The 1,147,598-nt window shown below is 35.0% G+C and overlaps 6 protein-coding genes and 1 pseudogene across 21 annotated transcripts; 5 read left to right on the top strand and 2 right to left on the bottom strand.

Moving 5' to 3' along the window:
* Positions 1-19,415: 19,415 nt before the first annotated feature.
* Positions 19,416-47,321, top strand: LOC100921143 (zinc finger protein 420). Its single transcript, XM_023497370.2, has 6 exons — positions 19,416-19,602; positions 23,149-23,629; positions 26,723-26,817; positions 42,011-42,137; positions 42,461-42,556; positions 44,350-47,321. The coding sequence occupies exons 1-6, from the start codon at positions 19,564-19,566 to the stop codon at positions 46,752-46,754; spliced, it is 3,243 nt and encodes a 1,080-aa protein (XP_023353138.1). The 5' UTR covers positions 19,416-19,563; the 3' UTR covers positions 46,755-47,321.
* A 27,056-nt stretch (positions 47,322-74,377) lies between these two features.
* On the bottom strand, positions 74,378-88,442 carry LOC100921409 (zinc finger protein 2 homolog). Its single transcript, XM_031944647.1, has 7 exons — positions 88,375-88,442; positions 88,074-88,333; positions 84,993-85,484; positions 84,036-84,124; positions 78,695-78,821; positions 77,847-77,942; positions 74,378-76,029 (listed from the first exon to the last, which is right to left on the bottom strand). The coding sequence occupies exons 1-7, from the start codon at positions 88,440-88,442 to the stop codon at positions 74,660-74,662; spliced, it is 2,502 nt and encodes an 833-aa protein (XP_031800507.1). The 3' UTR covers positions 74,378-74,659.
* A 235,722-nt stretch (positions 88,443-324,164) lies between these two features.
* PALM2AKAP2 (PALM2 and AKAP2 fusion) lies at positions 324,165-816,274 on the top strand. 9 transcript variants are annotated; one of them, XM_031943074.1, is made up of 13 exons: positions 324,166-324,817; positions 413,720-413,800; positions 434,127-434,257; positions 525,498-525,612; positions 527,900-527,921; positions 544,748-544,849; positions 557,096-557,803; positions 652,464-652,546; positions 777,949-780,349; positions 802,525-802,703; positions 805,009-805,031; positions 810,135-810,176; positions 813,929-816,274. In XM_031943074.1, the coding sequence occupies exons 1-13, from the start codon at positions 324,773-324,775 to the stop codon at positions 813,948-813,950; spliced, it is 3,954 nt and encodes a 1,317-aa protein (XP_031798934.1). In that variant the 5' UTR covers positions 324,166-324,772; the 3' UTR covers positions 813,951-816,274. The 9 variants fall into 9 exon arrangements, with proteins under 9 accessions (XP_031798950.1, XP_031798934.1, XP_031798940.1 ...); XM_031943080.1 differs by lacking the exon at positions 810,135-810,176 and having other exon boundaries at positions 324,167-324,817; XM_031943066.1 differs by lacking the exon at positions 805,009-805,031 and having other exon boundaries at positions 324,168-324,817.
* Positions 816,275-873,387: 57,113 nt separating this feature from the next.
* On the top strand, positions 873,388-886,853 carry SLC46A2 (solute carrier family 46 member 2). Its single transcript, XM_003761411.4, has 4 exons — positions 873,388-874,750; positions 877,164-877,247; positions 878,134-878,290; positions 885,831-886,853. Exons 1-4 carry the CDS (start codon positions 873,631-873,633, stop codon positions 885,868-885,870), a joined length of 1,401 nt encoding a protein of 466 aa, XP_003761459.2. The 5' UTR covers positions 873,388-873,630; the 3' UTR covers positions 885,871-886,853.
* On the bottom strand, positions 875,815-1,060,692 carry SNX30 (sorting nexin family member 30). 3 transcript variants are annotated; one of them, XR_004230322.1, is made up of 10 exons: positions 1,059,859-1,060,691; positions 992,250-992,441; positions 963,590-963,700; positions 941,598-941,756; positions 938,759-938,954; positions 936,416-936,615; positions 918,761-918,847; positions 908,743-908,895; positions 900,969-901,090; positions 898,561-898,615 (listed from the first exon to the last, which is right to left on the bottom strand). XR_004230322.1 is itself a non-coding variant. In XM_031943034.1 (9 exons), exons 1-9 carry the CDS (start codon positions 1,060,021-1,060,023, stop codon positions 875,830-875,832), a joined length of 1,404 nt encoding a protein of 467 aa, XP_031798894.1. In that variant the 5' UTR covers positions 1,060,024-1,060,692; the 3' UTR covers positions 875,815-875,829. The 3 variants fall into 3 exon arrangements, 2 of the variants coding, with proteins under 2 accessions (XP_031798894.1, XP_012398181.1); XM_031943034.1 differs by lacking the exons at positions 898,561-898,615; positions 900,969-901,090 and adding an exon at positions 875,815-875,970 and having other exon boundaries at positions 1,059,859-1,060,692; XM_012542727.3 differs by lacking the exon at positions 900,969-901,090 and having other exon boundaries at positions 891,833-898,615; positions 1,059,859-1,060,690.
* Positions 995,807-996,461, top strand: LOC105749487 (annotated as a pseudogene).
* Positions 1,060,693-1,099,060: 38,368 nt separating the features above from the next.
* Positions 1,099,061-1,140,109, top strand: INIP (INTS3 and NABP interacting protein). Of its 6 annotated transcripts, XM_023497383.2 has the most exons (7): positions 1,102,778-1,102,862; positions 1,104,028-1,104,100; positions 1,105,014-1,105,088; positions 1,133,375-1,133,434; positions 1,134,992-1,135,094; positions 1,136,183-1,136,273; positions 1,139,356-1,140,109. In XM_023497383.2, the coding sequence occupies exons 5-7, from the start codon at positions 1,135,057-1,135,059 to the stop codon at positions 1,139,449-1,139,451; spliced, it is 225 nt and encodes a 74-aa protein (XP_023353151.1). In that variant the 5' UTR covers positions 1,102,778-1,102,862; positions 1,104,028-1,104,100; positions 1,105,014-1,105,088; positions 1,133,375-1,133,434; positions 1,134,992-1,135,056; the 3' UTR covers positions 1,139,452-1,140,109. The 6 variants fall into 6 exon arrangements, with proteins under 6 accessions (XP_003761460.1, XP_023353151.1, XP_023353149.1 ...); XM_023497381.2 differs by lacking the exon at positions 1,133,375-1,133,434; XM_003761412.4 differs by lacking the exons at positions 1,104,028-1,104,100; positions 1,105,014-1,105,088; positions 1,133,375-1,133,434 and adding an exon at positions 1,099,061-1,099,247.
* Positions 1,140,110-1,147,598: the final 7,489 nt, after the last annotated feature.

Below are 1,147,598 nucleotides of genomic sequence, written 5' to 3'. Positions count from 1 at the left end.
TGAATGCAAGTCACAAATTTGTCATCTGCTTTCCATTTGGTAGAGAGTGTAAATAATTGAAGGCCTTTGTCATTATTTTTGTTCCACATTTTATATTTTTTCTCAAACTCATCTATTTTCTCTAGGTGAATTAATCTTTATTCTAATACACAAGTGGTTCTGTAATCTCACTTATATGAGCATTCAACAGTATCTTATCCATACCTTCCAATCTTTTGGGATTCTTGTAACAATGTCTTCCCATAATTTAATTATAGGTATTTTGCTTATGTGCTGGGGCCTAATTTAAATTCTCTGATATTGCTGAGATGCCAGTGAAATGCACAGGCTTGTTCAGTTATATTTCATTCAGTGGTGTGTGACTGGACAAAGGCTTTTTTTTTTTTTTTTTTTTTTTTGGACTACACATGACTTTGATAATGTTTGAATCATAGATTTAGAACTAAAAGGGGCCTCAAAGACCATCTAACATGGTACCTTTCTTTGAAGGGAAGACTGTGTTTAAATGTGTGTGAATAGATTCAGGATGTAAAACTGGAAGGAATCTCAGGGGCTAATTAATTTGATACTCCACTCCTTCATTTTAGAGCTAAGGGTATTGAGGTCCAGCATCAGAGACAGGATTTAAATCTATATCCTCTTAATTTTAAAGCCAGTACTCACCAATGTATTAGACTGCCTCCTATATTTTTTGTATTTATACCAGTTGTTTCTTTCTAAAGCTTTTAATGCAATTGAAGTTTTCGTTTTTATCTTTCATGTCATCTCTAACCCTTCATACTACATTTATTGAAGCTTTTTTATATTAATGTTACTTTCCAATGATTCCTTCTACTTACCAGAGCCTTTCCTTATAACAACAAAGTATAATTAAGCAAACAAATATATTGGCTATGTCTAATAGCAGAAACCTCATTCTTTTGCTATTGTCTTCTGCCTATTTCCCAAGAACCATAGGTACAAAACTCAAAGGGATCTGAGAGACCGTCCAGTCTCTCCCATTTTATAGATGTGAAAACTGAGGCCCAGGCAGATTTAGTAGCTTGTCCAATGATCACTCAGCTAGCAAGTATCAAAGTTGGGATTTAAACCCAGATCCTCTTTCTATTCTTCCATGCTGCTTTCCCAAGTCAAGATTTGACTTCAAATTGGCCAATTCATAGTTACAGCACTAACGAAGATCAGAAGGAAGTTCAGAAGGGAATATAAACAAGCTGAGCAACTTTGTTATTACTGTGTTAAATATATACTTTCAAAAGCTGTATACAATAAAAGTTTATAGTTTCTTATTTTGAAAACATAACATCAGTTTAATAGTGTACCACTGTTCCTAAAGCCCTTTCAATATTGTCTGTCTTGTCATATTTGCCAAGCTAACCCATGAATTTGAGATAAAATTTCAGTTTAAGTATATTTTTGTTATTAATTGAAGCCTTTCATATATAACTGATAATTTGCATTCTTTTAAAACTTTGATCATTTTGGGGAATAATTCTCAAAGTTCTCTTAACAGCTCTTAAAATATTGTATCAATTTACTAAATATCTTAGGTTATCAGACATACGTTGTATATTTTCTATGAAAAGTTTTTTCCAGTTAATAGCTCCTTATTCTAGCTTCATTGATTTTATTATTTGTGCAAAAGTTTTTATATTTTATATAATTATAGTTGGCTATTTTATCTTTTATAATTACCTTTTATTGCTTGTTTGATTGAGAATTTCCTCTCTATTATATGTAGTTATATAAGTTACTTTCTTGAATTCTTTGATAATTTTTATTTTTATGATATGATCTTTTATACTTAGGTCACATCCATTTGAAGATATTATAGATAGTATATGGTATAAGCCTAACTTTTGCCAAACTGCTTTCCAATTTTCCCCAAACAATTCTTGTCAAATAGGGAATTCTTATTCCTGTAATTTTGTATTCCTGGTCTTACTCAACTTGTCTACTAAGTTTACTTGCTTCTGAGTCTTGCTTAACAAATCTGTTTCATTGATCAAGCTTTCTATTCTTTTAACCAGCACCAAATTATTTGATGATTGTTACTGTTCAGTCATAACTCCTTCATGACTCATTTGGGGCTTTCTTGACAAAGTTACTGGAGAAGTTATCATTTCCTTCTCCAATGGATCCATTTTTTCGGGTAGTCAGATGTTAAGTGACTTGCCCAGGGTCACACAGTTAAAAAATGTCCAAGATTGCATTTGAATTCAGATTTTCCTGACTCCAGATCCAGTGCTCTATCCATTGAACCACTGGCTGTCTGGCTGTCTTATATATTGATTATTGCTTTATAATATGATTTGGAATTGGTCATATTAGACCTTCTTTTCTATTTTTTCCATTTCCCTTAAAATTCTTGACCTCCAGATATATTTTGTTACCATTTTGTCTAGTTCCATAAAGTTAACCTTGGTTATTAAATTTGGACTGTTCAGTACAGCCATTAGAATGAGAGCTCCTTAAATCTGAGGAATTTTTAAATGATCAGTTTTTCTTACCCATTTTAGTTTCTTCACTTAGTATTGAATGCCTCTCCAAATAACTAATTATTTGGTAATTTAAGTATTCATACTAGGGAGGGAAAAAGGAAGGAAATTTAAGAGTTACGTGTCCAAAAGCAACTATTATTAGTCAAGTAGATATGGAAGTGGTATATTGCTAGCCTCTAAATCTGCCAGATTGAGCTAATGGTTTGGCTGCTCTCCAGATTTTGTAGCAGGGCAATTCTAAAAAAGATTTTCCAACTTTCTTTTCATATTGGTAAAGTCCCTTATCTGACTTCTGTTCTAAACACTCCTTCTTCTTTAGGGGTTTCCAGGATAGTAATTGGTACAAGATTATCTGTGATAGTGATTCTAGATCTCTGCTCTGGGATCTTTGAGCACAGTAATAGGTTGAAAAAGATTAGAGTAAGAGAGAGGAATGGATGAGATCAAGAGAGGGAACTCTTCCATCATTTACTCATGTTTTACCTATAATGCCAAGCTCTCTGAGCTTAGCTGGACATTTGCAAAATAATTATTGAGCAAAAAGGGGATAACTTTCTTCGTTGGCTATAGGGGTAAAAGCAAAAAACAAGGAACAGTTAACATCGGATACATACCAATTAGCTGGCAAATGCCAGCAGAATAATATTAGGTTATTCTCTCAAGTAAGAATCAAAAGCCACATAGAAGTGATTATTTTTCTTTCTCCTTAGATTCAGTAGGGGAGAGAGAATAAACTTTTGATAAAGATCCTAACATGGGTATTTAGGCCTTACTTATAAATATATCTGTATAAATATGTGCACATGTATATATATCTTATAACAAGCAATATTCATTAATTTACATTCTTCAGAGTAAAAAAGGATAGTATTTAGTGTTTACAGAATTTTCAGAAGCAAAACCATATGCTTAAACATCTAATAAGACAGAAATATAGAACTACTAAAATCAGATGTTAATGAGAAGAATTGCATAAGATAAAGTCTTGGATATACATGGTGATTTGATTGGTATGGCATTACATTTAAAAATTAATTTAGATAGTATAATTTGTATTGGTACAGCATAACCTGGCATAATAAATATCTCTCCAGTTTCTTTGAATTCATTTTATTTTTGTAAAGAGTGTTTAGTAATGGTATTCACATAAGTCTTCTTCATTATGTCTTGGTAGGTTAACTCCCATATATTTTGCACTTTTTACTTATTCTTAATGGAATTCCTTTCTTTCTCTTCTGCTGGTGATTTTTTATAATAACTTTAGTTGAATCTTTGGTGATCTGTAAGTAATCTTTCATATTATCTGCAAATAGCGTTTTATTTCTTGTTGCCCACATTTGTCAATTTCATTTTTCTTATCTCATTGCTGTATAGTAATGTTTGAGGCTAGCAATAATTCTGATATAATTTCATTTTGCAAAAGTATGGTTTCATAAATAGATAGAACTGGAATGAGCTGGTTTCCCTGTCTGTGGTTAATTTTCTTTCACATCCTATGCATGGGTTTTATTGATATTTTGAAATTTCTTTTTCAAATATTGTGGTTTCTAAGAACAAATATTGCCCAGAGGAAGTGTGCAAAAGTTGTGCCTTTTAAAGGGCACACACACCAATGATTATTAGAGATATTGAAGCAGTTTTTTAAGGTGGGAAAAATCAAACATTCGAAAGCTTATTCAAGGCCTCAATAAAAACAATTTATCACACTAAAACCTAAAAGAAAATGAGGTAGGAAATTAAAAGCAATATCAACAAACTGTTACTATGATGCAACTTTTAAAAATAGAGCCCTCCAGAGAAATCTGATAGCTGAAGGGATCAATACTAATTTTCTGGATAATATGGAAAAAGCTTCTTGAAGTTGGGAGAAGATTGATTGAGAAGAACAATACAAAAATAGCTACTACCAGATTGCTAGAAAGAAAATGGCAGTTCTCACAGACAAGAAAATACAAAACTTAGAATACTGAAGATTGGATAAAGGTAATTTTTACTAATGAATGCAGTTTTTCATTCAAAGTTATGTAAAAATCATTGTCTTAAGAAGACCAGTGAACCTATATAATCTGGGTTACTTCATCAGACTGTAAAACATCAACCTATAAAAAAGTTTGGTGATTTTATTATTTCCAATGTATTTGTGGGGAGTCTTATTGTCCCCTTTGAGGGAATGATGAACTTTGATAAATGTGTTGACATAGTGAGAAGTATAATTGTTCCAAAATTACAGAAATTCCCAAAATGGAGATAAAATGCTACAATAGGACTTGGCACAGTAGGTGAAAAACTTTATGGAAATATAAACTTGTATCAGTGGCCTGGGAATTTGCCTACTTCAAGTCCCTCTTTGAAAACTTATGAGATATTAATCAAAGCTAGTCTTGAAAAAGTGAACTATATGTCAAAGTTATACTTAATATTTGATGTGATAAAACTAGTTTCATGTTGAATTAAAGAATATGTTGAAAATCTTGTAAACTGTGTAAAACTAATGCATAGAAAGAGAATATTAAAACTTTTTTTAAAAAGTTGTGAAAAGTTGTAAGGTTTATTAGTTAATAAATTTAATTATTTTATTTTAACTCTGTTACTTTGTATAACATGTCTAGCTAGAATTTTTTTTTAGCATTATATTAAATAATAAATGCCACAATAGACATTCCTATTTTTATTTAAAAGTTTAACTAGATTTTAGATTTGTTCTCCTTGTTCCTGTTTCTTTTCCTAACATCAATTTCTCATGGAAAACATCCATCCAAGTTGAATTGGATGACTTTTTTTCATCCCTTCTAATATTATATTTCTGATATAAGTCCTTTCCATTTTCTAACCTGAATTCAAACTTGCACTGCGGCCTGGTTTTATAGTTACCAGGTTTTTTCTCTAATCATGTTCTTAGCTTTTCTATGGGCTTACCCTCTCATAACCTAGACTAGCAACTTTCATAACTGTATAATCCTAGATACATTCTATCTTAATCAGACCTAACCTGTTTAAACTTAACTCTGAACTTTTTTGCTGCTTGTTGTCACTGTGCAAAACTACTTTCAAGGATTGATTTATAAGAACTGATGGAGATTTAAGTGAGCATATATAGTAACTATAGCAAGATAAATAAAAAGCATGATTTAGTGAGAAAAAATGTTAATGAGAGATTCTGGATTTGAATAATAACTCTGACAAGTAATTTATTTAAATGAATTTTGATTAATTCACTTACTTCTGAGTTAGCCCACCCTTAGACAATCTATTCAAAATATTTATCCCTACATAAACCTGAGTAGGGCATAATGGCTTCCTGATATGGGTGGGGTCTGAACAAGATTATTAAGAAAGTTAATACAATCTCATTATCAACAATGTCCTTAAAGAGACTGAACTTTTGAAATTAGAACTTTAGAAAAAAAGGGGGACCTCTGGATCTTCCCAAATAATTGATTATTAATAATCATTTCTCTCATTTCCCCATTTAATTCTACTGAGAGGCATGATCTTCTCAAGGAATCACTGATATTGGTGAGGTGTGACAATTGAGGATAAAAAGATCTCCTCTGGTCAATGTTGCAGATTCTTTGCGAAAGAATTCACAAAACCGAAGTTTGTGTCAAAAGAGGATTTATTTCCACTAAGAAGGCAGCTTTCTTAGTGGGCAAAGAATCCTGACAGGATAATTTTACAAAGATGGGTTTTCATTGAGAAGAAAATATTTAGCAAGGGGCAAAATCCTGTTAGGACTTCTGCAAAGATATCTGGGCATATAGTGCTAGGTATGTTGGAGCTGCTTTTGGCTCCAAACCAGGGCCAATTTCCAGATGATTGAGGGACTAATCTCCAATAATCAGAGCTTCAGGTGGATTTAGATTTCAAGGGTCATTTAAGTATTGACTGACTATAACCTCACATTGGTAACCGAAAGAAATTCATCCCAGAAAAAAATCATAACTTATTTTGATATAACTAGTACTCATGGCATTTATTTACCATCTCTAAATTCAACATTAAATAAATGATTTTGTTTTAAGATGTTTAATAGCAAACAAAAAAAAAGACTTGGGATAGGATATCTAAATATAATCCCAAACTGTATACAGAAAACAGTTTATTTGAAACATTGTCTATAGTAAAACATGTTTACTTTGGACATAAACTGTTCAAATGGACATAAACATGGACTACTACTCTCAGAATCCCTTTAGTCAATGAGAACATCTTTTAAGATGATTCCCAAGTAGTTTGCATGCATTTCTACACATGTTCTAATCCCTTATTAAATAACAAACATAACTAAAAAACAGATTTCCTGTAAAAGTAATAGAAGATAGCTCATGTGTTATTTTTATTCACTAACAACTGACAATAGTAAAATCATATTCCTTAAAATATAAACAAAAGATCTTGACTTTAATTTCACAACTTAATATTGATTTACATTTTTGTTTCATAAACTTCTTTATCTTTGTCTAATTAATATAATTCTAAAAGAATGAGATATTTGAGGAATTAAATCATATATATATATGTATATACGTACATATATGTACATATATATATATATATATATATATATATATATATACATAATAAATTCAAGCACCAATTTAACCCTTGCTTAGGCCATGGAATGACTTCAAATTCAAATCAAAACAGCAAGATCTTTTACACTTACGGCTTATTATAGTAATTCAGATACAATTTATCTATAATCTATTATTAATCTAATAACTGAGATAGCCCTGGCAATAAAATTCAAGACAGCCCAGGTATTGATAATTTAGGGAGAGTTTTATTTACCAGCTAGGACAGAGCTTTGATAAAGTTCCCTCTCGAACAGAAGAAGAGACACCCTTATAAGTATTCTTGTAGACTGGGCAACTCTCCTTATGGAGTAGATATTCCTCTGAGCATTGTTGATCAGGCACTTTGAAGTGCAAAACACCTCCTTTAATCTGGCTGAGCAAACATTTCTTTGCAAGCCTGAGGCCTTTTGACCTAAAACTGAGGGAGGGGAGGGGAGGCCAATCTTTTGTCCATTTCACTCCCCCCTTTTTACATTCATAGTTGTGACTCATCTGAGGCCAACAGGGAATCTTGAGAGCGAAAAGTTTTAGGGTCTGTATGAGATCCTGAACATAAGAGATGAGGCACTTAATTATGCAGGGAGCTATAAGGAGGAGGAGAAGGAACAATAGAATTGAGCCTGTAACTCCCTTGTTTCATGAACAGCGGATCTAACCCACTGCGGTTCTGTAATACAACTTCTGCCAGGGAGCCCACTGACTTTCCTAGATGAGTAATGAGATCCTCTAGGCTCCTAATGTCTGCATAGACCTGAGAGCTAAGAAGGCAAATGTAATGCCGGAAAAACTGAGGCAAGATAGAGATCAGAGAGCTCCCAACATTGTATCAATGGAAGAGTTTGATTGACTGGACAGGACTCTCATCTCAAAGTATCCAGTGGTGAATGTGAGTTTTCAATGACATGTATTCACACACACATGGCTCAACTACAGGGGTAGACCAAAGCAAGGCGGGTCAGAACATTAAAAGTGGGGACAGACTTAGCAATCTGGTTCTGACAGCATGATGGGAGGCACCGGACATTCTGATAGAAGCCAGGAAGTCTGAACTCCCCCTTATCTTGAGTCTCACATTAACAATTTATAATCTTAGAGAAAATGGCCCTCAGTCTTTAATGAAACACAGGGGGATTTTGCAACTAAGGGGATTGAGGCAGAACAGTTAAGGGACCTTGAGACAGAACAATTCAGGGAAACTGAGGCAGAAGCAATTAGAGAAACTGAGTCAGGACAATTAAAGAGAACTGTGGCCCAACATTAAATAAAACTAGAAAAATGCAAGGACAAGTTTCTTCCTGATAGCCCCAGAGTTAACAGCAGTACAAAAGATCCTTGTTGCAAGCATGTCAGGTCCTCTATAGTTGGGGCACCATCTCAGCCAGAGAATCCAGTTTGAGATGGACAGTTCACTGTGAGTTAGATGATCTGCAGTCATTTGTGCTCTTAATTCAGTCTCTGCTTACAGAACAGCAGGGCTCAAGGGCTCAAGACCCATTCAGAGGGGCAACCCTCTCCAGGGGAGAAGGGTAAGGCTTGGAGTAGCTTCACCTGTCCCTGCCCAGAAGAACAGACAGGGCTTCAGAAAGGATCAGATTGCAGAGCAGATTATTCACAGATCATCAAGGCAGGCAAACCCCGAACTTTTAAATACCTGATATCAAACTTTAAGGTCCTTTAAGATTGCTGAAGTATTAATTAAGGAACTGCGGGTACTTTTGAAATCAGGATCTTTTTTTTTTTTTTTTAAATTATAGCTTTTTATTGACAGAACATATGCATGGGTAATTTTTCAACATTGCCCCTTGCAATTACTTCTATTCCACTTCTATTCCAACTTTTCCCTTCCTTCCCATTACCCCCACCCCTAGATGGCAAGCAGTCTCATACATGTTAAACAAATTAAAGTATATCTTAAATACAATATATGTGTACACATCTGTACAGTTCTCTTGTTGCACAAGAAAAATCTGATTCAGAAAGGTAAAAATAATCTGGGAGAGAAAAACAAAAATGCAAGTAGTCCACATTCATTTCCCAGTGTTCTTTCTCTGGGTGTAGCTGGTTCTGTCCATCATTGGTCCATTGGAACTGAATTAGATCTTCTTTTTGTTGAAGATATTCACTTCCATCAGAATATATCCTCATATAGTATTGTTGTTGAAGTGTATAATGATCTCCTGGTTCTGCTCATTTCACTTAGCATCAGCTCCTGTAAGTCTCTCCAAGCCTCTCTGTATTCATCCTACTGGTCATTTCTTACAGAACAATAATATTCCATAACATTCATATACCACAATTTACCCAACCATTTTCCAATTGATAGGCATCCATTCAATTTCTAGTTTCTAGCCACTACAAAAAGGGCTGCCCTTTTTTGATATATAAGGTCAGTAGTAACACTGCTGGATTAAAGGGTATGCATAGTTTGATAACTTTTTGAGCATAGTTCCAAATTGGTCTCCAGAATGGTTGGATCTGTTCACAACTCCACCAACAATGCATCAGTGTCTCAGTTTTCCCGTATCCCCTCCAACATTCCTCATTATCTTTTCCTGTCATCTTAATCAATCTGACAGCTACGTAGTGGTATCTCTGAATTATCTTAATTTGCATGAAATTAGGATCTTAAAGCAAGAGGGGAACTTTGGGTCTCCCCAAATCACTGGTTATTAATAATCATTTCTTTCAGCTTTATAAATGTCAGCTATATGTAGATATATAGATGTATGTCAGTTCTACAATGCATATAGGATTCTTTTTTTTCCCCTATAATTGCATGAATTTGGTTATTTCCTGCTTGGAATTTGTCATTTTCTACTTTCCTTTCAGGAAGCCTCAAAAAATTACTCTGCAGCTTATTTTCATTCATGATTTGATTACTACAGTTCAAAAGGGTTTCACTAGTTCTCACTTGCATTATTATAAAAGCCTCCCTGCTCTTGGTCTCTCTCTTCTCCCAATCATCCACTATATAGCTGCCAAAATAATCTTCCCAAGACACATATCTGACCTTTTATTTCTGTGAGGGATTTAGAAGACCCTTACCCAAAATGACTACTCAGAGGTCATTCAGTAGAAGGCAGAAAAGTTTATTGAAAACCTCCAGAGGATGAGCCGTCCCATCACGAAATAAGAAAGAGAAAGCTCTCAGTAGGAGGGCTAAAGAAGGAGTAAAGATACATAGCTTTTATACAAGAAATTACATCACAAGTAAGAGAGCATTGAGAAGGGGAGGGGGAGGCATCTAATTGGTTGTTGTTATTTGGAGAAATTGGAATGCAAGGTTTCTGTTTCCCTGAAATCTCCTGATTTCTAGGAAACAAAATCAGGCCTTCAGGTTTAATCAAGCAGACAGTGGTCCAGCTAATAGACTAAATATCGAAAAATGTCAAATACCAATAAATGTCATCAGCTCAGGTTAAGTAAATATGTTTCTAGCTGGCCAAGGCTCAAGTAAATATGAGCCTGCACATATTATATAGGTCATAGGGGAAACACAGAAATAATGAAAATAAAATACAGAAAAAAGAATTCATACATACCTTATCTCTCTCTATTCCATACATTTCTACTCTGAAGCATTCAGTGATGTACTGAAGGCACCAAATAATGTAGTTTGTAGGCACCAGATAATGAAATTTAGGAGAGCATCAAATGTTGGAGTTCAGTTATGTGAAGAATTTTCTTTGGCAAAAGGTTAAGTTTATTTGAAAGAGGTTATAGAAAAAAGGAAGGGATTCAATAGATACCAGGGTGGTAAATATAAAATAAGAGTTGGGAGAGCACATAGCAAAGAAAGGGGTTTTAATAATTAATGATGGAAAAGACAAGTTCCCTAGTGGAACTCTATTAGGTCCCATAAGATTGGGATGTGTCCTTAGCTTGCAGCACCCTCAAAGAGTTAGCTAGCTATAAGAAAGACATTATGAGGCATGGGTGAGCAATTAAGGAAAGACACCAGGAGGCAGACTGACACAAAGGGTTGCAACAAATATGGCCTGGGCCATAGACAGATTTATAGGAGAAATTTAACCTCATGGTCATAATTAGGATTTCTAACAGGATATAGAAAGGTGGGGCCATCCACAGGGTGGAGGGGGTAAGGGGGACACTTGATTCTTATCAGTGTCCTGCCCCAGAGAGCAATTTCATCAATATTTCACTTTTTCTCTGCCAACCTCACCCTGTTATGCGAAAGTTCCCTTTTAATGGGGTGACCCAGTTCCTCCAATTGTCCTATTACAGTATTCTGCCTTAGATTATAACCGTCCCCTCTTAATGTTTGAGATAAAGGTTTTATAGACATTCCTTAATGTTTGACAAGATAAAGGTTTATGCATTTCAAATGTCATTAGAATATCAATAATGTCATTGTTCTTGTTATTCCATAAAAAGCTGGCTGCCCCGATACTTGGGGCTAGATTCTTTGAGATGATAGTCTCTTCTAGCCCTGGGATCAACATGGATCTATTGGTCCCAGTATTTTTCTCCATTTAATAAATTATTGAATTGGTCTCTAATCTCTGTCTTGCTCAGTTTCTTCGGCATTTACAACCCAAGACCTTATCATTTCCCCATTCTTTTAATTTGTTAAAGAAATCTTTTGAAAAGGGGGTTAAGGGTCTCTAAACAGAAGCAAACCAGTGCTCAAATTTTAGAGGCTAAATCTTGAGATATTTGTTAAGTAGTGTCCAGAAGTTAGGAGTGAATACAATGTCCTGTGGGTGAGAGTGGTGCAGAGATGAACTGAAATCAAAGTTTGGTAATACCACAGAGATACAAAGTTGGTTACCAAAGCACAATATCAGAGATCAGCATAGGGTCAGTTTGCACCTTACTGGGGGCCTACTCAGATCTTGGGGAGTATTTTTCTGGGATCCATTTGCTCCAACAATCGATTTCCCTCTGTGTGGGATGGGTGCTAGACCCCCTTTCCCAAATTAACTAATCAGAGACATCTTCAGGTACAAAGAGAAAGCATTTATTCTTGAAGGGAGAGATCCAGCACACTTGGGAAACATCTCAGCTTCAAACATGTGCCTGATCTGACAAGCAAGAAACAGGAAAGCTAGTTAAATAGCAAAAGACCCAAGTCTTTTCATTGGATAGACTAAAGGGAAGTAATCATCATTGACCAATGGTCACCAGTGTTGTCTGTTTCCATATGTCCTAGGAGAGACCTTGCACTCAGTTGATAAAAAATCTGATTCAACCTCAGTGCTTCTCAGGCTCTGCAATCCTCCAAAGTGGAACTCTGTAGGATGCTTGGGCTCTATTCCATACCCAGCAGAAGTAGTTTCAGAAGATTAGGTCATTGATCCATATCCCAAAGGACTCCAGACTCATTTGTTTGGAGGGAAACTGATTGTTGGGGCAAAAGTGTCCCAGCAAATTACTACCCAGAGTCTGAGTAAGCCTTCATTAAGATGCAAACTGATCCTGTGCTAATCTCTGCTTTTGTACCCTAGTTATCTCTGTAATCTTTGTATCTCTGTAAACTTTGGCTTCAGTACATTTTTATACCCTCCCACTCCACAGGCCATTGTATTTCATTCCTAGCTTCTCACACTACCTAACAAGTGTCCAGGAAGTTCTTGGGAGTTTGATTGGCATGCCACTAAATAAGTAGATTTAGGTATCTACCTATTTAGGTTTAGGTATCAGTACCATATTTGTGTCATAAAAATAATTTGGTAGAAGTCCTTCTTTCCCTATTTTTTCAAATAGTTTATATAGTGTTGGAATTAATTGTTATTTAAATATTGGACGAATTCACATGTAAATCTATGTGGCCCTGGAGAATGTTTCTTAGGAACTTGATTAATTTCTTTTTCTATTTCTTTTTCTAAAATGGGACTATTTCAATAATTTCTTTCCTCTTCCGTTAACCTGAGCAATTTATATTTTTGTAGATAATCTTCCATTTCACTTAGATTATCAAATTTATTGATATGTAGTTCAGCAAAATAACTCCTGATTATTGCTCTAATTTCCTCTTCATTGGTGGAAAGTTCTCCCTTTTCATTGTTGAGACTAACAATTTGATTTTCTTCTTTCCTTTTTGTAATCAAATTAACTAAGGGTTTATCTATTTTGTTAATTTTTCATTAGTTTATTAGTTTTATTAGTTTGTTAGTTTTATTTATTAATTCAATAGTTTTCTTAGTTTCAATTTTATTAATCTTGCCTTTTATTTTCAGAATTTCAAATTTGGTTCAAATTTGAGGATTTTTAATTTGTTCTTTTTCTATTTTTTTTTAGTTGTAAGCCTAATTCACTAATATTCTCTTTCTCAATTTCATGCAAGCAAGTATCTAGAGGTATAACATTTCCCCTAATAACTACTTTGGTTGCATCCCACAAATTTTGGTATGATGTCTCATTATTGTCATTCTCTTGAATGAAGTTATTGATTGTGACTATAATTTGTTGTTTTACTCATTCATTCTTTAGAATTAGATTATTTAGTTTTCAATTAATTTTTGGTCTATTTTCCCCTGGCCAAGCAATAGCTTATGATTTTTATTGCATCATGATCTGAAAAAAAGGCATTTATTATTTTTCCCTTTTTGCATTTGATTTTGAGGTTTTATGCCCTAATACATAGTCAATTTTTGTATAGATTCCATGAACCACCAAGAAAAAAGTAAACTGCTTTATATCTCCATTCAATTTTCTCCAAAGATCTATCATACCTAATTTTTCTAACATTTGTTTACCTCCTTAACTTCTTTCTTGATTATTTTGTGGTTCAATTTATCTAGTTCTAAGACAGCAAGGTTGAGACCCCCAACTAGTATAGTTTTGCTATCTATTTCTTCTTGCATCTCTCTCAACTTCTCCTCTAGGAATCTGGGTGCTATACCACTTGGTACATATATGTTTAGTATTGATGTTGCTTCATTATCTATGGTACTCTTTGGCAAGATATAGTTTCCTTCCTTATTTCTTTTAATTAGGTCCTTCTTTGTTTTTACTAGATCTGAGATCAGGATTGCTATCCCTGCTTTTTTTACTTTGTCTGAAGCATAATAAATTCTGCTCCAGTCCTTTACCTTCATTCTGTATGTATCACTCTGCTTAAAATGTTGTTGTTGTTTTTTGTAAACAACAAATTGACTTTTAATCCAGTCTGCTATCTGCTTGTTTTTTGGAAAAGTTTATCCCATTCCAATTCATAGTTAAAATAACTAATTCTGTATTTCCTGCCATCTTATTTACCCCAAGTTATGTTTCTCTTTTTCCTTTCCCCTTTTCCCTCCTTCCTAGTATTTTGCTCCTGACTACCACTTCTCTCACACAGTCCTCTCTCTTTAAAGCCCCTCCTCCTTTCTTACATCTTTCCCCTACTTCTTTTTCCCTTCTATTAGCCTTCCCCTTTCTTTTCCCCTTTGCCCTCTCACTTTCCTATAAGGTGAGACCACTTTCTCTGTGAAATCAGATATGTCTGATATTCTCTCTTTGAGCCAAATCTGATGAGAGTAATATTCATATAATGCTCATCTCCCTCCCTTCATTCCTTCAATTATAATAGGTTTTCTTTGCCTCTTTATGAGATGAAATTTCCCTCATTTTACCTCCTTTTCCCTCTTTTTCTAGCACAATCTGCTTTCCATATCTAGTTTAGTTTTCATATTGTCATATTAAAATTAAATTATTCCCACACTGTTTAAGTATACCCGTAACAAAAATATAGTTCTCAAGAGTTCTTTCCTTTTTACCCTTTTATGCTTCTCTTGAGTTCTGTGTTTGGAGATCAATTTTTTTGTTCAGGTCTGGTCTTTTCATCAGAAATAGATGAAATTCACCTGTATCACTGAATGGCCATCTTTTTCCCTGAAAGATAATGCTCATTTTAGCTGAATAGCTTATTCTTGGCTGTAATCCAATTTCGTTTGCCTTTTGGAATATTAGATTCCAAGCCCTTAGATCTTTTAAGATGGGTAATTCTGATTGTGATTCCTCAGTATTTAAATTGTTTCTTTCTGGATGCTTGCAATATTTTTTCCATGATCCAATAGTTCTGAAATTTAGCCATGATATTCCTTGGCGTTTTCATTTTGGAGTCTCTTTCAGGAGGTGATTGGTGAATTTTTTCAATAGGTATTTTAAGTAAAATAGCTTTTGATTCTAGGACATCAAGGCAGTTTTCCTTTATGATTTCTTTTAAGATAATATCTAGGTTCTTTTTTTCATCATGGCTGTCAAGAAGTCCAATAATCCTTAAATTGTCACTCCTAGATCTGTTTTCCAGGTCAGTAGTTTCTCCTAGGAGACATTTCATATTTTCTCCCATTTTTTCATTTTTTTTTTTTTTTTTGGTTTTGTTTGACTGATTCTTGAAGTCTTATTGATTCATTTACTGCCATTTGTTCAATTCTAATTTTTAATGTATTCTTTTCTTCATTTATCTTTTTTATCTCCTTTTGTATTTGGCCAATTGAACTTTTAAATGAGTTGTTTTGTTCATTGCATTTTTCCCCCTATTTTACAAATTCTGTTTTTCAAAGAGTTGGTATCTTTTTCATATCTATTTTGTAAGGCATTATATGCTTTTTTCCATTTCATCAAATCTATTTTTTAAAAAGTTTTCTTCAGAACATTTCTCTTTTTCCTTTTCCATATCCTCTTGCAAAGATCTCATTTCCTTTCCCTATTTTTCTTCTAACTTTCTTTTAAGATTCTTTTTTGAAATCTTCCAAGAAAGCCTTGTGAATTGGGGATCAATTCATATCTCTCTTTGGGGCTTCATCTGGAGTTGATTTGTCTTTAGGAATCTCAGAATTTGAGGTCTGTTTGTCTGTCTCTCCATAAAAGCTGCCTATTGTGAGAGGTTTTTTTTTTTTTTTTTTTTTTTGCTCAGTATTTTTTTAAGGGGAGAGGTCTGCTTTTAACACAAAGGAGTAACAGCTATTTTAGTATGCCCTGGAGCAGGTCTTCTGATTGACTTCTAGTGCTGGATAATTGTGGCCAGGTCCCTTGTTCTTCTTGGGCTCAGTTGTTTACAATTTGCCTTTTGTAGCAAATCTGCCAAACCACTTGCTTGGAACCAGGACAGAGTAGCCTAAGTGGCTTGCAGAACATTCCCTGGTGCAAGATGCACAATGTTCTGACTCCCTGTCCCAGCTCCCTGCCCTGGGCTCCCTGTGTTGCCATCTGGGCTTGCAGATTGTCTCCCTGCCTGTTTGAAACAAACCTGTTCTGAAGTTCTTCCAAAGTATCTTCTTCTGGGAATGTGTTGCACTCCAGATATTTGTGGGTTCTGTCACTCCAAAAACAGTTTAGAGGCTTAATTTACTGTTAGTTTGAGAGACGATCAGAGGAGGTCACAGAAAGTCATGTCTGCTCTCCACCATCCCGCATTTTTCTTTCAACTCTCTTTTAAGATCCTTTTTGAATTCTTCCAAGAGAGTCTTGTGAGATGGGAACCAACTCACATCATCCTTTGGGGTATTATTTGAAGATGATTTGTCTTTAGGATCCTCAGGATTTAAAATCTGTTCTCCTCTTTTTCCATAAAAGCTATCTATGGTCAGAGTTCTTTTTGCTTTTTTTGTTTATTTTTTTTAAAGATTGAGGTCTGCTCTTAGGGCAAAGGGGAGATTGTCCCATGATTCCTCTACAGACAACAGTGGCTTTAGGCTGCCCTGGGTTAGTACAGCTGACTTCCTTCTAGTTCTGAATAGGCATGGCCAAGACCCTTGTTATTCTGGGGTTTAGAGGCTCACTATTTGCCTTTTGTATTTGTGTTAGATGTCTCACAGCTAATGTGATGATGCACTGACTTATAACCAGGACAGAATAGCCAAAGTTAATGGATTTTGGCTAAGAACCTCTTGGTAGATTCCTTGGTGTGCAGATGCCACACTGCTCTGAGTCCCTGTGCTGCACCTGTGCTCGTTCATCTCTCTCTCTCTCTCTCTCTCCCCCTTTTCTCCCATCTTTCCATGCCTGATTGAAATAGACCTTTTCTGAAGTTCTTCCACAATATCTTCTGCTGGACATCTGTTACACTCCATATATTTGTGGGTTCTGTCACTCCAAAACTAGTTCATAGGCTTGATTTGGTGTTAATCTGAACAGTATTAACCCAAGTCTTTTTCCAGGGAAAGGAAAATGTCATCAGCCATAGCAAATCAATCAGTTCCAAAATCTTCTATAACAAGTAAGATTCTGCTAGGCCTATAATCTACTAGCTATAGTATAGAATAGGGACTGGATAGGTGATTTTTTTTACTGTACTGAACTTCCTGTGAGAAATTTCCTTTACCAATAAAATTGCCATCTTTACTGCAACTTGCTGTCTTAGAGAATTGCCTAGAGCAAAGAGAGATTAAATAACTAATAGGTATTCATGTAGTGAATATTTGTCAGCAGCTGGACTTAAGCACAAACTTTCCTAACATGATGCTGAATGTCCTCCTTCTCTCCCCCTCCCTTCCTCTCTTTGTCCCTCTCCTTGCCCTTTCCCCCTTCTGTCTTCCCTTCCTCTCTGCTCTTCCTCCTCCCCTAGATGCTAGTAGAAACACTGCTGGATCAAAGAGTATTGACAGTTTGATAGCCCTTTGGGCATAGCTTCAAATTGCTCTCCAGAATGGTTGGATCAATTCACAACTTCACCAACAATATATCAATGTCCCAGTTTTCCCATATCCCCTCCAACATTCATCATTATCTTTTCTTGTCATCTTAACCAATCTGAGATGTATAGTGGTATCTCAGAGTTGCCTAATTTGCATTTCTCTGATCAATAATGATTTAGAGTATCTTCTCATATGACTAGAGATGGTTTCAATTTCTTTATCTGAAAATTGTCTGTTTATATCCTTTGACTATTTATCAATTGGAGAATAGCTTGAATTCCTATAAATTTGGGTCAATTTGCTATATATTTTAGAATTGAGACTTATTGGAACCCTTGAGTGTAAAACTGTTTTCCCAGTTTATTGTTTTCCTTCTAATCTTGTCTGCATTAGTTTTGTTTGTACAAAAACTTTTTAACTTAATATAATAAAAATTACCAATTTGTGATCAATAATGATCTCCAGTTCTTCTTTGGTTGCAAATTTCTTCCTTCTCCACAGATCTGAGAGGTAAACTAAACCGGGTCTCAATTTGACTGAAGCATTGGCATAGGATATAAAGTTTGGACTCCTCCTTCTTTCAGTAATAAAACAAGGATTGGAAATTAGCTTGAATCTGAAAAATCACTTCCTCCAGGCTACTAATATTTATGAGAGCAGATATAATTCTATCCCAGTGTCCTCTCCTTTTGATGGGTTTGAAGCCTCCACCTTCTGTTTCCCTTCCTGGCAGGAATTAAAAGTCTGTCTTGGAAAAGGGATGGGTAGGAGGGAAGAATAATCAGTGGGATTCTAGAACGACTGGGTGACACCCAGGTTAAAAGTAGGTGTGCACCCCTGGGTCAATTGTTTAAAAATTGGGTGGGGGATGTATGCCCACTTGCATACAGCCTTCACATTCATAAATGCATAAATATTAATTTTGATTTTGCTGCCTTTAATATGCATTGTTCAATTACCTTTCCATTCCTGTTACATTTTAAAATAGTATAAGTGTAACAACTCTACTTTTAGGCATAGCAAAGCATCATGGGAAATGTAGTTCTACTTTTACTTTTATCCTGAAACATGATACTCTACTACTAGCTATGTTTCTCTTTTTCCCCCTGAGGCAATTGGGGTTAAGTTAAGTGACTTGCCCAAGGTCACACAGCTAGGAAGTGTTATGTGTCTCAGGTCAGATTTGAACTCAGGCCCTCCTGACTTCGGGGCTGGTGCTCTATCCACTGCACCACCTAGCTGCCCCACTAGGTATATTCTTACTGCATTTCCACTATTCCCAAAACAAACATAGGATCATAAAACAATTTAGAACCTTAGAAGGCATTTAGTTCAAAAAGACTTGAGTCTGAATCCCGTGAAATTACAACCTCTCTGTACCTTAGTTTCTTAGTCTAAAAAATCAGTCAGTCCATAACTAGTTACTTATCAGTCATAAGAGGTAAGGAATTTCATTGTGACATAACGTGAGACCTGGAAAGAAATTTAGATATTTTAATCTAACTTCTTCATTTTGGAGATGAGGAAAAAAAAAAAAAAAAAAAAAAAAAAAAAAGCTTCCTGACTCTTTAGGTGGTGCTTTTTGTTCTTGTTTTATGTTTTTTTTTGTCACGTACCAGAAAGGGCTCCTAGAAAGCGTGTGCCCGGAGTCTTCTGGGAATCGTAGTTCCCGGCAAGAGGGGGCTCAGGTCACGCCCCTCTGGATGCGCGCGCACTTAAGTTGCCCTCGACGCGCGCTCATGGAGTGTGGTCCGCCTCGCGGTGAAGTAGGGGGTACTCAACCAACAGGTGACCAGGGCCCGGCGACTCGAAGACCTAGTGGAGTCGGAGAACCGCCGCGAGGCGGGTTCTCAGGCTGGGGGAGGGGCGCAGCGCTGGGGTATCCCGAGGGAGAGCCAGTGAATGCCGGAGGCCGCAGCTCGAGGCAAATTCCGCCTGCTGGTTAGTTTTGCCCCAACTTGCTTTCCGTACACAGAGCTTCCAGGTGTCTTCCTAGGGTTAATCTCAGGCTCCGCCCGAGACCCTTCTCTTCCCGTGCAGACAGAGAGGGTCTGCCCAGGTGTATTGGAGGAAAGCAAGGAAAAAAGGTAGAGAAAGGAAAGGTCCGAGAGAAGAGAGAGGAGGGAGGGCCGATCTTTTATCCTGCCTATATTTGGGAAGGGGCTTCTGGATGGTCTCTGACTTTGTTGGGGGCAGGCTGACTTGTCCGCTCCGAGCTGGGAGTGTGTGATCCCCGAGGCAAACGTGACCCTGGGCTCAGTCTTGCCGTCACCTGCCTTCCCTCTATTTTCCTTCCGTCTCTTTTGAGTTTCAGAAAAATGGTTTTTTCTCTTTTGTTTTTTTTTTTTGTTCTTGAGGACTAGAATTTAGTTATATTAGTATATAAGTTCTTAAAATAACCTTAAATGGCTTCCAAATGTTTCCTCTGTTGTGTCGTGTCAAAAAGTGTTGCCACCCCCTTTCTCAGTAAACTCCAGGGGCTCCCTATTGCCTTATGCCTGGTGTGTAAAGCGCCACTTGACTGTTACTGTGGTAACTGTGTTCTGGCTCCTCCCAGATCCAAATGTGCTGCATCTCCTTCAGGATTAAGCCTCTCCCACCAGAGGAATCTGCAGCAGCTGAGCTCACTCATACCCTCTGTGCATGAGTCTGTCAATTATACCAATCACATTCTCTGATCGTACACTTTTTTGGCGGCAGCCTGGTTGCTCAATATGCTAGGGCTGAAGTAAGGAAAACCCGAGTTCAAATGCTGTTTATTTTTTTTATTTTTTATTTTTTTTATTTAATAGCCTTTTATTTACAGGTTATATGCATGGGTAACTTTACAGCATTAACAATTGCCAAACCTCTTGTTCCAATTTTTCACCTCTTACCCTCCCACCCCCTCCCCTAGATGGCAGGATGACCAGTAGATGTTAAGTACATTAAAATATAAATTAGATACACAATAAGTATACCTGACCAAACCGTTATTTTGCTGTACAAAAAGAATCAGACTCTGAAATATTGTACAATTAGCTTGTGAAGGAAATCAAAAATGCAGGTGTGCATAAATATAGGGATTGGGAATTCAATGTAATGGTTTTTAGTCATCTCCCAGAGTTCTTCTTCTGGGTATAGTTAGTTCAGTTCATTACTGCTCCATTGGAAATGATTTGGTTGATCTCGTTGCTGAGGATGGCCTGGTCCATCAGAATTGATCATCATATAGTATTGTTGTTGAAGTATATAATGATCTCCTGGTCCTGCTCATCAAATGCTATTTAGACAAATAAAGGTGTGATTCAGTGCAAGTCACAATCTCTGCTTGCTTTAATCCATTGGAGAAGAAAATGGCAAACCACTTAAGTATCTTTGCGAACAATGTGGTCTCCACAGGGTCACAAAAACTCAAACGTGATTGAACAACGATATATTCTATTCCTCTTTCACATTACTCTCCAGCCACTCTGGAGTAGTTGCTGTTTCTTTCCCACACTACATTTGATATCTAGTTTTCTACAGCACTTATAGCCAGTCTTTTTACCTTTTCATTTGCCTGATTGTTGTCTTTCTCCCCCAAATTGTTTCCCCTGGTTTCATTAAAGATTCATTTCAAATCCCAACTTCTGAAAAAGGCCTATCTTGATATCCCTCAAGTTACTGTTCTTTTCCTTCTGAGTTTGTTTCATCAATTCTATACATACCTCATTTCTACACTGTTATTTTCCTTTTTGCCTCCTCCTAAGAATAGAGACTGCTTTTTCCTTTCTTTACATTGTCTTTCTTCACATTCCCATTTCTTAATAGGAATTATATGTCTAGCATGTAATCAGCTCAACAAGGTAAGAGAACTTTTCCCAAATACTACCTTTCTTAATTATTATTAACAGCAATATTAGCATATTGGCATGATATTGTAGGTATTGAACAGAACAATTAAATATTTCCAGCACAATATTTTCTCCTACTCCTTCAAAAAACAAAAATGGTTTAATTTGATATTTTGTAAATAAATGCATTTTGTTCTAATTATGGATTCACTGATTAAGAACAGTTTGCCATCTTTTTTGACATGTCTATTTCAAATGATATTTAGCAATGACAGAAAATGACAGTTATGACATACTGTGTGCAAAATATTTTATCAGGTTCTATGGTAGATTAATAGAAGAAAAATATATGATTATTTAACTATTTTTTAATTCTGAGTAGTTTACTTGATATGGGAGAGTTTCTTTCTGTTAGATATGTATTTCTATAGAGAGGTAACAGTTTTAGTGTGAAGAGCACTGATTTTTGCTTAAGATCCTTGTTCAAGAACTGGTTCTGTTATTTTTTGTATGACCTTGGTTAAGTCCATTAATGTAAGTAAATATCAGTTTCTTCAGCTGTACAATGCAAATGATAAGACTTGTATTGACAATATCATAAGGTAAGGAAACTATTCTGTAAATATAAAAACACTCTATAACTAGGAGTTCCTATGTGTATTTGAGCCCAACAGTATTCTACTATTGGCTACTAATTACTTTCTAGGCCATTTATATGTCCATAATCACTTATCACACTTTGTAACAGTCTAAATTTAGTTGACTGGACCAGAATTGGCATCTAACCTATTGCTGCCTGAAGCCACACAAAACAGGCCAGAGACAGTGTGACAGGAAACAAATGGAAGTTTAATTTCAGAGTGAGGAAAACAGCATTTGCAAGTGGAAGTCCCACCTTTTAAAGAGAAATGCTTATCTTCCTGAGGAAGGGTAGAGTTTTTATATATATATATATATATATATATATTAGGTTGGACCATTAAATAATCATTTTTAGGTCTTGAGTTGCTTTTTCCATGGGTCCTGGGGGAACAGTTCTTCTCAAGTCTTGGGGGGTTATTATTCTGTATGATATTGAAGCAGAGTTCTATATTGGGAACCAGGAGTACCAGGAACAGGGATTGTGAGCGTGTCAGAGATAATGGATGTTGACTCTAAGGGAAATGGGGGAGTTAAAAATCTTAAGTCCCCCAGTGAACACTTGATGCCTGTGAAAGCAATACATTTTGCCAGAGGGTGAGATCATCCAGAGTGCAAAGTATTATTGTTACACCAAGTTCAGGGCATAGCTTGCTTTGGAAAAGTGGATATCTCTAAAATATTTTGACTAGTAGTAGTAGTTAACTTATACAGTGCTTACTGTGTGCCAGGCACTGTGCTAAGATCTTTAGAATTATATTCTCATTTGATCCTCATAACAATCCTGGGGGGCACTATTTTCATTTTACATTAATATCCTCATTTGAATTGAGATAAACTAAAGCAGAAATTGTAAGTGATTTGTTTAAGATCACAAAGCTAGTAAGTGTCTGAGCCAGGATTTGAACTGAAATTTTTCTGAATCCAGCACAGATTCTATCTACTGTGCCATCCATGCCTTCTTTGTAGGTAAGATGGTGTGACTGACAAATCTTGGTACCACAAGCTAACTATGATATGTCTCTGCCCACAGCAAACTTTAGGAATGTGTATAGATGATCAGCCTAAATCTGAAGAGAACTTGCTTTCGAGTAAGAAGATGGATTTGAAGTCCATGGTGTCAATCTTAGATGGAGAGATGCCCACCCTGAATAACAAAATCATCATGTCTCTGAGCCCTCAACATGAACAAAATAGAAATGATTCCAGGGAACAGGGAACCTTACAAAGAGAAAAAATTAACTCTGAAGCATTTCGCCAGAATTTCAGAGGTTTTTCATACCCAGAGAAAGCTGGACCCCGTGAGGCTGTGAACCAGCTCCAGGAACTCTGCCTTCAATGGCTAAAGCCAGAAATTCACACAAAGGAGCAGATCCTGGAGCTGCTGGTGCTGGAGCAATTCCTGACTATCTTGCCCAGTGAGATCAGAATTTGGGTGAAGTCCCAGCATCCAGAGAATATTGAGGAGGCAGTCATTTTGGCAGAAGATGTGACTCAAATGCTTGAGGAGGAAGGTGAGAGCTGTAGAAGGATAGAAGAAGAAAACAAGGGCTCTTCAGGGAATGAATAGGGAAAATAGATAGAGGGAGCCTTAGAGAGAAGGAGGTCTCTGGATGGATGGAGTTGAGGAAGCAGATATCACTGAATGGGAGTATTAAAGCCAAAAAAAAAGGAGCAAGAGTCAGGATGGAAACCTGTGGCATTTGCATGTGCGGTAGGTGGAGACTAAGAAGGATTAACTAAAAAAGTAGAATAGTGCAGCAGAAATGATGCAAAAAGCCAGGGAAAAGAGGATATCCTGGAAAAGATGGATGACATTGTTAAATAATGCATAAAAGGATCAAGAGGGATGAAGATTAAGAAAAGCCCATTGGGTTTGGCAATAAGGAGATTTTTAGTGAAAAAGTTTCTTTATTGGCTTTAGCAATAAAAATATTATCAGTGGGGCAGTTAGGTGGCACAGTGAGTAGAGGACCAGCCCTGAAATCAGGAGGAACTGAGTTCAAATCTGGCCTCAGACATTTAACACGTCCTAGTTGTGTGACCCTGGACAAGTCACTTAACCCCAATTGCCTCAGCCAAAAAAAAAAAATTAAAAATATTATCAGTGAAGGATAATTTTTGTCAAATGGTGGGGATGTAAGCTAGACTTCAAAGTAGTAATGGGTATAGACAATTTTTTCTAGGAATTTCACTGTGAGTAGGAAGAGAAATATAGAGTAATAATTTGAGGGGATAAGATTATAAAAAAGTTTTTTTTTTATTTTTTAGAAATTTAAGTTGGCAAGAGGAAGGAGATTATCCTTTGAAACTAGATCAGGGGAAGAGATAATGGGAGATATATGCTTTTGAGGAGGTTTCAAATGTGATATGGGAAGAGGGAGCTAGGGGCAGATGGCCTTTATTTTTTCTGGGAATTATAAGGCAAGGTCCTCTGTTAAGAAGAAGAAATAGTGGAGAGTGGCTTCAGTGTCTTGAAAACAATCTTTGTAGGGAGTGTGATAGTAAATTATTAAGGAAGAATAAAAGATAACATAGCAACAAAGCCTGAGTTGAGATTGCATAATACATTTGTAGTTGACCCAGTCAGGACTGCTGTTTGAATTCTTTGGGCATACAAAAGTACAATGGTAAGAGCTCAGAAATCAAATGGGGAAAGTACTCCAGGGCTAGGTTTGGAAGAAGTTGACTGGCAATAGGACAATGGGATGTGAGATTCAAGGATCAAGAACAGTAAAATGGCTAGCTAAATGGTCAGAATTTTAAGGAAAAGAAAACAAGGTCAGAATAGGGCTAATATAATCCTGTGAAATAAGGGAGAATTAAGAATGGCAGGAAATGGTGAGGTTAGAGAATAGATTTAGAAAGAGTGAGGCATAGGGAGAAATGGAAGAAGTTAGAGGAATTTCAGAGTTATGCTGAATGGTGGGTATCATGATGAAATCAGGGACAAGCTACCTGTATATGGGAGTTGTTGAAGTGGATAAACTGGTAAGCAAAGTTATCTAAGAGAATGTCACGTAAATTGAAGTCTCTGAATATAAGGACATAGGTTGGAAGAGAGAGGAAGATTGTGAAATAGTCAGTGAACCCCTTGAGAAAAAGGGTAGGAACCCTATGCCATTGCAGTAATGGTCACCAGGATAGACAAGGTCATATGCTTGGAAAGAGTAAACCATAGGGCATGTTACAGAGTTAGCATAGTAGAAAGAGTGTCTGGAAGCATCAATGAGAAGTAAGAAACTTAGCTACTCATCTTCTTGGCCCAATGTATTGGAGGAAAGAGAAAATGAGAGAAGATACATTTAGTACAAGTGTGGATGACCAAGGATTCAGGGTCTTCTACAAAGAAGTTTCTGTGATTTCAGAGAGATGGATGGGGCATGAAATTAAGTTTAACATGAGGTTTAATATGTTAAAAACAGAATGAGGCTTCAAGAAGGTATAGCAGGTGGTATAGCTGAATGATATAGGTATTTAGGCAGAATAAGGCTGACATTGGTCTGTTTTGAGGGGGTGGAGAATGATAGACAATGCTCAGCAGTAAAACTATTTATCTTGCTTTTTAATACTTTAATTGCCTGTGAGATGAGTGAAGTAGAAATGAGTAGCCTGCTTTTACTGATGAGAAAAACCTAAAATATAATATGATCAATTGACTTACTCAGGTTATACATTTAGGAAGTGATTTGATCTTAATTTCAGGTCTTCTTATCCTTAGACTGTGCTGTTATCACTAGATGTTGTTTTGCTGTGTAATATCTACTTTTTTTCTGAGAAACTTTTTTTTAGGAAAATAATTGATTCTACAACATGGAATGATGACATAGGTCCATATATATTGATTTTCAAATTAACATTTTTTCCTTAAATCAGCAAGCATTCAGTTTGCTATGGTACCTGCTTTTGGCTAAGTACTAGGAAGACAAAAATAAGAGTTCACTATCTAACTGAAGAGACAACTTACAGACCATTAGGTACAAATAAGTTGTATATAGGATAAAGTGAAGATAATTTTAAAAGAAAGGCAGTAGCATTCAAGGGTATTCTTAGAAAATGTAGGATTTTAGATGAGATTTGAAGGAAGTCAGGGAAGTCTGAAGGTGGAGGTGAGGAAATAGAACATTATGTGAAAATGCCATGATTTGAGAGATGGATAGTCTTGGGTGAGTAATTGCAAGAAGACCAGAATCACTCTATTGAAAAGTATGTGGAGGGAAATAAAGTAGAAGAATACTGGTATACTGGGTTATAAAAGGTTTTAAAAGCAAAACAATTTAAAATTTTATTTTAGGAGTTTGAAGGAACCACTGAAGTTTATCAAGTAGGAGTGGAGGATAACTTGGTCAAACTGTATTATAGGAAGATCAAATTGGTAGCTCAATGAAGGGTGAATTAAGTGGGGGAGAGAATTGAAGCAGGAAAACCAACCAGAAGGTTATTATAATAGTTTAGGCCTTAGAAAGGATATTTCAATAGACCAGTCCTTAAAAATCTGCTATCAAAATAGGGACATAAAGAGTCAAGGCCCCATATGATATTATCATTTGCTTTGAATTTGTTACAGACTAATCACTCATCATTTTTCCACTCTCTTGTCTACCTAGCTCTGATTTCTCAGGATTCTTTTCTCCAAGAGAAAGTAGATGATGGCACAGAGAAAGCAAGATTGTCTTCTATATTTCCTGTAGCCAGATTTCAGGTGAGGTGAAATGTCTTCTGTCTTTCCTGCAATGCAATCTTGGGGTTCAATATAGATATTTTTCCATCCTTTTGCCCTTTAGTTTTTCTACATCAAAGGAACGACCTATCCATAGATGCAAATTTCTATTGTTTTTTTTTCAAATAGATTTTTTATTGATATTATGTTTCCTACATCTTTATAGTTATCCCAAGAGAGTCATCAATATTATAAATTGTATTTTTTTAAAGAGAAAAAAAATCAGTCCAGCTGTTCAATGCATTGCAAAAGTCTGAAAACATAGTATAACAACTATAAACTCCTCCATGAAGGAGTGGTTTGAAAGTGTTCTCATATCTCTTCATTTGAATGATATTTGATCTTGTTACATTCACTTTTCTTTTTTTGGTAAGTGGTTGTTCTTTCTATTTATATTGCTGTAGTTATTACATGTATTGTTTCCTTGGTTCTGCTCATTTCACTCTGCATCAGTTCATGTAGATTTTTCTGTGCTGCTTTGTATTCATCACATACTTTATTTAACAATTTGGCCATTCCTGAATTGATGGGCATCTACTTTGTTTCCATTTATTTATTTATTCATTTATTTATTTATTTTTCCAATTCTTTATTATCACAAAAAGTGCCACTATAAATATTCTGGATTATAAGGGAATTCTCTTCGTATTGATGGTTCTCTTGGGGTATACCCAAAGTAATGGTTTGGAGAGCATGAACATTTTAATCTTTGTATTTGTAGAATTCCACATAGCTTTCCAAAATGGTGGTACTATTTAATAGCACCATCAAAATATATTGGTGTGCCTATCATTCCACAACCCCTTCAACATTGACTATTACCAATTTTTTTCATTGCTAATTTGCAGGTTGGGAAACAATTTGAAGGTTGTATGATTTTCATTTCTCTTATTATTAATAATTTGGAACAATCTTTAATGTGGTTCTGAATCTTTAGCATTTCTTTTGAGAACTGTCTGTTCATATCTTTTAACCACTTATTTATTGAGAAATTAATTTTGTTATATATTTATTGTTTATCAATCAGTAAACATTTAGTAGGCTCCTATTATGTGTCAGCCACTGTGCAAAACACTGGTTATACCCATTGGATACCAAACTCTTACCAGCGAAATTTGATAAAGATTTTTTTTAATCAACCACTTCACTTTTTTTTGTATATTTAAAATATACTTTTATTTAAATTATATATTTAACAATATTTAATAGAGAAAATAAAACATTAGGAAGAGAGCATACTATAACTATTTTGCTTTTTATCCTAGACACATTAAGTTTGTCTTTGCAGAAGCTTTTCAGTTTCATGTAATATTCAAAGTTACATATTTTATCTTTTATAATTGTTTCTAGCTTTTTTTTTTTTTTTTTTTTTTTGTTAAGAATATATCTCTTACCCAGAGCTGTGAGAGATATATGAATACTACTCTTCTATTTTTGAAAGTGTGATCCTTTTATATTAAGGTCACATATTCATTTATAATATATTGTGGAAAGTAATATAAAGTATCCTAAATCTTCTTTCTGCCAGATTGCTTTTTGGTTTTCCCAGTAGCTTTTAGTAAAGGCAGAGTTTTTTCCTAGGTAATTTATGTTTTCTATTTTGTCAAGCATGTTTGTAGGTTCTGATTTTCTCTTTAATATGTGTTCCTTATTTCTCTCTCTCGCTCTCTTTTTCTAACAAATACCAAAGGGTCTTGACTATTGCTGATTTTTATTGTGGTTTTGAGATCTAGAAGCAATTCCTCCTTTATTCTTGTTTCTTTACATCATTTCCTTTGATATTCCAGAAATTTTGTTTTTCCAAATGCATTTCTATAGAGAGTTTGACAATTTGGTTGGTATAGCCTTAAAAGTGTTAATTGACTTTGGTAAAATTGGCATGTTTATTATGAGTACTGAATATTCTTGCTATTTAATAGCAAGTTTCTTTTTCTTTTTCTTTTTTTTTTTTTTTTTTTTTTTTTTTTTTTTTTTTTTTTTTTTTTTTTTTTTGCTGAGGCAACTGGGATTAAGTGACTTGCCCAGGGTCACACAGCTAGGAAGTGTTAAGTGTCCGAGACCACATTTGAACTCAGGTTCTCCTGAATTCAGAGTTGGTGCTCTATCCACTGCACCACCTAGCCCCTGTTTTTTATTTCTTTAAGAAGCACTTTGTAACTGAATCTATACAATTTTTTCTTGTGCTTTTCTAAGTTAATTCTCTTATATTTTATGCATTTTGTAGTTACTTGTAATATTTTCCTTTCTGTTTTTGCTTCTTGGATTCATATTCTTCAAGGAAAGAGAGGCACTTGGAAATAATGAATACAACTGTTTATTGGCCTTGCAAGGGAAGTTATAGGTGTGGGAATGATTGGAGATGGGATAAGCACGAGCATGCACATTCTTTCCCTCTCCTTCTACCCCTCTCTCCCTCCCCTCTCTCTCTCCTCTCTTTTACTTATACAGCAATTGGGTGGGAAGAAGCAGGAGACAGAGAATACTTATCCCCAGTAAGTCTCATGCACAGTTAGCATTTGTGTTGTTGGATCCTGTACATTTTATTTCTTCACAGGGGCAGGTTTTTTTCAAGTGATGCTGTACCTCTTATAACTAGGAGTGAGGGCCCAGATGGTTAGCTTGCACCCTGCTCACTTGGGTTTTGAGGTCTTAGAATATAGCCTGTGGCTTTGCTTAAACTACTAATTGTTTCAAATACTATATTTTTCAAGCATACCATCATATCATTAGGAAATAGAGATATTTTTATCTCTTCCTAACTATCTTTATGCTTTGAGTTTCTTTCTCTTACTGCTGTTGCTAGCATTTTCAGAACTATGTTAAATAATAGTGGAGAGAGTTGTCATCTTTGCTTCACTCCTGTATTTATTGGAAAAGGTTTTTTCATTGTATATGATGCTTCCTTTTGCTTTTAGATGGATGCTTTTTATGATATTAAAAAAAGTTCTTAAGTACCTAAACTGTGTAGAATTTTTAGCATGAAAGAATTCTGTACTTTGTCAGAGATTTTCTTTTGAATCTACTAAAATGATCATGAGGTTTGTTTTTTGATGGTTTAATTTTTAATATGATTAATTATGTTGATTCTTTTCCTTGTGTTGAATCATTCTTGCACCCCTGGCATTAAATCTCTCTGGTCATAATGAATGATTTCTTGGATAAATTGTAATCTGTTTGACAGGGTTTTGTTTAAAAATTTCTGAGTCAAAACTCATTAATATTGACTTATAGTTTTCCTTTTGTGTTTAATCTTTCTCTGGATTAGATATTAGGACTATATTTGTCTCATAAAAAGATTCTGGAAGAGTTGTTTCTCGATTTTTAAGAATAATTTGTGAAATGTGGGGACTAAGTATTCTTTAAGTTTGATGGAATTCTATAGATCCATCAGAAATTTTAATCTTTCTTGATTCCTTTACAGTTAGATCTGAGAGAAATGATTATTAGGTAACAAATTATTATTATCCCTTATCTTCTCCCAAATTTACCCCACCTGGACTATTTTTCTAGTTGGAAATTGTGGCTTTAGCCAGTTAGAAAACCTTGCAATAAATTTAATCTAAGGTTTAATTCCAGCGCATTAAATTCAACTCAGGCAGCTTGGACAGAGGGTAAATCCTTTGTCTAGATTGCCAAGGTTGGTGATGATTTGGAAGTAAATTACTTGATCTAAGTCATGTAACCCATTTTGTTATTTTGAATAGGTTCACTTCATTTTCTTGTTAACTAATTAGAGGTGATTGCCACCCTCAAGAACACCCATTCTTTCAAGGGCATATAAGTGTTGAGTGTGTTCCATGAGAGCTCTTTGGCCTTCGAGAATCTCACTGACCCTTTTTATTAATAAATGCTAGAATGTTTAATAAAATGGTTAACTTATCAGAATCCACTTTTCTCAAACTTTTTGTATGGTACATTTCTATTTCCTCATCTGAGGCTAGATTATTTAAGATCTTTTTCTGATCTTTGTATAATTTGGGTACTTTTTATTGGTCTGCCTCTATTCTTTTATGTTTTCAGTTTCATTAATACATATCTGTACATAAATCTTGATGATTATTTTTATTTTTACTGTTTTTGTTGTGATCCTCTTCTTTCTAATGATATTAGCTGAAGATGAATGAATTTTGTTAGTCTTTTCATAAAACCAGATTTTAGTTTTTATAGTTTACATTTTTTTTGGTTTCTAATTTATCTCTTTATTCACTAATTTTTAATATTTCTCTCTTTTATGCTTATTTTAGGCCTGTATCATGAGCTTTATTGCTCTTTGGAACACATTATTCCATTTTCCTACATTTTCTGGTGGGTGCAGAATAGTTTTTTATTATTTAAATTACCTTTTCTTTGATTTTGGCAATCTTTTTCTCAATGGTTTGCAGAACTTGTTTCTGAATTAAATTGTGAAATTTTCTACTATGTGTCTTGGAATTTGCAGTCTTGGGTTTTTCCTCTTTTTTCTTTTTTTTTTTTTAAACAAAGAATCTTAATTCTTCTACTTGAGTTTTTTGTTTTTTGTTTTTTTTGGTATTCAAAAGGAATGAACAGTTCTCTTGTATTATTTTTTGCATTATGATATTGAGAGTTTTTTCCCTTGTGTTCTGGGAAGGCTAAGATCCTTATATTATCTGTATATATATCTTGTCTTTGAGATCCAAATATGTTTTCCTTGGATAGTGAACATATTATCTTTTTAATGTTATTTTTGCTTATTCTAGATAGATTTCCAATTTATTATTTTTCCTAGGTTTCTTTTCTGAAACTTGCCATCACATCAACCTTTACTGTTCTGCCCATTATTTTTGCTGAACAAGTCATTAATTCTGGTTTTATAATTCTCATTTCCCTTTTAAACCAGTGAGGAATAGTGTGTTGTGGTTTCATGTTCTCCTCAAATTCCACAGGGTTCTCTGTTTCATCAAATGTTACATGCTTTCTTTTTATATTGCAATATTCATTCATAGATACCTGGATTTTCTTTTACGCGGTCTTGTTTACAAGATTTGAATGTTATAGTTCCTTCTTCTGTTACTGTTTTCTCCAATGATTTAAGGTGCTTATGTTTGAGGTCTTTTGAGTTTTCTTCTTCCTAAAATCTTTGGTAATGTCATTGATTTTTTTTTTTTTCTCCTTATTTTCCTCTTTTTCTCAATTTTGATTCCCTCCTCTCTGATGGTGATTTCCTTGGATCTTCAAGTATCTTAGTTTCTTCCCATACTGGACAATTCACAATTTGCTAGCCTAGATCTCTGCCCCAAATGACTTTTGGGTATAGATAGAATTGGCACAATTGGATACTGAGTTCTTTCCCTTAGGCTTGCCAGAGTTCTCCCATACACTTTCCTACCCTCTTTCCAAATGTCTTTTCTCACTGTCCTATCCTGCTCCTCATTTCTCTGATCCATCACCAGCAGAGAGTTGCCATCTAGTGTTATGAGATTGATTGAATCTCTGAAGCTCTAAGAGGAAGGGGCTTGTGAGGTTGATGGTTTTTTTCCCCTAATTTAAACATGGGTCTTTCCTTTCTCCTCTTCTGCAGAGGTTTTTTTTTTTTTTTTTTTTTTTCCCAACACAGAATTATAATGCTACAACAGGAGTTTGTCTGTTGTAGATCTGACTGGTTCTTCACTGTGGAGCAATGACACCACACTGACTCTGAACAAACTGCTCGAGCAAACTTCTGCAGCTTTTTAAAAAAATCTTTTAACCTTAGAGGTTGATGAGGTTTCTTTATCTTTGGCAGATAAATTCTGTTTTGGAAAGGTTCTGGATGTAGGAAATGCAAAAAATATCTAGTCATTCATTTGTCATGTGTTTTAGAAGGTTCAATTTTCTATTGTTTTCTTCCATTAAATTGAACCTATATTAAGGATGATGAATTCTATAGGGAATATTCACTTATTTCTATGCTGAGGATTATGGATTTTATAGGAATATTCCTTTATTTTGCTGTATCTCCCCTTTTCTATACAACTTCCATTTATATTTATTAAATGCTTATTGCAGGTGTAGTCACTCTGATGGATATAAAAGAAATATAAACATGTTCCTTGGAATCAATGAAACTATAGCCTCATTATAATGGCAAGACCAGAGATTGGAAAAAAGAAAAATAAATAAAAGAAAGTATATAACTAAATCCTGTAATACATAGTCCAGAAAGGAAGTGCTGTTAGTTAAGGGAGAGATTGAGTATGTTGCAATATAGGATGAAGATCATGAAGAAAATGGATGTATTTGACTAAGAAGTATAGAGAAATCGATTTTAAGTGAAAAGAACAAAACAAACATATCGGAGAAGATAAAGAATATGCTATATTATTATGTATAGAGTGAATATACTTTTCTGGTTAGAGTAGGAGATATGTTAAATAATGGTGGGAGTTAGGTTTGCAGAGAATATTGAATATTGACTTGAGCACTTTGAATTTTATTCAGGGAGCATTGGATAATGTTTTAAGGTTTTTGAGAAGGCATTGGAAAGGGTAAAAGAAAGAACTATCAAAGTCAACTCTAGGATTTCTATTTTTCAGAATGGTACTATATGTAATCATATATATTACATATATACTATATGTAATCATATATATAGGTAATCATGGTTATGTCAGGCTGACTATATAGTTATGTGAAATTGTTAGGAATAGATTGGTCTGCTTATCCCTATTTCTGGGTCATATCCCTCCCATACTCTGAATTTACTTACTCTTGAACGGAAAGTAAATTGGGACTCCTTACCTCAGGAGGCGTCAGTCTACCATTGATGCCATTCACTTTGTTTATCATATTTAAAGGATTTTCTTAGGCCTCTGTACTCCTTAAATAGGTACTCTCCACAAATCTTACATCTTGCTAATCTTTTTGAAAAGAAGAAATTTTTTTAAACTGAAGTAGGGAACAGGTGGGAGAATCCATTGTATTTAGTATGATAGGCAAGTTCAACTTGTTTGGAGTAAAAATTACTCTCAGCAGTATTCTTGGAAATATAATTTACCTGATAGTATTCAGTTTGATTTCTGAAGAAAGAAAGCGTTGTCTGGTAACTTACCAATAGTTAGAATTTTCAAGAAAATTTTCAACTTGTTTTTGTGAATTAAGCAATGACTCAAAGCAAGAAAAGAGTAGTCTTTACTTTCCTGAAATTCTGGGTTGTATGAGTTAATACTGCAGTTTCTGTATGTAAAATACTATGCAAATCTCTGTAAAGCACCATATATAGGTGATGGGGCCAAGATAGCAGAGATTTGCTTGACCTCTCCTTCAAACCCCTCCAAATGCATTTAAATAATGACTGAACAAATTCTAGAACAACAGAACCCACAAAAAAGTCAGAGTGAAACAATTTTCCAACCCATGACAGGTTTAGAAGGATAGCAGGAAAGGTCTGTTGCATCAGTTCAATGCAAGCCATGCCAACACAATCCTGACCTGAGTAAACATGGGAGTGGGCTTTTGGGAGCCACTGAATTAGCACTGTCAGCTTCCAGAGCTCTCAGCCCACAGATAGTAAGGGGGAGGCAACGAACTGGTCAGAAGAGATAATAGAAGGTCTTCTTGCTAGAACTGAGACAGGACTCTGTTGCTTTGCCTATCTGCAAATCTGGGTTGCAGTCCTAGGGGACAGTCCCAAGGCTAGGAGGAGCACTAACATATCAGAACTTATAATCACAATGGAACAGAGACCCTCCTCACCATTCCAGAAGAGAAAATAGATCCTGGGGCGATAATTTAAAAATTATTAGTCTATCTGAAAGTCATGATAAAAAAAAAGTCTGGAATATCAACTTTTAAGAAATTATCAAGGGGCAGCTAGGTGGTGCAGTGGATTTGAACTATAAGGTAAAATAAAAATTAAAAGAATCCACTGATCACCTCCTGAAAGAGAAACCAAAATGAAAATTTCCAAAAATATTATAACCAAATTCTGTAACTGCCAGGTCAAGGAGAAAATATTGTAAGCATCTAGAAAGAAATGATTCAAATATAATAGAATCACAGTCAGGATAAGACAGGATTTATCAGCTTCTACATTAAACGACCTGAAGGCTTGAAATATGATATTCCTGAGAGCAGTGAAGCTAGAATTATAACCAGGAATTATCTACCTATCAAAACTGAGTATAATCCTTCTGAGAGAAAGCTACATACACTTTCCTACTCCCTTTCCAAATGTCACTGGTCATTCAGTGAAATAGAGGATTTTCAAGCATTCTTGATGAAAAGACCTGAGCTGAATGGGAAAATTTGATTTTCAAATACAGGACTCTGGAGAAGCATAAGGAGGTCATCAGAAAAGTGATATCATGAGGGACTAAATAAAGTTTAACTTTTTATATTCCTACATAAGAGGATGATACTTGTAATTCAGAACTTTTTTATTATGGCAGAAGGAATGTGTGTGTGTGTGTATGTATGTATAAATAGGTGGGCATAGGTGAGTTGAATATGAAGGGATAATATCTTTTTTTTTTTTTAATAATGAAGTTAAGGAGTGAGAGAGGAATGTACTGGGAGAAATAAAAAGGGGGAAATGTAATAGTGCAAATTATTTGACATTTTAAAAAAGAGGCAACACAGTTCCAGTAGACTTGAGATGGAGAAAGCCATCTGTATCCAAGGAGAAAACTGTGAGGACTAAATGTGTATCACAACAAAGCATTTTTACTCTTTTTGTTCTTTGCTTGCATTTTGTTTTCTTTCCTTTTTTAATCCAATTTTTCGTGTGCACCATCATAATTATGGAAATATGTATAGAAGAATTACACATATTTAACACATTGGATTGCTTGCCATTTAGGGGAGGGATGGCGGGAAGAGAGGGAAAAAATTTGGAACACAAGGTTTTGCAAGGGTGAATGTATCTGTGTACATGTTTTGAAAATAAAAAAGCTTTTACAGTGGAAGGGAAGAAGGGGAGGAGAAGAATGAGTGAATCTTACTCTCATCAGAATTGATTCAAAGAGAAAATAACAAACATTCAGTAGGGCTGTAGAAATCTGTCTTTCTCTGCAAGAAAATAGAAGGGGAATAAGTTAGGGAAATGGGGGAAGGGTGATAAAAGAGAGGGCATATTAGGGAGAGGGGGTACCAAAACACTTGTGAGGAGGACAGGGAGAAAGGAGAGAGAATAAATGGGGTTAAATACTGTTAACATTAATAATTGTGAGAAGAATTTCAAAGCAAGTTTCTCTAATGAGGCCTCATTTCTCAAACATAGAGGGAACTGAGTCAAATTTGTAAAAAATAAGAGCCATTCCCCAATTAATAAATGATCAAAACATATAATCTGTGCTCAAAGGGCTATAAATTCATTAATATTTTTTGATCTAACAACACTACTATTAGGCATGAATGCCAAGAGATTAAAAAAAATGTCATATATGTAAAAAAAAAATTCATAATAGCTCTCTTCTTAGGGAAAAAAAAAGAAAAAGAAACAAATGGAAATTGAGGGGATGTCCATCAGTTGGGGACTAGCTCAATAAACTGTGGTATGTGTTTGTGATGGAATATTGTCCTGTGTGAAATGATGAGCAGGATGCTCTCAGAAGAAAAAAAAAAGCCTGGAAAGTACTCTATGAACTCAAGCAAAGTAAAATATACTGTTTACAAAGTAATAGCAATATTGTGGGATAATCAGCTATAAGTGATTTTGCTATTCTCAGTAGTACAATCATCCATGATTATTCTGAAGGATTTCTGATGAAAATTCCTATCCATAATTAGAGAAGGAACTGATTATGTCTGAATACAAATTAAAGCATTCCCTTTCTCTCTCTTTCTCTCTGTCTCTGTCTTTGTCTCTCTCTTTAAATGTAATTTTTCTTGAGGGTTTTATTTTCATTAAGGTGAGAAATCTATGTTTTCTTTTACAACTTGACTTTTATGGAAATATTTTGCATAATTTCACATGTGGTTTCTTAATTGTAGATGGGAATAAGGGAGAGAACCTAGAAGTCAAAAAAAAAATTAAAAACAAATGTAAAAATAATTTTGTTTTGAATGTAACTGAGAAAAAAATTAAATAAGTTATGGGATTCATGAAAACCATGATTAAAAAAAAAAAAAAAAAGCTTTCTCATCATCAACTGTCCTGATATTCTGAAACCAGAAGGTAAAATAGAAACTGAAAGAAACTACTGATCACCTCCTGTAAAAGGTCCTAAAATGAAAACTACCAGGAATATTATAGCCAAGTTCCAGAGCTCCCAGGTGAAGGAGAAAATATTGTAAGCAGCCAGAAAGAAACTTTTCAAGTATAATGGAGCTACAGTCAGGATAACATAAAATTTAGAAACTTCTAACTTAAAGGATTGGCAGGCTTGAAATATGTTATTTCAGAGGGCAAAGGAAATAAGGTTACAACCAAAAATTACCTATTCAGCAAAACTGAGTATACTCCTTTAGGGAAAAAAAATGGATATGTAGTGAAGTAAAGGATTTTCAAACATTCATAATGAAAAGACCAAAACTGAATAGAAAATTTGATTTTCACATACAAGCTCTAGAGAAACACACAAAAAAAGATTAAACTCTTATCATTACAGGATTCCAGCAAAATGCTTTTACTGCCTGCTTTGACTTACATTTTCTTCATATAATTCAGTGCAAGAGAAAGCAGTTGGGAACATTTCCTTCTATCTCCACTAAGTGGCTGTAATTTCATGAGATTATTTTTCATGTGTATATCTATTTGCCCTGAAACTTGGAGAAGAACATTAGGCATAAAGGGAAGCCATGTCTCTTGCTGTTTTGGAGAAGCATATCAAGATAGATATGCTTATCTGTGCTTTGTAAAGGCAAAGAAAATAAAGGATTCTTCCATCAACAGGCTCTAGCAAAAATAATTTCTTTAACAATATCTGTTAATTTATTATGGCTTGTGTTCTTCTTATATTGGTAAAGATACCTTTGTTATGGAACTCAAAAACTGACAAAAACATTGGTCCAAAAGAAATCAGACCTTAAAGTAGATGTCTAAACCTGTTTTCTCCACTTTGTCCTCCTGTTTCTCGTTTCCCCTCCTCCTTTTCTTTCTTTGTTTTCTCTTCACCTCCTCTTTACTTTCTCCTTCTCTTCCTCCATTCCTCATCTTTCATTTTCTGTTTTTCCATTTTCCCTTCTTTTCCTCCTCTGTTGTGTTCTTTTTCCAAAACACAGCCAAGTGATAAAAGAGTTCAGATCTTTTATTGTGTCCTCAATATAGCCCGGTTAGCTCAGAGGCCTATTTCTCTGCTTGGTTCCAAGAGATCTTGCAGCTTTGTTCTTGGCTTCTACCTCTGCTTTCTTCAGCCTCCAGCCAGCACCAAGTTGGAAGATGCAATGAATCTCTTTTGCCTCGAAGATAGGGCTTGGGGGCTTCCTCTCAGAGTGCTCTGTCTCCGACCCCAGTGAATGTTCTCCAGAAAAACTCTCCCAAGCTTTAAGAGCTTCCTGTATATATATGATCTCCCAAAGGTTAAATCCGCCTTCTGGAGGGAGAGGGATTCTGGGTTATTTCCCAGAGTGTTCTCTGGCCTTAAGGGAGGTATGAATTCGGATATCTCTTTCTAAATCCTGAACTCTCCCAAACATGTGAACTCCATTGAGTACTTAGATACTTATGAGCTCTCTAAAGGTGTGAACACAAGCATTGTTTCCATCAGTTGTACTTAGTATCTTGTTTCAAGTTCTGGCCCAAAATATCTCTTTCTAAGATCAAATCAATCATATTGAACCATGCCAAATTGGATAATTATTGTCTCTATCAACTCCAATGGCTTAACAGTTTGTAAAGATTCCAACACTTCTCTTCCTCCATTTTTTCTCTTCCTCCTCCTCTTCCATTTTCTTTTTCTATTCCATTTCTGTTCCTCCTCCTTTACCTCTCCATAAATCTTATATCCTCTCAGAGGGAAAGAAGATGCAACTGACTTTTATGATGTGGTTGACAGCTTCAGAAATTATGATATCCTGTAGGGGTTCAGGTTCATCTCTAGAAGATTTGTCAGCTCTATCTAGAACAAAGGGCAGTCAGAGCAATCTCAGCACAAAAAATGATTCCATCTTGACAGCAATGCCACCCTGATTTTTCAAGCCCTTCGTCTAATCTGTAAATAAGAAAAACATCCTTTTTATAAAAAAAGGCATATGAGATGCTGAAGATATGTGCGATAAGCCAGTGAAGAGATATAAACTACAAATCTCAGGTTGCCAGTATAATGATTATGTTGATTTTATTGTTGTTCAGTCATTTCAGTTGTGTCTGACTCTGATTTCACTTGTGTCTGACTCTTTGTGACCTCTTGTGGAGTTTTCCTGACAAAGATAACTGGAGTGGTTTGCCATTTCTTTCTCCAGCTCATTTTACAGATGAGAAAACTGAAGCAAAACAACGTTATGTGACTTGCCCAGAATCAAACAGCTAGTAAGTGTCTAAGGATTTGAAATCTGGTCCTCTTACTTCAAGGCAAGTGCTGTATCCATTCTGCTAACATCTATATAGTACGTTAAAGTTTGCAAAACACTTAATTATTTTTATTTTTTTCCTGAGACATTTGGGGTTAAGTGACTTGGCCAGGATCACACAGTTGGAAGTATTAAGTGTCTGAGACCGGATTTGAACTCTAGTCCTCCTGACTTCAGGGCTGATGCTCTATCCACTACACCACCTAGTTGCCTCTGCAAGACACTTTAGAAATTTGTCTCACTTTATCTTTACAATCCAGGAAGTTGGTGCTATTATTACCTCCATATTACCAATGAGTTAACAAAGAGGTTAAATTACTTGCTCAGGGTCATACAGTTAGTATCTGAGTCTGAGAGTTTGAACTTTGGTCTTTCTGACTCTTGTCCTGAGTTCTCCCTTATGCCATCTTGCTACCTGAATTATAGCAATGATAAAAATAAAATATCAATACCTCTGTAATATTGGGGAGAGGGGGGAAGCACAATATACAATGAGCTAAACAGTTTGAAATCCCAATAATATTAGTAAAATGTCAGGAGAAAGGAAAGAAAATCTCCTAACACCTTGGATGAACCCTTTGTGATGTGTTTATGTGAGGATATGAACAAGAGTCTTAGGGGATAGCCCAGTGTAGATGGGTTGTGATATGCACTGTTAGAGGGAACATCCAAATAGATGAGATTCTAGAACCATTTGATTACTTTTATAATTACAATTATTATTATAGTGAGATTTTCCCAAAGATTCATTTGGTTGTGGCCAAGAGAGATGGTTGAATATTAGACGAGCAAGATGCTTTCTGTAGAAAATATCTGATTGAAACATTTTCATATAGAAATTTCAAAATATTACAATAGCTTATCCATTCTTATCCTTGAAGAAACTTTGAGTCAGATAATGTTTTGTTGTTAAGAATTATCAGTATCTTCATCCTCATGAGTTATAATACTCAGTTTGCATTTCTGTTATTCATTCTTAGGTTCCAGTACTCCATTTGTGAATCAACAAGATAGGTTCTGAACATCAGTCCTAGTATCTTGTTTCTACTTTCCCACTCCTCTATCGGAGTTCTGAAGCCTAGCTTTTCTATTCCTCTAGCACTGGATACCCATACTGTAGGTACCTTTATTTCTCTACATAATCAGTCTCTGTAGTCACATTTCCTTGAACAACAACTTTTGCTTGTCCTTCTTGATCATACTTCAAACTTCAACCACTTTATCCTTCTTTGGTAGATCAAAAACAGTCCCCTAATACCAAAATCACACCCTCTTAGATTTTATACTACAGTCTTAAATAATATGTTTGGATCCCATTTCTGGAGCACACTTGTTTTTGTGACCTTTGGTCTGGTCTAAATACCAAATTGTGAAGCCCCATCTAATTAGCTAAACTTAACAATCTTCCTGATCAAATGAGATAATATTTGTAAAGCACTTACTATAGTGCCTATCACATAGTAGATGCTATATAAATACAAATTTCCTTTTCTTCCTTTTCCTCCCCTCCCCTCCAGTTCATAGGGAACTATACCTCCCGAATCACCCTCATGTGCCTCTGCCATGAATAGAACACTAACCTCTCACATTCCTACTAGACTATCTTGGTCATACTCCTTCCTAATTTATCTCATGCTTCTTCAGTTTATGTTCTACTGATGACATAAACTAGGCTTTACAATATATAAATAAGAATGGAAACCAAAGCCTAAATAATCAAGGTCCAACATGGAAACTCTACATGTTAGTCAACCTGGCCTTTTGTTATTTTTGTTAAATTCCATCTACTACCTGCACCTTTTTATAGACATATAGACTTCATGACTGAAATGTTCTTGTTCATCACTTAGCGTTTTCATAAATCTCTAGATGCATTCGAATTTTAGCTCAAATGCTACCTTCTATATATATAAGTATAAATATATATCTAGTATCTCTTATTTTAAGTACTCTTCATACTTAGCCACCTCCAGTTACTTCTTATTTTTATTGCACATTTTACATTTATTGTCCCTAATTATTTTTATTCCCAAAAAACTATATTTCTGGATGGTAGGGATAGGTTTTTCCTAAGCTTGTATTCTTTACACCTAGCAGAGTGTTAGCCTTGAGTATGTGTTAATACATACATGATGAAAAAAATTTCTAATTAGAAAATGTGTGAGACTTGTATTTTTATTGAAAAATGAATCTTTCATAGTTGAATATAATTGCTATATCGTATTCAATTAGAAATTAATATTGAAATATGATTGATATATCTCATCATATACTATCATAAAACAATATAATTTATATTAGCCAAGTACATTTTATGAGTTTTCTTAAATCAGTGGCCTTATGGAATTTTGGAAGAAAAGCATCAATCACTTTTTCACTAGATTAATACCATTGTCCCCATACTATGTGCACCTGAGGATCCTTCAGCAAAACAAGCAGTAATGCTGATTATAAAAGATAGTTTCGTATTGGTTAACAGGATTAATTGTTGTTTTTTTTTTTTTTTTAATTCAGTGTTCCTTAAAAGTATAGGCTGTGACACGTTCTTCTTTCATGTTTACAATAAGTAGTTATGTATATTATAGATAGATGATTCAGGATCAGTCTGTAGGCCAAAATCTCTATTACTTATTGTGTACCCTATTAATTTCTCTAGTCCTGCCATCCTCATCACTAGGATTATAAAGGAGCTTGTACCAGGCAAGCAGAAATGTCTTTGCTCTTTCAGGAAACCATCAAATTCCAGGATGTGGCTCCAGACTTCACTTCAGAAGAGTGGGCACAATTGGACTCTAGTCAGCAAGACCTCTATAAGGATGTGCTGATGGAAAACTATAATAACTTGGCCTTTCTTGGTAAATCTTTCCTTTGTGACTCTCAGTTTTTACTCTGGGATGTTTTTGCTTCAACAGTGATTAGAGTTTGTATAATGTGAGATATCTCTGGGATTGGGAGATTTGTACTTTGAATGAGGACTTTAGTATCTTTCTGAAATGAAATCAATTCTATGCCCATTATCCCTTTAACTTTTAAAAATCTATTATTGAGTATCCTTCTGAAATCTTTTGATGAACCCTTTGAGTCTTCTGTATTAAACTATTAAAGGGTTTGGATTATATTCTTATATGATTTCTTCTCTGGTGTGAATGTCAATTTTACTTTTCTTTTTCATGTATAGGACTTTCTGTTTCTAAACCTGATGTGATCTTCCATTTGGAGCATGGAGAAGTGCCATGTGTGTTAAAGAACGAAGCCCCAAGAAACATCTGTCCAAGTGCGTAAATGAAAAACTATCAAATGGGAATTAATAACTAGCATCTGCTCAGATGTTTAGTCAGGGATAAACCATTTATAAAATGTTTTTCCAACAACTCTTCCTCAAAACTTTCTAGGTTTTTGGAGAAGGAGTAAAACCAATTGGTTTGAGCTGTTGCATATATTTTCATTACCAACAAGTAATGTGTGCTCAATACAAATGAAGACATTGATACTCAGAAGTTAAGATATTTTATTTTAGTCATTTTCCTTTAAATTATGAAACATGAGCTTTTAGCCCATATTATATTATGAAAGTTGCATTTAAAGTCATCATTAGTTTTTTCCATTTAAATCCAGAAATCTTTTTATAATCTTCATATCAAATTTCTTTGCCTTGTTAGATGATGAATATCAGAATTCAAAAATACCGTAGAGGCCTTTTAGTTCAACTCATACTTGAATAGGAATCCCCTCTATAACATGGTCATTGCTTGTAATCCACCTTTTTGTTTGAAAATTTTTCATGAAAAGGAACAGGCAACTCCCTGTCAGCTCATTTTATTTTAAGCTTAGGAGTTACGATTTTATTTGTAGATAAACTGTAAAAAGTATTGTATTATGTCTAGGTGAAATTAATGCTATGATTTAATCTGACAGTTGTATGAAAAATATAGTATAATGTTTAACATGTATGGGACTGCCTGCCATCTAGGGGAGGGGGTGGAGGGAAGGAAGAGGGGAAAAGTTGGAACAGAAGTATTTGCAAGGGTGAATGTTGATAAATTACCCATGCATATGTTTTGTCAGTAAAAAGCTATAATAAAAAAAAAAGAAAGAAAAATATAATATAATAAAGTCCAAGTGGGAAGTGTTCTGTGTTTGTAAGTTCTGGGTAATTTTCTTGTTTTATTTTTTTCAGTTATGGTATTCAAGTTGTTTTTTTTTTAATTCATGTTCTTGGATACCTATAATTCTTTAATTGCCTCTACATATCCTGTCTTCCATATCACTGTGTTTTGCTTGTGTGCTAATTATGTTGTGGATTTTTTTGCTTTTCTTCTTTTATATTATTTTTCTTTATATTTACATTTCTAATTAGTTATCATTTTTGTTCCATTAGTGATACTTAATATTATAGATTCAAGATATTTTCTTCTGTTATTAATATCTTCCTTGCTAGTTTATCTGTTGATGTTCAAGATCTTTAATTAGAATTTCTTCTTTCTGGAATTTTGAAAGATTCAGTCTTTCCCCCTCAAAGTCCTTATCAATTACTTTCTGACTTCTGTTCCTTTGATTGTGTTTTTCCTGACTGTTGGACCTGACAGCTGTGTCAGCCTCCTCTTTCACTGGTAATTCACCATTTTATGGCCTCAGTTTCTGCCCCAAGGGACTTCTTGGAGAATAGGACTGGCTTCAGATGAATACGAGGTTTTTTCCCTTAATCTTTGTGAAGTGACATACAGCTTAATTGTCCTGTCCCAGTACTCTGTTTCTCATTTGTCTGTCTGAGTTCTGTTGTCGTTCAGAATGTTGTTATACTTCTGTCCTAGGCTAAGCAAAATTCTTTCTTTTTGTTTTCCTAGGTAGTGAGAAAGTGGAGGGTGGGTAGAATAGATCTAGTTCTTTGTGATGATAAAACTTGTAATATATTATTTATAGTGATTCTATAAGGAAAGTACTTTGTTGCTGTTAGAATGTAGAATATGATTTATTTGAAGAGATATTTTCCATATTTTGTTATTCCATTACCATGATAGCAACGTTCTTCTAGCTAAGGGGACATTTATATTTTAAATTTTCTTTCAGACAAGGACATCGAACCTGAAGCCAGAGAGTCAGATTCAAAGAGGGAATGTTCTTTGGATAAATCATCCCAGAGGACAATAATAGAAAGAACTACAGAGCATAATTCCTTGAATCCTGAAATGGGCAATGAAATTTTCAAAAGTCATGACTCACAAGGAAGGCAGCAGGACCCCCAGGAAACACGTTTGAAACAAGTAACAATTGGACATGAAAAAACTTCAAATAAAGCAAGAGACTCTGAAATTAATCACTTTGGGGGATGCTTTATTCTAAAGTCAACCCTAACTACACAGCAGAGAGTAAATAGTTTTAGTAACTATGATACGCATTGGAAGAACTTCACAGATAATTCAAAACTAAATAAATGTCAAAGAATCTACATAGGGAAGTATAGATTGAAGTATAAGGAATTTGGAAAAGCCTTCAGCCAAATTTCACAGCTTAATGTGTATCATGCCAATGATTCTGGAGAGAAATATCAGTATAATGAATGTGGGAAAAGCAATGATAAACAGGCAAACCTTACTGAACATCAGCAAATTCATTCTGGAGAGAAACCTCATAAAGGTAATGAATGTGGGAAGGCCTTCAGCCAGATTTCACAACTTAATCTTCATCATACTATTCATTCTGGAGAGAAAATCCATAAATGTAATGAATGTGGGAAAATCAATGATAAACAGGCCAACCTTACTGAACATCAGCAAATTCATTCTGGAGAGAAACCTCATAAATGTAATGAATGTGGGAAGGCCTTTAGCCAGATTTCACAGCTTAATCTTCATACTGTTCATTCTGGTGAGAAAATCCATAAGTGTAATGAATGTGGGAAGGCCTATGACAAACAGACAGACCTTATTGAACATCAGCAAATTGATTCTGGAGTGAAACTTTATAAATGTAATGAATGTGGGAAGGCCTTCAGCCATATTTCACAACTTAATCTTCATCATGCTATTCATTCTAAAGAGAAATTCCATAAGTGTAATGAATGTGGGAAAACATTTAACAGACAAACAGACCTTATTGAACATCAACAAATTCATTCTGGAGAGAAACTTTATAAATGTAATAAATGTGGAAAGAACTTTAGCCAGATTTCACAACTTAATCTTCATCATGCTATTCATTCTGGAAAGAAATTCCATAAATGTAATGAATGTGGGAAAACCTATGACAAACAGGCAAACCTTATTGAACATCAGCGAATTCATTCTGGAGAGAAACCTTATAAATGTAATGAATGTGGCAAAGCCTTCACCCAATTGGCACACCTTACTCAGCATCAGTTTACCCATAGTGGAGATAAGTTATTTAAGTGTTATGAGTGTGGAAATGCCTTCATCCAGAGTTCACAACTTAATATTCATCAAATAATTCATTTTGGAAAGAAATTCTATACCTGTAATGATTGTGGAAAAATCTTTACCTTGAGAACAAATCTTTCTCAGCATCTGAAAACTCATTCTGGAGAGAAAGCCCATAAATGTAATGAATGTGGGAAAGCCTTTTCTCTAAAAACAAACCTTGCTAGGCATCAGAAAATTCATTCTGTAGAGAAATTCTATAAGTGCAATGATTGTGGGAAGGTCTTTAATATGAAGACACAACTTTCTCAACATCAAGTAAGTCATCTTGGAGAAAAATTCTTTAAACTTAATGGTTGTAGGAAAATTATCTCTGAGAAGCCAAATCTTCTTCAACATGAGAAAATTCATTCTGGAGAGAAATTCCATAAATGTAATGATTGCGGAAGAGTCTTCACACAACAGGCCTATCTGACTGAACATCAGAGAATTCATTCTGGAGAGAAACCCTATACATGTCATGATTGTGGAAAAGTCTTTACTCATAGGGTGAACCTTACTCAACATCTGAAAGTTCATTCTGGAGAGAAACCTTATATATGTAATGTCTGTGGTAAAGCTTTTAATTTAAAGACAAACCTTTCTCGGCATCAGAAAATTCATTCTGTAGAGAAGTCTTATAAATGTAGTGAGTGTGAGCAAGTCTTTACTAAAAGGACAAGCCTTACTAAACATCAGAGAATGCATTCCAGAGAAAAATCCTATAAATGTGTTGAATGCGGAAAAGTTTTTAGTGGAAGGACACACTTAACTCAGCATCAGTGTAGTGGAACAAAACCATTTAAGTGTAAGGAATGTGGAAAATCCTTTGCCCAGCAAAAGAGACTTATTGGGCATGAGAGAATTCATTCTGAAAAGAAATCTTGTAAATATAATGAATATGACAAAGTCTTCCTCCCAGGAACAGGCCTTATTCAACATCAAAGAATTCATTCTGGAGAGAAATCCTATAAATGTGTTGATTGTGGGAAAGCTTTCAGCCGGAAGACACAACTTATTCAACATCAACTTAGTTATAATGGAGTGAAATCACTTTAAGTGTAATGTAAATGGAAAGACCTTTACCCAAAGCACTTATTATTCCATATCAGAGGAATGCCTTATACATCATAGGCATTTATTTAATATTTGTGAATTCAAGTAAATTACCTATGAAGTAAGTTAAAAAACTTTGCTGAAAACTTAACTTGTCTCATGTCTATAGTATTTCTTTGTTCTACTGGTCTTGGTACCCTTTCAAAAAAGCAAATGAGCTAATTTGTTTATTTTAAAGCCACACCAACTTTAAACAGCATATTTTTTTTTTTTTCCCTTTCTGGCTTATAAATTGTCCTTTAATAATGTGTTCTAGGATTTTTCCAGAAATAGAAATTGGATTATTTTACATTTTTGACTTTCTGAAACTTGAAATGCTTATCCTTTTCCAATCCTAAGTCTTGCATTCCCATAAATATTAATTCAAATTATTGATGTTGGCTGAGGTAAAGAGAGAAAGGAAAGGAATAAGTATTCCTATAGTAGTTACTTAAAGATGGATGCTACTATTCCCATTTTATATTTCAGGAAACTGAGGCAAAGAGTTAAATGACTTGCTCAGAATCATATAGCTAGTATTTGAGGTTGAATTTGAACCTGGGTTTTCCTGACTCTAGGCTTACAGGCTTAGTGGTATATTCATTGCACTGCTTAGCTGCCTCAGCATTCATTTGTTTATTTAGCATCCTAGCTTACGATTTAACTGCCCTGGTAACTTAAACTATTTGAGATGCTGCCTGATTGTATTCTGTATTTTCTTGGATTTATCTTCTCTGCTTTTCATTTTTGTTTAAGTACATAGATTTTCCTCTTTGGCTTTCATCTTCTCCATCTTCTTTAATAACTTTTGAAAATAATGTGGATAGGAGAGTCATAGGTCCTTGGACCCAAAATCAGGAAACTTGACTCACTTCAATCTCAGACCTTTATTAGCTATGTGATACCGAGCAAATCACTTAACTTCCACTGGCTCTTTTCTCATTTGTAAATTGGGAATAATAATAGTAGTGAGATAATACTTATAAAATATTTTGCAAATCTTAAAGCACTTAAAAATGACAGCTTTATTATTAACTTTAGAAGAATTTCAGTGATACAATTCCCATGCATCTCTACCAATCTGTGCAGACAGTTCCTCATTAGACTTTTTGTATCTTAATTTTGTATTTGTGTTTTATCACTCATGGGCTAACTTCCCTTCCTATGCATTTAGGCTGTGTTTTTTTTTTTTTTTTTTTTTTTTTTTTTTTGCACCCTTTGAAAGCTTCATTAAGAGCACACACTAATGGCTTTACTTTCTAGCATCACAGACTTTGAGGTTCAATAGCTTCTAGCCTCCAGTGCTCTTGTCATTTCTATTTCAGAGATCAATTCTTTCTTGTTGATCAAAACTATTTCAGAATACTAGTCCATTTCTTGCTCTCCTCCCAGAATACTAGCCAAGATGTTCGAAATATTGTTTCTTCTACCTTTTGAACATTGAAATAATTTTTGAGGTAAACCACAAGTTTATCAGACATACCACTTTTGGCAAAGTATGAATAGTTGAGAACTTTCTTCACTGTTATGCTTCTGCTCCAGGTTTCTTATGTTTTCCAAATGCTCCTTCTAATTTCTCTCTGTGAACAAGTGAAATACTAGTTAGAATATACTTAATTGGGATGTAGTTTCATTTTAGTTCTTCAGTATTACAAAAAAGTGCTGATAAATATGTTTGTGTGTGCACATACACATATAATTTAGTACTGTTAATTTGTGGTATGTATATGTATCCATTTTCCCCATGATACCATACCTAGGCATATATCCTAAGGAGGTCAAAGATGATTCATATAATATAACCAGGTTTTCTTAACCAATCTAAATGCATTCCCTCTGCATCATTTCAGTTCATTTAGTGGCTTTCAAGGACAGCTAAATTGTTGAATTTTTTTTTTCAGTAAAGGATTTGACTGATTGAATAAAGAAGTGTTTTTGCCTGGTTGAAGTATCAAAGTATAGCACCATAGCCCTTGAAATGGGAGGGGTGACTTAATTTAACTAACCTTCATTTATTATTGAAAGTACATCTTTTTTCATTTGTGGTTAAGTTTATTTTTACAGGATAGGTCATGTTAGGTTGGATCTTGAGCTCCATTGTCTTTCAGAACACATTCCATTCTCTCTTGCATTTTCAAGTAGAGACAGAATTGAAATTCTTTTGTACTTGAAGGTCTTTCTCCTAGTTTCCAGAGAATTTGTTGTATCTTAATGGAATCATTAAATTTGATGATTATATGCCTTGGAGTTGCAGCCTTGGATTTTTTTCTGTAGACTATCTATGGATTCTTTGGATTGTACTTTATTTTCTGTATTCAGAAATCCTGGGTTGTTTTTCTTATATCATTTCTTCTACTGTGGTATTCAGGATTTTTGAGTTGTGTCCTAGGAGACCTATAATCCTTAAATTAACTCTATACATCTTGTCTTTACCATCAGTATATTTTGATCAAGTGAACATGTTTTCTTTTAATATTAATTGCTTTTAGATTCTCTTCTTCCAGATTACTCTTTGTATTTGCATTCCCAATAAGTTGTCTTCTCTTTTGTATTTTTGTGGATATTTACTACTATATATTTAAGTTTTTCTACTCTGCCAAGTAATTCTGCTATGCAGTACATAAATTCTGTTCCCACATTTTCATTCTCTTTCACTCTTTCAGGAAGAGCATGCTGTGATTCCATACACTCCTCAAACTCTACAGGGTCACCTGTCTCTCATCAAATTAATTTCCTTTTGTTAAACTTTATTTATTCATAGATGCCTAAACTCATTTACTGTGTTGGAAGACCATATTTCCTTCTGCTGCTATCTTTTCTGTTTGTCTGTTTATGCTCAAGGTCTGTGGGTTTTCTTTTCTCCTGATATGTTTGGGAATTTCAACCATTTTTTTCCCTGTTGCTCACTTTCTGACTCCCTCCCCTATGGGTTCTCAGCCTCCTCCAATGCTGAACAGTTCATGATTCATCAAGGAAAAGGGAGGGAGGGAAAGAATAAGCATTTATTCAGCACCTGTTATGTTCCAGGCACTGTGCTAAGCACTTTACAAATGTTATCTCATTTGAGTCTCACAATAACCCTGTGATATAGGTACTGTTATTATCCTCATTTTATACTTAAGGAGACTGTTGAAGTGTCAAAGCAAAAAGAGGCTAAGTGACTTAGGCAGTGTTACATAGTAAATATCTGATCCTAGATTTGAATTCATGTTTTCCTGACTCTAGATCTAGTTTTCTGTCCACTGAACCATTTACCTTGTCAGTTAATGTTTCTGCCTTAAATTCTGCAAAGACAGTTGATCCCAATTGGATGTTGTTGTTTTTTTTTGTCAGATATCATACGGTGCTACCCTATATGTAGTACTTTGCCCATTGTCTCTGTGCCTCAGTTTTTTGGCCTAGTAGTGCATTATTGCCATACTGATGATGATGTAACCTAGACAGATCCCTGCTTTTTTAAGTTTGAGTGTTCATAGCACTGGGAAGAGGGTGGCCAACATAGAGTTGAGCTCTATTACAAGCCCAGACACTGTTCCTGCCCTGTTCTTTCTGTTCTTCTTCTCTCCTCTCTGTTGCAATATAATATATTGCTGGTTATTATGGCGTCAGCAAATATCTGCAATTTGGATCTCTTACTGGAAAGACATTGGGGGAAGAAGGCTCATAGTGTGGGTTTGCAAGCCCCTGGGTCAGTTTATCTTATGCATCCTTGCTGCTAGTAGCATGATGGGTAATGGGGAAAAGGATTCTGATTAAGCATGAATTAGACATTAAGTTCATGGAGTTTTTACCTTTGAGTTCCTTATATTTTAGACCAAGTGGAAAAGAACCTGTGAGCTATATGTTGTCTTAGTAAACCCCAACTAACATTACTTATGTTGTATTTTGTTATTATTGTTAAACTTTTCCAATTTTATTTTGATCTAGTTTAGGGTGCACTGGTAACCTTTTTTCTACTGTAGCACAATGGCTCTGTGAACTAGACAAATGGAGACAGCTGAAATTGCTTTATTTCTAAGCATAATTTCTCTTGGAGAGATTTGAGAGATGGTAAAGATCAGGGAAAATATCTGGTCTTCCGTTTGTATTAGTCATGACTTAGTAATCTACAAGTTCCTTTTGAAGTTCACTTTTGTTACCTATTTTTCTTTTAGAAATGAAGTTATCAGTTTTATCTTTGTGTTGAGTATTTTTTTTTAATTTAAAATTTTCTTTTTGTGTGTATGTGTGAATTGACTTTTACTGTCTTGATTCTACTTTAGTTCTATGTGCGTCTACATATTAATGCTTATTTGATAGTGCCAAAGTGAATATTGTTATAAAATTACTTATTGATGTGCAAGTGAAATGTCATTGCTCTTGTAGCATCTTTATTTGCTTGTCCAATTTGCTGGTACCAATTGACAAATTGTTAACACATTCGGTTGTTATTACTGCTAATTTGTATAATTTTTTTTATTATAACTTTTTATTGACAGTTGTATAATTCTTTTTGCTAATATTTTATAAATACCCTTTGTCTTGGAGTTTAACTAAATTATTCTTTTGATTGATGAATTACCTTTTGGTGAAGCATTAAAGGTTGGTATTATAAATCAGTATTGTGAAAATTTAAGTGTGGTACTTGATAGAATTTTAACATTTACAAAGAATTACTGATATTTACATGAAACTGAGGATGGAATTGAAGTCTTGAAGAACCATTGTGGTGTAGTGGATGCAGCACTAGACTTGGAGTTAATAAGAAGGGTTCAAAAGTGACTTTAGAAATTATTTGTATGCCTGTGGGCAAGTCATTTAATTGATTTATGCTTTAGTTTCCTCATATGTACAATGAAAGATTTTGGACTTCGTGATCTCTGAAATCCTATCCATCTCAAAATCTATGATCTTCTTTATGATCATCTGATAAAGTAAAAGAATTGAAGGACATTCAATATCTGTATTGAAATGAATAGTACCAGGGAATTGATTAATAATCTTTTTTCAAAAGTATTTCTAGAAGCTCTATAGAAATATAGCAGTATTAATGAAGCTGATATAACACAGAAATTGAGGTTCAGTCTTTGAAGACACAGGCTTTCACAGAATACTAAGCAGATTATTATCATCAGATTTATACTCTTCATTTATGAATAATCATAATTCCATGTTTTCTGTGTCAGGCTTTACCTGTGTTTATTTGGAAAGCTAACTTTCTTGTGCCAGGTAGCAATGTGACAATTGTGTGAGTGCTCTAAACTAGGTCTGCTCAAGTAGAGAATTCACTAGTACATCATGTTAAAGCCAGATCTAATGGTTGCATACAGAAGTATCATTTATGAGCATGATACAGAAAATAAAAGAGGTTTAGTTGAGGAACTTTTTTTTAACCATGGTCCCTTGTCCTTCCTGGGGACAGGTATAAATGTGGGCAATAAAATTACTAAAGGACTGGCAAGCATTAAGATAAGGACAAGATGGATTGTTTGATGGAAAATCCCAAAGGCCCTGCATTTGATTACTTGTGGGATCTAAGGTACAGAAGCCCTTCATCTAGCTAGAATGTTTGAAAGATTATGAAATGTTCTATGTCTCTTTGAAGAAAAATATAAAAATATGGTGCTTTCAGAATTTGTCAGTATCATTCAGCACAAAGGGAATAACTTCCCTCCCAATTTTTGGCACGGCTAGAGATCTTGTCACACTAGTACAGAAAGGATTAGTCTTCCTAAAGAAAGATGTGAATGGGATTAAACCAAGTAGTCAACTGTCATCCCTAAATGATTCTGTAACAACATGACACAGTTAATATAATAAAACAACACATGAAAGTAAATGCACTAATGGAAAAGCTCAATAAAAAGCCATTCCATATATTCACCTCTCACATTAGTAACATGTACTCATCCATTGTTCAAGAAAACTAAGCAAGAGTATAACCTTGCAGATACATTGTTAGATGAAGAAACTCAGAAAATCTGGTGAGACAATAACTCAGTGCTCCCTGAATATCACCATCAGAAGAAAGACTAGTTAGTTTTATTCCATTAAAACTGGCCATAAAGGGGGAACTACTGAAGGATAGAAGAAGCTTTTATTTGTAGACTTCTGGGCTTGGGATAAAAACACCAAAATGGACCAGTAAAACATATCAAGAGTTTGAAATGGACCAGTAAACCATGTTCTCATCATTTTCTTTTTTTTAGGCAACTATTTGTTCTTAGTATTTTATGTGTTCAATAACTAATACTAGATTCCTATAGCAAATAAGACAGCGTTCATCTGTTCAGCTGGATTTTTACCAGTTTGACCACATACCTGTAGTTATAAGATACCCGCCTTGCCTCTTTCCAAAGATTAATGGAGAACACTGTTGGAGCAGAATTACTTGCAAATGCTGGTATACCTTGACGATATCATTATCTTTAGGAAGATCATGGGAAAAACATGAGGAAACATTGGCTTAGCTAGAAGGAAATGTCTTAAAAGTTTTGAATTGAAAAGTGCCAGTTTTGTCAAGTATATTGATTACATAGTATTACAGCAAAGTGTGAGTGCTGACCCAGAGAAGATAGAAACACTTCTGCCATGGTCAGAAATTTAAAGATCTAATGACTTTTCTAGGATTTGGCAGATATTAATCACAAAATTTGTTAGAAAGTACGTTGCCATTTCTAAGCCACTGAATGACCTCATTTGAGGTTATGCCTGAATAGATATGCAGAAGAACAAGGAATACAAAGTTATTTTAAAATCAAAAAAACCTTTTTGAGCCCAGTGGATAGACAAATGTGAACAGGATTTCAGAAATTTGGTCATTTGCCTCACCTATGAATGTTATAATGTTACAGGCCTTGTTAGACCAAGCCTTTTGTACTACACTTCAGTATCAGAGAGTTTAGGAACAGTTCTGTACCAAGAGGGTGGTGGTCGCCAAAAACCAAGTTGCATTTGCCAACAGAGGCTTAAAACACAGACTCCTTACCCCATATACAACTTAGAGTTCTTTAAAAGGAGTTGTTATTGATAAATTCAAAGACTACGTATATAAAGGGAAGTTACTAGTATGGACCAACAATAATCTATTGATCAATGCCAAGTTATATGTTGGTTTCCAATGATAGGTGGAAATTATTGTGAATTCATAGCATAAATTACTAGTCAAGGAAGATTAATGTAGATGCAGATAAAGGCCATATGCTGAAAAATCTTTGTGCTCATGGGACATAAAAATAGGCAAATCAATGGAAAAGTATTCCAATATTCATTTGTACAGCAATTTTACCCTAATCAAAATAAGCTAAGAGATGAGCAGAGCCCCCACCAAAAAAAATCCATAACAATTTATTGCCCATAGGTAAATTACTTGGATTACCTGATGAGAATGTAAAATTAATAGATATTAACTCTGGAGTTCTATGAAAAGAGACTTCCCAAATCATACAAACATTGTCTGACCCAGATAGTGATTCAGAATCAAACATTTCAGGGGGACAGCTAGGTGGCGCAGTAGATAGAGCGCTACCCCTAAAGTCAGGAGGATCTGAGTTCAAATCTGGTCTCAGTCACTTAACACTTCCTAGCTGTGTGACCCTGAGCAAGTCACTTAACCCCAGTTGCCTCAGCAAAAAAAGAAAAAGAAAAAAAAGAAACATTTCAAGTGAAGAAGCTTCACTGTACTCCAACAATTAGTTCAAATAATGAGAAAGAATTAAACCAAGTAAGCATTTTTTTCTGCTTCATACTTCATTTCTAAAGACTCCTAGGCTCCACAAAGAATAATAACTCTGCTGTGAACTCTTTATAATTATGAAAATTATGATCAGCCTGGGTCAACTATCTCAGGTGTGAGAAAAGGTAGGTGTGGGAGAGGTAGAATTGCCAAGACATTAATTTTTGATATTCCAGGAGGAAATGGTGAAATAGTTAAAAATATATCCAAAGGATAGTGCTATATTTACCCATGCAATATATACATCATGTAATTGCAAATATTTATTTATGTGCATGTTAATTATTACATGTATTGATTTTTAAAATTTGCTTTTGTGCTAGTATCTTGCCTATATTGTAGCTACATTTACTTGGCATCTATACATATTTTGCTGTTAATTACTTATGAGTATTCTCTTTTGCATATTGCATAGAATTGCAAATAATTTATAGGTTTATTAATGTTATTGTTTGAATTTTCATGCTTTTATGTGTTTTTACTTGTTATATGAATATGTATTTATTATGACATGTACATGTATTAAGTGCTACATGTAATTTAAATCTGTAGTCTTTGAAGCAGTCTGTCAAGTCATGTTTTGCATTATTTTAGGTCTATTTATATGTATTGCTGATAAATATTTCTGTGAATGGCAATTACCTAGGACACTTGTTTAATCTTTTTTGTTGTTGTTGTTGAAAGTTAATATGTGCACTTTCAGATGCCAACTACATACTGCAGTTGATTTTGAAAGGTACCACAAAATTCCGGACTTGGGAAAGAAAATTACTGGATATGTAGATTTATTTCCTTTTAAATAAGGAAGAAAAAAATCTGAAATCTATTAGCTTGGTATTTGTATTTTCTGACAAATAGAACAGGTAAGTGTTGTGGTAAATAGAAAGATGATCCACAGAATAATGTAAAGATAAAAAGTCAGAAATGTTTCCTAATTGACTAGAGGTGGTTGGTTAGTTATAGAGAGAAGTAGACTGAAGTATTCTGGAAATGTTTAACATCTGGCTCTTGAAGGGGGAAAATGTATGTATGATGCCCTTTTATATTTAATTTTTATTTTTAATATTTTCTCCATCACTTAAGTTTAGATAATCCATAAAACAATCAAGACCTGATTTGTAGTGTTTGCCAGTTTCTTAGGTATAAAACAAGTCATTAAAAAGTTAACAGTAAACTCACTTGATTAAGTATAAGCTGGCTCCAGTATACTGCTAGAAGTAGATAGGCCTGGATCCTAATGACAGGAAGATATGAAACTCTTCTTATGAACAGGAACTAAAATATATTTGATAGTTTGATTCCCTCATAAATTTAAAGATAAAGAAAAGAAAATCTTTTCAATATATATCAAGTAACCAACCTACTGCTGGGCCTTGAATTTGAAATCAAGGTTAGATAGTCTCTATGCAGTGGGAAACAGCAAGGAAAGAGTTTTTATTTTCTCCAGAGGCAATAGGAAGCCATTTGAGTTTTGAGTGGGGAGTGACATAGCCAGATTCGCCTTTAAGGAATATTACTTTGGCAGGTGTAGAGAAGACAGACTGAAGTTGGGAGAAATGAAATAGATAACAAACAAAACACTGCATTATACCAGGTGAGAGGTAATGAGAAGTTGAACTAGAGTTCAGATTACTGTGAGTAATAAATAGGAAACAGATGCAGGATGGTGTGGATGTAGGAAAGTCATGGTATGGTGATGGAATATGTGGGGTGAGGATGAGGAATCAAAATGTAATATTCAAATTGTGAACCTGTGTGACTAAGAGACTACCTGAGTAGTACCATGGATAATAAGAAAAATAGGAAGTGAGTAGATTTGGGTGACAATATAATTATGTTTGGGACATGTTGAGTTTGAGATGACTTTAGGATGCTCAGTTTTGAAAGTTCAATTGTTGGTGATGCAGGAGTAAATATATAAATATGCACATCATCTATACAGAGATGATACTTGAACATTTGGAAGTTAATGAAATCAGAAAAGCATAAAATGAATAGGATTTAGAGGCGGAGTCCTGGGGAAGCAGATAGAATATGTACAGTGATGTAGCAAAGGAGAATGAGAAAGTATAGTTGGACAGACAACTTTTTTACTCCTTTTCACATTTTAGTTGTGAAAGAGAACTCTGTAGGATATTGATACAGCTTTAGAACTGGCTAAATGACAGGCCTAAAAACATTATCTACTGATGAAGTATCCCAATGATTTGTTCTTGACTCTATATATATATATTGTTCAAAATTTTCAGTCAGTGTAATGTTCTGGTTGGTTTTCTCGAGTAATCACCACAAGAATAGTCAGGGATAAAGTCCAAAGTCTTTATTGTCTCCTTCACAGTCTGTCTCCTTGCCTGGGTCCCGGACTAGCTTTCTGGAGGCCCTTCAGATGAGCCTTGGTCTCAGTGGAGAAATGAAGGACAGGCCAGCCATCACCATGGTGGAAGATGGAGTGAATATCTCTCTTCCAGTCTTTGTTGGCTCTCATATACTCTACTATAATTACATCATCATAGGTGTCAATCTTGTAGAATTATATTAAGTACTAAGTACATGTACTGAACTAGAGAGCTATTAATCACCATGCTAAACTAGATAATCATTGTCTTATCAATTCCTCTGAGTTAACACCTTGTATCAAGTATGCTTCTCCAGAGGTCTGGCTCTCTACAAGTTAGTGACATGCAAGGAGGCATGTGGTATGCTTAATAAACTGGTAGTAGAAATGATTTAATTCTAAATTGATCTCAATAAGATAGAACAGTGTGTCAAATTATAAATCAAAGGTGAAGTGTACTAAATGTAAGTCTATAATTGGTTTCCAAAACAACTTTAAAAAAACATGGTGGGGGACATATGACTAAAGAAGTAGAAGGGCTGTTTAAAGATGGAGGGGCATTAATGGACTGCAAACTCAATATGAGTCAACAGTAATAGCAGAAAAAAAAACCACCACAAAAAGCTAATGACAGCACAGACTGCATTCACTGAGAGATACACTGTCCTGAGTGAAAGAATTATTAAGAACTATTAAGTTCAGCTATGCATTTTCCTTGATTGTGTCACATCTCAAGTTCATTTTGGGAAAGAAAAGCTTAAACATACCCATTAGAGGATGATCAGTGATGAAAAGATTGGAGAATAAGATCAGTACAAGGAAGCAGGCATGTTTAAAGTGGACTTGATTTGGGGGGACATAACTTTTTAATAGGCTACTAAAATAGACTGGTTCTGCATGGCTTTAGAAAACAAAACTACAATGGATGGAATTTGCAGAGATAGACTTAGGCTTGATACCTTGATGTAAGGAAGATTTTCTCAATAATAAGAGCCCAGAAATATGCAATGGGCTTTGGAAACAATGTTTTCTACTTCATTAAAAATTTTCAGTCAGAGGCTAGGTGATCATTTAAGTGTTTTGTAAAAGGGATGCTTGCTTTAGTTTTGGATTGGACTGTATGGCCTTTGGGGTCTTTTCCAGTTCTTAGGTTTTATTTTGTTATAAAACTTGTTTTGTCTTCTTAAGAGAAGTATTTAGAGCAATGAATTCAAATTTCAGAGAGAGCTTGACATTCTGTGCAAGGTATAAGCTGATCAGAGCACAGAATAACACATTCATTACATTCCAGAGTTTCTTTTCAGTATGCTTACTTTCATGGTAAGGTGTGCCTTCAATTTGAAGACTTATAATTACTTTTATTTCTTTTATTTCATTGATTTTTTTTGTCAACTTCATTTTTAAGATATTCTTTTATCTAGAGTGCCATCCTTTATATTTAAGAACAAAAAAGAAAAAAATAAAAGAAAAATTTACCAATACATAAACAATTCTGACAGTATACGATGTATTCTCCATCTATAGTTTTCTGCCTCTGGAAAGAAGGCAGAAAGATACATTCTTATATTCTTTCCCAACTGGTCTTGGTCATTATAATTTTATAACCTTTAGTTTTGTTTTTTTTCTTCTAATTTCCATTGTTGAAGTATCGTGGTTCTGCTTACTTCACTTTGAATCCATTGATATGAATCTGTCCCTACTTATCTATACTTTTCGTATTCATCATTTCTTCTGGTATTATATATCTATTATATGCACACACACATTTTACATGTATGTGTATGTGTGTATGTATACATATCATACATTATTTCATTGGGGAAATATTAAACAAATTGTGATATATAAATGTAATGGTATATTCCAATTCTCTGCTACTACCAAAAAAAGTGTTAGAAATATTTTGGTATACATGAGAACTTTCTTTGACCTTAGAATATTTAGCAGTGATATCTCTTGGTCATAGAAAGTAGTCATTTTAATTAGTTTAACATTTTAATTCCAAATGCTTTCAGAACAGTTGGACCAATTTACAGCTGCACTAATTCTGTATCAGTGTACCCATCTTTTCATAATTGTTCAACATTTACTATTCCCACTTTTCTCACTTATGACAATTTTATAAGTCTGTAGTAAGACTTTAGTGTTGTTTTGGTTTACGTTTCTATTTTTTATTAGTGAATGAATAAATGGTAAAATATTAAGTGCTGGGGAGACAAATAAAAGGAAGCAAGACAGTTCCTTCCCTTAAGGAGTATATTACATTCTAATAAGTGAAAACAACATATAAAGAGCAGCTAGAAAGTGGAGTTTGAGCAGAGATACATGCATATTGACTGGGTCAGAAAATGTTCTGGAGGCCCAGTTCCTGGCAAAATAAGATGAAAATTCAGTTATAAAAACTGCCTAGTAAATTGGGGAATAAGTTTAAGTGTATTGGTATGGAAATGACTTGAAGTTGGAGCAATTATTTATTCACTGGGGAACAAATCTTGGTTTTTATATTTGTGTCAGCTCTCTACATATTTTAGCTATCAAGTTTTTACCAGATAGTTAATATAAAATTCTTTTCCCTCAATCCTTCTTGTTCCAGTTGTACTAGTTTTATTAATGAAAAAGCTTTTCAATTTCATATAATTGAAATAATTTATCTCTTTTCTTGCTATCACCTGTGCTTATTGTTTACTTAAAAATTCTTACCCTTATCATGGGTATGAAAGGCACCTTATTTAGTTTTTAAAAATACTTTTAATATTCATATTATTCATACATATCCATTTATATATCCATTCTGAATTATTTTATGGACTACTGTTTATATATATGTTTAAACGAGGTGTCAAACACATGACCCATAACATTTTTGAAAGAAGCCCAAAGAGATTCAAATATAATTTGGAAAAATTTAACAAAATAAACAAAGATACAATAAAACACTGATAATACAATATTTTAAAACTAAGTCACTATGCAACCTACAGAGATCCTTATGCACAGTTAGTTTAATGGCTCCCATTACTATTTTAGTTTGACACCATTGGTTTAAAACTAGTTTTCTTCCACTTTATTCTTTCCTTCATTTCTTATCAAATAAGCAGTTCTTCCCTGACTAATTTATTTTCTTGGGACCATAATTACTTTTAATAATAAATAAAAAATAAAAATACTTTTAATAACAATAATGTTCTTCTGTGTGAATTTTCAAATGTTCAGGAAATTGTAAATTGCTGCAAATTTACAGCAGCAAAGAAGGCTTTAATTGTATTGCTAGAATTTTTCTCCAGCATGAATTTGCTGATGTTGAGTAATGTTTGAACATTTGGTAAAGGCTTTCTCACAATCATTACATTTGTAGAGTTTTTCTTCAGCATAAATTTCCTGGTGCTGATTAAGGTTTGATTGCTTAGTGAAGACTTTCCCACATGCATTATACTTATAGGGTTTCTCTTCAGAATCAATTAAATTGTGAAAAGTAGTTTTAGCTTTTACCACATTCATTACATTTAAATGGGTTTTTTCCAATATTCATGTTGAGTAAGATTTGACTACTTTGTAAAGGTTTTTCCACACTCATTACATTTATAAGATTTCTTTCCAACATGAATCATTTGATGTTTGTTAAGTGTGACCTGAAGGTAAAGGCTTTCCCACATTTACTATATTTACAGGGATTCTCTTCAGAATGAATTCTTTGATGAAGTTGTGAAATTAGGCTGAAGGCTTTTTCACATTCACTACATTTAAATGGTTTCTTTCCATTGTAAGTGTGCTGATGTTGAGTGAAATGTGTCCTCTGAGTGAAGGTTTTCCCACATTCAATACATTTATAGGGCTTCTCTCCAGAGTGAATTCTCTGATGGTGAATGAGATGTGACTTAAAGAAGAAAGTCTTCCCACATCCATTACATGTATAGGATTTCTCTCCAGAATTAATTATCTGATGCTGAGTAAGATGTATATGCTTGTACAAAAGTTGTCTCACATTCATTACGTTTGTAGGTTTAATTTTCTGAATGAATTTTTTGAACATTAAGTTGTAAAATCAGGTTCAAGTCTTCCTCAAATTCATTATAGTTAACAGATTTATTTCTTATGAATATTTTTGGACATTCAATTAGATGCAAATCATCTTTGATGCTATTTCTATAAGTATCATTTTTTTTTTAATAGAAACTTCTCATTATAAGAACTCTCTTTTGTGTAATTAGGATTGATCTCAGACTAAAGCTTCTCTCAAATTCATTACTTTCAGAATTTCTTTAGGTACCGGATGTTTCCTCATATGTGAGTGTTTCTCACTTCACATGTTTCTCCTGGTGACCATGTGCCCGTAACATTTAAAGGATTCTTTTGATTTGAAGCTCCAGGAAGTATATATTTTTTTTTTCTCATTTGAAAAACTTTATTCATAATCTTTAACAAATTTTCTCAGGAAAGAGTTTTAATTTTAGAGATAATCTATAATCATGTAAATTTCTACACACAGTCTCTCCAAATTTTCTACTAGCCCAAAAGAACACAAAATTTAATAATAAAATCATTCCTCTCTATCAAATTTAAAATATTTATCTTTTAGAAAATTAATAGTCTACTAAATGAAATAACATTTGTATAATGTCTTTCTTTCTTTCTTTCTTTTTTAAATAAATTTTTATTGACAGAACCCATGCCAGGATAATTTTTTACAACATTATCCCTTGCACTCACTTCTGTTCCAATTTTTCCCCTCTCTCCCTCCACCCCCTCCCCCAGATGGCAAGCAGTCCTATACATGTTAAATAGGTTACATTAGATCTTGGATACAATATATGTGTGCAGAACCGAACAGTTCTCTTGTTGATCAGGGAGAATTGGATTTAGAAGGTATAAATAACCTGAGAAGAAGAACAAAAATGCAAGCAGTTTACGTTCATTTCCTAGTGTTCTTTCTTTGGGTGTAGCTGCTTCTGTCCATCCTTGATCAATTGAAACTAAGTTAGATCTTGTCTTTGTTGAAGAAATCCACTTCCATCAGAATACATCCTCATACAGTATTGTTGTTGAGGTATATAATGATCTCCTGGTTCTGCTCATTTCACTCAGCATCAGTTCATGTAAGTCTCACCAATCCTCTCTGTATTCATCCTGCTGGTCATTTCTTACAGAACAATAATATTCCATAACATTCATATACCATAATTTACCCAACCATTCTCCAATTGATGGGCATCCATTCATTTTCCAACTTCTAGCCACTACAAACAGGGCTGCCACAAACATTTTGGCACATACAGGTCCTTTTCCCTTCTTTAGTATCTCTTTGGGGTATAAGCCCAGTAGTAACACTGCTGGATCAAAGGGTATGCACAGTTTGATAACTTTTTGAGCATAGTTCCAAATTGCTCTCCAGAATGGCTGGATGTGTTCACAATTCCACCAATAATGTATCAGTTGTCCCTGTTTTCCCACATCCCCTCCAACATTCCGCGTTATCTTTCCCTGGTCATTCTAACCAACCTGACAGGTGTGTAGTGGTATCTCAGAGTTGTCTTAATTTGCATTTCTCTGATCCATAGTGATTTGGAACACTCATATGAGTGGTTATAGTTTCAATTTCATCATCTGAAAATTGTCTATTCATATCCTTTGACCATTTATCAATTGGAGAATGGCTTGATTTCTTATAAATTATTTTCAATTCTCTATATATTTTGGAAATGAGGCCTTTATCAGAATCTTTGGCTGTAAAAATGTTTTCCCAGTTTATTGCTTCTCTTCTAATCTTATCTGCATTCGTTTTGTTTGTACAAAAACTTTTCAATTTGATATAATCAAATTTTTCTATTTTGTGATCAATAATGATCTCTAGTTCTTCTTTGGCCATAAATTCCTTCCTCTTCCACAGGTTTGAGAGGTAAACTATCCTATGCTCTTCCAATTTATTTATAATCTCATTCTTTTTGCCTATGTCATGAACCCATTTTGACTTTGATTTTGAACCCTTATCTTGGTGTACAGTATTAAGTGTGGGTCAATGCCTAGTTTCTGCGCTACTAATTTCCAATTTTCCCAGCAATTTTTGTTAAACAGTGAGATCTTATTCCAAAAGCTGGGGTCTTTGGATTTGTCAAACACTAGATTATTAAAGTTATTGGCTGTTTTGTCCTTTGAACCTAACCTATTGCACTAATCATCTAGTCTATTTCTTACAATACCAAATGGTTTTGGTAACCGCTGCTTCATAATATAATTTTAGATCTGGGTACAGCTAGGCCACCTTTATTTGATTTTTTTTTTTCATTAATTCCCTTAGAATTCTTGACCTTTTGTTTTTCCATATGAACTTTGTTGTTATTTCTTCTAGGTCATTAAAATAGTGTTTTGGGAGTCTGATTGGTATAGCACTAAATAAATAGATCCTGATCTTATTGGGAATAGTTCCAGCTTATCACCATTACATATGATGCTTACTGATGTTTTTAAATAGATGCTACTGATTATTTTAAGGAAAAGACCATTTATTCCTATACTCTCAAAGTGTTTTTAATAGGAATGGATGTTGGATTTTATCAAATGCTTTTTCTGCATCTATTGAGATGATCATATGGTTTTTGTTAATCTGGTTATTAATATGGTCAATTATACTAATAGTTTTCCTAATATTGAACCAGCCCTGCATTCCTGGTATAAATCCTACTTAGTCATGGTGTATTATCCTGGGGGTGATTTTCTGTAGTCTTTTTGCTAATATCTTATTTAAGATTTTAGCATCAATATTCATTAGGGAGATTGGTCTATAATTTTCTTTCTCTGTTTTCAACCTACCTGGTTTAGGTATCAGTACCATGTCTGTGTCATAAAAGGAATTTGGTAGGACTCCTTCATTCCTTATTTTTTCCAAATACTTTATATAGCATTGGAGTTGATTATTCTTTAAATGTTTGATAGAATTCACATGTAAATCCATCTGGTCCTGGGGATTTTTTCTTAGGGAGTTGATTAATAGCTTGTTCTATTTCTTTTTCTGAGATGGGACTATTTAAACAATTTACTTCCTCTTCTGTTAATCTGGCAAGCCTATATTTTTGGAGGTAGTCATCCATTTCACTTAGGTTATCAAATTTATTGGCATAAAGTTGGGCAAAGTAACTCCTTATTATTTTAGAATTTTAATTTTAGAATTTCAAGTTTATTATTTGATTCGGGGTTTTTAATTGGTCTTTTTCTAGCTTTTTAAGTTGCAAGCCCAATTCACTGATCTTCTCTTTCTCTATTTTATTCAAGTAAACCTCTAAAGATATAAAATTTACCCTTATTACCGCTTTGGCTGCATCCCACAAATTTTGGTATGATGTCTCATCGTTGTCATTATTTTGAGTGAAATTATTAATTGTGTCTACAATCTGCTGTTTCACCCAATCATTCTGTAAAATGAGATTATTTAGTTTCCAATTACTTTCTGGTCTATTTACCCCTAACTTTTTGTTGAATGTAGTTTTTATTGCATTGTGATCTGAAAAGAAAGCATTTACTATTTCTGCCTTCCTGCATTTAATTTTTAGGTCTTTATGTCCTAATATATGGTCAATTTTTGTATGGGTTCCATGAACTACTGAGAAGAAAGTATACTCCTTTATGTCACCATTCTGTTTTCTCCAAAGATCTATCATATCTAATTTTTCTAATATTCTATTTACCTCTTTAATTTCTTTCTTATTTATTTTGTGGTTTGATTTATCTAATTCTGAGAGTGCAAGATTGAGAACTTCCACTGTTATAATTTTGCTATCTATTTCTTTTTGTAAATCTCTTAACTTCTCCTTTAGGAAGTTAGATGCTTATACCACTTGGTGCATATATGTTTAGTATTGATATTGCTTCATTGTCTATAGTACCCTTTAGCAAAATATAGTTTCCTTCCTTATCTCTTTTAATTAGACAATTTTTGCTTTTGCTTTATCTGAAATAAAGATGGCCACCCCTGCTTTTTTGACTTCACCTGAAGCATAATAGATTCTTCTCCAGCCTTTTACCTTTATTCTGTATGTATCTCCCTGCTTTAAATGCATTTCCTGTAAACAACATATTGTAGGGTTCTGACTTCTGATCCAGTCTGCTATCCGCTTCTGCTTTATGGGAGAGTTCATCCCATTCACATTTACAGTTAAAATGACTAATTCTGTATTTCCTGCCATCATAATATCCCCAGATTATGCTTTTCTTTTTCTTACCCCTCCTTACTCCTTTCCCTAGTATTGAACTTATGGGCCCCACTTGCATCATGCAGCTCTTCCTCTTTAGGATCCCTCCTTCCTCCCTATGAATCCCTTCTCCTTTCTTGTATCCTTCCCTTATTACTCTTTTTCCTTTTTCCCTTTTCCTCTCCCACTTTTTAATGAGGTGAGAGAATTTCTCTGTAAAACAAATATGTCAATTATTTTCTCTTTGAGCCAACTCTTATGAGAGTAAGATTCATACAATGTTCCTCCTCCTCTCTAAGTTCCCTCAGATATGATAGGTTTCCTTTGCCTCATCGTGGGATGTAGTTTTCCTCTTTTTATCTTCCCCTTTCCCTTTTTCTGACACTATCCCCTTTCCATTTCTACTTCACTTTTTTTTTATGTTATATCAAATCAAATTATACATGTAGTCTTTTTGTATATCTGCAACAGAAATACAGTTCTCAAGAGATCCTTTTACCTTTTTCTGCTTCTCTTGAGTCCTATGGTTGGAGATCAATTTTTTTGTTTAGATCTGATTTTTTCCTTAGAAACAAATGGAATTCCTCTGTTTCATTAAATGTCCATCTTCTTCCATGGAAGAAGATACTCAGCTTAGCTGGGTAGTTTATTCTTGGTTGCATTCCAAGTTCTTTTGCCTTTTGGAATATCAGATTCCAGGCCCTTCGATCCTTTAATGTTGAGGCAGCCAGATCTTGAGTGATCCTTATTGTGGCACCTTGGTATTTGAATTGTTTTTTTCCTGGCTGCTTGTAATATTTTTTCCTTAGTATGATAGTTCTGAAATTTGGCCACAGTATTCCTTGGAGTTTTTATTTTAGGGTCTTTTTCACAAGGTGTTTGATGAATTCTTTAAATGCCTATTTTACCTTCTGGTTCTATTACATCTAGGCAGTTCTATTTGATGACTTCCTGTAAAATAGTATCTAGACTCTTTTTTTCATCATAATTTTTGGGAAGTCCAATGATCCTCAGGTTATCTCTCCTAGATCTATTTTCCAGGTCTGTTGTTTTTCCAAAAACATATTTAACATTTTTTCTAATTTTTCATTTTTTTTGGTTTTGCTTGACTGATTCTTGTTATCTCAATGAACCAGTCATTTCTATTTGTTCAGTTCTGATTTTTAGTGAGTTATTTTCTTTATTAGCTTTTTTTAAACTTCTTTTTGTATATGTCCAATTGAGTTTTTAAATGAGTTGTTTTGCTCTATGGGATTTTTTTCCATTTCACTAATTTTTTAGTGAGTTATTTTCTTTTTCCAATTCACAAATCCTACTTTCTTGGGAATTCTTTACCTTTTCCAATTCACAAATTCTATTTCCCTGCATTTCTTGGGAGCTTTTTACCTTTTCCAATTCACATTTCAGGAAGTTGTTGCTCTCTTGCATAGTTTCTCTTTCCTTTCCCCATTTTTCTTCTAGTTCTCTTTTAAGGTTTTTAATAGTCTCTTCTAGGAGAGCCTTTTGTATCGGGGACCAACAATTGTCTGGAGACTGCTATTAGTCTCCTTGGGGTTGAAAACTTGCTTCCTTTCTGTATAGAATCTATCCATCATCCTTTTGATTTTTTTACTCATTTTACTCATTTACCCTGTAGGGTCTGCCTTCAGGGCCAGGAGGTTACCAGCTTCCTCTGCAGAACATGGATAGGTATATGGACGGGTAGCTGTCCTGCCAACCGGCTGCAAAGAACAGCGAGGTACGGGAGTGCTCTGGGAAAGCGTTCCCCACCAGAAGTAACTCAGCCCTGCACAGCTGAGTTGCGGAAGTGCCCTGCAAAAAACCCTGCTGTGGGGATTAATGACTTCCCTGGGGCTAGAATCTGAGCAGTGAAAGTGTCACTATTCCAGGCCAAAGCCTGCTGTGGGGCTGTGGGTATTAGTAGCTGACCAGTGAATAGCCCTGCAGGGAGAGGGAAGTGTCCTTGCCCAGGTCACACTGCAAAAGTTCTATTGCCCCAGGCTGAGCTCCCCATTGTGTAGATTAGAGGTTGCCCTGGTCTGTGCCCCACTGCTTTGCAGATTTGTAACTGCCTGCAGGATGCAGCTGCACAGTTGTGCTATGGTCTGTACTGAGTCACTTCTGGTTTTGGATGGTCATAGCCAGATCTTGTTAGGTTCTGGCGTTTTTTAGAGTACTCTCTGTCTTTGGCTTTAATCTCGGCCAGTTTACTGTTTTGTAATCAAGGCAGAGCAGTCAGCCTATGGCAAAGTCGTCTCTATAACTTTTCTAGCCACAGAGGTCACCCCTCCTGCCCCCCAGGTCTGCTCCAGATGCTAGTCTCTCCTATCTCCCTGCCTGCGCTGGTCTATTCCCATCCCTCAGAACAAACCTGCTCTGGTGATCTTGCAGATTATCTTTGGCTGGTAAATTGTTGTGCTTCTAATTTTCATGAATTTTAGCAGTCAAGTGCTATTTTTGAGGCTGAATTTCATAGTTGGTCGTGAGGGCATGGTTGTGAGGCCATGAGAAGAGCTTAGAAAGTCTCGTGTGCCTTCTCCACCAACTTGGCTCTGCCCAGCAAGATAAATCAAACCACAAAACAAATAAGAAAGAAATTAAAGAGGTAAATAGAATATTAGAAAAGTTAGGTATGAGAGATCTTTGGAGAAAAGGATTTTTGGATTTTGGATTCAGTTTTGGAGAAAACTGAATGGAAACAGGAGTACACTTTCTTCTCAGCAGTTCATGGAACTTAAACAAAAATTGACCATATATTAGGACATAAAGATCTCAAAGTTAAATGCAGAAAGGCAGAAATAGTAAGTGCTTTCTTTTCTTTTCTTTTCAGATCATGATGCAATAAAAACTACATTCAAACAAAAATCACTTCTCATTTCTGAGAAGTCAGGGACAACATGACCACCTATGTTCTGAAACAAAAGAAAGTGGGAGATGTAATGCATTAGAACTCTGGAAAACAGTGTTAACTCAATGGAATTGACAAGACAATGGTTATCTAGTTAACTTGGTGATTAGTAGTTCTCTAGTTCAGTATGATTAATTTAATCTTACAACAAATAATGGTTCCCTAGTGCTATAATGATTGGTTTATACTCAGTATGATGAATTGATTTAATTGTAATAGAGTATATAAACTGGGGACAAACTCAGCCACAGAGAAGAGAAGACTAGGCCAGCCTCTGGTGGTCCTCCTGCCTCCTGCATTCCTCCACCAAGAAGACCAAGGCCCATCTGAAGGTCCCCTAGAAACCTACCCTGGTGCCAGACTAAAGAGACAGACTGTGAAAGACATAATAAAGACTTTGGACTTTATTTCTGACTATTCTCGTGGTGATTATTCTGCTGAGACCAAGGCTGGTCCTGAGACCTCCAGAAAGCTAGTCTGAACATTACACAAAATAAATATGAAAAGCAATCTGTATTTCTGTACAGAATCTTCTGTTTGTTATTTAAATTCTTTTATGATCTGACCCCCACTATCTTTCCAGACTGTCTAGATAGTACTCCTCCTCATGTACTCTCTGCTCTACTGAAGTTGGCTTATTTAGTGTCCCATTCCCAATACAGTACACAGCACTGCATCTTCCACTTGGGTCTTTTGTAACACACTGTTCCTCAAGCCTGGATTGCTCTGCCTCCTCAGTTCTAACTTCTGGAACCTCTACCTCTCTTTAAAACTCAGCTCAAGTGCCACTTACTTCAAGGAGCTTTTCTTGATTTCTGAATTGTTAATGCCTCTTCCCCTCTCATAGTGTATTCATTTTGTATATATTCTGTTGGAATCTTTACAAAGTGTTAAGACATTGGAGTTGATAGAGACAATAATTATCTAATTTGGCATGGTTCAATATGATTGATTTGATCTTAGAAGGAGTTATTTTGGGCCAGAACTTGAAACAAGGTACTAAGTGGAACTGATAGAAACAGTGCTTGTGTTCACACCTTTAGAGAGCTCATAAGTATCTAAGTATTCAATGCAGTTCACACGTTTGGGAGAGTCAAGGTTTAGAAAGAGGTATCTGAATTCACACCTCCCTTAGAGCTAGAGAGCACTCTGGGAGGTAACCCAGAATCCCTCTCCCTCCAGAAGGCGGAGTTAACCTTTGGGAGATCACATATATAGGGAGCTCTTGGAGCTTGAGTTAGTTTTTTCTTGTGGGAGTTACTTGAGTTAGTTACTTGAGGAGTTACTAGAAACTCTGGGAGCTCGAGAGAGTTTTACTTTGAGTCGTAGAGAGTTCTTGGAACCCACAAGCCCTATCTTCGAGGCAAGAGATTCATTGCATCTTCCAACTTGGTGCTGGCTGGAGGCTGAAATAAGCAGAGGCAGAAGCCAAGGACAAAGCTGCAAGATTCCTCTCAATTGAGGTTAAGTGACTTGCCCAGGGTCACACAGCTAGGAAGTGTTAAATGTCTGAGGCTACATTTGAACTCGGGTTCTCCTGACTTCAGGCTGGTGCTCTATCCATTGCACCACCTAGCTGCCCCCTAAGGTAACTTTTTTAAAGTTCTGTCTCAATCATGTCAAACCCCATCTAACTATCCACTAATCAGTAAACTCTAGTTGTTACCTATTGCCTCCAGAATCAAATATATGTTATGTTAGGCATTCAAAGCCCTTTATAATTTAGCCTTCTCCTACCTTTCCAGTCTTTTTATACCTTACTCCCCAACCATGTATTCTTTGATCGTGCAACACTGGGTTCTTGGCTTTTGTAAATGCAAGATGCTCAGTCTTTTAGGTCCAGGCATTTTCTATGACTATCCCCCATGCCTGGAACATTCTCCCTCCTCTGATCAAGCTTCTTCCCTGGCTTCCTTTTAGCCCTCACAAAAATCTGTCTCTTACTGGAAGCCTTTCCCAATCATTTGAATTCTAGTGTTTTTTCTCTGTTAATTATTTCCTATTTATTCTGTATATAGCTTGCTTTGTATATTTTTGCATCTTGTCTTCCCTGTTATATTTTAAACTCCCTGATAACAGGGATTTTTTTTTTTTTTGCCTCTTTTTGTATTCTCAAAACTCAGCACAGAACCTGGCACTTCATAGTATTTCATAAATATTCATCACTTATTTACTTGTTATAGTGCCAGGTAAGTGGGACATGGGCTAAAGTACTAAGCCTGGAGTTAGGAAGACCTAAATTCAAATCTGGCCTCAGACACTTAGCTATGTGACCCTGGACAAATCGTGTTACTCCTGCTTTAACTTTCCTCAGTTGTAAAAAATGCCAGGTTCTGTGCTGTGTGGTCTATCTGATTAGTATCTATTTTGTGAAGTTTCAGAGGACTTGAAAAAGAATGGGGAAAAGAAAGGTCATACATTTGAATAGAAACTCTAAACATGATATCTGGGAAAAAAAAGACTACATGGATTTTGTAAATTTATATCAGGACAAGAGCTTTTCTATATGAATCTTTTCCCTTTCTAGTAGGAGTTCTTATCTTAGGGTCTGCAAACTTAATTTTCTGGGGTATTCATTTCAATATGTTTCCTTTGTAGTCCTATATATTTTATTCTATACATTTGATAAAACTTTACTCTGAAAAGCAGTCCATAGATTTTGCTAGACTTCCAAAAACAAAGCATGATACAAAAATATAACTTTTCCCCTATACCTAAGAACATTTTGAGTCCTTTCTCTCATGTGAGTGCATGTTTATTTTTTAATAGTTTATTAGAGTTGATTTGATTCTAAATATATTCAGATCTTCTAAACCTTTATTTGCAAGTGAGTATGCACTTAGGTGCACTAAGGTCCTTGAGGACCTTAAGACATGAAAAGAAAACATGAGTTCCGCTTGAAAACAATGAAAATCACATGAACTTCCAATATCTGGAATGCAATCAAGATGTCAAAATGGAATAACTGTGAAAGTTACTGGCATGCAAATATTGAAGTAGTAATCAATAGTGCAAACTGAGGTCATTATTCCAGTTTGGGAAGCCATTATTCCAGAAGCCTTTACTGTAGTATCTTCACTGTTATCAACCCCTGGAATACAAAGAAACAAGAATTGTGTAAAGGGACTTATCTAATGGATATCAGAATTATAGCAGGATAATGTACATACCTAGATCCACACAGTGACACAAGTCACTTTTTACACAAAACAAATCACTTTTTACATGTTTGGGGCATATTCTTGGTGAGAATTGCTTTCTTTTCTGCTATAGCCAGACATAACCAATCTTATTTTGAACATTTCTTCATTTGTACACGCTGTTTCACAGGAACATAGCTTTTGCTGCCTGCTTTCCTTATCCACTCTCCAATAGGCTTCTTTCTCTTTAAGTAAGTATAAGCCTTCCTGGAAACTGCCTAAAGCAGAGATTGAAACTGGAATTATTATTAGTTTTGTGACTTGTTCCCTAGACATTTGATAGCAGGCTTAAGGGGTTGAGTAGTTGAGAATCCAAAGTTGTGGATAAACATCATCTTTGGTTTTTGTTATTTTTAGACTTAGCTGAATGTCATCCATTACACAGTTTAAAAATATATCACAAATGCCAGCTTAGGCCATAACAACAAATCTGTCTGTGTAATGAATATTAAATTTGCAAGGCAAATCATAGAATAAGCCATTCTTCCTATTTTCTTTTTCTTCTTTGTCTCAACAAAGTTTAATTTTCAACGATCACAATAAGACACAATAGACAATACCTTGTATCCTCATCAGTCATTACCACAGAATACATGGGAATCAAGAATATTAGTGAAGCTGCAACAACACACATCACAGATGAAACATTGTATATCTGTGTGGAAATTGCAAAGCTATTTTTATGCTACTGTGTCTCATAAAGTGATCTAGGAAGCTATATACTTGCATGGCACAGATGGCTAGCATAAGAATCTCTCTACCTATAGAGCTAGAGAAACATATATTCTTTCTAAACTAAGGGTTTTTTAAACTGGAGTCCAAGAACATATTAACACATATATGCATATACACATAAATATATAATTGTTTTTAAAATAATTGTTTTCCTTTGTAACATTATGTAGATTTGTTTTATGCAATTAAAAACATTTTTCTGAGAAGGGGTCCATAGATTTCACCAAACTACCAAAGGGGGCCACAACACAAAATAAAGTATTCCCATTCTAGAGGTACTTAAAAGAAAAATACTGTGTCTACATATTCATGCTTCAGTTATACAGGATCCTGGCTAATTATCAAAAATATCTCTCAATAAACTTTGCTAGGATATATTGTTAGTATGTAAGCAGTTTTTCATTTCTCTGAAGTGCTACAGCTACTAAATGGCTGGACAAATATGAGTAGTTACTCATACTAATCACCTTTCCAGTAGTTGAAAAGCTCTCCTCAATTACAGTATCCAGATGAAAGAGTTTATATTACATCCTAAAGGAAACAGACCCACTGAGGATTTTTAAGCAAGAGAAACATGGTTTGACCTGTGTTTTAGGAATATGAAGGGTAATGAGAGTTTGAACTAACTTTAATGGCTATGTGAATGAAAAAGATGGGATTAATGCAAGACAAAATATGATCTCTATAAAATCAACAAGATTTGGTAAATGATTAGATTTGGCAAGGAGGGAAAATGGGGTAAAGAGAGAAGAATCAAGGATAACAGTGAGGTTAAGAAACTGAGTAACCAATGGTAATATGTTGGACAAAAGGCAAATTTGTGGGATATCCCAGGTTAAGAACAAAATACTAAGTTAACATTTTTGGTTTACAAAGGCTAATATGACATCTGTGATAGGTTACTATGTGAAACCATTTAATAAGCAATTGACTTTGAAAAATTCAGAAGAGAAATAATGTATTTGGGGGTCCTCAGTACAGAGATAAAAAAAATCTTGAATCCATAGTAAATGAGATGTCAAAGACCTGTGAGAAAGCAGAAGGCCCAGGACCAGTTTAGTGATTATCCATGCTAATCAAAGTGCTAAACAAGCACTTATTGTTGTCTATATGCTATACCCTTTGTTAGATGATCTCTTCGCTCAAGAAACTTACATTCTAATAAATGGAATGCTAAGAGAGAAAAGTGGTGAATTTGAAAATGAGACTGAAAAAGTGCAGTGTGGGGGTAATTGTGGCCACCATTCATATTGTCTTTGTGAATAAGATTCATCTATATATAAAGAACAATAAATGGATATGGACACAAATTTTCAGTTAAAAGTATACTCAATAATTGATATTAACTTGAAAGAAGTGTCTCAAAGATCTGCTTTTTGGCCTTATGCTACCCAACATTTTTATCAGAAAATAGCACTGGGTGGTATTCTTGTTAAGTATGATATAACACCAAAGGGATAATTAACACATCAGTTGAGAATCCGGTTTCAGAAAACTCTCAACAGACTAAAACAAAAAAAATAAATCAAATAAGATGAATCTTAATAAGAATGAATGTCAACTTTGACAGATAAGTTTGAAAAACCAACTTTATAAATAGCTAAGAAATGTGTGTGTTGTGTGGAGATATCAGTTCCTGTGAATAAGATCTGGAGGGATATGTAGACTGAAAACTCAATGAAACAACAGTTGCCATGGCAAAAAAAAGCTTCATTAAGAGGGCAATAATGTCTTAAATGAGGAAGTTAATAGTTCCACTATATTCTATTCTGGATAGGCCATATCTCAAATATCAGATTTTAGAAAAGACATAAGCAAGTTTAAATTATCTCCAGAAAAATGTGATCAGAACATTGGAAGGGCAGAATAACATGTCAAATAAGAAGTAAATGGGAAGGTTTGAGCTAAAGGCAAAAAAGACAAAAGCAGAGATGAGAACTGTCTTTAAATATCTGAAGGCCTATAATGTAGCTTAATGATTGACTCCATAGTAGTTAATGAGATATTTGAGAAAGAATGGGGAGAAAGTAGAAGGGCCAGGACAAAGCTCTTCCTAATCAATTATTATGCTTTTTCATTTGGCCTGAGAAAGAACTAGGAGCGATGACTAGAAGTTGCAAAATGTAATGCAAAACTAGGAGGGCCAGCTAGGTGACACAGTGGATAGAGCACCAGCCCTTAAGAGAGGAGGACCTGAGTTCAAATGTGGCCTCAGACACAATACTTCCTAGTTATGTGACCCTGGCCAAGTGACTTAATCCCAATTACCTCAGCAAAAAAACAAACAAAACACACACACACACACACAAAACAACAACAAAAAAAAACACCTAGAAGGAAAAATGTAATGAGATCTATTCCAAATGGGGAATGGGCTGCTTTGAGAGGCAATGGGTTTTCCCTCATTATCAATCTTCACTTAGTCTGGATTATTACTTATTAGGAATGTTATTGAAAGTATGTTTGTTCAGCTATTGCTTAAACTGAATGATCTTGGTAGTTTTTCTAGCTCTTAGTTTTTTGTTTTTTTTTTTTAATTAAATATGTTTAGCTTGGCCCCAGAAAGCACAACTAAGAACAGTTCATTCAAAACACAGATTTTGATATTCTGTGCTTTCAGACAGAAATGAACTCTGGCTAAAAATTAGAATAACAGTCATTAAATTTACAAAGTTCCTATTTGATAGATCTGCTTTTATCTTAAAGAGTATGTCCTAAAGTTATACTACTGCCACACGCATAGGTCGTTCTGATCATTTTTTTAATAATGTTACTGTACAATATGAATTCTTTGATGTTAAGTAAGATGTGACCTGGTGGGGAAGACTTTCCCTAGTTCATAAAGTTTCTCTTCAGCATGAATTTTCTGATGCTGAGTAAGTCGAGACCTGATAGTGAAGGCTTTCCCACATTCACTACATTTAAAAGGTTTCTCTCCAGAGTGAATTTTTTGATGTTGATTAAGATTTGCCCGCTTGGTGAAGGCTTTCCCACATTCATTACATTTATATGGCTTCTCTCCAGAATGAATTCTTTGATGAAGATTAAATTGTGAAATATAGCTAAAAGCTTTTGAACATTCATTACACTTAAATGGTTTCTCTCCAACATGAGTATGCTGATGCTGAGTAAGGTTTGCCCGCTTGGTAAAGGCTTTCCCACACTCATTACATTTATAAGGTTTTTCACCAGCATGAATTCTTTGATGTTCAACAAGCCGTGATCTTACAGTGAAGGCTTTCCCACATTCATTACACTTATATGGATTCTCTTCAGAATGAATTCTTTGATGAAGATTAAGTTGTGAAATTAGGCTGAAGGCTTTTCCACATTCAGTACACTTAAACGGCTTTTCTCCAATATGAGTATGCTTATGTTTATTAAGATGTGTCTTCTGAGTAAAAGCTTTCCCACATTCATTACATGTATAGGGTTTCTCTCCAGAATGAATTCTTTGATGTTGAGTAAGATGTGATCTGATGGAAAAGGCTTTCCCACATTCATTACATTTATATGGTTTCTCTCCAGAATGAATTTTCTGATGTTGAGTAAGGTTTGCCCGTTTATTAAAAGGTTTTCCACATTCATTACATTTATAGGGTTTTTCTCCAGAATGAATTTTTTGATGTTGAGTAAGATTTGTCCGCTTGGTGAAGGCTTTTCCACATTCATTACACTTATAGGGTTTCTCGTCCAAGTGAATTTTCTGATGAACATTAAATGGTGAAATCTGGTTGAAAGTTTTCCCACATTCAGTATACTTAAAAGGTTTCTTTCCTGCATAGATTCTTGGGGATTTAATTAGATAAGAATCAGTTTTGAAGCTTTTTCCATACATATCACACTTACAGAAACTCTTTATTATAGGAACTTTGTCCTGTGCAACTAGGATTGAACTTAAACTGAAGTTTTTCCCAAACTCAATTCTTTCAAAATTTCTTTCCTTACTTGATGTTTGTTCAGGTGTGACAACTGATTGTTTTACCAGGTTCTCTTGGTGGATCTGTTGCTTTACTAATGTATCATAACATTTAAAGGATTCTCCCAATTCAGAGTACCAAGAGCAATGCCTTGTGGATCTTTCCATTATAACCTCCTGAGATGATTCTTTCACAAAAGTATCCCATTTTGTAATTGACTCTTTTGCTTCAGGCACAGTATCCCAATCTGAAAAGAAAAAAAAAAAAAAAAAATATATATATATATATATATAAATTTCCCTGATGCCAGGAGGGGGGAAAAAGCCTATTGCTATTGGAATGGAATAACAAAGTGGGAAAATATAGAGATTCTTAACTTGGGAGTCTGTGAACTTGCTCAACTATATTTCAGTAAAATTAGTTTCATTTTATTTTAGGTATTTTAAAAACATTCTGAGAGAGGGCTTATAGGCTTCACTAAAGTGCCAAAGGAACTCCTGGTCTAAAGTGAACTACTTTAAATTTATTTAAATACCTTGCAGGGGTCCTCAAACTACGGCCCGAGGGCCACATGCAGCAGCTGAAGACGATTATCCCCCTCACCCAGGGCTATGAAGTTTCTTTATTTAAAGACCCACAAAACAAAGTTTTTGTTTTTACTATAGTCCGGCCCTCCAACAGTCTGAGGGACAGTGAACTGATCCCCTATTTAAAAAGTTTCAGGACCCCTGACTTAAAGTTAACAAACTATTCTGAAGAAAAGGAATCTCTGATTACCTCTTATGTTAGCATAACTATTGTCACAATTGCCATTTTCTTATGAGAAAAGTAAGACTTAGATTATGTTACTTGCCCATATAGTACAGCAAAGCACAGAGCAGAAATTTTATATATCTGGCCTCTTTCCATAATTATCTTGTCTCTTTCCATATCTGGTCTCTAATTCTATACCTTTTAAATAAAGTATATAAGGATATATTTGCTATTTAGAATTTTTTCAACTTGAAGTAACAATTTTCTATTAACATAAAGGAATTCATACTGCTTGATAGAGAATGTATACATACATCATGGCTATATTACTAACTTTTGAGGCCCTTTTCTTTTACATAATGGAATCCGTGTGAAACTTTCCTCCTGTCTTTCTTTAGATTAGTATTAATAATGCATAATCCACATGCAAAGTCCCTTAATTATACACATGATGTGCAGATTTTTTAAAACTAACAATTTCAAGTTAAAAGAGACTGTTAGTAAAAAGCTTTATAAAGTAAAACATGCCATATAATTGTGAGTTATTGTCATTATTGATTGTTCTCTCATATATATATATATATATATATATATAGTTTATGAAGAGACTGAGAAAGGGGAAAATTAAATAAAGGCAGAGGTTATATACAATACATATATTAAATGAGAACGGGATCAGAATGTAGAACTTCACATGTATACTCTACTCTTCCAATGTATCTGTCAGATTAAATTTCTACAACATTCCATTTATTATTTCATGATCCACCAATGCCATTCTACTTAACCTAAAAGGTATAATTAAAACATCTCTGCTTAAAGGGTTATAAAATGCCCCAGGTAGTACTGAATTTCTTTTCATTAACAGTTCCTCAAATGGAGACAGGTGACTATTCCTCAGAGAAAGGGAAATTCTTTTTCAGGTATAGATTGGACTAGGTAGCCTCTGAAGTCCCTTTTAACTCATCTGTAATAATGCTCAGTAATTTCAAAGGAGGCAGGGAGGCTAAATCTGAAAAGAAAATATAGAAGAAATCAATGAACTTTAAAAGTAGTTCCTATAAAATAAAAGGTAGAAGCCAGGTTTCAGGAATTACCTTTCAGAAGGTAATTTGAAAGTAGTAGAAGAAGAATAAACTATATGCTGATAATGCAAAAACATATGGGTATTCAAAGCAGCCTCTGCTCTTCTTACTCCTGAAACACTCTGAGAACTTTCTGGGTCAACATTTCAAAGGTGTATTCTACTTTAATAACTACTCAATCTATTGTTTGTAATAAATTGCCATCTACTAGTTTTCATTCACTCACATGAACAGATGCTTTTGCGGGCTTCATTGTCCAGCATCCTTGGTACTTCTCCTTCCTCTAACTTCAAGATAACATCTGGTTTGGAGGTTGAAAGACCTGCACATAGAAAAGAAAAGAAAAATAGACATTTTTTTCCCCCCTAAAACAAAAAGAGATCCTATAATATGATTCAGGTTCCTTCATATTTAAAAAGAGTGGATAAACTAAGAAGATACAAAGTATAAATCCAAGTGGATGATCCATGGAGTTGTTTTAAGTTGAGAAGGGTACTTAAGTTACTAATTTTTCCTCCTATGAGAATATAAATCCCACCCCTTTATCCCCCTTGAGGTTATCTGTACTCAGTATCAGTATAAAATCCTTAACATGTAGATAAACAGAGCTTGGGGGAAAGTGCAGCATCCAAGATACCAATGAGTTAATTAAATCATCTCATTTTCATTTCTTGCAGGGGTCCTCAAACTTTTTAAATAAGGGACCAGTTCACTGTCTCTCAGCCTGTTGGAGGGCTGGACTATAGTAAAAACAAAAACTTTGTTTTGTGGGCCTTTAAATAAAGAAACTTCATAGCCCTGGATGAGGAGGATAAATGTCCTCAGTTGCTGCATCTGGCCCATGGAGTAGTTTGAGGACCCCTACGTCTAAGGCAAAGAGATTTTTTTTTTAATTTGGAAATATACAATAAGTATCTTGATTAGTCCAAAAGCATGTTATAAACCTTTTTTTTTTTTTAAAACAAATTAAGACCAAACTCAGCTAAATACTTTCAAGATCCCATTGTTTTAAAAAATTTGTAAAGTAAAAATATCATCAAAGTGAAGATTTGGAGCAATAATGGAAATATTTACCAAGAAAAAGTAGGTTCCTGTAAGTCTCCAGCAGCACTTCCCTGCAGAGAGCCTGTTCAATAGGATTCAATTGTGTCCACTCTTCCCAGGTAAAATCTGGAACCACATCCTTGAATGTCACTGATGCCTGAAACATCAAACACATTTATGTTTGATCAAGAGACTCCCAAAAATACTTACAACTTTTCCATCATTTCCCTCTAACTAAGAGAATTACCATTTTCAATTTCCCTATTTCTGTCAGTTGTAACATATAATCAGTGAAGAAAGAGTGATCATCCTAAACTCACAAATAAAATCTTAATGCAATGCTCTGAGTTGAAAGTTAACAAGGATTTCTTTCTATATTTGTCACTGCCCACTCCTCAGATTCTTAAATGCAACACAGCCCTCTGTCCTCAACCCATTAAATTCTGGAATTCAATTCCAACTCATGTGTCCATAAACACAGGACATAATTATTTAGGTTCTCATAACATTCTGGGGTTCTATGTAATTAGCAGGATGTTACCTGAAATAGGACTATTTGGAGAATGTTCCTCAATAGAAGATATGCACTTTGTTGCTCAACACTGACCCTGGCACAGAGCATGTACCTACTTAATATTTGCTGAATGATCTTTAGGGTATTTTTCTTCAATTTGAATTTTGTGCTCTATTCATTTTATATTGCTCCTGATAATGCATCTGCCAAAGAATCTTGTTTGATTAATATATGCATGAAAACTATCTTAATTCACTTTTTATTAGGCTATATTACACTTTATCACATCAAATGCTTTTTAAAAGAAAAAAATAAAAAAAAAATCTGAGTCAGAAGGGATCTTCAGTGGTCATCCAGTCAACCTTTACAAACAGGATGAAGGAAAATTGTCTTTTAGCCTCTGCTTGAAGATTGAAGAAATAAGGGGGCATCCACGTTCAGTATATTTTGAAATACCTAATCAATAATTTTTTTCTTGTGAGACTAAACATGTTTTTCTCTCAAGTTTACTTGCTGAGATATAGCAAACTAAGAAATTAGCCTATTTCTGCATAACCTGATATCAGAATCATGAATTGAGACTAATTTATAGAAAATAAGATTTGTAGAAATAATAAACCTGAAATTTTAAAGCTTGAAAATACCTCAGAGAACAAGAAGTTCAAATTCTTCCTTTTACAAATGTACCAGGTGGGAGGATGGGAGTATAGGAGCCATTCTGTGAAGCAAATGGAATTGATCCCTTTGCCCTAACCTCTTTTAGTGACATATGGATATGTGTTCTAATATGGTATTTTCCTTGCCAATGAACATTTTTCAACCCTTCTACTAAGTGGGCTTCTTCCTATAGGATAGTCACAACCAGAGACTTTTGGGTGGTCTCCATGTATTGAAGAAGACTGGTCGCTAAACACTGTACCATTTACAAGTCTATCAATCTTTTAGGAGAATATGACATGATGGGTTACTATGTAATGTTTACATTTACATTCTCTGTCAATGTGAATTTGTAAGTCATTTGTGTTAAACATTGCTCTAGTACAAAAGGAAATAGCTTTCCTATACTTATACAAAGCACCCACTTTCTTTTAGAGACACTTAATCTTAATAAACGCTTAATAAATTGGCATTAGATTGGCACTATAGAAAAGCTATTCCAAGGCTTTAAAAGATTCTCCCTGGGACTTCACGAAGGGGGAAAGGGATGGTAAAGTGCTATACCATGTGATAAGTACCTGATCTCTTTACTCTGGAGTCAGGATACTCTAGGCCATGAACAAGGTGCATGTAACCTTAGAATTGAGATGTTTTAGAAGACATAAAAGTTACAGATCATCATCAAATTATGAGAGGTCTCTTGTGGTAATGAAAAACAAATGAACAAAACTAATAATTCAGTGAACTCATTTGAAAAAGCATGAAACATTCCACAACTTTAATACCCCATTTTTAAACTTGAAAAAAATTAACAAAAATCTATCCCTCCCTTTCTCCCAACTCTCCCCACAATGAAAAAAAATTTTTTTTTTTTTTTTTTTTTGCTAAGGCAATTAGGATTAAGTGACTTGCCCAGGGTCACACAGCCAGAAAGTATTGTCTGGGACCAGATTTGACCTCAAGTCTTCCAGAATTCAGGGCTGGTGCTCTATCCACTACACCAACTAGCTGCCCCAACAAATTTCTTCTAACAAAAATGCAGTCAAACAAAATAAATTCCCTCATTAAATACAAAAATTTGTTTTATTCTGTATCTAAAAGCTATCATTTCTCTGTAAGGAGGTACCTAGTATCTTTTATTATTAATTCTCTGGAATCACGGTTGGTCACTGTATTGATTCTAATACCACTTTTACTGTCTTGTTATTGTGTATATTGTTCTGGTTCTATTCATTTGCTTTTGCATCAATTTATAATACTCCAAAACTTTTCATTTTTAGAATATTTTATAGTAGAAATTGTTTTTGTTCTGATAAATTCTGCATTAGTTCATGTAAGGCTTTCCTTGTCTAATTGAAATCATTTCTTTTCTCATTTCTTACAGCACAAGAACATTTATCACATCTGATCCTGTAGCTCCATTAACATCTGTCATTTTCCTTTCAGAATTGCTTTAATTATTTCTAATTAATAATGATTTGGAGTATTTAAAAAATGGTTGTTAGCGTCTTTTAAAAATTGATAGCTTTAAAAGTTGATAGTCTTCTTTTCAAAAACTTCCTCTTCATATCTTTAGACCATCTATTAACTGGGGAATAGTACTTATTTTTATAACTCTGAGTTGCTTCCTTATATATCTTAGGAATAACACCATTCATTCTTTGATCTGAAAGCACTTACTTCTGTATCACACCTTCTGGTACTTTATTATACACTTTGCATATCTTTCATTTTTAAAAAAAACCAAGGTTTTACTACATACCTCTTAGATTGGCTAAGATGACAGGAAAAGATAATGACGAATGTTGGAGGGGATGTGAGAAAACTAGGACACTAATATATTGTTGTTGGTATTCTGGAGAGCAATTTGGAACTATGTCCAAAGGGCTATGACTCTACTAGGCCTGTATCCCAAAGAGATCATAAAAAATGGAAAAGGACCCATATGTGAAAAAATGTTTATAGGAGTACTTTTTGTAATGGCAAGGAACTAGAAATTGAGTGGATGCCCATCAGTTAGAGAATGGCATATGGTACATGAATATTATGGAATATTATTGTTCTATAAGAAATAATCAGCAGGATGACTTCAGAAAGGCCTGGAGAGACTTGGATGAACTGGCGTTAAATGAAGCAAGTAGAACCAAGAGAACATTTTAAACAGCAACAGCAAGATTATGCAGTAATTAGATGGATATGGCTTTTTTCAGGAATGAGATGATTCAGGTCAATTCCAACAGATCTGTGATGGACGGAGCCATTTGTATTCAGAAAAAGAACTGACTGTGAAGACTGAATGTGGATCACACAACATAGTATTTTTACCTTTTTTGTTGTTTCCTTGCTTTTTTGTTTTTTTTCTCATTTTTTCTCTTTTTGATTCGATGTTTCTTGTGCAGCATGATAATTGTGGAAATATGTGTTGGTGTTTTTGTTTTCTTTAAAATAATAATAGTTCTCTCTGGGAGAAAGCAGGTTTCTCGGGGAGGTTTTCTGGAGGCAGCCTTAGTTTCAGTTACAATCAATAATTACTCTAAAATCGCAGGCAGCTGATAAAAGTTCAGATCTTTTATTGTGTCCTTCAATATAGCCTGATTAGCTCAGAGGCCTACCTCTCTGCTTGGTTCTAAGAGCTCTTGCAGCTTTGTCCTTGGTTTCTGCCTCTGCTTTCTTCAGCCTCCAGCTGGCACCAAGGTGGAAGATGCAATGAATCTCTCTTGCCTTGAAGAGAGGGCTTTTGGATTTCCTCCCAGAGTACTACTCTCTGACCCCAGTCAATGTTCCAGAAAAATTCTTTCAAGTGGCTCACTGGCGCTGTATTTATGCTGCTTCTCTGAGAGTGGGATTGTGGATATCTCCCAGCATGCTCTCTGGCCCTAAGAGCTTCAAGGGAGGTGTGAATTCAGATATCTCTTTCTAAACCCTGAAATCTCCCAAACATGTGAACTCCAATGAGTACTTAAATATTTCTTGCTTCTATGAGCTCTCTAAAGGTGTGAACACAAGCATCATTTCTATCAGTTGTACTTAGTACCTTGTTTCAAGTTCTGGCCCAAAATATCTCCTTCTAAAATCAAATCAATCATATTGAACCATGCTAAATTAGATAATTATTGTCTCTATCAACTCTAATGGCTTAACACTTTGTAAAGATTCCAACAAATATGTATAGAAGAATTGGGGAGGGAGGAAAGGGAGGAAAACTTGTAATACAGTGTTTTGCAGGGATGGATGTTGAGAACTACTTTTGCATGTATTTTGAAAATAAAAAGCTATTATTAAATAAAATAGGGTGTTCTAAAAATCTCAGTGTAAGTATAAACTTTAATAACTTAAAATAGGACTGAGACTTTTGGAATTTCCTGTATGTAATATCCTTTCTTCTTCAAAGAATCTATCATGTCTTAGAATCCAAGTAATATATATATATATATATATATTTTTTTTTTTTTTTTGTAACCTTGAAGATAATTACCATAGCACTGAGCACAAAGCAGAAGTGAATTCTGCATAGAGAAGAGAAAGTTAAGTAAATCAGTATTGTTCGATAGTTTTCATCATCTACCAAGATAGGCCTAGTCTCCTGTAACCCAATAAGAGGGGTTCAGGTCTCTTTTTACTTTTTTTTTTTTTAATATTTTTATTTATTTTATTTAATAGCCTTTTATTTACAGGTTATATGTATGGGTAACTTTACAGCATTAACAATTGTCAAACCTCTTGTTCCAATTTTTCACCTCTTACCCTCCACCCCCTCCCCCAGATGGCAGGATGACCAATAGATGTTAAATATATTAAAATATAAATTAGATACACAATAAGTATACATGACCAAACCGTTATTTTGCTGTACAAAAAGAATCAAACTCTGAAATATTGTACAATTAGCTTGTGAAGGAAATCAAAAATGCAGATGGGCATAAATATAGGGATTGGGAATTCAATGTAATGGTTTTTAGTCATCTCCCAGAGTTCTTTCTCTGGGCGTAGCTGGTTCAGTTCATTACTGCTCCATTGGAAATGATTTGGTTGATCTCATTGCTGAGGATGGCCAGGTCCATCAGAACTGCTCATCGGATCTCTTTTTAAAAGGCTTTTTTTTTGGGGGGAGGGGGGACAGAAAAAACACTGGGAAAGGAAGAAAAAATGTCTAACTTCAAATCAAGATAACTTCAGGAAAGGGAGAGAAAATTAACTAACCTGAGATCTGGTTACTGGCATCCCAATCAGCATTCCTTCTCTCTCTCTGTTCCCCTCTTGGGGAAGGACAGAATCCTGAGAATATAGAGCTGGGAAGGAAGAAGTATAGAAATAAGATTAGACTACACTCTCAGAAAAATTCAAAGAAGATAATGGGGTCCTGAGTCTGCCTGTGCAGTCAGAACAGGTTTCCAAGGACAGAAGTCTAGTTTGGGATTTAAGATGCATGGTTTAATTTCATAATTCTGTCTCTAATATAATATATCCTCATTAATGTGTAATAAAACACTATGCAACTGAAACATTTCCATTTGATTAGGAAATATGGATTTTCCTATATTTGTTAGATTCCTTATGGAAATTCAGAGAAATTTAATGACTTCTATTTATCATAAAAATAAAAAACAGAGTTGAAATAAAGATACCTGGGACCAACCTAAACTATTGTTTTACTTCTGTAAACTTGAGCAAGTCAATTTATTATATTTATTTTAGTTTTTCCAATTTGTAAAATTAGGACTGTTGTAATTATTTAGTCCATAGGGATCTTCAAAGGATAAAAATATAATTTCGAGGTATTATTATGGAACTCAATATTCAGAGTCATTGATGGATGTATGGCAATTTCAATAAACCTTTGGAAGTAACCTATGAGAGTTCATTTTACTTTTACTATTGCCTGGTTTTCCACCTAAAATTAGTCAGTGAAAAACTGTAAAGCTTTGGGGAAGGGATTGAACTTAAATAAAACAGAGAACTAATGTTGAGGCTAAAAAGATTCTTAGAACCCCCAAAATAGATGATATTTGCTTCCTCACCTCTATCAATCCAGGGATCTCCCTTTTCCCTTATTGTTTCCTCCCTTCATTACTCCAAGGACACCTCAGGTTATGTATTATTATTTTTCTCATATCCTGAAGAGATTTCACTCTCTCTCTATCCTTTTGTAACTCTCACCTTCTTCCTCAAGCATTTGGGTCAAATCTTCTACCAGGGTAATCACCTCCTCAATATTCTCTGGATGCTGGGACTTCACCCAAATTCTGGTCTCACTAGGCAAGATGGTCAGGAATTGCTCCAGCACCAGCAGCTCCAGGATCTGCTCTTTTGTGTGAATATCTGGCCTCAGCCACTTAAGACAGAGTTCCCAGAGCTGGTTCACAGCCTCACGGGGTCCAGCTTTTTCTGGGTATGGAAAACATCTGAAGTTCTGGCGAGAAGCCTCAGGGTTAAATTTCTCTTTATTTAGAATAGTTACCCTTTCCTTTAGGACATCTTGCGGTAATTTATCTTGTTCATATAGATCCAGGATTTGGGGACGTAGAGTCATCATCTTATTCAAGGTCATCATCTTTCCATCAGAGACCATCATTAGGGACTTCAAATCTATGTTCTTAGCAAGGAGCCATTTCCTTTCAGGCTGAATACCTGCAACATTCCTGATGTATGCTGTAGAAAGAAATTCATCATGGTTGGCTGGAGGAACCCAGAAATACCAATTATATCAATTGATCTTGTAAAGACTGTTAAGACACTGTAGACATACAAACTACAAAGAAAGTGATTAATGGAGAGCAGTGAGATTTTAAGTTATTTAGCTTTCAGCACTAGCTCGATTAAACATGAGATATTTAGTGCTTTACAGCTTATATTAGTTTCCTCACAACTATTCTATCAACTATATAATAGAAGTGTATTCATCTGTATCATGCAGATGAAGAAACTAAGATTTAGCCAGCATAATTCACTCAAGTTCATCCAAGTAAACAAATAAACAAAAAAAACAGGACTTGAAATTATATCTCAAGATCCTTGTTCTAATCAAATACAAAGATCTAGTTAAATATATTCCAGTCTCTTGATCTATTAAAAAAAGATACAGATAGAGACAAATAAAAACACATGCATTTCTCTGTATTATAAACAAATTTTACAAGGGCAAAGACTATCTTATTCTTCCATTAATCTGATATAGCACCCAGTATTATGATTTGCACACACTGAGTACTGAAAAAAATGTTTGTTGAATGAATGTATGAATGTCAGCGGACACCAAAAGGACAGGCAAAAAATAGAGATATGGAACAAAGAATTAAAAATTGGGAAAAGATTGTACTTAACCTACAAAGAGATGAACAAATCCATTTAAAAATTATTAATTGCACACGTAATAGGTACCCTATTTGGAAATTACCCTCTCAAGAAATCTATCTATTATTTGGGGGATTACCAAATTCTTTTACTAGAAATACCTAGGTAGTTCAGAAAGAGGGGATTCCTAAGTAAACACTTCTGTGTAAAAATGGGAAATGATTTGTCATTTTAAGGTAAGAATTTAGCAACTTTAATTTGTGCACTGAAAGGAAACTTTTTAAAATAACCATTTGATTATGACATAATCAGAGGCAATAATTAGGAGTGACCCAATTTATTATGTGTACTCACAAGTGATTTGTGTTCTAAGAGGTCACCTGCTTCTGTAGTTAGAAAGTCAGTCTCCCAATCAGGAAGATATAGGTTCAAGTCCTACTTCTGTCACTTACTGGTTATGATCTGAAGTAGAACATTTAACCTCAGAATTCACCTTCTTTTGTGTCATGTACCCTTTGAAAGTTTGGTGACACTTCTTAGAATGTTTTAAATGCATAAAAAAGATTTAAAAAAGAAACCAATTATATAATCACATTTATATATGTATGTAATTATAAAATACAATGATCAAAATGTTTGTTAGTTTTTTATTTTTTAAACAATAGGAGTGCATAGATCTTAAGAACCCCTGCTTATTTGGAACTATGCCCAAAGGGCTATCAAACTGTGCATACCATTTGATCTAGCAGTGTTTCAACTGGGCTTATATCCTAAAGAGATTTTAAAGGAGGGAAAGGGATCCACATGTGCAAAAATGTTTGTGACAACCGTTTTTGTAGTGGCAAGAAACTGGAAATTGAATGGATGCCCATCAATTGGAGAATGGCTGAATAAGTTATGGTATATGAATGTTATGGAATATTATTGTTCTGTAAGAAATGACCAGAGAGGCTTGGAAAGACTTACATGAACTAATGCTAAGTGAAATGAGCAGAACCAGGAGATCATTATACATGGCAACAAGAAGATTATACAATGATCAATTCTGATGGACGTGGCTCTTTTCAACAATGAGATGATTCAGACCAGTTGCAATGATTTTATGATGAAGAGAGCCATCTACACCCAAAGAGAGGATTGTGGATCACAACACAGCATTTTTAGTCTTTTTTGTTGTTGGCTTGCATTTTATTTTCTTTCTCAATTTTTTTCCTTTTTTATTTGATTCTTGTTGTGCAGCAAGATAATTGTATAAATATGTATGCATATATTGGATTTAACGTATTTTTACCATGTTTAATATATATATTGGATTACTTGCTGTTTAGGAGAGAGAGTGGGAGGAAGGGGAGGAAAAATTGGAACATAAGGTTTTGCAAGAGTTAATTATGAAAAATTATCCATGCATATCTTTTGAAAAGTAAAAAGCTTTAATAAAAAAGTAAAAAACAAACAAACAAACAAACCCTTCTCTAAGGCTAAATTGAGGAGCAGGTACCTACCCATCCTAGATGAGGGAGTTTCAGCATTAATGAAGTTCCAGGTTGGATGTCAAATTAAAATACTCTTAACCAAAATTAATATTTTAGGTTAAATAATGTTTCAAGTGTTAAGGAAACAGGCCCTACTTTCTTTTGTGTCATGCACCCCTCTGGAAGTTGGGTGAGGCTTGAGGCCCTCTTCTCTGAATAATGTTTTTACATGAATGACATAAAATAAAATTTAAAAGAAACTAATTATATTGAAATACAATTATAAATTTAAAAAATACAAATCCACGGCCTTTGGGTTAAAAAACCGAAGAGTCCCAATCCACTTAATTCAATTGTCACCAAGAAGCCTAATCCCGAATCTGGGAACAGTACAGATTCACTTCCCTTTCCTTCCATCCTGCTCCTTCCCCCCGGGATGTGCGGGGTCCTGGCAGATTCTGAACGGGAAACGTACGGAAGGTCGGCGAGTGCAAAACTGTGCGGAAGGCGGAGGATGCTTGGGCTCTCCCAGCACTCGCCTCCCAGGGCCGTCTCCGGAGCTTTCTTCGGAACTCCCAGACACCGAACGGGCCCGAGATTTCCCTCCCATAACCTATCGCGAGACCCCCGAGGCACTCACAGGCGCACACGCACACATCACTCCTCACGGCCGCTCCGGCTAGATCACGTCGGAGCCAACCACGCCGCCGGGAACCAGACGCAGGCGTTGGACACCTGGATGGGTGGGGCCCCTCGGACTTCTCCCAGACACCAACAGCTCCCCGGAACCGCTGCGGAGAAGGCGGTTACGGTCATGAGTGGGAGGGTGCGCACGCATCAGCATCGTTACCGCTCCCGCTTCTGTATCCCGGGAACTACAATTCCCAGAGTCCTCCGCAAAAGCACCTTTCCCGTCCTCTGATAGGCTCTCAGCTGTGGCGCTGTCTTTTCTGTCCTGTCCCACGTTGCTTCCCGAGCATTTGGAGTTTCCTCCACGAGGATGCTACCGCGGCTTTCCGTGTCCTTCTCCGCTCATTCTACAGACGAGGAAACCGAAGCAAACACTTTTTTTTTTTTGAGGTTTAATCAAGTTGTTTATTATTTTATTTTTAATTTTTATTCATTTTATTTTATTTTTATTTAATAGCCTTTTATTTACAGGATATATGCATGGGTAACTTTACAGCATTAACAATTGCCAAACCTCTTGTTCCAATTTTCCCCTCCCCCACCCCCTCCCCTAGATGGCAGGATGACCAGTAGATGTTAAATATATTAAAATATAAATTAGATACACAATAAGTATACATGACCAAACCGTTATTTTGCTGTACAAAAAGAATCAGACTCTGAAATATTGTACAATTAGCTTGTGAAGGAAAACAAAAATGCAGGTGGGCAAAAATAGAGGGATTGGGAATTCAATGTAATGGTTCTTAGACTTCTCCCAGAGTTCTTTTGCTGGGTGTAGCTGGTTCGGTTCATTACTGCTCCATTGATCTCATTGAAGCAAACACTTTCTAAAAGCACAGGGTAGTTCCTAAACTTTCTTGGGCCTCGTATCCCTTAGATTTTAATACAACTTTTCTCTGTTCTCAATTCATTATAAAAGAAAATATATCATTTGCGCATAAGGAAAAAAAAAAGACTATTTCCCCCATGCAGAAGGAAAGGAAACAAGTTCTATACTATATTTTGCACATAAGAGATAAAGACATTAATTTCAAAGCCCTGTGAGTCTTGTGAGTGTTTCTACTTCCCCTCCTCTCACTTACCTCTTTGGGGCTTCTAACCTTATAGTTGAGTTAACACTAGGATTCCAACATTTCTTCAAAGAAAATCTCTCAGCACCAACAAAATTCCTGTTTGGAGGCCAAGAAAAAGGACTCAAATGAAAATATTTTAGATTTTAAAAGTATGCCTCAAATGCCAAGAAAACTGGGAATAAGTTCTACAGTTTGTTATGTACATAATTGAGTGATGATCCCCTAAATTATCAAATCTTGATGGCCTGTCTTCAATTTTCACCCTCCACTGAATGCAAACTTCGTTGTTGCGGATTAAACTCTTTCCTAGGTTTTAATGACTTTGCTTTCTATTGGTTCACCTCTTAACCTGATGCCTCAGTTGCCTTTTTCTATCTTCAACCATATCCATCCAACAAGGAAATCCTTCCCTTGTCTTAAGATTTCCTCTATATTCTTTTTGGTAGATGATCTCATGAACTTCTATGAAGATAATTATCCATTCTTAGACTTTTTTCTGAGCTACAATTCACATCACCAAATGCTTATTGGACTTTTCCACTGGGTTGTCACATAAGCATCTCAACTCAATATAATGCAAAATATTCTTCCAGTCACTCAGCCTCACAACCTGAGCATCATCATTGGCTCCTTATTCTCACTCTCATTGCCCTCCTTTCTGTACTGTTGCAACAGCCTTCTAATTGATCATCCTGCTGCTTCTCCCACCATGCCAGTCCTTCCCCCATCAACACCACGCACATACACTCAATGGATTCTAGTCACTCTCTATTACTTCCAGAATCAAATATAAAATCTTATGTGTGTATTTAAAGCCTTTCACAGCCTGGCTTCTTCCATTTTTCCAGTCTTCTACACTTGTTCATATATTCTTCAATTCACCCATAGTAGCCTATGTGTTATTTCTTACACATGACCCTCCATTTACTTGTGTTTGCACTAGTTCTCCCAGATGCCTGGAATACTTTCCTTCCTCACTTATAACTCCTACCTTGAATGACTTCCTTTAAGATTCAGCTCAAAGACTATCTCCTGCAGGAAGGTGCCAATCCATCCCATGTGATTATCTTGTATTTGCTCTGTATATACATTTTATATACCTCATTATTTGCATCCCTCTCCTTACATTTCACATAGTATGTGAAATAGTATTCACAACATACAAATATATGTTGTCTCCCTCATTTGAACATTAGCTCTTTGAGAACAAGGATGTGTTTTTGCCCCTTTCCTCTGCATCCTGGATACTTGACAGAGCAGAAAGCAGGTAGTAAGCACTTAGTAAATGTCTGTTGACTTCACTTGACTTGATTTGCTTAATTTATCAAATCTCCAGCTTTAGAGCCTAGGGTATTGTGGAAGAGCTTTGGACAAGAACTAAGAACCTTTCCTGCAGAGCTCAAAGACACCATGAAGCATGGAGAAAGCCACACAATTATTCTATCCCCTTAAATTCATTCGATTATCATTTATTTACTAAATATCTACCATATGCCAGGCACTATATTAAGTGCTGAGGAGATTGAGAGCAAAAGCATAACAGTCCTTGCCCTTATCACTTACCTTCCATTGTAAAGAAAAGTATAAAAAATATAAATAAATAAATTTAAAAATGTATACAAAATAAATTTAGAGTAATTTTGCTATGGAGAGGACATTGACAATTCCCTCACTGAGGGAACGAGGAAGGTGTAGTAGGTAGCACTTGAACACTGAAGGATCCAAGGATTCTATTTTTAAAATAAGATTTTATTGATTTTTTAATATCATCTACATTTCCCAACATACTCAGGAGTATGATGTAATCTGCTGGAATCAGTCCTCCATTAATGATGCAAGTTAAACTTAAAAGTCAATTGTGCCTTCATTTTACCCACAGTGAGCCCATTGTTAAATACTTAGCACAATGTTGAGTATATCTCTACTTGCCCTTTCCTCTAGATGTAGTCTTATAACAAAGAATAGGAAATTAAAAAAAAAAAAACAATTCAACAAAACTAAGCACATTGAAGAAGAGTATCACTTTGCATCAGTTCTTATATGTGATATTTCATACATTGTCACCCATCTCTGCTCAGCTGAGGAAAGGCACTAGAATTAAGAGTGGGGAAAAACTTCCCGTAAAAGATGGGGTATTACTAGGGACTTGAAGTAAGACAAGGAAGCCAGGAGGTGAAGATAAAGAGAGAAAATATTCTAGGCATTGTTAGATATCAGAAAAAATTCCTCGAAGAAAAGAGATGGCACAAGTATATTCATGGAACAACAAGGAGGCAGGTGTTACTGGATGGAAGAATATGTGGTAAGAAATGAGGTATGAGAAGTGGGGTGGGTTCTAGGTTATGCTGTTGCTTGTACAGTGTTCTCCTGGCACTTCACTCAGCATCAGTTCATGTAAGTCTTTCTAGGTTTTTCTGAATGAGCTTGTTGATCATTTTTCTGATTTAATAGGATGGTGACCACCTGGTCAGATCTATGTGCTAGAAAAATCACTTTGGTATTATACATCAGAGTGGGGAAGACGTGAAACAGGCAGACCAACAGCAGGCTATTGCAGTAATCTAGGTTTGAGATAGTGAGGGCCTGCTCCAAAAAAGTTAGAGAAAACTTTCTCTTTCTCAGAGAAAACGTCTCTCTTTATCAGAGAAAAGAAGGAGGCATATTGGAAAGATGGTACAAAGTTGAAATCCACAAGCTTTGGTAACAGAATGGATATAAAGGAGAGAGAAGGTGAGGAGTCAAGGATGTCAGCTAGTTTGCAAGCCTAGGGTGGGGGGCAGTACTAGAGGAATTTGGAGTAAGGAGGATAGGGAGAAAGATTTTGAGTTGTTTTGGACATGTCACATTTAAAACATCTACCAGACATCCATTTTGGGATGTCAGTAAGGCAGTTAGAGATGTGAGATTAAAGGTCAATAAAAAGGTTAGGGCAGGAGAGGTAGATTTGAGAGTTAGAGAATTAAATCCACATGAGGTGGTGTGCTCTCCAAGTGAAGTATAGAGGGAGAAGGGAAGAAAGACTTAGACAAGTCCTGTGGGACACTTACAGTTAGAGAAAATGACTTAGATGCTGATATAAAGGAGACTGAAGAGGGGTCAGATAGACAATAAAACTAGGAGAGAGTGGTGTCCTAAAAAGCTAGAGAGAGGAGAATATTAAGAAGAGGGTGATCAGTAATATCAAAGGCTGCACAGGTAAAAAGAATTAGAACTGAGAAAAGGATATTGAATTTAGCAAGTAAGGTATCATTGGTAACTAAGGAGAGGAGGACAGTTTTGGTGGAATGATAAATTGAGAAGGTAGATTGTTAGGGATTTAGAGAGATGAGGAGAAATGGGGCACCTATTATATACAGTCTTCTCAAGGAATTTGGCCATAAAGGGCAGAAGAAATTTTAGAATGACCATTAGATGGAATGATCAAGTAAAAAAAATTTTTTTAAGAATGAAGGAGACATGAACATATTTGTAAGCAGTGGAGACAAAGTTATTGAACAAGGGGAGACTAAATATAAGTGATCAAATGGAGATTACAGAGAAAGTAATTTATTGGAGTTGGGATAAGTCAGGCCATCTCTTTATGTGAGACATGGTGGAGGAGATAGAAGGGAAAAGCATATGAGACCCCTTCAGATTTTGTGCATTTTGTAATTATTTTGAATGGGATTTACTTTTTTATTATTGCTTCTTGGATTTTCATTTTTTGCTATTATGTAGAAATATAATTAATTTTTTGTGGGTTTATTTTGTAGCCTGCAACATTACTAGCACTATTGTCTCAATTAGTATATTTGTTGATTGAGATTCCTGAGGATTTTTCCAAATATATCATCATATTATCAGCAAATAGGGATAGTTTTTTAAAATTCTTCTTTAGTCAAAATTCTTCTCTTATTCTTTTTTTTTCATTTTCAACATTTATAAGATTTTAATTTCTATTTTTTCCTTCCTTCCTTCCTCCTCACTTCCCAAGATAGTAAGCAATTCGATATGGATTATACATGTACAATCACATTTAACATATTTCCATATCAGTCATACTGTGAAAGAATAATCAAAACAAAATGGAAAAACTGCAAGAAAGAAAAAACAAAAGAAATGAAAATAGTAAAAGTAATGTGCTTCAATCTGCATTCAGATGTCATACTTCTTACTCTAGATGTGGATAGCATTTTCCTTATTTTAAAATAGTATTTTATTTTTCCAAGTATATGTAAAGATAGTTTTCAACATTCATTTTTATGAAACTTTGTGTTCTAAATATTTCTTTCTTCCTCCCTTACCTTCCCTCTTTCCATGGTAGCAAGCAATTCAATAAAGATTGATTATGTGCAGATCTTTTAACGATATTTCCATGTTTGTCATATAAAACAAGTATAAATATTGATCTTGTTTGAAAATGTATATATTTCTCACTCATCATTTCTCTGTCAGCATGTGGGAGGCATGTTTAATCCTCAGACCTTAAGACCTCAGCCTTGTTGAATTGATGAAAATTCTTGTCTTTCAAAATTGTTTTTCTTTATAATGCCATAGTCATTGTATAAATTGTTCTAGTTCTGCTCACTTTCTTCTGCATCAGTTCATTTAAGTCTTCCCATGTTCTTCTGAATCCTTCCCTTTCATCATTTCTCATATCCCAATAATGTGCTATTATGTTAATGTAGTATAATTTAGCCATTATCCAAATGATACTCTCTTATAGTATCCTCCTTTATTAGAACAAAAAATGTTGCTATGAGCATTTTTTTTTTTTTTGTACACATGCAGCCTTTTTCCTTGTCTCTTTTGGGATAATAGCCTAGTAATAATCTCACTGAATTAAAAGATGTTCTGTTGGAAATGACAGTGACTTAGCTAGGGTCACACAGGTGATACATGTTTGAGGCCAGATTTGAACTCATGAAGATGATTCCAAGTTCAATACTCTATCCACTATGTCACCTAGTAATGCACAGCTCATTTACAATTTGGGCACAGTTCGAATTGTTTTCCAGAAAAGCAGGACTAATTTACAACTCCACTAATAATGCCTGTCTTTCTGTAGGACCCTCTACTCCACCAAAGCTGTCAAACCTCCTCCTTTTGGGATTTTTTTTTTGCCAATCTAATAAAATATGAGATAGCACTTTTTGAGTTATTTTAAACCTGCATTTCTATTACTAGTGATTTGGAATGTTTTTCCTAATATTGTTGATATTTCTTTTTCTTTTTTTGAGAACTGCTTGGTCCTTTAAGCATTTATTTATTGGAAAATGGTTTTGTATATGTATGTATGTATGTATGTGTGTGTGTGTGTGTATATATATATATAAAACATTTCCCAATAAATAATACTATATAACAATATAACTAGGATACAAGACCTTTACAAAAAAATTTGCCACAAAGATTTTTTTTCCCGTTAATGGTTTTCTTTCTGATTCTAGTTTCATGTATCTTGTTTGTGCAAAGGCTTTTCAGTTTCATGCAATTGGAATTATCTATTTTTCTCCTATGATTCTCTCCTTTCCTTGTTTGCTTAAGCATTCTTCCCTCATATGTAATTTTCAATGGTATCTCATTCCCTACTCCTCTATTTACCATGTGACTTTTTATATCTAAGTCAAGTATCTCTTTGGAGCTTATATGGAATGGTATATAATGTGAGATGATAGCCTAAGTCTAAATCTTTCATTACTACAATCCAATTTGTCTAGTAGTTTTTTGGTTGAATAATGAATCCTTACTTTGGTCCTTGTTTTTCTTAAACACTTAAGCTAAAAAAAAAAAAAGTTTCTTAAAAACTAAAAAAGATTCACTTGTTTTTGCATCTTATGGTCCTAATATGTACCATTGATCCATTTAAAAATTGTTTAATCAGTAAAAAGTATGATTTTTTTTTCACTTTTAAATATTTTAATGGGAGATAATGAAAACCTTGAAACTGTTTTAATATTTTTGATTTTTTATAATCCTGAACTTGACAATTTCCAAGAAATACGTACATTTATTTACTTATATAAAGAAGTACAGAAAAAGATAATATTTACATGAAAATGTGAGGCTCCATTACATATAGACTGATATTTAACTTTCTATAGTTTTCCCTCTATGCCTTGCATTTAGTAAAATGATTTGGATGATTCTATACCCATCCTAACTTGTAAAATGAGATATGTGAAATAGGTGACCTCATAGATCCCTTCCAGTTCTAGAATTCCATAAATTTTTTGAGTCAGGAACAATCTCAGACTAATTCGAGGAGATATCTGAATGCAATTTTAGGGAGTCAACACTAGATGGGAGGCTTGCTCATTTTGGTAGATGACTATATAGTCCACTCCATCAGTTGTAAGGTTTTTTTTTTTGTTGTTTTGTTTTTTTAATATGAAAACACTCAAAATTCAATCCAGAAACTCTATATTTTTTCTTTTAAAGTATTCTTTTTTATTATAGCTTTTTATTTACAAAACATATGCATGGGTAATTTTTCAACATTGACCCTTGCAAAACCTTCTGACCCAACTTTTCCCCTTCTTTCCCCCACCCCCTCCTCTAGATGGCAGGTAGTTCAACACATGTTAAATATGTTAAAATATATATTAAATCCAATATATGTATACATATTTATACATTTATCTTTTTGCACAAGAAAAATCAGCTCTAGAAAGAAAGAAAAAATCCAAGAAGGAAAACAAAAATGCAAGCAAATAATAACAAAAAGAGTAGAAATGCTATGACATAGTCCACATTCATTCCCCATAATTCTCTCTGGGTGCAGCTGACTCTCTTCATCTCTAAACAACTGGGACTAGTTTGAATCATCTCCTTGTTGAAAAAAGCCACTGTAATGTCCATCAGAATTGATCATCATATAATTTTGTTGTTGCGGTACTGTATAATGGTCTTCTGGTTCTGCTCATTTCACTTAGCATGTAATTCTCTCCAGGCCTCTCTGAAATCATCCTGTTGGTCATTTCTTACAGAAAAATAATATTCCATAACATTCATATATCACTATTTATTCAGCCATTCTCCAATTGATGGGCATCCAACTCAATTTCCAGCAGAAAGACTTTTTACTTAAATTTGTACCTTTTATAAAGTGCACATCTTGACACTATATGTGTTAATTTGTGAAGCACATTTCTTAAATGTAAAAATTTTAAAAGTCAGTAGGTATGGTATAACCTTCATATTACATTTGTTTTTCTACACCAACATTTTAACACATGATTTTCTATAAATGGTACTATCTGATTCTCTAAATTTAATGCTATGTTTCCTATATGAAATCACACTGAGTATAATGACTACTATATGTATTTTGCTGTTGGTGTTTTGATCAGGGGTTCATTGCTATATGCAGCTCCCAATGTAGAAAGCCCTCATTTATGCAGATAACAAACATGGATTCACTGACATTCTTAATTTCTGGGGGGGCACCAGTTAAATTAAGACTTCCTCATGGGAATCACAAATGGGCTTACTAAATGTAAGGCTGGCCATCTTTCCACTGTACTACATTGCCTTCATTAGGTAAAGAAACTTAATACATGGTGATGATGATAATGATAACAAGAATATAAATATTAACAAACATTAATAAAATTAAGCATTAACAGGTAACAATATCAAGAAATCAAGTAGCTTATTCATCTTCCCACGGTATAAAAGATCAGATAGCTTTATATATGACTGTACTAAGTTGAGAACTAATATATGACTGACTAGCAATCTAATGTCAACCATGATCTTTTCATTCTGATCACTTGATGGACAATGAGGATTCTTTAGCTATTCTCTGTAATTCCTGGGAATATCAGAGTTGATAAAACATCTAGTTATTTGAATAGGCCTACCAATATAGGAACACTCCTCAAAGAGGGCACAGGATTTAAGGAATAACATTATTTTACTTTATTAGATTACATATGTACATTCAATTTCTTTACATATTTCCATGAATTATATTGGGACAGAAAATCAGAACAAAAGGAAAAAACCAGGGGAAAAAAAAGGTGAAAATAATGTGTTGATCCACATTTACACTTCATGATTCTCTCTTTGGATGCAGATGGCTTTTCCATCCAAAATTTATTGGAATTGCCCTGGGTCACTGAATTTCTGAGAAGAACCAAGTCTATCATAGTTGATCTTTCCACAATCTTGCTGTTTCTGAGTATAGTTTTCTTAATCCTGCTTGTTTCACTCAGCATCAGTTCATGTAAATCTTTCCAGAATTTTCTAAAATCAGCCTGTTCATCTTTTTTTTTGTATAACAATAATATTCTATTATTTTCATGTGTCATAACTTATTTAGCCATTGCTCAATTGATGGGCATCCACTCAGTTTCCAATTTCTTTGTCACAAAAAGAGCTGCTACAAACATTTTTTGCACATGTGGGTCCTTTCCCCTATTTTATGATTTCTTTGGAATACAGACTCAGTGGAGGGTCAAAAGATATGTACAGTTTTATAACTTTGGATCAAAAGATATATACAGTTTTATAGCCCTTTTGGGCATAATTCCAAATTGCTCTCCAGAATGGTTGGATCAGTTTACAACTCCACCAACAATGCATTAATGTCCCAGTTTTCCCATACCAAAGGCATAGTTTTTTATGGTGAATAGAGTAGGACAACTTTAGTTCAAACATAGGATTCCTGAGGAATCAAGTGGGGTGCATTTAAGAAGGCAGTTTTCTGTTCTTTGAATAGGTAATACTCTCCTCATCCTAAATTATTTCCTTTTACTGACAGTTAAGTCAACAAGAATTTATTATATATCGATTATATATTATGTTCTAAGCACTGGATATATAAGAAAAGACAAAAACAATCAGCCCCTATCCTCAGGAACTTTGTATGATGATGGGAGAAATTATATACAAACAACTAAATACATACAAGATAAATTATAAATAGTTGTAGAAAAAAAGTACCAACATTAAGGGGATTGGGAATGGTATCTTACAGAAGATAGACTTTTATCCGAGACAATAATCAGATTTTGGGAAGCTAGGTTTAAGGGAAATCAGGTTTTGAAGCCAGGGTAGAAGATGAGAAAGGAGAGAATTCTATGCATGGGATAGCTGTTGGAATCTTTACAAAGTGTTAAGCCATTGGAGTTGATAGAGACAATAATTATCTAATTTGGCATGGTTCAATATGATTGATTTGATCTTAGAAGGAGATATTTTGGGCCAGAACTTGAAACAAGGTACTAAGTACAACTGATAGAAACAATGCTTGTGTTCACACCTTTAGAGAGCTCATAAATATCTAAGTACTCAATGGAGTTCACACGTTTGGGAGATTTCAGGGATTAGTATGAGATATCCGAATTCACACCTCCCTTAGGGCCAGAGAGCACTGGGAGATAACCCAGAATCCCTCTCCCTCCAGAAGGCGGCGTTAACCTTTGGGAGATTATATATATATATATATATATATATATATATATATATATATATATATATATACATACAGGAAGCTCTTAGAGCTAGGGAGAGTTTCTTGGGAACACTGACTAGGGTCGGAGAGGAGTACTCTGGGGGAAGCCCACAAGCTCTATTATCGAGGCAAGAGATTCATGGTATCTTCTATCTTGGTGTTGGCTGGAGTCGGAAGGACAAACCTTTGGATTTGGAGACATTCGGGCGGAGCTCTTAGAACCAAGGGGAGAGATAGGCCTCTGAGCTAACCGGACTATATTGAAGGACACAATAAAAGATCTGAACTTTTATCACCTCTGGCTGTGTTTTGGAAAAAAAACACCAACAGATAGCTAGTGAAAATGCCTAGAGTCAAAAGATGGAGTGTTTGAGGAAGAGCAAAGCCAGTGTCAGTGGATCACCGAGTATGACAGGAGGTGAGTAAGATATAAGAAAACTAGAAAGGTAAGAAGGAGCCAGGTTATGAAAGGCTTTAAAATTCAGAGGATTTCATAATTCATGTTTTGTTCTGGAGGTTTATTGAATGAGAGGATGGTGGTGGTGTGATACCTGGTCAGACCTTAGAAGGGTCACTTTGATAGTTAAAGGGAGAATAGACTGAAGAGGAGAGGCTTGAGACAGGGGCACTAACTAGAAGGCTATTGCACTAATACAAGCTCAAAGTGATGAACTAAATCTGGATCATGGCAGTGTTAGAGGAAAGAAAGAGACATGTATGAGAAAAGATGGTAGATCAACAGGACTTGGCCACAGATTGGATTTATGGGGTGGGAAAGCAGAACTTTAGGATGATACTTAAATTTGTGATTCCATATGACTGGGAGAATAGCAATGCCTTTAACAGTTGCAGGAAAATTGGGAAGAGAGAAAGGTTTAGGAGGGAAAGAAAATTATTTGAGTTTAAGATGTTTACAGAATATGCTGTTCAAGATACATTTGGAAATTCAACATTGAAGGATAGGAGAAAGGTTAGAACTGGATAAATAGATCAAGGAATCATTTGTATAAATATGTTTGAATCAAAGGGAGATAATGGGATTATCAAAGGAAATAATAGAGACGAAGGTTTAGAATATAGCTTTGGTGGACACTCACTGTTAGTGGGCATGACCTGGAAGAAGTTCCAGCAAAGAAGACTGAAAAATTTGGTAGGAAAGCCAAGAGAACAGAGTCACAAAAACCCAGAGAGAAGACCTTCTTAAAGAAAAGAAGGTGAAAGGTGGCCTAGATGCCACCTTTGGATAGAGCACCAGCCCTGAAGTCAGGAGGACCTGAGTTCAAATTTGGTCTCAGACACTTAACACTTACTACCTCTGTGACCCTGGCCATTTAACCCCAATTGCCTCAGCAGAAAAAAGAAAAGAAAAGAAAAGAAGGTGATGGATGATACAAAAGGATGCAGAGAGGTCAAGAAGAATGAGGATTTGAAAAAAGACCATTAGACTTGGCAACTAAGAGATCACTGGTAACTATGAAGAGAACATTTTTGGTGGAATAATGAGCTGAGAAGATTGTAGAGTTAAGAATGAGAGGAAAGGAAGTAGAAGTATTAGTTGTAGATAGTCTATAAGGAATTTAGCCATGACCAAATTATCACTCTTTGCCGACGACATGATGGTATACTTAGAGAACCCCAGAGATTCTACTAAAAAGTTATTAGAAATAATCCACAACTTTAGCAAAGTTGCTGGTTATAAAATAAACCCACATAAGTCATCAGCATTCTTATATATCACTAACAAAATCCAACAGTCAGAGTTACAAAGAGAAATTCCATTTAAAGTAACTACTGATAATATAAAATATTTAGGAATCTATCTGCCAAGGGAAAACCAGAAACTTTATGAGCAAAATTACAGACCACTTTTCACACAAATTAAGTCTGATCTAACCAATTGGAAAAATATTAAATGCTCTTGGATAGGGCGAGCAAATATAATAAAGATGACAATATTACCTAAACTAATCTATTTATTTAGCTTATACCAATCAGAGTCCCAAAAACTATTTTAATGACCTAGAAAATAACAACAAAGTTCATATGGAAAACAAAAGGTCAAGAATTTCAAGGGAATTAATGAAAAAAAATCAAATGAAGGTGGCTTAGCTGTACCTAGATCTAAAATTATATTATAGAGCAGCAGTTACCAAAACTATTTGGTATTGGCTAAGGAATAGATTAGTTGATCAGTGGAATAGATTAGGTTCAAGGGATAAAACAGTCAACAAATATAGCAACCTAGTCTTTGATAAACCCAAAGATCCCAGCTTTTGGGATAAGAACTTACTGTTTGATAAAATTGCTGGGAAAATTGAAACTAATATGGCAGAAACTAGGCATTGATCCACACTTAACACCGACAACCAAGATAAGGTCAAAATGGGTTCATGACCTAGGCATAAAGAATGAAATTATTAATAAATGAGAGGAACACAGGAGGGTTTATCTCTCAGACCTGTGGAAGGGAAGGTCTTTATGACCGAAACAGACCTAAAGATCATTACTGATCACAAAATAGAAAATTTCGATTATACCACATTGAAAAGTTTTTGTACAAACAAAACTAATGCAGACAAGATTAGAAGGGAAATAAACTGGGAAAATATTTTTACAGTCAAAGGTTCTGATAAAGACCTCTATTTCCAAAATATATAGAGAATTAACTCTAATTTATAAAAAATCAAGCCATTCTCCAATTGAAAATGGTCAAAGGATATGAACAGACAATTCCTCAGATGAAGAAATTGAAACTATTTCTAGTCATATGAAAAGATGCTCCAAGTCATTATTAATCAGAGAAATGCAAATTAAGACAACTCTAAGATACTACTACACACCTGTCAGATTGGCTAAGATGACAGGAAAAATAATGATGATTGTTGAGGGGATGCGGAAAACTGGGACATTGATGCATTGTTGGTGGAGTTGTGAACGAATCCAACCATTTTGGAGAGTAGTTTGAACTATGCTCAAAAAGTTATCAAACTGTGCATACCCTTTGATCCAGCAGTGTTACTACTGGGATTATATCCCAAAGAGATTATAAAGAAGGGAAAGGGACCTGTATGTGCACGAATGTTTGTGGCAGCCCTTTTTGTGGTTGGCTAAAAACTGGAAACTGAATGGATGTCCATCAGTTGGAGAATGGCTGAATAAATTGTGGTATATGAATATTATGGAATATTACTGTTCTGTAAGAAATGACCAACAGGATGATTTCAGAAAGGCCTGGAGAGACTTAACTGAACTGATGCTGAGTGAAATGAGCAGGACCAGGAGATCATTATATACTTCAACAACAATACTATATGATGACCAGTTCTGATGGACCAGGCCATCCTCAGCAACGAGATCAACTAAATCATTTCCAATGGAGCAGAAATGAACTGAACCAGCTATGCCCAGAAAAAGAATTCTGGGAGATGACTAAAAACCATTACATTGAATTCCCAATCCCTATATTTATGCCCACCTGCATTTTTGATTTCCTTCACAAGCTAATTGTACAATATTTCAGAGTCTGATTCTTTTTGTACAGCAAAATAACGTTTTGGTCATGTATACTTATTGTGTATCTAATTTATATTTTAATATATTTAACATCTACTGGTCATCCTGCCATCTAGGGGAGGGGGTGGGGGAGTAAGAGGTGAAAAATTGGAACAAGAGGTTTGGCAATTGTTAATGCTGTAAAGTTACCCATGCATATATCCTGTAAATAAAAGGCTATTAAATTAAAAAAAAAAAAAAAAGGAATTTAGCCATGAAAAGGGAGGTGAGATATAATTGGTGCAGATAGATCAAAAGAATGTTTTCTGAGGATGGGGAAGAAATGAATATGCTTATAGGTAACAGGGAATCAACCAATAGATGGAAATTAAAGATTTGTCAGAGTAGAAATGATAGAAAAAAACGGGATCATCAGTACCTGTTACATTGACAAAAAGAAGAGCCACCTCTTCCTCTGAGACAGGAGTAAAGGAGGAGATAGTGGGAGAAGGAAGATGAGTGATGTAGGATAAAGAGGTGATGAGCTTTCAGGGAGTGGTTCAATATTTTCAGTGAAATATAAGGCAAACTTCTCACATGAGAAAGTGGGAAGAGGTAGATATTTATGAGAGCTTTGAGGAGGGATGAAAAGATTAAGGAAAAATCCCATTATGATGGATGGGATAGTGAATCAATTAGAGAGGTATTAAAGGATTGCTTTGTTGCAGTTATGGCCCAGTAGAGCTTACATAAAATAAATTTGTAATGTACCTAGTCAGCATGGTCCCATTTCTGTTTTGAGGGTAATATGTCTCTTCTTTCCTCTCCCCTCTTCCTACCTGGTAGGACTGCTTTTGAAGTTAAACATTTCCATTTCCTTCAATCATCTGGTTGTTTATCTGATAATTTTTATGTGGGTTCCAAAGTTTCAAATCTGCCTATTTGTTTGTCATTTTCTCCAGCACAAAAATTGCAATCTAAATGTAAAAAGGCATTGCCTTAACCTTAGGGAGTAGGCACTGAAGGCATTTGGTCCTAGTGAGAAGGCACATGAATGGAAATATAATCTGATTTGATTGATAGTAGGCATGAATTTTGGACTTATCTTCTTGAGCTCCTCTGTTTTTCCTTGTCTTTCATTCTGTTAGCATTGCTCCTCTGTTGGCTTTTCCCTTCCAGTGGCTAAGGAAAAAGAATCCTCAAGACTGTCTTCTACCCTTGCTTTTTCCCATGGAGTAACAAAAAAGCTTGATCTCTCAATTTATTTTTTTTCCGTGGACTGAAGCATTGGAGAGGCTATTCTGGATCACTTGCTTCTGATGGACAGACTGGTTAAGGAACACAAAAAACACATTAATTTTGGGATGGCAGAAATAATGACCAGAAGTCAATTTCTCTTTCTGCTAAGAGTTGTAGAAATCAAGTAGCTTCTAGTTTATGTAGGTCCCATTAGGTCTAGAATAGATATTGATCTTAATGCATGAATATATTTTCAAGATTATTGCTAAAGATAATATTTTCATTAGAAGACATTTTCATTCAGAAACCATTTTAGATTTAATAATTTTGGTTAATTGTCCACTTGTTTGGTATTTCAAATTTTATGTTTTGTCTTAATACTCCATATACTTGGTAGTTTTCTTTAAATATTTCTTTATCAAAGATATACTTACTTTATAGGATTCATCATTGCTGTAGTTCTATGTCCAAAGCCTAATGATCTATGGAATCATGGCATCAAACAGATTTATTCCAGGATTCCTTCCCTGTCTCCCCAGAGAAGTTTAGGGACACATCTCAGCAGTATCTTCTTTATGAATTCATGATGTCCTTGGGCATCTCTGAGAAGTTATTGTTTGTCTTCCATGGTAGGTAAGATTTGCCAGTGGTATAACACATGTCCTTTCTACATCGGTATACTTATAATAACTAGTTATTCTGGGATACATACATCATTATTTTGGCAGTAAGATGGAATTCTTTAAAACAAACCAACTTTTTCACCATTTGAATTAAAAAAGAATACTAAACATATCTCAATAAGCAAGACTATCAAAGTTGGACAAAGAAGAGGCACATTTTAAAGTGATGATATAAACAATTGCTAATATCTCTACCAATAAAATGCTTGTGGAAATCCATACAAAGACTATGAAAGAGAGAAAAGATTAGAGAGTAGTGGAATTATAGTACCTAGATTTCATGCATATAAAAATATAAAGTTATTCACATCTGCCAAAACAATTTGTCAAATATTCTGTCAATTTTTTTGCTTCCTAAAGTTGGAGTCAAAAAGACTTGGGTTCAAATCTTGCTTTTGATACTTACTGGTTGTATGATATTTACTGGGCAAGTCACTTAGTCCCTTATACTTAGACATAGGAATTATCTAAGATTTATCTATTGAGTCAAGTGATTTATGTTCTACATTTATGTAGGGAGTTCCATATTCTAACAAAAATCAGAACTTTAAGAATTAAATTCATGCAGTAGACCAAGCCCTTGGAATAGTGAATTTTCAGGTAGAACTGCCTGGGAAAAGAAGACTGGAAAGGTAAATGACTAACTTAGAGATGTTAATACTTTCATTCTCTAAGGTGGCTTTAGACAGATCTGAAACTTTGGAACCCACATAAAAATTCTCAGGTAAACAACCAGATGATTGATTAAAGGAAATGGAAATGTTTAACTTCAAAAGCAATTCAACAAACAGGCAGGATGAGGGGAGAGGAGAGAGAAACATGCTATTTTCAATATTGCCCTGAAAACAGAATTGGAGCCAATGAGTAAAAGAGAGAAATAGCAAACAGGAACATGAAGTTAAAGAATCATACCATTAGTATCATTGAACCATGAAAAAAAAAAATAAAAAGGAATTAAAACGGAAACTTCCTGCCCAACTGAAATCAGAATTATTTTTGATTATTTTTTGCATTATAATATTGTTTATTGTAATGTATTGTATTATAATATTGATTTTGACATATTTATTTGATTATTGTCTTGTGTGTCTTTCAGTAAAAATTTTTTTAAAATTGACTACTTGTCTAACTACATTGATCAAATTATCTGTATAATTATTAATTATTATTATTTATAATTATATTCCCCAGGAATAGAGTTAAAAAATAAACATTTAACACATGGTTTATACTAAAATATTATTAATAATATCTTTAGCAAGAGTAAAAAGGTTTTATGCATTGCAAATAGCAATTTTTTAAAGGTGAAAATACTATGTTTTAATCTGCATTCAGGTTTTATAATTCTCTCTTTGGATGCGAATGGCATTTTCCATCATAAATCTGTTGGAATTGTCCTAGATCACTAAGAGTTAAGCCTTGCTGTTACTGGACATAATGTTCTTCTGGTTCTGCTTACTTCACTCAACATCAGTTCATATAAATCTTTCCAGGCTTTTCAATATAAAACTCTTTTATTTTTCCAAATACATGCAAAGATAGTTTTTGACAATCACCTTTGAAAAACTTTCTCATCCAAATTTTTTTCTCTTCCTCCCTTCCACAGACAGCAAGCAATCCAGTATAGGTTAAACATGTGCAGTTCTTCTAAACATATTTCCATATTCATTATGCTGCCCAAGAAAAATCACTTATATAATCACTTATATTATCAGATTTATTGGCATATAATTGGACAAAATAGCTCCTAATTCTTGCTTTAATTTCCTCTTCATTGGTGGTAAGTTCCTCCTTTTCATTTTTGATACTGGTTATTTGGTTTTCTTCTTTCTTTTTTCTAATCAAATTAACCAAAGGTTTATCTACTTTGTTGGTTTTTTCATAAAATCAACTCTTAGTTTTATTAGTTCAATAGTTTTCTTACTTTCTATTTTATTAATCTCTCCTTTGATTTTCAGAATTTTGAATTTGATATTTATTGGGGAGTTTTGGTCTTTTTCTAGCTTTTTTAGTTGCATGCCCAGTTCCTTGATCTTCTCTTCTTTATTTTATTCATGTAAGCATCTAGTGATAAAAAATTCGCCCTAAGAACTGCTTTGGCTGCATCTAATAAGTTTCGGTGTGTTGTCTTATTATGGTCATTCTCTTGAATGAATTTAATGATTGTGTCTATGGTTTGTGGTTTGACCCACTCATTCTTTAGGATTAGATTAGTTTCCAATTACTTTTTGATCTATTTTCCTATGGCCCTTTATTACACAATGTTCTGAAAAGGATGCATTTACTATTTCTGCCTTTCAGCATTTGATTGCAAGGTTTTTATTCCCTAATCATGCTCAATTTTTATGTGTTAGGTACCACTGAGAAAAATTCCTTTCTAAACCCATTCGATTTTCTCCAAAGGTCTATCATACCTAACTTTTAAAAAAATCTATTCACTTCCTAAACTTCTTGTTTATTTTGTGATTAGATTTATCTAGTTCTGAAAGGAAGGTTGGGTGCTGTGACTAGTATGGTTTTGGCTGTCTATTTCTTCTTGCAACTTAACATCTCTAAGAATTTGGATGCTTTAATATATATTTAATTTTGATATTTTTTCATTATCCAGGGTACCTGTGGTGTTTTTCTTCTTTAAAATAATAATATAAGATGGTTCTCTCGGAGCAGGTTTCTTGGGGAGGTTTTCTGGAGGCAGCCTTAGTTTCAGTTAAAAGTAATAATCACCCAAATGCAGCCAGTTGCTTTTATTGTGTCCTTCAATATAGCCTGGTTAGTTTTCTTAGAGGCCTATCTTTCTGCTTGGTTCCAAGAGCTCTTGCAGCTAGTCCTTTGCCTCTGCTCCCTTCAGCCTCCATCCAGCACAAAGATGGAATGATTCTGTCTTTGCCTCCAAGAGTGGGCTTGTGGGTTTCTGTATCTTTCAGAGTACTCCTGGCTCTCAATCTCCCAGAGTGCTCCTCTCTGACTCTTGTTGATGTTTCGAAGTAACTAACCCAAAGCTAAGAGCCTCTTTAGATATGATCACCCAAAGGTTGACTCCTCCTTGTGGAGGGAGGGAATAAGGGAGGTGTGAATTCAGATATCTCATACTAAACCCTGAAATCTCCCAAACGTGTGAACTCCAATGAGTACTTAAATACATTAGTGAGCTAGAGGATATGCTAAGTATCATGCTAAATTAGCACTTTGTAAGGATTCCAACAGGTACCCTTTAGCAAGATGTAGTTTCTTTTTCTCTTTTAATTAGATCTATTTTTGCTTTTGCTTGATCTGAAATCAGGATTGCTACCCTTGCCTTTTTTTTTTTAAACTTTAGCTGAAGCATTCTGCTTCATGTATTCTGCTCCAGTCTTTCACCTTTACCTTGTATATATCTTGTATGTACCTTGTATGTATCTCTTTGCTTCAAATGTGTTTCTTGTAAACCACATATCACAGAATTCTGGCTTTTAATCCAATCTCCTATGTGCTTCTGTTTTATGGGAGAATTCATCCCCTTTACATTCACAGTTAAGATTACTAATTCTATATTTCCCACCATCCTATTATTCTCAAGTTATACTTTTCTCTCACCTTTCACCCTTTCTCTCCTTACCAGTGTATTGTTTATGACCAACATCTTCCTCAATTCATTTTCCCTTTTTTCAGTCCCATACCTTTCTTATCCCTTTCTCCTTTGACTTCTGCCCTCTCTTATATTATTAGCTTTCCACTTTCTTTTTCCCTTTCCCCTCCTTTTACCTTATGGGGTAAGACACATTTCTATGTCAAATTAAGTACATATGTTATTCCCTTTTGGGGCCAAATCTGATGAGATTAAGGCTCAAACGATGATCATCCCCCTCTTTTTCCTCAACTATAATAAGTATTTTGGACCTCTTCAAATGGTGTAATTTGTCCCATTTTACTTCCCCTTTCCTCTTTTCTTAGTACAATCCCTTTTCCCACTCCTAACTTCTTTTTTATATCATCACTTTGATGCCAACTTAAAACTACATCCTCTAAATAAACCTTGCCTTCCAGAATATTATATTCTAAGGCCCTTTGATCCTTTAATGTGGAAGCTGGTCTTGGTAATCCTGATTGTGATTTCTCAATATTTGAATTGTTTCTTTCTGACTACAAGCAGTATTTTCTCCTTGATCTTATCCTCTGTGATTCAATATTCTTTGGAATTTTCATTTTGGAATCTCTTTCAGGAGGTGATTGGTATATTCTTTTAATGATTATTTTAGCCTCTGATTCTAGGATATCAGGGCAGTTTTCTTTGATAATTTCTTTTTTTTTATTTAATAGGCTTTTATTTACAGGTTATATGTATGGGTAACTTTACAGCACTAACAATTGCCAAACCTCTTGTTCCAATTTTTCACTTCTTACCCTCCACCCCCTCCCCTAGATGGCAGGATGACCAGTAGATGTTAAATATATTAAAATATAAATTAGATACACAATAAGTATACATGCCCAAACCATTATTTTATTGTACAAAAAGCATCAGACTCTGAAATATTGTACAATTAGCTTGTGAAGGAAATAAAAAATGCAGGTGGGCATTATATTTATGCCAGGGATTGGGAATTCAATGTAATGGTTTTTAGTCATCTCCCAGAGTTCTTTCTCTGGGCGTAGCTGGTTCAGTTCATTACTGCTCCATTGGAAATGATTTGGTTGATCTCATTGCTGAGGATAGCCAGAGCCATCAGAACTGGTCATCATATAGTATTGTTGAAGTATATAATGATCTCCTGGTCCTGCTCATTTCACTCAGCATCAGTTCGTGTAAGTCTCTCCGGGCCTTTCTGAAATCATCCTGTTGGTCATTTCTTACAGAACAATAATATTCCATAATATTCATATACCACAATTTATTCAGCCATTCTCCAACTGATGGGCATCCACTCAGTTTCCAGTTTCTAGCCACTACAAAGAGGGCTGCCACGAACATTTGTGCACATACAGGTCCCTTTCCCTTCTTTATGATCTCTTTGGGATATAAGCCCAGTAGTAACACTGCTGGATCAAAGGGTATGCACAGTTTGATAACTTTTTGAGCATAGTTCCAAACTACTGTCCAGAATGGTTGTATTCGTTCACAACTCCACTAACAATGCATCAATGTCCCAGTTTTCCCACATCCCCTCCAACAATCATCATTATTTTTTCCTATCATCTTAGCCAATCTGACAGGTGTGTAGTGGCATCTTAGAGTTTTCTTTGATAATTTCTTGAAAGATGTTGTCTAGGCTCTTTTTTTTCATCATGGATTTTAGGATCCATCCATCCATCCATCATCATAGATTCTCCTGCATCTATTTTCAGGTCATTTGTTTTTCCAATGCAATATTTTATATTTTCTTTTATTTTTTCATTATTAAAATTTTGTTTGACTGATTTCTCATTGAGTCATTCACTATCATTTGTCCAATTCTAATTTTAAGTGATTTATTTTCTTCAGTTAGCTTTTTTACCTTCTTTTGCATTTAGCTATTATACTTGTAAAGGACTTGTTTTGTTCAGTGAATTTTTTTTTCCTGTTTCATCAGTTTTATTTTTTAAGGAATTGTTTTCTTCAATTTTGGTTATTACTTTTCCAAGGTGCTGGCTTCCTCTTCCTCCTCCCCCCCCCCAACCTTTCATAACTCTCTTGATATGTTCTTATTTCTTTTCCCCATTTTTCTTTTCTCTTTTTAGATCCTTTTTGAATTCTTTCAAGAACCTTTTGAAATGGAAACCAGTCTTCAGTTTTTTTGCAATTGCTGTCTTCTGGGTTTGTGTTCTGGTCCCTATCTCCATAGTAGCTCTCTATAGTCTTTTTTGCTTTTTTGCTCATTTTAAAGGTTGAGGTTTGCTCTTAGAGCACAGGGGAGATTATCCCAAGCTTCCTGTACAGGGCAACAAGGGCTTCTCACTGACTGCACTGAGGTTGGTGATTCAGGTTTCCCTACTGTGCTGAGTGGCCTGGCCAATCCTGTCCATTATTCTGGGGTTTACAGGCTCACAATTTGCCTTCTGTGGTTGCATTGGAAGTCTCACAGCTGCTCTACTGATCTGGTCTTCTGAACCAGGACCAAGTAACTAACACTGCTGTATTTTGGCTAAGAGCATCCCACCAGATTCTCTGGGCCATGCATCCCTGCATCAGCTTTCCCCAAGCCTATTCTGAGCCCTGTTCTCCCCTGCCCAATTGAGACAGACTTTTTCTAAAGACCAAAATATCTTAAGCTGGGAAATGACACACTGAATGTTTGTGGGTTCTGTTACTCAGCCATCTTGGCTCTGTCATCTACTAAAATATATTTTTAAAATTATTTACTTGGTCTTTAAGTCATCCTTTTTAACTTTTATTTTGTATGATGCATGCATATTAATATGATAAATATATGTCATTTATAAATACATGTTGTTCATGGGAACTAAGCAACTTGGTAGTTAACAGGAAACAAGGCCAAGAAGCAGCAGAAACGTCAGATATTTGAAGAGATATGTAGAAAAAAAGATATGCTTTAAGTTGCTAGGCCCCAAAAGGGTAAAATTAGGACAAATGTTCCAGAGCAAAGTACAGGATGGCAGATTTGGGCTAACAATTATCTAAGAATCAGCACTAAATTGTAATGGGCAGCTTATATATCTCCAAATTCTTTCACTTCTCAGGAATTTGGTTCATATGAACTAAGCAACTTTAAATGAATGCAACTATGTGCTCGCTCATGTTTTTACTTGTCTTGGATCTCACTATTTTGTTATCCATTGTTGTCCCATATTGCCTAATCATTCTCTTTTGTCTTGTTATTAAGAGGACTTGATTCAATCTGTCCTTTCTTCACTAGGTGTTTTTGTCTTATCCAAGTAAAATAGATGTCTTAAGCTTAAATAACTGCTTTTTTTAAAAGTCAATTCTTTAATATCTTTTTCTAACTTCAGCTAATTCTGGTTTTTACCCTTTCTGAAACTTTTCTTATGGGAATTAGAGACTCTTTTCTTTATTCTCAGTTATCTGCCTTCTCTTTGATCTTTTAAAATTGAGTTCATCAGTGAATTTGCTGTGCAGTTATATTCATCTTTTAGATGATTCTATTTTTTTCCTTATTAAACTCATATGCTAGAATCTTGTTCTTCAGATCTCTTATTTTACTTTCATTTTAGGGCTCCAGATCATGAGACCCTAGCCTTCCTATTTTTGCTGTACTTAAAAACTTCTTAATGTCTAGTGTATATGTAGCAAGAATTAACAAGATTTGGGGGCTGTCAGTCTCAATATTGGGTTCCCTCTCAGCCTGTGATTTAACTTATTTCCATATTTAATCTTATCTTGAGCTTCAGGGTAATCCAGGGATATATTTGGATATTTTCTTAGTATTAATACAATTTCAACCTCTTTCTCAGTAATTAATTAGTTAGCTCAAGTTCCAGCTTCATTTATTAAATATGATTTACATAGTAAACCAGAAAAAATATACTTTTCCCTTAGTAATTACTCATATTTCTTTGTCTACTAAATTCTTTAATTTCCTAGGATCAAACAAATATTAAAATTACTGAACACATAATTTATTAACAATGAATTTAATACTAAAACAGATATAGAAATATAATGTTAGTTGTATAAAAGATTATAGCCAAGATTACCTTAAACTCTACTTCTGCAAATATAATTTCATCAGTTAGTTCACTTAAGGTAATATCTAAAACTTTTTAAGGATCCTCTTTGTATGTCTCTTTAATCAAAGAATTAAATTCGGTCTTTCAAGAAACAAGTTATTTTAGTCTTTTTTCTTTGTTCTCTTATTATTAATAACAAGTATACTAAAATATAATGTAAGCAGCCCATTATTCACAGATGTTTCATAAATTTCTCTTTATGGCATATCTTATTAACATAATGGTTAAAACAGTTATAACAGAAAAGAAGGTTTTCTTCACCTTCTTCATTTCTCTCTTCTATATATTTTATCTTAGAGATCCTTTAGAGTTTGAACTCACATATCCTCTTCCTGACTCCAAAGGGGAAACCACCTCATAGACTAAGAGTTGTAACTACAATAAAATGCCAGTCAAAACTATCCTCAACATTCCACCTGGCTCTTGAAGACACAGTGAGAGTGTCTGTGGGCTCAGTGAGAGTCTAGTAAAACAGTTGAGTGTGTACATATATATGTATATATACATAAACATATATATATATATATACATAAATATTTCTTGTTTATACATAGTTGTTTGCATCTTCTCTTCCCCATTAGATTGTTTTTTATGTATTTAAAAAAAATTTTTAAATTTAAATTTAAATTTTTTTTAAAAAATAGCCTTTTATTTATAGGTTATATGTATGGGTAACTTTACAGCATTGACACTTGCCAAATCTCTTGTTCCAATTTTTCCCCTCCTTCCCCCCATCCCCTCCCCCAGATGGCAGGATGACCAGTAGATGTTAAATATATTAAAATATAAATTAGATACACAATAAGTATACATGACCAAACCGTTATTTTGCTGTACAAAAAGAATCAGACTCTGAAATATTGTACAATTAGCCTGTGAAGGAAATCAAATATTCAGGTGTTCCCCATTAGATTGTGAATTCCTTGAAAGCAGGGATTGTTTTCTTCCTTTATATCTCCAGGGCTGAGAGGAGGGTATTTCCAGTTGTCCTGATCTGGGCCCAGATGGTTCTGGAGGAGAAAGTGAGGCAGGTGACTTTGCACAACCCACCTTCACTTAAATTTAATTCATTGGCAAGCCATGGTATCACTTCCGTGATGTCATGGTCCTCTTCAAGAATAAAGGATAAACAATAACCATAACAAGAAGTAATTAGCATAATGCTTTCTTTCTCCAGCATTTAGCTCAGTGACTGACAGTACTTAATAAATGCTTCTAGATTAAATAGAGGTAACATAATTATAGGAAATATTAGTTCAGTGCTTTAAGGTTTGCAAAGCATTTTATAATTGTTATCACATTTTATCTTCACAATCCTGAGATGTATCTTTTATTATTATTCCCATTTTACAGATAAGAATAAGTGAAGTAGCAAAGGTTGTGATATAGATCACACAGCTCGGTATCTAAAGTTAGGATCTTCCTGATTCAATGTCCAAAACTTGTCACATGACTGCATTGCAAAGTGACATAATAGATACAGAGCTGAATTTGCAGTTAGGAAGACCTGGGTTTGAATTGTAGCTATGTGATTAATTGCTTAATTTCTTTGAGTCTCAGTTTCATCATCTGAAAATGGAATTGTTGTCAAACTTATAAAGGAAATTATATAAAATTCTTAGCAAACCTTAAAATACTATTTTGTAATGAGTGAGTTTAAATATGTGTGCAAGAGGGTATGAGTTTACATCAGATATTATCATTCATGCCTTCTGTATTGGGATCTTAGACATCAAATACCATAAATGTTCTTCCTTGTCACCATCTCCAGCAAATTACTGAGCATATTTACCACTTTTCTCCCTATGTTATAATTGCTGATCTCTGTAGCATCTAATTAAATAAATTATGTACTTTAATGACTCTTCCTTCATTTTCAATTTTGTCATCTTTATAAAATCATTTATCCTCCTGGAAAATAGATACTTCTTTGCCCTTCTGAGGATTACTTTCTACATGATCAGAAGACCATGAAGTGATCCATTGTTAAAGTTTAAAAGGGTCTTTGGTAGGGAAAAAGTCTCTCACCTAAAGCATATTTTATTGTACTAAGAAGTTATACCATTTACATAGATTTTTAAAATAATATATTATTTCCTTAATGATTTCAGATTTTTCAACAAGAAGCTATTCCTTTAAAAAACCAGATGTCCCCACATGCAAAATTTATTTTATAATGAAGTAGAAATAATACTTTGGGTTTCTATACAATTTCCTTCCTAGTTATCCAAATTCTTTTATTGATATGTTTTATTAAACCAATACGAAACAAAATTTCCATAGCATTTCTTTGAGAGCAAAGGGGAGTAACTATTCTTCTTTCTCATTTTAATAGAAAAAAAAATGAAGTTGGGGGAGTGTGATATAGCTTTGGACTAAGATCAGAATATCTAAGTTCTAACTTAGCTCCCTCTTGTACCAACTGTGTGACTTTGGGCAAGTCACTTAATTCCTCGAAGTTTTGATTTTCTTACCCATAAAATGAAAAGGTTGGTTGAAATTGTATTTTTAATCTCTTTTCCTGGTGATTCCCTTTTAGCTCAGCTGATGCATTGCCACCAAAATTTACAATAACACTTGATGATCTTTCAAAGGAAGATGGAAAAGGATGCAATACATCTAGATTATCTTTTATTAGACACAAAACTTTACTCATCTACTATTTTTTTTGCAGCAAGTAAATATTTGAAGGGTCACCAAAGTGGAAAAGGCACTGGGCACTTTGGGAAGTGAATAACACTTAATCATCTTTCAAAGGAAGATGGAAAAGGATACAGTACATCTAGATTATCTTTTATTAGACACACAACTTTACTCATCTACTATTTTTTTGCAGCAAGTACAATATTTGAAGGGTCACCAAAGTGGAAAAGGCACTGGGCTTTAAATTATTTATTTATTTTTTTGATGAGGCAATTGGGGTTAAGTGACTTGCCCAGGGTCACACAACTAGGAAGTGTTAAGTACCTGAGGTCAGATTTGAACTGACTTCAGGGCTGGTGCTCTATCCATTTCACCACCTAGCTGCCCTTGTTTAAGTTGTTAATATTTTGCAACAGTTCACGGCAGCCCAATGCTTTCCTCAAGTAGAGCTCTCATAAAAATCCATATTGCATAGTCACAAAGTATTGTTCTGCTGTCTTTGTATCCATTCATAGAGCAGATAAAATTTCAAATCTTATAATTCAGAAGCAGCCAAATCCAAAATACTAAAAATAAGCCAATTACACATTTCTTTTGTGGATATTGGTGCCCATTTCTACCCTTAGATTGTTGAGTCTATAAATAGTGTACTGATACAATCTTTCTCTACTAGTTATCCTGGCCCTCTTCTTTTTGAGAAGCAACTAGGTGGCACAGTGGATAGAGTGGCTGGCTTACAGTCAAGAAGAATCATCTTTCTGAGTTAAATCAGATAATTATATAATTAAATCAGATAATTATTAGCTATATTTATTGCCTCAATTTCCTCATCTGTAAAATGAACTGGAGAAAGAAATGGCAAACTACTCCAAATGTGATTACTGAAAAAAACTGAATCAAAACAAAATATTCTGTATGTACTTATTTATGTACATGTAGCTTCCACAGGAGAATGTAAGCTCTTTGGGGGCAAGAAATGCTAATAAATTTTTTTTTTTTATCAATAGTGCCTATTAGAACCTTGCAAATAAAAAGAAAAATTTGGGATTTCTAGATCTTTGATTTCATTTGTATAGAGAATCTGTGCAGAAACTCCCTTTAAAAAAAGGAAGAGACTTTTTGTCTCTTGGAGAGTTTCATGGGGCAATGAAAGGTCAATAACGTGATTTATTCAGAGTCTGATATAGGCAGGATGCATCAGAGATGAGATGTGAACTTAGGTCTTCCCAAATCCAATGCTAGATTTCTAATTCCTACACCATGCTACTTGGCACATGATAGGAACTTAATAAAAGTTTCTTCAGTAGTAATATTTTATGGCAAGCTTGCTCTATGTCATTTTTATTGCCAAAACCATCATGCAATATGAGACTGCCAACCTCAAAGATTGCTTTAGGTCTTAATGCCAACAGAAAGCAAGTTCCTCTAAAGAAAAGTTCCTCATTCTTTACATTCCCAGTACCTTGTACATAGTTGGAACTTAATAAATGGTTATTGATTGATGTGCCCCAAAAGGCTTAAGTAGATCTGTTGCTATCATTTCTAATGAGGATTATTGGCCAATTGCTTCCCTTTTTCTTTTTAAAAATTTTTTTAATATAATTTTTTTGCTTCTCTTTTTACTTACAAAGTTATGTGGTGAGAGATACTGAATTTTTATTCAACACACTGTGTAGAAAAAAGTGTGTGTGGGGGTTGCAAAGAGAGGAGGAAGAAAAAGATCAGAGCTCCACCTTGAGTACAACAAAAAGGACTCAGAGGAAAAGTACCACGTGCTGGTCAGCACTGCAGCGTTCAAACACAGCAGAGGAGACACCCTCCCCCCCAAAATGGAGTGAGTATTGATGTTCTTAGTTTGCTTGTTCTCCCCTTTTCCTTCAGTATGTTGCTATGGTGACATTCGTCAGGGTTAATTTAGTGGCGCTGGTAACCATCTAATTCATTTTTGTTTTATTCAGGTTTATGTATATATTCGGGTTTCTATAGCAGCAGAAGAAGGGGGTGGAAGAGAAAGAAGTAAGATGGTTTCATTTTATGTCATTATCCCACTAGTAACCTATATCTCTTGGGGAAGATTTTTTTTCCCCATAGAAGCAAGTTTGGTGTTCATTCCCATCTCTGCATTATACTGCCAACCTTGCATTTTTCCTGTTAAGTGGCTGCAAGAGCCATTATTTCCTATTCATAACCATGTCAGCATTATTGGTCTGCAGCTGAAAAAAAATTAAAGCAAGTATGGCTCAGCAAAAAGCTTAGACTAGAAGAAACAATTTGTGGTTAATGTTGTAATTACTTATCCATTCCAAACATTACTAGATCACTCTAGGAATTTTATTTGATCTGGAACCTGAAAAAAAGGGAAATATGTTTGGTAATAGGGAATAAATAATATAGAAATAAAGGCTGATTTACCAACATTCAGCATTATAGCTATTGAATAGAAGGGTCTAGTATGAGAGAATGGGAGAGTAAAGGATAAGTTAAGACGACAAGTCACAAAAATGAAAATGCTACCAAATGATGAGTCATGATTTCTCCTTCCTCTTTCCTTTCTGTATTTCTTTTCTTCATCTCATAGATATTGCCCGGCAGCATCACTCACTCTAAGGTATTGGTATTGAGGAACCCTAAGAAAAGAGTCATTTTTTTTTTCAGCCTGTTAGGTCTTTCACTTTATCATCCTTTCATTCTTTTATTCCCTAGTGACACTCTCCAGTCTTGTGACTGTATTACATGCTGCTTTAGCCAGGAGAGTATAACATGATTTTCTGGGAGCAAAACCTTTATCAGACCAATCAAACTTGTTTTAGCCTTTTGCCTTTTCTCCCCTCCAGGTCAGTAGATATAATTTGATCCTCAGAGAAAATACAGAAGGGCCCCAGCATTGTTCATTGCCAAAGCAGGATTTCTTTGGTTGACACAAAACAATTTTTTCATGTACTGTGCAAAAGAAACATGATCCTCTAGTGACATGTTTCTGATAGGAGTACAGGTGGAAAAATTCTCCTGCCTGGTTAACCAATCAAAAGAAACCTGCAGGTAACCTGACTTCTGATATAGCTTGTTATTTTCATTTGGTTTGAGACCATAATTGCCCTTTGCAACAGATAAAATTTCAGTAACTTAGGATACAAGATTGTTCCTTGGTCACACACACATTGAGGGAGAGCTGTGGACTTTTTGCCTTTGAATTGGGATTCCAGTGTTTTAGAGGCAGGTAGGTAGTGCCTTCGATATCGGAGTTTTGGGCTTGGAGTTAGGAAATTTAGCTTAAGGAAGTTACTGTATGATTCTGGGCAAATCACTTAACTTCTGTTTGCCTCGGTTTTTTCAATTATAAAATGAAAATAATAATAGAAACAACCACTCAGGGTTGTGTTAAGGATTAAATGAGACAATATTTTTAAAGTGCTTACAGTAATGCCTGGTCATAGGAAGCACTTAATAAATGCTTATTGACCACATGACTTTGGCTATATTGCATTACTTTCTACATATAGTTTTTTTTAAAGTCTAATTTCATTCTCAAGACCTTGCCTGTCAAAACTATGAAGCCATGTTCCATTTCTCCCATAACACTCCCATAACAAAATACCCAGTTAATGTACTCATAATGACCCTCATTTCTTCTCAACTCCTTATGCCCTCCTTACATTTTTTCTGGTTCCAGTGTTATCTGGCTCAGCTCTAGACTACTTTATTGCCTACTTTATATGGGCTTCCTGTCCATCTAGCAATATATTCCAGCAGTCCAAACAAAGCTTTCTTTGCCATATACTTTGACATTATCACAATCAAACCTACCCAAAAGCTTTCTCTAGACTTTTCATCAGATCTTAAAATAATATTTGTAAAACATTTAGGAAAATAGTAAGTGTTTAACAGATGCTCATTCTTCCCTCTTTCTTTACCCTTTAATTACAGCAATTATCCTTGTCAAGAAAACCTGCTAATGCCCTCTTGGGCTCAGTTCAGAATCCATACCTTTTTTCTATCTCTAATGCTAGGAATAACTTTCAAATCCTCTTCTTAATGAAACTCTTTAAATCTCTACAATTTCTTTTAATACTAAATCTAATGATTCTATGATTTCATTTTATGCAGAAAAGTTTCCTCAGGTTAAGAATTTTGGTACTCTTTCTGTCAAAGTTAAAAATAAAAATTATATTGATAATCTAGTATGATAGGCTAATTAACCAAGGAAAGATTTGGAACACCTAGGATGAGCCTCCAAATGTGATGAGATGTTCAGCATATTTTTGATACATTAATTAAAGAAGGACTAGCCCTTTTTGTAGTGGCCATAAACTGGAAACTGAGTGGATGCCAATCATTTGGAAAATGGCTGAATAAGTTATGGTATATGAATGTTATGGAATATTAATGGTCTATAAGAAACAATCAGCAGGATGATCTCAGAAAGGCCTGGAAAGACTTACATGAACTGATGCTAACGAAATGAGCAGAACCAGGAGATCTTTGTACACGGCAACAACAATATTATACAATGATCAATTCTGATAGACATGCCTTTTTCCAACAATGAGATGATTGAGACCAGTTCCAATGACCTTGTGATGAAGAGAGCCATCTGCACCTAGAGAGAAGGCAGTGGGAACTGAGTGTGGATCACAACATAGCATTTTCACTCTTTTTGTTGTTGTTCGTTTGCATTTTGTTTTCTTATTCATTTTCTTTCCTTTTTGATTTTTCTTGTGCAGCAAAATAATTATATAAATCTGTTTACATATGTTGGATTTAATATATATTTTAACATGTTTAACATAGAGTGGATTGCTTGCCATTTAGGAGAGGAGATGGGGAAAGGAGGAGAAAATTTGGAACACAAGACTATGCAAGAATCAATGCTGAAAAAGTATTCGTGCATAAGTTTTGAAAATAAAAAGCTTTAATAAAAAATAGGGAAAAAAAGAAAAAAAAAGAGATAGAGTTACTTTGGCCTTCCCCTGAGGAAATATCATGAAAGGAGAGATGTGGGTAGGATGCAGGGGGGAGTTTGACATTGTAAGTGGGGGAAGAGGAAGGTACCAGAGTTTGAGCAGGCACTGTGCTGTTGATGCCCATCTTAGCCAAGAGAGCAACCAGGTAAAAGGCTTGTCTGGATGTGTTGGATTGGTCACTGAATTTTCCATTCAGGAGAAGTGATAGAAGATGGTGATTTTCCTTTCTTCTTCCTACCTCCTCACTTCTTTCTTGTCGGGAGCATCTAAGAAATACAAAGTCTACCTATCCTTAAATATTTATTCACATTTCTGTTCAATTAGTGTTGAAAGCACTAGCATAAAATGAAAGTACAGTTGACCATAGCACTTCTGATTGGAATGTGCTTCACAAATGGATATGGCACATGAGAGAGAAGAGAATGTAATCTGCATGTTAACATTCACTGAGAGAATAAGACAAGTAAAAAAAATGGAAAATTGCTAGGCATTTTATAGTTGGGGGCGCTAAATGAGAGAGAATCTTATTGATTTGTATTTCATAACTTCCTAAAATGTGGTTAAAATGTGAATTTGTTTTTCTGATAGGCAAAAGACAAATTCAACAGCTGTAGTTGTCTGGTAAGGGAGATGGGCAAGCGGTAAGCATAGACTATTTGTGTTTCTTCATTTTATTACTTTGAGTATATTCAAGGAGATCCTTCATATAGAGTTGATCCAAGGTTAGTGAATAGAAAGAAAGGCATGGTTTGGTGGGAGAAGAAAAGGAGTGTCTAGAAAAGACTGGAAACAGACTAGAAACATCCAAATTCTAAAGGTGTGGAAAGAGTAAAAGGTATAAGAATACTAACACTTCGTTTTCCTCAACAAACTAGCAGGATCTATTTGCCTCATGTAACACATACAGTGATGACTTTCCTTGAATACAGAATATAGGGAAAAGTGTAGGAACAAATTTAGCAGCTAATCAACAGTGTACTATAATTGCACATAAGCCTTACTTCATACTACTCTTCTCCACAAACACTCTGTTCAACTAGTCAACCCTACTTCCCATTTCCCCTATACTTCCTGTTGTGATTTCCTACCTCTTTCTTTGAATAATTTGAACATTTTTTTTTTTAAATTTGGCTCTTCCTTAATACCTTTGTGTGAGGGGTACAGATTTAAAAAAAAAGAAAGTAGCTAGCTAACACTCTTATAGGATATATACATATACACACATATATATTTGATATCTTCCATTATAACAATTTGATCATTTATTACAGTAATGAATAGTTAGCTTTAGAAAACTAGAGGGCATATTATATATGGATATATATATATATCTATATATAGATATATATATAGATATATATATATAATATTTCTTATACAGTAAATTCATGGACAATCAACAACCTCCCAGATTATCAGTGTCTTGACATATAGTAGATCTTTAATAAATGTTTCTTAAATTAAAATGCTGCAAGTGTTAAAATCACTAGTATCCTAGAAAAGCATTATTCTACACACCACAGTAGAACCTTAGAGTTGGAAGGGATCTTAGAACCCATACAGTTTAATCTTCTATCATTCCCTACTATTTTACAAATAAAAATACTGAGATTCAGAAAGATTAAACAATTTCCCAAATATTGCAGAGCCATTTAAAGACAAAGTAGATAAAGAATTGAGTCACAGGTGATAGCAAGGTGCCTCTTCTCCCACAGGATTTTTAGGTCTATACATATGTAGGGGTAATCTATTTTTGGATAAGTTTTGCTCCTATTCTCTTTGGATGATAGCAATTTCCTCAAACCCAAATGCTACAATTAATAGATTGCTCTAGTAACTGGGTACAGCTGGGAAGAGACATCTTGCTGCAGATGGGAGTCATTTATCCTACATGGTAGCATCATCTGAATGAGGATGAGTCAGTGATCAGGTTGGAATACAAGTGCCAACTAAGTATGAGGAGGCTGAGAAGAATTTAGAGACCAGCAAGATTGGTCCTGAAGATTTGACCTGAAGATTCAAATCAGAAGGAATATGCCTGGACAAGTTTCATTAAGGATTCTTTGGGAAACTACCATCCTAAATAGCCATCATTTTTATAAAGCCAGAAAAGACTAAGCCTAAACTGTCTAATCTAGTGCTGTTTCAACTTTAGCAGATTACTTCACATTTCTTATTGGTTTCTTTTTGTATTCAAATTTTTAGGCATGGATCTATGTTTGTATTTGTTTTTTGTTTGTTTTGTTTTTTAGTACCTTCTTTTATCCTTCAAACTCCGATAGCCAAGAAAAAATGTTTTTTTTTTTCCACGAATTACTCTCTCATTCTTTTACTTCTGAGGCAGCACAATCTTTTTAGTCTTCTCTTATTTCTCTAACTATAGCTTCTCTGTCTCTCATGTTCTTGATTCTGTTCCCAATTCTACTTACAAAGAATATTCACCAAAGATGTCTTAAGTGTTTTTTTTAAATCATCTCTCTCTTTCCTTCATTCCCACATTAATACAATGAATATTTTCACATAAAAGGTGCTTAATGTTTTTTAAATGAAATTTTATTCATTTTTATGTTTTGATTACCATTTTGAGGTAAGGGATCCCCACATTTATACCCTAAGTTCTTAACTCTCTTAGGAGCTTCAGATCCACATTTTAAAGTGCCTATAAGACACATCTACATAAAAGTCTCACAGGCATCAAAAACTTAACAAATCTCAAAGAATCTACTCCTCCTCTTGACTTTACAATATATTTTTGTGATACCAGCATTCATGCATTCATTTATTCAATAAATATTTATAAAATGCCTTCTGAATTCTAGGTATTGTGCTAAGCACAGTGATAAAAAAGCAGTAAAAGATAGTTCCTACCCTCAAGGAGCTTACAATCAGAATTTACTTTACTTCTCATTTTCATAACCTCAGGATTATCTGGGTTCTCCCCTTTCAGTTATCAAATATTTTCAGATTTATCTCTGCCATCTCTCATGTTTGAATAAATAAATGCAAGAAAATGTATTAAATGCTTACTTTGCCAGGTTACTGGATATACATAAAGAGAGAAAGTAGTCACTACTCTGAGAGAGCTTATATTTTAATAGAGTAATGTTGTCAGGGAAGGGAACTTTGATTCAGAAAAGTTATAGGGATAGTGAGAGGGATCATAGGGGAGTTGATCAGCATAGGTCATTGAGGAACAATATTAGAGTTGATTTGACCATGACCAAATACTGGGAAGCAAGAACGATGGAAAGGGGCAAAAAGAAATAACTACTTCATTGGGTGGTGAGAAGGCTGTAAAGGAGGTAGTTTAATTCAGGTCCTTGTTACTACCTATTTAAATTGTTGCAATAGGTTCCTCATGGGGCTTTCTGTTTCTAATCTATTCCTCTGCCAATACATCTGTGATATTGCTGCCATAATGTTTTTTTATGTGTAGATTTAGTCATATCCCTCCTGTGCTCAAAACTCCTCTGCTTGGCACCTGAGGACTTACTATCTGATATCATTCTGCTTTTTCATTCTTATCTCATATTATTTTCTTTTTTACTTACATAGTTTCTATTCTAATTAGTTGGTCAACAGCAATGTATTTAATACTTATAATGTGTCAGATACTGTGCAAAGTGCTGGGAATATCAAAGAAGCTAGAAGACAATTTCTGCTCTTTAGAAGCTTATATCTAATGGGCAAGAAGATATACAAACAATTTTGTACTAATAAGATATTTTTGCTGTTCAGTTATTTTCAGTCATGTTCAATTTTTTTGTGACCCCATTTGGAGGTTTTCTCAGCAAAGATACTGGATTGGTTTGCCATTTCATTCTCCAACTCATTTTACAGATGAGGAAACTGAGATAAATAGGATTGAGAGACTTGTCCAGAGTCACATAGTAAGTTTCTGAGGCCAAATTTGTTCGCTTGATGTTGTTGTTTTTAATATTTTAAAATTTTTACCCAGTGATTTATAAAACAATTTTTTGCATATGTTTTTGAAACTTTGAGTTCCACATTCTCTTTCTTCTTCTCTACTCCTACCCCGACAGAGAAGACTCATGTGAAGTTATGTAAAAGATTTCCATAAAAATCATCTTGTAAAAGAAAACATAGATTTCTCCCTCTGCTCCCCCCAAAAAACTCTGAAGAAAAATTAAGTTAAAAAAAAGTATGATTCTATCTGTATTCAGACACCACTAGTTATTTTTATGGTATGGATAGCATTTTTCATAATAAGTCCTCCAGAGTTGTCTTGGATCATGGTATTGCTGAGAATAGCTAAATCATTCACAGCTGATCATTCCACAATACTGCTAGTTCATTTCACTTTGCTTGAGTTCATGGAGGACTTTTCAGGTTTTTCTGAGAGCATCCTACCCATCATTTCTTAGAGAACAATAATATTCCATCATAATCACATATCATAATTTATTCAGCCCTTCCCAATCAATGGGTATCCCCTCAATCTCCCATTCTTTGCCCTGAGATAAGAGCTCCTAAAATTTTTTTTGTACATAAAAGACTCCTTTTTCTTTTCTTCTTTTTAAAAATCTTTTTTGCCTATTAGTAATATTGTTATGCCTATTAGCAGTATTGTTAGATAAAGATTTTACAGACCTTTGGGTATAATTCATATCTTTTGATCATTTATCAATTGGGGAATGGTTTTTTTAAAAATAAATTTGACTCAGTTACCTGTATATTTGAAGAATGAGATCTTGCTTTTTTTGTTTGTTTGTTTGTTTTTGTTTTTTATTTTTGCTTAGCCAGTTAGGGGCAAGTGATTTGTCTAGAGCCACACAGCTAGGAAGTGTTAAGTGTCTGAGACCAGATTTGAACTCAGGTCCTCCTGACTTCAGGGCTGGTACTCTGAGGAATGAGATCTTATCAGAGAAACTTGTCTCAAAATTCTTTTCATAATTTCATTAGTAATATTGTTAGCTGTATTTGCTCTGTGAATTCTATTCTCTCTCTCCTATCATTCTGTTCCTCTTAGGGCAAATTTGAACTCATCTGAGTCTTCCTGATTCCAGGTCTGGCACCCTATGCAGTGTGAGACTGAGCTGCCCACTAACAAGATATATGCCAAATAAATAGGAAATAATCAATTGAGGGAAGGCACTAGCATAAAAGGGGAAGAGGAGAGACTTCTTTTAGAGTGGATTTTATCTGGCATAGGGAAGCCAGGAGGTAAAAACAAGGAAGAAAAAAATTCCAGACATGGAGGAAAAACTGGTAAAAACAGCTGGAATCAGGAGATGGCATATCTTGTTTGAAGAGTAGCAAGGAAGTCAGTGTCATGAGTATGTGGAAACGAATAAGATATAAGAAGACTGGAAAGATGTGGGTGGATGACTAGTTTATGAAGGACTTTGAATATTGAATAGAGGATTTCATATTCACTTTTAGAGGAGTGAACTACTGGAGTATATTAGGGAAGAGGAAAGAGGAGAACACATGTCCTTTAAGAAGATTATTTTGACAGCTGAGTGGAGTTAAATTTGATTTATTTTTTGGCTCCAGATCCTACCCTTCCACATAATAATATCTCCGTGCTTTTCGCTCATGCATTTTTTTGTGCCTGGGATGTTCGTTCTTCACCTACTGAATTTGTACTAATATTTTAAAGACCAACTTAAAAACCACATCTTATAGGAAACCCTTCCCATTACTTTCAGTTGGTAATGGCTTTCCTTTTCATATCCCACTTTTGTTTTATTATTCTGAAATGCACTTGTTACTTGTCATTATATTAGGATCTTCTGCCTATGCTTCCTTTCCTCCTCCCAATATAAATTTGCATGGGGGCAAGGATCCAGTCTTATCTAAACTTTGTATTTTCCTCTGGACCCAGCATAGTGCTTGACATAGATTAGGTACTTAATAAATATTGTGGTTTTGGGGAATGATTTGAAACTTAACATGGATTCCAATTCAAGTACAGCCTAGTCTGTCAGGTTCTAGTGGAAAAGCCCAGTAGTCTAACCTAGGGCTTAAGACTTAGGACTTAAGGACTTAAGACTAATTTTGGGTGAAGAATAAAAAGGCTGAAAAACAGCCTTTGGACCACAGAAATATCTGTGACAAGTCATATATTGCCTACATGCTTTAATTCTACTGGCAAGAATAGCACAGGCAGTCCAATTAGCTGTCCTGGTGCTTCAAGGATCTATGTTAGAGAATCCCCTGGCTTATTTTCATGGATGGAGAAAATAAATATAAAAAAGGCGCTTTTTGTCTTTGTTTATCTCCTGTATCCTAACTAGGGCATTCAGGTGATGCAGTGGCTGCAATGCTGCACTTGGAATTAGCAAGACTGCCTCGTACAATTCATTTACAATCTTTCAGCTACAATTTCCTTATCTGAAAAAAATCTGTAAAACATTACCTACCTCCCATAGTTAATGTGAGGATCAAAAGAAATATCATATAAAAATGCTTTGTAAATCTTATAAGTGATACTATATACAAACTACCCATTATTACTAATGTCTTGGCTTTTGCTATGAAATTTGACAGATTTCTTTATAATAGTATCTTGAATGTTATACTTTTTAAAACTTGAATTAAGATATATCCTTTCATTTCAAAACAATTCAGTGTAGAAAAATTCTGATAGGTAGATTAGATGACCTCTAATACAATCTAACATGTGTCTTGTAAAGAAGTTCTGTTCTCCTAGGGTTTTGGTTTTGAAGCATTATCTGGAAGTGTTACTCCATCCCTGACACCCATACAACAGTGCAAACTTTGTATGTTATCTTTTTATCATTCAGTTGCACCAAGTTACAGAGCAAAGAAGCTTAGCACCAGAGGCAAAAGTAGTATGGATCAGCTGGTGTTTTTCTACAAGGCATCAACTTTAGAATGCAAAGATAGTGTTTAAATACTAGCTGGTGGGAAGAGTTAAAATAGCAAGTTACCAGATGGCAGGCTAGCGTCTGTTTTCCTCCTTTCTCCTCAACCTAGCCCTGCAGTCTCTCCAATAAACAGCCTGAAACGGGTGTCTCTTTATCTCTGTCTCTTTCCTACTTCCCATCTGGTAGTGTCCCACTCCTTCCATAATGAGTATGCTGCATGCCATTTACCCCAGACATGGTTTGTAGTATTTGAGTTGGGTACAAACACTCCTAATTAGTACTCTTGTGACTATCTTTTCTGACTGTATGGGAGTCTAGAAAGGAGGTTTCCTGATGTTAAATCATTTCCTTAGCTTGCTGCTTTCAGAAGTTCAGTCACACAATAGGAAAAATATAGCCCAAATTCTGGAGTGGCACATGAAGCTTCAACACGGGAAGAGAGAATATGAAAAGAGGCAGGTATTTTATCAACTTCAGCTTTACTGATCTTCACTGCCATGACAAATTTATCTGGGACCCCAGATCTCTTCTGATTATAAACACTGAATGAAATGTGAACTAGAATGCTCCTATATATTAGGAAGTCCTTAAAATGCTGTTCCCACTCACACTTGTTTTTATGTAGGCTATAAGCAACTTAGGAATACATCAATTCTTATTTTCTCCTTTGGGCTTGCCTTTGAAAGCATCAAAGCAGCCAAGTCTAAACAATTGCTTAAACTACTTAGTGAAACAAGACATACTTATTTATGCTTGCAATTGCAAAAAAATGAAGCCTTTTGTAAAAAGCAAATTCGATTCAATTTTCAATGACAATAGTAACATTATTTACTGAGGAAGAGTACTGGATATACTGAAATTAATTAGACTATGTATGGATGTACAGCAAAAAGGGAACATTAGAAGTTAGGATGTTATAGAATGTGGCACTTTGGTGCAAAAGTTTACTCCATTTGAAATTATTTCAGGATTCAGAATTTAGGCTTCCCATATTCAACAGTTGAGAAAGAATAATAATGACCCTTTGGTTGTGACTCTTGTCTTGTTTGGGCCAGAAACCCTGAGGAATCTTTCCCTCCCAGATTTATTTATTTAGTTATTTTTTTTGGACTAGGTGGAAAAGGTCTTTTTTTTTTTTTTGCCTCAATTTCTACCTAGCCTTAATCACTAAATGGGTAGCCTTAGTCAAACTGAGACCTGTTGAAGACTTTAGCTTACAAAGGCCAAGGTCTCCCATTGCATCCAGTCCTGATCAATAATTGGCCATTGGAACCAGATGGCTCTGGAGGAGAAAGTGAGGCAGGTGACCTACCCAGCCCTCCCTCACTTAAATCCAATTCACTTGCACTTCATGGCATCACCTCCCTGATATCATGGTCCTCTTCAGCAATGAAGGACAAACAACAACCTATGCTAGAAACTGAGAATGCAAAAATAAAAAGTCAAGGCCAAAACTTGGGACATAGTCCTAGTTGAGCTGGGGTAGATAGTCTAAAACACTATTCAAACATTGATTTAAACAGTCCTTTTTGAAGGAGGAGAAGACAGAAAAGAAAGTGGCTTAGGATGGAACCTTGGAGGACTACTTCCTTAAGGATCAAAAAATAGAAGAATTAGGAGAGAATAGTGTTATGAAAGCCAACAGTTAGTAGACTTCTAGCTGGAATGGAGCAGGAATGATCAACAATTTTTGAAAGCTGCAGATTATCAGGCTATAGATGTAGAGCTAGAATAGACCTTAGATATCAAGTCAAGGGGAAAAAGGATTAAAAATAAGTTTTGGATGGAATAGTTAAAAAAAACTTTGATAAACTGAGTTTACCAATATTGGAAAATGAATGGGCAAAAGATAAAGAAATGGAAGCATCAGGTATGGTTATAGTTATATATGGCTATAGAGCAACAGAGGACACTAGCCTGATGGGATAACAAGGTCACATAAGATTTTCTAAAGGGTGGGAAAGACACCTTATTTATGAGACTTATTTATGAGAAAGGGGAGGAGTCAGTAGCTTTTTCTGTTTCCATAAGCCACAAGCATTTCTAAAATATTTACTATATTCCATGCATTGTGGATGAAGAGAAATAAAAGATGAGAGAGATGGAATGATGGATGGGACAGAGAGGAATAGGATCAAATATATAAGTAAAGAAATTGGTCTAAGAAAAGAGGACCACCCCTTTCCTCAGATACTGGAGTAAAGATGAACAAAGATAAAAATTAAAACAGATTTAGAAGAGCAAAGTGGGAAAGACAAAAGAGCTCATAATAAGTGACCTCAGTTTTTTTCAGTCAATAGGAAATGAGGTCATTGCTGAGAGAATTTGGAGGTTAGGGAAATATGTAGGAGGCTTGGGAAGAGAGGAAATGATTTGGAACAGTTTCTGTGGGAAGCATGATAGTTTATTAAATAAGAATAAAAGGAATGATGGTTCAGTTGAGATTAAATAACAAATCTGTAATAATCAAAAACAATTCCTACAGTGCAATAAAAAGAGTGCTGTTTTAGAATGAAGTGGCCAGGATTCAAAACTTGTTTATAACACTTACTAATTATATAATTAAGTACCAACTTCTCTGATTGAACTTGGTTTCCTCATTTGATTAAATGGAAATAATAACGTGCATTATTTGACTATTCTATTGCCTGGAAATGTATTCATAAATCTTAAAATGCTATACAAGTTAAAAAAGTTAAAATTACTGTTTTTCTTTTGATTATATAACCATGTGCTAGGAATCCAGGATAAAAAGGCAAAAATGATGACTTGACAAAAGCAACTAGGAGGGAATGATAGAGGATGTCAAGGATGAGTCCCATTTTGGGAACCTGGCTGATTGCAAGAACAGTAGTACTTTTGATCAAAACAGAATTAGAAAGAGAAGAAGGTTTTGAATGGGAGTTTCAGAAAGATAAGTTTTGTGAAGTTTGAGTTGCTTACTGAATGTTCAGTGGGAGGTGTCCAAGAGGCTCTGGAGGCAGGGTTTAGGAGATGATTAGATCTGCATATGTAAATCTGGGATTCGTCTACATAGAGATGATGATTGAATCATTAGGGACTGATAAGATAACCAAGAAGGTATAGAAAGACTGGAAAAGAGAAATCCAGAAAGACCTTTGATTGAGGATATAACTATTATTAGTGGACAAGTTCTAGATGATGATTGGGGGAACAAAGGGTAAGGAATTGCCACCTAAATAATAAGAGAATCATCTTAATTCATGGTAGCTAATATTAGTCAGTAGTCTATACTTAAGGCCTAACCTAAGCAAAATTGTGAAGTAGGCATATTTTATTTTCCTCATTTATCTCCTTTTTTTGTGTGACTCTGAACAAGTCATTTACCCTTGTTTGTCTCAGTTTCCTATCTGTGAAATGGTCAGAAGAAGGAAATGACACTTTAGTATTTCTACCAAGAAAACCCCAAATGGGGTCATGAAGAGTCAGACTTGACTGAACAACATTAAATTTCATATGAAAGTAGTGTTGTCATGCTTTCTCTAAGGGGTATGGAAAGCATGTGATAGAGGGCTTTAATGCCAGGCTAAGAGTTTACATTTTTTTCTTTATAGGTGAGGTTCACTGAAGATTTCTGAGCAGAGGTGTTATATGATCATATCTGTATTTCAAAATATCATCTTGGTAGTTTTATGGAGGATGGATTAGAGATGAAAGAGATGAGAAGCAGACATTTCAATCAGGAGGCTTATTACATTAGACCAGATGAGAATTAATGCGACCATGAACTAGACCAGACTGTATAAGTGAAGAAAAGGAGACAGATGTGAAGATGTTGGGGAAGTAGGACTGATAGAATGAGCAATGCATATGAAGTTGAAGAAAAGGGAAGAGTTGTTGATGATTCCAAGGTTACAAACCTGAAAGACTAGAAAGGAAAAGCATCTTTAGAAGATATGGGAGAATTTGGAAGAGTGATAGATTTTGGGAGGGATCTAGAATAAATATGTGGATTTAGAAATGCCTATAGAATATCCAGAGAAAAATATCCATCAAACAGCAAATAATACATACAGGGTGTCCCAAAAGTTTTATATGCAGTTTTATACTTTTGCACCAAGATTTTTGAGATCTATCTTATGGGGTCTTAGAGTTCAGGCAGCAATGTATTGATAAATGTTTAATAACCAGTTTTAAAATGATGGGATCAAAGAATGTATATATGACACATAGTTACTTTTAATTTTTATTAAATACTTTTTAAAAATCACTTTATTGAGACTAGACCAAAGATATCAAACCCCTGCCTAAAGGCCCATGAAGCTCACAATACTCCCAAACCAGACAATTGAAAAGTATTTAACAAAATAAATAAAATATAACAAAATATATAACATTATATGTGGTTTTCCCAATAAAAAAGCAGCTTGAAGGGATCCTTATATATATTTCCCCATTTCTATTTGAGTTTGATGCCAATGGTCTAGACTTAATAAATTTTTTCCACTTGTGACCTCTTTTCATCTGAGAAATTTTAATGCTAGCCCAGGTATATTGGTATATAAAATGGATATACAAATCAAACATTTATTGATAATAAATCATAATTTTGCCACCCCCACATTCAGTTATGAGATCTTATATGAGATTGTTTAAACCTTGATCTGGACAATTAACAAAATGACAAGCCTCATTTTGTAGAATTTACTGATTTCCAAGATGTAAATGCTCACAGTGAAATTTTAACAATCAGCTCGATTTGAGCTAGTTTCAGTACACTCTTGAATTCAGGAGAGGTTAAAATTTGGATATATATATTTTAAAGTAAGCTTCATAGGGAAGATAATTGAACCCACAGGAGCATATGAAACCATTAAGGGAGAGAATTTAGGGAGAAGAGAAAAGATCTAAAGATGGAAACTTACTGGATAAGAAAAAAATGATGTTTTAGAAAAAGATTCTAAAAACAGTGGTCAGATAAGTGGAGAAGAAAGACACACACACAGAGACAGAGACAGGGTGGGGGGAGGAAGAAAGAGGGAAGTGAGGAGAAAGAGGGGGGAAGGAGAAAGTGGAAGAAGAAGGAGAGAGAAAAGGAGAGGGGGAAAGAGAGGGAGAGAGGGAGGAAGAAAAATGGAAGGAAAGGAAGGGAGGAATGGGGGGGGGAGAGAGGAAGAAGGAGACAGAGAAGGGGAAGGAGAGAGGGAGGGAAGGATAGAGAGAGAGAGAGAGGGAGAAGGAGGAAGAGAGGGAGGAAAGGAGTGAAAGGGAGGGGAGGGGAAAAGAGAGGGGAGAAAAAGACAGAGGGGAGAGAGAGGAAGAGAGAGAGAGAAAGAGAGAGAGAGAGAGACAAAAAGAGAGAGAGAGAAGAAGAAGAAGAAGGAGAAGGAGAAGGAGAAGGAGAAGAGAAGAAGGAAAGGAGAACAAGAAGGGAGAGAGGGAGAAAGAGAGGGAGAGAAGGAAGGGGAGAAGGAGGAGAGGGAGGAGGGGAAGGAGAGGGAGTGAACCTTACTGGCATCAGAGTTGGCTCAAAGAGGAAATACCATACACACTCAATTGAGTATGAAAATCTTTCTTATCCTGTAGGAAAGTAGGAGGAGAAGAGGATATGAGAAGGGAGGGCATATTGGGGGAGGGAGTGATCAGAAGATCTTTTGAGGAGGCAGACAGAGGAAAAGAGTGATGAAATGGCAGGAGGAGAACTGGGGAGAGACAGACAGACAGATAGACAGAGATTGAGACAGAGACAGAGAGACAGAAACAGATAGTAAGAAAGTAGTGTCATTGTAGCCAGGGAAGATTTAGTGTTTAATATGAAAAGGCAGTTGACAATCTAATGCTATATTGAAGTCAAATAAAATGAGTAGATAATAGCCACTGGATTTATTAGTTAAATGATCATAACTTTTGGAGAAAGTCATTTATTTTGAAAAGTGGAAATTAAAGTCAGATTGGAAAGAATTGAGGATTAGAACTTTAGAGAACAGGGATGATGAGTGTTCACAATGCTTTCTAGGAGTTGGGTTCAAAAAGGAGAAGAGACAAAGGATAATAAACAAAAATAGTTAAGACTGAATGAAGATTTTTTTTTAAAGAATAGAGACGATCATATGATTAATAAGATGGAAAAGTTATTAATTTCCTCAGACTTCGCTAATCTCAGAACATTAGAATAAGAAATGATTCTCCAACTATAGAATTACTAAAGCTGAATTCACAAGATAAGGAGAAACACCAAGCTATGTCTGAAAGAAAGTTGATTGCAAACTTTCTACTTGAATTTTACTCTGGAAAAGGATTTAGGCTGGAGTCCTGAACACTTAAATTTGTGGGAGGAAGACGGGGATAGCAATGGAAGGGGAAGGAACAAAAGTAATCAATCAATCAACAAGCATTTATATATATGCTTCCTATGTGCCAGATACTGTGGTGTTTTATGGTGATACAAAGAAAATTAAAAATAGTTCCTCTCAAGTTAAGGAGTTCACAATCTAATATGGAAGACAATATGTAAATAACTATTTTGGTCTAAGAGCAGTTGGGAGATTATTTCAAAGGGTGAAGACACAGACTCCATAGGACTGAGAGAGGATACAGAGCCTTAGATTTGAATTGACTCTTGAAGAAAGTCAGATAAATGAAAAAGTGGAGATGAGGAAGAAATCATCTTGGGCATTAGGGACAACCAATATAAAGTCATGGGAATGGGAGATGGAGTTCAAGGTACATCATTAGGCAACTATAGTTGGATCATAGTGTATGTAAGGGAGGAAAGCAGAAAATGTTGAAAAATGTAGAATGTAAAAATGTAGAATGTAGAGGATTTTATATTTGATCCTGTAGGAATGGAGAACTGTTGGCGCTTATTGAATAGGGGAAATGACATGATCAGATCTGTAATTTGAACGGTAGCTGAATGGAGGGCTGATTGGATAGGGAAGAGATATGAGTTTATAAGAAAATCAATTAGAAGACCATTAAATGAATGAATCTAGGCCAGAGGTGAGGAGAATATGTGGAAGGGGAGAGATTTTATGAAAGTTTTAGAAATGGCAAGATTTATCCATAATGGATTGGAAATGCAGAGTTGAGTGAGAGTGAGTAGTAGAGAATAACAGTCAAAGCTGTGAGTTTAGGTAACTAGAAAGATGGGAAAGTTTGGAAGAGGAGAAGGTTTGAGGGGGGAAGACAATAAGTTCTGAATGAAAATAATAAGTTTGAGATGCCTATGAATAAATAGTTCTGAATGTTCAAAAGGCATTTGCTGAAGTGGTATTGGAATTCAGAAGAGAGACTAGAAGAAAGGGAGAAGGAAAATGTCCCTCAGACCAGAACTCAGCTACCTTGCCACCAGAATCTATCAAATACGCTTCACATAAAATAGAAATGCAATAAAATCTGTTGAATGAATGAAAGCAATAGTGAAAATGATATTTCAGGTGTTATAATGGTCATTGGAGTTTATTTTAACCAAATAATATAAAATAAATTTTCCTGTTTAAGTGATATTATAATTATACGGATTTTTAAAAACTTTTATATTGATGTCTTTTTTCCCCCACATCACTATACAAAACCATCTTTCAGTGCTTAAATATACTTACTCATTTGGCAACAGTAAAAGGTATCAAATATTCCACCAAGATTTAATTCTTTATATAAAAATAAACAATCACATCCATCTCATTAATATGCAAGTTTACTTTCATCTTTAGTAAAAGGCAAAATTATACATATATCAAAGAATTGTTTTTAAAATAAATTTCTTTATGATTTATTATTAGTAAGTGTTTAATTTGTATATCTATTTTATATATCAGTACCTGGGGCTGCATAACAATTTCTTGGGTAAAAAAAGATTGTGGGTAGAAAACATTTAAAAAGCCCTGTCCTACACAGATAAAATCACAGCTTTTGATCCTTCCTCCCTTCTATCCTTCCCCCTCAAAAAAAAAATTAGGAAAAGAAAAGAAACTGTTTCTAGTGTTGTGAGAAGGCAACCCTATATTTTATAGAGGTGATGAGCTTTCCACCTTTTTTTTTTTTTTTTGAAGTCACAAGGATTTGATAGTAGTGAGTGAATGAACAAGCTAATTCCATATGGTTCTTGCCTGGAAAGATTTTCAGATCTTTGAGGCTTGTTACTAAATCAATGACTATGAGGTCTACAAATTCTTCTACTTATTGAATAGCATGTAGCTGTCTTCTTACTTGAGGCCATAAATTAAGCAATAATCATGTTATCCATGTATTAATCATTAAGTCATTATTAGTGGCAAAATATGAAACTACAAGCATGTGCTGTTCTCTGTGGGCAGGTTTCTTGGGGAGGTTTTCTGGAGGCAGCTTTAGTTTCAGTTCAGAGTAATAATTACTCGAAATGCAGCCAGGTGTTAAAAGTTCAAATCTTTTGTTGTCTCTTTCAATATAGCCCGATTAGTTTTCTTAGAGATCTATCTCTCTGCTTGGTTCCAAGAGCTCTTGCGGTTTGTCTTTTAGCTCTTCCAGCTTCTGCCTCTAGCTCAACTCTTGACTCGTGGCTTCTCAATCTCCAACTGACACTCCCCTCTCAATCTTTTCAACTGAACTCTCCTGACTCTTGGTTTCAGTGGAGAAGTGAAGGAGGAGAGCCTGCCACCACAATGGTGTGAGATGGGATGAATGACTGTCTCCGCCTCAGAGAGTGGGCTTCTGTCCCTGGCCCTGAGAGCTTCTTTCTTATATGCTGTACACTGAGTACACACCAATCATTATATCACTGGGAAACCATTATTTGTTGTAGGATTAATTCAATTCTAAACTAGATTTAAACATTGTCTCCTCAATTCCACTTAGTACCTTGTTTCAAGTTCTGGCCCATAACATCTCCTTGTAGGACCAGATCAATCATACTGAACCATGCTAAATTAGATAATTATTGACTCTATCAACTCTAATAACACTCTGTAAGGATCCCAACACAAGCAGATTTCATTTTCATATATATGCAAAAATATAATAGATAGTAACATATAAAAATATTAACATATATAAATACAATTGAACTTCTCTGGCAAAATCACAAGTGTGAATTTCAGTGAGCATCAGAGTAACATATATATGAAAGGAATGTTCACTCTAACATACCTAGTAAGTGGTGATCCACTTACTATCTGCTGAAAGATACTCCAAAGAGGGGGACCTCATCCTTTTCTTTTTGTTGTCTTTAACATTCTAAGCTAAAGTACTCCTGACACTATTTTTATCTGATTCTTCCATGCTTTTATATTCATCCTGTGTTACCTGGCCTGTCTTCCATCTTTTGTGCTTTTCTTTTTTAAAATCTAAATTGGTTGGTGACTCCTTTGTGAATCTATATCAGCCTCTTCAGAAAGATCCCATTTCTTTTCCCCTTTAAAATATTTTTGTAGATGTCTTCAGATTTTCATACTATGTCTCTCAGTCTAATTTCCCCCATGGAATTTTTGTCCTTGAAATCCTAACTTTATTTCCTCTGATCCTTTTCATCACACTATGTTGGTGTTTTTGTTCTTTAAAATAAGAGTTCTCTCTGAGAGAAAGCAGGTTTCTCGGGGAGGTTTTCTGGAGGCAGCTTTAGTTTCAGTTGAAATAGATAATTACTCCAAAATCGCAACCAGTTGGTAAAAGTTCATTTCTTTTATTGTGTCCTTCAATATCGCCTGGTTAGCTCAGAGGCTTATCTCTTTGCTTGGTTCCAAGAGCTCTTGCAGCTTTGTCCTTTGCTCCTGCCTCTACTATCTTCAGCCTCCAGCCAGCACCAAGGTGAAAGTTGTAATGAATCTTTCTTGCCTCAGACAGAGGGCTTGTAGGCTTCCTCCCAGAGTGCTCCTCTCCAACCCCTGGGAATGTTCCCAAGTAACTCTTTCTAGCTCTAAGAGCTTCCTTTATATATATGATCTCCCAAAGGTTAACTCCTCCTTCTGGAGAGAATGGGATTCTGGGTTATCTCCCAGAGTGCTCTCTGGCCCTAAGAACTTCAAGGGAGGTGTGAACACAAGCATTATTGTCTATCAGTTGTACTTAGACCTTGTTTCAAGTTCCGGCCCAAAACATCTCCTTCCAAGATCAAATCAATCATTGAACCATGCCAAATTAGATAATTATTGTCTCTATCAACTCTAATGGCTTAACAGTTTGTAAAGATTCCAACAACACTAAATTTAGCTTCTATATGCAGAATATAATAAATAAATTTTAGGAGGGTAGCTAGATTGATATCTTTACACTCATCTTATTTCCTTAGTGGGCAGCTAGCTAAGTGGCACGATAAATAGAGTACCATGTCTAGAGTCAGAAAGACTCATTTTCCTAAATTCAAATCTGACTTCAGACACTAGCTGTGTAACCCCAAGTAAATCACTTAACCCCACTTGCCTCAGTTTTCTCATTTGTTAACTGAATTAAAGAAGGAAATGTCAAACCACTCCAGGATCTTTGCCAAGAAAATTCCAAATGAGGAGATGTGGGAAAACTGGGACTCTAATACATTGTTGTTGGAGTTGTGAACTGATCCAACCACTCTGGAGAGCAATTTGGAACTATGCCTAAAGGGCTATCAAACTGTGCAGCTTAAGAGATCTGAAAAAAAGGGGGAAAAGGATCCACATGTACACAAATGTTTGTGTAGTGGCAAGAAACTGAAAACTGATTGGATGCTCATCAGTTGGGAAATGGCTGAATAAATTATAGTATATGATTGTTATTGAACATTATTGTTCTGTAAGAAATTATCAGTAGGATGATTTCAGAGAGTCCTGGAGAGACTTACATGAACTGATGCTAATTGAAATGAGCAGAACCAGAATCATTGAACACAGCAACAAGATTATGTGATGATCAACTCTGATGGACATGGCTCTTGATAATGATTCAGGACAATTCCAATAGACTGTGATGGAGAGAGCCATCTGTACCCAGAGAGAGAACTATGAGGACTGAATGTGAATCACAATATAATATTTTCGCCTTTCTTTTTCATTTTTCCTTTTTGATTTGATTTTTCTTGTGCAGCATGATAAATACAGAAATATGTATTGAAGAACTGCATATGTTTAACATATATTGGATTACTTGCTATTTAGGAGAAGGGTTGGAGAAAAAAGGAAGGAGAGAAATTTGGAACACAAGATTTTGCAGGGGTGAATGTTGAAAATTATCTTTGCATATATTTTGAAAATAAAAGCCATTATTATTATTTTTAAAAAAGAAAACTCCAAATGGGGTCACAAAGAATCAGACATGACTGAAAAAATAACTGAACAACAAAAATTTCCATATTATGTTCTTTCTCCCCCCTCCCACCAAAATTATTTCTTTCCCAAAATGATTTGGTAGATCCATGAAATTTAGTAGAAGAGATTTTAAAGCCTTAACCCTTACAGTACCCCAATATGGGGAGTGTTCTCTCAGGTTAGAAGAGATTTTAAAGCCTTACCCCTCACAGTACCCCAGTATGGGGAGTGTTCTCTCAGGTTCCTTTTATTTCTTCAAATTGTCCACAATTATAATAGAGTTCATGGAAGCTTTAAGTATAAAGACTGATGGATTCACAGCATTTTCTCTATAGCAAAAGAACGATCATCTGCATGTTACATCTTTCACAGGTCCCCTGACTTCCAGATCATAGACTGAAAGCTAGAATGGATTTTAAAAGTTATCTAATATAGCCATCGCATTTTATAGAAGAAGAAATTAAGATTTAGAGAGGTCAAATAACTTTCCTGAGCTCACACAGCTTGTAAGATTCACAGCAGTGACTCAGGTCAACTGACTCCAAAACCAATCCTCTGTCCTTTCTGACTCGTGACATTCATTAATATTTTGTAGACGCCTCCTATGGTTTCTTCCTACCATATTTCCTTTCCTGTCAAACAGTAACTCCTGATTAAATTGATGGAGGGATTCAGGATAACTTTATGATGACTTGTTAAAATTACAGAGTGTTTATGTAATATAAATAATACTCTACCATAATTTAAATTTATATTCTCCCTTATCCTTAAACCAGTGAAGCAAGAACTAGTTTTGCATCCCAGGTTTTTTTTTTTTTTTTAATGTATTTATTTATTTATTTAAAACTTAAATAGAAAATAGAAAAAAATTGTCATGTGCATAGCAGAACATTCATAAGCGAGGATTCAGAAGATGTAACAATTCTGCATACTTTTTATTCTTTTTTCCCTTCCCAATCCTAAGAATACAATTAAATATGGATATACATATGTATCCATATACATATTATATATACACAATGCACTTATACATACAAACATATATGTACATAATATATACATATATGTATACAATATCAAATTACAAATACATAAACTATTAATATGGTTGACATATAACATATATTTTTGATTGAATCTTTTAAAATTCTCCCCCAAAAGATTCCTCCCTTATTCTTTCTTCTCAGCCTTTCCCTCCATCTGTATCCCATTCCCATTAATTTACACTCTTCTATGCCCGACTTTATCTTCTTCTCTCTCATCTTTCTTTATAAATTCTGGAGAGTTTTATATCTATATCTATATCTATCTATATATCTATGTTTGATCAATCTCCTTTTTTCCCTAATAAATTCTACTCTTGATCATTATTACTATGTTTGTATATATTTCTTCTTTCCTATCCCTGCTAACTCTTCTATTTACTTCTACTTGCTAACTTGTCTTGCTATTACTTAACCTCCTTCATCTAACTTCACCTCTCCCCCAAAGATTCCTCCCTTATTCTTTCTTCTCAGCCTTTCCTTCCATCTGTATCCCATTCCCATTAATTTACACTCTTCTATGCCCGACTTTATCCTCTTCTCTCTCATCTTTCTTTATAAATTCTGAAGAGTTTTATACCTATATCTATCTATATATCTATGTATCTAGTTCCCTTTTTAACCCATTCTTGATGTGAATAGGATTTGAGCACTATCAACTCTTTCCCCATTTAATTCCTCCGTGTCAGTTCTTAGTCTTGCACCTCATTCATGTAATATGATTACCATCTTTACCTTTTCCTACATAGTTTTAGAATCACATCATATTCAGCTCTACTCCAATTTTTCTTTCCAACTACCCACTTATTAATAACAATCTTAGATAAATGATTTACATTTCCATATATAAAACACAGTTTATTCTTATCAAATCTCTTGAAATAAGTCTTTGATGTTGATTCATCAAATTTTCTATAAAATTCCGGTTTTTTTGGAACCAAATTCTGAAAACTTGGCAATTTGTTTAATATCCATTTTTTTCATTTAGTATTATACTTAATTTTGTTGAATATAATATTTTCCATCTCAATCCTAGTTTTTTTGATTTTCCATATATTTATGTCAAGACATGAAATCTCTTGTCATAGCTGCTAATAATTGTGATTGTGACTCCAGTACATTTTCATTGTGTTTTTGCTGTTGTTTTTCATTGTTTTCTCTTTAATCTAGGGGTTTTGAAATTTAGCAATAATGTTCCTGTAGGTTTTCTTTATAGGATCTCTTTGAAGTGGTTATCTGTGTATTGTTTCTATTTCTACTTTCTCCTCTTGTTACTATAAGACTTCAGGACAATTTTCTTTAATTATTTCTTGTATTATTGTATCCAGATTCTTTTTAGGGGCATAGCTTTCAGGTAGTCCAATTATTTTTATGTTTTTTCTTCTTCGGTTCTCCATTTTTTTTAATGAAATGTCTCACTTTTTCTTCTATTTTTTTCATTTTTTATATTTTGTTTTATTATTTCTTAGTTTCTTATAACTTCATCCTTGTCCAATTTTAGTTCTCAAGTTGTCATTTTCTTTGTTGAGACTGGATTTCCTTTTCTCATTGGTTGACTTTCTTTTCATAATCTTGTTTTCCTTAAATTTTTTTTTAAGTTTTTCCTCAACCTTTCTCATTTGATTGTTTTTTTTTTTTAAGTTCTATGATTTTGGGGGGATAGAAGAGACTTTTGTTTTTTAACTTCAGTATACTTTGAGGACGAACTCTGGTCTTCCCTATTCCCAAAGTAAGTTTCTATGGTTGGGTTCTTTGTCCTTTGCGTGGTCGTCTTCATTGTCTTTGTTGTCTTCGTCTTCATCATCTTTGTCTTCTTCCTCTTCTTCTTCTTCTTCTCTTCTTCTCTTCTTTCTCTTTCTTTCTTCTTTTCTTCTCTTTCTCCTTCTCCTTCTCCTCCTTCTCTTCCTTCTCCTTCTTGTAAGAGTTTGTTATTATCACCTCTTGTCTTGTGGTGGAAGCAGGGTACCTCTAGCTTCAGATCCTCCTTCAGTTCTCCTCTTTGGCAAGAGGACTCCAAAGAACTCCAGCAGGCAGGTCCCTGTCTCACTGCTTTGGCACTCATCATAGGTCTGCAGAGATTCCTACAATCTTCCCAGAGCCTAATACCCCCCAGTCTGGAAAGTGAAAGTTCTTACCTCCCAACTCAGTTAACCCCAGGACTTGCTGCTTGTTGTTTCAGTGGAAACCATCCTGGCCTCTTCCCATGGGCCAAATCTCTACTGGTATCTTTCTTTGGATCTCTTCAGATCGTCCCAGGAGGACTACTGTTCTGCCCCAACTTCTATTTGTTTTTAACTTGTTCTTTATTTGTCCTGAGGTGCAGTTTTGTCTCATTTGGGAAAAATCTGGAGAGCTTGTAATATTTTGACCTTCCCAGAATCTCTCCTAGGTTTTGTTTTGTTTAGGTTTTTGGAAAGGATTTGTGCTAGGAATGTCCTCTCCCAATGTAGATTGGTACTTTATTTATAACCTACAGTTAAGTTAAGTGACCTCCTCAGAGTCATATAGCCAGTATATATCATAGATTAGACTTGAATCCAGGTCTTCTTGATTGAGCATAACTCTTTCTATATTACATGACATTGCCTCTCATATCACAGATAATAAAATTAAATTTTCGATGCTTCAGATACTTTCTCAAATATGCAAATTAGTCATATCATAGAATATAAAGTTGAAAGGGGCCTTAAAAATCTGATACAACCTCTTGATTCTGCAGAGATTTGAAGTAAGTTTTAGTAAGAAAAAGCAACTTACCGAAAGTCATACAGTTGGAAATATCAGAGTGAGAATTTGAACCCAGAACACTGACTCACAGTTCTCAAACTACTAACCACAGTGCCTTAAAGTGAGATGAGGAGGGCAGTTTTGAGAAAAGAAACCGAGACAGAAACATTTTGATTTATGCTCTTTTTCAGAATACACTGATATCCTGGGGACCTTTTTCAAATTTTCAGAATAGAAGAGGAAATAGTCATGGTGCAATGGAAGGAAATTAAATCCTATGAAGAGGAAACCATACCTGACCAAAATTTTATTTGGGGGAAAGGAACTATATCCTTTCTGCTGGAAGTTGCTTAAAATTTTACTAAATTCCTGATAGTAGTTGTATGGTAAATTCTAACAAAAAATAAATCATATCAAAAAGGAAATTGAAGGACTTTTGCAGAAATAATTACATTTTCCTTTTAAATAATGAAAGAAAATTTTGGATTAGAAAACTTTTTGTCCATCTCTCTCTGAAGTCTATATTATGATTGTGCTGATTAAAAAAGTAAATAACAATGTTATGAATTTTAAAATTTAATCTGTTTACATTCCATTCAACAGGTATTTCTTATTAAGTATCTACTATGTTCTAGGCACTAGTACTAGTCTAGTACAATATAAGCGTATAAATGTATGCAGAAGAGAAGACATTTAGAAACTAGCTTCCAACAGACAAATGCTTGCTGTTCTTCTGATTCTCAGCCATATGCATTTCTCCTCAATGGACCAGCTTCTCCAGGCACTTCATCTGCAGCTTCATCACCATTAAAAAAAGAACAGCCCCTATTTATTCTAAGACAGGTTGGGATAATCTGTGAACATTTGCTGAAAGAATGTGAAGAAAAGGTTTGTGAAGGGTATGAAGAAATATTGACCACAAAACTTGCAGAACAATATGATGCATTTGTGAAATTTATGCATGAGCAGATAATGTGATGATATGGAGAACAGCCTGTTAGAAACACACAAAAAAGGAAAAGTCCCTGCCCTCAAGTAGCTTATATTCTATTGGCTGTGGAAGGAAAGGGAAAAACAGAATTATATCATTTGCATTTGAAAGGAGTTTCAGTGGCTATCTAATCCAAATAACAAAGAAATTTATCTAATAAGTGGAAGCCTGATCTCTGTTCCTAGACTTCCAAGGAGAGGAGAACCTACCATCTTTTAAGACAGATCATTCTTCTCTTGGCATCTCTCTCTCTCTCTCTCTCTCTCTCTCTCTCTCTCTCTCTTTAAATTAAGGGTTTTCCTGGTAATAGGCTTTAATCTGACTTTTTTTTTTTTTAACAGCAAAATTTTATTGGTAATAGTTTTCAAATTTGTTTAAACAAATACACTGTGTTATGCCACAGTTCTCTTTAATTGTCCTGACTCAGTTTCCCTTCAATAGTTTCCCTTGTCTCAGTTTCCTTAACTGTTCTGTCTCAATCCCCTAAGCTGTACAACTTCCCTTCTGGCCCATTAAGACTGAGGACCATTTGCTCGAAGGTTATAAATTGTTAATACAAGCAAGATAAACAAGAGAGTAGACCTCTTAACTCTTTTCTGTCCTCAAGAATTTACACTATCCTTCTAAAATATTCTAAGATACCTCACTGACATCTTTATTTCTATGTATTCAGACATCCTGTCTCTAGTTTTTAGGATTTAGGGCCTCCCCTATCCTGACAGAAGTTTTTGCGCCCTTTTCCCTCTTCTTTGTTTCTAAAAGGTATTTAAGAGTTTGAGATTCTCCCATTCATCGCTGGATGCTGGATACTGGATTCTTTGAGATGACAGTCTCCTCCAGCCCTGGGACCAACATGGCTCCCTTGGTCCCAATATATCTTTATCTCTGTCTGACTGGATAATTTCAGGCGAGAGTCCTGTCCAGTCAATTATGCTCTTCAATTAATAAAATATTAAAAACTCTCTAATCTCTCTCCTGCCTCAGTTTCTCCGGCATTACAACTGTTACTGGCCAAAAGCAAATTGAAGGATATAGCCCACCCTGATAAGGTAATAGGGTGTGTGTGGGGGGAACTGGGACAAAGGAAATAGGAAATCACACAGTTTCAAGGTAGAGAGCTTTCTTTTGCTTTGGGAATGCCAATTTTTATTCACCTGATAGCTTCACCACTATTCTCCATTCCTAGAAGCACCTCCTATCTAACTTGTGGGACAGCTACCCATCACTCTTCCTAGTGACCCTTTGTTAGAGGGGTCTGAATTACCACAATTTTCAAATACATACCTTACCCCTCAACGAAGAAGTAGCTCTGGTGGAGAACAGCTCATTTTTCTCCACCCTTTTTCTTTTTTTGTCCCTCTCTCAATTTCCCTCCATCTTCAATGGAGTTCATAGACCTGGGGTAGAGGTGACTGGTGGGGGTGGAAAGGTATTTGGAAGTTCAAATTTTGATGATTTGAAGAAATTTGTTTCATGGGAATGGCTTCCTCTTTAAACTGACCTTTTTGCAATTTCCATCTATTCCTCCTGGTTTTGCTTTGTAAGGTTAATTCCTTTGTCCATATAAATACTTCAAGACAGATTATTAGCTTCCCTTCAAGTCTTCTCTTCTCTAGGATAAACATGCCTACTTCCTTTTCAGTGCTTAGCACAGTGCCTGGGTTCATAAATATTTATTGTATATGCTTAATAAAAACTTATCAAAAATTGTTACAAATCATGATTCTCCAGTTCATCGATATCCTTCATAAACCATGGTGCTCAGGAATGCACACAATGCTGAAAAGACCAATGAGGGTAGAGCACAATGAATGAGCTTCTTACTTCCCTATTCTGGCTACTCTTAAAACTGCCCAAGATTTTTGTTTTGTTTTGTTTTCAGAATATATACTGGAAACACATATTGAACTTGAAGTCCACCATAGTTCATGGGTGTTAGGTGGTCTGAAGTAAGGAAGACATCTTGAGTTGGAATCTTGTTTCAGTCACTTACTAGATGTGTGACTCTGAGTAAGTCATTTAATCTGCTGACTTCAGTTTCCTCATCTGTAAAATGAGCTGGAGAAGGAAACAGCAAGCCACTCTAAGTGCCAAGAAAACCCCCCAAAATGGGGTCTAGCCAGTCAGATACAACTGAACGAGATGAGTTAGGGAATGTGAAGTTATGTTACAAAAATTTGAAGACATCTCAGTGTACAAATAAGAGGGGGACTGAATGAGATGAGGTGAGATCTTTCAAGACAGTTGTGAAAATCGAGTAAGGCTTTATCATCTACTTCAGAGTAGGCCTGAAGGTCTTTGAGCATTGATTCAAGGACATACCTAAATGCCCATCCTGCTAACCTCCCATGACATCATTTTCTCCCTATTTCAGTCAAATATAGGCCACTATGTACTTATTGATCAAGTTCAATATCTTGGGTAGTTCCCAGGTTTAGAATGTAAGATCCTCAACCAAGGAGGATGAGGGTCAGTGGTGGGAGGGATATTTGCATTAAGGATTAAGTGTTAACCCTGCCACCCTTCCATTGTCTGCTGGACGGTGGGGACGCCCTTCTTGAGAGAATGTATAATAAATTTTGCTTTGCTTCTAGAGATCTCTCCAGCTTTTTTATTAAATGGTGACCCCTCACCATTTCTGAACCACACACAACTGAATAACAATTTTTTTTAGAAGTTGCTGTTGAGGCATGTAATCCCCATTTTAAACTTGTAGAGTTGATGTTTTATACTAGGATATAAAATTTTTACTGATTTTCATCTTATTAAATTCATTCACCTACTCTGTACCAGCACTTTGCTAAGTTCTGGGAGTTCTGGTATATCTGACTCTTTGTGGCCCCAGTTAGGGTTTTCTTAATAAAGATACTAGAATGATTTGCCCTTTTCTTCTCCAGCTCATTTTACAGATGAAGAAATTGACTCTGACAAGATTAATTGACTTGCCCAGAGTCACATAAAAGGATCTGAGGCTGTATTTGAACTCAGGTCTTCCTGACTTCAGGCCTGGAACTCCGTCCACTTTGCTACCTAAGTGCCCAAGTGCCAGGAATACAAATTCAATTAGAAAAAAAAAGGCAATCAGTGATTGTGATGGAATACAACTGTGTTGTAAGAAATGATGAACAGGTTGATTTTAGGAAAAACATGGAAAAACTTACATGAAAGAATGAAGAATGAAATGAACAGGATCAAGAGAATATTGTATACAGTAACAGCATTTTTGTTTGAAGAATAATTGTGAAAGACTATTATGAATATTCAAATTAATTCCAAAGGATCTATGAAGGAAGATGCTATCTACCTCCAGAAAAAAAATTGATAAACAATAGTATGCATAATGTGGTTTTACACCATACACACACACATACAGTTATAACTATACAGTTATAGTAATCTATCTATGTCAAATAGTGACTTTCTGTAGTGCAGGAAGACAGGAGAAAGTTTGGAACCTCACATGGAACAAATTTAATTTTAAAAAAAGAAAGACAGTCTTTGCCCTCAAGGAACTTATATTCCAATGGAAGTAAAGACAGCATCTAACTAACTGAAAGTTAAAGTTGGGGAGAAGCATGTTCCTGAACATATTCTACCTGGGGACAAGGTAAAATGTCCAGAATGAGACTTAGATGAGTGAGTTCCTCCTTAATGGGAGGTTCTAAGAGGAGTCCTTTAATCATAGAGAGAGGCAGCAGGTGAAGAGAATATTTGTAATATGTGAATTCCAAGGCTGGAGTGAGTTCCATCCTGCCAAGATCTTTTTGGTCTTATCCACTATGTTAACTACCTCTGCTTTCCAGCTCTGTGTCATCTGCATATTTGATGACATGCACCCAGATGAGTAAATCCTAAATATATATTACCATAATGGAGGGGTATGTGAACCAATCACTTGGTAGAATCACAGATGATAGGAAGTGGTACAAGACGGGAGCTAGGTTCTAAAAGACCTAAGTGAGAAGGAAAAAAAAATTCTTTGAATGGAAGTCAACACTGCTGAAGTTTGTGTTTTGGACTTTAGTGGATATTTGTATTGTATTGGATTCCTAAGAACCTATTGTAAAATTTTCAGAGCAAACATTTATACCTTGGAAATTCACAAGCACAAGCAGATCAGGGCCAGATTTATTGTTTTGTTAGTTGTTTAGACTTAAGGAGATGTTGGAGAAAATGTTAATGAAGATTAATTTAAAAGTGTGTCACTTAAATTCCCTCCCTCCAACCTAGTAGTTAAACATTTATCAGCATACCTCTGACTGTGTTCTATACTGAACTTTGAGGCTAGAAAAATCTGGGTCCTGTATTGTAATTAGGTAGTGTTAATGAGAGAGTCACACCTGTTCTCTTTGTGTCTGCCACTTGGTTGACTGGGTGAATTTTAATTTTCAAAACCATGAATTATGTAACAAGGAATGGGCAAGATTTCTCATACAGAGTAATAGATGCTAAAATTTTTAATTTTAAAAAATTTTTCATTTGATATGAAGTTAAATATTTATAAATGCTGGGTGTTGCTAATATGAAGAAATCTAAGACATCAGAAAGGAAGATGAAGATTTATGTATCTCAAGGAGTTTTCCAGGTATTTGTACCATAATGTGGCTTAAACAGGGTATAAAGTGATGTCCTGTTTCTGTTAAGTTTACTTTGCATTGTTCCGAAGAAGGAGAAATATCTTCTAACTAGGTGAGAAGATCTGAATGTGTATAAAGATTAATAATAGTTCTTTTTAAAATAGCAAAAAAAAAAAAAAAACCCAACCCCCAAGCCCCAGGAACTAAGGGGGTGCCCATCCATTAGGGAATGGCTTAATTTATGATTGTGATGAAAAGTGATATATGAACTGACAAAATGGATACTGTTGGAATAAACTGGAAAGATTCATATGGATCAATCAATACATTAACAGGAACAGAACCAACAGAACCATTTATTTTACATTAGAGAGAAAGAGAACTTTAAAATCTGATCAATGCCATCACAAATCACAATTCCAAAGGACTAAAAATGAAACAAATTATCTATTTTCTGACAGATAACTCATGGACTCATAGGGCAGAGGGAGACGTGGCCATTGAGAAATTTGCTAAGATGTACATTTTGTTATGAAGATTTTTTTTTATTGCTGTTACTTAGTAAAAGTATGAAGGCAAATGAAAGGAAAATTAAAGTAGTTAATTAAGAAATTTAATTTAATTGAAAAAAAGGATTCCCAGGTTCTTTTCTGATTATAATTGTCTAGTTGGTCTTTTGGCCATGAAAAGAATCTGGTTTTTGCTCAAGTATAGTTTTGAGGCAGCGTGATATGGTGCAGTAGATCTAAAACTTTTTGGTTTCAGGACTTCTTTACACATTTAAAAATTATTGAAAACCTCAAAGAACTTTGTTTATGTGGGTTATATCTATAATTATTTACCATATTAGAAATTAAAACTGATACTTTAAAAAGATTTATTCTTTAATAACAAACCTATTATATGTTCATATAAAATATTTTTAATAAAAAAATAACTTTCAAAACAAAAATAACAAGAGTGGCATTATTTTGCATATTTTTGCAAATCTTTTTAATGTCTGGCTTAATAGACAACAGATGTATTTTCATATCTGCTTCTGTACTCAGTCTACTGAGATGTATTGTTTTGGTTGAAGTCTCTGAAGAAAATCTGGTCTCACACAGATATAGTTGGAAAAGGGAAATATATTTTGATGGGCAAATCATGTCTTAGTATTATTATGAAAACAGTTTTGACTTTGAGGATCACCCTAAGAGGGTCTTGGGGATCCCATGAGAACTGCTGTTGTAGTGGATTGAAAACTTGCTTTGGGACCAGGAACTTCTGAAGTCAAGTCCTGTATCTGATGAACATTGCTAGGTGACCCTGGGCTAGTCATTTAATTTTTTTATTCTCTAAGACCAATGGTGTCAAATTAAAATAGAAATGGAGATCACTAAACTGTGAAGGATCTTTGTGAGCTACTTTTGACTCAAAAACCAATACATGTTTATCTATTTCTTTAAAAAAATTAATATATATCAGTTCATTAAAATCAGAAATGAATGATTTTTTTAATCTGGTTCAGGCCACATTCAAGAATGTTGGGAGCTGCATATGCAGTCCATGGAGTGTATGTTGACATATTTGCTATAAATTAGTCCCTAAGACTACAAATTTGCAAAGGAAGTTGCCCATGTGAGTTTTTGAGGGAGTTTCTTCATATGGTAATTACTAATATAAGTGAAATCATAGATTTCAGCTCCTATAAAATCTTGCATTCTTAATTTCATTCTTTCTACTTTAATGAGATGTAGAAACATACCCGGCTCTGTATAGATATATCTATTATTATATGGGTTCATGGTCATTAATACTTGTGCAGATACAAAGCTCTGCTTGTGGTGTTATAGATGATGTTCAGTGGAAGGCCGATGATAATCTGCCAAGACAGGACCTTGGTCTCATCCTCCTGTTGATGTCATCTCCTCTGATATGTGCTTTTACAAGCTAGAGGAAACATGTCTCACTAGGCAATCAGCTCTGATGGGGGAACCTAGAGCTCTCAAACTTTTGAGGTAGACATTCCCCCAAAATCCATTTTTCATGATTTCTTGTCCATAGCCTGTGCTCAGGAAAAGAAAGTGCAGGAGAAGCAACTGGGGACCTTAGGCTCCTAATCAGGTTTACCTAAACAGAAGATGGGTTCACTGATTTATATAAGCAGTTGCCTTATCTGCTAAAGGAAGAAGGGTCGAGGAGAAGCCTTTTCCCCAATGGGAAGTGCAAGGGAAAGCCAGAAAAGAGTAAACAAAATGTTTTTCTTAAAGACTGAATGGGCAGCAATAAGTACTTATTGGCCACTCCTGTTTGATGTAGCTATTCTATTAATTTTACCTTCCTAATATTTCTTCTATACAGCTCTTTCTCTCTTCTTACGCAGACCTTACTCACCTCACGGATGGGCTATGCAATAACTTGCTAATTGGTTTCCTTTCCTCAAGCCTTTTCCAATTCCAGGCCACTCTTTATTCAGCAAAGTGATTTCCCTAAATTGGAAGTCTGATTATGATATTCTTTTCCCTCTCCATCCCTAGTCAAACTTGAGTGGCTTTATATTACCCCTAGAATGAAATATAAAATCCTCTGATTTTCAAATTCCTTTCATAATGTGGCTCCTTCCTACTTTTTCGGTCTTATATTTTATTCCCCTCTATGTATTCTACCACCTAGTGCTACTAGCCTCCTTGCTATGGCCTTGCATAGGACACTCCATGCATTTTCACTGGAATACTTTCTCTCCTCTTCTCCATCTAGGATTCCTTCAAGTATCAACTAAATCTCACTTCTTATGAGAGACCTTTCTTAATGCTAGTAGTGCCTTCCCTCTGACATTACTTCTGATTTATCCTCTATATAATTTGTTTGAATATATCTTGCATGTTGTCTTCCCCATTAGACACTAAACTCCTTGAAAGCAGGGACTATTTTTGCCTTTCTTTGTTTTCCTAGCACTTAGCACAATGCCTGACAAATAGTAAGCATTTAACAAATGGTTATTGACTTATTTCTGGAAGATTAGTCAATTTAAAAACAAATTTTTGCTCTTCTCAATCCTTATAAAATAAAGGGATTGGATTGGATTGGATCTAGTTGAGGTTTTTTATAAATCTAAATCTTTTATATTTTTTCTGTCTCCTTTTCCCCTTCCTCCCTCTCTCCCTCTCCCTTATTCCTTCTTTTCTATCTCTTTCCCCTCCCCACCTCTTTGGATTGTCTTTCTTGCTCCTATCATTCTATGCTCCATCTGAAAGCAGTATACAATGATTTAGTATGTCACTTAGAGGAGAGCTATTCATTTGATTAATCTGAACAAGCATCACGTTAAAAATCCTTTGTGAATGTTGCTAAATATGGCACTCTTATATGGCACTCTTTATTTCCAGCCTATTAACAGAAGATTTGAAATCTGTACCTTTAAGGTATATAAACCTAATGATATCAAACCAAAGCATTCCATTCAATACATACAGAATAGTAATTAAACACTTGTATTTTTTGTGTAGTGATTTTCTTAAATGGAAATTTTAAGAGGATTAATAACATTTAGCAATTTTGTGCTATTCTAAGGCACACTTCATTTTCCTGAACTAGTTAAAGCAATTATAGGGAAATTGTCAGAGTAATATCTCTGTTTGTCCTAATGAGGTGCATATTGATTTATAATGAAGGATTCTGAAGACTAAATGTATCTCAAAAATATAATTTATAAAGTCTTATGACTAGCATGTGAGCTATCAAAAAATCAGAAATAGATCATGTTCTCATTGCGTGCTACTGTAACATTCTCTAGATCATTTTTCTTTGAACACTAGACAAAATCTTGAGTATGAATTATATAACGTAATTAGAACATCCTGCTAACTAAAATGTATTTCTTCCTTTGTCATTTTAAAAAACTGTATATATAGTTATCTGAAGGCAAATAGCTCTTTGCCCAAGGGTGTTGACTTTTGGAGGAGCTTAGATAACTAAAAATCATTTATTATGCACTTATAGTGTACTACTGTTACATTAGATGCTGGGAATACAAAGACAGGACTGAAATATTCCCAGGCCCATTAGAGCTTGCATACTGTAGGGGAGGATTCTTAACTTTTTTCTTTTTAAAAAATTTCATGGGCCCTTTAACAATCTGATGGAGCCTGTCAACCTCTTCTCAGAATAATGTTTTAAATACATAAAACACATTGATTGCAAGGAATGTATTTATGATTGTATGATTGCAAAGGAAGCCAATTTTGTTGAAACAGAGTTATCAAAATAAAAAAAAAAATCATGGTTCCCAGATTAAAAATCTCTGTTACAGGAAGAGAAAACCTGTATGTGCATAATCATATGCAAAACATGTGAAAAGAAATATAAGTATGAAGTAGTTTTGGAGGGGGAAGGCATTAAAACCTTGGGAGATCTGAAAATACCTCATGTAGAAGTTATTTGATTTGGGCTCAAGGTGAGCTTGGTTAAAGGTGGTCAAAGTTTACTGGGGAGAAGGTCCATTAAGAGAGAGAATGAACTGAACTGGAAATCCCTGGTAGTATTCAGCAGAGACTGTATGGCCATTTGTCAAGGATGTTGTCAAGAGCTCTCTGACCCAAGGTAAAAGGTTGAACTAGCTGGTTTCTAAGATGTACTATTAAAGTTTCATGTTTCTCTGTTGTGGGTAAATAGAATTCCATTCCCTAAAAAGGAAAGATAAATCAAAGAGAGAATGAGAAGGGAGTTAGCCTTTTATTGCTTATCCTCATTTGAATCTATTCCTGCTTTTGCATTCTCTGGTGTGTGTGTGTGTGTGTGTGTGTGTGTGTGTGTGTGTGTGTGTTTGTTGTTGTTCTCATATAAATGACTGTAGAATTAAAAGTGAATGCAGAACATAGGAATTAGTGAGCAAGCATATGCATGCATGTGTGGAGAAGGAGGGAAGGCATTCACACAAGCATTTCAGAATATTTGTATATTCTAGAGTCGGATTTTATTGTAACTGCCTGTAACTTCATGCTCATAGTAAATTCCTTCACTGTTCTATCAGGCTTCCCTACTTTGTGATTTTTTTCCCCTAGATTTTCCAGCAGCTTTCCTGAAGACACTTTCAATATATTTCTCTATTTCTCTCTCTCTCTCTCTCTCTCTCTCTCTCTTTATTATAGCTTTTTATTGACAGAATATATGCACAGGTAATTTTTCAACATTGACCCTTGCAAACACTTCTGATCCAACTTTTCCCTTCCTTCCCTTCATCCTCTCCCCTAGATGGCAAGCAGTCTCATACATATTAAACATGTTAAAGTATATCTTAAATATATGTGTTCATATTTATACAGTTCTCTTGTTGCACAAGAAAAATCTGATTTAGAAAGGTAAAAATAACCTTGGAAGAAAAACAAAAATGTAAACAAACAACATCAGAAAGAGTGTAAACACTATGTTGTGGTCCACACTCATTTCCCAGTGTTCTTTCCCTGGGTGTAGCTGGTTCTGTTCATCACTGATCAATTGGAATTGAAGTGGATCCTCTCATTGCCAAAGATAGCCACTTCCTTCAGAATTGATCCTCATACAGTATTGTTGTAGAAGTGTATAATGATATCCTGGTTCGGCTCATTTCACTTAGCATCAGTTCATGTAAGTCTTTCCAGACCTCTTTAAAATTATCCTGCTGATCATTTCTTATAGAACAATAATATTCCATAACATTCATATACCATAATTTATTCAGCCATTCTCCAACTGATGGGCATCCTTTCAGTTTCCAATTTCTTGCCAAAAAGGTTGCTACAAACATTTTTGCACATGTGGGTCCCTTTCCTTCCTTTAAGATCTCCAGCAAATCTAATTTCATTTGTATTTTTTTTTATTCTGGGAACTTTTTCTTGGGCTTGAATATACTTAGAATGGTTAAGTCTGTTAACTTAGTTGTGTCTGATTGTGATCTGATTTGGGGTTTTTTGGGGGTAATGACTGGAATGATTTGCCATTTCCTCCTTCAACTTGTTTTACAGATAAGGAAACTGAGTTAAGCAGGATTAAGTGATATAGGTAGTAAAAGTCTGAGGCTGAATTTGAACTACTGACTAAAAACTCAGCACTCTATCCATTATACTTTCAAACCTGTGTCCTCTTATCTTGGAAAGAGAAAAAAAAGATACTAATTTTACAAATGAATTCCCTTTTAAAAGGTGAAATCTTTCATACACCAAAGAAAAATCGATATACAATGCAATAACTAAAGCAGATTAGAATTGAGATGGTCAATGATAACCTTGAAGTACAGAAGATGGCAGCAGGAGGCCCAGCAACCACCCTAAGATAATTACTGAGTGGGCACTCAGATAAACTGAGACCTGAGAAAGACCTTCACCTAAAAAAGTCAAGATCTCCTACTACATCCAAGACAACTTCAGTCATCCTGACCTATATATTGCCACTGGATTTTGATGATTCTGGAAGAGAAAATGAGGCTAATAACTTTGCACAGATCCACCTCACAAATCCTATTCACTTGCAAGTCACTTGTTCACTTCAAGAAGGAAGATGAACAATAAATAAAACAATCCCGCAAGTAACAACATTCCCAAAATCACTGCAAATGTAGCAAGAACCAAGTGAAGGTGCATATTCAGCAAGAACATCAAATACCATGGGGAGAAAGCAGGAACAGTGAGAATGGCCCAGTAACATCCCCAGAAGATACTGATGACTCTGTAATGTCTTTGTGGACAACTTGTGGCCCATAGCATACTCAAAGTGCCATCCAAATGAGATTAAAATATAATTAGAAAATAATTAACAAAATAAAAATACAATAAAACATAGAGAATATATTTTAAAACTAAATCAATTTGTATCTCACAGATATACTTTTGTGTGGATTAATGATTCCTTTCTCTCTTTTTTCTTTTTTGCATTTGATTTATTTAATATTTTTCCAATTACATTTAAAACAACTTTTTTTTTAGATTTGTTTTTTATTTTAAAACTTTTGAGTTCTAGGTTCTCTCTCTTTTCCCCTTCCACAATTAAGAAACCACATGTGAAATTATAAAAAAAAATTTCTATAAAAGTCATATTGTGAAAGAAAACATGTATTTCCCACCCTAATGAAAATAAAAACCCTCAAGAAAAATAAAGTTAAAAAAAGATATAGAGAGACAAAGAATGTTTCAATCTGTATTCAGACACAGTTTGTATATGAATAAAATTTTTCATCATTAATCCTTTAAAGTAGTTATAGATCATTGCACTACTGAGAATAGCAAAGTCATTTACAACTGGCCATCCTGGAACTATTACTTTGTAGGCAGTACATTTCACTTTGCTTGAGTTCACAGAGGATTTTCCAGTTGTTTTTCTTTCTGAGAGCATCCTGCTCATCATTTCCCATAGAACAATAATATTCCATCACAAACACATGGCACACTTTATTGAGCCATTTCCCAGTTGATGGGCATCCCCTTAATTTCCAGATTTTTGTCCTGAGAAGAGAGCTGCTAACTACCTTTTTAATCCAATTTCTTTATTTAACAGATGGAGAAATTGAAATTTCCAAAGGGTGACTTGTCTATGATCTCCTAGCTAGCAAATGACTTGCAGCATGTCCTTTTTCACTTCATTCTCTTGTTTACTGTATAATAGCCTATTTAATTCAAATCTTTTAAATCTTCTTTGAACCATTATTATATGTGGAATATATGGAAAGTTGGATTCCATGATATCATTCATTAGCAATTCTTTCAAATAGCTAAGAGAGTCATCTGAGATTGCTCTTGAAAAGAGTGGGAATCAATGAGCTTCATTCTGTGCTTTACTTTTCAGGTGTAACCCACATTTTATTTATGTAGAGGGAACACATGAGTCCTTGCATTCAATTTCTTCCTCAAATGATCCTTGTATTCCTCAAACCCTAAAGAAATAATCAACTTAAAATTTTCTGGATATAGAGATATAGAGCTATAGGTAAATCTAGACTACTATATTTCAACACATAGATAATTGTATTTAGATATGTAGAAATATACTGTATTTATAGATAATATAGATCTCATTTATAATTACATATAATGTACAGTTAACTTTTAATACATAGACATATTTTTAGATCATCTATATCTATATATTATGCATAATATATAAATAATTGTATTTCAATACAAAAATAACTACATTTAGATATTTAGGTATATAGATACATTGTATTTACAGATAATATTGTAAGAAATTACTATTAATGACAAATAATTTGGGAGTAAGATTCAGAACTCTCCCCTTCTTCCAAAGTCCTTTAAAAGTTTAGTCTTTTTCTTGAAAGACATTACTAATAATAAGATTGCATTAATTTTTCTCAATCTTGATCAAACCCCACAGACTTGCAAAAACTTTAATCTAGAGTGAAGAAGCCCATTGTGATAATTTCTCTATCCAGGGGTTACTCTCAGCTAACATTGGAAAGGATATATAAACTGTGGGTCCCATTATCATGATTGTCTTTGATTGAAGAGAGATGGCCAAATGACTATTCTTTTATTAATAACCTTCTAATCTTGTTAATAAAATGATTAAATCATCCAGAAACTATCTCTCTCCAACATTTTGAAATTTCTCAATATAAATCTATAATATAATGTAATGTAATAAAATATAGCAATCTATATACATAATAGATAATTAACTGTATTTCAATATAATTGGCTTCTTTTCTAATTCATGTAATTTAGTCAGTTAATAAGCACTTATTAAGCATTTACTATATGCCAGGCACTGTGCTCAAGTACTAAGGATCCAAAAAAAGATAAAAGAATTTCTTATTATCAAGGAACTCAGTCTAATAAAAGAGAAAATATGGAAACAATTATGTGCAAATAAGATATAGGCCCAGATAAATTAGAGATGATCAACCCAAAAAACATTACCTGAATTAAGGGAGTTTAGAAAAGACTTCCTACAGAAGGAAGGACTATAGCTCTTACCTGAAGGAAGTCATGAGGCAGAGATGAGGAGAAAGAATTTGAGGCATGGGGACGAACAATGAAAATGCCTGCAGTCAGAAGACGTGTCTTGTTTGAGGAACAGCAAACAGGCCAGAGTCACTCTACTCCAACGAATATGAGAGGGATATATGTAGGTAAGTGTAAAAAGACTGGCAGGGAGGTGGCAGGTCATAGAGAGCTTTGGATATCAAACAAAAGACTTTGTATTTGATTCTGGGAGTGAAAGGAGCCCCTGGAGTTTGTTGAGTGTGTGTGTGTTCATGTGAGAGAGAGAGACACACACAGAGAGACAGAAAGACAGAAAAAATGGACACATCAAACCTTCACTTTAAGATCACTTTGATCCTGAATGAAGATGGACTAGTGTGAAAGTAGACTTATGTCAGGGAGAACAATTAGTGGCCTGTGGAATTGTCCAGGTGATGAATGCCTGCCTCAAATTTTTCTGAGAAACATAGGCTTTGAAAGAATGCCCAAGGAGTCCGTGTCACACGAAAGAGTTATGAATCTCTGTTCTAAAGTAAAGAGTTTATGGAAATAATTTGTCCTCAAGTTTCTTCAGCATCCTGACTGATTTCCTATTTATATTATTGATTTTCCTTGGTAAATTCTTTCTTTATGGAGCATAACAGTATTTGTCACTGGATTATCCATAATATTTCATACTTCAGTAATTCATGATTTCAGTGGTGTGAGTACTGATTTCACCAATGCAGATCACAATTCCTTCATGCCTTAGGAGATAGTTTTAAGAGTTTCTAAGGTCACAACTATTCCCCTTTTGGTGGCTATGCTAATCCTAAGGGGCTTCTCCTTTCCAAATTTAGCAAGGCTTTATTCTTGTTTGGACCTGTATTTGAAGCTTTTCCAGCAGGAGTAGATGGTGTGATGGATAGAGTACTGGGGCTCAAATAAATCAAATTTGACCTCTGACACTTATTAACTGTGTGACCCTGGTCAAATCATTTAATTAGTCCTGTTTGCCTTAGTTCCTCATTTGTAAAATGAACTGAAGGAGATGGCAAACCATTCCAGTATCTTTGCCAAGAAAACTTCAAATGGTTCAGGAAGAATTGGACACAATTGCAAAATGAATCATCAACAAGAAGAATAACAACAATAGCTTGGCAAAACCTGTCAGAACATATATACCTCTGGTATAGTCTTCTAGACCTCCAGATTACCTCCCTACTACGATGACCACTGGAACAGACTTTTTATAAGTATATATACATACATATATATATGCTAAATAAAGGCAAATTCCAAATTAATGGAGTCTAAATTAATGCTGTCTTATTCTAACTTGTTTATTGTCCCTTTTATTTTCTTTATATTCTTTATCACTAATTTTCTGGCTTATTGATTCCTTCTGTTCATCATTGACATTGCTAGTTTTAATATGGTATATGTCCCTTGTCTTCTTGAAATATATCTTCTCTTTTCCTATCAACACTAGTAGAGAAAACTTGGCCTTTAATTATAAATTACATAATTAGCTTAGGATGAATTGGTTTCTATTAAGAAAAATTACTTGACCAATAAATATTTATTAAATACCTATTATATGGCAAGCACTTGTGGAGAAAAAAATTCATGTGATATAAATACAAATATAGAAAGTTCCTATCTTCAAGGAGTTTACATTTTAAGAGAAAAACAATTTGTATACTTATAAATAGCTATACTTGTATCTCTAGATAAGGTGACTTGGAGAAATCAGGAAAGACCTCATTTAGGACATAGCCTTTGAGTTGAGTTTTGCAGAAGATGGTGAAATCAGAAGAGGAGGTTAGGAAAGAATGCATTCTAGACAGGTGGATAACCTGAACAAAGGCCTGTGCCTGAGATGAGAAATGCATTATACAGAAGAGAGAGTATAAGATTTCATTGTCAGTGCAATTCATCCTCTGCTATATTCAAGTAATCTCAAAGTCAAATATTTTATGCATACTTAAAAATCTTATATCCTTTCTCAGAATTCTTTTGTCTTTCTAAATGTATTTAAACTATATCAGGTTGTACAAATCATCTCTTTTTTTTTTTTTTTAGTTTTAATTCCTTACATTACATAACACTTCTATAATGAAAATAGTTGTCATTACAGATTTTGTCACTGATGGACAGTATGAGAACTGAAATGTTCCTTTTGATCTGAAATTTGAGAGCCCTTTATAAAAGTGTACTCTTAAATTCCTCCTGGTTATCTTTGTTACGATGAGAAAATGGAAAGTATTTAGAGGCTTGAAATGATTTTTTTAAAACAGTGAAATGAAATAAATCCTGTCTCCAAGTATTCTCCCTACCCCCATTCTATAACTCCAATCTGTTTTCTTTAGCACCCAATAAAGTTGCTCTCCATTTGACAATCAAAACATGAGTGGATCTGAAGAAAATGGTGTTAAGTACATTACATGGCCAGAAATTGAATGAAGGTAAAGTATTGGATATTTTGGTAGTCATAGAAACTAGATGTGATGTGATAATTTATAATAGAGAATAAAAAGAACATTAAAATATATATTCTATCTTGGGCACTGTTCTATCTAATGGTCAAAGAAATAATAAATGGTTAAGTGTTCCTATTTGATAAAAAGAGAGCAAATGAAGAGAACAAGTAGGATGGTGGAATCAGCAGGCAGCCAAAAAAACCCAACGTCATTTTCTAACTATAAAGTTAACCCTTTGTTATTTTCTTAGGGAAATTTTTTAACTTTTAGTTTTTCATACACTTTTTATTAGGATAAAATTAGAAACATGCTTTCACCCATTCCAAAATCTTGGCATCTTCCCCTCATTTAATGCCCATTTGGAGTGTTATAGGTAAGTATTTCAATCTTTCCAGTCAAACTTTTTTTTTCAGTTTTATAACTAAGTCATAAAAAAACTTTTCCAGACTCAAAATTGACAGGCGCACTTTTTAGGTTAGAATATTCATGTGTATGTGTGCTTATGTCTGAAGAGAAGCATGCTTATTATATGGATTTTAGATCTGTAAACTCAAAACTCAGGAAAAATTTTATCTTACATTTAAAAATTTCTAAAATCCCCTTTTAAAAAATAATCAAACCTGTTTTAGACAACTCATGAAATGATAATATTTTCCATAAACACTTTTTCCCCAAAGATAATTTTTTCTATATCCAGAAAAAAGGCAGAGAATGGGAAAAATATCTTCAAAGAAGATGCAACATCTTTAAAGTATTTATAATAAAACAGATTGCATTGTATATTAGCTTTTTTTCTTAACTTAAATAACAACTTAAGGCAAAGAGGCATGATGTGAAAGATCAAGCTATAAACATGTTTTTGGGTCAGGCATCAACTATTAACTTCATACCCTTTAGGATTTCAGGCCAATTCATAGTTAACATTTTTATTACTGTTATTAACACAAAAAACTAACTAATATAACAATGGTAATATTTTGATGACTCAGATATAAGAATTAGTTTCACATTTCTTATGGTATGTGGAAACGTGGTATGAAATATGAACTATGATAGCTTTGATACAAAAACTAACAAGACATTGCAGAAATAATCATATGAATTTTCGCAAAATCATTAAGGATAATTATCCTATTTAAAATAGGAGAAAGAACTTGTTTCACAGGTTTGTCCCATACATATTTAACATGTTTATGCCCATAAAAATTTATTAAAATCTTTTAGCTGAGGCTAGGAAACAAGTTAAAACCAAGAATTATTGTGGTTCCCTTATCAACGGAGATAATTGGCTTCTGAAATAGTGGGAGATTTTAAGCTCTTCTGGGCGACTGATACTTCAGTCATGAAACACTGATAAAGAGTTATTTTGTCTTCAACTCAGCTTTCTACTGTCCAAATAGTCCACACCTTCTAGAAGCTAGGACATTGCTTTGGGCTTCATCCTCATAGCTGTAGTCATCATTTTTTAGAAGTTATTTAAGAGATTGACTTCTGCTAGATAATCAGTTTCTAGACCCTGAAATTTCTAACCTAGTGAACTCACTAGGTTTTCTCCAACTCTAGAAACCATCTATTTCAGAATCAATGTCCAGTCTCAGATTTGTCTAGAAAGATCATTCTCTTGTTGCCATATTTGAACAGTTTTCATATCTAGGGTAAAAGAAAGAGAGTTATTTTTGCTTCCCATTTTCTACTCCTTTGTCAATGAGAGTCTGAGGAATAAGCTGTTAGAGTCCTAAGTCACATAGTCAGGAAAAAGCAGATGTTGTCTCCCTCTTTCAAGTTCATTGAGTGGTGGGGTCTTTCTATTCTGAAGGAGTCTGTGGGTTTCATCAGAATGCCAACAGGATCTATGACACAAGAAAAGTTTCAGAACTTTTCCATAGTTTGAGTCACAACTCTGGGGAGAGGATTAGGGAAGTCTCAAGCCCACTTACCAAGGAGCCCATTAGAACAGCCCCATTCATGCTCCATTTCATAGTTAGTTAAACTTTTTAGGCACCATCATAAGCTTTCTAATAAATCACACAAAGGCATATCTCCCTGCTTTATTTTGGATTAATTTCTGAGATATAGCAGTGATCATCAATTTATATGGCCATTCTTTATATACCCCTATGACAGAATTGAGAATATGGGATTCATTTTGTGATTGTAGTTTGTATGAAAGTGAAGAACAAATTTTTAGTAAGTTTAGAATATAACTAGAGTCAAGATTTTACTACTTATAGAAGAATAAAGCAATCTTTTATTTTATATGAGAAATGAGTTGCTAATCAGTTTCTGGGGTTGTCTTAACTAAGGATTCCCCTAGGACAGAGAGTGTTCTAAACATAGATTTCAAAGATGTAATTTCTTCCCATATCCAGGTCCACAGAGTCTCTGAAATCCATCTATAGACCTCCTCATCAACAATCTTTGTTTTCATGAATCCCTAACCAAAATCTAGCATGTTCTTCAGTTATTTTAAAACATTAATCTGAGGAGCCCAATGGCTTCACCTAATTGCCAGAGGGGTCCATGTCACATAAAAAGTTTTTAGAACCACCATAGTAGAGTGACAAAAAAGAATTAAAATTGTTTTGGGAATCAATATAGTCAACAATTGTTGGAATTTACATAAGCCCTTTGGAAGAGATTTTTGGCTCCATCTTCTCCTCCAGAATCCCTGCCTTGCATCATATTTTATTGCTTAACACACTGCCTTAAACATAGTCTACTCAAATATCTGTCAGTCATTATGTTTGATGATAAACTTAGAAAAGAGCCTTTGTGACAAATCTATCAACTCCTCACTACTCCCATCTGTGTTCTTCATATCTAACACAAATCTTCTCAAATCACTGCTGTGGCTTCCCTTCTGCTTCTTTTCTCACTTTGAAATCACCAATCATTTATATAGTTTCTTTTCCAACTCATCTACATTGATACTAATTGACCTGCTCAAGATTCATTTATACCTTTCTGGATGAAATCAGTACCTCATTTATTCTTTCTCCACTACTGGAGAAGGAAATAGCAAACTAGTATCTTTGCCAACAAAACCCCAAATGGGATCACAAAGACTTGGACTTAGCTGAAACAACTAAACAGCAATGGTTGGTTACTTCAATATCCAGGTTGCTGACCTACCAGACTTATTTGTTTTCAAAAAAGATATTTAATCAAATGACAAATTAAATAAAGTAATAGGATTCCCCCTCTGATGCATATTTTAGTATACCTTTTCTATAATTTATCACATCACTTATACAGAAGGTATACAAACAAAAGAGCAATCCTAACTCCAATGATAGAGTGCTACCAATAAGCCATTTTACTTTCCAACTATACTCCTCCCTGAAGAGAGTCTCCTGAATTCTTTGGCTCATAATGTCTACTGGTTTCCTCATAACTACTACAAGGATTATTTTCACAATCATCATCTCTGTATAATGGTGGCTATTGTTTGCTAGAGTACAGTAACTAGAAAGTTTTTTCCTGATTAGGACAAGTTAACAAATCTTTAGTATAGTCAAGAGACCATGAACAATCTTATCTAGCTAAGGAAACACAAGAGTGGCCTTGGGGTAAGCTTAAGTCTTTTCATTTAACCCCCTATATCTAGAGCTGACTTATTTTATTATCTCAATTATTTGAAATAAGACAAAAAATTCTTTGTAACTCTTATTTAATCTTTATGGGGATTCTCTGCTGCCCCAAAATCCATTCAGGTGGGGAAAAGAGAGCTATCAAATAAAAAGTATGTGGTAGACTTATTTTAATTATACCATTCCATGGAAAGTATTGATGCTCATTATTGATGTTCATCTTTTTCCCCCCCTCATTTGACATGCTCCATCTATTAGAGAAGCAGGGGATGAATTATAGGGAAGAGAATTATGTGGCATAGTGAGTCTAGTAAAGAAGATCTGAGTTCAAATCATGTTTCAGATATTTATTATTTTTGTGACTGGGCAAGTTACTTCATCAGCCTCAGTTTCCTCAGCTATAAAACGGTAGTGCACTTTTATAATAGCATCTACCTTATAATATTGTTGAAGTTCAACCAACTTAACCTCTGATATACTTTGCAAAAACCTTAAAACTTCTTTTTTTCTCCCAAGGAAACATATAATAAATACTACATATTGTTTTCAAAGCTGCCCAGCTTTTCTTTGTTTCTTTGTTGGTTTTCTTTTGCACTGTGCTGTGCACTTTTCACTTTCTCCCCCTCTTTCTCCCCACAACCCTAAAGAAGGTTACAATTAAGTGTGGATATATACATACAGACATACATGTACACAGATATCTATAAACATATACATATATAGATAAACGCTCGTACACATATATGTAAGACTGTAGTATGGTAATTTCTACCTGTCCTCTGTTTTTCTGAAGGTGGATAGTATCTTCCTTCCCAGATCCAATTCTTCACCATGTTTTTTGAAATCAACCAACTCACCATTTCCTACCCCATAGCAGTATTCCAACCCAATCACATCCTATTTGAGAGATTATCTTTGAAAGAAAAGCCTTAAATATTTCTTTCATTTGGTTATTCCCCTCTATATGACTTAACTACTTGACTCCATTGCCAACTGGATTAGCTCCTCAGCTTGACTTTGGTATCCCTAATGCAAAGCACAAGGCCTAGCACTGAATCAATCCTTATTGATTGACTCATTGACTGATTGAAGGCCATAATCTGACCCTACTTTTCTTATTTCAGCTTCAGCTTCCTCTTCCATAACTTAATTAACGAGACAATATACAATTTTTCAAGGACAGTACATGTGTTCTACTTCTATGACATCTGAGTGGCACATTTAGCACAGTATCCGGCACATAGTAAACACTTAAATGCTTGCTCCCTTTCCCTCCTTCTATGCCATCCTTTATTTTCTTTTCTTTTCTTTTTTGACATCTTTTCTTAACATTTAGTGAATTGCTGAATATATAGTAAGTAATTTAAAAATATCTATTCAAGAAATGTTCAAAAAAAGGCCTTCATAATTCATTAGGCACGATATAGAGATGAATTGGGCAGATAAGTGGCACAGATCCCTGAGCCAAGATTCAGGAAGACCTAAATTCAAATCCACCTCAAACACTTATCAGCTATATAACTCTGGGCAAGTCACCTAACTTTTTTTTGTCTCAGTTTCCTCATCTGTAAAATGGGGATTAAAAATAGCAACTACCTAGGATTGTTGTGAAAATCAAATGAAGAAATATTTGTCAATGACAGTATAATACCTATCATATAATAGGTGCTTTATTAATGCTTGCTTTCTTTCTCTCCTGTGATAGTGCTGAGTTATTCATTAGTAAATAGGAATTTATTAAATCAAGTATTCATTAGTAAAGAATATACTAATTAATATTCATTATATGTTCTATCAATCAATATGTTCATATTCACAATATGTCCTGTCTTCTTCAAGAAATAGACTAAAGATATAGCTTTTAATTTGCTTGTTCTCCAGCTGTAAGCCAAAAAATTTATTCAATTATTTTGTGACACTAAAAAAGACGATACAAAATAGTGTGTAAAAAATCTAAAGGGATGTGCTGTTCTTGGATTGAAATCAATGGGGAGTGGAAAATATGTTTACTAAAAATAAACACTGCAAAAAATGTGGCTTCCCAGAAATATTTATTTAGAAGTTGGAGAATTTGAAATACTATACAAACCATGGAATGAAGTTGAATTTTATTCTCTAAAAAAAATGTGGGCAAGACTCTTTTATACTTTAGTATTCTTAGAAAGTGCCTGGATTTCTATTTTTATCTAGTAATCTGGCATGTGGTGGTATTAAACCCATAAATAAAGCTGCAAAAAAATTTGACTGGTTTTTAGCTTAATTTGAAGAGACTTATCATGGATTGATTTTTAAATTTCTCTTTTATTATTATGAACTTAAAAAAACATAAAAAAAAGAACATTTTCCTATGCAAAGAGGACCAGAAAAAGAGTGTTCTATATAAAACTGTTGATCTCCATTATGTACAGCTTTGGGTTTTTTCGAGGGAGAATATTTCAAATTTAAAATGGTAATTTTACTACTTCCATGCTTATCTGTATTTTATCTGTATCTGTACCTGAAGGAATTCTGAACTTTATTATTCTTTAGGAATATTTTCTTTCATTTCTTCTATTTTTGAATCACTACCACTATGCTGTCTGTTCTCTGAACAAAAAATGGTCTCCCTTTCTTTGTAATAAATAAATATAGACAAGAAAAATAAATCTACATGTTTCCTATGTCTGAAAACATATGTCTCTTTCTCCATCTCTAGCCTGCCACCTCTCTACCAAGAGATAAATATGATTTATCATTGGTCTTTTAGAGTCATGATTGGTCATTATATTCATCATAGTTCTTAACTTCTATATAGTTGTTTTCTCTGACAAAGTTGTATTCTTTATATAAATTGTTTTCTTCATTTCTCACTGGGCTGAATTCCTTTGGACTTTATTTGTCATGCTCCAAGCAATTTTATCATCAGAAACTATCATCCCACAAGATCTTTAGTATTCACAAATTGTTAGTACCCATTGGCTCTCTGGCAGGTAGAGGAAGGAACCCTGCCCAATTTAAGAAGGACTCCCAGCCTAGTCATCTATTCATTTCTTAATTGGACTACACTCCTCTAGACTTTTCCATCATGCACCTTCACTAGATATTGTTTTTTTTTTTCTCCCTCTCAATTCCAACTTCTTCAATCCTATCAGATTGTAAACTCCTTAAAGGCAGATACTGTCTTTCTTTTTCATAGTTATATCTCCCAGATTGGTACAGTGTCTGGCATCTAGTAGATACTCAATAAATACTTACTGACTGACTCTTGGCTCTGCTTATTTTATTCTGCTTCAGTTCATACAAGCTCTTCCAGGTTTCCTTGAATCCATCTCTCTCATAATTTCTTATGGTACAGTAATATTCTATTACATTAATAGATCATAGTTTGTTTAGCCATCTCCCAATTGTTAGGCACCCATTTTATTTCTAGGTCTTAGTTATGACAAAAAGTGCTGCTAGAAATATTTTTGTATATATTTAGTTCCCCCTCTTTCTTTGGTTTCTTTGGGGCATCTAGCTGCCTCCTATAATTTATAATAAATAATTCTATTACAATAATAAAACTGTTTTATACATATTATCTCATTTGATCTTCTCTGTAAATGCTGTAAGTAACTGATCTTTTCTTTATCAACTCTGTAAGAGCTATTATTATCTTAGTTTTAAAGCTGAAAAAGGTGAGTAGCTAGAAGATAACTGACTTGTCCAGGATTACACAGGTGCTAGGTGTCTGAAGTCAGATTTAAACTTGTCTTCCTCACTTCCAATTTAATACTTCATTCACTACATCATCTAGATATCTCAACCACAGTAAACTCCTGTGTTCTTATTCCAGATGCTACATGGTACTGCAGGAAATCAAAAAATCATGTTAATTAGATCCACTACAAATTTACACAATCTAACCTCAAATGATCTCTAACTATTTTACAATAATATTTCTATCTGTCTCTTATGATCATATTTCCAGTGATTTTTTCAAATCTTCAAATCTCCAACTCCATTTCCTCCCCACTCCTTCTAAGCAGATGACTTCACTTCTTTCTGAGAAGATGGATGTCATTTCATGGGAATGCCTTCAAATTGTAAATGTCTCTTAATTTCTCAATGTTCTCCTTGATTTTCTCATTTTTCTTTCATGATATATTCGTTTGTTAATTTTTTCTTTAACCAAAATGTTTGAAAAATTTTGAATTTTTCCCTCCAAACTCTCAAAAAAACTTAAAGTCTTCTTTCTTATTAATTCTTATTCTACTAACTTAGAAATTGTCAAAGTTTAAGCATAGTAACATGCTTCTTAATGAGCAAAAGTTTCAAAAGAAGAGTGTAATTTAGGACTTTTAAAAAAATACATTATAAAATAATATAGTTCTACTGTGAATTATAATTTTCAATCATTTGCTCTATTTTAATAAATTTATGCATTAGTTTATAAAATGTACTATGTATAAAATAGTAAAAATGACTTTCTTTAAATGCATTCTATAATTAGAGTTTTCTACTGCATTCTAAAGAAATAATGATGTCATGATTTTATGAACAAGCCTAATTAATTTTGTATATTTGTATACATATTTTTATGTGTCTGTGCTTGTGTTTGTGCATACTCTGGATTCCAAAATGTTAAAGGTCCACATTATGAATCAGAAAATATAGGTATAACTTGAAAAGTGTACATATCCTCTTCACAGATACTTCAGTAGACTTGTGATCTCATGGATGTTAGTACTCTTTGTGCAAATCACATCTCTTCCATGCCTTCTTATTCTGAGAGAATGCTGTCCATGACTTTCTATAAATTCTCCATAGAAAAGTCCATCCATCCTGTTAGAGGCATTCTTCTAAAGCTCTTCTATTGTCTTTATATCAGTTGAACACATGGACTCTTCATTAGTTATCCTCTCTAATGGAATGCTTTATACTACTTCTCTTGAACAATTAATTGGGATTTTTTTTGGCTTTGTATGCTCAGAATGCAGAATAGCATTTTAAAATTTTTTATTGAGATTGGTTAAAATGCTGTAATCTACTCGTGCTGTGTTTCTCTATTACTCTTTGGGTGACAACTTTTTTCAGAGACCTTTATTCATTGGATACATCTGTACAGTATTATTAAAAACATATTTCTGATAAAAAGATAGGCCTCTATTTCAGGGAAAAGTTTTGGGATCATTAAAACCACCAAAAATAGCACTAACCCTGAAGTCAGGAGGATCTGAGTTCAAATCTAGTTTCAGACACTTAACACTTCCTAGCTGTGTGACTCTGGGAAAGTCACTTAACCATAGTTGCCTTAGCAAAAAAAAAAAAACAAAGATGTAGTCCATTCTCTTCCTCCCATGCTTGCACAGCCTTTCCAGAACTTATACCAAGGAACCAGGTCTATGGATTCTCTATTCAACTATATCTTCTAATCTGAATTTTCATCCTCTTAAATTTTTTATGTGCCAGTAATTAGATGTAACTGTTTTGTGTGACCATATATCTCACTTAGGAGTCTCCACAATGGATCAGAGCATTAATGAATCAGTCCAGTATTATTTACAAATCAGGGCATCCAAGAGATAACAACTATTCATAGGAAATCTCTCTTTCATTTGGAGAATGACAATGGCAAACATCTTTGGTGAACATATATCTCTGTTTTATGCTTTGCTTGATATTAATAATTAGAGAAACATCAAACAGAATTATCTAAATTGCCACATTTTGCATAATAAGCACCTTATTATAGGAAAATTTTTAAGAGGACTTTTAGTTCTCCCAAAACAAATGCTTTTTTTTCATAGCCAACAAACAATAATTAGCACAATGGATTTTTTTCCATCAATCATGTGACTGTAATTGTTTTTAGCTATAAGCTAGAAATTGTGAAAGCATGTCCCTTTAGTGCACATTCATAAAGGATACACTATATATACAATGTATTTTCATACAGATTATTTTCATAAAAATTTTACAGATAAAAATTACAAATTAATAATATTATGCCATTTACATCAGAGTAACTTCTCAAAATATCACTTTCCTCTCCATTATACCAAATTTAACCACTATATCGATTTCATTTGGTAGTATTTCTAATACTTTGCACTTATTATCCTTTACTCCTCTAATGATAGGAGAAGGATAAAATTATGAGATTAATAATTGCAGCAAATCTAGGGGAGATGAGAAAATAGTTAAGTAGAGTGATAGCTATTGGTCTTCTCTTGATCATATTTTTTTTAGTAATAATAAAGTCCATGATTTTTTCCAAATATTTATCTCTTCTTTTTTCAGACATCTTAAGAATCAATGATGATCTCAAAATTGTGTTACTTCTAATATATACTTCCTATTTTCACATCTTTTTTCTCCCATTTCTATTTAACCATGTAGTATATTGAGGATTATGATGCTTGAGTACTATAGTATAATTCAAGTGTTACTGATGGAAAAGAAAATTTGTTATAGAAGTCTCATCTTACCAGGGCGAAGGTAGAGAGAACTTTTTGGCAAGGTTAGGTAATGGCAGCATTACTTAGATACTTGTGTCCATGGGCCAACTACACATGCTCAATTGAAACTCACCAAACCAGCTACTGCATTTGCAGAGCTCCCTTCTCCCTCTTCTCTTCAAAATACTTCCAAGTAGTGTGCTGGCTTTTTCTCCCAGAATAACTTTTCTATAGTGATGGTTGGTGATTTTCTAGGAGTGTATTATAAATCCCAAATAAATTCTAGTAAAATTCAGAAGCAGCGGTGTCTCTGTTTACTTTTTTGAATTTATCTGACTCCATTCCCAGCTTAGCTCTTGCTGAGCTCCAAATCTTTGCTGCAAAAAGCATTTCTTCATAACCCTTCCCAAGTTCAAATAATCATCATCAAAAAAGGTCAGAATTACTAATAAATCATTTTTAATGGTAGGTATCAACATGGTAGACACAAACTATCAGAGTTTGTTCTCCATTCTCATAAATTTCAAGAAATTAAGTTTACCTTTTTCTATGATGAAACAAAAAAATGGAACCCAATGGACTCTGGACTTGAGTACAAGACTTGGGTTTAAATTCTGCTTCAGACAATTACGAGTTTCATGACCCTATGCAAATCTTTAATTTCTGTCTGAATCAGTTTCTTCATGTGCAAAATGAGGAGGGGATAAAGGAAGGTAAAATTGGACTTAATGATCTCTAAGGACCATTCCAGCTCTAAATCTTGAATCCTATAAATAAAATACCTGTAGTTTTCTAATTCGTCACATTCCATTCCTGGGGATGATTGGAAAATTTTAAGCAATTATTTTTAAGTGTGGGAAAGAACATGTTCTAAAATACTATCTAAGCAAATTTCCCAAAGTGAATTATGTGGAGCTCTCATGCAACTGATAAAAATATAATTATATTTTATTATTACTGATAAAACAAATAATATTAAATAATAAAATAAATAGCAATAATAAAAGATAATAGTAAGATTATTAGAAAATTTTGATACTAGTAATGAATTCTTACTCTAAAATACCAAGCCTGAACAATATATTTATCAACTGTACCTATGTACAGCAATGCTGATATAGAAAGATACTTAATTTTCTCTATTTTTGCTCCATAATTTTTCTGACACTCTCCCCTACCTTTAATTCCTGGCATATATTGTATGCTTTCAGGTCTTTGGGATCAACATAAGCAAACATATAGTTTGCTTAATATAGTTAAAGCCTAAAGGGATTCTGTGATCAAATTAGTCTGTGAAATGTGAAGCTAAGGTACTCCTTTGTGTGACTCAACAGATTTAGGCTAGGAGTATTGACCCAAATAGAAGTTCAGTCATAGATCATTTGATAAAAACAAAACAAAAGAAAAAAACAGTGATGGACAAGTAACATCTTTCTTATCATATTTCTTTAAGGGGAGGCCCTTTTATTGCTGTCTAAGATGCCATCTTGAGAGCTTATATAATAAGCAGTAAGTCAGCCTTCCCAATGAGTTCTTTTTTTCCATACAACTTAAATAGTCTGAGCCATATGGAAACATTTGTTTTGATATCCTCCAGTATTTCATGTGGCCTCTAATAAGGGCAGCAGACAGAATATGATCTGCAAAATGGTTGAGGCCTATTGAAGTATTATTTAATGTCCTGTTGACATTTAAACAAGTCAGCTGTTTCTCATTTTGGGAACCTAAGTGTTAGCACAAGGAATCCTAGAATATCCAAGTTATCCAAAGATTGGAAGAGAGTTTCTAGGTAATCCATCTCATTCTACAAGAAATCCCCTCTACTGGACCACTGGCAAGAGGACATTCAGATTCTGTTAAATAATTTCCAGTGAAAAGAAGTTCTCTGCTTCCTGAGGACACAATCTATTAGCTCAATATATTAGAAAGCTTTTGTTCGTTTTAACATTAGAATTTGCTTCTTTATCTTCTATTCATTGGTTTGGCCTTCTAGGGCAATACAGAATAAATATGTTAATTCTTCATGAAAACTCTACAAATAGTTGAAGATAGTTATATCATCACTTAGTTATCTCTTCTTATATATTTTTCCTTTCTCTCTCTCTCTTCCTCCTTCCTTCTCCCTTCTTCCTTCCCTCTCACCTCTCTCTCTTTCTCGTTCTCTCTCTCTCTCTCTCTCTCTCTTTCTCTCTCTCTCTCTCTCCCCTTTTATTCTTTCTTCTTTAGCTAGATTTAGCCAGAACTGAAACAGTCCTCAACCCTCCCCCCCAAGCAACCTTTATGACTTTATGACTTTAACAAAAGCAGTCCAAGTCAAACAATGACATTTTTCTTTTAAAAAAAAAATCAATTACTGGATAGGTGAGGGAAATGCTATTAATATTGTTTATGTGATTTTATCAAAGCATTTATTAATATGGATAGAGCTATTTAAAAAAGAGTTAAATAAGAAGCTAAAATTGGCTAGTAGGTTACACCATTTTACATAATTTAGTGAGTGCAATGGTATGTCAGTACATTGAATGACCACAAAGGAGATAATAAAGTATTTTGGAAAGGAAACCCAAGGATAAAAAAAACCCATCCCTGTGGGTCATACAGCTAGGCCTTCTAGACATTTCAGTCTCTTAAGGTCAGCTGAATTGTAAGGAACAAGGAAAGAAGCAATTAAGCCTTGCTTTGTACCTAGCACTGCACTGATCACTTTATAAACAGTTCATTTGATGCTACCATTCTGGGAGATAGGTGCTATTACTATCTCTATTTTATAGGAAACTGAGGCAGATAGCAATTAAATGACTTGTCATTCACCTGTCACATAACCTGAGAGTTGGGTTTGAATTCAGATCTTCTTGAATCCGGGTCCTATGGTTGATCACTGTGCCTCAAGCAGGCAGCAGCATATATTGATAGTCCAGAGGAGATCTCTAAATTCCTTGCCTGAACTGCTTGAAGCTATGAAGTTTGTCATAGTATGCTTTTGTGAGGCAATCCTGACCATTAGATTCATGGTTAGAGCAATAGATGGGAAGAAAAATTTAACATTCAGCAAACAAGTTTCATTATCCCGTATCTTGCTGTTTCAATATTGTTGTTGTTGTTGTTTTTTTTTTAATGTAATGGTTCTAGTCACCACTGTGGAGTATAAACAACAGCATCCCTGCTTCAAATAAAGATTAAATAAGTATCAATTCCCCAAATCAGCTTAATAGGAAAGAGTTTTCAATCATCTGTTGTTTTCTTAGGACTTCATTGTAATAGCTAAAGGCCAACTTGAAAATGACTCAGAAAAAGGGCCTACAGAGGGTCAAGATATACATGGAGAAATAATCATGCTATTATCTTTTGTACTTTAAGGATAATTACCTAGGGCATCTTGTTAGCAGAGATTAGAAATTCTAATCTATAAAAAGTTCTAAATTCAAGTTTCTATTCTTGGTTGAATGTCCCACTCAGACCAAGTATCCATTGAGATGGGGATGATAAATATTCTTGATCTGAATCTTGAACCAGTCTTTAGGGAGGGCAGGAAATATGGATGAAAAAGTACTCAGAAAGGGAAAGTTTGGAGCATTAATCAAAATGAAATTATGGTCTTTTAGGAGGAAATCCATCTCTAACAAGGCAATGAAGGAAATAATGTGTTCAGCAAAAGATAGCCAAGAATAACTGAGTAGCTAGATATGCAGTTGATAGAGTGCTGGCTCTGGAGTCTGGAAAAACTGAGTTCGCATTCAGTGTCAAACACTTACTAGATGTGTGACTTAGGCCAAATCACTTCACCTCTATTTGGTTCATTTTCCTCATCTGTAAAAGGGGGCAAATAGTTGTTAGAATACATGGGAGAGCCGTTGGAATACACGGGAGCCACTTGACAGTGGCTGCTGGAGATCTAACCCTGACCTGCAGAATGGATCTCCTCTTGTGAGAGGATGATACAAGGAGACTGAGAGGCAGTTGCTGTTCTCTGACTTCTCTGACTGAGAGGTCGTTGCATTTGTCTGACCTCTCTCCTTCCCTCTGCCTCCAATTTATCTCATTCCCAGTCCGCAACGCCTGTGTCAGCAAAGGCTGCCCTTCAACTCCTTCAGATGTTATGATCCACAATTGTGGAAGCTCTTGGAGAATTGACCTGTCCCTTAACAAATAATAGTGACTTTCTCATAGGGTTGTTATGATGATCATTGAGATATAATTGTAAAGAACTTAGCACTTTAACTGGTATATATTAAGTACAATATAAATATTAGCTATTATTATTAATTACTGAAAATCTAGAAAGTACAGGAAGGAATTTTTAAAAAGATCTTGGATGGGTGCTATCATTGGTCAGTAGGCAAAGCAGTACTTTAAACATTATAAATGCTGGTCTTTGAAACTTCTTCCGTTGTGTGGCACTAGTCTGATAATGAATGTAATAATACTCACTTTGGGAGGCTACAAGAAAAATTGAAGGGGCATTAGACAATTAGTTCATCCTAGCAGTATGAATTAGAGAAAGTAATTACTAGAATAGTTGCCAGTAAAGCCACCCTTTGGGAGAAAAATAGGAAGGAAAACCTTCAAGAATGAAAAGTACATGTTAGATAAAATAATCCCGAAATGTACCATACAATTCTCTAATTGCTTTGAACAGTTGATCAATTGTTAGGAAGGTTGATGATTAGTAGCAGTTTTTCCTAAGGAGTAGTAGTTGGTCTTCTCCTTTCAAATATAAGTTCATTATGAGTGGTAATTATTTTACTCTTTATGCTTATTTTCTCAGAACTCAGTGCAATGCCTGACACATAGTAGGTTGTCAATAAATAGATGTAGAACTTGGGATTTGAATCATATTGTTAGATGTTCGGCTCCTTAACAGAAAGCAGACACTTCAAGGTATGGCTATTTTTTCCCCAAGGGTCTTCAAAAAGCTAGAGTCATTGATTCCAGAGAAAGAAGAGAGTTTTAAAATTTGTCTTGTTTCAATATCCTACTTCCTGTAGGACTGAATGTTGCCTTGGTCTCATGAGTCCTTTCCTGGAATGTAGTCCTGGTCTGTAACTAATCTTCCATAGTGCATTTGCTTCTACCTACCTTGCTTCTGTAACTGAAAACTTGCTGGGACGATTATTGCCATACCACTTGGACAGCCTCATGTCTGCTTGTTAGCCTGTATCCATGTTGGCAGAATTTCCTGACCATCCATCTACTTATCTGTACTTCTTTGTTTTAAGGTTTATTGCTTGGCTCTCCCTTTGCTGCATGCCAAGGAATTTGGTCTAGCCTTTAGTTCCCACTTGGCAATCTGATAGGATCATCTCATTGCTGTCCAAGCTTCAGTCCTGACAAAAAGCTTTATCCACTCTGATCAATGTCTCTATTCCTTATGGCAATGACTTTATTTCTAATTGCTCCTTTCCAAAGATCCTCCACACCATCCTAGTCAATCTACTTGACATGGTTCCCAGGAGATTGATTTGCCCATGTCCCAGATTCTTGCTTTTATACATTTTGTCCAAAATGAGTCTCTTCCATGTGATAGTCATTATATCCTTCATAGATTAATCTAAAAATTACAACATCTGGGAAGTCTTCGCTGATTGAGAGCTTAATCTTACAACTTGACCCTCCAACTTCTTATAACAATACATGTAAAAGCAACAATTGCCACCACAGTTTCTAAGCAGATATACTAATGCATATGCATCCACTATCTATTATCAATATGCATTTTTTTGGCAGTTTTTATCTTGTGCTGCTTATGCATAGGCTTTTTTTTCTGGAGTTTAGCTAGAGAGTGGATGCAAATTTCTAGAATAACTAAGGCCCTTTATTAGCATCTGCAGTTGTGCAATCACAAGAGGTCTGTCTGATAACGTGAGAACTTTTGTCCATGTCAGCTATATCCAAAACAAAATTCAAAATGAGCCCCAACTGTTTCATCATGTTATTCTGGGACTATGGAATGTATGGGAAAATGAGGGTAACATTGTAATGAGCAGCAGCCTGACATGGCTGTAAAAAATTTGGACCTGAAGAATAGAATTTAAGTCCAGCCTTTAGCACATTCTAATTGTGTTCGGTGTCCAAATCACTTTTCAAGACTTTAAGTTACAACATGAAGGTTCCCCAGACTGATTAAATCACAATCCCTCCACCAAAAGAAAAAGAAGATTCCTATGGTAATTCATCTGACTTTTTTTTCTTTATGAGAGTTTTTTTCTTTAGGCCATATAAACTGCAAGAAAATGTCTTTTTTTTCCTAAACTTGCTTATTATTTTCCAATTAATCAAGAGCTAACAAAACATTATGTAAATCCTAGATGAGACATGTTTCTGTCACATAGGCAAATTTATTTTACAATGGACATAGATGAAGGATATATTCAGGGAACAAACATCTCTTAAAATAATTCTGTTGGAGAAAGATGACTGATTTTGGTGAGGGAAGAGGACAAAAAAAAAAAAAAAAAAAAAACACTTGAGCAGAAACAACATATAGGCCTATAAGACAAGTTCAAAGCTGTAAATAGCACAGAGAATTAGCAAGTTTCATTACACTAATTTATCAAATGACTTAAGTTTCTTTATATTTAGCATATTTCCTTTCATGGATTAGACTAAAATCTCTCCATATTCCTATATGTCTTCTATTTCTTTTGGATTTTTTCTCCTGTCAGCCCCCTCCTCCTCCCCTTTCTCTTCCAATACCCGACTCTGAAAGGCCATCACAATCCTACTTCTCCAACCCACTCTGTGTTCTTTGCAACTAGGAGTATTCAGTAATCCTTACTGAAGGAAAATGAAAGAGAAAAATTATATTGAAATAGAATGTAAACTCACTGAGGGCAGGGACTGCCTTTCTTTTTGCTTATATTTGTATTCTAAGCCCTTAGCAGAGTACCTGGAACATAGTGAGCACTTTAAAAATGCTTATTGCTTTGTTTCAGATTCCAGATGGAAAAAGCAAATTTGGGAGGTTTATTTTTGAGGGAGACAGTCAAAATACAAGCACATTAGATGGTGAAAATTGATTCATAATATAAAAAAATAATGTGTAAAGTTATCAGACACTTCTATAGCTTTCACTTTAAATAATACTTTATAATCTACGATGAATAACCTTATTATTTTGATAATGAAAATCTTGCTACAGGCTAGACCTGGAGTCAGGAAGACCTGAGTTCAAATCCTGCCTTAAAAATATTTCATAGCTTTGACCTTGGCCAAGTCGCATATCTGTTATCTGCTTCAGTTACCTCTGTAAGATGGATAATAATAGTACTTAACTGCCAGAGTGGTTGTGAGAAAATGAAATATTTATAAAGTTCTTTGAAAACTTTAAGGCAAACTTTAAAATTCTATGCAAATACTAGCTAGCTAGCTAGTAATAGTAGTAATACAAGTAGTAATGGTAGTAGTAGTAGTTAGTAGTGGTGATGGTGTAGTAATGGTGGTAGTAATAGTAGTGTTGTGGTTCAGTTATTTGTCCAGCTCTTAGTGACCCTATTTAGGATTTTCTTGGCAAAGATACTGGAGTGATTTATCATTTCCTTCTCCAATTCACTTTACATTTGAGGACACTGAGACAAACAGGGTTAAATGATTTGTCCAGGATCACATAGCTAATAAATGCCTGAGTCTGAATTTTAGAATCTTCCTGACTTCAGACCTGGCATTTATCCAATGTATCACCTAGTTGCCATTAGTGGTAGAAAAATTCACTTTTTATGCTGAGGAAACGGGACCGAAAGATTAAACACTTTTTCAACAGTCACACAATTGGTGGCAGAAGTAACTTTAGAATATTTATATCTCTTGTCTCTAAATCTAGCACTTTCCCCACTACTCCCCCAATGTAGCAAACTTAGTGTGAAATGAAGAGGGATCCTGTAATGCTGGGAGATATGAGAGAGAAATTAGAAAAACATGAAGCTTCTTTGATTTACCTGTATTGTGGTTTTCAAGTGAGTTCATATTTGCAAAAAGCACTTAGCACTGTGCCTGGCACATAAGTAGGTTTTATATAATTGCTTATTCATTTTCCCTTTTCTCTCCATTGCTTTATGAAAGAATGTGAACAATCTAAAGATTTTTAGTGTTTTCCAGGTTTCCAGTTTCATTATCCCTCTACAATTAAATTAGATTTTGAAGGAAAACATTATTTGAATGGCAATTACTGCCTTCTGCAAGGCAATAATGTAGATAGATTCCTTGTCAGCATGTCTTTTCTCTCAGAAGTGGTACTATAACATTGAATCCATAACTCTGGGGTGGGGATCTCAGCAGTTGGCTCTAAAGTACTCTCCTAAATGTATACAAAGCTCTGAACTGACCTTCTTGAACTTCTCAGGTTTGCAAGAAGTTGAAAAGTCATCTCCACATGCAAACTTATTTTAAATAGCCCTTGAGCCCGATCTTCCATGTTAAGACTTTTGGTGCTGTCTGTTCCCAGTTAAAATAATTTTTCAGCTTCTGTTTATTTGACTTTTTTGTTTACAAAAATCTCCATTTACATTTCTAGTTGTAAAATAAAACTATTTCAAAATGACTTGTGCCCTTAGGGGGGAAAAACTGAACCGGTCAAAAATACATTATTATTTTAAGGAGTAATATACCAAGGGAATTGGGGGTAAAGGGAGCCTTAGTTATCTCAATCTTCCAACAAAGGTTCAGAACAAAATTTTGAATTTCCCCAACCTATTGCATTCACAAAAGTCTTTTAAATAATTCTTTAATTTACTGAAAGTCATCAAGGAACATATATGATAAACTCTCCATTTCCTGGCATATCTGCTAAATGAGGCATCCAGACTGAGAGGGCATTTAGTTTATCAGAAAAAGAACTGAACTTGAAATTTGAAGACATGAATTCAGGTCTCAGCACCATTGCTTTCTAACAACAGCCATATCTCAGAGATATTGTAGGTTTGCTTCCAGACTACTGTAATAAAGCAAATATTTCAATAAAGCGAGTCACATGAATTTTTTAGGTTTCCCAATTCATATAAAAGTTTAATGTTTACATGATATTGTAGGCTATTGTAACAATACTATTGTAGTTCAATAGTATATTTTTAAAAAATCCCAATATGCATACTTTAATTGAAAAATACTTTATGCTAAAAAATGTTAACCATCATTTGAGCCTTCATGGCTCAGGGTAGTAGTTTCTAGAAGGTTGGGATGGCTGTAGTAACTTTTCTTAAAATGAGACAACAATGAAGTTTGTCACATGGATTAACTTCATTTCACTTGAACACTGAGAGATCACTGAAGAGCTGTTAATCTAATTTCAATGTGGTTGTGTCTCAGGGAATAGAGAGACCCAAGGAGACGGAAAGGGACTGGACCATCCAGATCAGTGGAGCAGTCAGAACAAAGAAAACATGGATTGCTTAAGTTTGTCATCTTCTACAGATGCTATTTGTGGTGGCCCAAAACAATTCCAGTGATCACAGATCACCATAAGAGATACAATAATAATGAAATAATTTGAAATATTGTGAGAGTAGCTAAAATGTGACATAGAAACATGATGGGAACACATGTTAATGGAAAAAATGTTACAGATAGACTTTCTTGACACATGGTTACCACAAATATTCAATTTGTAAAAAAAAAAACAAAAAACCCACAGTATCTGCAAAATGCAATAAAGCAAAGCATAATAAAATGAGGTGTGTCTGCATCAATAAATTCATGCCTTTCTTTATATCCTTAGAGCTTATCACAATGCCTGACACAAAACAACTGCTTGATAAATGCTTAATAAATAAATTGACTGAGGGCAAATTCCTTGACTTATCCAATCCTCAGTTTTCTTCAGTAAAATACAGTGCTCCCACCATGTCACTTCCTTCCTCAAGAATGTCCAGAGACTTGTCCTTAGGATACAATGCAAATTTCTGCATTTTGCTTTAAAGTGCTTCATAATCTAACTATAGTCTATCTCTTCAGATTCACTGCACATCACCAAATGGGCTTATTTCCTCTTCTTCAAATAACATCCCCACTCCTATTTCTGACCTTTTTGTCCCTCTCCTATGCTCTCCCTCTTCACCTTCCTCGTTCTCATTAGATTTCCAACTTCTTTTAAAGATCAGTTTAAATGCTACTCCTGCTTATTGAATGACAATTGAATAAATGAAAGAGTGTGTTGGGGAGGGGAGGAGAATAATTTTGTACTTTATCTTAAAGATAATTTTGTGGAAATCACATTATAAATTGCAATATCTTTTAAAATCAGAGCATTTTTATTGAATGTTGTTGTTTGTCCTTCATTTTCAAAGAGGACCAAGGATATCATGGAATGGTATCTTAACTCATTTGAATTGGATTTATCAGGCAGAGTTGAAGAGAGTTGTCAGCCTTAATATCTCTTCTAGAGTCATCAATGGCAAGACAAAAGTCAGGACAACTGATAACAGTCTGGATGCAGTGGATGATTTTGGCATCTTTGATGGCTGACCAAACTTTAAATGGTCTACAACTCCTTCAGCTATCTTTATGGCCAGTGGAACAACTTCTCATTTACTTCATTCACCCCAGGGAAGTCTTTACGTGCTTAGGGTAGACACTAATTCACCAGTGTTTTTGTGATCTATCAGTTGCCCTCAAACAGGTTTAACTTTTCTGTGAAGACTGTTTACTAGAGTATGGTTACTGTACTTGTTACAGCTTGTTGGAGCTACAGGTGAGAGCTGGATGGCAAGTAGATACCAAAGTTGAATAAGCATCTGTGAAAAGAGCTTGTTAAGCCCTTACTCCAGAGGTGCTAGTCTTTCTTGATCATCCATACACCCCAAATGTTGAATGAATGAATAAATGAGTAAAGCATTTATTAAGTACATATTATGTGCATAGCACCGTGCTGAGAGCAGTTTCTGCTCTCAGGTAGCTTACATTTTAATTGGAGGAAACAAAAAATATTGAAGGCTTGAGATACAAGTCAGATGGAAAGATGCCATGGTCCTAAAACCATGTGTTGATCTATATCTTGCCACTGGACCCTGATAACTCTGAAGGGGAAAGTGAGGCAGGTGACCTTGCACAGCCCTCCCTCATCTAAATCCAATTCACTTGCATGTCAGGGTATAAACCTCTCTGATGTCATGGTCCTCTTCAAGAATGAGGGACAAACAATAACAACAATAACAGTTGCAGTGTAGATGTTAGTATTGTATATATATAAAGATATATTATCACTATATATAAACAGACATATTAATAAATAATATAAGTAATATATAATATGTATATGAAAAGGTATTTGGTATAGTGGTTTCAGAGTATCTGGATTTAAATCCACACTCTCATTTATGAACTGTGTGACATTGGATAAGTTAATTAGTCTCTCTGGACTTCTTTTTTTTTTTTAATCTATAAAATGAAGAAGTTAAATTGGATTACCTCCAGTTCTATATCTATGATCTTTCAGATTTTTTTTTGTGATTTATGCTTATTATTATTACATTCAATATACTGATGCTACCCAAATATTTAGCCTTGAATATGTGGACCCATTTACATTTTTGTTGATATTTCCAAAAATATCCAAAATATACATTGCTCAAAATGTTGATTTGAGATATATATATATTCACATATACATATACATGTGTTATGTTATATATGTTAATATATATACACACACACAGATACACATACATACATATACTTTTCAGAAAAGGTTTCATTAAATGTAGTAATTAGGACATATATCAAATAGTTTCTTGCAGATATCTAATTTAGTCCCTGGGATAAGGGATGTAATTTATCAGCAAGGCAAGAGGAGAATACAGTAATTATTTTCCCACAAATGCCTGTTACCATTGAAATTTCAATTTAATAGAATAACCTGGGCTAAGTAATACTCATAGAATGTGATGCCTTTTTTTCCCACTGAACTGATTTAAAATTCAAATTAATTGGATTGTTCTGTACCATTATTTATTTAATGAAATAATTTGCTTTCTTGGGAATCCAGACTATGCCAGGGAGTGTATGTAATTGATGTAAATGTTGGAATGTCCCATAGAAAAGGTGCACATCAACCAGACTGATCTCCAGCAAAAACAAGGAAGCTTCTGTGCTTTTTGGAGCCTAAGAATTGACCTGGTGTTTACCTGTGTATAGTCTACTCTTCATGGCAGTTACACAAGGAGACTGGTTGGCTAACAGGAGTCCCCTGGTATGCAGTTATCTAAGAGTATTTAGAAGAATTTGATTGTTGTCTATAAAAGGAATAGTTGAAAAGGGGATTTAGAAAAGTAATCTCTCACAAAGAAAAGTCTGGTGTTCCACCCTTGTACTCCACCCAAAACCAGCTGAGGTTACCAAGAATAGAGAAAGAACTTGCCTGAAATGCTTATTAATTTTGGTTGGAAGAACTATGCTTTAAGCCAATTGTGGGGGATGGAGAGAGTCCCAATAGTCTTACATGGGATTTGTGATTACTACAATAGAAGTTATTCTTCCCCACTCCCACTCCACCTACAATATGTTCTTAGAAACTGTAACATAAAGTGGGTCATTTTGAACCATTATGGTACAGAGGAAAAATGATTAGATTTGGAGTCAGGGACCTGGGTTCAAATTCTGCCTCTGCCACTTTCTATCTGTGTGACCCTGAGGATATATCATTTAATATTTTAGGCTTGGGTTGCCTTATAAAAATTGAGGAGGGGAATGATTGCACTAGAGAACTTGTTAGGTCTTTTCCAGTTGCTGCTTTGAGTTCCTGATCAGGAATTATGCACCAAATAAATCATAACCATGGTCATATGTTATTAAAGTAAAGATGGAGCAAATAATAGTTTTATAACCATTTATTAAAATAAATTAAAATTCCAAGTCCTCTTGTGACTACATACACACACTTAGTTATATAGATATATTAATATATATGTCCATATATACATAAACTTTATATGACTGTTGTCCTTCATTGTGAAAAAGGACCAAGATGACATCACAATGTTGGAGTTAAGGTTCAGTGTGTATACTTTATCTGACTATGGTTTTTTAGGCCAATATTAGCTTAGAAAGTTCTATCACAGATTGGGCACAAATAGTGCATATGAATATGTAGGGTAGAGATTTCTCTAAATTTGCACATCTCATATCTTTTGAGTTATTGCAATTCTGCTAAAGCTCATAGAGCATAGCACCTTCTTTGATGTGGGCATGAGGCTGGGCAGTTCTATGTCAGTGTCTCCTATGTCATGAAGTTGATTTCAAAATTTTCTAGAAAGACCTTGAGACTGCCCTTTTATCACTTCTTACCACCATATGAGCATCTGCCTTACATGAATTCTCTATACATACATAAGTATGTTTCATATTGACAAAACAAGGACTTGAATAGTGTTTTTTAGCAATAAAAGTACTATGACAATACAATAGCTAATTATTTGTTAGTCTTTAATGTTTAATGTTAATCTTTCTTTTTCCTCAAAATATAGAAGTGTGTGTGTGTGTGGGGGGGTGTTTTAATTATAGTTGCTAATTTTTTTTGGATGGGTCAATGGCTCAGATTTCCCTAAGGAAGTTTGAATCTGATATTTCCTGTAGCAAACAGAATAATTTACCTGATCTTGGGTTTGAAATCAAAATTGTAACTATTCTTTTTCCAAAATAACCATTAAAATACTGAAATATTTATTTTATTTTTTAAAGTCAACTTTAGTTCTGAATTCTCTCCCTCCTACCTTCCCCATATCCATTGAGAAAACAAGAAAAATAAAACTTGTTACAAAGAAGTATACTCAAGCAAAACAAATATTTAAATTATCTATTAGTCTCCAATCTGCTTCTGTGTTCATTACCGCTCCATCCAGAGGTGACAGTTTCTTTCATCATGAGTCATTTGAAACTGTTGGTTCCCTGAAAGACTGAACTAATTAAAGGTCCCATGCAGAACTTGAATTGTGATGTCTTATAGAACAGGAATGTATCAAATTTGGTCCATTTAATAATTTCTATTGCTCTGTTCTCTGCCCTGTACTTTTAAAAACCTAGTGAAGAAGCCTATTCTTTCCTCCCAATATATGTTGTGCTGAATCAAATGTAAATGAGCGTTGGGATTAATAAACAGACCACAAATTATAGTATGAACCTATAGATTTCAACTCTAAGTTGGCTAATAGAATGATCAAGATAGGGTTGAATGGCAATCTAACTCACAAAAGTTAATCTGAATGCTGTTGTGCATCAACCTGATCATGAGTGATTCATTGTCTATCAGCAATTCAATTCCACAAACATTAAATGCCTACTGTGTTCCAGAAATTACTAGCAGCTGAGGATTTTAAAAAAATTAGTCCCTAACACTATCAATTTAGATTCTACTGGGAAAATATTCCCAAAGGCAACTTATAGTTTATTCTATCAAAAAAAAAAGTCTTTTCTTTCATGTAATATATGAAATTGTATCATACTAATATTTCTGTAAATTCTTGATCTTTGGAGTTCATGAATCTATGTACCACTTATTGCTTCAGATATTTTGCTTATTTACTTCAAAGATCTCATTAATGAATTGAAATGAATTTCATTCAATTTTTTTCTCAATTATCTCTTCTATAATGTCAAGGTCCCGTAATCTCTGACTGTCAAGAGTTCTATTACTCTGACATGGTTTAAAGGAGAGGGAATGACTCACAGGATGTTGTTAAAGATCCAGCCTTGACTGAACTTATAATAGTTCAACACTTTTGATATTCTCTAGTTTTCAGCTCTTAGGCAACTCAGCAGCCTGGCCTAACCCAAAATTCTTCTTTGGGGAAACATGTATAGCACAGAATGAATATCGTAAGGCACATAGGCAAAGATACTTGGAAATTCCTGAGCCTTGCAGATATGGGATTATCTCTTCTTTCTCTCTTCCATATGTGGTTTCATGAGGACTAGTCTCAAACTAGTGCTTTTTCTCAAAAGAGAAAATCCAGCTTCTCTTTGCTTAAATGGAAAGACTGAAAGCCCAGGCATGAGAGGGCTGGTACAGGTCTCAGAATAATCAATTGATCATTATTGCTACTTTTTTGCTCCATCAGCTGGATTGTACTTTCCTTGCTGAATATGTTGTTGTCCAGTCATTTTCAATTGTGTTCAACTCTTTGTGACTCCATCTGGGATTTTTTGGCAAAGATACTAGAGTGGTTTGCCATTTAGTGGTTGTAGTTTACTATATTCTTTGAGTTAGTTAGGTAACTCAGCAGATAGCGTTCTGGGGAGCAGATAGAGATCATGTTCCTGAATTCAAATTTAGCCTCAGACATTTACTAGCTGTGTGACCCTGGAAAAGTCACTTAACCCTGTTTACCACACTTTCCCCATCTGTAAACTGAACTGGAGAAGGAAAGGAAATGGTAAACCACTCTGATGGTTTCAGTGGTTGATTTTATAAACCACCAACTGATAATCAAAGGATGCTAAAAGTCTCTTTGCCACAAAAGATCTTTAGTAGCCCTGCTATGGTATATAAAACCATGGAGTTTTATATACCATAGCAGGGCTACTAAAGATCTTTTATTATTATTATTATTAGATTATTAACTCCTTTGGATAAATAAATTAATTTGGATAAATAAATTAATAAAGGATTATTAACTCCTTTGGATAACAGAATTGAAGGTTCTATTTAAAATGCAAATGTTAGCTGTAAGGGATAGTACTCTAAATCATGGCTTCTTAAACTTTTTCTATTTGTGACTCCTTGCCAGAGAAATTTTTAAGCACCCCAGGCCTATAAGTACATAAAATAGGTATACAAATCAAACACTTAATGATAATAACTCATAAGGTAATTATTTTAAAACAGTACTTTGGTATACATATAATTTTACCATTTATTAAGGTTGAAAGCAAAAATGAGATGAATGTGCTTATTTATTTTTACATAAAGAATTAAATCTTGGTAAAATATTTGATACTTGAGTGGAGCCAAGATGGTGGAGAGAACACACACACACACACATCTTCCTAAACTCTCCTTTTCCCTCAATCTATTTTAACGATATTCATCCTTGGAATTAGTGCTTGACTGTCAGAACTCATGAATATTGGGAGAAGATATTCTCAAAATTCTCCAGAAAAGGTCCATTTTGCTTGTGCATGGGGATGGAATGGGGCTAGGCCAGGCGCAGACTCAGGCAGACAGTGAGAGTATGGGAAACAGCTCATGCTGAGCAGACAGGGGTGGGGGGCTAGAGAGGGAGGTTTCTGCTTGCAGAAAATATGTGGGGAGAACTTCACCATAGTGTGAGCTACTTTGCCCTGGCAGCAAGCCAGTAGATCAGCAGAGAAACTATAAACACGGGGTGGGGGTGGGGGGTTAAAGATTACAATCCCAAAAGCTAGAGTCTCTCAGGACCAGGCCACAGCCACCCAGCACCCAGAGTGACTCAGTGTGATCCAGGCACAGTCGCAGTTGTTGGTCTCAGCATAGCTCTAGTAGCTGGCTTTCTGCTGCTGCTGATTTCAGGTTCCAGCACAGCCAGTGAGGGCTGTACCACTGCCCTTCACTGCCATTTTCTGTTGTCTGTAGAGGCAGTTTGGAAATATCCCACTGCCCCTGATAAGCAGACTTTAGGTTTTTTTGTTTTGTTTTGTTTTGTTTTATTTCAAAATGAGCAAAAAAGCAAAGCAGGCTCTAACTATTGATAACTTCTCTGCGGAAAGAGAGCAGACTTCAAAACCTGAGGAGACTAAAAACAGTTTGTCTCTAGATCCAAAGGTGGATATGATCTGATCCCCATCACACAAAGCTCTCATAGAAAAAAATTAAAGAGGATCTTAAAAGAGAGCTAGATGAAAAATGGGGAAAGGAAAGGAAAGCTTTGCAAGAGAGTCAGGATAAGTCATTAAAAGATAGAGTGGAAATAAAAAAATCAACTCCCTGAAAAACAGAATTTGCAAGTTGGAAAAGGTAAACAATTCCAAGGAAAATAGAATTTGTGAATTGGAAAAAGAAAATAATTCTTTTAAAAAATAGTGAAATGGAAAAAAAATTCCATAGAACAAAATAACTCATTTAAAAATTCAATTGGACTAGTGTTTGACAAACCCAAAGACCCCAGACTTTGGGATAAGAATTCATTATTTGGCAAAAATTTATGGGAAAATAAGAAATTAGTATGGCAGAAATTAAGCATTGACCACACTTAACACCATACACCAAGATAAGCTCAAAATGAGTTCATGATCTAAGCATAAAGAGTGAGATTATAAATAAATTAAAAGAACATAGGATCATTTACCTCTCAGACCTGTGGAAGAGGAAGGAATTTGTGACCAAAGAGGAACTAGAGGTCATTAGTGATCACAAAATAGAAAATTTTGATTATATTAAATTAAAAAGCTTTTATATAAATAAAACTAATGTGGATAGGATTAGAAGGGAAGCAATAAACTGGGAAAACATTTTTACAGCTAAAGGATTTGCTAAAAGCCTCATCTCAAAAATATATAGAGAATTGACTCTTAATTTATAAGAAATCAAGGCATCCTCCAATTGATAAATGGTCAAAGGATATGAACAGACAAGTTTCAGATGAAGAAATTGAAACTATTTCTAGTCATATGAAAAGGTGCTCCAACTCATTGTTGATCAGAGAAATGCAAATTAAGACAACTCTGAGATACCACTACACACCTCTCATATTGGCTAAGATGCCAGGAAAAGATAATGCAGAATGTTGGAGGAGATGTGGGAAAATGGAGACACTGATGCATTGTTGGTGGAGTTTTGAATGGATCCAACCATTCTGGAGAGCAATTTGGAACTATACTCAAAAAGTTATCTAACTGTACGTATCCTTTAATCCAGCAGTGTTACTACTGAGCTTATATCCCAAAGAGATATTAAAGAAGGGAAAGGGACCTGTATATGCAAAAATGTTTGTGGCAGCCCTTTTTGTAGTGTCTAGAAACTGGACATTGAATGGATGCCCATCAATTGGAGAATGGCTGAGTAAATTATGGCATATGAATGTTATGGAATATTATTGTTCTATAAGAAATGACCAGCGGGATGAATACAACAGGCTTGGAGGGACATACATGAACTGATGCTAAGTGAAATGAGCAGAACCAGGAGATCGTTATACACTTCAACAACAATACTACATGATGATCAATTTTGATGAACATGACTCTCTTCAACAATGAGAGAATCCACATTAGTTCCAATTGATTTGTAATGAACAGAACCAGGTACACTCAGAAAAAGAACACCAGGAAATGAGTATGGGCCACAAAATAAAATTTCCACTCTTTCTGTTACTGTTTGCTTACATTTTTGTTTTTTTCTTTTCAAGTTATTTTTACCTTCTTTCTAAATCTGATCTTTCCTGTGCAACAAGGTAACTGCACAAATATGTATACATATATTGTATTTAACATATACTTTAACATATTTAACATGTATTGGACTACCTGCCATCTAGGGGAGGGGGGAGGGGGAAGGAGGGGAAAAGTTGGAACAGAAGTTTTTGCAAGGGTCAATGTTGAAAAATTACCCATGCATATGTATGTTTTGTATATAAAAAGTTATAATAAAAAATAAAATTAAAAAAAATTTGATACCTTTTGTTGTTGCCAAATTTTTCATGATTCCCCACATGACTACATTTAGTTGCGGTACATGGTTTAAGAAGCTTTGCTCTCAAAGTCAGACTAAAATGTATTTAGGAAATATTTAACAAAATAAAGAAAAATACAAAAAATATTCCATAGATAGTTAATAATGTGATTTGCTAATTCCGTTTGTCTCCTGCAGAGATCCTTATATTTGGTGGAGTGACTCCTATTTCTGTGTTGAATTTGACACTACTATTCAAGACAATTGTCAATTTAGTTCCAAGTTTTCCAAACTCTGGGGAAATATGAGACTTTAGGGGTACATGAGGCTTTGTGGAGGAGATGAGAAATAATTCGATACGTTTGAAGACACCTTCTATATAAATGCATTTTTAAAAAAATGGAAGCAAAGTTCAAATCCAATTCAACAAAAGCAAGAAAAATGCCAAATGCATCAACTGTGAGAGACTGTGATTCAGCAGTTATTTAATACATTATTCTTAAATGAAGCCAAATCTGACTCAGCATGTACTGAATCTTGAGATGGGTGCGATACTCTATTGTCACCATCAGTCACATAAACATGACATAGGCTTGCTATAATGTCATACTTTTTGCTTCTTTTGTAGAAAGACTTTAAATGCTTCCCTTTAATTGAATACCCATCTTTTAAAAAATGAATATTAGACTCAAGTTTGAGGGATATATAACTTTGGATTACACCTTGAGTTCTTTTATTCTTTAAGGCATATTATTCCAGTTCTTTCTGTAGCTTCTGATAGGAGCAGAATTGTCTGTGTTACTCAGATTTCCTTCCTTTATTGTTTGAAGGTCTTTATGTCCTGGTTGATAGAAAAATTTGTTGGTTGTCTTTGGAATGATTAAATTAAACCACTATGTGTCTCAGTGGTTGCAATATAGGGTCTTTTTATTCTGGAGCTGATTTGTAGATTATTATATTTGTAATTTTGTTTTCTGTGTTCAGAAGTTCTAGGCAGTAACCTTGGATGACTTTCCTCATGTTGTTCAGGGTTTTTTGACTTGTGTTTTTCTGGGAGACTATAATACTTAACAAATCACTATACATTTTGTCTTTGAGATCAATATGTTCTCTTATATTGAGTTTTTTCTTTTAATATTTTCATTTTTTGCCTTTCTTCTTAAAGATTGTCCTTCATGTCTATGCATTTATATTACCAATCTATTTATTTCTTTTTCATTCTTTTAGTGAGAGTTATAACTTGAGTGAGATAGAGCTAGAGAAATATATTTGAAACCAGGGAATGAGGTGAAGAGGAGCCCTTGTGTGTTAACTATGGAGTTAAAATTTTTGAGTCATCATAGGAAACCATTAAAAATTGTTGAGCAGCAGGACTAACATTCTCAAAACTATGCTATAGAAAAATTAATTAATTTCTAGAAAAATTATATTAGGATAGATTAAAAGGAATAAACACTAGATATGGAAAGACCAATTAATAATTTATTTTGTGAATTTATTTCCTCATATAGAACTTGTCTATTTTTAACTGGGTCTCATTTGGTAACTTTATCAAAGAGCACTACTAATTAATTAGTTCTTTCAATCATAACTGACTCTTTATTTTTCCATTTTGGAATTTTCTTGGCAAAGATACTGGAATAGTTTGCCACGTCCTTTTCCATCTCATTTTGCCAATAAGAAAATGGAGGCAAATGAGATTTGCTCAGGGTCCCACAGTTAGCTAGTGTCTAATGCTGGATTTGAACTCAAGAAGATGAGTCTTTTTGATTTTTAGCTCAGTCCTCTATCCACTGTACCTCTAACTGCCCTACTAGTGTTTGATGAAGAGGCAGTAGATCCATTCAAATTAGACTCTATTTGGAAATTGTGGTTTTTAAAAAATCACACACACACACAATGCATCATCATTATCACCATAGCATTTAAATAGCTTTTTAAAGTTTGCAAATTACTTTATCAATATTATCTCATTTTCTCCTCACAAGGACTCTGGAAAGAAGATGCTATTAATATCATCATTTTACAGATGAGAAAACTGAGGCAAAGAGAAGTTAAGAACTTTGCCCAGCATAATACAGTTAGTAAGTGAAGTTGGATTTGAATTCAGGTCTTCCTGACTCCAGGTTTAGTGTTCTATTCATTATGCAACCTAGCTGCTCATTGATCACACAGCATAGTTGGCATATATATGTGGTTATATATTTTATATTTGCCATATATGTAATGTGTACATAAAACAGATGTTTATAAGCCAATTCCTGTGATATATAGCAGAACTTGGAAGTGTCTGTATTTTTACTGGACTGAATTCTTCATTTCCTGTAAGGGGAGGACCTCAAAAACATTGTCTGTCATCACTACCAACACATCAGTTTGCCCTTGTTATTTTATTTATCTTTGTTTCACTTGAAAACTTAACCCAGTGGTTGAATTTCAATATATTTGCCAAAGTATGCTTTCTTTAAAGGGAGCTCAAGGCTAATCAGGAAGCCAAGCTGGTTTAGCATCTGGCTTCTATTACAGAATGGTTTTACATGAGAATGGTGAGCTCATACCTTAGAAGCAAAGGAAATACCTTGATCTCCCCTCACACACTCTTTAGGGGTTGGCAGAGAAGCAGCAGAGGTCATCACTTATATCTTAGAGGGAGAGTTTGGAGGATACTGATTGTGGTAATGACTTTCCATTGGAAATGCTTTCATTTCATTTCATTTTATTGGTAAATAGTATTTTATTTTTCCAATTACATGTAAAACTTTTTTAAAAAGATAGTTTTGAGCATTCATTTTTTTATAAGATTTAGTTTCAAATTCTTTTTCTTATTCCCTCTTATCTTCCCTCTTCAAGATAGCAAACAATTATATAAACATATTTTCACACTACTTGTGTTGTGAAAGAAGAAATAGAACAAAAACGAAAAGTCACAAAAAACAACAACAAAATGAAAATGTATGCTTCAATTTGCATTTAGACTTTATAGTTCTTTCTCTGGATATAGATAGCATTTTCCAAAATGACTCTTTTGAAATTATCTTGCATCATTGTATTGCTGGGAAGAACTAAGTCTATCATAGTTTTCATCAATGTTTTCATTTTAATAAATCATTATGATACTTTTATACCAGACCTTCTAATTTTAAACAGAACAAGGATATATCTCTCCAAAGAAAAGGATGGGAAATTTTTCTTTCCTTTACACTGTCTCTTCAATTCTTAATTCCATCAAATTCACAACATCACCATTTCCCCATACTTATTTTTCCAAATTATTTGCTGTTGTATTGTAGGTAGTAGAGTTCCTACCTTTGACTCATACAAAGAATATATGAGCTCCATGAAGGCAAGGATCTTGCCTATGTAATTTTCAAATTTCTTCTATTGTGTAGTTCTCTGTATAAACTAACCACTGGTTAAATTGAATTAGAGAGGGGGGTATATACAGAGAAGATTAGTAAGGGAATATAAGTGGGTATTTATGGATGGATGGAATTTGAAGAGCATGAAATAGAAGAAGCAAATAAAGTGTGTGGGAGTGAGTGCAAAGATAAAATATAGATAAGAGTTCCTTACTCTGCCCCTTTAACCCACTAATTTGTTCACTTTTCATTATGAAGAAAAAATTAATTACTTTTGATTTAATAAGGTAAATTGAGAATTGGGATGATTATATTTCACATATTCTACTGTTCATGCCATTTTGAGAGGAAAAAGGGATCTTCAACCAATTCTCAGCTATATGTAATAACAAAGAAATGAAATGACACCCCAAATACTGCAAGTCAATTTCCTTTACATTATAATGAAATATCTAAGTAGTAGAAAATGTCATGTTTGAAAATAATTGTTAGAATATAAGAAGTTTTATTAGAAACAATTAGGAACAGCTGAAGCCAAGATGATGTTGTATATGGGGACCCAACTGAATTCTCCCAACAATTTGAAAATAATGCCTCAAATTAAATTTTGAAGTAGCAGAATCATGGGAGGGTCACAAAGAGTGATACATGACTGAACAAACAAAACAAGAAATAATGAATATGAAAAATTCAGAAAGCTACAGGATGACTGGCGCAGACTGAAGTAAACATAACTAAGAAAATAATATGCACAATGACAATAAGTGTAAAAGGGGACAATACAAACTGTGTAATTATTGTGACTAAGTTTGGCCTCAAAGAAAAAACAAGAAAATACAATCCTTTGTAGAGGCGAAAGACACTATAGATGTGGAATGAAGCATTAATGTCGGATTTGGGTAACCTGTGAGTTAGTTTTACTTAATTTTTTCCTTTTCTTTTTTCCTTCTTTGTTTCAAAGGATGGTTCTCTTAAGAAGGAATTGGGGAGAAAGAAATTTAGAAATGAAGATCATGTAAAAATATCAATATAGAATTTTAACTGAATAGATTTAATTTAAAAAATTCCAAGGAGCCAAAGAGTAATATGTAAATCACAAAAAAAAAAAAAAAAATGGATCAAAAGCAAAGCTCAAGCCCTGGTCATTCTTCCTCCTTCTCCACTTATTATGTTGTAGGTCATTCACTATTGAAGAAGACCATGATATCAAGGAGGTGATGCAAGGTTGGATTGAAGTGAGGTAGGGCTGTGTAAAGTCACCAGTATTACTTTCTCCTCCAGAGCCATATGAATCCAGTGACCAGATATAGATTAGCATGAATGGAGATGGTCCTGGATGCAGTGGGAAACTTTGACCTTTCTAAGTTAAGGTTGTTCTCAAATCGACAGTTTGACTGAGGCAATGCTCAGGGATTATGGGTAGATAAGAAGTGAGACAGAAGATGGTCTCTTTTACTTGGTCAAAAAAAAAAAATAACCAATTTGGTAGGCGAAGAGCCTTCCAGTGTCTGGGAAAAACAGAAACAATTGCTATTTACATTCACTCTGAGTCAATCTGAGTCCAAACATGACCCCTGGGCTGTGACCTATTCTTGGCCATTCATTGAGAGACAGTGATTTGGGATTAAAGCATGTCCTTAAGAAAGAAATGTAGCCTTTAAACCCCAAAATATCTTGTGAAATGTCTGCATCAAAGTTTGCATTCCTTTAGGCAGAGAACTCTCTTTCTTTCTTTCTTCTTTCTTTCTTCCTTCCTTCCTTCCTTCTTTCCTTCTTTCTTTCTTTCTTTCTTTCTTTCTTTCTTTCTTTCTTTCTTTCTTTCTTTCTTTCTTTCTTTCTTTCTTTCTTTCTTCTCCTCCCTTCCTCCCTCCCTCCTTCCCTTCCTCCCTCCCTCCCTCCCTCCCTCCCTTCCTCCCTCCCTCCCTTCCTTCCTCCCTCCCTCCCTTCCTTCCTCCCTCCCTCCCTCCCTCCCTTCCTTCCTCCCTCCCTTCCTTCCTTCCTCCCTCCCTCCCTCCTTCCCTTTCTCCCTCCCTCTCTTTCTTTCTTTCTTTCTTTCTTTCTTCCTTCCTTCCTTCCTTCTTTCCTTCTTTCTTTCTTTCTTTCTTTCTTTCTTTCTTTCTTTCTTTCTTTCTTTCTTTCTTTCTTTCTTTCTTTCTTTCTTTTCTTCCTTCCTTCCATTCTTCCTCCCGCCTTTTTTTTCCTTCCTTTATTCTCCCTTCTCTTCTTCTCCCCTTACATCTGTGGTGAACCACTAAGTAGTTCTTCCCAAAAGTTAGTGGTACCTTTCAAAACACGTAGTGGTACAAATCACCTACCCCAAACCCCAAATTTCCAATAACTCTCTACAGCCCACAAAATAAACTCCAAATTCCTTAGGCTAGAATGCAAGATCTTGCATAACTTAAAAGGCCTTGAATGCTAAGTAGTATGGACAGATTCATTACTTTTTATAGTCCTACATGCATCTTTTTCACCTTTTAAACAGATTTATTCATTGTGTCTGAAATGCACACGTGTATTTTTGCTTTAGCATATGTGATGGTGTGGCTGCATATATCCATCCATACCACCACAAAAGAGTGGAATCTAAGTGACTAATAAAATGCAGAGCTTTTATCTGCTCAGATGCTATTACTATTTTTATTGTACAATTAAGGAAACTGAAGCAGACAGAGATTAGTTAAAGACATGAGTCCAAATCTGTCCTCAGGCACTCATTAGCTGTGGTTATTTGTCCTTCATTCTTAAAGAGGACCATGACATCAAGGAGGGGATACCATGACATAGAAGTGAATTGGATTTGAGTGAAGGAGAGCTGGGCTAGGTCTGTAGTCACCTGCCTCACTTTCCCCTCCAGAGCCATATGGCAAGCTATAGGTCAAGACAATGGAGATGACCCTAGATGCAATGGAGACCTTGGCTTTTTAAAATTATGGTCTTCAACAGGTGGCGGTTTGACTGGGGCTGCACTCATTCAGTGATTAAAGGTAGGTAGCAATTGAGGTAAAGAATCTTCTCTTTCATTTAGTCCAAAAATTCTAAATAAATAAGTAAATGAATGATTCTGGGATGGAAAGACCCTCAGGGTTTCCAAAAATTCTAAATAAATAAGTAAATGAATGATTCTGGGATGGAAAGACCCTCAGGGTTTCTGGTCAAAGCAGAACATAACCATGGGCAAATCATTTAACCTTTGTCTGCTTCAGTTTCCTTAATTGTACAATAGAAATAGTAATAGCACTTACCTCCCAGAATTGTGATGATGAATAAATGAGATGATAGTCACAAAATATATAGCACAGTACCTGGCACATAGGAGATAACTAGGACATCTTTCCTCTATCCCATCTGCATTTTCCTGGTTAGAGCACTGCTCTAGGTTTCTAATCCAAGTGTGATCCCCTTGATATGACCCTTTCTGTGGGCTTCCATACCTCACAGGGTTTCCTTGATCAGAAAATTTCTGTGAGTCTATTAACCTAAGCTTATCATGCTGGATTTTCTTGTGGAACCCTTTCCCAGACTGGTAGTATCTGGTTGCTTTATTGTATTACTCTGGACAAGATGAAGCCTTTACTTTGAATCTCTTGATCAGTATTTAATCTGATTCTTTTTTTGAATCATTCCTGTAGCATATGTGAAAGAGCTGGCCTCCTTTGAAGCCATTTAGGTTGCCATCTTGACCAGAATTCTCTTTTACTTTTTAAAAGCTCTCCAAATTTAGCAACATCTGTCCCACCTCCACCCATCTCTCAGAAAGAAAAATAATAATAAAATTAAAGAGACAAAGAGAGTAGTGCTAGACCTCTAATAAATGCATATTGGATTTGGATTGTTATGCCATTAAGCTAAGTGACATGACTATCCTCTGCTGAATTTACATGAGAGCAGGAGAAAAAGTAATTCCCTTTGGGAATTGGGAAATGAATTAGATATCTAAATTTTAAAGACAATATAATAATAATGAAAACTAATGTTACTGAGGATAGTGAAGAATGGCACTGGGTTGAGGAAGGGAAGAGGATTTTTTCATTGGAAATCAAGTATGGATTTCATTGAAAAATCTATATGGTCTGTAGCATAGCATTTTGAAATCATTCTCAGAGCTATATAAAATTTACTAAAAATATTCTTTGGTGTCTGAAAAAAACGTAAAACTGCTGATTTTTGTTTATTTTTAAGGAAAACATGTCCTCTTCAAAGAAGCAGATTGGATTTGTATTTTAATCTTCATAAAATAATAGCTAACCTCATAAAATATTTATATTGTTTGTTGGTTGTTGTCCTTTATTCTTGAAGAGAACCAAATGATGTGACTTTCAGGGTCAAGATACAGTATGTCCAACTATTGCTAATCACACCAATATGAGGTTGGAAGGCTCTACCAAAGATCTGGCAGAACTCTAAATTTGCACATCTCATGTTTCTTTTGAGTTCCCACAATTCTGCTTTGCTCACAGAGCACAGCACATTCTTTGATGTAGGCACACTATGCTGGGTGGTTCTGTGCCAGCCAGTATTACCCATGGTTCACAATTAATTCCAAAGTTTTTCAGAAGGACTTTGACAATGTCCTTGTATTACTTCTTCTGGTCTCTATATAAGCTCTTTCCTTGTGTGAGTTCTCTGTAAAAATCTTTTAGGTAAACGTACATATGGTATTCAGACAATGTATACAGCCCAGAAGAGTTGTGCTCTTTTCAGTAGAATTTGAATGTCTGGCAGTTCAGCTCAAGAAAGGGCCTCAGCATCCAACAGCTTATGCTCTGCCAGGTGATCTTCATAATCTTCCTAAGACAATTCAAATGTAAGCAATTCAGTTTCCTAGCAAGGTGCTGGTATACTACACAGGTTTCACAAACATACAGTGAATCAGCACAACAGCACCATAGATGTTCATTTGATAGTCAGTCTGATACCTCTTCTTTCCCATACTTTCTTTCTTTTGGAGCCTCCCAAAGCCTGAGCTAGCTCTGTCAATGTATGTCTCAACCTCATTATCAATGTGGCCATCCCTATAAAGTATACTGTCAAGTTAAATAAATTCATCCACAGCATTCAAAATTTCTCCATTTGCTTTGACGGTTCCATGTATGAATGGTACAGTGCTGGCTGGTGGAGAATCACTATTTTCTTGAAGTTAGAAATTAGATCAACATTAGCAGAAGTAGCAGAGAAGTGATCCATCCTCTGTTGCATCTCAGCCTAAAGCTTCACTGAGTGCACAATCATCTGTGAATAAAAAGTTGGGTACCACTCTCTTATCACTTAAGTCTTGGCTGATGTCATAAAATGTCTAATGTAAGGAAATGGAGAATGAGGCTGGTTAGGGAAACATTTGGGCATTTAGCTATACTACATGAGACATTTATTTTCATTTGAAGTAGAAGCATCTTCCTGCAGGGAGATTTTATTTCTAACAATTGGAGCTGTCTGAAAATGGAAACAGGTTGTCTTGATAGGTGGCAACTTATCTGTCATTGAAGGTATTCAAAAAGATACTCATGATATCATAAGAGGGATTTTTTCATAAACACGAAGTTTGTCTCGATGACTTAGAATTCCAGGATTCCATAGCCATGATAACTCATTTCCATCCAGCAGCAGTACATTATGTATGTAATACATTAATAGCTCTAAAAATGGATAGTAGTTGGGTTAATTTGACAGCAGTCAACCTGATCCAGAATTTGTCGGCATATTTGCTTACTTAATATTTCCTTTTTATTTCAAAATGGTAATGCTTAATATATTAATATCTTTCTCCTTTACTGGTTGTTTAGTTTTATGTGTACCTAAACATGTTACCTGTTTGACCATAGGTCAATCACTTTGACTCTAAAAGTCTCAATTTCCCCAAATTTAAAATAGGTATAATGCTTGTATTACCTAGGCACAGAGTTATTGTGAAGAAAAATGCTTTTTAGACTACAAAGTTCTATATAAATGTGAATTATTATTATTTTTATTTATATCATTAAAGTCTTTCAAAATATATATGTATATATATGCATCTATATTATATACATGTGTATATAATTTTTTAACTATAATATGAATACAAAGGGTGGAAAAATGAATGAATATACACACACACACACATTTACATGTACATATACACAAACACACATATATCTTCATGTCCCTGCAGCTGTAATGGTCTGCCTGACATTTTCTCTATTAGTCAAGTGCTATCTTCCAAATGACCTTTACCTTGCGATATGATAGAATATTATAAAGAAGATAGGCTATGATGGTCCTTCTTTATAAGTCTATCCTTGAATCTTAAAGCTGTTGTGGGTTAAATTCTGTCAGAAAACAAGAAGTTACCCTAGAAACATATGGTTTTGTTTTAATCAAAGGACTCTGTAATAAAACCTTGAGAAGTCTGCCAACAGCTCAATGTTGTCTTGGGACTTTAGGTTTGAGATTGCTAGCCTAGATGAAACTTACAGCCAGGCACATAAAGTTTCAAGATAAATATGTACCAGGGCAAATAAAGCAGCCCAAGAAACAACAACTTGGTTTATGTGCCTTTGCTCCTAAGTTTTGCCAAGAAGATGTGTTGAAGACCAGACTTAGCCCTATAACATGATGGAAAGAAAACGGGCAAGATTTAGGAGATACGACTTCTAGTGCTCTTTGCAATTGTCCCAAACCCCAGTCCCATCATTTACAGCTTAGTTATATGATAAATAATCATACAAACTCCTAAGCTCTCTTTAACTCTATAAGATAGAGATAATAAGACTTTAACCATCTGAACACAGAGTTCCCCATGTCTTCTTAAGAACTCAGCTCTAAGCTTTGTGATTCTAGAAAACATTTTTTATTATAGCTTTTTATTTAGAAGTTATATGCATGAATAATTTTATAGTATTGAAAATTGCCAAACCTTTTGTTCCAATTTTTCCCCTCCTTCTCCCCATCTCCTCCCCCAGATGGCAGGTTGATCAATACATGTTAAATATGTTAAGGTATAAATTAAATACAAAATAAGTATACATGTCCAAACAGTTATTTTGCTGAACAAAAAGAATCAGACTTTGAAGTAGTGTACAATTAGCCTGTGAAGGAAATAAAAAATGCAGGTGGACAAAAATAGAGGGATTGGGAATTTTATGTAATGCTTAGTCATCTCCCAGAGTTCTTTCACTGAGTGTAGCTGGTTCAATTCATTCCTGCTCCATTGGAACTGATTTGGTTCATCTCATTGCTGAAGATGGCCATATAATGATCTCCTGGTCCTGCTCATTTCACTCAGCATCAGTTCATATAAATCTCTCCAGGCCTTTCTGAAATCATCTTGTGGGTCATTTCTTACCAAACAATAATATTCCATAATATTCATATACCACAATTTATTCAGCCATTCTCCAATTGATGGGCATCCACTCAGTTTCCAGTTTCTGGCCACTACAAAGAGGGCTGCCAGAAACATTCTTGCACATACAGGACCCTTTCCCTTCTTTAAAATCTCTTTGGGATATAAGCCCAGTAGTAGAACTGCTGGGTCAAAGGGTATGCACAGTTTGTTAACTTTTTGAGCATAGTTCCAAATTGCTCTCCAGAATGGTTGGATGTGTTCACAATTCCACCAACAATGTATTAATGTCCCTGTTTTCCCACATTCCCTCCAACATTCTGCATTATCTTTCCCTATTATTCTAGCCAATCTGATAGGTATATAGTGTTATCTCAGAGTTGTCTTAATTTGCATTTCTCTGATTAATAATGACTTGGAGCATCTTTTCATATGGCTAGAAATAGTTTCAATTTCTTAGCTGAGAATTGTATGTTCATATCCTTTGACCATTTATCAATTGGAGAATGGCTTGATTTCTTATAAATTAGAGTCAATTCTCTATATATTTTGGAAATGAGGCCTTTATCAGAACCTTTGTAAAAATGATTTCCCAATTTATTGGTTCCCTTCTAATCTTGTCTGCATTAGTTTTGTTTGTACAAAAACTTTTCAATTTGATATAATCAAAATTTCCTTTTGTGATAAGTAATGATCTCTAGTTCTTCTTTGGTCATAAATTCCTTCTTCTTCCACAGGTCTGAGAGGTAAACTATCCTATGTTCCTCTATAATCTCATTCTTTATGCCTAGGTCATGAATCCATTTTGACTTTATCTTAGTGTACGGTGTTAAGTGTGGGTCAATGCCTAGTTTCTGCCATACCAGTTTCCAATTTTCCCAGAAATTTTTGTCAAATGGTGAGTTCTTATCCCAAAAGCTGGGGTCTTTGGGTTTGTCAAATAGAGTATTAAAGTTATTGACTGTTTTGTCCTTTGAACCTAATCTATTCCACTGATCAACTAATCTATTTCTTAGTCAATGTCAAATGGTTTTGGTAACTGCTGCTTTATAATATAATTTTAGATCAGGTGCAGCTAGGCCACCTTCATTTGATTTTTTCTCCCTTGAAATTCTTGACCTTTGATTTTTTCATATGAACTTTGTTGTTATTTTTTCTAGGTCATTAAAATAGTTTTTTGGGAGTCTGATTGGTATAGTGCTAAATAAATAGGTTAGTTTAGGTAGTATTGTCATCTTTATTATATTTACTCGCCCAATCCAAGAGCATTTAATATTTTTCCAATTGATCAGATCAGACTTAATTTGTGTGGAAAGTGTTTTGTAGTTTTGCTCATTAAGTTTCTGATTTTCCCTTGGCAAATAGATTCCTAAGTATTTTATACTATCAGTAGTTACTTTAAATGGAATTAGAAAACATTTTTTTAAATTTGCTATTTTTATTTTCTTGTTATTTTCTTTTTTTATATCACTTTCATTTCCAAATGTCCTCTTCCCTTTATAATCTAGAAAGCTGTCTCTTATTATAGAGACTTTTTTAAATAAAAAAAAAAACATTTCAGTATCATTAACCATATATTAACTAAGCCTGGCAAAGTTCCATACCCATAGTCCTCCTGCCTCTACAAACAAGGAAGGATAGTACATTTTCACAATCATTCTCCAGGGTCAAACTTCTTGGTCATTATATTTACATAGTATTCCATTTCAGGCTTTTGGTGTGTTTTTTTTTTTTTTTTGCTTTGTTTTTGGTTATCAACTTTTACATTGTTGCAATCATTATATAAATTTGTTAGTCTGCTTCTATTCTTATATTTCACTTCTATTCTTCTATTTCACTCTGTATCAGTTAATCTATCTATATATCTATATATATCTGAATTTCATTTTAACCCTGGTATTCAGAATAACTTGATATTTAAGTTTATGATTCCTTAGGAATATACAAATTGAGTGATTTATAGCTAATATGAAGAATGAAAAAAATAACAATTGCTTTTACTAATAGGTTCTGAAGGTTATGGGTATTGTTTTATCCCTTATAAATTTTAACTCTGGTAACTGAGTCCAGAAGAAGTTCATAACTAATTTATTAGCTTGAAGTAAATTAGAACCAGTTACCTCATTTTCTTAAGCATCTGGTCTTTTAATGAGATATTTTACATTTTCTTGTTTTTTTTTATTTTGTTGGTTTTGTTTGACTGATTCTTGATGTTTCATTAAGTTATTCTAATGTCCAATTCATGTCCAATTCTAATTTTAGTGAATTATTTTCTTTCTCTTTTCTTTTTCTCTCTTTTTTTCTTTCTCTTTTCTCTCACAGCGAGTCTGCTGATTCACTGACCTTCTGAACTAGGACAGAGTAGCCAGTGCTGCTATATTTTGGCTAAGAGCCTCCCACTACATTCCTTCATTGGGCTTCTCCACCCTGGGTCACCCTGAGCTGTGCCACATTGTCCCCTGTCCAACTGAGATGATCTTTCCTGAAATCCTTCTAACATATCTTCTGCTAGAAATTTGTTACACTCCAAACATTTGAGGATTCTGTCACTCCAAAATCCATTTAGAGGCTTGATATAGTGTTGATTCTGAAGGAAGCCAGGAAGAGCTCAGGCAAAATCCTGTCTACTCTCTGACATCTAGGCTCTGTCCCTGCATCTAATATTTTATTATACTTTTATTACCTATTTTATAAAATTGCTATAAAACAAATATTTTATTTTTATTTTGTTTATTTTTCTCAATAATAATAATAATAATTATTATTATTTTGATCTATTTTTACCGATTCAACTCAATAAGCATTTATAGAATGCTTATTCTTTGTCAGGAATTGCCCCAGTCATTGGGGGTTCAAAGAAGAAACAGAACTCTTCCTGCTCTCAACATAATTTACATGGTATAGGAGAAATTAATATATAGACACATTAATATAAAATATGCAAAAAATAACTATAGAGAAATTCCAGGGCAAGGATTCACTCACAACTGGGGAAATCAGGAAATGCCTTCTCTAGAAATGATAGTTTTTAGCTTTTTTAAAGTAAAGATTCTGTTGTTATATATATATATATATATATATATATATATATATATACACACACACACACATACACATCTATATTATCTATTTCATCAAATATTTCCTGATTACATTAAGAGACTATTTAAGTTATCCAAGTTAGAAGTCATGAAGTCATTAGGGATGGATGTGAGAAATGTGAAAAAAAGATTTGACAAGGCTTGGCAATTGATTAAATATGAGGATGAGAAAGGAATGGTTAGATGGATGATGGTATCCTTGATTGGAATAGCCAATTGAGAAGATGGAATATTTGGGAGGAAAGATTATGAGTTAAATTCTCAACATGTTGAATTTGAGATGCCTATAGAACATTTAGTTTGAAACATCCAAGTTGACTTGCAAGGGACCTTAGAGGTCACCTAATCCAGCCCCTACTTGAGTTCTAAACTCACTTCAAGTGATAGAATACTCACTATCATTTAGAGTCCATTCTGCTTTGGAAAACTCAAAAAATTAAGTTGTTTTTCCTTATTCTAATCAGATATCTGCTTCTCTGTAATTTCTTCCCAGTAGTCCTTCTTCTGTCCTTTGTAGCCAAGCCAAAAATATATATTTTTTCTTCTTTATGACAGCTATTCATATATAAGAAGATCATTTTATATGTCCTAAGTCTTTGTCTCTCCAGGATAAATATCCTTATTTCCTTTTATGGGAAGGTGCCCAATCTCCTACCATCTTTCTTCTGGGATAATAATAGTACCTATCTTCCAAATTGTTAGAAGGATCAAGTGAGATATTAATTGCAAAGTACTTAGTACAGTGCCTGGTGCTTAGTAAGTGTTATATTAATATTATTTATGCTATATTATTGTAGCTAAATAATATGCTATGTTATTATTATTAATCTTGGTTGTCATCCTCTTGGTGAATTCCTACTTGTCAATGTACTTTTTAGGAATAGTCTCTAACATTTATACAATGCTTTAAAGTTAGCAAAGCATTTGCTTTCCATATATTTTCTGCTTTGATTCTTACAACATCCTTGCAAGAAAGGGATTATAATTATCTCCATTTTAGAGATGAGGAAACTGAGGCTGAGAGACATTGAATGACTTGGTCAGAATCACACATGTAGTAAGTGCCAAAATCAGGATTAAAACTCAAGTTTTTTTGTGATGGAGATAGCCATCTGCATCCAGAAAGAAGACTATAGGAACTGAATGTGGATCGCAATATAGTATTTTCACCTTTTTTTTGTTGTTGTTGTCTTTTGCTTGCTTTTTTTTTTCTTTCTCACCTTTTTCCCTTTTTGATCTGATTTTTCTTGTGCAGCATTATAAATGTGGAAATATGTTTAGAAGAATTGTACATGTTTAATCTATATTGAATTACTTGCTGTCTAAATAGGGGGGAATGGGAAAGAGAGAGAAAAATATGGAACACAAGGTTTTGCAAGGGTGAATGTTGAAAACTACTTTTGCATGTATTTTGAAAAAAAAGCTATTATTAAATAAAACACTTAGGTCCTTTTGACTCCAAGTCCAGTGCCTTATTCATTTTGCCACCTTGCTACCTCAAATATGTCATTCAGAAGTGAATATAATACCCCAGATATAGTCTGACCAAGGCAAAATACACCATACCCCTGATTTTAGACACAATATTTCTTTTAATGAAACCTAAGAATGTATAGGGGCAGCTACAGTGTCGAATGCTAGTTCTGAAGTCAGGAAAACTCAAGTCTGTGAGTTCAAATCTAGCCTCAGAGACTCACTAGCTGTGTGCCTCTAAGCAAAACCTCAGTTTTCTTACATATAAAATGGGTTGGAGGAGGAAATGATAAATCAGTACAGTATCCAAGAAAATGAGATCAAGAGGAGTCAGACACAATAGAAACCTTAACAAGATCATGTTAGCTTTGTTGGATGCCATGTTGTACTGTTGACTTATACCGAATTTGCTGTTCACTAAGTCTTTCTTAGATTAACTTTTATTCATGCATTTGAATTTTTAAAAAATACTTGTTATTCACTAAAGCCCCAGGCCTTTTTTACATTAATTTTGATCCATTTTTAATCCAATTAAAAAAACACCTTTGCATTTATCCTTACAAAATTCATCTTATTAGCTTGAACCCATCATTTTACTCTACTGGGATCTTTTCAAATTCTTATAAATATGGCTATTTACTCATGAAAGTAACTGGATACTCAGATATTTTAATAACAAAAGATCATATTTTCATTTACATTAATTTATGTTTACTATTATATGTAGTTTTGGAACAAATGTTTTTGCTGTTTAGCTATTATTGAGAGACTTATAATTTCATCATGTATGGGGAATTTTGTCATTTAAAAACTGTCTATTTTGACCATTTATCAATTGAGAAATGATTTTTTGTCATACATTTGACACAATTCTTTATATATTTTAGAAATGAGACCTTTATCAGAAACACTGGCTGTAAAGATTTTTTCCCCAGCTTTGTACTTCCTTTTTAATCTTGTTTCTGTTGGTTTTATTTGTGCATAATCTTTTTAATTTAATGTAATCAAAATTGTCCATTTTGCCTTTCATAATAACATAATTCTTTTCAATAGTTATTCATGGGTAGGGCTAGCTTAAATCTTATTTCCTCTCCTTACATAGAAACCATCACTCTTTCTTTTTAACTCCTAAAGTTGTGTCACTCATTTGGCATTTATCAAACACTGCTTTGTGATATCATTTCTTTTCCCAAGCAGATTGACAATGATGACAACTTATAGTTTTGTAGTTGTCTGAAGACATTGCCTAGGTCACATGGCTGATGTGTAGTCAAGACTTTACCTGATTAAATACATGCCTTATTGCAAGTGAATTAATGGGTTCTGACACCTCAGTATTTGCATCTCCACTTTCTTGTGAGCTTATATTTTCAATCTTATTTTCTATTCCCAATGGGTTTTGAATGTAATTTCTTCTTTTTCTTCAAAGAAAAAAAAAACCAGAGATTCTATTTAAGGGATTTAATCACTTGCTTGTATTTTCATAGTAATGTAGGTAATTCTAATAGAAAGTTAATGGGATTTATTTCATTTGTCTAAAGCAATGTTTAATGTGTTTAACTTAGTAGACACTTTGATTCAACAGAAACTAGAATTTATTTTCTGAAGGTCAAGTGAGTTTGGGGTGAAAGGTGTAATACAGAAGCAGAAAGGATTTAAGAGTATTTTCTCTGAAACCCTTAATCCCAGCCCTACTTCTCACTCCCATTCCATTTAGAAAACATGTTCACTAAAAGGCAAAAGACAATGGTTTGAAAAATTTGAATAAGCATGGAAATACTTATTTTTAAAAATCATTTTTTTCTTAAACTGTCATCCCAATTTCATAACTAACTAGTTGTGTGTCTTTGGCACCTCATGAGTTGGTTTGGGTGAAAATATGCACCATCAAATTGACAGCTTTCTAGTGATAAATCATTTAATAACATGCAGGCAGCTAAATGGCACAGAGGAAAATGTATTGGGTCTGCAGTCAAGAAGACCTGTGTTCAAATGCAGGCTCAGATACCTACTATCTATGTGATCCTTGACAAGTCACTTAACCCCCTATTTGCTTTAGTTTCTTCATCTGTAAAATATGGTTAACAATGCACCTAGTTTCCAGATTTGTTATGAGGATAATTATAAAGCAATTAGTACAATGCCTGGCATATAGCAAATTATAGACAAATATTGATTACAATTGTTATTAGTAATAATTTAATAATATATTATTTATAAGATTGAGGAATATATCTTAGCCCATTTTACTAATGACAAAGATGAGGTGTAAAAAGATGAATCCATTAGGTTTTGTGGGCCTATCATTCTGCCATGTTTTGACTGTTTCTGGACCCATTTTCTGGGTCAGCAGCTTCCATATATGGCTTATCTGAAAAATGTCTTGTCTAAAAATATTCAGGGACAACTCAGCAGTAAGTGTGGTTTCAAACCTGTCATTTTTCTTTGGGAGTCTAAGCTTTGTATCTGGTGTCTGAAGCTAAATCCTGACTGTGGGAACATATTTGACTCAATAAGATTCCATTATTGTTACAAATAATTAACTAGATGCTCTTTAAAAAAAATTCAAACACATTTCTCAAAGTTGTCTCTCTAGGCCAATCCCCTCGAGCCTCCTGGTGAAAGTCTGAGAATCCCTGCAGTGTTCATCCTTTTTTATACCCTTTGAAATACAGCACAGAAATGCTAAAAGTCAGATGGTCTGTGTCGACACTCCTATTACAACTCTGGTTACCAGATTCAGAATGTGTAAATGAGGCTTTTTGAAAAGGAAAAAAAGAGGCCTGAGAGTCTAAATCTTGGTAGATTTCTCAGGTTAGGATTTTTTAAAATGCTTTTTTATTTTTAGGGGAGGTTCCTTTTAATATCTGGAGAGCTGCAATTCCCAAGTATTTGTCTAATTGATTATTGAAACAGCTTTGGTATGATTGATGAGGTAGATCCTGGACTTAGATTCAAGGAAATGTTCTTCAAATCCTTTTCTCGCCAGTCCAGGTAAGTTGATTAATCTCTCTGAGTCTCCGTTTCCTAAATTGGAAAATCAAGAAAACCAGACTCATAGTCTTGAAGATCTTTAAATCTATGCCTCTCAAGGAACCTTCTAGCTCTAAATCTATGGTGTTACGTAGATTATTCAATGGGGCAGCTATGTGGCTCAGTGGATAGACTGCTAGCCCTAGAATTAGGAGGACCTGAGCTCAAAATCAGCCTCAAACACTTACCGCTGTGTGATCCTTGGTAAGTCACTTCACTCTATTTTCCTCAGTTTCGGAACCAGCAAACCACTCCAATATTTTTGCCAAGAAAACCAAATGGGGTCATGAGAAGTCAGGTACAACTGAAAATGCCTTTGGAAACAGCAAAAACTTCTATTAGAGGAATTTGTTAGGATAATCTGTATCAAGTTCCAGTTATTCTCTTCTACCTCTGTTTATTAAATTAAATAAAACTCTCTGTTTGATTTTTAAAGCCTCTTACAACACAGCCCCTTTCTACTTTTCTAGTTTTCTTATGCCTTCATGCATTCTATGATCCAGTCACTGGTCTTGAAATTCCTTGTGTACTACACATCATATCTTGACTCTTCATTTTCACTGCTGTTTCCCATCTCTGGATGACTCTCCTGACTCCTGCTTCCTGGCTTCTCCATCTTCTTCCAAGACTCACTCAACTCCCATCTTCTCTAGGAAGCCCTTCCTGATCTCCTTCTCTTACTGGCTAGTCCCTTCCCTTCTGAGACCACTTTCCTTTTACACAATATGCCCATTAGCAGCTTTGTGGCAAGTCATTGCATATCCTCAGTCCTCAGTTTCCTTCTTTGCTAAAAGGAGTGCTGGATGAATTTGTATCAGGTTTAGAATTTCAAAGAAAAAAAGACAAAATCTTTGTAAATTGCTCTAAAAGGCATAGGGAATGATATTCAAAATGACTAAAACTTACATATACAAAAAATACATAAATGCAAAACTGGCACCTGCTGGGTTCTCAAATTTGCATGGTCCAAGAGCACAGAAGATACATATGGAACCAATTCTAAAAGGACAGCATTATCCAGACCAGGCTGATCCAAATCAAACTGGCCCAAACAAGTTGGAAGCTTTATGGTTTTATACTTAGTAATCACCAAAAGTTGGAGCCTTTTGAAAATGTACTAATCTTAGGGTAGACAGATTTACATGTGCCTTTAAATGCCTTTTAAAGACAATTAAATTAAAGCATGAACAGATCAAATAAGGCTAAATGCATGGGGTTGGCAGACTTCCTTTGGTGTCAAAAGTTACACGTACAAAGATTCATTAATCATTCTGTCTTGTTTCATTTGCTCCTGACCCCTTCCTCTAGGGCAGAGGTCCTGATCAGCCTAAATCTAAAATATTTCTCAATAATATTTTCAAAAGCAAAGTGATTTCTTCCCCCTCAAGTTTCTCAGTACTTTGTCTGGATCTTCTAGTTGACTTTATCTTGCCTTTTCTTCTATGTATGTGTGTGTGTGTGTGTGTGTGTGTGTATTTCTCTTCCTTTTCTTTATATACTGTAAGCTTTTAAAGAACAAAACCTGTATCATATCTATTCCTATATATGTTGTACTTAGTATGGAGTTTTTTACATAGTAAGAGTTTAATAGATACTCATTATTTGTTTGTTTAATTTCACAATCCCTTTTGGGATAGTTGGATACAGAGTACATATTGAAGTGTTACAAAAACCAGGGTCCAAAATCACTAGTCTCAAAACCAATAAAACCAAAATTAGAAACAGAAGGTTGAGGGTAGGACAGGAGGTTCTTATAAAGTTTCCCTTATAAAGGCCTCATTTCTAAGACTAAAGGAAACCGAGTCAAATTTGCAATAATAAGAGTCATTATCAAATTGATAAATGATTAAAGAATATGATTATGCAGTTTTCAGAGGAAGAAATCCAAGCTATAAATAGCCATACTCTGCTCAAATGTTCTAAATCATTAATTAATAAGAAACGTGCATTAAAATAACTAAAAGGTATCAACTCATATTCATCACGTTGACTGAGATGACAAAAAAGCAAAATGACAAATGTTGAAGGGATATGGGAAAACAGGAACCCTGTTGGTAGAGCTGTGAAGTCTAACCATTCTGGAAAGTGATGTGAAATTATACCCCCAGAGTTATGGAACTATTTACATTTTTTTGTCCCAGAAACGCTGCTACCAGTTCTATACTATAAAGTGATCAAAGAAAGAGGGAAAAGGAATTATGTGCACAAAAAAAATTTATAGCAGTTATGTGTGTGTGTGTGTGTGTGTGTGAGCGAGCAAAGAATTGCAAACCCAAGGTATATTCATTAATGTGGCTGAACAAGTTATGTATATGAATGCAATAGAATACAATTGTACTAGAAGAAATAATGAAAGGAATGGTTTTAGAAAAACCTGGGAAATCTTGTATAAATTGATACAAAGTAAAGTGGGCAGAAGCAGGAGAACAATTTATATACTAACAACCATGTTATAAAGATAATTATTTTTGAAAGACTTAGTAACTCTGATCAACACGATGACCAAAAGATGAAACATATTCTCCACTTTCAGATAGAAAGTCATTGGACTCAGAATGCAAAGTGAAGCAAATTTTCTTCTCTATTTTTTTTTCTTCCTGGTTTTGGATATGACTAATACTGGAATTTGTTTTGCATGACTATACCTATTTGTGAGGGATTTTTGTTTTTCTTGTCTTTTCAGTGGGTTGGGGTACAGTAAAGGAAGGAAGAGAATTAAAAATTAAAACTAAAATAAAATTGAGTTTTTAAAAAAGAAACATTTAAAATAAGAGAATCACTGTTCTCTACTTTCTGGTTTATAGTTTAATTTTCAAATGAATTTTCTTCTGTTTCCTTTCAAAGTTTTAGATGCATTAAATCATTATTAATCATTGGGAGTAGAAGTAGAATTTAAAAGTCCTGTATCTTAGAGTTCAAAAGAAAATGACTTAGGATACCAATCTTTATTGATCTGTGTCCTTCTTGAATCTCTCTTACTGAACTGTAATTACCCTTGTCATTTTTATTTTTGAATCTCCAACTATACTTAACAGTACTTTGAATGTTTTATTTATTTATTTATTTTTAAACCAGACCTTTGATTTTATTGGTGGGAGGGAAACTTCCTGGAGATCAGTAAATATGTGTCACTTTTCAGTGATGTGACTTATTAGGGAGATATTTGACTTATAGTCTTAAAGAGTTGCCTAAGGAATGGAATATTTTAAAGACTTGCCCAGTCAAAGGAAAGACTTAAATCCAGATATTCCTTGGTTCTGGATTGTTCAGTCATTTCAGTCATGTCCAACTCTTTGTGATCCCATTTGGGATTTTCTTGGCAAAGATTCTGGAGTGATCCGCTGTTTCCTTCTCATTCTATAGATAAGGAAACTGAGGCAAGCAAGACTAAGTGACTTGCCAGACTTACATTGGTAGTAGGTGTTTGAGGCCAAATTTGGATTTATGTGTTCCTGATTCCACCATGCCACATAGCTGCTCTATCTCTTCCTACCTTGGCCCAAGTTCATGCTGATTAAAAATGAAAGGGAGATGGGGAGGAAAGAATTTGATTAAAACTGAGGAATTATTTCAGTGGTTTTTATGGTTCCTAAATTTTTATATTACTGGCATTGTGTTGCTGCAATGACAAAATGATGCGACAGCTCAGGCCAGCTGACATTCCTGCAGCCATGTAGAGTCTAAAAGAGACCTATATATGTGCAAAGTGTGGGAAGAGCACAGGACCTGTTTTTTTAGCTGCAATACCTTATATAAATAGGTCTCTGGGTATGGTTTCCATGTCTATATAATGAGAATATGCTACTTAAATCATGAAAGGTATCATGGCATAATGGAGGAAGAGCCGGCCTTAGATCTAATTTGGCTTTGGGTCCCACTTATGATAGGCACTGGCTTTATGAACCAAGGGGAATCATTTAATCTCTCTGTATTCTGGCAACTTTCTAAAACTATAAATTGCAGAGGAAGTGCTAACCTGCTTTGGTAAAGGGGATTTCCTCACCCAGCATTTCCTTATACCAATCAATCACAGTCCAAGTTATTGTTAAGCATAATTGAAAACCAAAAAAAACCAAATGGGATTATAGAGTTGGACATGACTGAAAGGACTGAACAACAACAGAGAAACTGTGTAGTGTAGTATACTGAGAGCCAGATTCAGACTCAAGGTATAACTGGATTTAAGTTTTGGCTTTGACTGGATGAATCTTTTAAGGTATGAAAACATTCATTTTTGGCCCCAACCCCTTTCAAAAAATCTTATGATTCCAAAAGGGATTATGGTGTCTTTTTAATCTTTAGGTCATATCATTGTTTTAAGGAAAGTACTTTGGCTCAACTAGTTGACTACAACACAAAGGATTGGCAGGTAGTTGAGGCTTAGTTGTGACCTTTCTTCACTTCCCTCCTTCAGTGGACTTCAAGATTTTTTAGTGGCCTTCCAGCAAAAATCTTATGGATATTTGGAATATTTGCACTAGCAAATTTTGACCTTTGAAGCTCTAAGATAAGATCTTGAGAATATTTAACATAATACTATACCCATATGTACTTGAAAAGATAAATTGTGGTTTCTGTTGACTCCTACTTTCCCTAATTCTTTGATATATAGAATTTCTAAAAGCTTTTTCTTGCATACTTAAGTATAATGACCCACAAATATTTTTTAAATAATTTAGTATAAAAACTGAACCATTTCCCCACAAAAGACTACCTTACCATGAATGGAAAATGAACATGAATTCTTAAAAGGTAGGCCAATGAAATAGAAGCTTTACAAGTTTCTCCCTTGCTAAACTACATCTGCTTTTTAATTTGATGCAAAAATAATCATCACCAGTAGGCTGGCCACTTAATAGCAAATTATTTGGTTGTGGTAATCCATGAAAGAGAGAAAAATTCCAAATGTACCTTGGTCCTGTAGGGCAATCCCTTTATATTTCCGCAGTAATGATACAGAATATTAATGATCATACAGATTTTGTACTATCTATAACCATTTGTAGTTACTCTAAATTCATACTCTAAATGTGAAATTCTTGTCCAATGACCAACAAATGGACATACTATTAGATAAACTGAATTATATGTCTCAATCTTGACATTCTTTCTATAAATGAAGACTAAAGGTATTAGGGAATTATAGCTAAATGGAAGAATGGTCATAGATTTTCCTCAGAGAGATAATAGAACTGATGAAATTTGTTTGATTGTGAGTCAAAAAACAATATGGAACACAATTTTATGGAATATTTAATCATCTTGTATTACATTTGATTAGAATTTGCAAAAAGACCACCATAAAATTGCAAACTATGTGGCCGTATCTATAATAGACGAGGGAGAATAAAGAGAAATTCTGTAAAGAATATAAGATCCTCTAAATTAAATCAATATACTCCTAAGAACTCAGCAATTTCAATACAAAATGGATATAAGGGAATATAGTGAAAAATATTGGAAAACATGCTTCAGGAATAAGAAATCAAAGGGGAGCAATATTGTTTGAAGTATAATTGTAAACAACTGAACTATTCTGAGTATTATAAGTATTCAAATCAATCACTAAGATCCATGAAAGAAGATGCTAGCTCACTTCCAGAGCAAGATTACTGATAAATAGAAGTATACAAAGTATGGTTTTACATATATATATATATATATATATATATATATATATATATGTATATATACACACACATGTGTATACCTATTTATATGTGTGTATATACATGCATATGTATCAAATAGTGAACTTCTCTAGTGTACCATGGGAAGATAAGGAGGGAGACAGTTCAGAATTTAAAGTGTAACCATCAATAAATTTAATTTAATTAAAAAATCATAAAGCAGAGGGGCCAAAAGTTTATATTTATACAAAAGATTCCTTTTATCAAAAATGCTTTCTTCAAGGAAAAAAGTCTGAAAGTTCTAGACAAGACTATCACTGAATAAAATAAAAAAAATTAAATTGGTTGTATTTTCAGCACATAAAAGGTGAAAAGTTACTATGCAGGGGTCATTTCGAAATCAGCTACTATATAGTCGGATCACAACCTTTTTAGAGCAAAGATTATAAATCAGTAATAAGTTAGGAGAAAGAATAACAATTAAGATGTGGTAAGCAATTGAAATAACTGCAACCTGATCCATTTAAATAAAGCATTGTTTTTGATTTCTAGAAATGGCTAAAAGAACAGACATTGGCACAGACTACAGTCATATTATAATTAATTTTAACTAATGTAAATCAGTACCACAATGAGGGGACCTAATAAGAAACAATTTCAGTAAGCAAACACTTAATCTTGACAGAGAAAGATTGATTTAATTTATTATTAAATTATACTTTTATATAACGTATAATATAATAAATTAAATATTAAAATATTGATTTAAATTATAAGGCATTTGTAAAATCTTATTCATAATGTGGAAGTTCACAAAAATCTATATAAAAATCTATCAATCTATATTTTATTAAGGAAAATCATCCTAAGGATATTTAAAGATGAAATATAGAGGAAGACATGAAAAATGGAAAAGACTGTTCAAGAGTCTATGTTGTTATTTAGTTGTTTCGTGGTTGTGTCCAAGTCTTTGTGTTCTCATTTAGAGTTTTCTTGGTAAAGATACTGTAGTGGTTTGCCATTTTCTTCTCCAGTTCATTTTACAAATGAGGAAACTGAGGCAAACAGCTTTAAATGACTTGCCCAGAATTACCAAGTTAGTAAGTGTCTGAGGCTATATTTGAATTGAGGTACATTTGCATTCCTGATTCCAGGCCTGGCACTCTATTCACTGTACCATCTAGCTGCCCAAAATTTTATTGGAAACTTATTTTTTTATCCATATCAGTGAAGCCACTACTTTTAGAGTTATTATCCTGTATGGCCCCCTATGAGGCAATTAAAATGGCACTAAAGAAAATAAAAATGGAAAGAGTATCTGAAATAAATCAAATATAAACTGAAGAGATGACACAATTTTGAGGGAGTTGAGAGATTCATTATCAAGACATCATAAAGAGGGAATACTACCAAATGTTTAAAAATAGTCACATATATTACTAATAAAAAGATATTATCAAGAGAATATAACAATTATTGACTTATATAACTACTTTCCTTTTCTTAAAAAAAAATTTTTTTAACAAATTTACCTATACAGGAATCAAGATGATCCTTGGTGGAGGTATAAGAAAGAAATAGGTAGGCTTTCAAGAATAATATTTTATCACAAATTCTACCTTAATAGTCACACAATTGAAAGATATGGAGAATATGAGGTGCCATTGCATTAATTATTTGTTGACTATAAAAAAAAGCATTTGATTTGATAAAGAAAATGCCACCTTAAAAATATCCTTTAGCAAAGTATCTCATGTGCATATGTCAAAAATAAAAGATACTTTGAAAATGTAACAGATATAATGTCATTATGAATATTTAGTGGGCCCTAAAGAGGAATAAGAAAGTAGTACCAATGCTGAAAAGATGGAGAATACTAAATTAGATTGATTCGGAGAAATTGCTCAGTGCTGTTAATGATCCCCAAGCTTATCCTTAAAATAAAACCCTAACTTCTTTTTATGAAAGCTTTTTATTTTTCAAAACATATGCATGGACAATTCAACATTAGTCCTTGCAAAAACCTATGTTTCAATTTCTCCCCTTTCCCATGCCCTTCCTTAAATGGCAAATAGTCCAATATATGTTAAATCCAATATATGTATACATATTTATACAATTATCATGCCACACAAGAGAAAAAAAGAAACAAAATAAAATACAAGCAAGCAACAACAAAAAGAGTGAAAATGTTATGTTGTAGTCCACACTCAGTTCCCACAGACCTCTTTCTGGGTGTAGATGGCTCTCTCCATCATTAAATAATTGGAACTGGTTTGAATCATCTCATTGTTGAAGAGAGCCATGTCTATCAGAATGATCACTGGATTGTCTTGCTGTTGTGTATAATGATGATCTTCTGGTTCTGCTCATTTCACTCAGCATCAGTTCATGTAAGTCTCTCCAGGCTTCTCTGTATTCATCCTGCTGGTTGTTTCTTACAGAACAATAATATTCCATAACATTCGTATACCATAATTTATTCAGCCATTCTCAAATTGATGGGCATCCATTCAGTTTCCTGTTTCTTGCCACTATAAAGAGGGCTGCCACAAACATTTTTGCACATGTGGTTCTCTTTCCCTCCTTTAAAATCTCTTTGGAGTAAGCCCAGTAGCAGCACTGCTGATCAAAGGGTATGCACAGTTTGATAACTTTTTGGGCATAATTCCAGATTGCTCTCCAGAATGGTTGGATTCGTTTACAACTCCACCAGCAATGCATCAGCGTCCTACTTTTCCCACATCCCCTCCAACATTCTTCATTATCTTTTCTTGTCATCTTAGCCAATCTGAGAGGTGTGTAGTGGTATCTCAGAGCTGTCTTAATTTGCATTTCTCTGATCAATAGTGATTTAGAGTACTTTTCATATGACTGGAAAGTTTCAATTCTTCATCTGAAAATTGTCTGTTTATATCCTAAAAGCCTAACTTTTAAAATATACTACCAGAGAGACTGTATGTCTGGGAGTTATAGAGTACTATAAATGAAGAATTTCATTTATAGGTTACCTATTAGGCATAGAGAGGTGTTCTGTACTTTAATGGAGAATACTATATTTTACTAACAATGAATGGCAGAGGAGAAGCTAGTTGGTTAGTTGGTGTCTCTGATTTCAACATTGACCCTTGCAAAAACTTCTGTTCCAACTTTTCTCCTCTTTCCCTCCACCCCCTCCCCTAGATGACAGGCAGAGGGAAGAGTAATCTTTTCTGGGTTCTAGAGATCTTTTAATTATAGATGGAAAATTGGGATGTATCCAAGAATCTATTTGGTTCAACTCTCCCTCATTCATTTTATATATGAAAAAACTGAGGTTCATAGACTTTAGATAATAAATAGACATAGGTAGTAAACGAAAGAGCTAGAATTCAAATAAAAATATGATGTTTCCACTTCAGTGGGGAAGTACAATGTCCCTTCTACTAAATCCCAATATCTAAGGGTAGAAACAGCCTAGAGAAGATGGAGGAGAGTAGAAATATTGTAAAGTTTCGGCTGAGTCATTAGAAGAGGGACCATGGGGTTTTGTGTTCCAAACAAAAAGAAGGATGGTTGTCAGAGTTCAAAACTTTTAAGAATCTGCCAAAATTGAGGGGACCACAAATCAAAGTATGCAGAAAAGGAAACACTCAAACTGTTTCCTAGAAACTTAGATTTCCAGGACACTTGGAGTATCTTGATGGATACTTATGTCCTGCATGGTTCTGAAGGGGAATCGCTGCCTCCTGGAATGCATTGATGTGGAAAGATGCATTGCAACAACGTACTAAAAAGGACACTTCTAGGATGCTGATATGATAATTTATGGGCATAGATAAGGATCACACAAGATGAGAAAATATGAAGGAACAGTGAACCCACTTTTATGAGATCACAGATCATTGAAATATATTCAACAATAGTGACCATAGAGCAGAGCCAGTCTTTCACATAAGCAGAGTAGGCAGTTTTGCACTCGATTAGAGAAACATGGAGAGCACTACTAACCAATACAAAAAATTGAACTTATGCCAAGTTGTGATATTAAATCAATAACATGTTATTACATGTTACAGAGGTAAGGTACCCACTTTGCTTAGAATCCAAATAGAGTCGCCAGAATGAGGACTTATTCTCTCTATAGATTTACAACTATAAATTCATAAATTTTCTGTACGTTATTTGTCAAACAGATAATAATGATAATCATTATAGCCCGCATTTTTCATATCAACATCATTTTCAAAGCATTTCACAAATATTATTTTATACTCAGAAGAACTGTGTTACTATTATTAACTCCATTTTGTAGATGAAGAAACTAAGGCAGATTAAGTGACCTACCCAGGTTCACGTGGCAAGTAAATTTTTGACTCAAGGTTTGACACTGGCCCTGACGACAAGGTTTTATTGTTGTTGTTGTTGTTGTTATACATAATTATTTGATAAATACCTAAATCAAGATTTGGTCAAACATTTATTTCTATAATTATATTTAAGAGCGTCTATTTTAAAGTAAAAAATATTTTGCATATGATTCTTTATCTTTCTCATTAACCCATAGCTTATTTTCATCAGATCTGACTTTTAGCTTAGTGTCAAAAGTTCTTTTCTGCTGTTTTTCTCCATATTCTTCTGATTTATTCACCATTAAAACTTTTTAAACTGTAAAACATAATAGTTTTATTGGATATTTTGTTATAGATTGCTTGACATAGTTGAAGGGTATACCTTAATTTACTTTTCTGGCATTCGGTGTCTTTGCTTTCTGTATCAACTCAAGAAGCTTTTAGGATGTGTCTTTTATGCACCTGGTACAATGCTGGATGTTGAGATGATAAAGATAAAAAAATGAGATAGTTGCTGCTTTCAAGGTTCTTATGGTCAGAGAAGTCAGTATAAGACAAACAAAATAAATGATGAAAGTGGTAACAATTGGATTGATGAGAAAGACATCTTGTAGGAGGAAGCAAGGGATCCCAAGTGGTAGGAATAAGGAGGAAGAGCATTACAGGCTAGGAAAACAGATTGCAAAGCAACTTCGTACACAGGAAGCATCGAGTTTGTGTGTGTGTGTGTGTGTGTGTGTAAAGCAGACAGATGATGGTAGATGGGAGAATATTAAAAAAACATTTTTTTGTGACTCATATGTGTGTGACACATATGTCAGGAACTATGTTAAACATTTGATATTTTATTTGATATTAACTCATTTGATATTTATAACAACCTTGGGAGGTATAACAATCTTGGGGAGATATGATTATCCCCATTTTATAGATGAAGAAACAGAGGTAGACAGCAAGTAAGTGAAAAATACGATGTCAAATAGCTGATAAATGATAAGGGCCACAGGCCACATTTGATCTCAGGGCTTTCTGACTTCAGGGACAGTGCTCTCTCTACTAGCTGACAAAGAAAAATCTGATTTTAAACTTAAAAAGGTAAACTAGAGCCAAACTGAGGTCTCTAAATGTCAAGCTAAGGAGTTTGAGCAGGGATTTCTTTATTTTAATATCGATTTTTACATTATATTACATCTTAATATACATTTACATGTATTATATTTTCTCAAATATATGTAAAGTTAGTTTTCAACATTAACTTTTGTAACTTTGTGTTTCAAATTTTTCTCCCTTCCTCTCTTTTCTCTTTCCTCCCCAAGATAGCAAGCAATCTGATATAGTTTAACATGTGCAAGCCTTTTAAACATTAATACTCATTTTGAAGACTGTATTCAATATAACTGACATTCTTTGATATTTTATGTATTTTATTTTATACATTTAAAAACACTATTCTATATGTGTTATCATTATGTGAAAGGAACTATGGGAGGTGCAAAACTGAGTAAGATATAGTCCCTTTCCCTCAATAAACATAGTCTTGTAAGTTGTACATTAGAGTTGTCACCTCAGTGGAAAAAATAAAAAGCAATCCGCATTCAAAGGAATGTGACATCAGTGAAAACTTTATGGAGTAGCTCTCATTTGAATAGGGCCTTGAAAGGTGGCCTAGGGTTTTAACAAACAGAAATGGGAAAGGCCTTTTTCCTGTCCTTGAACAAAAGTGCAGAGAAATGAAATATAAGATACATAGGCAAGAGTGAGTCCAGTTAGGCTCGAGAGAAAGATTCACATATTCACACCATTCCCTTCTAGTCACTGTACAATACAGACAAGCTGTACTACTTGCTTTTCCCTCTCTACAGCTTTCTGTCTCACACCTCCCACAAGCTGTCCCCTATGCTTGGAATGCTTTCTCTCTGCCTCCATGTTTTGAAATCTCTAAATTCATTAAATGCTCAACTCACATGGTACCTCCTATAAAAGGCCTTTCCTGATCTTAGCTGGTAGAGCTCTTCCTGAATAGACTATACATACTGTATATACATGTCTATAAGGTTCTTTGCTCCCAGTAAAATATAAACTCCTCAAAAGCAAACACTTTCCCCATTTTTTCTTTATATTCCCATTCCTTTGTCTAGTGCCTGTAGGCTCTCACTAAATGCTGGTTGACTTGGACTGAATTACATAGGAGAATAATAGAGGATAAAGAACAGAGGTAGGTTTAGGCCAAATTTTGGAGACACTTAAATTCAGGACAAGTGACTTTGGTCTTCATTCAGTAGGCAATGAGAAGCACTAAAAATACTTGAGGAATGAAATGATTTTATTAGAATTAAAATTCAATAAAATTAATATGGTAGTATTGGTGGAGAAGACTAAAACTGAAGGTAGTGAGACTGGTTAAGAGGCTATTGTAAAAGTCCAAGCATGAGGTAATCAAGGACTGAACTTGGGTTATGGGAATGGAAAGAAAGGGACACAGATGGGAGAGATACTTGGGAAGTAAGAAACAGCAGGAATTGGCAACATTCATGTTTGGGGGCAAAGGAGAAAGAGGCACCAAAGATAACTCCAGGATTTCAAGACTAGGTTTCTCAAAGAATTGTGGGGCCCATTTACAAGGATAAAGTAAGCAGATGATTTTTTCCTTATCTTCTGGACTGAGAGGCTACATAGAAAGTGGAGAAGCTAATTGATAATACATCCTGATTTGGAAAACAAGAATGCTCTTTCTTACCTTACACAGTGAAGGTGAGAAAAATCTTTCTCTGGGCTTAATAAATGGACATTAAATGACTGCCCACATTTATGTATGCTTCAAGTGACTTGTAGGACAAATCTCAACCAGTCCATTCTATGCATTGGCTAGTATGAACTTTAATTATACCTGTTTTACTTCTTATGCATTTTCATATTGAACTCTATAATCCACTCATCTGTGTAATATTTCCTAAATCTCCTATTAGATTGTAAACTTTCTGAGAGCAAGGACTACATAATGCTCATTTCTACTATGTCACAGTACTTTGGTTTTAGTAAGTCTTTAGCAAAGGTTTGTTGATCTAAGTTTCATATTATGTTATGCAGTTCTGAGTGAAGTGGATATAAGTCCTAACAGGTCCAAGGATATGACTGCTATGATCTTATGGTCTTGAGGTCATGAGAGGGACAATTTGATATTCTTATTTTAGAGAATGGGAAACTGAGAAATGACTAGTTAAATTACTTATACAATATCACACAGGGTAACAGATATCATTTTAAGCAAAATATCACAGTGCCTTTTCAGCATCATTTTTCTAAATCGCTGTGATGAAAAATGAATGGCACTTTTCTTATTTGCCACTCCAAATTCTTCTGTGGTGCACTGTTAGGGTAGAAATGATCCATCCTAATTGAGGGCATGTGTGTTGTGTGTGTGTGTGCCCACCTGTGAATTTGCCTATGTGGGTATTGAAGAGTTTTGTATTCTTCAAGGGTAATGCTTCTTTCTTGTGTCATAGAAAGTTTTACACAGATGCTTCTCACTTTGATGAATTTCCACCTCAGGCAAAATATTTTTTAATTATTTTAATCACACTGTTTACCTGACATTTTGTGGCATCTTTACATATATCAGGCAGTAAATAAATATTTAAGCCCTTACTATGTGCTGTGCTGTGCTGTGCTGTGCTGAACTCAAAAGTTAATATCAATTTTTGGTTCCCCAATATTCTATATTAAATTGAGATCTTGCCTTTTCAATATACTTCATAAAAGAGAAGAATAGTAAAAATGATAATCATCATCATAGTAAAAAGAAACCACGTTATATGGCTTTATGTGTACATAATACCTTTTAAAAACCACACTTGAGATTTCATTATTATAGGGAACTAACAGTGAAGACCTCCCCATCCCAATGCAGATTGGTATCTACTCTGCAAATTAGAAATTCAGTACTGCTTCACTAGCTACATATTAGATATAGAAATCCTATAGGCATCTGAAATTTAACATGTCCAAAACAGAACTCAATATTTTCCTATTCATCCCCAACCACTCTTCTAGACTTTCCCATATTGCTATATTTCCAGTGACCCAGGTCAACAACTTCAGTGGCATTCTCTATTTCTCATTTTGCCCTCATAGCCAATAAAGTGCCACATTTTATCCTTTTTCTTTTCTCTACATTATGTCTCACATATATGTTCCTTCTCTCTATTCATATAAACACAACCATTGTTTAGGTCTTTAACACTTCTTTTTCTGAACTAGTACAATAATATTTTAATTAGAGTTCCTGCCTCATATCTTTCCCCACTCAAATCCAGGCTCCATATAACTTCCCTAAGGATTTTCCTGAAGTTTAACAATGTCACTCTGCTGTTCAATGCATTGCAATAACTTCTTGCTCCCTCTAGGATTAAATATTACTGCCTTTGTTTGACATTTAAAGCTCTTACTAATTTGACCCTTTCTTATCATTCCATCTTTCCAGAATCCTAACACATTGCTCCCCTTCAACCCTTTTACAATCCAGTCAAATTGATATACTTGCTGTTCCTCATACACAAATCCCCATTTTCCTGTCTTCATACCTTTGCACTGGCTATTATCTATTCTTGAAATTCTCTTCCTCCTTACTGCTGCCTTATTAAATCCCTGGATTTTTTTCATGATTTATGTTACTTTTTGGCAAAAGACCTTTCGTGTACCCCCACTCCACTCCATTTCTTATCTACTATAGACTGCCTTTCATTCATGCTATATTTATCTTCTCATTTATTTATTTATTTATTTTTTGCTGAGATAATTGGGATTGAGTGACTTGCCCAGGGTCACACAGCGAGGAAGTGTTATGTGTCTGAGGTCAGAATTTGAACTCAGGTCTTCCTGACTTCAGGGCTGGTGCTCTATCCACTGCATCACCTAGCTGCCCCTCTTTTAAAAATTTTAATTTATTTTATTTTTAATTTGTGGAACAAAAGAGATATTTTCATGGCATAATATAATAAAAAGGATGATTGCACATGAAATGCAAATCTATTATGTACATACAACTTGCTATTCCTTTTAAATGCACAATAAAGTTATCATTTAAATTTCTTTTTTTTTCTTTTTTTCTTTCTTTCCTCCACCTCAGAGATACCTACCATTAGACACAATATATTATATACACTGAATAATTAGTCAGAAAGACATTTTGGGTGTTCCTGGGCTAGCACTGAGCACAGAACTAGTTTCCATTTGTTGTCTCTTACACAGTTCCAAGTCATAGAGAAGAGAAGTCAGTTCAAGGGACCAGAAACTTGAGTAAAAACCAAGTCAGTGAATGTACTTCTCTCACAATCATACCATCATGAAAGCACAGAAAATGTAGAGGGCCCTAGACCTCAGGCCAATTATTCCCCCTTAGAGGTAAACAGAGACCAAGTCTAACATAAAGTTCAAAGTCAAGAAGTATGCTGGAAAATGAGCAAATAACAAAAAGGAATCTGACCACAAAAACTTCTACAGTCATAGGGAAGTTCAAGACAAACTTACAAGACATTGAGTTGAAAATATCTATAAGTAAAGCTTGAAAGAAAAATGCAGATTGGACACAAGCCCAACAGAAATTCCTAGAACAGTTAAAAATTTTTCTTATGGAAAGAAATAATAAATTTTAATAAACATATTAGTAACTTTATATACAATTTGCAACAAGCTTAAATTACTTGATTTTCAAACTACAAAGAGAATGGAAACGATTTTAATGACTGGGAAGTGATGAAGCAAATAGAAACTAAAAAATAAACAGAATCAATATTACTGAAAAATACATGAATAAAATTTCACAATGATGTCCATAACACCTTTTTCGGTGGATCTACAGGGTGATTGTGTGAAAAGATATGGATAAGAGATATAAATGATAGACAGAAGTAGCTTTCAATTTGTACCATAAGAGAAAATATCCACAGTAATCAGATATATTAGAATATAGATGGTAAAACATCAAGAAATAGCTTTAAAAATACAGGAAGTATAAATTTAACACTGAAACTGAGAGTTTTCTTTTAAAATTCCCATATATATGTATATATATTATAATATTATATATTATATTATATAAGTGATATATATATATATATATATATATCACTTTATTTGCTGATGAGGCGGAAGGAAGATTTTTTTTAAAGAGCAAAAAAGATTTTAAAAATAAAATAAAATCAGCAGAGGAAAACTTTGGAAAAGAAATGAGGTATGCAAGAAAAAATATGAAACATAATAAAGAGCTTAGTAAAAAAATTACAACATGAAATTCCTTAAAAACCAGATTTGACCAAAGATGTACAAAGTAAAAGGTAAAAAATGTACAAAACTTCACTAAAGAAAAGAACTTAATAAATAGAATTGGATAAAACATCAAGAAATTATATTTCAAAAGATACAAAAGTTGTGCATATCATTTGACTCAAAAATGCTATTAGTTAAGTACTCCAAAGAAATCAACAAAAAATATATATGAAGAATAATATTTATAATGGCACTTTTTGTTGTAACAAATAATTAGAAAGAAAATAAATGCTCACCAACTGGGGAACTGAACAAATTGGTGTACAAAAATGAAAGGATGGAAACTCGATCTGTGATTTCAGAGTTATAGGAAATTCTTTCTAAAATGCAGGTCAGGATCTTCTTTGTAGCTTAGTTTTAAATTGATTTTTAGAGCATTAAGAAACTAAAATGACTTGTAAAGGGACACATGGACACATAGCCAATATGAATTAGAAGCTAGATTTAAACACATTTTTCCATGGCTTCAAGGACTGCTTGCTGTTCACATTATGAAATGTTCTAATATGAAAAGAGAAGTATTTTATTACATCATGAGAAACATAATAAATTCAGAAAAGTATGAAGAGATTTACAAGATTTGTTACACTAAAGTTAGCAGAGTCAAGAAAACAATTTACATAATGACTATAGCAATATGAGGGGAAACAACTAAAAGAAATGAGAACCCTGAGCAAAATCTGGTGGCAAAATGATGATGATGAACTAGTGGTTATAAAATTAGCTTATATATATATATATATATATATATATATATATATTATTAGTTTATATAGCATTGGAGTTTATATAGCATTAGTTTATATATATATATATTAGTTTATATAGCATTGGAGTTAATTGTTCTTTAAATGTTTGATAGAATTCACATGTAAATCCATCTGGTCCTGGGGATTTTTTCTTAGGGAGTTGATTAATAGCTTGTTCTATTTCTTTTTCTTAAAATGGGACTATTTAAATTATTATTTCCTCTTCTGTTAATCTGGACAATCTATATTTTTGAAGGTATTCATCCATTTCATTTATCAAATTTATTGGCATAAAGTTGGGCAAAGTAGTGCCTAATTATTGCTCTAATTTCCTCTTCTTTAGTGGCAAATTCTCCCTTTTCATTTTTAAGACTAACAATTTGATTTTCCTTTTTCCTTTTTCTAATCAAATTTACCAAAAGTTTATCTATTTTGTTGCTTTTTTCACATAACCAACTCTTAATTTTATTCATTAATTCAATAATTTTTTTACTTTCAATTTCATTAATCTCTCCTTTTATTTTTAGAATTTCAAATTTAGTTTTTGATTGGGGGTTTTAATTTTCTCTTTTTCTAGCTTTTTTAGTTGCAAACCTAATTCATTGATTTTCTCTTTCTCTATTTTATGCAAGGAGGTCTCAAGGAGATGTAAAATTTCCCCTTATTACCTCTTTGGCCACATCTCACACATTTTTGGTATGTTGTCTCATTATTGTCATTCTCTTGGGTCAAATTATTAATTTTGTCTATGATTTGCTATTTCACCCAGTCATTCTTTAGGATGAGATTATTTAGTTTCCAATTGCTTTTTGATCTATTTTCCCCTGGCTTTTTATTGAATGTAGTTTTTATTGCATCGTGATCTGAAAATGATGCATTTACTATTTCTGCCTTTCTGCATTTGAATATGAAATTATATTATTATTATATATGATTTTATGTTCTAATATATGGTCAATTTTTGTATAGGTTCCATGAACTACCAAGAAGAAAGTGACCTCTTTTCTGGCTCCATTTAGTTTTCTCCAAAGATCTATCATATCTAACTTTTCTAGTGTTCTATTTACCTCTTCAACTTCTTTCTTATTTATTTTGTGGTTTTGATTTATCTAGTTCTCAGAGTGCAAAGTTGAACTCTCCCACTATTATAGTTTTAATGTCTATTTCTTCTTGCAACTTCTCCTTTAGGAATTTAGATGCTACACCACTTGGTGCATATATGTTTAATATTGATATTGCTTCATTATCTGGGCTACCCTTTAGCAATATATAGTACCCTTCCTTATCTCTTTTAATTAGATCAGTTTTTGCTTTTGCTTGATCTGAGATCAAGATGGCTACCCCTGCTTTTTTGACTTCACTTGAAGCATAGTAGATTCTGCTCCAGCCTTTTACCTTTATTCTGTATGTATCACCCTGCTTCAAGTGTATTTCCTATAAAAAACATATTGTCGGATTCTGGCTTTTAATCCAGTCTGCTATCCACCTCTGCTTTATGGGGGAGTTTGCCCCAATCATATTTATGTTTAAAATGACTAACTCTGTATTTCCTGTCATCTTGTTAACCCGATTATGCTTTTCTCTTTCCTTTCCCCCTTATCCCCTTCCCCGGCATTAAACTTGTGAACACCACCAGCCTCACGCAGCCCTCCCTCTTTAGGATCCTTCCCCCACTTAGAGTCCCTTCCCTTTTCTTAAACCTTTCCCTTACATTTCTGTATTCCTTCTATTTAGCCTACTCTTTCACTTTTCACTTTTCCCCTCCCACTTTTCAATGAGGTGGGAGAAGTTTCTCTGTAAATCGAATGTCTAATATTTTCTCTTTGAGCCAATTCTGAAGAGAGTAAGATTCACACTATGTTCATCTCCCTCCCTTCTTTTTCTCATATATAATAGTTTTTCTTTGCCTCTTTGTGAGATGAAGTACCTCCACTTTTTGTACAATTTCCTTTCCACCTCTAGATTTTGTTTTATATTATAACAGTAAAACCAAATTTTACATGTACTCTTTATATATACTCATAACAGAAATATAGTTATTAAGATTTCTTTTTTATATTTTTCTTGAGTTCTGTATTTGGAGATCAAACTTTTAGTTTAGCTCTGGGTTTTTTTTTTAATAGATGGAATTCACCTATTTCATTGAATGTCTATCTTCTTCCCTGAAAGAAAATGTGCAGTTTGACTGAGTAAGTTATTCTTGGCTGCATACCAAGTTCCTTTGCCTTTTGGAATATCAGAGTCCAGGCCCTTCAATCCTTTAAAGTGGATGCTGCTAGATCTTGAATAATCCTTATTGTGACTCCTCTGTATTTGAATTGTTTTTTTTTCCTAGCTACTTTTTTTCTTGGTCTGATAGTTCTGGAATTTAGCCACAATATTTCTTGGAGTTATGATTTTGGGATTTCTTTCAGTAGGTGATTGATGAATTCTTTCAATGTCTATTTTACCTTCTGTTTCTATAATATCTGGGCTGTTCTCTTTGATGATTTCTTTAAAAATAGTGTCTAGACTCTTTTTTTCATCATGCTTTTCAGGAAGTCCAATAATACTTAGATTATCTCTCCTAGATCTATTTTCCAGGTCTGTTGTTTTCCCAAGTAGGTATTTTATATTTTTTCTATTTTTTCATTTTTTTGGTTTAGCTTGACTGATTCTTGGTGTCCCCTCAAGTCATTCATTTCCATTTGTTCAATTCTGATTTTTAAAATTATTTTCTTCATTTACTTTTTAAATTTCTTTTTGTAATTGTCCAATTGAGTTTTTAAATGAGTTGTTTTGTTCTGTGGAATTTTTTTCCATTTTACCAATTTTAGTTTTTAGGGAATTATTTTTCTTTTTCCAGTTCACTAATTCTGTTTTTCAGGGAGTTGATTCCTTTATCCACTCTATCTTTTAATGAGTAGGATGACTTATCCAGACCCTTTTGCCAAGCTTCCCTTTCCTTTCCCCATTTTTCTTCTATCTCTTTTTAAAGAGCCTTTAATTTCTTCTATGAGAGCCTTGTGTTATACGAATCAGGTTTTATCACCATTTGGGGATTCATCAGGAGAAAATCTTCTTTTAGTCTCCTCAGGGTTTGAAGTCTGCTCTCTTTCAGTATAGAAGCTATCTATAGTTAGAGCCCGCTTTACCTTTTCACTCATTTTGAAAAAACAAACAAACAAACAAAAAACTGCAGTCTGCTTTTGGGGCTGTGTAGTCTTACCAAGCTTCCTCCACAGGCAACAGGAAGCAGCAGTGAAGCAGCAGTGGGACAGCAATGGCTGTGCTGGGGTCAGTGGCTGTGCTCTGAGATTGTGCTGAGTCCCTTGAGGTGCTGGGTGTGTGTGGCCAGGACCCAAGAGACCCTAGCTTTTCGGAGTTATAGTCTTTACCCCCTGTATTTATAGCTTCTCTGCTGATCTACTGCTGCCAGGGCAAAGTAGCCAACACTGTGGTAAAGTTCTCCCCACAAATTTTCTGTCAGCTGAGACCACGCCCCACCCCTCTTTGGTCTGCTCAGCATGAGCTGTTTTCTGTGCTTTCACTACCTACCTGCCTGATTCCGCACCTGGCCTACCCCCATTCTATCCCCTCCCACAAGCAAAACAGACTTTTTCTGGCAAATTTCGAGATTATCTTCTGTTGGTAATGTGTTGTACTCCTAATAATCATGGGTTTTGACAGTCAAGCACTAATTCTGAGGCTGTTTCACAAAAAGTAGTCTGAGGGTAAAGGAGAGCTTAGATAGACTTGTGTGTCCTCTCCATCATCTTGGCTCCACCCCCAGCTCATTCTTATATAATGTAGTATATACTATATCTCATTTGAATCCCATAGCAACTTTGTACTATTATGATTCCTATTACAATGACAGTAAAAGCAACAAAGTTAATAACTGAAGTGATATTTCAACCTAAAAACATTTCCAATCTACTCTCTGCTACTACACATTACTCCTAATTTCCTCACAGGGCTTTCCTGAGTGGATCCAGAAATATGAAGAAATCAGGGCTTCTAAGGGTCATTCTCCTTTGTCATTCTTTGGGGAACTGAGGCTGTTCTGAAAAATAACTACCAGTGAATGTACCAGGGAAAACACAAGAAGTAAAGTTCTAGTTACACTTATACAGAATTATTTTATTAAAGTATATAACATTTTTAATAAATGGAAATGCAATTTACATTTAATAAATGTAACATCTTTTTTTTTAAAAGAACATGTTCTATCTTCTTTTGAGGTATCTGTGGCCATCACTAAATGAAAGTATTTGAATTTCTACCCTTAGTCTTATACATCTAACATAGCTGAAATCCAAGCTCAGGCACTACCACTTTTGTACCTAAGAAACAAGATAATGGAGAGACTACTAGATTTAATGATCTGGGATAAATTCTGATTCTGCTGTGTGACCTTGAGAAAGTTAATTAACTTCTCTACATCTAATTTTCTCATCTGTCAAATGGGTATAGTTTGTATCTCAGAGTTTTTGGTAAGAATTGAAAGATATCAGAAAGAGTACTTTGTAGTCAACAAGATATAATATAGATGTCAGTTCCTTTTATTAATTAATGAGGTCTTATTTAAATGAATAAATATTTTATAATAAAAGTGCAGTGGAAATAATGTGTTTATGGCATACATCACTGGGTTTTTGTGAAGACAAAGAGATATCTAGTCTAAAGAACTTTGGAAATTACAAAGCACTGTGTAAATGCAAGTTATTAATTCACAGAAAAGGTCTTACTTATGTTAACAAATCTTTTATAATAAAAGTATAAACAGAATCCTAGTTCCTTTATTTTCTAATTGTTCTTCCTTGTTGAGGACATTGGCCATTGGACTTGGGTCTATAATGTATTCTTAATAGACAAGTCATATCTAACAAGGAGGAGTCTTAATGCACAATTTAAGGAAACTGACCACATTAACCCCTGGTGGTTTTACAAGAATAGTTCACAAATTCTAATAAATTCTAGAACTTTGAATTTGATTTGGTCCTTAGGGGTATCAGGGAATTGTAAGTCTATGTGGCTAATAAAATAGCCTCTGTGTTTGGTAAGCATCTAGAGTTGATTTCAGCTGACTGCCTTGTTTTTGGAAACAGCGCATTTCTGTGCACAGTGAGAGATTTGTGACACTTTCTGATTTCTATTTCTGAAACACTTTTATCTCCTTATTAAGGAGCTTGTGTCTGAAGATCAAGAAGCCCTTAAGAAACAAAAGATATCACTCTTATCACACAAATGGGAATCACCATGAAAAGTACTGCCTCAAGAAAGAAATGGCCAAGACTAAAAATTGTTATGAAGCTGTAGCTTTTGACTGCTGTGTTAGAATTGTACTTTTGAGGAAGAAAGAGTCCAAGGTATAATTGAAGATCCAAAGGGAACAGTATCTTAACAATGATTGCATGATATGTTTTCCTGAATCTTTTCTAAGAATCATTAAAAACAATAAACATTTATAGTAGTGATCTTCTACACAGAAGACAACCAATCAATATTGAGTTGCATTGTTCAATGCATTGCATTGAATTGACTTACCACCATGATGGGTACTGGGAATACAATAATGAAAACTGATCTCTAAGAAGCAGGATAGGGCATACATACTAATAACTAAAATGTAATTTAGGGTATGAAACACATACATAAGGTCCAAGAGAGTACCTGAGAGATTTAAGGAAGGAAGCATTGCTTAATTTTTTTAAAGACCATTATTGATGGTTTGTTCTAAACTTGGAGAGGCAAGGTGGGAGTTTGGTCTAATGTACAGAAACAAGAGAAGGCAGCATGATAATAGGAATGATCTAAAATGATTGGAGGCCATGGTACTTGAGAGTAATATAAAATATAATTGGAAAGTAAATTAGAGCCAGAACATGGAATACCCTGTATAATAATATTGAAAGTTAATCCTTACAAGAGGTTTGGCAATTGTTAATGCTGTAAAGTTACCCATGCATATATCCTGTAAATAAAAGGCTATTAAATAAAAAAAAAAAAGAAAAAGAAAAAAAAAGTTAATCCTTTACCTTATATATAAGGGGGAAGAGGGAAAAGAAGAATAATGGTTCTAGATCAGGGGATTGATATGTGTAACAGTGTGAAGGCTGAACTGAAAGGCAAGGAAAATATAGTACAGAAAGTTAAGTTAGTAGATATAACATTAGTTATGGTAGTCCAGGTTAGAGATGAATGCACTAACTGGTCATGTGAATTTAAAGTAGTTGTTTCAAATATAGAATAGAGAGATGTTAGTGACCATATGGATGTGGTCTGGAAAGAAAGTTAAGGAATTTTCAAGTGCTATCAAGAAGACAGGGAAGATATGGAAAGAGAAATGTTCAGAGGGGAAAATGAAGACATGGGACTAGAAGGCCCTAAAACTCCTTGTAGTTCTGAATCTTCAATTCTATGTGTACGATAATTATCCTAAGTAATTCTAGCTAGCATTTTTTCTCATAAAGATAATTTTAATTTAAATATTAATGTTCAAAAATATCATTATAGTATAGGGATTTGAATATCTAATTTTACAGAATCCAAGATAATACAGTAATGGCAAGCAACTGTTGAGAAAAGTTTCATAAGGTGGTCACAGTAGACACTTGTACTATGTTAGAAGCACAATTCTTTGGGAAGAGAGTGGTATCAACAATAAAAATATGGAAGATATGGAAAGAGGAATGTTCAGAGGGGAAAATGATGAGTTAAATTGTACATAGGTTGAATTTGAAGTATTGATAGAAAATCCAAATGTAGAAATCTAATAGGTATCTAGATATGTGGGACAGGAGTTCAAGGAAGAAATCAGAGCTGAGATTTAAAGAGTCTTTCATGTTGAGGTGATAATTAAAGCCATGGGAGTGATGAGATCATCAAGGGAAAGATGTGGTTCTGAAGATCACTATCATATACCATCCTTCTCAATACAAATAAGATAAAATAACCATCTCTACATATTTCTCCCCTTATGGTTGTTTCCTCTTAGTTTAGTGTCTAAAGGAGTCATTCCTAGTCTTTCTGGAATTGTAATTTCATATTGATTCATTCTAGAACAGAGCAAAAATTTCCCTTATCTCTATATTATGTCCCTGCCACATCCAAAGAGAAGCCAATATTACTCAGTGGAGGAAAATGTGTGGTGTCTGGAGTGAATAAACCTGGGCTACACTATCCACTTGTCCCTGAGCTATTCACATAACTTCTCTGAGGTTCTTTATTTGTAAAATGAAGACATGGGACTAGATGTCCTTAAAGCTCCTTGTAGTTCTGAATCTTCAATTCTATGTATATGATAATTATTCTAGGCAATTCTAACTAGCGTTATATTCTCATAAAGTTAATTTTAATTTAATTGTTAAAGTTCAAAGATAGCATTATAGTATAAGTATATGAATATCTAATTTTACAGAATCTGAGATAATACGCTAATGGCAAGCAACTGTTGAGAAAAGTTTCATAAGGTGGTCACAGCAGGCCCTTGTATTATTTTACATATAATCCTTTGCACCAAAGTCAACTTTTAAAAATTTATACTAGCTTTTTATTTTTCAAAATACATGCAAAGATAGTATTTAACATTCATCCTTGGAAAATCTTATGTTCCATATTTTCCTCCTTCTCTCCCCATTTCCCTAGACAATAAATAATCCAATGTAGCTAACTAGCATTTTAAAAATTAAAGTGAATTTTAAAAGTAAGGTACATTTTTCTTCAAACATTTGGATTATCTTTGCTATTACCTTTTCACAAAGCTTCACTATCATAGAGTTATAAATAGATGGGAATTCATAGTATTTCACAAATCTTGAACTTTTTACCATGCAGAATGGTAAAATGAGAGAAATGAGCATGGATTCAGGGATTCTAGATTTTAGTCCTGCCCCTTTTACTTGCTAGATTTGTGGTTTGGGAAGTCACCAAAATTCCTTCAATCTATTTCCTCAACAGTAAAATGGGGACAATAAAACTGAGGCAACTAGGTGGTTTAGTGAAAAGAGTGATGAACTTGGAGTTTGGAAGATATTTTTCTGAGTTCAAATTTGGCCTCTGACACTTATTATCTTCATGTCCCTAAATAAGTCACTTCACTCTGTTTACCTCAATGTCTTCATTTGGAAAATAAGCTAGAGAAGGAAATAGCAAACAACTTTAGTATCTTTGCCAAGAAAATTCTAAAAGAGGTCACAAAGGCTCAAACGCAATTGAAATGACTGAATAACAACAAAATGGATCCAGTGGAAAGAACACCATATTTGGAGTTTTAAGTTCCAATGCACACATCTATGTGACTTCAGACACTCTATGTCATCAATTTCTTCACCTGCAATATTAAGATTTTGCATTGGCTGGATCATCTTTTATCTCCCATTTTACTAACTCCACTAACTCCAATTCCATTATCTTAAAATCTGTGATTCTATGAATACTTGTACTACAAACTCACAAAGAATTGTTTGAAGGATTCAATGAAATAATGTATTCAAAGTTCTCTGTAACCATAAATTGCCCTAAAAATGTAAACCTAAAACAAATGTTGGCAGCTCATTCACAAGAGTCAAATATAGCACATAAGCAGCATTGCAAGCTGACTGACACCATCACATCCTTCCTCTATAATTTAGGAAAATTATTACTATGACAGCATTTTCTGCATGTTTCCCACTCTGCTGGAGATAGTCATATAGTCAGTGGTTACTCATTTCTGGTTACCCACTTTATTATTATTATTGTTTTTGTTTTCACTAGTTACTTATAAAGACTTTTTTTTGTTTTACATGTACATTCGTTTTTTAGATACATCCATTTTTCATATATTTTCATATGTATCATGTTGAGAAAGAAAAAGCAGAACAAAAGGGAAATGCTACTAAAAAGGGGAGGGAATAGCATGAGTTGATTTAATTCAGTCTCTCTAGATGTGGATGGCATTTTCCATCCAATATTTATTGGGATTGCTTTGAGGGGAGCCAAGTCTGTTATCATTGATCATTGCACAATCCTGCTATTGTTGTGTGCAATGTTTTCCTGGTTCTGCTTGCTTCACTTGGCATCAGTTTATGTAGGGCCTTTCTAAAATCAGCCTGTTCATCATTTTTTATAAAACAATAATTTTAAGTCAGCAATCAGTATCACAACCCCAGTACAGCAGAAACAAGCCAGTCTGGAACATTGACATATCCCTTATGAAAGTTTTGGATATCAGATCCAAGATAGGACTCCTTGCTTGGCAATGGGGAGCAGAGGTGCTAAAAGTCAATGATTCTACAACTTTCATTCATCTGTTGGAGATGAGGAAAAACAAGCATTTTAGATACCTTGTCACTTGTTGCTTTTGAAATTTTAGATAAGCCACTTAACCTTTCTGAATATCAGCTCCCTCGTCTATAAAATTGAGGTGGTTGGTCTAAATGACCAGAATTGGGAGATGAAATAGAAAGAGCAAAGACCTGGAAGAGGAGGACTGAATATAAATTCTGCCTCTGTCTCTTGCTGATTATATGACTTTGGGTAAGTCCCAACTTCCGTGGAACTCAGTTTCATCATTTAAGATGAGGAGCTTAGCTTAGATGAGATGATCTTCATGATCTCCTCCATCTCAAAATTTACGAATTTTGACTGACTAAAATTCTAATTGAGGCAGTCACTGTAGTAGTCCCTCCCACAAGCTTTCAAGGAATAATGAGAGAGCTTCCAGGGATGCTTACAACTCATCGGTGGCTAGTGCCTTCTCTGCCTGAAGTGCAGGTTGGTCTCACTAGAACAGTCTTTATTCTTGTTACACTCATCTCTTGGTGCCCCCAAGCTTTGTACAACCATTAGATCTTATCCCCTTTCAACCCAAATCATAAGCAGCCATGATAGATAATCCACTCCTCCAGGGAGCTCTCTCATTATTCCTTGGAAACTTTTGGAGCACTGGGCTGATTTGGAAGTCAAACTGGAAATCATTTGGGGTCCTTTTGTTGCTTTCATTTCTACTCCTAATAGTGATTATGAAAATGAGCTCGGGAAGAGCCTCTTTTGATGTTGTGGTAGGAAATGGAAAGTTAGTTGCCTCTGCCAGTCACTTATTCCAAGTAATAATTTATTTTGCACCACAAAAAAGGATTGTAGAAAACTAAAAGAAACTTTGATCTGGCACTAATAGTATATTCAGTAGTATGTTTATATTGCACGATGATCTCAGCTATAATCTAAGGATCTGACCATAGCAAATCCTGAGAGTTTTCTTTCACCCTTTACGCAGGATGTTAGATCATTTATAATTGCCTCACATCAACTTAATTCAAGGAGAAAGAGCCAATTTTCACTCCTCAGTTCTCTTTAGCCTAGCAATGGATTTATTTTAACATATACTTTGTCTTCATTATAAGTTTTGTCCTACTTATTTATCTTTTTCCAATATAAAGAATATTGACTTGTTAAATATTTTATGGATTTTTCTGTCTTTCCCCACACCACTAAAGTCTTTGGCACTATTAAATGGATCAATGTCAGAAATATAGATGGTTTTATAAATGGAAATTATACTAAAGAAAAAGTATTACTATCTACTTTGTTATTGTGCCCCAAGGACCACTGAGCCTTTCCAGCTGCCCTGGAGCTAAAAACCCATATAGTATGTGCTATCTCCCTTTAATCAAACACAAGCTTGAAAGCAAGAACTGTTTTTATTTATATCCCTAGCATTTATTTTTATTGTTTTTTAAAATATGTGTTTTTATTACGTTTTAAATACTGATCCGTCTACAATTTGTACTTACATATACCAATTTTTTTTCTGAAGGTGGATAGCATTTGTCATTCATAAGTCCTTTCTAGATAATTTGAATATTCATATTCTCAAAATGCTATTCACAGTTACTCTCAATGTCGCTGTTACTGTATTATAATGTTCTCTTGCTTCTCTTTATTTATCTTCATTATTTCATGCAAGTCTTTCCTTGTTTTTCTAAATTAACCTGCTCATCATTCCTTACAGCATGGTGATATTCTATCACAATCATATGCCACAACTCATTCAGCCATTCTCCAATTTATAGGCATCTCCTCAATTTCTAGTTCTTTGCCACCACAAAGAGAGCCACTACAAATATTTTAGAATATGTAAATTCTTTTTCTTTTCCCTGATTACCTTGAGAAACAGACCTAATAGTGGTATTGCTGGGTCAAAGGATATACGTGGTTTTATAACTCTTTGGGCAAAATTCCATATTTTTCTCCAAGATGGTTGGATCAGTTCACAATTCTATTAACAATGTACTGGTGTCCCAAGTTTTCCACATCCTTTCCAACATTTTCCTTTCTATCATTTTAGACAATCTAATAGTGTGAATGGTATCTCAAAGCTGTTTTAATTTGTATTTTTAATCAATAACAAATTTCAATGATTATTGATTAGAGCATTTTATATAACTACATATAGCTTAGATTTCCTCATCAAAAAACTGCTTATTGTATCCTTTGACCATTAACTCATAGTCTTATACATTTGACTCATTTCTCTATATACTTTCAACTGTCTATAAACATTTTCCCTAATTTTTCACTTTCCTTCTAATTATAGCTACATTAGTCTTATTTGTACAAAACCCTTTTAATTTAGTGTCATCAAAAGTATTCATTTTACATCTCACAATTCTCTCTGTCTCTTGTTTATTCAAAAATTCTTCAATTCATAAATATGATAACTAATATATTCTATATTCTTCTAATTATTACATGTCTCTTTGTATCTAGGTCATTTATCCATTTGAACTTATCTTGGTAAATGGTATAAAATAGTGATTTATGCCTAGTTTCTGCCAGACTGCTTTTCATTTTTCCCAACAATTTTATTATCAAATAGTGAGTTCTTATCCCAAAAGCTTAAATGTTTATGTTTACCAAAAGACAAAGTAACTATAATAATTTATTATTGTGTATTGTATACCTACTCTACACTGATCCATCACTATATTGGTAGCAATGTTTTGTATACAATAAGTGCTGATAAATCTTTATTTATTCATCTATTTATTTTTGCATTTATTAATTCATCTCTTCTCTTAAATATATATGCCTGGAAAATTCACTCAGAACTTTCTTGAAGGAAATAACAAAAGTTGTACCAATGATACTTCAAAGTTAATACAAAGCAAGCATTAAACTTGCTAAGAGAATAAGAGCAGGAGCCACTTGATAGTATTTGAACAGTTGAGATCAAGAGAAGGGTATTTTGAATTGCTTAGTACAGTGTCCAGCACATAGTTGGTGCTTAATAAATGTTTATTGATTTGACAAGGAGTTTGAAATGCTTGAAGAGGCTACAAACTAGTGTCATATTTTTATTTTATGCTTATGTCACTATTTGACACTATCATTTTAAATTTTGGCAAGACTATGTTCACAAAATAAGATAGCCAAAGAGAGAAGAAATGAAGCTAGTCTATCTGCAGTTTCTGTTATTCATTTCTTTACTGATATCTCACTGCTTGCAAACCTGTTTTTTTTAATACTCTCATTTTGATTTCATTAACTTGATTCCAACTGTGTTCTAAGTTCATAAAAATATAGGAATTAGAGTTGGAGGAACTCTAAGAAATTATCAGTCCTCTCATTTTTTTAGCTGAGGAGACTAAAGTTCATCCTTTTATTTCTCATATTCTAGAATCTCTCTAAATTCTCATCCCAATCTTTCCTCCATTGATTTAGTTTCATACTGAATCAATCAGTCATCAAGCATTTATTGAGCACATATTAGATACTTAACACTGTGTTAGATGCTATGGATCCAAAGACAAGAGTCCTCACCCTTGAGAAAGTTAATGTCTATCCAAAAGTTACAACATGAATGTACAAAAGAGTTCCAAGGGAATGGAGGAAGGTTTTACCAAGTTGGATGAATTAAACATGGCTTTGTGTTAATGAAAGTGTTTAGAAGTACAAACATTTCCCTTAAGATTGCTTTAATTGTGTCCTAAAAGTTTTGATACATTTCTCTATGGCATTCTTTTTCTTTAAAACAATTTTTTTCTATGATTTGTTCTTTGACCCTGAGAATTCTTTAGGATTAAATTATTTAATATTAATATTGAATATATTTTGTATTAAGTTATGATTAGTAGGGAATATGTTTAATATTTCTACTTTTCTGAATTTGCATATAAGGTTCTTATGTTGAAATATATGTTTAATTTTTTTTTTTGTAAACCAAGAAATCATGATGTTTCTTTCTGTTCCCATTGAAGTATCACCAGAAATCCATAATATCTAACTTTTCTAAAATTTTATTTTATCCTTTGTTTTTTCTTTATCTTCTGGTTGATTTGTCTGGGTCTGGGATGGTACATTGAAATCCCCTATACTTAAAAGTTTTACTGATTTTTTTCTTTCTTTTATTTGATTAACTTTTCCTCTAAGCATTTAGGTACAAGATTCTTTCTGTGTGATTATGTATAGTATTGATATTAATTTAATTAATTCATTATCTATGGTGCCTTTAAACATAATGTAATTTCTTTATTTATCTTTTTAATCTAGTCTACTTTTATTATTACCTTGTCTGGAATCATGACTTCCCACTCTGCTTTTACCTAACGCATAATAGATTTTATTGCTCATTCTGTGAATCTTTATTATTTTATGAGTGTTAAAAACAACTACTGTTAGGTTCTGCTTTCTAATCTATTTTATTACCCTTCTCAGTTTTATGAGTGATTTCATCTTATTCATGCTAACAGTTATGATTGCTAATTGTGTTTTCCTCCATCCCTTCCTACTTTTTCCTCTCTGCTCAACTCCTTTCTTTAGAAAAGAAAAGGATATTGAGAGAGAAATATACCAAATACTAGTGACCTCTATTTAGTTCAAGCTACTTCTTCTTTTCCACTACTCTTCTCTTTCTTTTAACCTGGTTTCTAAACACATTTATTTATCTTCCCCCCATTTCTTTTATTTCCCCATTCAGACACCATTCTCTGAAGATGGCCAGTATTTGTTTTGCTTCCCCACTAAATATACTCCCTCTTAATACCCGCTCCCTTTTTCCCTCTTCTTACTGAATTCAACACATTTCTAACACTTTAAGTGTATATTTTCAATGGAAAGCTTTCAATAGAAGGTGATGCTTGAGCTGAATCTTGAAAAGTAGAAACTCTAAAAAGCAGAGATGAAGAAAGAGTGTGTTCCAATTAGTAAAGGAAGGCAGAGCCAGGCTGGAAGGGCACAAAGCAGGACAAGTCAGGGCAAAAACATAGTGCTCATCTCTTGAAATATTTCCTCAAGGCCCAGATCAGTTGTACTGGCATAAAGACATCCCTGGTTTCCATCCTGAATTTCTCTGTCCTCAAAGTTTCCTAATGCCTTCTTAAGGGACAGCTAGATAGCACAGTGGATGAAATACTAAACCTGGAGTCAAGAAGATTCAAATCTGGCCCCAGGCACTTACCTGCTGTGTGACCCTGGGCAAATCATTTAACCCTGTTTGCCTCAATTTCTTATCTGTAAAACAAGTTGGAGAAGATGGCAAACCACTATTGTATTTTTGCCAAGAAAATTCCAATGGAATTACAAAGAGTCAGATGTGGTTGAGAACAACTTAGCAGGAAAAATCTCTTGCACCAAACAAGACTCTTTTTACATAGTAGGAACTTAATAAATATTTTTTGAATTAGTTTGAGTTGAATTTCAAATACTTCCATTACTCCTCAGTTGTTAATTGGATTTTAAAAGTTATTGAAAATATTTGTGGCATTGTAGCTATTATTTACTAAAAAAATTTTTTTTGCTGTTCTGATCAGGGACTTTTCTATTCCCAAAGAAGCAGTTTGATGACTTTTGGATGACCTTGGTTAAAACATACTTTTCTGCATCTTTATTTAGTGAATGGGTCAAGAAATATATTTTTGGGGCCTGAGAATCTTGGGGCATATTTATTTTTTAAGATCAGAGTTGTAATAAATAGTATATTCCACTTTTTTGAAACATCTTACAATTTTGTTTATGGCACCAACACATGATAAGAATAGCTCATAGTTATATAGGACTTTACCAAATACTTTTCTCACGGATTTGGAACACTCTTTCATATGAGTAGAAATAGTTTCACTTTCTTCATCTGAAAATCGTCTGTTCATATCCTTTGAACATTTATCAATGGGATAATGGCTTGATTTCTTATAAATTTGAGTCAATTCTATATATATTTTGGAAATAAGGCCTTTATCAGAACCTTTGAATGTAAAAATGTTTTCCCAGTTTATTGCTTCCCTTCTAATCTTGTCTGCATTAGTTTTGTTTGTACAAAAACTTTTAAACTTAATATAATCAAAATTATCTATTTTGTGATCAATAATGTTCTTCTTTGGTCACAACTTCCTTCCTCCTCCATAGATCTGAGAGGTAAACAATGGGTCAGAACTCTGGAGAAATGTACTTGAAACAAGGATTCTTACAACAAGGTGTTAACTCAGTGGAATTGATAAAAGAATGGTTATCTGGTTTAGCATGTGAATTCTCTAATTCAGTATGATTGATTTAATCCTACAACAAGGTATTAACTCAGTGAACTGATAAGACAATGATTATCTAGTTTACATATACTTAGTACTTAGCATGGTGATGTAATAGTTCTACAATTAATGTAATTGTAATAGGTTATTTAAATCCGGGACAAACTCAGCCACAGAGATTCTCTTTGATCAGCCTCCTGGTGGCTCTCCTACCTCCTGCACTTTGGGAGAGATTCATTCTGTTTGGGAGACTGAAGGAGACAATACTTTGGACTCTATTCCTGACCCTTCTCTTGGTTATTGTTCTGCTGAGACCAATGCTGGTCTGGAAACCTTTGTAAATAATATCATTCTTTGAGTCTAGATCATGAACCCATTTTGACCTTATCTTGGTACACGGTGTTAAGTGTGGGTCAATGCTTAGTTTCTGCCATACTAGATTCCAATCTTCCCAACAGTTTTTGTCAAATAGTGAATTCTTATCCCAAAAGCCCCAGCTTTTTTTTTTCTATTTTGTTCTGTGAACCTAAACTATTCCACTGATCAACTGCTCTATTTCTAAGCCAGTTCCAAATGGTTTTGATGACTGCTGCTTTATAATATAGTTTTAGATCTGTTACATCTAAGCCACCTTCATTTGCTTTTTTTTCCATTAATTCCCTTGAAATTCTTAACTTTTTGTTGCTCCAGATGAATTTTGTTGTTATTATTTCTAGGTCAGTAAAATAATTTATTGGGAGTTTGATTGATATAACACTAAATAAGTACATTAGTTTAGATAGTATTATATTCGCTTGATCTATTCAAGAGCACTTGATATTTTTCCAGTTGTTTAGATCTGACTTTATTTGTGTGGAAAATGTTTTGTAGTTTTACTCATATAGTTCCTGACTTTCTCTTGGCAGATAGATTCCCAAATATTTTATACTATCAACAGTTATTTTAAGTGGAATTTCTCTTTGTATCTCTTGCTGTTGGATTTTGTTAGTGATGTATAAGAATGCTGATGATTTATGTGGATTTATTTTGTATCCTGCAGCTTTACTAAAGTTGTGGATTATTTCTAATAGTTTCTTAGTTGATTCTCTAGGTTTCTCTAAAGATACCATCATATCATCTGCAAAGAGTAGTAATTTGGTTTCCTCATTACCTACTCTAATTCCTTTAATCTCTTTTTCTTCTCTTATTGACAAAGCTAGCATTTCTAATACAATATTGAATAGTAATGATGATAGTGGGCAACCCTTTTTCACCCCTGATCTTATTGGGAATGGTTCTAATTTATCCCCATTACATATGATGCTTGCTGCTATTTTAAGGAAAAGTCCATTTATTCCTATACTTTCTAGTGTTTTTAATAGGAATGGGTGTTGGATTTTATCAAATGCTTTTTCTACATCGATTGAGACATTCATATGGTTTTTGTTACTTTGGTTATTGAAAAAGTCAATTATGCTAATAGTTTTCCTAATATTGAACCAGCCCTGCATTCCTGGTATAAATCCTAGCTGGTCATAGTGTATTATCCTGGGGATGGTTTTCTGTAATCTCTTTGCTAATATTTTTATTTAAGATTTTTGCATCAATATTCATTAGGAGATTGGTCTATAATTTTCTTTTTTTATTATATAGCTTTTAATTTACAAGATATATGCATGGGTAATTTTCAGCATTGACAATTGCAGAACTTTTTGTTCCATCTTTCCCCTCCTTTCCCCAACCCACTTCCCCAGATGGCAAGTTGACCAATACATGTTAAATATGTTAAAGTATAAATCAATACAATATATGTGTACATGTCCATACAGTTATTTTACTGTACAAAAAGAATTGGATTTTGAAATAGTGTACAATTAGTCTATGAAGGAAATAAAAAATGTAGGTAGACAAAAAATAGAGGGATTGGGAATTCTATGTAGTGGTTCATAGTTATCTCCCAGAGTTCTTTTGCTGGGTGTAGCTGGTTCAATTCATTACTGCTCTATTGGAACTGACTTGTTCATCTCATTGTTGAAGAGGGCTACATCCATCAGAATTGATCATCATATAGTATTGTTGTTGAAGTATATAATGATCTCCTGGTTCTGCTCATTTCACGCAGCATCAGTTCATGTAAGTCACTCCAGGCCTTTCTGAAATCATTCTGCTGGTCATTTCTTACAGAGCAATAATATTATTATACCATAATTTATTCAGCCATTCTCCAATTGATGGGCATACACTGAGGTTCCAGTTTCTAGCCACTATAAAGAGGGCTGCCACAAACATTCTTGCACAGACAGGTCCCTTTAAAATTTATTTGGGATATAAGCCCAGTAGCAACACTGCTGGATCAAAGGGTATGCACAGTTTGATAACTATATTTTTCTTTCTCTGTTTTTGTCCTACCTGGTTTAGGTGTCTGTATCATGTCTGTGTCATAAAAGGAATTAGGTAGGAGTCCTTCATTCCCTATTTTTTCAAATAATTTATATAGTATTGAAGTTAATTGTTCTTTAAATGTTTGATAGAATTCACATGTAAATCCATCTGATCCTGGGGAGCTTTTCTTAGAGAGTTGAATCTCCTTTTCACCTCTAGTTTCTTTTTTATATTATAACAGTAAAATCATATTATACATGCACTCTCCATGTATACCTAACAGAAATACAGTCCTCAAGAGTTCTTTTCTTTTTACCTTTTTATGCTTCTCTTGAGTTCTATATTTGGAAGTCAAATTTTTTTGTTTAGCTCTGGTCTTTTTATCAGAAATAAATGGAATTCACCTGTTTCATTGAATGTTCCTCTTCCCTGGAAGAAAATGCTCAGTTTTGCTGGGTAATTTATTCTTGGCTGCATTCCATGGTCCTTCGCCTTTCAGAATATCAGATTCCAGGCTCTTTGAGCCTTGAAAGTGGAAGCTGCTAGGTCCTGGGTCATCTTTATTGTGGCTTTTCGGTATTTGAATTGTTTTTTTCTGGCTGCTTGTAATATTTTTTCTTGGTTCAATAGTTCTGAAATTTAGCCATGATATTCCTTGGCATTTGAATTTTTGGGTATCTTTCAAGAGGTATTTGGTGGATTCTTTTAATGTTTATCTTCTGATTCTATGACATCTGGGCAGTTGTCTTTGATGATTTTCTGAAAAACACTATCTAGGCTCTTTTGTTCATCATGGTTTTCCGGGAGTCCAATAATTCTTAGATTATCTCTCTTAGAAATCATTATATACTTCAACAACAATACTATATGATGACCAGTTCTGATGGACCTGGCCATCCTCAGCAACGAGATCAACCAAATCATTTCCAATGGAGCAGTAATGAACTGAACCAACTATGCCCAGAGAAAGAACTTTGGGAGATAACTAAAAACCATTACATTGAATTCCCAATCCCTATATTTATGCACACCTGCATTTTTGATTTCCTTCACAAGCTAATTGTACAATATTTCAGAGTCTGATTCTTTTTATACAGCAAAATAATGTTTTGGTCATGTATACTTATTGTGTATCTAATTTATATTTTAATGTATTTAACATCTACTGGTCATCCTGCCATCTAGGGGAGGGGGTGGGGGGTAAGAGGTGAAAAATTGGAACAAGAGGTTTGGCAATTGTTAACGCTGTAAAGTTATCCATGCATATAACCTGTAAATAAAAGGCTATTAAATTAAAAAAAAAAAAAAAAGAATACTAAAAGGAAAAAAAAAAAAGATTATCTCTCTTAGATCTATTTTCCAGGTCAGTTGTTTTCCCAATTAGGTATTTTACATTTTTTCCTATTTTTTTTTTTGGTTTTGCTTGGATGATTCTTGTTGTCTCATTGAGTCATTCATTTCCATTTGTTCAGTTCTGAATTTTAGTCAATTATTTTCTTCATTTGCTTTTTTTTTTTTTTTTTTTTTTTTTACTTCTTTTTGTATTTGTCCAATTAAAATTTTAAGTGAGTTGTTTTGTTCTATGGAATTTTTTTTTCCATTTCACAAATTCTGTTTTTCTGGGAGTTGTTTTCTTTTTTCATTTTATCAAATCTAACTTTTAATGAGTTATATGCCTTTTCCAAATCCTCTTGGAAAGTTTTCCTTTCCTTTCCCCATTTTTCGTCTAGCTCTCTTTTTAGATCCTTTTTAATTTCTTCTAGGAGAGCCTTGTGTGATGGGGACCAGGTTTTATCGCCTTTTGAGGCATCATCTGGAGACGATCTGTTTTAGTTTCCTCAGGATTTGAAATCTGTTCTCTTTCACTATAAAAATTGTCTATGGTCAGTGTTCTTTTTGCTTTTTTACTCATTTTTTAAAAATGTTAAGGTCTGCTTTTAGGACAGGGAAGGTTTCCTAAGCTTCTTCTACAAGCGGCAGTGGCTTTCTCTACAAGCAGTGGCTTCCTCTAAAAGCGGCCATGGCTGCCACTGGATCCATGTTGACTCAGTCCCGATGCTGGTTGGGTGTGGCCGGGTCATATGAGATTCTGGTGTTTCAGGGTTCATTATTGATCTTTTGTATTTGTATTGGATGTTTTATAACTTCTCTGCTGATCTACTGGCTTGCAACTAGAGCAGAGTAGCCAACACTGCAATAGATTCCTCCCCATAGATTCTCCACTGTGCAGAGCCACACTGCTCCAGCTATACGCTGTCTGCTCTGGCATCTGTGCTTGGCCTGCCCCTCTGCATTTCCAATTGAAACAGACCTTTTCTGGTGATCTTTGAAATTATCCTCTGCTGGTAATTTGTTGCACTCCCAATATCTGTGGGTTCTGTTAGTCCAGAACTAATTCAGTGGCTGGATTTGCTAATTAGTCTGAAGGTTGTAGGACAAGGTCAGAAAGAAATGTGTGCCCTCTACACCATCTTGGCTCCACCCTCAGAAGTCCAATTTTTTAATATATACTATATATTTTTTGAAATGCAAATAGCAGTTTGTGGTTTCATACAAGATAATTTTTAAATTAAATATTTGGATTTTTTACTTTTGTGATTGATTATTACAAAGTTAAAAAAATTTAAAGTACTTTCACATACCTTATCATTTGAGCTATACAAAATATAAATTCCTCTATTTGGCATCAAAATCTCTTTACAACTTGGCATCTTTGTTTATTTCTCATTTTCTTATATAATATTCTTCCCCACACACTCTATGCTCCAGGCCCATTGTTCCTTCTTGTGTTCCTGATATGCAATATTTCATTTTCTCCCTCCAGGCTTTTGAATTGACTGTCCCCCATACCTAGACTTGTTTTTCATCTTCACTTCTCTGTCTCAGAATCCTTATTTCCATTAAAACTCCTCTTCTGTTATTTTCTTCCAGAAACCTTTCTTAGTCCTCCCCCAACTTCCAATGCTTTCCCCTCTAAAGTTCCTTTATCTACTTTGCATGTTTTATGTATATGAATTTTCCTCCATTAGAATGTAAGTTTCTTGAGGGTAGAGAGTAGTTTTGTTTTTTCCTTGTATCTCCATCACTCAGCACAATGCTTAAATGATTAATCAGCAAGCATCCCTCTGAAGTAAAAATGTATAGGACAAGTATCATTACTTTTATTTTATTGATGAAGAAACTGAGCCTCAGTTTCCTGAAGTGAAATAACTCCCGTAAAAACATTTAGTTCTATCTGGGAAGGGCTTGAGCAAATAAGATTTCTGATAGTCCAGCACTTCATCCCCATATCTCAAAAAAATTATATATGAAACACAGTCTTTAACTCAATTATTAGTTCTCACTCCCAATGTCAGTAATACAAAGAGCTTCTATGACACCTCATGATTTCTCTTTTACAGATGGGTAGATATGGCAGATTAGTCATAGGGTCAGAAATAAAACCTGCCTTTTGCCTCAAATTCTCCCATTCTTAAACCAAATTAGTCTCTCTCACTCTTTTGTCCTCTTCTTTCTGCACTAATCTCTCTATCTTTTTCCTTTGACAGGAGATAATTTGGATTACGTCTTTATTATTATTGGAGGGGAATGAAATATTTGTATATATTTGCTTTCACTAAAATGGATTTTTCCTAGAACCATAGTACTATAGAATGTTAAGCTGGAAATTGCATGTTATGGATGTAGCAGCTGGTTAAATTATAATGTTTCTCATGAGCTGGGCATGTATTCCACAAAGAAGAACTCTGTAACTCTTGGCTAAAAAGATATGTGACTAGAACTTCCTGAAGGATCCCATAGTCCCCACAACAAGGGGAAGGAAGAACTGTGCCATAGAGGTTTGGTAACTGAGGCAGGAAACATTGTCTATATCATGGACCATAGGGCGTAAGGGAAAAGCCCTCCATTCTTTTAAGGGAGTCTTTTTTTGTCAGCATACACTCAAAGTGAGTTCTCCTTTGGATTTATAGCAAGTCTTTTCTTTCTTTTGGAATTTATACTAAAAAAAGTTCTTGGGAGGCTGATGGAGCTGTAGAACAGATTGTTCTTTTACCATTTTACACTGTCCCAGCAGCACTTTAAGATCCAGATCTATAGCCAGTCAGCACATACATTATTTTTTCTGAAGGAAGTCATCTTCTTGGAGCAGGATGTAATTTCAGTTGCCTTCTAGAAGGCAACAGTCTATTCAAAAGACTCCAGGCTTTTTGAACTTCCCCCTTACTTTTTCTTTAATCCCTCTCTGGTTTCAGTTATCCAGAACCTTTATGTTTGATCACTCACACTGCTTGAATGGGAAAGGAGCCACAACTTTTTTCATTCAGGTAAGATGGAGGACCATGGAGTCAATGGAGTCCTAAGATCCTCTAAGGCTTTCTATCCACCTTGTCTTTATATCCTCCAGACTTGTAGCACTGTTATCTGACTCACTGTCAGATACAAAAGGAACTGTCTATTTGCTGTCTGTCTGAAGTAGAACTTTAGAGTGAGAGCTCCTTGAGAACAGAGCCTGTCTGAATTTTTCTCTTTTTCTTTCCAACGTTAAACACAATGCTTGACACAGAGTAAGCACAGAGTAATAAATATTTTAAAATCCATTCATTTATTCATTAATTAATTGTCAAAGCTGGAAATGTAAATCACTCTTTGGTGAACTGGGCTCAAGAAAGGAGATAGACATCCAGGTCCAGTATCAGCAAAACACAGTCTTTTCATCTTAGCAACCACATAATCTCATTTTATATAGAAACTGTGATTGGGGACATGAGGAAAATCTCTGAATTCTGTTTTTAAAAATCCAATAAATAATTGGCATTGGCAGGGTCCCAACAAAGACCTTGAAAGACATAGAAGGTGTTTCCCATAGTACCCTACAGCATACAAAGTAGGTGACTTTTCATGCTTATGCTGCCAGTACTCTTTGTCATAGTACCCCACTTTCTTGGGACAAAGTTATCTTTGTTATGAGACTCTGGTTGCACTCTTATTTATTTATTTTTTAGAAAGGAACCAGTGCACTTCTATTGTTCCCAGAGGTGTGCGTGAACCAATTCTAACAATCCTTCACAGCAAGATTATTATATTTTCTGTGAGAGTATAACTCAAAAATGACAATTGCTACAAATTCAGACTTGATTTGCTGGGATTTTTTATTATTTAGATTTTTAAAAGTGTGAATAATGTGAATTAAATTTAGAAATGTGGGTGTACATGTATTTTTCCCCTGGGAGAGCAGTTAAACGTTTACTAGTAAACCCTTGTAAAACTCTATAAGCATTTCTTGAGCTTAGTAGGAGTGCTGTAGAAAGCTCAGAAATGAAGTCATCACTAAATTGGAGACCTGGTGACTGTTGGCTAATAATAATGATAATGATAGTAATAATAAGAAGCATTTATATAGTACTTAAAGTTAGTAAACTGTTTTATATCCATTATGATTTTTGAGCTTCATAACACCCCAACTCCCTCTCCATGGAGCCTAAAGGGCATATGTTTGACTTCAAAAAAATATATGCCAATCCAAACTCATTGTTCAATATGCAAATAAGGAAACTGAGGCTCACAGAGCAGCATTTTTTAAACTTTTTTTTTTCTTTTTCAAAGTATTGGTAGCCAACTCTATAAAAAGTATAATGGAAAGAGCCTAAAATGCCTTGGGAATCTAGAGCTCCAAACTCTGATTTTGATTCTGCCAGTAACTTACTATGACATAGAGGCATCCCTTCAAATTTCTGGGACTCAGTTTCCTTTATGTAAAATTAACTTGTAAAGTATCTTTCAACTCCCCTCATCTCTGATTCTTTGATTCATTTTGTCATTAAACTGATAAGTGGGAAAGTCAACTCTTGTTGGTGGTGGTGTTTTGTTTTGTTTTCCTGAGCTCTATCTTGGTCTACTTTCTTTTCATTTATAAATGATTGCACTTGGGAGTTAACTTTAAGGAATTTGGTCTTTCTCAGATGGAAAGGAACTTGGCAAAGCATAAAATGATGAAAGCTAAGTAGAAATTTCTCCCACAGTGGTTATCTTTAGTCCATGTTGAGGTCATTTCCCATAAAAAAAAAAAATCTACTGCATGCTTTCAGGCAAAAGGCCAAAGTCCCAGTGGAAATTTGTTCTTAATCTCAGCACCCAGGAACATGCTTATTCTTAAGCATGAGGAGTGATAATAAACCTTTGCATTTTAGTTCAGCTCTTATGAATTGTTTTCCTGTGGAAGTAGCAATCAGATCATTGATCATTGATTTAGAATTGGTGAGACTTGCAATGTCAGCTACTCTAATCCCCTCATTTTACAGGTGAGGAAATCTAGTTTTAGAAATCTAAAGTGATTTGTGCAAAGTCACATAAAAAGAGAAAGACAGAGCTGGATTTCTCTAAATTCAGCATTCTTTTCACTGTACTAAGAGATATCAATGAAATAACTCATAATGACCTTTTTAAAAAATTATAATACATTTGACAGCTACTGTCACTGAAGCAATGTATTTTATCCATATTTTAGATTACAGTATTGGCTAAAATAGTTTACATGTATTAACCCATTTGATCTCCAAAACAGCCCTATTCAGAAAGATAATGCAAATGTCATTATCAGCATTTAATAAATGAAATATGTAAAGCTCCAGAAGATTAAGTGATTAGAGAGAGCAACTTTTGACTCAAAAATTTTCTGTAACTCCCTATTTCTTATTAAATATATTCAAACCCACCACAATCGGCCTCCAACTCTGCTGCTATTCCCCAGTATTAGCTACATGTTCCACTTTAATAGAATTATTCTCTATCCCTTGTTCTCATGCTTCTCACTTCCATTTCTGTGGTTTGCTCAAGTTTCCTATCATGTTTGAAAAGATCTTCAACATTCTTAATCCAATCCAATTCCATCTGTTTTAGCCTCTCTTTTCCTTTAAGGCTAGCCTCAGGAGCCTTTAGGAGCTTTCCATGATTCCTGATTAACCTTCTTAGATATCTCAAAGCCTTTTTTTTTACCTAGACTTACCCTTGCACTTATTTGAGTCCCCCAGGCATCCTAATTACTTATGTACATTTCTTTTCACCTTATTAGACTAAAGGCTTCCTTGAATAGAGGGTCTTTGAGGCATGCCTTTGTATCCCCAGGTCTAGCACAATAACATACAATTAATAGATGCTTAGGAATACATAGAGTGTTCAGAGAGGACTAACACCTCTGATGTGAGGGCTCGCTGAGCCCCTGACAGGGCTGCTCATCCACCTTTGGTTTTTCCCTATCATTTAACTCTCCTATGTGGCTCCAAAAAGATGTATCAAATACAGCAGCCATATTCTGGTAAAACTAGATGGGCTAAACCAGATTGAGGGTATCTGAGGGATCTCAAACCCATCAGTGAGTTAGGGAGGTGTCTACTCCGAGCACATGAAGAAGCATAGGAAGATGAGAGTAATCTATTTTAGTGACCATGAACCAGGAACTGTGTATCACTTAGAGCTTGGTCCCATATCAAAGATGCAAAGGTCTGGGCCATCACCAATAATCTCATTTTTTTCTTGTCACTGGACTTCAATGACTGGAAAACAGAATGAGGCTGGTGGCTTTGTGCAATAGAGCCACATTCAGAAATCACATGCAAGTTAAGATATCAGCCACTGCTCCTCTTTGAAAATGAAGGATGAACAAAAACAGGTACTTCATGTTGATTTAATCTAATGAATTAAGACACTATCCCCAAATCACACAGCTAGAATCACTGAGACTTAAATCCAGATCTTTTGATTACAAATTCAGTTTTCTTTCCACTCTACTGCAGCAACCACATAGGAATGTCAGATTCATCCTGTGGGACTATTTGGTCAGTGCTCTCCATAAAAACTACTGGACATTAATTGACATAAGATTGATATCTAACAGTAGGGCCCTGGATCACTGCCAATCTTACCAGTATTAAATGAATGCTCACCACAGATAAAGGCTGAAGTGTGTAGAGAACAGCTGTCAACAGGACTCACCAGCAACTGCTTTGGAGTAGCCAGAAGTGGGGCAATTATGAGTTGGACAGGAGGAAAGCTTTTGAAACACAACTGAATACTATGTAAAGCTATGCTGCAGAATTGTGGACAGCTGGGACACAACAGCTGAAGAGATTCAACTCACATGTTGTAGCCAAGAATGATTATGGAGGAAAAGTCTTGAAGCTTTAAGGGTCATGGGATTTTAGAGTTGTAAGAAAGCTCAGATCACCTAGCCCAAACTCCACATTTCCCAGATGAGAAATTGTCATTCTTCAAAGGTGAAGTGACTTGGCCCAACATCATTTAAATAATCAATGACAGGCCATCACATAATGTGGTCCTATTGGGTCTTCATTCACAAATAATACACCAAACAACAAAATAAGATGTCAATAATTCAGCTACTAGAGTATGTTTCAGGTTGGAGATATGGAGGAAGGGAGAAATAAGTTCATTCAAGTGATTGAAAAGTCTGAAGGATTAACTATAACTACACAAATGTCAAATGGGTTGGGGGACAGTAAACTCCCCTTCTCTAAAGATCTTCAAGTAGAGTTAAATGACCGCTTGTTGACTATTCTAAGCTTTTGAGCTTTTAAAGGAATGCAGTTGTGAGATGGTAGGGTATGGTAATTTGCAAGCTGTAGACCTGAATTCAAGTCCAGATTTTGTTATTTGCTAGTATAAATTTGGGCAAGTCATTTAACCCCTTATTTTCAGTTTCCTCTTCTATAAAATGGAAATAATATCTGTGACCACAAGATCATACCAAATATTTATCCTATACCTTATACCAATAGATTTGGTATAAGGAAATTCCTTTATAAACCTGTTGATCTCTATGAATGGATGTTATTATTATTATTCATTTTTAGATGCTTTTACACAGAAATATTTATTTCAGAAAGTATAATTTTACTCCCCAGACACATGGGAGTGTAATCTTTCTCTCTTAACTTCCCTATTCTTTGTATCACCTCAGTCTCTGAGGAGGGGAAGGAGATTAAATATATAATGAAAAATTCAGGAACAAGGCAATTTGTCAATTTCTAATAGATTATCATGGATGTCGAGTACTCATGGGATATAGCCTTCAACAAAATTCTTTTCCATAAAAGCCACTTTAATTTCTAAATAAATTGAACCAGTTTCCAACCATTCTTTTTTTGGGGGAGATTATTTTTACTCTCACAGCAGACTTAAAATGTCACTAAAGATTCCCCAAGATTATTTCACTTTCATAGAGTACATTAAAGTTTTCAAAAGACTTTAAGTAAGTAGTATTATCTCCATTTTACATATGAGGATATTGAAGCTTGGGGAGGCTAAGAAAATTGCCTACAGTTACACAGCTAGTATAAGTCATAGCCAAGGCTCAAATCCAAGGCTTCTGACTCTCAGATGACTGCTCTTTTTAAATTGGAAAATAAAGGGAAGACTCAAATGAACTTCAGATTTCTTTTAGTAAGGGTTTCTGCTAGACATTTTGTTTGATGTCTGGGTCTTAAGTTGAAAGCCAGCATTTTGGATGTGAGACAGTGAATTCCTATGGCCTACTTTCTTCAGTGGCAGAGCTAAAGACTGGTAGGACAGCCAGTTTGTAATTTGAGCAGGATAGTTCTGTCTGCTAGTGTGCAGAGGAGATTGTGGAGAGTAATAAATTTGAAAGTAGTATTGATTCCATTATTGAATGACCAGCTAAAACTTTTTTTGATCATTATAACAAACATTTATTAAATGAAATAATGTAGTTGAAAATTATGTGACTAAAGTACTATTAAATAATTTAATCACAGGAATTGAATAGTGGGGCAAAGGAAGGATCTTTAGAAGAGCAAGGGATAGTCTACCTTTCAGATGTATGGAGAAGGGAAAAATTCATGACCAATAATGACATTACAAAATGAAAAATAAATCATTTTGATTGTATTAAAATAAAAAGATTTTTTTAACAAACAAAATCAATGCAACTGAGATTGGAAAGAAAGCAGAAATAGGGGAAATAATCTTTACAGCAATGTCTTGATAAAAGCCTCATTTCTCAAATGCATAAAGAACTGAGCCAAATTTATAAGAATACAAACCATAAATTTTCAGATGTAGAAATCAAAACTATCTATGGGAACATGGGAAGTGCTCTAAATCACTTTTGATTAGAGAAATGCCAATTGGAACAATTCTGAAGTACCATCTCACACCCATCAGATTGGCTAATATGATTAAAAAAAAAAGAAAGAAAATGACAAATGTTGCAGGATATGTAGGAAAACAGGGACACTAATGTACAGTTGGTGAAATTGTGAACTCATTTAACCATTCTGGTGAGTAATTTGGAATTTTGTCCTCAAGGCAACCAAATTGTGATCCAAAAAAACAAATCTTTAATCCAGCAATACCACCACTCGGTCTGTATTACAAAGAAATCTTAAAAAGGGGGGAAAGAACCGATATGTATAAAAATATTTATAGCTGCCCTTTTCATGGTAGCAAATCCTGGAAATTGAGGACATGCTCATCAGTTGAGAAATGACTGGACAAGCTGTGATTTAAAAAAAAAATCTCATTGAATACTATTGTGCAGTAAGAAATGATGAATAGGCAAATTTCAAAAAACTTGGAAAGACTTGTACAAACTGATACAAAGTGAAATGAGCAGGACCAGGAACATGGACACAGTATCAGCAACATTGTGTGATGGTCAACTGTGACTTACTCAGCTTATCTCAGCAACAAAATGATTCAAAGGATCAGTACAAAGGATTCATAAAGGCAAATATTACCCACATTCAGATAAAGAACTGATGGACTCTAAATGCATACTGCAGCATACTTTTTTCACTTTATTCTTTCTCTTTTTTTTCTCTTGATGTTTCTTCTTTCACAATTGTGACTAATGCAGAAATACGTTTTATATGATAGCACATGTATAACATATCAAATTGTCTATAATTGCCTATCATTTTCAGAAGAAGGGAGGAGAGAGAAGGAGGAAGACAAATTTGGAGCTCAAAATCTTGTTAAAAAAATAAATGCTAAAAATTGTTTGAATATGTAATTGGGAAAAAATGAAATACTATGAAATTTTTTTAAAAGGAGCTTATGGGGGGAATTATACAAGCTAAACTAAATTATATACACCAAGTTATACAAAAAGGAATTATACAAGTTAAACTAAAACAATTTTAAGTGCCAGGAATCCTGTTCATAAGACAAGTAAGCACAAGTCTTTGTCTACCTCTTACTTCCAGTTCTGCTACATGTGAAGTAGGGGGATGTTAATGAGGTGAAGGAAGAGTAAAGAACCAAGAACATCTTTGCTGGCTCAAATCCAACTCTCATAAGATTACAAAGGAAAAATAACCCTATGAATAAAGGGGAGAAATATTTTCTGAATCAAATAAGAGTCAAGTTCTCTAAAAGAGATAGAGAAAAACATTTAGAACCCAGGGTAAATGATACATTGAAGAGAGCCATCTACACCCAGAGAGAGGACTGCGGGAACTGAGTATGGATCTTAACATGGTATTTTTCACTCTTTTTGTTGTTGTTTGCTTGCATTTTTTTCTTTCCCATTTTTTCCCTTTTTTGATCTGATTTTTCTTGTGTAGCATAATATTTGTGAAAATATGTATTGCACATGTTTAACACATATTGGATTATTTCTTGTCTAGGGAGAGGAAAAAATTAGAACACAAGACTTTGTGAGGATGAATGTTGAAAATTATCCATGCATGTATTTTGAAAATAAAATGTTTTCATTAAAAAATAAATATTCTCAGTCCCTTCAAATAAGTCTCATAGAGCATCACCTTTAGTTGCTTTATCAAGCTTGTTGCTTTTGCTTTTAATATTTTATTAATGCAGAGGTTCTTAACCAGAGATCCATGAACTTTTTCAAAAGAAAATATTTTGATAATTCTTTCATTATAATTGATGTCCTTTGAAATCCTATGCATTTTATTTTATGCATATAAAAACATTCTTCTGAAAAAGGATTCATAGATTTCACCTGACTGCCAAAGCACTCCATAACACACACACAAAAAAGGTTAAGAATTCCTGCATTAAGATAAATAAACTCTAATAGTGCTGGGGATTTCCTCTGGTAGATGGAATTTCTTCTCTCTTAACTTAATATGCTCCCTAGAATCAACTCCCTAGAATGGATCCAAGAATTTTTATAAGAATTCCAGTCACTCCTATTTCAAGGTGCCAGGTTTTGTGCTAAGAGCCTAATAAATTTTATCTCATTTTATCCTGGAAGATAAATTCTCCTTACTCCTTCCATTAGCTAAATTTTAGTGCAAGCATTCTCAACAACATGGGCTCCCAATTTTTCCAGCTGAATCTGCCCCAATAACATACATGTCTAGTGACAAAATGCCTGCTCCAAGATTCCAGCTGCATAAGAAGCAAGCTCCCACTTTCTGACTCTTCTACTCCAGAGTTTGGTTTGTTAAAGATTCTCCTTCATTCTACTCTACTTCTCAACACTGGTTTCCAAAAACATTTTCAGCAGGTAAAATTTAAGATTTTCTGATTCCAAAACAAACAAAATTCAATAGGTTTATTATCTGAAGTTGGTCTAAAAGCAGAGGCTCTATTAATAGTAAACAAGTTTAAAGGAGAAAAAAGGCCACCAGATTGTTAAAACAACTGGGAAATATTTCAAACAAACTCTCTCTCCAGACAAGTATAAAACAATACAACTGCCAGAGGAAAGTTCTCTTTGGCTTATCCCCATGATTAAGAAATAATAGTAGTTTTACTCTGACTGGTCTTCCAATTTGGCTGTTGGTTACATAAACACCCCCTGACTTATAGCTTATGTTATGACTCCATTCAGCATGTTGTAGCCCAACCAGTCCCCTTCATTCCATTAAAAAGGTATACAGGAACTGGGAGTCCCACTATTTTTTAAGTGGCCTGTAGAGTTTGAAATCCAGAATTAACAATATGTGCTCTGTTACTCCACAAGTTTGCCATAAAATATGCTGTAAGCTTTGCCAGGGATATGCTGTACATTCCCAGGAGGTTTGCTGCACTGAGAAACACTTCAGGCTGTTTAATGGGCTGCTCAGCCTTTCCCTTATAAGGCATTTTCACTTCACCACAAGGGAATGACAGCCCCTCCAAGTACAAGCCTGTTGGGACCAGATGACAAGCAACAATTTACCCCACTTTTAGGGCCAGGTTTGTGCTATCTGTGCCCCTTCAATCTTCACCATGATAAAGATTTCAGGAATGTGAAGGGTTGGGGATCTGGGAAGTTTAAGTAGGCAAAAACTAGATAGGCATTTGTATATTAGAAGTCACAGCTTCTTTTTCTTTCCTGTAGGATAACAAAAATAGTGAATAGGAATATGAAAATGACAAGAAGAATAAAAGGAAACTAGAATAATTTTGTACCTAGATAAGGGATCTTAGGGATCTCCTAGTGCAGGGCTTCTTTATCTGAGATCCTTTAAGTTGTGTTTTAAAATATTTTTATAATTATTTAATTTTTAAATAAAGTTTTTTGATGCTTTTTTTTATATCATCCTAAATTTCCACAGTATTTTCCTCCTTCCCCCTTCCAGAGAATCACTATATAATAAAAAAAGTATTTTTTAAAGACAGAAAACAAGACAAAGAAGAGAAATCAATTGGTACAACCAATCAATACATTAAAGAAGTCTAACAACATATTCATTGTACACTTATGAAACTACTATCTCCAGAAAGGATGCCTTGGAGGCATCTCTCATATCTCTACATTTGAATCATTCTTGATCTTTATAATATTCTACATTCACTTCTGTGTTTTGTATGTGATTGTTCTTTTCATTTATAGATAACTATTTTTATATAATAGCTTTGTCTTGTAATTCCATGTATTTTATTGATTTATTTAAAATCATTATTTCTAGAAGGGTCCACAGACTTCACCAGACTTCCAAAGTAGTTCATGATGCAAAAAAAGTTAAGAATCTATAATCAGTTGTAATCTTCTCATTTTACACATAAAGAAAAGTTATATCCAGGAAAGTTAAGTGATTTGTTAAAAATCACACAGATAGAGGAACACTAGTATTGGGACTCAAATGATTTGAACTTCCTTACTAGGTATATAATAACAAAGAAATGAATAAATGAATGGATAACGGACCAATTAAAGAACTGGTGAATTTTGACCAACTAATGTTGATCAAAACTAATGTTTTGTGAATGCAAGCAAGAAAATTCAGGTAAATGCTAAAACGAAGCTGCCAGTACATGCTTCAATTTCACTCCAATACAAAAAGAATAAAATTTAACTCCTCCAAATGGGAAGTGTATAAAAGTAAACCCATTATTTTCAAATCTTAGAGATGTTAATTTAATCCAAAACTGTCACCAAAAAGAAGAGGTAGAAAGAATCCAGAAACTAATAGACAGCAGGCATTGGATTTTCTTGCCAGATGGAAAGAAAACATGGTGGTCAAAGACATCATAGGTTTAGAATATAAATTGATTTGCAAGAGTGAAGAGAAGACTGGTAAATAGAGACATGAAAGGATAATTATATGGTGAATGAGGTTTCAAATAATTTAGAATAATAGGATTTTAAATTGAGAGAGACTTAGAAGTCATTTAATCAAATCTACTTCAGTTACAGATGAGGAAACTTGGACCCAGAGAAGTTCAAATTCAAATTCTTTGACTTCAAATTCAATTTTTTTTCTGGATGTGCCTTTCATGTAAGACCTAGCTAAATCACAACACCTTAAGAAAAATCTGTTTGGAGCTTTCTTGGCAAAGATATTGGAGTGATTTGCAATTTCCTTCTCCAGAATAGTACTTTAATGGAGGTTTATTAGTTATATACATTACCATTTTTACTGAATTGGGTTAGTGTAGAAGGACCAGTGTCAGTTACTCAAAGGACTATTTTTTTTTTTAAAAGAAATTCAACGTTACTACAATAAATAAAAAAGTGACTCAATTTTTTTTTTTACTACAGGAACCAGTAATAATAATAATAATAACTATTTTTGTATAAAGCACTTTATATTTTTCGAAACATACATATGATCTCACTTTGTCCTTGTAGAGTTGTATATCTATTTTATAAACAAAGAAACTGAGACACAGAGATTATGTGTCTTCTGCAAAGTCATACTGAGTCAGACAGAAATTGGATTGGAGTGAGATTTTTTGACTGTTATTACAGTGATTTTGATGCCTATTCCCAACCATTTTTCAATGAATTCTAGAAAATATAGATTTGGGAGTCATCTGCATAGAGATGGTATATTATGTGGTAGGAATAAATTAGATTACCAAGGGATATAAAAAGAAAAGAAGGTTATAGATAGAAACTGGGCATTCCAGCCTTTCTTTCCCCTTCCCGCAAAAGGATTAGGAAAAGGTCAAAGATACTTTAAAGAATAGAGAGAAAGAATGTTTAGTGAAGTAGGAGGAGAATCAGGGGATTACAAAGAAAGGAAAGGGAATAAGTATTTATATAGTGCCTACTACATGCAAGACACTATGCTAAGCACTATTACAAATATCCCATTTGATCTTCGCAATGATTTTGCACAGTAGGTGCTATTATTATCCCCATTTTCCAGTTTAGAAAATTGTATGAAGTTACTGAGCCAGAGGAAAGGAGAAATAATTTAGAGAGAATGCATGATCAGCATTCTCTAATACAATGGGGATATAAAGAAGGATGGCTTTAAATAGACCAAAGGATTGGGCTATTAAGAGGTCTCTGGTGACCTTTGAAAAATGTAGTTTCAAGGGAATAATAGTGCTAAAAATCAAATGGCGTGGGATTGAGGAGACAGGGAACAGTCCAAAACCAGGGGTGTTGAGTGGAGATAACTTTTTGAAGAAGATTATCAGCAAAAGAGAGAAAAAGAATGATACCTGGATATGGTAAACTTGCAGGGGTCCTCAAACTACGTCCTACGGGCCAGATGCAGCAGCTGAGGACGTTTATCCCCCTCACCCAGTGCTATGAAGTTTCTTTATTTAAAGGCCCACAAAACAAAGTTTTTGTTTTTACTATAGTCTGGCCCTCCAACAGTCTGAGGGACAGCGAACTGGCCTCCTATTTAAAAAGTTCAAGGACTCCTGTAAAGGATCAAATGAAGACCATTTTAGGATTAAGCTGATTTGATCATGTTTGTAGGCAATCAAGTGATAGATGACATGAACAAAGGGAATGACTGCTGGAACAGGAGGAATTGGTAGGGACACTAGCACAAACAGAAGTATCAACCTAATAAGGTGTAGAAATATCTCTTTTTTCACAAAAACTCACAAAAATGAGTTGGAAAAAAAATGGGTAAATATGCATATTGAAGGTGTAGTTGGAAGTTTGAGGAGAGAAGAAAAGATTTGGAATAGTCATTGTGGGGAATAATGTAAGGTGTCAATAAAACTAAAGTAGGATTACAGAGCAGCAGCAAAAATACAAACCAAGTTATACACCACAACTCAGTTTTCATAGGAATTTTTTTTATTTATAATAATATAATAGCTTTTTATTTTTCAAAATACATGAAAAGATAGTTTTCTAAGAAGAACCAGGAATACAATGTACACAATAATAGCAAGAATCTGCAATAATCAGCTATAAACGACTTGGTTCTTCTCAGTGGTTCAGTAATCCAAAAGAATCTCAACACACTTTGGATAGAGCCATCTGCATTGTGAAAAAGGACCAAGGAGATTGAATGTAAATCCATAGGCTTCACTTCTTTTTTCTGTATGATCTCATGGTTTTTCCCTTCTCTGATTTTTCTCTCCCTATATGATTCATGAAGCAATGTGTATTAAAGATAACTTGAAAAATGAGTGCAAAATAAAAAAGATAGTTTTCCACATTGACCTTTGCAAAATCTTGTGTTCCAAATTTTTCTCTTTCCTCCTCCCAATACAGTAAGCAATCCAATATAGATTGAATATTTATACTTCTTCTAAACATATTTCCATATTCATCATTCTGTGCAAGAAAAATCAGATCAAAGGGGAAAAAACACTAGAGGGAAAAAACATACAAGAAAACAACAGCAATGATCAAAAAAAGGTGAACATACTAACCTTTGATACATATTCAGACTCCATAGTTCTCTCTCTGGATGTTGATGGCTCTTTCTAGCACAAGTCTATTGGAACTGCCTTGAATCAGCTCATTGTTGAAAAGAACCAAGTCCATCACAGGTAATCATCACATAATCTTCTTGTTGCTGTGTACAATGTACTCTTGGTTCTACTCACTTGACTTAGCATCAGTTTATGAAGTCTTTCCAGGTTTTTCTGAAATCAATTTGCTCATAATTTCTTATATCGCAATATTATTCCAAATATTAATGCATTGTTGGTGAAGCTGTGAATTGATCCAATTATTCTGAATAGCAATTTGAAACTATGCCCAGAGGGCTATCAAACTATGCATACCTTATTATTATTATTATAGCTTTTTATTTACAAAACATGTGCATGGGTAATTTTACAACATTGACTCCTCTGTTCCAAAATTTCCCTTCCTTTCCCCCACCCCCTTCCCTAGATAGCAGGTAGCTCAATACATGTTAAAAATGTTAAAGTACATGTTAAACCCAATATGTGTATACATATTTATACCGTTATCTTGATGCACAAGAAAAATCGGATCTAGAAAGAAAAAAAAAACCTGAGAAGAAAAACAAAAATGCAAGCAAACAATAATAGAAAGAGTGGAAATGCTATGTTGTGATCTACACTTATTTCATCTTCATCACTTGTGAAGACCGTGTATTTTTAAATCAGCAGGAGTCAGGAATTCAGGTTAGGGGAAAATCGTCAGTCTTTATTCTCAGTGAAGAAGCATCGGAGGTGGAAGATAATCAGCGATAGCAATGTGTGCAGCTGAGTCAAGAAGCTAGCTAGATCACCAGACACACAACCAGCAGCTAGGAGAATGGAACCAAGGTCAATCTCTCCCAGCTTCTCTTCCTGTCTCTGTCTCCACCCACCAAAATCGTCATTTCCTATACAACACATCAGGACTTGCACAGAGAGTGGGCAGGGACCATTCTTTATCCAATCATGTATATTAATAGAGTATAGTCCAATTACTATTTAGCCTCATGTACTTGGGACCTCAGTGCATCAACTCAAACCTCAGCCCATTACAATCACTGAACAATTGGAACTAGTTTGAATCATCTCATTGTTGAAGAGGGCCACGTCCATCAGAATTGATCTTTGTGTAGTTGTCTTGTTGCCATTTATAATGATCTCCTGATTCTGCGCATTTCACTCAGCATCAGTTCATGTCTCTCCAAGCCTTTCTGAAATCATCCTGCTGGTCATTTCTTATAGAACAATAATATTCCTTAATATTCATATACCACAATTTACTCAACCATTCTCCAATTGATGGGCATCCACTCAGTTTCCATTTTCTTGCCACTACAAACAGGGCTGCCACAAACATTCTTGCACATATAGGGCCCTTTCCCTTCTTTAAAATCTCTTTGGAATATAAACCCTAGTAACACAGCTGGATCAAAGGACTATGCATACCTTTTGATCCAATAGTGTCTCTACAGTGTCCCCACATTCAGTTATGAGACCTGTAATTTAAGAAGCTTTGGCCAAGAGAAGGAAGTCACAGAATCATAGAATCTCAAAGTTTAAAGGAACTTTAAAGCCATCTAGTTTAACCCATACATAGCTGAAAAAAAATATCCTTCAATAGACCCAATAAGTAGTCATTTAGGTTGTTGTTTTTTAAAGATCTCTAATGAAGTCTCACTTCCTCTTGAGGCAGTCTGTTCTAACTTTGAATAGTTTTAATAATCAGAAGTGTTTTCATACATCAAACCTAAATTTATTACTATATGATTTCCATCCATTGCTCTTAGTTCTGCTCTCCAGGTCCAAGTATAACAAGCCTGAGTCAATACATATTATTGCAGGGGATTATGTGCCTAGCAGCCTGAATACCAATCCTAATTTTGCCACTATTGAGCTGTATGGTAAATCTCTTGCTTCTCTGGGCCTCAGTTTCCTCTTCTGTAAAATGAAGAAAATGGGTTAGAATTGAGATATCTGAGACTAAATGTAAGCTGTGCTTCCAACAATTTTTGTCCCCAAACCCTAATTCAACTCTTTGTCCTTTTGTGCAACTTAAGTATATAAGCAAATTATTAAGGCTTTGTAAAGGGAAATGAAATTTTTATAAAATTAGAGGAAACAGATAAGCACCCTTTGCAATTTTTGCTTTGGGGACTTTGGACCAAAAGCTACCAAAGACTAATAGAGTAGTAATTGTAGTAATAATAGAGTAGCAATTCAGACATAGGTAGTAATTGAGAGTTAGGAACCCAGGACATTTGTTTTCACATTCAGTATTAGTTTGAGGATATTTAGAAACTGAAGTGGTGATTACCAACATCTTAATCATAGTAGAACCTGGGTTTCCAACCAAATCTAGGGCATTTTGCATGTCTGTTATGAGGAAGCCAGCATGACTCCTAATTGGTGGCCAAAATGCTATATGTGACATGATAGAGTATCTGAGGAGAGCACAGATTTGATGCCAGAACTTCTTGGAGGAATTGTTTTTTTCTTTGTTTCTTAAAAATTTTTCTCTTTAATCAGAAGGTTTCAAAATTTGGCAATAATATTCTTCTTTCTGCGTTTTCCACAAAGGATCTCTTTGAGGTGGCAATAATTTTTTTAATGTTATTTTTTATTATAACTTTTTATATACAAAACGTATGCATGGGTAATTTTTCAACATTGACCCTTGCAAAACCTCTGTTCCAACTTTTCCCCTCCTTCCCCCTACCCCCTCCCTTAGATGGCAGGCAGTCCCATACATATTAAACACGTTAAAGTATATGTTAAGTACAATATATGTGTACATATTTATATAGTAATCTTGTTGCACAGGAAAGATCGGATTTAGAAAGAAGGTAAAAATAACCTGAGAAGAAAAAAACAAAAATGCAAGCAAACAGTAACAAAAAGAGTGGAAATTTTATATTGTGGTCCATACTCATTTCCCAGTGTTCTTTCTCTGGGTGTAGCTGGTTCTGTTCATTACTGATCAATTGTTACTGATTTGGAGCCTTTCATTGCCAAAGACATCCACTTCCATCAGAATTGATCCTCATGTAGTATTGTTGTTGAAGTATATAATGATCTCCTGGTTCTGCTCATTTCAGTTAGCATCAGTTCATGTAACAATAGGATAATTTTCTTGGCTTATTTCTTGCATTATTGTGTCAAAGTTCTTTTTTTTCCCTTGGTCATAGCTTTTAAGTAGTATCAGTTCAGGCAGTATTTTCTCTTCTTGATCTGTTCTCTAGATCTGTTGTTTTTCTTATGTTTCATACTTTGTTCTATTTTTTCATTCTTTATATTCTGTTTTGTTATTTCTTGATCTCTGATAACTTCACTAGCTTCCCCTGGTCCAATTCTATTTTTCAAAGAGTTGTAAGTTTTTCCTCAATGTCTCTCTTTTGACTTTTAAATTCTTTTTGAGTTTTATAAATTCTCTCTGGGTAGGGAGCCATTTAATGTTACTCTTTGTGGTAAAAGAAGGTCTTTTTTACTTCAATGTCCTTTGAAGATGAACCCCAATCTTCCCTATTCTCACAGTAAATTTCTATGGTTGGGTTCTTTCTTCTTTGAAGATTCATTTTTTTTCCCCTTTAATGAGAGGTATTAGTCTAAGTATCTCTAATCCTGAGGTAGAGGATGTTGTCTTTAGTTTTTCTCTAGCTCTCCCCTCTGATCTGGAACCCCAAACCAAAAGCTCCACCCTCCTGTAAATACCCGAAGCCAGCAGTATCCCTACCCCATTGTTTCTGCACTCACTGGGTTTGCTGGTACCTCCTTGTCCAGGACAGCATCTCTGCAGCACAGCTGGACCTGAGATTCCTGATCAGCAGAAGTTCCCTCATCTTCCCTGGGCTCAGACTCATACTCCACACATAGTCCAGGAGGTAAAAGTTTCTGTGGTTCCTGCTGAGGCTCCAGCCAAATTTAGCTAGCCCCTAGATTCCCTACTTGGTGTTTCTGTGGAGCTAAGGTGTTTGAACTTCACAGTGGTTAATCCTGGCCTGGGGTCTTTTGTCAAATAATCTGTGGTTGTGACAGGAAGACCTCTGTTCTGCTCCAAGTCTTCTTGATTTTTCACCACTCTGTATTCCCTCCAAGGGGATATTTTGTTACATTTTTGGGGAAAATCTGGAGAGCCTGAAATTTACTGACTTACTCTGCTATCTTCCTCCTACACTTCCATTTTGGCAAGATCACTTGATTGACAGATTAAAGGAACAATTAATTGTCCTTCTTGCTCAAAGAGGACCAAAATGACATCCCTCTATTGTGGTCAAGGTACAATGTGTCTGACTATGGCTAGTCGGACTGATATGAGACTCTACCACAGATTGGACACAAATAATCCATTTGAACATTTAGAATAGAGATAGCTTCAAATTTGTGCATCTCACATTTGTAGACAAACTATATCTGAATCTTAGCGAGGCATTTGACAAGTTCTCTTGCAATATTCCATATAAAATATCAAGACAGAATAACAATAACCAGGAATCTTCCCTAACACTAAAACACAGAACAAAGTTCTTCTTTTGGGACTAAATGAAGAGATGGGGTGGCCTATTTATATGGATTAAGAACCAAATTAAATGAGTAGTTATATGTTATTTTCAATTGGAGAGAAGGCTCTAATGAAATGCCCTAAAAATTTGTCCTTGATACCATATTAGATAACATTTTTTAGCATTAACTTGAGTGGCACGCTTATTAAATTTGTAGATGATACAAACTGGGTAGTACAAAAAGATCTCAACTGACTAAAAAAAGATCTAAATTTACTAAGATTAAATTTGTTAAGATACACTTAAGTCACTTATTTTATTTAAAAAATCAACTCTACAAGTAAAGAATGAGTGAGATACAGCTAATTAATAATTCAAATGGAAATTGTAGATCGGTGAACCAGAAACTTAGCATTGTGTCATAATAATATAAAACAAATAATCAAAAGTGATCTCAAGTTGTATTAAGATTGTGTTGAAAACAAGAAAAGTGTAATAGGAGCAATATCATAACTTCTCCCCTTCCCCCCATGCATTTCTGACTTATTTTTTCTTAAAAAATATTAAAACCAACCTTGAGACTTGATTAGCTCAAGAGCCTAAAAGCTCAAGTATTTAGCATCACTCCTTGGATTCCTGAGTACAAAATATCTTTGAGGATCTCCAAGAGAGCCCTGTCAATTGGCTGGTGAACCACAATGGAGAACTTAGACAAGGGAGCCTTGCTCAGCTAAAGCAGCTGAGACAATCCTCAATACATATCTTTATTAAATAACCATTTCATGCAACAATTGAGTAAATTTCCTTTAGTTAATTGCTGATTAATAATATTGGTATGTACATAAGCAGTGCTTTTATGATTTGCAAAGTGCTTCACTATCTCACTGGGTCCTCACACCATTCTGGAAGCTAGGTAATACCTATTGCTATTTTATTCCCATTTTATAGCTGAGGAAATTGAGACGAGAAGGATTAAATGACTTACCCAGGATCACTCAGCTAGGAAGTACCTGAATTCAAGTAGCTTAAACTTAGGTATACCTGATTGCAAATCCAATATAGGCAAAGGTGCTTTTAGTTGGCTAAATGACCTTCCAGTGTCTCATTTCATTCCAATATAAAAAATAATTCATACACTTAAGATATCATTAAGAACAAATAAATGTACTGACTTCAAATTCATGGATTTCACAAAAAGGACTATGTGTATATATGTATACATCTGTATACATATGTTTATATGTATGTCAAAAATAAAATCTGCCCAAAATAAGAAAATTGACATTTATGGGGACCTGTCTAAAAATAACCTTCAGTATCCATCCCCCCACAGCAGTACATACACATGTACATAATACTTTCGTACTTCTTCACATACATACATATATAAATATTTTGAAGTGATGAATGACTCAAATGTATATCCATCCTTTTCCCCAAGCATTTTTAAGATGTTTACATTGAAACCAGATGCCCTAGAGGCAGACAGCCCTGCTTTCCGTGGTTACTTTGCATTAAATATGCCCACTTTAGATTTTTCTGTAGGTTCTTTGTTTCACTCACAAGTGAAAAGAATGCTGTTTCTGTTTGATTTTCTTTGCCATCGATGTGGCAGAACCCCTCTGAGGGGATTCCAGCCACGTTTTATTTCTGCACTCATCTTTTTTTTTTCAGCTGACTTGGCAAGGGTAACATGTAATGACTTCAAGGATCATTCTTATTACCAGAGGTAACACAGGCTTCCCCTCTCCCATCTGTAGTCTGTTTTTTTTTTTAAATGTGCATTTTTGAAAAGTGCTTGCTTAGAAAGTTTGTAACAAGTGTGAAAGAGTTTGGATATTATCCTTGAATTGAGAGCTGATTTCTCTATTTTTTCCAGAAACACATTTTATACACACATTGTTGATCTAGATTTGGAATGGAGATGATGACATTACTTTCCCCTTCTTTCAAAATGTGACTTGTATGTAGGGAATTTCTGTCTAGCAGCATAGTTCACAGGAGGTTTAATTTGTAGAAATGTATGTGGATAGTGGCTCAGAGAGTTGTGCGTAAAAATGTGTACACCCAAGGGTGCTTTTGTCCTTTCTTAGGTAATCATCTTGTAACTGGCCATCGAATGAACCAGAAAGAAAATTTCAGTCCGGGAAAATCAGCAAACTTGCAAAAGACCTACTAAATAAACACACCTGCTTTATTTTCTAGTTGAATTTCTTCTTTGCCTAATAAATCAGTCAAGTCCATACATTTAGGGTGAGTACAGCACAAAATGCATTGCAAATGGAATAGAAAAAAATGCCTAAGAATAGTTCAGGTGTTTCAATCCCTTTCTAATTCTCAGGACCAGCTGTGGTTCCTTGCAGACAGTAGGGCATTCCTTAAATGCTGGCCAGATGAATGAGTGCATAGATAGAGAGAAGGATGGATGAATGGCTGACTGGCAATGGCGGCAATCATTTACTAAGCACTTTGCAATGACTGAGAGCTGGATGTTGAGTCAGAGAGACCTAAATTCAAGCAGAGCTTCTGTATGGGCAAATAATTTAACTTCCTGATGTTCCGGTCATAGTTGAGATGGTAATTTGCATCTAAATCAGTGGAGGAAGTTTCCACACTAGATTTTCCCCACACTGATGATATCACACACAGGTGCAAAAACCTTTCCCCCAATTGAGTGGCTAGTGTCCAAAGTACTGGGCTTGTCATCATGAAAACCTAAGATTAAATCCTGCCTCAGAAACTTGCTAGATATGTAATCCAGGGGCAAATGGCTCACCCTCTTTCAGCCTCAGCTTTTTCATCTATAAAATGGGCTTGACGGTCTTGGAAGAACCTTCTAGCGCTAAATCTATGATGTTATGATTCCCTCTCTTCAAAATTTTGTTCAAAACCTCCACAAAAATCTCATTTTAATACTTTATATATTAGAATATGGAATATTCTAATATACACCACAAACTCTCACAGATTAACTTGGAGAGACTTCAGATATGAGCCTAATAATGTACTTATAGATGTAGTCTTGATAGATGTTATTGTGTGTGTGTGTGTGTGTGAACATATAATACAAATATAGATAGATTTCTACATATAACAATTATTTGTTTTGCTAATTAGTCATATCCAACTCTTTGTGACCCCAGTTGGGGTTTTTGGGGGAGTGGCTTACCATTTCCTTTTCCCAGTTTATTTTATAGATGAGAGAGTTGAGGAAAACTGGGTTAAGTGACTTGCCTAGGATCACACAATTAGTAAATTGTTTGAGTCTGGGTTTGAACTAAGATTCTAATTCTAGGTCTGCATCTTTATCTACTGCACCACTGAGCTGCCCCAACAATTAAAAGAATTAGCATTTATATAGTACCTTAAGATTTGTCAAGCTGTGAGACAGGTGCTATTATTATTATTCTTATTTTACAGGTGAGGAAACTGAAGCTAAGAGATTAAGTGGCTTTCCCAAAGTTAATCAGGTAATAAATTTTAGAATCAGGATTTGATCTCAGGTTTCCCTAACTTCAGGTCCTGCACCTTTCAGGAAAATATGGTAGTAGTGGTGGATGTATATGTGTGTATGTGTGTGTGTGTGTGTTGATACATGCGGGTATAAACAGATAGATAGATATATGGATTAATATAGACAAGTATAGAGGGTTTGCAGTCATTGGTGGATATAGAAACATTTAGAGTTTGTACTTTTTAATTTTAGCCTTCAAAAACTAAGAATATGATTGAAGATTTACAATTCAAAGATTATTCTCTCAATCTATTTTCTATGACTCTAGAATCATTAAGTTTATTCATGTAAAGCTTTTTTTTTAATTGTGATAACACAATTTAGTAAACAACAATAATTGAGATAAAGAGGATTCCTCATTTTGGATTTCATACAAAGTAATATTACTGAAGTAGCAAAAGAACCTTAGTTATACAATGTCTAAGTCCATGTCACCTACAGATGAGATCATAGTATCACAGATTTGGAGATGGATCCTATGAATGGTATAAGACTTTAGTATAATTTGAATAATTAGATGCAATCTTTATAGTTATGGGAACGTGGAAAATCCATGATTTTTTGCATGAGAAAATAATTGAAATCTAGACTTGGAAATTACTTTAGAAGTCACTTATTCCAGCCTTTTCATCTTATCATCAAGAAAATAGACCAAAAGAGGTTTTGTCAAAAATTACACATCAGGAATCCAGTCAGTATTTGAACTTGGGCCCTGTAATTCCAAATTCAGAGGTCTTTCCAGGTGCAACGACACCTGAAGGCCTTACCTTAGACCTGATTACAACTTTCTTAACTACTATTTAGAGGACAGCACCAAGGTCAGGGTGTTAGCATTTTTATTAAAGCAAACATATTTGAGTCTTCTGTAATAGAAAACAATAGTAATTTTTTTTAGAAATCTAACATTTTCCATACTATAATGGGGAGGTGAAGGAGAAAAGGAAGGAGAGGCAAAATAGGGATTATAAACCAGAGTGATATACAGCAAAGACTGCATATGGTTTAAGTCTGTCACAGTAGCTCTACGACCTGGCAAGAATCCTGAAATGTCCACCTGGGCTCAGTGACATCACTGATTGAGTTAGAACTCTTCCTGAGAGTGAGAGAAATAAATGGAGCACCATGGGATTGAGGTCTGATCCTACTCAAAACTGTGAGGAGCTTGACATCAGAGCAAGTGGTATTCTTTCAAGTTCTGACACAACAAATGGGCAAGATGGATCAGAACAACTGATCATCCTGAGCACTAAAGGCAAAGCACAAGTGACCATGAAATGAATATATGAATTCTCTTGCTTCTCCTCCCCTATAGGGTGCCTCAGACAGCGACCCAGGCAGTGCTGGTCCCAAGTAAGACCATCCTTCTTTTCTATCCCCAGAGTATCCCAAAGCCCACAACCACTTTTCTTCCAATGCTCTCTTCCTTTCTTCCCACCTTGGCCAAACACCAACCCCTATCTCCATCTTTGCAAGAGAGAGTCCATAATCCCATAATCCCCATAAATCCTATTCCCCTCAGTCCTAATAGTGATAGGCCAGTTCACTCCATGCCACGTGCCAGGGAAATAGACACCAAAGGAACTTCCTGATCCTTTCCATCTGCCCTGCTGGTGCACCATTAGAATCTCTGGTGTTTTCTACCTAAACTGCAACTCTACTTTCATATGTTAAAGTCTTCCTCACTTATAGTATTAACTATAGAGACAGCCTTATTTTCTATTTGTATCCTCAATATTTGGCATATAGTAAGAGCTTAATAAATAACTTTTCATTTATTAATTCATTCATTTTATACCAGTGTTATTTCAGAGCAAAATTGGAAACATCTCACTAGTAATAGACAAGAACCTCATACTTCTTTTTGTTGTTGTTCTAAATAGTACACTTAACTTTAAGTCATAGGACAATATATTGATGAACAGTGAGGGCCATAATAAAAAAAAGTTATATCTATAAACCCAGATTAAGTGACATATCTAAACTTCACATCACTGGAAATGTTTACTTAATAAAAAAACTCCAGAAATTATACTTAATAATGGGAACCAATGCAGGAGTTTGTTGAAGCCAGTTTATAACAGCTTAAAAGACTTGATTTCTAAATTTTCAGCTTGAACATTTACAAATTTGTAACAAAGGTCAACAAATCGGGGTTTAATTAATTGCTTTGTTGATTGTCTAGATTTAAGAGAGTAAGGGAGAAAATATTTATAATCTAGATTAAATTTTAAAAGGATCTTGCACATTTTTTCCCCAGAGAGCTACTTAAACATTTACCAGCATATCCCTGAGCAGATAACAAAAACATCACTAAAGATACAAAAAATTTTGAAAAGGAGAGGGACATACTTTGACTGGAATTCCAAAAAGCCTTTTTTTTTTTGAGTTTATTAACATTAATCCAATTAGCAAACCTATACAAAATAATAATTCCAAGAGTTGATATCTGCTATGAATTAATTCTCTTACAGTATTTGACAGAAAGTATAAAAACCACTTAAGAACCTACACAGAAGAGTATATGTGGCAGCAACTGGCCAAAAAAGACTCTTAGAAAAACGTATAACTATCAAAGAATATCCCTGAGGGTAGGCATCAAGCACCATCACTTGAGAGAACTATTTAAGGTTTATAAAAAGTTATTAGAAGATTACCTTAATACCTAGCTGGTGTACACAGATAGTCAAAAAAAAAAAAAACTTGAATGTACATTGTCCAATAAGGAAGACAAAAGAGAAACACATGAAATTGAAATTATAATACAAAAAAAAATTTGAAATTTTAGATTTGCTTAATTAGCAACTGCAAGCAAAGAGCAAAAGATTAAGGGAGAATAAAATAAGTCAGTCAAAAACTTTACTATGATGACTTGAGAAATAAAAAGATCAGAGGGATAAAAGAATTCTTGAGAAAGGAGGATGCAGAAATGTTCTAATCATCTACATGGTAGACGTCCAACAGAATGAAAATGCAAATTGGGATCTCTAAAATGGAAGGGTGAGATAAAAATCTTAATTACAAGTCCAAATGCTTCACAAGGCCCATGAATTACTAGCAAAGTATTTCATCATCTTCATCTCAAATAGACCATTTCCTCTAAGCCTGATTCCTCCTTTGTTAATAGAAGGATTCACAAATTGACTATATGTGACCTTGACCAGATATAGGCCTATTACATGTGTAAGTATTTTTTATATAAGACATTTACAGCTTCTATCATGAAAAAAAAATCTAAAAACATTTATTTTTTAAAGCCTGATATATTGACAGAGGAACAAAAGAGGGGCTTAAAGGGATTTAAAGCCTAGGGATTTAAAGAGCAATTTGTTATAGTTTGGTAATTGTTAAACAAGCAGCCTCCAGACTAAATTGCAAACTCAGAATTTATTCACACACACACACACACACACACACACACACACACACTTTTTTTTAAAGAGTCAAGTTTTGTAAGAACACTAGAGTATGTGATATCCACATGGAAAATTTTTTTCTACTTAAAATATGCCATTGATGGCATGTCAAAAAATTAATATAAAACATGGCATTTTAGAGAAAATTATTAGCTTCTAAATATCTTATTAATTAGTATGATACATCAAGCCTTATGGCTCCACTGAAAAATACTTTAAATAGCTCCTCCATCTTGTGGAATTTTTTTCCAATGAGATACAAATGGCATTTGGATCTTAACATGTAAAATCTACAACATATTACCAAGAAAAGTTTGAGAGTAAAGGCTTCCAGCTCAAATCTAGAAATTAAATGGAACCAATGGACAAAAGTAATATCTAGAAAAAGTACGTTTTACCAAAAAGTAATTCCTTGATATCTTCATGGTCAATGCATTTTGAAGGATATTCAGATAAAGTACATTGACCATAAAGATATCAAGGGAGCAAGGACTGGATTGGATATTTTATGACATCTTTAAATCAAAGCTTGGTATAAAGAACACATTTAAAGCAATTAAGATCTGTATGATACAGATCTTAATACATATTTTTGGAATTATAAAATGAATGATAATCAATTTAGAAAGTATCCTAACAAAGCCTTTTACATCAACTGAGCCCATTACCCTAAGACAACTACTGAAAGAGGAATATTTCTTCACCAAAAAAGAGGAAGACAATTAATAAGCATTCTCAGTATCATAATAAAAAATAAATAACTTAACTGAAAAACCCTTTTTTGAAAGAAGCACATACCAAATAGTAAAGGTTAACAACAGGTACATGCTATTGGATTTATGGAATATAACCCAAAGTGGCTATATAATGGATGGAACCAATGGGTGAGGTCCAAAAATAGAATTAAAAGGCCTTCCATGAGTGAGATCTACATGAACTCAACTAGGATTGTGCTAAAGACAGCTCTAAACCAGCCTGTTAAATTTTCAGTGTCAGTTTACACCTCAAAATTCATCAGTGACTATAAATAAAGATTTAATTTATTGCTTTGTTGATTGTCTAGACAACTTATAGTCTAGACAGCAAAACAGTTTGAAGCTAAAAGTATATACTTTTTTGGGGGGCAGGGGTGGGAAGCTGCTTTTTAAACTACTCCTGAATTCAACCTATAACACTTCTACAAGTGTTGAATGGTTGTTATATGGCTATGTTTATAGGAACAAAAGAACTTATGAGGACGATTCAGAAATAGGTTTTTACCATCAGAAAAGTTATTTTTAAAAAGCCTGTAATTATTGATAAATGCAGTTTGTGCAAGGAAATAATAAAAGCAGCATTCCAGGTTTCTGAATACTAAGCAAGAAATGAGTAGGTGTTCAAAGTTAAACATCAGATGTTCATTATCTTTCATGGACTAACAGATGACAAATTCCTAAAGTAAAAAAAAATCTTCAGGAATTCTACAAATAAACTATACTGGAACTGGAGCATTCTCATAGACCAGACTATTGCCCACAATCACTTAGACACATTATAACCCTGATGCACAAAACTTAAGAAGGACATTTTAATAGATCTTCCTATGACAAATAAATCACTTCTAAATATGAAGACCTAGTTGAAGAAACAAAAATCATATAACATTTTAGAAGTATATATCCTTATCTTTCTGTGCACTACTAAAATTGAACTCAGGATGCTTTCAATGAGCTTATGGAGAATGAATTTACGTCTTAATTAATTTGTTCAATTATAACATATATTTATTTTATACATCTATGCAATATTCTTCAGAACATTTAAATAGAAGATAATAATAGTAGTATTGGTCCATTTCTCTCTGTACTTCATCAAATGACTTGTTTTATTGTGAAAAATTCTGTCGCTCCTTTTATCATCTTATTATTTGAACCTTTTACTTACAATTGTAATTTAGCCAAGTCTGAAATTTCTAATATGTTTTTGTATTACAAATTCAATTTCATGTATTTTTGTCATCCTTATTGATAATACTGATAATAGTACTAATTTATAATAGTGATGAAAATAATAATAATAATAATAGAAGAAGAAATTAAAAACAAATGGAAACAGAATGAAGTACACAATATCCCTGTCATCCTATCTACAATTGGAGTTGTGGCAGAATGTTTTTGGTGAGTCTTTAGAAAATGAGTTTACTTCTTAATACTTTTATTCAATTATGAAAAGTCATTATTTTATCCACCTGCAAGGTAGTCTGCAGAATTTTATATGTCAAAAAATATCAAGATAGTGGATCATATCTATCTAAATAAACCCCATCAAAAAAAGATGAAAAAAATGAAGTACATGATCAAAAATAGGAGTTGGCATTTACATAGCACCTTGGTATTTACATTAATTAAATCCTTTGATCTTTCCCATGCTCTTGTAAGGGGTTTCTTTCAGAGATATGCTGGAGGTGTTCATAGGAGCCCACCTTTCTGAAAAACCTATTTAAAACTGTTTCCACCTCACCATAGACACGGATATTGCAATGGGGAGGATGGGAGGGAGGGAGGGAGGACTGAAATTTAGTTTCTTCATAAGACAAAAATAGGGCATTTTGATGGCCAAGTTTTTGCTCACACTTCAGGGACTCAAGTAATAGTCCCTGCTCCTGTTAACACAGGGTGTTACAGAATGAGAGTAGTGAGTTTGACAATGAAGAGATATCATTACACTTGTATGGGTAGACACCTGTGGGAATTCCTTCCATCATCGGAGAGTATAATCTACTTGTGATTTATTGGGTACATCCTATGGAGACACCTGAGTCCCATAGGTGAGTGATTTGATATAGATCAGATGCTAGTGTTAGGATTTGAATCCATGCTTTTCCCAACTTAACCCAGAACTCAGTATTACCTCTCTTTTTAGTTTTTCTCATTTTCATTGCTTAAATAACTTAGGTATTTTATAACACAATGGGTAGAAGAAGCAAGAGGCATGTTTTATCACATTCCTGAATTCAGCTTCCATGTTGTTTTTTTTCTTTCTCTATAGTGCTTAGCACAATGGTAGGGATATAGTAGGCATTTAATAAATGTTTTTTGATTCACTGACGTGCTTTTATGCTATATTTTAAGAAAGCAGTTAAGAACATAGCAAATTATGTAAATCTATATTTGATAACACATGTATTCCAGGCTCCTTTTGGCCTTCTGAGACTTTAGAGAACTATTCTGTTACTTTTCATGAGTGAAGCAAATCTTTCCATATTTAGAATGTCTGTCATACCAGTTATTTAACAACTTTTTTTTTTTAATCCATAATGGTATCTTCTGTAGAGGGCTGGAACTCTGAAAAGGTGAATCTAAGACAGCAGAGTACTTAAGGCTAAGTACCTACTCAATGTGATATAATGGTTCTATAAATATATACTTACATGATATGGTGATGTGATGGCTCTCCTCAAGATTGGCACCTGCTGAATATGTTGTGGTGAGGTATTGTAGGGAACGATTGGAGGGCTGAGAGAGAGAGAGTTAGAGTCTCTCTGCTGCAGCAGCAGGCTTAGCTGCGAAGACTTCAGGCTCCAGACTCCAGAGTTCAGGATCCATCTTTGACAAGCCTTCACTTCTCCTCCTAAAGACCAAGGACTTTGACTGATCTTGATTTGGACTGATCCTGAGATCCTCCAGAGAGCTAGCCTAGACATTACAATTTGGTACCCAACATGGACTAAGGACCTGCATACACTGATGCAATCATTTCAGTGCAGAATTCCCTGTGACCCGGAAATAGGGTGAGTATAAAAATAGACAAGCAGGAAACTTTGTTAAGGGCTAAACTAGTAACTTCAGTTTCTTAGCTGAAATGGGGCAAATACCAAGAAAAGAGTCTCCTCCACCCCAAGGGAAATGTGAAGAAAGCATAGTTAGGTTAATGAAGAGCCAAGATTTGTTGGTAACTTGAGATCAGATCCTTGGACTTTTAGAAACATTAGAGTGTATGTCCCTTTGGTTCTAAAGGAAGAACGATTAGAACCAGACAAATGGAAACTAGTAGGAGAGCAACTATTTGAATATTACAAAAATAATGGTCCTGATTCAATTCCTGAAGAAACATTCTATATATACATAAAATAAAATTAACTTTAAGGAATTACATAGGTTTTAGAACAAGGAAAAAGAAGAAAGAGAAGGAAGAGGAGGTTACTGAAAAAGCAGCTGAAAGGTATGGAGAAATAGATAGTACCTTAAGCATAGCCAGACAAGGAAGTTTGAGGAGAAAGAGGAAGAGGGGGATGGGCCTGACAACACAGCTGGAGGGATGGCCCGTCAGACCAATTTGAGTACCATGTCCCACCCCCGACTCTCTTTTCACCTTCACCTCCACTTGAGCAGGTGCCCTTAGTGCATTTCCCATCTTCTGACCCTCCATCAATTTTGCCTTTGTGGGTAGAGGGAGAAGGAGGAGTGGGAAGTACAGTGATGCCATCACCACCACTCATACAGAAGCCCTGCCCACTCCTATAATTCTATTACAAAAGGTGCTAATTAAATTAGATCTACATCGTCTTATGTTAAGATGTTATTAGAGAATTTGACTTTTGAAGTTTTAACCCCTAATGATTGGAAATCTATAGCAAGGACATGTTTAGAACCTGGACAAAATTTGTTGTGGCTTTCTGAGTATAGTGAACTCTGAAGTATACAAGCCCATTGAAATAGACAAAATATATACCAGTCACCTCTGATCAACTAAAAGGTGTAGGTCCTTAGGCAGACACTTTAGCACAGATTAATTATCCTATAGCAGCATATGAGCAAATTGCTGCTGCTGCTATCAAAGCATGGGGCTTCCTCCCAGGAGAATAAAATAGAGGGAAAACCTTCACAAAAATAGCACCAGGTCCAAATGATTTTGTGGGATGTTTGCAGACAGCTGTCAAATGAACTATAGGCAAAAGTATAGCAACAGAAATTATGATAAGGCAACTTGCTAAAGAAAATACTAATGAGGACTATGCAAGGATGTTCCTTTAGAGGAGATCATAAGATGCTGTGCCTCAGTGGGCACAAATACTTTTTATACCCAGGTTATGATGCAGATTTTTCAAGATCTGAACATGGGAAGACAGAGTCTTTTTGGCAAGGGACTTCCAGAGAGACTCATCAATGTTTTCAATGTGGTAAAATAGGACATCTGAAAGCTCAATGTTAATATAAAGATAGAGTGAGAAAACAGGGTGGGAGAACAAGACCCAAAACCCCATGTCTAAAATGAAACAGAGGCTTCCATTAGGTATCAGAATGTAGATTGATTCAGGGAAGTGGGCTGCGGGACCCAGCCTTAGGGACCCAGGGGAAAAAAACACCTGGGGCATGATGGCAGCCTATCCCACACCCAGAAAGTCTTTAGAAGTTCAGTACTCAGACATGACTAATGAGCCAAGAAGCAATCTGATGAGAGAAAAGGATTACAATTAGGGAGAAGAGAGTTGTATACAGCTGGGATTACTGAGATATGCTCTGGAGAGGTGAAATCTGTCCCTTTTTGGCTTATAGACCCCTTGCCTCCAGGCACAGTAGGCTTGACTATTTCACCTTCTAAGAGTACTTACAAAACAGTGTCCATCCATATACTAATGTGGGAAACCAAGGAATGTGTAGATAATGTCCCAGTCACTAACACAGATAGATAACATGTGACTTATCAACCAGGAGAAGTAGTACCATCAGGTTTACTGATACAGACTTCTAAAAGGCAATCTGGTGATAGTTGCCCAGATTTTGATTCCCAGCAACAGAATCCAGAAATATTCTAGACTGCAGCTCTTACAGCTGACCATCCTATGGTCACTATCTATGTAAATGGCATACCATTAGAAGGGTTGGTAAACACTGGTGCAGATCATACAGTCATTAGAGGTGCCAATTGGGCCAGTCATTGGCCAAAGATTAAGGCAGACACCTACATGTCTAGCGTAGGAGGATCAATAGCAGCTGAAGTTAGTGCTACCCTTTTGACATGGACATTTAAAGGCAAAATAGGAGTTTTTACTCCTTTTGTAGTTAAAAAAAATCCCCATCAATCTATGGGGAAGACATTTTACAACAATTAGGATTATAAACAAGTACTTTGGTTTTTTAGGCAGGGCTGCTGTTGCAGGTCTGCCAATACTCTCACCTGTTCCTATTCAATGGAAAACTGATACACCAGTGTGGATAGAACAGTGGCCCTTAGCTAGTGATAAAATTTAGGAGCAACTTGACAAGGACACTTACAACCTTCTCTAAGTCCTTGGAATTCCCCTGTATTTGTTGTAAGAAAGAAATCTGGAAAATGGAGGATGTTGACTGATTTAAGAAAAGTAAATGAACAGATGGAAACTATGGGAACTCTTCAGCCTGGACTTCCATCTCCTATTCAATTGCCTAGAGAATGTTCTCTGGGTTATAGACATTAAGGATTGTTTCTATTCTATTCCTTTGGATAAAGAGGATATGAAAAGATTTGCCTTTTTTGTGCCCAGGGTTAATTTAGTTGAGCTTTACAAAAGATATGAATGGACAGTTTTGCCACAGGGAATGAAAAATAGCCCTACTATGTGTCAAATGTATGTTGCTGCTGCTCTTACTCCAGTAAGAAAAGCATTTCCAAAAGTTATGTTATTACATTACATGAATGATATATTGGGATGTGCACCTGAGGAACAAATGTTAGAAGCATGTCTACAAAAGACCATGGAAACACTAAAAAACTACAAATTGCATACAGCTCCAGAAAAAATTCAAAGACATACTCCTTTTCAATATTTAGGATATGAGGTATACCCTAAGGTGCTTACAGTACAAAAACTTTCCTTAAGAAAAAGAGAAGTTGAACACCTTAAATGACTTTCAGAAATTGATAGGAGATATCCAATGGATGTGTCCAGTATTAGACTTGACTACCTATCAATTACAACCATTATATGACATTTTAAGGGGAGACAGTGCTTTAAACTCACCATGCCAGCTTACAAAAGAAGCTCAAGAGACTTTGAGAGAAGTTGAACTGACTTTATCCAATGTGGTTGAAAGAGTCACTCAGAAACCCTTGGAAATATCAGTTTTTGCTACAAAAGAGGCATCCACAGCAGTCCTTCATCAAGGAGACAATGTGATAGAGTGGGTGAACCTCCCAGCACAACCAGAACAAAGCCTTACTCCTTACCGGGTGCTTGTGGCTAGAATTTTATTAAAGGCCATTAAACGAGCAGTACAATTATCTGGGATAAGACCTGACAAGATATATACCTTTTATACCAATGCACAAATTAATATATGCTATGAAACCATCCCAGAGTAGTAAATTTCATTGGCCACAGCTCCATATCTTACATATGAATCTCCCACTGCATGCAAACATGACATTTGTGCTGTATACTTTCGTGATTTAACTATAAAAAGAGTAGTCAGAACTCCTTTTCAGTCCACTCAGCAGAATAAATTGTATGCAATCATTCTAGCTCTTACTTATTATCCAGGAGATATAAATATAATATCTGATTCGGTCTTTTCAGTAGGTGTGGTACAAAGAATTGCCACAGCCCAAATAAAATTTGTAGCTTCCATATCAGCTCTTTAAGAAACTTCAAGAGCAAGTGAGAAAGCATCCAGGTAAGATTTGTATCTTGCATATCCACTCTCATAGTGGACTTCCAGGCCCTATTTTTGATGGAATTCAAAGGCAGATCGCCTTCTAACCATGTTGGCCAATACTCCTTTATTTTAGGCAGCCCAAAGATCTCATTCTAAACATCATCAGGCTCCTCGAGCTTTTCGTTTGCAATTTGAGATAACAAAAGAAGAAGCTAGGAGCATAGTAAAAGCCTGTACAGCTTACCTTCCTTTCCACAGTCCTATGCTTCCTCCAGGAAAGAACACTCATTGTTTGAGACCCAGTGAAATTTGGCAAATGAATGTTGCCCATTATAAATCTTTTGGTCGTCTATCTTTTACCCATGTTTTCAGGATTTACTTTTGCAATACCAGGAGCAAAAGAGACAGCCCAAGTGTCACTGAATTCCTTCTACAAGCATTTGCAATTATGTGTATTCCACAAGCAAGAAAAAAGATAATGGACCTGCATATATTTCTAAACATTTTGCACACTTTTGTGCACAGTATAAGGTTTTACACACCACTGGCATACCCTTTAATCCTCAAGGACAGGCAATAGTAGAGAGGAGAAACAGAGACATTAAGACATTCCTCCAAAAACAAAAGAAAGGAGAAGCCACAGGTAACCCTAGAGAACTTCTAAATTTAGCTCTTTATACAATTAACTTCTTGATTTTTGATAAAGATGCACTGGCTCCAGCAGATAGGTTTTATAACATATCGGAAGAGGAGTGTCCAGTGCGAGCAGCTCCACTTTCTTTAGATAATCGCCAGATGTGGAGAGACCCAGAAAGTGGTGAATGGAAAGGACCAGATAGATTAACTGCTTGGGGGAGAGGGTTTGCTTGTATCTCCACAAATGGAGAAGGAATCAGATGGGTGCCAATGAGCCATATTTGCTTTGTCCATTGGAGAGAGATGGAGAGGACCCTTGAAAATAAGGAGAAGACCCAAGAAACATCAGGTGGTTCCATTGCTGACTGTGCCCACCACTGAAAGAGGATTGCAATTATAGCAACTGACTCATGGACATCAAAAATTGCTAAGACTGATGCAGGACTTCAAAACCTTCAGGAATCATTGGAATCCCTGAGACATGATAAGACTGTTGCAGAATTCAAAAACTTGCAGGGATCATTGGATTCCCTGACACATGAAGTAATGGACAATAGAATGGTTTTGGACTATCTCTTGGCTGCTGAAGGAGGTGTATGTATGGTTGTTATTTACATATCCTCCTTCTAGAACTTCTGGAAATCTTTTACAATACTTTTTTGATTCATATTGTTTGTTATATCATTACTTCCATGTGTAATTCATATTTGTTACACCACATTGAGCCTACACAGGCTGGGCAGGGGGAAGGCGGTCATCACTACTAGCCTGTGTTATATTACTTATGTGCTTGTGTGATACCTCTCATGCTGATGGATTTTTGTATACCTGTTTCTAGTAAGACCCTTCATCCCAAAAACCTGGGGACAGTATCTAGTTTGACTCCCCACTTCCCTTTGGTGTTTTTCATCTCTCTTTCTGAGAAGTTAGGGAGGTTGTGATCATCTCCTTTTTAGTGTTTTCACCTCCCTTCCTGAGAAGTCAGGGAGGGCATGATCACCTGCTTTTTGGTGTTTTCACCCCCTTTCCTGAGAAGTCAGGGAAGGCGTGATCACCTCCTTTTTGGGGTTCTCACCTCCCTGAGAAGTCAGGGAGGGAGTGACCACTGTATTCTAAAACAAAAGAAAGTAGTAGATGTAGAGGGCTGAAACTCTGAAAAGGTATATTTGAATCTAAGACAGCAGAGCACTTAAGGCTAATTACCTATTCAATGTGAGATAATGGTTTTATAAACATATATTTAGATGATATGGTGATGTACTATCTCTCCTCAAGATTGGCACCTGTTTAATGTATTGTAGGTGAGGTAATTGTAGGAAAGAATTGGAGGGATAAGGGAGAGAGTTAGAGTCTCTCTGCTGCAGCAGCAGATTCAGCTGGTAAGACTTCAGGCTCCAGACTCCAGACTCCAGGATCCATTTTTGACAAACCATGTGGCAGCTTCCCTGTCTCCTTCACTTCTCCTCCTAAAGACCAAGAACTTTGATTGTTCCTGACTCGGACTGATCCTGAGGTTCTCCAGAGAGCTAGCTCAGACATTACAATATTCCATTTTTACATCATCTTTATTTCTATTCATATAGAGAGATACTAATATAAATATAGAACTAGGTGATATAGATATATTCCTTTCTACTTCCTATCCAGAAAAACATTGCTTCTGATAATAATTTTAAAAAGAGGGAAAGGAAACAAGCTTTCTGAAACTAATCACCAGAGCAACTGAGTTGGAGAGTATATATGATATCTATATCTATAATTTCCTAGTTTTGCAAAGAAAGGAAGGAGGTAAATTTTCCCAAATTTTCATTAGTATATTTTAGAATGCTTTTATTGTATGTTTCAAATTTAAGAGACAAATAAAAACAGAATTGTTATTTTGCAATGGGATGCTCAGTTTTTCTTTAATTTCATATTGTGCTGCTATTAGGTCTGGCATCAACAATTTCTACTTTTTATCAGTGAGTTTTTCTCAATAAAAAGACCCTTGGTTAAAGTATAATGAAAAAAGGAAGATGGGATCTGTATTTAATGCCAAATTCCATCTCAAGTAACCTAACACACTCACTTACTAAGCAATAGGCCATATTATCTCCATGGTATTTCTCCAGAAAGTTTGGATTTCTTATTCCTCTTAGTGAACATTTAAGTATAGTATTGCCCAATCTAAAAGCACTTGGGTGGATGTTCTTCACAACAGCACCAGCCCTGCAATTATCCTCAATAATACAGTGAATATTTTAAGTCCTTCTGGGAAGAATGTCTCTTGAGCAAGTGAATTGAAACAGTTTCCAAGAATAGTGCAAATCTGATTTCCTGATCTTGGATCCATTCCAAGGGAAATCTCAAAAGTACAAGGACATAATATACTGCATTTAGAAAAAAGAAGGTCCAGTTCTCATTTGTTTTGTTTTTTGTGCTAAATAATATTGCTTAAGAAAGTTTACCAAGAATAGGGGCTAGACACTATTGAAGTACATGTAGAAAGTGGTAGAAGCAGTTACTCATGATCTGTAAGAGGATTGTCCAATCAATATAAAGCAATTAGGTGAGTTCAAATCCTTCAGTCCCTTTCTTAGCTGTGTGATTTTGGGCAAATCACTTACGCTTTCTCATTCTCAGTTTCCTCACCAGTAAAAATGGGGATAATAGTAACACGGGGTTGCTAGGAGACCAAATGAGATAACACGTAAAGTGCTTTTAAACCTTCAAGTGACATAAATGCTAGCTATTAGGATTGTGGTGGCGGTGATGGTTACTAACATTGTACTATGGCAATCACTGAGAGAAGGAAATTGTTCTATTTAACTCTGGAACTAACCTGAATGTGAATTTGCTTACCAACTTGGTGGATATCTGTTATTTTTGGTCTTCAAAGTATCTTCTTTCATTTTTTTTGAGTTCTTTCCCTGCACAGGAAATATCTCTGTTTCTAATATAGAAAATACTATAAAGAAAGTGAGAGGTTTTCATAGCTATTAGGGGATGCTGAGGAAGAAACATTTTCTACAAACATTAGGGCTCAATAGGATAGGAGTGTGATTTTTTTTGGCCCTGAATGAGTCTTATGTGAAATGATATTATGCATCAGCTCAAATCCAATACTTTTGCCCTTGAAATGATGGCAGCCAGTGATCACTCTTGGCCTGATTTCCTCCCTGGGATCCTTTTAATTCCACTTTGTTGTCTAAACAGTGATTGTCTGTTTCAAAAGCTGACATATTTTGAAACCATAAATATGCCCCTTGCCATTGGTCCTAGACTTTGGATCTTTGATCTCATATAAATTTTTGCTTGCTTCTTATATGAGCATATAATCTTAGAAGATTAGCTAAAAAGGAAGCAATCATGGAGAGCCTTATTTGACCATAACAACACATAAATGACAAGAGGTAGAAGGAACCAGTAATTGAATTCCAGTAACTCTATGGAGTTCTTGGAACTCTAGGAATTCCAGTAGCTCCATGAAATGAAAAAAGCATAGAAAGAAGGAAGAAAGGAAAGAAGAAAACAAACATTTATTAAGCATCCACTATGTTACTTGCTCTATGCAAATATTTTGTCATCTCCTTCAAATCTGACTCATGATCTAGTAATATTGAATCTCTTCCCATGAGAGATAATATAATGGAAAGAACTCTGAATTTGGAAATTAAATTTTGAAGCGTTAATACTATTCTATGTAGCAGGGCAGGCTACTTGCTGGATTATCACAATGATAATAGTTTCCATTGGATAACATAGGATGAATTTAATGTTTAAAGGGGATGGTCTATGGCATTAAGGTCATGCTTGCTAGCCTGCAACAGAGATGGCTCCAGCATCAAAAACAATAACAAAACATCCTGGCTCCTCTTAGACTTTAAGTTGACTTGCTTAAGTTATGACTTTTTGACTCTAATGGATTGATTTTTAAAGATTGTAGTTGAATCTATGCAAACTGGCCTGGCTGCACATAGCTACCAATTTGCCAATACTTACAATGTGTGTTCATCTAGTTCTACCTTTGATCATGGCTAAATTTTTGGCTGACCCTCCTGTATCACCTCAAGCTACCTGGGATCCAGGAGGTAGAGGGGGCAGGAAAATTCTGTATCTCAACTGATATCAATTAAGACACAGTTCTGACACTCTAGTACACAAACCACCCAGGCAGAGTAACTAACAAAGCCCTGGATTATCTGCCACTATGAAAGAGAGGGTTGTAGACAAGTTTCCCTCATATAATAATCTTGGTTCTGAGAGACTTACTGCTTCTTATGTGGTTTGATCCAGACCCTCTACTTGTTTATTAAAGTTCTCCAAAAACTGTTTCTTCCTACTCCAATTGACATTTCTCTAGATTGGCATAGATGTGTACTAGCATGTGTTCTGAAGGATGGCTTAAACCAATTAGGTGTATAGAAAAGAATGTAGGATGAAGGTATCCAATAAATCGCACTTTTCTCAGTCCAGCAAGCCTAGAAACTCCAAATTTGTGAACTTTAAAAATTTGTAGGTACATTTTTCTATCAAACAACATAACCTACTTTAGTAGGTTGAGAAATTTGGTCCTCTCCTCCCTCAATTTACTAGATCTGGTCACAAGTTATAATCATAAATGATGATCAGTTCAGGTGTTAAGTAGGTGTTAATGCCCACCTCACTTTATGAAGGCAAGCAACAAGCATTTAGTAATCCTTTACTAAGTGCCCTGTTCAGCACTGTTTCATCCTTGTGATGGTCATACTAATGAAATATGAAGACCTAAAACAAAGGATTAATAACCTTCCCCTGTTCCTCCCTTTAATAAAAATGGTCTAGTCAATTTGAATTCTCATAGGAGTTATCAGCTGAAGAACCTATTTACTGAGAGAATCTTAAAAATAATTTATTTTTATTCCAAAGTTAAGAAACTCTAAAATAGACATTTACATATGCATTTTGTTGGTTCAGTTGTGTCTGACTCTTGGTGACCCCATTTGGGATTTTCTTAGCAAAGATACTGGAGAGGTACTATGCTAAGTTCTGGGGATATAAATACAAATAAAAGCAAAAATAGTCCTTTACAATTAACTGGAGGAAGACAATACTCAATAGAAAGCCAAAAAGCATGGGGGAGTTTGGATTTGAGGAAGAGAAAGTTGCATGTAATGATTTTCAAGAAAAAACTTCTATGCAATCTCTTCTCCATATTGGCCCATAGTCCTTCCCCTTCAAATTGCCTTTTCCCCTTAAGACAGTTCTCTTAGCGCTGCGAAGTACTAACCTTCACTCTAGGGACCATTAGCTCTGGAAGTAGTTCCATAGAGACAAGTCCTTCTTGCTGGCAAGGAAGGCTGACTTGTTCCCAGATATGGATAATTGACAATAGCACTACTTCAGAGAAGGAAGCATAAGACAGGATAAAGAATGCTGGATTTGAAACTAGGTGATCTAGAACTGAATCCTACTCTTGACACACTGGACCACAATTTCCTCACCTGTAAAATTAGAGATAAATTGTAAGCATAATCTTAAATGGGATTTTTTGGGGCTAAGGAGGAATAAGATGTTCGAGGAGGAGGGAGGCATTCACCTGGAGTGTGGATGTCTCTTGACACAATAAGATTTCTGCATTAAAAGGATAGAGAGTTGATGAGAAAAGATACCCTGGCTGTAAGGGAAAAGAATTATTTCACAGCCTGGCTTGGTGAGACAGGGGAGTAGGGAAAGAAAGGATAAATCATTTTTCTACTTCTATCTCATTCAAATTCAGATTCTTAACTGAGAGGTAATGGCCCTTGTGATGAAAATACTTATCTTTTGCTTTTCAAATAGCTTACCAAAGAGAAATATTTTCTCCTTTTAATTTTTTTTATTATTTGCATTCAAACTAAAATGAAAATCCTTACTTATATTATGTCATAGTGAGTTATTAGAACACAAGAATTTGAAAGATTTCCATTTAGAATTCACAGAAGTTTATGACTTTGAAGTGAAATATATAGTTAGTTCTTTAAATAGCTCTCTGGTGGCAGATATTATTAGTCAGTTATTTGAAAGTGCAAGTTCAAGACAAATGAAAATCAAAGTTGAGTAAAAATTTATTCACTGTAAATTCCCAGCACATGATATCTAAGAATGGGATTTCAGCTTTTGGATTATAGCTTAAAATACAGAGATAATGAGAACATATTAAAAGGTTCAAATCTTGGCTCAAATATTAGGTGCGTGAGCTTAGGGAAAGCATTTAGTCTTTCTTGATCTCAGTTTCATAGTCTGTAAAATGGGGATAACAAAATCTATAGTACCTGTGAATCTCAAATGAGATAAACTATTTCAAAGCACTTTGCAAATATTAGTGCACCATAGAAATGTCGATCCTTATTATTAATAATAATAATTAGCATTTATATAGCACTTAAGGTTTTTTTTCAAAGTGCTTCACAAATATCATATCATCTTCATAGCAATCCTGGGAGGTAGGAGCTAATATTTTCCTTATTTTTTAAATGAAGAAACTGAGATAGATTAAAGTCAAGATACACAGTTAGTATCTGAGGCATGATTTGCGCTGAGGTCTTCCTTGCTTCCAAGTGTAGCATTCTATCCACTGTGGAAGGAATAGCTGCCTATTACTATTATTTAAATTATTATGACTTCATTATTTATAGCATAAAATAATTTAAGGAACTTTATATGCCAAGTAACCTTACAAACTGAATCATTTCTGAAAGCAAAATATATATAATATATATTTTTTAAAAAAGGAAGCACCATCTATCTGATCTATTAACTTACTGCAAAACCAACGATGTGCTTAATAATAATATTGCTATTTTACACTTGTATAGTGTTTTATACTTTACAAAGTTATTTCATAGCCATTCATTCATCTGACCTTTACAACCTGGTGAGACAGGTTTTATTATCTCTATTTTACAGATTAGGAAACCAAAGCTACACATCTGGTGAGCAGCACAGTTGTAACTTGAGTTGAAGTCTTCTAACTACCCGTCCAGTGCCTGGAAAATTTCTTCCAAAATATCATAAGATGTTCTGAACATGCAGATGTTTTAGGACAAATGATAAGATTTTTCATTTTTGAAAAATAATGCAAAGGATGGTCCATTAAGATTCTATTTTAAAATATAATGTGGTATAGGGATAACTTTGAATTCCCAAAGTCCTGCCAATGGAGAGCACACTCTAGAAGATCATAGCAACATGGAAAGAGATTATTGTTGTTGTTGACTGTCCTTTGTGCTTGATGAGTACCATGACATCTAAGTGAGTTGAATTTTAGTGAGGGTGGACCATGCAAAGTATCAGCTTCATATTTTCCTCCAGAGCCATCTGGTCCAGTGGCAAAACATAGGTCAGGATCACTGGAGATGGCTCTGGATGCAATGGGAAACCTTGGCCATTTTAAGCTAAGGTCTTTAGCAGTTCTCAGTTTGACTGGAATCAAACCCATTGGAAAGGCAACAGGGAGAGCCCTGAACCTGGAGTTGAGAACCTAAGTTCAAAACTGGCCTCAGACACATACTAGCTGTGTGTCCTGGGAAAATCACAATTAACCTCTGAAAGTCTCAGTTTCCTCATTTGCAAAATGGGAATAATAATAGCAACTGCCTTTCTGGGCTGTCATGAAGATAAAATGTGATGATAATTCTAAGAGCCTTTTTTCATTCTTAAGGTATTGAATAAATGTTAGCTCTCTCTTTTTTTAATATCAGGGGCATTTTTTTAAAAATAACTTTTTATTGACAGAACTCAAGCCAGGGTAATTTTTTACAACATTATCCCTTGCACTCACTTTTGTTCCAATTTTTCCCCTCCCTCTCTCCACCCCCCCCCCCCCAAGATGGCAAGCAGTGCTATACATGTTAAATAGGTTACAGTAGATCTTGGATACAACATATGTGTATAGAACTGAACAGTTCTTTTGTTGCTCAGGGAGAATTGGATTTAGAAGGTATAAATAACCCAGGAAGAAGAACAAAAATGCAAGCAGTTTACATTCATTCCTAGTGGTCTTTCTTTGGGTGTAGCTGCTTCTGTCCATCCTTGATCAATTGAAACTGAGTTAGATCTTCTCTTTGTTGAAGAAATCCACTTCCATCAGAATACATCCTCAGACAGTATCGTTGTTGAGGTATATAATGATTTCCTGGTTCTGCTCATTTCACTCAGCATCAGTTCATGTAAGTCTCGCCAATCCTCTCTGTATTCATCCTGCTGGTCATTTCTTACAGAGCAATAATATTCCATAACATTCATATACCACAATTTACTCATCCATTCTCCAGTTGATGGGCATCCATTTATTTTCTAGCTTCTGGCCACTACAAACAGGGCTGCCACAAACATTTTGGCACATACAGGTCCCTTTCCCTTTTTTAGTATCTCTTTGGGGTATAAGCCCAGTAGTAACACTGCTGGATCAAAGGGTATGCACAGTTTGATAACTTTTTGGGCATAATTCCAAATTGCTCTCCAGAATGGCTGGATGTATCCACAATTCCACCAATAATGTATCAGTGTCCCTGTTTTCCCACATCCCTTCCAACATTCCGCGTTATCTTTCCCTGTCATTCTAGCCAATCTGACAGGTGTGTAGTGGTATCTCAGAGTTGTCTTAATTTGCATTTCTCTGATCAATAGTGATTTGAAACATTCTTTCATATGAGTGGAAATAGTTTCAATTTCATCATCTGAAAATTGTCTGTTCATATCCTTTGACCATTTATCAACTGGAGAATGAGTTAGCTCTTATTATTGTTGCATCTTATTATATATGAACGAGTCTAGCTAACTTTGGGCAGATTTATCACCCTGTTAGCGATAAGGTGGTGACTTTTTCAGCCATCACTGTTTTTACTCAGTTGTTTCAGTTCTGCCCAACTTCTTGTGACCCTCTTTCACGTCCTCTCTTACTAGAATGGTTGGCCATTTCCTTCTCCAGCTCATTTTACAGATGAGGAACTGAGGCAAACAGAGTTAAGTGACTTGCCCAGGATCAGTCAGGAAGTGTCTGAGATAGGATTTGAACTCGGGAAGATGAGTCTTCCTGACTCCAAGCCCAGTGCTCTGTGCACAGTAGCGCCATCTAGCTGCCCTCTTCAGCTACAACTCTCAAAAACTACCAAGTCACAGAATCACAAGCCTAGAAATAGAAGCATTTTAGAAATCATCTACTCCAACCTCTTCATTTTACGAATTAAAAAAACTGAGATCCACAAAGGAGAGGGATGGTAATTTGAACCCAGGCCCCACACAAAACTGAATAAACTTTTCTACTACTACAGGGGCTGCAATTATTGTCAGTGATAGCACTACTTGTGCTAATGAAATCACAGAAGCTTTAAATATTGAGGAATGAAATGAAAACTGAGGAGCAAGGAAATTGATCAAAATATAAATATGTTATCATTAAAATAACATTTAAAAAAATAACATTTACACAAACTGACAAAGAGTTTTCAGAATTAATTCAATTCTCTGAAAAATATATTAGTTTGTCATATAATGAAATCTCAACAATGATGCATTTCTTAGTGGTGACCATAAAAAATTATATGGAGGGGCAAATCATCATAAATTTTTAAAAATTATAGTACTTGTAGTTTCCCCCAAATTAACAATTAGTCAAGTGGGGAATAGCTCTAGTTTTTATTGGTATCCATTCCATATATTTCTTGGATAGCAGATCTTTATTTTTTTCCAGTTAATCATTTCCCTTCTAATTCCAATCGCATTTATTTTCCTTGGGCAAAAAGTTTTTAAATTCGTGTAATTAAAATTATCTACTTTTATTACATTACATATATATATAACATTATCTCTTGTGTTCCACTATCTCATTTTTTTCATGAAGAACTTTTCTACTGCCTATAATTGTGAAAGGAATTTCCTTCCATAATTTATTTATTGTATGACTTTTATATATGTCATAACTATTTGGAGACTATTATAGTATGTGGTATGAAATGATTGTCTTATCCTAATATCTGATAGGCTACTTCCTAGCTTTCTTAGAAGTTTTTGTTCAATAGTGAGTCCTTATTCCAGTATTTGGAATCCTTAGGTTTACGAAATGCTAAGGCTATTACATTTGGCATAGACTTAGGGTTCTCATATGCCTAATCTATTCAGCTAACAAACTTTCTTATATTTGTACTCAATATGATGGTTATTACTTTGTAGTATAGTTTGACAATTACTACTTTGTAGTATATTTTGAGTTCTAGTACTACTGAGCCCACTTTCTTCATGCTTTTAAAAACTATTTCCCTTAAGACTGTATGTTGTTTCCCCTCCAAATAAATTTGTTATTTTTTTCCTAGTTCTGTAAAGAAATTTTTAGAATTCTGATTGTTATGGAACTGAAACTGTAAAATAATTTGGGTTAGCATAGTCATTTTTTATTAATTGCCACTATCCAAATATTAGTATTTTGTTCTCTATTTAAGGTTTTCCTTAATTTTATAAAAAGAGTTACATAGTTGTTTCCATATAATGCCTTTGTATCTTGGTAGCTGGAGTGCTGGGGCTGCTAGGTACAGGACCTGAGTCAGAAAGATCTGAGTTCAAATTTGACCTATGAGTTTTAATATATGTGTGACTCTGAACAAGTCATTTAATTCTTAATCTTTAGTTCTTTATCTGTGAAAGAAGCTAGAGAAGGAAATGGCAAACCACTCCATTATCTTTGCCAAGAAAACCCCAAATACTATCACAGAGTCAGACATAACTGAGCAAAAAACCAAAAGTTGGAATGCTAATACATAATAGATATGTTTTTGTAGTTTAGAATTGTTTCATTCTCTTTCTTTTCTTGTTGATTTTGGGGTGGGGTGTTGTTGTTGTTGTTGTTGTTTTGATATGGTGAAGAAAAACTGATAATTTTAGGAGTTTATATTATTTTCTTCTACCTTATGAGGTTTTCATTGTTTCAACTAATTTTGTGTTAACTCTTGTGTTCTTTAAGTAAAGTATCATGAATATTCAAAAAATGTTATGAGCCAGAACTTGAAACAAGGTGATAACTCAATGGAATTGATAAAAACAATACTTAAGTTAACACCTTTGAGAGTCCATACATTACCTCACACATTAGTTCACACGTTTGGGAGATTTCAGGATTCAGTATAAGATATACAAATTCACACCTCCCATAATTCCACTCTCAGAGGAGGAGTCAACCTTTGAGTTTATACCTCTAAAAGAGCATAAAAACAGCTGAGTTCAGTAAGGAGAGTTGAATTTAAAAGATGGAGCCGGAGCGTCAGTTGGAGATTGAGAAGTCACGAGTCAGAGTTGAGCTAGAGGCAGAAGCTGGGAAAGCTAAAAGGCAAGCCACAAGAGCTCTTGGAACCAAGGAGGGAGATAGGCCTCTAAGAAAGCTACTTGGGCCTAAGGAAAGAGACAAGACTTGGAAGGAGAAAATTAACATTTGGATTTTAACAGCTGGCTGCATTTGAAGTGATTATTACACTGAACTGAACCTAAGGCTGCCTCCAGAAAACCTCCCCAAGAAACCTGCTCACAGAGAACCATCATATATTTTTAAAAAGAAGAGAATACCACAAAAATAATACTTTTATTTTTTCTTTGATTTTATTTATTCCAGTAATTTCTTTTTCTTGTATTGTTCAGGCTAGCTTTCTGTCATAGTCTCAGTATGATCCAGTCTCCTCCAGCAGTCTGCCATTCTACCAGTCTCAGCCAGTCTCCCTCTGAGTACGACTTTGTACCCAGTTTAAATACCCTGACATAATTACATCATTACAGTATACTAAATATGTGTGAACTAGAGAACCATTACATCACCATACTAAGTACTATGTATGTGAACTAGAGAACCATTATCTCATCAATTCCACTGAGTTAACACCTTGTTTCAAGTATACTTCTCCAGAGTTCCAGCTCTCTACAGTATATAGCTAGCATTTCTAGATCATATCAAATAATAGTTGAGAAAATGGATATTCTTGCTTTACCTTTAATTGTATTGAAAACACTTATAGTCTCCATTGAAAAAATACAGTTTTATCATAGTACTCTGTACTTTACTTCAACCAATAAAACCTGCATAATAAGTATGCTATACTCTGAGAGGAAAGTTGTTTAAAACTTCAATTGAAAATTCTTTTTTTCTTTTAAACATTACAGAATCATAGAATATCGGGTTTGCAAGGGAGTACAGATGCCAACTCATATACCAAAAAACATTTTCTTTGTTTTCCTTATTTTTTCTGTTTTTATTATTTTTATTTTCCCCAGGTACATGTAAAATATTTTTTTACATTTATTTTTTAAAAAATTTGAGCTCCCCTTTCTCATCACAAAACTCATTGAGAAGGCCAATGTGGAATTATGCAAAATATTTCCATGAAAGTCACATTGCAGTAAAAAACATAGATCTTCCCCCCCCCCAAAAAAAACCTCTTAAGAAAAAAAGAGAAACTTCATCAGAAAAACTTGCTTCAAATTTCTTTCTATAATTTCTATTTCTAACTGTATATCACCCCTGTTTATTCTGTTCTCTCTTTCCTTTCAACCTGTTTCTCCTCAAAAATATTTTGCTTTTGACCTCCTCCAATGTGCTCTCTCTTCTATCACCCCCCTACCTCTTCTTGTATGCTCTTTCTCTCCTACCTTCCTACATGGTAAGATGGATTTTTAGGACCATATTGAGTGTTTATGTAATTTCCTCTTTGAGCCAATTCTGATCAATTCTGTGAATAAAGTTCACAATGTCCCTCACTTTCTTCCCTCTCTTTCCCTCCACTGTAAAAACTTTTTCTTGCCTCTTTTATGGCAGATAATTTACACCATACTCCCTTTCTTTTTCTCCCAATACATTTCTTTTACATCTCTTGATTTTATTTTATTTTGCTGAGGCAATTGGGGTTATGTGCCCAGGGTCACACAGCTAGGAAGTATTAAGTGTCTGATGTCGTATTTGAACTCAGGTACTCCTCCAGACTTCAGGGCCAGCACTCTATTCACTGCACCATCTGGCTATATATCTATCTATTTTTATATAGATAGATATATGTCCATCTATATAGATAGATATATATCTATATACACTCCTAACTGCCATAATAATGAAGTTCTTGTGAATTTCAAGTACTGTCTTCCCATGTAGGAATGTAAACAAATATACCATCTTAAGTCCTTTATGATTTCCCTTTTCTAATTACCTCCTTATGCTTCTCCTGAATCTTGTATTTGAAAATCAAATTTTCTCTTTTTTTTTCATCTTAAATGCTTGAAAGTTCTCTATTTCATTGAATAACCTCCTTCCATCTTGTAGGATTATACTCCCTTTTGGTAGGTAGGTTTGTAATTCTAGCTAGATTATGCTCTAGAATATCATATTCCAAGCCCTCTGATCCTCTAATGTAGAATCTGCTAAATCTTGTGTTATTCTGATTATGGGTCCACTATATTAAAACTGTCCCTTTCTGGATACTTGCAATATTTCCTCCTTGAGTTAAGAGTTCCAGAATTTGGCTATAATGTTCCTAAGAGTTTTCATCTTGGGATCTATTTCAGTAGGAGAGCAGCGGATTTTTTTTTTCAATTTCTATTTTACCCTTTGGTTCTAGAGTATCAGGACAGTTTTCCTTGATAATTTTTGAAATATGCTGTCTAGCCTCTTTTTTTTGACCATGGCCTTCAGATAGACCAAAAATTTTAAAATTATCTTTCAAGAATTTATTTTCCAGGTAAGTTGTTTTTCCAATGAGATATTTCAAATTTTTTCTATTTTTTTCATTCTTTTTGTTTCGTTTTATTGTATCTTGATTTATCACAGTTATGAGCTTCCATTTGTTCAATTCTAACTTTTAAGGAATTATTTTCCTCAATGAGCTTTTGTACCTTCTTTCCCATTTGATCAAATTTGTTTTTCCTTTTGCATCATTCTCATTTCTCTTGTCCTCGTTCTCTGTGGGCTGAGGGGTTTGGAGATCACTTTCAACACAGAATAAACAGAACAGAATAAACAGGGGTGATATACAGTTAGAAATAGAAATTATAGAAAGAAATTTGAAGCAAGTTTTTCTGATGAAGTTTCTCTTTTTTTTTTTTTTGGAGAGGTTTCCTGGAACTCAGACTGTGCTAGAAATTGTTGCAATTGTGCTCCAAAGCCACCCCAATGCAAGAGATCTCTCCTGCTGACCTTCCAAGCTGCCTTCAACTGTAAAATTGTTCCACTCCATTTTTTGTGGGTTCTGATGCTCTAAAATTTGTTTAAAGTCATTATTTAAAGGTATTTGGAGGATTTTGGGAGGAGAACTTGGGCAAGTCCCTACCTTCATTCTGCTATCTTCCAGCCTTGAAGCCATTTACTTTTAAGACATATCCAATACAGACTTTTCCTGAAGGCCTCTAAGGAGAGGGAATAAATATACCACTTTCCAAAGTAGACTATTCTCCTTGTGCATGACATTGTTCTACACATTACATAAAGCCTAATTTTTCATCTTTGCAATTTCCATTCATTACACTGAGTTCTCTGGGGGAAAAGGTAACAACTAAAATCCCTCTTCCATGTGAGATAGTTCATTAGAAACGTGAAGACAGATACCATATCTAACAATAATTCAACCAAACTTGCTAATACAATTAACTTGATAGGGAAGGGATATGCTATAGCATTATAATACATGGCAGTTTACTATGATAAGAACTTTCTTTTTATAAGTAGGAATCCCTGAAAAATCTTCTGTATTTATGTTGTCACGAGGAATCACTGAATAAATGTGGGAAAATGAGTTTATAAATAAGCATTATTTGCTTTACTTGAATGTTTAAACTCTTTCATTGATGAGTGTACATGAACCACTCCATCACTCAGCAAGATAGTACAGTAGACAATGATCTGGACCTATAGTCAGAAAGATCTAGTTCAACTCTGGTCTCAGATACTTACTGGCAGTGTGGTCATGAGCAAGTCACTTAACCTCTACCTCAGTTCCCTCTTTTGTAAAAATGGGAATAATGATGGCACCTAACTCCTAGGGTTGTTATGAAGATCAAATGCAATAATATTTATAAAGTACTTTGCAAAACTTATATGACATAGAATGGTTGTTACTATCACCTCTTGAGCAATAAATCATGGATGACACTGCAAAGGACCTATTGAATACCAATTCATCATTCATCTAAAATAAGGTAAAATTAGAATTAATGAACAAGAATGAAATGAAAAAATAACATAATAAGGATATAACTTTTTAAAAATCTTGTGAGGAAGGTAGCAAGGAATCCCAAGAACTAGAGATCATAAGCATGAAGATATTCCATACCTCAGTTAGTCCGCATGAGAAATGGGAAATGTCAAATTTGTATAGCACCTTTGATGCTAACAGGGCTGTATTTGTGAGAAATTCAAGTAGATATTAGCCTAGAGTTTACCAGTTGGTAATGTTTATTGGAACTTTACTTTCTGAGACTATGGTTGGAGGATTCTAGGAGAGAAAAGTCTTAGGCAGAACAAATTGCTATTTTTATCCCTCACGATAAGGGAGAAAAGTAGACAAGACTTATAGGGCAACCCCGATCTCTGGGTGCAGGTTCCCTTTTACTCTGCCTCCTTGATCTGGTGAGTTCTTTTCATAGACAGTGGGAATCTAATTTGAGAACATTGACATTAAAAAGGATAGTCTTCCTCTTCTGTGGAGAAGAACTAATAACATGCATGATGAAACTGTAAAGCAGAAGGAAGAAACTACCTTTCCCCCCACTGATCTGGTAAAAAGAGATTTGCTCAATGCTTGTCCCTGTTTTAAGCTAATAGATGATTTCTCCTTTTAAGAAATGGCTGTTTAACATATATTGGATTACTTGTCATCTAAGGGAGGGAGTGGAGAGAAGGGAAGGAGAAAAAAATTTGGAACACAAGGTTTTCCAAGTGTGAATGTTGAAAACTACCTATGCATATTTTTTTAAATAAAAAACTTTTTTTTAAAAAAAGGGCTGAGCTCAGGAGGAAAAGCTGCTTCAGGCTTGGCATCCAGCAGTGTGAGCCAATGGCTTCATCTTATCTAACTGAAATCTTCCCAGGTCTCACACATATTTTATTATTAGCATGTTATATAAAAGAAGATTTATAAACTGAAGAAACATAAAAGAAAATTTGGGTTCTACCAAATCCTTGACGGCTATGATTAAAACTAGTATGAGTAAAAATTTAGGGGAAAGCCTCAATATTTTAGAGATGTGGAGAAAGCATTCTCATTTAAACCAGCCTGAGGCACAAATTGAGAAAAAATAGATATTTAGAAATCATAAATTCGTTGGAGGAACACTGAAATCATATCCTCAAGCAAGCATATTCCCTTTAAAAAACTATGTGTAGGAAGCTCCCCAGTCATTTGCTATATGTAGGAGCTTCCCTGTTCAATAAACATATGGGTACTCATCTTTGGGTTTGTTGTATTTGCTACACACAGGCAAAATAAGGATGAATATAGTAAGTGCTTAAGATGTGTTTATTGAATGAAATTAAATATAATCATGGCTATAAGTCCATGGCCATTAATAGCTATAACAATAATCACACAGTGTATTGCAATTAGCAGCATTATCAATGGAGATGGCTTTTTTTGTTGATATACTGCTAATTAACTCTTCCCTACCCCCTCCCTTCCTCCTTCTTTCCTTCCTTCTTTCCTTCCTTCCTTCCTTCTTTGTTTCCTTTGAGGGGCACTTTCAGAGCCCCTTGCCTTTCACTACCACTTTAAGGAAAGATGAAAAGCAACACTATCCCTTTAAAACACATTCCTCTTTAGTCTTTGGATCATAACAAGCTGATGAATTTCCATCCCAACCAGCAGAACTTTTGTTCCCAACTGTATATGTCCTTGTCACAGAGGATAACAGGGGTTACAAGGCCAAGGACTGAGGAAAATGAGCCCAATTAGTAGGCATGAGAAGGAAGAAAGGTCATTTAAGACAGAGAAAGAATAGTCAGAAGTGCTGGAAGAGAACCAGGAGTGTAATGTCATAGAAACCAAGGGAAGAGAGAATTTCGGGAAATATTGTTAAATCATAGAGAAAGAAATAGAGATTATATTACTTATAGTAATGAATATGAATAAACCATAGATGAGTATAAGTATGCATTGTTTATCTGTATTTGTGTCTTTGTATATATACAACATAAATATAGTGTTTTTAGAGCCCGTATCTACTGGTACTAACGTTGACAAATGATTGATGTATGCTAACAAACTTGTCAAAAGCCTGCATCTGTTTTTACATGAGACATGGAAAAAATGCATGTTTTAGAAAACTGAGATGTACATTGTCCTTCATTTCACCTTGTTATAAAACATCTGCCTCTTGTCCTCCCTCTTCCTAGATCTTTTCAGTAAAAAATCAGTAATTAGTCTGAACTCAACAATGTGACAAGTTGTATGTTGCATTTTTGAAGTTTAGAAAGTTTTTTTAGTATTGCCTCCTCTATTTGAGCCATGTTTACACCTTTCCCTCATCTTCCTCCTTCCTAATATTTTTTTTCCAAAATGATTTGCTGATTTAAATTTTTTTCTTTCATCAAAGTACTGGGAAAACACTATAATAAATGTGTGTGAGTTTATGTATGCATAATTTAATAAAATTTTCTTGAAACCTTCCTTAATCTTCCAGGATATTATACTGCTATTCTGATTGTTCCTTTTCTTTTCTTAAATGGTTTTTATTTTTTTTATTGTGTCCATTCCTCAAGACTCAGGGCAAAATTTATAGTATCTGCTTGCTGTCTCTCTACTTTTACTTCTTGATGCATATCTATAGGCAGAACCATATGTATGGACATAATACACATATGTATATGTATGTATACATACAACATCACAGCATAATAAAAACTTAGATTTTTATGAACTTTAAACAGTCACTTTTTGAGAATCAGGAGGACCTGATAGGTAGAAAGCCAGCTCCAGACAGGAAGCTTTGGGTTCCTTATAGGCTGAATTACCCTCAACAAATCCTTTAAACTCTCAAGGCCTCAGACAACTTTCTATGCCTAAAAATTGCACAACATGATGTGTAGTAATAGAGAAGATTTTCTCATTAGGGATTCCCTATACCAGTGAAATCTCAGATACAGACTTTCCTTCCCTTGCTCCTTACTCCACCCCCTTCCAAGTAGTTCAGAACGAGCCAGAGAAATTCCCATATTAGGAGAACCAGCCAGAGAAGTCCCAGTTACATATTGACAGACTGTATGGTCTATTGAGTAGAATCTAGAGTCAGAAATACTTAAGCTCAAAGCCTATATTCTTCCTATGCTCTGGGGAGCAACAGATAAAATGGGAACTGAGGCATCTGGGCTGGAGTTCCAGGAAGACTGTTGGAACGAAAAAACCTGAAAAAAATTTCTAGTTAATCAAGAGCTAGAAACCAAGAGCGATTTGCTTTATAGATGGAAAGGAAGAGATTAGCCATAGTGAAAGGCAATGAGGTATTATGATAATGATGATGATAATAACTAGCATTTATATATCACTTTAATATTTGCAAAACCTTTACACATATTCACTAATTTTTTCCCAAAACAACCTGGTAGGCATTATCATTTTACAAATGAGAAGAGGAAGACAGATGTTAATTGACTTGCCCAGAACCAGACAGCTATTAAGTGTCAGGCTGGATTTGAACTCAGATCTTCCAGAACTTTGTAAACTGTGAAGCACAATGTAACGTTATTAAACTTCAAATCATAAGTAGGAAAGTAAAGACTTCCAGAAAAATTTGGCATAATTCTGCATTGAGAACAAGCTACTTGTTGTTGCTGTTGTTCATAATTCCTTCTTGAAGAGCATCAATAACATCATGGAGGTAATGTCTTGACTACAGACTCCTCCAGAGTCACTGAAATCCAGTGACAAGACAAAAGTCAAAAGGACTGGTGAAGGGCCCAAATGCAGTGGCTAAACTTGGTCCTTCTAAATTAGGGTCTTTCCCAAGTTTCAGCTTGACCAAGGCCACAGTCATGCAATGGCTAAGGGCTAGGTAAGAAATGAGACCAAAGATGGCCTAGTTTTATAGTCAAGTGAATAGACAGAGAAGTTTATCACCAGAAAATCTCAGTAAAGACTTGTTTCCAAAGAGCGACAGAGTTGAATCACATATAAAGTCGGAGGCAGGAAAACCTGGGTCCAAATCCTTTCTCAGATACATATTAGCTGTATGATTTTGGAAAAATCATTTCATTTCTCTGTGACTCAATTCCATTTTCTATAAAATGAGGGGGTTGATTCTGGAGAGCAATTGGAATTATACCCAAAGGACAATAAAATTGTGCATACTTTTTCACCCAGCAGTATATCTCGACTGGGTCTGTATATCCAAAGATATCATAAAAGAGAGAAAAAAATAGACATGTACAAAAAATGTTTGTAGCAGCCTTTTTTGTAGCAAGGAATTGGAAATTAAGTGGATACCCCTCAGTTGAGGAATGGCTGAATAAGTTATAGTATATGAATATAATGAATTATTATTGTTCTATAAGAAATGATGAGCAGGCTGATTTAAAAAAAAATCTCACTATTGTCTGCCCATTCTACCAGGCAGTGTTCATATGCTAACTTATTGGCAGGTTTGAAGCCCTCAAACTAGGTTAGCCCATCTGCTAAGACAGTTTACTAGGTTGTGGCCAATGTACATGCTACACCTTCTTGGAGCCACAGATGAGAGTTGGGTGAAGATGGACACCAAAGTTACAGGAGCAGCCCTGAAAAGGTCTGAGCAAGCCCTCATGTCAGAGGTGCTAGTTCTCCCTGAACACCCGATACACCCTATATACTTGGGATAGAGATGGCGAAGGAACTTCTTTATAGAAAGGTAGAAAGATCCTAGGGTATCTTTCTGGAGATATGGGAAAGCTGCTCTTGTCTTTAAATACTTAAAAGGCTGTCATATTGCAGAGGGATTAAACTTATTCAGTGTGATGGAACTAGCATGAAAAGATAGAGGAGAAAAGGAGAAAGATTATAGCTGAATATCAGGAAGTTCTTAGTGATTAGAGTTGTCTGGGTGTGAAATGGGTTGCCTTGTGAGGCAGTGAGCTGCCTATTGCTGGAACTAGTCCAGCAGAGTCACAAGCATTTGCCAAGGAGATTGTAAAAGAGAGTCATGCTTTATGTGGAGGCTAAATTGAATGATTTGCCCAAGATCACGTGACTAGTGACACATCCAGTACTCAGATTAAAATTTTCTGAATATAAATCTTGTTTTGTATGTATATTTCTAATGCACCGTGCTGATTTTATCCTATAAAAAACTTGCTTTTTCCATTTGTATCTTCAGGGCTTAATATGGTGTTTTACACAGTCAGCAGTAATGTTCTTAATACAGTTATTAGAAGTCCAAATGTCCAGCCAATTCCAAATCCACCTAATCGGGCTTGTCTCTTCATTTTATCCCCAAAGATATCATTGGAGATTTCAGGAAATGCTTCACTAAAATATAGTAACAGTGATAGAAAAAGGATAAAGTTATAATACCTCTAATTCCTTTATGTGGATTTGGTTGGCTTATGATCTGGCAGAACCCATCTTTGAAAGTGTAATTTAGGAAGCTGTAGCAATGTCCTGGATGTCCCAAAATATCTCTCTTGTGTTCATTCTGCTTGCCAGAGAAATGAGGTTTTGCCAATACCATATTGCCACTTTCTAATACAGTTGAAACTTTCCCATCCTGCATCTTATCCCCTTAGGTCTAGGAAATCTGTGCCTTGCCTGGGTACAATCAACTCTTATGATAATACATATTCATGAAGTATTCCATATTTTTTAATTGCGCTCTCTCTGTATCCAGTTTTCCTCCCTCTTTAATCCATATTCCACACAACTGTCAAACTGATATTCCTGAAACACAGGGCTGAGGACAGTGTGAAATCATCTCCACCCCTGTTCCATACAAAAATCTCTAGTGCTTAGCACAGTGCTAGGCACACTGGCTGACTGACTTTTATACCATTTTCTCCCAAACTGGAATGTATACTCTTTTCTAGTTTGCCTTTTATAATCCTTGCTTTCCTCAGACACAGTTCAGAAGCTCCCTCTTAAAAAAAATTTTCTCTGATTTCTCCAGTTGTTAATTATTCATTGTTGTTGTTGTTCAGTCATTTCAGTTGTGTCCAATTCTTTGTGATCCCATTTGGAGTTTTCTTAGCAATGATATTGGAGTGGTTGGCCATTTCCTTTTACAGATCATTTTCCAGATAAGGAAACTGAAGCAAACTGGGTAAAATGACTTGACCAGGATCACAGAGTGTCTGAAGTCAGATTTAAATTCATGGGTGCTGTGTATTCTGACACTTACCCAGGGTGGTGACATAAATTTCACTGGTGTTTTTTGTCCTTTGTTGTCAAAGAGGACTAATGACTTCACCAGTGATGTTTTCCCCTGCAAGTGAATTGGATTTAAGTGAGGCTCACAGAGCTGAGCAAAGTCATCCCTTACTCTCTCCTAGGGAGTATTGAAGTTCAGTGGCAAAACAGAAGTTAAGATTTTCCAGATCTCAGTTTGTCGAGGTAATTAATACCCATTCAATGATTATATAAATGTTGAATTGCTATTGGGGATTTTTGAAAAACCACAGCAAATGCTCAATGTGTTGAGTTGGCTATACACAAAAATCCTGATTTTCAAAAATAAATAAAGAAGTAAGCAGATACAGTAAACTAAAAAATCACTGATCACATTCTGTGAAAGAGATGGTAAGTGAACCTTTAGAGTAAAGAGCAGGCGATTTATTCCTAATTTACTAGCGAAGCCAATCCTTTTTGAACTTCTTTATTTAATGTCACTGGATTGTAGTATAGCATTTAGCAAGGTCTTTTATACCATTGTAGACAAGTTAGAGAGATTAGCACAATTAAGTGGATTTGAAACTGCTTGAATGATGAGGTACCATAAGTAATGGGCATTATTTTATTTATCTCAAACTAGAAAAAAGTTAGCCATGTTCTATTTGATATTTTTATCACTTTTTATCAGTTATCAGTTTTTCAGTTTTATATAAGTAGCATAATTATCAAACTTACAAATTACACAAAGCTAAAAGGGACCTGGATCTAAATAATCCCAATTTAATTTTGCCTGTCCTGGCTAAATAACTGCTTAATTGAGTTAACTTTAAGAAAATAAAATTTAATTTGGAGAAAATGAAAAATGGAGAAAACTATAATTGGGTTTAAAAATTCAACTGCTCAAGTACAGGAGAAAGACTTGGGTAAAAAAGGCTTGTGTCTATATTTTAGTGGATTGCAAGCTCTATTTGCAGAGAGATACAGTAGCCAAAAATATGGATAAGTCTTTAGGCTAGATCCCAGGTTCTTATATTGTGGGTCATAACCCCATATGCAGTCTTGTAATTGCATGTGGGAGTCACAAAATTATGATTTATTATCAGCAAATGTTTGATTTGTATATCTATTTTATATATTTTTATACCTGGGTCACATAAAAATATCTTGGATTTAAAGAAGTCACAAGGGAAAAAGTTTGAGAAATCTTGACTACATCATACAATCCAAAGGAGACAATACTCCTTCTGTTTTCTGCCATCATCACATCTCTGGTGGAATTTTGTATTATCTGGGGTGTCATATTTGAGGAGGGAGCCCAATAAGTTAAAGTGGATCCAAAGGAGGGCATCCAAGATGCTCAAGGGACCAGTAAAAGCATGTATCAACTATTTAGATGTTTTCCACAAAAAAAAAAGAGAAATAGGTGGTGCAATGGATAAAGCACTGGGCTTGGAATCAGGAAGATTCATCTTCATGAGTTCAAATCTGACCTCAGACACTTAATAGTTGTGTAACCTCGGCAATTCACTTAACCTGATTTGCCTCAGTTTTCTCATCTGGAAAAGATCTGGAGAAGGAAATGAAATCCACTTCTGTATCTTTGCCAAGAAAACCCCAAAATGGGGTTATGAATTCAGGCATGACTGAAATCAACAATCTTTGTTTAAAGATCAGCTGGAAGTAGGTAGATGGCTCAGTGTATAAAAGGAAATGGCAAATCATTGCAAGTATCTTTATCAAGGAAACCCATGGACAGTGTGGTCCACAGGGTCACAAAGAGTTGGTCATGACTGAACCACAACAAAAACAACAACGATCTTTATCTATAAACATTGAAAGGTTGTCATACAGAGGAGGAATGACTCTTATCTTGTTTGCTCCAATGGACAGAACTTGGCAGAAGTAGCAAGATGGATTTCAGCTCAATATTAGGGGGGAAAAGGAAGTTGAAAGACCTTGGGGAAGCTGTGGGATTTCCTTTGACAAGAAAGTCTTTAAGCACATTGTGAATGACTCATCAAATTATTAAGTTATCAAACACATGGGAATGCTGTATTAGAGACTCATTCTAGAGGTATGGGCTGGGTTAAATGATTCTAAACTTAACCCTATGACATCCTGAATTGAAGACAGACTATGAAAGGCCTTGAATGCCAGTCTATGGAGTTAGGATTGGTCAGTGGTAGGGAACCAATAATAATATTTAAGGTATGATTGAGTAATTAGAGCTTAATAATAATAAGATTACAAAGGCTGTAGGTTTCTGGAGCTCCTGTAATCAAAAACAATCTCCAATTCTGTCCCTTAATGTGTATGTGACACTGGAGAAGTCATTCCCCATTCACATCTCTGGATCTTAGTTTCATGATTAATTAAAGGTGAGACTGACTGGAAGATTTCTTGAAGCTCTGAATCTTATGATTCTATGTTTCTGTGCTAGCTTAGATACCTACCAGATGTATGGCAGCTAAAAAGCAAGGACTTTCTGCCTGCAACTAAAAGGCCTATGGAACACAGTCTATTCTTAAAAGAACTTAGTAACCATTATAAAACAGAACATGAAATGTCATCAATTTTTTAGCCTTAGTTTTGCTTTAAAGCAACATCCAACCAATTATTTTGATAAGTCCATAAAGGAAACCATAAAGGGAGAGAGTTTTGTAAACCTTCCCCATGTTTCATTTTATATTTATTCATTTCTTTTTCATTAAAAGTTGTGGCAGGACAAAGAAGAATTGTGTACTCACAACAAAGTGAAAAATGGAATGCTTCTTCTCACTGTTTAACCTCCTATTGCCCCCATTCCATCCATTTTACTAATATTTGCATTTCCGTGAAAATAAATGCACTCAAAGAAAGGAAAACCAAGATAACTATATACACAGTAATGTAAATGATAACAATAAAAAGCATTTGTATTATGATGAATTGTAATGAACCATCTTGTTCCCAGGGGTCAAATAGTGAAACCCATTTCCTTCCTCTCACTATAGAGATGGGAGCCTGTAGATGTGGGATGTGTCATTCAGGCATAGAAGCATATATCAGTTGGTTTTACATAAATATTTTCCTTTATTGCAAGAAAGTATTCAATGGGGAAGAGATGTGAGGGAAGTTAAGGGCCCCAAAGAAATATAATTTCTCTAGCCAATAAATAGCCCTGGGAATTGAAACATAAAACCTACTTACCTTTTCCTCTGCATTATGTCATTAGATTGGAAAGGCAATTTTCTCCCTTATTAATGAGCCTGCTACCCAGTTTGTGTTGGCCTTCATTAGCCTAAAACATCCCTTGAATTCAATGACAGATTGCTTTCTTTGGAAGCTGGAAGAGCCTTGGTCTAAGATCAAACCATAGTTCTGGCTACAAGATATTGATTGGAAACAAAATGACTTTGTCTCCCCTTTTTAGATTTGGAAAACATTTAGTTCGAGATCATAAGACCTTCAATAACCTCATATTACAGATGATGAAAAGGACTCAGAAAAATTAATGATTTACCTGAGGACAGCAGAAGAGATAGGATTGGAGGAAAGTTTATTCAAATTCAAATCTAGTACTCTCTCCACTACCCCCACATTGCTAGAAAAGGTGGCAAATCTTTGGAAAGCAGACTTTGTATATATGTCTGCTCCTGAATCTAATCTAGTAGTTGATAAGGATTGAAGACATTTGGAGAAGCAAGACTGAAAGCTTTCCCAGGATGGTGTGAAGATGTAAACCTCTCTATTTTTAACCCTTGCTCAAATATGTTTAAATAGTCATATTGTAGTAAACTAAGGCTTAGTCAGTCTATAAGCATTTATTAAACTCCTACTAAATGCCAAGAATTCTAAAAAAAAACACAAATGGAGTTCACTGTTTAATGGAGGAGCCAACATTTAAACTGTATGCAAACAAATTAAGTTAGAACTACTAATAAGGAAGATACTTATATAGAGTTTTAAGAAAAAGAAAAGACACAAGCTGTATGACTTTAGGAGAGTCAATTAATCTCTGTTAGCCTTGAGGAAACAGGAAACAATATCTTTGCCAAGTAAATCCCATGGACAGTATTGATATGCTATGGTCCACAGAATCATGGATAGTCATATACAACTGAATAATCAAGCAACAACATTAGAAAAATATCATGTGGGAAGGAATGTGAAAATCCCTTAAAAAAAAAAAAAGCAAAAGAAAATTTCACTAAGAAGGCTAGATGGAGAAACCTCTTAAAGAAAAGTCATGTAAGTTCTCTCCATTTTTTGCAGAGGTGTGAGACAATGGGTGTAGAATATTGCATGTGCTCTCAAAAACTCTGTGTTTAGTACGTTTTGCTATACCATTATTTTTGTTTGGTTTACAAGAGATGACCTGCTGAGTAGAGGAAGGGAGAGAAAAAGAAAAAGAAAAAATTCATTCAGAATCATCCTATAAAGGACTGAGCCTACTTCCTAACGAAGATGATTTTTCCACTGTAACAACAGTTGTACAGAAATCTCTCAAAGAAAAAAAAGCTGAAATTTCCAAGAAATCGGCTAAATATGTAGCCAAACATTTATTAAGCACTTACTGTTTGTCTGGCACTGAGCAAAGTGCTGATGATACAAATGGAAGCAAAATGATAGTCCCTGCATTATATGAAGATTTTGAGAAAGGTTTATAAGAATGATTCTTGAGATGAATGGATTTCATATTAAGGAAAGACATTTTCCCTCTCTCTCACTCTTCTAAATGAAAAAGAAAACGGCTAAGACAACAGATGGAAGTGCAGTTATCTCTTCTACATTGCAACTTTCTCCATCACAGTTTAAATATATTTTGGGTCAGCATAAGAAATTAAATGGGAATTTGGGGGGTGTTTTCAGGAAGTCACAAATGACACCTTAAAGTTAGCAGATGACACAGAAAATGTTTAGAAACTGAGAAATTCATAAAATATATGTATAGTAATATCAATATAATTTATCTCTTAATACCATAACAATTCATATTTCTTCTCAGGTAAAGAGGACTGAAAAATTTTATGCAGATTTTCCAGATCAGATCCAATTAGGCACTGCACCCCTAAACCCCCTGATGTGGAAGGAATAACTGTGTTGGTTCATTAAAACCACAGGGTTGTAGACAAGTATATGAAAGTTTCAATACCATATTAGGTGAGATAAGGAGTTAAAAAGGAACAGAAGGTAAAAAAGGAAAAGGATAATAAATCATAGCTGCTAAGAAACAGTGAGAAAGTTATCAAATTTTAATGGGCAGCTAGGAGATTCAGTGAATAGTCTTGGAGACAAGAAGACCTCAATTGAAATCTTATCTCAGATACTTATTGGCTGTATAGCTCTAGACAAGTGACAACCTTTCAACTGTAGTTTCCTCACCTGCAAAAAATGAAACCTTATCAGGTTTTTGTGAGGATTCAATGAGATAATGTTATTAAACTACTTTTTAAATTTAACATACTATTATTTTAACTATATACTTATTTCTTTAACTCTTGCTCTATGAATATTAAGTAAAACAACATCATCAATAAATGAAAATTTGAGAATAAGAGAATTTCCCAGATAAATGAAGGATGTAGTACAAAGCTATTTTATTTTAATGTATTTTAAGTAGAATTTTAAAAAAATGTATAGTATACTTTCCTGCCTTTTTCCTCAAAGGATATTCCTACTGTTCAAAAATAAAGGAATTTACACACTTATGACTTATCCTATTAAGATAACTCTTTTAAATAATCTATCCTTGATGATTCCAGATAATTAATATGATCCTTACTAAAGGCATCTTGTTAAATAGTGGACAAAGTACTAGGTCTGGAGTCAGGATGATCTGAATTCAAATCCAGTTCAAACATTTAATAGAGTGCGTCTGGGCAAGTCACTTAATCTCAGTTAAAATTCTTTATCTGCAGAGAGATTCCTACAAAAGGCTGGTGTTTGATAGACATTGATACTGCATCTTCTGGGTGTTGTCCTATTTAAAGAAATAACTAGTTAAAATAATAGCATGTTAAGGTTTGCAAAGTGATTTACAAATGTTATCTCACAAAATCCTCCCAATAACCTGATTGTTGCTGTTGTTGATTTTGTTTTGTTTTGTTTTTGCTGAAGCAATTGGGGTTAAGTGACTTGTACAGGGTCATACAGCTAGGCAGTGTTAAATGTCTGAGGTTAAATTTGAACTCAGGTCCTCCTGACTTCGGGGCTGGTGCTCTTGAAGTAGTTATTATTTTTATTATTTTAAGGAAACTATGGATGAAGAGATTAAGTTACTTGCCCAGGGCTATATAAACCAATAAGTATATGAGACTAGATTTCAACTTAAGTCTTCATGTCTCCAAGCCCAGTTTGTTTACCTCAATTTCCTTACCTTTACAACGGGGATAATAATAACACCTAATTCCCAGAAATGTTTGAAGAATGAATAAGATAATATTTATAAAGCACCTAGCACATAGTAGGAGGTATATAAATATCCCTCCCCTCCTATTCCCTTTCCTCTAGGTAACAGTTATACATGATAGTGTGGCTAATAAAAGACCTGGGGGTTCATGAAGACTAGCTCCTTTAATATTCAGTAAATGCAGCTGCTATACATTGTGTGGGTGGATGTGCTTTCAAACAGTCCTCTTTATTGCTTTTAGTGGCAATACACAAAGCAAAACATGTGCTAAGCTTGTGTCTTCAAGGCCTCGCTAGGTAGAGACAATTCTTTCAGCTTTTAAATTTTATCTTGTCTTTTCACTTGTAACTCTCTTTTTCACTATCATACCTTTCTGATCAGTTCCTTAGGCACTATGTCAAACTTCTGCCATGGCTACCATGGTTAGTAGGGCTACTGCTCCTCAGATTTCCCACTCTTGTCTCTCCCCTCTGTTTGCTTTTCTTTTTATCTTATCCATTCTGTCTCCCATCACTTCTCTGTTTTTAAAAGTAGGAAGCTAGGTAGCATGGATATAGTGCTAGACCTAGGGTCAGGAAGTTATATCTTCCATAATTCAAATCTGGCCCCAGATACAGGTTTTTTCCCCCAGTTCATAATGTTTTTCAAAATTCTTCTCCCCTCCCAACTTATTAGTGTTTTTCCCCAATTACATGCAAAGATAATTTTCAACATTCATTTTTATAAGATTTTGAGCTCTAAATTTTTCTCCATTCCTCCTTCTCCAAAACAGCAAGAGATCCGATAAATTACACATGTATAATCCTATTAAACATATTTCCACATTAGTCATGTTGTGAAATAATCAGAACAAAAGGGAAAAGCCACGAGAAAAAGGGAACAAATGAAAATAGCATTCTTTGACGTGTATTCAGATTTCACAGTTCTTTCTCTAAATGAGTATGGCATTTTCCATCATTAATCTTTTGGAATTGTCTTGGATATTGCAAAGAAGAACTAAATCTATCATAGCTGATCATGGCACAGTGTTGCTGTTACTGTATACAATGTTCTCCTGTTTCTGCTCATTTTACTCAGCATCCCTTCACTTTCCTGCTTTTCTGCATGCTCATCATTTCTTAGAACACAGTAGTACTCCATTACATTAATGTAACAAAAAGCGTTTAACCATTCCCCAGCTGATGGCATTCCTTCGATTTCCATTTCTTTCCCACCACAAAAATTTTAGGCACAGTTCCAAATTACTCTCCAGGTGGTTGGATCAGTCACAATTCTACCAAAAACATTTTAGTGTTCCTATTTCCTCACATCTTCTCCAACATTTATCATTTTCCTTTTCTGTCATATTAGTTAACCTAATAGATATAAAGAAATATCTCAGAGTTGTTTTAATTTGCATTTTTCTAATCAATAGTGATGTAGAGCATTTTTATATAAGTATAGAAAGCTTTAATTTTTTTCAACTGAAAATGTCTTGTTCATATCCTTGGACAATCAGTTGGGGAATGACTTGTATTCTTAGCCTCAAATACTACCTGGGTGACTCTGGGCAAGTCATTTGATTTGTTTACCTCAGTTTCTTCATCTATAAAATGAGCTGGAGAAAAAATGCCAAATCACTCCAGTATCTCTGCCAAGAAAACCCCAAATGGGATCATAAAGAGTCACATGAAATGAAACAACTGAACAGCAAGATTCCTACAAAAGGCCGATATTTTATAGACATTGATATTGTATCTTCTGGGTGTTATCTTTTCTAAATGATCAATATCAAGATGATGAATGAAATGCTAAATAAATTTTCAAACCAATACAAAGCTCAGAAAAAAGATGTGGAAATCCTTCCTGCTTTGCAGTAGAAAGGTGAAGGATGATAGATGTGGAATGTTGTACTCATTGTCAGTGGGTTTTGCTTTATTATAAAGAAAGGCTCATAGCATTATATTTGGAAATAATTATGATGTAAAATAAAATACATTAATAAAACAAAAATTATGGATTACAAGTCTTTAGCAGAAAAGAAGCAACCATGTATACTCATCAAACAGCTGACAGTAACTAAAGACTCAAAGATTATTATATCTGTCATACCACAATTGATCAGTTCAGTTACCAAAAGCTAAGGAACTCTCTATTTATACTTCCTGATTGTAAATCTGTCAATCCAGGTAATTAATATTCGAAATTAGTTTTAGCATCAAAGTCAGAGGCAAAGTTGGGTGGGATAGTCACAATATGTCACAAAGGGTAGTACCCATTTAGTTTTACGTCTTTGACTTTCAACATTTGCATTTATAACACTAGTCAAGAAATGATATTCACAATGAAAGCCAGAGCCATGTAGAAAAAGTTAAAATATGTTCATGTGTTTTTTGAAAGAAAATAGGAATACACATAATAAATCATATAAATGTTATTATTAACATTTTTAAAAATTGCACAGTAAATGGATACCTTTTCATGTATTTGAAGGAACTCTTATTCAGAAAGTCTCATTTGCTAAGCGTTCTAGAGGAGTGAGGTTTGTTGTTTTTTTATTGTATTTGGAATTATGGTACTATAATTTCTAGTCCTTTAAAATATGTCTTGTGATGCTGTCTCTGAGTCAAGATCCTGATGTGAGGTATAATACCTCTCTGGCAGGCTGTGATGCTGACTAAAGCTATGAAAACAAAATATAAGCGGTTAACATTTCACAAATGATCTACACACACAGATGACCACTACAACCCTTCTGTTTCTCTTCCTCACCCTCATTGTATTCCACTGGAAACCTATGTGAAATTTTTTAAAAGGCTGATAGGAAGGAAGGTTGTAGAGAGCCAAAAAATTCAGAAATAGAAAGTTAAAAAGTCACTGAAAAAGCAAGCCCTATTTCGAGGACCTGACACTTGGGGTAGACTCCTAGGAAAAACATTTAAGGCTGACACCCCCCAACTTCTTTTATTTATATATATCTTGGCTGGTGTTGCCTGTATTTTTTTTTTATTTCGCTGTCTCAAATTTGACCAATTAGGGATTCTGTTGAGTTAATATTTACTTTGAAAAAAAAAAGGGTTAAATTAATCAATCAATTAACAAGTATTTAAATAATTTGCTGTTGTCCAGTCCTGTCTATTTGTGAACCTATTTGAGGTTTTCTTGGGAAATATACTAGGGTGATTTGCCATTTCCTTCTTCAGCTATTTTTAAAGTGAAAAAACAGAGATAAATAGGGTGAAGTGACTTGCCCAATGTCACATAGCTAATAAGTGTCTGCAGTCAGAAAAATGAGGCTTCCTAACTCTTAATGTGGTACTCTTATCTACTATGCCACCTAGTTACTTACATTGTATGTAATTATAATGTGCCAGTTAATCACAAAGACAAAAGCAAATCACTCATTGCATTTAAGTAGTTTACATTTTACCAGGGATGACAGCATATGGACGCATAAATATGTTAAATATATTTTTATATATTTATGTGTGTACATATATGCATGTACACACATATATCTATAAAGAAGTCCAAAGTAATTGGAAGCAGGAAATTTGAAGTTGGCAGATGAGGAAAAACCTCATATTGGAGATAATATTCAAGCTAAATTTTGTAGTGAACTACAGATTCTAAGAGATGAAGGTAAGGAGTTAATTCTAAGCATGGAGTGGGGACAGATTGTGCATAGTCATACAGAGCCTGGAGGGGAAATAGGTGAAAGGATCTGCAATCTAATACATGCACTGTGGTACCAGGTGGGTACATGATCATTTGAGGGAAAGTAGCCCTGAGATTCCCCACCATCACCATCCTTATCCCCACCCTTCCACAACACAGGTAGAGGAAAGGTTGCTTCCCTCACGAGGCTTATCCTCCTTAGGCTTCATGTTCCTCAAGGAAAAGCTAAAGTTAGGTCAAGGAGACATATAAATCATCAGATGAGCTTATACATTCCCCACTTATGAAAAACTTGCATTTGCTTAAGAGGTATGCTTTAACATTTTTCTCCTGTGTTTGAGAACTCTAAACAGGATTTGTATCCACCTCTCCTCAACATTTTAGGTCACTTTGGCATGAGGGTTAATGTTTCCTATTCTGTTAAAAGCAAAAATAGCTTCTTAATTCATTATTTGGGTTGACATGAACCACACTCACAAGGAGATAGGTGACCACCTGGTTGTTTTTTGCATTTATCAGATACAAAGACATACATGGAATGCAAAGGAGATATAGAGGAGAAGTAAATGAGATCAGTAGATTCTGACTACTTTTGGGTAGCAGCCAAGAGAAATGTGTCTTGTTCTCTCCTTCTGTATTTTCTTCCCTTAATCAGGCAAGAAACAAGTTAGGGTGGATAGGGAGCATCCCACTAATTCTGATGACTGCCATCTTACAAATCACAGTCCACTAGAGTCCCTTAGGAAGGGGGTGAGGGGAGCAGGCTCCCAGAGATTGGATGGACATGCTAAATTCTGCCTTAGCCCTTGTTCCTGCATGACATAAGATGGAAGATCTTCCCAATCTTATTTCCCACAATTCCCAAAGCCAAGTTAAAAAAAATCACCAGACAGACAAACTCTTCAACATAGTCTATTCATCCAGTTCTGCAGTCTGGTGTCTCTATGGCAACGCTCTCAGGGCAGCAACAAGGGAATCAAAGGGTTATAATAGACATCATAAACATGGTCAAACATAAAAGGGACATTTAAAGCTCCATAAGAAGAAGCATTGATGAACAAATAGAACAGATTTAAGTATATACATTACTAGAAAAATAAATATATACATTACATAGCAACAAGAATTAGACTGATATAAGTAGACCAAATTTATTAGATATCTCTGAGATTATTTCCTCATACGTAAGACATAGCTAATCATCTGTCCTAATGACCTTCATAGTATTTTGTGAATGTCAAATGACATGTAAACATGAAAATTATTTGTAACATTATTAGACTGCAAGTTCCTTAAGGACAAGGTCTCAGTTTTATCTTTGTCTTATACGTAGATACAAATTATAGTTCAATTCTTATGTATCATGATGGCCTGGAGGTGGCCCTGGATTCTCTAAGGCCATGACAGAGAAGTACAAGTTCCTCCTATTTGGGGATAGTGTCGGTGATGGAAACTATGTCTGCTATGCAAAGGCCAACCTAACTAAGGTCAGAGGTGCTTGGTCACCAAATTGGCTGCAAGCCGGGCCCCCAACCTTATATGAAAATAAGGTAACATTTTATACCTCTTTTACCCCCCCACCCCATAATCTTTATCTTTCTATCTCAAATCCCTACCATATACTTGTTGTTTTTTTCATATTTAAACTTTATACTGTTATTATTTATTTGTTAAACAAATATATAAATATAAATTGTTATTTGTATATTTCTTTAAGTTTTCCATATTTAAATGTTTTCCTTGGTCCCAAGGGTTCCTTTATTCACCATAGCAGAATCACTGGCTCTAGGCATACATATATATGTGCATACATCCTCTCTCTCATTTTCTCTTTCTCTCTCTCTCTCTCTCTCTCTCTCTCTCTCTCTCTCTTTCTATTTACATAAACACACACATATGTATACATATATTTATATATGTAGATTATAGAGCATATGAATAATTATATGTGTGTATATGAATATATAATTATCATATAATATAATTGAGATATATAAATAGATTATAATATGTGTATATGTATATATGTGTGGGCCTGTATGGAGAAAGAGAGACACAAAAAGGGAGAGAGGAGGGAGTTGTCTTTTTCAGAGATAGATTATGAAATTTATTGCAGTTCAAATTCTAGCTCTGCTACTCACTCTCTGAGTAACTTGAAGCAAATCATTTTCTATTTTTGAAATTCATTTTTCTTATCTGGAAAACAAATGGTTTTAACTAGATTGTGTATCCTTAATGTGTGTCCTAAACCCCTTTCAGACTGGTGAAATTTATGGATCCCTTTTCAGAATGATATTTTTAAATATACTAAAATAATACAAAAATTAGAACAGAAAATAAAGATTAATGAAAATACAAATGTAATTTTCTTCCCATCCAAGATCAAAAGTCCCTTGAAATCTATTCCTGTATCTCTGTTTGAATCCTCAGACTAATTGTCTCTAAGTTCCTTCCAAATCTGAATTTCTGCTCCTATGACAATATCAGGTCTTAGAGTGGTTGCTCTCTGTATTGGTAAAGGAAACAATCACAGTGATGAAATCAGGAATGCTTAAAGTATTGATATATATATGTAGGGCACTGTGCCTTCATTTCTTTCAGCAATTCTCAAACTTTTCATCTCAGGACCCCTTAATACTCTTAAAAATTGTTGAAGGCCCCTCAAAGAACTTTTGCTTATGAAGGCTATATCAACTGATAGTTTTCATATTATAAATTAAAACAGCTTAATAATAAATAATATGAAAATTGTTTTGACTTCACAGACCTCCTGCCAAGATGTCTAGGACCCTTAGAGTTTCCTGGATCACACTTTGAGAAACACTGATCTAATGAATGAATGATATGTGAAGCAGTACAAATGGTATGAGGATTTATTGTTCAGTCATTTTCAGTCATGTTCCACTCCTCATGACCTAATTTGGGGTTTTCCTGGCAAAGATACTTTTCTTTTTGTCTTTCATTTCCTTAGTATATTTGCCTAGTATTAAGATCATTGGGTCAAAGGATATGACCAGCTATTTTTCTGGCACAATTCTAATTTGTTTTCCAGCAATTGATTACTCTACCAACAATATATTAGTAGACCTGACTTTCCATGTTCTCCTACATGATAAACATTGACTGTTTCTATTTTTGACCACCTTTGCAAACATGCCAAAACAGCTATAATTCTAATTTTTTTTGCCATAACATGTGAATATTACAAATTTCTTAGCCTACTGCTGTATATATAGTTCAGTAATTTATCCATTCCCCAATATATTAAAAAAAACTAATGGAGAGAATACTGATGTTAATGCAATAAAGGCTATTACTATCTTCTTTCTCTTCTTTCTTTCCTGATATAAATAACCATTAATTGTTATAGTTTGAAGATAACTTAGAATTCACATCCAAAGGAGTGTACTACTGTGCAGAAAAGTCACATGGCTAACAGAAAGCTATATAATTAGTGGCTGCTATATAATTGGTCTTTCTGACCAATGTTTTCAATCGGGTGCAGAACTCTAGGTGAGAGAGGAAAACTCCATCAAAGCAGAGGGGTCCCTAAATGGCAATTTGTAGTTTTAAAGAGTTCCCTGGAAATTATTGAAATATTGCAACAATATAAACAGCTAATATGTGTCAGAAGCAAGACTTGACCTCAAACCACTATGTGATTCCATAATGTGACTTAAAAATATCATATCATACCATACCATACCAGAGATCCCACCCTAGAATCCACAGACCAAGGAATCCATTTCTGGATTTCAGGGCATTTATGAACTTTGATGGAGAAAAATTATATCTTTATTTTCATGAATCTTTGCTGTAATCCTATGTATTTTATTTCATACATTGTTTTAAGAAAGAGTTCATAAGCTTCACCAAACTGCCAAAGAGATTTTTGATATACAAAATATTAAGAACCTCTATTCTGCACCTAAATAACCTCTGCATTGCAGAGAAGCAAGATGACTTGCTTATTTTTACAATAAACAAAGATCAGAATGGGAAGAAAAAATTCTTCTTAAATTTTTGCCTTGGGGATCAGAATCAGAAACTAGAATGGGTCTAATTTATCTTTACTAATATTAAAGATTTCTAAATAATTAATAGCTTGTTTTTTTCACATACCAAGTATTTTTATTTGTTTTAATCAATCAAGATTCACCTTCTAATCCTACCATCTCAAAATCTCATTACAAATATGTATAGTCAATGAAAACAAATTTCCACATTGGTCATGTCCAAAAGAAAAAAAAAAGTTTCCTTTTGCTTTCTCTTCCTTTCTCTTTCCTTCTCTTCTCTATCAGGAGGTGGGCCGCATGTTTCCTCATTAGTCTGCTGGAATCCTAGTTAATCATTGTGTTGATAAGAATTCAGTACAATAGAATTCCATCATATTTATATACTATAAGTGTTTATCCATTCTCCAGTTTATGGAAACTCCCTCAAGTTTCTCATTCTTTGCCATCCAAAACAAAAAAGGTATAAATATTTTTGCTTAAGACTAATCCTCCCTTAATCTGCCCTCTCTCTCCAATTTCCCTTTAGCCTGTCCTCTCTTCCTTCTATTTCCTCATTGAATGAAATGTATTTTTGTACCTCTGTGTGTATATTTTCATTCTTCCTTCTTTTGACCAGTTTATATGAGAATCAAGTGTAAATGCCAGCTGTTCTTTTCCAACAACTCCCTCCTCGTGGTTTGTTTGTACAGATGTTTATTTGTGAACCCTGATTATGTGAGATAATTTTCCCTTACCTTCCTTTCTTTCTTCCTGCTCTACTCTTTCTCACCACACCCACTACCCAGAGTCTTATCCGTCTTTTTCTCTCTCTTTCCATTCATTTCTTAAAAGATCAAGACATGGAAGAACTATTTCTAAGCCTTGTCTAATTGGACTCCCTCTATGATCTCTGATGATGATAGGGTCCAGAGGAGACATGTGTATCATGTCCCTATATTTGAATGCAGGCTGTATATTCTTGTTTGTACCTTTGTCATTGTTCATTCAGGTTTAGCATTTTTTGTTTGTTTGTTTCTATTCACTCTTGGATTTGAACATCAAAGTTTCTCCACAGCTCAGGTTTTTCCATCAGGAATACTTGGAAATCTTTGCCAGTACTTCATTAAGGATCTTTTTTGTTTTGTTTTGTTTTTATCCTGTAATGTTATATCCAGTTTTGCTGTGTAAGTTATTCTTATAGGCCCCAATCCTTTGTTTTCTAGAATATTATATTCCAAGTTCTTTTTTCCTTTAAACTGCTGATTGTTAAATCAGGTGAGATCCTAACTGTATTTAAATTCTTTCTTTCTGACTGTTGTATTTTTTTTCTTTGACCTAGAAGCTCTAGCTTTTGGTTCTGACATTTCTGGGAGTTTTCATTTTGGGGTGTATTTTAGAGGTTACTTGTATACTCTTCCTATTTCTACTTTACCTTCTGGATCTAAACTATGTGGACTGTTTTCTTTTAAGATTTCTTGAAACACGATGTCATGGCATTCAGATAGTCCAATGAATCTTAATTTTTTTCTTCTTGATCTATTTTCTAGTTTAGTTGCTAAGCAATATTTTCATTTTTTCTTTTTTTCAGACTTTGACTTTGTTATAATATTTCTTGTTGCCTCTTGAAATCATTGGATTCTATTTTGTCCACTATAATTTTCAGGGTATTTCAGGACTAAGGAAAGGTATTATACCGCTTGTGCCAAATAATTCCTTTTCCAATTTTTTCTTTTTTAACTCATTTCTTTTCCACTTTTTTCCAAGTGCTCTCATTCCATTTATAAAACATTCTAAAATTATTTTTAAAACTCTTGTTTCAGCTCTTCAAGGAATTCTAGTTGAGTTCATACCCAAACTGTTTTTCTTTGAGACTATACTTGATGTCTTGAAGTCATTTGCTTCTATGTTTAAGTGTCTTGAGTATCTCTGAACCATAATTACTCATTATTTTTGAGTTCTTTTTCTGTTTGCCCATTGTTCCAACCTACTTCCTAACTTTGGACTTGATATTAGGTCTGAGTTCTGATACACTTGTGTAGGGAAGACCTGGGCTGGAACTACTGCTGCTTTCTTGAGGCATTCAGAATTGTGTTATTCCAGGATCTCAAGGACAAGCTGGGCTTCTGCAAACTTTCAGGGCTCCCAAAGCATCTGATGTGAGGCAAATTCTGATTTTGGCCTTCCTGTTTTGAACTTCTGCATGTTCCTAACTTGGGTTTAGGTCTATGCAAAAGCAGATTGCTGCTGCACTATACCCTTATAACCAGTTGGAAGGCTTTATTGGTTCAGAGAGGCAGAATTTTTGGTTCCCTTTTAGGACAGCTTTCCTGGGATTTCTGCTTTGACTATTCTTCTGCACCAGCTGATGGAAGAGAGACCTACTCTATGCCATGGGTGTGAGTCACACCACTGTTGCTGCTGGTTTCTAAAATTCTTTCTTTCTAAGTACATTGCCCAGGGCTGGCCTCCTTATCCAGAAAAGGGAACACTACCACATATAGCTCCCCTTCTTATTGCACCCTGGATCAGTGACCCATGATAAGGTAATGGGCAACAAAGCAGCTACCAGATAGTACCCTTCCTATAGCAATGGCCTGGAAAATGGTTATTCCTTTACAGGTTCTGTAGTACCCTGCCAACATGTTCCTGTGACCTGTCCTCATTGTGAGCATATCTCTCTGTCTTCTGCTTACTGGAACCAAAGGAGTTGCTCTGACTTTTTTTTTCCATCAAGATTTGGTCTGTTGCATTTTCTAGGTCTGTATGCAAGAACTATGGATGGGACCTTCTTTTTCTACCATCTTGGTTCCACCTACCCGAGTATTTTTAAAAATAATCTTTCCCTCCCATTATCCCCCTTCCTTATTGAGGAAAAAAAAATACAAAACAATAACAAAAAAAAATCACCTGAAAAATAAAGCTCTCAATTCACAATTGTATAGTTGACAAAACAAATTCTTACAATACCCCTGCCTCTTCTGCACCTTATGTTCATCCCTTCTTGGTCAGTAGGTGAGTAGCATGTTTCATTTTCATTCTTTTGAACTTGGTTTATCATTGTGTTGGGCAGAGTTCTCAAATCTTTCAAAGCTATTTTTCCCTCTAATGTAATGCCATCACATATAAATTGTCCCCCTACTTCAATCAGTTTGGCTCTCCATCAGTTTATAGAAATCTTCCAAGTTTCCTCTGACATCACATATTTTATAATTACAAATAAGATTTATGAATGTGCATTCCATTTTCATGAGAATGCATCCTCATTATATAAGTTCTACAGTCTTCAGCTTACAGGGAAAGCAAAAAAAAAAAAAAAAAAAAAAAAAAAAAAGGCCACTTCATATCCTTAAGCTTAGTCTTGCTTTTTAAGGGAGAAACAGGGGCAGCTAGATGGTACAGTGGATAGAGTACTAGCCCTAAGTCAGGAGGACCCCAGTTTAAATCTGGCCTCAGACACTTAACATTTAGTAGCTATGTGACCTTGGACAAGTCACTTAATCACAATTGCCTCAAAAAAACCCAAACAACAACAAAGAGAGAAGCCAATGTAAACTCAGTTCAAATCAGATCTGGACTTGTTGCTAGGAAGGAAAATCTCACTGAGTGGCTCCTTATGAGGCTCTTGTTAGTAAAGTCTGTCAGTGGAATTCCAGATTCTGAAGATATTCCTATTGGTAAGCCTGTTTCTTTCTCTCTTTCCCACCAAATCTTCCTCTCGTACTACTGGCCTGAATTTGTCTCAGAAACAAAAGATTGTGGCTGAAAGTACCTTGTTGGGAAGTCTTCCCCAGCTTCTCTTAATACTAGTCATTTCCCACTGTTAATTATTTCCTGTTAAACCTGTTTATAACTTGTTGTACATATTTATTTGTATGTTTTCTTCCCCAATGCCATGAGAATTCCTTGAGGCAGGTTTTGACTTTTCTTTGTTTGCTTGGACTTTTTTGGGGTATTTCCAAGGCATAATACATTGTCTGGCACATAGTAGGCACTTAATAAATATTGACTGATTGATTAACTGGTCAGCAGAGTATGGCACTCTTTATATTATGTGAATTGATGTATGTATGTATAGTAGATACGATTCTGGACTTGGAGTATGAAAGATGAGGCTCAAATCCTATCAGTCAAATATTTCCTGCCTATATGATGTTGGGCAAGTCACATAACTGTTTCTTCATCTATAAAATAAAAGGGGTAGAATAAATGGCCTTAGGGGGCCTTTTAGGCCCCCTTGGCACATAATAAGTACTATAGAAATGTTAGCTATTAAAAAAACAACAAAAAAGAAATGTTAGCTATTATTATGAATATTATAAAGCTGGTAGAGAAAGGTTTTAGGGAATAAAATGTCTGAGTTAGTCTTGGAAACTCACTGGGAAAATGTCTGCGTTGATCTCTATTTCCTTTTAACATGATGGGATCTCTAGTCATTATGTGCAGCAGAGATTTAAAGGGCCTTAAGTTGTGTGTGGTCAAACAACTAGAAGACCCTTTCTGTTTGACTTATCACCTACTCCTGTCACCCGTTGTCCTGTCTACAGTTGCCTGAAATTCTGATGATGTAGTAGAAATATATTGAAGAAGAAATTCAGATTTAAGTCTTGGTAAAGCCACTCCAGCTAGGTGACCATAAGGAAGTCCGTTTCCTTCTTTGGGACATTTCCTTATATATAAACTAAGAGTAATATTTGCATTACCAATATTAGTCAATAAGCATTTATTAAGCATGTTATGTGAGATTATGTTAGACACTGGGGATACAGACACAAAATTGAAGATAGTCCCTGATCTCAAAGAGCTTATATTCAAAAGGGAGAGGGGCTGGATATAGTACAAGTGAATCAAATGTATGCAAAATGAATACAAAGTGATTTGGGGGATAGAACAGGATGATGCTGTTAACTGGAGACATTAGGAAAGGTTTCTTGAAAGAAATGATATTTGTGCTAAACTTTGAAGGGAGCTAGGAATTCCAAGAGATAGAGGTAAGGAAGGAAGGAATATTAGACATGGGAAGGAGACTATGCAAAGGTTTGGAGGTAGGAGATAAGAATGTCATATATGAAAAATAGTAGATACATTAGTTTGCCTGAAACATAGACTTAAGTGATAAGAAAGTAATGTGTAACCAACCTGAAAGGGTAGTATGGAGGCAGATTATGAAAGATTTTAAATGCCAAATATTCTAGAAGCATTAAGGAGTTTCTTGAGCAGGGGCATGATATAAAATTTAAAAATATCAATTTGGCAGTTGATTAGGAGATGAATCAGAGACTGGACACAAGATGACCAATAAGTAGCCTATTGCAAAAGCTTTGTGAGAAAGGATGAGGACTTGACCTATGGTAGTGGTGGCCATCTTGACAAAGCAAGTGGAGAGAGGAAAGAAAGGAAGAGAGAAGAAGAGAGAAAAAAAAACCCAGAGATATTAAGAATTTGGCAACTGATTAGATACAGTGTGAGAGGGGTGAGTGAAAGTAAAAAGTTAAAGCTGACTCCTGGATTGAAAAACATGGTAACTAAAAGATGGTGGTACCCTTGACAAACATAGAAAATTAGGGGAAGGAAGGATTTGTGAGGGAAAATCTTTTTTAATAGTGTCTTTTTTTTCTAATTTTACACAAAGATATTTTTTAATATTCATTTTTACAAATTTTTGAGTTCCAATTCTTTCCCCTCTCTTCCTAAAACAGCAAGCAATCTGATGTTATATATGTTCAATCATATAAAATAACTTCCATGTTACAGTTATGAAAAAAACAGACCAAAAAAAAATTAAGTAAAAATAGTATGTTTCGATCTGCATTCAGAGTCCATTAATTCTTTCCCTAGATGTGGATAGGATGAATCCTTTGGAATTGTCTTGGATCAGTGTATTGCTGAGATAGCTAAGTCTTTCATAGTTGATTATTATACAATGCTGCTGTGTTCAATGTTCTGCTGGTTCTGCTCATTTCACTTCACATCAGTAATTTTTCAGGATTCCATCCATTCATCATTTCTTATTGCACAAGAGTATTCAGTTATCTTCATATAACACAACTTGTTTAGTCATTCTCAGCTGATGGACATTAAAGGAAAAATCTTGAGTTTAGTTTTATACATGTTGAATTTGATGTGCCTGTGGAACATTTACAGTGAAGCTGTCCGGAAGGCAACTGGACATAGAGAAATAGAGCTCAGGGGAGATATGAAAATTGAATATATGTTTATTTTAGAGTTATCAATAGAAACATATGAATGTATGCAAGTTAATAAGATTTCCAAAAGCTGTTTTGAAGAGAAAAGATGGTCTAGGACAAAAAAAATGGTCCAAGACAGAACCCTGAGGTATAGCAAAACAAAAAATGAGCCCAAGAAGGAAGCTGAGAAGGATTTATCAGGAAGATAGGAGAACCAGGAGATCAATATAATAAAAACCTGGGAGAAAAGAATACACAGAATGAGTTATGTTCAGAGCTTCAGAGAAATCAAGAAAGATGAGGACTAGAAAAAAGATCACTGAATATAGCATAAAAAGGCCACTGGGGACTTTAGAGAGAACATAAATTAGCAAGGAAGAAAACCATAATGGGAAAAGTTTAGACAGGAGGGGGATACAAAAATAAAACAAAAACAAAAATGGAAGCATGAAATGAGGACAGCTTCTTTTCTAGGAGTTTGGCTATGAAAGAGAGAAAAAATAGAGAAAATAGCTTAAGGGGATGGTAGGACCAAAGCAAGGGTTGTTTTTTGTTTTTGTTTTGTCAGGATGGAAGAAAGATATGGGCATCTGTAGGCATTAGGGAATGAAACCACTGGCTAAAGGGAGGTTGAAAATTAGGGAAGAAAAGTGGATAATGTCCCATTGATATCCTAGTAGTCCTCCTCTGACACTCTCTAGCTTATTAATGCCCTTCTTAAATCTCTGCTACCCTGAAGAGAACAAAGTTTAATGTAAAGCATACATTACACCATTATTAAATATAATGGGACTGTCTCTTCCCCATTTCTGAAAGCTATGATTTTCTCAATGTAACCCAAAATTCCATTGGCTGTTACCTCACACTGCTGACTTATTTTCAGCTTGTAGTCCACTAAACCTCCAGATCTTTTTCAGAACAACTACTCTTTATTCATGTTTCACTCACATCTGATTTACTGTACCCAAGTACAAGATTTTGCATTTATCCCTATTGAATTTCATCTCACACAGAATTTCATCTGGCCATCCAACCAGATATGAATCCATCTGATCTGTTATTGCCACATCCATATCTTTCCATGTTCTCTACAAGAGGAGAATGAATTTTTTTTTTTGCTTTGCTATAATCTAGATAAATAATAGCCACAGAATTCCTCTTTTTATCTACTAACTTAGTAATCCTCTCATAGAAAGAACTGAGGTTAGTCTGGCATGACCTGTTCTTAATGAAGTGATGCTAGACCTTTGTAATCACTGCTTCTTTTTCTAGATGTTTGTTAGCCATCCCTTTAATGATAATCCTAGAATTTTCTTGCGAATCAAAGTCAAACCCAATAGCCTATAATTTAGAATAGAGGAAGGTCATAGTGAGTATAATCAAGATTTAGGAGAAAGAATAGTAACTATACAGAGTTTCTTAATTGGGGGTCCATAAACTTAAAAAAATGATAACTGCCTTTCAATGTTATTGTTTTCCCTTATAATTCTATGTATTTTGTTTCTTACACTTAAAATATTATTCTAAGAAAGCATCCATAGGCTTCACCAGATTGCCAAAAGGGATCTCTTACCCAAAAAGGTGTTAGGAAACCTTGTATCTGGAGTTGATTGAGAAGGGAAGAAAGATAAACCTGAGCTAACAGAGCTTGGAGGATCACAATGTAAAGTCATGGGTGGGCAGAGAACTTCTAGAGATAGATAGAATGAGTAAGACATGAAAGAGTAAAAGACAAAAATAGGGTAGGAAACTGATTTTTTAAAACAATTTTTGTTTTCTCATTTCAATTCTGTAATTTTTATTGATATTTTTCTATTGATAATACTTTCTATAATATTTTTTCTCTTGATAATACTTTCTATCTTTATATATATATATATATATATATATATATATATATATATATATATACACACACACACACACACACACATACATATACATATTATGTTTATGTATTTTTCTTTCCCCTCCTCCAGGGTAAGGACCCAGCATAATAATAAAAATATATAGGTATTCTAATCTATACCATAATTCTCCACATTTGCAAAGAAGGAAGAGAGAGAAAGAATTTCTCACTTTTTCTTGGTTTTGATAGTCACAGAGGAGCCATTTTTTTGGTGTTTTTTTTCCCCTTGATGTTGTTGAAGGCACTATATATGTTGATCCCTTGGTTTTGCTTTTTTCTTTCTGCTCTGCTTCAGATAAGTTTTCCCATGATACTCTAAATCCATCATAATCATAATTTCTTATGACTTAGTAATATGTGCCACAATATGTTTAGTCATTCCACAATGAATAAGCATCTCCCCTGTTCCCAAATTTTGCTTCCACAAAAAATGCTACTATGAATACATTAATATATATGGGCCCAAAGACAAATTTCTTAAGGTTTCATAATTTTACTTAGGTGATAGATTCAGGGGACAAAATAAAACATTTTTTGAATGAAGTCAATGAGGGAATTTGTTTTGCTTGACTTTGCATATTTGTTACAATAAAATTATTTTTTTCTAGTGGGGTGGAGGTGGATTGGAAGAGAAAATCAATTTTTACTAATTTAAAAAACCCTTTGATATAAATATAAATTCAATACCCTATAGCACTGGCATACCAATATCCAAGTTAGTCCTCTGATGCAAGGTAATCCAAGTTACTGTGAGGAAAGTGCTTTGCAAATCTTAAAGTGTTACATAAATATGAACAATTTAATAAATATTATATTGTACATATGTACAAACAAAAATGCATACATGGGCTTTGAAAAAAATAGTAATTTTGCCCACAGTAAATGCTGATAGATTTAAGACCATTGGTTTGCAATTAAATTGGTCAGAAGTGTGTTTTTGTTTTTTTATTTGAATTATATAATTTTTATTATTATTATAGATTTTTATTTACAAAACATATGCATGGGTAATTTTTCAACACTGACCTTTGCAAAGCCTTCTAATCCAAATTTTCCCCAACTTCTCCCCACACCCTCCCCTAGATGGCAGGTAGTCCAAAACATGTTAAATATGTTAAAATATATGTTAAATCCAATATATGTATATGTATTTATACAATTGTCTTGCTGCACAAGAAAAATCAGATTTAGAAAGAAAGAAAAAAACCTGAGAAGGAAAACAAAAACTGCAAGCAAACATCAACAGAAAGATCATTTCCCATAGTTCTGTCTCTGGGTGTAGATGACTCTCTTCATTACTGAACAATTGGAAATGGTTTGAATCATCTCATTGTTGAAGAGAGCCACTTCCATCAGAACTGATCTTCATATAGTCTTGTTGTTCTGCTCATTTCACTCAGCATCAGTTCGTGTAAGTCTCTCCAGGCCTTTCTGAAATCATCCTGTTGGTCATTTCTTACAGAACAATAATATTATAGTATTGTTGTTGAAGTATATAATGATCTCCTGGTCCTGCTCATTTCACTCAGCATCAGTTCGTGTAAGTCTCTCCAGGCCTTTCTGAAATCATCCTGTTGGTCATTTCTTACAGAACAATAATATTCCATAATGTTCACATACCACAACTTATTCAGCCATTCTCCAATTGATGGGCATCCACTCAGTTTCTAGTTTCTAGCCACCACAAAGAGGGCTGCCACAAACATTTTGACACATACAGGTCCCTTTCCCTTCTTTAAATTCTCTTTGGGATACAAGCCCAGTAGTAACACTACCGGAGCAAAGGGTATGCACAGTTTGATAACTTTTTGATCATAGTTCCAAATTGTTCTCCAGAATGGTTGGATTCATTCACAATTCCACCAACAATGTATCAGTGTCCCAGTTTTCCCCGCATCCCCTTCAACATTCATCATTATCTTTTCCTGTCATCTTAGCCAATCTGACAGGTGTGTAATGGTATCTCAGAGTTGTCTTAATTTGCCTTTCCCTGATCAACAGTGATTTGGAACACCTTTTCATACGACTAGAAATGATTTCAGTTTCTTCATCTGAAAATTCTCTGTTCATATCCTTTAACCATTTATCAGTTGGAGAATGGCTTGATTTCTTTTAAATTTGAGTCAATTCACTATATATTTTGGAAATGAGGCCTTTATTAGAACCTTTGAATGTAAAAATGTTTTCTAGTTTATTGCTTCCCCAGAAGTGGTTTTTTTTTTTTTTTGGTAAGGCTTATCCCACACCCTCAAATGTAAAAGGTATTAACAAACCATGCTAACCATGACTAACAAATTGATTACAGAATGAAAGCGTTGATTTGCAAGCTGGAATGAGAAACTCAACAGGCAGGAAATGCTGTCACTGGGATAATTTTCAGGAACTCCAAGACTAAGATAACAGTCCTGTTATGGAAGTATTCTGAGAGTACCAGATAATCTATCTATTTATCAAGAATAACCTTGTCTGTATTGGAGATTAAAAAGACTACAACTCTTCATAATTGGAGCTGTTAATTTCATCAATTAAATCCTAGACTTGATCTCATTTTGTTCATAAAAAAATCACATTCAACAAAGTTTAGAAACCATAAATTCCAAAACTATCCTCTCAAAGGCTCTTCCTGTCTCCATTTTCCTTGTACACATCTTGTCCATTACTACAGTTGATTAGTATCTACTAATAATATCTTTCCCCACTCCTTATTAATAATCAATTAACAAGCATTTATTAGTGGACTAAGTCTGTTTTTAGTCTAAGGACTAAGGACTAAGCACTAAGTCTGTTATCAGTGGACTAAGACTGTGGACTAGTCTATTGTGCAAGTCATTAGGGGCATAAAGATTTAAAAAAATGAAAGTTTTTGCTTTGCCTTTTAGGCAAAACATACAAGTTGTCCCAAAAGTTCAGTGCAGTTTTAAGCTGTGTTAATGTAAATGCAAAGTACTGGGGAAGGGCCTAGTGCAGAAGATGGTGCTGGAGCTAAACTTTGAAGAAAACCAGAGATTGCAAGTGGACAAGAGGAGGTAGTGCATTGCAGGCTGGGAAGCAGACTATCGGGGACCGATCTGTGCAAAATAAAACATTTCAAATAGTGGAAAGAAGAGCCTTAAAGCAAATTCTGATAAATATTTGTCTGAATAATAAATGGCACGGATACACACAAAAACGTCCCTGAAAAAACAAATCAATCAAATCAATCCAGAGTTTTCTCTCCCGGGTACTTTCCCAGAGAAAGTGTATCTAAGTGTATCTAAGTAGGTGGGCCTGGTAAACTCCGCACTTTGCACCCTATGCTCCTTCCAAGCCTTAAGTAAATACTAGATCAACAATTTTTGTGGTATTTATTCTTTTGGAAACCGCAGAGAGGTAGTTTTCAGTGCGGACTACTAGGGTTTAAGCAACCCAAATTTTCCAGAACCGTTAACGCTAAAATTTCCTTGAGAGAGTTGAAAAAAGGAGGGCTGATGAGCACAGCCTTAGCTGGTCTAAGGAAGAGCATCCTTCAGAAACTCTCTTGACTTTAATGCCAGGGCTACTACAGAGTAGGGAGAAGAAAGATAAAAAACACCGCGGACCTCCCAAGAGCAGATTTATGCAGAGCCAAAGGCGGTAGATCGAAGCCATTGCTATCTGCTGCAAAGTCCACAGGGCAGGGCAGGGCAGGCCATACCCATGTAACCAAATCAGTAAGGATGCTGACTCTCCCGCCACCCCCATCCTCCGCATGAAGGCTTGTCCCCCCTCCCATTCCCCCCCCCAGCTGTGTAGCCCTCCTCACCCCTTCTATGCCCAGAATAGACCAGACCACATTCCTCCTCTGAAGTTAAGCCCAGTGTCACATTTTCATGCGCCAACTGCTGCGTCCCAATGTCCCTTGCACAGCCATCACCGCCCGTTATGTCCCGCGTTATTTGTCCCCGACTGCAGTTTGATCCCCAAACAAGCCATTTTTTCTGTTAAAGAGCAGAACCCTTTGCAAGGAATTTGTCTGGCGCGTTCTATTCTGCACACTATCCCCCCCGCCCTCCCCAGCCTCCGCACTTCATCAGAACTCGCACTCCTCCAGCTGTCTCATCCCCCTGCATTCAGGCAGGTTCTGATTACTATGCGTTCTCTAGATGTTCAACTCCTGCGGTGACCCAACACCCCAGAGGCGGAGCGAACGAGCTGAGACGTCAGGGCAAAAAAACCCATCCCAGCCATGCAAGCTCTCCCTGGGCTCAGCTGCTCCCAGCCCACCTCCATGGCTTGTGTGACAGCATCGGGGCACAGGAGCCGCGCTGAAATGCAGTTAGCAGCACAGCTGGGAGACAGGCAAGGAGGCGATGGGCCAGTGACGAAAATGAGCTTCCCCTGAGCTCGCTGGTCAACTGCGCTGCCTCCGGGGGGCCGGGGGCTTCCCCTTGCACAGTGCCGGGCTCGGGGCGAGAATACCCTGCGGTGCGACTCCGTTTCTCTTGGTGACTGCGGTGTTTTTCCCCCCTTTTTTTCTCCCACTCCCCGTGTCCTCTTCTCTAGGATGGCGGAGGCAGAATTGCACAAGGAAAGGCTGCAAGCCATAGCTGTAAGTCTAGTTTCATTTTATTTGCTCTATTGTCTGGCAAGGAGGGGGACCTTGAGTTTGGGGGTTGGGGAGGGGGGAGCCCTCCAGCACAGGAGCTGCATAGGCATGCGCTTGAAAAAAAGAAGTTGGTAAGATCTGGCTTTGCTTTTTTTTCTTTAGACGTGTGCATAAAGGTCAGCACATGCATGCTTGTATTTGTATGTACCCATGTAAAAATGAGGTGTGCTTGGGACTGGGATTTGGATGGGGTGAATTAAGAGCGATACACAGGGCTTAGAAATAAGATGCTTTATTTCAGGACTGAGGGGAGGGGAGGGGGTACGCGAATGGAATGGTTCTCAAATGTTCTCCTGCAAAGGAATATCTTTGCTTTATGGACTCGGAAGGTGGGGAAACTGAATTAAATGGTAATTTTATTACCTTGCCGTTCTCTTAGGTAAAGGAAAAAAGTACGTGACTCCCCAAACTGCTAGTGTAGAATACCATCTCCCTGTGCTGAATGTCTGGATGCTGGTGGAAGTCCTGAGCCTCCCCTTTGCTGGTGTCATATGAAAAAGGACACACTGAAGGGGAAAAAATACTGCTTATAAAATGGCCCAGGCACGGTCATGGCTTAGAACTCCTAGCATTTGGGGAGGTCCTAGGGCTTGGATATTCTGTGCACCTCATCTAGCTGGGTTCAAGGCAATCCCTTTTGGCAAAGTTCAGATGCCAGTTCAAAAAAGTTGTGCAATGTAGGGTCTCTGCATGTGCTACTTGAGTTTTAAAATGTCTAAATCTGTCGAGATTTTAATCGTCCTTGGACCAGTGTTACCAATGATCAACAGATGTTGTGTTTTTACTATAAAGGCCACAGCTGGATTATATATTTCCCTTGTAGATGAAGGAATGATTACTGTTGTTATAGGGAAGAAAAAAAGAAAAAAATAGGACTAATAATATACTAGTACAGAAGAATTGCCAGACTTACAGTGGATTAATGTTTTCTGTTCCAAAGTTACCTGGGGGAGGGGAAGAAGTATTAATTTGTTGGAGGAAAGTACTACTTTATCAGCAAGATATTTTTTTCCCTCCAGAAGGTTTTAAGCCATGTCTCTAATGGAAAGGAGCATCAAGGCCATGCTGTTTTTTTTCCCCTTAAGATCTCTAGTCTGAAGGGAGTTTTTATGGAATTCTTCTTTCCTAACTCTTCAAAGGCAGATTCTGTTTTGAGATACCACAGTTGAATCGAGAGGATCACCTCCAACAATATCTAATCTGAAAATTTCTGAAAACTCAAGTCTCCAGAACTCAATAAGCTACATCATCATCTATGTATGCTATGTATGTTGATGGAGCATGAAGTCATTCATGGCTTGAAAACTTGAGAGCAAAGCCTGTGATGCCCGTATGTCATGCCCTTGATAAGAAAAGAGATATTCAAATCGTGGTGCCATGTAGATAGGTGATGTTTTGTTACCAATGGCATAATAGGAGGCTGTGAGTGGAGTTGGCATTAAGGCACAGACAACTGGGTGACTTAGCGGGATCTTAGATGGAATCCCTTCTGCTGAAAGCTCCAGGCTTCTGTCGAGGGCCTCCTTCACAGAGCTGTCACATTTCCTGATTTGGCATCCTGGTTTCCTTCAAGTAAATGGCTAAGCAAAAGCTGGCGCCCATGAAAAGACTGGCTTTCTGCACATGGAGAAAGGCAAGTCAGCTAATGCAGGTCCTCTGGTGCCAACTGTCTCAAAATGTGGCAGACTGATCTAAGCGGTGATTTACTTTAGGAAGGAGGCTGGCACTCTCTTTGAGGATTTTCCTCTTCGTGTGTGTGTCCATAAACACACACACATTTATATTCCTATATATTTTATATGTATGTATATCTTACATAAACATATATATATATACACATATATTTTAAAAACATGTATATCTCTTGTACAGCCTTTATAATTTTGTAAGTAGATTTAGAGAATTATTTGTACCGATTGCAAATAAACATACTGAACATGGATTTTGACATGTGCATGTCCTATACTTTCTAGGATTATTGTCAATCTGGCACTGTGCAAGGTTACATCATTTTGGGGTGCATACTCTGGAACTTAATTATTTAGTTCATAGATTTTTAATCTGGAGTCTATGAACTTTAAAAAAAATAAATTTTGATAACTGTATTTTGGAATTATAATCCCACGAATTTTGTTGAATGCTTTTGAAAACTTTCTGAGAAGAGATTAATAGGTTTCATCAGAGGTGTCAGTAACACCAAAAGGGTTCAGAACTTCTTACTTCATTGTTTTCTGCCACCTTTATTCTCACCTTCATACTTTTTAAATGCAAATTCAGTCTGAGGGACAGTGCTTACTTTATTAAGCCCAGACTTGTGGAGAAATAGTGGTATTCATCCACTTCCCCCCTCTAGCCTTATCTCTTAGTCTGGGATGCTAGAAGGCTCTCCTGGGACATATAGATAGCCAGGTGGTATAGTTAATAGAATTTCTAAATTGGGAATCAGAAAGACCTGAGTTTGAATGCTACCTGAAACACTTGTTAGTTCTGTGTCCTTAGGCAAGGCAGTTAGCCTTGTCTGTTTCCTCATCTGTGAAATTGTACCTGTCTTACAGGTTTGTGGTGAGGACCAAATGAGATAGATCACACATGTCAAGTCTTTTGCAAAAACTTAGTGTTTTTATAATTGTTCATGATTAAGATGAAAGCTTGGGAAGAAATCTCTACCACTTGGAGTGAAGTTAATAAATTTCCCCAGGTTCTTGAGGCAGGAGGAATTTCCTTTACCATGTCAGGCAGTCTATCAGCGCTCTGTGTTATGGACTCAGAACTCAGTTTGAAGTGGTAAGAGATAAGCAGGTGGCACTGGGGGAGACTCGTAGGTAAGTGGATAAGGACTATGACAAATTTACACAACAAATATTTTATTTCTTTAGCGCCTATTATGTATAAAGACATTAGTAAAGCAAGAGAGATTATCTCTAAATACCAAGTGGCATAAGGGAAATTTAACACTGTGATAACTAATGCTGTGAAATAACAGATAGTCGTGTCGCTTTAAATGGTCAGGTCACATGGTGACTTAGAACAATTCATTTTACTAATTCAATCTCCTTTTCTTCATCTGTAAAATGATGGGATTACACAAAATAATTTTTAAGCTCCCATATATCCCTAAACATATGATTTTATGTTAATCAATCTCATGATCTCAGACAATTTTAATTTTTAGGCAAACCAGTCCGTCCCCATCTTCTATCCTGTTCCAACTGCCTCCAAAAAAAAGTATCCTTTTCTAGTACTCTATTTGAATCTTTCAGTTTGATTTTCTTGTCCAGAGGCCAGAAATGGTTTATTATCTTTATTTCTTGCCAAAACCAAGAGGAAATCACAATAAGCAAGATCATTTAAAAATCCATTTTGTCCAGTTAGTCAATCAAGCAATAAATATTTATTAAGTACCTTGCTATGTGATAGGCATTGGATTTAGCACTGAGAATACAAAGAAAAATAAAATGATAGTTTTTGCTCTCAAAATACTTACAATCTAATGGGAGAGACAATATGGGAGGAACCATGTGCAAACAAGCTATAGACAGACTATGGTGAAGATAATCAATGGAGGGTGTCCACATTTTTTCTTGCTATGATTCTTCAGCTGGAGAGTATTCATAATTACCTTTCCTTATTTTAGACATGAAAAGTTAGATAGCATTAAGTATGGAATGAGTCCCAAAGACAGTTTCAGGCCAAGAAAGTGTCTATGGACACCATGTCTATATCTTCTTTTACCCATGAGCAATGTGGGCAATTCAGAATTCCTGAGGGATGAAGTTAGAATATGACTAAGCATCCTGACATGTACCCTTGGCATAAGGAAACCATGAAGCCCACTGGTATTAGTGGTAAGCTGGGGGCCCACATCCTGTTACAAATATTCCAAGAATTGGTTCAGTGGATGTAAACCATCCAGTGTCAGTTGTATCTTAATGAATAACGTTTGCATTTTGAAGAGGCCACTGAGACCAAATGGAAACCAAATGTAGGGAAGGAAGTGTGGTGTCTGAGCTTCAAGAAAGGATGACAAAGGCATCCCATTCCATCCCATGCAAAACAGATTCCCCTCCCTCCACTGAGTTATAGTACAGCCCTGGCATCAATTTGGGAAAATGCATTTTGGGGGAAAATCATGAATTTTCAAGCTGGAATACCCTTTGGTTATAACAGATGAATAAATTCTGAGAATGTAGGTGTGCTTAAAGTTTAAATTTGTAGCCAATTTATACTAACTTTTGTTTTATTTTATCACTTACTTAAAGTACACTAGAGGCATAGTATTCCCCTAGGAAATATAAATACAGAACAATCCTATTCTCAAGTAGCTTGCAATCTACTTGAGTATATAGATATACAGATCTCGATTGAATATTCAAGAAAATTTACAAACCTAACATGTGACTGGGTCACTAAAGAAAGGTCCATATTTTTCATACTGGTATTCTTCTAGTATTGCTCACAAAATCCTTAAGATCACATAGGTTCACAGATTTAGAGATGGAAATGAGTTTAAAGGTCATTTAGTCTAATCTCTTACTTTACAGATGTGGAAACTTAGGCCAGGAGATCTAAGTGATTTTGTACAAAATCACACTGGATAATCAGTCAGTAACATTTATTAACATCTGCTAGGTGCCAGACACTGTGTTAAGCAGTGGAGATACAAATACAAAAAAGAAAAATACTTCCTGCCCTCAAGGAGCTTACAATCTAATGGAGGAAGGCAACACTCAAAAAGAAGCTGAAAGGCAGGGATGAAGGAAAAGGAAGAATGATGGAGTTAGCTAGATAGGAAAGGTAGGGAGTGTGGCTAGATAGGAAATGAAGAGATAGAAATAGACTCCTTCTTTAAAAAGAGGTTTTGGAATTCATTGTCCAAATGGTATTTAGTAGCAAAGCTCAGATCTTAAACCAGATACCTCAACTCCAATCCAGTGCTCTTAGTGTATGATTGCCTGACATAGAAGGCTCCAAATAATTGAACTTGAGCATCTCCCAATGCAAGTGGATATAGTATATGATGGGCATGATCACATTCCAGGGAAGGAATTACAAGGAGAAGTGGAAGACTACATCCATAATGTTGTGTGTAATCTCTGTGGCAGACAAGGGAGGGGATGGACAAGAAGCTTGTGGATAGAGAGGAATGAACAAGTTGAGGTTGGAGAGAATATCCACATCATGGAGATCTTAGATCTATTTGAGTAAATATTGGGGAAAGTTGAGAAAAGATATTGCAGTTGAAAGGGAAGAAGAAATCTGGAGATGTGAAAAAAAATCATTGTATATGTAGAGTTGTTGATGAGTAACAATAAATGGAAAAAATGGAATAGAGATAAAGGCAGTTAGTAAAAATCTATGCAGAAGAATTTGAATTCACTAAGTAATAGGAGATATGCAAAGTTGTTGAGCAAGGAAGTGAATGGATAAAAATTTTAAACAATTTTTTGAGAAAAAGTTTGTCTCATTTTAATTTTTTTCTGTATTAGGACTATTGTTCTTATTCTAGTTCCTGTTGAAGTCAAAAAGTTTGATTAATCATAGGAAAAAAGATTATTGGAAAAAAAAAACTTCCTTAGACCAAAGAATTCTTTTTTGTCTTGAATAAGCATCTTATTAGTTTAGGGAACTTTTTTTTAGTGAAGCCACTGACTTTTGACCATTATGAAGAACATGAAGACAGATATATGACTTCAGATAACTTGTATAGTAGTTTAGTATTCAGAATTCATATTGATTTTTAACTTAATAGTGTGATTGTCCTCATAGAAGATAAGCAATGAGAACAATGCATAAGCTAAAAATAGGTTTGCAGTGTTAACCTCACTGGATGTTTGTAGTCTTCATACATGAGAAACATGCAGCTCAACATTCCAGGCCTGAGCCTCCTGGGAGCAGGAAGGCTCTCAGCCATGGTGAACTCTGTGATGCACTGAGATTCCTAGCTGCATCTGGAAATCAACCAAAGCGAAGTATGTATTGATTAGGTTTTGGCAACATATAGAGGAAAGCCAATTCTCAGGAGATGTGAATGTTCTAGTTTCTAAGTTACCTGACACTACTTTTCCCTGGAGCTAACAGCTTTTTTATCCTTGCCTTTGCTTGTGGGATTTGTAGTATGATTGAGTGTGAAGAGTTCTTGGGGGAAATTAAGGTCTAAAAATGTTAAATGGCTTTACTTATGGTAATACAGTTCAGAAATGGCAAATTTAGAACCCAAACTCCAGTCTTCTGATTCCAAGGTCACTGTTTTTTTCATCATCCCTTTCTGCCTCTCACAATGCTAGGTTGGTACTTTCTAGTACTTAGTGGAAAGGAAAAAGAAAAGAATACGGAAAAATATGTGAATTTGATAGCTGTCTTCAAATATTGTAGAAGAGAACTTCTTTGCATCCAGGTCTTATCTTCCTATTATATTGTAAGTTTTTTGAACACTGAGACTGAATTTTTCTTATTTTCTTTTCTTATTCTTTGTATTCCCAGTGACTTGTGTATAGCAGTTACTTGATGAAATTTTGCCATTGTTGATTTAAATTTCTGTAGGTTCAGAGTGTAGAACTAGGCCCAGTGAGAAGAATTATAAGAAATCTATCAATCACAGTGCATTTATTAAGCACTTTATAAGTGCATATGAAGCATCAGGGGTACAAAAACAAAAAAGGAAACAGTCACTGGTAGAAGGAACTTATGTTCTTTAGAGAAAGGAATGTATACACATAGAAGTGAATACAAACATTTATGCAAAAAAGTATGAGTTTTTTGAGTTGACGGAAGGAAGCTAGGAATTCAAACAGGCAGAGTTCATTTCAGGCATGGGAAGGGGGACAGATCTACAAAGGTAGATCAGGCAAAAATGGAATGATATATGGGGAAGGACAGAGGGAAAGGGAGGAAGGAGAAGAGAGAGAGAAAGAGGAAAACAGAGAGACAGAGACATCCAGAGACAGAGATAGATGGCCTAGCAGGCTAGTTTGGTTGAACCATAGAGTGTATCATAGAATAGGATTTAATAATACTAGAAAGGTAGGTGGTAGTCAAATTGTTGGTGGCTTTAACAAACACAGGAATTTGTATTTTATCTTAGATCAGGGCTTAAACTTTTTACATTCATGACCCATTTTCACCTGAGAATTTTTATATGACCTCAAGTATACAGATATATAAAATTGTTATAGAAATAAAATATTTACTGATAATAAATCTTAAAGAAATTGATTTTAAAATAATTGTTTGATATATAATTTTTTACATAAAAATTACATATTTGATGCTTTTTACTGATACTTGTTCAATTTTTTTGTGATCCCCACATTGTTACATGATCCTATATGGAGCCAATGATCCACAATTTAAGAAGCTTTGTGTTAGTCGTTAGTGAAGCACTAGAGATTTTTGAGCAAGGGAAACATTCAAATCTTTGCTTTAACAATATCACTTTCTCAGGTCTGTGAGGAATGCATTAGAAAAGGGAGAAACTTGTTCATTTGAGGGTAGAATAAAGGAAGAGAAAATAGGGATGAGGTCAAGGAGTTTTGAGATGTAGCCTAGGAGAGAATAGAGAAGAAGCAGATTAATTGAAAGGGGTTCATGGTCAGTCAGGAAATTTAGGATTCTTAATGATGAAAGTGGAGCTATTTGAAAATGATAATGAAATCAGGTGCACCATTTTCCCTATTTAAGGCAGCAGCACAGATAACAAAATAGCTTGATGGGTGGAGTAGGTAAAAAATTCAAGAATTTTCTCAGGAATCAAAGTCAAGCTTACTGTCCCACAGTGTACAGACTGTATTGTCTTCCCTATTTTGGCAGTGAGTTCATTTACCCTTTCCTAAATCTGCATTCTGCTTGGTTTGGACTTCAGGAACAATTTATCCCACATGGAATAACCCGAAATCTCAGCATCATACTGATAGATTCAGTTTGGATATATCTTCTCAGTTTTCTTGGCCGCATCTCCTTTTGATTGGAGGACTAGAGGACTGAATTCCTCTCAAATTCTCCTATTAGATTATAAGCTCTTTGAGGGCAAGGTCTATTTTTTTTCTTTGTTGTATTGGCTTATCACAGAGTCTGTCACATAATTTAATAAGCAATTAATCTGCCTCTTTTCTATTCTCTTCTCTGCTGTATCTCAAAACTCCTTGACCTCATCCCTATTCTCTCTTCTTTTATTCTAGTCTCTAATGAACAAGTCTCTCCCTTTTCTAATGCACTCCTCATAGACCTGAGAAAGTGATATTGTTAAAGCAAAGATTTGAACATGTTTCCCTTGAATTGAATTGAATTGAAAATGAGAGTTAAGAAAAGCAAAAGTTGGTTCAATAGAAGGGATGAAAATTAACAATGGAATGGACATCCTTGGAAGCAATGAGTTTTTCATCTTTGGAGTGTTGTTCTTCCTTTTAGAAGAGGACCGATAAATTGACTGGGTGATGTCTTGACTCACTTGTGAATTTGATTTAAATGAGGCAGAGTTGCACAGTCATCAAAGAACTGCAGTTCCTACCAATTTGGGGATATCCATATTTTTAGCTGAGATAGGAGATTTAAGCTAATATATAAAGTACGACAAGGAACCCTATATGAAACTTTATGCATCTGGTTTGAATTAATAAAAGATCCCACATGTTAGCTTGGTGACATGCTTATAATATGGACAAAATCAAATTGCAAAATCACAACAAAAATTATGAGTAATTTGGTGGTGGGTCAGTGGAGAGGCAGGCAATGTGCTCAGTGGCATTACTGTAGGTTACTCAACCAGTTTCCATTCTGGGGATTGAAGGGTGGGAAGTAAGTAGATTTGAACCTATGATTCACCAGTGTGAGCAATTCTTGGTTTAGAAGTGTAGAAATTCCCTTCACCAGTCCAGCTCTGCAACTTACCTATAACTTACAGTCTTAACAAGATGCCAATGGCACAGAGATACATGTCAGAAGCATGACTCGAACCCAAGTTTTCTGACTCCAAAGCCTGCCCTTTATCCCTTCTGCTAACTGTAAATTCAAACAGGCAGTTATGGAAAAATGATTAATGTCTCAATGTTCAAACAGAAAACATAATTTAGTTTAACATAAATGTATTAAATTAATTTAATTTAAATAATTTAGTGATTTAAAATACTATTTCAATTCTTCAGACACTTATTAAGTGCTTATTGTGTACAAACCACTGGGGACACAAACATTTTAAAAAGCATAACCCATATTTTCAAGGGACTTCCATTCTGTTGTATTGGTCTTTTGATTTAGGGAATAATTTTTAGAGGATCCTAGAGCTGTGTAGAACTATAGTTTTTAAAAGTTGTTAAAATTATCTACTTCTAGGACAGAGACACCTAAAATTTCAGAGGAAGGGAGGGAGTCTATGAACTTGTATAAAAATGCATTTTTATTTCAATATAATTGGTTATCTTTAAAATCATTTGTATTTCATTGTTGGTGGAATTGTGAATACATCCAGCCATTCTGGAGAGCAATTTGGAACTGTGCTCAAAAAGTTATCAAACTGTGATCCTTTGATCCAGCAGTCTTACTACTGGGCTTATATCCCAAAGAGATCTTAAAGAAGGGAAAGGGACCCGTATGTGCAAGAATGTTTGTGGCAGCCTTGTTTGTAGTGGCCAGAAACTGGAAAGTGAATGGATGTCCATCAATTGGAGAATGGCTGAATAAATTGTGGTATATGAATATTATGGAATATTATTGTTCGGTAAGAAATGACCAACAGGATGATTTCAGAAAGGCTTGGAGAGACTTACATGAACTGATGCTGAGTGAAATGAGCAAGGCCAGGAGATCATTATATACTTCAACAACAATACTATATGATGATCAATTGTGATGGATGTGGGGCCATCTCCAGCAATGAGATGAACCAAATCAGTTCCAATAGACCAGTAATGAATTGAACCAGCTACAACCCAGCGAAAGAACTCTGGGAGATGATTATGAATCATTACATAGAATTCCCAATCCCTCTAGTTTTGTCTGCTTGCATTTTTGATTTCCTTTACAGGCTAATAGTACACTATTTCAGTTCAATTCTTTTTGTACAGCAAAATAAATGTTAGGACATGTATACTTATATTGTATTTAATTTATACTTTAACATTTTTAACATATATTGATCAACCTGCCATCAGGGGGAGGGGATGGGGGGGAGGGATGAGGGGACGGAGGGGGAAAATTGGAACAAAAAGTTTGGCAATTGTCAATGCTGTAAAATTACCTATGCATATAACTTGTAAATAAAAAAGCTATAATAAAAAAATCATTTGTATTTAAACCATTTTCCTGAGAAGGTACTCATAGACTCACCAGACTATTAGAAGTATCCATGCAACAAAAAAGGATAAGAACCTTTGACCTAAGATGCATTGATTCTGATTTTGAGCCACTTTACTGTATTCATTTATAAGACTCCTCAGGGAACGATCAAGATGGCAAACTGAGAATAGGCTCAAGGTATTCTTTCTAATAGTTGCAGCTGCCAGTTGGCATAGCCTTAGAGCCAGGAATAGTGTGGCGTTTTAGCAACAAGCCAATAAGAACTTGAGTTTGGAAAAAAATCATTGAAAGCCTTAAAGTTTCATGTATCAAATGCTTCAGCATCCTGGGAATGCTACATGAGTAAGAAGTATTGACCTCACATGGTCAATAATTCATTTCAATTCCAGTGAATTTTTATTAAATACTTCTTGTATGCAGAGCATTGTGTTGAGTGCTCTGGGAGATAGTAAGCTTAAATAAGACATAGTATATATCCTTTTAGAGTTGATAGTCAAGGCAGAGAGATTAATCACTTATAACTAAAATGTGCAATGGCAATAACTTCTTTTGGGAGGAACGATGGTTCTGAACTGTCCTTTTAATGACATAGAATATGCCTGGGGGAAAGAAAGTGGAAATTCTTGCCACTGATGTAAATTGGCAATTATTTGGCAATTTATAATCTTAGGGAATTGCCTTTGTACCAAGAAATAACTTGTTCAGGATAACTAGTATGTATCAGATTAGTATTTGAACCCAGAAAAATCATCCTTAGTCTATCTGTTACATCATGCAGCCTTTCAATGATAACAATAAATTACATCTAGATAGTGCTTTATGGTTTACTAAGGGCTTTGTTCACAAATGCCCCATGAAGTAAGAAGTATAAATGTTATTATCTCTATTTTGTTGTTATTTAGTCTCTTTATGACCCCATTTGGGATTTTTTTGACAAAGATACTTGAATGGCTTGTCATTTCCTTCTCCAGCTTATTTTTACAGATGAGGAAACTGAGGCAAACAGGGTAAAGTAACTTTCCCGTGGTCACTCAGCTAGTAAGTGTCTGAGACAAGATTTAAACTCATATTCTCTTAACTTAAAGACTGCTGCTCTATCCATTGTGCCAACTAGCTTTCTAATAGAATCTATTGAATCCCCACTCTAAAGATGAAGTTGAGAATCAAGCCACATTTGATGGCATGACCATAGAATATTACAATAAGTTTCATAATCTGGTTATAGAATTCTTAAATCCAAATCCTCCAGGCTTTCCACTTTTATTCCATGTTGCCTTTTCTACAGTAACAAATCATTGATGCATTCATTAAAGAGGAGCAAACGCAAATTTAAAAAACAGACAAAATGCAAAACAAAAGATGGAAGAATGAAAGTCATTAATTACTCTTGAGGTGTGGGGTAGGTCAGGAATAACTTCATGCAAGAAGTGATATTTGTAATAGACTTCAAAAGGGAGGGTTAGGTATTTATCAGGTTGGGGAGGATGTCTTTAGAAACATGGGGAATAATTGTGATCAAAAGTATAGATGTGGAAAAGCTTAAGTTATTTCAGAGAATCCAGAGTAGTTAAGTTTGGTTTGAGTATTCAGTTCTGCTGCAATGCTTGCTCAGAAAATTAGAATGTGTTTCAACCAAATTGATATATTTGGGAACATTTGTAGCATAACAAGATCGATTTGCTTCTGTTCAGTTTTTTCTGTCACCATATTTTCAATAAATCACAAGCTGTACTCTTCTATGGCCTACTAAAACCAACTTGGTCATATAGCTTGGAGTATAGGCCAAACAACAACTTCATGGCAGCCGTTTATTGTAGTAATGTATTTTTTTAAATAATTTACCATGTATAAAACTATGCTACTGTTTTTATTAGGTTCCTATCTTTTAAAAATGTCACTGACAAAGTTTGGAGAGTTCTACTCCAAATTCCATTTCCCCCATAAGCCATGTGATTTTTATTTGTACAATTTTGCATAGTACTTTTGGGGAACACATCTGTCATCTTTTAGCAGAACTGACTGTCCCTATATACCCTCTTCTATAATGAGAAGTAATAGAAGAAATGTCTGGCATGGAATTGATACAGTGACCATCATATTGGTTATTTAAATTTTTAATAGCTTTTTATTTACAAGTTATATGCATGGGTAATTTTACAGCATTGACAATTGCCAACCTTTTGTTCCAATTTTTCCCCTCCTCCCCACCCTCTCCCCTAAATGGCAGGATGACTAATACATGTTAAATATAAGTGACCATCATATTGTAAAGAGACTTGAATGTCCAGCAGAAGGAGTTTAAACTTTACTTGAGGGAAAAGAGATTTCTGAGGAATGATGTCAAAGCTCTATGAATAAGAAAAATTATTCTGGCAGTGATTCGAAAAATTGATTGGAGGGGTAGAAAATTTAAGCAAGAAGACCTGTTTAGAAAACTATCCCAATATTTTTGCAGGTGTAAATTAGGTCCTACATTTGGGTAATTCCAATATATATAGAGATGATTCAAAAGATGTTGCAGGGGTGGGATTGACTGGATTTAGTAACTGATTGGAGAGAAGTATGAGAAAAGAAAGAGTCAAAAATAATAATATTTCAGTTATTTGAGATTATGTGGGAGTTATGGCTAGAAATATTGAAATTTTTAAAAATAAACCAGTTTGAGGGAAAATAGAAAAAGCTTGATTCAAGCATTGCTAGAGTTTTAGCTTCTGATACTTTTGAAGCTAAGAGAGAGAATACAGAAAACAGGAAAAATTTGTCAACATGGTTTCTAATGTTGCAGAGAGACCAGGGAGGATGAGGACTGAAAAAAAGCCATGAATTTGGTGATTAAGAGGTCATGAGTAAGTTTTGGGAAAGTGGGTGGCTAATCCCATCTTTGTCCCAGATGGAGATGTTCCCTCCCAGCTGTTTACCCACCTTTTCATTGCCCTCTCTGTCATGCTAACAACCAACCTCCTTCCTACTTTTTAAATCTATTTCCTGGGGTTCTAGATGTGGGTCTGCCAAAAATCTATCAAAAAATTAAAAAAAAATTTATTCTCTTATAAGCATTTATATAATGCCTACTACATTCAAAGCATTGTACTCATATTTACACACACACACACACACACATATATATAAAATTTGATAAAACCCCTGTGAGGTAGGTGCTGTTATCATCCCCATTTTGTAGTTAGGAAAAAAGGTTAAGTGACTTGCCCAGCATTCCACAGCTAGTAAGTATCTGAGGCTGGATATGATTTCAGATCTTGTCTCCAGGCTCAGTGCTCAATCACCATCAGCTGCCTCAGATTAGCATATCTTACTGTGGGTGTTCAGTAAATCAACTTTTAAGTTCTTTGCCAACTTTAGCCTTCCCTTAACATTTTACGGAATTATATTGGTTTACTTACTATGCAAGGTGGGTGGGATTTTTGTTATTTTTTGCCTTCTAAATTATAACCAAACAGTCATTTGAGTGTTCACTTTATTTTTAAATTCAAGTCTGAAATTTGAAACTTTGAGAGTTAAAAAAATTTTTCCAAAAAGAAAAACATATGTTTGAAAACCTTAACCCCTTTAATGGTAGATAGAGAGTTTTCTTGGGTGTTAAGGGAGGCAACTTTGAGATAAAATTTTCAAAGAGTTTTTTGATAAGTGACAATTTTAAGAGTCTGATGTCCCAAGGTGAGGAATAGTATATAGTACAAAATTATGGGACCTAAGTTAAGGGATGGGAGGAGTGAAGGAAAAGGGTTTGTTTTGGGAGTTAAGGAAGATTGACCTAGTTCACCTGTAGAACATTTGCCAAATTGATTTATTGATGTGAAAGGCAGAGAAACAGTGAAGATGAAGATGTACTTCAGCAAATGGAAGCACTCAACTGTATAAGCATCTCTATCCTTGAATAAGTTTTCTTCATAAGTCCAATAAGTGGTTGACCTATCCTGCCTGAACCTATTAACTCTCCAAGAATGTGGCCCACTGCCTGTCAGGAATACGTTTCTTGATACTCAAGAGTAACAAAAGTTACAAAGGTATGCTTTACAAATGGACCAATCCATGACCAGAAAACCCTATGTATGTATGATTTTACCCATCAGCAGTAAGTAGGGACATCTGTGTTTATACAGTTTCTTTCTTGTTTAATGGCCTTACCTAAAGATTCATTGGTTACTTGGGATTTTCCTGTTTACCAGTCCTTCACTGAGTGAAGTCGCCAAGTCTTGCCAGACTGACTAAGAAGAATATGTCTAGCCTAGTTGTACTGATTGGAACAAGCCGGATCTGTCTTTAAATTGTCAAATTGTGTTTTTCATACTTGGAAGTTTCTAAATCAGCTTTGAAACATAGGAAGGACGGGATCAGCAGGCCAGAAGGAAAACGTGAATCTATAACAGTTGATTTTTAGCCCTTCAGCCCTTATGTTTCCATTTTTCCAAAAATGGAATAGTATAAAATCAGAATAAAATACTGTTTTTAAGAAGATTTGCAGTTTTTGCCTAATTAGTCTAATTGCTTAGAAAGCACAGTGCTCTCTTACATAAGAGAACTTCAGTCAATATGGATAGAGTGGATAGAGTGCAAGGCCTGGAGTTGGGAAGACTCATCTTCTTGAGTTCAGATTATTAAAAAAAAAAAACTTTTTATAATAGATGATTCTACTTTCTCACCTCCCATTTTCTTCTTTTGTTATTATTGAATCATTTCAGTACTGTCACCTCCCTGTGATCTCATTTGAGACTTTCTGAGCAAAGACATTGGAATGATTTGTCATTTCCTTCTTCAGCCTATTTTATTGTGAAGAAAACTGAGGCAAACAAGATTAAATGACTTGACCAGGGTCATACAGCTAGTGTCTGAGGCCAGATTTGAACTCAGATACTCTTTAACTCCAAGTCCAGTGCTCTATCCACTGCACTACCTAGCTGCCCTCATTTTTTTTTTTGAATTCACAAAAGAATATTTATTTAAAGATATAGCAAAAACAGAAATAAAAACACACCTGAGGGCATCCTCTCCCATATTGTATCTGGGAGCTTGTGAAAAATGTATTTTCTACAAAGCTCTTGCCCAATAAGTTTGAACCTCTGTTATTCCTGGATTGGCACAAATAGATCACTCAGGACCTCACCTTGTGGGATCTCTGGTGGTTCACCATTCTGACCTATCAAAGCCATGAAACCTGGTGAGGACAACAGACAGAAAAATAGATGAGGGCCTGGGCCAGAGCTTTAAGTGGTCCTGTCATTATTTGGATGATGGTCCAATAAAGGGTGACTACTAATAAGCCATAGCCACGCAGGTAGAAAGAGATTCAGAAAAGGGCAGTGTCACGAAAACCAAAAAAAGAGGGAGCACACAGTAAGAAGAAGGGGGTTGTTTATCCTTGTTAGGTGCTTTATAGAGAGCAAGAAGTGTAAGAACTGAGAAGCAGCCATTCCATTTGACATTTAGGAAAGACTTAACTTTGGAGAGAGCATCTTCAACTGAATAATGAGGTTGGAAAGCTAGACTGAAGAGGAGTTTCTGTGTGACCTTACATATTTCTCTGTTCCCTTATATATAAAATAAAGTGATTGAACTAAATTATTTCTAAAGCTTCTTCCAGCTCAAAAATTCTGTAATTTCTTTTCAAGACAAAAGTATTTTTTAATTAGTATATTTCCAAGGAAATAGGAAACATATTTGAGCATTGTTAGTATTTTATCAAGTAGATTAAAGTGAAGGTAGTTAAAGAATGCTGTATATAGAGTTTTAGTTCCAGTTCTCAACATTGCTACTAGGGAAATGACTGAAGCTAATTAATTTAACTTCCCTAAACCCCAATTTTCTTTCGTGCAAATTGGAGACAAGAGTACCTATAATAATCTACTTTATAGAGTTGTATGCTACATATAATATATAATTATGTTCTCTATGTAATATCAATTATATGCTATATTATGTAGATTTAGTATATATCAATTACATAGCTATATAAGCATATATAATATCAGTTATATTTCTTAGAATAATTAATACTATATTATATAATATATGATGTGGTATATTATATAGTATATAATTAAACATATACCTGATAATATATACTTCATATATAATATAATTATATAAAGCATATAATTGATATTACATATAAAATCTAAACATATAGGATAATTGCTATTACATAGAGTACATAATTATAATATATAGCATATAACTGATATATATTATATAGTTTTTATGTATAACTAACATTATATGCTATATTATTGTTAATTATTAATATTATTATTAATATATTAAATATTATATCTAATACTCGATATATACTGTATAGTATATATATAATTGATATTATGTATACCATATATAATTGATATAGGATATAGTATACATAATAAGTATATACAGTATATTTTATTTATAACATTTGTAATAAATATATATATAGTATACATGTGCCATATAAAATTAATGTAGAATATAATATACTATATACTAAATATACCGTATAATATATATTATAATGTAATATATAATTAGGTATGGTATATTTTATATATAACTTGTAATAAATATATACTATACATATACTACATATAATTACTGTGGAATTTAGTATACATAGTTATATATAAGCATATTTTATATTTAATCTATGTAATAAGTATATTTAGTATATATAATAGATATAATATACTATCTAATCATATAGCAATCCTATGTAGTAATATTTATATATACCCACACACACATATACACAAAGTATATAAATATAAGCTGTTAATACAAGAACAGTTTGCATAGTTAACTGAAAAGGTCTTAGAGAACTAAATAATAATTTAGAGCAGTGTTAAATTCCAGACATTTAGCACAGAAATGGTTTTCCTGTTGTTGAGCTTAAGAATACAACTGGAATACTATCCTTTAATAGGTTTGAAGTCAGACCTGTTGCACAGGATTGAGCAGGATGGTAACATGTGACATTCAATGAATGGTTCTATTTCAGTTTCAACTAGATCATTTCCAACTCACTTACCTTGCTAAGACTTTTAGTCATTGCGTTGTTATTGAGTTTTGTCTTGTTTTGTTTCTTTTTTGTTTGGGTTTTTTGTTTGCTTGGTTTTTTTTTTTAATATTTCAAAGAAATCCACTGTAATCATTCTAGTCCCTTTGGAAATTGGGGAAGTGAAGGAGAAGAAGGAAAAACAGCAATTTTGGTCACAAATCATCCTTGACCCTGGAATGAGTTGTTGCTTTTGGTTCTTCAGAAAACATTTCTCCTGTGATTTAATTTGTGATTAAGAAATATAAAGAGATTCTTTGACCTCAACAAAGCGAAATGACTATTTCCTTACTGAAAAGAGCACAATAAAACTTCTTTAACAGATTCTTCAGTTTTCTGGGCTACAATGTCAAGTACTTTACATTTATTTAATACTTTGATGTGGTTTTTATTACTGCAGTTTTTTCTCATTATGTTTTGGCTGCCTGAGCCAAATGCATGTTTATATTTTAAAATCTGAATATCTGATATTGTGCTAGTTTGGCTAGACTCAAAATGGCATTGCATTTTAAAACAATCCTGTTTTCCGTGGAGAGAGTCTGGCAGGAAGGAAGGTCTAAGAATTAAACATACTTCTCTTAGCTCTGGCTGGAATAACCAGGCATAAAAATGGCAGATTTCAATGCAGTAAAAGGAAGAGCTTTCTAAAAATTTAGAAATATATGAAAATGTAATAGATGTTTATGCAAGTTAATGAGGTCCTCAGCACTGGAAGTTTTCAAGGACCAGTTTAATTTCTTCTTGTGAAAGAAGTTTTGGGACCCCTAAACTCCCTTTGGACTTTGATTCTATAATTTATCTTAAGATTCTTTAGATGTGTCTTTTCTTTCCTATTTTTTTCCTCCAAATCTCTATTCTCATAAGAGTGTGATGTGACTGCCAGAAAAGGTCAGGAAATCTTTGGCTGCTATGAGAGAGGCATAGCTTCCAGGAATAAGGAGGGGATTGGCCTGATTGATCAGACTGCATCTGGAATATTATTTGAGGCCACTATATTTCAGGAAGGATGCTTATAACTTAGGCAATCAGGATGGTGAAAGGCATGGATTTATATGTTATCTAAAGGTCAGTTGAAGGAGCTGAGGACACATAACAGAAAGAACAGAAGACTTGGGAAACATGATTAATTTATGTCTACTTCAGTTTCTTCACTTCTAAAATGAGTGGGTCGCACTAAATAACAAAAGCTAGCATTTATATAAAGTTTTAAGCTTTTACAAAGAGAGATACACATACACATATTAATTTGCTCCTTGCAAATTAATAAATGGGGAAATTAAGGCTAAAAGAAGTGAAGTGATTTGCCTAAGGTTACACAAGTAGTAGTTTTCCTGGCTTCCTAGCTACCTGTGAACTACCTACTTGGCTAAGTTTTAATGAGGATTTCTGTTATATATGAAAATATATAACGGAATGTGCACACAGATGCATATAAAAGCAATATATATGTACATATATATCAATATATACATGTCTGTATCTACATGTATCTATGTTAGACTAATTGATCACTGACATTCTTTCCAACTCTTAAATTCTGGGACTTAATAAGATTTTAAGTCTGGCAGGAATATTATAATTTTATGGTTGATGAAATTAAGATTTGGGAGAGATTAAATGATTTTTCCAAGGCCACACAACTAATTAGTCATAAAGGTTTTCCCGAAATCATCCTTCTTGATATTTCTTATAATTATAGAAATTATATAATTTCTTATATATCTATATGTATATAATGTTTTCTATATAATATTCCATTATAATAACATATTTGTTTAGCTTGTCCCCATCTAATGGACATCCCTTTAATTTCCAATTCTTAGCTACCAGTAAAACAGCTAGTATTAAAGGTCTCTTTCCCTTTTTTTGGCTTTGAAATATAGACCTAGTAGTATTATTGCTGGATCAAAAGATATGCACAGTTTTATATCCTTTTGGCATAATTTCAAATTGCTCTCCAGAATTAATATTCATTTTTTAGTATTTTGAGCTCCAAATTCTCTCCCTCCCTTCTTCTCTTCCTCCCTTCCTGAATTGGTAAGCAATTTGATATAGATTATTCATGTACAATCATGCAAAACACATTTTCTTTTTAGTCACGTTGTGAAGGAAAAAAAGATCATAAAAAACCCCAATAAAAATAGAATGAAAAATAGTATGTTTTTTTCTGCATTAAAACTCATATGAATTCCTTTTTCTAAAGGTTGACAGCCCTTTTCATCATGAGTTCTTTGGAATTATCTTGTATAATTGTATTCCTGAAAATAACTAAGTCATACACAATTCATCATTGTATAATATTGCCATTACTATGTACAATGTTCTTATTCTGCTCACTTCACATTCATGTAACTCTTTTCAGGTTTTTCTGAAATCATTCTTCTTGTCATGTCTTACAGTATTCCATTACAATCATTTACCATAACTTGTTCAGCCTTTCCCCAATTGTGGCGCATTCTTTGCCACCACAAAAAAAAAGTGCTATAAATATTTTTGTGCAAAAGATCTTTCCCCCTTTTCTTTGATCTTTTTAAGATATACAATTAGTGGTATTGCTAGATCAAAGGATATGTACAGTCTTTTAGACCTTTGAGCATAGTTCCACATTTCTCTCCAGAATAGTTGTATCAGTTCATAATTCCACCAACCATGTTTTATTGTCTGAATTTTCCCCCATTTATCATTTTCTTTTTCTCTCATATCAGCTACTCTGATAGGTATAAGGTAGTATCTCAGAGTTGTTTTAATTTACATTTCTCTAATTAATTATTATTTAGCGCATTTTTACATGACTATACTTTCATTTCTTCTTTGAAAACTGCCCATTCCCATTTAAAACTTTCAGGAAAAATATTCTAATTCTCTCTACTTGAGAATAATTTTTTTAGCAATTATAGTTTGATGGCTTTCATTAATTCTACATACCTCTACTAAAGTCCTGTCCTGATGTCTCAACATGTAGTCATGGGATTATAGTAGAATCATAGATTTAGAGCTGGAAAAGATCTAAGAGGCCATTTATTTCAATCCTCTTATTTTATGATGATGATACTAAGATTCAGAGTGGTTGCATTATTCACACAGGTTCACACAATAGGAGAACTTGAATCCAGTTATTGTGAGTCCCAGTTTAGCCCTCTGATATGTAAGTAACCCCAGGTTCTTTGGAAGCTTTGCCAGTTGAGTGAAAGCTCTGTTAGGTTCCTCCCTATCTGGGAAAGTTTTTAAATGTGGGCTTGGTAACAGGCTGTATATGTTTACTATTTAAGGCTAAGCCTACCTAAATTCAGAAGGACTCATAACTAAGTTGGACACAGTGTGGGACTGGTGTTAAGACCCCTTTCCCTAAATTAATTAATCAGAGACATCTTCAGGTACAAAGAGAAAGCATTTATTTAGTCCCTGCAGAGAGAGGCCCAAGCACGCCTGGGAGACATCTCAGCTCCCAATATGTGCTTGTCAATTTGACAAGCCAGAAGCAGAACATCCCATTAAATAACAAAAGACCTAAGCCTTTAATTGGATAGACTAAAAGAAAGTAACCATCATTGTCCAATGTTCACCAATGTTATCTGTTTCCTGTGGGTCAGATCACTTCCTGTAACTTCCTGTCACTGATTTAGGGTCTGACTTTTAGAGACTTCTTCTTGCAACCTGGGACTAAGACCTGATCTTCCGGCTCTGCAGACCTCTGGAAATAGGGGTCACATGACTTAGGTCTAGTCTCATAGAGTTCTTGAGAAAGCTCCACATCTCTCTCACTCAGGGTGATAAATTTTTTTTAGACAAAACAACTCTTGAAGATTTTCTGCTGAGGAGTATGGGATGTGCAGTTGTAGGGGAGAAATACCCATACTGATGAAATCCAATGTTGCTAAAGATTTGAAATGAGTGGCAGGTAATTCAAGGTTTTTGAAGGCTTTGAAATCTGCTAATGTTTTATGACATATTCTTTGAAAAACTGATATCAGAATAAGGTCATATTTTTGTCTGGAAAACCTTCAATTTCTAATCCCTAAGATTTTTAGGCAGTTTTAGGGTAGGGATAGGGAGTGACATTTACTGTTATCTGAACCAAGGAAGAGTCTTTCTTTAAAGAACTCTTTTATATGCTCTCACCTAATTAAAATGTGGGTTCCTCAAGAATAAAAAATATTTCATTATTCTATTTGTATCTCCAGTGCCTTCTTAGCACAATCCATGACGCACAGCAAAAAAAAATATTATTATTATAGATTTTTATTTACAAAACATATGCATGGGTAATTTTTCAACATTGACCCTTGCAAAGCTTTCTGTTCCAAATTATCCCCTCTTTCCCTCCATTTCCCCCCCCAGATGGCAGGTAGTCCAGTACATGTTAAATATATTAAAGAATATGTCAAATCCAACATATGTATACATATCTATACAATTATCTTGCTGCCCAAGAAAAACTGGATCTAGAAAGAAAGAAAAAAAACCTGAGAAGGAAAATAAAAATGCAAGGAAACAACAAAAGAAAAAGTGGAAATGTGATGTTATGGTCCACACCCACTTCCCACAGTTCTCTCTCTAGGTGTAGATGACTCTCTTAATTACTGAACAATTGGAACTGGTTCGAAACATCTCATTGTTAAAGAGAGCCTCGTCTATCAGAATTGATCTTCTTATAATCTGTTGTTGCTTATCATTATTTCATATGGTTCTGCTCATTTCACTTGGCATTAATTCATGTAAGTCTCTCCAGGCCTTTCTAAAATCATCCTGTTGGTTATAATTCTTACAGAACAATAATATTCCATAACATTCACATACCACAATTTATTTAGCCATTCCCCAATTGATGGGCATCCATTCAGTTTCCAGTTTCTACCCACTACAAAAAGGGCTGCCACAGAGATTTTTGCACATATGGGTCCCTTTCTGTTTTTTAAGATCTTTTTTGGGATATAAGCCCAGTAAAAACATTGCTGGATCAAAGGGTATGCACAGTTTGATAATTTTTTGAACATAGTTCCAAATTGCTCTCCAAAATAGTTGGATTTGTTCATAATTCCACCAACAATATATCAGTGTCTCAGTTTTCCCACTTCCCCTCCAACATTCATCATTATCTTTTCCTGTCATCTTAGCCAATTGGAGAGATTTGTAGTGGTATCTCAAAGTTCTCTTAATTTGCATTTCTCTGATCAATAATGATTTGGAACACCTTTTTATATGACTAGAAATAGTTTCAATTTCTTCTTCTGAAAATTGTCTGTTCATATCCTTTGACTATTTGTCAATTGGAGAATGGCTTGATTTCTTATAAATTTGAGTCAATTTTCTATATATTTTGGAAATGAGGCTTTTATCAAAACCTTTGAATGTAAAAATGTTTTCCCAGTTTATTGCTTTCCTTCTAATCTTGCCTGCAGTAGTTTTGTTTGTACAAAAAGTTTTTCACTTAATATAATCAAAATTATTTATTTGTAAACAATAATAATCTCTAGTTCTTCTTTGGTCATAAATTCCTTCCTCCTCCACAGGTCTGAGAGGTAAACTATTCTATGTTCTTCTAATTTATTTACAATCTCATTCTTTATGTCTAGATCATGAAGCCATTTTGACCTTATCTTGGTATATGGTGTTGTGTGAGTCAATTCTTATCCCAAAAGCTGGGGTCTTTGGGTTTGTCGAACACTACATTGCTATAGTTATTGACTATTTTGTCCTGTGAACCTAACCTATTCTGCCGATTAACTAGTCTATTTCTTAGCCAGTACCAAATGGTTTTGATGAGTGCTGCTTTATAATATAGTGTTAAATCTGGTACAGCTAGGCCACTTTCATTTGATTTTTTTTTTCATTAGTTCCCTTGAAATTCTTGACCTTTTGTTCTTCCACATGAATTTTGTTGTTATTTTTTCTAGGTCAGTAAAATAGTTTCTTGAGAGTTGATTGATATAGCACTAATATAATAGATTAGTTTAGGTAGTATTGTCATCTTTTTTATATTTGCTCGACCTATGCAAGAGCACTTGATATTTTAACAATTGTTTGGATCTATTTATGTGGAAAGTGTTTTGTAGTTTTGCTCATATAGTTCTTGACTTTCCCTTGGCAGGCAGATTCCCAAATATTTTATACTTTCAATAGTTATTTTAAATGGAATTTCTCTTTGTATCTTTTGCTGTTGGATTTTGTTAGTGATGCATAAAAATGCTGATGATTTATGTGGATTTATTTTGCATACTGCAACTTTACTAAAGTTGTGAATTATTCCTAATAGCTTTTTAATTGATTCTCTGGGGTTCTGTAAGTATACCATCATATCATTTGCAAAAAGTAATAATTTGGTTTCCTCATTATCTACTCTAATCCCTTTAATCTCTTTTTCATCTCTTATTGCCAAAGCTAGCATTTTTAATACAATATTATAACATTGTAGTAATGGTGATAGTGGGAAACCTTGTTTCATTCCTGACCTTATTTAATGGTTCCAGTTTATCCCCATGATATATGATGCTCACTGATGGTTTTAAATAGATGCTACTGACTATTTAAGGAAGAGTCCATTTATTCCTATATTCTCTAGTATTTGTAATAGGAATGGCTGTTGGATTTTATCAAATGCTTTTTTCTGCATCTATTGAGATGCTCATGTGGTTTTTGTTAATTTGGTTAATTTGGTTAATTCAGTTATACTAATAGTTTTCCTAATATTAAACCAGCTCTGCATTCCTGGTATAAATTATGGTCATGGTGTATTATGCGGGGGATAATTTTTCTGTAATCTCTTTGCTAATATTTTATTTAAGATTTTTGCATCAATATTCATTAGGGAGATTGATTTAGAGTTTTCTTTCTCTATTTTCGTCCTACCTGGTTTAGGTATCAGTATCATGTCTGTGTCATAAAAGGAATTTGGTAGGAGTCCTTCATTCTCTATGTTTTCAGATAATTTATATAGTATTGGAGTTAATTGTTCTTTAAATGTTTGGTAGAATTCATATGTAAATCCATCTGGTCCTGGGGATTTTTTCTTAGGGAGTTCATTAATATTCTTCTATTTCTTTTTCTAAAATGGAACTATTTAAACAATTTACTTCCGCCTCTGTTAATCTGAGCAACCTATATTTTTGTAGGTATTTCTCCATTTCACTTAGGCTATCAAATTTATTGGCATAAAGTTGGGCAAAGTAACTCCTAATTATTGCTCTAATTTCCTCTTTGTTAGTGGAAAGTTCTCCCTTTTCATTTTTAAGACTAACAATTTGATTTTCCTCTTTCCTTTTTCTAATTAAATTATCAAAGGTTTATCTATTTTGCTGGGTTTTTCATAAAACTAACTCTTAGTTTTATTTCTTAATTCAATAGCTTTTTTTTTACTTTCAATTTTATTAATCTCTCCTTTTATTTTTAAATTTTCAAGTTTAGTATTTGATTGGGAGGGCTTAATTTGCTCTTTTTCTAACTTTTTAAATTGTAAGTCCAATTGATTGATCTTTTTCTATTTTATGCAAGTAAACATCTAGAGATATCAATTTTCTCCTTATTACCACTCTGGCTGCATCCCACAAATTTTGGTATGTTGTCACATTATTGTCATTCTCTTGGATGAAATTATTGATTATGTCTATGATTTGCTGTTTCACCCATTCATTCTTTAGGATGAGATTATTTAGTTTCCAATTATTTTTGGTTTATTTCCCCTGGCTTTTTATTGAATAATTTTTATTGCATCGTGATCTGAAAAAATGCATTTACTATTTCTGCCTTTCTACATTTGATTTTGAGGTGTTTATGTCCTAATATATGGTCAATTTTTGTATTGGTTCTATGAACTGCCAAAAAAAAAGTGTACTCCTTTTCTGTCTCCATTCAGTTTTCTCCAAAGATTTATCATACCTAACTTCTAGTATTCTATTTACCTCTTTAACTTCTTTCTTATTTATTTTGTGGTTTGATTTATCTAGTTCTGAGAGTGCAAGGTTGAGATCTCCCATTATTATAGTTTTGCTGTCTATTTCTTTTTGTAGCTCTCTTAACTTCTCTTTAAGAATTTCCATGCAATACCACTTGGTGCATATATATTTAGTATTGATATTGCTTCATCATCTATGGTATCCTTTAGCAAGATATAGTTTCTTCCCTTATCTCTTAATTAGATCAATTTTTGCTTTTGATTGATATGAGATCAGATTGGCTACCCCCTGCTTTTTTTTACTTCACCTGAAGCATAATAGATTCTGCTCCATCTTTTTACCTTTACTCTGTATGTATCACTTTACTTTAAATGTGTTTCTGTAAACAACATATTGTAAGATTCTGGCTTTTAATTTAGTCAGCTATCTGTTTCCCCTTTATGGGAGAGTACACTCTATTCACATTTACGGTTAAAATTACTAATTCTGTATTTCCTGCCATCTCATTATCCCCAGATTATATTTTTCTCTTTCCTTTTCCCCTTACTTCCCTCCTTAGTATTTAATTTATGGACACTACTTGCCTTAAGCAGCCCTCCCCCATTAGAATCCCTCCCCCTTTAGAGTCCCTCCCCTTTTCTTATACCTTTTCCCTACTATTTCTGTATTCCTTTCTATGTAGCCTACCCCTTCCCTTTTCACCTTTTCTCTTTCACTTTTCAACAAAGTAAGAGAAGTTTCTCTGTAAACCAAATATGTCTAATATTTTCTCTTTGAGCTAAATCTGATGAGAGTAAGATTCACATGATGTTTATCCTCCTTTTTCTCCTTCTTTCCGTCAAATATAATAGATTTCCTTTGCCTCTTCATGAGATGTAATTTCCCTCTTTTTACCTCCACTTTTCCCTTTTTCTGGTACAATCCCCTTTCCACCTCTAGTTCCCTTTTTATAACAGTAAAATCAAATTATACAAATTATTTTTGTACTCTCTATGTACTTTTGCACTCTCTGTGTATACCCATAACAGAAATACAATTCTAAAGAGTTCTTTTCACCTTTTTATGTTTCTCTTGGGTCCTATATTTGGAGATCAATTTTTTGTTTAGCTCTGGTCTTTTCATCAGAAATAAAAGGAATTCACCTGTTTCATTAAATGTTCATCTTCTTCTCTAGAAGAAAATGCTTAGTTTAGCAGAGTCGTTTATTCTTGACTGTATTCCAAGTTCCTTTGCCTTTCAGAATATCAGATTCCAGACCCTTCCTTCCTTCCTTTAATGTGGAAGCTGCTAGATCCTGAATAATCCTAATTGTGGCTCCTTGGTATTTGAATTGTTTTTTTCTGGCTGCTTGTAATATTTTTTCCTTGGACCAGTAGTCCTGAAATTTAGCCACAACATTCTTTGGAGTTTTAATTTTGGAGTCTCAGGAGGAGTTCCATGAATTCTTTCAGTGTCTATTTTACCTTCTGATTCTATAATATCTAGGCAGTTCTCTTTGATGATTTCCTGAAAAATAGTGTCTAGGCTATTTTTTTATGATAGTTTTCAGGGAGGACAATAATCCTTAGATTGTCTCTCCTAGGTCTATTTTCCAGGCAGTTGTTTTCCCAAGTAGATATTTTACATTTTTTTTATTTTTCCTTTTTTTTTTTTTTTTGGTTTTGTTCATTTCCATTTGTTCAGTTCTGATTTTTAGTGAATTATTTTCTTCATTTACTTTTTTTTACTTCTTTTTGTATTTGTCCAATTGAGTTTTTAAATGAGTTGTTTTGTCCTATGGAATTTTTTTCCATTTCACAAATTTTTTTTAAGAAGTTATTTTCTTTTTCCAATTCACAAATTCTATTTTCCTGGGAGTTCTTCACATAATAAAAATTTAATAGATGCTTTTCTGCTCCATTTGGTGAGCTAGAAATTAAGTAAATTATTTCCGGTTCTACGGGTTATGAATTTAAGTCCTCATGGAACCCAGATCTTTTCTTTATGAAAAAATAGCAGATTTTTTAAATGTCTCTCAACAGGTAAGGGACAATGGGAATTTTGTTTCATTCTTTCCATCTATATTGTCTCATCCATTAACATAAACTGTCAATCCCCTTCTGTAGTTTACAAATAAAAAAATTACTCACAGTTAGTTAAGAGAAGGAAATGAAAGTCTAATTTGTACCTGTGGCCTAAGGCTATGATTTAGATTCATCCCAACCCTTTTAACTAAGTCCCAATAACAACTAAGAACCTCCTCTTCAAAAGTCTTATCCCCTCTATTTGTAGAAGCTGGAAAGTTACACTAATAGATATTCTTCCATATTCAGTACCTTTTAAAGACAGAGACCTGAGGGGGCTGAGTTGCTTTAAAAGGTCAGATTACATTTTTAGTAACACTTATTTTTTTTAATGAAGCTACTATTTTTTAATCCTATTACTGTTAGGAAACTTGGAATGTACAGATCAATAACAATCACAGTCCATCCTACTTAGCTAGCACCCCTCTATCAAAGAGCAGAAAAACTCATTCTTGAGGTTTGATGACACATTACTCAGAAGGATAGCTAATCCTTTGGATAACAGAGCCAGAGTCCAAAAAGATAATAAGAAGCCAGGATATTGGGTTGATAGTAAATTTAATAAAGATAAATGAATGGATCAATGAGAATTTATTAAACTAGCTTTGTTCTAAATCCTGTGATCAATCCTAGAAATACAAATAGAAGAAGTGAGCTAGTCCCTGACCCCAAGAAGCTCATGTACTACTTGGGGGAGACAATCCCAAAGAAGGTTCAACTGTGATATAAATGGAAAGGTCCAAAAGTCCTAAGAATTCTTTAACAGAGTGCAAGTTAAATCATTAGGTCAGATGAAATTGTTGGGGGTGGGGGGGTCTAGAGGGCAAAGAAGCAGAGCAGATTGTAAGTCTTAAAGGATCTTAGGAGGCAGGGAATAAAACCTGGTAGTCCTTCATCTCAGTAGAGGAAATCAATTTAATGACCCCTATCTATCTCACCTAAATCATTTGAGCAGTTAAAGCATTTCTGATAGGTTCTGGTGACCTCTCGATTTTCCTTGAAAAAGAGAAGAAACAAAGTGGGAAGAATAAAGTACCCACCTTCCAGACATCTTAGATTCATATAACTTACACTTGGGTTTAAGAAAATAATTCATAAGAGCAAGATGAGGGAGAGAGAACAGTTCATTTGAAAAATACATGGGCACTTTATTAGATTGGAAACTCCATATGAGTCAATAATATATCATATCATATCCACAAAAGATAATAAGATTTGAGACTACATTAAGAAAAGTATTACCCCTAGGAAAAAGATGTGATAGTCCTACTGTACTCTGCCCTGGTTAAGCCACATCTTCAGTATTATGTTTAGTTCTACATATAGAAAGGACATTGTTAATCTGGAAAGTGTCCAGAGGAGAGTTACCAGGATGATGAAGGGCTATGAGCCTATGTCATATTAATCAATAAGCATTTATTAAAAAGAGTGGTTGATTAATCATTCAGTAAGCATTTATTAATGAATAGTTGAACAAACAGGGCATACACATTTAGTAACGAAGACTAAAAGGATCATGATAGTTATATTTAAGCTTTTGATGGCTACCATGTGAAAGAGGGATTATACTAGTCCTGCTTTGCCCCAGAAGGCGAAAATGGCAGGGAAGATAGTCATTGTCAGAGCAATGAGCAGAAGTTAAACAGTGCCCTATTTAAATTTGATATCAGAAAAAACTTCTTAGGAATTAGCATTGGAATGGGATCCAAGAAGTAACAGGTTTCTCCTCACTTGAAGCAGAGGCTCAGTGACCATTTGTCTCGTGTTCTGTGTTTGACCTTCCTTTTGGGACAGAGGGTTGGACTAGATATCTACTGAAATCGTTTCAACTCTAGAACTCAGCAATTCTGTGATTCTTCCCTCCCAGAGATGTCTAAGATGGAGACTAGCAAGTTTTTGGATGTGTAGACTCATTGATAGTCATGTACTTAAATGGAAACACTTCCATATAAAGCTAAAATCCCTTAGACTTTCCATTCCTATCCCAATCTCATTCCTAAGGACTCAGGAATGTTTTTACATATCTGAAAGCATGATGGTGTTAATGAAGAGGTTTATTTAAAGAAACATGTAATGACACTACACAGTAGACAGTACACATGCCAACAAGAAGGAGTGGTAAGGGGAAGCTAAACTGCCAATGGCTCCATCTGCTAAATGAGAAATTATGCCAGAGGCCAGGTTTCCTAGAGTTTTCCACCTCTGCCCCAGATAAATGGTGTGGGGATAATGTAGTTTTTGGTGCATCTCCTAACTCTATTCAATTACACATTGTATTTCTTCCATTTTCAGTCTGTTTTATAGCTGTTTTTTTCCCTTTTGCATTCCATTAGTAATGTTTTTCCAGACACTAAAAATAATTATTGCTATTGATGGGAAATGATTCCCTAAAGATTGTCCAGCCATAAAAGTAATGTAATGCTTTAAATAGAGGGGGGGAAACCTATATTTAGTAGGGTATATTCTTTGAGTGATTTCTCCTCGAGAAGCAATAGGTATATATACTGATTCATCCAAATGTAGGAACAAAAAGCTTCTTCCAAAGTCTCCATTTAAGAGGAGGTGCTCAGGCTATGTATTTCTTCATTTTCTACCTGGCTATACTTCTTGGGACTTCTCCATAACACCCTTTTTCATTGCTTCAGACTGGGTATCTATACTTCATCCAGTATTTACACCTCATCATACTTTCTGATCTTCTGAGCATCTGGGGGATGGGGACCTAAGAGCTATTCCCTAATATCTGGAGTCAGGAAGATCTGAATTCAAATAAGACAACAGATTCTTTCTAGCTGTATGACTCTGGGTCAGTTTCCTCATTTGTAAAATGGGTATAATAGCAGCTACCTCCACAGTTGAGGAGATGGTGAGTGAGGACCAACTGAGATATTTGTAAAGAGTAAAAACAGTGCCTGGCACATAGTAATCACTGTATAAAAATTAACTACTATTATTGTGGTTATCATTATTATTATTAATTCAGTCCTACATCCCATTCCTATCTTTATTCCTCTCAATCTATGATTTTAAGAATCTGCTTTCTTCCTCTTTGGAAACCAGGAAATTAATTTATACATTTTTTGTTCTCGGACATTTTGATATGGTCACAACAGTGACATCATATATGTCCTGAAATGGTAGAAGTGAATTTCTTCACCTGATTGTTCCAAGTACTAAAGAAATTACAGGTCTAGTCCCATGGACAAATTCAGGACTAGTATGGGGAGAAGTTGTAGAGCGGCAAATTAGAATTTGTATTAGGAAATTCTTCCTAACAATTAGAGTTGCCCAGAGTGGAATGAGCTGTTTTAGTAGGTAGTAGGTTCTGGCATTAGTGGAATGGATAGAAATCTTCTATCCACGTATTATTTCACTCCTTAAAATTGCAAGCTTGTCCATTTGTCAGAGACATTCTGAAAGAGACGCCTGCTCAGGTGTAACTTAAATTAGATGACCTCTGCCTTCCCTTCTATTTCTGAGATATTTATACCATATAATCAAGCAAACAAACAAGCCTTTTAAAGCACTTACTTTGTTCTAGGCTTTTTGCTAGGTACTGTAGTTACCAATACCAATGCCAACTGAAGACAGTTCCAGACTTTAGGAATATAAAGCTATAGAAGGATATGGCAGGTATCAGGAAATAGATGCCCAGGAAACAGAGTTTTGGTCTAGATAGTCACAAGAATTGTTAATGGAACAAAATAATAGTAAATTATATTATCCTTTGCAATAATTGTGGCAGTATTAATTTGTTTCTGGAACAAAAGCTAGAAAATGGGGGGGAGATGTAGGGGGGAATTATATGTGTTGTAGCAGGCCAGATGGTAAGAGGTCTATACTGGCTAGGTGAAGCATGGCTTAGAGGTGTTGGACTGGCTAGACATAGGGTACTAACGTGAAGATTGATATGCCTTCCAATCTGTGTGGTTTTGCCTCAAGGAAAAATCTCCATGGATTTAACTCCCTTTGGGTAGAAAGGGAGGAGAAAACTCCGATTGTAGGATTAGTGATCTGAGCCTATTAATATATAAATACTACCTAATTAATCTATGAAATAATTCCTTGATTAGATTAGGAATTTTTTTTGATAAATGTCTTCAAATTTGGGATGGAATGGGGAAAATTAAAAAAAAAATCACTCTGTTGTAGTCCCTTAATCTTCTATGGCTATCATCCTAGCAACTGTAAATGTAATTGTAATAAAATAACGTCCTTGGGGCTTGCCAGAAAGTACCACCAAACTGATGGAACCTCTGACTACAACTCCAAACCCCAACGGGTTTCATGTGCCAATAAAATCACAAACTGATCCAACCAAAAAACTCTTTGGTACCAGTGAGGGTGTCACTTTATAGGAATCTGCCATAAAGATGGAATGTTCACAACCTGGCTTATGGCAGAACCCTTAAATACCTGTGTTTTTATTTGCCAGAATCATCTTGAATTTTTGCCTGAAGAATATAACTAGGACCAGGTTTTCTTTTTTACTCCAAGTCATGCACAACTCTCCACTTGAATGAATACTATTACGCTATCTGGGTACCACCTGAACATTAAGGATGTCATCATTCAGTTCCCTAAAGTATTTCTTTTAAGAAATGTACTGACATAATATTGAAATAAGAGAATCAATGGGGCCACACAATAAGATATTTTTATTCCAATTATATATCAGTGGAATAATTAAGTTCCATACTATAAAATGAAATGTATTAAATGTGCTTTTTCTTAAATCCCTCCCTCCCCAAAAAATATTTAATATGTTTTTGTAGTAAGATCAAATTCAGATAGAAATGAGGGACACAAAACCACAAATAAGGATACCTGTAGGGTACATAGTAAGTTTTAAAATATATTGTTATCTTATGTTTTATTATATTTTTTTTGTTAATGTTTCTCAGTTGAATTTTAATCTGATTCAGCTATAGTTGGAAATGGTGTAGGCCACAGTAGCCCACTGGTCACATATTTGGTATCTCTGAGAGCAGAATTTAGAATTAGGAAGAACTAAGATTGTGGAAAATTCATTTAACTCTGGAAGCCTTAGTTTTATCCTATGAAAAATGGGGATAATAAAATTTGTGAAGGTAAAAGGCACTACTATATGTAAAGCACTAAATAACTTTTTACCTATCACTAATTTAAAATATTTTTTCAATTATGAAGCATTCATTTTCTCTATTCCACCTCCTCTTTGTCCCCTAATTGAATAAGCACAAAGAAAACCCTATGCAAAAAGAAAAAAAAAAAGCTGTCTCTTTTTGCACTTTATAAATATCACCTCTCTGGCAGGAGATGGGTGGAGGTAGCATACTTCATCTTGCAGTACTCTGGAATTGTGGTTGTTCATTGCAGTGGATAGCATCCTAAAGTTGTTCAAAGTTGTTTTTCTTTATAGTGTTGTGGCCCCTGCATAAATTGTTTGTTTTCTCTCTTATGGTTTTTTCCCTTTTGGTCTGATTTTTCTTGCACAACAAGTAAACATGGAAATATGGGCGTATTCAACTTATATCAGATTGCTTGCTGTCTTGAGGAGGAAGAAGGGTAGGAAGGAGGGGAAAAAATTGGAACATAAAGTCTTACAAAAATGAATGTTGAAAACTATTTTTACATATATTTAGAAAAATGAAATACTACTGAAAATTTTTAAAAAAGAACCAATTGTTAAAAGTTTTCAGTGTGAAAATTTACATCTTGGAAATCACCAAATGCTGTTTACAATTCAGGCCCAATTGATTGTTTGGCTGATTGTGTAGACCAGGGCTTCTCAAACTTTCCATTCATGACCCCTTTTTACTTGAGAAAGTTTTATGCTACCCCGTCTTGAATCTCTGGCAGTGTTTATGTATGCATAATGCAAAATGTGCATGTTATATGCTCAGAACCAAGACTGCAGTAAAGTCATGCACTGCAATGCAGGCAAGCACTGCCAGAAACATCTCAGATTCATTACATGTTTGATTTTGAATTAATTTTTGGTCGTTGAGTTCAGAAAGCATTTATTGTTGCCAAATTTTTCACCATCCCCACAGTCAGTTATCTGACTCCTTATAGTTTAAGAAGCTTTGGTCTAGACTTAAAAGTGATAGCAAAAGTTAATTATACAGATGAAACTTAAAATTATTAAGACTATTTTTTCCCTCCTAAGAGAACTGATAATCTCTGGGTATCACTATATTTGATACATTCAGAAAGTCCCAATAATTCATACCATTTCTACCTTTTTCCTCTTTTGTCATAAAGAATAAGTCTTTTATATTCAGGACCTAAAATAGATCAGGATGAGAGTAATGGAAATTAGGCAAAGGGCCATTAAAAAAATGTAATATACTTTCTGGTTCACTTTTCATTTCCATTTTATTTGTTTTTCAAAGGAATTGAAGGCACTAGAGGATTTTCTGGAGAAAGGAGCGCAATTTAGAGTGCATTTGTTCAGGGCAGATGTTTATGAATAGTTAGGTTAGTGAACAATAGGTAAAGCTCTAGTAGTTTTAGCAGAAATAATAATGAGCCAGGAAATCTACTTTTCCCTTTGGCTCCTTAGACAAGACACAGGATTTAGAACTGGAAAGAAGGGTCCTTAGAGACTATTTTAGGTTAACTCTTCATTTTACAGATGAAAAAACTCCCCAAGAGAGATGAAGTGATTTAACTTCAGTCACATGGGTGACAGTCAGGATTTGAACTCGTGTCTTCTGTTGAAAATTCAATGTTCGTTCTACCATTAAATTGGCTTTATCAGTTGAAACAAGGCTTTTACCCAGATGGCCTTGGAAGGAAAAAAAAAACATTTCCCTAATAAACCTGGGATATACATAAGAGTATTAATGGGAAGTATGATATATATGTATGTGTTTTCACATACATAAATTAACACATATCCATATCTACATATGTGTGTGTGTGTGTGTGTGTGTGTGTATATATATATATATATATATATATATATATATATATATATGTAATGTATGTATATATCCTATACACACACATACACTTATGATACTCTGGAAAAAAGGCATACATATGTGATCAAGGCAATTCATACTCTAGTCCTAAATAACCCTCATTCCTTTTTCATCTTTTTCATCAAAAAATGGGTATTATATTTCCTTTAAACAGGGCATTTGATCATCTTGCTTCCCTAACTTTCAGAGCTAATTCTTTCTTTAATCCATACCTGGCTCTGTTTTCTGCAGCCAAGTGTCATCACACTCTTGAGAGCTGCCCTGTCTCTTTTTCTTTCCTGATTCCCAATTAGTGCAGTGCCTCCTAAGCTCTGCTGTAAGACATAATGCCTTGGAGGGCCTGAGGAGAGAGAGATCTCCCTTCTCCTCTTCTGCTGTTCTTTGTTTTGGGTGCAAGGGGAGGAGCAAAGATGGATCCCCTCTCAAGAACTGGGTTCTTCTTTCTACTACCAGGGAGTCACATTCTTTGGAGTTGCTTCAACTGATTCCATAGATGTCAAGTTTGCTTTTTTACAGGACACTATGAATGTGAACTATTTTCCAGCCAGACAACAATGGCAAGCTAACTTCTAATGCCATCTACTCTGAATGTCTTTTTTATTCCTTATAAAGAGAATAAGAGGAATGTAAACCTCTCTTTCCCCTTCTTTTAAAACCTTACTTAATACCATGTGGTGTCTGTCACCTGCCTATTACTTTCTGATTACATAAACTGGCTTGAGACATTCTAATCAATTTCCCCCACCTTTGAATATGGTAGGGGGCTAATTAATGTAAAAATTCCTGAGTCACATGAAATCTTTGATGACTGAAGGTTTTTTGAAAACTATTTCAAGTTGTCATGGCATAACTGGGAAGTTTCCTAACTGTTAAGAAAACTTTCTTAGGGAGTTCACCTGGAGCTAAAATCAAAATTGACTAATCACTCACTGTAAATAAAGTAACAGACTATAAATGACCCAAATTTTCCCAAAAAGAGTTTTATGAGAGGAAATGATAGAAAACCACCCTCTGAATTTAAAGTTAACTACGCTCCATTTGTCAAGAGCCAAGAGGAGATTTACCTTAAAAAACACTAAAATGTAGCCCTCTTGGAGTGCTATAATGAATTAGAACTCATTTGATTCAGGAGCCCTTGGGATCAGTAAATCAGTTCTATAGACTAAATGCTAAGAGATTAGCTTCAGCTGCCAACAATCTATAGCAGTCTCTGGCACTCTCCCTGGCTTATGACAGGGAGACAAAAAGTCCTGGCTCTTGTTGTCATATACTTCTGAGTTTTCAAAACATAACATTATGTGGTCAGTGGCACCATTTTCATTACATAGGTAAGGAAAACTTGCCATTTTAACTTTTCTATTGAACTCTTAACAGCTGGGGCTCTCAGGTCTGCATATAGTGATTTGGTTATAAGGTTTCAGCATTGTTATCAGTCATCTCTGGATCTGGCCAATTGCAAGAATATTCTAATTATACTCCTTTCCTCTAATCTCTTCTTCCTTCTGATTCAACCTCCATAGAGCTGCTAAATTAATATTCCTCAAGCATCGTTCCAATTTATTTCCAACCTATTTTTCCATGATCCAGCCAAATTGTCCTAAATGAATAAAAATATAAGCAGTGTGTATATGTGTGTTTGTGTGCATCTTAGTGGATAGCAAATCAATCTGGGAGTTAGAAAGACTTGGATTCAGAACCTGCCTCCAGTACATACTGGGCAAGTTACCTATCCTCTAAGTAATTCTCTAAGGCATAAGTTTTAGAGAAGGTGCTAACCTGCATTAGTAAAGGGGTTCCTCATCTGGGAATTCTTTATATGGCAGAAATAAAAGTTGTCATTATTGGCAACTGTCTAACTATGACAGGTAGAATGGTAATCAAAGTTCAGCACAATAATTAATCTCATGTCAGAGTCATATAAGTTAAATTATATAGCTAGTGAGGTCAAATAATATCTGTTACTCTCTTGAAAGTAAGAACATGAAGTCAGACTCTGAAGCTAAAATAAATTGTCAAGATTATCTGATCCAATCCCCTGATTTTAAACCCATGGGCAAAAATATTCAATTTGATGTAGTTGTGCCATTGTGGAATGCTAGTCAGTAATGAAAAGCAAAGAAAGAGAAGTCATCAGTTACTCAAAAAAAAAAAAAAAAAAAAAAGGAATACAAAAGGTGAATGACATTCTTGTATGATCTCACAACCATAAAAAGCCCATATAAGGTCAAGGGTGGTGAATGTACTGTAGGTGATTTGTTGTGAAAAGGAATGCTGAGCTGGTCATATGGTAAAGACAGGCAACAGATGGACCTCTAGTTTATATACTGGATTCCAGGGACTGTGAACCTTAAGCAGCAAATGGAGGGTCAGAGAGTTAAGCAAGTTATTATACTCTAATTAAGCTTATAGTTATGAAAATGCAGCCTTTTGTAATAATATCTTTAAAAGCCAAAGGACAGTATTATATAAAAGTCTGCCTTTGTTGCTTTCTTATAGGGAATTTAAAATAAAATTTCAGTGAAAAGTCCAGGCACTACTAGTAGTATGGTGCAATATAGTGCAAAAATGGTAGATTTGGATTCAGAGGTCTTGGGTTCACATCATGGTTATTTCTTTTACTTCCTGTGTAAATAAACATTTTTGCCTAACTTTTCTGGGCCTCCATTGGATAGCATACCCCTGAGGTCTTTTCCAGTTCTAGATCTATGATTATAGACATGACAAAAAAGATTACCAGAAGCTTGAAATATCAGCATAGTATGATCATTTGGACAAAATAATGTTTAAAAAATTGAATGATGACAGAATCAAATGAAAGACTAAATGAATAGTTATCCCAGGGGAAAATCAATCACAAATTGAAAAACCTCCAGAAAAGAAAATTCCATGGCCTTTTTTTATTACTATTATTAAAGCTTTTTATTCTCAAAACATATGCATAAGTAATTTTTCAACATTGATCCTTGCAAAACATTGTGTTCCAAATGTCCCCCTTCTTCCCCCCCACCTCCTCACCTAGATGGCAAGTAAATCCAAGATATGTTAAACATGTTAAAAGTATATGTTAAATCCAATATATATATATATATATATATATATATATATATATATATATATATATATATATATATATAAATATCTTGCTGCACAAGAAAAATTAGATCAAAAAGGAAAAAAATGAAAAAGAAAACAAATGCAAGCAAACAACAACAAAAAAAGTAAAAATGCTATGTTGTGAACCACACTCAGTTCCCATAGTCCTTTTTGGGGGTTAGATATCTCTCTTCATCACAAGACCATTAGAAATGGTTTAAATCATCTCATTGTTGAAGAGAGCCATGTCCATCAGAATTGATCATCATATAATCTTCTTGTTGCTGTGTACAATGATCTCCTGGTTTTGCTCATTTTATTTAGCATCAGTTCATGTAAGTCTCCAGGCCTCTCTGAAATCATCCTCCTGATTGTTTCTTATAGAACAATAATATTCTATAACATTCATATATCATAACTTATTCAGCCATTCTCCAATTGATGGGCATCCACTCAGTTTCCAGTTTCTAGCCACTACAAAGAGGCCTGCCAGAAACATTTTTATACCTGTGAATCCTTTTCCCTCCTTTAAGATCTCTTTGGGATATAGGCGCAGTAGAAACACTGCTGGATCAAAGGGTATGCACAGTTTGATTGCCCTTTGGGCCTAGTTCCATACTGCTCTCCAGAATGTCTGGATCCATTCACAATTTCACCAACAATGCATCAGTGTCCCAGCTTTCCTGCATCCCCTCCAATGTTCATCATTATCTTTTCCTGTCATCTTAGCCAATCTGACAAGTATGTAGTAGGATCTCAGAGTTGTCTTAGTTTGCATTTCTCTGATCAATAGTGATTTGGAGCACCTTTTCATATGAGTAGAAATTGTTTCAATTTCTTCATCTGAGAATTGTCTGTTCGATCCTTTGACCATTTATCAATTGGGGAATGGTTTGAATTCTTATAAATTTGAGTCAATTCTCTATATATTTTAGAAATGAGGCCTTTATCAGAACCCTTGAATGTAATTTTTCCCCTAGTTTATTGCTTTCCTTCTCATTTTGTCTGTATTGGTTTTGTTTGTACAAAAACCTTTTAACTTTATATAATCAAAATTATATATTTTGTGTTCAATAATGAGCTCCAGTTCTTTTTTGGTCACAAATTCCTTCCTTTTCCACAGATCTGAAAGGTGAACTATCATTTGTTCTTCTAATTTGCTCATAATATCACTCTTCATGTCTAAATCATAAGCCCATTTTGATCTTATCTTGATATACGGCATTAGGTGTGGGTCAATGTCTAGTTTCTGCCCATGGCCTCTTTTTTAATGCCATAGCATTGCAATGTTGAATAGTCAAGGAATTCTTCCTAATGTCTAATCCAAATATTTCTTGCCACAACTTAAGAGAATTTCTTCTAGTTTAGTCCTTTCTGGAGAAAAACAGAGTAAAATAAGCATAACATAGAATACTTTTCTTTGTTGGGCTTATTCTTCCCCCTTTCCCCTTGTCTTTGTGCTCATCTTATGAAGTACTGCTAATTCCCCAAGTTCTTTAATTGAATCATACAGAATTGTAAACTTAGAATAATAGCTCACAGTAATAATGAAATAAGTTATTGTGATTTAAGGTTTACAAAAGTTTTGCTCATAACAATCCATGAAGTATAGGTAGGGCAAGTATCATTATCTCTGTTTAGTAGAAAAGGAAACTCAGTCTCAGACTGAGTGGTTTGACCATAGTTATAAAGCTATTAAATATCAAAGCTAGAATTCTAAACAGTCTTCATTACCCTACTACCATGGTATCACCAAAATACAATGCGGAAGAAACTTGAGCTCTGAGTTTTGGTAGGTTGTATTTTTACTATTGCTTCACAACTTTGTTTGGACTACAACAGCTGTACTGTGTTGTTAATCCACTCCAGAATGGTTATCTTTTTTTTTTTTTTTGACATCTTTTCTGTTATCTTCCAAAATAATAAATCCCCTCGTATGTATGCATTTCCCTCTCCCACCTTCCACCTCAAAACTCTTTAAGATTTAAATTTCTTTGGAATATCCTTTTGTTTCTGTCTCCCACACCATCCCAAGAATGTTCAGTTTTCTAACAAAATGTAGTTAAAAATAAACCAAAACAAAATTTCTGTCCTATTATAAAGGAGCAACTACTGTGGTCTAGCTGTGAGTCCACATACCTTTGAATAGATACTTCCAGAGGAAAAATCAACAATTTTCAATAATGTTCCATCTCAGTCTATTATTTTTTTCACTCCCAATCTGTTTATTTCTATGTGTTTATTTATTGAAATGAGTTTTTTGGTTTGTTTATTGCCTGTTAATACATGAGTTGAATTCTTTCTGCTACCTTGTTAGCTTGACAAGGGCAGGGATGACTGAGTTTATCTTTGTGTCTCCCTAGTCTACCCCAATACTTTCTTCTTTTCTTATAGTCCTTCCCCCAAACTCTGGGCATTAATAGACTTCTAATAAATGATAAATTCTTCAAGAAGGGAATGAAGCACAAAATGATAGGTATCATAAATCCAAGCTTGTATCATAAAACTTGCTTCAGAAATGAAAATTAATATTATAAATTGATAGCTCAGAAATCTAAATATATCAAGAAAATGTCCGGTTTTGCATTGTAAGTTGCTTTTGTTTTTGTTTCTTTAAGACATTGGTTTTAGGTCATACATCCAACAAGGCTAAATATCTTATCTCTATAAATTTATGTACACCTTATCCAGGAAGTCTTTGTGTATCTTATAGGAAAGCCTAGCCATCGTGAGCATTATTAGACCAAAGAGACATAAATCTTCTTGAAGCAGATGGAGAGACCAAATTTAATCTGAAACCAGGCAAACATCTTCATCTTTGAAGTTTTAGGGTGGTACGAGAAATGTATTAATCACAGTTCTCTTTAATCTGGAAAACAGCAGGGATAGAGAAGACGAGTGTTTATAAGTTTATAGTAAAATTCAATCTCTGCTAAGCCACAGAGTAATGAGAATCTAAAAATAGAATTCAGGAGGTATCAGGAACAAATAGCTTGTCCCCTGGATGTGGGAACCCTCAGGGACACACCAGATTCCTTAACATCAGAGTTGTAGTGGTGAAAGCATTATTGGGTTTCATTCTGTGTTGAGCTTTCGTTTATTGAGCAAAGGTAGCACAGCTGTAAACCAGCTGTATTTCATTTATGCTTAAAAACAGGGCCCCTTTGTCTTTTTCAATGTGATTGACCATCCCCCTCATTTTTTTTTAAAAAAACTTGGCTGTTTAGAGGAGAAGTAGTTGTTGAAAGACAGTTTCACACTTTGAACACTGCCATTTACTAAAACTTAGGTCCATCCTTATATTGAATTTAAGTTAGTGGAACCCTGTTTGTTATGTATAGCAGTGTTTAAAAAAAAAAAAAGTAGCCATGCAAACTCTAGACAAGTTCCCTGGTTTTTTACTTCCCTTGGAATTATGAGGTTTTCTTAAGGCGCTACCACTTGTTGGGGTAATACCAGATTTTGGCAGGACAGAGAACTCCATTTTGACCAAATTGAAAAATTGGAAAAAAATCTTCTTAGGAGAGCCACCACAGTTCACAAAAAGGAAATGCCTGCCAACTCCTATCGTGGGAAACCCATCAATTTGGTGGGCTTCCAAAAACAAAACAAAAAAACCAACCTGACCCACAAAACTTTGAGTTTTGTAGAAGAGATGATATTTTAAATAAAGTCAATTATAGAATGTCTCCATGCTTTTGAGAACAGCGTTGACAAGAGCAATGGCAATCTTAAGATCTAATCAGAGCTTGCCTAAACAGGGACTTCATTATTTTCAGTAAATTGCATATTTTGCTGGTATTTTCTTTTGGAATCTGAACTTTATTATCCTAGTATGATACCAGTTTTTCTTTCTTTGATTCAATTTAGCAAATATTTATTAACCAACTACCATGCAAAAAGGTGAGAGGCTCCTTTTTCCTTTTTCACATCTCAAAACTCCATTGACATAATCCTTCATTCTTTTCTCCTTTACTCCTAATAAGGAAATTGATGAAGGGTCTGTTGGTCCCACCTCCTTCCATTATGTTCAGCATATTACCCCTACCCCTACAGTCATATACTTTCTCACTCTCTAATCTTTCAGTTTGATAAAACCAATCTCTCTGATCCTTAAAAAAAAAACCTTCATAGACCCTATCATCTACCTTCTGCAATAATGAAGGATACTCTGTTAAGTTTTTAGAGCCATTTGCAATTTGGGTCAATCCTTCCTTTCCAAACTTGTCATTGTTTCCACATTCTGTAGTCTGGATTTCTTGCTGTTTCTCATATATGATGTTCCATAGTCCATTTCCTTGCTTTTGCAATGAACATCTTTCATCCCTAAGATACCTTTTTTCCTCACCTTTAATTTTTAGAATTTCTTGTTTCCTTCAAAACCTAACTAAAATACCCCCTTTTTCATAATGCCTTTCCTGATCCCTTAACTGCTGATGCCTTCCCATGCCAAAATTTATATTATGTTTATTGTCTGTGTAGATTTACATACAAAATATTATATGTGTTATGGTTCTGTTTTGACTTTCTTTACCACTATGTTCCAGTTACAGTATTACCCTGGAACTTCCCTCAGCACCTGGGGTCTTATTGCCCTGGAACATCCATTACCTCACCCCTTTCTCACTATGGAACATTTCTCCATCATGCCCCATCTCTTCCATTAATAAATTTCTCCTGGGTCTCCATTTTTGGGGAGGGTTCCAGTTTGGCCAACTTTTATTCTCTTCCTGATTTCTGACTTTGGATACCACGCTACTGTGTGTGTACTTTCTTTTTATTCCCTCAGTTCAGTTTTTTTTTGTGTGTGTTATAGTGTTCCATTACAATGTAAACTTAATTAGGGCAGACATCATCTTTCTTTTTGTTTGTACTTGTATCCCTAATCCTTAGCACAGTGCTTGATATACAGTAAGCACTTAATAAATACTTATTTAAATATTTTATGTACTGATAACATGCAGGCTTCTTAAGAGCAGTGTCTCTTTTTTATCTCCAGTGTCCAGTATAGTACCTAGCAGATACCAAGGACTTAATAAATATTTGGTTGATTAGTGCTCAGTTTTTCCACCTAATTGAAGGCAGACGGTGAGAAGAAATATGTGGTTTGAAGCTTTTTTCAATAAGAATAAATCTGTTTGAAGAATCCCATATTCAGAAATAATTCCATTTTGCCTTGGAAAGAAAAGGTGGATGGATAGAAGCCTAACAGTGTTAATACATTTCACAACTCCTTCTACTATGTGAAATCTATCATTGAGTGTTCAAGAAGGGATTATTTACCAGTATGAAGATGGCAGATCAACATGATAAATGTAAAATTAACTTTGCCACATTCTGAGTTCTAAATTATTCAAGGGTATTCAGGTTCTTCCAAGACTTATAATGTATTAGAAAACATTTAATTTAGGGGAAATGTAGAATGACTCACTCATAATAGGGTAATTGAGATGAAGAAAGAGGGAAAGCTGATGTATTCAAATAAACTGAAATTGATTCCTAATGCACTTGCCACTTTCTCAGCCTTTCACATTAGCAATCTGAGGGAAAGAGATTTGAAGAGGACCAAAGGATTTTTAGAATTTCAAATATAGGCTTAGCTATCATCATAGAGTCCTCTCCTCTGCTTTCCCTAAGGAAAAAACATTGTTTGTACCCTCTATTCCTAAGTGACTAGATATTCATTGCTGGGGAAATTCACAAAACTGTCCTATTTACCAGGTCAGGTGGCAAAGGGAATCTACATACTAGGTCTTCCATAAGTATATAAAATTGTTAGTCTTCCTCCAAAAACCAAAGAAACAAATGGAAACCTCAACTAGTTCATCAGTAATCCTTTTATTCTTTTTTCCTTGGACTCTTTATAAAGATCCCCAAAAGCTAATGTTACCAAAATTTGCCCTTTCCTATGTTCTTACCCTAATTTTTTCCCCCTTTATCCTATGGCAAATGAAAATTCTCAGAGACTGAATTTCTAGGTAATTAATAATGAATGTATTAATTAGGTTAGCCAACAATCAATAAATTTATGATTAGTGGTTTCTTTTGGTAACTTAAGATACCAAGGATGACCAAAACATCTTAAATCAGGTGTGTGCTGTCAGGGAATTAACAAGTGAAATTTAACACTGATTGATGGACATTGGTGAAACTTGACTTGATCAGCAGACTCCACTGCTTCAAGGCTTCTGGGCAGGGAAATCCATTTCTATCCAGATCTCACTAGCTAGTTATCTCCCTCCTGAGCTTAAGAGGATCCAGGATAAGGAGATCTAACTGAAGCTGGCTTTTGTTTAAGGGACCTTCCCCAGGTAGATGCTTTGGGGATGGAGAAGATTACTTGATTCAAATACAGCCTTCAGAGACAGACTGACCTTTTCAGGAGTGAGTTCTTGAAAATAGAAGGAAAAGGATGGATCAGAAATTAATAATTATTAATATGATGATATAATATTACTTTCTCCGGCCCTCTGGCCCTTACTCTTAGCAGATGACTTCACTTTTGCTTCCATGGTAACTATGAGCTCCATTTACTTCCCTACTGGTCATCTTAACTTCTTGGTATTTTTACTCATCTTGTTTTACTTCTGTCTCTAAAGAAGTTTACTTTCCTTCCAATGCTAATCAATTACTTTGGTTTTTGTTTTTGTTTTTCTAATCTCATCCTTTATTATGCTTTCAGTAGCATTGCTTTATTATCCTCTCTTTTCATCACTCCTCTGCCTACAAAGGTCCTTAACATCTCTACTATCCTAAAGAAAAACAAAATTCTCCCAATCTTTACAGTGTCACTAGTCTACTCTTTTGTATCTCTCTTCTATTCCTCTCATTTCTTTTTGAAAGAATAGCCGTCTCTTTGAGGTGGCAAAGAACTGGGATGCCCATCAATTGGGCAATGGTTGAACAAATTGTGGTATATATTTGTGACAGAAGACTACTGTGCTTTAAGAAATGATGAGCTCATTGATTTAAAAAAACAACAACATGGAAACACTTGCATGAAATCATGAAGAGTGAAATGAGCAGAACCAAGAGAACATCGTACAATTATTCCTTCTACATCTTGACTTTCCTTTTTGGGGTTTCAATATATTGTGGGTTGGCATATGGAATTAAATAGGGAGTTGTGTGGAAGCTGCATATGACACATGAAGACACAGAAGAAGTTGAAAAAACTTTCATACAGTATTTTAACTTAAAAACATTGACTTATACATAGTTTATGACTAAATATTTAACCCAGATTTTACAGTAAAGTGCTATAAACACCCTATAAAAGAAAAAGAAAAACTTCAGACTTCTTTAGTATGAAGGAAGGGCCACAGATTTTCCAGATTAAAGGGGGGGCACTACATCCTTAATCCCTTCCCCTTTTCCTCTCCCCCCCCCACTCCAGCAATATGTAAGGGATATAGTAATGGCAATAATGTTTTAAGAATGACTTTGAGTGAATAAATAATTCTGACTATTATAAATAGCCATATTAATTATAAAAGACATATGAAGAAAGAAGCTCTCTGCATCCAGAAAAAGAACTGATAAATAGAAGTATGTATAGAATAATTTTACATATATACACACCTATTTGTATCTGATGGTAGCCATTATAGGCTAAGGGGAAGGAAGGAAAAAAAGAAAAAAATTATCATATATTTTAAAAGATTAGCAAGTTTTATACAATAGATTTGGAATTTCATGTGCAATCAATTTTTTTATTTTCCAAGTTATGGAAATGCTTGTTTTATTCCATAAAATAACAATGAAAGAGAGAATAGCTAATATTAGCATTCATTTTGTCTCCATTCATTTAAGAGATTTATAATCTATCTTCTGAGCCTATCACTAAGCATTACCATTCTCCCAGCCTCCTAATTGTTGAATTTAATGGTCTTTCTCAGTGCCTGTCCTTTTCAATGAGTTACACCTGAAATTGCTGACCTCATCCTTCTTGAAGAACTCTTCTTCCTTGGTTTATAGGACACTGAAGTTCTTCTTTAGTTTCTTTGATTTTTCATGTATCATCTTCTTTGTCTTCTGCCAGGCAAATTAATGGTGGTAACATGGATAATGTGATAATATCTCCAAGATAAGTTTTAATTCCTCATTTATAAAATGAAATGGTCAGAGTAGGGGATCTCTGAAGTATCTTTCAGTTCATGCACTTATTCCTTGATGAAATTAACTCCTGTATTTGCATCCCTAGGAGAACTCTTGCACTGTACAGACTAAAGAAATGAATTACTCTGCACTCCTTAATAATTTTAATCTTACTCAAATGGCCTCATGAAAACATTATGCAAAAGAGATGGCGAGAAAAACTCTTGCAGAGCTTTACACAATCGCCAAGCACTCCCATTTTGTGTATCAACATTAAGATTGTCTTGTTATATATCAAATGAGATTGTGCATGCAAAGGATTCTGTCAATTTTAGTATTGTATGTGTCAGTTATTATAAATTTGTTATTATTATTATTATTATTACTTATTTAGCCATCATCGCCATTCTCTCTTGTCTCCTTGGCATCTACTCTATGGCTTTATCTATGAAAATGACCAATAAGTCTCAGTCTAATAAAAATAATATTTCTTTTCATACTGGTAGCAGCTTTCTTTGTGATGGCAAAGAACTGGAAATAAAGGAGATGCTCATCAATTGGGAATGGCTGAACAAATAGTGGTATATGAATGTAATGGGATATTATTGTACTATAAGAAATGATGAGAGGCAGATTTCAGAAAAACCTGGAAAGACTTACATGAACTGATACTGAGTGAGGTGAGCAGAACCAGCAGAACACTGTATATAACAGCATCATTATATAATGGTCAACTTTGATAGACTTAGTTCTTCTCAGCAGTATGATGTCCTAGGATGATTCCAAAACTCATGATAGAAAATGCTATCCATATTCAGAGAAAGAGCTATGAAGTCTGAATGCAGATTAAAATATGCTATTTCCACTTTTTTCCCTTCCTCGTAGTTTTTCCATTTTGTTCTGATTCTTCTTTCATGATATGTTAACATGGGAAAATGTTTAATATAATAGTATATATATAAAATCTATATCAGATTGTTTGCTTCATGGGGGTAGGGAAGAAAGGGAGAAAAAAAGGAAATCACAATGTTATAAAAATAAATGTTAAAAACATTAACATATAACATAAAAATGTTAAAAAAAATACAATTAAGTGAAAAAATGTTTTAAAATAATTGAAAGAAGTGTAATTAGTGGAAATAAAGATGTGATTTTTTTTTTCTTATCCAAATTCTCTGGAATTTCTTCATGGACCCCCTTGGACTCCAGGTTAATACCCTTGTGTAGATGGTTTTGATAGCTGGAAATTACTCTGGCTTGCTGACACCCTAAAATCTTGTTTTGTGATCTTTATCCTCTTCTTGGAGTTGACTCCATAGGGTGGTAACTTGATTACATATTTACATTTATGAAAGGATCTTTTTGCAAAGCAATAAAATGCTTCTGGCTTCTGAAGTATAAACATATTAGTTATGATATACATACTTTTCTCTGAATCCAAATAATAATACCAATAACTTATGTTTCTATTGAATTTAAAAGTCTAGGAAACATTCCCTTCAAAATAGCTCTGTTGTATAAGTATCCTCCCCATTTCATAGATGAAGGTTTAAGAGCTATTAAAGTATGAAGGAAGATTTAAAAATATTAAATAACTTGCTTTATGGCTTGTAAATATAGCTCAAACTCTATGATAAGGATCAAATGAAATGTTTCTTAAAGTTTTTGACATTATACATGTATGCACATGTGTATATGTATATATACGTAAGATACAATTAAAGTGTTAAAATTCTTTCCAAGTAAGAATTGATACTTTTTCTTTGGCTTTTAAGTACATCTTAACCCAGTGCCTGGCACACATGGACATTTAATAAATGCTTATTTATTTATTTCTATTCTTTCAATGAATGAATTGGTACAAAATTAGGGTAGTCTCTGCTTTCATAGAGTTCATATTCTACTACAGGGAGACAACATATATAGGAAGTTTTAGCTATGAGTTGCACATAATGTTTCAATAGTCCCCAGGGTGTAGTTGAAAGACAAATGGTAATGTTATCTTTGGTGTCATTTTTATTGATGAAATAATATTTGTTAATTCCGAAATATTTTCAAAATGTTGTAAATTCATTGTTTTGTTAGCTTTGCTACCTTACCCACCACCCAGAGTTCTGGTTTGAACCAGTTTGAGCATTTATATCACTATAATCTATTTTTTCTGATCATTTTGAGGTTTTAGGTCTTTTTGTTTCTTTTTAAATTTATTTTAAACTTAAAATTATACAACAAAAAATATTTTCAAGTACACAGTACAATATAAAAAGAGGATTCACTATAGATTTTTGTAAATGGTGCTAAAAGGAACTCTGTTTCCACAGACCTCTTAGTAGCTTCCTCCCCAAGTCACAGAACACCTAAATACTTTTCAGATCTAAAGGGAGCAAAAGTTTAGTTTGTTTTATGGCTGTCTTTTGCATCTAAAAAGCAAAGTCAATCACATCTGGGGGGTTAGATATATTTTTTTTTTTGAGAGGCAGATTTTTAAATGACTTACAGAGGTTTTCATCTTAGAAATGAATTGGGTTCCCAAAGTTTATTTATAGATTACTTGTTTGTGAAAACATTCTACCATGGTTTCCCACAGAAACCATGTTATAGATGGTGGTTAGATTACCAGACTGAGCCACAAAAGCCTGTTTAACTCATAATGTGGCTAAATTCTTTTACCTAGTGGTGGGAAAATGGTAGGAAATCATGTTGTTTGTCATTTAGGGTCAGAATTGTAAATGTGTTGATAAAAGAAATTCTGGATGAGGAAATTCCCTATGCCAAAGCAGAATAAGCATTTTCTCTTCTCAAGAACTGGTGGGGACATTCAGTGACTTCAGTCACAGTCATTATGTGTCAGAGATAGGATTCAAAATCATTTCTTCTTGAATGACCAGCTAGCTCTTCCACAAGTACTGTAGTGCTATTGAAATGAACCTTCCAAATAAAACTGAATAAATCTTTGAAAATGTAACATTACTGCTATAACTTGAGAACAAGTAGGATTAAGGGAATATGAATGGGTGGCTGGGGAAAAGATCTAAGTTCAAATTTGATTTCAGACGCAGTAGTTATATGACCCTGAGCAAGTCATTTAACTGTTTGCCCAGTTTCCTCATCTGTAAAATGAGCTGGAAAAGAAAATGATAAACCACTATAGTATCTTGTTAAAAAAAAATCCTCAAAAGGAATCATGAAGAGTAGATGTGACCAAACAATAACAAAGAGGTAGATGGAAATTTGCAGAAACTCTAAACTAGCATCAAAGCTTTATGGCTAATTTTAAAATGTGTTTAATTTAATTTTACTTTAAAATTATCTCAGGTGCTCTACCTGTACTTTGTCAGTCACATGTCTTAGACAGTTTGAGCCTCGTAGATAAAATGAAGAGAAATAGAGAGATCTTCCTGGGGTAAAATGGACAGAGTTGTAAGAGTGCTGCCTGAAATGTTTCTGACATAATTATAAAGTGGAGAAAAGGAAATGGGGAATCCAATGAGTATGGCCAAGAAGTGGTTGAGTCAGATGATTCCCATATCATACATCAGCATGTGCTGCTCAGGGCTGAAGGTGGGGGCTGCAGCAAGCCACGTGCAAACCCTATATGTATGGTCAACATATTTGCAAAACAAGCATTCTTGAGGGAGTGGAAGAGAGGAAGCAACCACAAGTAGGTCACAAATGCTTGCAGCCTATGAACCCATAGCCTCAGTTATTCTAGTACAGAGAAAACCTTTGGAAAGTTCCCTATTTGTCTTCATTATTCAGCGTACTTTCAGTATCAAGGGCAGTAGAAATCAGGAATATTCATTTTCCTGACTTCATATCCAGCCTCAGAAACTTAGTAGCTGTGGGACCCTGGGCAAATCATTTAATCCTGTTTACCTCAGTTTCCTCATTTATAAAAAGAACTGGAGAAGGAAATAGCAAACCACTCTAAGTATCTTTGCTAAGGAAACTTAAAATGGGGTCATGAAGTTTAATCTTAAACTTCATGACTAAACAGTTCTAAATGTGTTCTAAAGTGACTGAACAGCAACTAATCAGTATGTTTAATGATCTTCATGAAGGTAGAAAGATACTATGCTCTTAAAAGACTTTAATAAACAATGGCATGATTCTGTAACTACCTTTTGGCTTGAGAAAAATTTCTTCATCAGTTCCCCCCTCTAGATTAGATTCAAACCTAGCCTGTGGCAATAGGGAAGATTCTGTTGTGGTTAAATCACCAGAATTCAGGCATCAAAGCTTCAAGCCCAGAAAATGGCTTCCAGATGGATATTTTTCTGATTACAATGGTAACCTTATTTTATGGGTTTCCTGAAGTGACCTAAGGAATCCAGGGTGGTAGAGTTTAAAAAGGATTCCAATTGCCCTAAACAAAAAACAAACAAAAACTGAATGATCAATCCTATGACTCTGGAGAAAAGAGTAGGATATGTGCCCAAATGGGAAGATTAAATATGTATGATTCCTACTATTATCCCATAAGTGAATGTAATAGTCTTTTGTTGTATTGCAAAATTATACTTAATTTTAAATTTAATTTAATATCTATTTTTGAGCACTGACAATATATCAATTCAATTTAAATTATTTTATATTTAATGCTATATTTTATATTATGCACTAATATAGAATATATTTCTATATTATATTGTAGTTCTATATTATATTTTATATTATCAATTCATTTATTAGCCGCTTATGTGCTTATGGTAATCACTGGCAATACAAAAGAGAAAAACACATTTTGCCTTACAGTCTAATAGAGGAAATACCTCAAAAGGAAACTGGAAACAGTTGTAAGGGATGAAGGACCAAGGACTATGATTTTCCCTGAAACCAAGCATAACTGCTGATGGAAACTGAAATTTCTTTCAAAGTTCTGGTCTGAGTTCTCTATAGAAGAAACTTTGGAAAGTTTGGTTTTACCAATATTGTTTAGACGATATAAGGTTAGGGAGAGGGACTGGACTTTTGATTTCACTGGGAACTCCCAGGAAAAGGGGCCTTTCATCAGTTCAGGTTGGCCCCTTCTCTTCAAGTTACAGTCTTAGAGTTATGTGAATCACTGAACTGCTAAGGGCTTGGCCAGGCTTATATAGTCAGTGTCAAAGGTAGTTCTTTAAACCATGTCTTCCTTACTGTGAAGAGAGCTTTTTATCCACTACCCCAAGATCCCTCTCTCCCACACATTGTATTATATAAAAGATATATTTCTTTCCATACTCATGGTTACAAATAGCCTCTCTTCCTGCTATATCTGCTGTTTCATATTATATCATGTTAGAAAAGAATCTTTTATTCTTATTTCTTGCAGTGTTATAACAATTTAAAATCATGACAAACCTTTCTATGCTTATTGACATGGTTTTTTAAAAATACTTCTAATTAATAGGATGTAGTATAGTAATTGTTTTTCTAATATTGAACCAGCCTTCCATCTCTGACATAAATCTTACTTGGTCATGATTAACTATATTAATTAGAGAAATTGATCTGTAAGTTTTCTTTTTTTGGTCTTTTGGAAGGTTTTAAAATCAAGACCATATTTGCCGCATAAAAAGTATTGAGTAGTGTTCCAGCTGTCTATTTTTAGAAACAATTAATGTAATAGAGGGATTATTTGTTCTTTCAAGGTTTGGAAAAATTTCTCCATCAAGCCATCTGCCTAGAACTTTTCTTTATTTGAATAGTTTATTGATTACTCTTTCCTCTGAAATGATCATTTAATGCTCCATTTTCTTTGGGGTTGATTTTTAAAAATATATTATAATTTGGTAAATACTCTGGCCTAGGCAGTGGCTGTATAGGAAACCCTATTTTCAGCTTCCAATGCAGGATGGTAGGGAGTCTTGCTGTTGGTCCTGGGGACGTTACTCTTGGCAACTTGAGGCACTCCCATATTGGAGGGGCTTCTGTGTTGTCTGTCTCAGGAGCAGCTTTTGCTGGCCCTGCAAGCTCTGCTCGTGTTGGCTGTTAAATCATCAGCAGCAGCTGCTGCTGCTCTGGGGTTAAGCCTCTTGAAGAAACAGCTGCTTCTGGTCTGGCCAATCTAAGGCAAAGCAGGGTAGTGGGAGAGAAGCTGCTGATCAAAACTTTATGTTGACTGTAGGAGGGAGGTTGATGTTACTGCTGCCATAGGGGCCCCCAAGGGAGTCTCTGCTGCTACTGGCCTGGAATTCTGTGCTGGGAGATGTTGCTTGCTTAGGATATTTATGAGAGCTACTTCTAGAGCAGATTTCTTCCTCAGGATTTCCCTTGAGTTTCAGGGTCCTAGTTCTGTGGTTAGATGACTGGATTAGTTCCAGTGGACCTGAGTTCAAGTCCTAGTTACATGATTTAGTTTTTGTGGGACACTGGGTGAGCCATTTAATTTCTCTGGATCTTAGTTTTTTCATCAGTAAGGTGAGAAGGTTGTAATAGATGAACTCTAGAACCTGTGACTTCTTTTACTTCAAAATTTGTGATTCCTCTCTGGCTAGAGAAGGTATGGTCATTGTTTTATGGGGATTTTCAAGCCAACTGTCTAGATACAGAATTAGATGAGGCCATTAAGGTCAGCGGCCTCCTTATATAGACATAGAAAACACAAACAGAGAGTTTAAGTGACTTGCCCATTTTTTAAAAGTTGATTTCGGTATTTGGGATTAACTTTAGAATAGTGATTTGTGGCATAGCATGCTGTGTGTGTATGTGTATAAGGAGGATTGTGATCTGCTTATCTTTAACAACTTTTTTTTTTGCCGACCTTGAATTCATATCTTGTAGAAAAAAAAGCTTAAAGAGAAATTGTCAACTTTTAATTTGCTTAGAAAGCGTAATCTTAACACTGAAATGAAGAGATTGATTTATATTTTCTAGACAGGTAGCTAGTTCATTGTAAAAGGGGTAAACTCAAAATAAGAGAGAAAATAAGTTTTTGGAAATTGCCTAAATTTACCTCAATTTAATTTATTATTGTAAAATCCATTAAAAGTACATTTTAAACAATAGTAGAATAATGTGATCATCAGATTAATCTGGGTGCAGACTTTTTTCTATGATTAGACCATTTAATGCCAGGATTTAGAGTAAGTAGGGAAAATATTCATTCTTTGTGGAATGAATTGAGAGAATGAAGAATGAAATTAAATTCATATTGTTAGGTTTATTAGAGAATCTGTTGGATAGAGAAAGTAGTTTTTAAAAGAATAAGAATCTCCAATAGTGGGAGTCCATGAGAATAGATATGTAAAAAACAAAGACATTTGATAAAGAGTGTATATATTGATTATCTCCCTGCTTATATATGAGGCTTAAATTTTACTATCATGTACATGGATGAGACTCATTAGTTGTCTGGAAATCTCTTCAGCAAAATTTATACCTTAAAGTCACAGTGTGGGGAACTAGTTCTGATTAGATACTGAGACAAAGACTTACATATTATAATACTTAATTACATATGCAAACAAGAGTTGGGGTTATAAAATGATACTCAATGGCCCCTCCTTCCACATTGGTCATAGATGATAGCTAGTGGCACAATGGAGAGAGCTTTGGGTCCAAAGTTGAGAAGACTGGAGTTTAAATATGGCTTCCTTCCTTCTTTTCATCTTTTCTCCTTTCTTCCTTCCCTCCCTTCCTTTTTCCTCTCTTTTTTGCTTCCTTCTCTCCCTTCTTCCTTCTTTTTTACCTTTTTTCCCTCCCTTCTTCTGTCCTTCTTTCTTTTCCTTCTCTTCCTCCTCCTTTTCTTCATTTCTCCTTTCTTCATTTCTTTCCCTCTGTCGTTCCTTCTTTTCTTCTTCTTTCCTTCCTTTTTTTATTTCCCTTTCTCTCCATTCCCTTTTCTTCCCTTCCCTTCATCCTTCCCTTTCTCTCTTCCCTCTCTCCCTTCTTTTCTTCTCTCCCTCCTTCCCTATACTTGTACTTAGTGTTCAGTGTTTCATCGTATTATATACAGCAAAGATAAACAAAACTGAGCTGGCCTTCTCTACATGGATGGTAAATATATCAAATGCTTACTTTGACAAAGTTTTCATGTAATTCTATGCCTGTAGAAGCATAGCTAAGGGTAGGATGAGTGGGGGAAAAGCTAATAAATATAAGATTTTGGCTGTTTTATAGTTGCTTTTTTTTCTTTTGCTTTTCTAGGGAGTCATTCACTCACATCCTGTTATCCATTCATTGAATCTTCCAGGGAAAATTTATATTATTGCACTTAGATGTTTTCCTTTTTTCCTTTTTTTAAAATTAATCTTACAGGATGTGGTTAAAGGAATAAAAAAAAACAAGCTATATTTTTAAAGCTAATACTTGCTTACCATTGATATGTATTGCTTCTCTGTTTTGTTTTTTGACAATAGTTAGGCTAGAGAATATAGTGCTTTGAAAAATCAATTAAAAACTCAGATCAGTGCTTAGAAGTGCTGGCTATTGAAATCACTGAATAATTGGTTCTTCTTGATCACTAAACTAGTTTTCTCTTCCTCTGAATGAAAAAACATATTTCTGAAAGACTTATGATCTTTCTCCTGTTTGATCTGAATGACCTTCAAACTGTCAATCAAGAAAAGTCTAATATATTAAAGTAATGTGGCAGAATCAAATCCATACAATGTAAAAATGTTATGGTTTAGGGCACTATTCCATTTAAATCATGCAAGCCCCTATTCTATTGAAAGAAGTGTAGCAATAATTTTAAAAATTTTGTTTATTTGTACTTTTCAAAAAATATTTTATAATTCTATTTAAAAATTTTCAGGATTTTTATTTTATTTTTCTCAATTACATGAAACAAAATTTTAAAATCCTTTTTTTAAATTTTGATTTTCAAATTCTTTCCCTTCTCTCTTCCTCTGATCTATTTATGCTGTTTTATAACAACATTTATTATGTACCATCGTGTGCATTGCACTGTTAGAAGCTTAAGAGAGACCCAAAGTTTAGATGAGACAAACCTTTCCTTTGTGCTTTTAGCTGAAGGGAGAGGGGATTTAAAACATATAATCAAAAAATGAACAATATTTTATAAATGCCATTTAACCTAACCAATTCATACTTACTGTGTGCTAGTAAGAGAAACTGGAATTATTGTGAATAGAGAAAAAGTAAGAGATATAAGAAGTACAAGATAATTTGAAGAAAAAGGGAGAAGGAAAAGAGAAAGAAGGAGGAAGGGAGAAAAACTAGCAATTAGGGAAAGGCAATCTAGAGCTATGGATTATAAAAGGCAGGGGTGATGAAGGAGTAACTCTAGTAGATTCTAAGACTATGCAAAGGCATGGTGATGGAAGATTAAACAACTTTGGAGAACAGGATTAGAAAAATTCCCAAAGCAAAATGCTGAGGGGGGAACACTGTTACTGACCAGGAGCAGATCATCATAGAGGAAATTTGAATGGACTTGAAAAGGATGATGAAGTGGTTATTGTCCGAATAAACAGTCAGAATGTACACTCTTTGAGATTGCCTCTCTTGGTATCTTCTGTGCCTGGTACAAAGCAGGTACTTAGAGACTGCAGGTCACATTTTGAGAAAAAGAGCAATCTAATTTTTTTGGTAATTTTTCTGGAAGTACTCGGAGCTATAACTATGGGCTATCACTGGATGATGGAGAGGAGCCTTGAATGTCTGACAAAGGGAGAATAATAATCTTCAATCAGGAAATCTTAGAGAACCATTGAAGATTTTTGAGCACAAGAATGACTTGTGCTGGATCTGTGGATTCTGGCAGTGGAATAATGGATGCACTGAAAGAATGAGACATGGAGTTAGAAAGAACTTATGGGAGGCTATTGCTTTCATTCAGGCATGTCACAATGAAAATTTATACAATTATCCTATATTACAGGGGTTAGGGGTCTGGTGCCCCTGTGATTTAGAAAATCTGCATTTTGGTCTTCCCTTTGAACCAGAAATCTAGAACTTCTTTTCTTTTAGGGGAAATTTGCTGTACCTTATTGTAAACTTTGGGGTTGATATTATATGTCTATTTTATACATTTTTTGAGTATCTAAACTTTTTATGTATCATCATCTGGTCTTTGTATGTCATCTGTGGCTTCCACAAATCCTTCCGGATTCTCACTTAATTTCTTATGCTGATCTGCTGATATCAAAACTGCAAGGGGGAAAGTTGTCATGAGAAGGTCTAACTGTACTATTATAGTCGGAGTGTTCTAGAGTGAAAGAGATATGAGAGATATTATAGAAAGGGAATTGACAGTGCTTGGAAATTGTTTGGATATGAAAGGTGTAAAGGGAAGAGGAAAGAGAGGAAGAGTCAGATTAAAAATTCTAAAGTCAGACAGTAGTAAAGTATGGAATTTTGGTGAGATTTAAAATTTTTTTAAACATTTTTATTTAAGGTTTTGACTCCAAATTCTAACCCTCCCTATTTTTTCTCCCTTCTCTGAAACTGTAAGCAATCTAAGTCATAATTTTAGCATTTTAAGAGGTTGATAAATTGTGGTGATGTATTATAAGCAAAATTATCACGAATATTAAATTCCCCAAGGATTAAATTACCCCAAGGGTAAAGTGAAAAGGAAGACCTTGAAAGGCAGTGTGAATTATAAATTGCCCACACATAAGGAAGAGGGCCCTCAAGTCATTGACAAAGTTGGGAGCCTAATTTGCTTGATAATAAGGATAGAGAAAGAGTGTGAATTTAAAGATTTAGCAGGAAGCAAGATATGCCATCAGCTGGACAAATGTGGCAGCAGAATGGACTCTGTGCCTAGCTCTCTATGTTTCTGCAAGCATTACCTGAAATTCCAAAAGGCAGATTCTCAGTAGCAGGATGCTCTATTAGACACAGTAGGAAATCCTCCTTGCCACTTGGACTTTGGGCACATTGAAGAATGGATGGGGGCAGGGAAGTGGAGGTAGTAGGATAATCCCAAGCAATGAGCAAGTCAGGCAATGAGGCACTGGGGATCAATATAGATCTGGGACCTTATAAGAGGATAATAAATGATAGTAATAATAGCATTTATGGTGTACTTAATGTATACAAAACACTTTAGAGATGTATTCTCACTCCATCCTTAAAGTAACCCTATGAAGGAGTTGCTGTTAATCTCTCCATTTGGGGGTTTAGTGACTTATGTAGGGTCACACAGCTAGTAAACATATAAGGCCAACTCAGGTTTTCCTAACTATTAAGTCCTGTGTTCCATGAAGTATGCCAAATAACGGTCTTATTATTGAAAGTGGAGTGCAGGTTTCAAGCAGGACCAAGGAACAAGCTGTACTTAACTGCCAAGCTAAGAACACAGTCTTTATATTTGCCTTGATTTTAGGGACCAGATGAGGAGGTGGGAGGGAGGAGCTAGTAAACTAAGGGAAATGAAATCAAGAAGGTCCACAAAGGCCATTCCAGCCCTAGCTAGGTTGAGAGGATTGAGATGAATTCTGGAGGGAATCCTAGTTTCATAATGCAAAAATTGCCACTGGCTTGGATTTTTAGTTGAGCAGTTTCAGAATAAAAACAAGTTTTGACCTCTTCCTTTTCTACTACTGTCTTTTCTTTTTGTTCATTGGATGCTGCTTGTGACAGTGAGAGGGATAGAGAAAATTTGCCAAGGCAGTGGTGTCATTTCCCAGAATCCTCTCCTTCAGATGTACTGGCAAGTCTTTCCAGAGGACAGCAGTGTCTTCTCTGACTCTAATTGTTTCCTGTATCATGATACTACATTGTGGTTAATGACAGTCCCATCAAAATTTAATTGGTGTGTACAAAGAGGCTAAATAATTTAGTGCAATAAGTGGCGTGCAGATTTGAATAGAGAGAAAAAACACTCAAGAAGTAATAGGCTATAAACGATAAAATTATAATTTTAAAACAAAAAAAATTCATGCTACCAGGAAAGAAGCAGGTTACAAAATAAATACTTTTGCATAGATGATTTATTTAAATTCTGTTACTCTACAGGCCCATAAAATCCATAATGACAGCTGATGTTTATATAGTGTTCCAGGTTCAGATATCTGATCTAGGAAGGAAGACATACCTGAAAATCAGGTTTACTTCAAAGATATACACAGATCAATACATAAAAACTCAATTTTAATACAATTTATTATTACATGGTTTGGTTATATTATATATTACATTCCTCCAAATAAATATATATAATAAAAACCCAACAAAATTGTGTTAGCCATGAACACAGATATTCTGTTTCCTAATGTAGAATGATATAAAAGGGATGTTATGAGGAATAATAGTGGAGTTGCAGGGTTTTCTAAGAGTTCACTGGGATGTTTTAAGTTTGGTTTAGTAGTGACTGTCTTGGAATTTAGCTATATCTTTCTTCATTGTCATTGTCCAGTCATGTCTAATTCTTCTTGATCCTAATTGGAGTTTTCTTGGCAGAGACACTGGAGTGGCTTGCCAATTCCTTCTCCAGCTCATTTTACACATGAGAAAACTGAGGCAAATTAAGGTGAAATTACTTGTCTAGGGTCACGCAGCTAGTGGCTAGGCCAGATTTGAAGTCAGCAAGATGACTTCAGGCCTAATTCTATTCCACTGTGCTACCTAGCTCTGCCTGCCACTGCTCTAGGCAATTCTTTAAGGCTATAAAGTGTAAACTTCTTTTGGTATAGGGACTTTCCTTACCTGGAAGTTCTCTATAATAATGAAACCATAGGTATAATAGAATAATATTTATGGAAGCATTTATATAGATATGATTATGTATGTATATTGCATACATATACATACATTAATACATATATCCTCATATCTGTTTATATATGTATATAATTTGGGTTTTTGCTGTGTAGTATCTACATAAAGATAAATAGAGAGACAAATGATATTCCTCACTAATAGCAAGGAAGGCAAGATCTGGGATCTAGCCTATATTTGCAGAGGGTAGGAAGAATGCTATTTCAGCATCACCAAAAGGCTAACTGGGGAGATGGTCAGCAATCCAGGACTTCTGAGGTTAAGAGATCACTCCTCTAGTCCAATGAGTGAGGAGGGGGAAGAGCATTGTGTGCAGGAGGAAATGATGTTGAAATTCTATCTATCTGAAATCTTTCATATATCTCTATTTAGAATAGAATAGGTATGATAGGTTCAAAGTAAAAAGCACTCTGTGTGATTGTTGTCAAGGGGAAACATAGTTCTTATCTTACCTTAGACAGTTGAGTACTTCCCTACCTAATGCTGATTATACAAAATATAAATAAAATAAAATGCCATAAAATATCACAAAATTAAAATCATAGTGAGTAGCTAGTTAACCTCTGCATTGTAGAAATCAGGAAAAAAAAAGAAATGACAAGTTATACAAATTTTCATATACCAAAGAGCATACAAGAAACTGGAAGCAAGATAAAACCTAAGACCAAAACAAGAGAGACAACATTTTCATCAAATTGTTCTCTGCCATGTCTAGAACTATAGATTTATAAAATCAAGGGCTATAATGGGACCTATTGTTCCCTACAGTTTTGAACCTTCAGAGAGATTCCAATCTACTAAAAAGTTTGTACCTTATGTCTCTCTTAATCCATTTTCTCTTAACCCTTCTCTACTCACAAAACAATAGAAGTTCAGAATGCTCTCAGCCAATCAGGAGGCATCTTATGAAGATATTTCCTTCAGAAAAACTGCTTAAGGCTCGGGAGAAAGCAGGGTTACATAGAAAGTGGACATAAATCATTTGCAAAGGAAAATTCCTTGTTCTGTATAATTACACTAATTTAGCACCTTTATTTGAGTATGATGTCCCATTGCTTTACCATCAGGTTTGTCCACAGGCTTTCAGAGAAAAGTTCTAGATTTTCTTACATGAAATTTTCACTTTTGTTAAAGTTAAGGTCCCTGTGATCAAAAAGATGTATCTACTTACCTGCTTTCCAGGAACAAGCCTAAGTGCAGAGAAATTAAATCACCAGTAGGCTGTGCACCAACTAGGTAATGAGTTCTTAGGACACAGAAATTTATAAAACAAAGAAAATTATGAGAAAGTTTTCAGTCCTGTGTACTTTTCTCTCTTCAGAAAAGGGGGCATGGTGTGAACAAGAGTTTCATAGGAAGAAGTATGGATTAGTTGCAGTTTGTGACAGTGAAGGGAGTAGCACATCAACTGGCATCACAGTTCCAAAAGAATGACTGATAAACACTGAAATACAATTGTGAGAGTTTTAACAGAAGGCTGTCTCCTGGGCAAGCAGCCTAAAATGCAAATTTAGGGTTATGGTAGGATAAAGGCGGAATAAGTTTGTGCCTGGCCTGGGCACCTCTCTCTGAGAAGTGCGTGTCCATTCAGATTCAGATAACTTGTGCATTGTAGTGATTTAATAAATTGTTTGTTGAATTTAGTTGACTTCCTCATAAAATAAAAACTGAAGTACAGGTATTATTCATTGAAAAAAAAAGTACCATGTCTTTTATATGTGGTTGTGTACAAATCTGTTAAGACTCTTTCAAATTAAGTTTTTCAAAGGGTTAAGACTCTAGTCTGTCCTAAATCTAGTAAAGTCTAGGGTTTGGGGTAGGATGTAATAATGTAGAACATTTCCTTTCTTGAAATTAAAAAAAAAGTATTGATGTCCTTCTTGAGTTTATTTACAATGCTGTCACATACCAATTACCTTCTCAAGACAGAAAAGTATAATTCATCAAACCTAACACATTAATCATGTCTGACAATGGATGCCTTATTCTGAATTCATGGTTCCCTCCCTCTTTACTGAATGGCAAGAAATCTGTTTCATCAGTCTTTCTTCTGGAAACATGTCTTTTTGTGATTTCCTTCACATTATTATAAATCATAGTTCTTGTAGTTCTGCTTATTTCGGTATGTTATCAGTTAATACAACTCTTCCCAAGTTTTTCTGAATCCCTTATACTCATTTACTTCTTACAATCCAGAAATATTTCATTCCATTACAGTACCAAAGTTTGTTAAGCCATCTTCCAACTGATTCTTTTTGTTTTTAAGCATCATCAGTTTCATTCTAGAATGAAAAGAAGTGAAAAGCTACCTTAAAATACCCTTCACATTTTTATCTATCCTCTTCCATCTGTCCTTTATCACTTCTTTTTTCTTCCTCTCTTTTCCTTCACCTCCCTCAGTTCTCCTTTGCCCCTACCCCTCTCTTATTCTTTCCCTAGGTACCTTCTCTTCCTTTTCCTTTCTTCCAAGTATTTTTTTGTCTTTCTCTACCCTTCCCTCCCTCATACAGATATCTCTTTCTTCCTCCATCAGTACAGTGGAAAGAGGGCCGGAGTCTAGGTAAACCAGATCTAAAATTAAACCTCAGACATTTACTAGTTGTGTGATTCTGCACCAGTCTTTTAAATTGTCAGTTTCAATTTCCTCATCTGTAAAATGGGGATAATAATAGCACATATCTCCAAGAATTGTTCTTGAGTTCCAAATGAAAGACCTTATGAAAGCACTTTGCAAACTTTAAAAGCTTCATCTCCTTTTCCTTTTCCTCATTATCCTACTGCTTCTTTTCCTTTTCTCCCTCTTCTTTTTTGATCATCCCCTTCTTTTTCTCTCTCTCCAGAATAAAAGATAAATAATTTACTAGTTCACTCTTCCCTAGAGTGAGCCAAGCACCAAAATACTACCTATTTCACTTATCTTTGGGATCAGTAGAATGAACTTGGCTTAAAACAAGGAACAAGAAACCTGGTTTTTGATGACTTCTCCCTCCAGTGAATATCAGCATTTGTTGGGGTTGGGGAGAAGAGAAGAAAAACCATCTAAATTCCTTAATCTACAAATTTGGTGGTGATTCCAGGAACCACCATTTGCTAGAATTCGAACTAGGTTTCTCAGTGGATAAAGTCACTGAAATCAGAAAGATCCAAGTTCAAATGTGGTCTCAGATTCTTTTATTAACTGGATGATCCTGAGGAAAATGATAATGACACTTAAATTGCATGGCTGATGTAAGGATAAAATGAGATATTTGTAAACTTGGTATAGTGCTCCAGAGTTGTGGGTGTCTAATAAATGCTACTTCTCTTCCTCTCCCTCTTCAGGATGAGACCAGAGTAGCCATTATGCTCTTAGAGAATTTAAAACCAGTGTTTGGAGATTATAAATTCAACCACATGGCGATCTTAAAATCAGCTTCCCAAGCCAGAGTAGACCAGAGATAGCCTTGAGAGAATATTACATGCAGGAGGAAAACAAACATATCAATCTCTACATAATTAGGTATCTTGTTTCTCCCTGGTATTTCAGTTCCCGATAGCGCCTATTTCCTTATTTCTCCCTCTCCCTCCTGAATGAAGCATGTGTTGTTAGAGCTGGGAAATTGTAATATCAAATTTAGCAGGTGATTTAAGTCAAGTAATATGCAGCAGAGATAACTGAGCTTACCTATCTATCCCTAGACCCATTAAAACTTATGACCATAGCCTGACTCATAGGCTAACCAAGTGCCATATTTATTCTCAGGTGTGGGAGAACTAATATTATCTTTGTCTAAGCATACAGTAGATATATGCATATCCCCATTAATTTAATTTTGAAGGATATGCCAAAGCTGAGCTGATCATAATCTGTATGACTTCTCAGTATTTTAAGTCATCATCAATAAGCATTGTGTCATTAACAGATAGTGTGGAAGAATGGAAAAACACCAGATTTAGTTAGTAGAATTGGAATCTTAATTTAGACTTTCATCTTATTTCTGTATCTTGGACAAGTTATATAACATTTTCAACCTCAGTTTCCTCATCTGTAACTTGTACTAGATGATTCCTCAAGGTTCTTTCTAGCTCTAAATCTTTGCTATTGTGATACATCCTTCCTCTCGTTACAGATCAGAAATGCAAAACTTTAAAATAAATATTACTACTTCTTGTTCAATTGTTCTTCAATTGGATCCAACTCTTCATGGCCCCATTTTAGTTTTTTTAATTTAAACCTTTTTTATTTTTAAAACATATGCCTAGACAGTTTTCAACATCCACTCTTGCAAAACTTTGTGTTCTAAATTTTTTTCTCCCTCCCTTCCACTACCTACTCTTCTAGATGGCAAGTAATCCAATAAATGTTAAACATGTGCAATTATTCTATATATATTTCCACAATTTTCATGTTGTACAAGAAAATCAGATCAAAAAGAAAGAAAGAAGAAAGAAAACAAAATGCAAGCAAATAACAACAAAAAGTGAAAATACTATGTTGTGATCCACAGTCAGTCCTCACATCCTCTCCATTTGAGATTTTCTTGACAAAGACACTGGAGTACTTTGCCATTTCCTTTTCCAGCTCATTTGACAGATGAGGAAATTGAGGCAAACAGGGTGAAATGATTCATCCAGAGTCACTTGGTTAATGTCTGAGGCTGGATTTGAACTTGGGAGGATGACTCCAGGTCTAGCCCTCTCTACCCAATGTGCCAAATGTAATATGACATGAATTTAAAAACCTTCATCATCCTCTATACTCTCCTCTGGATGTCCTTCACCTTATTGTGCATAATAAAATGTGGAATCCAAAACTGAACACAATATCCTAAATATGGCCTGATTATATAGAAAGTACAATTAAGCTCTCATGTCTTTAGTACTAGATACTATACCTTTCTTTTTTTTATTATAGCTTTTTATTTACAAGTTATATGCATGGGTAATTTTTCAGCATTGACAGTTGCAAAACCTTTTGTTCCAATTTTTCCCCTTCTTTTCCCTCCTCCCCTCCCCCAGATGGCAGGTAGACCAATACATGTTAAATATGTTAAAGTATATGTTAAATACAATATATGTATACATGTCCATATAGTTACTATACCTTTCTCAATGCTGAGTTTGCAATAGCTTTTTTGACCTCCATGTTATACTGTTGATTCACTTTGACTTTGAGGGACACTAATTCAACCCAAAGAAGTGATTTATATAAATTGTCAACTAGTAAATATGCATATATTAGGAATACAAGGAAATGCAAAAGCTAATTCAGGAATTCACAGTCTAATGGGACAGGTTGTTGTCTATTAAATAGAAGAGATGAGATTTGAATTTAGGTCACTGAGAAGAGGTGAAATAAAATTTAGGAAAAAGGATAAAGAGGAAGGAAAAAAGTGTGACTTTAAGGATAAGGAGAAGAAGAAAGGAAAGGAAAGAGAAAATTCAATCTTTATTCATTTCATAAATTCTTAGCTTGGACTCTCCATCCAGCTTAGGAAGCAATGCGTTTACTTGTTCACTCCTCTAGGTTTTCATTCATTCAAAAAACATTTATTAGGACTTCACTAAAACATAATACGTAAGCTGTTTCCTAAAGAGCAAAGTCCTTCCCTTCCTCACTGCTAGAATGCATTTTTTCCCTCCTTCAGCATTCTTCCTAACTGCATCTATCTTTGGTCACTCCATTCATTACAATGAGCCCTACACATTTTCTGCACTGTTTTAAAGTTATAATTAGCACTGCCCTATTTTTTATGTTTTTTGGAATCTGTCATTCTTGAGAGCTCTGTCTCTTCTGTTATATTTTCAGCTCCTAACAACAGGAATGAGGACTATCGTTCCAGGTGTTTTACCCCCACAGTTATTAGATAAATAGTATTTCATCATGTTCCAAGGAGAATATGATCTGTGTGGAATTGGAGTGGGGAGAAGCTGAAATTGTAGTCTCTGTAGTTGGCAGAATGATTCTATACAAGCTTCATTAGGAAAAGGAACTCGGGGTTGGTGATTTTAATTTTTCATGCTTAGTGTTGTTAAGGGCATACTAAAACACTTGATTGTAAATGAGTGTTATTGGCCACTATGTCTTAAAGCTAGAAAGACACCTCTGATCCCAGCCCCTCAATACTGCAGAGGAACCATGTCTAGAGAGCTTGCTCCAATTTGTGCAGTAAATCAGTAATAATAATAATAATAGTAGTAGTAGTAATAACAGCTAGCATTTATATAGAGCAGAACTTCTTAAACTTTTTTCACTCATAATCTCTTTTTGTCCAAGAAATTTTTATGTAACCCATGGTATATAGGCATATAAAATAAATATACAAGTAAAATATTTACTGATAATATATCATAATTTTGTGACTCCTCCCCTACATTCCAAAGGGACATGAAGAGTTGGATGTGACTGAAAAAAAAACCCTACTACTAATCACTGACATTTTTATAGTGCTTTAAATTTTCAGAGCCCATATTCATAAATATGATATCATGATATCATGCAAGCTTTACATGGCTTAGAAGTACTATTATTATCTCCATTTTATAGATAAAGAAACTGAGGCAGGTAGGAGTAAATTGTTTAAGAGATACCTATTAATTTTCTTAGACTGTATTTGAACTCAGGTGTTCCTGACTATATATGCTATCTCCTTCATCAGCAGAGTGAAGCCTTGAATGCAGATCTGGTTTATTGTGCTTTCTACCCTACACTATATTACATTATAGCCATAATCAAGGGACATTCTTATTCAGAAGTATGTCTGTGGGATGGGAAAGTATTTATTCAGTTCTTTTTATGTACCAAGAATGGGGATAAAGATAGAAAATTGATATAACTCCTGCTCTAAAGAAGTTTACATTCTATTTGGAGGAAGCAACACATACAAGAAAGTTCTTGTTTATGTTCAATTCATGGAAGTTAGAAGAATCAGACAGAACTTAAGTTGTGAAGGGAAAAGAATAGCCCTCTGGAAGGGTAGTAAAAAAAAGGAAGCCATGGGGAATGGAAATGATGAAAATCAAAAGACATCAGTAACAGTTACATTTTAAAATAACAGTAATACAGTGAGACTTTTGGCTATGTGTCCATAGTTAGTGTCCATGAAAAGAAGGGTACCTGGTAAATATTTTTGGGTATGGTGAATTACAGGACAAATCTCTTAGGAAATTTGATTTTGAGCCTTAGAATTTAAATGTAATTTTCCTTGATTCATATTTAAATTATTTATTGCTCACTTTAATAATACATCAGAAATAATGGTTCTTTTCAATTATGAAGGATGAACAACAACAAAAACCATATTAACACTTTTAGGACACCCTAAAAATCCGAGTAATTAACCGAGTATTAGTCCCATTATTCTATTCTTTTCTGTTCTATTACTAAGATGTCTTAGCTCTTTCCCATTTGCAGTTTTGTCTCATTCCCATATCCCAGGAGGCTACAGATTGGCATTGGGAGTGTAAGAGCAGGGAATGAAGTAGAAGAAAAACGATAGAATAGTGAAAAAAGAGGAAAAAAATACAAACATGCAGACATATATAAACATATACACATTATGTGCATGTATATATATATAGCTGTATGTATGTGTGTGCATGTGTATTTATTGCCTATTATACAGGAAAGGATGCTGAAGAATTAAGGCTGATGTTTCCCAATAGGTCTCTTATTCTTAGTAGATTTTAAGAAGCAAGGTGTTTTGGAGAAAAGTTCTTTCCTCAAAGTTGGAAAATAGACATTCAACATTTATTGTGTATGGGACTTGGGGTAAAACATTTACTCTCTCTAGACAGTTTTCTCATCAGCAAAATGAGGACAAATAATCCTTTATTTGCCCCTTTTACAAGGTTTTTATGCTTAAAGGAACTTTATAGGTCATCTGGTCACAGTTTAAATAAGGAAACTAAGGCTTATGGATTTTAAGTGACTTGTCTACAGTAATACAGATTATAAGCATCAAACAAATTTGAATGTAGGCCTCCTCATTTTATTGATAAGACTCCTGAAACTTAGAAACATTAAGTGAATTGGGAATTAATGGTAGAACTAGAATTAGATTTTCTGATTCAAAGTCTAGCACTTTTCTGCCTTATAAAGTTGCAGTATCCATCAGCATGTAATAGGATATAACCCTTCTGTTTGAATTTGTCTGATGCTATTTACAAATAGATAAACATTAGAAACCATTGTTGTTCATTCTTTGTTTTCAAAGAGAACTAATGACATGTTTTGACTCATTTATATTTAAGTGAAGCAGAGTTGCACAAATTTGTCACTCTCTCCTTCAGTCATAGAAAACAAGTGATGAGACAAAAGTCAGGATGATTGGTGATGTCCCAAGATGTGGTGGATGACCCTGGATTTTTTCCAATAAGATCATTTCCCAGGCCTCAGTTTATCTGATGTAACACTCATTCAGTGACTAAAAGCTAGGCAAGAATTGAGAAAAATGATGGAAAACTAATACCCATGGGAATTCCTCTTTTTTTGGAAAAAAAAAACTATTAGATTAAGATTTGTCCTATATTACATATCTTTATTGGAAGATTGTTATAGAGATCCACTGTCTATATGTTCATACCCTATAGCAGTTCTTAACCATTTTTACGTAATGGACCCCTTTGCCTTGTGAAGCCTGTTAGTCCCTTTCTCAGAATGTTTATAAAGGCATAAAATATTTATTTTTTCTATTTTTTATTATTTTTGTATTTAGTTTTAAATAAAATAGGCACAATATAAAATGCATAGAATTACAAAGGAAATCCATTATATTGAAATACAGTTATAAAAATATTTTTTAAAATAATACACATACCCAGACCAAGTTCACCCACTCATATTCAAGTACTCATGCACTAAGATAACATTTCCCATTGAAATATCCCTGGTAGATTATTTTATTCAAAGCATTAATGGGAAATTTCAGTTGTTGAACTGTAATAAATTTGACATTGACAGAAAAAAAAAAGCCTGATTGATGTTAGAATGACATTGTCACTGCTACAGAAGAAACCGTTGGGAGCAATATTTTATTTCTGTGCTGTCCTTTAATAGAAAGCCACCTTATTGAAGCAATAAAGTACATTGTTTGCATTTCACAAGTATTTTTGAATTTCATAAGGCTTATATTTCAAAGCAGGGAGCCTGGCCCAGCAAATACAGGGTCAGTAAATTTCAGGGCCGGAAGAAACCTTGGCCACCTATTCTAATCCATACTTCCCCAAAGAATCCCAGGACAACATAACCAGTGAGTGAGTGGTCGCCCAACCTTTGACTGAACAACTCAAGTGAATCCCCAACCCCCAAGACAGTAGATTCTATTTTTCATAGCTTCAATTGTTAGGGAGTTTTTCCTTACCTCAAGCTTAAATCTGCCTTCCACATAGTTCAGTACTTTAAAACAAAATGTAATAAATGTCCTCAAAGTGACTTATATCATACCTTGTGCTCTGTGTCTCCTTTCCTTCAGGCTAAATATCCTCAATTTCTTTTCCTACTTATTGTGGTTTGCCTCCCTTTAAGATCTTCTCTAGCTTATCACTGTTTCCTCAGAAAATGTAGCCCAGTAAATTCCAGATGTGGCCATAGCAAGACAGAAATCTGAGGGACTTATCCCTGTCTTGCTATTGGAAGCTATATCTCCCTTTATGCAATAAAATTACACTGCTTTTGGTTTTTGTTTGTTTTATTTTGTTTTGTTTTCCTGCCATATCTCACTCTTGATTCTCCAATCCTATTCAAACAAATTTCTATGTTTTCTTCGTACTGTAATTATGAAATCAGTTTTTTGGATCCAAGGAAAAGACTTTATTTTTATCCTCATTCCAGTCATCTTATTATATCTGTTCTAATTTTCAGGTTTAGAAAGCTCTTTCTGGCCTCCAACTTTAGGATTTAGTGTGTTAACCATCCAGTGTGACATCAGCTAATTTGATAAGCATCCTAGCTATGCTTTATCCAAACCATTAATTAAAAAAAAAACATTAAACAGCTCAGGAACAACCACAGCTCCTCAGAGCATGTCACCAGAAATGTGGTGTCAACTTGACATTGAGACATTAATATTTACTCTTTGAGTCTGGCCATTGGACTTGTTTTGAATTCATGTGATTTCACCTACGTCTTTCCATCTTGTCTGTGGAATCACATGACATACTTTATCAAAGTGATGGAAATTGGGATGAAACCTGTGATTTTATGAATATTGGAAATTCCAACTAAGACATTCCCTTACCATTACAGGGAATGTAGGCTAGTTTCAACATTAGGACAACTAAAAACATAAAAAATAAAACAGACCAAACAGGTTAAAAACAATAAAAACAATGTTATTATACCAACAGATATAGATAAAATATTTTGACAAAATATAACATCCCATTTCTATTTTTAAAAAAAGCATTGAAATTATGACAATAACTAGATGGCCTTCTTAATATGGTGAATGGTAATTCATTTGTAATGGAAAAGTGCTAGGAGAGCTTTCCAGTAAGATTTGGCGTAAAATTCAGATGTCCCTTATTACCACTATCATTATATAATTCTAGAAAAGCTAACCATAGCAATGAGATGAATAAAAGAAATTGAGCAACTAATTATGGGCAAAAAAGAAACAAAATTATCACATGGAATATATAACATGATATAATTAGAGAACCTTAGGGAATCAGTTAAAATTAATTTTAAAAATAACTGTATTAAAGTAGATATTATAAAATAATCCCCATAATCATAACAATAAAACATAATAGGAAGAGGAAGATTAATTCTATTCAAATTAATATATAATAGCTAATAAATTCTATTAGAAATAACTATAAAATAAATAAGATCCCTGGGAGTAGTTACCAAGAAATACACAGGAATTATACAAATAAAACTACAAAACACTCTTTACAAGAGTAAAGACACAAATAACTGGATATTAACTACTGTTCATTGTTAGTCTGTGTCAATATGATAAAAATGAAAATACTAAATTAACATTGAATGCCATAACAAACTTACTAAAATGTTATTTTATAGAACTAAAAAAAGACAACAAAATTCATCTAGAACAAGAGGTTAAGAATCAAAAGGGCAAGACTTTGAATATTCTTAGAAATGGGAATAAAGATTAAATCTTTTTTATTTCAGTGGTATAAGAAATTCCCAGGTGAGGAAACTTTTTCTCCTAATGCAAATCAGTATCTTCACTAAAACTTATCATTGTGTAGAGCAATAAAAAATAGTATATACATCTTAAGAAATATTTGATTTTTAAAAATCCCAGTTGATCACTTTCTTTCTTATCCTAAATATCTTAGGGGTGGGGGAGGAATAAGGTTGGAGAACAATAAGGGAGGCCTAAGAAAATCTTTTCAATTTATTGTAATCAAAATTTTGTCTTTTTCAATTTCAATTCAATCCTTTTGTTTGGCTAAGAATTCATTCCATACCAATAGCTGTGAAAAGTATATGAACCAATTTTCTTCTAATTTTTATAGTATAATTTTAAATATTTTAGTCATGTGTATTTTGAAATCATTGTAAAATATGATGTAAAATATGTTGACCTAAGCCTAATTTTTTGGCCAAACTGTTTCCAGTTTTCTCAGTTTTTATTAAATAGAGAGTTCTCTGCTGGGTAATTTATTTTTTTCAGATTTATCCAACACTGGGTTATTGAGTTCAGTTCTTTCTGTGACTGAATGAATATTTAAACTGTCTTAAGAACACTGTTTTTAGTGCTTTAGGAGCATTCAATTATACATTATTAATTACAATGCTAACATACAGGTGAAATTGTAATAACTCATGCTTATCTTTGATTAAAACAGATGAAGCATTCCCTTTAGCAGCATGTCTTGGCATTTCTTCCTATAATTCTATTTTTTTTTCTTGGAGAATATTTCACTTGCAGGGAAACAGGTTATCACATGACAAAAGAACTGGAGAATCTCATTGTTAAACCATGTAGGGCTCATCACTAAGCTATGGAACTACAATGTATTATAATGAAGGGAAAGAAATTACACCTGCTAGCTAGGAGCTGTTTTTTTTTTTCTTTTTGCATTAAAACATTCCACATTAAGTTAGATATTAATCAAGAAATGATCCAGGGCCTTAGGCATTCCCCCTCCCCTCCAAAAATATCTCTAGCTGACTTGCCAATTCTGAATTCTGGCTTCCTAGAGCTGCTCAAGAACTGCATAGCAGAAGGTCACTTTTAATTTCCTATTTCCAATTATCCTCAAGCCCCTCGGGAGGATTAGCCAGTCAAATGGAAGATGCTTATCTCAAGCACAATCCAAATATATGGAAAGAAGGAAAAGTCCTAGCCACATACCAGGACTACATTTGTTGATGAAGCCTTGTGGTTATTACAAAATGAAAATTTGTATTTTAAAGGCCTGATATGGTAGAACGATAACACGTTGGTATGAAATCTCATGATTCAAAGGATATTATGGAGTGTGTGTTAATGGAATGTATCAGTTTTTTGCAGAATACTCAGACTAGTACTTCAGAACGAACACTGGGATTGGGGTCAAAAGATTGGGGTTCACACTAATACTGGCACTTATTGTCACTACTGTGACCCCAAGATAGTAATTTAACTTAATCTGGGTCCACAGATGATCCTATGCCATGAAATTTCCCACAAAGCTTGTTTGTTTTGCCAGAATTATCTGGATAATTGTCATAATTCTAAATTTTACTTAAATGAGTAAATACACAATTAAAAAAAACACATAGCAACCATTAATGACTCCCCCCCCCCCTCTAATTTCTTGGTTGGATAGATAGTATGGCCTCTTTAAAGAAAAAAGAGCTAAAAGGCAAAACAAAACACAGAAAACAGTCTCATATGATTATGAAGTTAAATTAAGGACAGGTGAACCTTAGGCAACTTTTCTTTGATCCAAAATGCTGGTGTAAATGAAAAGAACATGAATAACGTCACATTGATTGAAGAGCTCTCTCTGGGCACAACACAAAGCAATCTGGCACAGGCAGAGTAGAATTAGATGATGAAAACACAATGAACTGGACCTGGAAATAGGAGACCTTTGGGTCCCAGTCTCAACTCTTCCAATGACTACTAGCTTTGTGACTTTAGACAATTCATATGTTGACTTAGAGGTCTCCTGAGGTCTCTTTGAATACAGGAATTCTTATGATTCCACCAGAGTCTTAATTTTCTCATGTATAAAATCAGGCTATTACTCTTTAAGGTTGCTTAAAATTCCAAAATTCCGATTCATTTTGAACATGGGCAGTGCCTCTGGCTTATAAAACAAAACAACCAAAAAATTTCCCAAATGATGAAACTATTTAAGGAAGATTTCATGGATTGTTAGAATGTATTCTCAGCATGGAAAATGCTGTAGTTTGGACATCTGGGCTTTGCAGTATTTGTATACAAGGATAGGGACATTATCTCCAAATACAAAGGACAATGAGTGAGAAAGAGAGTGCTTTCTGAGTATGAGGATTGTGATATTATGAATTGAAGTGTATTCAGGGAGTCCCATTGTATCCCTGATTTCTCAAATGGCTCATTGAGTATTTGTGTGTTCGCCGAGGAATTCCCCTGCAAATTACTATTCTGATGGTGAGATGGGAGATCCTGCAGAAGCAGCTCCCTAGTCTCTTCTTCCTAAAGATTGGTTAAGGAAAGTTTTACTTAATAGTTTTAAGTCCCAAATGGCAAGATGGGGGTAGAGGGAAGAGAATGGAAGTGGGAAGAACTATGCATGCCCTAGCTCTGACATTCATACTATACAAGGTTTTGCAAGAGTGAATGCTAAAAAACTATCTTTGCATATATTTTAAAAATAAAAAGCTATTGTTTAATTTAAAAAAAAGAAAAACATCAACAACCCTGACATTTAATTGGGAATGATCACCATCTAAAACATAAGACTTACAACAACTTAAAACAACAGTAATCATTGCAAGGCAGGTGTCCTTTCTAAGGTCATGGAGGGTCTGAGGACCAGTTTAGAACCTGGTCCTTTAATTGGTACACGGTTATCCTTTTAGTAAGATCATATTCAATCTACTAATGGACAAGCATTTATTAAGCACATATCTATATCTATCTATCTATCTGTTTATTTATCTATATATCACTTACTATATTCTATTTACTATGCTAAATGCTAGGGCAAAAGTAAAACCAGTGCTTCAGGAAATATACATTCTTAAGTGTGTTAAGTTTGAATACATGCACAATGTGTTTATATACATATAAAAATATAGACATATGCATGCATGTATATAAATGTATGATATATAAATTATCATATAAACATGGTGTGTAATGTGTACATGCATGCATATGTTTATATATATATAATATATGTTTATATATGTTTGAAAGCTCCCTCTGGTGACCCTGTGCAAATTATAGATAATAGAGATCCAAGGTCTGGTTTCCAAATTAAAAAAAAAAATAGTTCCCTCTTCCAACAACAAGAAAAAAAATCATGATATCTTATTTAAACTTTCATGGTCTTTTATGGTCACCAAGCTATCAAGAAGCTATAAGCATATTGTCTCATTTTCTTTAATATTTTGTCGATTATTACATGCGGATAATAGTTACTTTGGCAACCTCATATGACTGATTAACTCTGTGCATAAATGATCCTTGAGTCTCATGTCTCACCCTTTTTTTTTTTGCTAGCTCCATAATTTCATTTATGAGGGAACTTCCTGATAAAGAAACTCCCTCTACCAATGTAGATTGGCACAGAGAGTTGTGCAATTAATATTACATATTAGGGGCAAAACTTGAATGCTGCTGGACTTCCAGACTCCAAAGTCTGGCTTTCCATAGTCATCCACAGCCATTTCTCACTAATAAAACCCCAAAATAGCATCTCAGCTAGATGCTATCTTAAGCAAATCACATGTGCAAGTATAGCATGGTAGAGGCAGTTATTCTATACCAGGTGTATGGTGTATGATCTAAGTTGTATTTTTCTGGAGTTGAAGAGTCAACGAATATGACCCTGTACAATGGGATAAAATTTCCATTTGTGGTCAATTCCCCCCACTCTGCTGCTAGCCCTTTTGTACCATTCTATAGTAGATGGAAATCGGGGGGTGGGGCATGCAGGGGGAAGCGGGGGAGAGACAGACAGAGACAGAGAGAAACAAAGAGACAGGGAAACAGACAGAGAGAGACAGAGAGAGAGACAAAAAGGGGGAAGAGAGAGTGAGGGAGAGAGGAGAGGGGGAAGAAAGAAAGAAAGAGAGACAGAGAGAGAGAGAGAGAGAGAGAGAGAAAGAGAGAGAGAGAGAGAGAGAGAGAGAGAGAGAGAGAGAGAGAGAGAGAGAGAGAGAGAGAGAGAGAGAGAAAGAGAGAGAGAGAGAGAGAGAGAGCGCGCCAGCCTGCCACTTGCAGGCTTTATTGAGAAAAAAGTAGTCTAGCGCTAAAGAAAGGGATTCATTAACTCCTAACCTCCAGGGAAATGTCTGATGAACTCATTCATTCTTACATTTTTGATGCGCTTCTTTTTACATAGTAGTTTGCTCCCAGATAGTTAAATATCAGTCAACATTTTGTAAATGTACTCATGACATGAGAACAACTCTGTAGTTAATTCAACAGTAAAATAAATAATCCTCTGTGTGTGTGTATGTGTATGTGTGTGTGTATGTGTTTGACACTGATTCAAGTTTATCTCTGCTATAGGTGTCACTCTATAGATGGATTTTTTAAAAGCAAAGAACCCCTTGAATAATAGTAATTAGAAACATTAATTCTCTCAATGTATATAGAACTTGGCCATTGATGGCTCACTATTTCCCAGCAGAGCAAAGCTCCTGCTTCTCTATGTAGATCAGTTCTAAAGTCAAATTAAGTTAATGCCTACTCTATGCCGGGGACCATGCTAAGTGCTGGGGTTGCAAACAAAGTCAAGACATGACGGCTGTCCTCTCAGAAAACTCATAATTTAATGGGGGAGGGAACATGCAAACAAGCTTAAATAAACAAGATATTCAGGTCTTTTTTTTCAGTTGCCTCTGATTCTCTGTGACCCCATTTTGGGATTTTCTTGGCAAAGATACTAGAATAATTTAGCCATTTAATTTTATAAAATGAAAAAACAGCTCATTTTATGAAAAAGGAACCTGTGGGAAACAGGGTCACACAGCTAGGAAATATCTAAGGCCAGATTTAACTTAAGAAGATGAGTCTCCTTGGCACTCCATCCACCATGCCACCTGCGGCCCTTAAACAAGATAAGTGAGATTATACAGCCTTATTCCAAATTTTCCCTTATTATTGCATCTGTATTCCCTCAAAATCAATATATTTTTGTTCCTGAACTCAGCCTTACATATTTTCCTCATCCATGTGTACAGGCTGGCACAGTGCATTTCTCCCACCTTCCAACTCAGAATCTTCATCTTCCTTTCAGAGTTCAACTTCGTTGCCTCTTCCTATTAGAAGCCTTTCATCATTCCCCTGATTGCTAGCTCTATCTCCCTTCTCAAATTACCTTATATTTACTAATCTGGTTACAAGTTGTAACCCCAGTAGACTCTAAGCTCCATTAGAGACAGGGGCTGGACTGTTAATTTTTTTTTATTTGCAACTTTAGCACCTGAACTTATAAGCAGCACTTAGTAAAGATTTATTCGATTGAACTGAATTGAATAAAATAAAGTACTAGTCTGGTTCTAGTTTCAGTCTTCTCTGCACCTTTAATGACTAAAGAGAGGCTCATCATTTGGTAGAGTAGTGATAGAGCCTTCCGTGTTTTTTTTTAATGCTGCATCAATTATAAGAAAGGACCTCCCAGATCATCTGGTCAACCCTTCTCATTTTTACAGATGTGGTGGTTGAAACCCCAGAGAGGACAAATGATTTTGTCAAAAGCACCTATTATTCCTTCTCTAGCATAGCTGCTGACTTTTTATTAAAAAAATTTTAAAGAAATTGATCAAAATAAATTATAAACATTAGACTGATGCACAGTTTTGTGATCTTTTTCACGGGTGTTTGTTTTCCTTCTCCACAAGGCAGGTAGCTGGGGGAAATAGCACTGGGTTTGTACTGTTGTGACACATTTCAGGAGATCCCTCGAGGACATTCATCCCCTAGAGATTGGAAGCAGAACCCAGCCTGCCAAGCTCACTAACACCTGACTTAGAAGCCACTTTCACTACCCCACTTGGGGCTCTGAACTGGCTTGCTTCAATTAGTGCCTTTGGAGTAAAGACCTTAAAGAAAAGGATGATGGGAATATTGTAGAAGAAAGAAGGGACACAGGGACAGGAGACAGCAGGAGGTAATTTTGGGTTTTAAAAAATCTTTTTTGTTTAAGTCGTAAGGTGGGATTTCTTGGAGTTCAGGTAGCCTTTCTGTCCCATAGTCTGGTGCTCTCTCTCTTCCCCTGCACTAAGGTTTCCCATGTGTTCTGATCACAGTCTCAGAAGATGCTGGGGGCCATCATGTACAAGCAGTATTTGGTGCTAGGCAGCAATCTTATAAACGATGGTTGGTGCAATTAAATTTTCCACTTTTGAAGCACAGGAGGAGGAAGAGGAAAGCAGGTTCTTAGTCACATGAGAGCCTGCTATTCAGTAAGAGAAGAGAAAAATGGGGAGGTGGACTTGTGGGACTGGAGCAGCCTGTCTCCCTGCAGGAGTAGTGCCGGGTGTGTGTAATTGCAGTGTTGCACATTAGGAAAAGAAAACTGCCTTTTACTTCTCAGCAGAAGCTGATAGAGGTGATCACTATCTGTGTGTGCATATGTAGACATACATATATACTTAGGGGCAAGAAGAAGAAACGGACCTATGATATTGTTGATACACAGAGCTCATGATGAGAAAACTCTTATCTTCTTTGCGATTTATCTTCAAAAAACCGTTATTTTTTACTCCATAGGTTCAGATGACTTGCCTGGGATTACCTAGCAAAGATGTGTAAAAGACAGGCATAAGCCATATAATCTTGTTTTTTTTCTTTTTCTTCCCTAACAGGGGACAGTTTGTCCTAGATTGTTGGAAATGCTCTTTGTTATTATTAGCAGCCCCTCAGATTGCTTTTTCATAGAAAAGTGACTTCAGAGAGTTGACGAAATATTTTCTTCTCCTCTTTGCATAGGTAGTATACTATGGGTGTGTCAGACTATTAGATGTGGTCAATATGCTGATTTTGCTGAATTGATTTTTTAAAAAATTCTTTATTACCTTTGTTTACAAGGGATGACTTTATGACATAGAAAAAGGGAATGATAAATTTAGAATCAGGATGATATAATAACAAAGAATAACAATAAAATGTGGTTCTTTTAAAAAGTGCCTTCAGTTCTTGAGCTACCTGTTAAGTTCATTGGGAAGAGGATTAAGAGGAGGAAGAAAGAGAATTGTCAAGATTCCCAATTTTGTGGAGAATTGATTTTTTTAAGTTTACTACCAAATGGTGTCATTTAAAAATACCAACATGGGGGTGCAATGTTATCTAGAAATAACATCTCATGAAATAAAGGAAGCTTAATAACAAATTCCCCAAAGAACTGACACTTATTTGGAAGGATGCTATTTTTCTCAGTAATTTTATATATATATATATATATATATATAATTATCAGCATGGTATAATGCTTCATACTAGATATTCATTTTCTTCTGTTCATTTTCTTTTGTTTTAAGTTTCCCATGTCTACAGCCACGCCTGTTTTTCTCTGGCCCCTCCTAGTTTCTCTGTGAGAGACCAATGGGAAAGAGACTGGTATTGTTCATTTAGTATTAGGTGTGGTTAGTCCAACAAATAATTGATTCAAAACTAGAGGTGAATAAGAGGTGAATCAGAAAGTGGAAGAGGGAAGGGAATGATGAAGAAGTTTTAAAAGTTAGTTTTTATAGAGGCACATAATTTTAATACTGAAAAAAAATCTGCATTCATTTGTAATGTGAGTGATGCTGGTATGGATCCTACCAACCTAAAACCATTTTCACTACTAATCTGGTGGTAGACTTTCTCTGCTATCTGTGTACTAGCTTAGTTAAGTTCAGAGATGTTTATATGTGAGCCACTGAGGGATGAATTTGTTTCAGTCATAGCAACTCATGAGCACCATTTACTAAGGTATAGACAAATTCTGCTGTCTAGTTGCTGTTTAGTGCAGGGGTTGTCTGTATACTGCAATCATGGCTCTTTAAACAATTAATTTATCCAATTAATCATATCAGAGAGGGATATTATGAGAGTTACAATTATGAAACCTTGCAATTATGAAAGCACATACATATCTTAGTCCAGCTCTTGTTGACATTCAATTCAGTTATCTCATGACTTCTCTAATTTACTTTAGAGAGTGGACTTTCACTAGTTCTTAGTACTCAACATTATTCTGCTCAACTCAGAGCTAATATATGCAAATTATTGCCCAAAGCAATACTTGGGAGAAGAGCAATTACCAGCAAGGACATAGGCCACAGTCTGAGTGGTGAATAATTTCTAACATTTATACGGTACTTCAAGGTTTGCAAAGCATTTGTGGTGGATGCTGTTATCACTCCCATTTTACAGATGAGAAAACTGAAACTAGCAGAATTTAAGTGATTTGCCAAAGTCCAAACAGCTAGTAAGTGTCTGAGGCTAGTTTCTACCCCCATTGTCACCTGGCTGCCTTTTTATGAAGATAAACCAGAAACCAAGCAGTATGGAAATATGCAAGGAGCCTTGATATCCAAGGACATAAGATGAGTGGTACAATAGACTATAAGGGAATCAGAGAGATTAAATGACTTGTCTAGACCTAATTAATCTCTGAAGCAGGATTAAAATCCAAGGCTTCCTGACTGAGGTCACTCCATTCACTATTCTATGCTGCTTTTCTCAAAGAAAAGGACATCAGAGAAGGACACACAGATATTAAGTGAAACAAGGATTTATATTCTGGACCTAAAAGCTTCAAAGTCATCATTTTCCTACTAGTGCCTCTGGGCCAGTTAGGTAATACAGTGGATACTGGGCTTTGGATCAGGAGGACTCATCTTTAGAAGTTCAAATCCAGCTTCAGACTCTGTGACCCTGAATGAGTCACTTAACCCTGTCTACCTCAGTTTCCTCATCTGTAAAATGAGCTTGAGAAGGAAATAGCAAGCCACCCAAATATCTTTGCCAAGAACACCCCCATAGGGTCACAGAGAGTTGGATATGACTTAAACAACAACAAAAAAACACCATCTGAATGTGTTTCCTACATATCTCTTCAATTACAGAATTCAGGACATGAGTAGGAGTCATGAAATTGAATTTAATGCAAAAAATAGATCTGGTATTGATTAAATTGTGGGGCAAGCTGGATGTATTCTACATTCATATGGTCAGTATGGACAATGGTGATGTAATGTACTCCTTTTAAATGGTACTTTTGAGCCTTAGTTGTGTTTATATAAAGATAATTTTCTATATATGTGTGTGTGAGTATATCAATATATATATGTGTGTATATATATATATGAGTTTAAATATGTCAGAATAGAGGCTGGGGTAAACAAGTGAAGCAACAGATTGATGAGATGTCCCACCAAGAACAATTTGGAGAGACAGTGATTCTAATAATAGTAATGTATCTTTATTTAACACTTTTAGATTTGTAAAAACACCTTATATATATATATCATCTCCTTTGAAACTCACAACAACCCTAAGTAGTTCTCAAAGACTGTTATGTAACAGTTTAGTTGACTATCTACAAGAAGGGTAGGAGTTTCCATATCAGGAAATCAAGCAGTATCAAGATGTGTGAAGAGCAATTAAAATAATTTATAAAAAAAACTGATGAAATACAAAGATTTGGATAAAGAAAACAAATTGGCATTGTTGATGTTACTATATAAGACATAAGACCTGCATCTTGGTCTGCCTAGGATCTGCCATTTATTAGCTGTATGGGCAATCCTCAGTCAATACATGTTTATTAAGCATTTATTATGTTCCAGACATTGTGCTAAATGCTTCTGAGGATGCAAAGAAAAGTCCCTGATAGTTCTTGCACTCAAGGACCTCAGTTTACTGGGGCAGAAAACTATGTGCAAACGAACAGGTTTTTTATAAAACTAGTAGAAAATAGTCAGCAGAAGGAAGGCTCTAGAATTAAGAGGAATTGGGAAAGTCTTCCTGTGGAAAGTGGGGCGTGAAGGAAACCAGAGAAGTCAAGACGAAGAGGAAGGGCATTCTAGACAGGGAGGATATGCCAGTAAAAATTCCTAAAGTCTCAATTCCTTCACTTCTAAACAAAAGGGTAATTTCTGTGTATTGTCAAAGGACTGTTATAGAAATCAAACAGTGAGAGGACTTTGAAATTTTAAAACATTATATAAATGCAATAATTATTATAGGAAGCATAAGCTCCTGTTTAAGCTTCTTTGGAGAGGATACTGTCTGTGAACGTGTCTCTGTGGTTTGAATCTCACCGATAGTAACATTTATATACATAGCTGTATATGGTGAATTAACTCTAATTGTAGGGGGAACAGATAACTGACCAGATAATAATATAAAACTGCAGTTAAGTTGACCAAGTAGGATATTCAGCAACCTTGCATAAATTGTGACATAATCTTCCATGCTGTCTTGCTCACCATAGTCTTAATCAGTCTTTGTCCCTACAGGCGACTTCCAAAGAAGAGAAGTGGTGGTTATTTTATAGATTAATTAGTTTTCAGCCTGTTGGCAAGAAAAATTGATATCTTCTTTTAGCATAGCCCCAGTTAGGAAACTCACTCAACAAAAAATGACATGGAAAACTTATTATAAGCCTGCAGTGGTACAAAGAAGACCTAGAAATAAATGATGATTAAAGGAACAGGCTCATTTAAGGAAAAAGGAAAAGCACTAATGTCAGTCCATGAAAATATAATGGATTCTATTTTTGACCCTACAACTGAAAGTTACTTGTCATGGTACTGTCCTGGGCAGAGGAAATTGCCTCTTTCTCTGTCTTCTTCTCATATTCCATGCAGGTAAGCATAAATTCCCTGAAATGGGGAATAACCTAGCCAACTATTTTAATTGTCCTTTCAATTGCATTGCAGCTGAGAGAGGGATCCAGTAATACTGTAAACATAATCATGGAGAGGTTTATGTCCAACCCTTATTCTACTCTCCTGTTTCTTACATCATCACATAATCCATTTCCATTCTCACTTCTGGAGAATAAGGTGTTAACCAAGATTTGTCTTAATGTTCTGTTTACACTCTTTTTTTTTTAAAGTCCCCAATTATTCATTTATTTTGATTTGTATTCATTAAGATTATTAGTAGTCAAATTAATGATTTTGTGCTTGAATTTTTTTTACTTTCTTTTTTATTATGAGCTTAACAAACATGAGAATTTCAATTATTAAGAACAGGGAAAGAATCTTTTTATATATATATTTTTAAAACACATATTAAATTGAGAATAATAGCAGTGAATCTGTCATTATCCCCTTTTGAACTCCTCTCTACATTCTTTCATGTATTTAAAAAAAGTTTCCTTAATCCTTTCCTCTTTTCTTTTTTTCTTCCCAGCATTACCCACTAACTTTCCCACACCTTTAGAAGTCCTTTTTATTAAGTCATTTTTCAGTCATGTCCAATTTTTTGTGACCCCTTCTTAATTTTATTTATTTAGTATTTTCCTTAGTTACATTCAAAACAAATTTTTTTTTACATTTATGTTTAAAATGTTTGAGTTCTATGTTGTTTCCCTGTTCCCCACTTATAATTAAGAAATCATATATAAAGTTATGCATAAAAGTCCGTAAAAGCCAAGTTGTAAAAGAAAACATAGATCTCCTACTTTGATGAAAATTAAAACCCTCAAGAAAATGAATTGAGAGAGAGAGAGAAGAGAACGAGAGAGACTACTTCAATCTGTATTCAAACAAAATCAGTTCCTTTTCTGAGTATGGATAGGATTTTTCATCATATCTTTCACTTCCTTCTTCAGCTCATTTTACAGATGAGGAAATCCAGGTAAGGTTTAAATGATTTGCCCCGGGTCACACAGCTAGTCTGAGGCCAAATTTGATCTCAGAAAGAGAAGTCATTCTCCAAGCTCAGCACCGGCAGCATTCTGGAACGCTGCCCCTTATGTTAGTTGAATTGTTCGTGTTTATTCATTGCATTCCATTTATGAGAGTCATGGACAATCAGGTAATTAACTCTAAAGTGTTTGCCTGTGGTAAAGTACTAGTTCTCTGTAAGATTTGTAGTACACACTTAATAAATACATATTACTTCATTTGTTGAGTGTTCCGTTTGTCAAAAGAAGAGAAAAAAATTATATTCTACTTTGATCAGGCTTTTCTGTCACACTCTTGTAAGTCAAAATAGTTGGCTTCTGAGAGGTGCAACCTTAGCTTTTTCTTTGAAGCAAGTAAAAATGGGTCAAACTATCCTAAGTAAGTGGCTAAGAAGGATGGAAGACAGCTCTGTAGTCACAAACTGAATCAAGAGAAGTAAACTGTTGCGGTCATAAAAGAATGCAGACAACTATTATCAGAAGAGATTAATCTCCCACCTCTTCTTAAACTGAAAAGTAGAATGATCAGGCACTGGCCTGGGTCTTCTTGTGTCTGTAGACTTAGTTGTAACTAAGGACCAGGACTGAAACATACAAGAAAAGAAAGAACAGAGGGAATCTTGCTCTACTTAAGTGTTTTTTTTGTTCCCTGAATACCTTTTGATTACAATAAAAAAATGTCATTAAACCCAGGGTCATTTAATATATATATATATTTTTTACATATATATATTACATATATATATTACATATATATTACATATATATATATATTACATATAATATTTTACAGGCACCATTATGTAATTTTTAGTGTGAACCTCTTGGAACATTATCACAAACCCAGGTGTCCTGCAAACTGCTAAATGGGAATCACCATTTCGTGTTTGCATTGTGAATTATGCTCCAACATTCAGGAATCTAAAAGACTAGATCATCCTTGAAAAAGACTTTTTAAAAATAACTACCAATTAATTGAATAACTAGATAATCACTTATAAAGCCTTTTTGTATCTCAGAGTCTTTGTTTACACAATAAGAGAATTGGATTAGGTAGGTTTCTAAATTCTGTTTCACCTCTAAAATATGATGTATGGGTATATATATAGCAGTATTTTTTTGTGAGGCAGATGGGATTAAATAACTTGCCCAGGTTCATACAACTAGGAAGTGTTAAGTGTCTGAGGTTAGATTTAAACTTAATTCCTCCTGATGCCAGAGCTGGTGCTCTATTTATCCACTGTGCCATCTGGGTTCCCCTAGAGAATAGTTTTTATGTATACCTATATATCATATAGAAACTTTATATGTATCTATATATGTATCTAATCTACATGTTTCTATATTTCTATTCCAATTCTGAGTCTAGCTTTGTAAACAGGTCATGTTCTACAAATGAAATAATAGATCATAGATTTAGTTTAGAGTTGAGGAAGGAATGCTCTCTAAGAATGAAAAATAGTCATTGCAAAGGCACAGAGATGGGAATGGGAGTATTGTGTTGATCAAGCTTGAGGAAGATTAAGGAGACACATTTAGATTTTAAAAGTGCGTAGGGGACAGAGTTGATATATAAAGAAGATTGGAAATATAAGTGAGAGCCAGGATGTGAAGGGCTTTAAGTGCCACACTTAAAGATTATGTTGTAGTGGAAATAGGGTGTCATTGCTTACATAATATAGTCAGACTCATGCATTGCTAGATATGAATATTGAATTTTCCAGTATAACATCAATTTACTTATCTAAAGGCTCTTATTATATATACTTTTAGCATTTAAATGGCACTATCTTTTTCTCTTTAAGCTACATTATTGAATATATGTTAAATAAACATTTTATTTATTTTATTGTGATTTGGTAGTCACTAAAGAGGTGGTTGATCCCCAATTTGCCAGGCATATGACATTGGTTTCTATGTATGCAGAAAACTCATATTTTTAATAGCAACTGACTTTTGTGGATTATTTGGGAACTTTTCTTTTTCTTCTCCTTCTTCTTCTCCTTTTCCTCATTCTCCTTCTTCGGTTCAAGGTTGAATTATTTCCACAAAACCAGCTAAGAATAAAACTCTCATAGTGAGCTATTCCTCAACAGAGTTTCTACAAGTCAAATATTGCATTGTGCTCCAAGATAGTAAGAAGATACTTCATCTGTGGGCCTTCAGATCTTTTCATTGCTTGTTACCTCTATTTCAACATGAGGAAAAGGAGGCAAAATCTTTGTTAGCAATTCTGTTTTTCAAAAAGAGCAAAGGAGAAAGATATTAGCTCAAATAAAGTTTAGCAGTAATTTGTAAATTGCATTTATTTGTTACTGCATGTATTTTCCTTGTAAGAAAGAGTTAGCTATTCGAAGGTAACTCCATTCATATCTTAAGAAGTCTGTGTCAATCTGGAGTGTGTCCAAGGGAGATGGACAAAGGTTTAGAATGATACGAGATAGTTTGACTAACATTAAAGGAGGTATTGGTTAGGAAAGCACAGAAGGAACAAAATCTCTTTAAAAGTTTCCCCAAAATGAAAAAAAAATTAATTAATTTTTTGAAAGACTTAGGAAACTCTGATTAATACAGTGAACAGCCACACCTAAAAAATTCATAATGAAACATGGTACCAAACTCCTATTTATTTTACATAACTATACATACTACAAGGGATTTGTATTTCCTTATTTTTCAATTAAGGTAGGAAGTGGGAAGGAGAGAAAGCAAATTTTGGTTAATAGAAAAAAATTAATACAAAAGTATGCCCCAGATAGGTCTTTATCTTAGGAAATTTTAAATACTGCCAAAGAAACCATAGCACTTTTGATATAGAAGGGATCATATTCTCCATTTTCCTCATTTTATAGATCAGAATATGATAAATTTAGAGTTGTAAAGGACCTTAGAAGCCAGATATATAACATTTATGTAGCCTTTAAAATTTTTTAAAGTATTTTATATATATATTACCTCATTTGATCCTCTCAACAACTCTGTGAGATATTCTTATTTTCATTTTACAAATGAAGAAGCTGAGGGCTTAAATAATAAGTATCTGAAGTAGGATCCATATTCAGATTTTCCAGATCCTACAACCCATTCTTTAGCCACTATACTACCTACCTGCCCAGGCTAACCTCCCCTTATTTGATAGGGAGGTTAGGTTTACATTTAGAACTGAAAGAGGAAATTGAGATATATGGAGTTTAAGTGATTTGCATGAAGTCACACAGGTAGATGAAGAAAATTAAATTTAGAAAAGGGAAGTCACTTTTTGGCTTAATACAAGTGGCTGGGACTAGAATTGAAGCTTTCCCAGCTTCTTATCCCAGCCATCATTTCTGCTAAAATACATCACATTTCATAAGTTTCCATTTTCTTACTAAGCTTTTCCTGAAAGACATTATGATATAGTAGCTAGAGAGTTAGCCTCAGAGTCAGGAGGACCTGGTTTCAAAAAAAGAAGTCTTTCCTATTAATACTTTTTGGGCCCTGTACCAGTATTAGATTAACCCCTGGAGAACAACTGAACATTTGCCTGGTGGCCTGTTGAGTAACTTGAGCTTTTTCAAGCCAGTGAGGGTAATGGAGCAAGAAATTTTGCCTAGCAACTTGGCAACATGAGATTATGGCCTGCCTCCTTTTTGGAAGTGGTCTGATCTACCTGAGTTTCAAGAGAACATGACTTCTCACTGATTGGAAAGATACAGTGGGCTGAGACACAGAGCCAGTACATCCTATCTCAATGAACCTTATTTCTTCTCTAACTACAATCCAGGTTAGAACCATACTGAATTCCTTTAATAGGTGAATCTGGGCCATTATAAATGAAACTCTTGTTAACTTTTTTTTTTTACTATCACTTGAAATTGACATTGAAGTTCTTATAGAATTTCTACTTTATGTAAAACAGAAGAGTAATAATTAAAGGACTTGTGGTATACATAGGATTAAATTGTATTAATCCTGTGTACTAAAACAGATACAGTATTGGTATCATGGCAACCTAGATTTAGAGCTGGAAGACACCAAAAGGGTTTTTTTTTACCCTCATTTTTTAAATGAAACCAGATTCTGAAAAGTTTAAATACTTCTCCAAGATCATATAAGTATAAGGGACAGCAAAGATAAGAGCCCAGTATCCCAGCTCCAAATCTATTCCTGTTTCCACTCTGCCATGTAATAATTACCAGGTAAAGAATTAGCATCAGCTATGAACATCACTCATGAGCTATTTGAGAAAGAACCATTAAAATGCTTTCTCCAAAAGCATTCTCTTTAGACCCTTCATGCTCTACAAGCTCAATTCTAAAATCTGGCAAGGTATGTATTTTCTCTTTCTCTTTCCCCTTACATAAAATCAACTTTAACTATCAGCTTTAGGGATAGAATTGACAAATCTTTATCAATAAAACCTGATCTATCTCTCTTAAACTAGATCTAGTGCCTTAGGCCTACTGGCCTTTACTTTTGGAGTGTTCCTTTATGATCTCAAGATTGGTGTAGCTAGGTGGTGCAATGGATAGAGAACTATCCCTGAAGTCAGGACCTGAGTTCAAATTAACCCAAGAAACTTACTAGCTATATTACCCAGGGCAAGTCACCTAACTCAATTGCCTCCAAAAGCAAACAAAAAATACTGAGGTATCTAAAATGAAATTTATTCCCCTTAATTGGTTTCTGCGCTTGACTCCCAGCTGCTATCAATGGTATATATGTTAGTAGGGACTTAAATAAGATCTTGACAATCAGGAAGTTTTGAGTTCAGGTTCTGACTCTGATCAAATGAGATAATATCTGCAAAGAAGTTTACATAGTACCTGAACAGAGTAACTAAACATTTAAAAGACATTTATTCTCTCTTCCTCCTCTGACATAAAAGCTGGACACTAATGCAATAAATATTAAAGTTGTCCATTTGACACCCCACACTCTTAACATGACTTGCCCACCTCTTTTTTGAAAATAAATGTCCTTGATTATTTTTATATCATTCTTTGCACATTATAGTTGGAAACAAGCTGAAAATTACCTTTGCCTACTATACCTCTCATCATAACCCTTTAAATTATTGACATCTTCAGTTTTTGGGTTTTTTTTTTTGAGAGATTGTAGAATTCTAATATTCTCAGCAGTATAACATCATTGATGAAAGTCTGTCTTTGGGAATAATTCTTGAGTATCTGGGCTTTCACTTTATTAGCCAGAAAATCCAATATGGCAATAAACTGCCTTAATCTGAAGTTCTAGTGTATCACTTTGCATGTGTGAATAAAGGAAGATATTACAGTGCAGTGAGCTATTCTAAGCAGTATTGGAAACTACACTGATTCTGGAGGCAGTAGGGTCTAAGTTCAAATTTGGCCTCAGACACTTGACACTAACTTGTGTAACCTTTGGCAAGTTGCTTAATCCCAATTTCCTTGCCAAAAAAAAAAAAAAGAAAGAAAGAAATTAAACCCAAACTACGGCAAAATAAAGCCCATTTTGAATTGGTTCAGTTCAAATTCTTGTTTTTAATCATTTCAATTGAGAATTAGAAGAGAAGCTATATTCACATGGATGGGAAAATGATTTTTCTATGAATACATTTTAAAATATCTAAGGTAAGGAAAATAAAATATCTTTTCAAATATTACATGATTGCAATATTTCACCACTGTGGTTATTTCTTTAGACTATTTCTGGTCATAATCACTTATTTAGTACTTCTTAATAAGTAACTATCATAAAGCAAACAAACTACATATATGTATATACACACAGATATATGCATGTATAAACACACATACATAAAACTCTTCAATAATATATAATAATAATTATTAGTGTTTTCAAACTTAACTAGATTTTTTAAGATCATACTCATTAATCCCATACTCTAAGCCTTTCAAACTTCAAAGGACCTCACATATATTAGATTGGCAAAGTTGACCAAAAAAAAAAGGAAAAATGACAAACATTGGAGGAGCTGTGGGGAAAAGAGAACTATTGTTTCAATGTTGATGGATCTATGAGTCAGTTTAACCATTCTGGAAGACTATTTAGAAGTTTGCCCCTCCAATTACTAAGCTGTGCAGACCCTTTCATCTGGCAATATCACTTATTAAGTCTATACTCTAAAGAGATCAAAGAAGCAAAGGATCTGTATGTACAGAAATATTTTTGGCAGCTCTTTTTGTAGTGGAAAAGAACCAGAAACTCAGGGGGTGCCTACAAGTTGGGGGATGGTCAAAGAACATGTAGCATATGAATATAGTGGAATATTATTGTGCTGTAAGAAATGATGAAATTGATGGTTTCAGAGAAACCTGGGAACACTCAAAAGAATTTATGTAGAACAAATTTGGACAATAACATCACTGTAAAATGACATTGAAAGACATAAGAATTCTGATGACTACTGATAAAATATATCACTCACCTCCTAACAAAGAGGTGAATCAAGGGGCAGAATGAAACATAAATTTTTGAATTTAATCTCCCTAGAAATTTGTTTTGTTTGATTATGTGTATTTGTTTATTGTTCTATTTTCCCAAGGAGGAGGCAGAAGAGAAAATAAATGTTAATTTTAAAAAATGAAAGATTTGTTACATTTCTTAGAACTTGTATTCCTCTAAGTATGCCCTTTACAAACCTAGGTTTGCCTTCATACCATCTATTAGTATAGGATTTGAGAGAGGTGTTTTGGGTTTGATTTGGGGGGGGGGAATAGGTAGAAGGCACCAGGTAATTGGAGTTAAATAACTTGCCCAGGGTAACACAGCTAGTAAGTGTTAAGTGTCTGAATTTGAATTTGAACTCAGATCCTTCTGACTTAAACCATTACTCTAGCCATTGCACCATCTAGCTGCCTTAGGAAGAGGTATTTTGTTGTTAGATTGTTTCAGCCATGACTGATTTCTTTGTAATCCCATTTTGGACTTTTCTGGCAAAGATACTGGAGTGGTTTGCCATTTCCTTCCCTATCTCATTTTACAGATGAAAAACTGAGGCAAACAAGGTTAAGTGACATGCCTAGGATCACACAGTTAGTATCTCCAGTTGGATTTGAACTTTTAAAAAAAATTTGGACCTTAGAGTAAATGGTTGGAATCTGGAGTTCCTTTATTTAGTATAATCCTCAAAGGCTAAAGTTATCAAACACCTATTCTGTCATCTCTTTGGTAGTTCATTGTTGTTCCTTAGTGAGTAAATATTTTTAGTAGCTTTGCCTAGTACAATTAATTTTACTTTATTGGGAGAGGGAGGGAGTCTTTAAATCTTGCTTGAACAGAGCCATCACCATAAAATTTTCCATTTTTTTATCTATCACACTTGAAATCTATTTGAATAAAAGACCCCTGTCTTTTATTATTTTTCTTTGAGTAAATCACACACTGTTCAATAACAAATATTAACAGAAGACTCAGAACATGACTGTGGAATGATGAGGGTGGGTTAAAGTTCTCTGCTTTTGCTCTGGATTAAACTGAAGCTTCTTGATGTGAGGCTGAGTGGGGAGGATTCCTCCTACTTGCTGAACAAGTAGCTAACCCACAGCAGACACGTTCCGAGAACGCTGCTATTCGCAACATGCTTGCAGACAGAAGCAGGTGACACTGCGTGTGTGCCCAGCATCCCTGGAAGCATGTGTACAGATGTTCTCTGCCTCTGTTTCTTTTTGCTATTTTGAAATCATTGGAACCAACACCTACCTGGTCTTACAGGCATTCTCACTTTATTTTTAAAGGAAAAAAGAAAAAGACAGACTGAAATAGAAGGCAAGAGGCAGCAGCTTGAGGAACAGATCCTTCAGCTGCAGCATTCCAAGGTAAGAGGCTGTGCCAGGAAGCAAAAGCTGGCGAAATCTCTTCATTATTAGACATGCAGATCACACGTTCAGAAAGCTAGGAAGAGCCTGCACTGACATGAAGGAGGTTTCAGGGACAGAGCCGGGTCGAGTTAATTATAAAATCACCACTTCGCTTTTTCTTGGGTGTTTCTCAAATGCAGTGAGTGCATTGTTAGAGAAACATTTGGATTTCGGCAAGGAGGAAGAGATGACACTGTGCATGTGGATAGGGTGGGGGAGGATTTCTGTGCATGCATATGAAATACAATTGTTAAATATCTGAGAAAGGAATATCACATATTGAAAGCATATAGTTCCAATGAGACACTGTCCATGTGTTTATGCTTTCAGTGTATACACTGTGTGTGGGTGTGTCAAAATATGCCTACAAATGCATTGAACAAAATAATGCTTTATTTTAAAGAGGCACTTTAAAGTAAATAACTTATTGATGTCATAAATGGAAGGTTAACAATGATTGATACAGAGGATCATTTCTGGTCATTTCATGTTAATGCTTTTATATGTTTCTGATTTGTGTGATCATTTTTTAGGATAAAATGTAGCTCATCAGAGGCTGGATTGGTATGTTAGATTTCACTTGTACCCAAAATACATTTTTCTCACTTGCATCATTCAGCCAAAAAAAAAAAAGGCGGGGTGAGGGTAGGGAAAAGCAAAATGCATTTTTCTAACATTTTCTAACATTTTAACATCTAAGCATGGTAGTTGATTACAGCCTAGGCTAAAGCTCTACCACTGTCCCCTAGAACCTACTAGTGACAGAATGTTGCCTCCTGCATTATCAAAGAATAAAGCAACTGCATTCCTGTGGAACAGCATGAGTTCCCATTTTACTGAGACTGCATTTGGTTCTTTAGTAAAATGTTTCTGCTGTTCACCCTAAGTTATTGTGACATCAGATGTGCAAAATGGCATCATCTGTAATAGAGAATGTAGTATTTATCTATTTCCCACAGCACCCCTAGAATACTGCACTGTAAATAGGAGACAATAAAAAAATGTTATGTTAAATTTTGTTGTAAGTGTTGTTGGTTGTGATAGTAATAGAGGAATTAATATTGATTTTCAGGATTTGTGTGTGTGTGTGTGTGTGTGTGTGTGTGTACATTTAATGGGATTGTGTCTCTATTCCTCCCTTTTTCACCTGCCCCCTAAAAACAAGGTTGTGTTTCATTTTCTGTACTGGGATTTTTGACAAGTTAATTACTGATTTGAGAAATTAAATGTAAATATTTCTGTCTAGCAGGGTTATTCCTTTCTATTCATTGTTAAAATCAAAAAAAAAAAAAACAAAAAAACTGTACCAGTGATTTTTTTTAAACTGCAAAAAGAATATGTGATAAAGGAAGAATAACAAATGACAGTCCACTGGATAGACTATGAGTCCTAGAGTCCTAGAACTTGAGCTAGAGGTCTAGTTGTATGATCCTGGGCAACTCACTACACCTTGTTTGCCTTAGTTTTCCTCACCTGTAAAATGAGCTAGAGAAGAAAATGCCAAACCACTCTAGTATTTTTGCTAAAAATAATAATAATAATAATAATAAAACCCAAAAGTGGTAACATAGAGTCAGCCAAGACTGAAAACAATTCAACTACAATAACAACAACGACTTTTAGCAAATTCATCCTTTTTTTCTTTTGAGGAAGTTATTGTGCTTAAGAATTACAAAGTCACAGAATCTCAGGACTAGTAGGAACTCAAGAGGTCCAATTTCCACTCTATAACATCAGAAAAGTGCCCATCCAACTAACTTTCAGTGAACGGGAACCTACAGCCTCCCAAGTCAGCCCTATTTACTTTTTGGACAGCTAAAATTGGTAGGAAGTTTTCCTTATTTTCAGCCAAAATTTGTCTCTTGTCATCTTTTAGTCACAGCTTCCATTTTTCAATACAGAAATTGTGTCTGTCCCTGTCCATTGAGTATTCTCTAGGACAAATATCCAAAGTCTTTCCTCATTTAGTTTTATATCCTCTTCTTTGAACTCATTGAATGTCCTCAATATCTCTTCTAAATATTCCAAAGGCAATCAGAACAGAAAGACAGTATCATTTTCCTTACTTTGGATATTATATACCCTAAAATTTCAGGAATCTCTTTGTTTTTTAAGTCCTACTGATATTCATATTGAGCTTGCAATTCACTAAACTTTCTGGTATTTTTTACATGCACTATTGGTTAGTTATGCCTCCCCATCTTCTGCTTATGCAATTTGTTTCTTAAAAAATAAGTTTTTACTGATGTCTTTTGTTTTTACATAATCATAGTTATCCCCTGTATTCCTCTTCATTCTCCAACACAAACAGCATTTTGTACAATTGATTTTTAACCTAAATGTAGACGTTATATTTATTTCTATAAAATGTGGTCTTTCTAGATCTGACCCATTGTACAATATTCTACTTTGTTATTATCAAAATTGGATGAATTGTCCATCTAGGCTCCCATCCAAGACATTCATTAACATGCTGACCCAGAACAAGATCAAAGACAGATCCCTTGGAGTAGAGACTCCACAATAACTGCACCTCTAGGATGATATCAATCTATTAATTACTCTGGTTAAGATTCAGCCATACAACTCATATTTGCTTAGTCTATTAACATGAAGCTCTTGCCACTTTATCGTGTCCACAAGGATATAATGAAAGACCTTGTCAAATGCTTGATGAAAACTAGATGTGTTATTTTCCACACCATTCCTTCAATTTACAAGGTTTGTACCCTGTCCCAAAAATATGAGATTAATGGATTATGCCCTGCTCTTGAAGAGCTGATCATAAAACTACCCTTTACTAATAAAATTTCAATTTTTGTTAGGAATTTTATTCAGGCTTACAAATGTTGTAAGCATCATAAAGATATAGACAGAGAGCTGGTTTTAGACTCAGGAAGACTTTGATTTAGGTCCTGCTTCAGACATATCTTGTCTGAGTGACCATGGCTAAATTATTAATCCCTTAGTGCTTCAGTAATTCTTCTAGATTATAGGTGCACATCTGCATTTAGTAGAAAGAATTTTCATCCACAAAAATCCCTTTCACTAAAGAAATAAGGCAGCAAATGGTATAGTGGATACATTATCAGACTTGGAGTCAGGAAAATTCATCTTTGTGAGTTCAAATATAGCCTCAGACACTTACTAGTTGTGTAACTCTGAGCATATCACTGAAATTTGTTTATCTCAGTTTTCTCATCTCTGAAGTAAACTGGAGCAAGAAATGGTAGATCATTCCAGTATCCTTGCCAAGAAAACTCCAAAAGAGTTGGACACAACTGAAAAACAATTCCATAACAACAATGAAATCACAACTCCACTCTCTCACTTTGCATTTTTCCAAAATTCCAAGTGACTAAGAACATCATTCTGTTCTTAAAGACCACCTAAACACACTTAGCAAGGGAAAGTGAGCTGTCCAAGGTCACAGCTACTAGTCAGATTCAGGTCTTAAACCTTGGCCCACAGCTTTCAGATTTGCTTTCCTGTAAAAGAGTAAAAACACAAGGAACTCAAAGAAATTCAAGAACTTTGCTCGAAAAAAAATGCAAATGTCTTTTTTCTTCTTCCTGTGCTGAGAGAGAATAAGAGGAATAGGATTAATTTCTAGATACAGAGATGCCATGTTTTTATACAATGGTAGCACTGTTATTTCTAGTTTGTTTGGAGAATTGCATTGCACACAGGAAAAACAAGATTCCAAAACACTTTGTCAACTTCCTTGTCATTTGAATTATTTCTAAAACTTTTTCTGACAACATACAGAATTTTGTTAGCCCTTTTCCTAACAGTGGCATATTTTGCCATTGTTTTCATAAAATGGTCTGGACATGGTTGCTCTTTTCCTATCTTAAATTGTAAGAATAATTTGAACTATTTTCTACTAAAAATTACACTTACTCTACCCTTATTGAAATTCAACTGGACTTTTCTGCTATTTTAACAGTTTTTCCTGTCCTTTTCCCCCAAAGGTTTGACATCTTACTACTTGGAAGAGCTTAACGTCATCTATCTATTTGGAGTGTATGCTTTGCATTCCTTATTACTTTATCAAAATGTTTTAAATAAGACTGGCCTCAGCATCGCCTGGGAATAGGAAATTCCATTGTTATTAGTGAACTCCAAAGAGATGGGCATAGAGAGAAGGGCTATTTATTTTCTCCTATTAATCTATCAAGAAATACTTATTAAGTATCTGCTATGTGCCAGGCAAGTGTAATAAGCATGAGGGATACAAAAAGAGGCAAAAGACAGAGCAGCTGTCTTTTTCCTCAAGGTAGAGCAACTAGTTATTTAGTTGGTAGAGTGCCAGTTCTAGAGTCAAGGAGACTCATCTTTCTGAGTTCAAATTTGACCTCAGACATGCTATATGATGTTGGGCAAGTCACTTTACCCTGCTTGCCTCAGTTTCCTCATCTTTAAAAATGACCAAGAAAAGGAAATTATAGACAGTTCCAACATCTCAGCCAAGAAAACCCCAAAGGGGATCATGAAAAGTCAGATTGAAATCCTAAATAACAAGAAAAAACCCTCAAAGAGTTTATGTCTAATGGGGGAGACAACATGCAAATAAATACATACAAAGCAAGCAGGATAAATAGGAAATATTTAAATTAATAAATAATTTTTAGAAAGGAAAGCACTGGAATTAAGAGGATTTAGGGAAGATTCTCTGTAGAAAATGGGATTTTTGTTGGGACTTAAAGGAAGCCAAGGAGATCAATAGTCAGAGCAGAGGAGGGAGATCATTCCTGCTTCTAATTCAGTTTTCCAAATATGAAAAAATGGGACAGTTTGATGACAGAATAGATAAAGCACCAGCCCTGGAATCAGGAGGATCAAACATGAAAAAAAAATTCGTTGTAATCCTGTCAGCTATGATTTTATTTTCAAGACTTTTTTCAAATGAGACCTGTCTTAGGACAGTACTTGACCAATAGTAGGTGATTACTAAATACTTATTCCCTTCTTCCTTCCCCCTTCTCACATGATTCTTTTGAATTGCCTAATTTATTCTTTTCCCAGGATCTTTTTTGTGTGTGTTTCTCTAGTCTCACCTTTAAAATCATATAATTTTCTTAAAAAGAAAATAGGAACAGCTAAATAGGGGTAGTGGATAGAGAATAGCCCTGAAGTCAGGCCTTGGGTTCAGATTCAGACAGACTCTTACTTAGCTGTATGGCCCTGGGCAAGTTACTTAACTCCAAATGCCTCTTATGAATGAATAAATAAATAAGGGGAAAGAAAGATACATTTTCCCTCTTTGTTATTTGACCAGCTAACTATGCTCGATTTTTGTCTGAGATTTTGATATTTGTATATAGGCTTGAATGTTGCATACATTGTATATAGTTTCATGGAAAAAGCTTAAATCAGCTTTGCTATTTTCTTTGTGACTTTGGGCAAACCTTTGCCTCTTGAGTTTCCATGTCTCAATCTAAAACTTCTATAATCACTGGCTGCAAAAGTCAAGAAGTGTGTAGGCAGCAAAGCTCACCAAGAATCGAGATAGCAAAGTGGCCAGCTGTACCTGCGCGGTGTAAAGTGATCATGCATACAAATCAGTTCTTGCAGTGATTGCTTACCACTGTTGCAGCCTTCATTTAGACTGCAGTTCCATCTGCATAATAATAGGCTAGAAATACACCTTGAAAGCTCACTGATTTTTCATCCCCCATGTTAACTAGGACATGTTAAATATCAGAACACCTTACTGTAATGTAGTAATATTTTCAGTCATGCTCTAGACTACATTAAGATTCTAAAGATATAAAGGAAACTTTAAGAGTCTCATTTGAAAAAAAAAAAGTATCAAAGAAAGTACTTTTTACAATTCCTTTCCTGAAAAGGGGTCCTTTGGATTTGGAACATTGCTTATATTCTCAGATTTCTTCAATTTATTGATCAGGTTTTGTTGCCCCCTCCTTTTCTTTCTTTAAAAAAATACTTTGTTACATAGAATGGCTCTCTTATTGCAGGAGGAGAACACATGGGGAAATTTAATCAGTACTAAAAACAAAAGACATTGATTTTGGAGGAAAAGAGCATCTATGATTCAGCTTGGGTAGCAGACAGAATAATGGGGGTCATTTTGGAAATCTATATACTTTGTCCTTTTTGCACGATTTGGATCCTCTGTGATAGATTGTTACCTTTAATTTAAATCCCAGAAATATTTTATTTTTCTAATTACATGTAGTTTTTATCATTCATTTTTGTAAGATTTTGAGTTCCAAATTTTTTTCTCCTTTCCTTATCTGCTCCTCCCCAAGACAGAAATCAATCTGTTATAGGTTATACATGTACAATAATTTTAAACATATATCCATATTTTGAAAGCTTTTTTGTACAACGCTGATTACAGATTATGATTTTGGCATAGAGACATCTAATAAAATTATTGTTCTTTAAAAAAAATACATCATGACCCTTTTATATGGGCTGCTTTCTCCTAATTATAACAGAATTTGAGGAAGATGATTGTCAATCACCCAGCATTCTGCTTTATACCTAATTACATCCCAGGTTCTTTGTCTGAGTCCAGGAGGACCAGGATCGAGTCTTGCCACTCATCCCTTCAGCCCTCACCCTAAGACGTTACCACTCATAGCATGTACAGGTAGTTTCAGTCATTCAGATCTGAATGTCATGGTTAAACAAATATTTTAATTAGATTTGCTAAAAGCCTGTTAAAACCCCCAAGAATTAACCACTTGTATCAAAAGATGTGACATTCTAAACTCTTATCAGTTTCATCTACTAAGGCAAACCTTGCTTCTTAGGTTAAAGTCTTTTTCTGTTCTCCTTAGTCTATAAATACAAGAAAGAGATAACCAGGAAGTTCATTTGTTCAATAAAATCTTCCATCTCCTCACCCTGTTAGTAGTGAATGATTAAAATAGTTAATCAACTTATTTAACTCCCAAATAGATGCTATAATGCAGAGGCTTTAAACACGCAACCCTCTCCAGTGAGTTTGAACCAAATTAAAACGTAATTTGGATATAGTTAACAAAATAAATAAAAATAGGGTAAGACATAGATAATGTTAAAATGTGGTTTTCTAAGTTATATGCAGCCTGTGGATGGTTTTTATTAGGAAAGATGTTATTGTTTGTCCTTCCTTCTTGAAGAGGATCACTAATATCAGGAAAGTAAAGTCTTGAAATGAATTGAATTTTAGTGAGGCAGGGCTGCGCAAAATCATCAGCTTCCTTCTCTCAGACTCACGCGTTCAGCAGTAAAACATAGGTCAGGACTGGGAAGGGTAGCTTGTACTAGATACCATTAACTGCCCACTTTAAGCTGCTTTCTTCTCTGTTAGCCAGTGCTCCCCAGTGCTACCTCCTTACCTGTCGGGCTCCTATTTGTGGGTCTCTGTAAGTTACTGACATGGGGAGCGTCCCTACCCAGCTCTGAAGGTCAGGAAATGGGAAGAAATACTTCTCTATTATGCTATTTCTCTGAATATTAGCCCTCCAGAGCTCCCTCCACATAGTGATATGTGTGACTGCTTCATGCATAGAACCCAAGGAATCCATGCAGTCTTTGTTCCAAATCCTTTTGGGAGATGTGATCTAGACAGAAAGCACTTAACTATCCAGACCTCAGGTGCCTTCTGCAGCAAAACAGTCTCAATAAAAGACTACACAGTATTTTCTGTGGGTTAGACATTTCTTCCCCATATATAAAAAGAAAAAATGAAATCCAATTCTTCCTGTGAAACTTTTTATTTTAAACTTTTTGTCAGGAAAATTTTTGTGTTTATCATCAGTTGCAACCTCTTTCCTAAGGCTGTGGTCATTGGTTTTCAAAAATTTAGACCAGGGGTGTCAAAAACAAAAAGAAACATCCTTGTGGTTTTGTCGTGACTTTTAAAAAATCACAGTTTATGTTATACTATACTTCTATTTATTTTGTTAAACATTTCCCAGATACATTTTAATCTGGTTTGAGCCCCACACAGTTTTACGGGTTGATTATGGCCCACTGACCTCAAATTTAACATCTCTGGATAGATAATGAGATGACTCAGAAGAATTTGTGGGAGTAGTTCCTTTGCACAGAAGAACCAATAGTCTATTAACAGCTCATAATTTCTCAATAGCTTAGGTTTATAAATTGCTTTCTTTAAGATTGCTAGTACAAATGCCATTGAGTAACTGTATGACTCAGTGGACAGAGTGCCAGTCTTGGAGTTAGGAAAATTTATCTCCTCTGGTCTCAGACACTTGGTAGCTTTGTGACACTGGGCTTGTTTGCCTCAGTTTGCTCATCTGTAAAATGGCAAATTACTTCAGTATCTTTGCCAAGAAAATTTGCCATTTGTGACAAATCGAGTCACAAAGAGTTAGACACAATTGAACAGCAACAATAAATGCTGTTCTTACCCATTTTAGAACTGAGGACCCTAAGGCTTAGAAGTGACCTCTTTAAGATTATATAGCAAATAAATGGAAGGTCTGGAATTTGTAATCAAATCTTTTTGCTCCAACTCTTGTATTTTTCCCCTAATACCATGCTACATTATAGTGAGCTCAACTACTTTGTACCACAACTCAAATATGGAAATTCTACTTTTTAACTTTAGTAAGTGTCAAAGATAACAGCTTTTCACCAAAATAAATAAACTTTCTTAATAGAAACAAAGAAAATAGCAGAGCACTGAAGTTAGATTTTACTATTATGAGACCAACATTCTCTTTTTAAAATGTTTTGTAGGACTCTTATTAGTTTTCACTAGGAGGTTATCATGAATAATTTATATTAAACAACTGTTCAGTAATGAAAATAGGCGGCATACAACTTTTGGTGTCTTGATAATTTTGTCCTGCTTTGATTCACTTAATTTGCCAAATGTTGGTTTATACAATGAATGAACTGACAGATTAGACTAGTCTCACTTTGTATTTGGCCAATCATAAATTCCTTTAGCACCAAACAGAGAACAACTATTAAGAATAAGAGTTCTAAACATGAAATATTAATCTATTAGTTCCTGCAGCTTAGGCAATCTGAGAGCTGCAAGGAACCTAACCCAATTAATTCCTTAATTTCCTTTTTCTAGAACTTCATCTATAATTAGTGTCCTAGTAATAGTTCAAAATGAGGATGCTGGAAAAATATGTGTGTTGGAATGATAACTACTTTTAAGTAGACTATCTATCAATTATAGCTAAGCTAAGTGGAGATTTGTGACAATTCTTCCAGAGACTAAAGTTTATGGGGAGGGGGGGCGCAAGTGTTTTTAAGAAATGTTATGGACAAGATTAGAGGAGAAATGTGTGAATTCTTTAAGAGATTACATTGTTTAAGAGATTACAAGTCAAAAGCTTAATTATAAGAAACTTGGTATAGTTGATAGAGGGAGCAGGTTTGGACCTAGGCAGGCCTTGGTGCAAATTCTATCCATGACATACTAGTTTCACTTGTGATCATGGAATCATAAATCTCCAGAAGGTCCCACAACTCTCAGTAACAAGTGAATTGGCATTGTGTGTTGGAAGTGGGGATTTCCACTATTAGAATTAATTCTACTCATTGAAGAAATCACAGATTGTATAAAAATTGTGATAAATTATTTTAAAGTAGGTTTCCCCAAAGAACTCTGATTTTCTGAAAGGAAGAAGGAAAGAAAGAAAAAAAAAAGAAAGAGAAAGGAAGGAAGGAAGGAAGGAAGGAAGGAAGGAAGGAAGGAAGGAAGGAAGGAAGGAAGGAAGGAAGGAAGGAAAGAGGGAGGGAGGGAGAGAAGAAGGAAGGAAAGAGGGAGGGAGAGAAGAAGGAAGGAAGGAAGGGAGGGAGGAAGGGAGGAAGGGAGAGAAGAAGGAAGGAAGGAAGGAAGAAAGGGAGGAAAGGAGGAAGGGAGGGAGGGAGGGAGGGAAGGAGGGAGGAATGGAGAAAGGGAGGAAGAGGGGAAGGAAGGAACTCACCAACTTTGTTAGCCTATTCAACTAAATTCCTACCATAATGTCTCACTGAGGAGTACAGATGACTCTTAATTCTCAAAGGCAGTTCTCAAAGGCTTCAGGAAGAATTGATGATAGAAAATATCAGTGTTTTTGTCATCCTGGGGCTAGCTTGACTTAATTCAAAGAAGATCATAGAGAGGTTGGCTACAGAATCATGAATTTTTCAGCCAAAACAATTCTTGAAAACACCTATAAAATCAGACTTGTTGAATGTTTAGAATGTATTAGCTTATTAGGAGAAAGGAATTTGAATATAGGTTTCTGATTATAGAAAACAGTGCTCTTGTACAATGAATTTAAAGCCCATTTCAACAACATGGTTCTAGCCTACCTTTTTAGTCCTGTTATTCCCTTTTACATTTGTTCCCTGAAATCATTCCTCATCTTCTCCATTCCATTGTATAAATTGCCCCCTACTCTTAGAATGTAGTTCCACACTTAATGTAGTGTATGTAGTTCCTACTCATCTCCCCTCCCCTGTCTTAGAAATATATATATATATATATATATACACATATACATATATATATATATCTCCCCCTCCTATAGTCCTTGCTGTTAGTGCCTCAAAATTACCATATGTAAATAACATATTTACACATATGTTATGTAAGTTCCTCGAAGTTGATGACTAATTTTTGCCTTTCATAAACAGCATTTATCACAGTGCTGGGGCAGCAAGATGGCCTAGTGATAGCACCTGGAGTCAGGAAGACTCATCTTCCTGAGTTCATATATGGCTTCAGACACTTATTACCTGTGTGACCCTGGGCAACTCATTTAATTCTGTTTGTTTCGGTTTCCTTATCTGTAAAATGCGCTGGAGAAGGAAATGGCAAATTACTCCAGTATTTCTGCCAAGAAAATCTCAAATGGGATCACAAAAATTGGACACAACTCAAAATGATTGAAAAATAACAATACTGCAATACCTAGCATAGAGTAGGCCCATGATAAATGGCTGATTGATCTGCCAGTGGTTCTGTGTAGCCAATTAATGAACTTTATTGTCAGAACTTTCTGCTACCTCCATCATTTCTTAGGTGAGTATAAGCATTTACGACAGAGATTTTAAACATTTTTTTGTATGTGATAAACCCCTTTGAAAGCTTGGCAAAGCCTGTAGACTCCTTTTCAAATGATTGTAAATGCACAAGATAAAAAATACAAAGGATTACAAATTATATTGAAATAAATTCTATATCAGAATATTGAAATAAAACTATCAAAATATTTTCTAAAGCTACAAATTCATGAACCTCAGGTTAAAAATCTCTGCTTTTGAGGTTTGTGTAAAAGTCCCTGACCCATGATATAGGGACAAAAAAGACTAAGTAGCAATTGTTATCAAATGCTTTTAATGTGACTAATGCCATACTAGGTCATGTAAAGTATACAAAAGAAATAGAAAATATAGTGAGTATCCTTTGGGAATATTATAGAAAACAGCGTTTGAAAGAGTGGAAGAAATAGTAATGCCTCACAAAAAATCCATAATTAGATGAAACGATGTTTGCCATTAATGAAACAGTTTGGAGTTGAGTGAATATTCAAAACTCCAATGTCCTCATAAATGTAAATTCAAACAAACAAACAAAAAACTCAAGCAGTCCCTTTGATTAAAGGACTTAATCAGAGAATGTATTGGGAAACAAAAACAAAAAAGTAACATTTTTATCCCTGAGCCAAAGTTACCTCCTCTTTCTATTTTAGCAACTTGGACTATAATCCTTTCACAATAAGGTTGAAAAACTAGTTCTGGTGCAGTTATATGGCATAATAGAGTTTGCCCTAGAGTCAGGAGGACCTGATTTCAAATTTAGACTCAGATACTTAACAGACCTGGGTAAGTCATTTAACCCTAATTGTCTTGAAAGAAAAAAAAAAAACCAAACAAACCAATAACAAAACCTATTAAGGGCAGCAGTAGATGAAGTATTAGTCTTGGAATCAGGAAGACTTGAATTCAGATCTAACCTCAGATACTAGTTGTATGATCCTATGCAAATCATTTAACCTCTTTGAGCATCAGTTTCCTCTCCTGTAAAAGGGAGATAATAATGGCACCTTCTTCCCAGGGTTGTTTGAAGACAAAACGAGCTAATTCTTTTTTAAAATTTATTTTTGTTTGGTTAAATATGTACATTCTTTTTTTTAAAAAAAACTTATTTCCTTATGAATCATATTGGGAGAGAAAAATCAGAACAAAAAGGAAAAATCACGAGCGAAAAAGAAAATGGAAGAAAAAGAAAAAAGAAAATGAACATAGCATGTTCTGATTTACATTCAGTCTCCATAGTTATCTTATCATTCAGTCTCCATCCGCCTGGATGCGGATAGTGTTTTCCATTCAAAGTTTATTAAGATTGTTTTGGATCACTGAACCACTGAGAAGAATCACATATATTATAGTTGATCAATTCACAGTCTTGCTGTTATTGTGTATAATCTATTTCTGGTTTTGCTTATTTCACTCAGCATCAGTTTTTATAAATCTTTCCAGGCCTTTCTAAAATCAGCTTGTTCATTATTTTTTAAAGAACAATAACATTCCACTATTTTCATATACCATAACTTATTTAGCCATTCCCCAATTTATGGACATTTAGAAAATGAGATAATTCTTGTAAAGTGTTTTGCAAAGTATGTAAATTTTAGTTGTTGTTATTATGACTGTTCAAAGCACTGTACTAGGTCTGGGGAATAAATAAAAATGCCAGTCCCAGGCTTCAAGAAAGGTACATTCTTTGAAGTGAGATAAAGTAGGTTGTTGTTCAGTCATTTGTTGCGTTTGATTCTATAATCCCATTTTGGGGTTTTCATGGTAAAGATACTGGAGTCGCTTGCCATATCCTTCTCCAATAAAACATGTAGATACATATACAGATAAATATAACAGCTAGTCATGATGGCATATGCCTATTACTTTTGCTACCGAAGAGACTGCTGCATCTAGGTTAGAGATTTCTGAGCTGTAGTAAGGTTGACATTATTTTAGGGTCCACACTTAAGTCTAAAACTAAACATGGTGAACCCCAAGGAAGAGTGAAATGACCCATGTCAAGTTCTGTGCTAATTCGGATTGCAGTCAGACCTGTGAATGAACCTTGGAACAAAATAAAATGTCTCTGCCTTTCAAGAGGTTTCCATTTGGAATACATTTGGAAGAATTGCACATTTATAACCTATATTGGATTACTAGCTATCTAAGGGAGGGGGAGGGAGAAAGGGAGAGAAAAATATTTGGAACACAAGGTTTTGCAAGAGCAAATGTTGAAATCTTTGGTGTATTTTGAAAATAAGCTATTATAATAAAAAAATTTAAAAAGAGGTTTCCATTCTACAGAAGTTTGGGCTATAGAATGAATGTGTGTATGTGAGGGTGTCAGAGCATAATGTGAAATAAAGCTAAAAACATAAATAGAAATCTAATTCTGAAGGGGTCTGAAATGATAGTTGTAGGGGTTTTTATTTTAATATATAAAGAACTGGGAGGGAGTCATTGAAAGTTCAAATCAACAGTTTTTATATACAGGCATGTTGTAGTTTCAGTTCTAGACTACTACAATAAAGCAAGTCACACCAATTTTTTGGTTTCCTAGTGCATATAAAAGTTATGTTTACATTATGCTGTAGCATATTAACTGTGTAAATAGTACTATGTCTAAAAAATACATACCTTCATTAAAAATACTTTATTGTTAATAAATGCTAGCCATCATCTGAGTCCTCAGTGAGTCATACATAGTCTTTTTGCTAGTGGAGGGTCTTACTTACCTCAATGTCAGTGGATATTGACTGACCAGGGTTGTGATTGCCAAAGGTTGGGGTAGTTGTGGCAATTTCTTAAAATAAGACAAGGATGAAGTTTGTCATATTATTTGACTCTTTCTTTCATTTGAAGCCATTGCAAGATCATTAATTGATCTAATTTAATATTATTATGTTTCAGGATAGGTAGGTCAGAGGAGAGGGAAACAGGAAAACAAGTAGGCGCAACAGTCAGAACAGATAAATATTTATTAAGTTAGTCATCTTATATGGGTAAAGTTCATGGTGTCCCAAAACAAATACCATAGGAACATCAAAGAGCCCTGATCACAGATCACCATAACAAATATAATAATAATAAAAATGTCTGAAATATTCCAAGAATTACCAAAATATGACACAGAGACATAATGTGAAGTCATGCTTTGGGGAAAATAGTGTTGATAGACTTTCTTGATGTATGTTTTCAGTCCACCCTTTGACACATATCACCTACGTGAGTCAAATGACCTAACTTCTTGATATAATCTCTTCCACATTGCAACTTTATCCGTTATTTCTATATATCTCGGGTTGTTATGTAAAATTAAATAGGAATATTTGGGGAGTTTTGTAGAAGCTGCAGGCAACATGTAAAGGCCAGTAGATAACACAGAAACTCAGAAATGCATAAAACATATGTATAGTTTTATATAATATCAATCTAAATTTTATAATAAAAATAAGAAAAAGGAATAATTCAGACTTTTTCTAAGTATGAAGGCAGGACCAAAAATGCTTACGTAAATTCTCCAGATTATAAGGGCCCTAATCTCTGCAAGGTAGAAGGGATAACCGTACATCCTGAAAAATCTATAAGACTAGAAGTTGCAAGTATAATTTATAATATATAAATTAGTGTATGTGCATACACATATATATTATGGTATAATACAGTTGTATAGATAATAATAAAAAATTCTATCTGGAACTTTTCTTCTACATTCATACTTCATAACTTGTTCAGCCATTCCCTACTGCCCAATTCTTTGCCACCACACAAAAATGTTTTTATATATTTGGTCCTTTCTTCTTTTTATGATTTCTTTGGCATACAGACCTAGTAGTGCTATTGCTAGATCAAAGGGTATACAGAGTTTGATTGCCCTTTGGACATAATTCCAAATCGCTCTCTAGAATGGTTTGAATCAGTTTACAACTCTACCAATAAGGCATTAGAAGGATTTAGTCCTACTACTTTGTCCATTTTACTTTGTGTTAGTTCTTAATCTGAAGAATTTTTTCTTACATGAATGCTATTTTTTTTCAAGTATTACCCATTGCCTCTAGCCCTTCTTTCTGTGACCAAGCCTAATCCCCTAGCCTTTCACATACCTATAGATGGTGATAGTGTCTACCCTGTACTTTTCCTTTTTCAAGTTAAACATCCTCAGTTCCTATAAATGATACTCATTTCAGTGAACATAATGCCACCGCAATGACATATCTGTAATGTAGTCTTATGAGAGAGAGGAAAAGAAAGAGGGAGTGATTGAAGGCAGTAAAACAGAGAAGGGCAGAGGTATAGAACCTCAAAATACATGCTTATTTGATTTTAGTCTTTTCTCTTTAATCAAGATAGAGCTTAAATGCCACCAGATCAATTCCAGATTTAAGAACTAATTTGTTTTATTTGGGGTAAGAGATCTGGCTTGGGGCTACTGTAGTTCTGAATCCATTAGAATAATATATAAATTTAAACATACTTAATGGTACAATCTATGGTTGACCTAAGTGGCTTTTGTAACACGAAATCTTTGGCAGGGAGATTATATTCCTGCAGTCAAATATCTCTGAAGTATAGAAAATCACTTAAGGGCATTCAGAGCTAACTGAAGTGTAAATATGTTTGAAAATGGGATCATCAAATCATTTCTGATTTAAGCTTTAAGAATAAGCAATGTTAATGTTTTTGAATGGTGTTTTATATTTTTATTGGAGATGTCTCCAAATATATTATTTGTTGAGCCTTGCAATAACTCTCCATTTTACATATGAAATTAATATAAAGTGTTCTCTCCATTTTATATATGAAAAAAACAGCAAATCATTCCACTTCTCTCACTTCATCTTGTCCATTAGTCTACTCTGCCTATATAGGAATCCCTTTAGCCTAGATTCCATGGTATTCCAGTTTCATTGTGTCTATTTCACTACTCATATCACACATGACCATGCATATTGTACTAGTTCTTCACCTTCACCATCATAATTATTTTTATCATTATAATTCTGTTCCTGGAACAAGGAACATTGCCAAACAAAGAAAACTAGCCCAGTACAAAATTGTACTTTCTTCAACTATGTCTCTTCAGTGGCCTGCAATCTTTTATACATCTTTGTATGCACTTTTCATTGAAAGTTGAGCAAACTCCTCATTATACCCTGTTCCAGAATATCTTCTTTCTTTTTGAAGTATTAGTGTTTTCACTCTTAGCCAAAGACTTTGCCTCTTCCACCAAGAAAATCAGAGATATCCAAAATTAACGCTTATTTCTACCTTCACCCCCAGTTCTACACATCTCTTTCTCTATACATACACTTTTCTTTTCCCCTCAATCTGAGAAAAAGAGCTGTCATTCCATTTAATAAAATTAAGCCCTTAGACTTACATGTATTCCTAATACCTAAGCCACTTTTTTTTTTATACTAGTCTTCTCTTTTTCTGGCCTCTTCAATTTACCCCCTATCCTGACTTCTTTTTTCCTCTAGCCTTTCACAATCTTTATCCTAGAAAAACTTTTACCCACTTCTATATACTTTTCAAACTGTCATTTTTTTATTGCTAGATTTCTTCAAGGACTAGCTCAAATGTCACCTCTTCTATGAAGTATTCCTCAATCCCGCAAGTAAAAACTGATTTTATTTTGTTAATTTCTCAGCATTTTTAGTTTCATGTTCAAATCCTTGATCTTCCTTTTCTTTCTTTTGCTAATACAAGTGTTTAAAGATATAAAGAGCTCCCTTAGGACTGCTTTAGCTCCACTCCACAAATATGAGTATGTGAACTTATTGTTAATAACTTTCCTTAATATAATTATTCATTATTTCTAATTATCTTCTTTGATATTTTTATTAAAGACAATAAGTCTGTGTCCTTCATTCATATTCTCTCTTGTAATTATACATTGTATTGTTATGGGTTGTAAAACATTTAACATGTCTCTCTGCATTTATTGATTTTTTTCCACTTAATATTTTATTTTTTCCAATGACATATAAAGATAACTATCACCATTCATTTTTCTAAGATTTTGAGTAGCAAATTTTTTTCCTGCAGTCCCTCTCCTCTACCCTCCCTAAGACAGCAGTCTGATATAGGATAACCGTATACAATCATGTTATACATATTTACACATTAGGCATATTATGAAAGAAGAATCAGGACAAAAGGGAAAAGGCATGAGAAATAAAAAAACAAAGTGAAAATAGTATGCTTTGATTTTCATTCAGACTCCATAGTTCTTTCTCTGAATGTCTTTTGGAATTATCTTGGATTTTTGTTTGGCTCAGAGTCAATCATAATTGATCACTGCATAATGTTATTGTTTGTAATGTTCTTCTAGCTCTGCTCACTTTATTCAGCATCCATTAGTCCATTCTTCCATGTAAGTCTTTCCAGGTTTTTCTGAAATCTGTCTGCTTATCATTTCTTAAAGAGTAATAGTATTCCATTACATTCATATACCACAACTTATTAAGCCATTCCCTAATGGATGGGCATCCTCTCAATTTCCAAATCTTTTGTCACCACAAAAAGAGCTTTTGCATTTATTTGTAAATTCTTTATATCCCAGAAAGTTATCAGCTTCTACAAAATAATTAGATATGCTGAAAAAAGAATACTACTTAAGATTTCAAATCAGTAAGTGCCAAAAATCTATCATCTCCAGTTTTTCTAATGTTACATCCTTAATTTATTGTTTAAATTTCTACTGAATTCTGAATGACTGCCACACCAATAAGTTCTTTGATTTCTATCTATCAAGATGTAATCGTTTTCATATTTTGTCATTATCTTCAATAGTCCAGTACATTCTAACTCTCTTTTTGAAGCTTCTAAATCTAATGCTCAGGATCTAAGGTGGTTTAAGGTTTTCTTTAATTAATTTTATGTTTTTAATGAACAGAAATCTATTTTATCTCCCTCTCATGTCCACCCCCATTGGAAAAAGAAAAAATATCAAGTTCCATGCAAAGTCAAGTAAAAGAAAACTCCCTCATTAGTTATATTTGAAGAAATATATCTCATTCTATATATACTCTAAGAACAGTATTTATTAAAATGTGGTTTCTGGATTATCAGACTGGATAGTGTTGGTTCAGACTTAACTGAGGTAGGGAAAGCAACCTGTGATGAGTCATCAAAGTACTTCTGGAATCTTCTCTCTCCTTTCCTCTAGCCCTCCATTTCTCCTTTCCTCCCGCTTTCTTTCCTTCCATGTCTGTCTCTGTGTGTCTCTCTCTATTTCTGTCTCTGTCTGTCTTTCTGTCTTTTTCTTTTTCTCTCTGTATGTCTCTCTCTGTCTCTGTCTGTCTCTGTCTCTGTCTCTCTCTCTCTCTCTCTCTCTCTCTCTCTCCCTCCTTCCCTCCCTCCCTCCCTCTCTCCTTCCCTCTCTCTTTCACTTTCTCTCTCTCTGTTTCTTTCTCTATTTCTCACTGTCTCTCCCTCCACATACACTTCCCATCCCTTCTCTCTTATACACACATAAAGAAAGGTACACGCAGGTACACATGCTATACAAACGTGGATTGATACAAGGAGTAAAGAATGAGCTATCCCCTCACTGGCTCTCTGCAATGATTTCCTGACTTTTCTAAGTTTTTTTCCTAGTGGATTTATGGACTTGCTTTCCTCTGAAAGGACCTAGCAGGACTATACAAACACAGATTGCTTGATATAAAGCTCTAATCTTTTGTAGCTCCAATCTTACCTATTATCTAGAGAACTCTTTGGAAAAGACTTAATTTATAAAAATTTTCAAATCTGTAAAAATTAAAAGATGATCTTAACATGACCCTTTGTTTTACCATTTTCATCATGTTTAAATCCATTGAAACCTGGGTAACTGAGGCAGCTGGTGTACACACACACACACACACACACACACAGAAAATTGCTCACTTTTTTGCTCTCCAAAAGCTATTTCTATGGTTGCCCTTGTTCAGCATGCCTGAGTACGGTTATATTTCAGATGCCTAAATCAGTCTCCTGCCAAAATTTAAAAATAAATAAATAAAGCTGCAGTAGGTTAAGGAAGCCTTTGAAGTTAAATGTGTCTGAATTGTTAATTTCCCTTGACAGTCCCCCCAAAAGAAGAAAACAACTGTGCTTTTTTTTTTCATGCTGTCAAAACACATTCCCAACAGCCTTCATAGAGACAGACATACATTTCTTTTTTTAGATCATCATTTCCTATCTCCCAAACCAAGAAGTTTATTGGTGCCTCTTCAAAATGAAATCATTGCCACAAGAAGATGGAGTGGTAAAAGATTGTGCACACATGCATTTAAAACTGTACATATGCCCACTAGTCTGCATTCTCAAAGGGTACCATGTCTATAGTACTTTGATCTAAATCAGCTGAAGCTGTATGAGGCACTTAACTGTGTGCTCAAAGAAAATAACCCAAAATGAGGTTTTGAACTTTTGCGATTGTGCTGGTTGCTTTGTATTTATAGAGATGGAAGTGTGTTGCATCAAAGGCAGATAGAGTCAGAATGTAGAAAATGGAAAGAGACTTTAAGGGAAGAAAATGAGGGAGCAGAATTTCATGAAAGACATCTAGTGGCAACTAATAGTCTTTTCTCAATATCTTGACAGATATTCTTCTAACCAAATTGCTTAATTTCTCCCCAACCTCATCACCACATATGTTCACTTTTCATAAGCATGATACTAGAGAACAAGTGCTGGATGACTAGTGGATCCAGTTTTTAATCCCAGCCCTGCTATTTACTATCTTTGTGATCTTGGATCTTTAGAAAAACCTTCGGAAACCAAGGTACACAGAATCCAAACAAACAACCAGCTTGAAGAATCAGATTTCTGTTTTTGTTAAAAAAAAAAAAAAAAAAAAAAAAAAAAAAAAAACAAGGCATAGGAAATGCTTTCACTGATGTGTACCAGACTGGAGATGTGATACAATCACAAGACAGAATGGTTAGAATAGCCCTGTCGCCAGTGCAAAAGCTCTGAGGATTAGCACAACATGAACATCTGTGAATTTTGAGCCTTGGGCACAGCTGTCTCCAAGGTGCTATTAAAGATTTTTTTTTCTTCCTTAATGCTTGCCTGGAGGTTTGGGGGACACAGCTGCTATAAATTTCTATATATTTCGCCACTCCAAAGAAGCCTGAAAATGTGATTCTCCCTTTCTCTCTCCCAAATAAAATATAAATTTCTGATTCTGATATATAAGGACTTCCATAATGTGGATAAAAAGAAAATGGTGAGTTTCAGAAAATCATCTCAATACCTTTCTCTTCCCTCATTTCCACAGTCCAAAGCACTCCGAGAAAAATGGCTGCTACAAGGAATGCCAGCTGGCACTGCCGAAGAAGAAGAAGCTAGAAAGCGACAATCTGAGGAAGATGAGTTCAGAGTTAAAAAACTTGAAGATAATATTCACAGGTACGTGGTTTCATGTGTGGAATGGACACTATTTAACCAAAGAATTTGTGGTCTTCTCTTTTCCCCTTTCTTTCTTTACTCTTAAATCTAATTTTGGCTTCAATTTATATTGGACTATTTTATGGGAAATTGTCAAGGAATATATGTAATTTCCATGAAACTGAAGCATATGTCCTTCAAGAACAAATGATTTTTATTTTAAACGTAAACTCTTTTGAATAGAAAACTTTATTGAATATATTGTCTTCTTCTCTGCCTTGTTAATCAGGATATATTGAAGAGCATTTAACATTTTTTTTGATGACAATGAATCATCATTATATTATACTGTGCTATAATTCAGTGCATTCAGGATTTATTGAGATAGGTAAGGCTAACTGACCTCAGGTTACCATGGCTTTTGAAGTTCCCAAGTCTGTTTTTTATGGATTTTTAGTCAGTTTCTGCTGTCCTCTCAAGTGTCTACTTGTTTAATTGTTGTCATTGTCCCCAACTTTTAACTAAGGAGTTCTGTAAAAAAATTTTTAATATATCAATCACTGTATTTCAGTAGTATTGGTTTACTTTGTATTTAATCTTATGCATTCAGAAACATTATTGAGAAGAAATAAATTTCAGCAGATTGCCAGAGGGATCCCTAACAACAAAAAAAGTTAAGAAGAATTCTACTCTCATTATTAATCAGGGAAATGAAATTTAAGACAACTCTGAGATACCACTACACACCTCTCAGATTGGCTAGGATGACAGAAAAAGATAATGGTGAATGTTGGAGGGGATGTGGGAAAACTGGGACACTGATACATTGTTGGTGGAATTGTGAATGCATCCAGCCATTCTGGAGAGCAATTTGGAACTATGCTCAAAAAGTTACCAAGCTGTGCATACCCTTTGATCCAGCAATCTTACTACTGGGCTTATATCCCAAGGAAATCTTAAAGAAGGGAAAGGGATCTGTATGTGCCAAAATGTTTGTGGCAGCCCTCTTTGTAGTGGCTAGAAACTGGAACCTGAGTGGATGCCCATCAATTGGAGAATGGCTGAATAAATTGTGGTGTATGAATAATATGGAATATTATTGTTCGGTAAGAAATGACCAGCAGGATGATTTCAGAAAGGCCTGAAGAGACTTGCATTAACTGATGCTGTGAAAAGAGCAGAACCAAGAGATCATTATATACTTCAACAACAATATTATATGATGATCAATTCTGATGGATGTGGCCATCCTCAGCAATGAGATGAACCGAATCAGTTCCAATAGAGAAGTAATGAACTGAACCAGCTACACCCAGCAAAAGAACTCTGGGAGACGACTATGAACCATTACATACAATTCTCAATCCCTCTGTTTTTATCCACTTGCATTTTTTATTTCCTTCACAGGTTAATTGTACATTATTTCAAAGTCCAATTCTTCTTGTGCAGCAAAATAACTATGGATATGATACATATATTGTATTAAATAGATACTTTAACATATTTTTTAAAAAATATAGTAGGGATCATTAAAAAAAAAAAGAATTCTGCTCCAGAATATACCATCCACAAATTTCTTTTCAGTTTTTGTTTACCATCTCCAGAAGGATGGGAAACAAGATAACCATAAAAAATATAGATTATTGTTGAATTCTTTCTAACTCTTCAAAATTCCATTTGTGTTTTCTTAGCAAAGATACTAGAGTGGTTGGCCATTTTCTTCTCCAACTTATTTCACAGATGAAGAAACTGAGGCAAATAGGATTAAGTGACTTGCCCAGTCACGCCAGACCTGCACTGTACCTACTGTCCCACCTAGATGTTAGAATCATGTCTTAAATCAAAATAAATGGGTTCTCACTGATGTGGTGAATGATTTTTCTGTGAAAGATATATATATATATAAACCATCTTTGTTCCACAGCTTTGGGGATGTCTGTTTTGATTTTTGAAATTCTCAGCAATGTTCTAAATGTTTGAAGTTACTGACTGGGTAAATGACCTCAGGGCAAATCTGGATTAAGAAGGGTAAACAATTGACTAAAGTGTATTATACCAAAAAAGGCAAGGGGATTACAACAAGGAACACATTTTAATAAGGCTTACAACAGAGTGCACGAAGGCAAGTAGTCTTTGGTGAGGTTGGACAAGTAGAATTGATCCAGATTGAGAATGCTCTTATATATCAGAATCAGAAGTTTATTTTTTATTTGGTGGATAATGAAGAGCTAATAAAGAGGCTATAAGAAGGAGGGAAATATTATCAAAACAGTGTAGAAGGAAAATGACTAGCCAAGCTGTGTGCAGGAAGGATAAAATAAAGGATAGGAGGGCATGAAAACTCATTGGTAGATTATTCCGGTAATCAAACCAAGAAGAGATCAGGATCTGGATTGATATGGATATAGTAGGAATTGTAAAGAAGGGATACAGACAAGAAATGTCTCAGAGGCATAATCAATGTATTTTGTCAGCTGATTGGATGTGTGGGTGGGAAGGAGGATGTATAGAAAAGAAGTGTTCTGAAGGATACAAGCCTTGGTGATGGGAAGGATAGTAATATAACTTAAAGAAAGAAAAGTTAGAAAGAGAGGCTCGTTCGGAATGAATGGAAAACCAGGAATTGAGTTTTTAACATGTAGGTAAGAGCAACCAGGTGGCCTCAGAAAATACAGGTCAGGAAAAATTGAGATAAAATTGGAAATAGAGATGGAGATTGGAAAGTTTCCAAAGAGGTCAAGCCTTGGGAGTAGATAAAATAACTAAGAAGAATTTAAAAAGAAGAGGGGGAAAAAAAAACCACTGGACGGAACCTTAGCAGGCATTCTTATTTCAAAAGCAGAAGGAATATTCAAGAAGATAAAGGAATAATTTGACATCTAGAGAGTAGGAATATATTACAGAAGACAGAAGGAAAGTAGGATTGAAAAACAGGGAATAAATAGGCCACTGAATTACTTGCTTCAAAGTGATCAAGGATGATAAAGACCCCAAAGGTAATTGGATTGAGTGAGGAGGAGGCTGTCAGTTTCAGACAATAGAGTTTCAGAACAACCACTGTACCAGAAGCTTCCTTTCCATAATATTTTCCTGAATTCAAAAACCAACCCCCTACCACCTGAAAGGTATCAAAAAGCATAGAAGAGACCTGCTACGTTTTGCTAATCTTAAAAGACAACTAGTAAGACAGAAGAATATACTAGGGGAAGAAAAGGGAGAGGAAAGATGGGAGAAATTATCTCACTTGATCCATGCAGAGGAGAAATCTGTCAAATAAGGAGGAAAGGGGTGGGACCAGAGCTCACACTTAAACCCTACTTTCATTATCATTGGTCAAAGGAGAGAAGAATGTGCATAGATATTCAGTTGTATACAGAAATGCATTTCACTCAATAGGGAAAGAAGAGGAAAAAGGGAGAAAAAAGAAAGAAAAATAAGGAGAATAGCTTGAGGGAAAATTAAGTCCTAAGCAAAATAAACTCTAAGAATGTCCAAAAATATCATGGCAGCTCTTTTTCCAGGGCAAAGAATATTAAACTATGGGTAGTGCTCATCAGTTGGGGGATGGTTGAACAAGCTATATGATTGTGATGATCATTTAGTAATACTGTTGTGCTATAAGAAATAATGATGGGAATGATTTCAAACAAACCTGAGAAGACTTGTATGAATGAAGTGAACGAATCCAGGAGGACCATTTTTATGATAGCAGTGGGGTAAAGCAAACAACTGTGAAAGACTTAGAAACTTTCATTATTGCAATGAAGGACTCAGGATGAAACATATCTCCTGACATAGAGATGAAAGAGATTTAAGATTGAGACATATTTTGGGGGGAAATGATCAGTGTAGGAATTTGTTTTGTTTATCTATACATGTTTGTAATCATTTTTTTTCTTCTCAGTTGGAGGGTAAAGAGATGAAAGAGAGAAGACAGAATTTTGTTTGTTAAAAAAAAGTGTAATAGTTTAGTTTATAAATATTTTATATTCAAAATGAAAATTTATAATTAATAAATTTTTAAATAAATATCATAAAGAAAAAACATTGGTCTCGGAATGATGGGGCCTGAGCTCTTCCACTGTCAGTTCTGCCCCCTGTGACAGCTTGGACAAATCACTGATTGTCTCAGTCTCGGTTTCCTCCTCTATAAAATGAATAGGTTAAACTAGATGGTCTTGAAGCTCCTTTTCCGATTCTAACATTTCTTAGCTTAAGGTTTTGATCTCTATCAAGATGTAAATCTTCTTAGGATAACTATAATACTGTGCTTTTGACTATATTTTATCATTCCCACTTAGTGTGAAGGAAAGATTCACATTTTGAAAGCAGGACGAAGAAATGCAGTATGATATTTTAAAGGGTAGCACTGAAGCAGAGAAAAGACCTGAAATAGTGAGGTCATGGCCTCCAATAACAAATTTTGGCCCACTTCATGATTTTTTCCCCTAGAAATCAAAGAGCAACCTTGTCAAGCAAACCTTGTTTTAGGAAACGCAAAGAAAAGAAAAGCATAATTTTCTAAGACAGAAAGTCAGCCCCTTCACCAGTATAGAATAGCAAATCAACGTTATGAAAATGGAAACGTAGGATTTTAGAAGAAAAATTTAGAAGTCCAGAAAAGCCTAGAAAACTGAAGCAACTAGCCAAGATGAGGGAAGGTTGAATCTTCAAAGATCTGATTTGTTGAACTTTGTGTGTTTCATTTTCCTCAATGGCAACTCAGCTCACCACTTAAACTGCTTGCCAAAATCTTAGAGAGAGTGATTCAAGCCAAGGATTACTGGAAACATTTACAAGAAAGGAGAGGGGGGGGGGGAGAGAAGTCAGCTCTGTGAAATGACTTAAAAGGAAGTTTGCTTTCAGGTCTGTTAAAGTGGCCCCATACACTTTATTCTTGTCGTTGTGGTGACAGCTGGGTTTCAGACATTGGCCACCGTTTTCCTTTTCTTTATAGACTCTTTCCAAAAATGTAGACTGAATTCTTCCCACTAATGATAAGCAACAGAAAATAATTTATGGTATAAATGAATCCCTCTGTATTTCACATTGTGTTAGGCTCATTATGGAAAAGATATGGGGTCTCTAGTTCTCCTTGGCAAAATACTGTGCTATAAAAGTCTATTTTGTTTCCCATGCAATTATAATACCATATTGGCCTGAATATAAACATGCCTCCTCAAAAAAATAATATTGCTTGCTCCTGTAAATTCAAATCTCTCTGAAAAAAAAACCTATCAAATACACACAGAGGCTTACAGTGAAAATAATTATTCAGAATTAAAGACCTATTTATATCAATGAGAGTCCATATAATATAGAGAATAGATAGCTAGTACGGAATATCAGGATTTAAGACCCACCTCTGACATATACTCATATGTGTCCATAGACTAGTAACTTAATTTTTGAGTGTCCCCAGACAACTTTCTAAGGCTATAATAATAATTATAATAATAGCATTTATATAGCACTTTAAGATTTGCAGAATACCTTAATATATTATTTCATTTGATCATCATCACTAACATTTATGAAGTGGTTATTATGGGTCAGGTACTGTGTTAAATGTTTTACAGTTACTATCTCATTTTATTCTTGGTACTAGTATTAACTTCATCCTACAGATGAAGAAACTGAAGTAAACAGCAGTTAAGAGAATACAATTGAATTGATAGGATTTCCTCACCTGAGAATTTCAAGTTTAGTTTGTATATACATATTTTCTCCCTAATTAATTATTATGTAAGTTCTTTCAGGGTAGACAAGAGTTTACCTTTCTTTGTATCCTCTATACTTGGTACATAACAAGAACTTAACATTGTCTTCTTATATGACTGATTATTTCTATTTGGGTAATATTTGTCCTTTTAATAATAAACTTCTGCCACATACAGCATGCAAAGCATCCTAGTGAGTTCATTGAAATCCAAAAAAGTGAAGAAATTTAGGAAGGCAGACAAATGGGGAAGTTGGAGAAAATATTAAGGAAAAAAAATTTTAATTGAAAAATTTAACTTTCTATTACATTTAATTTTATAACTTACCAAATTAATATGAATAATTTTTAAATTCATTCATTGTATTCAATACAGCTTTATGGCATATACAATGGCTGTTGACTTCCATTGAGTTTCAGATTGGACTCCTGGCCATCATTGAAGAAATAGGAGTTCACTTCCCCAGTCCTGCCACCATTTACATTGACTTTGATCTAACTTGTGTACAATTATTCCTTCCCATATCATGACTTTCCTCATTGTGGTTTCAACATATCTATAGGTTGACATAAGAAATCAAATGGGAATTTTGTGAAGTTTTTGAGAAGCTGTAGATGATACACATGTTAGCAGATGACACGGAAAAAGTTTAGAAACTCAGAAATGCATAAAATATATGTATAGTACTATATAATATCAACTCAAATTTAAAAAGAAAAAATTCAGACTCCTCTGGTATGAAGAGAGGGATAAAAAGTTTTACTTGGATTTTCCAGATCATCACGATGCTGTGCCCTTAAACCCCCTATATACACACAAACAATGTGGAAGGTTTAACTGTATGTTTTTATTGATGTAATATTTTATTCCGATATCACAATAATTCAGGCAGTTGTGCACATAGCTTTTCTTCTGTCTTGAAGTTTAGTCTGAGGATGGTATGTCATAGCTACATAGCTCCCCTGTTGTGCTTTCCTGGCATGTTTCTTTTGGTCCCCAATATCTCTTGAGTGGTGACATTCTTAGTTCTGCTCTAGTACACTTGCCTTTGCCATTGTACTGAATAGTGGTTCCTGAATGTTCTCCTTTGTGAGGCTTAAACCACCTACTCTGTGAGTCACATTGGCTCCCTTTTGCCTGTCTTCAGATTAGAACAATTTCCCAGCATATCAAATTGAAGAATATCAGAGATTTTTACTGACTAGTGAGCAATATCTTCAGAATCTCGCTTCTCTCCAAATTTCTGCATATTCATAATTTATTCAGGCACAATGGTATGATATGCTCATATGATATTTTCTTGGAAAAAATTTTCTTAGGATTTAAAAATGATGAAAAAAATATTTTTTAAAATTTTAAAATAAAATAATATATACTCAGAATTTTTTCTGCCATTTCCTAATCAATGAACCAATGGGCATTACTGTGTTTTGACTTTTTTTTTTTGGCTATCACAAAAAAGTTCTGTTATTAGTATTTTGTTATACATGTGACCTTTCTGTCTTTGACAACCTTGAGTGGTATCATAGGTCAGGCCTGATTTGGATTAGTACAAAATGAGATAGTCATTAACTCACCCAACAATTTAAAAAGTTTATCTTAAAATAACATGCAAAGATAAAGGTTTAGGTTGATACAATTCTGTTCATCTCCATAAAGAAAATGTACAATATAAAGGATGTGCTGTATCAAAAGGTCATTTTGGCTTTGGAAGTCAAACATCTATCAAGTTTTAGAATCAGTAACTCTTTTGGATCCGACTTTTTATGAAAAGTCTCATTAAAAACCAAGTCTCAGTTCTTTGGACACCTGTACTTCTATTTGGGAGGGGAAAATAGCCCAGCTTATAAGGTAGGATCTTAGGCAAAAATAGTCCAGCCTAGGCGGGGAGGGCCTTAGCTATTTATCATTTAACAAGTGTGTATTAGGTTCCAGGCTTTGTGTTAAGCGCTGGGACTACATAGAGCATCCTTCTTTCAAGAAACTCAACAGTTTAATGGGGAAATAGCATACAGCTACTTATTTACAAGATATATACAGAATGAATTGGAGATATTAACAGAGGTAAGACAAGAGCATTAATAGGGATAAATAAAGACTTCTTATAAAAGGTTAGCTCTGAACTGGGACCTATAGCTTCCTTGAAACCTGGGAGCAGAGATGGGAAGGAAGCAAATTCCGTATAGGGGGAACATCTAATGAAAGTTGAGTTGAGTGTCTTAGATCAGATGTAACCATTTCTTGCCCTCTGGAATAGCAAGGCCTGAGAAAATGGGCAAGAGCTCAGAAAATACTATCAGTCACCCTGCCATCAATGACCTTGGGGCCCAGTGCCGTCAATACTGCTGAAGTTTTTATGTATAAGTAAGGGACTTTGGGCTTTAGCAAAGCAGGTCACAAACGGAAAGCCCTTTAGGTAAGCACCTATCCAAAACTGTCCTGCTCTTCCCTCGAGTCTCTTGGCAACTCTGTTTAGTTTCTAGTACATGAATCAATTTAGGAACCCCAAACCAAAAGCTAGGCTGCCTGTTTTTATGATAGCAAAAAGCATCAGAGAAGAGAAATATTTTCATCCTCATCACAGCATTGGTAATAACTTCTATCTTCTTGGCCCAGAAATACATTTTCCTGCCTCCCCAGTTTGGTAACAACAGAATGAATATTAGCCTTATAAACAAAAGATCTGGGTTTGAGTTCTCCATTTGTCATTTACTGCAGCAAATGTGAATCAGAAAAAGTCACTTCTTTTTTTTCTGAGGCTTAATTGCATCCTTATAAAACCAAACTAATAATATTTCTATCACCCAGAGTTGTTGTGAAGATCAAGATAATATAAAATGCTATATAAATATTGCTGTTTTGCTTCACCTTCTATTTGTTCCACTACTGAAATGGCTATTTAAAGTTTTAACTCCAATAAACAGAATCTTTCTGCCATTACTCAAGAGGACGAAAAATCATTTCATTCCAATTTGCTGTAATATTGAACCAACCGTGGCTTTTTCCCCCCATTCAAGCAACTGTATTAAAATGATACTTCAAAGTCTCATTTTAAACTTTAGCATGTTGCAATGAAAATAACTTGCAATTGAATCTTAGAAGCAAAGCAAACTATGCATAGGATTCCCTGAGGAATGCATTTTCAAATTTAATAACTTTTACCAATATAGGGACTAACCACAATGCCACAGAACCAAAGATAAAGCATGCTGTTCACCTTACTGAGAGGTGATAGATTCAAGCTACAGAATGGCAGTTTGGGTCACAGCCAACGTGGGAGTTTGCTTTGCTTGACTATTCATGTTTATTACGCTGATTTTTTTTTTCCTTTTTAGAAACAATTTAGGAGAGGTGGGAAAGAATAGAACTGGAGATAGAATTCCTCTTCCTTCATGTAAAAGAAAAAAGAAAAATTGAAACATTTTACCAAAAATGCATAGAAGAGAATATAAGGAAAGCCAGAAGAAAAAAGAAACAATTGAGCTAGTTTTGAAAATTTCATCTTGAATTTATCACATTACAGGGTATCCCCAGTTTTACCATAGTTTTAAGCCATTGAGGCCTAGAGCATGCTTTTTTGAGTCCATGTCTCATAACATTCCCTTCTGCTTCAAATGCTTACTCTGCCCCTCACTTCCATTTCTTCTTTACTTTTGGAAACTATCCTTCAAAGCTATGCTAAACTTATCCTTCAAAGCTTAGGTCAACTGTCACCTCTTCCATGAAGCCTTCATTGATTTACCCTGCAACTCAGCTTCATTTTGACTTTTCCTTACTCTGATCTATAAGACTTTTTATCTCTTATGTGCTCCTATTATATTCTAGGATACTGGATAATTATTGCATAGGATTGGATAATGTTAGATATTTTGGTATACTTCATTCCACTTCTGTCAATCAACTTGAGTCAGCCTGATAATAGTGGAAAAAATACTGCACATATAGACAGAAAAGCCCTGAATCAAAGTGCCATTATTTAGCTATTAAGTCACCTAACCTTTCCCAGCCTGTTTTCTTATCTGCAAAATGTGTATTATAATAGATTGTTGTGAGGATAAAATGAGATAGTGTTAACACAATGCTTTGTAAATTTCTGACACTAATTAAACGTAGGATTTCCTGACTCCAGGCCCAGCATTCTATCTAGTGTAGCCCTTTTCTGTTCATCATGCTATTTTTCCATTGATAATTTTTACTCCACTTTTGGAATTCAAATTATTATTGGTAACATGCTTAATCCTAATTCCATTCTACATCTTTTCATTGCTCTTTGGGCTATTTGAAATTTTAACCTTTCTGAATTTATGATGTTCCATGATTTACAACCATTATAATAGTGCCAGGTGAATATTATTATCGAAAAGATTAGCTTCTAGCAGCAGAGAGATCAGTGAAAGCACTATTATTTTTCCCAAATGAGATCACCCACAATTACCTTTCTTGTTCAATTCTAGGCCTGCCTCATTATCACAATAGCATATATCTAACATACACATAAAAATATAATAAGGTTGTCCATAAAGTAGCTTGTTGTAATCTAGATGAAATGTTTTTTCATCCACTTTATTTGCTTTGTCTAGATAGTCAAGGGAAACTCTTTTGTATTATTGTAGATTTAGGTTTTTCATAGGATCATATATCTAGAGCCAAAAAACCCTAAAAGGTAGCACTTAATCTAATCACAGTGTTTTGTAGATAAGAAAACTGAGACCTAAAAAGCTTAAGTAATTTGCTCAGGTTCTGGATCTTGATATATTAGTGTATCTGCAAATAGGCAGATTTAGAGACACTATAATTTTAGAGTCACTATAATAATAATAATCAGTTATTTCATTTGATCTTTAAACAGCTCATCCTCCATTGGTTCACCTTTGGTGAACATGCTTCTTCCTATTTAATACCCTGCTTGATATCAGTCAACAGAACATTAAACAAAGTAATCATTGTAACCATTCAATCAAAATCACTTATTAAGAGCCGCCTATATGTCAGGCACTGGAGTTGCAGAGACAAAAAATGTCTCAGTGTGCTTATATTATTTAACTTTGCTATAGAATTCTATAGAATTCTGATATATGATTGCTATGAGGTAAGTATTCAAGTGTTCATTTTGCTCTGCTAAATAAATATTTTCAACCAGTCAACATTTATTTATTAAGTACTTGCTATGTGCCAAATATCATGGTAAGCACTAAAGAGAAAAACCCAAAACTTTAGTTACTGTGGTGAGTTGGATTAATAATTTTTATAATAAAGCCATCTTTTGTCTTAATTCTTACTTAGCCCTTAGTCATTGAATGGGTGCGACCTCAAACAAAGACCAAAGCCAAGTTCACAAGCTGCATCAGGCAATTGTCTTGAATTTTGTCTTGCCTCCCAACTTTAATAATTCTAGAGGAGAGGGATGACTTTGTACAGTTTTGCTTTCCATAGATCCAATCCACTCACAAATCAAGACATCTCCCTTGTGATGTCATTGGTATTTTTGAGGTTGAAAGACAAACAACATTAACAAGTGTGATGGGTGAAAGAAAATGACACATTGAAAAGGGAAAAGGACCCACTTGTGCAAAAATGTTTGTGGCAGCCCTTTTTGTAGTGGTGAGAAACTAGAAATTGTATTGGATGTCCTTCAGTTGGAGAATGACTGAATAAGTTATGGTATATGAATGTTATGGAATATTATTGTTCTGTAAGAAATGATCAACAGGAAGATTTCACAGGGACCTGAAGAGACTTACATGAACTGATGCTAAGTGAAGTGAGCAGAACCAGGAAATCATTGTACATGACAACAAGATTATATAATGATAAATTCTGATGGAAATGGCTCTTTTCAACAATGAGATAATTGAGGCCAGTTCCAATGATCTTGGGATGGAGAGAGCCATCTGCACCCAGACAGAGGACTGTGGGGACTGATAATAGATCACAACATAGTATTTTCACTTTTTTGTTTTTGTTTGCTTGCATTTTGTTTTCTTTCTCATTTTTTCCTTTTTGATCCAATTTTTCTTGTGCAGCACAATGATTGTGAAAATATGTATAGAAAAATTGTACATGTTTAACATATATTGGATTACCTGTTCTCTAAGAAAAAGGGGTGAGGGGAAGGGAGGAAGAAAAAAATTTGAAGCACAAGATTTTGCAAAGATGAATGTTGAAAGCTATGTATACCAATGTTTTGAAAATAAAAAGCTTTAAAAAATTTAAAAAGTAAAAGATAAAATAACAGAGGAAACAAAGGTTCAAGCTTCTCAGTATATCGATTTATTAAATAATGAGTGCCAGTTGCCTACCTCCACCCCAAGATTTGGCACTGTACCTTCAATACAGGGTAAAATAAACTTTTATGTATGAAAAACAATCAAATATCAGTTAATTAAAAGAAAACAATTAAATGGGATACAAAATTAGGTAATCTGATTTCTTTTTGGAGAAAAAATTAAGGATTTTCTGAGTTGGGAGGGAGAGCATACAAGTGAAATAAGAAAAGTGAAAGAAGAAGAAGAGGACGAAGAAGAGGAAGCGGAAGAAGAAGAGGAAGAATAAGAGGAGGAAGAAAAGGAAGAAGAAGAAGAAAAGGAAGAACAAGAAGAAGAAGAAAAGGAAGAAGAAAAAGGAAAAAGAAAAAAAGATTCCTGCTGTCCCCAAGTGTCTCCATTCAATCAAAGGAAATATATAACTGGCATGGAAATAATAACTAGTACGGGCCCAGTTTTCAGAGAAGACATGTGATTTGCTTGAGATGTACAATTATGAGAAAATTCCTTGTATCAATCTTTGGATCTGACTGGGTTTCTGGTCAATATAACCTAAGTCCTTAATTGAGAGTCTCTAAGTAACAGGTAAAGGTGTTTCATCTTCTCAGAAAAGCAGGACTAGTTTCAATTAATTCAATAATGTTTTCTCTCAGTTTCCACAATTGAATAAAAAGTTCTTACAAGACAGAATTTTGACTAGACCTGTAATTGAATATAAAGCAAACTTAGCTTCTAAATTGTTACAAAATGGAGTCTGTGTGGTTCACTCAATTCCTACAATTAACTACTTGTTTTAATCCCTTCAGTGATCTCGCAAGATTACATCAATAAACAATAAACACAGTAGGAATTTAAATTTTTCACACCTCTCAGCAATGTTTGTAATCATAAAGATATATTCATTTGTGTCTATAAAAATCAATTAGTGTGCTATCCCAACTCAGATACAAGAGCCTTTTCATGGCATGGGGAACAAAACAAGAAGGCTGGGAAAATCTATAATGAGCAAAGCTTCATTTCTAGTTAGATCAAAAGCAAGAGCTGCATTGTTGAGAGTAGAAAAGAAATCTACTAGTAGGAAATAGAAAAGAAATAGGAAAACAAGACAGGAAGTTTAATTTTGGATTGTATCAGTAGATTATCAATGCAGACAAAGTAAGAGAGATAATCAGGCAAAAAGAGTAATTATGTGATTTTCAATGAGAAGAGATCACTGAAATGTTACTTTCTCTTTTTGTTTTGTGCCAGTGTATTTTTCTTCTGTTTTGACTGTAGGTCCTCTCTGGATAAACTGGATCATTTTGGGTTTCATGACGATCTCTCAAGACTTTAGCTTACTTTTTTCTTCAAATTCCTACCTATCACAATTCAGTGAGGTGCTTATGGTTGTAAATTTTCAGTGGTCCTCCATTGTGGTGTTTAGCACATTTTTACAATATTCTAGATGTTTTTGTTCCTGAATATATGTTTTTCTACTTTCTCAGGAAAGTGGATCTTTAATGGCTAAGGAGACTTCTGCACTCTGCACTTCCTTATTGTAGTACCTGTTTGATGTCATTTCTTCAGGAAATGATGATCAAGTCAATATCTTTATTTTTATATGTTTTCTCTTAAGGAGTTGATAGTTTGTCAAAGTTAGATTGGAGTTACCAAAATCACATATGTAATATGATAAACATTTAAGTGCTGATTGTCTCACAGCCACTAAGCTAAGCTCTGGACAGACAAATAAGAAGAATAAAAAATAACCTTGTCTTCAAGGAGCTTACAGTCTCTAATGGCGGATGACAGTACACAAAAGGAAGCTGAAAAGGGGAAAAGAACACTTCAGAGTATCCAGAGAGGCATGGTGGATGACAGTGGAGTTAAAACCAGTACCAGAGTACTGACAAATGAAGAGATGGCAAACATTTTGAGCCTTCTGGAAAGGGAGGCTATAGAGGAGCTTCTTCATCTTTATCTTTTCTTCTAATTTGATGAGGTGTTTTGTTTTTTGTTTTAGCATTTGCCCTGATCAGTCAATAAACTAATTGCACAGAAATAGCTGATCCAAAATGACAGCTGTGTTTACAATCACAGAATCTGAAATTTGGAAAGGTCTTCAGTGACCATCTCATCCAACCTATACAACCCATCAGCCCCTTCCTCTTTGATAAGATAATCAATTTCATTTTATTATATTTTCAGTTCCCTGATAATTTGACATACTCATGTCAAAGATTGTCAACACTTCAGATGAGTGTGTTTCAGGAACCTGCCAGATATTGGGCAGCTATGTGGCACAGTGAATAAAGCATTAGACTGTCTTCATAGTTCAAATCTGGCCAAGACACTTATCTGTGTGACGCTGGGCAAGTCACTTAACCCTGTTTGCCTCAGTTTCCTTAACTGTAAACTAATATACTTTCCAAGAGAGATGATCATAAAGATTAAGACATGAATGAAAATAACTGAACTTCAATGGCTAGATATCACAGACTGATTTGTTACCTGATAAGCATGGGTCATAGCCTCAGCTTGCTCCATAACCCAAAAGACAGATAAAGCAGTATTTGTTTTACCTAACAGAGACATGCATGATCAACCTCCTGAGTTTCGAGTTGTGTGGAAGGAAATTCCAGGAAGCAGCTCTAATTCACAAATAGGAGAATGGAAGAGGATGGCAGCCCAAGGATGTATTAACTTCCCTGAATTCATGGTCTAATTCTAACTCACCAAGTTCTGCCTTTGGTGTGCTGTAGACACACTCTGACTTCTCCAGAGCTACTTGGGCCTATGTCAACATTAATGGTAGAAGTCAGTACGCTGATATTGCCTTATATAGCCCTCCTGTTGATTAGTGGTGTTGCTGAGAAGGGATTGGAAGCAGCTGCTCCAAGTGGCTGGCTGACTCACTGATACATCTGGGCTTCCTTGGTGGGAAGACATCATCATATGCTGCTAAGTAATTCTACGATCTCAATCAGGACCTCAATGGCTCAGTGTCCTATAGCTTCCTTTCCCCCTCATTCACTTACCTATGAAATGAGAATTCAACTAGAAAATCTCCAACATTCCTTTTAGCTATAATTTTTTATTATTTTTGTAAAATCCTGATATAACACACCCATATGACCTGTTCCTAGTCCCTGTGCTTTAAAGGCAGGGAAAAGAGTGCTGAATTTGGAATCAGGAACAGCTGAGTTCAGATGTGGCCTCCAAAGCTCACTTAAGCCTCAGTTTTCTTGTTTCCAAAATGTGAGAAGTAATAGCTCCTATCTTTCAGGGTTGTTGTGAGGATCAAATGAGTGAATATTTATAATGTGCTTATCTAGGTGCCTAGCACATAGTATAAGTGTTTTAAAAAAACCTCAACTGTTCCTTATCGCCATAATCCTCAAAAGATTCATCATTATCTGTGCCAAAGGGAATTGGTACTCTTGTGGTGAAAGGATATATAGACATCACTTAATATATTGCCTTTTAAGTCATTTTTGTTTATTTCTCTTAGATCTTATTACCAAAGCATGAAAGGCAGTTGGATTTAATAAATCATTATTGCACATTATTCCAACAGAGCGGTCAAGTAGTCAGCACATATTCAAAGTGAGTTTCAGATCAAAACACTTAGTTTACAGTGGGATTTGTGGTGAAAGCTGTGGTGGAAGTTTGTAAGAGGGAATCTGGTCCCTTCCAGCTCTAATCTATGTTGTGTCTGTGTTCAGTTGTTTCACGTTGGGGTTTTCTTTGCAAGGATACAGGAGTGGTTTGCCATTTCCTTCTATAACTCATTTTACAGATGAGGAAACTGGAGTAAACGGGGAATAAGTGACTTGCCCAGGGTCACACAGCACATATGGCCAGTATCTAAGGCCAGATTTGAACTCAGGAAGATGAGATGAATCTTTCTGATTCCAAATGAGCTATTAGCTATTCACCATGATACCCAGTTACCCCCAACTTTGATACTGTCTTGATTCATTTTCATCCATTCTCATATTTTGTGATCTATGCACATATTTTTATTTTTAACTGTCCACAATCCTTCTCTGTAAGATTTTATAGACTAATTTATATTCTAATTTAGCCTTTTCTTTGGCTGCTATCTCTCTATATTTGGCAAATAAGTCAAATGTTTGCTGATCAAAGTTCCTTCTGACCTTTTTATTGTGGCAGTAAATTTACATAGGTTTGGCTTTTGGATGAAATGATTATAATCAATGTCAAGATCATTTCTGTTGTCCATTTTCCATTCAGTAACTGGTTTAAATAATTCATTGACTAATTTCATTGTCTTTTACATAACTCACTAACTATATTACATCACTAATCTCAGATAGCTATCTGAAAAATGCATGATTTTGGTCTTAGCCACAAAAGGAAATGAACAAAAGAATGTTGATGGGGCATAAACACAAATCTGTCAACAACCAATATTAGTTAAAGGGAAAAACTCAAATTATCATGCATGAGGAATGGCAGTTAATTAAGAGCCCATTCTAGAACTTACACAGCCTTAGAGAGAAACTATTTATAACAAAGAAATAACAATAACATTGAGAAAATATATGATATCCAAGAAAATCAGAAAAAATATCTTTTTCTTTGCTTCTAACTTACTCTAAATCATGTGAGACAGCATTAAAGACGATAAAAACACTTTGGAAAATGCCTCTCTTAAAGCCAAGAAGACTCACAGACAAGCAGAACAGATTCGAAAGTTGATTTTGAATTTACATTACTAGCATTTATATAACACTTTAAAGGATGGCAAACCATCCTTGTATGTGTTACCTTATGTGTTTGTGTTACCTTAAGTGATCTTCACAACAACCCTAAGAGCAGGTGCTATTATTATTATCTCCATTTTATAAACAAAGGAAACTGAGGCTGAGAGGGTAAATAAATGATCCTTGCTTGGGGGTCACAGATCTAATCAGTGTCTGTGGCAGGAATTGATCTCAAATTTTCAGTCTAACACTCTATCCACTCTGCCACTTAGTGGCGCACTTCATTTTAAAAGAAAAGCAAGTTGTATATAATAGATTCAGAATTTCACAGACAATCCTCTCTTTCTGTTAATTATATATATATATATATATATAACCACTTTAAGTAGAATACACATTAATGACTCTCAGCCCTGATGTTCTTTGGGGGGGGGGGGGAAGGAAGGAAATTCTCACAGGATTATTAGAAGGGGAACTGCATACACATGTATAACAAAACAATTGCTGTTATTATCATCACTTGTCATCAGCAAAAGTTGTAATATAAATAATGGCTTTTTAAAAACAAATGGATCAATTAGACTTAGAATCAGGAAGGCCTTGGATTCTAAATATACCTCTGGTGTATTAACGTGTGATTGTCGACATGTCTAGATTTGAAATGTAGTCTTCTGACTCCAGGCCTAGCATGTGTCAGCTGTGTCACCTAGCCACCTCTTCAGTTATTCTTCAGTCATGTCTGACTCTTCATAACCCCACTTAGGTTTTTCTTGGCAAAGTTAACTGGCAAAGAAACTGTAGTGGTTTGCCATTTCTTTCTCCAGCTCATTTTACAGATGAATAAACTAAGGCAGTGACTTGCTCAGGTCCACACAGCAGTAAGCATCTCTCCATAGTATTTCTGACTCCAGGTCCAGCATTGTCTCCCAGCTGCCCACCTGTCATATGGTTGGTTGGCTGTTATCCTTTGTGGTTGAAAAAGATCAAAATGGCATCACTGTGTTGGCCTAGATAGTGTCTGACTTTGGTTGATCAGAACAATATGTGCTCAGAAAGTTCTATTAAATGTCAGGAACAAATAGTTCATATGAACATTTGAAGTGGAGAGCTGTACATCTCACCTGTCACATAGTGGGTCCTTAATAAATACTTTTTTGACTGATTATGATAGTTCCCCTTTATACTAAGATCCAATACCACTCACAAACACTTGTGGAAACCCTACTTAACTTCACAGGATTGTTGTTTTAAGGATCAAATATAACACATATAAAACACTTTATTAGCTGTTATTTCCTTAGTCAGCAGATATCAATCATACAGTCCCTTCCAAGTTAAGAACTATTTATCTAAATGAAAGTTTCTCTGTTATAGTTATTCTCTCTGAAAGAGACCAGCCCTCAAGCTAATTTTTTTACCTTAATTAAAAACAGACTAACAACCCATGTAAATAAGGAAGAAGCGAAGGAAAGTTTGATGTTTAAGGAAATATTCTCTCCTCTTCAAGGATTTGAAGCCAGAATGAAAAGATTTGTGGCCTGAAAATAAATTAGAAAGGTTGAAGAGGGAGAATGAAATTCATTTAATGCCATGTACAATTAGATTCTTATTCATTCTGACATATTTTCCATGTATAATACGTGCACATACCAAAAAACTAGGTAATTTTCCTGGCTCTCTCTAGTGGCCAGAAGGAAAATTGGCCTTGCTGAACACATAAGTTCCAAATTGACGAAATCAAAATTTGCACACGTTTTTGGTCAGTTTTAACATTTTTTCCCCCTTCACTTTGGAAAAACCAAGAGGGGCTCCTCACCTGCTTGAGTTGATTTTTTTAAGATGCTATCTCTACTACATCATTTATCTGCCACATGTTTGAGTAATGGGAACTTTCCTGGTGAATTTCAAGTTCAACTCATGAGTGTCTGTGTTCACTTGACTTCTTGTCCTGAGGTTTGCTTTCTGGTTTTCTCATATTGAGTCCCCCAGAGATTTCTATCAGTTTTCATTCAGGCTTCTGATGTTAGGTCAGTCAGTCAAGAAACATTTATTAAATACCTACTATGTGCCAGGTAATATGCTAAGTCCTGGGGATACAAAGAAAGGAGAAGACACTGGTTCCCAAACAACTCACAGTTTAAGGGGAGAAATGATAAAAGAAACAACTACTGTCATGTACAAACGAGCCATTAATAGGATAAATTTGAAATAATCAACAGAGGGAAGGCACTAAAATTTACATGGATGAGGAAAGATGGCAGGCAACCAAGATATGGAATAGCCTGCAAAAATGCTAGAAGTCAGGAAATGGAGTGTCTCCTTTAAGGAACAGTAAAAAGGCCAGGATTATTGGATCAAAGGCTGCATAGAGTTGTGGGTGGTATATAAGTATCTATACGGCATTTATTTGTAAAACCTTGATAGAAAATACTGGAATTTTTTCACAAAGATAAGGAGGAAATCATAGAAACTCAATGTGTTAACTAAGTCAGACCCTGAGTTAATGATATATTCTGAATAGAACTCAGTACTGAAATGAGGTAAATGTGCATTGTCACAAGTACTAATTAAACTAGCATTTTACAAAGAATTCCCAAGATGAAGGCATAACTATCAATTGCTGTGCCTGACTGAAGATACCCAATTGATCTAATATTGGGAAAATGGAATTGAATAAAGCTGGGTTGTTAGCCACAGCTGTGTTATAGAATTTTAACTTCAGGGTTCACTTCACTTTCAGTGTTGAAAGGATACTTGAATTTGAAAATTAGAGACTACTATTAACTCTTAATACTCTTCCATCCTGGTGAACCTTGGGGTACAGGGTAACTTGAATGGATTAGGTCAGAAGTAGTTTTATTTATTATTGGGTATGCAGTTTATAGAAGGAATCAGGAGCTATGTGTGATAATCCCGATATAATGGATGGATTTAGTATGAGGAAGGTTTGAGTCCAAAACCTACCTCTGCCACATCATATTTTGGTGACAATGCAGCAAGTCACTTAAACTCTCTCATTCTCCATTTATAAAACAAGAGAGCTTTACTAGATGGCTCCTGAGATTCCTTGTAGCTCAAAAAAATAATCATTCCTATAATTCTAAATTTGCCAGTTCTTTCAGTTGTTGTTATAGTCATTTTTTAATCATGTCTGACTCTTTGTGACTCTTTGTGTGTTCTTGTTTGATGTCTTTGTCACCAAAAATCCCCAAGAAAAAGAAGGGTAAATGACTAGTCCAGGGTCACATGACTAGTAAGTGTCTGAGGCCACATTTGAATTCACGAAGATGAGTCTTCCTGACTCCAGGTTCAACACTCTACCCATTGTGCCACTTAGCTTCCAATTTTTTCAGTGACCTGTATTAAATCAAACAATACTCACAAGCACTTGTAGGAAGCCTTCATATTTTTCCATCTGTCTCCCTCCCTCAAGTCCCACTCTATCCTGCCAGCAGACCCAGGTTTACTTATAGAAAACCCCATAGTCAGATTCCTTTGCAAAAGTCATTTCTCCAACCAATTATTGCATCCTATTTATTTATATAATATGGTTAAGTTCTTTCTTGGATATCCTTAAGTTCAAATTTACCAGCAAACAGGCTGTTCCCCATAAGTTCCCAGCCACAGAAGAGTTTGGTGAATTTGTAACTTCTTGGATCTCTGCTGAAGGGGAAATAGACTTTGTAATTCTTTGTATGATTTATGGTGATGAGTTTTCACTGCATCACACTTTATTTGTGATCTCTCTTTTGGACTCTCAGCTTCTTGAGAAACAGGGACTGTGTTTTTACTTTTCCTTTGTATTCTCAGCATTAAGCACAGGGCCTGACTCATAGTGGCTTAATACATAACATTTAATAAATGCTTGTTGACTGTTAATACATTATTTATCTATTGTTCTTGTTTGATATCTTTATAATCAAAAAATCCCAAGGAAAGTTTGTATTCCCAAATGTATCCTAATAACATTAAGCATGCACATGCATTTAAAAAAATGTTGCAGAAATTTCACAACAAAAATAAACTAAAATCAATTTCAAATGTTTGTCCTAGAAAAGGCAGCCACAAAAGGATTTGGTAAATTCATACAGATACTTTTTTGAATCTCCGTTGTAAGGGAAACAGACTTTGGAATTCATTGTATGATTCATGGTGGTTATTTTTAACTGCATGACACTCTGTTATTTTATAGCTCTGAATGGAAAATTGGTATATTCCACATCTGTGCATTAATAGCCAGTTTTCCCAACATTAGTCAGCCCACACACAGCAGTATAGCTCTTTTTAAGGTTTTTTCCCCCAAAAAATTTACAAGATAAATTTTATGATATTAGCAGTTGTCACAGTGGATATTAACAGCCTACAGAAGGGCAGATTCAAGGACAGAAAACTAGAGTTCCAATCACATGCTGACTAATTCACTAATCTTAGACAACTCATTTAAATTTCTTTCTGAACAACAGTTTTTCCATCTCTAAAATGAGGATAATAAAATCCAGACTGTTCACTTCACAATGTCATAAGTTTCAAATGAGATATTATATATGTAAAGCAATTTGAAATGTTCAAAAGCACTCTCCAAATGCCTGCTATGCTTATTATATTCATCAATATTTGATCAGTGGATGAAATCTGCAGCCTTTGAGGGCATATTTTACAAAACTGAACTAAAGATGTTGTCTTCATTCAGTGCCAACAATGCCAGCTAGAGGACTGAGTATATATAATAGAGTAACGAGAGTTTAATGATCTGCAGAGATATTTTGGATCGGGGACTCAAGGTACCTAACTCATTTTTTGAGAAGTTGTAGCAAGCCCTGCAGGCTTTTGATGAAAAAGCATAAGGAATTGTGTAAAGATTCAATCTAAAAAAATAGACCATAAGGAAAAAAGTCCTTCAATCAATGAAACTGTGGACAGCTAAACTTGAAGGTCACCAAAACAGATGATTGTAATTTATGGCACGTTAGATTGACTAGTTAATGTTGAGAGAAATATGCAAAGTAAAGTTTGCACATCTTATTTTATGATATTAGCAGTTGTTACAATGATTAGCTGCCTACAAAAAGGCAGGGTTTTTTTTAGAGGTAGCTGAACTTGGGGAGTCAAGAAGAAATCACTTAGCCTTTCTGTGCTTTGGTATCTTCATCTGTAAATTGGGGATAATAAATAGCACATATCTCCCAAGGTTGTAAGAATCAAATGAAATATTTATAAAGCATTTTACAAGACTCAAAGCATTATATAAATGTTAGTTATTATTGCTATTATTATTTGTTATGTTTAGTTTTAATGTGATTTCATCAGTATAGGAAACTCACAATGTGAAAAATGCCTTCCATCAATATATATCTGCCACTTGTTTGTAATTTACAGTTTCAGAGATTTGCCTGGGATAAGCATATATATGACAGAGAGAGATTTGAATCTGACTTGTTTTGATGAAAAGGCTGAAGGACCTCACCATTTGTAAAGAAACCTTTTTAATCTTTCCACAATAATATTGACAATCTAGCTATAAATTAAGAAAATAAAAAGAAGCTTTAGCTATAAAAAATAAAGATAGAAAATACAAAGAAGTTTTCAGTTTCATAGTTTATTCTACTAAAGTGAATAAAGGAATTGAAAGAGGTGGTGTAATTGTTCACCTAGAGGCAATAAAAAACACCATATATAGGACACTTGGGCATCGTGCTTCATTAGGTGGTTGTTGTTTTTCATTCTCAAAGGGGGCCCAAAATGACATCGCTATATTAGAGTCAAGGTATAGTGTTTCTGTGTCTGATCAGATTAATACAAGCTCAAAATGCTCTGCCATTGGTCAGATACTTTGTGCCTTTGTGCCTTGCCCACAGAGCCCATTTCTCTGATGAGGATATGTCATGTTGGGCAGTCTTGTGTCAGTGTCTTCCTTGTAACACAATCAATTTTAAAGTTCTTAAGAAGACCTTGAGAGTTCCTTTGTCACCTTTTCTGACCACCTTGTGAGCGCTTGCCCTGTATGTATTCTCCATAAAAGTCTTTTTTGGCAAATGTACATTTAGCATTTAAACAATGTGGCTTCTATAGTAGAGTTGGGGTCTCTGTAGTAGAGTTGAGGGTAATTAAAGGGTTTCAAAATCTACAGTGAATTAGGGGAGTGTCTACTCCAAGCATGTGAAGACTTTGACCAGCTGAATGGGCAGATGAGAATAATCTGTTCCGATGGCAGTGAAGGTAGGGGAAACAGGTGCTGTGGAGTGTCTAGAGCTTGGTTAGACATGGAAGACATCAGTTTCATCCACTGCACCTCGAATCATTACCAGTTTTCTTGACTCTATCCTGCCACTGGATAATTACAACTCTGGAACAGAGAGTGAGGCTGACAACTTCATGCAACTCTGCTTCACTTGAATCCAATTTATGCATGAGTCAAAAGACATGACCATTTTGCCATTTCTACCTATCTGAAAGCCCTGTGGCAACCAGTGAGTGACAAAACAGCAGGTGCAAATACACTGAGAGCTGTAGTCCCTACATACAGGCGGCCTAGGCCATACAGTCGGCTGCTCACTGGAAATAGCAGTAGGATTTGGTAGCCTCTTGGGTGTCTGAGCAACCTTTTAAGGATCACACTGCTCATGTACTGCTTACAATGATCATAAATAAAAGAATAGCTTTATGTGTCAGCAGCTATTGCAGAGGATACAGAAATATTTTCTAAAAAAATTTGACAAGATGCTTCAAATCAAGTCACCACATAATTTGACATTGAGCCCCTTGAGAACAAAGAAGACTTTTTTAATGTTGAAAAATGCTAATAGATTTTGAAAAGAAAAAAGGTCAAGAACATTTAGAGTACTTAGAAGCTTCATAACTGTCATCCCTATTTGTGTTGTTGAATATGAAGATCTTTGAGTGACATCACAAGAATTGAAACTGACTAAACATTAAATGGACAGGAAATGACTGGTTACCAGCGTGGCAAATATTTCAGAATTGGCTATCTGTGTCCAGTCAAATAATCAACTAGTTAAAACAGAGGTCAAAATCAATGCCAAATTAGAATGATCAAGATGAGAAGAAAACCTTTCATGTAATTATGGAAGCTCTAATCTTGTCTATTTAATTAACTATTACCATTTCTTGGAGAAGTTTAACTGAGATAAAATAGTCACCAGTGAGGTCAGAAGAGCCCTGAAACTACCCCATCCAGCAAGCCTTTAATCTTCTTGCCAAATGGAGAAACATGTCAGCCAAGTGGAACATAGGTTCATAAAAGATTAATTCAGAAATCATTGTCCAGAAAGATGATGGAAGATTTTCAGAGCAATATTACTCCCCTTTGTTTGGGGGTTGTTTATCAAATGTATTTGAATCATCATGACCCTATTTGGGGTTTTCTTAGCAAAGATACTAGAGTGTCCAACTCATTTTTCAGATGAGGAACTGAGGCAAACAAGGTTAAGTGACTTGTCCAGGAACATATAGCTAGTAAGAGGGATTTGAACTCTAGAAGATGAGTCCTTCTTTACTTCAGGCCTGGCACTATATCCACCACCATCTAATTGGCCCTTTACTGTTCGTTCCTCACAAGATAGTAAAAAGCCATGTAGGGGGAAATGAGTTTGCAGAAAATAACTTTACCTTTTAAATACTCCCCCAAATTGTGAATCAGATAAAATCATTATTATTCTTTGTCAACTTTAGGTAATACAACAAAGCCAGACCTTTTCAGTACATTCTATGCAGAATGAGAACATCATATAGTGGCCAAGGATTTACTACATTCAGAACAATCATCATTATCCTTATCATTTTTTGCCTTAAAGGACTTTTATGACCTTGATCTTCAAATTTTCAGTTTGAATGATATCACATTGGCAGCTTTTAAGGCTTTTTAAAAATTTTGAAAATTCTTTCTTTTCAAAGTAATTTCGAGGGAAGGTAGGAGTAAAAGTAGAGTGGATTTTTCTTGATCAGGTCATTGGAATAAAATTACTTGCCTGGTTTAATTCTTAGCTAAAATAGTTCCTGAGAATCAGAAAAATATAATTGATAGTGAAAGTCCCGAGTCCACGAAATCAGGAAGACAAGTTCATATCTTGTTCTGAGATACAAGCTGTGGAACTTTGGAAGACTCCCAAAACTCCTCAGTGATGAACATCTCTCCAATATTAGAAGTAATCCAAGACTTACTCATCTTTATCATTGGAGTGATTTACTCCACTGAGAGTTGCATACGTGAGGAAATGACAAGTCAGAGAGCACCACTCACCTCCCTAGAGTACTCCCAGTGTAATGATTCATTTCCAATATTGCTGTGGAGGGCCAGGGTAAACATTTGATTTTAAAGTTAACTGTATTGTGTGAGAATTTTTTTCATTGTACATGCATACAATTTCAACTTTAGGTCTCCAAGCATTTCAAATCCTACTCTTGTGAGAAGCGGTCAAAAACAAATATCTAGCTAGGATGAACCAGTAAACTAAAGATTATGCTCAGTGAGTGAGTACTCTGTAATTTTGTGATTCATCCCAAAGAAGGAAAAGAACACTTGGGTTTACTGAAATGATTTCTAAAAGGGCAGTCTTTTCACAAAAAGCCAAGAAATGTGGGGAAAATTTCAGGAGGCCTAAGGCAAAAAGAAGAGGGGGAAAAATCATGAGGTCAGAAATTGTTGGAAATTGTTAGTAGCTATAATAAAAGTGGAAAAGGGGGCAATAAATATTCTGCTAGCAGAAAAAAAGAGCAGAAAGTAAAGAAGACAGAACTTTCTTGTAGTCAGTGAGGCTAGAAGCCAGTTCGTGAAAATGAGAAAAATAGGTCTCTTATAAATGTAGATAGTACCTTGGATAGAGTACTGGACCCACACATTAAATGGATAGGAAACTGTGTGGCTCTGTGTCACACAAATTACTTCACCTTTCTGTTTGCTTTAGTTTTCTCAACTGAAAATGGAAATACTACTACTACTACTACTACTACTACTACCACTTTTTAAAGACCTACTTCTTAAGATTGTTATCTTAAAAAAATGTGATATTATTAATGTGATATTTGTAAGACACAGTAGGTGCTTAATAAATATTTTAAATATTAATAAATATTTTTCCTTCTTTCCTTTCCATGTAAACGAATATACGTTAATGTGTTCGTGGAACACAGAAATCTTTATCCCAGTACTCTCTCTGGGTGACAGAATGCTATGCTGGAGGTAAATTGTTCAGTTATGTCCAACTCTTCATGACCCTATTTAGGGTTTTCTTTGCAAAGATACTACAGTGGTTTACCATTTCCTTCACCCACTCATTATCTCAAATGAGGCAAACAGAATTAAGTGCCCTGCCCAGAGTCACATAAAATAATAAATATTGGAGGCCGGATTTGAATTCACGTCTTCCTGACTCCAAGTCTGTTGCTGTATCCCCTGTACTATCTAGCTGCCTCCATGTTGGAGACATAACAAGGTGGTATTGGCACTTCAAATTGACACTCAACGTTGAAAGGTAATTTTAGCAAATTAAATAAGAAATATAGAGCAAATTGAATGTGATAGAATAGAGTCAGAAAGAGTCATCATCTTGAGTTCAAATTCTACTAGCTGTGTGACTCTGGTCAAGTCATTTAACCCCAGTTTGCCTCAGTTTTCTCTTCTGTAAAATAAGCTGGAAAAGGAAAGTACAAACCACTCCAAGTTGGGCTATGAAGAGTAAGACATGACTGAAAATCACTGAATAACAACAGTTTGCACTTCAGATTGACACTCAACACTGAAAGGGAATTTTAACAAATTAAATAGGGCATACAAAACAAATTAAAAATACTTAGGGAACTATGACTACAAAATCATTTCAGAGCTTTTTCAAAAAACTTTTTTCTGCATGTAGTATATACTCTAAACAGTTTATAATGCTGATGAAAGTGATCAGTTTGGTGATAATGCCCCCTGTTATGCTTTTGGGGCCAGTGATTCAATGTGCACAGAGTTAAGAATGACCATTTTTTGTGCTGATGCTATAGGCTCTTATAAATTATTTCATTGCTTATAGCAAACTCTCAGATTATCACAGAAATTTATGGTTGAAAGGGAAGTTCAGTTTCTTCTAGTCTAATCCACAAGTAAATTGAAGCTGTAGCATTAGAGGGACTTGCCTGGAGTTTCACAAGCAATAGAAGATAGAGTTGATAATCATTCCAGACCCTCTGATGTCATAGGCAGTGATCTTTCTAAAAACTCCATGCTGCCTGTCTATGCATTTCTTTCTTGTTTTTTTAAGTAGCATTTTATTTTTCCAAATACATGTAAAAATAGTTTTCAACATTTATTTTTGTAAAACTTTGTTCTAAAAATTTCCCCCTTTCTCTCTTGCCTTCTCCTTCCCCAAGACAACAGGCAATCTGATATAGCTTAAATATGTGCAATCCTTTTAAACATTTTTCTTTATTTGTCATGTTATGCAAGAAAAATCAGACTAAAGGGAGGAAAAAAGCCATGAGAAAAAAAACAACAGACAAAATGGTGAAAATACCATGCTTCAATCCACATTCGCCTGTCTATGCATTTCACAGCAGACGTTTACACATTCACATTTACATATTTCACTAGTAAAATGACTTTTACTAGCTGTGTGACTCCAGGCAAGTCACCTAAGCTCTCTTTGCCTCAGTATCCTCATCTATAAAATGGGTATAATAATAACACCTATCTCACAAAGTTGTTGTGAAGATCAAATGATATCAAAATTGTAAAATAATTAATTCAGAGTCAGACACATACTAAGCACTGCATAAATGCTGGGGATAGACTAAGTGAAATAGTGGATAGAGTACTAGCCTGGAGTTGTAAAGGTCTGAGTTTAATATGACCTCAGACCCTTACTAACTGTGTAACCAGGGGCAAGTTATTTGCCCCTGTTTGCCTCAGTTTCCTCATTTGTAAAAATGAGTTTGAGAAGGAAAGGACAAACTACTTCAGTATATTTGCCAAGAAAACCCCAAATGGGGGTGCAACGAGTTGGACAAAACTGCAGCGATTAAACATATAAATGTTAACATTATTACTTTTTCCAGCATGCCTCTTTCTGCATGGAAGAAAAAAGAAATGAGATTATCTAAAATTCAGTTTTATCATCTCTCTATCTGCTATGTCAGGTCATCCCAGAGTCACAGCATACCTGAAGAGAACAAAGCTTATTCTAGGAATAGAAAATTATAGCTTCCATCCTAAGGAAATTGGGTTAGTGGCCTATAATAGTTTTATTGGCTTCTTGGCTTTCAGCATTATTTCAGTCTCAACCTAATCACCAAAATGTCATTCTCTTATGTTATTTATAAATGGGATTTTATTAGAAATTCAATTTTATAATTCAAACGATATACAAAACTGTCAGTCTCATATCAACATAGATTCTTATGCCTTGAATTCTAATAAAGGTTAAATAAATATTGAGGAAAGCTTGGAGAAATTGTGACCTGGTATTATATTTATATATGTATGGTCTTATTCTTCACAATAATAATAACAATAACAAGCACTTATATAGCATCTACCTTTAAGTCTACTGGCACTTACATGGCATATACTTGTACATAACTGGAAGGAGCTTTTTCCCAAGTGATTTCTAACTCTGGAAAAATGATCATTTTCTTCAACTTTGCTAGAAGTATTCACTGACATGTTCATCATTAAAAATGATGTCAACATTTCATGTGTTAAATTGTGCTAAATGCTTTGTAAATATTACTTTAATATCCTCACAATAACCCTAGGTGCCATTATTGTTCTCGTTTTACAGCTGAAGAAGCTGACTTGCCAAGAGTTACATTGCTAGTAAGTTTCTGAGGTATGATTTGAACTTGTCTACCTGATTCTAGTTCCAACACTGTAGCTGCTATGTATCATCTAGTTTCCTGCAAAATTGAAGATGCTAAAGATTTTGCAGGCTTTGGAAAAAGTTATAAAATGTGCAAACACAAATTCTTGAAATCACGAGGGAAGCCTTTCTTCAAATCCCAAGAAAAAATTCATATACAAGTGAGCAAAAGCTTATGAGGGGTGCAACTAGGTGGCGGATAGAGTGCCAGCCCTGAAGTCAGGAGCACCTGAGTTCAAATCCGACCTCAGACACGTAACACTTCCTAGCTGTGTGATCCTGGGCAACTTACTTAATCCCAACTGCCTCAGCCAAAAAAAAAAAATTATATATAGCTTATGAGGCATCTGTGGTATATTTTATTAATAACAATAATAGCATTTATGTAGTGCTTTAAGGTTTTACAAAGTGCTTTGCAATATATTATCTTTACATAAATTACCTCATTTGATCTGATTAGTAACACATAAGATGTATACATCATTTCTCAATAATGAAAATGTCAGTGAATACTTTGTTATGTTTAAGATGATAATTTTCCAGAGATTAAGAAATCACTTGGGAAAAGGCTCCTTCCAGCTTTATTCAATAATTACATTTATAAAAAGCATAATGCTTCTCAGGAGGATGTGCAACTGGATATGCTTCACTTCACCTTTGTAATAGAGTCAATTGATTGGAAGTCAAATTGATATCAAGCACTTCTTTAATAAAGAGAGTTTTAGCCACATTGGAGAGATCAATCTCTATTCTGCCCTCTGACCCCACACCATTGACACATTGCTTATTCTTTAAGCATTCTGGTTTGCTGAAATTTTGCTCTAACTTGAGGAGGTTTCACAAACCTTTATAATGCCTTAAACTGTATTTATTATGTAATTGAGAAAATATTTGAAATGACAAAATTAAAGGAACAATTGTACTGTTCACATAACTATTTTATTTGATTTCAAGAATCATTAAGCTAATAACTACTCCAGATTTTTTACTATGAACATAGTTGATACTCCAGGCTTAGTTTTTTATCAACCTTACCACTTTTACCTCTCCACAAAAAGGAGTTATGCTTGTTAGTATGATGTTTTTTTAAAAAAAAAAAAAAGATAATTAAGACATAGTTCCTGCCATCATGTATTTTATAATATAGCATGAAATATACATCATTCATACACAAATATGCAATATTATGAAATATACAAAAATACAATGATTGTAGTACAGAACAGAGAACAGGCACAAAATATGTGATAATAGAGGAAAGAAAAATCATTTGTGTTGTTAATAAGGAAGGAATCCCTCTCTGCCCTTAATGAATATTATTTTGCCTTTTAATCGGATCAGATAATCATCTTATTCGGCAAGTTGTTGATTCAGAATAGAAGGTAAGCAATCTATGACCATAAGGCAACATCAAACTGTAAAAGCTATTCCTAGTGATCAGGCTATTTAAAAACAGGCAGTGGGGCTGACTTGGGGCACAGACTGGTCTAGAACATGGCAACAAGGTTGTGAGGGGAAGGAAGTATGTCACATTGATGGTAAATCGCACAGCAGAGAAGAATCAGTGCATCAGGAAAGCTTAGTCCTGTTCACTTCATATCCCATCCTCTCTCTGTTTTGGTGGGTAGAGGAAGGTGTAGCAGACTAAGCAGAACTTTTTGACACTAATTGGAATAGGTTTTTCTAGTAATGAAATTGGCAATGCTTAGGTTTGGAGCAAAATAGGGAAGGAAGATGGGATGTAGGAAAAAGAGCTCTTTAAAATGTAAAACTCGGTTGAATTATCTATAGATGCTCAAAGCGGTGAATAGTCCAATACCACAATTTTTTTTCTCCCATTTGTCCTACATTTTGATTCTGGAAAGAAAGATGGATTGGCCCACTTTCTTTTATATAAAATAAGGCTTAAGTGTGCATAGATAGCGGTGTCCACATTCCCCACCTACATTCTTCATAATTACTTACTGAACTTGATCAGGACTTGTCATTTTATTGGTGTATGAAATTCCCAGTCTGGAAACTCTATGCACTGATGTAGATTATAGTAACTTAAGTACAACTTCTCATATCAAAGAGTTATTTGTAGCATTGAGATGCTGATTGACTAGCTAACAATCCCACAGTTAGTATATGCCAGAGATAAGACTTGAACCTCTGTCTTCCTAACTCCAAGACCAAACCCTTATCCATCATTTGTAATACAAGGTTTATGATAGCTAGTGAGCTTACCTCACATGATTATTATTGTGAGTATCAAATCAGATAATGGATGTCAAAGAATTCTTAAAACTTAAGTACAATCCATATTGTAAATGATAATTTGGGGGTTCTAGGACATGCAGTTCTAGAAATAGAAATTTTTGAAACATGTTCCTAGTGGCAGGTACAGCTAGCTGCTTTAAAGTGTGGGATGTTCATAATTCCTATTTATATCAAGTTTCCAAGACAAGGGGATTAAGAAATCACTAGAAACACATGGGCTATTACAGACCAATTTTGGAAGGCAAAAGGAGCAGTCATAACACTGAAGTGACAGAACAACTTGATCCCCTACTCAGACTCTCAGCTATCTCCTGTACATGTATTACATGTTGGCTCTAGGATAAGGTTCTATTCAGGGCTTTGTGCTCCATTTTAGTTACACTCAGGGATTTCAGCAGGAATGCCAGGCTTAGGGTACTTGCCATGAGAATCATAGCCTCACTTGAGCAAAAAGAGGGAAGATAGCTATATAAACTCTCTGGCAAACACAGGAAAAAGAAATTGGATACTTCTGGACTTTAATTTGGGAATAATGAAAAGATAGATGTATTCTTTGAAGAGCATTCATTAAGTTCATCAATGTTGCCAAAGTGATGCATAAAGGAGATGGAAGAATAATATAGCTCAAATATATATATATATAGACTTTAAGATTTATAGAGCATTTTGTAAGATAATTAACTGTAAAAAAAAGTTAGCAACTCTAATCAATACAATGATCCATGACAATTCCAGTGGATTTATGAAGAAACATCCTTTTCAAACCTCAGATGGAGTCCAGATTGGACTTACTCAGACTGGAGATTGAGCCTATTTTTCTTCTTAATTTGTTTTTCTTGCTTTGGGAGTGGGGAGGTGGGAGAAGGATGTGGTTAATGTAGAAATATGTTTCATATGTGTAGTGAATATGCATTTCTTGTCTTCTCAATGGGTAGAAGAAGGTCTGGAAAGAGGAAGAGAATTTAGAACTGAAAAAAAAATTTTTTTTAAAGTGCATCAAGTAAAATACCAAAAAAGTGCTTTGCATATGTGATCTTATCTGATCCTAAAGGAATTTGCCTTACAAAATTTAAAAGAATACTTAATAGCTAGCATACAGAGTATTTTGTAATAAATGGGCACTTAAATACAATTTGTTTTGACACTAGGTTAATCGTATCATGTGCAAACAGGAGCAAATAGATATCTAGCCTGAATTCCTTATGATGACTGACTCCACTGAGAACAAAACATGAGAAGCAGAATTGCTCAGTGGAGTCAGACAAAATTTGCATAAAAGTTCTTTATAAACTTAAGATTGTTATTAAATTTTCTCATCAGACTTTTCTTTAAACTTTCTTTAAACTAAATAATCTCAGTCTGCCTAATTTTCTCTCTCCCCTTCTTTCAATCCTAGTTCTTCTAACCGCTGAATATTTCTCCTGAGAATCCTCTCCCTGTTCTTTTCATTTCTCTCTCTCTTTTTTTTAAGAATCCAAAATTAGACACAGTAGTTTAATGCTTCACCCATGTAGAAGGAAAATTGGGATCTTTGTGAAAAATTTTGGTCACTTAGCTTGGAATCATATTGCTTTAGGGTCAGTTTGTTATCTATTATGTTTCTTAGATTTATTATACCTATCCTTTTTCGGTCTTTCATGCCTTGACTAAATATTGGTACTTCAAGCAAACTCTCAGTATTGCTACATCCCAGATTAGCCTCAGTTATCTGAAAGTATAGAATGAGATTCTCAAGTTAATTTTGGTGAATTTAGCAAAAAAAAAAAAAGATATATTTATGTGTGTGAATATATATACACATATATATGCATATATATATATATATATATATATACATACAAATACACATAAACTGAGAGAAAGTGTTGAACAGTGGGAAAAAAATCTGTGCTTGGTATCAGGAAGACTTGGGTACCTTTCTCTCATACCTAGTGGTTATGAGACTATGGACAAATTATTTAGTCACTTAAGCCCTCAATAATTCTCTAAAACTTTAAATTGCAGTTTAGTTGGCAGAAGGAATTTCCTCCCCCAGAAATCCTCTACGACAATGAAATCACAGGTCCAATTAAACAAAATCTATCCTATCTAATAGTGTGGACACACACACACACCAACGCCATGTCCATATATACTGCATGTGGCAGGTAGGTGTTTGTATTTGTATGTGTGAATATGCATGTGTATGCATATGTGTGTCCTTTATCCTTTTTAAAAAACTAGACTTTTGGATCAATCTATAATTAAACTCTCCTACAGCTGAATGCACAGCGCCATCAGAGATTACCTCCTGAACAATGTTAGCAGTATTCCATCTCTAGAGCAGCAGTGTCTCAGCCTGGTCCACAAAAAGGGGTTTCCTTATATTATATTTGTTTTCCTGGCTATTTCACTATCATAAACAGGGGAAAGCAGATAATCTTAGAGACCCAAGACACTTGTAGGGACATGGACATTGATCAGCTTCAACTCAATCCTTGTCTTTTTTTTCCCCCTCCTACTCACTTTGCTTGGGATGATTATTCTCAGAAAATGGTAGAGGCAAATCATTAAATGAAAATAATGTGAGCTCTGCTTCTTTATATGTATTGACTGAGGCAATTCCAACATGGAAAAAGGCAGGGGTACTTCTTGGAGTCATTGTCTGCTAATGTAACCTTCCTGTTCCCGGTAACCCAGCTGCACTGCCTTATCCACTGTGCTAAAAAGAGAATAATCTGTCCCAGTTTTTTCTGTCTTCATTTATAATCCTTTTTCTTAAATGAGAGGAGGAAAAGGAATAAGATTATGTGTAGCTCCCTTATTGTTCCAGGAACTGTGCCATGTGCTTTATAGATATTATCTCATTTGAGCTTCACAATAATCCTGAGATGTAGGTGCCATTATTATTCTCATTTTACAGTTGAGGAAATCAAGGCAAGGCAAATAGAGGTTAAGTGACTTACCCAGGATCACACAACTAGTAAATATCTGACTCCAGACCCAGCAAGTCACCTACCTGCCTCCAGATAATGAGTTCATTAATCATGGTAGCCTGGAGAATTTAGGACCGGTTTATTCAAAAATATTTCTTAAGTACATTTGTATTTAAAAACATATTATGGGTAATCATGTTAACCAAACAAAAAATTAGAAATTGGTAGGGAAAAAATTAGTTGCTTAAGTGTAATGTGAAATCTCATTTTGTGGCTTTCTCTATTCTCAAAGGAAAATTAATACAGATTTAATGTTTTAAAGATCATTGAACAACTTCTTATAAAGAGATCATACAGTTTAGCAATGCCTTATTTCCCTTTCAGTCTTCATGTACTCCACACCATAAGTGTCAGACACATGGCCCACAGTGGTCCCAAGTGCAGCGAGAACTAAATTCAAATGTAATTGGGAAATACTTAATAAAATAACAACAAAACAGATATGATATCAATATGTGGTTTTCTAAGTCAGTATGTAGCCTTCAGGGATCCCAATATTAGGTTTAGTGGCCCCCATTTCTCTTTGAATTTGACAGCCTTGTGTTATGCACTTTTACTACTCTGTAGGGGCAAGAAATCTGCCACCAATTGGTGGAGAGTTTTATCCATCTGCACACATATTGTTCAGGTGTTTGCTAAGATTTTCTGCCATCTCTCTTTCTTTTCCCTTCTGTAGTATCTGCTTTGAATCCAAATCCTTTAGGCCACTGTTTCTTTTTTTCTTTATTATTGCTTTCTCTTGATGATAATATTTATTTTCTGGTTTTGTATGTATGTATGTATTAAAATATGTTTGGTGTAAGTTGCTAATTTTCAAAGTGACAAAATTGACAGGTATTTCCTTCAGCAGGAAATATTTATTCTGTGTTGTCATTTTATTGCAAGGTGTTCAGTCAGCCTCAAAACACCAGATTAAGAGAGCTGACAATATGGTCCATTTCTGTGAACTTCCTAGAAAGGCACAGCTAACTTTGCAACAACCTGAAATCATCTAGGGCCTCTAGCACCAAAACCCACATGATTCCTGTCTGTTCACAGACATTTCTGCCTGGAAATGAAAGCCTTTGTTTTCATTACTGAGGGGTTGTGAATTTTTAAAAGGATAATATATTCTTGAGAGGTGGTGATGTGTAATACTGGGTCAGTTTCAAATAGAAACAGTAAATTGAACATAAGGATCCCTGAAGGCACATATTCACTTAGAAAACCTCATATTAGCATTATCTCTGTGTTACTGGTTTTTTTATTTATTTTGTTAAATATTGCTCAATTATATTTTCATCTGATTTGACCTGTCTGAGTAGTGTTGTAGATCACATTTGACACCTCTAGACTGTGGAGAATATTGTCTTGGAAGATCTGATTTTAAGTTCCACTTTGGTAGTGACTCTGGCCACGAGCCAACCCCTCTTTGGGCCTCAGGCACCTTTCTTAGACTATAAATTATGCATGTATTCTGTGTGATCTCTGTAACTGTTTATAGGAGAGAGTTCTCAAAATATGATGCAATTTCCTTGGTGTGAATTGTTGTGGGATTTGTAGGTTTGATCAAATAATAAACCAAACCATTAAAAGACACTATATTTCTGCCATACTATTAACAAGTTAATTAATATAGATTTCATTTCAAATATCAATAGAAATAATAATAACTCCAATTAAATAGTGCTTTAAATTTTACAAATCTCTTTTCATATATTATCCCATTTGATCCTCAGAGTAACCCAGTAAGGTCAGTGATGTTATTATCCTCATCTTATGATGAGATAGCTGAACATCTATCAACAGTATTTCTTAACAGGGTTTATTATACCTCATAATGTGTTAAGTACTTATGCAACAAATTGTACAAAGCTCAATAGTTTAATAAGCTCTATACTTTTGTTCTTGCTAAACCTACTATTTATTGCTGTTCAATCATTTTTCTGTCACGTCCAACTCTTTGTGACCCCATTTGGGTTACATCTTGCCAGAAACCACTCCAAAGTGGTTTGCCATTTCCTTCTCCAGCTCATTTTATAGATGAATAAACTGAGGTTAAATGGGGTGAGATTTGAACTCAGGAACTGACTTTAGGCTTGGCACTCTATCCACTGGGCCACCTAGCCATCCCTCAAACCTAGTAATAAAGGTGCTATTATTATCATCATCTGTAAAATGAGAAAACTGAGGCTAAGGCTAAATCTAGATGAAAACTAGATGATTTTCACAAATTACATCACAAATAAATCGCTGAGGCAGGATTTGAATGAAGGTCTTCCCGACTGAATCTAGTACTTTATTCACTATATCACCCAGCTACCTCTGAATCTAGTCATTTAGTCAAAGGTGTGCTAGATTCAACTCACATCAGGTTTGTGAGAATCCATTGTTTAATTTTCAGAGTGAGCATTTGCTCTTCAGAAGACTTCAATCCCTACAAATCAGGGCTTGATTTCTTATTTTATTGGTTGCCTAGAGTTAAGGAAATGTTAGTAATACAGATTACAATTAAAAGTCTGCATGCATACATTTTTCCCGGAGTCCCCAGGTGCTAAATCTTACCAGCCCCCCTCTCCAGTCATATTCTACTATAAACAGTGCTTGAGCTCAGCAGAAGTCCTATAAGAAGCACAGGAATGAAGTCTAGTGAACATAGCTAAAAACTAGTTATTATGATGATAATAACTGCCATTTATGTAGATCTTTAAAATTTGCAAAATGCTGTACATTCATAACATCATTTGAGCCTCATAATACCCCAGTAATTAATTAATTTAGATTACAATCAATTGTTCAATTGTAGCATTAATTAAATGACAGGATTTCAGAGAAGGAAAAGATCAAGGCTGTGTAAAAGAGTAGAATTTGTAAATGTAATTTTACTGAACCTGAGAAAAGGGGATTCCCAAACACCTAAAGAAGCAAGGGAACACAACAGGTAGAGTGCCAAGCCTAGAGTCAGAAAGATTCATCTTTCTGAATTCAAATCTGGCTTCAAACACTAAATATCTGTGTGATCCTGGACAGTCATTTAATCTCTTTTAGCTCGGTTTCCTCATTGTAAAATTACCTGGAGGAGGAAAGAGCAAACCGCTCCTGTACTTTTGTCAAGAAAACTCCAAGGGGATTCCCAAAACTTGGACATAATTGAAATTTCTGAATAAGCAAACACAAAACAGTCTTCTTTTGGTTCTTTCTCCTGGGAAAACTAGAGGACATCTCTTCCTGATTTAAAGTCTAATTCCATAAACATTAATAAGTATGCTTCCTAAACCCAAAACTAAGCAGAGACCAGGCAATAAATAATTTCTTTAATTTCCTTTACTCTTATTTTCATAATGAGCAATTTGCATGGCTTTGTTAAAAAAAAAAAGTCCTCTTTCTAGAATCTTTGTCATGTCAGAGAAGGATAGACAATTTTTTATTTGTTTGAATTTCATTAGTCCTTTTGCTTTTTTAGATTTTAATGGTCTTTTTGATTTTACATCATAGTCATTTCCCAATATCAACTGCTCCCCCTCTTTCATAGCATTAAAAACAAACAAACAAAAGGCCAAAACAACCCATCTAAAAGCATATGTAGAATTTCACTTCTCTATCCAGCATATGAAAGTATATTTTCTTAGGTTGTTTTGCAGGAACTAAGATTGTTGTTACAGTTTATTGGAATTCAGCTGCCTTTTGGTGTTACTTTCACTCCTATTATTGTAGTCACTATATGTATTGTTCAACTGGATCTGCTTGCTTTGTTCTATAACAGTTCCTACAAGTTTTCCTGCACCTCTCTGAATTCCCCATATTCACCTTTTCTTACCACACAGTAATGTTTCATCACATTTATAAACCACAATATGTTCAGCCATTCCCTCAGTCAGTTTTGTTTCCAGTTTTTTAACCTGTGAATTTTTATAATGCTTCAAGTCTGAACTGCTTAGTCTTCCTAAATATAGATCTTTGATGCTCTCCCCTGTAAAATAATTTCTTAAAAGAAATGGAGGAGATCTAGTATGAAAAACAGTATTTCATTCATGCTCCAAAATGAAATTCCAGCCTTAGAAGCCAAGAAATATAAAAGGCTAATGTTATGAAATGATTTGGATGACTAACATTTAGTTGAAGAACATGTCATCCATGTTTGCACAGGAAAAAAACAATCAAAATGTGCAGTTTCACAAATAATACCTATTTATTCTATCTACTTTGCTGAGGCTAATAGCTCAGTTCCTCCTTTAGACCACTTTGCCCTGGAAACTAGATCATAGTTTTGGAGCAGGACATTGAGTCACTGACTGATAAAGTCATCAGTAAAGTATGGCCAGATGGGAGCCGAGAGTCTGGAGCATGAATGCTTGGCAGATTATACATTAAGTGCTAGCTAGCAGTGTGTCATGAGAGTTCTATGCAGACAGATAGCTTTTTTGGCACAGCCTGGTTTTCAGGCATATCCACCTGTTATAAACAAATCAGACTGAATTTTTGTGTTTGGGGGGTGACACCATCTCTGGTACATGAGAGAAGAGAACAGGATGGTGGTAGAGCACCTTAATCTTTATATTACTACTTTCACTGTGAAGCACCTGCAGCTCTTCCTGGCAGAATGTTCCATATCTTGCTTTCCTGTTACTCTGTGTGTATAAAAGAAGCCGGTCTTGCCAAGAGTTTTGGCATCCATCCTCTCTGATTGTGGAGGCAAGATGAATTTTTGAAGTGGAATCATCAGTTTGACCATAATACAGTATTCAAAGGGAAGGGCAGCCAGTTGGGAAAGCAGATTGTGAAGGACCTCGAGGACTAAGCTAAGGATTCTGAACTTTTAGGCAATTGGAAGCCATCATAAATTTTTGAGCAAGGAAGTTTTTAGAAATGAAACTGCCAGTTTTTAGAAGAAATCAAAGCTATCTATAGTTATATAAAAATGCTTTAAATCACTCTTTATTAAAGAAATGCAAATTGAAATAACTCTGGGGAATTACTTCAGATTGTCTAAAATGATAGGAAAGGAAAATGACAAATGTTGGAGGGAATGTGGAAATATTGGGATACCAGTGCATTGTTAGTGGAGTTATTCCAATCATTCTGGAGAACAATTTGGAAGTATGCCCAAAGGGCTATAAAATTGTATATATTTTTGACCTAGAAATATCAATACTAGGTCTGTATCCCAAAAAGATAAAAAAAGAAATAAGGAGCTATGTGTATAAAAATATTTATAGAAGTTCTTTTTGTGGTAATAAAGAATTGGAATTGAGGGAATGTCCGTCCATTGGGGAATGACTGAAAAAGTTTTGGCATGCAATTGTAATGAAACATTGTACTATTAAAAAAAATTATGAGCAGAATGGTTTCAGAAAAGCCTGGCAAGTGTCATCTGCAAAATGAGCAGAACCAAAAGAATATTGTATACAATAACAGGAATATTGTAACAATAATCAAATGAAAAGATCCACAGCAGTTCCAAAGGACTCAGTAGGAAAAATGCCATCAGCCAGTTAGGTAGCGCAGTGGATAGAGCACCAGCCCTGAAGTCAGAAGGACCTGAGTTCAGATATGACCTCAGACACTTAACACTTCCTAGCTGTGTGACCCTGGACAAGTCACTTTACCCCAATTGCCCCAGCCAAAAAAAAAAAGAGAGAGAGAGAAAGGAAAAATACCATCCACCTCCACAGAGAAAACTGATAAACTCTAAGTACAATATTGCAGTATAATTGTTTCTCTTTATTTTTTCTTGGTTTAAAAAAAAATGATTAATATGGAAACCATTTTTTCATGACTTCACATGTATAATTGATTTGTTTGCATTCTCAGTGGGTATGAGAGGGAGGGAGAGAGAATTCAGAATTCAAATGAATTTTTAAAATAAATAACGAATTTGTTTTAAGAGAAAGGAAGAAATGAGGCTACCAGTGGCCATAGTTTGTGGCTTACACAGAAGTAGTTGAAGTCATATAATATGTAGATCAGGCCAAGTAGAGGATTCAGGGGAAGGATAAGTGAAAGTCAAATCATACATTTTTAGGGATTGCAAGCTGACTTGGAAAGTGATGATAAAAATGGATGGGACCAGGGAAATGGCTTTGAGAGTGGTAGAAGAGGACCTTTAAAGAATTTGAGATTTTTTAAAAATGTTGGATCCTTGAATTAGCTTGCAGGCAGAAAGTCAGTACCCTAACTTAGTGTTTTATGTCTGTGTCTCTTTATGTGCGTATGTGTGATAGACCCCTTTGGCAGCCTTGTTATCCTCTTAATGATGTCTTTAAATATACAAAATAAAATACATAAGATTGTAAGAGAATCCAATTATATTGAAGTACAATTATTTTTTTTTAATTAAAGCGAATTTATGGACTCCAGTTTAAGAACCTCTGCTTTAAAACGATGTCTTCCTTTTTATTGTGGATAGTAGTCCAATGCCACAGGTTAACACAGTTGACCCAAATTTTGATTGTTTATCTTGCTCATATGCAGTGAGACCAAGACAAGGATTTAGGTTTCCCAGCATTATATTATGAACAGAACACTGAACTTGGAATGGGAAATTTTTAACTCAAATCCTAACTCTATTACTTAAAAACCATATGATCATAGACACATAGCCTAATTTCTCAGATCCTCAGTTTCTTCTTCTATAAAACATATATTACCTACTGTTACAGGATTGTTATGAGAAGATTAAGATGAGGTCCAGTTCAATCCTTTTTCAGTCATATCAAATTCTTTGTGACCCCATTTGGAATTGTCTTGGCAAAGATACTGGAATGGCTTACTATTTCCTTCTGTACTTCGTTTACAGAAGCAAACAGGGTTGAGTGACTTGCCCAGCATCTCACAGTGAGTTAGCATTGGAGGTCAGATTTGAACTCAGGAAGATGAGTCTCCCTGACTCCAGGACACTTTGTCATCTACCTCCCTGATGATGGTAGTGGTGATGGTGATGGTGATACAATCTAATTCCTAAGCCAGAAATTTGGCCAGACGTTTCTAATGACCTCACTGCACCTCCTGTTGTGATGTAAAATTCTTAGATCCTAATTTTCTTCATCTTTCTGCCCATTTATAATGACTATTCCACAGTAGCCACTTAAAAATTTCTCCCTTTTTTTGTTCATGAAGCATTTCATAATTTCTTCTAGCAAAGGCTGACTGGAAGAGAGCCAAAACAAATGTATCATCAGGTGGTTCCAGGGTGACATTTGAGGCTCTTGGAATCCCCAAGCTCTGTGGTCATCCTGTATCTAAAGTCATCCAGTCCTCCCAAATAGAATGGTGCAGATGCATTCCACCAGCTTAGTTCCTCTTAGGAATTCTTCCAACATCAGCATAACTTTGACTGAGAATGTAGTTACCTTTAACTTTTGATAAGTGTTAGTTGGACCAGTGGTTAAAATTGCTTACCCTCATATAGACCTGAGTTCAAGCCCTCCCTCAGATATTTTAATCCATGTGACTGGTCAAAGTCATTTAACTGTTGTCTTACTCAGTTTCCTCAACCACAAAATGGGTTCTTGTAAGAATCAGATTAGACTATAGTTGGAATTAGCAAAGGGGCAGTTAACTCCTTTATTTCCTAGCTTTTAGACCTCTCAGAAGTGACATAACCAAACACTGAAGTCAGCAAATTCAGCATAACTTGCTTTAGACATTGTGTTCAAATGTCATGCCTAAATATTCATCCGCACTGAGAAGCTGGCTACTTAAAAGAATCCACTCTCTATAAATGATTACCTACTAATATATTTGTTTTATAAGCTCATATTTTTGACTCCGATTTTTCTTAAGGGATGTTAAGGTATTTTCTTAAGACATCTATAATCTTGTACAAGTTGAGACAGCTTGGAATTGGGACAGAAATGATAAAATAGAAACCCAGAAAGATTAAGTGACAGAATTATTTAACAAGCTTTATGAAATGCTTGCTTTTAGCTATTTCAGTTAAGCCAGAGAATACAAAGACATAAACAAATCAATACCTACCATCAAGCTTTCAATGATTTAGAGGAAAATAACATGTGCACAGATAAGTATATATAAGATTCATCCAGAGACTTTGGAAGGACAGCTAACAATTAGGGAAATCAGGGATGAGTTTTATGAAGCACAAGGGAGAATGAAATCTCTCCAGGCATGAGAAACTGTTTATTCAAAGGCATACGGACAGGAGTTGTACTGTAATATGTGGAGAACAAGTAGACTTATTTAGCTGAAGTGTTGAGAACCTAGGGTGGAAAGAATTAATGGATAATCAGCCTGAAAAAAATAGGTTGAAGTTAGATTGTAAAAGGTTTTAAATTACAATGAGAAAAATGTGTACTTAATCTTGGAAGCAGGAAGAAGTTACTACAAGTTCTTGAGCAAAACTTGTTTTTAGCAACACCAGTTGGCAACTGGGGTAGATAAGATTGGAAAGGAGAGCAATTAGAGGCAGGAAGGCCAATTGGGAGACTTCTGTAGCAGTTCAGATAAGAAATGATGAGGATCTGAATTTGAATCATAGTCCAAGTAGATAGAGACATATATGAGAGATATTTTGGAAATAGATTTGATAAGATTTATAATTGATTGGTTATGGGAAGTGAATGAGGGTGAGTCAAGAATAATTTCCATATTAAGAATCTATGTGACTGGAAGAATGATGTGACTTTGGGCAGGAAAAGGTAGGTTAAAAGGAGTGGGTTTAGTGGATGAGTCATTTTGAATATTAAAAACATCCATATTAACTACAAAAGGCACTAAAAGGAAAACATTATCTGCATCCAGAGAAAGAACTGATAAATAGCAGGATATTATAGAATAATATTATATAATATTATTATATACTATTACTATATTATATACTATTACTATAATAATAAATAGAATAATATTACATATATGTGTGCATACATGTATATGTATATACATATGCACAGACATTTGTATCTAATGGTAATCATCTCTAAGTGGTTTGAAAGGAAGAAAAGAAATAAATGTACATGGTAATTTTATGATATATTTAAAAGGAATAGCAAGTTATATGTAATGACTAGCAGTTGATGTGCAATCATTTTATTATACTATGCTATGAAAACACTTGTTTAGTTAATAAATTAAAAATAAAATTTAAAAAGTGAGTTCAAACTCAGTATATCAAATGTACATGAGTTGAATTTGATATGCCTATGATACTTCCTACTAGAGCTCTATTACATCTCTAAATCTAGAAATATAAATAAGAGTTAAGAACTCTATATGTAGACTTGGATGTCATCGTCATGAAGTTGATGGTTGAACCCATGGCAGTTAATGAAATCACCCACCAAGTATAGACAGAAAAAATACATCCATGCTCAGGCAATGGGATGGATGATGCTGATTCTTTAAAAAAAAAAAAAAAAATAACCCTCAGAAGGAGCATGCAGAAAAGGAAGAGAACCATTAACTATCAGCTTTCAAGTCTCATGGCTCTCCTTGTGCCTATGAGAATTTAAAACTGCTATTGTATATTTGGGAGGACTATAAGGAAGGGGGATAGTGTTTAAGAGCATAGGATTAAATTACCATTCAATGTCATTTAGAAACTAGCATACTAAAAAAAAAAAAGTTGCCTGGGGGAAAAATGGATGCAACATAAAATGCCCAACAACAGAGCTATTGCTTAAAAAATTATTCATTAATGTGATGGAATTTTTTATACTTATTGAAAATGTTAAATACTTGAATTATAGCAACACATGGAGATATTTCTGTGAAATATCATCAAACAGAAAAAAAAAACACGACAACCAGTAGGTGAGTACATAGTAATTGAACTCATAAAAACATGGTGGATATTAACAGGCTACAACACATTTTGGATGAGCAATTTATGCAGGGAAAGTAGCAAAAATTTTTTTTATCAAAAAAAGTATAAGATTTAAAAAACAGGCCAGTCATATAGTAGTGTATAATAAGAATATCTGGTGGAAATCCCTGTTTCTACATTCATATAAATTTGATGTCAAGAGATTGAAAGGAAGCCCCCTATCTTGTTAGATGGACATCCCTTGATAAATTTGCTGTAGAACATGAATGGAAATAGGCATGCATCATTTGGATTCTGTTTAGTAGAAGAGTACCCACATTAATGAGATCACAATGCCATCGAAGTATTAAAATGTGAATATTAACAAAAGTTGGAAGTGAATTTGGATATATGGAAAGAGAGTACCAGTATACAGTCTTCTAGAAGAAGTTCAGTATGGAGAGATATATTTTAACCACTGCTTTTAATATATAACATAAATAAATACAGTTATATTCTCCAAAGGAATGGCAATCATTTACAATCATTTTAATTTATAAAATGTAACAGGAATCTACCCTTCTACTGGAGACCTATTTTCCTGGATAACACCATAGGTAAGGTTTATAACTTTTTTTCTGTCTAAAAGACTCACCAGTTGGAGTATGAGAAATGGCTGCTTCAACAGAAATCAAAAGGACTTCATGCCTACCAACAACTGCAGGGAACATAGTTTCTTAACATAATTTATCTTGGATAAAACCAAACATAAAAAGAAAATTTGTTGGAGTAGTCTAAGGGCAGATAGATGGTGCAATAAGTCCCTGGCCTGAAGTCAGGAAAACCTGAGTTCAAATCTGGCCTCATACACTTACTAGTTGTATGATCCGAGACAAATCATTTAACCCTGTTTACCTCAGTTTCCTCTTCTGGAGAATGAAATGGCAAGCCACAATATCAAATGCAGTCACAAAAAGTTGGACAAACTGAAGGACATCTAGTCCCATCTAGAGTACTGGTAAGTACTGGTAAGAACTCAGTCTGTACTAGACACTGTCATAAATATCCAGACAAGAGCTGATCTTTTAGCATCTTTTTTTTTAATTTAACATGAAAATCAATAATATGTGCCCTGAAGAGAATCAGACTAGGGTATCATTTATAAAATAGATAAATTAATTTCATGGTGTACACAGATGATTTGACCATTATACCTGACACCCCTGCCTTCTTGACCAAAATGCTGAGCAATATAGGACTACATTTTAAAGGAACTAAATTTGTGTCCTTATTTATTGGTGTCTGGAAAAAGATATTCCCTATAAAGTTCCAAATACAAAATCAGGGAAATCTCAGTAATGTCTGAAGAAAACACCTATTCTTACCTGAATCCCCACTGTAAATTCTGCCAAGGATATGATAACTAATATGACTATATTCCTTGTGAACAAGTCTAAATTAGTTTCTTGGCAGAAAATAGATCCAGTAAATATTTTCATTCTACCCTATATCTCATTCTACCTTTAAAATGTTGTGGTCCCCAAGAGTGCTCACAAACTCTTGGACAGAAAATCATAAAGAGATGCCAAGACATGGTTATATCTCTCCAAAAAGCTGAAATTGAGCCCCTATAACTCCCCTATAAAATGAGGAAGATGAATCCGCTCCCATTATTTGTAGCAACAGATGTTAGGTTGATCATGAAATAAGGCTTCTGGCATCAACCAATCTGGGCCAACTTTCCCACTGTTCTCTTAATGATGTAGGGAGAAGCAGAATCAAATGTGACTCTCAACTGGAAGGCCTAACCACTTATTTAAATGGCCTTTGGAAAGACAATTTGGATACAAGGACACTGTAGCATCTTTCTTCTTATTCCAGCCATGAGTAGTTTTCCAACAACAATTGTGAACTAAAATCTCAATTCAGTAGAAAATAAAAAATGGCATCTTGACCCTATGGCTGAATGATAGATAGTCTGTTAGTTGTAGGAGTGGAGAACTTGAAATATACACCAAGATATTATTTTAAATGGTAGCTAGTTGGCAAATTCAGTCAGGGTAAAGTACAATTTGTTAACTCAATGGCAGCAGCCTATTTTTATGAGGAAAGGATCTTTTACTTAATTTGTGCACTGGAAGTTTATTCATTGATCCAAATTAGACTGTACACCATTGAATAGAGTCAGATTTGGCTCTGGAAAAAAGCCCTTTCATCAGTATAAGGCATCAAATAAAATGCTCCTACAAATTCTCTGTCATTGTGCTTGGTCATCAGCTTATTAAGACTATCACGAGATAGTGTGATGATATTTTACATAGATTTGTTAAAATTATCAGAGTGCCAGGAAAAATTGAGATTCTGGTAAATTTGATGATTCCAGAAATGAGGAAGTCCTTATGATCTGAGTTAGTCATCTTGGACAATAAGAACTGTAGTGCCACTATGATTAACATTATCATATCCTTTGAAAATAAATACTGTGCTTTCCAGTCAGTCATGGCTTAAGACTGAGAAACAGATAATCTATTAGTATATGGCTTAGGAAGGCTATAGTGCAACTCGCTGATTGATAGTGGAAACCTTAAGAAGATGGGATCCAGCTAATGACATTGTATTGTCTAAATTAAGGATTAGTCTAAAGTATGCTAGCCATATGAAGAAGTTGATGGTATAGGATATGGACAAACCACATCTAAATTTCATCCATTATCAAAGGAATTGCACAATGGTCAGAATGAGCTCTTGAGAAAAATATAGTAAGAAGCAACTTTATTAATTTATGTACAATGTTCCATAATGTCTCCTTGTAATTTTTTATGGTTGAAATGTACATATGTTATGCTTATTTCTTCAGGTTTTATATTGCATTTTAACTCTTATGGAGTAATTATTTATCTCTGTAGAAGGTAATATGTAATCACAACTGCCTATTAAGTCTCTTCACTTCAGCATTAGTTGAATAAAGTAAAGTTTTTTGTTTTTCCCCTTGTGGAGTTGTTTTAATTCATTTAAAAAAAAAAAATCAGTGACTGACAAAACCTAAAACTTACTCTAAAAAGTATTACATTTAAAAAAGAGAAATCAAATTGGAACAAATCAACAGTTATTAAGTACCTAAAGCATTTTTTTTTTTTTGGTTAAAAGTATGTATTTCATTCATTTTACTTAAAACAAGCTCATGTTTCTCTTTCTGATATTTTATGAAAATGAGACTTTTAAAAGTAAGATTAATTTTCAAGACTAAATATGGGAATGTATAAATTGTAATTCAGAAAACAAAGGACAGTTGCCATTTTGGTTAGAATATATTGGCTTTCATTTAAAATGTGAAACTAGTATTTGGGGAAGCAGAAAAGAAAGCTACTAACATTGTTTATCATTTGCTCTCTCTGTGTATCCCTACTCATATCAAGAAGTAACAGCAACAACACATACTACACACACACACACACACGCACACACACAAAATTCCAACACCCCACATATCCATATATAATCAAAAGTTTATTTCTTTCCACAGACTTATAAGTTCCCAAGCATACTCACTGAAGAGGAAATAATTTTACTGGCCACCAGAGGGCAGATGAAAAAAGTTTTCTTTGTTATCAAAATTCATCTTGACTTTCTAGGTGCTATTTTAAAAACATATGTGTGTATATATATATATATATATATATATATATTAAAACAAAACAAAAGTCAACCTAAAAATCCTCAAACTTTTCACCATTGTTATGTTTTTCAATTAGTACAATAAACATATATCTCTTCCCCTCCCCATCTCCCAGGATTTATTCTTGTTCCTGGAATTGAAGTTTAAAATAAGTCCAGTAATAGCTTTCCAACACTGCAAAGTTGTCCAAACCTCGGGCCCCAGCATCTTCTAATAGAATCTATCTATTATTTCACTGGCATGGCTGCCTCTCACCCTGAAGAGGCAAATACTTCCTTGCAAAGTTTCTTGTTTGATTTTTGAGCAAACTGTTCTACTTAATTAGTTTACATATACTTTAAGAAGTTTCATATGTTTTATAATTTATTAAATAATTGATGAAATATACTGCAGTTATCTCATTAAAATGCTGGGTAACAGTTCTGGAATGTAAATTTCCTAATATATATATATATATAATTTTTTTCCCTCTGTGGGGAAATCAGATTCTGTTTACATTGCTTTGATTTGTAGCATATTTTCTGGGACTATGACCCCATCAGCAACTGAAAGATTGCCTATATTTGATTTTGAACTTTACCCTCAAAAGCCAAACTTGACCTTTCCTGCTAGGACTAGATTTTCTAATCCTAATTACTTAGTAAGTGGTTATTTTATAAATGGTTGTTAAATATATAAAAGCAATGTGCACAAATGGCCAGCAAGGTTTCATCAAGAACAGATCATCCCAGACTATCTTTGTTTCCTTTTTTTTTGGACAAGAACATCAAATTATTAGATGAGGAGAATACTGTGGCTATACTTTACTTAGATTTTAGTATGGTTTTTGATAAATTGCATTATATATTATTCTTATAAACAAGATGGAAAGATACGGTGTAGACAGTATGATCAAATGGGTTCAGAAGTGGTTGGGTAGCCAAAGTCAAAGAAAGAGCTAGACATCTTTACCTTGAAGGAAAAAAGAAGACCCAGGAATGAATTCAAGTATTTGAAGGGCTGTCACATGGAGAATATGGGCAGAAGGCTTCTCCTCTAAATTCCAACTGCATCCTTTATCATCAATAATTTCTTTTAAATATAGTTTAGGTATAAGGTGGCCAAAAAAAAAGACAATTAAATTCAATCTTGCTAGATTACATCTCAAAACTGTTTTTGTGGGAAGCATGGAGGGATTCAGGGTTTAGTTGGATTGTAGACTAAGTTGAGGTTTGAGAGGGAGTGCCTTAACTTTTTAAAAAAACTTTCACAATACCTGTACAATATAGGAAGCAAGCCATGAGGTCTGCAGGGCTCCTGACTAGTCAGGTTTTATGGCAACGGGTGACTGTAAAATACATTAAGAACACATGGGGTGTCCAAATTAATAGAACATGTGTACAGTCTGCTTGTAGTATTATCAAAGCCAGCCCATGCTGTCAGTGGCGTCAGGGAACTGTAAGTGAGGCCAGAAGCACTCAACCACAAGTGTGTCAAATTTCAAATCCTTCCCTTGGAGCTGTCACAAAGGACCTGGTATGTGTATGTGCTGTTCTCTCCCTCTGAATGCCCAGTTCCCCAAGGGTGCCCCCTGTATGCCAGCCTTTCCCACCTCTTCATAATGGAGTTTAGTTGGTACCTACAGATTGTTTAGTCTGGCTTGTCACATGCTGTTATTACAGTGTAGGCCACCTTGAGCAGGCCCATTCTGAGGTTAAATGGGGATATGCTTTGAAATGGCCGATCCCTTTCTTAATTTAGTTAGAAATCTTGTGATTTATTTATTTTTAATTACTCAAAATACATTAACCATATAAAATGGGGAGTGTTGTCCTCAACAAATAGATGAACTCACTCTTTTCCTTTTTTCTACCCCTTTTTTCTTTGTTCCCTCCCCTTTCTTTCTCCTTTTCCTTTGTTTTTTCCTCTTTGAATTTTTGTCTCTGACCTTTTTTCTCCTTCCTACCCTCCTGCCCTTCCTTTCTTCACTCTTTCTCCCTTCACTTCACTGTCTCTCCTCCCACACATTCTCTTTTTCTCTCTCCCTCCTCTCCTCCTTCCTCTTCTTTCTCCCCCTCTCTCCCCTTTTTCACTCCCTCTTCTCTCTCTTCTTTTTCACTCCCTCTCTACCCCCTGCACCCCATCTCTCTACACACAACACATATACCACACACACACACACATCATAGTTTGGACAGCCCTTCATTGCCTTCTTAAGAATTTAACCATCTCTTGTGTGCAGAATCACTTTGCTTTGTTCTGGTGATAGAAAAATGAAAACCAATACAGAATCAGTCCCTTTTAAGGGTATAACCTTCTATTAGGGAGCATGATGTGCACATAAATAAATAGGTAATTTAAAGTAGAAGTGTTAAGGGGGAAAGTAGAAATCCATAAAAATTTTAAGGTGGAAATGGGTGTGACACTTTCTTTGATAGTTTCAATGAAAAAGTAGCACTGGAGCTCATCCTTTTGTTATCAATAATTTTCAGTTATATTCAGTTGTTTGTGATCCCATTTAGGGTTTTCTTGTCAAAGATATCAGAATGCTTTGCTATTTTCTTACCTAGCTCATTTTACAGATGAGGAAACTAAGAAAAATAGAGCTAAATGATTTCCCCTGGATAATATAGCTAATAAGTTTCTAAGACCAGATTTGAAGTCAAGAAGATGAATAGTTCCGACTTCAGACCCACCATTCTATCACATATGCTACCTAGCTACCCTATTTATCCTTAAGAAAATGATGGTATCAGGCATATATTTAAAAGATCAGATCAGGGATATTTGTGAAAGCATAGACATAGAATATAACAAAATGAGCTTAGAGAACAGCCAGGGAAATGCATAGAGCATGAGCTAGGTGTGCCCAGGTGTCCTGCTGTACCTGGTCTGTGCTTTGTGAATGCCATGAGGAACAATTGAAATCCCATTCAACAGGATTATAAAGTAATTGAATTATTTTAAATTATGGATGGAATCAATTGGAGCCCAATTTGTAGGGTTTTATATGCCAGGCTAGGAAGTTTGTATTTATCTAATAGGTAATAAGAAATCACTAAGGATTGTTGAACTGGGTGGAAAATACCAAGGTCTGCCATATGCATTAGAAAGATTATTTTGGTAACTGATGGACGAGAGAAGGATGAGATTGGAGACAGAAACACTAGTAAAGAAGCTATTAATAATAGATTCCCAAGGGATGATAAGAGCCTAATTGATGGTAAGAGTAGGATGAGTAAAACAGAGGTGACAGATACTTGGTGGATTTGATGATCTATAAGATTCAGAAGAACAGAAAAGCATGAAAAGGTTTTAAACCATCATCACAACCCATTGTTGAGAAAACCCACAGACTCACCGGTTAACTATAAGCATAAGTGCTCCACTCCAGAAAATTCACAACTTTTGCTTCACCAAACTTGGGCTTCCATGCCTAGGTGGTGTAATAAAACATAGATTAAGTAGCCCTGAAAATTGGGGGACATATTTTTGCTAATCAGCCACTAGAGGGCCTTATAATCAAAGGATAATTCCTCATTCCCATGGATCAGGTTTTTCCAGGAGAGGGCAGGCCTGCACTGACATTATAAAACCTATGTATCCTTTCTGTCCAGTGTTTGCTGGGAGGATATGATTGTACAATAATCGGGAGCTTGTATCTAGAGTTTCTCATTTTAAATATATAGAGGTAATCACAGAGTATAAGAATATTCATATTTGTAGACTGAGGAAAGGAGGGAATAATTAGTGATAAATTTTAAGTTCTAGAATATTTTAGAATTTGATACATTGATTACTTAGTGTAAAGCAAACTAATGAATAAGTAAGCTGCTACGTTTAAAGAAATACCTGAAAACATTTTTGAAGTGATTTCTTTTGAATAGAAGGCATATTCTTGTTTGCACCATTAATTTACATAGGGAACAGCTTAATAAAAAGATAAACATTGAGGGGACTTGAGTTGAATTAATTTCAAACATCATAATTAGCCAAGTCTAAGTCTTGATTTTTTTTCAGAATACAGAACAAAACTTTTATAATCTTGTCTGTGTAAAATATTGCACCCGTATACCTATGTGCTTCCTTCTTGGTGGAAAGAATAACCAGAGGAATTTCTAGTAGGCCAAACTACTCTGGCAGCTGAGTGGAAGATGGATTGGAGTAGGGAATGTCTTGAGACAAGGAGACAAATTAGGAGGCTATTGTGATAGTCCAAACTGTGCAGTGATAAGGGCCAGAAATAGGGGGGGTGGCCCTGTGAGCAGAGAAGAGGTTACATAATAATAAGATTTTGTCAGGAAGTGGCTTTGTGAGATGAGATTGAAAAGTCCAGTATTCTAATGAGTTTTCAAATTTGGGTGACTGGAAAGATGCATAGTACTTTCAACTATTATCTGATGAGTTTGGATTAGGGGGAAGATTAGGGATTCCACTGGACTTGGAGGTACATGCCTATAATTCTTTTTTTCTTTTATTTAATAGCCTTTTATTTACAGGTTATATGCATGGGTAACTTTACAGCATTAACCAAGAGCCAAACCTCTTGTTCCAATTTTTCACCTCTTACCCCCATCCCCTCCCCCAGATCATGCCTATAATTCTAAGGAAATTAAGGCTATTGGAACTCTCAAGCTCAAGAATTCTTAGCTACAGGGAATAGATCAGGTATCTACAGAAAGTTCAATATGGTGAATCCCTGGGAGCTGGTGTGGGATAGAATGGTGCACCAGGTTGCCTGAGGAGAAGTAAAATAGTCCTAGTTATTAAAAATAAATAAATAAATAAAAATTTAAAAAAAGGACTCCAAAGTTGTGATGATCAGTAGAAGGAATAGTCCTTATACTTTCAGATTAAGTGGAATAGGGAGAGCAAAAGGAAAGGGAGAGAGGAGAGAAGAAGAGACAGGAGGGGAAGGAAGAGGGAAAGGAGAAGAAAGAGGAGAAAGATAAGGGAAGAAGAGGAAAAGAAAGAAAAAAAGAAGTAGGGAAGGAGGGAGAAAGGATGGGAAATGTGGAATATGTTGAGTTTGGGCTAACTATTGGACATCCAAAAGGCAATGGATTGGTGTCGTTGGTCTAGAACTTGGTAGGGAGGAGGGGGGAGAGAAGAAGGAAAGGGGGAAGGAAGGAGAAAGAGAGAGTAGGAGATAGGGAGAGGGAGGGAGAGAGAGAAAAGGGAAGAGGAACTGGCAGCAAATTGCTTTAATACCTCAATTCAGCTTGTGGGATTCTTTGGAAGACAGGAAAATAAAAGTAAATATGGGGAATAAGTTCTGTGGGGAATAGAATGGATAATAAATTAAGAAGGAATAAAGGGATTGCTTTGCTTCAGTGAAAGCCCAGTTGAAATTAGATTATATAAATTTGTAGCAGACTATAACGATGGTTTTGTGACTAATAGCTCTGTTTGTCAGGATGTGGGTAAGCAGAGAAAGGGGGTTTTTAGAAGTAATCCAGGATTGCAATTAGGCAAGGCCTCAATAACAAGAAAACAAGGGAGCAAAGCATTCGAAAATAAAAGTTTGTAGAGTTGAAGTGGTTCACTAAGAAGCTGAAATTAAAGGAAAAGATTCAAACTTGAAGCAGGATAATGCTAAGGAGTGGAGGAATTGGTGGTTCAATTAAGAATGAAGGTCTGGGAAGAGTAAGATTTAAGAAAAGGTGGAATAGGAAATTATCTAAAAGAGGAATTTCAGAGTTCATGATCATAGAATAATCATTGAAAATTTTATAAAGTAGAATATGAGCATGTAAGTAATATCAATTTAATAATGCATCTTTTGGGGGGTTTTGTACCTTAGGTACGATACTGGATCTACAGTCAGGGAGATTCATATTCCTGGGTCCAAATCTGGCCTCAGATACTTCCTACCTGTGTGAACCTGTTTGCCTTAGTTTCCTTATCTGTAAAATGAGCTGGAGAAGGAAATGGTAAACTACTTAAGTATCTTTTCCAAGAACACCCAAAATAGGGTCCCAAAAGTCAGACATGACTGAAAAACAACTGAACAACAATAAGGCATCTGTTTTATGTTTCTAGTGCCACATATTTATATAGACACATTTTTATTAAAACTTTTTATTTTCAAAACATATGCATAGATAATTTTCAACATTCACCCTTGCAAAACCTTGTGTTCCAATTTTTTTCCCTTTTCCCCCTACCCCCTTCCTTAGATGGCAAGTAATCCAATATATGTTAAACATGTGCAATTCCTCTATCTATACATATTTCCACAATTATCATTTTGCACAAGAAAATCATATCAAAAAGGAAAAATATGAGAAATAAAACAAAATGCAAGCAGACAACAACAAAAAGACAAATTATGTCATGATCCACATTCGATCCCCACAGTCTTCTGTCTGGGTGTAGATGGCTCTCTTCATTACAAGACCATTGGAATTGGCCTGAATCATCTCATCGTTGAAAACAGCCACGTCCATCAGAATTGATCATTGTATAATCTTGTTGCCATGTACAATGATCTCCCAGTTCTGCTCATTTTACTTAGTATCAGTTCATGTAAGTCTCTCCAAGCCTTTCTGAAATCATCCTGCTGGTCATTTCTTGTAGAACAATAATATTCCATAATATTCATATACCATAATTTATTCAGCCATTCTCCAATTGAGGGGCATCCACTCAGTTTCCAGTTTCTTGCCACTACAAAAAGGGCTGCCACAAACATTCTTGCATATACAGGTCCCTTTCCCTTCTTTATAATCTCTTTGGGATATAAGTCCAGTAGTAGCACTGCTAGATCAAAGGGCATGCACAGTTTGATAGCTCTTTGGGCATAGTTCCAAACTACTCTCCAAAATGGTTGAATCAGGTCACAACTCCACTAACAATGCATCAGTGTCCCAGTTTTCCCACATCCCCTCCAACATTTATCACTATCTTTTTCAGTTGTCTTAGCCAATCTGACAGGTATACACATATATTTTAAAATATTTATGTCTTGCCTTTCTTTGTGTACGCTGTGGTAATATAGTTCTTGGCATATATTAAGCCATTAATAAATATTTGTTGACTGACTTGCCCTGGATTATTCTAGAAGTATCTGAAGCAGAATTAGAACCCAGGACTTCCGACTCAAGATTTTTTTTTTTTAATTATACCATTTATATCAGAGGATGTTGTCTCTGTCCATAAGCATTTGAAGGGCTGGCATGTGGAAATGAGATTTGAATTATTTTGCTCAGTCCTCCAAATGGGTGGAAGCTAGTTATGGAAAGGCAGATTTTTGACTTAATATATTGAAGAAAAAAAAAACTTCCTAACAATGAGAGTTGTCTAAAAGTAGAATTTGCTGGCCTAGGGAATAGTGAATTCCATATCACTGTTGAGGTTGTAGAAGAGAATGTTGTACAAGTGTAGGGCTTGGGACAAATAAGGTGACACCCGAGACTATTCTGTCTCTGAGGTTTCATCATTTTGTCATGGGCAAGTTATTGAACCTCTCAGAATCTCCTTGTCCTCATCTGTCAAAGATTTATTCTGCTTACTTCACATGATTGTTACTTTGCAAACTATAGCTACAATATTGATATGTTATTAATGTTATCTGTAACATACAAAGAATAGGTAACTTAGAAAAGGAGTTACAAAAAGATGTATATAATACATCTTGTTCACTAACTCCAGCAAAAGGATATCTTAGTTGTACATGTATAAATGATATCTGATTTCTTGCCACGCTGGGAAAGGTCTCATATCAAACACTCCCCGCTCAGTTTTCTCCTCTGGATACATTAGACAAGAAGATCTCTCATGTCCCTTCTAGTTTTGCATCTGTTCGCTTCTTGGATCCACAGGAGCCAGGTGGGTTTTGGGTGAATTTGAGCTCCCAGCAGATTCCCCAGTCCTTTTATTCTTTGACTCATTCTGGACCAGTAGGATTGAAATCTTTGGCGAGTTTTCTAGGCTGAGAGTGAAATTCCTGACCCTTTGGACTAAGCCACACACAAGCAGGAAATGGGCCGACTAGGTTTCATCCCCACAGCTTGCTTCTCTGCAAGAAATAAATGTGAAATTCACCTTCCCACAGTTCAGGATTACCGCCTTCCAACTTTCCATGCCGGGAAAGGAATTTCTTATGTTATCTCTTAAGAAGAAAAAAAAAGAAAAGATATTATTAAGCAAGGTTTCAGGGAAAATACAAGGAGAAAGTAAATAATGCATAATCACAGATTCTGAAACACCCAGATTTCACAAGGTACAGGAAATAAATGACTAAGAACAGTAAATTCCAGTCCTACTCTCCCCTCCCCAAAAAGGTTATAATGATAAATTCCTGTATTCTTCCAAAAGACAAGCATGTTGTAGCAACCAGATTCTTGTTTGATTGTCCCTTAAAACACTAAACACAGTGTCTGGCATGTAGTAGGGGCTATATAAGTGCCTCTCTCCCTTTCTGTCCAAACTATGAATTTAAAAATAAAAATTACTGACATATGGAAGGTTTGCAAAGTACTTCATAAATGATATCTCAATTATACAATTATCCTTGTGATGTAAGCAGTATAGCACTTATTATCCACAATTTATATATAAGAAACCTAGAAAGTTTAGGAATAATAATAACTAGTAATAGCTAATATTCATATAGCACTAACTGTATGCTAGGCACTATACTAAAAACTTTACAATTATCAACTCATTTGATCCTTACAACAACCCTGGGTGGTAGGTGCTATTATTATTAACCCACCTTTACAGTTGAAATTCAGGCAAGCTAATAGCAACAACTAACAATTTATACAGCTTTCACTATATTTTAGGCACTATACTCGTACTTTACAATTATTTTCTTATTTGATCCTCATAACATTCAAGGCAGGGTAGATAAATTATCCCCATTTTTCAATTAAAGAAACTGAGGTAGACATAAGTTAATAACTTACTCAAAGCCACACAGCTAGTTAAACCCTTAAGCTCTGAATCCTTTCTGACTCCAGGTCTTTGGTCTGTCTATTGTGCTACCAGTTACAAGCTGCCTCCAAATTAGGAAGTATTGATTTGTATTTGTTTTTTATACTTGGAAGTTCTGTCATTCCAAGAGATAAAACAACATTATTGGTGTGGTTGTTAGTAGTTGTTCTATTTCAATCATTTTGACTCTCTCTGGGACCATTTTAGATTTTCTTGGCAAAGATACTAGAGTAGTTTGCCATTTCCTCTTCCAGTTCATTTTACAGATGAGGAACTGAGGCAAACAGGGTGAAGTGACTTACCCAGGATTATACAGTTAATGAGTGCCTGAAGCTGGATTTGAATTCATTTCCTTCTGATTCCACAGTGTACTCTTTATTCACTGTGCTCTATATTTGCCCTTAAAACATTTTACTGTGCAGTAATTATAACACCAAAGTAAGAAGTCTTCTACCATAATTTTAAAAAGTGATAAACTAAAGCACAGCAGTGAAAGCTAGTTTCTCTATTTAAGCCAAATAAATAGGGATAACTAGGGAAGAAAATTGATTTCCAAATGTTTTTAATTTTTTTAGACCTTAAGTAAGGGAGACAAAAGAGTGTGGTGGAAGGAATCTTGGAACAGGAATTAGTAAGTCTAGAAAGATTTGAATTCCCTACCTTCCACTTACTACCTGTGTAGCTGCAGACAAAAAACATATTCTCTCCTGCCCCCATCATTTTTCTGAGTCCCTTAAATCTCTGTAACCTTGTTGGGAAAGGACCATAAAATTTCTTCCTTCTCCTTTCCTTTATCCCTTATTCCTGGAAAGCAGAAAACTATCTAATTAGTAAGAATAGACATGTGATTTCACTGGAAATAGGATTCACGAAGAGATTAGGAAACTTTCTTTACCAATGTAGGTTAGCAGTGAGCTAATGGAGAAAGACTGATACATTTGTTAGCCAGTCTGCATCTCAGGTTTCTTTGTTTATGCATGATAGTAGTTATATTGTGTATCTCAGAGTTCTTATTAGGATCAGCTAAGAAATTCTGTATAAAATACTTTGCAAATCTGAAGTGCTAAGGAAATGTTACCAACTATTATTGTATTTATAGCCTGTGCAGATAGCCTAGTGAATGTAGATTTAGAGATAAAAAGAACCTTTGTGCTCCAAGACCTTCATTTCACATATAAGGAAACTGAGGAACAGAGAAATTTAGGGATTTGCCCCGAATAATACACTTATATATTGTAAACAGGGAGTTTCCCACATTTCCCACAAAGATGGGAGAGACAACCCTCAACAAAGGTAGTCTGGACATGTACCTAAACCCTCTTTCCATCAAGAAAAAAGAAAAGCTAAAATGTTTACAAAAGATTTTGTGATATAGTAGAGAAATGTCTTTGAAACCAGATCTTACTTCAAATCTTGTCTCTTGACATATCCTGGCTTTGTGACTGGATAAATCAGTTGCTGATCTCTTTACCTGGGTTCTCAATACCAATGAGATCACAGGTGTGTTGTCTGTCTGTCTTTCTCTCTCTCTCTTTCTCTCTCTCTCTCTCTCTCTCTCTCTCTCTCTCTCTCTCTCTCTCTCTCTCCCCTTTCTTTTCTCTCCGTGTGTTTCTCTAGGTTTCTGTCTCTAGGTTTGTCTCTGTGTGTGTGTATTATATCAATTTAAAATTAGCTAAATGGCTTACATACATGAGGTGTTCTAAAAGCCGTAGTGCAGTTTTAAGGGTGTTGTTGTTGTTTTAATAGCTTATACTCTCAGAGCTATTATCAAGATCAAGTGAGAAAATACAGGTTATCCCAAAAATACAGTATCAATTACATTAGTACAATTACTTTTGGAGTACCCTATCTTACTTGAACTAGAATTATTACTATCTTCATTCTGAGGAAATAAAGATTGAAAAAAGTTAAATGATTTACCAATCTAATGAACATCAGTATCAGAATTTAAATTCGGTTTTTCTTCACTTCAGATTAACTCTCTGTCTACTATATCTATTATACCATGAAGCTCCTAGTAGCAGAACTTTAATTCAGATCACAGACTTCTGACTTAAAAACTGATGATCTTTCTACTATGAGTTACTACCATTTCAACAATATTTCTTGACCTGAATTGCATTAAATCCAATCCTTTCAAAATTAGACTTTTGCAATTCAGTGGTTCCAAGTCAAATGAAGTTAAAGGATTAAAGAGATTTTTCAAGCATTCTCCCCAGAGGGCAGAAGGATAATCCTGAACCCAGTCCCAAAACTCCTTCTATGTACATTTCTAATGTCATCCAGGATTCCTGGAGCCAGGATTCTAGACTAAATTATGAGAGGAAGACAGAGCTTAGATTTAGGGTTTTTTTTTTTTTCTTCCATTCAAGAGTGGGAAATGTAGGTAGGGAAGGAATGAGCAAATGGTATCATTTCCATGAATCTTCATCCCCGAGTGACTTCTCACAATTAACCATTGACCTTTCAGTTTGATAGCCTTCCCTCTATGTTTCCACCAGAATCTTTACAGGACTTCCTCTGGGCATGAAGCCATATTCTTCTAACATTTTGTGATATGGCTTCACCTCCTGTTACTCTGCTATAATGTTCATGAGGGAGATGTGGGGTGGTCTCCTTTAAACTTCCATCCCATTTATCACTTTGGGTGCGTCATCCCAGAGTTTGGATATATTTGGGGAAATCACAGAGCCAAGTCATCTCAAGGCAAAAGCAAACAAGTGTGGTGTCTCAAATGCAAATGCATTTGGGCATGCCTAGAAACGCTGAGAGAACTAGGAGGGTCCACGGTAGCCATAACACTAAGAAAAATGATTGAGAACAATCGCAGGAAACTTCTAAGGGTGGAAACAATAAACTGAACACAACCCAGAGTTGGAGGAGCTTCCTGATTGGCTTGATCAGCATCAAGCAGGAACACTTAGAATAACCTTGAGATTATCCCCATGGGATGACATATCTCTATGTTCAGGAGGAATTCATCATGTGATCATGTACAACATGGGAAGCTTTTGAAAAACAACATCCTTTAAAAGGGTCACTGGGAGGATGAATCTGGAGGTTACCATGCCTGTACTCTATAACAATGGTCTCCAATTTTTTTTTCTATCTTTCTTAAGTAAAAAGGCTTTCAGGACACTACATAAAACATGCATATCTATTTACTAACTTATCTTGAAAAAAAGAAATTGAAGAAGGATGAGATAATGCTGAAATAAGATTTGATTCTAGAGTCAATAAGGAGCTATTTTTGTTTATCAAAGAAAGGAAAGGAAGGAAAGGGGGAAAAAAAGCAAGGGAATAAGTATTTACATAGTTCTTAGTAAGTGCAAAACACTGTACTAAGTGCTTTTTTTTTTTTTTTTTTTTTTTTTTTACAAATATTGTCTTATTTGAACCTCACAGCCACGCTGGGAAAAAGATGCTATTATTATCCCCATTTTATGTTTGAGAAAACTGAGGCAAACAGATTAAGTGACTTGACTGGGATTAGGCCTGATTTGAGCTCATTCTAAGCCATTGTTCCAATAGCTACTTCTAGAGGAATAACATGGATAGTATAAATATTCCTTGTGGAAGAGGATATAATTTGTTGTTCAATTGTTTCAGTTGTGTAGTAATCTTGTTGATCCCTTGTTGAGGTTTTCTTGGCAAAGATATGAGAATGGTTTGCCTTTGCCTTTTCCAGCTCATTTTACAGATAAGGAAACTGAGGCAAACAGGGTTAAGTGACTTGGCCAGGGTCATACAGCTAGTGTCTGAGGCCAGATTTGAACTTGGGTCAGCCATACAAGCAAGATGAGTCTTCCTGACTTCAGGCCTGGAGCTCTAACCACCCAAGTGACACAATGGCATAGTCTGGAGTCAGAAAAGACCAGCCTCAGACACATCTTAAGTGTATGATCTTGAGCAAATCACTTTATTCTGCCTCAGTTCCTTGATTTATAAAATGAACAGGAGAAGAAAATGGCAAATCACTCCAGTGTGTCTGCCAAAGAAATTCCCCAAATGGGGGGGATAATTTAAGTCTTCTTCAATAGTTAGGCAAGAGATAATAAGGTGCTAAATGAGAATGGTAGCTGTATAAGTAAGAGAGGAGGGGACAGTTAGAAGTGATGTTGTGGAGATAAATATAAAATTTGGCAACTGATGAGTTAATGTGGGATGAAGGATAATGAAGATGATACTTGGGTTGTATGTGAATGGAAAGATGCTAAAGGGAAATGTAAAAGAGAGAGCTAAGATTAAAGATCCCAGTACATCCATACCAGCTCATCTTGGATAACTTACTCCACCTAAAATGAAAAGGGAGGAAATGGATTCCTACTTATAAGTCAGTGTTCTGGAACATCATCTGGAACACCAAACTTGCTCTCCAAGAGCTGCGTTTCTCAAAGCACCTATAGCTAGGAAGTAATTCAGCACAGGGAAATTTAGGGAGTGAAATTTTATGACCAGTTTCATAATTAGGTACCCATATGGCAGCTAGAACTGGGTGAGGAAGAGTGAGGTAGGTAGCTTGCAACACTGCAAGTAGAAAATGGGAGTGGAAGTATTGATTACTTGGGGAGGTGAAATATAATTCATCTTTTTCCATCCTGCAACTAATATCGAGACCATGATTCGAGATTGAGTTTACCACCTATAACTCAGTTTCTTTCTGTCAACCTCCTTTGTTACTGTTCTAACTTTCATTTTAAAACTTACTTTTGGATCTGTCAGTTTTTTATTCATTTTCTCCATTATAATTTGACCTTTAGTGCTAAAAGAATAAAACAAGATATTAGAGAGTTTATATTTTGGTGGTTTCTTTGATGAGTTTTTTCAGAACCAGGACTGTAGCCAATTTTGTAAACATTCAAAAGTAAATACTATTTTTCAGAGCTAATTAGAAGACTGATCCTAGAAAATAACTATTATAATTTCTAAGCAGATGACTTTCAGATCTTGTTTATCTAATCTAAACCTCTCTCCTGACCTCCATTCTCACATTTCCAACTTTGCCTATTAGATATGTGGAGTTGGATGTTCCATAATCTTCTAAAACTCAAAATGTTAAACCGAACTCACCAACTTTTCCTTTAAACTCTTCCCCTTCTTAACTTCCCTATTACTATCACGAGCACTGCCATCCTTATAGTCACCCACGTTTATAATTTAGGTGTCATCCTTGATGAATCATCCTTTCTTGTCCCATGGATCCAGGTCTATTCCAAAGTTGTTGATTCTACCTTCATAGCATCTATTGTATATCCCATAGTTTATGTGTTTTTTTTAATAGCTTTTTATTTACAAGTTATATGCATGGGTAGGTAATTTTACAGCATTGACAGTTGCCAAACCTTTTGTTCCAATTTTTCCCCTCCTTCCCCCCACTCTCTCCCCCAGATGGCAGGTTGACCAATACATGTTAAATATGTTAAATTATAAATTAAATACAAAGTATACATGTCCAAACAATTACTTTGCTGTATAAAAAGAATCAGACTCTGAAATTAGTCTGTGAAGGAAATAAAAAATGCAGGCAGACAAAAATAGAGGGATTTAGGAATTCTATGTAATGGTTCTTAGTCATCTCCCAGAGTTCTTTCTCTGGGTGTAGCTGGTTCAATTCATTACTGCTCTATTGGAGCTAATTTGGTTCATCTCATTGTTAAAGAGGGTCAGGTCCATCAGAATTGATCATCATATAGTATTGTTGTTGAAGTATATAATGATCTCCTGGTCCTGCTCATTTCACTCAGCATTAGTTCATGGTAGTCTCTCCAGGCCTTTCTGAAATCATCCTATTGGTCATTTCTTACTCAACAATAATATTCCATAATATTTTATGTGGTTTTTATGAAGAATTTTCTCAAGTGGCAGGGAGAGGGAAGGAATGCAGAAACACACACTTTAAAACTTAATTTGTCATCATTAACATTTTCTTAAGTCTAACCAATTAGCAAAATAATAAATCATCTCCTCTGACTGTCCCTAGTGCAGGGAAATAGGGGACTAATATTTAGACTACTGTAACAGTTTTCCAGTTGGATTCCCCCCCACCTCAAGTCTCTCTTCATTTGAGTATATTTTCCATTCATTTTTCAAAGTGATCTTCTTAAAATGCTGGTCTGGTAATGTCTCTCACAGTCTCTGTCTCTGTCTCTTTCTGTCTCCATCTCTCTCTCTCTCTGTGTCACTATCTGTCTGTCTCTGTCTCTCTTCTTTCTCATTCTTGTTCTCTCTCATTCACTCTTACTCTGTGTTTCTGTCTTTTTGTCTATGTGTCTGTCTCTCTCTTATTCTTACACACATGTATAACTATCGCTCCAGTACCTCCCTTTTGCCCCCATCAAATTTTTTAAATTCTCTCTTTGACCTTTAAAACCCTTATAACTTTCCCCCTTTCTCTTTCCTACTTTTACACTCCCCCTCCAAACACATCTACCTCAAGTATTCTGCAATCTAGGGACACTAGTCTAGTTTATGCCTCTCCATGACCCTCCATCTCCTGGACATTTTCATTGGTTTCCTCTAAACTTGGAGAAAGCTTGTTCATATGAAGTTGTGTGAATGTAGTCTTTCCCAGAGGGCAGGGGATGAGTACTTGCTTGGCATATTGTAGGCCCTTAATAAATGCTAGTTGATTTGTTGAAATATAGTTCTTACTCTACCAGGAGTATAAAGTAGAACCTACCATGTATAAATAGATTTCTCTAAGAAAATGACTTTTAAGTTTCAACTTGGATTGCCAGAAGCCTACCTTCTTCTAATGCAAAAACAGTATCTAATATGCTATCCTTGGTAGATAATAGGAAAATAAGAATTTTCCAGTTTTCACTGACTAGCATCCTGTCGGTCCCAAATTTCTCTTATTTATTTCAAGGGTCTTTTGTTATCACCCTCAATCATAATTTCTCTTCCTCCAGATGAGACCTAAAACAGCCCTTTGTAATAAATGGTAAGCCTGTCCTCCTTAGGTCACTTAATATGAACAGTAGATAGTTATGCCGACTTTATACATGTAGCACTGGAATTGGGATTCAGGAAGAAATATGTTCAAATCCTGCCCCAGAAATTTGCTAGCTATAAGCCCCTGGACAATCCACATAGCCCCTGGTCTTCTCCAAAATGGGATTGGGAGTGATCTTGATGGCCACTTTTAGCTCTCCTAATGTGACCCAATAACCCCATAACCATGGGACAAATAATCATCCATGTGAGCACAAATGATGCCATTCAAAGTAACATAAAAAAGGTTACCAAGGATTATGAAGTATCCACCTTTACTGAAAATTTTCATCACTACTACCCATGATGTTAAAGGACATTAGAATAGAACAGCAGCTGGTTAAAATGGCTTGAGAATATGATTTTGATTTCTTGGTTATAACTTAAAATATAAGGGTCATGTGTGGATTATACCAAACAAAGAATAATAAAAATATATATTTGCCTGGATATTTGTCTATTTGATTTGATAGAGTAATCTCCTAGAAAGAGAAAGAAAAAGATGTTTGACAATTTAGTTATTATCATAGAGGATAAAAAGTATAATAGAGAAAGTTCATGGAGAAGATGTAAATGAAAGGGGGCTTTTAAAGTTAAATTAGATGTGAAGAGATTAAAGATCCCTCTTAGTTATGACTTCCAGATTCATTCTCCCAATGACCCTTAATAAAGAAATGATTGAGATTTTTGTTATTGTCAGTTTTTTTTTTTTTTTGGTTTGTTTGTTTTATTTTGTTTTGTTTTTTAAAATAGTCAGAATGAAAGGTTTTCTCTAGATAGAATCATTATGCCAAGAATCTGGGAAATTGAGACAAATACTGTACTGGGATGAAGGAAAGTAAGACAGCAACATCAGGAATGCTTAAGACCATATGTAGAGTAAAACCAGCATAATTACAGCACCTATTGCAAGAAATGAAAAGAATAAGAAATGTCACAAAGAACTTTAGAAAATCCTCAAACCATTATCACAATTAATTTGATAGTTTTTGACTTCAGAAAGAAGGAAAAGATGGTGATGAGCATGTTGGGACATAGGCAAGGATGTTGGAAATCTGAGAATAACATTACACAAAGTATTTTACAAATTCTGTATAAATGAGCTGTATAATTGCAGTTCTAGTTCCAAGGCCTCTAGTCTCATGCTAACTTCATTCCTGAACTTTTTTCTGAACTTTTACTGAATTCCACCAACATTTACAGAGCAACAGAGGAGTATGTTGGTAAATGTTTAATGATGAGGCAATCTGGAGGGGAAAAAATACATGAATATCTAAGTTAAAGCTTAATTAGCATTATTAACACTTTTGGAAGTCTAAACAAGTAACAGAATAATAAATCAAGTTCTGATTTGTGGCAATTGCTCTGGCAATTCTAAGAAGCAAAAGCTCAGAGTGAAAATTTAATAGTTGGCTCTCTCAAGCTAGTTACACCTGGCTCCAGCACACCCCTGAAATTATGGCTTCATTTTGAGAAACTCTAGGGTGTCATTTAGGATTAAATTGAGCTTAGATTACATAAATTTATGTCTTCTAACTCCTGATCTAGGTTTCTTTCTACTATATCCTACTATCTTCCCATAAACCCACTGTTTAAAAAGTTATCAGACCATTAATATTTATATGTTACAAAGAGATTATACACTGACTTGATTGCTCTGTCAATAAATAATGTCACAAATTAACATAGTCCTCTATATCTAGCTGGCTTCAAAACAAGCCATCATACTATGATTTTTTTTTATTGAATTCAGCTTTCTTCCCTATCCATCTTGTTACCACCTAAGTGTTTAATCTACCCCTGCCACCTATTTTTTATCTGTTGCTCTGAAAACTTTAATTAAACCAGTATTATCATTACTTCTAGAGAGAATATATCAGTTATAAAAGTATTGCTTCTGGTTATACTCATCATCCTTGTGTCTTCCAAGATCAAACTCCCCTTCTCTTGGTAGTCTTGGAGGCTACCAAGATGTTTGCCTCCCTCTTTTGGAATGTAAGCTTCTTTGAAGCAAAATGTTTTGCTTTTATATATTGTATCCCTAGTACTTAGCACAGTGTTTGATACATACATAACAAGTGCTTTGTAAACCATTTCTTAATTCACTCATATATAATAACATATACATGTGTCTGCATATTCACATACAAATGTGAATTCATTCTACTACTACGTTCCTTTTTTTTTTCATTATATACATTATTATATACGTTAGTCTTTGGGAACATGACAAAATTATTTTATCTGTACTTAATGTAGATTTTTCTATATCTGCTTCTATGAATTATAAGTGATATCTAGATCTTTTCTAAAGGGAGGAATTTCTTCCATGCCATTTCTCATACTAAATGATCTTTCATTTTCTATTCCTATCTTTTGATAATGTAAGGTCTTGTCCTTTATAAGTAAAGCTATAATCCAAAGTTAATATAAGGTCCACTTAAATACCTTTCAGAACAGAAAACCAAAGAAAGTGGCATGACTTAAAAGTGATTGAAGAGTGTGTGTGTGTGTTTAAATGAATTGAGTCACAAATGAGAAATATTTATATGACTACTATGGAAACCATTGTATTATCTTTGGGGAAATGGAAATAGTTCTCACTGCCTAAATCATTACAGATCTTCATAATGTTCTAATTGAGATAGATTTTTCCCTAAAACCCATAAACAAAACAAAACAAAAGAGTTTTATGGACTTCATTACATGTAGTTTTACTTAAATGCACTGTAAAACACCAACTTTCCGTGAAAGGTCAACTTTATTCATTCATTTATAGTTATATTTGACAATTTGCAACCTCATTTGGGGTTTTCTTAGCAAAGATACTGGAATGGTTTGTCATTTCCTTTTCTAGCACATTTTACAAATGATTAACTGGGGAAAACAAGTGATATGCCCAGGATCACATAACTAATAAACCAGATTTGAATTCAGAAAGATGAGTCTTCCTGACTTCAGGTCTGGCACTCTATCCATTAAGTTACCCATTGCCCACGCATGAAACATAGTAAGTGTCTAATAATGCTTGTTGACTAGTTCAACAAGTTGACTGACTTGATTTATGTAAATAATTGGGATTAGAGAGATTAGAATTAACAAATCAATTTGTTTGAATTTTTAATTTGCCTCCTTTCCATCTGGCACACAGACTGGTATTCTTGATGTTCTCTGGGACATACACAAACATACCACATGATGCATAGTTGTGGATGTCTTTGTTTTTTAGATGTTTCCTGTAGGTAATAGGTTGGAGGTGTTTTGTTTTTTGTTTTGTTTTTTACTTGTCCAATCTGTCAGTTGCTTTTATTGTTGCTGTTTGTTTTATTGAATTGTTTATTTTATTTACATTTGATGTTAAGAAAATTAGGTTTATATCTTCCTTCATCTGTCTCTATTTTTTATAAAATTATGATTTTTAGTCAGGAACTATATGAGCAAAGCTACAAAACACTTTCCACACAAATAAAGTGAGATCTAAACAACTGCAAAAATATTAAATGCTGTTGGATAGGTCGAGCGAATATAAATAAAGATGGCAATACTATCTAAATTAATCTATTTATTTAGTGCTATATCAATCAAACTCCCAAGAAACTATTTTAATGACTTAGGGGAAAAAACAACAAAATTCATTTCGAAGAACAAAAGGTCAAGAATTACAAGGGAACTAATGAAAAAAAAATCAAATGAAGGTGGTCTGGCTGTACCAGATCTAAAACTATATTATAAAGCAGCGGTCACCAAAACCATTTGGTATTGGCTAAGAAATAGACTAGTTGATCAGTGGAATAGATTAGGTTCACAGGACAAAATAGTCAATAACTGTTATAATCTAGTGTTTGAGAAATCCAAAGATTCCCAACTTTTGGGATAAGATTTCACTATTTGACAAAAACTGCTGGGAAAATTGGAAATTAATATGGCAGAAACTAGGCATTGACCCACACTTAACACCATATACCAAGATAAGATCAAAATGGGTTCATGATCTAGGCATAAAGAATGAGATTATAAATAAATCCTCCTGTGGAGGAGGAAGGAATTTGTGACCAAAGAAGAACTAGAGATTGTTATTGATCACAAAATAGAAAATTTTGATTATATCAAGTTAAAAAGTTTTTGTACAAACAAAACTAATGCAAGACAAGATTAAAAGGGAAGCAATAAACTGGGAAAACATTTTACAGTCAAAGGTTCTGATAAAGGCCTCATTTCTAAAATATAGAGAGAATTGACTCAAATTTATAAGAAATCAAGCCATTCTCCAACTTATAAATGGTCAAAGAATATGAACAATTTTCAGATGATGAAATTGAAACTATTTCTACCTATATGAAAAGGTGCTCCAAATCATTATTGATCAGAGAAATGCAAATTAAGACAACTCTGAGATACCACTACACATCTGTCAGATTGGCTGAGATGTCAGGAAAAGATCAGGGGGATGTGGGAAAACTGGGACGCTGATGCATTGTTGGTGGAGTTGTGAATGGATCCGACCATTCTGGAGAGCAATTTGGAACTATACTCAAAAAATTATCAAACTGTGCATACCCTTTGATCCAGCAGTGGACTTATACCCCAAAGAGATATTAAAGAAGGGAATGGGACCTGTATGTGCAAAAATGTTTGTGGCAGCCCTCTTTGTAGTGGCAAGAAGCTGGAAAATGAATGGATGCCCATCAATTGGAGAATGTCTGAGAAAACTGTGGTATATGAATGTTATGGAATATTATTGTTCTTTAAGAAATGACCAGCAGGATGAATACAGAGAGGCTTGGAGAGACTTACATGAACTGATGATAAGTGAAATGAGCAGAACCAGGAGAAGAGTATACATTTCAACAACAATACTATATGAGGATCAATTCTGATGGACATGGCTCTCTTCAACAATGAGAGGATCCAAATCAGTTCTAATTGATCAGTAATGCACAGAACCAGCTACACCCAGCAAAAGAATACTGGGAAATGAGTGTGGACCACAGTGTAGCATTTCCATTCTTTCTGTTATTGTTTGCTTGCATTTTTGTTTTTCTTCCCAGGTTATTTTTGGCTTCTTTCTAAATCCGATTTTTCTTGTGTAGCAAGACAACTATATAAATATGTATAGATATATTGTATTTAACACATACTTTACATATTTAACATATATGGGATTACCTGCCATCTAGAGAAGAGGGAGTGGAAGGAAGGAGGGGAAAAGTTGGAATAGAAGTTTTTGCAAAGGTCAGTGTTGAAAAATTACCCATGCATATGTTTTGTGAATCAAAAGCTATAATAAAAAATAAAATAAAATTATGATTTTTATTCCCCTTCTCCTATATACATAGTAAGTACTCTATTCTTTCAGTTACTCTATCTTAATCTTTTAAAAAGGTCGGCCTGTTCCAGTGGCTCTCATCCCTGATTCCTTCCTCCCATTTGTTACCTCTTTGGGATTTTGCTTATTAATTCCTTTGGGTCTTCTGTTTTTATCTTTTTATATAATTCTTTCCTCCTTTTTTCTTCTCGATTAATGAAGATTTCCCCCCTCCTCTACTCCACTTCAACTAGCCCTACTCGTTTTTTAAATTTTCATTTTAATTCCTCTTTCCAAAAAGTATTTCTGACATTTTTCATTATATATCCTCTCTTTCTGTCTACACTAGATCCTCATTCTTTTATTGCTGACCCTTATAATTATTTAGTCTCTTTGTTCCCCTGATAATCAAAGCTTTCAGAGTATCCATTCTAGACTCTCTCCTCCCTTGGAAGTTTCTGCCATTGTTTGTAGAGTTTGCCTCTCTAGCTTCCCCCTTTCCCTTATACCTCACTCTCAGAACAATACTACTTATTGTAGGGATCAGGAAGAACACTAACTCACCATGTCTCTCTATATGCAATATATCACTCTTCTGTGTGCCCTTCCCTGGCTACCTTCTCTCCTTTGTCATTTGCCTTGAAATCTCCTCTCTGGGTTTATGCTCTCCTTCTTTCCCAGGTGCCTCCAAGGGTTCCATATTCCTCCCAAGGTAAGATAAGTAGACTTTTCAAGTACCAAATCCTTCAGGTCACACTCAGTCCAAGTCCTTATCTCCCTTCATTGACTCTTACTCATAGAAATATTCATCAGTGGTGTTCTCTCCCACCACTAAAGCAAGACCCCCAGTTGACTCTGTTTAAGACCACAGAGGTAATTTCTCCCCTAGGAATCCTAATCCTTGTTTTGATCCCAGCACATCACATATTCCTCTCTATTTTCTTGTTCCCCTCTTAAACATACTCTACCTGAGAGTAAGGTAGTTTGAAAACCAAATGAAAACAAAACAAAAAACATCTATTCATAGGCAAGGGTATTGGTTCTTTCCATAATGCCCCAATTTAGAAAAGAAAGACACCAGCCTCTCTGCTATCACTCTGTTGTTGCTGCTCTCTTTTATTACTGCATTTCTTCAGTCCTCCTGTATTTCTGTTGTATGAGTATTTAAGAAGCCCATAGTTTTATATCTGATTTTCTTTCTAAAAATATTTCAAAATATTTTGAATATCTACATTACTGAATATCCTTCCTTTTTTCTCCCATGTATTGCTAAGTTCAGATTTATAGGGTAAGTTACCTTGGGATGCATCCAGCTTTTCATTGCTCTTCCATTTCCTCCTGTTTATTTTTGGTGGATACAGAATAGTCATGCATTTGAATTTCCTTTCCTTTGTATAAGAAGGTCTTCTCCTGATCATTTGCAAAACTTATTTCTGAATTGAATTGTTAAATTTCTATGTCTTAGAGTTTACAGCTTTAGTTGCTATTGGTGTTTTTCCAGAAATGATCCTGTGAATTTTATCAATTGATATTTCATTTTCTGTGTAAAGTTCTAGATAGTTATATTCTATTATTTCCCACATTATGGTATCAAGGTGTTTTTTTTATCCTGCCATAATCTTCTGGGACACCTATGATCTTTAGGTTATCCCTACACATCCTAAGAGAAATGTGTTTTGCTTACATAATGAGCATATTTTCTTTTAATGGGTTTTGGGGTTTTTTTTTTTTCTTCTTCTAGATTGTCCTTCACTTCTGTGTATTTGTGCCCCAGGCTGTTGCTCTCTTTTTGTTCCTTTGGTGAAACTTGCCATCAAAGATTCCAGTTTTTCTTTTCATTATTTTTACTGCACTCTCTTGATAATGATAATTATAATCATAATTGAATAATTCAAGAACAGAGGGTTATGATTCTATATCCTCAAATTCCACATGATCCTCTGTCTCATCAAATGGTGGCTTAATTTCCTTTTTTGTAGTATTTATTTGTAGGATTGTAGTATTTTTGTAGTACTAGATATTTGAACTCTCTTATTAAATCTAGAGGCCATATTTCTTTCTATTGTTGATGATTTCCTTGTTGATGTATCTGTTAATGTTGACTTTTCTTCCCAAGATCTTTGGTAATTTCCATCTTTTTTTTTCCTTCTGATTTTCTACTACTTCCTGATGCTGTCCCTTCTGATGTTGCTTTACTTGGAAGCTAGATATCAAATTATCTCAGCTTCCTCCCACACTGGACACTTCACAATTCACCAGACTAATTCTGTACCCCAAGTCACTTTTAAGTTATCAGAATTGGTCCAAGCTGGATGCTGTGTTCCTTCTCTCAAACTTAATAGAGCTCTGTACTCCCCCTTTCCAACACCCTATCTCCCAGCCACATGCACACATAGACAAATAGTAACCTGTCTCCCTCTGTACTTGGTTCTCTCTAGCCTGGCACTGTCAGTTTAGGGAACCACCACACTGGTGCTACAGCTTTCCTAATATCAATAGTTCAGCTTGGAATAAACAAAACTTTTTAGTGATATAACGATATGAGACATGAGTTGATGCAATTTTTAAAATAAAGCTTCTTATTTTCAAAACATATGGATGGATAATTTGACAACATTGACGCTTAAATAGCCTTGTGTTTCAGATTTTCTCCTCCTTCCCCTCCACCTCCTTCTCTAAATGGCAAGCAATGCAATATATATTAAACATGTTAACATATATGTTAAATGCAATATTTATATAATTCTCTTGCTTCACAAGAGAAATCAGATCAAAAAAAGAAAGTAAATAAGAAAACAAAATGCAAGCGAACAACAACAAAAAGAGTGAGAATGTTATATTGTGATCCATATTCAGTTCCTACAGTCCTCTCTCTGAGTGTAGATGACTCTCTTCATCACAAGATCATTGGAATTGGCATCAGTCATCTCATTGTTGGAAAGAGTCACGTGCATCAGAATTGATCATCATACAATATTGTTGTTGAAGTATATAATGATCTCCTAGTTCCGCTCATTTCACTCAGCATCAGTTCATGTAAGTCTCTCCAGGCCTTTCTAAAATCATCTTCCTGATCATTTCTTATAGAACAATAATATTCCACAACATTCATATACCATAACTTATTTAGCCATTCTCCAACTGATGTTTATCCACTCAGTTTCCAGCTTCTTGCCACTATGAAAAGGGCTGTCACAAATATTTTTGCATATGTCCCTTTCCTTTCTTTAAGATCTCTTTGGGATATAGGACCAATAGAAACATTGCGGGGTCAAAGGGTATGCACAGTTTGATAACTTTTTGAACAAAGTTCCAAATGATGCAATTTTAAAAAAAAATTACTATAATTTCTTACTTTACTCTGAAATTTTAAAAAAAGTTTGTTGAATTTTTTTTTCTTTTCCTCATGGATAATAAAAATGCATTGTACTAATTAACTATAGCTTGGTCCTTTCCCAGCCCAAAATGCTGTGCAAGGTCTTCTTCTACTATAGTTCTATACTTCTACCATGAAGTGACACCAGACATATATTTCCTTGTTGCTTTCAGAAGGGATCACCAGAAGTCTTTCTGTACTCGTTTCCTTTTGTATATCTTTGCGATAAGATCCTGGGTTGTGACTTTTCCAGCTGTTGTTCCATGTATTTATAGGCAAAGAAAGTTAAAGAACTTTATGAAAGCCGAGCTTTCTTTGACATGGATTGCAGTGTTTGCTACACCATAGGGAAAGGCTTCCAAGATTTCCTTGTTCCCTAGAGAATAGTGCTCTCTGAGTCCCAACTCTAAGAAATATAGCACCAAACTAAGGACTTCCTGAAGCTACCCAAATTCACAACTGTGTATTTTAAGAAAGATATTGATAAAATGGATTTCATACCCCTAAAGCCAACCAGAATGGTGACTTTGAATTTATGTCATTTGAAGGAGCTAGGGAAGTTAAATCTTATAAAAGAAAAAAACTGGGGGAAGATATGGAGAGTTGATAGCTGACTTCAAGTATTTGAGGAGCTGAATACCAAGGGGAAAAAGAGGAATTAGACTTATTTTGCTTGGCTCAAAGAATAGAACTTGTAATATAAATTGCAATGAAAGAAGGATTTAGACTTGATATAAAGAAAAGGTTCTTAGTAATTAGAACAATCTACAAGGGAAAGGGCGAATGCGTTGCCTCTGGAGGTTATGCATTCTCCCTCCTCTGAGTTCTTCAAGCAAATTCTAGGTGACAGATTGTCAAGTTTGTTGTAGAGAAAATCTTTTTTCAGTTATAAATGTAAGAATATTTTAAAGAAGTCCTTAGTGACCCACACATATAAATGAGACTCAAAACACTGAGCCAGTTAAAATGTTAGCAGTTTAAAATTTTAGAACCAACAAATAAGATAGCTTCTGGTTTTCTCTATATCTAGGTCGATTTAGTGAAAGAATTTAGTACATGAACAGAGCAGTGTCCTAGATAGAAAGTTAGTAGATTTTAAGGGTATCAAGAAATGTCATGAAGGAACAGCATTGTAAAAGATTCTAATTCAGTTATCTTATAGAGTTTTATTTTTTAAATTCTTCCCCCAAAAGAAAAAAATAACTTCTGCATAACTCCAAACCTACAGCATTGCAAAAACAAAATAAACAAAACTTTTAGCTGTTTGATTGTCATCACATATTGCAGAACTCTATGATTTTTGTTACCTTTTTTTCTTGGACCCTCATGCCCCCATTTACTTCTCCTCCCATCCCCCATCACCACCATCACTACTACCTTGTGCTCTGCTTTTTTGGATTAACAAGAGGTGGTGACTGCAAAATTTTATTCTGAAAGGTTGAAAAGCCAAGATTCTCATCAATTCCAATCCCCTGCCGGCTCTCAAGAATAGGTTTTACAGAAAGAGCAGAGTACATCTTCCTTTGAAAACTCTTGTCAAAAAAGGAGATCAAGGAGGAGAGGTAGATGCAGAATGTTTGTTTCCTTCCTCCTTCTATCTCCCTACCACCCCCTACCCTGATGCAGTAGCAGTCGGAAGCAAGAACACCACCCATAGAGACTCAAACTATAGTCTGGGTAGGGAATATGAGGAAGAGGAGACTCCCATCATTCACTTCACCCAGCCTACTCTTGTCCAGTCACATCAAAGCAAAGAAATAGAAAATTTGAGTAGGGGATAACCTAATGAGGGGCTCTCCTCCAAAGAGTCGGTGAGCATAGCAATTTTTTAAATGCTAAAAAAAGCATTTAAGATTGGATGAAAGAGAGGATGTGTATTGTTTTGAATGTGCTATACATTAAAAAGAGGCTTTTAGGTGGAAAGATTTGTATGTACTAATAGCACCTACCTCCCAAGGTTGTCCTGATGATTCTAGGAGATAATAATTGTTAAAAAGCTTGATACAGTATCTCGTACATTATCAGTACTTTATCAGTATTAGTTATGATGAAAATGATAGTGATAATGATTCCAACCTGTTAATTTTACACATGAAGAAACTGACAACAAGAAAAGTAAAACAAATTATCCACAATGACATAGTATATGGCCAACCTTAGAGTGCTCCTTTCTCTGTACCAAAATTTTTAATATATTTATAATATGTTGGCCAATTAACATCTTCCTCCTTTCCCTACTGAATATGAGATATTTTCCCTTGAATTGAATTTCCTTGCCCCAAAATTATGGAGCAAAAGTAAGAACAAAGAGTAGAATCAGTTTCCATGTTGTGAGACACTAATATCAACAACCATACATGCTGGTTTATACACTGTCCAATGTGTATTTGTTTCCAGGGAGTCTAGATGATGTAGGAGAAATGCTCCTAAACTGCTTTAGGATTCAGAAGCATTAGGTTCTAATATCAACTCTGCCACCTCTTAATATGTGAGATTAAGTTCCCTGAAGTCTGTGGTCTCAGACTTCTCATCTGTAAAATTAGAAGATTGAGGGAAATGTTCTCTAAAGTGCCTTCCAATCTTAATAGTCCATTATTCTAAACTCAGCCTTAATGAAGCATTTTTTAAGGCAATGATGAGCCATTGACTTGAGGGAGAATGGAACCCTTAATATGACCTCTGTGAATAAAGTGGCTCAGAAAATCATAAACAGTTGACCTAGATGGAAATTTAGAGATTATTTAGCCCAAAACTTTTGTTTCATTCATGAAGAAAAGCAGTCCAAAGAGGGGAACTGATTTCCATACATTCAACCAGCTATTAAGTGCTGAACTAGAACCCAGAACCTGGAACTAGTAAATGGAGAAAGAGAATTAGGTCTTATGACTCCCAGTTTACCTTCTTTGACTAAAGCACTTATATAATCCAGTCACAATTAATGATGATTGACTCTTGATAGCTAAGGGTGATGCTTTTTTTTTTTATTGTTGCTCATATGGAGAGTAATATTATTTAGATATGTAATTAAGATTTGACATCCAAGTCTTTGTTTAGGGCCAACATTTATAAGGGCCCATTTTTCCTCACAGGATTCTGTGCTATATGACCAGCCAGGATTCCAGTCCAATTCCCATTGCAATCTCTTACTTCTCTTCAATATCTCACCTTTTCCTTGCTTCCATATTGTGCTTCTAGGGAGTGAGGGAACAAAGGTTGAGGGTCATCAGCCATGTGATGGGGGGGTGCTGGACTCTTTGTCCATAAATTACCCCCTTTTCTTGGTAGGATTGCTTGCTACTGGGACCTGTCCCACAGCTGTCACAGATTTCCAGTTTCAAAACAATACAGATGCATGCTGACCAAGTTGAGATCTCTTAAGCCTTCCTGATACATGGTGAATTCTCTATCTCAGTTGCCATTCAACTGAATCTGCTCAAAGTTCCTGTTTGAGCCCCTATCCTCATACATTTTTTGGTACTTTTTCTGTTAAACTCAAGCCAGCTATAAAAATAAACTAGAACCAGTGCTCTTACCCTTTTTGTGTGTGTCACATACTTCTTGAACAATATTCCCTTCTCAAAAGAAGACATTTCTAATGCATCAAAAACATGGTTTACAAACTTATAACTGATAATATGATCAGTAGGATAACTGATCAGTGTATATATTTGTGTGCATGTGTGTGTGTATTTAAAATTTTCAGACTTTACAGTTAAGAATACCTGACCTAGAAGGTAGAAAAAACTAAGAATAATGATGACAATTATAATAAATTACATATCAGTAATTTGACACAGTTTTAAAAGTACTTTCACATATATTAGGTCTATCACTTCTAACATGTTGCAATTTCCTCGTTTAATAGATTGAATACAAGGTGAGCCTTGAATTAGGAAAACCTAGATTTAGTCACAAACCATTGTTTAATTTTTCAGTGTCCTAGGGGTGGCAATTCTTTGCCATAGAGCAGAATGGAAGTAGTTCTTTTAATCTAGAATTCTCTTCACCTATGAAATATGACAGATTTGGTCCAAAAAGATAAACAAATAGATGAGGGAACTGAAGTCCATAGCGATTAAGTACTATATCTAAGAGGTGACCAAATGGGAACTCAATTCTAATACCACTATTCTGTGTGTGGCTTGGTTGCCCCAGCTCTTAAGAATATCAGAACCACTTCATAGCACCCTAAATTTGAATATTGCGATTTTCTTTTGGAGCACTGAGTAGCTTTGTAGAGGGGGGGGGGAGTAAACAATGGGGCATTACACACCCCTTACCCCTCATTGTTCCCAGCTACCCAAGAGCACTCATACATACAACAGTCTAGAAGTTTGATTACAACCCTCTTTCAACCTCTTGTTTCTCCAGATTTCTGTCGGGATACAAATGGCAGAATCTAACTTGATTAAATCATTGGCATCTGCCAAGGGAGCCACAACCCTTTTGACAAAAGTACCATAATTTATTATTGGACTGATTCACTCATTGAAAAGCAAAGCAACCAGGTTGATGCTGTTTAATTTTCATACATAGGTCATTAGAAGCAGCTTACTCTACAGAATAGGACCCTGTGAAGATAGTCTCTGCCCAGTGGGATGCAAACTGGTATGCACATGTGTACATATGTATATGCATAGAGTAGACTTATAAAGCTACAACAAACATTCAAACATGTATAAGGCTACAACAGGCATTTATAAAAGGGAAAAAAAGAAGAAGGAGGAGGAAGAGGAAGAAAGGAAGGAAATAAAAAAAGAAAGGAAGAAAGAAAGAAAAGAAAAGTTTATTAAGCAGCTTTTATGGAGTGGTATTATGCTAGGTACTGGGGAATAGAAAGAACAACAACAAATAACTTAAGTCTCATATCAAGGAGCTTACATTCTATTGGTAGGTCCTAAAATGTTGGTTTTTTGTTTGTTTTGAGGTTGTTGGGCAGGGAGATTTCCTTCTTAAAACTATCACTTATTTTGGCATTTCAGTGTATGGACAAAATTAATTAATAAATGTTGTTGATCATTAATGTATTCAGATTCCTCAGGCTACAAAGTATTTTTTTCTTCCTACTATTAAGCTATTAATGAGGCTGGTGATTAACAGTTGCCCTGAATAATCAGAATTCTCCACAGAAACATGCAAGATATCCTTATCTTATCTTCCCTTCAAGTAGCACAGGCTATTCTGAAGGATCTTATTTTGGCAGAGTCATTGAGAAGTTAGGCATCCTACTTGACTATCTAATTATGAAATTCCAATTCAAGATCAGAGTACAGACTGGAATTAAGAACTTTTCACTAGCTCTATCAACATCTTACAGTTTAGTGGTATGCACAAAGACTTTAATTTTCCCCCCACATCACCTTCTAGTATGTGTGTGTGTATGTGGGTGTGTGTGTGTGTATTGTATATACACGTACATGCTCACACATCAAGGTGATGCAATAGATAGAGGACAAGAGTTAGAATTAGGAAGACTCATCTTCCTGAATTCAAATCCAGCCTCTGATACTTACTGGGCAAGTCACTTAACTCTATTTGCCTCAGTTTCCTCATCTGTAGAGTGAGCTGAAGAAGCCCAGAGAGGTTAATCTGGATAGTGCAATTTTCTTTTGGAGTACTAAAGCAGTTTTACATGCTGGTAATTAGAATAGGAAAAAGAAAACCACCCCACAATGTGACAAGAAAATCCCAAATTGGGTCATACATATGACTAAAACAACTGAACAATGAACTGAACTGAAGATTTGAGAGGAAAACATGGAAAGGCTACAGAAGGAAAAAAAAAGGCAAATACATTTAAAGTAAAAACTAAAATAAATGTTAAGACTACAAAAAGCTGGATTGCTGTACTAACAAATATCATTTGTAATAGAATCAAGAAAGTGAAGCTCATTTCAAAGAGATTGACATTCTCCTCATGGAAATTCTTGCTGACAATTCAAATGTTGTCTTCTTCAGAAATTTTTTACTACTATTTATGGTCATTTCCAGTGATAACACACCAGTGTATAGGAAGAAACTACATGTCTAAGTCAGACTCCCATTATAATATTAGTACATTGAATTCTATTAAACAAAAATCATGGAGGACTCAGATAATGAAGAAGCTAACAGCCTCAGGATAAAGAAGGAATGAAAGATTTATATATGTAATGGCAAGCAAGATTATATTGTCTGATGACAGCTGTATATACTCACAGTGACTGAATTTATGAACTGGAAAAGCTGGGGTTATTATGCCCAAGGCCTTTGGTATAATAGAGGAGAGTTTGCTATCAGGCAGTGTGGTGGGTACAGGCATGCTGGAAGGATAATTCCCTCAGTGACATAACTCAGAATATCAGCCACTGTTAAAATAAATAACACGGAGAAACTCAATAAAAATAGTAATTCTCCTAAAAGTCAATCATGAATTATCTAGGGAAGGGATATAACATTCATTTTATATTTATAAAGTTGCTGTAACCTCCAGCTATTATTCCTGGTTAAAAAACCATTCCAGAGCAAATTCTGGGAACTTCCATGCTGAGTTATTAGCCTGCACTTGTAGGGATGGCAGGCAATGCTGATTCATCTAAAAAGAAAAAAATATTGGGGGAGGGGGAGCAGATTGTCCAGCTGATCAGTGCTCAAGTTCAAATTACAAGGTGAATGTGATTCTGGAATGTGGTTCTGGTTTTGTCTTATATAAAGACAAAAATGAAATTGTCCCTGATCTCAAGGTGTATATATGCAATTAGGGCAGAGACTCTTAAACAGGGATCTGTGGATAGATTTCAGGGATCCCATGAACTTAGATGGAGGAAAAAAAATAGTTATTTTCATTAACCTCTAACTGAAATTTTACATTTTCTTCAATTACTTAAAAATATTCTTCTTAAAAAGGACTGCAATAAGAGTCTAAGATATCATGAAGAATCCCTTTACTAAGGAAAGGGCTACAATACATAATCTAACACATAAATATACTCTGCACTAATGGGGTCAAAACTCAAATAGCAATAGATCACTGGCCTGAAAAATGACTTGGGAAACCACACATTAACTTGATCTATGTTGTATTACATTTTTATTTATTTTGTTAAACATTTCCTAATTATGTTTTAATTTGGTTATGGAAATGTTACAGGAACTTGCTGCTGGTAGGTCTCAAATTTGACACTTCTGTTCTATCCACAAGTATTTTTGTTATGAACAAGAAGTTGCATCCAACTCTTCATGACCCTATATTGTTCATGGGGTTTTCTTGCCAAAGATTCTGGAGTGATTTGCTATTTCCTTCTCTACAGGAGATCACCTTTTGTCAGAATTCTCCACTATGAACTTGTCCCTCTTGAGTAAACCTGCACAGTATAGCTCGTAGTTTAATTGAGCTACACAAGTTTCTTTGCTACAACAAGACAGTGATCCAAAAGGGAACCCACAAATATAGAGAGCACTAATTATGTGGGGAATCAGGAAGGGCTTGGAATATGAGGCCACACCTGAGCCACACCTCAAAAGAATCTCAGGAGTTTGAGAAGTAATGGTGAGGAATGAGAACATTCCAAAGCTAGGACATTCCCCATACAAACTTGTGTAAAAAATATACAGATATGCAAGAAATGGAATGTCACATACCGAGAACACATTAAAAGAAGTCATAGAAAGTCAAATTAGAATAGGCAAAATGGAAGCCATATTGTGGAATGTTTTATATGACAGAATGATAATTTAATATTTTTTTCCCTGAGCCCACAAGGAGCAATGGAAAGAGAGAGTTACAAGGTTAGATATGTTTATTAAAAGACATGTGGCTGTCTCATGGAAATTAGCAGTCCAATGATCCATTCCCTCTAGTCCTAAAGTGGCAGCCCCATTTAATATAACTGGCCTGGAATCCCAACTTCCTGATATTTACAATGGGATATAGGTCCTACAAATCAAAGGTTCATAACCAAAAAAAAAAAGCAGGGCATTGTTTCAACACTGAGTCAGTTGACCCTCTTCCATAGCCAAAGGAACTTTATTTCCCAAAAGAAACCTAGATGGAAAAGTCCAGAAAATACTCTCATAATTTTTGTCATGTTTCTTGAAAGAAGTTACCCCAGGGGAAAACAGAGGACTGAAAGAAACTTCTGGTAACTATTCTTAAGCCTGGAAAGGGAGCCACATGAGCTGGGACACTATAATTCCTGGTAAATAAAAAATTGAGCAGAAAAAAATAAAACTAAAAGCCTATATATTTGACTGTCATACCGCAACCAAGACAAACTGTAACTCCTTAGAACACTTTCTGACTTCACAAATTTCTCTAGATGAAAAATGAATCAGCCTATGATCAATCTGTTTATGAGAAAGCTCTCCAAACTTAGTGAGGATGGTTCTTGCATAAGAAATAGTCAGTTAGCATTTAGTCTTTCACCAGGCTTATGCTCAAAGCCTTTTTAGCTGGGTGGGACTTAGCATCTGGGACCTGAGCTACTCTTAAGAATCCAGGCTCACTCCAACACAGTTATGAGCCCTCAGAGAAGGATTTTATTACCAATCTACTGAACCAGAATACCCCATAAACACTCCAGTATATTGGAACTGGAATGCTAGAAGAGGGCATACATTGTGAGACCTGTCTATATGATAACATGTCAAGTGCAAACAACCTACCCAAGATGATTTTTATTTTTTGTGCTTGGTAAAAAGGCATCAAGACACATCCTGAGAACCATCTCTTTCTACTGAATCCATGATATTTACTGTTTTGTTGCTCATATTTGGTGGCAAGCCAAGACAGCAGGATTGTCACATGAGATGCTTTCTTTTTTCAAAATTTTCTGCTTCTTTTAAGAACTTTCCAGTCATGTGATATGCAAGAAAGAAGAGTATTAGGTGTTTTGAAATTGAAAAACACAATGAGGAGAAGGGAGACCATAATGATTTTATACATGAAATGAGAAAGGATTAAAATTGGTTTGGAATGGTAATTGAATTCTTTGTTTCTATAGTTATAGCAAAGGATCTAAGAAATCAAATCAATCCCCTCATTTTACAGATGAAGAGATTAAGTGATTTGTCCCAGATCACATATCCAAGACACTTCAGTCTAAGAATCCACATTTAGTTCTTCCTGACTCCACTAGGGCCACCTGACTGCAAAACCACTAAAACAATTAGAATGCCTATCAATAGAACTTTGACTTCCTCATGGCTAATATTTGGCCCTAGGATAAAACAAAAAGTAGGGTTGGATTCCCCCCCCCCCCAACCCATAACAGACAAATTCAACAAACTTGTGGCATAGGACAGAAACTTTGGGTCAAAAGACATGACTTTGAATATGATCTCAAACACTTATGAGCTATTTAGCCATGGGCAAATCTCTTAAAATTTGGCTTTTATATTTATAAAATAAGGATAATGATACTTGCATTTTATTAATTAATATTAATAAAACTTGCTCTAACTGATAGGATTGTTGTGAGAAAAAACACTGTATACTTTCTCCCCATTATAATATAAGCTCCTTGAGAATAGTGACAGACTTACAGACTTACTTTTCCCTTGATAACTCCAGAATTTAGCATAGTTATCCATAGCAAGCACATAGTAAGCATACTCATTCATTCTTCTATAAATGAAAGGGTTAGGTTAATTTTTAGATTAGGATATTGAGGTTTGGTAGGAATTTCAAAGACTATTTGACCTTGCAGATGAACTGCTAATTCATTAGCCAATGAATTAAACTCATATCCTTGCAGTATTTCACCATTCCCCCCATAGTCTTTTCTATTTTTCTTTCAGTTCTAGAGAAATTAAACAAGCTAGTGTTAGGCTGTTATGCATACTTGTTACCTCATCCTAAAGACTAAATTAAAATGATAAATTGTTTATCTTTCTGATCCTTTATTTTTAGCACTGAAATGTCTATTTTACATCTCAAGGCTTATTGCAATTATCTTTGGTTCTTAAGCTTTGAAATCTGGGATTTGGAACAGGGAAATCAAAAGCTATAACATTTCCTGTCCTGTTGGGAGAATCTGTCAGCCCCAGAACCACTTGCTTTTGGGACAACTATTCAGCCCTGGAGCCCAAGCCTTTCCTAAGGATAGATTTTAGGGGATCTTGACCTTTAATGGAAAAAAAAAGTATATCTTCATTTTCACTAATCTCTAGTTGAAATGTATTATTTTGTTCAATTTAAAAAAAAACACATTCTTTCTGTAAAAAGATTGGATAATCCTCTACACCAAATTGGTCTGAGACATACAAAAGATTAATTCCTGATCTAATCTAATGTATTCTTTTAAGATTTGGCCCACGAAATTGTGAATACATCCAGCCATTCTGGAGAGCAATTTGGAACTATGCTCAAAAAGCTATCAAATTGTGCATACCCTTTGACCCAGCAGTGTTACTACTGGACTTATATCCCAAAGAGATTTTAAAGAAAGGAAAGGGACCTGGATGTGAAAGAATGTTTGTGGCAGCCCTCTTTGTACTGGCCAGAAATTGGAAATTGAGTGGATGCCCATCAATTGGAGAATGGCTGAATAAATTGTGGTATATGAATATTATGGAATATTATTGTTCTGTAAGAAATTACTAGCAAGATGATTTCAGAAAGACCTGGAGAGACTTACATGAACTGATGCTGAGTGAAATGAGCAGGACCAGGAGATCATTATATACTTCAGCAATACTATATGATGATCAATTCTGATGGACGTGGCCCTCTTCAACAATGAGATGAACCAAATCAGTTCCAATAGAGCAGTAATGAACTGAACCAACTACACCCAGGGAAAGAACTCTGGGAGATGATTATGAACCACTATATAAAATTCCCAGTCCCTCTATTTTTGTCTGCCTGCATCTTTGATTTCCTTCACAGGCTAATTGTACACTATTTCAAAGTCAACTCTTTTTGTACAGCAAAATAACTGTTTGGACATATATATATATATATATATATATATTGTATTTAACATATACTTTAACATATTTAACACATATTGGTCAACCTGCCGGGGGAAGGGGTAGGGGTAAGGAGGGAAAAAGTTGGAACAAAAGGATTTGCAACTGTCAATGCTGAAAAATTACCTATGCATATATCTTGGAAATAAAAAGCTATAATTAAAAAAAAACAAAAAAACAAAAAAAAAGATTTGGCCCAAGATTCAGGTATATGAGTTCTACAGATTTCTTCACGTAATGATATCATTTAAACTATAGTATTTGCCTTTACATAAACTGTGCACTTTATCCCCACTCCATTTTTTGGAAGAAGTTTTTGTTACAGTTATCTTGAAGGTTTTTGTTTCTTTGCTTTTCTCTTCTCTTCTTCCTTCTCAGTTTCCCTCTATCACTGACCCAAATCTCCAAAACCTTAACTTATGCTTTAGAGATGAGATAGACATGTTAAACTAGGAAAAAGCCGAGGAGGAATAGTGAGGGTTTCCAAAACACTTTACAGGACCATCAAGCTGAGATCTAATTCTGAGCTTCTAAAGTTTTATTCAAAAACAAAAACAACAAAAGGAAAGAAGGAAACAAGCATTGATTAAACACCTACTGTATGCTGAGCAATGTGTTACACTCATTAAAAATATTTCATTTTATTTTCACAATCCTGCTGTTATCCCACCACTTAGCAATTGAGGTAACCAAGGTAATCAGAAGTTAAATGACTTGTTCAGTATCCCACAGTTAATAAATATCTGAGGCCAGATTTGAACTCAGGTTTTTCTGACTTCAGGTTCATCTCTCTACTGAACCACCTATTACTGTACCTAGAGAGTATGGCTATTATTTAATTGGATCTGACTCTTCAAGACCCCAACTGGGGTTTTCTTGGCAAAGACTTCGCCATTTCCTTCTTCTATGGATTAAGGCAAACAGGGTTAAATGACTTGCTGAGCATCATACAACAGTAAGTGTCTGAGGCCAGATTTGAAATAGGCCTTCCTGACTTCAAGCCCAGCACTCTATCCACTGAGCCACTTAGCTGCCTCTTAGATGCAACTACTAGCACATATTCAGACTTCTACCATACATACTACTCTATGTTAGAGAGAGGCACAATGGTGCAGGGGACAGATATCTGCCATCATAGTAAAGATGACCTGAATTTAAAAGTCATTTAAATGCTAAGTAAAGTGAACAGAATCAAGAGAACATTGTACACAGCAATAGCATGAGTATGTTATTATCAATTGTGATAGATTTGGCTCTTCTCAACAATGAGGTTATTCAAGGCAATTCCAATAGACTTGTGATAGAAACTGCTATCTGCATCCAAAGAGAGAACTATGAAGATTGAATGTGGATCAAAGCTTACTATTTTCACCTTTTTGTTGTTTGGTTTGTTTGCTTGCTTTTTTTTCCCTCTTTCTTGTTTTTTTCCCTTTTGATCTTGATTTTTCTTTGTACAGCATGATAAATATGGAAATACATTTAGAAGAATTGCACATATTTAAACCTATATTGGATTGCTTACTGTCTAGAGGAGGGGAAAGGAGAAGAGGGAGGGAGAATAATTTGGAAAACAAGGTTTTGCAAAGGTAAATATCAAAAGTTATCTTTGCATGTATTTGGAAAATTTAATTTTTTTTAGCTATTTTTTTAAAAAGTCAAACTCTCTGCATCCTATGCAATTTTCTGAAATTATAAGTTGTAAACAAAATGCCTATGTGTATTGGTAGAGGAGATTTTGTCATAAGATTTGGAGTTCTTTTTATCAATGGAATCACAGGTTTAGTCCCTAGAGAACTGGACCTGAAATCAAGGAGATAAGTTTATATCTAACTTCAAATACTGAGCAAATCACTTCATTTCTGTCTGACTCAATTTTCTTATCTATAAAGTGTAGATAACAGTAACACCTATTTCCCAGGATTATCATGAAGCTAAAACAAAATATCTGTTAAGCTTTGTAAACATTAAAGCAACATATGAATGAGAGCTTATTAATCTGCAAAGGTTTAGTCTGAAAAGGCTTCTATAGAGAATCTATTCAGTTGAAGAAACAGGCAGATGGGGGCTTTTTTCTTTCCTGCCAAACTTTCAGACCTCCATGCATTCAGTGTGTAATTGAAATGCTAAAGATCAAGAATTAATACTTCTACTTCTAGTGACATGATTTTCTAAAGGTATTGAGTAGAAATTACCTGACTTTTATGTGACTTATTTTCCATATTCCCCAAAGAATAAGCCCAGATCTCTCAAGTACAGAGACAAGATTTTTCCCTTAGTATTCATTCCAAGAAATACTCACTCACTAGCTTGTAGACAAAAGAGAATTTTTTCTTATCTTGCAGGTTCCTAAGAGATTCTCATAAAAGTATCACAACATGAATTTAGGGATGTACTGGAAGTACACACATATGTCTCCATTTATCCATGAGAAGTAACCACAAAATGAACAAGGCAGTAAGAAAGTCTGTCAATGTGTTAGGATTAATACCACAACCTGAAGAACCCTCCTTCCAGTTCCATTTTGGAAAATGCTTCAATTTTGATAGTCTTTGGGAATTATAAACCTATATCAAGAAGATGCTAGAGAGGAACACACTGGAGAGTAGGCCTTTAGGTAAAGAAACTCTAACCCCAAGAAACAAAAGAGTTAAAGATGTTATAGGAGCAACCAGAGAGTCCTCCAGGGTTGGGCTGCAAATTAAAATATCTATATACTTGTATTATGTTTTATATCTTCCATTGACCACTTGTTCTAAATACAGAAATTTGCTATAAGAGGAAAAATCAGGGCTATGATTTCCTTCAGGTATTGACCTGAGAGCACATATTGGATAAAGCATCCTTAAAGCAGTTTTACTTCAGGTAACTGGCTAATTTTAACAATTTCACCTTAAGCCAGACTCGAGAATAATCAGGTAGATTCTCATTCAAAAGACCACTAGGAAATTGAGTCAAAAGGATCCTACCTTTGGCAGAGGTCAAGATCATCCTTTTAATTCATTCCCAGACACTAACTTCCACTTGTAACAACTTCTTTTGAGTAGCTTATGGCATATTCCTTTCAGATGGTGGGTCATTAGCTTGATGATCTATCAGACAATCATACCTGAATTTAAAACTCCAGATAAATATCAGCTTCAGTCCCAAGAGATTTTATCTCCTATAACAATTCTCATCAATCAAAGCTTCAGATGAATCTAGCTCAAGTATCATAGTAAGTAAGAGGTTTATCCTAGAAAGTTCACAGCTTGTCTTTCATAAATAAGTAGATGGTTCTGAGTTCAACATTACACAGATCATTTTGCTTTCAAAATACCCAATACATAAAAAAATTCTAAATTGCATATTATAACAGAAACATTTTCAAAGGGACAAAGACAAAAACTATTATTCTCAGAGTCCCTTTAAATAATAGATATAACTTTAAGATGATTCAGTATGATCAATTAAAACTCGTACAAAATGTCCTATTTCTACATAAAATAACCTTTCAGATTTAACATTAATAATTTCTTCCTTCTTTAAAAAATGTTAAATCAGCTTCCTCCAACTGAGGAGTCCTTATTAAACTTTTTTGAAAATAGCCTTATAAACTTATCAGATCATATTAAAATTCTGCTCTAGGTTTGATAAACATTAAATAATTTGCTGGAGACAGATGGGATACCTTAGTAGAAATAAGTCACTTTCAGAAAACTTACAGTTCCCAACAAACCTCTTAGAGCAGATATTGGCTTGAAAAACAACCATTATTAACACCATGTAAATGTAGGCTGTTCTTTAAACAATATAAGCTATTAATGTTTCATTCAGCAAGAAGCTGTAGTGCGTTAAAAAAAAAAGGGGGGGGGGGGCGGGAGGGGGCTACACCACACTTAATGGGAGGAGGAGGAACAAGATTGTCACTTGACAATCTAACCTGACAAGGTCCTTTCCACATGGCTGCCCTTTCCCCCTACACATGGCATTTCTCCCAACTCCACCATGCTTCCCAACTGCTACTTCTCACAGTTAATGTTTTTAGGATGCCAAGTCCCCCAGGATCCAATCTGCCAGCCAAAGACAGGACCCAACCTCATGGGGTATCTCCTTTCCCCAGGGAAATGGCAGGTTCACTAGGAGCTTACACCTTTTTAATCCCCTATTTCCAACAAGCCATTTTCCTCACTTCCTCCTCTCACACCATGTCTTCTCCTGTCCCATCTCTTTCTATTTCCTCCTGATGCCTACATATTCATTCATTCTCCGACATACTCTTCTCCCAAACCAATAACCTTTCTAATTAGATGCTTCATTTAAACTATTAATTGCTTTTGCAAATCAATCTTTCTTGTCCTTTAAATCATTTTTTAACTTTAAACTTTAAGATTCACAATTAAATAACTTTGTACCAAATTTCATAAAACTTATACATATATCCAGCAGAGCTAACAAAATTTTAAGGCATACCTCATAATTTTACAAATTACCCAATACTTCTAGAAAGCAACACATCATCTAATTAGGGGAATACAAATGTGACCTCCCCTAAGGTAAGCTACAGGAATATAATAACCTATATTTTAACTTTAAATCCAAACAAACACAGCTTTAAATTCCCAATAATACAAAACTGCTTTTGCTATCATATCTCAAATAATGAATTTCACTAAACTGAAGAAAAAGACTCTCTTTTACTCTATGCACTATCCTCCTCCAGGAGGCCCCAATTTAATTGAATTGCTTTGGAATTTTGAAATGACCAATTGCCAAATCCCCCAATTATTATTCTCAATGTACTTTTCCTAAAGTTCCAACTTCGTCCAGAGCTGGAGCCACAGGAAGGTCAGGCCTTTCTCTCTTTTTTTTTTCCTCTAACAAATTCTAGCTCACAGAACAAAGACATTCTGCACAAAGACACAAATACAGACAAAAATTACATGAAAGAGAACCATCCCTTCCCCACATACAACAAAAATACTCGTGTACTTTTTTTTTCCTTTTTGCTCCAAAGATTGGTGATTTGGCAGATCAGGTTCAGAAGGAGTTTCCTACCTTCCCGGCCAACCACAGAGCACCCCTGTCCTGTGCCATTTAAAGAATTTCCTTTGCTGGCCCTTACCCCTTAATGCGGATCATCCAAGGCTTGATGATCCCAGGGCCTGCCCCTAAGGACAATTCAAGGACACATTAACAAAGAGTGCCCCTGTGGATTACACATGTATACGTTACCTGGCTCTCTCTTATGAGGGCTTCATCTTCGAAGACTTGTTTGCTTTCTGTATCTGAGTGTCTCTCCTAGGCCCATTCTTCACAGAGAGAGGGAGGCTAAGAGTCTGATCTCAAGATCAATCAGAGAAAACCCAATCTGGTGCTAGAATCAGGATCCCAGCTATCTCCTAGATCCCAGGCCAATTTCCCATAAACTGTCTGGGACCCCCTTTCCCAAATTAATCAAAGATTATCTTCAGGTCCAAAGAGAAAGCATTTATTTAATCCCTGCAGCAAGAGGCCCAGACACACCTGGGAGCCATCCCAACTCCTGCCATACTCAGGAACCTAACTAGCTCCTGGCTTCTCAGGTTTAAATAACAAAAGACTCAAGCCTTTTCATTGGATAGACTAAAGGGAAGTAATCCTCCTTGACCAATGGTCACTAATGTTGTCTTCTTCCTTTGGGTCACTGTCACTTTCTGTAACTTCACTATCTTCCTGCATGGGAATAGGGATCATGTGACTTAGGCCTAATCTCATAAACTTGAGAAAACTTCATCCCATAAGTCCCATTCAGTTTGTTCCTATAGTTAATGGAAATGTCTTTGTATCTTCATTTATAGTTTGGACATTAGGAAGAAGGGCATGGGAATAGAAACAAAAGCAGCAAGATCACAATCAAAAATAGCTACAGGCACATCCTGTTTAGCCAGAAATGAAAAAAAAAGATTAGATTTGGAAACAGAAGACACCGTAACTCAGTAGAAGGATGATCTAGGGCAATCTTAGCTATAGTCTTTGTAAAATGGAGACACTACCATTTTAATCTAGATTGTTACAGTGTGGTCAATTGGTATTATTATTTCAAAGGAATTGTAGATTATAAATTTCCTGTATATATTTCCAAAAGTTTTAGTCATTTAGCTGTTAAAGGTAAATCTAAAGATTTTTAGGAAATGTTGAGGATATTTCAATATACATTTTATGTGTTTTTTTGTTTTTGTTTTTATGTCACAATAATCTCTATTGTTTTTCATTCATTCTCAAAAAGAACCATGATATGAGAGAGGTGATACCATAAGTCACCTGCCTCACTTTCCCCTCTAGAGCCATCTGGATCCAGATATAGATCAGAATGACTGGAGATGGCCCTAGATGCAAGGAGAGACCTTAATGTTTTTTGGTTTCTTGGTTTCTTTTTTTTAAGCTATGCTTTTTAACAAGTCTCAATTTGAGGCAACACCCATTTAGTGATTAAGACCAGATAGTAATTGAGGCAAAGAATGATCTCTTTCACCTAGTCCAAAAAGAAAAAAATATAAATAGATAGATAAATCTGGGTAGGGAAAATCCTCAGGGTTTCTGGCCAAAATAGAAATTATATCCAGTTATATTTCCAACCCCCCCACCCCAACCCCAGGAGTCAAACACTCCCTTGCAACAAAGAAACTGATAAGCAAGAAAGAACTAATAGTGACCATATTGGATCAGTTCAACATTTTGCCCGTATTGTCCTCTTCTTTTTTAATTGCATAGATTTTAAGAATCCTCTTACCACTTTTCCATGATGTAGTATCAAAGATTTAATTGGGTTAAATTAATACATAGTTCTTCAAGAACCTGTGATTTCCCGTCTTTCTACAATTTAAGAGATTTATCCTGTGCTATTTTGAGCTTATGTCATGTTCTCAGAACAAAACTTAGAATGGGTAGTAAGCAAAAGGACAGCAAAAAGAGTGGTGAATACACTAAAAACTCATGTATTTCATTTATGTATTTATGTATTTCATTCCTTATGTTTTTCTGGCCAACCATAAATTAGAAATAACAAATTAGGAAGTGGTATGAGAGAGTTAGGAAGATTAGAGAGACAACCTGCCAGCAGGAAAAATTAACAGCTGATAACCTGAAAAAGAACAAAGAAATAAAAATAGTCATTAAAGTTAGGTAAGACTTGAACCCAGCTCTTCCTTGTTCTAAGACTGGCTCTTTTTCCACTCTTCCAAGGTGCTTCTGGTGTATAGTAAACACCTCATAAGTACTTGCCGATTGAGAGATTAATTGCTACAACATATATGTTAAAAACTTAGAATGTGAATCTGAAAGTGAAAAAGTATTAGATTCTTTCTGAATTTAGGTGTGTTCAGAAAATTATTTCTAGTTAAGAAAATCAGGGAAGACTTCATGAAGATGATGGCATGTAACCTGGGTTCTAATTAGAATAAGAACTCAGCTTCATAGTTTACTAAGCTTTTTCTAAAGAGTTCCTTCTACTCTTATGAAGTAGAGAGCACAGAAATAATTAGCCTTATCTTGTAAAAAACATCATATGACTTGCCCAAGTCACTATCACTAATAAATAGCAGAGATGTGAAACCAGGTCTTTTAACCCCAAATACTACTTGGCTTTATTACTCTATATCACTTGAAGGAGGGTACAAATTAGATAAGCATAATTTGAGAAAGGAACACCAGGATGACGGAAGAGCATCAGGTATTACATTATATTACATTGAGATGTATTATCCAAATACAAAGACATCTGATTTCCGCCCCCCCCAACTAACAAAACTCCATTCTTTATTATTTTAATTTGTAATTCAAGCATTCATAATCTAGAATCAATGAACCCTTTTTTGGTCAGTGCAAATCACTATACCATCGAACACTGATGTTCCTAAGTTGTTAAGACCAAAAAATGTTTCCCCCTGCAAATAGGGGTGAGTTTCTTCAGATTATTAGATTGGTACTTGGGTATAACCACACAATCCTTCACTGAGTTTATGCTTGCAATTCCAATTTGATAGGATCTATCTAAGTTTATGTTTTGTTGACATAGTCTTTTAGAACCAATACCTCACACCCCCCAGTGAGATACATGAATAGGACTTTATTGAAGGATAATATGCATATAAAAGAGGATGAAGCAGTTAGATGGCATAGAAGGATAGAACTCTAGACAGAGCCTAGAAAATTTGAGTTAAAATTCTGCCTTAGACAATTAATTATTAGCCATGTGACATATTAGCTGGGCAAGTTACTTAACCGTTTCCTTTTGGCCTCAATGTGCTCATTTGCAAAATGGGGAAAATAATAGTACCTACTAACTAGGGTTGTTCTGAAGATCAGATATGATCTATGTAAAGTATTTTTCAAGTTTGAAATGTTATTTAAATGCTAGTAATAATGGTTAGCCTCATAATTCACTGAAATGTAAGATTGATAAATCAAGAAGACTACTATTGTTCACCCAGTAAATAGAAGTTGCTGTCTTTTATATATAATAGGATAACAAAGTAACTTGTCTTTTGTGTGTTTTCCAGGTTGGAGAAGGAAATACAGACCCTAGAAAGTGAAGAGTCCCAGATATCTGCCAAAGAGCAAATCATCCTAGAGAAACTAAAGGAAACAGAGAAATCTTTCAAGGATTTTCAAAAGGTGAAGAAAATATGATTTATAAGAATGTATCCATCCAGAAAGAATTATGGAGTCATGGAATTTCAAAGTCAAAATGAACCTTAGAGGCTGTTAATCCTGCCATGCATCCCCTCCAAAAATACCCAAGTCATAGATGTGTTTCAGGGTAATTTATTATCAAAATAAAAGAACATAGTAAAACTTCACCCTTTATGAATGTTTGAAGAGAAGGCCAGTCTACATTAGTGAATAGTCTGAATTACATAAGCTATTGTTAAACACACACACACACACACAGTTGTATTATATGCTATTAATAAAATATTTTAAAATCACAATATAGCCTGGCCAGACTTGATAAATATCAGAGTTGTAGGTAATCAGCAAAATTTATTCAAACAATTTGTGTTCATAGAGGATCTTATGAATTAGAACTATAAAGACTTTAGTGATCAATAATCATAACCTCCAAAAAAAAAACCATCTTTCTTTAAATAAATTACATATGCCCCACCTTCCCATTCTAGATGGAAGGAGGCAAGAGAATGATTCCAGGGAGTTAAATCAAAGCTTCATTTGGCTTTCGGAAAGGGGGCATGGGAGTAAGTTTACTGGAAAATTTGTAAGTTAGACCAAGTTTATCTTTGGCCTTTTTATCTACCCTAGCTCCATAAATCTGGCACCCCTGTGCATCCCTCTGGCTTTCCAAAGCCTTCTACTCTGTTGACCCAACTTGGCCTGATCCTTTTTGGATATGTTGAAAAAAGGACACTCTTTGCTCAATTGCTACCTAGCTTTAATCACTGAATGAGTGCTGCCTCAATCAAACTTAGTTTAAAAAGTCCAAGGTTTCCTATTTCATTCAGGGACATCTCCAGTAGTCTAAATCTATATATTGTCACTGGACCTAGATAGCTCTGGAGGAAAAATTGAGGCAGGTGACCTTGTATAGCCCAATCAATTTATTTGCATGTCTTGTCATCTCCTCCCTGATAGTTCCCTTTGAGAATAAAAGACAAACAACAGTAACTACAACAACAGTACTGCCCGCTAAATGGTCAAAAAAAAAAATTGCTCTGAATTACCCCTTGATATTTTCCCTTCACAAATCCAATAAAATCTCTATGTCTCTCTTCTATTAAATCAAACTCATTAAATAAACCCATAGCAAGTTGCAAATGAATATTCTTTTTAAGCTACAAATTAGATTTTTATTTTTACCTGTCTTCCATTCTACCCTGACATTCCCTTTCCAGGTTAATTTCTTTATCAATCCAAATTTATCTCTAATCAGTGGATTTTGGACAATGGGAAGAAGATATCTGAATACAGCAGATCTTTTCCTTAAATAACATTATTCATTCCACTGTTAATGAAGGCTCTGGATGAAGGAAAGGGAAAGGAAAGGTTTTGGCTTTCAAAACATCCAGGTCATGGGTATCCCCTGCTACCACTTTATCAATCCTAGGGTAGGGTTTCCAGTGATTCTCAAAACTCTTGATTTGACTGTGAAAAAGTAATACAAACATTTATATAAAATACTTACTATTTATACTTCATCTGAATGAAAAACAGTGACTATTTTGTATGTAAATCCATGCCAATATATGTCAGACTTTTTGTGAGTGTTATTTACTTCTAATGCTAAACTGTTCCTGTATATTGTGTCTTCATATACTATTGTTCACAGTATATGAGTATAATTGTTACTCACAACTAAAAATTAAATGGGAGAAAGTATACCTATGCTCATTTGAAACCATGATAGGCATTCAATTTCACACTTGCAGCATCTTTTTTATTAGGCTTTTTTTTCTTTCAGAGAGAATCTTACCTCAACACTATAAGACATTGTCCTCTCTTGATGAGTGTAGAAGTACATGATTATAATCCCTATTCCCTGGCAAGCTGAAGTGCTGGATTTCTTGAATTAGCAAATTCTAATCTGTAGTTCTGCTAATGAATACTAAAGGTCAACTCCAAGTCTGGCATCAACTGGTGAGCCCCAAGAAGCAGGGGGATGCCAGTCTAGAAAGGGGTGAATGGTACAGACTAGAAATATGGAGCAGGACAAAGGTGGCCACTATCCTCAACCCAGGCAAAAGAAGGAAAGCAGTCTCAATCACAAATAAACAAAACAACATAGCCAACTCATTGGAGTTACTTCCTAGAGGATATCTGCCAAGTGCTTGTTCCCACTAAAATTCTGTATCTGGGGCATATAGTGAATCTAGAGAAGTCAGGATTAAATAAAAATCCCTGAAGTTCTTCAGAAATGTAATGGTTTGTCCTACTTTTGTTTCCACAGAGCTTTTCCAATACGGATGGAGGTAAGTGTTTTGTTTCTTCTGCTTGCTTTAAAAAAAGAAAATAAATTTTAAGATTACTATCATTTGAACTATAAATTTGTTGAATGAAAGGAAAGAATATTGCTTTAGGATTCATGAACAAGTGGCCATTATGGGAAGATGTGATTTACTGTTTTGGACGTATCTTAGGATGAAAGAAAACAGCTGTACCTGGAATGCAGCAAAATGTCAGAAAGCACATGGGGGGACTGCTTTGAAGTTCTCAGTATATCTATTTAGAGGGAATTTTAATCTTGGCTTATATTATTATGGACTTCTCTGGGCCACAATTTCTGATTTGCCAAATGAAATTAATATTCTCTTCTATTATCCTAATCCCCTCCACCCCACTGGGTATAGTGAGCAAATGGAACAATTCCACAAATTGTTTGAGCTTCTCCTGAAAAGTACTCACCAAATAAAGATGATGGTCTTAATAGCATCATCCCTTATTATCATGTTTGTATGATGGCATATCTGGTTGTATTTTTTAGAATTTTATAGCCTCTCAGCCTCAAAAAATATTTACTAAAATCTCTCTGATGTTAAGTATGGTTTGAGCCTTTTCTGAAGTTTCCAACCTTTCTTTGTATCAAAAAGTCATATTTTTGAACATTAAAAGCCATTTGAAGATGGAAAGATTTAAGTTCAAAGGATTGAGGTAGTATTGAGAACAGACACCAGGTTCTGCCTTTTCATGTTGTGCTCCCCAAATATTGAAAAGGGAAGAGCGAACCATGTCAAGGAACCCCTTCCATTTCTTTTAGGGCAAAGCATTAAATATCCTTAATTTGCCATGTGGATGTTATAAATGTTAAGCTTTGAAGATGGACAGTCCTTTGAGAACATCTAGCCCCCCTCATCTTACAGAAAAGGAAACTGAGGCTATGTAGAGAAAGTTCTGATAAAGCTAGAGAGGATTACCAAGGCTTACAAAGGGAGTCAAGGTCATATTAAAAATACTTGCAAGAGCTAGGAATTGAATCCATATCCTTTTACTCCAAATCCACTCAGATCTCATTCTTCTACAACAAACTGCTTATGTCTGTGCTCATCTCTTTTCTTTTTTAATTCTCCTCTGTCACCTTTCCTGGGGAGCTCTAAGTCTTCTCAACCTTTTTATTTCTCTCCCATTAGAGTTTTGGGAAGGAAGAGTGTGTGTAGACTAGAGAACACTAAATCGGTGTTCCCAATTCTTCTCTTTACTTCATCTAAATAAGTTGTAAAGCTCTAAGAAGTGAGTAGTTTTTAATTTTCACAAAATTCCTTTTTCCAAGTTTTTGGAGATAACTATAAATTTTCTTTGAAATGTACACACATGTAAACCTGCTCCACATATTTCCAGATAGCATGATATTTGCAAGTGAGTCTATTCAATTACTTTTTTAAAGCATTTATTAAGAACCAGTTTCTTTATGATAGGCAGTGTGCTAGACTCTGGGAATGTAGACAGAATCATTTGGGGAGAGAAAACATATCTACATATATTTACACATGTATATATATTTATGGAAGGTCACACAGAAGCTATCATCAGGCTATACTTTTTTATACTCATTTCTATACTTTGTTTATACTCTTTGGAAACTTTCAGATGAAAAATTCACAAATCAACTGTGGAAATAAGATTTAGGGTGTATCTACTTTTGTCAAAACATACTGAACTATTAGTGTTTCGGCAAGTGAAAGTGTGGAGACCAAGATGTTGTTGTTGATTCTGTTGCCTACTTTCTTTAATGACCTCTAGCAAAGTACTAAATGTCCTTAATTTGGTATGTGGACATTATGAAAGTGAGTTCATGGCCACAAAATGCTAGAGACACCAAGATGTGAAATTCAAAATAGATTTTATTTCTCTGAGTACTCCCAGCTTCATGGTGTTCATTGAGTTCTCTTTATTATATTTAGTTCAAATTAACAAATATTTATAAAAGCCTACTGTATATAAAACCCACATAAAGAGAAGATACTAGGCTTTCACAATGAAGTCTAATGGGAGGAAAGGAATATATACAGATCATTAGGATGTGAGGGAGAACAAGTTAAGTGCAAATGAGAGGTCTGGGCAAGGTACTTTGAGAAATGTAAGGACAAGAAAAGTAGAAAGAAAGAAGCTTTCTTTAGGATGGTATCCTTAAAAAAGAGGGGGGAAAATAGATGTAATCACAGAAGAGTGTTAAAAGAATTATTAGAATGAAGGATTCAGAGAATTCTTTGAAAACTGGTGTGAACAGATATAGAATAAAATAAGCAGAATCAAGAAAAGAACTCATGTAATGACCACAGTGATGTCAAAGAAGAGAGCATTGAGCGAGGCAATAATTAGTTGTGGCTTCAGATAATGGGTAAAGCATTCCACTTCCCTCTCAGCAGACAAATAGTGAACTATAAATGCAGAATGAAGCATGCATTTGCAGATATGGCAATGTGTTGATTTGTTTTGTTCATCTATATTTATATGTTGCAAGTTCTTTTGTGGGGAGGGAGTCATTAAGAGGTAATAGTATATTTTTATATATATAAGAGCATCAATGAAGCATTTAAAAAGAAGAAAAAAAGAAAAAAAATATTAGCACAACAACTAGGAAATAGGTTGGAAATAGGAAGACCATTTAGGAGTCTATAGCAAAAGTAATCTAGATGAAAGGAGATGAGAGTTTGAATGATGGTGATTACAGTGAGAATGAAGAATACGGGGTAGATGAGAGCATAGGGAGGTATAATCAATGGAATTTGGCAACTAATTGAAACAGTGATGTCAATGGTAATTACTAGGTTATAATCCTGGACAACTGTGAGAACATTGTTGCTTTCAGCAAAAATAGAGCCATTGGAGGAGGACCAAGTTTGGGGAAAATATAATTAAGTTTTTGGCCTGTTGAACTTAAGATGCTACTAAACACTAAAATGCTACATTGCCTTTAATCTGCTTTTAAATGGCCAATCTGTGTTAAGAATATTTTCTTTTTTGTAGTTAAATCAATAATAACATTTCTCTCTCTCTTTTTCTGCATATGTAGTTAGATTTACTTGGAAGATTTTATAGGAAAGTAAGAGCCCTTCAAAGAATGCAATAAGAGTTTAGGTCGTAATATGGCCTTGGGCAAGAGACAGTAGATTTGTTCTCTGAGGAAGAATGGAATTCTAAAATAGTGAGGCATTAGACATTTTATTATTTTCTCATGGCTTAATACTTTTCATCCCTCGATGATTCAGTAGTTCCTAGGGAGCAGAGGTAATTTTGGATCCAACCATTTCTTATAATTAACAACATTTCTCTGACTTTAAACTTTTTATGAAATAATCATAGTTTAGGAACTTTAGGAGAAAGTTCCAACTTCTGAGACAGCATTCTGAAGGCTGCCTTTTGCCATGACAAAACAAATACATTCATCCAAATTTAATTTGACCAAGTTTATGCTTACGTGTGTACATTCACACATGCACACAAATAGATATATGTACACATTCCTATATTCTATCAGGTAAAGATCATATATTCACATGAAAGATAGGTTTGCATAAAGATTAGTAACTGGAATCAACTCTCATTTTAGAGCAACTTCCAGGATATATGACATGGATCTCAAAAAACCACAAATCAGTGGACCATACCTCTGTTGTTCATAATAGTCCAAGGTTTTAGTGTGTCAAAAACTAAAGTCAACATGAGTGTCTCAAGAAGCTAGCATAGCATATCGCCTAAAGGTGATGTGCATTTTTATACATGTACATTTATATTATATTCAGATTTACATAGTACATATATATTATACACATACGTTTTATATATGTATACACACACATATAATACTTAAAAAATTAACAGCCTGGAGTATAATACTTCACATTATCCCTATATTAAATGTCATCGTATAAGATTCTGCCTATAGTTCTATAGTATATACATTTTTTGGTATCATGATTCTGCTGTCTATCCCTACCAACAAGATCCCCCTCAATTTTGTATCATCTAGTGTTCTAATAAGCATATGTGCACCTCCAAGTTACTGACAAAACGTATTGACTGTAACAGAGGTCAGGATTGTTTTGTGGAACTATTCAGTAATAGTAATAACTATTCGGCAATTCAGTAATTTATTGGCACAGTGCCTGGCACATAATAAGTGCTTAGTAACTGCTTTATCTTTGCACTTCTTTCTCTCTATATCTCTTGTCTGTCTCTGTTTCCATCTCTCTCTTCCCTCCTTTCTTTCCCTCTTCTGACTTTCTTTTTCCTTCTTTTCTCTCTCTCCCTCTTTATGTTTTCCTCCTTTCCCCTTTCCTTTTTCTTTTCTTCTCCTCTCCATGTTGACATTTTCCCATTAATCACTATTCTCTTAGTTATGATTATTAACCAGTTCCCAATTTACTTGACAGTATTATTAGCCAGCACAAAACTGACCATTTTGTTTACAAGAATATTATGAAAGATTTGTCAAATGACTTCACCTATCTTCTACAGGTCAATAAAAAGAGCACTATCTCTAGCGTCAAAGGGACTTAAAATCAAATCCTGCCTCTCATGATAACAGCTGGGAGTTTTTGAACAAGACTTGAAACTTCCTCAAACCTCAGTGTCCTCTTCTATAAAATGAGGGAGTTGTACTGACCTCTGATATCTCTTCTATCTCTAGAGAAATGTCTACATCATTCCCCTCTTCTAAAAATCTAATATTCATATCAAAATAGGAAATTAGATTAGTCTGTCATGACCTATTCTTTTTTCCAAGTAAAGGCATTTATTATTAAAATGAAATAGTTAGAATAGTAGTTATAAAATACACCTCCCCTTAAAAAAGCACCTTAGGGCACCCTTTCACAAACAAACTAATTTGTGGGTAGAGTAGGCAAATATTTGAAATACAAAGATAGTGAGGCACTGTACAGCTGGCCCTTGAAGTCATTTTTTCCATTATATATATAGTCAATCCTTTCTGAAGCACAACTCTGAACTGTCAAACTTAGTTTTAGGCCTCCATCTATACTAGAGGTTGGCAGGCTAAGGGCTGGGAACCAAATCTGATCTGCTACCTCCCAAATTAAAGTCATGGAACACAGTTAAAAGAGGTGGTAGGCTGCCTGCAGACTATAGTTTGCTGACCCACTAATCTATATATTATATATGCTGCTCCCTAATCTATATATCATGTATATGTAAGAAATATACATCTTACTTTTCTCCTTTTTTTCCTCCCTTCTTGATTTTTTAAAGTTTTAATATCTTAATTTTTCCAATTACATATAAAAACAATTGTAACCTTTTTCTTTTCACCATTTTGAATTCCAAATACTACCCACCACATTGAGAAGGCAAACAATTTGATGAGGTACATGTGTTACTATAAAGACAGTTTTAACATTCTTTTTTTTTTTATTTTGAGTTCCATATTTTCTCTTTCTTCCTCCCTCCCTGAGATAGTAAGCAATTTGATATAGATTATACTTGGTCAGTCATACAAAACATATTACCATATTAGTCATGTTGTGAAAAAAGACATAGATCTAAAGGGAAAAAACATGAAAAATACAGAAAATAAAAAATAGTAATCTTTGATCTGCATTCAGATTTCATCAGTTCGTTTTCTAGAGGTAGATAGCATTTTTCATCACGAGTTTTTCAATTGCTTTGGATTATGGTCTTGCTAAGAATAGCTAAGACTTATTGCTGATAAACCATGCTGAATTTTAGTGTGTTCTGCTTCCCTTTCTATGTACTAAAAACCATCTCTTTAAATAATCTATATCATAGAATTTTCCCAAGAATCAGAGTCAAACTCACGAACATATAACTGAATGAACACACCACACTTCTGAAATTAGAACATTTGCCTTTCTCCAGTCTTGTAATCTTTTCTAGTCCTTGTGATTTTTCAGAAATCAATAGCAGCTTGGAGATCACAGTTATTTCATTACTCCAGAATATAGATTTCATCCAGTGGCTTGACCTCAATGAAACCATTTAAGTATTTTTTTTAAAAACTGATCTTTTAAGTTCAGATGTCAGAGATACATAAACTTCATCTTACAGATGAACTTCACACATTCAGGCTGACCCACCTCTACAGACCAACAGATTTCCATTCTGTTTTTGCCACTATATTCTGCAATGCTTTTTAGGTGGGCCAAGAGTTAGGAGAGTTTTAGCCCACAGAGATTCAAGAGACAGAATCTGGAATCCATCCACAGGTCAGACACTTTTGCATCTGTCATAGCAGCAGATTTGAAAACTCTATCCATAGCTAATTCAGCATATACACACATATACACATATATACACACCTGCAATAAATAAAAGAACAAAATAAAAAATGATTGCTGTAGCTCCTGTTCATATTCAGGGGCTCCACCTCTATTTGTAAATCAGGCTCAGAGAGACTGGGCTAGGGGAAAATTGATGGTAATTTCTTTTTTTTTGTCAGTTTTAGTGTAATCTTTATGCATATTGACTAGTTATGAATGTCAGATGATGTATTAACATTCCTCAATTACAAAAGCATTCCTAATTCATTTGTACCAGAGAACCTTAGAGGCCTCAGTAAACCTTGCTCAGTGACTTGACTTATAAAATCTATCTCTTTCACAAAGCTTGGAGTCCCAAGAAAACTATTTCCAGAGATGGTCTGGGAAATGTTAGTACTGTATTCTGAGACACTGGCAGTTTCCATTGTTATTATGTTCATGTTGTTACTTTTAATAAGAAACACAGAAACTCAAGGAGTATTTCTGCCATAAAAATGACTACCATTGGATGACAATCTTCCCCAGTAATGGAAGATTTCATTAGGTCATGAAAAAATAAATATGGACCTTTGAGGCCAAACCTTCAAGATTCCTTTTAAATATGATTTATCTCTTGGCTTCAAAGCAGTCTATAGGTTCCAAATATGGCTAAAGAAATTGACTGCTTTCTCCAGGGAAAGAGAGGAATGTTTTCTCAGATATGCAGCACGCCTATTATACTTCAATCAAAGCTTCTGAATCCTAGCTATAAGCTTCTTGGAATCTTACCTACCATTCATTTGTTCTGCTCTCATAATCTCATAAATGAAATAAGTATTGGGCCAGTCTGAGCAAATATTGAAAACAGTAGCATGATATAACACCGGATCTGTGTATATAACCCTCATCTCTTTATCTTGTCCACAAAGATAACATGAGAAACTGTCAAATGTGTTTCCAAGCATTGGATCCTAAAACTACATTCTAATTCCTACCCTGCTGCTTACTACCTAGATGACCAAAGGCAAGGTGCTTAGCTTTTCTGGGCCTTAGTTTCCTTATATATAAAATAAAAGGGCTGTATGATATAACTTCTTCTAGCTGTAAATCTATAAGCCGATGAACTTCAGTAACTATAGTATCCCCCTGATCTACCAATATAAAAACTTTCTCAAAAGAAAAAACTGAGATCATTATGGTATTACTTGTTCTTGATTTACACACACGGTTCTTAGTGATCAATATTTCCCTTTTCTAAACATTCATTAACCATCTCTTTGATAATTTATTATACAAAGATTCCATTCTTCCTCTTTTTGAAAATAAAGACACAAGTTCAAATCTAGTATGTCTGCTTCAAGTTCCTCATCTATAAAATGGGTATAATAAAAAGCACTTACCTCCTAGGTTTGGTGTAAAGTGCTTTTCAAAGTTTAAATTCCTATATGAATTTTAAGTAATTTTTCTAATCAATTGAAAAATCATAGACTTACCCCCAACCTTTTAATATGTCAGTAAAAATCCCTGGTACAGAAATCATTTCTGACTTCATTTTATTTCCATAAATTCTTCCCATACCACAAATCAGTACATAGGAGCATAGATTTTTAAAAATTTTTTTTAAAATAATAGCTTTTTTATTTTCAAAATATAGGCAGATAACTTTTTACATTCACCCTTACAAAACCTTGTGTTCCAAATTTTTCTCCCTCCCTTCTCCCCACCTCCTCCCCTAGACAGCAAGTAATACAATATATGTTAAACATGTACAATTCTTCTATACATATTTCCACGTTTATTATACTGCACAAAAAAAATCAGATCAAAAAGGAAAAAATGAGAAAGAAAACTAAAATCAAGCAAACAGCAACAAAAAAGGTGAAAATACTATATTGCGATCCACATTCAGTTCCCACAGTCCTTTCTCTGGCTGCAGATCGCTTTCTCCATCACAAGTCTTTTGGAATTCGCCTGAATCATCTCATTATTGAAAAGAGCCACATCCATCAAAATTGATCATCGCATAATCTTGTTGCTATGTACAATGTTCTTCTGGTTCTACTCACTTCACTTAACTATCACTTCATGTAAGTCTCTTACAGAAAGACTCCAGGCCTTTCTGAAATCATACTGTTGATTGTTTCTTATAGAATAATAATAGTCCAAAACATTCATATACCATAACTTATTCAACTATTCCCCAACTGATGGGCATCCATTCAATTTTTAGATCCTTGCCACTACAAAAAGGGCTGCCACAAACATTTTTGCACATGTGAGTCCCTTTCCTTCCTTTAAGATCTCTTGGGTTATAAGCCCAGTAGAGACACTGCTGGATCAAAGTATACAGTTTTATAACCTTTTGAGCATAGTTCCAAATTGCTCCCCAGAATGATTGGATTCGTTCATAGTTCTACCTACAATATATTAGTGTCCCAATTTTCCCACATCCCCTCTAACATTTATCATTATCTTTTCTAGGAGCATAGATTTAAAACCAAATAGAATCTTAGAGACCATTGAGTCCAACCCTCATGTTTTACACATATGGAGACTGAGGATCCAAAAGATTAGATTACTTGAAGTGTCTGAGGCAGAATTCAACTCCAAGACTAGAATTCTGTCTCCTGAACCTCTCTTGCCTCTTCAATTGTTGTTCAGTTGTATGCAAATCCTCATGACCCTATGGACTATACTATTCGTGGGGTTTTCTTGGCAAAGATACTAGAATGATCCACCATTTCTTTCTGTCTGAATAAAGGCAAATAGGGTTAAGTGTGATTTACCCAGTGTCATGCAGCTAGTAAGTATCCAAGGCTAAGTATGAAATCAGGCCTTCTCAACTCTAGGCTCATTAAGCTACTTAGCTACCACTGGGCTTATATCCCAAAGAGATCATAAAGAAAGGAAAGGGACCTGTATGTGCACGAATGTTTGTGGCAGCCCTCTTTGTAGTGGCTAGAAACTGGAAACTGAGTGGATGCCCATCAGTTGGAGAATGGCTGAATAAATTGTGGTATATGAATATTATGGAATATTATTGTTCTATAAGAAATGACCAACAGGATTATTTCAGAAAGGCCTGGAGAGACTTACACGAACTGATGCCAAGTGAAATGAACAGGACCAGGAGATCATTATATACTTCAACAACAATACTATGTGATGACCAGTTCTGATGGACCAGGCCATCCTCAGCAAGGAGATCAACCAAATCATTTCCAATGGAGCAGTAATGAACTGAACCAGCTACGCCCAGAGAAAGAACTCTGGGAGATGACTAAAAACCATTACATTGAATTCCTAATCCCCATATTTATGCCCACCTGCATTTTTGATTTACTTCACAAGCTAATTGTACAATATTTCAGAGTCTGATTCTTTTTGTACAGCAAAATAACGGTTTGGTCATGTATACTTATTATGTATCTAAGTTATATTTTAATATATTTAACATCTACTGGTCATCCTGCCATCTGGGGGAGGGGGTGAGAGTGGGGGGTAAGAGGTGAAAAATTGGAACAAGAGGTTTGGCAATTATTAATGCTGTAAAGTTACCCATACATATAACCTGTAAATAAAAGGCTATTAAATAAAATAATAATAATAATAATAAACACAGTTTTTTATTTCCTTTAAAAAAAAAAAGCTACTTAGCTACCTCTTCAATTAGCTAATACTTATACATAGAGCATTTTTCTTTAAGATTCTTCTTGATTGTTAGTACATAAATTACCTAAAATAAAAAAAAAAAGAGAGACCATCATACATGGCAGTCAGACAGGCTATGTGCTTCCTTCGAATATTTCTAACTTTTATGATCTCTAAAAACTGTCTTCAGGTATCAAGCTTTCTCATATCCTTAACAGACCATACAAATCGGTAATAGCTTCATGGCCATTACATTATCATTTCCTTTGTGGGGAATACCCCACATAAATAGCTACATGATTCCCTTATCTAAGAAAAAACTGATATTTTGCCTTACATTCTTGTTAGCTGGGCAACCTGGTCATCCCACCAACTTCCCAGTTGACATAGTAATAGATTTCCAGTTTCTGCCCAATTTTGTGATTTCTTGGTGATATTTTCAACTTTTCCTCTGTCTTTCTAATGAGTCAGTGAAGTGCTTGGTCAAATATATATTAAACCTGCCAAATTATTCTATGGACCCATTACCTTGAATTCATTGTTCAACTCTATCCAAAAAAAAAAAAAAAAAAAAAGCCTTAAACATGATTCTTTCTAAACTAAACTATCATTTACCTTCTGAAAAGCATTATGTTTTTAATTAACAGCTTCTACCCATATCTTAATTCCTCCATGAAGATCATACTGTCCCTTTTCTTCTGCATATTCAGAGATTAGCACTAACTCCCCTTGAAATCATGGACAATTTCCAAACAATGAACTTCAATCCTTCTAAAGTGGTACCACTCAGGTCAGTGGTTAGTCTCCCAATGATACATGCTATCCCTGCCTGATTAGTTGCAAAGATGCAGGGCTGTCTCTCAGCGACTAGCCAAGTAAAGATAATATTTTTCCCTACTGTTCCTTGATAATAGACAGGGATTCCATAGTGGCATATGACAGAGGGGAAACCCTCTTGTGTGAGGGATAATTAACTTCAAAGTTATTTTTGCTGGAGGCCTTATAAATAATTCTCCAACCTGTTTGCTAGCTAATTCTTTCAGATTATTGGGAGGAAGAAAGGTGCCTCTATCCTTACTAGTAAATTTATCACTATCTATCAAAGGGATGCCCAACTCTGGACAGTCTTCCCTAATGAGTGGAAATTGAACTCAAGTCTGTGAATCTGATGACATACCATTCCTGCTCAGAACCCCTCTTGAATTTGTTTCATTTCCAAGTTCCAAATTAGCATAGGATCCTATCATGAAGCACATAACACTACCGAGAAAACAAGACATCACAAAACTCCTGTTAAAACAACAGCCACATGTCACATGAGAGAAGACAATAAAAACTCTGTTCTTCTACAGCTAAGCCACTAGAACTTTACCTTCCATCTACTTCTTCATCATAATGTAATCTAGTCAGACTATATCAAGGTCAGACCAATTTGACCAATATTCACCAGCATCAAAAGTAACATAAAACTGGGTTAAATACCCACCAAATCTGGGTGAAAACCTGATAATTATCTCTGGTGCAAAACCTGAGCTGAGTTCACCAGTAACAGAAAATAAAACCCTGAAAGATAGAATTTCTGGATAATTAATACTCAATTTATTAATTAGGTTAGCTATCAATCAATAAATTGATGGTCAGTGGTTTCTCTTGGTAATCAAAACTCCAAAGTTCTTTAAATACCTTCTGAAAGGGAATTCCCTTGGCAAGTGAAACATCAATCCTTATCGCTTGGTATTTAAAGAGTAGGTGAGCTAAAACTCTTTAGCTGAGAGCATGGCTTGACCATGAGATTTAGCAGCCTCCAGCAATCTGGACAGAGGAAAAAGATCTCCATCTGGACCTTTCTGGCTAGTTTTCTCCTTCATGAACTGATTCATCCTAAATTCCAGTGAAGGGGACCAAGGAGAGGAGTACCTTCCTTCAGGGCAAGTCTTCACCTGGATTTTCCTTATATTCTCAACAGAAATTAGGTCTCCTTGTCGGGTAGGGTTCCACTTCTTCCTTGAAAGCTAAGAACAATCTCATCAATCAGGTATGCCCTTCAGAGATGGGTTGACCTTAACAGGAGTTGGGCCTTTCCATAAAAGGAAAAAGAGTGGATCATAATAATTAGTTATTAATATAATAGTATGATTCTAATTCTTTCACTTGTCCCTATATTCATTGCTAACACTGTTCCTTATCTCATGAACAACTCCATCTAAGCTCCTCTCTTCTATGTTCATTGTTCATGTTCCACTTTAGTGAGGGGTCCCAGCTGAGCTCCCTCATGCCATACTTGATATTAACACAGATGGTTGATTTGATCATTTCAAGTGGCCATAAGAAATATAACTGTCTTGCCCTTCCAATCTCACCATATGGTCCTCTCAATTCACTCTATCCAGGTAGTTAAAGGCTATTTCCCAATACTGTACACTGGGCCCATCATCTACTAGCTGGGGATTATTCATAGTAATGAGCAATTCAATATTGTTTAAAACTTCATCTCCCTCACTCTTTAATTTTCTTCCTCTTGGTTCGTTATGGATTTTGTTTTCACTTTGCATAAATTCATATAAGTCTTCCCAGGTTTTTTTTGAAACATTCTGCTTGTTAGTTCTTATAGCATAATAATCATATACCATGAGTTGTTCAGTTTTTCCTCAATTATGGGCTTCCCCCACAATTTTCAATTCTCTGCCAACACAAAAAGAGATGCTGTGAATATTTTTGTGTTCTTGTCTGTCTGTCTGTCTCTCTCTCTCTCGGATATAGACCTGGTAATAGTTTTGCTGGGTCAAAAGGTACATACTTTTAGAGCCCTTTGGGCATAGTTCCAAACTGTTCTTCAGAATGATTAGACTAGTTTGCAACTCTACCAATGATATATTAATGTACCTATTTTTTCATATCCCCTCCAGCATTAATCATTTATCTTTTCTGCCATGTTAGCCAATCAGAAAAATGAGATATTAGCTGAGAGTTATTTTAGTTTTCATTTCTCTAATTAATAGTAGATATAACTGGAGGCCCAATGATGTGGTGCTGGACCTAGATTTAGGAAGACCTAAGTTCAAATTTGAGCTCAAACACTTACTAGCCATGTATCATTTAGCCTCCATTTGCCTTATCACACTAGAGAAGGAAATGACAAACTAATCCTAAATCTTTTCCAAGAAAATCCCATGGACAGTATAGTATAGTTCAAGGGGTCATAAAGACATGACTGAAAGACTGAATAACAACAATCAGTAGTGATTTAAAGCATTTTTTAATGTGTCTATTGATAGCTTTAATTTCTTCTTCTGAAAACTGCCAGTTCATATCTTTTGTTCATTTTTCCATTGGGGAATGGTTCTTATTTTTTATAAATTTGATTCAGTTGCTATATATTTGAGAAATAAAGCCTTTATCAAAGAAACTTATAAAAGAAATTTTCCTGCTTTTCTTCTAATTTTGGCAGCATTAGTTTTGTTTGTGCAATTTTTTTTTAATTTCATGTAATCAAAATTATCCATTTTACTTCCTGTAATATTTTCTATCTCTTATTTTGTCATAAATTTTCCCCTTGTTCATAGATCTGAGAAGTAAATTTTTCCATGATCCTTAATTTATTGATGGTATCACCCTTTATTTCTAAATAATTTACCCCTTTTAACCTTATTTGGTATATGGTATGAGATTATGCCAATAAAATCACAAGTTTAATTAAAAACAAAGCACACAATAATAACAAAAAAGACCTCTTTGATTTGATTCAATAAATGTTTACTAAGCCCTGAGAATAGAAAGACATACAAAAAGTCCTTGACCTTAATAAACTTACAGTCTACAAAAGTACAGAGAAAAAAAGTTAAAACTCCTTCCCAAATCATTGAGATCCCACAGACTCTAACGTTATAATGGAACCAGGTCAGAGCTGTCCCCATAACCAGAAAACTTAAACAAGGCTGCTAAAGAGGTTCAGTTTCATTTCACCCACTTCACACATGCATGTTTGATGACACAAAAGGAAACCTGAGAATTTTTGGACCCCATCTTCACTCCTCTAACAAAGTCACTCAGGAATTGCTAGCTCTGCCTGCTATAAAAGACTGTGCACACATGTTCCCTGACAGAAACGTACACAAATTAGCTGATAACTACAACCCAGGTCTTTGATTTCAAGTCTTTTGCTATTGGGTCTTGTTTTTCCAAGAACTTCATAGTTACCAGATTTACTCTAAAATGACCTAAACCTTATTAGTAGGTGAATGTAGGGGTATTTGTTCTTCGTTTTGGAGGAGGACCATGACATGAGAGAGATGATGCCATGACATGCAGGTGAATTAGATTTAAGTGAAGGAGGGCTGTGCAAGGTCACCTGCCTCACTTTTTCCTCTAGAACTATCAGGGTCCAGTGGCAAGATATAGATCAGGATGACTGGAGTGGTGGGGTGAAGAAGGTATTAATTAAATAAAAAATGAAATAAAATAATCAAATTTAAATATTAGTTTAAAATATATTTATGTGTGTATACTTATAATATTTCATTTAATATATTATGATATTATATAATAATCACATATAATATAATATTTAATTTCTTCCAAACTGTTTCCATGAGTTAAGGAGTTTGATTCATAGGATTAGTGTGGGAGAACTGGAGGAAGTAAGACTCATGGTCCTACTGGGGATCCTTCAAAGAGCCTTGCTCAAGGGGACATGCCTCCATCACTCATGCAGGAGATGTTCATGTAGAGGCTTTTTGAGAAATCTCCCTAGTATTTCCTTTAATTATTATTTTCTTAAAAATCATTTTCATGGGAAAGGAGTCCATAAGTTTCCTAAGTTTGACAATAGGGTCCATGACAAAACAGAGTTTAGAAACCCTGTTCTAAAGAAAAGATCCTGGTACCTCTCTCTTATAGAGAACTTTACAACTTATACTGTATTTTCTTTACAACAGACTGGTGGGGTATTTTCTCCATAATATAGGGGAGAAAATTGACACTTTTTTGACTAATGGCTTCCCCAAAGCCATACACACAGCTGTTATCGGAGCCTGGAATATCAGTCCACATCTGATTCCAAGTCACCCATTTTCTACTACTTTAGCTCAAAAGAAGGGAGAAAGTAAACTAGATCTCAGAGAAATAGGAAGATTAAAGAAAGTCTTGGGTTGGGAAGAAAGGGGGTTGGGAGAGAAAAACAAGAATGTATTGAATTTCTTCTAACCTCAGAAATAGGGAGACAGTATCTTATATTAGATTTCTAGAACAGTACACTTAGAGCCCTAATGAGCTGAATTCAAATCCCACCTCTAATGCTAGGGATAATAACGTCTACCTCAAATGTGAAGATTAAATATTTCTACAAAGTGCTAAGCACAGTTCCTGGCACATAGTAAGTACTTTAAAAATACTTTTTCCTTTCTCCTTTCCTATCTTATTACCTCTGGGATCTCTGGTAAATCACTTAATCTTCTTCATCTTCAGTTCACCCATATGTAAAATGGAGTTGATAATACTGGTAGGACTTATTCACAGGATTCTTGAGAGGCTAAAATGTGCAAAATTGAAAAGTTCTTTGAAGACCTTAAAATCATTCTATCAAATATCATCGATTTTGAAACAGAGATAATTTCCTGTTTATTTTCTTCTCACAAACTGGTTTCTTCTTATAGAAGCCACATTATAACTCAGAGAAGATTTAATAGCAAATATGGATTTAGGGCTCAAAAACCCAGTTTTGTGATACTTAAAGAAAAAAGAAACATCGCTTGCAATCTTATCATTGCATTGCAAAGAACAGTCATATCTTGTTTTCTTAAGCCTTAGTTCAGACCCTTGTTTCTTTTAACCTGAACTACTCCAACTGCCTTCTAACTGGTATCTCCAGGTCATTCTGCAGAATACTTCCATATTTATCTTCATAAAAATGACTTTGGGAAACCAGCATCTCAGAATCACAATACCTTGATGGTTGGGAGGCGTGTCAGAGGGCACCTAATCCAACCCACACTTGAACAGGAATCCCTGTGAGGTGTTTATCCAGCTTCTACATGCTGTTCTTTAGTCATTTTTAAATCATGCCCAACTCTTCGTGACCCTATTTGAGGTTTTCTTGGCAAAGATATTAAAATGGTTTGTCATTTCCTTCTCTAGCTCATTTTGCAGATGAAGCAAATAGTGTTAAGTGACTTACCAGGGTCACACATCGAGTAAGTGACAGATTAGATTTGAACCAGAAAGATGGTCTTTCTGCACTCTATTGCCCCACCTTTCTGCTTCTATATACAGTTGGCCAAGGAAGAGAGGCTATTTCCTTCCAAGTTACACTATGCCACTTCAAGATAATTCCTTTCCACAGATTGAATTTTGAGGTAGAAATCCATGTGAGCTCATTTGAATCTCAATACTCATCTTCACTAGTTAAACCAGATTGTCTTCAGTATTGATTTCAGAGAACAAATTCTACAAATGCTTGAACATATATCCAGAAAATCAGTATTAATGAGTCAACTATTAGTCTTTCAATTATAGAAGATAAATTCAAAATGTACTTTAAAATAATATGTTCCATAGGTTTATTTAGACATTACTAATTCATCAAAGCCACTAGGACATGTAAGGCTAATAACTCTCATTTGCTGTCCTTTATTTCTTTATATCCTTTTTGAGGTCACTGCTTTGCTACATCCAAAACCTCCTAACAAATATTTGAGCAAATGCAATGGTCCCAGGGCTATAAACATCTGGACCAGTTCCCTCCTACCTCAGCTAGTCTTTTGAATCTCAATCCCTGGGCAAATGGCTCTACATTTTGTCTACCTTATCCCATTATTCATTGGGAAGCTCTGATGTCTATTGTGTGTGGCTGATAAGTGAGCATGCTGCTGCCTAAGCAGTGAAGCCATCAGAGTCTCTAAACACTGTCCCTAATTGTATTCCCTGTTCTCTGATACCAGATGCAGTAAATTACATTTACACCCAGCCCCCTGACTTGCCAATTCTCTATTCACGAACAACAGAATCATCTCCTGAGCAAGACGGGACGAGCAGGGTAGCTGGTAAGTCTGGAGGAACTCCGTATTTATAAATGCCAAACCAGGGTCTGGGTCCGTTATACTGATAACTTTAATGCTGGGCCTCTTACCCAGATACTTTTCTATCAGGCTAGGTCTTGTTAGTCATCCTTTCTCAAGCAAATCCCCTCCCAAGAAATGTATGGGAAGAAGAAATGAGATATATTTAGTATTGTGGGACTTTATGGAAGGCCACATAGGGGAACCAATAATATTAGGGGTTGGGGTGGAGAATGCCCATTGGAATATGCATATTTGTCTGCCATTTTCATTACTCTGCTTTATATTTGTCACTCTGTGTCAAAGTAAGTCTGTATATTAAATATCATTATCCTCCTTCAATAACTTCCATTTACTCCAGTTGGGACTCAACTTTTTTTTTTTAGGAAAAAAGTATTTTAAGATACTAATTCTAAGTGTTTTAAATGGCCTATTTTTGCACATTATCTAACACTTTGGGAATTCTTTATCCATCTACACACACACACACACACACACACACACACACACACACATAGTGTTTCTCTCCTCTCTCTCTCTCTCTCAATTAAAGGCAAGTGAGTATGGTCATTCTCAGTCTTATTGGCTTCTGAAAAATGTCTTTTAAAGAATATGGTGTGATTTTTCCTTTTGCTGTTGTTTCTTGTATTTATGGATGTCTCCAGAGTAATGTACTAGGAAGATTATGTAGATTATGTACTTTTGTGTCTCACTTTAGATGTGTAGATATGTTCAGTAAAATTGAGTATAAGTGATTGAAAACAAACATATCAAATCATGCTTTCAGTGTACTAGGAGAACTTGCTATTTAAAGGAACTCTTTGATAAAACCTTTTGTAAAACAATAGGAACTGGATCTATAATTTCATTGGGATGAGCCCCTGGATAAGGACCATCCTCCTGCTAATGCAGGTTGGCATCTTCTCTGCATCTCATTGGCTTACAAAGTTGTCTAGAACAGTTAGAGATTGCCTAAGGTCACACAGGCAATAAATAAATAGAGTAGTAGAAATGAACCTAGATTTCCCTGCCTTCCATATCAACTCTCCATTCCACTGCTCTGCTCTTTCTCATAAAAAGAAAAAAAAATAAAATCATGGAGTCAGAGGAGATCATAGAGGTGATCTAGTAGTACATATCAATCACTTTAATATAAATATAAACTAAAAATATATAAATATAAATTCATTTGGTACAGATGCCATAGTCCAAGAAAATTTATTGCTTGTATCTAAAGGTTAATGCATATAGGAGCTCATGTAAAACTTTTGTTTAGTTGTGTCTAACTCTTCATGACATCATTTTGGGATTTTCTTAGTAAAGATACTAGAGTGGTTTGCCATTTTCTTCTCCAGCTCATTTTATAGATGAGAAAACTGAGACAAATAAAATGAAGTGACCTACCTAGGATAACACAACTAGGAAGTGTCTGAGGCTGATTTTGAATTCAGGAAGATGAGCTTCTGACTTCAAACGTGGTAATCTTTCCACCTGACTGTCCATGTAAAACTAATAGACTGTCAAATTTTCTTTGTAGACTGGGGTAGAAGGGAGGGAAAGATAGAGACAAATGATTCAAAGATTTTTCATTGCACATATACAATTCAAATGTAACTTACAATCTTAGGAAACTGTTCACAATTAATATATGTCAAAGCCAGTACTTGAATCCAGGTTTCCTTAACTCCAAAACCAGCACTCTATCTACTACCCGACTTTCCTTTCCACATTTCTATTTTGTTGTTCTTGTTTAGTCATTTTAGTTATGTTCCCCTCTTTGTGACCCCATTTAGGATTTTATTGGCAGAGATACTGGTTTGCCAGTATTTCTTTCTATAGCTCATTTTACAGATAAGGAAATTGAGGTAAATGGAAATAAGTGACTTGTCCAGAGTCACACAGATGATAAGTGTCTAAGATACTCCTACTCAGGAAGGTGAGTGTTCCTGACTTCAGGCCCTCTAGTCTATTCACTGTGTCACCTAACTGCCCTCTATATTTCCATAATCCCTCACATACTAGCCTACTAAACATAACTAAAAGTCACTCTATGTCACAAAAGCATAGATTTCCACAGTTAAGCATTTATTTATTACTTACAAAATCAAAGTTTGAAACCTGCAAGCAGGACACTGGATTTGCCTCTTATTTAAATTTATAGTCATTAGTAAATCTGGATGTGATTAGCACTGGACTTCTCACCCTGAGGTTAAATGGCTAAAAAATTTACAGGCAAATGAGAAGTGTGGCTTCCTGAAACATCAAGAGTTTGTGTAATAGTGCCAAAGGAAGAGAGAAAGTTCTTATGAGGTCAACACAATTTATTAACTGTTCAAAAATCACAGGTCATTCCTTTTGTTATTGGGTATCTCAATGGTCATAGACCCCATTTTTCATTTCTTTCTTTGTTTTGAAAAACATTTGTGGATAGATCCCTTTCTTAGTCATTTCCTGTCATTTAAATTGTCCTCTCCTCCCTCCAAACAAATCACAGTTGAGACAGAGTAAGAGTTGAAGAAAAAAAGGAGATAGGCAAAAAAGTTGATATATAAGAGGATATAGTTTTCAGTGGTTGTACCATTTATGTGCAAAGAAATATAATTTTTAAAAACTTAAATGCATATGTGCCTGCATTCTTTTCATTCATTCAATACTTAAATATTTTAGATGCCTTTTGTATGTAGAACAATGTGATAACAAACTTAAGTAAGTCTGAATCCCTGCTCTTATGGGACTTTATGAAATAAGAGGTTGAAGTACATTAGAAAAGTATAAAACAGAGTACTGTTTGGTTACAAAAGGTTTCGATCCAGAGCCAAAGAAGGTTTTGTGATGGAAGTTAAAGCAGCTAGAGACAAGAAGATCTGAGTTTAAATCTAATAGCTGTGTAATTCTAGACAACTCATTTGATCTTTACCTGTTTCCTCATCTGTTAAATGGGGATAATAATAATAGCATCTATCCTTCAGGATTGTTGTGAGGACCAAAAGAGATATACAGGAAGTGCTCCATAAATGTTAGTTGTCATTATTACCATTATTATTCATTGAATTCCTCTGGAGTTCAAATCCAGCCTTAGATACTATCTTTATGACCCTGACAAGTCATCTGTAAAATAGGGATAATAATAGCATCTACTCTCCAGGATGATTGATCAAATGAAATAAATTTGTAAAGCACTTTGGAAACTTTAAAGCTATAAATAAATATAAATATAATAAATATAATAATTTATATTATTAATTTATTAATAATAAAATATAAATATTGATATTGCTATTTATTAATTTATATTATTATATTATTTTATTTATATTATTATAATTTATAAATATAAATGCTAGTTACAAAATTAAGAAGACTTGGAGATTCAACAGATGAAAATTTAAGAGTCACAGATATAAAAGTAGAAGTCTCTTCATTTTATAACAGCAAAGTAAGGCTCAGCAAACTTGTGATTTGTGTGAAGTTATGCAGCTAATAATAAAAAATAATATTGTTATAATATTATAAATAAATAATGTATAACATAACATATAACAAGTATCAAATGGAGAATTTAACTTGAAAGCCTGTGTTCTTTCTTTCCACTATAACATGTTGCCTAATCAGTGATTAATCAGATTGATTTTTTTTAACTTCCTTGCCTCCCCTAAAGCCAGAATGGAATGTTGTGGGGGTCTGCCTGTAGTCTACCTCTGTTCTAGATCAGTATCTGAATCGAAAGAGAGACACCACTCTGAATTATTATTAGTAATAATAGAAGAGTAATGAATGAGATAATAATAGCCTTATGTTTATATCACCAGCATCAAGAGAAGCAATGGGGAAATGGTGCCTTCAGTAAAGAATAATAAAGAAAAGTGGGCTATACATTGCAGTCTGGATTAAATCCAGAGCTATTGTTGCTATTTCTGAGATATTTGACAGGCCACTTTATGAGCCTGTCCCTCAAATATCTCAGCTATAAAATGAAGGAGTTGAATTACTTAGGAGAATCCTTCTTTCTTTCCTTCCTTCCTTCTTTCCTTCTTTCTGAGTTAAAATCAGGTTTTTTATACTTCCTAGCAAGTTCTTAACCTTGTTGACCCTCAGTTTTTTCATCTGTAAAATAAGGATTTAAAAGAAAAAAGAATGCATTATCTAACTCAGGAGCTATTTTGACCATAAAATATGAGATTATCATAATTATTTATTCTCCCATTAGAACTACAGTTATTCCATAATTCACATGAAAATATTAGATACCTATGATGTGCTAGATTTTATAATGAATACATTTATATGATGCTAATGCACTGGAGCAGCTAGATAGCACTGCAGTGGATAGAGTGCTGGATCTAGGATCAGGAAGACTCATCTTCCTGAGTTCAAATCCAACCTCAGACACTGACAAACTCTGTGATCCTAGGCAAGTCATTTAACTCCTATTTGCCTCAGTTTCTTTATCTGATAAATGAATTGGAGAAGGAAATGGAAAATCATTCTGGTATCTTTGCCAAGAAAAGCCCAATGATGTCACGAACAGCTGGGCACAACTGAAAACAAGTATATAACAGCAATGTATTCATCATTGATACTAATTAGTTGATTCTAATTTGTGTATGCCCTTAAAGTTCAGTGAATTGCCTCCATATTAGAAACTCTTGGTTTTCCCATCTCTGTATATTCCCAATAGAACTAAATTGAATTTCCTTTCTTTTTCAAATCCATTAGAAAAGAAATGTTTATCAAGCACCTGTTGTCCCAGGCACCAAGTTACACACTTTACAAATATAGCATTTGATCCTCATAGTAACCTGTGAAGTAGATGCTAGTATTGTCCCCATTTTACAGTGAAGAAAACTTGAGGCAGACAGAGGTTCAATGACTTGTCTGGGATCATATAACTAGTAAGTAGCTAAAGCCAGATTTAAATTCTCTTTCTGACTCCAGGCCCAGGGCTCTATCTAGTTACTTTTGTATCCAGAAATAACATAGAATGATTGAGGAATAGGAGTGAGGTGTAAGATCCACAAAAGTATTCCTAAAGCCACAGAGCATAGTTTTATCTTCATGCTCCTAACCTACATCTGCCTCACTTCCTCCTACTCTCCCAAATCCCAATATCTAATTTTTACCTTGATCTTCCTACTTAGCAGGGGACTTAGATCACTAAAGAGCTTACTTGGATGTTACCCTTATTATATACCTAATCTCTGTAAGGGTGCTGTGGTCATGATAAAAGATATTGGGGAGGGGATATTTTATAGCCACCTGCATTATTCATTAGTCAAGCTAAACCCAGAGGCCACAGAATGTAATGCTACCTCTGTCTCCATTCACTTGCTATGGGCCTCTTGGCCAGTAGCTAATTTAACTATTTTGTGTCTTATTGTCCTCATCTTTACAATGAAAATAAAATTACCTCAGCCACTTCACAGATTGTAAAAAGTAAAAGAAAATTATTTGAAAGTAATTCATATATACATATAGAAATATATTTCTAGATATCTGCATACACATTAATATATATTGAGGAGGAGGGAATGGCTCTGTGATCTACTTAGCATGAAGAACTCCCAATAAGGAAAACATTTTTATCAGAGTTAATGAATTGTAACTTAGGAAGGAAGGAAGGAAGGAAGGAAGAAAGGAAGGAAGGAAGGAAGGAAGGGAAGGAAGGAAAGAAGGGAGGGAGAGAAGGAAGGCAGGAAGGAAGGAAGGCAGGAAGGAAGGAAGGAAGGAAGGAAGGAAGGAAGAAGGAAGGAAGGAAGAAGAAAGGAAGAAGGAAGGAAGGAAGGAAGGAAGGAAGGAAGGAAGGAAGGAAGGAAGGAAGGAAGGAAGGAAGGAAGGAAGAAAAGAAAGAAAGAAAGAAAGAAAGAAAGAAAGAAAGAAAGAAAGAAAGAAAGAAAGAAAGAAAGAAAGAAAGAAAGAAAGAAAGAAAGAAAGAAAGAAAGAAAGAAGGGAGGGAAGGAAAGTAGGAGACATCATTTATTAAGTACTTACTATGTTCTAGGCACGTGAAAAGCTCTTGGAATATAAATACAAGTAAATAGGATGATCTCTGTCCTCAATAAGCTTACATTTTAATGAAAAAAGATAACACATAAAAGGGTGCTAGAAAGAGTAGGGTACCCATGCAAAGGATGGTGAACAGCTACCAAGGGACCGTTAGATAGCACAGTGGGTAGACTGAAATCAGTCAGTTCTAAGTTCAAATCAGGCTTTACTAGCTATGTGAGCCTGGGCAAGTCACTTAACCTCTTTCTCTTTCAGTTTCCTCATGTGTAAATAGGGATAATAAAAGACTTTATCAGGATTGGTGTGAAGATAAAATGAGATAATATTTGAAAATGCTTTGGCAAATCTTAAAGCACTATATAATATTGCTAGGTATGTATAAGAAACCCCAAAACGTACATGTAGTAAGAAGTGTGCTGATAAATGTTTAAAAAAACAAAACAGGCTTTACAGAAAAAATTCATTGTACATACACATTTTTAAGTTTAATCCAAATTATCAACATTTTCTTAAGTCTAGACAATCAAGAAAACAATGAAGCAAGCCCTGATTTGTTAATAATTACAGATTTCTGAATTGTCAAGGCTCAATGTCCCTTAAAAAAGCTCACCTATTAGAGCTGGAAGACTGAGAAGTGGAGTCCAAGTTTCCAGTGAATTGGTGATGGTCTGAGAGTAAAGCTATAAGTCTTTCACAAAATTCTTCTTCCTTCATTGCCTCATAGCTTCAGAGAATTGGCCCCAGCTCAGTCATGGTTCCTTGAAATACTGGCTTTACCAGGCACTTCTTATTATGAATTTCCAATGTGAAAAGTACCATGTTGGCTACTGGAGAAGTTACAGACATTTCATATCATTATAACTCTCAACCTAGAAAGAATCCTAAAGACTATTTAATCTAATATGCTCATTTTGCAAATGAGGAAACTGAGACCCAAACAGATTAATTCACACAATAGGTAAATAGTAAAATTGGGATTTGAACTCTCATGTTCAGCTCTCTTTACATATTGCATGATGAAAGAACCATTCTTTCATGTAACTTACCCCAAGTAGTTTTCCCATGTAAGGAAATAAAAGCACATTCACAAATAACTATAATACACAGCAACTATATTAGAGGTTCAAAATTAAATGTGAGATCCAGGGATAGGAAGTGTGAGAAGATAAAGCGATAAAGAAGAGAAGATTCTCTAAAGGAGTTAACATTTGCTTTGGGCTTTCAGTGATGAGTAGAAAATAATTGGAGCAGCTAGATGACACAGTGAATCAAGTGCTGGACCAGAGTCAGGAAGAGTTATCTCTGTGAGTTGAAATCTGGCCTTAGAAACTTACTAGCTATGTGACTCTGGCCAAGTCACTTATCTTGTTTACTGCAGTTTCTTCATTTGTAAAATGAACTGGAGGAGGAAATGACAAACCATTTCAGTATCTTTGCTAAGAAAACTCCAAATGGGATCACAAAGAATCAGAGATGGCTGAAAAAACAATAACTGAACAACAAGAAAATAATTGAGTGAAGAGAGATTGAAGAAACTCTAAGCACAGGAAATAATATATGCATAGATGGGAAAATTCAGTCTATGTCCTGAGGGAAAAGAATAATTCAGCTTTAGTAAGAGGGTATAAGGTGTATAGTGGAGTACTATATGGTACTGTCTTATTCTACAAGAATATAAGCCTTGGAAGGTAAGAGAGCATAACTCTTGTGGAAGGGTTTGAATGCTAAGTGAAGTAGATTGAACTTTACTTGGTAGGACACAGAAAGCCATTTAAGATTTTCAAGCAAAAGCATAACATGATTAGATCTATTAATTAGGAACTTTAATTTGGCATTACTTAGAAGCAGGAGAAACAAAAAAGGCCCTTACGAGAATTGCATTGCCAAAATCCAATAAACCATTAAATTTTAAAATGTGTTACTTCATCTTAGGCCAAATTTGTAGTTTATTATGGCAAATGATGTGGACCTGGCAGTGTAGAATTAAAGTAAATTCATATTAGACCAACTTTATGCCTAAAAACTTATTTGGACTTGGACAAGTCTCTGAAGAGAGAGGTAGGGGAAGGAGGAGGGGGAGGAGAAGGGAAGAGGGAAAGGGAAAGGGAGAGGGAGAGGAAGAGGGAGAGGCAGAGAAGGAAGGGGAAAGAGAGAGAGAGAGAGACAGAGGGGGGGGGGAGGAAAGAGGGAGGGAAGCAAGAAAGGAAAGAAGAAAGGAAAAAAGGGAGGGAACAAAGAAGGGAGAGAGAGTGGAAGGAAGGGGTAAGTAAGGAGGGAACAAACGAACGAACAAACAAATGAACAGACTTTAAAGAATGCAGTAATCTCAACTGCCTTTCTTAGTAAAGCATAAGACAATGGATAAAAGGTTCATTACCTGAATTGATGTATAGATTTTAGGGAGTTTCTAAACTTGAATAGGGGAAAAATTCATTTTTATTTTCACTAATTTTTGAGTTCCTTTGTTATCCTATAAATTTTATTTTATGCAATTAAAAACATAAATTATTCTGAGAAGGGTCCATAAGCTTCATCAGTCTGCCAAACAGATCAATGATATTAGAAAGATAAAGAATTCTTACATTAAAATGGAGGTCTTAAATCTGTTTCTCTTTCAGGCTCCTTGAAATGTATGCTTCTTGTACTGAGTGTTATTATAAAATCTTCTCTTCATCATATCCATAGACACTTTTATCACCTTACTTAAAAGCTAGTAAGAATTCATAAGAAGGACAGCCTGAGTTAGCCATCAGTGTCTGTATGTTTTTTTCATTATGAAACAAGAAGAAAGTCATGTGTAGCTATAACCCTCAAATGTCCTTTCAGGGGCTTCCTCCATTCTACTTTAATCATTAGTTTTCCTGACAACTAAGTTTTCACCTGTTTTTACTTTCTTCTATTTCATTAGAAGTCCTTGTTCCCACCTTTCTTCTAATCGTTAGATAAAGTTGTAAGTTCTCAAGTATATTTCATGGACCCCTGGCTATTCCTGATACCTTTCATGGGATCCATGGGATCTATGGAATCAAAACTATTTTTGTAATAAGACTAAGACTTTATTTGCTTATCCCTTTCTCTTTACCTGTGAGAGACCACATATTTTTCATATGCTTCAGCCAAAATAATTTATCACCACAGATTCAATACAGAAAGATGTGAGAAGGTACTTATATTTTATTAAGTTAGATATTAAAGAGATTTGCAAAACTAAGTAAAAAACAATGCTACTTTTCTCACCAAATTTTTTTTGTTTTGGAAAATACACCTATTTTTCTTTAAAATGTTACTTATGTTAAGATGTAATGAGTTTATTATCATTTTAAATTAATTAACTTTTTTTTATCTTAGCTTTAATTTCTGATATGGTAAATATCAGTAGATACAACCTCACATCAACAAAAGTTCTTGGAATCCTGACACCAAAAAGTTTAAGAATTTTTCACTTAAGGATTCATGAAAAATAAAATTAAAATTCATCTGTTTTCCCAGCTCTAACTGCTTTGTGATACAGATTGTGTCTCTTTTATAGAGATACTATATTCCAGCAATAATTATTTAATGGTACTGTTCTATACTTTATGGATGATTATTGAGATTCTCTGAGTTAATTTTGTTTATTTAGGAAGGCTTACTTTGGAACCTAACCTTCCACTTACCCAGAGTGCACTTGCTTTCCTGTACTCTTAAACAATTGAAAATTTATAGGATTTTTAAGATCATAGATTAAAAACAGGAAGGGATCTCTCAGAAGCATTTTAATCCAAACCTCTTACTTTTTATAAATGAAGAAAATAAGGTCCAAACAAGTTGTCCAATGTCACACAAGCAGTTAAGTGATAGCTGATAATTGAATCTAGCTCCTTCAACTCCAAATCAAGTGCTCTTCCATCATTTAACTTTGTGTTGGGTTAGATTTGTGATTTTTTTTTAATGTTTTCCTCAGCTCCCAGAGATTGGACAAAACTATTATGCTTCATTTTGACCAAATCTCAGACTGATTCATGCTAAAAAGATCCAGATTTTAAGGAAAGTATCTTGTAAATTATCTTTATTTTTCCCAATTTAGCTGGTATCTTTGTGAGCAGTAGAAAACAGAAATGTTATCATGCAAAAAAAATATAAAAGTGTATGATTAAAAGCAGAAACATTTTGTTTCATATTGCCTTGATTGTAGATCAAAGTGTTGTCCTATTTTTGTTTTATTAAATGAGGAATAATTGGTATTATACTATCTCACAATTTTTCTAATCTTTATTAAATAAACATTCACCAAATTTTCCTATAATTAGGTAAAAATTAACTAGAGGAACTCAGGAGTTTAATATAAATTAGGATAGGGATAGAGATTTCACTGTGATTTCACTGACATGAGAACTCTCACATGAGGAAATATTCCCCTATCAGTTCATGTTGGCACTTTCTCTACAACTTGCTGCCCTGGGTCACATAGCTAGTATACATTAGAAGCAGGAATTGAACATGGATTTTCCTGCTTCTCAAGCTAACTCTTTATCCACTATAACTCTGGTTATTAAACTAAATTAACACTTTAAAACACATATATAACTTTTAAGATAGCATCTTTATAAGGAATCTACTAAATCTAAAAAGCCATTCTACTTAATTACTGCTAAAGTAGAAATCATTAAAAGTGTGTTTGGTAAAACTGACAAATCTAAGTTATACATCTACTTTTTTTTAAGGCAAACGGGGTTAAATGATTTGTTCAGGGTTACACAAGCTAGTAAGTGGCAAATTTGAACTCAGGTCTTATTGACTTCAGGGCCAGTGCTCTATCCACTGTGCCATCTAGCTGCCACTCCATCTGCTTCTTTAACCACTGCTCTATTGTGTGTGTGTGTGTGTGTGTGTGTGTGTGTGTGTGTGTGTGTGTCTTTCGCCTGCTTGTAAGAGACAAAGGTTGGGTGTCTTCTTGAGGAAAAAAAAAACAAAACTAAGACTTCCCTTGGATTAAGTAAAACTTTAATGATCGAATGTCTTGAAAAGATGAAACTGAATTTTTTATTGTAATCTCAAAAAAAAAAAAAAAAATGACCAGCATGCAGCTTCCCTTATCTTCCTCCAGAAATGATACACTTATCATTTTTCTTCATCACATGTGTTCAAGTGACTGGTTCAGCTATGATTCCCTTCACCTTTTGACCAGTGGGCAGAAGTATTTGTGATCTTCAGAACTGGAGCTTGCAACTAGATCTCCAATGACTGTTATTTCCATACTCCAGTCTGTATGGATAGTCTAAACTCAGTCTTACCCTGCTTATAGTCACCTTTTTTTTTTCCTCAATAGTATTTTATTTTATTTTTTTAAGACTTTGTGTTTGAAATTTTTTCTCCCTCCCTTCCCCAAAACAGCAAGCAATCTGATCTAGGTTAAATATGTGCAGAACTTTTAAACATATTTCCATATTTGTCATGTTGCAAGAAAAATCAGACCAAAAAGAAAAAAATCTCGAGAAAGGAAAAAACAAACAAACAAAGGTGAAAATACTTTTCTTTGATCCACATTCAGTCTCCATAGTTCTCTCCCTGGATGCAGATGGCATTTTATACCCCAAGTTCTAGTCACTTATTTAGAAAGGAAGCTAAGTGTCTCAAGCGCTCTCGTCATCTGAAGATACCTTAAAAAATGTTTTTTACTTTATTTTGGAGTAGAATTTGAAAGAGCTCCAAGAGAGCCCCTAACTTCAGAATCCTGAGCTTGGCAACAAAGAAGAAAAAGTGGAAGTTAGAAATGGGCAAAGGTCTCTCAGGGAAAATAGCCAGAGGAGTATGATACTTTAAAATTAGACCACTTGAATGTTCAGTGCTTTTAAGATTCTCTCTTCTGTGAGTCAGAGGTTAAGTCCCATAATAAAGATCAGCTTGCATGTTATCAACCTGAATGCATCACTTGACACTGAATGCCTCTCTCTTAACTGAACTTCCTTTGCACAGGACTGATAGACTGATCACTATTGATGTGTGGTGCCTCCTTACTGTACTTGTCTCTGTAATGCACATACTACTGTATTCTCTGTAACCATCTCTATTCACCATATGTACCTCACTCTAACATGCAGGATGCTTGGCACTTAGAACTAGCTTGATAGATAAAAGGGCACTATAACTTTTTTTTTTTTTTTTTTTTTTTTTTGGTCTGTTTGGCAATTAACCGTTCACTGGCTTTTTTTGTTGTAACATGCACTTCCTCTCTTGTTTTCATTCAAGCTGTGTACGCCATGGAAATTAATGTGGAGAAAGACAAACAAACAGGAGAGACCAAGATTCTCTCTACATCAACCCTTGGCCCAGAGGGGGTCCATCAGAGAGGAGCCAAAATCTATGATGACGGTACCAAAGTAGTCTATGAGGTGCACTCAGGAGGTACCGTGGTAGAGAATGGAGTGCATAAACTAAATTCAAAGGATGTAGATGAACTTATTCAGAAAGCTGAACAATCAAGCATAAGAGGAGGACATGAGGCAAAGGCTATGTTGGAGAGGACTGTGATAGCTGATGGGAGACTCAGCCACGCAAAGGAACAGATGCTCTGCAAGGAGGCCAAGTTAGAAATGGTCCACAAATCTAGGAAAGACTATCCTGCAGAGAACCTAGAACAACAGGCAAAAGCCATTAGAGCTGAAGTCCCCGACGTGAGTGTGGACCAGCCAGTGACCATGATTTTCATGGGCTACCAAAATATAGAGGGCGAAGAGGAGGCCAAAAAGGTGCTAGGCTACGATGAGACCATCAAAGCCGAGTTGGTGCTCATTGATGAAGATGATGAGAAGTCACTCCGGGAGAAGACGGTGACCGATGTGTCCACTATTGATGGAAATGCAGCTGAGCTTGTCTCTGGAAAGCCCATCTCAGACACCACAGAGCCCTCTTCCCCTGAGGTGAAGGAGGAGAGCCTGGCCACAGAACCAGTCCCAGGTACCCAAAAGAAAAAACGCTGTCAGTGCTGTGTTGTCATGTGACCACTTCTCTCTCCTCTCTCCTTCTGAGGAGCCTCTGCTCCCTCTGTCACTTACATAGACCTCTCTGTACAACTAACTGCAATACTGTGAACTGGAAGTAAGCGCCTTCATTGCCTCGCAGATGGATGGCTTTTGATTTCTCTTTCCTCAATAAACTGAACCACAATGTTCTTATTTTGTTTTCCCCTCCATCAAATGTATTCCTTCTCTTTAACTTTTCTTTTTTCTTACCAGTTTTCCCAATCAAGGGGCGAAATGCGTGTAATTCTATTTATCTTATGGTTTGGTTTGGTTTTGTTTTTCCATATGGAGTTACTTCGCACATAACATACACACATACTCACTTTGATGTGGGTATGAAAAACTGACTCAAATGTTTTGTTGAAGTCTGCTATTCACAGTTAGCCACTTTATATATCCTAGCCTTAAATCCTTTCCCTGAAACATAATTTTTTGGGGGGTTTTGTTTTTGTTTTTTATTCTGTGGCACATTTCTAAAATGTAGTCCTAACCATCCCCCAAGATTTTCTTTCCTATGCATCTTTTTAACATGGGCCTCTTTAGGTCATGAGTGAAAAAATACTGTTGGTTATACCAGGTGTTAGAAAATGAGGGTGTTACTTCATCCTCTTTTAACCTGATTTAAGCTTCCAGATTACAGTATTGTGCAGCTATTTATTTCCTTCAATGAAAACTGAAATGAACTGGGCATGAAAACTATCCATCGTTCAACCAAAATGAAATTCCAGATACTCATTGCATAACCTGACTGTCAGGAACTGTCTATCACAACTGATGATCTCTCGGTATAAAAGCTGCCATTTTTTTTTTAATTTTCTAAGAACATGAAACAAATATTGTTTTAAGTATTGACTTATCTCCAGACTTGAAGGAGGCAGACAGAAACATGAATCTAGTTTCTATTATCTCAAAAAAATGTAAATTTTTCTATTAAGACATTTGTGTGGTTTTTTCATGGATATTTTCTGACATTTTAACAAAGGGATTATTTTAAAGAATCTCTCTTAAGTGACCATATATCTGAAGTAATCTTTCCAACCTAAGCTTGTTTTCTATGATAGTTCTCTTCCATCATGGATGGTGCTTTAAATGCATTAACTGCTGAATCTACATATACATCAAATTCAACTGAGCCTTTCCTCTGTGTTCTTTTCTTTCTGTCTAAGTTAGAGTGTTTTATAAATAACTTTAGCATGAAAACTTGCCCACTCCACCACAAAATAAAAGATCAACAAAGCTCTATAAATATTAAACTAGAGCTGAGCTCAAATGATCAAATCCAATTTCTGAGGAGGACCAATACAAGTTTTTAAAAGGCAGTCTTTCAAATATAGACTCATTATTGGCTAAATTGGCCCCAGTTTAACAATTTGTTTAATATTAGTTTACAAAACCATTTTTTATTTCCATTTTTAATTTTTAAGCTTGACATTAGGTTTATTCTTTTTTAGAAGAATAAATGTTATCTGCATGGCATCTTTCATGTTTTTAGAAGCAACTTATAGCCCCTGTCTAATAAACAATTTTCCAGAATAAGAGGTCAGTCATTTTATCTTTAGTTTTACAGATGAACGAAATTGAAAGGAGTATTTTTTTTTTAATTTCATGGGGCAGTTATAGCCATTTGTGAATAACACTGAGAATTTCCAAAAGATATGATTTGCCAAAATAACTGCCTTTGAAAATGCTAACTCAAACTTTGTTTAAGATAAACTTGGCTAACCTCAATTATATTCCTTTCAACAAATTAACATTTTACAATTCAATGAAATAATTAGCTAGGGCAATTTATAGGCAGATATCTACCTATATGAAAAGAGAAAACATCAGTTTAAAAGAAATAAACTAGCTTAAAACAGGGCTTCTTGGTTTTAACAATATATTATTATTATTATTATTATTTTTAGGAACATCATGAAAATATGTTACAACTCAATTTCTTTCAAATTTATTTAAGACTTTGAACTATCCAATAGGGGGTGGTTTGTTGGCTTGTTTTTTTTTTTTTTTAAGCCATGAACAGGTGAAATCTAAATTTAATTTTTTTGTTGTTTTATTTTTTCTAAAAATGCCGAGTCTGATTCTCCCAGGTAAAAAACTGTGACCTGGAAGAAACTCCAACTTCCACAAGTGCCTGAGTTATTCCCACATAACACCTTGTGTGTTTGGAGAATGTTTTCTACTTCTAAAGTCTCCCAAAGTCAACTAATATCCAGAGGAGAAAAATAACAATTAGTAAATTAAATAAATTAGGTTTCTATTTATAATTATGGTTACAAGTCTGATTAGTCAATAGCTTTAAAATTAAAATGTTCTCCTTTTTCAAGTCCAGGAAGAATCATTCATGTCTTTGAACTTCATACATCTTGTACTTCCCAGTAGGGACAGCCAACACTTGTAATCAAGACATAATCTCACTCAGCTTTCAGATTCTAAATAATAAACATATAAAGAGACCCGAAAGTGATGAAGTTCCTAATTGTTCTTCCCAGTTGCTCTTGTTAGATTTTTCTGTGTTTAGCTACAACATTATATGTGGTATCATTCTATTCAAAGCCACATGGTATTCCTTTAATCAGGAGTTCTTAACCTTTTGTGTGTATGTATAGCATAGACTCCTTGGCAGTCTGAAATCCATGGATCCCTTCTTCAGAATAATGCTTCTAAATGTATAATATAAAATATGTAGATTTACAAAGGAAATCACTTGTATTAGAAATATTTTTAAAATATGTTTACAGACCCCGTGACAGTAACATTTTACTAAACAGTTGAACCAAGGGTTTTTGATTCCTTTAATTCTTAAATTCTTTTTTTCTTTTTATCCTAGGTAAATTTGTAATTTTCATTCTCAAGAAACAAACTATAGAAGGAAAATTGGGAGGTAGTAGAATTGTGCTTCCATTGCCAGAAATGGTGTACTTTACATTTGTAGACTTAACATACAAAAGTTGCCTCAGGTCATGATAGGACAGTTTTCTAAAACTATATTTAAAATTGAAATCAAAATTTTCTTATTTGGAGGCTTGAAGCCCCAGGGTAATTACATATCACTCAGTGGCTTTCAGGCAAGCCAAACACTTTTAGAAACCATTTCGACACATTTTGAAATGCTAGTTTTGAAATAAAAAGCAATTCATGATTATTGCCTTGGTATTTGCATTCATTCTTTTGTCCAGGTGATGAAAAAAAAACAGTTCTAAGGACAAACTAGAACAGATTTTTTCATCACCTGGAATGTGATCATCCCCCCTCTCTCTCTCTCTCTCTCTCTCTCTCTCTCTCTCTCTCTCTCTCTCTCTCTCTCTCTCTCTCTCTCATTAATTTTGGAGAAATTTATGATAAACTAACCACTTACATAAAACATGAGTATCCCCAGAATTCAGACAAAGTTAAAAAAAAAAAACCCAATAAACACAACATAACAATTAGTCTTTCAGCACAACAAAACAGTTAGTCTTCCATCTAGTATCCTTGTTATAATTTACATTTCAGAGATTGTAAACAGTCTACTGAAAAATACCTCATTGGGGGTGCAAATTGACTGCTTAAGGGAAAGAAGGAAATTGGGGTAGTGTGCTGATAATTGCCAAAGGCATAATGATATTAATAAAAAATGCCAACCTTGTGTAATAGAAACATGAATAATTGTTGTCACAATTGTTACTGTTTTTTTAATTACCCAAAATATAGAAATATGGGTATTTTTTTTAAGAGAGGGGACACTGGGGCAGTTAGGTGGCTTAGTGGATAGAGCACCAGCCCTGAAGTCAGGAGAACCTGAGTTCAAATTTGGTCTCACACGCTTAACACTTAATAGCTGTGAGACCCTGGGCAAATCAATTAACCCCAATTGCCTCAGAAAAAAAAAAAAAAAGAAAAAAAAGAGAGAGAGAAGGGGTATTTCTCTCTATATCAATTTCTGTTTTGTAAAGTAAGAATTGTGATATGTGGTTTTACCAACCAGACACTTATTAATAATATCCCTACTTATGGGATCTCTAGTATGTTGATGAAAAAGTTTTTAAAGATAGTGTTGGGTTTTCACAACAACCAACATACGAATAAATCAGATTCCCTGTGTATTTAAAATAGAATGTGATTACTCAAAATCCTGCTTGTTGACAATTTTTCAGAAACAACCCAGTGCTTAAGCAAGTCATATTTGCACGTTAGCAGATAAATAAGTTATAAACTCAGTTGAATAGTACAAGACTTGATCAGAAGATTTGGTTGTTATTTTTGCCATTCAGTTAACCCATTTCAGAGTACCTGGGTACTCTGGTGATGTAGACAACTAGAAAAAATTAACCTGGATTAGATTTTTTTTCCCATTTCTTTGATCAATTCACTGATACTATGTAGACTAGTCTTTTCTGAAAATTAAGGATTTTTTGTTATAATATCACATTGAATTGAACGTATATTGAGTTGAATGCCTATAGCACTGTCTTGTTAGCAAGATTTCTTATTATGGATCATAATTTGGTAATCAGTATGAATTTTCATAGTTCTACCGAACTCACTGAATAGTACTTCTTTTTATTTAAAAAAAACAAAAAAGCATTCTAAAAATTGAACATGAATACCTGCACAATCAAGATTCAGACAAAAGCTCCATTCTTTCATTCATTTGACAAACATTTATGAAGCACCTAATGTATGCCAAACACTGAGCTAGGTACCGAATCTATGGAGACAAAAAAATAAATAGGCCCTGAACTGAAGGAGCTAATTTATACTTCACATCATTAAAGATAAGTTTTCGAGTGTAATCTTTAGAAAAGTGTTTTGAGTTTTTGGTTTGTTTTTTACTTAAGAGAATCTAAAAAAAAAAAAAAAAAAAAAAAAAAAAAAGAGAGAAAGAGAATCTCAACTCCTGAAGTCCACTTAAAAGTTAAATATATGTAGATCAAAACTACAACATGAAAAACTCTTCATAGGGTGAGAGAAAATCAGAAATAAACTGAAATGCATGCTTCCTGCATCAATGAACTGGTTAGCCTTAACTTTTATTAAAAAAACACATTTTTCAATGTTCACTTTTACTAAATAGGAAGAAAATGATTGCCTGTGAAACTTTTTTTTTTAATATTTTGTGAATTTTTTCTGAGTTTCTATACTTTAGAGTATCATGATATTTATTTTCCTTGCCCTATTGTCCCTTATTTATCTGAGACTGTTTTTTGTTTGGTTGGGTTTTGTTTTGTTTTGTTTTGTTTTTGCAAAGCATTGAATTTTTTTCAGAAAGTTTCAAATAAAAAAAAAAGACACTTGGACAAAAGAATAGAAGTGCAGAAAGAAAAGAATTACAGGGTGGCTTTCTATACATTTACCTATGGCTAATGTACTGTATGGTTTATGTTTACAGAACTTATCTGATTTGCCTTTGTGAAGTTATCTAAATGAATGATAAAATAGGTCTGATGGGCCATTTGACTGTTTGCCTTAGTACTCTTATTTATTTTTCTTCTTTTCTGTCCTTTTCAATAATTCAGGCTGTATTCCAAAGCTGTATAAACACAACATTCTCTTTTGTAACCTCTTAGTGTATCAGGGCCCAAGCCTCCTCTGAATTATGATTAAAATCCAGGATTCTCAAGAAAGACAGACCAACACACACACACACACACACAAAATCCCATGAGCACAAGTGATCTATAGAGGGTTTAAGCAATATCTTTGCATCTTTACCGCCCAATTGGATACCTTTTTCTATTCCCAGCTGAGTGCATGTCAGGGTTCAAAGGAATGTCAGAGGTCATCTTCTCAATTCCCTTATTTTACAGAAGAGGAAATTGGGATGCAGATAGAAGAAATGACTCATCAAGGATAACACAGTTAGTGGAAGAGCTGAGAATAGAAACCCAGACCAGGAGGCTTGTCATATATCATGCTACCATTTCCTATAATTTAGGAATCAATAACTAAGGTAAAGTTTCATTTTTCAGAGAGTCATAGAAAATTCCCACCAGGACTTTCTGCTGTATGAAAATCATTATCTATGGTAGAATATAGTAGAAAACACTTCTACATGCCCTTATTCCTATATCTAAATATGTGGTCATAGTAGTTTCTGCAATGTAATTTTAGAAGAATGTTTATTTATGTTTCTGGAGGATATTTTGAAGGTGTGCTGAAATTCACTTTAGTTAGTGACACCCCATAATATGGTAATGCCAGTGAAAACCATTTAGTAGCCAACTTGCAGTTGTTTTTGCTGTCCTTGCCCAGAATTGGTAGTGACACTATAGATCTAAGTTCAAGAGAGCTTTTTTCTTTTTTTAATTAAGCACAATAATAATGGCATGAAGACATATTAAAGAAAATCCAATGTTGATGTCTAGTATAAAAGAAGGGTATTATTCATTAACTAATATTATTCATAATGTGCTATGGAAATAAGTGAAGAAAGGTAATGAAATGTAGTATTTTACATTTATGTATTTTTTTAAAGGAATGATATTTTTCTAATGAGATAACATATTCTGTAAACTTAATTTTAAAACACTGCACTCTTGACAAATGGAATCATTTCTATCCCACTATTAGGATTACCATTTTGCAGTGGGGTTTACAGAGCTCACCTAGGCCTTGGATCGGGAAACAGGTTCACAAATACCTTTGTTAGAGAAATTATTGACCCTGCCTTACCACTAAATAAAAACAGGTGGTGGGATTGTCTATAGAATGATAGAGCTAGAAGAGACCTCAGAGATCATGTAATTCTATCTTCTCACTTTACAGATGAGAAAATTAAAACATATTGAGGTTATGTGACTTGCCTAAGTGGTAGTAAACTGGGTGGTAAACATCAAAGCTGGTGTCCAAATTCATGCACTGATCCCACCATATAACTGTTTTTAGCAAACACTGACCAAAACATAAAATCTTTTATTCCTGCCATTAGATCAGATAACACTTTTTAAAAAAATAATTTAATTGTACCAACAGTGATATCTGATCCTTAGAAAGAATTAATTACAGTATGGCATCTATGAATATCAAATATGTTAATAAAATCTAGGTCATATTCTTCCAGCTATTTCAGGAGTTATAGCATAGTTAAGATTGAATTTTTTAAAATCACCATGCTGTATTTTGTTATGACATGATATTTCAGAAACATCTGTGTGCCTAAGATTTGTCCATAAATGCCTAAACCACAATGTAAAAGCTGCAAATTACAGTATCCTAATACTGTACTATACCTAAATATCAGTGGAGAAAGAGGACATTTTAAAACAGTCAGGTAGAATAATTCTTATTCTCCCTATGTGAATGATCTCCATCCTGTTGTGAAATGCACTTCAGATCTCTCAAATTTCTTCTCTTTTTTAGCAAATATTATCATTTCCAACTGCATATGTTCTCAATTCCCCAGATCTTGCCCAGATGCAACATCATAGCTCATTCAACACTACCTATTTTTTTAAAATCCAAACATTTGAAAGAAGTTGCCTATGAATTGCATCTTCATACAGTTTTCCAAGCACAGATAGTGTCCTCAAACCAGAGAAAAACAGAACTTAAAGGATGCATTTAGTGTTTAGATTTCTCATTAGTCATTGCATAAATAGAAAAAAAAGGGGGGGGGGGGGGGGGATTTAGTAGCAGTTAGTATTTTATCTGATCATGCAAATAGATTCCTCCAGTGGCTTCAGAAGTTTTTTAAAAAAAATTTTTTAACCAGTTAAAAATTGCCAGGACTTTTCCTAAAGGAAGGAAACACTTAGAAAGGTTTTTTTTTTTTTTTTTTTTTTAATTTAAAAAGAAAAAGCCTATGCTCTCAAGGAACTCAGTTTAATAAAAGAAAGAAGTCCTTCCATGCCCTGTCATGTTTTCTCTTGTATGTCATTTGAGCTCCTTTCAAATAAGTCCTACTCAAGCTCAGCTGTTATTTTGAATGAGCACCCCTATATCAGAGGCATTTGTGCAAACCAAGTCTAGTGAAAGGAAAGTTATGCAATTATTCATTAGAGCTAATTGTGAACTCTAAAAGCCTGCTTTGTGGTAGAGCTGAAAAATAAGGAAACATCTCTCAGCTTAGAGAGAAAATTTCTCTTCACAGTTTTGTAGCAGCTAGCAACAGCTTATGCAGTAGCGGTCAAAGCATAATTCCTGATTAGAAGAAAAAGAATCCAGTAGAGTGAAATAATGTTTCAGAAAATGGAAAGTAATTCCTGTTTTGTTTTGTTTTTTTCATGGTTGGTTATTAGGAATTTGGGGGGTAGGGGACAGAGGGACTGCATATTTCCTTCTTCTCAAATTTCAAACCTAAATATATTTGATTCTTACAGGGGTTTAAGAAAATGTTGTGTAAAATGCAGCTTTACACTGAATGTAAGTTGTTGATGGAAATTTTCAGCTTTAGCTAACTCATTTTGGGTGAGCCTTATACATGTAAATAGATCCATTTTTGTTGGGGGTGGGGGGAAAGGGGACCTGTTGTGCTCACACTGAATTAGAATTTCTGGGCTAGCTGCTGAACTTTGTAACCTGAAGCATACATTGACTGTTCTGTCTCCTACAGATTAATAACAAACAAAAAAGACATCAGAAATAACACTGCCAGAGACAGTCAAGCTGTAACCGTGGCTTCTCTCTTTTCCTCTGTACAGTATTAACAGAAAATAAACTGCCTTTTCACGCACCTACTTCTGTGTTTCTGGACTTGGATTCTTTTCAGTTCTCACTTTGCCAAGATCTTCTGTATTGGGGTGACATTCTATAATGGAAGAGGCTGTTCAGTAAACAAATAAACACTAACAAATATGTCTGGATTCACATTCTGTACTGACTACTAATCCATGGCTGTTAGCTTTCACTCAGGATTACTAATTCACCTTATTGCTACTTTTCATGCCATTCCACACCAATATCTTATTCTATATGTCTGGATAAAGCCATCCCTTTTCTTCTCACTTAAAGACTGTCTCACTTTAGGCACTTGCCATATTCTTCGGGTTCTGGAAGTTTCAGCAATCAGTACTAAACCTTGATGCAAGACAGTTTCCTCGTTCTTGTAGTGAAGTCTCTATGGTAAATGGATTGAGAGTTATTGCATTAACCATATTGGGAAGTTTTAGGAAGGATTAAGATGACCATAAACTGACATGATCACAAAAGATCTATTGTCTTCTGCTTACAGATTCTCAGTATGTCTCTGCCCTCTCCTCTTCCTCACTTTTGGAGTCAGTAGCCACTTAGTTCTTAGTGCCTAAGGCAGTAGGTAGTATAGTAAGTTAGAGTTCTGGGCTTGACTCTTAACAGTAATTGTGAGACCAAGTCACTTAACTTCTTTCATCCTCAGTTTCTTCATTTGTGAAAGGAAGAGGTGGAATTCAGTGGCCTTTTAAGGTCCTTTTTAACTCTAGATCTGTGATCCTCTAAAGTTTTGTCCAAAGAAAGACAAATTTAAACTTTGACAGTTTCTTTGTAAATCACCTAGACAAGGACAGGAAAAAATTGAGTCCTGTGGAAAAGTCATTGTTGCTTTGGGGGACCATTTTAGTAAAGCAAAACCATCTTATAAATTAAGGTCTTTTACATAGTTCAAGCCCTGACTAAAGGGGTTTCTAACCTATTTTTGTTATGAAATCCTTTGGAAGACTGGTGAAACCTATAGTACTCTGAGAATAATGTTCATAAATACATAAAATAAAACATACAGAATTATAAAAGTAACCAATTACACCGAAGTACAATTAGATAGTTCAGCAGATAGAGTTCTGCACTTGGAGTCAGAAGACCTGAGTTCAAATGTGGCTTCAGATTCTATCTGGGTAACCCTGAACAAATGCTAATAATAGTTGTAACTATTTCCCAGAATAGTTGTGAAATAATATGCATAAAATGTTATGTAAACCTTAAAGCACTATATAAGTACTAGTTATTATTAGAATCATAATCATCACCAACTAAAATATTTTTAAAACATTGATGGTCCCTATGTTATGAACTCTTGGAGACAGATCCAGCACATTTTAAGTCAAATTTCATGCTATGAGTGCATACTTATGGTGAAGTTGCACAGTTTCGCAGAAAGAAATTCAGTTAGACACTAGTTCTTCCAGCTAGATAGTAAAATGATTTCTAATTTTTAGTCACTGCATAAAGTGAGAAAAGGATGATTTAGGTGCAATTAGTATTTTAACTGATCACACAAATAGATTCCTCTCTTGGCTTCAGAAAATGACCAGTTGGCTGAAAGGCTTGTCTCTGGGTTCATTACCCATATATCTTATATGATGTTTTAAAATTCCCTTTGCTCATCACTCATGATTCCAATTCCCTTCAAATCAACTAGAAAAATAAGTTTCCTTCTCCAAGAAGTAGGTAGTAACACTTTCTAGAAACAGACCATGCCAAATAATTTGCTAATTAAAAGAAAGGTAGTGGTGGGCGAATCGGATATGTGCAAAAGTATGCTATTTTTGTTATTGCTTAATTCTTTCAGTCCTAGTAAATGTCTGAGGACATATTTGAACTCAAATCTTCCTGACTCCAGGCCTGGGTCAGCTACCTAGCTATCCCAAGGTGTACTAAACTGTGGAAAAAGATGAAGTTCTTGTGGTTTCATGATTTTCCAACTCAATTTAAACAAAGTAAGAACAACATTTTAGATTTTTTTTAAATACGTAATCAAGGGGTCAAGAATAAAAACATCCTTGGGTAACTTAATTGAGTTGGACAAGGTAGATAATAGACTATTTTAAATTTTCCAGAAGAAGGACATTTTGTTTACACTGCTCATTTTCACTCAGATTAAATGTAAAACCTATTTCTCTCAAGACTTCATACCAAAAGGACATAGGGGAAAGAGCAATGGATTTGGATTCAGAAAGACCTGAAGTTGAATCTTACCTGGGACAATTACTAATTTGTGACCATATTCCACTTTGTACAACTTTTTCTCAACCTCAGTTTCCTCATCTGTGAAATGGGAATAATCCTAACACCTACCCTTAGATTTGTTGTTAGGATCCAATGAAAGAGTCTATGTAAAATGCTTCACGTTTTAGAGAGTTAAGCATGTAATCAAAACCATTCATTTTAGACATGAAGAAGCTAAGCCTCAGAAAAGTAAACTGATCTCAAAGCAAAATCAAAGAAATAGTGGCAAAACTGGGCTCTCAAATAACAGCTTTCTGGCCCCCAAGTCAGTATTGTTTCTACAACACCAAGCTGTCACTAGTCCCCCATCACCACTTCCAGCCATGCCAATGATTGAGAAAGATCCTTGGAACATGGAATGCAACATGGAATTATAACTATTTTTATAAATCAGATATTCTCAAGCCACAAAAATCAAAAGTTAGCTTCTCCTATTCCAGATCTAGGCTCATAATGTCATAGATTTAGATTTGAGGGGGACTTCATAATTCATCTAGTCCCAAATCCTCTTTTTTACAGATGAGGAAATTGAGACCCAGGGAGGTTAAGTCACTTGCCCAAGTTAACAAAAATGATAAGGATCTCCTGACTCAAAATCCATTGTTCAGGCCACTACACTAAATATAGTGCAATCAAGGGAATTTTTAAAATTGGATCTTTCATAATCTTTTTTTGTTCCAGACTCCTTTGGCAATATGATGAAGTATATGAATTCTTTCTCAGCATAATGTTTTTATATCATTAGGAGAAATGCTCAATTTCAATTAGAGGTTAAGGAAAATAAAAATGTAATTTTTTTTTCTCCATCTTAGTTCATGGAATGTCCTGCCCCCTACATAAATGTATTCAAGGGCTTAGATTCTAGGTTAAAAATCCTTGGTAAAGGGAAATTTTTTTTTAATCAGAAAATTCCCTTTAAACAGTGTACATTAGCATCTGTCTGGTAACTTATAGCCTTGGAAGAATTGTCTGGGGCACTGAATTATTTTTACAGGGTCATAAAGCTAGTATGAGTCAGATTTGGGTCTTGAAGATAGGTCTATAAGACTCCAAAATCAACACTCCTTCTACCCTATCTATTAAGTTTCAACTAGGGGCATAAAATAAAAGCTGAGAAAGATAAAGTTCAGGTTTTTATAACAAGGCTCATCTAAAAGGTTGTTTCCCATTTGGGGTTATCTTGGCAAAGATAATGGAGTAGTTTGTCATTTCTTTCCTCCATGCATTTTACAGATGAGGAAACTGAGGTAAACAGAGTGATGTGATTTGCCTAGGATCACAGAGCTAGTAAGTGTTTGAGACCAGATTTGACCTCAGGAAGATGAATGTTTCTTGAGACCCAGCCCTCTATCCACTGTTATTGCGCTCATCTAGAAAATACTAAGTGTTTAAAAAAAAAAAAAAAGTTTTCTTAAGCTTTTTCCACCTTGGACAGTCTCCTAAGAGACTATTGCTTAGCGAGTTCAACTTTCTGAATGGCAAAAGGTCGAGCTAAGGGTCTTTATTTATTCCCAAGTTGTTGACTTACCCCATACTGTTTCTGGCCAGTTATTTAGATTAGGAATTCTTATACATGCATTTAGTAGCTTTCAAAATGTTTCCTTTATTAATTAAGGTCTTTCTCCCATTCACCAGCCTACATGCAACTGACTTCTGCTTTCCTCTAACGGTTGCCATGTCTTGTATACAAGCAGTGACTGGCACCATTTAATATCTTAGATTCATGGAATATCAGGCCTGCAAAGTATCTAGGTCAACCTCTTCATTTTACAAATGAGCAAACCGAGATCTAATTTTTCCCTCAGTTTCTCAGTAGTAGAGCTGGGCCTGGAATCACCTGACTCTCAAACTGATTTACTTCTCATCTATCACACCAACAAAGCCAGATGTTATCCAAAAATCCTGTCCATTGAATATTAATCTTTTTTTTTTTTTTTTTTTTTTTTTTTTTTTTTTTGCTGATATCCCCATATCACGAGGATAGCTACTTTTCCATAGCTACTTTTGTCCCTCCATTTACCAAATGCTTTCTAGGTTAGAAAGTATCATCAAATGTCTTTTTGAATTTTCACAAATAGTATTTGTTTTTCAGTAGAAAAAATGTAGACACACTATACTAAGAATTTCTTCCAATAACAATCTCCAGTGGTTACAGAGCCGGTATGTGTAAGAGTCAGATCCATGTTTTCCAACTATAGCTACCTCTCTATTTACTACATTAGTGGTTTTTCAAAATGTGGCCCAGGATCCCCCTGAGAGTCATTAAGGACTTTTGGAAGGGCACTTGAGAGTAAAGCTATGTTCATATTAATAGAAAAATGTAGGCAGTTGCACAATGGATAGATTATTGGACTTGAACTTAGGATGTCTTAAGTTCCTATTTGGCCTCAGACACTAATTAGATGATAATGGAGAGTAAGTCACATAACTTCTGCCTGCCTCAGTTTCCACATTTGTACAGCAATTATCATTATTAATTTTTAATATGATAAATATAAAAAGATAGAACTTATATAACTCTTTGGACTGCTCAGTTATTTTCCAAAGTGTAAAAGGAAGAAACTATAAAAGTTTAAGTATTAAGTGTAAGAAATTTGGGAAATGCTGTGCTAAACTTTTCTGTTTCTTTTTATCATATCTTCTCAATTTTAAAGTTGTTAAATTTGGTTACTATGTTCTTCTGGACCAAAATTATGGAGTTTTTTGTTTGTTAGTTTGTTTTTGACTAGGCAGTTGGGGTTAAGTGACTTGCCCAGCTAGTGTTATGTGACTGAGGCCATATTTGAACTCAGGTTCTCTTGACTTCAGGGCTACAGCTCTATCCACTGAACCATGTAACTGCCCCATGGACCAAAATTATTACTAAAATGTGCGCAGTGGACCAGAACCCTTTAGTCTGGAGATACAGAAGTTTTAATAATTAGTATGTGTAAGCAGATCCCTAGAGTTAAGAGAGATGGAGAAAGGTGGTAGGAGACAGACAGAAAGAGAAATAAAGAAAGACAGAGACAGAAAGGGAAGAGAGAGTTAATTCAATAGTTAAATGGCAATTTTCTGTCCTTTAGAAAATAGTCTCAGGTAGTCCTTAACTAATAGCACACCTCACAATGGAATACATGGATAAATTTAAGGGCAGCTCCTAGAATGGAAAGTCATATTGATGCTTGCTTTCAGCTTATGGATTGAAAGTGAAAATCACAGCTTTCCTCATCTCTGGAATGAATTTTAAAACCTGTCTTGTCTTAGAAGAAGTGAACTGAAAATTATCAACCATGAAGTTCAGGTCCTTACATAAAGACCTCCAATTCAGACAAAACAATAGTAACAAGTTTTCCAGCTGAACACTGATGAAAAGCAGATCTCATTGGCTTCTGCCGAGCTATAAGAGCAATTTTATGGGACCAGATGTGAATTTCCAGACAGATGGGAGAAACCGAAGCAGCAGACAAATACCCAAGCCTGCTCATTGTGCCAAGAAGTTAGCAGGGCTGTGTTCAGTGCACCTGGAAATGTGCAGCTACTGTTTTTTCATCATATAACTTGAACGTAGGAGTATACTTGATTGCTATTTGAATACTCTGGGGATTAGTAAACAAGAACAGTCCATACAACAGACTGGAGAAATAAGGAGCCCATTGGGGTAGGGATACTGGAGGAGGGGCATTGCTCACAAGACCTCACAAATGCAACAGTGTTCACTTTCTATCAACTTCTATTTTCTTTTCTATTTAATGAGCTTTAGACTCCCCAGAGACTCATTCCTGGATAGACATTTAGGTAAGCACATTTACTCTTTAAGGGAGCAGCATGATATATTGAAATAAGCACTGGCCTGAGTCAACACTCAAGTTTCTTCATCTGCAAAATGGGAACATAATTACCTCAAACAGTTGCTATGAGGATCTAACAATATAGTTTGAGAAAGTGTTTTGAAAATTTCAAAACCAATGTAACTATTTTTGTATTAGAATTGAAAAATTAAGTGATCCTTACTCAAGGTTTAAAAGAATTAATATTTCTCTCTTACTGTGGGAAATGAAGGCATATGACTTAGTGAATAAAGAGTTCACTTTAAAGCCAGGAAGACCTGGATTCAAGTCCTCCTTCTAACACATAGTGGCTTTATGACCCTTACGCATTTAATATCTCAGTACTCTTGGTCACAACCTAAGACTCTAAGTTACAGAGAAGTTGCCAACCTGTATTAATAGGAGTACCTCACTAGGAGCATACAGGTCCAATCCTTGACCTTATTTCCTCTTAGTATAAGCAAATAAATCAGGCATGTATGGAAAAGCCATGTAATAAAGACTGCAAATTGACAAAGTCTACCTGTGTAATGTGTGGAGGTGGTATTGTTATCCCTTTCAAAAGAGAATAGAGGAGGGGAGGATTCTAATCATTGACTATTCTATACACACACAAGAGTAAGTTGTATCCCTGAAGATGTAACTCTCCCAGAATAATTCAAAAGCATTTTTAAAGACTTAATTGGGAAAACCCATCCATGAATTTCTTAAATTATGCACTATTTTTATTCTTTGACTGGCATTCACCAGATGAAATTTTTTTTAACATCTGTAATGAAACCCCAAGAGCCAATATTAAGTTTTCTGTATGTTCCCTTTATCATCTTTGTTCTGGAAGAAGGAGAATAGGAAAGCCAATGAACCCAGAATCCCGTTGGAACTCTTGATAATTGTCCCAGTATCAAATGACTGGTCTGGATAATGTAGAATCTTTCCTTTCACATGGAATTTTGATGTTGTTTAAGACTAGCATTCCTATTGCCATGTTTGTGTAGTGCAGATACCAGAATATCCTGAGGCAGGATCAAGTTCTGAGATGACGAATCATCTACAGATTTAGAAAAATGTGTGAACCTATATAATTATGTTCAACTGTGGGTCTGGCACATAGGACAAACAAAGCATCAGTTAGTATATTGGACTATCAAGGAAAGAGATAACTGCATTCAAGTCATGAAAGCTGGATTTGGAGTAAGTACTGAATGGGACTGATTGGATGAATTTTTCTCAGTATAGAATCACATGATCCCTGTTCCCAGAACTGGGACCCTGGGGAGGTTATATGATCTCTAGAAGGATAAACTTTGAACCCTGGGAGACAGAAAGTTGCAAGTAGTGACATGACTTGTGAGAGGCAGCCAACATTGGTAACCATTGGTCAAGGATGGTTATATCTTTTTAGTCTATCCAGTGAGAAGACTCTGGTCTTCTGCTTTTAATCCCTGGACAAGCTGGAAGCTGGATAAGTTCCAGGACCACATGGCAGAGCTGGGATGGCTCCCAGGTGTGTCTGGGCCTCTGCCTGCAGGGATTAAATAAATGCTTTCTCTTTGTACCTGATGATGTCTCTGATTAGTTAATTGGGAAGGGGGTCTTGCCCCTGACCTGTCCCAGACAGTACTTATAAACGATTTCACTCTTAGCAAATCACAACCTCATTAGGCCTCGTTTTTCCTTGTTTGTAAAATGAGGAATGGCTTGTGCTCCTGTGTCAAGAATACTAGAAAGGTCGGGGAAGGCCGGAGGAGTTAAGAATACAATATGCAACAATTTAAGCAATTTAAGAAATTTCCCCTTCAGAAAAGGAAGAAAGCAAAACATTCTTTTTGTTTATGGAGGGGAAGGAGTTTGTCATGTACCTCAAAGTACCATATCCTTAATAAATGTTTGTTAAATTTAAATGTGATTGGCCTCCCCAGGGAGACTGCAAAAATTCCCTTATGGGAAATCATTTTAAATGAGGTGAAAACAATTAGAAAAACAAAAACAAAAAAAGATCATTTCCCAACAAAAACTTAATAATCTTCACCACCTTTTTTTGTTGTTCACTCGTGTCTAGCTCTTTGTGATTCCATTTGGGGTTTTCTTGGCAAAGACACCAGAGTGCTTTGTCATTTCCTTCTGCAGCTCATTTTACAGATAAGGAAACTGAGGCAAACAGGGTGAAATGACTCTCCTGGGATCATATAACTAGTGTTTGAGGTCAGATTGGAATTTTGGAAGATGAGTCTTCCTGACTCTAGGTAAACATCAACTTTCAGTAAACCATTAAAAACTAAGACAGTATTTGTTTGTTGACCCAAGCCCTGATTTCCTTCACTTTCATACAGACCCAAACTTTGTACTAGATTGTATCTCTGCTTCTTGGAAAGCTTTGATACCAATATAAATGATGAGCCTCCCCACACACTTCCATCCCACTCCCATGACTAGATCATGTCATTATATCAGAGGATGAGAGAGAATGCAAGTCCACACAGGTACATATGCAATCATTATCAGCAGAAGGGGCTCACCCTTCAGAGACCTACATTTGCACAATTGTTTTCTGTTCCAGATAATGACACTTAGAGGGTTATCGCGTTAAGGCTTGCCTAATGAGAGTATTAATTCGTTGTCTACTATCAAAAATTGAGTGGGAGACAAAAAGAGCTTTCATAGAGAAATAAGGCATTATTATGCTGCTAAGATCTAATGGAATGATAGTAATACAGCTATTCTAAGGAGCAATCTTGATTTCTGACAGGCCAGGACAGTTACAATAATCTGACAGAGAAGTGGAAAAGCTTAACTTTTTTCTGAATTATCCTCACCTTTCCCTGGGGGGAAGGAGAGGGAAGAGCAGGGAAGGACAGAAGTGGTGATTTTATAGAAGGAACTCCTTAATAAGAAAACTTCATCTCCCAAAGCAGATAGCATCTGAAAACTGAGTGACTTTCCCAGGAACACGGGTCAACACATGTCTCCTAAGGTCTAGAACTTCCTGAATCGAAAGCCAATTTTCTTTCTAGCCACTAGGCCATGCTGCCTCTACAGAATTCGTCCCCACTTTATAAATAAAAAAGCATCCATCCTAAGTGATATCTCTATGGGTGATTGAGCTGGTAAATGGTAGAGCCTGGTCTCCACTTTAGGTCTTGTAATCACAAAGCTGGTGGTCTTCTATTTAATAAAGCATATTCCTCATCTGAATCTGGGAAGTGTTAACAGATTCAGAGCCTCCTAGAAGTCATCATCTAAGAGTGATAGTCAAACAAAGAGCATCCCAGCAGACAAGTTACCATATACATGTTTGAATTAATATTTGCACCTAAGCAGCTTGCTACATCACAGAATAGAGTTCATGTTCAAAGTCAAAAGGGAAACAGAGACAGAGTCAAACACAGCATAGTTCAAGGATCTCCAACAACTAGAAGGAAGGGAATAAGCATTTATTAAATGCCTACTATGTGCTAGTCACTGTGTTAAGTGCTTTACAATTTTTAATTATCTAATTTAACCTCATAATAGCCCTGTGAAGCAGTTGCTATTATTATCTCTATTTTTCAGTTGAGAAAACTGGGTCACACAGCTAGTAAGTATCTGAGGCAGATTTGTACTGAGGTCTTTTTCATTCTAGACTCAGGCACTGTACTACCATTATCTTAGATCTCATTAGCCTATATTGTCTTTTGCATTCCAAAGTGCTCTCTATTTTAAACCCCCCACCCCATAGTAAACCATCTTAAATACTAATGGCATCTAATAACATCAATAATTATAATAGTAATAATAATAATAAATGATAACACTAATAATAAAAATCCTTTGTAAACCATTAAATGCTTCATAAAGCACTTTCCACACATTATTAATCCATCAACAAACAAATTTAAGTGATTACTATGAGCTAGGCACTATATTAAATGCTGAGGATGCAGAAAAAGACAGAAATATAGTCCCAGCCCTCAAAGACCTTAACAATCTAATGGAGAAGCTACATGTAAACAACAAGGTACATGTAAGATCTATGAAAGATAATCTGGGAAGGAGAGATACTAACTATGGGAGGAACAGAAAAGTTCGCTAGTAGAAGGTAAAATTTAAGCTGAGCTTTAAAGAGAGTTAGAAAAGTTTGAGTTGGTGGTGAATAGTAGAATTCGTGCAGGGACTAAAATGTAAGAAGAAGACTAGAAAGGAGCAAGGTTATGAAAAATTTTAATGCCTAACAGAGGATTTAATCATGGAATCATAGGGAGCCACCAAAGTTTCTTGAGTAGCTGGGGACAGAGGACAGAGGAGATGGGGAAGAAAGGAGGTGATATCTACACTTTAGAAAAATTGCTTTGACTGCTGAGTAGAGAATGGAGGGAGACCAATTAGAGCACCATTGTATTAGTCTAAGTAAGAGGTAATAACGAGGGCCTGAATTAGGGTAGCTGCTATATGAATATAAAGAAAGGGACCTAAATGAAAAATGTCAGTGAAGGTAGGAACAACAAGATTGGCAATAGATTAAATATGTGGGATTAGTGACAGTAACAAGTCAAGGATAATTTCAAGGTAAATAAGCATGTATTAAGTAATTTGTGCTAGACACTGCCAGGTTATGGTCCTGGGTGACTTGAAGAATTGCACTATTTTCAATAGCAATCAGGAAATTAGGAAGAAAGGAAGGAGGGTTTAGTTGGAAACATAATAAATTCTGATTGGGGTTTTTGAGTCCAAGTCAACTTCTTGAATTAAGTTTGAAATGCTTACAGGACATCCAATTTGAGATGCCCAAGAGGCAGTCGGTAATATGGTACTAAACTCAGGAGAAAGACTGTGAATGGGTATAAAGGTCTAAGAGCCATTTCCATAAGGATGATGCTCTAGTAGATTGCCATGTAAGATAGTATAAAGTGAAAAGAGAAAAGACCCCAGAACAAAGTCCCAGTAGTGGGCATAACAGGGCATAACAGAGCAGCACAGGAGAATGAGAAGTAACAAATTGATAAAAGGAGTACCAGGAGAGAGCCTTAACCTGAAAACCAAGAGAAAAAAGAATATCTGGTAGGAAAGGGCTATTAACAGCATCAAAATCAGGATAGTTCAAAGAGAATGAGGGTTGAAAAGAGACCATTTAGCACAATTGATCCTTATAAAAAAATTCCTGCACTAAATAACATAAGTATTGTTTGCCTCATTTTAGAGACTATTCAAAAAGTTTTCAGTGATGAAGTGCTGGTTTCTTTCTAGTGCTAATGATCTCTAAATTTAAGTTGAAAGAGGTGAGGTGATTTTGCCTCATACAAATAGTAAATGGCAGAGCCAAAATCTAGGGTGCTCTGAGATCTCACCCAAACATCTCACAATTTCCCTTGCTACTTCTCAGCAAAATTCACATATTTTCTAATGTTCACCATTAGTTCCTGTTCATTTAATACATTTGTAGTAGAACACTACTGTGTGCCAGCTACAAGATCAATTACGTTAATTGATGTTGGCTTTTTTTAAAAATTGCTCAAATTGTACAGAGGAGGAGTAGTAATCTTAAAAGGATTATATGGTGCATAGTAGGAAGCAAGTTTCTCTAAGGCAAAAATCAATGAAACCTGAAATTTATGTTTTCTAAGTTAATAATAATAAGAAAAGCTTTTTAAAAAAAATATATAGTCCAGTTATAGTTATATTCCATAATCACACAACACTATGGAAGCTTTGCCACTACATGAATTTGGCCTGGAAGCAATGACACAATTAGAAGAGCACCTTTGTTGTGAAAATCACTATAAGACTTAAATATTTCACTTAGAATTCCCTTGGGAATTGCATCTTCTTTCCAAAAAAGATCAAAACAATTGCCATAGCTCCTGCCTGGTCTAAGAAGATGCATGAATGAATGAATGAATGAATAAAACACTTATTAAATTATTACCATGTGCAAAACCCTGTGATAGTCATTAAATTGATTATTTGATCACACACTGGAACTTTATAGGTTTTCATAATATAGAATTATAGACTTATTGTCAGAATAGGGGTACACAAGGGGTAGCAGATTTGGGCTTTAAAAGAGAAAAATTCTGAGAAGGACCCTGTTTATGGTGCCTGAAAAAGAACCAGAATAATAGATCTAAAGGAAGAATCCCAAGTTCTGTAATGTGAGAGAATCAGTAAAGCAGGTTGAGAGCCAAGGGAGCATACCCGAGGATAAATTGAGAAAAATGTTTTCAGAAAAGCTAGGTCAAGGCAAAAGTTTAGACCTAATGAGGTAAAAGGAATTAGGAATAGGGTATAGGAGCTACTGGTTAGACACTGAAGATTTACTGTATATCATTTCCTCTCTACATTTATAGCATTCTCAGTATGAGAAAAGCCTGACATTCAAAAGGTTGGAAGGAATGATGCAATCTATCACCTCTTTCAAGCACAATCATAAAACCAAATTTTTGTATAGCGATTTAAAGACAGCAAAGTGATTTTTATGCATTCTCTCTTTAAATTCATACCAAAAACAAAACAATCCTTTGAGGCAAATACTAAGGTGTCCTTATCTCCATGGTACAGCTAGGTCTCAGGTTAAGTAACTTTTTTTCTGGTCATGCTTTATCAAATCTAAAGGCTGGATTTTAATCCATTCTGATTCCAAATCCAAAACTATGTACAACTTGAGATGTTCTAGGCCAGTTGAAATAATATTATTTTTAAAACTTTCAAGAAAGGAGACTTTATGAGTTCCCACAGAAGTACCTTTTTGGAGGGCTGTGGTGCTGTGGAAAGGTCACTGAATTTGGAGGAAGAGAAGTTGGTTTTAATCTCTCCCCCTTAACTACTAAAGAATTTTTGGCTTGAGCTAATTCTCTGGGCCTCTGTTTCCTTATTTATAAAATGAGGAAGTTGAATTAGGTGAAGTCCAAAGCAATGAACTTAAGACAGATGTCCACTTTAAGAACAGATGTTTGACCAATGTGACTGTTCATAATTTCTTTGTTTGGCGAGCCTTTTGTTATTTTTGAAACAATGTCTACATTTTTATCCCATTTTGCTATATGAAGTTCTGGAATAATCTGATGAATGCAAAATATAAAAGAAAGACAATAGCCTTTGCCTTAAATCTCTTCTTCTATAAACTCAATCTTTTGGAATATAAAGATGTGTTAGTTTGTCTGTGAAGACATTGATCATTGATAGATGGGTTTTGTTTCTATCCTTAGCCCAGAAAAACGGGATTTAAATGTTCTTGTCCTGAAAATCCTCTTAAAGACTTTAACAATTCCCTTTCCATATTTGAAGTTGGAGCTATATCTGAAAATATTAAGTGGTAACATCTAGTATATCCACTTGTGGCCTTGATAAAAGCTACTCTAATTACTGATGGCCAGAATTTGTCTCTATTTTCTTGTGTCTCTAAATTATACTTTGGGCCACTCTATTTTTTGCTAGGGAAAATAGGTGACATAATGGATGAAGTGCTGAGCCTGCAATCAAAAAGACGGCTTAAATCTGGCTTCAAAAACTTATTAGCCATGTGATCTTGGGCAAGTCACTTTACCCTCTTTGCTGCCATTTCTGCATCTATAAAGTGAAGTGGAGAAGGAAATGCAAATCACTTCAGTATCTTTGCCAAGAAACTCCCAAATGGGGTCATAAAGAGTCAGACATGACTGAACAATAGCCACAACTTTTTTGCTCATATATGAAAATTTCTTGTATAGAACTGTGGTGTTATTCTTTTCTCAAATATGATTGTTTCTCTGGGAAGAGGTTTCTCAGGGGGCTTCTGGAGGCAGCCTCAGTTTCACTTCAAAGTAATAATCACCTCAAATGCAGCCAGTTGTAAAAGTTCAAATCTTTTATTGTTTCTTTCAAAATAGCCCGGTTAGTTTTCTTAGAGGCCTATCTCTCTGCTTGGTTCCAAGAGCTCTTGCAGCTTGTCCTCTGCCTCTGCCAGCTCCAGCTCTCTCTGAATCTTGGTTCTAAATCTTCTCAACTGAATTCTGGCTCTTTCAATGTCCCAAAGTGACTCCTCCACTGACTCCTCGCTGAGACTCCAAGAACTTCTTTATATATGATCTCTTAAAGGTGTGAACCCAAAGGTTGACTCCTCCTCGGAGAGAGTGGGATTGTGGGAGCTATGACTTGTGAATCTCCTGAACTTGGGAACTCTAATGTATGAGCTAATGTGTGAACTCTCAAAGGTGTAAACTTAAGTACATAAGCATTGTTTCTATCAATTCCAGTGAGTTAACTGTAAGGATTCTAACATAGAACTGGCAATTTGTCTTCTGAAGATCAGCCTACTTAAATTAAAAAGCTAGCCAATCATTAATGATTTTTTTTTCATCTTGACAACTCCTGAAAACAGTTCATTAAGATATAGTGATATTGTAATATATACATTATTGGATGATACACTTACACTAACAACTTCACAAATTTTTGAAGTACTCTGTTGTATGAATATTAATTTCAGTCCAAGTCTTATTATATTACTACAATGGACAAAACTCATTACCCAGTTACAGATTTACTGGGGAGAGATTTTAGATTTTTACTAAGCAGTAGCAAATAGCAAGTGGCAAAATATTTGCCACAATGATGATCTCTGAGATATATCTATATAGGAAAAGATGATGGAAAATTATTAAGATCACATTGGCTTATGAATATAATATTGTTGTTAACATCATTGTAAATGATAAGATTAATTCCCAGAGCATATTTTATGAAAAAAAATTAAAATGTTCATTTCTCAGATAGTACACATAGATCATGTTAGATGGTATGCTAGTGATATTCAGATCCTTTGCCAAGTATGTCAGTGGAAGATCAGTTTGACAGTCAGTGGCTGAATGAGTTTTGGAACCATAGTTTCCTTAGAGGAAAATCCTTAAAATCTGCTAATTTATTCATCCTTATTGAATAGATTAAGAATGCTATCAATAGAATAGATCAAGTTTCCCTAAGGATAATTATACACAACATTTTCCCAACTATAATTATAGTGAAGATCACATTGAACTGCTCCATTCAGAAATTACTTAACAATTTGAGAAAAGTATAATCATAATCAGAAATATCAAGATAATAAAAGAAGTTCAGTTGTACTGTATTATTTACTTATTGTAACTACAGAGTTGGAAAGAACTCCAGAGGTTATTTTGTCCAAACCTCATCTCAAATGATAAATCTCATCCACAACAGTGGTATGAAATTCAAATGGGGGCCACTACACTGCACATGAGGATACCTACAAGGCCACACAAATTATCTATTTTATTGGATTTTTATTTATTTTTCAAAATGTTTTCCAGTTACATTTTATTCTGATTCAGGCCTTTCTCAGGAGTTTGGTGTGTCACATGTGACTCTGCAATACATGTTTGACATCACTGATAGCATTTCTGAAAAGAGGAAATCCAGCCTTTTTTATTACTTCCAAAAACGTGGAAATCCATTCTACTTTGGGACAATTTTAACTTTTAAGAAGTTTTTTTATCCATATGTTAGCAGAAAACTGTCTCTATAACTTCTGCACATTATTACCAAGGAAAATCATATTAACCTTTCTTTCATACAACTTTTCATATACTTTTAGAAATCCCTTGTCTCTTCTCAATGAACTTGTCATGTGTTCTTGTTTTATAATTATCTATCTTTATGTCTAATCCTGCACATAATAGGTTTTAGAAAATTTTGTTATATTGATTTGAATGATGAGTTTGGTTTGGGACATGATGAGTATAAATTAGCAGGAAGTATAAATGTCCATCAGGGAGTTGTAAATGTGATATTAAATCTCAGGAGAGAGGAAGAAAGGTCTTTTTTGTTGTTGTTTAGTAATTTAAGTTGTATCTGAGTCTTCATGATCCCATTTAGCAAAGATACTGGGCTGTTTTGCCATTTTCTTCTCCAGATAATTTTACAGATGAGGAAACTGAGGCTGATAGATTGAAGTAACTTTCACTAAGTCAGTCAATGACTGAGACTGGATTTGAACTCAAGAGAAGTCTTTCAAACTCCAAACCCAGTGCTCTATCTACTCTACCTAGCTGCCAGATTTTGAGAGATCTTAGCTGGTGTTTTAGATCAAACAAACAGATCCAACTAGTTTGGAAAAAAAAAAAAGGATCAAACGTTTCTAAAAGTATCAGAAGTTAAAGGAAAACACATTTATTGCTTCACAGTTGTGAGTACCATTTGGTATTTGGCTGAATTGAATTGAATTAATTCATTTGAACTTAATGCAATTTAATTTGTCTATCAAAAAGTACATTCTGCACATTTCTGTTGCTAATGTCCTTTGTCCTCAAGGAACCTTCCTAAGATTTTCAATTTGGATCCAATCTACTTTTTCAGACTGATTATACTTCCCCATATAGTCTTTGTTATGGGCAATTGTCCTTTTTGCAGCTCTCCTTATAAAACAGCTCATTTCCCACCTTTATGCCCATATTTGGAACATTCTTCTTCCTCATCTCCTCCTGTTAAAAGTCCTAAATCCCTTGAGATCTTAACTCAAGAACCCACTTCCTTCAAAAGGTCATTCCTGATTCCCCCAGATGTTAGTGTTCCCCATTACCTTATAGTATTTTTGTATATATCTTGTATTTATTTGCCTATTTATGTATCTTCTTTCAGGAGAATATGAGCTCCTTGAAAGGAGGGGCCCCGTTTCATTTGGTCTTTCATTCCCTAGCAATTTGCATAGTGCCTAGTGATAACTTAATAAATATGCTTTTATTTTTTATTATTAAGGCTTTGAAAGAGTTATTCCCTCCATATCCTCTCCCCATAGTTCTGTCATTGTTGTGCAATCATGTCCAACTCTTCATGACCCTGTGGATCATATCACATCAGTGCTATCTATGAAATTTTCTTGACAAACATATGAAGTGGTTTGCCATTTTCTTCTCCAGTAGATTAAGGTAAACAGAGCTTAAATGATTTGCCCAAGATCACACAGATATTAAGTGTAAGAATGTATTTGAACTGAGGTCTTACTGACTCCAGAATGAGTGCTCTATCTACTGAGCCACATGGCTACCTCTACTCATCGCTCATAGCCACATGCTAATTGAAATTTTGAATTTTAGAAGGAAAAAAAAGTTAATTTACTATCAGCTATTTTAGTCATCATTTTATATTTCTGCCTGGCTCTTTTCACTTCCTGTTTTCAGATAGAACTGAGAGACAGAAGTGACAAGATTGCTCATGAGGGTGTTTTTCTCTGGGGATTTCTAGGGAGACTGGAAACAGGAAATCATCCAAAGGACTCTCTTAAGGAGATGTATCCTCTGCCTAATTTTGGCAGATCTATACCATTCAGCATATCTGGAATGAAAATGTGGATTTCTGAAGGGAGGCTCTCATTTCACACTGCAACAATTTGAGTTCTATTTCCTTCCTGTGAAAGCAATGAAAAGAAGTCATGAGACACAAACAAGAATTGAGATCTGGGCCCCTACTGATTACATGATTACTATCTGGATCTGCATTTCACTTTCAGCAAGTGTCTTATGGATGTTTCTGTTTACAGTGTATCCTTTAATGATTTGAAGAACTAACTGGTTTTTGAATTTATGATAGACCCAGTAACATATCTAAGAAAGTATGCTTTGATGGTCCTAGGATTGGCAAAGCCCATGAATAATTTCTGCCCTAAAGATAAGACAGTGTAAGCTAATGCAAGCAAAGGCAGAGTGGCAAGGGGTGGGGTGGGGGGGGGGGAATCAAATTATTCTTGTAACAACTGCAAAAGCATAAAGGCATCATTTTTATTTGATTAGAACCATGCTTTATGCAAAACAATGGATTTGAAGCAATGATGCCCCACTTTTTTACATGAATGCCAGTACAAAATAACTCTATGTGTTCCTTCCTTCCTCCCCTGCAAGCACATCTTGGCTTCCTCTATGAGATAGCAAGATGAGGACAAGTGTAGTACAAGTGATGAGGGTGAAACCAGACAGCCTGTCCTGATAAAGTGATGTAAACAAACTTAAATGGATTTACATTCTCTGGAAGAAATTCTATCAATTGGAATGTTAGTTTTCAAAAGGTTACAGGGAAGCTTGAAGGAAGGAGTCTTTATGCAGAGGGATACAGAAAAAGGCATCTTTAAAGTCCAGGGTGGAAAACCATTGCGTATTCCCTGGAATTTGTGTGAGACTCATATATGGGTTGGCTATTATGGAATAAATTGGAACAACCACTTCATTATTCACCCTAAAGTGTAGTATAAGTGAAGCCCTGTCTGGATGGGCTGTTACAAGGTTCTGTTGAAACAATATAGGGGTGGGGGAGAGATACAGAAAGTTCCTTTATCAAACTGATAAGATTAAAGAATAGAGGCTTCTTAGTAATCATTTCCCAAATAAAAGAAGTTCCTAAATTAAAATGATGAAATTACAAGTCCTAAGGCATAATTTAAAAGCAACTGATGGGACACCATTATTCATGGCCTATCAAAGTATGCAAGTCCTTATCAGTCTTGGAGATGCTCACCTTTTTCCCCATGTGCTTTCTTCCAAAGTATAGTTACGTGGTGAGAAGTGAAGGGAAGAAGGGACTTTCCTTCCTCCACCATTATGAAAAGCATTGGCAATTTATGGCAAAATCATGTAGCTATGATCAAACAATCAACAAGCATTTATTATTTATGTTCTAGAGACTGGAGAAAGCTTTGGAGATGCAAAGACAAAACAGATTGCTCCTGCTGCCAAGGAGCTTACATTCTCATAGGAGAGACAATATGAATATATAGAAGTAGATACAGAATATGTACAAAATGAATATGTGTAAATGGATATATGGCATGCCCAGTATAAACTCCTCACACAGGGTATGGGCCAGCCATTCACTCATGGATTCCCTTACCCCAACCTGCCTTCACATTGTCATGTCTGGTTTCTCATAGAAACTCTACTATATACTCAAACCTACAAGTAACTTTGTTGAGAGATAATAACTTCCTACTCACCACTATTGTTCTCAAGTGTCCACTAGTGTGTTTCCATTTATACAAAATCAGCTGTTTACAAATATGACACCATTAGATATGAATCAGAAATGACAATGATAACAATATATTATAGTTATTCAATATAAAACAGATGTAGAAATTATCACTACCTCACAATTCCATACATAAACCTAATTTAGGGGCACACGAATGAGGAGAACCAGTATGCTTGGGATAAAATTCTGGAGTCCATCATCAGTTTGTTCAAGAATGTTGGCACCTTCTTTTAATTGTTCTTCTCTTCTACTCTTGAAATAATAAAAAGCATTGATAGGTTCTTTTAACTAATCCTTAAAAGGACAATGAAAAAATATTGAATTATTGTATTGTCTAGTAGTCTGCCTCAGATCAGAATTCATTAGCATGGCTCTCTGTAGGCATTGTAGACAGGCCCAGCCAAGCTTTTCACTTGCAAGGATTTTGTATTATCCACTCAGTTGTCAGCCAGATGATCCAACAGTAAAACAGCTAGCTGTTAAGCCTGTTTTTCTCCTTTCTACTTTTCCCGCTTTTATCAGAGAATAACAACAGCACCTCTGAGAAATTTCATATCTCTCACACTGAAGATGGTAAAAGATAATAGCTATCTTCCAATTAGCATTCAGTGTTTATTCAGCCAACAGCAACTGAAATCTTCAAGTTACTTCATACTAATCTGTCAGAGCTGGGTTTTGCAGCCTTGGCCCATTCTCAGTCCTCAAACTGGTCCTCAACATTCTCTGTCTCAAAAAACTGTTTTACACTTACATTTTATGTTTTTTTTTTTTAAACACAGAGAAGTATTACTTCACCTTATATTCTCTACATTTTCTAACCCATTAGGCAACCAAATTGCTCATATTCCATCTAAAAATTCATTCCAATTTGTGAAATGTGGAAACCTTTAGTCAAAGGTTTGGTCAGCTGAAAGACTCCTTCCTTCTTTTCTGCTTCCCTTCCTCCCCCTTCATCTTTCCCTTTTTTCCTTTCCCTCCCTCCCTCCTTTCCTTTTCCCCTCTCTCCTTCCTTCCTTCTTTCCCTCCTTTTCAATTCCCTAAGGTATCTTTCCCTTAACTATAGATGCTCTTAAAGGCATCTTTTTCTTTTCTTTAGCTCCCCTGAATCATCCTAGATATTTTAAGGTTTAGTAGTTAGATTTCTTTGCTTAGGACTGTGCCTTTAACCAAAATCAATCTGACTGGCCAGCAGATGGTCCTAGGTTAAGTCCAATTTGTTCATTATTTGGTTCTTGATTGACTCAGTTTGAATGTAAATAGCAATCTTTTCAGTTTTAATCAGAAACGCTGAGGGTCTTCTCCTCCCCAGACAGTTATTTATTTACTTCAATTTTTTCTTTTTTTTGAACTGACTAATCTTAATCACTAAATGGGTAGGGCCTCAGTCAAACTGAGACTTGTTGAAGACCTTAGCTTAAAAAAAGCTTTATTTATGACAACTGAAAGATACTAGACAGTAACATGAATTGTATAATGCCTGTTAAAACAAAAAACATTTTTATATAATCATTTTTTCATATAAACAAACTATTTTTGAGCAAGATATTATGATAGGTAGAAAAATAAAAGTAAATATGATCAGTTCCTATCCTCAGGAATTTATAACATAGCCAAAAAATAAAATTATATTTTAGTATTTCAAAAGGAAGACTGTTTGGTGTTTCCCATATACTGCATTCCATCTCTATCTCCATACTCCAGGCTGTCCTCAGGCCCAGAATTCTCTCCCCACTTCGGCCTTTTAAAACACTTAGCTTCTTCCTTAAAGATTCAGCTCTAATGCTACTTTCTTCAAGAAGCCATTTTTCTTCTTTTTTAAAAATAGTATTTTATTTTGCCAAATACATGCAAAGATAGTTTCCAACTTTCACCTTTGCAAAATCTTGTGTTCCAAATTTTTCTCTCTCTTCTCTTCCTACTCTCTTCCCAAGACAGCAAACAATCTGATATAGGTTAAACATGTGCAGTTCTTCTAAACATATTTCCATATTTGTCATGCTGCACAAGAAAAATTAGATCAAAAGGGGAAAAAAACCTACCAAACAAACAATAACAAAAAGGTAAAAATACTATGCTTTAATCTACATTCAGTTTCCATAGTTCTCTCTTTGGATGTAGATTCATGTTCCATCATGAGTCTATTGGAATTGCCTTGAATCACCTCCTTTTTAAAAAGAGCCAAGTCCATCTCAGTTGATCATCACATAATCTTTTATTGTGGTGTACAATATTCTCTTGGTTTTGTATCAGTTGATATAAGCCTTTCCAGGCTTTTCTAAAATCAGTCTGCTCATCATTTCTTATAGAACAATAATATTCCATTACATTCACATACTGTTATTTATTCAGCCATTCCCTAAGGGACATCTGCTCAATTTCCAGTTCCTTGCCACTACAAAAAAAAAAAAAAAAAAAAAAAAAAAGCTGTTCCAAACATTTTTGTGCATTTCCCTTTTTTCCTTTTTATTATCTCTTTGGGAAACAGATCCAATAGAGACACTGCTGGATCAAAGAATATGGACAGTTTTATTGCCCTCTGGGCATAGTTCAAAATTGTTTTCCAGAATTGTTGAATCAATTCACCGCTCCATCAACAATGCATTAATATATCAGTTTTCCTACATTCCCTCCAACATTTATTGTGGTGTTCTTCTTCTTTATAATATGATATAAGATGGTTCTCTGTAGGAGCAAGTTTCTTGGGGAGGTTTTCTGGAGGCAGCCTTAGTTTCAATTCAGAGTAATAATCACCTCAAATACAGCCAACTGATAAAATCCAAACGTTTATTTTCTCCTTCCTTGATTCCAAGAGCTCTTGCAGCTTGTCCTTTGCTTCTGTCTCTGCTTCAACTCCGACTTGTGGCTTTCAATCTTCCGAAGTGACTTCTGGCTCTAACTCAACTCCCACTCATGGCTTCTTCTGAACTGACCCTGACTGGCTCACTGAAGTATTTTTATGCTTGGTGTAAAAGGTTGACTCCTCCTCCGAGAGAGTGAGATTGTGGGCTTCTGACTTGTGAAGCTCATACTGAATACTGACTTGTGAATCTTCCAAAAGTGTGAACTCCAATGAGTACTTAAATACATTAGTGAGTTAGAGAATTTGCTAAGTACCATGCTAAATTAAGCAATTGACATCACTTTGTAAGGATTCTAACAATTTATTATTATATTTTTGTCAGTTATCTTAATTTGCAATTCTCTAATCAATAGTGATTTAGAGCATTTTTTCACGTGAGTAGAAATGGCTTTAATTTCTTCATCTAAAAACTGTTTATATCCTCTGGTCATTTATCAGTTGGAGAATGACATATTCTTTTAAGTTTGATAAAGTTCTCTAAATATTTTAGAAATTACCCTTGATCAGAAACACTGGCTGGAAAAATTTTTTCCCAGCTTTCTGAAGAAGCCATTCTTGATTCCCGTAATTGTTATTGTCCCTCTCATCCATCACTATTTGTTTTTGGAATACATATCCTAAGTTACATGTTAGTCCCTAATACATGCTTGTTGTTATATTGATTTCGCAATTTTAAGTAATTCAAATCTCAAACATTCCATATCTTAGTAACTCTTTCTTGAATTGCTGTGCCCACCCTTCTCCCCTAAAATAATAGGTAGCCAATTTGATAATAATGAACTTTTCCAAAAGCTAGGTTGGTCCTTGGACAGCAGTCATAGATATCTCTAGTAGGAGCTACCAGAATTCACACTTAACTAAAATTGCCTTTTACCCAAGGGGCACCTCTACATAATTTGAGATGTTGGAGTAGGACTACATTTCCTCCAATAACGAGATTGCACTATATATAGCTGCAAAGCAATATGGTTATGAAAATGAAGAAATCAGTATGCCTTAAGGATTTGGTATTAGGAATGGAGCCGAAGGCTCTAGAGAAGCATTTATAGGGGAGTAGGGAAGAATCAGTATAAATCAATATGTTGCATGGATTCAAGAAAAGAAAACTAGACCAGAATCAGACTCAACTCCACTACTTTCTACTTGTATAAAACTTGTAGTTCAAGAGACATATGCATATTACACATCATACATTGCATGTTTACATATGCATGTGTATATAAGCATGTATATGTATGTTTATATACCCATATGTACATATATATGTGTGTTTGTTATATAAATATATATTTATTTAGGTGGCAGAGTGGGTAGAATCCTTGACCTGTAGTCAGGAAGATCTGAGTTCAAATTCAACCTCAGATACTTCCTGCTATATGACCCTGGGCAAGTTACTTAATCCAATTTGCCTCAGTTTCCTCATCTGTGTAATGAGTTGGAGAAAGAAAGCAACTACTCCAGTATCTTTGCCAAGAAAATCCCAAATGGGATCATGAAGGACTGAGCATGGCTGAAACAGCTGAATAACCACAACAAAAGCTGGTAAAAGGCTGAGACCATATTTGAACTCAGGAAAATGAGTCTTCCTGACTCTAGACCCAGCATTCTGTTCACTACGGCACCATCTAGCTGCTTCTGGGAATTTACCCATGGTCAGTTAAATGAAATTCAACAACTATTCATCAAGCACCAACTCTGTGTGAGTAACTATGGTAGGGTCTAAAAGTACAAAAGCAATTTGTTGGTGCCTCCTTTAAGGAAATTGCCTTCTGTTGGAATATCTGATATTTAACCACTACTTTTTATATACAATTAGTAAATATCAGAGCTGGGTTATGGATCCCCATGTTCTAATGCCAGGTTCCAGACTCTTTCTACCATGTTGCTTCTATTTATAATAACACAATTTGTTTTACAAAAGAAGCCAGTTCTCATTTTAAAGACCAAAAAATAGCTCTAATTAAAGGCAGTGAACCTCCCTAGCATGATATTCCCTCACAGCTGGCAATTGTCATGTTTAACTACATGAAAAGGGGTTCCAGCTCCAGCTGATTCAGGAATCAGGAGATTCAAAACAAAATTAAACTGTATCCTAGTGTACATGAGACAGACAGTAGACTAGGGGATCTTAACAATTTTTGTGTTGTGGACTCTTTGGTAATTTGGTGAATTCTCTGGACAACTCAGAAGAATGTTTTTAAATGCATAGGATTACCAAAAAAGACCAATTATCTTGAAATACCATTATCAAAGTATCTTTAAAAAACAAGTTCTTGGATGTCCAGTTAAGAGCCTCTGCATACAGAGAATCCAGCTTCAGAAGGATGGACACATTTGCAGTGAGAACAGAATAGTATCATTTTGAGTAAAACAGTGACTATCCACCTCAGGCATGTCATGGGTTTGTCTGGCAGCAACGTTCTACCTGCAGAATCATTCTAAACGAGTACCCCACATTCAGAATCCCAATGAATTGTAGACTGTTAGCGCCTCTGACCTTGAGAAAACCACTTAATTTGTTAGCATCTCGGTTCCTGAATCCTTAACAATGAAAAAAACCAGCATCTGTTCCTTCATATTAAATCATTTAGAAATTATTTTAGGGGAAAAAAAAGATACTTCAGAATTCATGTTAAAAAAAAAAAAAAGACATAAAAAGTACTTTGAGCTTCTCATAGAAAATTCAAGGGCATAGTATTCTGTTTGTTTCCAAATGAGATTAGGCAACAGTTGTCCCTTGAATCAACACACATGTACTGAAATTTAAGTGATGTTAACCTAGAGAATCACTCGACTAACTGAATGTCACTTAAAGCTTTTGAGACTTATTTTTGTGCTTTTGGCAAGGTTAACAAAGTTTGCCTCCTGTCATTCTATGGGAGCCATGCTCATCACAAGGGATGTGACTGAGTTTCCTAAATCATAGATTATTAGAGTTGTAAAGGACCTTAGAGATCTTGTAGTCTAAAAATAGCATTTTACAGATGAGGAAACTGAGGTACCCAGAGAGGTGAAAGTAGTATGATCAATTTCATATTGTAGAAGAGCGAAAGACCTGGGTTCTGACTCTTACTTTCAGACTCCAAGTCAGGTATTTTCCCTAAACTGTTTCTAACTCTTTGTGGGTTGACCCCTCTGGAAGCAGCAGCCAGGTGGCACAGTGGATCAAATGTCTATTGTCAGGAAGACTCATCTTCCCAAATTCAAATCCAGTCTCAGACACTTATTAGCTGTGTGACCATAGGCAAGTCACTTAATTCTACTTCAGTTTCCTCATCTGTAAAATGATCTGGAGAAGGAAATGGTAAATCACTCTAGTATCTTTGCCAAGAAAACCCCAAATAGGGTCAGAAAGTGTCGGACATAATTGAAATGACAACAATAACATCTTACAGAAGCGTTTAGCCTTTATTGAAACAAATACATTTCAACATATTATAGAATACCTACACACCAATTATCTGTCATTAAAAAACAATTTTAAAAATTATATCAAAATATATCTTTTTTGACTACTTTGATATTTCATCTCAAGCATTTATTTAAGTCCCTAGTTCATACCAGACAACCATGCTAGGTAACAGGAATATAAAAGCAACAATGAAATAGGTTCCTTCTCTTAGGATCTGACATTCTATTGGGAAGGGAAGAGGAAGAGAATGTGTTTATTAAGTACCTACTATCTATCAATCTGTGCTAAGTCTCTCAAGACAGCCCTGGAAGGTGGGTGCTATTATTATCCTCATTTTACACACAGGTATTGACTAAGTGACTTATCCAGGATCACACAGCTAGTGTCTGAGGTCATTTTTAAATTCATGTCTTCCTGCCTCTAAGCTCAGCTCTCTATGACATGCACATAGGAAGTATATTGACAATAAATATAAGATAGCTTAGAGAGGGACGTCAGAAAAGACATCAAGCAGTAGGTGATGCTTGAGCTGAGAACTGAAGGACACAAGGGATTTCCTGAGATGGAGCTGAGGAAGCAGTGTGTTCCAGGCATGGGGGAATGGCCAGTGCAGAGGCATGGAGATGGGAAATGGAACTTAGCTGATTGACCTTCATGCAAAATCTTACATTTGCTATAATTAACAAGAATTTCTCAAGTACCCATTTTGGTTTATAGTGTCTTCTGCTAAAGCAGAGTTTAAAAAGACCTTAGAGGGCAGCATCTAAGCCAAACCACACCTGAACAGGAATTCCCTCTTCAGTATAAGATTCTGAATCAAAAAATTATAGGTTTATAGTCAGAACAGTTGCAAAATAATTTTGAGGTCATCTAATCAAAGGCATGGAGACAAGAGACACAATACTTTAGGTAAAAAACAGTAGGAAGGCCAAAACCTGACCGTAGAGTACATGGAAGAGAATGATGTGTTATAAGATTGGAAAGTTAGGTTGGAGCAAGACTTTGAAGGGTTTATAAATGGCAGCTAGTATGCCAAGGAATCATAAAGGAGGAAAAAAGACCCATGTAAAAATATTTGTAGCAGCTCTTTTTGTGTTAGCTAAGAATTAGAAATGAGTAGATGCCCATCATTTGGGGAATGACCGAATAAGTTTTGGTATATAAAGGTAATGTAATGTTACTGTTCTATAAAAAATGATGAACAAGTTGATTTTAGAAATGTCTAAAAAGATTTACATGAACTGATGCTGAGTGAAACAAGTAGAACCAAGAATACACTGTACACAGTAACAGCAAAATTGTGCAATGATCAACTATGAAAAACTTGGTTCTTCTCAGTAGTGCAGTGATTCCATGCAATCCCAGTAAATTTTGGATAGAAAATGTCATCTGCATGTAGAAAGAAAATTATGAAGATTGAATGTAAATCAGCACATGCTATGTTCAATTCATTTTCTGTTTTTTTCCTCTCCTGTGATTTTTCCCTTTTCTTCTGATTTTTCTCTCACAACATGATTCACAAAGAAATGTATATTACCAGGAAAAAATAAAATAATAAAGAATTTTTTAAAAATTTTAAATGGCAGCTTAGAGTACTAGACCAAGTTAGGAAGATCTGAATTTAAATCCAGTCTGTAATACTAGCTGTAGGACACTGTACATGTCAACCTCTGCCTCAGTTTATTCTGAATGTAAGATGAAGATAATGATAATAATCAACCTCCTAAAGTTGTTGTGAGAATTAATTTACTTATATTGTAAAGTATTTAGTGTGGTACTTGTCACATAACAGCCACTTAAATGCTTGTTCCCTTTTCTCAGTGTCCAAGAACATTTTAAATTTTATCTTAGAAGTAACAGGGAACCATTGGAGTTTATTAGTAGGAGAGGCAAAAAAGGGACCAAATGGTGAGATCTGAGTTTTTGGAAATTTGCTTTGGGGCAATATGGATGGGGGGCAATAGGGAGGGCCTTGAGGCATGGAATACAGTTAGGGGACTATCCCAATAGACTTGATGAGAAGGTGAGAAGGTGGTTTGATCCTAAGCTATTTTTGGTAGCAATGTGAGTGGGGAAAAGAAAGTATATGTGAGAAACATTGTTGAGATTGAGAAAAATTATTATTCAGCTATTATAATTAATAACCATTTGTTAAACTGGAATCCAGGTTTTTCTCTTCAGTTTCCTCATTAAGGCCCAGCTCTTGTTAAAAAGTCAGCCTCTGAAGGACCTGATTGATGGATGAGATTACTCCTAACCTCAAAGAACATGTTCTTTAATCCTATGCAAAACTCCACAAACTAGAAGACCTAATTTCTGTTTTGAATAGAAAGGAGAATACTGATAAGAGTAGTCTGGTTGGAGATGGATTACGAGAGACAGTTAAGTCTCATTCATTAAGCCATGATCTCAGCTGGAAAAACTGAAAACTACTGGTCTAACTCCTCATTGAATGTTCACTAACAAATAGATAGAGGGAGAATCAATAAAAAGGGAAGTGATACTTCCTTCCCTCCCTCCATCCCCCCAAACACCCCAGAAATGAGAGAAGATCCAGGAAGAAGGATAGTCAGTAATGTTAAATATAGAGAGGTCAGAAAAATGAGGATTGAAGAAAAAACTATCATGTTTAGCAATTAAGAAACCATTGGTAACTGGGAAGAACAAATTCTATATTAGGTTAAAAACCAAAATATAGAGATTTAGGAGAAGCTGGGTGATAAAGTGGCTAAAGTACAAGGCCTGAAGTCAGGAAGATTCATCTTTATGTGTTTAGATCTGGCCTCCAACTTCTTAGCAGTGTGACTCTGAGGAAGTCACTTAACTCAGTTTCCTCATCTGTAACATAAGCTGGAGAAGGAAATGGGAAACTGCTCGAATAACTTTGCCAAGAAATATATTGTTATGTAAATTATACTGTTACTGATCATAGCTCATGTCCTGCTTTGATTACCATGATTGCTTATGAAAAGTATCTTTAATAAAGCTAAATACAGTTTGGCTTGTACAAAAAAAAAAAACAAAACCCATAGGATAACAAAGAATTGGATAAGACTGAATGAAAACAGATAAACAACACAAAAGAGATTTTAGAAGAATGAGAAGAAAGTTGGTGTTTGACTAAGAAAAGTAAGAAAGATAGGGGATGATAGCAAAATGGTAAAGTCTGGGGAGTTGGGATTTTTTTGTTTTTTTTTGTTTGTTTGTTTTTTAATGGAAAATATTTGTGAATGTAAATAAGCAACAGGGAAAACCAATAGAAAGGCAGAAAATGTGATTAGAGGCAATAGCTGTTACAGGCAGGGTAGATAGCGTAGATAGCATGAGCTATCTACTGAAGAAAATTGAAGGGGGAGAGGATCAAGGTTACATGTGGTAAAGACCCAATTAGCATGTGACTTACCCCAGCTCTTTTCTGCAAGCACATGAGAAGGGGAAAAAAAGTAGCTAGCTGATGAGAATAATCAAGGTCTTGATTTGGCAAAATGGGACCTGTGACAGAGCAAGTAAGCATGAGATTGTAGAGGAGAGGACACATAGAATTGGATTAGCTATTTAAAGACTCAATTGGGAAGTTCCCTTACTAAGTCCTCTCTACTCCACACTAAAACATCCTGAACTGACTGACCCTCATGTGGATTTCCAGTCCACTCACCATCTGACAGTTTTCCCATCTAACAGTTAGTTCCCTATATCTAAGAAATCAGTTCCCTACATCAATGAAACAGCAAGGGCAATGTTAAAAAAAATTATTTTTATTTATTTTCATGTCCTATTTTCTACTCATATTTTAACTTGTTGAAAGAAGGTAGTGAAACATAAGTAGGAGATTGATTGAAAGTGAGTTCCCCAGTGGGATCTCCCTATGGTAATGAAATCACAGGTCTGGTCCACCAAAAAAAAAAAAAAAAAAAAAAAAGTTGGGTGGGTTTTTTTGGTTTTGGTTTGGTTTTTTGTTTGTTTGTTTTTGGTTTTTTGCCAAGTTGTAAGCTACTAAAATCTCCATGCTATTTTTATACAGGAACTTTTGTCTGATCTTTATTTTCCCTATCCTTCTATCGTATATATATTTGCATAGTTGATTTTCTGTTACATTTATCTGCGGTATAAGAACCTGAGATTTGGAGTCCAAGGACCAGGGGTTGAAATATATCTTGTAACTTAATACCTTTGAGATGTTAGGGAAAGACATTTAATCCTTTGGCATGACTTCATATTATAAAATGTTGGGCATCTTACTATATAATTATAAGCATTATAATTATATAATATCCCTCAATATTTTGTAATGTATACTTATAAATATATTATAATGTTTATATATGTGTGTATACATATAATTTTAATGAGTTCCTTGACAACAAAGACTGCCTTAATTTTCTACTTGTATCCCCAATATTTAGCATCAGTGCTTTATACTTAATAAACACACAATCAATGCTTTATTCATTCTTTTGGTTATCTATAAAATAAAAGTGAGGGTTGAATTAAATTATCTTTGTCACCTCCAGTCCTAAATGCAGTGATTCTAAAATTTATTGGATTTGATTTGACCTAGTGATCTGATCTGTAGATATCTGTTTTAATTCCTATTACCCTGCATATGAGCTACTCTCTCCCAGTTTCATATAAACTACTGATTTGCCAAGTGTGTTTTCTATGCTTTCTCCTTTATAACAAAGAAGGGGCAAGGACAGATCTTGGGACATTTCTCAAGATTGACAACACTCCATCAATGACTGTTCTTCGGGGTTTGAACATGAAACCAGTTTTGAACATATCTGCCTGCTGTATCTAGCCCTCATGACTCCAATCTTGAACTTAAGGCTAGTATGAAGGATGTGGTTACATACATTGAGGATTTTATCCAATGCTTAATCCAACCCCTTTGCTAAGATTTTATCATAGATATGTTGTATCCCTGAGTCCCCTGTAATCAAAAACACAAAGAGACTTCAAATTTAGCCTGAGAAATGGAAAGAGAAACAAGATTTGAATTGGATTTCAGTCATCTGTGACAAAGTACATGTTGGCCTGTCAAAACAGGTCATTTTCACTTCCTTTAGCTGTTACTGGCTTCAGATTTTAAAGGGACAGACTAAAGAATTGAGGAAGAAAATAGTTGCTCTTCTTTATGCAATATTCAAAATTGTACTATCTATCTCAGTATGAAAGTTTTTTTTAAGTGAATGTATTTATCATTCTGGATGCTCCTGAACTACCTTCTCCCCACAAACAAAGCCAATTAAGAAGTAAGCAGTGAACCATCAAGTGCTGCAAAATAGACTAATTTTTAATGAGGCAGTGCTACACAGCATAAAAGTGCATACGCAGCATAAGATACATTTAGAAAAAGAAATGTATTCTGAGATGAAGGAGACACCCTTGCCATTTTTCTTTACTGTGTTTTGGATTCTGTTTATGAATTCCCCGGGGAAACTTATTCTGAGGCTGGGCTTATCTCATTTAATATGCTAACACTTAATAAGAAGATGGGTTCCATTTCCTCTGTGACTGGCATTTGGTTCAAGGAGGACAGACAATACTGTGAATTAGAAATAACAACTTGATATACCTCCACATCAGAGAATTTCTGAAATCATCATAAAGGCTATAACCACATGAGGGAAATCAGGTAACCGTGGTAACACTGATGATTTCTTCAGAGACCCGAGTGCAAATGTTATTTTGGTTTCATATTCTATTCTTTTCAGGGCCTTCAGCCTTTAGCAATATTTTCCTTTTAAAGCAATTTCCTCCATAAAAAATTCTGTTCATATTCTATGTAACAGGAATCTTTAAATAGTTTTTATGTCATGGATTTCTTTGACAATCTGGGGAATTCTATAGACCCCTTCTCAGAATTCTCTTTTTAAATACATAAAATAAAGTTAATAAGACTATAAAGACTAGTTATTGTGAAGTACAGTTATCAAAAAATATCTTTTAGTGAGCTCATAGATATAGTCATATGTTATAATAATAATAATAGCTAACATATGATTCTTTGTGATTCCAAAGAGTAAAACTTCTTAAACCCCATATGGAGCCACATAACTGAATGTGGGGATCTTGAAATTAAAATTTATTATCAGTAAATGTTTGATTCGTACAATTATTTTATATATCTCTATATTTGGGGTCACATAAAAAAGGAATCATAAATGGAAAAAATTTTAAAATCCCTTCTATAGATCATAATGTCTGAGATTTTCTTGGCAAAGGTACTGGAGTTGTTTGCCATTTTTTTTTTTTTTTTAGTGGATTAAGGCAAACAGAAGATAGGTGACTTACAGGGTCATGCAACTAGTACAGATTTGGGTCTTCCTGACCCCATGTTCTCTCCACTGAGCAATCTAGCTGTTTCCTATGCATATTATATGCTAAGCACTGTGTTAAGTGCTTTAAAATTATCTCAAAAAAAAAAAAAATAAAATAAAATTATCATCTCACTATCTGACAACAATTCTATTATTATTCCTTTTTTTTTTTTTTTGGCTAAGGCAATTAGGGTTAAGTGACTTGCCCAGGGTCACACAGCTAGGAAATTAAGTGTCTGAGGTCACATTTGAACTCAGGTCCTTCTGACTTCAGGGCTGGTGTTCTATCCACTGCACCACCTAGCTGACCATTGTTCCCATTTTAAAAACAAATTTAGAATATTTATTTGCATGGCATTAAATTGATTAGTGTGTGAAAAATGCTCCATTTCATCACCTGGATGACCTTTCCCACACACACTCCAAAAGGCAGTGTAACAAAATAAAAAATTGGCCTTAAGAGAATATTCAAAAATAGCTCTGTAAGATGAATCAAATCAGTTCGAATAGAGCAGTAATGAATTGAACCAGCTACACCCAGCGAAAGGACTCTGGGAAATGAGTGTGAACCACCACATAGAATTCCCAATCCCTCTATTTTTATCCACTTGCATTTTTTATTTCCTTCACAGGTTAATTATACACTATTTCAAAGTCCAATTCTTTTTGTGCAGCAAAATAACTGTATGGACATGTATACATATATTGTATTTAACATATACTTTAACATATTTAACATGTATTGGTCAACCTGCCATCTGGGGAAGGGACTAGGGGGAAGGAGGGGAAAAATTGGAACAAAAGGTTTTGCAATTGTCAATGCTGAAAAATTATCCATGCATATATCTTGTAAATAAAAAGCTATAATAAAAAAAATAGCTCTCTAATAACTGTCTTTACCATAGTTCTGCTAGGGAGGAAAAAAATAACAAAACTAACAGATATCTTGTGTTCAAGGAGATGCTTTCTTCAGGTTTCCCACTCTCCCTACCCCTTACCAGCTGAGTATAGTGAAAAGACCCATGACAGTCAAAACTTCATTTTTCCCCAGGTTGTAGAATTTCTTTACCAAGCCCATCTTTATCTTTCACTCCACCATCACAATTTTTCAGCATCTTTTTTTGTATTATTTTCCCCATTTAGGAAATAAGCTACTTGATTCCTGGAACTGCCTTTCTTTCTGCTTGTATTTGCATTTCCCATGCCTAGGATGGTACCTAGTGTGGGATAAATGCTTAATAATAAACTACCTAACATGGCCTTCCCTCATCAAAGAAATCACTGAGCTCTAAGAGCAAAGAAGAATTGAAATAGCTCAAAAGAAACTCAAGATGTGCAAATTCAAAAATGTCCATAGGGACTATTTATGCCCAATCTATGGTAGAACATTCTGAGCTCCTACTGGTCTGATCAGCTAGTCAGACCTTAACTCTAAAATAGTGATGTCATTTTGATCTTCTTCAAGAATAAAGAACAACCAACTAATAAATGTTTTACAAATGCTTCTTTTTTTTTTTTTTTATTTAATAGCCTTTTATTTACAAGTTATATGTATGGGTAACTTTACAGCATTAACAATTGCCAAATCTCTTGTTCCAATTTTTCACCTCTTACCTCCCCACCCCCTCCCCCAGATGGCAGGATGACCAATAGATATTAAATATATTAAAATATAAATTAGATACACAATAAGTATACATGACCAAACTGTTATTTTGCTGTACAAAAAGAATCAGACTCTGAAATATTGTACAATTAGCTTGTGAAGGAAATCAAAAATGCAGGTGGGCATAGATATAGGGATTGGGAATTCGATGTAATGGTTTTTAGTCATCTCCCAGAGTTCTTTCTCTGGGCGCAGCTGGTTCAGCTCATTACTGCTCCATTGGAAATGATTTGGTTGATCTCATTGCTGAGGATGGCCAGGTCCATCAGAACTGGTCATCATATAGTATTGTTGTTGAAGTATATAATGATCATGTAAGTCTCTCCAGGCCTTTCTGAAATCATCCTGTTGGTCATTTCTTACAGAACAATAATATTCCATAATATTCATATACCACAATTTATTCAGCCATTCTCCAATTGATGGGCATCCACTCAGTTTCCAGTTTCTAGCCACTACAAACAAATGTTTATTCTGCCACAAACATTCTTGCACATACAGGTCCCTTTCCCTTCTTTATGATCTCTTTAGGATATAAGCCCAGTAGTAACACTGCTGGATCAAAGGGTATGCACAGTTTGATAACTTTTTGAACATAGTTCCAAACTACTCTCCAGAATGGTTGGATTCATTCACAACTCCACCAACAATCCATCAATGTCCCAGTTTTCCCACATCCCCTCCAATATTCATCATTATTTTTTTCTGTCATCTTAGCCAATCTGACAGGTATGTAGTGGTATCTTAGAGTTGTCTTAATTTGCATTTCTCTGATTAATAATGACTTGGAGCATCTTTTCATATGACTAGAAATAGTTTCAATTTCTTCATCTGAGAACTGTCTGTTCATATTCTTTGACCATTTTTCAATTGGAGAATGGCTTGATTTTTCATAAATTAGAGTCAACTCTCTATATTTTGGAAATGAGGCCTTTATCAGAACCTTTGACTGTAAAAATATTTTCCCAGTTTATTGCTTCCCTTCTAATCTTGTCTGCATTAGTTTACAAATGCTTCTTAACTTGACTTTAAATAGATTGACTGATACTCAGTGATCATAATATTCCTTTCACTCTGAATAACATAAGGAAAAATATAATTAATGTGTTATACATATAAGCAATACCGAGTAACCTTCAGATGAGTGCTTTTCAAGAGATGTAGGGATTTCACATTGAGTATGATGTTTACTAGAGTTATCAGGAAAAGTTTCATAAAAAAAAAAGAACTTGAATTCAGCCTTGAAGGTGAGATATAGACGGGAAAAAGTCGTCACTTAACTCCAATTGCCTCATTAAAAATAAATACATAAATAAAATAAAAATATATTTGATAAGCATAGAAGGAAGAAAGAAAATAAAGATAAAAGTGGAACCTCTCAAATCAATTCACTAAATGTGAGTGACTCAGTGGATAGAGCGCCAGGACTGCCAGACTTGGAGTCAGGAAGACTAAGTTCAAATGTGGCCAGAGACCCTTAACCAGCTGTATGGTCTTAGGCAAGTCACTTAACCCTGTTTGCCTCTGTTTCCTCATATGTAAAATGATCTGGATAAGGAAATGGCAAACTGCTCCAGTTGGTATCTCTACCAAGAAAACTCCAAATGAGGTCACAAAGATTTGGACATGACTGAAAAATGAACAACAAAGAGGCTGTTAGAGGCAGTTATGGACAAGATACTACTATTCAAGTCACTGAGGTTATAGTGGCAGAAACAAAAGTATCTATCCTTGCATTCTATTTTTAACAAATCTCATACAAATGATTTATTTGAGAATATTTGATATGATACACACAGATTATTATCTAAAGATGATGAGATTGGAGAAACTGCAGATGGACTTCCTCTTACTCCAATTCTATAGACTTCTTGATAGGGTATGTTAAGATAAAAAAAACCTGTCATTTTAAAAGTAAAATTTAGAATTTCCTGACAGACTGTAGAAATCAATCAGTAAAAGACTCAATAAGATGTAATTGAAATTTGGAGTTATTCATCTTCAAGGCAAGAAAAAAAACACTACATGAATAAAAATGTTTCAGTCACCATCATGCATTCAACAGACATCTATTAGGGCTCTACTATGTGTGCTGTGGGTAAATCACCCATCTTTCAAATCAAACATCTTTCCTGTTCTCTTGCAGTTTAAATTCCCTCTAGGCAAATCAAACCTAAACACAAATAACTATAATTCATATTATGTGTCAGTACTATGCATGCCACTTAGTGAGCCCTTAATAAATGCCAATTGACTGATATGTACAATGGACAGATACAAAACACTTCAGTATGATTGAAGTCCATGGAGGAGTATTACTACCTACCAGTACATCAGAACAAGTTTTTTTTTGGAGGAGGAGGCATTTGAGCTAGATTTTACAGGATGGGTAAGAATTCAGTAGACGAAAGTAGGGATGGAGAGAGTACTGGACATGTGAAAAAACACAAAGGAAATGAAGTGAAAGAATGAAAAATACATCCAGATCATTGAGAATAGTATATATCAACTAGAGCAGAGAGTATTTGAATAGAAAAAATAATAGATATGACCTGTAAATTAGGATGGGAGCAAATTGCAAAAGATTTCAAATGCTAGGCAATGGATTATGAGTTTCATTTGGGGATAATAGAGAGCCACTGGAGTTTTTTGTTTATTTGTTTGTTTTTTATACAGGCTTATAAATTAAATTCAAGCCTGTCTGTATTAGAGGCAGTATAGGAATTCAAGGTCATTTTGTTCCTCATGCTGACTTTCTATATGACAAACTGCCTCTTAGTTCTTATCTTCCTGCAAGAATCCTTCCACTAATGCCAGGTACTACAGTATCTTTATGTTGATACTTTGAAGATTGACACTGTGCAAAGGGAATCCTAGGAAGGGAGTGTATCTCCACCTCTACTCCTCACTAGAGGAAAACTCACTAGAGTTTTCAAGCAAAGACTGTATAATCACTTGTCAAGTATCTTATGGAAGGAGGCAGCTAAATGTCTCAGACTGCTAGGCCAGAAAGACTTGAGTTCAAATGTGGTCTTGGACACTTACAAGCTATGTGACTTTTGTCATCACTTAATTTCTATTTGCCTTAATCCACTGAAGAAGAAAATGGCAAACCACTCTAGTATCTTTGACAAGAAAACTCCATGGAATTTATGGTCCATGGACTCACTATGAATAGGACATGACTAAACAACAAAAAATGTTGTAAGAAAGGATTCTTGATTAGGTATAGGTTGACCCAATTAATCTTGATTAATTGGGTCAACCTATACCTGACCAAGAATATTCTATGAATATTCTTGAATATGGGAATATGAATAATGATAACTTTAGTGTGATTACTTTTTTCCATAGACATAAATCTATACCTTCTCAGTCTATTCAATTCCTATCCCTGTTTTCCAAAAAATCTCCCCAAAACAATTCATCTGATACGGTAGAATTCTTTCCTATGGTTCTTTTCATTACTCAGGAATGGGCCACCAAAGTCTTATTCTTGCTGCATGATTAGCCTACCTCATTTTTTCAACTTATACATGCTCAAAGTATTGTCTTTTTATATATAAGTCCAATCGAAATACATGCCCCATTCAGTCAAAGTGGAAACATTAGTTCTCATTTTATGTGATGGATGAGCCTATAATTTATCCAGCCTTTGTCTACCTCTTTCAGGTCTTTCCTCATTCTAGTTCATCCTCCATTCTATTATCAATAATCTTCCTAAGGGACAGGCCTGATCATGTCATACACTTCTCATCATAGTCAGTAAATTCCTATGGCTCTTTATCTCCTCCAGAAACAAATATAAATTCCTTTGTTTGGCTTTAAAATTTTTTCACAGGAGTGACCTTCTTACCTTTCTAGTCTTCTCATACTTTAAGCACCTTTACATACTGTACAATCCAGTAGTGCTGGCCTACTAGAATACAATTTATATTATAATTATATTAATAACTTATCTCTAACTTATATTTTATATTATATTTATATTTGAATATTTTTATCTCCCAATTCTACACATTTTTACTGGTTAGGAGAGATTACTCCTCTTCTAATCTCTTTGCTTTCTCCTAGATTTAGGAGAAATACATATTCTAACTTCTGCAAGAAGTCTTTTCTGATCTCCCCAACTCTCTTCTTCTACTGCCAATGCCATCCCTCTAAGATTGTCTACAATTTGCCTTGTAACATGTATATATGACATGTATATTTTTTTTTGCATGTTGTCTCTCCCTCTTTATCCCAGGGTCCCTCACCTTGGGGATAGTTAGCAATGTCTCTCGTCAAAAGTAAACGCTTTATAATAATATTTAAAGACAGTACCTTTTAAATGGCTGACTGGTTTGAAAATGATATTTTATATTTGAGGCAATATAATTATCTTCTTAAAATCTATATGCACTTCCTTATTTGTAACTTATTTGTTAATAAGTTAATAATAATAAAGGCAGATTAAAGTGGTTATCACAACATCAACAGGATGACCCAAGACACCATATTAGGAAACACTGACAAGAAAAAGAAAATTTCCTTCATAGTTAAGATTTTAAAATAGTATAAATTCAGCAAAAATTCAGCTAAGGTGTAAATATTCAAATGACTTTTTATGTCTAATCTAATATATATCACATTTTAAATTTATGTACTTTATAGTAGACCCATAAAACCATTTCTGTATTTTTCTTTTGCAAGTAGAATTCACTTTTTTAATAAACCAAATTATTAATGGTTTCATTAGTATTTCTAACACTGTGATCCCTTAGATTCTATGAACACTTTTCTTTGACAGAACTAAAAGGAGCAATCTCATTAGGCAAGCCAAAAGTGTGCCCTCCCTTTCAAGGCTTTAAATAACTATGCCCTAGATGAATTTGACAGTTCTGGGTGAGTGCAAACCAGGAGGTGCTTCTAAAGAGGGAATTTCTCTTTGTTTCCTTCCCCCCAGTAACCATTGTATCTAGTCATAGAATTCTTTCAGAAGGTGACATGTCACCATCCAACAGTTGGAAAGAATTGGGGTAAGAATGATCAAATCAGAGGTGAAGAAGTAGGCTTTTGGTGCCCTGCTGAGCAACCTGACTTGCAGAGATATTGAAAAAGGGTCTGTGGGATTTTACTAGGGAGAGAAAAGACTTCCTAGACCTACATAATGCCATAGTAATGAGTAGCCTTGTTCACATATGTTCCCTAGATGTGTGTCTCACTACCACTGTGATCCAAATTTGTGCCTACTATTTCTACAGATACTATGTGTATTAGTGAGAAATTATACCTTGGATTTATGGGAGGAATGTTTTGTAGGTGGTCATTTTACTATGCCATCTTAGTAAATTGCTGGTCTAAGAGCTACCCTCATTTTGTCTACTGAGTGATTATTAATGGGAAGCAGACCATTAGTGGAGCTCATGAATGCTAAGAGAGTACAGATCTGCAAGGTACTCCAGAACTTTATTTAATAGATTTTTCTGTAATTAGAATCCTATAGTATAAGAGAAGTTTCGAAAATGACCTAAAAAGTCCTACCCAAGTATGTCTTATTCCTAAGTTTGATAGCTATAATTATCTCTAACTTAAAATGTTCACTGTGAACCTCATCCTTAGAAACTCACCAGTCAGGTGGCGCTAAATTTGACACACAGGATCTGCGTTAGAACCCTGGTCCTGTCTCTTACTGGGTGAATTTTTGCAAGTCACAGCCTCTAGGTCTCAAATTCCTTATCTACAAAATGAAGAGGTCAAATCAGACCTTTAGGTCCCTTCCAGCTCTAACCCTCTGATCCCCTAATCTCAAACTTGGGGTATTTAGAGAACATATGAATTTAAAAATAGAGGAAAGAAACTATAAAATGGAGGAGGAGCTTTGAGGGAATTGATTCCACAGTGTGCATGTCAAGATGGGGTCAAACACTCTATAAGTCATTGACCCTTGCCCATATATTCCCCACCCCCACTGCCTGAATTTTATTCATAAAAACATAACAATCATCACTAACAAACTTGACATTCATAAAACATACTAGAAGTCATTTAATCCAACCCATAATTTAAAATTTTAGCTAGAATTAATCCTGTTCTCAAGGAGTAAATTCTTGTCTTCTTTCTATCAGCTCATATCGATCTTCTTCCTCCCACTTCTCCTTTACTCTTCTCTTTTTGATTCTTCTTAACTTTATAATTTCCTTATTTCTTTTCCTTTCCCTTCATTTTTTTCTTTCTTCTTCCTCCTAGGCAGCATGCCCTATGTATCCAAGACACAGAACTTAGACTAATGTGATAATTTAGTTATATTATAAGTTAAACAAACCTTTGAAGACTAGTCTGGGAACATAGCCATCATGGATAAACTTTTTTTCCCCTCTTTACAACAAACTCTGCCACAGTTAACTTTACAGACTGATAATAGTCATCATTAAATAAATTATCTCTTGCACCTCATGTTAAAAAGTATTTCATGCCCACTCATCATAATGGTTCAATATTAAGTTCCATTTTTTAAAATAGTATTTTATTTTTCCAAATAGATGCAAAGATAATTTTCAACATTCACTCTTACAAAACTTCAAATTTTTCTCCCTCTCCTTCTCCTTCCCCTTCCCCAAAACAATAAGCAATTCAATATAGGTTAAACATGTGCAATTCTTTTAAATATATTTCCATATTCATCATCCTACACAAGAAAAACCAGATCAAAAGGGGAAAAAACACGAGAAAGAAAAAAAAAAGAACAGTCAAACAAACAACAACAAAACGTGTAAATACTTTGATCCACATTCAATTTTTATAGTCCTCTCTCTGGATGAGGATGGCACTTTCCATCCCCCATCTATTGGAACTGGCCTGAATCATCTCATTGTTGAAAAAGTGCATCACAGTTGATCATTACATAATCTTCTTGTTGCTGTGTGCAATGTACTCCTGGTTCTGCTCATTTCACTAAGCATCAATTTATGTCTTACAGGCTTTTTTGAATCATTTCTTATAGAAGAATAACATTCCACCACATCCATATACCATAACTTATTCAGCCATTCCCCAACTGATGGGCATCTACTCAATTTTCAGTTTCTTGTTACCACAAAAAGGGCTGTTAAAATCCATTTTAAGAACCTCAATGGGAAGTATGGCCCCAATCAGGAAAACCTGGATTCAAATTCTGCCTCTGATCCTAAATAATTTTGTAGCCAAAAGCAAGTCATTCCATCCTTTCCTTCCACTAACTCTGGTCTTCCCAAGACTCCATTAGGGAATCTGGTAGGAAAGAGCAATAAGTACCTACTATGTGAAAGAACTATGATAGATGCTTAGAATACAAAGTTAAAAATGAAATACTCTCTACTCTAAAAGAGAGATAGACATATAGATATATACACTGATATTTGAATATTATTGACAGTTTATTTATACATATACATATATGAATTATTATACATATATATTTGTACATAGCTATATATACACAAAATAAAGAAAGCAATTGTAATGGATGTCATGTAGAAAGAAGATAGCACTGGAGCAGCCTTAAGTTATATTACCTTATTTACATTGGTTTGAACTGACTCCAGAATACCACTGCCTGTAAAGTTCCCCCTATACTGAGGCTGCCTAGGGGGAGGGGGAGTGCTGTTCTAGCCCTGTTTCTTATGTTGATTATCACAAAAGCACAGATTTCTGACCTCTTAGAGTGTGTCCGTGGGTGCTAGAACTTGATAGAGAAATGCCAACCAATGGAAATTCAAATATTTTGGGGGGGCATTTACAATATCATGAGATAAATACACTAAAATACCTATATAATAATCTTCCTAATTTTAGCCCAGATTTCTATTCAGCAATACAATTAAGTTCAATAAACATTTGTTAACTAACTACTATGTGCAAAACATGGTTTATGTCTTAAGAACTACAAAAAGATTAGAAGTCCCACTTCTCATAGAGCCTATGGTTTAGTTAAGACACGTAGAAAGATAAATCTAATACACAAATATGTATGATGAGGGAATGTGTTGGCCCCATCTCTTGCTGTGGCTCCAGTGGGAGCCTCCTGAGTACTGGCTTCCAGCCTTCTGGAAAGCCCCAGACATATAAACACTGCCAGGTCCTGCCTCCCTGTGCAGTGATCTATGAGAATCTACCCTTCCCCCCTTTGCTCTCATATGTAAGTCAGTCTCACTGGCTTTCATTCTCATATCAGGATTCTGTCTTCCTCCCCCCATTGGTTTTCCTCCACTTTAAATGCTAGCAAGGCTTCTGTCAATCTTCTTGTATAGTTGGATAGTTGGATGATGGAACTTACTGGGTTTTCTCTTTGATTTTCTCTCTGGTGTATTTTTTAGAACATTGTTGGCAAGTTTATGAGAGAGCTAGTGTCCCTTAGGACCTTTCACCTCAGCATCTTCAACTAAAAGCTATCTGATAATTCTTCTTTAATATAAATTCCTCTTTCCCCCAATTTTCTCCAGAGGCATTCAAAAAAGATATTCTACTCAGTAACAATACTGCTTATTCTCATACAGTTAATTTTTTCCAGTTTTTTCCAGTTAATTAATACAAACCTTAGACTTAGAAACACATTTTCACAAACTATGCAAGAAATGATCATACATTCCTATGTTGTTGTTTTTTTCCCTTTTCACAAATAAACAACTTTCTTTTCTCAGATCTTTGTAATCTTCCTTGCCTTCCTGTTTTTTGACATTATTTTATTCCTTCATATAAATCGAAATCTGAGGTGTCAAGACTACTTATTAATTATATAATATTATTTTATTATATAAAGAGGACAAAAAAAATCATTAAACATTTATTAAACGCCTGTGAGGTACAAGGGGCTTTATTAAATGCTGGGAATACAAAAGTAAAAGCAAAATCATTCCTATCCTCAAGAAGCTGACATTCTGCTGAGGGAAAAGGAAGTATTCCTCTCTAGGTATTTATCAGACATAGACAAATCAAAATGCAAGGCAACTTTGGAAGGGAAGGCAATAATAACTGTGGGGACTAAGAAGAGCCTCCTGCAGAAGATAATACTTGTTGTTGAGTTGGATATGTTCAGTCATATCCAATTTTTGTGATGCCAATTTTTGGGTTTTTTTTTTTAATAAGAATACTCAGTATCTTTAGCCAAGTCTTAAAAAGAAACACATATCCCATGAGTCAGAAGTGAAGAGGAATAGTTGTCCAGACACAGGGAACAGTGAGTGCAAAGACACAGAGGTGGGTGATAGAGCATTGTGTGTAAGGAATACTAAATTGATTTATGTCTATATTCTAGTTAATATGGGAATGAATGATGCTTTTGTTGACTGGAAAGGTAACTAGGGCCCATGCTGCAGAAAACTTTAATTCCAAACAGAGGAGTATACATTTGATCCTAGAGGTAATAGGGAACCATTATAGTTTATTGAGTAGTAGGTAACATGATGAGACCTACAGGTACTTGGGTGATTACATAGAAGAAGTAATGCAATAGGGAAAGACTTGGGGAAAGGACGCCAAAGATGAGGGCCTGAACTAAAGTGAAAAAGAGAAGGGGACAAATTCAACATATGTGGAGAGAGAAAAAAGATTTGACAACTGATTATATAGGTGAGAGTGCATGAGAGTGAAGAACTGAAAGTGGCAAAAAGGTTCCAACCATAGAAAGGTTTTAGTGCATAGTAGGAGCTAAATAAATGTTGATTAATTGATTGAAAGCTGAATACAAAGGAGAATGATAGGGGTAGCTAGGTTACAAAGTAGATAGAGCAGTAGCCCTGCAGTCAAGAGCACTTGAGTTCAAATCCAGCCTCAGACACTTGACACTAGCTACGTGATCCTGGGCAAGTCACTTAACCCCAATTGTCTCTTGCAGAGAGAGAAAAAAAAAGATGAGAGGGAGAGAGAAAGAGAAAGACAAGAATGATGTTTTACTTAATGATAATAGAAATATTTGGAAGAAAAATAAGTTTAGGAAGAAAAATCATGAGTTCTATTTTGGATTTATTGAATTTAAGATGCTAATGGGCCAAATTTCCAATATAAAACAATGTGGGAGAAGGGAGAGGTTTCTAATATTCAGACTACTTTTCAAGTAGCTATTTCTGTCAGTGACTTTATGCAAAAAGTTGTGTCACAGGCATATACTGACCTTTCTTTTGATCTTCAAATATCATTATTTTATTGTACTCCTTTTAATTTATTCTTAGTGGAGAACTTGTGGAATTGAATATCTTTTTTAAAATAAAGAACATTTGCTGTAAAATGGCATGGAATGAAAGTTTTAAAACACCTTTACAAATATCTTCCAAGTTTTATTCCAGTTTTCTATTCAGCAATTCAGTAAGTTCCACAAACATTTATCTGGTACTTAACTATGTACAAAACATTGTTCCAGGTCCGAAAGAATACATAAATATTAGTAAATCCTCTTTTCATAGAATTTACAGTCTAATAGAATATTAAGATATATACTCAGATAACTATAATACGTACTAATACATAGTAAGTACATCAGAAAGATGCAGTACACAAGGAGGAAAGAGTACTGGACTTGTAATTGAGAGCCCTTACTTATTTTTTATTGATGTGTTTTGTTTTAATATTATAAACATTTACTGATTACTCCCACTTCCTGACAATCTCTTGTAACAAAGTAAAAGTGTATGCAACATTTCACAACTATAGCATTCCCAGCTTCTCTGTTTTAAAAAGCAAAGTCCAGGAGTGAAAGCTGTTACAAAAAGACGCTGTTGCAAAAGAAGAGACATCTTGAAGGAATTGTTTGAATTGAACTTTGAAACATAGATTAAATCCAAAAAGAAGGAAAACAGTTACAGATTACTAATTACACTTATAAACAGTTGTCTGGGAACATTTTTGAAAGATAGTTTGGAAGGACAGTTTGACTAATGAATCCTATATTTGAAAGGGAGATTAGAAAGCCAGAGTGTTGCAGAATTGCGGAGGGCAATAAATTCTAGTCAAAGGAGTATGTAGTAGGTAAATAGAGAGGCATTAAAGATTACTAAGGAGAGTGAAATGATCAGGATTTCACAAATGGAATTTTAATTTGAGCATGATGTAAAGAAAATCTGGGTAGGAAGATCTAACAGGAAACTATTTCAGTAGTTCAAGGCACTGGAAATGAAAACTTGTGTTAGACGAGTGGGTTGAGAGGGGGAAATGATAAAAGATACCTGAGATGGTATCAACAGGAATGACTAGATAGGAGACCTAGTAGGAAGAGAAACATATCCTATAGTTGTGAACATGAAAATTCTCAGTGAATGGGCAGGTCACTGATTAAAATAGTCAAGTCAGAAGGAGGAAATAGGTTTAGCCAGAACATATCTAAAATCAACTTTTTAAATAATAAAAATTCTGTTCCAATACCTTATTTGTTGTTGTTCAGTCATATTTAACCGTTTGTGACTCGATTTGGGGTTTTCTTAGCAAAGACATTGTAGTGCTTTGCTGTTTCCTTCTCTAGCTCATTTTACAGATGAGAAAATAGGCAAACAGGGTTAAGTGACTTGCCCAGCCAGGGTCACACAGCTTGTAAATACCTGAGGCTGAATTTGAACTCAGGTCTTCCTGACTCCAGGATTCTTTCTGCTGAGTCACTTAGATACTCCAATACTCTTTTCCCTATTCTTTCTTTCTTTTTTCTAGTGAGGCAATTGGGGTTAAGCAACTTGCTCAGTCACACAGTTAGGAAGTGTTAAGTATCTGAAATTGGATTTGAACTCAGGTGCTCTTGACTCCAGGGCCTATGTTCTATCCATTGTACCATCTAGCTGCCCCTCAATACTTTTTTTAGAGTTCCTTCTGGGCCACAGTAACTCAAACCCCAGGGGATTCTCCTTTCCTATAATCAGTTTTTTCAAATTGCAAACTTTTTCTTCCAAATGAGTTCTCCAGCATCCATGGGCTCAGCTGGTTTCAGCTTAAAAGCAGCCAAGATTGTATATTCTTTCTTCTCTGCTCTGCTTGTCTGCTTCTTGTGCTTCTCAGTCAGTTTCTGTATTCTGCCTCTTTGATGTTTTGACTTCTAACTCTGAAGCTTCTATTCTGGCTTCTCCTTCACTTTCCTGCCTGTAATCAAGGCCTCTTCACATATTATGACCCAGCTCTATCTTGGGTTGAAAAAATGCCAGTTTCACATTTCAGACAAATAGTACATATAATCAATATATAGTCGCTCCATAGCCCCCGAAAGATCTTTGATTCAGAATTTCACAGCTATAAACTTCCAAGTCCTAAAAAAACAACAATAAAAAAACCCAGTCATATGTAAACATGAATGTTGTGTAACTCAAATGAAATGATGAATGTAATGCTCATTGCAAACCTTACAGAATATACCACTTATTATAATTATTATTCACTTAGCATTATCAGGCTTCCAGCAGAGCAATGACTTCAATACTGAGTCTTCCACAGTGATCCTGCTGAGCTCCAACAATATTTATAGAGTAATACAGGAATGTGCTGGTTAAAGTTTAATCAACCAGCAATCATTTATTAAGCATCTTCTAAGAGTCAGGCACTGTATTAAGCTCTGTGGTTACAAGGAGAGAGAGTCCCTGCCCGCAAGGAGTTTCCCAGAGGGGGCAACATGTAAAAAAATACTATATATACAAAGCAATCTATAAACTTGGTAAATAGGAAGTAATTAGTGGAGAGAAGGCACTAGAATTATTGAGGTTAGAAAAGGCTTCTAGTAAAATAAGGGATTTTTGTTGGGTCTTAAAGAAGGCTAAAAAGTTTAACAACCAGGCTCTTGTGGGTAAAAGATTTTAATCTTTTACATCTTTACATAATTTTAAGTTTAATCAGTTTTAATAATACTTCAAATAAAAATAATTTCTAGGATTTGCCAGTTTCTAAAGTGTAAATGCTCACACTGAAAATTTAGCAGTTGTTCTAATAGTCACTTAGATTTAGCTCTAGAATATACCTACATGTAAATTAGTAATGGGAAATAATGTTACAGTCATCTTTACCATAAGTGACCTTGCACAGCCCTCCCTCACTTAAATCCAATTCCCTTGCATGTCATGGCATCACCTTGATGATGTCATGGTCCTCTTTAAGAACGAAGGACAAACAATGACAACATTTACCTCAGAGAGGCTGCTTTCTTCTCAGAACAGTTGCTTTTCCCTGTTTCTCACATAAATGCCCTTTCCCCTCACCTTTTCAGTAAACAAAATATCCACATTAAAAGGGGACAGTATTTTATATCCATTATGGAGAATCAAAAACTGAATGGGATCTGACAGGCCATCTAATTTTTATCACCTTACTTTAATTGGAATTTATATAATGCTTTATGATTTTCAAAGCACTTTAAATGTTATCTTTGGGTCCTCACAATCACAATGCACCATTTTACAGACAAAGAAACTGAGGCAGGGTCACATAGCTAGTAAATGTCAGAGGCAAGATTTAAGTCCAGATCCTCCTGATTCCAAGTTTAGAATTCTATCCACTTTGCCACCTAGCTGCCTTTTATCCCCTTATTTTAGGGGTGGGGAAACTGAGTTTAGAGAAATCCAAAATATTGATAAAGCCAATATTTAGAATGAAGTTTCCTGACTTCCAAGTTCTTTTTTTTTTTTAACAATCTAACACTATTCACCCATTTAGATATGTATTTATTCATTCAGATGAATTTTTTAGATGATTATTTATTTAATATTTAGATATTTGTTATTTCATATATTAATTTAAGTTGCTTTTTAATATTAATTATTGAATTTAATTAAATATATACATTAAACAATTAAATATTTAATATTAAACAATAAATTTAATTAAATATAAATATTAAATAACAATTTAAGAATTTAATATTAAATATGTTTAACATTTATATATTTATTTAGATTGATTTTTATATGGAATTGTAGTATGTAGTAAAAATAACATTGGACTGGGTCCCAGTACCTGTTATTCCACTAACAAGTAGTTGTCTAAGGTCCCTTTCAAACTTGGATATTATATGAACCAATATTTGGATCAAACCCCATACAAACAATACTGCCAAAGTCTGCTTTTTAACATTACAAAAAGAGTAGTCTGAGTGATAACTTGAGAAATGGCAAGGATATTTGCTCCAGTTCTACCACAGGAACTTCTGAATTGAAAAGCCAGTTTACATCAGAAGCTAAGAGGATGCCATTTGGACATATTTCTGGAATGCCTTTCTCCTATTTGCTTCTCCTCTCCCTTCTTGCACCCTAAGCTTAGTCCATAGGTTTGAATTGTATCAGAGATTTTCAGGGAAACTACAACATAGCTTACACAAGTATTGTTATCCAAGAGCTATCAAATGATCAATAAGATTTTATTAAGTACCTACTATGTGAAAGAACTATGATAGATGCTTAGAATACAAAGTTTAAAATGAAATACTCTCTACTCTAAAAGAGAGATAGACATATAGATATATACACTGATATTTGAATATTATTGACATAGTTTATTTATACATATACATATATGAATTATTATACATATATATTTGTACATAGCTATATATACACAAAATAAAGAAAGCAGTTGTAATGGATGTCATATAGAAGATGGCACTGGAGCAGCCTTAAGTTATATTACCTTATTTACATTCTTCCTAACATCCAGGAGTCATTAAAATGTTAAGCCAGAAGTGAACCCTGGTGTATACTTAACAGGGTAAGTAGAATTTAGACTTAAAACGTTAGCACTGCTGTCTCATTATGCCTCAGAGGATCAGAATTACTGTTTTATAAGCTGTGTTAAAAATGCTGTACATCATTTTTTGCCAATTTTTTCTGACCATTTTTAGAAAGAAACAAACTGTTATTTTCCAAAAAACTACTTGAACCAATTCCAAACTTTTGTCCTTCTTTAGCATGTTCTTTCTTGAGGAGATGGTGGAAACAAGGAGTGTAGATTTAGATCTGGGTGGGACCTTAGTGGCTACCTAGGCGAATTGTTTCATTTTGTACTTGAACAAACCATGGACCAAATAGGGAAGAGAACTTGCTCAAAGGAAGGAGAGAGGGAGGGAGGGAAGGAAGGAAGGAAGGAAGGAAGGAAGGAAGGAAGGAAGGAAGGAAGGAAGGAAGGAAGGAAGGAAGGAAGGAAGGAAGGAAGGAAGGAAGGAAGGAAGGATTTATTAAAGATCTATTATTTTCTGGGCACTACTCTAAGTACTTTTTAAAATATGATCTCATTTGATCCTCACAACTAGAATATAAGATAGATGCTTTTATTATACCCATTATATAGTTGAGAAAATTGAGGCAGATACAGGTCAAATAATTTGTCCAGTGTCATGTAGCTTTTAAGTTTCTAAGGCGACATTTGAACTCTGATCTTTCTGACTCCAGGTCCAACTCTGTATCCACTGTCCCACCTAGCTGCCTTAGTATACAGGTAATAAGTAATAGAAGTAGGATTTGAACCTAGATACCCTGGTGCCAAATCCTTTCTACATTCTTATGTAAGTAAAGAGGAGCAATCTTCAACCTTTCACTGAATGTAAACTGAATCCTAAATTAAAGCAAATAAGAAACACTGCTTGTGAAAGCAGAAACAAATTCAGTTTTTAGGCAGCCTCAGTTTACCTTGGTGTACTGCTCACCCAAATATCAAGGTATTCTTGTATGGAAAGTGTACATAAAAACCCAAGACTATCAAAAATTCTGGATCCCTCAGTCAGTTTCTATATCTTAAAAAAGAGAAATTCCTTGCATCTGAGTACAAGGCTTGTTGACAATATTTAATCCACCTTTGACATACATTAAAAAAAAAAAAATACAAAGATATATTTGCTATTTGGCTTCGCATTTTCAAGGCTTATCTTGTTCTTGTCTGAGGGACAAAGTAGCACTTGTGGTCCTTCCAAGAAAGCCCAAAATAGGCAGCAGGATCTGAGCAGCTACAGAGAAGTCAAGACTGACACTTTTTTATGCTGAAGAGAGCAGAGAGGATAAGACCACTTTTCAAATATATTTATCTAGCATGTTCATATCCCAATATGCCATTTTGAATATGTCAATGCTGACTCTGGGCAAGTCACTTAAGCCTATTTGCCTCAATTTCCTCATCTGTAAAATGAGCTGGAGAAGGAAATAAATCACTCTAGTATCTTTGCCAAAAAATTAAAAACAACAACAACAACAACAAAAATGGAATCACAACAATACAGTACAACACAAAACAGTACAAAGGATGGAATCTACCACAAATCTATGATGGATTCTTTAATCAAAAGTCTGAGGAAAGAAAATCAGAAAAAAAATAAAAATAAAGTCTTTGAAACCTCATTTGCTTCCAAAGAAGACTATCAGCATACCTATTACAATAGCTACTTACTGACAACATTTTTTTTCCCATAAAGCATTCATCCTGTCTCCTTGAGCTACTTCAGATTTAGTTTGGAAACAAGAAAGGCTGTTGAAGCTCAGATTTTTTGAATAGTTGAGTAGGCAAATTTGCAGATGGTGATGGAGAGAAAATGGAAAATAAATATCCCTGCATTAACACATAAATACATTTCCAGTTTGTCAAAACGATATCTCATATTGAAATAGGAGACATAAAATGAATCAGGTTTTTCCCATCTCCACCCCCCCCCAAAAAAAGAATACTAAAACACCACATGAAGGAGAGTTGAACAGAGAGTCTTATATCCAGAAACCTTCCTGGTCCCCCTTAATGCTAATGCCTTCTTCTGTTGATTATCTCCAACCTAAGGTTTCATTGTCCATGGTGGTCAGTTTGTTATCTCCCCATTAAATTGTGAGCAGAAAAGGAAAAAGGCTTGCTTTGTATTTTTAATATTACAATTGGTACTATTTCTCTTCCTCCAAATTACTGTAGCGGAGGACAAGTATTCACACTAGAGCTGTGGCAATCACTGCTATTGTGAAATTTAGAACTCATGTCAAGGTGACAAGAGTTTTCTTCCATCCTTTGGCTGGGCCTTAACTCAGGAAGCCTTATCTTCCTGAGTTCAAATCTGGCTCTAGACACTTACTAGTAGTATAATTCTGACTCTCAGTTCCTCATCTGTAAAATGAGCTGGGGAAGGGAATAGCAAACTACTCCAGCATCTTTGCCAGGAAAACCTCAAATAGAGTCATAAAGAATCAGACATGCATATGAAAAGATGCTCCAAGTCATTATTAATCAGAGAAATGCAAATTAAGACAACTCTAAGATACCACTACACACCTGTCAGATTGGCTAAGATGACAGGAAAAAATAATGATGATTGTTGGGGGGGATGTGGGAAAACTGGGACATTGATTCATTGTTGGTGGAGTTGTGAACGAATCCAACCATTTTGGAGAGTAGTTTGGAACTATGCTCAAAAAGTTATCAAACTGTGCATACCCTTTGATCCAGCAGTGTTACTACTGGGATTATATCCCAAAGAGATTATAAAGAAGGGAAAGGGACCTGTATGTGCACGAATGTTTGTGGCAGCCCTTTTTGTAGTGGCTAAGAAACTGGAAACTGAATGGATGTCCATCAGTTGGAGAATGGCTGAATAAATTGTGGTATATGAAAATTATGGAATATTACTGTTCTGTAAGAAATGACCAACAGGATGATTTCAGAAAGGCCTGGAGAGACTTACACGAACAGATGCTAAGTGAAATGAGCAGGACCAGGAGATCATTATATACTTCAACAACAATACTAGATGATGACCAGTCCTGATGGATCAGGCCATCCTCAGCAACGAGATCAACCAAATCATTTCTAATGGAGCAGTAATGAACTGAACTAGCTATACCCAGAAAAAGAACTCTGGGAGATGACTAAAAACCATTACATTGAATTCCCAGTCCCTATATTTATGCACACCTGCATCTTTGATTTCCTTCACAAGCTAATTGTACAATAATTCAGAGTCTGATTCTTTTTGTACAGCAAAATAATGTTTTGGTCATGTATACTTATTGTGTATCTAAGTTATATTTTAATATATTTAACATCTACTGGTCATCCTGCCATTTAGGGGAGGGGGTGGGGGGGGGTAAGAGGTGAAAAATTGGAAAAAGGTTTGGCAATTGTTAATGCTGTAAAGTTACCCATGTATATATCCTGTAAATTAAAGGCTATTAAAAAAAAAAAAAAAAAAAAAAAAAAGAATCAGACATGACTGAAATCTGAACAACAGGGGACAGGTGCCTACATTAGAGCTGTAGTAGTGACTGCTATTACAAAACTTTTAACTCATCTCAAAGCAAGAGCCTTCTTCCTTTCTTGCATCTAAAATCTAAAATCCTCCAAAGTCTCAGTGTTTCATCCTGAAGAGGAAAAGAGAATCCAGTTTGATGAAAATCAAGGGAAAAAAGGGTTCATAGTTCATTATTTAAAATGAGGTTTCTAAGGGCCCTGAGGCTCAAACCAATTTTATTTTTAAATGGTTTGTTGTGCTCTAGTAAGCTGGCCTTTGGAGATCAATGTTTTTCTAGTCAACTACACAATTGTTTCTATGTCTTTTAAAGGAATTGTTTGGGGTTTTGTTTTTGTTTTTTTGGAAAGGTTACATATTCAGAAGAATGTCCCACAGATTGGAAAATACTGAACCTGCCTTATTTTCTAATTCCTTTTTCTTAATCTTCTAGTTCATTGTATTTTCTCTTTCCTGGGTTTCTGTAGACCTGTGATAGATATGCATAGTGTTTAGGTTATCAGTAGCCTTTTAAAAAAATTAACTGGAAGGGTGGTTCTTATCTAATAAAATGATATAAAATTCAACTAAAATCCAAACTCAATTGTGAATTCCGTTTCCAGATTCGGAAAATGGAGGGGACTGAGGTCTCATTAACAATTAAAAAAGCAGCTGGTACCCCGGGCATATTAGTGGCTTCCAGGGATAACTTGCTGGATCAGAAACTCTCCTGGCTTTAAGAATCTTAAATATATCTGGGGGCACAAGAGACATTTCTGGATAGAAGGCAGTAGGAAAAAGAATAAATCTGGGGAAAATGTAGCAACAAGTCACTTCTGTGACTTTCTTCTGTCATCATTTTCTCTTCTTTCCAAATTCTAAAGATTCTTCCTTTCCTCATACTTAGTATTTATATTCTATTATTATTCAATAATAATTCTCATATGCAGGTAAGGACCAAAGTTGAAGAAGGGTTAGCATAGTGAAAAAAGGCAGTGCTGAGTGCTCAATCGTTAGGTGAAGTGAAATGGAATGGTAGAAGGAATAAGCTTTTTATTAAGCACTTATTAGATGCCAGCAACTACACTTCATAAATATTATATCATTTGATCTTAACAACTCTAGAAGGAAGGTGCTATTTTTGTCCTCATTTTACATATGAAGAAATGAAAAAAAAAATTAAGTGATATATCCAGGATCAAACAGTTAGTATATGTCTGAAGCCAGATTTTATTATCCTGTAGAATCATAGAATCATAGAAATAACAACATCAAATCTTCAATACAATCTGATACAGAGAAGAATTAAGAACACAAAATGTGTTAAGCTGATGTGTCTGGATGTTTACCTCATTTATTCATATAAAGTAACCAAAGGAAAATCAGAATTGTTGGATGAGTTCACAGTGATCTGCACTAGAAAAGGAGCTGATCAGAATTCATTGCTTATGCATGTATCTAGTAGGCAATGAGGAAAAAACAACAACAGTGACATGAAAGCCATGGTGTGATTTCCCCTGAGTGGGCAATCATACTTCTCCTTTCTTGCACTTCTTTTTCCTCTTCTGCAAAGTGAGCTGGTTGGATCTCATTGATAATGAGATAATTTCCAAGGTGTTTTTCAATTTTTAATTCTGTGATCTATTAATGTTAAGCAGCAATTAAAGACTAACTGGGATTTTCCAAAAAAATGTTTTGTTTGAGTGATAATCATATTTATAGTATATAGCCAAGAACCATACATTTAATGGTAGTTTAATATCTCCAGGGGGTGGCACAATGGCTAGAACACTGGGCCTGGAGTCAGTAAGACCTGAGTTCAAATTTGACCTCAGACTGGTACTAGCTGTTTAACCCTGAGTAATTGACTTGATTTCTGTCTGTCTTAGTTTCCCTATATGTAAAATGGGGATGATAATAGCACCAATCTTCCAGGGTTATTATGAAGATCAAATGAAGTAATGTTTATAAAGTGCTTAAGTATAGTTTCTGGTAAACAATAGATGCTTAATAAATGTTTGCTTATTCTTTCCTTCTACCATTCCATTTCACTTCACCTAAACATTGAGCCCTCACATTTCCTTGTTCAGCATCCTAACCCTTCTCCAACTCTACCCTACCTTCCTAACCCTTTGTTAGGGGAAAAGGAAGTTCAGAAATAAGTTAGTATGGTTAAAGCCAATTTTAGAAATTTGGATTTAGAGGAGAAAATTAGGGAAGAGGAGAGGCAGAATACTTTCCTGTCAGTTCCCAAGACTAAAGGCATTTAGAGCTTGAAACCAACCACATTGCCCAGAATTTTCTGGAATAGAACTCTTCTATGAGCTATTGAGCTTGACACCTTTGTTTAGTCAGTACTCCTGACTTGCCAGCTGGCTCATGGGGTCCACTCTCATTGTGGCCATAATCAGAGTGGCAGTAGGGTTTAATTAGGAGAATAGAAAGGTAGCAGCTGTTGCCAATAGCCCAAATGAAAGCATCAGCATCTCTCCAACTCTGAAGCTAAGCATATAAAAGCAGAGATAGTCGAGTCAGACCTCTGGGAAGTTGTCCTTATTTTGTCACTATAGAACTGAATACGTTAATGAAAGGGAATAAAACTAGCTTACATTTATATAGAATTTTAGGATGTATATAAAATTTTATATTATATATGTATATTATTACCACCTTTCAATGTTATAATACTATTAGATAATATATTAATATAGGTATAATATAAGTATGTGTTAGATATATTTCTACTATACCTGTTGCAGACATGAAAAAACAGCTTTAGAGAAAGTGTTTTGCCCAAAGTTTTTTAACTATCAAGTTAGTGTCAAAGTGTCAAAGGTGGGATTTGAATCATTGTCTCCTTTAATCCATAACACTGTAACAGTGGTTCTCAAAGTGTGGTCCAGAGAATTCTGGAGGGGGTTCTCTGAAACACTTTCAGAGGGCCTACAAATTCAAAATTAGTTTTTATTTCTTATATGATAAATATTTATAAATATAATCCACATCAACAAAAACTCTTTGGGAAGATCCTCTATAATTTTTAATAATATAAAGGGATGTTTGAGAACCACTGTTATATATATAACATTGACTCTTAGAATTATCATGAAGGAGCTCATACTGGGAATCTGTTTTCTTTGCTTGGTTTTTCCATCATGTCTATATTTCTGTTCTTTATTATATGTACTCTCAGAAAAGGTCTTGTACTCTGGATTGGGCTGTAAGCAGTCGGAGGTGTTAGGGCATATCAAATATGAAAGACTTAAACAGTGCAGTTCTATGGTTGGTGATAACTATAGCTATAATTCATTTTGAGCCCTACTTTATTTTCCTAAGCCTGCATCTAAGAGAGAGATCACAGGACTTTGAAATTCCCCCTTTGTTCTTTTTTCCCTTCCCTACCTCTATGTACTTAAAAATTTTTGTTGCATGTAATATAGAAAGAATTTAAGGCATAAAAGCTAGTCTACCAACACATAAGAAACAGACTGCATCAAAAAAATAGAGAGAGCCTGAGAAAGGATAAAATGACTGCTGGTAGACACTACCAAAAAAAAAAAAAAAAAAAACCAACCCAAAGACTAAAAAAGACCATAGGATCATGTATTTAAAGCTAGAAGGTATCTTAGAGATCATCTAGTATAAGACATTTTTTTGCATGAGGAAACTGAGCACAGTAATTTGCACAAAAGCAAGGGAGTCCCCCCAAAAACTCTACTTCTACTTTACTGAAGTACCCTAAAGTCTTTGATTGTGTAGATCACAACAAAATGTGACAAGTCCTCAAAAAGATGGGAATACCACATCATCTTACTTGTTTCCTGGGGAACCTTGTCAAAAAGCAACAGTTAGATCCAGCATGAAACAACTTATTGGCTTAAGATTGGGAAAAATGTATAACAAAAACCATATGTTGTCATCTTATTTATTTAGCATATACTGAGTACACCATACAAAATGCCAGTCTGAATAGATTAAAATACTGGAATTAAGGCTGCTGAGAGAAATATCAACAATATGAGATCTTCAAATGATACTACTCTGATGACAAAAGGTGAAAAAAGAATTAAGAAGTCTTCTGATGAGGGTGAAAAGAGGAGAGTGTAAAAACTGTATTGAAGCTTAATATAAAATGAAATATTGATAAATGGTTCCATCATTTCTTGACAAATAGAGAAAGAAGAAATAGAAGCCGTGTCAGATTTTATATTCTTGGACTCAAATATCATTGCAAATAGTGACTGCAGCCATAAAATTAAGAGATGCTTGCTCCTTGGAGGAAAGCTATGGCAAATCCAGAACACATACTAAAAAGCAGAGACATCACCTTGAAGACAAAGATCCATATAGTAAAAGCTATGTTTTTTCCAATATCAAGATACAGATGGCTGGGACAGTTGAACTATAACAAAAATTCAGCCCACAGAATTGATGTTGTTGAATTGTAGTTCTGAAGAAGACTTCTGAGAAATCAAATCAGTCAACGCTTAAAGGAATTAAGTTAGGCTATTTACTGAAAGGCCAAATACTAAAGCTGAAGCTTAAATTCTTTAACTACATAAGGAGAAGACAGGACTCTTTGGAAAATTGAAGATGGGAAGAATTGAAAGCAAAAGGAGAAGGAGATGGGAGAGGATGAGATGGATAGATAGCATCATGGAAACAATAAACATGAATTTGAACAGACTTCAGGAGATAGTGGAGGATAGAAGGACGTAGTGATCCACAGAGTCATAAAATGACGCTATAAAAGAGTCCATAACTGAACAACAACAACAAATAAAAAGTAAATGCTAGGCAGGGACTTGAAATCAAGAATTGAGGGAATTAAAATCCAGCAGATTCCAAATCCATTGCTTCTTCTACTGAACAATTGAAATCATGAAAAAGAGACCCTACCTAGTTCCTTCAATTTCATTATATGTAAGATGAAAACATCAAATTAGTTAACCTTTTACATTTTATAAATGTTTTCTTCTAGCTATAGAATCCAATAATTTTATTTTAGGATTCTAGTAGAAGGAGGTTAGGGTTAGCAATTCAAATATGACTTGATATTTATTTCTAGTGGTCCCTTTAATATTTTCTTTCTTAGCTCCTTATCCTTATAACAGCATACAATGTGATTGCCATTTTAAATTCTATTATTATTTAACCAGATGGATTTCAGGTTGACCTAGGGTGATAGGGTGGCAACCCTCTCACACCTTCTATAAATGCTGCCTTTCTCTTGAGCCAAGTTAATAAGGTTGCTTTTTATTTTAAGTGAAAGTTCAGAAATTGAAAAAAGTATGATTGGCTCTATACTAAACCCTATTAGCCTCTCTTTGGAAGAATGGATAAGAGAAAATGGCCTTAGTAATAGGCTTCTTAAAGTGGAAGAATAAAAAGAAGCACATACAAACCAGATTTAGAATTGGGTCAAATAAATATTGTGACACGTACACATGGAACTGAAGTAGTGACATTTTGCTTTTCTTCATTTTAATTCTCTTATTTCTCATTAAACTTTTGTATACTAAAAAACTGTTTTTGATTCTGTTATGTCTCCAGTAATTAATCATTCAGAAATAAATCAATCTGCATCTCCCACTCATTGCACAGACCTATTGGCAAGCTAGTGCAAAATTTATTTGGGAGCTTGCTGAAACCTAATAAGAATGTTTCAAGGTGTCACTAGGTGAAAAGGCTTTAAGGTCATGTGAAGATTTTTTTAATGACAGACCAAGATGGTCTTGATGTAAAAGGCTATATTAAGAAAAACAATTAGAGAAGAAAGGAAAGAAATTTCTCTCATCACAGTTATGAATAGGGAAAGAGTTCATAACCAAATGAGGGAGAAAGATAATCGCAGAAAATAAAATGGACAATTCTGATTACATAAATATGAAATTTTTTTCTCACAAATAAAATAATGTCATTATAATTAGAAGGAAAAGAGTTGGGAAAAATATTTAAAGCAAATTTGTTATGACAAAGCATTAATATCCAAGATACATAAATTAATGAAAACATATAAGAACTAAAACCATTCTAATAGATAAATGGCCAAAGAATATGAACAGGCAGTTCTCAAAGGCAAAAATCCAGGCACTCAACAGTCATATTTAAAAAATGCTCCAAACAATTAATAATAAGAAATGCAAATTGAAACAACGATGAGGTTCCACCTTGCACCCATCAGGTTGGCAAAAATGACAAAAATAGAAAATGATCATTGTGGGAAGGGCTGTATGAAAACAGGTGTATTAATATTCTATTGGCGAAAAAAATACTTTTGTTAGAATTAAAAATAAATTTAGTCATTCTTAAAAGCAATTTGGACGTACCTATACTCCCCAAATTATTAAATCAAGTATATCCTTTGATCCAGCAGTACCACTACTAGACCTATACCCCAAACATCTCAAAGAAAGAAGAAAAATGTATGTTTAGATAATATGTATATATAAATACAGAAAATTATTTATAGTACCTAATTTTTTGTGACAAAACTGGAAGCTAAGGAGGTATTCATTAATTGATGCCTAGCTGATCAAATTATGGTATATAAACATAATAGAACTTTATTTAATTGTAAGATATGGCAAAAGGGAAAGTTTTAAGACAAATCTAGAAAGAATTATATAAAAGAATGCAAAGTAAAGTAAGTAGAATCCATAGAATAGTTTATACAAAAATAATATTTAAAAGAATAATAACTGTGGCATACTTAAAAATTCTCATCAATACAGTGACCAACCATAATTCCAAAAGACCAGTGATGAAGCAGACTATTCATCTTGACAGAGAAGGATAAACTCAAGGTGTAGAATCAAATATACAGCTTTAAATGTGGCTATTCTGGGGATTTGTTTTACGGGACCTGTTATTCAGTTATTCAGTTGTGTATAGACTGTAGCTTGCCAGTTACTTGTCCATGGAGCTGTCTTGTGAAAGACACTAGAGTGGTTTGACATTTCTTTCTCCATTAGATTAAGAGAAACAGAGGTTAAATGATTTGATCAGATAGTAAATATCTGAGACTGATTTGAATTCAGGACTTCCTACTTCAGGCCCAATGTTCTACCCACTGAGTCATCTAGCTACCCCTTTATATTTGCCTGAGGAAACTAAATTGATAACAGGATCGTCTAATACAACCTAAACCTGAAGAATTCCCCTCCACTCCTACTCCCTCATCCCACACACACATATACCATCTCCAGCAAGTGATCATGCAGGTTTTTCTTGAGGATTCTTAGTAAGAGAGACGCCATTTCTTCCCAGGACATCTCACTCTACTTTTTAAACTCTGCTTTTAAAGGGGTTTTCCCTTACCTCAAACCCAAATTTGTCTCTTTAGTTTAGCCTAATGAGAGAGGTAATATAATGTGGCAGCGAGACAAATTTGAAGTGAGGAAGACCTGGATTCAACACATATTAGCAATGTGACCTTAGCAAGCTATTTAATCTCTTAAGACTATAAATTGCAGAAAAGGTGCCAACTTACTTTGGTAGAAGGAGTTCCCTTACTTGGGAGTTCTCTATAGCAAAGAAATCACAGACCTAGCCTTTATCTCTATCCTGATTTGTGCCTAATTTCATTTGGATAAAGATATTGGGAGTGGAGGAGAGCAGAATGAATAAATTGGGATAGTTTTCTTTTTGAAAAAACTTTTTTCAGGTTTGTTTTCAAACAGGTTATATAAAAAAGACCATTTAATAAGATGCAATTAAGGCAATGTTGTATACAGTAATAGCAATACTGTTTTAAGAACAACTTTGAATGACTTGGTCATTTTTGACTACTATAAATACCCAAATTAACTACAAAGGACATATGAAGGAAGATACTATCTACATCCAGAGAAAGAACTGATAAACAGATGGATGTATAGAATTTTATACACATATACACACATATATAAATACAAACACACACACATACACACACACACACACACGCATATATATATATATATATATATATATATATATATATATATATATATATATATATATATTTGTGCCTAATGGTGGCCATCTCCAGGCGGCAGGGTGTGGGAGGAGGAAGAAAAAAAAAGAAATTACAACCTTTATTATTTATTTAAAAGGAATAGCAAGTTGTACATAATAGAATTCAGTTTCATTTACAATCATCTTTTTTAAAATTATTATTCTACCATGTTATGGAAATTCTTATTTTATTTCTTAAGTTCAGAATAAAATTTTTAAAAATTAAAAACAAATAAGATATGAGAATCCTGCACAGAGATCTGTACCCATACTTAGCCCCTTATAGGATAAGGTGACTTACCATGAATAAAGCACTGACTACATACAAACCATTCTGTTGAATATTAGGGATACAAAGAGAAAGGACGGTCATATTGCGATAAGGGAGATAACCCATATGGATGGTTTCACTGCAAATCTGACAGAAAGGTCCCATGGTCATTAGGATACCACAGCAAAACAGATGGCTAGGCCTTTTCATAATGGGGTAAAGCTGGGCCTGCTTCTGTGGGATGGGGGATGGATAGCAAACTACTTAATCAGCATAAACCTCAGGGCAAGCTGCCTTCATAAGTGGTCCCCAGGGAATTATTCAGTTCCTACCCATGGCTCCTGACCATGCAAGCTGTGTGGGCCAGCTGGCAACCTGGCTCATTTAGCAACTGGACTCCTCCCACCAAACACATAGGAGGAGGGAGGTATTTCCGCAGGAAGTGAGGAGAAACAGAGAAAAGAGGAAATTACTGCTTAGGGAGTTATGATAGAAAAAAAAAAATAAAGGAAAAATATAGCCAAGAGAGTAACCAAGTAATCAGGAAAAGCCTAGAGATGAGGGTAGAATCAACAGGAAAATCTATCTTAGGCAGCCTATATAATTGAGAATTAAAACAGACATGGTCCCATGCTCAGCCATGGTCATTATTTTTCCTCCTCCCAATGCATGCTATAACATGAGTGAAGTAGTATAGCAGTCTTTCCCATTTATTCAGATTTCATCATGGTCTGAGAGATAGAAGAAGAATGAGGGAGTTAGCCTTCCTGCTTAAGAAAGCTCTCTGGGGTCAGTCTTCCTTATCAGCCCCCTAGTGAAGAATATGGCTCAGAGGGACCATCTATCAACTCTAGAATGGTTTAGAAGGAGATAAGGTGATAAGAAGATAAGCCTTCCCTGCTTTCAGTATCCCATCTCTGAGGGCTATAGAAAAACTTGAAAATCCATATGGAGGTTTCCCTTTTCTAAGAGCCATGACTTGGAGCTTCAGCCCCATCATTTTCTTCTTTAGTAATCTCAAGCAAATCACTTAACTTTTCTGTGCCTTATTTATTTCCTTTGTGAAAAATGGAGATATATCCTTGATATGGTACTGAAGGAGAAAAAGGAAATATGATAAAAATTAGATGATGGCCCTTGAAACCACTGGAAAAAAGAATAAAAGCTGTCCCACATACACACGCACATATATATATATATATATATGTATATATATATTTATGAAATATATACATACATGTGCACAAACTGATAAGATTTATTTGTAAATACTTTAAACAACCTTCAAGATAGGTTACAGATTTTATTACAGAGATTATTCTTCCCATTTGATGGATGAGGACACTGAAGCTCCTAGTAAAGTGATTTGCTCATGGTCACATAGTAAAAATCTAATGTGATACTCAAACCAAAGTTTTCTTGAATCTAACTAAGTCCAGTACTTTATCCAGGTCATCTTAACTCTCCGGATCTCATTTTCCTCACTGTAAAATGAGGGGGGAAGGGAGAACTTGACTAGGTGACCTCTAATGTCCTTTCTAGTTTTAAACACAGTATTCTGTTGTCTATTGCCATACTCCCTCTCATGTGAGATTGTTGTAGAAACATTGTCTGTACCACACTAGCTAGCCTTGTTTTGCCTTAAAAGGTATTAAAAAGTATTAAAGTCATCCTCAAGACTTAAGCTAATAGTTCTCTATTCTCTACATTCATCGCGAAATCAAAATTTCTGAGGTATTCATTCTGGGCTCTTCTCCCTAAGTAGTTTTGGCCACTGCCTTGTGGAGCTTGCCCTATGGATTCCCCTTTTCCACTATTCCTCACTCCGGGAAAAATACCAATACCTATAAGTGACAGAGAAGGCAATGCTGTAAGGAAAGACCACCTTCCCCAAATCTCTGATCACACAGCCAGCCATTGAGCTATAGCCTCCCTCTAGTCATCTTTCCTCCTCATTTGCCTCAAAATCTCCTCCATGGGTTGATGCCCTAACATTCATCAGGGACCAGTTGCACTTCGGAGTTCTGATTCCTCTCACTCCCAAGGCAAAATGAGTGGTCTCATTAAGCACTAAGTTTCCTTAACTATAAAATGAGATTGGATTTGATAACCCCTAAGACGTCTTCTGAGGGTAAGTAAGTGGCACAGGACAGAATACTGGGCTGAAGTCAATAAGACTCATCTTCCTGAGTTCAAATCTAGCCTCAGATCGTTACTTACTATGTGACTCTAGGCAAGTTAGTTAACCCTATTTATCTCAGTTTCCTCAACTTTAAATAAACTGCAGAAGGAATAATAAACCATTCCAGTATCTTTGTCAACAAAAGCACAAATGTGGTCACAAAGAATCATACACAATTGACACGATTAAACAACAATTACAAGATCTTATCTAGTTCTAAATATATGATCCCATAGCTAAAGTTTGTACCACTGACATAACTAACTTTCTGATTGTCTAATTACATAATTCAGAGTAGGATGAAGATAGACTGATTCTTCTATAACTACATCCACATACCAGTTCACCAGCAGGGCCAACACTGAGGAAGGAAAGTGAATCAATTCTGTATCCTTGCTAAATGTCCTTTTTATACCCAAGTTAAGTGAATTCTCTGTAAGCTCTTAGAAGTTCTATTGATGTAATATGATTTTGTGGTCCCCTGATCTTGGGGGGCTTCTGTTCTAACAATAAGTCAGTAGTCCTAAATCTTCTAACTGTCTCAGGAAACTCTCACACCCAATGTCTGACCCCTCCTTAGATAGTTTTTGGCGTCAGGAAACTCCCATAGATCAAACTCCTAAGACAATAGTGAATAAGACCACTCCTCAATTCATTGCTAACTAGTACTTTTGTCAGTAATAATTTGGTCAATGGAAAACCACTCCTTCCTACCTGTGAGCCCTAGAGCATATCTATGATTGGAAGCTGGATAAATGCATCTCCTTGCTTCTGTTTCTCTACTGAATTCCCTTAGAATTCAAGCCCACTTTGTAATGGCATTACTTAGAATAGAGCTTTGTCCTTGACCAGGAGAGAAGTTCAAGCCTGCAAATTCTTTTGAATCACCTTGTGACACCAGTCTGGGACCCTAAACTTTTGGGGTCCCCTCTTTCCAACCTCAACACTATGAGTACCTCATTTTGTTCCAATCCTGATCTTCAACCACTACAACAGTTTGAATTATGCCTGATTCAAAATAGAGGTCATTGAGTTGTGATCTATCTATGGATCTTGGTGAAAATCTAGCATTTCTCCCCTTCAGAAGATTCAAAGGGCAATGCTGCATAAAGTAATGCTGTTTAGAATTTCTTGTGTGCATGAATTAAAGAGAGAAAAAACTCGGAGGCATTATGACACTATTCTATTTACCTCCTTCACCTTTGATAGTGAGAGGGGAGAATAAAGGAGGAAGTGTTCCCTAATTCTAGAGTAACTCAGGCCAACTTTGTAGATATAAATTCTACTACCTCAAATTAATCAAGTTACAAAAGTGTTTGTTAGGACATAAGCAGTGCAGTCATGACTATAAGCCAGCCAGGCCTACTGTCTGTCTCAAGAAGTTAAGTTCATTAGAATTCAAAAATACAGTGATGAGCCACCACTTGGGAATGGAATTAGGGGCTGGGTTGCTTCCCTCCTTATTCCCTTAACCCCCTGTTCTCATGAGTAGGGCTTCCCACCCAAAGGAAATCTGATCAGCTCATCTTTGGGTGGGGTTTCCCATAGCCAAGCATTTAAAGGGAAATCATTGTTTAGAAATTCCTCTGAGTTTTAATGACCAATCTACTGAGAAATCCTCCAAGACCAAAGTGAAATTTAAAAAACATACACATGCACACTACCACTACCACTACCACTACTACCATCCATGGGGACATGAGCCAAAAACAATTAAAAAGAAAATAACTTTGAATTCCTAAGCTCTGCTTAATCAGAACTGTCAGATGAATAATTTAAAAATATATAGTAAGAGAATATGGGTCATGACAATTAGAGACCTGAGCCTTATCCATCAATTAGTCATTTCCATGAAAACAACTAAATAAACCTTCATCTGCATAGGTCAATTTTTCTTTGCTTCAAATTTGAATCCTAATCCTTCATCTGTTGGGTGGGGGGTGGAAGGATATTAGGTGAATGATGAATATTAAGTGTCTTGAGCTCTCAAATCAAGCTCTTTCATAAAAACCTCAGGAATCTGCCATCAGTTAAATAGCATTTGTTAAACTCTACTATATGTCAGTTGTGTGCAATTCTTTGTGACCCCATTTAGTGTTTTCTTGGCAAAGATGCTAGAATAGAATGGTTTGCTATTTCTTTCTCTGACTTATTTTACAGATGAGAAAACTGAGGCAAATAGGACCCACCATCTGGGGCCAGATTTGAACTTGCAGAGATGAGTATTGCTGACTCCAGGCCCAGTGCTCTATCCACTGAGTCACCTAGTTGCATATTATGTATCAAAGAGAGTGCTTAGTGCTAGGGATATAAAGACAAAAGCACTTCCCTGTTCTCAAGGTGCTCACAATCTAGTGAAGGAAATAACTGATAATGCAATAAAATTAGAAGATAGTCCTAGAGAAATAGGAAAAGTCTCTAATAAAAGGTGGAATTTTATCTAGTGAAACTAGGAGTCTGAAGTAAAGAGTGGGATTTAGCAATATTTAGTACAGATGTCTGGTTAGGAGATGAATATCATATATGAATTACAACAAGCATTCCAGTATCATGGAATTACAGAGAGTATCAAGGAGAACAAAATATAAGAAAACCAGTATGAAGGGACTAGGTTATAAAAGATTTAAAATGTCCTTCAAGGGTAATAGGGAATTACTGAAGTTTGTTGAATTGAGGTTCTAAGGAATGAGAGTATTGACATGGCTAAACTTATAGTTTAGTAAAATTATTTTGACAGATGAGTTACAAAACTGTTAAGATATATTCAGGGCAGTGGCAATATAGGATTATCTTCTATTTATCATGCTTATATTTTATATGATAGAATGGACTGGGGAGAAACTTGATGCTGATAGACTATTAAAAGACTATTGAAGCAGTTAACAGCCCCCATTGCAAATGTACACACACACACACACACACACACACACACACAGACACACTTTTTTTTTTTTTAAGTCAAACACAAGTTAATAATTTCTGGTTTCTCTGGCCAACATCTTCTCCAGAAAATGACTTAAATACTTTTTATGTTGTCAGAACAGGGTATTGTTCATCACCTAAAACTAAATCTTACATAAGAAAAATATTCTCTCTACCTTACTGCTAATCTCCATAAACTAAGGAAAATGTAACTATTAAAACTGGTATTTTTGTATGAATCCTTTCCAGTCTCTTGTTATTATTATTTGTTGTTTGGTCATGTGCAACTCTTCATGATGCCATTTGGGGTTTCTTGGCAGAGATACTGGAGTGGTTTGCCATTTCCTTCTCTAGCCCATTTTACAGATGAGAAAACTGAGGCAAGCAGATGAAATCATTTGCCCAGGGCAGCTAGTAAGTGTCTGAGACTGAATTTGAACTCAAATGTTCTTGACTCCAAGCTTAGCACTTATTCACTGTACCTCCTAACTGCCCTTTCCCTTTACATCAGAGATACGATATTCATTTTTTTTTATTAAAGCTTTTTATTTGTAAAACATATGCATGGGTAATTTTTCAACATTGACCCTTACAAAACCTTCCGTTCCAAATTTTCTCCTCCTTCCCCCCACTCCCTTCTCTAGATGGCAGGTAGTCCAATACAAGCTAAATATGTTAAAATATATGTTAAATCCAATATATGTATACATATTTATACAATTATCTTGCTGTACAAGAAAAATGGGATCAAGAAGGGGAAAAAAAAAAAGCCTGAGAAAGAAAATAAAATGCAAGCAAACAACAACAGAAAGAGTGAAAATGCTATGTTGTGGTCCACACTCAGTTCCCACAGTTTTGGTGCAGATAGCTCTCTTCATCACTGAACAATTGGAACTGGTTTGAATCATCTCATTAGATGAAGAGAGCCATGTCCATCAAAACTGATCATCATATAGTCTTGTTGTTGCCATGTATAATGATCTCCTGCTCATTTCACTTAGCATCAGTTCGTGTAAGTTAGAGATATGATATCCATAAATCCATGAATATATTTTCTTTTTTTTTTTTATTATAGCTTTTTATTTACAAATTATATGCATGGGTAATTTTACAGCATTGACAATTGCCAAACCTTTTGCCATGAATATATTTTCTAGATAGACCCTCACCTATACATCCATTCAAGGGAAATGTTTTCATCTTCTTTACTCAAGGTGGAAATGGCAAGCTGAAAGGAAATGATTAGTCTAATTAGATTGTTACTGATTATATATTTGAGAGACAACTTTTGAGACAGCGAAATAGAGGAAGAATCAAGCTTTGCCTTTTTTTTAATACATTCTGTCTGACATTGGGCAAACCACTTACCTTGCTGTGTCCCCAGGCAACTCTCTAAAATGCTAAATCAAGCTTCCCACACTGAGGACATCACTAAAAGAAAAGTCCAGACCAAAATTACCAGGCTTTATAGTTATTTTTAATAGGTTTTTATTTTTCCAAATACATGCAGAGATAGTTTTCAAAATTCACCTATGCAAAACCTTGTGTTCCAAATTTTTCTCACTTCCTCCCAACAATGAACCATCTGATAGAGGTTAAACATGTGCAATTCTTCTAAACATATTTCCATATTTGTCATGCTACTCAAGAAAAATCAGATCAAAGGGAGAAAAAATGAGAAAAACAAACAACAATAACAACAAAGATGAAAATATTATGCTTTGATCAACATTCAAAAATGTCCTTTCCATAGTTCTCTTTTTGGATGCAGATGACTCTTTTCATCATGAGTCTATTAGAATTGCCTTCATTGTTGAAAAGAGCCAAGTCCATCACAATTGATTATTGCATTATCTTATTATTGTGTACAGTGTTCTCTTGGTTCTCCTCACTTCATTTAGCATCAGTTCATGCAAGTCTTTCCAGGCTTTTCTAAAATCAGAACTTTTTGGTTATTGAGCCAGGAAGCAACATAGCAGAGTGAATAGATGATCATACTTAAAGTCAAGAAAATCTGAGTTTAAGTTCTATCTCAGACCCTTGCTGATTGTGTAATAACAGACAAATCCCTTAACTTATCAATATCCCAAGCAACTCTCCAAAAACTACCAATTATAGAGTAATAATTGTTCTAAATGAGTAGAGAATGAGAACTTTTATGCTGGCAAATTCTCACACATGGAGAAATGAATTATGTAAATATACAGAGTAACCCGAAAGTCTTAGTACAGTTTTGAGCTTTAATAGCTTAAAATGGTAATAAAAGTTTTGGAAGAGCCTGTACATAGCCAATCTGCATTCTTATTTGTGAAGATCAGAACCTGGTGGAAATGATACTAGCATCTCCTTCTTTTTCTACTGTATTGATCCTCCTATTAATCCTTACATTTTTCTCCTATTCTTCAGCATCTAAGTCCACCATATATAAGCTATTAGTGGCAAGATAACCCATAATTAATTAGCAAATGAATGCTACATACAGTAACTGCCAAGGATATAGAGGACAGAAAAGCGGAAAAGCTTCATGGAGCATCTGTGATTTGAAGTAGATGTTATAAAGTAAGATGGGCGGGGCATAAAAATGGAAGAAGGCAAAACAGACATTAGCCACCCTGAGGGAGACACAAAAAGGAGTATAAAATATAGTACCTATCCTCAAGGGATTTATAATGTAATGAAGAGAAAGAAAACTTAATAGGTAAGTTACTGTTCCATTTGGAGAATAATATTGCATAGTGTTTGTAGAGCAACAGACTCCAAAGTGGGGGGAAGGGGTATGAGATTCAGAGAATTCAGAGAAGAGCAAATCTGAATCCTACCTCCCCTATGCTAGGCAAATGTAGTGTTTACACACCCCAACTATATCTATCTTTAGCTTCTAGCTCCTCCATTCTTCCATCCTTCCACTGGCCCAGCTCACAACCTCTCTTCTGAAGCAGGTGTGGAGTTGTCAGAGCAATTATAATCTGCTAATTTCCATGACACCTACCACAGAAATTGCTTGATTTCCACTGGGAAAAAACTCACCTCCTTCATACCTTTTCTCCTATCCCTCAGATCTCCTCATGATTACTGTAGGCCCTCCTTGGGAGATAGGCCCTTGTCTCTGGGGCAGTTACACATTATGGATAAAAGAAAGTAAGCCATAATGATGAGCAGGCATGGGTGGCTTGTGATCTTCATCTCAGATCTTATTACATTATTTTTTTCTCAAAAACTTTCCCTTCTGTCACTTGAGAACATCAACTAAACATGTAGTTCACCTAGTATGCAATCTCTATTTCTTCTCCTTTGATCATTTCTATCTCACCAAAATTCTTCCAATTCACCTTCCACCTAGCTGACAAAATGTTTTCCTAAATCAAAGTTCAAATACTATTAAGTGCTTACTCTGTGCACTGGCACTATGCTAAATGTAATTTAGCATAATTTTACCTTTACAAAGGTAAAAATAGTCCAAGCCCTCAAGGAGTTTATATTGTAATGATCTAACCTCATTCTATAAACTACCCCTATGCTATAAACTCCAGTGCTTCCCTATTAACTCTGACATCAAATATCATTTTATCTTTATCGCATCCTTTTAAAATTTCTATTTTGTGAAAGCTTTGCAATATATGTATATGACTAAACAACAATAACTACAGTAATAATTATACATATATATTATATGTGTATAATTATTTACTGTAGTTATTGAGTCATTTCAGTCATGTCCAATTCTTGTCCAGTAAAACCCCATTTGGGGTTTTATTGACAAAGATACTAAAGTGCCATTTCTTTCTCCAGCTCATTTTACAATTGAGTAAACTGAGACCAACAAGGTAACTTACCCAGGGTCACCCAGTAAGTAAGTGTCTGAGGCTGGATTTGAATTTGAGATATGACTTTCTGACTCCAACTCAGACACTATCCCCTGAGCCACCTAAATAACTTATGCTACAGTAGGATTCTAATTTATTATAAAGATAACAGTTGATTTCTATTTGTTTTTTAATTTTATTAAAGCTTTTTATTTACAAAACATATGCATGGGTAATTTTTCAGCACTGAGCCTTGCAAAACTTTCTGTTGCAAATTTTTCCCTCCTTTCCACTACCCCCTCCTCTAAATGGCAGGTAGTCTAATACATATTAAATATGTTAAGGTATATGTTAAATCCAATATCTATATATACATATTTATAGTTATCTTGCTGCACAAGAAAAATTGGATAAAGAATGAAAACAAACAGAGAAAGAAAACAAAATGTAAGCAAATATCAACAGAAAAAGTAAAGATGCTATGTTGTAGTCCACACTCAGATCCCACAGTCCTCTCTGAGTATAGATGGCTCTCTTCATCACTGAACAAGTGGCATTGGTTTGAATCATCTCATTGTTGAAGAGAGCCACGTGCATCAGAATTGATCTTCGTATAGTCTTCTTGTTGCCGTGTATAATGATCTCCTGGTCCTGCTCATTTCACTCAGCATCAGTTCATGTAAGTCTCTCCAGGCCTCTCTGTATTCATCCTGCTGGTCATTTCTTACAGAGTAATAATATTCCTTAACATTCATATACCACAATTTATTCAGCCATTCTCCAATTGATGGGCATCCACCCAGTTTCCAGTTTCTGGTCACTACAAACAGGGCTGCCACAAACATTTTTGCACCTATAGGTCCCTTTCCTTTCTTTAGTATCTCTTTGGGGTATAAGCCCAGTAATAACACTGCTGGGTCAAAGGGTATGCACAGTTTGATAACTTTGTGAGCGAAGTACCAAATTGTTCTCCAGAATGCTTAGATCTGTTCACAACTCCACCAACAATGTATCAGTGTCCCAGTTTTCCCACATCCCCTCCAACATTCCACATTATCTTTCCCTGTCATTTTAGCCAATCTGACAGGTGTGTAGTGGTATCTTGGAGTTGTCGTAATTTGCATTCCTCTGATTAATAATGATTTGGAGCACCTTTTCATATGGCTAGAAATGGTTTCAATTTCTTCATCTGAAAATAATAGTTGATTTCAAACCCTGTTATTTGCTATCCTTATCTCTTTTTTAGAAATGGCATACCTGGGGCAGCTAGGTAGCACAGTGGCTAGAGCACTAGCTCTGAAGTCAGGAGGACCCGAGTTCAAATTTGGCCTCAGACACTTAATACTTCCATCTGTTGTGATCCTGGGCAAGTCATTTAACCCCCAATTGCCTCAGCAAAAAAAAGTGAAAAAATGGCATACCTGGTTTTTAAGATTGACTTCAAGGAGGTGAAATGTTATAATCTGAAACTTTCTACAATAGAGCTTCTTCCTTTTAACAGGTTTCTAACTATAAATAGGGATAGAACTAAGGAAATGGGCCAGTGTTCTGATATGGAATGTTGACATCAGCTGCTGTCCCACACAAGCTACCCCTGAGCTGTCATGCCTTCCATTGTTAAATGTTACATCCTGTCTCCTTTGTTTAAACAATGTAGCTTTTATTTGGTTTCCAGGATAAATGCACTTAAGCCCTGCTACCTGCTAAACCAACAGTACAAATCCCTCTCCATCTTCAATTACCATTATTTCCTTTTCCCCCTTGTGAGCCTGCATCTGTGAAAGAGAGAATCTCTTAGAGTCACTTTATTTTTATTATGTTGTTCTGTCATTTTGTTACAGAAGTCGTGTCAGCCATCAAAAAACACCATTCATAGCTGAAATCAACAGCAAATGAAAGGAAACAAATCAGTAAAGATTTTCTGGAAAGCAGATCAAAGCTAGTGAGTTGCTGATAGAGTTTTTCTCTACTTGTTAGGGCTGGTTTATTTAATGTGGGTTGTGTATGTAAATAATAAGATAAATGAAAAACAGTAGGAGAGTAATTGTTAGTTGATTTTATTCACTTTTAAAAGGCCTTAATAAAAAGGCAACAACTGAGTTTCATATCACAGGTATTTTAGAAACATCTCAATTTCTCACACTACAAGGAAATATAAATCTAATACATTCCTCTCCTATACTTCTTTTGAGGTCTGAAGAAAAAAGTGTTTGTGTGATTATTATCTTTCAAGAAAAAGTATTATTCTAGTGATTTCAAAGTCTCTGAAAAAATGCAAAAAAGTGCTAAAATAGATTTAATCAAAAGAAAAAAATAGGGAAACTATATTGTTAGCCATAAATATATGTCTGTTTTAAATAAATAAATGAATTTAAATTTTTTACTAAAAATATAAAAAATAATCAATTATTAAATGTTTATTCAATATGTACTGTGTTAAACTTTTTTTGAAAGCAAGTAGGGGAAAGGAAGGAGATTAAGGAAGGGCTGAAGACCAGTTTGGAGTTGATGAGACAATGATAATAAACAGTAGGAGAAAGGAAATTTCTTAGTTCTTTTTATAGTCTCTATCAAGGAGAATGATCTTTGAAATTGAAACTATTTCTAGCCATATGAAAAGATGCTTCAAGTCATTATTAATTAGAGAAATGCAAATTATGACAACTCTGAGATACCACTACACACCTGTCAGATTGGCTAGAATGACAGGGAAAGATAATGTGGAATGTTGGAGGAGATATAGGAAAACTGGGACACTGATACATTGTTGGTGGAATTGTGAACACATCCAGCCATTCTGGAGAGTGATTTGGAACTATGCTCAAAATGTTATAAAATTGTGCATACCCTTTGATCCAACAGTGTTACTACTGGGCTTATATCCCAAAGAAATACTAAAGAAGGGAAAGGAACCCACATGTGCAAAAATGTTTGTGGCAGCCCTGTTTGTAGTGGCTAGAAACTGGAAACTAAGTGGATGCCCATCAATTGGAGAATGGCTGAATAAATTGTGGTATATGAATATTATGAAATATTATTGTTCTGTAAGAAATGACCAACAGGATGATTTCAGAAAAGCCTGGAGAGACTTACATGAACTGATGCTGAGTGAAATAAGCAGGACCAGGAAATCATTATATACTTATTTCAACAACAGTACTATATGATGATCAATTCTGATGGATGTGGCCATCTTCAACAATGAGATGAACCAAATCAGTTCCAATAAAGCAGTAATGAATTGAACCAGCTACACCCAAAGAAAGAACTCTGGACAATGAGTGTGAACCACTACATAGCATTTCCAATCCCTCTGTTTTTGTCCCCCTTCATTTTTTATTTCCTTCATAGATTAATTGTATACTATTTCAAAGTCCGATTCTTCTTGTGCAGCAAAATAACTGTATGGATATGTATACATATATTGTATTTAACATATTTAACATGTATTGGTCAACCTTCTATCTGGGGGAGGGGGTGGAGGGAAGGAGGGGAAAATTGGAACAAAAGGTTTTGCAGTTATCAGTGCTGAAAAATTACCCATGCATATATCTTGTAAATAAAAAGCTATTATTTAAAAAAAAAAAAAAAAAAAGGAGAATGATTTTTGGAATGAAAAGAATAGGACAAAAACTACTAGGAAGTGAAACCCAAGAAAAAATAAGAAGATAATAGTAGAAATGTTCTTGATGAGTTGCTAACTGCATCCCAGGGGACTGACAGAAGTTCAAGAGGATGTGATTGTAGAAAGACTAGTGATCTTGTAGAAAGAAAATGATCTTTGAAAGACTAGAGAAAGGCACCAGAAAGACAAGTGCCCCATCAAAAAGAGAAGAGTATAGAGTCTACCAATCATAAAGGGATGAGCCAGACTTTGATTTCAGGAAAGATTATGGAATATGGCTAATGAACTTCAAGAAAAGGAAACAGTCATTGCAAAGATCTGTTATACATTGATCAATAACAGGTCATACCAAACCAGCTTTATTTCCTTTTTTGACAGGATAATTAGATTGGTAGATAAGAGGATGCTGCATATATAATTTATTTAAATTTGATCAAAGCATTTGACATTGTTTCCTGGGTTATGACCAGGATATACATGTGGCCAAAATGAAGCAAAATAGCTAGATTTGAGCTTCTTAAACTTTTTCCATTTATGACCCCTTTTCATCCAAGAAATTTTTAGATGGGTATATAGATATCTATAATAAGTATACAAATAAGTATACAAATTGAACATTTACTGATAATAATCATGAAGAAATTTATTTTAAAACAATTCTTTGATATATATAACTATATATAATTTTACCACTTATTAAAGACAAAAGCAAATTTGTATATTGAGGTAGATATACTTATTTATTTTTACAAAGAATTAAATTTTGGCAGAATATTTGCTACCTTTTACTGTTGCCATTTTTTTTTTTTTTTTGCAATCCCCCATACAATCCCATATGGAGTTGTGACTTACAGTTTAAGAAGGTTTGAGCAAGATAAACAGTGAGATGGGTTCCTTACAGGTCAAATGACCAGACCCAAGCCAAACAGCACTCAGTAATGGAACAGTGTTAAATTGGAGAGAGGCACCTGTAGATATTTATCTTTTGAACTCCATTTGACACATATTTTTGATTGGATGAAGTTATAGCTGTCCTGCTTAACAGATTTGTAGATGAGTCAAAGTTGAAATGTACAGTAACAGATCAAGTTAATAGAATTAGGATTCAGAAAGAACATTGTAGGCTAGAACATTGATCATAGATCCAGAACTTAAAGACTTAACAGGTTATCTAAAACAGTGATGCAAAAATCAAATAGAAACAGAAACCACTAAAGGGTACTTAAGAATCCCTGCTGATAGCATATTGACTTAGAAAATCACACATTAACATTTTCTATGTTCTACTGTACTTTTATTTGTTCAATATTTCCCAGTTATATTTTAACCTATTTCTAGCCATACTTGGGGAGTGACAGAGGCCATGTTTGACCATTCTGTTCCAATAGAACCCCACAACTTTAAAAAAAATAATTTTTATTTATTATATCTTTTTATTTACAAAACATATGCATGGGTAATTAATTCAGTTTTCCCACATCCCCTCCAACATTCGTCATTATCTTTTCCTTTCATCTTAGCCAATCTGAGAGGTATATAGTGGTAGTTCAGAGTTGTCTTAATCTGTCTGTCTATTGATCAGAGAAATAGTGAGTTGGAGCATCTTTTCATATGACTAGAAATAGTTTCAATTTCTTCATCTGAAAATTGTCTGTTCATATCCTTTGACCATTTATCAATTGGAGAATGGCTTGAATTCTTATAAATTAGAGCCAATTCTCTATATATTTTGGAAATGAGACCTTTATCAGAACCTTTGAATGTAAAAATGTTTTCCCAGTTTATTGCTTCCCTTCTAATCTTGTCTGTATTAGTTTTGTTTGTACAAAAGCTTTTTAACTTAATATAATCAAAATTATCTATTTTGTGATCAATAATGATCTCCAGTTTTGCTTTGGTCACAAATTCCTTCTTCCTCCACAGGTCTCAGAGGTAAACTGTCCTATGTTCTTCTAATTTGTTTATAATCTCATTCTTTATGCCTAGATCATGAACCCATTTTGACCTTATTTTGGTATATGGTGTTAGATGTGGGTCAATGCCCAGTTTCTGCCATACTAGTTTCCAATTTTTCCAAATATTTTTGTCAAATACTGAATTTTTATCCCAAAAGCTGGGGTCTTTGGGTTTGTCAAACACTAGATTGCTATAGTTATTAACTATTTTGTCCTGTGAACCCAATATATTCCACTGATCAACTAGTCTATTTCTTAGCCAGTACCAAATGGTTTTGATGACTGCTGCTTTATAATATAGTTTTAGATCTGGTACAGCTAGGCCACCTTCATTTGCTTTTCTCTTTATTAATTCCCTTGAAATTCTTGAGTTTTTGTTCTTCCAGATGAATTTTGTTGTCATTTTTTTCTAGGTCAGTAAAATAGTTTATTGGGAGTTTGATTGGTGTAGCACTAAATAAATAGATTAGGTAGTATTGTCATCTTTATTATATTTGCTTGACCTATCCAAGAGCACTTAATATTTTTCCAATTGTTTAGATCTGACTTTATTTGTATGGAAAGCATTTTGTAATTTTGCTCATGTAGTTCCTGACTTTCCCTTGGCAAATAGATTCCCAAATATTTTATACTATCAACAGTTATTTTAAATGGAATTTCTATTTGTATCTCTTGCTGTTGGATTTTGTTAGCCTATAACAAATATAAAATATTGCTAATGATATATGAAATGCTGATGATTTATCTCGATTTATTTTGTAACCTGCAACTTTGGTAAAGTTGTGAATTATTTCTAATAGCTTTTTAGTTGATTCTCTGGGGTTCTCTAAATATACCATCATATCATCTGCAAAAAGTGATAACTTGGTTTCCTCATTACCTGTTCTAATTCCTTTAATCTCTTTCTCATCTCTTATTGAGGAAACTAGCATTTCTAATATAATATTGAATAGTAATGGTGATAGTGGGCAATCTTGTTTCACTTCTGATCTTATTGGGAATGGTTCCAGTTTATCCCCATTACATATGATGCTACTGATTATTTTAAGGAAAAATCCATTTATTCCTATACCCTCTAGTGTTTTTTTAATAAGAATGGGGTTTGGATTTTATCAAATGCTTTGGTTTTTGTTAATTTGGTTACTGATATAGTCAATTATGCTAATAGTTTTCCTAATATTGAACCAGCACTACATTTCTGGTATAAATCCTATTTGGTCATGGTGTGTTATCCTGGGGATGATTTTCTGTAATATTTTTGTTAGTATTTTATTTAAGATTTTTGCGTCAATATTAATTGGGGAGATTGGTCTATAATTTTCTTTTTCTGTTTTCAAACTACCTGGTTTAGGTATCAGTACCATATCTGTGTCATAAAAGGAATTTGAACCCCACAACTTTTAAAAAGTATTTATTACTATATTGTTTTTACATCTTCAAACTTCCACTCTCAGTTCCCCTTCTAAAAAGTTATCCCTTGTAATGAAGAATTTAAAAAGTGGGGATAATAGTACACTAAAACACATTGAAAATGTTTGATATTATATGGCTACAGTAATAATAATGATAATAATATATCCCCACCTCTACAAAAAAGCAGGGAGAAATACCTTTTTATATCTTTTCTTTGAAGCAAAATTTGGTCATCATAATTTCTCAGAATTCATTGTGATTATTTTATTACTTTCTTTCCATTTATGTTGTAATATCAATCAACATGTGTTTTTTAAGGTACCTTCTATGTGTGAAGTCATCGTGCTAGGTTTTAAGGTTAAAAGTACCAAAAAAACCCAGTCTCTACAAGTAGCTTACATTCTAATAGAGGAGAAAAGTATATTTTACAATTTGTACATAAATATACTTTTAAGTATGAATATATGATTATGTTTGTATATTTATATATTGCTATTTACATATACATGAATATATATACTGTATAAATGTGAAGGTAACAAATATTTTTGTAGATAGCATATATTTTTTTTCTGATTCTACTTATTTCACTTTTTATCAGTTCATATAATCTTTTCATGCTTTTTTGTATTCATTATTTCTTATAGTAAAATAATATTACATTACACTCATATATAACAATTTGTTTGACCATTTCCTAATTGATGGTCATCTTGTTTATTTCCAATTTTTCACTACCACACAAAAAAATACTTTTGTACTATTTTGTTATCTAGCAGAGCCTTTCTTTTTGTTTATGACCTCTATGAAGTATGAAAAAATGGATTTCTATTTCAAAAAGTCTGCATATTTCAATTATTTTATCTTAATAATTTCAAATTATTTTTAGAAAGGATGGATCAGTTCAAAGCCCCACCAACAATGCTTCTATTACCACTCTACAATGCCATATCTTGTCATCTTTGCAAACTTACTTATTTCATGAAGAATACTCAAAGTTGTTCTGATTTAAAGTTCCCTTATTATTAAAGATTTATAGCATTTTCTCATCAATGCCTTAATTTTTATAGATGAGCAAACTGGGGACTGTTGAGTTTAAGTGGTTTGCCAAGAAAATAAAAGACAAAGCTGGAATTCAAACTCAGATCTAAAAATATCAGAACCAGGATGCTTTCCACTGCAGCTCTCTGATTCCTCAAAATTTTCCTTATTTAAGCATTAGTATGAGCAGGAAGGGGAAGCTACTTGTCAGAATAGATAGAATGCTAGGCCTGGAGTCAGAGAGATTCATTTTATTGAATTCATAGCTGGTCTCAGATATGTACTACCTGTGTGATTCTGAGCATATCACAACCCCATTTGCTTCAGTTTCCTTATCTGTAAAATGAGCTGGAGAAAAAAAACGGCAAATTACTCCAGTATCTTTGTCACGAAAACCCCAAAATGGGATCATGAAGAGTCCCACATGACTGAACAGCAACAACAACATGAATAGGGGAAAGCTATCATGTCCCACCCTAAGCTCTGCCCTCAGTCATCTATGTTTAGATTGCTTTCCTCCCCAAACTACCAACAAGATTAAATAAATGTATTTGGTTTCCTACTGTTGCTTAAATATGAACCTGAGATTTATTGTCATTTCTTCAGATCCAGTAAAAGTAAACATCCATGCAAATCATACACACGACAGATATATAATCATGTTTATTAAGTAAGTGAAAAAGATTCAACCAAAACCTTTACATGGAGATAAAAGTATGTCGCCTGCTAAACATTAGCTCTTACTGGTAAACTTGTGATTTGATATATTCCTTAATTATCATACTTAATATAAGTAGTAGTATCCATAAGGAATCCCATTATTGCTCATATAGGTCCCAAGGAGGAAGGCAATATATAAAGAAATTAGAATATAGACTCTACACACCACCCAGGATATAGCATGTTCCAGACTGTTTTTCTCCTATGCCTGGTATTTGATGTTCTAAAAGTAGGACGGTACAAGAAGTTTGGTTTGTCAATAGGATTTTTAGTGGAGGATTAACAATATTGACAGATTATGCGGACATAGATAAATGAAACCATATTTACTATAAATTTATATAATATATGTGTGTGTGCATACATACACACCACAAATATCTTACTTATATGTCTACATGTTGTTTTTCTCAGTTAAGTTCCTTGGAAGCAAGGATTTATTGTTTTTATCTTTGCATTCTTCCTGCCCAGCACACTTGATTGCTTATCAAGTGATTGACTGTTATCCATTAAGAAATCTCTTAAAATGAGTTAAGTTGGTTTGCCCGAGTAGTCCTTCACCTTTCTGCCTTGATAAGGGAGATGTCGTTCATTATTTATTCTCAGGTACTACTATTGGTTTTTTTAGTGACTGAATTTTATCTTCCTTTTAAAATGATATTTTCATTCATATTGCTATAATTGTGTTTATTTTCCTTTTGACTTTGCTTGTTCACTGTGTGAGGTCATACAAAGATAACCATATTTCTCTGTATTCCTAATATTCATCTTTTAAAAAAATTATGTAATAAACTACTTATATTAATATACCACAGGCTTTCCTCCCAGCCATTCCCTACTTTGTGTCTAATTCCTTGGTACTTCAAAGAATACTAATATTCAAATTTTAGTAAATGTATGTAATCTTTCAGTTTTGTGATACATATTCAATAGTACAATCACCAAGCATAGAATTTAAACTATTTAGACACATGTTGCATAATTACAAATTGATATTTAAAAGCATTTGAAGCAGTTCATTGCTTAACCAACAATGCATTATAATGTGTCTTCTTCCCTATCTTTTTCAACATTAATTATTCCTGTAATTGTTTGTGATATGTAGTAAGCATTCAATAAATGCTTGTTTGATTGCTACATCTTTTACAATTCACAAGACATGAGGTCAAACTTTAGAGTTCTTCAAATGTGAATTTCCTTTATTATTAGTAGCATGGGGCAAGTTTTCATATGACCAAATATAGTCTGAAAGTTTTCTTGTAAAAATTTTATGTCCTTTAATTACTTTACTAATGGAAAATGGCTCTTGGTTTGGCTTAGTTGAATAAGTTTCTTATATATCTTGGATATTGAACTTTTATAAGAGATATTTATAGGGAGAATTTTTTAAAAACCAATTAACTTGTCCTTTTTGAAAATTCTAGCTGCATTAATTTTGTTTATGTAAAGCTTTTGATTTATGTAGTATAAATTATCTATTTTACCTTTTCTAATCATCTCTTCATTGATCAAAATCCTTCTCTCTAATCATAGAGTACATTAAAACAAAAAAAAAAACTATTTGCTGCTTTTTAAAAATGATATGATATTTTATGTCAGCTTGAAGTATATTCCGATATATGATATAATTATTTAAGTACTATTTGTTGAGTCAAATCTGGTAAAAGTGAAATTGAATTGGAATGAATATTAAGTTCTATACTTGGGTTGCAGAAAAAAATCAGTATCACAAATAGAAATTGGAGAAACTCATGGCAAGAAAGGCAATTTGTTTGGAAAAATATCTAGCAGATTTAGATGATTACAGATTCAATAGTTAATACTGAATATGAGACCAGAACAATTAAATATGATGTTAGACTTTATTAAGATCTATTAAATTCAATTCAAAAAGCATTAAGGAAAGTATAGCATTGTATCTCTATTATGACCACAGCTGAAATAGTTTAGTTCTTTGTACTACATGTTAGAAAGAGTATGGACAAGGTAGAAATGGAAGAGTCTATGACAGCTCTCTTTAGGTATGAAGAGGGTTCTCTAATCTTACTCTAGTAGATCTGTGATCCCATCAATTTGGAGGTTTTTATCAATGATTTCCTTTCCATGCCTTCCCATCCTTTATAGGGTATCCATATCTTCCCATAAATTCATTATAGAGGTCCACCCAAGGAGTTGTTTTTGTTTTGTTTTGTTTTGTTTTTGTTTTTTTACTTCTTATAACCAGAGAATTCCAGCAAAGCTTGTTTTGATTTTTAAATCATTTATTAAGTTCCTACTGTATTCAGGGCACAGTACAAGCCTGGTGGGAATACAGACACAAAAAGCAGACTCACCTCCAGAAACTTTTATTATACTGGAGATGCAGCTTGCTTGGCCTAGCCCCAGAGAGCAAAACTAGTGAGAGTAACAGGTGGGAGGTTCAGAGAGGCCAGTTTAGCTCTTCCTAAAGAAGAACTTCCTTATAATTAGATGGACTTGCTCAGAATATAGTCTTTAATATTGAAAGTCTAAAAAAAAAAGAAAGTGTAGTTAGCCTTCAAGGATGACTGACCTCTTGTTGGTGACATGATAATTCAATCAAATGTAGATTGAATTAAATAATACCAGCTACCACTGAGATTCAGTAATTAATTCTAAGATCATGATTCTTCATAAAGTTCTAAATGATATGGCTGGGCTGCTTGAGGCACATTCTTACCTAACAGCAGAGATAAACCATCTCCACAGGTTAAAAAATCCACTGGAAGCATCTATTTAAAATCATGCATGCATAATGGAGTTAATCTAGATCCATTCCCAAGAAGAGCAAGGATGAGACAAGATTGCCCACTATCACCATTATTATCAATATTGCATTAGAAATGTTAGTTTTAGCGATAAGAGAAGAAAAAAGAAATTAAAGGAATTAGAGTGTATAACGAGAAAAACAAATGATTACTCTTTGCAGAGGATATGATATCCTTAGAAAATCAACTAAAAAAATTACTAGAAACAATTCACAACTTTAGCAAAATTTCAGGATACAAAATAAATCCACACAATTCATCAGATTTCTATATGTTATCAGGAAATCCAGAAGCAAGAGATACAAAGAGAAATTCCATTTAAAATAACTGTAGATAATTTAAAATATTTGGGATTCTATCTGCCAAGACAAAGTTAGGAACTATATGAACAAAATTACAAAACACTTTCCACACCAATAAAGTCAGCTCTAATCAATTGGAAGAATATCAAGTGCTCATGAGTAGGCTGGGCTAATATAACAAAAATGACAATTCTGCATAAATTAATCTACTTATTCGATGCCATATTAATCAAACTTCCAAGAAATTATTTTACAGAGTTAGAAAAAATAATAATAAAATTCATCTAGAAGAATAAAAGGTCAAGAATTTCAAGGGAATTAATGAAAAAATACAAATGAGGGTGGCCTCGCTGTACCAATCCTAAAATTAAGTTATGAAACAAGTCATCAAAACCATTTGGTACTGTCTAAGAAATAGAGTAATTGATCAGTGGAATAGGTTAGGTTCACAAGACATAATAGTGAACAACTATTTTGATAAACCAAAAGACCATAGCTTCTGGGATAAGAACTCACTATTTAACAAAAATTGCTCAGAAAGTTGAAAATTAGTATGGCAGAAACTAGGCATTGGCCCACACCTAACACCCTATATTAAGATAAAGTTGAAATGAGTTCATAATTTAATCATAAAGAGTGATGCTATAAGCAAATTAGAAAAACAAAGGATAGCCTACCTCTTAGATGTGTGGAGAAGGAAGGAATGTGGCCAAAGAAGAATTATAGTACATTATAGAATACTAAATGAATAATTTTGATTATATTGTTAAAAAGTTTTTATACAAACAAAATCAATGCAGGCAAGATTAAAAGGAAAGCAATAAACTGAGAAAAAAATTTTACATCCAAATGTTCTGCTTTTATCTAATACTTTTTCTGCATCTATTGAGATAATCATATGATTTTTGATTACTTTGGTTATTGATCTAAATTATGCTAATAGTTTTCCTAAAATTGAACTAGCCCAGCATTCCTGGTATAAATCCTACATGGTCATAGTATACTATCCTGGGGATGATTTCTGTAATCTCTTGGCTAATATTTTATTTAAGATTTTTGCATCAATATTCATTAGGGAAGTGGGTCTATAATTTTCTTTCTCTGTTTTCACCCTATCTGGTTTACGTATCAGTGTCATAAAAGGAATTTGGTAGAGTCCTTCTTTCTCTATTTTTTCAAATAGTTTATATGGTATTGGAATTAATTGTTCTTTAAATGTTTGGGAGAATTCACATGTAAATCCATCTGGCCTTGCAGATTTTTTTCTTAGGGAGTTGATTAATAGCTTATTCTATTTCTTTTTCTAAAATGGGACATTTAAATAATTTATTTCCTCTTCTGGGCAATCTATATTTTTGTAGATATTCCTCTATTTCATTTAGATTATCAAATTTATTGAGATATAGTTGGGCAAAATAACTCCTAATTTATTGCTCTAATTTCCTCTTCATTGGTGAAAAGTTCTCCCTTTTCATTTTTGAGACTAACAATTTGATTTTTTTTACTTTTTATAATCAAATTAACTAAAAGTTTATCTATTTTGTTGGTTTTTTCATAAAACCAACTCTTAGTTTTATTTATTAATGCAATAGTTTTCTTACTTTCAATTTTATTAATCTCCCCTTTTATTTTCAGAATTTCAAATTTGGTATTTAATTGAGGGGTTTTAATTTGTTCTTTTTCTAGCTTTTTTTAGTTGTAAGCCCAATTACTTTATCTTCTCTTTCTCTATTTTATACAAGTAAGCGATACAAAATTTCCCCTAATAACTATTGTGATTGCATCCTACAATTTTGGTATGTTGTCTCATTATTGTCATTCTCTTGGTTGAAGTTATTGATTGTGTCTATGATTTGTTGTTTTATCCATTCATTCTTTAGGATCAGATTATTTAGTTTCCAATTAATTTTTGATCTCACTGGATTTTTTAATGTAAATTCTTGTTGCTAAAGTAATAATTTTGACATCTTTTTTCTCCTCTTCTAGAATCCATCTTTTTTTCTTCCAATAAGATATAAACTCTTTGAGGACTGACTCTCTCTCTCTTTCTCTTCTGTCTGTCTCTCTCTCTCTCTGTGTCTCTGTCTCTCTATCTCTGTCTCTCTGTGTCTTTCTGCCTCTGTCTCTGTCTCTCTTTCTGTCTCTGTGTCTGTCTGTCTCTCTGTCTTTACATCACCTAATACCTATTACAATCTCTTGCATATATTAGACACAGAATGAATGCTTATTTAGTTAGATCATTCCCAACAGCATTTGTTGACATCAGCAAATATTATCTCACTATGGGTACTGCTCCCTAAGCTTGAGATCTTTTTAGTGCCATTAAAGAAATATGGTTCAATTGAGCAGTTCACAGCAAACACTCTTCTCCAGGTGACTCCTTCCATCTGTCTTTTCTAGCTCAAGATTTTCTCTCTTTACTCAGTCTGAGAGTCGATTGTGTGACAAATTATTAAACCTCCCTGATTAGTTTCCATGGCTGTCACTCTCAATAATTATTGGTACCAGATGATGACTTAAAGCTGAGGTTCTTGGAAGAAAGGTTCCTTTGCAAACACAAGTACAACTAGATGCTATCAGAATTCAATTAAATTGGATAAATTGAAGACAGTCTTGAAAAGAGCCTTTTTAATTTTCTGGTTTGAATGAGGATTAGAGAAACCATTGGCTATAAGAATCTAGGTAAACAGTAAACTCTTATCAGAAAATAACAGTTATTCATGTTTTCATAGCATTTTAAGGTCTACAAAATCATTTTTCTCACGACAATTTTATGAAGTGGGCAATTTTTAATCCCATTTTACAGATGTGTGGAAACTAAACATCCAGTTCCCACAGAAGATAAGTGCCTTGCTCAGGGTCAGACAGTTAATAAGACTAGGACACAATTCCAGTCTTTGTGTTGCAGAGTTTTTTCTATTGTATCATATGATCTCAAGGATGTTCTGCATTACTGAATTTACATGGGATTCCCTCCATATCTGGTCTCTTGAAATTAGATTAAAAGTTAAGATCATTGTAATAAAAAAAAAAAGTTTTATTTTACTTTATGCAAGATGTAAGAAAGTAAACAGAATTATTATTGGTTATTTGATATTATTTGATATTCAGATCTATTTCATTAACTTTAATTTCAACTAATATTTATTAAGTAACTACTATTTAAAAAGCACTCTGTTAGGTTTAGGGATTTAGCAAAATTAAATCAGCAAAAAAAAAAAAAGAGAGAGAGATACTACCTTTTCTCAAGAGAAGTTAAAGGATGAAAAAGAAGGAAAAAGAGGAAGAGGAAGAGAAGAAAAAGGAAGAGGAGGAAGAGAAAGAGGAGGAGGAGGAGGAGGAGGATGAAGAGAAAGAGAAGGAAGAGAAAGAGGAGGAGGAGGAGGATGAAGAGAAAGAGAAGAAAGAGAAAAAGAAGGAGAAGAAGAAGAGAGAAGAGGAGGAGGAAAGAGGGAGGAAGAAGGGAGGAAGAGGAGGAAAAGAAGGGAGAAGGAGGAGAAAGGACAAGGAGGAGGAGGAGAAGGAGAAGGGAGGAAAAGGAAGAGGAGGAAGAGGAAGAAGATGCTAGAAATGGAATCAAGGATATGAGCAGAGGAGTAAAGGGGAGGATTACATCTTTAACAGATACTTGAAGAAACGAGGAAATGGTTGGGAGAGTGACATAAAGTCAAGGGACTGTGACATGAGGAAGAGAGAAGAGAGTAAAGTACAGTTAAACTTTAGATTTACAGTTAAACTTTAGATTCTGCTTCTATCAAAATTTATGATAATCAGACAGGAAGTAGGTTAAAATTTGCACTTGCATGGTCTAAAAGGGAAGAAATATTTTCTTTTTCTTTCTTTCTTTTTTTTCCCCTGAGGCAGTTGGGATTAAGTGATTTGCCCAGAGTCACACAACTAGGAAGTGTTAAATGTCTGAGAACAGATATGAACACAGGTTTCCTGACTTCAGGACTGGTGCTCTATCTACTGCACTACCTTGCTATCCTGGAAGAAATATTTTCTATCTAAACACATACAAAATGTAATGTTTAACTTTCTAAAGCTTTTCTATATTTTTAAATACCCCATTTACAAATACTTGGCATACTAATTATAAAGTATTCTTATCTTCGTGTTTCAGCAGTTTCTTTGAGGAATGCTACTAAACAATATTTTATTTACCTAAATAGAGTCATTGGACTTGGAATAATAAAATTAATAATAAAATGCCATTTCTTCTTTTTTTTTTAAGATGTTAATTTTGGCTTTTTAGCCGTATCAAACTGACCTTATCCAAATTAATCTAAAATAGTGAAGTTTTTTTGTGTTATCTTCTGAAATAGTTGATGAGATCAGGTTCATATTTTCCACTTTGAGGATGGAAGCAACAATATTTTGTGAATTTGGATATAATGTAACTGCATAAGAAAGAAGCAATGCTGTTTCATTTAAATTCAGGTGTAGAAGGGACCTTATACATCATTTCATTCAACCTCCTAATTATGTAGAAATCTCTATTACTATTCCCAACAAATGTTCTTTCTCCCTTTGTTCAAATATTTCCATTGATGGGAATTCACCTTCTCCCAAAGCAGCTTATTTGCTTTTTCAAATCTACCCAAGTATATGGAGGGAAAGGGAGAAAGGGCAGTGTATATGGGTACCTAGGGAGAAGCAAGGAGTATGTTCAGAGTCAATGTTCAAGTATTTATTCTATTGCAAGATAAGGGTAATCAAAGGCGTCAAGGTAATCCCCAAACCTTTGCTCCTTGATTTTGGATTTTTTTTTAACTTAAATTTAAATATGTGTATTTCAGTGATCTTGAGATTACTTCAGATTCAATAATAAAACCATACTGTGAAAACTGGAATTGTAAAGCATTCTAGTTTCCCCTTTACTACCTCTTGATTCTTATTCCTGTAAGCCATTCAAGGCTAAAAATCTTTCTTATACATTGATCCTGATCTGCACCCTTTCTCAAATCTGACTTGACAGCTAATGATTGAGTAGTTTGGGTTTAAAGGGGCATCTCTGCATCAAAAAGGGAGGGAGAAGCCAGGAAAATAAGTGTTTAAGTAGTATAGAACTAATTGACCTTGAACTTGAAAACTTGAAAACAAGATTATTAGAAGCTATTAGAGGTAATCCTCCTGTGGTTATAATTGATATTAACTTTATAAAAGTAACAACTGAACTATAACCTAGAGAATAATAATTTATAATACTATTTTACAGTTTATACAGACTTTCCTATAACATCCCTGAAAGATTGTTACTGCAACTATTATTTCTATTAAATGGGGAAACTGAGGAATAGATTTTTTTTTTTCCTTAATAAATTGCCCAAAGTCTCACAGCTAATTAAGGGGAGAGTCGTACTTGACTAGTAATTTTTCTTCTCTCCCCACCTCCCCCCATAGCATACAATGAGATATTATTAATCCAAAGCAGAGAACTTTATTATTTATAAATATATGCTTTGCCTTGCAGGATCTCATTGGGACAGTGTACTGCCATGTGGTGATCAGAAAACCTTCAATCCATTAGAAACTTATGTAGAAATGACTGTACAGGTAAGTCTGCCTATACTTAGTTTGTTATGAAAAGCCTATCAACTTTGTTAAGGTAAACTGCTACTCATTTATAGACAAAACCTATCATCTGGCAAGCAAAGGGTTATGTGGCAGATTCATTGACCAGATTTTTAGATGACTGACTTCTCGATAGAAGCTTTCCTTTCTAGATAATTACAGAATTTGATGAAGGGACCAAATGTGGAATTTCTTTCAATTCAGTTCTGGGTTAGGAATATACTTTTGAACCAGATTCTAAAACATGTATATCAGGGGTAACCTAACATAAGGTATCATGATGTACTTGAAAGTATCTTGGACTGGGAATTAAGATCTGAGTTTCAGTTATGGCTCTTACATGTGACTAGACAGATTATCTGACTTCTTGATCTGTTTCCTCACTAATGAAAATACTTGAACTGTTTATTGCATAGGACTGGAGTGAGGTTGGTACATTATAAACCAGTAATACCTCCTTCATTTAACTGTGAGCATTGTGAGGGTAGGGGCAAGCATTTATTCTTGAGTACTTAAGTATTAACACAGTAACAACAAGATTATGTGATGATCACTGGTGATGAACTTGGCGCTTTTCAAAAATGTGTAACATTACAAGGCAATGGGAGTTGGGAAGGAAAGTGCCATCCTCATCCAGAGAGAAAACTCTGGAGACTGACTGGATCAAAGCATAGTATTCTTACCTTTTTTTGGTTATTGTTTGTGTTTTTTTTTTCTTTCTCTTGGTTTATTCCCTTTTGATCTGACTTTTTTCGCATAACATGACAAATATGGAAATGTGTTTAGAAGAATTGTACATATTTAACCTATATCAGATTGCTTGCTGTCTTGGGGAGGGGGGAGATAATGGAAGGAGGGAGAAAAATTTGGAACACAGAGTTCTACAAAAATGAATGTTGGAAACTATCTTTACATATATTTTAGAAAATAAAATACTATTAAAAACAAAATATTTTTAAAATACTAAAAAAAGCAAGTTCGATAAATACTTGTTTACTGACTATACAAATATGAGTCATTATTAATTTGCCTACATCTTTACACATAATATATATTTCAGCAGTTTTAAGCCACCACTCTATGGTATAGACACCCATATGGAAGTCCAATGAAAGAACCACATAAAACAGCTTTTATTCAGACACATAACTTCTACTGCGGTCTGGACAAGCAGCCCACTCGGTTAGCACTGCAGTGTCCAAAGGTTAATAAAATAGGTTGTTCTGGAATCCAAGTCTAATTAGCACATGAACAAGCTTGTATGAGATCATCATTGCTGAATCTATAATAAAAGTTGTCAGATGCATAAAAAGATCTTTTTAAGCACTAACTCCTGCAGATATATGATCTAGAAAACTACTGTCCAGGTAGTTCCTGTATCACAGGCAAAGAGCGATAGGGTACCTAAGGAGAAATAACTGGATAGCATTTGATTTTATTTATTTAAAGAAATCATGTGTTTTTCTTTAAACAAAAAATATTGATTCTATTTACATTCGAAAATAATTATAAAAACATGAACTTCAACATACCTGTAATAGCTGGAATTTATACAGAGATTAAAAGTTTACAAGAAACTTCACAAACATCTCCATTTCATCCTTTTAACAACTCTGGAAGAGAGGTACTATCATTATTATATTATTATTGTAGGTGATTATGTTATCTTCCCACTCAATAAACTCAAATGTCTCTAGGATTAAATACAAAATTTAATGGTGCTTGGTGTTCAAAAGCCTTCAGGGTCTAACCTACTATACTTTCAGTCTTTTTATATCTTATTCCTAGCTGCTTACTCTTCAGTCTAGTGGCTCTGGATTCCTGGCCATTCCATTTCTAAACTCTAGGGATTTTTTTTTCCAAGCCTGCAATGTTCTCTTTCCTCAGTTTCATCTACTGATTTCTCTGATTTTCTTTAAGTCCCATTTAAAATCCTATCCTCTACAGGAAGCTTTTCCTATTCATTCTTAATTCTAATGCCTTCTTTCTATAACCATTTCCTGTTAATTCTATATATAGCTTTTATGTACACATTTGTTTATTTGTTGAATCTCCCACTAGATTATGAGTTCCTTGAGGGCAGGGACATCTTCTGGGCCCCCTAAACTAGTAACTCATAATCTGAACTCAGATTTTCTTGACTCCAAGTTGACATTTTACCTACTGTATCATTAATTACCACATCACCTAGCTGCGTCTTTCATTTTCTCCCTTTGTAACCTTTTGATCCTTTTTGCTCTCTACATATATCTTTAATCATGTATACATTGTCTTCTAAAAATACAATCAACACCTGCATTTTACATACAGCTTTGTTTTATGTCTTTACTATCATTGTATTCTTCATATCTATCCTTTAATAGAGATGACACATTTTGTTCACCTATCCCTGCTGGATATTTAGGTTGTTTCCAGACTTTCACTATTACAAATTATACTGCTGTAAATACCTTTATAAAAAAGAAAGTTCTTTTTTTTTTTTTATAACTTTTTATAGAGTAAATTCCCCGTAGTGATATTATTGAGGGAAAGGATGTGACATAACTCCTGTAAGTATTTTGTCAGATTGCCCTCTGAAAAAGTTCTCAATTTCCAATGTATAAACTTAACTATTTCTCCCAAAAAATTACCAGAATTTAATTTTGTCATTCTTACCAATTTTGTAACAAAATAATGGCTTAGAATTATTTTTATTTTATTTTTTATATAAATTTTTCTTTTAAAATTATTGGCAAATTACATATTCTCTTATAACTTTTCTATCCATATCTTTTAAACTATTGGAGATATGAAGTTGCTATTGAAAAGTTACATGGATTCTTTGTAATTTTTAATTATCAGGCTTTATCTGGCATCATTGTTGCAAATATTTTTGTTTTTTTTTAATCTCAAGTTTGTTGTTTTTGTCAAATTTTTTTTATTTCTACATAATCACTTCTCTCTAATTTTTCTCCAAACATTTTTGTCTGATAGAAAAAAAATTGTCTTCCTTTTCCAAGTGGTTTAAATATTTATTGTTATAATACTTTCTTCTAGCATTTTTATGCTTATCTTTTGACCTAGCTCAAATTTGTTATGGGATATAATATGATATTAAGATCTGAATGTGTTTTATCATATAGCTATTCAATTTCCTCATTTATTAAACAATTAATCCTTGCCCCAAATTTTATTTTTCCTTAGATTTATTTTAAAATATATTTGAATCTATAAGAGATCTCTTTTCAGTTCTGTTGGTCTTTTTTTTTTAACTCAAAAACAAATTATTTCAACAGTAATTGCTATAGTAAAACCTAGATATCTATTTTCATTCCATTTTTGTCTCCTTGATATTCTTGTCCATTTGTTTGGGTTGGTTTTTTTTTTTTTTCACATCAGTGTTTTTAGTGTTCTATCTTATCCTATAAAACTATTTGTTTTTTATTGGATTTTCTATAAATTAATTTGGGAAGCACTGATATTTTTATTATGTTGATCTGACCCATTTTTGAACACTGGCTGTTCTTCTTCATAAAAGTTATGAAGTTAATGCAAAGTATGTAATATTTTTATTTTTGCAAATAGAATTTTAATCTAATTTTTTTTTATCTTTATTGGTGGTATGTAAGAATATAAATACAAATATATATGAGTTTAACTTGCATCCTGTAGCCTTGGTGAACTTATTTATTACTTCAAGTTTTTGCTGATTCTACCTAAACTCAATTAAGCTAGTTTTGGGATGACAAGTATACAATCTAACACTAACTGTAAAGCTTTTTCTCTCTAGTAGAATGTACCAGACTTTTTTTTTCTTTTGCCAGATCTCTGAATAGCCAAAGGCTACCTCCATTCAGTGGTTCCCAAGGTCCCAGACAATTATGAGACAATCTCCAGAGGACATTAGTGGAGATAAAGTATTTTGGAAGAAACATAAATAAATGGTTGAGCAGTTACAGCAATTCATAAGAATACCTACCTATATGAATAAAGACACATACATTGAAATATGTTATAATTTGTTGGATCCCCTGGATTTTTTGATATACAGTTATGTCAAGTTCAATCCAATTTCTTTTTTAAAGAATTTTTATTAAGTGCCAATTATGTGGAGGGCACTGTGCTAGACAGGCACTGGAATCTAAGTACAAATAATTTTATTCCCTTTCTTTTTTCCCCCCACCTTGGGGACCTAGCATTAAAACTTAATCTATGTGATTCAGATTTTTTTCTTATTTAAATAATACATTTTTGTCTTTAGCCTTTACTAGCCATGACTATTTATGATTTTAAAAGAATTTTTGTGTATAAAATGTCTGAGAATCAGCTTTGACAGGCAAAAAATAATAATGACACCTCATTCTCTGAAAGAACAGCAGTTGTAATATTAGGATTTGTCCTCAGTAACGGTTGTGCAGAAGGATCTGTGAGTAGAATTGACTTTGCTGGCTTTCCTTTGTGATTAGAAGGCTGAATTGACAGTATCAGTATAATAGGCATTTTTTTCTTAACGCCAACAAAATGCTGTCACAGGGGAAAACTAATAAAGGATAGATAAGCTAGTATAGTGATTGGTCTGAAATAATCTCAACTAAGTCAAATGATTGTTACTGTGGTTAGCAGAGCTTTAAAAGAAGTTGTAATGATGTGTTGGCATTTTATTGATTTGTTACAAAGCCTAGAAACTCAGAGGCTGTGAATGAACAGGATAAACTAAAAGGTACATCAGACAAACAGCTGAAGTTGATTCAGACTTGCTCATTTGGAATTTCTGACAAATCAAACAGGAAGGGTAGGACTGAAAGTTATTCTCATATTGTTTTTGAAGAAGAGGTTTACCAAACAAATGAATAATGCCAACAAAATTTCATGAACATAACTTTTATGAACATAAATTTTATGCTTCTTAGAAGGCCATGTATATGATACAAGGGATATCAGATAATAGGATCCCAGACCCAGTACTGAAAGGGATCTCAGACACCATTTAGTTCAACTACCTTCCATTTTATAGAGGAAAAAGCTGAAGCTTAAGAAGTTTCTGTGATTTTTCCAATGCCCTTTAAGTAGTAAGTGCCAAAGGAGGGAATTGAACTCAGTTTCTCTTACTATATACTATATACAATATTTTCCTTTCCCTTTCAACCACATCCAAATTCATGTAACCACATTCTCATCTTGGTCATTTTTCTTTATTTTTTCCATGAGGACATCATAAGAGACTTTTTTCAAATATTTTGATGAAATCTAGCTATCTCACCTTTATAGCATCCCCCTGACCTACCTGTCTAGTAATTGTCAAATGTAATTGAACTGTCATGATTTATTCTTCTGGAATCCATGCTGACAGTGAGGATCAACCTTTAGAACTTTTCCCCCAATAATCAAAATCAATATTATGTCTTGATAGTTTTTAGAATCTCTTATTTTCTTCTTCTTTGAAAAACTGGAGTGCATTTTCATATCTCCAGTCCTATGGCATTACTCCCATTGTCCATGATTTTAAAGGAATCATTAACAACAGATCAACAATAGCATATATCACTTATTTCAGAAACAAGGAAAGTATTTTAAATAGACTTGATGATTTGAACTTGAGTGCAAATTAGTAATCCCTTATCATTTCACTTATATTAAGTTTTACCTCCCTTCTATTTTTGTTTGGACAACTGACAGATTAAGAACTCCCTCTACCCATACTCCATTTAACCCCTGCTTTACAATTTCTAGACAGAGAGTTACTTATAGCACTAAGAAGTTAAATAATTTGCTCATAGCTAGCAGTATGTATTGGAGGTGGAATCTGAATCCAGGTCTTCTTAGTCCCAACACTGGCTCTCCATATACCATATTGTCTCTTTAGGTATATGTATCTTTTTAAAAATTAAAGTTGACTGATGAGATTCCTGTATTGTTATTCAGTTATTTTTTTTTCAGTCATGATTGACTCTTTATACCTCTATTTGGGGTATTCCTGACAAAGATACTAGAATGGTTTCTCATTTCCTTCCCCATGTCATTACAGATAAGGAAACTGATGCAAACAGGATTAAGTGACTTGCCCAGGGTCACATAGTGTCTGAGGCCAGACTTGAACTCAGGAAGACAAGTCTTCCTGACTTCAGAGTTGGTACTTTATTCATAGTTCTACCTAGTTGCCCTGAGATTCCTATGTACCCATGTTATTCTCTTTAGACGGTTCTTTCTCATTAGAATTATTTGAGGTTATGTTGTAAAAATTTCCTATTTGAGAGTTTTCCATCCCACCAGGAACTTATTTGACCTATAGAATGTAACCCCATAGGATACTTCTAGCCTTTCACTGAACTCTTGAAACCCATTTTCTGTCAAATCTAGGATATGAGTCAGACTGTCAAGCTATATCATCTCTTCATCAAAAACTCCAAAATGGAGCTTTACTCTGAAGGCTCACATTCTATGTGCAACCAATTTCTCCTCAGGAGTCAGAACCAGGGTCAGAGTAGCAGTTTCAGTCAACTTCTTTAGCCACTGGAAAAATTAAAATATTATTAATATAAACCAAGAAATTATTAGTTCCTCTGTTTTTAAAAGAGAGAGCACCAGCAAATGTTCAAATTGTTGAGATCTCCCTTGTCTCCACACCAAAGCCATCTGTTTCCTGGATTCATTTGACATTTCTTCCTTTTGGCTCAGTAATCTGTAATATACTCTCACCACATGGTCCTTAGTGTTTGTCTTTTAAGAGAATTTTAGGCACGACAATGTTAACAATTTAATCATTAAGATTCAAGCTGGTATTTAAGTGCTTGGCCGATGGGCCAATTTTTCTTATGAAACATCTTCTTTCATAATGTCATGTGGTGAATTACAGTCCTAGAGATGGACTAGATTTTTGTTGTCTGAGAATCAGCTTAGTTGCATTTGGAAAGGCTCGTTGCCAGCTTGGCCTCAGGCTGATAAATGTTTTGGCCAAAGCAACATTCAGATTGTCCACTAAGTTGTTGAGATGTCACAATCAAAGGTGGTAGACCAAGCAGCCACGCTGGCAAAATCACAAACCTTTTAAGGTACTCTGAATTCTTCTCAGATATAGAAGTGAAATTTGTGAGGCTGAATATGTTAAGAGTTCAAAAGAAAGATGTTTCAATCTATTCCTGGATGGATTGATTCCTTAGTATAAGTTATACAATTATCGATCAGCAGAATAACCTTACTGTCCTCAGGCAAGCTCACGCTTCCGAAATAGTCTTTTTACTAAAAACATAAAAGGATTATAGAACCAGTTGGAAACTTGTTTTCTTTGTCCAACCATCCATCAAGAAGCTTGCAGTGAGTAAGCAACAGATAAATACTGGATCTTGAAAGCCAAGAAATAATAAATATTTCCAATCACCATGGTCTTTATTTTATGGGAATTTGTAGCATTAGTACATGTAAGAACTTTCTACTTTTATGGGAATTTGTAGCATTAGCACTTCAAGGACATTGTAAAAACTGTTTAAAAAATAGACTATATTCTTAGAAATCGGTTTTTGAGAAAACCCACAAATACACACACACACACACACACACACACACACAGACACACTTTGCTCACTCTTTTTCCCCCTATTTTATTCAGTCCTCTAGTGTTTCATTGTAAAAATACCTAAACCACCCTTTTGAAAATGTGTATGATACAATCAATTGCATTCACTTGCAAAATTTTTTCTTTTTTTAAAAGAGCTTTGGGTCAGTAATATTGGTATCCTCAAATCTTTTTACTGAAAAATACTCATATATAAAATGGCCTCGTTATTGGGACATTTATATTGTAATGAGGTGGAGGGGTCAATAGTAATTAAAGAAGTCAAATAAATAGGAAATTATCCTTTCTCCTTATGCTGAGGAGAGACTAAATAAAAAGTTTCTTTACAAAATTAATCCAAACAAACTCAGTTCTCTTTTACTGACAAAATATCACTGGCTTTGTTATATTTCAAATACCAAAACCAATCCTTCTGCAGTCTCTATTCACAGTTTCACAGAAGCAGCAAGATAGATCCCACTCTGACAAGCTAAAAGAATCTGGTTGTAAGAAGCATTTTGGAAGAAGGTCCCATTCACAATGCAGGAAATAGAAATGCAGAATACGCAAGATTCTTTACTTCTTTGGACATCAAAAATTATTTATAAGAGAAAAGTAGCAAACTATAATGGAAGGGCAGATGTTCTTTGCTACAAAGAAGCAAGACAGCTTCTTCCTGGAGTGAATAGATGTCACATGCTATATCTTTTTTGCTTTTTTTTACCCTTTGCTTTTAATGGATTTGTCCTGCTGAGCTTCTTTAATGGTCAGACCTACATATAGAATTGCCTTTTGCATGTGAAGACTTCATTACTGACTGTGATTGTTATATGAATGGAGCAGGAGGAGGAGGGGAGGGTAAGATAGCAAACAGGATCTCCATGAAAAAGCTGAAAATATGTAATCAGCATTCCTTTCTGCATCGTGCACTTAGATTGTTCTCAATGTTTCCTTGGCCAAAAGGGTATTTTTTTACCTCATTATTTCACCTTTGATTTTATTTGGATGCCTCCCCTAATATAAATAGCATTCTCTGTTTTGTTGCCAAAGAAGAATCAATGAATAAAGTAGCCTGAATAATTTCTCAGTCCTTCTCCAACTCTAACATTCTAGGTGTCAGAAACAAGGAGATTGCTAAGAGCAATGCAGCAAAGTATTAAGTCTATAAACGAGAATTCCCATAAGTCCCTAAAACAGAAGATGCAAAAATTAAGGGTGGCATCTACAAACATAGTCAATTCAATGTTGGAAGTAACCTTTGAGATCATAGAATTCAGGGGTTCTTAAATTTTTTTGTGTGTTCTGGACCCCTTTGGCAATCTAGTGAAACCTATAAACTCTTTCCTTAGAATAATGCTTTATACTTTTAAAAGCTTAAAGTAAAATAAAATGAATCACAAAGGAAACCAATTTTATTGAAATACAATTGTAAAAATGTTTAAGAAACAAGTTCATGGATCTGGAGTGAACACCCTGATCTCCTACAAACCATTCATTTTATAAATGAAGAAAATATATAAATCTAAATGCCCTTTCTCAAGGTCATGCAGGTAAAACAGTAGCTAAATCAGAATTTGAACCCGGAATCTGAATCTTCAAATCTAATATTCGATCAACTGTCTCACAAAATCCCTTGAAAGAGCTCATTCTACTGTACTATAAATTGCTCCTTTATGGAGGATCCTCTCAGATTTTGAGCCATCTGTAAAATGAGGATAATAGCACCTATCTCCTGGGGTTGATATGAAGATCATATGTTAACTGTTAAAGTGCTTAGCCTGATATCTGGCACATGATAAACATTATATAAATATTAGTTAGTATCATCACCATCATCATCTCTTTGAGCCTCAGTGCTGTTGTTATTCAGTTGTTTCAGTTCTGTGTGACTCTTTGTGACTTCATTTGGGGTTTTCTTGGCAAAAATAGTAGAGTGGTTCATCCTTGCATAGTTCATTTTACAGATGAGAAAACTAAGGTACACAGGGCCAAGTAACTTGCCCAGAGTCGCAAATTAGTGGATATATGAGTCTAAATTTGAACTCACAAAGGGAAATCTTTCTGAATCTAGCCTCCTGCTATCTCTGACATTGCTCAGCTACTGAGCCAGTTCTCTATGAATCAATGACAGACTGCTATTAACTCCAATATCCAAGTTTGCATTATCTGCTTTTGAATTATCCTCAGTGACACAAACCCATTTCAATATTAGCCTAGGCAAACTAGAATAATAAAATAAAAATCATGGGAGCAGTGGGGATGATGGAAAGAAAGTCACATAATAAATGCCACTGCTCACTTCAATGAAAATGAATTTAGGTTTTACTTTTAAATCTGTGCTATTCTGAAATCTTATTGGGAATAGATCGCCAGATTTATAGTAATGGAAGATTAGATTTGAGCACTAAATTAATTTGAGCATCAAAATTAGATTTTGAGAACTAAATGCAGACCAAAGCATATTATTTTCACCTTTTTTTTCTTTCTTGTGGGTTTTTTCCTTTTGTTCTGATTTTTCTTTCCCAACATGACTAATATATGTTAAATATATTAAATTATATGTTAAAATATGTCAAATATTTAATCATGTTATTTATTAATTAATAATTTATATTATATCTTATTTCTCTGCCACCATCTCAGCATTTCCTTGAGGATTAACTGTGTACATTCATTTAAATGTCTAGACATGTTTTACTAAACCTAGGTTCTGAATGAAAACTGCTTCCCATTGATAGCCCTAGGAAGTATTTAGAGAACTCTGGTTCATATAGTTTTTAAAAACCTTTGAGGTAAAGATCTGTGGCCCAAGTTGACCTTTCTACAAACTTGTGTTTTTGTTCTATATATTTCTGTCTGAGTTTGATGAATAACTTAAGGAAATGATATTTTTTTAAATCAATCTCTTCATCAGCTTAATCTACTCTATTTTTAAATGTTCTATCGCTTCCATCCATTTTGACTTCATATGTGTTGTGAAACCCAGGGCAAGTCATTTAATCTTGTTTTCCTCAGTTTCCTCATTTGTAAAATGAGCTCAAGAAGGAAATGGAAAGAGCCACTCCATTATCTCTGCCAAGAAGAACCCAAATAAGGTCATGAATAGTCAGACACGACTGAAATTCAGCTGTACAACCTTCACCCCTTTGAGTTTACTAACTTATTTAGAGATTTCATTGATACACACAATATGTACTTATACATTTGCACATCACATGTATAAATATGAGAGGCAATGTGAAATAGTGGGGAAGAGAGCTAATCTCTACATAAGGAAGATCCAGGTTCAAGTTTCATTTCTAACAAATCACTTTAACCTCTAAATAATTGAGAGTTGCCTATGCAACTCTCTGATGCTATAAGCTGACGAGAATGTAGCTGACCTACACTAGTAGGAGGAATTTCCATTAATGGGAGTTTGCTTCATTGGATTAGGGGATTCCCTATTCCATTGGAATATAGGTCTTCTCTATTGTCATTTATAAGTGTAAAAGCAGTAGGGATACTCTATGATCTTTACTTTTTCTGTCCTCTGGCAACATTCTGCCTTTCAACATCTTCATGATTCCCTAATAGAGCTGACTAATATTGCTTTGATCACGTATTCTGTGTATCCTCTGCGTGTGTGTTACCACTTTCAAATAAGCCTTCTTACCTTTTTTTGGTCAGATGTCCCCTACTTAAATGTAGAGAATCGTTTAGAGCTATTTGAAGCAATCAACAAGTCAATATACAAAGAAAGAGGGCTTAAATTAAATTCAATCGATGCCCTTGACATGAGCTAAATAAAATATTTTTCAGTCAGCTATGAGAACCTTACTTGGATGATTTCAGAAGGCAACTTATCTAGTTTCCTTTTTGAAAAGGCTATATTCATTAAACTCTATGTGCCAGGCTCTAGGTAGGTGTCTACAAATACAAACAAAATAGAGTATAGTTCTTGCCCTGAAGGAGTTTTACATTCTAATGGGGAGAAAAGACTATATATATATAAAATATAAAAGTGAGCTGAAAATGGAGAAAATGGCCTCCTTCTAAAAGGATGCCCAGACCTCATGAAATTCAAATGATTTCTACAATATGAATTTCCTTATATAGAGTAAAGCATGAGGTTTTTTTTTGCTGAAGAGTAGTGAGGTGACTGATCTGGAGTCAGGAAGACCTGAGTTCAATAAGATATTTATTAGCTGCTTTTTGTGGCAGCAAAGAATTGGAAAATGAGTGAATGCCCATCAAATGGGGAATGTCTGAATAAGTAATGAATGTAATTTTTTTGCATATGAATGTAATATAATACCATTGTATTATGAGAAATGATGACCAGATTGATTTCAGAAAAGCCTGGAAAGATTTACATGAATTGATAATGAGTGAAGTGAGCAGAATCAGGGAAAAAATTGAACACGGTAATAAGATTATGTGATGATCAGCTATGAAAGCTCTTCAGTGATCCAAAATAAGTCCAATAAACTTTGGATGGTAAATACTATCCACATCCAGAGAGATTGGATGGAGACTAAATGCAAACTGCAGCATATTATTTTCACCTTTTTTTTCTTTAGTTTTTTTCTTTCTCTCTTTTTTTTTCCTTTTGCTCTGATTTTTTTCCCAACATGACTAATATATGTTAAATATATTAAATTATATGTTAAAATATGTCAAATATTTAATTGTTATCTTATTTATTAATTAATAATTTATATTGTTGCTATATTGTTTACATATTAATGATAAATGCATTAAATTAGTTAATAATTCTTTATTATAATTTAATTATGTTAAATATATTAAAGGCAAATGCAAACCTTTATCAGATTGCTTGCTAGTATGAAGAGGGAGTTAAGGGATGGGGAAAAAAATGGAACTCAAAATCTTATAAAAATAAATATTGAAAACCATCTATACATATAATTGGAAAAATAACATACAATTAAAATAAATTTTTAAAAGGATATTCATTAGTTGTATGACTTTGTGCAAGTCATTTACCTTCAGTTTGTCTCAATTTCTATATAACCAGGGTGACAATAGAGTACCTACCTCCAAGAGGTTTTGTGAGAATCAAATGAGACAATAACTGTTAAAAAAAAAAAAAAAAAAGCTTATCTCAAGGTCTGGAATATAATAAACACTTTAAATATTAGTTACTATCATCATCATTATCTCTCTGGGCCTCAGCATCATTATTGTTTAATTGTTTTCAGTCATATCTGATTCTTCATGTCCCCATTGGAGTTTTCTTGGCAAAGAAAAACCACTAGAGTGGTTTGTTATTTCCTTCTCTAGTTCATTTTACAGATTAGAAAACTGAGGCAAACAGGGTTGAGTGACTTGCCTAAGAACACATAACTAGTGAGTGTATGAGGCTAAATTGAACTCAGGGTTTCCTGACTCCAGGCCCAGAACTCAATCCATTGTGACGCTGGGACTCAATATCCTTTCATCAATAAAATGAAATGAATTCCTATGAAATGATTCCTATGGTCTCATCCTAATCTAATGATTCTATAATTCTAATGTCAATGGAATACAGAGGAAATATGGCACCTCCCTCTTATACAGATTCACAGAGATAGCATAATCATCAGTCTGAGAAAATAAACATGAAAGACTGGAAACTACTACTAACTGGTTTTTTTTTTTTTTTTTAATTTTTGCTTTCATTTGCATCTTTAAATTAATGGCAAAAGTAAAAAATAATAAATAGGACTCTAGAGATGAATGGCACCTTAGAGTTCTTTTAATCCAACAACTGTGGTATGGATACATAATTTGAAGTCTGATCAGATTAGATGATTTGTCCAAGCTCCCACAGATAATAAGAGATAGAAAAGCCCATATTCTAACCTTGGTCCTATGACTCCAAATCACTCTTCTTTCCACTCTGCCATATTTTTTTGTGTGTTCATTAAAGTTTTCCCTCTTGGTCACTGCATTCAAATGCTTTCTCTTCAATATGAATTTCCTTACGTAGAATAAAGCATGATTTTTTTTTTTTTTTTTTGCAAAAGATCACCCCACAGAATGATACAATCATTGGATGAATGAAAGCAGTTTGGCTAGTATTACTATATGAGAGTCCACCAAATTCAAGGAGAAGATATTGTGGCATAATAGCTGAACTTGTCTCAGATCCCATCTCTAATGTCTCTTTGCTATGCAGTCAGTCACAATCAGATCTCTAAACAATGAAACTCAGTCTTCTCATCTATAAAATGGAGCTAATAGTGCCTGTCTCAAAGGATTGTTGTAAGGCTTAAATGGAATAGTATGTGTAAAATGATTTGAAGACTTAAAATTCAAGAAAGGAAAATTAGCTACAAAGACTGAGTTAAAATCTTACCCCTGATGTGTATAATCACAAGCAAATCTCTTAAATTCTTGCTGTTGATGTGTTTCAGTCACATCAAACCCTTTGTGACCACATTTGGGATTTTCTTGCCAGAGATACTGGAGTGGTTTGCTAATTCCTTCTCCAGCTCACTTTACAGGTGAGGAAACTGAGGCAAACAGGGTGAAGTAACTTGCCCAGGATCATCCAACTAGTAAGTGTCTGAGGCTGGATTTGAATTCAGATCCTCCTGATTCTAGGACTAATGCTCTATTGTACCACCTCTTGACTTTATTTACAAGGTCTCAGTTTTGTCATCTATAAAAGTGAAGGTATTAATGAAAATAAAAGTCCATTCATGCTCCAGATCTGTGTTCTCCAACCTCATTTAAAAATGTCATGTATTATTGAAATCAAAAAAGTTTTGTTCTATCATTCATTCTTGTGTATTCAGTAAAGTTGTCGATTTAACTCAAGGTTTTCCACATTCATTGCTTTCAAAAGGTCTCTCTGTATACTATGAATCCCTAATGTTTAAGATGGCATCCTGCTTCCCTTTCTATCTCTGTCTCTCCCACCTTCCGACAGAAACTCCTAGGGTTTTCTGTATTAATTATACTTAAAGGGATTCTCCAAAAAGAATTCTCCAGAAACATTGTTGATTTTGGAAAACTTTGGTTCACATCCTGCCTCTGACACATGGATTATGTGCCTTTTGTGCAAGTAACCCAAAAATCTCATGTTCCAGGAAACCCTTTAAAAATCTAAATTGCACAATAATTGTTAATCTGCTTTAATAATTAGTTTCCACACCAGGAGTGAAGTCATAGTTCTGACTACTGCCCTTCTCTCCTCCCCCCCAAAAAATTTCATTTTGTGATGATTTGTAAGAAATGGGCTATTCCTGAGAATTTTCCTATGTATCAGAGGGAAAGAGTTAAGCTGGGACAGTTATATAGATTTTTTTTTTTTTAGTGAAAGGGTACATCTAAGCCATCATAAAATTATTCTATTAATTCATTAAAAAATAACTAGTATATCCATTGCATGTTAACATAAATAACATATTTTGTGAGGAAAAAAAAAACCTTTTTTTTTTTTTCAAAACAAAAGTGAGAAGAATGATATTTTATGTATTTTTGCAAATCTTTAATGGCTGGTTTAATAGAAGACAGCTAGCTGACTTCTCATATCTGTTTCTGCATTTGATCTGTTACAGTGTGTTGTTTTGATCAAAACATATGAAGAACATCTTGGCTGCATACAGATAAATAGTTTTTAAAAGGGAGGAATATTTTAATAGATGAAAAAATAATATTATGAAAATAGTTTTGACCTCGAAGACTTCCTGAAAGGGAATCCCCTTTACAACTACAGTTAATTTAATAACAGTTATAAACCACACACACACACACACACACACACACACATACACACACACACTTTCAACTAACTATAGTTAATTCAATAGAAAACTTTCTTTCGAAAAGCTGTGTAACTACAGGAAAGTTCTCAGGAATAGCCCAAAATGAGTATCCCCACAGAATAGATTATGAGGATCTATGCACTAGACATTTATTTGAATCTGTAAAGCCTACCTTTAAAATTAGTGGTAAGGTATGCTGACCACAAACTTTAGGAACTGCAATTATTCACCTTACATCTCATTTTATTTTGATTGAAGTGTGCATTATGGTAGAAAAAATGAAAATGACATAATAGTTGATTTTTCCCCTCTACTTATTCTCTAACACTATGAATTTATTAATGAATTTTATCTTGGAAACTTTAAGAAATAATTAATAAAAAGATGATTCTATCAAGCTGGCACATAATAGGAAACTACCTTGCTTCATAACTCTAAATAAATAAAATAGCCTTGTAGACTCACTTTGTATTAACTCTTCAAATGCAAAATTACATATTCAAATGCACATATCTATTTGATGATTTCAAATTAAATTTTTATCTCTAAGGAATTATTTTTAAAGTTTGCCCTTCCATTATCATTCTCAGTAGTATGATTACATATTTTCATTATCATTCTACTCTTATGATTCATAAATTCGATACAACAGAGATGGAGGAAATCTAGAGAGGGGTTGATGATGAGAAACTGTGATTTCAGTGCAAAAAGAAACCATCCTCTCTGAATCACTGGAAATCATGTATATTTTAACAAAATTGATTGGAAAAGATTTCCATTATGAGGAATTGTGTGAATGTCTGTTTCAGATGGTTTCACTGTCCACAAATAAAATAGTGTTTGTTGCTTTTTTGAATGGAATTTTTACAACTGTGAGGGAAATATATCACATATTTTTACACATAGAATTCTCGAAAATTCTGTCCTATTCAGGTCTTTTCCAGCTTTTATTTTTCCACTTTTTTTTTTTTGCTTAGGCAATTGGGGTTAAGTGACTTGCCCAGGATCACACAGCTAGGAAGTGTTAAGTGTCTGAGATCACATTTGAACTCAGGTCCTCCTGACTTCAGGGCTGGTGCTCTAGCCCCTGCACCATCTACTGCCCCTCTACTAACATTTCTTAAAATTTTGGTATTGTTGTAGACAAAAGGTTTATTCAGATTTTAAATGAATTAATATTCAAATGTAAAAAATTTATTTAAAATATTTATTGAAATTGTATTTGCATTTTTATTTTAAAATATGTTATCTAGAAATGGTAGCCCTGAGAAAAAACAAATCTTTAAATATGAGAAATATTTGAAATCGCATCATAAAATTTATCACATGAGTGATACAGGAAAATCCCTCTTAAAAGATGTCATTTTAATGCATCCCCCAAATTTCTTTTTTTCTTTATCTAAATCAAATCTTTGTATTGTTGTAAGCAGTTTTCAAGTGTCTAAACGGTTCTTTAAACTTGTTTCCTCCCTTTAAATATTATAGTTATTTTTTGTTCTTTGGACATAAACCATTGACTTCTTATTGGGAATACATATGCATATGCATTTATTTTACAAGCACATTTGATATATATGAAATGTAACCCAACACTCCCATTCTCAAGACTGTCATCTAAAATAGACAGAGGTCTAATCTTGAGAGCTAACCCCCAAAGGCCTATTTTATATCTCTTTGGCTCATTGCTCCCATCTGGAATATCTCCAAATTAAAATTTAACTACAACTCATATGTAGAATTTCCTCAGATGTGGGTAAGAGGCTCTGCTCCTCTCAGGACACATTTGATAAGGCAGCATTTAGTTTGTTCTATAGAAAATGCTCAAGGATCAGAAAGCTCACAGGAACCCATCAATATACATAAAAACACTGGAATAACTCATCAATGCCACTCATTTGAGATTACAATCTAGGCAATTGTGTGTCACTATGCTGATACTTATATTGTCACCCAGTGGTCTGAATTTCTTAAAACACACTTTGAAGTTTCTGAATAAGAAATCCCCTATCTATCAGATCTGAACTATCCAATTTTATGGTACCTGAAAGAAAACTCCCAACATAGTCACTAGCCAACAATTTCTTTAATTTGAAATACAAGAAATGCACACAAAAAGAACAAAACTCAACCAGATTTTTCTAAAGAATTCTTTTTTTATAGAGAAAAGAAAAACAACCACAATAACAAATCAAAGAAGATGCTTATTCTATTAAATTTATCAAAATTTTTGATAAATTTTGAAATTTCTAATAAATTGTTTGTGTAGCTTAACACAAAGTAAAGCACTGAAAATGCTTAGATGGACTTTAATCAGTTCCACAAGCACAAAGGTTTGGTCCTGGCCCTACTGTTAATTATTATTATTATTAGACCCACACATGCAAGTTTCCGCAACCCAGTGAGTATGCCCTTTTAACTTCCCTAGAGTATAAAGGAGCTGGTATCAGGCACACTTACACAAGCAGCCCATGACACCTTGTTTAACCACACCCCCACGGGTTACAGCAGTGACTAACATTGAGCTATAAACGAAAATTTGACTAAATCATAATAAATAAGGGTTGGTAAATCTCGTGCCAGCCACCGCAGTCATACGATTAACCCGAATTAACAGAAAAACGGCGTAAAGGGTGTTTAAGCATAAAACCTAACAAATAAAGTTAAAACTCAACTACGCTGTAATACGCTCTAGTTGATATTAAAATATACAACTTATGTGACTTTACCAATGCTGAAGACACTAAAGCTAAGGTACAAACTGGGATTAGAGACCCCACTATGCTTAGCCGTAAACCTAGGTAATTAAATAACAAAATTACTCGCCAGAGAACTACTAGCCACTGCTTAAAACTCAAAGGACTTGGCGGTGCCCTAGACCCTCCTAGAGAGGATGCCTGTTCTATAATCGATAAACCCCGATACACCTCACCCCTTCTTGCTTAGCAGTCTATATATCGCCATCGTCAGCTCACCCCAATAGGGTCCCAAAGTGAGCAAAATCATCAAACCATAAAAACATTAGGTCAAGGTGTAGCATATGAAGGGGGAAGCAATGGGCTACATTTTCTATATTAGAACATAACGGATTGTCTACTGAAATAAAGACATGAAGGAGGATTTAGTAGTAAATTAAGAATAGAGAGCTTAATTGAAATAGGCAATAGGGTGGGTACACACAGCCCGTCACCCTCCTCGATAAAGTAACCTTCAGTACCTAATTAGAATACGTCAAAAAGAGGAGAAAAGTCTTAACATGGTAAGTGTACTGGAAAGTGCACTTGGACAATCAAAATGTAGCTTAATTAAAGCATTTAGCTTACACCTAAAAGATTTCAGCTAATCCTGACCATTTTGAGCTAGATCTAGTCCTAGAAACACCCGATTAAACTATTTATTACAGCTACAAAACATTTATTAAGCCCTAGTTTAGGTGATAGAACAGACAAACCCTGAGGCATAGTTTAACAAGTAATATTGGTAATATATGGTACAGACAGTTAAAGCAGGATATCGGTTCAGAAAATTAGAGCAGAATTTCCATTATATACATATATATACACATACACACACACACACACACACACACACACACACACCATGTGTGTGTGTATGTGTGTATAGGCAATTAATTATAGAAAGAAACATCTGTTCAAACAGAATATGGGGTTTCAGGAGTTTGGGGAAGATAAACATTGTTAAACTTTTTGCTTTGCTAGCAAATTCTAAGAATCCTATGATTGCTTAAAAGCAAGATGGTATTACTTAAGGTCAAAATTAAGTTAATCTGGTTTTGTTTTCCAAGTAAGAAACTAATGAGCAATTATGTGAGTAAGATACCTAACTTCTCTAGACCTGAGCAAAACCAGGGCATTGAATACTACAGCCTAGGTCTCTTCTAGCTCTAATTCTATGGTCCTATCATCTTTCAGACTGAGAAGTCCACCATTAGGATCTCCTCCACTCAGGATGCTTTCAAACTCAAGTAGCATTCATATGGCCCATTTCCATCCCTCAGGGAAGGATATTGGGCATCAATAAGTAATCTAGGGAGCTAGGTGACACAATGAATAGAGTGCTTGACCTAGAATCAGGAAGACCTGAGTTCAAATATAACCTCAGATACTTACTACCTTTGTGACACTATTTGCTTCAGTTTCTTCATCCATAAAATGAGCTAGAGAAGGGAACTGCAAACCATTCTTGTACCTTTTCCAAGAAAACCCAGATGGAATTACAAAAAGTTGGATATGACTCAACAATAACAATAAATTTAAACTAGACAGTGTTTGTAAAAAGAAGATGATTTTCTCTTCAGATAGTTTTAGACTATTTATTAAATATGAACTCAGCATAACCATTGATTAATACAGACACTACCTGATAAATGACTAAAATTTGAAACATCAATATTTTCTTTATATTCATTATTAAGTGTCAGAGATGGGATTTAAGTCCTCTAGACTTCAAGGTCTTAAAATTAATGGCTTTGCTAAGGCAGTCTCTTTTTCTTCATTTAAAATATATTTTAAAAGTATGTTTCCTTCTATCTTTAATTAGCTTATTTTTGAGCTTGAGGAGAAACATTTGGAATAGTTGAGAAAACAAAATGATCTGGTATATAAACTATAACAACTTTTTGAGGTTTTAAGGGAAAACAACAACAAAACAATCTTTGAGTAGAAGCCTAAATCTTTCTACCTTCTTGTTTACAGGTGAAATATCTCATGAAAATAAAAAAGAATGGCACTTTTTAAAAAACTCACAATTTTACTTTGAAAGCGTTTTGTTGACCCTGTAAAAAGGGTCAAAAATTCTTTAGGTTTGGATTTTTTTAAGCCATTATAAATTCCAAGTACAGTCTGCTTGTTTGTTGTTGTTATTTAATTTTAAGCTTTTAAACAGTTTTACAATGCCATATTTAAAGAGCAACTTGTTTGAAGCTGTCTCTGTTAGGGCATGAACTCTGAAGTGTTCTTTGGATTTTTAAGAATGTTTCATTTGTAAACAGAAGTTAACTTCACAGCCATGGACAATGTAGCACATGAGTCTTTAAGGGCCACTGGCACTTAGAAACTGGGATACAAAATAAGTATTCTTTCCACACATATCTTCTCTCTATCCCCCCCACTTTGGTTTCTTATGTCAGTGTCCCCTCCTCCTACTCTTTAACTCCCTGTATTGGCCCCTACTTGTACCATCTTCACATACATACCCAGGTCCCTTTATGTCTTTTAACTATTTTGTTAGGGATTGAGACATTGCAGTATTTTTTAATGAAACTATTTATATAGGCATTAGAAATTTTAAATTCCTGGGGACCTGGTATTCTGAGGAACATAGCAAGCAGGTTACAGGTGGAACAAAGAATAGCAACATGGGAAAGAAATAGACAAAAAATAACTATTGGAATTTGTAATGCTTCACTGAACCAGAATGATTTTTAAAGACTCAAAAAAAAATTTTTTTTAAAGCAGCTTGAGTGAATGTAATCAGGTCATCATTTCCTCTAGTGAATTTTGGCAGCAAAGATTTAATGTACAGAATGCATAATCTATATCAAAATGCTTGCCTTTTCAAGGAAAGGGGAGGGGATACAAGGAAGGAAATACGAAATTCGGAACTCAAAAATTATTTTTTAAATATTAAAATTATTTTTACATGTAATTGAGAAAAACATTCATAGAAAATATTTATATGCAGATATAGGAAAGGAAAACAAATATGATTCATCTAGGAAAGCAATTTACTCTCCTCTAAAGCAGAAAGTGTGGAGAAGAGATGAAGTTAGGTCAATTATATGAGTAACTAGAATTACTGGTGGCTAAACATTCTCAAATATCTTCTTCTCTTTTATTTGAATATCTAGCTCTGACCCTTCTTCTTCCAAAGTTAGTCTTTCTTTTAAATTTTTTTAAAGAAAGAATTTTAAATGGACATTATTCAGAGGGTCATGGAGAGCTGCATTTTGACGTGAATAAGCTGCTACTTATTAATCAGTGGACCAAAGAAAATCTGAAGCAAAAAATGTCATCAAGGAATTATGTGATAGGAAAAGAACTGTTAGAAAAGAAGGTAATTGGGGGCAGCTAGGTGATGCAGTGGATAGTGCACCAGCCTTGAAGTCAGGAGGACTGAGTTCAAATCTAACCTCAGACACTTAACACTTTCTGGCTCTGTGACCCTGGACAAGTCACTTAACCCCAATTGCTTCAGCAAAAAGAAGAAAAAAAGGTAATTGTTAGATCCTAAGAAGAAGGGATAATATTAGTAGTGCCTCATAGTTACATTTATGATGTCAGAAAAAAGAGGAAGATCTCCACCTCCATATAGGATGGACTCTGTGGTAAATTTATGGGAGGTCAAGAATGAGTTACACAGGCTTGACAGGTATTTATGGCTCAAGATCATTATCATTAGAAAGAACTTTTGAATTCATGAGATCACAGATGTATCATCATTATCGTTGTTCTGGGTAAATCTTTTTCAATCATGTCTGATTCTTGGGGTTTTCTTGGCAAATATACTGAAAAGGTTTGCCCTTTCCTTCTCCAGCCCATTTTGCAGATAAGGAAGCTGAGGCATAAAGGGTTAAGCGACTTGCCCAGGGCCACATAGCTAGTAAATTATGAGGCTGGATTTGAACTCAGGCAGATAAGTCTCCCTGACTCCAGACCTGGCGTTCTATCTACACACTACATTCCACCTCCTATCTCCAAGCACAGGCTCTCCCACATGTAATTACTTTGTGATTATTTTGTACATATCATATACCTACCTATATTTATAATGCCCTTCATCTCCAACAGAATATAAACTCCTTGAGAGCAGACACTTTCATTTTTGTCTTTGTATTCTCAGCAGAAAGTAGACTGTCTGGGATACAATAGCCATTTTTATAATACTTATTGAATGAAGGAAGGAATGAATCATATCCTAATTTCCACTGAATTGATTTGTGTATATCTCTTCTTATTCCTGCTAGATCATAAGCTTTTTGAGAGTAGCAGCCTGGTCTTATATAATACATTGAAGCTTCCATGAATAATAATTTTATTTTTTAAAAGCATATAAAAGCATAAATTGTGTTTAAATTTTAGGAAATGCTAAAAAGTTGATTTTCTCAATCAACTAACATAGTGTTATACCCAGTAAGTGCTTAGTAAATGATACATGAGTAAATGGATTAATCTAAAAAACATACAGACTAGTGGTGTCATCAAAAGAAACTAAATCATAATAAGCCTTAGTTTCCTTATCTCAGAAATTAGGAAGTTGGACTAATTGAGCTCTAAAGTCCCTTCCACATGTAGATTTAAGATTACTTTCATCCTGCAATGTTCCTTTATTCTGTTTTTCCCTTCTAAACTTGGGTGTAGGTATTGTGATGAATAAAAATTCCAAAAGACATAATTTCTGGATAATTAACATAATTTTATTATTACTGATATAAGAGAAAATCATTTCCCTCATATTTGTATGTATGGTGTCCTAAAAGTCTTATTGCCATATTAAGCTCTTAAAACTTAAAATTGAAGTGAGACTTTTGGGACACCCTGTGTATATAAATAAATACACATACATATATGTTCATATATATATGTATGCATATATATACATATATGTATATGTATGTATGCATATGTGTAATAGACCAGAACTCTGGAGAAATATTCTTGAGGCAAGGATTCTTACACAAGGTATTTGCTCAGTGAAATTGATAAGACAATGGTGTTGAAATCTTTACAAATTGTTAAGCCATTAGAGTTGATAGAGACAATAATTATCTAATTTGGCATGGTCCAATGATTGATTTGATCTTGGAAGGAGATGTTTTGGGCCGGAACTTGAAACAAAGTACTAAGTACAACTGATAGACAATAATGCTTGTGTTCACACCTCCCTTGAAGTTCTTAGGGCCAGAGAGCACTCTGGGAGATAACCCAGAATCCCATTCTCTCCAGAAGGAGGAGTTAACCTTTGGGAGATCATATATATAGAGGAAGCTCTTAGAGCTTAAAAGAGTTACTTGGGAACATTTCCAGGGGTTGGAGAGGAGCACTCTGGGAGGAAGCCTACAAGCCCTCTGTCCGAGGCAAGTGAGATTCATTACAACTTTCACCTTGGTGCTGGCTGGAGGCTGAAGAAAGTAGAGGCAGGAGCAAAGGACAAAGCTGCAAGAGTTCTTAGAACCAAGTAGAGAGATAGGCCTCTGAGCTAACCGGGCTATATTGAAGGACACAATAAAAGATCTGAACTTTTACCAGCTGGCTGCGATTTTGGAATAATTATTTATTTCAACTGAAACTAAAGCTGCCTCCAGAAAACCTCTCCGAGAAACCTGCTTTCTCTCAGAGAGAACTCTTATTTTAAAGAACAAAAACACCAACACACTGGTTATCTAATTTAGTATGGTGATTAATAGTTGTCTAGTTCTGATGAGGTATAGATTTGGGGTACTTAAATGAAATTAGAGTTGAGTTCTAGTGGCAGGTTCTGGGTACAGGGAGTCAAATAGAGTTCTCCTGAAACCCCTTTGGATTCGGTGCAAGGATATGGAGGGCAGGAGTTCCCAATAAAAGCATTTATTGCCCGAAAAGCTAGATTGATAAGAGGTTTATTATGGGGTTTGGAAGTAAGGAAATGGGTGAAGGTAGAGATAAGAAGGGCACCGGACAGAGGGTCCAGTGGACAGAGGGTACTGACATGGTTAGCATGTTTGGGACCTCTGAAAAGAGAGGGTCCCAGCGTGGCCCTTTTATAATGGGAGATTTAGCTAGAAGGACCTGTGGGTGTAGCCCCAGTTGGCTTAGATCCGGTTAGGGGCTGGACAGGTCCGGATCTTCTATTGGAATTCCAAGGGACCAGGATTTGTGAATCAAAAGGTTAACTTTAACTAGGAGGGGTTGGGAATCAGAAAGAAAGGAATCTTAAAGGGACCACACTCCCCTCAGTTCCGCATGATTGATTTACTCTTAACAATAAATAATGGTTCTCTAGTGACATAATGATTGGTTTAAATTCAGTATGATGAATTGATTTAATTGTAATAGAGTATATAAACTGAGGACAGAGTCAGCCACAGACATTCCATCTCCCACCATCCTGGTGGCTCTCCTGCCTTCTGCATTCCTTTACTAAGAAGACCAAGGCCCATCTGAAGGTCCCACAGAAAGCTAACCCAGCCCCAGGTGAAGGAGACAGACTGTGAAGGACATAATAAAGACTTTGGATTTTATTTCTGACTATTCTTGTGATTATTCTGCTGAGACCAAGGCTGATCCCGAAACCTCCAGAAAGCTAACCAGAACATTACACATATGCATCACACAATATCCTGTCTTTTCCTTCTTTTTCAGTCTAGCTCTTTCCTCAGACACTTACGGCTCCAGGAATCTTCTTTTTTTGTGAACCTGCTCATTCTTTTCTGTTTCCCAGATCTGACAGCACTGCTCTGTTCTCTTTTATTTTCCTTTAAAGCAACTCTGTTTTCCACATTGCTTGAAGATCATGCCTATCTAAAGGAACATTTAAAGTGGGTCAGATGATGTGATAGAAATAATTTCAGTTGAAATGCTCACCAAGGCCACTTTGAAAGGAAGATCATTCTGCCCCTAACAACATTTCTCTAAAAAGCCTTATTTTTCTTTTCTTTTCTTTTTTTAATTATAGCTTTTTATTGACAGAACATATGCATGGGTAATTTTTCAACACTGACCCTTGTAATGACTTCTGTTCCATCTTTTCCCTTCCCTCACTCCACCCCCTCCCCTAGATGGCAGGCAGTCTCATACATGTTAAACATGTTAAAGTATATCTTAAATACAATATATGTATACAGATCCATACAATTTTCTTGTTGCACAAGAAAAATCGGATTCAGAAAGGTGAAAATAATCTGGGAAGAAAAACAAAAATGCAAACAGTCCACATTCTTTTCCCAGTGTTCTTTCTCTGGGTATAGCTAGTTCTGTTCATCATTGATCAATTGGAACTGAATTGGATCTTCTCATTGCTGAAGATAGTCACTTCCATCAGAATTGATCCTCATATAGTATTGTAGTTGAAGTGTAAAATGATCTCCTGGTTCTGCTCATTTCACTCAGCATCAGTTCATGTAACTCTTTCCAATCCTCTCTGTATTCATTCTACTGCTCATTTCTTACAGAACAACAGCATCCCATAACATTCACATACAATTTTCCCAGCCATTCTCCAATTGGTGGCCATCCATTCAATTTCCAGTTTCTAGCCACTTACAAAAAGGGCTGCCACAAACATTCTTGCACATACAGGTCCCTTTACCTTTTTTATCTCTTTGGTATATAAGCCTAGTAGTAACACTGCTGGATCAAAGAGTATGCACAGTTTGATAACTTTTTGAGCAGTTCCAAACAGCTCTCCAGAATGGTTGGATCCGTTCACAATTCTACTAACAATACATCAGTGTCCCCTCCAACATTCGTCATTATCTTTTCCTATTATCTTAGCCAATCTGACAGGTGTGTTGTGGTACCTCAGAATTGTCTTAATTTGCATTTCTCTGATCAATAGTGATTTGGAACACTCTTTCATATGAGTCAAAATAGTTTCAATTTCATCATCTGAAAATTGTCTGTTCATATCCTTTGACTATCAATTGGAGAATGGCTTGATTTCTTATAAATTGGAATCAATTCTCTATATATTTTGGAAATGAGGCAAAAGGTCTTATTTCTCAAGGCAGAGAATGGAGGTAGCATAGATGGCTTACTTAGTACCTTTGGGATCGGTGGATATCCTAATTGTTTGGTTTCTCCTGGAAGTCATAGTCATTTCTTTGCTTCAAGAATATTTGAAAAATACATCTGGGAGAATTAAATGAACTCCTTCTGAAAAACTTCTTTCATATACAAAAACCTTTATTACATTAAAAAGAAAATCCCTGAGCAAGCAGTAATTGAGACTGCTTTTCCTCTATTTTGTAGGCTAACACAAATGATTCAAAACATACATTAAAACTAAATGTTTTACTTTTATGGAGATAAAGAATAGCTATAGACTGATAACTTCTGGGTTTTTTTTTAAAAGCTTTTTTACACTTCCTAAAAATGAGAATAACTGATGCTTCAAATGCTTTTGTAAGTTTTTTTTAAGTAAAATTATCATTCATGCCTATTTCTGTCTACTCAGTGTGTATTTCCTTCTACTTAACTACATTTCCCTTGAATCAAATTAACAAAATATGTCCTTAACTAAAATGTTTTTTTCAGATTGGCAGCCTATACTGTGTCTGTATCCCAAAGAGATCATAAAAGAGGGGAAAGGGCCCATATGTGCAAAAATGTTTGTAGCAGCTCTTTTTGTAGTGGCAAGGAATTGGAAATTGAATGGATGCCCATCAACTGGGGAATGGCTGAATGAAGTTATGGTATATGAATATAATGGAATATTATTGTTTTATAAGAAATGATGAGCAAGCTGATTTCAGAAAAGCCTGGAAAGATTTACATGAACTGATACCAAGTAAAATGAGCAGAATTAGGATAACATTGTATACAGTGACAGCAAAGATTATGTGATGAGTAACTGTGATGGATTTAGCTCTTCTCAGCAGTGTGGTAATCCAAGACAATTCCAATAGACCTTGGAAAAGAGCCATCCTCATCTAGAGAGAAAACTACGGAGACTGAATGTGTATCAAAGCATAGTATTTTTACCTTTTTATGTTTGTTTATTTGCTTTTTCTTTCCTGTGGTTTTTTCCCTTTTTGTTCAGATTTTTCTTACACAACATGACAAATATGGAAATATGTTTAAAAGTATTGTACATGTTTAATCTGTATCATATTGCTTGCTGTCTTGGGAAGGAGGGTATAAGGGAAGGAGGGAGAAAAAATTTGGAACACAAACTCTTATAAAAAAATGAATGTTGAAAACTATCTTTACAAGTATTTGGGAAAATAAAATGCCATTAAGACATTAAAAAAAAAATTTGGCAGTGTAGCATAAAAGCAAGCCAGCCTCTGAGTCAGGACCATACTTAGTCTCTGAATAATCCAGGAAACTCTAACAATACAAATTGTTGTCCATCTGTAGTGATAGGAGAAGATTAGAAATGAGATAGGAATTTAGAAGGAAAATAGAAAGCAAATAGTTTAAAATGGAAGGTGAAAAGTTGTAGATTTTCTGAAAAATAAGTTGGACTAAATAGAACTCAATGATTTACATTGAGACAAGAAATAATAGTACACGAACCTCCTACATTGATGGAAATCAAAGATCTGGACTACTCTGTCCCCTCCAAAACAGCAGTAATAATGAAGACATTCTTTTGAGCTTTGATTATCATCCTAGAACATGATTTCCATCCATCCCGCACTCAAAAGTTCTTTAGAGGTAGTTTAGAAGAGGCCTTAAAACTATTTAGTCCAACCTCTTGTTTTATTGATGAAGAGACTAAGACATGTAATAGTTAAATAATATAACCAAAATCATACAATTACTAAGCCAGAGGCAATATTTGAATTCAGAATCTCTTGCTTCAAAACATTACTTTTTCTATAATACCAAAATGCCTCTCTTTCAGTTCTTAAAAAATAAAAATAATCCCTATTGCCCCAATATAGTATCCCAATACAATGATCAGCTACCAGGTACTGCCTTTTCCAGAAAAGATATTTCAGGCATTGTATAATTAATACCAATTGCATGTCCCTTTTGTAAGGCAAAAGGGAAAATCAGAACAGAATCTAGGTTATGTGCTACATGCCTTCTAATAATAAAATGAAATTTTAATTTATAGAGTGTTTTTTCTTTTTAAGGAAAAAGGACTATTTGGAGAGTAGTAATAAAGCTCTAGCTTTGGAGGTGAATAGAACATACATATCACTTCACTACTGCTATGTTTTTAGAGGTTTCTTTAAAAGTCCTTATTTTTTTCTACAAAAATATATATTACAGAAGCAATTTCCATCTATTAAATATCATATTTCATTGTCATTGTTAATAACTATGCATCAGCTTAGGTGTGCATGAATTTCCCATGCAATAGTATAGAACATTTTCCATGACAAAGTACTGCCTTCAGAGTCTACGGTGCAAAAGTTGGCCAACAGAAGGAACATGGGAGCCTTTTAGATTCCCTTCCCATTTCTGGAGTTCCAGGGAAATTTTTTATTTTCAAATGCTCAGTGTTGGCTATGGCTTGTTGTAGTTGAGGTTGTTTGTTGTTTGTTTGTTTTTCCAGTAGATGATTCATATTTTCCAGATCTGTTGTTTTAATTGGCAATATCTAACTAATTTTTCTATATCTTCAATCTTTTGACTTTGTACTATTATTTCTTGTCTCAATGTAAATCATTGAGTTCTATTTAGTCCAACTTATTTTTCAGAAAATCTACAACTTTTCACCTTCCATTTTAAACTATTTGCTTTCTATTTTCCTTCTAAATTCCTATCTCATTTCTAATTTCATTGAAAACAAATTTTTTCTTCATTCTTTTTGGTCACTTTTTTAATCCTTGAAGCCAAGAGATTTTTTTCTCTGGGATTCTGCTTGTAGTTATAAGGTTACTCTCCTTTGCTATATAGATCTCTAGGACTTCTCTTAACCACAAATATTTCTCCATTGTGATCAATGTTGTCTTGTTTATTTATATTTTCAGACTCAGTTCTGGGATTGGGATTTTGTGCTTGGGCCTCTCCTCTTGGGCCCTCCACAATGAGTTAAATTTTGTTTAATCCTGTCCAATCTGTGGTTTGTTTCTGATTGTGGTATTAGGTCCTACTCTTTGTCTTAGTCTGGCTTTTCTCTTGTTCTAATAATCCATTGTGGGCTCTGATCTCTGTTTTCTTGTACAATCCCCAAATGGGAGTTGGTTCCTTCCTTTTATGGGTCCCTGATGTTGTTGTCTCTTTTTTCTTGGAGAGGACCATGACATCAGGGAAATGATATCATGACATACAAGTGAATTGGATTGAAGTGAGAACAAACTGTGCAAGGTCACATGCCTCACTTTATCCTTTATAGCCACCTGGAGCCAGTGGAAAGATATAGATCAGCATGACTAGAGATAGCTCTGGAAGCAGTGGAAGTGTTGACCTTTTTAAGTTAAGGTCTTTAATAGATCTTAATTTGACTGTGGCAATGCCCAAATCTGTGACTAAGGATAGGTAAGAAATGAGGGAGAGAATTTTAACTAATCAAGAAAAATATATCTTATCAATCTGGGAGGTGAAGACCCTCAGGGTTTCTGGCCAAAACAGAATTAATTGCTATTTACATTCACTCTGAGCTAATCTGGGCTCAAACCATGACCAAGTGAGTCTTGGCCTAGGATTCATTGTTGCTCAATCTAGGAGAGCCAGAGTGATTTAGGTTTAAGGTTTGGTCACTCATAAACCACAAGATATCCCTAGTGATCATGATGCTCCCAAACTTCCTGCCCAGGCTTCCTGGCAGTGGAGCCTGAATGCTGAAGGTGCCCATTTTTTCTGCTGTGGATTCCAATACTCTAAGGAATACTGCATGATTGGGTACTACTTCTCTGAACAGTGACCTATGGGGACTGGTCCTATTCTCAGAAACTAAGAACAGGATGTAGTTTCAGATATCTGAATACTGCACCATGGGTGAGTTTGTAAACTACTCTGTTGAGAATATGGCTGTTTTCCAGTTTGATTTTGGAACTCACTTTGTCTTCATTGGCTAGGGTTTATTTTCCTGGCTCCTTTAATCTTCCTTTTACATAGACTCTATCCACTCCCAATTCTAGATTGGATGTAGGAATTTCTTTTTAGTTTTCTTTATCATTGTCTTTTCTGGGTCTTTTCCACATATTTTCTGGGGTTTATGTAGCTGAATGAGGTTTCTCTGGGACCTTTTAATATGCCATCATATAAATGGTCAAAAGATATGAACAGACAATGTTCAGATGAAGAAATTAAAACCATTTCTAGTCATATGAAAAGGTGCTCCAAATCATTATTGATCAGAGAAATGCAAATTAAAATAACTAGAGGTACCACTATATACTTCTCAGATTGAATAAAAGACAGCAAAAGATAATGAGGGAATGTGGGAAATATTGGAGGGGTTGTGGGAAAACTGGGACACTAATACATTGTTGGTGGAATTGTGAACAGATCCTAACCATTCTGGAGAGCAAGTTAGAACTATGCTCAAAAAGTTATCAAACTGTGCATACCCTTTGATCTTTGTTGGAAAGAGTCATGTCCATCAGAATTGATAGTCACATAATATTGCAATATGTGTAATAATAATATGTGGAAAAATGTTTGTGGCAGCCCTTTTTGTAGTGACAAGAAACTGGAAATTGAGGGAATGCCCATCAGTTGGAGAATGGCTGAATAAGTTATGGTATATGAATGTTATGGAATATTATTATTCTGTAAGAAATTATCAGCAGGATGACTTTAGAGAGGCCTGGAGAGACTTACATGAACTGATGCTAAGTGAAATGAGCAGAACCAGGAGATCATTGTACATGACAGCAGCAATATTATATGATGATCAATTCTGATGGACATGACTCTTTCCAACAATGACATTATTGAGGCCATTTCCAGTGATTTTGTGATGAAGAGAGCCATCTATACCCAGAGAGAGGACTGTGGGAATTGTGTATGGATCACAACATAGCATTGCCACTTTTTCTGTTATTGTTTACTTGCATTTTGTTTTCTTACTCATTTTCTTTCCTTTTTGGATTTTATTTTTCTTATGCAGCAAGATAATTGTATTAATATGTTTATATATATTGAATTTAACATATATTTTAACATGTATAACATATTGGATTGCTTGCCATCTAGAAGAGGTGGTGAGGTGAAGGAGGGGAAAATTTGGAACACAAGGCTATGCCTTAAGGGTCAGTGTTGAAACATTATCCATGCATATGTTTTGAAAATAAAAAACTTTTTAAAAAATTTGCCATCATAACCAGAAGCCTTCCATGAAAATCTAATAGTTAAAAATAACAGAAATGATATAACAACAAAAAAGAAGAAATAAGAAGAAAATTCCTTTATATGAGGAAAAAGAAATCCTAAAGAAAATACTATGATGTATGTATCAGAGATGAATTAGGCCCCTAAAGGTAAATTATATGGGGAAAAAAAATTCATCATATGGATTTCACTGCACATATTGGATTAAAAACATCTTGAGGGTAAGAAACAAATTTTTTATTTCATTGTTTAATCTTCAGCTTTTAGCACAAAGTCTTGTATATAATAAGTGCTTGTTAAATTAAAAGATCAGTTTCTTGAAATGGATCCCATTTTAAGTGTCCTATTTCATGGCTATTATTATTATTATTATTATTATTTGCAGAGGCAATTTGGGTTAAGTGACTTGCCCAGGGTCATACAGCTAGGTAGGTGTTAAGTGTCTGAGGCCACATTTGAACTCAGGTCTTACTGACTTCAGGACTGGTTTTCTATCCATTGCACCACATAGCTGTTCCTCATGGCCATTATTTGTAGTTGCTGCTGTACTTATTTGATCTGTGGCAACTCAGCAAAATGACAGAATCTATAAAAGGATGTTCAGGACCTATGGTCAAATATTTTTTATTAGTTGCTGGGTCAGTTAGACAGATCTTTAAAAATCTCAATGTTCTCTAGATGACTATGATCATAGGTAAACTCCAAAATTTTGCCTGGGCATTCTGGGGAATGGGTTTTTAAATGGTTTCAGCAAGTTCCTTGAAGATAGGAACAGTTTTTGTATTTATCAGTATCTTGCTCATATTAAACACTTAATAAATATTTGTTCAATTGAATTGAAAGAGTAAGAAGTTTAACTGAATGTAGCTGTTAAGCTTGCTTGCTTGCTTGCTTGCTTGCTTGCTTTCTCCTGGCTGAAAATAGTAAGCTGCATATGAACAACGTATTATGAGATTCTTCATCATCTATAATTTATCCCATCTTTATTCTGGGTAATTGGGGTTAAGTGATTTGTCCAGGGTCACACAGCTAGTAAATATTAAGTGTCTAGGTTGGATTTGAATTTAAGTTCTCCTGACTCCAGGGCTGGTGCTCTCTTCCCTATTTATCTAGCTGCCACTGCTGAGGCATCTCCAATTATCTTGATCTACATCTTGCCATCATACCCAGTTGGCTCTGGAAGGGAAAGTGAGGCAGGTGACCTTGCACAGCCCTTCCTCACTCAAATCCAATTCATTTTCATGTCATGGCATCACCTCTCTGATGTCACAACAACCTCTGCGAGTAAAACTGGTTCATAGAATAGAATTGGTCAGTTGGAAGATTCCCTCCTTCCCTCTCTTCTTCCCTCCCTCCCTCCCTTCCTGTTTACCGGCTAGATTTCTTAAGGATCATACCTTAAACCAAAATCATTCTGATTCTCATTGGTTATCTATAGGTCCTAGGTTACGTATTTGATCTTTGGGTCCAGATTGACTCAGCCTTAATGTAAATAGGACAGAAACCTTGAGGGTCTTCCCCTCCCATTTGTGTATTTACATTCTTTTGGACTAGGTGAAAGATATTCTCTGCCTCAATTGCTCCCTAGTCTTATTCATTGAATGGGTGAGACCTCAATCAAACTGAGACCTGTTGAAAACCTTAGTTTAAAAAGGCCAAGGTTTCCCATTTTATCCAGTGTCATCTCAGTCGTTTTGATCTATATCTTGGCACTGGACCCAGATGGCTCAGGAGGAGAAAATAAGGCAGGCAACCTTGCACAGCCCTTCTTCATTCAAATCCAATTCCACTTGCATATCAAGTGATCTCCCAGATGTCACGGTCCTCTTTCAGAAGAACAACAATGGCTGTTAAGCAGAAAGGAGACTGCTGAAGGCTTGAGGTGTTTTGTTTTGGTTTGGTTTTTTTGGCCGTCTCAAGTTTGCCTTGATTGATAAGATTCATTTTAAGCCCCAAACAACCAATTTTCAGAGAAAGCCAGAAGATATATTAGCGTGATTTAAATATTCTTGATGGAGGTATGGGGAGGGGAGGGGGAAGAAGATATTTTCATGTGAGACCATTGGCCATCTTTCAATCTTAAGACACATACATTGCTATGACTTATTTCCAGAAATCTGTACTATTTCTCCGTGTTGTTTTTTTTTTTTTTGGGGGGGGGGTGCGGAAGGGAGGGTATCTTGACAGACTGTTCCCAAGTTATTGAAGGCATAAAGATTCAGAGAGAGGAGACTTGGAATCGGAAGACCTGGGATCAAATCCTTATCCACATCTGTGTCTGTGATCTTGAACAAGTCTCTTACAGAACGTCAGTAGGTAAAAGGAGGATGGCCTTTGAGGTCTTTTCCAGCGATAGGTGCCTACGGATAACACCAACACCAACAACAAAAAACAACCAAAAAAAAAAAAAAAAACCATGCAAGCAAAGAATGCTGGAGAATGAGGATTTTTTGGTAGCTCCATTGCTAGGTCCATGGTAGGTGCTTAAACAGCGCTCATTGTTTGCCCAGCATAAACCACCTGGAATCAATAACTGCCAAAGCAATTCCCGGGTCTCCCCGGGCCAGAAGCACAGAGAGACGCACGTGTCACAGGACAATGAAAAGCCGGCAGAGTCCCTGAAACACAAAGCACGGCGGGGCGGGCCGGGTCCGAGCCGAGCAGACAGCGACTTCTCCCGGCGGCCGCTCCAGCCTCGGGCTTCCAGCCTCGGGTCTCCCGCCAGGCGGTGGGAGGACGCGCGCTAACCCCACCCCGAGCCCAGCCTCCCGGACTGGCTGCCAGCCCCCCCCTGCGGGCTTCGCCATTCATTCCTTTATTTATTTATTCCTCAGTAGCGGCCGAGAGGCCGAGGCGGGGAGCTCGGAGGGAGGCGGAGTAGCGGGCTAAGAAGGGAGGGGGGAGGCCGGCTAAGGAGAGGAGGACAGCGCAGCGGAGCCGGCGGCGGCCGCGAACGCCCCCGGCAGAGGGGCTGCCGCAATTTCCCCCAAGCTGCTTCCCCGAGTTGTTAGCCGGGGAAGTGAGAGAGGAGACCTCGGTGCCGGCGGAGAGGAGCTGGAGGCGGCGGCACCAGGACCCGAAATCTCAGCCGGAGGCATCCCGTTGAGTATGGCCATCCCCCGACCCCAGCTAAGAGGTGGGTGTCTTGCGTTGGGCACCTGGAGCGCGCGCTGCGATGGCGGGTCTTTCGCCGGGGACATCCCACCCCTTTCTCCTTTCTCTATCGGGGAGGAAGGGGAGGCTACAATTAGTAACTCCCCCCGAGTTGGGGGGTGGAAGCACAGCGCTTTCCTACTCCGCTTGTTTCTTTGGGAAAGGGAAAGGAGGGAGTCTATAGACTCCCCTATAGACTTCCCTTGAGAGGGAACCTCTTTTGTAATGAATAGAAGTAGTTAGGGACAGATGCGCTTGGCCAGAGGTTTTGAGGTCAGATGGAAGGGAAACATCTCATCGATGAGGGTTGCCTGGTGCAAGTTTTGGAAGAGTTTTTTGAGTAGCAGCAGTGTGTTGGGATACAAGGAAGTCTTTCAGGACGTGTGGATTTGTGGCCTGGATCACCGGGAAAGAAGTGACCCTTAAAATTTCGGATTGTGTTTGTAGCTGAGCTAGTTAGTTCTGAATACTCCAATATTCAGTGGATCTGGAATCTCATCGGTATGGATATCCCCCTATAGTGGTACAGATCAAAACTCCTCCTGGCCAGCCCTTATTGTGTGTGAGTGGTGCTTGCCCTCCCAGGAATTCTCCACTGGGGGTTCACCTAACTGTGCCTTAGGCCTCCTTCCTAGTTCTGTCTTTATTTAAAAACAAAGTTAGCTCTTCTCTCATCTTACCCCACAGAATCAGTGATAAGTAGTCTTTCTGGAGGTGCAAGTTGTCATTTGTGATTATTCGCTTCACCCAAGACAAATCGAAGCCCATTTGTGTATTTTCATCCTGGTGAAATGTACTTCCCTAAGACTTCCTTGAGTCTATCGTTAATGAGACTGGATGCTTCCCTTCAAAGCTGTCTAAATGTCTCGGGGATTCCAGGCGGCATTCTGCCCATCCATCTCCTTTTCCAGTCATGCATGTTCTTGGTGATCTACTTTACATTATTTTTTGGCCTTTTCTCTGGCCACCACCCACTTGATTGTTAATAAAAACATATTAGTAATATATTGCAGCTTCTTTACAAGTATCAGCCACCACACTATTTCCTTTGCTAGAATATTTAAAAATAAAATAACCAAGTAAAAGAAATATGAGAAAAGAAATGTTAACTAACATCTTTTGGAAGTCACCATGATGACTCAGTCCTAGGTATGAAATTGTTATTTAAAAGTCAGTGGAAGTTAGAGCTAAAGGAGCAGCAGTTTGGGATGGCTATTATATAAGTGGACTGGATTAAGGGACTTTTTGTTTTCTGTTTGTTTCTGCTTCCTTTGAGGGAGGAAGGTAATTTCCTAAGCTTTCTTGGGATGTCCATGGGCAAATTTCTCCTGAGATTGAGAATTATAAGTCTTCTTGTGTTGTTTGGGGGGAATCAAAAAATGGAACTCTCCTTTTCTTTTGTCTCCAGTAGTTACCAGCTGATACATTGATAGAATAAATGAATGTGCCCACCTGTGCCTGAGAAGTGATGGTAAAAATGAGGTAGCAAGGCATTTGGATTTCAGGTGCCAGTTTTGAAAAGAATAGAAATAAGGGTACACTGTATTAATAGTGGAGCAAGGGAAATGGGCAAGGTTGCAGAATTTGTTACAGTTATAGGATTGAATGAAGCTAGAAGAAAAAAATAGGATCTTTTGCTTTTGGTACCAGTAGATAGTGTTTGATATGCTGAGGAGAGAAAAAGAAAGACGGAAAGAATGAAATGTCAAATTAGGTTATTGAAACCTCAAAGTCTGGAATTCAAACTGGCTAACATTCTGTGGTGTATTTTACTGTTGATATGCCTGCTATATAGCAGTAAACTCCCTCTACTCAAAATAAGCTGGGAGGGATATGAGGCTAGGGATATGAGTTAGTATGAATGGTGCAGAGTGAGGTAATGAAGCCTTAATTGATAAGGTCTATAATGCATTGTAGCCTGTCAGTTTTAAAATATTGTGCAACATCCCCTATCTTGACCTTGTGAAGAATCCCATATAACATTAAGAGCTTGGTATTGATGTTTTTTTTTTTTTTTTTTTAATATATGCAGTACTGGCCATGTTTTGAAAGATTCTATAGATCATTTTTTCCCCCTCATGCTGTTTGAAACAATGAGTGAGCTAGGAATTTGGAGGTAGCTCATTGTTTTTGCTTGCATGTTTGTTTTTTAATTTGAAAGGAGACTTCTTATTCATTGTGTTTCGAATGTATTTCTTATCTGAGAGCTAACTCTTTGTCTACATCTAGGATTCCAAATAGCTGCATTTCATTTGATGAATGAACTGGCTGAAATAGCATTTTAAATGCACGGATATTAACAGTCTTGGAAGGAATATGTAGATCTGCCTCCGGAATTTGAAAGCTACATTTACTTGCTTTGATTAAACTTCCTTCAACCAGTTAAATGTTTAAATTTTAATTACTCCACCTCCACCCCACCCCCACTCTTCTTAGACTTCATAAAGAGGATTTGAAATGTAAAATATGCCTGGAAAAAATCTGCACCTGCTAATGAGTTTGCTTTGCTATTTTTTTTTTTTTTCCCTTTTTCCCTGTGTGGGAGTTTAAGGGCCAGAAATGGTGTCAAAACAGTGGTCACTCATGAGCTCATTGTCTCCAGCCATGACCATTTGCCATTTCCTTAAAGGACAGTTTCACTTATAAGTGGGTATTACACACATCCTGTAACTATTTGGGTTGCAGCACAATTAGTCATAAACAGTAGTGAAGGAAAGATTCAAAGTTTGGGGTCTTTACACACAAACATATAACTGACTAGCTTATCCATTACTTGTGTGTATTGTGATGGAGATGTTAATAGTTTGCATTTGGAATGAGAAGAGTTCATATCAGCTTACTAATTATAATAATGTTGAGGGCAAGATGAGGATTGCTTTATTTTGAGATGAAATGGACATTTTGAAATAGCTATTATTTCATAATTTAATCATGTCAGCTGGCACAGGGCTCACCTTAACTGAATTTTGTTGTGTTCTCCTAAGTCATCCAAATCTATTTCACTTTCACAAATTTTGTCCTATTGACTCTACAGACTCAGGAATTGCAAATAAGACATACCATTTACTGTATTATTTAATTTTATTATCTAATGTGGGAGAATTATACCCACAAGAACACCTGGCTATGTTTTTGGTTTTGGTAGTGGTGGTTATCTATAATTTAACTGATTGTTGCCATCATCATCATCATCATCATCTATCTGCAGGTGAGCAGGTCTAAAATAGATGAACATAATGTACATTCTTTAAAAGGTTAAAGTCCATCAGGCTGTTGAGTTTTCTTTTGGGGGTACATCTTATATCTCTAGAATACTATAAACCCCACTGAGGATATTTGGTTTAAAATCTTAAAAAAGAAAAAAGCATCACTACTTTACTGATGCAGAGAAATTTTTTAAATGACAAATATAATCCGGTTGATTTATTATGTATAAATGAGGAAGACACTAAATTATCATAACTAAAGTCAGGGCATTTTGATAGAGTAGAAAAAGTACATGGTGGTAGGAGACGTGGGTCCAAATCTCAGATTTGAGGAATAGTATTCTTTTTTTGCTTAGAAGGAGAAAACTGATGAGTTTTCTCTTGAATGAAATCTTTACCATTTCTAGTATACATTTTGGTAAGAAAATACATGTCCAGTCAACAACTTAAAGTCTAGGATGTGAATGAGACAAAAACACCTAACTACTAATAGATAATAATGCATGTATAAGTGCATTAGAGAGGTACAAATCAAATTATTATGTGAAGGTAAAAAGGAACAGGCCATATCAACTATTAGCATCAGGGAAGGCTTCATGGGGGAAATATCATTTGAATTGAATTAAGGTGGCATCAAATTGGTGGAAGACTTTGAATGTCAAACAATGGAGGAGGTACTGAATGTCTTTTAGGTGGGTGCCTTAGTGGATAGAGTCCTGGGACTGGAGTTTGGAAGACCTGAGTTTAAGTCAAGTTTCAGAAATTTAATTATAATAATAGCTAACATGAAAAGGTCTTATTCACTGCCAGGAAATGTGCACAATTATTATCTCAGACATATACCATGTTTACCTCAGTTTCTACTTGTACCATATACTATGATGACAGACATCATCTTGGGCAGAGATCATAATCTATTTGTTTCCATCTCCTCAACTGAATAATAAATAATAATATCTTCCCAAAGTAGTTTTGAGGATGAAATATTTATAAAATGCCTGGCATATACTGGATGCTATACAAATAGTGGCTATTATTACCAGCATTACCATATTTCTTATTTAGTAAGCTCTAAGGTTGAGAAAGTAACTAGAGAACTATTATAAGATTCTTGATAATCTCAGAGAAATGCAAATTAAGACAACTCTTGAGGTACTACTATCTACCCTTCACATTAGCTAAGATGACAAAAAAAGATAATGATGAATGTTGGAGGGGATGTGGGAAAATTGAGACACCAATACATTGTTGGTGGAGTGGTGAACTGATTCAACCATTCTGGACAACAATTTGGAACTATGCCCAAAGGGCTATCAAATTGTGCATCTTTGATCCAGCAGTGTCTCTACTGGGCCTGTATTCCAAAGAGATCATAAAGGAGGGAAAAGGGACCCACGTGTGCAAAAAATGTTTTTGGCAGCCCTTTTTGTAGTGGCAAGAAACTGGATGCCCATCAGTTGGAGAATGGCAGAATAAGTTATGGTATATGAATATTATGGAATATTATTGTTCTATAAGAAATGATCAGCAGGATGATTTCAGAGAGGCCTGGAGAGACTTACATGAACTGATGCTAAGTGAAGTGAGCAGAACCAGGAAATCATTGTACATGGCAACTGCAAGATTATATAATGATTAATTCTGATGAATGTGGTTTTCAACAATAAGATGATTCAGGGTAGTTCCAATGATCTTGTAGTGAAGAGAGCCATCTGCACCCAGAGAGAGAACTGTGGGGATTGTTTCACTCTTTTTATTGTTGTTTGCTTGCATTTTGTTTTCTTTCTCATTTTTTCCCTTTTTGATCTGATTTTTCTTGTACAGCATGATAATTGTGGAAATATATATAGAAGAATTGCATCTAGGGGAGGAGGGGAAGGGGAAAGGAGGGAAAGAATTAGAACATAAGGTTTTGCAAGGGTGAATGTTGAAAATTATCTATCCATATGTTTTGAAAATAAAAAAAGTTTTAATAAATTAAAAAAAAAAGATTCTTGGTCATCAACTATTTAGTGAGTCCTCTATACTTTCCTTGCTAAGGTAGTTGCAATTGAAACAAGGGGTTTTGAGTTAATCAGAATCTCGATTTAACCAAAACCCTACCCCTTTCTTGAGTACAGATAAAACAAACTTTGCAGCTTCATTTTTTTGGTAGGTTCCTGCTTCTTCACAAATATGCACAATACCTTGCTGAATAATTTTTCTCCTTGAGGCAATTGGGGTTAAGTGACTTGCTCAGGGTCACACAGCTAGGAAGTGTTAAGTGTCTGAGGTCAAATTTGAACAAGGCTTCTCCTGACTTCAGGACTGGTGCTCTATCCACTTTGCCACCTACCTTACTGAATTATTTTAAAGAAGTTAGCCACGCACAGCCACATCAGAGGAAGTGCAATGACTTGGGTTGGTCCACAAAGACATCTGCTATATTCATGTGGTTGTAAATGCAAGTGATATTTGTAAGATGTACATTTCAATTTCACTTTATCTTCCAACTTGCTGACAAAGAAAAAAAGAAGCATTAGCACTGAATGGTAAGTCACCAAATTTGCCAAATTGTACCCATTTGAATTTTTAAAAAAATATTTTTATTAAGCAGAGGCATTTGAAAGAAAAATATTTTTTAAATGTGGATAAAGTGGAAATGAATAAACAACAAAAATCTAAAAGAAGTTAACCTAGTACATATGAGAAACCATGAATGCAAACATGGAAGTTTTTAGTTTTTTCTTTTTTCTTTTTTACTGAGGCAATTAGGGTTAAGTGACTTGCCCAGGATGACATGCCACCTAGCTGCCCCAAGTTTTAGTTTTTTATTTGGTCATTTTGAGAAACCTTAAACTGAAAGCGGTAAAAAGGGATTGGACTAGTTGACCTAAGGTCGTTTCCAGTCCAAAATCATGATCTAGTGGGTCTTAAGTCTCTTCTGCCCTAGCTGCTAGAAATGTCCAAGAGATTACAGGAGCAGTGAACCATTCATAGATTTTTATCATTTTATTCAATATTTCATATTCCATTTTAATGCCTTTGAATATTTATATCTGGGATGCACTCAATCCCCTTAGAATTCTTAAAGTACAGTTCTCACTAGTTGTTAGTATTTCTCTCCTTGCCTCCCCAGCCAAAAAGAAAATTACTTTGTATTTCTTTTATATATAACTGTAGACATCAACATGTCCCAAAAGGCTTAATATAGTTTTAAGCTATTTTAAGCTGATCAAAGCTTAAAATTGCACTGTGTTTATGTCTGTGTGTTTTATTTCCTAATAGTATAGAAACTCATTGATAGAAAGGGACTTCCATTTTTGTCTTTGTATCCTGAAGACCTAGTATAGTGCCTAGAAGTCAATCAATAAATATTTATTAACTGATTATTACCTACTAGGAATACAAGAAAAGGCAAGATAGTCTGCTCTCAAGAAGTTCCCATTCTAATGAAGGGGAGACAGCATGCAAACAAGCTGTAGATAAGATAAATTGAGAATAATCAACAGAGAAAATGTATTAGAAATAAGAGGACCTGAGTTCAAATCCAGCCTATGACACTTGACACTTGACATTTGAGCTGCATGACCCTAGGCAAGTCACTTAATCTCAGTTGCCTCATCAATCAATCAAAATAAAAATAAATGTGAAGAACTGAAGGGCATTGAACCTTGCTGCAGAAGGTAGGATTTTAAATGAAAAAAAGGCTGGAAAAAATTAAAAATGAGAACATTCCAAGGCATGAAGTTCAGCCAGTGACAGTGCCCAGAATTAGGAAATGGAGTATCTTGTGTGTGCAATAGCATGGAAGCCAGTGTTTCTGGTTCTAAAAGGGTAATGATATAAGATGTTAGAAGACTAGGAAAGTGAAGGAGGACTTTGAATGTCAAACAGAGATTTTATATTTGATCCTAAACCTGATAGGGAGCCGTTGGAATTTATGAATGAATAGGGGGGTATCACATGGTTAGACCTGGGCTTTAAGAAGATCATTTTGACAGCTAAGTGGAGAATGGACTAAAATAGAGATTTAAGACAGGGAGTCCATAGGAGCTATTGAAGTGAAGTGATAACATTGTCAGAGGAGAGAAGGGGACATGTATGACAGATGTTTAAAAAGATAAAATTAATAGGCTTTGGCAAGAGATTGTATATCAGGGAAGGTAAGGGGGGGAAGAGTTGAGGATCAAAACTAGGTTGTGAGCCTGGGTAATTGGGAGGATGGTGGTACTCTCCACAAGAATAGGAACTGCATCCTTGATTTCATTGGAATTGGGAAGTATTTGGCCAAGAAACTCCTTCTGCTACTTATTGTCTTTAAGAGGTTTCTAGAGCATTGAAATGTTATGATTTGCCTGAGGTTACACAGCCAGAACATACCAGCTAGGACTCACTCCTGGTTTCAAGGTCTATTCTCTATCCAGTAAGCCAGGCTTGCCTGCCTGATATATAGTTAGTAATTAATTTTTACTTATTTTTTATGGCCTTTCTTAGCTATAACCCTTTCCTGAAGTATATATCTAGAGAGGAGGGCCAAATGAGTATTTTAGCCTTCCAGGTGCTTGGCCCAAGTTCGATTTTCTAATTCCTTGGCTGACTTCATCAGTTTTCATTTAAAGTGATGTCATCCAGAGGAATAAAGCAACAACTTGCTTCATTTTCTGTCATAAAAGCTTGTGAGAGCCATGCAGCATAGACTGGAAGCTTGAGAAATACACCACTGTCCATCTCCCTCTATTTTATGTGACAGGATTTTTGAGAAAAAAATCCATCAGTCAAGATACGGGCTTAACTCAAATAGTTATCAGTTCCAAAATTGAAGTGCCCTCTTTCTAAAGAAATTAAAATACATGCTTAAGTCTCTGCTGTGTGATCCCCAAACTATAATAATATACTAGGCGGGCAAAAATGAGTGTGTTCTGCATTTGTTCATTTCAACTTTCCAAAGAATGGCAAAAAAGCCAGAGCAGCATAGTTAAGTTCGTGTGCTTCTGAAAAGGAAGAATAAATGGTATTGAGAACATAAGACCATACACTTGAGAATGTATTCCCCAGCTCTGGATTCTTTCCCTTTTTTGAGGAAAGTTCACATTAGTGTTCAATGCAGCAGAGAGGCGTAACAGGGGGAGAGTGGGTGGACATTGCTTTTGTATGAAATCACAATGTGTACATTGTTTTGAAATATTCTTTTCATCATACATTTAATTATGAAAACAATTCTCAGCATCCAAAAGGATGACAGATGTTCCACTGTGACAAGCATAAAGGATGTAAGATAGGGAAAGCTGGCTGTAACTCCTTGGGGGAAGGAACAGTCATAGTTGAGTGTTTGCTGAATGCACATGTGACCATGTCCCTGATTGGGAAGTAGGGGAAGGAAGGCGACACCCAGAGCTACCATCTGTGGTTCAGAGTAGAATTAGGTGGAGCCCCAGGGTATTCCCTTAACCAAACAAGGGAAACCTGAATAAAATGTAAAGGGCTTTGCCAGCCATTCAAAGCCCAATACAAATTCATACAATTCCTTGCTCTGTACTCCATGCACTAGTCAAACTGGACTGTTCCCCATCCCCAATCAGCCTTACATTTTTCTGCTTTCCTGCATCTGGAGTGTACTTCTCCTCCTCTTTATCTTTTTGCTGTTGTGTCCTACTATTAGAGGATTTCATGGACCACAGCACTCCAAGCCCTTATATCCTCCACTATGTCTCAAGTCTGTCCAAGTTTATGTTTATTGTTTCCATGACACTGTCCATTTTATCCTCTGGCCTGTTCCCTTTGCCTACTGAATTTTATTTTTTCATTCATCCTGTCATTCAGGTCAAACTGTATGGTGACTAGATTAGGTAAGATCCTGCCCTCAGGAAACTTAGACTTTAGTAGAAGGATTAGACGAACAAAACTAAACAAAAATTTGATGGTAATTATTCTAAGAATAAAGATGCAAAGAGAAAAAACATATATATATATGTGTGTGTGTGTATTATATACATATATATTATACACACATATGTATATATATATGTGTGTATGTGTATATATATATATATATATATATATATATATATATATATGAATTGTGCTAGGGTAGGTCTTTACAGTGGAAGGGGGGGCATAAGGGAAGAATTCTTACCCTTTCTATAGATCCCTCCAATTCATATGTCACCTTTTCTTGTCCTTTTTATTTTTAATTCTGAACTTAGATATCTCAAAGCACTTTTTTTTTGTCATAGGAATGGGACCATAGTCTCATAAACTTAGATCTAGAGATATACTTTAAACATGTAGCCCAATCCCTACATTTTACAGATGAGGAAATAGGAAATAGATGCTCAGAGATTAAATGACTTGTTCAAGTTCATCCAAATAATAAATAACATTGAATGGACACTTAATATTGTTTATTGAATTGCATTCCCAATACAGGATTTTTAGAGAAAAGGGAGAGAATAATGAATCTAGGGAAGGTGGAGGAAGTAAGGAGCAAGTATCAAAGGAGCATAGATTTAGACTTGTGTATAGCAGTAGTATATTCAGCTCTGATTGGAGAGCCCATTGTTAAGTTTACATAGTGAGTGTTTTGGAAATCCACAAACCCTATAAATCAAGACACCAATAAAGCAGAATATACCTAAAAAGTGTCATAAATCCATATTTTCTCTAGTCCTCCCACCCCCAATCTGGTTGTTAAGCATTTACCAAGGATACTCCAGTTGCAAGACATTTTTACAGGATCCATCCTGGTCTTCTAATTCCAAATACAATACTCTTTTCACTGTTCCTTGTCATAGGAATTCCTACCATTTATGGAGAATTTCTGAGGGTTTTTTTCCCTGAGAGTCCCCCAGAACAGATAATTATCCAGACTACATGAATGAAAGAGGGGTAGTAGGACCACCAGTCCCATGGCCAAGAAAGCCTATATAATCTTCTTATCATATATATCCTAGAGATCTTACCTTTCAGACAGATCTTTATGTTCCAGATAATCAGGATAACTCCAGTGAAGTTAGGTTCAGAAATAATAATCAAATAATATTACTGTGCCCAAAGTGCCAAGAAAATGGGCATAAATTTTAAAAATAAAAACTTAAGACTTAGTCCTTCCCAGAATACCACGGAAGCTATGTAATCAAGTTAAATAGATGAAAGACATTCCTCTGAGTGCCTAGTGCTTATGGGACATAAACTGAACGAAGCAAGTAAAAGCTTTTTAAGATAAGAGCATACAAACTGGCTGTTGCCTCCCCAATTACCCTAAAGCAAGATGATTGTCTTGGGTCAACTGTGCCATCTAGTGGCTGGGGAGGTGTAGAGGGGGAAATGGGGAAACCTTTTTCGTATTCTCCCAGAGCTTAAAAGAAAGATTAACATTTGGGGAAGAATGCAGAAACAGTTTGTTAATATTTTCCCTTTAACCAATGTGTTTCCATGCCCTGCATTCTGTTTCATAAATGCATCTTCTTAAATCTATGTCCACATTTCTTTTTCCTACTTGTCTTCCTCTCTCCCTTTTTCTTTGCCCCTTAGTAAGTATAATACTAGGAGTTGATCAATATTAAATGAAATTAGATATAATGAAAAAATAAACATAAGTCTCTAAGGCTCTTGAAAAAAACTGAAATCCCCATCAGCATCTTTTAAAAAGTGACAATCTATAATTAAATGGCTTTTCATAAAGTACCAACATTCACAGGGTTTTGATGTTTAGTTTCATATTACTTTTAACTACACAATGGAACTGGATTCATAAAGGGCCAACTAAAAGATCTAAGAATGACTAAGTGATTTGGATAGTTAATATGTGTTAACTATATATATGACTTGAACCTTCCTAGCTTAGAGGCCAACTATCTACTACTCCAGGTGGAATTTTCTACTATGTTTCATATACTATTTTAAATATTATTCATTTTTGGCTTCTGTGGAAAAGTCTGAAAATCTTGCCACCATTTAAAATGCTGTTTAATTGGGGAAAGACACAATTTCAATCAACAAAGATTAGAGATAAAACTTTGGATTTACCCCAGTTATCAGTTTCTACTCATAAGAGTTTGAAACCAAAATTTAATTAGAATTGACATCTCTTTTATATCTTTAGTATTCTTAAATGATTGATTAACATAGTTTAGATACGTAGGTATTCTTGGTCCCTACCAACTCAGTAATTAACAAAATTGTATTATACTCCCTTTTTCTTATATTATCTATACAAAAAGACAGCGTAATGTTGCATTTCTGTTATAGTTGGCAGTTGAAATTGACAAACTACTTAAGTTACAAAGTCCAAGACAAATCTTTTTTTAAAATTGATTTGAAAAAAAAAATTTAAGGTTAAAGGGACTTTTAATACATGAAATGAATGTGGATTAGAATGAAATGTTATTATATTTCGCGAACAAAATCTATATGTTCATGTAGAATCAAATAACTTTTGTCCTCCCCCCGCTTTTTTTTCCTTACAATGTACTCAGCTTATCCTTAAAATATCCAGGTAAGGGAAAGTATTCTTTTCAGACAAAACTGACTCTCAGGTTCGACCTGTGAGTTTTTTTTTTTCACTTAATAGTATTTTATTTTTTATAATTACATTTAAAGATAGTTTTTAATATTCATTTTTGTAAGAGTTTGAGTCCCAATTTTTCTCCCTTCTTTCCTTTCCTCTCCCCTCCCCAAGACAGCAAGCAATGTGATATAGCTTATACATGTATAATAATTTAAAACATTTCTATATTATCATGTTGTCAAAGGAAAATCAGAACAAAAGGGGAAAAAGGTGAAAATAATCCACATTCAGTCTCTATAGTTCTTTCTCTGGATGTGGATGGCATTTTCCATCTCACATTTATTGGAATTGTTTTGCTGAGATTGCTGAGAAGAGTTAAGTCTAGCATAGTTGGTAATCATTCAATCTTGCTATTACATTGTACAGTGTTCTCCTAGATCTGCTTATTTCACTCAGGATCAGTTCATGTAAATCTTTCCAGGTTTTTTTTTTTTTTTTTTTTTTTTTTTTTTAATTAGCCTGATTATCATTTCTTATAAAAGAATGGTATTCCAGGGGGCATCTAGGTGATACCAGCCCTGAAGTCAGGAGGACCTGAGTTCAAATGTGGCCTCTGACACTTAACACTTCCTAGCTGTGTGACCCTGGGCAAGTCACTTAACCCCAATTGCCTCAGCCAAAAAAAAAAAAATGGTATTCCATTGCATTAAAATACCACAATTTATTCATTCATTCCTCAAGTGACAGGCATTTGCTCAATTTTCAATTCCTTGCCATCGCAGATCTTTTTGTGATGGCAAGGAATTGAAAATTGAGCAAACCTCAATTGATCTACCTCAAACATTTTTGTTCTTTTTCAGTCATAACTGTGAACAAATCAATCAGAAAACACCTATAATGTAGGACTGAGGAGGCTGCTATTTCCACAGTAAGCTGCCTATTGTCTTCTTGCTAAACAAAGCATAGGACTTAATAGCAATGTGAAAATTTTTAAAATAAGAGGTAGTGTAATCTGGCCAGGAAAGGGCTAGAATAGAGTTAGAGACTTGGTTTCCTATGAGACGAGTAAATTGTCTTAACTCTGCACCTTAGGATATATTTTTGAACTGTGAAATAGGGATGTTAATGATCATCTCCCTACCCTATAGGAATGTTTTAGATATTTCTGTAGAAGAAAATGAATCATTTATAAGGTTCTCTTTGGAACAAATACCCTCATTGGATGATACTTCCATTGAAGTATGGAATTGAATTGCCAAATACTCCCAATGGATATGAGCTCAGATACATCAAAGTAAGTTTTCCTGGTAGTTGTCACAGCAAAAGTAGGTCTTTGATACCTTGGCTTCTTTATTACCCTGTTTCCATCATACATCTCTGGTGCCTTTCTATGTCTCATGCCATCTTCAGTACCTCTGGGACTCTTTCATAAAGCCCCCTTGTTAGTCCTGACCTTATTTCATGGCTGAAGGTGAAAAACATTACAAGCAATGCTATCATAAGCTGTGGTGAAAACACTTGTAGAAATTATTCAGCAAATGATTGTTAAAATACTTAAGCATGTAAGAATAGTCACTGTGGATTGCAGGATACATTATAACAGATTTAATCTAATTTCTTTTTAAAGACATTGTATTAGATGAAAAATAACAACATAGCATATTTGCAATCCCTCCCAAATTGCACCCTGTAGCATTCCCACCACTAAATGGTTATTGTTTCATCGGAAGAATAAATAATTCTACTTTTTGAAAATGATTCTCTGTGTTTCCAACATCTTGAAGTACTCCATACTCAAGAATGAAACTAAGATTGAATGTATCATAGTTTTTAAAAATGATTTTTAGAAATCCTATTAGCTTAGGTTTATCACTTATTATTTGTAGAGAAAAAAAAAACAAACTGAAGTTCATTTCTTTCTGTTGTCATTTTTGTTAATCAGGTGTATATCTGAGCATGAACGGGTAACTTTAGGAGGATGTATTTATGAATGATAGTGTACGTGCTTTGTTGTCATTTAGTCATTTCAATCTAATCCAACTCTTTGTAACCTCATTTGGGGTTTTTGTGGCAAAGATACTGGATTGGTTTGCCATTTCATCTCCAGCTCATTTCAGAGATGAGGAAACTGAGACAAACAGGATGAAATGACTTGCTCAGGATCACACAATTGGTAAATATCTGAGGTCACATTTGAAGTCTAAAAAATGAGTCATCCTAACTGCAGGCTGGGTGCTTTGTCTATCAAGCCACCTAGTGGCTAGAGAAACAAAATGGATATAGAAACATAGAGGCCATTTGTTTAAAATGTTTAAAAAAACAGATTTTAAAAATAAACATTCATTTTATATAGTCTTGTATTAATGTTGTATTTTAAGAGTTAGACTTGACTTCAAAGGTCTGTGATCGCAACAGTGTGGTTATACATGTTCCTCTAATGTACAATGTAGAATGTTGCAGTACAAAGAGTGGTAGCTTTTGAAATCGGAGGACCTGGCTGTTCAAATTCTGGCTCTGTTAGTCTTCATATGAACTTGAGCAAGTCACATCTTTGGTCTCAATTTCTCAAGTAAAAGCAAACTAAATGTCCTCTAAATCTTTTCTAGCTCTAGCTTAGATGAGCTTGTCTTGCACTAAAAATCAGATAGTATTTATGAGTTGTTATGGCCAAAACAAATAATAACTTTAATACTCAGAAAATAAATTTTTTAAAAAAGCTTTATTTTTTTTAAGTCACCAAAAAATGTTGATAAAGATTATTTTTTAGTAGCATGAACCTTACCATGTTTTAGAAATCAATTTGGAGGGGAAAAAATGAGTGCTAATTTTCATAGTTTCTGACTTTTGTGATATATTACTGAAATTTCCTCATATGTATTTTATTTAAAATGTGTGAAACTATTTATTATAAAAATTAGCTTAAGGGCTTTTTTTTTTCCTATTTTTAAGCTCCCTAGTTTTAATATAAAGCCCATATTTGTATTTAAAAAATTGTTTGGACTCCTTTAAACAAAATGACTGCTAAAAGTAAAGTACAAAAAGGAGGGGGGCGGGTTTCAACATGGGGGCATTTGTACTCATTTGAATGCTTTTTAATGGGACTTCTCAGTTCTAAAATTTTGCTATCTTATATTCCACCAAGTACTGTTCTTCCAATCTTAGACATTCAGTGTATACACTCCATCATACACACGGAAAATAACCCAGCATTTTTAACTATACTAAACTATTCTAAGTCTCACCAAGCTGATAGGCAATCATTTTGTTCCTAAGAAGTGCTAAAGAACAGCTCAGGTGGGTTTATAAGTGGGTGGAAAAATGGTAAGCTTTTGCCTGGGAGGTGATGGGAATACCATTAAAGGTTCATTGTTGCTTTCATCAATACAAAATCTAAATTACTTTTAAATTACTATATTTCATTGCATTGTATAGAGTTATAAATCAAGTGAAAAATCTGTCAAGTAAATCTATTAACTTTTCATGCCACCTGTTCTTTTTTTTTTTTAAGAGACTACCTACAAATCAATTATAAAGCACATAATTAAAAAAAAAATAAGAATTTAAAGTGATTTCACCACATTGTTTTGACTTAGAATTGGCATCTGTGACATTTGTGGATGAATATAAATATAACAACCACAAAAGATAGGCCCAAAATGATGTTGATACCCCAAGTACGATATTGCTAGCCTAACTTGCTAAGATTTAGATAATTGGTGATGTTGGAAAATGAAGCCAGAGCTTGGATTAGCTACTTTTATATATAAAATGTGTCGAATGCCAAGGCTATATGATAGTTGACATTTAAATTTATATAATCTTTTAATGGTTACAAATGCCCAAAAAAAAGTTTTCTTATTTAATTTTTTTGCCGACTCTGGGGTTTATATAGAACCCAGCCCATCAATGCCTTCTCACCTTGTGTCCTCTTGTTCATAACTTCCATAAAATCCTCCATGAGGAGTATATCACAAGCAGGAAATCATTCTGTGGATTTCTTGATGTATGGACATCAATAGAAAATGAAGGCTGTACATCAGTCACTTCTCACTTTGATTACATGTCTAGTCCTGTGAGGTAAGTAGCATAAACTGTATTATCCCATTTTACAGAGAAGGAAATAATTGTAGAGAAATTAAGCCACTTTACTCGAGTTGCAAAGGGTTACAAATTGGTAAATGCCAATCCCTGTCTTCCCTTCTTCCCTTGCCAATCCCTTCTTCCTATTTCCTGCCTAATAGAGTACCAGACTTGGAATCAGGAAGATTTGTCCTCAGACTCATATAGACTCTTGGGCGAGTCACTTAACCCTGTTTGCCTTAGTTTCCTTATCTGTAAAATGAGCTAGAGAAGGAAAGGGCAAATCACTCCAGTATCTTTACTGAGAAAACCCCAAATGGGGTTACAGAAAGTTGGACAGAACTGAAAAACTGAATAACAAAAAAGAACTTTTTGCCAGTGAGCCATTTCATATGAAAAAAAAAAAAGATAAAAGGCAAAAAAATTTTAAATAAAACTAACCAACACATCATCCAAATATGGAATTTTAGGCCTTCTTCCATACCCATAATCTAGTCCTCTACATCTTCAATGACCTGAAAGAGTGTGCACTCACTTATCATTATCATTTCATGATATTAAATTCCTAATATTTTATTGTTATTTCTACTTATGAAGTTATATTTATTGGGTATTTGTTTTCCTGATTTTGTTTACTTTTTGCATGAGTTCATGTGCTTTCTCATCCAAGATGACACAATGGATAGAGTACTGATCTTGAAAAAGGAAGAAGACCTAAGTTCAAATTCAATCCTCAACACTTAATAGCTGTAGGATTTTAGGCAGTCATTTAAATTGTGCCATAGTTTTCCCAACTGTAAAATGGAGATTTTAATAATAGCACACTTGCCTTCCTGGATTGTTGTGAGGATCAAATGAAATAATATTTATAAAGCTCTCAACACAGTGCGTGGCATGTGCTAGATACTAAGCAAATGGTTATTTCCTTTTGTTCTTGCCATATTCGTTGTTTTTTATAGTACAGTACTTTTCTGCTGCATTTTAGTACTGTTTTAATTATTCCTCTTATGATGGGTATCAAATTTGTTTCCACTTTTTGCTATTAAAAAAAAGTACTTCTTTAAATAGTTTTGTGTATATTGGATAGAAGTTGCATTCTTTTAGTTGGGATGCATCAAGAGTTCTTAATCTAAGGTCCATAACCTTTTTTGTTTTGTTTTGTTTTGTTTTGTTTTTTAGAAAAACTATATAATTGTATTTCAGTGTATCAGAGGAGAAAAAAAGTTGGGAAACTGATATATGTAGACAATTTTGCGTGTATGTATGTAATACCAAGCATCCTTTCCCCCTCCCTTGCTCCCTACAGTTTGTCTCAATATATCCTAATCAAGAACAAAAACTTTAAGATCAAAGTTTGTCAAAGTCAGGACTTCTTAAGTTTTTGTTTTATTATGGATCCATTAATTGGCCTGGTGAAGCTTATGGACTTCTCAGCATAAAATGGATAAATTAAAATGGGATTGTAAAGAATGGGATTATTAAAAAATAGGTTTATGAAGAAAACTAATTCTATTGCAGTATACTCATCAGAATCAAAAAATAGACAAAAAATTCACTACCCTCGGAGTAAGAACTCTTGGTCTAGTATCATTTGTTGGAATGGTAGCTTAAGCTCAGGTTACTTCCTTCACTGGCATGTAGTAGCATGATGAAAAAAAAAACTGGAATTTAATCACAAGATGTGAATGCAAATCCTAGCTTCATCATGAAAGGTAAAAAATTTGCATTCCGTCTCTATTATTCTTTCTCTAAATGTGGAGGGCATTTTCTTTCTTTTTTTATTATAGCTTTTAATTTATAAGTCATATGCATGGGTAATTTTACAGCATTGACTGACAATTGCCAAACCTTTTGTTCCAATTTATCCCCTCTCCACCCCCATGGCAGGTTGACCAATACGTGTTAAGTATGTTAAAGCATATATGTCCTAGAAGTTATTTTGCTGTACAAAAAGAATTGGACTCTGAAATATTGTACTATTAACCTGTGAAGGAAATCAAAAATGCAGGCGGACAAAAATAGAGGGATTGGGAATTTTATGTAATATTTCATAGTCATCTCCCAGAGTTCTTTTGCTGGGTATAGCTGGTTCAGTTCATTACTGCTCTATTGGAATTGATTTGGTTCATCTCATCGTTGAAGAGAGCCATGTCCATCAGAATTGATCATCATGTAGTATTGTTGTTGAAGTATATAATGATCTCCTGGTCCTGCTCATTTCACTCAGCATCAGTTCGTGTAAGTCTCTCCAGGACTTTCTGACATCATCCTGCTGGTCATTTCTTACCGAACAATAATATTCCATAATATTCATAAACCACAATTTATTCATCCATTCTCCAGTTGATGGACATCCACTCAGTTTCCAGTTTCTGGCCACTACAAAGAGACCTGCCACAAACATTCGTGCACAGAGAGGTCCCTTTCCCTTCTTTAAGATTTCTTTGGGATATAAGCCTAGTAGTAACATTGCTGGGTCAAAGGGTATGCACAGTTTGATAACTTTTTGAGCATAGTTCCAAATTGCTCTCCAGAATGGCTGGATGTGTTCACAATTCCACCAACAATGTATTAGTGTCCCTGTTTTCTCACATCCCCTCCAACATTCCGCATTATCTTTCGTAGAGGGCATTTTCTATCCAAAGTTTATTGGAATTGTCCTGGATAAACTGATTTGCTGAGAAGAGCCAAATCTGTCATAGCTGATCATCATGCAATCTTGCTATTGACTATATATGGTGTCTTCCTGATTCTGCTTGCTTATCGCCAGTTTATTTTAGTTTGAAGTGATGGTGTAAAGGCTCATTTGACCCTTTTAAAAAATCTTTGTCATAATTAACCATTAGTAATTAATATTCATTTATCTGACAAACTTCTGGAGTCAGCTTTAAAACAAGATAGTATATAATAAAACTTGGATCCATTTGGTGTTAGGAGTAGTAATGTTAATTATGAAACATTTTTATATTGCTACATCAAATGCTTTTAGAAGGGTGTGTGTGTGTGTGTGTGTGTGTGTGTGTGTGTGTGTGGTGTGTATAAGCTTATATGGTGGGTTTAATTTAAGAGCTTTCACCTGTCTTGGTTACTAACAATTGCCCATAAGCGCGAATATATTATATTTACTTTTTAAAATTCAGTTTGAAAATGTGTTATTGTTTTTTAAAATTAGAATTCACTACCTTTAAAGTGTCTCTTACAGTCCTGGTATACTGTTCTCAAGCAGTTTACATTTTCTTATGCAGAAGGATTAAAGTGGTATATGTATTTTGGTAATTTTAATGAAGTTTTGTATTCTTGTTCATGTAAAATGCATTTGAGGGTATTAGAAAATAATTGGGGTATTAAAAATACCTTTTTACTTTGAAGTGCTGATAGGAAGACTCAAATAAATGATTAAAATTAATTTAACTTTTTTTTTTACAAATAAATTTCTATGTAATCAATTATCTGCTAAGTTAACCATAGTCATATCTAACTTTATGAAATTTCTGCTGAGATTAGAGGGCCTGAGACCTGTCACCACTGTATTTCTTCTATGGGAACCCTTTGCTCTGGACTCACACATATGGTCCAGATAAGGTACAATCCTGGTTAGAGCCTGGCCTCTAATAACAGGGGTTAGACTCTCTTTTCTCACTTCTTGTTCCATTTTGTTCCCCCATCCTTAGTTCTGGGACCTAGACACTCATATGACAGACAAATTAAACAATAGCAGTACTAACTACTGTCATATACTGTCTGGAAATTACTCCCAAAACAACTAAACAAAGTGTGATTCAGGACTCTTGAGTATGGTAAGTGTCACCTCAGTATTATATTCTCTCTTTCAAAATAAATGTCTTCCCTTTTGACTCATGGTATCTTTCTGATGCAGGGACTCACTTCTTCTGTAGCCAGTCAGCTTCTCTTCAGTGAACCCGGAATCTCAGAACAACTCATATTTGCAACTTGGCCTTCAAACTTGCACATGTCCCTCTTGGGAACAATGTTCATTCAGTTAAGGTTACGAAAAAAACAAACACAAAGGAGCCAGCCCAGAATTTGGGCTTAGGCTCAGTTTTATCTTGGCAGGACATAGGCTATAGCTACTATATACTGAGTAGTGTAACATTTCTGCCTGGACAGAGGAAGGCCAGCCCTTCCTCCATTCTTCATCAGAAGATAGAGAGACAGGAGGGAGTCACTGCACTTTTAAAGGTCCTGAAGCCATTAGCTTTTCAGGTTAAGCTGCCAATAGGAGATTGCTCAAAACTTATTCATTCAGCGCCTTCTGTCTTTCTTTGTCTCTGATTTTATCTCTTGGTTTCTGAATATGTTTCTGTCTCTAAATATGGCTGTATGTCACTATCTCTTTGAGTGTGTGTGTGTGTTTCCCCTCATGCTACCAATGGCTCCTCATCTGAATATGCTGAGGATTTCCCAGTGCTTACATACTCGTGTTAGGGTGAAAGCAACGCCCTTTGCATGCTCTGTGCAAACCTATTACAAGTAGGGATAAGAGAATTTCCTTTTCTATTAGCTTTCATATTGACTTACTAGTGAAATATATCCACTTGAAACTGGTGTTAATATATTACTGAGCTGAGTTTAGACTTAGTGTGGAATAATTTTTTAGGACACTGGAGTTTTTTTTTTTAATAATATTTTCCCCCAAATGCATGCAAAGATAATTTTTATCATTTCCCTTGTGCAAAATCTTGTGATCCAGATTTTCTCTCTCCCTTCCCTTCTCCCCCTTCCCCAAGACAACAAGCAATCCAATTCACTTCTAATCAGATGTCTGTACTCAAACTCCTTCCTGTCTTTCCCTTCCTTGCCCTGTTCTAACTATGTGACTTTGGGCAAGTCATTTCTATATTTCTGTGTATGTGTGTGTGTGTGTATATACAACTCACATATACAAATATACAGGTACATAATTTATACACATATGTATGTGTATATGCATATACATATAAGTGTGTATTTTTTTAAATTAAAAAGAAGGGGTTGTAATTAAAAGAGCGACTCATAAGGTCTCCTAGTTCTAACTCTAAGCTCCTATCTCTCTGACTTGCTATCACAAGCTAATTCTTGTTTATTTTAGACTTCTTCCCTTTCAAACCTCAGTAGTAACATGTTTAGTACATTCAAACTTATTAGTTAGTAGAAAAGATATTTCTACACCCCTTCCAAACAATTTGTCATTACATTTTATACAACTTTAATTAAAAAAAAAAAATTAACAACAGTTGGGAGCTGAGAACAGAGAAATTTCCTTTCTCCCTGGAAATTACTGGAGATTTTTAGTATGTAACTCCTTGGTATCAGATCTTTCTACTAAATTTGTCCATTGAGAATAAACTGATCGGGGAGAAAGTAATGTGCATTTCTGCCTCTGGGGGTATTGTCATTTACATAAGAAAGAAAAGAAGCATTCAATTCTTTGTTTGCTAGTGGGCTTCCTTTTGACTTTTGATCTAGAGGTTGTTGTTATTTTCTTTTTTTGGTTGGGCTTCAAAGGACTGGAAAGCTGAGCCCTGGATTTATTTTATTTTAATGGTGATGGTTTCTTTTGTTCTCAAGTTTTTGCCCACTTCACATAAACCTGACAAAAAATTACAGACTCTTTAAAAATCCAACACCTTGCAACTCCTTGAATGGTAAAAATTAAATACATATTAAAATAAATTTAATTGCTATATTTTAATTATTTGAAAAATATCTATAAGAAAGCAAAGATGGAAAGTTTTGAATATATTATGTTCTATTACATATGCTTTCTTGAAATGAAAATTTATTGTTATAAATTTTGAATCTTCCCTGATATGCTGGGCACATGACAATTTTAAAGTCCTTGAATCCCTACTTTCCCCCTTAAAGTTAGCCCTTCTCCTGCCCCCAATCTGGTTAGTACTCAATTTTTTCTGGGACAGTAGCATTGCCTAAATTACTGTCTCTTTCTTACTGCCTCCTTTGTGAACCCCTTTGTTCTTTCCTTTCTCCTCATCTCTACCTCCACTCCCCAGTATTTCCTGTTTTTTAATCTTTTTCTTTCTACTCACCTCACTATTACCTCTCAGGGAATCTCTTATGTACTTCCCCTCTTTAACTTCTTTCCTCTTTTGGGCAACTCTTGACCAATTAACCCCAGGAAAATCTGTTCCCCTTCCTAATCATTTTCATTCTTCCTCTTGTACCTTATTGTTCTACCATCCTCACTCATTCTCCCCCACCCCCGAATTTCTGTATTCCATTACAAGCCAGAAAAACCCAATTGTGATTCATAACTGTAAGCATAGCGATGACACAATTCTATTAAAGAAAAAACCCTGTTTTTAAGAGGAATTTCTCAGAATAAAGGACCACTATTATTAATCACTAAAGGCCTTAGAGAAATCTCCGTTTTTCTCTCCATCTCTACCCCCCCCAAATCCCCTATCTTTCACCCTAAGAGGTGAATACAGACAGTATTTGATTCAGTCGAAAAGATCTGAGTTCAAATCCTGTCTCATTCATTAGCTGTGTGACAATTGCTTTAAACCCCAGTTTCTTCATTTATAAATGAGGTCACTGTATTACACAATACCAGAGTCATTGTAAAGATCAAATGATAGAATATATATATAAGTACCTTGTCATCCTTAGAGCATTAAATAAATGCTAATTATTATTATCCTTGTCATTTGTGTCCTCAAAAACCAGCATTAAAAGGCAATAAAGATATAAATGAATATACAAAATAAATTAATAAAATAAAAATGTTTTAAATAACTTTATTTTATTATTATTTCTACTCTGTACATTTGACATTCATAAGGGTTTTTAGCCCTGCTATAGATTGAATAGCCTTTTGGCTTTGGAAGTTTGTTCTGAGGTTCTAAAAAACAAATTGACAAGAAGTCTTTTGATAAGCAACTAGTTTGTAATTTAGCAATTTTTCTGAATCTACAATATGTCCTCAATGTAACAATTGCAAGTTTGGTCAACTTTCTAATCACACAATACTTTACTGGCACCTTCTTCAACAGGATCTCGAAAAAAAAAAGTAGCTAATTACATGAATTATTGGTAAAGTAAATTTTTACTTTGATCTCCATGGATGTGACATAGTGAAAAGAGCACTATGCTAGCAGTGGGAAAATCTTGTTTCAATTCTCTAGTCTGCTAATGACTAATTTGAGCCAAAGATTTATTTTTCTAAGCTGGTAGTTTACAAGGTCTTTTTAAAGTCATCTTTGCCTTGATCTATTTTATTTGATTTTATGTATTGTGGTTGATTTTTTTCAGGGGGCGGGGATAGTAAATAGCTTTTGCAAAGAAAAATTCAAATGCTTTTAGAACATTTTAGAGTTTTATAAATTAAAGTGAAAAAGTTTAGTTCACTTTTTTGTTGTTATTTGCTTGTGGTTTTTTTCCCCCTTGTTTTTTTTCTTTTTCCCCTTTTGATCTGATTTTTTTTTTTTTTAACACAGCATGATAAATATAGAAATATGGTTAGAAGAATTGTGCATGTTTAACCTGTACTGGATTGCTTGTTATCTAAGGGAGGAAGGAGATGGAGGGCAAGGAGAAAAATTTGGAACCCAAGGTTTTGCGAAGGTGAATGTTGAAAACCATCTTTGCATATATTTGGAAAAATTTAAAAAGCATAATTTTAAAAAGCCAAAAAAACTTCAAAACAACCAAAAACAACTATGTATATATCCCTCATCCAGATTTAGGAACTTATTCAAAAACAAAATCCAAATTTCAAAATGTGTCTTAGGATGAATTTCTGTCATTTTGCTTTTTGGATATAATAACATTTTCTTGCATTTGTAATACACTTAAACTCAAATATAATGAGTATATAATTCCTAAATATGGACTCCATACCAATAATCTGGTCACAAATTCCAAAGCACAAAATCTACAGAATCAGTATATTTGCCCTTTTATTCAGAATACTGAAATTTCAATCTCTGTCAATCTTAATATCTCTGTCAGTCAATGAGTTTGTCATTACCAGTCATGTTTTTTCAGCCAGACATAAAACTTCTTGAAAGACAAACACTTTATAGTGTTAGAGATGTTAGTGAGATCTCCCATGAGAGTTTGTATGAATTGTTCTGTGAGCATAGTTTAGGTAAGACCCAAGAATAGAATGGATAAGAATTTTGTCCCAGATCAGAATTTTTTTTACAGAATCTCATTTAGGTAGATATTTTATTCCAAATTATTTTATTAACCTTGCCAGTCTTGACAGAGATGGAACACTTGAATTTCACTGCCCAAGAGTGAATCTGCCCACAGATTCAAGCCAGATTTGTCATTATCTTAAACTAGAAGAAGGCACATTAAGCAAAGCTAAAAGGCTCAAAGACTTTAAAGGTTATCTAGTCCAACCTTCTCATCATGATCCAGTGAGAATAAATTATTTGTTTCATGGTGTATAAATAATAATTGTCAAATCAAGGATCTGAACCAAAGACTCCAAATTGAACTAACTTTCTGATGACATAATGTTCATAAATACATGACATACTTATGTTTAAAAAAAGGTACAAAACTGGGGGAAACAACTATATATTGGATGGCAGAATCAGAATAGAAAAATACCTTGATGTGCTAGTGAATTAAGATGAATAATAGCAATTATACATATATCACTAAGAAAGACAGAGACAAAGAAAACTAAATAGCTTAAGGGTTATCTTCCAAGTTCAGAGTTTCTCTATGAAGAAATTAAACTCTACTTGTCCTTTAAACATTATACAAATCCAAGAACTAAGTGGATCAAATAGATGGACCTTAAAATAGCTATTAAATGAATTGGGGCCAGAGACTGGTCACTGTTTTTCTTAGAAGAAGGGGTACCAGGTTAGAATTATATCTATATTCTCTTAAATATTAATATTCCAGGAGAGTTAATTTTGATTACTTCTGAAAACCTCTGATCTTTATTCTTTAGCAAAAATTAAGGGGCCTAAGCTATAAATACAAGGCTGGACTCCTTTCCCACCAGATTCCAGTTCTATAATGAATGAATGAATACGCATAGTAAATACACACAGACCCATTTATTCTAGCCAAAACCAAAACACAGAAATAAGAGAAAGTATACATAAATATATATATACCATACATACTAGATATCCAGGTTGAATGGATTCTTCCATTGAAAGTGAAATAACTCTAGTGAACCCACGATATCTTCAAAGGAGAAAAAGCCCAGAATTTCTAGTATAGCAAACGGGATAGAGATTGCCAGCTTCTTTCCAAAGTCTTTCTCCCTTATTTGACCTAATGGAATTATACATCTTTACTCTTACTTCCACTAATTCTGACAGGTGCAAGGCATTGAAGATTTATTTTCCACCAATAAGGAGAATGTCATACCAGTGGCCCTTTGATTCAGCTTGCATATATAATGAATTGAAATTTAATAGGGATATAGATACACACACATACATGTATATGTTTAAATAGTCTTATTCTTTGGTTCAGAAAATCAATTTATAAGTAAAATACAGGAAAGTATAATTAGATCACATTTTGTTTGAAAAGGATCATGTCATATGATGATACTTAAAAAATCAAAAGCATTTTTGGATGTTTTTGGAGAGTCATGGTGTCTCAGAATAAGGAGGTAATAGCCCTCTGGACACTTTGACTTAGTTAAATCATCATGGGAATATTAGGGGAATCACACTTTAGGAAGGAAGTTGATAATTTGAGTATCTAGAAGAGGGTAGTTGAGGTGACCAAGGGTCTTGAATCCATGCCAAATAAAGATCTCATGTAGGAAATAGCAATGTTTAGCTGAAGAAGATAATTTGGAGGAGACCCTGATAACTCTAAAATTATTTCAAGAATTAAAATGTCAAAGGGATTAGATAGACTTGTTCCAGTAGATCACTGGGAATAGAACTAGGAATAAAGGGTAGAAGTTGCAAAACAAAAAACAAATTTAGGCTTGTTGTCAAGAATAGCTTCTTAACAATTTTTATACAGTTTCCAGTTATGTCTGACTCTGATGCTATTTGGGGTTTTCTTGGTGAAGATACTGGAGTGATTTGCCATTTCAGCTCATTTTATAGATGAGGAAACTGAGGTAAACAGAGTTAAGTGACTTGCCTAAGGTCACACACAGCTAGTAAGAGTCTGAGTTGGAATTTGAACTCGGATCTTCCTGATTACAGACCTTTTCCTATATTTACTGCATCATCCAGCTGCTCTCCTAACAATGAATGCAATGCAAAAATATAGACTGCCTTCATAAGTATATTGTGGATTTCCCCTTCATTGGAAGACGTTAAGGAAAGATTAAATGACTTATCAAATATGTTAGAGTGGAGAATATTTTTCATGTGCTTGTTTGCCTAGATGAATATTGAGGCCCTTTCCAGTTCCAAAATTCTGTGATTCTTTAATTGGATAGGGAACTCCAGCTTAGGTGTTTAACAATGATATATGTAACCACCTAAAAGTGTAGACATCTCATATAATAATTGCCAGTCCACTGTTATTTTCACAACACTGTGCTGCAGCAAATTATTCAAAACATTTAAAAAAGTGTTTTTTGGAAAGTTAATATTTTAAGGAATTCTGGAATCTTCTGTGAAACGGGCCTCCTCAGCTGGCCTAAGTTCAGACATTTAAATATATTAGCTTCCCATTTGGTTATGTTTTGCTTCTTTTTGCTATTTTTAAACATTTACTTTAAAAAGAAAAGCAGCATCAGAAATATATAATGGAATTTTAAAAAAATATAGATTAAGCTTAGCCTCCTATAGATTTTTCACAGTATTTGTTTACAAGAATAGCTCTGAAGTGATATAGGATGCTAAACCAATTATGGAATCAGTCTGATTGAATTCTGTTTTAAGTGGCTTTAATAGGTTCTGTCTAAGTCTTTAAATATTTGCCATCCATGTGTGATGTATATGGCAACACTCAGTTCAATGGAATACATTGCTCTTCAGTGTTCCAGATGTTAACTTTATTCCACTTTATGTATATAGTTACTGCAAGATACAGAAGAAAAGCAAAGATGAAAGCTGCTGTATGTAGCACTCACAGTTGTTTAGATATATCTATCGTATCCAGAAACCAAACCCTACTAGTCTAGGAGATGGCATGGGAGGTATAATGGAAAGATCATTGGCTTTGGAGTCAGTAGAACTGGTTTCAAATCCCACATTGATGCTTACCTCTGATATGACCATGGTGAGATATATTTAACCTCCTGGGGCCTCAGTTTTTTCATCTATAAAATAATCAGAGTTGAACTAAATGGCCTCTGAAGTCCCTTTCATCACTAAATTCGTGATCTATATATAATCTGAGGCTTGTAAGGGGAAAGTGACTTTAGATGCTCTGGAGAATGTATCTAAGTCAGATTACTGATATAAATAGAATATAATCAGTTTAGGATTTAAAATCCTTATCTTGAGATTCTGTTAACATGTATTATTTCATTGTGTGTATCAGTGTTATCTAACCTTTTAAAATATTACACTTTTGAAGAGAGGTTGACTGTAGTAACCGATGTTTATCCAATTGATTGTCAGTCTAAATGTAAACATTCAAGATGATAAACCTCAATAGATATTACATTTCTTCCTGAGATTTAAAAAAAAGTTTAAAAGTTGTTTTTATTAGCTGTATTATTAAAGTATAAGCATGCAAAATTGTAGCATCTGTAGAAAATATTTCATTGAATTATTATTTTATGTATTTCTTCAGATGTGGGCAGATCTCCAAACATACATTCAAATCTATTATTATGTGTTACTCCTTTTCTTGGGAATTGCTCATACCTCTCCAGTTATTGAATTTCTATTATATCTGCTTAGTTTTCTCTTTTACCTGAAGCAAATGAAGTTCATATCTTACCTGTTTCTAGTGATTAAACATTTAACATGAACTCAGTCACTATGTCAGAAAACTCTCTGTCATCAGTAATTCTTTTCTCTCTCCCAACTCTCAAATCTAAGTCCTATCAATTCAGCCTTTCCAATGTCTCGCTTAGATCCTCATAACACTCCTGTGTTAAGAAATGTGATGGTGCTATTTAGTTAAGTGACTCACTCAAGGTCAAATAACTATTAAGTATCTGAGGCAGGAAAGGGCCTAAGGAATAAAGACCTTAGTCTGGCTTTCAAGTCCCTCCACAGCTACCAAACTTTCTGTCCCATGAATACATCATGCACAAACTCACCTTCCTACTTATACTTACATTTTCTCCTGTACTCTTACCTGTTCTTGAAAGCTCAAATCAAATTTTCATTAACTAGCACTTTGTTAGGTTACTTTCCAGTGCCTTTACATGAAATGGTTGCGTATTTATCTATACTTCTCCCTCTATACTATTTAATCTGGTGATCTTTAGCAGTCATGATTTAATTACCATCTCTATATTGATGCCCCAATCACCCTGCTGACTTCCAGTCTCACCTCCAACCTCCTTTCAGACATTTCAAACTGGATGTCTAGTAGACATCTTAAATTCAACATGTTCAATGAGATGAATATGCTTGTTTATTTTCTTTCATGGACAGATCTGTACTTTCAGAAGATCAATTTTACAGCTGGGTAGAGGGTGAAATGGAGTATTCAATAAATGTTAATTTAATGAATCATAAATTGGAATTCTTTGTAACCCTGCTTTTTACCTCCTAAGGACCAAGCCTTTCTTGTAAGCTTACCAAGTTGGGTTTTTTTAATGCAGCTTTTTATTTTTCCAAAGATAGTTTTCAACATTCACCTTTGCAAAACCTTATGTTCTAAATTTTTCTTCTCCCCCATTCCCAGAAAGCAAGCATTCTAATATAAGTTAAACACATATAATTCTTACATTTTTCCATATTCATCATGCTGTGTAAGAAAAATCAGATCAAAAGGGGGAAAAAAAAAAAAACATGAAAGAAAGAAAAACAAACAGCAACCAAAAAAAGGTAAAAATACTATACTTTGATCACATTCAGTCTCCATAGTTCTCTTTTTTGGGTGCAGATGGCTCTTTCAATCCCAAGTCTATTTATTCCAAGCTTTTATTATGTCCATTTCTGTTAGGAGAATATCTTTTGAGTCCTGCAGTATTTCAATCCATGTGTAATATGTGCATCTATGCTATGTTAAAGTGATTCTTTTGTCCTAGTGTGCCATAGCTACCTCCTTTTTTTGGGGGGGGAGGTGCTGAGGCAATTGGAGTTTAGTGACTTGCCTAGGATCACAATCTAGGAAATGTTAAGTATTTGAGGTCAAATTTGAACTCAGGTCCTCCTGACTTCAGTTCTGGTACTCTATCCACTCTGCCATCTAGCTGCCCACTCCTTAATTTTTTAAAATCCCCTTGTGTTATGACTGAACAAATAAATAAATCAGTATTTGGTATTTTAAATTGTGTATTATCTAGGAATACCTTGCTTTATATAATAGGCCATTTGTAAATTTATTAAAGTTTTTGTTGTATACCAAGAAGCTCACTAATTTTAAAGAAATCTATTGAATCTTGTAAAAGAAGAAATAATTTCTGATATCTGTTTTAATGATGGAACCATTATAAGCTCTTGTGGTCCTTATCCAAATTCTTACTCTCATTGTCTAGGTTTTGTTCGGGGACAAGGCTAAATTTCCTCTTTAAGTTCTAGAGGTACTTCTGAAGGGTTGAAGTTATTATTTTTTAAAATTTGAACTTATACACACACACACACACACACACACACACACACAAAACATTTCAATAAACACAGAATGCAAAAAGATGATTCGGTCAGAAACTATTTCCATTTCACATCACTTGGCTGGCATACCAGATGTTAGACTTGGTGTCAGGAAGACTTCGTTTTAATCCAGTCTCAGATGCTGACTAAACTGTGTGACTGCACAAATTACTTAACCTCCTTAGTTTACTTATCTGAAAAGTGGGGATGATGGCAATACCTGCCTACCTCACGGGATTGTTCCACACAAAACTTGAGTTTTAAAGACAAACTAAGTTGTTGATTAAGCAGTAAGTGTTTTCTTAAAGCTTGGAGTCTAGTAAGTAGATGAGACACAATCAATCAACATTTATTTAAGTGCCTATTATGGACCAGGTATTATACTAAGACTGATGATACCAAAAGAGGTAAAAGAAAGTCTCTGTCCTCAAAGAACTTATAATTGAATGTGGGAGAAAACAGGAAAATATGACATGAATGCACAATGAGTTCATTACAATAGGAGGGTAAACAAGACCAGTGAAGTGCCATGTAAGATACCAGCTGCTTCACAAACTTGCATGAATTGGCTTCTCTTTTTTTTCTTCTACTGAACATAGCTATGAATGTGCAAAGTTGCCCACACACAACAAAAGTTGGATGTTAAGGATTGACTATATTCACGTCATCATTTTTAATCAACTTCAGATGTCCAGAGTTTTAATCAACTCTGCCTTTTCAAAAATAGACATATGAAGTGCATATTTACAGAGAAATTATTTTATTGCCAAACATAGTATTTTAGAAATAACCTTATTAAATGTCCGTGTACCATCCAAAAGCTATCATGGTTTGTGTCTTCCTTTTCTAAATAGGGCAATTTTCAATGCAAGCTTTTTTCTTTAGACTATTGCTGCTTTAATTAGAAATAAATCTTGTTGAAATTGTCATAGGTCTTAAATAATTAAAAATAAAAACAAGGTATGCATTTATTTTACCCCAGAAAAAAACAATATTTTGTTGTTGAATGTGGGGGGAGAGGTCTGCTCATGCACTCATAATTGGATATTTGACCTTAGAGAATTTCTCATAATGGTATGTTTCATGACTGTGCTTCTGCTTTATTAAGCGACTGGTTCACACTGGGATGAAATTTAGTTTCATTTGGTCCAGGAAGAGTGAACTTGGATCTTCAATCCCAACCATCTTTCCTTATCTTAGTAATTATTGCCAATTTATGAATTTATGGCTTATAATTAAGTCATCAACATTACCTTGAAACAAACTATTCCAGGCAGTTCTGTCCTGCTCAGTCAAGTAGACAGTGATTTTCTGTTTGTTTTTTTAAACTCGGTTTTATCAGTATTTATCTCCGTTTTATAGATAAGGAACCTCAGAATATTCTATGATTCACCTTAGTTAAGTTTGTGAGAGATCTAGGACTAGGACTTGGATTCCCAGATCTTTTGTTTAAAAATATATTACTCTTTGTGCCGTATTGTCCTGCCTTTGTTATTATATATGAACTTACTAGTTCCAGTTTATAGAATTTTTGGGAAAGAACTATAAAATCTATTTGCTTTTTAAGACTAGTTGCTTTTTCTAAGAGATGTTCATTTTTATATAGTGATGTTTCCATAATTATTTTTATTTTAACTTAGGAGCTTTCACAAGGTGAATTTTTAGTTTTTCTGGAAACAATTTGAAAAAACTTTTCTAGTAGCACAACTGTTAAAGGACACAAGCACAGTTCATTCACATTTGACCTATTAATGTAGGAAAATTCTAAAACTAATGATTTCCTTGAATTCTCAGCAGTGTATTATTATTTCTACTGACATCATTGAGAATTGATAAAACTAAATTGGTGATTTATGAAACATCTGCTGTCATAGAATAGAAGGCAAGCCAATTGATCTATTAATCCAGGTAATAATTATTTGCATTAAATTAGATGAAGTAGACCCTTTACTCTTTGGGGGTAAGGAATGTCTTTTGCCTCTTTTTGTGTCCCTAATTAGCAAAGTACCTGACAAATAGTAGGTGCTTAATAAGGAGAGTTTAGGTTTTTAAGCTAGTGACAGACCAAACCCATAAATTTTGATGGTTGAGTTTTGTGTTTTGGAAAGGAAGGAAAGCATTTCTTAATCTTGATGGATAAATAATGTTTTAGAGCAAAAGCTTCTTAATCTGTGGGCTATGCCCCTAGGGAATTTTGTAACTGAATGTGGGGGTCGTGACATTATGATTTACTATCAGTATAATAAATTCGATTTGTATGCTTTGTATGTCTAAATTACATGGGGTAGTGTAAAATTTCCTCTGGCAAAAAGTATTGCAAGTGAAAAAAATTAAGAAACCTTGATTTTAGAGAGTTTGGGCTCCCGCATAACTTGTGTCAGCATAAGAATTATGTCCTGTGCAGTCAGTTGCCTGAAGACTACATCAGAGCAATGAATATTGAGGATACTATCAACACTCCCACTGAAGTTTTTAATTGGTATCTGAATTTAGGTCTTGGCTTAAGTTGAGTGTGATTTCATTGCTTACCAACAATGTCACCTGGAATCAGTTTGGGTTATGAGTTTATATACAAAAAATTGATTACTCTAGTTATTAAGAAAAGACTTGAATACAGGTTTTCAGATGTCTCTGTCTGCTGTCTCTCGTAGATTACAGGTTATACTGACTCTAAATGATCAAGAAAGCCTATTTTACATTTACTCAGCCATCTGGTTACTTTTTTAACCAGTAGTATCATTTCTTATATCAATTCCTATAAAACAACTTTCTTGCAAAAAAAAAAAAAATCTCTCTTTCTAAACATACTCTATTAACAAGGATGTTTATGTTTAACTTTTATTTCAGGTCAACTTTCACAGAATGCTTTTCTTCCTTTGAATATGCCAGTCTTTTCTGTCTAAACAGGTTTTTCTTTTCGCCTCTTTCTCTTCTTAAAGAGCTTTTGTTTTAGCTGAAGGGGTGAACTATACAGTACATACAATTCCCTGTGATTTTTCTTCCTTATGTAAAACAAAATAAGAAAGTGTATTATTATCATTGGCTTTTGTACAGGTCTGTAAACTACTTCTGGAAATTTGTATAGGACTATATGAAGGTGACTTGTTATCGATTGAATCAAAAGATAACATTTTTTTCAGATTGTGATTCAAAAAGCTATTTGAGAATTAGTAGCAGTTAAGAATAAACACCTTCTCCTTTCTTTTCATTTGCCCTTGAAGGCACTTTAATATGGTTCTACACTGTACCTTTGAACTGGAGAGGTCTGGTCAGCTTACATTGCTTTCTTTCTGGCTTATTGCAGCAAGTTCCCGAGGTATTTTCACACACCAAACTAAGCAGTTCACTTCCCACTTTCTTTTTGGTGACCTGGGACTCAGCAGCTGCATGCTTATTGTATGCCTACCCTATTGTTTATGAAGACCAATACAGAAGAAAGGAGGAAAGAAAGAGATTTATGTGTATTGTTAGTAATAAAACTTTCTCTTGAACGGGTTGTAACCAAGTATTAAGGTCATGATTGCTACTTGGATGCTGTTTTCTCTCTTTTCGGTAGGTCTTTCTCTTTTTTTTTTTTTTTTTTTTTACTGTAGAAGTTTGTAGTTTGTGAACTAGGAAAATGATTTACATCTTCTGAAATTCAAACCCAGCTATGTCATTAAGATGCATTTTTTGATGTTTAGACGGATCATATTTGTCAAACTAAAATATTATGCCTTCAAGACAAAATATCCTTGCTTTTCTATTAATACAAATTAAAGTATGGATAAAATCAGATGTCTTAAATTATATTAAAATGCTATACAGCATTAACTTGCAATTTTATGTTGAAAATTATTTGTTTTCTAAGTAATGATGGTTGTTCTGATGTCTTAGTACCTTTCGATTATCTTAACACCTTTCTTCTAGGAAAAACCAAATCTTAAATATAAAGATTACTTAGGACTTTTGTAATGTAAAGAGTTTTGACAAATCAGATAAACGAATCATTTATTTTAATCATTTATTGTCCAAAGAGTTAATAGTATTTGTAGATTTAATTCTAAGAATTGATCATAGTTTATATAGATACATATATGTATATATGTTGTGTAGTCCTACATTTGGATTCAGAGTAGTTTCATTTAAATCCTTTCTCTACTTCTTACCTTTGTGACCTTGGGGAAATCATTTAATTCCTCTGGACCTGTTTTTTCTCTTTTATGTAAAATGAGAGATTTCGATGAGATAACCTCTGAGGTCTCTTCCTGGTCTAAATATGTGATCCAATATGTGTATGTTATTGAATATATTCTGGAGTACATGATAAAATGTAATCAAGCTACTTAGCTAGATTAAGTGTGTAGAGATTAAGAATGGCCTCAGGTTTGAAAGTGAGTAGATTGATTCTCTTTCAGAAACATTATGTAGCCAAACATTAACTGTGGAAGGTTGAAAAAAATCTATATGTAGCTCTTTAGTCATACCCAGAAATCTGGAAGTAGTATAAGGGTAAAGTACTTGTCCAAGGTCACATGGATAATAAGCAGCAGAGCTGGGATTCAAATCTGGATCCCCTAGCTCCAAATATAGCACTCTCCTTGTACCCTTCTGTTTTATTCTTACCTATTCTCTTTAAATATCCCTATGGACATTTTATGAACATGGGTGGTGTTTACATTGCTGTTTTTGCTAAGCAGTGTAGCATTATGTGTTGAGTCTGGTTTGAGTGGCAACATTTCAGATGCTTTGGGAGTTCTGTTATTGTTCACTCATTTCAGTTGTATCCAATTCTTTGTGATCCCATTTGGGATTTTGTTGGCACAGATATTGAAGTGGTTTGCCATATCCTTCTCCAACTCATTTTGCAGATGAGGAAACTGAGGTAAATAGGGTTAAGTCACTTGCCCAGGGTCACATAGCTAGTAAACGAAAACAATTTGATCTCAGCTCTTCTTGACTCCAGATTTAGCACTCTTTCCATTTAACTACCCTTAAGGTAGGTCTATACAGTATCAAATGAAGTATGTCTGGTCACCTGGCAGAATTCCTGCAAAAAGTAGAAGTTGAAACTATTTGACCAGAGCATGTTAAGTGCTTACTAAGTGTTCATTGATTTAACTTTAAGGTTCTTCCAACTCTAAGATTCCATGTTTGCCTCTACTACCCAAATTGACCATATCAGATTATTTATCCCAAAGCAGATTATTTTGTTTAAATAATTTTAATAAATCATCTGTATACAGCCTGTGATTATGAGTGCCACTTAATAATTAGAAGTGTCAAACAATGAAGATTTACAATTGATTAAAAAAAAGTTTATCTAGATTGTTAAAACTTTTTTTTTAAATAAACAATGTACTATACATACTAAATGCCTGATAAAAATAGGGGGTGATAGCTATACAAAGATGAGTTGCTTACAAGTAAGCTATATCCTGCTTGGGTTTTCTGAATCCCAAGTGTGATATCCTTTAGAAATTTCTAAGGAATCAGAAGATTCTTAAGTTTTTATTTCAAATATATCTTAAAATTGTGAATCTCCTATACCAAAGCATTTATTACATTTGTTTAATTCATCCTCAAATCCAGTTATTAGTCTTCTTCATCAACATAATGAGAACTCTCAAACTGAACTTAACTAAATTCCCTTACTGCAATTCAGGATCAGCACCTTAGCCACAAGAATGAATTGAAACTGGACCTGTTGATCTCATTGGTATGGGGAAATTCCAGGTGAGAAACTCCCTTTACAAGTTCAAGACTGAATCTCCTTTGCAGTACTATAGTTTTAGAGAGACTTGGTTAGCAGTAAGATTAAGTTACTTACCCATCTCTTGTATCAGAGGTGGTAATTAAACCCAGTTCTTCCTGGCTTTGATGCTGGCTTTGTCCACTGCCTGGAGGCAAGAAGTCTCATCTTCCTGAGTTCAAATATAGCTGTCATTTTACCTCGTTTGCCTCAGTTCTCTCATCTGCCTCAGTTCCCTCATCTGTAAAACAAACTGAAGAAGGAAATGGCAAACTTCTCCAAAATCTTTGCCAAGAAAACTCCTCAGCTAGGATCATGAAGATGTTGGGCACAACTGGAAAATAACTGAACAGTAACTGTCCTCTACTGCCTTAATAGTCTTAAAAATCCGTCAGTAGGAAATACAAAATGTTGACCATGTGTACCCTGTGGGCATTTTTAGCCGTACTCTGCTACATATTTCTTTAGGCTTTTGCCAAATCTGGATTTAAGCCAGTTGTTTTCTAATTTTCCTGGGGAAAAAATGGAATCAACATACTTAGATTTTGTTCCACTTTTTAGGCTCAAGTTTTTTTTCTGAAGAAGGTGGAGTGTTTGAACCGAGGGAAGGCTACTTTGGTCATCTGGACTGGACTAGTTTAGTACTCTTCTGTTCTCTGAATGCCATTATCTGTATCCCTCAGGGTAGCTAAATAGTATCTAAATTCTTATCTTTCACTTATCTCCCCACCCTCACTTCTCAATACTTCCTTAAATTTGCTAGAATTTAATCTAGGTTGTAAATGTTCTTTCTCTCAGAAAGATTATTTCAAATAAGAATTCTTCAGTTGATTATCATCCTAATTTGATTGTTTTCTTATAATTTCTTTAAAATTAATGAGAAAATCAGAAGTGTTTTTGTTTTGTTTTATTAAGATTGATAGTAGAGAAATTAAACTGACTAGGAAAAATTAATATTTTAGTCTTAGATAAGGTCTCATAAAGGATGAAATTATATATCTCTTGCTTCCCTTTCTTCCCCAACCCTGCAAACTATATTTCCTATATCTAGCACAAAGAGACATCCTGTGTGAGGATCTTTTAAGAAGATAAAATGTGATGGAAGACAGAGTTGAGTCAAAGTGAATAATTATAAATTATATATATTATATTAATATATATAAATTATATATTTAGAAAATAATTATAAATCTGCTTTTTTTCTTCTTCCTAAATGGGATACACAGAGGAGAATTTAGTGGCTTTTGCTTCTTTTGAATATGCCTAATTATTTAGGACCCTTTCCAAAGAGTCCAGATCCTATCATGTCTTAGACTGCTCTTCCTGCCACTATGCAGGAAAAGCTACTGCTAGCCTAGTCAGGTAGGAAATGTAATCTAGCAGTGAAGGGAAGACAATATCTATTCAATCCTCCTCTTCTAAAAAGGTGAAAATACTTCAAGAAAAAAAGGCATCTGCTTGCACTGTTCTATAGATTACTGCCCTGATGGGAAGATTACAAAATTCAGCTGAGAGTTTTCAACTGATGTTTTCTCCCTTCAAAATTATATAATCTCCTTGAGGGCAAAGAGAGTTTCATTTTTATCTTTAGAGTTCCAATACCTGAAACTTAATAGGATCTTAAATGCTTTTCAATTGATTATGAGATCAGTGAAATAAAGTCATATGATGATACTGTGTGGGATAGGTCGGATGCAAGACCCCCTTCCCAATCCAATTAACTAATCGCAGACATCATTAGGTACCGAGAGAAAACATTTATTTAATCCCTGCAGGGAGAGGCCCAGACACTTACACCTGCGAGCCATCCCAACCCCCATTATGTGCCTGTAACCTGACTTGCTTCCAGCTTGTCTAGGGTTTAAAAGGCAAAGGACTCGAGCCTTCTCATTGGACAGACTAAAAGGACATAACCATTCTTGACCAGTGATCACCAATGCTGGCTGTCTTCCACAGGTCTGGTCACTTAATGCAACTTCCTGTATCTCAGGTTTAAAGTTCATTCCTCCAGAGAGTAAATGACCTCCCCGGGGTCTCTGTTCTGGAAACAGGGAACATGTGACTCAATACTGAAAAATACTTCATCCAATCAGTCCCATTCAGTACTTTACATGATTTAAAGTAAATATAAGTAACTAACATAATGGACTTTGGCAAAAAAGAAGTCTAGTTCATGCTGTATACTCTAAACATAGGCTTTTAATAAGTAGAAACATGGCACATGCCCTTGTTAACCTTATTATTTTCAGATTGTGCTTGAAGGCTGCTACCTCTTCTTATTCATAGCAGTCTTGAATAATAAGATAATGTAGCTGTTTCTAGACTAGGGGAAATGACAATTGTGAACATGTACAAAGTTGGAGTGTTAACATGCTTGCATTATTTTGTGTGCACCATTTCAGAAAAAACAATGGTAATTTTTGAGTTTGTCCCAGATTAAGAATCTTTGTTCTAAAGACTTCTTAGAATTTTTTGAAGGGATAGAGGGAGGGATCCGAATTTTTGAGTTTGTTGTTATTTAGTTGTTTTTCAGTTGGCTTCTGTGCTTTGTTACCTGTGATCCCATGTGGAGTTTTCTGAGCAAAGTGTGCTTTTCCATTTCCTTCTCCAGCTTATTTTACAGATGAGAAACCTGAGGCAAACCAGAGTCACACAGCTAGTAAGTGTCTGAGGCTGGATTTGAACACAGGAAGATGAGGAGTCTTTCTGACTGTCCAGCATAGCTGTTTTTAAATTTTGAGTTACAGAACACTGATTTGAAGTCTACCTTGTTTCAAGTGACCATATATAATGGTAAAGATCATTCAATTTGTAGCTTACTTCAGGCCATAGCTATATGGAAGTTATACTTGAACAGTTGCCTGCTTTTAAGGACATTGACAGATAAGACATAATGGAAATATCTAGGGCAGTTCTAATGTTTTCATTAGACAGCTTCATTATACTTGCTAGTTTGAACTCTAATGGCAAGGAGAAATCAGATTCATGACCTGATAGAGGTCTTATTGAATAATGACCTAAAGGGAACAAAAAATTGGCTTTTCCATTAGGGCATTCATAAGTTAGTGTGTTTGCTTAAATATTTCTACTGTAATATTCTAGCATGGAACAAGAAAGCATGGCTTTGATGTCAGAGAATTTGAATTTCATTATTACACACTTCTTATGAAGTCATTTTATGAACTAGTTTCCTCATCCTCATCTGTAAATTAAGCGGGGGAGGGTAGACTAGACATTCTCAGATCTGTTCTAATTCTATTTCTGTAATACTATAATTTGGTTAGTTTCCAAGACGATGGAATCAAGATACAAAAGGTCTTAATAGACTATAGCCATTGTGCCAAGTCTAATAAGATAATAAAAACTATTTATTTAAATATGCGATATTTGAAAATTTAAAATTTATTATTTATTATTTAAAAATATGGGGTAGTTTTTAAAATAGTAATCTGAGTTTTCCTGGGCCTGAATACTCTATCTAGTAATGCAGTTTGTAGTCACTCTGGCTTAGCTGGTGGGGGGGTCTTTTCTGAACTTAGCTAGGCTGGTATTTAAATATTATACTAAATAGTTCAGTCCATCATTAGGCCCATATTTGAAGTTTATCCAACATGGTAACATCTCATAAGATCATAGATTTCTAGCTGGATATATTTACTGATAGCATGATTTTCAAGAAATCACTGAAGATAAATCTACCCAGTTCAGAATTTAGCAGAAAGTTTCCTTAAACAAAAATTCAATTCCACTGACATTCTTGGATATCTGTTATGTGCCTCAGGTCTTGGGTTTTTTTTAGGACAATAAAAGAAAGAATCCTTACTCTTAAATGTTTTAGGAGGGGAGGGGAGGGAGGAAGGGAAATTAACAAAAATAAATAGAGATAATATCTGGGAGGGAAAGTGCAATAAGGAGATAATCTAAAGAAGAGAGCTAGCACTGCAGCTAAGACAATGCAGTATAGTTGTGATTGGGAATTTAATGAGTAGCATGATGGGAAATGCCAAGAGAAGGATGTTTATGTTGCACACTAATTTGTGGCATCTGAATGTGTATGGGCTTGCACATTCAGAGTTTTTTTATAAAGTTAAAAGTACAGAAAAATAACTAAATTTAACTTTTTAAATAGAAATTTTATACATTGTGGCCTGAAAAATTTCCTGTGATTTTCACCTTTGTCTTGATTGTCTCTCTCTCTGTAGTAGGAAGCAGCTTAGTTATTCAGTGGATAGAGCTCTAAGCCTGGAATCAAAGAAACATGAGTTCAAATGTTGCTTCAGTCACTTACTGGTTTGTAGGGTCTTGGGCAAGTCATTTGACTTCTGTTTGCCTCAGTTTCCCTTTCTGTAAAATGGAGGTCTTCTGGAGAGAAAAATAGACTTGTAATGAGGAGATGAGATCCAGAGAGAGGCCTGTGGGGACTGAATGTGGATCACAACATAGTATTTTCACTTTCTTTGTTGTTGTTTGCTTGTTTTTTTGTTTTTTTTCTCAGTTTTTTCCTTTTTGATCTGATTTTTCTTGTGTAGCATGATATTTGTGGAAATATGTAGAGAATTATACATGTTTAACACATTGGATTACTTGTTATCTAGGGGCATGGGTGGGGAGAAGGGAGGGAGAAAAAATTTGGAAAACAAGGTTTTACAAGGGTGAATGTTGAAAACTATCTTTGCATATATTTTGAAAATAAAAAGTTATTATTTTTAAAAAATGAAGGACAAACAACAAAATGGGGGTAAGAATAGCACCTGTCAGGATTATTCTGAGGATGAAATGAAATAGTTGTAAAGCACTTAATATAGTGCCTAGCATATAAGTTAGCTATTATTTCTGTTTGGCTCAGTTTCCTCGACAGTAAAATAAGAATGATAATAGCTCTCAGGGGGTTGTTATGAGATTCAAATGATTTATATAAAAGCATTTAGCATAATATCTGGAACACAATAAATAATAAATGACTGTTTCCTTCCTTTCTTTTTATCATGGGTAATCTGGATTAATGATACTGGGTGAGCAATAGGAGGGAGAACACAAATTGGGAACTGATCATTAAGGCTGTATTATTATTTTCAATGTTTGTTTTGTTGTTGTTATTGTTTTTGTATACCTGGGTTTCAGGTGTTGTGTTTCTTTCATTCTTAGTAGAGCTTCTTAAATCTTTTCTACTCATAAACTCTTTTTGCCAAGAAATTTTTATGTGACCCTGGGAATATCTGTATATAAAATAGGTATGCAAATCAGACACTGATAATAAATCATAATTTCATGATCACAAACCAGGAAGCATAGTTACTTTTCCCATCCCCCAAATTAATGATTTCTTAGAAATCTTAGGAGAATCATGAGTACTATAAACCATTTAAATGAGTTACCCATTTTAGGTGGGCTACTCTGAATATGTTCAGGCTGTTAGAGCTACAGAAGACTTTAGGTATATTTAGTCTACTCTTTCTCTTCTCTCCCTTCCATTTTATAAAGCAAATAATTGAGGCCCCAGGAGCTCCCTGACTTGTCCACAGTCACAAAACTGGTTAGTGACCAACCTGGAGCTCAGACCCAGTATTCTGAGTTCTAACTCAAGTATACTAATTCCCAGCCCAGACCTCCTTCTGGAGGTTGCACGTTGTTACATCACTAAAACATAATTATTAAATACTTGATTCAAGAAACTTTCCAAGATAATGGAAGATTTATTTTTTCAAACTTTGCTGGTTGCTAAGGAGCTGGTTCACAACTCTGGTTTTTAATCTTGTTCTGATAATGTTTTGGTTGGTGATATGCCATAGAAACCTCTTGGCTGAGCTTGGCATCCAGCTAGGTTTCTGTATAACTCATACAATCACTTCCATCAGATGATTTTTACAAACTGTTGTATAATAAATGCTATCAAGTACGTACCACTTCAGGGTTTGCAAAGAACTTTAGATATGGGATCTCGCCAAATCCACAAAGCAGCCCCCCAAAAGTGAGTGCCATTATTCTCCCCATTTTACAGATGGGAAAATTGATTAGGTATGAGTTGAAATCAGATTTTCTGACCCCAAGGTAAGTGTTTTATCCACTATGCCACTTGCCTGCTTCTAGATGGGTCACATTTTCATTTCAAGGTCCTTTCTATATTCAAAATTAGGTCATTTGCCATCAGAAGTCAAGAAATTAATAGATCTGCAATGCAGCTTTAAGAATGAAGAAAATCATTAGTAATTGATTGTTTTTTGCTTTTTTTATAAAGAGAGAAGTTAGCAGCTAACAATCACAAAAAGAAATCACATGGATCATCAAGATTTTCTTGGTCCCTGGAAGACAGAATGGGATTAGATTCATTTCAATAACCATTTATTTATTACTCACTATATGTTAGGACAGTTGGTGGTGCAATAGATAGAATGCCAGGGCTGGAGTTAGGAGGACCTGAGTTCAAATTTGGCCTGTGTGTCACCCCTATTAGCCTCAGTTTCTTATCTATAAGATGAGCTGGAGAAGGAAATGGCAAACTACTCTAGTTATCTTTGCTACAAAAACCCCAAATGGGATCACAGGTAATGTGGGGCCTCCCATATTATCATAACTGAAATGATTCAACAACATTGTGTACTAGCCACTGTGCCACGTGCTGGAGATTCAACAGAGACAGTGCCTGCCCTCATGAAGCTTATTATCCAAGGAGACAAGATGCAAACAGATTTACACAAAGCAAGCTATAAAAAGCTTAGGAATAGGAAATAATTAACAAAGGAGGCACCTACAGGCCACAGAATGAACTTGTCTTCCTTGGCTAGTAGCAGATAGTTCTGTTTGTGTGGTCGCAATTCTCCATCTTTAATCATTCTCACACCAAAACAAAAGTATGGCCCAAATTGCCTGAATCAATTCTATGTACCATTTTGAATTAATTAATAATAGGTTATTAGATTTTGTTAGTTTTAGTCTGTCACTTCAGATCAGCATTTGTTAAGTAACTGATCAGTCAATCAGTCTCAACAAGCATTTGTTAAGCACCTACTCTGTGCCAAGCCAAGTGCTGACTCCAAGCTGGGTACTCTCTCCTCTTCTGCCATCTAGCTGCTTTTTGTTGAATTTTAGGATCTAATTTACTTTTCTGTAAAAGCTTAACATATTTTTAAACAGAGAGTACTCTCATAGGGGCAGCTAGATAGCACAGTGAATAGAGCACCAACTCTGAAGTCAGGAGAACCTGAGTTCAAATCCAGCCTCAGATCCTTAATTTACCTGCGGTGTAATCGTGGGCAAGTCATTTAACTGCAATTGCTTTACCAAAACACACACACACACTAACATTCTTAATATACTTATAAAAAATGAGTAGCATACATTTATGTTGGTACTTTTTTTCTACTTCTAATTTAAATTTATTTAAATGTGTATTTTTAGACATGGTAATGTTTTAAAAATATTAAATCCCTAATATTTTAAAAAATGAAAAAACATAAATTCCTCACTTAGAGTCATCATGAATGGAACTGACTGGATGGAGCTTTCTCAGTATTGAGACTAAGTCATATGATCTCTATTCCTAGACCTTGAACCTTGGGATGGCTCCTAGATGTGTGTCCAGGCCTCTTTCTGCAGGGACAAAATAAATGTTTTCTCTTTGTATCTGAAAATGTCTCTAGTTAGTTTGGGAAAGGGGTCTAGCACTTGTCCCACATAATCAGAAGAATTACTTTAAAATATATTTCATTTTCCTCTGGGATATATTCCATGAAAAATAGCAAATATAGTGTCTTATACTTCACAGTAAAGGAAATCTAATCTGCCTCTCACATCTTCAGTTTTCTTCATGCATAGAAACCGAGTTGGAAAGGAACCTTAGTCTACCAACCTGATTGATACGTTTCCACCTCTCCAAATTTCCATTCTTGGAAATAAAAAAAAAAAAAGTACTTCAGGGAGATTATCTTTATAGGATTATTTGATGGGCATAGCAAACTTTGGGCTTCCAGTGATAAAATTTGCCAGTTCTCATCTCTTTCCACAGTAGCTTACACAGAATTGTGCCTCTTGATCTGGGTCCCATTGTTCTGTGTCTCTGACTGTCATGTTTTCCAGAAAGATAATATTGATTTTTATTGGGCTTCCCCCTTAATTAAATTACTATGGGAGCAGGGAGGGAATGGAGGAAGAAGGGGATGATGAGGAGGTCTTTTAATCAGCACTGAACAAATTAGGTGTAATTCCTGAGTGTTTTCATGACTAGGATCAGAACGGAAAATGAAGATGAACGAGATGAGGTGAGATCTCTCAAGACAGTTGTGAAAGTTGAATAAGGCTTCATCTATTTCAGAGTTGGAGTAGGCCTGAAGGTCCTTGAGCATTGACCTAAGAGCATACCTATGTTCTCAAGAGCAGTTAAGTGATTTGCTCATGATTACACCGCTGGTAAATTAAGTATCCAAGGAAGGTTCCCTTCCTGCTATCCTCCCATGACATCATTTTCTCCCTACTTCAATCAAATATGAGCAACCATGTACTTATTGGCCAAGTTCAATTTCTTGTGTAGTTCCTGTGTTTAGAATGTAAGACCCTCAGCTAATGAGGATGATGGTCAGTGGTGGGAGGGATAATTGCATTAGGGACCATTTAAAGTGTAAAACCTGCCCCAAAAGGTGTCTCCTCCTTTCCATTGCCCGCTTCTCACCAGAACTTAGAATAAACTTTTGCTTTGTTCCTAGAGATCTCTCCAGCTTTTTTACTAAATAGTGACCACTGACCATTCTGAGCCACACAAAGATTTTAACTGTCTTCACATCCCCTTGCTACCTTTATAGGTTTCCTCAAAATGAGGAAGACATTTGAAATCCCTTCTCCAGTCATCCAGAAAGCCCAGGTACATAGATTGTATTGTAACCGATTAGGAATTCAGATTGGGGACCATAAGAAAGCAAAGCTGAAAAATGAGAAATTGCAAAAAGAAAAAAGGATAAACTTGTGAATTACCTTTTATCGAATGGATCATATCACAAAAATAAATCTGATTTGGCTTCATAACTACCCTGACCTGGAAAGTAACATTCTCCCTGTTTTACACATGAATTCCTTATTTGAGTGAGGAAGAACATTCATTACATTTCTTAGAGGCAGATGAATGTCTGTTAAACACCTTCTGCCCTACCTTCTGTCCTCTTGACCTCTCCCTTTTTGCATCTTATATACAGATCATGAATGCCTAAGGATCTGCCTTGACCCTAGAGCATGACATTCTTAAGAGAAAGGGTGAAATAGGGAGATGTAAGGTATTTGGGGAAGGGGGAGAAGAAAGTTGGGGAGGAGAGTAAGAAAATTATTCCCATTATTCCTTATCCTTTTTTATTCCTATTTCAAGTACTACATCAAATTCTCTCTTTATTAGCATTATTAGTTGTCGTTTTAAAAATTAACAATTTCCACCTCCCCATATTAATTTTTTAAAAATGTTTTGGCTTCATACCAGGAGAAGTTATTTTCCAGAGGGCCTTGGAAAGGTTATTAGTAATGGTTTGATAACCATTTTTATACCCTGTCTAAAAACTTTTTAAGTTTTCTATGCCAGAAGAGGCCAAAAAGAGACAAACCCTCAGACAACATAGTGAGGGGAAAGCTAGATGTGGTGAAAAGAACACTGTGGGGTTTGTAGTTACATTCCTAGGTTCAAATCCCAGCTCTTCTACTAATGAGCTGAATGACTTTGAGCATGTCACCTTACCTCTCAAGCCTGTTTTTTTTTTTTTTTTTTTTTTTAATCTCTAGAATGAAAGAGATTGGACTAGAAATTCCCTCCCAGTTCTAAATCTGGGATTTTGTGATCCACACAGGTAGTTGTAGAAAAGTGGGACTTGAAATGAGGGACCAAGGGAGAGAATTACTTGGTCATCTCCCAAATCCCACTCTTGGACTCTGAAGATTTAGCTAGACACTTTGAAGTGCCATCATTTTCAGGTTTTACATGAAACGTGAGTTCTCAAGAACGTTTTGATTCTTGATAGTAAAGTGTTCCCTGGCTGAACACATGGGGCTGTACTAAGTCCTTCTTAGCCTAGAGAAAGGCAGGGAGGGGGGAGAAAAATGAAGTGGGGTAGATATAGGAAAGTGCCTCTGTACTAATGTGACCTGGAGAGGAACCAGGATCTCTTACCAGGCAATAATTATCTATTGTGTGATTTTTAAGGATTGTTCATGAGGAGTTGGGGAATGCTTAAGCAGGCAAAAATGTTGTATGTCCAAAAATCAGCAGTGGATTTGTGCCAAACCCCAAGAGAAAAAAAAAATACACTCCTACTAGATGTTCCCTCTCCTGTTCTTGGTTCACACCCCTCTCTTCTCCATCTACCTCATCTATCCCTTCTTCCCTATGGAATCCAGGAAGAGAAAAACAAATATAAGGAATGTAAAGAATTTTTTAAAGGACATGAAAGATAGCTAGGCCCCATTGTACGACACAAACAAGATACAAGAAAAATAGCCCAGAGCATGTTACTACAGAGGGGGATGAGGTGGGAGCGCTAATATTTAAGTAGATATAATTATTTTCCAAAGAGAAATTTTTATTATTTAGTCCTTCAGTCATATCTGACTCTTTGTTAAGCCCACCATAGCATGCCAGTATCATCTATGTTTGTTTCGCCCCCAGTTTAAAAAAAAATTTTTTTTAAATACACATTGCTTTATGAATAACATTGGGAAAGAAAAATCAGAGCAAAAGGGAAAACCATGTGTGTTTAATTCAGTCTCCTTAAGTTCTTTTTCTGGATGTAGATGGCATTTTCTGTCTAACATCTATTTGGATTGCTCTGAACATATTGTTTTCTTTTTAAGATACTAGAGCATGTCATTTCCTTCTCTAATGGATCTGAACTTTGAGCAAGAGGAAACATTTCGTATTTCACTGCTATGTTGTCAAGGGTGGGAGGAATTCGTTTAAGATTTAGTGATATCCCTCCTCATCTTCACTCTTTGCTCTCCTCAGTACTGTAAATTATTATCTGCAAGTAGGCCAGGAACTCCCTTATGTTTCCAGAGCAATAGTTGAAGGGCAGCTAGGAAGCACAGTGGATAGAGTGCCAAAGAAATCTGGAAGCATTATCTTGCTCAATTCAAAAACAGCTTCAGATACTTCCTAGCAGTATGACCCTGGGCAAGTCTCTTCATTCTATTTGCCTCAGTTTTCTCATCTGTAAAATGAACTGGAAATGGCAAACCACTTCATTATCTTCATCAAGAAAACCCCAAATAGGGATTGAAGAACTGTACGTGACTGAAATGACTCATAATAATAATGAAAGGCTTATAGTTGGTCATTTCTGCACAGTTAGTTTCCGACTTTTCAGAAAGTTGATAAAGAAAAGCAACACATGTCAGAGTATTTCAGAGAGATAAGTCGGGATAAGTCAGATAAGGGCAATATGCTTTTCTTTCATGCATTGTGTATGTCATCATTGACTCAAATGCAGATGCAGCTGTTCCTGTCAACTAGACTTCTCAGTGCTTTCCTGAAACCCTCTAGCTGTTCTTATATTTTTAGAATTAGCCTAGCATTGTCCTAAACATGGAGTTGAACTCTGAAGTCTACTGTACTGTAGAGTTGCCAGAAACTGGTAACAACATCCTCTATTTGGATATATATATATATATATATATATATATATATATATATATATATATATATATATATATATATATATATAAAATAACATAACAGAAAAGCTATTATGATTTTCACACAGAAGAATTATAGCCCTTGGTGGCAATTTCTAATTGAGAATTTCCATATTTATTGTAAATACAACAGGAGAGTGGATTGTGTATGAATCTGTCCTGCTAGGTTGCCATTTCAGTGCCAGAACTGACAGTAGGCAACTGCCTAGTGTTCCAAGATCAGGAAGGCATAATGAGGTAGGTACAATTTTCTATATTAAATTTTAGAAAAATTTATAATTTAAAATAATTTTAATAAGCATCTTTTTACATCAGAAAATTCCATACACAGGTTGGCAATATTTATATTTATATTAAATGTAATGCCGGAGAAACCGAGGCAAGATAGAGATTAGAGAGTATTTAATATTTTATTTGAAAGGGAAAGATTTACGGGATCAAATAGATCCATGGTTTGGTCACAGGCTGAATTGAGACTATTGTCTCCAAAAATCCAGCACCAATGTGAATTCTTAATGACATATATACACATGGCTCAGATAGGCAGACCGAGGCAGGGGCAGAGTCAGGGTGCTGAGAGTGGGAACAGGACTCTGCCAGGGTGAGGGGAAAGCACTGGAGATGGCATAATGGGGGGAGGCACCGGAGATGGGGAGAGGCATCTTGATAAGACGGTATCTGATATGCTGATAGATTGGGATGGGGAGAGGCATTCTGATATTCTAAAATATAAAATCTTTTGTCCTTATCAAATATTCTTATGATGAAGAGTGAGGGTGTATTTGCAGGATTAAGCAGAATAATTGAGTTAAACAATTCAGGGACAATTTAGGGAAACTGAGTCAGGACAATTGGGGAAACTGAGTCAGGATAATTAGAGAAACTGAATCAGGATAATAAAAGAGAACTGTGGCACAACATAACCTTAGCACTAGATTTAATTCTAAAAAGTTTAAGCAAAATAGTGTAAGCTTCTAGGCAGGGATGCAGCCCTGTTTCTCTATTTTTAGTTTTGATCTTGGAAATATTAGGGAGCCTGCCTTTTTTTACTGGATAGGTCAAAACTATAAAGAAATCACTGCAGTAGAGGAGTTAAAGATGAACTGGGATAGGGAGAGATAAGATCGTTTCACTTGTGTTGTATTCTGTCTATTTAATGGTTTTTTGTTTGTTATTGGGGTTTTTTTTTGGGGGGGGGAGTGGGTTACTGAAGTGGTTTTTCATTCCTTTCCCATTTCACTACAGATAAGGAAACTAAGGCAAACAAAGTTAAGTGAGTTGCCTAGGATCACACAGCTAAGTAAGTTTCTGAGGCTGGATTTCAACTCATGTAGATGAGTCTTCCTGATGTCAAGGCCTGTGCTCTGGCCACTGTATCACCTAGCTGCCCTTAGAAATTAAACAAGAAGATCAATCAGAAGACTATGGGAATAGTCCAGAGAAAAATGATAAGAAACAACCGGAATTGACAAGGTTGAATACGTGGGGTAAGGGAAAGTGAAGTCATTGAAAAAACTGGAAAGGATAATTCTCTTAAATCCTCTAGTTTAACCTGTCCTTAAACAGGAATGCCCAAACCTACTTATGCTGTTCTTTTTCCAAAACACAGCCAGATGATAAAAGTTCAGATCTTTTATTGTGTCCTTCAATACAGTTCGTTTAGCTCAGAAGCTTATCTCTCTGCTTGGTTCCAAGAGATCTTGCAGCTTTGTCCTTGGCTTCTGCCTCTGCTTTCTTCAGCCTCCAGCACCAAGGTAGAAGATACGATGAATCTCTCTTGCCTCGAAGATAGGGCTTGTAAGCTTTCTTCTAGAGTGCTCTGTCTCCGACCCCAGTTGATGTTCCCCAGAAAACTCTCTCAAGTAGACTCTCTCAAGAAACTAACTAAAGTAACTAACCCCAAGCTCCAAGAGCTCCCTGTATATATGTGATCTCCCAAAGGTTAACTTCCAACACCTACTGATTGCTTAAAAATCTCTCAAACAATGATGAATCAGCCTATTCAATTTTTTGATATCTCTAGGAATTCAGGAAATTTTTCTTTCTGTCAAACTGATTATTTCAGTGGGGCATCTGGAAGGCCAGTTGTCCGATGCAAAAATGAAGGTTGAGTTCTCCATATCTTAGATAAGATACCTTGTTATTGTTGTTCAGTCATGTCCAACTCTTGTGACTTCATGGACTTGTCCATGGGGTTTTCTTGGCAAAGATACTGGAATGTATTTCCTTCTCCAGTGTTTCCCCACTTTATAAATGAGAAACTGAGAAAAAGAGGTTATGTGACTTACCTAGAGTCATCCAGCTAGTAAGTGAAGCTGAAATTCAGGTTCTTCTAATTTCAGGCTCCCAACTGGTTTTAAAAATAAACAAATGAACAAATCACTACCAGTAAAGTTCTGGTCAAAGGGGAATGTAGAGAAGGGCTTGAATTATTCCATCAACTCAAAGTCTACTTTACTTTGCCACTAGGAATATTGCCTTTGTATATAACTCCTCCAGAATGCTCTTCCTATCCCCAGGAAGCTCCTTTAAATTCAATTACAAAGAATAGATTATAAAGTGCAAGCTAGTGAGTCCTAGCTTTTTATTGTGGCACTAAAGTATTGATTTGTATATAATTCCCTTGAGATTCAAATTTTGCCTTAAATTCTTGTTCTTTTGGGGGTAAAGCCCCATCCAGATTCCCTTTTCATTTGCAAAGAACTTTTCCTTTCAGGCCTGAAGTGAAATAGTTTCACTGCTATCCTGAATAGGGATCTTTGAGAATGGAATCTTCTCCTTTCCTAGCAACCCCCATCTTTTCCCCCATCTATCTCTACTTCACCTTCAAAATAACTTTAACACTTTGAAGTGGCATTAGAGCTGACACTAGATAATTTGCAACTTTGGGCAAAGCTACCTTTGTATAACTAATATTGGAGTGTGTGTGAAGGCATAGGATAGAGATTGATAATTTAATTGGGGGTGGAGGGTGGGGGGTGGGGGAAGAGATGATATTCCACTTCCTTTCTTCCTTATCCTGACCTAATCAGATCTTCCCTGGGGTAGAGCACTATCATGCATACTGGGAATTTAATCCCTGGCCAAGTTGGAAGCACCTGAGCAGGAATAGCCACTGTAGCTACAGAGGTTGAGATGATTTACTTTGAGGCCAGATCTTCTCCATTGTATCCATTTTGGTAAGGCAATATATAGATTTTGAAATTAAATAAGGTCTTTCAAGTTACTGTAGATATACAAAGATCAATAGAACAGTATATGCAAGAACAGAAAGGTATTGCCTTGTAGGAAAGAGTTGGCTATGATGCTAGAAAGAACAGGGTTCAAGTTTTACCACTGCCTCAGGGACCCTGTATGAATCACTTAATTCAATTCAGTAATCATTTATGTGCAAGATGAGATGAGATCTCGCTAGACAGCTGTGAAAATTGAGTAAGGCTTCATATACTTCATAGTTGGAGTAGGCCTGAAGATCCTTGAGCATTAACTCATGGGCATACCTAAGTCCCCTTCCTGCTATCCTCCCACTTCTTGCTTTGATCAAATATGTACTTATTGGCCAAGATCAATTTCTTGGGTAGTTCCCCAGTTTAGAATGTAAGACTCTCAGCCAGTGAGGATGATGGTCAGTGGTGGGAGGGGTATTTGTGTTAGGGACTATTAAAAACCTGTCCCAAAAGGTGCCTCTCATCCTTTCCACTGCCTGCCTTTTGCTTTGCTCCTAGAGATCTCTCCAACTTTTTTATTAAATGGTGACCACTGACCATTCTGAGCCACACATACTGTGTTCCAGGCATCACTGGGGATGCAAAAAAGACACTCCTTGCCCTAACAATTTAAGCTCACAACCTAACAGGGGAGACAACATGCAAACAGATCACACAATGCGAACCACATATGGTATCAATAGGAAATAATTGACAGAGGAAAGGCACTGGAATTAAGGGAGATTAGGGAAGGCTTTCTGTTGGAGGTGGGATTTTAGTGAGAATTTAAAGGAAGCCAGGGAGGTCAGTAGTTAGAAAGGGAGAACATTCATTCCAGGTATGGAGGACAGCCAGAGAAAATGCCCAGAGCTAGGACATAGTCTTGGCCAATGTTACTGGATCAAAGAATACAGGTCAACTGTAGCTGGGAGAGTTTGTTGTCAAGCGCTTTGATTGTCAAAACACAGCAGTTTGTATTTGCTCCTGAGAGGCAATAGGGAGCCCCTAGTGTTAAACCAGAGGGGTGCCATGATCAGACTTGTGTTTTAGGAGCATTGCTTTAGTGACTTAATGGAGAGTGAATTGGAATGGGGAGAGATTTGAGACCGGAAGACTTAACTGGCTGCATATTGCAATAATCCAGGCATGAGGATGTGAAGGCTCACAGCTGGAGGGACAGCAGTATCAGGAGAGAAGGGGACATATTCAGATGTTGCTGAGATAAAACTTAACCTATTTGTATTCCGAGCAACTGAAGTGACTAAAATTGGTAATGTAGAATTTACTAATTAGGATTTGCCTTAAAAATGAATTCCAAAGTCCCACCTCTATCCTTGGCCTTATTTGGCATGACCCAAAATAGAAGAGGGGCTGGTGGGTTTGGAGAAGGGTGTATGGTAGGCCATTCTGGCCTGGGACTTAAGTAAGAAAATGATAAGATAAGGCAGAAGAGGTTGCTTGGAGCCAGACTGTGAAGTCCAAAGAATTTGTATGTTCTTTTGCCTAGCTGTAAGAAACTAAAACATTTTTTGTGAAGTCAGGTGATATTTTTGGACCAATGAATTAGGGAGATTTGCGTAACTGACCCTGTGTATGATACTGGTAGCCAGTGGCTGATGATTATCTCACATTTTTGGAACCCAGGAAAAAGAAAAAAAGACTCAGCCCCTGATAAAGACTTCGTGTTGATGATCTCATATTTTCTGTCTGGGAAAAGCAGCTGAGAGCATTTCTGAGACCATTTCGTTCTCACAACATCTCTTGGGAAATTGATCTAGCAATGAGTTATTCAGAGTGATATTTCCCTACTTTTTAAAGTTGTATTTTCAGTTTTGAAAAAAAAAAGAGAAATCATGCCCCAGTGAATCCAGTTAGGATGTGAAAGTTACTGTAATAGTATTTCTTGTCTAGCTTTTACATTTTTTTTCTAACAGTTTGCTGAAATCTCATGAAATCTCTTCAGTTTTATAGCTACGGCATATGCATTTACACCCAGAGCACTTCTGAATAGGGAGTAACTCATTTCCTTACTGGCAAGGGATCACAAGCAAGGATTTTTTTTTTACCCACTCCCTTCCTGCCCAGACATATTTTTATCCATAAAACCAATGCCCTCCTCTTTCCCTCCTGACACTGGTGGGATCCCTCCAGTAAACAACAGAAGCCTTATGTTCTATAGCTATGGCATGAAAATCTAAGGGTTGTAGAAATTTTCATGTCATACCTCTCTGAGACAATTGCTCTACTCTCTTCCTGAATTCTCCTCTAGAATTTAATCCTCCTTCCTTTGCTTTAGTAATTTGCAGTGTGGTGGAAATAGAACAAGGAATTTATATGATTGAAACCTTGAAAATTGTGCCATCACTATCATCTTCCTCTTACTGTCTACCAGAAGTTCTGAACCTAAACTGTCTTTTGAGAACTAACTATGTATGGGATTTTATGACATAAAAAGATACTTATTAAATTATTTTAAATTTTTTTTCTAAAATTTAATATTAAAAAGTGTACATCATTGTCCCTCCTGATCTTGGAGCACTAGTCAGTTGACCACCTTGCCTACTGTTCATTCTAGTACTGAATTTCAATCTAGCATGACAGATTCATATGCAATCCCCTCTTCTCTTGTACTTATAATAAATATGGAAATACTAATTTTATTTGCTGTTTGGAAAGTTCAGAATTAGGGTGGGAGGGAGGAGGTTATACTTAGGAACTGTGAAAGTTCTCCAACTATTTTTGGGGGGAGAGGATTTGGAATGAAGTGACTTGTCCAGGGACACATAACTAGGACCTGTTAAATGTCTGAGGTTGCATTTGAACTCTGGACCTCCTGACTCCTGTCTATATTGCACCATCTAGCTGTCCTCTTCTTCATGTAATTTTTAAAAATGAAGTGAGTAAAGACAATTCTTTGTCCGAATATAGTCTTAGATTCATCCTAGTAACTTATCTTAAATTTAACAGATTAGTTCTATTAATCTTAAATAATCTTAAAATAATTGTTTTCCAAAGGAGTCTGAGTCCAGTTCATTTTTTGTCACGTTTAAGATTATTCCCAGAGCATGATATGTTCTATGCCAAGAACTTCTTCATTTAGGATCTTAAGCCTCTTGGAGTTGTTTGTAAACTTTGGTGGTAAAAACTGTTAACCATTAAGCTAACTGGGGGCCCCTTGTTAATTGAACATACCCCAACTTTACCTTGAGGTGCTCATCTTATCATTGTTTGGACTTTGTTTTTCTAGCCTGTGTTTACACAAATGTAAATCCTAGATTTTCAGCTTCACTGATTTAGAGCCTCAGGGTCTTTCTTAAATCCAAACTTTGGGGAACATATTCTGGTTTAGGAATTCAAAGAAGGTAGAATACAGATAGAAGGTTGCCAAAGCTTGCAGATGTGGAATGAAACTTCTTTGAGTGGCTGACTCTTGTGATGAAGTTGGAATGTTAGGAGAATTCTGCTTCTCTTGAGATTTCTTAATACCTCCTTAGAATTTTTACCTGTCTTTAATTGTCTTTTATCTATAAAATATGGGGGTAATAATGTTAACTAATATAATTAAGAAGAATGATAAAAATATTTACCAAATATAAAAGCATTGGATGAATGCTGATTGCAGTAGCCTTAGGAAATGTTTTGACTACCTGCACAGTCCTTACTTGCAATATACACCATTTTATGTTTGAAAAGAGGAAATAAAAGAATTAGGCTGTTTTTCTTCTTGCCCATTGAGAGGACTCACAGTAACCACAACTCTTGCTCAAAGTCACTTGCATTTAGCATAGATATATGCTTTCCCATACTATGTATTAACTGTCCTTTTGAGCACTTTTTTGGCTTAAGCTATGCCTTTATGATTCCTGGGATCTATTATTCTTAAAGTGTTTTGCTATAAGATCTTTTATTCTGCCTAGTTCTTTTTTTCTCCAGAAAACTCAGTTTTTTTTCATTCCTACTGTGCAGGACAGTGATCTTTCCCCAAATTAAGATCAGAGATTCTCAAGGTAAAGAAGCAAAAAGAGATTTATTATGATCTCCTGAGAAAGGGCAACTCCCAACAGACAAGGAAGGCATCAGTGGTGGAGTGCAAAGCCCAATTGGCAAACATAGGATCATATGGATCCTAATGCAGAAGATCCCACCCCTCCTTCTGACCTTTTCTCCCATTGGCTGGGAGAGTTTTGATTTATCCAGAGACTGAATAAGGACCTCAGAACACACTTTAACTATTAGGTACTTAAATGCTAATGAAAAAGTTGGGGGGGAGGAGAGGGAGTGAAAAGAGACAAGGAGGGACTTGTAAGTTTATCTAAGATAATGGAACACCTGAAGCTCAAACTGTTATTGCAAAGACTCAGGTCACAATTAGGGCACAGGTCAAGACCACATTCTTTTGAGAGGTCTTCACTCAGTTTATACCATTCACCCCTATTTTAATGAAATGGCCAATCTATTTTGTCCAATTCACTTTCATTTTTAAGTATTTAATTCAGCCTGTTACTTTCCAAGCTGACTGTCTTCTGATTCCTTGTGGTTTTCTTTCTCTTCTCTTCTGTCTTTCAAAAATAGGTTTCAGTAACCCTCTTTTCTTTTCTATCCTGTCTCTAGTTCTTTTCATGCACCTTTCCTGCCCTTTTAAAGTGAGAAAAAAAAGAAAACAAAATCTTTATAGAAATATTATTTAGTTAATCAATTAATCTATGCAAATGGTTTTCAGATCTACTTATCCAGCCTTAACTTCTAACCACCAGTCTCATATCTCTAGAAGACTATTGGATATCTGAAATCAGATTGTCCCATTAATATCTTAAGGACTCTGTTTTAAAACTAAACTTTCCCTTATAACTCTCTCCTCTTACTGTCATTATCTCCATTCCTTCCTTTTTTCTCACTTTCCAACTCCAATTAGCTCAATTCTACTTCTCTCCTATGTACCTTTTCTCCTGCCAATGGCATCTCCTACCCAGACTATTTCACTAGTCCTCTGGTCTTGCCAAAGGACAGATCTGACCTTGTCAGCTTTCTATTCAGTAATCATCAAGTGCTGCCTAATACTCTAGGATCAAATACAAAATCCTTAATTTGACCTTTGATGACCTTTCTAATCCAAGCCCCTTACTACCTTTTCAATCCATTTCTAGTCATCTTGATCCATATCTGATCACTGAACCCAGATGAATATGGAGGGGAAAGTGAAGCAGGTGACCCTCATTTAAATCCAGTTCACTTGCATATTAGGGCATCACTTCCCTGATGTCATGTCCTCTAGGAGGAACAATAGCTTCTATACCTAGCTCCCCTTCAGTTACTCTACTGTGATTATGGGGACATTGGCATCTTTATTATTTTTCACACAAGACATTTCCCCTCCTAATTCTTGGCATTTTCATTTCCTCTCCTATATAGTATGCCTGGAATTTTTTTTTCTTCCTCACTTCTACGTATTCTCTTGTTTTTCTCCAAATCTTAGCTAAAATCCTAATCTGCAAGAAGTCTTTCCCTGACTTCCTTGATGCTAATGATTTCCATTTAAGAAATTTTCATCCTGTATATTATCTTATTTGTATTTAGTTATTTGCATTTTGTCTTCCCCCATTAAATTGTGAGCTCCTTGAGCTTTAGGACCACATTTTTGCCTTCCTGTGTATCTCTAGTGGTTGGCATTGAACAGAGTTTATTGATTTGACTTGGAATATACCTAGTCAAGCAAGCATCCAAAAAGATATATAATATTCCATGTTTTGAGTTTATCATTTGTCTGCCAGAAGATAGGTAGCAAATTTATCATTAATCCTTGATCAGGAATTCACTAAAGCTGCTGTATATCATTCATAGATGATGCGATATGGCATAACTAGAATAGCACCATAATATAGTGACTTAATGAATTCTTTAAAAAAACATTTTAGTATTTTATTTTCCTTTAATTACAGGTGAAAACACTTTTAACATTAATTTTTAAAATTTTGAGTTCCAAATTTTCTCCCTCTATCCCATCCCCTTATTGAGAAGGCAAGGAATTTGATATAGTTCATACATGTGTATAGTCATACAAAATATATTTCCATACGAGTCATGTTGTTATTTTAAGAAAAAAAGAAAACAGGGGAAAACCCCAAGAAAAATAAAGCTAAAAAAATATGTATCATCATAGGTCCTTCAGAGTTGTCTTGGATTGTTGTATTGTTGAGAAGAGCTAAGCCATTTACAGTTGATCAACTTACAATATTTCTATTAATGTGTGCGATGTTCTTCTGGTTCTACTCATTGCAGTTTCCATCATTTCATTTGTCTTTCCAAGTTCAAAAAGTATCTATTAAACATTATGTACAAAGTACTATGCTAAGTCTAGAAGTTACAATACAAAAGCAAAGACAATTCATGATCTCAAGGAGCTTACATTCTAATAGGAAGTGCATATAATAGAAATATGCATAAAGTCCTCACTAGAGAGGGATACTTTGATTGGGAAAATTAGAGAAATGGTGATTAGAGGCATATGTGACAAAATATAATTGAATAAGTTTCCAGAATAAGAAAAGCATAAGTTGTGTTACATCAAATATATGGGAAGCTTGCAAGGTTCACTAATAAGTGAAAGAAAGTATGGCTGGAATTGGGATTTAGATGTTATGGGCAACTGAGGTCACATCAGGCAGCAAAGCAAGGCCTCAAGGTGAAAAGTGTTGACATAATAATGGGTTGTAACCCATTAAGCATCAGTCTTTGAGCCTTGAAGAAATACATTAAAAATCTGCCATTAATATTTAAGTATTTTTACACTGTTAAGTTAAAGTCTATTATCTATATGTTATCTCTCAATTATGTGCATCTTTTAAGATTTAGCAGAAATGGGAAAAATTTAATCCATATGATAAATTAAATCATTTTTTCACTTGAGAATGTAGTCAGAAAGGATGCATCTTTTAAAATCTCTGGTATCCTACTAGATTAGTGATAATTTTTAACCTCCATTTAAAGTGTGTGTGTGTGTGTGTAACTTGTTGAATGAATAAACCAACCACAAATCAAGGCAGTAAACACAAAATCCTGTGCTGAATGAATGAAATTGCCAGTCATAGTATTGAAAACCCACATTCAGTGATTCGATTGGTTATTGAATTATTCATTTAACAAACATTCTTTAAGATATTATTATGTGCCAGGTACTATATACTAGGTACCAGTGAGACAAGGACAAAATACATAAGTATTCAAATCCTTGCTGATTAGCTGATGTTCATGGATAAATATAAAGTATATAATAGGCAGGTCATTCAAGAAAGGCCTTATTTAAGAAGTGGCACTTGAAATGATCCCAGAAATAATTCTGAGAAGAATTCTAAGGGGCAGAAATTAGGAGAGTGAATTTCTGCTCAAAGATACTTACTCAAGAAGGAATTTATGACCAAAGAAGAACTAGAGATCACTATTGACTACAAAATTGAAAATTTTGATTATATCAAATTGAAAAGTTTTTGTACAAATAAAACTAATGCAGGCAAGATTAGAAGGGAAACAATAAATTGGGAAAACATTTTTACAGTCAAAGGTTCTGATAAAGGACTCATTTCCAAAACATACAGAGAATTGACTCTAATTTATATGAAATCAAGCCATTCTCCAATTGATAAATGGCCAAAGGATATGAACAGACAATTTTCAGATGATGAAATTAAAACTATTACTACCCATATGAAAGTGTTCCAAATCACTATTGATCAGAGAAATGCAAATTAAGACAACTCTGGGATACCACTACACACCTGTCAGATTGGCCAGAATGACAGGGAAAGATAATGCAGAATGTTGGAGGGGATGTGGGAAAACAGGGACACTGATACATTGTTGGTGGAATTGTGAATACATCCAGCCATTCTGGAGAACAATTTGGAACTATGCCCAAAAAGTTACCAAACTGTCTATACCCTTTGATCCAGCAGTGTCTCTACTGGGCTTATACCCCAAAGAGATACTAAAAAAGGGAAAGGGACCTGTATGTGCTAAAATGTTTGTGGCAGCCCTGTTTGTAGTGGCCAGAAGCTGGAAAATGAATGGATGCCCATCAATTGGAGAATGGTTGAGTAAATTGTGGTATATGAATGTTATGGAATATTATTGTTCTGTAAGAAATGACCAGCAGGACGAATACAGAGAGGATTGGCGAGACTTACATGAACTGTTGCTGAGCAAAATGAGCAGAACCAGGAAATCATTATATACCTCAACAACGATACTCTATGAGGATGTATTCTGAAGGAAGTGGATTTCTTCAACAAAGACAAGATCTAACTTAAGTTTCAATTGATCAAGGATAGACAGAAGCAGCTACACCCAAGAAAGAACACTAGGAAATGAATGTAAACTGCTTGCATTTTTGTTCTTCTTCCCAGGTTATTTATACCTTCTAAATCCGATTCTCCCTGAGCAACAAGAAAACTGTTCGGTTCTGCACACATATATTGTATCCAAGATCTACTGTAATCTATTTAATATGTATAGGACTGCTTGCTATCTTGGGGAGAGGGTGGAGGGAGGGAGGGGAAAAATCGGAACAGAAATGAGTGCAAGGGATAATGTGGTAAAAAAATTACCCTGGCATGGGTTCTGTCAATAAAAAGTTATTTTAAAAAATAAAATAAAATAAAAAATAAAAATAATAATTAAAAAAAAGATACTTACTCAAGGACTGAGAAGAGTTCGAGGAAGTCAGCTCTTTTTCTGAACTTTCCATTCCTCTTCCACTACCTCTCTATGCAGCCATAATATGATATAATCTTCTCTTTCATTTTCCAGATATCTCTAGTAGCCTAAATTGTGCTTCAAATCACAAATTGGATAGGCAACCTCAAGTGTTTAAAAGAGAGGCATTTTGTTTAAATAGAGATAGATAGAAATGTAAACAAATGCAGAGATCCCAACTTCAGCCTAATTGTTAAGAATTTTTCTAATTGGGGGCTCAGAATTGTTTGAATTCATAACTTTTCATCTAAAATAAACTTTCTAAATACTCAAAGGAAAAAAAAACAATAATCTCAGGAGACTTTTGTGTTTGTTTTTGCCTTTAGCTTTAAAAAGAGCTAATTACCATAAGTTTATTACATGTTTTTTATTCAAAGCTCTTTGTACCATTTTGTAAGATTTCTTTGTATAATAAGGCATGCTATTTCCTATTGTTATTTATCCATTTTATCCTTCCCTCGATATAGTGCTTTTACTGTGCATAGTATTGGCACTTGTATTCTGTGCAATCCATAAAAATCGGACCAGTTTTCTTCTCAATCATTTTAGAAATTGAGGAAACCTTTTCTTTTATATTTTTGTAGTACAGCCTTCCTTGTTAAGTTAAATGAAATTTAAAGTAATAGAAGAAACATATCAAGCAGTGCAGGTGCTTTCTTCTGAAGTAAAGTAATAGAATCATTCTTCCACTACTGGAAAGGTGAACTTATTGGTGTGGAAAGAACACTGGTTCTATAGTCCAAGATTCTCAAGAGAACATTGTACAGAGTAACAAGATTATGTGATGATCAAACTTAGTTCATCCCAACATTGTGGTGATTCAAGGCAATTCTTATAGATGTATCCGAGAGAGAACTATGGAGACTGAGTATGGATCAATTGTAGTATTTTCATTTTTTGTTTATTTCTTTCTCATGGTTTTTTTTTTTTTTTTTTTTGCCTGATTTTTCTTGCACAATATGACAAATATGTAAATATGTTTAAAGAATTGCATATATTTAACCTATATCAGATTGCTTGCTGTCTTGGGGAAAGGGGAAGTAAGGGAAGGAGGGAGAAAAATTTGAACACAAAAGTCTCATGAAAATGAATGTTGAAAACTAATTTTACACATATTTGGAAAATAAAATACCTGTTAATTTTCTGAGGGAAAATAAAAATTAAATAAACAAATAGAGTCCAAGGTTTTGGAGTCCACGCATCTGGCTTCATTTGCCAGTTTTGCTACTTAGTACCTATATACCTTAGATGAGTTACTTTTTCTATCTCAAGTTGTTACCTCATCTCTAAGATGGAGTTGGAACTAGATGCTCAAGGTACAATATCTTTGCTGGCCTAAAACAAGTAGAAGACCTTTTGGTGGATATCTAAAACTAACACTTTTATGGGACTTTAGGTAGTTAAAAGAACAGCACCTTGTTTTAATTTCTGGGACTCAAGAAAAGGAAAGCTCATGTGTTCATTCATATTACCATGGGATTGAAAGAGGATAGTATTACATCTTCAGTGTAAAGAGAACAATTTTCCCAGTCTCTGTGTCAGCCAAGAAGACTTTATGACAATTTTTTGTTGTCATAGAAACTAGGTAGCATGTTGCTAAACTTGGAGTCAGAAAAGATCTGTGTTCAAATGTGGCCTCAAACACTTTGATAGCTCTATGATTCTGGGTGAGCTTCAGTTTCCTCGTGTGTAAAAGGAGCTGGAGAAGGAAATGGCAAACCATTCTGTATCCCTGCCAAGAAAACCCTAAAAGGGGGTCAGGGAGAGTTGGACACGACTGAAATTTCTAAAATGACCAACAAAGAAACCTCAGACATGGAAACTGCAAGGAACATAGCCAGACATAGGAAACAGGGATGGTAGTGATGGGTGTTTTGTGTGTTTCCATACAGCCTAATTATATTGAGACTGATTAGCCAAAAGGTTAGGTTTTTGTCTTTCCATTACCAATCAAAAAATTGTGTTGAAGCTATTGTTCTCTAGTTAGTAGCTTATTTACTCAATTGAGAGGGGGCCCTCTTTAGGAGATCTTAACATCAAAGTAAAGGTTTTTGGTTTTTTTTAAGTTGTCCTTGAGAAAGAAAAAAATAAGTAAATACAAGCACCACCTACCATTTTGTTAGAACATCAAAACATTTGTGAACATAAATGGTTCAATAAACAGAATTATCAGCACAAGACCCATCTGCTTCCCAATCTGTCCTTTGCTAATGGACATTAGCCAACCTAGATATAATAACCTTAATTCTCTAGGCTTCAACTAAGGTTTCTATACTCAGAAATGCAATACCGTTATAATCATTAGCCTGTTCTTAAAATTACTCTTAATGGAGAATGTTTAACCTCTTGAGGCTGACCATTGTGAGTGAGAGGGACTTTTGCTTTTTTAAGTGGACATTAAAACTTAGGAATTACTGGCTTAAAATTCTATCTGTTAAATTTCCTAAATAGAGCCACCTAATTTTGATAATTAAGGCTTATGTAATATAGTATTTGCATATATACTGATGGTCATTATACAAGGTGTGAGTACAGATCCACCAAACATTGATGCAAAGAAAAATAATAATGTTATATAAACATCTTGTGATAAATTTTCCAGTGTGTCCTTTTCACTGGAAAAAGAATTTTCATTTTAAAATCCTATTTCAACCTATGAGTACCACTTTCTTGGCATCTAAAAACATTCTCTAGTGATTAAAAAACAATTGTAATCCCAGCTAACAGGAGACTTAGGCTGGCAGATCCTTTGAGCTCAAGAACTCTGAGTTAGAATGGACTAAGCTAGTTGGATGTCCACATTTAATCTAGCATCAGTTATGGTAAACCCTGGGGGTGGGGCATAAAATTGCCTGTGGAGGACAAATTGACCCAGGTTGGAAATGGAGTGGCTCAAACCTCCCATTGTGAAAAACAGCAGGACTAGACTCATAAATTTCTCTGCACTGTTTTGGTGGAAGTGGTAGATACTTTGGGGATATATGAAATCATTGGATTATATAGGATTTAGAAGTGGGAAGAACCTCAGAGACTTTCTATTCCAATTTACTTGTATAACATTTTCAACAAATAGTTATCAAGTCTTCATTTGAAGGCCTCTGAGAAAAGAAATCTGCCGGTACCCCCCAAAATCACCCATTTCCTTTTTGGACAGATATAATTATGGAAGTGTCTTGACATCAAACCCAAATCTGCTTACAGACTGCTTCTACTTCTGCCCCCTTGAAGCTAAGCAGAACAGGGTTTATTCCCTCCCACATGGCAGCTCTTCATGTAATTCACAGAATCTAAAAGTTGAAAGCAATGTGAAGAGGGCTATATTTACCTTTCTATCCTTTTCTCTTCAGTTCAAATATTCTTGGTTTCTTCAATAGCTCTCAATTGGCCTTCCATGATCAATTCTTTTGTTTGTTTGTTTTAACTTGTTTAGTGACTCCTTTTCAATCTTTGACCAGTCATGCCCTTTACCCTAAGTTTGGGTGTCCCACTCTTCCCCTCTCAGTACTTATTCCATTGATTACTTCATTTGTTCCTGAGTCAGTTATGTTCATGAGAACCTTCATCAGCCTAGTCACTCTCTGTATAATCTCTAGGTTGTCGGTGGCCTTCCCAAATATATGATTTCCAGATTGAATATGGATTTCCACATGTGGACTGAAAAGGACAACTTGCAGATTTTTGATGAGAAAATCAAGTTCCCACTTAGGAGCTTGGGAGACCTCTTGTCCACACTGCTAGGATTTGAAACTAAGTTCTTTAATTTCAAACTGCTTCTTTCTGCCTTTGAAATTTTACTCTAAATTTAGCTCTAATTTTGAATTTTTTCTAAGGCTTTTTACTCTGAAGTTTGATGGAAAGTAAGAGGGGAGGGGTTTAATCCTTAATATGTACATATAAATTTGCCCAGAGATGCAATTAATTCAACATTATTGACATTACATAAATTTTTATTTTGTTCTTTTGTTTTTTAAATCTCTGTGTTCTCTGGGGATGGACCAAATTATTTCCTCAGGTACCTTATACTGTAAATCATTAGGGGCCATATACAGTACCTGGAGGAATGTGATTAAAATATTTAATTTTCTAAAGTTTTATAATAAATATCTTCTTAACCTAAGAGCATAATGATGTCAACTTAAGAACATACATTCTGTTCAGGAAAAATAGTTCATTCACTCTATCCAATGTTGTATAACTTGTTAGAGCTAAAAAGGATTTTAGAAATTAGGTTTTGATCCCCTTTGCTTCTTTTTTTAAACAGCTAAAGAAACTGAAGCTCTAAGAGGTGAATTCATTTATGTAAGGTCACACAGTTAGTTAATGGCATAGCTGGAATTCATGATTCTGGGCAAGTCACTTCACTGCTCTCTACTTCAGTTGCCTCAACTGGAAAATGGGCACAGTGATAGGCACCTACTTCTCCAGATTGTTGTTAGTTTGAAATGAGATGTCATTTGTAAAGCACTACAAGGTGCCCAATAATTGCTTCCTTTCTTATTTGTTTCTTTTTTTCTTTGTCTCTCAATTACCAGTTACAGGATCATAGATTTAGAGCTAGAAAGAACATTAATTAGTCTTCTAGTCTAAGCCCCTTCATTTACTGATCACAGAAACTGTGATCCAGTTAAGTGATTTGGCTGAGGTTGTATAAGTAAAGTGTCAGAACCAGGATGTGAACCACGCTCTTTACAACTGAACAACAGTAACCTCTGACTCTAAAGACAATGCTCTTTCCATTACACCATATTATCTCTCCTAAAGCTTTTTCCACTGTTCCACATTGGCTTCTTCTTCTTGATTAAATTCCTTCCTCCTCTTTGCTAAATAGTTCTTTCCCTTTAAGGCAGTCAGTCACTGGAAAGGTAGAGTATTTATGGTTATTTGAGGTTATTTAGTAATAGTGATCAAGGTAAGTTTTCACGGCAAAATTTATTTTCCTAAGGCTTCTTTAATTAAAAAAAAAAAAAAAAAAAAAGGAAATGTCTTCCCCTTTCTACGTACAAAATTTTTAAAAATAATCCACCATTTGCATCGCATAGACAAAAATAAGGACATAAACAAGCAAAAGCAAGCAAACAAAAAAAAAACAAAAAAAAAAAAACTTGAGAAAAGAAATGTATGAGCGATGGAGAGATACAGTGGTATTAAAACCACAGCCTCAAAGACTTGAGTTCAGAGGTTATCACCCTGTCCATGTTAATTGAGCTCTAGCTAAGCTCTTCCCAGGAAAAAAAGCTTCTTAGTGAATTACTTATTTAGCATGGCCCTAGGAACAGATAGCACAGGGATATCTCACTGAAAAGTATCCCTCTGGTCCTACTGAAAAGAGGTCACTTTAAAAACACAACCAAAGGCATTGACTACTCAAGGCTTAAAGAATACTATCTAGACAGGTTCCTGCCTTTTATTCTCCACTGACTTTGCCAAATATGTTTAAGTACACAGCACCATGGCAAGTTCTCTGTATGTCCACAGAATCCATTCTGAAGGTAAGAAAAATAATTTCATCATACTTTGTTGGGAGTGGGTCTTTTGTTATCATCTTTAGGAACCGTGTTGTTTTAGTACTATATATTCTGTTTGCCTCAATTTCCCTATTGTGGGGGAGAAGGAAATGGCAAAGCACTCCAGTATCTTTGCCAAGGAAACCCCAAATGGGGTTACAAAGAGTTGGACATGACTGAAATGACTGAATAAGAAATTCTCTCTTCTGCATCAGAGAGAATAATTTGAGGATTAAATTTTTTTTCATATTTAAGTAAAAATTCTAAGGTCTGTCATAGGAAATAATTATGGCTTGTCCGTAAACAATACTGTGCTTTTAGAAGACCCTCTCACTCTTTGACATTTCAGAAGATTTCAAAACATTTTTAGTTTGTACACTCTTAGTTTGCTTTGTTACGGTTTAAATTATTATGTGTTAATAGATGAGAAAAAGTGAATTACAGATTAATTACAGCCTTAAGTGAGGGTGTTGTTTTGCCTTTGAGAAGAGGCTTTGTGCAGTAGAAAAGCCCTGGATTTTTAAGAAAGAGTATCTGACTTTACTTAAACCTTCAGAGCCTGAGTTTCCTTGCTTGCAAAAGGATGGGATTAAATTAGATAATTTTTAATATTTTTTCCAGATCTCAGTCTTTTGATGGCTTCTTTTGTAGGGAGGACCAAGGTCTCTTGGTTTCTACTTTACTCTTCTTTGCATTCAAATTTCCCAGGATGAATTGTTTTTCATCAGAAAAAATGTCACATGAAAAATCTAGGTTATGAATTTATTGCTTTCCAAGAAATAGATCATTGATCTTTTTAGTAATAGAGAATTGATACAGATTCCATTATCTGTTGGAAAGAATGCTTGCTCTGAGATCAGAGGACCTGAATTCGTATCTTCTGATATTTATTATTTACCTTTGTCATTATGGGCAAATAACTCAACATCCCTGGGTTTAAGTGTATTCATCTGTAAAGATAGGGGATTGATCTGAAGGACACTGAGGGTCACTTCCAATTCTGAATCTATGATTTCTGACCATAAGGACTTAGTAGGGCTCCTTCTCTCCCTTAAAAATAAACAAACAAAAAACAAACCTCCATGTAAGATGTTTTTTCTGTCCTTTCCACATAACTCAATAATCTTCTTCAAGACAGTTTTAAGCAACAGTAGCAAAATAGCAATAATAAATCACAGTCTTATTCCTTTGAACATCTATTATCACTAAGAATTTTAATAAATCCCCATCAACTAGAAAAGCAGCTTCTGTTGTTTAATGTAGAAAAAGTTTAGTAAGTAGACAAAATGTTGTTTGGTATTGAATATTTTGAATTGTTAATTTAGTTACCTTATAGTATACCTGATAGTATGAACACTATCAACTGATTAATTTTACTGGTGGTGGGTCAAGGGTTGCCATATACACTGCCAAATTTCAAATAATAATTATATAGTAAAATAGCATTAATACTTAGCTATCCAGTGCTTCTGGAGGAAGCCATGTTAACTTGGTCTACTAAATATGCATTCTGTCTAATTTTAACTAGCTTCTTACTACTACATTGCTCTCACTCCTACATAGCACTGTATATATTCACATGCTACATGCTGCAGCCCTTTTTATTTAATCTTTGCTTTACTTCCTAGCTCATTTCCCACAACAACTGTTGTAAACCTTTTTTACAAGCTCCAAATCCATGGCAACATACAATCTCACCTTCTGTATTGAGATTGAAATTATCCAATGCGAATTTCCTCATTCCACTTAAATGTCTTAAAACTATTTTGTGTTTGCCTGCTTTCTCCTCTGTAGCTCAGAGGTAAGAATGAAGTGACTATCCTCTTTACAAAAACCATCCATTTGATCCAGTGAGCCCATTCCTTTCATCTCATCTAGGAGTGTGTTGTGTTGATTCCTCTCTTTATTTATCTTTAGCTACTGTTTCTTTACTTGCTTCCTTCAAATATGCCTAATCTTAAAAAGATCTTCCCTTGATTTTATCAGTCTCTTAAATTTTTGTTGTTTCTTTTTCCTCCTCTTAATTGTTATGTTTCTAGGGGCAGCTAGCCTTGGAGTCTGGAGGACCCGAGTTCAAATTTGAATTCAGATACTTAATACTTACCAGCTGTGTGACTCTGGGCAAATTATTAACCCCAATTGCCTCGGGGGGGGGGGGGGAGAGGACAGCCCCAAAACAAAAAAATTAAGCTTCTAGAAAGAAGCTTACATTCACTATTTTCTCACCACCCATTCATTCCTCTACCTCCTTATAATTCAGTAGTCTCTGATTAATCTGTCTCTAAACCTGTCATATCCAATTAATTGCTAATTCAAGTTGATTCTATCTCCAGGGCTTCTCTCATACCTGCGTCTTTTCTTTCCTCTCTGATTAATACAACTCTTATTCAGGTTCTCTTCACTTCTTTCCTGCATTATTGTAATAGCTTCATAACTGATCTTCCTGCCTCTAGTTCTCTCCCTTTACATCGACCTTCAAAAGGTGCCCTAATATACTCCACAGTATATGATCATGACACTCCATTATTCACCTGCCTTCAGTGGTTCCCTGTTACCTATAGGATTAAATTTAAAAAAAAAAAAATACTGAAGCTGACATTTCAAAGTCCTCTGTGAACTTTGACCCTAGTATTATTTCCCATCATTTATCCTTTGTTGAAGTCAAACTGGACTATTCACTAAGATTTTTCAGCTCATCTTGCCATCTCTCACCTTGGGGTATTCACCTTAGGCTAAAAATCTTCCCTTTTAAAACTTCAGTCAATCGCCTCTTCCTTCATGGAATCTTGTGGATTTTCCTTTTGAACATCATCTTACCTTCTTAAACCTTCTCATCACATTTGTTGTCCAGATCTCTTCTTTGCATTTATGTTATTCCTATAGGTAGACAGGGATTCTCCCTGACCCAAATAGATTGTAGTCAAGTTGAAGGCATGGACGATGATTTGTTTTCTTTTTTTTTTATTTTAGATTTTTGTGCTTCTAGCAACTAGCATAGAACCTGACACATTGCTAATATTCAAATAATATTTGACAACCAGAGGCAGAAATTTGAAGTAAAAATATTGTGTTGATTTTTCTTTAGGTACAATTCAGTTAAAACTAACTCAGTTACATGTTGAAAAATGAACATAAGAAGGCCTTTTGTAAGAAATCTCGAGTGCTGCAGCTGTTGACTAATTCATATTAGTTACATAAATTCACGCTATAACCCTTTGGGGATAATTTTAGATATCCCACAATTAATTTTCTTACCATATACACATATTAGGACATAGAATGGATATATTCTTTGAAATCTGCTTCAAAAGAATTTGATTTGTTTTTTTATACATGCCTCTGAATTAATTTGAATAAGGGGGAAAAGCATTACTGATATAAAGAATTACTATATAAATTCAGAGAGATGAGGAATTGCATGTCATGTAACAGAAAATAACTAGCAGACCATTTGGATTGGAACTGAGAGTGAATGAAGGGAAGTAACATAAAGAGAAACTAGAAAAATATTTGAGAACTGTATTGTGGAAAGTTTTAAAAGGCACTGACCAAGGAACATTTGCTTAGGAGGGTGAAATCTTTTATTTTGAGGCAGATTTATTCCTCAGCTTTTTTTTTTTTTTTTTTTGGATTAAAAGTATAAATTAACAACACCTTGGCATAAGAATATCAACATTTCAAATGAGAATACTTCTGATCCATAGTGTTTTTTTGTTATTGTTGTTTTTTGTTTTTTTTATTTTTTTGTGTGGTCTTTTACATTGAAGAGAACACGCCTGCCTGTGTTATTTCCTGTCCAACGATTCCCATCTTCAGTAGAACTTGTCTGGAGGAATGATCAAAGTCAGGAATGTTCTTAAAGTGCTCGAACAGTGCTCAGAAACTCAGAGAGACAACAGACTGTGTGCGCATTACTGACATTCTCTGGAGGCGTCACCAGTTATCTGCAGAATTTACTGCCTAACCAAAGTATTTACTCACCTCCAGAAAAACAGGGAAAACATCTGAAATTTCTAGGAGAGTCAGTTTCTAGTGGAGTTGGAGATTATTCTGGGCATACTGAGACCCAAACAAATATCCTCCACATTAGCTAATCAGTGACATATTCTTTGCAACTTAAAAGAACAGATGACAAAATTTGCTTCTTCAAGGCATCATTTCTTTTTTTTTTTCTTTTTCCTTCTCCCTTCCCCTTCTCCTTCCCCTTCCCCTTTTATAAATGATGAAATTAAGTTAAAGAAAAAAGATCTCTATAGATAGTTAAGTACCAGTCCAATTTTACGTAAAATATTTCAAGATCCTTTGACAATCCTTAAGGATTGACAAATCCTTAAGATTACTTTGTCACAGCCATCTCTGTGCCTCCCTACTCCATTTTTTTATTCTTACTTTAAGGGAAATTTCTTGTTTAAGAGCAAATAATCATATTTCAGTTTTGTGACATAATTTAAGGAATGGTAAACCTTGTACATTGCCTTTTATTCATTCAGCAGACCAGTGATTGAACATCTGTATTCTCTATACTATGTTTTATGTAATGTACTATACTAGGTTCTTAGGTAAAAAAATTTTTTAAAATTTAAAATTTTTAAAAATTTAAATTTAAATTCTTCTAGAGAAGTAGTAGGCTTGTGGGTTTTTGTTTTTGTTTTTTCCCAACCAACAAGCATTTCTTTCCTTTCTACTTCACCTCAACTTCTCTTCCCATTGGAATTGTGGGGGGGGGGGGGGGGGGGGGGGGGGGGTGGTGCGGTGGGGGGGGGGGGGGAAGGGGAGGATACCTTTGGATAAAGTTTGCATCCAAGTTCCCATATTTGTGATCCTGGAAAAGTCACTTCACTTTGCTTCAACTTCCTCATTTGTAAAGTGATCTGGAGAAGGAAATGACAAATCAAATCACTCCAATATCTCAGGCAAAAAAATCATGAATGGGGTCAGGAAGAGCTGGTCATAATGAAGAAACAATTAAACAACAACAAAATGTAACCTTCATGTGGTCATGTAACCTGAGCTTGAAAAACTTCCATTGGGGAAAAAAAGAAATCTGTAACCTATAACAGTTGATTTCACTTAAGGATTGCTATATTAAGAAGCTTTTCCTGATATCATGCTTTTATTTGCCATTCATTGTTACTAATTTTTCCCTCTAAAGCCAACAGAACATATCTAATCCTTATTCCAAGTGACAAACCTTCAAATACTTGTGCATATGTTCATATATATCCCCAAGATGTTTTTTTCTTTTTAGGCTAAATATCCTTGGTTCTTTCATCTGATCCTCATGTGACATGGAGTCAAAGCCCTTTGTAATCTTGGCTGGTCTCCAAATAATCAATGTCTTTTCTAAATTATAGCAAGCAGAACTGAAAACTATTATTTCATCTGTGATCTGAATGGAGCAGGGCGCAGAAGCACTACTATCTTTCATCTTCTAAACTATGCCTCTCAATTCAGCCCCAAATCACATTAGCTTTTTTGGCTTCACTGTTATACTGATGCTTCAGATTGAGTTTGAATTTCTTTAAAATCCCAAGGCTTTTTTTATATAAGTTGAAGTGATACCTCTCCTATCTTAAGTCTTTCTGAAATTGATCTTTTGACCTAAGCATAGCCGTGAATTTAATCTTACTAAAGACAGTTTAATGTCCTTGACTGTCAACAATTTTTTGGATCCCGATTCTGTCATCTGCTCTGTTAATAATCCCTCCCAGTTTTGTCTCATCTGCAATTTGCAAAATTGCTACCTATGCCTTTATATCACTGTTAAAAAATGGAAGTAGTACATTGCTAAGCAAAGAATGCCTTAGGGGACTTCACTAGAAATTTCCTGTTGAGGTTTTGGGCAATATAAAGAAAAAAATTCTTATTTGCTATTACAGCTTTATTTTTTTCTTGCTTTATAGAAATACCTCAATAACAGGTATAGTACAAGTTGAGGAATGCTGCTTTAAACTTGTGGCCAGTCTGGGAGAATTGAACCCTTGGAGGGGTGGAGAGATAGAGCTGGCACTATCTACTGCACTGCCTCATTGCCACAAATTAGTATGTGGAAGTGGAGTTCATTTTTTTTTCAGGCCATCAAGGTCTTTCCAGTTCTAAAATTCTGTGACTCCAGTTGAGCACAAGGTTGTATCAGCACTAAGCTGGTTTAATCAAAAATTGATCTAGCTTAATCACACAGTGAGCAGGAAGGCAACACATTGTTGGAATAATGAGTGTTCAGTTTCATTAATAATTACATAGATGCAAATGAAAAACAAGTTGGTGAAAAACTGAAAAACCCAATGCTTATAGAGTTGAAGAAAAATGGGTATACTTCTCTTGCCAGATACCAACTTGGAGAGCAATATGGCAACATATTAAGTCAAAGTTAAAAAATAACTATAGCCTTTGAACTAATAATTTCACTATAAAGAATATACCCTGAAAATACAATATGTAAAACATTATTTGAATAAAGAATCTTGCAATGTTTTATGTAATAAAAAAAAAAAATGGAAAACAACCTAATTAGCTAATAATGGGAGGGAATTTGAGCTCTGAAGAGACACTTGCTTCTTATTTCTCTACTAAAATGTTAGCACTACATCATCATGTAACACCCTCCAATTACTCCAGTGAATTTTCTTTCCTGGATTTCTTTGGACTCCTTGTTGTATTTCAGAGCTCCGACTCAGTTTTGGTGTTTCATCAGAAACACCTGAAAGCCAAAACCTGAAAATTCAGAAAACTTCATTTCATGTTAGTCTTCTTGGAAATAATCAATATTTTTATATGTTGTAGTTGTCAAATATTTTTTTCTTCCCTGTAAATATTTTTGTTCCAACATCCATTACAGTTGAAGAAAACTGGAACATTTGGAGAGCCAAGAAAGCAAAAATGCTAATAATAACCAAGAGCAATAATGAAACATATGCAGGAATCTAGTTAAAGTATCATATCTGGAAAGTAGAGGAAACAAAAACATATCTCTTTCCCAAGAAAATTAATTTCTAATGCTCAAAATTTGCAATATAATAAAATGTTCCTTACTAAACATTTTTAAAAACAGTCTTACATATATACACTTATATAAGTATACATACTTATATAATTTTACAGAATTATATAAATATAAACAAAGCATCTTCATTTAGTAATTTTTCAGTTGGAGATGACTATCCGTGATCACCTTTGAGATTTTCTTGACAAAGATATTGCAGTGATTTGCCATTTCCTTCTCCAGCTCATTTTATAGATGAAGAAACTGAGGCAAACAAGGTTAAATGACTTGCCCAGGGTCATATGGCTTTTAAGTGTCTGAGGCCAGATTTGAACTTAGAAGTCTTCCTGATTCCATGCTTAGCACTCTATCCATGATGACACTTAGCTGCCCTATAAACAGAATATAGCAAGTTAAAAAGCAAAACTCTAGTTTTTCTCTTTTTCCCCTCAGACCCCCTCTCCTCCCTTTCCTCCCTGCTCTACAATGGCTACCCTGAGAAACAAATATATGTATGTGTGCTCATGTAAAATCTTTCTGTACATCTATTTATCTGTTCTTTCCCCGGATGAAGATATCATCTTCATATCTTCTTTGTAGTTTATTTGGGTATTTATAATAGTGAAAATAACTTAGTCATTCAAAGTTGTTCTTAAAACAATATTGCTGTTAGTATATACAATGTTCTCTTGGTTTTGCTAATTTCGTTTCTCATTATTTCTTGCAAGCCTGTCCATGTTTTTCCAAGATCATCAAACTCATTGCTTTTTTTTAGAAAAACACAGTAGTATTCCATTGTAATATGTACTAGAAAACTTTAGCTTTTCAATGAAAATCTGAACTGAAAAAGTCTACCTATCTATACTTACCCCCCAAAAAATTACTAGTTTATTATAAGTAGTTATTGTTACCCCTTCTGTGGTGAGTGAAAATTTCTGATATTGTTCCTAGTTATTGAACACATACTGATTGCAAATAGTTGGCTCCTCACTAAATTATCTGCATTTGAAATTTATTGCTGCAAAAATTGGCCTTGTGTTTACTGTTATTATTACTAATTATTTAAAAGCCACTTAATACTTGGTTGCTGAAGAAGTTTCATTAATATTTTGTTTCAAATATAAGATTCTGAAGCAATCACAAGTTTTTGAGAAGCATTAGTTTGTAGTACTTAGTGAACTTCCATATCTCCCCCCACCAAAAACCCCAAAACAAATGAAGCAAATATTTTATTGTTACAGAGTTATAATTGTTGTGCAGCATAACAGATCTAAAGTAAGAAGCTAAAGACCAGTAAACAATACCTCCTAAGGACTTAAGAATAAAATAGAGGATATATGGAAGGGAAGGAGAACTAAAGGATTTAGATTTCAGAATTAGCCTCTGCAAAATGTCAGGATTAATTCTCTTTTTGAGCATAACAGAGAAGCCTCCTGAGATTTGTGCATATGTGTAACTAAGAGGGATTGTGAGGATATTTAATGCAAAAATAACAAGAAGTCTACAGGCTTCAAGCATGCCCATTACTTAAAATTACTGTGTGGCAGAGGTATGATTTGCCATTCTCTGGATAAGAAAATAAAAAAGTGGGGTAAAAGGGAGAGGATGAATCCAGTCCTGCTTCATTTCAATTTCTGGTCTTCTTGTTCCCGTGAGATGAAATCGTTAGAAAATTTCGATTTTTTCTTTTCCTCAAAAGCATTTTCATTAAAATATAAAGACAGCATGATAAATCATTTTTATAATAAAGGAGGCTATTGTATTGAAGGTTTCATTTTGTTACATGCTGTGATTTTGATGGAGGCTACTTCTAACATAAGCAGAGGGTGATTTTTAAAAATATCCTTTCTTTGGTAATATAGTGCTTAAAACAAGCATGTTAGTTCACTCAGGTATTTTTATTGATGTCTTTTGTTGTTGCATCACATTTGTTTCTAAATATTTCTAAATATAGCCACTTCTACTCATGGATCCATCCTCCTATAACAAAGACTTTTAATTTAAAATTCTAATTTTAAAAGATGAGGGTGGAGAAGAAGCAGTTCTGCAAAACCTTTGAACCACCAACCACCAAAGTGATGTCATACTAACAGATCTTAATAAATAATCTTGATGCTACCAGTGGCCTAGGAGTCTCCTTCCCATACCTATATTAGACTTACTCTGAGCTTATATGGATTTGTCCACCTGGAGGGAACCTAAGAAGGATCAGGCATCTCTTAACTCATATTGTCTCCCTCTTCCTTAACAGGGTAAAACTATGAGAAAATCTTTAAAACAAAGCATAGATATTACTCAGGTCTAGGAGTGACAGGGTTTCGTCTAGAAAAAATACTTGGTATATTATAAGATAGCAATTTATTTTTTTCTACCCAGGAAATGTTTAACATCTAAACCTCAAAATTGCACAGCAAAAAGTACAGAAATGCAAAATAATTTCAAAAGGCCATGTAGTCTGATGCTCCCATTGAAAGGTGAAGTCCTTTGTTGGACTGCTAGACAAATATGTAGAATATTTTGCCTTCTCAGACTTGTATTGTTCAGGTTTTTTTGGTTTGTTTATTTTGCTTTTTATTTGTTTGTTTTTGGTGAGCTGGGTATAACCTGGGCTTTCTTATTTCAGCTGTGACATCATCCTGGTTGCTGGTCATTTTCTCCTCTGACAAATGGTGCTATTGTAAAAATCTCTTGCTGGGCAGTCAGAGCTCAGTTCAGGACATCCTTATTAACCTCTGAGTTAAATGAAAAGACTGAATATGTTCATTTTTCCGCGTGCCCCCCCCCCCCCATCCCCCTAAGATCATTGGATTTGTAATGATAGCTCTTTAGGTCCAATGCCTTTTACTTCAATTGCCATATTTTATAGTGGTAACTCAGTAGTGCCAGTGATTTCAAATGGGGTCAAAAGAATCTCAATTTAAATCCTACCTCAGGTATTTGCTATCTAAGTGACTCTAAGCAAACTACTTAACTTCTTAGAGCCTTAGTTTCTTCATCTGTAAAATGAATATAATAGCACCTAAAGTACTAGATAAATGCTATCAAATTGATTCAGCATTTATTAAGCACCTACTGGGTGCTATATGCTGGGAATACAAGTAAGAAAAGAGAAAAATAGGCTTTCTCTTCAAGGAGCTTATGACCTTATGGGGGATAATTACACACGAAATGAAAGGGGAAAGTGGCAAAAATGGGAATATGGAGTACCTAGCACAATGGAATCACATTCTGTGGAGTTGTAACCAAGCAGAGATAATGAAGGAAAGTAGGGGAATAAACTGGAAAGCTTAGATTCCTGCCTTGTATAAAAGAAAGTTTCATCATCATCATCATTGTTAAGGAAAATGGAACCTAAGAAGACTAGAAAGCAGCCAAGGTTACAGGGATCATAAGCAACAGAACTGAGATTCACACTTGGTCATCCAACTTCAGAGCTAGCCATCTCTTCTGCGTATAACATTGCCTCTCTTAATCAACTGGCATTTATTTAGCACTTAGAAAATGCCAGGTGAAATGTTAGGACAGGAGTGAGAGGAGCTTACATTCTATCAAAGAGACGAAATGTATACTAATAAGTAAATACTAAATATAAATGAAGTAATTGGTGGTGAAGGAGGACAGCGGTATTAGCTGGGGGAAGGGAGGAAGAATCAGAAAATGTCAAGAAGTGGTATTTGAGTTGGACTTAGAAAGAAAATAGAAAGAAGAAGAAAATCCAAGGTAGAGTTGTGTGAGAGCTAAGCAAAATGTGGGGGGGGAGGGGTAGAAAAAGGGTTCTCCAATGTCTGTGGCAGTGGTCCTAGATGTGAGACCTTAAATGAAATATGTGAGGTCTTAGTTTTGCTCTGGTTTCAATCTGCCAACAGGGCCCTTAGCCTGGTGTTGACAAAGCTGTAGCCTTTATTTAATAAGTCTTGGCCTGGTGGCCGGCATTCCCGGCAGTGCTCTTGATGCTGACTAATTTAAGTTGGACACTCAATGACAGCTGCCTAAAATAACTTCAAATTCAATCTAGTTCTTAGTGTTACTATTTGTGTTTCAGACCTATGGAAGAGTTTGCATCTCTGCATATTTTAAGGAAGTAAAACTACTTTAATTTATGTAAACAAAGATAATGGAAGTGTCTCCCAAATTCCCAGATAATTATTAATGATTTGCCCTGCTTGAGAAACTGTTTGCTGAGATTTTCCTGTGATTTGGTCTATTCATGAGAAAGTTATGAAATTATGTAGTAATTTCATGTGACATTTATGACTCCCAGATTGAAATTTTGTTTATTTACATGTTTCTTTAGAAGAGCTTTTCTGGGAATGGGCAGGCAATAAAAGGCAAATTGCTACAAATAGCAGCAGTCCAAATCATTCTCATAAAAAGGGAAATTGTTAAGTACATAGAATTGCATAAAATGATCATCTGCTTCCACAAATAGTAATGACAACACTTTGCATTTGGAAAATATTCTTCCTTAGAAGATATCAGAGTGTTTAACTCTATGCTTGTAACACATTTTAAAAGAAATCCTTGATAACGTCTGTTTTTACATTAGCTTTTTCCAAATATATCTCTTTCTACTCCCCAGACCATCTCATTATACTTTCATTGTTTATTAAAGTTTAAGAGCTAAAAATGAGACCCTTTTTTTTATGGAGACCTAGAGAATCAAAAGTCCTGAAACTTTAGAGTTCTGCTAGACCACTGATGAGACCAAAAGGGATGAATTGCTAGGGAGAGTTTTCTGAAGGCACACAGCTTCAGATGAGGTAGCTTGGGGCCACTGTCTGTTGTACAGACTTTTCGGTTACATATTTAATCCTCAGAGACAAGGATTTCTTTTGGACAAGTGTTTTATGTCATCCTAGAGGCAAAAGAGAGAGAAAACCCTAAGGTGCTTTATTAAACTTATGGGAAGATATCTTGTGGGATAAGGTTTTTTGTTTTTTTGTTTTTTTTTTTTAATGTTCAGGTTTCACTTTACCATATCTTCCAGTATTATTGTTATTGTTTTAAATAACTTCAAGAGTGAAAAACATTGTGGGTATTATCATAGATTGAGTATTTTACTTTTTGAGAGAATAGGTAAGGGTTTTGAAGGAGTACAGAGGGAGCAAACAAGAAGCTTTCAGTTCTCCCCTTGTCTCAAAAATATCTCCTGCAATTCTCCCAATCAGTAATAGTTAGTTAACAAGTTCCATTCTTTAAAATCTAAATCAGAAGTTCTTAGCCTTTTTTTGGGTCATGGATCCCTTTGGGAATCTGGTAAAATCTCTAGTCTTCTTCAGAATACTGTTTTAAAGTGTTTAAAATGAAATATGTAGAATTACAAAGATAAAATACAATAATACTGAAAAGCAGTTCTCAGAATATATTCTTAAAAGTTTACAGTCCCCAGGTTAAGAATCACTGATCTAAATGCCCCTTCATGGCTACATTTCATACTCAGTTTAGTGAGATTTTCTTTTAAACAGGTTATTAGGTCAAGAGAAGTCCAAGATTAGTTTTCATTGGGACAGGGCAGAGAGGTGAAATTCTGAAACAGGAGAGCAGGCTTTCCTTGGAGAGATAGAGGACTTTGGACAGCCAGAAGGCAGGATGAGTCTTAAGTATTTGGGTTGTTTGCAATTGTTTGGCATTAGATACCTACTATACTCCTTAATTGCAAAAATAGCTTATTTTTCTATATTCATCCTAAATAGCACTAAATGAAGTTGAAGATCAGGTTACAGCACCAGGCAAAATTAAGCTGACTGTACAAATTTGTTTTCACAGAAACCACCTTCAGCCTCAGGGTCTGTATTTCAGGTGATGGGAGAAGGGCAAGCGATTCAGTCTTCCTGTTAAATTACATTTTGAACAATTACAGATTATAGTATTGTTACACATCAGGGAAGAGGCTAAAGGAATTTAAGTTATCAGTTTAATTTTTCTCAGTTTTGTCATCAGAACTGGGCCTCATCTCCTTCCCTTTTAAAATAAACAGTTTTAATACAAATGTTACTGAGAGGAAATAGTGCCGAGATCTAAGCTTGTTTTATTCTAGGTCTTTAAAAATAGTATTGTATGAACTTCAAAGGACAATCAGTCAAGGTCATTAATATTATAGCTGCTAGATTTTAAGATCCTTGAGGTCAGGAACTACTGTCTTTTGTCTTCTTTGTATCCCTAGCACTTAACAAGATGTCTGGCACATAGTAGGCTCATAAGCAACAGTGAACTATTGTAGAAGGAACACATGGTTTAATATCAGGGCTCAGTCTTCACTGTACCATTTATTGCTTATGTAGCCATGGATAAATCACCAAATTCTGGGCTCTACTTTCTCTATATGTGAAAAGGAGGGGTTGGACTAAATATCCTTCTGTCCTAGCCAACTCTAAATCCTATGAACTTTCACTTACATAATCAAGCTGTTTCCTCCTCCTCCCCCCCCTTTTTTTAATTAAAAAAAAAGCTATAAGGATGTTGCTTTTCCTTTCAGAAAAAAAGAGAGGTTTAGGCATTCTTCCTGGTTCTTTCCCTTCTTCTGTGATTGGATGTGTCCCACAGATTTGGGGGTCTCTATTTGGGGGTCTCTCCAATATTAAGTCCTCTGTATTTAATCATCAGTGAGGATCCCTTCTAGACTTACATTCATCATGTCTGTATTTTTAAATATCTTTACTTGCTTTGCAATAGGCATCATGGAGGAGTTGTTAGAGAACCAAATTCAAATTGAGGAAGACCTGGGTTCAAGTCCCACTTCAGACACATAGTGATTGTTTTAACACTTGGCAAGTCACTTAATTTGTAAGGGTTCTAGTCAGACCTCTTAACATTATACATTTCAGATAAGTTTCGATTGCGTTGGCAAAAAGAGTTTCCCCATACCAATGAAACTGGAGGTCCATCCCCTGTCTCTGTTTAATTGCTTCAATAATAATGTCACTAATTATATTAAGGTTAAGAAAAGACTTGGCCTGCAAACAACCCTAAGGGTTATTCTCTACTTTTTAGATGTGGGAAAAATCAAGACTGTCAAGAGATATGTCTTAAACCCAGAACATTTAACTCCAGAGCCAGATTTAGTCACCATGACTGGTTGCTTTATAATATTTTTTTCAATGGTTTCCCTCTCAATTAATTTGAATATTTTCACCAATATCCAAATAATCTGAAGTACCAGTGTCAGTTTATTGTTGATGGACATGTTTTACCGATTGTGTGATCCTGGGGTTATATAGAAATATTAACATCACTTCCCTTATGGAGTTGTGGATCAAGTAACTTACTATGTGAATTACTTTGGAAACCTTAATGCTATCTAAATGCTAGCTATGATTATTATGCTTACTGTTATTTCACTGAAGATTTGGTGTCATTAAAAAAATGAAAATGATATATGTGATTCTTTTAAAATGTTCTTTTTGTGAAATTTGGTGTCAATTTTTAAATAAACACAACTGTTTCAAATCTAATTTGATTACATATTTGAGAACTATGCTTTATTAAAATTATGAAAATAGTTTCATCCACACAAGCAAATCAGTTTTTGGATTAGTTCTAAAATAGCAACAAATATGGGAGATTTTTTGGGGGGAAAAACAAAACACTAAACTATTAGCCACATTTAGGTGGCAGATTTTATACCCCAGATCCTAAACTGATAATAGGATACCTCACTCCCAGTCTGTCCCCGTTCAAATCATTTCCAAAGGATCTCAGAGGCAGGTAGAAAAGTTAATATGATCCTTTCTTTGTCTTCCCCCAAGCTGTAGGTTTGAGTAGAGCGTCCAAAGGAACTTATTTGGTTCAGAATTTGAAGGTTCAGAGTACAGGTGTGATATTACTGGTCATTCAGCATTGTTAGGTATTAGATATGATGATAAATCATGATGTGATAAATCAAACATCATCATCAAGATCATTCTGGTACCCATTAGGTGGCAGGATAGAGTGGAGTACTTTGTTGCATGTATAGTAATACTGCACAGTAAGGTGTTCTCTTTCTCCTGATTGCCTATGATAATCTGGCAAATCTGATTGAACCTTTTCTCAAAAAATATGCAGTGAGTGTTGGGCCTGGAGTCAGAAAGGCCTGATTTCAAATTCCATCAGATACTTATAAGTGTGTGACATTAAGAAAATCACTTAACCTTTGGCTCATTTTCTTTATCCATAAAATGAAGATAATAAGACCTACTTCACAGGGTTGTTGTGAGGATTAGACCAAATTATTATTTTAAAAAGTGCTTAACAGTGCCTGACACATAGAAAGCATTATATAATGCCTCATTTTCCTCGTAAAATGAGTTGGAGAAAGGAGGAGATGGCAAACCAGCAGAGTGAGACATAACTGAACAAACATAGATATTTGTTTTTTAAATGCATGAAACAAAATGCCTAGGATTACAAAGGAAATCAGTTATATTAAAAGTTATTTATAACTATCCATAGCCATATATTTTATGAATCCAATATCTAAAACCCTTACTCTAAAAGTTTAATTAGGTTTTAATTTGATTGTAATTTTATGCCTTTTTTTGTGTCTCCCGTGCTTAGCATAGCACATTATATATAGTAAGTAAGGGTTGAATAAATACTTATTGATTGATTATTCCTGTAGCACTCAAAAATCTAAGAAATTGACAGAGCTGCAAGTGAAAGTAAACTTAACCAATTGTTTCCATAAGTGCATTAATACCATTTAAGAAATTGATCCTGTGTCCTAACTGGTATCCATTAGTTACTAAGAAGATGCTAGTATCACTGGAACTTGATATGTTACTTTCAGCTTTTGATTCTTTCAGATTCATCCAGAAATTCTCAATTTAGGGTTTGTTCAATACTGGTCACTGTGCTGAGCAATATGGACATGGACAGACACACACACACACACACACTCACACACACACACAGATTCTGCCTTTAGTTTCTATTCTCCTTGGGTAGTGGGGGTGGGAAACATGTACATAGATAAGAAATTGAAAATAAGTTCAAAGTTGTGAGAAGAAGGGGGAAGTAGGAAGGACCTTAGCCACTCTAGTGGACTGCAGCTAAAAGGTTAAAGATGCTTTTTTTTTTCCCCAAGGGCAATCTTTCTTTCTTTTTCTCCTAAACTTGAGAGGGATTGCAAAGGAAATGCCACTGTGTGAATGGGCTTCTCGGGAATGAAAGGGGGGGAGGCTATGACATCACACTGAGGAGGCATAAGGAGTTAGGGGAGGAATTTAGCTTGATGAGCCAGTCAGTGTGAAGGAATCTGAGAAGAGGAAAAAAAAAAAAACCAAACCAAGGCAGTTTGTGACTGAGGACACTTGGGATGCACTCGCTAGGACAGGGGTAAGTAAATTTGCTGACTGACCAGTGGTTTTGTCCTTCTCTTTCTAGTCTAAAAAGCCTTGCCTTTCAATCCTAAGTAGTGCTAGGAATTCCTTGGTCTGGGCTTGCATGCTCCGGATAATTAGTACCATCAGGTTAGGGGCTGGGGTGCAGCTCAGCTTAGACTGGTGACTTTCTTTTAATTTCTCACATATCCTTAAAATCATAGATAGTTCCAGGAGATGAAGAAGAAAAGAGAAAATGGGCACACAGGCTTTCCAGATATGGGAAGCAACCATAATCGATCTTGTCGTTTGCCAGGCTTTTCGGGATAGGATATTAAGGGACTTATATTTTTAAGTCTTTTTTTTTTTCCCACCATTTTAATTTTTAATTCTAATTAGGAATTTACATTTTTGGTTGTTCCATTTTTGCAAATGAAATCAATTGCTTTGCAAACATTAAAGTGTTAGGTTATCCTTCAGTTTTCCTTGTTATGACATTTCTCGACAAAGTGACTGGCACTTGTGGCATTGTGCATTGTCTTGTTTCCTTCTGGCTATTTCTTAGACTCAAGTATATCCCCCTGTTTTGGAGACATTAAAAATAGGTTGTAATCACAGTGTTAACCAAGAGAATATGTTAGTGTGCTGTCTTTTCTTTCTCCGAGCTTAGCTGTGTTGTGCTTCCTATAGCAGGTTCATGGTAATGCCAATTTTTCATAGCTCCTGTATTTAGGAGATTTGTAAACTTGAAATCTTATACTGAGGCTTCTCTTTCCAGTCCATGAACTTTTTTCCCTAATATTTTCATAACTTTCAATGTAATTGGCTTCCTTTGTAAGCTGAAGCATTTTGTTTCATGCAATTGAAAACATTCCAGTGACATTGCCTAAGGGATCTATGACCCACAAAAAAGGTTAAGAACCCCTGCTTGAGATTGGGGATTTGCTGGAATCCCTGACTGGGTGGGAAGGGAAGGTGAAACTAAATTTGTTTTATCTTTATAAACAAAATCAACTAACTAAAAACACCACATACATGCGCATGTGCTCTCTTTTAAAATCTCTCTCTCCCTCTCTCCCTCTCTTCCCTCTCTTCCCTCTCTTCCCTCTCTTCCCTCTCTCTCCCTCTCTCTCCCTCTCTCTCTCCTACTCTTTCTCCCAGAAGTTTCAAAAACCCACAGTTGTCACTGTGATAACATCTCTTTATTTTGGTGTGGCCTTTAGAAACTGCATACAAAGGTTCCTTCTCAGGTTCAAATAGGAATTTTTAAGGAGAATGCTTGTAATATATAGAGAGAGCACCAAGCCAGAAATTATATTACTAGCAATTCTAGATCTTAAATTGAAATGGCTCCATTCATTCAGAAAGGGAACTCAGTAACTTACCAGTTCCAGCCACCTCAAATAGTGAGTAAGTATCTGGGCAATTACAAAACCTAGATCCTTTCATAGTTTTGATACAGAGGAAGCAGGAATTCTCTTTCCTATTCCCTCCTTTCCATCTCCTCTAAAAGATAAACACATACATACACACAATTACATTTTGTCTTCTAAAAGTCCAAGTAGTAAATGTGTTAATCAAATAATACCATGATGTTTTCCAGATGTGCTTCCTGACATTTAAGTTGGCTACTTGTCAGCATCGATAAAGAGGCACTCAAATCAGGGCAAGGAATGAGGCTGATAAGTAGTTGTTGTTGCTTTAACTATGGCAACTCATGAAATGTGGAGGGGTTGTAGTCTGTGTTGATGGAGAAAAAAGAATCATACTGATGAAAATTCTTTGAAATTTCCATGTAATTTGGCCATTTTGCTTTCATCATGTATATTCAAAATGTTCTTAGAGTTTCTTCAGGCCAGCAAATAATTTCCAACCTGCACCATCTTATTCAAATATTCTTTTATTTTGAGCAAAAAAAGAGAAATTAAAAAAAAAAAAGTTTTGACGCTTTTTCTCCTTCCCACTCAAACCCCACCCCTATGGTAGTCTCTTGGAATGAAGTTGAGAGGCTCTATTGGTTTTACCAGCTTCTGATAACACATTAACAACATGTTTCTGTATGTTTCTGCTTTGATGCAGCAGCTGTGGAATAACTGTTGTCTTAAAGTTGAGATGTCCAGGATTATCATGTAAGTCCAACTGTAATTATCTATGAGGGTCTATATATATCCCTGAGAGCTTGGACTCAGAGGCATAGATCAGATTTCAGCTTGCCAACTCAAACCAGTAGTTTCTTCGGCAGGAAGGAAGAAGTTTCACTTGGGGGGGATGAAGGGGAGGGGGAACCAAAAGGAAAGGCTCCCTGGGACTAAATAGATTTTTTGTTCAGGTTACTACCCACTGGCTCTCCCCTTCACTTCCTGGCTCTGCAGCCCTTCTTCCTGTCAACAGTAGCCTTTCTCCTGTGACTCGTCTTAATATTACCAGACTAGGGAGTTAGTGATACATTGTCTCATTAACCTCATAAATTACCCAGAAAGATCAATAACCCAATCTAAAAGTCAGCATGTGCTACATTGGAAAGGATACTAGATTTTGAATTGGACTTTTGGTTCAAATCTTCATCCTGCTACTTTGCTTACTTGTGTGGAAAAATACCTGGGGGCAAATCATTTAACAACTTTGTTGAGCCTCAGTTTCCTCAGGGGAACTATAAAATGAGGTAAGTTTGGGAATGCATGATCTGTCTGGAAATTGCCTTCTAGCTTTTGAATCATGATCCTATGAATTGGAATCAGATACTGGCTATTTAATGAGTTCTAAAAGCACAAGGGCAGCTAAGTGGTACAGTGAATAGAGTGCCAGGTCTGGAGTCGGGAAAACTCATCTTCCCAAGTTCAAATCTGGCCTCAGTCATTTCTTAGCGATGTGATGCTGGGTAAGTCATTTAACTCTGTTTGCCTCAGTTTCCTCATCTGTAAAATGAGCTAGAGAAAGAAATGTCAAATCATTTCAGTATCTCTGCCAAGAAAGCCCCCAATAGGGTCATGATTGAAAATGATTGAACAATTAGAAAATAATTGAGCTTTTCAGTCCCTCATGAATACTTGGACATGATTTAGCTAAAACTTACATAAATCTTGTATTTTGTAGAGTCTTAGCAGATGTGAAAACTTTTTTTGATATCAGGAGGGGGTACCCAAAACTTTTGGATACCATTAGAGGGGTACCCAAACTGGGTCCCAAGAAATCAATCGTTAGACATTACACCACTATATCCTGTGCATTCAGAACTACGATTTCAAAAGAAAAGTAGAAAAAAGGAAAAAAGGCCCATTCTGCCTGCTTAGGAGCAGCCAAAAAATCTTGTTTTATATTCTGTTCATTGGCAGAAAGTAAGTTTATATTTCTAGTGGAATTGTAAAAAAACAGATTAAAGGGGAACTTCTTCTAATGTACCTTGGCCTTGGTAACCTGGATTAATTTAGAGAATAGAAGCTTGATTTTATAGCAGTGGCCTCTTATATTTGAATAATTCAGGTCACTGTATGTATATCTAGGGCAGGATGCTGGAAGAAAGCAAAAGAGAGATCATAATGGTGAGTGGGATAGAGTGGAAGAACAGTAAATGTTTAAAAAAAAAAGAAACCAAACATTCCAGTTTTTTGTTTTTATTTTTGTTTTAACACATGCTAGGAAATGAAATCACCTACTGTCTTCTAATTGGACTAAATCTTAGTCACATTAAGACCTAGAAGGATCTTGAATCAAGTTACCCTCATTTTATATTTGAGGGAAGTCAAGATTTTATTTGCTCTTCATAATGACCTAGGCAGAAGGAGAGAAACAAGAATTTATTATTCACCTACTGTGTTCTAGGTGTTGTGCTATAATGTTATTCTTTCCCTGTTTTACAGATAAGGAGATTGAGTTAGAGGGAGGTAAAGCAGCTTGTGCAGTAAATGTCTGAGGTTAGATTTTACTTCATCTTCCTTGTTCAAGACCCAGTACTCTTTATCACTGTGCTACTTAGCTGCCTTATATACCTATCCTAGATAGATATGGTATGGCAAGTGTTAATAAACCTAGTGGGACTCTGAAAAACAGAATTGTAATTCACTATGGGCTTCTGTTCCTGGGGGACACTCTGAAGACAGAAACATAGACTTTAAAAATGGAAATATTTATTTTAAAAATGGAAATGTTCAGAACATGTAGCCCAGCTTTGGTGTACTAAATTCTTTGGCAGAGGACACATGTTTTGTAGTTCTGTGACTAAGAATGATGCTCCTAAATGCTTGATTTTTTTTCTGATTTGTTAAAAATTAGAAGAGCAAATATTGTAGCAGTCATTGCAAGATGCATCAGTCATCAACCTGCAAATGGAATAGTGTTTTGACTCCAGGATGGGGATCAAACCCACCAATTGTTCCATCTGGGTGTGAGCCTTAACCAAAGTTAATCTCAGCTGGATGCCATTTGGTTTTTCAAGCCCAAATAGAATGAGCTTCTAGTGCAGAGCACAAAGAAAGTTATTTTGGTGAATGACATGAAGATAAAATTCACAGCCTGTGAAATTAATACAGTGCACATTTGTTTATAACTAGAAGGGCTGATACATAGGACGAAGGTGACTTATGGAGTATGAGACAGGACCACTGATGAGGTAGAGGTAATACTGCCTTCTCTGGCTCTTGTATTCTTTTCTATTATGATATAATTACAGAGTTCTCTAAAATAGATTTATTTGTTGTTATTGTTGTTTCAGTAAAACCCAATTGTCCACCATTCTGTTTGGGATTTTTCTTAGCAAAAGATACAGGAGTGGGATGATGCCCTTTTCATCAGTTTATTATATAGACGAAGAAACTGAGAAGTGACTTGGCCAGAGTCATACTACTCATTGTTAGAGGCAGTATTTGGCCAGATTATTCTGACTCCCAAGTTCTGTTCCCTGTCCACTACATCATGTTCTCTCTTTTTATTTTGTTGAAGTTGTTTGTTGTTTGCAGTGACCAGCAACTGGTCTGCTGTCTGAGTGTTTGAAGTCAGATTTGAAGGCGGGTCTTCCTGTTTCAAGGGCCAGCTCTCTCCTGTGCCACCTAGCAGCCCCAAGATAGACTTAAGTAAAAGGAAAAAAGGCAGTTTTGAAGACAAGCATTCCAGCCTTACATCTTATATCCTTTACATACCATCTGCAGTGATCATAAGAAATAACTATGAGAACACTACATAGCTCTGGAAATTTGCCTTCTTCCTTTTCACCATGTTGTGTCACAAATGTTGTTAGTTAGTGGGTGCTGATTGCTGATGGCATACCAGCCTACACAGAACAACGCTTAGGGCAATCTCTGCTTCTTAGAACTTTATCATCTCAAGTCAACTATTTATTTCATTTCTGTATAGTCAACCTCTTTCTTAGCCTTGATAATACTTCATAATGAGGATAATATGAACATTTATACATGGTTTTAGAGAATGCAGCAACTTATTGATTACTGAGTAATCAGTAAATTACTGATTACAAGTTACTAAGTTGATTTGGGATGGGGGTCAAGGTCAGTCAGGTGGCTCAGTGGGTAGATAAAGGGAGAGCTCTGATTTACTATAAGGATTCCACAAATCCATATGCACCCCAAGCACGATTTTTTGGTAGGCTGGTTGAGATATACTGAACAAAAATTACTGTCAATTCAGTGATTCTTTGAAAGGTGAAGATTTTTTCCCCCCAAACAGCATCGATATATTTAAAAAAACAGTAATCACTTGGGGGGGTGGGTAGGAGAGAACAAGTATTATTTATGTATCAAAGATAATGTGACTAAACATTTTAGTTTTAAAGAGTCACTTAATTCTCAATAGATACCGGTAGAGAAAGGTAGTACAGAAACAAGAGAGCTGGACCTAGAATTGGGAAGACCGAGTTCAAATCCCACTTCCTGACCCAGGGCAAATTATGTAACCTCTGTCTCAGTTTCTTCAACTGTAAATGGGTATAATCATAGCACCTACTTTCTAAAGTTGCTGTTAGGATTTGATGAGATAATATTTGTAAACTGCGTAGCAATTTTGCATAGCACACAGTAGATGCTTAATAAATGCTTATTCTCTAATCCTTCCTTGCCTATAATACATTTATTAACATATGAGTGTCTGAAAGTTTTGGTTCCTTAAAAAAGGTCTTCAGACTTGAAAAGGTTAAGAACTATACTTTATGATTCTTCTTGTAATAGTAGATGTATTCTCCTAATTGTATTTAACTCAGAATATGATTAAAATTACTTGTTTGTTTCAGGGTAGGGTTTTTTGTTGTTATTGTTTGTTTTGTTTTCTTTTCTTTTAAAAATATTTTGTAGAGAGTTGCAAGAGACTTTGAGTCATGCTGTTTGCGAGAGTTGTAAGTCTTAAGGATATTTGGAAAGTAGAAGAAAACTTCCAAATGCTCCATGTAATAGGCCATTATGCTTCGCATGTTTTAACTCAAAAGAAGGACCTTATGGCCCCACCTTTTTGCTGGCTCATTCATTTATTTCCTTGATCTCAACACAATCCACTATTCATCATCTCTTCATAGTCCTTTAGGTTACCTGACATTTTGATTCTTTGACTTTGATGATATATTATGATTCACAACCCTAAATGTGATTCACTGGAAAAATATTGCCATTAAAAAAGATGAGTTTCTGTTTCTTGGGATCATTAAAAGCATTATATAATTTCCCAGATGCCATCCAACTTGTTCTTTTAATTCTGGACCCAGCTTGATGTCTGCTCAAGCCAATGAACTAGCTAAAAGGTCTGGTAAGAGACATATCCCAAGTAAGCTGTCAGTCAATGTTAGACCTCTTTTCTGCCCTTTATTTCACTTTCCATCTCTCTACTCATTAGATACTATGTAGTTTTGAAAAGAATTAACTGATTTTGATCATTCTTTGTGTATTACTCAAGAGAATCTAGATAAACTTTATGTTCATTTTGTTTTCTGGCCATATTTTCTGTCAGAAATCTGACAGATTTCTTTTTTTTTTAAGTGAACAGATTATCTCTAATTTATTCAACAACAATTATTATATGGATTACAGAAGTGATTGATTCAGGCCACTAAATTACAATGTGGTGGGCCTGCTTTGGAACTGATAAAAATGTCAGACCTTGGAGGAAACCTTAGAGTGGCTCAGTCTCTTTTATGTGCCTTTATTCTCCACAGTTAGTTGCACCTTGTGGGCTAGAATTGAAGTAATGAGACTTGAACTTTAGGGTGCTTTTTCTACTATATTAAACATTTTCTATCATGTAAAAACTGTCATCTAATTCGCTTTGACTGATCTTCAGATCCATCACTTTATGCAGCTTGCTAAAGTACAGGTCAGTCAGATGGCTCAGTGGGTAGAGTGCTAGATTTAGAGTGAGGGAGACTCATCTTCCTGGTGTTTTTTTTTTTGGGGGGGGGGGCGAGACAATTGGGCTTAAGTGACTTGCTCAGGGTCTTACAGCTAGGAAGTGTTAAGTGTCTGAGGCCACATTTGAACTCAGGTTCTCCTAACTTCAGGGCTGGTGCTCTCTATTGACTGTACCACCTAGCTGCCTCGATAGAACAATCTTCAATATAAGGAAAATCTTCCCAATAATTGGAGCAGTCCTATATATCACAATAATTTCAAAATATGAAAGCTTTTGCCTTTAAAAAATAATTTGAAAGAGCCAAGATTTCATTATATCCTGGGGGAGGAATTTTTAACTAAATGAGATAATACAAGTCATAAAAGACAGACTAGATCATTTGACCACTCAAAATTAAAAATGCTTTTGCATAAATTAACAAAGGTAAAATTAGATGATAAGCAAAAGATTAAACAGATGTCTGCATAGAATTGCACTGATAAAAGTCTGCTATGTAGAATGTAGAGGGGAAAATAAATGTCACTCTCTCACATAAACACACACACACACATACACACGTTTCAACAAACTTTATTCTACAATTCCTACAGAAGAGTGGCAAACAATAGTTAAAACAGAATATTGTTTAAATGATTATCTATGGTCACACTGTGGATCAGATGTTTTAGCTCAGGTTTTTTGTTTCTTTGTTTTTTTGCTTGTTTGGTTTTTGTTTGCTTTTTTCATAAAATTTGCATATGCTCATGGGTTATAAGTACATGTGACATCAAAGACACTATAAAAGAGAAAATGAAGTTGGATCAGATAGGAGATACATTTTAGGGTTGGGAGGAGGACCCGCCTTAAAGAACAGAGTTTATTTCTGTAATTAACACACAAATATTTTGGTGTCCCTTAATAAAAACAATTAAGCTTGGAATTTAAAATGTATTTTTAGGCTAAATCTTAAAATCACATGAGTCAAAAACTGATCTTAAAAATTATTCATTCTCCTGTGAGAAATCAATAACACCACACAAAAAGTAAATTATAATAAAAATGAGAATGCTGGAAAACTGATAGGATACTTAGTAGCAGTATTATCTATATGAATTTGCTTACATAATGAAACATTTAAATTAATTTAACTTGGAAGAGTTGAGAAACTACTGTCAGACCCTAATCCCTGTAATCTAATTAAGCTACTAAAAATAATCACCATAAAAGTTAGAAATGAGGGGAAAACAGAACGGTTTTGTCTAGTGACTTAAGGTTTGGTATTAATAGTACATGTGTAAAATAGAGCCATGTCAAAAGGTCTCTCTAGATGTAAAGGAACCATTCATTTTAAACTTTTGCTATTTTCAGATGGTTTCCTTGGGTGGTATTTTAAAATTTCTTGCCTCCTGCAGTAAATCTAGCTCATAAAAAGGGATTGATTCCACAAACGAAAATAGACCAAAGTTTCTTGAGAAGTTATGATTTTTCAACTCAGTGGCATTTTTTCTCATACTGAGAGGGGGGAAAAACTATCTCTGTATCAGCAGGACTATGTCATCTGAGGTTGGTCTTGAATTGTGTCACTTCTTTTGACTTCAGCAAGTAGTATGGATGAAATCTGGTCTAAATGTTTTTAATTGGTTTTCATGAATATGTTTCATGTGATCCCACCCATATAATTATAATTACATATATATATATATATATAATCATATGTATAGTATAATAAATATATTGCTTGCTTTCTCAGTGGGCAGATAGGAAGGAATCAAAATTTAAAGAAAAAGAATGTTATATATGAGTAATATATTTTTTTAAATTCTCATTTAATAATCTTTCTTGAATGGCAGAGATATATTTAGTGTTACTCCAATTTGGGGTGGCAATTTTCCTTTACCTTCTTAAAAATTAGAAATATCTATGTATCTCCAAAGAGATCAAAGAAAAAGGAAAAGGAACCATGTGTAAAGATATTTATAGCAGTACATTTTGTTATAGCAAAGAAATGAAACCAAAAAGGCCTTAGTGCCTGTCAGTTAAGAAATGGTTAAACAAATGACAGTATGTGATTGTAATGGAATATTACTGTGTCTTAAGAAATAATGAAAAGTTTGGCTTCAGGAAAACCTGGGAAGACTTGCATGATCTGATGTAGATTGAAGTAAGCCAAAGTAGGAGGATTATTTATATAATGACATCTTTGAAAAAGAAGTAACTTTGAAATTAAACTTAAGGATCAATGCAATAATCTGATGAAGCAAACTTTCTGTCCCTTGGTGGAGAGATGAAGGACTTTAGGTACATAGTGGAATGTACCTTTCCAAATACAAACATTTCAACATAAATTTGTTTTGCTTGATTATATTTTTTACTATAAGTGAGGCCATTTTTTGTGGGGGGAGGAGGGAAATGTCATACACACACACACACACACACACACATATTGAGAGAGAATATGAATATGTTTGTGGGTTTGTGAACATGTTCTAGCTTTCTAGGTGCACCAAAATGCTTGTGTTTATTCAGAATAAGAAAAGATTTAAAGAATTATCTATTCTAGAATCATATATTTAGAATTGGAAAGAAACTCCTCACTTCAGAGATGAGCAAATTGAGGACTAGAGAGATTAAATGACTCCCCCAGAGCCCAGGGACAGTAAATACCAGAGAAGTGTTTGAATACAGGCCTTCTAACTAAAAATCCAACAATCTTTCTATTGCTTTGCAGTATACTTCCTTTAGCTAAAACATTAGTTCCTTAACCATTAAACTATTAAATCAGTTAATTAATTAACAAATATTAACCAAATTAGTTAATAACAAACTTCTATTAATAGTATTTAAACCATGAAACTATTCAAAAAACTATACAAGTCATAGATCTAATATGCAATGCATGTACATGAAATGCTGGATATTATTTATGTCTCAAATATATCTGTTTTCCCACAGAGTGCAAAAAATAGGGGTGACTGAAGGAGCAGAGGGAGAAAAATGTTCTGACCATTTTAGTAGCTCTTCCATAAAATTAGATAAATAAATATACAACAGAAGCATCTAATTCATACTTTTCTTTCTCTTTTCTGTTTTAGAAACCGCACAAGCTTCTTGAGGATAACATCAGATTGACAAAAGGTGGAGATCACTATAGTGCCAATCTGCTGGGACCTCCCACCAGCATTCTTTCCCCTAGCAACAAGAACATGGAAATAGAAATCCCCATTGCAGAATGTAAAAGTGTCTCTGGGGTTTCTTCAACATCACATTCCATGGACAGTTCCTCTCCTTTTTATTCCCCTCATAATGGCCTCATCTCAGACCACCATGAATCTCTGGATAATGAGGTGGCTAGAGAGATCCAGTATCTAGATGAAGTGTTAGAGGCCAATTGTTGTGACTCTGCTGCTGATGTGACTTACAATGGGATATCTTCACCAGAGCCAGGTGTAACCATCACTGTGGGTAGCCCAGGTTCATCTGTCCACACAACAAACCCCATAGAACTCCCTGAAAGGGAAGCAGTTCTTCTTGTTGGCAGGCAAGCCCCTCCTCGCATAGAGCTGAGCCAAGGTGAAATCATGGCAGACACCTTCAGGGCAAATGGTCACTCTCCAGATGGGCAGAGGGATAGCCTTCAAGCCCCAGTGAGCCCCAGTTCTTCAACCAGTTCAAAGGGGTCTTTCCGAGATGGGGAGACCACTCTCACCACTTTGAAGAAAGAAGCAAAATTTGAATTGCGTGCCTTCCATGAGGATAAGAAGCCATCCAAACTTTTTGAGGATGACAACAATGAGAAGGAAGCATATAGGGTCCGAAAAGTAAGGCCATCAGAGGAGATGCTGGAGCTAGAAAAAGAGAGGCGAGAACTAATCCGCAATCAGGCAGTGAAAAAAAATCCTGCCATCGCAGCCAAATGGTGGAACCCACCCCAGGAACCCACCTTAGAGGAACAACTGGATGATGAGCCTCTAGAGTCACATAAAAAGTATAAGGAACGCAAGGAGAGGAGGCAGCAACAAGAACAGCAGCTGCAGCAGCAACAGCCGCAGCTGCCACCACAGCCTTCCACAATTCCAGCCTCCCCTAAACAGACAGTCTGCTCTTTTGAACTTGGAGACCCATCCAGTGGTCTGAAGGAGGATGTTGTCACAGAGCAAATAGACTTCTCTGCTGCAAGGAAGCAGTTTCAGTTGATGGAGAATTCCAGACAAACAGGAGGCAGGGGCCAAGGAGCACCCAGACTATTTTCCATTAAACCCTTTTATAGACCTTTGGGTTCCAGCTACTCAGATAAGCCGTCCACCATCACAAGACCAGTTTCAGTTGTGGGGCGGATGGAGGATGATGGGATATCTGCAGCCAAGGGACAGAAGGCCTCCTGTGTTCCAGAGAACCAGCTTTTAGGAAGCCAAAACAATACAGTTAGTCCTGAGAAGGAATCTCCCTGTACTGACCCTTCAAAACATGTGCCGTCAGCCAAGCTGTGGGCAGAGGAGGGAGAGTTTACCAGTGCTCGAGCTGTCTTCACAGTGGTGAAGGACGAGGACCCTGGCATCTTAGATCCATTTACAAGGTCAGTCTATGTCTCTTCACCCCCAGAGGAGCTGGACTCTGGTTTGGAGGAGCTGTCAGTGAGATCTCAGGGCACCACGGTGCTGGAAACCCTGTCCAATGACTTCAGCATGGACAACCTCAGTGACAGTGGTGCATCCAATGAGACAATGAATGCCCTCCAAGAAAACTCCTTGACAGATTTTTCTCTGCCCCAAACTCCACAGACTGACATCCCCTCCGAGGGACGAGCCGAAGGTTCAGTGTCCAAGTCATTCAGTGACCATGGTTTTTATTCCCCTTCCTCCATGCTTGGAGATTCCCTGCTTGCAGATGACCCACTGGAATATCATGCCGGTCTTTTGGTGCAGAATGCCATCCAACAAGCCATAGCTGAGCAGGCTGACAAAGCCAGCAAAGACCCAGCTGAACAAAAAGGGAGCCCAGGAGAAGCCCAGCACAAAGTTGGGGCAGTGGTTCCCTGCTCAGAGAAACCTCAGAGCACATTTAAGCCACCTCAAGTGTCTTCTCCTGTTCAAGAAAAAAGAGATGTATTACCAAAGATGGCAACAGCTGAAGACAGAGACCTCAGGGAAGAGACGGCTTCCCAACAATTCCCCGCTGTTCATTCTGTTCATCCAGTCCACATCGAGGAGAGCAGGCCAGAAGGAAGCTACTTTAGCAAGTATTCAGAGGCAGCTGAGTTGAGGAGTACAGCCTCCCTCTTGGCCACTCAGGAGTCAGAGGTGACGGTGGGACCCTTTAAGCTAAGGTCAAGGAAGCAGAGGACTTTGTCCATGATAGAAGAAGAGATCCGAGCAGCCCAGGAGAGAGAGGAGGAACTGAAGAGACAAAGGCAAGTCTTACAGACAACCCAGAACCTCAGAGTGAAGAACGCCTCCACCCTGCCCTCCAGAACAGTGTGCTACAAAACAGCACCCGGTAAGTGTCTAAAGTACAATATGGAAAGGAATTTTTAAAAAACCCTTAATTGAGCATATACCATGAAGTAAATACTGTTCTGAGTGCTGGGATAAATAAAATAAATAAAAACTAAACACTATAGATTTCAGCTTATACTTTAAGGAGAAAGAAAAGACAGTTCAGATGCAGGGTAGGTGCAAAGGTTCTTAAGGAGGCAGCATCAGGATGGTTGGCAATGGGTCTGAGCATCCATGTCTGTTCTATAGCCAAAGCCCACACTCGTTAGGAAAGGAAGATCCTTGGGATCTGAGCAAGAGGTGAGTTAGGGAAATCTGACAGGAGTATTGTAATGGTCACCATATGGTACCCCTAGAGACTGAGATTATTGATGGGAAGCAATTCCACACTGGTCAAGGGATCCCTATTACAATGAAGGAATCTCAAATCCATTTCAAGCTTTCTTTTAAAATAGCCTCCATTGCTTTTTGATGGAAAATAAAATGCTAGCATATACATATACACATACTACATCCTTTAATACTAATGTACTCCAAGATTGGTTCTTATCAATAATTGTATGCTCAGGAGTTTCATTGCATCTATAGTGGATGAAAGGATACTTTCTGCCCAAGAAAATAGATTCTTAAGTGTGTAAAAAACAAACTTGAAGAGTTCTATGTGGTAAAATAGTATTCATCCCAATCTGTTGTTTGTGTCTCATGTGACTTGCTTTGGTTCATTGTCCTTTTTATCCTAAGATGTTGTATGTGTGCATTAGTGTTAGTAATGGAAGAGACAGTCCAGACCACTGATTGTATATGTGAGGATACTGTGGTTAATGTGTTTTCCCCAGGTGATTGTTGCTTCATTTCCTGGATACTAGTTAAAGTTTAACCCAACCTATTTTAGATTTCACACTGTCACTTTCTAACCATAATTATGTATTTCAATATATCATATTGATTTTGGCACACCATGGGGCATTTTTTCTGTCTACTTTGTGAGGATAAATATATCTCTACATTACCATAAATTGCTTTCATATATGGATCATCTAATTATTTTTATGAAAGTTTAAAAAAAATGTTTCAAGATGAATAAGATGGAAATACCTATAGATAACTAGAGCCCCTCAATCTTTCTAAAACATTTTTGGCCATTGATGTTGATTGTAATTGTTTTTTATTGGTGACTTCTCCCTAAAATCTGAATATAAAAACTATTTCAGATTCATACATTGTACTTGTATAAAACAAGTATGATTGCACTTTAAAGTTCTTTTGTTCACAGATGAACAAAAGACTTGATTGAGGACTTTTCTTGATGTAATTTTCTAGTATCTTATCTAAAAATACAGTGCCCTAATAAGTAGTTTAATTTTGGGGAGGATCAGTGGCTGGGTATATTTTATATGTATGACAGGAAAACATATCTTTGTGAATTCACATCTGGTCTTAGACACTAACTAGCTGTGTGATACAGAGCAAGTCACTTCACTCTGTTTGCCTCAGTTTCCACATCTGTAAAATGTGCTGGAAATAGTAAATCCTTCCAATAGATTTGCCAAGAAAGTCCTAAAAAAAGGGTTATGAGTCAGACAAGACTGAATCAACTGAACTACAAAGTGGAGATGGGATGATAGAATGTCGAGTTGAAATCTGGGATCCCTAGTGTACCTTATGAATGAGATGTTTTTGTTATAGACTCTTAGTTTTCAATGCCAAGTTGATGGCCATTCATCCTGGTGCATTCACATTGCAAGATGATGACTAGTTGGGCATGCCTATCAGATTATAAGCTTCACATTATTAGTGAGGCTTATTTTTTGTTTTTCATTTTTCTTGTTTTTCTTGTTATTTTTATTTTTGTATCATCTACCTCTCCCTTTATACCTTACTCCCTATAAAATTGCCATCCCTTATAACAAAGAATTGGAAAAAAGTCAGAAAAATATTCAATACATATTGAAAAAAAATCTGTTATACATATTTTGGGAAGTGGAAGAAAAGAAAGATTTCCTTCACATCACTAAGGCTAAAAGTGAAGCAGCCACTCAAAAATTAACTTCATTGATGATCCTTAGACAACATGGTATCCATTCTGCCCCAGCTAGATTCCTCCTCCCATTTCCCCAGTTTGGTCCCTAAGTGTAGAAATCCAATTAGCATTAAGTCTATTATAGCTGGAACTTCTGAATCCAAGTGCTTCCCTAGCCTCAGCTTCCCCATAAAATAGGGTTTAATTACAGGTATATACTACCATGCCCTGTAACGGGACTTCTTAAATTTTTTCCACTCATAACTCCTTTTCACCCCAGATGTTTTTACACAACCTCAGGTATATAGGTATATAAGATAGGTATATAAATCAAAAACTTACTGATAATAATTCATAATTTTGCAGCCCCCACATTCAGTTACATGACTCTCTGGGGTTACAACCCACAATTTAAGAAGTTTTGCCCTGTAACACACTGTATAATGTTTGTTTATAGCACCTACAACATGGAAAATCTTTCCAGAATATCACAGGCTCTATCATTCACCTCCCTCCCTCCTTTTGAACCATGATTCAGTGGCATGAAATGTGTCAAATAAAACTAAATGTACCTATAGTTCTCTTGAAATCAGTGATGGCAAACAAATGAAAGAAAATTTGCTGGCAAGAACTTCAGCCACGTACTTGGTAGGGACCTCAGAGTTAATCCTAGTACAACCTCAGCTAAACAGGAATATCTTCTACCCTATCTTCTACAAATATCAGATAGCCCATTCCATTGTGGCATTGTTGTTCAGTCGTGTATAATTCTTCATAACCCTAATTAGAATTTTTTTGGCAGGGATACAGGAGTGGTTTGCCATTTTCTTTTCCAGCTCACTTTACAGGTCAGGAAACTGGGGCAAACAGATGAAGAAACTTGACCAGGGTCACACAGCTAATAAAAATCTGAGGCCAGATTTGAGTTCAGGTGTTCTTATTGACTCTAGGCCTGGCATTTTATCCACTGCACCACTTAGCTGCCCTTACAACTGTTTCTCTGCCAAGAGGTTGGAATCGCCCTTCACTGTTGTTTCTCCAGTCATTTTTTTCTGGTTCTGCCCTCTCAGACCAAGCAGAATAAAGTCTTCCACATGATCTCTCTTCAACTGTGAGATAGCTGCCATGTCCCTGCTAAATCAGTCTCTTCTTTAGGAAAAAGTTCATTCAGCTCATCCTTGTATAGCACTTTCCCAAGGACTCTTATCAACCCCCCCCCCCCCCCCCCTTTTTTTTTTTTTTTTTTTTTTTTTTTTTTTTTTGACTTGTCCAATTTATCAGCAAATATCCTAAAATTTAGTGCCCAGAACTGAATCTAACATTGGTCCAACTAGGGCTGAATGGAGTGGCCATTTTGGCCATTTTTCTCTCATTGATCATAGTCGCCTTTCTGGCTGTCATATCACATAGCTCATATTTTTTTGTACAACTTCTCTACATATAGCATTTATACAGTGGGTTCTTCTCTCTGGTTTTCAGGTTAGCTTCATGGTCTTCATCACTGTCCCCTCTATTAACAGCTTTCAGCATACATGCTGATGTTCCCTCAGGCAGTTTGGCCTCCCAGCTACTTCTTCAGCTCCCACTGACCCTTCTCTTTCAGGCTATATTTGGGTAGTCAGATGCCTGATTCCATCTAGAAATGTCCTCTATCTTTGATTAAGAACTTTGAATATCTTGTATCTGAGCATAACCTCCCATCATTTCATTTCTCCTCTGCCTCATTTCCCTCTCCACCTGTCATTGTTCTAGTAGACCATCACCCTTATTCTGCTTCCTTTTTCTTCCTTTAATACAACAGTTTAAGCATTTATCCTCTACCCTTGAATCCTTTGCCCTTTGCCCTTTTTCACTCCCGACTTGCTAAAATCTAACCTTTGTTTCCCCCACCATTGACCTATCCTTCTTTCTTACTTATATTTTCCTGAATTATGCAGGAAGAAAACACAAAGCTGTATTGAGGCTTCTATAGTTTGCAATGCAGAAAGGTGATCCTTTTATTCTTATATATATTGAAACATTAAACATAGACTATTTCAAACTTTCTCTTCTACCCTTCAAGCTTCCCATACCACTATCCTCTGAAGAGGATTTCACCTTATACTGCATCAAAAAATTGATGATATTCTTCCCATGAGCTCCCTTCCTGTTCTATGCCTCAAGGCATTATCTCCCAATCTGTCTTCCTTTACTCCAGACTGTGAAAAAAGGAAGTAGCTTTTCTCACAAATGCTGACCCCCAGTTGGTTCTGTCCTCTGGCATATTGTTATTGGCTCTTTTCCCTTTTCTCTTTAAGCTTTGGTCTTTCCCAACAAGTTGGCTCATTCCCTGCTGTATACAAAGAAGCTAAGGTTTCCCTCTTCCTTGCTGGGGTCTTCATTTGATCCTGACATCCCCCTCAACCCGCCATTCACAGCCAAACTGATAAAACACACTTTCCTCATTGTCTCCACTTCCTCAACTCTTGCTTATCAGCCCATTGCATTTTGACTTTTGACCTCATCAGTCAACTGAAACTGGTCTTCCCTAAGATATTGGTAATCTCTTAATTGTCAAATGCAGTAACCTTTACTCGGTCCTTATTCTTATCCTTTTTGCAGTACTCTACTACACCATGTTAGAATGGGAAAAAATGGCAGAGACCATTTATTTCAATTTCATTTTACAAGGGAGGAAACCAAAGCTTAGTTAAGCAATTTGTCCAAAGCCAGAAAGCCCAAAGCCAAAGACTGACCACTTTGTGCTTTCATGTATTCTCTCCTTTCTGCATTTTCTGACATTGCTTCCTGTTAGTCCTCATCTTTTTTTTTTTTTTTTTTTGGGGGGGGGGGATCATTATTGATAACTTTAGCTGTGCTCCAGGGCTGTATCTCAAGTTCTTCTAGTTCCCTAATTTTACCAACTCAGAGTGATACTTGACTCTTCATTTTACTTTCTTCTGACCACCCCAACATTCCATGTTCACTCAGTTGCCAAGACATGTCACTTTTACCTATACAAGATGTCTTGCCTTCTTCCCTTTCTCTTCAATAAGGCTGTCATCCCCCTAGCTTTAGAATACCTCTCACCTGGATTGTTGTAGTAGTCTCCCTACCTCCAGCATCAATCCAATTTTTAAAAAATAATAATAGGTTTTATATTTTTCAAAATACATGCAAAGATAATTTTCAACATTCACCCATTCAAAATCTTGTGTCCCAAATTTTTCTCCCTCCTTCCCCCCTCCCCTAGACAGCAAGTAATCCAATAGAAGTTGAACATATGCAATTCTTCTAAACATATTTTCACATTTATAATGCTGCACAAGGAAAAAATCATATCAAAAAAGAAAAAATTAAGAAAGAAAAAACAAGCAAACAAACATCAAAAAGATGAAAATATTATGCTGTGATCCACATTTAGTATCCATAGTGTTCTCTCTGGATATGGATGGCTCTTTCCATTCCAAGTCTATTGGAATTGCATTAATCCATTCTGTAGGTAGCTGTCAAAGTGATAGTCCTAAAATTGCAGGTCTGATCATGTCACATACTCTTTTATCCTTCTAATCTCTTCTTTTTCTTGGGTAAAGTATGAAGGTTTTTATTTGGTATTTTAAGCCTTTCATAATGTGCCTCTAGTGTATCTTTTCATTCTTACTATACATTATACCCCTTCTTCTTTCTCTCCCCCCCCCAACACCCTTTTTCAATTAAACTGGTCTATTTGATGCTTCTCATACAGGACCTCTAATATTCCATCTTCAAAACCCTGGTGAAGAGCCATATTCTACATTTCCCCATCAGTTCTGAAAATGTCTGTGTTTTGTATATATTTCACATTTGTTTTTATATATGTACAGTGTTTCCCTAAGAAGAATATAAGTTCGCTGAGAAGAAAGAAATGTTTCATTTTTGTCTTTCTCCAATACATAGCACAATTCCTGATGCATAGCACGTGCTTAATAAATGCTAGTTATCTAAGCATTAAATCACTAAAAAATATTGAATGACGCAGCGTCCAGAAGAAATCCATGGTGCAATCAATCCCTTAGCAGCCTCCCTCTAATTTGACCCATTAATGATTCCATTTCATTGGTTGGTTTCATCTTTCAACCAGTACTGAATATGTCTAGTTTACTGCTCTCCATCTTGTCCTTGAGTATAGCATGTTTGACAGAATGTGAGGGAGATTTCTATAGCATTTCCATGTTCTACAACTCTAATAAAAAAAGGAAATGAGAATGATTTGGCTTCAACTCTTTTTTTTACTGAGGCAATTGGGGTTAAGTGAGTTGCCCAGGATCACACAGCTAGGAATCATTAAGAGTCTGAGGTCAGATTTGAACTCAGTTCCTCCTGACTTCAGGGCTGATGCTCTATCTACTGTGCCACCTATTAGTCCCTGGAACTCTTCTTAATGAAACCATGCTGGCTTCTACTGATCACCATTTCCCTTTCTAAGGGATTCACATACCAACTCTCTTATGCTATATTTCTGGAATTGAAGTGTTTCTGGCCTCTAGATAGCATTTTCTACATCCTTCTCTTTTTTTTTTTTTTTGAAAATTAGGGCATTTGTCTGACTCCAAACCAGGAGCTCTTCTCCTGGTGTCTGTGATTTTTTTGGAGATTAGTGCTCTCTCAGTATTCATATTTGCTAGTTCTTTCAAGATCCCTGGAGATTTCATTTCTCTGGGTTTTGTGACTGAAACCAGTTGAGAGCCGCTTGCACTCTTATCACCTACTTATTTATCTTAATTTCATCCATTCTTTTCTCTTGATAGTCTGAAGAGCATTCTTCTTGTCAGTTAAAATGAAAGCAACAGTGAATTGAATAATTATGCCTTCTGTCCATTATCCTGAACCTATTTGTCTTGAACAATAAGGTCCTATATCTTCGATTGTGTCTCTGTCTCTCTCTTTTCATTTTTCATATTCTTTACCTTTCTCACCTGTTTTTAACTTGTTCAGAGTATTATTGCTAGGTTGTTATTTTTTTTTCCAATAAGATAATGTCACATTTTGAAATTCATCTTTGGTCACAAACCCTTATTTTCATTCTCTGCATATATCTCTTAAAAACCCAAATTGTTTGATGAGTTTCTTGTATACCTACATCAGACTTTTTGGACAGCTACATTTTTTCTTCCTTATTTGTGATAGTTTGTTGCTATCATTGGAAACACTTTCCTTAAAGCTTCGAATATGTATATATGTATGTGTGTTTCAACAATATATTTATATGTACATGTACATACATATACCTATGTATAATATTTCTCTTAGCCTAGGGAATATGCCATCTTAAACATACTTTTCCTTTCTTCACCTACTAACTGTAAGATAGAATGGTTGGTCCTTTCCTCCTAAGATTCCCATCATTTCTGCTTAAGTAACAAGTCTCACCTTTGTTTAGAATCAACTCCAAAATAAAAAAAAGCTCCCCTTTTTGCTTCCTTAGCCTTTTGAAAAATTAACATAATTAAGGCAACTCAATAATTTATCAATTTCCCTCCTGTTGGTAAAGACAGAACTTTAACAAAAGTTCATGTAGTTGAAATACCTATTTACTACTAGACCATTATACCATATCAGACTGTTTTCTTTACTCATTATCTATTTCTTCCTCTTGTTCAGGATAAGTATATTCTGATGACAGTATTATTGATTTTTCTTACTAATATTCACCAAAATTCTCTCCACCATGCTTCCTCTTTAAAAAAAAATTTCTTTTGGGGGGCAGCATTTCTTCACATGAGTATTTCATAATGCCTGGGGTATTCTACAACCCTTTTTATCTAACAAGAATAGTGGGGATAGAAAAACAAAATAAAAATCAACCCTGTTCCTCAGCTTTATACTTTAACCAAATAGCTGCCTTGCATTGGGATTTTTTTATTCACCTTATTTACCCGTGGGCATTTTTTTGTTTATTTGTTTGTTTGTTTTATTTTTTATTTTATTTTATTTTTTTGCCAAGGCAATTGGGGTTAAATGACTTGCCCAGGGTCACATAGCTAAGAAGTATTAAGTGTCTGAGACCAGATTTGAACTCAGGTCCTCCTGACATTCAGGGCTGGTGCTCTATCCCCTGTGCTACCTAGCTACCCCTATTTACCCATGTTTTGGACAATTTTGCAAATCTATGTCTGAGGACATAGGCTGCAATAAGTATTTGTTAAAGTTAATGTATTAACATCTTATTGTCCAAAAGTGCTGTGAAGATATTGTGTATAAGTCTTTAAATATCATTATTTTGTTTCATCATTGAGAAGAACTTTTCAGGAAACCGGGAAGTTAAAGATTAGCTTTTGGCAACTTAAAAATACTTTTTGTAGGGATTCTTTACAAAACAAAACAAATTTTTGAAAAATATATAATGGAGAGAGTTGAGAAATAAAGGTTTCATTAAAGTTAAGAGCTTGAGGCTTTCTAAATGGCTTTGTGTTTGAGAAAGGACTAGTTTCAGTCCCATTGACTGGGAGAGTATCTAAAATGTGATTAGTTGTCCTAGTTATAATTTCCATTTATAGTCTTGCTTTTAAAAAATCCACTAGCAGGTGTTTTATCTGTCCTTTGTATAACAGTGTATTATAATTGTTGAACTCACCGAAGTTTTATCATTTATCCAATGAGAATATTTCTTTTGAGGATGGTAGCATAGTGGATAGAGCATGGACTTCAGATCAAACTCTTCCTCATGAAGACTCATCTTCGTGAGTTCAAATCTGACCTCAGACGCTTGCTAGCTATATAACCCTGAATAGTCACTTACTTAACTGTCTCCATTTCTCATCTGAAAAATGAATTGGAGAAAGAAATGGCAAACCATTCCCATATCTATGCCAAGAAAACACCAAAATGAGATTATAGAGAATTGTACATGACTCCACAAAGGGGATGTAGCTATAGAATTTAATAACCAAGAAATTTTTGTATTGTCTTTTTTTAAGATGTGACTTCTAAGCATCATCATAATAACAGCATTTAAATAGTGCTTTATATGTTAATCTCATTTAATCCTCACAACAACTCTATGAAGGAGGCATTTTTATTATCCTTGTTATACATTTGAGGAAACTAAGGCAGAAGTTAAATGATTTGTCCACTAATACAATGTTTGAGTCAGAATTTGAACACAGGTCCCCTTGTTTCTAGGTATATATTTTGCCACCTAGTTGCCTATATAAAATTTCTAAAACCTTTTATAAAATTAAATCTTGCCGTAGTAGTTTCATCATCTATAGATAGTTGGGCTTAAGATTTTGGATAAGATAATTGTTACAATCTAATATGTTTTCAAAATACTCAGATATATAAAAAAAGGTCTGTGTCCTTATTTGATGGAGGTATTCCCTCTAAAGAGGATGAAAAATCACTAACATATGATACAGTAAAGCTTTCTAACTTAGACTTCTCCATTTTTATATGAAAATATCTCAGTGATATTTTTTCCCCAGAAAGATATTTGTTAAGACACATCTTTTCATTTATTTCATGATAAATTCACATCTCTAATGAGGTTGGCTATTAATGTGAAAACTATTGCTCTTCTCATGAGTCTCATTTCAGAGTAGAAAGGATTCCCAAACAATGTTTACAATTACATGTAGAGGTTCTTGATTAAAATGGGGAAATACCCCAGCTGAGAATTGAGCAAAAAGATTTTATTGATGTGAGATAGTCAATTTGTATGTTTGCTAAACATCTTCTGAAATCAGGGTGCTTGATGTGGATATAAAAGATAACAGCTCTTTACCTAATTTGGTTCCCTATGTTTTTTTTTTTTTTTGTTAGTTTGTTTTTTTGCCATGATGAGCTAGTATGGACACTGATTTCCCACTGCTCTTTTGCCTTGAAGTATTGTAGTGAATTACAAAGAATTGACTGGGCTGGTGGGTTTGGTTTCAGTGGTCTTGGATGGCCTTATGTTATTTTCTGAGTTGAGCTTGGTGCCTACAAATAGTTACTAACAAAACTGATAGATATGTTTAGGGGATCAAAGCCCATCGCAAAGCAACTGACTTTTCAGATAGAAAAGGAAGGGGGTGGGCACATGGTAAAAGAGATAATTTGCCAGTTAGGATTTAACTGTCTAGCCAGGATATTCCTACAAATCTTTTTTTTTTTTCCAAAACTTCATTCTTCATGAATAAGCTAATGCTTTCATTGCAAGAAGAATACCAGTCTATGAAGTCATTGAAAGAATAGGGCTCTTGTGTAAGATGAATCTATTTCCTAATCTTGAGGCAGAATGCAGAAAACTTCCTTTTAAGTTAACCGATGTGTTTTCTAAGGGTGGTGATACACAAGTTCCATTGAACTTGTTCAGCTGTGGCTAAATTGCTCTGCCTTCTCACCTTGGCCTCTCAGAAACTGGCCTTCTACTCTGCATGTAAGTAATATAGAAGCCTCCCCTGACCTGCCAAAGAAGCCCCTCAAAAGTCACCTTATAAGAGTAAAACCATCAGTGATGAACCAACGCCTCTTTCTTACTTATGGGGTGTTTGATATAAGATAGCTGAAAATTCCCCAGGAATCTTCCCTTCCTCCAGTAATATAAATTATTACTTTGGGAAAGAATATCCCATTCCCTGTGTGAACCAGACTCCATCCAAGATGACAGTGGACTACCTATATGCACTCTCCCTCACCCACCCCTTTATTTTGTGATTATCTTCCCTCAGTAAAGCTTGCTTGATAGTCTTGTTGCATCCTCTGGATTTTCTTGTATGATATTTTGGTGTTTTGATCTGTCTAAATTTTCCTTAATACATTGTATCATGCACATATATACCTGTGTAAATCCATAAATACATGTTTCTTTACTCTTTGCAAGATCATTTTAGGCAAGGTTTTTCCCCTACATCTCCAACATTTAGCTTAGTAATTGATACATTCTAAGCCTTTAATAAATACTTTCTGATTGGTTGATTGACTTTGCAGAAACAGAGTAGGTCAGATAGGGAAGGGAATTCATAGCAAAATTAATGAGTTCTTTTTTCAACAATGCAGTGATTCAGGGCAATTCCAATAGACTTGGGAATGAAAACGCTATCCTCATCCAGAGAGAAGGTTATAGAGACTGAATGTGGATCAAAGCATAGCATTTTCACCTTTTTTGTTGTCTCTTTCTCATGTTATTTTTTCCCTTTTGATCTAATTTTTCTTGTACAACATGACAAATACAGAAATATGTTTAAAAGAATTGCACATATTTAGCCTATATCAGATTGTTTGCTATCTTGGGGAGAGGGGAGGCAAGGGAGAAAGAGAAAAATTTGGAACACAAAGTTTTACAAAAATGAATGTTGAAATCTTTAAAAAAAAAAAAAAAGAGTTCTGTTTTGTACATATTGAGTTTGAGAAGGCATCTCTGTTCTATCCAGTCAGAAATATTCATTAGGGAATCAGGGCTGAACGTATTATAAATCTCGGTATCATACGTCTAGACATGATGGTATCAGATGAAGTAGATCAAGAGAGGAAAAAAAATGCTCAGGACAAAGCCCTGTAATACACATGGTTAGTGAGTATGACATGGATAGCAGTTCATCAAAGGAGTCTCCAAAGGAACCACTTGGGAACCCAAAGAGACCAAGGTCTCAAAGGATGCTTAACAGAATTGAATGCCGCAGAAGAATCAAGGATGAAGTAGAATTGGATGCCAAAAGTGGATAACTACTTTGCAAGCATGTTCTAGAGAAGATTCTATGCTCTAAGTAAGATTGGAAATAATAATCTCTAAAATTCCTCCTAAGTCTGATTTTCTATCCCATTCATCTCCAGAAACAGGTTCTTAACATTCTCTGTTTCCTGGATCCCCTTGGCAGTGTGGTAAAGTCTATGGACCCCTACTCAGGATTGTGTTTTTAAATATATAAAGTAAAATGAATAGAATTACAAAGGAAACTCTTTCAGTACAATCAAATTATATTGAAATACAGTTAGCAAAATCTTTTTTTTTTTTTTTAAAACAAGTTCATGGACTGAGAGAGTTAAGAACCTCTCCTAGAAAGTACATTATGAAATCATGGTTTTAGTTTCATAATAATAGGACCAGAATTTTGCCATGGAATTTTGTTCAATGACATGTAATTTGCTTCTGACATCGAATTTTATAAGATAATAAAAAGTTTAGAACAAAAGAGAACCATACAGTTACTCCCTTCATTTGATGAACCAGAAAACATTCCCAGAAGGAAATGTTTTCCCAAAGTCACTCATTAAAGTTATTCAAGGAATTAGTATCATCCAAAATAAAACATTAATTACTTAAAAAGAATAAACAATGCAGGCCAAATGTCCATACCAGAAAAGGAAGATTCTCTAATGTCACTCTGAAGACAGCTTGAGAATTAAGACACTATGTAGTAGTCTTTGAAGAGTGGTGCAAAATCATCAACTTCATAAGAGACATAGAAGTAACTACTGTGCAGTATTGTTACATAGATACTTTTGAATGAAAAAAAGCTTTTCTTAATAGCTCACTAACTTTACAGGAACTGTGCTAAAGATTGCAAATACAAGCAAATGAGAGGGGTAGACACAGTACCTAGAAGGGTCTGGCTCATTGTCACTTGGCATTACCAGTACCAAAACCCTCTCATTTTTTTTAACCATGAAAATGCTTAAATTAATAAATTCAGCTACATGCCTAGAAAGATACATATTCTCCAGCCAACATAAGGAAAGTCAGAGTTCCTCTTTATTGGGATTTTTGCCCTGCTTCTGGTGAGGAAAATGGTTAAATTGAAATAAAGCATGGATGCCAGATGTCCAATTGGTGAATATGAGAAATCCTAGACAGGATATGACTGATCCCTAGTGGCGATAATTGCTGCCTCTTTCTTTCCCTGTGCCTCTTGCCTTCTTTGATCTATTTTATTTATTCATTATTTCTTTGAATAAGCTATTACTTCACAGGGAGAGAAAAAGAGGGTTTCAGCTCCTTATCAAACACATATGTATTTCATAAAGCGATCATTTCGTTGTGGTTGTAAAAATTAATTGCAAAGATTTTTTTTTTCTTAATAAAATCTACTGTTGGAGGTTAATGGGACTGGGAAATTGGGCAGTATCTACCATTAGTGGATCTTGCTTGTAAAGTAACCTCAAGGTTCTAGGTTTACATATATATTAATTTAAGAGAGGTTTCCCTTTCCCCATCCCACGGATGTATATTTACTGTGTCCTCAACACCCCATTTTTTTTTAAAAAGGCCTTTTCAGAGTAAGATGGGAAATAATACCTGTGCAAAAAAAAAAAGGTCATTTAAAAAATATTTCATTATAAATCTAATGCTACATTTTGGGAGGCAAAATTGAGATAAATGATTTCTAGACCCTTATCTTTTTGTCTCATTGAGATGTAGTAGTAATCCTAGCTTCTCAAAGATGATGTCAAAGCTAACTCTCAGAGATGATACTTGAGCAAACAGCTATCATTTTTTTTAAACCAGATAGTAAAAGGCATTCTTCTTGTGAAACAAGGGTTTTTAACCTGGGGCTCCATGAACTTAGATGGGACAAACATTACACATATATTTTCACTAATCTCCAACTGAGACTTAGCATTTCCTTCAATTATTTAAATACATTATTCTGGAAAAGAGCATGGGCTTCATCAGACTGCAAAGATGGATCCATAGCACAAAAAGGTTTGGGTAACTGTAGAATAGTAGATTTATATTCTACTTTTCTATATGATTTGAGGCAATTCACTATAATGATTAACAAAATTAATTTATTTCTTTTTCAAATTGTGACACAGTTAAATTTCCACTTAGTATAAATATTTCTAAAAATTTGTAGGAATTATTACACATAATAATAAATTAATTATATACATATACATAATTATAAAATATGAAAAAAAGACTCCTTTTTTGCCACTATATCACATTGAATTCTTTTTATTTTTTTGGAATTATAACCTTATGACCCAGGATTACATTTCTGTAGAGAAATATTATTTTTTGTCACTTTCCTTACCCTCTAAGTCAGTATATGAGAATGAACTGGACATTTTTAAATTTAAAATCAAGAAATCTTGATTCAGATATGAATTCAAGTTTTTCTAAATGTTTGCTATTCAACCTTAAGCAGCTCATCTCCTCTAGGCTTTAAATTTGCTCATAAGATGTAATTATGAACACTTTTACAATCATTTCATAAGGTATCAAGTAATAATGTATGCAGAGTGCTTTGTCATTATCTCAAACTACAGGTAGAAGCCTCATGGTTCCACAATAATGTCATTAGTATATCACAATTGAACTCTGCCTCTGTCTAACATCTTGACTCCCTGTTATATTGGGCTAGTTACCTGAGTGAGATACAAGTTGTTACTCTGATATTAACTCCCACACTAGAAAATTACCTGCTTAATATTATATTTTTGTGGAACTAAATAATGGCATTAGGTAGCATGTAACTGCTCCTTAAAACATTTTTATAGTTAAAAAAAATTCATATAGCAGTCAAACCTACTGGTAATGAATTTCTGTTGCCTAGACCATCCTTGTCCAAATCATTTGGTGACATCATTTTGAGAGAGCAAAAACTCTCAAAAAAAGAATCCTTCCTGTTGGCTCTTTCTTGTTTGTATGGCTTAGGGGGCCAGTTCACTGACCCTCAGACTGTTGGAGGACCGGGCTATAATAAAAACAAAAACTTTGTTTTGTGGGCCTTTAAATAAAGAAACTTCACAGCCCTGGGTGAGGGGGATAAACGTCCTCAGCTACTGCATCTGGCCCGCAGGCAGTAGTTTGAGAGATCCCTGGTAGACATTTAACAGTAAATTTACATCATTTAGGCCAAACACAAGGTCACTTCCATGCCTACAATGTTACAGATTTTTATAAAAATTAAAGTAAGAGTGTTATGGGGGGGGGGGGGGGGGGGGGGGGGGGGAGAGGAGGAAGGTAGTGGGAGGAGGTAAAAAACATAGAAAGAATTCGGTTAAGTATTTATTTAGCAACTACAATCCAATACACAGTTTCTAGCACATTTACTTTAATGGACTTTTTGGTTTGATTTGCTGTTTTGTTGTTGTTGTTTGTTGTGTTTTGGGTTTTTTTTTGGGGGGGGGGCGTTCTTATCATGATAGGTAATTGAGTTCTACTTTCATGTGAAAAAATATTCAGGAAAAATGTTCCCTTTCAACGTAATCTTCAAACACCATTTCCCTAACTTGTAGAAGCATCAGATTTTCAGTACCCTGTTCACAATTATCAAATTGATTTTTAGAATTAAGATTTACTTAGTGAAACTTATTGCAAACTACACAGCTTATACTTTTATAAAGGAAGAGATTTTTATTATGGAAGTCATGTTTCTAATGTGTTTCTTCAAGTATAGTGAGAGCCACAACTATTCACAACCCACATTTTGATCTTTTCCACACTTGTGTGTGGGTAGTAGCAGTACAATGGTACTTTATAATGAATTGGATCATCTTTGGCATGAGGAAGGTACTGATGGTTATTCTCCTCACACAGTCAAGACTTGTCACTCCTAGGAAATGCAGTCACCTTGTAAAATGCAAGAAGGGTGGCAGAGGGAGGGCTTTACTTCAGCAGCAAAAATGAACCAGTAGGGGAAAAGTATTTTATCCCTAATCTTGCCACATCTGCCCAGTCTCAGAACTGCAGCAAAGCCATTCTTGGTAAGCTAGTAACCCAAACTTAATTACCTTCAGTCTCCACCCATTTTTTTTCCCCCTTTGTGAAAGCAAAGATAAAAGTGATATAAAGTGAGATTCTTGCAATTTGCCTAGTGGGGAAAAAAAAAAAAAAAAACCTTGCTGGGTTTGGAATCAGGAGAAACTTAGGTTTGAGTCCTTACTCCAAACTGTTACTACCTTGGTGATAAAGAAAGAAGGCATTTCTGTTTCCTCATCTTTAAAGTATGGATAATATTATCTATGGCTATCTAACTCTGCATTTATTGTGAGGATCAAAAGATCTTCTACATAAGCACTTTTTAAGCCTTAAAACATTATTAAATGTCAGCTATCATTATAAGCTGACCAGCACATAAGCAAAGTCTTTTCTATTACCTCTTGTATAGCAAAGATAATTTCCATTTATTTTCCTGGTTGATAGAAGATCAAGTCATATATAGTAAAGGCAGGTAGGAAATGATCTCATTCTGAAAATTATATATATATGGGGTTTTTTTGTTTTGTTTTATTGTTTGTTTTTGTGTTTTGTTTTGTTTTGTTTTGTTTTGTTTTTGCTGAGCAATTGGGATTAAATGATTTGTCCAGGGTCACACAGCTAGGAAGTGTTAAGTGTCTAAGATCAGATTTGAACTCGGGTCCTCCTGACTTCAGGACTAGTGCTCTATCTATCCACTGCACTACTTAGCTGCCCTGAAAACTATATTTCATACTATAGAGCAGGGCTTCTTAAACTTTTCCCACTTGAGACTCCTTTTCCCCAAGAAATTATTACAAATCTCTGGGTATATGAGTATATAAAACAGGTATACAAATCAAACACTTGATAATAAATCAAAACTGTGTGACCCCCCTCTCCCCCCTCCATATTCAGTTACAAGACCTCATATGGGGTCACAACCCACAGTTTAAGAAGCTGGGCCATAGAGTATTATACAATAGTAAGTTATAAAGGTGAAAGTATCTTTTTTTTAAAGCTAATTTTTATGTTTTCCTAGTCCCTTCCTTTTCTCTCTCTCATAGCATCTTAGACTTTAGAGAAGCCATGGGTCCAAATCTCTCTTTTTACAGATAAGGAACTGAGGTCCAGTGAGTTAGGATTTGTCCAGAGTCACTAGGTAATTTTTGAGGTGAGCTTTCAGTCCAGGCAGGCCTTCCTGGATTGTCAGCATGGTATGCTGACTTTCTTGATATTTTATTTGAATTCCTCTGACATTATAATTTTACTTCTTATCTTTTTTGATGATGATGATAATGATGATTATCTTTATTTTGTCTCTTTATCTTTTTTGATTTATCACTATCTCTTCCTCTGTGTAGGGAAGATTTGGGTGTGTGGGGAAATTTGAGTGCCCTAGATTCAAGCTTTAGATCTAGAAGGGACCTTAAATTCCATCTAATTCAATCCTCTTATTTTACAATTGAGTTAACTGAGACCATTGAGCTTAACTTGCTCAATGTTACTTAGCTAGAACATAGAGACAAGATTTGAACCTAGGTTTTCTGACTAAATTCATCACTCTTTTCATCGTGCCACAGAAAAAGAAAGAGAGCATTGCATTAGAAAATAAATGGTAAACAAATTTTACTCCTCAATTATCACTTGTTAACAGTGTGCCATATAATTTACTGACTATCAAACCAAACGCTAAAGATATTTCTTCCCTAAGGAATAAGTTACCATTTCTTACCTACAGAAACAACAAGAGACCGACCTGTTAGTATAAATAAATTATCATTGAGACTGTATCAGAACAGTGGTGTGCTTTGAGAGTTGAAATGAAACCCAGTGGCCTGAAGGTTGAGAAGGTTTGTTTGTTTTGTTTTGTTTTGTTTTTTAAACAGAAGAAGCTATAATTGTGAATTTTACTATCCCAATAGTATGGAGGGAGAAAAAGAGGAGAAGGGGAAAGGAGAGAGGGAGGGAGAGGGAGAGAGGGAGAAAAGGAAATCGAGAAAGGGGAGAGGGGAGAGTAAGGGAGGAATTAGGGGAAGATGGGGGGAGAGAGAGAAAGAGGGAGAGTGGGGAAGAGAGAGAAAAAGAAAGAGAAAGGGAGAGGAATGAATTTCTGAATTCCAGTTGGACATCAGCAAAGGATGTTTTTGGTTTGAGGTAAATAATTTTTCTGGTTTTCCTGTGCTACGGGAAAGTTTGAGGACCCAATTAGCAAATTGAGTTTTTAAGATACCACTTTTAGTTGCAATGAGTTTATTTTCACAGTGTGGAGGCTGTGCAAAAAAACCCATCTCCTGCTAAAACTTTAATAAACTGTTATGAAATCCTCCAATGTGCTAATAATTTAAACGGCAGACTCCTTTTTCTGGAGATGTCTTGGTCTTGCTAAGTACTCTGGCCTTCCAAACTATTTTCTCAATATCCTCTCACTTTTAAATCAATTGCCTCTCAGGCCGTTTAAAGTTTTTCTTTATGGTTTGTGCGACCTCTAGTGGACACTAATTCTTACAAATGGCTTAATAGTTGGACTAAATTTTTGCTTTCCTGTATTGAAGCAGAATGATAGAATCTTAGACCCCCCTAGCATTTGGAGTTAAGAATTATCCAGTTGAACCTTCTAATTATATATATATATATAAAACTGCTGCAAAGCAAAGTGATTTGTTTCAGGTTACATAGTCAGGAGCTAAGACTAGAATCCTAGGTCTCTCAGTTCTTTACCTTTTTTGATTGTAATGCAAAATGGATTCGAAGGAGGAGTCTTCATTCCTCCTCAGCAGGCAAATGAAAATTATTGTTGAAAGTCATATGGTATATATATTTTTTAATTTATTAATTTTCCTCAAAATTTTGTGTTTGAACCTATCACAATTCTTTGGATGGTACTTTTGGTCAAATCTCTGGAATTTGGGTTTGGGTGAATGTAAAAGATTACTGGAATTCTTTGTGCCTTGCTTTTTCCTGTGAAAGAAAATGAAGATAATTCATTCGTAATCATACAGTGAAGTCATTCATATATATATATATATGAAATAGAAAATCACAGAAAAGCAAAATATTGAGGATAATTCAACTACTTTTCATAGGATTGAGGAATCGAAGATTTAAAGCTAGAAGGGACCATTAAGCCTAACAATATCTTTTTATAGATAAGGAAACTGAGGCCCAGAGGTGTGACATAGAGGGTCACTTAAGCCAATAAGTATCTGAAATGGTATTTGAAGCTAGGCCTTCCTAACTCTAACTGCCTTTATCAGTTTTTAGAATGAGTCAGGATAGAGCACTAAGTTTTATTAAATTATCTAAGTACATATACTTTTGTAGTTTGCTTAGGACGTTTTCTTCAGTGCTTTAAAAAATACATGCTATCTGATCTTCATATTCAATATTCTGACCTTTGGTGAAGGCATTACCCTTGTTTTCTGAATTTCTTTCCGTTTATATTAGCAATTTTGCATCGAAGATACAGAGATGAAAAATGACACTTGTCCCCACCACCTTCAAGGAGTTTACAATCTAATTGAGGACTTTTGATAAGATCTAGGCAAATTACACTTAAAACAACAACTTGAAGAGGGAGTCCCTTTTAACTGAGAAAATCAAAGGTTTTATGGGAAAAGTGCCATCTGAGCCATCCGTAGGGTCTTAAAGAGAAGGCTTTTAACAGAATGATAAGAAAAGAGTACATCTCAGATATTGGGGCTGCAGTGGGGGAGGGGAGCAAGTGGAGACAGCTTACATGAGCACATGAAGATGGGAAAGTGAAAGACAATACTGTATTAGGGACTAGATAATAATTTCAAATGGAAGATTCCATAGAGTGTTTAGAGGGTATGAAATCAATCTGGAACTGAATTAAAGCAATCCTATTTTATCCTCTAAATAATAGAAAGCTACTATAAATTTTTTTGGGGGGAAAAAAAAGGAATGTCAAATCTGTGGTAAAGGACAGAGAGAGTAGGGAGTATTATAGTGTATATACTGGGGAGGATGAGACAATGATAGGATGAAGATGAGCACCTGAGAGATAGGAAGTTTGGACTGACTAAATTTATCACTGGAGAGATTGAATGTGAGAAGAATGGAAAAGAGGAGTCAAAGATGATCAAGCTTTCATCATGGGTGACAGGGAGGTATTCAGATGGCACCATCCTCAGAAATAAGGAATTAGAAGTTAGTTTTAGGAAAGAGAATTTCAGAGCTAAAAAGTCACCTTTATCATTAAATTTAAATGCTTCAAATATTGAAAACAGAAGGTACCTAAGAGACAGTTTAGTTCAGTTCCTTCATTCTATCTGTTAGCTCTTATAAGCCTTAATTTCCCAAGTGATTTGTTGAATATCATTTAATCAGTGTCTTAAATCCAAGCTTCTCAATCCAATGTACATGGAATCATAGACTTAAAGCTTAAAGGGATCTCTCTTCCCTATAACTCTTAAACTATAAACTCTTAATATATGCAAAATTCTTTTAATATTTTAATAATTCTTTTTATATAATTGTTTCCCTTTGTAATCCCATGTGCTTTATTCATTTAAAAAATTATTCTGACATGGTTTTATGACTCAAAAAAAGTTAGGGACTTCTGATGTAGTCCATGCCCCCATTTCAGATTTAAGAACCTTTTTTTTTTTAAATTACTTTCTTGGTCTCACAAGTAAATGACAGAGCTGCTGGGTATAATAGAGCTGGGTTTTGGACTCTGGTCTTCTGAACCAAAATCTAGTTGAATTTTCTACTGGATGATTTTGTTGTTTTCAAGAATATATCATGCTACCTCTATAACCTTTGCTCCCAGAGAAATATTCAGAGTTCAGACTTGCCCTTTTCTGAGTTCTTAGCAAGCTTATTAATGATTTGAGTTACAAAATCAAAATTCTTTTTCTTACAAACTCAGATAGACACAGGGTCATTTTACCAACAGAAGGATCTCTGCCTGCCATATTTAATATTTTTTTAAAAAACACATATTGACATTATGATTTATTTTGTTAAATATTTCCCACTTACATCTTATCTACTTTTGCCGGCAATAGGGAGTGTTGCCTTCATATGTTTGACATCTCTGGTCTACACAGCCCAAATTTATCAATTTGTAACAGTCTTTTTCATGCATCCTTTTTTCCTTAATCAAAACCACACACATTTCACTTATAATGTGTCAGTTTTACTGGATCGACAGTATGGGCTGGCCATACAAAACACCAGGATGTTAACATTGACCTTCCAATCTTGAAGTGTGATTCACAGATTGTTGTCAGCACTGAAGTGAGAGGCTGATTTACAAACCAGGCAGATAAAATATTTAGAAGTTTGGGAGATCAAAGGCAACAGAGAGGTAAAGCGCCTTTTAATGAAAAAAAAAAAAAATAGCTGGGAACAGGGGATTCATTTCTATCAAACCTTGTTCTCTGCCCAGTTTTGCTTGTATAGCAACTGGAAGCATGTTTCTCTCACAACTACTTTATCCCAATGCTTTCTTGAAAGCCAAGTATTTTTTTGCCTGAAAGTCTCTCCTATCAAAAAAAAAGTTGCTTTTTTTGTTTGTTTTTTGCACTCCTTTCCAATTGTGCAGTCTCCAAAGGGTGGTGGTGTTCAGTAGTTTTAAGACTCTTCGTGACTACATTTGGCTTTTGTTTGTTTGGCAAAGATACTGGAGTGGTTTGCCATTTCCTTCTTTAGCTCATTTCACAGGTGAGGAAACTGAGGCAAACAGGGTTAATTAAATGACTTGCCCAGGGTCAGTCACACAACTAGTAAATGCCTGAGGCTGGATTTGAAAATCCAGTCTTCCTGACCTCGAAGCCCATTGCTTTATCCACCATTTACTCCTCCCTAAGAGGCAATCTTCTACAACAGTTGTGTCATTTGGGGGCAGCAACCATTCACAGGCTGCTTAGCAAAGATGGGGGATGGGGGTGGGGGAGGTGGGGAGGTGGGAAGGGTGATTGATTTTAAGCAAAGCAGTAAAATGCTTCTTGCCACAATGGAACTAGGCTTTAAGTATGTGGGTGGCCAAGTGAATGTTCAGTTATAGCCTTGATTAGCAGGAAAGAATTTCCAGCATCTCCGAGGTCCCCATCTAGGAATCACTGTTACAGTCATTCACCATCTTTTCTTCATGAGACATTTTAGTAATCAAACTATAAATTCAGCCCTATATTTCTACCACAGTGAATCCACACTCTATTTAGATATCCATGCCTTAAGATCTATGTTGATTCATATGCTGAGTAAAGAAGCACCTTGTGGCTCTCCCAGAGACCTGTGTATCTTTGTGTAGAAGTGTAAAATATTTGCCAGACCTACTCATCTGACCATTAAAAACCAGTTGACTTGAAGTTTTTAGTAGTCTAATCTTTAAGGTGCTCTTTAGTCTCTACCAGAATTAGTTGCTTGTTTCTCTTTCTGTATTGAGGCTTTGGGGGTACCATTCTTTATGCGAAGGGTTTCTTTTGCCAATTGTTTCTCCTCAATCCGACGGCAATCATGAGCTGACCAGCTTAGAAAGGGTCTTCTCTTCCTGTTGTTGCAGGGAAAATAGAGAAAGTCAAACCTCCTCCATCCCCCACAACAGAAGGCCCCAGCTCGCAGTCTGATTTACTTTCCGAAGAGGCTGCCGGATCCCAGCGGCCCAAGAATCTGATGCAGACCCTCATGGAAGATTACGAAACACACAAATCTAAAAGGCGCGAGAAAATGGATGAGAGCAGTGTAAGTTTTTCCTTTCCTTTCACTTATTCTAAGGCCGTTGCTAAAGGCTTTGACCTCATAAGGAAGGATATGGCTAAGCTTGTCTGGTCTCCCCCTTCCTCCCTCCCAGTTTTAGACTATTTGGAAGGTTTCTTAACTAGTTTGGCAACATGTGACTCTGGGGAGGTTTTTCTTTTTTATTTCACTGCCTGCAGAGTGCCAAGGACCAAAGGATGGGCATTGGAAGTGCCAGGCCTTTGGCAGAATTTGTGTGCCCACCACACCTTTGAGCTCAGTTTTAGCTGTTCGGTACATTCAGAAGCAGAGAGAGAAGAATGTAGGGGGAGAGTTGGGTTATCCACCAGAGCATTAAGGATAATTATGATTATGAGTGCTCCTCGACTCCTTCAGTAAACCATTGGCTTTCCAAATAGTGTGATGACAGGAGTCCATCATGGAACTGTCCATTTTACTCCTGATAGAATACTTGGAAAAATAAACGTGATTAGTAGTGGTTTCAAATATTTGTGCTTATTGTGGTAAGAAAGGATGATTTTAAATGATAGTTTAACATATGCTTTTCTACAGAAGTCTAAACTAACACCTTGGAACCTCTGCATTGGCAATGTCACCAGGTCATCCAGTCAACTACTTCATATTTGGCTTTTGGGTTGTGAGCTCTGAATTCACACAGTTGATACATTTAGCATTCCTTTACAAATTAGCCTTCCAAGGATGATCAGACTTCTTGAAGAATTGGTCCCCAAGGTAATACCCTTCTTCTGTGACCCGCCACACCTATCCATCTCCCTCAAACCTCACACACACACACACACACACACACACACACACACACACACACACTCTGTATAAGTTCTCAACATATCCCTTTCTAAGCTTAGTGCTGACCCTTTTGGACAGTTTTAACCTATTACCAAGGTATTGGAAACTGCTACAGGTATCACTGGGTATCACTGGGGAAATCCTCCTGCATATATTCTCCCAATATACCTACTACCTCTTGTCCCCCAAAATCACTTGGTAGCTGTGGCAGGTTGGTTCAAGAGAGAGTTCTCTCACCGTTTCATTTTGAATAGTGACCTGCATCTCAGATCTCACAACACTACCTTTCCCTCCAAATACTTTTTAATTTCCCTATTTATGTCAAGAGCACGGGCATTCTTTCAGTCACTCAGATTCACAATATGATTAGCTCATCTTTGCCTCCTCACTCTGTCCCCTTAGGGACCTAATCAGTTACCACATCTTGTCATTTCTTAGTCCTCAATATTATTCACACTGTTCCCTTCTTTCTCAAATACTTATATCCTTTCCCCTGGACAATATTTCCATAGTCTACTCTCTCTCTCCTAACTAATTCTACACAGCACTGCCAAAATGGTGTCCAGTAGGATTAAATAATTTAAAAATCTTTATCTCATCATTTTTAATGTCTATTTTTGTGGAAGTTTTATAATGTTCAGAATTATTCATATACTAGCACAATTTATAAGTACATATATACATATTGGAGTTTATATTCATTTTTTTTTTTTTTTGCTGATGGGGAGTTATTATCAAAAACTTTGGAGACCACTACCTTAGAGGATTATGAGCATGAGTGCCGTAAAAGTAACTTTAAAATATCTCTGTGAAATATTTCTGAAGTGTCTGGCTTCCATACTGTATAGGGCTTACTCTTGTCAATGTTACCTTTACCTATTGTATTCTTGTTGAAGTAAATCAGAACATAAAAAGGGATTTTTTAATACCTGTTTTGAGCCAGATACTGAGAGGTGTTTCAGAGACACAGTCAGTGTGAGGTATTGAAATTGATTATTTCAGCTGTCACCAAAGACCCTGAAGTTTTCCTAGGTGGCTGTATTGAAAAGGGCCTTGAGCCATAATCGATAAAATTGGAACTTAGATTCTATGTGGAGCATATCATGAAAGCAAGGAATGACTCTAATGTCACGAGCAGTTTGTACATTGCACAAAAGCAGAAGAAGGTAGGACTAGAACTCTACTTAATTTGCTGAAAGGAATGGAGTAGGATTATTTTGGCAATCCAAAAATTCAAACTCAAATTTAAATACATCTCAGTGTTTTCCACTTGGTTTAATTTGTATATAGGTGACCCATTCAGATCACTTTCCCAGAGATTATCCCAGGGGCCTTATCCTTTAACATTAGACTGTCTGTTCTTATAGTCTTTTTAGAATTCTCTGAAGCATCATTTTCAATCAGACCCTCCTGGAGGCTGTAACAATTTTGAAATTATTTTCACTCAGCTTCCTATTTATTTTCTTTTTTTAATCTTGCACAGTACCTAAGCAGCTCTGTGGAAAGGTAAGCCTGGCAACATACCCCATGCTCTCCCCTGTGGTATGGATGTGCTTGGGCAAATGTAATCTGCTTCTGCACACACTCCCAACTATAATGGTCTCTTCTTGCTGTTCTGGTCTGTGTTGTGATCCGCATCATTAGCAAGTGTTTCTGTTTTAAGTTTTGCCCCCACTTGAAGAGAAGGTTTGTTTCTCCCACTTGAACTTATGCACTGCTAAGTCTTACCTGAGAGCAGGAGTTAGGTAATGGGACACCACCACAACTAACTAATAAGTACGTGACATTCCTGCAGTCCTTTCACATTCTCATAAAACATTCTGCTTTAGTTAATTTGTTATTGTCAAACTGACAAATAATTAGCACCAAGTGTGTTGGGCTGTCACCTTTGGTTTAATGAATTCATTTGGAATTTGTTTTGTTTCATTGGTCCTATGATTTTTCACAGTTTCTATTTAAGTAAATCCTAGTGCAGAAGTTTTACCAGGGCAGCTGATACACCCCCTCCCCACACACACACACACACACACACACATACATACATACACACACTTTTCTTTCCAGACCTTCTTTTCTTCCCTTCTGTAAGCACATCTGTTTGAAGAGGAAAGAGAACAGCCAGCTAATCCTTTCTTGGAGCTTAAATATACTTAAATACAATGCCCAAAGTAGACTAGACTAACCGTGGAAGCTCATTTTGCTTCATCAGAACAGAATTCCAACAGAAAACATCTGGATAACTGCATCTCTCACTAAGGACCAAAGCACCTTCATCACACCTGAGATAATGTATAAAATGTCAGGTATAGGTAGATTACCAGGTTTATATTATCTTGTTCATAGAATTGTGGGCATTTATGTTGTCATCAAAAGATATACTTAGCCCCATTGTGTTCCTATCATATGAAGAGTCTCTCTTTGAAAGTATTCATTGGATCTGAAAGCTTATTATGATAAAGATGTGTTTGTTTTCTCTTGTGGACTTGTGGCCCCACCCTTTAAGAAAGAAAAAGAAAATAGGTAGATTAGCAGTGTTATTAACCGCTTGGTGATTGCACTGTGCACCTTCTGTTGCCTATAACGATTGGCTGTGGCTGTCCTGTATTGATTCTGTGCACATGATCTATTTCGAAAGCTAAAAATGTGATTTCCCAGTTCCTGCACCTGCTCTGGGACCATTGCAACTAATGCTATAGCCATCAATGCCCTATTCCTCTCTTCCTTCAGATATTCCTTTAAGCAACTATCAGTGACTGAGCACAAATTTATATGCATCCAGTGATCTGAATAACTTCCTTTACCAACTTGCTGAAGATGTTGCAAGCCCAAACAAACCAATCAGACTAGCTTTGCAAGTAACTTCTTATCAATTTGTTCATAGAAAGTCATAATTGGCTCTTGAATTATATTCAAAAGAATGTTTATCTTGTGTGCTTCTTGAGAGGAAAGCTCAATTTTCAAATGGAGGTTGGTGGGCTTATTGGATATGTGTGCAGGTTAGATGCATGTACTTAGGGGAAAATTAAAAAGTTGTGGTTTCTTTTCCCCTAATCAAATTCAACAATTTACTACTTAACAAAGTATTCTTTGTGATAAAACATCCTAGACCTTGCTAAGTTGAGGTGCTAGTTCACTCCAGTTTTAGTAGTTTTAGTGGTCACTGTGGTCACTCTAGCCACTAGCCCAGAGCCCTTGGGATTTCCTTGGCCTTTTTTTCACAATCTTCAAATGCCAAAAAAATCAAGGCCACGAGTAAAAATATGATAGTCCTGCTCCATATGAAAAAAAAAGCTAAAGAAAAAAAACAACTACTAAGGAGTAGTGCTAAGTAGCTTTTCCTAAACCTGGATGATTATATTGTTAGACCACCCTAATATCCAAGCAGACTGCAGCCAAGCTGAGAGATTTGGGTTGTTTTAAGTAAAGTGGCCACTGGAGGCCACTATCCTAAAACCACTACTAACAACTCAACACTTCAGCTCTCTTCTAGTAGGTGAGAAAAGACTAATAAGAATAGAGAAGATAAAGTGCTTCTCATTAGAAAAGGGATTGTGAGTGACCACCAATTGGTGATTGGCTGAACAAGTTATGGTATATGAAATGTGATGGAATGTGTTGTGCTGTAAGAAATGATGAAACGGTTATGTGGAAAGACTTATATAAACTCATACAGAGTAAAAGCAAGAGCATAATTTCTACAACAGTATTATAAAGAGCAACAACTTTGAATGGCTTAAGAACTCTGAACAAATGCAATGATCAACCACAATTTCATAGGACATGCTACTCACCTCCTGATAGAGAAGAGATGGGATCAGAGTATAGATTGAGAAATTTTTTTTTTAACATGGCCAATATGAGAATTTTTTTAGCTAACTAAACATTTGTAATGAGGCACCTCTCTCTCTCTCTCTTTCTCTCTCATCTCTCTAAGAGAGTGGAAGGAGGGAATCAAAAAAAATTTTTTTTAAACCTCAAAACAAACTTTAAAGCTCATCAGTAAGCTAGAAACTTCAAATATGCCATTTGGGGGCCACAAGGATTTTCTTTCTTCTTGAACCTACTTTTTTTTTTTTCCTTTATAGCTACATACTTAGATAGCAATTTAAAATACTTTAGACCCATTTATGCACATTCAGTTACAATTTATGTCACTGATTTCACCTAAACCTCGAGCACCAGTTCTATTTTCATCCTCATCCCTAGGTATTCTTTTTATAAAGAGACTATGAGAGCTTTAGAATGAATTTTTAGAAGAATTGAATGAAAGAATAGAATGAAATTTTAGAAAAATTCAGATATATTGAATGTGATCTAGTGCTTAGTACAGTTTGTGGCTCATAGTAAGTGCTTAATAAGTATTTATTGACTGATCACATTCTCTCATCATCAATCTCAGAATTGTATTAATGTATATGTAAATAGGAGTTAGAGATTATAGCTCCACAAATCTAGCACATAGCTAGGGAGTTTTAGACTTCAATCTTGTTAACATATGAATCTTTTCCTCCAATTCATTCAACTCACCACTCAGATTGTCAAGTCCCCAACACTCCTTTATAAATGAGAGGCTGATTTGTCATTCATATTTTAGAGTTCTAACACTACTCTGCTCCTTTCCCTCTCATTTACATTATCACTCTGAAAATTTCCTCAGTGCTTTGAATTCTCAGTTCTTTCCAAATACCCCTCATCAGTTGATCACCACTTTCTAGAGATGCCCTTGATATTGTAGGCAGCTATTCCTAGCATAGCTTTATTTCTTTTATGTCCCCAAGGCCGATTATCCTGAAGTATGAGGTCATTCCTCTCCATGTCCTATATTATTTCCCTTTCTGTTCCAGTCATTGCTGTTGTAATGATTCCCAGAGAATTTAATCCTTTTCTTTCTTTTTGCTTTAATCTTTCTTTTTTGGAAGTTATGGGTGGTCCTAATTGTGCTGGGGTTTTAATAAAGAATAGTGACTAAAGATATACATTGTTTTTATTTTTAATTTTTTCTTCAAGTAATTTCTCCCACATGTTTCCTAGCAGCTTGGTACATAGAAAGATGATTTGGGGGAGGTGATTTTTTTTTTTCTTGTGGTGTTTCAGGCATATCATAAATTCCAGCCTTCTGGTAGAACATTTATAGAGAACCTCAATTCATTGAATAAAGTTTATTTTTTTTCCCTTAAAATTGCCCTTTCTTAATCTTTTATTTATGTAAAATAGTATAACACTGCCTGGCATTTCTCCACCTCCTATAGACTAATAAATAAATGAAAGCCTTATAATACATGCTTACTCCAACAAAACACATTTCTTCAGTGGTCATGTTCAAAAATGTATGTCTTATTCTATACTTTTAGGTGCAAAACCTCTCTAGCAAGAAGGCATCTTCAGCATTAGTCTAAAAGAATCATACATTGATAAGAGTTCTTGAGTCTTTCAGAGTTGACTTTTCTGTATAATGTTGTCTTGTTATAAATTGTTTTCTCATATCATTCTGTGCTTCTGTTCATAGAGGCCTTGCTAGTTACCTCTAAAATATCTCTATTTTTATCACTTCTCATGGCACAAAAGGATTTTCTATATACTTCAATTTGTATAGCCATTCCCCTAGAGCTGGGCTCCCCCTTAGTTTCCAGTTTGGAGCTACTATGAAAAAAACAACTGTAAAACTTTTTGGTTTATTATAGGTTTATTGCTTTTTTCTTTTATCTCTGGTGTATAGACCTAATAGGGTTATAGCTGGATAAAGGTTACTATGTCACTATGAAATGTTATCAACCAGTTATTGTTTTCTCCTAAGCCTACTGTTAGCATTGATGCCTTCCCTGAGAGTGGCTTAGCAGTATAAAATCCCCATTTTTAATGGCCCTTTGATAAATGATCCTTGCAGGAAGAGTACAGCGGTAACACAAGCCATCTGTGACGAATGAAGTACAAGTCCTAACAACTCTGATAATATTGAAACTCTCTTTGATGCTTTTTCATATTTAGTGTCCCGCATCATCTGGTCAATGTTCCAACAACTATGTCCTCATCTAACAATTTGGAAGGGAGATATTGTTCATGTACCTACTTAAGTCATGGTCATATAACCCCAAATGGCAGCTTTGGAAATGTCCATTTTCAACCCCACTACTGACATTCAGCATAGACACAGCTTACATTGGAATCAAAGATGCAAGTTTTAGCACTGTGTTTGGGGTAGAGGATTCAAGGAGAAATGAAGTTCTTTGGCAGGAAAAACAAGGAAATACCCTGAGGTTCATCTAACCCAAGTCTTTTCTATTAAAAGTAAACAAAAGAGCTGTTAATGGACTGGTGACACACAGTAAAACCTTGTTAATTCAAAAAGCAAAAGGCTGGAAAACATTTTGAGTTAACTAGGTATGGCTTAGCTGATATTTTTATTAAAGAAAAAAATAAGACATCTCACTGTCTCAAAGCACACAAAACTTTAAATAAATATCAGGTAAAGCCTTTGGAAATGTCTTCTAAAACCACTTCCAAACAGCATCAGTCCATAACATAGAGGTAGACTTGCTCTCAGCTATGGATGGTTTTAATATTGGCATGTCTATTCAGTGTACTAATATTGGTCTTTTCCCTCTCTACCAGTACACCTGTAAATTACTGTCTAACAGCAAGGTTACTTCTGAGGTACTTTTCAACTTGCCTTTCTTGGTTTCTCCTTGCATGGTGTTTTATAAATGCATGCTGTTTTGGCTTGATGCTTCATGTTGATTGTGCTTCTCAGTAAAAAAATTTTATAGTTTGAAAGTTTTATAGCTGAAACATTATAATTTATAGAAAGAAAGTTTGTATATTGGTATGGGTATTCCTTTGATAAAAATTGAGATTATTTCATACCTTTAACCATTCATGAACTGCCCTGGGGCAATAGGAATCAGTGGGGGTAAGTGGGGGGAATGCAAGTGAGGGCCAAACTTCTGTTGATGAGTCTCTCTCTAAACTTACATAGGCTGGATTTTGATAAAAGCTATATATTCCATTAATAGGAACAACCTTGGGTTAACTTCCCTTAACATCTTGTGGATATGTGTCCCCAAGATTGTAAATCCTTTCCCTACATGTTGAAATCTATCATAATTTGCTTTCCCTGATAAATCTTTGGAGCAGGGTTTTTTTTAACCTTTTTTCTGTTATAAACCCCTTCTCAGAATAATGTTTTTAAATGAATAAAATAAAATATAATCTTACAAAAGAAATCAATTTTGTTAAAATAGTTACCAAAATATATATATTTTTAAAAATCAGTTCATAGATCCAGGTTTAAGAATCCCTGTCTTTTAATAGTCCAGTGAGACATAAGAGTGGAACTATAGTGGAGATCTTAATAAATTCCAAAGGAGAAACAGTATCTCCCACTTTTTTTGCTTTTTCTAATTTCTAGTGATATCTGAAAAGGGTGAGAGAATTACTATGGTGTATTAGACAAAATGGTGTTGTGTTGTATAGCGTGAAGGGGGTGGGAGAATACCTTTTAATTGATAACTAGTAGGCAGAAATGCTTTTGACTGATGGAAATTAATTAACGAGCTTTTTCAGTCTAGATATTTATTCATTGTTGCTCTGCCTTGCCAACTAACAAACTATTTTTCCCTTTTTGCACCTTCAGCTTTGAGTTCACTTGAAAATGTTTAAAGAAAACTCCCCAGACAATCTCTTCTACAATCTTAGGTTTACAATAATTACTTTCCCTGTAGTGGATTAATCTAGTCCCACATGTCTATAAATTCCTTATTCTTGTAAGGAGTAAATCTAAATGAAAATTACATACACCCTCAAAGAAATCTTTAGGTTGAACTTGTACTCTTGTAAACTGGAAGTTTCCATAAGCCATGCATTAGGCAGAAATACTTTGTGAAAAGTCTCTCTTGTTTTTTTCTCTTGAGACTTTCTTCCATTCATCTCCTCCTCTCCCCCAGTTTCAGTTGGCAATTTTTGCATTAATAAAATTGCTTTTGCAAGTAATCAATAAGCAGGTGTGCTAATTTTGTAGTGTGTGCTATATTCTTCAGATATTTGGTGGTTATTTTTAAAAATAGTAAATAGTAATTTTAAAAAATAATAATAATTCTTCATTGTTCCAGCATAGAAACAGTTGTACTCTGTATCTGATTCAGGAATTTTTAAACATTTGGTTTTATTTTATTTTTTTTAATCTTTAGTTGTCACATTATAAATATGGGTAGGGCATAACACATCCTTGTTTTCCAGAGATATTTGATGAATATTGGAAATCTTAAATTCTGTAATACCTTCCTTAACATCTACTAGTGAGATTGCTAAACTTTATAAATGAGTTTGAAAGTTAATTGAAAGTATATTGGCTTTAAGTTGCCCAGTTACCTAAGTGGAACCCTCAAAACTCAGTCATACTTAAATTAGCAGAGAAATAAATTGTTAACATTATACAGCATTAAAATTTTCATGTCATGTACTTGGATCTGTGATCTCACCAATGTGCATATTGCTCTTTCATTTGGTGCAAAACATGACCCATTCTCCTGTCTTATGAAATTCCAGCCTAATAGATAAAATATTCTAGAAATTTTTCTTTAGTGGTTTTTTTAAAAAATAGTTTATGTTTTCCAGTACAGTGGTCAAAGTATTCATCCATTTCACATAATTATAGGACAGTTAAAAAGTTGGCTACTAATCAAAGATTAAACAGTCATCTCATTTGAATCCATTTGGTTCGACATCCTTTCCAAATGGCCATCTAGGGTTCTAATAGAAAAATCCTGCACTATGGTTCCAAGGTAAAGCCATAATTGTCCCCTGCATCCATTTTGAAAAGTGTGTCTATGTCACATTACAAACAGTAATTTGAAATGGTTTCATTTATCTTCATTCTGAAATTTAATCCGGTATCATGCATTAATTTCTGCTTGAAAAAGCGTGTTCTTTTCCACTTTCATAATCAGAAAACAAAACCAGGAGTATAAGCTTAACAGCTCATTCTGTTCTGTTAAAGAGATGCTTAGAATCAGAATGCTGCTCCTATGACCCAGGATAGCCACTTGACTAATGACCCCAGCATCTCTCATCTCAATTTATTCATCTATAAAAGAGGTCTAACTATAGTGCCTATCTCAGAAGGTTGTTGTAAGGATCAAAAGAGGTATTACATATAAAGTGCCTGACAACTTTTAAAGAGTCATATAAATGTCAGCTATTATCATTTCAAATGTGGAAGTGGCTATGACACCAAATGCAAATTTGTGTGTGTGATTACTAATTAAAATGCTCTAGTTGCTTTACTGACTTGAGATCACATTTGGCTGCTTATATTTTCTTTTAATATCTTGCCTTGAATGCTCCTCTTTGCTTGTCTTGTCTTTTTCTTTATTTTATTTTATTTACTACAATTAACCTCGTTTCTTTTCTTGGACTTTTGGTAAAAGATGTTGGGACTGGACTAACACTTAGTGTCTTTCCTCTTCGTAACTAATAATTTTCCCAGAAGCAATTAGTTCTTTCTCCCTTCTTTTTTTTCCTCCCAAGTTAGAAAATAAAATAGTGGGTCATCAGCTTGACTTCTTATTCATTGAACTTCTTTAAGGTACCTGGCTTTTATTCAGGTATGTACACATTTTACTCTCTAGTGTTATCAGAGAAAACTTCTGGGGTTCACAAATGTTGATAAATTTTGCCGGTAGTACTCTCCCTGTTGGTTTAATTGAGACTTCTCCTCTTGTTTAGGAAGAGGCCCAAAGCCTCTTCATTAGAAGAATGGTGTCATATTTATGACATTCAAAGTTGTGTTTTATCATCATTTAGGTAATTATATAGAGTAAGACTCCAGCCTATGATTTCAATGGTATTGGGATCTCCCAGGTGAGGAAATTCCCCCTGCCTATGCAAATCAGCACCTTCTCTACCATGGCTAGCCTTTAAGAGTTGTCTGTTGAATGGAGAAAATAAGTGACTTGCCCTGGATCACGTTGCTGGCATGGGTTAGAGTAGTTGACTAGCTTCAAGGCCACCTCTCAGTGCTCTATGCTACATGGCCCATTCCTAAATTGATAAAAGGTAAAAACTGAGTTCAGAATATTTTGCCAGAATGGTTATAGATGTTCTGTGATTTATCAAAGGGATAAATATTTCCCCATAACTTTGTTTTTAGAATGTGTGCAATCTTATTACATGGAACATATTGACTCCTCAGAGTATCCCAAGTAATATTCAATCCTTCTCACCTACTGGTATTCCCTGGGTAAAAGTCCCATGTTATCATAAAACCTGTTTATTTGGCCTCTTTGGTGCTATTGTTGACAGAAAAGATTTCAGGTCAAACTTAAGGGAAGGAAAAAGAGAAATGGATAGGATAATGTTTATTTAGAAGCCCTTGGTCATGAAAATCTGATTTTTCTCCCTTTCTTTAGGTCCTTGAGGCAACCCGGGTGAATCGTCGGAAGAGTGCATTAGCCTTGCGTTGGGAAGCAGGAATTTATGCCAACCGGGAGGAAGAGGAGGATGAATAAATATTTCTCAATCAAGTTCATTTGGTGCATGGAACAAGAAGAAACCCCCCCCCCCAAAAAAAAGAGAGAGAGAAAGAAAGAAAAGAAAGTAACCCTTTTTAATGAAATATTTATTAAGGAGTAAACAAGCTCAGTGATTTAAACCAGAAATACTGCAATAGACATCTTTGGGAGGAAACTTAAAATAAATTAGAAACTCATCTATTGAACTCTAAGCATACCCCAAGGGAAAAAGAGAGCAAGAGAAGATTCCTATGACTTATTGGATTTATCCAAAAGGAGGATATCACCACCATCAATAAGAACTGCCACAGCTGTGATGCCTGCAGCAAGTAACTATTGAAGGTCAAAGTAATTACAAATGGTGGAAACCTGAACAAATCAATGTGCTTCCCTCTAACAGGACTCCCTGCCTAACTTTGTGCTAAGGAAGAGCAAGCAGTCTATGGTAGGCTCTATCAAAAGAGCACATCTTGTGCAGGAGCAATTTAACAAGGCACATGGTATTCCTTTGGATCCTCCTACAGTTTCATTGTCCCCATTCCCCATGCTGTGCTAGGAACATCATGTTCACCCCAGTTACAGCCATAAATAGGATGGTGTTTTTTTTTTGTTTGTTTTTTTTTAAAGAATTTTCAAGAGGTAAAGTTACTCTCTCTTAATTTAACTTTTTAAAATCAGGACTATCACTGCAAAATGTACAATCCATATTTTACAACCAGTATACTTAATAAAGTATTTCTTCCTATTACAGTCTCTTTTAGATTAGGAGATTGAAGAATGGCAGGGAGGGGAGCCAACACAAATGAATTATTTTAGCTTTAGGATCCTGTCTGCTTGTAATATTGACTGGTCTCCAGTTCTTGAGGACATATTTACACAATTATGTTTCTTAATATAAAAATCCGTATTTAGTGGGCAACAAGTATTTTTATGATGGGAAGAGGGCCATGCTTGTATACAGTCTTTACACATTGAACAAATGATTCAGAAAGTTTAGGGGTGGGAGAATAAATATAGTTTTTAGAGAGGCAATAATTGAAAACAAAGAAGGGCACATTTTGACTTAAGGTGTATTAAACAAGAAGAAAATAGCTGTGTTTATAACTATATTTTGTAATGATAAAGCAGGCCTTGAAGAGAGAGTGTGAGAAATGGAAATCTTTGTATTTCCAGAAAGTGAAAATTTTGAGAGGTCTTGAAAGTAGATAAAAAAAGGTGAAAAAGAGATGAGAGGGAAAGAGGTTATTTTTGCTGTTCAGCCAGTGTTTTCCAGAATGATACATGGGAAACACATAAAAATAGGACTTTGAAGGATTGGAGTCAACTACAAATACTAAAATTGTGTGTGTGTGAGCGCCCATATACTTGCATACACAATGCAGTATGTGTACTTGTGAGTAGGGGTGTGTGTGTGTGTGTGTGTGTGTGTGTGTGTGTGTGTGTAAATTCCAAAATGACCTTGGGTTAGAATTGTAAAATTATTTTTTTCAGAGCTGTTTGCTAGCTATGAGAGTGATTGAGAATTTCTTTTTATGAAAAGGGATATAAAGGCACTGAGTTGAGGCAGTATTTGTAATATTAAATTGACCCAACATGGTATTTGCATGAGGCCCAAATGCAGTGTTTTGAGGCAGTTTTGTAAAATGACTTTTAGAAAAAAGGATTGTGGTATTTATTCTTGTGCATTGTATTCATAGGTAGACTAGAGGATGCTGGTTTTACTCTTTCATTTAAAGCAATATAATGGTGATGTTCTACAATTGAGTGCCATAATATCTAAATAAGAAATTTTTAAAAATCTGACAATGAGGAAACAATAACCTGCTTCCTTTTCTTCATAACTAGTATTTTTATTTTTTTAAGGCAATAATTAAAATTTAGTCTCATTAATATTCACTTCTACTTTGTTTCTGGTATGTCACATGATATGATATGTGTTGCTCCAACAAGGAGCAATTTCCATTTAAAGTATATGGCAAGTCCACAATGCATCATTCTTGGTTTGTCTGTTTTCTTAAGTAGATAACATAAGTGTTAACTTGGGGTAGTGGGATAGGGAATGTAAGCAAAAATAATATTAACAAAGTGGACTGCCAAAGAACTGTCTTGTTTGAAGCCAATTTTTAGAAATGTGAACCAAAAATTGCACCTGCTGTCCTGCTGTTAACCTGATGTATCTGGACCTGTGGATTTTGTTTTGTTTTGTTTTCTATAAGTAATAAAGTAAAATCTCTTTGAGTCCTACATTGTCCATAGAAATCGGCAAATAATTCCAAAGTGTAGCAATTAAACACCAATAGGACATTTTTAAGACTGGCTTAAACTTAACTTGAATATTGGGGGGGGGGGGGGGGGAGGTTGTTTTTGTTTTTTTAACAAAGAACTTCTGCACTACTTTTGAGAAAATATACAGGTAGAAGGATAGCTTCTCAATAGATTTAATGTGCTTAGGTTTGCATTAACAGGCTTAAACCCTTCAGCAGAAGACACTTGTTCCAAGGGCCACAACGAATTTTATAGCTAAAAGGAAAATTGAAGGTCATGTAGGCTAATGCTTTCCTTTGGTAGATTAGAAAACTGAAGCTAAAATTAAAATGGCTTGCCCAGAGTCATACCAAATGGTTCATGATTTGAATTTCAAGTTCCTGATTCTTCATCTTGCATTTATTCTGCTCTAAAATGCTTTCCTTTCTGGATATTTTTCCTCATTCTTCACCCAAAAATATCCTCTTTGGGAGGACTGCAAATTAGAATTCCTTTAGATTATCTGGATTTTCCAGAATATTTATTCATTTTGCAAGCAAGCATTCTTGAGCACCAGTTGTGTGCATAGCTCCGGACTAGCTAGGTTCCATCAGTAAGAAACCCAGAGAGGATTTGGTCAATCGGAAAGATTTTTTTTTAAGTGAAAAGAATAAGTCCTACTTACTCTCCCTTTCCCATCCCACCATTCCCATCCCAATTGTGTCCTCTCCTTCATATCCACAGAAAAATATTCAAATAGATAGAATATTTGTATTCAAGTATATAGTGGAAATAACACTAGCTAGAATCTGAGTTTGTTAGCCTTTGGTGTGACTCTAAATAAGTCACCCAATCTTCCAAAGGCCCAATAGTTCAGTTTCCACAGGTTGACTCATGCTTCTTTCTCCCTTTTGTTTTATCATGCAGAAATTTTGGAAACAGGGTTCTGTTGATAACAGGAAGCATGAGCCATGTGTTCCTTGGATCAAGCTATATAGTTTATTCTCCTTGTTGGTATCACTTGCATGTTATCACATAGGTATACATATATATGTGTGTGTGTGTGTGTGTCTCTGTGTGTGTAATATATATATATATATAGTATGTATGTATATACATACATACATGTATGTATCCATATGCACACACATGCATATATAAGAAATTAAAAGAAGGAATACTATTACAATGTTAATGCTATCTCCATGAAAAAAATAAAACCTTTCTCCAGCTAAAGAACAGATGTAATGAAATTTCATTGCAAGGAAGAATAGCTTCAGCATTAAGAATCGATGAATATATCCAGTTTTGGTTTATAGCACTAATTTCCTCAACTGTTATTCATTGAGCTGCCAAACTTTGATTTTTGTCTTGCTTTTGATTCATATTACATTAAAAAGAAAAAGAAAAAAAAAAGGAACAAGACTTTTGTTTATCAAAACAATCATGAGTAGTTGGTTATGATCTGTCAATCATACTGTGTACTTGGCTTTCTGTATATGTTAACTTCTTAAATGTAATTATTCTGCTTCTGTTTTATAGTGACTGTGAGACATACAATGCAAGTATATAATTATTTTCTCATTAAAACCAAAGCCTGTGTTGTATTTCTATAAATGACTACTGTTTAAATCTTAGTCACCAACCTTAAGTCTGGAAAAGATGGATCCAGTGGCAGAAATGAAACAAATGAAGGCAATTTGGGAATTCCAGGCTTTGAAGATAAAAATTTTTTTTTCTCACATGTCATCCATAAAATGTCCAACTCAAGAGCTTAACACATACTGAGTATGAGCTTTTCAGAAATAAAACATGGTTCCTACAGTAAATAATGTTCCATGTCCTATACTGGTTTGGAGAAAACTTAGGAATCCCATCTCAGTACAGTCACCTACCTCTGAGCTTGTCAGAAATAGAACATGGTTCCCAGAGTAAATAATTGTCCACGTCCTCTACTTAGGAATCCCATCCAAGTACAACACCTACCTGGGTGCTGCCTTTTGTTTTTATCCCTTAATAATCACCTGATTCATTTCATCCTTACCTCTCACCCTTCCTCTTCCCCAGCACTGAAATCTCCCTTGAAACAAAGGAAAATAGTCAAGACAAAAACAACCAATGCAGAGAAAATGCCAGAGAGACTATGTGACATTTTGTAAGAGTGGAGAGGGAAGAGATTCATCACTTGTTTTCCGCAGGCATGCTCCTTATTCTAAATGTGGGATGCCCACCTTGCTTGATTGAATTAAAATCAAATAGCATTTATTAAGGGACTACTAGCACCTAAGGAAGATAAAAATTAAATCAATTCAAAAATGGCAGTTTGTACAAAGCATAAAATAGTTTAAATAGTTCATTGGAGTTGTTTAATATTTGGTAGATCTATGAGAACCATGAGTTTCCTGAATTAAATCAATCACTCAGCATTTATTTGGGCCTACTACTCTGAAGATTATAGTAAAGTTCATTGTCCTTACAGAGGATCTGTGAAGTCATACTTCTTTTATTTCTAAATACCTTGAGTACCTATTAATAAAATTGTCAACTGAAATTGACCATCAAGGATGTGATTTACTTTATGCTACTTTTCTTGTTTGATAATATCATAAAATTTGGTATTTTTGTTGGAACTCTTTGCTAAAAGATCAGTTTGAATTCTTATGAGATAGTCCTTCAAAATTGTACTGGTATCCCCATTGCCCACACAGTAGGAGACACTTGAATTCTTATTGCTTAATAAGCTCAAAAGAATTTGAACAAGTATAATATTTAACACTGCTTCTTTGCTTTCCTGGGCCTCCTGTGTCTGATGTGAGCCTTCCAAGTTTCATTTCCAGTGGTAATTCTGACCAATGAAGTGGAAGTTTATTTTTTTGTTTTTTGCATGGGAAGGGTTAATTGAGAAAAGAAACTAATTAAGAATTAGTTAACTTATTAACTGAGTTTTATTATTTGTTTTATAACCAGAGGAGGCCAAAGCTAAAGTTTTATTTTTAAAAATAAAACTACTTGAAATAACTTACATTTTGTATGGTTTTTATATAACATTAGTTTCTATATGTGATCATAGTTCTTTCTCAGAACACTGAAGCAATCAGTGTAATTATTATCCTCATTTTACAGATGTAGGGGATGAAGCTTGGAAACAGAATTTTTCTAGGTCTCCCACACCAAATAAGTGTAAGCACCAAAAGGGGAACATTGGTCCTTTAACTGCAAATCCTAGCACATTTTTCCATAAGGAAGAATCTCAGCTCTTAGAATTTAAATTAACTTCAGTTACTAATTTTGAGGAAACAGATTCAAGAATCATCATTTGTAATAAAGTATGAATTTGTTATTTACACTAATTTGCATGTAAAATTTGAATAAGAATGGATTTAGTGTTCTAATTTTTAAAGTCAATATGGTACTAAAATAATATGACATACTTTGGGATTCTATGGTGTAACAAATAGAAAGCCAGCCACAGAGCCAGGAAAATTTCGGTTCCAGGCTCACTTCTGACACATTGGCTGTGTGACTGGGCAAATCACAAATTCTCAGTGCTTTAGGCAACTAAGAAGGTATGTATGAGTCTGCTTTGATAACATGGATTTTTTTTTAACCAATGACTTACTTAACCTTTAAAAAAACAAAACCAAAACCAGATCCTACACCTATCACACTTCAGATTCATAGACAGATATATACATAACATAATCCAAACATGTGACTTTATTGTATATCTTCTAATACCTGGGTTGGGTTATCACTATTCATTATTTCATGGTTGTTGGTTGGATTTTTAGGAAAATAAAAGTTTATCTTGGAAAAATGAATTAAGTGCTTTCCTATAAATTCTAACTCTGCTAGAATTAATGATTTTGTATTGTAAATGGATCCATCCCAGCATAGGGCTTTTGTTCATTTGTTTTAAGCACTCTTTGTGACCCTATTTAGGGTTTTCTTGACAATGCTACTGATGTGTTTTGCCATTTCCTCCTTCAGCTCTTTTTTTTTTTCCTGAGGCAATTAGAGTGAAGTGACTTGCCCAGAGTTATCCAGCTAGGAAGTATTACGTGTCTGAGGTCATATTTGAAGTTGGGTCCTCCTGACTTTAGAGCTGGTGGTCTATAAACTGCATCACCTAGATGCCCTTCTTCAGCCCATTTTGCAGATGAAACAAATAAGGTTAAGTCACTCACCCAGGGTCACACAGTTAAGTGTCTTAAGGTCAGCTTTAAACTCCAGGCCTGGCACTCTACTATGCCATCTAACTGCAGCTCAGGCACAGTATATTTAATATTTTAAGTGTTTTGATGTTGTTAGCTATATCCTAAAGCCTCAGAACATGATGAAGTGATGCAAAGTCAGGAGATTGACTCTCTGAAATGATAATAAATCAATGGGAAGTTTGTTCATTTTAATAGTCCTTTGATAAAAATGTGATCTTTACATTTCCTAATGTGAAGTACACCTATCTATAATATAGGAGCTATGAAATAATCTGTATTGGTCAGGGCTGACCAGAATTCTGTCCAACAATTCCACACTTTCCCTTCACAAAAAAAAGAAGATTCAAAGATTGTGTAATTTAAAAACTGCTTAAGCTAATAAGCGGTGACATCCTTAGGGTTTTTAATAAGAAACAGAAAAAACAGGTTCTTAACTTGAGGCCAAGAACTTGTTTTTATAAAATGTATAACTGGATAACCAATTCAAGATAGATTCTTTTTATAAACTATTATTTTGTATTTATTTTAAAATATCCTGAGAAAGGGGTATGCTAGGTTTTGCTAGATTGTCAAAGGATTCCAGGAAATAAAAAAGATTAAATACTTCTGACCTAGAATTTGTTTCATTGTGAGCCTTGCAGTCAGGCAATTGAGGGCCTGAACAAAATGGCGTGCCTGTCTCAGCAATTCCAAGGCTCTGAGAACCCAAGGGGCAAAAAAGTATGCTGCCTGCTTTGTTGGGGAGGGGGTTAAACTGGAAGTAAGTGTGAATCTGTCTGTCAGGACCTAATCATCAAATGTTTATTGACAGAAGCTTAGAACACCTGCCATCTCTTCCTACCAGCTACATCCCCAGATTCCCACTATTTGGAGAAAGAAACTATGAAAACTGATGATCAGCTCCTTTACATTAGTGATGTCCCTATTCTGTCACAGTAGTAAGGGTCTTTCTCCATGTGATAGAGCCCATTCTCCATAATTGTTATCCAACAAATTAAGCTTTACCATCCTCATCCACCTTGACTCTGCCTTTCCTTTAGTATATTTTCTCTGCCCTTTCTATATTGTGTCCTTTGAATCCATAGTTTTGTTGTTGACAAATTTCCTTTTATCTTAGGACTTCTCATATCGGACTCTTTCCATGGGGGAGCACTTCCCTTTCTAGTGAATGGCTCAGCATTTTCCCTCTCCTTACCTCATCCTTGGAGATTTCAATACCACAGTGAGGTCTCCTTAACAACCTAGCTCCCAATTCATCAACAAATACCATGTCTAGTCTATTCTGTTTTAACCATCCATCTACAAGGATCACTGTACTTGTGCTATTTACCACATAGCATTTAAAACTTTTAAAAATAATTTCCTATCCTTTGTCATTTCCTCGGTTCTTCTTACTGCCTCCTAATACTATTTTTCAACTTTTCTGTGATTCCTCAGGCCCTCCATACTCCCATTTCATCCTAACATGCACTATTCATAGTCTTGACCCTATGACTAACTAGTATAAACAAGATAGCATGGTATAGGGGACAAAATGTTGGACTTCAACTCTGAAAGACCCAAATTTGAATCTTACACAAGACATTAATTTAGATATATGTCACCAGATAAGTAAATTAATCAGCACCTCAATTTCTTCATAAATTAGGTAGAGTGACACCTGTTTTATAGGATTATCTTTAGGAATAAATAAGTTAACACAGATAAAGCTCTTTGCAAAACTTAGATATATATTATATATATATAATATGCATATATATACACACACATAATTAAATGACATTTTTGTCTTTTATCCTTGAGTTTCCTGACCCTTTGTACTACTGTCATTCATACCCAATGATCCTTCAACCCTGGACCACTCCTTCCCACCATCTACCTCATCTCACTCTTCCTACTCTAGTTCCCCTGAATACCAATGGAGATGGTGTCACTGTGCCAAACAACTCCAAGGTGAATCTGTGTTACTTGACCTGATCTCCATAGCAAAACTTTAATTCTTTCTTGACTGACTGTGTCACACTCTCTAAAGCGCTTCTATGATTGATCATCACAGGACTTCACACCTTTCACTTTCAGCAGATGATCTCATCTCAATTCAATTCAGTCATTAAGAAGTATCAGAGCCGAGGCTGTCCAGAGTGCTGAAACCATCCTTGAGTAAGGAAGATCTAAGTTGAGTTCCAGTTTGAAAATATCCTGGCCACCCTATCCAAGGTATGGACCTTAACCACTCAGTACCAGAGATCATTTTCTAAGACTAACCTGCACAGCAGAACCAATTAGCAACAGTGGAAGAAGTTTCCTCATTGAGAATTCTCTGTGCCAATGAAATCTGGTATACAATCAATACTTGAACAAAAATAGGCCAAGAACTGTAATAAACACTGGGGATACAAAGACAGAAACCAAACAGAACCTGCCTTCAAGGAATTTCCATTAAACCAGGGGGATAAAACATACATTTTAATGAGAAAACTGAGGCCAGACAAAAGTCTTCACTCTGCCTCCACTTCCCTACCACCCTCCCCAGTTTCAACACCTAAAAACAATTTTCCAAACTCACAACTCTACTGAAATTGTTCTCTCTAGGGTTACTTGTGATCTCTTAACTGCTAATTCCATTGACTCTGAGACTTCATGCTTCAGCTGTTGACATTATTGACTGCCTTTTATATAGTCTTCTGACTATTTTTTCTTGATTCTCCCATTTATTTAAACCTTTCATTTTTAGTCCCCATTACTAGTTTATTATTCATCTCCTGGATGGATGTTTCCTTGCAAAATGAATGTTCCCAAAGCCTCTTTAGTAATTCTATACTCTTCCTTAATAATCAATTCTATCTGTTCCCATGCTTGTGTTCAATTATATTTATGTAAGTGATTCTTATATCTATATGGCAAGTCTCAAACTTTCTCTTCCATAGTTCCTGTTCAGTTGTATTTCAGTCATGTGTGACTCTTCATAACCCCTTTTGGGGTTTTCTTGGCAAAGATCCTAGAGTGGCTTGCCATTTCCTTCTCCAGTTCACTTTAGAGATGAAGAACTGAGGCAAATAAGATTAAGTAACTTGCCCCAGGTGACTTAGCTATGCCAGATTTGAACTCAGGAAGATGAATCTTCCTTGTTCCCATCCCAGTACATCATCCATTTTACCATCTGGCTGCCCCTTTCTCTTATACTCCAATCCTGCATCACCACCTACCTGCTAAACATCTCCAACTCTACATAGCCCAAATAGAACATGATTTTATCTTTGTTACATTTTATTTTATTTGGATAAATGTACTCTTCTTCCAAACTTACTCTTTATTGCTGTTGATGGCATTACAATCCTCCCAGTCTGCTAGGTTTGTATCCTTGGAGCCATCCTTCCAGCCCTCTACATCTCCCACTTTCTTTTGTATTAGAATACAGGTGGTCATGTCCTCCCTGACTTCTCCGGAAGGGAGGTGAAAACACTAAAAAGGAGGTGATCATGCCCTCCCTGACTTCTCAAGAAGAGAGATGAAAATCACCAAAGGGAAGTGGGGAGTCAAACCAGATATTGTTAGCAGGTTTCCTCTGGGCTGAAGGGTCTTATTTGAAACAGGTATGCCTAAATCAATCAGCATGGGAGGTATTGCACAAGCACATAGCAAATAACACAGGCTATTAGTGATGAACTCTCCCCACAGCCAGTGCAGGCTCAATGTAGTGTAACAAACATGAATTACACGTGGAAGTAGTGATATAACAATATGAATCAACATGTTATTGTAAAAGATTTCCATAAGTCCTAGAAGGAGAGTGTAACTACACATACACCTCCTCCTTATCTAGAGAGATAGAATAGAAACAATCCTTAATGAATATAACTCAAAGAGGCCATTCTCTAGGCAATTGAGTAGGAGACGGAAGCCCAATCTGAAGAGTTCCCATGGTTTCCATCTGTTCGTTTACTTTTAAAAACTTAAATCAGTCAATATCCTCCACTTTCCAGATTTCTTTCTTACACCAAATACAGGGGAATTCCAAGGACTTAGAGAAGGTTGTAAGTGTCCTTGGTCAAATTGCTCCTGTACAATATCTAATAAGGCCTGAATTTTATCTTTGGCTAAGGGCCACTGTTCTGTCCACACTGGTGTATCAGTTTTCCATTGAATAGGAACAGGAGAGAGTCCTTCAACAGCAGCCCTGCCTAAAAAGCCAAAGTGTTCATTTGTAATCCTAACTGTTGTAAAATGTCTCTTTCCCACAGATTGATGGGGATTTTTTCAACTATAAAAGGGGTAAAAACCCCGTTTCACCTTCAAATATCCCTCTAAAAGGGGTAGCACTAACTTCAGCTGCTATTGATCCCCCTACACCAGACATGTAGGTGTCTGCCTTAATCTTTGGCCAGTGACTGGGCCAGTTGGCATCTCTAATTACTGCATAATCTGCACCTGTGTCTACCAACCCTTCCAATGGTATGCCATTTTCATAGATAATGAGCATAGATTCTGTTGTTAGAAGTCAAAATCTGGGCAACTATCACCAGATTGCTTATTAGGAGTCTGTATCATTAAATCTGATGCTACTACTCCTGGTTGATAAGTCACACATTATCTACCTGTATTAGTGACTGGGATATTATCTACATATTCCCATTTCCCACATCAATGTATGGATGAACACTGTTTTGTAAGCACTCTCAGAAGGTGAAATGGTCAAGTCTACTGTGCCTGGAGGCAAAAGATCCATAGGCCAGACAGGGACAGATTTCACCTCTTCAGGTGATGTATCTATACTCCCAGCTGCATACAACTCTATTCTTCCCAATTATAATCCCTTTCTCTCATCAGATTGCTTCTTGGCTGAATAATCATGTTGGGGTATTGAATTTATAAAGACTCTCTAGGTGTAGCATGGGTTGCCATCATGCCCCAAGTGTTGTTTTTTTGTTTGTTTGTTTTTCTTTACCTGGGGCCCTGGAGCTGAGCCCCACTTCCCATTTCTCTGAAAAAATCTACATTCTGAGGCCCAATGGAAGCCTCTGATGCATTTTGGACATGGGGTTTGGGGTCTTGTTCTCCAACCCTGTTTTCTCACTTTGTCTTGATGCCAACATTGAGCTTTCAAATGCCCTACTTTACCACATTGAAAGCATTGACAAGTCTCTCTGGAATTCCCTTGTATTTGTTGTAAAAAAAAAAAAAAAAAAAAAAAGAAAAGAAAAGAAAAGAAAGAAAGAAAGAAAAGAAAAGAAATCTGGAAAATGGAGGATGTTAACTGATTTAAGAAAAGTAAATGAACAGATGGAAACTATGGATCTCTTCAGCCTGGACTTCCACCTCCTATTCAATTGCCTAGAGAATGGCCTCTTTGGGTTATAGACAGTAAGAATTGTTTCTATTCTATCCCTTTAGATAAAGAGGATATGAAAAGATTTGCCTTTTCAAAGTTCCAGCCCTCTGCATCTTTCCAGCCTTCTACAACTCTTAGCTCCCTTCAAGATTCAGTTTCCTAGTCCCTCTCCATTCCCCATATTATTTGTACCATCTCTAATTACTTTGTACTTATTTAGACTTATATCTTTCCAAAAGAAAGGAAATTTCTTCAACTACTTTTGGCTTTATATCTCTAGCACTAGCACAATGCCTTGCACATAGTTCAATTGTTTTTTAAATTGAATTATAGATGACTAAATAATGTGAAAAATTGATTTTCACAATCTGATTTCTCTGGAAGAATTAAATAAACTAAGTTCATCTTTTCAGAAGGAGAAAGTATCAGCATTGGAATGTGAGGATTTGTATTATAATCCTGGTTCTGCTGCTAATTAACAATATAACATTGACTAGGTCATTTTCCTTCTCAGAACCTCACTTAGTTTTTCTATCTGGAAAATGAAGAAAATAAAACTTGTACAATTCAACTCACTGAATTGTCACTGAAATCCCTTTATAAGCCTTAAGGAGGCACCACACAAATATGATTATAAACAATGAAGAAAGTTGGCTAAGGAGTATTTTAATGAATCTGATACCTATGATGGCATTGAACCAACTGGAAGAATTATTCTCATTATCTACCAAAGAATGAAATGAAAGTTGGTTTGAGCATGAAGATTTTAGATGCACTGTAAGGAAGAATCTATAACATTTGCTCCATCTGGTGTTGTGCTTCCCTTCACCTCAAAGCATTAAACAACTGACTGGAATTGCAGGCAAATAATACCATAAATAATATATAGGAACAAATTGTCTGTGGGAGCCCTTGTATGGCACAGACAATTTGTTCCTATATATTATTTGGTAGAATTGTGTTGAAGGTACTTTCAAAGACCTGGCTGACCAGACGTGTTGATGGAATAGACATAGAGCTGAAAAAAATCTCAGAAGCCATCTAATCTAATCCCTTTATTTTATAGTTGAGGAAACTGAGGTTCAGGGAGTGTAAAATGACTTGTCACAGATATTAAGTAGGTAAAGGCAATGGAAACTCAGTATATAAGAAAGTGAGTCCCTGACAATTTGTAAACAACACATAATAGCAAAGACTCTTGAACTATGGGCAATCTACCTTCCTTTCTCCTTTTAATGAAAATTTACTTGAAACAGCCCTCAACCCAATCCAAGATTCCTTATAATTATTTTTGTCAGACTTTCCACGTTAGACTAGTGACATCTAGAGGACACTAACAAATCAACCAGTTTTCCTCATTTCTGGGCACCATGTTCTACTGAAAGGTGATGGAACCACTTAAAAGCCAAACTGTGCAACCTGATATGAGGCTGAATTACAAAGAAATATTGGATTTTTTATATCAATGCTTCCCAATTCAAGCTATATTGGAGATTAGTAAAATATTTCAGATCTCAACCAATGAATCAAATTAGATTCTTCTGCAGACCTGCTCAGCCTTTCATATCCCTGGTACTAAGTCAGAAAGCAGAGGACAGGAAATTTGCAAAATAGGGAACCAGAGGTGGAAGATACAAAGGATGAATCAGGATAGTTGGGGATTTTATTTTTATTTTTGAGGGAGGGAAAGCCTAGAACGTAAGCCCAAAGCTATAATCTCTGCTTACAGGAAGGTTGAGGCTGGCTGATTATTTGAACTTAAAGAGTTCTGAGCTACAGCGGGCTACACTGATAATATCTGCACTAGGTTCAGCATTATTATAATGAATCCCTAGAGGAATGCAGAAAGAATGAGAGAGGGACTAGGTACCAAGGAGAGAGAAACTGACCATATGGAAAACAAGAGCCAGTCAGAGCTCTTTAGGAAGTACAGGATAATTTCCTATAATTCCATCTTGGGCAAGATAGGAAGACCTAGTCTTTGAAAACAAACAAAAAAGTAAGGAAGATGGCAGTAGATCCATAGTTAAAGGACAAATAGTTCTCAAAAGATTTGCAAACTATTAACACCCATGTGAAGGAATGCTCTAGGTCAGAGTTTCTTAAAGTTTTCCCATTTGCAAGCCCTTTTTGTCCAAGAAATTTTTATGTGATCTCAGGTATATAAGTTTATAAAATTGGTATATAAATCAAACATTTATTAATAATAAATCATAATTTTGTGACTCCCATATTAAGTTATGACACCCTAGATGAGGTTGTGAACCATAGTTTTAAAAGCTGAGCTCTAAATCACTAAGAATAAGAGAGTTGAAAATCAAGACAACCCTCTTATCTCAATTCACAGCCATCAACTGATTATGAAATTGTCAAGAGATAGGAATAGTTGATATTAGAGGGGCTGTAGAAAGACAGGCACACCAACATGCTGTTAGAGCTGTGAACTGGTCCGACCATCCTGGAAAACAATTTGGAATTATGCTTTAAAATAACCAAAATGTCCAATCTTCTTGACCCAGAGATCCCATTATCAACACCTTTACTTTAGGAAGTCAAAGACAGATAGAAATCTTTCATATAAATTAGTACATTCATTGTACTGCTTTTTTGTGGTAGCAAAGAACTGGGAACTAAGTAAATTAATTAGAGAATGACCAAATAAGTTGTGGTGACTATATATAATGGAATGTGTCCATGATGTAAGAATGATGCATATGAAAAACTCAAGGGAGCATGGGAAAGATGTATGAAGAAATAAGAAGTGAAGTAAGCCAAACAGAAAATAATGCACATATAATTATTATAATGTAAATAGAAAAAAGTGAAAACACTGGATAAAAGTGGAAGAAACCATCTTCCTTTGCTGTAGAAGTAAAAAGAACTATGTTTATGAAACATTACAGATAGAGTTAGACTCAATTAATATATTAATTTTTTAAAACTGCTTTCTCCTCCCCCACCCTATCTCTGTCTCTCTCTTTCTCTTTCTCCTTTCATAGGAGAACTTGCTAGGTAGGCTTTGGAGGAACAAAAAACCAAAAGGTATCAATAACTTTTTTTTTTTTTTTTTTTTTTTTTTTTTGGTGAGGCAATAAGGATTAAGTTACTTGACAGGATCACAGAGATAGGAAATGTTAAGTGTCTGAGGTCAAATTTGAACTCAGGTCCTCCTGACTCCAGAGCTGGTGTTCTATCCATTACACCATCTAGCTGCTCCTATCAATAACTTTTAAATTAAGATCCTTTAGTAGAAAATATTTTTATAGACTGGCAAATATGTGCCATCATGGCACATTTCCTTGATGTTAGGAAACATTGATTTAGGCAAGAAGTCAACTCAAACATGTTTTAGCTTTATTGTAGTTGGTAAAGATCTGATTGAAAGAAGGTAAATGTTAGACAAAATTCCTTCTCAAGATCCCTTTCAAGTCCAGGATGCCAGGACTGGGAGGGACAGATACCAGAGCATAAGTTGCCACATGTTTAACATATGAAGGAACCAGTAGAATGAGAGCTAATAGTATTTGTTACCTGTGTCTTCAGATGCTCAGCCAGGTACATTAGCATAAAATAGAAAAGAATGACTAGGTATGCATCAATAGTGTGATATGACAATTGAAAAAAGTAATGCAATGTAAGGATTGCATTGAGGTATAATACCCTGAATGTGGAACATTGGTTCTCTCCACCCTAAACAATTCAATTCTGAGTAACATATTTTAGGCAGATATGTTGGAGGAGAAAGGTAACAAGAATGGTGGAGAACCTTGAGATAATTCTAAAATGATATCGCTAAGGATAATTAAAGAATTGAGCCATATTGCCCTTCAAAGATTTGCAATGTATTTTACGTGCATTATCTTGGTGGACGCTCATAAGAACACTGTGAAGCAGGTAAATCTTATTTGTCCTTTGTTCTTGAAGAGGACCATGACATCAGGGAGGTGATGTTATGACATGCAAGTGAATTGGATTTAAGTGAGGAAAGGTTGTGTGAAGTTACCTGCCTCACTTTCCCCTCCAGAACTATCTGGGTCCAGTGGTCAGATACAGATCAGGATGATTGGAGATGGCACTGGATGAAGTAGGGGATCTTGGCCTTTTTAAACTAAGATCTCTAACAAGTCTCAGGTTCACTGAAGCAATGCCTTATCAGTCATTAAAGTTAGGTAGGAAATGAGGCACACGATGACCTTTTTTACCTAGTCAAAAATACATACACACATATGTGAAAATAAATTTGGGAGAGGAAACCTTCAGTATTTCAGATACTACAAATATTAACTATATTTTATGAATTAAGGTACTGAGATTGAAAGTGTCTTGCCCATGGTTACACAGCTAGTAAATATTACAGGCAGAATTTGAACATAAGTCCTTTACTTTGTACAAATTGATTAGTCTGGAGATATAACCTGGAGGAAAGAAGACTTGGGGGCAATAAGATAATTGACTGAATATCTGAAAGGTTATTGTGGAGAAGAGGAATTGGATTTTCTGGGGTTGGCCCCAGAGAGCAGAACAAGAAACAAAGGTTTTAAGTTAGGAGGCAGATTTTGACTTGAAATAAGAAAAAACTTGCCAGCAATTAGATATTCAAAAGTAGAATGTGCTCTTTTTGGAGGTCATAGGTCTTTCCAATAAAAGGAGAATAGCCACTCTTTGATTTGTTGGACAGGGGATTCTTAGCCAGGTACAGGCTGCTCTAGATGGTCTCTAATGTCCTTTTCACCCCTGTGATTCTGTGACTTGGACCCTTTCGCTACAGGATCCAGAAGAGATCAAAGTGTAACAAGAAGAGAGCAGCCATGCTTAGGTAAGAACAGGTTGCTCTATTAAGAGATGATAGAATGCTCAAGTGAAAAATGAAACTTGGCAATATCTTTTTGGGCATTTTGATGTGAAAGAGATTCTGAAACTTCTGAAGCTTCAAGCCATATCTACTTTATCTACCATCTAATCAAAATTCTCATAGCTGTTACCTACTGACCTTCTGGATACTTTCTGGAGTGTTTGTCTCGAATTTCTCTTTTACCCAAATCTTACTCTTAAATTAGTGGACTTAAATATAATTGCTGATATTCATTTAAACACCTCAACCTCACAGTTAGTTCCTCAATTTATTGCCACATGACCTACTCCTCTGCCCCACCTTAGCCACATACAATGATAATTATATCTTTGATCTTGCCATCACCCACAAATGCTCTACTTCCACGCTCATGAACTTGGTTGTTCCCTTATTTGATCACAGTATATTATCCTTCCACCTTTCTCTCTGCCTTACGACCCCAACCCTGTTTTTCCTTCACAGCCCCTCTAATCTCTCAATTCTCTCCCAGATTATCATCCCTAAACTAGCTACATTCTCTTCCTTTCCCTTTCTTGATTCCTAGACCAGTGGTTCTCAAACTTTTGTTCTCAGTATCTTTATACTATTAAAAATTACTGAGTTTTTGTTTATTTGGGTTATATTTATAGATATTTATCATTAGAAATAAAAGTTAATTTTGAATTTGTAGCCCCTCTGAAAGGGTTTGAGAGATCCTCAGGATTCTCTGGACTACACTTTAAGAACTACTGTTCTACACTGTCCTCTGCTCAAGTTCCTTGTCCCCTTATTTTTTTAGTGATCTTGCTCTGCCATGCCTCAGCTTTGAGTCATTTTTACAATCTATTGCCTTCACTCCTATATGTGCTACTGAAAGAAGTTGGAGAAAATCCTGAAACCATGTTGACTGGTTCCACTATAAATTTGTTATAGAATCTCAAATCTTACAAACCCCCTCCTCTGACACACTCTCAGCTGAGAGCTGTGCCTTATATTTTTACAGGGAAAATTAAGCCATTTGCAAAAAAGTCCTTTTTCTACCCTCCTCCTTATTTTGCCTTTTGCCACTGACTCATATGAAGAAGTTGACCTTCTCTCACTAAAGCAAAACCTTACACATACACAAGTGATCTATCTTCCTATCCTAGTGTCTATCTCAGTATCTTCTCTATCATCCTTACTCATCTTCTTTTTTAAAAAAATAATTAATTAATTTTGTTGAGGCAATTGGGATTAAGTGACTTGTCCAGGATCACATAGCTAAGGAGTGTTAAGTATCTGAGGTCAGATTTGAGTAGTGCTCCTGACTTCAGGGCTGGTACTCTATCCACTGTGCCACCTAGCTGCCACCTAGCTGCCCCTCTCTTACTTATCTTCAATTTCGTCCTGCTTATTAGCTGTTTCTTTATTGCCTACAAATATGCTCCTGTCTCTTCCATCCTAAGGAAAAAAGCCATCATGACAATAATCAAAAAACCCTCTTCACTTATTCTGTTCATCTCTGCTACTGTCAAATAGCTCTCCTCCCTTTTGTGGCTAAACATCTTGAGAAAGTTGTCTGTAATTGGTACTTTCAGTTGCATTCCTCTTAAAGTTTTCTTAACTCACTAGAGTTCGGCTTCAATCTCATTTTTCTGTCAAAACTACTTTATACAAAGTTATTATTGCTGAGTGTCCCATAGGGTTATATTATTTCATTTGGTGATCTCATCAGCTCCCATGGAATCGATTATCATTTCTATGCTGAGGAGTCTCAAATAAATAACTTCTCTAAAAGCTCCATTCTTACATTCTCAAAAGTCTATTGAATATTTAGGTTTGGATGGCTTGCAGAAAGTTAAAACTTAATATGCCTAAAACTGAACCTATTATTTTCTCCCACAAAAATCCTCCCCTCCTTCCAAATTTTCCTATTACTGCAGTAGCAAAGCTACCTCCAACATACCACCTGGAATTTTCATTGTGTGTTTTGAAGGGATAGATAGACATTATTAATCTCTTCTTCTCCCTACCTTCTTCCATGAAAGACTAATTTCAACCAAGAGAAGAAGTAAGAGGATGCAGTAGAGTTGGATCACTCTGCTCTCTTTAGAGAAAAGGGCTACTAAGCTAGAATTATTCCTGTTTCTTTAACTATTGTTAGTCTAGGGAGTATGGTTTTCAGGGTCATGCTAAAGTTCTGATCACTGGTCATTCAGAAAAGAAGGACCCAAAATTTATAATTAGGGTTTAACTCCCCAACAAATTCTAGGTCTACAATGAACACACATAGTAGTGTTGGATAAATATTTATTTAGCAAAACAAAAATCAGAAATGGTATACATAAGAGAATATATCAGACAATTACATAGTAGAGGAGCTCTCTCACTCCAGGTGAAATAACAGCTCAACCAAGAAGTCTTAGATCTCACCCAAATCAAATTTCCTGAAGTCTGTCATATAGCAAACTGGGGATAGGGATACAATGGATTTTGAGACTTAGATTACAGTGTTAAGAGCACTAACAACTCTCCAGTTGCCCAGGTGTCATCCTCAAGTCCTTATTCCTTCTCATCCCATCCTCTTACACCTGCCACATTCAATCTGTTACTAAGGCCTGCCAATTTTACCTTTGTAACATTTCTCACATATATTCCTTTCTCTCCTCTGATATTGCCATCACCTTAGTGCAGGTCCTTATTACTTCACACTTGGACTATCACAATAATTTGCTAGTTGATTTCCCATTCACAAGTCTCTCCCTACTACAGCTCATCTTCCACTCACCTATCAATGTCATTTTCCTAAAGCACAGGTCTAAGCCAATCCCTCCCCTGCTTAATAACTTCCAGTCACTCCCTATCACTTTAGGATAAATTATAAAATTCATTATTTAGCATTCAAAGCCCTTAATAATCTGGGCTATCTTTCCAATTTTTTTAAACCTTACACCCCTCAACATACTCTAAAATTCAGTGATACTGGGATAGTTCTGTTTTTCACCTTTAATCTCATTCTGACTGAAGGTCCTGTTAAAAAAAATTAGGATTGCCACAGTTTCATCATGTATAGAATAAGAACGTTTCAGTAGATGACTTCTTCTAGCTCCAAATCTATAATGCTATATGATTAGAGTCCTGGGGAAACCAAGGAAAGCACAACTTCCAAAGAGAACCATAGACCTACTCCAACATACTTCAAAGCAAAGTAGTTTATGGGCAAGACAACTGGTACTCCTTTTTTTAAAGTTTAAATCATTTTTTTAAAAAATCATTTCACCTCCATCATGAAAATGTAGCAAAGGAGTTTCTGGGACACCAGTTAGGTGACATTTAAGTAAGTCTATCTTTTCCAACTTCTACTTTAAAAGAAAACATACTTTTCTCAGCAATAAAAACTAATAAAAAAAAAAGACAGCATGAATAAGAATTCTTCAAAAGAAACTTTAAAATCAGGGAGAACATAATCACTGCATACACATACATGCACGTGTATTATCAAATTATAACAAACCCAAAAATGCTATAAGAAAAATGTACTGTAATAATGATTCCAGCAGAAGTATCAAACAAAGCTAGAATTAAATCAAAACAATAAACCATAATTAATATAGAAATTAACTAAAATTATGACAAAGTAAAATTTAAAAAAAACAACTAACGGCTTCTAAAGAATCTTGAAGATAAGATGATAAGGTTGAGAAATGCCTATGAAGAATATGTAGAAGAAGATGGATTTAATGAAATATACTATTATCTAAGAGACTCACAAAATAGTAGAAGGGATAGTAGAAGCAGAAAATTACTTAATTTGGGGAAAAAAAACTTCGGGGAACCTAGACACTCTAATATTTCAACATATCTTTATTAAGTACCTACTTTGTGATGACAATACTACCTAAACTAATCTATTTATTTGGTGCTATACCAATCAGACTCCCAAAAAATTATTTAATGACCTAGAAAAAATAACAACAAAGTTCATATGGAAAAACAAAAGTTCAAGAATTTCAAGGGAACTAATGAAAAAAAAGTCAAATGAAGGTGGCCTAGCTGTACCAGATCTAAAATTATATTATAAAGCAGCAGTCATCAAAACCATTTGGTATTGCCTAAGAAATAGACTAGTTCATCAGTGGAATAGGTTAGGTTCAAAGGACAAAACAGTCAATAACTTTAATACTCCAGTGTTTGACAAACCCAAAGACCCCAGCTTTTGGGATAAGAACTCACTGTTTGACAAAAATTGCTGGGAAAATTGGAAACTAGTATGGCAGAAAATAGGCATTGACCCACACTTAACACCGTATACCAAGATAAGGTCAAAATGGGTTCATGACCTAGGCATAAAGAATAAGATTATAAATAAATTAGAGGAACATAGGATAGTTTGCCTCTCAAACCTGTGGAAGAGGAAGTAATTTATGACCAAAGAAGAACTAGAGATCATTATTGATCACAAAATAGAAAATTTTGATTATATCAAATCGAAAAGGTTTTGTACAAACAAAACTAATGCAGACAAGATTAGAAGGGTGAAAACAAACTGAGAAAACATTTTTACAGTCAAAGGTTCTGATAAAGGCCTCATTTCCAAAATATATAGAGAATTGACTCTAATTTATAAGAAATCAAGCCATTCTCCAATTGATAAATGGTCAAAGGATATGAACAGACAATTCTCAGACGAAAAAATTGAGACTATTTCTAGCCATATGAAAAGATGCTCCAAGTCATTATTATCAGAAAAATGCAAATTAAGACAACTCTGGGATACCACTACACACCTGTCAGACTGGCTAGAATGACAGGGAAAGATAATGTTGGAAGGGATGTGAGAAAACAGGAACACTGATACATTGTTGGTGGAATTGTGAATACATCCAGCCATTCTGGAGAGCAATTTGGAACTACGCTTAAAAAGTTATCAAACTGTGCATACCCTTTGATCCAGCAGTGTTACTACTACTGGGCTTATATCCCAAAGAGATTTTAAAGAAGGGAAAAAGACCTGTATGTGCAAGAATGTGGCAGCCCTATTTGTAGTGACCAGAAACTGGAAACTGAGTGGATGCCCATCTATTGGAGAATGACTGAATAAATTGTGGTATATGAATATTATGGAATATTATTGTTCTGTAAGAAATGATCAACAGGATGATTCAGAAAGGCCTGGAGAGACTTACATGAACTGATGCTGAGTGAAATGAGTAGGACCAGGAGATCATTATATATTTCAACAACAGTACTACATGATGATCAATTCTGATGGACCTGGCCATCCTCAGCAATGAGATGAACCAAATCAGTTCCAATGGAGCAGTAATGAATTGAACCAGCTATACCCAGCAAAAGAACTCTGGGAGATGACTAAGAACCATTACATAGAATTCCCAATCCCTATATTCATGCCCACCTGCATTTTTGATTTCCTTCACAGGCTAATTATACACTATTTCAGAGTCCAATTCTTTTTGTACAGCAAAATAACTGTTTGGACATATATACTTATTTTGTATCTAATTTATACTTTAACATATTTAACATGTACTGGTCAGCCTGCTATCTGGGCAAGGCAGGGAAGGAGGGGAAAAATTGGAACAAAAGGTTTGGCAACTGTTAATGCTGTAAAATTACCCATGCATATAACTTATAAATAAAAAACTATAATAAAAATTTTAAAAGTACCTACTTTCTGCTTAGCAATAAGAATACAAAAAAAAAACAAACAAACTATTCCTATCATTGAGGATCTTACATTGTGCTGGGGCTACATAGTATGCATTATTATTTACATAAAATATATATACAAAAAACGTGGAGTAATTCTGGGAGGAAGCTAGTGTTACAATGAGGGCAATAATAAAAAGTTTCTTGTAGAAGGTGCCATTGGACCAGAACTTTAAGGGATCTAACATTACCAAGAGGTACAGATGAAGGGAAAGAGTATAGGGGACAAGGGCAGGGGCAACTAGGTGATGCAGTGGATAGAGCACCAGCTCTGAAGTCAGGAGGACTTGAGTTCAAATCTGGCCTCAGACACTTAACACTTCCTAGGCAAGTCACTTAACCCCAATTGCTTCAGTAAAATAAATAGATAAATAAATAAAAACAAACAAACAAACAAAAAAGCCAAACAGGTATAGAGGACAGTCTTTGCAACAATACAGGCATAGGAGATAGAATGTCAAATACAAGCTGGATGTATTGACAAATGTTTAACAATCAACTCTCTGGGTGAGGAGGAATCTATACATATACTTTTAAATTTAATCTGATTTATTTAATATTTTCTCTATCATAGTATTTGCTACTTTCTGAGGTATAAATGCTCTCACTAAAACTTTAACAATACAGTCTCTGGAGCTAGTAGAAGCTGGTTTCAGCAGGGAGAATAGTAGTTAGTAGAAGTTGGTTTCAGTAGGGAGAATAATAGCAGTAAACTTGAGTTAGATTGAAATTAGACTTTTAAGGGTTTTAACTGCCAAACAAAAAAAGAAGAGTTTGTGTTTTATACCAAAGATAATAGACAACCTCTAACTTTTTTTTTTTTTTTTTTTGCTGAAGCAATTGGGGTTAAGTGACTTGCCCAGGGTCATACAGCTAGGACGTGTTAAGTGCCTGAGATCAGATTTGAACTCAGGTCCTCCTGACTTCAGGGCTGGAGCTCTATCCAATGCACCACCTAGCTACCCCATTCTCTAATACTTTTTGATTAATGTTGAGTAAAATTCAGGATTTAATATTATTAGAAATGTCAGTGTCACTGCTGTGTTAAAAATGTATCAGAGAAGAGACAAACTAGATGCAGGAAAATCAATTAAAAGACTGTTGCAACAGTTTAGACAAGGAGTGATGAAGACCTGAATGGAAGTGATTATAGTGAATAGATGAGGACAGATGTGGAAGAGAATAAAAACTTGTAAATTTATTAGATATGTGGGTGATTTTGAGTGAAGAGTCCAAAGCTGACTCCAAAGCTGTGAAATGAAGGACATTTCACAAAGAAACATTAAAAATCAATTTCCTCTTGAAGTATGAAGAAAATAATTTGCCCATTATATTTCCATGCCTTTGCCTTGGCTAGTTTCTACCTCTGCAATGCTCTTCTTCCTCATTTCCTCCTCTTAGAATTTCCAATTTTCTTCAAGATTCAGCTCAAATGCCCCTTTTCTGGAGGAGGCTTTATTCAGTCCCACTGGAGCCTTCTTCTAGTTCCTTCCTTTCTAAATATGACCTTTCATCTTCTCTGTATCTTATATATAATTACTTATTCACATTAGAATGTAAGCTCCTTTCAGTGAAGGCAGAGACTTTTTTTTTTGCCTTTCTTCACATTCTCAGCACTTAGAGCACTAATTGGTGCATACTAAATGCTTAATAAATGTTAATTAATTAATGGATTGTTTATAGAAGAAAGTTTCCCAGAAATATTGAAAATGTGGAACAAATTACAAATAAAATTCACAGATTACCAGCAGGGATGGAATTCTATATTCTAATCAATCATACATATTTATTGTCATGCTTCAAGACTTTAATAATAAAGGAATTATTCTATAAGCAATTGAGTAGAAAAGCATCACATATTTATAAAAACACATAAAATATACCATATCTAATTACCAGAAGTATTTCTACAAATATAAGAAATGATAGAACCTGAATTGTAGCATGCCTCAAATTACTGAATATATGATTGGAATCCAAAATTTACTATCCAATTTAACTAAATATTCTTTTGAAAAAGAAAATATGGACATTTAAAAATCAACATGATAGTGAGAACTCATGGAGAATAGTAGACAAGAACAGAGACACTTAAATATTTCAACAAGTCATAAGATCAGCATTTTAGTCAATTGATTTAATGATAATTCCCAAAATTAAGAGTTAATAGTATGAAATAAGGAAGATTTTATTTATGTAAGGTAGATATGTGTGTATGTTAATATTAGTGAAATAAGGAAAAATATATTCCCCTTTTCACAAAATCAATCAACAAGCATTTATGAACCATCTACTATGTTTCAGTTACTATGCTAATCATGAGCAATACAAACCAAAAATGATTCAGTCCCTGACCTCAAAGAGCTTGTATTCTATCAAGGGAAACAATCTATCTTGTGAAAATAACTTTACAGAGAATAATAGAAGTCAAAATAGTGTCTATGAAAAGATTTCTTTAAAAAGAAACATTCAAATTATAAATAACATTGTTTATACCCTCTAATCAGACAAATGCAAATAAAAACCTATTCATTTGACAAAGATAATTTAAAATGATAATTCAATCTTGGCAGAACTATGGGAAAACCAGCATACTATTATATTATAAATGGAACTACAAATTAATATAATCTTTTTAGAAAGCAATGTGACAATGTAAAACAGTTACAAAATTGTTAATATCTTTTGAAGGAAATTTATCTTCTTGGCACCAACAACTAATCCTCCAAACTTTCTAGATTATGATAAGGTCTCTTTCCCCCATCTTTCCAGTAACTCTGGTTTATAGTCACAGAATCTCTAATCAATCCTCCATGACAGCTGCCAACATTATCTCCTAAAGAAAAATTTGGATTGTGGCAATCCTCTTAATTGATCGTCATTTTTTCAAATCTCTTCTTTTCCCCAATTTATCCTCTACGCAATTGCCAACATTACTTAATTTTTTTCTTTTTTTTTTCTTTTTTTATTAAATCTTTTTATTTACAAAACATATGCATGGGTAATTTTTTAACATTGGCCCTTGCAAAACTTTTTGTTCCAAATTTCCCCCTCCTTCACCCTATCCCCTCCCCTAGATGGCAGGTAGTCCAATATATTAAATACAACATTACTTTCTAAAGACAATGTGGACTGTGATAATAGTCTCTTAATTAAACTAATTTTTTTCCAGCCTCGCCTCTCTCCAATCTATTCAGACAGCTGTTAACATTATCTTCTAAAGACAGACATCACATTCCTTGTTCAAAAAATGTCTTTGTTACCTCTAGGATAAAATACAAACTATTTTAGGTTTTTTAACCATCTGTCTTCAATGTCCTTCCCAATTTTATTTCACATTACTCCTTTTTCATATAATCTACATTCTAACCAATCTGTTCTCAGAGTGTGACTTTCCCATATCTGTTGACTCATTTGAGTATATACAATTCCTGGAATATACCTCTCCTTCCTTCTTTGAATACTTATCTTTCTTCAAAACTCATTTATTTTAATATTATCACTCCTCGTTGGATGAATGGTTTCTTTTTTCTCTTTTTTTCTTTTTTCTTTCTTTTTTCTTTTTTTTGCTGAGGCAATTGGGATTAAGTGACTTGCCCAGGATCACGCTGCTAGAAAGTATGCAGATTTGAACTCAGGTCCTCCTGACTTCAGTGCTGGTACTCTATCCACTATGCCACCTAGCTGTCTCAAGTGGTTTCTTTTAAGATTTTTTTTTTTTTTTTTTTTTTTTTTTTTTTTTTTTTTTAGAAAAACAGTTCTCTCAGACATGGATCAACCAAAACCTTCCTTAGGGATAAAGAGATAGAAGGATGGGGGCGGGGGGGAAACCTCAGCGTTTGCCCTTATACAGTGCCTTATCTTACTGATTATTCCATAATTTTGGCTGAGTTCTCTTATCTTCAGCAGAAAATTTTCAGTCCTAGGTGTCAAGCTCTTTGGAACAAAAAAATAGAAATACCATTAGTTGAATAACTAATACTCTTAAACCCAAATCTAACTTTAAAAAAAAATCTATACTTTCAAAAATCTGTACTTCTTATTCAGTAGATTTTTATCTAACTCTAGCTTAAGGTAGCTAAGTGTAACAGTGAATAGAATGCCAGATCTGAAGAAATGAAGACTCATCTTGTTGAGTTCAAATTCAACCTCAGATACTCCTGGACAAGTCATTTCACCATGTTTGCCTCAGTTTGCTCTTCTATAAAATCCTCCTTGGAGAAGGAAATGGCAAACCACTTCAGTATCTTGCCAAGAAAATCCCAAATGAGATTACAAAGAGTTGGGCAAGACTGAAATAACTAAATGACAACAATTCACTTGCACTATCATTCATTTAAGTACATTTAAACAACAAAAAAACCTGACTTACGATAACCATTATATTTACTGATTTTAATCTCTGAAGATTCATCCATATGATGACCACTCACTTAAAAATCCCCAAAACTCTCTGGAATACTAAGGTTCTATGATTTCCCAATTCTAACTCCCTTCTGTTTTCTCTCATAGATGAAGATGGAAAAAGAGACAGAGGCAAACCAGTGGAACAAAGTCTCCATTGAGGCCAAAAGAGATTAAAAGGCTTGTCAAATGGCACATAAGCATGAAGTGATGTTGAACAGTTGTTAAATATATTGAGTAACATAAAACATGTTGAGTTCAAATCCCACCTTTGTTTCCAACCTATGTGATTCTTAAACTACTTGTGTCTTAGTTTCCTCTATAAAAATAGGGATTGCACTGGATTGTGAGATCTTTTCCTACTTCATACCTAGGATGCTATGATCTATGATACCTGCCATTATCCCCACTGTCCAGATTCTTACTTTTTTTTTCCCCTGAGGCATTTAGGGTTAAATGACTTACCCAGGGTCACACAGGTAGGAAGTGTTAAATGTCTGAGATCAGATTTGAACTCAAGTTCTCCTGACTTCAGGGATAGTGCTTTATCTACTGTGCCATCTAGCTGCCCCCTAGACTCTTACTTCTTAATATCAGATTCTAAAATGTTAAGATGTTTTAAGGGATTCTTGACAATAGCTCTTTTGTAAATAATATTGGCCTTCTTTTAGCCCAGATATTACCAAAATAGAATTCAGGAAATAATGAGTTTCACATTTAGGTCAGCAGATTCTAATGCTTTTGGACAAAAGCCATTGCAAAACTGACACAGTAATAAGCAGGCACAGTATGATCTTCAGTAAGTTACAAAAAACTAGCTGAGTTTCCACACATAAAAATATGTAACATTTCAGAGAATACATTGTTGTACTGCTCTTACTCTAATAAGAATAATCTAACTCTGGTTTTCCAAGCAGTCATTGCCAAAAAAAAAAAAAAAGTATTGAGGAAGGGTAAACGAAGAGGACCCTGGTTTTTAATTAATTTTTTCCTTAACAAACACTCATACAAAAAAAAATAATAATACCCTTGTAACAAATAAACATAGTTAAGCAAAATAAAATTCCACACTTGGCCTTGTCAAAAAAAAAAAAAGTATGCCATCCTATCTAATGAAGGACTCCAATATTGATGATCAAAATTCAAAAGTAAAAATTCATCAATTTTCATTCCATATACCCACTAAAGATACAGGTAAGGAGCTAGGGAGAAATAGGGAAGAAGGAGGGGAGGTAAAAAAGCAAAGTAAAACTATCTCTTCACTTAAATAGAAAATAAACACACAAAAGTACAGGGAGTCCCCAAAGGCTTTGTGTGGTTTTTAAGCTCTGATATCTTTCCTTATTAATGAACCTTTAGTTTAATTCTAATCAGATCTCATCATTAATAATTTGTTTTAGTCTTTTTTTATTTTACAAATGAAGAAAGTGAGGCCCAAGATTATAAAGCTAATAATGGCAGTATGCCTTTAGGCACATAACAGTTTAATATAGAGAGAGGCATGAGCTGGTGGCCAACATACATCAAAGATCAGTCTTTAACATCAGAGTCTTGAATCCTCAATATCATTCATACATAAATGTTGCCTCACTGATAGCTTTACCTGCTATTACCATTTGTTTGTGTCTGTCTCTCTTTCTTTCTGTCTCTGCCACATACACACAGAGACACACACACTTTGAGTTGTGCAGGAGATCAGAATTAGCCATACTAATTTTATAGATCAGAACACTGAAGTCCAGGAAAGTTAGGAGGCTTACCCAAGATAACACAGGCATTAATTAGCTGAGGCAGGATTTCAGCCCAGATACTCTCATTTTCAGCCATTGTTCTATGCCAAACTGCTCTGATTTGATGTGGTCAAGTGAAAATGAAAAGAGAAGAATTGCCTGGTATACAGGTGTTGCCTGGATGATTCTAAGGATCCAGCCTCATACTGAGAGGAGGCCCTTGAGAGGGCACAGCTGTATAGAAACTTGAGGCTTCATCTAGCATACGGCTTCAGGGAAAGGAAAAAGTCAAGACAATTGCTCATCCAAGCTCTGATTTTACTCTACAGTCTAGTGAGCCAGTGAATTGAAAGATTATGGCACTTGAACTATGAGGGGAAAAAAACATGACCTTCCCCCTACCCTATTTCTTTTTGTCAAGATCATTTTAGGAAAGAAACAAAATATTAAATTTTTGAGAAACACTGCAGTGTGGTACATACAGCACTGGACTTGAAAGACCAGAGTTTGAATTCTAGCTAGAACATTTACTTTCTTATTATGTCACCCTGGGCAATTTAATTTCTCTGGGCCTTGGTTTCCTAATCTATAAAATGAAGGGATTAGACTCAGTGACCCCTGAAGTCCCTTACAACTCTAAATCTATAAATGATACTATCAACTATTATCTTATCCAATTTGACAATTTGATTCTTGGCTTAGGAGGGGGAAACCAAGATAAAGAGTTGAGAAAGAAGATGGGGAAAAAGCTAGGAGAAAGAAAGGACATAGTGCTTCTTCACTCCTGCAAGAATCAAATCAAAACTATCAAGACTCAAAAATTCACCAAATGAGGCCTTGAGAGGGTGTGCTTCCAAGTAGGATCTGTCTGTAAAGGATAAGAGAGAAAGGGACGGAAAAGAAATGTGCATATCTATATAAATCAGGAAGTGAGAGTATGTAAGACCAATTGTAGTAATACTGAATCTGAAACTGTATTGTTTCCAGAAACATGCTGTGCGGTTATGATTTGTTCTGAGATCTGATTTGAATTGTGCTGGTGAGAAAATAAGAACTTATCCCCACCCCTCTCACTCTTTCACCATATGTGTTTAATCAGTTGCCAAGTTGTTCAAGTTCACTTCCCCAATATTTGATACATCTGTCCCCTTTTTCTCTATCTTCCTAAGGCCAATATCCTAATTCAGGTAGTCATTGTCTGTCACCTAAACCTCATTGGTCTCCCTACCAAATCTGATTCCACTACAATCTGACTTTCACATAGCTGTTAAAGACATTTTTTTCTCAAGTGTACATCTGACCATGACATTCTCCTACTGAATGCCAATGGTGCTAGAAACAAATATAAATGCCTGTCTTCAGCATATAAAGCTCTTTACAGCTGGGTTCCAACTACCTTATGGTTGTTGGATTATTTAAATTATGTTTGACTCTTCATGACCCCATTTGGGTTTTTCTTGACAAAGATACTGGAGTGATTTCCCATTTCTTTCCCCAGTTCATTTTAGAGATGAGGAAACTGAGGCAATCAGGGTGAAATGACTTGCTCAAGTCCACACAACTTGTATACTCATCTTTCTGGTTCCAGCCTTGGTGCTCTATCCATGGCACTACTTAACTGCTATCCTTTACCTCTTCTATTGGTTACTCTTCATACATTCTACAAGCTACTTTCTATTCTTCCCATTTCCAAGTCTTTTTTATTGGCTATAGCTCTACTGCTTAGAATCCCTTATTTCCTTCAAGCCTTAGCTCAAATGTTCCCTTGTACACGAAATCTTTTCTGTTCCCTCAGTTACTCCCAAAATTATCTTTATTTTTTACATATTTACATATATATATATATATATATATATATATATATATATATATATATGCTGTCTCCTCCCAAATAATGGAAGCTCCTTGAAAGCAGGAACTGTTTTATTTATGTCTTCATATCCTTAGCACCTAGTGCAATGCCTGATACATGATAGGTATATAAATACATAAACTGACTGATGAATTGATTGATTTATTTGGTCCCAGAGGGCAGGATTTGGAGCAAAAAATTGTTGTAAAGAGACAAGTTTAGGGGTTGAAACAATCAGAGATATTCAGAAGTGGAATGGTCTACTTCTGGAAGTAATAGTAATATCCCTGTACTCTTCAAGCAAAGGTAGGGTCATTAGTTGAATGAGATAGAGTAGTAGGAGTCTTTGTCACATATAGGATGTGATAGTCATTGAGGTCACTTCCTACTGAGAATCCTGGTGGTGTCTTTTTAGAAGACTTGGGGTTCAGGCTCTGATGCCACCACCTATTGGAGCTGTTTGACCTTGAACTACTTACATTGGAGGATCAAATAAGATACTGCAAAGGCTTTGTAACCTACAAAGGATCACATAAATATGGGATATTATTATCATTATTATGCAAACTAAAATTATTGATAATAACTTGAATATATAATCTTGAGCCATCTAAATAGTTTAATGAATAGAGTTTTGAACTTTGAGTCAGGAAATCCTGAATTTGAATTCTGCCCCAGACATAGTTCTTTATTTTTGAGGAGGATGAATAACATCATGGGGTGATCCCTTGACTTGTGCATGAATTGGATTTAAGTGAATAATTGCACAAAATCATCAGCCTCACTCCCTCTTCAAGAATCATCAAAGTTCAGTGGTAATACAAAACTCAAATGGTTGGAAATGGCCCAGGATGCACTACATGACCTTGGCAGATGTCTAACCAAGTTTTAAGCACTTCACAGTGCCCACTTCAGCCATCTTCATAGACTTTTTTTATTATAACTTTTTATTGACTAAACATATGCATGGGTAATTTTTCAACACTGACCCTTGCAAAAACTTCTGTTCCAACTTTTCCCCTCCTTCCCTCCACCCCATTAACATGGTAGGTAGTCCCATACATGTTAAATATCTTAAAGTACAATATGTGCATACATCTTTATATAGTAATCTTGCTGCACAAGAAAGATGTGATTTAGAAAAAAGGTAAAAAATAACCTGAGAAGAAAAAACAAAAATGCAAGCAAACAATAATAGAAAGAATGGAAATGCTGTGTTGTAGTCCATACTCATTTTCCAGTGTTCTTTTGCTGGGTATAGCTGGTTCTGTTTATTACTGATCAATTAGAACTGATTTGGATCCTCTCGTTGAAGATAGCCACTTCCATCAGAACTGATCCTCATATAGTATTGTTGAAGTATATAAAGATCTCTGGGTTCTGCTCATTTCACTTAGCATCAGTTCATGTAAGTCTCTCCAAGCCTCCCTGCATTCATCCTACTGGTCATTTCTTACAGAACAATAATATTCCATAACATTCATATACCACAATTTTCCCAGACATTCTCCAATTGATGGGCTTTCAATTTCCAGTTTCTAGCCACTACAAAAAAGGGCTGCCACAAACATTTTGGCACATACAGGTCCCTTTCCCTTCTTTAAGATCTCTTTGGGATATAAACCCAGTAGTAACACTGCTGGATCAAAGGGTATGCACAGTTTGATAACTTTTTGAGCATAGTTCCAAATTGTTCCCCAGAATGGTTGGATCCGTTCACAACTCCACCAACAATGCATCAGTATCCCAGTTTTCCCACATCCCCTCCAACATTTGTCATTATCTTTTCCTGTCATTTTAGCCAATCTGACAGGTATGTAGTTGTCTTAATTTGCATTTTTCTCATCAATAGTGCTTTGGAACACCTTTTCATATGGCTTGAAATGGTTTCAATTTCATCATCTGAAAACTGTTCATATCCTTTGACCATTTATCAATTGGAGAATGGCTTGATTTCTTAGAGATTTGAGTCAGTTCTCTATTTATTTTGGAAATGAGGCCTTTATCAGAACCTTTAATTGTAAAAATGTTTTCCCAGTTGATTGCTTCCCTTCTAATCTTGTCTGCATTAGTTTTGTTTGTATAAAAGCTTTTTAATTTGATATAATCATTTTTTTCTATTTTGTGATCAATAATGATCTCTAGTTCTTCTTTGGTCACAAATTCCTTCCTCTTCCATAGGTCTGAGAGGTAAACTTTCCTATGTTCTTCTAATATATTTATAATCTCATTCTTTATGTCTAGATCATGAACCCATTTTGACTTTATCTTGGTATACAGTGTTAAGTGTGGGTCAATGCCTAGTTTCTGCCATACTAGTTTCCAATTTTCCCAGCAGTTTTTGTCAAATAGTGATTTCTTATCCCAAAAATTAGGGTCTTTGGGTTTGTCAAACACTAGATTGCTATAGTTATTGACTATTTTGTCCTGTAAACCTAACTACTCCACTGATCAACTAGTCTATTTCTTAGGCAATACCAAATGATTTTGTGGACTGCTACTTTATAATATAGTTTTAAATCAGGTACAGCAAGGCTACCTTCATTTGATTTTTTTTCATTAGTTCCCTTGAAATTCTTGACCTTTGGTTCTTCCAGATGAATTTTGTTGTTATTTTTTCTAGGTCATTAAAATAGTGTCTTGGAGTCCGATTGATATAGCACTAAATAAATAGATTAGTTTAGATAGTATTGTCATCTTTATTATATTCACTCGACCTATCCAAGAGCACTTAATATTTTTGCAATTGTTTAGATCTGACATTATTTGTGTGGAAAGTGTTTTGTAGTTTTGCTCATATAGTTCCTGACTTTCCCTCAGGAAACTGAGGCATCACATGTAAACCCATGTGGTCCAGGGGATTTTTTTCTTAAGGAGTTGATTAATAGCTTGTTCTATTTTTTTTTTCTAGAATGGAACTATTTAACCAATTTACAAAGTTCTTCCTCTGTTAATCTGGACAACCTATATTTTTGAAGGTATTCATTTTTCATTTAAGTTTATTGGCATTAATTTATTGGCATAAAGTTGGGCAAAGTAACTCTTAATTATTGCTCTAATTTCCTCTTCATTAGTGGAAAGTTCTCCCTTTTCATTTTTTAGACTAACAATTTGATTTTCTTCTTTCCTTTTTCTAATCAAATTTACCAAGGGTTTATCTATTTTATTGGTTTTTTCATAGTACCAACTCTTAATTTTATTTATTAATTCAATAGTTTTTTTTTACTTTAAATTTTTATTAATCTCTCTTTTTATTTTGAGAATTTCAAGTTTAGTGTTTGATTAAGGGTTTTTAATTTGCTCTTTTTCTAGCTTTTTTAGTTGCAAGCCTAATTCATTGATTTTTTTTCTTTATTTTATGCAAGTAGGCCTCTAGAGATATAAAATTTCCCCTTATTACTGCTGTGCCTGCATCCCACATATTTTGGTACATCGTCTCATTATTGTCATTCTCTTGGGTGAAATTATTAATTGTGTCTATGATTTGCTGTTTCATCCATTCATTCTTTAGGATGAAATTATTTAGTTTCAAATTACTTTTTGGTCTATTTTTCCTCTGGCTTTTTATTGCATCGTGATCTGAAAAGAATACATTTACAATTTCTGCCTTTCTGCATTTGAATTTGAGATCTTTATGTCCTAATATATGGTCAATTTTTGCATAGGTTCCATGAACTGCTGAAAAGAAAGTGTACTCCTTTCTGTCTCCATTTAGTTTTTTCCAGAGAGCTATCATACCTAACTTTTCTAGTGTTACATTTACTTCTTTAACTTCTTTCTTATTTAATTTGTGGTTTGATTTATCTAGTTCTGAGAGTGCAAGATTGACATCTCCCATTATTATAGTTTTGCTGTCTATTTCTTCTTGCAACTCTCTTAACTTCTCCTTTAGGAATTTAGATGCTATACCACTTGGTGCATATATGTTTAGTACTGATATTGATTCATTATCTATGCTACCCTTTAGCAAATAGTGCCCTTCCTTATCTCTTTTAATTAGATCAGTTTTTACTTTTGCTTGATCTGAGATTAGGATGGCTACCCCTGCTTTTTTTACTTTACCTGAAGCATAATAGATTCTGCTCCAGCCTTTACTCTGTATGTATTGCTCTGCTTCAAGTATGTTTCCTGTAAACACCATATTGTAGGATTCTGGCTTTTAATCTAGTCTGCTATCTGCCTCCACTTTACAAGGGAGTTTACCCCATTCACATTTATCGTTAAAACTACTAATTCTGTATTTCCTGCCATCTTGTTAACCCCAGATTATGCTTTTCTCTTTCCTTTCCCCTTTATCCCTCTCCCCAATATTAAATTTATGAGCACCACTTGCCTCATGCAGTCCTACCTCCATCTTTAGAATCCCTCCCTCCCCCTTAGAGTCCCTCCCCTTTTCTTAAACCTTTCCCTTACTATTTCTGTATTCCCTTCTATTTAGCTTACTCCTTCCCTTTTGCTTTTCCCCCCTTACTTTTCAATGAGGTGGGAGAAGTTTCTCATAAACTGAATATGTCTACTATTTTCTCTTTGAGCCAGTTCTAATGAGAGTAAGATTCACACTATGTTCATCCCCCTCCCTTCTTTCCCTCAGATATAATAGGTTTCCTTTGCTTCTTTGTGAGATGTAGTACCTCCGCTTTTCCCTTTTTCTGGTACAATTTCCTTTCCACCTCTAGATCCTTTTTTATATTATAACAGTAAAACAGTAAAACAAAATTATACATGTTCTCTTTATGTATACACATAACAGAAATACAGTTCTCAAGAGTTCTATTTACCTTTTTATGCTTCTCTTGAGTCCTATATTTGGAGGGCAAACTTTTTGTTTAGCTCTGGTTTTTTCATCAGAAATAAGTGGAATTCACTTACTTCATTTAATGTCCATCTTCTTCCCTGGAAAAAAATGCTCAGTTTGGTTGGGTAAGTTATTCTTGGCTGCATACCAAGTTCCTTTGCCTTTCAGAATATCAGATTCTAGGCCCTTTGATCCTTTAATGTCTACTCTGCTAGATCTTGAGTAATCCTTATTGTGGCTCCTCAGTATTTGAATTGTTTTTTTCTGGCTGCTTGTACTATTTTTTCCTTGGTCTGATAGTTCTAGAATTTAGCCACAATATTTCTTGGAGTTTTAATTTTGGAATCTCTTTCAGTAGGTCTTCGATGAATTCTTTCAATGTCTATTTTACCTTATGATTCTATGACATCTAAGCAGTTCTCTTTGATGATTTCCTGAAAAATAGTGTCTAGGTTCTTTTTTTCATCATGTTTTTCAGGGAGTCCAATAATCCTTAGATTATCTCTCCTACATCTATTTTCCATATCTGTTGTTTTCCCAAGTAAGCATTTAATTTTTTTTTCTATTTTTTAATTTTTTTTTTTTTTTTGGTTTTGCTTGACTGATTCTTGGTGTCTCCTTGAGTCATCAATTTCCATTTGTTCAATTCTGATTTTTAATGAATTATTTTCTTCATTTACTTTTTAATTTCTTTTTGTAATTGTCCAATTGAGTTTTTAATTGAGTTGTTTTTTTCTATCGAATATTTTTCCATTTCACCAATTTTATTTTTTAAGGAGTTATTTTCTTTTTACAATTCACAAATTCTGTTTTTCATGGAGTTGTTTTCTTTTTCCACTCTATCTTTTAATGAGTTATATGCCTTATCCAGACCCTCTTGCAAAGCTTCCCTTTCCTTTCCCCATTTTTCTTCTAGCCCTCTTTTAAGATCTTTTAAAATTTCTTCTATGAGAATCTAATGTGGTGGGGACCAGATCATATCCACCTCTAAATATGATCTAGAGACAAACTGTTTTTAGTCTCCTCAGGGTATGAAATCTGCTCTCTTTCAATTCTATCTATAGTTAGAACCCACTTTGTCTTTTTACACATTTAAAAAACAGACAAACAATGCAATTTGCTTATGGGGTAGTGAGGTAATTCTAAGCTGCCTTTATAGATAACAAGAAGTGGCAATGCAGAAGGGGTGGGACAGCAGTGGCTGCACAGGGATTATCCCGGTTGTGTGCTGAGATCCTTCTGACCCTTCCCAGTGCTGGATGGGTGTGGCCAGGTCCCGAGAGACTCTAGCATTTTGGGGTTATATTCTTTACCCTCTGTGTTTATAGCTTCTCTGCTGATGTAGTGGCTTGCTGCCAGAGCAGAGTAGCCAACACTGTGATAGAGTTCTCCCTGCAGGTTTTCCACTGTTGAAGACCAAACCCTGCCCCCCCTTTGGTCTACTCAATGTGAGCTGTTCTCCGTGCTCTCACTGCCTATCTGCCTGAGTCTGCACCTGGCCTAGCCCCATTCTGTCCCATTATGAACAAAAACAGACCTTTCTGGTGAATTTCAAGATTATTTTCTATTGGTAATGTGTTGTACTCTCAATATTTGTGGGATTCTGATAGTCAAGCACTAATTCAGAGGCCAAGTTTCATAAACTAGTTTGAGGGTAGAGGAGACCTCAAAAAGATGTGTGTGTCCTTTCCACCATCTTGGCTCCACCCCCCCCTCCCATCTTCATAGACTTTTGAAGAAATTATTCTTATCTACCCATTCCATTAAGAATGCTTTGGGGTAGACACCTCTCTAATCCACAAACCACTGCTTACTCTCAAGCTGATTTATCCCTTCTTTTGGGAAGGTTTTGTTAGATGTGGCTACAACTTCCTGGAGCCACAGGTGAGAGCTGGGTGAAAAGTGGACACCAAAAATGAATGAGCAGCCCTAAAAAGAATCTGGCAAGCTTTCATTCTAGAGTGTTAGTCCTCCCTTAATACTCCATACACTCCATACACTCCTGCTCAGACACTTACTAGCTGCATGACCTTGGAGCACAGCCTCAGTTGTCTCACCTGTAAAATGGTGAATATATAACCATCTACCTCACTGTGTTGTTGACAGGATCAAATGAAATGATATATGTAATTAACTTTATAAATTTGAAAATACTATATAAATGTCAGCTATTATTATTATTATTATCTACTGATGCAAATGTTCCCTCCTATTATTGAGATTGCAACCAATCCATGTCTACCCATTCTCTGAGACTCTTTTCCAATATAGAGTTGTTGGATGATGTCCAACAGAAATTCAATATAAGGCTTATCTAATCTGGGAGCAGTCATCCTCCCTCTCTCCAGACATCATTTGAATAGTGTTAAAACACTTAGGCTGCCTACTTGCCATTCTTTACTCTCATAAATTGACCAATCCATCTATTCTTTCTCATGATATAATTTTCATATTCCCCATTTTATTTATGTTGCCGCCTTCTCACTTCTAGAAGTATTCTTTATGGATGATAAAATCCTCCTATTTGTGAATGATTTTGAACTATTTTATTAAGTGCTAGAACACTATAGAGTAGGAGTTCTTAACTTTTCTTATGCTTTTGGACCCCTCTGATAGTCTGGTGAAATCTATGGACATCTCAGAATTTTTTTTTTTTTTTTTTGCTGAAGCAATTGGGGTTAAGTGACTTGCCCACAGTGACTTGTCACACAGCTAGGAAGTGTTAAGTGTCTGAGACCAGATTTGACTCAGGTCCTCCTGACTAAAGGGCTGGTGCTCTATCCACTGCACCATTTAGTTGCCCCTGACATCTCAGAATTTTTTAAATGCACAAAATACACAAGATTACATAGGAAATTATATTAAAATAGAATATATATTTTACATATAATATGCAAATATATATAACTATATATTTCATGTGTAATGTATAAATATTATATATAAATATATATTTGAATTTGTGTATGTATATACATATATATCTGCACACATATGCATACATACATTAATTATTTAAGAGGGGGAAATTGAATGAAGGATGCCTTTTATTCAGATTATAAATTGATGCCAGACAACCTATAGGGCTTGTCCATCATTATTTTTTATTTTAAATAAATTTAAAATTACAATTGACAAGCATTTATTCTTTTCTTTCTTTCTTTCTTTATTATATTATAGCTTTTTATTTAAAAGATATATGCATGAGTATTTTTTCAGCATTGACAATTGCAAATCCTTTTGTTCCAACTTTTCCCCTCCTTTCCCCCACCCCTTCCCCCAGATGGCAGGTTGACCAATACATGTTAAATATGTTGAAGTATAAGTTAAATACAATATATGTATACATGTCCAAACAGTTAATTTGCTGTACAAAAAGAGTCAGACTTTGAAATAGTGTACAATTAGCCTGTGAAGGAAATCAAAAATGCAGGCAGACAAAAATAGAGAGATTGGGAATTCTATGTAATGGTTCATAGTCATCTCCCAGAGTTCTTTCACTGGGTGTAGCTGGTTCAGTTCATTACTGCTCTATTGGAACTGATTTGGTTCATCTCATTGTTGAAGAAGGCCATGTCCATCAGAATTGATCATCATATAGTACTGTTGTTGAAGTATATAATGATCTCCTGGTTCTGCTCATTTCACTCAGCATCAGTTCATGTAAGTCTCTCCAGACCTTTCTGAAATCATCCTGCTGGTCATTTCTTACAGAACAATAATATTCCATAATATTCATAAACCACAATTTATTCAGCCATTCTCCAATTGATGGGCATCCATTCAGTTTCCAGTTTCTGGCCACTACAAAGAGGGCTGCCACAAACATTTATTCTTTCTCACCCACCCCTAACAAATTCCTATAATAGCCATGTCCAAAAATATATGTTTCATTCTGCACCTCTCTGTCAAGGGAAAGGTAGCATAATGCATCAATACATTGATCAGAGTTAAATCTTGAAAGTTAAATTGTTCTAACTTGTTCTAGTTTAATCATTTCACTCTTCATCTGTTCATATAAATATTCTCAGGTTTCTCTGAAACCTTCCTTGTGTTATTTCTTATGGCACCATAAGCATTCCATAACATTCATGTACCAAAATTTGTTCAGCCATTCCCCAATTGATATTGCCTTCAGTTATTGCAAATTGACAGTGAGTTGTTTCTAGAATTACTCAGGCTGGAAGAATGGGTTGGATGGCCTTCAGGCAATTGCAAAGTTCTTCTTTTTCCAAATGTTTCCCAGAAATACAGGATTCTCTTTTTGACCAAAATATTCTACTAGCCATGATGTATGGCTGAAAAGATATGAAATGCAATTAAGTTGAAGGCTTAAAAATGAATATCATAGAGTGAGCAATGGAAAGGCATGTAACAAATTATTAGGGGATTATTCTGTTAATGTAAGCTATTTTTATGTGAGTTCATTGTAATCAGTATTATTTTGATTTTGATCTGGAGCTGACTTTTTACCTGTTCTTAATGTAAAGAAAAAAATTACTTTGGATATTGTTCTGCAGGTCCCAATCAACAACCCTGGAATGAATCAGGAGGAATAATTCCCCCAAAACTAGACAGTGAAATGAAACAATAGGAAAATCTCACAAGTGAATATATCACTATTTATGAGAACACTATCTTAGCTTTCTTCATCATTCTCTTCCAATTTTAGCAGAGGCTTAGTCATTTCATGGGCCATTTAGCTGTAATGACGAGGCCAAAATCTCAGGTTTCCATCTTTCAGGTGCAGTTTGCTCTAAACAGAAAAAGCCACATGCTGAGAAAAAAAGATAAAAAATACTTGGATTGTCTCCTGCATAGAGGCAGTGGGGTGTAGCATATAGAGATTTTGTTCTGAAATCAGTAAGATCTGCCTCTGTTATGCTAGTTGCAAATCACTTAATATCTCAGTGATAAAGCAACTCTTTTTTACCTCTCCTCTTTCTTTTGGCCCCCAATAGTATTTCATTTCCCCCAATACATGTAAAGATAGTTTTCGACATTCATTTTTGTAAGACTTAGTATTCCAAATGTTTCTCCTTCCCTCCTTTTTCTCCCTCCTCTCCATGACAATAAGCAGTCTCATATAGGATAATCGGGGGAAAAAATACAGAAAAAAACACAAATAAAAAAGGTGAAAACACTATGTTTTTCCATCCCAAGTCTATTGGAATTGCTTTGAATCACTGCATTGTTGAGAAGAGCCAAATATCCCCATTATTACCACTATTACTCAATATTGTACTAGAAATGTTAGTGTTAGCAATAAGAAAAGAAAAAGAAATCAAAGGAATTAGGATAGGTTGCGAGGAAACAAAACTATCATTCTTTGTAGATGATATGATGGTATATTTAGAGAATCAACCAAAAAACTTCTAAATGAATAACTTTAGCAAATACGCAGTATATAAAATAAACTCACATAAATCATCAGCATTTCTATATGTTACCAACAAACTCCAGGAACAAGAGATAAAAAGAGAAATCCCATTTAAAATAATTGTAGCTAATATAAAATATTTGGGAGTCTACATGCCAAGACAAAGCCATAAACTATATGAACACAATTCATATTTTCACACAATAAAGTTAGATCTAAACAATTGGAAGAATAAAGTATTAATGAGTAGGCAAGTTAATATAATAAAAAATTACAATTCTACCTAAATTAATCTGCTCATTCAGTAATATAACAATCAAACTGCCAAGAAATTACTTTATAGAGCTAGAAAAAATCATAACAAAATTCATCTGGAACAACAAAAGATCAAGAATTTCCAGGAAATTAATGAAAAAAAGATGAAAATAAAAGTGGCTTAGCAGTACCAGATCTAAAATTATATTATAAAGCAGCAGTCATCAAAACCATTTGGTACTAGCTAAGAAATAAAGTAGTGGATCAGTGGAATAGATTAAGTTCACAAGATGTAATAGTCAATAATTATGGCAATCTGGTGTTTGATAAACCCAAAGACTCCATTTTCTGAGATAAGAAGCCACTATTTGACAAAAGTTACTGGCAAAACTGGAAAATTGTATGGCAGAAACTAGGCATTGACCTACATCTCACATACTATACCAGAATAAGGTAAAAATGGGTTCATGATTTAGACATAAAAAGTGATACCATTAAGCAAATTAAGAGAATAAGGGATAGTCTATCTCTCAGATTTGTGGAAAAGGGAACTAGAGAATATTATGAAATGCAAAATGGATAACTTTGATTACGGCAAATTAAAAAAGATTTTGCACAAACAAACCAGTGCAGCCAAGATTAGAAAGGAAACAGAAAGATGAGGAAAAAATTTACATCCAGTGTTTCTGATAAAGGCCTCATTTCTAAAATATCTAGAGAATTAGCTCAAATTTATAAGAGTACAAGCCATTTTCCAATTGATAAATGGTTAAAGAGCTCATGAAGAAATTAAAGCCATTTTTAGTCATATGAAAAAAATGCTCTAAATCACTATTGATTGGAGAAATGCAAACTAAGACAACTTTTAAATACCATTTCACACTTCTCAGACTGTCTAAGGTAACAGGAAAAGATAAAGATAGAGGGAATGTGAGAAAACTAGAAAACTAATGCGTTAGTGAAATGATTAACCATTCTAGAGAGCAATTTGGAGCTATGCCCAAAGGGCTATCAAACTGTGCATACCCTTTGATCCAACAGTGTCTCTAATGGGTCTGTATCCCAAAGAGATCATAAAAGAGGGGAAAGGACCCACATATGCAAAAATATAGCAGCCCTTTTCGTAGTGACAAGTAACTGGAAATTGAGTGGATGTTCATCAGTTGGGGAATGGCTGAGTAAGTTATGGTATATGAAGGTAATGGAATATCATTGTTCTATAAGAAATGATGAGCAGGATGATTTCAGAAAAGCCTGGAAAGACTAATGCTAAGTTAAGTGAGAAAACCAAGAGAACACTGTACATAGCAGCATCAAGTTTATGTGATGATCAGCTGTGGTAGACTTGGCTCTTTTCAACAACAAGGTGATTCAAGGCATTTCCAATATTCTTGTGGTAGAAAGAGCCATCCAAATCCAGAGAGAGATCTATGGAGACTGAATGTGGAATAAAGCATAGTAATTTCATCTTTTTTTTCTTTTTTGTGTTTTTTAATCCCTTTTGGTCTGATTTTTCGGGCACAACATAACAAATATAGAAATACCTTTATCCTCTCATTCCTAGACAATTGCAATAGCCCAATTGATTTTTCTTCCTGCCATGTTTCTTCCCTATACAATCTATCCTCCATTCAACTATCTAATTAATCTTCCTTAATTTCAGATCTAATGATGTCATTTCTTCCCTTTCTCCCAATTCAGTAAACTTCAACAGCTCCCTATCATTTTCAGGATTAAATATAAAATATTCTTTTTTATTTTTAAAGTTCCTCATAATTTGCACCCCCATTCCCTTTCTAATCTTTTTACACCCTTGTCTTTCCTCTCCCTTACAGTACACTGTGATCCAGCAACATGCCATTCTTTGAACAAGACATTCCATCTCCTCAAATCATAAATTTTCACAGGCTGTCCCCCATGCCTGAAATGCTTTCCCTCCTCATCTGTACTTCCTGGTTTCCCCAGCTAAAATCTGACCTTCTGCAAAAAGTCTTTCTTTCATGATCACTCCCCTAATCTTAGTGCTTTCCTTCTGAGATTTTCTCCAGGTTATCCTGTTTTTATTTCATTTGTACATTAGGCTGTCTCTCTCCTCCCTCATCCCCAGATCATAAACTCCTTGAGGACAGGGACTGTTTTTGTTTTTCTTTGTATCCTTAGAATTTAGCATGGTGTCACATAGTACAGCAATTAATAGTTATTGATAACTTTATTTGAATGGGGATTGCCTACTTGAATTTAATTTGTAGAGGGCAGGGGTCAAATGCAAGCTCTATTCTCTCATATTTTCCTCCTAGAGTTTCCCCTTATGGAATACCCTTATCCCTTGGCCCTCACATAGTACTTTGTCAAGTAATTTTGAGTATGATAGTGATTTTGACTATGATTTGAATATGATATGTTGGTATCATCCTTTACTTGTCTGTTATAGTAATTGTTATTTAAATAAGGCATTTAAAGTTTACAATGTACTATATTTACATTATCTCAATGAATGTAGGGACTATATCTTAATCTAAATTTTGTATTTCCTCCAGTGCTTGACATGGTGTTCATGATTTAGGTGTTTAATGAAACTTTACTAAATGAACAGCTGTAAAGATAAGGACTAGATCCTATTCATTAGTCATTATATGATTCCATCATCATATGAATCACTTCATGATTTCATTAGTATAAGGAACTCCCAGATATAGAAACTCCTTTTGTTAAAAACTTTTTTTTGTAATGTTTAGTCTAGAGCAATGGTCCTCAAACTTTTCTATAGTAACAGAACTCTTCAGTTTAAACAAAAATTTGGCAGCAGCCTTCTTGTAAAATCCTCTTAAGTTATCACTTTAAAAAAATCATTCAATTAAATAGTTAATGCTTACTTACAAACAATATAAGAATTCATTAAAACACAAACAAAAAAATAACTCAGGGAATTTTAGAATTTCTTTCCATATAGTTTGAGAAACACTGATCTGGAGTACTGAGAGATTAACTGATTTGCCTAAGACCACACAACCAGGATGTATCACAGGTGGATACATTTTAACATAAGCCCATTTTAACATTGTTAATTAATAACTTGAAAAATGAATACTTAGGACTATAAAGAAATTTCAGGTCCCTTTTTAAAAAAGATAATTCAATGAATTCTGATATCTTAGCTCTAATCTTAAAAATGAAAAATGGGAAGAAGAGTCTGCCAAGTTTGGTCTATTGGTAGTTTGGGAAATTGAGTAAGATTAACGTGGTTAATTTAATGGTTTCAATTCTCTGCTGACTCACATGTTTTTCACCCTTTTCTACAATAAATTTTAACTACTACACTCCTTTGAATCCAAAATTTGGTCAACTGCTGTATTTCCATATGTTGATAATTACAGAATTCCAAAATGTTGAATAAGAAGAGATCTTGGAGATCATCTGGCTAAACCCATTGTATAGTTGAGAAACCTGAGATCTAAACAAGGGAAAGTAATTTGCACCAGTTTTATTAATGGCAAATTCAAAAATAAAACTCAGGTCTCTTGACTTTGACCACTAAGACTCTTTCCATCCTATCTCAGGGTTTTAGTTTTTTCCACTGGATATCTTAATATTCATTTTCCCCTTTAGACTGTGTAACTACATTGAGTTAATGGCATGGTAAACAATTCATTTAAGCCAATATATCAGTGACTTGCCAATTAATGAAAAGAATATTTAAACTGCTTACTATGTGCCAGGTTCTAAGAATATAAAGACAAAAAAAGGAAATAGTCCTTGCTCTCACAGAGCCTTCTATAGGAGAAGACAACCTGACTACATATAAAAATAGATAAAATATTTACAAGGTAATTTGAAAGAAGTTAATTTTGGGGAGGATCACCACAAGTTTTAAGAGAAAAGAGAGTTATTAAATGTCTACATGTGTACATGGTTCAGATTTATTAGACATTCTTCAAAGGTGGTAGTATGGCATAGGAGACCCATCACTATGGCTTGCTTCAGAGCCAGAAAAACCTAGATTTGAATCCTTCCATTGACTCAATTTGGTTGTGTGACTCTGGGCAAGTAACTTTGCTTTTCAATTTGTTAGACCAGGAGTCAGCAAAGTCTACTCTAAGTTCAGCAAACCTCCTGCTTTTCTGTATGCTGCCATTAAGAATAGTTTCTGCATTTTAAAATAAAGTTTTAAATTGATATTTAAAATTTAAAATTGTTAATTATTATTTATTCTTCATTATTTAAATAAGCTTTATTATATTAAAAATGCTAAAAAAAATTTTTTTGCTGACAACATAATTTATCAGGGAGAATACAAAATCTTGATATAACAAGAAAAGAAGATTTTGCCAGTCTAAGACACATAGGCCCCAAAAAAGGTTCCACAGCAGAAATGATTCAGTCATCAAGGGGAAGCTTATAAATAGCTGGTGCAAAAACAAATTTTGTAAAACCATTCTTGGCATATGGACAGTACAAAAACAGGCAGCTGACTGGATTTGCCCTTTGGGCCATAGTTTGCTAATCCCTTCTCTAGCAATTCTGAGACAAAGGAGAAGGTGACAATCTATATCTGGGAATTTCTTATAAAAATGAAATTGTAGATCCAGTCCCTAGCCCTCTTTTTTAATGGTGAGGGTGTCACCTTTGATTTTTCTTTACTTCTTCCCCAAATCACACAATAGAATTTCCTCATGTTTTGTGTCAAGGATTCCTTAAGCTCTCAAGGTCAAAAACTTCATTCTCATATGACTTGGGTTTTTATGCTTCTTGAATTTCAATGGAGTTAGTTTCATTTGATGGTCCATGAGGTGGAGCAAAATGTAATTTATAGCAGTTTTTTTCCTAAAATAGAGGATGATGAAGCTTTTATTGGCTAGATGGGGGGATTCTCAGGACCTGAAACCGGTCAAAAAGCATTTACTGATCACTTACTAAGTTTGTACTGTGCTAAGCTCTATAGTTACAAAACCAAAAATTAAAGCAAATTCTTGACCTCAAAGAGTTTACATTCAATTGAAGGAAACAACAGGCACACCTATAAGAAGATAGAAAATATGCCAAGGTTATGGAAGTAGGAAGGCACTAGCACCTGGGCAGGGGATAGGGGCAGAGTTCAGGAAAGGCATCAAATAGGAAGTAGGGCTAGAGCTGAGCTTCAAAGGATATTGGGGATTCTAAGAGACAGTGCTGAAGAGAAAGTGAGGGATGGTGTGTAAGGATCAAAAAGGAAATAATGAATAGAAGGAAGGCCCTAGAATTAAGAGGGACTGAGAAAGGCTTCCTGTAGTAGGACTTTAAAGATAGACAGTAGGTGAAGATGAGGAGAAAGTTCCAAGGAGAGATCAGCCAGAGAAAATTACAGCCAAGATGGAGTGTTTTGTTCCTGGAACAGCCAAAAGACCACTATCACTGGATAGCAGAGTATTTGTTAGGGAGTTGGGTATAAAAAGACTGGATAGGTAAGAGGGGGTTAAATTATAAAGGGCTTTGAATGTCTGACACTGCATTTTGTATTTCATCCTGCAGATAACAGGGAGCCACTGGAGTTTGTTGAATTGGGAATGGAGGGAGGGAGATAGTCAAACTTTTGTTTTAGGAAAATCATTTTAAAGATTAAATGGAAAGTAGATTGATCTGGGGAGACCTACTCAAGGCAGGCAGGTAGGTAGGTCTACTAGCAAGGTATTACAATAGACCAGGCATGAAATAGTGAGGTAGGCAGGTCTACCAACAAGCTATTGCAATAGACCAGGCATGAATGTGCCAGTGTCAAAGGAAAAAAGTTTCTTCATAATCTGTTGCTACTATACCTTTCTATTAGATTCTTCTACACATTCTACATTCAAAAATAAAATTGGTCCAGTCTCTGTCTCTGGAACATAATATGTGCTCTTATCCCTTATGTATTCAAATCGTTTGGCATGCATATCTAGAATTCCCTCCCCCCCCTTTTTTTTTTGTTTTATCTGTTAAATTCGCCTCCTCCTCATTTATTGACTGGACTTAGGCAGTTAAGTACAAACTGGACTTGGAGTCAAGGAGATCTGAATTCAAGTCCCACTTCAGACATTCCCTGGCTGGTATTTTTGGTACCTGGACAAATCACTAAATTGCCCTCAGTCTCAGTTTCCTCATCTGTAAAATGAAAATAATAACAAAACCTAGCTCACAGGATTGTTGTTGTGGGAATCAAATAAAATAACATATGTAAAGCACTATGCTAACCTTAAAGCAATATATAAACTACAGCTATTATTATTGTTATGATTATCATTGTTGTTAGACCACATTTTCCTCTGGACCTTACATAATTCTTTGTTTTGCAATTCTCTAACATATGTAAAGCCAGGGAATGATCTAAAGAGGGTATACAGAAGGAAGAAGGAAGAGATGGCAGGGGTTTTTTATTTTTGTTTCTGTTTGTCTTTGCTTTTATTTCTTTTTGGGGCTATTTTATTTGCCAGTGGACAAAGGGACACTGATGAGGAAGAGAAAGAGAGAACTGAATTGTGCCAAGAGTGAAACCATATCATTTGAAATTAATTTCAAATGGTCATCTCTCAGCTACTTACAAGTCTGGCTAATGAGTAGAGCAGTAGAATTGAAATGAACAAGACCTGAGTCTACATCCTGCCTCAGATACTTATTAGCTGTGTGATGGGAGGCACTTAAGCTCTTGGGGCCTCCATTTCTTCATTAATTAAAACAGGAATAATCCCTCTTGAAGTTGTTATGAAGATCAGATGAAACAATAAGGGCTCTGCAAATCTTTAAGTCTTGTTTTCACATTGTGATTTTGCAATTTATTATATTAAAACTACATTTCTGTGCTTCTGACTTGACATTTAACATTCATAAAAGTTACCTAACATTTCCAAACAGATTTAGTTCACAGATCTACAATTATTTTTTAACAACATATTCTATCAACATTTTTTACAATATTATTTTGTTGGTTATATCTATATATCTAGTACGTAATTTAGGCAAGTAATTTAAAAATTGCCATCAAGATATTTCAGAGTTCAAGATATGAGAACAAGATAAAAAATTTATCTTTTAAAATGTAATCATTAGTTTCTATTTAACTAAAATGAAAAGTACTGAGTCTTAAGTTCCTAAAAAGAACCAAACTGATTTTTACCTTCTAATGATTCCAAACTAGAATCAGAAAAAAAAAAAAGAATCAGTAAAAATCAATGGAGAGGTTCCATCCTATCTCAATTCTAATTCACAACAATTCACAACAATCTGCATTCAGCTATGTCAATATTGACTTCTAGGTCCTTGTTATGAATATAACTATTTACCCTCCCCCCCCCCAAAAAAAAACTTATGTGAGTGTTAGTTACTAAAAAGAGCAGTAGCCCATCTCTAGCTGTAAGCATCCCAGTTATAACTAATGGAAATAAGGATGAAAGATGATTTCCAGCCTAGACCTTGCTTCCTTTCTCTTTCCCCTTCTTCCACCCGTCTGTTGTTTTCAGGTCTATCTTTGAGTCACCTCAAAATATTCCCAGGGAACTGAATAATTTCTGAGAATTCAAATCTAGCAATTTTAAGGCTAGGATACATTGATGATGATGATGGCTTAGAGTGATAGGATTTATATAGTCCTTAAAGATTTGCTAAATGCTTTACACATTGCTGTATAGAATAGCGAGAGATAAGGTGAAGAACTTACAGGAATGTACGAATTCTTTTTCTGTATTTTATTTTCATTATTTCTGTGTTTCCCCTATGACCTGTTTAATATATGCAGGCTCATATTTACTTGAGCCTTGGCCAGTTAGAAACATATTTACTTAACCTGAGCTGATGACATTTATTGGTATTTGACATTTATTGATATTTAGTCTATTAGCTGGACCACTGTCTGCTTGATTAAGTCTGAAGGCCTGACTTTCTGTTTTTTAGAAATCAGGGGATTTGGGGGAAACAGAAACCAATCTATCCAAATAGCAACAATCAATTAGATGCCTCCCCCCCTTCTCAATGCTCTCTTACTTGTGATGTAATTTCTTGTATAAAAGCTGTGTATCTTTACTACTTCTTTAGCCCTCCTACCTCTTCCTTATCTCGCGATGGATTGGCTCATCCTCTGGAGATTTTCAATAAACAACTTTTCTGCCTTCTACTGAATGATCTCTGAGTAGTCATTTTGGGTAAGGGTTTTCCACATCCCTCACAGTGCTATTATTAAAACTCATTTATAGATAAGGAAATTGGGACACACAGAGGTTAAGCGAAGCTGAAAATAACAATAAGATTGATTTTTTAAAAATGTAATTGGAAACTATTTAACAAAATTAAAGTATAATAAAACAGATAATGTTAATATGTGGCTCTTAAAGTCAATATGGAACCTGCAGGAATCCTTATGTATGGTGTAGGGGGGCCCAAGACCATACAGCTGGTAAGTATCTGAAGCAGAATTTGAACTCAGGGCTTCCCGACTCCAAAGTTCAAAACTCTAATCAACTCATTCCAGCATTAGACTAGTGCAGAAATCTCTCAAAATCCTAAAGCAGTCTCCAAATTGCCCTGGATTTCTAAGCAATCTATAGTCTGGAGAAGATTTAATAACATCTGGACCTGTTAAATCCAGATCCAGTGTTTTAGATTTGAGGCACATAGTACTTATTATGAAGTCCTCACCCTCAAGTGTCCTCAGCAACTGGAATAAGGTTCCATGGCTAAGTAATAACTTGGTCCACTGGGATGGGTCTGGCTTGTATCTCTTTGCTCTCCATTCCACCTCCTCCTGCCATGTGGTTCAGCAGGTTTAGGTTGTTGTCTTCAATGCAAGCATCTAATTAGGGCCGTTCTTTCTATATATTCTACCCCTCCTCATTCTAAAGGAACCCCACTGGTTTGGCAACCTTGCTAAAGGTTTCTTCTGACTCCAGCAGTGCAAGGTTAGGAATGGAGTGGGAGGACTCCCAGTTGGCCAGGGCAGAAACCAGCACCTCCCTGGGAAGATTTCAGTGGTGTCTTTTGGGGGTGGTACCCAAGCTTTCAGGGGCACACCTAAATAATCTCTGAGGAAACCAGAGGAGAACTGGCTGGCCCTCAACTGAGATGTCCATCTTGGCCTAGAGTGTTCTCTTTACTAGTACAAACATGGAGCAGGGGTTTTCTTTTCTCAAAGGAAAGGGCAGAGTTTTTCCTTTGGGTCCCAGATCTGGAAGACAGGTTGTATAAGCTAGTGTGGTCAAACTGAAGTAGAAGGGGGCCTTCTTATACCATAATAAAGATCCCTGTAAGCTCCATATTGATGTAGAGAACAATATTCTGTTTTGTTGTGTTGCGGTTTTATTTTCCAATTGTATTTTTTAATAATAGCTTTTTATTTTCAAAATAAATGCAAAGATAGTTTTCAACATTCACTTGTGCAAAATCTTGTATTGCAAATTTTTCTCCCTCTCTTCCCCCACCCCTTCCCTAGATAGCAAATAATCCAATATAGGTTTAAATATGTACAATTATTCTAAATATATTTTCACCTTTATCATGCTGCATAAGAAAAATCAGATCAAAAAGGAAAATATATATCCCAAAGAGATCTTAAGGGAGGGAAGGGGACTCACATGTGCAAAAATATTTGTGGCAGCCCATTTTGTAGTGGCAAGAAACTGGAAACTGAGTAGATGCCCATCAGTTGGAGAATGGCTAAATAAGTTATGATATATGAATATTGTAGAATATTATTGTTCTATAAGAAATGATCAGCAGGATTACATGGCCTGATGCTAAATGAAATGAGCAATACCAGGAGATCATTGTACATGGAAACAACAAGATTATACGATGATCAATTCTGATGGATATTGCTCTTTTCAACAATGAGATGGTCCAGGCTATTTCCAATGATCTTGTGATGAAGAGAGTCATTCTACTCAGAGAGAGAACTGGGGAACTGAGTATGGATCATAACATAGCATTTTTACTCTTTTTTTTTGTGACTTGCTTGCATTTTGTTTTCTTTCTCATTTTTTTCATTTTTGATTTGATTTTTATTGTGCAGCAAGATAATTATATAAATATGTATTTATATATTGGATTTAACATATATTTTTACTATGTTTAACATATATTAGATTGCTTGCCATCTAGGGGAAGGGGTGGAGGGAAGGGAGGGAGAATTGGAACACAATTTTGCAAGGGTTAATGTTGAAAAATCCATGCATATGTTTTGAAAATAAAAAGCTTTAATAAAAAAGGAAAACAAATAAGAAAGAAAAAAAGCAAGCAAACAACAACAAAAGATGAAAATACTATGTTGTGATTCACATTTAGTTCCCATAGTTCTTTATCTGGATTCAGATGGCTCTCTCCATCACAAGTCTATTGGAATTGGTCTGAATCACTTCATTGTTGAAAAGAGTCAACTCCATCAGTTCAATTATATTTTAAAAAAATCAATTTTATTTTTATTTTCATGTTCAAATTTTCCACTCCCCCTCTTTCCTTCACCCACTGAAGAGGCAAGAATTATGTAAGTTTGAATAACACTTAAGAATCGTGGGTCTCATGTGGCCTGCAGGATGTGTGTCTGACATATCTGATATCTGGACTTAAAGGAAAGAAGGCCCAAGTTCAAATTCTGCTTCAGACACTTCTTAGCTGCAAATCATGCAACATCAGTTTCTTTATGCTAGCTATTGGGGATAAAAATACAAATAAGAAAACAATCATTCCTTCCTAGGAATTTATATTTCTAATGGGGGAGAAAATAGTTGAGAATATGAAGAAAGGTTCCATGGAGAAGATGATGCTTGATTTGCATCTCAAAGGAAGAGAGGGCCACTGTGAATGAGACACACTGAGGGAGAACATTCCTCACATAAGACCCACTGCAAAGATGCAGAAATGGGAGATGTTATACCATGTGTAACAAATGAGTCCACATATCAAAAATATAAACAAGAAATTTTGACAGGATTAAAGATTGCTGCATAGGGAGTAAAATCTGGAAGCTGGAACCAGATCATGAAGAGCTTTTGAAAATAAACATAGGGTTTCTATCTATAAAGTGAAGGAGCTGGACCCAAAAGCCTCTAAGGTGCTTTCTAGCAACAAATACCTTAAAATTAAAATTATATTGAAATACAGGTGTCATCTTTTTCTATGTAAACAATCATGGACTCCTTATAGTATATCCATGGAATTTGTGGAAACCTGGTTAAAAGCTTCTGATGTAGTCCAGCTCCTTAATTTCACAGATTAAAAAACAAAATAAAAAACTGAAGCCTAGAGAGATTACTTTCAACCAGCAGCAGCTGATGAAGTAGAGATGATATGTAGTACCTTAGGGGAAAAAATCCTATGGAGATGGTAGAGCTCTCAATTTAAGCTCAGAAGATGCATTCAGGAGATGATGGTTATAGGTATGGGGTGAAGCAAGTCACCCATGTAACTCTGGTCTTTCCTATATTCTCAACCAAGCCTCAAGCTGTCCTCCTCCTCCAGTTCCCCATGGGAGAGAACTCTACAATCTTTTTTTTTTTGCCTTTCTCAGTATTATTTTATTTTCCCAAATAGATAGTTTTCAACATTAATTTTTGTAGAACTTTGTGTTCTTATGCCCAAAGGGCTGTCAAACTGTGCATACTTTTTACTCCAGCAGTGTCTCTATTGGGTCTGTATCCCAAAGAAATCATAAAAGAAGGAAAAGGACCCACATGCACAAATGTTTCTAGCAGCTCTTTTTGTAGTGGCAAGGAACTGGAAACTGAGTGGATGCCCATAAGTTGGGGAATGATGACTAAGTTATGGTATATGAATATTATGGAATATTATTGTTCTATAGGAAATAATGAGTAGACTGATTTTAGAAAAATCTGGAAAGATTTACATGAACTGATGCTGATTAAGTGAGCAGAACCAAGAGAACATTATATACAGTAACAACAAAATTATGTGATGATCAACTGTGATAGACTTGGATCTTTTCAACAATGTGGTGATTCAAGGAAATTCCAATAGACTTGTGATGCAAAGACCCATCTGCTTCCAAAGAGAGAACTATGGAGACTGAATGTGGATCAAAGTATAGTATTTTCACCTTTTTGTTGTTATTTGTTTATTTGCTTATTTTTCTTTTCTTTCTCACGATTTTTCCCCCTTTTGGTTTGGTTTTTCATGCACAAGATGACAAATATGAAAATATATTTAAAAGAATCACCCATATTTAACCTATATCAGATCTTTTACTGTCTTCAGGAGGGGGGAAGATAAGGGTGAGAGGGGAAAAAAATTTGGAACACAAAGATTTACAAAAATGAATGTTGACAAATATAGAAACATGTTTAAAGGATTGAACATGTTTAATCTATATCAGATTGTTTGCTATCTTGGGGAGGGGGAAGGCAAGAGAGGGATAGGGAAAACTTGGAACACACAGTTGTACAGAAATGCATGTTAAAAACTATCTTTACATGCATTTGGAAAAATAAAATACTATTTAAAAAAAGAAACAAAAAACTTTGTTTTCCAGTTTTTTTCCCTTCCACTCTTTCTTTCCCCCTCCCCAAGATAGCAAGCAATCTTATATAGGTTAAACATGTAAAGCTCTACAATGTTTCCCCTTTTCTCTGGATGGTCAGGGTCCAAAGTGTAATAAATGGACACAAAATCACCACACTGAGGGCCCTTCTTTTTCCTTGCTCCTGGAAGCAGAGGATCAAAAAGGCTACTTGAGGAAGGCTTGCTTGTCAGGAATGAGAAGTAATACTCCCATCTCTTGAACTGTGGGGTTTTTTTTTATTAACTACCAACACAGGCTCCCTTTGATTTCTATCAGAAAAAATTCTATCAGAATTTCTATCTACTTGATAGAAGTAGAAAGTACCTTTGACTCCTATTCCCTACCCTTTCATTAGGATCTTCCCTTTATAGTTTGAAACTGAAAGTACCTTCTGTTCTTTCAATTGGACTATCTATTTGTCCAGGCACAACATCTATATCTTTAGCTACCTCTGTCCAGGCCTTCCTAGCCCAATTCAGCTGCCACAGATAGTGTATAGTACATAATTTTAAGATTTGCAAGGCTTTACAAATATTATCTCATTTCATGCTCATGACAATCTTGAGAGTTAAGTGCTAATATTATTTCCATTTTATAGAGGAGAAAACCGGGACAGACAAATGTTATTTAACATGACCAGGGTCATACAATTAATAAGTTTAAGTCTGGATTTGAATTTACGTTTTCCTCCAGATCCAATACTTTAACCACTGAGCCACCTAGCTACCTCAGAAATGAGACAATTTGAAGCCAGTTCTCCAAAATATTATGTGCTGAATGGGAAGAATGGTACAAAATATTCTTTGACTTTGTCGAAAAAATGATCCTTTACCATTTACCATCACTATGAGTTCCTTTCTACAGTTGAAAAGTTCAGTCTGGCTACAAAGAAATCAATCTTATCAGAATCTTATTAATTTACCCTAATACATTATTATAATTATTACCCTTATTATCTATCCTAAAAATTAAAGTTGTCTCTCCGTGGTTATTTCCCACAGTCTGTAGTCTTCCATAGTTTTTTTCCATGATTTCTGGCTCTGAGTGTGCAGCCTCCCTCCCCTCTTAGACAATGACCTGAGGCATAGGTACTCAGTAGAAAGCAGAATTGAAGACTGAAGGAAATAGAAACCTGACAGCTGGCGTGAGCCTGAAAGAAAATATACGTGTAACTCGAGGTAAAACTCTTGGGAGTCTGGGGGTCTATTGGCTGGGTGGAGGGAGACCCCAAGGGATTAGCCCTTCTAAATTTGATTTTGTGTTGACTGTTTTCAACCCCAGTGATAAAAGACTTACCTGAGGAAGCTCTTGGGTGGCTGCGGGGCATAAGGATAACAGAAACTTCCACCAACACCTGGATTGGGTCCAAGGTGGTAAAGTGGGATAGAAGCAGTCCAAGAATTTGTGTCAGGACGTTAGCTAGGGAATTCCAGTCAACATCCCTCTTGGGAGTTGACTTAAAGACTGGGATGAACCTCCCAGATCTTAAAAGGGAAGAAAACTGGGAGGATGTTCCCAGGACTATTTGGGTATATCAGACTTAAATCTGTATGTAAAAGGTGAAAAGAGTTCTGCATGTGTCTATGTGTGTATGTCTGCTTTGCATTCTCTGTTCTGTGTTAAAGTTAGCAAGTTCATAAGAGAGAATGATTCAGCCTCAGTGTTGTAGGTTTAGAAAAATATTAGGCTGGATTGTTGGAATTGGAATTCATTCAGAGTAGCAGTTCAGAGTGGTTCAGAATGTATTGGTCTTTGATCATAGTAAGATAATTTGGGAACTAATTTTGGGCTTCTCAAGATTAGGATAGTGCAAGAAAAGAAAATCTTTTTCTCTTTCTCTTCCTCTGCCTCTGGCTGACTGCAGCAGCTTTGCAGGAAAGGGGGAGAGAAGGGGGAAAATAAAAACATAGATTGAGAGTTTGGAAAGTTTTGAGAAAAAAGAAGAGTAGTGGCTATCACTTTAAAACTTCTGTAAGTAAGGGGCCTGTAACTTTGTTATCAGAACTCAGGCTTGTGGAATCCTGCCAGAGGAAAAAATCTCAAGGTAAAGCAAGAATTGATGCTTAATTCTTTCCTGGTTTACTAAAGAAAAGAAGTTTGAATGGAATATCCAGGTAGATTTTAGGAAACTTCACAGACTAAAAGATTGGTTAATTTTAAAATAATTTTAAATGGGTGTGTTAAAATTGGAAACTTAATACAATGGTAGCATGTCTAATAAATTAAACAAATGGTATCTCCAATTTATGGCCAGACGTAAATAAGAAATTGCAGATATTAGAAGGGAGGAATAAAAATAGAACAAGAGGGGTAAATAGCCGAACATAGGGGCTCTATGACCTGTTGGACCTGTGGGAAAACTAGGCATGCTCTAAATTTTTTTTTTTTCCCCCAGGAGAAGAAAAATCATTATTAGCAAGTTTGCTTTCATGGAATTAGAGAACAGAAAGTTTAAGAGAGCTAAACTTGGGGGCAGGGAATAGGTAATTGTCTACAACATTTGATTAAGAATTTTGGGAACTTACTATAATTTAAAGAGGAACTAAAATTTTGAATTTGGGGGAAATAATTTTATTAACTGAAAGTTAAGTTTTAACTGCTTATGTTATGTTATAGTCATGTCTGCATTTTTCTTCCTATGACTGATTTCTATGATCAGAACAATAGTCAATAAGAACTGTTAATGCAATTCAATTATGTCTTACCTTGCTGTTTCCAATCTGGTTATATGTAATCATTATATCCTAAATACTTGGGCAAATAAATATTTAGTCTGATCATCTATCTGTTACTGGATATTGTGTTTATGTATGTATTCAAGTGTTTTTGTTTTTCTTTTTTTTCAAAAGGTTTCCAACTAATGAGAGGACAATTAGCATGATGAGACCTAACTGCTATTTATTTGGGACTATAGCTGACGGTCATTTGCCTGCCCTGTGAAGCAAACTCAGCTGCTGGCTCTTCACATTTTGCGGCAGTGTGGTGAACCAAGTCTTTCTATCTCAAACTGTTCTAACCTTGTTAGATTTGGGTTTTTGATTTTTTGTTGTTGTTGTTCTAGATCTTGGTCAAATTACAGATTATTGAACCTCTTCTGGTTCATGGTTCAGCCCATCTGAAGTTTTGGTAGCTGTCAGCATGCCATCCCTACCCCCTGCATGGATTGAGAGCCTTCGCCCATTTCTCAGCCTGAAGCAAGCTTAGATTGAAACCATCGCCCCTGCTCCTGATATAATTTGGACTGATAAGGGGATGGGAAAGTGATTGATGAATTATTGTTAAAATTACAACTGTATTACTGTATATTTAAGATTTGGGATGGAAATTATGTAACTATTGCTGTTATGAATGTATAGGAACTTTATATGTAGGATTGTTATTTGATGTTTTAGCTTTGAAATTCCCTTATTCTGTTGGAATTGCTCTGGCAGACTATTCTCTAATTGCCTGTTTTTAGGAAATCTCCAAGATATAAACACCTGTCCTGGGACTGACAGTCTCCAGCCCTAAAACCCCACTTTCTTAATTGGTATCTCAGCATTTTCAAAGGACATTGCAATTTTGAAATCAGTCCTCTAAAGTTCGGGGTTTGCCTGCCTTCATGATCTAATTGTGCATATGCTGCTCAGAAATCTGGATCCTTTCTGGATCCTAGTAGCAGTTCCTGTTCTTCTGAGCGGGGACAGGTAGAGCTACTCCAGGCCCCACTCTTTCTCTCTTTGGAGTCCCTGACAGACTTGGGGTGCCCCTCCTAGCATGGGCAGCATGATTGTCTTGAGCACAGCTACTCTATATATAAGTAGAGACTGAGTTAAGTGCACAAATGACTGCAGGCCACCTTACACAGTGAACTGTACATCTCAAACTAGATTCTATGGCTGAGATGAGGACCTTTGTACTATTGATAACTCAGATTATTAGGGAGAGACTTCCTTTTGCCCCAAGTTCTTGCATTTTCTAGTTTTATTTTGATTTTATTTGCTTCACATTTGGGTTGGTCAAAATTATGGTACTGAGACCTCCCAGGTATCTAGAGGAGGTAATTCAATAATTCAGATATTCAGAATGAAAGTGTGTAATGTTGTGCCTCAGATTATATTGTCATCTTTATTTATTTATCTTTGTATTTTTATGTCTGCCAAATGCCAATCTGTTCTGTGATAACTGTTTCCAAGACAGCTGGTGAAAGCAACTTTTATGGTATGGACTTATTGCAATCAGTAGTATTATCCTGTTGCCATTATGTCTACCCTGTATAATTACATTAGTACCCAGCATAGTTCAACAGTCCCTATCAAAATATTGCATGCAGAAGATGCTATTAAAATAATGATTTTTCAGAGAAAAGGCTGGAGTGTATTAGAGAGGGATGATCTTGATGGTGAACTTGATAAATAATGTGTAGATATGTTAACTGATTTTGAACAGTGTGTAAATTCTTCATAGAAATATGATGAAAAATCATTTACATATTACAGGGGAGAATTGTGTGGAATGAAGAGATGAAGAACTTACAGTAATGTATGAATTCTTTTTCTTTATTTTCATTATTCCTGTGTTACCCTATGACCTGCATAAGTACACTATGTGCCAGTGTATTTACTTAGTCTTGGTTAGTTATAGATATATTTACTTAACATCAGTCAGTGGCATTTATCAGGTAGGGGTCTTCTGTATCTCATACACACTCTCTATATCATTGATCAATTAGTCTCAGGACAGGAGCCTGCCCACCTGGACCAGGAATGTCTGGTGGGCATTCAGAGATCTACTTTGCTTCCACTGATTGTAGTGTAATGCTGGAGAAACTGAGGCAAGATAGAGATTAGAAAGTTTTTAATATTTTATTGAAAGGGAAATATTTACTGGGGCCAAATGGATCCATTGTCTCCAATAATCCAGCATCCAGCCGTCAACATGAGTTCTCCATGACATATTTATACACAGTAGCTAAACAAAGGCAGGGGGGTGGAGTCCAAACTCTGGTGAGAGGGAATCTCCAGGCAGGAACCATAAACCCGGTTTTGATAGGTTGGGGGGTAGGACTAAAAATTCTAACAAACTGGGGAGTAAGAAAGTGTCTGGTTGGAGACACAAAGTCTGGACTCCCCCTTTTTGAGTTTACACATTGACAATTTATAACCTTAGAGTAAATACCCCTGAGTTATATCAGTCTTAATGAACCGGAGGCGGGGTATGCAACTAAGGAAATTGAGGCAGAACAATTAAGGAAACTGAGGCAGGACAATTAGGGAAACTGAGTCAGGACAATAAAAGAGAACTGTGGCACAACATTGGACTTGGAAATCAGGAAGACCTGAATTTAAATCCCACCTCAGGTACTTAGCTGTATAACTGTAGAAAAGTCATGACATATCCTTGGACCTCAGTTTTCTTGTCTATAGAAAGAGTTTACTTTGGTCCCAGCTCTTTTATTCCAAGACTTTAGAGGCCATCTATCCAACTCTCCATATTTTATACATGAATTTGAAGCCCACAGAGATTAACTAATTTGCCAATTGCCAAAATAATTTGCCAAGATTAAATAGCAAAACTGGGATTTGAGTCCCCATCTTGCAATCCAAATTCAGTGCACTTTCCATTGCACTGTGCCTTTTTTTTTTCTCCATCCATTCCTCTTTTCCTTCCCATAGTCTGTCCTTTTCAGAGTGAACACCCTGAGTCACAGCTAAGGCTCCTTCTTCCTGGCTTGGCTCCTCCCCTGTCCCACTGAATACATTTATCTAACTTTGGATGTATCAAATCCTGTGGCAGGCATTTGTCTGTGAAAACTGTGCCAGCTCCTTCTCCAAGGACTCCTCCCCGGAATGACACAGCCACTTCGGGGGGCTCATACCCTCTGGCCTTTCAGAGCAAAGAAAGCAAAAGTAATCCCTCCCATTGTGGGCGGGGAGCTCAAGGTAGAGTTCTGCATCTGGGCTTCTGACAGTGGGAGGGAAGAACAAAGCCAAGTTAAGGCCAGTGAAGCTGCTTCTGTCTACTATACAGACAGCCTCTCTGTGTGTGTGTCTCTCTCTCTTTCTCTCTCTCTTTCTCTCTCTCTCTCTCTCTCTCTCTCTCACTCACTATCTCATTCTCTCTCTCTCTCTTTTACACACACACACACACACACACACACACACACAAAACTCAGAGTTCACTGTTGCATTTACTTTCTATCTCTGGCTCTTCTTCTCCTTTTTCTCCCACTTCCCTGAACTTCACTCACCTCTCCTTTGCAAGGTAACAAACTATGAGATTTTCCCTGCTGCCACAGCAGGTCTCTTTCCCTTCGTTCCTCTAAGCTCCCAGCACCCCCCGCCAGGACCCCGGCTCTCAGTGAGTGATGGACCAGCACTCGAGGAGGAGCTGTCTGGAGACAGGAGTGATGAGGACCTGGATTGAACCGGTGGTGGCCTCGGCCCAGGTGGCCGCCTCATTCTATGATGCAGGGCTGCTGCTGGTGGTCAAGAATTACTACAACCTTTCTAGTTTCTCTAACCACAGCAATTCCTCCACCCCCAGGGGGGCCAGTGAGGATGCTCAGCAGAAAGCCATCTCCAACTTCTACATAATCTACAACCTGGTGGTGGGCCTCACTCCACTGCTCTCAGCCTACGGGCTGGGGTGGCTCAGCGACCGCTACAACCGGAAAATTTCCATCTGTGTCCCCCTCTTGGGCTATCTCCTCTCACGCCTCCTCCTCATGCTGAAGATCCTGTTGGACTGGCCGGTAGAAGTAATGTATGGGGCTGCAGCCCTGGCAGGACTGTCAGGGGGCTTCACGGCTTTCTGGTCTGGCGTCATGGCCCTGGGCTCACTGAGCTCCTCCAAAGGCCGGCGCTCAGTGAGGCTCATCATCATTGACTTGATCTTGGGCTTGGCAGGCTTCTGTGGGAGCATTGCTTCCGGGCACCTCTTCAACTTGCTTCGAGTGGGCAACCGGCAAGGTGTCGTTCTTGCTGTCTCTAGTGTGGGTTGTGCCACGTTTGCTTTTCTCTATAGTCTTTTTGTCCTCAAAGTCCCAGAGCCTGAGGTCAAGCCCAGTAAAGCCTTTGGTGTAGTGGACACTGTATCAGGGACCATAGGCACTTATCGCACTCTGGACCCCGACCGTCCGGAGAAGAGGGGAGGGGTGGTAGAGCTTCCCTCCCTGGGGAAAGGAGAGCCTCGCAAAGCTATCATTGCTCTGCTCTTCGCAGGGGCCATCATTTATGATTTGGCAGTGGTGGGTACAGTTGATGTGATGCCCCTTTTTGTGTTAAGGGAGCCTCTGAGCTGGAATCACGTGCAAGTGGGCTATGGGATGGCAGCTGGCTACACCATCTTCATCACCAGCTTCTTGGGAGTCCTGATCTTTTCTAGGTGCTGCCGGGACACCACCATGATCATGATAGGGATGGTGTCCTTTGGAGCTGGCTCACTCCTCCTGACCTTTGTGAAGGAAACCTACATGTTCTATATTGGTAAGTTTGGCTATTTCCAGTTCAAACAGTAGAAAGGAGGTTAGTGGAGTCAGACAGAACCAAGTTCAAATCCCAGCTCAGTCACTTACTACTTGTCATGGGCAAATTATTTAACTTCTCTTGGCCTTAGCTACTTTGCCTATAAAGTGAGCAGGCTGGGAAGAACTATGCTATGGGAAATGCAGAAGAGGAGTCAGAGATCATTTCTACCCTAAAGAGGCTTCTATATTCATATTTTAGAGTCAAGAGTAACACATAAGAAAGAAATCCTGTAGAGCAGGATTAGAGAGAAATGGCAAACCATTCCAATATCTTTGCCAAGAAAGCCCCGAATGGGGTCATAGAGAGTCAGACAGGACTGAAAAATGGCTGAACTGAATTGACTGGATGCCAAGATTCCTAATAGAGATTAGTGCTAGGAGATCAGAGGAAAAGATCTCTGAAGAATAGAATAGTCATAGAAGGCTTCATGGGAAAGATGGGACTTGAGCTATTGTAAAGTTTGGATGGTGAAACATAGAGGTTCTGGAGGCAAGAGATTAGTAATCAAATGAGGAGGAAGTTTGCTGGATCTATCTATAACTATATCTAATTGCCTGTTTTCTTCATAGACTCTTCAGGTCTAGAAAACAGGCAATTAGATATAGTTAGAGATCTATCTTCATTGCCAATACTAACCCATCAGGGTACCACACATAGCTCTCACCTCTAGATTTGGGAGAATGTTATCCCAAAGCTTCTTGCAGATGGAAGAAGGTGCACACATGAGGCTTTACATGAAAAAAAAAATCATTAGATGGCAGGGGAAAAGATTGGTTATGCTGAGAGCAGTTTGGACAAACTTTAAAAGAAATGTGCATTTATGATCATTCATATGAACATTGTTTATTGCATTCATTAAATGTTTAGATAATATGCTTGGACATGTATTAAAAACTGAAATGTATCTGAGATACCATTGAGTCCAAGCTTCTCATTTTACAGATGAGGAAACAAGAGATCCAGTGAAGTTAAGGGAAGGAAATAGCAGATGGATTTCAATCTCAACTGTTCTGGTTTTGAAACTGGTGGTCTTTCCATTATATCATATTGTGCCCCCACAATATTTTCTCCTTTCCCTTTCCAAAACAGTGGGCTGATTGGAGTGGCTCCTGTTTTTTGTTCTCCTGAAAATGTGCTGGTGAAGTACCATAGCTTGACAGTGAGACGGCCCTCCTGAGCTACAAAAGAGAAAAAAGAACAAAGGGAAAGAATTGGGAGAAAGGATGGGAAGGGACTTCATCTTCAGAGACCTGTTCCCTAAGATGGGTCTTCTGTGGCAAGGAATTGGCTCTTGGGAATGCTATTCCCCAGCTGACTGAGGGAGGAAACGAAGGGTTTAACTCCAGTCTCTTCCCCCACTTTGCTCTTTCAACACCCACCCCACCCCCCTCCTCAAGAGGAGCCCTCAGAGACCTACTAACCTGCTCCTGAGAACAACTTCCATTAGATCAAACACTAGGAAAAGTAGCCTGAATGTCTGAAAAGAAGCAGACTTTTTTCCCCTGAAGCAATTGGAGTTAAGTGACTTGCCCAGGCGTCACACAGCTAGGCTGGGTTAAGTGTCTGAGGCCTGATTTGAACTCAGGTCCTCCTGACTTCAGGGCTGATGCTCTATCCACTATACCACCTAGCTGCCCCGAGAAGCAGATTTTTAATTCAAAATATAATTGTAGCACAATGGAAAAGAATGTTGATTTGGGAATCAAAGGATCTGAATGCAAATTCTGCATCAGACACTTACTAGCTGCATAAATTATTTATTTCTGTGCCACAGTTTCCTTATCTGAGGAATAAGGGGAGTAGACTTGGTGACTTTTAAGAACCTTCAAGCTCCAAATTGATGATCCTGTTGTATGACCCTGGCTCTTTATCCCATCCCGTCTTCCTATGTGGCTTTGGAAAAGTCCCATAACTTGTCTAGATCTCAATTTCCTCCTCTGTAAATGAGGCATGTTAGGTTAGATGACCTCTAAAGAGACATTCCAGAAGCTCTAACTCTGTGACCTAGCATCAGCTTCTGGTCTATAAGAAAACTGTATCCAATGAAAAACAACACTTGGAGGAGCTGCCAGGAAATGACAGCTCCTCCAAGTGTTGTTTTTCACTGGATACAAAGACAGAAGGAGGGAGGGAGCATAAATAGATACTTGTTATTGTTCTCTACAAGGACGAAGAAGATTACTACATCATTTTACCTGGGGCTGCCTCAGGTGTCCTGCCAGCAGGGTTCGGCACAGACCCCACCCAGCTTCCTAGGAGCTCAGTCCTCAGGACAGGCAGAAGTGACTGGGTCAACACTGAACCCTGATAAGGAGGCTCTAGGCAGACAAAGTCAGGCTTCATTAATTTTTCTCGTTTGGTCACGTTGTAGCCCGGGCTGTCATGCTGTTTGCTCTCATCCCCATAACCACCATCCGATCGGCACTGTCTAAGCTCATAAAGGGATCTTCCTACGGTGAGGAGAAATTGCTCATGGATTACGGCTGCTCTCATTAACCTGGCCTAGTTTGGGGAAAGGGGAAGCCAAGGATATACTCTGGGGTCTTGGGGAATCCATGGGGGCTGCCAACCAACCAACCCAATCAACATTTATGAAGGTCTTACTACATACCCCAAACTGTGTTAGATGCAGGAGATTAAAAAGAGGCAAAATCAATCCTTACCTTCAAGGAGTTCACAATTTAAGGAGGGAGACAACAAGTAAATGCATACAAATGAGCTACATATAGAATGGGAGATAATTAAGAGAGGGGAAGAGAGGGGAATAGAGCCATTATTGGCTCTATTACCAACTTATCTCCAGAAAGTTGGAGATTCCAAAGAAATCCATGAAGAAAGCTTACTGGGAGAAATGGATTGTGATTGCCTAGGAGTTGAGGGAACATTATTTTTTCACTTTACTTGTTGAACTTACTATATATTTAAAAGGGAACAAATCAAACTATGTCATAGAGATCAACATTTCACATATACTCCTTTTCTATTTATATATGGAAATACTTTGGGGGTGGTGGTTAAGAAAAAAACCCAAATAAACCCAAAACTGTACAAGGAACACTTTCTCCATCAAGCCTTTCCTGATCCCTCCCCCATTTACTAGGGTTCTTCTCGCTCCCTTTCCCCAAATAACCTTTTTTTGTACTTTGGATATACTTTTTCTCCCTCAAATACGCATAAAAATAATTTCCAACGATCATTTCTGAAAGATTTTATGTTTCAAATTTTTCTCTTGAGGGAACATATTTTAAATAAAGGATCCTGTAGAAGCTCTCTTAAGTTCCAGAGTAGAATGGGATATCCTGATAAAGTTCTCCTCAGTAACCTCTTCTGTCCTTCTATAGGAAAGGTGTTTGTGATACTGCAGTTGGCACTGGCCCTCACTGGAGTGGTGACATCTACAACATTCAATGAGATCTATCAGCTCACCATGGATAAGTTCACTGGCTTTTGCTTTGCCCTATCATCCTTTCTTGCCTTCTTGAGCATCATCCCTATTGGGTAAGGGTCACTGTGTGTTCTGCTCTGTTGATGTTGCTATTGTTACATTGAGAGCAATGGAGATGAGTTCATCTCCCTGGAGCTTAGGAGTGGAGGTGGGGTGGGGAGGGCACTTATTTCATCTCATTTATAAAGTCCTGGGTATGTTACCTGAAGAGGAAAAAGTTCTTCCCCCAGAAATCCCAGACTGAAAGTATGGCAACTTAGGAATTTCCCACTTAGACAAGCAGTAAATTAAAAACCACAGACTCAGCCTTGTCATTTGGCAATGAAAACTTATTTTGAGGATCCCAGTTCTACTTCCTTGAAATCAGATTCTCAGATATTAGAATAAATGTAAAGAAACCCTTTTTAATCACACCAAGGATTTTCCCTCCTTCCTTCTTTCCTTCTTTCCTTCCTTCCTTCCTTCCTTCCTTCCTTCCTTCCTTCCTTCCTTCCTTCCTTTCTTTCTTTCTTTTTCTTTCTTTCTTTCTTTCTTTCTTTCTTTTTTTCTTTCTTTCTTTCTTTCTTTCTTTCTTTCTTTCTTTCTTTCTTTCTTTCTTTCTTTCTTTTCTTTCTTTCCTCCTTCCTTCCTTCCTTTCTTTCTTTCTTTTCTATTTATTTTTTTCTCCCTCTCTTTTCACTCTTTCTTTCTCTTTCTCCCCCTCCCTTCCTCCCTTTCCCTCCCTTTCCCTTCCTCCCTCTCTCCATCCCTCTGTATGTTTCTGATTCTCTCTCTCTCTCTCTCTCTCTCTCTCTTTCTTTTCTTAGCTTATTTTAGCTCATATCAATTGATTAGTAACCTCTGCCTTAGAGACATCTTTCTCCTGAGTTATCCAGGCTTATTTACAGACATTTGTTGGCCCACTACTTGATAAACTCTGTGTTCATAAGATCTGTGTCTTGCTATACTACTGGACAAGGGTCATCTGTGGGTGAATTAGTCATACTAAGACACGCAAAACTCACTTACTTACACTGGCAAAACACTGACTGGGCAAAAGGAAAAGTAGAGAGGGTGGCAGATGATGCTTTCCATCTGTCATCCTCCTATCATACAAAAATCCTTACACCGTAACAATGGTTCTTAAATGATAACATGAATGTAACCAGGGACCTAAGGCTGCTCTTCTGTACAGTGTGTATTTCTAACATGACCACATCAGTACTTGTGGCTCTTGGCCCAAATTAATCATTTATGTGCTTGCTGTTGAGCAACTGAGCTATGTTTAATAAGAATTAAGTTGAATAAGAAGGAAGCATCCTATCATTAGGGCCTCACCCCAAGTAGTTCCATCCTTCCCATTAATATTGGGGGTGGGGTAGAAAGGGGAGAAGGTAAAATTTTACTGAGAAGGATGGAGGGAGATCAAGGGTAAAGGGAATCTGTGAAATGTTTATCCCCATTGAAGTTGTCCATGGAACAAGGAGGACCATGATGTGTGACTTCTCCATGGAGCACCATTATCTAGGCTTCCTTTGCAGGTAATTCCCCAGAATTAGGGTCATGGTCCAATATTGTATCTTACTGCTGGAATTGGCCAAATTCTTCTTCTTTCTGGCTCTGCTATCTTCCTCCTACTCATCTTAATTTTTACTCAAGAGTGGCTACAGTTTATAGCCTTCCTACATTTAATAACTCACATTCCTTCCCAAAAGAGCAATAGTTTATTTGTCATTAAGCATATTAACTGTCTGGGTATCCTGCCATAAACATTGGCTCTTTCTGGGATAAATGAATAAATACTGCTTCTCTTCTAGACTCTTACTGGGATTCATCATTCCCTGTATCTCCTTCCTCTACACCAGCTCTGAAAAATGTGTTAACTTCCAATTGTCAAGGCACTGGGTCTTAGCATTCATTTTAAGGGGGCTGTTCATGATGTACCCAATGTTCAGTTAAGCATTGTGATTTGGTGTACTCCTTTAGTAGGAACATAGACTTAAGCACTGGAACAGTCCTCAGAGGTCAACAAGTTCACCTCACCCTCTCATTATTTTACAGATGAGGACACAGTGCCTTCACACAAAGCAAGATATAATTCCTACCCTTGCAGATTTTATAGTTTAATAATGAAATTGAATCATGAAACAACTCATTTCTCAGAGGGAGGAAAAAACAGTCAAGATAATTAGAGGAAAGTCACTGGGGAATCATAAAAACAATATTGATTTAGAAGTTAAAAAGCCACTAGATCTCCATTTCAGGGCAGAGAAAATGATAGTTGAGGACCATCATGCTCTTAGCTTAATCACATAAAAATGAATAGTTGATTTCTGGAAGAAATAAGATGAGATTTCCTTAAACAAACAGACAACCCGATGGCCTGTTTGGACCTACCAATACTGAATTGTCCTCAGGAGTAGGAGGTAGTCAAACTAATCTTAAATCTGCTAGCTATTTCTAATCCTTCATTTTATATTTCTCCTCTTTTATTTATGTATATCATATCTAATCAGACTATGTAAATAGGGACTATGTCCGGTCTAAATCTTGTGTCTTCCACAGTGCTCTGTACATATAAGGTCCTAAAAATTATGCGATCAATTAAATTGAATCAAATTTAAGGTCTTCTGGATTTGGTTGAACAAAGTTGGGTAGACAGAAAGCTTTATTTAGGAAAATGGACCTCAGAACCACATTTTTCTCCCTTAATTTTTGGGCTAAAACAATGGCAAACTAAAAGCTTGGGGGGGGGGGGTGCACTTCAATTTAAAAGTTTCAATATTTAAGGGCAACATTCTATCTGAGATTGACTTCATTTATTCACCTTTTCTTCCATATTCATGTTCAATATCTTCTCAATTCAATTCAGTTCAGCAAAAATATAACAAATATGGACAATGTTTGCTAAATATGTAGAGCATTGCAGTAGACACTGGGAGAGATACAAAGATGGAATGACATAGTCCTTGCCCTCATGGAGCTGATAATTTAGCATGTGTATATATGAGTGTGTGTATATGTGTGTGTGTGTGTATGTGTGTGTGTGTGTGTGTATACATATACAAGTAACCAGAATGCACAAGAGAAAAAAGTCATATTTTTAGGCCTAAGGAAGAACAAAAAATTCTGATTGAAGGGATTAAGGAAGGTTTGGGGGAGAAAGTGATATTTGAGATGGGCTTTGTGGGATGGGTAATATTTCTTTTTTGGGGGGATGGGTAATATTTCAACATGTAGAAATGAAGTGATATAGGAAGAGGAATTAATTCTGGATGCAGAGAAGTAAATAAAAGCAAAGATACAAGAAAGCATGGCATATTGTAAAAACAAGATAAATTATCTAGTTTTGCTGAAGCATAGAGTAAATGATATGGAAGAAGGAGAAGGGTGAAACAAAGCTAGAAAAAATAGATTAATGCCAAGTAACAAAAGTCTTTGAATTTCTAATTTGTTAAATTAATGGCCATGGAGCCATTGAAGTTCTGAGGTCATTATACTGGATGGAGGTATATGATTAGGGCTTGCATAAGAAAAATTCATCTAGTATCCAGAGTGAAGGGGCAAGACGGGAAAAGATACAACCAAGTTATTACAATGACTTGGATAAGAGTTAATGAAAAACTGGACTGGGGTGGTGGCAGTAGGAGCAAAAAGGAGGGTAAAAGATATTGTCAGAGATAGTATTGATAGGATTTGGCAACTAAGTGGATGTGGAAGTGAAGGAAGTGGGAAGGGTCAGACATAATACTTGAGATTTTGAGTTTGAGTGGATAAATTATGGGACCATCAATAGCAATAGAGAAATTGGGTTGGCAAAATGAAAAAAAATTCAGTTTTCATTATGCTGAATATGAGATACTGATGGGACATCCAAGTAGATACAACCAGTATCAGTTGAAACAAGAGTCTTGAGTTGAAAATAGAGTCAGCTCTGTGATTTTGAGATAATCACCCTCTGGGTTTCAATTTCCTCATCTATAAAGGTTGGTCCTCATCAGCTTAGAGGGCTGATGAATTTTGTTCCAGTTCTAGATCTATGATCCTATGATATTGTTTTGGGAAATGTCTCCGAGGTTGAAGTTATGACACAGGATGAAATTACCAGAATAACAAATATCGAAAAAGATCTGAAAGGGATTGGGCTTGGAACTTCCCAGAAGAGTAGGAGGTAAAGGAAATGGTGGTAAGATGTGGGCACAAACCTGACAACCAATCTCCTCCTTTCTACTCCCTTGTTCTCACAGAGTGGTATCATGTTTCATGGTCAAACATCCTATTTATAAGCTAACATTTGTAACAATGGGAACAATTACGGAATTCATGTTCTGGATCCCTTTTTATACAAGGGCAACTATATGACACCAGAGATAGGGATTTGGTTTTGGAATTAGGAAGACATATACCGCTTATATGACCGGGGCAGATTACTTAGTGTCCTGGATAACTCTCTAAAATAATAAGTTATAGAAGAACTTTTACATTTTTAAGGGAAGTGATATTTTAATGTTTAGTATTAATACTAACATATTAATACTATTAATTATAGTATTATAATTACTTTATAATAATAATATTTTAGTATTGAATTTTAGTATTAACTTTGGAAACCAAAGCAAAAGGGAAAAAAATCATTATCACATATTTCTTTCCCTTTTCTGATGCAAATGTTAATTGACTAAAGATCAAATTATAGTTTGTGTTTGGAGCTGAGAACAAATTAGCAAATGAACTTTTAATATTAATTTGAATAAGTGCTTTGATTAGCAATTAAAATGTTTTTGAAATATTCTTTAAGTTGAATTTCATAGTAGGGATCTAGGCTCAGTGGATCCACTCCAGTACTAATCCATATAATCAATGCCTAGTAAATTATCTAAGCTCATGAACTGTACTTTTCCAATTGATGTGTATCAAATGTTTGAATGCTCACTATGTGCAAAGCACTCATTAATTTGCTAATTGTTCTGTTTGTATCAAAAAAGGGGGACAAACATGTGTTGACAAATTTTTTTTGTTTTTTGCTTTGGTTGCGATAATGTTTAGATTTAATAACGTTTTAAACCTTATTTCACTGGTCTGGGCACTCCCTATTTTAATGTAGATTTAAATTCTTTAATGACTTATTGAAAGATTTAATGAGTGACTGTGGGGAAAAAAAAAGAAAAATGATTAATTTCTATTGACTACTTAAAGAAAAGTGATGAGCCTCTTCCTGCTTGAGCTAATTATACATATAAGTCATCCAAGGACCTATCATTAGTCAATAGATTAAAAAAGAAAAAAACAAGTGTTCATTAAACCTGCAAAAGGTATAGAGAACTTTAAATCTACATTGGTGAGAAGTGCTTAGACTGATAAAAAATATGTTCAAATGTTATTAAATTCAGTGATGTGTGTGGTTGTAATCCAAGAACCAGACTAAACCTATATTTTATCATTGAGCTCACACTCCAAGTCTTTGCAGCTTGGTATAACATTCAAAATACACTGGCCTAGGCTTCAAAACCTCAAGCCAGCTTTATGGCTTGATGAGGATATAAGTGGAGGCTTATGATAACATGATGATAATAAAAGCTTGAATAGCACTTTACAATTTACAAAGTACCTTCTTCCTAACTTTGTGAGACTAATAATAATAGCTAATATTTACATAGTTCTTACTATGTGACAAAAACCATGCTAAGCACTTTACATACATCTTATTTTTTCTTCACAACGACCTCGATGTTGTTATTTCCATTTTACATATGAAGAAACTGATGCAAATACATTAAGTGACTTGCACAAGGTCACACATCTATTAAGTGTCTGAGGCCAGCGTTGAATTAATGTCCTGAATCAAGGCTCAGGACTCGATCCATTGCACCACCTGGTTGGACCCAATAGTTTGTGTTCCCATTTAACAGATGAGGAAATTGAGATTTAGAGCAGTCCTATGGTTTGGCCAAGGTCACAGGGCTAATAAGGACCAGAGCTAGGTCTCGGGTCTCAAATCTATAAAGTATAGATATTACCTATCATAACTGTCTTCCGAATGCCTGGGATGCTGCTGGCTGCCCCCAATCCTGTGGTTATTTTGCCTGTTTTGTGACACATTTATTATTAAATAGCTTCCCAAAGAGTAACTAGGACCACCTGGATTGTTAGCCACTCACCTTTCAAATTGTAGATTTAAGTATCTTGGCAGGCAAGCTTCTACACCTAAGCTCTCTTCACCTCAAAATATTGGCTCTCTGAACAGTATACTCTGAACAAGTATATTGTTCTCCATTGTGTGCCCCAAACTTTTATAACTTCCTCATCTCCACCCCTTTTTGCCCATGTCCTCGCCAGATTCAGCATTTACTCTCCTATGTCAACAATGCTGATAAATAACTGGGAAATTTTTAAAAAATGTATTTAATGTATTTCCATGTGTGTCTCCATGTAGATATGTCTACCTATAGACACATATGTAAGTGCATATACACATCTATCTGTAGAGATGATTTACAGGTCACAGAATGTTTGCTTTAGTAGGATTTATCTAAAACTGACTAACTCAGAGACAGCCCTTTCCAGAAATGAAGTTGACACACTCTCCCATGTATCTGGACCTCTTTGCAACAAAATCGCACATATGTATTTAATTTATTGTTGCAGAGACATTAATTTTGGATAACGATGGCTGAAACCAGTGAGAGTTAGTAGTGTCAAAAGAAATACCCCACACCCACTTCATCAGAACATATTGGGGATATCTAGTCTGAACCCAGTTGCAAAAGTTCTGCTACTCAGCTCCATAGATGGCACATTTCTGCTGAGACAGAAGAGAGCAAACGACCTTGAGGGAACTGAGCAAAGTCTAAGGAGGAACTGTGATAAAGTGAAAAGCATTCTTGATTTGGAGATAGCTCAAATCTAAACCAAAACTTTGCTACAATCTATAAAACTTTGGATAAGTTAATTTCATCTCTCTTAGTCTCTATTTCATTATTTGTAAAGTGAGGGGATGGGATTTAGTGTCTCTTCCTGACCTAAATCTTTTATCATCTTTGTCTTTAGCCAAATCCCAAATTCAACATTTCAGTGCTGGCAAAAGACCGTCATTTCTTCACATCCTTACATCATGCTTCCTTCCTGTGAGAAGGAACTCTGGCTGGGTGACCAGATTGTGTCCAAACTTGGAGAGGAAAGAAGGGAAGGGGTTGGATCAAGTCTTTAGCAGGCTAACCTAGGCATTTGGAAGTTGTCCTCTAGAGGTCATTCATTTCAGTTTATGACATGTATAGTATCTATTAGCAATTGGTGCTACCTAATCCTAAACCTGTGCTAATGCCTCCCTCCAAGGTGACCTCCCTCCTCCATGGCCTGTTTTTCTTTTTCTTTTTAAATCCTTGTCATATCCTTAGTGAATACATGGACAGTTTCTCATTCACCTCCTTCCCAATTCCCCCACCCCTCACATACACCCAGCTCAATGAACTATGGTTTGATGGAAAGCAGTATTTTGGAAGTAGACTTGTTTTGGTGACTTAGTTGCTACTAATAACATTTCTGTTCATTTCCTCCTTCCTCTATCTCTACACTCTCCTTCTGTCTTTTCCATTCTCCCCACTCCAAACCCAACAGGATTGTGGCCTGCAAGCAAGGAGAGATCACTGAGAAATGACCAAGCCGTTGCGTCTAAAACCCATAACCAGAATCCCCTGTGGTGTGGATCCCACTTGAAAAGAAGTAGTTGGACAAAGGAAACTGCTAATGAAAACTAGTGTTCCACCTGGGGTCAGCCTCATGAACCAGCTATTTCCAAGGGTTCCATACTGGGTGGGGAGAAACACTATACTGGTGGAGGAAACTTCTATTTTAAAAATTAATTTCAGAAGGAAGATGCCAGATTTTGTTGGTGACACAGAGAACTTCCCCAAAAAAAGGAATTTGAAAGGCCAAACCTGGGGTGTTTCTCAACTCTCCTATGAGGACTTTGATTATAGATTGGTACTCAACCCCTTCCACCATGCTGCAGATAGTTATCCAGAAATAACCACCTTGGCTGCCTGTTTCAGGCCCATTTACTAGATATAAGTTCCCAATCTTTTTAGATCCAGGATCGGTTGCCATGGAACTTTTTTCTTTTCCAAAGTTGTCATACACAAAGGCAGCATTAACACACACACACACCTCAGAAAACCAAAGGGAGACTAAACCTTAGGAGCAAGCTAGTTGTCATCTTCACTATGGTCTTATCAGCTACAATACCTGAGGACTCTTCAGGTAGCTGTTGCTTGGCCTTTGGGGGTGTTCATTTCTTTATTAAAAATCATTTCCATGAAAGGCTCTTTGGGTCACCTTATCTAATTCATGACATCATAAGAGGCCTTTTTATTAAATAAGTAAAATAAAATGAGGATTACAATTTGCCAATCATGTCAGTAGGTCTGAAGAGACATTTTAGTCTGGCACAAATAGTTCCTAGAAAGAGAAGTGTAAGGGAGAGTGTGTCAGGGATATAAAAATATCCTGTATTTTGAGGCATTTATTTAAAAAGCTTGTTTGTTTAATCTGCTGAGACTATTTTTCCTATATGATAATTTACCTAAAGTACTGTGTTTGAGCACATAAATAAATGTGAATTAATTTCATTTGATTCAACAATGCTTTTCAAGTGTCTGTACTATGTGCAAGGTTGGTGCTAAAAAAAAAACAGCTCAAGGAATTTACATGGCGGGTTAGGGAGTAGGACATAGGTACGAATTGCTCTAGGTGGGCAATAATGGAGGCAAAGAAGAGATTCAAAGTTCTATTTTGAATCTGAAAGAGAAAAAATGCTTTCTATTTGGATTTGGAGAGGGAGAAGAAAGAAAATCAAGGAGGAGGGGATATTTGGAAATGACTACTTTCTCAATAGATTTCTCTTTCATAAACTGAAGTAGTTGGGTTTTTATTTTGTGGATTTTTTTTTCAATGAAGGGCAAATGCTTATGAGCAGCTAGGGCATACAGTAGATAGTACCAACTTGGAGTCAGGAAAATCTGAGTTCAAATTCAGCCTTACTTAGCAATGGTAAACCTGGATAATTGCTTAATCCTGTTTGCCTCAATTTCGTCATCTGAAAAATGGGCTAGAGAAGGAAGTGGTAAACTGCTCCAGTATCTTTGACAAGAAAACCCCATATGGGATCACAGAGTCAAATATGACTGAAATGATACTGAACAAGAAAAACAAATGCATCAAGAAAAGTATGGCAGAAGTCATGAAGACCCACATTCAAATCTCATCTCTCTCCAATACTGTGTATGATTTATATAACTTCTGTATCTCAAGCAATTTTCTAAGACTAGAAATTGTAGGACAAAGGCCTGTCTGCATTTGTGGGCGAGTTCCCTACATGGATGAAAATCACATACAATAGAGCCTGGAATCTTCATTCTGATGATAGGAAGATTCAGGACCATACCAGTAGAAATGTTTTGAGAGACATTACATCTTTCAGCACTGTGAGACATTCACTATATAATCTTTTTATATAGCACAAGACTTTTCTTTCTTTTTTTTTTCATTATTTATTTTTTTAATTAATTTATTTTTTTTTTATTAAATAACTTTTTATTGACAGAACCCATGCCAGGGTAATTTTTTACAACATTATCCCTTGCACTCACTTCTGTTCCGATTTTTCCCCTCCCTCCCTCCACTCTCTCCCCAACATGGCAAGCAGTCCTATACATGTTAAATAGATTAAAGTAGATCTTGGATACAATATATGTGTGCAGAGCCGAACAGTTTTCTTGTTGCTCAAGAATTGGATTTAGAAGATATAAATAACCTGGGAAGAAGAACAAAAATGCAAGCAGTTTACATTCATTTCCTAGTGTTCTTTCTTTAGCACAAGACTTTTCAAAAGTCTTTTCTTCACAACTACCCTATAGGATAGATTGTGTAAAGATTAGTATCATAGTTAACACTAACCCCCACAATTTGTTGTTTGTCCTTTGTTCTCAAAGAAGACCATGAAATCAGGGAAGAAGATAACCTGCCTCATTTTCTCCTCCAGAGCCATCTGGGTGCAGGGGTCAGATATAGATCAGGACAGTCTGGAGATAGCTCTGGATATAACTTCTTAAGAGTTTACATGACTTGCCTAGGGTCAAATCTCAAGAGTCAAGATATAAACCAGTCTTATATTTGGAGTCAGAAGACCTGGTTTTGAATTATGGTGCTGTTACTTGTGAACTCTGTGTCCTCAGGCAAGGCCTCTTTCCTCTGTAAACCTTACATCCATCATCTACAAATGAGAGATTTGGACTAAATGGATTCCTAAGGTCCCTCCCAGCTTTAACACTACAATTTTATGAATCCACCTTGTACTACTTCTCCCTTTAGATCTCTTTTGTTATAGTGTAATATAATGGTGTAGCATAAAGAATATTTCTTCTATTCTACTTCATTTCTTTTTTTCCACCCCCATCTTTCCTCATTCCTTAGAAAAAGTCAGGAAAAATTCTTATTTTTAAAATCTTATTTTCTATATATTACTAACAAGATTCCAAAGGAAGAAGTTGGAAAAGAAACTACATTTCAAATAGCACCATAATTCAGCCCAAGACTCTATTCTGTACCTCTTCTCTTTTCTTTCAACACATGATTTTTTAAATAGTATTTTATTTTTCCAAATGCATGTTAAGATAGTTTTCAACATTCATTTTTGTAAAACTTTGTGTTCTGAATTTATCTTCCTCCCTCCTTCTCTTACCTCCACCCTCCCCAAGATAGCAAGCACTGTTATATAGATTGAATCAGTCAACATGGTGTATCTTGAAGATTTCATCACTCCCATGGGTTCAGAACACTTCTATGGAGATGACTCCAGAACTTATTTATCTAGCACTATGCTCTCCTACCCACAATAACATTGTTTATTGATCATCTCTACTTTTGAGTTGTTCCATAAACAAGTCAAACTCAACATGTCAAAAATAGAAACTGTTTTCTTGTCCCTTTCATCTGTCCCATTTCCATACTTGCCTATTTTTGTTGAAGGTCCAGTCATATTTTCAGACACTAATGTTAACCACCTCAAAATTGTCATCAGTTCTGCCCTTTCCTTCACCTCCCCATACCCAATTGTCAAATATTGTAAATTTTACCTTTACAATATTCTTTTTATTTGTCTCCTCTCTCCATTCACACATACATTCTTGACCATTCCTCTCAGAGAATCTTGATTTGAATCTAGATTCTACTTTTTACCATCTGGGTGAATTTAGACAAATCCCTTAACTTTTAACTAGTTTCCTCAATTGCCTGAAAAAAAAAAAAAGAGGCTAAACTTAATGGTCTCTAAAGTCTCAGGAAGATTAAACAAGAAGTAATATATTGACAAAAAACAAAGTAATGTTATAGTTGTGAGGTAGTATGGTATAATGAACAGATAACAGTCCTCTGACAAGACCTAGACTGAAATCTGTCTCTAATGTATACTAATTAAAATATAACTAGTGGATATTAAAAATAAAATATCGATGTTACATTTTAAAATTGTCGCTCTATAGCTCACAAGGATGCTTATGAATAATTTAGTGACCTCTACTTCTATTTGAGTTCGACAGTCATCATTGCTCTAAACTACTGAAACCATATATTGTAGAGAAGGTTCTTATTTGAACTGAGAGGGACTTTCCTCATTTGGGAATTCTTTGCCAATGGAATCATAAGTCCAGTCCCTGTCTCTTATCTTCCTTTCAGCTATAGCACAGAAAGGAAAAAGGTTGCAAAACTAGAACTATGTAGGGACTGAGGCTCTCAACAAAGGCTTCCTCCTAATAAATGCTACATCTAGGAATTCCAAGGTGACTGTGTTATTTGGGAAACAGGAGAAAAATCTCCTATGCAATGTAATAGAAGAAACATTGTACCAAGAGTAAGAAAATCAGGAGTCTAGTGTGAACTAGGGTGAGGGGGCGAGTTTGCACAAATCCTTCTGCTTTTGTGAACCTCAATTTCTTCATCTATAAAGTTACTTAGGTGTCTCTTGGCTCAAACATTCTGATGAGAATTAAGACAAAGTCTTCTGCTTGAACCAGAACCATACAATAATCCCCTTAAAGGACTTGCAATGATATTTGAAATCATATACCAATATTTTCAGTGCAATAACACCACCACACTTACATGGCACTCCTGAGTTCATAAAGCTTCATCATATCCTGAAAGGAAGATAATGCAAGTACTCTCCAGCTGATAAGAGGAAACAATCTCTGAGAGGTTACGTGGCTTGTCTCAGTCTAAGTGGGGAAGGTGAACCCTGAATCTAGTTATCTGACTTCAATTTTGACATTCTTCCTCTCCCCTAAATTGCAAGTAAGGATGATACTTTGGTGCTATCTCATGAATTTCTTTTGCTTTCACTTCCCATCATAAGGTCCACAAACCCAATATACAGGAAATTTTGTTCTGTAACCAACCCCTAAATGTGCACTTTCTAACCTTATTACACTTTCTGGGAGAAAATTGGGGGTGGGGGGGTGAGTGGGAAGAATGTCAAACACCTTTTACATGTAGGATGATATCAACCTGGCTTTTATTGCATTTTGTTCTTAAAATTGAATTCACCATTAATGAATGGTGCCAATTAATTTAAATTGTGTTCCTCTAATCTATTTCCATAGTGAAATTTCAGTTTAAATATACATATACATATATTTTTCCTCTTCCGAGTACCCTCCTTTCTTGGAAATATCATTGTAGTTAGGTATTGAAATAAAAGAAAACACTCTCAGCAGACTATAATGCTTTGTATTATTATTTAAAGGTAGAAAAATACAGGCAATCAGAAGGCACAGTGGACAGAATTCTAATGGGCCTATCTATAATGAGGAAGACCTATGGTCAAATCTGACATTGGACACTTTATATCTCTGAGAACCTGGGCCAATCATTTAACCTTTACCTCAGTTTCTCGTCTGTAAAATGGGGATAAGAAATGATCATCCTTCCTAGAGTTTGTTCTGAGGATAAAATGAGAAGTTTTTCAAAAGCCCATAAAATATCTTAAAATATCACATAAATGCTTACTATCATTATAATTATATATTTTTAATATCTTCAGGACCTAGATATTGATATATCAAATTGTCAGAGTAGGAACTAAATACTTGTGTAGATAATAACTTTATAATAACAAATCATTTTCAAATACATTTTTGTTTGATCCTCAAAACAACTCGGTGAGAAAAGTTAAGTGCTTCATTTTACATGTAAGAAAATTGATGCATTGTGGTTAAGTGATTTCTCCACTGTCAAATAGCAAGAAACAGGCACACTGGGACTTAAGAGTTCAGGTCTTTAGAGTTTTTCTCTTGTAAATTATTCATATCTAGCAGAAGAGTTAAGTAAGTGAAGGGAGGGTAAGGAGGTAAAGAAAGGCAATGGAGAAGATGAAAAGAACCACAGCTTTTTCTTTGTGTATGATTTTTTGGGGGAGGGAGAGGGGAAGTGTGGAGAGGCAAGCATGAGGGAGGTGAAAGTGAACACATGTAGCTAACTGATTTATTTTTAAAGAAAGAAACCAAAAGAATGTACCCATCTTTCTGTTCTTATAAGGAGCACAAAACAAAATATTCAAGCTAACAAGAGCATTTTTATATGTTTATTGGTCCATTCCTTTAAATTAACTGAGGTAAAGAAACTTAAAAAAATTTACACGCTAATAGTTCATCAGGCAATACAAATGATTTTTTTTTAACCTCAAAGTATAATACTAATCTCATAGTAAACAATAAACAAGAACTATACACAGATGTATTTAAAAAAAAAAAAAAGTGAACCAACACATTAGTGCCAGCATTGGAAAGTAAACAAAACAACTTTATACGCATGGTGTTGATAACAAAGAAAAGGGGGGCACCCTGTTTAAAGTGTGATATCTAGAGCAAACAAACCACTCCATTGTTTGAATCATGCTCACAGATAATCTATACACATGCTCTCCCAAACTCACAAGTTTTCACAGCTTTTGTTTTGGTTTATTGGTAGCAGGGATAGAGAGGAAAAACAAACAAACAAACAAACAAAAATCCCACAACTTTTCAGGGTGGAATTTCCCTATTCTTTTGATGTGAGTGAGTTTTTAAAAATTTTTTTTCCCCTAAAAGTCAGAAATAAGCAATACAGTACACAGTCTGAACAGCTGGTCAGTGATACAAGCTAAATCAAATTTTTATCTCTCTATTGAAACAATTAAAATCTAGATCCAAAAGTTTGCTGGCAGAAACTTATTTCAAGAAAATATATTATAGTATATATCTTCCCAATGCATTTACTAAACCGACAGGAAGTACAATGGACAGTGTCTCTTTGACATGACCAAAATCACTTGAATATTAGGCTGCTTCCATGTTGCCCCAAAACAACACTGTTTAGAGATGCTGGTTTGTATAATAAGGAATGTCTAGCTGGTATCACAGCCATGTGGGCCACAGTTTATCATATTGTCTGTCATTCCTCTCCCCATCCCCAACATTCTTCTTTTTACCCATCATTTTGAAGTAGACAGGAAAGAATGGAATGGTGTTTTTTTTCCCCCCTGCACTTATCCCCTTACAGCTGTTTTGAATGTTGGTAGAAGTTACTCAGAAAGCTTGGTCAAAGCAACAGAAGATGTTACTGACCCCTGTTTAGTAAAAGCAAAAAAGAAAATCGCTTAAGAGGATATTAAGGTCAAGTATTCTGACCTACTCTTACTTCATTGGCTACACCAAAAGGGAAATTATATACCAGGTGGTAGCAGCATTGGTTCACAGATTCAGCCAGTGGAAGTCAAATGGCAGCTATGCACAAATGTATATGCAGTAACCTTCACCCACAGTTTTAACAAGACAATTTTTTGCTAACAATGAGAGGGGAAATAAGCATTCAATAATCAAGCCAAGACAGCATTTCATGTTTTTGGCATTGAAATTATTGGATTTAAATCTAAAATTTTGTTGTTAGGTGTCCATGATATTTTTAAAAAATCCCTTTATGGCATTAGGGCATATCCTTAATACTGTTATAACTTGGGAATTTCTTCCTATCAAATAGACTTGAAAAGACTAACATGCAGTATGATTTGCCATTAATTGATCCCATATTTCTTATAATTTAAAAAATATCTAAAATACATTAAATTTGTATTAATGCTTTTATGGTCCCTGGCTTCACTTCCCTCCTCCATGGTAATAATAAAAACATATTTGGCAAAAGCAACATTTAACATTTTAAAAAATATCTTTTTAAAAAAGATAGTTCCCATTATGCCCCTTTGTTTTCGTTGATCCAGGTTAATTTGTTTCTTATAAAGGGTGCAACTGGCCATATTGTATCATTTATGCAAACAGAAGACAACTGGAACTTTATAATCACCATTTAAAAAACACTGCTAGAAGCATCAGTGTCTGGATAGATAACAGCTTCAAAAAAGTACAGTTAGTATTTAGTAATTTGCACCATTAAAAACCAACAACTTCAACAACTTGAACTAGCTGATTTCATGATGTTTGATCATCATTATAAGATACATTTATAATTTGCATCTATACTATACAAATAATCTGATATTTTACTTAGTGTTGACCAAAACACTGATTTATTGACTTTTTCCTAGCAGTGGTCATGATCTGGATTAGTTTTATCAGCCCAACTGAATGGGGTTTGAGTTTGTGCCAAAAATGTATTTCTAACATACAGGATTAAAAGTTGTTGAAATGTACATGCTGCCTCCCTATGTATGACACAACAAATATCCTGAGACTGTAGATTTTGCAATCTCACCAGGAATTTTTTTTTTTTTTTAAATCAAAACCTGTTTTCTTGAGAGGTTTGGTGGAATGTCAGGTGATACTCTATTCCCTTCACAAGGTGACCAGTTGTGGGGACAGAAGAAACGATGTTATATAATATGTCACTGTCTAGCCATATATTTAAACAAAAGAGACTTTTGTTCCTAAAAAGTTCATTGGTAAAATCTCCTGCCAATTCTGAGAATCAGGAGAAACATGTGAGAAAAGATGAATGATATAAACTGATACATTGTGAGAAAGCAAATTCAAAAATGTGGAGCAGTTTTCCCCCATAAGAAACATGGACATGGCAAAGTAGCTTCAGAGCAGATAGCTAAGAAGATCGCCTGGTTGCCAGGGACAGTCAATATAGATGGCATGAGAAGATGGATCATTGGGCTGGCATGCCAGCCAATTTATAAGCAGAAAAGGGAAAGTCAGCATTCAAGTGAAGGGACCTCATCAGGTAGCTCTGTAGTTTCTAGTTAGATTTGGGACAAATTCCATCCTTTCCTCCTCTGGCAAATGAATACGAAGAGCCTTCCACAGCTATAGAAAGGAATTACACATTGCTCAACAATGGCCCTCCCTACCTTTGAGTTTTCTACCACTGAGAACACACCCATGGCATTCACCAACTCCAGCAGAGGGCCCATAAACTTCCGATGAGAACGATTATCATTTATCTGTGGTTTCTGAGCTCAAGTTCTAAGTAGAAATACCAGGCAATTCAAGTCTGGGGTGTTATTCAGGTTGAGCAATTATTCCATTTGACTACCTGAGCTAGAAATTTCACCTATGACCAGGTACACAGAACCTTGCCACGCCTCCTCCAGTTCCTGCCACTCCATGATAAAAGACAGCCTCATTCAGGCTCAATATCCAAGGTTTATTTGCTGTTCTTTCCTTTCTGAAAGGGAAATAGAAAAGAGGCTGATGACAGGTCAGAACATGGCCTCCACTTCAAAAATGTCTAGAAAATCTGGGATATACAATGACTTCACACTAAAAGAAACCTCTTTTACATGTAATAAAAATGGTCCCCTTAAAGATATGCTGGTTTTTCTATTGTTGACTCAAAAAAAAAATAACAAACCCCAAAAACCTGAGGGTTGACTTTGGCCATAGTAGCATCTTGAAGAGCCTTGTGAGTAATCTAATTAACAATAACAATGCCTTTTTTTTTTTTTTTTGAGAAACCAATGGCAAATGTGGGCATTCATGGTATTCCCCCTTCCCCCATCTCCACATCTTTCTAGCTCCAGAAAAAGAATGACTTCCTCATTTCTAATACAATGCTAGGAAGGTAAAAATACAGATTAGTATGGTTACATTATACCAAGACAAGCATTAAGATAGCCAGTGGAAAAAAATTGTTTATAAGCTATTTCCTTAAAGTAGTAAATTTTACCTAAAATTTACTTTGTAAATTTTGTCACCAGGGATTAATTTTTTTTAAGTAGATATGGAAAAAGTAGGAACTCAAGTCAGAAGACCCATTGTCCTTAAGCTTTTCTGTTCCACTGCATGGCTATTCTAGTTAGAGAAGGATATTCTGAGAGAGAGAGAGAGAGAGAGAGAGAGAGAGAGAATGAATGAGAATATGAATGTGTTTTGAGGGTAAAGAACAACAAAAGAGATATTGCCATATTAGGCTTGGGACTTTGGGGGAAGAGTAGTGATAACCCTCATTCGAAGGCAATTTGAACATTAGCCTCTTTGGCACATAAGTACTAATTCACACATCTCAAATGAAAACATTCCCTGTATTGACCAAAAATTCAACATCTTGGTGCACAGCTATGGTTGGGGTTGGGGGTTAGAAGAGGTAAAGGACAGTGTTAGGTATTGCTGATCCTTGAGATGTCAGATGAAAGAAGAGGCAGTTGGCACAAGAGGAGCTGGTTATCTATCCTCTAGACCTTTCTTCCTCATTTTTACCACTAAAAACTGCTTTCCAAATCAAAGAGACACAGACTCTTCTCTGAATAAATCTATTCCACAATACCTGGTGATGGTCCCATTGGTGCACACCCTTAGTGGTTTTAGGGCAAAGCTTGCCTCTCTCTAGGCATTCTGAAACTGATAAACTCTGATGTATAAATGCTACATTTTTTGTGCATTATAAAGTGAACAAAACAAACTGAAAAAAAATCTGGAGTCCCATCCCTTCAGAGAAGAGTTATCACATTAAATTAAATGAGGGAAAAAAAGGACCTTGGGAAAGACAGTTTTTCCCTCTGTCCTGTCCAGGGCCAACTAACTTTGAGGAAGCCTCCCTGCACTGATCACTCCTTCCCCCGCATCATTATTACATCATACAGGGGCACTGTCACGCTTTGGCAAGATAGCAGGAGGTTAGATACTGGTTCTTATTGCAGCTCTTTTTCCAATGTCCCTTCCTCCCAGGAAGTAACAGAACTAAATTTTTAAAGAGCACTTCTTCCACTGAGAAAAGCTTTTTCCAAAATTGATTTTTTTTTCTTTTACTGAGTCAATCTAACATATTCTCACTTCTATCAAAGAAGGTGAGTCAAGTATCAATATGAAATATACATCAATTCTAACAAACTAGGACCCAGATAGACAACAAAATCCCGGCTTCAAAAAGATGGGTTTTTAGAGGTAGAATGAATGATATGTTGAATTGCCATTCATGGTGCCATTCACTTAGAAATATTGTTTAGAACTCTATGTACCAAAGTAAAAATTCACATCAAAGGATTTAAGCACTATGTTAATGGGGATCTATCAGGGTAGGCAGTACCAAAGAGAGACAAAGATGCAGCTGGAAAAAAAAATTCTCTCATGATTTCTTAAGGAAAATAAGGACTAGACACATCAAAATAGGACCAAACATAACAAGTAGTTTAACTGATGAACCAACAACATCAATTTTAAGCTCATCTGATACACAAACACAGCAGACAACCATTCTGGAGTGGTTTTGAACCTAAATTAACTGCTTTAAATGTTATCTGGTAAATGTTGACCAGTACTTTAAATGTTAATTTCTGTTTACAAAGTGATATTTTAGAGCAACTAGCTCCTGAAAATTCTAACTTGAAGCCTATCTTGAATTTTATAAGGACAAAGTCACGGATGAAAAAAAAATACACATTCATTAGAGGAATAAGGGAAGAAAAGAAAATGGTTTGCAATGATATACAAGTCTGGACAAAGGAAATATTTTTCTTAAGAAAGGGAATTTCTCATTTTTGTTTTGTTGTTTTTTAAAGCTAATCTTGGAACGAATACTTAGGACTGGTTGCTATTGAAGTTATCTAAAGGCTAACTTAACTAGCTTAAAAAAAAAAAAAAGAGGTTCCATTTTGAGCACATGACCTCAAGAATAGCGCCTTTCCTTACCAAGAAGGAAGGTTGGAGGTCAAATGCTTCTTAGAGAGCACCTGCACGGTTTTGTTTTTTTTGTTTTTGTTTTTTACAAATTTAGACCGACTAAGAAAACAAGATCTGTCTCAGACAAGAAACCTTTCAAAAGCTGCATTGACATTTGATTTACATAGTAGAAAATATTAAACTAGTTCTTAAGCTGTGATAAAGGCAAGTTTCACAAAGCAGACATAGGAGGAACATGATGTGTTCCTCAGCCTAAAAGCACTTTGAATATTTCAGGCTTTGGGGCACTGGGCATCCATTATTCACCAGCAGTACTCCATTTAATTAGAAAAAAAAAAGGAAAAGGATGTACAAAAAATGTCAGAGAGCATCAACGGTACCTTCTTCTTTTGATACTCAATTTCAAATCACTGATTCTAATGCCAAAAACATGCCAAAAAAAGGTTCAATTAACAATTTTATAAGGCTATGGTATAAATCTAATCTCCTTGCTGACCCTCTCAGTATACACGTGTGTATATACATAATTCAGCTGATTTAAATGGACTTCATATCACCAAAAAAGAACAACATACATGATACTACTCATCACGAGCAGACAGCATGCCACATTCACAGCTAGAGGCCATGCTTGCATCACGCACTTTAGGTAGAACAAAAACACCACCTTTTTTATCTAAGAAAAGTCAAGATCCACAGAAAATTCCATTCCACATGTGGAAGGAGTGTACGGGAGCTAAGGTCTTCCTCCCATTCTGGCCTCTCTTCCTGGATCACAAAGCAGCAGCCAGATTCTCTTTTATTACATAAATGTAAGGTTGGTAGCACTTTGCCCTTCCTCTGAAATCTCAGTATTCCACTGAGTAAGTCCCTTCAAAACATGGAAGTATGCTTCTTTTAATAAGAGATGATAAAATCCATATAGAATCCACCAGGCACTCTGGGTCCCACCAGGAAGTAGATAAGGAATATGGAATGGGAGGAAATATTAATATGAAACAAGAATGGGATCAAGGACTGAGGAGGGAAAAAAAGAAAAAAGTCACAAATGTTTCAATGGGTTGGTTTCCAAATGCCACCTGCCATGTGGTGTTTTGCCAATTAGTATGTAGCAAGTAGACTTTCTGGTGAGGGACCTTGTACACTGGTGCAGACAGAAGGATCTCTGTTGGAAAGAGCTTATTTGGCCTCTTGCTTCTCTTGTAGCAGCGGTATAATTGACTCCCACGCCGTAAGGCACTACAACAAAAAATACATATAGACAGTCAGTGTCGGTATCAAGGGGCAGTTTCTTAATTCTATTCAGACCACAGTTTTCAATCTCAATGTTGCTTTGATCATATCAGAAAACGCACCCATGTAAAGGAATCTGCAACATATACACTTATGAGAGAAATGAGTAGAATCAACAAGGAAGGTGAGTGGGAGAGAAACACATAGACAGAGACAGAGAGACAGAGAAACAGAGAGACAAGGAGAGAGATAGAGACAGATATAGAAAGAGACAGATGGGAGAAAAGAGAGAACCATTTGTTTTGAATGTTTCACTGTCAGCAAATAGAGTTTAACTCACCAATGATTACACAAGACATATCATTTCCCAAGTCATGAAAACAGGCAAGTACTACTTAGGATGAAAAAAATATGAAGAAGAAAGAACTTAACTTTCTTCCTGACTTTTCCCAAAATGAGCCAGTAGATACTTGACAAAATTATTTACATTTTTTTTTCTGGATGCTTAGGAGCATCATATGGGAGGGTGGGAGAAGGCTGGAGTAATAAGGGCTTGCCCATAGGTATAGGTGTATAAAATAATTGTGATGACCTCTCCAAGTGAAATACAAATGTGATCTCTCCTTTTCTCCACCAAGATCTTGTTGATTTGTTCAATGTCGAACTGGGAATGGGGAAATCACCCTGCCTCTTCATGGGAGCTATTAGGAAAGGAATAAAGGGGTTTTCCCTTCAATTTCCTGAACAATAGGGAAAAAGGGGGTTCTCTCCAGATTCTTGGAGTTTATCTTAGGTTCTCTTGCAAGAATCTCAGGTTCAATAGAAATTTTGGCAGTAAAAGAAAGTGGTCCTCTTCTGGGGAGCTCCTTTGCTCTGAAAGAGGGGATACAGACTTTGAGTCTTTTTTACCAGTGGGATTAAAAAAATAAGAGTGGTAGTAACTTTTAGTGAGGATCACATAAGAGATTTACTTGAGGATAGAAGAGTCAAATTCTCTTAGAGTCACAAGGGATATAGAAGAACATGAAATTTCTACCTACTTTCTAAACATGGGCTCTCTCTTGGGCTTGGGAATATGGTTATGAATTCTTGCTTCCTTAAAGAAGTCTTAAAAGAGGCAGCAAACAATTAGTAGTCTCAGGACAAATGGAGGAAGTAACTGATTAAGTCCATAAGCAATTATAAACTCTTCGGGTAATATATCTTTAGAAATTATGGGAATTGTTTCTAAACCATTTTTGAAGAATATAGCACACGAAAGTGGATTTTCTGGTCTGACACGAATACTGGAATGGGTTAGAAGCCCTAGATTTTACTGCTGACTTAGTCACTAATTTGCTGGATAACCCTGGAAAAAGTACTCCTTATTCTCATTTTGCAGAACAAGGGGGTTAAAATAGATGGTGTCTTAGGTCCCCTTCAACTGTAAGATTCTACCCCATGCTCACATGAAATTCCCCACACATACCCTCCTATCCCACCTCCACCTACCACAGAAATCACTTTCCTGGGACTGCTGGCTATTATTATAATTTCCTCTCCAGTTCTGGTCCCTGGAGCAAAAGGGCTTTTTCCCTGATAAATTATCCATCATCTGTGCTTTGAAATGCCCATGGACAGCTCTCCTTCATTGTCCAAATAAAAGAGTGAAATTGAGCCCTTACAGGAAGCTGCTACTTCAGCCAGTGGGAAAGTTGGAATATCAGTCACAAACTCTTACCTCATGTATTAATTAGAATTCTAAATCAACAATAATTTGGATTTAATTTACACACACACACACACACACACACACACACACACACACACCCTCAATGGGCTTTACTAAGCATGATGAAAATGCAGGCCAGTGACTAGCCTGAATGAATAAACTCATTAAATTCTATGGCCTTTTGGGGCTCTTGGGTAATCACCCTCTTAGTGAGGATCAAAGGGAAAAGGTAATTTAAACTAAACTACAAAGCTGATAATACACTTCTTATATTTAAAAGTGTTCCTAAACTGATGTTGTTTGACCCTGTTAGCACATTTGTCAAAAGATGAAAAATTCATGAACACTCACTATCCATCCCTTATCTGTGACTCTGAAAAACTGTTTTGTGTCTGTCAGAAGAGAGTCAAAAGTATTAAGGATATAAAGTATAAAAGGAACCATTCAGAAAGGTGTACTCAAAAACTTTATGCAAAGCACATACAGGGGAAAATACCCATGCTTCACCCCCACCCAGCCCAATTTTGCAGTAGGTCCTGGCCCCAAGATCTAGCTTGGTAAATTACCTTACAAAAACCCACATAAAGACGAACACAATTTCAAGACAAGCAACACTGTTCTATTATGTTTGCATTTGAATAGAATTACCTACTCCACTCTGCTTTAGAAATCCCACAGGTAGCACAACATCGGGAACTTGTGAAATAAATCGACAACCATATACAAGTATAGCCAGAAACTCTTGGGCACAGTCTCACCCCTTTTCAGGCCTGGCAATGATGAAAACATGGGTTTTAGAGTTGATTTGGCATAATTAGGGTCCTTTTCAAGGGAAGGGGAGTTAAGAGAAGAGTATTCTAAACTTCATCTAATCTTCTGCAACTCTCAGAAAGTTTTGGAGGCTCGACATCATGAGACAGAAAAAGTGCTGCCCAGCAGCCCTGACATAATGAAACTGGGGGTAGAAGGAATGATAGAATAGGAATCCAAAGAGCCTCTCTACCTCCCTGCCAGGACACTCCTGGCTATCCGTCAGCTCATTCATTGTTCATAGTCTATAGGCCTAGGACTTCTTACAAACTTCTGTTCATGTACACATCAAAATGCCGTACAGGTTTGGGACTAGGGATTACATGAGCAAAATCACTGGTGCAAGGAACTCCCCAATGAGAAAATTCCTTCTGCAAAAGCAGGTTTGTATCTTCTCTGGAATTTAAAGTCTTAACAAATCCCCAACAAATTGAGAGATTGAGAGACTTGCCTTAGAAGGTCACACACAGCTAAGAACGCCTGAGGCAGGACCTGAAACCAGGTCTTTTGGGCCCTGGGGCTAGTAAACATACTTTCTCTTTTGAACTACAAAATATTTTCTTAAAATAAGAAGTGACCCAACTTGGTATGAAGTGCACAATTAATGATAATCATAACAATATAATAAAAATACCACTTACATAGTGCTTTGAAACAGTTTGGAATGTGCTTATTATTTCGTTTGATCCTCCCAAAAACCCTGAGAAGTGGATGAGGAAACCAGGGGCAAGGAACTTGTGTAAAGTCACAATACTAATTGATGTGGGAGGCTAGATTTGAACCGAGGTTTCTGACTCCATACTTGGCTAGTATGAAACAACAATATCTATTATAAAGTCTGTGGAGTCAAAATAACTGGATTCTATTCTCTGCTGTGATAATAAATGAACTGTGTGACCCCAGGCAAGTGCCTCGGTGCCCTCATTTATAAAATGAGGGTCATAATAAATAACTGTCTTACTCAAACCCACAGGGCTGTTGTGGAGATCAAATGAGGTAATATATGAGAAAGTTTTTTTTTTTTTAAGTCTATATGTAAAATACCATATAAAACGTAATAATAAAATAATTGCCATAAAATGTTAGTAACAATAATAAACAATAACATAAAAAATAAAATAATAAATAATATTTATTATTGTAGCTAGCATTTCTATAGCATTTCAAGATTTGCAATCCTCACTAGAAGGTAGAGGCTATTATTACTATGCCCATTTTACAGATGAAGAAATTGAGGCAGACAGAAATTAAGTGACTAGCCAAGGGCCACACAGTTGTTAAGTGTCTAAGGCTGAATTATAACAAGTCTTCCTGACTCCAATGTTCTATGTTTCATGTGACATCTAGCACTATTTATAAATACATGATAGAAAGAAGAAAAAGGAGGAAGCATATATATAAAACCTCTACTTCTGTGTTTTTAAGGTTTATGCTGAGAAAAGCCTCATCCATTATTTTAATCTGTCCCAGTACAAACTTTACTTAGAAATAGGGTAGAACTAAGTACCATTTCTTGGCCAATCAAATTTTAACATTAATCTTAGATATAATTTTATAGATGGATACACAATTCCAGTGCCTAGCACATGGTAGGAACTTAATACTTGTTGATAATAATATGATATGATATGATATGACATATCATATCATATATTATATTATCTGTTTAAAATAATTGTATATGTGTAACATATCAGATTGCTTGTTATCTTGAGGAGAGAGGAGGAAAAGGAGGAACAGAAAAAAATTTGGAACTCAAATACAAAAATGAATATTGAAAACTATCTTTACATGTAATTAGAATAATAAAATATTAATGAAAATAAAAATACAAAAATAAATGAATGCTTGTTGACTGAAAGGCAGATACTAGCAGTCATAGTAGCTTTTGAGATCTGGAGGGTATACAATCTCTCGAATTTGTAATGTTTACAGAAGATTCAGTTTTTGTTCAGTGTGTTAGAGATGGGCTCTCTTAAATCTGGCAATTCAATTTCAAGCCTGCAAGTCATTTGTTTATTTGTGGCTCTTTATAAACCTTACATATTTCACAAGGTGAAGATCTAGAAGGATCTCATTTCTGGTCATCTCTGTCTTTTTATGTAGCTTCACTAACTTTTCTGGGCCACAATTTTAAATCTGCAAAATATGAAGAGAGTAGACTCAGTGACTCCCTTCAAACTCTCAATCTTAAACCTCCAACCAAGTACATTGTATATATAAGTTTTATATAAGTTGCCCCCTGCTAATTGGCCTGTTTTTTTGTTGTATTAACCTTTAAATTGTCAACCAAGTGAATTTCTTTATCTTCTCCAACCAGACAGAGAGCCTATCACTATGTAACTGTAGCTAAAGTGTTCATGAACAGACCATATGGGACCTCTCTAGTTCCTCTTTTAGAGGAAAAGGTCTCTGCCACAAATTTTAAAATGCTACTTAAAAAAAAAAAAAAACAGGCCTTTCATATATAAAGAATTACACTTAGATATGAGATTGTACTGTTTGATATCTAAAAGCCATCTCAAAAATGTTACCTATAGCAATAAAAGAAAAAGAAATGAAAAGAATTAGAATAAGGAACAAAGAAACAAAATTATCACTCTTTGCAGATGATATGTTATACTTAGAAAAATCCTAAAGAATCAACTAAAAAGTTGAAATTATTAACAGCTGTAGCAAAGTTTCAAGATACAAAATAAAACCTTATAAATCATTAGCATTTCTATATATTACCAACAAAGATCAAGAAGAAAAGATAGAAAGAGAAATTCCATTTAAAATAGCTATACACATGTGAAAAATGTTTGTATAGCAGCCCTTTTTGTAGTGGCAAAGAACTGGAGATTGAATGAATACTCATCAATTGGAGAATAGCTGAATAAGTCTGTGAATGTAATGTAATATTACTGTTCTATTAAAAAAAAAAAAAATGATGAGCAGGCTGGTTTTAGAAAAGCCTGGAAAGATTTACATAAACTGATGCTGAGTGAAGTGAGCAGAACCAAGAAAACAGTATACACAGTAACAACAAGATTAACTTTGATGAACTTGGCTCTTTTCAATGATAAAATGATTTAAGGCAATTCCAATATACTTGGGATGGAAAATGCCATCCTTTTGTTGGTTTGTTTTTTCCTTTTGTTCTAATTTTTCTTGCACAGATGGAAAATATATTTAAAAGAATTGCACAAATTTAACTTATATAAGATGGTTTGGGGAGGGATCTTGGGAAAAAAGAAGTTAAAGGAAGAAGAGAAGAAGAAAAAATTGGAACACAAAGTCTTACAAAAATGAATGTTAAAAACTATCTTCATATATATTTAGAAAAATAAAATACTATTGAAAAAAATTTTTAAAAGAATTAAAATAAAATAGTTGTAGTCAATATAAAATACTTGGAAGATTACCTGCCAAGACAAACCCAGGAACTATATGAACATAACTATAAAACACTTTTCACATAAATAAAATCAGATCTAAACAATTGGAAAAATAAGCCAATATAATAAAAATGACAATTCTACCTGACATACCAATGAAACTATCAAAAAAATTTATGAAAAAATTATAGAGCTGAAAAAATAACAACAAAATTCATCTAGAAGAATAAGAAAAAGCTCAAGGATATCAAAAGAATCAATGAAAAAAATACAAATGAAGATGGTCTAGCTATACTAGATCTCAAACTATATTACAAAGCATTAATTATCAAAACAGTCTGGTACTAGCTAAGAAATTGAGTGGTGGGTCAGTGGAATAGATTAACACAAATTACATTATAGTAAATGATTGTAGTAATCTAATATATGATAAACCTAATGATCCAAGCTTTTGGAACAAAAACTCATGATTGGATAAGAACTGTTGGGAAAACTGGAAAATAATATGGCAGAAACTTGGTATAGACCAATATCTCATAGTGTATACTAAAATAAGATGAAAATGGGTATATGATTTACAAATATAAATGGTCAAAGGATGTGAACAGTTTTCAGACAAAGAAATCAAAGCTATTTATAATCTTGTGAAAAAAAATGCTCTAAATCACTATTGATCAAAGAAATACAAATTAAAGCAACTGTAAGGTACCATCTCACACCTATCAGAATGGCTAATGTGATGACAAAAGAAAAAAAAGAAAAAAATGTTGGATGTTAGAAGAAATGTGGGAAAACTGAGACACCGATGCCCTGTTGATGGGAGTGTGAATTGATCCAACTGATCTGGAAAGCAATTTGGAACTCTGACTACTGGGCCTGTATCTAAAGAGATAATAAAAAAGAGGGAAAAGGACCTACATATGTGAGAATGTTTATAGAAGTTCTTTTTGTGGAAGCAAGGAATTGGAAATTGAGTGGATGCCTATTAATTGGGGAATGGCTAAACAAGCTGTGGTATATGATTATAATGGGATATTATTGTGCTATAAGAAATGAAAGCAGGATGACTTAAGAAAAACCTAGAAAGACTTATGCTAATTGATACACAGTGAAGTGAACAGAACCGGGAGGAAAGTCTGTACAGTAACAGCAATAGTGTTCGATCTAAGACAATCCCAAAGGACTAAAGATGAAGCAGAGAAAGAACCGATATTGATTGAAAACAGACTGAAGCATGTTATTTTTTACCTTCTTTCTTTCATCTTTTTCATTCGAGTCTTCTTGTACAAAATGACTAATAAAATATTTTATATAATTGCACATTATTATCACACCTATGTGTGATTGCTTATCATCTCAGGGGGAGGAGAGAAAAGGAGGAATAGAATTTGGAACTCAAAATTTTAACTAAAAATGTTTTAAAATTGGGTGGGGAGGGGAAAGCCATTCCACTTTAGAAATAATAATAATAATAAGTAGACAAGCAGTTGTTAAGCATTATTGTGTGACACAGGACTGCTAAGTCCTGGGGATACAAAGAAAGGTAGACAGAGTCACTACCCTTAAGGAGCTTACACATTCTAATAGCAGAGACTACATATAAATAACATATATATATATATATATATATTATATATATATAATATATATACACACATATTTATTTATATATTTATATACAAGATATATAAAGAGTAAAGTGGAAATAACCTCAAAAGGAAGGCACTAGCATTAATGAGAATTGGGTAAAATCTTTTGTAGAAGGTAGGATCTGAGATAAAACTTGAAGGAAGCCAAGGAAACATTATGCTTTAAGATTTACAAAGCTAGCACGCGCGCTCTCTTTCTCCTCTCTTCTCTCTTTCTCTCTCTCTCTCCCTCCTTCCTTCCCTCCCTCTATCCTTCCCCCTGCCTTCCCTTCCTCTTTCCCTCCCTCTCCTTCCCCACTTTCTCACTCATTTGATCCTCACAACTATCCTAGGGAGTAACTGCTATTATCATCACCCCCATATCATAGATGGGGAAGCTAAGACCAACTTGCCAAGGATCACAAAACTACTAAGTTTCTGAGTCAGGATTTAAACCCAGGTTTTGATTGTAAATCCAGAACATTCCACCTCACCTGGATATTGAGGATGGAAAAATCACACACCTCAAAGCAATCCAAAAGCCCCACATGTGATTTGTAAGTTTCCAGACTGACTATATTTTAAAATTAATTTTTTTGGGGGGAGAAGGCAATTGGGGTTAAGTGACTTGTTCAGGGTTCACATACAGCTAGTAAATGTCTGAGGCTAAATTTGAACTCATGTTCTCCTGACTCCAGGGATGATGTTCAATCCACTGTTCCACCTAAGCTGCTCCCCTGACTTTTTTTTTTTTTTTTTAATTTATACTTCTTTTTTTTTATATAGCTTTTTATTTACAAGTTATATGCATGGGTAATTTTACAGCATTGACAATTGCCAAACCTTTTGTTCCAATTTTTCCCCTCCTTCCCACCTTCCCCAGATGGCAGGTTGTCCAATACATGTTAAATGTTATAGTATAAATTAAATAGAAAATAAGTATACATGTTCAAACAGTTATTTTGCTGTACAAAAATAATCAGATTCTGAAATAGTGTACAATTAGCCTGTGAAGGAAATCAAAAATGCAGGTGGACAAAAATAGAGGGATTGGGAATTCAATGTAATGGTGAATTCAATGTAATGGTTCTTAGTCATCTCCCAGAGTTCTTTCACTGGGTGTAGCTGGTTCAATTCATTACTGCTCCATTAGAACTGATTTGGTTCATCTCATTGCTGAGGATGGCCAGGTCCATCACAATTGATCATCATATAGTATTGTTGTTGAAGTATGTAATGATCTCCTGGTCCTGCTCATTTCACTCAGCATCAGTTCATGTAAGTCTCTCCAGGCCTTTCTGAAATCATCCTGTTGGTCATTTTTTACAGAACAATAATATTCCATAATATTCACATACCACAATTTATTCAACCATTCTCCAATTGATGGGCATCCACTCAGTTTCCAGTTTCTGGCCACTACAAAGAGGACTTGCATATGCAGGTCTTTTTTCCTACTTTAAAATCTCTTTTGCTCCCCTGACTCTTAAAAAACTGCTTGACCCATGTGACTTTGAGCTGACTTTAACACTCTCTCTACTCCTTTGAATATTATGGGTAAGGGAAATATGTGTTAAAAGAGAAAAGCTTAGGCTACTTAGCTCTGCTCAGCAGCCCCTGGGGAGAGAACAACCATGATAAAAGAATAAAGAGGAGGCAGGAATGCACAGAAGAACGATACAATAGAAAATGCACTTGGCTCTGAGCTAGGAGAGATTTTGCTTCTAAAACTTATTAAGTGAACAAGTCACTTATTATCACCTCAGTTCCTCAGTCTGAAATAGAGAGAATACTTATAGCACTAACTTCAAGAGTTCTTTTATAGTTCAAATGAGATAAATATATAGATAGATATAATAGGTAACAGATATATCTAAATATGGATATAGCTATAGACATAACAAAGCTCACAAGTGTCAGCATTATTATTATGTAGGCACCCAGTGCCAACCCAGCTAGGTTGTAGAGTGGATAAAAGTCTACTCATGGAATCAGAAAGACTCAAATTTACATCTGGCTTCAGACACTTTACAAGCTATGTGACCTTAGGCAAGTCATTAAACTTTGTTTGCCTCAGTTTCCTCATCCGTAAAAAGAAATGGCAAAGAACTCCATTATCTCTGGCAAAGAAAACCTGAAGAATTGTACCTGACTAAAATAACTGAACAACAAAAAGAATTTTAGTTTACTCCAATGTCCTTTTTATGGATGTGTGTGGGATCTCGCACTTCAACTATTTGAGGGGTTGAGGATCCTTATTGGATCTAATCCAATGCTTATTAGAAGGACTAAAGTTGTAAGCAGCTATAGGGTGTAATGAAGTAAAGAAGATCCAAATTCAAATCTTGCCTTATATGTTTGTGAGGGAAGTCATTTAACTCCTCTCTCTGCCTCATTTTGTTATTGTTTAGTCATTTTTCAGTTGCATGTGATTCTTCATAATCCTATACAGATTTTTTTTTGTCAAAGAATGATTTGCCATTTCCTTTTCCAGTTCATTTTTATAGCTGCCCATAGTCTGCCTCAGTTATTTCATCTCTAAGACTCCTTTTTAGCTCTAAATTGACGATCTCAATCCTAAGAGTTAATCAGTATGATAATTACCTTTTCATAATATTGGATATTTTTGTCAGCCATTCCCATGAGTAGCTGCCGAAAGTCCTGCCTCTTGTTGTTCTGCCATCTCTCCATATCTGCCTTGAGGTCAGCGTTAAAACATTCCACTCGATCTTGGCACTTCTCAACATCTGCTGGTACCTTAGGGAAAAACATCCAATGGGCATTTTGAGAGACAAAAAGGACAGATGGATAGATATCACACACACACACATACACATACACACACGGCAAGATTACCTATGACAGCTTATTTCTCTTGTCATTGAGATTCTTTGGTTCATACATTTTTAAAAGACTCAAAGTAATAAAAGTGCTACTTAAAGATATCATAGTTAAACCTTTTCTTTATTCCTTGCTATACTTCTACTAGATAAGTCACTTAATAATATACTTTTCAGAAAGTAAAATCTGGAAGGAATAATAATTTAGTGATGAGCTGAACCCTATCAGAAAAATGTAACTGACACATTTTCTCAGCCCACCATCAGATTTGCCAACCTAAGACAAAATGATTCATAAGCAGAGATTCCTTAACTTATTAAAAACAGGAAGAAATACTCCAGGGCTGCTGAAAATTACTATTAGTTCCTTTTATTAAAGTTTTTGTACTTAGGACTGACCAGTAGAGACTCTTACATTTATTTTAGAAATTCCCATTTGAGTGAGGAAGTTGGGTTATTTCACTACTTTGTTGTTCAGGAGTTTTAGTAGTGACCCTATTTGGGGTTTTCTTGGCAAAGATGTTGGAGTAGTTTGTCTTTTCCTTCTCCAGCTTATGAGGAAATTGGGGCAAAGAATGCTAAGGGACTTGTCCAGCTAGTCAGTACCTGGTCCAGATTTGAATTCAGGAAGATGAATCTTCCTGACTCCAGGTCTGCTCTCATTTCACTGCCACAAAATGCTAAGTACTATGCTCTACAGGCATGCAAAACTCAATACTTTCCCTACCTTTATTATTCTGACAAGCATTCATTATAGTCAGTCTCTCTCTTTCCCATCTTTCCTGCCACTGTCTTCCAGGCCTTTCCAAAGCACTCTGAGACTTCTATTAGTTTTGTTATTGCCCCTTTAGGACTTTCTGGAGTTTCTACCACACTTTAGCTCCTTCTTTGAGGAGCTCTCTCCTCTAATTAAAGTGTAAGCTCCTTGAGAGCAGGGATTATCTTACTTTTTCTATTTATATTTTAGGACTTCAAACTATGCACAGCACACAATTTAAGTGCATAATAAACACTTTTTGATTAATTCATTCATCTGTATTGATGGAGGGAGTTTCTATGGCAAGAGCTCCTATTAAATAGAACCAGAATTAGTTATAAATAAACAAAACTATAAAAAAAAAAATAGCAGTTTAATTAAATTCCTCATTTTAATTGCCCCACTAGTTTTTTGGAAGTCATTTCTTTGTAAGAGAATTTGACTTCCTAAAATTTGATAAACCTCTTTACTTTACTGACTTTGTTTCTAACATAATTAGAAGGAATTACTAAATGACAAAATTGGTTTTTGACGCTGATACTCACCTTTTCTTTAGCAGGTGAATGCTTCATTAGACCTCATTGTTCATGGAAATTCAGACACAAAGGAAAAGTCAAGGAGGCAGCTCAGATAGAACCCGGAACACCTGAGTTCAAATCTGACCTTAGACGCTGACTACCTGTGTGGTGTTGAGCAAGTCATTTACCCTGTTTACTCCAATTTCCTGATCTTTAAAATGAGCTGGACAAGGAAATAGCAAACTGTTCAAATATCTTTGCCAAGAAAACCTGAAATAGGGTCACAAAGATAACTAAACCGACTTAACAAAAATAATAATATCTATTTTTCAGGGTTGTTATAGGGACAAAATGAAATAATGTTTGTAAAATGCTTAGCACAGTGCGTCACACTATATAAATGCTAGCTTTGATGAGGAGGATGCCCAAATATTCCCCAGAACCATCAAGTTATTTGTCATTTTCCAATCTCCTAATTACCAAATCCACATTCTTCAGGACTTGTTTTATTAATACCTTAATTTCAGTGCCAGGCATTGGGGGAACATTTGAAATTTTGCCACAGTTTAGTTGGGGATGAGGCATTCATTAAGATCACAAAATCACAGATGTAGGCCTGAAAGGGATTTTTTTTTAGAACTGGATCTCCTCATCAAGGAATTTGAAGTTCAGAGGAGTTAAATAACTTGTCCAGTATCACACACAGCTATTGTGTCAGAGAAGGAGGAGGAGGTTGATAGTAATAATTGTAACAATAACTCGCCTGTGTGTATTATGTTTTGCAAAGTTTTTTACATACATTATCTCATTTGATCATCATGGCCAGGATAGAGAAACTCAGAAGTGATTTGCCAAAAGGTCAACACAGTTAGGAAATAGCTGAAGGCATCTCAGATCTCAGAGGGGTGGCAAGTCATAGTATTCACAGAACCTGACTTAGACCCAGATTAGTACTGTCATAAACACACACACACACACACACACACACACGCATGACAACCATGGGCAGGTCACTGAGTTTTCGTAGTGAAAGATAGAGGGAATAGTGTGACCAAAAACACAAAGTTGGAAAAATTCAAACCTAATTTAGGAGTCACAACAGTCCAGTAAATATGAGACACAGAATGAAATAAGACTGGGAAGGTAGAAGTGTGGCAAATTGTGTAGGTTATTGGATGTAGAAGCAATACAGAGAGGATAAAGATTAAACTGAAACTCACTGTTTAAAAAAAAATCTACTTCTTGCACTTCTTTCTAAAATGATACATTTGTGGATGATTGCTAAATTCACAATAAAAAGCAAATGAAATGTTAGACATGAAGTTAGGAGGGTCAATGCCCCAGAGAAGAGATGTAAAACACCACACCCTCATCCCTGCACTTCTGCTTTGCTCAAGTCAGGGTCCATGAATGGGAAACATTGTATATAACATCAGATTTTCTTTTATATACTCATTAATTCTGCTAAAAATTAATTAACCTCTTTTTAAGTCTGTTGTTCTTTTAAATGATGGATCTCTATGAAAGGGAGGTGGTATGGGCAGCTAGATGGTGCAGTGGATAAAGCCCCAGCCTTGATGTCAGGAGGAGCTGAATTCAAATCCAGCCTCAAACACTTAACATTTCCTGGCTATGTGACTCTGGGCAAGTCACTTAGACCCCCCCCCAATTGCCTCAGCAAAAAAAAAAAGAAAAAGAAAAAGAAAGGGAGGTGGTAGGATATGGGGAAATCTAATAAATGTAAAAATAGAAGTCTGTGATGCTGGAAAGTCACTTAAAACTTTAGATCCCCCTCAAATAACGCTATATGCTGATTTTCATTAGCAGAGGGAGGTCTTTACTGGAAGCCTACTATGCCAATAAAACCAACAGATCTGGTTCAAATAAATAACAGAGGTTTTGCTTAATAGCCCATCATAATGAATTTAACATTCTGAAGAACCCAATCATTGTTCCAGCACCCAAGGGAAAAAGGGAATTGGCACTGACCTGCCCCAAGGAAAGGAATCATGCCCCCAAAAGGAGGACTGAACAAATTCATAACCAATTACCTTCAACCCTAATAAACCTCATAGTCTTTCATGAAGCCCTGAAAGCCTGAGAAGTGCCAGGTATATAGACTAAATCTGACCATGTCATTTAGACTGGTCTGCCCTCACAGGGATGAGAAATGGGAAGAAGGTACTGGTCTATGCAAAGTGGAACTCAGCTCTGAAATATATAAAGCACTGATGTTCCTCGCAAGAAATAATTTCTCACTCACTTCTTGTCTTTACTGTCCCAGTTGCCTTTCCTGTTTTCCTCTGTGGGATAAATGGGAATAAAAGGAGTATTTCAGCATGGATCTCAACTACATTTCTCCTCAAGATGGCCATCATACCATATCAACCTTGCTAAGCACATGGAGCACAGGAGCTCCAATGTCATCAGCACTAAATTCTCTGGTTCTTTGATTGTAAAGTTGTTGATCATTTAAGTATACTTACGTGGTCATACTGGGACCACAAAGAAGGCAAGTTCCTTGGAATTAGAATACCCTAAGAGTTAAAAAGTGTCAGAAATAAATCAAATTCTTAGTGTCATACTTCAAACCTCCTTTCCCCCAGTCCCCAGCCCCTCATGGGCTATCACACTAGCCAGCCCTCATACCAATCTTGTTATCCTTGTTCCATTATTGCTAACTCAACAAAAACCTGATTATCACTTTTAGTATAATGCTAATTTTCCTAGTTCTAAATCTATAATCTGATCATCCCCTTTCTTCTACTTAAGAACCTTCTCTTTTGCCTCTGAACATCTATTTCCTTCCCGATTCTGATCAAAATTAAACATTTTGCTACATATGCCATAACCAAGAAACCACACCTTCCAAAAATGTGCAGCACTTAGCATACAGTTTTGCATGGAAGCAACTCATTAAATCTGTGTTCATTTTATAGATTTCCTTCTCCCTCTCCTTAATATGGCATTTCAAGGGCATTTTTTTCTAATGTATTCTACTTTTCATATCTGAGCTTGATGAAAATATAAATTATTCTTTGATTATTATTATTAATGACCTCTTATCTACAAGTTAAGTTTTCACTGCCAGTATTAGAGAAGGGATTTGTTGCTGTCATGATTCCAACAGCATCTTAGAACTGGAAAGTACCTCAGATGTCATCTATTTCAACTTGTACCTGACCAAACTTCCCTTTTACAGCATATCTGATAAATTAATAGACAACTAGCCTCCCCAGGGATGGGGTGTTCACTATTTCACTAAGGCAGCTATTCTATTTTTGGATAGATAGACTTTCTAACACTTACTTCTATACTTCAGGAGTTCTTGACTTTTTTGGGGGAGGGGAGGGTGGGTTAGGGACCAACTCTGGCAGTCTGGTGAAGTCTATGTATCCCTTCTCAGAATATTTTTAAAGAATTCATAACGGAAATATCAAACTTCAGAAAGAGGTTAGTTCCCCCATTCAAGTTCAAGATCCCCTAAAATCTATTCACAAATGCTTGGTGAAAAACTCCTTATTTGGAAGTTTGTTTCTGAAATGTACCTCTCCCTAATTCCTATTCAGTGATCTGAATTCTGTTTTAGGAGCTAAGTGAAACTAATCAAATGTCTCTTGCTTTAACACTTAAAATATTTGAGAAAGGTTCATATGTCCTTTTCACCGCTTTTCCTATTCCCAACCCAGAAAGTCTCTTTCAGGCTGCAAACCCAATCTGACCAATGCTTGTTTCTATTATCTGAAGGAAATTAATTGGTCTTCTTCATTTTTTTTTTTTGGGGGGGGAGGGCTCTTTCCTCAGACAAAAAAAGGAAAAGTATCCACTTCACAAGACTGAAAGGGGAAGTTCAGATTAATCCTTAGTTCAAAAAAGATTTACTACATGTCTCAAAAATCTGGGCTACTTAACCTCAATATTAGAGAATAGGCAGAAGAAATCAAGAGGAGTTTGACTTTAATTTGACTTACAATTTCTTTAATCTCATCAGATAATTCAAACTAGGAAAACTAGCTAAGCAATTCCAATTAGCCTGAAGAGAAATGATTTCAATTATAAATGGGTTGGGTTTTTTTAAGTGTTTTATATCCCTATGGTCTAAAATGAAAATAAGAACACTTTATAAAAATACTTTTCATGCATTTCAAGAGCTCATGAGCACACTTTGTACTGAAATGCAACTACAGGTACATGAAAGTCATAACCACCGACAAAAGCTGATTAGTAATTCCCATTGTACAGCATAAATTCTAGATGACAGGAGAATTAGGCAGATGATTCGTTTTCACACAGGATTTCGTTTTCCTTTTCTAGTCTGAGGAAAAACTTGGTAGCTTTGACACTGCTTATATCTTCTTTTTCAACAAAAAGGGGGAGAGGGAAAAGGGGGAGGGAGAGGGAAGGGAAGAGGGAAGAGGAAAGGGATAAGAGGGGGAGGGGGAGAGGATATGAGATAATATTTGTCAAGTGTTTAGTCTGATATATATAGTAAACACTATATAGATGCTAGTTATAGTTATTATTACTCCTCATCCTAGATCACTACTTCATTCCTACTCATGGGCTATTGAGTGGAAATGGAGGAAGTCATACAACCAAGCTGAATGGGTATGCTACAAATTTATGTTAATTATCTCAACTGGGTCCTCACTGCAGCAAGGGAATCCTTAAGTGACTCTCTAACCTACTCACCTCAATAGTTCTTCTAAACTTTTATCTTCATTTGTCTCCCACACAACTTTCCCTCTATTCCTTTAGCTGAGATCCTGACTTCACACTTTATCAAGAGAACAGATGCATTTATGTTGAGTTCCTTCATTTCCCCTTTTCATTTTGCAATCTTGAGATACCATCCCCTACTGTATCCTCTCTTTTGTTCCAGTTTCTGATGGAAAGGGGGCTCTTTTCTTCAAGGCTATACCTTTATGTATCTCCTTTTGTTTTCTAAATTTAAAATCTTACCTATTATCTATAAAAATGCTTGTTTTTTCACCATTAAAAACAAATAAACTACAACAACAACCACAAACCCAAATCCCTTCCACTCTTCCATTCTCTGCCAAATTATTCACAAATGCAATTTTTCCTCCATACTTCCACTTCCCTTGTCCTCAGTCTTTTAAAAAATTTAGCAATCTGGCATCTGACCTCTTCACTAAACTGAAACTACTCTGTTGAAAGTTACCAATGACATGTGGATGGCCATATCTAGTGGTTCATCTCAATCTTATCCTTCTTGATCTCTAAACAGTTCTTGACATCTTTTCATCCTCTATTCCTGGACATTGTCTCTTTCATAAATTTTTGTCACACTGTTCTCTTTTATCTATCTCATAAGTGACCTCATGAATTCCCATGGGTTCAATTATTATCGTTATACAGATCGTTCAGGGGAAGCTAGGTGGTGTAGTAGGTAGAGTGCCAGGACTAGAATCAGGATGACATCTTCCTGGATTTAAATTTGGCCCAAACATTTACCAGCTGTGTGAGCCTGAGCATGTTACTTAACTTCATTTGCTTCAGTTTCCTCATCTGTCAAAAGAGCTGGAGAAGGAAATGGCAAACTACTCCAGCATCTGACAAGAAAACCCTAAATAAGGTTATGAAAAGTCAGACGTTACTAAAATATGACTGAAATGCAGATAATTCCCAGATCTGGATATCCAGCCTTACTCTCTCTTCTGAACACCAGTCCCATGTCACCAATTGGGAGGGCAAAAAGGGGAAAGGCACCTACTATGTGCTATATACTGTGCTAAGCACTTTACAAATATTAACTTATTTGACCTTCATAACAACCCTGCGAAGTAGGTGCTATTATCATCAATCCCCATTTTATTGATGAGGAAACTGAAGCAAATAGAACTTAAGTGATTTGCCCAAGTTTAAAAGGGCTAGTAAGTATCTGAGATTAGATTTAAACTTAGCCTGACTCCAGGGCTCTATCTATCATTCCACCTGGCTATTACAACTTTCATTTGGGCATTCATACTGGACATTTCAAACTAGACATCCCATGAGCATCTAAAACTCCATGTCCAAAACATAACTGCTTACTCTCACCCCATGTATCAGACTAGTTGCTAAACCTTGTTGTTTCCTATGTTTACAATATCTCTTTCATGCATCCCCTTCTCACTACTCACACAGCCATAATTTTAGTTTCTTTAAGCTCTCATCACCTTATCTGAACCATTTATCACAAGTATCTCCTATTCGGCCTAACTCACATCTCTGCCAGCTACAACCTATTCTTCACTCAACCACCAAAGTGATTTTTCTTAAAACCAAAACAACAAACAAAAAACCAATCTGTACATGAGCATGTCCTTCTACTTCTCAAAAATAGAATAAAATAAAACTCCAGCTTTTCCTCAATAAGAACAAATAGAAATTCTTCTGATTGGCATTTAACAGGAAGACCTCCTCAGTACTTTTGTATGTTATTTCCCTCCCAAGCATTTCATAGTCTAGCCAAAATGGCTTACTTTTATTCTTCACCCATCACACAATCCTCATCCCCCTCCCCCTGTCTGAAATGCAGCCTCTTTACCTCTGCTTCTTGGAATCCTTGATTTCTTTTCACACTCAGTTCAACCACCAACTTCTTCATGAAATCTTTTCTGAACTTTTCTGATGCTAGGTACTTCTCCCCCTCCCCCATATTATGCTAATAAATTTCTATGTCATCTCCTCATAAACTCCTTGAGGGAAGAGACATATAGTGCTTGACACACAGCAGGGACTTGGGACTTAATAAATGTCTGGTGATTGATTACAATAGACAAACTATAGAATTCTGATTTTAGGGTTGTTTTCTTTTTAAAACAAGAGTGATAAAACATGTTTGCTTTTAATGTTCCATTTGCTAACTGACAATCTGCAGAGCAGTAACCATGAGGGTTTTCAAGGCACTTAAAATCAGCTGTTTAAGAAAAGGGAAGACACTTCTAACATGCCAGGAATTGTGCACTTGCTTCTCTGAAGAGTAAGGCTCTGCTATATTATTAAGTTATATGGTTCTCAGATTAAAAAAAAAAAATTAAAAAAAGGTTATTAGGAGGGTTTTACTGACATTTCATCTCATCTCATCTCATAAAAATAGTCTGGGACTTGGGTTTTAACTGACATTGATTTTTACTGATGCTTCATTTATTCTTATAAAAACAATCTCAGGCAATGTTAATTGATAGGAACAGCAAAGAGTTATTGGATGGCATCAAATTACCTGTAGCATCAGTGTGGCATTCATGATTATATTATCCTTATCAATATTCTTTTTCCTTGTAACCTCACAGCAGGAAAAATGCTGATGCCTTAAAATAGAGGTTCTTAAAACTTTTTTGTATGTTCTGGATCCCTAGAGTAGCTTAGTAAAGCCTAAGGATTACTTCTAAGGATGTTTAAAAATTTATAAAATTAAATTCATAGGATTACTAAAGAAACCATTTATGCTGAAATAATTATCACCTTTTTAACAGATTCCCTGGCTGAGGACTGGGAACCTTTTACTTAAAATAAACATAGTTCCTCATCCACCATCATTCTGCAACACAGGTATTAAATCATATGCAATTCTGCTTAAACTTAGTGAGATTGCTATGGGAGTGATAAAAGAACTGTGAGGCAAAAATTCAACACAAGGGGGTGCTCAAACATTATTATCAAGGCATTCAATAATCACACTACAATACTCTGCCTCACCTTCCATATATATGTATATGTGTGTGTGTGTGTGTGTGTGTGTGTACTCACATATATTCATAAATATATATACACATACCGTATATGTATGTATATATATATATATATATATATATATATATATACACACACACACACATATATATGCACGCATATATAAAGATTGTGTTGAATTTGCTTGCCTTATAATGGCTTGTATGATAATCAGAAGAGATTTGATAATAAGAAAATAAAATAAATAAAATAAAATAAAAAATACAAATGCAAAGTAACACATTTAGAGAACATCAGGTCTTGTTCCTCTCCTGTATATCACTAGAGAGTCACCAGTATGAGAATTGAGGCACAAGAGTGAATTTCTAATGACAGTTTCTTTTAGATAGATGGCTACCCAGCTGTCTATGTTTTATAAAAAAGTAAAGCATCCCTCTGCAAACACTTCTGTCAAGCAAAATGTAATGAGCAGATGTTTTTCTTGACTGAGGAGCAATCCAGGCCTTCTGTTGAACTTGCCTTCTCTGCCTAATACAAATGATCTTACTTCAGTGAGTAGAGGTAGAACCCAGAGGAGGGACCTGCTGAAAGTAAGGCTGAAGGAGTTGAGAGTTGGATGTTGAGAGTGTGGATAAGGGTGGGGAGGGGATAACAACAATCAGGAGCAGTTAGAGGCTAAATCCAGCTGTGAGTAACCCTCTTGGCATTTCTAGGCAGCTTCTTCTATTGGTAGAAGAAGGATTTCCAAACTGCCACTAAAAATCTCAAGGTTTGAAAAAACATACCCTCCTCACGCAGGTCTGACTTACCTTGGGGCGTTCTTCCTTTTTCAAAGCAACAGCTTCCAATTTTGCTTCATATTCTCCTTGAACTTGGTCTCTCTTCTTTAATACATTCTAGGGGGAAGAAGGATAGAAGAGAAAAAAAAAAGACAACTTTTTTTAAAAGGACATAAGGAATGGTCACAACACCAAATCCTCTTCTCTCTTTAGTCCCCTATTAATGTGGTCATTGTCATCTCAGCCTTTGGAAGGTGGAGGGACATCCTAATTCTTCACCAAACAAGTCAATTAATTTTCTTAGCCATGGGACTAAATACAAAGTTATATTGTGTGATTCTTCAGAGTCTGAGGAGAGGTTTTAGATGCTCATGGTATATCCAGTTTGAAATTTCTAATTTGACTGTTTAAATGACATTTGGGGCAGCTAGGTGGCAAGGTAGATAGAACACTAGAATCAGGAAGACCTGAATTCAAATCCAGCTTCAGATACTTACTAGCTCTTTGACTCGTATATGCCTTGATTTCCTCATTTGTAAAATGGGAATAATATTTTTACCTACTAGTTATTACGAGGATCAAATGAAATAATATTTATAAAGTGCTTAACAGTGTCTAGCACATAGCAGGTGCTATATAAATGTTTATTTGTTCCCTCTTTATACCATCCCATTTGGAGATATGGGACTGTGGTCAGAAGAGAGACTAGGGTTGGATATACAGATCTGGAAATCATCTGCATTTCATTTTTCAGTTGTATCTGACTCTACATGAAAGGTCCTAAAATGGCTTCTGGGACACAGTTACTCTAGGAATCTAGAGAGATGAAAACATGTCAAAGACAGGTTCTTTATAAGGATGGGAAAAGTTATGTCATAAATGATGGAGACAGCCCTTCTAATGGGTAATTACTAACATTACATACCTCTTCATAAATGCTGAAATGTGTTAAAAAAAAAAAAACTGTTTTAAAAGCTGAAAGTATACTCTAAAGCCACTTTAAGATAAAAAACAAACATTTTTAGACTTTTAAATATAGGTATATATTCATTTCTTTCCTAAGAGCTTTCAAGTTCTACATATTCTAGTTGATCTTTACTAACTTTCTGACCTTCTAACCTTTAGTAATTTTTAGTAACCTTTTCCATTTGTGACCTCTTTTTGCCAAGAAATTTTTTATGTGACCTCAGGTATATAGTTATATAAAATGGGTATGCAAATCAAACATTTACTGATAACAAATCATAATGCACGAAGAGTCATGAACTACATTTTAAGAAACTGGGAAGTTAGAAAATCATAGGATTTAGAACCTAAATGGTCCTTGGAAATTATCTAATCCAACATCTTTGATTTATGAATGTGGGAAGTCAGACCTGGACAGGTAATATAAAATTATACAAGTAGCAAGAAGCAAAAATAAGATTCACACTCTCAGATTTGAGAATGTATTTCATTTGTAAATTTCAATCATTGGTGCTTTCTGGAGATGATAGAGAATGCAGAATAGGCTCTCCTGGTCTTGCACTTTAAGCACCCCGTGAGATTAAGTTGCAGAAGTTGTAGCAGCAATGGTACTTAGCTATCAAGGACTGGCTTGGGTGAGATATGGAGTCTGAAAATTGCTTGCATCCATTCTTGAAAAAAATTATGGATAAACAAGAAAGATGAGACCAATGGATTAATGCTGTCCTGGAGATAATTAGAGTAACAGCTGTCTATAGCAAATGGAATCCTGTCACCTTATATTCATACACACTCATGCACCTAGAGTAGATATACATGAGGTATAAAGAGAGAGCACTAATTAAACAAGTCCCTACTGGATCATGTCATCTAGATTTCTTTGATTTGTTAATAACTACCTACATTTATGCAGCATTTTTAAATTTGCAAATTCCTCTTCTCGTTAATCTATCTATCTATCTATCATAATCATCTCTAGTTATATGGACAGAGCAAAAAGTTACTGCTGGGACTGAAAATAGGGAAAAGAGACAACTATTAGAAAGCACTAGATCTCTGCCTCAAAGGTCTTACAGCTTTTAATTCAATACTTCAGAAGTCAAAGATGATTAGGATGTGGATAATCCCCTCACCAACACAGACAATCATCTCTTTATAACTAGGAAGTTGTCCTTCATTAGGCTAAATGGTTGAAAAACTTTAAATGTCCCAAGACCAAATCTTCCTTCCCTCTCCCCTCCCCCCCCCAAAAAAAAGTAGACTGATAACACTTGACATAATCCCTTTAGTGGGCCCACACTCAAAATTCTTCTGGCTTGGGCCCACCAAGACTAGAGAGAAGAAGATATTAGGAAGTGATAAAGAGGTCTGCAAGGAAATCAAGGAGGAGGCCAAGGGCAATGAAAAATGAGAAAGGCTATTGGATTTGGCAGCTAAGATATCATTAATAATTTTGGAGAGAAGCAGTTTCAAATAAAGGTCTGATAGCAAAATACTACAGTGGATGGAGCACTGGGCCTGGAAACAGGAAGATCTGAGCTCAATCCAGCTTCAGACACTTAGTAGATGTTTGACCTTGGGCAAGTCATTTAACCCTAATTGCTTCAGTTCCTCATTTGTAAAAATAGGAACACAACGGAGAAGGAAATGGAAAAACACTCTATTATCTTTGCCAGAAAAATCCATGGGGTCAGCTAGAGTTGAACAGAACTGAATGATTGAACAAAGATCTAATATCCAAAATGTAAAGAGAAAGCATGGATTAGTGATGCGAAGATCAACCTTGGTGTCAAAAAGACGAGTTTAAGTTCTAACCTAAACACATCCTGATTATGTGATTGTGGGCAAATCATTTAACTTCTCAGTGACTCTTGGTGTTCTAGACCACTCTGAGATTAGCTGCAGAGAAGATACCATTTCTCATTGATAATTTCCCCTACCAACAATTCCCTATGCCATTGAGATCATAAATATAGTCCCCATGCCTCTATTCTATCCAAGACAATTGATGCACATATAGAGAATAAGAACTATTCCCAATAGGAAACTGATCAAAGAGTATGAATGGTTTTCAAAGAAGAAATACAAGATTTCAACAACATATCAGGTGCTAGTTTCTTCTCACCCAGGACTACATATCTATAGCACAGCTGGACCTCGTATTTCCAGTTTGGTGATGAAAGTCTTAGTGATTCCAGTAGAGGTTCCAGCTGTTGAGCCCTGGATAATAAACCATAACCTCCACTTTTCCCCCCTTCCCCATTTCCTTGAAATTAAGATAGGGAGAATTAAGTTAAAAAAGAGCCCAGGGAAAACCTTGAAGCTCCAACTATCTTTACATACCATTGTGTCATGAGCTCCAGGTGCATTATTTTGATCCTTGCTAGGATAATTGCCCCTACTTTTGAGTATTGCCCCTCACCTCTCCTAGTCCTCAACCTCTTATCTTGACCTCTATCCTGTCAGGATTAAGTTATGATCCTTTCCTGGAATTATGGCTTATCGGTCCTCCCAATGTCATTACTCCCTTTATCTGCTTTTATTTCCCCTATAAAATCGTATACTCAGTTATGTATTCTGTTTGCAAAACCTAGTTATCCTTATATAAGTTCTCTGCCTTGGTTTATCTGTATCGAATGCTTTGGACAAGAGTCCCATCTACTCAGCTAGCTTAAACTCTCCACATTAAAGATTAAAAATCATCCTCTGCTTGCCTCAGTTTCTCTGGTATCACACAGCCACATCTAGCTAGCCTATTTCACTATCTTCCCAAAATCCTTCATAAAACTTTTTTTTTTTTTTTAAAGGCAGAGGGGCAGCATTTTGTGTAAGGTCCTGAATGCCAGGTAAAGACACATTACTCAGGACATAAAAGGGGGCCACTCAAGATTTAAGGATGAGGTGGCTACAGCCATAGTGGAAGCTGAGAGCTATAATAACTAATATTAACCAATATAATTCATAACTGATATTAAAGTAGAAGCACTTTGGATAAATGAAAGGGATACTGCAGAGGTAGAAAATGATACTTGTTTGAATGTGACAGTGTGGGAGAAGGAAGATTAAAAAATAGCCTAAAGACAAAGAACAAAAGAAACTGGTGTTTGAAGGTATCTTTTGATCAATAAATACTTATTAAGTACTTACTAAGTATCCCAAGAGGTGCTAGAGGTAGCTGGGTAAAAAAAAATAAAATAAAATAAAGACAAAAGATAATCTATACTCTTAGGGAAGTTACAATCCAAAGGGAGAGACAACCCAAGAAAAGTACTGGAGGAGCAGAATTCAGGGATGTAGGGAGGAGTGAGTCAGGTGGAAAATGAGACATCTCAGATACCTTCCTTAAATGGAGAATTCAAGCCACTATCTACTATCTAATCACTCCAGTGAGAGGGGAGTATGAGCTCTTGGGGCCATACTGAGGAGATATGCGTTTCAAGGTTAGCTGGGGTCTTGCAGGATGATATGCCAGGGAGCCTAGATGAAGTGCATAAGTGCCACTGGATGAGAATTGTACCATAAAAAGAAATCAGTATGGTCAAAGGAAAGAAAAAGGAGCTTAGTTTTGAACACACTGAGCTTAAGGTGCCAGTCAATTTAATTAAATTAAAAGAGCCAAGCACCCACTAAGTAAAAAGCATTAGAGATGCAAAAACAAGAGAAAAAATAGTCCTTGATCTCAAGAATTTTACTTTCCCCTAGGGGAGGATACAAAAGTTACACAGAGAAATGAATTAGCACAAGGTAATTTGAGGAAGAAAATTTTCTAACAAATAGGGTACCAAGAAAGGCTAGATTGAAGTGGAGATTTTCTACAGGCAGTTGGCTATGTAGGATTGGTGCTCAGTAGAGAAATCAAAAGAAAGACTTAAATATTTGAGGCATTTGCATGAAGGCAAAAAGTAGTAGAAGTCAGAAGAACAAATGGGCTGTCAATGGAGAAAGTACAGAGATCTCATCTTGTGGCAGGGAGAATGCAATTATTATTATACACATTTTACAGATGAGGAAGCTGAGGTTGCAAAAAAGTCTAAATAACTGATGAAAAGTCAGGGAGTTAACAAATTTCTGAGGAGGAAATCAGATATTCTCTCCAAATTAGGGTATGAATTTTCTCCCCACCACCTTATTATAAGTAAAACAGCTTTCAGATCCCTGGAACTCCAGTGCTGAGGCACTTTGCCAAGTAATTTAATCATTACAACAACTCTGTGAAGTGAATATGATAGGTATTATTCTTTTGGTTTTACTGTTAAGGAAATTGAGGCTTACAGATGTTACCCAAAACTATGTATACAACAAATTAGTGGCAAAAATGAGATGAAATAATATTTGTAAAGTGCAAACTACAGTGCCTGGCACAAATGAGGCATTTAATAAATGTTTATTCCTATTCCTTTTCCCCAGAAAAATCGGACTAGACGCCAGTTCTCCTGACTCCCAGGGCAATGAATCTCATATATATATTAAAGCTCTTTTGCTTTGAATTTGTCTTAGTATTCGTGATCTTGAGTCATAGTTAATGGTTAATGATGGCTATTAATATCTGGCTGTTAATAGTTTACAACTGTTCTTGCCTATGGGGTAATTTATCCAATTATCTACTGGGAATGGCTTTCAGTTTTGAATACACATGAGTCCCTTGTATATCTTGGATAGAGTCATCATCAATAATTGATGGTAAGTTGGTTTTTATCCCTATCAATCACAGAGGACAACTGATTTTCAATTCCTTGTTCTATCCTCTTACTCTAAAAACTTTAACAAAACATTGTTTATAAAAAGCTAAAGTAAAAACAAAAACTAGCCTTTTGCCTGTCTGTCCAATTACTCTCTCATTGTGGGGAGCTGCCTCTTATCACAGAAAAACTATCACTGATCTGCATGATTGAAATGATGAAGCTCAGGATAATATCATCATTGCATACTCAAAGAATAAGCATTTATTAAGCACTTGTCATGTCCTCAGCATTACTATACTTTGGATAGACCTGTGTGAATTGGGCCAACCATGCTGGAAAACAATGTGGAATTCTGTGAGAAAAGTTCCTACAAGGTTCTATGCTCTGACCCAGTGATCTCCCACAATGGGTATGTATCCCAAAGAAGTCTAAAATAGATAACTCTAATATACATCAAAATCACAATTTTTGTGGCAGTAAAAAGAAGTGTCAAAAACTGTGATACATGATTATAACAATGTTTTTACATCATAAAAAAACAATAAATATGAGCATAAAATAAGTGTAAAAGAGCCATCTAGACAGAAAAAGACAATAAGGAATACTGGAGGGGATATGGGAAAACTGGGACACTAATACATTGTTGGTAGAATTGTGAACTGACTCAACCATTCTGGAGAGCAATTTGGAATTATGCCCAAAGAGTTATCAAATTATGCATACCCTTTGATCCAGCAGTGTTATTACTGAGCTTATATCCCAAAGAGATCTTAAAGGACGGAAAGGGACCCACATGTGCAAAAATGTTTGCTTTTTTTGTAGTAGCAAGAAACCAGAAACTGAGTGGATACCCATCAGATGGAGAATGGCTGAATAAATTATGGTATATGAATGTTATGGAATATTATTGTTCTATAAGAAATGATCAGGAGGATGATTTTAGAAAGGCCTGGTGGAGAGACTTACATGAACTGAGACTAAGTATAATGAGCAGAAACAAGAAATCATTGAGCATGACAACAGCAATATTATACGACAATCAATTCTGATGGATGTGACTCTTTTCAACAATGAGATAACTGAGGCCAGTTCCAAAGATCTTTTGATGAAGAGAGCCATCTATACTCAGAGAGAGGGTTGTGGGAACTGAGTGTGGATCACAACATAGCATTTCCACTCTTTTTGTTGTGGTTTTCTTGAATTTTATTTTCTTTCTCATTTTTTTCCTTTTTGATCTGATTTTTCTTGTGGACCAAGACAAATTTTATAAATATGTTTGTCTATATAGGATTTAACACACACACACACACACACACACACACATATATATATATATATATATATATATATATATTTTTTTTTTTAACCATGTTTAACATATATTGGATTACTTGCCATCTAGGGGAGAGGATAGGGGGAACAGGAGGAAAAATCAGAACACCAAGTTTTTCAAGGGTCAATGTTGAAAAATCATCCTTGCATATGTTTTGAAAATAAAAAATTCAATAAAAAAAGAAAGAGCCATCTAATAGAGTAAAGAAGTAAAACAAGAGAATATATCCACAACTGTGAGATCTGATTACATGGATGACTAATTTAGGTTTCTTAGAACAAATGATGAACCATTTCCTTCTTCATCATAAAAAGGTAGGAGGTAAAAGGTGTGGAGTGTTGCATAGTCTTTTGGGCTGGTTATGAGGGAGAGGTAAATTCTTTTGGAGTGTATACTGTCTAACTTTTCTTTTTGTATCATCAGTGCTTCACACGCAGTAAGTGCTTAATAAATATTTTATTCATTCATTCATACTCAATCTCTGTCACATATTCCTATCCCCCATTTCTCATCTAGAAGCACATATATGGTTCTTTTTATATCAAAATACAGTTCACTATTTAAAAGCATCTATATCTTACCACCTGGACTTCCTTGGGAAATGCAAACATTCATACCAGTGTTAAAAAAAAACCCAATCCCCTTTATAATGTAAACAATATTCACCAAGAGGCTATAATTATGTTATTTACACAAGGGTATTAAGTGGTAAAAGTTGGAGGCCTGCCTCAAGTAAATATTTACTACAAAACTATTCAATGATGCACAAACAGTCAAATAAATCATTATGTTAGTAGGTTTTTGCTTAGTTATTTCTCATTTAAAAAAGGCTAAAGAAAAGGCCCATGAGGAGTTGGGAAGGAGGGATAGACACAACTGGACATAGCTGTGATGAAAAAAAAAATTATCAAAAAAAAAATTTGAACCATAAAATAAACATCTATTTTCTTCTCATAAAATGACACTGCTTTGGATTTTTCCTATTTGCCATATTTTTTTTTTCCCTAAAGTAGAATGAATATATAACCAGAGAAAGCTGACTATATTTTTATCCCTGAAAAGAACCAATTAATACCCTTTTATTTGGAATCTCTGAATCAAAGAAAGGGCCATAAAGAGGCAAATCTGATCTCATAGATCTCACTATGAGGGGATGACACCCACAAATTACATATGGCTTTTTAAGTATCTAAATCAAAAGGAAAATGATGGGTTAGCTAAAAAAAAAAGAAGGTTGGGAGAGAAGTGGTGGGTGGAGAAATCAAATTATATAAATCCAAATTTTAGTGTAGAGGATCCCAAATGTCATAGAGTTTTAAGAATTAAAAGCTGCATTAAATTTTTGGAACACCTTATATCTTAAGGAAATCTATTTATACCAGAAAATTCAGGACAAAAAGTATTGGAGAGTTTAATAGAAGGCATTTATTTGAGTGAGGATCCATGGAGGTAGAAACAAAAACAATGCTATCATCAAAGTGTACCTGAGACTACTTAGGAAAGAAGATAAAACAGATGAGATATTTAGGAGACATTCCACATCTTGCATGGATCTGAGATATGGCAGAATTGGGGTATTTCAAATTAGGGGGACACTAACTGAGCAGAAACAGAATAATTAAGTCTCTAATTTGCCTTGATAATCCTTCACCCAAACATTTATTAAGTAACTATTGTATGTCAGAAAACAAAACAAAACCAAAGTTCTATTCTGGATATGAATCTTTACAAAAAGAAACAAATTGATGCAGGGATAGAAATCATGGAACCCACAAAAAACTAGAAAGTAATCACTACATTATACTTGTGACAGAGAAGGGTATCAGACAAACATACATTTTAGATTTTGGGAGAGTAGATTTCAAACAGTTAAGAATAAGAATAGTTAGGATTCCATGGACTATCATTTTCTGAAATCCTCTCAAGGAGGAGATTCTGAAATCATAAAAAGAAATGTTTGATAAAGGAAAAAAATTATCTAAAGACACACAGGGAATCATCAAGAAATTGATTTTTGTTCCAAATCACTTAACATTAGAGAAATGACATTTAAAACAACTGCATTTCATACCTAGCAAAATTGATACTCACACACACCCCCCTTCCTGCCAAAAAATAAATAAAAGCAAAATGATAAATAATGGATGGGCTAGGTGAACACTGATACAGTAATGTACTGTTGGTGGAGTTCTGAAATGGTACAGCCATTTCAAAAAGCAATTTGGAACTATGCCCTCGAGAGTAGTCAACTGTGCAAATGCTTTGATTCCAATAATACCACTTTTTAGCCTACACCCCCAAAGAGATCAAAGGAAAACAAAAAGTACCCATATGTGCAAAAACATTTGGAGCAGTTCTTTTTTTATAGTAGCAAAGAAATGGAACTAAGGAGCTGCTCATCAATTGAAAAATTGACTGAACAAATTATGGTGGATAAATGTGACTCAATATTATTGTGCTTACCTGCCATCTAGGGGAGGGGGTGGAGGAGGAGGAGATAATTTGGAACAGAAGGCTTTGCAAGGATCAGTGTTGAAAAATTACCCATGCATATGTTTTGAAAAGAAAAAGCTTTAATAAAAATAATTTTTTTAATAATTTTTTTTTTTTTTAGAATTAAACAAACAAAAAAATACTATTGTGCTATAAGAAATGTCTGAAGATGCTTTAGAGAAACCCGGGAAAACTTATAAGAAATGAAGCTGAGTAAAATGAGTAGAATCATATGATAACCATAATATTATAGAGATAAACAACAGTGAAAGACTTGGGAACTCTGATTATTAACATTATGATCAACCATAATTACTGAAGCAGCGATAATTAGGTATGTCAATTATCACCTGATACAGAGATGACAAGAGTAGGGTGAGTAGAAAATGAGAAATATTTTCAGTTCGCTCAATGTGAGAATTAGTTTTGCTTGACTACTCTTATCTGTTTTATTTTTTTTAATGGGGGAAGATAAAAAGAAGAAAAAAAGATTTTTAATTGGAAAAACATCTGATTTAAAACCTCAGGTTTTTAGAAGACACAGCTAGATAATGGAACAATTTTGAGATTGCTAAAATGGTCAAAATGAATTGAGTTGGCAAGAAGAGTCATGGACAACAAAAGAGGTGGTTTTTGTTGATGTTGTTTTTAAAACTATACTAAGGAAAAATGGAGGATCAAAACTACAGTGGGAACACAGCTTAGGGTGGGTACAGCTATAATAACTAACAACAGAAAGAAGGAAGATCTGTCCAATGTTCATTTGGCTTCTTTCCCATTCCCCTCCAGCCCATCCCCACACTCTGCTAAATGGGCTGAAAGGGAAAAATTACAAAAAACCCAGGGTATGGGAAGAATATGCATGTGTCATTGCTAAGCCTCTTTGCTGTCAGTGTTCTTTGAAAGGTCATGGGTAAGGAAGAGCCAAGATGGTAGACCAGGAAGCAAAATGGTAGACCAAGTTCCCATTCTCAGAACTCCAAAGAGACATAGAAAATGCATCAAAGCAAATCCTGATAGAGAAATCAATAAAAGAATCACACGAGTCTTTTGTCCAGCTTAAGTTGCCATAGGGAGACACTCAAATAGTGTCTTTGGACACTGGGGAAAGAGACTGTATACTATGATAACAGAAGGTACAATACTGAGGCTCTGTGATAAGGACAGATTTCAGCTTTATCACCCACTAGCCAGTTTTGGGTCATAGATTCAGATGGACTAAGAGTATGGCATGGACTGTATTGGGCATAGATTTACCAGATAAGAAGGTGCTGAGTGAAGTGTATCAAGAAGCAAGCAGCAATAGTTTGGCTCAGCCATCAAGAGCAGAGAAAGATTTCAGATACAGCACCCAAGCCAGCTTATCAAGGAATAACCAAGGCAGAAAACCCACACCAAAGGAAGTCTTTAGTTCTGTCACTGAACCAGTAGAACTGCCTAACTGGCTAATAAGGACCAAATCCAACAGCAGTTTATTGTTGCCAGTGTAGAATATTGTTTAGGCTGATTATATATATATATTTGTGATGAGTTTCTTAAAATAATATTTTACTTTCTCCCAATTATATATAAAAACAATTTTAACATTTTTTTTTTTTAAGGTTTAAGTTCCAAATGATATCCTCCCCTCTCCCTGAAATGATAAGCAATCTGACTTAGGATATACATATAAAACATTTTCATATTAGTCATTTTGTACAAAAAGATAGGGAGGAAGGAAGGAAAAAAGGAAGGAAAAAGGAAGGAAAAAAAGAAAGAAAGGAAGGAGGGAGGAAGAGAGGGAGGGAGGAAGGAAGGGAAAGATATGGAGGAAAGGAGGAAAAAAGGGAGGGAGGGAAAGAGAGAGTTCGTTCTTTGGAAGTGGATAATTTGTAATGAGCTTTGAAAGATACATTTTGGCTAATTAAAACAAATACACATGTATATATTTTAAATAATTTATTTGGAAACAAATATACATAAAACATACTTTTAAATTTAATCTACATAATAATCTAATCATTAATCTCCATTACTACCACAGGTCTAAACAACCAATAAAATAATTAACTCAAATCCTTGATTTGTATGTAGCATTTGCTGATTTCTAAGAAGAAAATTCCAAAAGACTCATTCTGAAAATTTAACCAGAGGCTCTCATTGGTTCAAGTTGACCTGTTGGCTAACCATGTGTATTTGCAAATCTTCTAGAAGAATCTCAACTTTGTGCAACATTCTTTCATTTTAATCATTTTGTAACCTATCCAAGATTGATATTTCACTTTTAGTTTCTACTCATGCCCACACGGCTGAAGGTATTAACATATACCAGCCAGATCCAGCATGGATATGGTTAGAATTTCACCTCACTATGATTTTTTCCAATAATGGTATTTTCAATAATGAATTGCATTTGAAAGCATAAACCACCTGCAATACTGCTGAATTTGCTCCAATTCGACCACATGTACTCATATTCAATTTCTCTGATAATAATCAGTACACAGCTGCTAGGGAGCTAACAAGGTCCACAGAGCAGCCTATGTGTTCATGAATCCGAGCAAAGGCAAATCAGTATTGATGTGCCACACAATCTTCCCTTCATTACAACAAAGTATTATGCAACCGAGATAATTGACCACAGCAATCTATATATGTGGAATCAGACTAAACCTAAATATTTCAAATCCCTTGCTCCTATGTGCTCAATTTGAATGATTGCTCATGTGAGGCATACTGATGTGAAACTGTTGCAAACACACCTTGAAACAAAACCAAAACCAAAAGCATATTTATTTCTTATTGCAAATGATGAGCAACAGATAAACTAATTCTCATGTGATTTATTTTCATGAAATTTAAGAAACTAAACTGTTTCTTCTACCTGTCACTTCGCCATTGAATATCAAATGCTGTGTATTCTACAAACTTAAATGACAAATATCTTGAAAAAATTTAATTCACCTCCATCAATTTAAAAGGATGAAAGAGGAACACTAAAAAAAGGGGGAATATTTTCAGGAGGAATATTTTTTAAGCAGTGGAATCTACCTGCCTTTATGTCACTAAAACTTATCACCTAGCACATCAGTGACCCTTTCCTGTCTCAGACAATTTCATCATCCCAAAGATCACTGCATTCTTCCCTAGTCAGAGGCTCTTACGAATGACTGTATGGATTTGTTTATGGAACAGAGAAGCTGTAGAGGAGCTATTGTCCTCTAATTGGAAAGTTTTTCTTCTTTTTTGTAAGGCTTTCATGCTCAGCATGCAGTAAGTTCATGTTTCAGAATTTCCCAGGGCTCACAAGTAATAGATTCCTGGTTGAACGACATTGAACCAGAAACCCCTGTGAGGAATTACCCTTCTCACAGCATGATTGACCTATATTTTTCCATGCTCTGCTTGTTAAACAAGAAACCTAATATATGTGCCTCGTGGGGCTAGAGGTGGGGAAAAGACCCAAGGTTCATGTCTTATAGAGACATTTCAATTAAATTCTTATGCAAACTTGGGGTACATTAATATTTTCATCAGAGTAGTGCTAATTAGAGCTCCCCTACACTGACCTAGGTTTTTTTTTTTTTTTTTTACTTATTCACTGAAAAATACACACTGTCCTATGTGTGTATTCCTATGAGACTTCCTATGAGATTGTATGAGCATAGGAGATGGCATGGGATATGGTATGTTAAATTCAGAGATTAACTAGGAATCATCCAAGGCCATAATGTAAAAATTGAAAAAACTCAAGAAGTACAAAGTTCAAAGGCCAGGCTATGGAGTTAAGCAACATGAAACTACTAAAAGTTTGTGAGCAGGGTATGGACATGGTCAGAAAGGTGATTTATTCTGGCAGAAGATTATTCTGGCAGAAATGTGTAAAAAAAAAAAAAAAACTGGAGAAAAGAGAAATGAGAACCAGGAGACCCCACAAGGAGACCATTACAACAGCTCAAGTGAAAGGTGCTATGGTCCCAAAATTAGGATGATGGCTGGAAAGAAAAGGATTGATTGAAAAAGTTGTGGTAGATAAATAATCAGCAGGTTTGGCAAAAGTCTTTTATCTAGAGAGTATGGCTAGGTGGTACAGTGGTTAGAGTGCCAGGCCTAGAGTTAAGAGAACTCATTTTTGTGAGTTCAAATCTGACTTTAATCACATACTTCTTGTGTGATCCTCGGCAAATCATCCAATTCTGTTTGCCTCAGTTTCCTCATCTATAAAAGGAGCTGGAGAAAGAAAAAGCACACCACTCTAGTATCTTTGCTAAGAAAACCCCAAATGAGATCATGAAGAGTTGGAAAAACAGTGGAAGGGAGATGGAACAATCAAATTCAAGAAATGCAAGAATTGCAAAATGACTATATGGGTAGAGTAGAGATAGATGGTAGAGAGTTTTCGAGGCCAAGCTATGGGATTTGCATTTACCTATAATTTACCATAGAAAATACACTATCAAATATGGCTGGAAATTTTCATGTCTGTGGGAAAGAGGTGATGGCAACAACAAAAATAAAAAAGGGGTAAGTATGACATGAGAAATGGGTTCAATTTTGGATGTGTAAAGTTGGCATGGATGATGGCACATCCAGGAAATGTTCAATAGGTAGTTGGAGAAATACAAGATACACAAATTTAGGACAGAGATTAGAGATACAGATATAGACCAACAAAGAGATAAAAAGCTATCTATGGAGAGCTAAATGAATGCATGGGAGTAAATGAGTTTACCATGGTCAATAGAGAAAGAGAGGAGAAAAAGACTGAGGACAGGGCCTTGAAGGATGCTTATTTTTAAGAATCAGGAGACAGATCCAGCAAAGGAGATTCAGAAAAAATGGTTAGACAGGTAGGAATAGAACCAGGAAAGGGCAGTCACAAAAGCCAAGGAAAGAGAAAATTTCTAGCAAAAAGAAGTTAATGGTATCAAAATTTTCTCAGTCAAAGAGACTGATCCAACCATTTTGGAGAGCAATATGGAATTATTCCCAAAGCATTATTGAACTGCCTATATATACCCTTTGACCCAGCAAGACCACTACTAGGTCTATGTCCAATGATTACCGGAAAAGGAAAAGATCCTTAGGGTCTAAAAAATTTATGGCAGTCCTCTTTATGGTGGGAAAGAACAGGAAATTATAGAGATGCCCATCAATTGAGGAATGGCTGAACAAGTTGTGATATGAGTGTTAAGACTTGAATGAAATAATTTAGAGTGAAACGAACAGAACTAAGAAAACATTGTATACAGTAATAGCAATATTGTTTTAAGAACAACACTGAGAGACTTAAGTCATTTTGGCTATTGACAGGAAGACACTACCTGAATCCAGAAAAAAAAAAAACTGACAAATATAAATTATATATAGAATGATTTTACATGCATATGTGTAAAATGGTAGTTAGCTATCATTAGAGCAGGAGGGAATGGAAAAAAGAAATTCACATGATTATTATATATTTTTAAAAAATAGCAAGTTGTACATAACAGATTTGCAGCTCAAATACAACCATCTTTAAAAAAAAATTCTACTATGATTGCTTTATTTCATGAATTAAAATGAAATAAAATTTTTAGAAAAGAGTCAGATGAGGAAGACTGATAAGATCATTAGATTTGGTTGTTAACAACTAACTAATAATCTGTAAGAGAAATTAAATGAACAAAATAGATCTAGTACCTGCATTTAAGTTTATAATCTATTAGTACAGAATTTTTATTTTAAACTTTTAAGGTTATGGAGAAGACAGAATACGTAGTAGTAATGATAAGTCAGTATTTATATAGTGCTTTAAGATTTACAAAGCATTTTACTTATGTTAACTCATTTGATCCTCTTAATAATCCTACTATTATTATTCCTATTTTACAAATGAGGAAAATGAGGCTGAGAGAGATTAAGTAATTAGCCCTAAGATCATAAAGGTCTTCCTAACTCTAAATCCTAGGTTCCCTGCACTGTGATAATTAGTTGCTTCAAAAACTAGTTTAAAAAAAAAAAAAAAAAAGCTAGCTAAAAAAAAAAATAAACAACTAGTCAAAAGTTGTTACAAAATAAGATCCGTTATTTGGAGACCCTAGATTCAAGCCACCTGGCTATCTGATGGTGGGCAAATCAATTACTCTCCCAATGTCTCCTGGCAACTTCCTAGATTTAAAGCTTTAGGCAATTGTAGCCCTGATAAAGGGAGTTTTCCTTTCAGACGTTCCTTACATCAGTGACATCCAGGATCTGGACCCAAAAGTTTATGGGCCTACTTCATCATTATTGTAGGGGAAAATCCTCCTGTGGAATTGGTTTTCACTGACAGCAACAGACAGTATCAATTTTTTCTTGCAAAAACATACACATAGCTTCTTCCTGTTGTAAGACCAGGGCACTTTCCTTCATGGGTGAGACACCAAAATTCAGGATTACTGTGCCAAGAATGGGCTTCTCAATTTTTGATGTGTTGAGAGTTAGCTAATGGATAAAGCCACAGGAGGTGGATTTTTGGGAATGGCTTTCTCCTCCCTGCCCTCCCCAGCACATATTATATAATCACAGAGCTCTGGTGAACAGATTTGGGGTTTCCACAGTAAACTGAAATGAAAACCTTTCTCATCCCAAATATATGTTAGACTGAAGAATAATTTTTTCCAAATTGGAGAAGACAGACTGGCAGCAAACATATTCTTGGATAACACTTGGTCAGGGCTTTTCTGCCAAAAAATAAAGTTGGAGAAGGGAGGCTTTCAATTTTATGCTCCGAGTTGAACTCAAGCCACAAACTTCTCTATCCTCAGTCAAAGTTACCCAATTATCTGACTCCAGTTAGAGGTTTTGAGACACAGAACTAAGATTCCAGGATCACAAATTTAGAGATAGAGTTTAAAGGTTGCTTAAATTCCCTTGTTCTATAGATGAAGAAGGTGAAATGTATAGAACCGACTGGTGTTACTGGGACCTAGGACCTCCTAGAGCCAAGTCAGTGTTCTGTTCCTCATACCACGCTGCCTCCTTATGACAGTACTGATGATCCTTGAAAAGCACATGCCTTTCACAAGATGTCATCCTGAAAATACACTTTCCCCTTGTTGAACTTTCTTTCTCAGTTTTATTCCACATCATAACTCAGATAAGATTTTCTTCTCTCTTCCTACCAGATTCCCCACTCCCATTGACCCCCCACTGTTATAGATATCACTGAAAATTATAATTAAAAATAAATAGTCCAATATCATAATACTTAAAAAATTACTCGGGAGCTCTTTTCAATTCATTCTATTTCGTTCTATATAAATGTAGTTAAATGCTACCATGGTTTTTTTCAACATAGGATTTGAAGTCAAAAAGAATCTTAGAAGTCATCATTTTAGAGCTAAAGAAGCTAAAACATAGAGGGGGGCAAGTAACTCACGCAGAGTCACACCATTAGTAAGGCAGAATTTAAATCCAGCACTCCTCTGCATTTAGCTTTTAAAGCCTTTCATAACATGTCCCTTTCCTACCCTTTTCTAGATTTCTTACTCTTCTGAAAGTACTTTGTGATTCAGGGATTCCATCTCCCAGCTCAGTACAATTTATGAGCTAACTTCCATGCCTGGAATTCTTCCCTGCTCATCTCCACTTCCAGGCTTCCCTGCCTTCCTTTAAGTTTCAAATAAAATCACACCCTTTTCAAGATGTCTTTTCCTGGTCCCCTTTAAAGCAGATATCTTTCCACAGTTAATTATTTACAATTTATCCTTGCTTTATCTTGCATGTAGGTTGTTTGCCTTTTGTCTCCCACTCATTCAAACTATTAATGCCCTGAGATGACTTTGCCTTTTTTTTTTTTTTTAATTCCTGGCACTTGGCACAGTACTTAATAAATGCTTGTTATCTTTTAGCTTTTTTCTTCAAACTCCAGTAAGATAAACTTGTACAAAAGTGACTGTGGTCTAACATCATCAATAACAAACTCTACCCGTGAAATTCCTCTGCACACTAACTGCAACAACCTAACTTGTCTCAGAAGTCTTCTTAGTGTCCCAGGGCATGGGATATCTATTTTTGCATTAAGTATTGGCACTTCTAATTTCACCTTTGATTTGCACACTACGTTCAGTATTTGTTGTCACCTTGCCTGTGTTTCCATATTGTTTGCTTATGACCCTACTGAATCACAAAGCTCTGAATCCTATCACATGTAGAGAAATATGTAAATGCCTGTAGGAATGATGAACAAGAAGAGTATAATAAACTGACCTTCATGGATTCAGAGTACAAAATGTACTCCCGGAGCACTGGCAAAAAGTCTTCTGTCATATCATCAGTCAGATCTTCCAGAGCAGTGCAACAGTTGCCAATACAAGCTGAAACTCCCTCCAGGGGCTCCTCCAGTTCCATTTCTAGTCCACCCCACGTGGAGTACACGGGCCCATATTCTCTGAGTTCTACAAGGTATTCTAAAAGAGGAAAAAAAATAAAATCAGTAAGGTCTGGCTGGAAAGTAATGGCCATATTTACATAAGTAGGAACCCTAGGCATAGATACAGTTGTCGCTGGCAGATTTCCCCATAAGAATTAACCATAAAATGAGACACCATGATGCTTTTTCTTGTTTGTTGTGTTTTGTTTTTGGAAAGAAGAGTAAATGGTAGTAGAAAACGGTTTGCATCTAGTTTATAAATTCTGAGGTTCCTACGTCAAAAATCTAAGTTTTTGATATCTTGGAACTTGTGGACTTAAAAAAGCCCCAAAACATTTTGATAACTACATTGCAACGTAGTTGGTTTACTTTGTAATTCTATTTAAGTTATTTTTTACATTTAAAACATCATTCTGAGAAAGGTTCCACAGGTTTCATCCCTGGCAAAGAAGCTCAGGACATAAAACAGATTAAGAAAGCTTGTTTTATGAGGCTCTCTTATAATTGGGTAGTTATATCAATAGGTATACATTTAGTTCCTTGAGAGAATGTATTATACTTTGGTGGTGCTTAATAAATGCATGTTGAACTATATTGAATAAATTTTATTTGTTGAATGCAAATATATATATATGCATTTTGCAATATATATATATATATATTTGTGTTTACACATGCACATACAAACATAAAGAAAATGATGGCAAGAATTTCCTCAACTAAGAATTCTCTGAAACAGCCACACTCTTGTGAACTAGTCTACCCATTCTGGAGAGGAATTTGGAAATAGGCCCAAAGGACTATAAAATTGTGCATATTGAGCAATACCACTACTAGATCCAAAGACATCAAAGAAAAATGAAAAGGACCTATGGACAAAAATATTTATAGCAGCTCTTTTTGTAGTAGCAAAGAACTGGCAACTGAAAGAATGCCCATCAACTGGGAAACAACTTGTTATATGAATGTGATGGAATATTATTGTGGTCTAATAAATGATGAGCAGGATGGTTTCAGAAAAACTGAGGAAGACTTAAGTAAACTAATACAAAGTGGACTAAGCAGAACCAGGAGAAAATTATACACAGTAACAACAATGCTGTATGATGATCAACTGGTAATGATATAAGTATTTTGAGCAATACACTATTCAAAACAATTCCAAAGGACTCACTACGAAAAATACTATCTCCAGAGAAAGAAAAGATAGAATCTGAATACAGATTGAAGCACACTTTTTAAACTTTCTTTTTTTTGGGGGTGAGGGGGACAAAATGGAAATATGTTTTGTAGGGCTTTACATGTATGTTCTATATCAAATTGCTTGCCTTCTCATGGAAGGGAAGAAAGGAAGAAAACAATAGTTGGAATTCAAAACTTTAAAAAATTAATGTTAGAAAATATTTTTACATGTCATTGAGAGAAATAAAGTAAAATAGAGAGAGAAAAGAAGAAAAGTCATATCTAATATTATCTATGACCTATTCAGAACAGGCAAGAAAAGTTTCCTTTGTTTTTCTTTAATTACACACACACACACACATTTCTCTAATCATAGAATGTTAGAAGTTTTAGAGATGCTAAAGAAAGCATCTTTTCTACCCACATCATTTTTACAAATGAAAAAAATTAAGAAGTAAAATAGGTTTCCCCAAGGAATACAGAACCATAGCACCAACATAGGACAATATGTCTTGACCTGAAGTTTAGTTGACTTTGCTTCCTGATTATTTTTTTTAATAGGGCATGAGACCCTGAATTACAAGTTTGCGTAAGTGACTGCTAAAATCCTATACCAAAGTCACACTACGGCCAGATCATTAATTTCATGCTAATGGAAAAATGGGAAAATTGCCAGTAGACCTATTCTAGTAGCTATAGTTGCTTAATCAAGAGGAAAAAATTCCCCATTGTCTGCTGTGGGAAGTTATCAAAATGCAGCATATACATGGATGCTCCTTTAGGATCAGGTTTCACCAATCAAGTCTTTGATCCCTCTCTCTTTTTTAACAATAAATAAAAAATTTAATTCTTTTTAACATGAAGTAAATGTCAAGATGAGCTTTTTCTTAAGCAAAAGAACACATAGGCATTGTTTAATTTAGCAAGCCCAGCTCACATACAAGCTACTCATGCAACTATAGTAGCTGGGATATTGATCTGGAGGGAACACAGCTTACCTACTTCTTCCTTGATGATCCTCTGAGCTATTCGATCAATAGTTCCAAGTTTTAGGGCAAACGTATCTAAATAATCACCCATTGCTGCAAATTCTAGTGGTCGACTTCTCAGCTTATAGCCTCCAGTGACATACTTGACAGACTCCCCAACCTTGGAAAGTAATGCCATCCCTTGCTTTTTGTAGGCATTCAGATCCTGACAAGAGAAAACAGCACAGTTTAATGACTTGAAAAAAAGGAGTCATTCAAATCCAAAAAAACAAATGAGCATTTTAAAGGCAAGTTGGAAGCAATAACTGTGCAATTAAAACACTTTCACTATTACATTTGTGTCACAACTCCTAATGAACACACTCTCTTACGAAGTGGGGACGCTTGATTTGAAGAAAAGGAGTCTTTTCAAGTGAATGCTGCTGAATTTCTTAAGAATTCTCATATATCAATATAGTAATCAACCAAAATTATTTACTAATCATTTACTACATGCCCAACACTCTGTTGTTATCCACCCGTTGTGCTTGAAGAAGACCAATGACATCAGGAGGGGGATGAATTGACTTGCAGGAAAACTGGATTAGAGTAAGATAGAGTTATGCAAAATCAACAGTCTTACTTTTTCTTCCAGAATCACTGGCAAAACATAGATCAGGATGACTACTAATGGCCCAAAATGCAGTGGGAGACTTAGATCTTTCTAAGTCAAAGTCTTTCAAAGTCTTTCCCAGGTCTCAGTTTGTCTGAGGCAACACTCATTCAGTGATTAAGGCTAGGTAAGAAATGAAGCAAAAGATGGCCTAGTTTACCCTTCACAAAAGAATCTATAAGGGTGAAGACCCTCAAGTTTCTGAGCAGAACAGAAACGACTTCTATTTACCCTGAGCCATCAAAACCAAAACAATAAGCAAATGAGGGCAGCAACCTATTGTTGTTGAGAGCAAAAGTGATTTGGGTTTAAAAGCATAGCCAAATAGCTCCATTTGAGTCCCAGTGGTTAAGCTGTCTTAAAAAAAAAAAAAAAAAAAAAAAAAAAAAAAGAGGAACTCTGTGAAGAACACAAAAGGAGAGATTGGGTTCAGGGTAAGGGGGAGACATTTAATTGTGAGAAACAGAAAAGAGGACAATTGGGCTAAGTCAAAAATGTGGGAAGGAGAATAATAGCCAATGAGATTGAAAGATAGGTTGGATAGAAAAAGATGAGCCCTTATGTTCTATCCCAAAAGACAAAATTGAGACCAAAAGCCTAGAAGTTTAAAAGGGGTATATTTTATTTCAATACAAGGAAAAACTTCCTACTTAGAGCTACTGAAGAATGGGGTATCCTTAGAGTTCAAGCAAAACTTTGGTTCAGGATGTTTCTTGAGAGGATTTGTGCTGTAGTCAGGAGCTGAAGTAGATAAGGTCCTCTCCTACTCAAAGATTAAGTGAAACAGGTATAATAGGAATCATGTTGCTTACCTTATGAATGGCTGGGGAGGGAGAAAATTTGAAACTCAAAATTTAAAAAGTATGAATATATTTCAATTGGCAAACAATAAAGGAGATGGCACTTAAAAAAAAAAAAGACAAGTAGAACTATTCATTGTCATAGTTGGGATGTGCCAATAAAAAGAAAAAATGATTATGTGAAGCTTGAGAGGATGTATACATTTCCTGAAAATGCATAGAAGGACTAGATTTCCATTGAAATCAGGGCCCCTGGACACAGTAGTCCAATATAAGAAATTTAACGTTCTCTCTTTCACATTTAACAAAGTTTCTAAAATACTTCAGTTTCATGTGTAACATAATTTTATCATTAATCCTTAAATTATTTATCATTAAATTGCTACTAAGTAAAAGATAACAGTGAATTCTTTAGGAACAAGGGTTCAAAAAACTGGAAATAAATTTCCTCTGTAATCCTTGTGAAAATGTTAGATGAGCAAATAAATTTGATAAAGATACAAGGCTTGATGCCAAGCTAACAAAAAGGCTACAGGGCCATCCAGTTGTGGTTTCAAGTCAGAGTGGGAAACACTCTCTCTCTGAAACCACTAAAATCAATAGATACTTTGAGAGGCAAATAGTTCTGTCTGGGATTTCTATGGGGAAAACTAGAAAGAAAATTCCTTGACAACTGTAAGACTGTCAACATGGAATCATTAGCTTTCTAGCCTTATTCAGAGAGCAGAACAAGTATGAAATCTACCATCCTCCCCTGCTCCCCGAAAAAAAACCCAGACTGGTTTAAAGGAAAATTGGCAGAATTAGACATATGCTAGAAATCCTGGGCACAAGTTACACCATTTCTATGGACTCAAAAGGATGAGACTGTTCAACAAAGCTGTCTAATACGCAGATGATTCCCTGACACCCAATACTTCAGGCCAATTCTGATCCTGGTGGGGACAGTGAAAACCATTAGAATTATTTGAGCTCCAAACTCTAAGGTTGGAAATGACATTGCATCCCTATACAATTTTTTTCTGGCATTTGTTCAGGAAACAAATATTTGAGTCCCATAAGGTTACTGTATACAGCTGGATCCAAGTAGATCTGTGCATTTCTTGAAACAACACCGTATATCATGTGGTACACTAGCCCTAGGAAGTGTGACCATGATATCTTCTATGTACATCATTCTATGTACATCAAACATACTAATCCCTGCTGTTGGCAAATATGGATCTCTTTTCTTCTTATACAAGGAATATTTTTGTGGACCTGCAATTTATAAGCACCTCTGAGGGAAATTAAATGCCAAAGTTAAAATGCAAATCTGGTGGGTCACATTTTATCAAATATTTGAGCATGAATTTGAAAAAATGGGAGGAAAAACATACAAAAATTCTGACATTACCTTGGCTGTAAGGAAAACATTAAAGTGTTCATTGAAGGAAAGTACTGGATGATCTGCAATTCTTTTTAAGAATTTATCCAAAGCTTTTCTTCTAGTCTCAACAAACTCTTCAGAAAACCGATCCACAACTCCTTTTACCACAAATTTCTCTGGAAGAGGCTATGAAGACAGAGAAAGGAAAAGCACTCAGATTAATTGAGAGAACTGGGGGGAAGAGGGAGAAATAGGTCTAGCCATGCATTTTCCATTGCTCTTCTTTCTTTTTGAAATTTTTTTTCAATTACATGTAAAGATAATTTTTAACATTCATAAAGATTTTGAGTTTCAATTTTTTTCCCTTCTGTGAATCCTCCTCCTCCCCCTGGATATCTGATATATATATAGTGAAAATAGTGTGCTTCAAACTGCATTCAGACTCCATGGTTTTTTCTCAGAATGTGAATATCATTTTACATTATGAGTCTCTTGGACTTGTCTTGGATCACTGTATTGCTAAGAAAAGCTAATGGTCTACATCTGCACAATATTGCTGTTACTGTATACAATGTTCTTTTGGTTCTCCTCACTTCACTCAGCATCAGTTTATGTAAAACTTTCCAGGTTTTTCTGATATGTGCCTGTTCATCATTTCTTATAACAAAATATTATTACATTACATTCATATATCATAACTTGTTCATCCATTCCTCAAGTGATGGGCATTCCTTCAATTTCCAATTCTTTGATGCCACAAAAAGAGTTGCCATAACTATTTCTGTGTATGTGGGTCCTTTACTCTTTTTTTTATCATCTCTTTGGGATACAAACTTAATTGGGGTATTGTTGGAATCAAAGGATATGCAATGTTTGATTACCTTTTGGGCAAAGTTCCAAGTTGTTCCCTAGAATTGTTGAATCAATTCATAACTCCACCAAAATGTAGAGGGCTGAAACTCTTGAGTCATTGCACTGAGGTAGGTTCAAGCACTTAGGGCTAATTACTGATTGGACAATACTCTATGGGCATATGCTTGGAAAATGGTTCTTCCCACTATCCTGTGCTGGCTCATTGATTGTTGTATACAGAGGATTGTAGGAGGGACTAGGGGATGGAGTAAGACCAGCCAGTCACTTTTTGCAGTAGACAAGGAAGAAGGCAGTCGCTAAGATTCTACTTCCATCCTGTTCACTTCTACTCCTAAAGACCAAGAATAAAGACTAAGGACTTGCTTATCCTAACTCTGGCTGATTGTGGGGTATCCTGGGTGCTAGAGCGGTCGTCACACCAAAAATGCTTTAGTGTCCCAAATTTTCTCACATACTCTTCAAAATTTATCATTTTCCTTTTCTGTCTTCTTAGCCAACTTGATAGATGTGAGGTGCTAACACAGAATTGTTTTAATTTGCATTTTTAAAAGTAATTTATTTTTCATAACTTTCGATAGCTTTAATTTCTTCATCTGAAAACTTCCTGTACATATCCTTTGACCATTTATCAATTGGGAAATGACTTGTAGTCTTATGAATTTGACTCAGTTCTCTATATATCTGATAAATGAGACCTGTAAAAATGTTGTGAAAAATGTTCCTTATCTTTTTGCTTTTCCTTGTAATATTGATTGCATTAGGTTTCTTTGTGCAAAACATTTTTAATTTAATGTAATCAAAATTATCTGTTTTGTACTTTATAATGTTCTCTATATCTTATTTGGTCATAAATTCTTCCCTTTTTCATAGATCTGACAGATAAACTATTCCTTGCTCTCCTAATTTGCTGATGGTATTACCCTTTATGCCTAAAACATTTTGACTTTGTCTTGGGATAGAGTGTGTAAAGCTGATCTATGTTTAGTTTCTGCCATCCTATTTTCAAGTTTTCCTAGCAGTTTTTGTCAAATAGTGAATTCTTATTCCCAAAACAGGAGTTTAACAAAACAGTAGATTTCTATCTATTTCTACTGATCTATCCCCTTGATTCACAATCCTATTTCTTAGCCCGTACCAAAAAGTTTGGATTGCCGTTTTATAATTTTAGATTTGATACAGGTAGACCATCTTCCTTTATATTTTTTTCATTGATACACTTGACCTTTTGTTCCTTCAGATGAATTATCTTTTCTAGCTTTGTACAGTAAAACATATACAGTAAATATATATATAAAGTAGAATTGTCATTTTTATTATACTGACTTGGTCTATCAATGAGCAACTGATATTTTTTCAGTTGTTTAGATTTAATTTTATTTGTATAAAAAATGTGTTCATATAGTTCCTGGCTTTACCTTGGCCAACAGAGTCCCAAATATTTTATATTGTCTACAATTATTTTAAATAGAATTCCTCTATTTCTTGCTGCTGGTCTTTGCTGGTAAAATATAGAAATGTTGATGATTTATGGTGGGTTATTTTATATTCTGCAATTTTGCTAAAGCTGTTAATTATTTCAAGTAGTCTTTTATTTGATTCTCTAGGATTCTCTAAGTATACCATCAGATCATCTGCAAAGGGTGTTTTATTTCCTCATTCCTAATCTAATTCCTTCAATTTCTTTTTCTTTTTTTTATTGATATAGCTAATATTTCCAGTACTATATTAAAAACAATGGTGATAACAGGTATCCTTGTTTGACTCCTGATCATACTGGGAAACCCACCTTATCCCCATTACAGATAATGCTTGCTGATGATTTTAGATATACACTAATTATCACTTAAAGGAAAGCTCCATTTATACCTATATTCTCGAGTGTTTTTAATATGAAAGGATGCTGTATTTAACAAAAATCTCTTTCTGCATCTATTGAGATAATCATATGATTTCTGTTGGGTTTGTTACTAATACAGTCAATTATGCTAAAAGTTTTCCTAATATTGAACCAGCCCTGCATTTTTGATATAAATCACACCTGGTCATAATATATTATCTTCATGATTAGTTGCTGTAATCTCTTTGCTAGTATTTTACTTAACATTTTTGCATCAATATTCATTAGGAAAATTGGCTTATACTTTTTTTTTCTGTTTTGCCTCTTTTTGGTTTAGGTATCAACATCATATTTGTGTTATAAAAGGAATTTGGTAGAACTCCTTTGTCTATTTCTCTAAATAGTTTATAAAATATTGGAATTAATTATTCTTTAAATATTTAGTAGACTTTACTTGTAAATCCCTCTGGCCCTGGAGATTTTTTTTGTGGGATGACTTCCCTTCTTTCTCTCTGCTATAATAGATCTTTCAAGTTTTCATATAATTTACCTCATTCTGGCTCCCAATTTCCTCTTCTCCCAAAACAATCCTTTTTTTCATCCCTTAACTTTTTGTTTTTATCATCACATCATAGTCAATACCCAATACCCTCTAAATATACTTCTTTAACTGTCCTAAGAGAGCTACAATTCTTCAGAGTACAATATAATTTTCCCTTATAGGAATGTAAACAGTTTAATCTTTTTTTTTTTAATTTAATAGCCTTTTATTTACAGGATATATGCATGGGTAACTTTACAGCATTAACAACTGCCAAACCTCTTGTTCCAATTTTTCACCTCTTACCCTCCCCACCCCCTCCCCTAGATGGCAGGATGACCAGTAGATGTTAAATATATTAAAATATAAATTAGATACACAATAAGTATACATGACCAAAACGTTATTTTGCTGTACAAAAAGAATCAGACTCTGAAATATTGTACAATTAGCTTGTGAAGGAAATCAAAAATGCAGGTGTGCATAAATATAGGGATTGGGAATTCAATGTAATGGTTTTTAGTCATCTCCCAGAGTTCTTTTTCTGGGCATAGCTGGTTCAGTTCATTACTGCTCCATTGGAAATGATTTGGTTGATCTCGTTGCTGAGGATGGCCTGGGCCATCAGAACTGGTCATCATATAGTATTGTTTAAACAGTTTAATCTTATTGAATACCATGGGGTTTCATTCCTTTCCCGTTTACTTTTTTATGCTTCTCTTAAGTCTTATATTTGAAGATAAAATTTTCTCTACAGCTCTGGTCTTTTTATCAGGAAAGTTTGAAAGTCCCCTATTTCACTGAATAGTAGAGACTTTCTTTCCCCTGAAAGATTATGCTCAATTTTGCTGGGCAGTTAATTCTTGATTGCAATCCAAACTTCTTTGCCTTCCTGAATATCATATTCCAAGCTTCTGATCCTTTAATATAGACTGCTAAATCCTGGGTAATCCTTATTGTGTCTTCTTGACATTTGAATTGTTTCTTTCTGGATGCTTGCAGATTATCTCCTTGGCTTGATAATTCTGGAATTTTTTCTCTCTCTCATCCTTTCTTGCCCCTCTCCAAAACAACAAGCACTCTAATATAGATTAAATATGGGCAATTCTAAACATATTACCATATTTGTAATGCTGCACAAGAAAAATCTGATCAAAAGGGAAAAAAAACAAGAAAAAAATGCACACAAACAACAACAAAAGGTGAAAATACTGATCCACATTCAGTCTCCCTAGTTCTCTCTCTCTCTCTGATGCAGATGGCCTTTTCCATCACAATTGACTGATTATTAATATCTCATAGAGTCATTAAACCACTTGCCCAATTCTAATTTTTAAGGAATTATTTTCTTCAGTTAGCTTTTGTACCTTCTTTTAACCATTTGACCAATTCTATTTTTTAAAGAGTTGTTTTCTTCAATTTTTGTGTTTCCTTTTCCAGGGCGTTAACTTTTTTCAGAATTTTCCTGCATAACTCCCATTTATTTTCCCAATTTTTCTTCAACTCCCCCCTTATTTGAGTTTTTAAAATCCTTTTTGATCTCTTGAGGACTTTTTGGATTTAAGATCTATTCATATTCCCCTTTGAGGCTTCACATATAAGCATTTTGACATTGTTGTCCTCTTTTGAATTTCTTTTCTGACCCTCCCTACAGCCATAGTAGCTTTCAGGGTTCTTTTTTGTCTTTTTGCTAGTTTTTTTTTTTTTTAAACTTGAACTCTGCTCCTAGAGTAAATGAAGCACTATCCTCAGTTTCTTTCACTGGGAGCAAGAGGCCTGATCATTGGCTTCCTCTGCTAGGGCTTCTGTAGCTGGCAGCTTGCCCACTGTGCTAAAGTGACCTATCCTAGGTGCATCTGCTGTGCTCTGGATTCCAGAGCTGGCAGTTTGCCTACTACACTGGGGCTGGAGGTCTCCCGGCTGGCTTGTTGTACCATTGGCCTGCTGGAGCAGAACTACAGGGCCTCAGTTGCTGATCTGTGCTATGGCTAAGTCTCCAACTGGCTTACCTCAACACTGCCTGCACTGGTCTACACTCCCCCTTTTACCCAAATGAAGCAGACCTTTCCTGAAGTCCTTCTGAGTTATCTTAGGTTCGAAAGTTGTTTCTTTCCATCATTTTGTGGATTTTGTCATTCTAGAATTCTTTTAGAGGCTTGATTTAATATTGTTTTCAAGAGAAAATGGAGAGAACCCAGGCAACTTTCTAGTTTCTCTCTGCCACCCTCCATTATTACTCTGAACAAGAAAATTACTCTGAATTGACCTTTTAACATCTAGCAACATTAATGAGCCACAAGAAATGAATGGTGGTTCCAATGCCACATTTATATCTTGCAAATATAGTGGGCATTCGAAAAAACTTGAATGAATGATCATCATCATTACATTGTTTCCAACACAAAGGATGTGATGGGGAATGGTATTCTTAAGAGGGAAGCCAAATTCACATGATCACAGGATCATAGATTTGAGGACGGAAGAGAGACCTGAGGCTATTCACTCCCAAGATGAAAAAACTGAGGCCCACAGAGTTTAAGACACTTGCCCAGATTCACACAATTAGTAGGTGTCTGGGATGGAATTCAGACCCAAGTTTTCCTGTCTCCAAATACACAGCTCAATTCATTCACTATTTTTTGCTATTTCTATCTAGTTTTTTTTAGATACAGCTGTGATTGTGAGTGGCTTTGAGACCATTTGATGTAAAGTAGGCTCAGCTAGATATCAGGAATAGGGGGGAATTTTTAAGTACCTACAAATTTATAAAGAATGCATAGTTTTCCATGTTAATTTTCTGGGAGTTTCACAAACCTTTGGGATTCTTTGGTCAGCTAGTTTTCTCAGGCTTTTAAAAAATTTGGATGCAAACGGTCATTCCACACATTATTTTATGCTGCTTTCTATTTTATGGCATTAAATAAAATCACTTGGTCTAATTTTTTTCATGGAACTTTGGAAAAGATGTTTGATTTAAAGTTCTCCTAGCCTATCTTCTGGCTATCAATGCAGATGAGATTGTCTGATCCCCAAGATGGGATGAGAATTTTCTTTTTTTCAAAGCTGCATTTTTAAATAAAGTTTTAAAATGTATGCAATAGTATCTTTCAAACAAAGATGTAAAAGCTTTGGTTGTAAAATATAATACTTTATATGAGCAGGAGCTTATATATAAACTATAATAAACTACAGAAGAAAGAACAGACTTTGTTCCTTCTTTTTTTTATTTTTAAAGCATCACCTTCAAATGTAAATATAAGACAACCCTCTGCCCCTACCATTTCCCCAACTAGCTCTCCTTTTTATCAAAGAACAAAGAAAAAAATCCAATTCAGCAGAACTAAACAACACAAATACAGTCTGAGAATATTTATTTAATACCTTTCCCCCCAAAAGGAATTCCTGCTATTCCTTTGTTACACATACGTTCCAGCAGTTTTATGAAAAATCCTTTATGTAACCCCCAACTTTGGATTACTTCCACTATATTCATCCTTTGCTCCTATTTACTGACTGTTAAAGCTGGAAGTCATACAACCATGCTGACTGGGACTAGTATAAATTTATGGCTTTTTTTTTTTTATCCCAAATGAACCTTCAAGGTAATCCTTCTATTCTTTCCTATTCAATTCTCTATGCCACTTACCAAAACAACTATTCCAAACCTTCTCTGCTCATTATGTCCTTTTTCTTGCCTCTTATCACCATGCCTTTTTCCACAAAAAAAATAATAAAAATAATCCAGGCTATTTGAAATAAGTTCTCTTCTCCCCTCCTTTTTCTCTCTCAGATTCCTCTAATATTCCACTATTTCTTTCTTCACTCTAGCCCCTAATGAAAAAATGACCCTTCTCCTTGCCAATGGCAAACCTTCCTTCATGTATCTTTGATTTTCTTCTCTTTTTTCTCTCCCAGATTTCTCTTTATATCATCTCCCATTCCTCTCATTTTTTCCAATTCTGAATTTCTCCTTATCTACTAGTTCTTTGTCTGCTGCCTACAAACACATCCAACTCTTCATCAAAAAAACCCAAAACAAATCCAAAACCTTATAAGATTCTACCTACATCTACTAGTTTTAATGTACTAGATATCTCTAATTCTAACTTTGCTAAAAAAAAAAATTAAATTGTATTAAACCTTGTATTAAATTGTATTACAACCTTGAAAGATACAACTGATCAGTGCAATATCTAGGTATGACTAGGTATGACTTCAGAAGATTGATGGCAAAGCTAGCTTCCCTTTTTTTTTTTTTGGTAGAGAGGTTATTGTTTAAAGATATAGAATGGGGGCAGCTAGTTGGTGCAGTGGACAGAGCACCAACCCTTGAAGTCAAGAGGATCTGAATTCAATAGCTTCCCTATCACCATGGTAATTTTCTATGGTCAGGTTCTTTTATTGTAGTTTGCTCATTTTCCCAGCCTATTTCTTGACTTTTAAGTTTATGTTAAATTTGGGGCTTTGTTCCCCAGCATGGAAGAACTACTTACTGTCCCAAGCTTTTAAGCTTTTTTTGTGCAGCTGTTTTTAGAGCTAGCTCTGGGGATCTGGAATTTTTTAGATCTTCTAAAGTAGTATGATTTAAGGAAAAATCTCTTTACTATTCTCCTAGTTTGTGTTCTGATCTGTGCATGACCTAGAATTGTGACCAGGGTCCCTGCTCCCCTGCTGCCACAAGCTCTGGTGTGCTAGTGCTTCTCACTCTGAGAATGAGACCCAAGACCATGACCTGGGCCCAGGTATGGGGTATGGTAACAGAGTCCTGTCCCCAGTGTCATCACAGGGGCCTCTAATCTCCTTCTGACTAGTCTTCTGACTCCTTTACTCTTTGTGGAAGCTGCCATTGCTACCACTCATTCAAACATCTCCAAGGTCTGCTGCTGGCTTGCTGATGCATGGTCTGCATTGACACAAACCAAACTCTCATCCCCATTGTGAGAGACATTCATTGCCATTCTTCTAAATTATTGTGGGCTGAAAAACTGTTTTCAGCCCATACTTTTGTGGTTTCTGCTACTCCAGAATATATTTGGAGGCATTATTTTAAAATATTTGGAGTAGAATTTGGGGGAGCTTAGGTGTATCCCTGCCTTTTCTTTGCCATCTTGGCTTCCTCAGTCCATCAGTATATATTTGAGAAATGAGGTTTTTATCATTAGTAACTTCCATTTATATTATTTCATGGTGTACCTTTCAGCATAATAAAGTTTTTCTGATTATCTCTTTAATTAGATTTATTTTTACTTTTGCTTTGCAGAGATCATGATTTAGCTGAAGCATATTAGATTCTGTTCCAGTCCCTTACTTTTAACTCTGTCTTTCAGTTTCAAATATGACTCTTATAAACAAAATGTGGGATACTGGTTTCTAATCCAGTCTACTATCTGCTTCCATTTTATAGTGAGCTTATTTCACTCACATTCACAGTTAAAATTACTATATACTTTCCTCCAACTCATTATCTTGGGATTTTTTCCCTCTTTTTATTCTTTTCCTTCTCAAAAGACTATTTTGCTTCTAAACCCTGCCTTCCTTAATCTAGTCTCTCTTTTATCATTTACTCCACCCACCCCTCACTACCATTTTTCTTTTTATCCCTTTTCTCTATTCTTTTCCTGGATAAGTTAAATTTTTATATGTGTGTGTATGTGTGTTCTTCCTCCTTTGAGCCAACTGTTTTGAGAATTTCAAGCCTTTTCTGCCATATTCTTATTTCCCCTTTCACTGTAAAAGCTGTTTCTTGTCTGCATTTTTTGTGAGAAACTTTTCCCCATTCTATTTCCCCTCTGCCTTCTTGAAATGCATTCCTCTTTCTTACCCTTTCTTTTTTTGTGTGAGATCATCCAACACAATCTATTCAGATCTATGCTCTCTATCTAAATTTCTTTTAACTGACCTAATAATGATAAAATCCTTAGAAATCACATTATCTTTCCATGTAGGAATATAAACAGTTCAATGTTGAGTCCTTTATGATTATTCTTTTATGTTTATCTTTTTATGTTGCATCTTCTATTTGAATGTTAATTTTACTATTTAGTTCTAGTCTTTTCATCGAGAATACTTGAAAATCCTTTATTTAATTAAATATTCATTCCTCTCTACTCTCCCCCAAAGTATTTTACTTAGGTAATTCTTGGTTATAATCCTAGCTCCTCTGCCTTCTGGAATATCATATTCCAAGCTCTGTGCTCTTTTAATAGTGAAGCTGCTAAATCTTGTATGAGTCTGATTGGGTCTATCATATTTTTATTGTTTCTTTCTGGAAGCTTGAAATATTTCTTCTTTATCCTAGGAGCTCTGGAATTTGGCTATAATTTTATATTGCGTTTCCATTTGGGAATCTTTTTCAGGAAGTAATCAGTGGATTCTTTCAATTTTTATTTCATCCTTTGGATCTAAAATATCAGGGAAGTTTTCTGTATAATTTTTTGAAATATTTTATCTAGTATTAAAGAAGGGAAAGGGACCCATATGTGTGAAAATGTGGCAGCCCTTTTCATAGTGGCTAGAAACTGGAAATTGAAGGGATGCCCACCAATTGGAGAATGTCTGAATAAATTGTGGTATATGAATGTTATGGAATATTATTGTTCTATAAGAAATGACCAGCAGGATGAATACAGAGAGGCTTGGAGAGACATATATGAATTGATGCTAAGTGAAATGAGCAGAACCAGAAGATCATTATATACTTCAACAACAATACTACATATTCTGATGGACACGGCTGTCTTCAACAATGAGAGGATGCAAATCAGTCCCAATTGATCTGTAATAAACAGAACCAGCTACACCCAGAGAAAGAACACTGGGAAATGAGTATGGACCACAACATAACATTTCCATTCTTTCTGTTATTGTTTGCTTGCATTTTTGTTTTTTCTTCTCAGGTTATTTTTACCTTCTTTCTAAATCCGGTTTTTCTTGTTCAACAAGATAACTGTATAAATATGTATACATATATTGTATTTAACTTGTATGGGCCATCTAGGGGAGGCAGTGGAGGGAAGCAGGGGAAAAGTTGAAAAAGAAGTTTTTGCAAGGGTCAGTGTTGAAAAATTACCCATGCATATGTTTTGTATATAAAAAACTATAATAAAATAAATAAAAAATAAATATTATATCTAGGCATCATGGCCTTCAGGTATGATCTACTTACCAGTAAGATATTTCACATTTCCTTCTATTTTCCCCATTATTTTGACTTTGTTTTATTGTTTTTTGATATCTCACGGAGTCATTAGCTTCTATCTGCCAAATGCTGTTTTTTAAGAAATTATTTTCTTTAGTGAGCTTTCTTTGATTAGCCAATTCTTCTTTTTAAGGTATTATTTTCTTCAGGTTTTTTTGTGCCTTTTTTACCAACCTGTTAATTCTCTTTTCATAATTAGTTGCATTACTCATTTCTTTTCCAACTTTTTTTCTCTAATGCCCTTATCTTGTTCTCTAATTCTTCCAGGAATTCTTGCTGGCTCTGGATCCAATTTTTCTTTGAGACTTTTTTAGTAGTTTCACATTGTTGTCTTTTATGTTTTAATCTTCCCTGACACTATAGTAGTTTTTTAATGATAAAATTATTTTGTTGTTGTTGTTGTATGCTCATTTCCCCACCTACTTCTTGACTTTGAATTTTATGTTAAAGTTGGGCTCTGTTCAGCTGGGAGTGGAGAACCACTGTCCCAAACTTCAGGATTTTTATGCTGCTATTTTCAGAGCCAATTCTAAGGATCTGCAAGTTTTTGAAACTTCCAAGGTAGTGTGATCCTGGGAGAAGTATAGTCACTGCTCTCCTGTCTGCACTCTGATTTTTACCCAGGAAGGGTCCATAGTCCTCTGTAGCTATAAACATTCAGGATGTACTTTGTTTTGGACTGTGATAAGGCCCCCTTGCTTCCTTGTAACAGAGCCACCAGTGGCCCTCTCTATCCTGGCCCTGAAATTCAGAACTGTGAATGGGCAATAGTGTCTATAATGGGTGCTTTGTAATCATTTATTAGCCAGTTTATCAAACCCCTTACCACCCTGGACTAAGAATTCCTGAAACTGCTGCTGCTGCCATTACAGAATGTGTGGCCTGTAAACAGGACTTCACCATAGTCACAGATTTCTCCAGCTAACCTCTTAAATTTTCTCGGACCAGGAAAAAAGTCTCATCCAGACATTTTCTTAGCTCTGCTGCTCCAAAATTTCACTTGGAGGTTTTAAAGTTATCTGAAGGAAAATGTTGGGAGAGTTCAGCTGGATAGTGGCCCCTAATCTGCCATCTTAGTTCCATATCCAATTTTTTAAAATAATTTCATAAGATACAATATCCCACTTGCAGGTTGTCAGTATTTCTCTCACAAAAGTTCTCATCTGATTTATTTAAACCACATAATATCCAGGTATTTACTGTAAAAAAAAAAAAATGAGATTATATATATATATATATATATATATATATATATATATATGACTTAATAATTCTTCATTTACCTCTCAGAGAACTAGAACATATCCTTGGGACATATAAAATAAATTCTGACTATTGTTTGCTTTTTTCTGAGGTACCAGTACATGAAAGATGCAAGACAATGATGAATTCCAAGTTTTTGGCTAGCCAATTTCTCACAGAGTATTCCCAACTGCCCATGACAATGTGGTCTTAAACCAGGGGTGGGGAACATCTGGCCTGCAGGCCACAGAAGGCCAGTGAAATCACTTGCTAAGGCAACTGCTGGTAATGACGAACTAAAAGCTAGGTACAACAACCTCCCACTGCTGGAGTTCCATAAGTTAATAATTTTGTAGAAGCCAAGAATGATGTTATAAATATCCAAATGATTTTTGGCAGAAAAAAGGTGCCCAATCCTTAAACAAAGGGAAAAAGGGAAGTAGTATGAAAGATAGAAAACTAGAAAGTCAGAAGATGAGGGATTAAGTTTTGACTAGACAATTTACTACATTTGTGATCTTAGAGAAAATTACAAAACATCTCTGAGCTACAGTCTACTCACTTACCCCACAGGTCTATCATGAGAATCAAAATGTGATCAAATGTAAATGGTCAAAGGATATGAACAGACAATTTTCAGATGAAGAAAAGGAAATTATTTTTAGCCATATGAAAAGATGCTCCATATATCATTATTAATCAGAGAAATGCAAATTAAGACAACTCTGAGATACCACTACACACCTCTCAGATTGGCTAGAATGACAGGGAAAGATAATGTGGAATGTTGGAGGGAATGTGGGAAAATTGGGATACTGATTCATTGTTGGTGGACTGTGAATGAATCCAACCATTCTGGAGAGCAATTAGGGACTATGCTCAAAAAGTTATCAAACTGTGCATACCCTTTGATCCAATTCCACTGGGCTTATATCCCAAAACGATATTAAAGAAGGGAAAGGAACCCATATGTGCAAAAATGTCTGTGGTAGCCCTTTTTGTAGTGGCCAGAAACTGGAAATTGAATGGATGCCCATCAATTGGAGAATGGCTGAATTAGTTGTGGTATATGAATATTATGGAATATTATTGTTCTATAAGAAATGATCAGCAGGATTATTTTAGAGAGGCCTGGAGAGATTTACATGAACTGATGCTGAGTGAGATGAGCAGAAAACAGGAGAAAATTATACATTTCAACAATACTAGATGATGATCAATTCTAATGGACGTGGCCATCTTCAACAATGAGATGAACCAAATCAGTTCCAACTGTTCAATAATGAAGAAAATCAGCTATACCCAGTGAAAGAACTCTGAGAAATGAGGGTGAACCACAATATAGCATTTCCACTCCTGTTTTTGTCTACTTGCATTTTTTATTTCCTTCTCAGATTATTTTTACCGTATTTCTAAACCTGATTTTTCTTGTGTAGCAAAAATAACTGTATGGATATGTATACATATATTGTGTTTAACATATACTTTAACATATTTAACACATATTGTTCTACCTGCCATCTAGGGGAAGAGTGGGGGGGGGAAGGAGGGGAAAAGTCGGAACAGCAAGGGTCAATGCTGAAAAATTACCCATGAATATATTTTGTAAATAAAAAGCTATAATAAAAAATTTAAAAATATGATCAAATGTCAAAGATTTCTTAAATTATATATTTTGTACAAATAAGAGGCATTAATATCATGACAAAAATAGGGATTAGACTTGTAATTTCATTAATATGAAGAACTCCCAAATGAGGAACTCTTTTGATCAAAAGAGGTTAGCACTTTCTTTGTTTTAAAGAAAAAGAAACAATACTATCTTAGGCACAAGTCTGCCAGAAGCAATTTTATTGATTTAACATTATAATAAATCTAAACATCCTTAGGTTAGAGAGAGAAAAGAATCAACTGGCATGAGCCTCTATGCCTTTGGGCATCTCTATCATGGAAAACAATTTGAATTAACATTTGTAGGAATCTTGAACAAGGAAATGAATCAACATTCTAAAATGATCTTTTAATTTTCTATTAAAACTGCCCCAATTACACAATTCCTTCCTTGACCATTCCACTCAAAGGCTGAAAGAATTTCTTCCTTGTGATCAATATTCTAATCCTTTCTAAAAGGAAAAAAGGGTACTGCGCCCAGTAAGTCAACTCATGGAACCAATCATTACAGAGAATGGGGAAAGAAAGCAAAGATCTGAATTAGAAAAAGGTATTTTTGATTCTAAAATTAGTTGCTTTCCTCAATTCCCTTTCCTGAGGTCTTAGTTTTTTTCTTCCTAAAGGGGAAAGTCTAAAACCAGGTTTAAGGTGAAGAAATACTTAATTCTTAATCCCAGTTCAACTAAAAAGGTTTTGTTTTATTAATTTTTTTCCTGAGGCAATTGGGTTTAAGTGACTTGCCCAGGGTCACATAGCTAGTAAGTGTTAAATGTCTGAGGCCAAATTTGAACTCAGGTCCTCCTAAATTCAAGGCTGGTGCTCTATCCTCTGCCCCCTAAAAAGGTTTTTGATAAACTTGCAGGTCTCCAACTGATAGTCTTACAGAGATGCCTGAAGCAATAAAGTTGAAGTGGTTTTCCCAATCACACGAGCCAGTTGGTGAAACAAGTGAAATTTTTAATTAAAAAAAAATTTTTTTTTGCAAGAATAATCAGGATTAAGTGATTTGCCAAGGATCATAAAGCTACTAAGTGGCAAATGTTTGAGGCCAAATTTGAACTCAGGTCCTCTTAACACTAGGGCATGTGCCTCTAATCACTTTATTATCTAGCTGCCCCCAGAAGTGGAATTGACCCCAACTCTGCCTATCTATCTATTTATCTGAGATATTAATCACTGATGGGCAACACTGAGACCTGTAAATAATCCCAAATGTCTCCTGAATCAGATTAAAATGTAATTAGTAAATATTTAATAAAGTACATAAAATATAATAAAACATAGTTTATTTGCAATTTTCAATAAGCTGTCTAGAAGGATCCTTCGGTACATTTTGGTGACCTCCATTTCTATTTGAGTTTGAGACTACTGTATTAAATCAAAATATTATGATGCTAGTTCAACAAATGGCCCAATGTTGAATGCCCAACAATGGCATTTTGTAGGAGGAGGCCTCATTATTCTTTACAAAATTAACCTTTCAAATAGCATTTGCTTTGGAGGGTTTGTTTATTTATTTTAAATTTTTTTTAAAAAAGCACAGACACAGGTTCAGAATTTCTTTTACTTTTAAGAAGCAAAAATATAAGTAAAAGTCAAGAATTTTCTAATACTAATAAAATGCAATAAACAAATGACCTATGACTAATCTGGGTTAGTTTTAGGCAAAATAGCAAGAAAGCAATCTTTCTCATGTACTAGTTTTTTTTTTTTCTTTTCATTTTCCTAGAGACCCAGAGTCATTTAGTGTACTGTTCTCTCAAACCCTGCCAACCTCTATAATTCCTTGTGATTCCAACCACTCTTCTCCCTATCTAGTTCCTGGCCTCAAATAAAAACTTACACTTTTGCAACATCCTGAACTGTAAAAATGAATGAATTCATACCAAGACATGAATATCAATAGGTGTATTAACTCTACAAGGAATCTGAGTATTTGAATTTTATAAAGAGTTGGCTTACAGAGCAGTCAAATATAACTCAATAAATCAGCAAAGCATCCTCATGGCAAGAAGGATGCAGTAAGTAACAAATCACCACCACCATCACTACCCTATTATCCTCTGACCTTGGGCTGAACACAAGAAACCTTGGAAAACCCCAAACCTCCAGACCTATTTCCAGCCCAATACCCACAGCCATCATTGAGAGGAGAAACTGTTGTAGAGATGGACTCTGCCTTCTTCCTCGCCACTGGCAACAGCTGCCAACCAACCACTAACAGTAGATGGGCATGAAAACCATTCTCCTTCCCCAAAACTTGCTGCTTCTAGCTCAACATTCACTCACAGCTATCACCCAAGGTAGCAACTCCAATGGTGGAAGAGTCCAGCTATTCCTACCGACTACCATCCATAGGACATACGAACTAACCTAGAGGGAGCAGCAGGATTTCCCAATAGATAAGTTGGATGAAAACTTATGAACAATTATGTTCTAACCAAAAAGGCAGAGCTCAGACCAAAGGACTAAAAGTCAAAGGGAGGTATTGGCACAAGATAGATTCTATCTTGACACAAGAAAGAACTTATTAGGGCTACCCACTAGGGTTCAAGTCAAAACACCCCTATTATCTTGGTTACCATCTTCCCTTGGATACTGAAATACCTCAGGGGAGCTTAGGGAATGGCAGCTGTGTCCAGCACAGCATCCTCAGCCATTATCCTGTGAGGATATCTAGCAACTGTTGTTGGAAACCTAGCAAAGTCTTGCTACCAAACTCCTTGATATTGTCAAATGGTTCAACATCAGAAACTAACAATTTATCAGTGGACATGACATTAAAGAAGAAGCATTACCATATCCTTTGCTTCTACCTTAAGAACTATGCTACCTCCATTTGACTTACAGCAAAAATCTTCCATATGTGCTATCTCCCTCATTAAAATGTGAGCCCTAGGGTATCAAAGTCTTATTTTTCTATTTGTATCTCTTTGTACATAATAATTGTTTAATAAATACCTCTCTCATTCATTCATAAAAAAATGGCTATTAATACTGAAATTGCAGTTGGATTTTGAAAATAAACATTGGCCCACTTGCTTAGGTCTGAAAAATTTGCACTGATTGATGGGATGATTCATATGCAAGTCTATTTTCTTTTTTTCATTTTTAGGGCTCTAAATTTTCTATCTATTAATGACTTAATTTTTCTATATCAGAAGAGGTATTTGAAGATTTTACAATGATTTATTTACTCAAGTTAAAAAAAAAAATCACCGAATATACAAGTTTCAGAGGGTTGGAAGGAATTTTTGTTATAGAAAGCCTCATATTTATTAAGAAAAATCAGAATTTCAACTTTTCATTTGAAATGTTCAGACACAAAAAAGTCAGTTTGTCCCATAAGATAGAGATTTTTCTATTCTCTGCCCCACATCATTAGGAATTTTTAATGGATTGTTTTTTATAATGTGGATTACTTGTTGTAGTGTCATTCATTCTCAAAGAGGACAATTACATCAATAAAGTAAAGGTTTGACTTGCAAGTAAATTGGATTTAAACCAGCCTTACTTTCTCCTCTAGAGCCATATGGGTCCAGTGGCCAGATACTGATAAAGACAACCAGTTGAATACATTGTTGGTGGAATTGTGAATACATCCAACCACTCTGGAGAGCAATTTGGAACTACGCTCAAAAAGTTATCAAACTGTGCATACCCTTTGATCCAGCAGTGTTACTACTGGGTTTATATCCCAAAGAGATCTTAAAGAAAGGAAAGGGACCTGTATGTGCAAGAATGTCTGTGGCAGCCCTCTTTGTAGTGGCCAGAAACTGGAAACTGAGTAGATGCCCATCAACTGGAGAATGGCTGAATAAACTGTGGCATATGAATGTTATGGAATATTATTGTTCAGTAAGAAATGACCAACAGGATGATTTCAGAAAGGCCTGGAGAGACTTACATGAACTGATACTGAGTGAAATGAGCAGGGCCAGGAGATCATTATATACTTTAACAACAATACTATATGATGATCAATTCTGATGGACCTGGCCATCTTCAATGAGATGAATCAAATCAGTTCCAATGGAGCAGTAATGAACTGAACCAGCTACGCCCAGGAAAAGAACTCTGGGAGATGACTAAGAACCATTACATAGAATTCCCAATCCCTCTATTTTTGTCCACCTGCATTTTTGATTTCTTTCACAAGCTAACTGTACAATATTTCAGAGTCCGATTCTTTTTGTACAGCAAAATAATTGTTTGGACATGTATACTTATTTTGTATTTAATTTATACTTTAACATATTTAACATGTATTAGTCATCCTAAAATCTAGGGGAGGGAGTGGGAGGAAGGAGGGGAAAAATTGAAACAAAAGGTTTGGCAATTGTCAATGCTGTAAAATTAGCCATGCATATAACTTGTAAATAAAAAGCTATTAAAAATAAAAAAATTTTAAAAAAGACAACTAGTTGGATCTGGATGCAATAGGAGAGCTTGTTTTTTGGGTTTTTTTGTTGTTTTTTAAGCTAAAGTCTTTCTCATGTCTTAGTTTGTCTAAGGCAATGCCATTCATCAATTAAGGCTAAGTAAGAAATGAAACAAAAAATGGTCTCTTTTACCTAGTCAAAAAAAATTTATTTGAGAAAAGAAGACTCTCAGAGTTTCTGGCTAAAATAGAAACAAATGCTATTTACACATTCACTCTGAGAAATCAAAATTAAGAAAACAAAAACTACAATAAATCTTCACTCATATAAGTCAATCTCAAAGAAATAGAAAATGTGTTCAAATTGCATGAGAAGTTATATTTTTAACTATTCTAAGCTAGCATTTCATCATGATAGAAAATGAGCATCAGGGTACAACACAATATTTCTCCCTGTGATATCATTTTCATAATTAGTAAGCTCAATAATTACTGATAACTTCTCTTAGTGTAGCATTGCCATAATAGATTCACCAAGTTTCAAAGGTTCCTTTATATCAGTTTCAACAACATATTATATATATATATATATATATATATATATATATATATATACATACACACACACATATACACACACACATATATATATTCACACTCATATACATATTATATATATATATATATATATATATATTATTACACACACACACACACACACACACACAGAAGCATATACCATTTTTCCAAACCAAAAATCAGGGTACATAGTCTGACAAAAAATAGTCCTTTGACAAAATCACATTAAAAGTACAACCTTTTAAAATGAAAATGAATGCTATTTAACTACAACGACCAAGATAGAAAATACATTTTTTTCCCTTCTTTGGAGAGATAAGGGACTATAGGTATAGAATATTATATATGCTGTCAGATAAGGCTGATGCATCGATTGATTCTGCTGAAATGCAAAATGTTTTCCTGCTTTCTTTTTAATTCTGTTAATGGTCAGGAAAAAGATATATTTTAAAATGAAATTGCTATTAAAATAAACAAAAGATATAGATAAAAATAAAAATATGAAGGCTGAAATTTAGGCCTCAGAAGACATCTATTTCAGCCTCCTGTTTTACACAAATTCTTCCTACAACAGTGCTGGCAATAACAGGTCCTATAATTTGAGTTGGTGGCAACTAATGGCTATTTGGAAAATCGAGATTTTTGAATGATACCATTTGTAACTGTAAATCCAATTCTGATTTGAATTTGTGCTAAAATTATATTATGAAGTAGTCTCATTTAAAATGGGATGTATTCTCCTTTTAGGATAATTGTGATGTTTTATATAAATCACATTAATGCAAAATACACTTAGTGTTTGTCATTGTGATATACTTAGAAACTGCATGAATAAAAATTAAAAGTGTAATTGCTTTCAAATTATTCCACACTTCTTTCTAAATGCAATACAGAATCCCAAATTGATAGATGAAATGATTTTTATGTAAGATAATTCAGAAATACATCCCTCTGAATTGATGTTATTTGGCTAGCAATTCAGTTTTGTTTTATGATTTAAAAATCCATATTATTTGTGTTATTGGTGGGCTGCTAATTTTTATTATATTACGATTGTGAGAAAATCAAGTGTATAAGAAATGCTATGAATTTAAAAAATTATACCTAGAGAGTGATCTGATTATATTCTTAGAAAATTAACTTCTCTTTTAATCTGGATGCTATTAGATTATGAATTGAACTGTTAAAGAATGTGGTTACAATGTTTAAAAACTGTTAATAATTTAAATGGGCATATTTTGATTTAAAATGAATAATAATAATAATTTACTGTTAGTGAAAAGTACGACAGACTTTGTAAATTCTTCTCTTGTAAAATTCTTTGAAGAGTTACCAGATTTCTTAAGATCTTGTATTTGAGCAAGGTTATCAAATCTTATCAGTTTTGGTAAAAAGCATGTTGTGAAATTCTAAAGTAATGAAGTGATTTAATGATAGGCCTTCTCATAGCTAAAGTGAAAGTGTTTATAAATTTGTTTTATAAAAACTGATTTTTATCTGACCATAAATATAATAGTTTTGTACCAGGAATAATATGTACTGAAGTGATACCTTTAATTAATTAATTAAAAAATATATAATTGTATTAAATATTAATATTACTTAATTTTAGTAATATTAATTTTCAATACATTGATATGTTTATTTAAAATAAAATATTAATGTTTGATATTAGCCTCATCTAGCTAAAATCTGACTCATGAAATAATATTTTTGATATTTTTATTATAAATAATAATACATTTTTATATTTCTCAAGTAAAAGGCTAAAGGGAAGTTTGAGCATTCCAAAATGATTTAGCTATTATGTTTAAGGATTCCCACATCGAAGACTCTGAAGGTATGTAAATCTCCCTTTTTAATAAACCCATTGTGAACCCTCTAAATGCAGTTTAATCTGCCACAGACTTAGTTTACCTACAAAATCTGTATGAGATTATGATTCTGTTTTATGTTCTTCAACTTCTATGGCCTAAGTTTGCTAGATTGCTGGATGTGAAAAATTACTTGTTGTTTCTATAACAATTTTTTCTATAAGAAATCTTATCAGAATCCTAGTCTTTATCCAGGATTATTTTTCTACCTACTGAACTTGTGCTTATGCATAATAAAACCCAAGTTTTTACCTCTATAATTTCTGTATTATGATATGTTTATTTAGCAGCAATAACCTACTACCTTAACTCAAAAGGGAGATATATTTTCCATAACAATAGTCTCCCTTGATCTAAATAATTTCTATTTCCAAAACCCTTTTGCCAGCTTAACAGTTAACATTTCTTACAATGTCTTAAGGTTCACAAAGCAATACTGCAAAGCTGGGAAGCCCATAAAGCAGGAATATGATGAAACCTAAGCATTCCTTTTTTAGAATAATGTTTTAAAATGCATTAAAATAAAAACATAAAGCTATAAAGAAAATCAAGGGTTAATGAAAATAAAGGTATTTTTTTTCTTTCCAGGTTTAAAGACTCACTGAAATTTTATCCATAGAGCTCATACTGCTAAGAATGCTTGCCCTAAAAAGAATTTGTGTGTGTGTGTGTGTTTATGTGTGTGTGTAATAGTTTAGATTTAATACAAAATAACTGATATACTGGTAAGTAACATAAAATAACTTCTAGAGATATCCTGTTTAGAAAGAAAAGATTTTTACACAGACACAAGTAAATACTGACTCTATAGTGGACTATAATTCTACATTTAGCTAGAAAGGTGGACTAGGATAACAGAGGCATGCTGCAAAAAATACCAAAATCTCTCCTTGGAAGCTAGACAGAATAGGAAAATTAAGAGAGAAATAAAGAATTGTATAAAGAAACAATTAAGTTTTTTCTCTATAAAGTTATTAAAGGTTGCTTCTTGAAAAAGAAAGCATCTTTGAAGGCTTTTTGAGATCCCTAACAATGCAGTCCTGGAATGTTTCAACTGAACCAGAAAGCTGCTGACCGTCAGCTCCAGCAGAAATAAACAACACTAAATTAAGCAAAAAATTAGAATTTAACTTTAACAAGAAAGGTATTAGATTTGTTAACTGGTATCTGTACTCTTCTTTAAATGAAATTTTTTTAAAAATACAGACAAATGTTACTGTAATGACCATATCATTATACATTTTTGCTAATGTAAAGGATTAGAATTCTATAGAAAAAAAAGTTAATTGTTAAGCACATGTGTTCTCTCTTAACCACATCCAGATAATCACAGACTGTTAACTTCTTGACAAATAACCAAAAGTATCACTATTTACCTGCTGACAACTACCTAAATGTAAGGTATAGTGCTTGGAAGGAAAAAACAAAAGACTCTCTAGAGACATTTTCAATCTCAAACATACTATAATTGTACATTCAATGTTAATACTAAGTTTATTTAGGACATGGACAACTTAGTCCATAAACAATTTTTATGGAGACAGTTCAGATGAATAAACATCCAGGAGGACTTCACACTGAGTCTTCCCAAATCAGCAACAAAAAACTAATGATATAAGATAATGATAAATGTGTGGTGTCCATAAGTAGCAATGTACCTGTGATGTGGGTCAAACAAATTTAGAATATAAGTCCTCCCAAGGCAGACAATATATTGTGTGAATGTTCTTTATAGCTGTTAACTTAACGAAAGATTCAATTCACATTGTAAAAAGCCAGATGCAGAGAAGTTGAGTAGCGAGCTACAAGGGCTTACTACCTACGGGAATAAGATGGGTAGGCTGGGATTCTTCCAGTTTGTTCCTCAGCCAATCGAAATCCTGGTATCTTCGTCGAACTGAATATTCTGGCAAGTCAAATTCTATCCGACTGGTCTACAAAAAAAGAAAGAGGAGAGAAAATTAAAAAAGAGACTGGAGGAGGCAGATAAAGAAAAACATGTGCATGCTTTCTCAGAATAAATAACATTTACAGAAACAATGTATCCAAGTGCCTTCACCCCTCCCCACTCTACTGAAGCCAAGTGGCAAAGACTTTCAATTTTAGATGACAAATCATCTTGGCTCTACAAACTTAAAACTCAGAAACTGGAATCATGATGTCTGGTTTGGTTTCTCCCCCCTAGCTTACAGAAATGGAAACAGAGTTGGCCCTCAGAAGTAACTGTATTTAGAAATGCTGGGTTAGTGCTCCAATGAATACCCTCCAAGACTTCTGAAGCCCACTATTTTCTCTTGGGGAAGGGTGGGAAAGCAGAGATTGCTACTGGACCAAGACAGGCTGTGTACCTGAAAGAAGAAAAGGTTTAAATCATTTCCTTCTGCTAAATTGTTTGTGGTAAGGGTTTCTAGGGGTAGAGGATTAACAGAGCTTTAAACCTTATATTTTGGGAGACCACAAGTGGTTACATTCCTTTATTTTCTTTTTTCCTTCCAGAGGCAGCTCAAATACCAGATTCTGTATGAAACTTTTTGCGATCTTTTCCATCTGCTTATTACCCTTCCTCAAACTACCTTGTATTTAGCCATCTGCTATTTATTCTTCTTATATTGTTCTATTTATACATGCATATGACCTTGTGATCTCTCCCACCATCCCTCACCCTCCACCATGAGACTGAAACTCCATGTATTTAAGAATTACGCCATTCATTAGATTTACATCCCCAGCATTTAGCATAGTCTGGTACATAGCCGTATTTACGAAGTGCTTATTGATTGATTTCTAAATAGGTAGAATTCTTTTCTGTATCTAAATAAACACTGGGCATTTTAGATGACTGTTATAGTTATCAAATGAGATGTTTGTAAAGCTTTTTATAAATGCTACATATTGTTATTATCCCAAATTTTCATCTCTGTCTCAAATAGGCAGGTTTTCCATTAAGGCATTTCTCCCAAAGTACAAGAGAGCCTACTCAAACTAAAATGTCAGGCTTACCCTCCAGGGTTGACATTCAAGAATGACTTCATGGCTTCACTAATACCAACAGGAGTCAAAAATTGGGCATTAAAATGACTATGCTGAAAAAATCCCTAGAATTTGAATCCTCAAAATCACATACAACTGAGTCTAATCAATCAAATCAATCATCAGTAAACACTAAGTCCCTACTATTAAGTGTCGGGCACTATGTCAAGTGTTGGGGAAACAAATAAAGAAAAGACAGTCCCTGCCAATCCCAGCTTAAAATCTAATGGAGGAGACTACATGCAAATATATATAAATGCATGTATGTATACATATACAAACACACACACACACACACACACACACACACACACATATACACAAAACAAGCTACAAACAGGATAAATAGCAAACAGAGGGAAAACACTAAAATTAATATGGGTTAGAGAAGACTCCCTAGAGAAACTAAGAGAAGCCAGGAAGGTCAATAGAGCATTCAAGGCATGGGGACAACTAGAGAAAATGCTTGGAGCCAAAAGATAAATTGTCTTGTTCACGGAACAGTCAGGAGGTCAGAGTTACTGGATGGAAGAGCACATATTGGGGAGGAAGATATAATAAATAATGAAGGCACCATGTCTTTAACGTCCCTTTCCCCCCCCCTCCCCCTTCAATGTTCCCTTCTCCTGAATGCCCATGCTGTCACATTTCTCAGAAGGGATCAATAAACTTACATTGCTTTTTCTATCTGGACTCTAATTATATGTCTTTTCTTATTATATGTTTAAGGATATAACTGTTTCTAAGAATTCTCTAACTACAAATCTTTCTCAGAGAAATGTAAATAATTAAAATTTCTTGCTTTGGAATACAGATACATACATAGACCTATTTATACATAACTATATTATTCAGTTAGTCAACAAGCAAGCTTATATTTAACCAAAAGAAACACATAACAGGGGGTCCCAAAAGTCCTAGTATGATTTTAAGCTAATAAAGTTTAAAAACACATTAAGACTTTTTGCTCATGTTGTAAGATAAAAAATAGATTCGTAGTTAATACAAAGAAATTTCAGAGTATAAAAGAAGACACACTGGCAGGGTGGGGGATAGTACAAGGTCTCATATAGTAGCTTTTTTTTTTTTTTTTTGGCTGAGGCAATTGAGGTTAAGTGATTTGCCCGGGATCACATAGCTAGGAAGTGTTAAGTGTCTGGCCCTATTTGAACTCGGGTCCTCCTGACTTCAGTACTGGTGCTCTATCCACTATACCATCTAGCTGCCCCAAGGATGATCTATCTTTAAAGGGAGGTAGGGGTTCTGAGATGGAGTTTTCATAAATATAACACAACAGAGTACACTCTGTGGTTTTATTGAATTGTACTATTTCAAATTCATTACAGTAATTTTTTTATAGTTTTTCTGTTCTATTTTAAAGTAAATAATACTTTATAAATAAAGAAAAATAATAGTGCTCCCTACAAATGAAAATCAGACTTTATTTTTTAACAATTGTCACTGGGCCTAAGAAAAACATCACTTGTCTCATTCTTAAATGACTGATATTGTTTTTCAGGTTTATGGGACCACATTTGTTAAATTAATACTTTAGAAAATTATAATAAAGATATCTAGTATTTATTTAGCTTTTTCACTATCGTCAACTGCTTTATAAGTATTATTTCATTTTGTCCTCATAATAGCCCTGGGAAATAGGTGCTATTACAATCCTCATTTTTATATGAGTAACTTTAAAGAAATAGTGGTTAAGTGACTTACTGTAGATCACATAGATATCTAAAGCAAGATTTGAATTCAGTTCTGAGTGGTTCTTTCTACTGACCTCACCACCTAGATGCCAATATGATTTTTTCTTTAAAATATTTTATTCATCTTTTAAAAAATATCATTTTCATTTTCCAATATATCCCACACTCTTTCCCAAACAAAAAGAATTCTTTATAACAAATGGAGGAAATGCATTTTAAAAAACAGCATTCCAGCAAAACTAATCAACTCATCAACTAAATATGATATTATATGCAATGTTCCATCCTTACAATCTCTCTCTTTTGCTAAGAAAAGAGATCTATTTTTTTCATCCCTTCCTCAAAAATAAAGCTAGCTGCCATAATTACACAACACTCAGTTTGTGGTGTTCTCTTCTTTTTTATATAATACAATCGTTCTCTCTGGGAGCAGGTTTCTTGGGGAGGTTTTCTGGAGGAAGCCTTAGTTTCAGTTCAAAGTAATAATCACTCCAAATACAGCCAGCTGATAAAATCCAAACGTTTATTTCTCCAAGAACTCTTGCAGCTTTGTCCTTTGCTTCTGCCTCTGCTTTCTTCAGCCTCCAGCCAGCACAAAGGTGGAAGATGGAATGAATCTGACTCCACCTCCAAGAGTGAGCTTGTGGGCTTCCTCCCAGAGTGCTCCATCTTTCTGTCAATCTTCCCAACTAACTAACTTGAAACTCTAAGAGCTTCTTTATATATGATCTCCCAAAGGTTGACTCCTCCTCTGAGGGAGGGATTAAGGGAGGTGTGAATTCACAAAGTTACAAAGTTAACTTTGTGAATCTCCCATACTAGTGAACTCCAATGAGTACTGAAATACATTAGTGAGTTAGAGGATTTGCTAAGTACCATGCTAAATTAGGCAACTGACTTATCACTTTGTAAGGATTTGCCTGTGAACCAATAAGCATTGTATCTATTCCATTGAGTTAACACTAGGATTCTAACATCTCACTTGAGTTATCACCTTGTTTCAAGTTCTGGCTCATAACATCAGTTTATATTGCTATAGTCACGGTATATCTTCTCCTGTAAACACACCATTTCAAAACCAAACTTAATTAAATTATGTATTCTCAGGAAAAGAAACTGCAAAGTAGCTCTAGAGTAAATAAATTAAAACTTTGGTGTACCCAAAACATGACCTGAGTGGACCCAAAATAAGCACTGGGTGAGATCTAAGCATTCTCCCTCCCTCACTCCAAAATGCCAAATGGAGACATTCCTGCTGGAATGAAACAGCAGCATCAACAGAAGTAAAGATATTTCCCAGTCCAAGGCAATATCCTGGGCTAGTGAGGTACATGGGCTACAGTTTCCTGGAGCCTAATTTTATTCAAAAGATCTCTCCTCAATAGAATAGATATTAGCCCAGTACCTTCTGGCTTTTCCCTTAAAGATACCCATCTAAATTCCTTTTTTTGGCACTTCAAGATCCTCCTTCTTCAGCTCTCTATAAGGCATATTTCTTTGTATATTTGCCAGTGTTTCTAACTAAACATGGTCAAAATTGTTTATTTTCCATACCTTCAACCTGCTCTTCCTTCACTGTTTTCTCATCCTGGCTCTCTTGTTTGCAACCCTAGAGGATCAGTTGGTTACTTGTCCTTGGTTCTCAAAGAGGATCAAAATGACATCACTATGTAAGAGTAGAGTGACGGTATGTCTTACAGTGTGTCCAACTGTGGCTGATCAGACCAGTACAAGCTCAGAGTGCTCTGCCACAGGTTAGACACAAATAGTCCCTGTAAACATTTGAGATGGACTCTAACTCTGTGCATCTCATGTTTCTTTTGGGCTAATTCAATTTTGCTTTGCTCATAGAGCATGGCACCTTCTTGGATGAGAGCACGCCATGCTGGGTGGTCCTGTGCTAGTGTTTCCATGTCACACAATCAGTTCTAAAGTTCTTAAGAAAGACATTGAGAGTGTCCTTGCATTGCTTTTTCTGGCCACCTTGTGAGAGCACTTGCTCTATGTTAGGTTCTCCATAAAATAAGCTTTTAGGCAAATATTTGAGAGTATTGGTGCATGATTTTTTTTTAACCTAGAGGTCAGGCAAAAATAAAAGATAACCCCCAAGTCTAATATTCAATCACTTACCACTTCCTGTTGCAAGATCATCAACTTAGATTTGGAAGGGGCATTGGAGACTAAAACTATCTTAAGGATGTTCTTTACTTTGCAAATAAAAAAAAACAAAACTGTAGTGCAGAGAGATAAGTGACTCATCCAATCTCCCTTTTGTAGTAAGTGGGAGATCCTGGAGATGAAGTATTCACATCTATATAAATCATCTGTTCCCTTTGTCTCTGTCTCCAAAACTACCACACTAGTACAGGCTCTCTTTACCATCCACATAAACCAATGGCAACAAACTCATATAGAAATGAATGCCTGAAGACTGAATAGTGACTTAAAGTGGTACAAATTAACATTATATTATAATATATTTTATTTCTTTTGTTACATATGTATATAATGTATATGTAAATTCATATAATATATTTCTTTCTAATTGAATTTTAATCCGGTTTAGGCCAACTATTTTCAGTCCCTCAAATACACTCTTTACTCTCCTGCTACTGACTAAGTATATTGTTCTCTAATCTGGAATGTCTTCCCCCATTTACCTGCTGAAAAACATATATTTTGTCTTTATATTGTTAGTACCCAGCACAGCACCTCGAACACAGAAGACACTCAATAAACGCTTGCTGCTTGATTGTATGCCTATGTAATGTTTAAAACCCTGTTCAAAAGCCAATCATTCCTTCTTTCACATCCAATGAATAATAATCCTTCCCCTTTGATTCTTTCAAAGAACCTAGTTTTATCAGTCTACTGTGTATTTACCATAAAATGTGCATTACAACTATGGTTGTCTCTTCTCCATTGTTAGGACAGAAAATAATAAACTCTAATATATAAACTACTTTGGGATAGGAACCCTGTCTATCAAAACTTTGTGACCCGAGCACATAGTAGTCATAGAACAAATGTTTAACTAAATTCTATTATTGCCTTTTTTTTTTAATCCTCCCAATGATCATTCATTTTTAGTTTTTAAAACACCTCAGTAGTAGCACTTTATATCTCCTCTAAGTATCTCTTTGCACAAAGGCAAGTAACAAGGGACAGAAAGGGAGAAGTTTGCATTTTCAGTCACATTCCTAATTAGCAATGTGCTCTAGAGATCAAGATCACTTTAGGAGGTCCAAAACATTTCTTCTATCTGATTGAATTTAAAGGATGCAAGCAGATGGTTATTTGATTCAGAGAATAATCAATTGGGAGCAAAAAAACAAGTTGATATTGACCTATTTAGTAAGAAAATACTACTAATGGGAGTAGTCTTTTTTTTTTGTATTGCTCATAAGGTTTACAACATCACAAAATGCTCTTAGGAAAGGACAAAGGAGGAGAAAAAAGGAAGGAAGGGGGAGGAGGAAGAAAGAGAAGGAGAGAAGATATGAAGGTACTTCCTACCTTATCTATATGGGTCCCAGCTGCAGAAGCAGCTTTTGACAGAGGAGTAAAACTATGTTCCCTTTAATCTGTAAAATTATTACTTTAAAATTGTGTCCCCTTTTGATCTGTAAAAGAAGGGAGATTCCTGGTCTCCCAGACTCCAGAGAGTCTATGAGAGAGAGCATATCCTCCTGACTAGCCTTTTCTAAGGCAAATCACTCCCTTCCTTCCCCCCCCCCCAACTGATAACCGGATCCCCATTCAAATTCAGGCTGAAAAAGCCTTCAAAGTAATTTCATTCAATTGGGAAATCCTGGTCTGATTAGTTCAAACTGCTCCCAGCCCCCTGCCAAGATCTGCTCATAAAATAGGTTTCTGCTCACTCATTCTTTGCAGAATGTCCAAAGGAGCATGCTTTACTTCTTTGGCATAGATGCCAGTTCTCCTGCCCACTGTGAAGACATTGTCTTCTCAGTGCCAGCCTCCATTTCTCTAATAGGACTTTGCCACTTGGAAATCAGTCTCCTAGCAAAAGCTGACTTCTTCAGTGCCAACAATAAACTTCCTTTTGCCAGTCTAATATTTCAGGTTTGTGATTTCTTTCATGTTCCCACAAAGAGGGGTTCTCACAACTCTCTAAACTGCCACTAACCACATCATTTGGTTCCTGGCTGGCAATACCTGCATTCTCTGACAAAAAAGGCCCCCTTATTCAAGGAGCATTTTGTCATCTCTCCATTTCTAGAGATGCCTAGAGCTGAATGAGGAGTTATAGAATCGGGAAAACTAATGCTTTTTTTCTTTTTGGCAAAAATGGGACAAAACACCTCTACTTCTAAAAATCCTTCCTTGAGCAGAGACAAATTCAGCTTGAAAGAGCTCAAAACTGGAAAGCTTAAATTAAAACAGCATTGTAGTATTCTACTTAAATTTGCTGGAAGAAAATCAAACTCCCTCCTATCAGCCCCTCTTGGGACAGGGGAGCCTCCCTTTGCATCCCTATGCAGTTTTAAATCCCTTTCAGAACAGGACCACACCCATCCCAGACTGGCTGTCAATCTCTTAAGGGAACTGGAACTGTTAGCCCTTTCAGAAAGCATGCTTATCCCTTATATTTTATTTTTTAATTATAATAACTTTTTATTGACAGAATCCATGCCAGGGTAATTTTTTTACAACATTATCCCTTGCACTCACTTCTGTTCCGATTTTTCCCTCCCACCCTCCACCCCCTCCCCTAGATGGCAAGCAGTCCTATATATGTTGAATATGTCCTAGTATATCCTGGATACAATGTATGTGTGCAGAACCAAACAGTTTTCTTGTTGCACAGGGAGAATTGGATTCAGAAGGTAAAAATAACCCAGAAAGAAAAACAAAAATGCAAACAGTTTACATTCAATTCCCAGTGTTTTTTTTCTTTGGGTGTAGCTGTTTCTATCCATCATTGATCAATTGAAACTGAATTAGATCTCTTTGTCAAAGAAAGCCACTTCCATCAGAGTACATCTTCATATAGTATCGTTGTTGACATATATAATGATCTCTTGGTTCTGCTCATTTCACTCAGCATCAGTTCATGTAAGTCTCTCCAAGCCTCTCTGTATTCATCCTGCTGGTCATTTCTTACAGAACAATAATATTCCATAACATTCATATACCACAATTTACCCAACTATTCTCCAATTGATGGGCATCCATTCATTTTCCAGTTTCTAGCCACTACAAACAGGGCTGCCACAAACATTTTGGGGCATACAGGTCACCTTCCCTTCTTTAGTATCTCCTTGGGGTATAAGCCCAGTAGAGATACTGCTGGGTCAGAGGGTATGCACAGTTTGATAACTTTTTGTATCTTTTATATTTTAAAACTGGACAGTTTCCCTGGGATGGCCATCCTGCCTTAGAGCAGGAGCTGCCAAGATCCTTTTAATTGAAGAAGCCTCAAAACTAATTTTGGGGCAGCCATTAGAGGTTTTAACTCCCCACCAGGTTTAGAGCATTTTAGAGGCCAAAGGACACCAGTGGCTTGGTGGGAGACCTAACAGATATCAGGGTCTCCTACCTGATCTGACTCTCTGGGTGCATCACACTCTTGACCCTGCCACCCTGCTCACTGAAAATGGGGAAAGAAAGGCAGGTTATTCTTTGATGACTCTCACTGGCATCCTAGAGACTAAGCCATTACCTTCTGGGACCTCTGCCCTAACTAGAGCTTTGAAACTGGAGAAAGGAATGAAAGTGAACATTTATAATGGCTCCAAATATGCTTTTCATATTTGCATATGCTCATGAGGCTGTCTAAAAGAAAGGGGCATGTCCTTTCTCCCTATGGCTGGGTTCAAATACCCTCAGATCAAACACTATTGGTCTTGCACTCTAGGTTACGATGCCAGCACCTCGCCCCCACCCCTTCAAGGAGACAAAAGCAAGGATTTGGGGGAAATGTTCTCTGGTTCTTAAAGGCACAGCAATGCTAGCCCCCTGGGTGAGATATTTAGATAACATGAAAACATTCTCTCCAACTTTACTGCCACAATCAACCAGCTGGCCAACAAAACTGCACATTCTCTCCAGGAGATCCAAGAATCCTTGGACTCTCTTGCTAACATGGTTTTAGATAACTAAATGGCCTTAGATTATCTCCTTACCTCTAGCAGAGGGGTCTGTCTGCACCCTGGTCAATACCTCTTGCTGCATGTACATTAACAATTCAAAGGAGGTCAAGTGTGACACTGAGAGAATTTCAGAAAAAGTTGGATGGATGCAAGACATTCATGAGAAACTCCTTACACCCCTCCCCCCCCCCAAATCTTCCTCTGGATGGGGTTCCCGGCTATGGTCTCTCCTAACTCCTATACTAACTCCACTTCTAATTATCATCTTTTTACTCATATTTGGCCCCTGCATTTTCAAACTGCTTGTGAGATTTGTTACCTTTAGGTTCCAAGCTGAGAATTTTCAACTGCTCCTCCAGCCTGCAGACCGATTGGGACACACAATTAGAGATGCCCTGCTGTGGTTTTCAGATCTCACACCACCCCTTCTGGCTTGCACCCTCCCAGTGAACTTGGGGATATCTCTATGACCCTTGTCATCTTGAAGCAGTTACAGAAGTCTGAGATCTTTGCCCCTTTTTCTCCAAATGAATTTGAGAGTAAGTGCTTGAGAGGGGATGATGGGAGTGTACAACAGTACTCCCATTAACCTGTAAAATTATCATTCAAATTGTGTCCCCTTTTGATCTGTAAAAGAAGGGAGATTTCTGGTCTCCTAGGCTCCATAGAGTCTGAGAAAATATATTTCTCAGGTTGGGCCTTTTAAAGGCATTTGCATCTCTCCCATTGATAGCCAGACCCCCATTCAAATTCTATTGGCAGGTCTGGGCCTGACATTGAGTGATTGAAATTCCAAGATGAGTATCTAGGAGAGAAGTGGAGAGGGGGGAGATTGGCTTTCTTTTCAACCTGAAAACTGAGTCTCAGATTTCCTATTAAAGGGCAATTTTGGATTCATTTCTTTGCAGAGGCCTAAAGCAGAACTATGCCTTATCAAGTAGCCTCTCTCTCTTTGGCACAGCTGCCTGAAAGGATCCCTGCCCGCTATGAAGACATTCTCTTCTCAGTGTTAACACCTCTGTTTATCTCTCTGCCAGGATTTCTCTGCTAGAACATTTATCTCTTTGCCAGGACTTTGTCATTCAGAAGTCAGTCTTCCTAGAAAAAGCTGACTTCTGCAGTGCCAACAACAAACTTCCTTTTGCCAGTCTAAAATTTCAGGTTTGTGAATTCTTTCACGTTGGACCTGCACCAAAGAGAGGTTCCCACATCTCTCTAAATTGCCACTAACCACACATCAGTTTCTCAGTCTAGTACAAACTGACAGGAGCCTGTCTTGACTTCCTGTCTTGACTTGACACATAGGGAATACAATTTCAAATACAAACAATAAATTATGTCAATTGGCAGGGGAGGGGCCTGGTGGAAGTTTATCCTTGACATATTCAGGGTCTCCTACATAGTCAGGGTCCACTGTTTCAAGTTCAAGGAAGGAAAGAAAGGAAGGAAAGAGGGAAGGAGAAAGGGAGAGAACAAAGAAGGGAGGGAGGACAGGAAGGAGAGAAGGAAGGAAAGTAGGAAGGAGGAAGGGAGAGAGGGAGGAAGAGATGGAGAGAGAAAGGGAAGGAGAAGAGAGGCAGGAAAAAGGGAGGGAGGGGAAGAGGAAAGGAGGAATTATTAAGTGCCAACAATACTGGGTGCTAAGATGAGCACTTTACAAATATTATTTCATTTGAACTTCACAACTACCCTGGGAGGTAGGTGCTACTATTACCTTATTTTACAGAGGAGGAACTTGAGGCAGACAGAAGTTAAGGGCTTGCCCAGGGTTCATGCACTCTCAAATCTGAGACCATATTGAAACAGAGTTTTTAAGATTCAGGTTCAGAGCTCTTTTTTATCAACTGTGTCATCTAGCTGCCCTAGCTACTGCATGGGGCATTTACATCCACATAATAACATCAGAAACTGGACAGAAAAAGGAGACCATTAGCCCTTCTATATCTACAATTTGTAATATGTATATCATAAAATGTTTTCATTTTCACAGGGCTAAACTCTTATAAGAGTACTTTTAAAAATATATTTTCTCTGATTTAGAGTTACATGAGCAAAGACTTGGTACTCTTTCAATAGTACTATTGGACATGAAGGTTGAGAGAAAAAAAGTAAAATCATATTAAAATAGCAGAATTTTCTATGCTAATCAAAAACTGGAACTCAAGCCACAGGGCAGTCATTCATTGAGAAATGAATGGCTGAATAAAGTGGCATACGAATATAATGGAATATTATTATGTCATAAGAATTCAGGACTTCAGAAAGACATATATTGAACTAAGGACGCTATTCCATATGAGCTCATATAACTGAATGTGGAGGTTATTAAAATTCTGAGTTATTATCAGTAAATGTTTGGTTTGTATACCTATTTTATATACCTATATGCCCAGAGTTGCCTTCTCAGGTGAAAAGAGATCATGAGTGGAAAGAGTTGTCCTGTATTCCTGTATATGTGTGTGTGTGTGTGCGCGCGTGTGATAATCAGATTGGAAAGGAAAACAATACTCAAAGGCGGCTGAATGCCTATTATATTCTACAACTAGTACAGGTTCCAGAAGACAGATTATGACACAAATTCCTATACTTGGTGAGCAAATAGAATACAGAAGCTGAATACTGCATATGAAAAAGATGTAGTTATTGTGTTGGCTGATTTTGCATAATTTTGACGTAAGAGAAATTCTGGATTCAGGGAAAAACTATCTGGAAGTGATTAAAAATGTATCAAGTGAATTTTTAAAAAATATATTTTCTAAGCTCAATTAATCATTCTCAAAGAAAGCATTAAACAGAGCAGAGATAGAGGTACAAAAGTAATTGAGGGAACCTCATCAATTCAGTTCTCAATTATCTCTGCCTTAGAATAGTAGTCTCCAAATTTTTTTAATCATATATTTCAGTTAGTTAAAGACACATACATACAATGCCAATAAATGTGTTTACTCATTCATAAGTTATATAATGTTCTGCTATACTAATAATTATGGGCATCATAAAATATGTAAAAAATAGAAACAAAATATGAGACAAAAATGAAACAACATAGGAAAATAACATGGCCAGACCTCTATTTTTGGAAAGTCACTTTGGTAGCAGCAGTACACAGGATGAAACACAGAAGGCAAAGACTGAAGGCAGAAAGATCAATAAGGTTATTACAGTAGTCCAAACAAGAAGTGATAAAGTCACAACAGTGACTGTAAGTGGAAGGATGAGGGAAGGACACTGAAGATGTTGTGGTGGTAGAAATGATAAGACCTAGTAACTGATTAGCTACAAGGGGAGAGGGAAAGTGAGAAGTCAAGGAAAATACCAAAGTTAGGTGCCCAAGTGACTTGATGCATGTGACTTCACCATTGCTCTGTGCACTGCCACCAGATGTGCTAATTTGAGATCAGAGCTCCGATCACTAAGAAATCCCAAGGAAACACCACTGCAATGCTGCAAAGGAGAAAAGAAAATGCAGCTCATATATTAACAAGTTAATCCTAAGCCACTTGCACTGACTTTTTAAATATACTCTGCACAGCCTAGCTTCCTTTGTGGATTTCTTTCTTGCTTATTACTCTTAAGAGTGGCAAGGACAAGAATGCTCACATTGTCAACCAAATCTCCCCTCCTGGACTAAATCTTCTATTAAAACAAAGCTTTCCTTTGGAAGTGGGTTTCTAGATGCATTGTTTCTTTCTCAAGAGGCTAAGATAAACCCTGAATGGTCCTTTGAATACTGACAGCAAAGGTATCAAATGATCAAACTTACTAAGCTATAGAACCAAAATATAAAGAATTTGTGTGTATGTTTCATTGGACAAAATGTAGGTTCCAAGAGGGTAAATAATGTATTTATTTGTGATTATATCGCCAGTATCTAACATTGTGCTTACCAGAAAATAAATACTTAATGAAATTCTACCTCTGTTGCAGATTACCTGGGTGACCTTTGTTAGTCATTTAATTCATTATTAGTCCTCAGTTTTGTCATCTGTAAAATGTAAAACAAAAAGGCTCCCAAATCTCTTCTCACTCTAGACAAGGGCTTTTTAACTTTCTTGTATTATGGATCCCTTTGGTTATCTGGTAAACCCTACAGAGACCTTCTCAGAATAATATTTTTAAATGAATAAAATACACAGGAAACCAATTATAATGAAATAGTTATCCAACAAATTTCTTTAAAGGAAGTTCATAGATTCTAGGATAAAAAATCCTTATTTAGACCCATGGGCCTGTGATATAATGATTGATGCATAGAGCAAGGAAACAGATTGAGAGGACCTGAGGATTCCAACTCTAGGAGTCACAGAATTTATATGCAAAATTTAATGCAAAGCATTAAAACATTAAAATAAATAGATTTCTTTATATTATAAATGTTGGCAAAAAAAACAACAACAGTGCTTTCATAGGATTAGGGTAGATATTTTGACACAAGAAAATACATCAAGAAATCCTTTTCTCTATTCTAATGTATTTATAAACACCACTTGTTTATTATTAACTGATTGAGGGGTTGCAGAACCAGCTTGAAATTTAGGCAGCAGAGAAGGCTAAGAGGTATAAATAAACTTCCTTTTAAAATGCTGTGTGAATGTTTGAACACTTGGAATTGTTTAATAGGGGGCTAATTATGGGAAAGTAAATAGAAACAGATCAGTGAGTCAAATGTCACATTCGCCATCAAGGAAGCTACTTGCAATAGGCTCAGATATTCAATGGAAATACCTGAGCAAAGAACAAAAAGAAAATGTTAACTCAAACAGGAAAAGAACCTCACAACCCTCTCATCTTTGTCATGTTTTAGCCAACTAAGATCAATAATTCAAGCTCAAAGAGTACACAGAGTAGAGAAAATATTTTTCCTTCAGCTTCTGCACAGCCTATAGTATTCTCTGAAGCTGGCAAGCATCCTAATAGCACATCACTTTAGACTTTACTAACTTCAAAATCCCTGATAGTTCAATATAAAATAAGAAATTTATCCTTAAAGTTTCTACCTCTTCATCTGAAGTTTCTTTGAGTTTTAAGAATTAAAGCACTTCCAACATTTAAAATTCAGTAGTTTAATATCAAACCCTAAGCTTAAAAACCCAAGTCATATATCCTTAACTTCTCAAAATACTTGGCAATTATAATATATTAAAAGGCTTGATTATAATATATTATGTAAATTAAGCCTTTAATTTTTCAATCAATTCATCTTTATCATTAGTTATCTATATTTTATTTTAGAATTTTAGGATACCATTTCTGAATGTATGATATGAAACTTCATATGTATACATATACACACACATATATTTAAGCAAAATATTTTTACATTCACATTAATTTACATTATATTAACTCAATCTGAGCTCTTAGTCTATCCATTTCCACCTGTTTAATTTCAGTGTTTTTTTTTTTTAAAAACAACATTTTAAAGAATGAACTAATTATTAAGCCAAAGGCAAATAACAGATATATAAAATTATTATATTGATATATTATTACATACCATGTAAATGCTACAAACATTATAAAATGGTAATAAATCTGTTCACCTGTTAATAATGTAAGTAAGAAAGAATGGGTGAGTCAAACTAAATACTCACAGTGGAAATACAAATCAGAAGCAACAGAATCTTAAAAACATTAAGACACTGTTTTTATAAGATCTCTCCATGAAGGAGAAGATATCATAAAGACAGACAAAGTTCATCTAATCCTCCAAACAACAACTAGGTAGCACTGGGGATAGAGAAGAAGGTTCCCTTCTAAAGGGAAAACACAACAATTAGGAACATACAGACTACCTATAGAGTCGATAGAAAGTAATTTTAATGGAAATGTACTTACAGATGTGGACCCTGGGGAAAACCTCTTTCAACAATGTAGGATTTGAGCTTTTTTGAAAGAAGCCAAGTGAGCTAGGACATTAGGACATTTCAAGCACAGGATATAGCTGGCACAAAGGCACATAGTTGGGAAATGGGAGCATTGTGTGAGTGGAAAGGCAAGTAGCTTCCTACTTGTGTGGGTCCACAGAGTGGGTTAGGGTAAGCAAAGATAGGAAGAAGCCAGATTCAGGAGAGTTTTAAATTGTAAGCAGAATATCTTATACTTGATTCTAGTGGTAATAGGAAGCCACTGGAACTACCTGAGCAGAAAACTGACATTGTGTTCGCTGTTGTTCAGTGATACATGACTCTTCGTGACTCCATTTAGAGTTTTCTTGGCAGAGATACTTCATTTTCCTTCTCCAGGACCATTTCACAGATGAGGAACTGAGGCAAGCAGGGCTGAGTGACTAGCCTAGGATCATATGGTTGTCAAGTGTCTGAGGCTGGAGTTGAACTCAAAGATGAGTCTTCCTGACTACACCACCTAGCTGCACTTTAGAAAATTCACTTTCAGTTGAGCAGATGATGGATTAGAATGGGGAAAGACTTCAATCAGGAAGACCAGTTAGTAGGCTATTACAATAACAGGGCAAGAAGTGGTGAGAGTTTGTGTTGGAATTGAATCTACAGAAGCTGATGATGTCAGCAAGAGAGAATATATAGAATGAAGGAAGAGAAACAGAGGAAGAGTCATAAAATGTGCCCATAACTGATGGGTATGACATGTATGAAGAATTTGCAAAGAAGATTTAGATTTAGATTTAGATTGATTTAGAAAGAATAGGTTTTCTGTGGAGAGAGATCATTTGGTTCTCAGAAACATTTTCAGTCTATTAGAAATAACTCAAAAAATTTTCTTGTAAGCCAGCGGCTTTGGGAAGGAAAGAGGAAATGGTGCTTAAGATACTTTTTTCCCCCTTATCTCTTCCCCATTTTCCAACAAAAACAATCATTAGATACCAGCAAAGAGAGGAAAGGGATTTCTGTTATTATGACTTCATCATGTTGGGAGCTCTCAGTGATTAACTTCCTGTGCCAGTGAACATCACACTCTGCTCTGCAACTTATTTTACAGTGCTATTGGGGACACTAAGAGTTAAATAACTACCCCACGGCACAGATGCTGGACTCCAATCCAGGTCTTTCTGACTCCAAGGAAAAATCTTCAACCATCATGTTACTACCCAGAAGTTCTTTAAAAAAACACTTTTCCATTTTAATTCAGATGACTTGATTATTCTCTGATGACTTAAGTGTCCAGTTTTTCAAACAGTTTCTGCCTCAGTAAAAAGTTTCTATTATTAATATATTCAGAGTGAGTCAAAAAAAAAAAAAAAGGCCTATCAGCCCTTTCCCAAATCACACTTTACCTCCTCCAAATGGCCTTTGTTCAGATTATTTCCCAGGCCTGGAATTTCCACACACCTTTCCTACAAATATCATATCTTAGCAATCTTCAAGACTTGGCTTAAAGGCTTGTTCTTCTATGTCACTGAAGACCTGAGTTCATATGCACAACCTTGGATCCTAATTAGTTGTATGACCCCGGCCAAGTACCTTGGTCTGCCTCAGGGTCCTCAACTGTAAAATGGGAACAAAATGTAAGGATCAAAGGAGAGAAATATTTGTAAAATGCTTAGCACAGTGTTTGGCACATAGTACTTGCCCCCTCTGTGTGCTATCCTTTTTGAGCACAGTACTTTTTAAATATTTTCACACTTTGTATTGTATTAATTTGTATGCAATTCTTATGTCTACTCCCCTAAGCTTACAAACTTCTAGAAGGCAAGGACCATTTCTTACTCATCTTCATACCTCTTTTTCGGTATTTCACACATGTTCTAGAAGCTCAAAGAGTATTTTCACATTGACATTCCTATTTTTTATTAACTTGGTAACTCCTGAGATAGAAGTAAGGTGTTTACTATATTACAAACCCTTAATAAAGCTTTGTCAATGATTTAGAAATTAGGCAATTCTAGATTCCCTGATCTAGTCAGATCTGCTATAATGCCCCTTTCAAAAATGCAAATCTGCTGGAACATGATTGATATGTTAAGAAACATTTTGAGCATAACAAGAATTTTGCTTACTGGAGGTTTCTTTCCCAAGAAACAGCTACAGTGAAGAAAACTGCACCACTCTGCAATAACTCACAAGCTGCAACTCTTCTGACACCCCCTTCCACAAACAAACTTCATGTTTTTTTTCAAAGTAAAGCCTCATACTTATTATATATCCTCCAGTGTTGTAGGAGCTATAAGCAGAGGGGATAGGATTGAAATCACTCTCCACACCTTTGAAAAGGCTTGATACCCCAGAGCCCACACAATTTATCTGGGATTTTGCAACTCCAGATCATGGGACCCCAGAGTAGAGACCATCCACACTGTCATTATTATAATATTTATGTATTACATATATAAAACTGTTCTATCTTTTTAAAAATTAGGTTTCTATCTCTGTTATGTGTCAATGATGAAGTTTTTTGAGTGTGTTCTCCCAGACTCCATTTTTCTCACAAGTCCTGTGACTTTGCATGAATGATTTTGCTTTGGGATAATGTATATATTGATTTTAGCAGAACTGACTGTACTCTTTTCTTCAAGTCCTAGGCAATTAATTACTCTTTGGATCTAATTTAGATAATTTCCTACTTTTTGCCATATAAGTTGTTTCAACTTCAGGAAAGATGATTATTTAGGATCAAATGATTTTTTTAAAAAGAGACACGGTATTTTTTTTTAGAACTAAAAGATACCTGAGAAATTATATAGTCTCAGGTGTCTAAGCCTGGTGTTTATAGACCACAAACCAGAGGGTCTGTGAATAGATCTCAGGGAGTTAAAGAACTTGGATGGGAAAAAATTATATCTTTATTTTTAGTAACTTTTGGTTTCCATTGTAGTTCTATACATTTTATTTTTAAAAATTTATTAGTATTTATTTTCCCAAGGTACATGTAAAAACAATTTTTAACATGTTTTTAAAATGTTAAGTTCCAAATTCTCTCTTTTCCTCCCTCCTCAGCCTCCCTCATTGAGAAGGCAATCAATTTGATATAGATTATAGATATGTAGCCATACAAAACAGTTCCTTCATCATGTTGTAAAAGAAAATATAGATGAGGGAAGTGGGGAGGAGAGGAGGGAAAAGGGGGGGGAGGGGAAACCTCATGAAAAATAAAGTTTAAATTTCAATCTGTATTCAAACACCATCAAGTATTTCTCTTTATATATGTAATACATATATATATATGTGTGTGTTTAAAATATATATATATATATATATATGCACATATATATATATATATATTGTTTTGTATTATAACTCTTTCAGAATTATCTTGGATCATTGTATTGCTGAAAAAAGCTAAGTCATTCACAGCTGATCATGTTACAATTTTGTTGTTACTTTGTAGACAGTATATTTTATTTTGTATCATCTCATGGAAGTCTCTCCAGGTTTTTCTGAGAGCATCCTGCTCATCATTTCTTAGAGCACAATTATATTCTATTATAATCACATATCATAATTTGTTCAGCTATTCCCCATTTGATGGGCATCCTCTCAATTTCCAATTCTTTGCCACCAAAAAAGAAGTTATATTTTTGTATACATAGGTCCTTTTCTTCTATGTGTGTGTGTGTTTTATCTCTTCTTGCACACAGACCTAACAGTGGTGTTGCTAAGTCAAAGGGTATGCACAGTTCTAAACCGCTCCACAAAAATCAGTTCACAGCTCCAACACTGCATTATGAAAATGTTTCACTTTTCCCCCACATCCCCTCCACCATTAACCATTTTCTTTTTCTGTCCTATTAATCAATTTAATAGATATGAGATAGTACTGAATCATTTTAATTTGCATTTTTTCCAATCAATAGTGACTTAGAACCTTTGAACACTTTGTCACATGTATCCTTCACTATCCAAGCAATCCCTTCACTACCTCTGTTTGTTAGGTTTCTTGTCTTCTAAGCTTTGGTCAATTCACCTTCAAATGACCAGCACTAGACCAGCTTCAGGGATCTGACTCAGAATTCATTGGATAACTCACTTCAATCACTTCCTGGCCCACCTCTCCAGTTCTATGTTCATTCCCAGCAGAAAGTAGTTTCAGAAGATGAGATCATCACCCCATACCCTAAAGAACTTTGGGTTCCATTTGTTTGGAGGGAAACTGATTGTTGGGGGTGAATGGACCCAGGCAAAATACTACCCAGTGTCTGAATGGGCCCTCAATAAGCAAATAGACTCTGTGCTAATCTCTCCTATTGTGCTCTGATAACCAACTTTGTACCCCTGTAACATCACCAAACTTTGGCTTGAGTTTATTTCTGTAATATTTCAAACCCTAGGGCACTGTCATTCCTAGTTTCAGGACACTATCTAAGTGTATCAGGATTTGGGCCCTAAAATTTCAACATTGGTGTGCTAGGCCCCCTTCTGTTTAGGGATCCCCAACCCACTTTTCAAAAGATTTAACAAATTAAAAGAATGAGGTTCTGAATGATGTGGTGGGAAGAGAGCAATTGAAGAATTGATAAAAACTATTTTCTGGAGCAGGCAGGAAGAAGACTCTGATAATAGAAATTGGTTTAGTTCTGTGGTCCTACCCTCTGGAGGTAATCCAGTGAGAAATCCAAGCAAGTTCTGTCAAGTCTCTGAAGCTAAATATTTCCTACAAAATAACTTATGGACCATGGCTTTGCTACTGTCTTCCTTGGGTCAGTCTATCATCTCACTCTGGCTGGTGGTGTCTTTTTCCTTACCGCTCCTCCCCTCATGCCATGTGATATCTCCCCTAACTCTACTATGCTTCTCAACCCCGCTTCTCTCCCTTATAGCTAACACTTTTAGGGTGTTAAGCCCTTTTCAGGGTTTAGCCTTCCAGTTAAGGACATGCTATAATCTCACGAAGGGTTCCCTTTTTACTGAGTAATTATAAATCCCACTAAGGAACTTGTCTTTCATATGCTCTCCCACTCTATTTCATATTTACCATTCCTGGTGTCTATTGTATGCCATCATTTTGCCTGTACCCTCTTTCCTAAATAAACCTGCCTTTCCCTCCCCCCAAAAAAGTGAGTTAGAACTTTTTATATGCCTATAAAAAGCTTTGATTACTTCAGCTGAAAACTGTTTTATTTTCTGATCATTTATCATTTGAATGACTTATTTTTATAAATTTGACTCACTTCTCTATGTTTGATAAATGAGGCCTTTATCAGAAAAACGTGCTTCAAAATTTTTTGTTACTTTTTCTAATTGTATTTCCTTGCATCTTTTTCCTCCCCTGTCCTATTCTCTCTACTTTCATCTTGTCCCTCCTCAAAAGTGTTTTGTTTCTGACTATACCCTCTGCCAATCTATCTACCCTCTGCCAATCTATCTTCCCTTCTGTCAACCCTCTTCCCTTTCTCTCCTATTTTCCTGTAGGGTGGATATGATTTCTATTTCCAATTGAGTGTATATATTATTCCCTCTTTGAGCCAATTTTTATGAGAGGAAGTTTCACACATTTTCCCTTACTACCCCCCACTGAAAAGCTTTTCCTTGCCTCTTTTATGTAAGATGATTTACCCCATTCTACCTCTCTCTTTCTCCCAGTACATTCCTTTTTCATCCAATAATTTTTTAAATGATATTATTACTTCATATTCAATTCACCCCTGTGCTATATATACTCCTTCTAACTCCCTTAATAATGAGAATGTTCACATAAGTTCCAAGTATCATCTTTTCATGTAGGAACTTAAATAATTTAGTCTTAAGTCCCTTATGATTTCCCTTTTCTCTTTATCTTTTTATGCTTCTCTAGAGTCTTATATTTGGAAGTCAAATTTTCTATATAGCTCTGGTCTCTTCATCAAGAATGCTTGAAAATCCTGTATTTCATTGGATATTTCCCTGAAGGATTATTCTCAGTTTTGCTGGCTAGGTGATTCTTGGTTGTAAATCTAGCTACTTAAGCCCAAGAAACCCTGAAAAGAAAGCCAAATGGAGCTAGCTCAAAGGTAAATTGATGTAATATTCTTTGTCTTGCCACAAGTAACTTGCCTACATCACATTTCAAAGATAACATGATGGAAATAGATGCTTTGTAGAAATTAGAAATGATGAGCACAAATCAGAAAAACCTAGAAAGACTTACATAAACCGATGCAAAGTGAAATGTACTACGTATAGCAATACTGCAGAATGATCAGCTATGAATGACTTGGCTATTCTCAGCAAAACAATAATCCAAGACAACTCTAAAGGCCTTAAAAATGCTATATATTCTCAGAAAAAAAAAAAAAAAAGAACTGATGGTGTCTGAATACAAACTGAAACATACTTTTAAAATTTTATTTTTCTTGAGGGTTTCTTTTTGGGGGTGGGGGTATTGGTCTATGTTTTCTTTCACAACATGATTATTAGCATTTACTTGTCTTCTCAATAAGAGAAGAAGGGAGAGAGTCTGGAACTCAAAAGTTTTTTTTTTTTTTAAATGTTAAAAAATGTTTTTATATATAACTAGGGGAAAATAAAATATTAAAAAAATTTTTTTAAAAAGAAGAAAGCTTGATCCAGGCTCTAGACCAGCTTTTTCCAAGCCTCAAATCCTTAGGATCTCTTATATTTAAAAGACTAGAAACTGGACTGATTAAATGTTAATGAATAAGTAGAGTCAGTTTTTCTCAAAAGAGAGAGGTGATTAATAATAAATCGCAAATCACATGAACTTTGGAGGAAATTTTCAACTTAGCACAAAAACATGAAAATTCATCAAAAATAACTTCTGTAAGTTGAGGTGATTACTAAGCATAGACAGAAACACTAGCATTCACTACTCTGATTGCCAGAAAGTGGAAGTCTGAATTAGAGTTGCTGCCTGCTACTACTCTGCCCACCAATGAGTAAATAAAACAAAAATGAAATAGAGGTCCTATACATCCTTTAAGTGATGCAATACTTTTAATTTTATCTTTCTTACTAGAACTTCTACAGAAAAAAACCTGTACCTTACTTCATACAGTATTACAAGTTCTATGCTATTAAAGAAAATGAAATGATATATGTAATGTAGTATACATATACACACACACACACACACACACACACACAGGTGTGTGTGTGTGTGTGTGTGTGTGTATGTGTGTGTAATTTGTTGTTGTTCGATAATATCCACCTCTTCATGACCCTATTATGGGATTTTCTTAGCAAATGTATTGGAATGGTTTGCCATTTCTTTCTCCTTATAGGTTAAGTGACTTGCCCAGGGTCATATAGCTAGTGAGTATGTGAGACTGGGTTTGAACTCAGATCTTCCTGACTTCATAGGTATATAGTCCTTAGGGAAAAAAATTATGAAAATCTGAATCTCTAAATACTTATGAAATTGAACAAATCAGTGGATTAAGCATATATACAAAAAAAAAAAAAACCCACAAAAGCAATTAACAAAAAAAAATTCAAACGGAACTCTAAATTAGAAAGTCTAAAAATAAAAGAAAATATTAACAAAATTGAAAGCAAAACTCAAAAAAGTTGAACTGAAATAATAAAAAACTAAATTTTAAAGCTGGGTTTAAAAAAGTAACAAAATAGATAAATCATTAACTACTGTGACTTTTAAGAGTGAGGAAAACCAAAAGGGGAAAAGCAATAATTCTCAAGAAATGAGGAATAAAGTATATTATTAGAAATGATTCTACCTGTTAACAGATCAATAAAATTGATAAATGAAATGGATGCATATTTACTGCTATTAATAGCTATATTTTTAAAAGCTACACATCACAAATATAAAGAAAATTAAAAATTAAAACAATGCTGAGTTTCCACTTCCTGGATTTTAACTTCCAGATTCCAGGTCCAATACTCTATCTGCTTCAGCATATAGCTGCCTACATTCAAGAACTACATACAAGAAGTCATTAAACTCTTTTATGTATTTATTTTTTCCACACTTTTAAGTTTAATGTGCATTATTAACATTTTCTCCTTCATTCTTTTAATACTGTGTTTTTAATACTATTTTATTTTGTTATAGAAATGTTTTACATAACCTCATATGTGGTTTCTTAATTGTGGAAATAAGGGAGAGAATTCAGAACCCAAAAATCTTAAAAGCAAATGTAAAAAAATTGTTTTGAATGTAATTAGGGAAAATATAATATAAAAAATAAAATTTTTAAAAATAATATATTATTTTTCTCCCAATTACATATTAAAAGGTTCCAAATTCTATCCTTTTCCTCCCACCTCCATCCAATTCAATATAGGCTATTGTATGTGTTTATATTCTTTGACTTAGCTCCACCCAGAACAGGCAGATATTTCAAAGATAAAAAGGACCCATAAATATATATATATTCATAGCAGAATTTTTTCTTTGAGGAAAAGAATTGGAAATTAAGGAGAATAGCTAAACAAATCAAATAGAAGTAACTGAATTTTACTGTTTTGTAAGAAACAATAAAAAAAATTATGGATTTGAATAAACTTGGGAAAACACATGAATAAATACAGAATGAAGTGAGTATAACCAATAGATTATTTTATACAATAACCAAAACATTATAAAGAAAAACAATTTTTTTTAATTATAGCTTTTTATTGACAGAACCCATGCCTGGGTAATTTTTACAACATTGTCCCTTGCACTCATTTCTGCTCTAACTTATCCCTTCCCTTTCTCAACCCCCTTTCCTAGATGTCAGGCAGTCTTATACATGTTAAGCATATTAAAGTATATCCTAGATACAATATGTGTGCAGATCCGTACAGTTCTCTTGTTGCATAAGAAAAACAAAAATGCAAGTAGTCCACATTCATTTCCTTCTCTGGATGTTCCTTCTCTGGATGTAGCTGATTCTGTCCATCACTGATCAATTGGAACTAAATTAGATCCTTTGCCGAAGATATCCACTTCCATCAGAATACATTCTCATATAAGTATTGTTGTTGAAGTGTATAATGATCTCATTTCACTCAGCATCAGTTCATGTAGGTCTCTCCAAGCCTCTCTGTATTCATCCTGCTGGTCATTTCTTACAGAACAATAATATTCCATAATATTCATATACCACAATTTATTCAGCCATTCTTCAACTGATGGGCATCCATTCAATTTCCAGGTTCTAGCCACTACAAACAGGGCTGCCACAAAATTTTGGCACATACAGGTCCCTTTCCCTTCTTTAATATCTCTTTGGGATATAAGCCCAGTAATAACACTGCTGGGTATGCACAGTTTGATAACTTTTTGAGCATAATTCCAAATTGCTCTCCAGAATGGCTAGATCCATTTACAATTCCACCAACAATGCATCAGTGTCCCAGTTTTCCCGCATCCCCTCTAACATTTGTCATTATCTTTTCCTGTCATTCTAGACAATCTGACAGGTGTGTAGTGGCATCTCAGAGTTGCCTTAATTTGCATTTCTCTGATCAATAGTGATTTGGAAACCCTTTCATATGAGTAGAAATAGTTTCAATTTCATCATCTGAAAATTGTTTGTTCATATCCTTTGACCAGTTATCAATTGGAGAATGGCTTGATAAGAAAAACAATTTTGAAAGACTTATGAGCACAAATCAATGCAATGACCAATTACCTATCCAGAGAATTAATGAAAAAGCATGTTTGTTACTCACAGCGATCTCAAAGAAGTAAGGGATTTGAGGACAAAATGAAATAGATTTTTGGACACCCCCATGGATGGATTTGTTTTTCTCTTGTTCCTTCCAAAGGAAGATTTGTTTTTATTACAAAAGAAGATTTATTTTTATTAGTGGAGTAGCAGAACAAGAATTTGGGAGGGAAAAGGATTAACAATAAGAATACTTCCCTCCCCCCCAAAAAAAAGGTTAAGAAAAGAGTATTTGGATACCTTTTTTTTTTTTAATATCTAAAAAAAAAATAGAAGGTTCAGAAGGAGGCTTTGATAAAAAGGTTGGCTTTGAAATTTACATTTTCAATTTATTAAATTCTTTCTTAAAAATGCAAGCTGAAAAAATGTTTGTGGCAGCACTTTTTCTGGGGCCAAGAAACTGGAAACTGAGTGGATGTCCATCAGTTAGGGAATGGCTGAATAAGTTATAAGATATTACTGTTCTATAAGAAATGATCAGCAGGATGATGTCAGAGAGGCCTGGAGAGACTTACATGAACTGATGCTAAGTGAAATGAGCAGAACCAGATCATTATACATGATAACAGCAAGATTATAGGATGATAAATTCTGATGAACGTGACTTTTTTCAACGAGATGATTGAGGCCACTTCCAATGGTGTTATGATGGAAAGAGCCATCTAGACCCAAAGAAAGAACCGTGGGAACTGAGCATGAATCAGAACATAGCAGTTTCACTCTTTTTATTGTTTGCTTGCATTTTGCTTTTTCCCCCTCATCTTTTTTCCTTTTTGATCTGATTTTTCTTATGCAACACGATAATTCTATGAATATGTATACAATATCAGATTTAACATATAGATAGATAGATAGATTTTTTTAACATGTTTAACATTGATTACTTGCCATCTAGGGGAAGAGGTGGTGGGAAGGGAGGGAAAATTTTGAAAGACATGGTTTTGTAAGAGTCAATGTTGAAAAGTTATCCATGCATATTTTGAAAAAAAAAAGTTGTAATAAAAAAATAAAATTCAAGCTGAACATAATAGTGATCTGTTTTATGTCCAATTTTTTTTCCTACACAAATGCACATATACACACAGACACAGGACATTGGATAAGTATAGAATAACAATAATAAATTTTGTTTTAAAAATAACTCTAAGGCAGATTTTGAAAGGAACAGACTACTTTTGAATCCAGAGAGTTCAACTCTTCCCCCATTGTGTACTGTTTTGGCTAGAGCGAAAGAAGGTTGCATATCTTGTCATGCTTTCCATTATAGAGAGTTAGCAGATCATATGAGTATCAAATGAAAATTACAGTATTGCCAAGGATGGCTAAATTGGCAGTCTCCTAACACCTGAAATAATCTCTATTTGCTTCTCCTAACACCTGAAATAATCTCTATTTGCTAGAATGCTCATTTCCCCTTGATCTAGTTTTTCCTGGCATAACAGGCATCTCCTCTTCCAAACAAGCTCATGATTATGAAGCACCAACATTCTGCTCACATTGAACAGATTGTCATTCTTAATTTTATATAAACAAAGCAAGCTGGAAGGGGGAGGGGAACAGTTAAGAAGGGGTAGGTTTCAGTTAGAGAATCTTTTGGCAGTCAAGCAATGGCATTAAGTGAATTCTTCCCATGCTTCTCTGGGTTCGGTTGCAAAGGCAAACACTCAAAGGCAAGCATTGATTACAATACTATACCTGCTCCTAACTTCTAGATTGTATTTTAAATCGAAACCCTTCAAAGTAGTGTGTGTGTGTGTGTGTGTGTGTATTTGGGGTTGGGGGGACAGAGTGTGAGGAAAGGAAGGCATGAACTCAATTATGAAAAATTTCCATTCAGTGATTCCAATATCTTTTTACAGATAAGTTACCTCAATTGCTGAAATAAAGAGTTTGAGCCCAGCTCTAGTCTTCTATACCGTTCTGAAGATTCCTTCCCAAGAGAATTCTTGGTAAATTAAATTAATGCCTTTAAAGTGTGCAAGAAACAGATCTAGAACTGAATTTCCCACAGGCATCTCACTCACACTCAGTATGGCCAGCACAGAACTCAAAGAGCACAACCATTATCTTAGCCAGCCAGGATTGAAATCTCAATTGAAATCCTCAACTTCTTATTCAGCTTTATTGCATATATCCAATCTTGTCATTTCTACCTTTGCAACATCTTTTGTATACATTTGTTTCTCTCCACTTACACAGCCACTACCCTGATACAGACCAACATCATTTCTCTCATGAATGATTAAGTGCAGAAGAAAACCTTCTAATTTGTCTCCCTGTCTCAAGCCTCTCTCTCTCTATTTCAATCCACCCTATGTATGCTCTGCTACCAAAATGATTTTCCTAAAATGTAGGTTTGACTATGTGACCTCTTTAATGAGTAAATTTCATGGCTCCCTGTAACTCAAAGTTATGCAAATGTAAACGAATTTATAAAAATGTAAAGCCTCCCATTTGGTTTTTAACACCTTTCACTGCCTAGCTTCTTTCTACCTTTATAATTTTTCTGTACTCTACTCACTATGTCCTCTAGATTTCACATATTCTTCCATCTAGCTATTGTGATCTACCTAATTCTTGCATAAAACATTTCATCTCCCAATTCTGTAGCTTTGCACTGGTCTCAAGAAACGACAAAGGAAGAAATGATTTGACTGAGGAAAAAGAAAGAGTGATGGAGAATGACAGCAAAAGGGAAATGAGACTGACATCCAGATGGAAATTCAGTTTGCCTTTATTCAAGTTGGTTTTGAGGTACTGGAAATGGCTTCAAAAGCAAGAAGCTGGAAAAGAGAACTGGTCATTTTAACAGTCATCATTTCCTGTTTTACAAAATGGCACTACCCTCATCTAGAATGAGAGAGTGCAATGGAAAAAAAAAAAATGATCTGGTGTGAATTTGTTTAACTGAGTAAAAATAGAATGAGAAGGAATATGCATATTCAGAGGTAAATCACAGGTCAGAGGAATCTCTTGGGAGGGGATCCGGAATTGCAGCAAAGAAACTTTGTTGTATCAGCAAGATAAGCCACTGATCTTATATAATACCACCTTATTCAAGAACTGTTTATAGCACAAAGGGACTAACTATTAAGGAAAGAGGTTTTACATTTCATCAAATGTGGCAAAACAAAGCAAAAAATAAACATCCAAACTTGTTCACTCTTTAAAAAAGATATAGTATCAACATAACGTCCAGCAAAGTCTTACTTTGATGGTTTATCATAGAATACAGAGGTCCTTGGGCTATTGCAGACTATGCTCAGAGCATAGGCTCTGCCAGATTATACTCTAAGGTAAAAACTTCCTGAAAGAGGACTTGTCTCACAGAATTAAAAGGTCTACAATAACACAATGTTGGTCACAAGTTACTGATTACTTTGGTCATAGCCACTCAGGTGGGTAATTAGTGATCTTAGAAATTTGGAGAAATGTATGTATGCTTCACATAAAGGAACTGAATATTGGAAGCATAAAGACATAAGCACACTCTTACAAATAGAAAGGTCACTATTTTCCAAGAAACTTATCCCTATTCAGCAATAAACTGTTAAGACTTTGTTGTCGCTGATATTTACCCTTCATTCTCAAAGAGGACCGTGACATAAGAGAGGCGATGATGTGACATGCAAGTGAATTGGACTGCAGTGAGGGAAGGCTATGCAAGGTACCCAGCTTCACTTTCTCCTTCAGAGTTATCTGAGTCCAATAGCAAGATATATATCAGGATGACTGGAGATGATCCTGGATGGATGCAGTTGGCCTTTTTAAGGTAAGGTCTTTAACAAGTTTCAGTTTTCTGAAGCAATGTTCAATCAGTGATTAAGGTTAGGTATGAAATGAGGCAGAAAATGGACTCTTTTACTTAGTCAAAAAAAAAAAAAAAAAAAAAAAATCAATCTGGAAGGGAAAGACTCTCAGGGTTTCTGGCCAAAACAGAAATGGTGGCTATTTACATTCACTCTGAGCTTATATATTTTGGAGTTTAGGAATAGATTCCTTAAACCCTGATCACTTTGGCTTTCAATGAATGATCAACAATAGGTCCCACGCCAAGTCCCACTTGGTCACTGTTTGGACCCTAATTGCTAAGGCATACCTTTGTAGTGACCCTGTATGTGATGTACGTCTCCATTGTACAGACATGTTTCTTGGGATCATCAACTGTGACAAATAGGTCTCTGGTCTCACCATCAAGATCATCATCCAGCTGCAGTCTGTTGAGAAGTGAAGATGAAGAGGCTGGGCTAGAAGTACCTGCAGGAGTTCCACCATTAGGCAAACTGAGGTCCTAAAAAGTGATAAAGATAAACTGGTTTTAAAAAAACATGCAAAAGAGATTAAATTCCTAATAAAATAAATTTTGCATAATGTTGGTTCTGTTTTGAACATAACCTTTATAATTTTAGTTTTGTCATTTAATGTTTTGTTTCCACAAGGGAACTTGTTGATATAAAGATAGAAAACTCTGAACTCAAAAGAAAAAACTTTTCTGATCCTTGTGGAAATTACTTCAGCATTCTTAAAAAAAGTTAACTTGCCAAATGATTCCTTCTCCATCTATTAAAGGGGAGCAAGCTACAACCATAAATCTGAATTCATGTATGAATTCCATTACTCTTATCCTCATAAGAACCTTAATGCTCTGAGCTAATAAGTAGCCTTTTATCTACATACTCTGGGAATCTCCCACCCTTGCTCTCCTACCTTAAACACAGTGCTATGTCCTACAAGGTAAGAAATGATACAGAAAACCCAATGATACATCTTTAAAAATTAAAAAGTCCTAGGGGAAAAAATCCACACATCAAGAATGCAAAAGGATTGGAAAAAAGAAAACAAAAACTGTAATACTCAGATATGCTGTATATGGGGGGGGAGAAGAGAAATTTAGCCATGAACATTTTTTTCAGTATCCTTAAAACACAATATTGGCTTAATTTTTATGGAACATTTGTGTTTATACATATACACATACACACACTCACTCATACACATACCACCACCATCCAGCTAGAAAATGACTAAATCTTTTTAAAATTATTGATCTTAGTACAATAATTCTAGCATTTCTTCATACCTCACTGCCTTGCTCAGTTGCGAGCAAGAAGAAAGCATCATCCATAGATCCAAGAAAAAAATTTTAATAGTAATAATACTTTTAATACTAAACTATTACCAGTGTTGTTGCAAGACCTGGAAGATAAATTTAAAATTAGTAACACACATAAAGTAACAACAAAGTGCATGGTAGGTATAAATGGGACATAAAACAAAGAACTCTAAAGAACGAGAAAAAAAAGATGTCATCAAGTAATTATATGGTTTAAAAAAGAAAGAAAGAAAGAAAATGAATTAGTCATGTGAGGAACAAGGAATGTTGCCAGAATAAGAAAGGCTTTCAGCATGTTGGGTGGATCTCCTGTGGTGATGGAATGACATGGACAAGGTACTCAGGTATGCATAGATTTCAATCAGTATTGTTGAAGATAATTTAAAAATCAACAAGATTAGAAATCCATTTGAATTTTGCTTATTATGTCTACATTAGATTGTAAACTATTAATATTTCAATGCTCTTGCCAGCACCCTTTAAATTCAGCATTTTAGACAAAGGCCTAATAGTCCTGCTCTGGTTACATCTTTGTGAATGAACAGATAAAACTACTTTGAGGCTAAGTAAAGATTTTCCCTAAATTTGGGGAAAGGCCATAAATTTAAATGTATTGCCTAAAGTTACAGATCAAATTTATGTCATTTTTACTAATTTTCTGCAGGGAATAGAGGGGATGGATGCCAGAGAAGGATGAGGGAACAAGCTATCTGGTCTTGTGGATTCAGTCAGTAGGACTCACACAAAATTCAAGTTAATGATTTTCCTAAATCTCAATTTTTAAAAAAAAAGCCCACAAAACAAATAGACTATGCTTTATCACAATACTTTCCAACTCATATAAATTTAGGTACCACTGCTTTTGTGGTATTTCCTCCCTATATTCAGAAGGTGGGGAAAAATCTTTAGACTTTTCTAAGGAAACAAGAGGGAACTGTCCTCAGATTTTCTAACCAAATTCTTTAGCTATGTATTCTAGACCAAAAGCTACCTTTTCTCCTTACCACAACCAAAAAGCCTTCTAGGTAAGGGTTCAGTTTCTATACGAAAAAGAAAAAAAAAAAAAAAAACCCCAAACAAGTGACAAGACAACCATTACCTTTCAAAGTCTGAGTGAGAACCTCCCCCAAAACTCTTGCTTTTGAGAGACCACACTGCCCTGTTCTGCCCCCTCCAAAAACATTTTCTAAAAATATGGTCACAAGACAAAAACAAACCAAACAAAACTAAAAATGCATTTTCCAAAGCAAAGAAAACTAAGGAGAGCTAAGAGTTGGATCATGAAACTAGGTATCATATGACTAAAGGAAGTTGGAATCTTTCATTTGCTGGGATCCAATTCTATTTACTTGAACCTGTAATACCAGCTTGGGTAGCTATCCAAGTTCTGACAGGCGGTGGCAGTACTTGTATGGTGAATGGACTTTACACAAACTTTCCTCTATCTGTTGTTTTGCCTGACTTCAATTCTACCGAACAAGACTTCTCTGTCCTGGTATCTCCTTTCCATCCCCCTCGTCTGTCTTGTTTCCTTTTTTTGTATTGTCTCCCTCATTAGATTTTGAGCGCCTTAGGATAGGGATTGGCACTTAATAGGCACTTAATAAATGAACTGTGAGATCGCAGAGATCTTGAAGTAATTTACTATAATCTTGTCTTACAGATAGTAAACTGAGGCCCAGAGAAAGGAAGTAGCCCAAGACCTTCCTTGTAGAGGCACATACTAACATCGAATAAATAACTCTTAAAAATGAAAAAATGAATTAACCTTCATTCTCACTTATTCTTCAAAACTGCTCTTAATAATTATACTAAAATATTTCTATATTGCAGCAGAGAGGAATAGTAGTAGTAACAGCAGCAGCAGTAGCAGTAACAGTTAACATTTAAATAACACTTTCTATATGTCAGGCACTTTACAATTATTCTCTTATTTGATCCTCACAACAATCCTGGAAGGCAGATGCTTTTATTATCCTCATTTTATAGATAAAGAAACTAAGGAAACGAGAGGTTAAGTGACTTGCCCAGTATCACACATAAGTGTCTAGGGTTAGATTTGAATTCAGGTCTTTCTGAGTCTAGGTTCAGCACTTTATCTTCCATGCCACCTAGCTGGCCCTAAATAGAGAGGAAGAGGGGAAAAGATAGATTAGAAAAAGCTTCCTGAAGAAGGCAGCATCTGAACTGGGCTTGAAAAAGATAAGTAAGAATTCATCAGGTCAAGAGGAAAAAAGAGTGCTCCAGGCATTGGGACCAAGCAATGGCTCTAAGACAGAACAATGTGGTACCCAAGTAGAATCCAGTGTGGGAAGGGGTAATAAAAGAAGGCCAAAAAGAATGGCTGCTTCAGAATTATTGAGGGCCTTGAAAACCAGACAAAAAACTTTCCATCTTTACTCCTTCAATAGAAAATTATTGAAGATAATTTTTAACAAGAGAAATGACAAGGCGAGACATGGTCAAAAAAAAAAAAAAGTGATTCTGGCACTACACAGCATGAATTGGAGGTGGGGAGAGGAGAATACAAATGAAACATCTTTTTAGAAATCCCTGCTAAGGAAGTTATTAAGAACTTTGTTCGTGTTCATGTGGAGGCTTCTGGTATGAAGGATGGAGCACCTGTATTCCCTGTGGAGTATCAAAGGCATGATCCCTCTTATCCTGGAATACTTCAACTTCTTTAGCATAATTGGAGTTGGGGTTGGAGCTGGAGCCCATCTTATTTTGCTCTTTCAAACCCAGACATAGTGGAAGTTCTTAATCTCATCAACATTGATTGCAATGCTAAGGACTGAAAGGACCGGGCTACCCACAAGTTGACTGGTCTCATCTCTTCTGTCCCTGAGATGATCCTTGAACACTTCTTCAGTCAGGAAGAGTTGTCTGGTCATTCAGAACTGGTGCAATGGTGCTGAGATCTTATGCACCCCAAAGACTAGAGAACACTGAGATCATCTGGAATAGCTACAACTGCCAAGACCTGCATTTTGAGCACAGGTATGTCGCAACCTTCTCAAGTGCCCTGTAGCACCCTTTGAAGATGCTGTGGTAGAATGCAACTTGAAGCTACACCCAACCACTATCTCTTTCCTCAAGAGCAGATTCTGGAGGTCAAACCCAGCTGACAAAGCCAGGCAAGCTTTCAAGAATTTTGTTTAAGGCATGAGCTACATGGCATCTTCCTGTATGACCTGATTTGATTATCTCAATCCCAAACTGCCTCCCTGACCAGGAGAGCTTCAATTGATGGAGGTTATTCTTGAATCGTCTCTCAGCAGCAAATCTGGGATTGTTCCTTCAGGGTCTCTAGGACACATTATGAAGGTTCTTGTTGTAGGTCCCTTTCTCCTCTTTAGAAGGACCTGGCCCTCATCTACCCCCAGTTCTCCAGATCTAATCCAGGGAGAGTACACAGATGTGATAGGCCAGAGAGAGAACAAGAAAGAGAGGTGGGACAGATTTTGCAGAGAGATGACTTTGAATTTTTGATTTCTACTTTAATCTTTAACTTGTGGACCCTTTCCCCTCCCCAAACTCTGGGAGAAAGATCTTAATGTCTCTTAGGCACCCAGACCCCTGACTTTTCATTTCTGCATTATCTCCTTATTTTGGAAGAAGACTTGGAGATGACATGCTATTTCTTGATCCAAGAATCTTCAAGATGAGGGTAGAAGAGTTGTCATATCTCAGTTCAGGTTCTTTTTTTTTTCCTATCCCAGGATGCACTGTAATAAGAAAGAGCATTTGGGACACCCACTGGGGATGGAGTTGCTAATGGTGATTCTGATTAATCTTTATTCCCCTGATGGGGATAGGTGTGTGAGTGACATGAGGGCTTAAAAACTTCCTGGGTATTCAGGATCAGCAAAGACCCTATTATTGGAATGGAGATATCCAAATAACAGAGAAGAAATAACAGTGGGAGGTGGTGAATGTGAGTGAATGTGCAGGCTGGAACCAAGAGCAATAGTAGAGAGGGAACTGAGGCTATTTGGCTGCCTTAACTCGAGAGTTGTCAGTTTTATTGGAGTGAGGTGGGGGGTGAGAGGCAGATCAGGGCTATACTACTTAAGACTTGGCATGAGGACTAGGTGGTCTTAGGAAGCAGGATATGTGTCTTGAGGAATTTGGCCATGTTATAGTAGAGGGGAAGTTACACCCTTATGAGACTATTGTCTCTCACAACTCTCCATTGTAATAATAAGTTGTGTAGACAAGAAAAAAAGAGAAATTATTGCTAAGTCAAGGAATTTGAAAAAAAAAAAAAACAGTTCCCCAAAAGAATAATTGCTGTCTCTTAATAACCATACATGAATGAGCAACCAATAGCTAAAAAGAAAAATGCCAATCAAAACAACTGAGATATCTTTTCACAACCAGAAGACTGACAAAAGGGATAGATAAGAGATATAAACAGTAAACTAAGACACCACTGGTAGAACTGTGAAAGTAGTCCAACCATTCTGAAAATCAATTTGGAATTATGTTAAAACAAGCAATTGAAATCTCAGTGTTATTTGATCCAGGGAATCCCCTGTGTCCCAGCTAGGCATTTATCCCAAGGAGATCAAATTCAGAAACTTCCCACATATAACAAAATATTTATAGTAGCACTTTTTGTACTAGCAAAAAGACTGGGACTAGGACTGGGAACAAAGTATATACCCAACAATTAAAGAACAGCAAATCAATTTGTGCCACATTAATCTAAATGAAATATTATTGTGCCATATGAAACAATGAATATGAAAAGTTCAGAACTAAAAAAGTGAAGTAAGCAGAGTCAGAAAAGTAACATTAAATATGACAAAAATGTAAACAGGAAGAACAAAAAGAACCCAACTATACATCATATAATTATGATGTCCAAATTTAGAGTTTAAAAAAAATGAAAAAACATACTTCTCTCCCTTCTTTACAAAAGTAGACTATGAATCTATAACATAAGCTATATTGTTCAGCTGATATGTTGGTTAGTTTTGCCGAATTGCTTCCTCCTTCAACCCTTTCTAGCAATGGATAGTTCTCTCAAAAAGGAGACAAAGGATTTATATGGAAATGAAAACAAATGTAAAAAAAAAAAAAAAAAAAAAAAAAGATATTTTTTTAAAAGAGACTAATAGTTCTTCTTTTTCTTCTTCTGTTTCTTTTGAACCCTTCAATCCTTTGCCCCTCTGATTCTTTTGCCCATAAACATTCTAATTTCTTCCTCCCACTTCATGACATCAAACCGTATAAAGTTTAAAAACAAAAAAGTTAATCCCTGAAAAAATAGAGGAACTTGATATAGGATGTTTGTTAAACTGTCAAATGTGGTGATAACAAAGCTTGGTTTTGCTCAAATATGTTTTTCCTCCTTTGTTACAAGCAAAGGCTCACTACATAGAAAGGTGGAATATTTAGAAATGACTAATGTAAAAAACATGAGTCATCAGAAATACTTAAAAAAATAATAACCCACCAATTAGCCTTTACCTTCAGACAGAAAAGTGGAAATAAGCATAGTATATATGTGTGTGTGTGTGTGTATGTGTGTGTATATATATATATATATGTGTGTGTGTGTAGACTGTATTATTATAGATATCTGAATATATGTAAATGTATGTATGTATGCATATATGTATATATAAATAGATTAACTGTAGCCTTCTGGGGTAAAGGAGGAGGAAAAGGGAAAAATAACAAGTCACAACAGAAGAAAACCTACAAGGAAGCATAGATGCACAGCTCTGAATACAAAGTGTATTATTCATTATATAGGTTTTCTTGAACTCAAATTTCTTGCTTTATATTTTGAATCCTCTTTTGTGTTCTGTTGTGCAAGTGGCCATTTTTTTCCTTTTCTTATTTTACATTGAATTTTAAAATAAAAATCACCCTTGTTAAGCCTCAGATGAAAACTTTTATTTGGTTTTTTTCCTTATTATCTTTACATACTTGCCTTTCTTACATTTTCTTCAAATGAATGATTAAAAAAAATAAAGATCCTTTATGCAACAAACTATTCACAGATGCAGAATTAGCAAGATTTTTTTAAAAAGATAACAAAATGGGATCATATATTATATACATAACATATGAATATATGGAATATTATTACGCTCTAAGAAATTATCAGAGAGCTACGTGCTTCAGTATAACATGCTGGGTCTAGAGACTACTAATATTTCTAAGAAATATAGGAAGACTTTTTGATTTAATGACCATAAAAGAGCTTGTTTAAGCACTTTCATTTATACAATGCTTTATGATTTGCAAGATGCTTTAAATTTATAACTTGAGAAGATGGCGGAGAGGACACAAGGTTCTTTCTGACCTTCTTTACAACCCTCACAATAATTACGAAATCCAGCCTCTAAATTAGCTCTGGACAGGCAAAATCCACAAATATTGGGAGTACAACAAATTATCAGCAGAAGATAATTTCAAAGATTGCTAAAAAAAAAAAAAAAAAGGTCTGTTTCAATAGGAAACGGGAGGGAGGTAGCCAGTGCAGACAGCTCAGCGTTCTGGGGCAGAAAATTTACAGGAGGAAACAGACCAGAAAAGATCAATCAGAAACAGGAGAGAGGCGGCGAAGGACAAAGAGCTGACCACAAACACTAACACAGACAGAGCAGAGAGAGCCCTAAGGCAGAGCAGTCTCAGTGTGGCAGTACAACTTCACTGGGGCAGAGAGTTTGTGGGAGGAAGCAGACCAGAGAAGGTCTGTTTCAATCGGAAGCTGGAGAGAGACAGTGAGGCCAGGGCAGCTGACCACAAACACAGCACAGACAGCCCAGAGTCCCAGAGCAGTACAGTCTAAGGGTGGCAGTACAGACTCCGACTACAGAACCCCAGGGTATTGCTGACGACTCTACATGGCAGATCCAGCACCAAGTGTGAATCAGCACTGACCTAACTGTAATGTCTTGGAAAACCTCTCCCACCCTAAAGGCAGACCTTAGTTTAACTTTTTAAAAAATTGAGTAAAAATTTAAAGAGGACTCTAACAATTGACAGCTTTTATGGTGAAAGGGAAGAACAGATTTCAAACCCTGAGGAGACTAAAGGCAGATTGTCTCTAGATGAAGCTCCAAAAAGGGATACAATCTGGTCCCCATAACACAAGGTTCTCCTAGGAGAACTTAAAAAGGATCTTAAAAGAGACCTAGAAGAAAAATGGGGAAAAGAAATGAAAGCTTTGCAAGAGAGTTTGGAAAAGGAAACACAAAATAGACTTGGTGAAATGGAAAAAACATATAACTCATTAAAAGATAAAGATTTGATAAACTGGAAAAAGAAAGCAACTCCCAGAAAAAAAAAAAAAAAAAAAGAATTTGTGAAACAGAAAAAGAAAATAACTTCTTAAAAAACAGAATTTGTGAAATGGAAAAAAATTCCATAGAACAAAACAACTCGTTCAAAAATTCAATTGAACAAACACAAAAAGAAGCAAAAAAAGTAAATAAAGAAAATAACACACTAAAATTCAGAAATGAATAAATGGAAATGAATGACTCAATAAGACAAGAATCAGTCAAGAAAAAAAAAAAAAAAAAGAAAGAAAAAAAAATGTAAAATATGTAATGGGGAAAAACAACCAACCTGGAAAATAGATCTAGGAGGGACAATCCAAGGATTATTGGATTCCCTGAAATATGTGACATTATCTTTCAGGAAATCATCAAAGAGGACTGCCCAGATATCACAGAAACAGGAGGTGAAATGATCATTGAAAGAATTCACCGAATGTCTCCTGAAACAGACCCCAAAATTAAAACCCCAAGGAATATCATGGCTAAATTTGAGAACTCTCAGACCAAAGAAAAATATTACAAGCAGCCAGAAAGAAACAATTCAAATATCAAGGAGCCACAATAAGGATTATTTGGGACCTAGCAGCTTCCACTTTAAAGGATTGAAGGGCCTGGAATCTGATATTCCAAAAGATGAAGAATGTTGGAATGTAGTCAAGAGTAAATTGCCCTGCTAAACTGAGCATTTTCTTTCAGGGAAGAAGATGGACATTCAATGAAACTGGTAAATTCCATGTGTTTTTGATGTAAAGACCAGAACTAAACAAAAAATCTGACCTCCAAATATAGAACTCAATAGAAGCACAAAAAGATAAAAAGAAAAAAAAAAAAAAAAAAAAAACTCTTGAGAACTGTATTTCTGTTCTGGGTATACATTGAGAATACATGTATAATCTGACTTTACTGTTATAATATAAAAAAGAAACTAGAGATGGAAAGGGGATTGTAACGGAAAAAAAGGGGAAAGTAAAGGTAAAATGAAGGAAATTACATCTCAGGAAGAGGTAAAGAAAGCATATTATAATTGAGAGAAAGAAGGCAAAGTGATGAATATTGTATGAATCCAGCTCTCATCAGATTTGGCCCAAAGAAAGAATATTAGATATATTTGGTTTCATCGAGGAAACATCTCTCATCTTATAAAAAAGTGGGAGGCGAAAGGGGAAAAGGGAAGGAGTAGGCTAAATGGAAGGGAAAAAAGGAATAGCAGGGGAATGATATAAGAAAGGGGGACAGTCTCTAAAGGGGGAGGACTGCTTGAGACAAGTAATGCTCATAAATAAAATACTAGGGAGGAGGGAAAGGGGAAAAGGAAAGAGAAAAGTATAATTTGGGGCTAATAAGATGGCAGGAAATCCAGAATTAGTAGTTTTAACTGTAAATGTGAATGAGGTGAACTCTCCCATAAAACATAAGCGGGTAACAGACTGGATTAAAAGACAGAATCCTATATGATTAAAAGAGATAAGGAAGAAAATTATATCTTGCTAAAGGGTACTATACACAATGAAGCAATATCAATATTAAACATACATGTACTAAATGGTGTAGCATCTAAATTCCTTAAGAAGTTAAGAGAGCTGCAAAAAGAAATAGACAGAAAAACTATAATAGTGGGAGATCTCAACCTCGCTCTCTCAGAACTAGATAAATCAAATGATAAAATAAATAAGAAAGACATTAAAGAGGTAAAAAGAATACTAGAGAAACTAGATATGATAGATCTTTGGAAAAAATTGAATGGAGACAAAAAGGAGTATACTTTCTTCTTGGCAGTTCATGGAACCTATTAAAAAATTGACCATATATTAGGACATAAAGACCTCAAAATCAAATGCAGAAAGGCAGAAATAGTAAATGCGTTTTTTTCAGATCACAATACAATAAAAATTACATTCAATAAAAAGCCAGGGGAAAACAGACAAAAAGTAATTGGAAACTGAATAATCTCATCCTAAAGAATGAATGAGTGAAACCGCAAATCATAGGCACAATCAATACTTTCATCCAAGAGAATAACAATAATGAGATAATATACCAAAATTTGTGGGATGTAGCCAAAGCAAAATTTTAAAGGGAAATTTCATATCTCTAGAGGCTTACTTGCATAAAATAGAGAAAAAGAAGATCAATAAATTGGGCTTGCAACTAAAAAATCTAAAAAAGAACAAATTAAAAACCCCCAATCAAATATCAAACTTGAAATTCTAAAGATAAAAGGAGACATCAATAAAATTGAAACTAAAAAAACTGTTGAATTGATAAATAAAACTGAGTTGGTTTTATGAAAAAAACAACAAAATAGATAAACATTTAAGTTAATTTGATAAGAAAAAGGAAAGAGGAAAATCAAATTTTTAGTCTCAAAAATGAAAAGGGAGAACTATCCACCAATGAAGAAGAAACTAGAGCAATTATCAGGAGTTACTTTGCCCAACTTTATGCCAATAAATTTGACAACCTAAGTGAAATGGAGGAATTCCTACAAAAATATATATTGCCCAGATTAACAGAAGAGGAAATAAATTACTTAAATAGTCCCATTTTAGAAAAAGAAATGGAACAAGCTATTAATCAACTTCCTAAGAAAAAAATCCCCAAGACCAAATGGATTTACATGTGAATTCTACCAAACAATTAAAGAACAATTAATTGTTAATTAACAATTTAAAGAATAATTAACTAAATTAATTATAATAATATAGTCTATTATATAAACTATTTGTAAATAATAGAAAATGAAGGACTTCTACCAAACTCCTTTTATGATATAGACATGGTACTGATACCTAAATCAAGTAGGATGAAAACAGAGAAAGAAAATTATAGCCCAATCTCCCTAATGAATATTGATGCAAAAATCTTAAACAACATATTAGCAAAGAGATTACAAAAAATCATCCCCAGGATAAAACACCATGACCAAGTAGGTCCATGATACCATGATCATATCTTTGCTTCAGAAAAATTACTCTGGCAGTTATGTGGAAGATGTATTGGACTGGGGAGAAATTTGAGGAGAAAGACCCATTAGAAGGCAATGAAGTTTCAGACACTTCCTAACTGTGTGACCCTGGCCAAGTCACTTAACCCTAATTGCCTCAGGAAAAAGAAAAAGAAGGCATGGAAGTAAGGAGATTACTTGGCCTAGAATCAGGGAGATTTAAATTCAAATCCAATCTCAGATAATTACTAGCTTTGGGATTCCAGGCAAGTTTGCCTAAGTTCCCTCAACTGTAAAATAGAGATAATAGTATCTACCTCTCAGGACTGCTATGAGAATAAGATGAAATAATATATGCAAAGCACTTAGTACAGTCCTTGCCCACAGCAGAAGTTATAAAAGTGTTTATCTCCTTCTTCTCCTTCCCCTCCCCTATTGCAAAAGTTCAGGTGAAAGGTAATAAGGACTTGGCAAGAATGAGGTATGTGGGAGAGGGAATTCTTGGATAAACAATACCAAGATTGGGAATAAGGAAATCTGGAAAGGGAATATGAAAAGATAGATAATGTAACAACTCATCCATGGCTGCTTATCCAATGAGATACTCTATCCCTCCCAAATCAAAAAAAAAAAAAAAAAAAAAAGAATCAGAGGTATTATTCATTTGTCATTATTTTATTTAATATTTTCATCAGTTACATTCAAAACAAAAAAAAAATTTTACATTTCCTTTTAAAATTTTTTTAGTTCCAGGTTTTCTTCCTTAACCCATTCAAAAATAAGAAGCCACTTGTGAAGTTATGCAAAACATTTCCATAAAAATTAAGTTGTGAAAAAAATAAAGCAGAAAAGTACTCAAGAAAAATTAAGTGAAAAGAGAGACAGAGACAGATGGAGAGAGAGAAACAGAGAAAAGGAATGTTTCAGTATTTATTCAGACACAATCAGTTCCTTCTCTGGATAGGGATAAGATTTTAAATTTACAGACATTTACCATATTGGAAATAAAAACTATTTTTGAATTTGTAGACCCTCTAAAAGGATTTCAGAGATCCCCAGGATTCTCTAGACATATTGAGAACATATATCTTAGCATATTGCCTAGTTGGCATGAAATCTAGCTATGCTAGAAGCACTTGAAAAAAGTGGAAGAAAACAAGAGAGATACAAAATAGAACAGAGTCTCTCTTTTCTCTCCTCTTCTTTCTCTCCTCTCCCCCTTTCTCTCATATAGACTCTACTGAAACTAAAGAGCAAAATGTAAATGCTTGGTATATACACAGATAAATTTGTAGGACTTTTGTAATAATTCCAAAGCATCTTGGAGATCTATGGCTCACAAAACAGTAACTCTATCATCTCAATACTATTTGAAGATTAATATGAAGTCAGACCATAATTAGTACTTTTACTCAAAAAAAAAAAAAAAAAAAAAAAGACCATCAAAAGAGCATCAACAACCCATTTTCCTGCTTTCTCATCTCTATAAAAAAGATATCACACCTTTACTAAGAATGGTCCATTGAGGATATCCTCAATGAAAAAAAAAGTTGCATTAGGAAATGTTTTCATGAGTTATTTTCCATATCTTTCAAGTTATGTAACTGACTGAAAAGGATACAGAATGAAATGCTGAGGTATTTCAAAAATCAATTGATTTGATGAAACAAAATACAACCCTGAAAGTCTCCTCAGCTATTTCTTACTTATAAGTAAAAAAAACAAGACTCCACATCAAGTGTGAAGAAAACTTTTTTCAGTGGCCTAATTACTAAGAACAAGTAAGATATTCACCAGAGTGATATATTCACAGGCCTTTGTCACGACTATGAGAGATGTCCTGTGTAAGACCAAAACAAATAAGGAGTTCATAATAATTGCAAGATTTTCCAAATGATTCTATTCACAAGTGAGACCATACAAAATTATTTCAATAATATAGCCTTTCCTGACAAATTTATACAGAAGGGAAATAGCTCAAGTCACCCATACAGCTAGAAAAACTTAGTGGAGGAAAAACAAATATTGTTTTTCAATTGCTGACAAACTATCATCAATGGACAGATAAATTCAAGAGCCCCTTCCCCTCACCCTCACATACTGTCTTCAGTGCTTCTACTCTAAACCTCCAGAGTCATTATTCAGGAATACAATTTTTGAAGATATGCAACTTATTAATAATCTGTACAACTGTAGCCCCTACCTCCTTAGCAACCACAACTACCTATAATTCCCAAAACAAAGTTCTTTCTACAAAAAAATTCCTTGGCATCATGAGAAAGGAAAATTATTTGGTGCATGGAAATGATGCTCATAAAGATGCATTATTCTCTACTTTGTGGCTGCAAACGAAGTACCACTGGCCCTTTCCACCTGATTTGCAGCCAAAACCTCCTATATATGTTTTCCCTTATCAGAAGGTGAGCTGCTTGACAGCAGGCACTTTCTTATTTTTCATGGTATCCCCAGCGCTTAGTCAACAGTAGCACTTTATAATTAGTAAGTACTTAATAAATACCTTTTCATTCATTCATTATAACGTGGTAAGGCAAGAAGCCATAAATTAGTCTGTCAACATTTCTACCTTGGACAAGTGCTACAGATGAATAATAAATCAAACTAAAAATCAAACCTGGTGAAGTTATAATTTATGCAAATTATAGAACATTACAAGCCTAGGAAACTCATAATTACAAATAACTCAAAGGAAAATCAATGGGACAACTCATGGAGAGATGTTATTAAGAATGGTTTACATGTAAATAGTGGCATTAAAGATACTATCAAAAGTAAAAATGGCCAGAAAAAGATGTGAGCTGGACACATAGAAAGAAAGTCTATGACTCGCTTTTTTTCCTCATTTTTTTTTCTCTCATGGTTTTTCTCTTTTGTTCTGATTTTTCTCCTCCCAACATGATTCATAAAGAAATGTGTATTACCACATATAAAAAATATTTGTAGCAGCCCTTTGTGTGGGGGGAAGGAACTGGAAATTGAGTGGATGTCCATCAGATGGAGAATGGCTGAATAAGTTATGGTATATAATGTTATGGAATATTATTGTTCTATAAGAAATTATTAGCAGGATCATTTCAGAAAAGCTTGGAGAGACTCACATGAAGTGAAGTGAGTAGAAGCAAGAGAACACTGTACACAGCACCAACATTATACCTTGACCAATTCTGATGGACATAGCTTTTTTCAACAGTGAGGTAATACAGACCAGTTCCAATGGTCTTGTGATGGAGAGAGCCATCTGTGCCCAGGGGGAGACTGTGGATCACAACACAGTATTTTCAATTTTATATTACTGTTTGCTTGCATTTAATTTTTTCTTATTTTTTTCCTTTTTGATCTGATTTTTCTTGTGCAGCACAATAATAGTGGAAATATGTATAGAAGAACTGCACATGTTTAACATATATTGGATTACTTACTGTCTAGGGGAGGGAGTGGGAGAAAGGAAGGAAGAAAAAAATTTGGAACACCAGAATTTGCAAGGGTGAAAACTATCTATGCATATGTTTTGAAAATACAAAGCTTTATAATAAAAAAAAATGTGTGTTTAAAAGTTAATATACATATATAACCAGAAAAAAATAAAACAATTAATTAAAAAAGTAAGAAAGCCAGTGGACACCTTGAAAAAGAAAGTGGTAACCTCAAATTACTAAAGGAAGATGGGCACCCTATGAGGTAGAGCATACATTAAAGATTTATAAGAAAACATAGAAAAAAATCTCATAGCTTTAAAATAATGTATATGTGATCAAGGAACTTCTCATTTCAATGACACTATAAAACTAATGTTTATAAGGGTGAAACAATGAGGACAAATATGTTTGATAGTTTGTTGTCATAAAACAAATTTTCAACTATGAAGAAATATAGAGATCCATCAGAACATGTTAAAAAATATATATTTTACAGATTCTTTGACAAAAAGAGCTTAGGCAATGGAAACCAAAAGAGAACATTTACTTTAATGAGGAATGGTAATTTTGAAAGAGGATGTTAACCTGAAAAGGGATAGAGAACTTTGGAAGTAGAAGTCCAAGAAGGTAAATACTTGAAATGGTTTTGATTCATTCATCATACACCAGATACCTATCACCATATCTTTTATTTTTTAAAATTTTTTTCTAAGATTGAATCCTAACTCTGGAATTACTGAATCAAAAATTACAATTGGTTTTATGAGTCTTGTTATATATAATTCCATTATGAAATCTTTGTACAAACTAGTAGTCTTCCCAGTGATGTATTGGAATGCCTGCTTTCTTATAGACTCATCAACATCCGATTTCATCATTTTAAAGTATTTTTTGCCCTTTCCCTTCTTTTTTTCTTGATTATGGAATTTGAGCATCTTTTCATGTAGTAAAAAAATTTGCTTTTCTTCTTCAGTACACTTTTTGCCTTTTAAATTATTTGTTGTTATTAGTGCATTTTTGAAGAGGACCAATGACATCAAGGATCATGTCTTGACTTCTGCCTGAATTGGATTTAAGTGAAGATTATGCACAGTCATTATCCTTAATCTCTCTTCCAGTCATTGGAGTCCAGAGATAGAACAAAAGTCAAGACAACTATCAGTGGCCCAGGGTGCATTGGATGACCTTGATATCTAACCAAACTTCATAACCACTTTCATAACCACTGGAACAAACTTATCCACTTACAACGGCAGGGGTTAGTCTTCCTATGTTCAAGATGGATATTCCCTTAATTCAGTAAGAGGTTTGAAGCTCATCTAGTTAAGCTCATTTGCTGAGACCTTTAGGATGGTGTGAATACTGCACATGCTACAGTAACTTCTTGAAGCCACAGGTGAGGTTTATAATAGTATATATCAATACAATTAAACATGTTTTATGCTATTTACAATTATGATGCTGAACAGATAAAATTTGTTTCTAAGAACTCAAAGTTTCAGAGAGATAAAGAGATTGTAATTACATACTTAGCTACTTTTTTTTTCCCCTTACTTTTTTCTTTTTCACCTAGCCACTTTAAATAATTTCAAATCTCTAGGCTTAGGTAGCTTGTATCCCAGGTGCTGAATTCACTCTCATATGTCATCATGAAATCACCATTTTTAATCTTTGAAGAGAAATGGGAAGATACCACAGACCTGGAAACTGGCAAATGCCTCCCTGATTTTCAAAAGAAAAAAAGAAGCAGAAAATAAAAACAAATGACTTGTGTGTACAATACCAATCACCAGAAAAATCTGAGAACAGATGGTTAATCAGATCATTTATTAACACTAAGAAAACAAGACAGCAGTAACTATGATCCAACTTAATATAAGTAAGAACAAGAACAAATCACACCAAACTAATTGCTTTTTTTTTTTTTTTTTTTTTTTTTTTGTGGTGTGGAGGGCGGTGGAGAGTTTGTTTTGCTACACTGGTAGATCAGGGTGTTGTAGATAATAAACATTCTGTAATAAGCATTCTGAGGGTTTGGGGCAACATCTTTTAGTATATAGCTTTATGAATAAGATAAGAGGAACATGTTTGGGAGGATATGAGAGTGTTTTGAGGACGGCTAAACTGAGTCTAGATCAAAGTCAACAAAGAGGGTGATTTCTAGTCACCTGTTGCAAGACTTCATCCTTAGACATGTTCTATTCAACATTTTTGCCCATGACATGAATGAAAGCAGAAGGTAAACTTATCAAATTTGTAGATGATATTAAGCAGACAAGAATAGCTAACATTAATGACACTGCTGAAACCTGTGATATAAAAAAAAAAGGCCAGAAATGAATTCTGCAGCTTAATGCCTTAAAATATTGTCTGAGGATCCTAAGAAATTAAATACTGGCCAGTTTCAATGGTCTTGTGATGGAGAATGCACCCAGAGAAAGGACTATGGAGACTAAGTGTGAATCACAACATAATATTTGCACTTTTCTAGTTGTTGTTTGCTTGCATCTAGGTTTTCTTTCTCATTTTTTCCCCTTTTTGATCTGATTTTTCTTGTGCACCACAATAATTGTGGAAATATGTATAGAAGAATTGCACATCTTTAACATATATTAGAATACTTGTCTAGGGGAGGGAAATGTTTTAAAAATAAAAAGCTTAAATTTTTTTTAAATCACTTAAATGGCCACAATTAGAAAAAATATATTTTTATTATAACTTTTTATTGACAGAACATATGCATGGGTAATTATTTACAACATTATCCCTTGCACTCACTTCTGTTCTGACTTTTCCCTTCCCTCCCTCTCCCCCCCTCCCCTAGATGGCAGATAGTCTTATACATATTAGCTATATTATAGTATATCCTAGATACAATATATGTGTGCAGAACCATACAATTCTCTTGTTGCACAAGAAGACACAATTAGAAAATATTAAAACCACATCATAGAGATTATCTAATAACATATAATGGTCCTCACTTTGTAATTGAGAAAGCAGAAAAATAAAGTGAAAAAAGTCAACCATCTCACCAAAAGCAAAATTGAGGTCACAACAGTTATTAATTTTTAAATTATTATTGTTTTTAATTATGTCACACTGCTATCTTCAACCATGAAACAAAAATAAGCTATGTCCTCAAGAAAAAAAAAGTCTGTTACCATAGCCCTTTTAGCACCATGTCTAACCAAATGAGTAGACTTACTATTAATGACAAAGATATTGTCATTAACATGTTCACCTAAAGTTAGTGATAGGAAAATCATTTAGTCCACCATAGTGGAAAAGATCTGGATGGATCTAAGATGGATCTATTGGGAACTTCCAGAGGAGGAAACTCCCTTCACCAATGCATGTTGGAAACTTTTCTGCAACACATAGTCTTACAGAGTCTTAAGTTAAATGACTTGTTTAGGATCACACAGTTATATATCAGAGACAGGACTTAAACCTTGATCTTCCAAACCCCAAAGTCAGCTTTCTGCTTACTATAGAATACTGCTTCTCACAGCTTTCATTAATTAAATCTTACTTTTTCACATTGCAAATGGCCTACTTTTTAATTTCATTTAAAAAAAAATCTCTAACCTTCTTTCACAAACAACCAAAAGTTTCAATTTCTTATTAACTTTTTCAACAATTTCTAAATTCCAAAGTAATGAAAATTGGATTTTTACAATAATAAAAATAAAATAGTTAACAGATATTCATTATTAGGCATGGATTATTTTATGTTATTCATAATCATATTCTTTGAACAGCCAAATGAAGAATGTATCTGCTATTGCAATGTTTGCCCACTTTGCAGAAGGAAGAATCCTAACTTCAAGGCGAAATTTCCAGTGCTAGAAGTAACTACTGAGCTCGTTGGTTTTTGGTTTTTTTGTGAAATGAAACTGGTCCAACTCAAGGGGAAAAAAAAAAGAAGTTAAATGCCCTTATCAGGGTAACAGCTAGTAAGTGTGAGAGGTACCTTTGAATCAAGATCGTCTTTACTCAAAGACCAGCTCTCTATCTATGTCATTTCATTTTCTCAGTTACACATTATACAACCAAAATGACAAATAATTAAAATTAAGATTTAGAATTACCAAATTTTAACAAGTTAGAAAAACAGACTCAAACCAACAAGATTAAATTTAAGCAGACTAAGTATGTCTGCACTTAATGTGTTTTTTAAGGTTTTTTTTTTTAAAGTTATTTAAATCCAATATGGAGTTAATATGGCTAAAATCTCATTTGTGAGACAAAAGAAACCAAGATCCCATAAATAAAGTATTTCACCATATAAATCTAGCTATTATATTTTATTTTTAAAGTCTTGGGCATTTTAACCAAAAAACAATAAGGCAGCTTCCCTCAAAAAAGTTAAGGTGACGTTTGTCATCTCTAGGGTTTCATCTTGTTATCCTAAACAATATTAACATAAGAATGCAAATCAGTAAAAAAAAAAGAAAAGAAAAGAAAAGAAAAGAAAAGAAAAAGAAAGAAAGAAAGAAAGAAAAGAAAAGAAAAGAAAAGAAAGAAAGAAAAAAGAAAGAAAGAAAGAAAGAAAGAAAAGAAAAGAAAAGAAAAGAAAAGAAAAGAAAAGAAAAGAAAAGAAAAGAAAAGAAAAGAAAAGAAAAGAAAAGAAAAGAAAAGAAAAGAAAAGAAAAGAAAAGAAAAGAAAAAGAAAGAATTTTACTGTACTCTATTCTACTCATCGCACCTCTGAAGTGATGTGTTCAATTTTGGGACACTGACAAAAGAGAATATGTTCAGAGAAGAGGAACCAGAATGGCAAGAGATTTAAAAGTTATTTCATATGAAAAACAAGGAAAGGATCTGGGGGAAAAAGAACAAGGAAAAAAAGACTTCAGTGAGCCACGAGCCTCACATAATGTAGGCACTAATAAGCAAAAAGAAGTTATGAAATATATGAAGGACTGTCATGAAGAGAAAAATGAACGTGCTGGTTCTTTTTGACCACAACAGGCAAAATTAGGACCAACACAGATTCATAGTTTCATTATTCCCAATTTGGAGGTAGAATATGGCTGAATATAAAAACTTTAGAAACAAGATTGTCCATATGGAATGGGGAAGTGAGTGTTCTACAAACAAAAGTAAGATCATTATCAGGAATGTGGTTTGTTAGTTTTTTTTTTTGTTGTTTTTTTTTTTTAATAACTCTTGGGTGGAAGGTTAGACAAGCCAAGATTTCTATCATTTCCCTTTTAATGGAATCCTGGGACAATTTAAGAGAAGGGAAGCTCCTCCCTCTGAGATAAGTCCCAGCCAAAGAATAGGGGAAAGGACAAGCTGATGAGGTTGGATTCTCATTATCCACAAGATCACTCAGTCCTAGGTCAGTTAGAATAGATAAAAAAGAGTAAAGAGAAAAAGATATGGTAACTTTTCAGAGAAGAAATGACATTTGAACTTTTTTTTTTTTTTTTTTTTTAAAGAGTATACAGTCTCAGTATGCACACAAATAATAAATATTCATACCATGGGCTTCCAAACTCTGGATGGATACCAGGTAAGGTGTCAACAGGATAAGTAAAGCATTCTGATAGAGAATACAGGTTTCCAGATATATTTGATGGGATGGTAATTACACAGTAAGAAGGGTGGAGTCAACATGGCAAAGTGAGCTTAACCAATTTAACCCTTCAAACATTTTTTTTTTTTAAAGATAGCAGCAAATCAAATTCTAAGAAGATTTTTTTAAAAAAGCCATACAGAGTTATTTTATTTTATTTTACTTAATTTAGTTTATTTCTAGCACATGAAAGCTTAAGAGGACAGAGAGGTCTACAGACCCTTAAGTGGAGCTGGCCAGGAGTGCCACACAACAGAAATCACACCGGTGGGGAGACTTAAAGAGAGCAACAGAAGCAGTGGAAGGGCACCCAAAACATAAAGACATAAATAAAGAGATTGAATAGCTGTCCAAAAAAAGATTACAGAGAACCCCTGTGATAAAACCAGGCACAAAACTGGGCACTATTTGGTATCTACACATTCGTAATGATACCTACTTTTGGGTTACAGTCTTAAGGGAGAGATTAGTAGTTGTGGTACTGAGAAAGCAGAAGCCCTCACTTGGTAAAGATGAGAGTGCAGACTAGGACGACAATGATAAAAACTCTCTTTGGAACCCAGAACCTTATAAGCATTAAAAACCTACAGGCTCCACAAAGAACTAGAAAAACTAAGGCCAGACATCTTCCTAATTCTAACAAAGTCAAGAAATGGCATGGAAAAATTAGCAAACAGCAACAACAACAAAAGAATCTGATCATAAAAAGGAAACTCAAGAAATAAACTCAGAAGACAATGTGAAAATATTTACAAGCAAAGTCTTGAAGAAAGATGCAGACTGACAGAAGTCCAACAAGAATTCCTAAAAAACTAATAAATATATATATATATATATATATATATATATATATACTTAAGTCCTCCCCCAATTTTTAAAATCAAATTAGAATAGTAAAGGGGAAAAAATGGAGGGTAGTTATAAAGGGCAAGAACTTTGGAGAAAGAAACTTAAGGCTCTGTATGATTGATTTAATCCTACAACAAACTCAGTGGAATTGGTAAGATAATGGTTATTTAGCTTAACATTCCAGTTCTCTAGTTCAGTATGATTGATTTAATCTTACAACAAATAATCGTTCCCTAGTGACAAAATGATTGGTTTATATTCAGTATACTGTAATGATGTAATTGTAATAGAGTATATAAACTGGGGACAATCTCTTGCCATTCTGGTTCCTCTTCTCTGAATATATTCTCTTTTGTCAATGTCCCAACATTGAATGCAGGACTTCAGAGATTCAATGAGTAGCATAGAGTACAAAGTAGCATAGAGACAGAGAAGACTTGACCAGTTCGTAGTGGCTCTCCTACCTCCTGCATTCCTCCACTGAAACCAAGACCCATTCCCCAGGACCTCCAAAAAGCTAGCCTGGCCTCAGACAAAGGAGACAGACTGTGAAGAAGATAATAACAGATTGTGAAGGAGATAATAAAGACTTTGGACTTTATTCCTGACTATTCTTGTGATGATTATTCTACTGAAACCAAGGCTGATCCAAAAGACCTCCAGAAAACTAACCAGAACATTACAGATGGTGGAGATGAGAGCAATGAGAGAAGATTATGAAAAGAGAATTAACAACTTGCAAAAGGAGGCACAAGAAATACCAAAGAAATTACATAAAAAAATCAGAATTGGCCAAATGGTAAAAGAGGTATAAACCTCATTGGATAAAATAATACCTTAAAAACTAAAATTGGCAAGATGAAAACTAATGACTCCATGAGATATCAAGAAACAATAAAACAAATGAATTAAATCTGTAGAAGAAAATGTGAAATAGCTCATAGAATAGCTTCATGGAAAAAACAGCTGACTTGGAAAACAGATCAAGGAGAAATAATTTAAGAATTATTAGACTACTTGAAAACCATGATCAGAAAAAAAAAAAAAAGCATAGACTTCACATTTCAAGAAACTGATGGAAAGCATCTCAGATATTTTGGAATTAAGAGGACAAAGTAGAAATTAAAAGAATCCATTGATTACTATCCTGAAAGAGATCTCAAAATGAAAACTCTACCAGGAATATTTTAATCAAATTCCAGAGCTTCCTTCCAAGTCAAGGAGAAAATATTTCCAAGTAGCCAGAAAGAAATAATTCAAACAATGTGGAGTAACTACAGAGGAAGAAAGTAAACTTTGGCATAAAAGCTGAAAAAGTAAAGCTAATCCACCATGGGCATTCCTAGGTTGAGTCTACAGTTCTCTGCTCCTTTCAGTATATATTTTTGCCTCTCAGGGATTTCATCCAGTTCTACAGCTTCAAGTGTTAAGTGTTAAAGAAGATTGAGAATCTTTGTCTTTACCTCCAACTGCTTCCTGAAGTTCAGTCTTCCACTGCCTGCAGGGTACTTTCACTTGGCTGTTTCATTGTCCCCTAATAACTCTCAATATGTCTAACAATAGAAAACTTTCCACAACTGTTTTCCTCTCCCAGCTTCCCTATTTCTTTCAAAGGCATATATCATTACTCTCTATCACTGGATTAAAAAAACTCATGACCATCTCTGACTTCTTTCTCCCTTATTTCCCTCTCTGTGAAATGAGCCAGAAAGGGGAAAAGTTTGGACAAAATGACCTGCGAGGACCTTTCCAGCTCTAAATTCATGTCCCCCAATCCAACTGGAAATTGATTTTTCAGTCCTCTTCTTTATCCTCTTTTTTCCCCATTTCCTTTCACTTTTATGTGAATCAGGACTATTATCATCTCATGCCTGGATTACAACAATTGACAATTGCCTAACTGGATTCAGTAATTCCAGTACCTTTCCATCTTCATTACATTCAGCATATTATCCCCCAGACCAATATTCCTGATGTAACACTTTCATGACCCACTATTAAGTCTTCAATGGATCTTTGTGGCCTATACAATAAAGATCAAATGTAGCCTGGCATTTAAAGTCCTTCATGATTAGGCTCTAACCTAGGCATTTAAAATCTTTCATGATTAGGCTCTAACCTAGGCATTTAAAGTCCTTCATGATGAGGCTCTAACTTAGGCATTTAAAGTCCTTCATGATGAGGCTCTAACTTAGGCATTTAAAGTCCTTCATGATGAGGCTCTACCCTAAGCATTTAAAGTCCTTCATGATGAGGCTCTACCCTAGGCATTTAAAGTCTTTCATGATGAAGCTCTAACCTAGTAGAACAATATTGTCTCATAATTCATAACTATTCCAATATCTCTTTCCCCAAACTCTGTCCCAACAGTTCTAATCATTTTGATTCATCTGTGATTACTTTATTTACAGAAGAAAGAATTATAGATTTGTGTTAGAGGACATTGTTTCAAAAGCATTTTGTAAACCTTAAAACACAATAAAAATGGCAGCTATTATTATTACTACATACATGATCTTTAGCAAATGATATTTTCTTTGGGCTTCAGTTGCTTCACCTGTAAAATGAGCAGATTTTACTAGATGATCTCTGAGGTCCTATATTTAGGAAATATGAGCATTCTCTCCAGCAGTGAAGATCATACTTCCATGACTTCTCATCCTGTATAATTCTTACCCATGTTTTCCCATAATTCAACTACCAACAATTAATCAATAACTATTTACTAGGCACCTACTATATGTCAGGCACTGGGAATGCAGATGAATAAATGTAACAATTCCTATTCCTAAGGAGTTTATATTCTAGGTTGGCAGTTGACAGGGACATACAAACAAATATTTAGAACAAAGAGAATAAATATAGATAAAATTATTAAAATACTTGTAGTTTCAGTAGGAGGACATTAGTGGCCAGATCAGCAAAGATGGTACTTGAGGGGCCAAATTGTGAAGGACTTTAAAAACTAGAGGGAGAAGTTTATATTCAAGTTTATAGGCAAAAAGAAAAACCACTAAAGTTAATGGAATTATAGGGTCCCTTGGGCACTTAAGAAAAATCATTTTGGCTGAAGTATGGAGGATGGACCAAAGATGGGAGAGACCTGAGACTATGCATTCAACATTCAAGAGGCAATGCTCTTGTTCGTTTAGTATCCTCAGGAATATCAATATATTGCCTGGGCAATCTCTCATTTTTGCTATATAACCAGTTTATTTTCTTTTTGTAGTAACACACATCTCTGATAATGTCTTATGCAATTTATTGTGGGCAAATAATCTCTGGTATCCAAAAAAACTGATCTAGATGACACAGTGTATGGCACATTGGGTTTGGAGTCAGGAAGGCCCAAGTTCAAATTCTGCATCAGACATTTACTAGGTGTGTGACCCCAGATAGCTCACTTAACCCCCTATTTGCCCCAAAACTTCCTGGGAGAGGGATAACATATGGGAATAATAGAGATAAGAATAGCACCTACCTCTCACGATTGTTCTAAGAATCCAGTTTGATAAAATTTTTAAAGCACTCAGCAGAGTAAGTGCTTAATAAATGTATACAACATTTCATCTTCTGCCTCCATAGTTTTAAATTATTTCCTCATCTACACCTTTAAAAATCCCTACTATGCATGCAGAAATCCTCATTTGATGAATAAAGTTCAAAATTTAGAAAAATAAAATTCTAAGAATCCCTAGCTCTTCATCAATGAAATATTAAAAGAAATGTTCAGAAGAGAACAGAAGGTTCTTCTTCTGTTCAAATCAAAATCAAATTAAAAATAGGGTTGCTTTGAAACTAAAGTATTTAATTTATAATTTTTAAAAAAGAGACAAGATGGACATAGTAAAAACTGGCAATCTTCTTTTTCTATTCTTTGTATAAGGATATGTTCATATTTATTGAAATTTGTCAAGTTCAAGATAACAAAAAACTAATTTTTAAAAAAAGAATTCTAGTTCTCTTCAAAAGGGGCTCCTCAACTACATGAGATCCTTTCTGAGTCCTTGCCCCAGTTATGAATGCCTACAAAATTTAAAAATATACTTAAAAATAAATTTTTTAAGTTTATCATGTGTATAAGTATAGCATCACCAGAGAGAACATAAGTTTCTTATAGACAAGGACTGTTCTATTTTTGTCATTGTGTACAAAGCACCTAGTACAATCGGTTGAATGTTATTTGAGAGAAAATATACTACACGGCTTTTTAAAAAACTAATATGTATATTTCTATTGCCTTTTAAGTTATTTCACAAGAAGGAACTTTATCCAGTCCATCTATACCCATATCTCAACAATATTCTCCTCCTGCATTATGTATAATACAGATTTTGCTAGATGACCCCTGAGGTCCTATATTTAGGAAACGAACACTCCCTCCAGCAAAAGTCAAACACTGTTTGGTAGGGAACAACTCATTCAGTGTCTTATCAAAAACATGCAAAAGATTCAATATCTTTGGAGGGGAAAAATTACCCACTTTTAACTGAAATTCATAATGTACACTGTGGAATGATACACTTTCTAAAAAGGGTTTTCCATTTCATTGTCCTTTCACCACTATCTCCCGGCAACCTCCCACTCTCCTTCCCCCTTTTTGGCACTCATTTTAATAGCCTCAAAGGATTTTGTGATTATAATTTACAACATATGACCATTTAAATAAAATATTGATACCCCCCTGTTTGTAAGATGATCCATAAAGGTTTAAGACAACATTCCTAACACTTTTAAAACATGTGACAAAATATTCATGACCCAGTTTTAAAAACACTGCTCAGGTATCTTGGCAGAAAGGATAAACCTGAGCATTACAGTTAAATTTTTTTAAGTCCAAAGTTAAGAAACATTAATGAAGGAGAATTTTTCTTAGTTTTGTGTTATATTTGGGTTAATTGCTGAAGTATAAAAAAGGATTACCTTCCCACACATCTAACTTCTTTAATATTAAAAGAAAAAATGATTAAACTCTCCATCAAAATTAGGAAAAAATCATATTGGATTAGAAAAATGTTATCTAAAGGAAACACATTTAATCCAAAAGACTAAAATAGGTTCAAAATGAAAAAAAAAGTCTAAAATTTGCCATGCTACTGACAACTTATTAAAAAAAAAAAAACAAAGCTGAATTCAAATCAAAGAATTAAAAGAAATGAATAGATCTTTTGCTAAAATGAACAATTTTAACTTAAATGAACAATATGATGGATTTCATCATCTTAATGTCAATCTATGATAATTAAATTAATCTGGTATTTCTATTAAACTACCTAGTTACCATGTTTTCAAGTTAGGTTTGTGTTGCTTTGTACCTATTGACATGATTTAGTATGTAGATAATTACTTTTAAATTTTCTAATTCAGAGAGAAAAGAAGGTGTTTAGCAAGAGCTCTAACAGTAAACAAAGACATTAAGAAGTAAGGAAAATACCCTCTTTTCCCTCTAAAGTGAAAGGAGGGGTAATTATAGCAGATACATCATACAATTACTATGAGGATCAAATAAGATTTACAAACACATAAGTACTTTGTAAATTTTAAGTAATTATATAAATGCTAGCTGCTAGTTATTAAGTTCTTCGTGTGTAAAATGAATTTTACTAGATATTTTCTCAGAGCTCTTCTTGTTCCAAGCAAGCTATGAATCCAAAGTTCAATATAGCAGGAGATAAGGATACAAAGATAAATTATAGCATGGAGCCTCTGGAGTTTGTTGAAAAAAAGGGGATAACTTGATCAATCTATCAATTAACAAGCCTTAATTAAGCACCTATTACATGCTAAGTATTGTTTTAATGGAAGCAAAAGATAGTTTCTTGCACTCAAGAAGTTCATAATCTAATGAATCAGACCACTATCACCAGTGCCTGGCTCAAAATGGCTGCTGATTGACTGATTTCCAGTTCGAAATATATTGTTATCCTTATAATCATTATATACTAAAATAGATTTGTAATCTAATCAATGGGGATAATTTTAGATTACAACCTATTTATGCTTACTGATCCTCTAAATTTTATTATATATCACAATTAGTAGTGAAACATTCTACTTATCTCACCATGTTATTGCTTGCTCTTTGCCCATCTTCCTTCCCTCTGTGCTCCATACATACTTCTTGAAAGTAGCTCAACCCAGGAATTATACCATACCTTGCTCAAGTGTACAACAGAAGTATATACTACTCTTTGACTCACCTAGTACTTGGGTTCCAAGGTCAGGAATCATAAACCTACAATATTTATATAAGATCTATGTTTAACAATCAGCAGGTTGATTTCAGCAAGGCCTGGAGGGACTTACATAAACTGATATAAGTTAAGTAAGTAGAACCAAGAGAACATTATACATAGCAACAAAATTATGAAATGATCAACTGTGATGGACTTGGCTCTTTTCAACAATTAGGTAGGTGATTCAGGCCAATTCTTATAGACTTGTTATGCAGAGTCATCTGCATCCAGAGAGAGGACAATGGGGACTAATTGTGGATCACAACATAATATTTTCAGTTTTGTTGTTGCTGTTTGATTGCTTTTTATTTTCTCATTTTTTTCCTTTTTGATCTCATTTTTCTTATGTGGCACAATAAATTTAGAAATATGTATAGAAAAATTGTACATGTTTAACATATACTAGATTTCTTGCTGTCTAGAGGAGAAGATGAGGGGGAAAGAGAAAAATTTGGAACACAAAACTTTCCAAGGATGAATGATGAAAACTATCTTTGCATATATTTTTTAAATTAAAAAGCTATTATTAAAAAAAAAAAAAAACTATGTTGTCTTTTTAAACATAAATTTGAGATTAAACATTATCCAATTTTTCCAATGCTATCCAGCAATCTTCTTATTTATTTATTCTAGGTCCAATTCACTGCTCATATACATGGAGTTCCTGTCCCAAATGTGTACTGACATATTTCCTCAACAAGCTGACAATACAGCTGGATATTTACTATTCACAGTCTCATAATCTTAATAGGTATTTTTTTATCCATTTTGTTTTTCCTATATGAACTATTAAACTCATTTCTTTTTAGCACATACACTAACTAGATAAGTTCTCCGAGAAAAGAATTCAAAGTCTTCTTGTTTTTTTGTTTTTCTTTTTACTGAGGCAATTGGGGTTAAGTGACTTGCCCAGGGTCACACAGCTAAGAAGTGTTAAGTGTCTGAGGTCAAATTTGAACTCAGGTCCTCCTGACTTCAGGGCTGGTGCTCTATCCACTGTACCATATAGCTGCCCCTCAAAGTCTTAATTATTTTTGAACCCCTTTCACTTCAGTACCTTATAATAGGTTGGATTGGATTCAAAATGCAGGTCAATTAATAAGCATTTAGCTACCTAAATTAGCATTTAGAACCCTCTCCCTTCCAAACCCTATACCTTAAATCATGTTTAAAACTAGAATACATACTGTAGTTAACAATATTTTTAATTAAACAATACACACACGTGGTTCTTTTGTTCAAAAGCACCATTACTTTACCCAAATGTTTGACCAGTGACCCAGTTCTGCATTGAATCCCTTGAAACTATATCTACAACCTGGCATTATAAAAATGTATCCAGTTGGCTCAGATGACACAAGCTGACTATGCCTGAAGAATAACTATGTCCAAATTTGTCAGTTGTGAAACAGATGCTATGTAAACTAAAATTAAAAAAAAAAAAACAAACAAAAAAAAAAAAAACTAGGCTTGCTATCCTCACCCACAAAAAAAAAAAGACATATATGCAGAAAAATCTAGGGAGGAAAAAAAGTCAGAGTAAAGTACCAAAGCAGAAATTTTGGCAAATTCACAGAAAAGTTTTTTACTTTTTTTTTTAATTGCAGAACAGAAGGAAGACTGGACTAAGAACTAGATTCTCTATTTACTGCTGGCTGGATGACCTTGACCATTCTTTTGCTTTTGACTACTTGATGTCCACTTTTCTCTTATGTAAAAAATACTAATGAAGTCTTTTAATTGCCCAGGTCCTTCCAATCTTGTGTTAAAGATTTCTAAAACTGAGTACAGTATTCTAAAAACTGACTTATTCCACATGTAACAGAAAGATTGACATTGTTCCTAAAGGTTGTATTTCTATTCACATACACCAGTCACTCCATTTTCAAAAGAACACTGAATGGAGTTGATTGTAGCTTTTAATTTTCCTGTTGCACTTACAGACAACATCATTTCTTTGTCACATAACCATTTATTTTGTTTCTTCCCTAAATTATATACTTATGGCTAGGATTATAAAGTAAGTTATGGATTGGGGGGTGGGGATGGGGCAGGAAAGGGCTTAGAATTTTGTCCTTCTGCCTTAACCCAACACATCAAGCAAAGAGACAATGAGCCCAGGAAGTTTACTAAATATACTAAATAAATATACACATTAATGATTGGTCTTCACTGGTGGAAAGAGTTTCCAAACCAGGAATTCCCTGCATGATGAAATTGTCAGTCTACAGAGGAATGAAGAGGTGGAAGTGGATGGGATCAAGGGTGAATGATTTCTCTAACTTTTAAAATCTCTTCAATGAAAAGATGGAGAATGTTGAGGGCTTTGATAGTGATCAAATGTGAAAAGAGGAAGAGGAGAAGCAGCTGGAAGACTTTAGTCTTTAGAGCTCTAGCTTGGAATTAGGAAGAACTAAAGTAAAAGAACCACTATCTCTGTGTTTGTTTCTTTCTAAGTGTGTCTCTAAGTGTTTCTGTGTCTTCTTTTTTCTATTTGGGTATATCTGTGTGTCTGTTTCTATGTACATTTCTCCTCCTGTCTCTAGCTCTCTTGTTTATTGATACAAACATATTCTTGATTCTCGACTCCTAAACATAAAAAAAAAAAAAAGACTTACCAAATCAAATGTTCTTTCCTGACTCAAATTCCTCTCAACCTCTCAACTTTCTTGATCCATCTCAAAAGTTAAGCTTTTGACAATGACTATCCTCTACTACTAGATAGTCTTTCTTCCCTTGTTTCCTAAGAGAACTCCCTGGTTGTTCACTTGCCTTCTTTCCTCCAATCTCCTTTCTTCTCTGGTTTCTCCAACTATTCTTTGTCTATCTCCCATACTTAATTGAAGTATTCTTAATTTTCCCAAGCTGAAGGAAATTATAAGGATCTAGGTCGATATACTGTAGTGGAATGGCTAGAATTCTGGACTTAGCATCAGAAAGAAATAAGTTCAAAACCTGCCTCAGCTACCCACTATCTGTATGGCTCTGGGCAAGACATTTAAACGTAATTGTCTCAAGGTCCTCAAATGTAACATGAAGATAATACCACCACCTCTGGAAAATGCTATCCATATTGAGTAGCTATCCTTCTTTATGGAGAATGAAAATCAGAGCATACTATTTTCACCTTTTTTTTGTTTGTTTGTTTTTTGGTTTTTGCCTTTTGTTTAGATTTTTCTTTTACAACATGACTAACAACATGGTTATATGTTTAAAATGATTGTATACGTATAACCTATATCAGACTACTAGCTCTCTTAGGGAAAGGGGAGAGAGGGAGAGAAAAAGGGATGAAGAAAAAATTTACAACTCAAAATCTTACAAAAATGAATGAAGAGAAATGCAAATAAAGACAACTCTAACCTACACCCAGAGAGAAGACTGTGGGAACTGAGTGTGGACCACAACATACATAGCATTTTCACTCTTTTGTTGTTTGCTTGAATTTTGTTTTTCTCATTTTTTCCTTTTTGATCCAATTTTTCTTGTGCAGCAAGACAATTGCATAACTATGTATACAGATATTTTATTTAACACATATTTTAACATGTTTAACATATATTGGATTACTTGCCATGTAGGGAAGGGGATGGGATGGAGGGGAAATTTTGGAACACAAGGTTTTGCAGGGGTCAATGTTGAAAAATAATCCAAGCATATGTTTTGAAAATAAAAAGCTTCGATTAAAAAAAAAAAAAAAAAGACAACTCTATGGTACCACTACACATCTCTCAGATTGGTTAAGATGACAGGAAAAAATAAAGATAATTGTTGGAGGTAATGTGAGAAAACTGGAACAACTGTGAACTGATCCAACCATTTTGGAGAGCAATATGGAACTATGCCCAAAAGCCTATCAAACTCTGCATATCCTGTGATCCATCAGCGTCTCTCCTGGGCTTGTATTTCAAAAAATACAAGGAAATGGGAAGGACCTATGGGTGCAAAAATGTGTATGTAAGAAGGCAAGGTAAAAACACTGAGTGGAAGATACAGATGGAGAGAAGAGAAATAAGTCAGGTAACTGAAGCTGACAATGAATCAAGATTGATGGGCTATTAAAACCAAGAACAATAGCAATAACTATACTAACTAGTATTTATATATTGCTTTAAATAACACTTTTTATATCTTATTTTATTTGATCCTAACAACAACCCTGTGAAGTAGATGCTATTATCCCCATTTTATAGATAAGGAAACTGAGGGTAATTGACTGACCCATGAAACAGAATTTGAATTTAGGTCTTGACTGCAAACTTGCAAGTACTAGGATTCCTTCAATGCAAATTTGACTTTCAGGATGACTTGGATAGAAAGAAATCCAGACTACCCTACCATCCAGGAAGAATCTCTACCCTAGGGACCATCTTCTGATTGCTAAAACCTCTAGGGAAGAGCCTAAAGCAACATACCTCATAAATATTTAAATGCTTGATAGCTTACAAAACAAAGCCCTTTTGCTGCCAACTTCAGCTTAAACTGGGCCTGAGAATAGGAATACTTCTGTGTGTATGAGTGCCTTCGTGTGTGAGGACCTTCATGTGTGAGGCAATTAGGGTTCACACAGCTGATAAGTGTCTGAACACATTCTGCCCCTCTGCTAATACTATTCTTAAAAGTACACAGGGGTTTCAAGGACTTTGCCTCTGAAGAGACAGCACACCAAAGCCAAGAATATGTCATCATTCCATTTACCAGAGAAAGACTAGAAAAAAGATCAACATTAACCTCCCTTTAGAAAGGGCAGGAACTGTCTTGCCTCTTTTTGTAACACTAATGCTTAGCATTGTGCCTAGAACATAGTAGGTGCTTAATAAATGTTTACTGATTGATTTCTTCAGCACTACCTTCAACTCAATTCCTGCCTTTCCCAAACTCCATATATCCTACCATTTACCAAACCATATAATTTCTATCATTCACAAACACCACTCCAGCTTGACCTCTTATCACCTCTTTGTTGTTGCTATTTAGATGTTTCAGTTGTTCACTCTTGGTGACACCATTTAGGGTATTCTTGGCAGAAATACTTGAATAGTTTGCCAAATGCTTCTCCAGTTCAATTAACAGATAAGGAAACTGAGTCAAACAGAATTAAGATGAATCTTCCTGGTGTCCAGCTGTGTTCTAATTTGCCAGCCAGCTCCCCACATTGGAATATCCTCCTCACAGATCTTCCTCCCTCCAGTTTATCTCTCCTCCCATCTATCCATACCTTTCTCATCAATTTTCCAAAAGGGCAAGTCTAACTGATGTGATCTATGGTTTGATATTTGGCACCAAAAGTTAGGGTTTGGTCATGTGAAGAACTCATAATGGCCATTCTTTCTGGGCAAAAGTAGATTTATTTAGAGAAATAGATCAGATAAAATGAAGGGATATAACAAACACTGGAAGTGTTAAATATGAAATAGAGTGGGAGAGCATATGAAAAACAAGTTCCTCAGTGGAACTCACATTTACCCTGTAGAAAGGGAGCACCCCATGAGGTTGGGGCATGCCCTTAGCTGGCAGGCTAAATCCTAAAAAGGACTTAGCATCCTAAAGAGTAATTTAGCTGTAAAGAGAAGTAGGGTTGAGAACTGTAGTGGAGTTGGGGAGATACCACATGGCATGGGGGGAAGAGAGGTAAGGAGAAAGACACCCCAAGGCAGAATGCTGTGATGACCACATATTTTAAAATCACCAGGAGTCAGGAATTCAGGTTAGGGGAAAATCGTCAATCTTTATTCTCAGTGAATCAAGATTGGAGGTGGAAGAGAATCGGCAATAGCAATGTGTGCAGCTGAGTCAAGAAGCTAGCTAGACCAGAAGCCACGAGACCAGCACCACCAGAGTAGAACCCAGGCCCAATCTCTCCCAGCCTCTTCCAATCTCTCTGCCTCCACCCACCAAAACCGTCATTTCCTATACAACACATCAGGACTTGCACAGAGAGTGGGCGGGGGCCATTCTTTATCCAAGCATATTAATAGAGTATATAGTCCAATTACTATTTAGCCTCACGTGCTTGGGACCTCAGTGCATCAACTCAAGCCTCAGCCCATTACAGAATGCCATGGCAGACTGACCTAAAGGAGGGTAGCAGTAATGGGATGGTCCTTAAGTAGAATTTATAAGAAAAATTTAACCTCAGGGACATGACTGGAATTTCAACAGAAGGTGGATCTCAGAAATTTGACATAACTTGGATTTCAGACTGGACCATTTTCCTAAAGGGAACTAATCTGATTTCTATCAGAACCTTCTGCCTGCTTACCTCAAGAATAAATTCTTATTTCTCTTGGTCCAAAACACCATTCAGGACCTCATCATAACTATGCCATTTTTTCTAACTCTGTAAACTCTTGAGTAGCTCCTTGAATCAAAGATCAAATGTTATTTCATTTTTTTAAAAAATGTTTAATAATATGTACTTATAAGGTATGTGATCAAAAAATATTTTACTGACAAAAGTAGACCAAAAAGTCCAAAGTTAATTGCTTTAGAGAGTGACAGAATATCAGAGTTAAAAGAGATCTCACAGGTCACCTATTTCAATCAAAAGAGTGCATATCTCTATTAACATTTCTCTGAAGTGGTCAGCCAACCTCCACCAGAAGACCTCTATATGGTCTATATGTGGATAGTTGAAGAATGAGGGTGAATTAATCAAATCACTCCTGATCAACTGATTTGCTCCTCAGACCAATTATGAAATTACAGAAGGTAAGGGGCAAGTAATAGTAATAAAAATATTAAGGGTTTCCTTTTTAAATACAAGAAGTCTCTACACTGTTGTCTCTTTATGAGTATCAAGGCAAACTTTATAGAATTAGAGGGCAGCTAGCCATTGGCCATACTTCTGATGGCCCTTTACTTTAAAAACTGAAGCATTCTAGAAATGATGGAAATAGAACTACTAAGTGTGAACACTGGCAGTAAAAAAGAGAACTAGCTACATAAACAGAGTCCAATCTGCTCCAGTGATCAATGCAGGAGATTAAATGAGCTTTGTGAGTCAAGAGATGAGTCAAAAGACAGTTGACCCTAGCTATTGGGAGTAGAGCTAAGAAAATCAAACAAGAGCACAGGCAGAATGACCTGCTCAATAGAGGTAATATATCCCAGTGAAGCTACAAGAAGACACTACAATAAGGGAAAGGACAAAGCAGTATTTGGCTCTGCGATGCCAGAGGTGTGAGTTATTCTGGCAAAATGGATTCCATAATTGTGTGCCACCCTACAAGGCTATTCTATATATGTGCCTGCTCTTCTCATTAATGCTTTGCCTGCACCCAACTTCTAAGGGCAGGATTTTGAACTTAGGTCTGAGCTTCTTTGTTCTTAATTCTGTCCCCTGGAATTGGAGACATCTACTTCTTCCACACAGAGATATTTAAAATCATTGTAAGGTGATTTATTACAACTTTCCATTGTTCTTCTCCAGGTTAAACAAACATCCTAAAAGCTTACAACTACTTAGAAAGGACCCACTCAATAGTGAAAAGTAATGATTTTGGAGTCAGGAAGACAGAGTTCAAATTCTGTCTCAGACACATTGCCTGTGAAGGCCACCCATCAGATAGAATTGCTGGGCCTGGAGTCAAAAGACCCAAGTTCAAATTTGACCTCAGACATTTATTCAGGTCATTTAACTTTTGTCTGTCTTCAGTTTCCTCAAGTATAAATTGGGGAAAATAACAGCATTTACCTCACAGCTTTGCAAATATTTTTAAAATGCTTAGTATTTATCACATTATCATATTTGGATGGTTTTCCAGGTAACATAGGCTTAGGGCCTCTAACGTTAATTTATAATCTGTACAAAGTTTTTCATCAACATCCCTTCCTCTGAATTTACATATGGACTCCCATTTTCTGTGCTGCTGACCCAGAAGTCTGGCATAAAACTTTAGGATTGCTTGATAAATCTACCTACTCCTTCGGCTGAAATTTACCTATCCATCACCTCATCTTCTCAAGGCAAGGTTCTGTCACTTACAAAGAAAGTATTCTCAGATACTATTTTTTAAAAACCCAAACAACTTTACAGATATATGAAGAAACAAGGTCCCATTTCTCTTTACCTAGGATACTTCAACAAATTAGATGAGAAAAGAATGCTAAAAAATGGCAGGTTGGTAGAAGAAAACAAACCTGGAATTTTCACAGGGTCCCATGAAACATTCCACACACTAGCTGTCAATATTCCATTTATGTGCAAGTCATCTCTCCTTAGGATTAGGCAGCAACATGTGGAAAATCATAAATAGGATAACTTTGTTGACAGTAATATCAGCATCAACTCCTGAGATCACGGAAGGGAACAAGTTACCAGAAATCCAGGGTTGATATTTTTAAAGGGTTCCCAATAAGCAGGTAAAGATTATCTCCAAAGTAAATGAATATATCTACTATAAAGCCTGGTGGTCTAGCAGAGACTAGTACTTTGCCATCCATAAGACACACACAATGCCCTTGGGATACTTGGCCCAGCTTTAAATAGCTCCAGAATGTGTCCAACTATAAACATGCAAATGGACTTGTCTAGTTATCCTTTCACCCTTAAGTACTTCCTCTTTATTACCTTTTCAAAACAGACTTTTAAATACTTCGGACCACTGGGCCCAGAAGAACTACAAGCACAATTTATACATAATATAGGAAGTTATTTCAAATAGAGGAGGATTTCCGGTTACTAAAAAGGGTCCACAAACTAAAACCCTCTCTTATAAACCTATAAAAAGAAAACTGCTGGGTGCTTATTTTTATCAAGAGAAGTTCAAGAGAAACTAAGTACTTCCTCAAGTGGAAGTTTGAGTATCCCCAAAGCTATAACAAATCAGGTCACAAAGAGTCTATAGTTACAAAAGCCACAGAAAAGTAGAAAAGTAGTCTGGAACAGCTGGCTTCAAGCCCTGCTTCTGATACACCAGATGCATGACTACCAGCAAAAAAGAAATCACTTGACCTCTCAGGATCCTGTCATCTCTCCAAGACAATAATTTACAGGGGCACTGACAATCTGCATAAGTGGTAAAAGTTTCCATATCTGGAGTTCCCTAGAAAATGAAATCAAAGGTCCTTCCAAATAATAATAATAATAATTGTATTATTATTATTATAAGCTTTAACATTTTAATTCAGAAAAGGTAGATATCTCATTTGATAATTCCATTAGGGAAATATTCCTAAGTCTTTCGACTAAGAGATCACAAAAATTTCTCTGGAAAAAAAAAACAAAAAATACGATGAAAAATACAGTTTTCACAAATATCAAACTCAGAGAATTTAATCATTCCTAGAGATTGTTTGGGCATCTAGGAGACATAGTAGACAGAATTCTGGCCATGGAATAAGGAGGACCCGAGCTCAAATCTGGCCTCAGATACTGTGACATTGGGTAAGTAACTTAACTCTGTATGCCTCCTTTTTTTCTTCTGTAAAATGAGCTAGAAAGGGAAATGGCAAACCTCCAATTTTTTTGTCAAGAAAACCCCAGATGGGGGGGACAGAGTTGGATACAACTGAATGATTTAACAACAACAACAAGATTTACATAAAGTTACATCAAAAAAGTTGAAACATAAAAAAAATTAGATCATTGTCACTCATTTAAATACTGGAATTCATGCTGCTAAAATATTCTTTTTAATTAAAAATATTTACTAATATGAATCAACATATGTTAAAACAAAAATAACAAAGTTTTGTTGATTTGTTGCTGGAATGAGGGGAGTTTTATGTTCAATGAAAAGGAGAAAAATCTTGACTGTTAAAAATATTTTCAAGCTAAGTTGGAAAGATCTAAGTACAAATGAAATTTTATAGTTTCACCAAATACAGTAACAGTATAAACAAGTATTTTTAGAACTGACTTCTTGGAAAGTCCCTCTCAACTTTTTATATAACTGTTTTTTTTTCCTAACTGATGTCAAAGTTATAATAGTTAACAGAGACCAAATAATTCTTTGTCCCCAGAAAGGACCTGTAATAACATCTGTGTGCCCCAGAGAAGAATTCTATCAATATCTGAATGAGTTTATTATTGGAAATCAGGAAAAGCCTGGCTCTAAGCAGCTCAGGTATGTAAGAGATGAAAGAAATAGGGAAAGGACGCTTGTCAAAAGCAAGTTACAAGTGAGGGAAATGAGGAAGAGAGAGAGAGAGAGAGAGAGAGAGAGAGAGAGAGAGAGAGAGAGAGTGTTAGTTTAGTAAGCAACTGCTAAATGAAGGCAATAGCATAATTTGCCCATTCAATGAGCTGGACATAGATATATTGTATATAATATACAGACTGCATGTCATATGTATTTTCACCTTTTTTTGGTTCTTTCTTTCTAGTTGTTTTCTCTCTTTTGATCTGATTTTTTTTTTTTTTTTTTGCATAACATGACAAACGTGGAAATATGTTTAAAAGGATTATACATATTTAACCTATATCAGATCGCTTACTGTCTTGGGGAGGGGGGGGTAAGGGAGAAAAAATTTAGAACACAAAGTCATAAAAATAAATGCTGAAAATTCTTTTTATATGTATTTGGAAAAATAAAATAATATTGAAAAAAAAATTCTCATCTGTACAATGAGCTGGAGAAGGAAATACAAAGTTATTCCAGTATCTTTGTCAAGATATAAGACCACAAAGAGTCAGATATAACAGAAAGACTGAATGACAATGCACTACTGGTGGAGTTTTGAACTAATCCAATTATTCTAGAAAACAATTTACCCAAAGATCTATAAAACTATGCATACTCTTTGACCCAGCAAAAACACCCAAAGAGATTCAAAATAAAATAAAACAAATGAAAAGCACTTATATGATCAAAATTTTTATAGCAGTTCTTTTATAGTAGCTAAGAAGTAGAAATTGAGAGGATGCCCATCAATTAGGGAATGGTTGAACAAGTAACAATATATGATTATGATGGAATACTAATAAGAAATGATGGCAGAATGTTTCTGGAAAAACATGGAGTTACATGAACTGATGCCAAGGGAAGTGAAGCAGAACAAGAAAACATAGTAACAGTAATATTGTACAATAATCAACTGTGAATGTCTTAGCTATTCTCAGCAAAATAATGATTCAAGACAATTCCTAAGGACTTATGTTGAAAAAACCTATCCATCTCCAGAGACAATTAATGGAGTCTATATGCAGATTAAGTACACCTTTTTTCTACTTTCTTTATTGTTTTTAAAATAGGTTTTTTGTTTTGTTTTGGCATGTGGTTTTCTTTTATAACATGACTAATATGTAAGTATGTTTCTATGACTGCATATGTATGATCTACAAATTGCTTGCGTTCTCATTTGAGGAGAAACTGAGAGAAAGAATTTGGAACTCAAAATTTTAAAAAGCAAATGTTAAAAACCATTTTTATAGGTAATTGGAAAAATATTTTTTTAAAAAATATTTATTTTACAATCCATCCTCTTATGAATTGATCCAATCATTTTAGAAATCAATTTAAATTATGTTTTAAAAAATGATTACAATATCTGTAGTTTGACCCTGTAATCTCACTACTAGGCATAGATTCCAAAGAGATGAAAGTTAAAAAAAAAAAAAAAAAAGTATTATACATCTCAAAATATTTATAACATATCTTTTTTGTGGCAACATTGGAAAATGGCTAAGTAAGCTGCGATATGTGAACAGAATAGAATATTAACTCACTGCAAGAAATGATGAATGTGAAGAATACAGAGAAGTTAGAGACTCAAATGAATTGATACAAAGTGAAGTAATTAAAAACAGGAAAACAAGATTGATGATACCAACGTAAATGGAAAAAAACAAAACAAAATCTTGAGACTGCTATATAATTGTGACTTTAGTCACACTATGAGTGTGAACTACTAAACAAGTTATCAGATTTGGTTGATGTACAAGTTAATTTTGCTGAACTTTTCTCTTCTTTTTTTTATTCTTTTTTGAAAGAGATACCTTTCTAGGATGGGAAGAGAAGGAAAAATACATTTGAAAATGAAGGGGACATAAGCACAAAATATAATCCATTATAAAATGGATTATAAGAAGCGCACCCATCCCAAAAGTTATTATTGCTTCTAAACTTTAATGTTTTTTCTTCTCACTCTCTTCTCACATATCCTCCCCCACCCTGATGCTTTGCTCATAGTGAGCACACAAAATATTTGTAGATTGAACCAAATCTAGATTTAACAGACTAGAACTATCTGGCCGACAGCCAAATTAAATGAATGAGTAACAGCTAGATTCTAGAAGCTCATGACAGCTTACAGAAAAATCGCTGTGCCTTTAAAAAATCTAACAACTTTTCTTCACAATTATGTAATGTGCTAACACTTGCATTTACACTTAACTTTCGTCATAACTATTCTATGAGGTATGTAGCCCAAATATTATTATTCCCATTTTGCAGATGAGGAAATAAACCATCAAAGTAAAAGGGCAGATGTTTGAATATGAGAAGACCATATGAATTAAATTCACTATATATCAAATGTGGCATATGGAGTATGTAAGATCATGGAGAATGGAAATTCTGACTGTTGCTCCAGTTTTCTTTAAAAAAAAAAAGTGATTAGTAAAATAATTGAATCTATCAACTACAGTTGATACTGTTGACACAAAACTTGTGTCACTGGAAAGAAAAATATGTGGTAAGGTGTATAGTATAAGAATACTGGAAGAGGACATGGTGAAAAGAAGCCAAACAGAGAATTTTTATATTTGATCCTGGAGATGCTAAGGAGTTGATGGAGTTTAAGTAAGAGGGTGATATGGTCAGATTTTTACTTTAGGAAGATCACTTTGACAGTTGAGTAGAGGATAAATTGGAAAAGGAAAAGAACTGTGGCAAGAAACTAACAAGTTAGCCCTAATTTAGAAATACCTGGCTTTTAAATCCTTGACCTCTTCTCTTGGCAAATAAACCAGTCTAGTACATTTGAGAAGTGACTGACTCAGAAAAATATCCAGTGCTCAACAGTATCTTTATTTGCCTTCCCAATCTTCCACCCACACAGAGCCTCAAGGACCTAGGATTGGGACATAGTTCATGATAATAATATTTCACATGGCAAGATAGGTGTACTTCAAGTAATTAAATTCTTTAATCTTAAAGGACTGAGAATTTTTTTTATCAGTACAGATAGCAATCCATCCACTTTGTTCAAGGATATATATATATATATATATGTAATATAAAATATACACATAGACACATATAGAGTTGCTATGGGAAAATACATATTTTCAAATATTTCATTTACAAATGAACTTTTGAAATCATCCTTCCCCTTGTCCTTAATTCAAGTTTACCGCACATTGCAAGAAAAACTCAATCTCCAGTTCATAAACTCAATGGCTTCAAATATGAATTCATTTAGACATAGTAGGTATTTAACAAATGTCTCATACAACCCAAATGTCCCTTATAATTGGTAAAAGGGAGTGGGGGAAAGAGAAGAAAGAACCTTTGTTTATTTTATCATTAACTTTAAGAAAGGAGACCCCAAATTTAAATTCAGGTCTAAGCAGGGATGCGAAGACTAGAAACCTAAATTCTAAAAACCACAAAGTCTTGATTATTTGGTGTGTTTTTTAACTTGCTAACAAAGGTTAATTTTTTTCTGTCTGAAAAGTTTAAAGGTTAAGCAGACCAATGTCTAAATGGTACTCATTGGCCCTACTGCCTACTCAATGTTCTTCTTTTCCATGGGGCATGATTGATAAAGCTCAATAACCTTTGTAATGGTCCTTTCAGGAATCACACAATCCTTTTTAAAAGACTTCTTTCTGTTCTAAGAACTCCTCTTTTAAAGTCCCTTTTCCCACAAACTGAAGAGACAAATGACAAAAGGTCCCCAAAGCAATAAAGAGACCTTTACACTTGTGTTTAGGATGGGGATTTCTAACAGTTGAAATGGAAGAGCTATATTAATTATTCAGTTATCTTACATTTCTTATCTCCCACACCTTACCACCCCATTTCCACCCCCATTCCCAGGATGTCTACAATGTAATAAATACTAAAACTTCTTTGTAAGAGTACAGGCTTCTGATCAAATTCCTATTAGTCTCCTTTATCTTTGTAAAAGTTACATACTAATGATTGCCTAGAAAATTAAATAAAATAATATTCATACAGCATTTAGCAAAGTACCTAGTATACTCTAGGTGCTTAATAAATATTTCTTTACTTTTACCTGCAGGTCTTGACCCCAAGGTCTGCCAATTACAAGTTCCATATCGTTTCTCCGCTACCTTATATTTTGTATTTATTCATTATATATCTGTTCTGCATGTACTATAGTTGTGAATATGTGTATGATTATACATGTTTTTTTCCTTCATTAATAGCATATAAGCACCTTGAGAGCAGGGACTAGCTCTAGATTCAGAGGCTTGTGTTCAAATTCCATCTTTAATACATGACTTTTGGGGCACATTACTAAATTTCTCTTCAACTCGGTTTCCTCATTTGTAAAAGGGAGGGGGGACTAGATGACCACTAAGATCCCTTACAATTCTAGAGCTTCCTTTTCACTGTTAGCATTCTATAATTCTAGAGACATAAGATTCTTAAGAGGAAGGTGGAAATGGATCTACAATCAATAACTTACTAGCTCCATCTTGGCTTCTTATGTAGCCATCAGACAAGAATGGAATAGTCAAAGAATGCATCTTTACCAACCACCAAAAAGAGCAAAGGCTTCTGGTTCCTCTACCCTCTAGGAGAAAAAAGGACAAGGTCAAGGCTCCTTAGAAGACTGGGATTTTCGAGCCCCATTATTTTTCCATTCTGGTAGATCACATGCTCCTAGTTACAATTCCTTCTCACTAGGTCTGCTCAACTCTTACCTCATACAACTTGAACCTGCCACAATATCAAGATCTATCAAAAGTGGAAGTCAGTAAAGGTAGCAAGTGAATTTTGAAGGAAGGGGAATCCTGATCCTTAAACACAAAGCCAACTCTTCAACTTGACCTACATGAATGTCAGGTGTTTCTTTCTTTCTTTTTTTTTTTTTTTTCCTGAGGGAATGCCAAGTTAAGAAGAGAAGAAAATTATTCTGTTTCCTGTCCCATCCACCCCCAACTTTCAGTTTTAAATATTTCAAGGATGGCTAAACAGGCAGGAATCCGATGAATCTTTCTACATTAACCAGAAATAAAAAGATAAGGATATTTACAAGATTCAACTACCATACCAGAAGGGTTTTCAAGAGTTTAAAAATTATTGATTTGAATGTTGATTTTCTCACTCACATCGCTTTTGGGAAGAAATACTATGTAGGAATACTTCTGTTATTATGCCAATGTGAAATAAGCCTCTCTAGCATGTCTGTACATAACTCCCAAGATAATGGAATCACAGCCTCCCTTTCATTTGCAGTATCACTTTGAATGAGCCAAGAGTAATTGGCTCACATTCAATCAATCAAATGATAAAAAGCCAAAAAGCAGAGGAATAAGAAAACTCTTTTTTAAATGAAAATAAGACTGTTCTCAATAAATTATAATAACTCTTTCAAAAATGTCCATACTGATGAACATTCTGGTATGCTTTTTTTTTTTTTTTTTTTTTTTTTTTTTTTAAAGATAGCCTATATGTCCATGTCTTCTTTTTCTTTTTTCTTTTGAATTAAATAGTGACTGCTTTTTTTTTTTTTGGTGCTCTCAATAAAAATATCTTTAGAATCATGTGAACAGAAGAGAATTCTTCTCATCATTTCCCATCAATTTGCTATAACAATTCTCCATACTACAAGCTTGCAGTGGAGAAAAGCAAATATTGACTCATCTTTCACTTTCTGAACTTGAGTACAACAGCTCAAGTTATTAATCTACCCACACTATAAGCTTTTAAGATGAAGAGAGTAGTTTTTCTGCTTTGTATTATTCTACAAATAATCCCCATTTTGAAGTAAGTTATCAGTAAATTGCCATTACCATCATTTATGGCTCCCTTATTCTATTATTTCCAATACCCCATATGGTTTCACATTGACCCTAGAGTCTCAAAAGCTGTAACCACTGAGCACTAGCTTAGATAGCTCTTACCAAAATAGGAACACTTCAAATGCAGGCTTGGTAACAGACTACCTGGCTGTCACCCAAGGACCAGTCTAGCTAAATTTGGACAGGTTAATCAACAGGTTGGCATCAGGGTGATGGATATATTTAGTAAAAGTCTAAGTTTAAGAGGGGCTGCTATCTGCATTAGTGGAAAGAATACCTAAAGCAATGAAATCATGGAATATTTATTTTTAATAGGCAAATCCATCACTTCAATTCCAGGAGCGGACTGACAAATGTTAATAGCTGGTTCTGAGAAGGAAAACTGTACATGTAATAGGTTTTAAAGTTTATTTACATTATTTGCAGTATTTATAGTTCCCCCAATCATTTTCTTGAAAATCTACAAAACAATAAATCAAGCCCTGATTTATCTATTTTTGAGATGTAAAAATTTCACAATAGGATCCAGAAACTAGCTGCAACATAACACTTGTGACATTACCCCTAACTTTTTTTTTAGTGGATCAGGCTATAAAGTTCCTTTGAACAAATCTCTATTTGATAGTTTAAAAAAAGTTTTTCCCAATACATACTCAAGCAACTGGTTTTATATTTATAATCTATTAATAATGTAGTGTCATGGAGTTAGTAGACATCATCATTATCCATTTTTATAAAGTAGCAAATTTAAGTCAAAAGACATTGCCTCATGTCAGGATCAGAACAACAAAAAAGGGTATTCTACCAGTCACATCTCTAAGTACAAGGAAGGTTTGAAAATGGAGATGAGGTTTCAAAAATTAAAGACTGAAAAGCTCTACAGTCAATATGGTAGTCCCAAGAGAGCTTCTTGGAAAGACACTGTATGATAAGATGCCAGCTGTATATACCCATTCAAGCACTAGTTTATTATCAACACTCAAATTCCCCTCCAACTGTGGTTCTTGGTATATCAAATGTACCTTGAACAGGAGATACCCAGTAAAAATGTTTCTACCCAGATGCATAGCAGTTATAGCAAAGTTCAATGGAAAAATAATTTGAGAAAAAGTGAGTAACAACTGTTGTTTGGTGATTTCATTTTCCTTCACACTCCTCCCCCATCTGAAAATAATATATAACATGAAAATATTGCATAGTATTTTGGAATTTACTTTCAAAGATATCTAATTTTATAGGTCTCTCCTAATCCCAGATGCTAATAATTCCCTTTCTTGCCCCCTCTCTATCAAATTGTATTTACCCTTTTTAGAAATATGTACAGCAATTAATGAGTATCTATTGAGGACACAATCTACTTCATTTTTATCTGAAATCTAACTAGCACAGTGCCTGATCCACAGTAGACATTAAAAACTTAATAATAAATTGACTAATTGATTAAAATACTAAAATATTAATATTTAGAAACTGGATATTACCTTACTTATTTCCTAAATCCTAATTTTCTGAAATTCAGAAAAAGCTTTGAAATCTTTAGCTACAGAATATTGCTGCCTGGGATAGATAGCTCTGCCCTTCCCTGAAATTTGAATGACAATTGGTTGGTTTCTGGGCTATACAAATGATGGTCATAGCAGAAAAACCCATTAAGTAGTTCTTATGTCATTGTCATTAACTTTTTATCATATCTATACTGGAGAAAGACTTTGGTTACAAGAAGGAAAACTTAAGGCTCAACCAGATGCAGTATTCTGCCATGTCAAATTAAACAGGCTAATTCAGCAATAAATATGACAACCATATTTTACTACCAACATATTATTTAAAATTTAAATTTAAAATTTAACATCATGGACTATTCTACATTAAATGTAGCACAGTCAGTCTAATCAATTCAGTCAAAAGCTTTGCAGAAAAACACACTAGGGAAGAGAAATAGATTCTGCTGGAGAAGCCACAGCATTTGTGCTCTCAGGGTAAAGGCACCAAGGCCACACAATACCACAGAACTCAGTGTCTCAGTTCAGAACAGATGGCACAAACAGTATGATATAATGGTGTAACAGAGGGTGGGTTTGAACAGCTGTTAAGAGACTATGAGAAGAGAATCTGCTACTGAGCACAGAAAGATTAAGAGTTGGTAATCAGAAAAAGGGATAATGAAAACTACATCTCCATCCCCAACTAATACCCAATTTAGAAACTTGATCACAACTTCTTTAAAAAAAAAAAAAAAAATTATGGAAAGATGAACTGTCAACTTATCTTCTAAATTACCGTTTTTTTATTGGCATCCAATGTATCAAATGCACAGGAGTGACTACCTACTGTCACTGTAGACTGTAATCAAAATTAAATAAAAATGTATTAAAGCTCTTTTAAACCTTAGAATGTTATATAAATGTCAGTTATTATTATTCCCAAGATAGAAAGGCTTTTAACCCACTGTATACTGTATGTTAGCTAACTTTGAAGATTATAATAGGTTGAAGAAATGTTTTAATCATTAGCACTTCACAAAGATAGTCCTCTGATTCACTATAAAGCCGGACTGGAGCTGGGACCTGTATCAGCAGAGCAAATATCCAAAGCAATGAAATGCAAGATACTTGAAGTAAATACAACCTCACATCCCATAATTCACTGAACTTTAAGACTCATATTCTGAAAAATACAGACCCCTAGGACTTACCTAAAACTTCTACTTCGAGAATGGAATTCATAATCTGACCATTAATCAATCTGCTCCTTTTTAATAATTTAATCAATAAGAGATTAGAAAAACAACAGAGAAAAAGAAAGTGAATACAGGAAAAAAACCACTGGGCACTTTTCATCTCCCTATCTCTTTTCCTTCCCAACTTTTCTTTTCACCTCTTCCTACCAAAAAAAAAAAAAAAAAAAAAAAAAGTGTCCTCTAAGGCAAAGCTGAGATGAGGGATGCACAAAGCATCAGCAGCCTAGAATATGAAACACAGTTCAGCAGAAAGATGTTTATTATTTTTGATATACACATTGTTAACCCAAAGCCTGAGAGGATCTAGTGGAAAAAAAACACAGGGAAAACCACTTTCCAGTTCTAGCCTGATTTTGCTAAATTGAGTGGGTCTCTGCTGTAATTCCCATTAAGTAATTACAATGCTAACATCTACGAATTGTAAAATCTATGAAACTAAGGAACATTAGGGATGAGTTAGTCCTACTATCTGAGTTTCACTGACTGCTACAAGGAATCAAAGCCAATTTTCAAAGGTTCCTTGATAGAAGGGTAGAACCTAGCCATGCACTTCTTGGAACACTAGGAGTCACAAACAGAAAAAATAAGCCATCAGAATACCTGGGCACTAGATACAATATATAATGTTTAATATCCTACTAGAACCTGTAGAACCAGAGCAGAAGATGGAACTGTCTACTGGAGATCATGTAATAATAAGAAGGCACAGAGACAAACATGACAAGAATTTGTAGTAATCCTCTAAGAAACTGAGACAAAGGCTACTTTTTATGGTAGTGGATGGAAGCCTTTTGCCAGTACCATCCAAACTCCAGAGGGAATAGGACCATAAAAAGACCTATCCAACTCCATGTAGGAGTTCCTGGGGCAACTGATTCATGCACAAAATCCTGATCTAAGTATTGAGGGTAAATATACAAGTGATGAGAAAAAAATAAGAACTTTTCTTTAATACATATATAGTTAAAGCATATTAACGGGAAGTTAAAATTCTTGGGGGCAATGCCAGTTATCAAAAATGACAAGAAAAAGCACTCGTAATCACTAATATTAAGAAAATGTAAATAGAGTAACTTAGCTTCCACCCCACTGAACAAATTGCCAAAGATGACAAAAAGGAAACATGGTAATTATTGGAGAAGCTCTGAGAGGACAGGCATGCTGTCTAACCATTCTGAAATGAAATTTGGAAGTTGCTCAAAAAGTCACTAAACTGTACATATCCTTTGACCAAACAATACCACTACTAGATATATACTCTAAAGAGATCAAAAAACCAGAAATGACTTCTATTTTCAAAATATTCAAAGCCTCTTTTCTGTTGTAGTCAAAAAAGCTGAAACAGGAGGGTGCCAATGAACTGAGGAACCAAAAGTTTCTGATTCCTAATCTAGAATTGATGTATAATTTTGAGGCAGTTCATAAAATATGATGAGGGGAAAAATTACATCTTTATTCTCACTATCTTCAAACTGAAATTTAGCATCTTCTTCGATTATGAATGAAGACAAAAAAAACATTATTCTAAAAAGGGGCCCACATACTGAATTCACCTTACTACCAAGAGGTTCTAGGACCATTAAAAATTTTAGAATCTCTGGCCTAAGCAAATTATAGTAAATGAATATGATGGCTATTACATTATAAGAAGCAACAAAAAGGATTGATTAGAACAAATTAGAAGAGGACTTGTATTAACTGGTGCACAATGAAATGATCAGAACCAGAAGGACAATTTATACAAAAGCAAAGGAAAACAACTGTAAAAACTTATATGATGCTCTATGATGGCTAAAAAAAAAATAATGCAGAATTTGTAATCTTTTTGATAGCAATGGTTAAAATGGTTGGGAAGCTAAAATATTTGCATAAAACAAGCAACAGCATATATACATACATATACATACCCTATACACACCAAATATCCATTATAAATTTTACAGAATTTCAGAGGATAGAGAGATTATTGTGGGCAATGTAGGTTGTGTCTTGAAGAATATAAGATGAAAAAGAAACAGAGAGGACATTACAAGACATAATTAATAAGCAAAAAACAAGAAGCATAGTTCTTATGATATATGCATAGTTGATTAGGACAATAATGTAGAATAAATCAATTTAGCCAGAGCAGAGGGTTCCAGCAGGGTAGGGGACCAAAGAAAAAAAAAAAGATTACAGAGATAGGTTAAGGCCACATAGTAAAGAGCCTTGATCCAATGTGAGGAATTTGAGCTTATCCTAAGACAATGAGGAACCACAGAAGGAAATTTATACAAAGCAATGAGAAATGGATGAGATGCATACAATGACTGGATATAAAACAGATTAGAAGGAGAATAGATTTAAAGCATGTGTGTACTCTTAAAATGTGCAAGAGTAAAAAAATAAAAATCTGAGCTAGAATGATTATAATGGGAACAGAAATAAAATACAAACGCAAGAAGAGTAACTGTTGTATTGATAAATAAAAAAATCTGGAAGAGGAAGAAGATAATTTAATTTTAATGTTAAATTTGAAGTTCCAACAGTGCATCCAGGCAACACAGGTCCTGGATGCTATGGAAAAAATAGAGCTCGAATTTGAGGGAACAAAATTAATATAATCATTAATCATAGGAAATCATCCTCATAGGAGCCATGTGAAGTCAAAGAAGTAGATGAATTCTATTAAGACTTAGGGATGAGCCTAAGTGGGCAGAATAAAAAAGTGAACAAATCCCACTATATGCCAGTCACTGTGCTAAGTGCTGGGAAAGGGCAAGCATGTAAATATATACAATGGTGAGAAAAATAAGAAAATGTCACAGGAATACAGAATTACAGTTTATCTAGTGTCTCAGAAGTCCTGGGAGGAAAGAGTTTCAAGGAGATCAGAAAGGAGAAAAGCAGAGATAAAAGGAAATGTGTGTGTGCTTGTATGATACACAGATATATAAATATACATATATGTGTATATAGCTGGATCATTTTAGATCCAACCCAAAAAATTGTATTAAAACTATTTTCATGAAAATCAGAGTAGTGAAGTTTAAAAGCTGGAATTCAGAGAGATTGGGTAGTTAGAAAATGGAGGCAGGGAATAGACTTGTTCAAGAGGCATCTTTGTTCACAGTCAGAAGGAAATGAGAAGCAGAGACTCCTATAACAACAGTTCATCTTCACATAGAGATTTTCAGCTTAGTTAGTGGTTTTCTTCACACTATTGCCACAAAATAGATATTTCCAATACTATCCCATTTTTACAGATATGCACACTAAAGTTTTAGGAGACAAATCACTTATGGTCATACAGCAAGGATGAGAGCAAGGATTATCTTCAAATGTTAAGTCAAGAAGTCTTTCCCCTCTCTGCTTCAAAAAACAAAAATGACTACAACAACAATAACAACTAGAGGAAGAAGAAAATGAGAGAAACAATATTGTCAGGATATCATTCCTCATATCAAGAGCACAGAAAGAGGTCTGAGTTATTCAAAGAAAAGATTCTCCTTCCATTGAGGGTGAGGCGAGCAACGTAGGATAAGAGAATGGTGATATGTTGAGTATGAGAGTTGGAGCCAAAATAACTTTGCTTATTCACTGACGGAGGTTTGGAAAGAAAGAAAGACCTGGAAAGAAAGGAAGACTTGGAGAGAAGACAGTATCTAAACAATATCTCCTGCAGGGAATTTGTTGAGGAGGGAAATTAACACAGGATTGCCAAACAGGATGAAGATTCCCACTAGCATCTCATTTTTATTAAATTATGACTGCATATCATGGAAGAAATCCAACCATTCCTGCCCTCAAGATGTTGTCTAGTTGTTAACCAGGAATCATAAAGCAAAGTTGAGTAAGGAGTGGGGGAGACTGGACATCAAGCTAAACTCACAGCAGATATGATAAAGCAGAAGATATATGACATAACTTTAACTCAATAACAAGAAATTCTAAACCTGCTTTTTTTCCACTTCCACAGTTTCTCTAGTGAAGAGGGGGAAATGTGGGTATCTTCCACAAACCATGAAGTTCTATCCACTACCATGTTTACATTTTTTCATCACTAATTTACTTTAATAAAATTCTTTCAAATTTATCCATAGTTTTTTGTTTGCTTGTGTTTCCCCCCAAAAAAAAAAAATGTCTCAAGGACCTCCATTTCTGATTAAAATTTTGCATATGAAATGTGTTTTCTTCAGGCTAAGTTACTATGCTAATATGAGTTGCCATAGAAGGCCAAAATATTTCCATTTCTTTAATTAGCAGACAAGAAAGACAAGATTGGTATCTTGAAATATGAACAAAAGAGATGATGTGGAGAATCTAGAGTTAGAATAGTAGGAAGCCAAAAAAGCCAACTTCAACAACTTTGTAAGAGTACATGTTAGCAGTTTGAAGTTCATGATGGCCAAGAATAGGGTCAGGAGCATCTACAGTATCCAGATGAAATTAAAGGAAAGGCTAAAGGTATGGAAAGTCCCATTGGCATTAAGGTACAAGTTCAGTGTGTGGGGGGGGGGGGGGGGAAGTGAAGAATTTACAGATTAAGCACATATTGATCAGGGACTGTTATCTAAAGCCTTAAGGCCTCAGTTGAAGAAGCATGTGATTTTAGATAAGGCCTGGACTATATTCTATTGTTCAAAGAAGACACTGGTGGGAAAGCTCCACTGTCCAAAGAGGATCCATGGTGAGGAAGCATGCCATTTTAGATAAGGTTTGGACTATATTCTATTGTTCAAGGAAGGATACTGGTGGGAAAGCTATACATCTACTGCATTCCACTGACCAAATAGGGGAATAGACTCATGTGACCAATCACACCATATAGAAGGTGGGATTTTGGGGGTTCTTTGTCTGAAATGTATAAATATTGTGAACATTTTCAAGGGAGTAGCTCTCTCCTGCTGTGAATTTGGCTCACAGATCAGGATGGGGTCCGCTTCTCGAGATTCTAATAAAAAATTCTGCTTTCTATGAGTGATCTCTGTAGCAGTCAATTTGGGTAGGTCTTTTTGTCCCAAACAGTTGAGGGCTCATCCGGGATGGGGTCTTTAGAGGAGATGGCTGTGCACCTTAGACAGGGACAGGAGCCCACGGAGCAGTTTTCTCCATGGTCTCTGGCTCTGGGTGGGCAGCCTCCCTCCCCTCTTATACAATGACCCTCAGCAGAGGTACTCAGCGGAAAGCAGAACTGAATACTGAAGAAAGTAGAGTCCTGACTGGCCGGCGCAGTTTTAGAATCCACACATGATGCCTCGGTAAGCTCTTGGAACAGTTTGGGGGTCTTATTGGCGGGGTCTTAGAGAACTTGAGGGAATAGTCCTTGCTAAATTTTGTTGAGTGCTGGACTGTGACAGGCCCCAGTGGTAAAGAATTGCCAAGGGAAGCTTCCAGGAAATTGCTGAACTTAGTTGGGGAACTATGTATGGGACAGACACAGACCAAGAATCTGTCAGAACAGTAGCTAGGTATAGAAGAATAAAAGGAAAGATAAAAGGGAAAAATGGAGCTCTGCCGTGTGTCTGTTTGTTTGCTTTGCATTTTGTGTTCCTTGTTAAAAAGTTAGCAAGCTTGTAAGAGATAAGAATTCAGCCTCTGTGTTGCAGGCTTAGAAAAATATCAGGCTGAATTGTTTGAAGTGGAATTCATTCAGAGTACTAATTCTTTCAGAGTGACTTAGGTAAGAAAAGAAATTTGAAAAATATTTTTCTCTCTCTCTGGCTGACTGTAGCAGCCTTATGGGGAAAAGGGAGAAAAGGGGGGAAATAAACATAGATTGAAAGGGATTTGAAAGTTAGGAAAGTTAAAATGCGCACACACACACACACACACACACACACACACACATATATATAGAAGAGCAATGTGCTAACATTTAAAGAATTTTGAATGGAATATCTAGGCATTCTTTGTGAAGACAGAGAGATGCACTCTACGGGCTTGGAGGTTTAAAGAAGCTCCATCTGGATTCTGGGAGGGAAAAATGTTCAAGGTGAAACAAACTTCTCTCTGGCAGTGGAGGTCCTGGAAAAAGCCCCTAGTCTGTTTTGCTGATTTTAAAGTTCTGTTTAAGAATAATGATTAAGAAATTTGGGAATTGGTTATTTGACAATTTGCTTGTGACTTTATTTAACCTGATGTGTACTAATTTGTAAGTAAGGAAAAACTGGGCTGAAGAGTTTTCAGAGCCTGCTAGAGTAAAAAGCAATAAAATTCAAGCTTAGCCTGGCCTGGGCAATAAAAAGCTCTGAAGATAAGATGCTAATATCTGTGAGAAAAAATGTGGCGGAAAAGAAAAAAAAAAAAACTTTTAAAAACAACTGTATTTAGTTTGATTCAGTATGTTACCTTCTGAAACATATTGGATAATTTGTTAACATTGTTAAGTTATGTTTTATGGAGTTATCTAGCTATTCACTGTATTGTGAATCTTAAAAGTTCTGAAGGGAACTGGAAAGAAGAATGCAGGTGATTTCTGAAGGATTGATTTGTAAGAGTAAATTGGAAGCTTGAATGATATCAAGAAGGAATTGGTTGGAAAAAGAAAGGAAATAAACTGATTGCCTAATTCTTGAGAAGGATTCCTGTGTAGGAAATTGAGCCGGGGGGGGGGGGGGGGGGGGGGGAAGGGGGGGGGAGGGGGGGAAAGGGCAGCAGTGGAAAGTTGCCTTTGTTCATGCTGCAGCCAAACTGCTGAAGAAGCAGTCTAATCTTTTAAAGGGACAGGCTGCTCTTACAAGGTATTAATTACTGAATATTTGTTTCTTTAAAACATAATGGTTTTCTTGTTTAAAGAATATGATCAGAAATATGATCTTGTAATGCCGAAGAAACTGAGCAAGACAGAGATTAGAGACCAATTCAAAAGTTTATAAAATGGAGAGAAATACTGGGACCAATGGATCCATGGTTGATCCCAGGGCTAGATGAGACCATCATCTCAAAGAGTCTAGCCCTGAATCTCTGGACAGCAAGCTTTTTATAAAATAACAAGCACAATGACATAATGAAGGTACCTAGGTGGGGATAACCTAAAGGAGGGAGGTTACTGATATTCTAATGACATCTAAAATGGATAAACCTTTATCTTGCCAAACTTTAAGAAGGAATGTCTATAAAACCTTTATCCCAAACATTAAGAGGGAAAGGTTATAACCTAAAGCAGAATAACTAAATAGGACAATCAGAGAAACTAGGTCCCTGACATTAAAAGGGAACTTTGGCATAACAATCTATAGTTTGAAAGGATTATTTCAAAAAGTTTAATTGATGTTTTTAAGAACTTTTCAGAATCTTTTATGTGAAAATAGGAAGTTTTAATGCCAATTATTTAAAGGGACTCCAAGGATAATAGTTTTTGCCTTTGTCCTTTTAAAAATGTTTTTGTTATGACAATATGTAGTTTGGGATTTTTCTGTGTATTGGGTATTTTAAAAGCAAAATGATTGGTATAATATTCAATTTATGGAACATCTACTTGGGTACGTAAGAATTCTGTGATAAATTTCTTACTGTTAAAAGTCTTACAATATGTAGATGATCCTCTTGTGGCAGGGAGGAAACAGAATGACTCTGTCCAAGTCACTATCAGTTTGTTGAATTATTTAGGAGCACAGGGACTGAGAATTTCTTAAGACAAATTGCAATTTGTGAAATGTGAGGTAAAATATTTAGGTCACTGTATAAGCGAAGAGAAAAAGAAATTAGATCCTGTAAATTACTTGAGGGAAAGAATGGAAACAGTAAAGGGAAGGGATTGGCACCCAGGGCATTGGTCACTAAATTTTGACTAATCTTATGTTACCTAGGAACATTGCAGTGATTCATGTACAGAGGCACCAAAGAGGAGATTCATTTGAGACAAGGGGAAACTGCTTTGCGGATAAGGAGGTTGGTCGTAGTGGACCATCTGACCTCATGGGTAGAAGCCTTTCCCCTTGCCTGGGCAACTGCCTTGGCAGTTGTAAAAGTACTCCTTGAGCATATCATTCCAAGGTATGGGCTGGTGGAGCAGGTAGATTCAGACCACAACACCCATTTCACAGCTAAAATCCTCCAATGTGTGGCCCGAGCTTTAGAAATATCATGGGACTTACACACCCCATGGCATCAGCCCTCATCAGGTAAAGTGGAAAGGATGGATAATGAAATTAAACAGCAATTGACTAAATTGGCTGAGACACAATTGTCCTGAACCAAATGCCTTCCCCTTGCCTTATTAAGAATTAGACCAAAACCCTGGAAGGACGTGGGATTATCACGTTATGAATTATTGTATGGTTTCCCTTATCCAAAATGGATTCAAAATTCCTCCTTGGATTCAATATTTGGAATCAAGGATTTGTTTTTTACTGCAACATCTGAAAACTTTACAACTAAAAGGGCTCATTGCTCAGACTCCTCCCTTAAGATTCACAGTGCATAAGTTCTAGCTTGGAGACTGGGTCCTGGTTCGGATGTGGAAGGAGGACAAGCTGACCCCGACCTGGGAAGGACCGTTCCAGATCCTCTTGACATCAGACACAGCAGTGCTACATAGGAAAGAGGGTGGACTCAGCATACCAGAATTAAAGGACCAGTGGACACTCCAAGGGTGTGGACTTCCAAACTGAATCCAGAGAACAAGCTGAGACAAACATTGGAAAGGAACTAATGAACTGTGCATGCAAAATCTTGATAGTGGTATTGATCTGGGGTACCTTACTGGGGCATTGGCTAAATCAAACAAGTGCAGAGCCATGGATGGGAGAGAGTAAGTGTGAATGGACCTTTACTCATCAACCAGAAAGAGTAGATATTATAGATTGTGGTGAGCATAGAAACAGAGTAAGTCAAATATTGTTTGTAATATGGGTCAGTGCTTAATTGTGTCCATCAGCATTCATTAGGGATGTTTGAAGGATTTTAGTTAAAGCCTATTTGTCAAACACCCCATAACCTATTCGAACTGGTGATGCTAATGGGTGGGGACATGCTTGGCCCCAGCACAGATTATTAAGGAATATGGACCAGTGACATGGGCTCAAGATGGTGGTTGGGGGTATTGGACATCAGTATATATATTAAACAGATTAATTCGACTGCAAGCAGTCTTAGAGGTAATAACTAACCAAACTGCTCAGGCCCTTAATCTATTAGTCAATCAAGCCACCCAAACAATAGAAGTGGTTTTATAACATAGTTTAGTTTTAGATTATCTGTTAGCAGAGGAAGGAAGGGTCTGTGGGAAACAAAACCTGTCCACCTGTTGTATGCAAATTATTGACAACGGACAAGTAGTAAAAGAAATCACTCAGGGCATTCGCAGGATAGTTCATGTGCCTGTACAAGTTTGGAAATCTCCCTTCACAAATAGCTGGTGGTCTTGGTTTGATGGTGGCTGGTGGAAACAGCTCTTATGATATGGATTTATTGCAATCAGTGTTATTATTCTGTTCCCACTATGTTTACCCTATATAATTACATTAGTAACAAGAATAGTTCAAAGATCAATGTCAAAGATCAATGTATGTCTTACATACAGGGGATGCCATTAAAATGATGATTTTCCAGGAAGAGGAATAGGAGGCAGTAGTAGGGGATGATCCAGATGAGGAGATTAACAAACAATGTGTAGAGATGTTAATTGAATTTAACTACAATGTTAGTTCTTCATGAGGAAATATATATATACATACACATATATATACATACATAGATATTTATGAATAACAGGGGGGATTGTGTGGGAAAAAGGTGAAGAACTTACAGATTAAGCACATATTGATCAGGGACTGTTATCTAAAGCCTTAAGGCCTCAGTTGAAGAAGCATGTGATTTTAGATAAGGCCTGGACTATATTCTATTGTTCAAAGAAGACACTGGTGGGAAAGCTCCACTGTCCAAAGAGGATCCATGGTGAGGAAGCATGCCATTTTAGATAAGGTCTGGACTATATTCTAATGTTCAAGGAAGGACACTGGTGGGAAAGCTATCCATCTACTGCATTCCACTGACCAAATAGGGGAATAGATTTATGTGACCAATCACACCATATAGAGGGTGGGATTTTGGGGGTTCTTTGTCTGAAATGTATAAATATTGTGAACATTTTCAAAGGAGTGGCTCTCTCCTGCTGTGAATTTGGCTCACAGACCAGGATGGGGTCCGCTTCTAGAGATTCTAATAAATAATTCTGCTTTCTATGAGTGATCTCTGTAGCAGTCAATTTGGGTAGGTCTTTTTGTCCCAAACAAGTGTGACAGCTCTAATAGACTGAGGAGAAAAGTACCAGATTCTAAATGGTACAATGGAAAGACTGGCTTTGGAGTCATGGCATCTGAGTGTAAGTTCCACTTCCTGTCACACAATACTTGGACAACTCACTTTAATTTCTCTGGGTCTCAGTTTCTATAAAATCAGTCTGTTAGAGTAGAAAGTCTCTAAAGTTCTTTTCAACTCTAAATGTATCATGTTTTGGGTCATCATTTATACTTCCAAACAAATAACAGAGACTAAGAAGTAAAAACTATAAAGTCCACATGTCAGATTAAGGAAAGATAACAGAAAAAACACACAGATTCCATGTAAGACAGAAAAGGGATGGATGGGGGAGGGGAAAAGGGAACAGAAACAATGATGCATTCAAAATGTATGTTCAAAATGCAAGACACAGAAGAGATGATTAGAAAAGTGATCCTGCAATGGGGCAGAAAAGAAAGGAGAAAGACTAAATCCTACCTCCACTTCCATTCAGTAATAAAGGATGAGGCTTATCTAAGAGATAGAAGCCAGGCTACAAGTATGTTTAGGTTGAGCTGGATTTTCATTAGATCAATAAACTGGAGGAAAGGGAGATAGATAGATATAGATTCAAAAGGAGGCTACCCACAAATCAATGAAACATAAATTAAAACAACTTTGGGAGACCATCTCAAACCCATCAAATTGGCCTCCCTCCAAAATTGTTGGTTATGCTATAAGAAACTAGATATCTACACATTGCTGGTGGATAATGAGCATTTTCTAGACTGGGTTTTAAGTATACAATGCTAAGAGAGACCAGAGACAAAGACTATGGACTCATAATTTACAAAGGATGAAGATGATCCAGATTGAGATTAGCAAATCCAAAGGGCATAAAGAAAAAAAAAAAAAAAAAAAGAATAACGGGGAGCAATAGTTAGAAACAATGAAGTGCGAGTAGGAAGAAGGTGCTAAATTTAATTTTCACTAGGTATCAGAAAACTGAAGCTGTGGATCACCAGGTCCAACTCTATCATTTTACAATTGAAAGTAAAGGACAAAGAGATTAAATGATTTATCCAAATGTCACACCTATGCAAAGCTAAAGCTATTTAAATTAAAAGAGGATAAAGAGAAGAATTAAATTGATAGGGAGAGAGGGAAAGATGGCACTACAATGACAGTGGAAGGTGAGAAATGGAAGAAAAGCAGGCAAATATTTCCATCAGTCAAGCAAAGAGTCATGTACCTCATTTTTTTTTTTTTTTTAACATTTCAGAGAACCAGAGAAAATTGTTAATTCTAAAAGGCTCTGACCTATCACTTTCCATTGTTATATATTCATCAGAATGTCCCTACTACAATTAAATTCTTAACTTGCATACCATAGAGGCACTATATTAGTAGATGGGGAATGAACATGGGAGTTAAGAAAGACCCGAGTTCAAGTCCCCATCCACATACTGACCATATGACCCTGGGCAAACTTCTCACATGCAACTCTAATACTTTATGCTGTAGAGCAAGTACAGATCTTTAATGGAAGAAGTTTCTTCTCTCAATAAAATCACAGAATAATTCAAAAACCAAAAGAAAACAACAAAGAATAAAAAAAAAAAATTATCAAACAGGTATACTTCTGACACAGATTATGATCAACAATCCTTTCAGTGACCTCTCAGAGATTCTTTATCTTGTTTCTCACAGCAACTATTCCAAGGTTTTTACTCTAGATATGCTTATGCCTATCCTCCTACTTTTTAGAACACGGCTTAAACTACTTTTTATAGAAGATTTTAAGTGCTCCAACAATAGTTCTTTGAAGACTTCCTTAAAAATTTCTCAGAAACACTACCCAAGAGGCACTGCCTGACTAAGGCAAGATGAAACACCAGATTTGACATTGTCTTCTTCCCATTTGCTCAAGTGAGTCTTGAAGGCAAGATTTACTTATGCTGATTTGCAGCACAAACCAGAAGAGATTAATTTAATCAACAATGCTAAACTGTTTTGCTAAAAAGTTTGGGCCAATTGCATGAAAGAGTAAACCAAGGAACTTCCCCAGTCAAAAGTACTTTGAATCTTCTAGGGTTTTGTGCCCCATGCACAAAAGCAAGTTCTTAAGCAATAATAAAATTCAAATTTCAACTAATTCTAATTCTTACTTCTCTAGTTGTTTTCCCCCCAAAATATAGCACTATAAGCAAATGTAGCAATATATTCCCCAAATATAGCACTATAAACAGAAGAAAAAATAATACATTCATTTCCCTTTCCCAAGCAGGAAAACAATCATTTCCATTCTGAGCCTTGAAACCAAATGACTATATAGATGAGGGTAAAAACAAAAAAGAAATAAAAAAATCTGTATCCATAGGAAATGGCTTTTGGAAAATGTTAGATAATAGATAGTGAATGCCATGTATTACCATGGACTGAACAATAGAACTGCATTTCCTCATACTACAATATGCTATAGCACAACACAACAATAACACACACACATACTATTCTGCTCAATTTAAGTTTAAAATATAGAACCATCAGGTCAACACAGACAAAAGCATCATTAGTATCTTTACAACTAATTTCTAAAGTGATCATGTAATAGAATTTTGCATGCTTTCAAGAAACAATTGTTTATGTATATAGAGCTGATTTATTTACCTAATATTATGTTCATTTTATTTCACAACTCTACCTCATATATCCAGGGAGAAAAGTATCTCAGCTTCCATCTCCTGGAAAAATGTCAGGAGAAAACTTTTAGCAGCTATATCTCCCTATTTAGAAAGCCTGAGGGTCTTGACTCACTAATATCAAGTAGAACTGCCTGCTACAATTTGAAGATGCACCTAGCTACTTATTAGACACTAACCATTCTGACTTCTATTAGATGAGATTCATGCAGCATTTTAAAAATTAAGTTTTATAGAAAATAATAGTCAACATCAATATAGCCTTCTAAACTTGTCTTATAAACATTTCTAGTTAATCACAATAAGTAAAATACCATAACTTTGTTTCCACATCTTTTAAATATGTTCACTTTTTTTTGGTGGTTGTTCTCATAAAATAGGAAAGGGTTACAAAGAGTAAGACTACTCAGCTCACAGAGTGAAATGGTAGAAAGATAAATTCACTTTCTTAGCAGCAAAATAACTGTGTAGATATGTATACATTTAATGTATTTAGCATATACTTTAACATATTTAACATGTATTGGTCTACCTGCCACCTGGGGGAGGGGGTGGGGGAAAGGAGGGGAAAAATTGGAACAAAAGGTTTGGCAATTGTCAATGCTGAAAAAAATTACCCGTGCGTATATCTTGTAAATAAAAAGCTATGTAAACCTGAAAAAAAAATCATTTACTTAATACAATCATTTTAATTTTATACCAAAATTCTGCCTCACACATAGAGGGTTATGTCTCAGCTTTTAAAGACAGAAAACTGAGGCGAAGATGAACCAAGTGGCCAGCTCCAGACTACACAAATTACTGGCAGAAGAACCAGAGATTTGAACTTCCAACTTTCCCCATTATATTACAATGATACAACTTTCTCATAATACATCTAGTTTCCCATACCTGATTAGTTTAGTAAAATGACAGAGTTCAATCAATAGTTATTGGACATTCACTGGGTGAACAATACTGAATAGTTCTGAAGATCCCACTCCAAGAGGAAAAAAGTTTTTGTCCTTGAAGAGAGAAAAATCAAAGTATCTTTTACAAAAGTGAATAAACAACCTCCATATGCTAAATATATGTTTAATGTAATAGTTAGGAAAAGAAAGGAAGAATGCTCTTCCCCCTACTTCTTTTTACCCTTCTACAGACCCCAGTCATAAGACAATTTAGTGGAAACAGCTACATGGTATATACCAACTGTTAAGCCATAAATATCCAAGCATTATCCTTCTAGTAACATGGAAGACTATTTACCATCTTTTCTTCTACTACAGCCTAAAATCTTTTAGGAATTACTAATTACCTTGGAGCAGACTGATTGATTGATTGAAGCAATACCTTACAGATCCCTAGATACTGTCATGTGATCTCCCAATGGTCTGACTATGTATTTTGTTCTAAATGCATACCCTTAGATTATGCCATCCATACTGTAGCTATCTTCTCTCTCTTCATGTATTATCTTCTCCAATTAGAGTATGTACTCTAGGAGAAAAGAGACTCTCTAAATTGTAATACTTGGGTATTACAGCTCGTAGTAACTGCTTGATACTTTTTCATTCATTCATTTAGTTCCCCAAACACTATTCCCTCCAAACTCAGCCACACAAATTTATACTCTAGCAATCTGATCATAACATACATCCTAGGAGTTTCTGCTATCAACAACAACAATTTGCCTCTTCCTTCTCTCATTAACTAAGGTAATCTGCTTCTAGGTGGAGTTCAAAGACTTCTTGTAATACAAAATTATAGCCTTTTTCATGGGATAAATCTCTGAGAGTTCAGAGTTTTAATAGATAGCTATAGTATCATTATTTGAAACAGAAAATATACTATCACTTCAGTTTGGATGGTCCAGAAGAATAAACAGCGTTAGTAATATGTTTTGGCAACTTCTCAATATCTGGATCAGCTCTGCACCACTGAACTCTAACCATTCTCCACTGCCATTAAAAAAAAGAAAAAATAGCATTCATTCCCTTCCATAGAAAGGAAAAGCCTTAAAACCAAATTCCTACATGGATCAGAAAAACCTGAAGACCAAATAACAACTTTCCTTAAGTCACATATGTAGGAAGTAACAGAGGGGTTCAAACCTAAATCCTCTGATTCCAAAATCCAATGCCCTTTCCATTATAACTTGCTGCTTCTCTCTTTATGCTAGGATTATCCACCACAGTCATTTTATCTACAAACATCCAATTAAAAAACAAAGTTGGTCAAAGAACCAAATAACGAAAAAAAATCTAATCATGTCTTCACAAATATATCTTTGTTATGAAAGGTCTCAATGATACTAAACTACCATTCTAAAATCATCATTAATGGAAACAAGGTTTTAATAGCAGAAGGCAAATTCCCAATGTCAACAAGAATAATAATCATGGTACAACTGCAGATTAAACAGAAATCTAAAGAACTTTTTTCTTTTCTGAAATTTGAGAAGGCAGATCAAGGAATTCAGGAAAAGAAGTTTCAGAATATAACAAGATTAAAGCATGAAAGCTTTCAGCTATTTCACTACTGTAGATTAAAATAGATGAGCATATTTAATGTCCATTTATGCCAACATTTAAACACAAAAACTTATGCGTAGAATATTAAAGTTGCTGCTGATATAAATTGATATTAAACTGAAATATAAAGAAAATGTAATACCTCATCCACTCATTGAAATCACTTAAGAAAAATAAAAGTAAATTTGTTTCTTCAAAATTAATCAAAATACTAAATCTAATTCTTTGCAATATTAAATAAAGTATAAGCGGTATTCAGATTTCAGTTAGAATTTTCCACAATGATACCCACATAATATTCAGGCAAGATCAAATGTAGCTTTTGAATTACAATCATACGTTTTATGAATCTATTCCCAGAATACCTTAGTTTTTCCCCTAGATTCAATCTTCTATAATATATAAGGATTTAAATCAAAGTCTCAAACAGGACAACCATTATTATAACCAACTATTATTATAAACCAACTCATTTTATTTATATTATAAACCAACTCAAAAGTCTCTTCTTCTACTTTTCAAAACTAATAAATGACAATAATGAGAATTGCAAAACTGAGTTTTAAATTTTCCATTACATAAACTTAGAATAAAGAAAATCTACATTAAAATCCATAGGCATGGAAATAACTTTAAAAGACAAGGTAATATACCACTTTTCCCCCATTGTATCCAATTAAAGCACTTCTATAAAAGAAATTTCACAATACTCAAGACCAATCTCTATAATACCTAAACTGCAAAATAGATCAATGACAAAATTATTAAAATAATTAAAGCAAAAAGTTAGCTGACTTGTATAAAGTAGCTAAAAATTTAAATAATAAATAATATATATATGTTTTAAGTAATGACAGCAAAAAAGCTACTAACCAATGAATTTGGTACCTTTAGTTCTTTATTGGGATGACTCTCTGGGAGAGAAGGATGGATACTGAATTAATTATGATGATGTAAAAAATGGAAGACATCAATAAAAACTTATTAAACAACTATTTCCACCAGCATTTTTGGCACCTAGAAAATTTTAAAGAGTATGTTTTAGTGACTGTAACTCAACTTCACTTACATTTGCAATTAGAATTTTGCAGAAAGCATCAAGATTAAAAATTGTTACTCTATATGTCATTATGTAACTCATTCCAGAAAGTATAAATTTAATCACATCCTCACAACCCACTCTGTCCTTAATCCCCGGTACTGAATCCAATGAAGTCTTATATTCCTTGACAATCTGTGCCGTTTTTTTTTTTTTTTTTTTTTTTTTTTTTTAATACTGTACATAAAACTCCCCTGTATAAAATTCTTTCTTGTCTATCCCATGACAATATATTACGTGGGTTCTATTCCTGGCTGTTACCCTCACTGAATCATTTCTGTCTCCCTACATACTTTATTTTCTTCTTTCCATCCTATTAAATATGGACATTCCTTGAAATTAAAAATTTGAGAGCTGTGACTATGTCCTTTTTAGTGTCTTTTGGTACTTTTTTCTACAGTCTCACTCCTTTAGAGATTTCATCCACTTCCACTAATCCTGCTGAAAAAAAAAAAGGCATATCTACATTTCTAATACTGTCCTTTCTCCCAAGCTCCACCCTCACATCTCTGGTTCCTGCAGATCTTTGTCAGCTATATGTTACACAATCATCTGAAGGGATCTAGAGGCTTTCTTTTCCGATTTCTCAGTTTCTGTTTATGCCTCACATTCAGTCATCTAAGTTAAAAACCTGGAAGTCATCTTGGACGCTTTCTTCTGCCTACTAACTTAAGTCAGTCACTGAACCCACTTCTATTCTTCCTCCCAAATCTTTCTCATTCCATCCCTTTCCCCACTCTTTGCTACCATTCTAGTTCAATTGTTATTTTATTGCCAGTATAGGAAAAAAAAAAAAAAACCAAATTTATCTCTCTACCTCCATTCTGTCTCTCAACTCTTCAATCCATCTGACAGATCAACCATATGAATTTTCCTAAAGCACTGCTTTGCTTTTTTAAATTTTCTGCTCAAAGACCTAGTTCTACATCTTGGCTTAATATTCAAGATATTTTACAATCTCCATACTATTTTTTTAATCCAATCCATTATTCCTCAAAGGAAACCTCCACTTTATTTAAATCAATCTAATCGTCCCTTGACTGCCTCATTTATGCTGTCCATATGCAACTTACTCCATTTCAAACTTGGTCTAACTATATCTCCCCCATTCTTTAAAGCTTAATCTAGATACTTATTTCCTTAAGTTTTCCCAAGCCATCCCAGCCATAGATGTAGCCTATATTACATTATCATTTGATAAGCATACACTACTTTGTGACAGCCTTTTTATTGTTTATTCAATAACTGACTTTTCACATAGTTATATGTTGCCTTCCAATTAGATCATAAACTTTATGAAGGCAAGGACTAAGTCTTCTAAGGTATATCCCCCCCAGACTTAAATGTCCCAAGAACACCAGTACATTCAATACTGGACAGATGTCCAATAAATGTAAGTCTAAGGCAAAAAATAGAAAACATCCACTGACAGATCTTGGGGTCATTGATACAGGTGGGATGGTTTGTTTATTTGTTTTTTGGAAAGGGGTTTGGAGTATTTAAATTAAACATTAATGGAAATTAGATATACTAAAATCTTGTTTCCCAAGTTGAGACAAGGCAAAAGTAGATAGAAAATAAACCAACTATTTCCCTTCTATAATTCAACCCCTACACTACTTCAAATTACTGAAACATTAATTTATTTGTGGGAAAGTTCTGATTTAGATATTAGTGGGATCTATTAATAGGAATAGTATTTGGTAGGGTTCTTGATACTAGACTTTCCCTCCCTCGCCAACCCTCCTCCCAAAAAACTCACAAATTGCTCCTGAGATTTGACTAGTCCAGTCACTGATGTAGCTTCTCAGTCACTTAAGGCCTTGCAGATATTATGGGCTAGTTCCCCCATCTTCTCTTACCCTCAAAGTCAGGGCAGTTGTTCCCAGAGGACCATAGGTTAGGGTATTAAAAGGGCTGACAGATGTACCACTTCCAAGCCAGTCAATACTTCTGATCCCTGTCATATTTCAATCAATCTTTCCCAAACTTTCACATATTGCATTAGTAGACAGTGAAAAAGTCAGAAACTGTAAAATGTTCATCGGTAAAATGGGAACAATAATATTTGGCTTGTCTGAAGACATGACAGGAGTTTATGCTCCATTGAGTTGTAAACTCCTTAAAATGAAAGATCTTTGAGGGCAGCGATTATTTTTAGCTTTTTCAAAAATTTCCCAATGTCTAATCACACAATGAGTACCTCACAAAAGCTTGAATCCTCCTTTTTTTTAAACAGATCCATTCACAAAAATGAACTGTATTTACCCGAACAAGTGCTATATTTTTGCTATATGTCTTTTCCATTATTTTGTTAAATAAACTTTTTTGGTTTGTTACTGTATAGGATGCTCTATTAGGCGTCTCATTTGACTGCAATTCCTGGAGCAGCACAATGGCCCACAAAAGCATGTGTGTTAACATTGAAGCCATCTAGTAGTATTCTACTTTCAGACCATCTACAGCTTTTGTGTGAATGCTTTAATATTAGTTATGTACTATAATTATTTTCTAGCTGTGATCAATACATCAATAGTGGCAGCCTGTTTTGTACAGTGCTTCACTTCCTCACAACATTGTAAAAGGGTTTCTATTCTTTTTACAGATAAGGAAACCGACATTTTTTGAGATTAAGTGACTTGTCTGTAGGGTCAAGGCTATAACAGTTATAATACTCTCCAAGCTAATATCATATATACTATAATACCATGCCAGCTAAGTAACGCTGATACTTGGACCTGAGTTTCAGAGAAGTTGCTGATGTGTTTCTATAAAGGAAATTGCTCATCAAAACAACTTCTGTATACCAATGAAATCACATTTCTTATTTAAAAGGGAAAAAAAAAGATTCTGCTAACCAAAGAAACATTCCCACTGTCATTGGTTGTTTCTTAAATACTCAAATCATATCATACCCAAAAGATATGCATATTTTAATGAAAAATAACAAGGCAAAAAAATCTGTAGGTGTAAGTCAGAGACACCTTCACTTGGTCTCTAAGGACCAAAGTAGCTCACTATAAATCATTCTCTTGGGAGCCTAAAGTCAGCATGAGGTTACTACAATGTTTTGTGTAGCAGTTAATATACTGCAGGAGGCTTTTATTGTTTGCTAATTAATAATAATGCCTCTAGGGCAATTTTCCCTTCCCTTGAGACTTATTAAGAAAGCAAGCAATAATTAGAATAAGGATTATAGTTTCTTTTACTATCCTCCAAACCTCTGTAGGTCATAATTGAGTTAGACCAGGGTTAAATTTGCCACTAGTAAATACAAGCAGGACAAAGGTTTTAGAGGAAGTTATTTTCCAAGGATGCTACTCTCGGATAAACATACCTGCATTCCACCCCTCTAAAGACCTTATGATTTTGTTCAATTATGGTAAAAGCAAACCAGTCTCATGATAGATGCCCTGTAAGTAAGACCTGGGTTCAAGTCCTGCCTCCAACACATATAGCAATCATAGGTTAATTATTTTTTTCTCTCAACATCTCAAGGAACTCTATGAGTTTTCTTTCATCACCAGGAGGGAGTTTCCACATAGATCAATACTGATGAAATTAGGATTCCAAACAAAAAGAAAAAAGATTTTATATATATAATGCATTGTGTAGCTGCCTGTATACACACACATAGATATACACATACATTCATAAGGCATATATGAATATAGGTGTACATACATGTATATATAAACATGTATGTGTGTACATGTGATATCTACATGTGTGTGCACGCATCTCCGAGGTCCCTTTGCCGCTTATCTTTTTCTCCAATTCCTCTTTTTTTTTGCTTGCTTCACACTTTTCAGGACATAGAAAATTCTGCATTTTGAATGTTCAACATATATGTGATTATTGGATTGTAACAGTATCTCAAGTCAAGCCCACCAAGGAAGATTTTTCCCTCACAACTCCACCCCATCTTAGAAGGCAGGGGAAAAGCTTAAATCCAATAGTCCATTCTGGAAGTCGCATTTTTTTACACACATTGATGCTACCTTTATTTTTGGAAATTAGCGAATAAATTAGCAAAAAGCGATTGTGATACTCGTTCCTTGAATTCCAGAGGACACCAAAACCTTTGTGCTGAAATGGCAAGCAACAGGACATGGGTGACCAGCCCCCTATCACTCCAAAGACTCTGCTGCCTCTCAAAATAGCATTGTGGTTTGCATTACTCCTGGAGGCAGTAGGAACCTCCCCATTTACAAAAGGGGGACGGAGGAAGAAGAGAGGATGGTTTTCCTGCCACCAAGAAAATTAGATCTGTTCAACTTTAAAAGAACTAGAACGGGATCCAAGTAAAAGGGGCTACCCAAACTGAAAATAACAGGACTCTAGTCCAAACTACCATTCCACCCCCTCAGGAGGTTTGAGGGTCACCTGATTTGAAACACGCATGCATAACCTAACCAGAAATCTCTCACCCACATGACTTAATGAAGGAAAGCCATAAGGTTAAGAATGAAGATCCTCAGTCTTCCTACAGAAGCCATTAACTGTTGCTTCTCTGGGTTCTCAAGAAGTAAAAGGAACCGGTAACTTATTTGGGAACATCCCTCAGAGGTGAGGTTCATAGAACCACAACATCCAGTCCTATCCAGACCAGAGCATAAGCTCCCATCTTCTGGCAGCTACATATGAAGGCCGGATCGCCTCCACTCCGAAAAGACTGAGGTGATAGGAAAGTGCCTATTCCTCCCGATCGGAGGTTCTACGGCTCAGCAACAAAAGAGCATAATCACACTTATTCCTTCCTCCCAGTGGTAACTGAATCCAAAAGGGTCAGGGGAAGAAAAAGGAGATGCTTCTTTCAATAGCTGTCACAGCAGGACAATCGGAGGGGCATGCCAGAATTTGCTCCCAGGACCCTCCATCCCCATTCCGGGACTAAGGAGAAAATGAGAGAAAAATCAGCCCCTATAGCCCAACTTCCCAAAGACATAGCAGATGCAACTCCCCGCTCACATTGTCCTCCAGGCCTGACAACCCGCGTCCCCCTTTCCCTGCGCTCCGGGGATGGCAGAGCTTTCTTTACCTTGTCAGCGAAGCTGCGGGGCAGCTGCAGGTCCGGGCTGGGGGTGAGCTCACCGCCCACTACATCCTCGCTGCTGGGGCCCGCCAGAGGGTGCGGCATGTCCTGCAGGGACTTGGGCCCGGAGGAGGGCAGGGATTTGGGGGTGCCGACGCCTCCGGCCGACATGGCTGAGTGCGGCTGGCCCTGGAAAAGCTGCCGCCGTTGCCTGCTCTCTTCCTTGCAGCTCCAGCACCCGCCGCCACAAGCACCACCCCACCTCAACCACCGCTGCGCCGCCTCCTCCTCCTCTCCTCTCCTCTCCCCCGCCCCCGTCTTGGCGGAGAGCTGCAGGGGAGGGGGCTCTCCCGCTTGGGCTAAGAGGCCGCGGCTGGTGTGGGAGGAGCCCGCGGCTCCCCGCCCTCCTTCCCTTTCTCTCGCGTGTCTGGACTCTGCAGAGCCGCGGTCCAGCTGCTGCTGCAACTTCAGCTGTCGGTGGGGCTGCTGCTGCTGCTGCTGCTGCAACTTCAGCTGTCGGGGGGCTGCTGCAGCTTCAGCTGTTGGGGCTGCTACTGCTTGCTAGCTGGGGCTGGTGGGGCTTCACGCGCTGCTCCTCGCTCAAGCACCAGCTCCTCCCCCTCATCCCTCTCCTTTTCCTCCCTCGCCTTAGGCTTTAATAATGCAAAGCCCTCAGCACCTGCCTCTCGTCTCTCCCTAGCGCTTCCCAGAGCCAACCCTTAGACTGGAGGAGGAGCATAAACTCGGCCTCGGTCTTCTCCTCCCCCTCCGCTCCTTTTCCCACTTGGAGCAGTGCAAAAAGGAAGACGCTTAAAGGAGTGGGGGGGGGGGGGGGGAGAGAGAGGAAGGGGGGAAGGAGGGAAGGGTCTACGTGGGTGAGAGAGAGGACGGAACGGACTTACTGCTGCGGCTTCCCCGGGGCGGGATTCGAGAGCAGAGCTCCACCTCCTCTTGCTTACGAGCTCCTAAGCAGGAAGTGCTCCCAGCTCCAAAGGGTGCTGCTCCTCCCCGCTTTGAAATTGGCAGGCTCTCTAGGGAGTGGTGGAAATGTGGAGACTAAGGGACAGCCCCAAAACAAACCGTTTTAATGGGAATTACCTTCTATAACTCCAGTAAGATAGCTCTGGTGTTTAACGGTGATTCAGTGGGTGGAATGGGGAGTTCGTTTTCCTGAACACACCCTCATCCACATTCTCTGAAAAGAATTTCAGTTCTCTTTAGGGAATGTAGACTGGGAGTGTTCTGCCCCTAATCTAACGGAAAGAGAGCCAGACTAAGTATTAGGAAAATTAGATTCATGTCCTGACACGGCATCCACTAACTATTGAATTCAACCTGTCTCTATTTCGGTTCTTCCTCTGTCAATTGAGTTAATAATACCTGCCTTACCTAATTAAGGACCACCTTTTACTTGGTGGCAGTAACTGGAATTGCATTGAAGGTGCCCAGCCTCAAATAAACTTCTGAAGGATTAATATTACAAATCCAAACTCGTAAAGAGACAACAAGCAAATTAATCCAACTGCATACCATACTGTTGAAAGGATCATATAAGACATGTCAAAATCCTTTGAAAAAACTTGACACATGCCTATCCATGCAAACCCATACATCTGTGAGTTCATCAAAGTTGGAAATCAGATTACAAAACCTTGTCCATGACTGAATCAATAAACCCTAGGCTAAATGACTTGCCCAGGATCTTAGAGCTAAAACGTATAAAGTCAGGATTTGAAACCAGGTATCCATCTCCAAAGCCCGCATTCTATGCATTATACCACATTGCCTTTATCTTACCACATTGCCTTTATCTTTATTAACATTGCTATAAGGTATAAATGGGTGAATGAATGAGCTTTTAGAAGTGCCCAAGCATTGTTTTAAGCCCCCTGACAATACAAAACTGAGACAGTCCCTGACCTCATGTATCTTTCCTTCTGGCAATGGAAGATAATTCATAAAAGGGAGTGATGACCAGAAAAGAATCCCTTTTGTAAGGATGGTGAAAAGGATGTGATTTTTTAAAGCAGTGGTGGCAGCAAACAGAGAGATACAAGGCAGCTGGCTTTTTGCCAGGATTGGTCTTTGGGTTCATCTGCATTTCTCTAGAAGTAAGAAGTTTAGCTGAAATCAGAAGAAATTGGAGTCCCACCAAGGCCATGACACTCAAAACCAAGAAAAGCTATCTTCTCTTGAGTCTACTGAGGTCTTGAGTTATTCCCTGGTGCTATGAGTACAAGGTCCAGAATTCCCCGAGTTTTGCCTCTTCATCTTGTAAGTAGAGTAAATAATCTAAAACTAAATTCTAGAATTCCTATTTTGAAGTAGTTTCTGTACTTTTCAGGGGGAATTATGGGAATTAGGAGAATCACAGCTGCTTGGTAAATGAATTGTGCATTGTGTTCTAGTTATTCTGTCCTGTTTATTTGTTTATTGGTTCTCTGCTGAGCTCAAACAGCTAGCAGTATCTGAGCATGTTTGTCTCCATCTCTGAAGAGCCAGTTCTATTATGCTAGTCACATGACTGTTCACTGAATGTTCAAGAATAAGTTGAGATTTGTCTGGCAAATAGGGCTCAGAGATCATTTTTAGTTAGGTAAATATACAAAATAGTATCATTTGGCACAATCCTGCAGAGAGCAATTAAAATGAAATTAAAGGTCACACTGACTGTCCCTAAGAGCCATATGGATCATAATGCTTATTTAGTACTGCAACTGAGTCAGGCTAAACTGTCAGGTTGGGCTTGGACTCCCCAGATGTAATCACTCAGCTGAACAAAATTGAATGAGAAACAATCAATACCACCTGGTGGTTAAACAAGACTTGTGAAATATAAGTAATGAATTGGCAGCATCAATATATAGTAGGAAGACCAGTGGATTAGTAATCCAGGTTTTGCTACTTGTATGACTTTGGGCAGGTCATGCTCAATTTCTTCTCTTGTAAAATGAAAAGGTTGAACTAGATGACCTGATATGTCATTCTAACTTTACTCTTCTGATCTGTCTGTAGTGTGCCACTATCTGGAACTCTGGTACTTTGGATAAATGCTTCTCAACATTATTGGCAATAGAAAGAACAATAAGTATTTCCAAATTCTGTGTAATCTTTGGAGTCTGAAACTAAATGATGGTTCTTTGTTTTTCCCTTTTATTCTGTAATCCTGTGCTTAAATGACATAAAATTACAGAGATTATAATTTATTAAAAAAGAAAAAACTGGGAATCAGAAGACTTGAAGTTGTCTTAATTTCATCACTTAAGAGTTTCATGTGTAAAATGAAGACTTGCAATATCTACTGTTCTATTTGGAAATTTTTTTATAAAACTTAAAACATTACATAAATAGAAAGTTATTATAATTGTTATACAAAGCAAGAGACAGTATACTTGTTATAATATCAAACAACAGAAATGATGTTGAACAAGGTAATTTGATACTTGTACATTCTAAACTAATCCAGAATTCTTCAAGAATGCCTATTTTTAACCACTTTAGTAGTTTAAAGAATAGAAGTGCAACAGATTGGACCTCAAAGGTGAAAAGCAGATCCTAAAAAAATATGACCTCATCATGGTCCCTCCCAAATGAGAGGCATATTCTCATCAGACCCTACAAATTGTGTTCTTTCATTGGCATCATAGTCAACAGCATCCTCAAAACAGCCTCTAAAATGACAGCAGGGAGCATAATCTTGCCCAACCCCTGCGTTGCTGTAAGTTATGAAGCTTGATTTTTTTGAGATATCTTTGTTTCTTAACCTCACTTTGAACTTTCTAACATTTAAAGTAGTGGGAACACAAACTGTATCAGTTTCTTCCATTCCTAAATCGCCATTTTGAGATCATTAAGCATTATAATTGGTGGAAGGATAAAGAAGGTAAAGTGAGAAAGAGCTCAATCTGTGATATATAAATATAGTTAAACTGGTTAATATTCATTCTAGGCTTCTGTTCTTTATATATTGGGATTATCATGCATTTATGAGAATGGTCAAGTAGATGTACTTGACCAGAAATTAGAAAGGATACTCATTAGACAGCCATTTCTTCTGGATTTCCAATGTGGGATAATACTATCTCTTCGCCATTTTCACTTCTAGGATCCTGAGTATTCTGTACAAAGTCAAAATTGCAATAACTGGCTTCACACATTCTAACTACCCCTCCTTAGAACCTTTCTGCTACTTAATAATCCTTTTATTCTTCTTGGTTGATCTGAATTGCTTTACCTCCTTACTTTTACTTGTACTCTAGAGTCTTACTACATAGATACATAAATTCACATCTATATATATGTGTGTCTCTATATATAATATGCATATTATATACACACATATATGTAAAATAGACAAAGAGCGAGAAAAAAAGTTAATAATAAATCTTATAACCTACAAATCTACTTCAATTCAGCTGCTCACAGGAATGGTCATACTATTGATTTTGCCATCCTACATAGGTGTTCTACTTCCAAAGGCAAGGACTCAGACATTCCTTTTTTTCCAGTCATAATCTTCTATCATTCATCTCTGTTCCTTCCTATTTCTATGCTCAGTGTCACCTCCAATCCCTATAAACTTCAATACTTTCCCAGATCATCACCTGGGCTTGAGCTACTTTTCCCTCTCTTTTCTGAATACCTTGCTCTTTTCTTCATGATTTATTAACCCTAGATTACTCTCACCATCCAAATCCTTCAATTTTATTCACATGCTGGTAAATGGAATTGGAGGAACAAATGAAAATATATGATTAGATCTACTTTAAATTTAAGTTCTCTGTTTTCAACTGGGCCCTCACCATAGGAATGAGGTAGTATAGTGGAGAAAGCACTGAGTCTGGATTCAGGAAGACCTGACCTCAAATTTTGTACCATTTACTAATTTGTGATTCTGGGCAATTGCCTACCTCCATTTCCTCAACCATAAAATAAGGATTAAAATAGCATTTATCTCATAGGATTGTTATGAGGATCAAATGCATCTTTACTATATAGTAGGCACTTAATAAATGCTTGGACCTTTTCCCTTGCTCTTCTATTCCAAAACTTAAGAAAGTTTAGCAATTCCTTCATTGACACTCTCAAGTGATATCTCACATTATATATTAAACTTCTAAGTTGCATGTGTTCCCAGATAAGATATTTACATCCATATAGGTTGTCTATCTGACCAAGGCCTCTGACTAAGGATTCTGTCAATCTTGAGGCTGATATGGAAAATTATGTCAAAATTTGGTTGCCCAGAAAAATTCATCAGTATTGTACATCAGTTTCATGATGGCATGCTTGCCTAGGTTCTGAAAAAAAAAAAAAAAAAAAAAAAAGGACAATGTACTTTCCCAGTCAACTATGGAATGAAACAAGGCTTGTTCCCATGCTTTAAAGCATGTTTTCAGCCTTGTTGTTAAGCTCCTTCAATGAGAATAAAGATGGCAATAAGGTCAGCTACCACACTGATGATAAATTCTTCCATTTGAAAAAGCTACAAGCCAAAGAATAAAGGGGAATGTTGGTGCATGATTTTTTTGTTTACAGATGATTATGAACTTAATGCCGCCTCCAAAGCTGAGATGCCACAAAGAATAGATCGACTTTCTGCTACTTGTGCTAATTTTGGTCTAACAATTAACACCAAGAAAATACAGGCACTCCCATTAGCCAAGACCGTATCATCCATATGTGTAACCATGAGTTACAGTGAGTAGAAAAGTTTTGAATACTGTGGATAAATTCACTTACCTCGCAGTATATATTCCAGGGAGGTCCACATTGATGAGTTGATACTCACATAATTATCACTATGTCAGTGTTTTGGAGGCTCTGAAGGAAAGTGTGGGAGAGGAGAAATATTAGACTGATTACCACCTGAAGGTCTATGGATCTGATGTGCTGACCTCATTGTTGTATGCCTGTTAAACCTGAACAATGTACCAGCATCATGACAAAAAACCGAATTGCTTTCATTTGAATTATCTTAGGGAGATTCTGATGCTCACCTGGCAAAATAAGGTACCAAATAAAGGGGTCCTTTCTTAAACCAAATTGCCAAACTCTGCTGTGGAGAGTACAACTCTGTTGGGCTGACCACGTTGTTCAAATGCCAAATATACACTTGCCAAAAAGACTGTGTGGGGCTCACACAGATCAAGTGTTCACATGGTGTTCAGAAAATATGATAAAAGGACACTCTCAAGATCTTTCTTAAGAACTTTGGAATTGATTGCATGACATAGGAGACATAGTGCCTTCATCAAAGAAAATGTTGTGTTCTATGAGCAAAACAAAATTGAAATAGCTCAAAAGAAATGTGAGATGTGCAGAATTAAAGAATCCACTCCAATTGTTCAAATGAACTATTTGTGCCTGACCTGTAGAAGAGAATTCTGATCAGCCATAGTTGAACACCTTGTAACTTGAGTCTAACATAGGGATGTCATTTTGGTCCTCTTCAAGAACAAAGAACACCAACTAACTGAATGCAACTTGTGGGAGGTATTGAGAAATACAATTTGATGTCGAGATGGCCCATGAGAAGAGGAAAAACAGCTTAATAGCTGGGGTTTGGAAATGGAGATTGAGAAAAAGATAAGCAAACTCTTTTAGATCGCTGCCAGTCTGGATGCCCTTTCCTCTAGTCTCTTAGAGAGAATCAGATTAGAATTCTATCTATCTCCTTCTAAATATCACTAGTCTAGTCAGTCCAAGTTTAGGAACATAAGTTCAAAATAAAAAAGCTACTTCCCTTATTACTCTTGTTACCCCAAACTTATGTGCATAGACTTATCTCCTTTCTACTAAATACTATTTACATCACAAATAGTGAATATTAAGTAAGCCCATTTATCCAGGCAAACAAAAAATAGAAGTCAGAGAAGTAATACAAAGTAAAGTCTTCTGGAAAATCCAAGAATGGATGAAATCTTTCAGTGGGAACAAGAAGAATCTCAGCTCCTTTAACAAAGATGACTCAATCTAACCGAAGGAGGAATTCCCCCAAATCTGAAGGGCAACAAACTGGAAATTAGGAGCAGGTTGAAGAGCTGAATTCTCCAATCTTTCAAAATCTCTGTCTGTTTCTCTACATATCTGTAGTTGGCCCCAAAGAGAGTCTGGCACCATGGATATTACTCAAAGGAGAATGTTTCTCTTCTCCCATTCATAATTCTTGCAACAATTTCACCCCTCACAAAGGTATCCAGGGTCACATCTCCAAAAGCATATTCTCTTTCTCATAAGCAGCAGAAGGCAAAAGATCCCAATCTTATATTAAAATTCAGGTTACTCTACTGAGAAAATTAAGACCACTCATAGTAAGCTCTCTTTTTCTCTCTCATCTATTCATCTCATATTCTCTAACAGCATGTACACTATCTTCACCTTTACTCTAGTCTCTGATGAATAGCTCAATCTTCTCTTTACAAGGTTGTCCTCTTCAATGCACCTTTAATCCCATCCCCAGCAGATTGCCCCCAATTATTATCATCCCTTACTCATCTTTGATCTCTCTCTATCCACTGGCTCCTTTCTTGCTGCCTACAAATACACCTAAATTCCCATTCAGCCTTAAAAAAAATTTTTTTTTACTAGATCTTAGTATCTCTGCTACCCATCTCTTAACTCTATTTGCCTTCTCAACTATCCTCAGAAAGCTGTCTGTACTTCCTACCTCCACTTCCTCTTCTTTCTGTCTCTTTCTAAATCCTCTATAAACCATCTTAAAATCAATTATCTGGAATTCTTCGCTCCAAATTTACCAATGATTTCTCAATGACCAAATCTAACAACTTTTTCTCATTTCTCATCCTTTTTGACCTTTCTGCAATATTTAATACTGTTGACTACCCTTTCTTCCTGAATATTTTCATTTCTGGATTTTCATGACATGATTTTCTTGGATCTTCTCTTAACCTATCTTCTCAGTTTCCTTTGCTGGTTCTCTATCCATATCGTACTTCTTTAATATTGCTACTACAGAGTTGTTTTCTAACACTCCCTCTTTTTTTTACTTCTCAATATTCTTTTACTAGGTGATCTCATTAGCTCTCATAAATTCAATTATCATTTCTAGAGAGAGATGATTCCCACTTTGTATATTTAGCTCTCATCCTTCTGAGCTCTAATCTCCCAATACCAACTCCCATTTAGAACTAGATATTACAAAGGCATTCCAAACACAATATTGTTCCAAAGAGAACTTATTATTTTGCCCAAAAATACCCTTTTTGGGGGAATTTTTCTATTACTGTTGAAGATACCACTACCCATTCAGTCACCCAGGTTTGCCTTAATATTTATCTTCTACTTCTCATTCTCAGTAACCTCACATATCTAATCATTTGCCAGATTTTGTCATTCCTATCTCTACATCTCTTGAATATGTCCCATTCTGTCCACTCTGACAGCCAACACCTAGGCTTTCATCCTCTCTCACTTGACCTATTCTAATAGTCTCCCTGCCTAGTCTCCAATCTATCCTATACATAGCCTCTAAAATGATTTTTCTAAAGAGCAGGTCTAACCACATCAGCCTACCTACTTAAAATGCTATAGTGGTTCCCTATAGCCTCTAATCAATTCTTCAGTTTAGCATTTAATATTCTTCACTACTTAGACCCTTCCTATCTTTTCAGTCATCTTACAATTTATGATTCAGCCATACCAGCCAATACTCCATTTCTAATTTCTGCCTTTGCACTAGCTCCCCCATACTTAGCATCCTCTTCCCAATTATTTTTGCCTCTTGAAAATTCCTGGTTTCCTTCAAGACTCAGCTCAAAGCTCATCTTCTTTAGATCTTCCTTAGTCCCTCCTGCTGCTGACTACTGCTCTTCTTTCTAAAGTTACTTTGTATCTGTTGTATGTGTATTGTATGTATGTGTGTATAAACATATATATCCATACATATATGTACATATATAACACATATACACACACATACATAGAATCCCAAATTCAAATGTAATCTCCTTGAGGGCAGTAACTTCCCTTTGTCTTTGTATTCCAGACTTTTAGTATAGTATCTCAACATGTTCAAAACTGAAATCTTTACCTTTTATCCCAAACCTTCCCCTTCTTCTAACTTCCCCATAACTGTCAAGTTATCCTTGCTTTCTCCCAGATTCACAACTTAGGTGTCATCCTCATCTTCGATCTCCCATTCCCCCACCCTCAACCAAATTTGTTAATAAGGTCTGTTGATTTCATCTTCACAATATTTCTCCAATATTCTCCCTTCTCTTCTCTGACACCTCTCTAGTACAGGCTGTCATCACCTCCTGCCTTGTTTGCTGCTGGTAGGTCTGCTTGCCTTAACTTTGTTCCCACTGCAATATATTCTCCATTCAGTCACTAAAATAATTTTCTTAAAGAACAGGTCTGTCTGCCCCACACCCATTCCTCAATAAACTCAATAAAACAGCTTCTCTATTGTCTCTAGGATCAAATACAAAATACTCTTTGGCTTTCACAGACATTCATTATCTAGCCCCTTCCTACCTTTTCAATCTTTTTTACATCTTATTCTCTACCATGTCCTGTTGGATCCAGTGATACTGCTCTCCTGGCTTTTCCACAAACAAGACACTTCATCTCTCATGTCTGAGCATTTTCTCTGGCTGTTCTCCTTAGATCTTGATCCCTGCCTCTTGACTTCCTTAGATCCCTTTAAGTCCCCAATAGCACCTCAATCTTCAGGAAACCTTTCCCAACGTCTCCCTAGTGCCTACCTTCTTTTAATAATATCCCATTTACTGTGCAATTAGCTTGTTTTTACATATTTGCTTGTTGTAGCCAATACCCCCCTTTTTATTGTAAACTCCCCGAGGACAGGAATATCTTTTACCTGTCTTTGTATCCTTGGAGCTTAGTAGAGTGCCTGGTACATAGGAAGTACTTAATAAATGTTTATTAATTGACTGCTTGGAACATAGATGTCACTTAGCAAACACTGGTTTGCCTGACTGATTTAAGGTCATAAACAAAATTCAGAAGTCAATGCTCAGTGAAAAATTTAAGAAGCTGAAACTTCCTTCTTGGCAGAGTTCAGAGATGTCGATCTTCTGGAATTGGTACAAAGCCCAGTGGGGTGAAATTTCTTTTTTTTTTTTTTTTAATGCTTTTATCCAAGGATTGGTTACAGCCCCTAAAGGGAGCATTGTTTGTTTCTTTGGCATGTGTAACCAGTACTGTGCTCATTTATTCTCTGATTATTGTTGTGTTTTACACTTTATCCTTAACAATAATGCCATTAAATGAACATAGAACTTTACTGAGAAGCCCAGTGAGCTGAATGCTTTTCTTATTATCCTTGTGATAATAAAGATCTTGAAAGGGAAGACATAGTTAAAATGTTTTTGTTGTTGTATTAATAAACCTGATTATATAACATTCACTCTTATTTATTCACAGTTGCCTGATTCTATCCTGGTCTACCACCCATGATTTAAAAAAAAAAACACACACACACACACACACACACACACACACAATAATAGAGAGATAAAGATTTTTAAAATGAAAGATATTAAATAGCTAGATCTGAGATGCTATGAAATGTTTTTGAATGTCATTCCTGTTTTGCTGATGGGTAAACTATGAAGCTCATTTTATTTAAAACGTTGATATATCACAAGTATTTAATCTGAGTGGCTCATTGTGTTGAGTTCAAAAATGAAAAAAATTAGCTTGCACAAGAAACATGTTGAGATGAAGTCTGGGTATTCATTTCCCTAAGAGCTATATAGTTGCTTCATATACCTACTGTTTTATCCCTGTATTTAAGGTTGTTGGAAATTGTGTTCATAATAATATAATTAGTACAAAGCATATCATTATAATCCTAAGATTTTTTTTTAAACATCATTATGGTGAAGCACAAGCAAGTCAAAACAAGGTAAGTGACGCCGTTATTTTTATTTATATCAGTTTTCATTTTGGCTTTCAGTGAAATGTGTGGGTAGAAATCTATGACAATGAGTCCAAGTAAAGCCTATTGAATTGAATTCTGGGCCCTCAGTCCCAAGGATGGGATGGGGGGAATGCCTTAGCTGTAACTATCCACTTTGGCTTATCACAAAAAGACACAGTATGATTAAAGACAACAGCTAAGTGCCAATGACAGTCTTCCAATCTTAGTTACAAAGAATCAGATCCATTAACATCAAATGAAACATGACCCCAGGCTTCTGACACTAAGCAGGTTTTTCATAAAGAGACCTTATAATCCTCACAAGGCAATGATTTAAGAGTAGTTGATGATTAAGAGGGAGTTCCCTGTACAACATATGTTTAAGTTTTAACTCAAACTTGTGATGTCAGGATTTATCTTCTTCTATCAGGATTTATCTTCTTCTGGTTTTTAATACAATAATAGCTTTATTTTGTATGATATCCCTCCTATTAACTATATCTCAAAACAACACTTCTAAACTAAATGAAAAGCAAAGCCAAAAAGATATTTTCAGCTAAGATTACAAATAATATGAAGAAATGCAGGAAAGAAATACCAAACTAGGGAGAATTTTGAGAAGGTCCGATTATTATAGTAGCCACATAGTGCTAAATAAATGAATGCTGTCTAATTAAGTTCTAATTCTTATACGTATTTATTGAATAGGAACTGTCTCCTGTCATGTCAAGGACATAGTAGGCACTTAAATATGTTTAGCATGAACATGAAAGAACCTTAGAACCTTAGAAACTAAAGGCACTACCTTTCTCATTATGCATGAGTTCTGTAGAGATGTTTTGACTTAATAGCATAGGGGGAAAATGTCAAAATTATTTACTGGCAGAGCTAAGTGCAAAGCCCTGTTGAATTAAAACCTCTTTGTTGCTCCCTTTTGTGAAGTGAGAGACAGGCAGACACATAGACAGATAGACAGATAAATAGAAAAAATGTTAAGGGATAATAATAATTTTATCACTTGGAATATTTGGAAAAATACATTTTCAAATCATGAAATCTGTCTGTTAAATCCATGCCTAAAATTTTTATAGAGAATTGGTTTATTTGTTTCCTGCATCATGCAGTTATGGGTTTCTGAAGGCAGACCTTTATGAGTTCTTACCTGTTCTCCTATAGTCAGAAGTAATCAGTATTTGAAGTATCAATTTCAACCATTTCTCCAAACCACCAAAGCAATCTTTGAATCACATTTTCCCTTTCAAATACATTTCTAAACACTGTGTTTATGTTTCTACATTGCAAAAGATGATTATTATGACAAATTTCTGTACAATGAATCATTTCCCTTTGATTTCAATAAAGAAATGTTTAAATATCTCTTTTATACTTAACATTGTAAGGAGAAAGAAGGGAGCTAAACGACTTGGACTGAAGGATGTATTTGTAATAAATATCTTGAGGGATATATATATATATATATATATATATGTATGTATATCTATATATGTATATCTACGTATGTATCCATGATGTTTTCCAAAGTGTACCCCTCTCAGAGGCCAAAAAAAGATCAGAGATGGGAGAACTAGTCAAAACTAGGGAGTTTCCAGTTGGAACGTTTAGAGATAGTGATGGAATTATTCATTTCCTTGGGGAGGTGAGGGACTTTGATCATGAACATTGACAAAGAATAGCATACATACAGGAGAAGCTGGGAGCAGGTCCAAGGTTGAGCTGGTATCTTTATGCTGAGTTTTTGGTTTTTTGGGGGGTTGGTGGGAGAGAGAACAGAAAAATTAAGGGTAGTACTGGCTTCCTGACTGAAACAAGATGAGTCCTAGGAGTGGGAAATAATGCTCAATGAGAAAGGACAGGCTAGAGGCGTGTCAATCAGATGTAAAACATCAAGCCAAAAGTCTGTTGGTGAGACTGTTTGGGGCTTCTTTCTACTCTCTTTAAGGAACTAGAACACTCTGATCCTAGAATAGTCTGGTTCAAAAAGATAGGTAAAAAGGTGAACCAACTGAGACTGAAAAACTCCAATGCCTTCCCTCTACTCAGGAAAACAGTGCTTCTGGGAAAAATGCAGTACCTTTTCTGGGAGTACTTTGCCAACTCCAAATTATATTGACATGTAAGGTCCCCAGAGAGTGACTGTATATTCTTCTAAATTTCAGAGTTCTAAGTAACTCTAAGGTGACAGGATTTTTGTCCTCTTGTGACTATCATGGGGAGGAGGTATCTGTCTCCCTATTTCACTCAGGTTGTATATACAGCAGACACTTATGGGTTGATACCATACTGTTCATCTCAGGTTTTTCTGACCCTCAAGCAATATTTATTAACCATCTACCATGTACCAAGCATTGTGCGTGGTACTTATAGTAGGGATATAAAAACAACAGAAACTACCTACCTTCAGGGAGCATACCATCTAATAAGGGAAGACAACACAAAAAAAAAAGGAAACCAAAATGTGCAAAGGGAGGCACCCAGTACAGGGACAGGATGGGGAAGTAAAAAAGAGTGCAGCTGAATATGATAACCAGGGAAAATAATGGATGTTGGAAGGAATATAGAAACTGGAACACCAATGCACTGTTGTGGAGCTATGAACTGATTCAACTATTCTGGAGAATAATTTGGAATTATGCCCAAAAGTCTATACATCTATGCATACCCTTTGTCCAGCAGTATCACTTCTAGGTCTATATCTCAAAGACATTAAAAAAAAAAAAAAAAGAGGGGAGAATGACCTATTTGTACAAAGATATTTATATCAACTCTTTTTGGTGGCTAAGAACTAGAAATTGAAGGGATGTCTATCAATTGAGGAATGGCTAAATAAGCAATGGTAAATGGTTTTGATAGAATATTATTGTGCTCTGAGAAATGAAAAGTAGGATGATTTCAAAAGAAACTTGTAAAGACTGACATGAACTGATGCAAAGTGAAGCAACCGGAACAAAGAGAACATTATACACAGTAATAGCAATATTGTACAATGAAGAATTGTGAATGACTTAGTTATTTTCAGCATACCAATGATACAAGACAATCCCAAAAGACTAACAGTAAAGTATACCTTCACCTTCAGAGAAGGAATTGATATTATTTGAATACAGACTAAAGCATGCAATTTTTCCACTTCCTTTTTTTTTCATTATTTTTCTTTTATTCTAGTCTTCTTATATAAAATGACTAATATAAAAATGTTTTGCATGAGTGGTCATGTATAATATACCTGATTATTTACTATCTCAAGGATAACAAAGGAGAGGAAAGGAAAGAGAGATAGAATCTGGAACTCAAAACTTTAAAAATGTTTAAAAATTGCTTTAACATGTAATTGGAGAAAATAAAATATAATAAAAATCCCACTCCTTATACAAATAAAGTCAAATCTAAATAATTGGCCAGAATACCAACCCTGGAGTCAGAAGGAACTAAGTTTAAATCTGGCCTCAAGATACTTAACACTTCTACCTGTGTGACTCTGGGCAAGTTATTTAACCCCAATTGCCTTTCCAAAAAAAAAAGAAAAGAAAAGAATTAATTGGACAAATATTCATTGTCCAGGGTAAGCAAAGCTAATATAGCAAAAATGACAATTTAACCTAATATTTTATATAGTCAATGCCATCCCAATTAGATTACCAAAAAATTATTTTACTGAGTTTGAAAAAACAAGTAACAGAATTTATTTGGAAGAACAAAAGGTCAAAAATTCAAAGAAACTAATGGGGAAAAAGGAAAGGAAAGAGTCTCAGCAGCACCTGACCTCAAAATATATTTTAAGACAGTAAATATCAACATTTCAGGGCAATTTTCCTTATGCAACATTGCATCAAGACTTTGGGGGGGGGGGTTATAACTTCCAAGTGATTGAACAATTCTTGTATGCTATAAGAAATTCTGAGCACATGGGTTTCAGAAAAACCTGGATGACTTACATGAGCTGATGCTGAATGAAGTGAGCAGTACCAAGAGAACATTGTACATAGTAACAGCCCTCAATTTATTCTCTTTATCAGTTGCTTTTCTAATAAGATGTTTCACATTGTCCTCTTAAAAAAAACTTTGTTTGCTTTATTTTTCTTGGTATCATAACATTATTAGCTTTCCCTTGCCCAATTCTAGTTTTCAAGTTCTTTTTCTTAAATTTTGAATCTCTTTTTCCAATAGGTTGATTGTCTTTTCATAATTTCCCTGATTTTCTTGGATTGTTTATTTTTCCCCTAATTTTTACTCAATAGCTCTTATTTGATTTTTAAGTTCTTTTTAAGTTCTTCAAAAAACTATTTTTGGACCTGTGTCCATTTCATATTTCTCTTTGAATTAGGAGTGACTTTTAAACTTTACTATCACCTCATGAATATAAATCCAGGTCTTCTCTTTATGCATAGTTTCTGTCTATGATTGATTTCTACCTCCTTTGTTTACTCATTTTTATTTCTATTTTGTCTTATTTTCTTTTTAATCAGCTTATCATTGTAATCAGTTCTTGTTGTAGAGTGTGGGGAATGGTGTACTGGGTCTCAGGTTCTTCCTACTGTTATTTTCTGAGTTTTGTCAATGGCCCCAGCTTCAGGCACTTCAGTCTAGTCCAAACCCACACCAATGGCCCCTTACCATGCTTCAAAATTATTGTTCCCTGCCCGTTCTTGTATAGCTGCAAACTCCAGTTCACTCCCTTTGCCATGGAGTAGAACCTAGGGGCTGTGATCTTCTGTGAATGCCCACAACCAGTAGAATCCTCATTCCTCTGCTACTACACTCATCTGACATGTATCCACTCCTCACCTCAGCTGCAATCCTGAGGGCATCTGCTCAACAAGCTGGGCTAATGACCCTCAACAGTGGAAGGTTCTTCAATCTCCACCTATTTTTCTAACAGGTCCCCCTACATCATTGGTGAAAAGAGTTTCTGAGGTGGAAACTGCCCCTCTGATGCAGTTGTCTCCAGGGTTTGTTCTTTGGTGATTGAATCTTCCTGGAGGTGTTGGCACTTTACTTGGTCAAACTGACACTCAGGGAAGTACAGTCTTTTCTGTGGTCCTTTCAAGTTGTTTTAGAACAGGGGTGAAGAAACTTTTTTTTTCTACCAAGGGTCATTTAAATATTTATAACATCATTTGCAGGCCATATTAAATTATCAACTTAAAAACTCAAGCAGTGGGAGGTTGTTATATGTAGCTTTCCGCTCATCATTATCTGAGATTGCCTTGGCAGGACCAGACCAAATGATTTCATGGGTCCTTTACAGCTTACCAGACAGACATTTCCCACACCTGTCTTAGAAGGACTATTGCTTTACCTCACTTTTAATTATTTCTGCAGCTCAAGTTCACATTGAGGTGATGTTCTGTTGTTTTTGTGAGAAATTTGGAGAGCCTGGAATTTTCTGAAATATTCTGCCATCTTCCCAGAATCATAGTATTTTTTAAAAAGTAACATTCTGTTTTTCCCCAATTACATGTAAAAGCAATTTTTAACATTCATTTTTAAAACCTTTGAGTTCCAAATTCTCTCCTTCCTTGTTTTCTCTTCCCCCTTATTGAGAAGGCAAGCAATTTGACATTGGGAATACATGTGCAGTTCTGCAAAAGACATTTCCATATTAATCATGAATACTGTAAAAAAAAAAAACTGAAAAAAGGAAACATTTTTAAAAGTTTTTTCTCTGGAGATATAATTTTTCATAAGTCCTTCAGAATTGTGTTAGATTATATTACATAGCTGAAAACAGCTAAGTCTCACAGATAATTATCATACTGTGTACAATGTTCTCTTGGTTCTTCTCATTTTACTGTGCTGAATCAGTTCATAAAAGTCAAGGGGTTTTTTCTGAGAGAATCTTGCTCATTAATTCTTATTAATATTAAATTAAATATTAAAATTAACAGTATAATAGAATACTATCACAACCATATACCACACTCATTCAGCCATTCTTTAATTGATACACATTCCTTCAGTTTTCAATTCTTTTCCCCCATTAAAAGAGATACTACAAATATTTTTGTACATATAAGTCCTTTTCCTTTTTTTTATTTCTTTGGGACACAGACCTAGTAGTGGTATTGCTGGATCAAAGAGTATGCATGATTTGGTTGCCCTGTGAGCATAGTTACTTCCAAATTGCTTTCCAGAATGGTTAGATCAGTTTGTTTAGTGTTCTAATTTTCCTACACCCTTTTCAATTTTTATCCTTTTTCTTTTTCTCTCATATTAGCTAATCTAAAGATATGATATCTCAGAGTTATTTCTTTTCTCCTGATTAATTGTGAGTTCCTCTGGAGAACTTGTATTTTTCCTTGCTAACCCCGTACTCTCCCAACTTCATTTCATAGTTGATACTTCTGATGCCTATTTTACCTCTTCATTTTGTCTCTAACCTATTCTCCTAAATAAACCTGCCTTTTGCAAAGAGAAAAAAATATATCTGTCTAATCAATAATGATATAGAGCATTTTTTCATATGACCATGAATATCTTTGATTACTTTATTTGAAAATTGCCTCTTCATATCTTTTGACCATTTATTAATTGAGGAGTGACTTTTATTTTGTAAATTTGACTCAGTTCTCTATTTTTTTTAAGGAATGAGGCTCTTATCAGAGTAGTTCATAACTCTGATTAATTGATGCTATAACTCAATCCAAGGAGCTTTCTTACCTGACAGTTCAGGTAGAACACCTTGTTGGTTACATCAAATGGGTTTGTTCATCAGTTCCCCCTGGTGGTCACACATGCACAGAGGGAGAAAGAGAGTGATGGGAAAGAGACAGAGACAGAGAAAGTCAAAGTCAAACAATAAATCAGCTGACAAACATTTATTATGGGCCTATTATATGCCAGGCACTCTGCTAAGTACTGAAGATACAAGTTAAAAGTAATGAATCTAAAGATAGATTCAGAAGGGTATATAGAACAAACTTTTCTTTTTTCTTTTTCTTTTTCAAAATATATGCAAACAGTTTTCAACACTCACCCCTGCAAAACCTTGTGTTCCATATTTTCTCCCTCCTTCTCTTTTTCTCCCCCTCCCCTAGACAGCAAGTAATCTAATATAGGTTAAATATGTGCAATTCTTCTAAACATTTCCACATTTATCCTGCTGCACAAGAAAAATCAAATCAAAAAGGGAAAAAAAGAAAAAGAAAAAGAAAAAAAAACAAGCAAGCAGCAACAACAAAAAAGGGGAAAATATATGTTGTGATCCACATTCAATTTCAATAGGCCTCTTTCTGGATGCAGATGGCTCTTTCCAACACAAGTCCATTGAAATTGGCCTGAATTATCTCATTGTTGAAAAGAGCCAAGTCCATCACAGTTAATCACCACATAATCCCATTGTTGCTCTGTACAATGTTCTTTTGGTTCTACTCACTTCATTTAGCATCAGTTCATGCAAGATTCTCCAAGTCTCTCTGAAATCATCCTACTGATCATTTCTTATAGAACAATAATATTCCATTACATTCACATGCCATAGCTTATACATCCATTCCCCAACTGATGGGTATTCACAGTTCCTTACCACTGCAAAAAGGACTGCTACAAACATTTTTGCATGGGATCGTTTTCCCTTTTTTATGAGCTGATTCAAAGGACATATACAATTTGATAGCTCTTTGGGCATAAGAATAAACCTTTCTTAATATTTTATACATTTATTTATTGCTTTTTAAAAAGAACAATAATAATGAACAAATTTGTAACACTTTACATTCATTTAATTTGACCCTTGGAACAAACTTAAGCAGTAGGCGTTATCATTGAGAAAACTAAGGTTGTGAGAGGCTAATGATTTGCACAAGGTCAGTTAATATGTGCCTAGCTAATAAGAGTCTGAAACAGTAATTCAATTCTTGACCCCAATCCAATGCTCTGTCTCTCTATGCCACTATTTGATTAAAAAGTAAATTGCTTGTTCAATTTATTTTCCTGATGTTGAATTATTTAGTCAATTTTTTTCTTTGTTAATCTCAGTATTTATACATTTTTGTGAATATGCATTTATTTCCACCAGTTTGTTAATATAAAATTGATAAAAGTAATTCTAAATTGTACAGAGGAACAGCAGTATTATATGATGATCAACTGTTACAGCAATACAATATAATCTAAGATAATTCTGAAGGACTTATCATGAAAAATTCTATTTTCTGAAAGTTATTAAAACAAAGCAAAACTATCCACTTGATCCTCTGTCATTTTTACCTTTTTCCATGACTTTTAAAGATATTGGAATTCTTGAGAAGACATTTGCTTCTTATCCTCCATAAACAGTTGAACCATTCATCTCCACATATTCCCTTTCAACAAAATAAATATCTGTGCCTTTCTATGTTTCTCTTGGCATTTGCATTTCCATTTCAAGATGTCTATAAAATTCTAGCCTTTTAAGGAATACTTGGAAATCCTCCATTCCATTTAAGTTCATTTCCCCCCTTAGTTTTACAGAATAGAATATTTAAAAGGCAAGAAATACAACTAAGGATAACCTATTCCAAGGCCTTTTTTTTTTTTTTTTTTTTTTTTATAATGGCAGCTACTAAATAATGTTTGATCCTTATTGAGGTTCCTTTGTTCTTGAACTTCTTTTTGAATGTTTGGAGCATATTTTTCTTTTCTAAAAGCCCCAGAAACTTTGGGTGAGGGCTTTCACTTTCCTGGGAATTGCTATTTTCTTTCTAGAGGCAACTAGTAGATTCTTTCTATTATCATGTTGTCCTCAAGTTTTAAAAATTTGGGGAAATTTTCATTAGTGATTTCTTAAAATATGATTTTATAGACTTTTTTTCCAACAGTAGTTTTCAGAAAGTCCAAGAATACTAGGATCTGTTTTCCTGATTAATTGTTTTTGATATCATATTTCTTAGATTTTTTTCTACTTTTCAAACTTTTGCTTTTGTTTCAATACTTCCTCTTGTCCTTATGAATTTTTGCTTTCTATCTGCCTTGCTCTAATTTTCAGAATATTCAGTTCTAGAGTGAAAATTTTTACTGTCTTTTCTAAGATGTCACTTCTTGATATTCTTTCATCCTTAGCTTTTGCATTCTTTAATTTTTTTCCAGAGAACTCCTTAAATCTCTGTGACCAGGACATATTTTCTCTCTGAAACTTTACCTAGACTTAGTATTGGGACACGGTTCATCTCAGAATTTACTTCCAAGGACGTCTCAAACCAAAATATTTCTTCATGGTATTCAGATATTTCCTTGATTTGATCATTTCTGCTTCAATATCTAGTCTGAGGGAGAAGGTGGAGATTGCCTGTGAAGATGGCTCAAGGTCCTCAACTAAATGTTTTGTGGTGGTCCTAACTGATTCTAAGTATAGTGATCCAGACTAGCCCCACAACAATCTCCTTCAAAAGATTCAGGGGATTTTTTGTAGTAGAAATTGGAAATTGAATGAATGGGAGCATCAATTGGAGAATGTCTGAGTAAATTGTGGTATATGAATGTTATGGAATATTATTGTTCTATAAGAAATGACCAGCAGGATGAATACAGTAAGGGTTGGAGAGACATACATAAACTCATGCTGAGTGAAATGAGCAGAACCAGGAGATCATTATATACTTCAACAACAATACTATATGATGATCAATTCTGACAGACATAGCTCTCTTCAACAACAAGAGTATCCAAATCAGTGGGAAATGAGTATGGACCACAATATAACATTTCCACTCTTTCTGTTATTGTTTGTTTGCATTTTTGTTTTTTCTTCTCAGGTTATTTTTACTCTCTTTCTAAATCCGATTTTTCTTGTGTAGTAAGACAAAGGTATAAATATGTATACATATATTGTATTTAGCATATACTTTAACATATTTAACATGAATGGGATTACTTGCCATCTAGGGGAGGGAGTGGAGGGAAAGAAGGGAAAAGTTGAACAGAAGTTTTTGCAAGGGTCAATGTTGAAAAATTACCCATGCATATGCTTTGTATATAAAAAGCTATAATAAAAATAAATAAATAAAAGATTTGCAAAGCAAAAAAAAAAAAAAGATTTAGGAATTGTTCTGGGGCTGTGCTGTGCCTGGAGACTCCTTCTTGCCTTAGACCAAGATCTCTTCCTGTTGTAGACTCAGGGGCTAGGCTCCTAACCCATGTTTTAGGGATTACTCAGGTTGGATTTTGTTTAGGGTCTTTCCACCCCAGCTGGGCTCTGACAAATAGTCTAGACTTACCCAGAATGTCTTAGATTGCTCTCTGATTAGATCCTGCCAAGAACTTCAGGGAAAGCTCAAGCTGAGCTTGGAAGCTGCTTGTTTCAGGCAGGAGTTGCTGTACTGGACTCACCTGAAGCCTTCCAGGACTGCTTATCTTAGTGCTCCAGGATCTGTTTTAGGTCTACCCTGGCTTGTCTGTCTTAGTGTCTATGTCTATATCTGATGGACCCTCTATGCCGCAAGGGTCCTCAAACTTTTTAAATAGGGGGCCAATTCACTGCCGTCAGACTGTTGGAGGGCTGGACTATAGAAAAACAAAAACTTTGTTTTGTGGGCCTTTAAATAAAGAAGTTTCATAGCCCTGGGTGAAGGGGATAACCGTCCTCAGCTGCTGCATCTGGCCCGCGGGCCATAGTTTGAGGACCCCTGCTCTATGGGTTTCTAAGGTGGGTAGAAAAATCTAAAAATTTTGCTTCTTCCCAGAATTGTACATATTAAAGCCTTGATGGGGTATTTTCAGAAGATCTGGGGTTCTCTACATCCTAACATCCTTAATATTAGACTATTGTTCCCACCAGAAGAATATAGTGGTTTTGAAGGAGGTGTGAAACTGTGTTCCCTTTAAAATTCTCACTCTGAAACTGTGTTCCCTTTAAAATTCTCACTCTGAAACTGTGTTCCCTTTAAAATTATCACTCTGATTGTGTCCCCTTTTGATCTGAGAAATCAGGGTCTCCCAGGCTCAAAGGAGTCTAGAGAGGGCCCATCCACCCAGGATGAGACAAGCAACAATTTTCAAGGGCAAATTAATGTGATGACCGCACTAGCACCCTGGATACCTTAGAATCATCCGGAGTCAGGATAAGCAAAAGTCCTTGGTCTTTATTCTTTGTCTTTAAATACAGGATTGAACAGGATGGAAGCAGAATCTTCACAACTGCCTTCTCCATATTATACAGCCAAAGTGTGTCCTCGGCTCATCTTACTCTACCCCCTAGTCCCCCCTGCAATCCTCTGTATACACCAATCATTGAGCCAGCACAGGATAGTGGGAAGGACCATTTTCCAAGGATGTGCCCATAGAATATTGTCCAATCAGTAATTAGCCCTCAGTGCTTGAATCGACCTCAGTGTAACAACTCGAGAGTTTCAGCCCTCTACAAATCAACTCAGGCCTTTTCAGTGCCCAGCGTTAATTTAGCTGAGCCTTATAAAAGATATGAAGAGACAGTTTTGCCACAGGGAATGAAAAATAGCTCTACTATGTGTCAAATATATGTTGCTGCTGCTCTTACTCTAGTAAGAAAAGCATTTCCAAGAGTTAAGTTGTTACATTACATAGATGATATCTTGGGGTGTGCACCTGAGGAGTAAATGTTAGAAGCATATCTACAAAAGACCATAGAAACACTAAGAAACTACAAATTGCATATAGCTCCAGAAAAAATTCAAAGACACACTCCTTCTTTTCAATACTTAGGATATGAAGTATATCCTAATGTGCTTACAGTACAAAAGCTTTCTTTAAGAACAGAGAAGTTGAATACCTTAAATGACTTTCAGAAATTGATATGAGATATTTCTTGGATGCGTCCAGTGTTAGGCTTAACTGCCTATCAATTACAACCATTATATGACATTTTAAGGGGAAACACTGCTTTAAACTCACTACGTCAGCTTACAAAAGAAGCTCAAGAGTCTTTTGAGATTAGTTGAACTATCTTTATCCATTGTAGTTGAAAGAGTCACTCAGAAACCCTTGGAAATAACAGTTTTTGCTACACAAGAGGCACCCAGTTTTTGCTACACAAGAGGAGACAGTGTGATCCAGTGAGTGAACCTCCCAGCATAACCAGAACAAAGCCTTTCTCCTTACCCAGTGCTTTTGGCTAGAATTTTATTAAAGGCCCTTAAGTGAGCAATAAAATTATCTGGGATAAGACCTGACATGATAGAGACCTTTTATACCAATGCACAAATTAATGTATGCTGTGAAACCATCCCAAAGTGGTAAATTTTATTGACCACAGCTCCAAATTTTACACATGGGTCTCCATTAAAGATAACCTGGCCATTACATAATTGGCGATGGATTTTTGAAGAAAAGGTTTCTAAGGTTCCTCTTAAAGGACCAATTATCTTTACAGATGCATTCAAACGTAATATTTGTACTGTATACTCTCGTGACTTAACTATAAAGAGAGTAGTCAAACTCCTTTTCAATCCACTCAACAGAATGAATTGTACGAAATCATGCTAGCTCTTACTTATTATCCAGGAGATATAAATATAATATCTGATTCAGTTTATTCAATAAGTATGGTACAAAGAATTGCCACAGCTCAAATAAAATTTGTAGCCTCTAATATATATATCAGTTCTTTAAGGAACTTCAAGAGCAAATGAGAAAGATCCAGGTAAGATTTATATCTTGCATATAGTGGACTTTAAGGTCCTATTTTTGATGCAAATTCAAAGGCAGATAGCCTTCTAACTTTGTTAGCCAATACTCCTTTATTTCAGGAAGCCCAAGAATCTTGTTCTAAATATCATCAGGCTGCTTGTGCTTTATGTTTGCAATTTCAGATAACAAAAGAGGAAGCTAGGAGCATAGTAAAAGCCTGTACAATTTGCCTTCCTTTCCACGCGCCTACACTCCTTTCAGGGAAAAACCCTCATGGTTTGAGACCCAGTAAAATTTGGCAAATGGATGTGACCCATTATAAATCTTTTGGTCATCTGTCTTTTATTCATGTTGTAGTAAACACTTTTTCAGGATTTACTTTTGCAATACCAGCAGCAAAAGAGACTGCCTTAGTACTCACCGAATTCCTTATGCAAGCTTTACCAATTATGGGTGTGCCACAAGCAATAAAAACAGATAATGGACCTGCATATACTTCTAAACATTTTGCACACTTTTGTGCACAGTATAAGATCTTATACACCACTGGCACACCTTTTAATCCTCAAGAATAGGCAATAGTAGAGAGGAGAAACAGAAACATTTAAGATGTTCCTCCAAAAAAGAAAGAAAAGGGGAGCCACAGGTAACCCTAGAGAACTTTTAAATTTAGTTCTTTATACAATAGTATAAATTTTTTTGTTTTTGATGAAGATTCACTGGCTTTGGAAGACAGATTTTACAACCCACCAGAAGGGCAGTGTCCAGTGTGAGTAGTTCCACTATCTTTAGATAATCTCCAGGTAATGTGGAGAGATAGGACAGTGGTGAATGGAAAGGACCAGATAGGTTAACTACTTGGGGAAGAGGGTTTGCTTGTGTCTCTACAGATGGAGAAGGAATCAGATGGGTGCCAATGAGCTGTATTTACCTTGTCCATTTGAGAGAGACGGAGCAGACCCTTGAAACAAAGGAAAAGACTCAAGAAACATCAGATGATTCCATCTCTGACTAGACATACCACTGAAAAAGAACAACAAACTTGAGAGAGACTCGAGTGAGAGTGTGTTCAAGCTAGATCTCAGACTCCAGACTCCAGAGAGATCCTTGAGAAAGCTAGTCTGGACATTACAGTTATTAATCATCATATAAAAGATTGCTCTGAAATATCAATAATAAGAATGCAAATCAAAGCAACTCTGAAATTTCAAATTATAACCAGAAAATTGACAATAGTCAATGTTGAAAGGGTTGAGAAAATACAAGTATATTAACATTAGTGTAATAGTGTTGGAGGACTTGGAATTGATCTAACTATTCTGGAAAATATTTTGCTATTAAACTCTTTAATTCAGAGATATTGCTCTTAGTTATATCCCAAGGAGGTCAAACATAAAATGTCAGTATAAACCAAAACATCTATAGCCGAATTTTTTTGCTAGTCAGAGTAAAGAATTGGAAAAAATACTAAATGCCAGTTGATTGAAGAATGGCTAAACACATTATGGTATATAAATATAATGGCATATTTCTATAACATAATAAATGACAAATGTGAAAAGTTTAGCATTTGGAAAAAATAAAATACTATTTTTTAAAAGAAAATTCCAGAGAACCATGGGAAAAATTATGTCAATGTTGATAAAAAGTAAATAAGAAAAATTGGGGAAACAATATGCATGCCTAAAACAATGTAAATAGAAAAAAATAAAAATTAGAAACTAAATAATGTGTAATTATAATGACCAAGTTCACTTTTACATGAGAAGATAACTCTTTCCTTTCTTTGCTGGTATGGTGTGAATTGAATAGGATAAGAAGGCATGGAATTAGTGTGGTATCACAGAGATGAGGTCACCAATACATTCAAGTATATTAGTATAAAATGTAGAACAAGGGTCAAGTTGAAGAATTTACATCAGTGAGGTAGCTGACCTTAACCTCATTGAAAGCATTTTACCATATGGCTGAAAACATCATGCTGAAAAGCATGGGAATAAGCAGACACCTTGTTAGAATCCAGTGGTGGTTGGGAAAGTGTGAGAGCATCATCCATTGTCCAGAACCTAGGCAAGAATGCCATCATGACAATGATGAACTTTTCTGGGTACAAAAATTTTAATATAATTTTCCATAAGTCCTCATCACTGACAGTATCAAAGGTCTTGGTCAGATTCACAAATGTTGTGTACAATCCTCTGTTTTGCTACTGCCATTTCTTCTGGAATTCTTGAATAGCAAACACCATATTGACTGTTCCCAATCCCCTTCTGAAGGCACACATTGGCTCTCAGTAGATGACCTTCTTCCAAGTGTAAGATCAGCCTATTAAGAATTTTGCTAGCAATGATTAAGAAATCCTCCTCCTGTAGGATAAGCTCCTCTTGCCATATAACCCATATCTGAAAATTTCAGATAACTTCTGCATGAGCAATGGACACCGCCCCCCCCCCCCCCCCCCCCCCACACACACACACCTTGTAAATCTCAGTTAGAATAGAATCAGCACCAGGTGCTTTGCTATCTAATGATATTTAAAACCTCCTTTTTCAGTTGGAATTTTAGCTAGGGAGGGATTGATTTCAACCTGAGGTAAATGCTCAATACCTTCAGCATTGATTGTTCATGACAGGTTGAGAACTCTATACTATTGTTCAGCTCATTTCTCTAGGATCATGTCTTTATCATTAATCAATGTGGTTTATTAACACTGAGTAGTTGGTATCAAGGTCAGCTACTTCACTGATGGCAAATTCTCTTTTTTTAGCTTTTTATTTTCAAAATATATGCATATTTTCCAACATTCACCCTTGTAAAATCTTGTGTTCCAAATTTTTTCCCCTTTCATTCTCTACCCTCTCCCTTAGACAGCAAGTAATCTAATATGTTAAGCATGTGCAATTCGTCTATATATATTTCCACAATTATCATGCTGCAAAAGAAAAATAAGATCAAAAAGGAAAAATTGAGGAAGAAAACAAAAAGCAAGCCAACAGCATTAAAAAAGGTGAAAATGCTATATTTTGATTTATATCCAGTCCTACAATGCTCTTTCTGGATGCAGATGACTCTCTCCCTCATGTCTATTGGAATTATGATGGTAAATTCTTCAACTTGAAAAGGCTACAAGCCAACACTAAAGTGGAGGAGGTGTTGGTACATAATTTTTTGCTGCAGATGATTGTAAACTCAATGTAGCCTTCAAAGCTGAGATGCCACAAAGTATGGATCAATTCTCTGCTACTTGTGCTAATTTGCCTAACAATTAACACCAAGAAAACACAGACTCCATTAGCCAACACTATATCATCCATATGTGCAACCATCAGTTACAGCAAATGGAGAAATTTTGAATGCTGTAGATAAGTTTACTTCCCTTGGCAGCATATTTTCCAAAGTCATCTATGTTGATAATGAGGTTAATACATACATAATTGGAGCTAGCTCAAAGTTTGGGAGGCTCTGAAGGAAAGTGTGGCAACGAAGAGGCTGACTACAAAATTCAAAGTTTATAGAGCTATTGCGCTGACCTCATTATTTTAGCTTATGAAACCTGGACAATACACCAGCAGCATGCCAGGAAATTGAATAACTTTCATTTGAATTGTCTTAGGGAGATTCTGAAGACAACCTGGCAGGATAGGATAGCAAACATCCTTTCTTGAATTAAACTGCCAAACATCTACTACAGAGATCACTGCTCCATTGGGTTGTCCACATTGTTTGAATACCAAACGTATGCGTGGCAAAAAGAATATTTTATGGAGCACTCACAGGCAAGTGCCCTCAAGGTGGTCAGAAAAAGTGATATGAGGACATTCTCAAGTTCTCTCTTAAGAACTTTAGAATTGATAGCAATGGCATGGGAGACACAGGCACAGGATCACCCAGTATGGCATGCTTGCATTAGAAAAGTTGCTATATTCTATGAGCAAAACAGAATTGAAGTAACTCTAACTGTCTGAGAATGACATTACTTTGGAAGCTTCAAAAGCTTTTGACCCTAGAAAAAGCTCTAAAAATACAAGTACAAAAAGCTTGAAGCTTGAAGCAGTGTCTCCTCACACCCAGGTAAGCAGAGCCCAACTTCAACATAAAATTCAAAGTCAAGAAATAGATTAGAAAAACGACCAAATAACAACAACAACAACAAAATTGACTATAGAAAGCTATTACAGTGGCAAAAATGACCAAAACATAAACTTAGAAGAAGACAACAATGTAAAAACAGTTATAAAAAAAAGCCTCAAAGAAAACTGCTAATTGGATCCAAAACTTACAAGAATTACTGGAAGCATTAAAGAAAGAATAAGAGTAGTAAATGAAAAATTGGGGGAAATGAGAGTGATGGAAGAAAATTGATAAAAGAAGCAAAAAAATACTGGAAAAAAAAAACACCTTAAAAATAGAATTGGTCAAATGGTAAAAGAAACACAAACATTAGCTAAAGGAAAAAAACTCATTTAAAAATAGATTTAGGCAAATAGAAAAGGAGATTGAAAAATTCACTGATGAAAATAACTCTTTTAAAAGCAGAATTGGTCAAATAGGAAAAGAGGCACAAAAGCTCACTAAAGAAAATAATTTCTTAAAAATTAGAATTGAGTGATAAATGGTCAAAGGATATGAACAGACAATTTTCAGATGATGAAATTGAAACTATTACCGCTCATATGAAAGAGTGTTCCAAATCACTATTAATCAGAGAAATGCAAATTAAGACAACTCTGAGATATCACTACACACCTGTCAGATTGGCTAAGATGACAGGAAAAAATAATGACGAACGTTGGAGGGGATGCAAAAAAACTGGGACACTGATGCATTGTTGGTGGAGTTCTGAACGAATCCAACCATTCTGGAGAGCAATCTGGAATTATGCCCAAAAAGTTATCAAACTGTGCATACCCTTTGACCCAGCAGTGCTACTACTGGGCTTATACCCCAAGGAGATACTAAAGAAGGGAAAGGGACCTGTATGTGCCAAAATGTTTGTGGCAGCCCTGTTTGTAGTGGCTATAAACTGGAAAATGAAAGGATGCCCTTCAGTTGGAGAATGGTTGGGTAAATTGTGGTATATGAATGTTATGGAATATTATTGTTCTGTAAGAAATGACCAGCAGGATGAATATAGAGAGGCTTGGAAAGACTTACATGAACTGATGCTAAGTGAAATGAACAGAACCAGGAGATCATTATATACTTCAACAACGATACTGTATGAATATGTATTCTTTTTTTTTTTTTTTTTTTTTTTTTTTTTTTTTAATTGCTTTTATTTACAGGATATATACATGGGTAACTTTACAGCATTAACAATTGCCAAACCTCTTGTTCCAATTTTTCACCTCTTACCCCCCCCCTCCCCTAAATGGCAGGATGACCAGTAGATGTTAAATATATTAAAATATAACTTAGATACACAATAAGTATACATGACCAAAACATTATTTTGCTGTACAAAAAGAATCAGACTCTGAATTATTGTACAATTAGCTTGTGAAGGAAATCAAAGATGCAGGTGTGCATAAATATAGGGACTGGGAATTCAATGTAATGGTTTTTAGTCATCTCCCAGAGTTCTTTTTCTGGGTATAGTTAGTTCAGTTCATTACTGCTCCATTAGAAATGATTTGGTTGATCTTGTTGCTGAGGATGGCCTGATCCATCAGGACTAGTCATCATCTAGTATTGTTGTTGAAGTATATAATGATCTCCTGGTCCTGCTCATTTCACTTAGCATCAGTTCGTGTAAGTCTCTCCAGGCCTTTCTGAAATCATCCTGTTGGTCATTTCTTACAGAACAGTAATATTCCATAATTTTCATATACCACAATTTATTCAGCCATTCTCCAACTGATGGACATCCATTCAGTTTCCAGTTTCTAGCCACTACAAAAAGGGCTGCCACAAACAATGAATATGTATTCTGATGGAAGTGGATTTCTTTGACAAAGAGACCTAATTCAGTTTCAATTGATCAGTGATGGACAGAAGCAGCTACAACCAAAGAAAAACACTGGGAAATGAATGTAAACTGTTTGCATTTTTGTTTTTCTTCCCAGGTTATTTTTACTTTCTGAATCCAATTCTCCCTGTGCAACAAGAGAACTGTTTGGTTCTGCACACATATATTGTATCTAGGATATACTGCGACATATTTAACATATATAGGACTGCTTGCCATCTAGAGGAGAGGGTGGAGGGAGAGAGGGGAAAAATCGGAACAGAAGTGAGTGCAAGAGATAATGTTGTAAAAAATTATCCTGGCATGGGTTCTGTCAATAAAAAGTTATTATTAAAAAAAAAATTAGAATTGAGCAAGTAGAAGCTAATTAATCCATGAGAAATCAAGAAAGAATAAAGCAAAGGCAAAATAATGAAAAAATAGAAGAAAGTGTTAATTGTCTCATTGGAAAAACAATTGACTTGGAAAATAGAATGAGGAGAGATATTTAAGAAGTATTGTACTATCTGAAAGTCATGATTTAAAAAATATCTTAGACATCATAGTTCCAAGAATTTATACAGGAAAACTGCTGAGATATTTTAGATCCAAAGGATAAAATAGAAACAATTCACTATCAACTCTTGAAAGAGATTCCCAAAAAGAAAACTCCCATGATATTATAGTCAAATTCCAGAACTCCCAGGACAAGGAGAAAATCCTCCAAGCATCCAGAAATAAATAATTCACATACTATGGAGCCACACTCAGGAAACACAAGAGTTAGCAGTTTCCATGTTAAAGAATCAGAGGTCTTGGAATATGATATGGAAGGCAAAGGAGCTAGGATTACAGCTAAGAATCACCCTAGCAAAACTGAGTATAATTGTTCAGGGGAAAAAAATGGATATTTAATTAAGTATAGGATTATCAAGAGTTCTTGATGTAAAGACCAAAGCTGAATAGAAATTTTAACATTCAAATACAAGACTCAAGAGAAACATAAAAAAAAGATAAACATAAAAGAGCAGTCATGAGAGACTCAAAAGTTAACTGTTTACATTCATACATGGGAGGATGATACATGTCATTTTATCATTATCAGGGCAGTGAAAAGGAGTTTATGTAGACAGAGGGCATGGATGTGAGTGAATTATTATTATTATTTTTAATTTTATTATTATTATTATTATAACCTTTTATTGGCAAAACATATGCATGGGTAATTTTTTACAACATTATCCCTTGCACTCACTTCTGTTCCAACTTTTCCCTTCCCTCCCTCCATCCCTTCCCCTAGATGGCAGGCAGTTTTATACATGTTAAATGTTATAGTATATCCTAGACACAAAAATGTGTGCAGAATTGTACAGTTTTCTTGTTGCACAAGAAGAATTGGATTCAGAGGGTAAAAATAACCTGGGAAGAAAAACAAAAAATGCAAACATTTCACACTCATTTCCCAGTGTTTCTTCTCTGGGTGTAGCTGATTCTGTCCATCATTGATCAATTGGAACTAAATTAGATCTTCTCTTTGTCAAAGATATCCACTTCCATCAGAATATACCCTCATATGGTATTGTTGTTGAAGTGTATAATGATCTTCTGGTTCTGCTTATTTCACTCAGCATCAGTTCATGTAAGTCTTTCCAAGCCTCTCTGTATTCATTCTGCTGGTCATTTCTTACAGAACAATAATATTCCATAACATTCATATACCACAATTTATTCAGATATTCTCCAATTGATGGTTATCCATTCATTTTCCAGTTTCTAGCCACTACAAAAAGGGCTGCCACAAACATTTTAGCACATACAGGTTTCTTTCCCTTCTTTAGTATCTCTTTGAAGCCCAGTAGTAACACTGCTGGATCAAAGCACAGTTTGATAATTTTTTGGGCATAATTCCAGATTGCTCTCCAGAATGGTTGGATTCGTTCACAGCTCCACCAACAATGCATCAGTGTCTTAGTTTTCCCGCATCCCCTCCAACATTCATCATTAGTTTTTCCTGTCATCTTAGCCAATCTGACAGGTGTGTAGTGGTATCTCAGAATTGCCTTAATTTGCATTTCTCTGATCAATAGTGATTTGGAACATCCTTTCATATGGGTAGAAATAGTTTCAATTTCACCATCTGAAAATTGTGCTTTGTGCTGTCTGCCCTGGTGTTTGTGGTTGTAATCTGCTCATCACCCTTAGACTGCACTGCTCCTGGACTCTGAGCTGTCTGTGCTAGCATTTGTCAGCTGCCAAAGCCTTCTTGTTTCTTTTTCCATTCTGATTGAAACAGACCTTCTCTGGTCTGCTTCCTCCTGCAAACTCTCTGCCCTGTGGAGGTCACACTACCATATTGAGACTGCTCTGCCCTGGGGCCCTGCTGTGTCTGTGCTGGCATTTGTGGTCAGCTGTTAGTGCTTCATTGCCTCTCTCCCGTTTCTGATTGAAACACATCTTTTCTGGTCTGTTTCCTCCAGTAAATTCTCTTCCCTGGACTCTGAGCTGTCTGTGCTGGAGTTTGCATTGGTTGCCCTGGCTACCTTCCTCCCGTTTCCAAATGAAACAGATCTCTTTTTTTGGCATTCTTTGAAATTATCTTCTGCTGATAATTTGTTGCGCTCCCAATATTTGTGGGTTCTGCTTGTCCAAAACTAATTCAGAGGCTGGGTTTCGTAATTATTGTGAGGGTTGTGAAGAAGGTCAGAGAGAAATGTGTGTGGTCTCCACCATCTTGGCTCCGCCTCTGGAAGTCGAACATCACTTTCTTGAGTGAGTTGAACACCATATTATCTTTTCTTGGTTTTGCTCCTGTTGGGCCTAATTCTTACTATCTTACTTTTGTTTGCCTTTGTCTTATTTTTATATACCTTTTAATGTCGCTAATTAAGCAAGCTATTGTTGATGTCAAAGTTAGTTTGATGTGATGAGTGGTCCCTGCTAAACAAGAAAAGGGAGTTGTAAGGCTCAGGAGAGGAATCTCACATACCATAAAAGGAAGTACTCCTTGGGGTTGGGACTGGATATGTAATGAGGGGAGGAGATTCATGTTGGGTAACTTCTGTAACATTCAATTAATGGGGAATCTGGGGAGGGACTTGCACTTTAGGATAGGAAAAAAAATGCTGTCTTTGGAATTTCAAAGTTATGTCTACTCACCTAAGGACCCATTCTTGCAAAAAATATAAAATAAATCTTTCCTGCATTTATCAGTGAGTCAGTGGAGTTCTTGGTAAGATATTTTGTTTCTTACAATATGTTATTTATAAAAGACACACTTGAAACAGGAAGACAATTAACAAAGAGCTAGAGTCAAATCTAATCTGCTTTAAATGAAGTTAAAAAAAAGGCAAGGGTAACAATCATGATCTCAGACAAAAAAACAAAACAAAACAAAAATAAACCTAATTAAAAAAGATAATCAGGGAAACTATATTATGCTAAAAATGTCATAGACAATGAAGTAATGCCAAAACATGATGAGGGCTGGATTAAAAAAAAAAAGGGGGGGGGGGGAGAAGAATTACATGAACTGATGCAAAGTGAAATGAACGGGGAGATCATTGTGCATAGTAACAGTACTTGATGATTAAATATTAAAGACTTGGCTACTCTGATCAGTAAAATGATCTAAGACAAGCACTTTTGATAAAAGAGAGAGAGAGAGAGACATAGAGAGGCAGAGAGAGAGAGAGAGAAAGAACTGATGTTCAAATTGAAATATAATCTCACTTCCTTTATTTTTCTTGTTTTAAAAAAAGTTGGCTAATATGGAAATATCTTTTGTATGTTATAACAATATAACATATTGTTATATTGTTATCCTTTTCAGTGGTTGTGGGAAGGAGAGAGAACATTTGGAACTCAAAATTTAAAAAGAAAAGAATGCTAAAAATAACATAAAAATTAAAATGTAGAGCATATTACAATTTCAAAAAATTTGTCAAATATATGACCATAATTGCCACATAATTTATTGTGTATTATAACAATATTATGATCTTCATAAATCTAGAAACTAAATGCTTAATTGTGATGGCTCTTTAGCTATATAGAACAGTGTCACAATAGAGAATTAACTTTCCATCTGTGAGTCAAATAGTCACATTTTTCTTGCTATGAAAATCTGTGATTTTAAACTATCTGCATATAATTATACTTCTGCATAAGGCAGACAAATTTCAGTTGTCCTCTATTGATCTTTTCAAAATCCTGGCCTCACCCCATTGCCCAGAATTGTTTAGGGGTTTAAATGCTTGTTGTTTGATTGATTGCCTTATTTAGTTCTCCCCACTATATCCTGGTTTTCTTATCATTCTTTTCTTCCTTTATGTTCAATTTTTATTTGTAAAATAATCCTTACTTTTCCACATTAATGGGAAATTCAGATCTTCCTCCGACTTTGACCAGCCTCTCCTTTCTACTTTCCTTGGCCAATGCCAAACTCAAACATCCCGGATCCCACCAAAGGACAGCTGGAACAATTCTTCTCTCTTAATTTATTTTACTGGCACATCTAAAACCTAGTCACTCTAAATTCATTCACTACCATTACCATTTATATAAAGCTACATTATAGTCAAATGCAATTAGAAATCATGTGAGAAAAGAATTGGTGTCAACAATTGCTCAATATCTATGTATCCACTGCTTATGTACATCTCAGTAATTCCTTCCATGGACCACCTACATTTCATGAGCAGGAAAGTTGGGGCCCCAAATTATATTTGAGAAAATTTGCTTTGACCCAACTGTTTTTTATTTGAGCCCATGACATCAAACATTTTTGGGGATTTTAGCTAGCCCTGTATGAAGATTTTTTGGAGCTTATTAGCCTCTGTCCTTCCTATCTGATTTCTTTTTCCAATCCCAATTCTGTGAATCATAAACAGTCAGAAGATATAAAGTGAATTCTGGAAGCCTTTTTAATAGCCCCAATCTAAAAGGAAATCCTAAGGAAAACCAGCCCAAACATTTTCATGAAATTTGGATTTCAACTAGAACCTTTCCCAAAGATGTGAGAATTGTCTTTCCTTTAGCTAATGGAGTCTCCAAATTAATAATTATCCAATACTAGTTTACATAATTTTATTTCTGTTTGATCCTGCCTGTGATGACAGGCAGGATTGTTGTCAAAAACTGTAAAACAAAAAAGCCAGTCTCTTCTAAAAATAGCATTGGTGAGAAAAAACCTGTGTTATAGGCCAGTGATACGTTTCTTCTCATTAGAGGTTTTAATACCATGGGGATAATTTAGAAATTTAAAAACTTAGTTTGTACAGGATAGAAAATCTGTCCTGGGCACTGACAGGCAAATTCTTCTTATGGCAAACACAGACATCAATTTCCATTTGTCACAGAATGTGAAATACATTTTGTACAAATATGTTGTTCTAAACTTTAATAAATTTAAAACCTTTTACAATTTGATCCAACTTATTTTTTAAGACTTATTTCATATTATTCCTCCTCATGTATTCTGTTATAGCCAAAGAGGCCATGAGATAATCCACAAACAGAATGTTCACATGGCTCTCTTTTTTTTCCCTGAGACAACTGGGTTAAGTGACTTGCCCAGGGTCCCACAACTAGGAAGTGTTAAATGTTTGAGGCCAGATTTGAACACAAATGCTAGTTGGTGCAGTGGATAGAGCACCAGCCCTTAAGTGAGGAAGACCTGAGTTCAAATTTGACCTCAAACCTCTAAATATCTTTTGTCTCTCTTACCTATCTTTACTTTCAACAACTTGAAGAAAACTTGAAGAAAAGTCAGTTAATCTCAAGTGTCCTGATCTATTCCCCTTCCACTACACATACATAGTATATACACTACACATACATAGTATATTCAAGATATGAAAAGTAGACATAAAGTAATTAGGCAACTGGATGGTTCACATCTGATCTCTGTGCTTTTGCACCAATTCTTCCTCCCACTTCATTGTGTTTTGAACACACTTTAAACTTAACTTTGCCTCTTGGAATCCCTAGTTCCCTTGACATTCCAACTTATGCCATTTCTATGAAGAATCTTTCCCAGTTTCCCCACTTGTGTATTATGTATATTTTTTATTTATATATTGTTATCCTCTAGTAGATACAGACTCATTAACAATAATAATAAAAAAGAAAAGCTAACATTTATATAGTACTTACTATGCGCCAGGCACTGTGTTAAGAACTTTTACAAATATTGTCTTATTTAATCCTTATAACAATCATGAGGAGGTAGGTGATATTATTATTTCTATTTTACAAATGATAGGGATAATTTTTTGTCTTTGTATTTCTAGCACCTAGTTCAATGTCTTGCTCACAATAGGCATAATACTTAATACGTTCTTTTCACATTAAATTGAAATTTGCTTTTAAAAGTTATTTGTAGATGGTCTACATTTTTTTTTTGGTAATAATTTTTTTTTTAAATTTTTAAATGGTAATGTATTTTGTAAAGGTATCTAAAATGACCCCTTCCCCTCCAACCAAAAGCCAAGACAATTCCTGGGTATTCCCTAGATCAATTCTTTGGTGGGGTCATGGCAAGAGCTATTCTCATGAGATGAGAACTATGAATCACAAACTCTTATTAAACATTTGCTAGAAAGCAACACTGAATAGCTCAATATTGCTTTCCTAATCTTTCCTGGTTTTCTCCTTATCCTCAGTTCCCAGATTCCCCTCTAAAACAATTTATACTAATAAAGATAGTAGGAAGGATTTAAATAGTGCTTTAAGGTTCACAAAATACTTTGCAAATAGTATATCATTTTATCTTCACAATAACTCTTAGAGGTAGCTTCCCTTATTTTCCCCATTTTACAGATGAGGAAACAAAAGCAGAAGTTAAGTGATTTCCTCTTAGCCATATAGCTGGTATGTATCTGAGGCCTTGTTTGAACTCAGACCCAGTTCTATCCAGCTGCCTAATTATTTTTTTGTCTACTTTTCATATCTTGAATATACTTATGTATGTGTAGTAGAAGGGGAATAGATCAGGACACCCCAGATTAACTGACTTTTCTTGAAGCTGCAGAAAGTAAAGGCATTACGATGTTAAATATGATTTCATGAGGTATAAAGTTTTTCAGTAAAATTTAATGAAAATACAGCATAGCCAGACATTGGTTGGCTGAGGTCATGCCCCTTTAAGCTCTTTAAAAAGTAAGATTCATTCTCTAAGAAACCAGAGGAGGTAATTCTGAGAAGTGTTACCCATGTCAACAAAGAAGTGAGCTAGCCCTGACTGTGAGGAGTTCAGCTACGAAGAGGTACAGGCCTTTTACCTTGCAGAGATATTATCTCCCGGGAGGAGTGGTACAGCATGAGGATACCATGATGAGGGGGAAAGACATAAAGGCTCTGTTGGGAGGAAGGCATAAGTTAATTTCATCATTTCAGTACTACTGAATATGGGCCAGAACTCTGAATTTGAAACAAAGGATTCTTACAAGGTACTAAGTCAGTGGAATTGATCTTACAACAAATAATGGTTTCCTAGTGATATAATGATTGATTTATACTCAGTGTAGAGCATATAAGCTAAGAGCCTCAGCCAGGATTCATTTGGAGAGATTCAGAGGGCAGAGAAGACAGAGCTCAAGCTCTGGGAACCAAGGAGAGAGGTAGGCCTCTTAAGAAAACTAGCAGAGCCCCAAGTGAAGGAGATAGGACTTTGAAAGAGATAATAAAGGATTTGGACTTTAATCCCTAGCTACTTGTGTGTGATTACTGAACTGAAACAAAGGCTACCCCCAGAGACCCCCAAGGAAACTGAAAAAAGTGAACACTAGACTTTACCTTTCCACTTTTACTGCAGACATTGTATATTACAGGGGTAAAAGTATTCCCTAAGATTATGGGGAGGTTTTGTTATTCTTGTTTTTTTGTGGGGAGTACCACTGTACTTGGGGTTGCCCAGAGTTACACAACTAATGCATGTTAAAGGCCGGATTTGAACTTTTTTTTTTTTCTGACTCTGGGGTGGGTATTGTATCTACTATGCCACCTAATTTTCCATTCTTGCTCATATGATGATATCTCACTAAATGTCTTTGCTTTGAGCAAATTGTATCTACTATCAAAGATAGTAGTGGATATTCAGGGTATATCGTTTTAGGAGTAAGGACTAAGATTATGATGGACTCAAAAGTAAAGATTATGGGACTAAACTGAAGGGGCCACCACTTATGGATTTGTCTCCTACCCCCTCAATTTAGAATATTAAGTTCCCCTTTTAGTCTGTTGGGGAATGACTAAATAAATTATGGTATTTGGATATAATGAAATATTATTGTGCTATAAAAATGATGAAGTGGAGAGTCAGAGGAAACTGGAAAGACTGAACTAATGTAGAGAGAACTAGAAAAATTTATACAGTACTATATAAAATTTTTTTTGGGGAAAGATTTTAGAACTCTGATCAATGCAGAAAACTAAAAATAAAACCCCATTATTCACCTTAGGTCAGAGAAGTGATAAACATACAAATGAAGAGAGAACTCATTTTTGGACATGGTTAATATAGGAATTTGTATTGATGAATTATGTTTATAATGAGGGTTTTTTTTTTCTTTTTTTGATTCATTTGGGGGAAATTGTGGGAAAGACACTATAAATTCATGTAAAGCCAAATAAATGTGTGTGTGTTTTTTTTAATATAAGCTCCTTCAGGGTTGGGATTTTGTAAAATGTTTTTGTATTCCCAATGCTTAGCTCAGTGACTAGCACAGAGCACTAAGTTAATAAATGGTTACTGATTGATTGCTAGCATTTGGATTGAGCTTTGAGGATGGATACAAAGAAGGAAATTAACAGCTTTGCCCTCAGGGAGTTTACATTATCAGAAAACATCTTAATATATAAATTTTTAATATATATTATATATAATAATATAAATTTATATATAATATATTAATAAAATATAATAAAATAAATAATATAATAAAATATAATAATATAAATATATTTTTAAAAATTAAAAATTTTTTTTTAAAAAAAATAAGGATTTTTGGTGGTGGAAGGAAGTTACTAGCAACTGAAATGGAAGGGGGTAGTGAGGAAAAACCGCTAAGCAAATGGTGTTTGAGGTTCATTTTTTTTTCCTTTTAATCACACTCTTTCTCCCTCCCCCTTCCCATTAATATGTATTTAACATTAGCTATGTGATCTTGTTAATAGTTATAGCACCTATGTCAAAGGATGGTTGTGAGGATCAAATAAAATACTTGACTTAGCAAGTGCTTGGCACATGGCAAGTGTAATATTGACACAGTAAATGTTTGTGTGAGTATGTAAATACTCACATATACATACACACACATAGGTCTATAATTGCTACATGTTAATTTAACTGCATGTAGTTAGATTAACATGTAAACGCTACGTAAGTACACTGCGCCCCCTTGCGGCTATTTCTGGCAGTTAACCACGCTTGCTAAATGCCTTTCTCTAGAAAGGTCCAGAGTTTTCCTCAGACCCTCCCCCCAAATCCTAACTCCCCCTTTTAGTTCATCCTAGATCAGGCCACTCTAGTCTGGGCACTTCGGCTCTCAAGAAAGGAAGATTTCACGAAGTCTATCAAAGTACAGAGCAGCCGACTCGTGTCAGCCCAAAGCACGGCCGGACAAGGCGAATTGGAAGTTTTGCGTGTGTGCGTGGTTCCTGCGTGAGAACGTGCCTACGTGCCCTGGCTTGTTTCCGTGCGGCATGACGTCGTCCTCTCGTTGGAAGGAAGGGACGCCGGAGGGGAGAGCGCTTGGCCAGCAGCTGGAGCGGTTTCCGCCCGGAGCCGGAAGAGCCGGGAGAGTGGCGGGGCTGAGGGACTGGAGGCGGGGAGCGGCGCTGAGGGTCCGGGCGTGTCCCGGCGGAGGCAGAGCCGTGAGACTCCCCGAGATCTGACTCCCCAGGGCTAGGCGCTCCGAGGCCCCGCGCGCGGCGCACCGCTTTGTAAGTAGGAAATTGTTGCCGTTTGCTCTTTCTACGAGTTAGTGTCATTTGTCACAAAATCTTTGAAAAGAAAAAAAAAAAAAAGGCAATTCCCGGTCGGGATGCCACCATGTGGGAAGATGGTAAGAGACTAAGGAGACCCGGAGAAAGAATTAAAAGCCGGAAACCGCTTCCTTTATTATTATTCATTTCCGTTTCCCTCTCCGTAGTGCGGAACGCGTTAACAGCGTAACGTTCCTCTCCGTCCCCTGGGTGAGAGGGAGGGAAAAGAGCCGCGAGAAAGGGCTTGGAGGCGGGCAGCTTCCGTCGCTGTCCAGTGTGAGAGAGGAAGAGAACGTTCCCCCAGAGTGGAAACTCCTCGAGGGCAGGCGCTCTTTAATTTATCGGAGTCCGGCGCAGCGCCTGGCACATCTTCAGTGCGTGTCGAATTGAATTGAATTTCTCCTACCTTGCACAAATGTTGACGAATATAGAAAAGAGAGTCTGGAGGGCGAGTTCCGCGGGCCCGGGAAGAAAGCACCATGGACAGTTAATCCTTTTGTACACCCACTATGTCAGTGCTTGTTGACTGACCCTTATGGTGATGCTGAGGTTGAGGGTAGACAATAGTACCCCATTTACTAGCTGATATTCACGATGAAAGGTGTCTATAAATGCCAAGGGATGAGACTTTTTGCTGCTTAAATGAGTGTTGATTTAGAATGCAAAATTGTACCACTAGCTAATATTCAGAGTGAAGCTTCTGCCACATGAGAAGTGACTTGCAGCTGTTTAATTGTTTGTAGAGTACGAAATAGTAAACTTACTAGCTGATGATCAAAGTAAAGGATATAAGTAAAGTAAATGTGAGACTTGAAAATTATTAATAATTTCCTAGTTGTCTAATCCAGTGGCCTTCTCTTTCGTTTTTATTCTTTTTAATCTCTCCACAACTTTTGATGCTATTGATCACTCTCTTCTGATATCCTCTTCTCTAATGATTTTCAGTATACTACTCTCACCTGGTTTTTGTCCTCTTCACTTCTCTATCTCCTTTTTTGGATCCTTCTCCAGATCTCACATTCTAATTGTAGGTGTCCTTCTGGGTTCTATCCTGGGTTGTCTTCTTTTTCCCCTCTCTGTTACTTCATTTGGTGATCTCATCAGCTTCTATAGATTTAATTTGTCATCTTTATGCTGATGGCTGTCAACCTCTTCTGCCCTAATGTCTCTTCTGTTTTTCTCCTACTGCCTTTCTGACATCTTGAATTGGAAGTCAATAGACATCTTAAAACTTAACATATCTGACACCAAAATTAATTGTATTTTCCCCTAAATCTTCCCCAACTCTTAAATTTCTATTATTGTAGAGGACAATGTCATCCTCTTAGTCTCTCAGGCTCGCAACCTTGGATCACCTTAGATTCCTCACTATGTCTCATCCCTCATCTCCAAACTGTTGCCAAGATATGTTTTATTTATTTATTTTATAATGATAGCTTTTTATTTTTCAAAATACATGCAAAGATAAGTTTTTAACATTCAACATTGCAAAACCTTGTGTTCCAAATTTTTCTTTAATCTCTACTTCTTCCCTCCCCTAGACAGCAACTAATCCAATATAGGTTAAACATGTACAATTCTTCCAAACATATTTCCACATTTATCATCCTGCATAAGAAAAATCACATCAAAAGGGGAAAAAAATGAGAAAGAAAAAAACAGGCAAACAACAAAAATAAAAAAGGTGAAAATACTATGTTGTGCTCTACATTCAGTCCCCATAGTCCTCTCTGGGTGCAGATGGCTTTCTTCATCACAAGTCTATTGGAATTGCCCTGAATCATCTAATTGCTGAAGAGCCAAGTCCATCAAAGTTGATCATCACATAATCTTGTTGCTGTGTACAATGGTTTGGTTCACTTAGCATCAGTTCATGTAAGTCTCTCCAGGTCTCTCTGAAATCATCTTGCTGATCTTTTCTCATAGAATAGCAATATTCCATAACATTCATATACCATAATTTATTCAGCCATTCTCCAACTGATGGGCATCCTCTTAGTTTCCAGTTCCTTGTTACTACAGAAAGAGCTCCTACAAACATTTTTGTACATGTGGGTCCTTCCCTTTTTTGTAATCTCTTTGGGATATAGACTCAATAGAGACACCACTGGATTAAAGAGTATGCACATTTTGATAGTCCTTTGGGCATAATTCCAAATTGCTCTCCAGAATGGTTGGATCAGTTCATAACTCCACCAACAGTGTATTAGCATTCCAGCTTTCTCACATTCCCTCCTACATTTATCATCTTTTTCTCTCATTTTAGCCAATCTGAGAACCTTCATGTTGTCTTAATTTGCATTTCTCTAATCAATAGTAATTTAGAGCATTTTTTCATATGATTAGAAATGTTGCCAAGTTATGCTGATTTTACTTTTGCAACAGTCTTCCAAATTGATTCCTTCTGTCCTCTGACTTTGCTTGCATTTTGGTGCAGGCCTTCATCTCATGCCATGATTATTGCAATAGCCCACAGTGGATCTGCCTGCCTCAAGTATCTTTCCAGTTCAATATATTCTCCATTCAGCCCCTATAAAATGATTTTCCTAGAATGCAAGTCTGATCATGTCTCCTCTTATTCAATGAACTTCAGTGGCTTCCTTATTGCCTCTAGGTACAGATCCAAAATTCTCTGTTTTGCTTTCAAAACCCTTCTAATCTAGTTCCTTCCTATCTTTCCCATCTTCTTATGCATTATTCAGTCCTCTTGGATCTAGTGACATTGATTTCTTGGCTGTTTCACAAACAAAATAGTCTATTTCTCAGTGCCAGGCTCTCTCTCTGGCTACTGAATTTCTGAAATGCTCTCCCTTCTTCAGTCCAACAACTGACTTCCTTGGCTTCTTTTACATCTCAACTAAAATCCACATCCTCTTGTAAGCCTTCTCTAATCCTTCTTAATTTCAGTTCCTTCCCTCTGCTAATTATGTCCTATTTGTCCTGTATCCACCTTGCTTTGTTACATATTTGTTTGTATGTTGTCTGCCCCATTAAATTGTAAGCTCCTTGAGAACAGGGACTGTCTGTTACCTCTTTTTGTATTCCTAATGCTTAGCACAGTGCCAGGTATATAGTTAAGAATTAATAAACATTTATTAAATTTAATTATAATTGTTTAAATAAGTAATTGTCAATTTAGAATATACAGTAATATAACACTTACTAGCTGATGTTTAAGATAAAGCATGTAAGTAAATGCCAAATGATAAAATACTTATAGCTGCTTAAATGAGTAATTATCTTACTTTGTATAGTCAGAGAAAAGTTTGGATGAATGAGTGCAAGTTTTGTCAGACAAAATCTCAGAAGGTGTGCCTAAAAAAATCCCTTCCCCCAATCCCCTCAAATCCAACACACCAGCCCACACAATTACTAATATTGGAAGAGGTTAGAGTATCAGTGTATCTATTAAAAGTAGACTAAGAAAGGGAAGCAGATCTAATACCTTTAGTTGTTGAAGTATGACTTACATATTTATTTGTTTACAGGTCATTCTAAACCTAACTGCCATAATTGCTATTGAAGATTATTAAACAACAAATAGGAGCATGGCAACAAATCCTCCTGGACAAGGTAATTCATATTTGAATCTCTTTCTTTGTATGTATGTGTAAGGGGAAAGAAACTTAGAATTACAGTAGTCAGAATGAGAATAGACATGGTGAAGTAAAACTTCACATTTAAAACTGATTTAGTATTATACAAAGTCCCTTAAATATTGTGACATTATATTCAACATTATCAATTCCCATTTTTACCTATGGGCTAAAAACATTAACTTTATAAATCTTAAGTCCATAGCAGAGATAACATTTGAACCCCGGTTTTCTGTTTTCAAATCCAGCATTCTTTTCACTATTAAGAGAAGATACCTTTGTTATTAGGTAGCATCCAGATCCTTAGTTTTATTATATAATTTCTAAGTTTTCCTATGTGTGGTCCTGGTTTATTTTTTATTTTTTGCCTTTCTGTGAATCCCTAGTTCTTGGCATAGTGCTTGGAACATAGAAGCTACTATCTATTATAAATAGTATGTATTTAACAAGTGCCCACACTTGATAAATACTTATTAAGTAACTATTGGTAATTGAATCAAATATACATGTTCCTTGCTCTCAAGAAAATATATTCTCAAATGGAAATAATCTAAGTGAAAATAATTCCTGGAAATAAATTACTACTTACAGTTTTGATGTCTAATCCTCTTTCCTCTTCCCTCTCTCCTTCCCCATTTATTATTATTTTTAAAGGAAAGTAGATAATTGGATTTGAAGGGTAAGGGAGAAATAAATGTAGCTTCATAATTGTAATAATTTCTCAGTGCACTATTTTTATCTTTGGAATTTAGATTCTAATCTGAAACAAAACAAAGCAAAAAATTCTGCCACTTTAGACTTTAGTTTGGAATTTCTTGAATTAGTTGAGCTACTTGCTTGAATCATTGATTGCTACTTCATAAAACATTCAGGTCCTTATTGAAACCCTTTAGATTTTAATTTAATAAGTATTTTTTATAACCTCTATCCTTTGTCATCAGGCATTTGGGAGATATTTCAGCTTTCTGAATCTAAACTTCAATGTTAGAATAGACATTCTCAAATTTTGTGTTTTGATAAGACTAAGGAGCCCCAGTGAAATGATACAGAGAGATTGGAAAAGAAGGGTGGTAAGATAGGGATTAGTTTATATGTGAATTTGTTCATTTATTCCCAAACCTTCTTCCCTTTGCTTCTCCCAGACTAGATACCTGGTCCAAGAGCCAGCTACAAGATAATGGGCACAGAGAAGGAGAGAAAAGGAGCAGGTATAAGGTAAAACTCTCTCTCCTGCTCCTTTTCCTTCAAGGTCTTTGGGCCTGGTAAAAGTGATATCTGGAACCAAAAATAAGGAAATCATTATTCTATTAATGTGAAAGTCAGGATTTATTTGGATCTGGGTGAAACTTTTATTTCGTTTTTGTTATCTTGTAAATTTGATGTAGTTATAGAATCATTTATTTGCATTTCAATTTTAAATAGAGTGACGGTTTGGGGAAGGTAGGGTGTTCTATTTTTCAAAAATCATTTGACTTTTTTGTTCTATAAATGTATATATACTTAGCAATGAATTCTTATGAATACAACAAATTAACTCAAAAAAAAAGATGATTAAATATAGAATAAGTCATTTATATTTTGGGACTGTCATGTTGCAGCAATTGATTCATATTGAGTTTTCATTTTAGTCCATTAAAACCTAAATCTTTTTCACGTAATTACTATTCAGTCATGTCTTCCCCATCCAATACTTACAAAGTTGATTTTTTTTTTAAATGAAGGATAGAGCTTTGCCTTTATCCCTAGTCAACTTTATCTTACTGAATTTGGCCCATCAGCCTTTTGAGATCTTTTGGGATCCTGATTCTTTTAGCCATTGTAGTAGTTACTGTATATTTCAGCATCTTGCAATCTGCAAATTTGATAAACATGCCATGTATGCCTTCATCCAAGTCACAGATAGAGTTGTTGAACAGAGCAAGCAATGGCTAGGACCACCTTCCTCCAGATTGACGTCAATACATTAATCACTATTCTTTGATTTGGGTTATAAAGAACTGTAGTGAAAATTAGTCATTTTGAGGAGGATGTAGAGAAGGGGGTGGAAAGGCTGTTGATTGAAGGGGTTGGTTGGAAAACTCATGACAAGATGTAGCAGTTTTCATTCTGCGATCTTGGTGTCTTGTAGATTATGAATGACGATTTAGCTCATGACCACCCCCAGGAAGAAGTCATTCAGTACCAACCAAACTGTTCTCAGAAGGTAATTAAGAAAAATCATCTTGTAATATTGTTTGGAGAAATTATAGGCAGAGCCTAGCTAAACTAGTTGAAATTTGAACAGTTTACCTTTTGTAGAATATCTTGGGTTATCAACAGAGTGGTTAGAAATTTTCTATGTTGTTAGCTCTTTAATGAATTTGATGTTTAGGTGAAACTTACTGAAGCATTAATTGGACAATATTTTAATTGACATTGGTTATCAGCACAGTTACCAAGTACTACATTGAGGAGTAGCAGTTGTAATCTTAAATACAGTTAGAAAATTATGTTTTAATTTGGTATAGAATAGGGAAAATTACTACCTATTACCTTTTTATCAAGAATGGTGGTTTAATTAGGAAAAAATATTGAACCTACAGACATTTTAGAACAATTCAGTTTTTGCTACCATTTATCTTTGATGTCAATTTTGTCACCTTATTGCAAAAATTTCTTTTGCTTCTCTCTCCACTTCCTCTTGGAATAAACATTGAATTATCTGCAATGTGGAACAGTCAGTGGGAAATATTTAATCCCAGTTTATTAATCCAGGGTTCTATAGTACCCTTCAATATATACAGCATCAGCACAGCTTGATCCCTGGCAGTTTCTCCTCATCTTGCACTTCATCAGGGTATGAAAATTAATTTTAACATAAGCCAAAATGAAGCTTGGGTAAGAAAATAAATTCATTGATGCAAAAAAAAAAGAAACCACTGAATTTTAAAGTGAAATAAAAATAATTTTTTTATATTTATATTTTTTTCTCCATTAGTAAAAATAATTTATAGTTTTAATTTATTCTCAGTATAATTATGGGGTTTTGTTGTTGTTGTTTTTTAAATATTCACCCACAGGTCAAAAATAGGCTTTGATAGTTTTGTAGTCCCAATTTATTAATGACAATACATCTTATTAATACAACAAAATTTAACATAGCACTTGACATCTAAGCAAAGTAGTAAAGAGAGAAATTGAAGGGAAGTCAGACTGCTCACATTTGTTGTATTTCCATTCCATTCCAAATCTATCATTGTACAAATCTCTTAACAGTTGAATTATTTTCTGAGCTTTTCCCACTTATTTTGTATAGTTACATTTTTTAGATGTAATAATTACTTTTGTTTCTATTGCCATTTTATGTATTTTATTTGATTCTTACTTTTTTTGCTTATTTTCTATATTTTCTATCCATAATTTTATCCATAATTTTTCTATCCATTAATTTTAGCATCAGTGGCTTGATTCCTATCAAATGATTCTTTTATTTCTGGTCGTGATTTTTTTTTTTCCATTGTTAAAGTATCATTTATCCATTTAGGATGTCACACCTTAATTGCTTCTCTAGCTTTTTCAGTTGCTTCATAATAATTTTTTTTTTTATCAATACTTTAATTAGTTCAGCACGTTCTATATTTTGGCTAATTTTGGTTCCATTTTTTTTTTTTTAATCTTTCTTTTCCTTTTCCTTTTCCTTTTTTTTTTTTTTTTTTCCTTTGGTGAAGACTAGATTAAGACACAGACCTTAGGGTTACTCATATCCAGAATGATTTAGAAAAAAATATATAAGCAATATAATCTAGACATTTATTTAAGAAAAATTCCTGTTTACCAAGAAAAACAAGGGGTAATATGCAGTTAGAACCTGCAGATGCTTGAGAAGGGAAAATTTAAAATTTGAATCTTCTAAGATAAATTCTTTTTAAACATGAATGAGGAAAGAATGCTACAAGAAGAAAGACAGATGGCATTCCAAAGGACATTAATCTGGATCACAACAGATTTTACTGAAGAGGACTAAGATCAACTAGAGCAACCAGAATATGATATATATATATATATTAATATAGTTGAAAAATATGAATCATGAACCCAGAAATCTAGTAAAACCAAGTATGCTGTTGGAAGGGAAAGAACTCGATATGTATGAATCACATACATTTTGAAGAATGACAAAAAGATGTTATTTTCCAAGAACCCCTTAAAAATAAGGTAAATTTTACATTTGAAAGATACATATGGAAAACAAGTTATACTTTTTTTTTAAGTAAAGAATAATCTGGTTGTAAATTAAATCCAAAAGCTTTGAGAGTAATTTTTTGACTAAGTCCATGAATGTTTTAAATAATTTTGCACCTAAAGGTTAGAAAATTAAGGAAGGAGGAAAGACACACAATAATTATAAACAAAGCTAAATTTTGAAAAAAGAATCTAGAAGAAACTTACATAAGTTAATATAATTGGCGATAAAAGATAAGCCTACAGTAATAGTACTGTATTACCAATTCTTTATTACTAGTTTTTAACACAACCTATCTAATATGTGGTGTAAAAATTAGAGTCGGTAAAAAAACTCAGCAACTTAGACTTAATAGGCTAAAGAGAAAATACATTGGGAAGAGCAATAATTATACATTCTTTTTTGAATATATATTTTATTATATGTACCATCACAGAAGATTATGTAAATTTAATAGGACATATTACATTTAAGAGTCATAATATAGTAAAGCAAACATGAATAATAATGTGAATAAAATGCGTTAAGTTCATGTATTAACTAAAATAATACCTTAGTAAAAAAGGAATTGATAAAAAAAATTATATGAATAATAATGACAATATAGATATTGTATATTAAAATCTGTGAGATTCAAAAAAATCTATTACTGAGAAGACAATTTGTAACTGGTTCTATGCTATTAATAATAATAATAATAATAATAAAACCTTTTGTTTACTGTAATTGTAGAAGAGGAACAAAACAGTACTTTCACAAAACCCCCAAAAGATTAATAGCCAAAATAAACATTTTTTTCCCTTCCTTTTTTCCTTTTATTTCTTTTTTCCCCCTATTTATTGATTTATTTATTTATTGATTGATTGATTTTTAATAATTATAACTTTTTATTGACAGAACCCATGCCTGGGTAATTTTTTACAACATTATCCCTTGCACTCACTGACTTTCCCCCCTCCCTCCTTCCATGTTAAATATGTCACAGTATATTCTAGATACAATATATGTGTGCAGAACCGAACAGTTCTCTTCTTGCACAGGAAAAATTGGATTCAGAAGGTAAAAATAACCCAGGAAAAAAAACCAAAATGCAAACAGTTTACATTCATTTCCCAGTGTTCTTTCTTTTGGTGTAGCTGCTTCCATCCATCGTTGATCAATTGAAACTTAGTTAGATCTTCTCTTTGTCAAAAAAATCCACTTCCATCAGAATACATCCTCATACAGTATTGTTGTTGAAGTATATAATGATCTCCTGGTTCTGCTCATTTCACTTAGCATCAGTTCATGTAAATTTCTCCAAGCCTCTGTATTCATCCTGCTGGTCACAAAATAGACATTTTAAAGATAAATAAAACAAACCTTTTTTTAAAAAAAGAAAAATAAAATTCATAAAACTTAGCAAGAATAATCAGAAAAAGAATAGAGAATGAAAATTACCAAAATTAGAAATGAGAAAGAGGTGAAAAAATAAATCAAGAAAATTATCAGAAATATGGTAATTTAGTTTAAAATTTAAAAGGAATGGAAGATCATTTATAAAAACACACAAGGTTATGTAACAGAAAATAGATTCCTAAATACAACCATTCAGGAGCCATTTAACAATCTATTAAAAGAACCACCTTACAAGAAGGCACCAGCACCAGGCAGATTTACAAATTAAAAGTACACACAATTCTTATGTAGTAGAATATTTCAAAACAGAGGATGATAGGTTTCCTAATTACTTCTTTGAGACAAAATGATTTTGATAACTAAAATTGAGAAAGAGGAAGCTGAAAGAAATAGGACATTATTAATAATAAAACTTCGATGTTTTTTGATATTTTTGAAGATAGCAGTAGAGTTAGATTGTAGACAGGGTTGCAGTCTTTTGCTATCTTGTGACAGTCACATGCCAGAATTACATAATTTAAGTGTTAGAAGATGTTGGAGTTAGATTACCTCATTAAGCATCTGGTCCAATCCTCCACAAAAGGAAAACATATCATAACATGCCCAACAACTGGCTGTCCAGCCTTTGCTTGAAAGCCTTAATCTAAGGAAGGAGAAGCTATCGCCTTTCAAAGTAGCATTGTCAGAAAGTTTTTCCTTGTGTCAGCCTTAAATTGATTGCTACAACTTCCCTTCATTTATTGCTCTTGATTCTGTCCTCTGGGGCAGAACAGAACATATCTAATCATTTTGTCAGGCCTTCTCATAGTTGTCATGTCCTCTCAATCGTCTCTTCTTCATACTACACATAGGAGAGAAAGGGAACCAGCATTTATTAAATGCCTTGTGCAAAGTGCTTTACAGATACTATCTCATTTAATTTTCATAAAACCTTATGAGGTAGGTGCTATTATTGTCTCATTTTACATATGAGGAAACTGAGGCAGACAGGTTAAGTGACTTGCCTGGGGTCACACGGCCTAATTAGTGTCTAAGGCTAATTTGAATTTAGATCTTCCTTACTCTAGATATAATGCTCCATCTATTATGTCTTCTAATATTTATAAAGCACTTAACACAATGCCTGGCATTCTTCTTATAGTGCTCCAAACTGAACACAGTACTCCAAATGACAGCTGATGAGAACATAGTACAATACATCATTTACCTTTCCTCAAAGCTATGCCTTTTTTAATCCTGCCCAAAATTGAATCAGCTTTTTTTTTTTTTTGTTTGTTTGTTTGCTACATTATACTGCTAACTCATTTTGAAAATATAGTCCACTGAGATTCTCAGGTTTTTATCAGAACAATTACTGTTTAACAATGTCTCTTGTGGAGTTGATTTTTTGTACCAAGTGTAAGAAATTTTATCTCTTAGGATTCTAGGATCTTACTTCTTTTATCTACTGTGTAAGCTTTCCTTCCCAACTTAGTGTCATTTATAAATTTGATTAGGCTTCTGTTAAAATTCTAAACATCAAAGATCTCTGGGTAATCCTCAGAAAACTCCTTTTATATTGATTTTGGTCCACTCGCAATTATTTTTTGAGTCCAACTATTCAACAAATTTTGAATCCATCGAATTGTATTATTTCTTAATCTATATTCTGTCATTGACTCCATAAGATTAGTATGACACATTTTATCAGAAAGTTTTTTTAAAATGTAGGTAAACACTTAAGTACAGCGTTTTCTTCATCTGCTAATTTAGATTTAACTTTCCTTTAAAGAGTAAATATGTTAGTTTGGCCTGATTTGACAAAGCTATTAGATTTTTAAAAATACTTCTTTTTCTAAATATTTGCCAACAATCTCTTTACTGATCTTTTCTAGAATTTTCTTAGAAATCGAAGTCAAATTCATTGGTCTATAATGTGCAGACTTGGTTTTATTTCCTAATATTTGCCCTTCTTTATTTTAAAGGTACCTCTTCTGTTTTCTTTGATCTTGGAAATCCCCTGGATAGTTATTCAGCAGTCATATCTGCTAGTATTTTCAGGACCCAGTGATATAGTTCATATGATCCTAGTTCCCTACTAATATCTTGGATATTAACTCTGACATTCATTTTAGTCCTGACCTTTTTAGTGTAAAAGTCATTCCCCTTTTCAGAGAATATAAGAACAAAATAAGAATTGGGCAACTCACTCTAAGTTTCTGTTGCTCAGAAACATCATCCTATCCACTTGATGTAAATTATGCCAGTGAAAATGCCTTGACTTCCCAACTCATTTAAAGATTTTATATCAACATTCTATTAAAAGAATTAGGTAAAGCCCTAAAAATCCATGTGCAAATTATTTGGGCAAAATATCCAGTGGAACTCTGAAAAAGCGTAATGATGGAGATGAAATTGCCTTCCAGGTGTTCCAGGACACATTCTAGGAATATGTCGAGAAGTTCAGGTCACCATACATTAAATCCCTATTTTGGTTTAGTCCCTATGTTAGTAGTACTAGTCTGGGGATACAAAGACCAAAAAAAAGGCTTCAAGGAGCCTGTATTCTGATGAAAAAAATTGTTCCCAGAGAAAAACCACAAAAATAGATCAATGGGAAAAAAACAAACAAAAAATCTGAAGACAGATCTAAGGTATATGAGAGGTTAGTGTTAGATAAATTCATGATTTGAAAAACATTGGGAAATGGAGCTATTCAATGAAAAACCATAGGAAAACTTGAGTACTGCATGACAAAAAAAAGTGGATTTGGATCCACATTTCAGTATATACTATTAATAAACTTGATCGATAATGTAAGTATAATAAAATTTTAACAAAATGGTAAAAATGAATAATCTCAACTTTAGAGAAAAGTTTTTTATTGAACAAATAAAAGAATTTTTGGAGGTAAAAATCAGTTTTACTATACATATGAAAACAAATCTTTTTTGCATTTCCCAAACTGTCAAATGTGTTTATGATATTATCACTGTGGATATTCCTTGCCCATGCAGTTTAGCTCTTTGCTGTGTCCTCCCATAAGTTCACTAGTAGATGTCTACTTTTTTACTTTCTCTTTACATTGTGAAGATACCTGTGAAGCACACGTGCAATTTAACAGTTGTTCTTTATTCTCATCTGAATGATAGTCTTTTTTGTTATTTGTTATTCTTTACTCTGGATCTTCATAGTTAAATTGTTCTATACTACAGTCATGCTCATTTTGATCTTTTTCATTACCCTCTTTGTGATACTAAATTTTAATTCTTCAGAGACAGTAGTTTTTCATGATTTGACTATCATACAATTTTGATTTAAAAAGATGAACCTTTGTTTCAGAAAGAAATTTGGAGTCATTAAATTATCCCTGCATTTTCCATAGGCCTGCTCTTTTCCTTCTATTTAATTCTGTACTGAGTTGTGCATTTTGTACAATAAAAAGATTTTTTAAATTGTGAAGAAACATTGAGGAAAATATTTTCTTTTTTTCTGTTCATTTTTTAAAAAATTAAAGCTTTTTATTTTCAAACATATACCTGGATAATTTTTCAACATTAACCCTTGAGTTGCAACTCCTCCCCCTTTCCCCACTCTCTCCCCCTATTGGCAAGTAATCCTATATATATTAAACATGATAGAAATGTATGTTAAATCCAATACATACATATTTATACAGTTATCTTGCTGCACAAGAAAAATCAAATCAAACAGAAAAAAATGAGAAAGAAAATAAAATGTAAGCAAACAACAACAAAAAGAGTGAAATTGCTATGTTATGAACTGCATTCAGTTCCCACAGCTCTCTCTCTGGGTGTAGATGGCTCTCTTCATCACAAGATCATTGGAACTTCATTGTTGAAGAGAACTAAGTCCATCAGAATTGATTATCATGTAATCTTCTTGTTTCTGTGTACAATAATCTCCTGATTCTGCTCATTTCACTTAGCATCAGCTCATTTAAGTCTCTTCAGGCTTCTTTGAGATCATCCTGCTGATTGTTTCTTAAGGGAACAATAATATTCTATAACATTCATCTACCCTAACTTATTCAACCATTCTCCAACTGATGGGCATCCACTCAGTTTCTAGTTTCTTGCCAGTACAAAAAGGGCTGCCACAAGTATTTTTGCACATGTGAGTCCTTTGAGGAAAATATTTTCAATAAATAAAAATCTAACATCCATACTTTATAAGGAATTGATAAGGTATGTGTAGATATATGTATGTATATGTTTATATGCATAAGACTTATACATATAACCCATTAGAAAAATAGTCAAATACTGTGGACAGATCATTTTTGAAACAATCTGCCATTGTACTTTGTTTCATAAAATCGATCATACCATTGGACCCACAAGTCCTAGAGTATTGTAAAGATAATATTAAACAATTTTTTTTTAAAGGGGAGGCAACCAGGAAGTTCCTGCCTTTACTAATCTGCCAAAGGCAGATTAACAACTCTTTTCTAACTTCATTCATGGATCTGAAACTGTTGTTTAAGAAATTACAAAGGTAATGCTTGAACCTAGGACTCAGTCTCCAAAACTGTCTCAGAGATTCATTCTACCAATATTCTGTTATAGTATAAAATAGAACAAAAAGGAATAGAAGACAGTGTGGAATGTCCTATATGTAATGAAAGAAAAGATCAAGAGTATAATAAAAACAGCATATATAATGACTAGTCAACCTGAACAAAGCTTTGTAAGTATACAGCCAGATTCACAAATGAGAACAGAACATAATGTTGAAAAGCATTAGGATCTTTTATCTTTTTAAAATTAAAATGTCATTAGTTCAAATATTAGGTTTAAATGGAAAATTTGACCTGTGTTTGGTCCAATTATTTGCATGTTAGTATTTATTAGGAATTTACGTTTACTTAAGTAAAGTTTGTATTTAATAGAGCATTTTAGTTTTTCTTCAATCATGAGTTACCTAAGAAAACTTTTAGTGAACTGCCACTCAAAACCAGCAGGGGGAGTCCGTGCTTTTTTGTAGAACTAGAAAATATATTTTTTTAAAGTGAGCTTTTTCTTTTGCTTATATTACAAGCATATGACATTAATTGGCAAAACAGTGAATACAAGTTTCACTATAACAAAATCAAAATGTTAAGCAGTATTCCAAAAAGGTTTTTAGATAAAAAACTATAGTTACCAAGAATACAAAAATTACACAACACAGAACATAAAAAATATAAACTTAGAAAATAATTTTTAAAATGTATTTGTTGTTTAGCTAAATCTTTGACAAGTTGTACTGTATTTGTTTTAAACTAAACTATTTTTTGCATAGGAAATTTTATGATGAATAAATTTGAGCAAATTTGTTTTTATATTCCTAACACTTAGCATAGTGCCTGGCATATCATAGATTAGGTACTTAACAAATGTTTATTGATTGACTGACTAAATATTGCACATTTCTCTAAGATGATTACGATCTCATTCTGTGCTGATAAAGCAATTACATGGTTTTTGTTTTATATTGTTTTTTACAGTTATTCATTAAGTTTTATTTAGGAACGAAACTCCAAATCAGTATTACTTAATCTACTTACCAACATGTAACAACAGGACTTTCCTGATTTTTTTTTTAATCAGTTAAGATGTCAAAGTTTGAATATAAATTTATCTCTACTGCCCTGATGAAATTTCTGTTTCATAATTCAACTACTAAAATTCCTACTATCTTTTTGTTTTGTTTTTGCTTTGTCTTTCCCTCAAAAGTATGTACTACATAGCCAGAACAGTATTGAAATCTACGGAATACCAAACAGAACTTACGTTTTCCTCAAAATCCAGTTTTCTTCCAGATTTCTCTCTTCCTGTTATGTTTGTACCATTATTCTTTCAGTTTCCTAGGTTCCTAACTCCAGAATTATCTTTGACTTTTCATTTTACCTCACTTCACGCATTCATTTAATTGCCAAATTTGCCACTTTTACCTTCACAGCAATTGGGAGGTTACTCTTCCTTTTTCAAGTGTCTTCTCATTTCAGTTTCCACTCAGCTGCCAAAGTGTTTTTTCTTAAGCTTAGGCCCATGTCATTCCATACTCAATAAACTTCATTGGCTCCCTATTTGCCTCTAGGATAAAATATAAAGTTTTTGATTTTTCTTTTACCTAGTTCTACCATATCCCAACACATATAGCCTATTTTGCATTACTCCTCTTTGTTCTTTGTGATTCATTCAAAACTGCCTTCTGTTTCTCAGACATGACACTATCTCCTATCTTTTTGCTTTAGCATTAGTCATCCTCCAATACCTCATCTTTACTTTTTTTCTCTTCGTTACATCATCATACTTCTTTTCTTCCCAGGTGTAACTTAATTTTTACATCAAGCTTTTCATCCCATATGTAACTTAGTTTCTACATCAAGCCTACTTCCTCAACTTCTAAATGCTCCTTTTTTCCTAATTATCTTGTATTTATTCTCTTTATATTCTATATCTATTTGCATCTGTAATTCTCTCTTTCTCATTAGGATATACACACTTTAAGAATAGGGATTGTTTCATTCTTTGTTTGTTGGATCATCCTTGTGTTTAACAAATGCTTATTGATCGATTTTCCCCCATGCTTCAGGAGGCCCTTCTTGCTTCCTCAGCCATGCTGAGATCTGGGGCCACTTGGCATACATTTGGAATTGCAAAATGACTCTAGGGTACTTTGTATAAATCTATAGTTTGAGAACTGGAGACTGATTTAGGAAAACCACAATCTTAGAAGTGGTTAGAGAAGGTGGGATTAGTTGGTGGATGGCTCTGTCCAAGACACTTCTGGATTTTGATATCAAGGACTTATATTACCTAGCTAAGATGCTGCAGGGGGAGATTTCTATTTTAGTTATGTTGTTGGACTGGGTGACTTTTTTTTTTTTTTTTTAATTTAATAGCCTTTTATTTACAGGTTATATGCATGGGTAACTTTACAGCATTAACAATTGCCAAACCTCTTGTTCCAATTTTTCACCTCTTACCCCTCACCCCCTCCCCCAGATGGCAGGATGACCAGTAGATGTTAAATATATTAAAATATAAATTAGATACACAATAAGTATACATGACCAAACCGTTATTTTGCTGTACAAAAAGAATCAGACTCTGAAATATTGTACAATTAGCTTGTGAAGGAAATCAAAAATGCAGGTGGGCATAAATATAGGGATTGGGAGTTCAATGTAATGGTTTTTAGTCATCACCCAGAGTTGTTTATCTGGGCGTAGCTGGTTCAGTTCATTACTGCTCCATTGGAAATGATTTGGTTGATCTCCTTGCTGAGGATGGCCAGGTCCATCAGAACTGGTCATCATATAGTATTGTTGTTGAAGTAAATAATGATCTCCTGGTCCTGCTCATTTCACTTGGTATCAGTTCATGTAAGTCTCTCCAGGCCTTTCTGAAATCATCCTGTTGGTCATTTCTTACAGAACAATAATATTCCATAATATTCATATACCACAATTTATTCAGCCATTCTCCAACTGATGGGCATCCATTCAGTTTCCAGTTTCTAGCCACTACAAAAAGGGCTGCCACAAACATTCGTGCACATACAGGTCCCTTTCCCTTCTTTATAATCTCTTTGGGATATAAGCCTGGACTGAGTGACTTTTAATGTTTCATCTCAGCCTAATGATGATGAAAATGATTCTTTGACTTCTAACATGGGGTTATCTTCTTTTCCTCTTCCTTTGGCAGAACCAAATCATAATTCTCTCATCTTATAATATTTCTGGAATAATTTACAATTTCTAAGGAAGCCTAGAACCAAATACTCTAGTCATGGTTAATCTTTAGACTCCTAAACCCGTGAGTGTGGTTTGCTGAGACTGCCTTGATAACCAACTGTTTTAATTGGTTGACTTTATTTAGCAAACAAATGAAAATTGGATAGGTTGGTAGCTCTTAGAAGAGGAAGTGGGGAAAGTTTGGTTGTATATAAACAAACTTCTATATATTGTGTTGTTTTTGATGAAAATGTTTATCATACAATTATAGGTGTACATGGTAATCGATAATTAACAAGAATGCAGTCAGTCTGTAAATTAATTTTAGATTCTGGTTGATGACAGTTTTTAGGAAAGACTTATTGAGTACCAGAAAATGGTGCTAGGGCTTCTTGATATGGTAGAGGCTGGCACTTCCCTTTATGCCTGATTCAGGACCTGTAGCAACAATGCTTTAGTGTCAAAGACCTTAAATAAAGTTGTGATTTTTGACTACTGCTTGTTGTGTGACCAGGTATAAGCCTCTCGGGATGTTTCCTAATCTATAAAATGGGGATAATAATATTTGTACATAATATTGTTATAAGGATAAATATGTACATAACACTGTGTATCAGATTCAGCTATTTTTATTATATTGGCATTTTCTTAATTATTGAATCACTTTTAAAATCACCATGAAGTCAAGGACTCTAAGCCATTTTGAAGTCCAGAAGACCTAGTATTCAGGCCTTTGCTATGTGTTATAATAATTTGAAACTTTTTCATTTACTGCTTTTTTTCCCACTAATACAACAGAATTTTTGTAATTTGGTGATCTCATCAAGGTGTATTATTTCATTTTTTAACATGTATCAGAATTTTATATGCTGTCTTACTTTGTGTGATTCTTGAATGTATCTTTCCATGAGTCATTCATGTGATTCAACTAGCCCAAGTGCTATCCAGGGATTTTTCATTGTCTCTCATTCTTAATACATTAGCCCATCCCTTTTTCCTTCATACATGTCCTCAGTAATGCTTTTTATACTATACATTGAGAACAAATCAATGACTTGAATTTCTGCAAATGGAAGATTATTATAATTTTTAATTCTTTGTATTTGATAACTTAATTTACCTTTTTAGCAAAGGGAATGAAAAGACCAAAGAAATTCTGGAATTAGGGGAAATGGTAGGAGATAAATTATTATTGATTAGTAAAAGCAATGATACAGATTTCTGGGGAAAAACTGATTTGTAGTTCTCAGGTTAAAATGAATGTCATAGAAGATTCTGAGCTGCAAAGAGACCTTGGAAATTATCTGTTCCAGTTTTATTTTATGATTAAGGAAACTAAGGAAACCTTATTTTAAGGTTGAGATTTAAGTGACTTGAAAGAAACTGGGTCATATGGAAAATGAAACTAATTAATTTGGAAATAAAAACACTATAAACAAAGGCTAAGCAGTTTTTTGTGCTTATATTTATGAGAAAAAAAAATTTAAAAATATTTTTTGTCCTTTGGGATAGAAGGAAATTATTGCCTAAACAGTTAGTGGATATAGAATATTAAAGATAATCTCAAATATCCCAAAACAATAAATCCCCTTCTATTTCTTCTTCCTCTTTGTATATTTCTATCTATGCTTGAGAACAAATATCTTTTATTATACACTCAAATTGACTGCATTTGACATAGAAATGTGTGGTATTTATACCAAAAAAACCCAACTACAGCTAGCTAAATGTGTGATATAAATTTTTTGAAAACAAACAGCTAAACTAATGGAATTCTATAATATTATCTATGCATTTTACACAGTGAAGTAGAAAATTTGTACATGTTAAATTTTATTAATAGCATTGATATTTAATATAAAGTGAAATTTTAAGTCTATTCAGAGTTGATTTGTCAAAGGTGACATTTCCAAATAAAACATAGACTAGAATTCTGGTGTGGAATTATTTTTCTAATTGTTTTAAGTGGTATTAATATTATTTTTGCTCACTGCTAAACATGAGATTTTTATTGTCATTCTAGTTTCTTGATTCATGTGCAAAGATAACTTGCCCAAACTACAATATTTAGCAGTCAGAAACTTCATCATTCTCCAAAATAGGAAATAAAGAATCTTTTCCCAATTTAAAAATGAGTAAGCTCTTTTTAAGTAGGTATTAATTCGTTCCTGGTTTATGTATATATATAGAGGCGAGCACACTGCCTGACATATAGTAGCTGCTTAATAGATAATGGTTAGTAGGATGATCTACTTTCACAAGATTCCATCACACTTAAGGCTAATGTCATCCTCCTTTTCCCAAAATCGTATCTTCCTCTGACCGGAGATCTTTCTTTAGTCTGTTTTGAAAATCTTATTTTCTATGTTGATATATTTTCTGTTAATGTTATCATTCAATGAATGTGGATACTGGGAGTATGTGATTATTCCCTGAAAACGGCTCCCTCTTTTGACAGAGAACTATGATTCCGTGTGCCAGTAGTACAAGCTAACTTTTTGGTAGTACTGGTCTCTGAACCCTGTCCTAATCTTTACCTCCCTTCTCATCAGATTTCATTTTGAGGGCAAACTCAACTTAGACTCACCTGCAGATAGCTTTCATTATCCTGTCACTCTACTGTTTGATTGTCTTTTGGTTTCACATTAATAGTCTACTACTATCCCTTCACCCCGCCTCTTCCTAGTAATGGAATACATTTATACTCAGAGACCAGTTTCCTAACTATTTACATTCTACCAGTTATAAACATCCAGACATTTTCCAGAATTTCAGAGAATCTATAGTTTTTTCTTTTTTTTAAATCTTAACAAAAATCTTTATGTATATCCTGTAGAAATCATAAACTAACAATATGCAATCTGAAGAGGTATAATATGAATTTTTGCCCTCAAATAGTTTACATTTAGTTGGAAAAGTAAACCATGTACATACTAAATGAGAGCCAGTAAGAATATTGTCTTTGTTCCTGTCTACATTGTTGTGAGCTCAGGCAGTTGGAGCTTTATTCCTTTGCCCTTCACCATTATGTACAATCTAAGAGAGAGCACTACACATATATAAAGCAGTCTATTGATCAGAGGCTTAGAGACCTAGGGCGCCCCAAAATTTGCAGGTGTGACCTAAATAACTTAAATTATTGATGTAGAAATTTCTTGGCTAGTTCTTGCCAGTTTGAGCTAATTACTTGACTTCTTAGGTCACCACATTTCTTTATGACCAGATCTAAAGAGTAGTGATTAAAAGATTGATATTCATCTGGAGGGAGTTATCTAATAGAATGCTTCAAGGAACTGGCCTTGACATTGTTCTAGTCAGTAATTTATTAGTGATGTAAGTGAAGTCATAGTTGCCATGCTGATCATGGATTTTTTAAAAATAAAATTTTATTGCTACTTTTCTCATATATATCACTTACATTTTCCAATATATCCTTTCCTTTCCCAGGGAGCCACCCTTTATAATAAAGGATAAAAAAAAAAAAGTTCCATGCTGGTCAAGTTTACAAAGACATGAAATAGGGATGGATAATAAATTTATTTGGCAGCATAATCAGTATCTAAAAAAAATTTTGACAGGCTAAAGTGATGGTCCAAGTTTAATATAATAAAATCTAATAGGATAAATATGAATTTCTGTGACAGGATTCAAAAAATCAGCTGCATTAATACAGAATGGATGACGAAAAACATATGTCCAGACAATAGAAAGGTGAAAAAGACTTAATATTTAAATAGACTGCTGTGCAAGCTAGATAAGGGTCAAAGTTGTGATGAACTACAGGGTAAGCTACACAAGAGGTATCTTGGAAATATACAACAAAATATATACTCAAGAAATTCTCACATTTTTATACAGGCAGATAGACCCTCAGGTAACTAAATATAAATTATGTTTTTGGAAGAATGACTAGCTGAAAGAAGGGGGAGATATGGTACAAGAGAGGCAGAAAAATCTCTTTGTAGGACTTGGCACTTGAGCCTTAATAGAAACCAGGCCTTTCAGAGATAAAGATTGAAGAAAACATTCTGGGCATGGAGGACAGCCTGTTCAAAGGCACAGAGATGAGAGACAGAATATTTTGAATGGAGGGATATCAAGTAAGCCATTTGGGTTAGAACATTGGTTGCCTGAGGAGGAGTAATGTGAAATGAATCTGGAAAGAGTTTGGGGCTTAAATTGCAAACAGAGCAGGTTGTATTTTAATCTAGAAGTAATAGGAATTCACTAGCTTTTTGAGCAGGATAATGTTAATATTTTAAGTTTACAAAGTGATTTAATAATTTCATTTCACAATCCTCCCAACAAACCAAGGAAGTAGATATTAATAGTCTCATTTTTATAGATGAAGAAACTAAAGCAAAGGGTAAGTGACTGTTAAGAATCCGAGACAAGATTTGAGGTCAGGTTTTCTTGCCTCCATATTTAGTCTTTTATTTCTTGTATTTTGGACAGTTATAGGAACAATGAAATAGACTCAGAATTGAATATGAGGAAGAGACTAGGTTAACTCTCAACTGGGAAACTGCAGCACTGTTAATGATTTCAAGCAGCTCATACTGCTGCACTGTTACCCAAATGGAAATGGAAGAATGTATGATAGATATAAATATCATTAAAGCATATTACCAATAATATGTTGTTATGTGAGAAGTGGCATTAAAAAACCATCAGAGGTATATAGATAGTTATAATAGTTAATATTATTAACATTATCCTGCCCAAAAAGCTAGTGAATTCCTATTACTTCTAGATTCTACCTGTCTCTGGTGACTTTTTTATGCCATTGGTAATCTGTACTTTTGAGATAAAAATTCCATAACTTGCAGTCATATATGTAGGATCACCAGGTATAAAGAGATGGACTTTTGCAGCAATGTGAGCTGCTTGGGATCATTATAGGTGCTATACAGTTTCCTACATGAGACTTAGCTTAATCTCTTCCTTGTATTCATATTAAGCACATTTTATTGTTCTTATATGGATACTTGTCCAAAGTATTTATACTGATAGATGAATTTAGTAGCTGCCTATCCTATTATGTGTTGTAATCTGACTTTTTTTTGGTCTTGTGTCTGTTTTGCTTCAGTGAAACTCTTCTAAATAATGGGGATTTTCAACATCTTTATGATTTTCACTTTCCCTTTTTTTCAGAGCTGAGAGCTTATAATTTGCACACAGAATCTAACTGTAGACAGATGACATCCTCGAAGTCTCTCAGACATCAAGGGCTTCTTAATATTTCTTACTCCCATATGTAAGCCAAGGTCTTTCAACTTCACCTTTGCAACATCTCTCCAATACCCTTCCTTCTGTTCTCCAACTTTGCTACCATCTTATTAGGCTCTCATCACTTCACATCTTTATGACTGTAATAGCCTGTTGGTGGTCTGTTTCCTCATGTGTCTCCCCACTCCAATTCGTTCTTCATTCTGCCACTGAAGTGATTTTCCTAAAATGCAGATCTGATCATGTCTCACCCCCCACCCCCCCCCCCACCCCCCCACTCAGTAAACTTCAGGGACTTCTTATTGTAGTCTTCTTTTGCCATATTCCCTACATGTCCTCTTGAATAAAGTGGCATTGTCCCCCTGGCTTTTCCCCAAACAAGACACTCCATCTCTCGGCTCTGGGCATTTTCTCTGGCTTTACCTCATATCTGGAATGTGTTCTCCTCAGCTCCAACTACTGACCTCCCAGTTAAAATCCCACAGTTCTAGAGGAAACCTTCCTTAAATCGTTTTAATTTCAGTGATATTTCTTTTAAAATTAATTCCTTTTTATCCTGTAGGTAGCTTCCTTTGTTTATATTTGTCTCATTAGATTGTAAGTTCCTTTAGGACAGGGACAATCTTTGTCCTTTTTGTATCTCTAATGCTTAGCATAGTGCTTGGCACATGGTAGGTGCTTAATAAATATTTATTGACTACCTTTTCTTCTAATTCATAATTTTGGACTTTTTCCAAACCAGTTGATGATTTGATTGTATATAGATAACTTGCTGTTTGTCAAAATCACTCATTTGATGTTCTGTAAATATATAGAGCACCTTCCCTGCTTCTTGAAGAAAATATTCATGATTTATAAACCTGAGCTCCATTTCATTACTTTGTTCTAGATTGTTTTCTGACATAATTTTTACCTTATTTCCCTAGGCTTAATGTATTGAATTCACAGGACAGTCGGGTGTATTTTGATTGGAAATAGATACTTTTGTTAAGTTGTTCATCATCTACAAGTGTTAGGATACATTCTTTACTTATCTATATAATCGTCTGCTTCCTTTTACTTTTTGTGAGCAGTATTAAGCATAATGAGCAAATATCCTTCTCTTCTTTAGAAATGAAAAAAAAAGAAACAATTATGTCAGCTCCTTTACTGATTTCTCTGAGAACTTCTGAGCCATCTTTCTATTTTACTGCAACTTTTTTTGATTTTCAGAATGTGAACATAAATGTGGTTCATTGCCTGAGGCATCTGTCATAGGATCTTTGTCTAACAACCATTAAAAGAACTGTTAAATTAATGTTTAAAAACATGTAATTCTAAGCATATTCTGTACCCTTTTCTGCCTGACTGTGACTAATTCTGTGGAATCCAAAGAAAGATAAACAAGTCTTATGACTGTTGTACATTCTTTTTTGTTTTGTGGGTTGCTATAATTCATATTCTTAACAACTGACTGTTTGATGATTGACAGAACAGGTCTTAAGATAGCAAACATAATTTATTTTTGTGTTAGTACTTTAAAACTTTTCCACCTTGAAGAGAAACTTGAATTCTACTTGGTATAGTCTTGGAAAAGCCCATGGAATAATAGATAGAGAACCAGCCTTAAAGTCAGGAAAACCTGGATGATCCTAAATCACTTTCTTTCTCAACGCCCTAGATGCTCATCTAAGAAGTTTTCCTTTCTTGAAAATTTCTTTTTACTCATGAAATTAAAGTTCAAGTTAAAAAAAAAAAAGATAACACTGAAAATCTGAGTCACTTCTGTGTTGTGCCAAGGCATTCTATGTTACATCTAATTTCTGTTAAAATGCAAATTTTTCATTTATTATTCACTTTCCCCCTAGTAAACATTATTGTCTTACAGGTAATAGACTGATTTTTTTTTTAAACAAGGTTATAAATAGGTGAGTTTGAAGGATAAATACCTATTTAATAATACCAGAGTATTATTGTTGTGTTGTTTAAAGAATTATAATAATTGATTATGACACTATGAAATCTTTTAAGAAACTAATATTAGGACTGACTTAATATCAAGTCTTTTAAGTTTTTAAAATTTTATTGTTAATTCATTGAACTAGTTATATCATACTTGAGACAAGGAAATTGTGGGAGTTTAAAGATAACTATGAATGTAAGATTTAATGTAAATTTATATAATAAGCAAATAGACATTCAAAAAGAGAATAAGCATTTTGTGTACATTCTTTTATCTTAATGGCTTCAAATAATATCTTATGAAAGTTTACTTGCATTTGAATGGCAAATGCTTTTTTTGTATGAGCAATATATTAAGCTTCATCTATCTTCAGCACTCCCATTCTGTTGAGAATGAAAGAAGGCATGATTCATTTTGACAGTTGTAATAGTTTTTAATTAATATACTCACTTCGAAAGTCAGGCCTTTAGAATATTTAGTTAGCATACACATAAGCAGCAATATGGCATAGTAAAGAATGAAGATTTTATATTTAGAAGACAAACTAGTAAAATTATCCATAAGGGTTTTTTCCTTGACTGCCAATTGATGGTATTGACATTTTAACCTTAGTCTTTTTGTTTCTTTCTCTGTAAAATGAGAATACTAGTACTTGTTGTTATTCTTTTCTACCTTAAAATTTTGTGAATATCAAATTATGTGAAGCATTTTGTAACTTTAGTGTGCTACATTAATATTAGCTATTATTTGACAATTAAATTTTGAAACAATAGTCATAGCTAAGAAGGTAGATAGTCTCCCTTGGATTTAAAATGGAATGATTTTGTGAGAATAATATTGTTTTTAGAAAGTAATACTTTTATATCATGATTAAATTTCAATCCATTGTGTTTCTTTAAATATCTGAAGTTTGAAACAACACATAGTAGTCTGAATCTCATACATAGTTTGATAATTTGCATTTTTGCACCTTCACAAATTGTGATTCTTAGATTCATATTTAGAGATTTAACACCTGGAGAAGAATGAAGTGACTAGATTTATCTTCTTGAGGTTAAGGATTTTATCTTAAGGATTTATCTTTGGTACAAAGCAACCTTAATATGTTGATTACTTAAATAATTATCAAATAAATGTGTTCATTTGAAATATATTGTAAGCCATCCAAGTACTTTCAGTGGATTTCTAAAGTCCTAGTCTCCCTCCCTCCCTCCCTCCCTTCCTTCCTTCCTTCCTTCCCTTTTTTCTTTTCCTTTTCTTTTTCTTTGTGAGACAGTTGGGATCAATTGACTTGCCTAAGGTCACACAACAAATGTTAAGTGTCTTGAGGCCAGATTTTTACTCAAGTCCTCTAGACCAGAGCACTGCTGGTGCTCTATCCATTATGCCATTTACCTGCCCCTGTTACAGAATTTTTGAAATCTTAGTTTTTCAACTGATTTCAGTCAGTTTTCAAAATTGACAAAATCCATTGTGTTATGAGGTATTTTGGACAGATGTTCAACTCACCAACACACCAACTGAATTTTCTATAATGTTAGTCCCTATTTCAAAGATTTTTGGTGCAGAATTTATCTAGAAGTTCATGCTATATTGTGCTTTAAAAATGAAATAAAAAAGCAAGTTTAATATCAGAATGATTTATTTGTGATTTTTTCAAGCTTTAATGGTAGTTCATTTTGTTTTGCCACCCTAATTAGTATATTAACTTTTACTATAGTTTTCAGTTTTACTTTGAGACATCTTGTGTTTGGATTTTGGTTTTATAAGTTATAAATTAGATTGTTTAGTTTTAATGTTTCAAAAATTGACAAATTATCGTCATGCTGAAAATTCTTGGACACAAATACTATACAAATTTTTTTTCTGAAATATTATTTTCTATTGATGTTAAAACTTTTTGCATATCATCACTTGCCTAGGCTACATATCTATAGTTTAAAAATTTATAGTAACAATAAGATCTAAATCTGTTTTTAAGTTGAAACTTTATAAAAGAATTTTGAACCTCATTTATTGATGATTCATGTCTTTAAATCCTTAATTATATGAAAGGTCTTAGAAGTAAATGAGCAACTTTACGTTTATGTAAACCCCTAAAATATTTGTGTAAAATGGGCTTCTGACTACATATAATAGAAGCACTGTTGAAATATACTTTCATTCCAATTCCAAAGAGACTCAGAATATTTTTCGAAATTACTAACGGATTAAGAGGGCAGCTAGAACTCCAATTTATAAAATTATAAACAAATTATAAAATTATAATTTGGTTACAGTCCTAATGACTTCATTACAGGAACTCTTGCTTACCAGTGAAACATGACTATGATTAGAACAAATGAAAGAGAATGAAATATCAACAGAACTATTCCATAGAAGTAAGTTAGCTCTGGCTCTTTAGATTATATATGATTTCATGTGTGAAAGTTCAACTCTTAAGTGATACTCAACATTTCGTAATCTACAATCATGCACTACTTCACCTCAAACTACTTCCATTATCTTGTGTTCATACTGGCAGTGAAATCCAGATGTTCAGATGAGACCATTAATTTAAATATCTTCAATCAGGCCATCATGCTTGTTTTGATACATATTAACTATTTATAAAAGAAAATAAGAAAGATTTCTTTAGCAGTTCCACAGTAGATATTTATTAGGTATCTATCATGTGCAAGGTATCAGGATTATATGGGGGGGAAAAAAAGAAATAGACCCTTCCTCTAAGAAGCTTATACTTTCTATGTTTTAAATTAATATTGTAAATTAAGAATAGTATTGTATATGACATATATTATGTGCAAAAAATTATTTTTTTTCTGTTAGATGCTAAATTACTTAAGAATAGGGATAGAATTTTTTTAATGTATTCCTGGTTCCTTGTACAATATTGAACATAAAAAGAACTTAATAAATTCTTTTAAAAATAATTTATTTTAAATATTCATTTTTTTAAAATGGAATTCAGAATTTTCTTCCCCTTGCCTGCCTTTTCCCCACCCACTGAGAAAGCAAGCAAGGTCATATCAGTTTTTCATTCAAAATCATGCAAAACATGTCCATATTAGCTATGCTGCCAAAAAAAAAATAATAAAGTAAAAAAAAATAAAGCTTTAAAAAGTATGACACTATCTGTACTTAGACTTTATTAGTTCTTTTTCTGGAGGTAAAGATTTTTCATCATAAGCTCTCTGGAATTATTTTGGATCATTTTAGGCATTATTTTGGATCATTTTGGGCCTCTTAGTACCCAAGTCTTTCACATTTGGTCATTATTACAATATTGCCTGTGTACATTATTCTCCTGGTTTTGCTCACTTCATTTTGCATCAGTTCATGTAAATCATTAAAAAAATTTCTGACTGCATCCTGTTCATCATTTCTTATAACATAATAGTATCCCATTGCAATCATATACCACATTTTGTCCATCTATTTCCCAATTGATGGACGTCCCCCATTTCCAGTTCTTTGCCACTACAAAAAGAGCTGTTGTGAATATTTTTATACACATAGGTCCTTTTCCTGGTGGTGACTTTGCTGGGTCAATGGTGTTCTTTTTTTATGTCCTTTTGAACACAGTTCCACATCACTCTCCTGAATGGCTACACTAGTTCACAACTCTACTAACAAAGCATTTTTTCCACAACCCTTCCAGCATTTATCTTTTTTCTTTTTCTATTATATTAGCCAATCTGATTGGTGGTACCCTCCAAGTTGCTTTAATTTGCATTATTCTCATCAATGGCGATTTAGAACATCTTTTCTTCTTCTGAAAACTGCCTGTTTGCTTTTAATTATGCAACCATAGAATTTTAGAATTGGGACAGAATTCAATGGTCCAAACCACAATTTGAAGAGGCCCCTCTCTAACATATTCAACAAATAGTCATCACGCCTCTGCTTGAAGCCCTCCAAAGAAAAGAATCCCAACATCTTTCAAAGTAGTCCATTCTGGCTCTGGACAATTCTGGTTATTAAGAAGTTTTTTCCCAAAAATATGTCTAGACTTTCCTCTTGGCAACTTATCTTTGTTGCTCCTGATTCTACCTTCTGAGGCTAAACAGATTCCTCCACATGATGGACCTTCAGTTATTTGAAGACAAACTATTATGTCCTCCAGAGTTTCTCTTTTGCAGGATAAGCATGCCTAGTTCTTTCCTTTGATCCTTAGGTATCAAAAACTTAAGGACTGTCACCATCTTGGCTGTCTTCCTGTAGATACTCTCCAGTTTATCAGTGCTCTTCTTAAAATAGCATTCAGAATTTAACATAGTACTCCAGATGTACTTTGCCCAGGACAAAATACACATGAACTGTTATCTTTCTGTGAGTGGAAGCAGTGCCACTTTTAATGCAATTCAAAATCTTATTGGCTTTTTTAAGATTTTGCTGGATCAGGGGCAGTTAGGTGGCATAGTGGTTAGAGCACCAGCCCCAAAGTCAGTAGGACCTGAGTTCAAATGTGGCCTCAGACACTTAATACTTCCTAGCTGTGTGACCCTGGGCAAGTTACTTAATCTCAATTGCCTCAGGAAAAAAACCCCCACAAAGATTTTGCTGGATTTATTGCCATACAGTAGTACTGATTTATATTGAACTTGCAGTGTACTCACAAACAGTTGTTTAACCATGCCTCCCCAGCTAGTATCTGTGAAATTGATTTTTGAACCCATATGGCATTTGCATTTGTCCCTATTGAATTTGATTTTATTAGATTTAGTCCAGGAATCTAATCTTTCAGGATTTTTTATTTTAGATCTGACTATTGTTTGCTTTTCTTCTTGTATCATGAATAAATGATTACATGAATAAAAATAAAAAAGTATTAAGCCGTTATTACTAATGCCAGGTACTATGCTTAAGTGCTGGAGATAAAAATAAAAGTCCCTGCAAAAACTCCTGCTCCCAAAGAACTTGCATATTATGAGAGAAGACAACTGAAATGGTGATCCAGCAGGGATATTTTGATCTGGAAAGGCCCAGGGCTTTTGGGTAAAACAATAAGTAGGTAAATTGATGGATACTTTCTTTATTAAAGCAATCATGTTGATTTAATTACTGTTGCCTGAGAAAGAGGTACAGTGAATGTCAAGAAAATGGCCAGGGTAATTTTCTCCATTAAGTGAGTTACTGCAACCTCCATTTAAGGAAGGATCAGCACCATCTATATCTTATTTTTATCACAACTCTGCTCCGGATTCTCCACAATTATTTATGTTGAGCCTGCAAGGGTTCTTTCTCTTCTTCCACTTCCCCTGTTCTGCCCCTTATAATGTATTGCATCTTCCTCCATCAGATCCCATACTTTTTTTTTTATGCTGAGACAATATTTTAAAAATATGGAACTCAAAAATATTGATTGTGATAGAAAACTTCTTCATTTTACTTATTAGTTTTTGTATTTTCCTTCTTGATGGTTTTAAAAGTGCTTTAGGGAGAAAAATATGATTTGGTGAGATTATATAGCTTTTTCCATGGTTGTCAGATTCAATAATAATAAATTTATAAAGTATGCTAAGAATTTTTTGTATAATTTCATATAAATTGAGTTACTTAAAATCTCAGTTAGGAATATTGTTGATATACTCTTTATGTAATTTTAAAAAATTCTTATTTTCCATCTTGGTGTGCTTCAATACTTAATTTCCTTTTTTTTATTTTTTTTATTTAATAGCCTTTTATTTACAGGATATATGCATGGGTAACTTTACAGCTCAATACTTAATTTCTAAGTATGGTAATTATTTTACTGAAGATGCCCTCTCAAACCATTTTTCTTGAAATTATCTTAAGGAAAATTGATACTTTTTATAGTATCATTAGTTTCTTGTGTGGGTGTTTTGCTGGCCATATTTTAATAAAGAACCTAGTAGAAGCATTTTTTTTTTTCTGAATTTCCTATTTTTATTTTTGATTTGTCCTTTTTTTTTAAATCTCAAATTTTTATCTTTAATCATTTTCTGAGAAAATTGGCTTTTAATTAGATCAGCCTACGTATAATCTAGTCATGGACATAGAAATCTTATTATATGACATCATCCATGGGAATAGCCATATGATGAACTTTGCTTTAAGCAAACTTGTTATGAAAACTCATATATGCAAAAGAGTTATATTAGAGAATGCTTATTTACTTTATAAGTAATTTTTTTTACACCAAGAATTAACTACAGAATTCTTTTAACTAAAACATTTTCCAACTACATTGAAATAAGCTTCTCCTATAAATTGATAAATATTCAGTGTACCAATTCATGAATTTTCACGACTACATATATTACATTAAGATGAGTTATACTTCTAATAATAATAGTTCATGTTTATATAGACTTTATGGGTTTCTCTCCATCTTGCTATACCATAATATATATTTAATGCTTGTGTTTTAAATGTGGTCTGCATGTAATCAGTCCAAGAACATGGCTTAAGTAAAGATAGTTTTCATTCAGTTCTTATTCATTTTTCCCCCACCTAATTTTTCTTTTCCCCTAGATGTTTATCACCTTAAGAGGTGGGTGTGTGTGTGTGTGTGTGTGTGTGTGTGTGTGTGTGTGTGTGTTTGTAATAATGATGGTGGGATGTTCCTTGATCTTTCTTCCCTACAGTTGATAGAATCATGAATTTAGACTTTAGAGGCCATCAAATTCACCATTCCCCCCTTGTTTTACAAATGAAAAGATAGAAGGCCACTTTATAGGTAAAGCATTTGAGGCTGAGAGATGTTAAAGGAGCCAAGAGTTACATAACTAATAAATGAAGCAGGATTTGTACTCAAGTCTTCCTGATTCAAAGCCCAGCCCTCAATCCACTTTTATTTTTTAATTATTTGTTGACCTAGAGATCCACTTCTGTGGAAGAAATCAAAGATAGAAAATGTCAACCAAAATATTTGCAGTATCAGTGAAATGGAAACAAACTCATTGACTTGGAATGGCTAAACATCTTGTGGTAAATGAATTTAGTGAGATATTTACTGTTAGAAGCAATATAAAGACTACATCACTTATGATGCAGTATGTAATAAAACTCCAACAAGATTGACAACAAAAATTAAAATTGAAATTATGAATAATTTTCTTGTATTACTTATTGCAATATAACTTTCAGATTTTGTTTCTTTTTTTTTTTAAATGTTATCATGTTTTTCTGTGACAACTATCTATGATCCTTATCTGTCTGCATCCTATCTTGAAGGTCTGTTGTTTTGGCATGTATAGAATTCATGTATACTTTTAATATTGTTCCTTTCTGCTAAATTTTTTCCCCACTTTGTTTTTTTTTGTTCTAAATCTGTAATTTTTTTTTTTTTAGAACCTCTGCTTCTTTGGAGACAGTATTTATTGCGTCTTCTAAGTTTTCTATTTGTTTTTAAAAAAAAATTTTTTAGTGTTCTTTTAAAAAGCTTATAATTTATTTTAGCATATTAAAAAAAAAATAAGTTCTGAATTCTCAGCATCCCTTTTCCCCTACCTGTTAAGAAGGCAAGCAATGTATCATTTACATGTGAAATCATGTAAAACATATTTCCATATTAGCCATGTTACTAAAAAAAATAGTGAAAAAATTATACTTCAGTCTGAACTCAGAGTTTGTCAGTTTTCTCCCTGGAGGTGTGTAGCATTTTTCATCTTGTAGTTGCCTTGGATCATTGTTAGTTGCCTTGGATCATTGTATTAATCAGAGTAGCTAGATCTTTCATAGTTTATCATTATTACATTATTGCAGTTATTTTCCTGACTCTGCTCACATGACTGTGTATCAGTTCATATAAGTTTTCTCAAGTTTTTCTGTTTCCTGTTCATCGTTTCTTATGGCAAAATAGTTTTCATCATAATCATATGCTATAACTTGTTCAACCATTTCCTAGTTAATGGGGACATCTCCTCAATTTTCAATTCTTTGCTACCACAAGTAGAGCTATTGTAAATATTTTTGTACATTAAATCCATGCTGGGTTAAAGGGTATTCACAGTTTTGTGTACTTTTGAGCACAATTCCAGACTACTCTCCATAATGGTTATACTAGTTCACAACTCTACTAACAGTGCATTAGTATCCCAATTTTTCCATGCTCTTTTCAGCATGTGTTGTTTCCTTTTCTACCATCTTAGCCAATCTAATTGATTGGTGGTAACTTCACGTTCTTTTAAGTTGTATTTCTCTAATTACTGATGATTTAGAGCATTTTTTTTCATATGATTCTAAATAGTTTTGATTTCTTCTTCTGAAAACTGCCTGTTCATATCCTTTTATCAATTGAGGAATGATTTTTATTTTTGTAAATTTTACTCAGTTCCCTACATATTTGAGAAATGATACCTTTACCAGAGAAATTTGTTGTAAGAAAAATTTTTCCCTCCAATTTCCTACTTTCTAATCTTGGCTGCACTGATTTTGTTTGTGCAAAGTTTCTTTAGTTTAATGTAATCAAAATTATCCATATTTTTTGATCCTCTTATCTCTTGTCTCTATCTTTCCTTATTCATATATTTGGCAGGTAAAATTGTCCATGTTCCCCTAATTTGTTTTTGTTATGTCTAAATTATGTACCCATTTTGACTTTATATTAGTATATAGTATAAAATGCTAGCCTGTGCCTAATTTCTGCAAACCCACTTTCCAGTTTTCCCAGCAATTTTTGTCAAATACTGAATTATTACTTCCAGATCTTAGATCTTTGGGTTAACAAACACTAGATTACTGTGGTCATTTCTACTTTGTATCATATAACTAATCTATGCCACTGATCTATCACTTTATTTCTTAGCGAATACCAGATTGTTTTCATGATTACTGCTTTGCAATTTAGTTTGAATTCTGATACTGCTAGGCTGCTTTTCTTCACTTTTTTTTTCATTTTGAGTTCAATTTTCTAACATAATGGCATGCCTATCTTTTTTTTTTTTTTTTTTTTTTTTTTTTTAATAGTTTTACTTCTCTTTTGAACCTATTCTGGATTTTCTGATTGCTATTTCATGAACTTTGAGGAGTCTGCAGAATTCATTCTTTGATCAGGGGAACTTTGGTTCATTTTGTTAATAGAAAAATATATCTTGTTCTGATGGTCTAACTTCTCTGTGTTTTACTCATTGTTTATTCTGCCATTGTGAACTTCTATATTGTGAGCTAGGTTTTAATTTAGGCATTCTCTTTGGTTTTTTAGTCTTTTAAACTTTTTCTTTGTATTCCCAGTCACTTGCCTTTTGTTTTGACTCCTTCAGTTTCTACTGCTACACAGATGGCTGAGGCTCATTCCTTACACAGTGGGAACCAGAATATACTTTGTCAAGGGAAATAACTTTCCCCAGCTGAATTTATAGTCTCATTTCCCTTGCATGGAAGCTATTTTCTTTCTAGATTGGGGCTTTGTATTTATCATACTTTCTACTTCCTCTTTCCCCTTTCCTTCCTTCCAGTGGTGAGACAAAATCAGTGTCTACAGTTCATCGTGGGACGGCATCTTAGTCATTGCTATGCAAGAGGGAACTGACCATAGCTATAATCTGCAGTAAAAATCTACAAGGTTGTTCATCTTTATGCTTACTGTACTTGTGTACAGAATGACCTGGGGATGCTAAGTTGATTTTTACTTCTCTGATCTTCTGTTTTGTGGTTTCAACTTAAGTTAAATAATATCTGATAATTCTCCACCTCTCCATTCTACCTCCCCTTTTTAATGTTTTGGGTTAGAAACATTTGTGGAAAATAATATCTATCATCTTATTGGTCATGTGATCAAAAATCTCCCTTTCTGTGTTTTTCTACTTGAACTTGTGTGATTGTGGATCTCCATATTGAATAGGGTTCTCTAAAAGGTCTTTTTCAGCATAACACAAAGATTACCTCAAGGTTCCTTTATTGGATATTAGCACATTTTCAGCACTGACTTTCAAATAGTCTTTATTTGGTTATTGACGGATAATAGCATTTGAGAAAAAGTTAATGTGCTGTGTTACTTCACCTTTCTAGGTCTCAGATGCCTACAAAGTATTATGGAAGGCTCTAATTCTATAATCCTATGTCTGTGATGTAAGTCAGTAACTTTTTCAATATTGATTGATTGCCCCCAAATAAAATGAACAATTGACAACATTGTTGGCTTCCTAGAGATGAGCCAGGCACCATTTAGTTTCAGAAATTTGTTGAAATTGGCATTTATTTTATTGTTATAAAGGTGAAATAAGGAATCAAGGAAGAACAAAATTAAGACAGTCTTAAAGGATTTGGGAAATGGGAAATATTTTACTGACTGCCAGAGAATCATGAAATCATTTAATATAAAATTTTTTTCATTTGAAAAACAATGAATTCATACACCAAGTAAAAGAAGCATTTTCATGTTCATTGTGGAATAAGAGAGGATTATATGTGAAACTTCAATGGTATCATATAGAACTTGCTTTTCTTTTTAAGCTTAGCATAACTTCCACATACTTTCACAGCTGTCCTGTTTGTGATTTCTTCTGACCTTTCTTTTGTTTTTATTACCACTCTTCCTTCTGCCACTAATTTTGGGGGGGAAATTCTTTATAACAAATATGTACAGTAGAACAAAACAAAATTTCCACATTGGGAATGTCTAAAAATGTATGTTTCATTCTGTTTCTGTAGTCCATAAGCTCTCTGTCATGAGTCTTTTGAAACATAGCTGATCATTCCATTGATGAAGGTTAAGTCTTTTTAGAGTTGTCATTATAATGTTGTTACTATATAACTTGTTCTCCAGATTCTGTTTACTTCACTTTCACTTCATATAGTCTTTCCAGGTAAACTGTTCCTTTCATTATTTCTTGTGACACAAATATATTGTTGTGTCCAACTCTTCATGGCCCCATTTAGGATTTTCTTGACAATGACACTGGAGTGGTTTGCCATTTCCTTTTCCAGATCATTTTGGAGATGAGAAAATTGGGGCAAATATGATTAAGTGACTTTCCCGGGGTTACATTACTAATAAGTGTCTGAGGCCAGTTTTGAACTCGGGAAAATGTCTTCCCGACTTCAGGCTTGCCACTCTATTCATTATACCACCCAGCTGTCCCTCACAACAATATTACTTACATTAATATACTATAATTTGTTTAATCATTCCTTATTTGATGGATTCCTCTTACTTTCCTGTTCTATATCAGTACAAAAAAAGAGATGTCATATACATATGTATCCTTTGTTTTTTCTTTCTTTAATCACTTTGGGGGTGGGAAGTGGGTCTAGTAGTGATTATGTAGAATCAAAGATATAAAAGGCTTTACTGCTTCCTTGGTAAAAAGGCCTTTTTAAAAAAACAATTTAACTTGAAGAGGGAAGTTTATGTAGGAGAATAGAGTAGAACAGAGCAGAGTACTATGTGGGTATATATAGAACATATATATCTATTTTGATACTGAAATTGGTAAAATTCTCTTAATTTTTCTTAATAACATCTTAAAAAAGAAAAACTTAATACTTGTCTAGGGAAAGCAGTGCCACACACAGTAATGAATTCATCATAATGTCATAAAGAGTAGACGTTTTAATTTCAAAGTTATAGGTGGCCTGGGGTCATAAAATAAGACCGAAATTTTTCTTATTCCTTATTTCCCCTAGGTTTTCAAAATAAGAATCGAGTAGCAATTCTGGCAGAACTAGACAAGGAGAAAAGGAAATTACTTATGCAAAACCAATCTTCAACAAATCATCCTGGAGCCAGGTATTATGTATACATATTGCATGCCAGTGTATGTCAAAGTCTGAAGTTGTGATCTATCGGAGGTTATTTGGATTATTCACAGAATTGAAAAAAATCTTATTTTTTAAGAAAACAAGATGCTGTGCTCAGCACACACACACATTTGCTAAGGCAATTGGGATTAAGTTACTTGCCCAGGGTCACACAGTCAGGAAGTGTTAAGTGTCTGAGGCCAGATTTGAAATCAGGCCCTCCTGAGTGCAGGGCTGTGGCTCTATCCACTGTGCCACCTAGCTGCCCCAACTCACAGATTTTTAAAGAACAATTTTAAATATTTATACAATCCCCAAATTATGGTTGGTTTAAAAAAAAAAAAGAAAGTCATCATTCTGGTTATTTGTTCTTCACCAACCATAGTACTGATTGATTGAGAGGTTTCACCTAACAGTTTTGGCATTTTTAAAACATATTACAGGAATATATTATTATTGGACTTTTTTAACCTAGACAATTACACAATGAGAGTTTTTTCCTCCAAAAGAATTTGAAGAAAAGATTATTTTCTAAAATAATCTGTTTCAGTAAAAGATTGTTTGCCATTTTACCAGTTTTCTTTTCAGAAGTGTGGGGAAATTTAGTTATAGTCACTATAATAGAAATGATTTTTTAGGTTTCTGAGAGATGGGGTCTGCTAAATCATCAGCTTTTCATCTTAATAGATTGCCATCTTTACCATCTAAATATAATGTTATATTATACTGTAACTTAATACATACACATATAAAAACGTGGTTTTATTCTCTCTAAATATTTTTTCTATATGAATATTGTTCTATCTGAACTATTTACAAACTTCTTTTTAAAAATAATTCAGTAGAATTAGTGGTAGTTTCAAAGCCCAAATCTCATGTGGCTTTGAGTTCATGACTACAGTAAAATTAACCTGGTAAACTGAGGGGAAAAAAGTCTTTGCTCTGGAAAGGTATTTTGCTTCTCCACAGAGAACATACCATATATAGTGAAAAATGTGGCTTGTGAATAAAACTTGTTCTGTGCCTCAAAAAACTAGTTCTGTGCCAAGTAATATGTTTTGGTTTGTTTGTTTCCAGCATTGCTCTCTCCAGGCCCCCTCTTAATAAGGATTTTCGTGATCATGCTGAACAGCAGCATATTGCAGCACAGCAGAAGGCTGCCTTACAGGTGAGCAGATGTTGCTCAGAGCAGGGAGGATAGGGGACAACATTCTTCTTACTATACCTTGCTTTTAGGTGGAATGCGCAAGGAAAGTCATCAGCTTATATAAGTCCTTTATATTCTGCAAGTATTTCATATGGACTGAAGGTGCTGTTTCTAGTTGCTTTTTTCCCCCCTTTCTCATTTTTCAATTTTTTTAGGGAATATTGGCCAATAGAGCTATTTTTCTATCTGGAATCTAGTATCAGTATAAGTGTTGCATAAATGCTAATCAGGAGCCCTATTGATATCTAGTTAAGCCCAAAGGACCTGTAGCCAGGAATACATCGTAGTGAATAATAATAGCTAACATTTATGCAGATCATTTTAAGGTTTTCTAGGCTAAGCTAATATTTACAAATATTATTGCATTGATCTGCACAACAACCTTGGGAGATAGGTCTTCTTATCGCTATTTTACAAATGAGGAAACTGAGGCAATTAGAGAGTGAAGTGTTTCACCCAGAATGACGCAGTGAATGACTGAGCCAGGATTAGAACTCATTTCTTCTTGAATCCAGATTCAGGATTCTTATCTATTGCATCATTGAGTTGCCTCAGTATTACAGTAATAATGAAAGTGTCTTTGATCATGTAGATGAAGTTATTGCAAGGTAATATGATATAGTGAACACTAGATCTGGAGCCAAATCACCATGGATAATAAGTATCCCTGTCCTGTCACATAACGCCTCCTGTGACCTTGAACAGGTCACATTACTTCTTTGGATCTCATTTGTAAAACTAGGAAATTGGACTAGGGAATGAAAGGTTCCTTTAAATCTAAATCAATTTGATTTCATTACTAATTGTTCCAATTTGTGATGTATTTAAAAGGCAAGATATTGAGAGTTCACAGTACTAAAATGGAAGAAACAAACTTAAAAAGTAAAAGGGTAAATTTTAACAGTAAATTTCTTAACATATTTGTCAGTTAAATCATAATCCCTAATGATGTGTGGCTTTACTGTTGTGATTTGATTTTAAAAAATGGTTGCACTATATTCTTTGACAAATATTTAAGCACTAATTCTTAACATGGAATTAAAGAATAATATTGAATTATACATTTTATTATATCTGTTCATTATTGCCAGAATAATTAACTATCTTACTTAATGTCACGTTGATCTTGATTAATTTAAGGGACTCCACAGCCTTTAGATAAAACTTGGATCTTTTTAAAAATAGTTATATACTTAATCATATAATTCTTAAACCATTTTCAACTTCCCTAATTTTTGTCAAATATGCCTTTTTTTTTGTAAAAGTATCTAAGAAGTCTTATCCTTCCTTATTTATAACAATAGATTCATTTCTATTCTAATCTTTTAAAAAAAGTTTTTTAATGCTATTATTCCATATTCCTTTTTACTTAATTTAACAAATTAATTTATTTCATTTGATACCATTGAATAACATTTTGCATTAGAGTAGTAATTCTGGAATTAGGAAACTCCATTAGTTCTTGCTCAGTCACTGACTAGTCTTGTGACCTCTAATAAATCATTGAGCTTAACAGAAAAAGGAAAGTTTGGTAGAGGGGGATAGATGGGAGATAGAGGGGAATGATAATGAGGTCTATTGTGGACATATTGAATTTGAGATGTCACTAGGGCAATCGGTTTGAAATGTCCAATAAGTGGTTAATGATGTGGTACTAAGTTTCAGGTCAGGAAAGGGAACAGACTGGATATTTAAATCTAGGACTCATATTTGTAGAAATAATCATCAAGCTAATGGGGGCCAAAGACAGTGTAGTGATAAAGGAGAAGAGCCCAGGATAGGACCTTGGAGTATATCCATATTTGGGTGTGATATGAAGAATTAATAAAGGAGAATTAGTAGAAATGGCCAGTTAGATAAAAATAATATTACAAAAACTGGAGAGAAGAGAATTATCTCAAAGGAGACTGTGGGCAAGTGTCAAATGCCTTAGAAATCTCAAGAAGTCTGAGGACTGAGAAAAAGGACATCAGTTTTGGCAAATTGATAACTTTGTACAGAGCAGTTTCAGTTGCATGATGGGGCTTGAAGCTAGACTACATAAGACTAAAAAGTGAAATGAAAAGAGAGATAGGGGAAGTAGTGAATGTAGCTCTTTATTAGAGGTTAGAAAAAAAATTGGTAGAATTTTATGAATGGTGTTCTAAAATTATTTGATCATATTTGAAGGGAAGTAATCAGTAGATAAGGAGAAGTAGAAGACTGATCTCTCCTTCTAGTACTAGATTCCTTTAGAAAATTTGCTGTGCAAATCCAGAATCTTTTTATAAAAACTCAGTATCTTTCACTGGCCTACACCACCAAAAGGCTGCAAGATCTATGTTTTAAAAAAATTGTCCTCATTTTGAGAACAGAGCCTTTATGTTACTCCTTTGCTGATTGGGATTATAAGGATAATTAGATGATTAATGTTATGACAAGTTTGTGATATTTCTGCTGTCTATTAGGTTTTATTTGCTTTTAAAATATCCTCATTTTTAAAAAAAGAGTGTTTTCTCATCTTAAAAAATGTTATTGATGGTGTTGATTTTTATACCTTAGTCACTTTCTGATACACCCACTCGGGCTTTCCCCCATGCCCATTATCAAAATCTTACTTGTCACAAAGAAAAAGTTAAGCAAAACAAACAACAATATCTATGACTTTATATAAAGCATTTTGTCCCCATAATCTGCCATGGCCCTGCTAAGAACAGAGAAAGGTATTTCATTGTCATCAATTCTTTAGCATCAAGATTATTTCATTTAATTTGAGATATTTGCCTTTTACTAACTATAATTATACAGTTATACTGTTATACAGTAAACCTATAAATGTTACCATAGCTAAAAAAATTATTGACAAGATTTTTTTTATTCTTGTTTTTATTTATATTATGGTCATTGTGTATATTGTTCTTCTGCTTAGGTCTTCCTCTACTTTTATTACTCTTTCATTATGTTAATTCATAATAATTTTTCCATGTTTTTTTCCCCTGAATTCATTATATAGGTGAAATCATTTTAATCATGTTGTGAGAAACTATCTCTTTCTTTTTTCCAGCATGCTCATGCACATTCTTCAGGATACTTCATAACTCAGGATTCTGCATTTGGAAATCTCATTCTTCCTGTTTTACCTCGACTTGACCCAGAATGAAGAAAATATTTGCATTAGGGAAAATAACTTTGTAAAATGAACTGCCAAAGTTAATATCATTCTGATTCACTCTGTGCTAAGAAATGACTCACATTTTTTTTGGTGAGATTTTGTATTTTATGCCTTGTTACAAGAAAGGCACTTTACATCTATGCAGGTGAAATGTACATAAATGGTGCATGTTATACACAGTTTGTAACTATTCTGTAATGCACTTCATTTATTTATACCAATATGTTTGACTGATTTAAATTTTTTTTAAAAAAATTTTAAGTAGAATGAACTATACAATAAGACCAGACTAGAAAATAGAAAAAACTACATAAGGTACTTAACTTTAAGGAAATGTCATTTCCCCCGTAAACAAATAGGGTTGGTCATAGAAAAAAATTCATTCCTTTTGGTGTTTTATCAGACTGTTATTAATGTAACCACTGAATTCAGGTTCTTGAACATTTTGTTTTAGAAAATGGTCCTGAAATCTTTTATGTGGCCTCATTTCTGGTTTTTTTGGTCTCACTTTTAATCCTAGAAAAGAGAAATTAGTCTAAATTACAAATTAGTATTATACTTTTTAGTATTTCTTAAATATGAAATTTATGTAAATGTTAACACATGATATTAAAAATTACTGTGACAATAACTTTGTTACTCTTGAGAGTTGTATAGCATGTTATTTACTAATGTTGTTGTAATAGGACCTAACTGTAAAGTTCCAGTTCTAGCTTAAAACTTAATATGCCAATTTTAACTCTTTCTTACATAAAAGTAGAGATGAAAATTAGATTTAGATCTTTCTGCAGGATTTTATGGAGTATTTTGAGCAAGATTTCCCTAGTAGAGTATAGTACTTTAAGAATTCAGACCTCCCTCATAAATCCCATATTTTATAATATATTGCGGCATTCAGAGAAATTCAGTGACTTATCCAAGGTCTGGTGACCTTAAGTTGGTACTTAATATGACTTCCTACCCATAGGAAGTTAGGGTAGTGACCATATTTTAGAATAGAAAATGTGCCAATGGAAGTTGAGTTCCTTTATGTAAAATTTTCTCTGAATTTGCTGTAGAAAAATTTGAAGCAGTTTCTGAGAACTTTCTTCAGGTAATTTTCCAATCTTGAAAGTTCAAGGAACATTTATTACCAGAAAAGATAAGAGAAATCATCTGTGGCAGTGGAAGACAGAAAAATTAAATGATGAACCTGGAGTTTATAGTTATGACCTTAGCTTTAGTCCAGGATTAGAAAACCAAATACAAAGATATCTGTTTGTATAGACAAGACAAGTTCTCCAATTTACTCTTTTAATTTAACATTCCATCAATTTGTGCACTTAATATTCCAGATAATTTCTAATTAATGTAAAGGAAAAGATATTATATTCCATAAAGATCATTAGGTATGGAAGGAGATAGTTAAATTTGGATCTTATTTTTGAACCACTTATTGTTCAGTTTTGTTCTCTTTATTTTTACTAACATCCCTCTCAACAAAGGTTCATTTTTTTTTAATTTGTAAAAAACCGTAGAGGACACTGGTCTGACCCTCTCATTTTATAGAAGAAACTAAGAGTCATAGAATTTAAATGATTTGTCCATTGTCACACAAGTTGTAAATGGCAGAACTGTGATTCTAGGTCCTCTGACTCTTAAAATTTACCTCAGCCCTCTCTTCTTACTCATCCCAAGCAACCTCCTACTGAAATAAGCCCAAAGCCAATCTCAGCTATTGATGATGTACATTATTATATTTAAAAAAAAATTTTTTTTGGCTTTCATCATTATTTACCCCATATTGGTGGGAGCACTCACAACCAGGCCACAGGCCATACTATAATCAATATATGTATATGCACCAAGAGGCCCATATTGAAGGAGAAGCTCATGGGAACGTTCCATAGTGCCAACCTTTGCCCTTATTCTGCTTTTCACCTCTTAGATCACATCTGAAATACCTGCTTAACTGCAACCATTGTCCTCTCCTATTTATATTCTGTTCTCATGTGAACATACTCATTATGGTCGCTGCCATTTTTCTTTTAAGATCACAGCACTTCATTCCCCAAAATCACACATGTCAAAATCCTAACTACTCCCTGGAGTCCCTATATATTTTTCACAAAAGTATAGCTAAATGCTTCCCATTGCAATTGTACTCTCAATGATGGGATTTGAGGAGGAAACTTTTGCATGTAAGAGATGAGGTGATATGGTGTCTGAAAAAAACACTGCCTTTTGAGTTAGGAGACCTCAATCAAGTATAGTTGACCCTATGGCAATCCTTTCTTCTCTCTCTGGACCTCAGTTTTTTCATATGTAAAATAAGAGAATTGGATGAGATCAATGTTCTGAACTTGAAGTCAGTAAACTTGTTTTAAAAAATATTTTGTTTATTATATTAAAATACAATTAGTTTCCAAAGGGTGGGGGAGTGGATAAGTATTTATTGAAACCCACTATGCTAAACACTGTGCTAAGTGCTTTATGAAAACTATCTCATGTGACCTTGACAACAATCCTTTGTAATTTTATAATTTATTTACAATCCTATATATTTAATTTTATGCTTTTAAAAAACATTGTTCTGAGAAGGGGTCAGTAAAATAAGCTTAACAGACTGCCAAAGGAGTTCATGACATACACATATTAAAAGTTAAAAACCTCTGGATTTTACCTTAATGTTCTTTCCATCTTTAACTTGTCTGAAACTTGGTAACAGATGCATTTGTCACCCCCCAGAACCAAGCTCCAACTTCTTTCTTAGTTTATATTTTTTAATGCTTTCTTTTTTATGTTTATTTTATGTGTGTTTAATCATTTCTTTCCCGTTAGGTTGCAAGGAATATTTCTTCTAGTTTCTATTCCCATGTATTCTGTATAGTGCTGAAACAGTGAGTACTTATGAGACAGTCGACCAAAAGGCAGCTTTGTTGTTTTTTCATTAGTGTCTGACCATTCATGACTCCTTTTAGGGTTTTCTTGGCAAAGATACTGAAACAGTGTCTGTTTCCTTCTCCAATTCATTTTACATTTGAATGGACTGAGGCAAACAGGATTAAGTGACTTTCCCTAAATCACACAGCTAGTAAGTGCCTGAGGCTGGATTTGAACTCAGGAAGAGGACTTCAGATCTGGGACTCTCTCTATCCACTGAGCTACCTAGCTGCTAGGAAGATTGCTTACAAAGTTATAAAACAAATTTTTTGAAGCTGCAATGTTTCTTGTTGAATAACAATAATCAAACTTACAAAAATTTAGCTATAGTGTTAGAAAGAATTGAACTTTGCTATTAGCATGAAATCCTTTCAAATATAAACATATGTTCTTAAATTCAATTTTTTAAGTCTATGTTTTGGGAGAAGGGCAAGGCAATTGGAGTTAAGTGACACAGTTAAGGGTCACATAGCTAACGAGTGTTTGAGATCAGAATTGAACTCAGGTCCTCCTGACTTCAGGCCTGTGCTGAATCCACTGTGCCATCTAGCTGCCTCCATATTCTTTAAGACATACGTGATTCTTTAAGGTACATGGACCTAATAGAATGAATTAGATCTTAAGCTTGACTTCCTTTCTCTTGGATGTGACATTGTAATCATTAATCATTTAGCCAAATAAATCATGACTTACAAATAAGACTTAGGACTTATAAAAAGGCCAAATAAATCTATGCCTAGAGTTGCAAAACAAGGAAACTAGATTTTAATCAGCTTCATGAGGTTAATTATTATTTTATAAGAAAGAACAATAACAGAATTGTGACTGTGAGCCCAAGTTTGTAACATGATGATGATGAATGTTTGTAACATTCTGTAAGAGGAAAAGAAAAGACAAATATTATTTTTGAAGTTTTTTTCTTTGGCATGTCACTTAATTTTTTTTTGTGATTTTTATTTTTTTTTATTATTATTATAGCTTTTTATTTACAAGATATATGCATAGGTAATTTTTCAGCATTGATAGTTGCAAATCCTTTTGTTCCAACTTTTTCCCTCCTTCCCCTTACCCCTTCCCCCACATGGCAGGTTGACCAATACATATTAAATATGTTAAAGTATAATATGTATACATGTCCAAACAGTTATTTTGCTGTATAAAAAGAGTCAGACTTTGAAATAATGTACAATTAGCCTGTGAAGGAAATAAAAAATGCAGGTGGACAAAAATAGGGGGATTGGGAATTCTATGTAGTGGTTCATAGTCATCTCCCAGCGTTCTTTTCCTGGGTGTAGCTGGTTCAGGTCATTACTGCTCCATTGGAACTAATTTGGTTCATCTCATTGTTGAAGAGGGCCACGTTCATTAGAATTGATCATCATATAGTATTGTTGTTGAAGTACCAAGCATTGGATCATGGTTTTGAAGTTAGAAGTGAGAACCAGGAAAGGAGAAAAGTCTGATAGGTCACAAAATGGAGGCCCTAGGAGGAAGTTACCAATAAGAGAAGGGGATCAGCCTGGTAGAAGGATATTCAGGGCAAAAAGGCAGAGGAGTTATGGAATGTTTCAAGATAAGAAGGCTCTAAGCACAGAGCATGGAGGCAAATGAAAGCTGGCTGACCTTCATTCAATTTTCAAATCTAAAAGCCTAATGATGCAGTAAAATTTATAAATGAAAAGCTCACAGCTTGTAAGAATAAAATCAGTAGCAAGGAATTTCAACATTACATTATCAGAATAAATCCTACAAAAAGATAAATATGAGGCATGATAAAGTTGAGTATTCTGCCAGACATGATAGATAAGGGGGAGAATTCAGTGAAAAGGGGGGGGAAAATATACATATTTTTTCAAATACACATGGAATGTTGATAAAAATGACTAAGTTTAAAAGAAAATACAGATAAAGGAACAAATGCTCTTCATTTCCCACCTGTTATCAGTCATTTTGTATTTCTTTGACTTCTTTACCATTTCCTGGAGTCAGGTTCCTTCCTTTTTTTTTTTTTTTTTTCCTGCTTTCTTCTGTGTTATCTTGTCCCAGTAGATTGTAAATTCTTTGAGAATAGGATTGTCTTCCTTTTTTAGTATTTGTATCCCCAGAGCTTAGTACAGTGCTTGGGCCAGAGTGGGTTCTTATTGACTCTTGACTAACTTAATTGATAAGCAAAGATTTGATAACCTTCTATTTACTAGTTATAATACATCGAAGTCAGTAGCAAATAATGAGAGAATAAATAAAATATACAAGCCCTCATGGAAACTAAAATTTAAATAAGGGAATTATTAAAAATAAGTAATTATATTAAAGATAACAGCACTATAGATCAATATTCAAGGGATGCAATCAGAGCAGTAGTTAGAGGAAAACTGTGCTACTGAAGGTCTATAGAAATAAAAAAGAGAGAAACTTAAGTTGAATCTGCACTTGACTTGGAAAAAGAACAAAGCAATAAATCAATAGAAAAAGAAGACAACTAGGTGGTACGGTGGATGAAGTATAGAGCTGGAATCAGATCTGAATTAAAATCCAGCTTCAAATATTTAATAGTTGTGTGACTAGGTAAGTCATTTAGTCCCTACTTTAGTTTCCTTAATTGTAAAATTGAGATTTCTATATCCAAGAATTGTTGTAAGATTTAAATGGGATAAGCACTTCTCATGGTAGTTGACACATGGTAAGTAAAATGATAGTTATTAGTGTTAAAAAGAATATAGATAACTGAAATTAATATGATTATAAGTTGTCTTTCCCCTTTAGAATCTAAGGTTTTTAAAGAGAAGGACTATTCTTTTTTTTCTGTATCCCCAGCACTTTGCACAGTTCATGAGTATTTAATATGTTGATTGATTAGTTGATTTAGATAAGCAGTTAGCAAATCTAAAGAAAAAAGAGAAACCCAAATCAAAATCAGAGAAGAGAAAATGGAAGATGAAAAAAGGCACAAGGATAAAAGAAATTAGGAAAATTATCAGAAATTACTATTCAGAGGTATTTGCTAAAAAAAAAATTTTTTTTAAAGAAAAGTTTTAAAAATATTTTTAAAAGAAACATAATTCTAACAGTTACTAAATAGAAAGTGAATAACTTAAGCCAATCTTAGGAGAAATAAAATCTTTGAATTGAATTTAATGAGCATTAAGTGTGCCTACTTATGTGAGGCACTGTAGCAGGAGTTCTGGATGAAAATGACAAAAACAAGAGGCCCTGCCATCAAAGAGCTTATATTCCACTCAAAATCTGCCTTGCAAATGGAATGGACCAAGGCCAGATTCACATGTGAAGTCTATGCAACTTTTAAAGAACTCTTTCAAAACACAGAAATGTAGTAAACAATTTGGGCTCTTACCTCTCTGATCCCTTTCCTTGTGGTTTTGCTAAAATAACCCAAAGGCCTGACCTCATCACTTCTCTGCTGAAAAATCGCTAGTTCTTGTTGCCTCTATAATAAAGTTCAAACTTTTTAGCTTGGTTTTGAAAACCATAATTTGGCTCCTATTCTATCAAACCATCTTTCATACATCCTTTTTCAGGCCTTCAGAAATTCTGTTCCACTTAGACTAGGCTACTAGACATTGTTAATCAGTCATTTCTCTCCCTTTTGCCAACAGTCTTTCCTAGCATATGGATCTTTTTAAGTGAGTCTCATCTTCTTATTACATAATCACCATATTTAAACCTGTTTCAGTATTTAACTTGCCAGTGAATAGCCTGAATTAATTTCTTTTAAGTATTGACTGATTTGATATCCTTGCTGTCCAAGGGACTCTCAAAAGTCTTCTCCAACATCACAGTTCAAAAGTATTGATTCTGTAGGAGTCAGCTTTCCTTATTTGCCATTGCCTAAATTCATTGCTGGCTCCAAACAATCCATCCAAATAGTTTTTCCTTCATACCTGGAATTCACTTCGTCACTTTTCTATTTTTGGAATCCTTAGAAGATCCAACCCTTTTAGTCCAACACAAAATATTAAGAACTAATATTTTCTCTAACCTAAAACCCTTTTCAGATATTTCCCTTTAGAGAAGTGGACTGAACAAAGCTAAAGCCTTCCTGGGGAAAATGGAATAGGGATGACAGTGAGACTCACCTTGTGTCTAGATAGAATCATTCCCCCCTTAAAATTATTGATGGTACCATAATCCACCGAAGAGTTGTGCCCTCTTTTCCATTTCAATATTAGGATATTGATCAAGAAAGGAAATGCTTTCAGTCTTGGAGGGAATTGGTCACAGAAGGAAACAAGTAGTTCAAATAGTTTTAGTAGAATTTGGAATGTAAACCCCAAACTGTATTTTAATATGCAACTATTAAGGCTTATAGCAGTAAGACTTTCGGGACACTTGCCTTTTTCAATATTTGTAAAAATGTCAAATCATCTTGGAATAGGCATGTATTTGAGGAGATGGGGATGGAAATGGGGAATGTGCCATCTTGAACGTTTCTTTTTCTGAGCAAGATGTTTGGATATTAAGTTAATGTTAAATTAAATCAATTACTTTCTGTCATGCTGGTACCTAAAATTCTGTGTGTGTGTGTGTGTGTGTGTGTGTGTGTGTGTGTGTATACAATTTGACTTTTATAATTTAGATTTTTTCATATACCATCAACTTGTGCTCCTTATTTCCTCTTTCTGCTTTCCTTTAAAACTTGTGCTTTGTTTCTTTCCTCAAGTCTAGATTTAATTCTTTTAGAATTGTTCTAGGTATTGAGTGCTATTAATTGGTTAAAAATTAAAAATTTGTAAGCTTTCTGAGAGTAAGGACTATTTCATATTTGTCTTTGTATTTTTAAAAATTTTATTTTATTAAAAAAATAAAGAAAAACAAAAGGAATAAAAAACAAAACAAAGCAAAAGAGAACATTGTCATGTGCTCAGCAGAACATCAGGAAAGATTAAAAATATATAACAAATTGCCAATTCAAGAAAGTATATAAGTAGTAGAAATTATATTCATGACTATCCATCTTTTCTTTACTTCCTTGTAAATTATTATTTTCTCTGCACCATTTTTTACTTTATTTTTTCCCCCTTTTTATCCCCCCAAAATTCCCAAGCAGGCTATGGTTAAGAAAGAAAGAATATATATATATATTTATATATACACATGTAGATATATACATATGTACACACAAACACTGCCCTCTCCCCCATATACACATATCTTTCCTATCCCTGCTAACTCTTCTGCCTTAATTCTACTCCTTA

The sequence above is a fragment of the Sarcophilus harrisii genome, chromosome 1, assembly GCF_902635505.1.
Source record: "Sarcophilus harrisii chromosome 1, mSarHar1.11, whole genome shotgun sequence".
Taxonomy (NCBI): Eukaryota; Metazoa; Chordata; class Mammalia; order Dasyuromorphia; family Dasyuridae; genus Sarcophilus; species Sarcophilus harrisii.
The sequence above is the reverse complement of the archived record's forward strand: the minus strand, read 5'-3'. Positions and strand labels throughout refer to the sequence as shown.

Coding starts and splice junctions, on each gene's coding strand:
- LOC100921143 (XM_023497370.2), top strand. CDS start 19,564: ATGCCGGAGGCCGCAGCTCGAGGCAAATTCCGCCTGCTG. Junction 26,818..42,010: donor TTCCTGTAGCCAGATTTCAG/GTGAGGTGAAAT, acceptor TTGCTCTTTCAG/GAAACCATCAAATTCCAGGA. Junction 42,557..44,349: donor CCCAAGAAACATCTGTCCAA/GTGCGTAAATGA, acceptor ATTTTCTTTCAG/ACAAGGACATCGAACCTGAA.
- LOC100921409 (XM_031944647.1), bottom strand. CDS start 88,442: ATGCTGATGCGTGCGCACCCTCCCACTCATGACCGTAACCGCCTTCTC. Junction 84,125..84,992: donor CCAAATGCTTGAGGAAGAAG/GTGAGAGTTACA, acceptor CTTCCTTCCCAG/CTCTATATTCTCAGGATTCT. Junction 78,822..84,035: donor TGCCAGTAACCAGATCTCAG/GTTAGTTAATTT, acceptor TTGATGTTTCAG/GCATCAGTGACATTCAAGGA.
- PALM2AKAP2 (XM_031943066.1), top strand. CDS start 324,773: ATGGCGGAGGCAGAATTGCACAAGGAAAGGCTGCAAGCCATAGCT. Junction 413,801..434,126: donor TTCAGCTGCAGCATTCCAAG/GTAAGAGGCTGT, acceptor TCATTTCCACAG/TCCAAAGCACTCCGAGAAAA. Junction 780,350..802,524: donor GTGCTACAAAACAGCACCCG/GTAAGTGTCTAA, acceptor CTGTTGTTGCAG/GGAAAATAGAGAAAGTCAAA.
- SLC46A2 (XM_003761411.4), top strand. CDS start 873,631: ATGGACCAGCACTCGAGGAGGAGCTGTCTGGAGACAGGAGTGATGAGG. Junction 874,751..877,163: donor AACCTACATGTTCTATATTG/GTAAGTTTGGCT, acceptor GTCACGTTGTAG/CCCGGGCTGTCATGCTGTTT. Junction 877,248..878,133: donor CATAAAGGGATCTTCCTACG/GTGAGGAGAAAT, acceptor GTCCTTCTATAG/GAAAGGTGTTTGTGATACTG.
- SNX30 (XM_031943034.1), bottom strand. CDS start 1,060,023: ATGTCGGCCGGAGGCGTCGGCACCCCCAAATCCCTGCCCTCCTCCGGG. Junction 941,757..963,589: donor AGCCTACCCATCTTATTCCC/GTAGGTAGTAAG, acceptor CTGTCTTCATAG/CCTCTTCCAGAGAAATTTGT. Junction 938,955..941,597: donor ATGTTTTCCTTACAGCCAAG/GTAATGTCAGAA, acceptor TTCTCTTGTCAG/GATCTGAATGCCTACAAAAA.
- INIP (XM_003761412.4), top strand. CDS start 1,102,838: ATGGCAACAAATCCTCCTGGACAAG. Junction 1,102,863..1,134,991: donor AACAAATCCTCCTGGACAAG/GTAATTCATATT, acceptor TATTTCCCCTAG/GTTTTCAAAATAAGAATCGA. Junction 1,136,274..1,139,355: donor AGCAGAAGGCTGCCTTACAG/GTGAGCAGATGT, acceptor TCTTTTTTCCAG/CATGCTCATGCACATTCTTC.